This window comes from Ranitomeya variabilis, chromosome 2 (assembly GCF_051348905.1).
Source record: "Ranitomeya variabilis isolate aRanVar5 chromosome 2, aRanVar5.hap1, whole genome shotgun sequence".
Lineage (NCBI taxonomy): Eukaryota > Metazoa > Chordata > Amphibia > Anura > Dendrobatidae > Ranitomeya > Ranitomeya variabilis.
In genome coordinates this window covers 801,673,651-802,808,896 of record NC_135233.1, presented here as the reverse complement: position 1 = coordinate 802,808,896, position 1,135,246 = coordinate 801,673,651, and the positions used below count along the sequence as shown (strand labels likewise).

General features: G+C 44.0%; 2 protein-coding genes and 1 long non-coding RNA gene across 37 annotated transcripts; 2 read left to right on the top strand and 1 right to left on the bottom strand.

Annotated features, from left to right (window-relative positions):
* Nucleotides 1-155,323: 155,323 nt before the first annotated feature.
* Nucleotides 155,324-237,425, bottom strand: ASRGL1 (asparaginase and isoaspartyl peptidase 1). Of its 4 annotated transcripts, XM_077289936.1 has the most exons (8): nucleotides 237,043-237,423; nucleotides 224,580-224,721; nucleotides 200,156-200,347; nucleotides 189,502-189,644; nucleotides 186,047-186,201; nucleotides 176,840-176,958; nucleotides 174,841-174,951; nucleotides 155,324-158,162 (listed from the first exon to the last, which is right to left on the bottom strand). In XM_077289936.1, the coding sequence occupies exons 2-8, from the start codon at nucleotides 224,710-224,712 to the stop codon at nucleotides 157,942-157,944; spliced, it is 1,074 nt and encodes a 357-aa protein (XP_077146051.1). In that variant the 5' UTR covers nucleotides 224,713-224,721; nucleotides 237,043-237,423; the 3' UTR covers nucleotides 155,324-157,941. The 4 variants fall into 4 exon arrangements, with proteins under 4 accessions (XP_077146051.1, XP_077146053.1, XP_077146055.1 ...); XM_077289938.1 differs by lacking the exon at nucleotides 224,580-224,721 and having other exon boundaries at nucleotides 200,156-200,344; nucleotides 237,043-237,425; XM_077289940.1 differs by lacking the exon at nucleotides 224,580-224,721 and having other exon boundaries at nucleotides 200,156-200,344; nucleotides 237,102-237,224.
* On the top strand, nucleotides 237,294-274,302 carry LOC143807884 (uncharacterized). 2 transcript variants are annotated; one of them, XR_013221824.1, is made up of 3 exons: nucleotides 237,294-237,421; nucleotides 262,436-262,478; nucleotides 273,210-274,302. It is a non-coding gene; the product is annotated as an uncharacterized LOC143807884 (long non-coding RNA). The 2 variants fall into 2 exon arrangements; XR_013221823.1 differs by lacking the exon at nucleotides 273,210-274,302 and adding an exon at nucleotides 265,949-265,964.
* A 124,115-nt stretch (nucleotides 274,303-398,417) lies between these two features.
* Nucleotides 398,418-933,793, top strand: RIMS1 (regulating synaptic membrane exocytosis 1). Of its 31 annotated transcripts, XM_077289903.1 has the most exons (31): nucleotides 398,418-398,829; nucleotides 485,979-486,192; nucleotides 498,211-498,222; nucleotides 540,769-541,112; nucleotides 544,908-545,764; nucleotides 591,011-591,078; nucleotides 604,600-604,710; nucleotides 611,540-611,639; nucleotides 628,883-629,006; nucleotides 630,801-630,847; nucleotides 638,559-638,671; nucleotides 646,948-647,078; nucleotides 653,619-653,790; nucleotides 662,400-662,553; nucleotides 662,651-662,722; nucleotides 680,899-681,052; nucleotides 686,922-687,047; nucleotides 688,673-688,735; nucleotides 696,383-696,460; nucleotides 706,131-706,220; nucleotides 712,036-712,107; nucleotides 717,098-717,201; nucleotides 729,153-729,182; nucleotides 756,833-756,945; nucleotides 772,724-772,890; nucleotides 777,866-778,083; nucleotides 906,827-906,968; nucleotides 909,362-909,474; nucleotides 925,343-925,444; nucleotides 926,952-927,091; nucleotides 931,131-933,793. In XM_077289903.1, exons 1-31 carry the CDS (start codon nucleotides 398,666-398,668, stop codon nucleotides 931,347-931,349), a joined length of 4,614 nt encoding a protein of 1,537 aa, XP_077146018.1. In that variant the 5' UTR covers nucleotides 398,418-398,665; the 3' UTR covers nucleotides 931,350-933,793. The 31 variants fall into 31 exon arrangements, with proteins under 31 accessions (XP_077146018.1, XP_077146019.1, XP_077146022.1 ...); XM_077289904.1 differs by lacking the exon at nucleotides 498,211-498,222; XM_077289907.1 differs by lacking the exon at nucleotides 662,651-662,722.
* Nucleotides 933,794-1,135,246: the final 201,453 nt, after the last annotated feature.

Below are 1,135,246 nucleotides of genomic sequence, written 5' to 3'. Positions count from 1 at the left end.
GAATGTACCATATTCAAGCCATATTGGTGCTGAATTTATGTTTGATAATCGTTTTCCAAACATATTCGCTCCTCTGTACTCCCATTGACTCCAATGGCGTTTGGCAAATATTGCAAATACGGCGTTCGTGTTCTGAACCGAATATTGAACTATTCCCTCATCTCTACTTCACTACATACAGTATGAGGCCCATCCAGTCCACACTCACTGTATGATTCACCAGGACATTCTCTCTAAGGCCATGTTCACACTTTGCGGCGTCCCTCTGTGGGTTCTCCCGCAGCGGAATTGATAAATCTGCAGGGCAAAACCGCTGCGGTTATCCCTGCAGATTTATCGCGGTTTGTTCTGCGGTTTCCGCTGCGGGATTACTCCTATACTATTGATGCTGCATATGCAGCATCAATAGTAATGTTAAAGGGAACCTATCACCCCGTTTTTTAAAGATTAGATAAAAATAGTGTAAAATAGGGGCAGAGCTGGGCTTTACATTAGTGCCTTTTTGGTGCCTTTACACCCCCGTTAGGCTGCCGAAATACCTTTGTGAAGTGGCCGTTTTGTCCTGTCACTCAAGTTGGTCCGGTTGGATGGGCGTGGTCACAGTGCTGTTTCTCCCCCAGATCAGGCTCATCATTACGTTGGTGGCGTAGTGGTGTGCGCATGTCCAAAGAGAAGATCCACTGCCCAGGAGATTCAAAACAGCGCGGTCTACGCTATTCGCCATTTACCGGTGGGCGCGGCCATCTTTCCTGTGGCCGCGCGTGCGCAGATGGAGCGCTCTGCTGCCCGGGGCTTCAGGAAAATGGCCGCCGCGATCTCCATCTGCGCACGCGCGGAATCTCGCGGCCATTTTCCTGAAGCCCCGGGCAGCAGAGCGCTCCATCTGCGCACGCGCGGCCACAGGAAAGATGGCCGCGCCCACCGGTAAACGGCGAATAGCGTAGACCGCGCTGTTTTGAATCTCCTGGGCAGTGGATCTTCTCTTTGGACATGCGCACACCACTACGCCACCAACGTAATGATGAGCCTGATCTGGGGGAGAAACAGCGCTGTGACCACGCCCATCCGACCTGACCAACTTGAGTGACAGGACAAAACGGCCACTTCACAAAGGTATTTCGGCAGCCTAACGAGGGTGTAAAGGCACCAAAAAGGCACTAATGTAAAGCCCAGCTCTGCCCCTATTTCACACTATTTTTATCTAATTTTTAAAAAACGGGGTGATAGGTTCCCTTTAAAAATAATAAAAATTGGTTATACTCACCCTCTGATGTCCGGATCTCCTCGGCGCTGCACGCGGCGCTCCGGTTCCAAAGATGCTGTGCCGAGAAGGACCTTCGTGACGTCACGGTCATGTGACCGCGGCATCATCACGGTCATGTGACCGCGACGTCACCACAGGCCCTGCTCGCACAGCAACTGAGACCGGGCGGCCGCGTGCAGCGCTGAGAGGTGAGTATAGCATCATTTTTTATTTTAATTCTTTTTTTTTTACACTATGCTTCCCAGGGCCTGGAGGAGAGTCTCCTCTCCTCCACCCAAATAGCAACCGCACATTAGCCGCTTACTTCCCGCAACGTGGGCACAGCCCCATGCGGGAAATAAGCGGTTCAATGCTTTCCTATGGGTGCAGAATCGCTGCGATTCTGCACAAAGAAGTGACATGCTGCGGGTTTTCAACCGCTGCGTTTCTGCGCGTTTTTTCCCGCAGCATGTGCACTGCGGTTTGCGGTTTCCATAGGGTTTACATGTTAATGTAAACGCTATGGAAACTGCTGCGGACCCGCAGCATCAAAATCGCCGCGGGTCCGCGGGAAAAACCGCAAAGTGTGAACGTGGCCTAACACTTTATCTGCTTCCCACACTCCTCCTATACATTAGGAGGTGCCTAAAGCTCCATACAGTTGTGGCCAAAAGTAATGACACCCCTGCAATTCTGTCAGATAATACTAAGTTTCTTCCTGAAAATGACTGCAAACACAAATTCTTTGGTATTATTATCTTCATTTAATTTATCTTAAATGAAAAAACACAAAAAGAAGTGTCCTAAAGCCAAATTGGATAAAATTCCACACCAAACATAAAAAGGGGGTGGACAAAAGTATTGGCACTGTTCGAAAAACCATGTGATGCTTCTCTAATTTGTGTAATTAACAGCACCTGTAACTTACCTGTGGCACCTAACAGGTGTTGGCAATAACTAAATCACACTTGCAGCCAGTTGACATGGATTAAAGTTGACTCAACCTCTGTCCTGTGTCCTTGTGTGTACCACATTGAGCATGGAGAAAAGAAAGAAGACCAAAGAACTGTCTGAGGACTTGAGAAACCAAATTGTGAGGAAGCATGAGCAATCTCAAGACTACAAGTCCATCTCCAAAGACCTGAATGTTCCTGTGTCTACCGTGCGCAGTGTCATCAAGAAGTTTAAAGTCCATGGCACTGCGGCTAACCTCCCTAGATGTGGAAGGAAAAGAAAAATTGACAAGAGATTTCAACGCAAGATTGTGCAGATGTTGGATAAAGAACCTCGACTAACATCCAAACAAGTTCAAGCTGCCCTGCAGTCCGAGGGTACAACAGTGTCAACCCGTACTATCCGTCGGCGTCTGAATGAAAAGGGACTGTATGGTAGGAGTCTGCTCAGGAAGACCCCACTGCTTACCCCGAGACATAAAAAAGCCAGGCTGGAGTTTGCCAAAGCTTACCTGAAAAAGCCTAAAACGTTTTGGAAGAATGTTCTCTGGTCAGATGAGACAAAAGTAGAGCTTTTTGGGCAAAGGCATCAACATAGAGTTTACAGGAGAAAAAAAGAGGCATTCAAAGAAAAAAACATGGTCCCTACAGTCAAAGATGGTGGAGGTTCCTTGATGTTTTGGGGTTGCTTTGCTGCCACTGGCACTGGACTGCTTGACCGTGTGCATGGCATTATGAAGTCTGAAGACTACCAACAAATTTTGCAGCATAATGTAGGGCCCAGTGTGAGAAAGCTGGGTCTCCCTCAGAGGTCATGGGTCTTCCAGCAGGACAATGACCCAAAACACACTTCAAAAAGCACTAGAAAATGGTTTGAGAGAAAGCACTGGAGACTTCTAAGGTGGCCAGCAATGAGTCCAGACCTGAATCCCATAGAACACCTGTGGAGAGATCTAAAAATGGCAGCTTGGAGAAGGCACCCTTCAAATATCAGGGACCTGGAGCAGTTTGCCAAATAAGAATGGTCTAAAATTCCATCAGAGCATTGTAAGAAACTCATTGATGGTTACAGTTATTTTGGCTAAAGGTTGTGTAACCAAGTATTAGGCTGAGGGTGCCAATACTTTTGTGTGGCCCATTTTTGGAGTTTTGTATGAAATGATCAATGTTTTGCTATTTGCTTCATTCTCTTTTGTGTTTTTTTCATTTAAGACAAATTAAATGAAGATAATAATACCAAAGAATTTGTGTTTGCAATCATTTTCAGGAAGAAACTGAGTGTTATCTGACAGAATTGCAGGGGTGTCAATACTTTTGGCTACAACTGTATCTAAGGGCTAACGTTTCGCTTTGTGGAGAGTGATATGTCAGAGTGAGGAGACTTGTACACCATGCATGCTCCTCTGGGAATTTAACCCCTTCCCGACCTATGACGCATACGCTGCATCATGAAAGTCGGTGCCAATCCAACCTGTGACGCAGCGTATGCGTCATGGAGGGATTGCATCCCTGCAGATCGGGTGAAAGGGTTAACTCCAATTTCACCCGATCTGCAGGGACAGGAGGAGTGGTACTTCAGCCCAGGGGGGGTGGCTTCACCAACCCCCCCCCCCCCCCCCCCCCCGTGGCTACGATCGCTCTGATTGGCTGTTGAAAGTGAAACAGCCAATCAGGGCGATTTGTAATATTTCACCTATGAAAACTGGGGAAATATTACAATCCAGCCATGGCCGATGCTGCAATATCATCGGCTATTGCTGGAAACCCTGATTTGCCCACCGCCACCGATCTCCTCCCCAGTCCTCCGTTCTATCCCGTACTCCCCTCCGTCCTCCTGTCCGCTTCCCCGTCCTCCTGTCTGCTCCCCCCTGTGCTCCGATCCCACTCCCCATGCTCCGATCCCCCCCCCCATACTTACCGAGCCTCCCGCTGTCCGCCCGTCTGCTCCATGGGCGCCGCCATCTTCCAAAATGGCAGGCGCATGCGCAGTGCTCCCGCCGAATCTGCCGGCCGGCAGATTCGTTCCAGGTACATTTTGATCACTGTGATAAAACCTATCACAGTGATCAAAAAAAAAAAAAAAAATAGTAAATGAACCCCCCCTTCAACACCCCCATAGGTAGGGACAATAATAAAATAAAGAAAATACATTTACTTTTATTTTTCCACTAGGGTTAGATCTAGGGTTAGGGCTAGGGTTAGGGTTAGAATTAGGGTTAGGGTTAGAATTAGGCTATGTGCACACGGTGCGAATTTGGCTGCGGATCCGCGGCGGATTGGCCGCTGCGGATTCGTAGCAGCTTTCCATCACGTTTACAGTACCTTGTAAACCTATGGAAAACCAAATCCGCTGTGTCCATGGTGCAGAAAATACAACGCGGAAACGCTGCATTGTATTTTCCGCAGTATGTCAATTCTTTGTGCGGATTCTGCAGCGTTTTACACCTGTTCCTTAATAGGAATCCGCAGATGAAATCTGCACAAAACACACTGGAAATCCGCGGTAAATCCGCAGGTAATACGCAGTGCCTTTTACCTGCGGATTTTTAAAAAATGGTGTGGAAAAATCTCACACGAATCCGCAACTTGGGCACATAGCTTTAGGGATAGGGTTGGAATTAGAGTTAGGGTTGGAATTAGGGCTAGGGTTGGAAATAGGGTTAAGATTAGGCTTGTGGTTAGGGTTAGGGGTGTGTTGGGGTTAGGGTTGTGGTTAGGGTTGGGATTAGGGGTGTGTCGGGGTTAGGGTTGTGGTTAGGGGTGTGTTGGGGTTAGGGTTGTGATTAGGGTTATGGCTAGAGTTGGGATTAGGGATGTGTTGGGGTTAGTGTTGGAGTTAGAATTGAGGGGTTTCCACTGTTTAGGCACATCAGGGGTCTCCAAAAGCAACATGGCGCCACCATTGATTCCAGCCAATCTTGCGTTCAAAAAGTCATATGGTGCTCCCTCCCTTCCTAGCCCTGACGTGCGCCCAAACAGTGGTTTACCCCCACATATGGGGTACCAGCATACTCAGGACAAACTGGGCAACAACTATTGGGGTCCAATTTCTCCTTGCTAAAGGAGAAAATAAAAAATTGCTTGCTAAAACATAATTTTTGAGGAAAGAAAAATGATTTTTTATTTTCACGGCTCTGCGTTATAAACTTCTGTGAAGCACTTGGGGGTTCAAAGCGCTCACCACAAATCTAGATAAGTTCCTTGGGGGGTCTAGTTTCCAAAATGGGGTCACTTGGGGGTTTCTACTGTTTAGGAACATCAGAGGCTCTGCAAACGCAACGTGACGCCTGCAGACCATTCCATCAAAGTCTGCATTTCAAAACGTCACTACTTCCCTTCCGAGCCCCGACGTGTGCCCAATCAGTGGTTTACCCCCACATATGGGGTATCAGCGTGCTCAGGACAAACTGGGCAACAAATATTGGGGTCCTCTTCTCCTGTTACCCTTGTGAAAATAAAAAATTGCTTACTAAAACATAATTTTTGAGGAAAGAAAAATGATTTTTTATTTTCTCGGCTCTGCATTGTAAACTTCTGTGAAGCACTTGGGGGTTCAAAGTGCTCACCACATATCTAGATAAGTTCCTTGGGGGGTCTAGTTTCCAAAATGGGGTCACTTGTGGGGAGTTTCTACTGTTTAGGCACATCAGGGGCTCTGCAAACGCAACGTGACGCCCGCAGACCATTCCATCAAAGTCTGCATTTCAAAAGTCACTACTTCCCTTCCGAGCCCCGACGTGTGCCCAAACAGTGGTTTACCCCCATATATGAGGTATCAGTGTACTCAGGACAAACTGGGCAACAACTATTGGGGTCCAATTTCTCCTTGCTGAAGGAGAAAATAAAAAATTGCTTGCTAAAACATCATTTTTGAGGAAAGAAAAATTATCTTTTATTTTCACGGCTCTGCGTTATAAACTTCTGTGAAGCACTTGGGGGTTTAAAGTGGTCACCGCACATCTAGATTAGTTCCATGGGAGGTCTAGTTTCCAAAATGGGGTCACATGTGGGGGAGCTCCAATGTTTAGGCACACAGGGGCTCTCCAAACGCGACATGGTGTCCGCTAACGATTGGAGCTAATTTTTCATTCAAAAAGTCAAATGGCGCTCCTTCCCTTCTGAGCCCTGCCGTGTGCCCAAACAGTGGTTTACCCCCACATGTGAGGTATCAGTGTACTCAGGAGAAATTGCCCAATAAAAGAAATTTTTTGTGAAAAAAAAAGTACTTTTTCATTTTTACGGATCAATTTGTGAAGCACCTGGGGGTTCAAACTAGTGCTCACTATGCATCTAGATAAGTTCCTTGGGGGGTCTAGTTTCCAAAATGGGGTCACATGTGGGGGAGCTCCAATGTTTAGGCACACAGGGGCTCTCCAAACGCGACATGGTGTCCGCTAACGATTGGAGCAAATTTTTCATTCAAAAGTCAAATGGCGCTCCTTCCCTTCCAAGCCTTGCTGTGTGCACAAACAGTGGTTTGTGACCACATATGAGGTATCGGTGTACTCAGGAGAAATTGCCCAACACATATTATGATCCATATTATCCTGTTGCCCATGTGAAAATGAAAAAATTGAGGTTAAAATAAATTTTTTGTGAAAAAAAGTACTTTTTCATTTTTACGGATCAATTTGTGAAGCACCTGGGGGTTCAAAGTGCTCACTATGCATCTAGATAAGTTCCTTTGGGGGTCTAGTTTCCAAAATGGGGTCACTTGTGGGGGGTTTCTACTGTTTAGGCACATCAGGGGCTCTGCAAACGCAACGTGACGCCCGCAGACCATTCCATCAAAGTCTGCATTTCAAAAGTCACTTCTTCCCTTCCGAGCCCCGACGTGTGCCTGAATAGTGGTTCCCCCCCACATATGGGGTATCAGCGTACTCAGGACAAACTGGACAATAACTTTTGGGGTCCAATTTCTCCTGTTACTCTTGTGAAAATAAAAAATTGCTTGCTAAAAAATAATTTTTGAGGGAAGAAAAATGATTTTTTATTTGCATGGCTCTGTGTTATAAGCTTCTGTGAATCATTTGGGGGTTCAAAGTGCTCCCCACACATCTAGATTAGTTCCTTGGGAGGTCTAGTTTCAAAAATGGGGTCACTTGTGGGGGAGCTCCAATGTTTAGGCACACAGGGTCTCTCCAAACGCGACATGGTGTCCGCTAATGATTGGAGCTAATTTTTCATTCAAAAAGTCAAATGGCGCTCCTTCCCTTCCGAGCCTTGCCGTGCACCCAAACAGTGGTTTACCCCCACATGTGAGGTATCAGTGTACTCAGGAGAAATTGCCCAATAAAAGAAATTTTTTGTGAAAAAAAAAAGTACTTTTTCATTTTTACGGATCAATTTGTGAAGCACCCGGGGGTTCAAAGTGCTCACTATGCATCTAGATAAGCTCCTTGGGGGGTTTAGTTTCCAAAATTGGGTCACTTGTGGTGGAGTTCCAATGTCTAGGCACACAGGGGTTCTCCAAACGCGACATGGTGTCTGCTAAAGATTGGAGCCAATTTTTCATTGAAAAATTCAAATGGCGCTCCTTCCCTTCCGAGCCCTGTCGTGTGCCCAAACAGTGGTTCCTCCCCACATATGGGGTATTGGCGTACTCCTCAGGACAAATTGTACAATAAATTTTGGGGTCCAGTTCTCCTTTTACCCTTGGGAAAATAAAAAAATTGTTGCTAAAAGATCATTTTTGTGACTAAAAAGTTTTCCTTCCATGTTGCTTCTGCTGCTGTGAAGCATCTGAAGGGTTAATAAACTTCTTGAATGTGGTTTTGAGCACCTTGAGGGGTGCAGTTTTTAGAATGGTGTCACTTTTGGGTATTTTCAGCCATATAGACCCCTCAAACTGACTTCAAATGTGACGTGGTCCCTAAAAAAAATGGTTTTGTAAATTTCGTTGTAAAAATGAGAAATCGCTGGTCAAATTTTAACCCTTATAACTTCCTTTTGTTTCCAAAATTGTGCTGATGTAAAGTAGACATGTGGTAATGTTATTTATTAACTATTTTGTGTCACATAACGCTCTCGTTTAACAGAATAAAAATTAAAAATTAGAAATTTTCCAAATTTTTGCCAAATTTCCATTTTTTTCACAAATAAACGCAAAAACTATTGACCTAAATTTACCAATAACATGAAGCCCAATATGTTACGTAAAAACTATCTCAGAACCGCTAGGATCCGTTGAAGCGTTCCTGAGTTATTACCTTATAAAGGGACACTGGTCAGAATTGCAGAAAACTGCCAGGTCATTAAGGTCAAAATAGGCTGGGTCATGAAGGGGTTAAATATGCAAATTCCCTCTTCAGAGAGGAAGACGACTAAAACTCTAGTGCCACCTATTGAAATTAGCAATCCTAAAACTTAATATCGACCAGGCTCGTTAAAGGGTCAATATTTATTTGAAAATGTGTGGGGTGGATGGATGGATTACCCAGGTGTGGCGTCTGCTGAGTTACTGCAAAGTAGAATGGGTGTCGTGTAGTTGATTCTGGGGGGACTCCTACATGTACAGGCATGTTTTTGTAAAGCTTGTTATCTTTTCTCAAGAGGTGATGCTGTCAGATGGTTGTATTGGATAATGGGCAAGAGATTGGGGCGAGGAAGAGGGGGGTTGGTTAGGTGGTAAGGGTGTTGTTTAGTAAAATGAAAGTATATTATCAGGTCATGTATCTAATGTACGGTATTTGTCTGGAAATTGTATCGGACTGTGTTAATGGCGTGTCATATGCTTTAATAAAAAATACATGATTTTAAAAAAAAAAGGGGTCAATATTTACTTTTAGGATTGCTACTTCCAGTAGATGGCACAAGAGTTCTTGTACTCTTCTTCCATGACTAGACAATTTGCATATTTAATATCCAGGAGGAGCATGCATGGTGTACAAGTCTCCTCACTCTAATCTGTCCAGCATATCACTGTGAGTAGGGTGCCACTGAAAAGGCGTGTGAGACATCAACGTGATAGTCACCTTAAAATGGCCTTTATATACAATTGCTTAGTTTGGAGTATAAAATTCTAATAACAGGTTCTCTTTAAATTTCCATTCCCGACAACTGCCTCCTTTGGTCCTGAAGGTTGCACATTTCTTAATGATTTTTCAAAAGAGCTTGAACAACTCATGAATGAATGCAGTATTACTATCTTGTGTCTTGTTGTTGTGATCAGTCTTATGACCTGTGACACAAATCTGTTTTCCACAGCATCACCTTTGTAGCAGACTATGGTTGTTCCTCACCCACTTTTAAGTCTTCTACACAGCTGTTTTAGGCTAGGTTCACACTGCGTTACAGCAGCCCGTTCAACACATACGTTAAACGGGCTGCTGTAATGCAAGTGCCGACTTTGGCAGCACGCTAGCGCAGATAGAGCATCTGCTAGCTCTATCTGCGCTAGCAGTGACGGTCCCGGAAACGCTGCAGCCCGCGTCTCCGGGTCCATCACTCAATGACGGCACATTCCTAGCGCACGCCCATTGTGGGCATGCGCTAGCGATGCATCCGACATTGCAGTCAATGGCGGCCGTAACGGACTACGTTACACCGCGTTTATGCCGCAGTGTAACGTAGTCCATCTAACGGATGCCACTAACGCAATGTGAACCCAGCCTTAGTTCATGACTGTGTTTCAAACTACTGTAACAATGCTACTCACGTGGTAGAGGTATGAGATATGACAGCAACTGTTTTTATTTAAAAGTCCGGCTGGTTTATTTCACTCCTCATAAACCGCATCCCAGGAAAACTTAATACAGCCCTTGTCTGGCACAAAGTGTAACATAAACTAAAAAGTTCACACAATACTACACGTTTGCCACTTGGGTTGCAAGGCCTTGCAGGGTTCCCACATCACCTTACTCATAAAGAGTGTTCGTTAGTCGGTCAGGAGCTCCCAAATATGTGGACCAATTCACAGGCTATACCTTTTGAGGAAGAGTTTCTCGGGAACTGCTTCTGGGTACCGTGTAGCATACTCGAGGACAACCAATATACACTGCTCAAAAAAATAAAGGAACACTAAAGTCCCACATCCTAGATATCACTGAATGAAATATTCTAGCTGTAAATCTTTATTCATTGCATAGTGGAATGTGTTGAGAACAATAAAACCTAAAAATGATCAACGTAAATCACAACTAATATACCATGGAGGTCTGGAGTTGGAATGATGCTCAAAATCAAAGTGGAAAATTAAGTTACAGGCTGATCCAGTTTCAGTGGAAATGCCTCAAGACAAGGAAATGATGCTCAGTAATGTGTGTGGCCTTCACGTGCCTGTATGACCTCCCTTCAATGCCTGGGCATGCTCCTGATGAGGCGGCGGATGGTCTCCTGAGGGATCTCCTCCAAGACCTGGACTAAAGCATCCGCCAACTCCTGGACAGTCTGTGGTGCAACGTGACGTTGGTAGATGGTGCGAGACATGATGTCCCAGATGTGTTCATACGGATTCAGGTCTGGGGAACAGGCTGGCCAGTCCATAGCTTCAATGCCTTCATCTTGCAGGAACTGCTGACACACTCCAGCCACATGAGATCTGGCATTGTACTGCATTAGGAGGAACCTAGGGTCAACCGCACCAGCATATGGTCTCACAAGGTGTCTGAGGATCTAATCTGGGTACCAGTAAGGCTACCTCTGGCGAGCACATGGAGGTCTGTGCGGCCCTCCAAAGAAATTCCACCCCACACCATTACTGACCCACTGCCAAACCGGTCATACTGAATGATGTTGCAGACAGCAGATCGCTCTCCACAGCGTCTCCAGACTCTGTCACGTCTGTCACATCTGCTCAGTGTGAACCTGCTTTCATCTGTGAAGAGAACAGGGCGCCAGTGGCGAATTTGCCAATCCTGGTGTTCTGTGGTAAATGCCAAGCGTCCTGCATGGTGTTGGGCTGTGAGCACAACCCCCATCTGTTTACGTCGGGCACTCAGACCATCCTCATGAAGTCAGTTTCTAACTGTTTGTGCAGACACATGCACATTTGTGGCCTGCTGGAGGTCATTTTGCAGGGCTCTGGCAGTGCTCCTCCTGTTCCTCCTTGCATAAAGACTGAGGTAGTGGTCCTGCTGCTGGGTTATTGCCCTCCTACGGCCTCATCCACGTCTCCTGGTGTACTGGCCTGTCTCCTGGTAGCTCCTCCAGCCTCTGGACATTACTCTGAAAGACACAGCAAACCTTCTTGCCACAGCTCGCATTGATGTGATATCCTGGATGAGCTGCACTACCCGAGCCACTTGTGTGGGTTGTAGTGTCTGTCTCATGCTACCAGAAGTGTGAAAGCACAACCAACATTCAAAAGTGACCAAAACATCAGCCAGAAAGCATTGGTACTGAGATGTGGTCTGTGGTCCCCACATGCAGAACCACTCCTTTATTGAGTGTGTCTTGATAATTGCCAATAATTTCCATCTGTTGTCTATTCCATTTGCACAACAGCATGTGAAATTGATTGTCAAACAGTGTTGCTTCCTAAGTGGACAGTTTTATTTCACAGAAGTTTGATTTACTTGGAGTTATATTCTCTTGTTTAAGTGTTCCCTTTATTTTTTTGAGCAGTGTATATTAATGCCCACAAGTCGAATTCACAAGGGGACCGACTAGATCCTTGGCAGATTACTCAAACGGTACCACTATGATGGGTAGCGGCACAAGGGGATTTTGGCAATGAGAGGTGGGAGCGGTTGACTGGCTGGTGGAATAGGACATGTAATACACTACCGTTCAAAAGTTTAGGGTCACTTAGAAATGTCCTTATTTTTGAAAGAAAAGCACATATTTTGCCAATGAAGCTAACATTAAATGATTAAGAAATACACTCTACACATTGTTAATTTGGTAAATTACTATTCATGCTGCAAATGTCTGGTTTGTAATGCAATATCTTCATAGGTGTATAGAGGCCCATTTCCAATAACCATCACTCCAGTGTTCTTATGGTACTTTGCGTTTGCTAACTGTGTAAGAAGGCTAATGGATGGTTAGAATACTCTTGAAAATCCTTGTGCAAGTATGTTAGCACAGCTGAAAACAGTTTGGCTGATTAGAGAAGCTATAAACCTGACTTTCCTTTGAGCTAGTTGAGACTCTGGAGCATTACATTTGTTGGTTCCATTAAACTCTCAAAATGGCCAGAAAAAAAGAACTTTCATGTGAAACTCGACAGCCTATTCTTGTTCTTAGAAATGAAGGCTATTCCATGCGAATACTCTTGAAAATCCTTGTGCAAGTATGTTAGCACAGCTGAAAACAGTTTGGCTGATTAGAGAAGCTATAAACCTGACTTTTCTTTGAGCTAGTTGAGACTCTGGAGCATTACATTTGTTGGTTCCATTAAACTCTCAAAATGGCCAGAAAAAAAGAACTTTCATGTGAAACTCGACAGCCTATTCTTGTTCTTAGAAATGAAGGCTATTCCATGCGAGAAATTGCCAAGAAACTGAAGATTTTCTACAACGGTATTTACTACTCCCTTCAGAGGAGAGCATATACAGGCTCTAACCAGAGAAGAGGCCCCACTGCACAACTGAGCAACAAGACAAGTACATTAGAGTCTGTAGTTTGAGAAATTGACGCCTCACAGGTCCTCAACTGGCAGCTTCATTAAATAGTACATGCAAAATGCCAGTGTCAACGTCTACAGTGAAGAGACGACTCCAGGATGCTGGCCTTCAGGGCAGAGTGGCAAAGAAAAAGCCATATCTGAGACTGGCTAATAAAAGGAAAAGATTAATATGGGCAAAAGAACACAGACATTGGACAGAGGAAGATTGGAAAAAAGTGTTATGGACAGACGAATCCAAGTTTGAGGTGTTTGGATCACACAGAAGAACATTTGTGAGATGCAGAACAACTGAAAAGATGCTGGAAGAGTGTCTGACACCATCTGTCAAGCATGGTGGAGGTAATGTGATGGCCTGGGGTTGCTTTGGTGCTGGCAAAGTGGGAGATTTGTACAAGGTAAAAGAGATTTTCAATAAGGAAGGCTATCACTCCATTTTGCAAGCCATGCCATACCCTGTGGATAGCTCTTGATTGGAGCCAATTTCATCCTACAACAGGACAATGACCAAAAGCACACCTCAAAATTATGCAAGCACTATTTAGGGAAGAAGCAGGCGGCTGGTATTCTATCTGTAATGGAGTGGCCAGCATAGTCACCAGATCTCAACCACATTGAGCTGTGTCAGCAGCTTGACCGTATGGTACGCAAAAAGTGCCCATCAAGGCAAACTAACTTGTGAGAGAGACTTCTGGAAGCATGGGGTGAAATTTCTACAGATTACCTCAGCAAATTAACTGCTAGAATGCCAAAGGTCTGAAATGCTGTAATTGCTGCAAAGGGAGCATTCTTTGACGAAAGCAAAGCTTGAAGAAGAAAATTATTATTTCAAATAAAAATCTTTTCTTCGAACCTTGTCAATGTCTGGACCAGATTTTCAATTCATTTGGCAACTCATTTGATTAATAAAGGTATGAGTTTTCATCATGGAAAACACAAAATTGTCTGGGTGGCCCTAAACTTTTGAACGGTAGTGTACGTTAGGATTTCCCGGTGACAACCAGGTCAATAGAATAGAATAGAACCTCCGAGTGGCCCATGCTTGGGTTTTGGCCACACCCAGAAGGCCACCCAGGACATGGGAATTTGCCATGTCCAACACCCTCCATCTATAGCGTTTGGGGCCATATCCTGTGTAAGACACCCCTCTATTGTCAAGCAGCACGTGTAGGGCTAGCTCTTAGGGCCAGCCGACGTGGAGTGGGGGCACCATATCCGCTTCACAGTAGGGTGCCAACCCCCACTGTCAGGCAGGAGCCAGTTTGGCAGGGAACAGTCATAGCGAGGTATTTGGTGTATGTGTAGCACTGTTTTTCTGCACTTTTTGCACTTTATGGTATGGTGTCTTGCACCTTTATCACATGGGTGATTAACTGCCATTAATGCCCTGAAATATTAGTCGGCAAGATTTTCCTTTGTCTATCTCTGTCAGTATGTTGGCATAAATGTACCACATTGTATAGTTGACAGATAGGAGAAATAGTGGAGAGTCGTCGTTGAGCGGGGGCGCCTATCTCGTTTATCTGTTTAGGGTGCCAACCTCCGCTGCAAGGCAGGGCAATTTAGGATATATAGTGCAAGGGTCAGTTTTAGTCCAGCACGGTTGCTTGTATGTTGATTGTTAGTGTTCTAAGTTTTTAAAGATTTAAATAAAGAATTGGTTTTATCCAGTATCTGAACATACAAGGTTTCTTTTGATATTGATTTTGCTTAGTTTTTGAACCTTAGTTAAATATTCTACTCAGTTTTCATGCTTGGGTTTTGGCCACACCCAGAGGGCCACACAGGACATGGGAATTTGCCATGTCCCACACCCTCCATCTATAGCGTTCTGGTACTAACAATTGCTCCACTATTTCCTCTCTAACCTTAGTAACCCGATGCAATAAGTCCCCATGCATCATAAAATAGGGAAATCTGGTGTCAGCCCCTTGCTACTGCGCTATGCCGTTTATAGTGGTTACATTATTGAACGCCTCTTTTATGAGTTAGGTCCTTATGTTGGGCACTCCCCACATTTTCTACGGTGACCCCTGTGAATTTCTGAGGTTGTGGGTTGTAATAATCACCTAGGCAGGTTAACGATGCAACTATTTTTTATTCATTACATCCATGGTTGTACAACAAATCCAGGTAGATGACAAAAATACATAGCCCCCCGACCACAAGATCCCTAAGATCCCTTCCCCGGGGCCGATAGTTCCACTGGCCCCGTACCAGGCGATACTTACATTCTCCCAACTTTTGGTTAGCCCACAGATTTTGGATCTCCCGCCAGTATAGTCTGTAGTCACAGTCCACACAACCGACGTCCATGTATCCAGGATCAACATATGGCTTCTTTTTCTCTCTCCCCCTTAAGGTACCTTCACACGAAACGACGCTGCAGCGATAGCGACAACGATGCCGATCGCTGCAGCGTCGCTGTTTGATCGCTGGAGAGCTGTCACACAGACCGCTCTCCAGCGACCAACGATGCCGAGGTCCCCGGGTAACCAGGGTAAACATCGGGTTGCTAAGCGCAGGGCCGCGCTTAGTAACCCGATGTTTACCCTGGTTACCAGCGTAAAATGTAAAAAAAACAAACAGTACATACTTACATTCGCGTCCCCCGGCATCCGCTTCCTGCACTGACTGACTGACTGAGCGCCGGCAGTAGCAGGGCACAGCGGTGACGTCACCGCTGTGCTGTGCTTTCACTTTCACTTTGCGGCGCTCAGTCAGTGTGGGAAGCAGACGGCGGGGGATGCGAATGTAAGTATGTACTGTTTGTTTTTTTTACATTTTACGCTGGTAACCAGGGTAAACATCGGGTTACTAAGCGCGGCCCTGCGCTTAGTAACCCGATGTTTACCCTGGTTACCAGTGTAAAATATCGCTGGTGTCGTTGCTTTTGCTGTCAAACACAACGATACACGGCGATCGGACGACCAAATAAAGTTCTGAACTTTATTCAGCGACCAGCGACATCACAGCAGGATCCTGATCGCTGCTGCGTGTCAAACTAAACGATATCGCTAGCCAGGACGCTGCAACGTCACGGATCGCTAGCGATATCGTTACAAAGTCGTTTCGTGTGAAGGTACCTTTACACATTTGCTTTTAGCTCAAAAGAATGACCAATAGTCCATAAGCCCATCACCTGGGACTGCATGTGAGACCCCCTATAATGACGGCTCCATTGAGTCTACAATCCCCATCCACACAATGTGACCAGTGGCAGGAAGAACAAAGAAATGACTGACTTTCTTGATTACTAATCTTGGGTTTTGCCTTATGAATGCATAAGATCTAGCCTGCATGTCTTCCTCTGCTAAATGTCACTGAATGGAAACTTTGATTCCTGAGGCTGAACTGACGAGTAAGGAAATCTCTAATGAAAACACAGCAAGCAAACCAGTAATAAAACACAACAATAATATTGACGTAAGCGGTGTTCCGTGCTGGAAAAAGTCTGACTCCCTTAGAGCTGTGGTCTTCACTCTACGTCCATTCGTCCTATAGTTTTTAATAAGTAGCCAGCTCCTCACAACCCCTATCTCAGAAATGTTGACCTCAGGGAATACTATCTCCTCATCTCCCACCACTACACAGAAAGGAAACCCGTCAGGCTCTGGGGTTTTAGTTATTGAGGCATCTACCTCTCCCTCCACAAGTCCTAAAACACAAAGTCCCTACCTCTAATAATTGTGTGCTATGAATCCTGGACCACACTGACATCATGGGACTCAGTACCTCAGGTTGTCTCAAGAACCATTCTAGCCACCGTATAGTCTTTAGCATTCCCATGAATGCAATTGATACTTCTTCCCAGGGATCAGTTGGAGGAGTGTGGCCCTCATGAGGGTCACCAAACTCCCTGAGTCTAAAAGTCCAGTCATTTTCAGACCATTCGCTATTATGGGACAATCTTGGGGCCCTTCACGCTGCAGGTTGGATATGCGTAGTATTAACACCGGAATCTCATGTTACAATCCATTTGTTAGGTGGTCAGGGGTCAAAGGACGGCTATATGACCTGGGCCATGACATTTCCAGAAAATTACATCCCTCTGAGATCTTCAGCATTACATCTGCCGACCCTTTGGACGCCCCACCCCCCTTTTTAAGCATGCGCACCATGATGGGATTCCCATTATGGAGTAGGTTGCCTCCCCAAGGAACAACAACCACATTCCACTAGGGAATAAACAATGTGCGAGTCCAATAGAGCTTTATATAACATCTTTATTAGAAACCATTAAAAAGATTAAACAGGTGTGTGTCGATTACAACCATGAAGAAATACTTATACCTAAGGGCACAACACCCCCCTGTATCTCCCCACCAATATCCAATTACCATCAAATAACCATAACAAATTGTCTATGGTTATACACAGAGTCTTTTACCCTTTAGACCAGAAGTGTCAAACTGCATTCCTCGAGGGCCGCCAACAGGTCATGTTTTCAGGATTTCCTTGTATTGCACAGGTGATAATTTAATCACCTGCACAGAATGATTCCAGCACCTTGTGGAATGCTAAGGAAATCCTGAAAACATGACCTGTTGGTGGCCCTCGAGTAATGCAGTTTGACACCTCTGCTTTAGACTACCCTGCGCCAATTGTGTCACATGACCATAACTTGTGACTAATCATTGGGTCCTGTCCCAATTGAGACACCTCCCCATATAAATTTATACAGCAATACTCACTATCAAGTGCAGGGTGTGCAGCAAGAGGTAGGGGAGTGTGCACCCGCCCCAAAGCGTGTTTCGGTCCGTCCTTTGTCAGGGGTCTCCTGATGAAAGACGGACCAAAACACGCGTTGGGGCGGGTGCACACTCCCCTGGTCCCCTACCTCTTGCTGCACAGCCTGCACTTGATAGTGAGTATTGCTGTATAAATGTATATGGGGTGGTGTCTCAATTGGGACAGGACCCAATGATTAGTCACAAGTTATGGGCATGTGACACAATAGGTGCAAGGTATTCTAAAGGGTAAAAGACTCTGTGTATAACCATAGACAATTTGTTATGGTAATTTGATGGTAATTGGATATTGGTGGGGAGATACAGGGGGTGTTGTGCCCTTAGGTATAAGTATTTCTTCATGTTTGTAATCGACATACACCTGTTTAATCTTTTTAATGGTTTCTAATAAAAAAGTTATATAAAGCTCTATTGGACTAGTACATCTTTTATTCCCTAGTGGAATGTGGTTGTTGATATATTGATGTGTCCGCTATAACAAAGTATCCACAAGGGGGCCTATGATGTATACTAAATATTGGATAAGGTTCAGAATTCCCCGTAAAATGTGGTTGTGTTGGTGGTTCATGAGTTATCTCTCCAAGGAACAGTCAACCCCCTGATAGCTTTTGACCAGTCCGACAAGGTCATCAGCGTTCCGGAGATTTTCCCAGGCAACCCAAGTCTGCATCGGCTCTACGATCTGCACGGGGGTAGAGGACTTAGGCTGCAATCATTTATGGACGTGGTGCAGTAAGTCAAACAATTGGGAGCGAGGGGGTTTGTCCCGGTCATATGCTCAGCAGTGAACCCATTGTGCCCTGACAGACATTGTCATCCGCATGCAAACCAAAATTTCCATTTAAAGGGAACCTGTCACCCCCAAAATCGAAGGTGAGCTAAGCCCACCAGCATCAGGGGCTTATCTACAGCATTCTGGAATGCTGTGGATAAGCCCCCGATGTATCCTGAAAGATGAGAAAAAGAAGTTAGGTTATACTTACCCAGGTCCCGGTACGATAGGCATCGCGGTCCGGTCCGGGGCCTTCCATCTTCTTACGATGACGTCCTCTTCTTGTCTTCACGCTGCGGCTCTGGCACAAGCGTACTTTGTCTGCCCTGTTGAGGGCAGAGCAAAGTACTGCAGTGCGCAGGCGCCGGGAAAGGTCAGAGAGGCCCTGCGCACTGTAGTACTTTGCTCTGCTCTGTTGAGTACGCCGGCGCCGGAGCCGCAGCGTGAAGACAAGAAGAGGACGTATCTGATAAAGATAGGAGGCACAGGACCGGACCGCGACACCCATCAGACCGGACCGGGACTGCCCCTGGGTGAGTATAATCTAACCTCTTTTTCTCATATTTTAGGATACATCGGGGGCTTATCTACAGCATTCCAGAATGCTGTAGATAAGCCCCTGATGCCGGTGGGCTTAGCTCACCTTTGATTTTGGGGGTGACAGGTTCCCTTTAATTTCACATATTCTTTGGCGTCCTGTAAGGTTAAATAATAGCAGGCCTTTTGGTGGCTCACCAGTTAAGTATGGTGCAAGGACTTCTGCCCACTACTCTGGTGGTAATTTTCTCCCTATGGGCAACTCTTTAAAAAACGGATAAAAAGGCTCTCCTCACCACCATCAGGACAGTGAAATCATCAGCTAACTTTGGAGTCTGAGCTGCTGCCGTGCCACGCACCGCCTCTGCGAGTAATACTATCTGCTGCTGTTGTTGTCGGTGCTGCTGCTGGATCTGTTGCTGGTGCTGCTGCTGGAGCTGTTGCATAAAAAGCTTATTTTTCTCTTCTTGTGACAGGTGTTGTTGCTGCTGTTGCACCAGGTGTTTAAACACAATCTCCATGCGGTCTGACGTTACTCCCTGGCTTATAGCTGCCTTTACCCAAGACATGCAATACTTCTGCAGCAAACACACGCTGCCAGCGCTTCTAACACCAAATGTAACAATGCTACTCACTGGGAAGTGGGACGAGGTATCACAGGAATCGTTTCTATTTAAAACTCTGGCTGATTTATTTCACTCCTCATAAACCGCACCACAGGAAAATATAAATGCAACCCTTATCAAGGCACAAAATGTAACAAAGTAAAAAGTCCATACAATACTGCAGGTTCACTGCTTGGGTTAGAGTTCAGCATCTTAGTCCTTTAGCAAAGGCATACAATCCTGGAGGTCTGCACACCTCAACACACAGACGTGTGAGACAAACACACCTCATTTTACATTGTGAACCACACTCGGGTGGAGATATGGTGAGCATTAGAGTTGAGCGACTTACTTTTTTCGGATCGAGTCGGGTTTCACGAAATCCGACTTTGTCAAAAGTCGGGTCGGGTGAAATCGGCCGATTATTGCGAAAAGTCGGGGGGCCAGCTGAAATACAAAACCCAATGCAAGTCAATGGGGAAGCAAAGTCGGCAGTGAGTGGAGGACAGGAAAACACCTACAGTGCCCATTTTAATGCCAAAAACATCAATTCTTATTACTTAAGCTTGCCAATCTTAATTTACTTTATAATAATAGTTAGGCATTGAAAACTGGGGGTCATTTTGCTAAAGTTGTGGGGGGGTAGGGCTGGCTCAAGATTTTTGTGGGCCCAGGAAACGCGGAATACGTCATGGCGGTGGAGCAGGGAGAGGTAAGTATTTCAACTTTGCAAGTGCTCCGGCTTTAAAAGCTGTTTTCCTACTCCCAGATAAGGGAGCCTTCGAGGCCTTGTGTAGCCAGACGATGACTCTGGCTCAACACCTCCAGCCTTGTGCTTTTGCCACTACCACCAGATGCACCACCACTACCATCAGTACCAGCTGGCAACCACCGCCCACGGGCTCTTCCACCAGACTTCCTCATTTTTTGGAAAATCTAACCAAAATAACAACCATTATATGGTACTGTAAAACAAGGTAGAAGGTGTATATAAACTTTGTGAGAATTTAAATCTCCCTTTTTTTTGGGAGACTGAACCAAAACTCAGGCACTCTGCATAAAACAACACAATGTAAGTGGCTGAAAGTGGCTGGTAGATATATGAAAAAATACAAGGACTACAGTCCTTGTATTCAATCTCCCTACAATGATCTCAGGACAAGTATGGCAGCAATAAAAAGGACTGCTGCACACAAAAGTGTGGACAAATAAACAAGATAACTGTGCAGAAAGGAGCAACAGGATTTTTGCTTTTAAAACAGCAGTTGGTCTACACAGCAGCCTGCAAACAGCAATGCAGCTATCAGGGAGCCTTATAAGGCAGCCTAATAAGCTACAGAGCTGATGCACAAAAATATAGCCTCCACTGTCCCTGCAAAACAAAGGTGGTGTTGGACAGTGGAAATCGCTACAGCACAAGCAGTTTGCGGGTTAATCTTCCCTCCCTAACTGTATCCCTTCTTCTGATGAAGCTGCAGCAACCTCTCCCTATGCTAAGATCGGCAGAAGTAAGATGGCGGTAGGCATGCATGCCCCTTTATAGCCCCTGTGACGCTGCAGAAAGCAAGCCAATCACTGTCATGCACTTCTCTAAGATGGTGGGGACCGAGACCTATGTCATCACGCTGCCCACACTCTGCGTCCTCCTTCATTGGCTGAAAAATGGCACTGAAAGCGTCATATGAAACGCGACTTTTGCGCGCAGATCGGCGACCTCATGGCCGATCCCACACTAGGATCGGGTCGGGATTCATGAAACCCGACTTTGCCGAAAGTCGGCGATTTTTGAATTTGTCCGATCCGTTTCGCTCAACCCTAGTGAGCAGTCATCCCGCCCAACTCTTCAGCTGCTCACAATCAACTTGTTATGGCTGATTAACCCCTCTTATTACTATGTATACTAGAGCATTACTCCTGGTTTATATCACAGAGGACAACCACCTCTGTGATACATATCTCCCATCCACTGTGTGTCCGGCAGCCACTTTACACTACATGTGAACATGATAATCATTATCATCTGATTGGTATAGATGATTACCCCTACACCTGAATATAAGGCTAGAGTCACACAACAATATAAAAAATCATCCACAGTTGCAACCATAACAGTGGGACTATTTTTTCTCAGTTGTCATCCGTGTACAGTCCATTTGCAATTGTTTTTTTTTACTCTTGTACCTATTAAACATTTACAAGGCCATTTAGTTTCCTATGCTAGAGAATTGCAGTGTATCAGTAAAAATATGATGCTATACTGTGGCTCTGTATGGCATCCGACTTTTTTCTCGCATCCATAGATTTGAATGGGTGAGTCTCATCCAATTTTGGGGGAAATTCGTGCATGCTACAATTTTTTTTCTCATGCAGATTCAGTCAGTGAAAAAATTTGGTCATCGCTCTGCCCCATTGAACAACATTAGCCCAAGTGAGATCCAATTATTTAGCGGATAGTGCTCAAACCGAAAATACGGACGTGTGCACGAGCCCTATTCCTACAAAAATTCTAACTTTGTGCAAATGTACCTGGGAAGAATTGATGCTGTTTTTAAGGCAAAGAGGTGTCACACCAAATATTCATTTGATTTAGATTTCTCTTTTGTTCATTCACTTCACCTCCTGTTAGGCCATGTTCACACATTCAGTATTTGGTCAGTATATCTCATCAGTATTTGTAAGCCAAAACCAGGAGTGAGTGAGAAATACAGAAGTGGTGACGTGTTTCTATTATACTTTGTCTCTGATTCTTCCACTGCTGATGTTGGCTTACAAATACTGATGTAAAACAATGACCAAATACTGAATGTCTGAACGTAGCCTTCATTTATAAAAATAAATCAAATATTAACATTTCTATTTCTGAAAGCATTTCTACTTTGCACTATTTTTTCCCCATACCTGCCTAAAACGCTTGCACAGTACTGTATATGAACAGTGGGGAAAATAAGCATTTGATACACTGCCGATTTTGCAAGTTTTCCCACCTACAAAGAATTAATTGGTCTGTAATTTTTATCACAGGTACACTTCAACTGTGAGAAACAGAATCTTAGAATTCAGAAAATCATATTGTATGATTTTTGCATAATTAATTTGCATTATATTGCATGAAATAAGAATTTGACACAATAGAAAAACAGAACTTAATATTTGGTGCATAAACCTTTGCAATTACAGAGGTCAGATGTTTTTTGTAGTTCTTGACCAAGTTTGCACACACTACAGCAGGGATTTTGGCCAGCTCCTCCATACAGATCTTCTCCAGATCTTTCAGGTTTTGGGACTGTCACTGAGCAACAATGTTTTTACCGAGAGAAGAAGGTTGTTGACTAAAATCTTGCGATACATAACCCCATTCATCCTCCCATCCTGTTCCACTCATTGATCACCCTCACTGTCAAAAATATTTTTCTAATATCTAATCTGTATCTTCTCCCTTTGGGTTTTATTCCATTGCTTCTCGTGTTGACATGTGCAAATAAGAATAATGATGATCCCTCTACATTGTGACAGCCCTTCAGATATTTGTAGACAGCTATTAAGTCTCCTCTTAACCTTCTTTTTTGCAAGCTAAACATTCCAAGATCCTTTAACCATTCCTTGTAGGACATACAGGTGCTTCTCACAAAATTAGAATATCAAAAAGTTAATTTATTTCAGTTCTTCAATACAAAAAGTGAAACTCATATAGAGTAATTACAAACAGAGTGATCTATTTCAAGTGTTTATTTCTGTTAATGTTGATTATTATGGCCTACAGCCAATGAAAACCCAAAAGTCATTATCTCAGTAAATTAGAATAATTAACAAAAAAAAACACCTGCAAAGGCTTCCTAAGCATTTAAAAGGGTCCCTTAGTCTGTTTCAGTAGGCTCCACAATCATGGGGAAGACTGCTGACTTGACAAATGTCCAGAAGGCAGTCATTGATACACTCCACAAGGAGGGTAAGCCACAAAAGGTCATTGCTAAAGAAGCTGGCTGTTCACACAGTGCTTTATCCAAGTATATTAATGGAAAGTTGAGTGAACGGAAAAAGTGTGGTAGAAAAAGGTGCACAAGCAACAGGGATAACCGGAGCCTTGAAAGGATTGTTAGTACATGAGCTACAAGTGTCGCATTCCTAGTGTCCAGCCTCTCATGACCAATAGACAACACCAGAAGAGTCTTACCTGGGCCAAGGAGAAAAAGAACTGAACTGTTACTCAGTGGTCCAAGGTGTTGTCTTCAGATGAAAGTAAATTTTGTATTTTGTTTGGAAATCAAGGTCACAGAGGAAGAGTAGAGAGCACACAATCCAAGCTGCTGAGGTCTAGTGTGAAGTTTCCACAATTAGTGATGGTTTGGGGAGCCATGTCATCTGCTGGTGTAGGTCCACTATGTTTTATCAAGACCAAAGTCAGGAAAGCCATCTACCAGGAAATTTTAGAGGACTTCATGCTTCCCCTTCCTGACACGGTATTTGGAAAGCAACCTGGGCTTCCATAGCACCTTAGCAGTGCCACAGGCTGATTGCCTCCATGCCACACTTATGCCGTAATTAATGCAAAAGGAGCCACGAGCAAGTATTGAGTGCATTTACTGAATATACATTTCAGTAGGCCAACATTTTGGATTTAAAAATCATTTTTCAAGCTGGTGGTATAATGTATTGTAATTTACTGAGATAATGACTTTTGTGTTTTCATTGGCTGTAAGCCATAATCATATCAACATTAACAGAAATAAACACTTGAAATAGATCACTCTGTTTGTAATGACTCTATATAATATGAGTTTCACTTTTTGCAACAAAAAAGGATAAACACACCGGCGCTCCCAAAAAGCTGAACTAAAAAGCTGCAGGTGCCTAGACAGCTACTGTGCTGACTCTGTCATGAAAAAGGAGCAAAATACATAGATAAGGACACCGCGCTAACTAAATGAGACAGTACATCTGTATCAAATGAACGTCTGGCTAGACAAAATGTGTAACAAGCTGAAAACGACGTGCGGCACACTGGAAGTGAAAATGAAAATGAAACTAATGTCTACACTGCAGTGGACGATAATCAAAGCAACAATACCACAGAAAAAACCAATGTAAGTGCCTGGTGAGGGCACAATAAATCATGAAAGTGTGTGTATAATAGAGGAATGCACACTTATTAGATGATGTTGTTGTTGCTGTGTAGAATGCTGGCGATAATTCAGCAAGGGCTGTCAGCGTTCTCTTAGGTATTAGAACAGAAAAAAAGCGATGGTTAGCACTCAACAAAAGTGGAGATGACGGTGCTAGTGAAGGGAACCAATTGCTCCAAAGTCACTGAGTTATAGAGATCACTGCACACGTACAAGAAAAATTTATGTTTGCAGGTGAAAGTTTATTTCTAGTGGTTGTGAAATCAAGCGACTGGTCAATAACGTTTCGGCTAATACATAGCCTTGGTCACAACGTCGCTGCAAAAAACATAAAGATACAGCTATTTACAATCTAATATTTACAATAACAAATAAAATCATATAATACACATCATATGCATGGTTACTTGGTGCAATTCATGTACAGAGATATGGCTCTGTAGGACTGTGTAACGAAGTATACTAAAGTTGAAGTCATTTAAAACCGAGGGTTATCTATAGAGCAAGGGAATGAAAGAAGGGGTTCCATGATGGGATGACATAGGTTGACATCGAATAGTATATGACAGCCTGGTATTAGATGTATACTACAATCCAAGAGTGGTAATGGATGCTATCCGAATCTAAAGGTGCATGCAAGAAAGAAGGAGAGGGGAAGCCCACCTAGTATGCAGAATAAAGTCTCAATTCAGGGTTGAACAGGTACTGATGAGGGATTATGTCCTGTGGGAATGAAGAGTCAAGGCAATGGGGTGAATGTGACTGCTAATGTTAGGCTCTGCTGAATAGTGCTATAGATTATTACCATGTAGTTTCCATGGAAACCCCAGTGGTTGAGGCTGAAGGATTGCTCCTTAGGAAAATCCAGTGGATGGCAGTCACGTACCCAAAGCCTGTGGAAAATTATCATAATGAGGACATGTCTTGTAGATGCCATGCTCAAGTAAGGCTTGGATAGCATCTGACCTGTGCAAATATGGAGTCCAGGATTGACAATGCTTTAGAAGGTACTCCAAAGGTTGCGACGCCCCTGCGTATTTAATTGTCAGACAAGGTGGCAATATAAGATATATGTTGTGAACAGCTGATATGAGATAGATAGAATCTAAGAATACTCATCTGTTGAAGATGATATGTGTCCACGAGAGGCCTGTCAGTATGTTACTGACATAGTGAAAGAGCCCTCTGGGGTCTGCTCAGCGTCTGGCGGTGATGTGTAGAGATCCTGACACAGTCCGTGTCTAGGTATGTACTGGCGCTGGCGTCTGGGCTCCCCAATAGGTCCGGTGCTGACACTCCTGTGTCCTAGCGGTATGGACCATGTGGTGCTGTCTCCATGGTCGGCGCTTAGTTATAAAGCGCCAGAGGGACATGGGACCGGAAGTGTTAGTGAACGCCGGCGCCTGCGCACTGGGATGGAGTCCATTCTCAGTAAGAGAGGTGCCGGTGACATCTGCGCGTGCGCACATCCGGTTTGCAGAGCCGGAGTGTACGAGAAGTATTAGAAGACATGGCGCATGCGTGTGTAAGGGCAGGAGGCTGAGCGGGACCATATCATGTTATATTAATGCGGGGGTGCCATGTACGGATGTTGCACAGGTTGGAAAGATAGGTGTCTTTATGTGGTGGCAACGAGTCCTACAGTGAAGCCTGTATAGTATTTAGATAAGTCATGTTCCATCCGGAACATGGTGAATGATACAATACGTACGTAGGTAGGTAAACGAGATGGTTAAATGGAACCAAACCCAGCTGAATGGCATGACACAGATTGGTGTAGTTAAACATTTACAACGGTAACTGAATCATCATTATAATATAATAGAAACCTATGAGTACCACTTTTTCTGGGGAGGCAAGCTGGAAGAATACAATAACTGTAAATGTGGTACATAGTGGTATAAAATAAACTGAGTAGGAGTCCAAACCATAGGAGCAAAAGGAAACTTAGAAGGGAATAAGCATAACTGAAGGAAACTTAGAAAAACTGAAGGAAACTTAGAAAAATTCTGCACTAAGGTGGGGAATCTTACCAACTCCACAAAGAGGATTGCTGAGTGGTTGCGTGCAACTATTCAGTGGGTCTATGGAAGAAAAAGGTATCATGTTAGCCAGTCAATTTCACGATTAAGTCCGTTAGGGCTGAGTGTGTCCAACGTATAAATCCAGTATGTTTCGCGTTGTCTCAACATCTGGATGTGGTTACCACCCCGTCTTGGTCTGTGTACTTTTTCTAACACCTGGAAACGGAGTTGCGATATGTTGTGCCTGGCCTCTTTAAAGTGTGCTGGTAGTGGTAACCAGGTTTTTCCACATCTAATTGTAGATTTGTGGCTTATGATCCTATCTCTGATGGTTTGAATTGTTTCGCCTACATACAGTAAGCCACACGGGCATTTAATGATATATACCACATAGTTTGACTCACACGTATGGTAATCCCTGATTGGATACGATTTACCCGTCCGGGGATGGACCACCTCACTCCCTTTGATGATGTTTGAACAACATGTGCAGCTCAGGCATGGGAATGTGCCCCTTCTGGTTTGTCCACTAAGTGTGCGGGTCATGGTTTGTTTAGAGGAGCCTAAGTCGGCCCTGACCAGTTTGTCCTTTAAATTGGGTGGTCTACGTAAGCACATCAGGGGGGGATTTTTGAAAATCGCTATTTTGGGGTATGCCCTAGCAAGAAGTGGCCACTGTTTGTGGATCAAGTTGTGGACTCTCTGCATGGATGGATGGTGCCCATGGACGAAAGGAAGCCTAGATGGTTTGGGAACCGGGGTCAAAGGGGAGTTGGTTACCGATAGAGCTTTGGTCATCTCTGTAGTGAGAAGTGTGCCCGGATAATTCCTGTCCTCAAATTTTTTGGACATCTCATGTAGTCTGGATTGTCTGATGGTGGGGTCAGATACTATTCTGGAGACCCTTTTGAACTGAGATCGAGGGAGACTGTTTCTGGTGGATTTTGGGTGGCAGCTGTTATATAATAAAAGATTATTTCGGTCCGTGGGTTTAGTATAGATGTCAGTGGTGAGGGTGCCACTGGCATCTTTGCAAACTTTGGTGTCTAGGAACGTGATTGCCTCCATATCATGAGAGATAGAGAATTTGAGTTCCGGTCGGACTTCATTAATGGTGTTGTAAAATGCTGTTAGGGAACTATGGTCCCCCAGCCATATGCAAAAAATATCGTCTATGTAACGATACCATTGACGGGCGAACTGTTGGAATAATGTGTTGGTATAGATGAAGTCCTTTTCGAACCGGTCCATATACAGGTTAGCATAGGCGGGCGCCATGTTGGAGCCCATGGCGGTGCCGCATGTTTGAACGTAGAAGTCGTCACCAAAGAGAAAGTAGTTTTCCCTGAGGACCAAATTGAGTAATTCAAGACAGAGTTCTTGTGAACGTGTGTCCATTCCTGCTTCAGATAATGTAAGGGAAACCGCCTCTATGCCTGTGTTGTGTTTGATAGAGGTATATAGACTGTTGACATCGAAAGTGCATAAAATGCTGTCAATCGGGACAGAGTTGATGTCCTGAATCTTTTTAAGAAAGTCACTCGTGTCGAGGATGAAGGATTTGGTTTTGTGGGTATGCGGCGTGAGTATTTTCTCCAAGTAGATGGATATGGGATTAAGAATTGAGTCAGTGGATGCCACAATAGGGCGTCCAGGAGGATTTTGTAAATTTTTATGAATTTTTGGGAGAATGTAAATTACTGGTGTTATCGGATGGTTATTGATCAGGAATGTTTTAGTTTTAGCGTCAATAGTATGTGAGTGTTTCGTTAGGATACTGTCAATCTTTCGTCGAATGTTGTAAACTGGGTCTGATTGGATTTTTTTATATGTGGTGGTATCTGCTAGTTGTTTCTCGATCTCAGCTGTGTAGTTGCTTTTGTTCATCACTACCGTGGCCCCACCCTTATCTGCCGGTTTGATAACAATATGTTTGTTTTCCTTGAGTGCAGTCAGTGCTTGTTTTTCAAGGGGTGTCAGGTTATGTCGAATTGGAAGAAAACCTAGGCGTTGGTCACGGATTGTTTCCTTAATGTCTCTGTCTAAGAGAGTTATGAAGGTCTCTTAGGTATTAGAACAGAGCCACCAGCGGCTCAGGTGTCTGGCGGTGAAGTGTCCAGAACAGCAGCGCCGGGCGGCACAAACACCTGACAATGTGGGGAGCGTCCTCCCTGGTGAATGTCCGCCGCGCGCGCCTGGAACACAGAAGACCGGCACACGTGGGCAGGAGACAAACCGCTACAAGGAGCGGTGGGAAGAGGGGGCGTGATTGCGGTGACGTCACCAAAAAGCAAAAAAGGCAAGGAGCTAAGGACGGATGCCGCACAGGTACACAATAGCCTACGCGTTTCGAAGGTCTCCGGACCTTCTTCGTCAGGGCGGACGCTCCCCACATTGTCAGGTGTTTGTGCCGCCCGGCGCTGCTGTTCTGGACACTTCACCGCCAGACACCTGAGCCGCTGGTGGCTCTGTTCTAATACCTAAGAGAACGCTGACAGCCCTTGCTGAATTATCGCCAGCATTCTACACAGCAACAACAACATCATCTAGTAAGTGTGCATTCCTCTATTATACACACACTTTCATGATTTATTGTGCCCTCACCAGGCACTTACATTGGTTTTTTCTGTGGTATTGTTGCTTTGATTATCGTCCACTGCAGTGTAGACATTAGTTTCATTTTCATTTTCACTTCCAGTGTGCCGCACGTCGTTTTCAGCTTGTTACACATTTTGTCTAGCCAGACGTTCATTTGATACAGATGTACTGTCTCATTTAGTTAGCGCGGTGTCCTTATCTATGAGTTTCACTTTTTGTATTGAAGAACAGAAAAATTAACTTTTTAATGATATTCTAATTTTGTGAGAAGCACCTGTATTTTGCAGTCCGTTCACCAACCTGGAAGCTCTTCTCTGAACTTGCTCCAGTTTTTCAATGTCTTTTTTAAAATGTGGTGCCCAGAACTGGACACAGTGTTGTAGTTGAGGCCTGACCAAGGAGGAGTAGAGGGGGATAATTACTTCACGTGATCTAGACTTTATGCTTCTCTCAATACATCCTAGAACTGTGTTTGCCTTTTTTGCTGCAGCATCACAATGTTATACCCAAATCTTTTTCACATGTGCTGTTGCTTAGTTCTATTCCTTCCATTCTATAGATGTAATTTTTGTTTTTCTTGCCCAGATGTAGAATCTGCATTTCTAACTGTTAAATACTATTCTATTAGTCGCTGCCCATTGTTCAAGCTTATCTAAATTCTTCATACTCTATCTTCTCTAGTGTTAGCTATCCCTCTTAGCTTTGCATCATCTGCAAATTTGATTAGTTTACCTTCAGTTCTAATAATTGTACCAACAGTTGTTGCCTTCTCACCAAGCTACTTGCCAATTCTGCTGTAGCTGCATGACAGCGCAAGAATTACCGGCAGCTCTGATTGGTGGTGAGATTAATACTACTGGTCAGAGTGATGTGGCTCCCACACTGTCAGCTGAGAGCGTGAGTTTGCAGCTGTGACCGGATGCAAAAAGTTTACCTCCGCTCACAGGCGTCAGTGATGGGACTACAATTCCTATCAGACAACGCCTGTTGTTGCTAATAACAGCAAGAGCAGGCGGCGGCTGATGGGACTATTAATCAGTCGGCGCCTGCGCAATAAATAAACATTTTATAACCAGTCAGGCAAAACTGACAGCTACGGGCTGCAACCCTCAGCTGGCAGCTTTAGCAAGGTTGGGTATAAAGAATAGAGGGGTTTCCACAAGATTTTTTAAAAATTATTTAGCTACATTTTAAAAAATAATGTGGGGTCCCCTACATTTTTGACTACCAGCCAAGCTAAAGTAGACAGCTGGGGGCTGGTGTTCTCAGGCTGGAAAGGGGCCTTTGATATTCACCCCCCAGCCTAAACATAACAGCCATAACTGCCCTAAAAAAGATTAGATGCACCAGTTCTGGCACTTTGCCCATCTCCTCCCATTTGCCCTGTAGCAGTGGCAAGTGGAATTCATATTTGTGGCGATGATGTCACCTTTGTATTGTCTGATGACATAAAGCCCACAGTTAGGAATGGAGAGGCGTCTATAAGATGCCTATCCATTAGTAATCCTTTAGTTATAATGTAAATAAACACACAGCCAGAATATAGTCCTTTATTTCAAATAAGATAACACATTTTTACTTTTCTATTGAAAAATAATAAACACAGTTATACTCACCTAACGCCCATTCCATTGAAGCCATGGTCTCCTGTTAAAAATAAAAAAAACATATCCCTCACCTGTTCAAAATTCTGTCCCACACCATACACTGTGTTCCAAATTATTATGCACAAAGAGTTTAGGAGTGATAAGGTTAGAATTTTTTTGTTTGTCATTTAAACTCATTGATAGAGATGTGAGTCAGGGCTCTTTATATCACTGAACGCAATTGCAGATACCTGTGCACATTAGTTTGGCAGGTGTGTCCAAATAAAGGCAAGACTACTTAAGAAGGCTGTTCCACATTATTAAGCAGCCTACATTTTTTGCCAAAATGGGAAAGAAAAAGGATGTGTCGGCTGCTGAGAAGCAACAAATTGTGGAGTATTTAGGTCAAGGCATGACTACAATCAACATTGCCAAGACACTTCATCGTGATCATCGCACATCAAGAAGTATGTAGCTGATTCCCAGCACACACGTGTGCGTGCTGATAAGGAAAAATTGAGGACTCTTTCCAACAGGCAATTGTGTAAGGTTAAAAGAGCAGCTGCAAAAATGCCTTGTCATAGCAGCAGACAAGTTTTTGAAGCTGAACCAGAAACACATGGGCCACTTGCACATTGAACAAGTCTATAGGAACCTGTTCACACCACCAGAAAACTTGAAGACAAAAGAGCACAGTGAGGTCAAAAATACTCTGTTGTAAAAAAAAAAAAAATCACAGTAATCAGCAAGTGCTAGTCAAAAGATGTAAAGAAAACAGGGTATTTAGTTGCTGATTACTGTGATTTTTTTTTTTTTTTTTTTACAACAGAGTATTTTTGACCTCACTGTGCTCTTTTGTCTTCAAGTTTTCTGGTGGTGTGAACAGGTTCCTATAGACTTGTTCAATGTGCAAGTGGCCCATGTGTTTCTGGTTCTCTAATTGTTCTCTTGTTTCTACAAGACTGGGGAGTCCACCACTCCTCTGTGGGTCATTTGCATTTAAGCTGTTCCATCCTGCATGTCCACATGGATAGTCCTTCTCTGAACCCTGCTTATACAGGTACTATACAGATGATCAGGTTTTAAATATATCAGATAGGGATTTTATACATTAGTTAGGACTGCTCTATAAGGGTATACCTTGACGATTTGGTGGAGCAGCTTAGTATACATTTTTTTGCAAAAAAAGTATCAACTAAATACCCTGTTTTCTTTACATCTTTTGACTAGCACTTGCTGATTACTGTGATTTTTTTTTTTTTTTTTTTTTTTACAACAGAGTGTTTTTGACCTCACTGTGCTCTTTTGTCTTCAAGTTTTTGAAGCTGCTGGTGTCTCCAACGTCCCCAGAACAACAAGATGCAGGGTCCTTCAGAGGTTTGCAGCTGTGCGTAAGCCATCCTGTCGACCACCTCTATCCACTGCACACAAGCAGAAACGGCTCCAGTGGGCCAAACGATACATGAAGACTGACTTCCAAACTGTGTTGTTCACCGATGAGTGCCGTGCAACGCTCGATGGTCCAGATGGATGGAGTGGAGGATGGGTGGTTGATGGACATCCCATGAAAACACGGCTAAGGCGCCAACAAGGAGGAGGTGGAGTAATGTTTTGGGCTGGAATCATGGGGAGAGAGATTGTCGGCCCCTTTATGATCCCTGAAGGGGTAAAGATGAACTCCATAATCTATATGGAGTTTCTAAAACAACACTTCCTGCCATGGTTCAAGAGGAAGAACCGTGGTCTCCGCAGCAAGATCATTTTCATGCATGATAATGCACCGTCTCATGCTGCAAAAAGCACATCTGCATCTCTGGCTGCTATGGGCATAAAAGAGGACAAACTTATGGTGTGGCCACCATCTTCCCCTGACCTCAACCCCATTGAGAACCTCTGGAGCATCATCAAAAGGAGTGTCTATGATGGCGGGAGGCAGTACACATCTAAGCAACAGCTCTGGGAGGGGATTCTGTCCACATGCAAAACAATTGAAGCAGAAACCATCCAAAAACTGACAAATTCAATGGACGAGAGAGTTCAGAAGCTTCTTTCGAACAAGGGGTCCTATGTGCAAATGTAACATCACCTAGAATAAAGTTTTCACTTGAAAACTGTTTGATTTCATTTTGTAATAAGCTGATAATGCTTATAACTTCACAATTGACCATTTTTTTTGTTCAAAATAAAAAAAATTAAAAAGATACTGTTTTCATAGGTAGTTTATTCCAAAACATTGCAATTATACTAGAATAGTAGATGACTGGAAAATAACAATGACTGCAATTCAGATAGGTAATTTAGAGAAAATATGAGGAAATATTATTTGCATAATAATTTGGAACACAGTGTAATCGATGTCTGGGATAAATAGTTCTCAACCAGGACAGTGCCAAGATGTGACCGCCCAGGCTGAAAACCACAGGAGTATGAGCTGCTGCAAGCTCAGTTTCAGTGACTAGAGGTCACCGCTAGTACCGTCAGAATTCACACGGTACAGCGTTGAGCTCATTGAGTAATCGCAGTTCAGTGGCCCGGCTGGGAACACAAGCCACAGTGACCGGCGGTAATCTTGATGACATCACCACTAGTCACCGAGGCTGCACTCGCAGCAGCTCATTCTTTGGTGGTTTTCGGCCTGGATGGTTGTATCTTGGCACAGTCCAGGTTGAATTTTTTTTATCTCAGACATGAAGTATGGCATGGGACAGAATGTCAGACAGGTGAGGGATATGGTTGTTTTTTAATATTTAAATAATTTAAAAAAGCGGCATGGGGTCCCCTCTGTTCTTGATAACCAGCCTTGCTAAAGCTGACAGCTGGGGGTTGCAGCCCACAGCTGTCAGTTTTGCCTGGCTAGATATCATAAATACAGGGGAGCCCATGCCATTTTTATATTTATTTATAGCACAGGCGCCAGCTGACAGATACTCCCATCAGCCGCCGTCTGCTGTCGCTGTTATTAGTGGAAGCAGGCGTAGGCTGATGGGAGTAGTAGTCCCATCTGCCAACGCCTGTGACCGTAGGTAAACTTTTTACCTTCGGTCACAGCTGCTGGCTCAGATGACAGCGTGGAAGCTACGACTCTCTGACCAGCCGTAATGATCTTACCGCCGATCAGAGGCAGTGATTGCCGTGCTATCAAACACATGACAGCGTGACAAACTCTGGATGTGTGGGCACTGTTCTACCCAAATCAAACTTTTTTTTTTTTTTTAACTGTTTGGCCAAACTCGCCAAACCCAAACATCCAAAGGTTCGCCCATCACTAGTAATGAGTGCAAAGTAGGAGAGCTTCTTAAAGAAAAACTAACAGGTTTGTGAGAGCCAGAATTCTGGCTGGTTAGTAGGTGATCAAATGCTTATTTAATGCAATAAAATGAAATTATTTAAAAATCATACAATGTGAGGGGGGTTTTTTTGGATTCTGTCTCTCACAGTTGAAGTGTACCTATGATAAAAATTACAGACCTCTCCATTCTTTGTAGATGGGAAAAGTTGCAAAATTGGCAGTGTATCAAATGCTTGTTTTCCCCACTGTATATATATTGTATACAATTTATGTATTATGTATATGTTCACATCATGTTTTCTAATGTTTGGCAAGTGCAATGAGAAAATGTTCTCCCAGCATATACAGCAATTTTTGCTTTATTGCAAGAGCCAATAAGCATATTTGGCTACTGTATAATTACATAATGGCACAAGCTGGCTTTTTGTAGGAGGTATATGAGAGAATGCTCAAACATAATATTAGACAAATGAATGTCGTCTTATTTAACATAAATGTTGAAAGTAGTTTGCATTTTCTGGTGCCTCATTGTTTAAAGTAGCCAAGTACAGTATGTGAATAATTACCTTTTATTTAGTAAGAAAAAAATCTTTCACCATTGAAAATGCCAAACATTGATTTGAATTAATGATTACAATAAAGGTTATCTTCTTGTATTTCCAAAAAATAAATTGTATAAAACACCTACTATGGTGTTCTGAAGCACTTCCCCAAAAGGATAGAGGAGAGAGGCGTAACCTGCATCCCAGGAGCTGCATGCTACTTTTTGCAGCCTAATCATCAAGACACAATTGATTTTCTGTTTCCTGAGAGATCAAAAGATCTAGGGAAAGCTTGATGGGGAGGCAGATAACTACTTATCATGGCTGGACTCCAGGGCACCATCCGGTGACCCCTGACTGTGTGGTTGGTTTCCCTTCCTTTTGGACTACAGCCCATGTTGTCTCTGTCCAACTGCTAATAATACTCTTTTCTTAATTTTGGTTTACTTTGCTGCTTTGCTTCTGTGCAGGTGTTTTCACTTCTTTGTTTGATTAGTCCAATCACATCATACTATCCTGGCACATGCAGTCTTTGCTGGCTATATTCCAATGGATGGATATAGATGAAAGTTAGGAGTCCCAGTTCTCCAGTCATGGATCATCTTGTTGAGGTTTTTTCTATTGTTTCTCCTGCGGTTTGCTTGCGTGTTTCCCTCCGAAGCACTCTTCCCATTTTGTTCCATTTAGGGTCTGAGGGTTTAATGGTGGCAACTTCTGGCATAATGCGATATTAATGGTAATGTTTGATACTGTAGTCCCAGCTCTCTTCAGGTCATTGACCAAGTCCTCATGTGTAGAACTTGCATGGAGCCTCAGTCCAAGTAAGATTGACAGTCATCTTGTGTTTCTTCCATTTTCTAATAATTGCACCAACAGTTGTTGCCTTCTCACCATAGCTACTTGCCTATTGTCCTGTAGCCTATCACAGCCTTGTGCAGGTCTACAATTTTGTCCCTGGTGTCCTTAATCATCTCTTTGGTCTTAGCCATGGTGGAGAGGTTGGAGTGTGATTGAGTGTGTGGACAGGTGTCTTCTATACAGGTAACAAGTTCTAACAGGTGCAATTAATACAGGTAATGAGAGCAGAGTAGGAGGGCTTCTTAAAGAAAAACTACCAGGTCTGTTAGAGCCAGAATTCTTGCTGATTGGTAGGTGATCAACTACTTATTTCATGCAATAAAATGCAATTTAATTATTTAAAAATCATACAATGTGATTTTCTGTCTTTTTATTTTTAAATTCTGTCTCTCACAGTTGAAGTGTACCTACGATAAAAATTACAGACCTCGCCATTCTTTGTAAGTGGGAAAACTTGCAAAAACAGCAGTGTATCAAATACTTATTTTCCCCACTGTACATTAATTAGTGACGTCCACCGCACTCCATGAAACACTGGAGCAGCCAACAGGTCACAAACTGCAGGAGACGGACCGTAGCGGATGCGAAAACAAATTAAAACAATGGAAGGTGAGTATGGGACAGCTTACAGAGGATTTGGATTTAAACCCCTTCCCAGCCTTGGTCATACCCAATACATCATGGTTGGTAAGTACTTACCGACCTTGGACTTACTGTGTACATCATGTCTAAAATGAGGCACCACGATCACATTAGGGTGCCTGCTGTATCGATGCCTCCCCACAACTACGATCTCTGTGATTGGCTGTTCAATTCTGAACAGCCAATCAGTGTTTTCAGCGCTTCAGGCAATGAAATTGCGTGAAACACTGATGTCCAGCCTATGAATCTCAAGCCTAAGGACAGCAGTGTCACCAGGCCCAGCTCTGATTGGTGCAATCGGACTGTGACATCGATCTCACCAGAGTGCACAGACGCGATGTGACCTCAGCATGACCTCCCTACACTTCTCATTCTAGCTTCGGAAGTGTGCAGAGCAATCAGACTACTGTTCTGTCGCGCTATGCTGGGCCTTGTGGTGCCACAAGCGTGGTGCCACAAACTTCTTGAAACCTGTGCTAACACTTCTGCTGGTGTTTCTGCAATTCCTTAAAGAAGATGTTCATAATCTGTTCCTGATCCCTTATTTTTATCTGATCCACCCCAATTCCCCATCTCCCCGTCGCCCTAACCCCTTCCCCACCACTCCTTTTTGCCATCGAGCACTGATCAGTAATGGCTCTTTAGAAGGAGCGTGAAGTGACTTGACAGCTTTTTAGGGAGTTTAAGTCCGAGCTTGCGGTTTTCCAGAACTTTATTCGTCTCGTCTATTCCCCCCTTTGCAGCACCTTCGTGCATGCGTCCTGTTACATAAATCACTGATCGGCACTCATACTCACTGTTTCCCAGGACTTTTTTTCCTCTAGTTTTTTTAACCCCCAACCTCTTTGCACCACTCCATGCGTGCTTCCTGCAGCAGATAAGCCGCTGATCAAACACACATCACATATTGGCACCCGTGCCCGTTTTTCGCCAGGACTTTTTTTCCTGTCTATTTTTTTTAATCTCTTTTTGCACCACATCCGTACGTGCGTCCAACAGCCGTCGAGTGCTGGTCGGTGGAACACATTACTGATCATCAGCCTCTTATTATTCTATTTTTTTGTTTTTTTATGTGTTTTTATGTGAAAAAAGAATTGAATAAAAAAAAAATTTTGATTAGATTAGTTGATAGGACTAGATTAGGGAAAGTAAAAATATACCGTAGTAATCAGAATCTACAGTGCTCAGTAATTATTATTATTTTTTTACCGACGTCTGTTTAGTAAGTTTATTTTTTATTTTACCAAATTAATATATTATTTTTAATTTATGTTAATCTTTATCTTTCTAGATGCTTTTCTTTTTTTTCTCTTCTAAATAATAAACGTTTACACCAAAAACTCACACACACCTGAATAAAATTTGCCACACACAAACACAGCATACATGAAAAAATGGTATTCAGTGGAGGAGGCATATGATTTCCTTGCCCCTGCCACTGACAGTGAGAGAGAGAGAGAAGAGAGAGTGTACTTCCTTTATTTTTCACCCTCTTCCTCTTCCTCAAGTGATACAAAACCGCCACGCTGACGCACCAAGACAAAAAATTAACCAGCACCCACCATTACTGACCCCATATGAACATCACCCCCAAAGATTATGAGCCACAGATTCCTGATTTTGTGGCACAATCAGGAATCCAATTTGACACCACAGGCCTCACAAAAATAGACTTTTTCAAAGTCTTTTACCTGAGGCTTTTGTAAACCTCATCGCGCACAAAAGACAAATTTGTACACCCCGCAAGTTTTGCAGGAAAACACCACTACTTCATTTCCTAACTGAACCCCTGTAGACTCAGAAGAAATTAAGACATTTTGGGGCCTTGTTCTTCGTGTGGGGTTAGTGAAGAAACCAGAACTTTGGCAATATTGGAGTGTTGATGTTTTGTACAACACTCCACTGTTTTGCATGGCTATGACCCGTAAACGTTTTGAGGCTATTCACAAATTTTTGGTGCACATTCCCCAAAGGAACATCTGCATGGATGAGCCCCTAACACATTTCAAGGGGAAGCTCAAATTCTGACAATACATTCCCAGTAGGAGGGCCAGGTATGGAATTAAACTCTACAAACTGTGCAAATGAACCTCAAGGTACACCCACTGGTTTAGAGTTTATGAAGTGAAGGACACCCGGATTCAAACCCCTGAATGCCCCCCATCCTGGGAGAGAGAAAATTGTCACAACAAAGCTGTCTAGTGACCTGAGACCAGGGGCTCCTTTCCTGGCCCTAACACTAGAAGGCTCGCTAGCACACCTTGTTCCCTGGGATACTTCAGATGGCGAAGACGCCAGAGCCTCCCCCTTGCCTTCTCTCCTAAGTTAGCCCTTCGTTTGTCCCCTTCCCCCACTCAGGGAAGAGGGGGCGCTACTGTGCACTGCAGTACACCAACCCAACAAACAGGGCAACAAAGACAAGGGGAAACTGAAAACTCCACACACACAAAATATTCACTCACATATAACAGATGAATCCACCAGGGTGTGCAGGAATGGAAAGAAAGCAAAACAGGGAAGGATAAGGGATTATCAAGCGTACAAACCAAATGTAATAATTATAGGGGATAACTTAGGAGACTCTTTGCGTAAAACAAGACAACTACAGGACACAGTTTTATAAGTGGTAAAGTCTATATTATCACACGGTGATTCAAACAGGTGCAGAGAGAAACTCAAGTCCACAACACTTGGTGTAAATATTAAACGCAGCTTAGCAGTCTATAGGGAACTTCAGAGGAAAATGCAATCACGCAGAAAGTCTATTAAGCACAGTTATTCTTGAGGATACTTGACACGAATAGGTCCTTGTTTTAGTCCAAACACAGATAGATATGCTTATAAGGCAGTTCAAGCAATGTCTTATCTCAACCAGGAAGGCCTTGGTGATAATCTCAGGTTTAAGCAGAGCAGCAACAGCTTACATGTCCAGCAAATGCAGATGGGAGTAAACACGAGCAGCAGATGAAGGAGGATTACTGGAAACTGGTGTATGCAGCTGGAACTCAGAGCAGAGTAGCAGGATCACCATACAGGTTCACAGGAGCAGGTGTATAGCCAGGGAGTCACCAGAGTCAGGAGCTGGATGCAAGGCAGAATACTCTAGCACAGTCTGAAGGCTGGGGTGGAGTTTTATAGCAGGAAGACACAGTGCACATAAGACCATCCAAGACGCCATCTTGGAAAAGGGCAGTAATGCACAAAAGGTAATAAAAATGTTCAGAGTCCTGACATTACTCCCTCCTTAGAAGCGGCCTCAGAACGATCCTGGACCTGGTTTCTCAGGGAATCTCTGATGAAAACGAGAAAACTTCTCTTGGGCATTGATGTTTTCCACAGGTTCCCAAGAGTCTTCCTCAGGGGGATATCCCTGCCATCTTATCAGATATTGGAGCCGATTCCTGCGAATCCTGGAATCAATTATTTCCTCCACCACAAATTGTTCTTGCCCATCAATCACCACAGGCTGTGGGGGTGGCACAACACGTCCCTGGAAGGTATTAGGAGATACAGGCTTTAGTAAAGATACATGAAAAACTGGGTGTACCTTCATAGTCCTAGGCAGCTTCAGCCGGCAGGCCACAGAGCTCACAATACCGTTCATCTTGAAAGGGCCAATGAATTTCTGTCCAAGTTTTTGTGAAGGAACGTTTAACTTCAGATTCTTAGTTGCTAACCACACGGAATCTCCTACCTTGAACATGGGTGCAGGTTTACGGAATCTATCAGCCGATCTCTAATAACTGTCTTGAGCTGTGATCAGGGATTCCTTCAGAACCTCCAGATTTTGCCTCATCGCAGTCAGCCTTTCCTCCACTGCCGGAACCGGAGAATTAATTGGAGACCTAGGTAAGATACACGGATGATAACCCAGATTGGCAAAGAAAGGTGTAAATTTAGTGGAGGCGCTCTGAGAATTGTTATATGAAAATTCGGCTAACGGCAGCAACTCCAACCAATCATCCTGGAGATGGCTGACATAGCATCTTAGATATTGTTCCAGCATCTGGTTGGTCCGCTCAGTCTGACCATTTGTCTGGGGATGGTAAGCGGAAGAGAGACAGACATTAATATTGAGTGCAGAGCAAAACCCCTTCCAGAATCTTGAAGTGAACTGTACTCCACGGTCAGAGATGATCTCATCTGGGACCCCATGCAACTGAAAGACATTCTGTATAACCAAGTTCACTGTATCTTTAGCTGAGGGGAGGCTGGTGCACGGAACAAAATGAGCAGCTTCAGTCAGGCGATCAACTACCACCATGATTGTATTCATGCCCCCCGATGTAGGCAGCTCCACAATAAAGTCCATTGATATAGACCCCCAAGGGCGGGACGGAACAGGTAATGGTTGTAGAAGACCCGTAGGTGCCACATGAGGAGTCTTGTAACCTCGCAAGAGAGAACATAGTCCTTGGTATCCTTCAGGCAAGTTGGCCACCAGAAGAATCGGCTCAGGAACTCTTGTGTCTTCTGTACCCCCCTGTGACCAGCCAACTTGGAGTCATGTACCAACTTGAGGATCTGTAGACGGATGACCTCAGGGATGTAGATATGTCGATCTCTGAACCACATGCCACCCTTAAAGACAAGATTAGTATCCACAGGTGGGTTGGCCAGAAATACATCACTGTCATAAGCTTCCCTGCACTTCCACAAGTCCTGATCATGGATAACTCCGATGAAATTGGCATCAGATAGAATGATCTTGGACGGGGCTCCAGGTATGGAATCCGCAGCATGGATTCGGGATAAAGCATCAGCCTTCCCATTACGAGAACCTGGGCGGTACGAGATAACAAAGTTAAATTGATTTAAAAATAAGTTCCAACGAGCCTGACGAGGAGAAAGACATCTAGCGGATCTAAGGAACTCTAAATTGCGATGGTCAGTTAGCACTATGATCTGTTGTGCAGCTCCTTGCAGATGATGCCTCCATTCTTTGAAAGCCGCAATAATAGCCAGCAATTCTTTGTCTCCCATGTCGTAATTCTTCTCTGCTGAGGTTAGTCTACGGGAAAAGAAAGCACAAGGATGTAGCAGACCCTTCTCTCCAGTTCTTTGGGAGAGAATAGCCCCCAAAGCATTATCAGAAGCGTCCACCTCCACAATGAAAGAAAGTGTTGGATCTGGGTGTATCAACAGCGGTGCTGAGGTGAAACAGATCTTAAGCCGATCAAAAGCTTCTTGAGCCTGTGATGACCACTTAAAGGGCTTTTACTTCTTTGTCAAGGAAGTAATGGGACGGACAATATCAGAAAAATTTTGAATAAAGCGTCTGTAGAAATTTGCTAAACCAATAAAACGTTAGACCTCCATAACGTTCTTGGGTACCGGCCAGTCAAGGATAGCCTGAATCTTACCAGATTCCATGTTCAGCCCCTGGAGAGAGATGATATAACCTAAGAACTGTATCTCAGAACGATGGAACTCGCATTTCTCTGGCTTAATATACAGATGGTTCTCTTTCAGACGTCTTAAAACAGTTTTGACATGTTCTTCATGTTCCTGTAGAGAGTCAGAAAAGATTAGTATATCGTCCAAATAGATCACCACAAACTGGTCCAACAAATCTCTGAAAATGTCATTAGCAAGGTGTTGAAACATTGCAGGGGCGTTACAAAGCCCGAAGGGCATCACAAGATATTCAAAGTGTCCATACCGGCATCTGAATGCTGTCTTCCACTCATCCCCTGGACGAATACGCACCAAAATTATAAGCCCCACGAAGATCCAGTTTAGAGAACACCTTAGCATGGCAACTCTTTCCAGTAATTCGGGAATCAGAGGCAAAGGGTAACGGTTTCGTATGGTTACCTTATTAAGTTCCCGATAGTCAACACAGGGTCTCAGGGTCCCATCCTTCTTTTTTACAAAAAATATAGGTGCCCCTGCTGGTGAGCAAGGAGGACGTATGAAGCCCTTGGCCAGTTTTTCATCAATATACTCCTTTAAGGCTTGAAGCTCAGGTGCCGCCAAAGGGTATACATTACCAAAAGGCATAGCTACCCCAGGAAGCAGCTCAATGGGACTGTCATAATGCCTGTGTGGAGGAAGCTGATCTGCATTCTTCTTGTCACAGATGTCAGAAAACTCTTTATATGCAGAAAGTAAAGTAAATACCTGTACATGTGGATCTGTAGCCGTGGACTCAGGGACAGCTTCTGTTAATGCTGAGTTGCTCCTTGTTGGAAAGATAATCTCCTTGGCCCAGTTGATAATTGGGTTCTGAGAACGCAACCAAGAATGCCTAAAATCACAGGAAAATGAGAAGAAATTAGCAAGAAAGAAAGTTGCTCCTGATGATTAGGCTCCAACAAAATTTCAAGGGGTACGGTCTCCTGATCCACAGGCCCAGAGATTAATGGTGACCCATCCACTGTTTCCATGGTAATTGGAGAGGCTCTTTGCTGAATTTCAATACCATGTTCCTTGGCAAATGCGATATCCATGAAATTGCCACCTGCACCAGAGTCAATCATAGCTGCACTGGAAATCCACTGTCCTGAACACAGGATCTTAATAGGGAGAGAACAGTGAGAGTTCTTCTCCTTCAGCTCCTTGGGGGGTGAAGTCATAGAAAGTGAATTGAATACAGCGTTTAAAAGCAGGCTACATTCAGAGATGTCAGATGTCAGATTCATCATCACTACCGCTGCTAGCACCTTGTTAGGCCGCTTGGGACACTTGGGACAGTTGATTAAAAAGTGGTCAGACTGATCGCAGTAGAAACATAGACTTTCACGAAGGCGATGCTCCCGGCGCTCATTAATCTCGTGCCTCTGAACAGAATCAACTTGCATGGGCACCTCCTCCACCTCCCGAGAGGTGTTACCTGCAGGCTCTTTGGAAGGAAGGGAAAAGTTAGAAATACGGTTATATGCAGCAAACTTCTCCTGCCTACGCTCAGTAAGGCGAATGTCTATGCGCACACAATGCTGTATAAATGTCTCTAGCTCTTGTAGTGACTCAGAGCGAGCTAGTTCATCTTTTACAATACTAGACAGACCCCTTTTAAAAATAGGCAATTGTGCATAACTGTCTCAATTGGCATCTACCGCTAATCTCCTGAATTCAGTGGCATACTCAATAGCAGAACGTTTATCCTGGCGTAAAGACAATAAAGTAGATTCAGAGGTTGCACGGTGATTAGGATCATCAAACATTAATGCCATAGCGGCCAAGAAATCATCCAAGTTATTTAACTGTGGGTCACGAGACTCAATCATCGGATTCGCCCAGGCGAGCGCTCGTGAGGTCAGCAGCATTATTACACACAATACTTTGGATCTATCAGTAGGAAAATGGTCAGCATGCACATCAAAATATAGCATACATTGATTCACAAAGCCACGAAATTTGTCGCGATCACCATTAAATCTGAATGGGGGAAACTTAGGTGGCCTAGCTGGTGGCGGTTGCCCAGAGGGTAAAGTCGCTTGTGCAGCTATTTGCGTGCTTATGTCCTGAAAAGCCCGTCCATACTGGGAGTCTATGCCAGCAAGTTTGTTTTCCTGGGCTGCCATGCGGGTGCTTAAGTCCTGCAAAGTTTGTCCAAACACTTGTGGATTGTGTTCAAAGCTTCCAAACTTCTTTTGCAGACCTTCCACATCTTTCTGCAGTGATCTAATTATGAAAAACACCTGCTCTAAGTGGGGTTTCCACTGTTTAGGCACATCAGATGCTTTCCAAACACTACATGGTGTCTGCTCTTGATTCCAGCCAGTTTTGCATTCAAAGAGTCAAACGGTGCTCCTTCCCTTCTGAGCCCTGCCGTGCGCCCAAACAGTAGTTTTCACCCACATATGGGGTATCTTTGTACTCAGGAGAAATTGCACAATTTTTGGGGTCCATTTTCTCCTGTTACTCTTGTGTTCCACATTGCTTCAGTTCCTGTGAAACACCTGAAGAGTTAATAAACTTCTTGAATGTGGTTTTGAGCACCTTGAGGGGGTGCAGTTTTTGCAATGGAGTCACTTTTGGGTATTTTCTGTCATAAAGGCCCTTCTAAGGCTGGTTTCACATTAGTGTGTGTGTGTGCAGCGTTTGATCCGCATAGATCCGAATGTGTCATGCGTACATATCTAACATGGTGTACGTAGGGACATACGCTTGCATGTGTTCGCATGCGGATGCGTTCACATGCGTCGTTTCAAGGTGTGCGGCGGTGTCCGGGGAACACATGTTGCATTTTTTGAGGCATCAATTATGCGCAGCCAGAGCATGCAGATGATTGCGGATGGAGTGCGTCAAAAAATGCATTACTGTCTATGGGAACGCATTGGTATGCAAGGACATGCATAGGCATGCGTTCGATGCGCTTGCGTACTTCGCACTGTGCATGTCCAGGAACTGTTTTGAGACACGCCCATTGAGACACGTCCTCCTGGAAATATCGAACGCACGCACATAAGCAATGCAAACGCAGTCAAAAATGCATACAAACACATGCACATGCAGCTTTTTTTGCCATCATGCTTAAGATGATGCGGATAAAAAATGCTGCGTAACCATGCATTTTTGCATGCGTTTGCGCATGCAGATGATACGGTGCACACAGAAATGCTAATCTGAAGTCTTAGTCACTTGAAAAGTGATGTGGTTGCTAAAAACATGGTTTTGTAAATTTTGCTGGAAAAATGATATATCGCTGATCAACTTTCAACCCTTCTAACTTTCTAACAAAAAAAATGATGTTTCAAAAATTGTGCTGATGTAAATTAGACATGTGGTAAATGTTATTTATTAACTATTTGTGTGACATAACTCTCTGGTTTAAGGGCAAACAATTAAAAGTTTGAAAATTTAAAAATTTTCCACAATTTTCTGTTTTGTTTTTTTTTCTTTCACAAATAAAGGCATTTTTAGGACATCCCATGCTTAATCCAGAGGCAGTAATAAATATTTGGTCCCCCTTTGCAAATAAAGCCTCATTCACACATTTGTGTTGCACATACATGTTCTATCTGTTTTTATACCACATGTACCCATTATGAATCTTTGGTGCTGTTCAAATGTGTGTTTTGTTTTCAAGCAGCTTGGATGAAAAGGGCCAAAACAAGTCTATGGGTCTGTGAAAAACATATACGGCACACAGATGGCATCAACGTGTCGTCCATATTTAACATTGTAAAGTATAGGAGAAGCTTTGTAACTTATTTATTTTTTTATCCATCCTTCAAAAACACTGATGACACACTGATGGTAAAATGGACATACTGATGACACACTGATGCAAAACACTGATGACTCTGGTATCCTTTGCTCACATACGTGTTTAAACACGGAACGTGTGAATGAGGCCTTATACAGTTTCCACTCATCTGGCATGGCTATTTCTACAAGATTTTGAAGTGTGTCTATGGGAATTTTTGTCCATTCGTCCAGAAGAGCATTTGTGAGGTTAGATATAGATGTTTAACTAGAGCTTGGCTCACAATCTCCATTCTAGGTCATCTAAAACAGTGTTTTTCAACCAGTGTGCCGCGGCACACTAGTGTGCCGCGACACATGGTCGGGTGTGCCGCGGGGAACGGGAGTCAGCTGTTCTCTGTGCCGACTGTCAAGCTGACAGCCGGCACAGAGAAGCTGCAGCGCGCCGGCTCCCGGAGATCAATTGTACTCGCAGACATCTACCAGCTGCGAGTACAATTGAGGCTCTGACTGCCGGGTCAGAGCGACGCCAGCAGCGTGATCAAGTCATGTGATCACGCTGCTGACGTCACTATCCGGTGCGCAGGAGAAAGAAGAGACTTGGTGGTAAGTGCTCCTGTGCTGTGGAGCTGAAGACACCGAAGATTCAGCGTGGGGTGGGTTTATGGGGAGTATGTGGGGGGATTTATTAAGTGTGTGGGGGGATTTATTCAGTGTGTGGGGGGATTTATTCAGTGTGTGGGGGGATTTATTCAGTGTGTGTGGGGGATTTATTCAGTGTGTACGTGGGGGGGGCTGGAATTTATTTAGCATGTGTGGGGCAGGGTGCATTTATTCTGTGGAAGGGGATGGATTTATTCTATCGGAAGGGCAGTGGATATATTCTGTGGGGGTGAGTGGGGAGATGGGGGTGGACACAGTAGCGAGGGGAAAAATGTGTGCTGACAGTACTGGGAGCAACGGTGATGGGATGTGTGAGGACAGTATGGGGAGTCGGGGGAATGTGTGAGGGGGGAATGTGTGAGGAGGAAATATGGAGAGAGCAAAGGGGTATGTTAGCAGGGGGGGGATGTACAGGAGGAGGCTATTAGAAATGTGTGCAGACAGTATGGGGGGATGAAAGTGTGAGTGGACACATAATAGATACTGAGTAGTGTGAGGGTAACAGCCAGGAGGAGACAGTATGCCAAGTAGGAGGAGTGTAATGAAGGGGCACAGTAGAGAGACTGGGCTCTCTATGAGGGACACCGTATGAGAAGGCAGTGTGAAGTATGGAAAAGAGAGAGAGGGTAGTGTGGATGGCATGTACCATAAGAGGGACAGTGAGGGTCATATTATGTGCTGGGAATAAAGTGAGGGGCAATTATTTACTCAGAGGCTCAGCCTAGGGCAGATATTGTTATTCCGGAGCATTATAATAACACTGCTATCTTTAAGGGTGTTGTGTCGGGATGTGCTGCAGAAGACAGGAGAAGATGGAAGTCTGCAGAAACGAGCTCTGCCGGTGGATGAGAAGAGTCATCATGGCATCTGGACAAGGTGAAGATGAAAAGAAAGAGGCGACTGCACAAACAACGTCATCTATCAGGTACATGGATGTAAATGTGTTTTTTTTGTGATACTAATTCTCATTTTTATTTGTTAGGAACATTAAAGGGGATGTCCAAGGTTGTGATGAGTCTGCAGTCATACTATGTGACTGCAGACTTCTGAATTCTCACAGTGCACACTGCTATCATAATTCTCTGATGCTGGTGATTTACATACATGCGGTCACGTGCTGACTAGACATGTGTGGCCTCATTCAATGAAAATGAATTGACTGAGGCCGGACACGTCTAGTTAGAATGTGACCAGAAGTATCCAAATCACATACTTGTGCTGTCATGACCGTCCACTCTGGCCACCGGCAAGGGAGAATCCTGAAAGTGTGCAGTGCTTGCGCTGTGAGAATTCAAAAGCCTGCAGTCACATAGAATGACTGCAGACTTTCATCTCAAACCTGGACGCACCATTTTGTGCCATTTTGGTTGGTGGTGTGCCTCGGGATTTTTTAAGTATAAAAAATGTGCCGCGGCTCAAAAAAGGTTGAAAATCACTGATCTAAAATATGTTTGATAGTGTTGAGGTCAGGGCACTGTGTTGGACAGTCAGGTTCTTACATATCAAAATCACTCAACCATGCCCTTACGCATGTTGCTTTGTACACTGGGGCATAGTCATTGCTGGAACAGAAAAAGGACTTTCACAAACTTCCAACAACGTTGGAAGCATACAATTCTCCAAAAATCTTGGTATACTGAAACATTAAGCTTTCCCTTCACTGAAACTAAGGGACCTAGAGCAACTTTTGTAAAACAATCCCATGGTGTCATCCTTCATCCACCAAAATTTACAGTTGGCGCAATGCAATCAAGCAAGTAATATTCTCCTGGCATTCGCCATCCAACACCCCTCCATCGGATGTCAGGTAGAGAAGCATGATTTGTCACGTTTTGACTGCTACAGAGTCCAGTGGTGGTGTGATCCACACTACTCTATCTGATGCTTGTCCACGTGCTTTGTGATGTCAGGCTTGCATGAAGCTGCTCAGTTATAGAATCCTGTGTCATGAAGCTTTTGGTGCACAGTTTTTGTGCTGATGTTAAATCTAGAGGAGGTTTGGAAATCTACAATTATTGCGTTAACAGTGCGTTTTCTACTTTGACTCACTATACTGCACAGCGCCAGGTGACCCTGTTCTGTAAGTTTTGTAACGTTCTGTGGCCGCGTTGCTGTGGTTCCTAATTGCAGCCATTAATGCAACTCATGATTGATCATGAAATATATAGAGGAAAGAAATTTCATAAACTGACTTTCATAAACTAGTCGCACTGGTATCATGGCATTGCTAGAGTCTTAAAAGCTCAAGCCCCAAACAGTATTTCTCCCCATACACCTCTGTCACTTAATTTAAAATCATACATACGCAATTATATACATTTACTATATGTTAACCCTGTTGCTGCTATTCCAGGACTAGATAATACCTACTGATCCGAATAAAAGAAACTACACAAAGACCATTATTATAAATAATACTACTACAACAGGCAAAAATAATAGCGCAACATCATCGGAACTACATAGTCAATAAGTAATAATTCTACAGAACAAAACACACTACACAAAGATCAATATTGTAAAAAATAACACTATAAAGCACTATATATTATATACCCCTTCAAAATGATTGAACTACACAATCAAACTTTTACTAAATAAGTAAAAAATATATATAAAATAGACCAATATTATTACCATACAGTGTCTTATGTGGTAGACGCCAGTTCTGCAGACTGTAATGAATTACAGGACAGTTATAGATAGCTTCATTTTTCCCATTTTTTCATCTAGCCCAGACATCCATGATGACTTCTGTCTGAGTAGTTTGTAACACAAAACCCATTTTACTTTTCTTATTTCCAGCACCGATTCCATCTATTCCCAACCTATACAAACTCCCCATCTTGCTGTTAACTCCAATTCTGCGACTTTAGTATTAATGCCCTACCAACTATGTAATAATGCCGCAGGATGTACCCTGCAAGTGATAATGCCTCTCAAGGGCCTCCCTGTTATGACCCCAATGGCAGAGGGTCTCTGCAATAAATACCAAGTCTGCAAACACAAAAAACCAGCTCATAGGGCAGTGGTAACTGGGCTGACCGTATAGCTAATCCTAGCACCACAAATAGCAGCAGCCGGGGAACGTGCCTACGTTGGTTCTAGACGTCTCGCGCCAGCCGGAGAACTAACTAACCCTAGAAGGGAAAAGATAGACCTTTCTTGCCTCCAGAGAAAAGACCCCAAAAGTTGGATACAAGCCCCCAACAAATAATAACGGTGAGGTAAGAAGAAAAGACAAACGTAAGAATGAACTAGGTATTTAGCAAAGAGAGGCCCACTGACTAATAGCAGAATATAGTAAGATGACTTATACGGTCAGCAAAAACCCTATCAAAAATATCCACGCTGGATATTCAAGAACCCCCGAACCGTCTAACGGCCCGGGGGGAGAATACCAGCCCCCTAGAGCTTCCAGCAAAATCAGGAATCACATTTAGTACAAGCTGGACAAAAATAAGAGCAATATAAATAACCAAAAAACAAGGAAGCAGGACTTAGCTTAATTTTGCATGAACCAGGACCAGCAGACAGGAGCAAACAGAAAGGACTGATTACAACGATGCCAGGCACCAGACTAAGAATTCAGGAAGTTCATATAGCAACACCCCTGGACTAACGACCCAGGTGGGTGCCAAACTAGGGAAAGACAATCTCAGAGTCATACCACTAGTGACCACAAGAGGGAGCCAAAAAAAGTCTAATTCACAACACCTCCCCTAGAAATATTTGATCATTAATACCCCCTTAAGTAATAATGCCTCCAGAATGCCCCCCTCCAAGTAATGTTCCTTGGGGTTCCCTTCAGTATTATTGATTCATAAGTGCCCCTATAGTACTAAGCCCCCATTGGCTGCATTGCCCACAAAAATTCAGTTGATACCTAACTTCTTCCTCAAAGTCCACAGCTGTAGTTGAAACACTGTGTCCTACAAGACAGTGAGAGCCTGCGACTTCCTGCTCTTCCAGTAGATCACACTGTATCACCATTAGGTTGAAGCCAACACAGTTCAAAGTGTCACTTGCAAGAGAACCAAGGTTCCCAGACAGAAGTCCAGGGCCACAACTCTGGATCTTTGTTGCCAGGTGGCATCCTTTTACAGTACAATGTTAAAATTTGTTGACCACTCTGTAACCTTCGGTCCTGGCTCTTTTTCAGGGTTTTTTTTCTGTAAATGCAGTTTAAACCCTTTTCTTGCAAAATGATGTACCTGTATGTCAAAATTGCAGGTGGTTTAATGCAATCTTCGTGTACAGTTACATGAGAGAGATGGCACTGGCACAGGAGTTGAGCCTGTGCCATCTGCAGCAGGAGCAGACTGTTATACACAACCAGTAGTGATGAGAGAATATACTCGTTACTCGAGATTTCCGGAGCACGCTCGGGTGTCCTCTGAGTATTTTTTATTGCTCGGAGATTTAGTTTTCATCGCCGCAGCTGAATGATTTACATCTCTTAGCCAGCTTGATTACATGTGGAGATTCCCTAGCAACCAGGCAACCCCCACATGTACTTATGCTGGCTAACAGATGTAAATCATTCAGCTGCGGCAAGAAAAACTAAATCTCCGAGCACTAAAAAATATTCAGAGGACACCCGAGCGTGCTCGAGAAATCTCGAGTAACGAATATATTCGCTCATCATTAACAACCAGGCTTTTGCTGCAAGTGCTGAGACCAGAACAAGTGTCAATCTCAGCACCGTAACCCTTTCTATGAATGTGAGGAATCTGACAAAGGGAGATCGCTCACTTTGTCAGATCATCGTAACCCCAGTAGGGGGATCGCGAAGTGACATGGTTGCTATGACAACAGAGAGGCCTGACAAAGGGTTCTCTGTCTGTTATATCCCTCATTCAATCAGATGCCACTTGGGTTGGGCCTGATTGGCTAACTTTCACTCTCACACAGTGGTAAGCACTGTAGTATAGTAGTACGACTGTGCATTATTCAGGCAATCAAAGTATCACCGGTCCAAGACTTCTTGTAAGACTAGTAAGTATTGTAAAAAAAAATAATATATATATATATATATATATATATATATATATATATATATATATATATATATATATATATATATATATATATGTGTGAAAAAAATATAAACAACTATAATAGAATCCAAATCCTATAAACTATAATCCGGTCTTATTTCTTGTGCACAGTGAATGCTGTAATAAAATAAATATGAAAAACTATGCCATTGCGGTTTCAGTTCATCAGTTCATCTTGCCTCAAAAACATTTAATAAAAAGTGATCAAAACATCATATGTAACCCAATGTGGTATCAATAAGATCTACAGCTTGTTCCACAAAAAAGCAAGCCCCCATATGGGTGTGTATTTATTAAAATGAAAAAGTTAGGGCTCTTATAATAATCAAAAATAAAAAAGGTTTTTTTTTTCAAAGTTATATTCTTGTGCAAAAGTAGTAAAGCATAAAAAATTTAAACAATATCCAACCTAAATTGCGTATTGTGAAAATATTCTAAAAATGATACCTGTAAAAACTATTTATTTATTATGTTTGCTTATATAGTGTCATCATAGTCCACAGCACTTTACAGAAATTGTTATAGCTATCCCAGTATGTCTTTGGAGTATGGGAGGAGACCGGAGAGCAGGGAGGAAATTCACGCAAATACAGGGAGAACATACAAACACGTTGCTGATGTTGTCCTTGGGATTTACAACTTGCCCTGGAAGAAACAAGCCTTCATACAATTTCATCTACTGAAGAAAAAAATTACCGGTATGTGTATCCGACCAAAAAAAAAGCTATTTTGTTTTAAAGTAATTTTTTATTTTTGCGGAAAAGTGGCAAAACATAAATAATGCTTTGTACAAAAAGAAAAAAAAAAATATTTATATAACTGAACATGAGGTTTTCAGTTTAACATTCTGATCAGACTGTATGAAGCCAACTGCAACGTAACGGCAAACCTCGTAGTAGGGTGGGTCCTACCGCCCTAACGGAGCGGAGCCATGCACCAGCAGGGCGGACGGCCTGTTGCCCCACAGCACCTATGCTGCAAGACTGAGCCCCCATGACTCCAGACCGCGCCGCCCCACCAGCACAAAACCACGGCAACAATGGCCACCACACAGCACCAGCACCAAAATGAAAGGAGCACAAAAAAATCACCTACCTCCAGCTCTTCAGTGAGAGACAAAATGGGCTAGACCCATTACTTTGCAGTCTCCTGCTAATTTAAGTCACCTGTGCCAAATGGGAGGAGTGCTGGTCCAAGAAAGAGATTAGAACATGCTTTGTACAAAAAGAAAAAAAAAAAAGAAGGATGAACCGCACCTCCAAAAATCATATGTTGATCTAAAGCCGCTAGGCAAAAATTTATATAACTGAACATGAGGTTTTCAGTTTAACATTCTGATCAGACTGTATGAAGCCCACTGCCATGTCACGGCAAACCTCGTATTGGGTCCTACCGCCCTAACATAAATAAATCCATATAAATTTAATATCGTTATGAACATACCGACCTGTAGAATAAAGATATCATTACAACTATACCAAAAGGTGAACTCTGTATATAAAAAAATTATTGAGAATTAATTTTTTTAATTAATTTTTCCTCCAAAGGGTGTAATAAAAAATAATCAAAAGTTGCATGTACCACAAAATTATAACAATAAAAGTTACAGTTAGCTATGCAAAAAACCCTCATCCAGCTCCGCTAACAAAAAATTGCAAACCATATGCCTCTTAGAATATTGTGACACAAACGCAAGTATGTGGTTATTGTACAAAGTAATAAAACATAAATAAAACTATAGAAATTTGGTTTGGCCATATTAATATGGATCCAGAGAATAAAGGCAACACTTTAATTGTGTAGCATATCGAGTAGCGTAACATTTAAAATACAAAAAAGTGATCGAACTGTCACATCCTTAGGAAGCTCTTTGGTCTTGCCCATGTTGTAGAGGTTAGAGTCTGACTGATTAATTGAGGCTGTGGACAGGAGTATTTTATAAAGGTGACTATGTAAGACAGCTGTCTTTAATGCCGGTAACAAATTGATTAGGAGCATCTATCTGGTCTGTAGGAGCCAGAACTCTTAATGGTTGGTATGGGATCAAATATTTATTTCTCACAGCAAAATGCAATTAAATTTAGATAATTTATACTGTTATGACCTGGTGGTTATGGAGCAGTAGTGAGATGACCTGGTGGGTAAAACCAATCATGAACCAGCTCAGAGGAGGTGGCAGCTCCACCGACAGTAATCACTGTTATGACCTAGTGATAACGAAGCAGCACTGAAATGACCTGGTGGGTAAAACAAAAAAAATGAACTAGCTCTGAGGCGGTGGTAGCTTTACTGACCGCAATCCCTACTCCTAACACCAACACTAGAAATAGCCGTGGAGCGTTCCTATCTCTGCCTAGACGCCTCTTCACAGCCTAAGAACTAGCTACCCCTGAAGATGGAAACGGAAAACTATCTCGCCTCAGAGAAACCCCCAAAGGAAGATAGCCCCCCACAAATATTAACGGTGAGTGAAGAGGGAAATGACAAACTCAGAAATGAAACTAGATTTTAGCAAAGGAGGCCAATACTATCTAAATAGACAGAGATAGAAAAGGCTACTGTGCGGTCAGTATAAAAAAACTAAATATCCACGCAGAGTTTACAAAAAATAACCTCCACACCGACTCACGGTGTGGAGGGGCAAATCTGCAACCCCAGAGCTTCCAACTAGCCGGAATATTTCATAATGGCAAGCTGGACAAAAGAGACATAACTTAACCTGAACAGAAGGTCATAAACAGGGAAACACCAAAAAACTAGCAGAACTTATCTTAAGCTGAAATGGACTGGCCAACAGAGAACTTCCAGGAAAGGACTGAATCCACAGGAAGAAACATTGACAGCTGGCATCAGCTACAGCCAAAAGCCATTAAATAACAAGGCCAGGGAACCGATTAGTGAAAGCAGCTGCTAAGTTCCACTTGAAACCACCAGAGGGAGCCCAAGAACTGAACTCCAAAAATACCATTCGCAACCACAGGATGGAGCCCAAGAACGGAATTCACACCAGTACCCCCCCCCCCCTTGAGGAGGGGTCACCGAACTCTCACCAGAGCCCCCAGGCCGATCGGGACGAGCCAAATGAAAAGCACGTACCAAATCGGCAGCATGGACATCGGAGGCAAAAACCCAAGAGTTATCCTCCTGGCCATAACCCTTCCACTTGACCAGATACTGAAGTTTCCGCCTTGAAAGACGAGAATCCAAAATTTTCTCCACCACATATTCCAGCTCCCCCTCAACCAACACCGGAGCAGGAGGGTCAACGGAGGGAACCATGGGCACCACATATCTCCGCAACAAAGATCTATGGAACACATTATGAATGGAAAACGAAGCTGGAAGGGCCAAACGAAAAGACACCGGATTAATAACTTCCGAAATCCTATAAGGACCAATAAAACGAGGTTTGAACTTAGGGGAAGAGACCTTCATAGGAACATGACGAGAAGACAACCAGACCAAATCCCCAACCCGAAGCCGAGGACCAACGCACCGATGGCGGTTAGCAAAACGTTGAGCCTTTTCCTGAGACAATGTTAAATTGTCCACCACATGAGTCCAAATCCGCTGCAACCTGTCCACCACAGAATCTACCCCAGGACAGTCCGAAGGCTCAACCTGCCCTGAAGAAAAGCGAGGATGAAAACCGAAATTACAAAAAAAAGGTGAAACCAAAGTAGCCGAACTAGCCCGATTATTAAGGGCAAACTCGGCCAACGGCAAGAAGGTAACCCAATCATCCTGATCAGCAGACACAAAGCATCTCAAATAGGTCTCCAAGGTCTGATTGGTTCGCTCCATCTGTCCATTTGTCTGAGGGTGAAACGCCGAAGAAAAAGACAAATTAATGCCCATTCTACCACAAAAGGACCGCCAAAACCTAGAAACAAACTGGGTACCTCTGTCAGACACAATATTCTCTGGAATACCATGCAAACGAACCACATGCTGGAAAAACAAAGGAACCAAATCAGAGGAGGAAGGCAACTTAGGCAAGGGTACCAAATGGACCATTTTAGAAAACCGGTCACAAACCACCCAGATGACAGACATCTTCTGAGAAACAGGAAGATCAGAAATAAAATCCATGGAAATATGCGTCCAGGGTCTCTCAGGGATAGGCAAAGGCAAAAGCAACCCACTAGCACGAGAACAGCAGGGCTTAGCCCGGGCACAGATCCCACAGGACTGCACGATGGAACGCACATCCCGTGACAAAGAAGGCCACCAAAAGGACCTGACAACCAAATCTCTGGTACCAAAGATCCAAGGATGACCAGCCAACACCGAACAATGAATCTCCGAAATCACCTTACTAGTCCATCTATCAGGAACAAACAATTTCCCCACAGGACAGCGGTCGGGTCTATCAGCCTGAAACTCCTGAAGCACCCGCCGCAAATCAGGGGAGATAGCAGAAAGAATCACCCCCTCCTTGAGAATACCAGCCGGCTCACGGACTCCAAGAGAATCAGGCAAAAAACTCCTAGACAGGGCATCAGCCTTCACATTCTTAGATCCCAGAAGATACGAGACCACAAAATCAAAACGGGAGAAAAACAAAGACCACCGAGCCTGTCTAGGATTCAACCACTTGGCCGACTCAAGGTAAATCAGATTCTTATGGTCGGTCAAAACCACAACACGATGCTTGGCTCCCTGAAGCCAATGTCGCCACTCCTCGAATGCCCACTTCATAGCCAACAACTCCCGATTGCCGACATCATAATTACGCTCAGCAGGCGAAAACTTTCTGGAGAAGAAAGCACACGGCTTCAACACAGAGCCATCAGAACTTCTCTGAGACAGAACAGCTCCTGCCCCAATCTCAGAAGCGTCAACCTCAACCTGAAAAGGGAGAGAAACATCTGGCTGACGCAACACAGGGGCAGAAGTAAAATGACGCTTAAGCTCCTGAAAGGCCTCCACAGCCGCAGAGGACCAATTCACCACATCTGCACCTTTCTTGGTCAAATCGGTCAGAGGTTTAACCACAGTAGAAAAATTAGCAATGAAGCGGCGATAAAAATTAGCAAAGCCCAAAAATTTCTGAAGGCTCTTCACAGATGTGGGTTGAGTCCAATCATAAATAGCCTGAACCTTAACAGGGTCCATTAAGTTCAGGGCAGCGCCAGAATCCACAAATGCCATTACAGAAAAGGACGACAATGAGCAAATCAGGGTAATAGACAAGAGAAATTTAGGCTGTACAGTACTGATGGTAACCGACCTAGCAACCCTCTTAGTTCGCTTCGGGCAGTCAGAGATAGCATGAGTAGCGTCACCACAGTCACAGTAAAAACACAGCCCATTCTGACGTCTGAACTCCTGCCGTTCTGCTCTCGTCAAAACTCTATCACATTGCATAGGCTCAGAACTCTGCCCAGAGGACACCGCCATATGGTGCACCCCCTTACGTTCACGTAGGCGCCGATCAATCTGAATGGCCAGAGACATTAACTCATTCAAACCAGCAGGCGTGGGAAACCCCACCATAACATCTTTAAGAGCTTCAGAAAGACCCTTTCTGAAAATAGCCGCCAGGGCATCCTCATTCCATTTTGTAAGCACGGACCACTTTCTAAATTTCTGACAATATATCTCTGCCGCTTCCTGACCCTGACACAGAGCCAGCAAAATTTTTTCTGCCTGATCCACAGAATTGGGTTCGTCATAAAGCAATCCAAGTGCTTGAAAAAATGAATCTACATTGAGCAATGCAGGATTCCCTGGCTCAAGGGAGAATGCCCAATCCTGTGGGTCGCCACGCAGCAGAGAAATAACAATCTTCACCTGCTGAATGGGGTCACCAGAGGAACGGGGTCTCAGAGCAAAAAACAATCTGCAATTATTTTTAAAGTTCAAAAACCTAGATCTATCCCCAGAAAACAAATCAGGGACAGGAATTCTAGGTTCAGAAACAGGAGTTTGAACAACATAGTCTTGGATACTCTGTACCCTTGCAGCGAGATGATCAACACGCGCAGACAGACCCTGAACCTCCATATCAGCACCAAGCTCCTGCACCATCCAAAAAATCAAGGGGAAAAAAAAAAGACGAAACAAACAACAAGAGAAAAACAAAACAAAACAATGACTCAGAACTTTTTCTCTTCCCTCTTTTGAGATGCATTTAACACATTGTGGGCCAGCTGTACTGTTATGACCTGGTGGTTATGGAGCAGTACTGAGATGACCTGGTGGGTAAAACCAATCATGAACCAGCTCAGAGGAGGTGGCAGCTCCACCGACAGTAATCACTGTTATGACCTAGTGATAACGAAGCAGCACTGAAATGACCTGGTGGGTAAAATAATGAACTAGCTCTGAGGAGGTGGTAGCTTTACTGACCGCAATCCCTACTCCTAACACCAACACTAGAAATAGCCGTGGAGCATTCCTATCTTTGCCTAGACGCCTCTTCACAGCCTAAGAACTAGCTACCCCTGAAGATGGAAACGGAAAACTATCTCGCCTCAGAGAAACCCCCAAAGGAAGATAGCCCCCCACAAATATTAACGGTGAGTGAAGAGGGAAATGACAAACTCAGAAATGAATCTAGATATTAGCAAAGGAGGCCAATACTATCTAAATAGACAGAGATAGAAAAGGCTACTGTGCGGTCAGTATAAAAAACTAAATAACCACGCAGTTTACAAAAAATAACCTCCACACCGACTCACGGTGTGGAGGGGCAAATCTGCGACCCCAGAGCTTCCAACTAGCCGGAATATTTCATAATGACAAGCTGGACAAAAGAGACATAACTTAAACTGAACAGAAGGTCATAAACAGGGAAACACCAAAAAACTAGCAGAACTTATCTTAAGCTGAAATGGACTGCTCCCCCTCCCCCACCGGCTTCTTGGACAGTGACTCATGTATAAGCTGAGGGGGGGGGGGGCGTTTTCAACACAAAAAAAGTGTGCTGAATGCACGAGTATATACGGTATTTCCCCCACTGTATGACTACATTGCTAAAAAAAATAAATGTGTTAAAACATTTTTCCATCTTTTTTCCATGATATATGGGGCTTATATTTTATGCTATTTTCATGCTTTTTTTGTTGACATCAGGGAATATCGGTGGGAAAATAAAGGAAACATGAGTATATTTCAGGTTTTTTTTATTTATGACAACAAAAAGCAACACAAATACATTTTAAAATTTGTTCCCCTTTCTAGATCAATCATTTTAAAATATTGGACAGTTTTGTTTTCAAAGGAGGTTTCTTGGATTTTCAACAAATTGGATTGGCAGTGTCTTTTGATTCTTAATTTATTTTTTTTACCTACTTTTTTTATATACCGTATATACTCGAGTATAGAGAAAAATTCAAATCACCGCACTCATCTTGTTCATTTTTGCTAACGTGAAAATTTTATTCAAACATGAAGACGAAACAACAGGGCAATGGTATTATAACGTTTCGGCCACCCCGTGGCCTTGGTCACAAAAATAAATGCTGTAACAAAATAGAGAAAGAAAATGTGTGAACACATAATATATACAGTGCTCAACTATACAAAATATACAATAAACCGCTCCAAGAGCAATATACATAATATACATTTATATTGAACACATGTCAGGCATACATGCATAGTAGGCAAGCAGAGAGAAAATGATACAGTTACGTAGGCCTACGTTAGATAATGAGCCACCAGACGTGGCCTGGTTTGGCCAAGGGTTGAGTATAGATCTGGAAAAAAGACTAAAGATGGTATGGTACAGGAGGTAAAAATGGACACACATACCCTTAAAATTGGGTAAAAAGAATGAAATAAATGAAACAATGATGAAATGAATGAACGAATGAAATGGATAAAAATTGAAAAAAAGGAAAAAATAAAGAGATGATAAAATAAAGTGAACCAAAAAAGAAAATGAAAAAGGAGGGTTTCGTAAATAAATAAACGAAAAAAATGAAAAAATGAAAAAAATGAAAAAAATGAAAATTGGAATGAAATAAAAAAATAAAAGAATAAAAAACTGAAACTTGAAAAATACTAAAAAGTATTAAAGGGTAGAGGTCTTACCATCCTGTCTACAAGTGCGGTGGGTCAATTCGCCTAAGGAAAATAAAAGCTTTGTTAGATAAGCCATTCAAGTTCCCTGTTCAGACCTCTAGGGTGGAGTGTATCCAGCGTATAAATCCAGTATGTCTCTCTCTGTTTCAACAACTGGATGTGATTACCTCCCCTCCTCGGGCGATTAACTTTTTCTATGATTTGAAATCGTAATTGAGCGACACTATGGTGTGCTTCTGTAAAATGTAAGGGAAGAGGCAACCAGATCTTATTGCACCTTATGGTGGATTTGTGGCTTGAGATCCTATCCTTAATGGCCTGGGTGGTCTCGCCTACATAGAGTAATCCACACGGACACTTGATTACATAAACCACAAAATTTGACTCACACGTGTAATATTCTTTAATGGGGAAAGCTTTACCCGTGCGGGGATGTAATATTTCACTACCCTTGATAATGTTGGAGCAACACCTGCAATTGAGACAAGGGAATGTGCCAACCCTCCTTTGTCCTGTTAGGGTCCTGGGTGTAGGTATTTTGGCCGTACCCAAGTCAGCCCGCACCACTTTGTTTCTTACATTCTGTGGTCGTCTCATACTCATTAGAGGAGGATCTTTAAAAATTTGGATTTGTGGGTAGGCCTTTGTCAAGAGAAGCCAGTGTCCACGAATAAGGTTGTGGATTCTACGCATGGTAGGGTGATGGTTATGGACAAAAGGAAGTCTGGGATTCTTGTGCGTGGCTATGGCTGTATTATCCGTGTTGACTAGGGCCCTGGAAGCCTCCAACTCGAGGAGCTCCGTTGGATAGTTGCGTGCCTTAAATTTGTCGGCCATTTCGCTCAATCTAGTGTTTCTGGTCTCTGGGTTGGAAACAATCCGCGTGACCCTCTTGAACTGTGATCTGGGGAGGCTGTCCCTGGTCGATTTGGGGTGACAGCTGTTGTACAACAATAAACTATTACAATCTGTTGGGTTAGTGTATAGATCTGTACTCAAATTTCCAGACATATCCTTTAGGACTTTAGTGTCCAGAAATGAAATCTCCTCTTGGTGATGTACCAAGGTAAATGTCAACTCCAGTCTAGCTGTATTGATGGTGTTGAAAAACTCGTGTAGGCTGGTTTGATCACCTCTCCAGATGCAGAAGATGTCGTCTATGTACCTGTACCATGTCAAGGCATTTTGCTGGAAGATGGGGTTTGAATAGACATGTGTATGTTCAAAATGGTCCATGTATATATTTGCGTACGCCGGGGCCACATTGGACCCCATGGCGGTCCCGCAGGTCTGTAGGAAGAAATCATCTTCGAACATGAAAAAGTTTTCCCTCAAAACGAGGTTGAGTAGATCGATACATAGGTTTCGTGAGTCATTGTCAATGTTGGCTCTGTGGAGGGTCAGTGCCACTGCCTCTATACCCCTGTCATGTTGGATAGATGTATATAAACTATTTACATCGAGGGTACATAAAGTACTTGCAGGAGGGACATTATTGTTACGGATTTTATTGAGAAAATCACCAGTGTCTAGAATGTAAGACCTTGTGGAACGAGCATATGGGGTGAGGACTTTCTCAAGAAAAATTGACAGTGGATTAAGAATAGAATTAGTGGATGCCACTATAGGATGGCCAGGAGGATTATGGAGATCCTTGTGAATTTTGGGAAGGATGTAGAGTACTGGGGTTATTGGATGATGATTAATGAGGTATGTTCTTGTTTTGGTATCAATAGTTTTGAGTTGTAGATGCTTATCCAATATAGTATTGATTTTCTGTCGTATGCTAAAAGTTGGGTCAGTGGGTAGTTTCCTGTAGGTCTTAGAATCAGAAAGTTGGCGTCTAACTTCGGCAATATAGTGGTTCCTATTCATAACAACTGTGGCCCCACCCTTATCAGCTGGCTTTATGATAATGTTTTTATTCCTACTTAGTGAATCCAATGCCTGTTTTTCAGAAGTGTTGAGATTGTGACGGACCGGGAGGAAACCTAGACGTTGATCATGAATGGTACTCTTAATGTCCCTATCCAGTAAACTGATAAACGTTTCTACTGCATGGTGGGATTTTGGTGGCATAAACGTACTGGGGTTTCTAAGTCCTAGAGAATCAATGGAGATTTTTGATGTGGCCTGGTCCGATAATGTACCTGGGGTGATGTCCCTGTTTGTGGTGTTGGCATCAAAATGTACCTTCAACCTAATGTTTCTGTAGAAACGTTGAAGGTCTTTTTCTAGTTGAAATGTGTCCCACCTTGGTGTAGGACAAAAAGACAAACCCATGTTAAGGACTTTCAACTCAAGGGGAGACAGAGAATAATCAGATATATTAACTACCGAGTTTGGACTCCTACCTGGGATCTGAGGGTCATGTGGCGATCTGGAATTCTTCCTCCTTGACCTCCTGGTGGGCGTCCGTTTGGTCCTAAAAAACGAGCTACTGATGCTGGACCTTCGCTCCCAGATCCTGCTGAAGAACCTTCTGCTGGTGAGGACCCCCCTGAGCGATAGTTTCCTCTTTGAGTGCGACGGTATCGTTGTCGTGATTGCCGGGGAAATGGGTCCTCCCATTTGTATACTTTATTGGTGAGATAATCTTCAGTGTCCCTCTGGAACTTAGTCCTTTTTCTTTCCTCCAATGTTTTCTGATGGGTAGATAGTATAGAGTCCACTTTCCCCTTCAGAGTGGAGAATTCAGTACTGTTCAGAGTTGTCGTGAGTTGGGTCTCGATAAATGCAATTTTTTCCTCAGTAGTTATTATGGCCTCCTGAAGGTACTCAATGGTTAGCAAAATAATGTTGAGGGAGCATTTATTCAGGATTTTCTGGAATGTGGCACAGTATTTCTCGTTGTCGGCAAAGAGGGTGGGGCGCAGATTGCAGCGTAAGCCTCGAGGTATTTTCCCTTGACGATGGTATTCGCCCAATGTAGCACAATGTAGATCAAATGAAATTAGTCTTTTTCTTTCTCTTTCCCAATCCCTAGTTTTGATGTCCTTGCTGGGGATATGTAGAAAGTCCGTTTTGGTCTTTATTTTAGACAAAATCGTAGAGCCGGTGATATCATCGTAAACGTAGGTTTCAGCTGACATGAGTTCGGTCGGTGCTCAAAGCTCAAAAAAACTGGATACTGGAAAAGACGAAGAGCTAGCACTCGACTATAGGTGGAGTTTCGATGGTGCAGGTGAACGGAGCAAGAAACCCTCTTCGTAATAGAGAAAAATTCAAATCACCGCACTCATCTTGTTCATTTTTGCTAACGTGAAAATTTTATTCAAACATGAAGACGAAACAACAGGGCAATGGTATTATAACGTTTCGGCCACCCCGTGGCCTTGGTCACAAAAATAAATGCTGTAACAAAATAGAGAAAGAAAATGTGTGAACACATAATATATACAGTGCTCAACTATACAAAATATACAATAAACCGCTCCAAGAGCAATATACATAATATACATTTAAAGACACAAAAGAGCACAGTGAGGTCAAAAATACTCTGTTGTAAAAAAAAAAAAAATCACAGTAATCAGCAAGTGCTAGTCAAAAGATGTAAAGAAAACAGGGTATTTAGTTGATACGTTTTTTTGCAAAAAAATGATAAAATAAAGTGTTTCAGTTTTTTATTCTTTTATTTTTTTATTTCATTCCAATTTTCATTTTTTTCATTTTTTCATTTTTTTCGTTTATTTATTTACGAAACCCTCCTTTTTCATTTTCTTTTTTGGTTCACTTTATTTTATCATCTCTTTATTTTTTCCTTTTATTCAATTTTTATCCATTTCATTCGTTCATTCATTTCATCATTGTTTCATTTATTTCATTCTTTTTACCCAATTTTAAGGGTATGTGTGTCCATTTTTACCTCCTGTACCATACCATCTTTAGTCTTTTTTCCAGATCTATACTCAACCCTTGGCCAAACCAGGCCACGTCTGGTGGCTCATTATCTAACGTAGGCCTACGTAACTGTATCATTTTCTCTCTGCTTGCCTACTATGCATGTATGCCTGACATGTGTTCAATATAAATGTATATTATGTATATTGCTCTTGGAGCGGTTTATTGTATATTTTGTATAGTTGAGCACTGTATACAGGTCCTTCTCAAAAAATTAGCATATAGTGTTAAATTTCATTATTTACCATAATGTAATGATTACAATTAAACTTTCATATACTATAGATTCATTATCCACCAACTGAAATTTGTCAGGTCTTTTATTGTTTTAATACTGATGATTTTGGCATACAACTCCTGATAACCCAAAAAAACCTGTCTCAATAAATTAGCATATTTCACCCGACCAATCAAATAAAAGTGTTTTTTAATACCAAACAAAAAAACCATCAAATAATAATGTTCAGTTATGCACTCAATACTTGGTCGGGAATCCTTTGGCAGAAATGACTGCTTCAATGCGGCGTGGCATGGAGGCAATCAGCCTGTGACACTGCTGAGATGTTATGGAGGCCCAGGATGCTTCAATAGCGGCCTTAAGCTCATCCAGAGTGTTGGGTCTTGCGTCTCTCAACTTTCTCTTCACAATATCCCACAGATTCTCTATGGGGTTCAGGTCAGGAGAGTTGGCAGGCCAATTGAGCACAGTAATACCATGGTCAGTAAACCATTTACCAGTGGTTTTGGCACTGTGAGCAGGTGCCAGGTCGTGCTGAAAAATGAAATCTTCATCTCCATAAAGCATTTCAGCTGATGGAAGCATGAAGTGCTCCAAAATCTCCTGATAGCTAGCTGCATTGACCCTGCCCTTGATGAAACACAGTGGACCAACACCAGCAGCTGACATGGCACCCCACACCATCACTGACTGTGGGTACTTGACACTGGACTTCAGGCATTTTGGCATTTCCTTCTCCCCAGTCTTCCTCCAGACTCTGGCACCTTGATTTCCGAATGACATGCAAAATTTGCTTTCATCAGAAAAAAGTACTTGGGACCACTTAGCAACAGTCCAGTGCTGCTTCTCTGTAGCCCAGGTCAGGCGCTTCTGCCGCTGTTTATGGTTCAAAAGTGGCTTTACCTGGGGAATGCGGCACCTGTAGCCCATTTCCTGCACACGCCTGTGCACGGTGGCTCTGGATGTTTCCACACCAGACTCAGTCCACTGCTTCCTCAGGTTCCGGTCACCTCTTCTCGTTGTACAGCGTTTTCTGCCACATTGTTTCCTTCCAACAGACTTACCATTGAGGTGCCTTGATACAGCACTCTGGGAACAGCCTATTTGTTGAGAAATTTCTTTCTGGGTCTTACCCTCTTGCTTGAGGGTGTCAATGATGGCCTTCTTGACATCTGTCAGGTTGCTAGTCTTACCATGATGGGGGTTTTGAGTAATGAACCAGGCAGGGAGTTTTTAAAAGCCTCAGGTATCTTTTGCATGTGTTTAGAGTTAATTAGTTGATTCAGAAGATTAGGGTAATAGGTCATTTAGAGAACCTTTTCTTGATATGCTAATTTATTGAGACAGGTTTTTTGGGTTATCAGGAGTTGTATGCCAAAATCATCAGTATTAAAACAATAAAAGACCTGACAAATTTCAGTTGGTGGATAATGAATCTATAATATATGAAAGTTTAATTGTAATCATTACATTATGGTAAATAATGAAATTTAACACTATATGCTAATTTTTTGAGAAGGACCTGTATATTATGTGTTCACACATTTTCTTTCTCTATTTTGTTACAGCATTTATTTTTGTGACCAAGGCCACGGGGTGGCCGAAACGTTATAATACCATTGCCCTGTTGTTTCGTCTTCATGTTTGAATAAAATTTTCACGTTAGCAAAAATGAACAAGATGAGTGCGGTGATTTGAATTTTTCTCTATTACGAAGAGGGCTTCTGGCTCCGTTCACCTGCACCATCGAAACTCCACCTATAGTCGAGTGCTAGCTCTTCGTCTTTTCCAGTATACTCGAGTATAAACCGACCCGAGTATAAGCCGAGACCCCTAATTTTGCCACAAAAAACTGGGAAAACTTAATGACTCGAGTATAAGCCTAGGGTGGAAAATGCAGCAGCTACCGGTAAATGTCAAAAATACAAATAGATACCAATAAAAGTAAAATTAATTGAGACATCAGTAGGTTAAGTGTTTTTGAATATCCATATTGAATCAGGAGCCCCATATAATGCTCCATACAGTTCATGATGGGCCCCATAAGATGCTCCATATTAAAATATGCCCCATATAATGCTGCACAAATGCGGATTATGGCCCCATAAGTTGCTCCATACAGACATTTGCCCCATACAATGCTCCACAAACGTTGACAATGGCCCCATAAGATGCTCCATAAAGATATTTGCCCCATATAAAGCTGCACAAACATTGATTATGCCCCATAAGATGCTCCATGCAGACATTTGCCCCATATGCTGTTGCCAAGATAAAAAAAATAAAAAAAAATCACATACTCACCTCTCGTCGCTCAGGCCCCCGTCACTTGCTATAATCACCTGCTCCCCGTTCCACCGCCGCCGGCCGCCTCTGCGCCTTTGCTATCCTGTGCACTGACGTTCAGGCAGAGGGTGGCGCGCACACTAATCGCGTCATCGCGCCCTCTGACCTGAGCATTACTGCAGAGGATGGAGATGACGCAGCGGCGGCCGTCGGTGGAACAGGGGATAGGTGAATATCGCGCACTGCGTTATACTCACCTGCTCCTGGCACGGTCCCTGGTTACCCGGCGCCGGCAGCTTCTTCCTGTATTGAGCAGTCACATCGTACCACTCATTACAGTAATGAATATGCGGCTCCACCCCTATGGGAGTGGAGTGGGGTCCTTATTCATTACTGTAATGAACGGTACCATATGACCGCTCACTACAGGAAGAAGTTGCCGGCGCTGGGGAACCAGGGACTGTGCCAGGAGCAGGTGAGTATGATTACACAGCTGCTGCTCCACCTCCCCTGCCGACCCCTGGGTGTGACTCGAGTATAAGCAGAGAGGGGCAATTTCAGCCTAAAAAATGGGCTGAAATTCTCAGCTTACACTCGAGTATATACGGTATATATTTTTCACATATCATCTGAGATAACAGGTAGGCTTTGAAAGGGTTTTCAATTCATATAAGGTAGACAGTTGAAGCCGCTGACCTAAGTGATTGGCTGCAGCATTGATGTGAGCTGCCAATGTGATATCACCGCCGCAACCAAGCCACTGAGACCAGAGCAGAAGTGGTGAGCCATTGCTGGACCAGGGGATGGTGAGTACCTACTATGTTGGTATGTTAGGTATATAAAAGAGTTTGTGGTCGCTTTCTTTAAAATGGAAAATACATTTAACCCCTTAATGACATGGCACAAGCAGAGTCCATGTCTTTTCTGGTAGATGATGGATGATTTAATCAACCATCATCTGCCAGTAACAGCCGCACATGGAGCAAAGATCCACCCATAGTTGTTAACCTGTCAAAAAATAAGGGTGCCAATCAGCGCCCCTGTGACATGAACGTTGGGTGGCGATGGGTTGCCGATGGGTCTGGTGAAGACCCCTGTGCCTGTCCTAACAGAATTCCTGTGAAAGCTAATTTGTGGCTGACATTCATAAAAGACCGTGATTTTTGTTACATACAGCAATACTGTGGAATTTCTGTATATAGTAGAAGTGATAAGATGATAGCAGGTTCAAGTCCCTTAAGGGGACTAGCAAATACAGTGAACAGTAAAAAATGTCCTTTCCCCCATTAAAAATTAATAAAATTAAAAAAAACCACATATTTGGTGACTCTGTTTGTAAACTTCTGATCTATCAAAATATAGTAATACGATCAGTAAACAAGAAAAAAAATTAAAACACTAGAATTGCCGTTTTTGCGGCCGCCACAACAATACAAAAAATGTAACAAGAGGCAATCACAACATTTTATCAAAACCAAAATGTTAATAAATACATCTGGAAATGGCGCAAAAAAAACAAGCCCTCACACAGCTTCATATCCCAAAAACTGAAAACATTATGGCTCTTCAATGATGGCGTCACAAGAGAATATATTTGTGTTTACAAATTTCTTTTTTTTTTCACTACTTAAATAAAACAAAACTCTTCATGTTTGGTATCTTTGTAATCATAATTACCTAGAGAATATTACTGCCATGTCATTTTTACCGGAAAATGAATGCTGTAAATAAATTTTTAAAAAAAAAAAAAAAACAACTTCAGAATTGCGTTTTTTGCTTTTTTGCCACATGTGGAAATATTTTACCCACTTTCCAACCCATCACATGATAAAATGGATGGTGTCATTCAAAAGTACAACTTGTCCTGAAAAAAGTAAGCCCTCACACTGCTATGTAAAGGGAAAAATAAAAAAGTTATGGCCCTTGGGAAAAAGGGGAGGAAAAAACGAAAGCACGAAAACAAAAAATCCCCCAGTCCTTAAGGGGTTAAGCGATTCAATAAAAAGTAGACATTACTGTTACACAAATTAAAATTGTCTTTATGATGATTTTCCAGCTAATCATTGGCTAGATTCTTTAATATTAACTTTTGAGGACAAGTTTCAGCATCAACTAAATAAGGTGACCTTCAGAACCCTGTGCTTGTGGAATTCATTATTCCAATCCCATATTCATACACAAATAGTGTTGTACTAGGCACCTTGTGTCCACACCAAGGAAATGATCCCAAGGGACAAATACAAAATCTGCACGTCTTTGTAGTTATATTAATGCACATATATGATTAGGATTAGGAGAGTCTAACTGGTCTGTAGGAGCCAGAACTCTTAATGGTTGGTAGGGGATCAAATACTTATTTCTCACTGAAAAATGCAAATAAATTTATATAATTTATACAATGTGATTTTCTGGATTTTATTTTTGATATTCTATCTCTCAATGTTAAAATTAACCTACCTTTAAAATTATAGACTGTTCATGTCTTTGTCAGTGAGCAAACTTACAAAATCAGCAAGGGATCAAATATTTATTTCCCCCACTGTATATATGTGGTAATGTGTAATGCATAAGTAAGCTGTCTAGTGTAAAGTATAAGCCGGATTACTTACCGGTAATGCTCTTTTAATGAGTCCACGACAGCATGCCACATGAGAGAGAGGGATCCGCCCCATAGGAACAGGAAACCTACAGAATAAAAGGAGGCGGTCCCCCTCTCCTCCTCAGTTTAGTTTACAGAGTACAAAAAGGGAACCGCAAAAGCTTTAGTATTAATTCTTATTCAGCAACATAAATATCTTAAACTCTATACAACCATTATTTGTGAACTTAAAAGGAAGAGCTGTGCATAACTTAGGGAGGGTAGTAAATGGGTGCTGTCGTGGACTCATTAAAAGAGCATTACCGGTAAGTAATCCGGCTTTTTACCCTTCGCCACGACAGCACCCCACATGAGAGTTTTTCAGAGAGTCATTCTTTGGGTGGGATTACTGTACTAAGAACAGCTCTACCAAAGGTCAGGTCAGAAGATGTAGATAGATCAAGTCTATAATGGTTGTAAAAGGTAGAAGGTGTAGACCAAGTTGCGGCCTTACATATTAGATGGATCGGTACATCTGCTTGTTCCGCCCAGGAGGAAGCCATGGCTCGTGTTGAGTGCGCTTTTATACCCACTGGAGGAATCTCGCCTTTTGACGTATAGGCCAAGCAGATAGCATCTCTGATCCATCGAGATATGGTAGCTCTCGTGACCCCATGTCCTTTCTTGTGGCCCTGAAAGGAGATAAACAGAGCCCTACTCTCCCTCCATGTCTGACACCTTTCTATATAAGTCAGGATGGCTCTTCTGACATCTAAGGTGTGGAACTTTTGTTGTTCTGGAGTTACAGGTGAATCAAAAAAGGAAGGGAGAAATATCTCTTGTGACCTCTGGTAGGTGGACGCTACCTTAGGGAGGTATGAGGGGTCTGGTTTTAGGACTATCCGATCATGAAATATCAGTAAGAAGGGTGGGTCTACTGATAGGGCCTGGATGTCGCTAACCCTTCTAGCTGAGGTTAGAGCTACCAATAAGGCTACTTTATATGTCAGGACATTTAAAGGTATGGGATCTAGTGGCTCAAATGGGGAGCTGGTTAAGGCCTCTAGTACTAGATTTAAATCCCACGGAGGTAGACGGGGAATATGGACCGGTTTACTACGTTCACAAGATTTTATGAATCTGGAGACCCACCTATTAGCTGCTAAATTGCATCCATATAGGGCTCCTAATGCCGAGACCTGAACTCTTAAGGTATTCACAGATAATCCTAACTCTCGGCCTTTTTGCAAGAACTCTAGAATAGGTGTGACTGGAACTTGCTTAGTGAACGGTACCGTGTAAAAGTCTAAAAATTTATTCCATACCCTACTATATATTAGGGTGGTAGATCTTTTTCTGCTCAATAAGAGGGTGTTTACTAGTTCTACTGAGAACCCTCTTGAACTTAATAGTTGCCTCTCAAATTCCACGCCGTCAAGTGAAGACCTTTCACTTGCGGGTGGAAAAAGGGGCCTTGGAACAGCAGCTCCTTGTCTGATGGGAGAATCCATGGATAAGCATACACACATGGTCTGGAGACAAGAGAACCATGGTCTTTTCGGCCAGAACGGTGCAATAAGGATCACTCTTGCTTGTTCCCTCCTGATTTTTCTGATCACTAGAGGAATCAGAGACATCGGAGGAAAGGCGTATGCCAGTTTGAACCTCAAAGGATGGTGGAGAGAGTCCAACATATCTGGGTGATCCATGACGTTCAGGGAAGCGAACCTTTTTACTTGCCGGTTGTCTCTTGTGGCAAATAGGTCTATCTGTGGTATCCCCCATGATTCTGTTATCATTCTGAATATGGATTTGTTTAAGGTCCATTCCCCTTGACGTAACTCGTTTCGGCTGAGGTAGTCTGCCCTGATGTTCTCTACACCTCTGATGTGCAGGGCTGTTAGGGATGTTAGATGAGTCTCTGCCAGCTGGAAGATGTCTGCAGCTATGGTCATTAGACTTCCTGACCTTGTACCACCCTGACGGTTCACATATGCCACTGTGGTGGAATTGTCCGAGTAAATTCTTACATTTGCTCCTTGAATCTGCGGAAGAAAATGATTTAAGGCATATTCTACCGCTTTTAACTCCTTCCAATTGGAGGAACACGTCAATTCTGCCTGGTCCCAAGTATCTTGGGCCAGACTATCTTCCATATGTGCACCCCACCCAATAGGGCTGGCGTCGGTGGTAATTATTTTAGAAGGGTCTATTATCCATGGTACACCCCTTGAAAGGTGTTCCATGTCTAGCCACCAGGATAGAGATTCTAAGACATCTCTGGAAAGAGTTATTTTACTTTCCAGATGTCCATCTTTCCCCTGAGCTGACAACACTTCATACTGTAATAGACGAGTATGAATTTGTGCCCACGGTACAGCTGGGATACATGATGATAAAGATCCCAGTAAAGACATGGCCTTTCTAAGTGTCATGTAGGGGTTGTTCATTGCCTCTGATACCCTTGATTGTATAGTCAGTCTTTTTGAGTGAGGAAGGAAGCATCTCTGACTTACGGAGTCTAGCTGGATTCCTATAAATATTTGAACGGTCTCTGGATTCAGCCGAGATTTTTCGAAGTTGACGATCCAACCCAACTCCTGTAGGGACGAGATCGTATTAGATAAACGAGTTTTACACTGAAGTATAGAGTTCCCTACTACTAGAAAATCATCTAGGTAGGGTATTATCAAGGTGTCCCGTTGGCGTAGATGAGCCATCACTTCTAATATCACCTTAGTGAAGATGTGTGGAGCCATAGAAAGCCCAAATGGCATTGCTACATACTGATAGTGACGAACCTGTCCTTCCAGAATGACTGCTACTCTTAGGTACTGCTGATTTTCGGCATGTATGGGAAGATGATAATAGGCATCTTTTAAGTCTATTCCGGCCATGACACACTAGGGAATAAAAGTTTTATGGTAGAACTAATGGATTCCATTTTGAAGGTATGATTACGCAGGAAGGAATTTAATCTTTTGAGATTTATGATGGTTCTGAACGAACCATCTGGCTTATTGATTAAGAATAAAGGGGAATAGAACCCTTTCCCTTATTGATCCTGGGGAACTTCTATCAGGACTTTTTTAGATAGAAGAGATAGGATCTCTGATTCCAGAGCCCTTTGTTGATCTTGTCCTTTTGGTGATGTTACTATAAAGGAATCCCAAGGGATTCGGTCAAATTCCAATTTTAGGCCGTATTGTACAATGTCCAGAATCCACTGGCTAGATGTTATTTGTTCCCATTTGGGAAGGAAGAATTTTAATCTGCCGCCCACTTCCTGGTTAGCGGTATTTGCGTTTCGGATTATGGGACCCGCTAAAAAAGGCACCTTTTTGCTTCGGGTCCTTCGACTCCTATCGCTCCCTTTGTTCGAACGGCTTGTTCCTGGTAAAGGGGCGTCTTCTGAAGGCTCTCCTGTAAGATGGAAGATACTGGTTAGGGAAGCCTTTCTTCCTTTCTCCTGCTTTATTCAGGAGTTCATCCAGCGTCTTTCCAAAAAGGAACTCACCCTGGCAGGGGATCGCACAAAGTTTTGCTTTGGCCTGTGCGTCCCCTTTCCAGTTTTTTAGCCAGAGTGCTTGCCGGGCTGTGTTCACTAGGCCGGCTGACCTGGCTGCTAGGCATAGCGAATCCACGGAGGCATCAGCCAGGAATGCTACTGCTTCTTTAATTAGAGGGAATTTCGGCAGGATTGACTCTCTCGAAGTTCTACCTCTAATCTGTTCCTCCAGTTGCTCCATCCACACTAGTAGTGACCTTGCAGTGCAGGTACTAGCTATGGCGGGCCTGAACGTGCCCGTGTTGGCTTCCCACGACCTCTTTAGTAAGGCTTCTGCTTTACGGTCCAGCGGGTCTGTCAGGACCCCTGAATCCTCCACCGGTAAGACCGACTGCTTGGTTGTGGAGGCTACAGCGGCATCAACCTTCGGCACCTTTGACCAGGAATTTAGCTCCTCGTCGCTGAAGGGATAGCGTCTTTTAGAGGACGATGGCAGGAAACCTCTGTTTTGCTTATCCCACTCTTTTTTAATAATTTCCTTAATGGTTTGTATGACGGGGAAGGATCTACGTTTCCTCTGTCCTAACCCCGCAAACGTTATGTCCTGAGCCGATTTCTTTTCCTTTTCATCTGAGCACCCCATCGTGCTCCTGACAGATTTTATTAAGTTATCCACACTGCTGTTGGGTAGACAAAGCCCCCCTTCAGTTTCTGATGAGCTCGGCTGAGATCCCGCTTCGCCTGAGGATATACGTACATCCTCTGACTCTGAACTGACTGGAGATCGGGACATGCTAGGCTGACGGGTACTGGTGCTACTTGTCTGCGCCAAACCCTGCATTTCTTCCCGGATTATGGCTCTGACATCTGATGGAGTCATTATATTTTCCTGCCGCAAGGTTTGCATGATACACTCTGAACACAGTTTTTTAGCATAATCATCCGGGAGGGGCTGCGTACATAAAGCACATTCCTTGTGCTTGGACTTGTGTGTCCTTTTCTTAGTCTAGAGGAAGGATACAGGAGGAACATATATCAGCATATAGGAAGAGACTCTTTCAAAAACTCACCCAGTGAAGCTGACAGGTACCGATTCTGGAGGCGGATTTCGTTTGGTGGTATATCCCTTCTCTGGAGGTCGACCACCACTCTTTGTGCTGCTCCTAGCGCTTCTCTCCTTGCTGGGAGAACGCTGTTGCGCTGCGGGCAGGTGCGCTTCGTCGGCCGGTGAAGCCATCTTACACACACCGGGCCGACGCCAGCGCTGCATTTTTAAATCTGCCGCCCATTCTCCTGCCTCCCCGGACCAACCCGGAAGTGCTCCAGCGACTTCCGGGTTAGACGCGCCGCTCTCACTAACCATGCGGCGGCCAGAAGTATTAAGCCTGCCGCTGCAGCGCGCGCGTCCTCATGGTGCCGGGCGGACCCACGGTGACCGGACCCGGACCATGGAAGTTCGGCCAGACGAGGGGGGAGGCTACAAGCAGGGGCTCCCCCGCCGCTGCTTCTGGAACTGCAGCCCCTGCCGTTCCCTCAGACACCGGCGCAGGTGGGTGCATGGCCCAGGGATCCTCTTCATCTGTAGGTAAGCCGGGTCCCTGTAGGAACAGGAAACCTAAACTGAGGAGGAGAGGGGACTGCCTCCTTTTATTCTGTAGGTTTCCTGTTCCTATGGGGCGGATCCCTCTCTCTCATGTGGGGTGCTGTCGTGGCGAAGGGTAAAAAAGTAGGACATAATATAGACTCTGGCAAACATTATAAGCATAATATGTGTAATGAATGTAATATTTAGTGTTTGTGATGGAGAGCTGGCCAGCTACATACGGTAGGGACAAATATAGTTAAAGTTTGGGACTGGCCCATAGTGGGAGGGGTAAGTCCTAGTAAAAAAAGAGGATGACTTCCTGATAGTCAGGTAGGAAGTACAGCATCCAAGGTCAAGTTCAAGTTGCAGTGGGAGGGCAGTTATCGTTCAAGAAGTGGGAAGCTTTACTGGATTTTGCAGAGATTCCAAAAAACGTCCAAAGCCTAGGGCTCGGTGCAGGTGTTACGAAAAGTGCCTTATCCTCTGGCATACAGAGGAAGTTGGACATGTAACTGAGTTAAGGGAAGGTAACAGATCCCAGGTGCACTGCGGGACTGGCCGGGGGAACTCCTGGGGGTAACAGAACCAGTTAACGCACGGATAGTCCAGGAGGAACGGATAGCAAAAAAATCCTATATAGAAAAGAAATACCAAACAATTCACAAAATATAATCTATTGAGTAAATACTACGCAACAAACATGTACCCAAAAAAAATATTTACTGACAACTCAATAAATGATTTTTAATCAAATTTATTTTATTTATATTAAAAGGACATTACACAACAATTATCATTATTTTATTAAAAAATTTTTTAGCCGTTAAAATAACTGAATGTATACTAAGATATATAAAAAAAAACTAGGTATATAAATATATAACCTGTATGTGGGGGGCTGTGGTACACACAAATCGAATGGCACAAAAATAAACCAAATAAAGTGCTAATGCAATCACAATCAAGATTATTTAAATATTAAAAGTACAATCATAAACCGGCCATAATGTGCACTTATTATAAAATATACAGAACAATTGGAGACAAAATTTATATATAAATAATACAAGTATAGGCACCTGATTAATATATAATTGGAAAAACCCAATAAATATATAAATAAATATAAAAGATATACAGTACAAGAAATAATAAATAATAATTAATGACCCAGGTGAATGTTAGCAAATATACATAAGATGTGTCTATATAAGGTATGTGAATAGTATTAAATATGTATATATATACTAATAAATAATTAGTGAAAATGTAAATCAACACAAAATTTACAAAATCATATGTGAGAAAGCTGAAAAAGCAATCACTCGAAATTTTATATAAATAAACACATCAAGCAAATAACTGTGAATGTGAATAATAAAAAAATATATAATAAATATATATAACATATATATGTACCAAAATGTGACAGTTATTTTAGTGTAAAGCAATTATATTATAACCAACTGTATATCTATAACACTGCCATAGTATATATCTATAACCCTCCAAGTTCTGAATCACAGTGATGATGTGATTAGTTTTTCATGCACATGTTATGCTCAAACAATACAGGTGGAAGCCGGACCTTACCAAACGGACGAGTGCACCGCAGCCCCCACACACACCACTCCAACGCGCGTTTCGCACCTGCTTCGTCAGGGAGTCAACGGATAGCAATGCTACAAACGTACTGTACTGAGGAAACAAGGAATAAGAAATGTTGTGCAAAAAAACTGCGTGTTATAATCTGATGGACTTGAACTGTCCAGTAAACATTCGTTACAATGAACTGTGTGTCCCCCTAATTATGTGCAGCAGCTCTTGAGGATGGAGACCTGCAGCCTACAAGTGATTGTGATCCCCCCACAACTGACAGCAGATTGGGACTGGGACTTTCCTGTGAAGTGCCAGGACGCTATAAAGCAGCAGCTCGGCCATGGCTACCACCCTCGGTCTCTTTACAAATGATAGGTGTGTGAGTGGTTGTTTCGTCAGTATTTTGCATCAGTGTTGCCTCCGCCTTTACTAAGGAGGCTGCTGCATCTTGCAAATGCATTCTTGTTCTGAAATACGGTGGCTTTTTTTCTGCTCTGCTTTTTTATGCCTAAGTTAGCGTCAGTGGTCCACATGTCCCTGCCGAGATGCGTGCTTCATCGGCTCCTGTCTTATTCATTAGAATAGAACAGGTTCCACCATACCTAACAATTATTCACTTGTCCTGGCAGGTTTCTGTAGAAAAGACGTCACCAGTGCCGCTCACCTCCTAATACAAATGTGAGTGGAGTCTGAATCATCCATTAATGACCAGTGACAGATGCAGTACATACGTCAGCTGTTTTACATAGTAAGCACCTGAAAGCAGCTGTCAGGACCAAAAATTATTCTAATTATATTAATTTAACCCCAGAAATGCCAGGGTCAATAGCAATTGTGGGATCTGAAGAATTTGTTGGAGGAGGGGGAAATCTGATCTCTTGTTCCAGTTATTTCCAGTTTTCTATTGTTTATATGGCTTTTATGATCTCTTTGCTTAGGATATGGCTCTCAATCATCTCTTAGAGCTGAATGTGGCTCTTGACTGAAGAAAGATTGGAGACCACTGTTCTAGGGACGGAAATATCAGCTCTTAATTGCTTTGTCTTCTGCTGGACCAAAGGGGCCCAATACTATGCCAATTGCATTTCCATGTGAAAGGCTGATCGGTATACATTTTTAGGATCAATATTTATAATAACTTGTATTAATTTAGGAGGTCTGCATGAATTTGTCATGTGATCAAATGGGTGGAGCAAGAAGCCAAGAATGTATACATCCTACATCAGAATCTCCAAGATGTGCACTACCAGTCAAAAGATTGGACACACCTATTCATGAAATGGTTTTAATTGTTCTAAATGGAATGTGTACATTGTAGATTGATACTGAAAGCAGCAAAACGATTAAGATATGTGGAAGCAAGGAGTAGAGCAATACATTTGAAACAGACAAGAACATCTATTAAATCTAAAATTCCTCAAAATATCCCCTTTCAATCTGATCACAGCTTTACATTGACTTAGCATTTTCTTAAAGCACCACTCCAGCATTGGGTTTTTTTCAGTCCTGGAGTGGCGCTTTAAATTTAAGGACCCTTCCCCTGTTCTTATACTCATTTTCCAGCGGCTTCTCCTATTACAGACACTGCTCTTATCCCGTGGCGCCATCTTGGTCAGAAGTTAGAAGTTACATCACAAAAGCTCAATGCAAGTCTACGAGAGCCAGCACAAGGCTCTCATAGAGCTGTATTGAAAAGTGACCTCCAGTGCGCTCCCCATGAAACACTGGAGCTGCCGGCATGTCACTTTTCGCTGGAGACCGACCGGAGCAATGTTGGAAAAGGATGAAAGCGGCAGGAGGTGAGTATGAGACAGGGGGCAGGGGAATTACATTTAAAGTACCACTCCAGCTGTGAGTGGTGCTTTAGGCAACATCATCAGGTAATCGGAATTCCATATAGTGCTGAGCCCTATTCCATAAGTGTGGTAAGCCATAATTTGACAAGAACCACTCAACTAAGAAATACAATATGATGTGAAGATCAGTCAATTTGGAAAATTGCTAGAACCTTAAAGTTTTCCTTGCGTGCTGTCATGAAAATCTTCAATTGTTATGATGAAGCAAACTCTCATGAGGACCACCCCAGAACAGAAAAAGCAAGATTTATCTCTGCTGCAGAGGCTAAGTTCATTAGACTAACCAGCCTCAGAAAATGCTAATGAATGCAAATCGACAGCTTCATTTATAAATGATGTGTAACAAGTTAGCAGATGCAACAGTGCAGACAATGAGGAGATAGTGGTACTTAAACCAACAACTATTTATTCAATTAACATAATCAAAGGGGTGCATCAGCACAATATCAGCACAATATCAGCAGTTAGCGCAAATGGTGAAAATGGAACAAGTTATGTTACAAGAAGAATACAAGAAGTATTGTTTCTCCTTGCGGAGAGTGACATGATAAGCATGTCGAGGTGAGGAGACTTAAAGCCGCAATGCTCCTCTGGGAAATATGAAAATTGTCTCTTCAGAGAGGAACAGGGCTAGAACTCTAGTGCCACCTATTGGAAGTAGCAATCCTATCAGTCAATGTCGACCCGTTAACGAGCCTTGTCACATGACTTAGGATAAGAGCCAAACCAGATCTCAATTTGCAGGCACTGTGTTTCGGGGTACTGCCCCTCATCAGTGCCAAGTGGAGATCTGGTTTGGCTGACTGAGAGGCGTCTGACCGGGATCCAAAAAGTATTGTTTCTCCTTGCGGAGAGTGACATGATAAGCATGTCGAGGTGAGGAGACTTAAAGCCGCAATGCTCCTCTGGGAAATATGCAAATTGTCTCTTCAGAGAGGAAGAGGGCTAGAACTCTAGTGCGACCTATTGGAAGTAGCAATTCTATCAGTCAATGTCGACTTCTTGGATCCCGGTCAGACGCCTCTCAATCAGCCAAACCAGATCTCCACTTTGCACTGATGAGGGGCAGTACCCCGAAACACAGTGTCTGCAAATTGAGATCTGGTTTGGCTCTTATCCTAAGTCATGTGACAAGGCTCATTAAAGGGTCGACATTGACTGATAGGATTGCTACTTCCAGTAGGTGGCACTAGAGTTCTAGCCAACTGCCATGTCTTCATGAGATGCAGATAAGGAGAGCACATGGTGTTTACATGTGTGATGGTGCGGGGGTGCTGTGCTAATTACAATGTTGGTAGTTTATTCCTAATTCAAGACACATTTACCCACTATGACTACTACAGCATTGTCAGCATTATCCCATCCATCTAGCTTGCTATAGCTCTGAACATTGTTTGTGTTCTAACAAGTCATTAATCCAAGAAATATCTCCAGGCTATGAAAGGGCTATTTTAATAAGAATAAAAGGGATGAATTTCTGTGTCAGCGGATATGGCCTCCTTGATCCCCCAACCTCAACCCAATTCAGAAGGTTTGGAATGAGCTGAACCGAAGGCAAAGTGAAGGCAAAGCAGCCAACAAGTACTCAAGACCTCTCTGAACAGCTTTGAGACTGTAGGAAATCTAGTACAGGTGATTACCTGATGAAGGTGTGCAGGGATCACCAAGTGAGGTAGATCCCCTATGCTCTAAGTCCGGGTGGACACCTGGACCCCGGGCGTTGATGCATCAAACTGGAGGGCATGTGAGTAGTGAGGATTTGGAACACTCAGGAATCTAAGGGGCAGCAGAATGGAAGAAACGGAACTCAGGAGGGATGGAAGCAAGTAAAGCACAATATGAACAAAAGGTGGAGCACACAACACATAGAGGTCTATAGAATCAATCCCAAGACACAGGAATGTGTCTAAAATACAATGGGGGAAATAAGTATTTGATCCCTTGCTGATTTTGTAAGTTTCCCACTGACAAAGACATGAACAGTCTATAATTTTAAGGGTAGGTTAATTTTAACATTGAGAGATAGAATATAAAAAATAAAATCCAGAAAAATCACATTGCATAAATTATATAAATTTATTTCCATTTTGCAGTGAGAAATAAGTATTTGATCCATCTGGCAAACAAGACATAATACTTGGTGGCAAAACCCTTGTTGGCAAGCACAGCAGTCAGACGTTTTTTGTAGTTGATGATGAGGTTTGCGCACATGTCAGAAGGAATTTTGGTCCACTCCTCTTTGCAGATCATCTCTAAATCATTAAGATTTTGAGGCTGTCGCTTGGCAACTTGGAGCTTCAAGTCCCTCCATAAGTTTTCTATGGGATTAAGGTCTGGAGACTGGCTAGGGCACTCCATGATCTTAACGTGCATCTTTGTGAGCCACTCCTTTGTTGCCTTGGCTGTATGTTTTGGGTCATTGTCTTGCCGGAAGACCCAGCCACAACCCATCTTTAATGTCCGGGAGGAGGGAAGGAGGTTGTCTCTCGGGAATTTACGGCACATGGCTCCATCCATTCTCTCATTGATACACTGAAGTAGTCCTGTGCCCTTAGCAGAAAAACACCCCCAGAACATAATGTTTCCCCCTCCATGCTTGATAGTGGGGACGGTGTTCTCTGGGTCATAGGCAGCATTTCTCTTCCTCCAAACATGATTTGACAATGCCAAAGACCTCAATTTTTGTCTCATCTGACCACAGTACCTTCTCCCTATCACTCACAGAATCATCCAGGTGTTCACTGGCAACCTTCAGATGGGCCTGCACATGTGCCTTCTTGAGCAGTGGGACCTTGCAGGCACTGCATAATTTTAACCCCTTTCTGACATCTGACGTACTATCCCGTCGAGGTGGGGTGGGCCCGCATGACCACCGACGGGATAGTACGTCATATGCGATCGGCCGCGCTCACGGGGGGAGCGCGGCCGATCGCGGCCGGGTGTCAGCTGCCTATCGCAGCTGACATCCGGCACTATGTGCCAGGAGCGGTCACGGACTGCCCCCGGCACATTAACCCCCGGCACACCGCGATCAAACATGATCGCGGTGTACCGGCGGTACAGGGAAGCATCGCGCAGGGAGGGGGCTCCCTGCGTGCTTCCCTGAGACGATCGGTACAATATTTCCATATGTGTAAAAAAAAAAAAAATTCCTAAATAAAGAAAAAATATATATATATTATTCCCACAAATACATTTCTTTATCTAAAAAAAACAAAAAAAACAATAAAAGTACACATATTTAGTATCGCCGCGTCCATAATGACCCAACCTTTAAAACTGTCCCACTAGTTAACCCCTTCAGTGAACACCGTAAGAAAAAAAACAAAAAAAAAACGAGCCAAAAAACAATGCTTTATTATCATACCGCCGAACAAAAAGTGGAATAAAACGCGATCAAAAAGACGGATATAAATAACCATGGTACCACTGAAAACGCCATCTTGTCCTGCAAAAAACGAGCCACCATACATCATCATAAGCAAAAAAAATAAAAAAGTTATAGTCCTCAGAATAAAGCGATGCCAAAAGAATTATTTTTTCTATAAAATAGCTTTTATCGTATAAAAGCGCCAAAACATAAAAAAATGATATACGGTAAATGAGATATCGCTGTAATCGTACTGACCCGAAGAATAAAACTGCTTTATCAATATTACCAAACGTGGAACGGTATAAATGCCTCCTCCAAAAGAAATTCATGAATAGCTGGTTTTTGGTCATTCTGCCTCACAAAAATCGGAATAAAAAGTGATCAAAAACTGTCACGTGTCCGAAAATGTTACCAATAAAAACGTTAACTTGTCCCGCAAAAAACAAGACCTCACATGACTCTGTGTACCAAAATATGGAAAAATTATAGGTCTCAAAATGTTGGAACGCAAAAAATATTTTTTGCAATAAAAAGCGTCTTTCAGTGTGTGACGGCTGCCAATCATAAAAATCTGCAAAAAAACCCGCTATAAAAGTAAATCAAACCCCCCTTCATCACCCCCTTAGTTAACGAAAAATAAAAAAATTAAAAAAATGTATTTATTTCCATTTTCCCATTAGGGCTAGGGTTAGGGTTAGGGCTAGGGTTAGGGCTAGGGTTAGGGTTAGGGTTAGAGCTAGGGTTAGGGCTAGGGTTGGGGCTAGGGTTGGGGCTAGGGTTGGAGCTAAAGTTAGGGTTAGGGTTGGGGCTAAAGTTAGGGTTAGGGTTTGGATTACATTTACGGTTGGGATTAGGGTTGGGATTAGAGTTAGGGGTGTGTCAGGGTTAGGGGTGTGGTTAGGGTTACCGTTGGGATTAGGGTTAGGGGTGTGTTTGGATTAGGGTTTCAGTTATAATTGGGGAGTTTCCACTGTTTAGGCACATCAGGGGCTCTCCAAACGCGACATGGCGTCCGATCTCAATTCCAGCCAATTCTGCGTTGAAAAAGTAAAACAGTGCTCCTTCCCTTCCGAGCTTTACCGTGCGCCCAAACAGGGGTTTACCCCAACATATGGGGTATCAGCGTACTCGGGACAAATTGGACAACAACTTTTGGGGTCGAAGTTCTCTTGTTATCCTTGGGAAAATAAAAATTTGGGGGGCTAAAAATAATTTTTGTGGGAAAAAAAAGGATTTTTTATTTTCACGGCTCTGCGTTGTAAACTGTAGTGAAACACTTGGGGGTTCAAAGTTCTCACAACACATCTAGATAAGTTCCTTGGGAGGTCTAGTTTCCAATATGGGGTCACTTGTGGGGGGTTTCTACTGTTTGGGTACATCAGGGGCTCTGCAAATGCAACATGACGCCTGCAGACCAATCCGTCTCAGTCTGCATTCCAAATGGCGCTCCTTCCCTTCCGAGCTCTGCCATGCGCCCAAACAATCAGCGTACTCAGGACAAATTGGACAACAACTTTTAGGGTCCAATTTATCCTGTTACCCTTGTGAAAATAAAAAATTTGGGGCGAAAAATCATTTTTGTGAAAAAATATCATTTTTTATTTTTACGGCTCTGCATTATAAACTTCTGTGAAGCACTTGGTGGGTCAAAGTGCTCACCACACATCTAGATAAGTTCCTTAGGGGGTATACTTTCCAAAATGGTGTCACTTGTGGGGGGTTTCAATGTTTAGGCACATCAGGGGCTCTCCAAACGCAACATGGCGTCCCATCTCAATTCCAGTCAATTTTGCATTGAAAAGTCAAATGGCGCTCCTTTCCTTCCGAGCTCTGCCATGCGCCCAAACAGTAGTTTACCCCCACATATTGGGTATCATCGTACTCAGGACAAATTGTACAACAACTTTTGGGGTCCATTTTATCCTGTTACCCTTGGTAAAATAAAACAAATTGGAGCTGAAATAAATTTTGTGCAAAAAAAAAATAAATGTTAATTTTTATTTAAACATTCCAAAAATTTATGTGAAACACCTGAAGGGTTAATACATTTATTGAATGTGGTTTTGAGCACCTTGAGGGGTGCAGTTTTTATAATGGTGTCACACTTGGGTATTTTCTATCATATAGACCCCTCAAAATGACTTCAAATGAGATGTGGTCCCTAAAAAAAATGGTGTTGTAAAAATGAGAAATTGCTGGTCAACTTTTAACCCTTATAACTGCCTAACAAAAAAAAATTTTGGTTCCAAAATTGTGCTGATGTAAAGTAGACATGTGGGAAATGTTACTTATTAAGTATTTTGCGTGACATATCTCTGTGATTTAAGGGCATAAAAATTCAAAGTTGGAAAATTGCGAAAGTTTCTAAATTTTCACCAAATTTCCATTTTTTTTACAAATAAACGCGTTATATCGAATAAATTTTACCACTGACATGAAGTACAATATGTCACGAGAAAACAGTGTCAGAATCGCCAAGATCCGTTGAAGCGTTCCAGAGTTATAACCTCATAAAGGGACAGTGGTTAGAATTGTAAAAATTGGCCTGGTCATTAACATGCAAACCACCCTTGGGGGTGAAGGGGTTAAACCTTTACGGTGTAACGTGGTACCAATGGTTTTCTTGGTGACTGTGGTCCCAGTTGCCTTAACATCATTAACAAGTTCCCCTCATGCAGTTTTAGCCTGATCTCTCACCTTCCTCATTATTAAATATACCCCACGAGATGAAATTTTGCATGGTGCCCCAGATCGATGTCGATTGACAGTCATTTTATATTTCTTCCATTTTCTTACTATTGCACCAACAGTTGTCTCCTTCTCACCCAGCATCTTACTTATGGTTTTGTAGCCCCTTTCCAGCTTAGTGCTTGTCCCTGACATCCTTATAAAGCTATTTGCTCTTGCAATAAAGGCAACACTTTAATTGTGTAGCATATCGAGTAGGGTAACATTTAAAATACAAATAAGTGACAGAACTGTCACATCCTTAGAAAGCTCTTTGGTCTTGCCCATGTTGTAGCGGTTAGAGTCTGACTGATTAATTGAGTCTGTGGACAGGAGTATTTTATAAAGCCGACTATGTAAAACAGCTGTCTTTAATGCAGGTAACGAGTTGATTAGGAGCGTCTAACTGGTCTGTAGGAGCCAGAACTCTTAATGGTTGGTTGGTAGGGGATCAAATACTTGTAAAATGCAAATACATTTATGTAATTTATAGAATGTGATTTTCTGGATTTTATTTTGGATATTCTCTCTCAATGTTAAAATTAACGTACCCTTAAAATTACAGACTGTTCACGTCTTTGTCAGTGGGCAAACTTACAAAATCAGCAAGAGATCAATTACTTATTTCCCACACTGTAGGTTTAGGGAGATTATGTTATTGATACACTCTGGGCAACTTGCAAAACCAGACAGCACAGCAGAGGGCAGCGGACCCAGGGGAAAGAAACGAAGCACAGGATACCCGTTACGCTGTTTGATAAAATGCCAAAGAGCATGTAAAACTGTTATAAGAGTAAAAGTTGAATACATTGAAGAATCTAAGGTTTAACACATAATCTGGTTTGTTTGACATACCGTATTTCTTTTTTATTTCCATATCTGTTGTTTCATGTTTTTTCTGCTTTCAGTCTCAATCTACAATGTACACATTTCAATAAGAGCAAGAAAAACCATTACATGAACAACAGTATTCAAACTTTTGACTGGTATAGTACATTCATAAAAGTAAGCACATTTAATTTTATAGTTGTGTGATTGATATTTAGAACGCATTCAAAATGACAAGTACCGTAATGGATTTCTAGATGTTTGACTCTAACAATCTTTATGTCTCATAACAAAATTAAACTTATGGAATCTGAAAAAATTTCGAATTTTGCTATTTCATGTAACTAATTCTGCAATTCAGGACCGCAGAGAGAGAGAGCAGTGTCGAATGCCAAAATACACAAGACTTTTAGAAATGTTGCACCTGAATTGCTCAGGAAGTTGCCTTTAGTCAAAGCCATCTTATATATACAAATCAAGAAAGTTTGGGATTCAAAGTGACTTTGATTAATGGAAATAGAGAGACTTTTGAAGTAAACCCATTATAAGAAAAAGGAAAACATAAAATACTGTAGGAAGTATTCGGCAACTTGGAAACAGAATTGTATTCTACATAACTCATTCATCCTGTTTAATTTAGGCTTGATCGCTATTGTAATGAATGACAGAAGCTACTTTAGAGCGATGATATTGGTCTATAAATTAACAAACTTTACAGTTCCTGAAAAGCTTTTTAAAGCCGTAGATAATTGTATGTATATACTTCTATAAATTGGAGGTTTTTCGATGAGTACCTGGATACTTGCTCCTTATGACATCCCTTCTATCCGGCCTTGTTTGTATTCTTCAACTAAATGGATTGAAAGCTTTACCATGGTAAGGACATCTAACAGAAGGACCCAATTAATTTCCTTTTGATGAATAATGTATACATTTTTCGATTCAAGTTGATTGCCTAAGTAGCACCAGCTTGCGAGCTGTTTGTTATACAACTTGCAAGTGCTGCTCTGAAGCTGGTCTGATCTCTGAATTTGGCTAGTGTCAGAGCGCACAGTATAGGTGGTCAATAGTTTTGTCTGGCTGAACTATAAATGATAAGTAGCGCATGACCCCACTCCCAGTCCCATGGCTATCAAAAAGTCAGGAGGCAGATATCAATGAAAGGAACTTTCTTGAAGCTTGAAAGTGAGACAACTCCTTTAAACTGCTCCATCAAAGGATGAATATCAATTGTAAAGCAGTTATGGGCTATACAAAAACATTATACTGGGTACATTGCATCACTTAAATTACTGGATGCAACCATTCTGATTCAATCAGCGCTTTTAGATTTAGAATGAAGCAGAGCTGAGAAAGCTAACCCCACCCACATCAGGCTCTCCATGTACAAAGTCTATAAACAGTGAGGTGCTTTATTTGCTAGATGTTAATAGCATAGTAATGAATCCTTCACAGTTAGTAAACAACAGCACTGTGACAAGTGACATCCCTGAACTTTGCGTTTTAGCCTCTATCTCCTGCTGTCTTCAGATTACAAAGCAAAAACTTGCTGACAGATTCCCTTTAAAAGTAATAAACTGAACCTATCCATGAGAAGAAAGCACCAAAAAGGAGAAGCTGGGACAAAAAACTAATATGTCGCACTAAAGTAACAATAAAAGTATACCGTGTTCAAAAATAGGGGAAAAATGCTAAAAAAATAAAACATACCATACTTTTTTAAACCTAGAAAAAAAATCTAACATTTTCTTACACTTTCGGTCATGACTGTATATATAAGTATATTTCTGCGGTGAACTCAGTGAGCTCAGCGGTGCACTATGAGCCTTTTCCCACAGTGCTAGCGGTGATCTCAGTGAGGTGAAGTGAGCTGGGATCACAGCCTCAGTGACCTGAACAGTAACACACACTTTCTGGTCAAGTCCGTTTTCAGGGTCCATGCCCGAATAGTAGGTGTTCGGTATGGACCCCAAACTTTACCGATCGGGATCGCACTTCTCTAACCATTACTTATGAATTCCGATAAGTCAGAAGTTTCGTTAACAGGATATCAGCGCGGGACTAGAGTGGTGCCAGAAAGAGCTGAAGACAGCTGCTGGTAAGTATAAGATTAGGGGCAGGGAACCTACATTAGTAGCACCACGCCAACGTTAAAAATAAATAAAAATACTGCAGAGGTGCTTTAACCCCTTAACGAATGCCGATACGCCATTTAACGGCGGCAGTTAAGGGTACTTAAACATCAGCACCGCTTTTTAATGGTGCTGAGGTTTAAGGTTATAGCACCCCCCAGAGTTGGAATTTCTCCGGACTGTCAGCTACTGGGGGTAGATGAGACCTGAGAGAACATGATTCGGGTCGGTTTTTACCGTCCCTGGGGTTTCGATCGCCGTTATTAACGGTATAACGGCGACCACAAAAAAATAAAAAGGCAGATTTACCATTTAATTTTTCCTGTGATGTGATCGCACATCAGAGGAGAGAGAAATAGGGTCCCCCGATCACCGCCCCTGTACCTCTGGAGTCCCTGCATCCCCCCGTGATGTCCCCTGGACTGCCTGCATCTTTTTCCGGGAGAAAATGGCAGGCACATGCGCAGTGCGTCCACTGAGATCTGCCAGCCGGCACCCGGCAACACTAGGAACATTTCCCTATTGGTTCATTTTGATCACTGTGATAGACCCTCTCACAGTGATCAAAATAAAAAATATAGCAAATAAAACCCCCCTTTATCATCCCTTTAGTTAGTTAAAAATAATAAAATAAAAATATATATTTATTTCCATTTTTCCATTAGGGATGGGGTTGGGCTAAAGTTAGGGTTAGCGTTAGGATTAGCGCTAGGGTTGGGATTACGGTTAGGGTTGGGATTAGGGTTAGGGTTGTGTTAGAGTTAGGTTTGTGGTTAGGGTTATGGTTAGGATTGGGATTAGGTTTGTGATTAGGGTTGTAGTTAGAGTTGGGATTAGGGTTATGGTTAGGATTAAGGTTAGGGGTGTGTTGGGGTTAGGGTTATGGTTAGGGTTGGGTTGATTCCAGCCAATTTTGCATTCAAAAAGTCAAACGGTGCTCCCTCCCTTTTGAGCCCTGCCATGCATCCAAACAGTGGTTTACCCCCACATATGGGGTATCAGCATACTCAGGACAAATTGCACAACAAATTTGGTGGTCTAACTTCTCCTGTTACCCTTGGGAAAATAAAAATTTGGTGGCGAAAAGATAATCTTTGTGGAAAAAATATTTTTTAATTTTCACAGCTCTACGTTATAAATTTCTGTGAAGCACTTGGGGGTTCAAAGTGCTCACCACACATCTAGATAAGTTCGTTTGGGGGTCTAGTTTCCAAAATTGTGTCACTTGTGGTTTTTTTTCACTGTTTAGGCACATCAGGGGCTCTCCAAACGCGACATGGCATCCGATCTCAATTCCAGCCAATTCTGCGTTGAAAAAGTGAAACGGCGCTCCTTCCCTTTCAAGCTCTGTTGTGTGCCCAAACAGTGGTTTACCCCCACATATCAGATATCTGCGTATTCAGGAAAAATTGTACAACAACTTTTATGGTTCATTTTCTCTTTTTACACTTGTGAAAATAAAAAAAATTGCTTCTGAAGTGAAATGTTTGTGAAAAAAAGTTAAATGTTAATTTTTTCCTTCCACATTGCTTCAGTTCCTGTGAAGTATGTAAAGGGTTAAAAAAACTTCTTGAATGTGGTTTTGAGCACACTGAGGGGTACAGTTTTTAGAATGGTGTCACTTTTGGGTATTTTCTGCCATGTACCCCCCTCAAAGTGACTTCAAATGTGATGTGGTCCCTAAAAAAAAAATGGTGTTGTAAAAATGAGAAATTGCTGGTCAACTTTTAACCCTTTATAACTTCCTAACAAAAAAAATGTTAGAGTCCAAAATTGTGCTGATGTAAAGTATACATGTGGGAAATGTTATTTATTAACTATTTTGTGTGACACCACTCTCTGATTTAAGGGCATAAAAATTCAAATTTTGAAAATTGCAAAGTTCAAATAAATGCAAGTAATATCAAAGAAATTTTACTGCTACCATGAAGCACAATATTTCACAAAAAAAAATCTCAATCAGTGGGATCCGTTGAAGCGTTCCAGAGTTATAACCACATAAAGTGATAGTGGTCAGAATTGTAAAAATTGGCTTGGTCATTAAGCACAAAATTGGAGCTGTCACTAAGGGGTTAAGGAAAAAGCGTGTCAGGAAAATGCAAACTTCTTAAAAGCTCCATAAAAAAGATTGTTTGCCGAAGTGGTTTCCAATTTAAAATCTAATTGTGTTTGAACAAAAAGAAGAAAAATAAATTACCACGTCTTGGTCGAAAAACTACATTAGGTGTGGGGGCACACTGTTACACTGGTAGTTTCTAGAACAGCAGGTGACAGGGAGCATTACAGTGCTGGGAAAAACTAGAAATGAGTTGAAGATCCTAACTAGCACTGTGAGGGTCCCAGCTACAATTTAGCAGGTCTAGATGAGAGTAAACATCAGAGAAATTCTCTAGTAGAATATTATAAGGATACATAAAACACATCGGAATGTAGCAGTAGTAATAAAGTGCAGGTAAAGCACAGAGAGTTGTTGCTTACTATATGAGCTTTCCATCAGATTTGGCATCAAGAGTTACATTATGTGTAATATATGTATGATTGTTGAACCCTCAATTTTAATGTAGTGTGTGCTGGTTCCATAACCCAGAGCCAACAACTCCTTCAGTTAATACTTAATTAAATCAAAACAGAAGATTAGCCAGCCATGACTGCTGTGCTTGGAGATTTGTGATTAACTGACTGAACTTTCAGAGGTCAACTCAATGTCAACGCTTTGCTTTATTATAAAGTTGCTTCATTATGTTACACAGTTGACTAAAGAAAACACAACTGTTAATTACAGGTTGCTAAAAATAAAACAGATGGTCAGACATTGATCATTATTATTACAATAATCAAATATATAAGTAATCACTGTTCTTTAACTTCTCAAGTCTCATCTCACTAAACAGGCAAAGTTGAAGATTAACCTGAGAAAAGTTTCCATCAGGCTGAATACATTTACCAAGATCATTCATTTTATTAACCCATTTTTATCAATTATCCAACTTTGTCTCTGATTTGATTATTACTATGTTCTTATTGTGATTTACATGTTTTTTGAATAAATTTTGATACTATTTTATTCTGAAACGTATTTTGCACTTTTTTTCCTTTTGGTATGGTTATGCATTATGGGAGTGTCCCAAGCTATTATAGCCCCCATCACCACATGGTATTGGGTGTGACGGTTTGAGAAAAAATATGGTTTCTGTTCTGAAGATATTGTTCATACACCCTTATGTGCAGGTACTTACTTTTTGTGCGAGTATCCATCAAAATATTAATGGTCTCTGGTAAATATAACACATATTTGCAGCATCATACGCCCATGAAGAAACTATTTTACCACTTCTGGACCATCAATAGATTTTAAACATCTATTTGGTCTATGTTCTACTCTGCATAGTAAAGCAGCTGCACGTGATCGTGACCGTGCAAGCTGCAGGAGTGCAAGCTGCTCTCAGACACAGCTGAACTACCCTTAGAGAATGCAAAGATGTTTTATAACCATCTCTGCCTTCTCAATCGCTGTATACACAATGTTGAACAAGTGCTGTGTATACGGTAATGGGAAGTGCTAACAGTGCTTCCTCCTCCACACCCAGCAATCATGTGATTGCTGTGTATATGGAGGGAGCAGGAGCTTCTGGGTTCTAGGAGACCCAGACAGCTCTGCTATGCAGTAAGGAGGCTGCATTGCCAATGTAACTAGGGCGCAATTTACGCAGTGCACAATATTGAAATAAAAAATAAATAAGAAAAGCCACTGGCAATTCAAATCACTCATACTAGCCCCATCCCCTTAAAAAAACAAATCCAATATATAAAAATATTTGTTTCTGTAACAGGCATGCATTTTTTTTAAGGTATGTTAGTGGTCACCTTTGTGGTTATTAAAAAAAAAACCATAAGATTTTTTTTTTTTAATTTTCAAACCAATATAGTAAAAAAAGAGAATATAACAAGAGTAAAAAAATGAATCCCCATGTATCATGAAAAAAAAGATGCAAAAATTATTTGAATAGCCGAACAAGAAAAAAGTTCACAGATCCTTAACCCCTTTCTGACATTAGACGTAATAATCTGTCCATGTGCCCTGGGCTTATTTGACCAGGGTGCCACGGGGTTACCGCGACAGTCTGGATCCAGAAGACCACAGCGTCTGATTGCTCCTAAGAAGAACTTCTCCTTAATTTTAATGGTGTTTATTACATTTGAACAGGGGTTAATCGGCCATTTTGGAAATCTCTGTGCACGCAGCTGAGCTCGGTTAGCCACTCCTTTCCCCTTTATTATCTGGGCTCTGATACAAATCCTTGTCAGAGTTAGCCTTTGCTGCATGGCTTAAGGAGGGAGAGGTGTTCATTTGAAAAGTAGTGTTGAAGGAAGTTATCTGTGACTGTTGCTTGGTTTGTAAGTGTCATAATTACCTATCCTTCTCTATTTTGGTTTATTCCCCTATCTCCACTCCCCAATGCATTTCTCTGTTATATGTGAGTGAATATTTTGTATGCCTGGAGTTTTCTGTTAACCCTTGTTTGTGTTGCCTTGTTTGTCGGATTTGTATTCTATAGTGCACAGTAGCGCCCCTCTTCCCTGGGTGGGAGAAGAGAACAGATGGACGACTAACTCAGGAGATAAGGCAAGGGTGGAGGCCAAGGCATCTTCACCTTCAGGAGTATCCAGGGGGGTAGGAAGAGCTATGGTAACCCCTAGTGTTAGGGACAGGGTAGGAGCCCCTGGTCCCGGGTATCCCGACAGCTGTGTCGTGACATAGGGACAGATTATTACGTTATCATGATCTGCTACATCCCCATGCTGTACAAGTGATCAGCCTGCAAGAAATAATACTCCCATAGTGTGACTAAGTAAAAAAGTAAAAAAAAAGTTGTTGCTTTTTTAAAGTTCAGTAAACATATTTTTTTTTAACCCCTTCACCCCGAAGCCTGTTTTCAACTAAGTGACAGGGCCAATTTTTATAATTCTGACCACTGTCACTTTATGAGGTCATAACTCTGAAACGCTTCAATGGATCCTGGTGATTCTGAGACTGTTTTCTCGTCACATATTGTACTTTATGATAGTGGTAAAACTTCTTCGATATGACTTGCATTTATTTGTGAAAAAAATGGAAATTTGGCGAAAATTGTGAAAATTTTGCAATTTTCAAAATTTTAGTTTTTATGCCCTTAAATTAGAGTTATATCACATAATATAGTTAATAAACAACATTTCCCACATGTCTGCTTTACATCAGCACAATTTTGGAAACATAATTTTTTTTTGTTAGGGAGTTATAAGGGTTAAAAGTTGACCAGCGATTTCTCATTTTTACAACAAAATTTGCAAAACCATTTTTTTCAGGGACCACCTCACACTTGAAGTGACTTTGAGGGGTCTATATGACAGAAAATGCCCCAAAGTGACACCATTCTAAAAACTGCACCCCTCAAGGTGCTCAAAACCACATTCAAACAGTTTATTAACCCTTCAGGTGCTTCACAGGAATTTTTGGAATGTTTAAAAAAAATTGAACATTTAACTTTTTTCACAAAATTTTTAGTTCAGATCCAATTTGTTTTATTTTACCAAGGGTAACAGGAGAAATTGGACCACAAAAATCATTGCACAATTTGTCTTGAGTACGTCAATACCCCATATGTTGGGGTAAACCATTGTTTGGGCACATGGCAGAGCTCGGAAGGGAAGGAGCGCCATTTGACTTTTCAATGCAAAATTGGTTGGAATTGAGATTGGACACCATGTCGCGTTTGGAGAGCCCCTGATGTGCCTAAACAGTGGAAACCCCCCACAAGTGACACCATTTTGGAAAGTAGACCCCCCTAAGGAACTTATCTAGATGTGTGGTGTGCACTTTGAACCTCCAAGTGCTTCACAGAAGTTTATAATGTACAGCCGTAAAATAAAAATCATATTTATTTTCACAATAAATTATCTTTTCGCCTTAAATTTTTTATTTTCCCAAAGGTAACAGGAGAAATTGGACTGCAGACATTGTTGATCAATTTGTCCTGAGTACGCTGATACCCCATATATGGGGGTAAACCACTGTTTGAGCGCATGGCAGAGCTCAGAAGGGAAGGAGCGCCGTTTGACTTTTCAATGCAAAATTGGCTGGAATTGAGATTGGAACCCATGTCGCGTTTGGAGAGCCCCTGATGTGCCTAAACAATGGAAACCCCCCACAAGTGACCCCATTTTGAAAAGAAGACCCCTTAGGGAACTTATCTAGATGTGTGGTGAGCACTTTGAACCTCCAAATGCTTCACAGAAGTATATAATGTAGAGCCGTAAAAAAAACCATATTCATTTTCACAATAAATTATCTTTTCGCCCCAAATTTTTTATTTTCCCAAAGGTAACAGGACAAATTGGACGCCAGAAGTTGTTGAACAATTTGTCCTGAGTAGGCTGATACCCCATATATGGGGGTAAACCACTGTTTGAGCGCATGGCAGAGCTCAGAATGGAAGGAGCGCCGTTTGACTTTTCAATGCAAAATTGGTTGGAATTGAGATCGGAACCCATGTCGCGTTTGGAGAGCCCCTGATGTGCCTAAACAGTGGAAACCCCTCACAAGTGACCCCATTTTGGAAAGAAGACCCCCTAAGGAACTTATATAGATGTGTGGTGAGCACTTTTAATCCTCAATTGTTTCACTCAAGTTTAGAATGTAGAGCCGTGAAAATTAAAAAATCATTTTTTCTTTCCACAAAATGATTTTTTAGCCCGTGATTTTTTTTCCCAAGGGTAACAGGAAAAATTGGACTGCAAAAGTTGTTGTCCAATTTGTCCTGAGTATGCTGATAACCCATATGTGGGGGTAAACCCCTGTTTGGGCGCACGGGAGAGCTCGGAAGGGAAGGAGCACTGTTTTAGTTTTTCAACGCAGAATTGGCTGGAATTGAGATCGGAGCCCCTGATGTGCCTAAACAATGGAAACCCCCCAATTCTAACTGAAACCCTAACCCAAACACACCCCTAACCCTAACCCTAGCCCTAACCCTAACGGGAAAATGAAAATAAATACATTTTTTAAAATTTTATTATTTTTCCCTAACTAAGGGGGTGATGAAGGGGGGTTTGCTTTACTTTTATAGCGTTTTTTTGGCGAATTTTTATGATTGCCAGCCGTCACATACTAAAAGACGCTTTTTATTGCAAAAAATAGTTTTTGCATCACCACATTTTGAGAGCTATAATTTATCCATATTTTGGCCCACAGAGTCATGTGAGGTCTTGTTTTTTGCGGGGCGAGTTGGTGTTTTTATTGGTACCATTTTCAGGCACATGACATTTTTTGATCGCTTTTTATTCCGATTTTTGGGAGGCAGAATGAACAAAAAACAGAAATTCTTGAATTTCTTTTGGGTGGGCGTTTATACCGTTCCACGTGTGGTAAAATTGATAAAGCAGATTTATTCTTCACTTCACGTCAGTACGATTACAGCGATACCTCATTTGTATCATTTTTTTATGTTTTGGCGATTTTACACAATAAAATCTATTTTATATAAAAAAATAATTGTTTTTGTATCGCTTTATTCTGAGAGCTATAACTTTTTTATTTTTCTGCTGATGATGCTGTGTGGCAGCTTTTTTTTTGCAGGACAAGATGACATTTTTAGTGGTACCATGTTTATTTATATCCGTCTTTTTTGTCGCGTGTTATTCCACTTTTTGTTCGCCGGTATGATAATAAAGTGTTGTTTTTTTGCCTCGGTTTTTTTTTTTTTTTTTGCGGTGTTCACTGAAGGGGTTAACTAGTGGGATAGTTTTATAGAGCGGGTCGTTACGGACGTGGCGATACCAAATATGTACTTACTTTTATTGTTTTTTTTTTATTTACATAAATAAATGGATTTATTGGGATTTTTTTTTTCTTTATTTGGGGATTTTTTTTTAATTTTTTTTATACATTCTATTTTTTTTTTTTACTTTCTAACATTGTTCCATTGTCACTATATTAGATCAGATCGCTGATCTGACACTGTGCATAGCACTGTGTCAGATCAGCGATCTGACATGCAGTGCTGGAGGCTTTCCGGCGCCTGCTCTGAACACCTCACTTTATGACGGAGTCCCGCGGCCATCTTGGATCCGGGGACTCCTTCCGGAATATCAGAACAACGCGATCGCATCGTGTTGCTCCGGTGGGAGAGCGCAGGGAGCCCCCATCCCTGCGCGATCCCCCTCTATGCCGCTGTCACTACTGACAGCGGCATCAGAGGGGTTAAATGCCTGCGATCGGCGCTAGCGCCGATCGTGGGCGTTGCTGCGGGGTGTCAGCTGTCATATACAGCTGACACCCGCACCCGATCACCGCGGCGCTCAGCACGAGACCGCGGTGATCGGTGCGCCGTACTAGTACAGCAGCTGGCACAATTGCAGTTGCCGCAGCACCGTACTAGTACGGCGCAGGGCACGAAGGGGTTAAATAAAAAATAATAACAAAATCAAAAGATATTGTATCTATAAATATTTGTATGAAAAAATATAAACAATAAAGGTACACATATTTGGTATCGCTATTAGCCCTTTAGTGAACACCATAAAAAAATTAAAAGCACAAGGCAAAAAACAATGCTTTATTATTATACCACCGAACAAAAAGTGGAATAAAACGCGATAAAGTTGAATATAAATAAACATGGTACGGCTGAAAACGTCATCTTGTCCTGCAAAAAGCAAGCCACCATACAGCTCAATCAGCGGAAAAATAAAAAGTTATAGCTCTCAAAATGAAGCAATGCAAATAATTTTTTCTATAAAATAGTTTTTATTGTGTAAAAGTGCCAAAAATATATAAATGAGGTATCACTGTAATCGTACTGACCCGAAGAATAAAACTGCCTTATCAATGTTACCACACACAGAACAACATACCCCCCCACACAAAAAAAATACTGACTTGCTGGTTTTTGTTAATTGTGCCTCCAAAAATTGGGATAGAAAGCAATCAAAAAAGGTCATGTGCCCAAAAATGGTACCAATAAGAACGTCAACTTGTCCAGTAAAAAACAAGCAATAAGATGAATCTGTGGGTCAAAACATGGAAAAATTATAGCTCTCAAAATGTGGGGATGCAAAAACTATTTTTTGCAATAAAAAGCGTCTTTTAGTGTGTGTCAGCAGCCGAACATAAAAATCCAATATAAATCTGGTATCACTGTAATCGCAGCGACCCGATGAACAAAGTCGCCTAATCATTTATACCACAGAAGAAACTGCGTAAAAAGTAAATAAAACCAATTCTTCACCTGCTGTTGATTTTTTCATTCTGCCTGCTAAAGATCGCAGTAAGGCTTGGCGCCAGGGCCGGCGTCAGCACCCGGGCAAGTGCCGGGGCCCTGGCGAGACGGGGGGCCCACTCACACTGTCATAGATACAGCTGGCACAAGCATCTTCTCACTCAGTCAGTGCAGCCAGGCAGGCACATAGGGGTTAAGAGAACGCAGCCAGCGTGACTGTTTGTGGGCGGAGAGAGCACGTTCTCCTGCTCTGCTCTCAGCCCCTGGCTGCAGTGCTGAACTTATCAGATTCCGGAGGAGCTCCTACCGGCGCCTGAGTGAGTGCAATGGTATCGCTGTATTTTGGGGTTCTGGGCGAGCTGGGCGGCTGCAGCTCAGCTGCTGAAGAATATACTGTACCACTCCCAGTGTATACCAGTGTACAGTACCACTCCCCCTGTATATATACACTGCACAGAACCTCTCCTGTATGTATACACTGCACAGCACCTTTCCTCCTATATATACACTGCACAGTACTGCTCCTCCTGTATATATACACTGCACAGCACCTCTCCTGTATGTATACACTGCACAGCACCTTTCCTCCTGTATATATATATACACTGCACAGTACCTCTCTTCCTGTATATATACACTGCACAGCACCTCTCCTCCTGTATATATACACTGCACAGTACCTCTCCTCCTGTATGTATACTCTGCACAGCACCTTTCCTCCTGTATATATACACTGCACAGCACCTCTCCTGTATATATACACTGCACAGCACCTCTCCTCCTGTATATATACACTGCACAGCACCTCTCCTCCTGTATATATACACTGCACAGTACCTCTCCTCCTGTATATATACACTGCACAGCACCTCTCCTCCTGTATATATACACTGCTCAAGCACAGTACCTCTCCTCCTGTATATATACACTGCACAGCACCTTTCCTCCTGTATATATACACTGCACAGCATCTCTCCTGTATATACACTGCACAGTACCTCTCCTCCTGTATATATACACTGCACAGCACTTCTCCTCCTGTATATATACATTGCACAGTACTGCTCCTCCTGTCCTGTATATATACACTGCAGAATTTACAATAGCTGTCACTCATGCAAGAAGTGAAATCTGGCATTGTACTATACCTATATTTCTCTGCCGTATCTGTGCATCATAAATCGGGGTATGTGGTAAAGGGGGGCCACAGACTCTTTCGCCCGGGGCCCTCAAAAACCTGGAGCCGGTCCTGCTTGGCGCACATTTATCCTGTGCTCTGCACTGATCACTTGCATCGGGGGTTCCTGTCATGATCTCCATGGCCAGAGAACTAGCATAAGCCTCTATAGGAACAAGCTCTTGGAAGATGTAACTGTACTGACCATGAACTAAACCTACCGCATCATCTAGAAGTAGCCAGGTAGCATGTCCTACTTTTTATCCCTATATGCCCAGCGCCGGCCGGAGAACTAAATAATGCTAGCAGAGGGAAATATAAGACCTGACTCACCTCTAGAGAAATGCCCAAAAAGGAGACAGAAGCCCCCCACATATATTGGCGGTGATATGAGATGAAACAACAAACGCAGCAGGAAAATAGTTTTAGCAAATTTGAGGTCCGCTTTCTAGATAGCAGAAGACAGAAAGCATACTTTCATGGTCAGTAGAAAACCCTAACAAAACACATCCAGAAATTACTTTAGGACTCTGGCATTAACTCATAATACCAGAGTGGCAATTCCTGATCAACAAGAGCTTTCCAGACACAGTAACGAAACTGCAGCTGTGAACTGGAACCAAAATACAAAAACAAAACATGGACGAATGTCCAACTTATCTAGTAGATGTCTGGGAGCAGGAACAAGCACAGAGAGGCTTCTGATAACATTGTTGACCGGCAAGCATCTAACAGAGAAGCCAGGTTATATAGCGACACCCAGATCTAATCAGAACAGGTGAACAGGGAAGATGATGTCACAAGTTCAATTCCACCAGTAGCCACCGGGGGAGCCCAGAATCCAAATTCACAACAGGTTCCGTGTAAATCTCTGAAATACATGATTCAGATGGAACCTCTGGCGGAAAATTCTCTATAATGAGGCAGATGGAGGCACTGTGGACACCGTAGGACCTATGATCCGACTGTGTCCGTCTTTTTAGGAATGCATAAAAGTGTCCAGAGTAACTCTGCTGCCTCATTATAGTGAATGGATCCCTCAGGGGTTTCATCTGAATCACGTCACTCAGAGATTTAGATGGAAACCCCAAAGTAAATGCTCAGCGTAGAGCGCAGGATAAATGTGATCCCAAAAGTTATGCAAAATGTTCCCAATAAAAGCTTCAAGTCAATCCACAAAAAAGCAAGCCCTCACTCAGGTCTGTCATCTGTTAACAGAAATGTAGGGGGCTTTTACGTTAATGGTAACACAAAGACTCTGGAAAAGTGAAATGGCTCCTCACCCACCATAAGAAGTTTAGCAAATTCCCGCTACTAAATCTCCATTCTGAGCTCCACAGTGTACCTAAACCACATATTGCGTCCATGTTTGGCAAACTGTTCTAGGAAAATCTGCGCTCCAGGAGGCAAATAGCGCTCTGCTCCTCCCGAATCTCTCCGTATACAGCCACATATGGATTTTTCCCACATTCAGTAGAAATTGTGGGACAAATTTTGGTGCCATTTTTACCCACTTGTGTGAAAATGTAAAATCTGGTGCTAAAGCAAAATGTTGGTGGTAAAAATGTAGTTATTTTTTCTTCACTGCCCAATTGTATAAAATTCTGTGACACTCCCATGGTGGCAATATCATGCACCCCTAGATGAATTCATTGAGAGGTGTAGTTTGTAAAATGGGATCACTTATGGGGTGCTCTGCTGTTCTGGCACCTCATGGGCTCTCCCAGTGGGTCATGGCACCTGCAAACCATAACCGCAAAATAAGGCGCTCTTTGCCTTCTGAGCTTTGCACTGTGCCTGAAAAATATTTCCTGATTACATGTTGGGTATTGGCGCACTCAGGAAAAAATTTACCTCCGTTTGTTGTAAAAAAAAAAAAAAATCCTATTAGCCCTTAGAAAAATTAAAAACTTGAGGCTAAAACAACATTTTTGTGAGGGAAATAGTGATTTTATTATTTTCATGGCTCAACGTTATAAACTTCTGTGAAGCACCTGCGGGTTCAAGGTGCTTACCACACATCTAAATACATTCCTTGAGGGGTCTAGTTTCCAAAATGGGGTCACTTGTGGGGGGTTTCCACTGTTTAGGCACATCAGGGGCTCTCCAAATGAGGCATGACGTCCACTAATGATTCCAGGAAAATTTGCATTCTAAAAGTCAAATGACGCTCCTTCCGTTCCCGAGCCCTGCCGTGCGCTCAAAAAGTACTCAGGAGAAATTGCACTACAAATTGCATGGTGCAGTTTCTCCTGTTACCCTTTTGAAAATGCAATATTTTGGGCTAAAAACATTTTTTTACACTCAGGAAAAATGGACCTCAGTTTGTGGTTAAAAAAATCTTATTAGCCCTTAGAAAAATTAAAAACTTGAGGCTAAAACAACATTTTTGTGAGGAAAATGTGTTTTTATTATTTTCAAGGCTCAACGTTATAAACTTCTGTGAGGCACCTGAGGATTCATTGTGCTCACCACACATCTAGATCAGTTCCCTGAGGTGTCTAATTTCCAAAATAGTGTCACCTGTGTTCAATTTTCACTGTTTAGGCACATCAGAGGCTCTCCAAATGCGACATGGCGTCAGCTAATTGTTCCTGCAAATTTTGCAGTCAAAAAGTCAAATGGCGCTCCGTCCCTTCCAAGCTCTGCCGTGTGCCCAAACAGTGGTTTTCTCTCTCATATGGGGTATCTGCATGCTCAGGAGAAATTATACAACAAATTTTCGGGTTCATTTTTTTTCTTCTGTTACCCTTGTCAAAATAAAAATATTTGGATCTGAAGTACATTTTTTGTGAAAAAAAGTTAAATGTTCATTTTTTTTCCAGTTAGCCATTAAAAGGTATCAACCACTGAGGGCTCTAAATTCTAAACATTTTTTTTTTTTTTTTTACACATTCCAAAAATTCCTGGGAAGCACCAGAAGGGTTAATAAACTTCTTGAATGTGGTTTTGAGCACCTTGAGAGGTGCAGTTTTTAGAATGGTGTCACCTTTGGGTATTTTCTATCATATAGACTCCTCAAAGGGACTTCAAATGTGGGATGGTCCCTAAAAAAATGGTTTTGTAAATTCTGTTGTAAAAATGAGAAATCGCTGGTCAACTTTTAACCATTATAACTTCCTAACAAAAAAAAATTTGGTTCCAAAATTGTGCTAATGGAAAGCAGACATGTGGGAAATGTTATTATGTATTTTTGTGACATATCTCTGTGATTTAAGGGCATAAAAATTAAAAGTTGGAAAATTGGATAATTTTCAAATTTTTTGCCAATTTTCCATTTTTTTCACAAATAAAAGCAAGTTATAGCAAATAAATTCTTACCACTATCATAAAGTATAATATGTCAAGAAAAAAACAATCTCAGAATCACAAGGATCCATTGAAGCATTCCAAAATTATTAACACATGAAGTGATAGTGGTCAGAATTGTAAAAATTGGCCTGGTCATAAACGTGCAAACAACCTTCGGGGGTAAAGGGGTTAAATATTATGCATGAAAAAACAAGGGTTAACAAGCCATGGTTAAGGGTTGTCCTTTCAATTATGCAAAGTCTAATGGTCCGCATACACATGTTATGTAGCTATCTCTATCTCTTCTGTCTTCCCCACAGAAATGTTCAGCTTAAGCGCTCCTGTATTCCTTACGAGAAAGCCCATGCCAGACTCATATGACTCATCTTTGTCCCCTTTCAGGTATAATGTGCCCCATCCTGGTACATATGCCCCCATCCTGGTATAATGTACCCATCCAAGTATATTTGTCCCCAATCCTGGTATAATGGCCGCCATAGTGGTGTATATACAGTACAGACCAAAAGTTTGGACACACCTGGCATGACCCAGTATCAGCACGGGTTTACTAGGGACCGTTCATGTCAGACTAATTTGATCAGCTTCTATGAAGAGGTAAGTTCCGGACTGGACCAAGGGAACCCAGTGGACGTAGTGTATATGGACTTTTCCAAAGCTTTTGATACGGTGCCACACAAAAGGTTGTTACATAAAATGAGAGTAATGGGGATAGGGGAAAATATGTGTAAGTGGGTTGAGAGCTGGCTCAGGGATAGGAAACAAAGGGTGGTTATTAATGGAGCACACGGACTGGGTTGCGGTTAGCAGTGGGGTACTACAGGGGTCAGTATTGGGCCCTCTTCTTTTTAACATATTTATTAATGACCTTGTAGGGGGCATTCAGAGTAAAATTTCAATATTTGCAGATGACACTAAACTCTGCAGGGTAATCAATACAGGGGAGGACAATTTTATATTACAGGATGATTTATGTAAACTAGAAGCTTGGGCTGATAAATGGCAAATGAGCTTTAATGGGGATAAATGTAAGGTCATGCACTTGGGTAGAAGTAATAAGATGTATAACTATGTGCTTAATTCTAAAACTCTGGGCAAAACCGTCAATGAAAAAGACCTGGGTATATGGGTGGATGACAAACTCATATTCAGTGGCCAGTGTCAGGCAGCTGCTACAAAGGCAAATAAAATAATGGGATGTATTAAAAGAGGCATAGATGCTCATGAGGAGAACATAATTTTACCTCTATACAAGTCACTAGTTCGACCACACTTAGAATACTGTGCACAGTTCTGGTCTCCGGTGTATAAGAAAGACATAGCTGAACTGGAGCGGGTGCAGAGAAGAGCGACCAAGGTTATTAGAGGACTGGGGGGTCTGCAATACCAAGATAGGTTATTACACTTGGGGCTATTTAGTTTGGAAAAACGAAGACTAAGGGGTGATCTTATTTTAATGTATAAATATATGAGGGGACAGTACAAAGACCTTTCTGATGATCTTTTTAATCATAGACCTGAGACAGGGACAAGGGGGCATCCTCTACGTCTGGAGGAAAGAAGGTTTAAGCATAATAACAGACGCGGATTCTTTACTGTAAGAGCAGTGAGACTATGGAACTCTCTGCCGTATGATGTTGTAATGAGTGATTCATTAATTAAATTTAAGAGGGGACTGGATACCTTTCTGGAAAAGTATAATGTTACAGGGTATATACACTAGATTCCTTGATAAGGCGTTGATCCAGGGAACTAGTCTGATTGCCGTATGTGGAGTCGGGAAGGAATTTTTTTCCCCATGGTGGAGTTACTCTTTGCCACATGGGGTATTTTTGCCTTCCTCTGGATCAACATGTTAGGGCTTGTTAGGTTAGGCTATGGGTTGAACTAGATGGACTTACAGTCTTCCTTCAACCTTAATAACTATGTAACTATGTAACTATGTAACCTTCTCATTTAAAGATTTTTCTGTATTTTCATGACTATGAAAATTGTTCATTCACACTGAAGGTATCAAAACTATGAAATAACACATGTGGAATTATATACTTAACAAAAAAGTGTGAAACAACTGAAATTATGTCTTATATTCTAGGTTCTTCAAAGTAGCCACCTTTTGCTCTGATGACTGCTTTGCACACTCTTTGCATTCTCTTGATGAGCTTCTAGAGGTAGTAACCGGGAATGGTCTTCCAACAATCTTGAAGGAGTTCCCAGAGATGCTTAGCACTTGTTGGCCCTTTTGCCTTCACTCTGTGGTCCAGCTCACCCCAAACCATCTCAATTGGGTTCAGGTCTGGTGACTGTGGAAGCCAGGTCATCTGGCGTAGCACCCCATCACTCTCCTTCTTGGTCAAATAGCCCTTACACAGCCTGGAGGCGTGTTTGGGGTCATTGTCCTGTTGAGAAATAAATGATGGTCCAACTAAACGCAAACCGGATGGAATAGCTTGCCGCTGCAAGATGCTGTGGTAGCCATGCTGGTTCAGTATGCCTTCAATTTTGAATAAATCCCCAACAGTGTCACCAGCAAAGCACCCCCACACCATCACACCTCCTCCTCCATGCTTCACGGTGGGAACCAGGTATGTAGAGTCCATCCATTCACCTTTTCTGCGTCGCACAAAGACACGGTGGTTGGAACCAAAGATCTCAAATTTGGACTCATCAAACCAAAGCAGATTTCCACTGGTCTAATGTCCAATCCTTGTGTTCTTACCCCAAACAAGTCTCTTCTGCTTGTTGCCTGTCCTTAGCAGTGGTTTCCTAGCAGCTATTTTACCATGAAGGCCTGCTGCACAAAGTCTCCTCTTAACAGCTGTTGTAGAGATGTGTCTGCTTCTAGAACTCAGTGTGGCATTGACCTGGTCTCTAATCTGAGCTGCTGTTAACCTGTGATTTCTGAGGCTGGTGACTTGGATAAACTTATCCTCAGAAGCAGAGGGGACTCTTGGTCTTCCTTTCCTGGGGCGGTCCTCATGTGAGCCAGTTTCTTTGTAGCGCTTGATAGTTTTTGCCACTGCACTTGGGGACACTTTCAAATTTTTCCCAATTTTTCGGACTGACTGACCTTCATTTCTTAAAGTAATGATGGCCACTCGTTTTTCTTTACTTAGAATTTGTATTATGGCAAGAAAAAAGCAGCTAACAGTCTATTCAGTAGGACTATCAGCTGTGTATCCACCAGACTTCTGCACAACACAACTGATGGTCCCAACCCCATTTATAAGGCAAGAAATCCCACTTATTAAACCTGACAGGGCACACCTGTGAAGTGAAAACCATTCCCGGTGACTACCTCTTGAAGCTCATTAAGAGGATGCCAAGAGTGTGCAAAGCAGTCATCAAAGCAAAAGGTGGCTACTTTGAAGAACCTAGAATATAAGACATATTTTCAGGTGTTTCACACTTTTTTAAGTATATAATTCCACACGTGTTAATTCATAGTTTTGATGCCTTCAGTGAGAATGTACAATTTTCATAGTCATGAAAATACAGAAAAATCTTTGAATGAGAAGGTGTGTCCAAACTTTTTTTCTGTCCTGACTTTGCAGGAACAAAATTGGACCAATTTTTAAATTGCGAGTCTTATACTGAAAGCGATCAAAAAATATGTACCCCATATTGTTACCAATACAAAATGTAACTTATCTTGTACAAAACCAGCCTCAACTCAGGTCTGTCATCTGTCACTGGAAATATAGGGGATCCAACGCTACTGGGAAGAACAAAGACACTGGGAAAAGCGACAACTCCCACTCCCTCAAATGAAGTCAAGTGAAATCTGTGCTCCCAAATCCGAAAGTTCCCTTCCTTATGAGCCTCACTTTGTCTAAACTGAAGTAAGCAGCCATATGTTTGGCCTTACTGTTGTGGGGAGAGTCCAATTTACAATATACGGGGTGCATGTTGCCAAAAGCATAAGCTGGGCATAATGTATGGAGGCGCTAAACTACCATATTTGCAATTCTCCAGATTAAAGCCTGGCATGGATGCTACAAAATAGTCACTGCAGCCGTAGATGAATCCATTGAGAGGTACAATTTCTACAATGGGGTCACTTATTGGGGTTTTTCTGCTGAGCAAGATCAGCCAGGTTTTTAAGATGAATATAATACAGATACTCCATTCTGTAGTGAAGCACGTGGGGACATAGCAATAGATGAAAAGAAGGATCCCGTCACTGAAGTGTTGGGCATTGCCACATTTTGTGGTCCATTTTCTGTTGTGAACTCTGTTTTCAGGCTCCCTCTTGTGGTCACAGGTGGTATTGTGTGACTTTTGTTTTGGGCTCCCCCTGGTGGCTTTGTTTGTTATCCTGCGGGTCTGTGGCTGATCAGCTGCCTCGTTATTCACTTGGGAGTTTCCTATTTAGCTCTGTTTCACTTCCACTTGTTGCCGGCTGTCAATGTACTCAGTGCTATTCTGATTACTCCTGATTATCTTCGGTTTCAGTCTCTTCAGGAGAAGCTAAGTTCTGTTTAATTATTTTTTGCTCATCAGTCTGCAATATGATTTCTGTGTATGATGAGTTTAGTCCAGCTTGCTAATATGTGATTTCTTCTGCTGGTTTGCTCTGGGGTACAGAGTTGCTTCCCCCACACCGTTAGTTGGTGCGGGGGCTCGAGCGATCTCTGCGTGGATATTTTGAATAGGGTTTTTAATTGACCGCACAGTTCCCTTTCTATTTTCTGCTTTCTAGTGTTAGCGGGCCTCATTTGCTAAATCTAATTTCATCTCTGCGTTTGTGCTTTCCCCTTAACTCACCGTTAATATTTGTGGGGGGCTATTCTATATCTTTGGGGTCATTTCACTGAGGCAAGTGAGGACTTTCGTTCCCTCTAGGAATAGTCAGTTTCTCAGGCTGTGAAGAGACGTCTAGGATTTTCAGGTAACGTTCCACGGCTGCCTATAGTTGTTTGCGGATAGGATCAGGTTGCGGTCAATTCAGTTACCACTTCCCCAGAGTTTGTAGTCGGTTTAGTTACTTAGCTAGTCCTACTTGCGATCCTTGCCACTAGGATCATAACAATTTTCTCCTAATACCCTTATGAAAATAAAGTTTGGGTCTAAAGTAATTTTTTTGTGAATGTTGTTTTTTCCTTCCACATTGGTTTAGTTCTCATGAAGCACCTAAAGGGTTAATAAACTTCTTGAATGTGGTTTTGAGTACCTTGAGGGGTGCAGTTTTTAGAATGGTGTCAGTTTGGGTATTTTCTGTTATATTGACACATCAAAGTCACTTCAAATGTGAGGTGGTCCCTAAAAAAATGAGAAATCGCTGGTCAACTTTTAACCCTTATAAAAAAATGTTTCCAAAATTGTGCTGATGTAAAATAAACATGTGGGAACTGTTATTTATTAACTATTTTGTGTGAAAGTTTGAAAATTGCCAAATTTTCCCCTAATTTCATTTTTTCAGAAATAAACGCAAGTCATATCGAATAAATTTTACCACTAACATGAAGTACAATATGTCATGAAAAAACTGTCTCAGAATCAGTGGGATAAGTTGAAGTATTCCAGAGCTATAATCTCATAAACTGACAGTGGTCAGAATTGTAAAAATTGGCTTGGTCATTAAGGTCAAAATTGGCTCGGTCACTAAGAGGTTAAACAAGTTGAAAGATCACTGCACTCAATGAAGCAGTGTTTTGCTTGGGTGATTGGTAGTCTGTTTACACTGACTGATCATAGGGAAACAAGTGTTCCCAGAACATTAGTTCCCCAATAATCCAGCAGCGTAAATGCACCTGAAGGCTACTTTCACATAGAGAATTCCAAAAATATTTCCAAAGATACTCCCTTATGTGCAGGAACACTCCGCGCCTGGCTGAGTGCTCCTGTATGTAGAAATTGTAATCTGCACATGACTCCTAATGTTTGTAATACCATCAGATAAGTGTGCTTCGTTAAGAAGTTTAAAATTAAATATGTGTTGTAAGGATAATTTGTTAAAATGCCTCACACCGCATAAAAAAGAAACTTCAATACCATCCCAATTTCTCTGTAGGTCCAGAACTGGCACTTACCCTGGGGATCTGGAAGGGTGATCAAGATTTCTTTCAGTATTTAAAAGCAGTCGGAGGCATTTAAAAGAAATATTCCTGCAACACTCCTTCTATGGTTAGCTTTAACTTTCGTGATTTGAACTTTTCATAACTTTGGAACATCTCCAATCTTCATCTCCGTGAAAGTTATGTAAATGGAATAGCTGGGCTACTTTATTAAATGTCATTTAGGGAAATGTATTCCTTTTAGGTTTTGAACTGCAGTGAAAGAATTACACTGACTGAAGCAGACTAATGACACTTAAGGGCTCATTTCCACATGCGAGGCACACTGTCATGATCTCCATGGCCAGAGAACTAGCATAAGCCTCTATAGGAACAAGCTCTTGGAAGATGTAACTATACTGACCATGAACTAAACCTACCGCATCATCTAGAAGTAGCCAGGTAGCATGTCCTACTTTTTATCCCTATATGCCCAGCGCCGGCCGGAGAACTAAATAATGCTAGCAGAGGGAAATATAAGACCTGACTCACCTCTAGAGAAATGCCCAAAAAGGAGACAGAGGCCCCCCACATATATTGGCGGTGATATGAGATGAAACAACAAACGCAGCAGGAAAATAGTTTTAGCAAATTTGAGGTCCGCTTTCTAGATAGCAGAAGACAGAAAGCATACTTTCATGGTCAGTAGAAAACCCTAACAAAACACATCCAGAAATTACTTTAGGACTCTGGCATTAACTCATAATACCAGAGTGGCAATTCCTGATCAACAAGAGCTTTCCAGACACAGTAACGAAACTGCAGCTGTGAACTGGAACCAAAATACAAAAACAAAACATGGACGAATGTCCAACTTATCTAGTAGATGTCTGGGAGCAGGAACAAGCACAGAGAGGCTTCTGATAACATTGTTGACCGGCAAGCATCTAACAGAGAAGCCAGGTTATATAGCGACACCCAGATCTAATCAGAACAGGTGAACAGGGAAGATGATGTCACAAGTTCAATTCCACCAGTAGCCACCGGGGGAGCCCAGAATCCAAATTCACAACAGTACCCCCCCCTCAAGGAGGGGGCACCGAACCCTCACCAGAACCACCAGGGCGATCAGGATGGGCCCTATGAAAGGCACGAACCAGATCAGAGGCATGAACATCAGATGCAGTGACCCAAGAATTATCCTCCTGGCCATATCCCTTCCACTTGACCAGATACTGGAGTCTCCGTCTGGAAACACGGGAGTCTAGGATTTTTTCCACAACGTACTCCAACTCACCCTCAACCAACACCGGAGCAGGAGGCTCAACGGAAGGCACAACCGGTGCCTCATACCTGCGCAATAACGACCGATGAAAAACGTTATGAATAGAAAAGGATGCAGGGAGGTCCAAACGGAAGGAAACAGGGTTAAGAATCTCCAATATTTTATACGGACCGATGAACCGAGGCTTAAACTTAGGAGATGAGACCCTCATAGGGACAAAACGAGAAGACAACCACACCAAATCTCCAACACAAAGCCGAGGACCAACACGACGGTGACGGTTGGCAAAAAGCTGAGTCTTCTCCTGGGACAACTTTAAATTGTCCATCACCTGCCCCCAGATATGATGCAATCTCTCCACCACCGCATCCACTCCAGGACAATCCGAGGATTCCATCTGACCGGAGGAAAATCGAGGATGGAACCCCGAATTACAGAAAAACGGGGAAACCAAGGTGGCAGAGCTGGCCCGATTATTGAGGGCGAACTCCGCCAATGGCAAAAAAGCAACCCAATCATCCTGGTCAGCAGACACAAAACACCTCAGATATGTCTCCAGGGTCTGATTAGTCCGCTCGGTCTGGCCATTAGTCTGAGGGTGAAAAGCAGACGAAAAAGACAAATCTATGCCCATCCTAGCACAAAATGCCCGCCAAAATCTAGACACAAATTGGGTTCCTCTGTCAGAAACGATATTCTCAGGAATACCATGCAAACGAACAACATTTTGAAAAAACAGGGGCACCAACTCGGAAGAAGAAGGCAATTTGGGCAGGGGAACCAAATGAACCATCTTAGAAAAACGGTCACACACCACCCAGATGACAGACATCTTCTGAGAAACAGGCAGATCTGAAATAAAATCCATCGAGATGTGTGTCCAAGGCCTCTTAGGAATAGGCAAGGGCAACAATAATCCACTAGCCCGAGAACAACAAGGCTTGGCCCGAGCACAAACGTCACAAGACTGCACAAAGCCTCGCACATCTCGTGACAGGGAAGGCCACCAGAAGGATCTTGCCACCAAATCCCTGGTACCAAAAATTCCAGGATGACCTGCCAACGCAGAAGAATGCACCTCAGAGATGACTTTACTGGTCCAATCATCAGGAACAAACAGCCTATCAGGCGGACAACGATCCGGTCTATCCGCCTGAAACTCCTGCAAGGCCCGCCGCAGGTCTGGAGAAACGGCTGACAAGATAACTCCCTCCTTAAGAATACCTGTGGGGTCAGAGTTGCCAGGTGAATCAGGCTCAAAACTCCTAGAAAGGGCATCCGCCTTAACATTCTTAGAACCTGGTAGGTACGATACCACAAAATTAAACCGAGAAAAAAATAATGACCAGCGCGCCTGTCTAGGATTCAGGCGCCTGGCGGTCTCAAGATAAATCAAATTTTTGTGGTCAGTCAATACCACCACCTGATGTCTGGCCCCCTCGAGCCAATGGCGCCACTCCTCAAACGCCCACTTCATGGCCAAAAGCTCCCGATTCCCAACATCATAATTCCGCTCAGCGGGCGAAAATTTACGGGAAAAGAAGGCACAAGGCCTCATCACGGCGCAGTCAGAACTTTTCTGCGACAACACTGCCCCAGCTCCGATCTCAGAAGCGTCGACCTCAACCTGAAAAGGAAGAGTCACATCAGGCTGACGCAACACAGGGGCAGAAGAAAAACAGCGCTTAAGCTCCTGAAAGGCCTCCACAGCATCAGGGGACCAATTAGCAACATCAGCACCCTGTCTAGTCAAATCGGTCAATGGCTTAACGACATCCGAAAAACCAGAAATAAATCGACGATAAAAGTTGGCAAAGCCCAAAAATTTCTGAAGACTTTTAAGAGAAGAGGGCTGCGTCCAATCACAAATAGCTTGAACCTTGACAGGATCCATCTCAATGGAAGAGGGAGAAAAAATATATCCCAAAAAGGAAATTCTCTGAACCCCAAAAACGCACTTAGAACCCTTGACACACAGAGAATTAGACCGCAAAACCTGAAAAACCCTCTTAACTTGCCGGACATGAGAGTCCCAGTCATCCGAAAAAATCAGAATATCATCCAGATACACTATCATAAATTTATCCAAAAAATCGCGGAAAATATCATGCATAAAGGACTGGAAGACTGAAGGGGCATTAGAAAGACCAAAAGGCATCACCAAATACTCAAAGTGGCCCTCGGGCGTATTAAATGCGGTTTTCCACTCATCCCCCTGCCTGATCCGCACCAAATTATACGCCCCACGGAGATCAATCTTAGAGAACCACTTGGCCCCCTTTATGCGAGCAAACAAATCAGTCAGCAACGGCAATGGGTATTGATATTTAACCGTGATTTTATTCAAAAGCCGATAATCAATACATGGTCTCAAAGAGCCGTCTTTTTTTGACACAAAGAAAAAACCGGCTCCTAAGGGAGATGACGATGGACGAATATGTCCCTTTTCCAAGGACTCCTTTATATATTCTCGCATAGCAGTATGTTCAGGCACAGACAGATTAAATAAACGACCCTTTGGGTATTTACTACCCGGAATTAAATCTATAGCACAATCGCACTCACGGTGCGGAGGTAGTGAACCAAGCTTGGGTTCTTCAAAGACGTCACGATAGTCAGACAGGAACTCAGGGATTTCAGAGGGGATAGATGATGAAATGGACACCAAAGGTACGTCCCCATGAGTCCCCTTACATCCCCAGCTCAACACAGACATAGCTCTCCAGTCAAGGACTGGGTTGTGAGACTGCAGCCATGGCAATCCCAGCACCAAATCCTCATGTAGATTATACAGCACTAGAAAACGAATAGTCTCCTGGTGATCCGGATTAATACACATAGTCACTTGTGTCCAGTATTGTGGTTTATTATTAGCCAATGGGGTGGAGTCAATCCCCTTCAGAGGAATAAGAGTCTCCAAAGGCTCTAAATCATACCCACAACGATTGGCAAAGGACCAATCCATAAGACTCAAAGCGGCGCCAGAGTCGATATAGGCGTCAGTAGTAATAGATGACAAAGAGCAAATCAGGGTCACAGACAAAATAAATTTAGACTGTAAAGTGCCAATGGAAACGGATTTATCAAGCTTTTTAGTACGCTTAGAGCATGCTGATATAACATGAGTAGAATCCCCACAATAGAAACACAACCCATTTTTCCGTCTAAAATTCTGCCGCTCGCTTCTGGACAGAATTCTATCACACTGCATGCTTTCTGGCGTCTTCTCAGTGGACACCGCCAGATGGTGCACTGGTTTGCGCTCCCGCAGACGCCTATCGATCTGAATGGCCATTGTCATGGACTCATTCAGACCCGCAGGCACAGGGAACCCCACCATAACATCCTTAATGGCATCAGAGAGACCCTCTCTGAAAGTAGCCGCCAAGGCACACTCATTCCACTGAGTAAGCACAGACCATTTACGGAATCTTTGGCAGTAAATTTCAGCTTCATCTTGCCCCTGCGATAGGGACATCAAAGTTTTTTCTGCCTGAAGTTCCAAATGAGGTTCCTCATACAGCAAGCCCAAGGCCAAAAAAAACGCATCCACATTGCGCAACGCAGGATCCCCTGGTGCCAATGCAAAAGCCCAGTCTTGAGGGTCGCCGCGGAGCAAGGAAATCACAATCCCAACCTGCTGTGCAGGGTCTCCAGCAGAACGAGATTTCAGGGACAAAAATAGCTTACAATTATTTCTAAAATTCTGAAAGCTAGATCTATTCCCCGAGAAGAATTCCGGCAAAGGAATTCTCGGCTCAGATACCGGAGCATGAATAATAAAATCTTGCAAATTTTGTACTTTCGTGGTGAGATTATTCAAACCTGCAGTTACACTCTGAAGATCCATTATTAACAGGTGAACACAAAGCCATTCAAAGATTATAAGGAGAGAGAAAAAAAAGAAAGACTGCAGCATAGACAGACTGGCAAGTGATCCAATTAAGAGCACAGAGAAAAAAAAAAAAAAAAAAAAAAAAAAAAAAAAAACTCTCAGCAGACTTCTTATTTCTCTCCTTTCTCAGCCAAGGATTTTAACCCTTTAGTGGGCCGGTCAAACTGTCATGATCTCCATGGCCAGAGAACTAGCATAAGCCTCTATAGGAACAAGCTCTTGGAAGATGTAACTATACTGACCATGAACTAAACCTACCGCATCATCTAGAAGTAGCCAGGTAGCATGTCCTACTTTTTATCCCTATATGCCCAGCGCCGGCCGGAGAACTAAATAATGCTAGCAGAGGGAAATATAAGACCTGACTCACCTCTAGAGAAATGCCCAAAAAGGAGACAGAGGCCCCCCACATATATTGGCGGTGATATGAGATGAAACAACAAACGCAGCAGGAAAATAGTTTTAGCAAATTTGAGGTCCGCTTTCTAGATAGCAGAAGACAGAAAGCATACTTTCATGGTCAGTAGAAAACCCTAACAAAACACATCCAGAAATTACTTTAGGACTCTGGCATTAACTCATAATACCAGAGTGGCAATTCCTGATCAACAAGAGCTTTCCAGACACAGTAACGAAACTGCAGCTGTGAACTGGAACCAAAATACAAAAACAAAACATGGACGAATGTCCAACTTATCTAGTAGATGTCTGGGAGCAGGAACAAGCACAGAGAGGCTTCTGATAACATTGTTGACCGGCAAGCATCTAACAGAGAAGCCAGGTTATATAGCGACACCCAGATCTAATCAGAACAGGTGAACAGGGAAGATGATGTCACAAGTTCAATTCCACCAGTAGCCACCGGGGGAGCCCAGAATCCAAATTCACAACAGCACACGTCCGTATCTCGCATGTGGAAACCAAGCTGTGGAGCCGGCACTCCAGAGCGGAGCGTGCGGCCGCATAGGAACACATGGAGCTGCACAGCTCCGCTCCAAAGTGCTGGCGCCAGAGCTTGGTTTCCACATGCGAGACATGGACGTATATCTCGCAAATGGAAACAAGCCCTAAAGCTGACATTTGTAGTATTGCACTTTGCACATGTGAATATTTACTATACAATAGGTGGAAAAAGTCTACACACCCATGTTAAAATGCCAGGCTTTTGTCATGTAAAAAATCAAACCAATTAGAATAATTTCAGAACTTTTTCCACCTTTAAAGTCACCATAATTTGTACAATTCAGTTAAAAAAAATAAACTGAAATCTTTTCGGGTAGAAAAAGAAAAATAAAGAACAAAAATAGCATGGTTCCATAACCATGCACACCCTTAGGGTTTTTTATGCTAATTTTCAGCTGCTTTTACAGTACCAGCAAAGCCTATGAGATTTCAGAAATCTCATGCACACACATTGGGTTTTTGTGTGATCAGTATTTTGTGCTTTGCAGCGCTTTTTTGACATAGGGCATGTCACTTCTTTCAGCATTTTCCACCCATTGACTTGAATGGATGGTGAAAAAACGCAAATACGCAGGTTGACTTTTCTTGCAGCATACTTGCTGCAGAAAAGTCAAGGACAGCCAGATGTGATGTCACACTCGGCTCTGCTACATCTAGATGGCAGGCTGTATGATGCGTCCATGCAGCCTGTCACCCAGCAGAGTGGACCCGATCCCCATTCACTTGAATGGGGGGTCCGACATTACAGTGTTTGACACGCTGTCATATGCAAGACAGCGAGGCAAACACCGCTTCTGATCGGTGGGGAAATCATCCCCACTGGTCAGAGAGCCGCGGCTCCCAAGTTGTCAAAAGACAGTGTGAGAGCTCAGCTGTGATCGGAGGTATAAACTTCACCTCCAATCACTGGTGTCAGCTGATGGGACAACCGCTTCCATCATCTGACACCTACAGCCGCTAATTACAGTGAGAGCAGGAGCGGCGGATGGGAGTTTTCATCTGCTGCTCCTGCGCTATAAATAATAATTAAAAAAAAATGGCGTAGGTTCCCCCCTAATTTTGATAACCAGCCAGACAAAGCTCACAGCTGGGGGCTTTAGGCTATGTGCACACTTTGCGGATTCTGCTGCGGATTTTTCCGCAGCGGACTTGATGAAATTCGCAGTGCAAAAAGTACTGCGGATTTATCGTGTTTTTTTGTGCGGTTTCCACTGCGGTTTTAGACACCTGCGGGTTTTTAACATGGAGCAGGTGCCAAACCGCTGCGGATTCCACACAAAGAATTGACATGCTGCGGAATGAAAACCGCTGCGTTTCCGTGCATTTTTTTCCGCAGCATGTGCACAGCGTTTTTTGTTTTCCATAGGTTAACATAGTACTGTACACCACATGGAAAACTGCTGCGGATCCGCAGCAAAAACCGCAAAGTGTGCACATAGCCTAAACCCTCAGCTGTCAGCAAGGCTAGTTATCGAAAATAGAGGGGTCTTCATGCTTTTTTAAAATTATTTAAATAAATAATTTTAAAAAACGGCATGGGGTCCCCCCCATTTTTTACAACCAGCCTTGCTAAAGCTCACAGCTGGGGACTGGTATTCTCAGGCTGGTAAGGGGCCATTGATATAGTCCCCCCAGCCTAAAAATAGCAGCCCGCAGCTGCCCAGAAAAAGCGCATCTATTAGATGTGCCAATTCTGGCGCATTGCCTGGCTCTTCCCACTTGCCCTGTAGTGCTGGCAAGTGGGGTAATGAGGGGTTAATGTCACCTTGCTATTGTAAGGTGACATTAAGCCCATTAGTAATGGAGAGGTGTCAATAAGACACCTACCCTTTACTAATCCTATAGTAATTAAAGGGTAAATCAACACACAAGCAGACAAAAGTCTTTTATTGAAATGAAACACCACACAGTTTTGACAATCTTTTTATTGTTCTGCCATTCCAAAGCGAAGCCATCGATCTTCTGTAATAAATATAAATTAAAAAAAGCAAAAGTATACTCCCTGATCCATCGTAGTCCAATTTAACAAGTGTCCCATGCAGTATCTGGGGGAGAGAAAGCTTACAACCGGGAGTGCTGCAAATGTGACCGCTCCTGTCTGTAAGCGACTGGGGAATGAATGAGGCCGGCGTCACACTAGCGAGTTTTACGGATGTATGATAGGTGCAGAAAATACGGATTGCATACAGTACAATGATTCTCTATGGCCCAGCTCCTATCAGCCGTATTTTACGGATCCGTATTGTACGGTCTTGTACGGCCGTAGAAAATCGCAGCATGCTGCGTTTGTCACCGTATTGCGCAAAAAAAAAAATCGCCAATGAAAGTCTATGGGGGCGAGAAAAATATGGATTACACGAGGACCAGCAGTGTGACTTGCGAGAAATATACAGCAGTGTTCTATAGAAAAGCCGGTAATTCAATTGCCGGCTTTTCCTATCTCCTTCACAAACCCGGCAGGATATGAGACATGGTTTACATACAGTTTTTTGCATATTCCACACCACTAATGTTAGTAGTGTGTATGTGCAAAATTTGGGCGCTCTAGCTTGTAAAATAAAGGGTTAAATCGCGGAAAAAAATGGCGTGGGCTCCCACGCAATTTTCTCCGCCAGAGTGGTAAAGCCAGTGACTGAGGGCAGATATTAATAGCCTACAGAGGGTCCATGGTTATTGGCCCCCCTGGCTAAAAACATCTGCCCCCAGCCACCCCAGAAAAGGCACACCTGGAAGATGGGAAAAGTTCCCACGCTCGAGTTCATATGAGGACATCCAGCAGAGGGCACATCACCGCGACTCAAGGTAACTGCAGGACATTCCCCTGCATTCCATTCACTCACAAAATTTTACAGACAGGAGCACAGCTGCATTAGCAGAGCTCCTTGGTGTAAAATGATTTAACCCCTTCAGATGGATTTACATCGTGGGACGTGACTGATGACGGAAGGTATGGGATATTGTTGATTTTTTTGTTTTTCCTTTTTTACAGAACGAGGGTCTTCAGGTGGATTAAGAGTATAATAAAATATTAAAACACCCTGTGTCTTTATTTCATTAAAATACTTTTTAATAATGTGTGTGTTTTATTAACCATTTTGTACTATTGGATTAATAATGGATAGGTGTCATAATTGACGCCTCTCCATTATTAACCAGGCTTAATGTCACCTTACAATAGCAAGGTGACATTAACCCTTCATTAACCCTTCATACCCCATATAGTGGGAAGAGAGTGGCCAAGTGCCAGAATAGGCGCATCTTCCAGATGAGCCTTTTCTGGGGTGGCAGGGGGCAGATGTTTTTAGCCAGGGGGGGCCAATAACCATGGACCCTCTGTAGGCTATTAATATGTGCCCTCAGTCAGTGGCTTTACCACTCTGGCGGGGAAAATTGCGCGGGAGCCCACGCCAATTTTTTCCGCGATTTAACCCTTTATTTTACAAGCTAGAGCGCCCAAATTTTGCACATACACACTACTAACATTAGTAGTGTGGAATATGCAAAAAAAAGGGATATGAGATGGTTTACTGTATGTAAACCATGTCTCATATCCTGTCGGGTTTGTGAAGGAGATAGGAAAAGCCGACAATTGAATTACCGGCTTTTCTGCTATCTTGCGCTGAATTAAATATAAATACAGTAGCCATGGCCAAAAGTATTCACACCCCTGCAATTCTGTCAGATAATACTCAGTTTGTTCCTGAAAATAATTGCAAACACAAATTCTTTGGTATTATTATCATCTTCATTTAATTTGTCTTAAATGAAAAAACACAAAAGAGAATGAAGCAAAAAGCAAAACATTGATCATTTCACATAAAACTTCAAAAATGGGCCAGACAAAAGTATTGGCACCCTCAGCCTAATACTTGGTTGCACAACCTTTAGCCAAAATAACTGCGACCAACCGCTTCCGGTAACCATCAATGAGTTTCCTACAATGCTCTGCTGGAATTTTAGACCATTTTAGACCACCAAAACAGAGACTAGGCAGAGTCCAAAGGGACTCGGACCTGCACCATAAGTGAGTGAATTTACCTCGGGTTTTGTTTGAATTGCGGTTTGGTGGATTTACACAGATGTAAGCGCTCAGCGGAGAGCGCAGGATAACTGAGAAGAGAGCGTTAGGCTGCCATCACACTAGCAGTATTTGGTCAGCATTTTACATCAGTATTTGTAAGCCAAAACCAGGAGTGGGTGATAAATGCAGAAGTGGTGCCTATGTTTCTGTTATAGTTTTCCTCTATTTGTTCGACTCCTAGTTTTGGCTTACAAATACTGATGTAAAATACTGACCAAATACTGCTAGTGTGATGGCAGCTTTATCCTGATTCTTGAGAGGCAGAATGCACAAATAGACAGCAGTAGAAGAATAGATCTAATTTTTATTTTTGCGTGGTTCACCATACGGCATTAGTGCTAAGATGGTTTTAGTCTTCTGGTTGGTGCAGTTGCAATGTTCCCAGATTTATATCGTTTTTTTATGTTTTGCTGCTATAACATAGTAAAAATGCTTCTTTATAGGAAAAAATAGTTATTCCGTCACGATATTCTGAGAGTTGTAACTATTTTTTCCTGAACAGAGCTGACGGAGGCCTTATTTTTTGTGTGACGAGTTGGAGATTTTTTTTTGTACCATTTTGGGGCACATAACATTTTTTTATTGCTTTTTATTCAGATTTTTCAGACACAATGAACAAAAACCTGCCATTCAGTTTTTATATATTTTTTGCGCCATTCACTGTGCAGTAAAGGTGATAAGACCGATTTGTCGGGTCAGTACGATTACAACAATACCCGGTTTATACAGGGTGGTCCAAAAGTAGGTGGACAGTATGTGTAATAGGGTTATGAAGGGGCAGATTTATCAAACATGGTTTTTTGGGTTCAATGTTCTCACCACACATCTAGATAAGTTTCTTGGGGGGGTCTAGTTTCCAAAATGGGGTCACTTGTGGGGGGTTTCTACTGTTTAGGCACATCAGGGGCTTTGCAAATGCAACATGACGCCCGCAGACCATTCCATCAAAGTCTGCATTCCAAAACATCACTACTTCTCTTCCGAGCTCCAAGGTGTGCCCAAACAGTGGTTTACCCCCACATATGGGGTATCGGAGTACTCAGGAAAAACTGGACAACTTTTGAGGTCCACTTTCTCCTTTTACCCTTGGTAAAAATAAAAAAATTGTTGCTAAAAGTTAATTTTTGTGACTAAAAAGTTAAATGTTAATTTTTTTTCTTCCATGTTGCTTCTGCTGCTGTGAAGCACCTGAAGGGTTAGTAAACTTCTTGAATGTGGTTTTGAGCACCTTAAAGGGTGCAGTTTTTAGAATGCTGTCACTTTTGGGTATTTGCAGCCATATAGAACCCTCTAAATGACTTCAAATGTGAGGTCCCTAAAAAAAATGGATTTGTAAATTTTGTTGTAAAAATGAGAAATCGCTGGTCAACTTTTAACCCTTATAACTTCCTAACCAAAAAAATGTTGTTTCCAAAATTGTGCTGATGTAAAGTAGACATGTGGGAAATGTTATTTATTAACTATTTTGTGTCACACAACTCTCTGCTTTAACAGAATAAAAACTCTAAATAAATAATAATAATAGTAAATCAAAATAAATGTTATTATTTTCTGTCCACCTACTTTTGGACCACCCTATATAGTTTTTTTATGTTTTGCTACTTTTACGCTATGTGCATATGTCATGTTTTTGCGGCACGGATTTGTCACAAAGCCTGAAGGGATTCCTGATGCCAGCAAAGTGAATGAGAATCGTGAAGTGTCATGCACACATTGCTTATTTGTGATTTACAGATTTGGTGCAGATTCAAATATGCAGCATGTCAATTCTTTCAGAGTTTTCGCAGCATTTTTTCACCCATTAATTTCAATGAAGTCCAGTCAAAAACACTACTAAAACCCAGGTCTAAAAATGATTACAGATTTGCTGCGTATTTGCTGCTTTCTTGTAGTATCTTTGCATGTGTTTTTAGACAGCAGTGAATGCTATAGAGATAGATAATAACTAGTGTTGAGCATTCCAATACCGCAAGTATCGGGTATCGGCCGATATTTGCTGTATCGGAATTCCGATATCGAGTTCCGATATTTTTGTGATATCGGAAATCAGAATCGGAAGTTCCCAGTGTATGGTTCCCAGGGTCTGAAGGAGAGGAGACTCCTTCAGGCCCTGGGATCCATATTCATGTAAAAAATAAAGAATTAAAATAAAAAATATGGATATACTCACCCGTCCGGCGGCCCCTGGACCTTACCGATGTAACCGGCAGCCTCCGTTCCTAAGAATTCAGTGAGTTTAGGACCTGCGATGACGTCGCGGCTTGTGATTGGTCGCGTGAGCAGTCACCTGAGCGGTCACGCGACCAATCACAAGCCGCGACGTCATCGAAGGTCCTTCACTCCTCATTCTTAGGAACGGAGGCTGCCGGTTACATCGGTAAGGTCCAGGGGCCGCCGGAGGGGTGAGTATATCCATATTTTTTATTTTAATTCTTTATTTTTTACATGAATATGGATCCCAGGGCCTGAAGGAGAGTTTCCTCTCCTTCAGACCCTGGGATCCATCCAGGATACCTTCCGATACTTGTGTCCCATTGACTTGCATTGGTATCGGGTATCAGTATCGGCGATATCCGATATTTTTCTGATATCGGCCGATACCATCCGATACCGATACCTTTGAGTATCGGAAGGTATTGCTCAACACTAATAATAACCTATTTGGCCTAGTGCCAATATGAGATATAATAAAAATTTTATATTTTAGGGTGTATCTTTCTAAAAACAGAACACATATCAACCCGAGTTAAAAACAAGTTAGTCACACCCCTATTGATAAATTCATAACCAAAATAATAATAATATAGAATTATAGGTGAGATACATTGCAGGGCAGGAGAATAATATAGAATTATAGGTGAGATACTCTGCAGGGCAGGAGAATAATATAGAATTATAGGTGAGATGCTCTGCAGCTCAGGAGAATAATATAGAATTATAAGTGAGATGCTCTGCAGGACAGGGGGATAGTATAAAATTATAGGTGAGATACTCTGCAGGGCAGGAGAATAATATAGAATTATAGGTGAGATGCTCTGCAGGACAGGAGAATAATATAGAATTATAGGTGAGATGCTCTGCAGCTCAGGAGAATAATATAGAATTATAAGTGAGATGCTCTGCAGGACAGGGGGATAGTATAAAATTATAGGTGAGATACTCTGCAGGGCAGGAGAATAATATAGAATTATAGGTGAGATGCTCTGCAGGACAGGAGAATAATATAGAATTATAGGTGAGATGCTCTGCAGATCAGGAGAATAATATAGAATTATAGGCGAGATGCTCTGCAGATCAGGAGAATAATATAGAATTATAGGTGAGATGCTCTGCAGATCAGGAGAATAATATAGAATTACAGGTGAGATGCTCTGCAGATCAGGAGAATAATATAGAATTATAGGTGAGATGCTCTGCAGGGCAGGAGAATGATATAGAAATGCAGTCTTACTGCAACAGCTAATCACAAAGGCTCTCACAGAGTGTGCGCTTCTGTGATTGGCTGTTTGCCAGTCAATGCAGTGAATATGCATGAGGCTTAATGGGTGGGAGACTGGTAAGCCTGATCTACCTTTTACAGCATTTATCTATCTGTCTATTCTATTCAATCTATCTATCCTATCTGTCTGTCTTCTCTTCTCGAATGTTATACAGCACTAGATGGAGGCCACATGCTATCGCATCGGGAGGGCGGTAATGTCCCGATGGGGACAGGTTTCGCAGCATTGAGAATCTCTCTTCCCATGTGCTCACCCACCTATCCACTCTCTCTTTCCCCGTGTGCTGACTTCTCCCGTCTGTGCTCTCTTCTTTGACCTGTCTACCCCATGTGCTATCCCCCTTGTCTGTGGTCTCTCTCCTTCCTGTGCTATGTTCTCCCCTCATGTGCTGTTCCGTTTGAGCTGTCTCCCCCCTGTGCTCTGTCTCACTCACCCCTGTGCGCTTTCTCTCTACCCCATTTGCTGTCTTCTCTCATCATCTCTTCTTTGACCTGTGTACCCCATGTGCTCTCCCCCTTGTCTGCTCTCTCTCCACCACTATTTTACCTGACAAAATGAATCTTCTGTGATCCCCTGCTGTAATGTCAGTATTGTCTTTTGCTTCCTCCCCTGCCAAGGAGATGTGCTATGCTCCGTACACGGTCAGACACAGACAATTTTTAAAATGAACTTTCGTTCGTGGGAAAACCCCTTTAATGTGACCGGCTTCCTCTGCCTGTAGATACGTCATGCATCTCCCTCTGGGATCACCCTAATGATTCACTGCGCCTGCGCGGAATTCACGCAAGCGCAGTAAATCAGACCGCCAGCATCTTTGTGCAGACAGATAGCGGCGGTCACATTAAAACTGCGCATGCGCTCCTCCTGTACAAAGATGGTGGCGGTCAGTGAATCATTCGGCTGATCCAGGCGGCGGTGTGTTCACGACGGTGGTCCGCTGGTGGTACCACACAAGAGGCTGCGTACGGCTTATACAGTGTGTGTGTGTCTGTGGTGCGTACGGCGTATAGTGTGGGTGTGTGTGTGTGTGGTGCGTACGGTGTATAGTGTGTGTGTGTGTGTGGTGCGTACAGCGTATACAGTGTGTGTGTGTGTGTGTGTGTGGTGCGTACAGCGTATACAGTGTGTGTGTGTGTGTGTGTGTGTGTGTGTGTGTGTGTGTGTGTGTGTGTGTGTGTGTGTGTGTGTGTGTGTGTGTGTGTGTGGTGCGACGGTGTCCCGCACAAGAGGCTGGTACCACCAGCAGTTTCCATATTGAGACACCCATCACTTGGGTGTCCCAATATGGAGGTCGGTGAACTTCCGCCGCTTGGAATTCTGAGATTCGGACACATCTGGACGAAACAGGATGTGAAGACATTACAAAGTAAGTATATATTAGGATGAGAAAGACCATGTTAAAAACGCATAGCACACAGACACCACACAGATGTCACACTGATGTTAGCTGAGAAAAAAAAGCAAAATTGCATCACACTCGCATGACGATACGAAAAGCACTGTCATGCATTAAAATCGCTCCGATAACGCATACCCTAGTGTGCCTCTACCCTATAGGTGAGATGCTCTGCCGGGCAGGAGAATAGTATAGAGTTCTTGAACTACGTTGCCATCTTTTGTTTTAAGAATTGAATGGCACTTTGAAGAGAGGTACAGTCGGCATCTCCAAGTCACCACTGCGTTGAAACGAAATGCAAGATATTCAAACCCCAAGTAAATCATAACTTTGTTGTTTCTCTGGCTTTTTGAAAACTCCATTGTTAGCACTACAAGAAGAAATAGAATACTTTAGATGAACTCAAAATACACTTTTATTGAAAATAAATTAACAAATATGGGGATAGATAAGACTATTAGTTCACCAATACAAAAAAACACAGATGTGTAACGACTGTGGTCACAGGCATCAAGTCCACAACCAGGCAAGGGGGTACAGGTGCCTGCTTCTGCTGGATCTGCGTCTTCACTGAAGATGCAGATCCAGATGACATGCATCATGTTGCAGAGACCCATGAGGTCCCTGCACTGTGATACATGCTGCCGGCGCGTTGGCTGTGAGCTGATATCAGAGGTGCAGCCACAGGGAGCGGTGCATGAAATGGCGCACACTTCGATGTCAACTGCCGGGCTGTGCGGTGGCTACAAAAGACACTGGGCGACGTGGGAGCAGAGGAAAGGTGAGTTGAATGTTATTGTTTTTAATTATGCATTAGGGTCAGAACGGGGACACATACACTAGGATTGGGGACCATGTAAACCAGGATAGGGACATATATACCAGAAAGGGGGCATAAATACCAGGATGGAGATCATGTGGACCATACATACTAGGATGGGGACCATATATACCAGCATTAGGACATATATACCAGGATGCAGACATATTCACCAGGATGATGGGCATATATACCAGTATGGGGGACATTACTACATAATGAAGGGGGAGGGGGGCAATTCATACGTCTTTAAAGAATTTAGAACACTACAGGGGCCCATACATCTGACCAACGTGTGTGTGGGGGGAAGGGCCAAATTTCGCACTGGGGCCCATCGGACTCCACTGCAAAAACATATCATACATTCTCAGCAAGAACACAAAGTGGTACAAGTGACAGATTCTAACCTTTCTGCTGTGCCTTCTGGACTTCCAGGACCAACTATTTCTGCCAGCAGCAGTGATACTTTTGTGGGTACTGATAGCAGTGATGGCTCCTCTGGATCACACTGCTGCTGGTTCTGCATGTGCTGCTGTTTTGGGCTGGTGGGAGGAGTAAGGCAGAATCAGTGAGAGAAGAGAGCAGACTAGATCTATCTATTGCTGATAATAACAGACTGCTGCAAACCACAGATCATCATTTTTGCAGTTTTGCACTAGGTCAACTGTACATCACAAGTTGATCACATATTATGTGAACATCCTCACCTTGCACCTGAAATATCATAGATCTGAAACTTTTGTGATGCTGTAATTGGCAATTTTCCGTGTGGGGAATTTTCCGTGTGGGGAATTTTCCATGTGGGCAATTTTCCTGTGGGCATTTTTCATGTGGGCAATTTTCCTGTGGGCAATTTTCAGGGAACTGGGAAAACAGATAAAATGGATGCAACGGATCCAGTTTTTCGACTGAACCGTCTAGCGAATCCGTCAAAAAACTGGATCCGTTGCATCCGTTTTACACTATTTTTGACGCATCAGTCGATACGTCGCGCTGACGCATTATGACGGCCACCTGACGCAGAAGTGTGAAAGAAACCTAACCTAGTCAGGTAGGCGCCCCCCTAGAGCAAGCAAACCGGCTATGTAGGTGCATGGACCCACACATATCGACACACATGGTGTCTTTCTCAAGGTACCTTACCTTATCTTGAGAAAGACACAGTATGTGTCGATACATGATAGATCAGCTGAACTGCGATAGATCCTGACAGCACAGTGAGCACTCCGGGCTCATGGTGCTAGTGGGGATTTCACAGAAGTCACTGCAGCTCAGCCCAACTGGGAACGGAGCTTAGTCTGACTGGGAACGGAGCTCAGTAACCGGAGGTTACCTTTATTACATCACCCCCGGTCACTGAAACTCCGCTCCCAGCATCTCCTCATTCACCAGCTGGGATGATCGCATCGGTACACCATCCAGGTTGAAAACTGTATATCCCCAGGCATGGGACAGAACGACGGACAGGTATGGGTATATTTGTTGGTTTTTTGTTTTACTTTTATTACAGGAGATCGAGTGCTTTGCTTGGATTAGGAGTAACAATAAAATGGTGAAACTGTGTTGTGTTTTATTTCACTAAAATAATTTATTCTGTGTCTTTATTTAACATTACAAATATAGGATTAGTAGTGGATAGGCATCTTATAGACGCTTCTCCATTACTAAGGGTACCGTCACACAGTGCAATTTTGATCGCTACGACGGTACGATTCGTGACGTTCCAGCGATATCCATACGATATCGCAGTGTCTGACACGCAGCAGCGATCAGGGATCCTGCTGAGAATCGTACGTCGTAGCAGATCGTATGGAACTTTCTTTCGTCGCTTGATCACCCGCTGACATCGCTGGATTGTTGTGTGTGACAGCGATCCAGCGATGTGTTCGCTTGTAACCAGGGTAAACATCGGGTAACTAAGCGCAGGGCCGCGCTTAGTAACCCGATGTTTACCGTGGTTACCAGCGTAAACGTAAAAAAAACAAACAGTACATACTTACATTCCGGTGTCTGTCCTCCGGCGTCTCAGCTTCTCTGCACTGTGAGCGCCTGCCGGCCGGAAAGCGAGCACAGCGGTGACGTCTGACGTCACCGCTGTGCTTTCCGGCCGCTGTGCTTACACAGTGCAGAGAAGCTGAGACGCCGGGGGACAGACACCGGAATGTAAGTATGTACTGTTTGGTTTTTTTACGTTTACGCTGGTAACCAGGGTAAACATCGGGTTACTAAGCGCGGCCCTGCGCTTAGTAACCCGATGTTTACCCTGGTTACCCGGGGACTTCGGCATCGCTCCAGCGCCGTGATTGCAAAGTGTGACCGCAGTCTACGACGCTGGAGCGATAATCATACGATCGCTGCGACGTCACGGATCGTGCCGTCGTAGCGATCAAAATGGCACTGTGTGACGGTACCCTAAGTCGTGGGCTTGATGTCACTGGTGACATCAACCCTACAACTATTACCCCACTTGTCACCGCTGCAGGTCAAGTGGGAAGAGCTGGGCAAAGCGCCAGAAATGGAGCATCTAATAGATGTGCTTTTTATGGGCAGCTGCAGGCTGCTGTTTTTAGGCTGGGGGTCAATATCCATGGCCCCTTACCAGCCTGAGAATACCAGCTAGCACCTGTGAGTTTAGCAAGGCTGGTTGTCAAAAATGGGGAGAACCCATACCTTTTTTTTTAAATTATTTAAATAATTTTTAAAAATGGCGTGGGGACTAGTGTTGAGCGATACCTTCCGATATCGGAAAGTATCGGTATCGGAAAGTATCGGCCGATACCGTCAAAGTATCGGATCTAATCCGATACCGATACCCGATCCCAATGCAAGTCAATGGGACGAAAATATCGGAATTAAAATAAACCCTTTCTTAACTTGTAGGTTCATTCTACATGAAGGAAAACAACTAAGAATAATGTAGGATGTATTGGGGGAGGTGGCGGAGACATTAAAGGCACAGAGGTTTAGCCCAATCTAATAGAATAGCAGGATTTTGTTTTGTTTTTTATGACGTTCGGCGTTAGTCAAAATCTTTCTATGTTAATTTTTTTTTATTTTGTCAGATATTGATGTTTCACTACTTTCACGCCCTTCACCTTCTTTTTTACTTCTCCCACACTTTCTTCTTCATTATCCTCATCATCAGCTTCTTTGACATCAACTTCTTCACCTTATTCATCTTCTTCTTCATCTTCTACCTATTATTTTTTTTGTTACATTGTTCATATTCTTTTTATTTTACTATTATCTTCTTCATATTCAACTTCTTCATCATATTCTTATTTGTGACAGGCATTCCCGTAGTTGTTATCTATAAAAGTTTGAAGATTACACCTTCCGTTCTGCCTGTCACAAAACAGTTACATTTGTCCGCGTTCAGTTTGGCCTGCAGCATCAGGCTTTATCCAGGGGCACCACGAGGAGGAACGGACTCACCCCCATACACTGCTTAGTCTTCTTCTGCTTATAATTTAGATAATATCTTTTGCTCTGATATTTAGTCTTATGCTTAATGTTCTTCTGCTCTTTGTTCTGCAGCCTCTTGTTCTTCTGCTTCTCGGTCTTCCAGGTCGTCGTCGTCTCCAGGGTCGTCGTCTCCGGGGTCGTCGTCATCGGGGTGGTCTTCAGGGTCATCGTCTCCAGGGTCGTCGTCATCTCAGTGGTTGTCGTCTCTGGTGTCGTCGTCATCTTAGGGGTGGTCTTCCAGGTCGTCGTCTTTAGGGTCTTGAACTTGGAAATGTAGCAGAAGGTACAAGAAGGCTGAGAAAATGCCGAGAAACAGCTGATGGAACTGGAACTCGGATGGCTACCCGAAGGTCCAAGAGCCAATGGAACTACCGAGGACCAGCTGACGTTACTGGAACCCGGTTACTAAGCAGGAGGTACCCGTGCCTGAAAGCACTACCAAGGACCACCTGACGTTGGTGGAACTCGGATACCCAGAGGGAGGCACCTAAGCCAAAGGCTCTGCCCGGAACCAGCCGACGGTACTGGAACCAGGATGGGGAGCAGAAGGTACAAGAGCAAAAGACACTGCCGAGAACCAGCTGACGGTACTAGAACCCGGATGGGTAGCCGAAGGTCCAAGAGCCAATGGAACTACCGAGGACCAGCTGACGTTACTGGAACCCGGTTACTAAGCAGGAGGTACCCGTGCCTGAAAGCACTACCAAGGACCACCTGACGTTGGTGGAACTCAGATACCCAGAGGGAGGCACCTAAGCCAAAGGCCCTGCCCGGAACCAGCTGACGGTGCTGGAACCAGGATGGGGACCTATTCAAGCTTGTCTTCCTAGAGCCCCAACTAGCGGTGTTGGAGCAAAGGGTCAGTAGGGGGAGCAGAGTGTAGGCCGAAGCCTGCACTGGAGGCATTTGTAGGTCTGTTGTGTCTGCGTGGCTGTTGCAGGACACGTTGCCGGCTACACAGCAGGGGTACAGCTGGCGGTGCTGAACCCCACTGACACATTGACTGGTGTTTTTATCTGTGCAGCTAGCAGTACCGGGCCCCAACTGGCGGTGTTAGAGCCCAGGGTCAGCCGGAGGAGAGGGAGCAGAGTGTAGGCCGAAGCCTGCACTGGCGGCAGCTTTGTGTCTGCGTGGCTGTTGCAGGACACGTTGCCGGCTACACAGCAGGGGAACAGCTGGCGGTGCTGAACCCCACTGACACATTGGCTGGTGTTTTTCTCTGTGCAGCTAGCAGTACCGGGCCCCAACTGGCGGTGTAAGGGTATGTTTCCACGGTCAGGAAACGCTGCTTGTTTGACGCTGCGCAGAGCTGCAGCGTCAAACAAGCAGCGTCCAGATGTTCCAGCATAGTGGAGGGGATTTTATGAAATCCCGTCTCCACTATGCGTGGAAACCCGCACGCGGCGGCCCTGCGACTCCGGACATGCTGCGTGTCTTTTCAGATCGCAGCATGTCCGTACACCTTGCGGGGACGCAGCGTCCCCGCAAGGCATATCACAGGGTCCTATGGGACAGAGCGATCATCCCGGATGTGAAGAGGTAACACATCCGGCATGATCGCGTCCCAGAAAGGGGGCGGGGCTTAGCGCCGAGCGGCGATACCGCTGGCCATCCTGAACGTGGAGACATAGCCTTAGAGCCCAGGGTCAGCAGGAGGAGAGGGAGCAGAGTGTAGGCCGAAGTCTAATTGAACCAATTTTAAAGGTAACCTTTAACCCCCCCTCAGGTGTTACAAACTAGAAGAGCCACGCCTTATGCAGCAGTAGTGCTGCACAAGTCACAGGTTGCTCTTTTAATTTTGTTCCTTGCACAAGCTGAATGAAACACGTACAACATTTTGGCCCTTATACAGTCAATCTGTCTTGGAGGCGGGAGTTCCCTTTGTAATGAGACGCAGCACAGCTGGCAAAAATACCACCTTGGTGCTGGGCGCGGCCTCCTGAGCATCGCATTTTGCTGTACAGGAGTCTGCGTTGTTGCGTTATCCCTTGGCCATGCGCTGCCCATCTTCTGACATCATTTCATGTCGGCTGGTGCGGTTCGCGATGCCCATGAATCCCAGCCCCGCAGTGTCTGGGTCACATGACAAAGGAAAGTCCCTCCGACCGGACGGTTTAACGGTGTGAGGGGACACATTTCATAAGTGTCAAGTTCAGCGTGTGCAAGGAGCACCACAAAAAGAGCCACTTTTTCCTTTTGCATCATTATTACTGCTGAACAAGGTGGCTCTTTCAGTAACAAACGCCTTGGGGGGGGGGACAGGTTCCCTTAAATTTAAGTTGCTGTGCCTGCGTGGTGGTCGCATGACACGTTGCCGTATACACAGCAGGGGAACAGCAGGCATTACTGAACCCCACTAACACATTGGCGAGGTGTTTGACTCTGTGCGGACAGCACTACCAGGCAACAACTAGCGGTGTTGGAGCCCAGGGACAGCAGGAGGAGGAGGTGGAGGAGAGAGGAGGGATTGCCACACACACAGCTGGGGAACAGCTGACGTTACTGAACCCCAATAACAGAGGAGCGACTGTTGACTGTGCGGACAGCACTACCAGGCAACAACTAGCGGTGTTGGAGCCCAGGGACAGCAGAAGGAGGAGGTGGAGGAGAGAGGAGGGATTGCCACACACACAGCTGGGGAACAGCTGACGTTACTGAACCCCAATAACAGAGGAGCGACTGTTGACTGTGCGGACAGCACTACCAGGCAACAACTAGCGGTGTTGGAGCCCAGGGACAGCAGGAGGAGGAGGTGGAGGAGAGAGGAGGGATTGCCACACACACAGCTGGGGAACAGCTGACGTTACTGAACCCCAATAACAGAGGAGCGACTGTTGACTGTGCGGACAGCACTACCAGGCAACAACTAGCGGTGTTGGAGCCCAGGGACAGCAGGAGGAGGAGGTGGAGGAGAGAGGAGGGATTGCCACACACACAGCTGGGGAACAGCTCACGTTACTGAACCCCAATAACAGAGGAGCGACTGTTGACTGTGCGGACAGCACTACCAGGCAACAACTAGCGGTGTTGGAGCCCAGGGACAGCAGGAGGAGCTGAGGAACACAGTGTAGGCCGAAGCCTGATTGGAGAAAGTCGAAAGGGAACCTTTAACCCCCCCCCCAAGGCGTTTGTAGCTGAAAGAGCCAGCTTGTGCAGCACAAAGGATGCAAAAGGAAAAGGTGGCTCTTTTCATTATGCTCCTTGCAAACACAGAACTAAACACTTATAAAATGTGTCCCCTGATACCGTGAGACCGTCCGGGAGGTGGCACTTTCCTTCGTAATATGACGCAGCACAGCTGTCATTCCTACCCCCTTGGCGCCGTGCCCCGGCTCCTCAGCGTTGTTTGATTCCGTCCCGGAGCCTGCGCTGTTATGTTATCCCTTGGCCAGGCACACTTAGCGCTGCCCATCTTCTGACATCATTTGGTGTCAGGCTGGCTGCGCCTGTGCGGCCGCGCTGGCCGACAGCCCACCTCGCAGTGTCGTCTAATGTAATCCCACCGCGGGCCTGGGATCCGTGGCCATGCGCAGTGCATATCCTCGCCTCTCACTCCCCTCCCTACGGCTTCTTCAGACTGTGCGGCGTCATGGCCGTGGCATGCTATTAGGGATCAGCTGACACCGCACAGTCTGAAGAAGCCGTAGGGAGATGAGTGTGAGGCGGAGGTTCAGATATGCACTGCGCATGTCCATGGATCTCAGGCCCCCAGTGGGATTAAATCAGAAGACACTGCGAGGCGGGCTCTCGGCCAGCGCGGCCGCACAGGCGCAGTCAGCCTGACACCAAATGATGTCAGAAGAGGGACAGCGCTAAGTGTGCCTGGCCAAGGGATAACATAACAGCGCAGGCTCCGGGACAGAATCAAACAACGCTGAGGAGCCGGGGCACGGCGCCAAGGGGGTAGGAATGACAGCTGTGCTGCGTCATATTACGAAGGAAAGTCCCACCTCCGGGACGGTTTTACGGTATCAGTGGACACATTTTATAAGTGTTAAGTTCTGCGTGTGCAAGGAGCTAAACAAAAATAGCTACCTTTTCCTTGTGCAGCATTACTGCTGCACAAGATGGCTCCTTCAGTAACAAACGTCTTGGGGGGGGGGGACAGGTTCCCTTACATTTCAGTTGTTGTGTCAGCGTGGCGGTCGCAGGACACATTGCCGGCTACACAGCTGGGGATCAGCTGACGTTACTGAAACCCAATAACACTGGGTCGTATGTTTTGACTGTGCAGACGGCACTTCTGAGCCTCAACTGGCGGTGTTGGAGCCCAGGAATTAAAGTTCAGGTGGTAGAAAGATGAACACAACAGGAGACCTGGATACTGTAGACAGTCACCTAATTATTTAATCAGGAAGAGGAGTGGCAAATTCCTGCGAGATCCAGGCCTTGTTCATTTTCAGGAAAGTAAGCCGGTCAACGTTATCGGAGGATAGTCGCATGTGACGGTCAGTTAGTACACCACCTGCAGCACTAAAGACGCGTTCCGATAATACACTAGCCGCAGGGCAAGCCAGCACCTCCAATGCATACTGGCTTAGCTCTGGCCATGTATCCAGCTTTGAGACCCAAAACTTGAAAGGGGAAGAGCCGTCTGGGAGTACAGCAAGAGGGCAAGACATGTAGTCTGTCACCATCTGACGGAACCGTTGCCTCCTGCTGACTGGAGCCGTCTGTGATGGTGTAGACTTTTGTGGCGGGCACACAAAACTGTGCCACAGTTGGGCCATACTGGTCTTGCCTTGGGCAGAGGCACTGCTTCTGCTCACTCTTTGTGCAGAGCCTCCTCCACTGCCTGGACGCACTGAGCTGCTTTGTAATGCACTAGCAGCACTTCTCTCAGTTGGAATGGAGAAGATGATGGAATTCACCAGTGTCTCTTGGTACTCCCGCATTTTTCGCTCCCGGTTCAACGGTGTGATGAGGCTTTCTATGTTGTCCCGGTAGCGAGGATCGAGGAGGGTGAACACCCAATAATCAGACATGTTGAGAATGTGGGCGATGCGGCAGTCGTTTCTCAGGCACTGCAGCATGTAATCCACCATGTGCTGCAGACTGCCAACTGCCCAAGAAACGCTGTCCCCTGCTGGAGGCGTGATCTCTGCCCGCTCGTCATCACCCCACCCTCGCTGTACACACTGAGTACTGGACAATTGTGTAACTCCCTCCTCTGGACGGATGTCTTCCTCCTCCATTGACTCCTCCTCATCCTCCTCACAAACTGTCCCCTGCCTACGCGTTTGTTAGGAACCACGTGGCGCTGACTGTCCAGAAGATGATGGAAATGGTGAATCCTCATCCTCCACAACATCATCCCTTAGCGCTTGCAGTGATTTTTCAAGCAGGCAGATAAGGGGGACAGTCATGCTGACTAGTGCATCATCTGCACTCGACATCCGCGTGGAATAATCGAAGGGACGCAAAACCTGGCAGACGTCCTTCATAGTGGCCCACTCTGTGGTTGTGAAGTCTGAACGGCGCGGAGTGCGACTCCTTTGCGCCTGATGCAGCTGGTACTCCATTACAGCTTGCTGCTGCTCACACAACCGCTCCAACATATGTAACGTGGAATTCCACCTGGTAGGTAGGTCACATATGATGCGATGTTCCGGCAGGCGGTGTCGGCGCTGCAGAGCCGCAATGCGCGATTTTGCCGTGCTGGAACGCCGCAAGTGAGCACACTCTAGGCGGACCTTGTGCAGCAGTGCATCAAGATCCGGATAGTCCCTCAAAAAACTCTGCACGACCAAATTGAGCACATGTGCCAGACATGGGATGTGAGGTTGCCGAGGCCCAGAGCTGCCACCAGATTTCGGCCATTATCACACACTACCATGCCTGGCTGGAGATTCGCTGCCACAAACCACACATTGCTCTCCTGCTTGATGGCATTCCAGAGCTCCTGCGCTGTGTGGCTTCGATTCCCCAAAGAAATTAATTTCAAGACGGCCTGTTGACGTTTGGCCACGGCTGTGCTCATGTCGGTCGTAACAGGTAAACGTTCATCACGGGTCCATTTGGAGGTGGACTGTGACGGCTCCTGCAGCGATGATTCTGAGGAACTGGTGTAAGAGGAGGAGTCAATGCGTACAGAATGGATTCCTGCAATCTTTGGAGTGGGCAGGACACGTCCTGCGCCACTCGCACGATCTGTACCCGGCTCAACGACATTAACCCAATGGGCAGTGAGGGAAAGGTATCGCCCCTGTCCATGTTGACTGGTCCACGCATCGGTGGTGAGGTGGACCTTGCTACTGACGGCGTTCAGTAGCGCGTGTTTTATGTGTCCCTCCACATGCTTGTGCAGGGCAGGGACAGCTTGCCTGCTGAAGTAAAAGCGGCTGGGCACATTGTACTGTGGGACTGCCAATGACATCAAGTCACGGAAGCTGTCAGTCTCCAGCAGCCTGAATGACAGCATTTCCAGTGACAGAAGTTTGGCAATGCCTGCAGTCAGAGCCTGTGCTCGTGGGTGGTTTGACGAGAAAGGCCACCTTTTCTCCCATGCCTGTACTACCGATGGCTGTAGACTGGGCTGGGAGTGTGTGGATGACTGGGAAAGTGGTGCTGCGGGTGGAATTACAGTGGGTCTCTGGACAACAGGGCCAGAGGTTCTTCCACGGCGATCCTGGGAGGAAGCCGAACCAGCTGCGTGTGAGCTGCAGGAAGAGGCAACACAAGCTGAAGAGGTGGTAGCTGCCGCTGTTGGTTGGCCTAGCTCTTCAGTGTGTTTTTCTAACTCCGCCGCGTGCCTGTTGCGCACATGTTTCCACATGTTGGAGGTATTGAGGTTGCTGACATTTCGACCTCTTTTGACTTTGTGATGACACACCTTGCATTTGACATAGCAAATGTCATCTGCAAGTGTGTCAAAAAAGGGCCAGACACTGCAAGTCTTGGGAGCGCCCTTTTTGGCTTTTGGAACAGACATGCTCCTAACGGGTGCCAAAGTGGAGGCTACAGGCTGCGCAGTCTTCCCCCTCCCTCTACCTCTTTGGCCCGTTCTAGGAATCTCTTCCTCGGAGCTGCTCCCACCACCTTCCTGTCCCTCACGCCACGATGGGTCAAGGACCTCATCATCTACACTACCCTCTGCCACCAACTGCTCCTCCTGGGTAGTCTCAGCAGCAGAGCACGCACCAGAAAGTGGCACCTGAGTGTCATCATCAGCGGATGTGGCCTGCGATGTGGTGACCGGAGGCACTGGCCCACCCGCCTCTTCAGACTCAGAGAGAAAAAGCTGTTGGGCATCACTGCACCCTGCCTCTTCTTCCATTTCTCCAATGCTGCTTGGCTGGCCCCCTGTTTCCAAGCCAAGAGATTCAGAGAACAGAAGTAGAGACGGCTCCTGTCCTGGGCTCTCTGCCTGGCCAATTTGGCAGGTGGTGAAGAGACAGATGGCTGCTCTCCAGTGCTCTGTGTCTGAGAGGATGTGGCACTAATTGAAGTCGATGCGTTAGCTGCCATCCATCCGACAACGGCTTTAATTTGGTCTTCACGCAGCAGCGGTGTACGGCGCTCTGCGACAAAGCTGCGCATGAAGGACTGTTCCCTGGTGAAACTGGGTGCTGAGGAGTCACCGGTGCCCGCAGCAGGCACAGAATCCCCACGTCCTCTCCCTGCTCCGCGCCCACGCCCACGTGCCTTACTCACTGCCTTCTTCATCTTGGTTGACTGATAAAGATAAGCAGAAAAGTACTAACGGCTTTGTGTGCTTATTCCTGAACAGCTCCGAGTCCTAACAGGTATAGGAAACACTAATTTTCTAAAGTGTGGACTAGACTTTAATATGAGCTAATGTGGCCTACACAAATGTAAAGTGGTGTATTTGGTGAAATTTATTATTTATTTATTTTTGGGGGGCTGAACTGACAACAGAGAGAGCTGCAGTCACACGGAGACCGTGCAGACAGCCGTAAACGGCGCTGCAAGGCCCAAAAAACCTCCTCTACTTTATCCTATGTAGTGTTTTTCCACAAGTTAGCTGGATACGGGTGGAAAGACACTAATAGGAATTTTTTGAAAAAATGTGCAGCAGCCTGCACTACTTAAAACAAAAGGAAAATTGATTTTACGATATGACGCAGTGAACAACCCTGAGCTGGATACAACCAGGCTATGGCTGCTCACAGACTACAGGGCGAGCTGCAGTCACACGGAGACCGTGCAGACAGCCGTAAACGGCGCTGCAAGGCCCAAAAAACCTCCTCTACTTTATCCTATGTAGTGTTTTTCCACAAGTTAGCTGGATACGGGTGGAAAGTCACTAATAGGAATTATTAGAAAAAATGAGCAGCAGACTACACTACTTGAAAAAAAAAAAAAAGAACAGTATGAGGCAATGAACCACCCTCCCTGAACTGAATACAACCAGCTATGGATGGCCTATGGCTGCACACAGACTAGAGAGTGGGCTGCACTCTCACACACACACACAGACCTTGCAGATCGCTGTGAAAACAGCGCTGCAAGGCAAAAGCAAGGTGATTAGTAGGTGAACACAGCGGTTGCTAAATTAGCCTTGGAAAAGCACAAAGAAGTAAATCGCTATCTCTAAACTGGCCCTCAGTCAGCAAACAGCGTCCTGTCACTAACTGAATTCACAGCAGAGTGAGCGCAAAATGGCGCCAGCGACTTTTAAACTGCATCATGACATCATTTCAGCAGCCAATCACAGCCTTGCCAGTAGTTTCATGCCCTCCATGCTGAACAGGATGTGCCCACACTTGGAATCATTCTCATTGGCTGATTTTGTGCAAATTTGTGCAGTTTGAATCCTGGGAACTTCCGATTCCGGTATCCGATACGCGGCAAGTATCGGATCTCGGTATCGGAATTCCGATACCGCTAAGTATCGGCCGATACCCGATACTTGCGGTATCGGAATGCTCAACACTAGTGGGGACCCCTCTATTCTTGATATCCAATCTTGCTAAAGCTGATAGCTGAAGGTTGCAGCCCGCAGCTGTGAGTTTTGTCTGGCTGCTTATCAAAAAATAGGGGAGAACCCACACCATTTCTTTTTAAATTACCGCATTTATTTACAGCGTAGGAGCGGCAGCTGAATTCTCCCATCCGCCGCTCCTGCTGTCACTGTAATTTGCAGCAGCATGGGTAGTCTGATGGGAGTAATAGTTCCATCAGCCGCCGCCTACTGTCTCTTATTACTTAAATGTAACTCATCATTCTCCCCTGCTTGCGCCGGTCACCAGCAGGGCAGAATGATGAAAGCCGTGTTCAGCAACCAGCACCGGGGAACAGCGCTTACTGTAACGCTTCTTCCCTGGCGCCGATGCATGTCACATGGATGACATCCATGTGTGTTATGTGTATGCCCATGTGCAGGACGTTTTATGGCCCATGCTGACATTAAAAAATGGACATGTCAGCGTGTTTTGTCCACAGACACACAGTCCGTGGAAACACACTGAAATGTGCACAGACCCATTCACTTGAATCGGCAAATATTGCTCCGTTTCTCCAGAGTCTTTCCGTATGGCTAGGTACCACTGTACAGCCACATATGGGGTATTGCCACGTTCAATAGAAGTTGTGGGACACATTTTGTTGCCATTTTTACCCACTTGTGTGAAAATGTAAAATCTTTGGCTAAAACAACATTTTGGTGGTAAAAATGTAGTTATTTTGTCCTCACTGTCCAATGGTATAAAATTCTGTGACACACCCATGGTGTCAATATGATCACTGCACCCCTAGATGACTTCATTGAGAGGTGTAGTTCGCAAAATGGGGTTACTTATGGGGGGGGGGGGGGTTCTGCTGTTTTGGCACCTCATGGGCTCTCCCAGTGGGTCATGGCACCTGCAAACTATAACAGTAAAATCTGGTGCTCCTTCCCTTCTGAGCTCTGCCATTCACACAAACAGTGGTTTATCCCCACATATGGGGTGTCAGCATATTCAGGAAAAATTGCACAATAACTTTTGGGGTCCAATTTCTTCTGTTACCCTTGGGAAAATAAAAAATTAGGGGCGAAAATATTTTTTTGAAAATAAATATTTTTTATTTTTACGTCTCTACATTATAAACTTCTGTAAAGCACTTGGGGGTTAAAAGTGCTCACCCCACATATAGATAAGTTCCTTAGGGGGTCTAATTTCCAAAATGGTGTCATGTGGGGGGTTTCCACTGTTTAGTCTCATCGGCCCACGCCTGCGGATCACAGTCACAGCTGACTGCATGACATCTGACAACATGATCCCACAGCGCTTTGACTGACAGTACCGGTGGTAGCATTAACGCTGGTGACAGTCACAGCTGCAGGATCACGCTGACATCTGACAGCTCTGATTGACACGAACGGAGGTAGCATTATTGCGGGTGACAGTCACGGCTGCAGGATCACACATCTGACAGCATGACCCTGAAGCTCTCTGACAGACTGTCTTACCGGCTGAAGAATTACCGCCGATAAGAACCACAGTGACAGATGACAACGTGGGAAATATCATAGAAACACGGTAAAACGCATTACAAAAACTCAGCAAATCCACAGCAAATATGCAAACCTTTTTACACCTGCATTTTTGCTGCAGATTTGACTGAAGTCAATGGGTGCAGAAACGCTGCAAAAATGCAAAAAGAATTGACATGCTGCTGCTGCAAAAAAAGCACTGCAAATACTGACGGAAATGCACTGATCATGTGCACAACATTTCAGGATTGTCATAGAATTAGCTTGCATTAGGATTCCATTGCATTTTTTTTTCCATTTCTGCACTGAAAAAAAGCTGCAAAAACGCACAAAAAAGCACCGTGTGCACATAACCTAAACTCTTCCCTAAGCTGGTGTCCACCGTTCGGGACCAGCTCCTTTCTCTGCCCTTATTCACACACTGAAATCAACTTTGACAAATGGTAAGGTTTTTATTATTAGACCGTGTAGGACCATCTCCTCGATCAAGGGCACCTTGACGACGGTGGGATTTCTTTTATGCTATTTTTGATCAAAAACAGTGTTGCTAAGAACCCTGGGTTATTTAAATGCACTTGCTTTTTACTTATTTAGTTACAGCAGGGTTTTTGCTCATTTTGTTTCTTGTAGGTTTTGTGCGCTTTATGGCCAATGTGAACATGCGTTTATGTGCTACATGTATACCAACTTAATCCAAGCTCAATTTTTGTGTTTTTCATTGAAAGGTGTAGTTTGTTAAATGACCTCACTTATGGGGAAAGGGGGGAGTTCTGTTCTGGCACCTCAGGGCCATACCAATGTGACATGCCACCCTCAAACCATTCCAGTAAAATCTGAAATCCAATATGTAGCTTTTTCCCTTCTGAGCTTTGCTGTGTGCCTCAAGAGTAGTTTTTTTTACCACATACACCAACAGTTGTCTCTTTCTTATCCATCATCTTACTTATGGTTTTATAGCCCATTCCAGCTTTGTGCATGTCTATGATCTTGTCCCTGACATCCTTAGAAAGCTCTTTGGTATTGCCCATGTTGTAGAGGTTAGAGTCTGACTGATTAATGGAGTCTGTGGACAGGAGTCTTTTATAAAGGTTACTATGTAAGACAGCTGTCTTTAATGCATGTGGTTGGTATGGAATCAAATACTTATTTCTCACTGCAAAATGTGGAGCGCCCCCACGTTAAGGGCAATGGGGTACTCGGTACCGGGTCCCTCTGTCTCTGTTCTGGGGATGTCACGGTGGCCCGACCCAGTCCGTGGACCTTCTGAGGGGCGTCCAATTAAAGGTGTAGTTTGTCTGGTGTTCGTGACGCCACCTGTGGTATTCGGTCAGGGTGACCGACACTGCTAGGGGTCCACTGGGGTGATGGAATGGCAGCTAGATGGTATACTTTCCCACAGGTGAAGTATGTCCCCAGGGCTTCCCAGATGTGTAGGTGATGATGGTGGATGTTGTAAGGCGCAATGAATAACGAGGACACAAAGGTTGCAGTCTCTTTACATTTTACTGAAGACTTCAAGGTCCACAGTCCAGAGTACCGTTCACAGGGCAAGCAGAGTCCGGCCGGTCCGAAGGCACATCCAGAGTTCCCTTATCCAGGTGGAAATCAGTACCCTTCCTACTAGCGCCTGTGTGTTGTAGTACCTCCCTGCTGAGCACCACGGGATAGTCCTCACAACTTTCGTGGATGTTTCTGATCTTTTCTCTCTCTGTCCCCCAGATGGTATGGATAGGACAACCCGTATGATGGGGTAGGCCTGGAGCTTATTTATAGGGACCCTAGTGACGCCCCTCTCCCACAATTTGCCTCCGTGTCTTCTTAGGTATTAAGGTCGGGCAACCAACTTGGAATTGACTGTCCTGCTGGTCTCTGAAGTAATACGTAGAGTCAATTACTCCCTCGGTGCTCCAGCTACGCGCCTCAGAAGGAGGCTGCCGATCTTGAGGCAGAACTCCTCCCGGTATTATCTCCTTGTGCTGGGACTTCGTTTCTCACTCTCTACAATACACTTCTCTTCGTGTCCTTTCATAGGATGCTGCCGCAATGGGTGCAGGCGCAGCTCCGTAACGTTCTATCTCATGCTTTGCCGCTGTCAGGATCCCACCCCTGACAGGGACCCCCTGTCTGCAGCTCAGATGTTCCTCCTTCTCCCCGTCGGCCTGACAGGTCCTCTCTGGGTCAAACCCAGGTAGCTTCTCACTGACTTCCTATCCAACCCACCAGTTTTACCCGTGTGTGAGGAGTGAACTAATAGATAGAAGCAAGGCACCCCCTGGTGGACTGGAGTGTGAAGTGTGGTGTGTGACTTGTGATACCTGGCAATGCGAACTCCTTTAGTACCATCAGATGTAATATCACTCCCCCTGGTGGAAGAGCGACATTACTGCAATGACCAGGACTCTGGGGCACTGCACTAGGAAATAAATTTATATAATTTATACAATGTGATTTTTCTGGATTTTATTTTTGATATTCTATCTCTCGACCCTTAAAATTATAGACTGTTCATGTGTTTGTCAAACTTACAAAATCAGCAAGGGATCAAATACTTATTTCCCCCACAGTATGGAGTATCGGCGTACTTTGAAGAAGAAGTTGCACATCGAATTTTGGGGCCCATTTTCTACCCTTGTGAAAATAAAACTTTTGGGGTCAAAATAATTTTTTTGTGGGAAAATTTTGATTTTTTTTATTTTCAAGGATCTACATTATAAAGTTCTGTGAAGCACCTGGGGGTTCAAGAAGTTCACCATACATCTAGAAACATACATTCCTAAACGGGTCTAGTTTCTAAAATTGGGTCACTTTTGGGGCGTTTCCACTATTTAGGCACAACATCAAACGCAACAATGCATCCACTCTTGATTCCAACCATTTTTGCATTCAAAAAGTCAAACTGTGCTCCTTCCCTTCCTAGCCCTTCCACGGTCCATTAATTCCTATTAAGCACCTGAAGGGTTAATAAACATTTGGAGTGTGGTTTTGAGGACTGAGTGGTGTAATTTTTATACTGGTGTCACTTTTGGGTATGTTCTGTCATATAGACTCCCCAAATGTGATATGGTCCCTAAAAAATGGTTTGGTAAATTTTGTGGTGAAAATGAGAAATTGCTTATCAACTTTTAACCCTTATAGCTTCCTAACAAATACAAAAACGTATGTTTCAAAATTTGCGCTGATATAAAGTAGACATAAGGGAAATGTTATTAACTAATTTGTGTGATATAACTCTGGTTTATGGGCATAAGAATGAAAAGTTTGAAAATTGCTAAATTTTCTAAATTTGTCAAATTTCCGATATTTTCATAAAATACGCAAGTCATATGCAAATACGTGGGATCCATTGTAGCATTCCAAAGTTATTACCTCATAAAGTGACACTGGTCAGATTTAACCCCTTCATGACCTTGGGATTTTCCATTTTTCCGTGTTCGTTTTTCGCTCCCCTCCTTCCCAGAGCCATAACTTTTTTATTTTTCCGTCAATTTGGCCATGTGAGGGCTTATTTTTTGTGGGACGAGTTGTACTTTTGAACGACATCATTGGTTTTACCATGTCGTGTACTAGAAAACAGGAAAAAAATTCCAAGTGCAGTGAAATTGCAAAAAAAGTGCAGTCCCACACTTGTTTTTTGTTTGGCTTTTTTGCTAGGTTCACTAAATGCTAAAACTGACCTGCCATTATGATTCTCCAGGTCAGTACGAGTTCATAGACACCTAACATGACTAGGTTATTTTTTATCTAAGTGGTGAAAAAAAATTCCAAACTTTGCTAAAAAAAAAAAAAAATTGCGCCATTTTCCGATACTCGTAGCGTCTCCATTTTTCATGATCTGGGGTTGGTTGAGGGCTTATTTTTTGCGTGCCGAGCTGGCTTTTTTAATGATACCATTTTGGTGCAGATACGTTCTTTTGATCGCCCGTTATTGCATTTTAATGCAATGTCACTGCGACCAAAAAAACGTAATTCTGGCGTTTCTAATTTTTTTTTTTCGTTACGCTATTTAGAGATCAGGTTAATGCGTGTAGGTTTGATTTTTTTTTATTGAATCATTTTGAATGGGGCGTGATTTAAACTTTTATATATTTTTTATTTTTTTCACATTTTTGTTTTACTTTTTTTTTTTTTTTACTTTTGCCATGCTTTAACCCCTTAGTGACAGAGCCAATTTGGTACTTAATGACCGAGCCAATTTTTACAATTCTGACCAGTGTCACTTTATGAGGTTATAACTCTGGAACGCTTTATCGGATCCCGCTGATTCTGAGACTGTTTTTTCGTGACATGTTGTACTTCAAGTTAGTGGTAACATTTCTTCGATATTACTTGCGATTATTTATGAAAAAAATGGAAATATGGCGAAAATTTTTAAAATTTTGCAATTTTCAAACTTTGTATTTTTATGCCCTTAAATCAGAGAGATATGTCACAAAAAATAGTTAATAAATAACATTTCTCACATGTCTACTTTACATCAGCACAATTTTGGAAACAATTTTTTTTTTTGTTAGGGAGTTATAAGGGTTAAAAGTTGACCAGCAATTTCTCATTTTTACAACACCATGTTTTTTTTAGGGACCACATCACCTTTGAAGTGATTTTGAGGGGTCTATATGATAGAAAATAACCAAGTGTGACACCATTCTAAAAACTGCACCCCTCAAGCTACTCAAAACCACATTCAAGAAGTTTATTAACCCTTTACGTACTTCACAGGAACTAAAACAATGTGGAAGAAAAAAATGAACATTTTACTTTTTTTTGCAAACATTTTACTTCAGAACCATTTTTTTTAATTTTCACAAGTGTAAAAACAGAAATTTAACCACAAATTTTGTTGTGCAATTTTTCCTGAGTACACCGATACCCCATATGTGGAGGTAAACCACTGTTTGGGCGCACCGCAGAGCTTGGAAGTGAAGGAGCACCGTTTGACTGTTTCAATGCAGAATTGGCTGGAATTGAGATCGGACGCCATGTCGCGTTTGGAGAGCCCCTAATGTGCCTAAACAGTGGAAACCGCCCACAAGTGACACCATTTTGGAAACTAGACCCCCCAAGGAACTTATCTAGATGTGTGGTGAGCACTTTGAACCCCCAAGTGCTTCACAGAAGTTTATAACGTAGAGCCGTGAAAATAAAAAATCGCATTTGTTTTCACAAAAATGATTTTTTCGCCCACAAATTCTTATTTTCACAAGGGTAACAGGAGAAATTAGACCACAAAAGTTGTTGTGCAATTTCTCCTGAGTACGTAGATACCCCATATGTGGAGGTAAACCACTGTTTGGGCGCACCGCAGAGCTTGGAATTGAAGGAGTGTCGTTTTACTTTTTCAATGTAGAATTGGCTGGAATTGAGATCGGACGCCATGTCACGTTTGGAGAGCCGCTGATGTGACTAAACAGTAGAGACCCCCCACATATGACACCATTTTGGAAACTAGACCCCTTAAGGAACTTATCTAGATGTGTGGTGAGCACTTTAAACCCCCAGGTGCTTCACAGAAGTTTATAACGTAGAGCCGTGAAAATAAAAAAATCGCATTTTTTCTACAAAAATGATCTTTTTGCCTCCAAATTTTTATTTTACCAAGGGTAACAGGAGAAAATGGACCCCAGAAGCTGTTGTACAATTTGTCTTGAGTACGCCGACACCCTATATGTGGGGGTAAACCACTGTTTGGGCGCATGGCTGAGCTCGGAAGCAAAGGAGCGCCATTTGACTTTTCAATGCAAAATTGACTGGAATTGAGATCGGACGCCATGTCGCGTTTGGAGAGCCCCTGATGTGCCTAAACAGCAGAAACCCCCCAAAAGTGACCCCATTTTGGAAACTAGACCCCCCCATGGAACTTATCTAGATGTGTAGTGAGAACTTTGAATGCCCAAGTGCATCACAGAAGTTTATAATGCAGAGTCGTGAAAATAAAAAATATATATTTTTTAACAATAAAGATTTTTTAGCCCCCAAGTTTTTATTTTCACAAGGGTAACAAGAGAAATTGGACCCCAAAAGTTGTTGTCCAATTTATCCCGAGTACGCTGATGCCCCATATGTGGGGGTAAACCACTGTTTGGGCGCACGGCAGAGCTCAGAAGGGAGGGAGTACCATTTGACTTTTTTAGCGCAAAATTGGCTGTCGTGTTTGGAGACCCCCTGATGTACCTAAACAGTGGAAACCCCCCAATTCTAACTCCAACCCTAACCCCAACACAGCCCTAACCCTAATCTCAACCCGATCCATAATCCTAATCACAACCCTAACGATAATCACAACCCTAACCCCAAAACAGCCCTAATCTCAACCCTAACCATAACCCTAATCAAAACCCTAAATCCAACACACCCCTAACCCTAATCCCAACCCTAACCCTAATCCCAACCCTAATCCCAAACGTAACACTAATCCCAACCCTAATCCAAACGCTAACCCTAATCCCAACTCTAACCCTAACTTTAGCCCCAACCCTAACCATAACTTTAGCCCCCGTCGTCACAAAAAAAGTTCAATGTAACCTTTTTTTTGTACGTCGCGTCCGCCATTTCCGCGGATGCGTGGCCGTAACTCTGCCCCCTCCTCCCCAGGACATAGACTGGGCAGCGGATGCGTTGAAAAACTGCATCCGCTGCCCACGTTGTGCACAATTTTCACAACGTGCGTCGGTACATCGGGCCGACGCATTGCGACCGCCCCGTACCGACGCAAGTGTGAAAGAAGCCTAAGGCTACTTTCACACTAGCGTCGTACTCGGCCCATCGCAGTGTGTCGGGCCGACGTACCGACGCTAGCGTTGTAAGCGCCGCACAACGGGTGCAGCGGATGCTGTTTTTTCAACGCATCCGCTGCCCCATTGTGAGGTGCGGGGAGGCGGGGGCGGAGTTCCGGCCACGCATGCGCGGTCGGAAATGGCGGACACGTCGCACAAAAAAGTTACATGTAGTTTTTTTTGTGTCGACGGTCCGCCGAAGCACGACGCATCCGTCGCACGACGGATGCGACATGTGGCAATCCGTCGCAATGCGTCGCTAATGCAAGCCAATGGAGAAAAAACGCATCCTGCAAGCACTTTTGCAGGATGCGTTTTTTCTCCAACGACGCATTGCGACGGAAGCCAAAAAACGCTAGTGTGAAAGTAGCCTAACTCTAACCCTAGCCCTAACCCTAAATTTAGCCCCAACCCTAACCCTAACTCTAACCCTAACTCTGACCCTAACCCTAACTCTAACCCTAACCCTAACTCTGACCCTAACCCTAACCCTAACCCTAACTCTAACCCTAACCCTAACCCTAATTTTAGCCCCAACTTGTCTTCTCCTGCCGGCCGGCAGATGGCAGCAGATGGCGGGCGCACTGCGCATGCGCCCGCCATGATGAAAAAGCCGGCTGGCAGGAGAAGACAGAAGAGGACCCAGGGACCCCGGGTGAGTATGATAGGGTCCCCGAATCCCCCTATTTCTCTGTCCTCTGATGTGCGATCACATCAGAGGACAGAGAAATAACTGATCGCTTTTTTTTTTTTTTTTTTTGCGGTCGCCGGTAAACTGTTAATTACCGGCGATCGCAAAGCAGGGGTCGGTGCAAACCGACCCCGATCATGTTCTTTGGGGTCTCGGCTACCCCCGGCAGCCGAGACCCCAAAGAACATCCGGGTGCCGGGCGCACTGCGCGTGCGCCCGCCATTTTTTCCCGGAAAAAAGATGGCGGCGCCCATGGGGAGACACGAGGAGCACCGGGGGAGGTAGGTAAGTATTGGGGGGCTATTGGGGGCCATCGGGGACCACATTTCTCTGTCCTCCGATGTGCGATCACATCGGAGGACAGAGAAATTAAACGGCAAATCGCGTTTTTTTTTTTTTGTTGCGACCGCCGGTAAACGGTTAATTACCGGCGATCGCAACTCGGGGGTCGGTAAAAACCCCCCGAATCATGTTCTCTGGGGTCTCGGCTACCCTCGGCAACCGAGACCCCAGAGAAAATCCGACTCTGGGGGGCGCTATTCACTTTTTCCACAGCGCCGTTAATTAACGGCGCTGTGGATTAAGTACCCTTAGCGGCCGCCGTTAAAAGGCGTATCGGCGGTCGTTAAGGGGTTAATATCCTCCATGGGAGGCTAGAAGCTGGCACAACACGATCGGCTCTGCTACATAGCAACGATCTGATGTTCGCTGCTATGTAGCAGAAATGCAGGTGAGCCGTGAGCGCCGACCACAGGGTGACGCTCACAGCTGCCGGGGATCAGTAACCGTAGAGGTCTCAAGGACCTCTATGGTTACTATTCTGAAGCATCGCCGACCTCCGATCATGTGACGGGGGTCGGCGATGCGCTCATTTCCGGCCGCCCGGCCGGAAGCGCCGGTTAAATGCCGCTGTCTGCGTTTGACAGCGGCATTTAACTAGTTAATAGCGGCGGGTGAATCGAAATTTCACCTGCCGCTATTGCGGGCACATGTCAGCTGTTCAAAACAGCTGACATGTCCCGGCTTTGATGCGGGCTTACCGAGGAGCCCTGCATCAAAGCAGGGGATCTGACCTCGGACGTACTATCCCGTCCGAGGTCAGAAAGGGATTAAAGAAAGAGGCCCTGTCGGTAACCTACAAAGTGGCTTGTTCCATAAGGGGTTAAACCATAGAGTTATGCCACACAAAATAGTTAATAGATAATATTTCCCACATGTTTACTTTACATCTGCATCATTTTCAAAACTTTTTTTATGTTAGGAAGTTAGAAGGGTTAAAAGTTTTATCAGCAATTTCATTTTTCCAACAAAAATTTACAAAACCATTTTTTGGGGGGGACCACAGCACATTTTGAAGTGGGGTCAATGTGACACTATTCTAAAAACTGCACCCCTCAAACTGCTTATAAACACATTCAATAAGTTTATTAACTCTTCAGATGCTTCACAGGAATTAAAGCAATGTGGAAGAAAAAAGAAAGTTTTATTTTTTCCAACAAAAATGTTACTTTAGCCCCACATTTTTCATTTTCACAAAGAAGAAAATGCACCATACAATATGTTTGGCAATTTCTCCCAAGTACGCAGATACTCGAAATGTGGTGAAAAACTACTGTTTGGACGCATGGCAGGGTTCGTAAGGGAAGGCGCGCCAAATTGGCTGGAATTAATAGAGGATGTCATGTCGTGTTTGCAGAGCCCCTGATGTGCCTAAACCCAAACAAGTCACCACAGTTTGAAAACTACACCCCTTGAGGAATCCATCTGCTGGTGTGATGACCATCTTGATACCACAGGTGCCTCACAGAATTGTAAAACATTAGGATGTCAAAATGAAATATTACGGGGTTTTTTCTTCACAAAAAAGTTGTTTTAGCCTCAAATTTCTAATTTTCACAATGTAAAAGGAGAATATGGACCCCGTGATGTGACCCCACATGGGGAAATGGCACGCCTCTGCGAATTCATCTATGGGTGTAGTGACCATTTTCACTCCACAGATGATTTCCAGAAACAAGCACGAAGAGGATGTTTTCGAGCAAATATTGAAAAAGTCGGATTACTCACCGATAATGGTCTTTTAATGGGTCCACAACAGCACCCACTAGAGAGAGGGATCCGCCCATAGAAACAGGAATCCTACAGAGATAAAAGGGGGCGGCACACCTCTCCTCAGTTGGATTTCAGAGTATCAGAGGGACCGCCCCAGTATTAGGCAAAGGCAATATAAATTTATACATCCAGGAATCCCATCTTACTATTTATTTATACAATTATTGTCTGAAATTATTCAGACACCATTCTGCTTGTCTTAACGTATAGCAGCTTAGGAAATCTGCTTTTAGATTTTCCTTGCACTTGATATGAAGAGCTGAGAGGGATAGCAAATTACTTTTGGCTAAATTGAAAATTCTTTCTGCAGAAGACATTAGAATTACTGATCGTGTACCGCCTTGTCTGTTCAAATAGGCAACTGTCGTGGAGATGTCAGACAGGGCATCAGTAGTGATTATACAGGAAGGTCTCACCACCCATGGGACACCCCTAGATAGATGGTTATCATCTAACCACCAAACCAGAGAAGATAAGACTTCTGTAGATAAAGTTATCCCTCCAAGATGACCCACAAGCACCTTTCTTCAAGGAGGATCTGGTGCTGTAGCTTCAGGGTATGATATTGGGCCCATTGGATCACAGGGATACAGGAGGAAAGGGAACCTAGCCGGGACATAGCCTCCCTTAGAGACATCCGTGGTTTGTTCATTGCTGTTTGAACCTTCGTTTTTATGAGTGATGTTTGTACCTTTGGAAGTAGGCACCTCTGACTTGTTGAGTTTAGATGAAGACCCAAAAAGGACTGGAGGGTCTGTGGTACGATCCTGGACTTCTTGAAATTGATGATCCACCCTTATGCCTGCAAGGACGAAATTGTGTCAGCTAAGCGGTTTCTACACTGGATGTTTTGATGACTTCCTGATAATAGGAAATTCAGACATGGTACAATTAACATGTCCTATTGACATAAAAAAGCCATGACCTAACATCACATTCGTGAAAACTCAGGGTGCCATAGAGAGACCGCAGGGCATTGCCGTGAACTCGAAGTGGTGGATCCCTCCTGCGAAAGACACCACCACTCTGAGGTATTTCTGATGTTCGCCATGTATGGGAAGATGATAGCATGCATCTCTTAGATCCAGACCGGCCATCATACATCTGGGAAACAAAAGTTTAATGGTGGGTTTAATCGACTCCATCTTGAACTTATGGTTGTGGATAAATGTGTTCAGTTTCCTTAAATGATGATTGTTCTGAATGACCCATCTGGTTTAGAGACCAGGAACAAAGGTGAGTAAAATCCCCTTCCTTCCTGGCCTTCTGGAACCTTTATTAGGACCTTTTTGGATAGTAGGCTCCGAATTTCTAATTCAAGGGCCACCTGTTGTATCGGCAACTTGAGGGATATAACGATACATGAATTATGGGGGATCTGATGGAATTCTAATCTTAACCCATCTTTAACTATATCCAAAATCAAGGCACTAGCTGTAATTGCGTCCAATTTTTGGGAAAAAAATCTCAGTCTGCCTCCTACCGGAGGATCGGGACTACCGGTATCCGCCACCTTTCCGGAAGGAAGATCCCTTAAACATGGCACATTTTTGTTTATCTTCCCTCGTAGTCCAACGGCCCTGCCTTTCAGACGTCCCTCCTTTATGTCGTCTAGAACACTCCCGAAGAGGAACTCACCCTGACACAGGATAGCGCAGTTTCGACTTGGACTGCGAATCCCCTTTCCAACCTTTAAGCCATAGAGCATGTCTTGCGTTATTAACTAGACCAGCCGATCTAGCTGCTAGGTGTAAAGAGTCCAAGACATTCGCCATAAATGCTGCTGCCCCTCTGATTAAAGGGATGGCGGATAGCAATTTGTCCCTGGACACCTTCTGGTCAATTTGCTGCTCCATCTGATCGATCTATACCAGCATGGACCTAGCTGTGCATGTACTGGCTATGGCTGGTTTAAAAATTCCAGTAGCAGCCTCCCACGATCTTTTTAGTGAGGATTCTGCCTTGCGATCAAGTGGGTCCGGTAGCATGCCTGCATCTTCCACGGGTAGAGCTGTTTGGAAGTGGAGGCTACTGCTGCGTCTACTTTAGGAACTTTGGTCCAATTCAGCAATTCCTCGTCACTAAACGGGTACATTCTCTTAGAGGTTGAGGGAAGGAAGCACCGTTGATTCTGCTTATCCTATTCCCTTTTGATTAGGGCTTTAACTGATGGAATTACAGGGAAGGCCGTTTCCTTTCTGCCAGTCCTGCAAACATTATTTCTTGTGTTGTCTGGACCTCCATAGTATCTGTGCACCCTATAGTGTTCCTAACCGATTTAACTAGGTTGTCGACACTATCTATAGGGAAACACGAGCGTCCTATGTCCAGTGAAAGGGGTCACGGAGATGCCTGCAAGGAGTCGGAGGCTTCCCTTTGGTCACTATCAGATTCCAAGCTGAGGATGGGGGACCTTTCCTTCCTCTTACTTCTGAGCCCTTGGGGTATATTGGTCTGGCTCAGGGCCTGCAGCTCTTCCCTTATTATTGTGCGGATGTCTACTGATGACATGGCAGCCTCCTCCTGCATTGTTTTACTAATGCAATCCTAACAATCTTTTAGGGTAAGAGTCAGGGAGGGGATAGACACATTCCTTGTTTTGATTTCGCTCTTCTTGGTCGTGAAAGAAGGGGTATAGCAAGAGATGTCAGCCTAATAGGTAGCGTCCCTCACTCAGTGAAGCTTTACAATACCAGTTCTGGAGGAAGAGGTACAGTCCGAGTCCTGGGTGCATCTGCCGCATCACCCTTCCGACTCCTGTCCGTGGCACCTCTGCTGAAGCGTCTAGATCCAGCACTCTGCACCTTAGAGTCCACCTCTGGTGGGTGCAAGTCATGTGGAGATGACATCTTAGCACACTGGTGGCTCCACTGCTTCTGGTTTTTATATTTTGAATCTGGCGGTTCCCGCTGGCTGCCTCACCTCTTCCAGGTTGCCCCAAAAGTATCCATCACTTCCAGGGCAGGAGTGCTCTCCGGCATATTGCGCCACCCCGCATCATCCCTCGGCTGCCCCGCTGATATCGCTTTCGTGTGAGTAGCGCAGGCAGCCAACATCTGGACCCCAGATTCCACCGGATGCTCCTCACGATCCTGCGCATCAGGGCGGACCCACCCAGACCCCGACCACATGTCTACGTGGTACCGGGCAGCTCTCCCCAGACCCGGTACTCAAGGATATCTTACCAAATGAGGAGGGAGGCTGACAGACAGGGCTCCCCTGACATTGCTTCTGGACCACAACCCCTGCCGTTCTCTTGGACACTGCACAGACGGCATGCTTTGACCCAGGTATTTTCTTCATAGGTGTTCGTCCTTCGGTTCCTATAGTAACAGGAAACCAACTGAGGAGAGGTGGACCACCACCTTTTATCTCTGTGGGTTTCCTGTTCCTATGGGTGGATCCCTCTCTCTAGCAGGTGCTGTCGTGGTAAAGGGTAAAATATGCCATTGTCGAGCCCAAGATATTTTGTCCAGCTTGTGTCTGTAGACATTCGCCTTGGAAAGAGTTAAGCAAACTCTACTTAAATGTGTCATTCACTGAATAAACAATATGCTTGAATGACAAAATGAGATAAATTAATACAGTTATAAAACATGGTTCTGTATTGAAGATTTTAAAGCAGTCAGTCAGTGAGGCATAAGGTTGGTAATGGTGGGCTGGGCAATAATAGCAGGTATCACACCTCATTCTTCTCTTGGTACATACATGACATCTTCTCTGGGAGTTCTTTCTGGTTTCTGTTGCTGGCATGAGTGCAATAAAATGTCGCTCAGTGAGTCTTTTGACATTTTCAGATTTTAATGGATGAGCAGTGAAAACATTTGTAAAAACAAGCTTTTCAATAACCTTTTCCTGATGATATATAATCAAGGAAAGTTTCAGAATTTCCTGATTTTTTGTCTAACACAAGAATTATATGTGGTCACCTGGAACAAGTAAATTACTAACTTTTTATACCAAGTATATTATTTTCTTGATACATGGTATGGCTGTAGAAACTAGTCTGCAAGGTCTACACCCCCCATGTATTAGCTGTTATCAATGACCGACACAGGTTTTTGCTTTGGAGTAATGGATCCTACTTCTACAACAGCCATTGTGGCATCTGTGTGGATCGAGTTGAGGATAAAAATATCCTTATACTTGATGGCAAGCAGTTATTAATTGCGTACAGCCCCTGGCTGCCCCTTTTGGAACTCTTCATTGACCACTGATTGTGGAAACCCTGACTGTTTTTGCTAATAGTCCAATAAGCCCCTATGTTGAGTTCAACCAGTCTTTTAAATAGGGGGTATGTAGTAATTGTCTGCATACAGGTTACAGCCTTTTTGTAAAAACGGACTTATCAGCTCCCAAATGATTTTTTCCAGATGTCTTCAGATAAGGGCATCCTGGTGGGTTTAGTTGGCTATCTTTCCCCTCATAAATGTGAAAAGCTGATGTGTATCCCGTCGAACTCTCGCACATTTAATGGAGTTTCATTCCAAACCTTGCCCTCTTACATTAAATAAATTGCTGGAGGTGCAGTCTTCCTTTGAATTTTACAAGGGACTCATTTAAAGAAATGGTTTTGTGTTGGGATGTAGAACCTTAAGACTATTTCTGTCAACTCTTCGACGATGGGCCTTGTTTTACATAGTGTTATGTTCTGGGGCATTTCTGGGTCGGTATTGAGTGTTAAAATGGCAAAATCTCAAGAGCATTTCATAGCGGGTCCTAGGAAGAACGACAGAAAACATAGGGGTGGTTTGAACAGGGTGGTTGGATTAGAGATGAGCGATTTTGCTCGGGTTCCCTCTTATGCGGCAAGCTATAGCGCTTGCCGAATAAGCTGCAGAGGGAACCCGGCTTCCTGGATCGCTCTGGACAATCAGCTGATCGGTGCTGCAGCTGCATGTATCGCGGCTGTGTAACAGGCACAACACACGCATGGAGAGCCCAACAAACAGGCTCTCCATTCATGTGTTGTGCCTGTCACACAGCCGCGATACATGCAGCTGCGGCGCCAATCAGCTGATCGGCCAGCGCAATCCAGGAAGCAGTGTTCCCTCTGCAGCTTATTCAGCAAGCGCTGAACACACCCTCCTCCCAGCCCAAGGTCCGCGGCATCACCACACTCCTAAAGTCAATGTCAGCTTCCCTGATCTTGCCTCCTGGGACCAAGCTCTACCGCAGCCGCCCCGTCAGTAAGCTACCATAACAGCGGATTCCATTTCATTTTATTTTTCTTATTTTCCTTTCTAAAATTTCAGGGGTGTCTTAGGGTCTGGTGCGTCTTATAGTCCACAAAATACAGTAATTGATTAACGCAACTAACTGATTAACGTAATTGATTACTGAAATAATTGATGGAACTACTAGTTGATTGGTAAAACAATTACGATCAACTCTAATGGTTTATTTTCATTTAAAAAATATAAATATATTAATTATGAATAACCTAATTTTTTCAACTTACCGTATTTTTCGATTATAAGACGCACTTTTATGATCCCCAAAATTAGGTGGAAAATGGGGGTGCGTCTTATAACCCAAACACTGTTCTTACAGAGGGGGTCAATGCAGCGCGCCCAGAGCTGGGGGTGTTGCGGTGATAGTGAGGCAGTCCTGTGCTGTGTGGTGGTGATATGGTGGCCTTGTGGTAGTGGTACGGCGGCGAGTGACAGCCGCCATTCTTCTTCTGTGGTCTGGCTTCTCACTCGGCGCAGGCACAGATGGAGGAAAGCAGAGATCTCCACCCACGCCTGCCTCTACGTGATGTCTGTAGGAAAATGGCTGCGGATGGGGAGCAGACGCAGATGGAGCTCTCGGCCCGGCGTCGATGATGCATAAGTATACAAGCGTTATACCCCCATGTTATATCCCAATCATAATGCTACCCAAGCTTACCCATGTAATAGGTGACAGGTTCTCCCAGTTCCACCAGCGACCCCCCTACTTATGCGCTTTACTACTCTGCTGTGAACAGAGATTTATTTTCCCTCCTATGTTCCCATTATCGGTATTTACCTTATATTCCTCGCTCAGGATGTATTAGGTTCCCCCATACCATCTAGCGTATCAACAGTTTCTCTCCTCCACATTTCTCCTGCTCTATATGTATTTTTGTAATGATTTGATTGCTAAATTATTGTTATTGGTTTTATTATAATAATAAAATATATACTGCTTTTAGATATTATGCGTTTTGGGATTTTTGTACTCCGCTCTGTTTTGTATGTATTTTGGAGTTTCCCAGTGGGTCTTATTGATGTGGACAGTAATAGTGGGGGAGTGACACCTCTCTGCTCTCGGCCATCAACTCACTTTATGTCTTATGGTTTTTGTATATACAGGGCAAGTAGGAAGAGCCGGGCAAAGCACCAGAATTGGCGCATCTAATAGATGCACCTTTTATGGGCAACTGCGGGCTGCTACTTTTAGAATGGTGGGGGCCTATATCAATGGCCCCTTATCAGCCTGAGAATACCAGCCCCCAGCTGTGAGCTTTAGCAAGGCTGGTTGTCAAAAATCTGGTGGACCCCAAGTCGTTTTTTTTAAATTATTTATTTAAATAATTAAAAATAAGATGTGGGGACCCCCTCTATTCTTCATAACTAGTCTTGCTGAAGAACACAGCTGAGGGTTGCAGCCCCCCAGCTGAGTTTTTCCTGGCTGGTTACAGAAAATATGGGGGAACCCACGCCAGGTTTTTCATTCATTTAGTTATATCGCAGGCAGTGGGTGAGGAATACCCCCATTATCCGCTCCTGCTGTCACTTCTTAGGTGCAGCAGGTGTAGGTTGATGGGAGTAATAGTCCAAAAAGCCCCCACCTGCTGTCAGTTCTGACTTGAATATAACTCATCATTCTCCTCTGTTTGCGCCGATCGCCGGCAGAGCAGAGGAGAATGATGAGAACAGTCTTCAGCACCCGGCACCGGGGAACAGCGCTTACTGTAATGCTTCTTCCCCGACGCCGATGCGTGTGACATGGATGACATCCATGTGTGTTCTCCGTGTGCAGGACGTTTTGCCGCCCGTGATGACGGTAAAAAATGGACATGTCTACAAGTGGGGCACACGGACACACGGTCCGTGGAAATACTGACATGTGAACAGACCCATTCATTTGAACGGGTCTACGTGTGTCAGTGTCTCCGGTACGTGTGGTGACAGTTTTCACAGATGTGTGAAAGAGGCCTAAAGCTGAGGAGGGAGAGAAGAGCGATTCTGTTCCTCCTCTGCAGTGATGGATAGTGATTGGTGGAGGGAACTGTTGCTGAGCTGCCTCCACCAATCACATCTGTCCCTGCACACTATTTAATGTTGCAACTACGGTATTCACAAGTCCAAAATCCTTTTAGGAAAGGTGAGCAAACAAACCCCATCATCCTTCAGAATATACCCATTGATACAGTATATTCTGAAGGATGATATTCTGAAGGATGATGGGGGTTCTAGCCATATTTAGTGTAAATATACACTGTAATGTAGCGTTCAAAGTGCTTATTGCAAATGTGCCTACCACCTCCCTCATCTTTCAGAATACATCTATGCATACAGTAAGTGGGCGTATTCCTGAGGATGAGGGGGGTGCTAGTCAGATACTGTAATTCACAGATCCACCATAACAAAGCGTCATCCACAGATAATATTTTTATATTTTATTAAAGGTTTTTGCACACTATTTGGATCAAATTTTTTCTTATTTTCCTCTCTAAAATCTAGGTGCGTCTTATAATCAGGTGCGTCCTATAAAGCAAAATATACAGTATACTATACTTAACACCTACCATATATAACCATACTTTCCCAGCGATTGCTGTTATTGGCTAGCATGACTGACATCACCAGCACATGAACCAATCTTGTCTTGATAAGGTCAGGGGTCACAGCTAGTGTTCTGCACCAGAATCTCGGTGCTTGCAGATACTTGGGGGGTCCCGTTCTATGCAAGACCGCAGACTGTAGACAAACGTTAGTGCTGTACCCAGAACCATCGCAGATTAGCTGTTCTTGGTGTCGGCTGGAACTGACCAGCTCAGCTATATCTACTGTATAGTGGCCGCGGTCAGGTACTGCACATCTGCCCCCTATTGACTTGAATATGTGGTGGATGTGCAGTATCCGGCAGCGGTCACCATATACAGTGCCTTGCGAAAGTATTCGGCTCCCTGGAGTTTAGAGGGACGGCCGGGTCTTGGTAGGTTTGCAGTGGTATGATACTCCTTCCACTTCAATATGATCGCTTGCACAGTGCTCCTTAGGATGTTTAAAGTTTTGGAAATCATTTTGTATCCAAATCCGGCTTTAAACTTCTCCCCAACAGTATCACGGACCTGCCTGTTGTGTTCCTTGGTCTTCATTATGCTCTCTGTACTTCAAAACAGAACCCTGAGACTATCACAGAGCAGGTGCATTTATACGGAGACTTGATAACATACAGGTGGATTATATTTATCATCATTAGGCATTTAGGACAACATTGGATCATTCAGAGATCTACAATGAACTTCTGGAGTGAGTTTGCTGTACTGAAAGTAAAGGGGCAGAATAATATTGCACGCCCCACTTTTCAGTTTTTGAATTTTCACAAAAACTTAAAATAACCAATAAATTTCGCTCAACTTCACAATTGTGTTCCACTTGTTGATTCTTCACCAAAAATTGACATTTGGTATCTTTATGTTTGAAAAATGATACAGTCATGACCAAAAGTATTCACACCCCTGCAATTCTGTCAGATAATACTCAGTTTCTTCCTGAAAATGATTGCAAACACAAATTGGTATTATCTTCATTTAATTTGTCTTAAATGAAAAACCACAAAAGAGAATGAAGCAAAAAGCCAAACATTTATCATTTCACACAAAACTCCAAAAATGGGCCAGACAAAAGTATTGGCACCCTCAGCCTAATACTTGGTTGCACAACCTTTAGCCAAAATAACTGCGACCAACCGCTTCCGGTAACCATCAATGAGTTTCTTACAATGCTCTGCTAGAATTTTAGACCATTCTTCTTTGGCAAACTGCTCCAGGTCCCTGATATTTGAAGGGTGCCTTCTCCAAACTGCCATTTTTAGATCTCTCCACAGGTGTTCTATGGGATTCAGGTCTGGACTCATTGCTGGCCACCTTAGAAAGTCTCTAGTGCTTTCACTCAAACCATTTTCAAGTGCTTTTTGAAGTGTGTTTTGGGTCATTGTCCTGCTGGAAGACCCATGACCTCTGAGGGAGACCCAGCTTTCTCACACTGGGCCCTACATTATGCTGCAAAATTTGTTGCTAGTCTTCAGACTTCATAATGCCATGCACACGGTCAAGCAGTCCAGTGCCAGAGGCAGCAAAGCAACCCCAAAACATCAGGGAACCTCCGCCATGTTTGACTGTAGGGACCGTGTTCTTTTCTTTGAATGCCTCTTTTTTCTCCTGTAAACTCTGTTGATGCCTTTGCCAAAAAAGCTCTACTTTTGTCTCATCTGACCAGAGAACATTCTTCCAAAACATTTTAGGCTTTTTCAGGTAAGTTTTGGCAAACTCCAGCCTGGCTTTTTTATGTATCGGGGTAAGAAGTGGGGTCTTCCTGGGTTTCCTACCATACAGTCCCTTTTCATTCAGATGCCGACGGATAGTACGGGTTGACACTGTTGTACCCTCGGACTGCAGGGCAGCTTGAACTTGTTTGGATGTTAGTCGAGGTTCTTTATCCAACATCCGCACAATCTTGCGTTGAAATCTCTTGTCAATTTTTCTTTTCCGTCCACATCTAGGGAGGTTAGCCACAGTGCCATGGGCTTTAAACTTCTTGATGACACTGTGCACGGTAGACACAGGAACATTCAGGTCTTTGGAGATGGACTTGTAGCCTTGAGATTGCTCATGCTTCCTCACAATTTGGTTTCTCAAGTCCTCAGACAGTTCTTTGGTCTTCTTTTTCTCCATGCTCAATGTGGTACACACAAGGACACAGGACAGAGGTTGAGTCAACTTTAATCCATGTTAACTGGCTGCAAGTGTGATTTAGTTATTGCCAACACCTGTTAGGTGCCACAGGTAAGTTACAGGTGTTGTTAATTACACAAATTAGAGAAGCATCACATGATTTTTCGAACAGTGCCAATACTTTTATCCACCCCCTTTTTTATGTTTGGTGTGGAATTATATCCAATTTGGCTTTAGAACAATTCTTTTTGTGTTTTTTTCTTTTAAGACAAATTAAATGAAGATCATAATACCAAAGAACTTGTGTTTGCAATCATTTTCAGGAAGAAACTGAGTATTATCTGACAAAATTGCAGGGGTGTGAATACTTTTGGCCATGACTGTATGTGGGAAAAGGTTGAAAAGTTCCAGGGAGCTGAATACTTTTGCAAGGCACTGTAGTAGACAGAGCTCGGTAACTGATCAGTTCTGGCCACAGCCGACACCGTGAATAGCAGATCGGCAGTAGTGCTGGGATTCACTCCCCCACTGACCACTGACCAGATACTGATGACCCTATCCTAAGGATAGGCCATTAATGTTACAGTAGTCGATAACCTCTTAAAAAACTTAAGGCAAAATGTTTCAAGCTGCAGAATGTGAAATAACCTTATAGCTTTATTTGTTTTTAAATAGTTTAACAAAATTTTAGGATTTATTGCATTATAAGTAAAGCAAAAAACTAAACCCGGCTAAAACAGGGATGCCTCAAGGCTGCTTTGGACAAAACAGTGGAACAGCATTATACCAGTTGAATAGAAAAATCCTTGCACGCACTGAATTACCATACATGTCTGATCATTAACTAAGCTTTATTCTAATGGCCACAAACAACCAGAACCTGAGCTTTCACCATGACAAAGTGGAAAAACTGGAGTAACTACTGCTGTTACATTATGAAGAGGTCTAGTAGGTAGCAATGTTTAATAGGCCTACAGGTATTGTCCATTCCTGTAAATTCAGTTTAATCAATTTACCGTATATACTTGAGTATAAGCCGACCAGAGTATACACCTAATTTTGCCACGGAATACTGGGTAAGCTTATTGACTCGAGTATAAGCCGGGTAAGTATTGTCCCCTCATCCCTGTCCTGCTCTGTGTGGCTCCCCCATCCTGTCCTTCTCTCTGTGGCTCCCCCGGTCCCCTCATTGTATGCGTGGCTCCCCCCGGTCCCCTCATTGTATGCGTTGCTCCCCTCGTATGCGTGGCTCCCCCTTCCTCCCCTGTCATATGCGTGGCTCCCCCGTCCTCCCCCATCATATGCGTGGCTCTCTCGGTCCCCTCGTTGTATGCATGACTCCCCTATCCTCTCCCATCGTATGCGTGGCTCCCCAGTCATACTCACCTTCCTCGGTCCGTTGCTGAACGTCTCAGCATCTCCATTGTCCCGGCGCGGCACTGGCAGCTCTCCTGTGCTTAGCGGTCACATGGTACCGCTCATTAAGGTGATGAATATGCGCTCCACGCCTATGGGAGTGGAGACGCGTCCATATTCATCACCTTAATGAGCGGTACCACGTGACCGCTGAGAACATGAAGACGCTGCATGCAGGCACTGGTGGACGGAACTAGATGCAGTGCCAGTACCGAGGGTGCGCAGGTAGGTAAGTATGATGCCCCACTCCAGGTTTAAGTACCATGACTCGTGTATAAGCCCAGGGGGGCGTTTTCAGCACAAAAAAAAATGTGCTGAAAAATTCGGCTTATACACGAGTATATACGGTAATCTCCTCACCTCTCTTGCAGTCCGTGAACAACATTTTTCCCCATACATTTAGAGGCTGAAAAGAGGCATTTAACCCAATGAAATGATGGGCCTATTACAATGTATCAAGGTTGATAAGGACTTACACCTGCAGGGGGACACATGGAACATTTCTGCGGCCATCATGTTTAACTACCAGAGGATTGCCTACACTGACACATTGCAGCAAATTCTTAGCCTTAAGCAGGACTAGGTTATAACCAGACGTATACAAGGAAGTCATTACATGTCAACATATTGCTGGTTATTGTCTACACAATGGGACCAGCTGTGTGAATATGAGGAGGTTATCGCATTTAATCACCTTTAGGCCTCGTTCACACGCTCAGTATTTGGTCGGTATTTTACCTCAGTATTTGTAAGCCAAAACCAGGAGTGGGTGAGAAAAACAAAAGTGGTGACATGTTTCTATTATACTTTTCCTCTGATTGTTTCACTCCTGGTTTTGGCTTACAAATACTGAGGTAAAATACTGACTAAATACTGAACGTGTGAACATGGCCTTACATTTATGTACATTGGTATTAATATTTACACGTCCCCACTGCCGGGTTGCCACAAGTAACATATCAGATAAATGAATCTATAATTATGAGCTTTAGGCCCACAGTAGAATATATATATATATATATATATATATATATATATATATATATATACACAGTATATACACACACATTGCTGATCATCACAAAATCAATCAATTCTTTAGTTGTCACATTGCAGGATTACATTCACTTATGAAGACGTGAATCCACGTAAAAAGCCAGGCAATGTGTTTCTGCCCTGTGCGGTCCTTAGACTTAGCCAGACAAGTCAGAAACTCGCTGTCCGGGAGACTGTGAATTTTCCTTTTTTGCCATCATGCTTATTTTTTATGTTGCGGTTCTCAACCATCTATGACTTTAAGATGATTCAATGAGGCAATAATTTTATGACGACAATGAGTGCTGACTTTTTACGTGGATCCATACTGCCTAATGATTATTAGTGCAGTGCACCGGCCACGTGAGCAGATTGGGCTTTTTCTCTACATTCACTTATACTAGTGGCATTTTCACACAGCTTTTGGGGTGTTCAACAGCCATGAATTTTTCAAGCAGAAACCACCTCAGAAAACAATGCTTTTGTAGGTAGTTTTTGGAGGATATTTTATTTCTTACTTTTTTTTTTTTTTATTCGTGAAAAGATTTTTGGTGGCTTTTAATTGGATAGTGCCTAGTTTGCAGAGGTTTTCTTCTGTATCTGCTTCAAATAAGGGACATGTACTTTTATTTAACTACTGAGCATTCTACAAAACCTCTTCAGAAAAAAGAAAATGGATAAAACTTAAATGAACCACAAAAAGAATTTCCCACAGAAACGAAAAAAAGTTATTGCAAGAGGATTTTCGGTTAGAGATGATCTTGTCCAAAACAGTCCTCAAAAAAAAACTCTGTGTGAACATAGCCTTACTGTTGTGGGGCTGCAGCAACAGGCTCAATCTCATGTTCCCCAGTGTAAATGCCTAAATGTAGCTGGTCATCTTGAACTGCAGCCCAAGACATCTGCTTTGTGGAGAACTTTGTTGTCCATTCACCCGTACTGTTAACCACTATGACACCACCACTTCCATTGACCCGTGTTGCCATGTAGTTCAGACCCGCTTCTGCTGCGTCTTCGGTGGACATTCCTGGGAAGGAAATACAGTTATATATTTCAGATTTCATACATGCACATTATCTTAGGTGCAATTTTTGTGCTACGTATATGTGAAAAGATTGTGCGTTATACTTAACTTACTGATGACACATTCCCTATATATTGTTTAAAGGTAATCTGCCAGGTGAAAAAGAAAAAGCTAATAACCAGCAGATATGGAGTTAATCTGCTGGGTAATAGCGTTCTAAACCTGCCTGGCCCTGGCACCCGCACTTAGAGCCCTGATTTCAGGAGGAAATGAAATGTATTCCTCACCGGCAGCATTCAGGTTTCAGCCTCAGGTGTGGCGCCGGCAGGGGTTCAGTCACAGCTTGTCTACAGAGTGCGGCAGCTGTAAAAGCTCCTCCGGCACTGACTGCCAGCTGACAAATGAGCTGTTAATATCTATGGGCCAGACATAGATATCCGAGAATCATCCTCCAGAACTCATTTTAAATGTGATAACTGACAATTTGCTCTCATACAGCACAACAGAACTGAACTTTGTATCATTACAAACACATTTGCAGCTGCATTTGTCCTCTGATAGTGCTTCAGATGCTTCCCATCTCACAGGCAGCTTGTGTGTTTGGGGGAGGGAGGAGGCAGTACAACAAAGCTGTTAACACTTTGGAAGGAGAACTGCAAATATGTTTGTTGTGTTTGTAATGAGACAAGGTTCAACTCTGTTGTACTGTGTTGGTTATAATCAAGTATAGCGCTGTTGCAGAGGTGACAGCACCATGAGAGGACAAGTGCTGCTGCAAATGTGTTGGTAATGAGACAAAAGTTTACTTTTGCTGTACTGAATTCGTTCTGATCTCACTGCAGACCTGTATGTGATTATGAGTGTAAAGGGTCAGTCATTTCTTGTCTCACACTGGTGATGCCCCCCTTTCATTTAAATTAAGCTCTGGAGACAAACTTTCAGGGAGATCTATGTCCAGTCCATAGATATTAACAGCTCATTTACATACACTGTTTTCTAAATTATTATGCAAATTGGATTTAAGTGTCAAAGATGTAATTGTTTTGTTTTTCAAATAAACTCATGGATGGTATAGTCTGAGGGCTCAATAGATCACTGAAATCAACCTTAAACACATGTGATAATTAGTTTTCCAGGTGATTCTAAATAAAGGAAAAAATAGTTAAAAATGATGTTCCACATTATTAAGCAGGCCACAGGTTTCAAGCAATATGGGAAATAAAAAGGATCTCTCTGCTGCTGAAAAGCATTAAATAGTGCAATGCTTTGGACAAGGTATGAAAACATTAGATATTTCATGAACATTTAAGAGTGATCATCATACTGTGAAGAGATTTGTGACAAACAGAGCACAGACAGAGTTCACGCAGATAAAGGCATAATTAGGAAGGTTTCTGCCAGACAAATTCATTGGATTAAGAAAGTAGCTGCCAAAATACCATTACAAAGCAGCAAACAGTTATTTGAAGCTGCTGGTGCCTCTGGAGTCCCTCGAACCTCAAGGTGTAGGATCCTTCAAAGGCTTGCTGTGGTGCATAAACCTACTATTCGGCCACCCCTAAACAGTGTTCACAAGCAGAAACGGTTGCAGTGGGCCCAGACATACATGAAGACTAATTTTCAAACAGTCTTGTTTACTGATGAGTGTCGAGCAAACCATGGATGGTCCAGATGGATGGAGTAGTGGATGGTTGGTGGATGGCCACCATGTCCCAACAAGGCTGCGACGTCAGCAAGGAGGTGGAGGATTCATGTTTTGGGACGGAATCATGGGGAAACAGCTGGTAGGGCCCTTTAGGGTATGTGCACACGTCAGGATTTCTTGCAGAAATTTTCCTGACAAAATCCGGACATTTCTGCCAGAAATCCGCATGCGTTTTTTACGTGTTTTTTGTGTGGTTTTTTTTTTTGCGGATTTTATGCGTTTTTTTCCTGACACTCCAATTTAATGGGAAATCCGCAAAAATAATGAACATGTTGCTTCTTTTTCCGGAATGCGTTTTTTTTTTTTGCGGAAAAAAAAACGCAATATGTGCACAAAAAATGCGGAATGCATTCTAAATGATAGGATGCATAATGTACGCATTTTTTATGCGGTATTATAGCGTTTTTATCGGGGAAATCCACAAGAAAAACGCAAAAATTCCTGAAGAAATCCTGACGTGTGCACATACCCTTAAGTTCCTGAAGGTGTGAAAATGACCTCTGCAAAGTATATAGAGTTTCTGATTGACAACTTTCTTCCATGGTGTAAAATGCAGAAACATGCCTTCGGGAGCAAAATCAGCTTCATGCATGACAATGCACCATCTCATGCTGCAAAGAATACCTCTGTGTCATTGGCTGCTATGGGCATAAAAGGAGATAAACTCATGGTGTGGCCACCATCTTCCCCTGACCTCAACCCTATAGAGAACCTTTGAAGTATCATCAGGCAAAAGATCTATGAGGGTGGGAGGCAGTTCACATCAAAACAGCAGCTCTGGGAGGCTATTCTGACTTCATGCAAAGAAATAGAAGCAGAAACTCTCCATAAACTCACAAGTTCAATGGATGCAAGAATTGTGAAGGTGATATCAAAGAAGGTGTCCTATGTTAACATGTAAATTGACTGTTAGGATTTTTTGGAGTTAAATAGCTTTTTTGTTCAGAGAATGTGACCTCCTAATGCTGCAAATTCCACAAATGAGCATTTTCAGTTCTTTAAAACATATCAAATGTTTAGAAATTCTACTGTGCCTAATAATTTGGAAGAGTGCATTTTGAATTTTTATTCATTTCGGAGATTATACTGTTATCATTGGGAGGCTACTTCAATAAAATTCGATGTATAATCTAACGGGTGATGATTTTTATTAGACTGACTGTCATTTGCACCGACCATTTAGGAAAATCTGAGAAAAATGTAATTTGCATATTAATTTGGAACATGGTGTACTAAGGAACATGTGTATCGCCCTAAAATAAGATATTCAAGTTTATTTGACCAGCATGCCCATGTAGACAGCTTAGGAGGATTGACCCTACTGACAGATTCCCTTTAACATTTATTTATTTATTTAACCCCTTCCCGAACTGTGATGCCACGTAGGCGTCATGAAAGTCGGTGCCAATCTGACCTGTGACGCCTATGTGGCGTCATGGAGGGATCGCGTCCCTGCAGATCGGGTGAAAAGGGTTAACTCCACTTTCACCCGATCTGCAGGGACAGGGGGAGTGGTACTTCAGCCCAGGGGGGGTGGCTTTGCCCCCACGTGGCTACGATCGCTCTGATTGGCTGTTGAAAGTGCAACAGCCAATTAGACTAATTTGTAATATTTCACCTAGGAAACTTGGTGAAATATTACAATCCAGCCATGGCCGATGCTGTAATATCATCGGCCATGGCTGGAGACCCCGATCTGCCCCCTCCACCCACTGACAGTGGCGATCTGCCGCCGCTGTCAGTCTTTCCTCCCCTCCGTTCTGTGCTCCGCTGCCCTCCTCTCCCCTCCATCCTGTCCAGCACCCCACTGTCCGATCCCACCCCCGTACCGCTGGAGTCCCGGGGAGCCTCCCGGTGTCCGTCCGGCATCTAAGCTGGGCACTGTCATCTTCCAAAATGGCTGGCGCATGCGCAGTGCGCCCGCCGAAACTGCCGGCCGGCAGATTCGTTACAGGTACATTTTGATCTCTGTGATATAACCTATCACAGTGATCAAAATAAAAAAATAGTAAATAAAGCCTCCCCTTATCACCCCCATAGGTAGGGAAAATAATGAAATAAATAAAATATATTTATTTTTATTTTTCCACTAGGGTTAGGGTTAGAAGTAGGGTTAGAACTAGGGTTAGGGTTAGGGTTGCAATTAGGGTTAGAATTAGGCTATGTGCACACGGTGCTGATTTGGCTGTGGATCCGCAGCGGATTGGCCGCAGCGGATTCGTGGCAGTTTTCTATCACGTTTACAGTACCATGTAAACCTATGGAAAACCAAATCCGCTGTGCCCATGGTGTGGAAAATGCCGTGCGGAAACGCTGCGTTGTATTTTCCGCAACATGTCAATTCTTTGTGCGGATTCCGCAGCGTTTTACACCTGTTCCTCAATAGGAATCCGCAGGTGAAATCCGCACAAAAAACACTGGAAATCCGCTGTAAATCCGCAAGTAAAACGCAGTGCGTTTTACCTGCGGATTTTTCAAAAAGGGTGCGGAAAAATCCGCACACGAATCCGCAACGTGTGCATATAGCCTTAGGGTTAGGGCTGGAACTAGAGTTAGGGTTAGAATTAGGGTTAGGGTTAAGATTAGGGTTAGGGGTATGGAGGTTAGGGTTAGGCTTGTGGTTAGGGGTTATGGTTAGGATTAGGGTTGGTTGTGTGTTGGGGTTAGGGTTGGGATTTGCGTTAGGGGTGTGTTGGGGTTAGGGTTGTGATTACGGTTATGGTTAGAGTTGAGATTAGGGTTATTGGTGTGTTGGGGTTAGTGTTGGAGTTAGAATTGAGGGGTTTCCACTGGCACATCAGGGGGTCTCCAATCACGACATGGCGCCACCATTGATTCCAGCCAATCTTGCATTCAAAAAGTCAAATGGTGCTCCCTCCCTTCCAAGCCCCGACATGTGCCCAAACAGTGGTTTACCCAAACATATGGGGCATAAGCGTACTCAGGAGAAATTAGACCCCCCAAATTGTACAAATTTTCCTGTTACCCTTGGAAAAATAAAAAAATGGGGGCTAAAAAATTATTTTTGTGGGGAAAAATTTTTTTTTTTATTTTCACGGCTCTGCGATATAAAATTCTGTGAAGCACTTGGGGGGTTCAAAGTGCTCACCACAAATCTAGATAAGTTCCTTGGGGGGTCTAGTTTCCAAAATGGGGGGTTTCTACTGTTTAGGCACATCAGAGGCTCTGCAAACATAACATGACACCTGCAGACCATTCCATCAAAGTCTGCATTTCAAAAAGTCACTACTTCCCTTCCGAGCTCTGCCATGCACCCAAACAGTGGTTTACCCCCACATATGGGGTATGAGTGTACTCAGGACAAACTGGACAACAACTTTTGGGGTCCAATTTCACCTGTTAACCTTGTGAAAATAAAAAATTGTGGGCTAAAAAATAATTTTTGAGGAAAGAAAAATGATTTTATTTTCATGGCTCTGCGTTATAAACTTCTGTGAAGCACTTGGGGGTTCAAAGTGCTCATCACACATCTAGACGAGTTCCTTGGGGGGTCTAGTTTCCAAAATGGTGTCACTTGTGGAGGAGTTCAAATGTTTAGGCACACAGGGGCTCTCCAAACACGACATGGTGACCGCTAACGATTGGAGCTAATATTTCATTCAAAAAGTCAAATGGCGCTCCTTCCCTTCCGAGCCTTGCCGTGTGCCCAAACAGTGGTTTACCCCCCCACATATGAGGTATCGGTGTACTCAGGAGAAATTGCTCAACACATTTTAAGATCCATTTTATCCTGTAGCCCATGAGAAAATAAAAAAATTGAGGCTAAAGGATTTTTTTTTTGAAAAAAAGCACTTTTTCATTTTTACGGATCAATTTGTGAAGCACCTGGGGGTTGAAAGTGCTCACTATGCATCTAGATAAGTTCTTTGGGGGGGTCTAGTTTCCAAAATGGGGCCACTTGTGGGGGAGCTCCAATGTTTAGGCACATAGGGGCTCTCCAAACACGACAGTGTCCGCTAACGATTGGAGCTAATTTTTCATTCAAAAAGTCAAATGGCGCTCCTTCCCTTCCGAGCCCTGTCGTGCACCCAAACAGTGATTTCCCCCCCCCCACATATGGGGTATCTGCGTACTCAGGACAAATTGTACAACAACTTTCGGGGTCCAGTTTCTCCTTTTACCCTTGGGAAAATAAAAAAATTGTTGCTAAAATTTCATTTTTGTGACTAAAAAGTTAAATGTTCATTTTTTCCTTCCATGTTGCTTCTGCTGCTGTGAAGCACCTGAAGGGTTAATAAACTTCTTGAATGTGGTTTTGAGCACCTTGAGGGGTGAAGTTTTAACTTTTGGGTATTTTCAGCCATATAGACCCCTCAAAGTGACTTCAAGTGTGAGGTGGTCCCTAAAAAAAATGGTTTTGTAAATTTTGGTGTAAAAATGAGAAATCGCTGGTCAAATTTTAACCCTTATAACTTCATAGCAAAAAAAAAATTTTGTTTCCAAAATTATGCTGATGTAAAGTAGACATGTGGGAAATGTTATTTATTAACTATTTTGTGTCACATTAACAGAAAAAAAATTCAAAATTTAAAAATTGCTAAATTTTCAAAATTTTCGCCAAATTTCAATTTTTTTCACAAATAAACGCAAAAATTATCAACCTAAGTTTACCACTAACATGATGCTCAATATGTCATGAAAAAACAATCTCAGAATCGCTAGGATCCATTGAAGCGTTCTTGAGTTATTACCTCAAAGGGACACTGGTCAGAATTGCAAAAAATGGCCAGGTCATTAAGGTCAAAATAGGCTGGGTCATGAAGGGGTTTATGTTCCTTACATTTTTAAAGGTAATCTGTCACCCCCACATAAATTCCATTTACTTGAAGATATAGAGGTAATCTGCAGGTAAATAGCCTTTAAATGATGCTGTCTTACTGGCTAGGGGGGAAAAATTAAGTTAACGTATATACTCGAGTAGAAGCCGAGATTTTCAGCCCATTTTTTAGGCTGAAAGCGCCCCCTCGGCTTATACTCGAATCATTGTCCCTGGGGGGGTCAGCGGGGAAGGGGGAACGGCGGCTGTGATATACTCACCTGCTCCTGGCGAGGTCCCTGCATCTCCGATGGTCTCCAGGCGTCGGCAGCTCTTCCAGCTTTGAGCGGTCACATGGTACCTGCTCATCACAGTAATGAATATGGACGTGACTCCACTCATAGGGATGGAGCCACATATTCATTACTGTAATGAGCAGTACCCAGTGACCGCTCAAAGCTGGAAGAGGTGCCACGCCTGGAGAGTCCATCAGAGAAGCTGCCAGGGACCGCGCCAGGAGCAGGTGAGTATAATGGGGAGGGGGAGCACGGAGATATTCACCTCTCCACGTTCTACCGCCGGGCGCCGTCTTCCGCGTCATCTGCCTGTGACGCTCAGGTCAGAGGGCGCGATGACGTGGTTAGTGCGCGCCCTCTCACTGAGCGTCAGTGCGGAGAACGGGGAAGACAGCGGCACCCGGCGGTGGAACAGGGAAAGGAGACTATAGCAAGTACTGGGGGCCTGAGCGACGAGAGGTGAGTAGGTCATTTTTTTTTTTTATCGCAGCAACAGCATATGGGGCAAATATCTATATGGAGCATCTTATGAGGCCATAATCAGCATTTGTGCAGCATTATATGGGACAAATATCTCTATGGAGCATCTTATGGGGCCATAATCAGCATTTGTGCAGCATTATATTGGGCATAATAGTCTATGGAGCATCTTATGGGGCCATAATAAACATTTGTGGAGCATTATATGGGGCAAATGTCTGTAAGGAGCATCTTATGGGGCCATAATCAACATTTGTGGAGCATTATATGGTGCAAATATCTGTATGGAGCATCTTATGGGGCCATAATCAGCATTTGCAATTGAATGAAGGTTCTGTACATATGAAGTGCCAAGTAATATTGTGACAATGTGCCAGGTGTCTAATTTCAGAAAATATATAGTTATTGGGGATTAATATCAATTTATCATATAGCAAAAGTGTGGAAATTCCTAGCTAAAAATAAAAAAAACCTGACCGCAAAAGGGTTACAATGAATACGTTTCTGTGATGGAGAATCTAATATATAATTGCCTAGAATACTACTTCCTGCAATTTGTGCCAACTTCCGTGGCTTTGTCCGGAGCTAATGTCCGGAGCTAATGTCCGGAGCTAATGTCCGGAGCTAATGTCCGGAGCTAATGTCCGGAGCTAATGTCCGGAGCTAATGTCCGGAGATAAGTGACGTCACCAGTGTAGTTTCATTTTGAATTTACTACATTTTTCCCTCACCCACAATTTTTTCGTTTTTAAGGACCGCTATTTCCTACAGCTCCAGGGAACCGCGATGGGGGCGACTTGTGCGCCCTCATACGCAAATCTTTTCCTGGGGCTGTGGGAGCGGGAGGTTGTTGGTAGTATTGAGGGGATAGACGCCGTGGTCTCATGGTCTCGCTATATAGATGATGTACTTTTTATCTGGCAGGGGTCTGAGGTTTCTCTTAATTCTTTTCTCAATAGGTTAAATGACAATTCATTGAATATTAACCTAACATGGAAGTATAGTAGAGAAAAGGTGGAGTTTTTGGACGTTACGCTCAGCAAGGATGATGAAGGTTTCATTTCGACTGATGTGTTCCGTAAGTCCACTGCTGTAAATACGTTGTTACATGCAACATCATCACACCACCCACAGACATTTAAATCAGTACCAATCAGCCAATTTCTACGCATTAAGCGTATTTGTTCTAATAATGATGCATTTGAACGACAGGCCAAAATCCTCAAAAATAATCTCCAACAGAGAGGCTATAATCATAAAGCGATACGCACCGGATATAGAAGAGCCAAATTCACGTCACGTGATACGCTCCTGGCCCAGTCTGGACAAAAAACTGCCAAAAAAACTGTCAAACATCATGACAATTTACCTGTGCGGTTTATTACCTCTTTTAATTCAGAATGGAGAGTAGTGTCAGAGATCTTGAGGAAATATTGGCCTGTGCTATTGGCAGATGAGGATGTGGCACCACATATTTCCAACCATTCATCAGTGACATGGCGTAGGTCCAAAAACCTAAAGGACATGCTGACTAAAAGCCATTATGTGGCACCCCAAAAATAATTTTTTTCTGATAGAATGGGCCCAAGATGGGGTTCGTTTCAATGTGGTGACTGCTCTGCGTGCAAATATGTTGAGCGGGTCACCACATTTGAAAATAGTAGGGGCAGTAAAGCTTTCTCTATCACGCATTTCATCAATTGTAGAACAGACAACGTGATATATTATGCCAAATGTGCATGTAATCTGATTTACATTGGCATGACCACACGTGAACTACGGGTGCGCACCTTAGAGCATGTACGTGACATCAAGAATGGGGCCATGGCGCTGGATGTGGATGCACTAAAAACAATCCCTAAGCATTTTAGAAAATGTCACAATAGTAACCCTATAACATTTAAAGTCAGAGGGATTGATCGGGTGCAATTGGGCATCAGGGGTGGTAACTATAAAAAGGAATTGCTTAAACGTGAAACGAGATGGATGGTTGATTTAGATACCCTCGCCCCCAATGGGCTAAACGAATCGATTAGCTTCAAATCCTTCCTAGGCTAGCGCGAATTTTAATTATATGTTGCTTCTATGGTTTTATGTTGTATTTCCACCTTTTATGTGTCCGTTGGATCTACATCCCTCCCCTCCTTTCTTCTTCTTCTTTTTTATTTTTTATTCTTTTGTCTGCTTCATGAACTAGAATATTGATGGAGGCATAATATGTAGATATATCTACTATAATTGAAATAACTCCCTCTCTATTCCATCTATAGTTGTGCTCAGTATCTTTTGGTGGTTACGCTATATCTTAGACGCATTTGATGGTACGGATGATGTTGCAATCACCTATGAATCACCCCAAAAAAATGGAAGGGGAAAAGCGAGGAAATAACAATCAAGAGGCTACCTGTGATCTCAGCACTGTCAATTTTATATGAATTCTGCCGAATTATTCATATGTGGAAACATTATGCCTTATGACACTTATTGTTGTATGCTTATTGTTTATTGTGTGCCACCAACTAGATAGTTATCATGTTTATATTGAATAATGCAATATCTGTTTTTGTATATTTACTGTTTCTGTATGGCATGGGATAAAGAGGTGGAAGGTAGGTTTGTTAGTATAGTTAGGGTGGAGGAACGATGTAGCGGTCTATTTTAATGTAGTTAGCCTTGTTGTTCTGTTTTTGTACGTCACAGATGATCCCTGCCACAAACCTTTCTCCTGCTTGAGCATTCAGCGCACGGCACGCATGCGCTGTGGTGCCGCTGTGGGGAAGCGCTCTGGTATGTGCTGCGTTGTCTTGGTTACATGGCCGGTCACATGACCGGACCATGTGACCAGATGACGCGTACATTGAGCGCGGTCCCTTCAGTGACGCCGCAACATGGCGTCGATGCGCTGGCGCACAGGTGCTGGGCATGTGAGAATTAGGTTTTGGTATATAAGGCTCCAGTAGCAACGCCATACTGCCTCCTGACGAAGCTGCCTTTGCAGTGAAACGCGCGTCGAGGTGCGCTCAGTTTGGTCGACCCCCCCATCCCCGGTCCATAATGACTACAGGTAATCACTACTACTAGCTGTCTTTATATAGCTACAACTATTTATGGATCACAGTATCCGGATTTGGTGGCTAGATGTTTTTAGTATGTTACACTTCCAGCAGTCTAGCTAGGATGCCTGTAATGATTGACAATCTATGATCACTTATAATACCGGGTGTAGACACTAAGGGGGTTGTATCAGTCTGTAGCTTCTGTGGTGACCCTGTATTGGCTCATTGTCACTTTATATTTATTGTGTTTTTTGTCATGTTATGTTTTTAATAAGTGTTAATAAAGTCATGCTTTTTATATTTGGTACATTTTGGATCCAGTGCCTTCATGATTCTCTATTGGTAGTTGCATGTTTATCTATGAAGGGATCCCGTCATAGGGGATGAGGAATTAATATTGTTCATGTTATATGTGGCAAATGTCTCTATGGAGCATCTTATGGGGCCATAATCAACATTTGTGCAGCATTTTAAGGGGCATATTTTAATATGGAGCATCTTATGGGGCCCATCAAACTTCATGGAGCATTATATAGGGCTACTGATTCAATATGGATATTCAAAAACACAACCTACTGATGTCTCAATTTTACTTTTATTGGTATCTATTTTTATTTTTGACATTTACCGGTAGCTGCTGCATTTTCCACCCTAGGCTTATACTCGAGTCATTAAGTTTTCCCAGTTTTTTGTGGCAAAATTAGGGGTCTCGGCTTATAGTCTAGTATATATAGTATATTCTCCCCGCCACCACTTGCTTCCTGTCATCAGGGCAGTACAGGGAGCAGCTACAACTGGAAGCGAGAAGCTGCATGGAGGAAAGAACTTCTTATACTCCCTGTAGCAGCTCTCCAGTAAGTCAGCCAGATTTAATTGTTACCTAGAGATTACCGCTATATATGTAGGTAAATAGAATTTTTGGAAGTGACAGGTTCCCTTTAAGTAGTCTCCTTTGGGTATCTGAGCCTGAGATTGCTTCAATGCCTAAACATTACAAAGTAATACTGTAGTATTGCAATGTATTGTAAAATTGATGATCTCCTGTGGTTTATACCTAGGTGTAGCAAGAAAGCAAGAACAGTCATCTTCAATTAAAGTGTGTATGGGTGAGGTTTTATCAGTTTGGATCAGGCTAGCTTCGACGGCAGCAATTTCTTGTGTACCAGTTGCATAAGACAACTAGCATTCGAGCTGCATGGAGTGGGCTCAGCTCCTGAGCCCGCTCATAAAGTAGATGCACACATCACACTAAAAATTGAATGAAGGTTCTGTACATATGAAGTGCCAAGTAATATTGTGACAATGTGCCAGGTGTCTAATTTCAGAAAATATATAGTTATTGGGGATTAATATCAATTTATCATATAGCAAAAGTGTGGAAATTCCTAGCTAAAAATAAAAAAAACCTGACCGCAAAAGGGTTACAATGAATACGTTTCTGTGATGGAGAATCTAATATATAATTGCCTAGAATACTACTTCCTGCAATTTGTGCCAACTTCCGTGGCTTTGTCCGGAGCTAATGTCCGGAGATAATGTCCGGAGCTAATGTCCGGAGCTAATGTCCGGAGATAAGTGACGTCACCAGTGTCCTACACCCAGGCAGAGCACAGGGGCCCCAGGCAGCATATGGGGCCCCAGGCAGAGCACAGTGGCCCCAGGCAGAGCACAGGGGCCCCAGGCAGCATATGGGGCCCCAGGCAGAGCACAGTGGTCCCAGGCAGAGCACAGGGGCCCCAGGCAGCCTATGGGGCCCCAGGCAGAGCACAGTGGCCCCAGGCATAGCACAGGGGCCCCAGGCAGCATATGGGGCCCCAGGCAGAGCACAGGGGCCCCAGGCAGCATATGGGGCCCCAGGCAGAGCACAGGGGCCCCAGGCAGAGCACAGGGGCCCCAGGCAGAGCACAGGGGCCCCAGGCAGAACATGGGGCCCCAGGCAGAACATGGGGCCCCAGGCAGAGCACAGGGGCCCCAGGCAGAGCACAGGGGCCCCAGGCAGCATATGGGGCCCCAGGCAGAGCACAGGGGCCCCAGGCAGAGCACAGGGGCCCCAGGCAGAGCACAGGGGCCCCAGGCAGAGCACAGGGGCCCCAGGCAGAGCACAGGGGCCCCAGGCAGCATATGGGGCCCCAGGCAGAGCACAGGGGCCCCAGGCAGCATATGGGGCCCCAGGCAGAGCACAGGGGCCCCAGGCAGAGCACAGGGGCCCCAGGCAGCATATGGGGCCCCAGGCAGAGCACAGGGGCCCCAGGCAGCATATGGGGCCCCAGGCAGCATATGGGGCCCCAGGCAGAGCACAGTGGCCCCAGGCAGAGCACAGGGGCCCCAGGCAGCATATGGGGCCCCAGGCAGAGCACAGTGGTCCCAGGCAGAGCACAGGGGCCCCAGGCAGCTTATGGGGCCCCAGGCAGAGCACAGTGGCCCCAGGCAGAACATGGGGCCCCAGGCAGAGCACAGTGGCCCCAGGGAGAGCACAGGGGCCCCAGGCAGAACATGGGGCCCCAGGCAGAGCACAGGGGCCCCAGGCAGCATATGGGGCCCCAGGCAGAGCACAGGGGCCCCAGGCAGCATATGGGGCCCCAGGCAGAGCACAGTGGCCCCAGGCAGAGCACAGGGGCCCCAGGCAGCATATGGGGCCCCAGGCAGAGCACAGTGGTCCCAGGCAGAGCACAGGGGCCCCAGGCAGCCTATGGGGCCCCAGGCAGAGCACAGTGGCCCCAGGCAGAACATGGGGCCCCAGGCAGAGCACAGGGGCCCCAGGCAGAGCACAGGGGCCCCAGGCAGCATATGGGGCCCCAGGCAGAGCACAGTGGTCCCAGGTAGAGCACAGGGGCCCCAGGCAGCCTATGGGGCCCCAGGCAGAGCACAGGGGCCCCAGGCAGCATATGGGGCCCCAGGCAGAGCACAGGGGCCCCAGGCAGAGCACAGGGGCCCCAGGCAGCATATGGGGCCCCAGGCAGAGCACAGGGGCCCCAGGCAGCATATGGGGCCCCAGGCAGAGCACAGTGGCCCCAGGCAGAACATGGGGCCCCAGGCAGAGCACAGGGGCCCCAGGCAGAGCACAGGGGCCCCAGGCAGCATATGGGGCCCCAGGCAGAGCACAGTGGTCCCAAGTAGAGCACAGGGGCCCCAGGCAGCCTATGGGGCCCCAGGCAGAGCACAGTGGCCCCAGGCAGAGCACAGTGGCCCCAGGCAGAGCACAGGGGCCCCAGGCAGCATATGGGGCCCCAGGCAGAGCACAGTGGTCCCAGGCAGAGCACAGGGGCCCCAGGCAGCCTATGGGGCCCCAGGCAGAGCACAGTGGCCCCAGGCAGAACATGGGGCCCCAGGCAGAGCACAGGGGCCCCAGGCAGAGCACAGGGGCCCCAGGCAGAGCACAGGGGCCCCAGGCAGAGCACAGTGGTCCCAGGTAGAGCACAGGGGTCCCAGGTAGAGCACAGGGGCCCCAGGCAGCCTATGGGGCCCCAGGCAGAGCACAGGGGCCCCAGGCAGCATATGGGGCCCCAGGCAGAGCACAGGGGCCCCAGGCAGCATATGGGGCCCCAGGCAGAGCACAGTGGCCCCAGGCAGAGCACAGGGGCCCCAGGCAGAACATGGGGCCCCAGGCAGAGCACAGGGGCCCCAGGCAGAGCACAGGGGCCCCAGGCAGAGCACAGGGGCCCCAGGCAGCATATGGGGCCCCAGGCAGAGCACAGCGATATTTTGGACCACTGTGCGGTGTTTCAGACCCCCTGTGTGATGTCTGGGGCCCTGTTCTTAAGTATATTAAAGATTAAAGTAACGTATATTAAAGTATATTATAGATCAAATTTGACACGTTTATGAGCACCATTGAGTGATATACTCAAGAATGACATAATCTTTCAACATTTTATGGTTTCAAACTGTAAACACTCAGAGTTTTTTTTACTTCAACCAGAAAACCTTAACGTTTCATAAAAAACTTGACTGTTCAGGATATGATAAAAGTCATAGTATTCTGAATCTTTAACTTATAAAGATACCTTTATATGGGGTGATTATTGGTTCCAGAGAGGCTTTCGGCTGATAATCGTACACATGGCTGGTGACAGGACAATACAATATAAACGTTCAAAGGTAAACACTGATAACATTAAAATCTAATATATAATTGCCTAGAATACTACTTCCGGCAATTTGTGCCAACTTCCGTGGCTTTGTCCGGAGATAATGTCCGGAGATAAGCGACGTCACCAGCGTCCTACACCCGCTCAGGGTGGACAAAGATATATGCCTTCGTGGTGCGCGGCACTTTTCTGATTGGTCGCTCGCGGCAGGCGGCAACCAATCAGAAATGTGCCGTACTGTCAAGAATTGTCAAGAGCTTGTGAGTGCAGCCATTTTTTGTTCTTTCTTACTATTATTTATTAATTGTATTATTCTTACATTTGAATAAATAAAGTATATATGGATTCTAGACTCCCGATTCTTTAGAATCGGGCTGCCATCTAGTATGACAATTAAAACCATATTGACAGATCCTTTCGTGTTCTCATTTCTATATGTACAGCAAATGTTCACGAGGAGAGGGATCAGGATCGGAAAATACAGTACGGGTGCCGGCTGTGTTATACAACTGGCACCTGCTGCAATCTGAGCTATTAAATTAACTAGCTCTTAGAGCTGATGTAATTTAAAAAGCCTTATCAGAAAGACAATATAGTGTACTCAATCTCTACAAGTAGCAGCTATCAGTCAAGCTGGGTGGTCAGATCCTGAATATACCTGGACCCAGGAGCTCTCTTATCCTGTAGCTTGACTCAGAGTATGGATGTATGACCTATGAGCCGGCAAGCACCAGCCTGTTGTGGATCATAGGTATGCGAGTGGTTATTTATTGGTTGGTTTGTTTTTTTTTTTACTCGTGATACCTCCTCCACCATTTGTCATAGGGGTCTGCTGTATATTGGGAAAACCTACAAAAAAAAGTGTGCATCTGCAGCCAAAATGATATTATAAAAGTATATTTATTATAACAAAATTTAAAAGACAAGTATTGAAATTGGGGAAAACACTAGAGGACGACAAATACAGAAGGAGATATAAATATAAAGTACAATGAACAATTGTCAGTATGGGAAAACAGTCCAAAAAACATGATACATGGAATATGGAAAGATACACAAAGGGAATGAGTATGTTACAGATTCTGCGATGTAATCAGATATCAGTAATCATGTAATAGTTAACCTCTTCTGTGCATGTTTATAAGCACAAGTGTCTAAAGCTGCGAGGATATTAATAATTGATGAATGAAGTATAATATAGAATCAGAATGAAAAAACAACAGTGGCCATAAGATCCTCCTGCTGGAATGGTGCCGGCAAAAGCTTGCGCCAAAACACATGTTGGAGCTGGCGCCCCACTGTCAATTGTTCATAACCACAAAATAAATATGGGATCAATGACATACAAACAAGAAACAATGAAAAAAAGGAAAAAAAAGTGTGCAAAAGCAATTGGGATCACAAAAATGTAATACAATATAAATGTATTAGACAAAACTAACACCTTCAATGTCACCTTAGGCTTAAAATCCTGAATGAGCCATGCAATAAGGTAAGTTATGATCTTGAAACTGAATGTATAAATACTATTTACTGAATATGGGGCAAAAGCAGTACAGACATAAATACCCTCCCTGCATGCACAATGGTTCCAAACATGCATAATGAAAGGGAAATAAGAAAGCACAATAAGTCCATAAATGTGCAAAGGAAGCAAATCAGTACTGCGGAAATATACAAAGAGGCATATATCACACGTCAATATGGGTGATAAATCACAAGAGCATGGAGAAAAACCTGAAGGTAACGTAGACCAATGGTCAAGGAGGAGATGAGGACCCCACGTGTATCGCCAACTCTAGCATGGCTTCATCAAGGGTAAATGTGGCTCCGCAATGAATGGCGCGGCATTGTACATAACTGACCTACCGCTTCCTTCACACGGACTCTCAGGATTGATGGGGGTCCCAGCAGTCAGAACCCCAGCGACCTGGAAATTATTCCCCATCTCATGTTAGAGTATAACTTAAAAACTCCAACTCCAACAGAGAAATGTAACATTTATTCATGAAACAGCCCCTTTACTGAGGCTGTAGCATGGACAGACAGTAGAGAGTCATTTATTCCCAAGTACACTAATTTAATGTGATTCATATCTACCTGTACAGTGAGCACACAATGAAAAACACACCAACTGCTTGAAGTCATGCCACTGTGTTGTAGCCAACCGCTACAATAAATGTGATCAATTGCTCCAATAAATTACAGAAAAATACAACACGTTCCTCTTTCCTGGCATAACCCTGGTTACACACAATAATATACAATTTTGGATTTACCTTGTTCCATATAATGCAGAATAAGTCTCGCTAGCGTTACTTTCATAATACTTTCACCATGCCCTGTGGTTGATACGGCACCAATATTGTTATTGGCGTAACCTCCAGAACCTGCATAAAATAAGAAAAAAAACATTGTAAGAAAGGTGCAAAAAAACCCCATAAAAAATATTAAAAAAGGGAGTTATTTCTTGGTCTACTTTTCTAAGATATATGATAAATATGAAGATATAGTAATTACACATTATAGGAAAACAAAGGCATATTGTCCAATGCATTTTGTAACCCTGATAAGACACTTTACAGGAAAAGGTGCGTGACAGCATGCAATCATCTGGCTGTTATGGTCTACACTGTAAAAAGAATAAGGCTCTACTCAACACTGCAATATTTTTGGCATACAATTACGATGACTTTGTTGCATTTCTACATTACATCTAAGCTTCGATCTGTTCAGGTACTCTAACAAAATAAAGAAATGCACTGAACGCCCCTAATTCTCCATTACAATGGGATGTGCGACATCTAGTGGTCATTCTGTAGAATACAAACTTAGAAGTAGACACGTTTCTTACAACAAATGTAAATGTTTCTTTTGTAAGCATGTGTCGAATTATTTACATTTAAGTGTTTTTTAGGATATCATAATGTGAGATACCCATAGGGAGTAGTCTTGTAGAAAATAAATGAGCAACACAGATCATTTCCCATTTAGCATTGATAAATGTTCCCCCTATGCCTGTGTTTTTTTCGTAAAAACACTCTATAATAGCATTTATTGATGTTCAGGGCATCTTACTGTACATGGATCATCCGCATGGGTAGGTGCCCATACAACACAGGCTGATCAGCTTTCAAGATGCAGATTTTTTCCAAACTGGAAACGTAGCACTGAGAAGCAGTACAGGCCTTTCTCTATGAGACTGCTGGATAGACAGACATCGAGTGGCCAAAGTGAAAACTGCAATATAGATAGAGTTCAGAACTGATTTTTATTTGGGTTTGTTAATAGGGCAGCTGGTGTGCCGTTCCAACCACAGCATGTGACCGCTGCAGGCAATCAACAGGTCTTCTGCTGTCTAACTCACCATCAGTGCTTAGCTCAGTGACTGGCTGCAGCGAGCAGATGCTGCAGTCAGTACATCACTGCTGCACCCAATCAACAAACACCAGCAGGGAGCAGTCGCTGGAACAGCAAAGACAACAATTAATGCTGCTTATGTTATTATGTTAAGTCAAAAGGAGCTTTGGTCCCAATTTTTTAATAAATGGTCAGTCCCTTTACAGTGGGACTCTAGCTTTAAGAGGTTATATAAAAATTGTGTATTTCAGAAATTGGTTGCCGGTATGTTTATTACAACAGCTTACAACTAGTGATGAGTGAGTATACTCGTTGCTTGGGTTTTCCTGAGCACGCTCGGGGGTCCTCGGAGTATTTTTTAGTGCTCGGAGATTTAGTTTTCATCGTGGCAGCTGAATGATTTACAGCTACTAGCCTGCTTGATTACATGTGGGGATTCCCTAGCAACCAGGCAACCCCCACATGTACTCAGCCTGGCTACTAGCTGTAAATCATTCAGCTGCCGTGATGAAAACTAAATCTCCGAGCAACAAAAAATACTCGGAGACCACCCGAGCATGCTCGGGAAAACCCGAGCAGCGAGTACACTCGCTCATCACTACTTACAACCTGTCCATTTTCCTTTAATCTCTGAATTTAAGGACAAGTTCTATAACAAATTAATTCACTTTGCAAACGGATTTGAACACTTGATTAGAAACTGGCTACCATTTTTGGCGGGGCAGCAGGCCTACACAGGACAGTAGGCCTATGTGTCTCCATGGTAACAGACTACACACAAATTATGTGTAGTCTGACCCATCAGTCACACTTCTCTATCATCTTCTCCCTGCTTATTGTTAATGTACAATAGGTGAACAAGAAGTAGTGGACAGATGAAGAAGAAAAGAATAGAGTAACCTGGTGACTTTCTCTTACCTATACAGGCTGTATCACCCACACGTCCAACCATTTTATTCGTCATTCCACCAGTAGATGTTGCACAGGCCACGTTACCTTTACTGTCTATAGCAACGGCACCAACAGTTCCCAAACCTCTACAAATACAGGAATATTGCAGACAGGCAAACAATTAAGATAAAGGAGACTCAGTTTATCTACTAAGTGGACATTATAATTGCAACGGATTTGATAATCATTGCCTCCATTAAAATCCAAATCAAATCCATGGTAAACACACCAAAAATCTGGAGCTAGTCATTACCTTCTTAAAGAAAAGCTGTAATCAACACTAAGCAGCATATAAGACGTCCGTGATCATATGGGCATAGAGGGGCTGTTCACGGTATCTGGGAGGACAGGAGTTTGTGGCACTTCCTAACAGACCATTATTACAGCTGCTCTTCCCACACTTGTTAGTGCCGCTTTCCTCAGTCTTCCCTTGTGCAGTGTTTTTCAATTAGAAGGATATTATGTAAGAACATGTGAGGAGACCTGTCCATCATTTTCCAGGTCAAAGGGGTTGTCCCATGAGACAACATTTTTGTCAATAGAGCTTGAAAAAAAAAAAACACCAAATGACTAAAGTGTATTTTGTTTGTGGGACAACCCGTTTAAGAACAGGAGAACTGTGACCGTGAATGTCAACTCTGACAGCGGCATTTAACATGCATGGAATTGATGTGCATCATTCCATCAGCGCGCCTGTGAAGGGATTGCAGGACGTTGTTTGCTTGCTATGGCAGCCGGGGGCCTACTGAAAACCTGTGTGCTGGTTATTATGGAGCTCCTATGATACCCGACCTGCGGCTGGGCTTCAAAGGAGACCATGATTTTTGCTATATGCAGCGATTATGTGGCATCGCTGTATATAGAACAATCAGAGGATCGCAGCTACAGGTCTTCTAAAGGGACTATTAAGAACAGTGAAAAGGAGAAATTAAAGGTTTTAAAAATGAATAAAGAAACATACAAGTTCAAATCATCCCCCTTTCTCCCATTAAAAATGAAAATATTAAAACCAAAATATACATGAGATCGCTGCATTCAGAAAAGCCCAATCTATCAAAATCTGAAGAGCGAAAAAATTAAAATAAAAATTAACCACGCCAAAATTACAGGGTTTTTTTGTGGCTGCCATTCCATGAAAAATGTTATAACAAGCAATTAAAATCTCACATCTATCCCAAAATAATGTCAATAAAAACGTTATCTCACCCTGCAAAAACAAGCATCACACAGCTCCATCAACCGAAAAATAAAAGTTACGGGTCTGACTGTTTTTTTGTCATTTGTTTATATGGTGCACGTTTTATAGAAAAGTGAATTAAAAATATGATTCTTCTCATCAATATCATTACTATGATACCAGATATGTCCCATGTTTGTTTTTTTTTGTAGTGATGAAAAAGACAAGTTTGCAAAAAAACTAAAAAATTATATATTATAATATATATCAATAAAATATATATATATCTAATATATAATTGCCTAGAATACTACTTCCTGCAATTTGTGCCAACTTCCGTGGCTTTGTCCGGAGATAATGTCCGGAGCTAATGTCCGGAGCTAATGTCCGGAGATAAGTGACGTCACCAGTGTCCTACACCCAGGCAGAGCACAGGGGCCCCAGGCAGCATATGGGGCCCCAGGCAGAGCACAGTGGCCCCAGGCAGAGCACAGGGGCCCCAGGCAGAGCACAGGGGGCCCCAGGCAGAGCACAGGGGGCCCCAGGCAGAGCACAGGGGGCCCCAGGCAGAGCACAGGGGGCCCCAGGCAGCCTATGGGGCCCCAGGCAGAGCACAGGGGCCCCAGGCAGAGCACAGGGGCCCCAGGCAGCCTATGGGGCCCCAGGCAGAGCACAGTGGCCCCAGGCAGAGCACAGGGGCCCCAGGCAGCATATGGGGCCCCAGGCAGAGCACAGGGGCCCCAGGCAGCATATGGGGCCCCAGGCAGAGCACAGTGGCCCCAGGCAGAGCACAGGGGCCCCAGGCAGAGCACAGGGGCCCCAGGCAGAGCACAGGGGCCCCAGGCAGAGCACAGGGGCCCCAGGCAGAGCACAGGGGCCCCAGGCAGCATATGGGGCCCCAGGCAGAGCACAGGGGCCCCAGGCAGAGCACAGGGGCCCCAGGCAGCATATGGGGCCCCAGGCAGAGCACAAGGGCCCAAGGCAGCATATGGGGCCCCAGGCAGAGCACAGTGGCCCCAGGCAGAGCACACACCAAATCGGAGGCCGAGGGGCCCCGCCAACCAAATCGGAGGCCGAGGAGCCCCGACCACCAAATCGAAGGCTGAGCGGCCCCGCCCACCAAAGCGGAGGCCGAGGGGCCCGGCCCCGCCCACCAAAGCGGAGGCCGAGGGGCCCCGCCCACCACATCGGAGGCCGATGGTCCCCGCCCACCAAATCGGAGGCCGAGGGTCCCCGCCAACCAAATCGGAGGCCGAGGGGCCCCGCCCACCAAATCGGAGGCCGAGGGGCCCCGCCCACCAAATCTGAGGCCGAGGGTTCCCACCCACCAAATCGGAGGATAAGGGGCCCCGCCCACCAAATCGGAGGCCGAGGGGCCCCACTAACCAAATCGGAGGCCGAGGAGCCCCGCCCACCAAAAGTAAGTGCGGCCCCAAAAGTAAGTGCGCCCCCGGGTGCAAAAGTAAGTGCGCCCCCGGGTGCAAAAGTAAGTGCGCCCCCGGGTGCAAAAGTAAGTGCGCCCCCGGGTGCAAAAGTAAGTGCGCCCCCGGGTGCAAAAGTAAGTGCGCCCCCGGGTGCAAAAGTAAGTGCGCCCCCGGGTGCAAAAGTAAGTGCGCCCCCGGGTGCAAAAGTAAGTGCGCCCCCGGGTGCAAAAGTAAGTGCGCCCCCGGGTGCAAAAGTAAGTGCGCCCCCGGGTGCAAAAGTAAGTGCGCCCCCGGGTGCAAAAGTAAGTGCGCCCCCGGGTGCAAAAGTAAGTGCGCCCCCGGGTGCAAAAGTAAGTGCGCCCCCGGGTGCAAAAGTAAGTGCGCCCCCGGGTGCAAAAGTAAGTGCGCCCCCGGGTGCAAAAGTAAGTGCGCCCCCGGGTGCAAAAGTAAGTGCGCCCCCGGGTGCAAAAGTAAGTGCGCCCCCGGGTGCAAAAGTAAGTGCGCCCCCGGGTGCAAAAGTAAGTGCGCCCCCGGGTGCAAAAGTAAGTGCGCCCCCGGGTGCAAAAGTAAGTGCGCCCCCGGGTGCAAAAGTAAGTGCGCCCCCGGGTGCAAAAGTAAGTGCGCCCCCGGGTGCAAAAGTAAGTGCGCCCCCGGGTGCAAAAGTAAGTGCGCCTCCGGGTGCAAAAGTAAGCGCGCCCCCGGGTGCAAAAGTAAGCGCGCCCCCGGCCCCGGGTGCAAAAGTAAGCACGCCCCCCAGTCCCGTGTGTGAAAAGTGCTGCTGTAAAGCTGGTAGCGCTGTTCAAGCACCATGTATTTCCTTCAGGAAATGCCCATCTAATATATAATTGCCTAGAATACTACTTCCTGCAATTTGTGCCAACTTCCGTGGCTTTGTCCGGAGCTAATGTCCGGAGCTAATGTCCGGAGCTAATGTCCGGAGCTAATGTCCGGAGCTAAGTGACGTCACCAGTGTCCTACACCCAGGCAGAGCACAGGGGCCCCAGGCAGCATATGGGGCCCCAGGCAGAGCACAGTGGCCCCAGGCAGAGCACAGGGGCCCCAGGCAGCATATGGGGCCCCAGGCAGAGCACAGTGGTCCCAGGCAGAGCACAGGGGCCCCAGGCAACCTATGGGGCCCCAGGCAGAGCACAGTGGCCCCAGGCAGAGCACAGGGGCCCCAGGCAGCATATGGGGCCCCAGGCAGAGCACAGGGGCCCCAGGCAGCATATGGGGCCCCAGGCAGAGCACAGGGGCCCCAGGCAGAGCACAGGGGCCCCAGGCAGCATATGGGGCCCCAGGCAGAGCACAGGGGCCCCAGGCAGCATATGGGGCCCCAGGCAGAGCACAGGGGCCCCAGGCAGAGCACAGGGGCCCCAGGCAGCATATGGGGCCCCAGGCAGAGCACAGGGGCCCCAGGCAGCATATGGGGCCCCAGGCAGAGCACAGGGGCCCCAGGCAGCATATGGGGCCCCAGGCAGAGCACAGTGGCCCCAGGCAGAGCACAGGGGCCCCAGGCAGAGCACAGGGGCCCCAGGCAGAACATGGGGCCCCAGGCAGAGCACAGGGGCCCCAGGCAGAGCACAGGGGCCCCAGGCAGCATATGGGGCCCCAGGCAGAGCACAGTGGTCCCAGGCAGCCTATGGGGCCCCAGGCAGAGCACAGGGGCCCCAGGCAGAACATGGGGCCCCAGGCAGAGCACAGGGGCCCCAGTCAGAGCACAGGGGCCCCAGGCAGCATATGGGGCCCCAGGCAGAGCACAGGGGCCCCAGGCAGAGCAAAGGGGCCCCAGGCAGCATATGGGGCCCCAGGCAGAGCACAGGGGCCCCAGGCAGCATATGGGGCCCCAGGCAGAGCACAGTGGCCCCAGGCAGAGCACAGGGGCCCCAGGCAGAACATGGGGCCCCAGGCAGAGCACAGGGGCCCCAGGCAGAGCACCGGGGCCCCAGACAGCATATGGGGCCCCTGTGCTCTGCCTGGGGCCCCATATGCTGTCTGGGGCCCCGGTGCTCTGCCTGGGGCCCCTGTGCTCTGCCTGGGGCCCCATGTTCTGCCTGGGGCCCCTGTGCTCTGACTGGGGCCCCTGTGCTCTGCCTGGGGCCCCATGTTCTGCCTGGGGCCCCTGTGCTCTGCCTGGGGCCCCATAGGCTGCCTGGGACCACTGTGCTCTGCCTGGGGCCCCATATGCTGCCTGGGGCCTCTGTGCTCTGCCTGGGGCCCCTGTGCTCTGCCTGGGGCCCCATGTTCTGCCTGGGGCCCCTGTGCTCTGCCTGGGGCCCCTGTGCTCTGCCTGGGGCCACTGTGCTCTGCCTGGGGCCCCATATGCTGCCTGGGGCCCCTGTGCTCTGCCTGGGGCCCCATATGCTGCCTGGGGCCCCTGTGCTCTGCCTGGGGCCCCATATGCTGCCTGGGGCCTTTGTGCTCTGCCTGGGGCCCCTGTGCTCTGCCTGGGGCCCCATATGCTGCCTGGGGCCCCTGTGCTCTGCCTGGGGCCCCATATGCTGCCTGGGGCCCCTGGCAGAGCACAGGGGCCCCAGGCAGAGCACAGGGGCCCCAGGCAGAACATGGGGCCCCAGGCAGAGCACAGGGGCCCCAGGCAGAGCACAGGGGCCCCAGGCAGAGCACAGGGGCCCCAGGCAGAGCACAGTGGTCCCAGGCAGAGCACAGTGGCCCCAGGCAGAACATGGGGCCCCAGGCAGAGCACAGGGGCCCCAGGCAGAGCACAGCGATATTTTGGACCACTGTGCGGTGTTTCAGACCCCCTGTGTGATGTCTGGGGCCCTGTTCTTAAGTATATTAAAGATTAAAGTAACGTATATTAAAGTATATTATAGATCAAATTTGACACGTTTATGAGCACCATTGAGTGATATACTCAAGAATGACAATCTTTCAACATTTTATGGTTTCAAACTGTAAACACTCAGTTTTTTTTTACTTCAACCAGAAAACCTTAACGGTTCATAAAAAACTTGACTGTTCAGGATATGATAAAAGTCATAGTATTCTGAATCTTTAACTTATTAAGATACCTTTACATGGGGTGATTATTGGTTCCAGAGAGGCTTTCGGCCGATAATCGTACACATGGCTGGTGACAGGACAATACAATATAAACGTTCAAAGGTAAACACTGATAACATTAAAATCTAATATATAATTGCCTAGAATACTACTTCCGGCAATTTGTGCCAACTTCCGTGGCTTTGTCCGGAGATAATGTCCGGAGATAAGTGACGTCACCAGCGTCCTACACCCGCTCAGGGTGGACAAAGATATATGCCTTCGTGGTGCGCGGCACTTTTCTGATTGGTTGCCGCCTGCCGCGAGCGACCAATCAGAAATGTGCCGTACTGTCAAGAATTGTCAAGAGCTGGTGAGTGCAGCCATTTTTTGTTCTTTCTTACTATTATTTATTAATTGTATTATTCTTACATTTGAATAAATAAAGTATATATGGATTCTAGACTCCCGATTCTTTAGAATCGGGCTGCCATCTTTATATATATATATATATATATATATATATATATATATATATATATATATATATATATATATATAATTTTTTTGTTTTTTGCAAACTTGTCTTTTTCATCACTACAAAAAAAAACAAAACGAAAACATGGGACATATCTGGTATCGTATGATACTGATGAGTAGAATCATATTTTGAATTCATGTTTCTATACAACGTGCATCATATAAACAAACAACAAATAAACAGTCACAATTACATTTTGTTTTTGTTGTTTCACAATTTTTCCCCACTTGGATTTTTTTCCCGTATGCTATGTTGTAAAATGAATGGAGTCAGTCAAAAATACGACTCGTCCCACAAAAACACAAGCCCTCATACATCTAGGTTTACAGGAAAAAAAAAAGAAAAAAAAAAAAAAGTTATGGCTCGGAGAAGAAAGGGGGAAAAAACTAAATCGTCAACGTCGTGAAGGGGTTACAAAGCAAGAAAAACCAAATGGTACATTTAATGAACAAACCTTTAAAATAAAATGTTCCCATCTACCACCTATGTCTATATGCAAATATGATCCCAAAATCATTCAAAAGCGCAAGACCAGAATCTCCACCATCCAGATGGTAGGTAAATATCTCAGTCACCGTGGTAACTAGTGTCCTGGTTAGGTGCAGGGATGCGATTACACCCTCCCTAAATGTGGAGACTGGAGGGAGCATCTTCTCTAACGGGTAAGAGGAGTACTAAGAGTAAAGGCCGTATTCCCAAGTCGCCGTCAGCGCTACCTAGTGGGGGAAGGAAGACACCTCTGGGTTATAGCACACTCATACATTCATTGGCGGCAGCAGGACGGCTTGGCTGTAGGCCACATGTGGCAGGCGCACCATGGGATGCCAGCCATAATCGGCCAAAATATACTACTATACTTTTAGAAATATTTGTAATACTACAGTATTCGTACCGGTTGCAATAGTAATAACTACATGAACCCTTTGAGGACCAGGGAATTTTTGCCCTATTGTTTTACCCCTCTGTCTTTCAAGAGCCATAACATTTTTATTTTTTTGTCGACATAAACGTGTAAGGTCTTGGTTTTTGTGGGAATAGTTGTAGTTTTGAATGACACAATTTATTTTACCACAATGTACTGAAACACGAGAAAAAAAAAAATCCAAATTCTAAAAAAAATTGTACAAAAAATAAAAAAATGCAACGACATTATTGTTTTTTGGTTTTACAGTGTCCATTGTTAGGTATAAATGTGCTTGGAAACATGATGGCCCAGGTCATTTCAATTATGGCAATACCAAACATGCACAGATTTTTTTTTTTATTTAAAAAAAAATCAGAATATGGGAAACTTTTTTTTTTTTTTTTGCTTAGGTCACCATTTTCCAAGACCCATTTTTTTTTTTCAGTTGATGGGGCCCAGCGAGGTGGGGGAACTGTCTGTTTTATACCAATTTTGTGTAATTAAGATGCTTTGACTGCTTGTTTCTTAAAAAAAAAAAAAAAAAGGCTACTGCGATTGCATCCCATTTACATGCCGCTGTCAGAGATTGACAGTGGCATTTAAATGGTTTACAGCTGCGGGAACACGGCACCAGCCACGGCAGGATCAGGTTAAAGGGGTTTTACACTACTGGACCAACCACCTCAATTCGTACGTTTTCCCCCAGTAAAATAATAATACTTAGGGCTCGTGTACACCACTGATTATCTTGGACAAGTGTTATCCACGGTTTTCACAGATAGCACTTGAATCCATGATTTTCTACGGAGCTGTGTAAATGTTCAATGTTTTCCTTTGAAGCAAGGAAAAAAAATTCTCTCACTTCCTTCGGATGTATACAATACGCCTGAAGGTGGGGAAAGTGAAGCCAGGACCAATTATTACGTCACGTGATTCCTACAGCCAAAATCAAGTAATCCCCAGGTGAGCCAGTGTCGACACCTCTGGAACTGCGCGGGCAACGGAAGCGAGTATAAGGGAAGAGTCAAACAGCCGTATAACTCCAATGAGGATCGCAAGCCATTGCTTGGACTGCTCATCAGCTCTCCCAACCCAAACATGGCGTCATGTATTTCTATGCAGCTGTCACTCTGGTGGGAAGAGCTGACGGCCAGTTCGAGCATTGTGTTGCGATCCTCGTCTGAGTTATATGACCGTCTGCCTCTTCCCTATTATTTTTTTACGGAGATAAACATATGGATGGAGAAGGGGTTGTCTGAATAGAGGAAATCCCATTTAAATAAGCACTTCCATCAAGGTTTTTATTATTTAAATATATTGCAATCATCATATTATAGAGCACTGTGTACTTACAATTGCTCATTTTGCCTTTCTACCCAGTTAATGTTGCTCTTTTCTGTGCCCTATGTAAAAACAAAGTCTCTTAAATCTGAATTTATCATTCCGATCTTCAGCTCCTGACAAAGCTGCTCCTTCCTTACAGTCAGAAATTTTTGCGGTGGCTTATGACTCATACAGGGAATACGGACTTACAGGTATGGCTAAGGGTATGAGAACACGTTGCGGATTGGCCTGCAGAATGTTCCGCAGAGAATCTGCATCTCTTGGCAGAAAACGCTGGCCAAAATGCTTACGGATTTAATGCGGAATTGATGTGGATTTCTTGCGGATTGTCATGCGTTTTTGATGTGCGGATTTGGCCTTAATGTATAGTCAATGGGTGCAGAAATGCTGCATTTCGCACAAAGAAGTGACATGCTGCGGAAAAAAAACGCAACGAATCCACGCAGATTTTTCCGCAGCATGTGCACAGCAATTCTCAAATTCCCACTATCATTGTCACTGTACTACACTGCGGAAACGCATCAAAATCCGAAATGTATGCACACAGACTTACGCTTATTTGATCAAAATAGTGTCAACTAAGTAACAGTACCCATTTACTTACTGCAGGGTTTTTGTTCATTTTGTTTTTGTTTTTTTGAGCAGCCCGATATCAGATGACCTTCTCAAGTAAAAGGGGCATAGCCTGCTATATTTTGAGAAACCCCTGATCGGAGTCCAAGAAACTCTGGAGTCTGCAAGAACTCAATTTGGAAAACAGTTGTTTCAACAATGAATAGCTTACAATTGACATGCCACTGGGTTTGAACCCGGTGTTAGATTATGCCTCCATCTCGCTCTTGACCGTTCAGTGATGAGCTGTTCACCCTTAACTTCCGGAATGCCTTGAGCCTTAGCAAAGAGAGATGCTCCTTTAGACGTCAGAAGCATGTGATCTGTCTAAATAAATGAAGAAAAAGTAATTAATTGAAGAACATTGAGGGAAAAAAAAACAAAAAACATACGAGCGTGAGATTTCTGAAATATCACAGCTTTTGCTGGAACTGTAAAAATCAGTTCCATTTCTTCTAGAAAAAAAAAACGCAGCAAAAACAGTTCATGCAACATAGTAAAAAAAACAAAACAATTTTTTCTACGAAAGAGGTTAAAAGACTGTCATATGCTTATTTCCACATTGCTGCTTATTATTTTCAAGATATGCTTTCTCTGACTCTTTAACCCCTTCACGACATATGACGTAACTTTACGACATATCAGGTCAGTGCCTTTGATGAGGGCTCTATTTAATCAGCCATAATGTGCCTCTAACAGCCGCGGGTGGAGTGGAGCTCCTTCTTCAGATGATAACCTGGTAAATCCTGCTGCCAGTCAATCTCTGACAGTGGCATTTAACATTCCATCGGCTCACCTATGACATGATCATGTGGCACCATGACAGCCTAGGATTACAATCGTCCTATGAAAGCCAGCTCATGGCCGGCGTTCAAGGAGATTGTGATTTTAGCTATACATAGCACAAGCAATCGGATGATCGTAGCTTTAAGTCCCCCTAAGGGGGCTATTAAAAGTGAAAAAGAGAAAAAAGATTAAAACTATGGGAAAAAAAAAAAAAAAGTTCAAATCACCCCCTTTTGCCCCATTAAAAATATAACATTCGGCTTATATGCTTTCCTAGTCCGATCAAAATATAAAATTAATCTAATCGCAAACTGCTTAACAAAAAAAAAAAAAAAAAAAAGCCAGAATTACAGATTTTTGGCTGCTACCACACTAATAAAATGCAATGGGAGGTGATCAAAATATTGCATCTACACCAAGATGGAGTCAGTAAAAACGTAAGCTAGGATCTCAGAAAACGGCGACAAAAGCAAGATTTTTTTTTTCAGCACTTAAAAACAAAAAAAAACACAACATTATATATCTGGCATTTGCATACTGTTACTGAGAATCATATTGCCAGATCAGTTTTACCATATAGTGACCATGGTAAATAAAACCTCCCAAAAAATATTGTGAAATTGCATTATTTTTTGAAATTTCAATGCTCCTGGAATTTTTTTCCCATTTTGTAGTACACGATGTGGTAGCATGAAAAGTGCCAGTTAAAAGTCCAACACGTCCCGCGGGACAATAAATAAGTTATAGCTCTTGGAAAGGGAGGGGTGGGGGGAGGAAAAAATATAAATGCAATATTAACACTATATGTAATAAATTATATTATAGCTCTATATCGGGCAGTAATCAGCAATCAAGGAACACAACTTCTGGTTCCCCTGCCGTTAACATATTAATCAAAACGACAGATGTCACAGTACATGCTTATTGTATGCTCTATAATATATACTGTTCGGTCTTGTGGTGAAAGTCTGCAGTCACTGACAGGTGTTAAGTGGCAGGTCCTGGCTGTGTGTCACGGCAGTTACCGGCTGGGTATGGGCCGGGCTCACCCGATATTGGTCTTGGCATTTTTTTTTTTTTTTTTTTTTTTTAAATGAAACAGACATGATGTAAATAAAATATAGACTTTCAGGTTTAAATTAAAGAGGTTCAACAAAAATATTCTGTGAATCGTTTAGGAATTTCAACCATTTTTCTAAAAAAAACCTCCTCTTTTCAGAGGCTCAAAATAAATCAGAGAAATTAACTTTACCATCAATAATATGATCATTGTTGGCAGGCAATGACTGCCTGAAGTCTGGAAGCCAGGGACGTCACCAAACGCTGGGTACCCAACGTTCTGATCCCTTGCCAGGCCTTTATTGCAGATGACTTCAGTTGAAATCCATACAAAATCTATAAAATCATTCAATTCAAACAAGGAAGCCTCAAAAAGAAGTGGCAACAAAATATTATTGAATAAATGTAGGTATTGATGTACGGTATATAATATGCCTGACGATCACAATGCATCAATATTATTAACTGTAGCAATAAAATATCTCACATAGATTTAAAAAAAAAAAAAAACACACCTTTGTTTAGCCTTCACCAGTATTATTCACCCAGTTCTGAGAATTCAGAATTATTGCATATTGTAATTCCTGGGGATACGCATGGAGAAGTATAAAACTGGCAGGAATTGATTGATACAATGAGTACATATGTGGCGCCCCAGTTTCCTGGTCGTCACAGTAACATTGCTTTCCTCACGAGGAGAGTGATGTTATGCTTGAAGGCAAGGAAGGATAACTTTCACCAGGTAAACACAAGCATGCAACAACTTCACACTCCAGGCCACAAGGGGGAGCTTTTGATCCTATTCCTAGGTGACTCCCCTATATATTGTGGTCTTTGACAGGAACTAACTGAACTTTCCCTCCGAGAGACAGAGGGGAAGGACGTATGAGGAGCCGTGCAGCCACAAGAAAGTGCTGCAGCTCCTGGACAGAGACAACACCGAAAGCTGAACATATTGCAGTGAGCGTGTAGGAGAGAGGAGCACAGGCGAGGACACCAGGGGGAGGATAGCAGCGAGCAGACTATGTGGGCATCATTTCCCTGTTAAAAAAAAAAGAAATAAAATAAAAAAGTTATATACTCACCTTCCGGAGCCGAAGGACCCAAGCGAAGCGGTTACCGACGCTGCTCGTGCGCTCCGGTCTCAGGAGTGCATTGCGGTCTCGCGAGATGATGACATCGGTCTCGCGAGACCGCTACGTCATCATCTCGCGAGATGGACCGGTTACCGGAGCGTCGCGAGTGGGAAAGGCCTGTTGTCGATCCGGGGGCTGACGGACGGTGAGTATATAACGATTTTTTATTTTATTATTTTTAACATTAGATCGTTTTACTATTCATGCTGCAAGTTATATGGCAATAGTAAAAAGTTGGTCACACAGGGTTAATAGCTGCGTTAACGGAGTGCGTTACACCGCGGCATAACGCGGTCCGTTAACGCTGCCATTAACCCTGTGTGAGGGCTGACTGGAGGGGAGTATGGAGCGTGCACTGACTGCGGGGAGGAAGGAGCGGCCATTTTGCCGCCGGACTGTGCCCGTCGCTGATTGGTCGTGGCTGTTTTGCCACGACCAATCAGCGACTTGGGATTTCCGTTACAGACAGAAAGACAGACAGAGACGGAAGTGACCTTTAGACAATTATATAGCAGATCAGCAACCATGTTAAAAATTCAAGGGAAGAGGGTCCATGCCGGCAAATAGGGTAGATTACCAAGATCCTGAGACTGGCACGTACAGAAGATAAGCCATACAACCCCCATAGATATCTTCACCGACATACCTTTTCCATTACAAGGCGGGCCAGTTTTATTGGGTTTGCAATGCATTTGACTGCAGAAACAGCTCCTGAGGATAAATCCTTGCCATCCATAATAATAGCATCCATCTCCACTTCTCCCTCTTCATTCAAAACAGATCCATGGCCTAAGGAAACAAAATGGAAAGTGAACACACAAAGGCTAAATGCATAGATATGCTAAGTGAGGAAAACACATCTAGGCCTACAGCTGAACTCATCTCTAAATCTGGAGCAAATGGTGAGACATTTTGTACTGAGAACTACCGTACATCAGTGGGACTGAAATGTAAGAATGCATGAAAACGAATAGCAAAGAAGTTACTTTTGATTTCTATCCATAATTGGTATTTGGTAATTTTGGAAGTGTTAATTGGTATTGTATCAAAAACAGGAATGACATCAATTAGAGGAAAGAAGAAAACCCTACTAATTAATTCACCACTGCTTCTGGGCACAAAATAGTGTGCGTATCTTAAGAGCCTGAGCCATAAAATCACATATCTGTATACCATTCCTTCCTTTTGCAAATTGCCTCTTCAGTGAGGAAGAGAAGTAAACTCTAGTGCAACCTATTGGAAGTAGCAATCTTAAAAAGCCTCCTCAAACTGGCATTCCAGGAATGTCACTCTCCATAAGGAGAAACATTACCCCTCAGGTCCCAGTCAGAAGCCTCTTATACAGCCAAATCAGAACTCATACTTTGTACTGATGAGGGGCAACACCCTGAAACATCCTGTCTGCAAATGGAGATTCTGGTTTGGCTTTTATCCCAAGTTATATGGCAAGTCTCGTTAAAGGGTAGATAGTGACTTTTAAGATTGCTACTTCCAATATGTGACACGAGTTCTAGTCCGCTTCCTCTCTCAAGAGTAAATTTGTTTATTTAAATTTCCCATAAGACCATTTTGCATGGATTAAAAGCCTCCTGTCACACTTCATAAGGAAAAACATTACCCTTTAGCCCCCCCGTTTTTTTTTTTGTTTTTTTTTTTAAGAATGCAAACTGCATTTTAGGATATAGTTTATAGACTGCTGACTACAGACTGTTGTAAATAGGGCCTGCATTTACTTCTAGTAGACAACTGCAGTTCAATAAGGTGTTTTCCTATTGAAATGTTAAGTCTGGACTACCTCATTAATATAAAAACTTATAGCTCCCCAACCCCTGCATACTGGTAGCTGTGACTACATAGTCGAGATTGAGCAGACTGACTATGGGGCCGGTTTTGCATCCCTCTTTTTTTAAGAGACTGACAGTGAGGACGTCACTTCTACAAGAGGAACTAGCACCCCAGCTTTGTGGATGTCTCACAGGTTTAGACCCACAACAATCACATATCGAGGTATTTCTAAGATATTTTATATATACAGTGGGTACGGAAAGTATTCAGACCCCTTTAAATGTTTCACTCTGTTTCATTGCAGCCATTTGGTAAATTCAAAAAAAGTCCATTTGTTTTCTCATTAATGTACAATCTGCACCCCATCTTGACTGAGCAAAAAAACAGAAATGTAGAAATTTTTGCATATTTAATAAAAAAGAAAAACAGAAATATCACATGGTCATAAGTAATCAGACCCTTTGCTCAGTATTGAGTAGAAGCACCCTTTTAAGCAGGTACATCCATGAGTCTTCTTGGGAATGATGCTACACGTTTTTTTTTTTACACCTTGATTCAGGGATCCTCTGCCATTCTTCCTTGCAGATCCTCTCCAGTTCCGTCAGGTTGGATGGTGAAAGATGGTGGACAGCCATTTTCAGGTCTCACCAGAGATGCTCAATTGGGTTTAGGTCAGGGTTCTGGCTGGGCCAGTCAAGAATGGTTACAGAGTTGTTCTGAAGCCACTCCTTTGTTATTTTAGCTGTGTGCTTAGGATCATTGTCTTGTTGGAAGGTGAACCTTCGGCCAAGTCCGAGGTCCAGAGCACTCTAGAAGAGGTTTTCATCCAGGATATCTCTGTACTTGGCTGCATTCATGGTTCCTTCAATGGCAAGCAGTCGTCCTGTCCCTGCAGCTGAAAACCATCCCCATAGCCTGATGCTGCCACCACCATGTTTCACTGTTGGGATTGTATTGGGCAGGTGATGAGCAGTGCCTGGTTTTCTCCACACATACCGCTTAGAATTATTACCAAAAATGTCTATCTTTGTTTCATCAGACCAGAGAATCTTATTTCTCATAGTCTGGGAGTCCTTTATGTGTTTTTCAGCAAACTCTATGCGGGCTTTCATGTTTTGCGCTGAGGAGAGGCTTGAGTTGGGCCCCTCTGCCATAAAGGCCCAACTGGTCGAGGGCTGCAGTGATAGTTGACTTTGTGGAACTTTCTCTCATCTCCCTACTGCATCTCTGGAGCTCAGCCACGGTGATCTTGGGGTTCTTTTTTACCTCTCTCACCAAGGCTCTTCTCCCACAATTGCTCAGTTTGGCTGGACGGCAAGGTCTAGGAAGACTTCTGGTGGTCCCACACTTCTTGCATTATGGAAGCCACTGTGCTCTTAGGAACCTCGTGTACTACAGAAATTTTGTTGTAACCTTGGCCAGATCTGTGCCTTGCCACAATTCTGTCTCTGAGCTCCTTGGCCAGGTTCCTTTGACCTCATGATTCTCATTTGGTCTGACATGCACTGTGAGGTCTTATATAGACAGGTGTGTGCCTTTCCAAATCAATCCCATCAGTTTAATTAACCACAGCTGGCTTCCAATGAAGGAGTAGAACCATCTCAAGGAGGATCACAAGAAAATGGACAGCATGTGAATTAAATATGAGTGTCTGAGCAAAGGGTCCGAATACTTATGACCGTGTGAGATTTCAGATTAACTTTTTTATTAACTTGTTTTTTCAGTCAAGATGGGGTGCAGAGCGTACATTAATGTGAAAAAAATATAAAACATTTTTTGAATTTACCAAATGGCTGAAATGAAACAAAGTGAAAAATTAAAAGGTCTGAATACTTTCTGTACCCACTGTATATATTTACATTTAATATATAAACTCACAGGTGCTTCTGTCAAATGTAGATCATCAAAAAGTTAATTTACTTCAGTTCTTCAATACAAAAAGTGACACTCATATTATATAGAGTCATTACAAACAGAGTGATCTATTTCAAATGCTTATTTCTGTTAATGTTGATGATTATAGCTTACAGCCAATGAGAACCCAAAAGTCATTTTCTCAGTAAATTATTTTGTTAAGTGAAGAGAATGGGGCATCAGACTGCGCTGCTCGCAGTTTGATAGACTGTCCTGAGGAAGTGGTGTGATCACCACGAAACGCATAGAAATAAAGTCTATTCTCTATTACATCTACCTGGACTTCTCTGGTACATTATCCTGACAGGCGAGCAGCACAGTCTGATGCCCCATTCTCTTCACCTAACAAAGGATCATCACATCGGGGCTTGCAGCAGCCGCCAAAGCTAAGTGCAGTGGTTGTGTCTCACACAACCATAATAGGTGAGTGAATGAGTGAATTTATATTATCTCTCACGAATATTCCCTTATCACCCTATGTGCGCTCTATACTCCTTCTAGCTACCTTATCTCAGTAAATTAGAATACTTTATCGCACCAGGTTGAATAATCATTTTAATATCAGAAACGTTGGCCTAGTTAAAGGTATGTTCAGTAAATGCATACTTGGTCGGGGCTTCTTTAGCATCAATTACTGCATCAATGCGGCGTGGCATGGAGGTGATCAGCCAGTGGCACTGCTGAGGTGTTATGGAAGCCCAGGTTGCTTTGATAGCGGAATTCAGCTCGTCTGCATTGTTGGGTCTGGTGTCTCATCTTCCTCTTGACAACACCCCATAGATTCTCTATGGGGTTAAGGTCAGGCGAGTTTGCTGGCCAAACAAGCACAGTGATACTGTCGTTTTTAAACCAAGTATAGGTACTTTTGGCAGAGTGGACAGGTGCCAAGTCCTGCTGGAGAATGAAATTTCCATCTCCAAAAAGCTTGTCGGCAAATGGAAGCATGAATTGCTCTAAAATTTCCTGATAGACTGCTGCGCTGACATCGGACGTGATAAGACACAGTGGACCTACACCAGCAGATGACATGTCTCCTCAAACCAAAACTGATTGTGGAAACTTCACACTAGACCTCAAGCAGCTTGGATTGTGTGCCTCTCCACTCTTCCACCAGACTCTGGGACCTTAAATTCCAAATGAAATGTAAAATTTACTTTCATCTGAAAACACCACCTTTGACCACTGAGCAACAGTCCAGCTCTTGTTCTCCTTTGCCCAGGTAAGACGCTTCTGGTGTTGTCTATTGGTCATGAGCGGCTTGACACAAGGAATGCAACACTTGTAGCCTTTGTCCTGGATACATCTGTGTGTGGTGGCTCTTGAAGCAATGACTCCAGCAGCAAGCCACTCCTTGTGAATCTCCCCCACATTTTTGAATGGCCTTTTCTTAACAATCCTTTCAATGCTGCAGATATGCTGGTTGTTTGTGCACCTATTTCTACCACACTTTTTCCTTCCACTCAACTTTCCATTAATATGCTTGGATACAGCCCTCTGTGAACAGCCAGCTTCTTTAGCAATGACCTTTTGTGGCTTACCCTCCTTGTGGAGTGTCAATGACTGCCTTCTGGACATGTGTCAAGTCAGCAGTCTTCCCCATGATTGTGGAGCCTACTGAAACAGACTAAGGGACCTTTTTAAATGCTTAGGTGCCTTTGCAGGTGTTTTTGTTAATTATTCTAATTTACTGAGATAATCACTTTTGGGTTTTCATTGGCTGTAATAAATAATCATCATTAACAGAAAAACACTTGAAATAGATCACACTGTTTGTAATGACTCTATATAATACACACCTCAAAAAAAAAATAAAGGGAACACTAAATTCCCACATCCTAGATATCACTGAATGAAATAGTCCAGTTGTAAATCGTTATTCATTACATAGTGGAATGTGTTGAGAACAATAAAACCTAAAAATGATCAACATAAATCAAAACTAATATCCTACAGAGGTCTGGAGTTGGACTGATGCTTAAAATCAAAGTGGAACTTCAGTGGAAATGCTTCAAGACAAGGAAATGATGCTCAATAGTGGGTGTGGCCTCCATGTGCCTGTATGACTTCCCTACAATGGCATGCTCCTGATGAGGCGGTGGATGGTCTCCTGAGGGATCTCATCCCAGACCTGGACTAAAGCATCCGCCAACTCCTGGACAGTGTTAGTGGATGGAGCGAGACATGATGTCCCAGATGTGTTCAATCGGATTCAGGTCTGGGGGAACAGGTGGGCCCAGTCCATAGCTTCAATGCCTTCATCTTGCAGCCACACACTCCAGCCACATGAGGTCTGGCATTGTCCTGCATTAGGAGGAACCCAAGGCCAACCGCACCAGCGTATGGTCTCACAAGGGGTCTGAGGATCTCATTTTGGTACCTAATTGGCAGTCAGGCTACCTCTGGCGAGCACATGGAGGGCTGTGCGGCCCTCCAAAGAAATGCCACCCCACACCATTACTGACCCACTGCCAAACTGGTCATGCTGAAGGATGTTGCAGGCAGCAGATCACTCTCCACGACGTCTCCAGACCCTGTCACATGTGCTCAGTGTGAACCTGCTCTGTGAAGGTCGCAGGGCGCCAGTGAATTTGCCAATCCTTGTGTTCTGTGGCAAAATGCCAAGCGTCCTGCACGGTGTTGGGCTGTGAGCACAACCCCCATCTGTAGACGTCGGGCACTCAGACCATCTTCATTGAGTCGGTTTCTAACCGTTTGTGCAGACACATGCACATTTATGGCCTGCTGGAGGTCATTTTGCAGGGCTCTGGCAGTGCTCCTTCTGTTCCTCCTTGCACAAAGGCTGAGGTAGCGGTCCTGCTGCTGGGTTGTTGCCCTCCTACGGCCCCTTCCATGTTTTCTGGTGTACTGGCCTGGTAGCACCCCCAGCCTCTGGACACTACGCTGACAGACACAGCAAACCTTTTTGCCACAGCTCGCATTGATGTGCCATCCTCGATGAGTTGCACTACCTGAGCCACTTGTGTGGGTTGCAGAGTCTGTCTCATGCTATGAGTGTGAAAGCACAACCAACATTCAAAAGTGATCAAAACATCAGCCAGAAAGCATTGGTACCGAGATGTGGTCTGTGGTCTCCATCTGGAGAACCACTCCTTTGAGTGTGTCTTGATAATTGCCAATAATTTCCATCTGTTGTCTATTCCATTTGCACAGCATGTGAAATTGATCGGCAAACAGTGTTGCTTCCTAAGTGGACAGTTTGATTTCACTGAAGTTTGATTTACTTGGAGTTATATTCTGTTGTTTAAGTGTTCCCTTTATTTTTTTGAGCAGTGTATACGAGTTTCACTTTCAGAATTTAAGAACTTAAAGGGAACCTGTCACTTCACTTTGCCGCTATAAGATGCGGCCACTGCCTTTCGGGGCTTATCTACAGCATTCTATAATGCTGTAGATAAGCACCCGGTCCAACCTGAAAGAGAAGAAAAACAAGTTTTATTATACTCACCCGGGGGCGGTACGGTCTGATGGGTGTCGTAGGTCCAGGGTCTGGCACCTCCTATCTTCATGTGATGTCATTCTGCTTGCTTCGTGCCACGCTTCGTGATGATAGGACCATGGGGACTGAAGGGAGTCTAGTATATCCGGACGGTCCTCTCTCTATAGCGAAGCAAACCTTTCGACCTGCCGGTTGTTTCTTGTAGCAAAGAGATCTATCTCCAGCATGGCCCACATGTCCTGTATCTTCTTGAAGATACAATGGTTGAGCATCCATTCCCTTTGATGCAGGGTACGGCGACTTAGGAAGTCTGCTACAGAGATGTCTACACCCCTGATGTGCAGCGCTGACAGGGACAAGAGATGTTTTTAGGCCAGATCTAGAATCCTGTCCGCAGTAGACATCAGAGTTCCTGATCGTGTTCCTCCTTGATGGTTTAAATATGCAACTGCCGTGGTGTTGTCTGATAGAACTCTTGTATGAGTTCCTTGCAGCTGTGGAAGAAATTTACGTATGGCATGATAAATCGCTTTTAACTCCCTTAAATTTGAATAGTTGTTTACTTCCGTTAGAAACCACTGACCCTGAACTATGTCTTCCCCTAAATGACCTCCCCACCCAAAGGGGCTAGCATCCGTGGAAATTGTTTTTGAGGGTCTTACTACCCACAGAACTCCTCTCGAGAGGTGTCTTGGATCTAGCCACCATTCCAGGGATCTAACTACGTCAGTTGAAAGTGACATTACTCCCTCCAACTGTCCCTGCAGTCTTTCCTCTTCCTGTAGGATGGCCCTCAGTAGCGGTCTAGAATGGAACTGGGCCCACTGTACTGCAGGGATACATGATGTAGCAGAACCAAGCAGAAACATACCCTCCCTCAGGGACATTCTAGGATTGTCAATTGCTGAACGTACTTTATTAACTATTAATAATTTTTTCGCTCTTGGAAGGAGGCATTTTTGACTTACGTTATCTAGATGAAGGCCCAGGAATGTCTGGCAGGTTATCAGGAGCAACCTGGATCTTTTGTAGTTGATCAGCCAACCCAAATCCTGCAAAAATGAAATTACATCAGCTAGCCTCTGCTCACATTGGAGGGCTGAGCTCCCTACCACTAGAAGATCGTCCAGGTATGGGACTATTAAGGTGTCCTTTAACCGTAAATACGACATTACCTCTAGCATTAATTTGGTGAAGACCCGGGGCGCCATATAATCCGAACGGCATTGCCGTGAACTGGAGATGAAGGATCTGACCTTCTAATACGACCGCCACCCGTAGGTATTGTTGATGTAAAACATGAACTGGGAGATCGTAATATGTATCTTTGAGATCCATTACTGCCATGAAGCACCTGGGAAATACATTTTTTATGGCTGATCGCATGGACTCCATTTTGAAGGTCAGAGATCTTAGAAAGGTATTCAACCTTTTTAAGTTAATTATTGTCCTGTAAGAGCCATCTGGCTTAGAGACCAGAAATAAGGGGGAGTAAAATCCCTTCCCTCTCTGTTCTGCCGGAACCTCTTTAAGAACCCCGTTTAGCTAACAGACCATTAATTTCCAACTCCAAAGCCTCCTGCTGAGTCTGACACTTTAGAGAAGTCAACCGGAAGCTCATCAAGAGAATGCCAAGAGTGTGCAAAGCAGTCATCAAAGCAAAAGGTGGCTACTTTGAAGAACCTAGAATATAAGACATTTTCAGTTGTTTCACACTTTTTTGTTAAGTATATAATTCCACATGTGTTAATTCATAGTTTTGATGCCTTCAGTGTGAATGTACAATTTTCATAGTCATGAAAATACAGAAAAATCTTGAAATGAGAAGGTGCGTCCAAACTTTTGGTCTGTACTGTAGGTGTAATTAGTAACACTCACCCAGTGAAGCTTGTCAATATGGTACCGGTTGCAGAGGTGAAGGTACAGGCTGAGATGTGGAATGACTCGACTTTCTACCTTTACCACTTTTATTCGCGGAACCACTCTGTCCTGAGCATCCACTGCCGCTTTTTTTTTTGCTGCTGTGCATAGGCACCACCACTTCCTCCAGTGGGCGCATAAGCGGGGTCATTTGGGGACGACATCGCTGCACACTGGTAGGAATGTGGCCGGTGTTTTTATACAGCATGACCCATTAGCGATGGAATCCGTCACCCGGAATCGATACCATTACTTCCGGGTCGCATGTCCCTGCTCTATGCACACTCACCGCTCTGTACAGGCGCAGTCTCTTCTACCACCCTGGTACCAAAAGCAAGCACTTCCGGGGGAAGAGTACTCTCTGGAGTAACTGCACATGCGCCCGCCGCTGCCGGCCACATGGAATCATTAGGGAACAGCGCGGCCTCGCCGCTGTGCGGCCGATACGCACACCTCCCAGCCCGGACAAGTACCGCCCATCCAGCCGCACTGCACTCTCCACGTGAGCCAGGGCGGTCCTCACCGGACCCTGGTCTCACGGTGTCCATCAGCTGAGGGGGGAGCTGACACAGGAGTCCCCCGACGCTGCATCCAGTGCTGGAGCCCCTGCCATTCCCACAGACACCGCACAGGCGGCACCACAGCCCAGGTATCCACTTGCGACCTTCTCTCCACAGGTTCCCTTAGGAAGAGGAAACCAACTGAGGGAGCAAGGGGGGGGGGGGGGTCGCCTCTTATCTCTCTGTAGGTTTCCTGTTCCTAGGGGCGGATCCCCTCTCTCAGTGGGTGCTGTCGTGGCAAAGAGAAAAAAAATCAATTGCCACATTATGTGCACAGCTATAATATTGTTAACAATAGAAAACAACATAACGGGGCAGTTCTATTTCAGTTAAAAGCGTGAGATTTTGCTTTTTGACAGTGAGGCCAGGTGGAGGGTGATGGGATGCCACACCATGTCGGATCTCACAACCTAGAAGTTCAGTCCTGAGTTTTACTAGAAAGTCGAGTCCTTTACCAGTAGCATTAGGGGGACTTCTAAGCCAATTTTGTAAGTACTGTCTTCTTAAATATAAATGGCAGTGACAGACTGACTGGTGATAGGTACTCTTTAAGAAAAACTGTCAAGGGGGTTTTCTGTAATCTAACAGCAGCATAATGAAGGGACAGAGACCCGGATTGCAGCGATTGATAACTTCGTTTACTGGGTGCAGCAGTGATAGAATCAGTTTGCTGCAGAGCTCAAAATGTTGAGCCTTGCGTAAGTAACCCCAACTACACAACTAATAAGCAGATTTCAGTGTACATTGTATATGGACAGAGAGCTGCTAATCAGTGGTGTGGGAGGCAACTAGTACTGTAGTGATAATCTCCTGCTGATAAATCCCTGATTGTACAGAAACTACAAAACACAAACCAATAAGTGACACATAGCTGGAATCAGGGTCTCTGTACTTATACCATGCTGCTTTCAGATAACATAGCAAAGATCCGCTGACAGATTCGCTTTAAATCGACAGTGAACCGGTTAGCCTTTTAGGCGATGCTCACTTCTATATCCCTGCTGCACCTAAACTCGATCTTTTCTCAGGCACCGGCTGAGCTGCCAACTCCCAGCATTATAGGAGACATAGCCTATAAACAGCCGGAAACTGCTGAAGATTGGAAGTGTGGCTAGGAAACAAATTGCAGCGCTGGAAGATGCTTAAAAATGTGTATGAAAGTGCGCAAATAAAAAAAAATAAAAATGTAGGTCTCTTTTTTTGGATTTATAAATAGTACAACAGTTTTGAAAAATTTAGGAAACCCTTTTAATAACTTAAAACATTGTAAATGCAGCCATCACAAAATTGTATACATAGCCTACGAGGCATTCCCTTTGCAGTACATTCTCCATGCTGTGGCAACCACTTTCCTCTTTGAATTGTGACTTATATTTCAGTTCTAGCAGCTATACCAATACCTTGATCAGAAAGCATCTGAGATTTAAATAAAAAATACATTAACACATTGGTAGAAATTGCTTGTAGGTCGTATGTAATTTCCATTTTCTTTTTTTAAGTTAATGACCTCTATAATGGGTGGGCCCGAATAATGGAGGACATTACGAGTGTTTGATTAGGCTTTTGCCACCACAAATACATGCAAATTTAGAGTGAAAAAGTAAAAAAAAGCGACAATTTTTTGTATATCTTTGGCTGTGTCACCTCCTGAAGCGAAGCTTCACCTGCATTGAAATGTGGATCATCCTCAAGCACCACCACAGCTTCTTCTACAGCAGTAAGTGCGTCTCCTCCTCCTCTCAGTATATTATAGCCTTGTACAGCGGCTCTCTTTACTCCAGTACGATACCCTTCTTCATACTCCTTCGTGATCGCTCCTGCACCGCCATGGACAACAATAACTGGCCTCATATCTACTAGAAGTAACAAAGAATTAATGGCAGCTGAAGGGATAATTTCCAGGCCCATCAAATTTAAATATTACTGTTCATTTGACATTTACACCAGAAAATGTCCCTGATGTATACGTACAGTACCTCTGATGTATCTTATTGGATAAGGCATACAGTATCTCACTCTATGTCAACTATTGGGGTCAATTGTAAAAAACACTAACTTTTTTTTACTGCATATTTCTATGAAATAGTAAAAGTGTAGTAGAATACCTTTTTTTACTGTATATTAATGAATACCTGCCCAATAGTGCCCAAAAGTACACTGGGTTATAAGGAACCTGTCAGCAGGTTCTTAGACGCCACAGTAAGGTCATCACCGTAAAGTACCGGAAATGATAATCCCTTCCATTCTCGGGGGCAGACATGTTCAAATGGATAGTTTGTCTCTCGCAATGTCATCAGGACTTTATTGCGTATTGCATATATGCCGAGCCCAGGGATGTCAAGAGATGTGGGCCATAGGAGTAGAGAGTAGAGGGGGAGAGAGAGCGAGAAGCTGTAATTTTAGGCCAAGCTCCTTCACTTGCCAGTGGATTACAAGACAATGGAGGAACAGGCTTATAAAATAAAACTATGGAAGTAATCATCGTTACAGGCACTTTACTGTGACAACCTTACTTTGGGATCCAAAAACCGGCTGACAGGTTCCCTTTAACCCCTTCAGCCATGAGCCTGTTAACTTCTTTGCCAGTCACTTTATGTGGTAATAACGCTGGAACTCTTCAACATATCCCGGTAAAACTTTGAATTTTTAGGCCTTTAAACTAAATAGTTAAACCACACAAAAAAAAGTTAATAAATAACATTCACCACATGTCTACTTTACAGTAGCATTATTTTCTATTTTTTTTGTAAATTACAAGGGTTAAACGTTAATCAACCTGTCACTTTTCCAACAAAATTTACAAAATCAATATTTTTAAAAGGACCACATCACATTTGAAGTGACTTTCAGGGGCCTATATGACAGAAAATACCCAAAAGAGACACAAATTGTAAATATTGCATACCTCAAAATGCTCAAAACCACATTCAAGAAGTTTATTAGTTTGGGCGCACTGCAGGGATTGGAAGGTAAGGAGCACCAATTCACTTTTGATGCACAAAATTTGCAGGAATAGATAGCGGACACCATGTCGCATTTGCAGAGTCCCCGATGTACTTAAACAGTAGAAACACCCCACAAGAGACCCCATTTTAGAAATGACACCTCATGAAATTCATCTAGGGGTGTAGTGAGAATTTTTAACCCTCAGGCAATGCAAAGAATTGAGCTGATTAAATGGAAGATTACTATTTTTTTCTACTTACCGTACATACTGCTTTGGCCTCAAGTTTTCAATTTTCAAAGTGGGTAATAGGAGAAAAACAAATTTGTTATGCAATTTATTCTGAGGATGCCAATACCCTGCACGTGGACAAAAACTATATTTCAGGCACAGAGCAAAACTCAGAAGGGAAGTGGTGCCATAATGGAGTTCAGGTTTTGCTGGAATGGCTTGAGGGTGAATTTTAACATTGGCAAAGCCCATGAGATACCAAAACAGCGGAACTGGAGATTCTGGAGGGAAGGAGTGTTATTTGACTCTTGGAGAACAAATTATTGTAGAATAGTTTGTGGACTTCAGATACAGAGGCCTTAAATGGCCCCATTTTAGAAATTACATCCCTCTGGGAATTTATCTACAGGGGTAGTGACGATTTTGACTATGGGTATTTTCCAGAATGCTTGTTGCTGAGTGAATATTGCAAATCTGCCATTGTAGTGCGTGTAGATAGTAGTGCCCAGTACATTATGCCCGGCTCATGCACCTGAAAATTAAGAGGACTCTCATCGCTATAGAAATGCCAAACATGTGGACGCTAAATGTGTTTACACACAATGGGGCACAGAAGGGAGTGGCATCTGGAAGTGGAGAATTCAAAGAATTTCTTTTGGGGGAGTACTGCCAGTAACGTGGAAGCCCCTATAATTCCAGTGACAGATGATGAACCTGAGTGGGGACATGCTTTTTTTGTGGATTGATTTCAAGATTTTACTTGGAACATTTTACATAATGTTTAGGACCACCTTTAACCGTGCTCTACGCTGAGCACTTACTTTGGGGTTTCCAACTAAATCTTTGAATAATGTGGTTCAGATGAAACCTCCGACGGGTCCATTCACTAAAATGAGGCAGCAGAGTTGGCCCTGAACTCCGTCTGGCCTCTGTTCAGCAGTGTCCTCCTTTTCAGTAGGGAACACAAAACTGTGGCTGACCATGCTTTTATACACGCTTAAAAAAAAAAACAGCCAGATCATAAACCCGACAGCGTCCACAGTGTCTCCCATCTGCCTCATTATAAGGAATCTTCCACCAGGGGTTCTGTCTGAATCAAGTATTTCAGAGATTTACATGGAAACCCCAGTGTAAGAACAGCTTAGAGTGTAGGATAAATATGAGCCGAGCCACACTGTGATCTTTGGGAGGCAGTTCCTTGTGCAGTATAAGTGATTAGACAACTTTATTCTTTGGGTTGGTTTGATTACAGCGATACCAGACTTACATTGTTTTTTATATATGTATATATATATTGGCTGGTGTCACACAAAAAATGATTTTATCTTTTAAAAACAAAAGTTTTTGGATCGTCATTTTGAAAGCTATGATTTTTCTATAGCTCTACTGACAGTCACGAGAGGGCTTGTTTTTTGTGGGACAAGTTGACATTTTTATTGGTACCAATTTTATGCACATAACATTTTTTGATCACTTAAGATTCTGATTTTTGGGAGGCAGAATCAACAAAAGCCAGCCACATATCCAAGCCCTTGCCTCCTCTTGCCGATTCCAACTCAAAAACATTTCCCGGATCAGTGCATTCCTTGACCATGAAACCACAAAAATACTAGTACATGCCCTTATCTCCCGCCTCGACTACTGCAACCTCCTACTCTCTGGCCTCCCCTCTAGCACTCTGGCACCACTCCAATCCATCCTAAACTCTTCTGCCTGACTAATCCACCTGTCTCCCCGTTATTCCCCAGCCTCTCCTCTCTGCCAGGCCCTTCATTGGCTTCCTATTGCCCAGAGGCTACAGTTCAAAACACTAACAATGACATACAAAGCCATTCACAACCTGACTCCTCCATACATCTTTGACATGGTCTCCCGGTACCTACCTAAACGCAACCTTCGATCGTTTCATGATCTCCGTCTCTACTGACCCCTCATCTCTTCTTCCCACAACCGCATACAAGACTTCTCCCGTGCTTCCCCTATACTCCAGAACTCTCTACCCCAACACATCAGGCTCTCGCCTACCACGGAAACCTTCAAAAGGAACCTGAAGACCCACCTCTTCTGACAAGCCTACAGCCTGCAGTGATCATCAGTCTACTAAACCACCGCACGACCAGCTCTACCCTCTCCTAGTGTATCCTCACCCATCCCCTGTAGACTCGCGGGCAGGGTCCTCTCTCCTCCTGTACTTGTGTGCCTTCTTTTACTCATGTTTATTGTACTTGTCTATATTTGCCCCGTTCACATGTAAAGTGCCATAGAATAAATGGCGCTATAAAAATGTATAATAATAATAATAATTGTTTTTTAGATTTGTTTTTCTAAATGTTGTTCAGCATGTGGTAAAATTGATAAGGCAGCATTGTTCTTCGGGTCAGCAATGCCACATTTATAACTTTATGTTTTACTGCTTTTACACACACACACACAAAAAAAATTGTTTTTGCATTGCTGTAACTTATTTCTCTGTTGATAAGCCGCCATACAGCCCTGTTTTTTGGGGGGGACGAGATGGTGTTTTCAGCTATAGCAATTTTTTTACATTCACATTTTTTTAATGCGTTTTATTCCATCTTTTGTTCGGCAGCATTATGAAAAAGCATAGTTTTTGACACTGTGTTTTGTATTTTCTTAATGTGTTCACTAGTGTGACACAGTTATAGATCTGTGCAACTCGGCAATTCTGATGAGCGGTAACGTTACTGACCTCACTGCTCTTCAGAGCCGCCAAGTCTTGCAGAGAGCAGCACGAGCCAGAAGTGACTGCTGCTAAAGCCTATGGATCCTCAGAACAATGGCTCTGTATCACAGATTCAGGGAACATTATGGGGAACGTTGTGGGAAATGCTGGATTAAGTCGGACCGTTTTTTTTTTTTTTTTTTTTACTATTATAAATAAATTGGTGAACGAGGGACAGTCTCTTATTTTTAATTTCTCTCTTTTTATGTTTTTCAGGTTTCCACTTGAGGACTATGTTGGACCTGCATTTTTTTTTTGTTTGTTTGTTTTTTTACATACAATAAATTGGTGAACCAAGGAAAAAGTTGGGGAGTGTTTTTTTTTTTTTAAATAAAATATTTTTGGGTGTTTTTTCACTTTCTAGTACTGGGTTAGTAATGTTATGGAAATTTGGTATGGATAAGGCTACGTTCACATTTGCGGTCAGCGCCGCAGCGTCGGGCGCCGCAGCGGCGCCGCATGCGTCATGCGCCCCTATACTTAACATGGGGGCGCATGGACATGCGTTGTGCTGCGTTTTGCGCCGCATGGCCGCAAGCGTTGGACGCAAGAAACGCTTCAAGTTGCATTTTTTTTGCGTCCAACTTGCGGGCAAAAACGACGCATGCGGCGCAAAACGCAGCGTTTTAGCGTGCGTTTTGCCGCGGTTTTGTTTGCGTTGTGCGCTGCGGCGCCGACGCTGCGGCGCACAACGCAAATGTGAACGTAGCCTAAATTTATTCCTGTGTTTATTTTCCCACGCTCGACGTCATATGAGGACATCCAGCAGAGGGCGCATCACCGCGACTGAAGGTAACTATAGGTCATTGACCTACATTACCTTCATTCCCTGGGGTTTACAGGCACGAGCACAGCTGCATTATAGCAGAGCTCCTGCCTGTAAAATATTTTAACCCCTTCAGATGGATTTACATCGTGGGACGTTATAGATCTACGGAAGGTATGTATATTGTTGGTTTATTATTTTTAATTTGTTACAGAACGATGGTCTTCAGGTGGATTGAGAGAGCAATAAAATATTACAACAACCTGTGTGTTTATTTCATTAAAGTACTTTGCAATATTGTGTGTTTTTTTAACCATTTCATACAATTGGATTAATAATGGATAGGTGTCATAATTGACGCCTCTCCATTAATAATCTGGCTTAATGTCACCTTACAATAGCAAGGTGACATTAACCCTTCATTACCCCATATCCCACCGCTACACGGGAGTGGGAAGAGAGTGGCCAAGTGCCAGAATAGGGGCATCTTACAGATGCGCCTTTTCTGGGGTGGCTGGGGGCAGATGTTTTTAGCCAGGGGGGGGCCAATAACCATGGTCCCTCTCTAGGCTATTAATATCTGCCTTCAGTCACTGGCTTTACCACTCTGGCGGAGAAAATTGCGCGGGAGCCCACGCCAATTTTTTCCGCGATTTAACCCTTAAATTTAATAGCTACAGCGCCGAAATTTTGCACATACACACTACTAACATTAGTAGTGTGGAATATGCAAAAAAAGGGGATATGACATGGTTTACTGTATGTAAACCATGTCGCATGTCGGGTTTAGGCAGGAGAAATGAAAAGCCGGCAATTGAATTACCGGCTTTAGGGTTAGGGTTTGGATCCCTTTATCACCTTGATGGTGGGGGGTGGCTTATCAGTGTGTATTCTTGTTTTTTTTCTATTGAAACGCATGCGTTTATAACGCAACCAAACGCATGTGCTTAAAAACGCATGCGTTTACATAGACAGCAATAAAAAATTTTGCGGCAAAAAAACGCATGCTTTTTTTTGCGGCAAAAAAACGCCTCTAGAAATTACTACATGTTGCATTTCTGCAACAAAATGCAAGCATAGAAAAGACGCATGCGTCGTCAAACGCGGCAAAACGCATACAAAAAACGCATGCGTTTTTAATGTTAAATATAGGAAGAAAAAAACGCATGCTTTTTTTGCGGTAAAACGCAGCGGCAAAAAACGCAAATGTGAAACCAGCCTAAGACTGAGTATTTTGAGCGCGCTCATCAAGAATGGACTGTACACCATTGTGACAGAAAAACATTCCATCAATACTGATGATTTATTGTACATACATAGTTTTATAATTGCATATAGAAAGGAGTGGTTAGGGGTGGTTAGTTAATTACCATATCGTCTAGCTCCTCTGTTATTGGTTATCTAAATATATATGGAATATTGTGATTAATGCACATATGAATGCTGATTAAGCAACTAAAATGTAGCTCTGCATCTAGGACAAAGTTGAGACATCTGATCAGCACTTAATACATCTGGCGTTGTTCCGCTTTTGCATGGAAAACCCCATACAGTCTGTCTGGCTTATATCAGTTTATGTCAGCCATTTTAAGCCATTGATTATAGACTAGCTGAGCAATATATTAGCTGTGGATATATGAGTATATATGATTATAGAGGAGTATACATGCAAGTGAGATCTACATGATATATATATTTATCACAGTAATGGGGGTGTCTAATGGACAACTCTCAATTACTAACACCAGGGTTTGATGTCAACTGTGTTTTTGGACAATTCACAGCTGACATCAATTCAGAGCCTCATTACCTCGATTGCCAATGCACCAGGGCAATTCGGGAAGAGCGAAGGTGAAGCACCATAATTGGAGCATCACATGTGATGTTCCACTTCTGGAGCGGCTGCCGGCTGCTATTCTTAGGCTGGGAAGGGACCAATAAGCATGGACCTTTCCAGCCTGATAATATCAGCTCTCAGCTGTCTGCTTTACCTTTTCTGGTTACATTAGAGGGGATCCCACGTTTTTTCTTCCCACTTTTTTATTTGGTATCTAAACTCCATATGAAAGGCACTAAAGGGTGACAGTTTATAATATGTAGGTTGGGTGTGTCAAATTATATATCAGCAGGAACTATTCTATCTATCTATCTAGCATCTATATTCTGAGGTTCTGGCTGTGAATTTCCTGTACTTGGCTGATGAAATGTCGTGATTCCTTTGAGATGTGGGCGTACAGATCGGACGGCACATGAATAGTCCGTGTTACATAGGTTCTTTTTCTCGCACTCATTGATTTACATTGGCGAGTTTCGTCCGATATATGTGGCCATAAGCAGCATGCTGAAATTTTTTCCTCAGTCCGATTTCAGCTGAGGAAAAACTTGCAGATCAGACTCATTGAATAACATTGGTCAGAGTGAAATGCGATTTTTTAATCGCACTGCACTCTATTTATACGCACATGTGAGTAAACCCTTTACTTCAGAAGTGAGAATTTTGATAATGAGTGATCAATTTTGGCAGAGAAACATTTTTCTGATACGATATATTACAATGTTGCTTATTTTCATGTGTACTATGGATTTACACAGCGCAAAGACAGCAAGTGGGCAGGGGACCGCCTCCTGGAGGGAACCAAGCAAGAAATGCAAGCCAGCACATGAATGTAGAACATGCCAGGAACAGTAACAAGAAAAACAATATATTACAAGATACCGTATTTTTCGGACTATAAGGACGCACTTTTTCCCAAAAACAATTGTGAGGAAAATGGGGGATGCGTCTTATAGTTCAAATGCAGGTTTACCCTGTTGGTTGTGGCAGTGGTGTGGCGGCGGCAGAGGTGCGGGGATGATGAGGCACGGTGAGCGGTATGGCGTGAGCAGAGTCCCTTCCACAGATGAGGTGACGCCGCGGCCCGGTATCCAAGGCGAGTAGCAGAGCCGGGTGAATCACGGCTTTCTCGGTGGCGGCGGCCATCTTCCTTAGGCCGCGCGTGCGCAGATTGAGTTCTCTGCTTCCCGGGGCTTCAGGAAAATGGCCGCGGGAGGCCGCACGTGCGCAGACTGAGATCGCGGCGGCCATTTTCCTGAAGCCGAGTTCGCAGATTGAGATCTCAGCTTCAAGAAAATGGCCGCCGCGATCTCCATCTGCGCACGCGCTGCTTCCCACGGCCATTTTCCTAAAGCCCTGGGAAGCAGCGCACACAATCTGCGCATGCGCGGCCTCAGGAAGATGGCCGCCGCCACCAAGAAACCGGTGATTAACCTGGCTCTGCTGCTCGCCTTGGATACCGGGCCGCGGCATCACCTCACCTGAGGAGGTGACCGCACCTCTGCCGCCTCCACACCACTGCCACAAACCCCCCATGGACGCCAGGCCGTGGCGTCACCCACCTAAGCAGGAAGGGACCCTGCTCAGGTGCACGCCGTTCCGCCCACCGCACCTCAGCATCACCTCACCTCTGCCACCACCATGCCTCCTGTGACCCTGCTCTGCCACCGCCAGCCCTCAGGTAAGATACCTTAAATTCGGACAATAAGACGGACCCCCATCTTAAAAAAATATATTTTTTTCTGCAATTTTCACCCCAAATTTGGGGTGCGTCTTATAGTCCGAAAAATACGGTACTAAGGAACATAACATTGCTATTATGTATTGGCATGCACATATAACAATTGTGTGTGAGGAGGCGTCGCTGCAGATGGTGAAAGATGAGGGGGCAAGGCAGAAGGTAACTTGTCAACACCATGGGTCACAAATGGCTCTGAAAAAATAAGAAAAAAAGTGCATAAAAACAAATTATAAAACAAACATGCGGAGTGAAGGATTAAAAAAAAAAAAAGACAGACATAAAAGGGACTATGGGCCATATACAAAGGCAAAATGGATTTGTCATCCTTTATACGAAGGAGGAGAAACTCAGGGACTCATTTAGACCCTTAGGGGACATAGTATCCAAGGTGACAATCCATTTAGTTTCTCTCTGGGCAAGAAGTCTCTTATTATTACCTCCTCTGATCCCCATATGAATGATGTCAATACCTCTCACCATGAGTGATTTGGCATCATAATTATGATCAGGGCTGTGGAGTCGGTAAGCCAAACCTCCGACTCCAACTCAGACTCCTCAATTCCCATGACACAGACTCCACGACACCCTCATACATGGATCATGTTTTAAGTGATAAATTTACTGTAGTAAAATGGTAACATCAGGCTTTTAATATTTATTATAATACAATAATAAAGCCATTTAGACAGAACATAAAATATATTTATTGGAATACAACTTTAGAACAAAAATACCTTTGCATATTTACAATTATACACTCTGCAGTAAGTGGAAAAAAACAGTTTTCAACAAAAACGTACTGAATAGCATTTGTGCAGTCTATAAATTTGTTCTGAGAAATAGTATCGCCTCCATCAGATCCTCCTTTATAGATGACCTCAAATCTGACCTAATTATTTTAAGGCTAGAGAACAACCTCTCTACACTAGCTTGGGTTGGTGGCAAAGCAGTAACCACATGGGCAAAGGAATTGCCTCGTGCACAGTCAGTTTTGATGAACGATTGAACTTCTTTGACCATATTTCAGCAAAATGTTTTACTTGCTCTCAATCTGTTTTCTATGGGAGTGGAATCTTTTTCCCTACAGCAACGCTTTGACTGCTCCATGTAGTCCAAATGTAGGCCTTCCTCCCCTGTGTGTTTTTTTTCTTCCTTTATCTGTAGAAGAGGAGCGTCACTACTTATGAACATAAACTGAAGCACAGATTCAGATCAGGAATAGGACATTTCATAACATTCCCAAATTCTTATGAAAATAAATATTCCCCACAAACTGCATTGAACTACTGTACCCAATTTATTATATTATTTTAGGAGTCGTTCCATGTTACACCGACTCCACCAAAATGTTCTCCGACTGACTCCACAGCCCCAATTATGATATGCCTTAAAATGGCGGGGAATAGTTTTTAGATCAGAGGGGACGGCCACTGTCTTGGTCGCGCAAATGTCCCTGGATGTAAGACTGACGTATATCTTGCAACACCCACATGTCATGTAATAAAACACATTGGTACTGCTACACGATATATGCTGTCTGATGTTAAATTGTTGTGAACCATCTGAAAGGTCGAGCAGCGCAGGACATTTGTGCAGGCAACACAGTGGCCGCAAGGGATAGAACCTGAAACAGGACCCCTTGTACCAAACGGACTCGTGGCCACAGGAATAGAAGGATTTTGAACCAAGAGGTCATTTAGATTTTTTGACCTCCTGGAGGTAATGGAAGGAAGTAGTGATGAGCGAGTGTACTCATTGCTCGGGTGACCTCCGAGTATTTGTTAGTGCTCGGAGATTTAGTTTTCATCGCGGCAGCTGAATGATTTACATCTGTTAGCCAGCTTGATTACATGTGGGGATTTCCTATCAACCAGGCAACCCCCACATGTACTTATGCTGGCTAATAGCTGTAAATCATTCAGCTGAGGCGATGAAAAGTTAATCTCCAAACACTAACAAAATACTCGGAGGTCACCTGAGCGTGCTCGGGAAATCTCGTGTAACGAGTACACTCGCTCATCACTAGAAGGTAGGCTACCCACTGAGGGTCCCAGGGAGGGCTCGGCACTGAGAATAGCCCAATGTTTAGTGAGAATTCGTCTCATGTTATAGGTGGAGATGAACCGAATTTTGTCGTCATCTCCATCTATATTCCTAATTCTTTTCGGTGGATATAGGAGGCTATTACGGGCGGCGTCATCCTCGCCCTATCATAGCCACGCTTTATACAGGGCCTCATTCTAAGGGGACTTCAAATTCAGGAGTTCCTCTCGTTCCCTATACAAGAGGATACCTTCAAAAACAAGTTGGAGGAATTGATGAACACCTGTTCAAAGGGGTTTATGGAACTGCATAAACCAATGAATCAAAGCTCCTTGAAGAAGTCTCTTGCAAAAGAAACTGAAATCTTACAAACCACTATACAGAAAGACATGATGGGTGATGCCCTTAAAAAGTTTAATGAAGAGACTGATGCAAAGCTCCAAAAGTGGACTAATGAAATTCAAGCCACAATCTGAAAGATTCAAAAGAGATGTCCAGGACAAACTAACATCTAGAGTTTATAGATGGTGTAACCCCTATGCTATTTTAGACTTAGTTTTTACTTTCAGGGGTGGATCGCTAATAGTGATACCACCCTGGCATCTAGAATGCCACTGGGATTTTCATTTATAATATTTAAAGGGAACCTGCCATTTCCCCAAATGCAGTTAACTTTCACGTATCGGGCTAATCTGCAGGTTAATGTTACAATTCTGTCCAGTAGCCGTACGGAATGGGCAGCGATCCACAGAAAATGATCTTTATTTCTCAAAGGAGTAGCCCACTTTCAGTCATAAGCATGCCCAGAGCTTCTACAGTCATCGCTCACAGCACTGAGATCAGCAGCTCCAAGCATGCTCCGCCGTGCCCCTCACAGATGCGCTGCAGAGTGAGCTATCAATTAAAATGCCGCAGCATGATAACAGCAGTCACTCACTGTGTATTTAGCCGCAACTCCATGTACAACTCTGTAACTGAAAGCCGGCTGCTGGAACGGTTTTAACATGCAGATTAACCCCATATCTGCAGGTTAACAGCATTTTAGTTTTGCTTTGAAACTGAAGCAGTGGTAATGGTAAGTTTATCAAAGTTCAGCACAATACACGCATTTGTGTTATCCAACAGTGCAGGCTTAATAATTACCAGAGTATTATAGATTGGATTTGAAAAAAAAACAAAAAAAAAACATGAGTGTGTACTTTTTTCAACCTCTGACCCGAAATAAAACATGTTTTACTTATTAGCCTTGGCTACAAACAATGTCGCTGTCAACAAAAATTCCTTAAAGTCATAAGGTGCCACAATAGGGCAGACTTAAGAGATAAAAAATATGGACCGGCACTGCCAATAAAGGTTCTGTGCCATACACCCATAAGTCATTAATTGGGAAGAGGAAACAGGATGGGGTATGCAATGCATCAGTAGCCCAAATAACAAAATAGATAGTATAAAAAATATAGTACGAGACAGCCTGCATGCAAAACCAACAGCAGATCACAAGAAATATAAAGAAAACAATATAGGAGTGATATGAATAGCAAAACAGAAATGGGCATTTAATCTGGTACAAACCCTGGAACAAATAGGCGGGGAGGGAGAAAAGGAAAAAGCCCCACGCATTACGCGAGCACCCTGATGAAGCCACCGTTGCTTGTGACCTACTGGTATATTATAGTCACCCTAAACCAATATTAGTACCGTATTCCTGTACAATTGGATCTTCTGCGGCTTGTAACTTTACGCTTGTATGTGCATTGTTGTGTCTGGCCTCAGGCTACGTTCCCATACTGTGCTTTTGGTGTTGCAGATTTTCTGCATCAGTTCTATACCCATAAAGTAAAATAGGTTACTTGTATTTTTTCTAAAATACAAAACTTATAAGAAAAAAAAAACAACTCACGAAAAACTTATCATGGGAGCGGAGCCTCATTGTGGCTTACTGGGAGTTTGCTCTGATAACTATATACACTATAGAGTCCAGATTACCGCATGTGGAAAAAAAATACTATTTACCTTCTAAATGTTTTTCTTTTCACCATGACCATTTAAAATAATATTTCACACGTTTTTGCTCGTAGGTTGTCTCATTTTGCTATTTGGGGTACTGGTGATACTATCCCCATATCTCTTTACCATAGAGCAGACTCCTCAGTGCTGTTTGTGTCTTGGTCAGTGCAGGCTTGGTTGTAAAATGAGCCAAACATTTATCGTGACAGTTTCAGAAACCTGCCTAACTGTCCAAACCAAGAACAGGCGCTCGCTGCATTAAGGCGGGGCCCATCATTTATATACACCTTATTGTTTCCCCGTCTACCTCCGCCCTTCTCTGGCTCTACGAAGTCAAATCATAGAAGGGGGAGAAGGGGGTTGAGGGAAAAGAAGCAGGCGGGGAGGTGTATATAAATGATAGCCCCCTTGATGCACCGACAGTCTGTACTTGGCTTGAACAGTTAGGCCGGCGTCACACTCAGCGTATGAAAATACGGTCCGTTTTTCACGGCCGTAATACGCAGAAATGTTCCCAAAATAGTGATCCGTATGTCATCCGTAGGCAGGGTGTCGCAGCGCATTTTGCGCATGTCATCCTCCGTATGTAATCCGTACTGCGATATTTCCTCGCAGGCTTGCAAAACCGACATCTAATGGAATTTTGGGCTCAAATGTTCGCTAAAACATACATACCGTATATACTCGAGTATAAGCTGACCCGAGTATAAGCCGACCCCCCTAATTTTGCCACAAAAAACTGGGAAAACTTATTGACTCGAGTATAAGCCTAGGGTGGAAAATGCAGCAGGTACCGGTGAATTTCAAAATTAAAAATAGATACTCCATACCGTTCATTATGGCCCCATAGATGCTCCACATAAAGCTGTGCCACATATAATGCTCTGCACCGTTCATTATGGCCCCATAGATGCTCCACATAAAGCTGTGCCATATATACAATGCTCTGCACCATTGCCCCATAGCTGTGCCATATAGTGCTCTGCACCATTGCCCCATAGCTGTGCCATATAGTGCTCTGCACCATTGCCCCATAGCTGTGCCATATAGTGCTCTGCACCATTGCCCCATAGCTGTGCCATATAGTGCTCTGTCTGCACCATTGCCCCATAGCTGTGCCATATAGTGCTCTGCACCGTCCATTATTGCCCCATAGCTGCTGCTGCAATAAAAAAAAACAAAAAAAAAAACACATACTCACCTGTCTTGCTTGCAGCTCCTCGGCGCCATCTTCCCGGCGTCTCTCCGCACTGACTGATCAGGCAGAGGGCGGCGCGCACACTATATGCGTCATCGCGCCCTCTGCCTGAACAGTCAGAGCGGAGAGACGCCGGGAAGATGGCGCGACGCCCGGCGTGTGGAACGAGGACAGGTGAATATGCGATACTTACCTGCTCCCGGCGTCGCGCTCCTTCCCCCTGCCTGTCTTCGGTGCCGCAGCCTCTTTCTCTATCAGCGGTCACCGGCACCGCTTCATTAGAGAAATGAATAGGCGGCTCCGCCCCTATGGGAGGTGGAGCCGCCTATTCATTTCTCTAATGAGCGGTCCCACGTGACCGCTCAGGGGAAGAGGTTGCGGCACCGAAGACAGTGTGACGGGCAGGGGGAGCGCCAGGAACGCCGGGACTAGGTGAGTATATGACAGTGCTCACCCGCCGACCCCACCACCGATCATGACTCGAGTATAAGCCGAGAGGGGCACTTTCAGCCCAAAAATTTGGGCTGAAAATTTCAGCTTATACTCGAGTATATACGGTACATACATACATACATACTGTATTTATATTTAATTCAGCGCTAGATAGCATAAAAGCCGGTAATTCAATTGCCGGCTTTTCATTTCTCCTTCCCAAACCCGACAGGATAGGAGACATGGTTTACATACAGCAAACCATCTCATATCCTTTTTTTGCATATTCCACACTACTAATGTTAGTAGTGTGTATGTGCAAAATTTGGGCGCTGTAGCTATTAAATTTAAGGGTTAAATTGCGGAAAAAATTGGTGTGGACTCCCGTGCAATTTTCTCCGCCAGAGTGGTAAAGCCAGTGACTGAGGGCAGATATTAATAGCCTAGAGAGGGTCCATGGTTATTGGCTCCCCCTGGCTAAAAACATTTGCCCCCAGCCACCCCAGAAAAGGCACATCTGGAAGTTGCGCCTATTCTGGCACTTGGCCACTCTCTTCCCACTCCCGTGTAGCGGTGGGATATGGGGTAATGAAGGGTTAATGTCACCTTGCTATTGTAAGGTGACATTAAGCCAGGTTAATAATAGAGAGGAGTCAATTATGACACCTATCCATTATTAACCCAATAGTACGAAATGGTTAATAAAACACACATTATTACAAAGTACTTTAATGAAATAAAGACACAGGGTGTTTTAATATTTTATTATACTCTTAATCCACCTGATGACCCTCGTTCTGTAAAAACGGAAAAATAAAAAATCAACAATATCCCATACCTTCCGTCGTTCTGGCACGTCCCACGATGTAAATCCATCTGAAGGGATTAAATCATTTTACACCCAGTAGCTCTGCTAAAGCAGCTGTGCTCGTGGCTGTAAAAATACGGGGAATGAATGGAGTGCAGGGGAATGTCCTATAGTTACCTTTAGTCGCGGTGATGCGCCCTCTGCTGGATGAACTCATATGAACTCAAGCGTGGGAACTTCTAATACATGTTTGTTTACTTCTAATACATGTTTGTTGTTTTTTTAACACCCTTTTTCCTTGTCTTCATAGTGAAGGCGCCCACAACAAGGTTTTTTTATTTTCCTTTTTTCTTTTTTTTTTTTTTTGCTTTTTACATCGCCTATCGGTTGGTTGAACTTGTGTCCCTACTTTGGCTCAATGTTTGGTGTGGTGTTGCACTATAGGCCACACCTCTTTCTGTAACTACACGCCCATTTTCTGGAAAACCACACCCCCTTGTAAGAAACGTCTTATAAGGAGTTAATCGCACATAGCTATGAAAAACAGTTTTCTGGTGCGTTTAGCTTGATATATCTCCAACAATGTGTCCTTACCATTGGAAAGATTAGGTCATTTCCAAAAGCAGAACAGATGTGTTTTTCCACCTGTGTCTATATAAAGGGAAAAAGAAGCACGCCAAACAAGGGATCAATTATAAAAAAAAAATAAATAAAAAAATCACTGTTTTATTAGTTATGTAACAGGACAAAAAGAAACCACATAAAGTTAAGCGCAATAAAAACAGTCAAACGGCTAGATGTGCAAACCACGGCATACCATAATAAATGGGGTTAATGTCTAACCTTCCATGCCTGGTGGAACAGTGCACTGTACACCAAATACTGAAGAACTAATTGCCAAGTCCTAGAATAATGCTGGTTAGAAAATGCAGCAATGAGAAGCGCTGAACAAAAGGAAATTCTTAGCTGAATATGGATATATTGTATATGCTAACCAAGTACCAATGATGCAGTAATACAATAATAATGCAAATGTAAACATTGGATATCAGGAAAACATGACATACTTGGGCCAAAAGATAACATCCAATAAGGCTAAAGTGCAAGGTAAGAAAGCAATGCTCTAGTTCCTGGTGTTAAAGGGAACCTGTCACCCCGTTTTTTCCGTATGAGATAAAAATACTGTTAAATAGGGCCTGAGCTGTGCATTGCAATAGTGTATTTTGTGGACCCCGATTCCCCACCTATGCTGCCAAAATACGTTACCAAAGCAGCCGTTTTCGCCTGTCAATCAGGCTGGTCTGGTCAGATGGGCGTGGTGTCTTCCCCTAGATCTTGCTTAGTTTTCCGTTGGTGGCGTAGTGGTTTGCGCATGCCCAAGGTCCCGAATCCACTGCACAGGGGAGGGAAAAGAGTGCGATCTGCGCTATTTCCCTGGTGATCGGTGGGGGCGGCCATCTTCCTTTGGCCGCGCGTGCGCAAATGGAGCGCTCTGCTGCCCGGGGCTTCAGGAAAATGGCCGCGGGATGCCGCGCGTGCGCAGATGGAGATCGCAGCGGCCATTTTCCTGAAGCAGAGTTCGCATCTCGGCTTCAGGAAAATGGCCGCCGCGATCTCCATCTGCGCACGCGCGGCATCCCGCGGCCATTTTCCTGAAGCCGCGGGCAGCAGAGCGCTCCATCTGCGCACGCGCGGCCACAGGAAGATGGCTGCCCCCACCGATCACCAGGGAAATAGCGCAGATCGCACTCTTTTCCCTCCCCTGTGCAATGGATTCGGGACCTTGGGCATGCGCAAACCACTACGCCACCAACGGAAAACTAAGCAAGATCTGGGGGAAGACACCACGCCCATCTGACCAGACCAGCCTGATTGACAGGCGAAAACGACTACTTTGGTCATGTATTTTGGCAGCATAGGTGGGGAATCGGGGTCCACAAAATACACTATTGTAATGCACAGCTCAGGCCCTATTTAACAGTATTTTTATCTCATACGGAAAAAACGGGGTGACAGGTTCCCTTTAATGGCGCTTCCTGCATGGAGAGCATGCAATAGTGCATCACAGCAGAACACTGCAGGCACAAGAGAATCACCCCTGAGGAAGCCACAAAGCCCGTGGTGAGACACAGGCTGACTCCATTCTTTAGTTTAGATCATGTGTTTCACCAGTCAACCTTGGTGAGGTATAATTTTCTTTTCATTGTGACAGTAGTATCATGCTCTTGTAACCAGCATTATTATACAGTTAAGTCCATATATATTTGGACAGAGACAACATTTTTCTTATTTTGGTTATAGACATTACCACAATGAATTTTAAACAAAACAATTCAGATGCAGTTGAAGTTCAGACTTTCAGCTTTCATTTGAGGGTATCCACATTAATATTGGATGAAGGGTTTAGGAGTTTCAGCTCCTTAACATGTGCCACCCTGTTTTTAAAGGGACCAAAAGTAATTGGACAGATTAAATAATTTTAAATAAAATGTTCATTTTTAGTACTTGGTTGAAAATTCTTTGTTGGCAATGACTGCCTGAAGTCTTGAACTCATGGACATCACCAGACGCTGTGTTTCCTCCTTTTTGATTCTCTGCCAGGCCTTCACTGCAGTGGTTTTTAGTTGCTGTTTGTTTGTGGGCCTTTCTGCCTGAAGTTTAGTCTTTAACAAGTGAAATGCATGCTCAATTGGGTTGAGATCAGGTGACTGACTTGGCCACTCAAGAATATTCCACTTCTTTGCTTTAATAAACTCCTAGGTTTCTGAGACTGTTTTTTCATGACATATTGTACTTCATGTTAGTTGCAAAATTTCATCGATATTACTTGCGATTATTTATGAAAAAAATGGAAATATGGAGAAAATTCTTAAAATTTTGCAATTTTCAAACTTAGAATTTTTATGCCCTTAAATCAGAGAGATATGTCACAAAAAATTACGTCTACTTTACATCAGCACAATTTTGAAAATGTTTTTTCATAGGAAGTTATGAGGGTTCAAAGTTTCTCATTTTACAACACCATTTTTTTTTTTTAGAGACCACATCATATTTGAAGTCACTTTGCGGGTGTACATAACCAAAAATACCCAAAAATGACACCATTCTAAAAACTGCACCCCTCAGGGTGCTCCAAACCACATTCAATAAGTTAATTAACCCTTTACTTGCTTCACAGGAACTGAAGCAATCTGGAAGGAAAAAATTAACATTCCATAAGATCCCTATGGTGATGCGAAAGGATAATTTAACACGGGGTCAAAGACAAGACTTGAAAGAATTAAAATTATTCAAAAATGTAATTATTAAACATGCCAACAAAGGGGGCAACATTGTCCTCTGGCCAACCTCTATGTATGAAAGAGAGGCCTTCAGACAATTGAAAGATCCAGAATGCTACAAGAGGCTATCTTTAATCCTACTATCTCCTTTCAAATTCAATTATTGGTGGAACAGATCTTCTACAACGGTATCATCTCCATTATCATCTCTATTAAGACATTATGAATGGCATTAATCCTGAGTTCCCACGGACACAATGCTTATATATTATGCCCAAGGTACATAACTACCACAAACCCATCAGGCCATCCCATTGTATCCAGCAATGGTGAGCCTCTGTGAGCAGTTCAAAAAATAGAATTATTCTTACCGTTAATTCGGTTTCTAGGAACCTTCCACGACGGCATATGGAGGTTGTCTCTTTGCCCTAATGGGGAACAGGAAACACAGAGGTTAAAAGGACCTCCCACCTCCCACTTGCCAGTGACTTACAACTGAGACCATTGCACTGGTTTACCTTTAAAATCCCAGAACTAATCCAGGAATGTATATTGGGCGGGAAATTAGTGCCGTCGTGGAAGGTTCCTAGAAACCGAATTAACGGTAAGAATAATTCTATTTTCTCTAGTCACCTTCCACGACGGCATATGGAGGAATACCAACTAATTTGGCACTAGGGAGGGACAACGGCCTGGAGTACTTTACGGCCGAAGGCCAAGTCCTTATTGGACAATACATCCAGTCTGTAATGTTTAGAGAAGGTATGGAGTGAAGACCACGTTGCTGCCCTGCAAATCTGCTCCGGAGATGCGCCTGCTCTTTCTGCCCAGGAAACCGATGTAGATCTGGTTGAATGGGCTTTGATCCCTACTGGAGGCAATTTGTTTTGAGCGAGGTAGGCTTCCGTTATAGCTTTCTTGATCCATGTAGCGATGGTACTTTTGGCTACTTTTTTCCCCTTTTGTCCTGAGAGATGGACAAATAGGTTATGATCAATTCTGAACGTGCGGGTGTGGTCCAAGTACTGTAGAAGGATGCGCCGGACATCCAAGGTGTTGAATCTTCTTTCTTCCAGGTTTGCTGGATTGTGGCAAAAGGTTGGTAGAAAAATCTCTTGAGAACGATGAAAGTCAGAGATGACCTTCGGAAGAAAGGATGGATCAAGACGAAGCACAATTGAATCATCTCTTACTAGAAGATACGGTTCTCTTGTAGACAAGGCCTGTAATTCACCAATCCTTCTGGCTGAAGTAATGGCTACCAAGAACACGGCTTTATAAGCTAGGTTTTGTGGAGAACAAGAGGATAGCGGTTCAAAGGGTGGACCTGTCAGACCTTGGAGAACTACATTGAGATCCCATGGGGGAACTATGATTTGTTTTCTAGGATTCATTCTAGTAGCTGATGTCATAAACCTTTTAATCCAGCGATGACTCGCTAAATCTTGATCAAAGACCGAGCTAAGTGCCGAGACTTGTACCTTGAGGGTACTAGGCCTGAGACCTATTTCCAAGCCTTTTTGTAAAAAGTCCAATATGATAGGTATATTAGGCTTGAGAGGGTCTGGAAGGTTAGGCAGACAGAATGAAGAAAACTTTTTCCAAATTTTATTGTAGATGGCGTTGGTTACAGGTTTCCTTGATTTTTGTAGCGTAGCTATGACCGGGATTGATAGTCCTTTAGCTCTTAAAACCTGGGTTTCAGCAACCACGCCGCCAAGCTCCACTTCTGAGGGTCTGGGTGGAGAATGGGACCCTGAGAAAGAAGATCGTGCTTTATCGGCAATATTACTGGCCCATCCACTTGTAGATGGATAATCAGGTTGAACCAACTCCTTTTGGGCCACAATGGAGCTATCAGGATAGTTGGAGTTCTTTCTAGGCGTATCTTCCGTAGAACCTTGGCAAGGATTGGGATTGGCGGAAAAGCATAAGCTAGATGAAACGGCCAATCTTGGGTTAGAGCATCCAACCCCCTGGGATTGCCTCTTGGGTTCAAGGAAAAATAGGTTTCGACCTTTGCGTTCTGGTGAGAGGCGAAGAGGTCGACGTCTGGATGACCCCATCTGTGTACCAACATGTTGAATGTTTGAGGATCCAGGCTCCACTCGCCAGGATGGATTTCCTGTCGGCTTAGGTAGTCTGCCTGAATATTTGTAGTTCCCTTGAGGTGGATTGCTGTCAGGGATAGTAGGTGCTTTTCAGCCCAAGAAAAGATTCGAGCGGAGATCTTTATTAGACTGAGGGTTCTTGTACTGCCCTGGTGCCTGATATGGGCCACCGTGGTCATGTTGTCCGAGTATATCTGTACATGTTGACCCGAAATCTGACGACTTGCCGCTAGCAGGGTCTCTTCCACAGCTTTGAGCTCCCTGAAATTTGATGATTTCTCGGAAATCGATTGACTCCACTGGCCCTGATAGGGGACATGGTCTACTATGGCTCCCCAGCCCCTCTTGCTGGCATCTGTTTTGATGGTGGTTAGAGGGGACTGAATCCAGGATACTCCTTTCAGAAGGTTCCTGGGTTTCATCCACCATGTTAAAGAGGCTTTCACTCTGCCCGGAGTGTGGATCCTCTTGGTAAGAGTGCCAGGTCGACCATCCCAGTTGTCTAGAATGTGGGCTTGAAGAGTCCTTGAGTGAGCTTGAGCCCAACAGCGACATTCCCTCTCGCAGAGTAGGGGACCTCATTTCTTTGAACTTCCTGATTTTTGTTAGGAGGGGAAGTCTGTGATCGTCCGGGAGGAAGGACATTTGTCTTGCTGAGTCCAGCATTACTCCTAGAAATCTCCTGGTTTTTGCAGGTTGAAGCTGAGATTTTTGTAGGTTTGGAATCCAACCTAGGGATCTCAGAACGTCTAGGGTGGTAGACACATGGGATATCAGGGTTGTCTCGGTGGAAGCTACTATCATAAGGTCGTCCAGATAGGGCACTATACAGACACCTTGTTTTCGGATGAATGACACTACTTCTGCCATCACCTTGGAGAACACCCTCGGTGCTGATGAAATGCCGAAGGGAAGGACTCCAAACTGATAGTGCTCCACCCGATGACTCCCCTGTATCGCAAACCTGAGATATTTCTTGTGTCTCGGGTGAATAGGGATGTGGAAATACGCATCCTTGAGATCGATGGTAGCCATAAAAGAGTGATGTTCTATCAGAGGAATCGCAGATCTTATGGACTCCATCTTGAATTTGCGATACTTCACGTGCTGGTTCAGACCCTTTAAGTTTATAATAATCCGGACGTCTCCCGAAGGTTTGGGGACCAGGAAGAGTCGGGAGTAGTGACCTTTTCCCCACTCTGATTGTGGGACTGGGGAAATTACATTTGATTTGATCAGGTCTCTGAGACCTAAAGACAATAGGCTGCGATCCCTTGATGATGGAAGGGAAGTGACTTTTAGACCCCGAGGTGGGGGAGAAATTAACTCTATTAACAGGCCCTCCTTGATGATATTGAGAACCCAGTGGGAGCTGGTGATATCCTCCCACTGATCCACATATCTTGAGAGTCTTCCCCCCACCGGGTCGGAGTCATTGTTTGTCCTGCTGGGACTGTTGCTGCTGCTGTTGCGGGACAAAAATATTCTTTCCCCTACCCTTTGCATAGCTCCACCTGCCGGTTTTTCCTTTGCCTCTTGCTTGAGAGGGCTGAGGTTGTGGGCCACGAAAAAAACGTTTCCTAGGCTGTTTTTGCTCGGGGAGCGCTTTCTTTTTGTCGGTGGCTTTATCGAGAATATCGTCTAGGGCAGGACCAAAGACGTAGTCTCCTTTAAAGGGTATGGTGCAGAGTTTAGATTTAGAGGTAATATCCCCACTCCATAGTTTAAGCCAGAGGGCTCTTCTGGCAGAGTTGGAAAGTACCAGGGATCTGGCGGCGACTCTTACAGATTCCAGAGAAGCGTCCGCCAAATACCCTGTAGCTTTGTGCAGAATGGGTAGGGAATCCAATATCTCGCCTCTTGAGGTACCTTGAGATACGTGATTCTCTAATTTTTCGAGCCAGCAGGAGAGGGCTCTTGCCACACAGGTGGAGGCGACGTTAGCCTTAAGGACAGATGCAGAAGTTTCCCATGATTTTCTGAGGAGACTTTCAATTTTTCTATCCATGGGATCCTTCAATTGAGAAGAATCCTCAAAGGGGAGTGCAGTTCGCTTGGCGACTCTAGCCACCTGAACATCGACCTTGGGAATATCTAATTTAAGGTCGTCCTCAAGCAGAAATCTGTGCTTCATTTCTGAAGGGGTACTGAGACGCCTCTCAGGTAGTTCCCATTCCTGATTAATCATACTGATAATATTGGGATGAACTGGGAAGCCCACTCTCTTCTCCGATGAAAGACCACCAAACATCTGATCCTGTATGGACTGCGGTACAGGTTCCTCTTCTAGTCCCATGGTATTACGTACGGCAGAGACTAGATCCTCAATATAGTCTGAGGAAAAAAGGTACTTCCTGACCTCAGCTTTAGGTGATCTTGGATCCTCCCAACCCACAGATGAGGCATGAGAGAGGTCCGAATCAGAGTCGGATTCCACAACCTGAATCTTCCTCTTCTTAGCCGGGGAATGAGGTTGTGGTTGCGGAGATGGAGGTGGGGGTGGAGGTGTAAAAGCTGCCAGAGAAGATTGTACCTCCTGTTTCACCAGTGAGCGAATCTCATCCAGCAATGATGGCTGTTCAGCTCTTATTATTCTGTCGGTACATGACTGACAGAGTTTCTTGTCCCAGTTAAGAGGATATTTAGTGGAACAGATAGGGCACTTTTTCCTATAGGCACCTTTGGGGGCAGGTTTTTCTCCCTGAAATATATAAGGGAGAGAGGGGTGAGGACTTCAAACCCCTGCTACACTCCTCCCGGATCCCATCCCTGCAACACTTACAGAGGCAGGGGTGGCGCTGGGCTCCGCAGATACGGGGCATGAAGAACCATCCATACTGAAGGAGATAGCCTTACCTCAGTGGTGGTTCAGCAGGCTTTTATGGACGCCGTCCTAGCACCTGCTCCAGCGATTAATCCCCCTCCCCCTCCAGGATCCAGGTGAGGGAGCTGTGCGGTCCGATACGCCGGCCGGCGAAACCCGGAAGTACCGGCTTCTGAGTGTATGAAGAAACCGGAAGTGACGCGCGCGAACCGCCGTCGTCACTTCCGGAACGCTGAGCCGGCAGCATGGAGGAGGACGACGCCGGGCAGCTCCAGGGGGAGCCCGGTCAGGGAACCCAGGCCTGCTTTGCCCTCGTGGGGGCGCGGGAAGGCCGGGAGGGGGTCCCGAGGACCTGTGAGCAGGACGACGGGAGCAGCACAAGGAGGAGGCCAGAGGCGACCATCCGCTGCCCGGCTAGACAGGCAGCGCCTGCAATTAAGGTACCATAGCCACCGGCCACTACAGCACATGAAGAAAACCTCTCCCTGTCCCATGGGGAACAGGAAAGACACTGGCAAGTGGGAGGTGGGAGGTCCTTTTAACCTCTGTGTTTCCTGTTCCCCATTAGGGCAAAGAGACAACCTCCATATGCCGTCGTGGAAGGTGACTAGAGAAAAATTCCTCGATTTTCATTTGAAACCTTTGGTGCATTCCCTTCCATCATATATCAAGGACACAGGAGATGTTTTGAGGAAAGTGGAGGGCATTCCCCTTGAAGAAAACATACGGTATGGTTGGTAACTCTCGACATCAAATCGCTGTACACGTTGATTCGAAATTACGATGGCATTGCATCCATAAGAAAATTTCTGTATATGACCACCATGGAACATGGTTTCATTGAATTTTTGATATCCCTTCTAGAATATGCCCTTACGCATAATATCTTAGTTTTTAAAGAGACCCTGTACCTTCAATTACAAGGGACTGCCATGGGGGCTGCCTTTGCGCCATCATATACAAACTCATTCTTGGGCTCCTGGGACAGGATGATATTTCTGTCTAATGCCAGGTCTCCTCATAGATTCATTTTATAGAGGACATCATCATCTGGCAACGCTCTGAAGTGGACCAATTAACTTTTACTCAGTGTCTAAATCATAATGACTTAAATATTAAACTTACATGTAATTACAGTCAGTTTAGCATTGATGTCCTGGATACTAGAATCTACAAGGACAGTGATGGATCCCAACTCACAGAAGTATTCAGGAAATAAACTGCAGTCAACTCGCCTCTGCATGCCACCTCTTCTCATCCTAAACCACTGAAAACAGTATCCCTTTTAGTCAGTTCCTCAGAAAGAAAAGAATATGTTCAAATGATACTTTTGAGACACAGGCCTCAGATTTAGCACAACGATTTCTTCAGAGATGCTATTCCAACCGCATTATCCAGCAAAGCTGGTTGAGAGCTCGTAATAAGGGCAGAAAAGATTTACTAACACATGAAAATAAAAAACAGACCTCGGACTTCATGGAGGGGAGATTCATCTCTACCTACAATGAGAAATGGAGTGAAATGCCCTTTCTATATTCTGGAACATTATCAAGAGCGATGCGGTATTAGCCAAAAACACCACAGCATTACCAATTATCACTTATAGAAGAACCCAAAATCTGAGGGATCTTTTGATTCACAGTCATCACAAAGGAGCAAACATTGAACATTCGTTTGGATCAAGGGGCCCTAGACGGGGTTTCTTTCCTTGAAAAAATTTTGTGGAGTGTGCAAACATGGATAGGGCTTTTGACTTCAAATCCAGTAATGGTGATAAAACTTTCCGTATCACCCACCACATAAAATAGTCCGTCATGCAGGTGATCTCTACTATGCTTCCTGTCCATGTTCTAAGATATATGTTGGGATGACATCAAGACTACAGTTGAGCGGTTGATCAGCTGATTGGTGCCACAGATGCATGTGTCGCGGCTGTGTCACAGTCACAGCACAGGCATGGAGAAACGCGAAATGGCCGTCGTCCCCTTTTCTCTCTCCGCACATGCCTCCGCACCTAGCAATCCACTTCTAATGTCCTGTGATTGATGGATTAAAGGACTTTTTTCACAAACACTACCGATGAGTGCCGCATACTTTCTCTATTTTTATGAATAAGTGTTGATAAATGCATAGAACCTTGAATCCAAGCTTCTGAAGCTGGAAAGCTTACGTATGGGTGTATCACCCTCTGTCAAAGGGATTGAAGTTCAGTACACTGGTGTCGCTATTCACTAATCTACTGGAGTTAACATTCATTTTTTTATTGCATTTTATTCCACTTTTGTTCAGCTGTATGATAATAAAGTAACATGTTTTGCCTCATTATTTATTTATTTTTCTTATGGTGTTCCCTGATCGGATTAATTACTGGGACAGTTTGATAGGTCATGTCGTTCCGGACGTGGCGATATCAAATATGTCCTTTTATTGTTTGTTTTTATTTTTATTTTTTTTATCATAACATTTTTTATTTATGGGTCCAATACATTTTTAATTTCTTTTTAATTATGTTGTGATTTTTAAAAATATCTTTACAACTTTGAATTTTTATTTTATTTTTTTACTTTTCTAGCTGTTATAAAGCATTCAATGAATGAGCATTTGAATGCTTTATAACCTGTCAGTCCTGCAGATGCAAGTCAGTTAGCACGGTAGCCTTTTTAAAGCACGGTGCGCATATGTTCTCAAAATCAAATTCACCTTACATGAATTGTTGAGGCACAATGGAAAAAACACAGCTTATGCAATCTGAAAATACAGCTTCAACCCCTTAACCCCCAGAGCTTTTTTCGGTTTTGCGTTTTCGTTTTTCACTCCCCTCCTTGCCAGAGCCATAACCTTGTTATTATTGGCCATCAATATGGCCATGTGGTGGCTAATTTTTTTGCGGGACGAGTTGTACTTTTGATTGGTTTTAGCATGTCGTGTACTAGAAAACGGGAAAAAAATTCCAAGCGTGGTGAAATTGCAAAAAAAAGTGCAATCCCACACTTGTTTTTTATTTGGCTTTTTTGCTCGGTTCACTAAATGCTAAAACTGATCTGTCATTATGATTCTCTAGGTTATTACGAGTTCATAGACACCTAACATGTTAAGGTTCTTTTTTATCTAAGTGGTGAAAAAAAATTCCAAAAACTTTGCTAAAAAAAAAAAATTAAAATGCACAAATATTCCAAGACAAGTGGCATCTCCATTTTTGGGGATCTCGGGTCGGGTGAGGTGATGGCTTATTTTTTGCGAGCTGACGCTTCAATGATACCGTTTTGGTGCAGATACGATCTTTTGATCGCCCATTATTGCATTTTAATGCAATGTCGTGGCGACCAAAAAAAAACTTAATTCTGGAGTTAATTTTTTTCTCGCTTAGCGATCAGATTAATTCTTTTTTATTGATAGATCGGGTGATTCTGAATGCAGCGATACCAAATATGTGTAGGTTTGATTTTTTTATCCTTTTATTTTGAATGGGGCGAAAGGAGGGGGTGATTTGAACTTTTTTTTTTTTTAAACATTTTTTTTTTTTTTTTAACTCTTGCCATGCTTCAATAGCCTCTCTGGGAGGCTAGAAGCTGGCATAACCTGATCGGCTCTGCTACATAGGAGCGATGCTCAGATCAACTTCTACACTGTGTGCAGAATTATTAGGCAAGTTGTATTTTAGAGGATTACACTGGTCAACAGCATTTTTGGTGCCAAAGATATTTCATCGAATTTAGGGTATTTTTGGGGTGCTGATTCTGAATATGTCATCAGTTTTGCCAGATTGGCTCAAGTTTTTGAGATTTTTGGTATCTTATTTATAGCACTTGTTGGTAAATGCGACGCATCATCTCATTAATTTCTTTGGATTAGTACTTGAACTGAGCAGTTCTCAATATAGTTTTGTGTTAATTAGTGTTCTAAAAGTTTGTTCATAGCTTGATTTTTGCACTAACTTTATGTTGTTGTCTGTTTTCCAGTGAAAAGCATGAACTCATCAAGAAGAAGTTGTCTTAACGATCCAGACTCATTCTGTTACATTTGTGGTGAATACACACTGCCAAAACATAGAAGAAACATAACAGACTTCGTAAAAAAAGTGTATTTTGCCTATTTTGGGGTTATGCTTGGGGACCAAGACAAGTTTTGGGCACCACACATAGTGTGCAAAGCATGTATCGAATTATTACGAAAATGGAGCAAAGGACAAAGAAAAAGCTTCAAATTTGGTGTTCCAATGGTGTGGAGAGAGCCAAAAAATCATCATGATGACTGTTATTTATGGTAAACACAGGTACAGGCACATCTTCACAATGAGGGACAGGCCTTCTTGCAGATTCCAGGTTACTCCCATTTTCGTTTCTTATGCTTATTGAATCCTTGCACTTGCACTGCACAGAAATAACAGTCATCATGATGATTTTTTGGCTCTCTCCACACCATTGGAACACCAAATTTGAAGCTTTTTCTTTGTCCTTTGCTCCATTTTCGTAATAATTCGATACATGCTTTGCACACTATGTGTGGTGCCCAAAACTTGTCTTGGTCCCCAAGCATAACCCCAAAATAGGCAAAATACACTTTTTTTACGAAGTCTGTTATGTTTCTTCTATGTTTTGGCAGTGTGTATTCACCACAAATGTAACAGAATGAGTCTGGATCGTTAAGACAACTTCTTCTTGATGAGTTCATGCTTTTCACTGGAAAACAGACAACAACATAAAGTTAGTGCAAAAATCAAGCTATGAACAAACTTTTAGAACACTAAGTAACACAAAACTATATTGAGAACTGCTCAGTTCAAGTACTAATCCAAAGAAATTAATGAGATGATGCGTCGCATTTACCAACAAGTGCTATAAATAAGATACCAAAAATCTCAAAAACTTGAGCCAATCTGGCAAAACTGATGACATATTCAGAATCAGCACCCCAAAAATACCCCAAATTCATTAAAATATTTTGGACACCAGAAAAAAAATTTTTTTTTGTTGACCTGTGTTATTTTTATCATTGATCAACAACTATGTTCTCAACCAACCCAAAAGACTCAAATATCAAAGCTTAATATTTTTGGAAGTTGGAGTGGGTTTTTTTTTAGATTTGGCTATCTTAGAAGGATATGTTTGTGCAGGTAACTATTACTGTGCAGAATTATTAGGCAACTTTATAAAAACCAAATCTATTCCCATCTCACTTGTTTATTATCACCAGGTAAACCAATATAACTGCAAAAAATTTAGAAATAAACATTTCTGACATGCAAAAACAAAACCCAAAAAAGTTAGCAACCAATATAGCCACCTTTCTTTATGACACTCAACAGCCTTCCATCCATAGATTCTGTGAGTTGCTTGATCTGTTTACGATCCACATTGCGTGCAGCAGCCACCACAGCCTCCCAGACACTGTTCCGAGAGGTGTACTGGTTTCCCTCCCTGTAGATCTCACATTTTATGAGGGACCACAGGTTCTCTATGGGGTTCAGATCAGGTGAACAAGGGGGCCATGTAGTTATTTTTTCTTCTTTGAGACCTTTACTGGCCAGCCACGCTGTGGAGTAGTTGGAGGCATGTGATGGAGCATTGTCCTGCATGAAAATCATGTTTTTCTTGAACGATACAGACTTCTTCCTGTACCACTGCTCGAAGAAGCTGTCTTCCAGAAACTGGCAGTAGGTCTGGGAGTTGAGCTTCACTCCATCCTCAACCCGAAAAGGTCCCACAAGTTCATCTTTGATGATACCAGCCCATACCAGTACCCCACCTCCATCTTGCTGGCGTCTGAGTCGGAGCTCTCTGCCGTTACTGATCCAGCCTCTGGCCCATCCATCTGATCCATCAAGAGTCACTCTCATTTCATCAGCCCATAAAACCTTTGAAAAGTCAGTCTTAAGATATTTCTTGGCCCAGTCTTGACGTTTTATCTTATGTTTCTTGTTCAAAGGTGGTCGTTTTTCAGCCTTCCTTACCTTGGCCATGTCCCTGAGTATCGCACACCGTGTGCTTTTTGTTACTCCAGTAAAGTTGCAGCTCTGAAATATGGCAAAGCTGGTGGCAAATGGCATCTTGGCAGCTTCACGCTTGATTTTCCTCAATTCATGGGCAGTTATTTTGCGCCTTTTTTGCCCAACACGCTTCTTGCGACCCTGTTGGCTATTTGCCATGAAACGCTTGATTGTTCGGTGATTATGCTTCAAAAGTTTGGCAATTTCTAGACTGCTGCATCCCTCTGCAAGACATCTCACAACTTTGGACTTTTCAGAGCCCATCAAATCTCTCTTCTGACCCATTTTGTCAAAGGAAAGGAAGTTGCCTTATAATTAAGCACACCTTATATAGGGTGTTGATGTCATTAGACAACACCCCTCCTCATTACAGAGATGCACATCACCTGATTTACTTAATTGGTAGTTGGCTCTCAAGCCTGAACAGCTTGGAGTAGGACAACATGTATAAAAAGTATCATGTGATCAAAATACAACTTGCCGAATAATGCTGCACACAGTGTATATAGCAGATTTACTGCATTGTTATGAGCGCCGACCACAGGGTGGCGATCACAGCAATCTGGCATCAACAACCATAGAGGTCTTCAGGAGACCTCTGGTTGTTGCGCCAACGCACCGATGACTCCCAATCACGTGACAGGGGTCACCGGTGCACTTGACAGCGGCATTTAACTAGTTCATAGTGGCAGGTGGATCGCGATTCCACCCGTCGCTATTGCGGGCACATGTCAGCTGTACAAAACCGCTGACATGTCCCGGCTTTTATGCAGGCTCACTGGGACAGTTTTATAGTTCGGTCGTTCCGTACATGGCGATATCAAATGTGCCCTTTTATTGTTTGTTTTGATGCGGAGCCCGCGTCAAAGCAGGGGATCTGCCATCAGACGTACTACTCCGTCTGATGGCAGAAAGGGGTTTTACCATGGACATAAGTTCATTTTAATCAATAGATCTTGGAATAATAATAATTTCCACAATTGGATGTTTTTAATAAAATGTTCCTGTGCCGAGATAATCTTAGGCTGCTTTCACACATCAGATTTTTTGTTTCAGGCACAATCCAGCAAATCCCGAAAAAAACGGATCCGTTTTTTCTACACGCCGGATCCGTTTTCTTCCCATAGAGTTGTATTAGCGCCGGTTTGTGCCTGAAGGACATGCATTTCATCCGTTTTGTGCTGGATCCGTCCCTTCAGGCTTTTTTGCCGGACACACAAAACGTCCCCTGCAACGTTCACGTTCTCTCTCTCTCTCTCTCTCTCTCCTGCCTGTTTTAAAACAATGTTTCTTTCTTTGAAGTAAATCAGCTGTGTTATACACCAGTTATTGATTAAAATGCACTTTTGATAGTGGGAAGACACCTTTAACCCCCTTCATCCCTCAATGCTGTTTTCACTTCCTGACCAGTGTCATTTTATGAAGCAACAACTCTGGAACGCATCAACGGATCCCACTGATTTGGAGACTGTTTTCAGTACATATTGTACTTTATGATAGTGGAAACATTTTTTCGATATGACTCGTTTATTTGTGAAAAAAACGGAAATTTTTAGAGTTTAGCAATTTTCAAACTTTGAGACTGTGTGCACACGTTGCGGATTTTTCGCGTTTAAGCGGGTTTTTTTTCGTTATAAAAACGCATAAAAAAACGCATACATATGCACCCCATCATTTAGAATGAATTCCGCAATTTTTGTGCATATGTTGAATTTTTTTCTGCGAAAAAAAAGCATCGCGGAAAAAAACGCAGCATGTTAATTAATTTTGCAGATTTTTTGCAGATTTACCACTATATTATTGCATCCTAGAACCTCCAGAAAAATCCGCAAAAAAAAAACGCGCAAAAAAATCTGCATGCGGATTTCTTAGAAAAAAGGAAAATCCAGCTCAACGAAATAGTGAAAAAAACGTGTCGTTCCTTTATTCACTTCAATAATATATGTGGAGGATAAAAACATCAGCAACAACAGAAATAAAAACAGTATCAACGCGTTTCTGGTGACAGAGCACCCTTAATCATGATTAAGGGTGCTCTGTCACCAGAAACGCGTTGATACTGTTTTTATTTCTGTTGTTGCTGATGTTTTTATCCTCCACATATATTATTGAAGTGAATAAAGGAGCGACACGTTTTTTTCACTATTTCGTTGAGCTGGATTTTCCTTTTTTCTTTGATCCCTCCACGCCCTGACACAGCGGTTCCGTGCTCCGAATATTCAGAGATGTCAACTATGGTGAGCTGGACTTTGCTTTGTTTTATTATATATGCGGACTTCTTGCAGAAAATGTTTGGTTTTGTTCAGGAATTTTCTGCTAGAAATCCTGACGTGTGCACATAGCCTTAATTTCTATGTCTTCAAATCAGCGAGCTATATCACACAAATTAGTTAAACAACATTTCCCACATGTCTACTTTACATCAGCACAATTGTAGAAACCATTTCATTTTTTGCTAAGAAATTAGAAGGGTAAGGCCCCTTTCACACATCAGTTTTTTTGCCATCAGTTGCATTCCGTTGAATTTTGAAAAAAAACGGATCCAGTGACTGATGCCGCCAGATCCGTTTTTTTCTCATAGACTAGTACAGCGCATGTCGTGTCTCCCCTCTTTGATGCAGGGCTCCGGCGGTGAGCCCACATCAAAGTCGCAACATGTCAGCTGTTTTGTACAGCTGACATGTGCGCGCAATAGTGGCGGGTGAAATAGTGATTCACCTGCCGCTATTAACCTGTTAAATGCTGCTGTCAAACGATGACAGCGGCATTTAGCTACCGCTTCCGGCCGCACAGCCGGAAATGAGCGCATCGCCGACCCACGTCACATGATCGGGGGTCAGCGATGCATCAGGATGGTAACCCTTGAGGTCCTTGAGACCTCTATGGTTACTGATGCAGGCCTGCTGTGAGCGCCACCCTGTGGTCGGTGCTCATAGCAAGCCTGCAATTCAGCTACATAGGAGCGATCTGATGATCGCTGCTATGTAGCTGAGCCGATCAAGTGGTGCCAGGCTATTGAAGCATGGCAAAAGTAAGAAAAATGTTTTTAAAAATGTGAAAAAAATATAAAAGTTTAAATCACCCCCCTTTCTCCCCATCCAAAATAAAACAATAATAAAAAAAACCCTACACATATTTGGTATGGCCGCGTTCAGAATCGCCCGATCTATCAATAACAAAAAGCATTAACCTGATCGCTAAACAGCGTAGCGAGAAAAAAATTCGAAATGCCAGAATTACGTTTTTATGGTCGCCGTGACACTGCATTAAAATGCAATAACAGGCGATCAAAAGAATATATCTGCACAAACGTGGTATCAATAAAAACGTCAGCTCGGCACGCATAAAATAAGAACTCACCCGACCCCAGAACACGAAAAATGGAGACGCTACGGGTATTGGAAAATGCCGCATTTTTTTAAGCAAAGTTTTGAATTTTTTTCACCACTTAGATGAAAAATAACCTAGACATGTTAGGTGTCTATGAACTCGTAATGACCTGGAGAATCATAGTATCAGGTCAGTTTTAGCATTTAGTGAACCTAGCAAAAAGCCAAACAAAAACCATGTGTGGGATTGCACTTTTTTTTGCAATTTCACCACACTTGGAATTATTTTCCAGTTTTCTAGTACAATACATGGAAAAACCAATGGTGGTGTTCAAAAGTACAACTTGTCCCGCAAAAAATAAGCCCTCACATGGTCATATTGACGGAAAAATAAAAAAGTTATGGCTCTGGGAAGGAGGGGAGCAAAAAACGAAAACACAAAAACAAAAAAGGGCCACGGAGGGAAGGGGTTAAACAGAGCATGCTCCGATTTTTTTAGAATACAATTAACTGGATGAGCTAGTCGGATCTGTTGCATCAGTTTTTCACAATCTCCGTTTTTTTCAAAATTCAACAGATTGCGACTGACGGCAAAAAACTGATGTGTGAAAGGGGCCTTAAAAGTTCACCAGCAAATTCTCATGTTGACAACAAAATTTACAAAACCATTATTTTATTTTTTTTAGGGATCCCCTGACATTTGGAACTGTGCATGTTATTCCATATTGACAACTGTGCCCAGTGTAAATGGGAAAATTACACCACTGACTGACCAGGGCACGTGTGTGATGACAAGCCGCACGCAGAGGACAGGACACCACTGACTGACCAGGGCACGTGTGTGTGACAAGCCGCACGCACAGGACAGGACACCACTGACTAACCAGGGGACGTGTGTGTGACAAGCCGCACGCACAGGATAGGACACCGACTGACCAGGGGAAATGTGTGTGACAAGCCGCACGCACAGGACAGGACACCACTGACTGACCAGGGCACGTGTGTGTGTGACAAGCCGCACGCACAGGACAGGACACCACTTACTGACCAGGGCACGTGTGTGATGACAAGCCGCACGCACAGGACAGGACACCACTGACTGACCAGGGCACGTGTGTGTGACAAGCCGCATGCACAGGACAGGACACCACTGACTGACCAGGGCACTTGTGTGTGACAAGCCGCACGCACAGGATAGGACACCACTGACTGACCAGGGCACTTGTGTGTGACAAGCCGCACGCACAGGATAGGACACCGACTGACCAGGGGAAATGTGTGTGACAAGCCGCACGCACAGGACAGGACACCACTGACTGACCAGGGCACGTGTGTGTGACAAGCCGCACGCACAGGAGACCACTGACTGACCAGGGCACGTGTGTGATGACAAGCCGCACGCAGAGGACAGGACACCACTGACTGACCAGGGCACGTGTGTGTGACAAGTCGCACGCACAGGACAGGACACCACTGACTAACCAGGGGACGTGTGTGTGACAAGCCACACGCACAGGATAGGACACCACTGACTGACCAGGGCACGTGTGTGTGACAAGCCGCACGCACAGGATAGGACACCACTGACTGACCAGGGCACTTGTGTGTGACAAGCCGCACGCACAGGATAGGACACCACTGACTGACCAAGGCAAATGTGTGTGACAAGCCGCACGCACAGGACAGGACACCACTGACTGACCAGGGCACGTGTGTGTGACAAGCCGCACGCACAGGAGACCACTGACTGACCAGGGCACGTGTGTGATGACAAGCCGCACGCAGAGGACAGGACACCACTGACTGACCAGGGCACGTGTGTGTGACAAGCCGCACGCAGAGGACAGGACACCACTGACTGACCAGGGCACGTGTGTGTGACAAGCCGCACGCACAGGACAGGACACCACTGACTGACCAGGGGACGTGTGTGTGACAAGCCGCACGCACAGGATAGGACACCACTGACTGACCAGGGCACTTGTGTGTGACAAGCCGCACGCACAGAATAGGACACCACTGACTGACCAAGGCAAATGTGTGTGACAAGCCGCACGCACATGACAGGACACCACTGACTGACCAGGGCACATGTGTGTGACAAGCCGCACGCACAGGAGACCACTGACTGACCAGGGCACGTGTGTGTGACAAGCCGCACGCACAGGACAGGACACCACTGACTGACCAGGGCACTTGTGTGTGACAAGCCGCACGCACAGGACAGGACACCACTGACTGACCAGGGGACGTGTGTGTGACAAGCCGCACGCACAGGACAGGACACCACTGACTGACCAGGGCACTTGTGTGTGACAAGCCGCACGCACAGAACAGGACACCACTGACTGACCAGGGCACGTGTGTGTGACAAGCCGCACGCACAGGATAGGACACCACTGACTGACCAGGGGACGTGTGTGTGACAAGCCGCACGCACAGGATAGGACACCACTGACTGACCAGGGGACGTGTGTGTGACAAGCCGCACGCACAGGATAGGACACCACTGACTGACCAGGGGACGTGTGTGTGACAAGCCGCACGCACAGGATAGGACACCACTGACTGACCAGGGGACGTGTGTGTGACAAGCCGCACGCACAGGATAGGACACCACTGACTGACCAGGGGACGTGTGTGTGACAAGCCGCACGCACAGGACAGGACACCACTGACTGACCAGGGCACTTGTGTGTGACAAGCCGCACGCACAGGACAGGACACCACTGACTGACCAGGGCACGTGTGTGTGACAAGCCGCACGCACAGGACAGGACACCACTGACTGACCAGGGGACGTGTGTGTGACAAGCCGCACGCACAGGATAGGACACCACTGACTGACCAGGGCACTTGTGTGTGACAAGCCGCACGCACAGAATAGGACACCACTGACTGACCAAGGCAAATGTGTGTGACAAGCCGCACGCACATGACAGGACACCACTGACTGACCAGGGCACATGTGTGTGACAAGCCGCACGCACAGGAGACCACTGACTGACCAGGGCACGTGTGTGTGACAAGCCGCACGCACAGGACAGGACACCACTGACTGACCAGGGCACTTGTGTGTGACAAGCCGCACGCACAGGACAGGACACCACTGACTGACCAGGGGACGTGTGTGTGACAAGCCGCACGCACAGGACAGGACACCACTGACTGACCAGGGCACTTGTGTGTGACAAGCCGCACGCACAGAACAGGACACCACTGACTGACCAGGGGACGTGTGTGTGACAAGCCGCACGCACAGGACCGGACACCACTGACTGACCAGGGCACTTGTGTGTGACAAGCCGCACGCACAGGATAGGACACCACTGACTGACCAGGGGACGTGTGTGTGACAAGCCGCACGCACAGGATAGGACACCATTGACTGACCAGGGGACGTGTGTGTGACAAGCCGCACGCACAGGACAGGACACCACTGACTGACCAGGGCACGTGTGTGTGACAAGCCGCACGCACAGGACAGGACACCACTGACTGACCAGGGCACGTGTGTGTGACAAGCCGCACGCACAGGACCGGACACCACTGACTGACCAGGGCACTTGTGTGTGACAAGCCGCACGCACAGGATAGGACACCACTGACTGACCAGGGGACGTGTGTGTGACAAGCCGCACGCACAGGATAGGACACCACTGACTGACCAGGGGACGTGTGTGTGACAAGCCGCACGCACAGGACAGGACACCACTGACTGACCAGGGCACGTGTGTGTGACAAGCCGCACGCACAGGATAGGACACCACTGACTGACCAGGGGACGTGTGTGTGACAAGCCGCACGCACAGGATAGGACACCACTGACTGACCAGGGGACGTGTGTGTGACAAGCCGCACGCACAGGACAGGACACCACTGACTGACCAGGGCACGTGTGTGTGACAAGCCGCACGCACAGGATAGGACACCACTGACTGACCAGGGGACGTGTGTGTGACAAGCCGCACGCACAGGATAGGACACCACTGACTGACAAGCCGCACGCACAGGATAGGACACCACTGACTGACCAGGGGACGTGTGTGTGACAAGCCGCACGCACAGGATAGGACACCACTGACTGACCAGGGGACGTGTGTGTGACAAGCCGCACGCACAGGACAGGACACCACTGACTGACCAGGGCACTTGTGTGTGACAAGCCGCACGCACAGGACAGGACACCACTGACTGACCAGGGCACATGGAGGAGGATTTGCTGAGGCTGGCATTATTTCTATTGCCGTGGTAATAAGAGGAGCTCACTGACCTGTGCCCGCTGTGCTCCCCGCTCGCACTGGCTGATGGTAGGTCCGAGGTCGCACTCACCGCTGTGTAGCTCGCACGTCAGCCGCACATGTATCACCTCACCAGTCAGGATACGGATAGCGTTCAGCCAAGCGGCGCGCACTGTCCTGCCTCTGTGATCATGTGACCATCACGTTACCCGGCTTCTACTGCCCCGCCCGCCGCTCTGGAGACCGCCCACCCGCTGACCTCAGTCAGGAAGTCTCCGACAGAGCGCGGCTGGTGGCATACTGGCATTATTCAATATTCTGCTTATCACGTGCAGTCACCGGTACGGTTCCGGTCCGTGCTGGGGCTGAGGTGCTACGTTGTCTGTACACCGAGGCTACCTCCCGCTTCAGGTGCGATTCTAAACGTAGTAGGCGTGTACCATTAAGTACGGGACCACGGACTGAGTACGGAAATGTGTGTCACGTGACAAGTCTTGTGCCTGCATTGTGGGAGGCAGGCATCGCATCACGTGCAGCCTGCCCTTGTGGTTACATCCTTCCATCCACATCCCAGCTAGCCTGCTTCCGCCTCGCTCACTATACTGGCATTGAGTGAAGCTGCGACCACCTAGTCGGCATGTGACCGCATGTATGAAAATGATACATACTGTCAGTCATGCGCCCACAGCTCCTGGCTCCAGAGAAGCCTCACAGTGTGCAGCGTCACATATAGTGACTGCAGACTTGTAACCTAAGGCCAGACAAGTAGACAACCCCTTTAAATAGACATTTAGGGTGAAATGTTGTTGCAGACCACCCCTTTAGCCTCTGCATGCTTTCATCCAGATCCACAAACTTCTCATTTGCTCAGGGAAAATGCACAGAGCTCCTGACACACAGTGTACAGTGTAACCCCCCCAGCCCATAACACTACATACAGTGCAGCACAGCACAGTGTAGGATTCCCCAGGCCATAGCATTACAGTCTCACATCCCCACACACAGTGCAGTAGCACCCCGGCCTCTTATAACAGATGGTGGCCCGATTCTAAGGTATCGCGTATTCTAGAATATGTAGGTAGTATATAGCACAGGCTATGTACTATATTGCACAGTGACGTAGTATATAACACAACCGACATAGAATATAACATAGCTACGTAGTATACATAGCTCCCAACCGTCCCTCATTGTGCAGGACTGTCCCGGTTTTGATGGTTTTCCCCGCTGTCCCGCACGGGACCCTACTTCCCCGCAGACAACAGAAGCAGCCGTCACACGCCCCTTGTGTTAGGCCACGCCCCTTCCCCATGTTCCTGACTGAGTCTAGTGCCCCCGGGGCGGTCACTTAGCAGCGATTCGGGCTGCTGGTGGCCGGCGCTGTTCTCTATGTCCGGCCAGCTGCATCATCCCAGTGGAGCAGACCCGCCCCCTGCTCCCTGTGTGCTTCCTCCTGAAGAGGGAAGGGAACATGGCTGCATCTAACTGCAGGAGAGGAGCTGGTGGATGGCTCAGACATCAGTGAGTATTCAGCTCTGTGTGCGGTGAGGAGTTGGACGCTGCTGCTCACCTCCCGATAAGTCCAGGGCCGTGTCCCTCTATAGTATTAGCGGCCACTCTGCTGATGCTCACAGATTTATTGCAGGAGACTGAACTTTCAGGGTCACCCTGTCAGTGCCAGGTCATCGGCTCCAGGGTCACCAGACTGCAGGAAAGTTCAGTCTCCTGCAATAAATCTCCCTATACTGATAGTGACCAGAGACTGTCTGCAGAATCCAGCACTGGAGTGATCAAGCCTGAACCTGGTGACTGGACATCATATGCTATATACATGGCCCCCTATATATACAGTGCTTGTATGGCCAGGGCCAGGTGCAGGATTGATCCATCCAGTGTATATAATATTGTGTATCTGTGCCTATAGTATACAACTATCAGGGGCGTAAGTACCGTGGTCGCAGCTGCGACGGGGCCTGGAGCACTCTGAGCTACAAAATGGGTCGCCGGCCCCTCAAATCCTCTGCACAGGCCTTCGTGCGCACTCTCTCTGTGCCCGTGCTGACCAAGGCCATGGCAGCCCACGTGAGCCCGGCCATCATTCGTGCTTGCGCGTGTAGCTGCGGCCTTTGTCAGTGAGGGAAAGCAGGAGAGCGCACACACCTGGGCCTGTGCAGAAGTTTGAAAAGGCCAGAACCAGTGTCCGAGAACAGCGCTCTCCTCACCAATCCCCGGCCGGCATCTGCTCCATGTCCATTATATAGGTGATACTGCAACTGATGTGTATATACGTTATATAGGTGATACTGCTGTATATACAGGGTGGAGCGCGGTAATTTGCTTTTTTGCACTGCATGCTGTGGCGGCACTGTCGGTCGAAGAGAGGGGAGAGTGGGTGTGGCTTACAGTGGCTGATGGGAGATTTGTATTCCTCCGCCTTTCAGTTGCCATCATGCAGTGGACACGTGAGGAGAGGTCATTTTGTGTTGAAGCGTATTTTTCAAATGCCCACTCGATCATTGCAGTGCAGCGTGCTTTTCGTTTACAATTCGCTGTTCCTCCACGCGGACGTGTTCCTGGACGGCAATCAATTGTAAATTGGGTGAATGCATTCAGAACAGCAGGGAATGTGTCATGTGTACGAAGGGGACCTGAGAGAAGGATTACAACACCACAAAACATCGAGAGAGTTAGAGCAGCAGTACTGCAATCTCCGAAACGCTCTGCTTGGAAGCAATCATTTGCTCTTGGCATTTCAAGACGTTCTCTCCACCGGATTCTTCATGATGAACTGAATTTTCACCCGTATAAAATGTGCGTGGTCCAACAATTGTCAGCACGGGACTATTTGACACGGCGGACCTCTTGTGAAGACATGTTAGCAACGATACCCCGTGACGCAATTGTGTTTTTTTCTGATGAGGCACATTTTCACCTCAGTGGGTGAGTAAACAAACAAAATATGCGTTACTGGAGTGAAACAAACCCCAGAGAAGTTCACGAGAGACCTCTGCATTCGGACCGCGTCACTGTGTGGTGCGCCATATCACGAGTAGGCATCATTGGTCTTTACTTTTTTCAGGATAACGGTCGTGCCATAACTGTGAACTCCGAACGGTAGTTGTCTATGATACAGGATTATTTTCAGCCGGCTCTTGAGGCAATGGAACTAGAGGATACATGGTTCCAACAGGATGGTGCCACTGCACACACAGCGAGGGTTACCATGAATTGTTTGAGGCAAATGTTTCCTGGACGGCTTATCTCTTTGAGGGGAGATGTGAACTGGCCAGCACGCTCACCAGATTTAGCCCCATGCGATTTTTTCCTTTGGGGTTACCTGAAGTCTAAGGTGTATATCAACCGTCCCAACACCTTGGAAGACCTAAGGAACAATATTGAAGCTGAAATTGGCAGAATACCAGTGGACATGCTTGTTAGAGTTCATGAAAACTTCAGAAAACGTATGCAGCAGTGTGTGGATAGCGAAGGTCGACATTTGCCAGATACACTATTTAAAACCATGTAATTTAAAAATTCCATTACTGTTCAGTATAATTAAAATATAAAATACATTTTTCTAATGATCATAATTTTTTTATTTCATTCCCAAATCAGCAAATTACCACGCTCCACCCTGTATATATATACTGGAACTATACACTGCAATCACAGTATCACCTATATATTGTATATGCAGCATTTGCAGTTTGACCTGTCTAATGTATATTGACTGTTGTATATACAGTATATAAGTGATACTGTGATTATATACCGCAGTAGCAGTATCACCCATATAATGCATGTACAGCAGTCTATATACATTATATAGGTGAAACTGCGACTACGGTATGTACGTTATATAGGTTATACCACTGTGTGTAATATACTGCGTCCGCTGTGTATAGCCCATATAGGCCTGCCGCAGTGTATATGTATGTATATATATACACACACACACACACACATTCTGTGGCTGGCCTATATGGGCTATACACAGCGGACGCAGTATATTACACACAGTGGTATAACGTACATACCGCAGTCTCACCTATATAATGTATGTATGAGTATGTGTGTCTATGTATGTGTGAGTGTGTATATTATGCGCATACATACACACACACCACTCTGATTAATCGTGAAAAAAGTGCGGACTCTTTATTGGCCCAAATGGCAATGTTTCGGATCAATAACAGAGCATTTCTCTGATATGGAACTGAAATGTTGCCACATGGGCTAATAAAGAGTCCACTGATTTAAGGGATTGTCTCCCACTAGGACAACCTCATCTTAAACTAAAGCCTATACTCACCTCCTGTGCCAGCGCCGTTCCCACAGCGGCTGTGATGTGTTGTGACACGTGATGCCCGGCGCCAATCAGCGCTGGTGTCACTGTCTCTGCCTTCAGACAAACTGAACATGAAGAGGAAGTCCAGGATGAGCTGCTTGATCCTGGACTTCCTCTTCATGTTCAGTTTGTCTGAAGGCAGAGACAGTGACACCAGCGCTGATTGGCGCCGGGCATCACGTCTCACAACACATCACAGCCCCTGTGGGAACGGCGCTGGCACAGGAGGCAAGTATAGGCTTTATAATTTTATCAGGGCCGAACATTTAGGGGTTGTCCTAGTAGCGAACAACCCCTTAAAGATTTGGTGCTGCTGAGTTATTATATATATATATATATATATATATATATATTGCCTGCGTGGTGTAAATCTAAGTATCTGTATATACACACTGCACAGTACCCCTCCTCCTGTATATATACACTGCACAGTACCCCTCCTCCTGTATATATACACTGCACAGTACCGCTCCTCCTGTATATATACACTTAACAGTACCGCTCCTGTATATACACTGCACAGTACTGCTCCTCCTCTCCTGTATATATACACTGCACAGTACCACTCCTCCTGTGTATATATACACTGCACAGTACCACTCCTCCTGTCCTGTATATATACACTGCACAGTACCGCTCCTCCTGTAGCCGTGGAATGCACCTAGCACTCCCTGGACATCTCGACACAGCCGGAGGACTAATTACCCCTAGAGATAGAAAAGGGAAAACTATCTTGCCTCAGAGAAAATCCCCAAAGGATAGGCAGTCCCCCACAAATATTGACTGTGAGAGGAGAGGGAAAAAACTTACACAGACTGAAATCAGAATTTAGCAAAGGAGGCCACTTCTAGCTAAATAGAAAGGATAGGACAGAGTACTATGCGGTCAGTATTAAAACACTAGAAAATATCCACCACAGAAAATACAAAAACTCCACAGCTAACTAAAGATATGGAGGGTATATCTGCATCTCCAGAGATACCAGCTTGGCTAAACAAATCCTTATACAGACCAAGCTGGACAAGACAAAAAAACATGGAAAAGAACTGAACAATAAGGCCACAGCATGTGGACAGCAAAAAATCAATTCCAGAACTTATCTTTGTTGAAAAGAACTGCAAAGCAGGAGAGACCAGGCAGAGATGTGAATCCTCCAGGAACAATGGACAACTGGCACTGACTAAAGGGTGAAGCAAGACTAAATAGCCCAGTCAGATTTGCAAAAAGTGAACACACCTGATAAATGCTGCGATTCAGAGACAGCAGCGCTACCACTTACAACCACCGGAGGGAGCCCAAGAGCAGAATTCACAACAGTACCCCCCCCTTGATGAGGGGTCACCGAACCCTCACCAGAGCCCCCAGGCTGATCCGGATGAGCCAAATGAAAGGCACGAACCAAATCATCAGCATGAACATCGGAGGCAACAACCCAAGAATTATCCTCCTGGCCATAACCCTTCCATTTGACAAGATACTGAAGCTTCCGCCTCGAAAAACGAGAATCCAAAATCTTCTCAACCACATACTCCAACTCCCCATCAATCAACACCGGGGCAGGAGGATCAACAGAGGGAACAACGGGCACCACATATTTCCACAACAAAGATTTATGAAAAACATTATGGATGGAAAAAGAGGCTGGAAGGGCCAAACGAAAAGACACTGGATTGATAATCTCAGAAATCCTATAAGGACCAATAAACCGAGGCTTAAACTTAGGGGAAGAAACCTTCATAGGGACATGACGGGAAGACAACCAGACCAAATCCCCAACCCGAAGCCGGGAACCAACACACCGACGACGGTTAGCAAAACGCTGAGCCCCATCCTGAGACAACACCAAATTGTCAACAACATGAGCCCAAATTTGCTGCAACCTGTCAACCACAGAGTCCACCCCAGGACAATCAGAAGGCTCAACCTGCCCCGAAGAAAAACGAGGATGAAACCCAGAGTTACAAAAGAAGGGTGAAACCAAGGTAGCAGAACTAGCCCGATTATTAAGGGCAAACTCGGCCAATGGCAAGAAAGCCACCCAATCATCCTGATCAGCAGACACAAAGCATCTCAAATAAGTTTCCAAAGTCTGATTAGTTCGCTCGGTTTGGCCATTTGTCTGAGGATGAAATGCGGAAGAAAAAGAAAAATCAATGCCCAGCCTAGCACAAAAGGCCCGCCAAAACCTAGAAACAAACTGGGAACCTCTATCGGACACAATATTCTCCGGAATGCCATGCAAATGAACCACATGCTGAAAAAACAATGGAACCAAATCAGAAGAGGAAGGCAACTTAGGCAAAGGTACCAAATGAACCATCTTAGAAAACTGGTCACAAACCACCCAGATAACTGACATCCTCTGGGAAACCGGAAGATCCGAAATAAAATCCATAGAAATATGCGTCCAAGGCCTCTCAGGGACCGGCAAAGGCAAAAGCAACCCACTAGCGCGGGAACAGCAAGGCTTGGCCCGCGCACAAGTCCCACAGGACTGCACAAAAGAACGCACATCCCATGACAAAGAAGGCCACCAAAAGGACCTACCAACCAAATCTCTGATACCAAAAATCCCCGGATGACCAGCTAACACAGAACAATGAACCTCCGAAATCACTTTACTAGTCCATCTGTCAGGAACAAACAATTTCCCCACTGGACAGCGGTCAGGTTTATCAGCCTGAAATTCCTGAAGAACCCGTCGTAAATCAGGGGAGATGGCAGAAAGAATCACCCCTTCCTTCAGAATACCGACCGGCTCAAGGACCCCAGGAGAATCAGGCAAAAAGCTCCTAGAGAGGGCATCAGCCTTAGCATTCTTAGAACCCGGAAGATACGAGACCACAAAATCAAAACGGGAGAAAAACAGGGACCATCGGGCCTGTCTAGGATTCAGCCGTTTGGCAGACTCGAGATAAATCAGATTCTTATGATCGGTCAAGACCACAATACGGTGCTTGGCCCCCTCAAGCCAATGTCGCCACTCCTCAAATGCCCACTTCATAGCCAACAACTCACGATTGCCGACATCATAATTGCGTTCCGCAGGCGAAAACTTTCGAGAAAAGAAGGCACACGGTTTCATCAAGGAACCATCAGAATTCCTCTGAGACAAAACGGCCCCTGCCCCAATCTCAGAAGCGTCAACCTCAACCTGAAAAGGAAGAGAAACATCTGGCTGACGCAACACAGGGGCAGAAGTAAATCGGCGTTTAAGCTCCTGAAAGGCAGAAACAGCCGCAGAGGACCAATTCGTCACATCAGCGCCTTTCTTCGTCAAATCGGTCAGGGGTTTAACCACACTGGAGAAGTTGGCAATGAAACGGCGATAAAAATTGGCAAAGCCCAAAAATTTCTGAAGGCTCTTCACGGATGTGGGCTGGATCCAATCATGAATGGCCTGAACCTTAACCTGATCCATTTATATAGATGAGGGAGAAAAAATGAAGCCCAAAAAAGAAATCTTCTGTACTCCAAAGAGGCACTTAGACCCCTTCACAAACAAGGCATTATCACGAAGGATCTGAAATACCATCCTGACTTGTTTCACATGAGACTCCCAATCATCTGAAAAAATCAAATTATCATCCAAATATACAATCATGAATTTATCAAGATAATTCCGAAATATATCATGCATGAAGGACTGAAACACAGATGGAGCATTAGAGAGTCCGAATGGCATCACAAGGTATTCAAAATGGCCTTCGGGCGTATTAAACGCAGTTTTCCATTCGTCACCCTGCTTAATACGAACAAGATTATATGCCCCTCGAAGGTCAATCTTAGTAAACCAACTAGCCCCCTTAATCCTAGCAAACAGATCAGAAAGCAAAGGCAAAGGGTATTGGAATTTGACCGTGATCTTATTCAAGAGGCGATAATCAATACAGGGTCTCAAGGAGCCATCTTTTTTGGCAACAAAAACAAAACCTGCTCCCAATGGTGAAGAAGATGGCCGAATATGCCCCTTCTCCAAGGACTTTTTAACATAGCTCCGCATGGCGGTATGTTCTGGCACAGATAGGTTGAAAAGTCGGCCCTTAGGGAACTTACAGCCTGGAATCAAGTCAATAGCACAATCACAGTCCCTATGCGGTGGAAGGGAACTGGACTTGGGCTCATTGAATACATCCTGGAAATCTGACAAAAACTCAGGAATTTCAGAAGAGGGGGAGGAGGCAATTGACATCAAAGGAACGTCACCATGAACCCCCTGACAACCCCAACTAGTCACAGACATAGATTTCCAATCTAATACCGGATTATGCACCTGTAACCATGGGAAACCCAGCACAATAGCATCATGCAAATTATGCAACACCAGAAAACGACAATTTTCCTGATGGGCTGGCGCCATGCACATGGTCAGCTGTGTCCAAAACTGAGGTTTATTTTTAGCCAACGGTGTAGCATCAATGCCCCTCAAAGGAATAGGACTCTGCAAAGGCTGCAAGGGGAAACCACAATGCCTGGCAAATTCTAAGTCCATTAAGTTTAGAGCGGCGCCTGAATCCACAAATGCCATGACAGAAAATGACGATAATGAGCAGATCAGGGTCACAGATAACAGAAATTTAGGTTGTACAGTACTGATGGTAACAGAACTAGCGATTCTCTTGGTACACTTAGGGCAATCAGAAATAACATGAGCAGAATCGCCGCAGTAAAAACACAACCTATTCTGACGTCTGAATCCTTGTCGTTCAGCTCTAGACACAATCCTATCACACTGCATAGGCTCAGGACTCCGTTCGGAAGACAATGCCATAGAGTGCACAACTCTGCGCTCGCGCAAGCGCCGATCAATCTGAATGGCCAGAGACATAGAATCACTCAGACCAGCAGGCGTGGGGAACCCCACCATAACATCTTTAACAGATTCAGCAAGACCCTTTCTGAAGATTGCCGCCAAGGCATCCTCATTCCATTTAGTCAGTACAGACCATTTTCTAAACTTCTGGCAATATGATTCTGCCGCTTCTTGACCCTGAGACAGGGCCAACAAGGTCTTCTCAGCATGATCCACTGAATTAGGTTCGTCATACAGTAACCCAAGCGCCTGAAAAAAGGTGTCTACATTAAGCAACGCCGGATTCCCAGGTTCCAGGGCAAATGCCCAATCCTGGGGGTCACCACGCAGCAGAGATATAACAATTTTAACCTGCTGGATGGAATCACCAGAGGAACGGGGTTTCAGCAAAAAACAGTTTACAGTTATTTTTAAAGCTCAGAAATTTGGACCTATCCCCAAAAAACAAATCAGGAGTTGGAATTCTAGGCTCTAAAACCAGAGTCTGAACGATATAATCGGAAATACCCTGTACTCTAGCAGCAAGTTGATCCACACGAGAAGCCAATCCCTGAACATCCATTCCAGCGCCGAACTCCTGAGCCACCCAGAGGTAAAGAGGGAAGAAAAAAAAACAACAGACTACAGAAAAAAAAATGGCTCAGCACTTTCCTTCCCTTCTTCTGAGATGCGGTTAACTCATTGTTGGCCAGTTGTACTGTTATGATCTGGTGGCCTAAGAGCAGCATGAGACGTACTCTGGAGAAGGTGGTACCTGTACTGACCGCAGACCCTGAACTTAACACCGCAACTAGAAGTAGCCGTGGAATGTACCTAGCACTCCCTGGACATCTCGACACAGCCGGAGGACTAATTACCCCTAGAGATAGAAAAGGGAAAACTATCTTGCCTCAGAGAAATTTCCCAAAGGATAGGCAGACCCCCACAAATATTGACTGTGAGAGGAGAGGGAAAAAACATACACAGACTGAAATCAGAATTTAGCAAAGGAGGCCACTTCTAGCTAAATAGAAAGGATAGGACAGAGTACTATGCGGTCAGTATTAAAACACTAGAAAATATCCACCACAGAAAATACAAAATCTCCACAGCTAACTAAAGATATGGAGGGTATATCTGCATCTCCAGAGATACCAGCTTGGCTAAACAAATCCTTAATAAGTAGAAAATACTTGGCACTCAGAAGAGTTTTTTGCAAATTTGAGAAATAGATTTTTATTCGGTGCATCCAGTTCAATATTTAAACGTTTTCGGTCTTACACAATCAGACCTTCATCAGAAATAGTTGTGAAACTGGAGACCACAATAACAAAATATGCGGATATAACCATACACTGGTTAGGAGTCAGCAGGGGAGCAGGAGCGCAGGGCGTCTTATAGCAGGCGGTGGTAGGTGACCAATACGCTGAAAAGAGCAAGAGACTGGCCGGGACAGTAGCGCTGTAACCGCCAAAGTAGAGGACGCCGTGCCGCCAGGAAAATGCGCTCCAGGGCAGCCCTGGAGCGCATTTTCCTGGCGGCACGGCGTCCTCTACTCTGGCGGTTACAGCGCTACTGTCCCGGCCAGTCTCTTGCTCTTTTCAGCGTATTGGTCACCTACCACCGCCTGCTATAAGACGCCCTGCGCTCCTGCTCCCCTGCTGACTCCTAACCAGTGTATGGTTATATCCGCATATTTTGTTATTGTGGTCTCCAGTTTCACAACTATTTCTGATGAAGGTCTGATTGTGTAAGACCGAAAACGTTTAAATATTGAACTGGATGCACCGAATAAAAATCTATTTCTCAAATTTGCAAAAAACTCTTCTGAGTGCCAAGTATTTTCTACTTATATTTGACGGGTTGGATACCTAACTTGAGCACCTCCAAGATACCCTGAGTGCCGTGGCCTATATTTCTAAACAAATCCTTATACAGACCAAGCTGGACAAGACAAAAAAAACATGGACAAGAACTGAACAATAAGACCACAGCATGTGGACAGCAAAAAATCAAGGCCAGAACTTATCTTTGTTGAAAAGAACTGCAAAGCAGGAGAGACCAGGCAGAGATGTGAATCCTCCAGGAACAATGGACAACTGGCACTGACTAAAGGGTGAAGCAAGACTAAATAGCCCAGTCAGATTTGCAAAAAGTGAACACACCTGATAAATGCTGCGATTCAGAGACAGCAGCGCTACCACTTACAACCACCAGAGGGAGCCCAAGAGCAGAATTCACAACACCACCCCTCCTGTATATATCATAGCTCCCAACTGTCCCTCATTCTGCGGGACTATCTCGGTTTTGAGCCTTTGCCCCAAACTCCCGCACGGGACGCTCTGCTTCCCGCAGACAGCAGGAAAAGCAGCCGACATGCCCCCTTGTGTTAAGCCATGCCCCTTACCCTTCCGTATGCGATGTATCAGCCAGTCATCCCTGCACCCGCAGAGCCTTACACCACATATTGGCTGCTCTGTGTGCATAGGACCTGTGATGAGGTCACAGGAGGGGAGGAGTCAGGGGTTACATGATCGGGACCTCCGTGGATTGCAGGACTCAGCTGAGCTGGTTGCCAACTTGCCACATGGTGCTGCTGGATGAGGTAAGTAAGCTGCCTTGTGTGGGGTCAGGAGGTGTACAGTGTGGATGTGGCAGAGCCATGTCTGTGTATGAGGTGTATGGAGCTGAGCCGTGTGTGTATGAGGTGTATGGAGCGGAGCTGAATGTGTACGAGGTGTATGGAGCGGAGCTGAACGTGTACGAGATGTATGGAGCGGAGCTAAATGTGTACGAGGTGTACGGAGCGGAGCCGTGTGTGTATGAGGTGTATGGAGCGGAGCCGTGTGTACGAGGTGTATGGAGCGGAGCCGTGTGTACGAGGTGTATGGAGCGGAGCCGTGTGTACGAGGTGTATGGAGCGGAGCTAAATGTGTACGAGGTGTATGGAGCGGAGCTAAATGTGTACGAGGTGTACGGAGCGGAGCCACGTGTGTACGAAGTGTACGGAGCAGAGTCGTGTGTGTACGAGGTGTACGGAGCAGGGCCGTGTGTGTATGAGGTGTACGGAGCGGAGCCGTGTGTGCAAAGTGTATGGAGCGCAGCTGCATGTGTAGGAGTAGCTATGTGTGGCCATTATACGGTACGAAGTATCATGTGTGGCCAATATACAGTATGGAGCATCATGTGCGGCCAATATACAGTATGGAGCATCATGTGCAGCCAATATACAGTATGGAGCAGCATGTGCGGTCATTATACAGTATGGAGCATCATGTGCAGCCAATATACAGTATGGAGCATCATGTTCATCCAATATACAGTATGGAGCATCATGTGCGGTCATTATACTGTATGGAGCATCATGTGGGGCTATTATACAGTATGGAGCATCATACGCAGCCAGTATACAACTATAGTAAGTAAAGCCAGCTCACCGAGTAACCACCGCAGGTGCAAGGAACTCCACGCTGATCAACGTAGTCACAGGAGAAAGGAAAAAAAAAGAACTTGTTCCAGCTCCATATCTGTAAAATTCAGGCTTGAAACTTTATTTTGCCAATTTAAAAGCAGTGGAAATATGCTCTCCAGAAGCACAGCGGGACAAGAGCAACGCGTTTCGATCTCTAAAGATCTTTTTAGTGATCGAAGCGTGTCGCTCTTGTCCCGCTGTGCTTCTGGAGAGCATATTTCCACTGCTTTTAAATTGGAAAAATAAAGTTTCAAGCCTGAATTTACAGATATAGAGCTGGAACAAGTTCTTTTTTTTTCCTTGCAGCCAGTATACAGTATGGAGCATCATGTGCAGCCAATATACAGTATAGAGCATCATGTGCAGTCATTATACAGTATGGAGCATCATGTGGGGCCATTATACGGTATTGTCACGTTACTGGCGATACAGGACTGAAGGTCAGTGGCCGAAGCAGATGTATACAAGTGACCGGACCGTGGAAAGACCTCTGGAGATGCAATATATGGCAGTGGCAGTTCAATATATCCGCAGATGCAAGGACCAGCCCAAGCAAGGGCCGGCCTGGATAACACACGTGCACAAAGTCCGTATGAGCAGCAGGAGTTCAGGGTAGTAGCAGCAGAATATCAATAATAAGCAGGAAGATGCCAGCAAGACACCTTCCAACCAGGAGCTCAGAGATTGCTTCACTCAGACTGAGCACACAAAATACTCAGCAACAGGAAGCTGCACAGGGCCAGGTATATATAGTAGGTCCAATCAAGCTCAATCAGGGCGGGGACAAATCAGCAGGGCAGGTGATGATCTCTATCCCAGACGAAGTTCATATGGTTTCAGGCAGAAATCAAGCAAGTTCCAAATAGCTCATCAAGCAAAGGAACAGACTAGCAAACAAAGGGTCGCAGGTTCAAATCCTAACAATACTCCCCTCTTAACGGCGGCCTCTGGACGCAATTTGCCCAGGCTTTTCAGGATACCGCTGATGAAATTTTCTAATCAAACGGGGAGCATTGACATTGCCTACCGGTTCCCATGAATTTTCTTCTGTGTCGTAGCCCTGCCATTTGATCAAATATTGTAAACCATTTCTATGAATTCGAGAATCCAAGATCTTCTCCACCACAAACTGCTCCTGTCCATCCACTTCAATTGAATCGGGAGGTGGAGGGAATCGCTCTGGGAATGGATTGGCTGTGGCGGCTTTCAACAAAGACACGTGGAATACAGGATGAATCTTCATTGATTTTGGTAGCTGTAAACGTACAGCCAATGGACTCACAATCTTATTGATTTTGTATGGTCCCACAAACTTCTGTCCTAATTTAGGAGAAGGAATCTTCAATTTCAAATTCTTAGTGGATAGCCACACTCGATCTCCAATCCTAAACGTGGGAGTAGGTCTACGATACCTGTCAGCAGCTTTTTTATATTTCTCCTGAGCTTCCCTTAATGTGTCTTTCAGGACATTCAGATTTTTCTGTAGGAGAGAGATTCTTTCTGCGACTGCTGGTATTAATGGCGCCACAGGATTCTTGGGAAGGATGTTTGGATGATATCCAAGATTTGCAAAAAATGGCGTCTGTTTCGTAGAGGCATTCTGTGAATTGTATGAAAACTCTGCAAATGGCAACAAATCTACCCAGTCGTCTTGCAGATGGCAAATATAACAACGGAGATACTGCTCCAGTGTCTGATTCGTACGTTCTGTTTGACCGTTAGATTGCGGATGATAAGCGGTTGACAATCGTACCTTGATGTCTAGTGCTGAGCACAGACTGCGCCAAAATTTAGATGTAAATTGCACACCTCGATCTGAGACGACTTCATCTGGCACTCCGTGGAGACGAAAAACATTGCAAATTATCAGATCAGCTGTATCTTTTGCTGAAGGCAGACCTGTACACGGGATAAAATGCGCTGCTTTCGTAAGTCGATCCACTACCACCAGAATGGATGTCTTTCCCTTGGAATCAGGTAGATCCACTATAAAGTCCATTGAAATCGATCCCCATGGACGTGTTGGAATGGCAAGAGGCTGCAGTAGTCCCATAGGAGATACACGTGGGGTCTTATGTCTGGCACAGATGTCACAAGACTTAACGTACTTCTTCACGTCTTCTTGAAAGTTCGGCCACCAAAAGAAACGTGACAAAAACTCCTGCGTTTTCTGTACCCCTTTATGCCCTGCAACTTTAGAGTCGTGTACTAGTTGTAGAACTTTTAACCGAGCTGCTTCTGGCACATATAGTCGTCGACCATCAGTCCATACTTGATTTTTGAAAAATAGGTGTATGTCCCCTGATGGACGTGATAGAAAAGAGTCTGTTTCATATGCTGCTTTCAGATCTTCCAGCAAATCTCCATCATGTATTACTCCCACGATTTTAGTATCGGCCACAATAGGTTTGGGTGTTGTTACGAGGTTAACATCACTTGAAAACATTCGGGATAATGCGTCTGCCTTCTTGTTACGGGAGCCTGGTCGATATGATATTACAAAATTAAACTGATTCAGAAACAGACTCCAACGGGTCTGCCGAGGAGAGAGGCATTTTGCAGACCTGATAAACTCTAGATTGCGATGATCGGTCAACACCAAAATTTGCTGTGCCGCTCCTTGAAGATGATGTCTCCACTCTTTGAATGCTGATATAATGGCGAGCAATTCTTTATTACCCACGTCATAGTTCTTTTCGGCTAAGGACATACGTTGTGAGAAAAATGCACATGGATGCAGCAACTTCTTTTCCCCTGTCCTCTGAGAGAGGATAGCACCGACCGCACAGTCTGAGGCATCCACCTCGATGATGAATGCCAATTCTGGGTCAGGATGGCGTAATATGGGAGCCGTCGTGAACTTCATTTTTAAACGAGAGAATGCTTCTTGCGCCTGGGGAGTCCAGATGAAATTTGCTCCTTTTTTTGTCAGTTGCGTGATGGGTGCCACAATTTCTGAAAAATTTTTAATAAAACGTCTGTAAAAGTTGGCGAACCCCACAAAACGCTGGACCTCTTTCACATTTTTAGGGATAGGCCACTCGGTGATAGCTTGCGTTTTCTTAGCATCCATCCGTAATCCTTGAGGTGAAATGACATATCCCAAGAACTGGATCTCTTCTCGATGGAATTCACATTTTTCTAATTTAATATACAATGAATTCTCTCTTAAACGTTCTAACACTCGTCTTACGTGCGTTTGATGTTCTTCCAAAGAGTTAGAAAAAATTAGGATGTCGTCTAGATAAACGACCATGAACTGGTCCAACAGGTCTCGGAAAATATCATTCACCAAGTGCTGGAAAGTAGCTGGAGCATTGCAAAGTCCGAAGGGCATCACTAGACTCTCAAAGTGTCCATATCGGGTACGGAAAGCTGTCTTCCACTCATCCCCAGGTCTTATACGTACTAAGTTATATGCCCCACGTAAATCTAACTTAGTGAAGATCTTCGCACATCGCACCTTTTCTAGGAGTTCCGGGATCAATGGTAAGGGATAACGATTTTTAATCGTCACTTTATTAAGCTCCCTGTAGTCCACTACTGGCCGAAGTGTTCCATCTTTCTTTTTAACGAAGAATATAGGAGCTCCAGCGGGCGAGGATGATGGACGAATGAATTTTTTGTTCAGATTTTCTTCAATAAATTCTTTGAGAGCCTTTAGTTCAGGACCTGCTAGAGGATAGATAGTTCCAAATGGTATAGCCGCCCCTGGGAGTAGCTCTATTGGGCAGTCGTATGGTCGATGCGGGGGAAGTGTATCTGCCCCCCTCTTGTCACAGACATCTAGAAAATCTTCATACACCGCTGGTAGCTGAGGTAATTCTGAATTCTGGGCTGTTTCTAATGTTGACTCACTTGTAACTTCCGCCCGAACGTCCATTACGGGGAAACTGATCTTTTTCATCTCCCAGTCGATGCTAGGATTTTGCTTCTGTAACCAGGGCAGACCTAAAATAATCGGAAAATGTGGGGAAGAAATAATTAGGAATGTCAACATCTCGCGGTGCTGTGGCTCAATATAGAGCTCCAACAGTCCTGTCTCATGGTCCACTGGCCCCGAATTCAGTGGAGATCCATCTACTGTCTCCATCACAATAGGTGAACGTCTTTTTTGCACCTCTATGCCATGTTTTTGAGCAAACGCAGAATCCATGAAAATCCCGCTGGCTCCCGAATCGATCATGGCTGATGCGGTGATCTACAGGGAGTTGACCTTCAGTTTAATTGTTACAAAATAATGGGATTCTCGGTTCTCTTTCCTAACATGTGGAGCTATGGATGATATAGACTGGATCTCATCCTTAGCATAATCAGTCTCTGAAATGTAAGACTCCTCGTCGGAGGAGTCAGGGTCCATTATGGCCGCCACCATTTTTCGTGAACGGCTTGTGGGACGACTTGGACAGTTAATGAGAAAATGTCCTGCTTCCCCGCAGTACAGACATAGATTCTCTTTAAATCTTTGTTCTCTTCGTTCTGCACTCGCTCGTCTCTGGATCGCGTCTACTTGCATCGGCTCTGATTCTGTATCCCGGGGATTCCGGCTAGGCACTTCTTTGATGACCGATGGCAGGGAAGAGTTATATGAGTTAGTTGAGCGATTCATGGAATTCCACTTCTCTTGTCGTCGTTCAGACAGACGGGTATCAATCCGGATGCAATGTTTGATTAAATCATCCAAATCTGAAGGGGTCTCTCCACGGGCAAGTTCGTCTTTTACTGCACTAGAAAGTCCTCTTTTAAAGAAGGTTACTATTGCTGCATTATTCCATTCAGTGTCGACGGCCCACCTCCTATACTCCATAGCATATTCTGCGACGGGACGTTTGCCTTGTCGTAATGCCAGCAACGTTGATTCAGCTGTAGCTGCACGATTTGGGTCATCAAACATCTGCTGCATCGCCCGAATAAACTCATTCAAATTGTCTAAACGTGCGTCCCGAGTCACAATCAGAGGATTAGCCCAAGCGATCGCTTTGTGGGTTAACAGCATAATGATGCATAACACCTTTGACCTATCGGTCGGGAACTGATTAGGATGTGTATCGAAGAACAGATAGCATTGGTTCAAAAATCCACGAAATTTATCTCGATCACCTCCAAAACGAAACGGTGGCAATTTGGGGGGCCTGTCAGACGTTGAGACGGAAGCTTGTCCTTCTAGCTGTGTAATTCGGACAGTCAACACCTGTACCGTATTCTGCAAATCTTGGATAGTTTGTTGGAGATTCTGTACATTATGGTCGTTTTGTATAATAAATGCATCCATCCGTGCTTTTCCATTCATCTGTTCGGCGTGCAAATTGGACATTGCACCCTGCAGCTTTCTGACACGTGTATCCATAGTTTCTGCCCCAGCGGCCTCCATTTTTGGGCTGAGTATCCTGTCACGTTACTGGCGATACAGGACTGAAGGTCAGTGGCCGAAGCAGATGTATACAAGTGACCGGACCGTGGAAAGACCTCTGGAGATGCAATATATGGCAGTGGCAGTTCAATATATCCGCAGATGCAAGGACCAGCCCAAGCAAGGGCCGGCCTGGATAACACACGTGCACAAAGTCCGTATGAGCAGCAGGAGTTCAGGGTAGTAGCAGCAGAATATCAATAATAAGCAGGAAGATGCAAGCAAGACACCTTCCAACCAGGAGCTCAGAGATTGCTTCACTCAGTTAGACTGAGCACACAAAATACTCAGCAACAGGAAGCTGCACAGGGCCAGGTATATATAGTAGGTCCAATCAAGCTCAATCAGGGTGGGGACAAATCAGCAGGGCAGGTGATGATCTCTATCCCAGACGAAGTTCATATGGTTTCAGGCAGAAATCAAGCAAGTTCCAAATAGCTCATCAAGCAAAGGAACAGACTAGCAAACAAAGGGTCGCAGGTTCAAATCCTAACAGGTATGGAGCATCATGTGTGGTCATTATGCAGTATGGAGCATCATGTGTGGCCATTATACAGTATGGAGCATCATGTGGGGCCATTATACAGTATGGAGCATCATGTGGGGCCATTATACAGTATGGAGCATCATGTGCGGTCATTATACAGTATGGAGCATCATGTGCGGCCATTATACAGTATGGAGCATCATGTGCGGTCATTATACAGTATGGAGCATCATGTGCGGCCATTATACAGTATGGAGCATCATGTGTGGTCATTATACAGTATGGAGCATCATGTGTGGCCATTATACAGTATGGAGCATCATGTGTGGCCATTATACAGTATGGAGCATCATGTGTGGCCATTATACAGTATGGAGCATCATGTGTGGCCATTATACAGTATGGAGCATCATGTGTGGCAATTATACAGTATGGAGCACTGTGTGGCCATATTTTTTTGTTTATAATTATTCTTATAATTCTTATTTACCTCATTATAAGCATCATTAGGACACATATTATTACAATATCCCATGTAGGAATAACCAACATGGGAAACGGGGTCTAACCCGCAAATTAAGTAGTGTCCACGCACTGTATACTGACCATGCAGCTGCGGCACATATATATTAACTGTCATGATCTCAATGGCAAGAGAACATAGCATCAGCATATATAGGAACTAGCTCTTGGAAGATGGGAACTGAGCTGACCATGAACTAAACCTAACGCACAACTAGCAGTGGCCGGGTAGCATGCCTACGTTGATTCTAGATGCCCAGCACCAGCCGGAGGACTAAATAATGCTAGCAGAGGAAAATATTAGTCCTAGCTCACCTCTAGAGAAATACCCCGAAAGGAGACAGAGGCCCCCCACATATATTGGCGGTGAATTAAGATGAAATAACAAACGTAGTATGAAAATAGGTTTAGCAAATTTGAGGTCCACTTACTACATAGCAGAAGACAGAAAGGACACTTTCATGGTCAGCTGAAAACCCTATCAAAACACCATCCAGAAATTACTTTAGGACTCTGGCATTAACTCATAACACCAGAGTGGCAATTCCTGTTCACAAGAGCTTTCCAGACACAGTAACGAAACTACAGCTGTGAACTGGAACAAAAATGCAAAAACAAACATGGACAAGAGTCCAACTTATCTAGTAGTTGTCTAGGAGCAGGAACAAGCACAGAGAGGCTTCTGGTAACATTGTTGACCGGCAAGCAACTAACAGAGAAGCAAGGTTATATAGCGACTCCCACATCTTGATGGGAACAGGTGAACAGAGAAGATGAAGACATCAGTTCAATTCCACCAGTAGCCACCGGGGGAGCCCAGAATCCAAATTCACAACAGTACCCCCCCCTCAAGGAGGGGGCACCGAACCCTCACCAGAAACACCAGGGCGATCAGGATGGGCCCTATGAAAGGCACGAACCAGATCAGAGGCATGAACATCAGATGCATTCACCCAAGAATTATCCTCCTGGCCGTATCCCTTCCACTTGACCAGATACTGGAGTCTCCGTCTGGAAACACGGGAGTCTAAGATTTTCTCCACAACGTACTCCAACTCACCCTCAACCAACACCGGAGCAGGAGGCTCAACGGAAGGCACAACCGGTACCTCATACCTGCGCAATAATGACCGATGAAAAACGTTATGAATAGAAAAGGATGCAGGGAGGTCCAAACGGAAGGAAACAGGGTTAAGAATCTCCAATATCTTATACGGGCCGATGAACCGAGGCTTAAACTTAGGAGAAGAGACCCTCATAGGGACAAAACGAGAAGACAACCACACCAAATCCCCAACACAAAGCCGAGGACCAACACGACGGTAGCGGTTGGCAAAAAGCTGAGTCTTCTCCTGGGACAACCTCAAATTGTCCACCACCTGCCCCCAGATCTGATGCAATCTCTCCACCACAGCATCCACTCCAGGACAATCCGAAGATTCCACCTGACCAGAGGAAAATCGAGGATGAAACCCCGAATTACAGAAAAACGGGGACACCAAAGTGGCAGAGCTGGCCCGATTATTGAGAGCGAACTCCGCCAATGGCAAAAAAGCAACCCAATCATCCTGGTCAGCAGACACAAAACACCTCAGATATGTCTCCAGGGTCTGATTAGTCCGCTCGGTCTGGCCATTCGTCTGAGGATGGAAAGCGGACGAAAAAGATAAATCTATGCCCATCCTAGCACAGAATGCCCGCCAAAATCTAGACACGAATTGGGTCCCTCTGTCAGAAATGATATTCTCAGGAATACCATGCAAACGAACAACATTTTGAAAAAACAGAGGAACCAACTCGGAAGAAGAAGGCAACTTGGGCAGAGGAACCAAATGGACCATCTTAGAGAAACGGTCACACACCACCCAGATGACAGACATCTTCTGAGAAACAGGCAGATCTGAAATAAAATCCATCGAGATGTGCGTCCAAGGCCTCTTAGGAATAGGCAAGGGCAACAATAATCCACTAGCCCGAGAACAACAAGGCTTGGCCCGAGCACAAACGTCACAAGACTGCACAAAGCCTCGCACATCTCGTGACAGGGAAGGCCACCAGAAGGACCTTGCCACCAAATCCCTGGTACCAAAAATGCCAGGATGACCTGCCAACGCAGAAGAATGAACCTCAGAGATGACTCTACTGGTCCAATCATCAGGAACAAACAGTTTATCAGGTGGGCAACGATCCGGTCTATCCGCCTGAAACTCCTGCAAGGCCCGCCGCAGGTCTGGAGAAACGGCTGACAATACCACTCCATCCTTAAGGATACCTGTGGGCTCAGAGTTACCAGGCGAGTCAGGCTCAAAACTCCTAGAAAGGGCATCCGCCTTAACATTCTTAGAACCCGGTAGGTATGACACCACAAAATTAAACCGAGAGAAAAATAATGACCAGCGCGCCTGTCTAGGATTCAGGCGCCTGGCGGTCTCAAGATAAATCAAATTTTTGTGGTCAGTCAATACCACCACCTGATGTCTGGCCCCCTCAAGCCAATGGCGCCACTCCTCAAAAGCCCACTTCATGGCCAAAAGCTCCCGATTCCCAACATCATAATTCCGCTCAGCGGGCGAAAATTTACGGGAAAAGAAGGCACAAGGCCTCATCACGGAGCAGTCAGAACTTTTCTGCGACAACACTGCCCCAGCTCCGATCTCAGAAGCGTCGACCTCAACCTGAAAAGGTAGAGCAACATCAGGCTGACGCAACACAGGGGCAGAGGAAAAACGGCGCTTAAGCTCCCGAAAGGCCTCCACAGCATCAGGGGACCAATCAGCAACATCAGCACCCTTCTTAGTCAAATCGGTCAATGGCTTAGCAATATCCGAAAAACCAGCAATAAATCGACGATAAAAGTTAGCAAAGCCCAAAAATTTCTGAAGACTCTTAAGAGAAGAGGGCTGCGTCCAATCACAAATAGCTTGAACCTTGACAGGATCCATTTCAATGGAAGAGGGAGAAAAAATATATCCCAAAAAGGAAATCCTCTGTACCCCAAAAACACACTTAGAACCCTTCACACACAAAGAATTAGACCGCAAAACCTGAAAAACCCTCCTGACTTGCTGGACATGAGAGTCCCAGTCATCCGAAAAAATCAGAATATCATCCAGATACACAATCATAAATTTATCCAAATAATCGCGAAAAATATCATGCATAAAGGACTGGAAAACTGACGGAGCATTTGAAAGACCAAAAGGCATCACTAAATACTCAAAGTGGCCCTCAGGCGTATTAAATGCGGTTTTCCACTCATCCCCCTGCCTAATTCGCACCAAATTATACGCCCCACGAAGGTCAATCTTAGAGAACCACTTGGCCCCCTTTATGCGAGCAAACAAATCAGTCAGCAACGGCAATGGGTATTGATATTTAACAGTGATTTTATTCAAAAGCCGATAATCAATACATGGTCTCAAAGAGCCGTCTTTTTTTGACACAAAGAAAAAACCGGCTCCTAAGGGAGATGACGATGGACGAATATGTCCCTTTTCCAAGGACTCCTTTATATATTCTCGCATAGCAGCATGTTCAGGCACAGACAGATTAAATAAACGACCCTTAGGGTATTTACTACCCGGGATCAAGTCTATGGCACAATCGCACTCCCGGTGCGGAGGTAACGAACCAAGCTTGGATTCTTCAAAGACGTCACGATAGTCAGACAGGAACTCAGGAATTTCAGAGGGAATAGATGATGAAATGGAAACCACAGGTACATCCCCATGAGCCCCCTTACATCCCCAGCTCAACACAGACATAGCTCTCCAGTCAAGGACTGGGTTGTGAGATTGCAGCCAAGGCAATCCTAGCACCAAATCATCATGTAGATTATACAGCACCAGAAAGCGAATAATCTCCTGGTGATCCGGATTAATACGCATAGTTACTTGTGTCCAGTATTGTGGTTTATTATTAGCCAATGGGGTGGAGTCAATCCCCTTCAGAGGAATAGGAGTCTCCAAAGGCTCTAAATCATACCCACAGCGTTTGGCAAAGGACCAATCCATAAGACTCAAAGCGGCGCCAGAGTCGACATAGGCGTCCGTGGTAATAGATGACAAAGAGCAAATCAGGGTCACAGATAGAATAAACTTAGACGGTAAGGTGCAAATGGAAACAGATTTATCAAGCTTTTTAGTGCGCTTAGAGCATGCTGATATAACATGAGTAGAATCACCACAATAGAAACACAACCCATTTTTCCGTCTAAAATTCTGCCGCTCGCTTCGGGACAGAATTCTATCACACTGCATACTCTCTGGCGACTTCTCAGTGGACACCGCCAGATGGTGCACTGGTTTGCGCTCCCGCAAACGCCTATCGATCTGAATAGCCATTGTCATGGACTCATTCAGACCCGCAGGCACAGGGAACCCCACCATAACATCCTTAATGGCATCAGAGAGACCCTCTCTGAAAGTCGCCGCCAGGGCGCACTCATTCCACTGAGTAAGCACAGACCATTTACGGAATCTTTGGCAGTAAATTTCCGCTTCATCTTGCCCCTGAGATAGGGACATCAAAGTTTTTTCTGCCTGAAGCTCCAAATGAGGTTCGTCATAAAGCAACCCCAAGGCCAGAAAAAACGCATCCACATTAAGCAACGCAGGATCCCCTGGTGTCAATGAAAAAGCCCAGTCTTGAGGGTCGCCCCGGAGCAAGGAAATCACAATCCTGACCTGCTGTGCAGGGTCTCCGGCAGAGCGAGATTTCAGGGACAAAAATAATTTGCAATTATTTCGAAAATTCTGAAACCCAGATCTATTCCCCGAGAAAAATTCCGGCAAAGGAATTCTCGGTTCAGATACAGGTGCATGACAAACAAAATCTTGCAAATGTTGTACCTTCGTGGCGAGATTATTCAAACCTGCAGTTACACTCTGAAGATCCATTACAAACAGGTGGACACAGAGCCATTCAAAGATTAGAAGCAGAGAAAGAGAAAAAAAACAAAGGCTGCAGCATAGACAGACTGGCAAGAGGTCCAATTAAGAGCACACTCAAGAGGAAAAAAAAAAAAAAAAATCTCAGCAGACTTCTTATTTCTCTCCTTTCTCAGCCAAGGATTTTAACCCTTTAGTGGCCGGTCAAACTGTCATGATCTCAATGGCAAGAGAACATAGCATCAGCATATATAGGAACTAGCTCTTGGAAGATGGGAACTGAGCTGACCATGAACTAAACCTAACGCACAACTAGCAGTGGCCGGGTAGCATGCCTACGTTGATTCTAGATGCCCAGCACCAGCCGGAGGACTAAATAATGCTAGCAGAGGAAAATATTAGTCCTAGCTCACCTCTAGAGAAATACCCCGAAAGGAGACAGAGGCCCCCCACATATATTGGCGGTGAATTAAGATGAAATAACAAACGTAGTATGAAAATAGGTTTAGCAAATTTGAGGTCCACTTACTACATAGCAGAAGACAGAAAGGACACTTTCATGGTCAGCTGAAAACCCTATCAAAACACCATCCAGAAATTACTTTAGGACTCTGGCATTAACTCATAACACCAGAGTGGCAATTCCTGTTCACAAGAGCTTTCCAGACACAGTAACGAAACTACAGCTGTGAACTGGAACAAAAATGCAAAAACAAACATGGACAAGAGTCCAACTTATCTAGTAGTTGTCTAGGAGCAGGAACAAGCACAGAGAGGCTTCTGGTAACATTGTTGACCGGCAAGCAACTAACAGAGAAGCAAGGTTATATAGCGACTCCCACATCTTGATGGGAACAGGTGAACAGAGAAGATGAAGACATCAGTTCAATTCCACCAGTAGCCACCGGGGGAGCCCAGAATCCAAATTCACAACAATTAACCCCATTACATGATAGTAGAAGAATCCCTCATATCCACCAGCCCGCAAGGCGGTAATTGTGACCATATATATTACCTATAATAGGGATAACGCTGGCTCGTGGATGAATCCTGGACCTGCACGTCAGCCCATGGGGTATGATCCCTGTGTACATAAAATCAATCATAGCGGCAGTCTGTATACACATAGTATTTTTGTCTGTTGTACAAATACTTCCCTCTTTTTTTACTCTCAATATATATACGGATCTGAATGTGATCTGTCTCCTGGTCTGCACATTTAGGCTTTGCACGGTTGCACTTTGTTTGCGGTATACACATGCTATACATCTGGTCCTATTGTGTCCTGTAGTAGTACTTTTTAAATTGTGTTTTTGTATGTACTAATACATTTTCTTGTGTATTATTTTTTACTTTTTTTGTCGTTTTTTCTGTGGTTTCCACACTCCTGCTGCCACGTAGTATATTGTAGAGCCACGTAGTATATTGCACAGGCACGTAGTATATTAAAGAAGAGAATGTCCAGCTTCACCGAATCCATAAAAAAGAGTTTTCTTTATTCACAGACTTTAAACATAGAGGATACAGACTTCAGCACGAACCATATGGGTAAGAATCTCAACGCGTTTCTGGAGACTAAGCTCCCTTAATCATGACATATGTTGTATATTGCACAGCCACGTAGTATATAACACAGTCACGTAGTGTATTGCACAGCTACGTAGTGTATTGCACAGCTATGTAGTATATTGGTCAGCGACGTAGTATATAGCAGAGCCACGTAGTATATAACATAGCCATGTAGTATATTGCACAGCCACGTAGTATATAACAGAGCCACGTAGTATATTGCACAGCCACGTAGTATATAACAGCCACGTAGTATATTGCACAGCCACGTAGTATATAACACAGTCACGTAGTGTATTGCACATCTACGTAGTGTATTGCACAGGCACATAGTATATTGGTCAGCGACGTAGTATATAGCAGAGCCACGTAGTATATAACATAGCCACATAGTATATTGTAGAGGCACGTAGTATATAACATAGCTATGTAGTATATTGCACAGTCGACGTAGTATATAACAGAACCAACACAGCCACATAGTATATTGCACAGCCCACGTAGTATATTGGACAGTCATGTTGTATATTGCACAGTCACGTTGTATATTGCCCAGCTACATAGTATATAGCACAGAGATGTAGTATATAACAGAGCCCACGCAGTATGTAACATAGCCCACGTAGTATATAGCAATGTGGGCACTATACTGTTCCAACTTATTATGCAAATTGGATTTAAGTGTGAAAAGATTTAATTGTTTTGTTTTTCAAATAAACTCGTGGATGGTATTGTGTCTCAGGGCACAATGGATCACTGCAATCAATCTTAAACACATGGGATAATTAGTTTTCCAGGTGATTCTAATTAAAGGAAAACTACTTAAAAATGATGTTCCACATTATGAAGCAGGTCACAGTTTTCAAGTAAGGGTACCGTCACACTCAGCAACTTTCCAACGATCACGACCAGAGATACGACCTGGCCGTGATCGTTGGATAGTCCTTGTGTGGTTGCTGGAGAGCTGTCACACAGACAGCTCTCCAGCGACCAACGATGCCGAAGCCCCCGGGTAACCAGGGTAAACATCGGGTTACTAAGCGCGGCACTGCGCTTAGTAACCCGATATTTACCCTGGTTACCAGTGAAGACATCGCTGCATCGGCGTCACACATGCCGATGCAGCGATGTCAGCGGTTGATCCAGCGACGAAATAAAGTTTCAAACGATCTGATACGACGTACGATTCTCAGCGGGGTCCCTGATCGCAGTAGCGTGTCAGACACAGCGAGATCGTAACTATATCGCTGGAAAGTCACGGATCGTGCCGTCGTAGCGACCAAAGTGCCACTGTGAGACGGTACCCTAACATGGGAAAGAAAAAGGATCTCTCTGCTGCTGAAAAGCATCAAATAGTGCAATGCCTTGGTGAAGGGATGAAAACATTAGAAATTTCCCGAAAACTTAAGCGTGATCATTGTACTGTTAAGAGATTTGTGGCTGTATCTGAGCACAGATGTGTTTGTGCTGATAAAGGCATAATGAGGAAGATTTCTGCCAGGCAAGTTCATCGGATTAAGAGAGCAGCTGCTAAAAAGCCATTACAAAGCAGCAAACAGATATTTGAAGCTGCTGGTGCCTCTAGAGTCCCTCGAACCTCAAGGTGTAGGCTCCTTCAAAGGCTTGCTGTGGTGCATAAACCTACTATTCGGCCACCCTTAAACAGTGTTCACAAGCAGAAATGGTTGCATTGGGCCCACACATACATGAAGACTAATTTCCAAACATTCTTGTTTACTGATAAGTGTTGAGCAACCCTGGATGGTCCAAATGGATGGAGTAGTGGATGGTTGGTGGATGACCCCCATGTCCCAACAAGGCTGCAACAACAGCAAGGAGGTGGAGTCATGTTTTGGGCCGGAATCATGGAGAAACAGCTGGTAGGGCCCTTTAGGTTCCTGAAGGTGTGAAAATGACCTCTGCAAAGTATATAGAGTTTCTGACTGACAACTTTCCTCCATGGTATAAAAAGCAGAAATGTGCCTTCAGGCGCAAAAACATCTTCATGCATGACAATGCACCATCTTATGCTGCAAAGAATACCTCTGAGTCATTGGCTGCTATGGGCATAAAAGGAGATAAACTCATGGTGTGGCCACCATCTTCCCCTGACCTCAACCCTATAGAGAACCTTTGGAGTATCATCAAGCAAAAGATCTATGAGGGTGGGAGGCAGTTAACATCAAAACAGCAGCTCTGGGAAGCTATTCCGACTTCATGCAAAGAAATACAAGCAGAAACTCTCCAAAAACTCACAAGTTCAATGGATGCTAGAATTGTGAAGGTGATATCAAAGAAGGGGTCCTATGTTAACATGTAACTTGGCCTGTTAGGACGTTTTGGAGTGAAATAGCTTTTTTGTTCAGTGAATGTAACCTCCTAATGCTGCAAATTCCACAAATGAGCATTTTCAGTTCTTTAAAAAATATCAAATGTTTAGAAATTCTACTGTGCCTAATAATTTGGAACAGTGCATTTTAAGTTTTTATTCATTTTGGAGATTATACTGTTATCATTGGGAGGTTTATTCAATTAAATTTGATGTATAATCTAAAGGGTGATTAGTGATTACTTTTATTAGACTGTCATTTGCACCAACCATTTAGAAAAATCAGAGAAAAATGTCATTTGCATAATAATTTGGAACATAGTGTATATGCGTGGTTAAAAAAGACTTAAAATAAAAAATAAACATATACATACCTTCCGAAGGCCCCTTGAAGTCCTGGTGCCGGTGTGCGGTGCACGCGGCAGCTTCCGGTCCCAGGGTTGGTATGAGCGCATTACCTGTGATGACGTCGCGGTCACATGACCGTGACGTCATGGCAGGTCCTTCTCGCATAGCATCCTTGGCACCGGAACCTGACGCTTGCAATGCCGAGGACACCGTGCGACGTCGGAAGGTGAGAATAAGCTTTTTTTTTATTATTTGTAACATTAGATCTTTTTACTATTGATGCTGCATAGGCAGCATCAATAGTAAAAAGTTGGTCACACAGGGTTAATAGCTGCGTTAACGGAGTGCGTTACACCGCGGCATAACGTGGTCCGTTAACGCTGCCATTAACCCTGTGTGAGGGCTGACTGGAGGGGAGTATGGAGCGGGCACTGACTGCGGGGAGGAAGGAGCGGCCATTTTGCCACCGGACTGTGCCTGTCGCTGATTGGTCGTGGTGGTTTTGCCGCGACCAATCAGCGACTTGGATTTCCATGACACAGAGGCCGCGACCAATGAATATCCGTGACAGACAGAAGGACAGACGGAAGTGGCCCTTAGACAATTATATAGTAGATGGTAACATACACTCATCACCTCATATACATGTTAGCAGCAGACCCTTATTATAGCCCTCACCCAGCCCACCACAGTACACAGTAATGCACAAATGGACACCTGTTACCACACACTATTAGATGCTTTTTGCATCTTACCATTATTTCCCGTCCAGAGGCTGCTGTGTGCAGCAGGAGGAGAGAAGCCCCGATGGCAGCCCAGCAGGAGGCAGAGCCAGCACCGAGCACCGCACATGTCCTGGCTGCAGGGGTCCAGGGAAGGGAAGGAGACTGGGAATCCTCCTCACCAACCGCTGCCTGATAGGAAGTGCCGGCGTCCTAGCTGCAGAATTTAGAGGTGCAGTGCTTCTAAAGCAGTAAGTGGTCAGGAGGCCCTAAATAGCTGCTCAGGGACTGGCCCGGGGGGCATATGCCTCCCTGCCCCCGGCCTAGTGCGCCCCTGATGACAGGGATTTGATGTGTCGGTCCTTAATCCACACCTTGATTGACCTAGCTGTGTTGCATGGCACATTGTCCTGCTGGAAAAAACAGTCGGAGTTGGGGAACATGGCCTGAGCAGAAAGAATCAACTGTTTTTCCAGGTAACCTTGTATGTGGCTTGATTCATTCGTCCTTCGCAAAGATTAACCTGCAGTTGTTGAGTGACATTTGAATAAGACGACGGTCATCCCGGTCAGTGGAGAGTCGTTTTCACCCTCTGCCGGTCTGTAGCTTTGTTGTCCCCAATATCTGCTGCTTGACCTTGTTGTAATGGACTGCCGTCTTAGAAATTTTAAGGTTGGAGGCAACATGACCCTCTGTGTCCTTCTGCTAGTAAAGCCAGAATTGAGCCCTTCTTTTCCTCACTCAAGACTTTTCAACTCATTTGGCATGGTTAAAAGTTATTTTTTCATTCCTATTACTTTTGGGATATTACTAGCACTTGTTTTGCCATCCAGCTTGTCCTATTGCAAGAGGATTGTGAAAACCATAACAGTGTTTTTTATACTTTCCTGACATTGGTATTGTTGATGTTAGGTGGGTGACTTTGCTTTGCCCACCTTCCCCCTGAACTCAAGGGTCCCCTTCTTGACCCACAAAATACACCAAAGCCAATGTTGGATAAAACTGGAAACAGCAGCCTTTTATTATAACAAACAATATTTAACATTACATAAATAATCATAAATAAATAACCGGGGATGGGTCCTTGAAGCTTGAAATCTGGTGAATAAACAAACCGTAATGCAGTGGACAAGCCGACCATAACTTACTCCCAGCCGCTACCCCCCTGGCTCGGGAGCACCAAATAACCCCGAAGGGTGCCATTGTCCACTCAACCCCATAGGATCAGGCCAACACTAGGCAAAATCCCCCCAAAATCACCAGACCAAAGAACCAAAACATAACACCAACTGAGGAGTCCATATACCCAAGGACCCCCATAGCAATTTAGCACCAACTTCAAGGACCCCTCCCAACCGCTAGCCACCATGACCCAACATAAAACTAAACCCACACCCAGAAAACAAGTACACAAGGGGCAGGCAGGTGGGACAATTCACTGCGGTTCTGAGCGGGAAACTGCTCAACTACACCCCCACCTAGCCCTATAAACCCCCCACCATTTACATAAACCCACCCCTTCCGAGTTATCTCATCCCCCTCTCCAAACCCCTGTCATGACGGCCTTCACTTAACGCCTCATGGGGGGGAGGGGCGGCTTGCTACGGCCTGGGCTTGACATTGGTATTGTCGATGTTAGGTGGGTGACTTTGCTTTGCCCACCTTCCCCCTGAACTCAAGGGTCCTCTTCTTGACCCACAAAAGACACCAAAGCCAATGTTGGATTAAATTGGCCACAGCAGCCTTTTATTATAACAAACAATATTTAACATTACATAAATAACCATAAATAAATAACCGGGGATGGGTCCTTGAAGCTTGAAATCTGGTGAATAAACATACCGTAATGCAGTGGACAAACCGACCATAACTTACTCCCAGCCACTACCCCCCTGGCTCGGGAACACCAAATAACCCCGAAGGGTGCCATTATCCACTCAACCCCATAGGATCAGGCCAACACTATTCAAAATCCCCCCCAAAATCACCAGACCAAAGAACCAAAACATAACACCAACTGAGGAGTCCATATACCCACGGACCCCCCCATAGCAATTTAGCACCAACTTAAAGGACCCCTCCCAACTGCCACAGCGAGGGGCTTTTGACCACCTCAAAAACCCGAGACCCCACCACACCAAACTGCCATGGCCCTCTCGATACCCTGTTGTAAATCAATGCCCACAGCATTCAAATATACGCCATCTCCCAACAGAAACTCTTCACCCCCCTTCCTCTAGTTCAAAGTGCCGAACAGCCACACCACCATTCTGCTGACAAAACCAGACACCGCCCAATAAAGTTTTATACGAGCCTTATTAATCCTGTCTATCGATCTTGCATAGCACCAACATCTGCGCAGCACAATGTCCGACCAAACCACCGTCATGCCACTAAACGACAACCACAATAATAACAAGTCATGTTTTATGTCCCTCACCAATTCTCAGAAAGGGCGAACTCCCAAGTCGTTACCTCCAACATGAAGCACCGAAATATCTGGAGGCTTATCAAGCCGAGCACTGTTGTGAACCTCTTGGGTGACCCTGTTCCATTCCATGTCCCTGAAACCCAACCAGCAGACAGTCGCCATGTCCCGATGGAAACCAAGCTGCCGTCCGTCATGCCGCATATCCGCCCGCCGAGCGCCCCAATGGACATAGGAATGGCCCAAGATGCAGACTAAGAGGGGTTTGGCACCTACAACAAAAAGAGAAAACTTAACAACGTACACTGTAACAACAAAACACACTGTACCACCGGTAAAAAACATACCCCTTAAGGCATAATGTAGCTCCTATAGCGCATAGAATCCCACCTCCCAATTCTCTGCACCACTTTAGGAGCCAAACCACTCAAGGCCACTTCGGTCGCCGTCCCGATCCGAAATGAATGAGATGCGAACCGAGACCCATCTAAACCCAGCAGTGCCAAGCCTTGCCGAAAAACCGCTACAAACTGAAACTTGAAACAACAAAGGACCTATCCTTTCTGGCTGAAAATTAACATACCCACAAAAACAACGGACAGGGCATATCAAAGAATCTGCCACTGCACCCAACAACACTTGTCTGTCCTTACCCAGCTGGTCAGTTTTAGACCACCGAATCCAAAATTCTAGCTGACCGTTAGCGAGCTGCACATCTTTGGCCAGCAAACCTCCTTGCCTGCACCGGCTCGGAGCCACAAGTTCTCCGATCCTTAACCCCTTTCTGACCTCGGACGGGATAGTACGTCAGAGGTCAGAAGCCCCGCTTTGATGCAGTCTCCGGCGGTGAGCCCGCATCAAAGCCAGGACATGTCAGCTGTTTTGAACAGCTGACATGTGCCCGTAATAAGCGCGGGCAGAATCGCGATCCGCCCGCGCCTATTAACTAGTCAAATGCCGCTGTCAAACGCAGACAGCGGCATTTAACTACCGCATCCGGGCGGCCTGAAATGATGGCATCGCCGACCCCCGTCACATGATCGGAGGTCGGCGATGCTTCAGAATAGTAACCATAGAGGTCCTTGAGACCTCTATGGTTACTGATCCCCGGCAGCTGTGAGCGCCACCCTGTGGTCGGCGCTCACAGCACACCTGATTTTCTGCTACATAGCAGCGAACAGCAGATCGCTGCTATGTAGCAGAGCCGATCGTGCTGTGCCTGCTTCTAGCCTCCCATGGAGGCTATTGAAGCATGGCAAAAGTAAAGAAAAAAAGTTTAAAAAAATGTGAAAAAAATAAAAAAAATATAAAAGTTTAAATCACCCCCCTTTCATCCCAATCAAAATAAATCAATTAAAAAAAAATCACACCTACACATATTTGGTATCGCCGCGTTCAGAATCGCCCAATCTATCAATAAAAAAACAGCATTAACCTGATCGCTAAACGGCGTAGCGAGAAAAAAATTAGAAATGCCAGAATTACTTTTTTTGGTCGCCGCGACATTGCATTAAAATGCAATAACGGGCGATCAAAAGAGCGTATCTGCACCAAAATGCAATCATTAAAAACATCAGCTCGGCATGCAAAAAATAAGCCCTCAACCGACCCCAGATCATGAAAAATGGAGACGCTACGAGTATCGGAAAATGGCGCAATTTTTTTTTTTAGCAAAGTTTGGAATTTTTTTTCACCACTTAGGTAAAAAATAACCTAGTCATGTTAGGTGTCTATGAACTCGTAATGACCTGGAGAATCATAATGGTAGGTCAGTTTTAGCATTTTAGTGAACCTAGCAAAAAAGCCAAACAAAAAACAAGTGTGAGATTGCACTTTTTTTGCAATTTCACTGCACTTGGAATTTTTTTCCCGTTTTCTAGTACACGACATGCTAAAACCAATGATGTCGTTCAAAAGTACAACTCGTCCCACAAAAAATAAGCCCTCACATTGCCAAATTGACAGAAAAATAAAAAAGTTATGGCCCTGGGAAGGAGGGGAGTGAAAAACGAACACGGAAAAACGGAAAATCCCAAGGTCATGAAGGGGTTAAAACCCCAAAGAAAGCCAAAGAAAAAGCCAACCGAAAAAGTGCGACTTCAAAATCAGAAGCGCAGATTTCTGACAACCGCTCCCCCATTTGTTCTAACATTTGAACCAATCCGTCGTCCGAACCAATGCCTACCGAACCAAAAACACTTTAGTTAAATCTCTCTGTCCCGAAAGCCAACCCCGCACTAATCCGCCCTGCCTTAGTGGCACTACTCAGCCACAGCAATAAATAATAAAGCTCCCACCTGATCCTCCGCGGAACCGCTAATCCTACAGGACTCCAACTACCTTTCCCATAACCCCATACCAACTGATAAGCGGCCCAAGTGCTGTGGGCCAAGGAAGCCCTTATCAAGTGTTCTGCCACCCTGAGACCACGCTCCAGAGTTCCGGTGGGCATTCCAAACCCAGTTCCTCCGCTTCCGGAACCAGCAAACGAAAATGCTCCCACTGCAAACGAGACAACGAATCAGCAATGGAATTCTGAACTCCAGGCACATGAGAGGCGGTTACATGAGAATTTATTGACAAGCAAGACAAAACCAGCTGGCGCAGGACCCGTATCACAGGGGGTGATGACGCCGATAGGCTATTGATCACGCAAACCACTCCCATATTATCGCAATTGAAACGGACTCTCCTGTTTTGAAACTCAGCCTTCCATAACTGCACCGCCACTAAGATGGGAAAAATCTCTAGCCAAGTTACATTTTTGACCCATCCATTCGTAAACCAATCAACAGGCCACCTCATAGCGCACCACTGTCCTCTGAAACAGGCCCCAAAACCTATGTCACCAGAAGCATCCGTAAACAGATCAAAATCAGCATTGCCACGACATCATTCATGAGCAAAGATCGATCATTGTAGTCCGCTAAAAACAGATCCCAAACCTCCAGATCCACCCTGTGCTTGCCCGACAAGCGCACAAAATGATGAGGTGCCCGGACCCCGCTCGTGGCGGTGGCCACCCTACGGGAAAAACCCCTCCCGATCGGGATGATCCGGCAAGCAAAATTCAATTTACCAAGAAGCGATTGAACTGCAACTTCTTCACCCGCCTCGCCCTCGTGACCTCCCCCCGCAAAGCGACAACTTTCTCCTCCGGTAACCTAAATTCCCATTTCACCATGTCAATTACAATGCCTAAGAAAGAGAGGCACGTACAAGGCCCCTCAGTCTTACCCGGAGCCAAAGGCACGCCAAAATGCTCCGCCACCCAACAAACCGTCCGCAAAATTAACTCACAGCATCTGGAGTCTGTAGGTCCAATACACAAAAAATCATGTAATGAATTAATTACTCAAAACCCGACGTGTCCCGAACCACCCACTCAATGAAAGAACTAAGCGCCTCGAAATATGAACAAGACAAGGAACAGCCCACTGGCAAACATCTATCCACGAAAAAAACACCGTTCCAAAAACATCCCAACAAGCTCGAACTCTCAGGGTGAACTGGTAGTAAACGAAAACGGATTCAATATCGTTTTTTGCCAAAAGGGCTCCCCTACCACAACGAGGTTCCCAATGAGCGGCTTCATCAAAAGACGTGCACACAACTGAGCTGAGTTCGGCATCAATCCCATCATTTACCAACCTGCCACGAGGATACGACAAATGGTGAATGAGCCTAAACTTGTTCGGTTCTTTCTTAGGTACAACACCCAAAGGCGAGACCACCAAATCAGCTATGGGGGGTCCAGAAAAGGTCCGGACATCCTGCACAACGCAACTTCCTTAGACAATTTCTCCGTAACAATAGCGGCGTATTCCTCGGCAGACCTGAGATTTTTAAAAGACTTCGGAATCTCAAAAGGAGGAACTGGGATCCTAAAACCGTCCTGAAACCTTGACCATAAAAGCTCAGCCCCATTCGTGTCCGGATACCTATTTAGATAAGGGGGCATCGCGTCCAGCTTCACTGGCGTCACCCCCTTTTGAATTACCAGATTCGGGCTTTGTCATATTCTTTTTGAAACATCTCGCGGCACCGTGAGATGAACCATTGCAGTACGAGCACACGTGCTTGAACTTGCATGTGGATCCAAATTTACACTGGCCCTCATTGAATTGCCAGCATGAGCCGTGTTTCTGGACTCCCGACTGACCCCCGGCCCCTGAAGCATTCCCCTGGGAGGTAGACTGGCCGGTGCCCCCTGCCCCCCCCCCCAGAAAAGGATGGCCCAACCTCGTTGGTGCCATGACCCGCAGCCATAAACCAATATCCTTTTGATCCCAGCGGATCGCTGGACAGATCGCTTTCCTCTGCCTAAACTGCTCGTATCGTAGCCACGTCTGGCCCCCATACACTCTGTGCGCCTCCCCAATCGAATCCATGTAGCAAAATAGGCCAGTTCAATTTTCAGGAGCTTTCTCATTCACGACGCTTGCCAGGATGGTGAACGCCTGCAGCCAATTAACAAACGTCTGCGGAATAAGGCGCCACCTACGCTTCTCCTCTTCCTCCTTTTTACTCTCATCCTTTTTTCCCTTATCTAAATAAAATTTTCCAATGGAAAAAGTAAAAAAAAAATTCGACATATTCATCCTTCCAAATCTTCTCCCTCACTTCTTTCTTAAGATGAACCCCATGCGGGCCCTCAAAGCAAACGTAAACCTCTCCATGCGCCCTGTCATCCAAATGGATCATACATTCCTTTTCTTTTTCCATCTGCACTGACACCGGCTGAGATCCACCGCTAGACGCGACAAAACCCCATCCCGGAAACACGAGACCAATACCTTGAGGCCTACCCAAGAAGCTAATTGACCCTGCATCAACCTGTCTCCATCCAAACGCGTAATCAAATCTCTCACATTACTCAACAGCTCCCGAACACCAGCGCCTTCTAAATCAGCTAAAGCCGCGGCACCCTGACTCGCTACCAACGGCCCCCCACCTGAACGACCCCCACTGACTGAGATAAAGGAAACAACGGAGACGGACATAACATAGAGCTATACTCACCAGGCTGCGAAGGAGCTGTGATCCCCCCAGCCACCGATCGTGAGTCCATCCAGCTGACCACCGACCTCACGCCTCCCGATGGACCCTCCGGGGCCGAAGGTCCGTCTGCCAATAACCCAGCAGATCCGGATGATGACGCTGCGACAGGCCCAACGACCCTCGAAAAGTTGGATCTGTAACCGTCGGGTGAGCCAGCCGGGGAAACGCCCCCTCTAAGCTCAGGCCCGCCGCCCGCTCCTCTTCCTGGTGATACATGCCGCGAGTCCTCGCCTGCCCCCCTGGGCTGCAATGATAGCGAACCGCAAGTTGCGGGCAGGTCCGGCAGCCCCAAGTCCAGCAAGGCGCTACCTGCCGCTGCATCTATTGGGGCATCCCACGCCGTCTCCCACCTGCCAGGATCATCACCCCGGTGACCTGCCATGACATCCCCGGAAGTTGCTGCAGAACTGGTGCGTGTAGGCTCCGCCCCCAGCACAGGAGGAGAAGGCCCGCCCATCACCATAGGCCTCAGCCCGGACTGCGGATTCCTCCCAGACTGGGGCCTGCTGTGACGCTTGCAGGCAGGCACCTGGCCCGGGGGGTCCCCGGAGGGGCTCCTGCATCGGTGCTGAGACCTGGGAGGCACGTCTGGAGACAGCCGCTCCGGGGGACGTACCCGTCGGGACGGCCACGCTCCTCTGGAATCCCCCGACACCGCCCCGCCACTGCCTCCAAGAATGGAAGCCACCTGATTCTCCAGCCAACCAGGCGGCTGCATCTCCGCCGCCTGCCGGAGGGCTTCCAGCACCTGAGCTACCTATCCCATTGTAAGTATGCAGCGAGGGGACAATTCGCTGCGGTTCTGAGCGGGAAACTGCTCAACTCCACCCCCAACTAGCCCTATTAACCCCCCACCATTTACATAAACCCACCCCTTCCGAGTTATCTCACCTCCCTCTCCAAACCCCTGTCATGACAGCCTTCACTTAACGCCGCGTGGGGGGAAAGCGGCGGCTTTCTACAGCCTGGGCTTTCGTTAAACAAGATTTGGTTCAGGTGATCACCTAATCAGAAGCACATTAAGTAGAATGAGGGGTACTCTGGTTGGAATTCAACTGACACTGGAATGGCTGTTATACATGTAGAGAAGCTGATTTTTATAAAGCTGTGCAGTGGTCTCTTAATTTTTGCCAGATATATATATATTTATTTATATCTCGTGCAGGGCTACATATACAGGGGCGGACATATAGCCGATGCAGCTGCTCCGGGGCCCTGAGGTGGAGGAGGGCCCTTGAAGTGGTAATACTGAAGGCAATCTGACCTGTTGCTCGGAGCCCGAGGCTCTGGGCAGACAATGGCCCGATTGCCCTTATAATATGCGGTGGGCAGAGAGCAATCCCTGCTTCCTGCTCGGCGCTTTCTCTCTGACACAGGCATGTGCGGCTTGATGACGTCAGCATGCAGCGCGCACCTACATCAACAAGAAAGATGCCGGCGATGAAGAAAGAAGCAGCGATACCTCTGGGCCCCAGGGAAACGGATGGAAAGTTGTTTTTTTTTCTTCAATGCACTGGGCAGAGACCAATGAGAGGGATGGGGGTGTGGGAGAGGACAATGAGAGGGATGTGTGGGAGAGGTCAATGATGGGATGTGTGGGAGAGAGCAATGATGGGATGTGATGGAGAGAACAATGATGGATGTGGAGGAGAGGACGATGATGTGATATGGGGGAGAGGACAAAGATGGATGTGCTGGATGTAGCACCAGCGTCTTTGACGTCTGCCTCCATTCCCTGGCAGAGAAGCTGACTTACTCACCGCCCAGATCCCGCACTTCCTCCTTCCTCTCCTGCTACTGATGTCCGGGGTACACGCACAGCATGCAGTGCTGTATGGAAGTGTTTGTGCAACGTTATAGTTTGTTTCTAACACGTTTGTTAGTTTTCAGGTCCCAGTGCTCATTTCTCAGTATGCCTGTCCTGTATGTCAGCCCGTCTGCATGCCTGTCTTTCAGCCATGCAAGCGTGTCTGCCTATCAGTCGTGCTCGCCTACCTGTCAGCCGTGACTGCCTGTCTATCAGTCGTGTCCTCTTTCCTGTCTGTATATTAGCCGTGCCAGCCAGCACCCACCTGACAGGATACAAGTCATGCCCATCAGTACCTGCCTGCCTGTGTGTCATCGTGCCAGTCACTATACCAGCCGTGCTAGCCAGTACTTTCTAAATCTACCGTTCCTGCCTCCTGTCCCTTGGAAGTCAGCTGTCATCAACCTGAGGTCAGTCCTGGTGTACCACCTGGTTCCGTCGCCATTGTCCCTCCTCAGATCGCGGTATCACCACTGCCGGGCACCTAGTCACGCCCCTCCAGGCTAAACTCGGATCACTTCACAGTGGTTCCACCACACAGTCCGTTACAGTTTGCATAGGCTATAAAATATGCTGCCTCTCAAGCTTTCTCCATCTCTGACTTGTACCTGGAGGTCTCCCACCAAAAAGATCAACAGGACAAGATTGTATCCTATCTGTGGACAGTTAACACCCGTCTAGACACACTGACAACTCCGACCGCATCTGCATCTACCCAAGCTGCAACAGCGATGTACCTGTCTTCAGACCCCGTCTGTCTGCTCCTCCATGCTATGGCGGTGACCCTGCTCTGTCGGGGGGTTCATTAATCAGTGCAACTTGGCTCATCAGTTCGTCTCTGATTGGGCCAAGGTGGCCTTCATTATGTTCCACCTCACTGGCGAGGCTTTGCCGTGGCTTAACTCACTATTGGAGAGAGGGGATCCTCTAGTGTCAAACCTTCAGCACTATCTAGAGGCCTTCTGTAAGGTCTTCGATGAATATGGCCAATCGTCCTCAGCAGCATCTCTCCTACGACTACCCAAAGAAAACCTCTCAATGGGCCAGTACCCTGTACATTTCTACACCCTGTTGTCTGAACTTGCCTGGAATAATGAGGCTCTGGTCGCCACTTTCTTGGATAGGTTTCTTGGATTCACAAACTATTACTGCCAGTTTATTCCATATTTCTCTTTTCGGTCTGCTCCTATTTCTCCCCTGACTCGCAAGGGGGCCAATCCTAAGATATGGACTCCAGAGGTAGAGAATGCCTTTGTGTCTTTAAAACAGGCCTTTTCCTCAGCTCTTGTGCTGCATCGTCGGGATAATAACAAGCAGTTCTTTTTGGAGGTGGATGCTTATTCTTCAGGGGCTGGAGCCGTTCTTACTCAGAAGTCTGCTTCCGGTCGCCTGGTGACCTGCGGCTTCTTTTCCATGATCTACCTTGAATTCACACTCGGGTGTATTTATATGCTGTGTGTCTGGTTTTAACTAATAGGGGGCCGAACATTTAGCTTAAGAAGGGGTTGTCCTAGTAGTGGAAGGGGATGTCTAGTACTTGGAGGATATCCCAATAATAAAAAGTACCTTTTAATATATTAATTAAAACCTGGACACCCAACAAAAAACGCAAACAATAACACAAAAAAAGTGCTCATGTGAACCAGTGCTCAAAGATAACAATTGGTTTGGTCTCACAAATGAGGACGAACATATCGCCGTAGCAGCTTGCTCCTCAGTCTCCTGAGCTGGAAGTTGGTGATCCAAAAGTAGGGGGTAGGGTTATTCCCTGTTGTGCCCCTGCAGTACTCCGGTCCTCACAAGGACAGGCTCCAAGTGGACCCTACTATACTAACACTTTTATTCATCTCCGGTGCCATTCTAGAGGTGTCCGCACTGGCAATCACAATGTCCCGTGATCCCTGTGGCCAATCAACACTTGCTTCACTCTCCCCGCCATCTAGCAAAATGCATGCATCTGGAGGAAGTGAAAGAGCTGAAGGAGGAGAGAGTAAAGCCAGAGCTGATTGGCCATGTGCCTCTTAATGAATCCAGCACCTCTGACTCCAGCACACCCGCTCATCAAGCCCTGCATGAACAACTCTAATATTTATGAATTAAGGCAAGAGTAGCTGCTGTCTGGCCTTGAAGGGGTTGCCCACTAGTCGGCCAACCCCTTCCAATTCCCTATATTTTCCACCCAGTAAAATAATAACACTTAGGCCATGTTCACACGTTCAGTATTTGGCCAGTATTTTACATCAGTATTTGTAAGCCAAAACCAGTGGAACAATGAAGGAAAAGTCTACACTTAACACTGCCTGTGCTGGATTCACTCTCCTCTCCTTCGTACTTAATTGACAGTCAGAGATGATGAAAGCGCTGCAGCGCTCGCTTCCTCCGGATGTCTGATATTTGTTCACAGGAGGGAAAAGTGAAGCCATCACTGATAGGCTGCATGGATCTTGTGACATAACAATGTTACATGAACCTCGGGAGAGCCAGTGCTGACACCGCTGGAATGGCGCTGGCACCAGAGGTGACTATAAGTGTTATTATTTTACTATGGTGGAAACATAGGGATTGGGAAGGGTTGTCCCAGTAGTGGACAGTTCCAGTAAAGGGAACCTGTCATGTCAAAAAATGTTATTAACCTTCAGATATGGTGTTAATCTGTCGGATAATACCATTCTAAAGCTCCACGGCCGCCACTCTTAACAGTCCGACTACCAGGAGGAAATTAACTTTAGTCCTCCTGGCGGCTTCTAGCTTTTAGTCATAGAGTTGCGGGTGCAGCAGCTTCAGTCTTTGCTCAGTACATAGTGAGCGGTGGCTGTAACCATGCTGGCTCTGCACTGATGCACTGCTGAGCCGGTTGTTCGTCAGTGCCGGTGCATGGTTACAGCCGCCGTGCACTATGTACTGAGCAGTGACTCGAACCGCACCTCTATGGTTAAAGGCCGGAGGAATAAATTTAATTTTCACTTGGTAGTCAGACTGTCAGCTGCGTAGCTTTAGAACATTATTATCCTACAAATTAACCCCATAACTGCAGGTTAATAGCTTGAAAAACTTCAGCTGCCTCTCAATGGTTAAAATCTTTATGTAGCTCTTCAAAAGGTGTGGCCTAGACCTAACTGACAACTGGGCATCGCTATTTCCCTTATCAAAAAAGTATACACAGTAGCGTAGCTACCGGGGGCAGAGGTTGCGCGTGCCCTGGGCCCGGTGCTCAGAGGGGGCCCGCCCGGAGCTACGCTACTGTAACTGTATCGGCGAGCGCGCAAGCAGATACAGTTACATTCTGCAGCGGAGCAGGAAAAATCAGTCTCCTTGCTCTGCTGCCCGGGCGCAATGGGGCCCCTGAGCAGGCTTGGGGGCCCCGGTTCCACCAGTGGGCCCCCCACCCATCACCGCAAGGTCAGCTGTATCAGCATTTAGCCGATACAGCTGACCGCATTGATGAGGGAAGGAGCGCACAGCGCTCCTTCTCCCATTACCCCTCTGTCGGCGTCTGACGTCACCGACGCCAACCCTGACATTGGGCGCGGTGACGTCACCACCCTGCACCCGCTGTCAGAAGATGAGCGAGAGCTTGGAACACCGCTGGAACAAGGCGGAAGAGAGGTGAGTATTGTTTTTTTTTCTTATGGGGGCTGCCGTATACTACAGGGTCTGCCTATGGGGGTACTGTCTTATACTTACAGGGTCTGCCTATGGGGGTCCTGTCTTATACTTACAGGGTCTGCCTATGGGGGTACTGTCTTATACTTACAGGGTCTGCCTATAGGGGTACTGTCTTATACTTACAGGGTCTGCCTATGGGGGTACTGTCTTATACTTACAGGGTCTGCCTATGGGGGTACTGTCTTATACTTACAGGTTCTGCCTATAGGTGTACTGTCTTATACTTACAGGGTCTGCCTATAGGGGTACTGTCTTATACTACAGGGTCTGCCTATGTGGTGCTGCCTTATACTACAGGATCTGCCTATGGGGGTGCTGCCTTATACTACAGGATCTGCCTATGAGGTGCTGCCTTATAATACAGGGTCTGCCTATGTGGTGCTGCCTTATACTACAGGATCTGCCCATGGGGGTGCTGCCTTATACTACAGGATCTTCCTATGGGGTGCTGCCTTATGCTACAGGGTCTGCCTATGGGGTGCTGCCTTGTGCTATAGAGTCTGCCTATGGGGAGTGCATTATACTATGTTGAGGACTATCTGGTGCATTAAACTATATGGAGGCCATCGTACAGTGTGGGGATTATAGTGAAGGGGGCCATCATACTGTGCTGGAGCAATCAAACAGTTTGGAGGCTACTAAGGGGTCAATATACTGTGTGGGTGCTACTATACAGAGAGGCGGCATTATACTGTGTATAAGAGAGCATCATACTGTGTATAGGGGAGCTGTACCGGGGGGAGACTAGGGACATTATTAAATGCAAAGTGGTCACTTATTGTTATAGGAGAACTCAGGTTACTGTGACTATTAAAGGGGCACACGGGGCAATATTACTTTCTAGGGGCAAAATGTGGGCTCTGTTTTCTAGGGCACTTGCACCCAGCATTACTATATTATAGAGTGGTGCTTTACAATTTAGAGGGCACAGAGAATCACACAGCAGGTGCAGTAATAGGGCCACATACTGCACCAGCGGCTCAGTATTGGGGTATCAGGTGCAGTAATACGGACACATACGGTGCCAGCTGCTCAGTATTGGGGTATCAGGTGCAGTAATAGGGACACATACGGCGGCAGCGTCTCAGTATTGGGGTATCAGGTGCAGTAATAGGGACACATATGGCAGCAGTGGCTTAGTATTGGGGTATCAGGGGCAGTAATATGGACACATACGGCAGCAGCGTCTCAGTATTGGGGTATCAGGGGCAGTAATAGGGACACATACGGCAGCAGCAGCTCAGTATTGGGGTATCAGCAGGATGAGGAGTTTGTGCAGGTTGGGAATAGATAGTGATGGGGCTGGAATGTGAGAAGTTAAATGTGTCTTTGTTGTATTCTCTGCAGGTGAGTCGTTGCTGGAAAAAGTTGTCATGTCGGCCTGGGCCAGATGGAAAAGTGAACGATTCCATCAGAAAGGACATCAGCGGTAAGTCACCATCTGTAACTGTGCAGTCATCTCTTATATGTTCTGTAGGGCTGGTATTTACCACTGACCATATGGTGGTAATATCTATGTTGGTCTTTATATAGAGACTATATGTTTCCAGCCAGCTAACGCTCGGCACGCTCATTGCGCTTATCTAATTAACGCTGCTGGTGATTAAAGTAAATAATGACAACATTCAATAGCGCTTACGCAGGTGGTAAATTAACTTAAAATGAACTTAATAACAATAGTGTGGTGATGTGTTGGGGCGGGATTATGTGTGGTGATGTGGTGGGAGGGCAGGATTATAAGTGGTAATGGGGTGGGATTATTTGTGGTGATGTGGGAGGGCGGGATTATAAGTGGTAATGGGGTGGGGGGCGGGATTATTTGTGGTGATGTGGTGGGGGTCAGGATTATGTGTGGTAATGGGGTGGGGGGGCGGGATTATGTGTGGTGATGTGGGGGGCCAGGATTATGTGTGGTGATGTGGTGGGCGGCAGGATTATGTGTGGTGATGTGGTGGGGGGGCAGGATTATGTGTGGTGATGTGGTGGGGGGGCGGGATTATGTGTGGTGGTGGGGGGGCGGGATTATGTGTGGTGATGTGGTGAGGGGCGGGATTATGTGTGGTGATGTGGTGGGGGGCGGGATTATGTGGTAATGTGGGGGGCAGGATTATGTGGTGATGTGGTGGGGGGCGGGATTATGTGGTGATGTGGTGGGGGGCAGGATTGTGTGTGGTGTTGTGGTGGGGGCGGGATTATGCGTAGTAATGTGGGGGGGCGGGATTATGTGTGGTGATGTGGTGGGGGCAGGATTATGTGTGGTGGGGGGCGGGATTATGTGTGGTGATGGGGTGGGGGGATGGGATTATGTGTGGTGATGTGGTGGGGGGCCAGGATTATGTGGTGATGTGGTGGGGGCGGGATTATGTGTAGTAATGTGGGGGGGCAGGATTATGTGTGGTGATGTGGTGGGGGGGCGGGATTATGTGTGGTGGTGGGGGGCGGGATTATGTGTGGTGATGTGGTGGGGGGGCGGGATTATGTGTGGTGATGTGGGGGCGGGATTATGTGGTGATGTGGTGGGGGGCAGGATTATGTGTGGTTATGTGGTGGGGGGCGGGATTATGTGGTGATGTGGGGGGATGGGATTATGTGTGTTAATGGGGGGGGGTGGGATTATGTGTGTTAATGGGGTGGGGGGATGGGATTATGTGTGTTAATGGGGTGGGGGGGTGGGATTATGTGTGTTAATGGGGTGGGGGGTGGGATTATGTGTGGTGGGAGGGCGGGATTATGTGTGGTGATGTGTTGGGGTGCGGGATTATGTGTGGTGATGTGGGGGCGGGATTATGTGGAAATGTGGGGGCGGGATTATGTGTGGTGATGGGGTGGGGGGCCAGGATAATGTGGGGGGGCAGGATTATGTGTGGTGATGTGGTGGGGGGCGGGATTATGTGTGGTGGTGGGGGGCGGGATTATGTGTGGTGGGGGGTGGGATTATGTGTGGTGATGTGGTGAGGGGGCGGGATTATGTGTGGTGATGTGGGGGCGGGATTATGTGTGGTGATGGGGTGGGGGGGCGGGATTATGTGTGGTGATGTGGGGGGCGGGATTATGTGTGGTGATGGGGTGGGGGGGCAGGATTATGTGGTGGGGGCGGGATTATGTGGTGGGGGCGGGATTATGTGTAGTAATGTGGGGGGCAGGATTATGTGTGGTGATGTGGTGGGGGTGGGATTATGTGTGGTGGTGGGGGCGGGATTATGTGTGGTGGTGGGGGCGGGATTATGTGTGGTGATGTGGTGGGTGGGCAGGATTATGTGTGGTGATGTGGTGGGCGGGCGGGATTATGTGTGGTGATGTGGTGCGGGGGCGGGATTATCTGTAGTAATGTGGTGGGGGGCGGGATTATGTGTGGTAATGTGGTGGTGGGTGGGATTATCTGTGGTAATGTGGGGGGGCGGGATTATCTGTGGTAATGTGGTGGGGGGCGGGTGTTGTGAACTCTGTTTTTGGGCTCCCTCTTGTGGTCACAAGTGGTACTGTGTGAGTGCTGTCTTTGGGCTCCCTCTCGTGGCTCTTTGTGTCATTCTGCAGGTCTTAGGCTGGATCAGCTGTCTCGTTATCTGTTAGCTGGTTTCTTATTTAGCTCACCTGGACTATCAGTTGTTGCCTGCTGTCGATGTATTCAGTGCTATTTTGATCTCTCCTGAAGTCCTTCGCTATCAGTCTCTTCTAGAGAAGCTAAGTTTTCTGTTTGGTTATTTTTTGCTCATCAGTGTTCAATATGTTCCTTGGTTATTTATTTGTCCTTGTCCAGCTTGCTAATATGTGATTTCCTTGCTTGCTGGTAGCTCTACGGGGCTGAGTTTCTCCCCTCACACCGTTAGTTGGTGTGGGGGTTCTTGAATTCTCAGCGTGGATATTTTGTATAGGGTTTTTTACTGACCGCACAGTTCCCTGCCTGTCTTCTGCTATCTAGTATTAGTGGGCCTCATTTGCTGAATCTGTTTTCATTTCTACGTTTTGTATTTTCCCCTTACCTCACCATTATTATTTGTTGGGGGCTTCCTATATCTTTGGGGTCATTTCTCTGAGGCAAGTGAGGTCTTACTTTCTCTATAGGGGTAGCAAGTTTCTCAGGCTGCGTCGAGACGTCCAGGAATTTAGGCACGTTCACCGGCTACCTTTAGTGTGTTCGTTTAGGATCAGAATTGCGGTCAGTCCAGTTACCACCTCCCTAGAGCTCGTTTTATGTTCAGTAACTTAGCTAGTCAGTTCGGTGATCCTCAGCCACTAAGGATCATAACAGGTGGGATTATGTGTGGTGATGGGGTGGGGGTGGAATTATGTGTGGTGGTGGGGGGCGGGATTATGTGTGGTGATGTGTTGGGGGCGGGATTATGTGTGGTGGGGGGGATTATGTTGTGGGGAGCGGGATTATGTGTGGTGATGTGGTGGAGGGCAGGATTATGTGGTAATGTGGTGGGGGGCGGGATTATGTGTGGTAATGTGGGGGGCAGGATTATGTGTGGCGATGGGATGGGGGGCGGGATTATGTGTGGTGATGTGTTGGGGTGCGGGATTATGTGTGGTGATGTGGGTGCGGGATTATGTGGTAATGTGGTGGGGGGCGGGATTATCTGTGGTAATGTGGGGGGCAGGATTATGTGTGGTGATGGGATGGGGGGGCGGGATTATGTGTGGTGATGTGTTGGGGGGGCGGGATTATGTGTGGTGATGTGTTGGGGTGCGGAATTATGTGTGGTGATGTGGGGGCGGGATTATGTGTGGAAATGTGGTGGGGGGCTGGATTATGTATGGTAATGTGGTGGGGGTGGGATTACCTGTAGTAATGTGGTGGGTGGGCGGGATTATCTGTAGTAATGTGGTGGGGGGCGGGATTATGTGTGGTGATGTGTTGGGGGGCGGGATTATCTGTGGTAATGTGGTGGGGGGACAGGATTATCTGTGGTTATGTGGTGGGGGGCGGGATACAATGGGGTGGGGGGCGGGATTCAATGGGGTGGGGGGTGGGATTATGTGAGGTGATGTGGTGGGGGGGCGGGATTATGTGGTGGGGGGTGGGATTATGTGTGGTGGGGGGTGGGATTATGTGTGGTGATGTGGGGGGCGGGACTATGTGTGGTGATGTGTTGGGGGCGCTGGATTATGTGTGGTGATGTGGTGGGTGGGCAGGATTATGTGTGGTGATGTGGTGGGCGGGCGGGATTATGTGTGGTGATGTGGTGGGCGGGCGGGATTATGTGTGGTGATGTGGTGCGGGGGCAGGATTATCTGTAGTAATGTGGTGGGGGGCGGGATTATGTGTGGTAATGTGGTGGGGGGCGGGCTTATCTGTGGTAATGTGGTGGGGGGCGGGATTATTTGTGGTAATGTGGTGGGGGGGCGGGATTATCTGTGGTATTGGGGTGGGGGGCGGGAATATGTGTGGTGACGGGGTGGGGGCGGGATTATGTGTGGTGGTGGGGGGCGGCATTATGTGTGGTGATGTGTTGGGGGTGGGATTATGTGTGGTGGGGGGGATTATGTTGTGGGGGGTGGGATTATGTGTGGTGGGGGGCGGGATTATGTGTGGTAATGTGGTGGGGGGGCGGGATTATCTGTGGTAATGCGGGGGGCAGGATTATGTGTGGTGATGAGATGGGGGGGCGGGATTATGTTTGTTAATGGGGTGGGGGGGCGGGATTATGTGTGGTGATGTTTTTGGGGGGCGGGATTATGTGTGGTAATGTGGTAGAGGGCAGGATTATGTGTGGTGTTGGGATGGGGGGCGGGATTATGTGAGGTGATGGGGTGGGGGGGCGGGATTATGTGTGGTGATGGGGGGGCGGGATTATGTGTGGTGATGGGGTGCGGGATTGTGTGGTGATGTTTTGGGGGGGCGAGATTGTGTGATGTGTTGGGGGCGGGATTATGTGTGGTGATGTGTTGAAGGGGCGGGATTATCTGTGGTGATGTGGTGGGGGGGCGAGATTATGTGTGGTAATGTGGTGGGGGGGCGGGATTATGTGTGGTGATGTATTGGGGGGGCGAGATTATGTGATGTGTTGGGGGCGGGATTATGTGTGGTGATGTGTTGAAGGGGCGGGATTATCTGTGGTGATGTGGTGGGGGCGAGATTGTGTGTGGTGATGTGGTGGGGGGCGGGATTATCTGTAGTAATGTGTTGGGCGGGATTATGTGTGGTAATGTGGGGGCGGGATTATGTGTGGTAATGTGGTGGGGGGCGGGATTATGGGTGGTAATGTGGTGGGGGGCGGGATTATCTGTGGTAATGTGGTGGGGGGCAGGATTATGTGTAGTAATGTGGTGGGGTGGCAGGATTATGTGGTGATGTGGGGGGATGGGATTATGTGTGTTAATGGGGGGGGGTGGGATTATGTGTGTTAATGGGGTGGGGGGATGGGATTATGTGTGTTAATGGGGTGGGGGGGTGGGATTATGTGTGTTAATGGGGTGGGGGGTGGGATTATGTGTTGTGATGTGTTGGGGGGCGGGATTATGTGTGTTGATGTGGTGGGGGGGCGGGATTGTGTGTGGTGATGTGGTGGTGGCGGAGCTACTGTGCAGGGGGCGGGATTAGCGAGTAATCACGATGCCTCATATATATAGATTATCTTCAGTAATAGCGCAGTCATCTGCTGAGGTTCTCCTCCACTATTAGAGTGCGTCATCAAGTTGTAATCAAGGTTACCTGGTTAGGGGCCCACTCAGAAGTTTCGCCCCACCTAAACCAAAATCCTAGCTACGCCTCTGGGTATACAGTCTGATATTGGGAGGGATGATGGTACACTGCCAGACTGTACATAGAAGAATAGTGACAATTTATTCAATTAAGGCCGCATTCACACATCTGTGTGTCACAGTCTGAGTACAGACTATCATTCACGAACTGGCCACAGGTCTTTTGACCCAAAATTGACAACCTCATCAGCATATATGAGGCTGTAATGTTCAGGTTAGGAGACCTGCGGCCGGTTGGGGAATAACTATCTGTCCTCAGCCTGTGACACATAGATGTGCTGCTGCTCTCTCTGTTCCTCCGGATGTATGTGACATGTCTAAAGGCGGGTAGAATGAAGCCAGTGCTGATTGGCTACAGGGATCGCGTAACATAACACTGGTACGAAATCCGAGTGCCGACACCGCCGGAACTGGAGGCGAGTATAAGTTTTATTATTTTAAAAGGGGAAAACATTTGGATTGAAAAGAGGTTGTCCAAGTAATAAAGCAAAATTCGATACGACCTGTCAGTGTTCAACGATGTAGGTTGAGGACCAGGGCCGTATTTAGAGTTTCTGCTGCCCTAGGCACTTTTAGTGCTGCCTCCCCTTTGGTGAGTATGACACTATCGGCAGTGGCTTTGGCAAGAATCGCTGATGTGAAAGTAGCCTTTTGCAGCAGATCCGGCAGTTTTTCTGCATCTGCCGCGTAATGGATCACTTACAGCAACACTGTGTTCGGCCTCATTCATTCCCTATGGGATTTAGGCACTTGCCGTGATCTGGCAAATGCGGTACCATACCCCCCAACTTTTGATGAAGGGAAGGAGGTATAAAGCTTGCGGCGCGTGTAGTGCGCTGCGGCAAATTTTAGGCCACGCCTCTGACCACACCCATTTCACAACTAGCCACACCCATATCCACGTCCCAACCACAGCCATTTAGCACTGCTGATCACACTGTTTCATTTACAATAATTATAAACAAAAAAAATGGCCAAACAGTGCTCCATACTGTATAATGGCCACACATGATGCTCAATACTGTATAATGGCCACACATGATGCTCCATACTGTATAATGGCCACACATGATGCTCCATACTGTATAACGGCCACACATGATGCTCAATACTGTATAATGGCCACACACAGTTCTCCATACTGTATAATGGCCACACATGATGCTCAATACTGTATAATGGCCACACACAGTTCTCCATACTGTATAATGATCCCACATGATGCTCAATACTGCATAATGGCCACACATGATGCTCCATACTGTATAACGGCCACACATGATGCTTAATACTGTATAATGGCCACACATGATGCTCAATACTGTATAATGGCCACATATGATGCTCCATACTGTATAATGGCCACACATGATGCTCCATACTGTATAATGGCCACACATGATGCTCCATACTGTATAATGGCCACACATGATGCTCAATACTGTATAATGGCCACACAGTTCTCCATACTGTATAATGATCCCACATGATGCTCAATACTGTATAATGGCCACACATGATGCTCAACACTGTATAATGGCCACATATGATGCCCCATACTGTATAATGACCCCCCTCCTGTATACATGGCTCATCTCCCTCCCATCCCATATGCATGGCTCATATCCCCCCTCCTGTATGCATGGCTCATATTCCCCCCTCCTGTATGCATGGCTCATATCCCCCCCCCCTCCTGTATGCATGGCTCATATTCCCCCCTCCTGTATGCATGGCTAATATTCCCCCCTCTGTATGCATGGCTCATATTCCCCCTGTATGCGTGGCTCATATTCCCCCCTGTATGCATGGCTCATATCCCCCCAATGTATGCATGGCTCATATTCCCCCCCCCCCTGTATTCATGGCTCATATCCCCCCCTGTATGCATGGCTCATATCCCCCCCTGTATGCATGGCTCATATTCCCCCCCTGTATGCATGGCTCATATTCCCCCTCCTGTATGCATGGCTCATATTCCCCCCCTGTATGCATGGCTCTTATTCCCCCCCCTGTATGCATGGCTCATATTCCCCCCTGTATGCATGGCTCATATTTCCCCCCCCCCCCCCCCCCGTATGCATGGCTCATATTCCCCCCTCTATGCGTGGCTCATATTCCCCCCCCCCCTGTATGCATGGCTGCATGGCTCGTATTCCCCCCTCTGTATGCGTGGCTCATATTCCCCCCTGTATGCATGGCTGATCTCTCAACCCCCCCGCTCCCATCGTGCATGGCGCCGCTTGCCGTCCTCCTTCATCCCCCCGTCCCCTATACTCACCTTTCCCACGCCGCGCCGACATCCCTCTGGCTCTGTCCCGACTCCCCGCGCAGCACCTTCTTCCTGCGTGAGCGGTCATGTGATACCGCTCATTAAGGTCATGAATATGCGCATATTCATGACCTAAATGAGCCGTACCACGTGACCACTCACTCAGGACAAGCTGCAGTGCAGACGCTGAGACCAGACATCACTGGAGCAGGGTGAGTATCATCTTCAAGGAGGGTGGGAGGGATGCAAGCGGGCGGGCGGCCGGGGGGGGGGGGGGCTGGTCGGTCGGGAGGTGACCCACGACTTAAAGAAAGAAAAAAAAAAGAAAAAAAAACAACCTTGCTCAGGTGCCGACCCCCCCGCATTGTCCCGCCCTAAGCACGTGCCCTCAAGTGCTTAGTGGCAAATACGGCCCTGTTAAGGACTCTTATTGTATGTGGGCTGGTGAATTTTGTGTGCCAGGGCTGCTTTTTGGTCCCAATCCGGCCCTGAACAGCCCCATTATCTGAATGCAATGAAGAGTGTGAACTTGTGCTAATTGTGCAGTAACACTTTGTCATCTTTTCTTCGTCCTGTCTTCCAGCACAGGGTTAAAAATGCTCCGACTCCACATCTTGCTTCATTTATTGATCATAGATGCTGGATCCTGATTCCCCAAAAAATCCCACCAACCCAAGATTGTGAAAGAAACACACAAAACACATTTAAATTGACCAAATTGTATTACAAATCACATTATTATTATTATTTCATTCAGTGTCTGAAATTTAGAATCAGCCAATTACTATGGAAAAGACACTGAAAATGGCACAACCCCCGACTCACGAAGAATCATCCTTCAGCACCCAGGAGAGAAAAAACCCCATGGTGGAAATCTCTAGGGAACCATGGCTGGAGGACTGCCCTTCCCTCGGGCTTAGAAGGTTAATGCCAACACAAATTGTACATTGTATCATATTTACAGTGAGACATAATATACATCCACCATAGATATGATCGCAGTGACATCATATAGTCACACAGGTTACACATTACGTCACCAGAAAACAGACAGTAATGGTCAAAGCAGGAGCCCTGTGTGGGCGCCGTATAGAGAGGCCTAATGCGACCTCTCCAGGCCGTACCCATAAAGGTGAAGGCGGCTAGTACCGGACGTGAGGGAGATCTGGCTGCATCATCTGTCACCCCATTGATCGCTAGGGTTAGTTTGATCTGGCTGGCTAGGCGGTATGGCTGATCTGGCTGGCTAGGCCGTGTCCCCTTCCTCCCATTGTGGAGTGATGAAGCTCCAGGTCTCCAGACACATCAAGTACGGCTCCTCCTACGGCTGAGTGACCTCGGGTTCCGGATTCTTCTCTATCATAGATGCATGTGTTTATGACATCAGCACAGTTGCCGTAGTTACCACAGGTGTTTAATGCTGATGCTTCATTGGCTAGAAAGTCCCTCTCAGCGTTCTAAAGAATTAACCCTTGAATGACTGGCATTGTGCCTTTCTCCAGATGCCTGTAAGGTAATCTTGTCAGTAGGCAGGATCGTTATCATTATTATATTTTAAAGTTTCCCTAACCAAAGTCTAATTAGTGGGCGCATTTACAGATGTGATGTGTAACAAGCATAATAATTCCCTTAAGCCCCACTAAATGTATAAATGCACAGAATGAGTACAGAGCAGTCCCAAATAAATGTATGTATATTACACATAGCAAGTACTAATATATACAGGGTGCAGTATATACAGGGTATAATATACACAGTGTATACTGCACCCTGTATATACTGCACCCTGTATGTAGTACCTGTGTTTACTGCACCTTGTATATACTTGTACCCATGTATAATGCACCCTGTATATACTGCACCCTGTATATACCACCCTGTATATACTGCACCCTGTATATAGTACCTGTATATACTGCACCCTGTATATAGTACCTGTATATACTGCACCCTGTATATAGTACCTGTGTATACTGCACCCTGTATATACTTGTACCCATGTATACTGCGCCCTGTATATAGTACCTGTATATACTGCACCCTGTATATAGTACCTGTGTATACTGCACCCTGTATATACGGGGTTCTCTGATGCTGGGAGTAAATTCATTTTATTCCATCTGACATTCTCGCTCTTTCCGTCATGTGTTCACTGACTGACAGCAGGTTCTAATGCATAGTTAGCTGTCAGTCAGTGCAGGGGGCACGGTCACAACCAGCTCTCCCTATACACAGAGTGATGACTGAACCCACGCCGGCATTACCCACGTGACTGAAAGGGTGAGACTGCCAGATGGAATAAAGTTAATTTACTCCCAGTCCCAGCATCAGAGCTATAGTGTACATAGAGAGGTTATGTGGAGGCTCGTACTGTGTCTGGGGGGCTATGTGGGGACTCATACTGTATATAGGGGGCTATGTGAGGACTCACACTGAATATAAGGGACTATGTGAGGGCTCATACTGTATATAGGTGCTCATACTGTATACGATACGATGCACTTTATTGATCCCGAGGGAAATTATGGTATTACAGCAGAGTTACAAACAGCATTTCAAACATTACAATATTACAAATAGCATTACATAAAGTAATTACTATATTATATATGTATATAGGGGGACATGTTGGGCTCACACTGTATATAAGGGGCTATGTGACAGCTCATACTGTAGATAGAGAACTTATGTGCAGGCTTATACCTCATTTGGGGGGCTGTGTGTGGACTCATACTGTATATAAGGGAGATGTCAGCATACTTAAAGGCAACCTGTCACCAGGTAATTCCAATATAACCTATGACCGCCACCTTTCAGTCCCATGTGACAGTGTTCTGGAATGCTCTATATATGACGCCATGTAAGGTAAAAAAAATAGGTTTTGTTACACTCACTTACTGGGTAGTTTGGTCCGATGGACGCCGCTGGTCTTGTTCCTGTCCTCCTCTCTTCTTGCGATGATGTTCTCCTTCCCTGCTTTGTTTCGATGACGCATCCTACGTCATCCACATAATGTCCCCCATCGTGCTCTTGAGGGCAGAGCACAGTACTATAATGCGCATGCGCCGGCACTCTTTGGCCTTTGCATGCACATGCGCAGCACTTTGCTCTGCCAATGGCAGGGCAGATAGAAGTGCACCTGCACAGGAGCGCGATGGGGAGCTCTGTGTGGATGATATAGGACACGTCATACACACGAAGCAGAGCCCCCATATGACCTTTAATATGATATATTATATGATATTGTTGTTTTATTTTAATATGAATTGTAATTAATATGTTAATAATAATGAGCAAAATTAATTTCAGCCCATTGCTTTGGCCTCAACGAGTCATGGTCTGTCACGTGGCCCCTCTGAGAAATTATATTTGCCCATACTATGTGCACAGACATCAGATGTTATATACAGGATAATTTGTGACTGGTGTAACGTCTGGTGTGTGTACTCATAGTACAACATACAACAGTCACATATTTTCCAGTACATACCATCTGATGCCTGTAGTCACAGTATATCACATACCCGTCATATATTCTCCTGTACACTGGATGTGGTATACTGTGTGCACTGATGTCTCCTATACCAGTCACATATTATCTTGTATCCATATTTCTAAATGTAACCAGGTCTACTACACAGAAAGGATACAACTGTATGTCAATTATATTCTGCTTTAAAGAATCCTCCTATTAATGTTTCCCCCCTAATTCTGTGTAGAGGCTAGAGTAGTGTCAGTGTGTGATAATGTGTACAAACTGTAAAGCGCTGCGGAATATGTTGGCGCTATATAAAAATAAAGAATCTTATTAATATACTCACGTAGCGGCATCTTCTCCGGTATCCAGCAGCGCGCTCTTTCTCCTCTGAGTGACATCTTCACTCTTCAGACTCCGGCTCACACTATGCTTTATAGGTGCTTCTCACAAAATTAGAATATCACCAAAAAGTTCAGTTATTTCAGTTCTTCAATACAAAAAGTGAATCTCATATATAGAGTCATTACACACAGAGTGATCTATTTCAAGTGTTTATTTCAGTTCTTCAATACAAAAAGTGAAATTCGTACATTATATAGAGTCATTACAAACATAGTGATGTTTTTCAAGTGTTTATTTCTGTTAATGTTGATGATTAGGGCTTACAGCCAATGAAAACCCAAAAGTCATTATCTCAGTAAATTAGAATACTTTATAACACCAGCTTGAAAAATGATTTTAAAATCTGAAATGTTGGCCTACTGAATTGTATGTTCAGTAAATGAACTCAATACTTGGTCGGGGCTCCTTTGGCATCAATTACTACATCAGTGCAGCGTGGCATGGAGGCGATCAGCCTGTGGCACTGCTGAGGTGTTATGGAAGCCCAGGTGGCTTTGATAGCAGCCTTCAGCTCATCTGCATTGTTGTGTTTGGTGTCTCTCATCTTCCTCTTGATAATGCTCCATAGATTCTTTATAGGGTTAAGGTCAGGCGAGCTTGATGATATTCTAATTTTGTGAGAAGCACCTGTATGTGACCTTGAAGTCTCTTTACAATGTAAGTCTATGGATCCTCATTTTGAGCCTTGTTCTCATGCTCCTTGGACTTATATTGTAAAAGCTACTTATGGGCCACAGAGCACAGTGTGACCTGTAGAGTCTGAATAGCCGTCAGGTGACTTAGAAGAGGATCAGGGCTGGATACTGGAGAAGACTGCGATCTGTGAGTATCTTAACACACTGACACTGCACTAAACTAACATTTACACAAGTGATCGCAAGTATGAGTTTGCATACTTGCGATGTTCACGAGCCACTAGAGTCGCAAGGATGGGCCACTGCTAATGGGCAACTGCTATGTTCTTGCCCCCATGCCAAAATTTGCCAGCCAGCCCCTGCTGCCCTGTTTATGGCTCGTTCAGACAAGTGTATATTCGGTCCAGGTGCGGCAAGGTCTCATTATAGGATTAACCCAGTGGATGTGTCTGATGTCTGTGGCAGCGGGGGCTGTTCTGGTCACTCACATGGCGCAGACTAACATGGACGGGCACACTGCATCAGTCATAGCTGCAATGTGAGGGTAAGACTGAATCCGGCCATAGGCATTATTATGATTATTTATTATAGCTCCTTTTATTCCATGGCGCTTTACATGTGAGGAGGGGGTATACATGTACACCTCCATTTTTTTTCTCAAGGTGCTAGCAGCCGCTGGGATCTCACCAAGGTCACGGCAGTTCAGCCCGGCTGGGAACGGAGCCTCAGTGACCGGAGGTAACCTCAATGACGTCACCCCGGTCACGGAGGCTGTGCTCGCAGCAGTTTCAGTCACCAGTGGTTCTCAGCCTGGACAGTCACATCTTGGCACCATCCAGGTTGAAAACTTTTTCCCCCAGGCATGGATTATGGTGTGAGAAACGACGGACAGGTGAGGGATGTTTTTTTTTTTTACAGAAGACGAGGGCTTTGGTGCAATAGGCGTTAGGTGAGTATAACTGTGTTTGTTATTTTAAAAATAAAAAATAAAGGAAAAGTGTGTTTTATTTCTAATAAAGGACTTTATTCTGGCTCTGTATTTACCATACAACTATAGGATTAGTAATGGATAGGTGTCTTATAGATGCCTCTCCATTACTAATCCGTGGGCTTGATGTTGCCTGACAGTATAAAGGTGACATCAACCCCACAAATATTAACCCACCACAGCTGCAGGTCAAGTGGGAAGAGCCGGGCAAACCACCAGAACTAGCGCATCTAATGTGCCTTTTCTGGGCAGCTGCAGGCTGCTATTTTTAGGCTAGTGGGGCCAATATCCATGGCCCCTTACCAGCCTGAGAATACCAGCCCCCAGCTGTCTGCTTTAGCAAGGCTGGTTCTCAAAAAAACGTGGGGGACCCCTCTAATGAATACACCCATCATCCGTTCCTGCTCTCGCTGTTATTAGCGGCAGCAGGTCTCATGTTGGGAGCTGTAGTCCCATCCTCTGACACCAGTGACTGGAGGTAAAGTTTATACCTCATATTACAGCTAATCACTTGCGCTGTTTTTTTTTACAGCGTGGGAACAGCGGCTCTCTGACCGTGAGGGATGATTTCACTGCGGTGTTTGCCACGCTGTTATGCACATGACAGCGTGGCAAACACCCGGTGTTCAGGCAGCCGAACCCGAACAGTAACACGGACTTCCTGGTGAAGTCTGTGTTCGGTGTCCATGCCTGAACAGTAGGTGTTCGATACGGATGACGAACTTTACTGTTTGGATTTGCCCAGCTCTAATCACAATTCATTATGACACTATCAGGGACTTAAAATGTATTGGGGGGAGGAAGGGATTGAAAGGTGGGAGAAGATGTTGTCAGGGACTTGTAATGAATTGGGAAGTGGCGGAGGATGCTCAGTACCTGATAGTGTCTTCGCCCACCCCCAAATTCATTGTAATGCTATCAATTACTTATAATAAATGATAGGAACACAGGGCAGGGACTAAGGCTATGTGCACACGTTCAGGATTTGCAGGAGCAAATTCTGCTGCATATCCTTATGTGTTGGAAGGAAGAACTCTGCGTAAAATACATTTTTTACATGCTTTTGTTGCCTTTTTCCCCATTCATTAGTTCGGGTGAAATACTCTGCAAGAATTGAGATTAAAATTTAGTTAAAATGTATATTTTCAGCGGCGCTAGTATATAAGGTGTCCTATTGCTGCAAATCTAGACAATAACCACCATGTTGTCAGAAAAATAAGAAATTCTAAAATTATTAGATTTGCGCACAGTAAACCAGATGAAAACAGTGTTGAATCGCTAAATAACAAAAAACACACTAAATGAAATTCAAATAGAAGAAATATATGTTTACTCGGGATATATATTGAAGAGTTGTATAGTATACATAAGAGGAGGGTAGTAAAATATATAAAATATACACTATGGAGACAACAGTATCCTGTATGATTCGATTGCAATATGCCCAAAAAGCCAAGAAGATTTGATTGACGATGCTATGAGAATAGTAACATATAGCGCTAACCACCTGTGGAAAAATTGAGCAGTAAGGGTTAATGCGCTGTGTGATCAAATATCTGGTGGGTTATTGCAACCACCTGAAATGAAGCCTGCAAAGTTATTATACTGCGAGCCTGTAAGGTAAAAAATAGAACGATAAAGAAGTAACAAGTTGTACAGAGAAAAAAAAAAAAAAGGAGTCCGATTAGAGTCTATTAGAGAGGGTTTAACCTCTGATGTTACATGACTTTCCCGGTCCTTGATCCACAGTAGAAAGTCCTATGAAAGTCAAATCATGCATGCAATAGTCGAATTTGGGTAGAAGATGCCCCGGCCGGTGGCAGAGCTTCTAGAGATTAAGGTGATGCGGCGCGTGTTAGTACAGATTAACCGGGTCGGAAATCTGTAACACGCCACTGTTACCTCTGTTGTTAGGCGACGCCGCTTCTTCTCTCCTAGCGGTGCGGGCAGCAAAGAAATTCAGGCGGCGTGTGGGAGCTCCGATCAGCCAGCTGCCGGTTACTGCCTCTCTGTGCTGTGTGCGATGGTCAGAGCAGGACCTGGCGTGACGTCATCAACCACGTGGAGCCGCTGTGTGTTTGCCTGTTCGTCTGATACAGGGTGCAACAGGGACCATTCAATTCCTACGCGTTTCGGAAAGTACGCTTTCCTTCATCAGTGAATGAATTGAAAGGTGGGAGAAGATGCTGTCAGGGACTTGTAATGAATTGGAAAGTGGCGGAGGATGCTCAGTACCTCATAGTGTCTTCGCCCACCCCCAAATTCATTGAAATGCTATCAATTACTTATAATGAATGATAGGAACACAGGCACATGCAGATTTTAATCTGCTGCAAATCTGCAAGGAAAAATAAGCAGCGTGTGCATGAAAATTCAGGGATCTCATTCACTTTGCTTGTGCTATAAAACCTTACATACATTCCGTGTTGCACATAGCCTTACATTAAATTGGGGGAAGTCACAGACTGAATAATTTATTTAATTGGGCTGCAGAGATTATAGTTAATGGGGGCACAGAGCTGCTTATAACTTTATATTTTGATAGGTGCATGGTTAATAGTATATTAATGGTGGGTACATATCTGTATTCAGGGTTGGAGTGCGGGGGAGACACATGTATGTGACCTTGTAAGTTTCAGTGCTGCTACAATCATCGTGACAAAACAAGTCATGACTGGACGATGTCAACATGAAGGTCTGACCAGATTGAGAAAAAAAACAGAAGAAAACGATTCTAATGAGATAAGACGTCAGCAGTAAGTGCCTGTATGTAAATATCATTCTGTATCTGCACTGTGTGACATGCAGTGATAATGGTATCTGTAAAATCCCATAAGCCACAGTCTCAGAATTGTGTAAAATGTCTGTGTGCTCCCAAATTTTTTTATCAGATGGAACACGGACTTGTAGAGTTTTATAGCCATCTCCACCTTTCTCAACCACTTCACCACCTTGCTACTTCATTTCCTCTCTGCTGACATCCCCACTATCATCATGGGTGACTTTAATATCCCCATTGACACTTCCACCTCAGCTGCCTCTAAACTTTTATCGCTCACTGCCTCCTTCGGCCTCACTCAATGGTCCCCTAAGGCCACTCACAAAGATGGCCACAAGTTGGACCTCATCTTTACCCGCCTCTGCTCCCTTACTAATCTCACTCACCCTTCCCCCTGTCTGACCACAACCTACTGACATTCTCTTCCCTCTCCTCTCCTAGTGTGCAACCCCTGCTCCACAAACTCACTCACCCTCGCATAAATTTCAAACACCTCAACTTACAATCACTCTCTGAGTCCCTTCTCCCTCTTACAGACATGGCCTCCCTTCATGACACAGATGCTGCCGCCACTTTTTATAACACCACAATAACAGCAACACTTGATTCAGCCGCCCCGCTCATTCATAGCAAAACTCGTACACTCAACAAGCAAGCCTGGCTGACCAGCCTGACCAAAGAACTGAGACGGGCCTCCAGGATGGCTGAGCAGAGATGGAAGCGATCCCACTCTGCCGACCACTTCACTGCATACAAGCAGTCCCTCGCCAGCTTCAAGTCCATGCTCACTGCGGCAAAACAAACTTCTCATCTCTTATATCCTTCCTGTCTCACAACCCTAAACAGCTTTTCAACACTTTCAATTCTCTACTCCGGCCCCCCTGTACGCATGCCTCCCCTCTCATTTCTGCTGAAGATTTTGCCTCCTTCTTTAAACAGAAGATCTATACGATCAGACAAAGATTTGGCCCACAGCACCCAACACCCCTCTTAGCTGCTCAACCCTGTTCCTCCAAAACCAGCTTCTCCACCATGGCAGAAGATCAGCTCTCCACCCTCCTGTCAAGATCACACCTCACCACCTGCACGCTTGACTGACTCCCATCCCACCTCATCCCTAACCTTGCCACGGTCTTCATCCCAAGCCTAACACACCTCTTCAACCTCTTACTCACAACAGGTGTGTTCCCCACATGCAAAGATCACACCCATCCTCAAAAAGCCCTCCTTCGACCCATCCTCTGTGTCTAGCTATCACCTAATATCTCTTCTCCCTCATGCCTCAAAATTACTGGAACAACACGTCCATCTTGAACTCTCCTCCCACCTCTCTTCCTGCTCCCTCTTTGACCGGTTACAATCTGGCTTCCGACCCCATCACTCAACTGAAACTGCCCTAACTAAAGTCACCAATGACCTACTAACTGCCAAGAGCAAGCAACACTACTCTGTCCTCCTCCTGGACCTGTCTTTTGCCTTTGACACTGTGGACCAGTCCCTTCTGCTACAGATCCTCTCATCTCTTGGCATCACAGACTTGGCCCTATCCTGGATCTTGTCATATCTGACAGACCGAACATTCAGTGTCTCTCCCCCCCCCACGCCACCTGCTCACTTCGCCCCTTGTCTGTCGGGGTTCCTCAAGGCTCTATTTTAGGACCCCTACTCTTCTCCATCTACACCTTCGGCCTGGGACAGCTCATAGAATCCCATGGTATGCAGCATCATCTTTACTCCGATGACACGCAGATCTACTTATCCGGAGCTGACCTCATCTCCTTACTCGCCAAAATCCCACAATGTCTGTCTGCTATCTCAGCCTTCTTTTCTGCTCGCTTTCTAAAACTGAACATGGACAAAACAGAATTCATCAGCTTTCCCCCATCCCTCACTCTACCCCTCCACCAGACCTATCCATCAATGTCAATGGCTGCTCACATTCCCCAGTCCCACACGCCCGGTGCCTCGGGGTGATCCTCGACTCTGCCCTCTTTCAAGCCACATATCCAATCCCTTGCCTCCTCCTGCCGTCTCAAACTCAAAAATATTTCCCGGATCCGCGCATTCCTTGACCACGACACCACAAAAACACTAGTGCATGCCCTTATCATCTCCCACCTTGACTACTACAACCTCCTACTTTCTGCCTTATCCTCTAGCACTCTGGCACCACTCCAATCCATCCTACACTCTGCTGCCCGACTAATCTACCTGTCTCCCCGATATTCCCCAGCCTCTCCCCTATGCCAAGCCCTTCACTGGCATCCTATAGCCCAGAGACTCCAGTTCAAAACCCTTACAATGACATACAAAGCCATCCACAACCTGTCTCCTGCATACATCTGTGACTTTTTCTCCCGGTACTTACCTGCACGCAACCTCTGATCCTCTCAAGATCTCCTTCTCTACTCCCCTTTCATCTCTTCTTCCCACATCCACATCCAAGACTTCTCCCGTGCTTCCCCCATACTCTGGAACTCTTTACCCCAACACATCAGACTCTCGCCTACCATTGAAACCTTCAAAAAGAAACTGAAGACTCACCTCTTCCAACAAGCTTACAGCCTGCAGTGATCCTCAACCTACTGAACCACCGCACGACCAGCTCTACCCTCTCCTAGTGTATCCTCACTCATCCCCTGCAGACTGTGAGCCCTCGTGGGCAGGGTCCTCCTTCCTTATGTACCTGTGTGCCTTGTTTTTTGCTCATGTTTATTGTACTTGTCTATATTTGCCCCTTTTTCACATGTAAAGCTCCATGGAATAAATGGCGCTATAAAAATGTATAATAATAAAAATAATATGTCCATTCACAGATACATGAAAATCACGGATCTGAGAATGAGATCCATGAAGGTCAGAGAATGTCCTTTTCTGATCCGATTTTGAGGATCAGAATAGGACATGCTCAATGCGTCTGTAAAGGCGGGCAGCACACCGACACTGCACACGGATACAGCAATGTAGCCTTATTAAGTATAGCACAGTCCCTTAGTATATAGTGTACTCATTTATAGAAGTCTCTTAGTATATGCAGTAGTGTACTCTTATGTACAGTGCCTTCCTTCTTTACAGTTTCCCCTTTTGTCATGTATAACACAGTAGTGTACTCTTATGTATAGTGCTGTCCATCGTTACAGTTTCCCCTTTTGTCATGTATAACACGTCCCTTATTATGTACCGTTCTCTCTAGTTATATATGATGCTGTCCTTTATTATATAGCTTCTTCTGCTGTTATGTAAAGTGCTGTCCCTTTCATAGTGTATTCTTGTTATTTTTGTTATACACAGCAACCTCTCTTTATTACATATTCCTCTCTTGTTAGATATAAAATGACTGCAGATGGAGCAGCATCTGACCAGAAGACCAGTCCGTCAGCTCATCCATTAGAAAAGAAACTTTCCCATGCGCCATCCATCAGCCATCACTGCATTATACAGGTCCTTCTCAAAAAATTAGCATATAGTGTTAAATTTCATTATTTACCATAATGTAATGATTACAATTAAACTTTCATATATTATAGATTCATTATCCACCAACTGAAATTTGTCAGGTCTTTTATTGTTTTAATACTGATGATTTTGGCCTACAACTCCTGATAACCCAAAAAACCTGTCTCAATAAATTAGCATATTTCACCCGTCCAATCAAATAAAAGTGTTTTTTAATAACAAACAAAAAAACCATCAAATAATAATGTTCAGTTATGCACTCAATACTTTGTCAGGAATCCTTTGGCAGAAATGACTGCTTCAATGCGGCGTGGCATGGAGGCAATCAGCCTGTGACACTGATGAGATGTTATGGAGGCCCAGGATGCTTCAATAGCGGCCTTAAGCTCATCCAGAGTGTTGGGTCTTGCGTCTCTCAACTTTCTCTTCACAATATCCCACAGATTCTCTATGGGGTTCAGGTCAGGAGAGTTGGCAGGCCAATTGAGCACAGTAATACCATGGTCAGTAAACCATTTACCAGTGGTTTTGGCACTGTGAGCAGGTGCCAGGTCGTGCTGAAAAATGAAATCTTCATCTCCATAAAGCATTTCAGCCGATGGAAGCATGAAGTGCTCCAAAATCTCCTGATAGCTAGCTGCATTGACCCTGCCCTTGATGAAACACAGTGGACCAACACCAGCAGCTGACATGGCACCCCACACCATCACTGAATGTGGGTACTTGACACTGGACTTCAGGCATTTTGGCATTTCCTTCTCCCCAGTCTTCCTCCAGACTCTGGCACCTTGATTTCCGAATGACATGCAAAATTTGCTTTCATCAGAAAAAAGTACTTGGGACCACTTAGCAACAGTCCAGTGCTGCTTCTCTGTAGCCCAGGTCAGGCGCTTCTGCCGCTGTTTATGGTTCAAAAGTGGCTTTACCTGGTGAATGCGGCACCTGTAGCCCATTTCCTGCACATGCCTTTCCACACCAGACTCAGTCCACTGCTTCCTCAGGTTCCCCAAGGTCTGGAATCGGTCCTTCTCCACAATCTTCCTCAGGGTCCGGTCACCTCTTCTCGTTGTACAGCGTTTTCTGCCACATTGTTTCCTTCCAACAGACTTACCATTGAGGTGTCTTGATACAGCACTCTGGGAACAGCCTATTTGTTGAGAAATTTCTTTCTGGGTCTTACCCTCTTGCTTGAGGGTGTCAATGATGGCCTTCTTGACATCTGTCAGGTCGCTAGTCTTACCCATGATGGGGGTTTTGAGTAATGAACCAGGCAGAGAGTTTTTAAAAGCCTCAGGTATCTTTTGCATGTGTTTAGAGTTAATTAGTTGATTCAGAAGATTAGGGTAATAGGTCATTTAGAGAACCTTTTCTTGATATGCTAATTTATTGAGACAGGTTTTTTGGGTTATCAGGAGTTGTAGGCCAAAATCATCAGTATTAAAACAATAAAAGACCTGACAAATTTCAGTTGGTGGATAATGAATCTATAATATATGAAAGTTTAATTGTAATCATTACATTATGGTAAATAATGAAATTTAACACTATATGCTAATTTTTTGAGAAGGACCTGTATATCTAACAAGAGAGGACAGTATATAATAAAGAACATGTCTCTATATAATCCGATATGTAAAGGATGGTGCTGCACATAAGAGGGGGCACTGTGTAATAAGGGACGGTAATATTTATAATAAAGGAGACTATGTAAGATATATATACAGCTCTGGTAAAAATTAAGAGAACACCACATCAAAGCCCTGTCATGGGCAGCCCAATCTCCAGACCTGAACCCCATTGAAAACCTCTGGAATGTAATCAAGAGGATGATGGATAGTCACAAGCCATCAAACAAAGAACTGCTTACGGTACATTTTTGCACCAGATGCAGAGTAAAAGACTAGTGGAAAGCATGCCAAGACACATGAAAGCTGTGATTAAAAATCATAGTTATTCCACAAACTATTGATTTCTGAACTCTTCCCGAGTTAAAACATTAGTATTGTTGTTTCTAAATGATTAGGGGCGGGGGGGGGAGGGTAAATTTTGACCATGTCTCCCATTCAGAAAAAAATGTAAACTTTATTGCTTGGAAATTCGGGGACATGTTGTGAGAAGTTTATAGAATAAATGAACAACTTACATTTTACTCAAAAATATACCTATAAAGAGAAAAATCAGAAAAAAAGAACATTTTGCAGTGGTCTCTTTTTGCCAGAGCTTTATGTGTGTGGCTATATATAGATTGTAAAGCCGGTGGGTTTATACCTTGTTTCTTCGGCATTACTCTGCATGTCTCTGCTTTAACCCTTTGCTCCTCTCCCCCTAACTTGCTGTGATACTATAGTCTGTTACCTGTATGGATGCGACTCAGTTCCCTGTTCCGCTGCGTAGCTGTACATGTGCTGTGATGTCTTTGCTCTGCTGCATGACCATCCGCATGTGCGGTCCCTGGCTGCTGCAGTGGAAGCTATTTGCGGGTTGCAAGGTCCTCCACAACTGGTGCATAACTTTCCACATGTGTTCAGGCTAGCAGTCGCTGCCAGGTGCCCAAGCCACAGTTCCTGTGCTGTAATGGTTTCTGTTTGTGCTTAGGGTGCGCGCGGCCACACCTTCCCTGCTTTTATTAGGGTTTGTGTGTGCACCTGTGTTGCTTTCCTTAGCCTATCGCTGAGGGGCATCTCCTATATAAACTCTCTTTCCTGTTGGGTGTTGCCAGAGCATTGCGCTGTGTTTCTGAGTCTTGCCTTGTGTGTTAGGTATCCAGCTCCCGTTCTGTCTGCAGTCTGTTCTGGGAGAGCTGATACCTGTCTTCCACCTGTTCTGGGGGCAGAGTACCCAGATCCGTTAGTATCTCGTTTTCCCGCCTGCTCTGGGGGTAGAGTACCCAGATTCCTCCCTGCTCTGGGGGCAGAATACCTTGATGCATTTGTGTCTCGTTTTTCCGCCTGTTCTGGGGGCAGAGTACCCAGATCCGTTTGTGTCTTGTTTTTTCCGCCTGCTCTGGGGGCAGAGTACCCAGATCTGCCTATCCTGGAGGCAGCATATCCAGTACCTGATCCTGTCTGAACGTTGTCCTCTGTGTTGAAGTACTTTTGTGTCCGACAGCCAGTACCTGTGAACTTTCTGGGCTCATCTTTTAAAGATGGCGTCCGGTGTTCTTGCTGAGCATTTACTACGCTGTGCTCAGCCTGCTATTCGGGCTAACGTCGTCCGGCCCAGGTCCAGTCCGGCGGTGCTTGCACCATCCTGCTTGAGTTAATTCCTATGTCTGATGCCCGGAGCCTCACGGCCGTAGCTAGGAACCTAATGACCACCGCTGCCTGGTCCTGTGCCATCCGTGTCCCAGCTGATGACCTGGGCTGCCACACTAGTGTTCCAGATGTCTATTTGGTGTCCCTGATGTTCCAATGTCTTGAGGTCCAGCCTGTGTCCGATGACCTGATTTCCAATCTGAGTCCGATGTCCTGAGGTCCAGCCTGTGTCCAGATGTCCAGCCTGTGTCCGATGACCTGATGTCCAATCTGAGTCCAACGTCCTGATGTCCAGCCCGTGTCCTGATGTCCAGCCCGTTCCCCGGGGTTCACCCTGTGATGACATCTATCCTGGGTCGGAGTCTGATGTTCTCCTGCTGAGCCTGTGCTACGCCTGAGGCCTGAGAGAGAGAGGCTGTCCTAGTAAGCCCGTGCCAGATGACCCTGGACTGCATCAACCAGTGATGATCCCTGACGTCTGTCCAAGGTCGGTTTCTGATGTTCTCCTGCTGAGCCTGTGCTGAGCCTGAGGCTTGAGAGAGAGAGGCCGTCCTAGTATGCCCGTGCTAGATAACCTTGGACTGCATCAACCCGTGATATCCTCTTGCCTTCGTCTGTTATCCTGAGACGTGTACACTTCCTTGATGTGCGGAATCGGGATCCTAAGGAAGAATTGGGGCCAGGGAGCACCACACCTGGGCGATTGTATTACTGCAAATGCTAGATACGTAATAATGAGGGGTGCTGCTCACTGCAAGGCTAAAGGGATAATGTGCAAAAAAACAAGAAAAGAAGCCATGTAAACGGAGCGCACACCCAAAGAAAATACAATCTAAGTAGAAAAATATATAACAATGGTTTATTAAACATAGAGACAAGTGCACAAAGATAAAAACATATTAAAAAACAACAAACACACCACCGGTCCCATAGTAGATGTTACATAAGGAGACGGCCCAAATGCAGATGGTAGATAACAGAAGCAAAAGATACACCACTAATATAATGTTTAAACATTAAGCATTATGTGAGGAAGACCTACAGTGTAGAGGGTGAGAATAGAAGTGCCAAAAAGGTGAGGGTCTATGGCACAAGGTAGACAAAGGAAAAAAGGGGGGGCAAAGGATAAATCACCCAGTAGGTCGTCCTGTACGTGGTGTGGGCCATCGGCCGTCAGCAGTCAGCAATGGGAGAAAGTGATCCCGGGATCCAGGAGGTGTGGGGGGAGCCCCACGCGTATCGCTGCTAGCCGCAGCTTCGTCAGGGGAAGTACAAGGTAACAGGTCTTAAAGTCTTAAATAGCGGTAGGTTGATGAAAAGATTACCAGCAGGTGGGCGAAGAACGCCCAGATACATACCATAAGTAGCGCCGACGAAAGCGCTATGTGCACCCACCTGCACAGAAGATACAAGAACCCAGATGAAAACGAAAGTGCACGCATGCGCACAATACCCAGTCCCTGGCAGCAGGACGGCGCGTGCGCACTAGACACCGCCCAGAATGGAGATAATGTGACGTGTGCCGGACTGGATCAGCCCACAAACAGAAGATAAACATAAATATCGTGTACACACAGCGCAACTGCACCACCAATTAAAAAAGACAAGAGCCCAAAAGATGCTGCGCCCTGGTATAACACCAACAATAGGAACAAATCAGAAGGGAAAAGAAATAAAGAATAACAATAAGGCTAGATAGTTAGCAAATGGTTCTCAACCAAAGAACGAATAAAGCTATGGTGTCCCAGTACCGTAATGTGGTGCAAAGAATAAGCACCACAAAAATGACTGATTATTACCCAGTCCAATTGGAAAGGGCAAAGTAATATAACATGCTTCACAGTAATTTACAATGCTTTAATAATGGCATAGCAAATATGCACAAATTGGCAAGTATACTTAAGCATCCACATTAGGGCCAGACTAAGGGCCGACACGGGTGACACCCAAGGCCAAGAAACGCCCTAAGTTATAGCCTCAATGATAAAAAATCAGGTAAAGACAATACCAATAAAGTATAGTCATGGGGGTGAGTTCAAAAATCTAGGTTATCAGGCCTGGTGTCAAACCCATGAGGGAGTAAACGCAAACCCAAGAAATAAAAAAAATATATATATATATATATAATGTCCAAAAAGGAGGAAGGGCAATGCCGTTATATATGTTCCAAGAACACCCATAGTGTCTCTACTTCATCCAATATGACTCAAGGTCGGGTACGTGAGTCTAATAGAGTTTATCCCAGGAAACTTGAAAATAATAATTCTTCATTTAGCCCGGTGGGGGAAAGACTCCGTAAGTTGAAGATCCATCGGGATTCGATTTGGAGTAACCGCTTCTTGTGGTTGCCACCTCTGGTGCTGGGAAAGATTTTCTGCAAACCAAAAAATGAAATATGAGCAGAGGAACCACCGTGAACAGTTAAAAAATGCGAAGCAATTGGGGATACCATCCTGCCTTTTTTTGTATCAGATGCCGCTAGGTGTATTGTGGACAAGTGCTTCTGGGCCCTCTTTCTATGTTCCTGGGAGGTCTGGCCCACATACACCTTCTTGCAGGGGCAGATGATGGCATAAATCACGTTGACCGTGCGGCAATTGATATACGACGTTAATCGATATGGTTTTGAATCCAATGGATTAATAAAATAATCTTTGGTGGCTGGGACGTACTGACAGACGCTGCATCCCCCACAGGGGAATGATCCCCTCAAGCGTATGCCACGATTCAGATGAGTGGTGGGGCGTAAAAAGTGGCTTCTAGTCAGGATGTCACCAAGGTTGGGAGCCCTTTTAGCTGTTAAGGCAGGGCGGGGGGTGACCAAGGTGGAGGTTTGTGTGTCAGTAGTAAGAATGTCCCAATGGGATGTTAGGACATTCCTAATCTGATTCCACCGATCATTAAAGTCCGTGATGAACCGGACACTCTTGTCCTGGTGATGGACATTGGGGGAGATTAACAGATCTTGATTCATACTCTTGGCCCTCTGATAGGTAACCCCGCTGCCTAAATCTTGAGGTAAGGGCCCTGGATTGTGTGAAGAAATCCTCATCAAGAGTACAATTGCGGCGGGCCCTTAGAAATTGGCCGGTTGGGATACCCTTTCTGGTATGGAGAGGGTGAAAGCTGTCGTACCTGAGCAGGCTGTTCGTTGCGGTAGATTTGTGGTACAGATCCGTCACCAAATGTTTGTCCCGGATATGGATTTTCAAATCCAGAAAGGTCACTGAGTCAGAGGAAAGAGAATGTGTGAGAAAGATATTTAAGTTGTTGTTGTTCAATTCCTTCAGGAAGTCAAGGCACTCCTGCTCTGTACCTGTCCATAAGAAAAGGACATCGTCAATAAAGCGATGCCAATGTCGGACACATCTCTTGAAAGATTCAGAACAGTATACGATGGTTTCTTCCCACCAGCCTAAAAAAACGTTTGCGTACGCCGGTGCGCAACGTGCCCCCATGGCCACACCAGATACCTGCCGAAAAAAAGTATGGTCAAACAAAAAATAATTATGATGTAGAATGAATTGAAGTAAGTCAATCAAAAAGGAGTCGTGAAGACGATCAAAATTGTCCTGTTTACTAAGGAAATGGCCTACTGCATGTATTTCATTCGAGATGGGTAATGTTTGAGTAAAGCGATTCGACATCGCAAGTTACCAAAATCGTATTGTCTGGACAAACCATATCACGGCACATGCTGATAAAATGAGCCGAATCCCTGATATAGGATGGTAACGACGTGGCCAGTGGTTGCAGAAAGAAGTCTACATAGACGTTGGCCTTTTCACAAAGACTCCCTATACTGGACACGATGGGGCGTCCGGGAGGTGCAGTTAGGCACTTGTGCACTTTAGGGAGTAAGTAAAATGTAGGGATGACCGGAAACTCAACCTGTAAGTACTGTTGTGTGCTTTTGTTAATAATGCCATACTCCAGAGCCCGGTTGACCAAGGAATGGTATTTGGCCGAAAATGTCTCAGTAGGGTCGGAGGGAAGCTTGGTGTAAAACCTATCGTTGTTAAGCTGTCTAGAGACTTCCGCTGTGTAAAGGTGAATAGGCCATATGACCACGTTCCCACCCTTATCCGCCTCCTTGATGATAAATTCTTTATTGTTTTTGAGGGAGGTAATTGCTCTCTTTTCACTTGGGGTGAGGTTGCTGGGTACCCCCGAAGAAGGAGATAAGAGCATGATATCCCTTTTCGCCAGCTCGAAAAAAATCTTAACGGCAGGGACCAAAGAAAATGAGGGGGAAAATACAGATTTGTTTTTATACGGGAAAAACCTCCTACCTGGTCCACCCTCAGTTTCATGTAGAAGGTCCAGAAGATCCCAGAGTGCTTGTTCCTCCACAATGTCCAAATTATTTGCCATATCTGGTTTACGGTGGATGACCTGCAAAACTAGTTTGCGACAAAAAAGAAAGAGGTCTTTAACCAAAATGAATTTGTCAAGGGCTTTAGTAGGTGAAAAAGTTAGGCCCTTCTGCAAAATAGAAATTTCAGCAGCAGATAGAGAATGATCAGAAAGGTTAATTACCTGTAGATGCTCGGATCCAGTAGAGGGGACCTGGTTTTCATGGGGTGTCGGGGAAGCATTCATTTGCGACGATGTCTGTATGGCCGGCGGAAGGGGGATTTTTGTCCCTTGAAGGTATATGTCCTTTGCCTTAGGACCCTTGTGTTTGCCCCCTCGTCGTGTCCTACGTCCAGATCGCTTCCCCCTGACGATAAAAAATCGCTAGAGCTTGTAGCCCCCACAGGGGGGTCATTGGTGAGACCAATAGCCTGATTGGGACTGGCCGATTGGAATGCCGACTATTCCCAAAATGTTTCCACTTAAATGCGGTATTGTTGTCAAAGTCCCAATGGTCCCTTTGGAATTTTTTACGTTTTTTGGCAATTACCTCAGCCTCGAATTTATCAAGGATATCTTTTAACTTGAGTCTGTAGTCAGCAACCTGGGTAGGATCATATGAGGAGAGTTTGGATTCGGGATCCTGACATTATTATGTTTTGTTTATGTACTATGATTTCATTTAAGTAAACTTTGCTTCTTCATACCTGAAGTTGTGCGGTGTAATCTAGTTCTGCATATTGCCATCTGCTCAGCTGCCACAGACCCTGCTCGCTGCCTTTCCCTACTCTGGGTAGGTCCAGGTTACTCTATGTGGTCCAGTGGGTCCACATTCCGTTCCCACTTGGGACGCTGACCCATGGCATGGTCTGGCGTCGGCTGGGCCGCGTCTGCGGTCGCAGTCGTAACATAGATATATATATATATATATATATATATATATATATATATATATATATATATATATATACAGTGGGGAAAAAAGTATTTAGTCAGCCACCAATTGTGCAAGTTCTCCCACTTAAAAAGATGAGAGGCCTGTAATTGACATCATAGGTAGACCACAACTATGAGAGTCTAAATGAGAAAACAAATCTAGAAAATCACCTTGTCTGATTTGGCAAGATTTATGTCTCAAGATAAATAAGCTCTATGTAAAAGAAGCCAGAGATAGTCATAATTACCCAGAGTTCAAAAACAATCCAGTGTACCCCTTGACGTGCGTTTCGATGGATATCTTCCCCAAAAGGGATGCACCCCTTCTGTATCTTCTCCCTTTCAGTTTCATTCTATTGCTTCTCGTGTTTCCATGTGCAAATTGGAATAATGATGATCCCTCTACACTGACATCCCTTCAGATATTTGTAGACCGCTATTAAATCACCTCTTAACCTTCTTTTTTGCAAGCTAAACATTCATTTAACTGTTCCTCGTAGGACATACTTTGCATTCTGCTTACCATTCTGGTTGCTCTTCTCTGAACTTGCTCCAGTTTTTCAATGTCTTTTTTAAAATGTGGTGCCCAGAACTAGACACAGTATTCCAGATGAGACCTGATCAAGGAGGCGTAGAGGGGAATAATTACTTCACGTGATCTAGACTCTATGTTTCTCTTAATACATCATGGAACTGTATTTGCCTTTTTTGCTGCTGCATCACACTGTTAACACAAAAACCTAAACCAAAGTCTTTTTTTGGGTAGTTCTATTCCTCCCATTCTAGAGACATAATTTAGTTTTTCTTGCCCAGATGTAGAACATTCAATTTCTGCCTATTAAATACCATTCTATTAGTCGCTACTGTCACGTAGGTGGTTTGTGGAACCACTGTGCCACAGACCGCGGAGAGCCTGGAGGAGCGTGACTAAGCGAGCACCGGACTGTTCACTAGCGCTTCTGATGGTGAGGTTAGACTTGGTTCCCGATGCACGCCAGGTGCCACTCCAGGACAGACTAACGGACACGCAGCAGCTGGACCCAGAAGGATGGACTGAACGGAGCAGCAGGTAGAGCTTGTATCAGAGTGCAGCTGACCTAGTTCGTATTGGAGTGCAGCAGACAGTATTTACATCTGAGTATAGCAGGCAGGATTGTATCTGAGTGCAGAAAGCAGGATTTGTACTTAGAGCACAGCAAACAAGACTTGCGCTGGTATGTGACCTTTCACAACATAGACTGTAAATAGGAAGGTTGCTCGAGCACCTCCACAGTGGAGAGGAAGCAATCTATACATAATTCCTAATTACCATTGGCTGGGGAGAAAATAGCAAGTGCACGAGCTGGCCCTTTAAGAGGGCAGGAGCGCGCCATGTGCCCTTAGAACATGTCTTGAGACCCGGCTGAAAGTGCTGCTGGGAGCATACGGATCATGAGGAAGAGAGGAAACAACTGCAGTGTGGGTGAGTGAACTGACACGCCTGAGAACCTGCTTGTCAGAGCAGGGACCCAGCATGGTGCTAACAGTACCCCCCCTTTATGCCCCCTCCTCTTCAGGCCATCAAGGAATTTCTGGAGGTGAATCGGAGCGTGAATGTTTTCGTTCGGCTCCCAGGATTTTTCTTCTCAACCAAATCCCTTCCAGTCACCAAGGATGAAGGTCTTGGCTCTCACCTTCTTCATGGCCAAAATGTTCTCCACTTCAAAAATATCATCAGCGACAGTTGGCATGGGCGTAGTACTGGGATCCTCGAAGAAGGGACTTAAGATGACTGGCTTCAGCAGAGACACATGGAAGAAATTTGGAATCCTTAATGAAGGAGGCAGCTTCAATTTGTAGGAAACCTCATTGATCTGCTTCAACACTTCGAAAGGCCTGATAAAACGAGGACCCAACTTATAAGAAGGAATCTTCAGCCGGACATACCTGGACGAGAGCCATACCTTGTCGCCAAGGCGGAAGCACAGAGGATCCAGGCACCTTTTGTCTGCATGTCTCTTCATATAGATGGAGGATGCTTCTAAAGTGGCTTTGGCGTCCTCCCACAACTTTACACAATTCTTGGAGAGAACATCTGCAGCAAGGACATCAGAATGCACCATCACCAGGAAGGGAACCTCTGGTTGCCGACCGAACACAATGATTCTCCTGAGGCTTCACGAATGTGATTGTTGTATGAGAACTTCACCCAGTGAAGTAGTTTCACCCTATCATTATGGTGGGCATTGATGAAGTGTCACAGGTAATTGCCCAGGACCTGGTTGACACACTTCACTTGACCATTGGACTGGGGGTGATAGGCTGATGAGAAATACAAGGCGATACCCAGATTTTTACATAGAGCTCGCCAGAACTTGGAAGTGAACTGCGAACCTCGATCAGACACAATGTGATGATGAAATCTGTGCAAGCGGAAAATATGTTTGATGAAGCTGTCAGCCAGTTCAGGAGCGGACGGAAGAGCAGACAATGGGGTGACATGCGCCATTTTGGAGAAGCGATCCACGACTACCCAGATGACAGTGCAACCCTCAAATACTGGCAGATCCGTAATAAAGTCCATAGCTATGTGCTGCCATGGAACAGATGGTAACCTCAGGAGAGAATCGACAGGAAGTTGTCTGGGGACTTTATTATGGGCACAAACTGGACAGGCAGCCACGTAAGCATAGATCTCCCTCCTCGTGGACGGCCACCAGTAGTGGCGAGAAATCAATTGCAGAATCTTCCTTTGTCCCATGTGACCAGCCACCTTAGACGAGTGGCCCCAAGACAGAACTCGCTCCTTCTCGGATTCAGCCGCAAGGGTCTTCCCTAGGGGAATTCGCAACAGGGAATTGCAGGTCTTCCTCTTGATCTTTGGACAGAAAAGAGCAAGAGAGAGCATCGGCTCTGACATTCTTGTCACCAGACCTGAAATGTAAAAGAAAATTAAAGCGAGCAAAAAACAATGACCACCTAGCTTGGCATAAATTAAGTTTCTGGATGGACTGGAGATACGCCAGGACCTTATGGTCCGTGTAGATGATCACTAGATAGACTGCCCTCCAGCAGGTATCGCCACTCCTCCAAAACCAACTTAATGGCGAGTAACTCTCGGTCCCCGATGGAGTAGTTATGCTCAGGAGCGGAGAAGGCCTTGGTGAAGAATCTGCAGGACATGCGGCGACCCAAGAAGGACTTCTGAGTGAGCACAGCTCCAGCCCCTAACGAGGATGCGCCCACCTCTAGGAAGAACTGCTTGTTCAAATCCAGGCAATGCAGGACAGGAGCGGTGGTGAAGGACCATTTAAGAGAATGGAAGGCCTCTTCAGCCTCGTGGGACAAGTTCTTGGGATTGGTTCCCTTTTGGGTCATAGCAGAGATGGGAGCAGTCAGGGTGGAAAACTGAGGAAAAAATTGCCGATAATAATTATCAAAGCCTAGGAATTGCTTTGACTGCCACAGGCAGTGGCCACTTAAGGATGGAAGAGACTTTCTCAGGATTCCTCCTGAGTCCGGTATCCAAGATAATGTAGCCCAAGAAGGGGAGAGAAGACTATTCAAATACGCACTTCTCATACTTGGCGTAGAGGCAATTCTCCCTAAGATGATGAAAAACTTGCCAACCTGCTCGTCTGTGGGAGGTCAGATTCGGGGAAAATACCAAAATGTCATCCAGATAAATGACAACTCAGGAATAAAGCAGGTCCCAGAAGATGTCATTGACAAATTCTTGAAAAACTGCCAGTGCATTACTGAGTTTAAAGGGCATCAATCGGTATTCATAATGTCCGTCCCTGGTGTTGAAAGCTGTCTTACATTTGTCTCCCCAGCGAATGCAAATTAGGTTGTAGGCACCTCTTAAATCTAATTTGATGAAGATCCTGGCACCTCTTAATCGGTCAAACAACTCAGGAATCAGTGGGATAGGATATTTTTCACCGTGATCTGGTTGAGACCTTGATACTCTATACAGGGTCGTAGAGATCCATCCTTCTTCCTGACAAAGAAAAACCCGGCCCTAGCAGGAGAGGAGGATTTCTGAATAAATCCCCTAGCCAAATTCTCCTGGATGTAGTCTGACGTAGCTTGAGTCTCAGCTGGGGACAGAGGGTAAATTTGTCTTCTAGGGGGTGTAGACCCAGGAATCAAGTCAATAGGGCAGTCATATGGCTTGTGGGGCGGCAATGTCTCTGCCTCCTTCTTGTCAAAAACGTTGGCGAAGGACCAATAGGCAGATGGCAAACCGGGCAGCGAAGCTGGATTAGACGGGGCCTTAGCCAGGCGTACGGAAGCCAGACACCTCCCATGACAGGAATGTCCCCAGTGGAGCACCTCTCCAATTCTTCAGTCCAACACAGGTTCGTGCTGTCGCAGTCATGGTAGGCCCAAGAGAAAGGCATGAAACATGTTGGAAAGAACATAAAAGACCATCTGCTCCGTATGGAGCATCGCAATATGGACCTCAAGAGGCTCAGTAGCCAAACGAACCGTCTCCCGAAGAGGTCTTCCATTGACAGATGTTTTTGCCAAGGGGGTTCTGGAGTGGATGAACTGTGATTTGGAACTGATCCATTACAGCCCGAAGGATCCAAATATCCTGGCTCAACAAACTTGGATTCTCCGGTTGTCACAGCCACAGTAAGAGTGAGAGGTAGAGAGATGTCCTTTCCATTTAGAGAGACCTCTCCTAGAGATGCTAGAGCTTCTCCGGTCCTTGAAAAGACGGAGCCAGGCACTGTGGTTTTCTTTCACATGCCACCTCACTAGCACGCTCACGGAAGCGGAGGTCTGTTATGGACTGGTAATTTAGGAGCTACATGCGACTAGCTCTGAGCAGGTGGTAACTATACAGACCGCAGTTCCTGATCTTAACACAACACTAGCAGTAGCCGTGGGATGTTCCTGTCACTCCCTGGACACCTCGTCACAGCCGGAGAACTAGCTACCCCTAAAGGTAGGAATAGGAAAGCTATCTTGCCTCAGAGAAGATCCCCAAAGGACAGGACAGCCCCCCACAATATTGACTGTGAGAGGAGACGGAAATGACATACGTAGTATGAAACAAGATTTAGCAAAGGAGGCCACTTCTAGCTAGATAGATAGTACAGGAAAGAACACTGTGCGGTCAGTAATAAAAACTAGAAAAAGTCCACCGCAGAGATATGCAAAAATCTCCACACCTGACTAAAGGTGTGGAGGGCAAAATCTGCAGCCCAGAGCTTCCAGCTTAGCTGAATAGATCCATACTGATAAGCTGGACAAATGAGCAAAACATAGAATGTGCTGAACAAATAAGTCCACAACAAGTGGACTGCAAAAGGACAAGCAAGGACTTATCTTTGCTGAACTGGACAGAGTGTCAGGGAAATCCAAAAGAGCAGTGGCTCCAAGCAGGAACAATTGACAACTGGCATTGATTGAGGGATAAGGCCAGACTAAAATAGCCGAGCCAGAAAGACGATCAGTGGAAGCAGCTGCTGATGCTAAATCCAAGAAGCAGCTATACCACTCAAAACCACAGGAGGGAGCCCAAGAGCAGAATTCACAAAAGTGCTACTTACAACCACCGGAGGGAGCCCAAGAGTGGAATTCACAACAGAGGTCTATATGGATGGCAAGGGAGATCAGGTCATCGAGGGCAGTTGGTAGGTCTCGACCGGCTAACTCATCCTTAATATCTCCGGAAAGCCCCTCCCAGAATGTCACCACCAAAGCTTTGTTGTTCCATACAAGTTGGGACACCAGAATGCGAAAGCGTACCGCATATTGCCCCACAGAAGTATTGGACTGACGTCAACGGAGCAAAGCGGAAGCTGCAGAGTTCGTTCGTCTGGGTTCTTCGAACACTTTGCGAAAAGCTTCCAAGAATGCAGGCAAATCGGAGATGATCGGATCCTCTCTCTCCCATAATGGGTTTAACCACGCCAGGGCCTCGTCTCCAAGGTGCAGCATAAGAAACGTCACTTTTGCATGTTCCAACAGGTAGTAGTGCGGAAGAAGTTAAAAATGTAGCTGGCACCGAAAAATGAATCCACGGCAGAGCTTCGGATTGCTGTCAAAATGTGGTGGAGCTGCGAGTCAGAGGCCAGGATTTTGAACTAAGCAAATTGTCTGGGAGAATAATTTGATGGAACTCTGGAGGGATGTTTAAGGCCTCCAACTTAGTGGTTAAGGACTGCAACTGTGTGGACAGCTCTTACATTCTTCTGTTGGCAAAGCTCCTGGTACATGGTCTGTACAGGCAGGGTCCGGGGTCCAGCAGGATCCATGGCCTGAGCAAACTGTCACGGACGTGGTTTGTGGAACCACTGTGCCACGTACCACGGAGAGCCTGGAGGGGCGTGACTAAGCGAGCACTGGACTGTTCACTAGAGCCTCTGATGGTGAGGTTAGACTTGGCTCCCGATGCATGCCAGGTGCCACTCCAAGACAGACCAATGATCATGCAGCAGCTGGACCCAGAAGGATGGACTGGACAGAGCAGCAGGTAGAGATTGTATTAGAGTGCAGCTGACTTAGTTTGTATCCGAGTGCATCAAGCAGGATTTGCATCTGAGTGCAGCAGGCAGGATTGCATCTGAGTGCAGCAAGCAGGATTTGAACTTAGAGCACAACAGGCATAATTGCATCTGAGTACAGCAAGCAGGATTTGAACTTAACCCCTTCACCACCAAGGGTGGTTTGCACGTTAATGACCGGGCCAATTTTTACAATTCTGACCACTGTCCCTTTATGAGGTTATAACTCTGGAACGCTTCAACGGATCTTGGCGATTCTGACATTGTTTTCTCGTGACATATTGTACTTCATGTTAGTGGTAAAATTTCTTCGATATAACTTGCGTTTATTTGTGAAAAAAACGAATATTTGGCGAAAATTTTGAAAATTTCGCAATTTTCCAACTTTGAATTTTTATGCCCTTAAATCACAGACATATGTCACACAAAATACTTAATAAATAACATTTCCCACATGTCTACTTTACATCAGCACAATTTTAGAACCAAAATTTTTTTTTGTGACGGAGTTATAAGGGTTAAAAGTTGACCAGCAATTTCTCATTTTTACAACACCATTTTTTTTTAGGGACCACATCTCATTTGAAGTCATTTTGACGGGTCTATATGATAGAAAATACCCAAGTGTGACACCATTCTAAAAACTGCACCCCTCAAGGTACTCAAAACCACTTTCAAGAAGTTTATTAACCCTTCAGGTGTTTCACAGGAATTTTTGGAATGTTTAAATAAAAATGAACATTTAACTTTTTTTCACACAAAATTTATTTCAGCTCCAATTTGTTTTATTTTACCAAGGGTAACAGGAGAAAATAGACCCCAAAAGTTGTTGTACAATTTGTCCTGAGTACGCTGATACCCCATATGTGGGGGTAAACCACAGTTTGGGCGCATGGCAGAGCTTGGAAGCAAAGGAGCGCCATTTGACTTTTCAATGCAAAATTGACTGGAATTGAGATGGGACGCCATGTTGCATTTGGAGAGCCCCTGATGTGCCTAAACATTGAAACCCCTAACAAGTGACACCATTTTGGAAAGTAGACCCCCTAAGGAACTTATCTAGATGTGTGGTGAGCACTTTGACCCAACAAGTGCTTTACAGAAGTTTATAATGCAGAGCCGTAAAAATAAAAAATCATATTTTTTCACAAAAATGATCTTTTCACCCCCAATTTTTTAATTTTCCCAAGGGTGAGAGAAGAAATTGGACCCCAAAAATTGTTGTGCAATTTGTCCTGAGTACGCTGATACCCCATATGTGGGTGTAAACCATTGTTTGGGCGCAGGGCAGAGCTCGGAAGGGAAGGAGCGCCATTTGACTTTTCAATGCAAAATTGACTGGAATTGAGATGGGACGCCATGTTGCATTTAGAGAGCCCTTGATGTGCCTAAACATTGAAACCCCTAACAAGTGACACCATTTTGGAAAGTAGACCCCCTAAGGAACTTATCTAGATGTGTGGTGAGCACTTTGACCCACCAAGTGCTTCACAGAAGTTTATAATGCAGAGCCGTAAAAATAAAAAATCATATTTTTTCACAAAAATGATCTTTTCACCCCCAATTTTTTATTTTCCCAAGGGTAAGAGAAGAAATTGGACCCCAAAAATTGTTGTGCAATTTGTCCTGAGTACACTGATACCCCATATGTGGGTGTAAACCATTGTTTGGGCGCAGGGCAGAGCTCAGAAGGGAAGGAGCGCCATTTGACTTTTCAATGCAAAATTGACTGGAATTGAGATGGGACGCCATGTTGCGTTTGGAGAGCCCCTAATGTGCCTAAACATTGAAACCCCCCACAAGTGACACCATTTTGGAAAGTAGACCCCTTAAGGAACTTATCTAGATGTGTGTTGAGCACTTTGACACAACAAGTGCTTCACAGAAGTTTATAATGCAGAGCCGTAAAAATAAAAAATCATATTTTTTCACAAAAATGATCTTTTCACCCCCAATTTTTTAATTTTCCCAAGGGTGAGAGAAGAAATTGGACCCCAAAAATTGTTGTGCAATTTGTCCTGAGTACGCTGATACCCCATATGTGGGTGTAAACCATTGTTTGGGCGCAGGGCAGAGCTCGGAAGGGAAGGAGCGCCATTTGACTTTTCAATGCAAAATTGACTGGAATTGAGATGGGACGCCATGTTGCATTTAGAGAGCCCTTGATGTGCCTAAACATTGAAACCCCTAACAAGTGACACCATTTTGGAAAGTAGACCCCCTAAGGAACTTATCTAGATGTGTGGTGAGCACTTTGACCCACCAAGTGCTTCACAGAAGTTTATAATGCAGAGCCGTAAAAATAAAAAATCATATTTTTTCACAAAAATGATCTTTTCACCCCCAATTTTTTATTTTCCCAAGGGTAAGAGAAGAAATTGGACCCCAAAAATTGTTGTGCAATTTGTCCTGAGTACACTGATACCCCATATGTGGGTGTAAACCATTGTTTGGGCGCAGGGCAGAGCTCAGAAGGGAAGGAGCGCCATTTGACTTTTCAATGCAAAATTGACTGGAATTGAGATGGGACGCCATGTTGCGTTTGGAGAGCCCCTAATGTGCCTAAACATTGAAACCCCCCACAAGTGACACCATTTTGGAAAGTAGACCCCTTAAGGAACTTATCTAGATGTGTGTTGAGCACTTTGACACAACAAGTGCTTCACAGAAGTTTATAATGCAGAGCCGTAAAAATAAAAAATCATATTTTTTCACAAAAATGATCTTTTAACCCCCATTTTTTTATTTCCCCAAGGGTAAGAGAAGAAATTAGACCACAAAAGTTGTTGTGCAATTTGTCCTGAGTACGACGATACCCCATATGTGGGTGTAAACCATTGTTTGGGCGCATAGCAGAGCTCAGAAGGGAAGAAGCGCTATTTTACTTTTCAATGCAAAATTGACTGGAATTAAGATGGGATGCCATGTTGCGTTTGGAGAGCCCCTGATGTGCCTAAACATTAAACCCCCCCACAAGTGACACCATTTTGGAAAGTAGACCCCCTAAGGAACTTATCTAGATGTGTTTTGAGAGCTTTGAACCCCCAAGTGTTTCACTACAGTTTATAACGCAGAGCCGTGAAAATAAAAATTATTTTTTTTTTTCACAAAAATGATATTTTAGCCCCCAGTTTTGTATTTTCACAAGGGTATCAGGATAAATTGGACCTCAAAAGTTGTTGTCCAATTTGTCTGGAGTACGCTGATACCCCATTTGTGGGGGGGGACCACTGTTTGGGCGCATGACAGAGCTCGGAAGGGAAGGAGCGCCATTTGGAATGCAGACTTAAATGGATTGGTCTGCAGGCATCACGTTGCATTTGCAGAGCCCCTGATGTACCCAAACAGTACAAACCCCCCACAAGTGACCCCATATTGGAAACTAGACCCCCCAAGGAACTTATCTAGATGTGTGGTGAGAACTTTGAACCCCCAAGTGTTTCACTACAGTTTATAACGCAGAGCCGTGAAAATAATTTTTTTTTTTTTCACAAAAATGAAATTTAGCCCCCAGTTTTGTATTTTCACAAGGGTATCAGGATAAATTGGACCCTAAAAGTTGTTGTCCAATTTGTCCTGAGTACGCTGATACCCCCTTTGTGGGGGGGAACCACTGTTTGGGCGCATGACAGAGCTCGGAAGGGAAGGAGCGCCATTTGGAATGCAGACTTAAATGGATTGGTCTGCAGGCGTCACGTTGCATTTGCAGAGCCCCTGATGTACCCAAACAGTACAAACCGCCCACAAGTGACCCCATATTGGAAACTAGACCCCCCAAGGAACTTATCTAGATGTGTTGTGAGAACTTTGAACCCCCAAGTGTTTCACTACAGTTTACAACGCAGAGCCGTGAAAATAAAACATATTTTTTTTCCCACAAAAATGATTTTTAGCCCCCCAAATTTTTATTTTCCCAAGGATAACAAGAGAACTTGGACCCCAGAAGTTGTTGTTCAGTTTGTCCCTAGTACGCTGATACCCCATATGTTGGGGTAAACCCCTTTTTGGACGCAAGGGAGAGCTCGGAAGGGAAGGAGCACTGTTTTACTTTTTCAACGCAGAATTGGCTGGAATTGAGATTGGACGCCATGTCGCGTTTGGAGAGCCCCTGATGTGCCTGAACAGTGGAATCTCCCCAATTCTACCTGAAACCCTACCCCTAACCTCACCCCTAACCGTTTACTGAACATTTTCTGACAGTCATAAGTGCCACGTATATAAGTGCCACGTATATAAGTGCCACGTATTTAAGAGCCACGTATTTAAGTGCCACGTATTTAAGAGCCACGTATTTAAGTGCCACGTACTTAAGTGCCACGTATTTCAGTGCCACGATATTTCAGTGCCACGATATTTCAGTGCCACGTATTTCAGTGCCATGTATTTCAGGCACTGAAAAATACGTGGCACGTAAATACTTCAGTGCCACGATATTTCAGTGCCACGTATTTCAGTGCCACGTATTTCAGGCACTGAAAAATACGTGGCACGTAAATACGTGGCACGTAAATACGTGGCACGTAAATACGTGGCACTTAAATACGTGGCACTTAAATACGTGGCACTTAAATACGTGGCCACTGAAATATCGTGGCACTTATATACGTATATACGTATATAAACGTATATTTCAGTGCCACGTATTTCAGTGCCACGTATTTCAGGTTAGGGGTAGGGTTAGGGGTAGGGTTAGGGTTTTTTGTTTTTTTCTTGTTTTCTTGTGTTTTTCTATAAAAACGCATGCGTTTTACCGCGTTTACATGCATTTTTTCACACATGTGGTTTTTTTAAAAAACGCATGCAGATAAAAACGCAAGTGTGAAACCAGACTAAAAGACGCTTTTTATAGCAAAAAAACCTATAATTTTTCCACATTTTGGTCCACAGAGTCATGTGAGGTTTTTTTTTTTTTTGCGGGACGAGTTGACGTTTTTATTGGTAACATTTTCGGACACGTGACCATTTTTTATCACTTTTTATTCCGATTTTTGTGAGGCAGAATAACCAAAAACCAGCTATTCATGAATTTCTTTTGGGAGAGGCGTTTATACCGTTCTGCGCTTGGTAAAATTGATAAAGCAGTTTTATTCGACGGGTCAGTACGATTACAGCGATATCTCATTTATATCATTTTTTTATGTTTTGACGCTTTTATACGATAAAAACTATTTTATAGAAAAAATAATTATTTTGGCATCGCTTTATTCTCAGGACTATAACTTTTTTATTTTTTTGCTGATGATGATGTATGGCGGCTCGTTTTTTGCGGGACAAGATGACGTTTTCAGCGGTAACATGGTTATTTATATCCGTCTTTTTGATCGCGTGTTATTCCACTTTTTGTTCGGCGGTATGGTAATAAAGCGTTGTTTTTTGCCTCGTTTTTTTTTTTTTTTTCTTACGGTGTTTACTGAAGGGGTTAACTAGTGGGCCAGTTTTATAGGTTGGGTCGTTACGGACGCGGCGATACTAAATATGTGTACTTTTATTGTTTTTAGTTTGTTTTTTTTAGATAAAGAAATGTATTTATGGGAATAATATTTTTTTTATTATTATTATTTATTTAGGATTTTTTTTTTTTTTTTTTTACACATGTGGAAATTTTTTTTTTTACTTTTTTACTTTGTCCCAGGGGGGGACATCACAGATCGCAGATCTGATAGTGTGCACAGCACTCTATCAGATCCGCGATCATACTTTCATCGGAGCAGGCTGCAGCTTTCATCTGCAGCCTGCTCCGACCCGGAAGTGCTCCCTGCAGGACCCGGATACAGCCCCTCGGCCATTTTGGATCCGGGGCCTGCAGGGAGAAGACGTTCGGTACGAGGTGAGTACATCACCTTGTACCGATCGTCTCAGGGAAGCACGCAGGGAGCCCCCTCCCTGCGCGATGCTTCCCTGTACCGCCGGTACACCGCGATCATGTTTGATCGCGGTGTGCCGGGGGTTAATGTGCCGGGGGCGGTCCGTGACCGCTCCTGGCACATAGTGCCGGATGTCAGCTGCGATATGCAGCCGACACCCGGACGCGATCGGCCGCGCTCCCCCCGTGAGCGCGGCCGATCGCGTATGACGTACTATCCCGTCGGCGGTCATGGGGGCCCACCCCACCTCGACGGGATAGTACGTCAAATGTCGGGAAGGGGTTAAAGCACAGCAAACAAGACTTGCACTGGTATGCGACCTTTCACAACATAGACTGTAAACAGGAAGGTTGCTCAGGCACCTCCCCAGTGGAGAGGAAGCAGTATATACATAACGCCTCATAACCATTGGCTGGGGAAAAAATAGTAAGTGCACACGCTGGCCCTTTAAGAGGGCTGGAACGCGTGCGTGCCCTTAGAATATGGCTAGAGATATGGCTGGAAGTGCTGTTGGGAACATGAGGAAGAGAGGAACCAACTGCAATGTGGGTTAGTGAACTGACATTCCAGAGACCCTGCCTGTCAGAGCCGGGATCCAGCGTGGTACTAACAACTTCCCATTGTTCAAGCTTATCTAGATCCTTCTGAATCCTTTCTCTGTCTTCTCTAGTCTTAGCTATCCCTCCTAGCTTTGCATCATCTGCCAATTTGATTAGTTTACATTCACTTCCCTTATCTAGATAATTTATAAAAAAATGTTGAACACTGGGGCCAGGACACAGCCTTGTGTTACCCCACTTGAAACACTTTTCCAATTGGATATGCAACCATTTATTACCACTATTTGAGTACGATCACTGAGCCAGTTATGAATCCACCTAACCATAGCCTTGTCAATCCCATACTTAGTAATTTTTTTCAATAAGGATAGCATCAACTGCTTTGCTGATATACTATATGTACAGCATTTCCCTGATCCACCCAGTCAGTGATTCCATCATAGAAGGAAATTAGATTAGTCTGGTATGACTTGTTTGCTACAAACCCATGCTGGCTCTGGTTAATTACTGTATTCTTATCCAGGTACTTACATATATGCTGTTTAATAATTTTTTCAAAGATCTTTTCTGGTATAGAAGTAAGGCTCACTGGCCTGTAATTTCCTGGCTCCGTCTGTTAGAGGCCGGGACTTCTCTGCTGTGTGGGATGTACTGCAAGCACTATTTGTTGCTCTGGTCTGCCATTCAGGTCCAGCTACTGGGTCTCCTGCTTAGCGTAGACGTTGGTCCCAGCATCTTGCTCAGGCTCCTATTATACATGTGGTTTTTCTGGCTCTACAGCTAAAGTCTATGGTAACTAGTGGTATACAGAGGCAGCCCCACTCCTGGAGTCTAAGTCCAGAAATCACCTTGCTGAGCATGTCCGTGATGTGGCACCTTGTCATTGGTGCTCGGATGCTTTCTGCACTGGTGATGTGGCAGCTCCGGGTTGTGTTTGGTGTATGTGTGGGTGGATTCGCTACCGCTCTGTCTGTGCGTTTGGTATGTTTACCACCGTACCAGCTACCAGTGGGACATCAGTGTTCTGTGTCAGCATATGTTCAGGGCCTGTGCCATTTGAATTCCAGCACCTGCGGAGAGCAGATTGTCTGTGAGTTCAGGGCTGCCATCAAGCCATTAGAATTCTGGCTCCTCCAGAGAGGAGGTTTGCTGCGTCTTCTTGCTGACTGTGAGTTTTTGCTATCTGTTTCCATCCCGTGTATATGCTATACTTACCTGTGGGGTTAACAGGGTATTGCACCACAGAGCAAGTTCTACCCATGTGTTCTTTAGCAGTGGTTCTAACCGGGGCCGGACTGGGACTAAAATTCAGCCCTAGCATTTGAAGTCACACAGGCCCACTTGTCACATGGTGACTGTATAATATCTTTGTACACTTCTAGGTTACAAGAAGTGAGGGGAGTGTAACACGACTATATAACTTATAATTACAGCTGTATCCAGCATTACAGCTCAGTCCCCATAGAATGTAATACAGCACAGTCCCCATAGAATGTAATACAGCCAGCCCCCATAGAATGTAATGCAGCCAGCCCCCATAGAATGTAATACAGCACAGCCCCTATAGAATGTAATACAGCACAGCCCCCAAAGAATGTAATACAGCCAGGCCCCATAGAATGTAATGCAGCCAGCCCCCATAGAATGTAATACAGCACAGCCCCCATAGAATGCAATACAGCACAGCCCCCATAGAATGTAATACAGCACAGCCCCCATAGAATGTAATACAGCACAGCCCCCATAGAAGGTAATACAGCACAGCCCCCATAGAATGTAATACAGCATAGCCCCATATAATGTAATGCAGCCAGCCCCCATAGAATGTAATGCAGCCAGTCCCCATAGAATGTAATGCAGCCAGTCCCCATAGAATGTAATGCAGCACAGCCCCCATAGAATGTAATGCAGCACAGCCCCCATAGAATGTAATACAGCACAGCCACCATACAATATAATGCAGCACAGCCCCCATAGAATGTAATGCAGCACAGCCCCCATAGAATGTAATACAGCACAGCCCCCATAGAATGTAATACAGCACAGCCCCCATAGAATGTAATGCAGCCAGCCCCCATAGAATGTAATACAGCACAGCCCCTATAGAATGTAATGCAGCACAGCCCCCATAGAATGTAATGCAGCCAGCCCCATAGAATGCAATACAGCCAGCCCCATAGAATGCAATACAGCACAGCCCCCATAGAATGTAATGCAGCCCCTCCCCCCAATAGCCCCACAATCCTGTTATCACTCATTGATATATAATAATAATAATAATAATAATAAAAAAAACAAAAAACACTCTACTCACCTTTCCTCTTGCCCCGCGCTGCTCCTGGCTCCGGTCTCAGCAGCTGCAGTCTGCCCGCCCGGTCACACAGCAGGTGTGCGATGATATGACGTAATCGCGCACCCGCAGTGTCAGCGGCAGGCAGAGCGGGGAAAGATGGGAGAGGGAGCGTCAGCAGACGTTTTCTCCTCCATCATTGCATTCAACTGAATAGTTGAATGCGGGGCCGGGAGTGTGCCGACAGCGGGGGGAGTGTGCCGACGGCGGCACACTCGAGCGGCCCACTACTGCCACCGGCCCTTCTGGCATTTTCCAGAACTGCCCGATGGCCAGTCCGGCCCTGGTTCTAACGGGGTATTGCAACACACAGCAAGTTCTACCCATGTGTTCTTTAGCAGTGATTCTAACGTGGTATTGCACACTTCCTAATGTCCCTGTACCCCTCGTTTTTTGCTGAGCTGGTACTTACCATCCCTGTACCACTCGGTGGTTAGCTGAGCAGCTATTAACCTTCCCTGTTCACCTCGGTGGTTAGCTGAGCAGGTATTATCCTTCCCTGTACCCCTCTGTGGTTAGCTGAGCAGATATTAACCTTACCTGTACCCCTCGGTGGTTAGCTGAGCTGCTACTTACTCTCCCTTTACCTCTCGGTGGTTAGCTGAGTAGGTACTCCTCTCCCTGTGCATCTCGGAGTAGTATCTGGGTTTGGTTTTCTTCGTTCTATTCACACTGCGTGGAGTTAACTCTGTGTTTAAGGAGGAACAATCGCTTGGTTTTTTTTTCGTCTTTGTTCATGCTAGCAGCAGTTTACTGCACAGTGGAACCCGGGGTTGCAATTGCACCTTATTCATTTTTATTTGGTGCAATCCTCCAACCCTAACACCGTCTTCTTTCCTTTTTGGAAGATTGGGAAAACATTTGCCCTTCTGAAATCTTCTGGGACTTCTCCTGTTTTCCAGAATTTTTCAAAGATTCCGGCTAGAAGTTCTGAAGCGATGGCCGGGGGACCCCCACGGTGCAGGAAGACTACTGTACACAAGGTGAGGTGCAAACAACAAAGGGTAAATTTATTGGAAGGCAAGGAATGAAGTGGATGAGGAAGATGCAAACAGGTATGCAATGGCAAAAGATAATGTACAAGAGTTATATTCTTTAGCCTGTCCGTCAAATAGCATGGTTCTCCAACTATTACAGATTCAATATACAGTATGTCACACAAGTAAATGCAAACAATAAACAAATAATGATGCTACTCTACGTATAACCTCCTTGGTCTTTACTATGCAGGTCACACGGAAATAGTAAGTGCACACGCTGGCCCTTTAAGCGGGCTGGAGCGCGTGTGTGCCCTTAGAATATGGCTAGAGATATGGCTGGAAGTGCTGTTGGGAACATGAGGAAGAGAGGAACCAACTGCAATGTGGGTTAGTGAACTGACATTCCAGAGACCCTGCCTGTCAGAGCCGGGATCCAGCGTGGTACTAACAACTTCCCATTGTTCAAGCTTATCTAGATCCTTCTGAATCCTTTCTCTGTCTTCTCTAGTCTTAGCTATCCCTCCTAGCTTTGCATCATCTGCCAATTTGATTAGTTTACATTCACTTCCCTTATCTAGATAATTTATAAAAAAATGTTGAACACTGGGGCCAGGACACAGCCTTGTGTTACCCCACTTGAAACACTTTTCCAATTGGATATGCAACCATTTATTACCACTATTTGAGTACGATCACTGAGCCAGTTATGAATCCACCTAACCATAGCCTTGTCAATCCCATACTTAGTATTTTTTTTCAATAAGGATAGCATCAACTGCTTTGCTGATATACTATATGTACAGCATTTCCCTGATCCACCCAGTCAGTGATTCCATCATAGAAGGAAATTAGATTAGTCTGGTATGACTTGTTTGCTACAAACCCATGCTGGCTCTGGTTAATTACTGTATTCTTATCCAGGTACTTACATATATGCTGTTTAATAATTTTTTCAAAGAGCTTTCCTGGTATAGAAGTAAGGCTCACTGGCCTGTAATTTCCTGGCTCCGTCTGTTAGAGGCCGGGACTTCTCTGCTGTGTGGGATGTACTGCAAGCACTATTTGTTGCTCTGGTCTGCCATTCAGGTCCAGCTGCTGGGTCTCCTGCTTAGCGTAGACGTTGGTCCCAGCATCTTGCTCGGGCTCCTATTATACATGTGGTTTTTCTGGCTCTCCAGCTAAAGTCTATGGTAACTAGTGGTATACAGAGGCAGCCCCACTCCTGGAGTCTAAGTCCAGAAATCACCTTACTGAGCATGTCCGTGATGTGGCACCTTGTCATTGGTGCTCAGATGCTTTCTGCACTGGTGATGTGGCAGCTCCGGGTTGTGTTTGGTGTATGTGTGGGTGGATTCGCTACCGCTCTGTCTGTGCGTTTGGTATGTTTACCACCGTACCAGCTACCAGTGGGACATCAGTGTTCTGTGTCAGCATATGTTCAGGGCCTGTGCCATTTGAATTCCGGCACCTGCGGAGAGCAGATTGTCTGTGAGTTCAGAGCTGCCATCAAGCCATTAGAATTCTGGCTCCTCCAGAGAGGAGGTTTGCTGCGTGTTCTTGCTGACTGTGAGTTTTTGCTATCTGTTTCTGGAGCGCCCCCACTGCCGCAGGGCCGAGGGGTACCCGGTACCGGGCCTCCGAGTCTCTGCTCTGGGGTTGTCACGGCGGCTAGGCCCAGTCCGTGACCCTGCCGAGGGGCGCACAGTGAAGGATGTGATGGATGAATGATATTAGTGATGCTGTAGTGGTGCGGTGCAGTAAATAACGAGGACACCAGGTTGCAGTCTCTTTACCTCTTTACTGAAGATCTCTGGGTCCTCAGTCCGGAATCCGGATAACCAGGCTGCGCAAGTCCGGCCGGTCCAATGGCACCTCCAGAGTTCTCTTAGCAGGTGGAAATCTGTGCCTTCCTTCTAGCGCTATGTGTTGCGGTCCTTCCCTGCTGTGCTTACAGAAAGTCCCCACAACTGTTGTGTCTGTTTCTTAAGTTCCCTCACAACTCGATTAGATGATGTTCTGCTAATCCTCCGTCCCTCCCTGGTGTTCTGGTTGGGACGGCACCCGTTTGACGGGTAGGCTCGGAGCTCTTCCGGGACCCTAGAGTCGCCCCTCTCCACAGGTTGCCCCCCAAGACTGCATAGGTGATTTAAGTTAGACAGCCCGCCTTAGACTGACTGTCCTGCCGCTGTTTGGAGTATTGCTTGAAGCTGAATGTTATGATACTCCCTCGGCGTTCCGGCCACCGGTAGTGCGCCTCAGTAGGATGTTGCTTCGGTCTTACAGCACGACTCCTACTGGTATTTCTCCTTTTGCGTGATCTCGTTTCTCACTCAGCACAATCTATCTCGCTTCTAATCCTTCCTTGGGCACCGCCGCTATGCTGAGCAGGCACGGTCCCGTTACGTTCGTTCAAGTTGCCAAGCCTCTGTCAGGATCCCACCCCTGACAGAGACCCTACTGTATCTTCCCCCACAACACCCTCTGCCACAAGGTGTTGCCTGGTTCCAACCCAGTCAGCTTTCTGATCTAACTTCCTGCCTGACCCCCAGTTTACCCACTATGGTGGGGAGTGGCCTAGTGAATAGAACCCTTAGCTCCCCCCGGAGGCCCGACTGTGAAATGTATTGGTATCTGTGATACCTGATCAGATGAACTCCTTCAGTGCCATCAGACGCACCATAGCTCCCCTTAGCGGCGGAGCCACAGTACTGCAACGACCAGGACTCTGGGGCGCTGCACTCCCCCTGGTTAAACACAGTACTCCGGGACTGGGAAGAAAACAACAATACAAGTTAGCAAAAAGACATACAGTTTTGTTGAGTGCAATAACAATAAGCATATTTAAACAGGCTTCCCTTTATGGGAGGTGAGGACACTTGAACGTTACAAAACATGGTTAAATATCATAGCAACATGCTATAAATAACTGGCTTCTACCCAACCGGGTTTTCTACTAAGTGCAAAATTGTTGAACAATAATTTAACATTGCCTTTAAGGACATACACTCTGAATCCTCTAAAGACCTTCTTATAATCACATTATAAGGCAGTTTAACTTTTTCATTCTCCTACTTTAAATCTGCAGGACCGCCTGTCCTAACGGCACCAGACCTACTGCCTCTCCTTTCTGTTACAGGACCGCCCCGTTCAGCCCGGGCCTACTGCCTTTTCAACTACTATACACAGTATAGAGCATAACATTACTTTCAGTTTAAGAGCACTGAGCCATTTCTATATGGCTCCTAGGAGGACTCAGGGTTCACCTTCTATCCCCATTGTCTATCAACATTATCAAGCATTTCCTATAGAACATTAAACTTTCTTCCATCTTTCTCTCTCTTTCAGGGAACATCATCAGCATTTCTTCACAATTAACTAGTTGAATACATATAACTTTCTCATGTAAACATTATCATCACTTTCTTTTGTCAGAACATTATTGCTACCTGTCTTAAAGCAATATCACCGTTTAAGTGCGACAATTGAACATCCCCTTTAAGAGGGGACCAAGTCTCTATGAGGTAGCATGTCTTCTCAAGCTACCAGTCCATACTCAGCAAAGGTTCCAGTGTGGTATCTTCACAAAGAGTCCTTCTTTAAGTAAAACCAGTAGGGAGCACCTTTAATAAGGTGCAAACTATGTACAAAAAAAGTTTGTATCATGCACTGTTCATGATTGCGGCAGTTCTGGAAACTTTGTGCAAAACTTTAGAAAAATCAAACAAAACAATAGGGATCCCAGGTCAACAAAAGGATCCCCTTTAGAGTTAACCCTGGACGGGTCTAGCAAAATCAGGAATCAAACAACAGTTAAGAACTATGTACACATTTTAAGAGTAGTATTATCTTACTCATTTGGCGCAGAAGGTGGTTTCCTCCCGGGCCTCACCAGACCAACGGGTCGCGCTGCCGATCCAGGAAGTGGTTCTGGTCCCAGCAACGACAGGATCCCTCGCCGCGATGCTCTTTTCACCGAGGATCCTGCACGCCCCCAAGGCACATGGTGGGTCCGGGTTCTCCGCTGCTCCGCCGGGTCAGGTTCCATTGCCTTTTCGGCGGGAGGCTCATCTTCGGATGTTGCAGCGGCGGCCTGGAGCGCGACGCATCGCTGGACGCCCCGCGCCATCCAGCCAGCTTCGCCTGTTGCCCTCCTCCACCTGGTGTAAGTTACGGCATCACCGGGCTCCAGGTCGCGAACAAACCTTCCTCCGCAGGGCTCGACCTCCTCCCGGTCCACGTGGACTTGTAGCGGCTCCCCGATCTCCTGTATAACCCCTCTTCCATGTCGGGGGTTGAAGGAGACCACTACACCCCAGTGGGATGATGGGACCTCCGCGACGGTGGTCAGATCAACCTGGGTTGCCGGTTGTGGTCGGTTTCGCCATGCAGCCACCAAGCGCCGCAGGTGTTCGGCCTCTGGCACAATCTTCAGGCCTTGTGTCTGCAGCGCACCTTCAGCCGCGGCCGGGTTGGGAGGAGCAGGGGACACCGGAGTCAAACGGACCTCCGTGGGCTGGCCCAGCCGAGCGAGCACGCGGGCCAGTGGCGTAGGAAGGGGGGTGCGGGGGGGGCGGGCCGCCCCGGGCGGCACAATGCCGGGGGCGGCTCCGACCCAGAGAGGAGGAAGAAAAAAAAAAAAAATTTGAGACGCGGGCCCTTTAAATCTTCGGGCGGCGCTGACGCCGCCGCCAGGACCAGGGCCGCCATACCGGCGTTGGCAGTAGCTTAGCTACTGGGGGGGCAGAGGGGGCCTTCTCCCCGGGCCCTGCCACATGAAGGGGCCGACTGGGAGCCGGCACTGCCACTTCCGTGATGAGGCACAATACAGGAGGAGCGCAGCAAAATGCCTGCTTCCCTGTCAGACGGCGATTCTGCACGCTCGTCCCTCCTGAACTGTATGATTGTGCTGACCGACCTCAGGAGCTTCTCCAGGCTGCAGGTTTCTTCCCTCCCTCTCCCTGTGCTGGAATTGGCCCAGGGCAGGCACGCTGGGTCCTAGTGCCCACCTTCATATCACTCAGATACTTCCTGGTCCTGCTGCAAACTTCATCGGTAAGTGGGGATAAGATACATTAGATTGATATGCATGTCATAGTCACTGGGGGGTAAATGTGAGAGGATGGGGTGTTGTGGGGGAGGGGGACAGGGCACTGGGGGGTGAATCTGAAATTATGGGGGTGTTGTGGGGGCTTAGGTGGGGGAGGGGGACAGGGCACTGGGGGGTGAATGTGAAAGGATGGGGGTGTTGTGGGGGAGGGGGACAGGGCACTGAGGAGGTGAATGTGAGAAGATAAGGGTATTGTGAGGGCTGAGGTGGGTGAAGGGCGACGGCACTGGGGGGCTGATTATTATACGGTTTTGTTATGAGATTTTATGCACTCCATCACATGTAATAGTTGTTCTCTGGGATGGGGAGGTAGGGGGCTTATTATACTTACCAGCTGGGTAAGCCATGAGCTGCATCACATTTAGGGCATGTGCACACGCTGCGGTTTTTACTGCGGATTTATCGCGGTTTCTGCTGCGGGTTTACACCTGCAGTTTTCTATTGGAGCAGGTGTAAACCCGCAGCGGAATCCGCACAAAGAATTGACATGCTGTGGAATATAAACCGCTGTGTTTCCGCGTGTTTTTTTCCGCAGCATGTGCCCTGCGGATTTCGTTTCCCATAGGTTTACATTGTACTGTAAACTCATGGGAAACCGCTGCAGACCCGCAGCTGCGGAAGCGTTGCAGTTCCGCAGCGAAATCCACAGCGTGTGCACATACCCTTAAAGCATCATTCCAGCATTTTTTTAATTTCACCTCTGGAGTGGCACTTTAAGGGTATGCACACGTTGCGGATTTGACTCTACCATGTAAACCTATAGAAAACAAAATTCACAGTGCACATGCTGTGGAAAATACCACACGGAAACGCTGCACTGTATTTTCCGCAGCATGTCAGTTCTTTGTGCGGATTCCGCAGCGTTTTACACCTGTTACTTAATAGGAATCCGTAGGTGTAACACCGCAGGGGAAATCCGCACAAAAAATGCTGGAAATCCGCTTGTAAAACGCAGTGCGTTTTACATGCGGATTTTTCAAAATTTGCGTGGAAAAATCCTCACACAAATCCGCAACGTGGGCACATAGTCTCAATCTAAGACCAACTGTCTGATACTCACCTTCCGGCGTTTTTATCAGTTTTCGCCACCGCACCGTTTGGGTTCGTCTCCTGCAGTTTGTGACCTGTCCTCTGCCCTAGCGTTTCATGGAGCGGTACGGTATCAATGTGAGTCTATGAGAGCCTCGTTCTGGCCTCTTTCTTGCCTCTTCCTGGCCCTCATAGACTTACATTGAGCGCTTGTGATGCAGCTTCTAACTTCTGGCCAATCAGAAGCTGTGCTTACAAGATGGAGCTGCGGGACTGGAGCGATGCCAAAAAGCGGTCAATATGGCGGAAGATGAGTATATGGCCGGGGCAGGGGACTTGTGCTTAAAGCACCTCCAGCAGTGAAAAAAAAAACCCTGATAGAGTGGTGCTTTAATAATTTAATAAGCAGACTGCCAAATCATGACACGGAGCTCCTGCTGCCATGAGCCCCAATATCACTGGCGTCATCAGGCGGTCATGCGACCACATGTTTACTATGTGCTTGTGTCGACTAGAAAGGTTTGGTTTCTTTCAATAGAAGAGAATTGAGAGAAGCCGAAAAAGTCGTCACTTGACCGCCTGCTAACCTCTGTGATGCTGGGGCCACTATCACTGTACATGGGGGGACTCAGGGGACATTATTAAATGTCAAGTGGGCACTTAAGAAGCATTATTATTTATAGGGGCATCAGTGCGCAACTACTGGGTGGTAGAGGCTGCTGAGCTGGCTGTCAGTCGAAGAAAGGGTATGTGCACGCATTGCGGATTTGGCTGCGGATCTGCAGCAGTTTTCCATGTGTTGTACAGTACCATGTAAACCTATGGAAAACCAAATCCGCAGTGCACATGCTGCGGAAAATTCCACGTGGAAATGCTGCGTTATATTTTCCGCAGCATGTCAATTCTCTGTGCGGATTCCACAATGTTTTACACCTATTCCTTAATAGGAATCCGCAGGTGTAAAACCACAGGTGAAATCCGTACAAAAACTGCACAAAATCCGCAGTAAATCCGCAGGTAAAACGCAGGGCATTTTACCTGCGGATCTTGCAGGATCTGCATGGAAAAATCCACAATGGAATCCACAACGTGTGCACATAGCCTAAGAGGTGCAGTTACAGCTGCTGCGCTCTATACACAGAGCGGTGACTGAAACCATGCCGGCGCCGCCCCCCTGGCTGCAGTGAGGAATAAAGTTAATTTCCTCCTGGCAGTGTGACTTTCAGTGCAGGCGACAGTGTCAGGACACTATTAACTATTATACTGTGTTTTGAGGGACCAATGGGAACATCATTCTATGTATAAGGGAGCTCTATTGGACATCATACTGTATGTACGGGAGCTGTGGGCCAATCATACTGTGTATAAGGGAGCTGTGGGTTCATCATACTGTGTATAGGGGGCAGTGCTGATATCATACTGTGTATAGGGGAGCAGTGGGGACATCATACTGTGTATAGGGGAGCAGTGGGGACATCATACTGTGTATAGGGGAGCAGTGGGGACATCATACTGTGTATAGGGGAGCAGTGGGGACATCATACTGTGTATAGGGGAGCTGTGGGGACATCATATTGTGTATTGGGGAGCTGTGGGGGCATTGTACTGTGTATAGGAAAGCTGTGGGCCCACCATACTGTGTATAGTCAAGCTGTTCATGGAGGCTACTTAGGGGACATAATTAAATGTTAAGTGGGCACTTAAACATTGCTATAGGGGCACTCAGAGTACTGAGACCATCAAAATTTCATATGTGGTATTATTACTTTTTAGGGACAAAATGTGAAGGGCACTAGCACAGGGCATTAATGTTTTCTAGGGGTGAATTTTATCATCTAGAGAGCACAAAGGAGTCATTATTACTATGTAAGGGACACAGTGGTGGCATTACTATGTGGGGCGGCACCATTATTGTACCATACTGCAGGTGCTGTAGGACACATATGGAAGCAGCGGCTCAGTATTGGGGTATCAGCAGAATGAGGAGTTTGTGCAGGTTGGGGATAGATGGGGACGGGGCTGGAAATGTGAGAAGTCTAATGTGTCCTCATAATATCTGCAGACGAGTCCTGGGTGGAGAAGATGTCATGTCGGTCTGGGCCAGATGGAAAAGATGAGAAAAATGAATGACTCCATCAGAAAGAATGTCCTCTGTAAATTATTGTCTATAACTGTGCTGCGATCTCTTATATGGTCTGCACGACTGGTATCTACCAATATATGGTCCTCATATAGTAATATCATTGTTCGGTTTTGTATATAGATTTATTTTCAGTCACAGTGCGGTCATCTGCTGATGTTCCCCCAGGCTCACAATTAGGGTGCACCACGTCGCTGTAGTCAGGGGTACCTGGTTAGGGGCCCACTCAGATTTTTTGCCCCCCTAAGCTGAAACCCTAGCTACGCCTCTGAGCGTTGGCATTGGGCCCCCCCTTCTAATACTCACCTCTCCTGGTTCCTGCGGCAGCTGCAGCGTCTTCGGCGCCCTCTGACTCTGCGACGTCTCAGGGCAGAGGGTGCGATGACGTCATCACTGCGCGCTCAGCCTCTCTGTCCTGAGCGTTGCAGAGCCGGAGAGACGCTGAGTGCACGGGACCTGTGCTGGGAACGGGAGAGGTGAGGATTTTACTTTTTTTTTTTTTTTTCCTTTATGTCTGACTCAGACAGACTTGGGGCAATATGCTGGAGACAGACTGGGGGCAACATGCTGGAGACAGACTGGGGGCAGATTGCTGGAGACAGACTGGGGGCAGATTGCTGGAGACAGACTGGGGGCAGATTGCTGGAGACAGACTGGGGGCAGATTGCTGGAGACAGACTGGGGGCAGATTGCTGGAGACAGACTGGGGGCAACATGCTGGAGACAGACTGGGGGCAACATGCTGGAGACAGACTGGGGGCAACATGCTGGAGACAGACTGGGGGCAACATGCTGGAGACAGACTGGGGGCAACATGCTGGAGACAGACTGGGGGCAACATGCTGGACACTGCGCCTGTGCGGCCGCCCTGCTTGTGAATCCCAGCCCCGCACTCTGCATAATGCATAACACACTGCGGGGCTGGGATTACCAAGGTGGGTGGCCGCACAGGCGCAGTCTGCAAGCCTGGCTGTGAAGTCAGACGGCTAGAGCTCTCTGCGCCTGCACCAAACACCGATACACAGCGCAGGCACTGGATTTCATGGGTAAACAGTGCTGTGGGGGCGGTGCCCGGCGTTGAGTGACGGCAATGGGGGGGGGGGGGGCGCCAAACTCGGAAACAGCCCCGGGCGGCAAAAGCTCTAGCTACGCCAGTGACGCGGGCATCAGCCTCCAAGCGGCGTGCTATCTGGCGGGCCTCGGCTGCAGCTACACACTCCTCAGACGGTGGCAAGGGGGATCGGCCCATCGGTAGCTCCGTGAGGGTCAGTCCCCGCAACGTTGGCGCATCTGGGGCTGTGTTGGGGCGGTGCAGCCTCAGGCTGGATCGGGTCAGTCCCACGCGGTGTCCTCGGTGTCGCCATCTTTTCTCCTTCTCCAGTGTCCTCTTCCCGCGGTCTCTTTCGTGGGCGGCCCCGTCTCCATGGTCTCCACCCTCCAAACAGGATCAGGAGGCGGACCTCGGCTGTTGACGGACATGTCCTCAGGACACAGAAATATTTCGACTGGGCGGCCATGATTTTTCCGCGCTCTTCGGCTGGTCTACGCCTACTCCACGCCCCTCTTCTCTTCCTGCGCTCTCCTCAGCGCTGTAATGGCGGCGGATTTTGGCGGCAAGCGGCGCAGCACAGTCCTTGCAATAAAGTACAGTCCAAACACAACAAATCACAGTTCCAAGGCACACATGACCTGATTCTTCAGGCTTAAGTAGATCCTGTTCGTGACGCCAAGTTGGAGCGCCCCCACTGCCGCAGGGCCGAGGGGTACCCGGTACCGGGCCTCCGAGTCTCTGCTCTGGGGTTGTCACGGCGGCTAGGCCCAGTCCCTGACCCTGCCGAGGGGCGCACAGTGAAGGATGTGATGGATGAATGATATTAGTGATGCTGTAGTGGTGCGGTGCAGTAAATAACGAGGACACCAGGTTGCAGTCTCTTTACCTCTTTACTGAAGATCTCTGGGTCCTCAGTCCGGAATCCGGATAACCAGGCTGCGCAAGTCCGGCCGGTCCAATGGCACCTCCAGAGTTCTCTTAGCAGGTGGAAATCTGTGCCTTCCTTCTAGCGCTATGTGTTGCGGTCCTTCCCTGCTGTGCTTACAGAAAGTCCCCACAACTGTTGTGTCTGTTTCTTAAGTTCCCTCACAACTCGATTAGATGATGTTCTGCTAATCCTCCGTCCCTCCCTGGTGTTCTGGTTGGGACGGCACCCGTTTGACGGGTAGGCTCGGAGCTCTTCCGGGACTCTAGAGTCGCCCCTCTACACAGGTTGCCCCCCAAGACTGCATTGGTGATTTAAGTTAGACAGCCCGCCTTAGGCTGACTGTCCTGCCGCTGTTTGGAGTATTGCTTGAAGCTGAATGTTATGATACTCCCTCGGCGTTCCGGCCACCGGTAGTGCGCCTCAGTAGGATGTTGCTTCGGTCTTACAGCACGACTCCTACTGGTATTTCTCCTTTTGCGTGATCTCGTTTCTCACTCAGCACAATCTATCTCGCTTCTAATCCTTCCTTGGGCACCGCCGCTATGCTGAGCAGGCACGGTCCCGTTACGTTCGTTCAAGTTGCCAAGCCTCTGTCAGGATCCCACCCCTGACAGAGACCCTACTGTATCTTCCCCCACAACACCCTCTGCCACAAGGTGTTGCCTGGTTCCAACCCAGTCAGCTTTCTGATCTAACTTCCTGCCTGACCCCCAGTTTACCCACTATGGTGGGGAGTGGCCTAGTGAATAGAACCCTTAGCTCCCCCCGGAGGCCCGACTGTGAAATGTATTGGTATCTGTGATACCTGATCAGATGAACTCCTTCAGTGCCATCAGACGCACCATAGCTCCCCTTAGCGGCGGAGCCACAGTACTGCAACGACCAGGACTCTGGGGCGCTGCACTCCCCCTGGTTAAACACAGTACTCCGGGACTGGGAAGAAAACAACAATACAAGTTAGCAAAAAGACATACAGTTTTGTTGAGTGCAATAACAATAAGCATATTTAAACAGGCTTCCCTTTATGGGAGGTGAGGACACTTGAACGTTACAAAACATGGTTAAATATCATAGCAACATGCTATAAATAACTGGCTTCTACCCAACCGGGTTTTCTACTAAGTGCAAAATTGTTGAACAATAATTTAACATTGCCTTTAAGGACATACACTCTGAATCCTCTAAAGACCTTCTTATAATCACATTATAAGGCAGTTTAACTTTTTCATTCTCCTACTTTAAATCTGCAGGACCGCCTGTCCTAACGGCACCAGACCTACTGCCTCTCCTTTCTGTTACAGGACCGCCCCGTTCAGCCCGGGCCTACTGCCTTTTCAACTACTATACACAGTATAGAGCATAACATTACTTTCAGTTTAAGAGCACTGAGCCATTTCTATATGGCTCCTAGGAGGACTCAGGGTTCACCTTCTATCCCCATTGTCTATCAACATTATCAAGCATTTCCTATAGAACATTAAACTTTCTTCCATCTTTCTCTCTCTTTCAGGGAACATCATCAGCATTTCTTCACAATTAACTAGTTGAATACATATAACTTTCTCATGTAAACATTATCATCACTTTCTTTTGTCAGAACATTATTGCTACCTGTCTTAAAGCAATATCACCGTTTAAGTGCGACAATTGAACATCCCCTTTAAGAGGGGACCAAGTCTCTATGAGGTAGCATGTCTTCTCAAGCTACCAGTCCATACTCAGCAAAGGTTCCAGTGTGGTATCTTCACAAAGAGTCCTTCTTTAAGTAAAACCAGTAGGGAGCACCTTTAATAAGGTGCAAACTATGTACAAAAAAAGTTTGTATCATGCACTGTTCATGATTGCGGCAGTTCTGGAAACTTTGTGCAAAACTTTAGAAAAATCAAACAAAACAATAGGGATCCCAGGTCAACAAAAGGATCCCCTTTAGAGTTAACCCTGGACGGGTCTAGCAAAATCAGGAATCAAACAACAGTTAAGAACTATGTACACATTTTAAGAGTAGTATTATCTTACTCATTTGGCGCAGAAGGTGGTTTCCTCCCGGGCCTCACCAGCCCAACGGGTCGCGCTGCCGATCCAGGAAGTGGTTCTGGACCCAGCAACGACAGGATCCCTCGCCGCGATGCTCTTTTCACCGAGGATCCTGCACGCCCCCAAGGCACATGGTGGGTCCGGGTTCTCCGCTACTCCGCCGGGTCAGGTTCCATTGCCTTTTCGGCGGGAGGCTCATCTTCGGATGTTGCAGCGGCGGCCTGGAGCGCGACGCATCGCTGGACGCCCCGCACCATCCAGCCAGCTTCGCCTGTTGCCCTCCTCCACCTGGTGTAAGTTACGGCATCACCGGGCTCCAGGTCGCGAGCAAACCTTCCTCCGCAGGGCTCGACCTCCTCCCGGTCCACGTGGACTTGTAGCGGCTCCCCGATCTCCTGTATAACCCCTCTTCCATGTCGGGGGTTGAAGGAGACCACTACACCCCAGTGGGACGATGGGACCTCCGCGACGGTGGTCAGATCAACCTGGGTTGCCGGTTGTGGTCGGTTTCGCCATGCAGCCACCAAGCGCCGCAGGTGTTCGGCCTCTGGCACAATCTTCAGGCCTTGTGTCTGCAGCGCACCTTCAGCCGCGGCCAGGTTGGGAGGAGCAGGGGACACCGGAGTCAAACGGACCTCCGTGGGCTGGCCCAGCCGAGCGAGCACGCGGGCATCAGCCTCCAAGCGGCGCGCTATCTGGCGGGCCTCGGCTGCAGCTACACACTCCTCAGACGGTGGCAAGGGGGATCGGCCCATCGGTAGCTCCGTGAGGGTCAGTCCCCGCAACGTTGGCACATCTGGGGCTGTGTCGGGCGGTGCAGCCTCAGGCTGGATCGGGTCAGTCCCACGCGGTGTTCTCGGTGTCGCCATCTTTTCTCCTTCTCCAGTGTCCTCTTCCCGCGGTCTCTTTCGTGGGCGGCCCCGTCTCCATGGTCTCCACCCTCCAAACAGGATCAGGAGGCGGACCTCGGCTGTTGACGGACATGTCCTCAGGACACAGAAATATTTAGACTGGGCGGCCATGATTTTTCCACGCTCTTCAGCTGGTCTACGCCTACTCCACGCCCCTCTTCTCTTCCTGCGCTCTCCTCAGCGTTGTAATGGCGGCGGATTTTGGCGGCAAGCGGCGCAGCACAGTCCTTGCAATAAAGTACAGTCCAAACACAACAAATCACAGTTCCAAGGCACACATGACCTGATTCTTCAGGCTTAAGTAGATCCTGTTCGTGACGCCAAGTTGGAGCGCCCCCACTGCCGCAGGGCCGAGGGGTACCCGGTACCGGGCCTCCGAGTCTCTGCTCTGGGGTTGTCACGGCGGCTAGGCCCAGTCCGTGACCCTGCCGAGGGGCGCACAGTGAAGGATGTGATGGATGAATAATATTAGTGATGCTGTAGTGGTGCGGTGCAGTAAATAACGAGGACACCAGGTTGCAGTCTCTTTACCTCTTTACTGAAGATCTCTGGGTCCTCAGTCCGGAATCCGGATAACCAGGCTGCGCAAGTCCTGCCGGTCCAATGGCACCTCCAGAGTTCTGTTAGCAGGTGGAAATCTGTGCCTTCCTTCTAGCACTATGTGTTGCGGTCCTTCCCTGCTGTGCTTACAGAAAGTCCCCACAACTGTTGTGTCTGTTTCTTAAGTTCCCTCACAACTCGATTAGATGATGTTCTGCTAATCCTCCGTCCCTCCCTGGTGTTCTGGTTGGGACGGCACCCGTTTGACGGGTAGGCTCGGAGCTCTTCCGGGACTCTAGAGTCGCCCCTCTCCACAGGTTGCCCCCCAAGACTGCATTGGTGATTTAAGTTAGACAGCCCGCCTTAGACTGACTGTCCTGCCGCTGTTTGGAGTATTGCTTGAAGCTGAATGTTATGATACTCCCTCGGCGTTCCGGCCACCGGTAGTGCGCCTCAGTAGGATGTTGCTTCGGTCTTACAGCACGACTCCTACTGGTATTTCTCCTTTTGCGTGATCTCGTTTCTCACTCAGCACAATCTATCTCGCTTCTAATCCTTCCTTGGGCACCGCCGCTATGCTGAGCAGGCACGTTCCCGTTACGTTCGTTCAAGTTGCCAAGCCTCTGTCAGGATCCCACCCCTGACAGAGACCCTACTGTATCTTCCCCCACAACACCCTCTGCCACAAGGTGTTGCCTGGTTCCAACCCAGTCAGCTTTCTGATCTAACTTCCTGCCTGACCCCCAGTTTACCCACTATGGTGGGGAGTGGCCTAGTGAATAGAACCCTTAGCTCCCCCCGGAGGCCCGACTGTGAAATGTATTGGTATCTGTGATACCTGATCAGATGAACTCCTTCAGTGCCATCAGACGCACCATAGCTCCCCTGTTGTGAATTTGGATTCTGGGCTCCCCCGGTGGCTACTGGTGGAATTGAACTTGTGACATCATCTTCCCTGTTCACCTGTTCTGATTAGATCTGGGTGTCGCTATATAACCTGGCTTCTCTGTTAGATGCTTGCCGGTCAACAATGTTATCAGAAGCCTCTCTGTACTTGTTCCTGCTCCCAGACATCTACTAGATAAGTTGGACATTCGTCCATGTTTTGTTTTTGTATTTTGGTTCCAGTTCACAGCTGCAGTTTCGTTACTGTGTCTGGAAAGCTCTTGTTGATCAGGAATTGCCACTCTGGTATTATGAGTTAATGCCAGAGTCTTAAAGTAATTTCTGGATGTGTTTTGTTAGGGTTTTCTACTGACCATGAAAGTATGCTTTCTGTCTTCTGCTATCTAGAAAGCGGACCTCAAATTTGCTAAAACTATTTTCCTGCTGCGTTTGTTGTTTCATCTCATATCACCGCCAATATATGTGGGGGGCTTCTGTCTCCTTTTTTTTTGGGCATTTCTCTAGAGGTGAGTCAGGTCTTATATTTCCCTCTGCTAGCATTATTTAGTTCTCCGGCCGGCGCTGGGCATATAGGGATAAAAAGTAGGACATGCTACCTGGCTACTTCTAGATGATGCGGTAGGTTTAGTTCATGGTCAGTATAGTTACATCTTCCAAGAGCTTGTTCCTATAGAGGCTTATGCTAGTTCTCTGGCCATGGAGATCATGACAGTTTGACCGGCCCACTAAAGGGTTAAAATCCTTGGCTGAGAAAGGAGAGAAATAAGAAGTCTGCTGAGAGTTTTTTTTTTTTTTTTCTGTGCTCTTAATTGGATCACTTGCCAGTCTGTCTATGCTGCAGTCTTTCTTTTTTTTCTCTCTCCTTATAATCTTTGAATGGCTTTGTGTTCACCTGTTAATAATGGATCTTCAGAGTGTAACTGCAGGTTTGAATAATCTCACCACGAAAGTACAAAATTTGCAAGATTTTATTATTCATGCTCCGGTATCTGAGCCGAGAATTCCTTTGCCGGAATTCTTCTCAGGGAATAGATCTAGCTTTCAGAATTTTAGAAATAATTGTAAGCTATTTTTGTCCCTGAAATCTCGTTCTGCTGGAGACCCTGCACAGCAGGTTGGGATTGTGATTTCCTTGCTCCGCGGCGACCCTCAAGACTGGGCTTTTGCATTGGCACCAGGGGATCCTGCGTTGCGCAATGTGGATGCGTTTTTTTTGGCCTTGGGCTTGCTGTATGAGGAACCTCATTTGGAACTTCAGGCAGAAAAAACTTTGATGTCCCTATCGCAGGGGCAAGATGAAGCTGAAATTTACTGCCAAAGATTCCGTAAATGGTCTGTGCTTACTCAGTGGAATGAGTGTGCCTTGGCGGCTATTTTCAGAGAGGGTCTCTCTGATGCCATTAAGGATGTTATGGTGGGGTTCCCTGTGCCTGCGGGTCTGAATGAGTCCATGACAATGGCCATTCAGATCGATAGGCGTCTGCGGGAGCGCAAACCAGTGCACCATCTGGCGGTGTCCACTGAGAAGACGCCAGAAAGCATGCAGTGTGATAGAATTCTGTCCAGAAGCGAGCGGCAGAATTTTAGACGGAAAAATGGGTTGTGTTTCTATTGTGGGGATTCTACTCATGTTATATCAGCATGCTCTAAACGTACTAAAAAGCTTGATAAATCTGTTTCCATTGGCACTTTACAGTCTAAATTTATTTTGTCTGTGACCCTGATTTGCTCTTTGTCATCTATTACTACTGACGCCTATATCGACTCTGGCGCCGCTTTGAGTCTTATGGATTGGTCCTTTGCCAATCGTTGTGGGTATGATTTAGAGCCTTTGGAAACTCTTATTCCTCTGAAGGGGATTGACTCCACCCCATTGGCTAATAATAAACCACAATACTGGACACAAGTGACTATGTGTATTAATCCGGATCACCAGGAGACTATTCGTTTTCTAGTGCTGTATAATCTACATGAGGATTTGGTGCTGGGATTGCCATGGCTGCAGTCTCACAACCCAGTCCTTGACTGGAGAGCTATGTCTGTGTTGAGCTGGGGATGTAAGGGGACTCATGGGGACGTACCTTTGGTGTCCATTTCATCATCTATCCCCTCTGAAATCCCTGAGTTCCTGTCTGACTATCGTGACGTCTTTGAAGAACCCAAGCTTGGTTCACTACCTCCGCACCGTGAGTGCGATTGTGCTATAGATTTAATTCCGGGTAGTAAATACCCAAAGGGTCGTTTATTTAATCTGTCTGTGCCTGAACATACTGCTATGCGAGAATATATAAAGGAGTCCTTGGAAAAGGGACATATTCGTCCATCGTCATCTCCCTTAGGAGCCGGTTTTTTCTTTGTGTCAAAAAAAGACGGCTCTTTGAGACCATGTATTGATTATCGGCTTTTGAATAAAATCACGGTTAAATATCAATACCCATTGCCGTTGCTGACTGATTTGTTTGCTCGCATAAAGGGGGCCAAGTGGTTCTCTAAGATTGATCTCCGTGGGGCGTATAATTTGGTGCGGATCAGGCAGGGGGATGAGTGGAAAACCGCATTTAATACGCCCGAGGGCCACTTTGAGTATTTGGTGATGCCTTTTGGTCTTTCTAATGCCCCTTCAGTCTTCCAGTCCTTTATGCATGATATTTTCCGCGATTTTTTGGATAAATTTATGATAGTGTATCTGGATGATATTCTGATTTTTTCGGATGACTGGGACTCTCATGTCCGGCAAGTTAAGAGGGTTTTTCAGGTTTTGCGGTCTAATTCTCTGTGTGTCAAGGGTTCTAAGTGCGTTTTTGGGGTTCAGAGAATTTCCTTTTTGGGATATATTTTTTCTCCCTCTTCCATTGAGATGGATCCTGTCAAGGTTCAAGCTATTTGTGATTGGACGCAGCCCTCTTCTCTTAAAAGTCTTCAGAAATTTTTGGGCTTTGCCAACTTTTATCGTCGATTTATTTCTGGTTTTTCGGATGTCGTTAAGCCATTGACCGATTTGACTAGACAGGGTGCTGATGTTGCTAATTGGTCCCCTGATGCTGTGGAGGCCTTTCAGGAGCTTAAGCGCTGTTTTTCTTCTGCCCCTGTGTTGCGTCAGCCTGATGTGACTCTTCCTTTTCAGGTTGAGGTCGACGCTTCTGAGATCGGAGCTGGGGCAGTGTTGTCGCAGAAAAGTTCTGACTGCGCCGTGATGAGGCCTTGTGCCTTCTTTTCCCGTAAATTTTCGCCCGCTGAGCGGAATTATGATGTTGGGAATCGGGAGCTTTTGGCCATGAAGTGGGCGTTTGAGGAGTGGCGCCATTGGCTCGAGGGGGCCAGACATCAGGTGGTGGTATTGACTGACCACAAAAATTTGATTTATCTTGAGACCGCCAGGCGCCTGAATCCTAGACAGGCGCGCTGGTCATTATTTTTTTCTCGGTTTAATTTTGTGGTATCGTACCTACCAGGTTCTAAGAATGTTAAGGCGGATGCCCTTTCTAGGAGTTTTGAGCCTGATTCACCTGGCAACTCTGACCCCACAGGTATTCTTAAGGAGGGAGTTATCTTGTCAGCCGTTTCTCCAGACCTGCGGCGGGCCTTGCAGGAGTTTCAGGCGGATAGACCGGATCGTTGTCCGCCTGATAGGCTGTTTGTTCCTGATGATTGGACCAGTAAAGTCATCTCTGAGGTGCATTCTTCTGCGTTGGCAGGTCATCCTGGAATTTTTGGTACCAGGGATTTGGTGGCAAGATCCTTCTGGTGGCCTTCCCTGTCACGAGATGTGCGAGGCTTTGTGCAGTCTTGTGACGTTTGTGCTCGGGCCAAGCCTTGTTGTTCTCGGGCTAGTGGATTATTGTTGCCCTTGCCTATTCCTAAGAGGCCTTGGACACACATCTCGATGGATTTTATTTCAGATCTGCCTGTTTCTCAGAAGATGTCTGTCATCTGGGTGGTGTGTGACCGTTTTTCTAAGATGGTTCATTTGGTTCCCCTGCCCAAATTGCCTTCTTCTTCCGAGTTGGTGCCCCTGTTTTTTCAAAATGTTGTTCGTTTGCATGGTATTCCTGAGAATATCGTTTCTGACAGAGGAACCCAATTTGTGTCTAGATTTTGGCGGGCATTTTGTGCTAGGATGGGCATAGATTTGTCTTTTTCGTCTGCTTTTCACCCTCAGACTAATGGCCAGACCGAGCGGACTAATCAGACCCTGGAGACATATCTGAGGTGTTTTGTGTCTGCTGACCAGGATGATTGGGTTGCTTTTTTGCCATTGGCGGAGTTCGCCCTCAATAATCGGGCCAGCTCTGCCACCTTGGTTTCCCCGTTTTTCTGTAATTCGGGGTTCCATCCTCGATTTTCCTCCGGTCAGATGGAATCCTCGGATTGTCCTGGAGTGGATGCGGTGGTGGAGAGATTGCATCATATCTGGGGGCAGGTGATGGACAATTTAAAGTTGTCCCAGGAGAAGACTCAGCTTTTTGCCAACCGTCACCGTCGTGTTGGTCCTCGGCTTTGTGTTGGAGATTTGGTGTGGTTGTCTTCTCGTTTTGTCCCTATGAGGGTCTCATCTCCTAAGTTTAAGCCTCGGTTCATCGGTCCGTATAAAATATTGGAGATTCTTAACCCTGTTTCCTTCCGTTTGGACCTCCCTGCATCCTTTTCTATTCATAACGTTTTTCATCGGTCGTTATTGCGCAGGTATGAGGCACCGGTTGTGCCTTCCGTTGAGCCTCCTGCTCCGGTGTTGGTTGAGGGTGAGTTGGAGTACGTTGTGGAAAAAATCCTAGACTCCCGTGTTTCCAGACGGAGACTCCAGTATCTGGTCAAGTGGAAGGGATATGGCCAGGAGGATAATTCTTGGGTCACTGCATCTGATGTTCATGCCTCTGATCTGGTTCGTGCCTTTCATAGGGCCCATCCTGATCGCCCTGGTGGTTCTGGTGAGGGTTCGGTGCCCCCTCCTTGAGGGGGGGGTACTGTTGTGAATTTGGATTCTGGGCTCCCCCGGTGGCTACTGGTGGAATTGAACTTGTGACATCATCTTCCCTGTTCACCTGTTCTGATTAGATCTGGGTGTCGCTATATAACCTGGCTTCTCTGTTAGATGCTTGCCGGTCAACAATGTTATCAGAAGCCTCTCTGTACTTGTTCCTGCTCCCAGACATCTACTAGATAAGTTGGACATTCGTCCATGTTTTGTTTTTGTATTTTGGTTCCAGTTCACAGCTGCAGTTTCGTTACTGTGTCTGGAAAGCTCTTGTTGATCAGGAATTGCCACTCTGGTATTATGAGTTAATGCCAGAGTCTTAAAGTAATTTCTGGATGTGTTTTGTTAGGGTTTTCTACTGACCATGAAAGTATGCTTTCTGTCTTCTGCTATCTAGAAAGCGGACCTCAAATTTGCTAAAACTATTTTCCTGCTGCGTTTGTTGTTTCATCTCATATCACCGCCAATATATGTGGGGGGCTTCTGTCTCCTTTTTTTTTGGGCATTTCTCTAGAGGTGAGTCAGGTCTTATATTTCCCTCTGCTAGCATTATTTAGTTCTCCGGCCGGCGCTGGGCATATAGGGATAAAAAGTAGGACATGCTACCTGGCTACTTCTAGATGATGCGGTAGGTTTAGTTCATGGTCAGTATAGTTACATCTTCCAAGAGCTTGTTCCTATAGAGGCTTATGCTAGTTCTCTGGCCATGGAGATCATGACACTCCCCTTAGCGGCGGAGCCACAGTACTGCAACGACCAGGACTCTGGGGCGCTGCATTTCCATCCCGTGTATATGCTATACTTACCTGTGGGGTTAACAGGGTATTGCACCACAGAGCAAGTTCTACCCATGTGTTCTTTAGCAGTGGTTCTAACCGGGGCCGGACTGGGACTAAAATTCAGCCCTAGCATTTGAAGTCACACAGGCCCACTTGTCACATGGTGACTGTATAATATCTTTGTACACTTCTAGGTTACAAGAAGTGAGGGGAGTGTAACACGACTATATAACTTATAATTACAGCTGTATCCAGCATTACAGCCCAGTCCCCATAGAATGTAATACAGCACAGTCCCCATAGAATGTAATACAGCCAGCCCCCATAGAATGTAATGCAGCCAGCCCCCATAGAATGTAATACAGCACAGCCCCTATAGAATGTAATACAGCACAGCCCCCAAAGAATATAATACAGCCAGCCCCCATAGAATGTAATACAGCACAGCCCCCATAGAATGTAATACAGCACAGCCCCCATAGAAGGTAATACAGCACAGCCCCCATAGAATGTAATACAGCATAGCCCCATAGAATGTAATGCAGCACAGCCCCATAGAATGTAATGCAGCCAGCCCCCATAGAATGTAATGCAGCCAGTCCCCATAGAATGTAATGCAGCCAGTCCCCATAGAATGTAATGCAGCACAGCCCCCATAGAATGTAATACAGCACTGCCCCCATAGAATGTAATACAGCACAGCCCCCATAGAATGTAATTGTTATGACCCCAATGGCGAGGGTCTCAGAGGAACGTGGAAGTCTGCAGAATACAAAAATCCAGCTCATAGGGCAGTGGTAACTGGGTTGACCATATATCTACTCCTAACGCCAACACTAGAAGTAGCCGGGGATCATTCCTACGTTGATTCTAGATGACACGCGCCAGCCGGAGAATCTAGCTACCCCTAGTAGAGGAAAACAAAGACCTTTCTTGCCTCCAGAGAAGGGGACCCCAAAGCTGGATAGAAGCCCCCCACAAATAATGACGGTGAGGTAAGAGGAAATGACAAACACAGAAATGAACCAGGTTTAGCACAGAGAGGCCCGCTTACTGATAGCAGAATAAAGAAAGGTAACTTATATGGTCAACAAAAACCCTATCAAAATCCACACTGGAAATTCAAGAACCCCCGAACCGTCTAACGGTCCGGGGGGAGAACACCAGCCCCCTAGAGCTTCCAGCAAAGGTCAGGATGTAGATTTGGAACAAGCTGGACAAAAATACAAAACCAAAACAAATAGCAAAAAGCAAAAGGCAGACTTAGCTGATATAACTGGAACCAGGATCAGTAGACAAGAGCACAGCAGACTAGCTCTGATAACTACGTTGCCAGGCATTGAACTGAAGGTCCAGGGAGCTTATATAGCAACACCCCTAACTAACGACCCAGGTGCGGATAAAAGGAATAACAGAAAAACCAGAGTCAAAAAACTAGTAACCACTAGAGGGAGCAAAAAGCAAATTCACAACAGTACCCCCCCCCTTAGTGAGGGGTCACCGAACCCTCACCACGACCACCAGGGCGATCAGGATGAGCGGCATGAAAGGCACGAACTAAATCGGCCGCATGAACATCAGAGGCGACCACCCAGGAATTATCCTCCTGACCATAGCCCTTCCACTTGACCAGGTACTGAAGCCTCCGCCTGGAGAGGCGAGAATCCAAGATCTTCTCCACCACGTACTCCAACTCGCCCTCAACCAACACCGGAGCAGGAGGCTCAGCAGAAGGAACTACAGGCACAATGTACCGCCGCAACAAGGACCTATGAAATACATTGTGAATAGCAAACGACACAGGAAGATCCAGACGAAAAGATACAGGATTAAGGATTTCCAATATCTTGTAAGGCCCAATAAAACGAGGTTTAAATTTGGGAGAGGAGACCTTCATAGGAACAAAGCGGGAAGAAAGCCATACCAAATCCCCAACGCGTAGTCGGGGACCCACACCGCGGCGGCGGTTGGCAAAGCGCTGAGCCTTCTCCTGTGACAACTTCAAGTTGTCCACCACATGATTCCAGATCTGCTGCAACCTATCCACCACAGAATCCACCCCAGGACAGTCAGAAGGCTCCACATGACCCGAAGAAAAGCGAGGATGGAAACCAGAGTTGCAGAAAAAAGGCGAAACCAAGGTGGCGGAACTAGCCCGATTATTAAGGGCAAACTCAGCCAACGGCAAGAATGTCACCCAATCGTCCTGATCAGCAGAGACAAAACACCTCAAATAAGCCTCCAAAGTCTGATTGGTTCGCTCCGTCTGTCCATTAGTCTGAGGATGGAAAGCAGACGAAAACGACAAATCAATGCCCATCCTACTACAAAAGGATCGCCAGAACCTGGAAACGAACTGGGATCCTCTGTCTGACACAATATTCTCAGGGATGCCGTGCAAACGAACCACGTTCTGGAAAAACACAGGAACCAGATCGGAAGAGGAAGGCAGCTTAGGCAAAGGAACCAAATGGACCATCTTGGAGAAGCGATCACATATCACCCAAATAACGGACATGCCCTGAGATAGCGGAAGATCAGAAATGAAATCCATGGAGATATGTGTCCAAGGTCTCTTCGGGACAGGCAAGGGCAAGAGCAAACCGCTGGCACGAGAACAGCAAGGCTTAGCTCGAGCACAAGTCCCACAGGACTGCACAAATGACCGCACATCCCTTGACAAGGAAGGCCACCAAAAGGACCTGGCCACCAGATCTCTGGTGCCAAAAATTCCCGGGTGACCTGCCAACACCGAGGAATGAACCTCGGAAATGACTCTGCTGGTCCACTTATCCGGGACAAACAGTCTGTCAGGTGGACAAGACTCAGGCCTATCAGCCTGAAATCTCTGCAACACACGTCGCAGATCCGGAGAAATAGCTGACAAGATAACTCCATCTTTAAGAATACCAACAGGATCAGCGACTCCAGGAGCATCAGGCACAAAGCTCCTAGAAAGAGCATCGGCCTTCACATTCTTTGAACCTGGTAAATACGAGACAACAAAATCAAAGCGGGAGAAAAACAATGACCAGCGGGCCTGTCTCGGATTAAGGCGTTTAGCAGACTCGAGATACATCAGATTTTTGTGATCAGTCAAGACCACCACACGATGCTTAGCACCCTCGAGCCAATGACGCCACTCCTCAAATGCCCATTTCATGGCCAACAACTCCCGATTGCCCACATCATAATTTCGCTCGGCAGGCGAAAACTTCCTAGAGAAAAAGGCACAAGGTTTCATAACAGAGCAACCAGGGCCTCTCTGCGACAAAACGGCCCCTGCCCCAATCTCCGAAGCATCCACCTCAACCTGAAAGGGAAGTGAGACGTCAGGCTGGCACAAAACAGGCGCCGAAGTAAACCGGCGTTTCAACTCCTGGAAAGCCTCCACGGCAGCAGGAGCCCAGTTAGCTACATCGGAGCCCTTCTTGGTCATATCCGTCAAAGGTTTCACAATGCTAGAAAAATTAGCGATAAAACGACGGTAGAAGTTAGCGAAGCCCAAGAACTTCTGAAGACTCTTAACTGACGAGGGCTGAGTCCAATCAAGAATAGCTCGGACCTTGACTGGGTCCATCTCCACAGCAGAAGGGGAAAAAATGAACCCCAAAAAGGGAACCTTCTGTACACCAAAGAGACACTTTGAGCCCTTGACAAACAAAGAATTTTCACGCAAAATTTTAAAGACCAACCTGACCTGCTCCACATGCGAATCCCAATTATCAGAAAAAACCAAAATATCATCCAGATAAACAATCAAAAATTTATCCAGATACTTCCGGAAAATGTCATGCATAAAGGACTGAAAAACTGAAGGCGCATTGGAGAGCCCAAAAGGCATCACCAAGTACTCAAAATGACCTTCGGGCGTATTGAATGCGGTTTTCCATTCATCACCTTGCTTAATGCGCACAAGGTTGTACGCACCACGAAGGTCTATCTTGGTGAACCACTTGGCACCCTTAATCCGGGCAAACAAGTCAGACAACAGCGGTAAAGGATACTGAAATTTGACAGTGATCTTATTTAAAAGCCGATAATCAATACAAGGTCTCAAAGATCCGTCCTTTTTTGCCACAAAAAAGAATCCCGCACCAAGAGGGGAAGAAGATGGACGAATATGTCCTTTCTCCAGAGACTCCTTGATATATGAACGCATAGCGGTATGTTCAGGTACCGACAGATTAAACAGTCTTCCCTTAGGAAATTTACTGCCTGGGATCAAATCTATAGCACAGTCACAGTCCCTATGAGGAGGCAGTGCACTGGACTCAGACTCACTGAAGACATCCTGATAATCAGACAAATACTCCGGAACTTCCGAAGGCGTAGAAGAAGCAATAGACACAGGCAGGGAATCCCCATGAATACCACGACAGCCCCAACTTGAGACTGACATAGCCTTCCAGTCCAGGACTGGATTATGGGTCTGTAACCATGGCAGCCCTAAAACAACCAAATCATGCATTTTATGTAAAACCAGGAAACGTATCACCTCGCGGTGTTCAGGAGTCATGCACATGGTAACCTGTGTCCAATACTGCGGTTTATTTGCTGCCAATGGTGTAGCATCAATACCCCTAAGAGGAATAGGATTTTCTAATGGTTCAAGAGTAAAACCACAGCGCTTAGCAAATGAGAGATCCATGAGACTCAGGGCAGCACCTGAATCTACAAACGCCATGACAGGATAAGATGACAGTGAGCAAATCAAAGTTACAGACAGAATAAATTTAGGTTGCAAATTACCAACGGTGACAGGACTAACAACCTTAGCTATACGTTTAGAGCATGCTGAGATAACATGTGTAGAATCACCACAGTAGTAGCACAAGCCATTCCGGCGTCTATGAATTTTCCGCTCATTTCTAGTCAGGATTCTATCACATTGCATTAAATCAGGTGTCTGTTCAGACAACACCATGAGGGAATTTGCGGTTTTTCTATCACATTGCACCGAATTAGGTGTCTGTTCAGACAACACCATGAGGGAATTTGCGGTTTTGCGCTCCCGCAACCGCCGGTCAATTTGAATAGCCAGTGCCATAGTATCATTCAGACCTGTGGGAATGGGAAAACCCACCATAACATTCTTAATGGCTTCAGAAAGGCCATTTCTAAAATTAGCGGCCAGTGCACACTCGTTCCAATGTGTCAGCACGGACCATTTCCGAAATTTTTGGCAATACACTTCAGCCTCGTCCTGCCCCTGAGACATAGCCAGCAAGGCCTTTTCTGCCTGAATCTCAAGATTGGGTTCCTCATAAAGTAAACCGAGCGCCAGAAAAAACGCATCAAGATCAGCCAATGCCGGATCTCCTGGTGCCAGCGAAAAAGCCCAATCCTGAGGGTCGCCCCGTAAGAACGAAATAACAATTTTTACTTGCTGAGCAGAATCTCCAGATGAACAGGGTCTCAGGGACAAAAACAATTTACAATTATTCACGAAATTCCTAAACTTAAACCTGTCTCCGGAAAACAGTTCAGGAATCGGTATTTTAGGTTCTGACATAGGATTTCTGATAACATAGTCTTGTATGCCCTGCACACGAGTAGCCAGCTGGTCCACACTTGTAATCAAGGTCTGGACATTCATGTCTGCAGCAAGCATAGCCACTCTGAGGTAAAGGGGAAGAAGAAAAAAAAAACAAAAAAAAAACTCAGAATCTTCTTTCTTATAATCCCTCTTCTGCAATGCATTAAACATTTAATACTGGCTTGGCAAACTGTTATGACCCCAATGGCGAGGGTCTCAGAGGAACGTGGAAGTCTGCAGAATACAAAAATCCAGCTCATAGGGCAGTGGTAACTGGGTTGACCATATATCTACTCCTAACGCCAACACTAGAAGTAGCCGGGGATCATTCCTACGTTGATTCTAGATGACACGCGCCAGCCGGAGAATCTAGCTACCCCTAGTAGAGGAAAACAAAGACCTTTCTTGCCTCCAGAGAAGGGGACCCCAAAGCTGGATAGAAGCCCCCCACAAATAATGACGGTGAGGTAAGAGGAAATGACAAACACAGAAATGAACCAGGTTTAGCACAGAGAGGCCCGCTTACTGATAGCAGAATAAAGAAAGGTAACTTATATGGTCAACAAAAACCCTATCAAAATCCACACTGGAAATTCAAGAACCCCCGAACCGTCTAACGGTCCGGGGGGAGAACACCAGCCCCCTAGAGCTTCCAGCAAAGGTCAGGATGTAGATTTGGAACAAGCTGGACAAAAATACAAAACCAAAACAAATAGCAAAAAGCAAAAGGCAGACTTAGCTGATATAACTGGAACCAGGATCAGTAGACAAGAGCACAGCAGACTAGCTCTGATAACTACGTTGCCAGGCATTGAACTGAAGGTCCAGGGAGCTTATATAGCAACACCCCTAACTAACGACCCAGGTGCGGATAAAAGGAATAACAGAAAAACCAGAGTCAAAAAACTAGTAACCACTAGAGGGAGCAAAAAGCAAATTCACAACAGTAATGCAGCCAGCCCCCATAGAATGTAATACAGCACAGCCCCTATAGAATGTAATGCAGCACAGCCCCCATAGAATGTAATGCAGCCAGCCCCATAGAATGCAATACAGCCAGCCCCATAGAATGCAATACAGCACAGCCCCCATAGAATGTAATGCAGCCCCTCCCCCCAATAGCCCCACAATCCTGTTATCACTCATTGATATATAATAATAATAATAATAATAAAAAAAAACAAAACACTCTACTCACCTTTCCTCTTGCCCCGCGCTGCTCCTGGCTCCGGTCTCAGCAGCTGCAGTCTGCCCGCCCGGTCACACAGCAGGTGTGCGATGATATGACGTAATCGCGCACCCGCAGTGTCAGCGGCAGGCAGAGCGGGGAATGATGGGAGAGGGAGCATCAGCAGACGTTTTCTCCTCCATCATTGCATTCAACTGAATAGTTGAATGCGGGGCCGGGAGTGTGCCGACAGCGGGGGGAGTGTGCCGACGGCAGCACACTCGAGCGGCCCACTACTGCCACCGGCCCTTCTGGCATTTTCCAGAACTGCCCGATGGCCAGTCTGGCCCTGGTTCTAACGGGGTATTGCACCACAGAGCAAGTTCTACCCATGTGTTCTTTAGCAGTGATTCTAACGTGGTATTGCACACTTCCTAATGTCCCTGTACCCCTCGTTTTTTGCTGAGCTGGTACTTACCATCCCTGTACCACTCGGTGGTTAGCTGAGCAGCTATTAACCTTCCCTATACACCTCGGTGGTTAGCTGAGCAGGTATTATCCTTCCCTGTACCCCTCTGTGGTTAGCTGAGCAGATATTAACCTTACCTGTACCCCTCGGTGGTTAGCTGAGCTGCTACTTACTCTCCCTTTACCTCTCGGTGGTTAGCTGAGTAGGTACTCCTCTCCCTGTGCATCTCGGAGTAGTATCTGGGTTTGGTTTTCTTCGTTCTATTCACACACTGCGTGGAGTTAACTCTGTGTTTAAGGAGGAACGATCGCTTGGTTTTTTTTCGTCTTTGTTCATGCTAGCAGCAGTTTACTGCACAGTGGAACCCGGGGTTGCAATTGCACCTTATTCATTTTTATTTGGTGCAATCCTCCAACCCTAACACCGTCTTCTTTCCTTTTTGGAAGATTGGGAAAACATTTGCCCTTCTGCAATCTTCTGGGACTTCTCCTGTTTTCCAGAATTTTTCAAAGATTCCGGCTAGAAGTTCTGAAGCGATGGCCGGGGGACCCCCACGGTGCAGGAAGACTACTGTACACAAGGTGAGGTGCAAACAACAAAGGGTAAATTTATTGGAAGGCAAGGAATGAAGTGGATGAGGAAGATGCAAACAGGTATGCAATGGCAAAAGATAATGTACAAGAGTTATATTCTTTAGCCTGTCCGTCAAATAGCATGGTTCTCCAACTATTACAGATTCAATATACAGTATGTCACACAAGTAAATGCAAACAATAAACAAATAATGATGCTACTCTACGTATAACCTCCTTGGTCTTTACTATGCAGGCCACACGGAAATAGTAAGTGCACACACTGGCCCTTTAAGCGGGCTGGAGCGCGTGTGTGCCCTTAGAATATGGCTAGAGATATGGCTGGAAGTGCTGTTGGGAACATGAGGAAGAGAGGAACCAACTGCAATGTGGGTTAGTGAACTGACATTCCAGAGACCCTGCCTGTCAGAGCCGGGATCCAGCGTGGTACTAACAACTTCCCATTGTTCAAGCTTATCTAGATCCTTCTGAATCCTTTCTCTGTCTTCTCTAGTCTTAAGGTACCTTCACACGAAAGGATATCGCTAGCGATCCGTGACGTTGCAGCGTCCTGGCTAGCGATATCGTTTCGTTTGACACGCAGCAGCGATCAGGATCCTGCTGTGATGTCGCTGGTCGCTGAATAAAGTCCAGAACTTTATTTGGTCGTCCGATCGCTGTGTATCGTTGTGTTTGAAAGCAAAAGCAATGATACCAGCGATGTTTTACACTGGTAACCAGGGTAAACATCGGGTTACCAAGCGCAGGGCCGCGCTTAGTAACCCGATGTTTACCCTGGTTACCAGCGTAAAAGTAAAAAAAAACAAACAGTACATGCTCACCTGCTCGTCCTCCAGCGTCTGCTTCCTGACACTTACTGAGCGCCGGCCCTAAAGTGAAAGTGAAAGCACAGCGGTGATGTCACCGCTGTGCTGTTAGGGCCGGAGCTCAGTCAGTGTCAGGAAGCAGACGCTGGGGGACGCGCAGGTGAGTATGTACTGTTTGTTTTTTTTTTCCTTTACGCTGGTAACCAGGGTAAACATCGGGTTACTAAGCGCGACCCTGCGCTTAGCAACCCGATGTTTACCCTGGTTACCCGGGGACCTCGGCATCGTTGGTCGCTGGAGAGCGGTCTGTGTGACAGCTCTCCAGCGATCAAACAGCGACGCTGCAGCGATCAGCATCGTTGTCGCTATCGCTGCAGCGTCGCTTCGTGTGAAGGTACCTTTAGCTATCCCTCCTAGCTTTGCATCATCTGCCAATTTGATTAGTTTACATTCACTTCCCTTATCTAGATAATTTATAAAAAAATGTTGAACACTGGGGCCAGGACACAGCCTTGTGTTACCCCACTTGAAACACTTTTCCAATTGGATATGCAACCATTTATTACCACTATTTGAGTACGATCACTGAGCCAGTTATGAATCCACCTAACCATAGCCTTGTCAATCCCATACTTAATAATTTTTTTCAATAAGGATAGCATCAACTGCTTTGCTGATATACTATATGTACAGCATTTCCCTGATCCACCCAGTCAATGATTCCATCATAGAAGGAAATTAGATTAGTCTGGTATGACTTGTTTGCTACAAACCCATGCTGGCTCTGGTTAATTACTGTATTCTTATCCAGGTACTTACATATATGCTGTTTAATAATTTTTTCAAAGAGCTTTCCTGGTATAGAAGTAAGGCTCACTGGCCTGTAATTTCCTGGCTCCGTCTGTTAGAGGCCGGGACTTCTCTGCTGTGTGGGATGTACTGCAAGCACTATTTGTTGCTCTGGTCTGCCATTCAGGTCCAGCTGCTGGGTCTCCTGCTTAGCGTAGACGTTGGTCCCAGCATCTTGCTCAGGCTCCTATTATACATGTGGTTTTTCTGGCTCTCCAGCTAAAGTCTATGGTAACTAGTGGTATACAGAGGCAGCCCCACTCCTGGAGTCTAAGTCCAGAAATCACCTTACTGAGCATGTCCGTGATGTGGCACCTTGTCATTGGTGCTCAGATGCTTTCTGCACTGGTGATGTGGCAGCTCCGGGTTGTGTTTGGTGTATGTGTGGGTGGATTCGCTACCGCTCTGTCTGTGCGTTTGGTATGTTTACCACCGTACCAGCTACCAGTGGGACATCAGTGTTCTGTGTCAGCATATGTTCAGGGCCTGTGCCATTTGAATTCCAGCACCTGCGGAGAGCAGATTGTCTGTGAGTTCAGAGCTGCCATCAAGCCATTAGAATTCTGGCTCCTCCAGAGAGGAGGTTTGCTGCGTGTTCTTGCTGACTGTGAGTTTTTGCTATCTGTTTCCATCCCGTGTATATGCTATACTTACCTGTGGGGTTAACAGGGTATTGCACCACAGAGCAAGTTCTACCCATGTGTTCTTTAGCAGTGGTTCTAACCGGGGCCGGACTGGGACTAAAATTCAGCCCTAGCATTTGAAGTCACACAGGCCCACTTGTCACATGGTGACTGTATAATATCTTTGTACACTTCTAGGTTACAAGAAGTGAGGGGAGTGTAACACGACTATATAACTTATAATTACAGCTGTATCCAGCATTACAGCCCAGTCCCCATAGAATGTAATACAGCACAGTCCCCATAGAATGTAATACAGCCAGCCCCCATAGAATGTAATGCAGCCAGCCCCCATAGAATGTAATACAGCACAGCCCCTATAGAATGTAATACAGCACAGCCCCCAAAGAATATAATACAGCCAGCCCCCATAGAATGTAATACAGCACAGCCCCCATAGAATGTAATACAGTACAGCCCCCATAGAAGGTAATACAGCACAGCCCCCATAGAATGTAATACAGCATAGCCCCATAGAATGTAATGCAGCACAGCCCCATAGAATGTAATGCAGCACAGCCCCCATAGAATGTAATGCAGCCAGTCCCCATAGAATGTAATGCAGCCAGTCCCATTAGAATGTAATGCAGCACAGCCCCCATAGAATGTAATACAGCACTGCCCCCATAGAATGTAATACAGCACTGCCCCCATAGAATGTAATGCAGCCAGCCCCCATAGAATGTAATACAGCACAGCCCCTATAGAATGTAATGCAGCACAGCCCCCATAGAATGTAATGCAGCCAGCCCCCATAGAATGTAATGCAGCCAGCCCCATAGAATGCAATACAGCCAGCCCCATAGAATGCAATACAGCACAGCCCCCATAGAATGTAATGCAGCCCCTCCCCCCAATAGCCCCACAATCCTGTTATCACTCATTGATATACAATAATAATAATAATAATAATAATAATAATAATAATAATAAAAAAAAAAAAACACTCTACTCACCTTTCCTCTTGCCCCGCGCTGCTCCTGGCTCCGGTCTCAGCAGCTGCAGTCTGCCCGCCCGGTCACACAGTAGGTGCACGATGATATGACGTAATCGCGCACCCGCAGTGTCAGCGGCAGGCAGAGCGGGGAATGATGGGAGAGGGAGCGTCAGCATATCGTTATGATATGGAGCAGCCTCTCTCCTCGCCTCCCCCGCAGAGTGCCGCACTACTGCGGGGGTTGGTGGTTTAAGGCGGCTTCCGCTGGCCTTGAGTATAGTTCCAACAGTCTCTGGCAAGGTGCCCCCAGTCCTCCACATTCCCAGCATTGGATGCCTCCTCCTCGCTGGGGGCTTCCACTGATCCCTTATCGGTCGGGCCAAAGAATGGTTGAATGAGTACGGTGGGTCAGACTGTTGTAGTTCCCCCACCCTTGGATAGTGCAGATTCTTTTATTCCTTTGATGACAATCAGTTGATGTTACATTTGCTTTCTTAGAGCTCACAGATGCAAAATAGGAATTTAAGTTTGGCCTTCTCAGCATCATTTTTGACTGCTTCACCCTTTCATCCTGTAAAAATCCTATAGCATCTTTGACTTTTATTTGCTTTTGACATACCCCCAAAATCCTTTTCTACTGCTTTTGGTCTCCATTGTAATCCTTACTTCATTACTGGCTTTAGCTCTTCCATCTCTTGCCCTGCATTCCCTGCAAACCGCATTATATTCTTCTTTTGATATGCCCCCTCTTTCCGTTCGGTATACCGTATTTTTTTTTGGACTATAAGACGCACCGGACCATAAGACGCATGCCAAATTTTCAAAAGGAAAATGGGGGGAAAAAAAGTGTCAAATGGGGGTCCGTCTTACAGTCCAAATTCAGCTTACCAGGGAAGGGATCGGCACAGGTGGAGGAGTTGTCACAGGGGTCCTTCGGTGGTCCAGGCTGGTGTGGTGGCCTCCGGGAAATCCCATTCCAAGCTGGTGCGGTGGCAGCGGCTCTATGCTGAGGAAGGGGTGGAGGCTCTGTGCTGGGGCTCTGTGCTGGGGCAGGGGCTCTGTGCTGGGGCTTTGTGCTGGGGCAGGGTCTCTGTGCTGGGGCTCTATGCTGGGGCAGGGGCTCTGTGCTGGGGCTTTGTTGTAGGGCAGGGGCTCTGTGCTGGGGCAGGGGGGCTGTGCTCTGGGGCAGTGGCAGCGGCTCTCTGCGCTCTGTGGGGGGCTCCGGCCAGCGTTTTGTCAAGGCCCGGAGGCCCCCGCACATCCGTTGCTGCCATGCTGCGGTGGCCTCCGGGCATTGACGAAATGCCAGTGGAACCCCCCACAGAGCACAGCTCACCACCACCACACCACAGAGCCCCGCCGCACCGCCACAGCCGCACCAGCCTGGGAAGGGAGGCTGCATCGGGACCACCGCCGCTGCCACTGCCACAGGATTTGTAAGTATATTGCGACCATAAGACACACCCCCATTTTCCCCAAAAAAGTTTGGGGAACAAAGTGCGTCTTATGGTCTAAAAAATGCGGTATATTTCTTTTTTCCTTTTTAACAAGTGATTAAGTTCTGTGTTTATCGACCCTGGTCTCTTTAAATGCTTCCAATTCTTTTTTTGGGATTGTTACTGATTGTGCATGTGAATTTCATTTAGCAAAATCTCCCATCCTTCTTGAACATTTCTGCCCTTTATAACTTCCAACCATTGGATCTTTCTTACCCTCTTTCTGAGTCCATTAAAATCTGCCTTTCTGAAGTACAACCTTAACGTTTGAGTTCTCGCTGGTCTTCCTCCTCTTGTAATCCAAAACTCAAGGATAGTATGATTGCTACCTCCTAAATTCCCAGCCACCTTTACTTCCTCAACCATTTCCTCCTTGTTGGTAAGAATTAGGTCCAAGATTGCAGATCCTTTTGTTCGCTCTTCTACCTTTTGAAACATAAAGTTGTCAGCAAGAGAAAACAAGAATATGAGCGGTCACGTGGTGCCGCCCATTACAGTGATGAATATGCGGCTCCACCCCTATGGGAGGTGGAGCCGCATATTCATCAACTGTAATGGGCGGCACCACGTGACCGCTCAGTGCAGGAGAAGCTGTGGGGCGGAGAGCAAGCGTCGAGGGAGGCGGGTGAGTATTTTAATTCCGGCGGCAGGGCGCACTGGGGGTGGGAGGGGGGAGGATGCCCTAAAGTTTATTTTAAACACATAAAAACAAAAAAAAAAGATTTTTCATCCCTTCTCCCCAGCGAGCGCTGGAGAGAACGGATGAATGGCGGCTTCAGCACCATGCTGGGGGGACAGCGCTTACTGTAGCGCTGTCTCTCCTGCACGGTCCGCGTGGTACCCAGGCGGCACATGGCTGCCGCACGTGTGCCACACAGATGGCCTACGTGAGCACACGGACACGGATAACTCCGGTACCGATTTTTTCCGGTACCGGAATTATCTGGACGTGTGGGACAGGCCTCAACCCCTTTCTGACCTCGGACGGGATAGTACGTCCAAGGTCTGATGCCCCGCTTTGATGCGGGCTCCGGCGGTGAGCCCGCATCAAAGCCGGGACATGTCAGCTGTTTTGAACAAAGCATTTGAAAAGCATTAACCTGATTGCTAAACGGCGTAGCGAGAAAAAAATTTGAAATGCCAGAATTACGTTTTTTTGGTCGCCGCGACATTGCATTAAAATGCAATAACGGGCGATCAAAAGAACGTATCTGCACCAAAATGCTATCATTAAAAATGTCAGCTCGGCACGCAAAAAATAAGCCCTCAACTGACCCCAGATCATGAAAAATGGAGACGCTGCGAGTATCGGAATATGGCGCGATTTTTTTTATTTTTTTTTAGCAAACTTTGGAATTTTTTTTCACCACTTAGGTAAAAAAATAACCTAGTTATGTTAGGTGTCTATGAACTCGTACTGACCTGGAGAATCATAATGGCAGGTCAGTTTTAGCATTTAGTGAACCTAGCAAAAAAGCCAACCAAAAAACCAGTGTGGGACTGCACTTTTTTTGCAATTTCACTGCACTTGGAATTTTTTTCCCGTTTTCTACTACCCGACCTGCTAAAATCAATGATGTCGTTCAAAAGTACAACTCGTCCCGCAAAAAATAAGCCCTCACATGGCCAAATTGACGGAAAAATAAAAAAGTTATGGCTCTGGGAAGGAGGGGGGTGAAAAACGAACACGGAAAAACGGAAAATCCCAAGGTCATGAAGGGGTTAAAGAGACAGTGTGCATTTTCCAAATGTTGCCTCTAACCAATGGCGTGTGTTTATCTACTATTTCTAGCCCTTCCACCATAGGGAGGGCGTCGGAGCAACAAGTATCTATTGTTGCTAACTTCCGGTTCCTGTTATCATGCGCTTCTGTTTCTGAAGTATCTGCAAGGAACTTCGCTTATTCTGTCTGTCTCCACAGATCTTCTGCTACCAGTTACCCAGTTATTCTGGACTGCATCCGCAGTATCTACGCTGGACCCGTCTAGTCCTGCCAGTCCGCCAGCCTCACTTCCGGACCACGCCAGTACTCCCGGTGCCAGCTTCTACTCATACACCCAGTATCCTCCAGTCAGCTCTGCAACACCCGCTAACCTTGCTGGTCTGTCTGTTCCGCTGGGACAGCCGCCACGAGTACGGGGTCTAACTGAAGGTAGCACCCGTGTCCTCCAGGCATTCCATTCTGTCCCTGTTCGAGGGGACTTACTACGGGTGTCTGGGGCTCACGCAGTAACGCCCCCTTCGGAGCCCCCCGGACTGTGGTCTAGTGGTTCCACATCAAACCTTAATAAATACGAATGTGAACTTCTACATCTGTGCCTCCGTTTCCATTCGTTACAAGGGGTTAATGTCAGTTTCCATTGCTGGCAGCATGCTACAATTGCAGAGTTGCTAAGTCAGCTAATGTGGGTGGTGTCCACTCCCACCATCTTATAAATAGTCACCGGATTCATCAGCTGACTTTTGGTGAAAGAGCAATCTATGTTGACCGAGCCTGGAGTAAAGAGCTCTCTGGTTGCAGTGGTGAATCTGCTGGTATCGTTGAGTTTGTGGTCCAGGTGCCTTTCTTCTGCTGTGCGGTGCTTTGCAGCAGAGAAAATTGTTAAGCTAAGTTTTGTGTTTTTACCTTGTCTGTCTCGTGTTTGTCACTGTCCCCTGTGTTGTACCATCTGCAGTGGTGAGGCTAGCGCCCTTGCTGCCCAGTGCACTAACCAGGGCAGTGTGAGGTGACAGTGAGGGATGACATTTGTGACGGCGGCCGCTTAGGGGAGTGCAGGGACAGGCTCAGGTTGGAGCTCAGGAGGTGTCCATCCCTCATTCCCTATCTGTAGGGCCTTCCTCTCCCCATTTCCATTCCGTTGAGTGTGTATTGTGCCGTCCACTGACTGACCCCCTGATGGGTCGTTACATTTCGTGACAGTTCACTTGGAGCAGGCATACACCCTGCTTTGCTCTGGCAATTCCAGTAGTGAGACAGAACCTGCTTCTGAAGCAGAAAAGTCTTCAGTCAGTGACGACTTTTCTTCTACGGGATCACAAAGCCCTATTGTAGCGGAGTCAGTCGTCAATGCTGAAATGTCAGAGGCAGAGCAAAGTTCCACAATCTCCCCTCCATTCTACTATCCTGACTATGTATTTTCCCTGCAAATTGCCATTTCTAGCAACATTCGTAATAAATGTTGATGTCACCAGTTTTACCCCTTTTGAGTTTTTCCACATTTTTATCACCAATGAGGTCTTACAATTAATTGCACTACAAATAAATTTATATATCAGACAATATATTTCCCCAAAATCCACAGCCTTCCATTCCCGTTCATGGATCCCTACAAGAGTCCTTGAAATAAAGAAAATTGGGGGCATTACCCTCAACATGGGCATAGTAAAAAAAACAACACTCTCCACTCCTACTTGGCAACTAAATCTGTCCACACTATCCCAGTATTTGCAGCTGTCATTTCCTGATCCCAAGAAAATGACCAAACTCGGATCGCCTCAATAAAAGTTGACGAGTCCATTATCAGCTTCTAGGGCCATCTTTCCTTCTGCCACCATATTCCCTCCAAGTGCGCCAAATATGGAATTAAATTATACAAAATGTGTGAGAGCACAAACGGAGTACGTCCACATTGCTCAGTTATTAAGGTAGGGACTGCCAAATAAATCCTCAAAGCTGTCCCCCGACAATTGGAATCCTGGGTAAACTGGTTTGGAAACTAATGATGCTATTTCTGCATCAAGGGTATCACGTTTACACCAACAACTATTACACGAGGATGTTCTATATAAATCCCTCCATACTGCAAATACAGGGGCCTGTGAGCCAGTCCATAAAAACCAAGGAGGTTTTCCATCACAGTCGGTGTCCAGGTGTTTGGAGAAGGAGTTGTTATTCACACTTGCAAGCAACCAAGTTTTTGAAGTGCAGTGGAATGACCGAAAAAAAGTCTACATGCTGACCACGCTGCATACAGACACTAACATGAAGATCAAAGACAGGGGCCTCACCAGAGACAAACAAAACCCAGTTTGTGTAACAGACTATAATAAATTCATAGTAGGTGTAGATCAGGTGCTTCAGCCATATTTGGTGAAGTGAAAAACCAGGGCCTGGTATCAAAACGTAGCAATCTATCTGTTATGATTCCTGGAGTGGACCCACTGGATCGCGGTGACGACCGATCCCAGGCGAGCTGGCTAGGTGGTACCGACACCTATACAGGGACTGTTAGGGACAGGTCTAGGAGGGAGGTATACCGCAATAGCTTGTGCCAGAGGGGCGGCTCGAGGACAACGAGAAGAATCAGGGTACTTACCGAGAACCAGACTGGCAGAACAGCCACAGAGAGACCCGGGACTCAGGACATGGCAGGGTTCACACAAAGGGTACTGGATCCTGGACGGAGCAGAGCACGCACTGGAAGCATACAGGGACAGAGCAGAGCACGCACTGGAAGCGTACAGGGACTGAGCAGAGCATGCAGGGACAGAGCACACACACACTGGAAGCGTACAGGGACAGAGCAGAGCACGCACGCACTGGAAGCATACAGGGGCTGAGCAGAGCACAAGGACAGAATAGTGGTGAAGGTACTGGAGAGAACAATACCCTGAGAGGTACGGGGACCTGACGTACTGAAACCTAAGAGAACCTGGAGGGGGCACAGAAAGGCAGAATAATAATCAGGTGCTTCCTCTAGCAGGAAGCGACCTGATATACCCAGAGGCCGCTGCCCAGGCAGGACAGCGATTCCAGGTCAGTACAACCCAGCATCATAAAGAAGCCAGGAGTGCGCGCGACCGCTACCTAAGCAGCCTAGCGAGCATGCATGGGGAACGGGATCTGGAAGAGCAGGCGGGACGCGGCAAAGATCCCTGGAAGCAAGGTGAGTATCACCGGAAGCCGTAACATTATCTCATTCAGGTACCCTCATGCTCATGTTACCTAGAACAGCTTTGTCCTCTACAAGAAGTCTCAAGGAGCACTCACTTTCTCCAGTTCCAGGAGAAAGTTGTTGAGTGTCTCTTATTTGACTTGACGGCACACATTCTGAGGATGTTTGGAAACTTTCAGAACAACATTTTATTCACCTCAGCCAAAAAGATGCCGGGTTTGTAGGAAGTACAGTATAAAGAGCAATTCCAATTATTACTGCCACATAGATTTGAGATGTTTTTCTTGGAACGTGCAAGAAACGTGCAAGAAAGATTCATAAAAGTGACAGTGAAAAAAATGCAAAGAGAACTTTTTGACTACAGGTATCACCATGCTCAGAAGAAAGCGGGGTACAAACTGTGGGGTCCACTTTTTCTTGTAACCTCTTGCAAAAGTGATTACATTTAGGGCTAAAGCAACATTTTCATGGAAAAAATTAAATTTTTCAATATGACAAGGATCACTGACGCTGTATGTGAGAGGATATATGTATCACGAAGGCTGTTATCTACCGTGATGTGAAACCCAGAAGTTTCTCTCCAGCATGTTATGTGGTGAGCAGGGCCGGCATTAGGGGCAGGCAGACCAGGCAGCTGCCTGGGGCCCCTGCTCCCCCAGGGGCCCCTAGCTAGCGGCAAGTCACGTAGCCGCTATGGGGCCCCTGTGAGGCAGGGGGGCCTGCCTGCCGCCAGCGCCGACTCCCCCGCCGCATTGAACTATACCGGTGTCTGCCGGTACAGTTCAAAGCAATGATGGAGAAGAGAGCGTCACCTAACGCTCCCTCTCCCATCATTCCCTGCTCTGCCTCTGACACAGTGGGTGCGTGTCATCGCGTACTCACTGTCTGCCAGGCAGTGCAGCGGCAGCCGCCGACACAGGAGCAGGGAGCAACGCGGGCTCGGGGAGAGGTAAGGAGCTTGTGTTTTTCTTGTTTTTTTTTTACTGGACTGTGCGGCCATTCTCGGGAGGAGAGAGGAGGGGAGGGAAAGGGGGATGTGGGCTGTGCTGTATACTACTGTGGGCTGTGCTGTATACTACTGTGGGCAGTGCTGTATACTACTGTGGGCAGTGCTGTATACTACTGTGGGCTGTGCTGTATACTATTGTGTGGGCTGTGCTGTATACTACTGTGGGCTGTGCTGTATACTACTGTGGGCAGTGCTGTATACTACTGTGGGCAGTGCTGTATACTACTGTGGACTGTGCTGTATACTACTGTGTGGGCAGTGCTGTATACTACTGTGGGCAGTGCTGTATACTACTGTGGGCAGTGCGGTATACTACTGTGGGCAGTGCTGTATACTACTGTGGGCAGTGCTGTATACTACTGTGGGCTGTGCTGTATACTACTGTGTGGGCAGTGCTGTATACTACTGTGGGCAGTGCTGTATACTACTGTGTAGGCTGTGCTATACACTACTGTGTGGGCTGTGCTGTATACTACTGTGTGGGCAGTGCTGTATACTACTGTGGGCAGTGCTGTATACTACTGTGTGGGCAGTGCTGCATACTACTGTGGGCAGTGCTGTATACTACTGTGGGCAGTGCTGTATACTACTGTGGGCAGTGCTGTATACTACTGTGTGGGCAGTGCTGTATACTACTGTGTGGGCTGTGCTATACACTACTGTGTGGGCTGTGCTGTACACTGCTGTGTGGGCAGTGCTGTATACTACTGTGGGCAGTGCTGTATACTACTGTGTGGGCAGTGCTGTATACTACTGTGTGGGCTGTGCTGTATACTACTGTGTGGGCAGTGCTTTATACTACTGTGTGGGCTGTGCTATATACTACTATGTGGGCTGTGCTATATACTACTATGTGGGCTGTGCTATATACTATGGGGGTATATTATATTCTATGGGGGAGGCTGTGTTATATACTATGTGGCTGTGTTATATATTTGGGGGGTACATTATGCATTATATTCTATGGAGGGGGCTGCATTATATTCTGTGGGGGGCTTTATTAGATTTTATGAGAGATGATTGCATCATACCCTTTGATGGGGCTATGGATCGCCCCCAGGCGCAGGGCAATGGGGTACTCGGCACCGGGTCCCTCGGTCTCGGTTCTGGGGATGTCACGGTGAACCGACCCAGTCCTTGGCCCTGCTGAGGGGCGCCCAATTAGAGGTGTAGGTTTGTACGGTGTTCGTGACACCACCTGTGGTATTCGGTCAGGGTGACCGACGCTGCTGGGGGTCCGCTGGGGTGATGGAATGGCAGCCAGATGGTATACCTTCCCACAGGTGAAGTATGTCCCCAGGGCTTCCCAAAGTGTGTGGATGATGATAGTGGTCGTTGTAAGGCGCGATGAATAACGAGGACACAAAGGTTGCAGTCTCTTTACCTTTTACTGAAGACTTCAGCGTCTGCAGTCCAGAGTACCGCTCACAGGGCTGGCTGAGTCCGGCCAGTCCGAAGGCACATCCAGAGTTCCCTTTGCCAGGAGGAAATCAGTAGCCTTCCTACTAGTGCCTGTGTGTTGTAGTACCTCCCTGCTGAGCACCACGGGAAAGTCCTCACAAACTTCGTGAATATTTCTGATGTTCTCTCTCTCTAGGCCTGGAGTTAATTTATAGGGACCCTAGAGACGCCCCTCTCCCACAATTGCCTCCGTGTCTTCTTAGGTATTTAGGTTGGGCAGCCAACTTGGAATTGACTGTCCTGCCGTTGTCTGGAGTAATGCAGTCAGTACTCCCTCGGTGTTCCGGCCACCGGCTACGCGCCTCGGATGGAGGCTGCCGATCTCTGGGCAGGGCTCCTCCCGGTATTATCTCCTTGTTCTGTGACTTTGGTTCTCACTCTCCACAATATACTTTGCTTCGTGTCCTTTCTTAGGATGCTGCCGCAATGATGTGCAGGCGCAGCTCCATAACGTTCTATCTCTTGCTAGACCTCTGTCGGGATCCCACCCCCGACAGGACCTCTCTGGGTCCAACCCAGGCTGCTTCTCCCTCGATGTTATCTCGTCGAAGCCCAGTCTGCTTGTTCTCCTAACTTCCTATCCAACCCACCAGTTTTACCCGTGTGTGATGAGTGTCCTAGTAGATAGAAGCTTTGCTCCCCCTGGAGGACTGTAGTGTAAAGTGTAGTGTGTGACTGTGATACCTGGTAAGGTGAACTCCTTTAGTACCATCAGACGTAACATCACTCCCCCTGGTGGAAGAGAGACATTACTGCAATGGCCAGGACTTTGGGGCGCTGCAGCTACATTATATTCTATGGGGAGGTGGGCTGTATTATATCCTGTTCGGGGCTACATTATATTCTATGGGGGGGCTGTATTATATTTATATTCTATGAGGGGTGATTGCATCATACTCTATGAGGGGGCTACATTAAACTATATGGGGGGCTGCATTATATTCTATGGGGAGGTTACATTATAATGGGGGGGTTACATTATACTCTGGGGTGGCTGCATTATACTCTGTGGGGAGGTGGCTGCATTATACTATATGTGGGCTGAATTATACTGTATCGAGGACTATGGGGAATACATTATACTATATGAAGACCTATGGGGTGCATTATACTATGGGAAGTGAATTGTACTACATGGATGACTATGGCGGTGCATTATACTATATGGAGCACTGTGAGGAGTGTATTATGCTATATGGAGGACTGAGGAGTATATTTTAATATATGGAGGAGTGTATTATACTATATGGAGGACTAGGAGGAGTGTATTATACTATATGGAGGACTATGGGGCACATTTTATTATATGGAGGAATATGGGGTGTATTATACTAAACAAGCAAAATGGTGCATATTCATTGGGTGATTGGATTGTTTATGCCGGAATAAAAATCATTGCTCTCAGCAACACATCGCCGGTGTAAACTGTAGATGTGCTGCTGATAACATGATACTGTATGGTTATCTGTTAGTGATCTATTAGTGATCGTTCTGTCCCCTTCATTCTTTCTCAGATGGTGGAAAGAGGCCGGGAAACAAGCGTCCAACGACTTCAGTATTGTCGATCACACTCGTTTAGCAGCCTGAGATCAGCGCATGTAAATACAACCGAAATGCTTCTGTGTGATGTGCAATATGTTAGCATTTGGGGCCCCATTTTAAACTTTGCCTAGGGCCCCACTTTGCCTAAAACCGGCCCTGGTGGTGAGGGGTTGATCGGCTATGACAGGGATGTTTTTTTGTGAGTGACTGTAATAGTGGTATGGGATACCCACTCACCATATCTCTTCCCCATTGGTGTGGTTGAGGAAATGTCCAGCTACTGTTTTCTCCCCTCTGATGTGTGTTTGGAGACAGGAAAGTCTCCAGGGGGCAGCTCCATTGGGAGCTGAAGTGCTCTGTATCCTGAGTGGGCGAAGCCTGCAGATATATGGACTGTGCTATAAGTTATCTTTTGTTTTGCCGTTATGCCAGAAAAGCCATGTATATTTTGTTAAATCCTGTCATGGTATATGCTTTGGTTAATAAACCAGCAGATTAATCCAAGAAGTGTTCCTGTGTCTACCTCTAAGAGCAGCTGAGTAAGTCAACCTACCACACAACCTAATGTTATCAAATTCTATGTAGAACCTGTGGGTTCAAAATGCTCATTATATCCCTGGATAAAATTCATAAGGGGTGTAGTTTCCAAAATGGGGTCAGTTGTGGAGCGTTTCTGTTATTTAGGAACCTTAAGGACCCTGAAAATGCTCCATGGTGCACGCAATCTACAGTTAGGTCTAGAAATAATTGTACACTGACACAAATTTAGGCATTTTACAGTACCTGTTTACATGATATATGATCAATATGTGCTTGATGAAATCAGCTGACATGTGCCGGAAAAGATGTGGGCTCAGCGCCAGAGTCCACATCAAAGGAGGAGACCTGACATGTGCTGTATATGTACGGCGTATGTCGTGAAGGGGTTAAATATATGTATTTCAGATATTTATTTATTCACGACTTCTTACAATAATGCTTATAAAAAAGTGTAGTTGTTTATTGGATTGTCCGCCAAAATGAATCATTGAACCAAAAGAAATGGAAGCTGTTGCTGTGAACCCAAAACATGCAGTGAAATGAGCTCTCAATGATAGAGAAATAGACTATCATTAGGCGGAAAAAAAGAAGAAATCCATAACTTTTGCAAAAGTAAAACATTTTGGGGAAAAGCTACTTTTTTGTGAAAAAAAATGTCATTTTTAAGAATGACTAGCTATTGTTATCAAATTCTGTGTAGTACCTGTGGGTTCAAATGAGGTGTAGTTACCAAAATGAGGTCAATTGTGAAGGTGGTAGTGGTGGTGGGGTTTCTGATATTTACGCACCAAGGGACCCTGCAAATGCGATGTGGCATCCTCAGTCTATTTCAGCCAAATTTGTGTTCCAAAATTCAAATGGTGCTCCTTCCCTTGCCAGCCTTGCTATTTAGCCAAACAGATGTTACTGGCCACATGTGGGGTATCAGCGTTCTCAGAAGAAACTGTGTAACAAATTGTAGGGTTCATCTTCTCATACTGTCCCTTGTAAAAGTACAACATGTAATATTCCAGAATCACTGGGATATGTTGAAACATTCCAGAATTATTACCACATAAAGTTACAGTGGTCAGATTTCAAAAATTGAGCTTGGTCATTAAAGGGAACCTGTCACCCCCTCAGGGCATTTTTAAGTAAAAGGGCCATTTTCTGCATATATTCAGTTTTATAAATTGCGCGCCATACTTGTATTGAGTCCAGAGGGTACATGCTGCCCTGAAATTTTCATCAAGTTTTGTAAGTAGATCGCGCCTGCGCACAGTGCCAGATTCCCAGCATAACACACTGTGGGGCAGGATCTCGGGCCTCCGCTACATGCAGGCGCAATTTCAATAGATCAGCTGATGTGAGTTCTAGGGCAGTGCGCACGGCGCATGCCTGAAAAATGAGAGCACGGCGCAGGCGCCAGTGACTTGAATACAAACAGAGGAGGCGGCGCCCGGTGCACTGAGGGGATGATTGACGGCTGGGATGCAGTTGAGTCCAGGGGGGAGAAAACATACCCCCTGGACTCAATATAGGTATGGCGCACAATTTATAAAACTGAATATTGCAGCATTATTAGGGAGCAAAAACATAAGAGCCACCTTCACAGAATGCAGCCTTATTGCTGCAGAAGGTGGCTCTTTTACTTAAAAACGCCCTGTGGGGTTACAGGTTCCCTTTAAAGCCAAATTTGGCTCTGTAACTAAGGGATTAAGGCTGTTTTTTTGCTTTTCGCCTAATTCTTCTTTTAAGGGCTCATACTCACATGCGAGAAACTCGGATGAGTCTCGCACGTCAATACCCGGCATTGCACCCGGCTCTCAGATTGGAGCATGCGGCCGCATAGCAATGCATGCAGCCGCACGCTCCGCCCCTGAGTGCGGGTGCAGTGCCGGGTATTGACATGCGAGACACATCCGAGTTTCTCGCATGTGAGTATGAGCCCTTAGTTGCGCTATTTTTACATCTATTTTCTATATGGTCATTGTGGTTGTAGTTTTTTTTAAATTCAGATGTTCGGTGCCAAGTCATTATTTATGACATTTTAAAATGTCACAAAATTGTACTCTAGTTCCCCCTTGAGTGATTTATTTTTTTTTTCGACAGAAAGTTTTAGATCAATTTGTTTAAATGCACCTCTTTTGCCTCCCCTTTAGCACTAAACTTCTGCCAGTGCAAAGGAGGAAAGTTGAAGTGCAGTGAGCTGGCAGGCTGCAGGGACTGGAGAGATTGTGTGACCTCCCTGTATCTCTGCAAAAAAAAAAAAAAGTTTGAAAAAATAGAAAAATCATGTAAAAATGTGTATAGCTTTTTGTTTTTTCTTTTATGTCCTTTTGTCACTTCGCCCCAAACAAATTGAATAAAGAGAGATTTAAAAAAATCCAATATGACTGTCCACCAGAAAACAAACACTTATTTACCCCTGTGAGTAAAACAAAAAAATAAGGCTGTTAGAACACAGTAATACCAAAAAATCATTGTGGTTCAGTGGATAGCACTGTAGCCTTGCAGCGCTAGGGTCTTGGGTACCAATCCCACCAAGGGCAACATCTGCAAGGAGTTTGTATGATCTCCCCATGTTTGTGTAAGTTTCCTCCAAGCTCTCTGGTTTTCTCTCACATTACAAAAAGTTACTGGTAGGGAATTTAGATTGTGAGCTCCAATGGGGACAGTGATGATGTGTGTAAAGCGCTGTAGAATATGATCTCTTTATAAACAAATAATCATAAATGTATGTGATTTTATTCTAAGAAAGTAACAATGTATAAATTAGCAATGCAAATTTGTCTTTTTTTTTAAATCAGAATTTTTTTTATTAACAGTAGTCAAGTTGAAAAACAGACACAATTGTGTCAAAAAGGAGAATAAACATGTTACAAAAAGTTTTTGAAACAGTCCCCCATTCCCCCCCCCCTTACCTCCCCCCTCCCTTAAAGCCTCTATAAACAAGAATAGGACAATAGCATACATTGCTTACATAATAAAGCCACATTTCCTTGGCATCAGTTCCTCTCCATCCACGGTTTCCAAAGTGTTTCAAAGGTTTTCACACTTTTCCTTTTTTCAGAAATACCCTTCTCCATATTATTAACCATATCAGACTGTCTATAAAATTCCTGCAGAGTCAGCGGTACCTCACTCAACCAGTGCCTGGCAATTAGCTTTCGCGCAACATACAATAATCTAGCTATGGCCACTCTATGATGATTTGGAACCAGGGTGGATAAAAATCAATGTTTTTTTAAAAAAATCAAAAAAATCGGATTTTTTTTATTTAAATCGGATTTTTTTGATTTAAATCGGATTTTTTTCAATAAACTGCTTTTTGAGGAAAATATTTTACCATCCAAAGGTTCTTCCATCATGAGATAAAGCTGAGTTGTTTAACTCAGTAGAATAAAGGCTGTATATGTGTAACATTCACAATGCCATGCTCTTCCAGAGGTTTCTGTAGGATGCTGACTATCCAACAAGTTTGGGCATGTCAACTGAATGGAAAAAGAAACTAAACCAAAAGTGAAACCAAGCTAGAAGTGTGGAATTAAAGGGGCAGTATGAACAAAATGTGGAGGCTATTAATAGTTTATACAATTAAGACATGCTGCTTTTAAACACCTACCTATTGCCATACAGTAAAACAAAAAAGATTTTTACTTACTTTGGGGTCCCCCCCTCACCCTGGCGTTAGATCGTTGCCCCTAGTTTCGTCCGTGTAACTATGGGCGCACATGCGCACTGCTCTCACTTCTCATTTTAATCGTGATTTATATTAAAAAAAACCTTTTGATTTAAATCAGTGATTTAAATCATGATTAAAATCATGATTTAAATCGATCCGATTTAAATAGAAAAAAATCTTTTGATTTAAATCGTGATTTAAATCATGATTTAAATCGGCGTGATTTAAATCAATCCACCCTGTTTGGAACTCGGGTCTCTTCCACATATCCCAAAATATATATCACAGGATCTCTTTCAATTGCACAGCCATACGATTTTCCAATTGCTTCACCCACACATCCAACCAATATGAATTCAATCTCGTACATTGCCATAACATGTGTAGAATCCCTGCCTCCTTGGATTGACACCTAGGACACTCGGATGTCTGTCTCAGCCCTGATATAAAGCCTATCTGGAGTTTTATATACTCCGTGAAGTACATATAATTGTGAAAGTCTACCCTGCTCACATATTTGTCTTAACCGTGTCCATAACAACCCAAACTATAAAATGAGCATGCTACACTGCTCAAAAAAATAAAGGGAACACTTAATCAACAGAATATAACTCCATGTAAATCAAACTTCTGTGAAATCAAACTGTCCACTTAGGAAGCAACACTGTTTGACAATCAATTTCACATGCTGTTGTGAAAATGGAATAGACAACAGATGCAAATTATTGGCAATTATCAAGACACACTCAATAAAGGAATGGTTCTGCAGGTGGAGACCACAGACCACATCTCAGTACCAATGCTTTCTGACTGATGTTTTGGTCACTTTTGAATGTTGGTTGTGCTTTCACACTTGTGGTAGCATGAGACTGACTCTACAACCCACACAAGTGGCTCAGGTAGTGCAGCTCATCCAGGATGGCACATCAATGCGAGCTGTGGCAAGAAGGTTTGCTGTGTCTGTCAGTGTAGTGTCCAGAGGCTGGAGGCGCTACCAGGAGACAGGTCAGTACACCAGGAGACGTGGAGGGGGCTGTAAGAGGGCAACAACCCAGCAGCAGGACCACTACCTCAGCCTCTGAGTAAGGAGGAACAGGAGGAGCACTGGCAGAGATCTTCAGCAGGCCACAAATGTGCATGTGTCTGCACAAATGGTTAGAAACCGACTCCATGAGGATGATCTGAGTGCCCAATGTCCGCAGATGAGAGTTGTGCTTACAGCCCAACACCGTGCAGGACACTTGGCTTTTGCCACAGAACACCAGGATTAGCAAATTCACCACTGGCACCCTGTGCTCTTCACAGATGAAAGCAAGTTCACACTGAGCACATGTGACAGACGACGTGACAGAGTCTGGAGATGCCGTGGAGAGCGATCTGCTGCCTGCAACATCCTTCAGCATGACTGGTTTGGCAGTGGGTCAGTAATCGTGTGGGGTTGCATTTCTTTGGAGGGCCGCACAGTCCTCCATGTGCTCGCCAGAGGTAGCCTAACTGCCATTAGGTACTGAGATGAGATCCTCATACCCCTTGTGAAACCATATGCTGGTATGGTTGGCCCTGGGTTCCTCCTAATGCAGGACAATGCCAGACCTCATGTGGCTGGAGTGTGTCAGCAGTTCCTGCAAGATGAAGGCATTGAAGCTATGGATTGGCTCCCCCATTCCCCAGACCTGAATAAGATTGAACACATCTGGGACATCATTTCTCGCACCATTATTATTATTATTTATTGTTATAGCGCCATTTATTCCATGGCGCTTTACATGTGAGGAGGGGTATACATAATAAAAACAAGTACAATAATAATAAACAATACAAGTCATAACTGGTACAGGAGGAGAGAGGACCCTGCCCGCGAAGGCTGACAACCTACAAGGGATGGGTGAGAACACAGTAGATGAGGATAGAGCTGGTCATGCAGCATTTTGGTTGATCGGTGATTACTGCAGGCTGTAGGCTTGTCGGAAGAGGTGGGTCTAGAGGGTTCCAGACTAGGGGTGATGTTGTGAATTTGCTTTTTGCTCCCTCTAGTGGTTACTAGTTTTTTGACTCTGGTTTTTCTGTCATTCCTTTTATCCGCACCTGGGTCGTTAGTTAGGGGTGTTGCTATATAAGCTCCCTGGACCTTCAGTTCAATGCCTGGCAACGTAGTTATCAGAGCTAGTCTGCTGTGCTCTTGTCTACTGATCCTGGTTCCAGTTATATCAGCTAAGTCTGCCTTTTGCTTTTTTGCTATTTGTTTTGGTTTTGTATTTTTGTCCAGCTTGTTCCAAATCTATATCCTGACCTTTGCTGGAAGCTCTAGGGGGCTGGTGTTCTCCCCCCGGACCGTTAGACGGTTCGGGGGTTCTTGAATTTCCAGTGTGGATTTTGATAGGGTTTTTGTTGACCATATAAGTTACCTTTCTTTATTCTGCTATCAGTAAGCGGGCCTCTCTGTGCTAAACCTGGTTCATTTCTGTGTTTGTCATTTCCTCTTACCTCACCGTCATTATTTGTGGGGGGCTTCTATCCAGCTTTGGGGTCCCCTTCTCTGGAGGCAAGAAAGGTCTTTGTTTTCCTCTACTAGGGGTAGCTAGATTCTCCGGCTGGCGCGTGTCATCTAGAATCAACGTAGGAATGATCCCCGGCTACTTCTAGTGTTGGCGTTAGGAGTAGATATATGGTCAACCCAGTTACCACTGCCCTATGAGCTGGATTTTTGTATTCTGCAGACTTCCATGTTCCTCTGAGACCCTCGCCATTGGGGTCATAACAGTTTGCCAGGACAGTATTAAATGTTTAATGCATTGCAGAAGAGGGATTATAAGAAAGAAGATTCTGAGTTTTTTTTTTTTTTTTCTTCTTCCCCTTTACCTCAGAGTGGCTATGCTTGCTGCAGACATGAATGTCCAGACCTTGATTACAAGTGTGGACCAGCTGGCTACTCGTGTGCAGGGCATACAAGACTATGTTATCAGAAATCCTAGGTCAGAACCTAAAATACCGATTCCTGAACTGTTTTCCGGAGACAGGTTTAAGTTTAGGAATTTCGTGAATAATTGTAAATTGTTTTTGTCCCTGAGACCCTGTTCATCTGGAGATTCTGCTCAGCAAGTAAAAATTGTTATTTCGTTCTTACGGGGCGACCCTCAGGATTGGGCTTTTTCGCTGGCGCCAAGAGATCCGGCATTGGCTGATCTTGATGCGTTTTTTCTGGCGCTCGGTTTACTTTATGAGGAACCCAATCTTGAGATTCAGGCAGAAAAGGCCTTGCTGGCTATGTCTCAGGGGCAGGACGAGGCTGAAGTGTATTGCCAAAAATTTCGGAAATGGTCCGTGCTGACACATTGGAACGAGTGTGCACTGGCCGCTAATTTTAGAAATGGCCTTTCTGAAGCCATTAAGAATGTTATGGTGGGTTTTCCCATACCCACAGGTCTGAATGATACTATGGCACTGGCTATTCAAATTGACCGGCGGTTGCGGGAGCGCAAAACCGCAAATTCCCTCATGGTGTTGTCTGAACAGACACCTAATTCGGTGCAATGTGATAGAAAAACCGCAAATTCCCTCATGGTGTTGTCTGAACAGACACCTGATTTAATGCAATGTGATAGAATCCTGACTAGAAATGAGCGGAAAATTCATAGACGCCAGAATGGCTTGTGCTACTACTGTGGTGATTCTACACATGTTATCTCAGCATGCTCTAAACGTATAGCTAAGGTTGTTAGTCCTGTCACCGTTGGTAATTTGCAACCTAAATTTATTCTGTCTGTAACTTTGATTTGCTCACTGTCATCTTATCCTGTCATGGCGTTTGTAGATTCAGGTGCTGCCCTGAGTCTCATGGATCTCTCATTTGCTAAGCGCTGTGGTTTTACTCTTGAACCATTAGAAAATCCTATTCCTCTTAGGGGTATTGATGCTACACCATTGGCAGCAAATAAACCGCAGTATTGGACACAGGTTACCATGTGCATGACTCCTGAACACCGCGAGGTGATACGTTTCCTGGTTTTACATAAAATGCATGATTTGGTTGTTTTAGGGCTGCCATGGTTACAGACCCATAATCCAGTCCTGGACTGGAAGGCTATGTCAGTCTCAAGTTGGGGCTGTCGTGGTATTCATGGGGATTCCCTGCCTGTGTCTATTGCTTCTTCTACGCCTTCGGAAGTTCCGGAGTATTTGTCTGATTATCAGGATGTCTTCAGTGAGTCTGAGTCCAGTGCACTGCCTCCTCATAGGGACTGTGACTGTGCTATAGATTTGATCCCAGGCAGTAAATTTCCTAAGGGAAGACTGTTTAATCTGTCGGTACCTGAACATACCGCTATGCGTTCATATATCAAGGAGTCTCTGGAGAAAGGACATATTCGTCCGTCTTCTTCCCCTCTTGGTGCGGGATTCTTTTTTGTGGCAAAAAAGGACGGATCTTTGAGACCTTGTATTGATTATCGGCTTTTGAATAAGATCACTGTCAAATTTCAGTATCCTTTACCGCTGTTGTCTGACTTGTTTGCCCGGATTAAGGGTGCCAAGTGGTTCACCAAGATAGACCTTCGTGGTGCGTACAACCTTGTGCGCATTAAGCAAGGTGATGAATGGAAAACCGCATTCAATACGCCCGAAGGTCATTTTGAGTACTTAGTGATGCCTTTTGGGCTCTCCAATGCGCCTTCAGTTTTTCAGTCCTTTATGCATGACATTTTCCGGAAGTATCTGGATAAATTTTTGATTGTTTATCTGGATGATATTTTGTTTTTTTCTGATAATTGGGATTCGCATGTGGAGCAGGTCAGGTTGGTCTTTAAAATTTTGCGTGAAAATTCTTTGTTTGTCAAGGGCTCAAAGTGTCTCTTTGGTGTACAGAAGGTTCCCTTTTTGGGGTTCATTTTTTCCCCTTCTGCTGTGGAGATGGACCCAGTCAAGGTCCGAGCTATTCTTGATTGGACTCAGCCCTCGTCAGTTAAGAGTCTTCAGAAGTTCTTGGGCTTCGCTAACTTCTACCGTCGTTTTATCGCTAATTTTTCTAGCATTGTGAAACCTTTGACGGATATGACCAAGAAGGGCTCCGATGTAGCTAACTGGGCTCCTGCTGCCGTGGAGGCTTTCCAGGAGTTGAAACGCCGGTTTACTTCGGCGCCTGTTTTGTGCCAGCCTGACGTCTCACTTCCCTTTCAGGTTGAGGTGGATGCTTCGGAGATTGGGGCAGGGGCCGTTTTGTCGCAGAGAGGCCCTGGTTGCTCTGTTATGAAACCTTGTGCCTTTTTCTCTAGGAAGTTTTCGCCTGCCGAGCGAAATTATGATGTGGCAATCGGGAGTTGTTGGCCATGAAATGGGCATTTGAGGAGTGGCGTCATTGGCTCGAGGGTGCTAAGCATCGTGTGGTGGTCTTGACTGATCACAAAAATCTGATGTATCTCGAGTCTGCTAAACGCCTTAATCCGAGACAGGCCCGCTGGTCATTGTTTTTCTCCCGCTTTGATTTTGTTGTCTCGTATTTACCAGGTTCAAAGAATGTGAAGGCCGATGCTCTTTCTAGGAGCTTTGTGCCTGATGCTCCTGGAGTCACTGATCCTGTTGGTATTCTTAAAGATGGAGTTATCTCGTCAGCTATTTCTCCGGATCTGCGACGTGTGTTGCAGAGATTTCAGGCTGATAGGCCTGAGTCTTGTCCACCTGACAGACTGTTTGTCCCGGATAAGTGGACCAGCAGAGTCATTTCCGAGGTTCATTCCTCGGTGTTGGCAGGTCACCCGGGAATTTTTGGCACCAGAGATCTGGTGGCCAGGTCCTTTTGGTGGCCTTCCTTGTCAAGGGATGTGCGGTCATTTGTGCAGTCCTGTGGGACTTGTGCTCGAGCTAAGCCTTGCTGTTCTCGTGCCAGCGGTTTGCTCTTGCCCTTGCCTGTCCCGAAGAGACCTTGGACACATATCTCCATGGATTTCATTTCTGATCTTCCGCTATCTCAGGGCATGTCCGTTATCTGGGTGATATGTGATCGCTTCTCCAAGATGGTCCATTTGGTTCCTTTGCCTAAGCTGCCTTCCTCTTCCGATCTGGTTCCTGTGTTTTTCCAGAACGTGGTTCGTTTGCACGGCATCCCTGAGAATATTGTGTCAGACAGAGGATCCCAGTTCGTTTCCAGGTTCTGGCGATCCTTTTGTAGTAGGATGGGCATTGATTTGTCGTTTTCGTCTGCTTTCCATCCTCAGACTAATGGACAGACGGAGCGAACCAATCAGACTTTGGAGGCTTATTTGAGGTGTTTTGTCTCTGCTGATCAGGACGATTGGGTGACATTCTTGCCGTTGGCTGAGTTTGCCCTTAATAATCGGGCTAGTTCCGCCACCTTGGTTTCGCCTTTTTTCTGCAACTCTGGTTTCCATCCTCGCTTTTCTTCGGGTCATGTGGAGCCTTCTGACTGTCCTGGGGTGGATTCTGTGGTGGATAGGTTGCAGCAGATCTGGAATCATGTGGTGGACAACTTGAAGTTGTCACAGGAGAAGGCTCAGCGCTTTGCCAACCGCCGTCGCGGTGTGGGTCCCCGACTACGTGTTGGGGATTTGGTATGGCTTTCTTCCCGCTTTGTTCCTATGAAGGTCTCCTCTCCCAAATTTAAACCTCGTTTTATTGGGCCTTACAAGATATTGGAAATTCTTAATCCTGTATCTTTTCGTCTGGATCTTCCTGTGTCGTTTGCTATTCACAATGTATTTCATAGGTCCTTGTTGCAGCGGTACATTGTGCCTGTAGTTCCTTCTGCTGAGCCTCCTGCTCCGGTGTTGGTTGAGGGCGAGTTGGAGTGCGTGGTGGAGAAGATCTTGGATTCTCGCCTCTCCAGGCGGAGGCTTCAGTACCTGGTCAAGTGGAAGGGCTATGGTCAGGAGGATAATTCCTGGGTGGTCGCCTCTGATGTTCATGCGGCCGATTTAGTTCGTGCCTTTCATGCCGCTCATCCTGATCGCCCTGGTGGTCGTGGTGAGGGTTCGGTGACCCCTCACTAAGGGGGGGGTACTGTTGTGAATTTGCTTTTTGCTCCCTCTAGTGGTTACTAGTTTTTTGACTCTGGTTTTTCTGTCATTCCTTTTATCCGCACCTGGGTCGTTAGTTAGGGGTGTTGCTATATAAGCTCCCTGGACCTTCAGTTCAATGCCTGGCAACGTAGTTATCAGAGCTAGTCTGCTGTGCTCTTGTCTACTGATCCTGGTTCCAGTTATATCAGCTAAGTCTGCCTTTTGCTTTTTGCTATTTGTTTTGGTTTTGTATTTTTGTCCAGCTTGTTCCAAATCTATATCCTGACCTTTGCTGGAAGCTCTAGGGGGCTGGTGTTCTCCCCCCGGACCGTTAGACGGTTCGGGGGTTCTTGAATTTCCAGTGTGGATTTTGATAGGGTTTTTGTTGACCATATAAGTTACCTTTCTTTATTCTGCTATCAGTAAGCGGGCCTCTCTGTGCTAAACCTGGTTCATTTCTGTGTTTGTCATTTCCTCTTACCTCACCGTCATTATTTGTGGGGGGCTTCTATCCAGCTTTGGGGTCCCCTTCTCTGGAGGCAAGAAAGGTCTTTGTTTTCCTCTACTAGGGGTAGCTAGATTCTCCGGCTGGCGCGTGTCATCTAGAATCAACGTAGGAATGATCCCCGGCTACTTCTAGTGTTGGCGTTAGGAGTAGATATATGGTCAACCCAGTTACCACTGCCCTATGAGCTGGATTTTTGTATTCTGCAGACTTCCACGTTCCTCTGAGACCCTCGCCATTGGGGTCATAACAGGGTGATACGCGAGAGAAATCTTGTATACGATTGTGGGAAGAGGAGATAAGAGGGGAGTAGAGAAGGAGATCTTGTGAGGATCGGAGGTTGCGTGTAGGTAAGTACCGGGAGATGAGGTCACAGATGTATGGAGGAGACAGGTTGTGGATGGCTTTGTACATCATGGTTAGGGTTTTGTAGTGGAGTCTCTGGGCAATGGGGAGCCAGTGAAGGGATTGACAGAGGGGAGAGGCCCGGGAATAGAGGGGGGACAAGTGGATTAGTCGGGCAGCAGAGTTTAGAATAGATTGGAGGGGTGTGAGAGTGTTAGAGGGGAGGCCACAGAGCAGGAGGTTGCAGTAGTCAAGGCGAGAGATGATGAGGGCATGGACTAGGGTTTTTGCAGATTCTTGGTTGAGGAATGTACGGATTCGTGAAATATTTTTGAGTTGAAGTCGGCAGGAAGTGGAAAGGGCTTGGATATGTGGTTTGAAGGAGAGATCAGCGTCAAGGATTACTCCGAGGCAGTGAGCTTGTGGGACTGGGGAGAGTGGGCAGCCATGTACTGTAATGGATAGGTTCGTTGGGGGGGTCGCGTTAGATGGGGGAAAGATTATGAATTCTGTTTTGTCCATGTTAAGTTTCAGAAATCTAGCGGAGAAGAAGGATGAAATAGTGGACAGACATTGAGGGATTCTGATTAGTAGGGAGGTGATATCTGGTCCAGATATGTAGATCTGTGTGTCATCAGCATAGAGGTGATACTGAAAGCCATGAGATTCTATGAGCTGTCCCAGGCCAAAGGTGTAAATGGAGAAGAGCAGGGGCCCAAGGACTGAACCTTGTGGGACTCCGACAGATAGGGGGCGAGGTGAGGAGGTGGTGTGTGAGTGGGAGACGCTGAATGTCCGGTCTGTTAGGTATGATGAGATCCAGGATAGGGCCAAGTCTGTGATGCCAAGGGATGAGAGGGTCTGTTATAATAGGGAATGGTCCACTGTGTCAAAGGCAGCCGACAGGTCGAGGAGGAGGAGGACGGAGTAGTGTCGCTTGCTCTTGGCGTTTAAGAGGTCATTGGTGACCTTAGTTAGGGCAGTTTCAGTGGAATGGTGTGACCGGAAGCCAGATTGTAAGCGGTCAAAGAGGGAGCAAGAAGAGAGATGGGAGGACAGTTCAAGGTAGACGTGTTGTTCCAGTAGTTTGGAGGCATAGGGGAGAAGTCATATAGGGCGATAGCTAGATACAGAGGATGGGTCAAGAGAGGGCTTTTTGAGGATAGGTGTGATGGAGGCATGTTTAAAGCTTGAGGGGAAAACACCAGTTGTTAGTGATAGGTTGAAGAGATGGGTTAGGGTTGGGATGAAGACTGTGGTGAGGTTTGGGATGAAGTGGGATGGGAGCGGGTCAAGTGCACAGGTGGTGAGATGTGATTTTGAGAGTAGAGTGGAGAGTTGATCTTCTGTAATGGTGGAGAAGTTGGTTTTGAAGGTGGAGGGCTTGGAAGTCGGGAGGAAGGGCTCTGGGGGTTGTTGACCAAAACTTTCTCTGATGTTATCAATCTTCTGCTTGAAAAATGAGGCAAAGTCTTCAGCTGAGATAAGTGGGGAGGGAGGAGGTGCTGGGGGACGGAGGAGAGAATTGAAGGTGTTGAATAACTGTTTAGGGTTGTGAGACAGGGAGGATATGAGAGATGAGAAGTAGGTTTGTTTAGCTGTGGCGAGTGTGGTCTTGAAAGTAGTGAGTGACTGTTTGAATGTGATGAAGTGCTCGTTGGAGTGGGATCTTTTCCATCTGCGCTCAGCAGCCCTGGGTGCTCACCTCAGTTCTTTGGTCAGGCTGGTGTGTCAGGGTTGTCTGTTGATTTTGTGAGCTTTGGTATGTATAAGTGGGGCAGCAGATTCCAAAGCTACAGCTATTGTGGTGTTATATAGAGCAGCAGCGTCATCCGCATTGTGTAAGGAACTTATGTCTGTGAGAGGGAGGAGGGATTCAGAGAATGAATGTAGGTCAAGATGTTTAAGATTTCTGCGAGGGTGTGAAAGTTTGTGGGGTGGGGATTGTAGACATGGAGTGGAGAGGGAAGAGAATGTGAGAAGGTTGTGGTCAGAGAGAGGAAGAGGTGAGTTAGAGAGGTTAGATAGGGAGCAGAGGCGGGTGAAGATGAGGTCCAGTGTGTGACCATCTTTGTGAGTGGCTGCAGAAGACCATTGAGTGAGGCCGAAGGAGGAAGTAAGAGATAGAAGTTTAGTGGCAGCTGAGAGGGAAGTGTCAATGGGGATGTTGAAGTCGCCCATGATGATAGTGGGGATGTCCGCGGAAAGGAAATGAAGTAGCCAGGTGGTGAAGTGGTCAAAGAAGGTGGTGGCTGGCCCTGGGGGGTGGTAAATGACAGCCAGTTGGAGGTTGGAGGGGGAGTAGATGTGCATAGAGTGCACCTCAAAGGAAGGGAGGGTAGCAGAGGGTGGCAGTGGGATTGGGGTGAAGGAGCAGTTATCTGACAGGAGAAAACCAACTCCTCCGCCATGTTTGCTGCTGGGGCGGGGTGTGTGAGAAAGGTGGAAGCCACCGTAAGGGAGTGCAGCAGGGGAGGCTGTGTGAGCCAGGTTTCGGTGATGGCGAGGAAGGAAAGTTTGGTAGTAACAAAAAGATCATGGATGTAGGAATGCTTGTTGCAGACAGAGCGAGCGTTCCACAGAGCTCCTGTTAGTGGGACTGGGGAAGCGGGGGCTGGGCGAATGGGTATAAGGTTAGAGAGGTTACGGAAGTTTGTGATAGAGCATGGGTGGGAGGTAGAAATGACTGTGGGAATGTGGTGAGGAGGACAAGGATTTGGAGAGATATCACCAGCAGTGAGAAGGAGCAGAGAAAGTGTTAGCAGGTGGGAGCAGGAGAGGGCATGAGGGGGTTGTCTGTGTTTGGAGGCAGAGGATTGTATGTTAAGGAACAGTTCTGAGGAGGAGGTGAGATGGATGGGGAGGATTGAAGCAGAGATAAACAGTTCCTTACTTGGTGTGGGGATTAGGGGAGTTAGCAGAAAGTGAAAGATTATAGGGGTGAAAATGAAAACAAACAGAAACATTGTTTACACTGACTGGCCAGTTACCTTCAGTTCCCTTCAGTTCCAATTCAGGTTTTAATTCTACTGTTATCTTCACACTTTTAGGACACACTTCTAGGATTCACACTGCAGACTAAAGTCAGGCAGACTTTAGCTATGCAATATATGTAAAACTAAGTGCGTTCAGGTGTGAAGCAGAGAGGAGTGGTCTCTGCTCATCTTGGTCAGAGAATTAAGGGTGGACCAGATGCATACAATCAAGCATTGAGTAAACAATGTCATAAATAACACAGGGTGGGGTAAAGCTGGGGTTAGCTGAAAGGCATACCATGAGAATGCTAGGAGCAGAGGAAAGTCTGTGTGCAAAGCTGGGTGATGTACTATGTGCACTTCATAGACAGACAGCAGCAGAGCAGGAGAGCTGGGTGGATGAACATACCATGAGAATGCTAGGAGCAGAGGAAAGCCTGTGTGCAAAGCTGGGTGATGTACTATGTGCACTTCATAGACAGACAGCAGGAGAGCAGGAGAGCTGGGTGGATGAACATACCTGTCGGAAGAATAGAGATGCTTGTTAGAGTGCGATGGTGGCAGGTAGCAGGGCACAGTCTGTATACATCTTTCAGGTTTTAATTCTACTGTTATCTTCACACTTCTAGGAATCACACTGCGGACATCACGTTGCACCACAGACTGTCCAGGAGTTGGCGGATGCTTTAGTCCATGTCTGGGAGGAGATCATCAGGAGCATGCCCAGGCATTGTAGGGAGGTCATACAGGCACGTGGAGGCCACACACTACTGAGCATCATTTCCTTGTCTTGAGGCATTTCCACTGAAGTTGGATCAGCCTGTAACTTCATTTTCCACTTTTTCTTTGAGCATCATTCCAACTCCAGACCTCTGTGGGATATTAGTTGTGATATACGTTGATCATTTTTAGGTTTTATTGTTCTCAACACATTCCACTATGTAATGAATAAAGATTTACAACCGGAATATTTCATTCAATGATATCTAGGATGTGGGATTTTAGTGTTCCCTTTATTTTTTTGAGCAGTGTATTTATCCTGTCCAGGAAACACCATTGAATAAAAAGAACTGCCTAACAAAATGGCGAGAACACCTGGCAGTGAAAGGGTTAAGTTGAGCCAATCTACCTAACAAGCTTAATATCCTTACTGTTTAAAAATCTCATACATCTATTTAGTATCTTTTTAGCCTTATATCCCAGTCTCTCCTTCAGACCTCAATGCCAAATTTCTATACATAGTAATATTCCTATAGGAATATTCCTATAGGAATATATAGGCCAGAGGCGTAACTAGGTAATGGCACCTTGCACCTTCTCCTCATCTTGAGCCTAATGTCTTTATGACCTTGAGGGCCACAGTCAAGCGTATACCCCTCATTCCCATTCTACCTCTGCATAATTTGTAAGGATTTGTGTTCATATGGCCATGCTCCCACATGCAAAAGTGCGAAAAAAAGCAATTGATTTATTTATATATATTTTTCCAGGCTTTCTAGAACATCCTATAAAGTAAAAACGCACAGAAATATGCACAGTTCAAATGTGTCTTTAAAATGCACAGTGGGCATGAGTGTTTAGGTCATAACATCCACTTTGCGTGAACTGATAAACACAAAAAAAGTCTGCCCCAAAAAACGCAGGGTTTACACTACGTGGGGATCTGGACTCACAATTTATCCCTTTTATGATATAATATATTTCTGTTTAGTGCTCTGTATCAAAATCACATATGACCAATGAAACTACCTACCGATGTTTGCCGACATGTTATTTTAATGTGATGGCATGTACAGTATGAGGATGTGTTGTTATGACAGCAGACAGTTTGCACCGCCTTACAGCTGCCAGACAATAATTATTTCATGTAGAATTAAATATAACAAAACTATATTGTAAGATGCCTCAACACGACATCCTTACCAGGTAGTCAACCAGTAACAAGCACAAAAATCAGCAAAAATATGCCTTGTGGATTTTTAAGTCATTGTTGCTTTTTAGGAATTGTTAGATGGAAGTTAGTGGGAGCATCTAAATACTTTTCCTTTAGGTATTCATTGCATTTTATACACATGTCCATATTGTTCTAGTTACAATGACCTTTTTCTATCTCATTATACCATGTGGGTATTTTCCTGTGGCTTCACTGTGAAAGAACGTAGGAGAGCGGCCTCCTTCCAAAACCTGTGAAAGTGAAAAAGAAGCAAACTGGCTAATTTATGATATAATGAGTGAATCATCTGTTAGCAGGTGGAGAAAAAACAGGTTGAGGAAGACATGACAAAGTGACAGTGATGTGGGAGGAGAACGCTGGGATAAATTGGGAAGAACATTTATAAATACATGGCCAGAGAGCATTATAAAGTCATGACTGATTTAAAATGTAGGAGTATATTCAGACAGTGCGGTTGAGATGCGGTTATTTAAGTGACCCTCCACCCTGGGACTGAAAGGCGACCAAACATTTTTTATGTGTAATCATCCTATATGGTGACTTCTGTTTGACTCCTGCTGCTTTCTTTTCTTAGATAGGCTGTCCTTTTCCACCTGCTTCCAAGATGGCAAGAGTGGTGGCATGGAGTATGCTGTAGTAAGTCTAAACTACACCCCCTTGCGAAGGGCAAAAATATTTGCTTGCCATTTATGTATTTCTTACATACGGTAACTTTGCAACTTGATGCTCTACTCTATTGGACATTGTCCCATTAAATAGTTACTTTTTTCTGGTGCTGCTTACATTTTATAATTCCTACCTCCTCCCCTCCTGTTGTGTTGGGTTGCCTTTAGTGTTTTCTCACTATGCCTTTATATTAAAACTATTTTGCTTATATGGTCTTTCTTTTCTTTTTATTAGATTTTTGAAAGAATTAGAACATTAACATAACATGTTGTGAACATTAATACAATACAAATATTATAGCAGTATCCTTCAATAAATCATAGCAAATTACATGGCGGATTTCATCAAGTTTCATCAAGTCACAATTGCTCATTCCAAAGCAGTTTGTCATCATTTTTCCTACCACTTTAACACACAGGATACTAATCCAATGCTGTCATACCTATACAGCAAATATGAAAAAACATTAATACAGTTAGACAGATAAAGAAAAGTAGAGAAAGGAGTGTAGGGGGGAGGAGAAGAGAGGGGAAGTCTCCAATTCAGGGGTGAGTAATGGTAGCAGAGAGAATATTAGCATCCGGTTATAGCTTGCTGAATTTTGAAGTGGAAACCAGGCCATCACCAATTCTTTATTTAGGGCTATTGGCTTGTTGCCTTTAGATATTCTACAGACTGTCTATAGAATACCCACGGTGCCCAGATTACCTCAAATTTGTCTTTTGAGAAATGTGTGTAAGCTTCAATTTCCTCTATATAATAAAGCTGGTCAACTCTTTGGATCCATTCAATAACACTCGGGCAGTTCTAAGAGCGCCATTTTGTAGGAATAATTAATTTGGCTGCTAACAAAGATAGAAGCAGGGATTTGTGTTTGAACTTTGAAATATCGCTAGACCAGTTTAAAAAAATGAGATGTGGCTGAGGAGGTTGCGGAAGTTTGCGCAGCTTATATGGTCTTAATAAAGATTTAGACCTTTTTACGCTTCTCCTTTGGCTATACTTTTGTGAATAGGCTTATAATATAGTCTAAACTACAGCTTTCAAGGATCTCCTGTGCTTTATGACCTAAAGAAAGGGAGGAGCGATTTAGACCAATGCATTTCCCTTGCCACTGTGAAAATAGGATGAATGAATGCCGATGTGAGCAGAGGAGGCAGCGGGAGGCAAACAGAAAGCAGTAAAGTATAGAAAACAGAAACACCAAGTATAGTGACTTACATGAGAAATCTATAGTCATTTTTCAATCATAGAGCAGAATGTCACTTTGAGGCCATGTGCACATGTTCAGTATTTTTTGCGTTTTTTCGCTATAAAAACGTGATAAAAACGTGAAAAAAATGCGAAAAAACGCTTACATATGCCTCCTATTATTTACAGTGTATTCCGCATTTCTTGTGCTAATGTTGCATTTTTTTTTTCTTCTAAAAAATCGCATCGCGGAAAAAAAAAGCAACATGTTCATTAAATTTGCGGAATTGCGGGGATTCCGCTCACCTAGGAATGCATTGATCTGCTTACTTCCCGCACGGGGCTGTGCACACCATGCGGGAAGTAAGCAGATTATGTGCGGTTGGTACCCAGGGTGGAGGAGAGGAGACTCTCCTCCACGGACTGGGCACCATATAATTGGTAAAAAAAAAAAGAATTAAAATAAAAAATAGTAATATACTCACCTTCGATGGCCCCCGGAGTCTTCCCGCCTTAGCGGTGCATGCTGCCGCTTCCGTTCCTATAGATGGTGTGTGTGAAGGACCTGCGATGACGTCGCGGTCTTGTGATTGGTCGCGTGACCACTCATGTGACCGCGACGTCATGGAAGGTCCTGCACACACACACCATCTATAGGAACGGACGCCGCTGAGGAGATCGGCTGTCTGCAGGTGAGTATAACCATTTTTTTTATTTTTTTTATTATTTTTAACATGATATCTTTTACTATTGATGCTGCATAAGCAGCATCTATAGTAAAAAGTTGGTCACACTTGTCAAACACTATGCTTGACAAGTGTGACCAACCTGTCAGTTAGTTTTCCAAGCGATGCTACAGATCGCTTGGAAAACTTTAGCATTCTGCAAGCTAATTACGCTTGCAAAATGCTAAAAAAAAACGCAAAAAAACCCGGGAAAAAAACGCAAAAAAAAAATGCGGATTTCTTGCAGAAAATTTCCGGTTTTCTTCAGGAAATTTCTGCCAGAAATCCTGACATGTGCACATACCCTAAGGGTATGTGTCCACACCCTAAGGGTATGTGTCCACGTTCAGGATTGCATCAGGATTTGGTCAGGATTTTTAATCAGTATTTGTAAGCCAAAACCAGGAGTGGAACAATTAGATGAAAAGTATAATAGAAACATATGCACCACTTCTGCATTTATCACCCACTCCTGGTTTTGGCTTACAAATACTGATGTAAAATACTGACCAAATCCTTATGCAATCCTGAACGTGGACACATACCCTTAGGGCTCGCTCACACTACCGTATAACGTGGCAAAGTGCTGTGCGATGTTCTGTCAGGTAGCACTCAGAGCAGTGTTATTCTACGTGGCAGAACAGATGCTGGCAATGGAGGAGATTGAGACATTACTTTCTCCGTCTCCTCTGCTATTTTCTCATACAAGAGGATTGGAGCACAGAGCACTAACACTCGGCTCTCGCTCGCTCGTAGCAAAGTTTGAACCAAGTGCAATTAGCATATCGCTTCGGATGCTATACGTCACCGTGACCCAAGCCTAAAGTTAAAACTCAACTGTAAAATTGAGAATCTATTAACTCCTTCCCACATGGCAATTTTCCGTCTTTGCACTTTAGTTTTTTCCTCCTCTTTTTACAAGAGCCATAATTTTTTTTATTTTTTCCATTGATAGACGTATAAGGGCTTGTTTTTTACTAGACAAGTTGTACTTTTGAATGACACCATTCATTTTATGATATAGTGTAATGTGAAGTGAGAATAAAATTCCATGTGCGGTAAAATAACAGAAAAAAAACAATTGTTTATTTGGTTTTTTATAGCATTCATTATACACTAAAAATAATCTGGAAATATGATTATAAAGGTCAGTACAAGTACTGCGATAACAAAAGCATAGAAACCATAACATTTTACTTTGGGTGATGGAGCTTAACCCCTTTACCCCCAAGGGTGGTTTGCACGTTAATGACCGGGCCAATTTTTACAATTCTGACCATTGTCCCTTTATGAGGTTATAACTCTGGAACACTTCAACGGATCCCAGTGATTCTCACATTGCTTTCTCGTGACATATTGTACTTCATGATCAGGGCCGTATTTGCCACTAGGCACTTGAGGGCACGTGCCTAGGGCGGCGGGATGCGGGGGAGCGCACTTGAGCTAGGTTTTATTCTTTTTTTTTTTTTATAAAACTCCGGGGTCAAGTGCCCACCCCCTCTCCCTCCCTCCTTCCCGCCCCCCTCCCTGAAGACGTAATACTCACCTTCCTCCGGTGGCTGCAACTGCGTCTCAGCGCCGGCAGTGCGTCCTGTCTTCAGCGGTCACATGGTACCGCTCATTAAGGTGATGAATATGCGCATATTCATCATCTTAATGAGCGCTACCACGTGACCGCTCATACAGGAAGGAAGACACTGCAGAGATGCCGGGAAGTTCTGCGCTGCACGGTGAGCAGGGCCGTATTTAGAGTTTCTGCTGCCCTAGGCACTTTTAGTGCTGCCTCCCCCTTTGATGAGTATGACACTATCGGCAGTGACTTTGGCAAAAATCGCTGATGTGAAAGTCGCCTTTTGCAGCAGATCCGGCAGTTTTTCCGCATCTGCCGCGTAATGGATCACTTACGGCAACACTTCATTCGGCCTCATTCATTCCCTATGGGACTTGCAGACATGTGCGGCACTTGCGGTTTTGCCACGATCCGGCAAATGCGGTACTTGCAGCAATGGAAAAAAACACTGCTAGCAGTGTTTTTTGTATCACCGTAAGTGCAAAACCGTAATTGCGGCACATGTCCGCAAGTAGCCATCACTACCTGTCCCTGCACCTTGCTAGCTCATCCCTATCCATCCCTCCCTGACCTAAAACTACACTATAAAGCTTTAGAAAATCAATTTATTAACTGACATATTCCTATGATAATGAGGGCTCCAGGCTACGGTGTAGACAGGAAAGGGCAGTCTCTGGGTCTCCATTCTCTCTGTGCACACCCTCAGTCCCTGCCTCACTGCCTGTGCTGCGTTGTGCACAGTCCTCCCTCCACCGGACCCGGTAATTGCCGCTCGCAGAAGCATACCGGCAGAGGTGTATCTAGGGTTTCTGGCACCAGGGGCCCCTCTTCACACTGTCCTCTTACACTGTGTCCCCCCTATAGGGCCCAGTATTTATACTCCATATTTATACTCCATCCTCCCACCCTGTGTACATGGCTCCCCCATCTTGCCACCCTGTGTGCATGGCTCCCCCATCTTCCCACCCTGTGTGCATGGCTCCCCCATCCTCCCCTGTGTGCATGGCTCCCCTATCCTCCCACCATGCATGCATGGCTCCCCCATCCTCCTCCCCTGTGTGCATGGCTCCCCCATCCTCCTTCCCTGCGTGCATGGCTCCCCCATCCTCCTCCCCTGCGTGCATGGCTCCCCCATCCTCCTCCCCTGCGTGCATGGCTCCCCCATCCTTCTCCCCTGCGTGCATGGCTCACCCATCCTTCTCCCCTGCGTGCATGGCTCCCCCATCCTTCTCCCTTGTGTGCATGGCTCCCCCATCCTTCTCCCCTGTGTGCATGGCTCCCCCATCCTTCTCCCCTGCGTGCATGGCTCCCCAATCCTTCTCCTCTGCGTGCATGGCTCCCCATCCTTCTCCCCTGCGTGCATGGCTCCCCCATCCTTCTCCCCTGCATGCATGGCTCCCCCATCCTCCTCCTCTGCGTGCATGGCTTTCCCCATCCTCCTCCCTTGCGTACATAGTTTCCCCATCCTTCTCCCCTGCGTGCATGGCTCCCCCATCCTCATCCCCTGCATGCATGGCTCCCCATCCTCCTCCCCTGTGTGCATGGCTCCTCTCACCCTGCACGCATGGCTCCCCCATCCTTCTCCCCTGCGTGCATGGCTCCCCCATCCTTCTCCCCTGCGTGCATGGCTCCCCATCCTCCTCCCCTGCATGCATGGCTCCTCTATCCTCTCACCCTGCATGCATGGCTCCCCCATCCTTCTCCCCTGTGTGCATGGCTCCCCATCCTTCTCCCCTACGTGCATGGCTCCCCTATCCTTCCCCCCTGCATGCATGGCTCCCCTATCCTCCCACCCTGCGTGCATGGCTCCCCCATCCTTTTTCCCTGTCATACTCACCTCTCACCGGTACCACCCAAGTGGTTTCAGGATCAGGTACCGCCGGAGCGGTTTCAGGTTCAGGTACTGCAGGTGCGGTTTCAGGTTCAGGTACTGATTCAGACAAAGCTAATACTGGTACAGATATACTGTACAGGTACAGAGACCTAACAAAATTCTAGCAGCTTGGAAACAGACTAGGACAATTGTTGCTCAGGCAACTCCCTACAGGGGAAAGGGGCCTTAAGTATGTAGCATCTGCCAGCTATTGGCTGGGGACAAATCAAGAGTGCATGCACTACACCCTTTAAGAGACAGGGGGTGCAGACGCGCCCTAAGAGCACTGCCAGGAGACCTGCATGGCATGTGTAGGTCCCTAGACACGGGATCCATGGCTGGAGCCAGCTAGCGACTGGAGCAGTGAGTAAGTCAGCATCCATGCCAGGGGAGAGGGAGGCATCATGCATCTTTCCCAGCACATGACAGGTGACTTACTCAGCTGTCATATGCATTTAACAGCCGTGGGTGGATTGGAGCTCCACCTGTGACTGTTATCTAGTTAAATCCCGCTGTCCTGCTCCGACAGTGAAATTTAACATACCAGCTGAAAACTCATCACAAATCTCGTCCATTGGAGCCCCTGTCACGTGAGTGGTTGGTACCAATGGGTTGTCATGATAGCCGGGAGTCTGCAGAAGACTCCTGTGCCTATCATTATGATAGTCCCGTGAGCGCCGGATGGTGACAGGCGTTCATAGTATATCAGGATTTCTGCTATACATAGCAGTGATGAAGCACTGCTATGTAAAGGACAGGATATCAGATGATCGCAGATTATAGTCTCCTAAAGAGACTGTTAAATGTAGTAAAAAGTGTGAATAAAAAGTTATAAAAAATCTGAACACAATTAAAAAACACAAAAGTTCAAAGCACCCCCTTTTTGCCCCATAAAAAATAAAGCAATAAAAATACACATATTTGCTATCGCTGAGTTCAGAAATGTCCAATCTATGAAGATATACAGTAAATTAATCAGATCGGTAAACAGCGTAATGAGAAAAAAAATAAGACATAAGAATAAATTTTTTTGGCAGCTGCGACATTGATGAGGTGATCAAAACATCATATCTAAATAGTATCAATAAAAATGACAGATAAGGGCGCAAAAAATAAGCCATCATCCAAAATGAACAATGAAAACGCTACGGTTCTTGGAAAATGGAGACAAACACAAAAACTCTTTTTCATTCAAATTTCAGAATTTTTGGTCACCACTTACATACAAAGTAAACTATTTATGTTTTGTATGTGCATACTCGTACTGACCTGGGGAATCATATTGCCAGATCAGTATGCCCATATAGAAACATCTTACAGAGAGAAAGCAGGTGGATCTTTCGCCTCCAAACCACAACACCACATGGTCTTAACGACCACCTTAGCTTTTCTTCCTTCTTGTAGAGTTAGGGAGCAATAGGGTATCCCAGAATTAGGAATAGCCGCCGTTGAGTGGGGGCGCCACTGCGTAGGAATAGGGTGCCAACCTCCGCGGTAGGTAGGGAATAATATAGAGAGGGTCCCGTAGGGACTCCGATAGCTGCACCCTTTTTCTATCATTCCTAATCCGGGGATACGCCGTGTCACCTACATATATTCTCATTATTTTTTCAAAAGTATTTTTTCAAAAGTATCTTTTCATAGTTATTATTTTTTGATTTGGGGCCATTTTCTTAGGTGTGTAAAAAACTTTCTTTAGGGTTGATTCCCAGCCTTCATCTGATTTTCTCTTTGAGCCTTATACCATGGCGGTATTGTGATTATAAAGTGGCAGATTCATCTGCATATGCCTTTGGTAGGACTGAGGAGATGATGAGATTCTCCACTTTTCCATAGCGGTACAGGATAGGTTTGAGTGACAGTTGTCCCCTTCCTTGTGCCGAAGAGAGCGCAAAGCGCCGGGACGCACGATAGAAAGGGCAGTATACAAAGGTAATGTCCGCCCACCGGATATGACGTTACGGCATGTTTTGCCGACATCTGAATGTCCGGAACTAAGGTGCGCTCATTGATTCTAGGGTGCATTAACATGGATACACCGGAAGTGAGGCTCTCGACGTCCGGAAGCACGAGTTTGTGAACGCCGGTGAGTAAAGTATAAAAAGCGGCGGTAGGTGGACCGCCTTAGCGATATGCTCATTTAGAATATGTAAAGGTGACACAATCCCCTGATGATTACTATCCTATGAAACGCGTCGGGAGGCACTTTTCAGTGATATGGACCCAGAGAGTATGATGCGGTTGAGAGTAATAAGCCGCCTGGATGGGCCACTGTAACTCAGAACTGTCACGGGTTCAGACAATGACCGATAGAAGACAGATGAGTATAACATTTTAGGATATACATGTGACAAATATCAATTCAGGTGTGAAATGTCTATATATTAAGGGAAATTACACAGCCGTTTTTGTCACTGCCTGTATATGAGCATGAGAATAGTTTGGCACCGGTCTTCTGGTAACTTGCACATGAATGATATAGTGTGTACCTAGAAGCATATCGGGACGCTACTCCACCTTATTATGTCTGGGCAGATTCAGAGCGTCTATACAAAGAGGGTAATGGTTATATAGACCCTGGCGCATCACGGATCTGTATGTGATATCAATCTGTCTAAATCTAGAACAGGATATTACCTTCTGGTGGCTATACGCTTATGCGTTTTTTATATTTGTCTGTTTAATGTACGTACGCACCTTGCACTTTGTGTTAGCACTATGTCTGCACTTTTTTAACTAGAAAGTAATAAAAGTTATATTTTATATTATTTGGGAATCCGCTTATACCATTTCAGATATCTTTTGGTTCCTTTTGAGATTTGAGTCTAGCTGGCATTTTTCACTTAAGGAGTTCACCTGACCAGGTATCACAGTCACACATTACACTTCACACTCTGGCCTCCAGGGGGAGCAAAGAGTTCTATGTATTAGGCCACTCCTCACACTCTGGTAAAACTGGGGGTTGGATAGGAAGTTAGAGAGAAAGCTGACTGGGTTTTGCCCAGGCAACACCTAGTGAGAGAAGGGGTTGCTTGGGAGGATTCAGGGGGGTCCCTGTCAGGGGTGGGATCCTGACAGAGGCCTAGCGAAAAGGACAGATCGTTACGGAACCGTGCCTGCACCTGATTGCGGCGGTATCTTAAGAAAGGATAAGAAGCGAGGTTTATTGTGGAGAAGTGAGAAACGAGATCACAGCACAAAGGAGAATAGAACCAGTAGGAGTCGTGCCTTAAGATCGTGGCAACATCCTACTGAGGCGCGTAGCCGGTGGCCGGAACGCCGAGGAAGTATTGGGCTCCAAGCATTACTTCAAACAGTGGCAGGGCAGTTGACTTTAGGTTGGCTGTCTCACCTAAATCACCTAAGCAGACATAGGAGGCAATTGTGGGAGAGGGGCGACTCTAGGGTCCCGGAAGAACTCCAGGCCTACCCGTCATACGGGTGCGTCCTAGCCATATCATCTGGGGGACGGAGAGAACATCAGAACAGAAACGAGAGTTGTGAGAAAGAACATCAGAAACAGACACAACAGTTGTGAGGACTATCCCGTGGTGCTCAGCAGGGAGGTACTACAACACACAGGCGCTAGAAGGTAGGCACTGATTTCCACCTGCAAAGGGAACTCTGGATGTGCCTTCGGACCGGCCGGTCTCAGCCAGCCCTGTTAGCAGTGCTCTGGATTGCGGATCCTGAAGCCTTCAGTAAAGAGGTAAAGAGACTGCAACCCTGTGTCCTCGTTATTCATCGCACCTTGCACCATGCACCATCATCACACCTTTCATTGGACGCCCCTTATCAGGGTCACGGACCGGGTCTAGCCACCGTGACAACCCCAGGACCGAGACAGAGAGGCCCGGTACCGAGTACCCCGCAGCCCTGCATCTGGGGGCGCTCCAGTAAGATGTTTGCATACCTAGCATACTCAGAAAACCCTGTGCTCCTGTGTTCCAATTTGGGACATGGGAAAAACGGGACTGTGGGGGCACATATTATATCTCCTCTCACTGTTAATCAAGTGTTTAAAGACTTCTACTCTGACCTCTACAGCTCTAAACTGGACGCTGGGTGTTTCGATCCATTTTTGTTTTAGGGGTTCTCCTCTATGGCATTGGATCCTCTCCTGAAACAGTGGAACAAAAGTTAAAAGCCTAGTCTTCACTATCCCTAGCTTTCTTAGGTCATATCAATAGTTTTAAAATGATCTTCCTACCTAAATTCTTCTATACCATAATTTCCCTATTCATTTACGCCTCATTTTTTCTGGCAGGGCTCATTCCCTAAGGACGGGGGTGGATAAGGTGCCCTTAATATGCTTCTCTATTTCCTGGAGACACAGCTAGTGTACACAAATGGGTGGCTTGATGTAGACTTTAGTAATGTGGCAACTGTGGTTTTTGGTCCCCTATGCAGCTCATAGGAAGGCCTGACCTTCCCCTTTACTCCCCAATAGCGCCCTTATAGAGTTGTGACAGTGGTCTGGAAATCGGTCTGTTTCATATTGGGCGATGTGTCAGTTTCAGCATTCCCTAAAACCCCACTGTGGTTTAATTAAAACCTTACACACTTTTATAACTTCTGATGTTACGCCTTTTTGGCCCATTTATAGAATCAAATAACTTAATGATTTCCTAATCAATCTACATTTCCTTTTTCCAAGAAATGTAAGCGTTATACCATACACCTAAACCCAGGCTCTTCCAATATTTACAACTTTTTGGTTGGTTGGAATGTTCTTAGAATGTTCTTCTCTTGAATCCATGCTTCTTACTTCAGATTTATCTAAGCCCCTCACCAATATATACTCTTTTTCAGTTTGCTGGCCCAGTTTCACTAATAAAAGCACACCACAAATGAAAGGATAACATTCTGGATCTTTCTGAGGATGTCTGGGAGGATGTTACTGATTATTTTTTCAGTTTAGTGCTAATTTATATTACACTCTTAACAGGATAAAAACCTAGGTATTTCCAGTAATGATTTGTGCTTTGGTGTCAGTCAGAACAGGGTACTTTTCGGCACGTTGTGGTGTCCTGTAATTGGATCCCCTTGTTTTGGCCCACTATTAATTGGTTTCTGAATACGCATTCTGAGTTCCCAACAGTGTTCTCCCATCAAACCTGTTTTCTAGGAGTATTAGACACCATTGTCTCAAACACACACAAGAGGTTGTTTTTTTTAGATTTCTACTCTTTTGTGCTCATGAAATTATGACTATGGCTTGTAAGTAACCTAACACCCCTGTCCTGTCACAGAGGCTTAATTTGGTAGATCGATATGTATCCCAGTAAAAGATCTTACACTTAAACTCAAAAGTTTACACACCCTTCCAGAATTTTTGCTTTCGTGGCCTTTTTTTCAGATAATATGAATGATAACACCAAAACTTTTTCTCCATTCATATGTAGGGGTTGGGTGAAGCCATTTATTGTCAAACTACTGTGTTTTGTCTTTTTAAATCATGACAACCCAAAACATCCAAATGACCCTGGTCAAAAGTTTACATACCCTGGTGATTTTGGCATGATAACATGCACAGAAGTTAACACAAATGGATTTGAATGGCCACTAAAGGTAACATCCTCACCAGTCAGCAGCGTTCTAATTGTGATTAACAAATGGAAAATCAGGGACTCTGCAAAACCACGGTCAGGTAGACCAACAAAAATTCCGTCCACAGCTGCCTGGAAAATTGTTCAGGATGCAAAGAAAAACCCACAAACAACATCAGCTGAAATACTGGAGTCTCTGAAAAGAGAAAAAGTGGTGTGGCTGTTTCAAAAAGCACAATAAGGAAGCACTTGAAGAAAAATGGGCTGCATGGTTGATTCACCAGAAGAAAGCCATTATTGCGCAAATGTCACAAAGTATCTAGCTTACAATAGACAAAACAGCACAGAGACAAGCCTCAAAACTTCTAGAACAAGGTAATTTAGAGTGATCAGACCAAAATTGAACTTTTTCGCCACAACCATAAATGTTACATTTGGAGAGAGGTCAACAAGGCCTATGATGAAAAGAACACCTTTCCTACTGTAAAGCACGGAGGTGGATCGTTGATGTTTTGGGGATGTGTGAACTACAAAGGCACAGGAAACTTGGTCAAAGTTGAAGGAAAGATGAATGCAGCATGTTATCAGCAAATACTGGAGGCAAATTTGCACTCATCAGCTCGTAAGCTGCGCATGGGACGTACTTGGACGTTCCAACATGACGACACAAAACACAAGGTCAAGTCGACCTGTCATTGGCTACAGCAGAACAAAGTGAAGGTCCCGGAGTGGCCATCTCAGTCTCCTGACCTCAATATCATTGATCCACCCTGGGGAGATCTCATGCGCCCAGTTCATGCTAGACAGCCCAGGAATTTACAGGAAGTGGAGGCTTTTTGCCAAGAAGAGTGGAGGCAGCTTACCATCTGAGAAAATAAAGAACCTCATCCACAACTACCACAAAAGACTTCAAACTGTCATTGATGTTAGAGGGGGCAATACATGGTATTAAGAAATGGGGTATGTAAACTTTTGATCAGGGTCATTTGGATGTTTTGAGTTGTCATTTTGATTTAAAAAGAGAAAACACAGTAGTTTGACAATAAATGGCTTCACCCAACCACTAACCATGAGTGGAGAAAAAGTTTTGGTGTTATAATTCATATTTTCTGAAAAAAGGCCAAGAAAGCAAAAATTCTGCTGGGGTATGTAAACTTTTGAGAACAACTGTATTGTATATGTTGAATTTCAACTCATGTTATGTTGTCACATATAATCTTTTCCTCTTCCTTGATATTGTAAAATTTCCCCAAATAAAAATGATTGAAACAAAAGTGGATGGGATGTATAGTAATCTCATGTCTCAATGCTTCTTATTTACTCAGAGTAAACTGACTTGCGGTAAGTGTTTCAAATCCGCAACATGTCAATTTCTGTTGCGAGTACACTGAGTTTTAGGCCGGGGTCACACTTGCGCATGTAATGCGAGAAAATCACTTGTGTCTCTCGCATCAATACCCGGCACTGCCGCCGGCACTCGGACCGGAGCGTGCAGCTGCATAGAAATACATGCAACCGCACGCTCCAGTCCAGAGTGCCGGCGGCAGTGCCGGGTATTGATGCGCAAGTTTCTCACATTACACACGCAAGTGTGACCCCAGCCTTATGGGCAGACTTTCCCATAAAATTGCATTAGATGCATAAAATCCTCAGGTAAAAAATGCACTTGTGTTTTTAATGCTTTTCCGCAGCAGAAGTGCAACAAAAATCCATGTAATCCACACATGACTGTATCAATAAAGTTTTGTCAAAGCCAAATGTAATAGCTTTGTATAAAGCTCGACCTACCAAGAAGAGACAAAAAAACCAAGAGTCAAAAACGTGATAAAAACAAATGTACAAAACCACTAAAAACGTAATGAAAAAACACAAGTTATCTAATTGAAATGGTGCAGAAAGTCCGCAACATCAAAAACTCACCAAAAGCTCATTGTAGGAATGTGGCCTTAAGGGAGTTGTCCGGTGAAAGCAAGTTATCATTAGTTGGTGGAGGTCCAACTCCCGGGACAGCACAAAATGTTGAACTCCGCCGTGCATTCTATTTAGTAACAGTGATAAAAATTCTCCATACTGCGGCTTGGTGCAGGTCCAAGCTGTCGGACCTCCACCAGACAGGTCATAACTTGTTTTCACTGGACAACCCCTTTAATTCTCCTTCTTTGTGTATAAATAGATATTGCATTATAATAATAGTAATAATAATCTTTATTTTTGATATAGCGCTAACATATTCCGCAGCGCTTTACAGTTTGCACACATTATCATTAGTAAATGTATAATATTTTTACAGAAATTGTCAGATTATTAGACCTCAACTTTATAGTCTATGACTTGATGCAGTGTGTTAACCATATAGACGTATCAAAAAGTTGACCTTTTACAAAATGAACAGCCCTTATAAATTGTAAGGGAGCTTTCACATTTCTGTGTCTGCATTGGGCATGCGTCAGAAATCCCCCTGTAAAACGGAGTCCGGACACATGCGCCTTTGGAGCCATTGACTGTAATGGTGACCGATGAGCGAACGTGAGCTCTCCTCAGTCCTGAGCATTTTTTTCGAGAGTGTGCGCCTACAGGAGGTGCAGTCTACAACGTCTGGGTGTCTGCCTCCTGTAGGTGTATACTCCCGAAAATAATGCTTTGCAGTGTGCACGTTCGCTCTACCCTCACCATTACAGTCAATGGCCATCGGCGCATGCGTCTGGATCCTGTTTTGCTGGGGACACAGGACACAATGTGGAAGCCCCTCAGCTCGCAAGCATCGCCCTCACTCCTCCTGCAACTATGGCGCTTCAGTATGTCGTACTCTGTAGCGTCTTTATAGTCTGTACATGCCCTCGTTGGGAAGTGCGGCGGAGTACGTTGGCGCTATATATATATACATAATTATTTATTACTACTAGTGGTTCTTCTCCCACCATTCAAGGTGATGAGGGAGGTACACACATGACATACGTCACTCAGGAGGCCGGGGACGTGGGATATACTGACAGTGTGCTACTACAATCTGCCCACTGACCCCCAGTAGTTGTAGCGAGGCGGTAATCAGTCTAACTGTCCTCGCTGAACTTTTGCAGCACCATGCAAAAAAAAAAAAAATTTAAAGGGATTTTAAAAAAGGAGAATCTAGACAACCCCTTTAATTAGCACCGTCAGAGTGACCATGGGTGTATATGTATGGTCCCAACAAGGACTGACTTCAGTAGCCAACTGGCCGGGGCCATATAAATGGCTTGCGGATTTAGCCCTGCACCTCTCCGCATCCCTTGGGAACTATTGGCACCTAACATCAGTGCCATCCTCACCCAATCCCGCCAGTGTTTAGTGCCAAGCCTCCATAGTGATGGGCTGGGCAGCACCATGGCAGAGGTGTCGGCTGACTACCTGGGCATGACACTATTCTCGGTAGCCATTGATCACGGGCAGCGAGCCACACACCATGGCAGTGAGAGTGAGGCAGGGTGGAGCTGTGGCTGTAGTGCAGCAGGTAATCACACATGCACCATCCATCTAGATGATGACAGGACGTCATATGATGCCTGCCAGGAAGGAGGATGAGGAGGGATGCTGCTGCCGCTGCCTTGCCAGGGAGGGATGCAGTCATCCGCCCCTCCCCCACAGCCCAGTGTTAACAGCTTGTGTTCCCTTCCCTCCTCCACTCCCACATCAGCCTGGATGTCAGCGGCGGCAGCACCGGGACGGCAGGACGGCAGCGCTGCTCCCGCTCCACGGGGATGACGCCTCCAGCTGTGTGACACCTGGGGGACCAGCCTCTCCGGCCGGGCGCTGCGGGGGATGTGAGTGGGTGGGTGGGGGAGACGAGCGCTCCAGAGCTGCTGAAGGCTGAAGGTGGCTGCTCCTCCCGCCCTCTGTGCCCACACCATGTCTTCTTCTATGGGGCCCAGAGGCCCTCGGCCACCCCTAGTGCCTCCCCCGATGCCAGATCTGCCCGATCTCAGCCATCTGACCGAGGACGAGAGGAACACGATCATGGCAGTGATGAACCGACAGAAGGAGGAGGAGGAGAAGGAAGAGGCCATGCTCAAGTAAGGACCTCACATTCAGCCACTGCTGCCTGCCCAGGGTCTGGCACTCAGGTGGGGGGCTCTGATGGGGATGCCCAGGAATGGAGATGCATGCTGGCATCTCTGAGGGCTGGCATCTCCCTCCACTGACAGGTAGCACAGCTGTCACTCACTGCACTGCCTACAGATGGATGAGGTGTAGCATTGCACTGTGATGGGCAGATCTGTGGCCTGCAGGAGAGCGGTCCTGGGTGAATGGCCACAGGCCGGGCCGGTCACATATGCACCTCACCTGCCCAGCGGCACTCATGATGCCATCACATGTAGGGTGGGTTACCCGTAAGCCTACCCTGGTCATCTATGGCTCAGTGATGCCCCGGGTGATGGAGGGGAAGTGGCTGCTGACTCCTTCCTGGGAGCTCTTGACTCGCTGGTCTGGGGACAACATGGGGTGTGGTTGCATTTTCTGATGGTGTAAAAGTGTTTCCATCTTATTGACAAGGGAAGCTGTAGCCATCTTAATCGGTCATTTATGGCTGGTGTGCCCCATCTCCACTGAAGGATTGAGTGTCGGGTGGGATAAGTGTCGTCCACGTTGTCAAATGCTCCATACATAAGAATATATATATTTATCACGTCGACCACATCCTATGCTCAGCAGATTGAATGGGTGCAATGATCTGGCATTGTGGGTGTGCCATTAATCCCTGGTGTTTCCTTATCTGGGCCTTGCATCTTCAGAACTGTCATCAAACACAATCCGTTTGCATTCGGAGGGCTTGGATCGTGTTTTCGCCAGCCATGTCTTCCTTTTAATACACGTATATCATCGGGTATCATGTACAACCATGCCAGGAATTGTCCACCACCGCTGAGCTAGAACTTGGTGACCACAGTTGGCCTTGGATGGTTTGGAGCAGATAGCAGGATACCATGAATGACCATTGGTTTACTATTAAAAATAGTATGTTGGTAAAATGACAAAATAATGCATCTCCATCAGTTGGTCAAAAGGCAACATCATATAGGGAATTATTAACCTGTTCACATCATACTGAGAAACCTGAGCTAATGAGCTAAGTCCCTGCAGGGAGCTGGTGTAGGGTACGTAGCTGGGCTTGGGATTAGGGTGGTCAGGGTCTTGTGGATGAGATGGGTATATGTGACATACAGCATGGATGGCCATGTAGTCACCGGTGGGTGTGGCAGTCATTTAACAGTTGGTAGCCTGGTAATGTGGCATCACAGATATCATTATCTAGGTTCTTCTGTTCTTCACCCATCGAGCACATTAATAATAGTGATATAATAATGGCATTATTTATTGCATTGGCCATATTTGCTTATACCAGCATGCCATGATGACATAGGAAGACACAAATCCATTGGGATGGGGCATAGGAGATCTCGGATTATGCAGAGGTATTCCATTTGTCTTGTGCTTTCATTCCTCGGTGGTACCACGTACAGGATACCTGTGAAATCCCCAGCAGATTACAATAAGAGCCATGTGGAGGAGGATTCTTATATCAGTAGCATGTCAGTGGATTGCTCCCCTTCTCTGTAGGATTGCACACATGCAGATTTCTGTCCAGTATAATACTCAGTGTGAATCTCCCCTAACAGTCCCATAGATCCATGGGATCAGTGTACTGATCAGTTCTGTTAGACCACCTCTGTGTTTCCATAGTTCGGCGGTGGTGGACCTTTTTGTCAGTGAGACCAATTTGTGCTGTTAATTTCTGGGAAATTTTGTGCCAAGGCACCAATAAGACGATGGCAACATACATTCCTCCACACTTCAAGCACAGTGTTATAGTAGTATACCTTGATTTTTTGGGGGGTTCTGTCAAGGGTCCTACATATCAGGGAAAAAAAAGTCAATGGGTTCAGTCACTTAGTATAAGATTGTGATTGTGGTAAGGTGGGCGCTAGGAAAGTGGCCGTGGTGCAGTTGTGCCCTGGATGCCTTGCGCTCATCTTTGCCCTCCTAGAAATGACACCACCATGGGGGATACATTTCTTATCCTGCCAAATATTTAAATCAACAGCAGAAGATTTGGCATCAGAGGTTTGGCTTTTTCTTCCGGTGTGCCAGGAAGATTGTCACACGTGCCATTCTGACCCCATGTATTAAAGAGATGACTTGAAATTGCTAATATGGCAGTCCAGCTTCTTGTCATTCCCAAATTCATTTCTGAAATATTAACACCTACATTTGGGACATCTTCATTACTAGTGAACTGATCTCAATAAGGTAACGCCACAAGAAATATCTGAAGTCCAGCAACAGCGACTTGAGCCCACCATCTCCGTACTTACAGAAATGATTGAACAGAATAGATTGATAAATAGTTTACAGAAGAATTTGTCATTTATTGAGCTAAACCTCTGCTCTTTCTGACCATAGGAGACCAGCAGGTGGTCTCACTCATTCATTGCCTTCTGCATGAGTAGGAATATTAAGATACTGAGTAGGACCACCCACTGGACTCCTCAGGTGAGAAAAACACTTTTTAAGATCAATAAATTCCATATTTTTCTCTCTCTCCCTACAAATCTGCTCACACTCCTTTCTTTAGACTACATTTTTAATGTGACAGATTTCTTTAGCTTGTTTTAAAGGTGACATGTTTGGGAAAGGCTCTATTTGCGGGCATCGTTATGTAGGCTGCATATGGGCAGATTTATTCCATGCCCTATCAGCATATCATGCTTAGGGTAGCATTCTTTTAATTGTGAAGTTGTATGCCATGTAGATGCCACCATGTCGGAAAATTCTGTCATAGGCTTACAAAGGCTACCTCGGACAGACTTGGTGCAAGCCGCCCCATCTGGCAGGTTCCACATGAACACCGGCCTTCACCCTTTAACTCCTATACAGGAATTGGAATTAAAATGGGGTCCACTGGATTGCTTCCAACGAAGAGCTACTATCTGGAGGAGCGAACCTGGGCAAGAGAATAGTCAGGTAGCCGGGTCAGAATCATTAGGTAGATGTAGGGTCAAAATCATAAAGAATGAGTTAAAAAGCATGGCGAGGTAAAAAGTCAGGACTGTCCACAGGTAGAGTAGCAAGGCAAGTTACACAGAAGCAGGTCAGATTATAACGGGCAGTGGACAGCAGGATTTCAGGCCCCTTAGTGACGGAGCCAAATCTTTGAAATCTGACCAGTGTCTCTTAATGTGGTAATAACTCTGGAACGCTTGAATAAATCCCAGTGATTTTGAGATTATTTTTTCGTGACACATTATACTTTATGACAATGGTAAATTTAGATCGATGTGTTTTGTGTTTATTTATCAAAAATATCAGAAATTTAAGAAAAATTTTAAAAATTTGCAATTTTCAAAATTTGAATGATTATCCCTTTAATCCAGACAGTCATACCCCAGCAAAACAGTAATAAATAACATTTCCCTGATGTCTGCTTTACATCAGCACCATTTGTAAAATGTTATTTTACTTTATTAGCATTTTAGGAGGTTTAAAAACTGAACAGTAATTTTTCATTTTTTCAAGGAAATTTACAAAATTTATTTTTTTAGGGACCTATCCATGTTTCAAGTGCCTTTAGGGGTCCTATATATTGGGAAACCCCCAAAAGTTATACCATTTTAAAAACAGCACCCCCTGACATATTGAAAACTACTGTCAGGTAGTTTATTAACCCTTCAGGTGCTTTTCAGGAATTAATGCAGAGTGGCATGACAGAAATGAAAATGTGTATTTTTACCACCTAAATGCCTCTAACTTCTGAACAGATTAGTAGAGCCGTCAGACTCTAAGACCGCTATTTGGCCGTGAACTGCCATGGCAAACAATCATGGTCTGAGGGCACCAATTGGGATAAAGAGGGAGCCCCCACACTCTGTTACCCATTTATAATGATGTAGTCACTATTGACAGCAGCATCTAAGGGGTTAAACAGATTTGGACGGTGCAAACACTGATCGTGGCTTATACAGCAAGTTGTCAGCTATAGTGTACAGCCGACAGCTGCTGGATTGTCATCTGTATGGGGAGGCTATTCTCTTATATCTCAGGTCAGTTAAAAGACGTATTGACGGTCATTAAGGGGTTAAATGGCTTGTATCCCCACCCAAACCACACAGCAGTTAAAGGGGTTGCCCACTACATCACGTGTCATTCCACCGCATCACAGCCCCTGGACTGCGAGTGCCGACACTGCTGGAACGTCGCCGGCATGGGAGGGGTGTATAGGCTTTATTATTGGGGCTGAACATTTAGTTTAAAAAGGGGCTGTCCTAGTAGTGGAGAACCCCTTTAACTTTTTCTCCCAGTACAGATGGGACTTCAAGTCCAGAGGACACAAAACTAGAACTGTCGCCCGCAACAAGAGCATGGTGCACACATTCAGATGTCACAGTTCTGAAGTGGTGTGCCATGCAGCGGCTCCAATATAGGAATATTGTATGTCATGCCTAGTCACCCATATAGGAATGGAAAAGCCATTTTATGTACATCTTTAGATCTTAGTAAGAGTGGCCCACCTATGTTAGGATATCCATTCCCACCTAATGTTATAAAAAGTAAAATAAATGTTTCCTGTTTGTAGGAACTCCTACTAGGACGCAAGGGTATAGGTTGTCATAAAGGGACCGAGAGATGCTAAGAAAACGCTGCTACTGCTCTGACAGCCGTAGCTCATCTGTTATTCATGAGTGAACGTTTCCCATGTGTGTACAAATGTAGGGTTAGACAACCTCTATAAACTGTCCTCTATTGTGTGATACTTGACTCCTAAAGTCTATCGTTTTGTAACTTCCTAAATTGTGTGTGAAAAACCCGAATTTGGTTACGGCAGTGCATAGCGATCCCAAGTAGAGCTGAAATGAGAAGCTTATTAGTAAGACTCTGGGATGTCACTATTTTCATAGAGAGCCTGAAGACATGTTCACACGCTTGTGTCAGGTGTTAGAAGCAGATCCTGCTCCGAAATCCTGAAACCATTTTCTGACATTCCACAGATGATTTAGGTCCTATTTACCCCTTTCACATGATTGGAAAATAACTTGTTTGGAATAATCAATGCCCTGTGGGTTTTAAAATCCATATCATGTTTAATATTGCCACAAAATGAGCACGGGAAAGCTGCAGAATAGCTCCATTGAATTACAGTGTGCAGAAATCCGCAGATAGTGAAGTTTGGGTATCCCTCCTTCAGGTTGGCCTTCGTCTTTTCTTACCTTACCAAGTAGGACACTCTTCCCCCACTGCTTTTACTACGTGTATGGGGTATGCGCCAGGAAAGCTCCCAGTGCCTTTACTAACTGGCCTCAATAGACGGAGGCAGATATCTCCAAACTAAGTAAAAGAAGAGATGTGAACATAGTCAAAGAAACTAGGGGATAGCTAGGACTTTTAAAAAAAGCATGTTGTTGCTAATAGAGGTAACTACCTGTCTGTTGTACCCGGTGCTGGTCATTGACCGCTCCTTCCAGAGATCCAGCTGCTCTCTGTCAATAGAGCAGCAGATTCTCTTCCTGTTGACAGGGCAGGATTACTGGTGTCTACTTTCCCCAATTAGGCATCGGGAGCCGCCTGCCAATCAGCTTGACACCAGTAGTCCCGCCTTGTCAACAGGAAAACAAACATCAATTCTGTTGACCGGGAGTAGAATCTCTGGCAGGAGCGGTCAGTGACCGGCGCAGGGTTTTTTCTTAAGTCCCGGATATCCTCTTTAAGTTAGTTTTGCATAACGTGGTGTAAGGTTTTCTTTGAAAAACCTTGAAAATAAAAACTAGGCTGGATTTACACATGCAGCTTGTGATGCAGTTAAGGCTAATCAGATGAGAAATTGGAAGTCTTTCTTTTTGGATGCACTACTGTGTTTGGCTCAGACATCTGCACCAAAACTGAGTTTGCCTTTCACATATTCAGCATCGAGTTGCGAGCTTACAATATTTGATGAGTGCTTTATCCACAAGAAGTATTCCTAACGTCCATTCTAAATACATTGATGCCATTATATTCATTGGTTTGATCGTTGCCCTCCCAAAATATTATAGCCCTAACAAGCGCCAGCCCATTAGACATGTGATTTACTCAGCTGTTAAGGGAACATCATTTTCATTGTCCGTGCCTGACCAGTTCTCCAAGGATAAGTCCTAGAACCACAAATATAAGGTTCCTCCTTAGCAATGTGAGGTTAGATATTCATTACCTTGAAGGTTCACAGGTGACTACATTTTCAAAATGGTCAGCATTTTTCCTTGCAAGAAATCAGACAACCCATAAATGCAAAATGTTATCTCTTATTGGAAAAAAATTGCAGTAGGTCTAGTCCTTTCTTTCTTCTGTGTTAGTTATATTACATATCTTTAGATCTGCTCAGCACACAGCAGTAAATGCATCAATATTACCACTAGGTAGAGTAATTGTGCAAACAACCACTGTTCCTTTAGGGTTAACTTTCAGGAGCTGACCATGGTCCTGTCTACATATCTATGCGCTCTCCATAGTCCTGTAGCTTACTGATTTGTAGATTTATTAGGGAAAAGCTTACAAGCAGACATAAAAATAAAGTCTAGAAAATTTGAGGAAATTAGTGAAGAAAAGTTGTAAAATATACTTAAGCCAAATAACCTATCACATGCAGTCTCATCTGTGGGCAGCATAGTATGATCTGTAGGCAGCATAGTCTGATCTGTGGGCAGCATAGTCTGATCTGTGGACAGCATAGTCTGATCTGTGGACAGCATAGCCTGATCTGTGACAGCATAGTCTGATCTGTGGGCAGCATAGTATGATCTGTGGGCAGCATGGTATGATATGTGAGCAGCATAGTCTGATATGTGGGCCGCATAGTCTGATCTGTGGGCCACATAGTCTGATCTGTGGACATCATAGTCTGATCTGTGGACAGCATAGTCTGATCTGTGGACAGCATAGTCTGATCTGTGGACAGCATAGTCTGATCTGTGGTCAGCATAGTCTGATCTGTGGCAGCATAGTCTGATCTGTGGACAGCATAGTCTGATCTGTGGGCTGCATAGTCTGATCTGTAGACAGCATAGTCTGATGTGTGGGCAGCATAGTCTGATGTGTGGGCAGCCTAGCCTGATGTGTGGGCAGTTTATGTACAGTACAGACCAAAAGTTTGGACACAGCTTCTCATTTAAAGATTTTTCTGTATTTTCATGACTATGAAAATTGTAAATTCACACTGAAGGCATCAAAACTATGAATTAACACATGTGGAATTATATACTTAACAAAAAAGTGTGAAACAACTGAAAATATGTCTTATATTCTAGGTTCTTCAAAGTAGCCACCTTTTGCTTTGATGACTGCTTTGCACACTCTTGGCATTCTCTTGATGAGCTTCAAGAGGTAGTCACCGGAAATGGTCTTCCAACAATCTTGAAGGAGTTCCCAGAGATGCTCAGCACTTGTTGGCCCTTTTGCCTTCACTCTGCGGTCCAGCTCACCCCAAACCATCTCGATTGGGTTCAGGTCTGGTGACTGTTAAGGCCAGGTCATTTAGCGTAGCACCCCATCACTCTCCTTCTTGGTCAAATAGCCCTTAGACAGCCTGGAGGTGTGTTTGGGGTCATTGTCCTGTTGAAAATAAATGATGGTCCAACTAAATGCAAACCGGATGGAAAAGCATGCCGCTGCAAGATGCTGTGGTAGCCATGCTGGTTCAGTATGCCTTCAGTTTTGAATAAATCCCCAACAGTGTCACCAGCAAAGCACCCCCACACCATCACACCTCCTCCTCCATGCTTCACAGTGGGAACCAGGCATGTAGAGTCCATCCGTTCACCTTTTTCTGCGTCGCACAAAGACACGGTGGTTGGAACCAAAGACCTCATATTTTGACTCATCAGACCAAAGCACAGATTTCCACTGGTCTAATGTCCATTCCTTGTGTTCTTTAGCCCAAACAAGTTTCTTCTGCTTGTTGCCTGTCTTTAGCAGTGGTTTCCTAGCAGCTATTTTACCATGAAGGCCTGCTGCACAAAGTCTCCTCTTAACAGTTGTTGTAGAGATGTGTCTGCTGTATAGAACTCTGTGTGGCATTGACCTGGTCTCTAATCTGAGCTGCTGTTAACCTGCGATTTCTGAGGCTGGTGACTCGGATAAACTTATCCTCAGAAGCAGAGGTGACTCTTGGTCTTCCTTTCCTGGGGCGGTCCTCATCTGAGCCAGTTTCTTTGTAGCGCTTGATGGTTTTTGCAATTGCACTTGGGGACACTTTCAAAGTTTTCCCAATTTTTCGGACTTACTGACCGTCATTTCTTGAAGTAATGATGGCAACTCAGTTTTCTTTACTTAGCTGCTTTTTTCTTGCCATAATACAAATTCTAACAGTCTATTCAGTAGGACTATCAGCTGTATATCCACCAGACTTCTGCACAACACAACTGATGGTCCCAACCCCATTTATACGGGAAGAAATCCCACTTATTAAACCTGACAGGGCACACCTGTGAAGTGAAAACCATTCACCATTGACTACCTCTTGAAGCTCATCAAGAGAATGCCAAGAGTGTGCAAAGCAGTCATCAAAGCAAAAGCTGGCTACTTTGAAGAACCTAGAATATAAGACATATTTTCAGTTGTTTCACACTTTTTGTTAAGTATATAATTCCACATGTGTTAATTCATAGTTTTGATGCCTTCAGTGTGAAATTACAATTTTCATAGTCATGAAAATACAGAAAAATCTTTAAATGAGAAGGTGTGTCCAAACTTTTGGTCTGTACTGTATATACCGTATATCAGTTGAGTGGGTGGTCCTACTCAGTGATTGACAGCTATCTCTGCATAGTGTTATACAGGGTAAACTGTCAGTCACAGAGTAGGACCACCCATTAGACTGATATGTATAAAAACACAGGATTTCAATTAATAAATTGCAAATTTTCCTGGAAACTTTCCCTGAAAATGTATGTAATTCTGATAAACTTAGTCTGCCCTACAACACCCCCTTGCAGATCAGGTACCATTTTCAACATTCCCTTTAATAGTCATTAATAATGAAATTTGTTTACATGTGCACAAAAGAATATATAAAAGGAGAGGATATAGAAGATAGTACTGTAAAGCAAATATGGATAAACAGAGCCTTCAAAAAGAGAAAGTGGATTGTAAAACCTTCAGTATGATAGCACGTAGTCTCTGGGGGGGTAGACGTGAATTAAGGTACTGGCATGGGTTATAAGGAAGGGCGCAGGGTGTGGGTTAGTGAAGAGATCACCAAGAGAGGTTCAGTCACTTTACGTGGAATCTGTGTGTTGGAGAAGCTGCACGGGCTGTCCAATCTGCCCAATAACTGTGTGCTCCTCCCGCATCGCCTTCGTCTCGGTCTCCAGCCCCTCCATGCGCAGCAGGTGAAGGATTTCTCTGAACCAGTCTGTAATTAATGGAGAATGAGTGCTCTTCCCTAATCTAAGGATCAATGTTCTGGCTGCGATAAGGAGGAAGTGAAATTAGCTTTGTTTAAGAGAACGGAGAGAGCCTGATTTTGTATAAAGAAGAGAGTTGAGGGCTTGTTGCAGAGTTTAAGACCTGAAGCAACGTTTATCAACAAGGCATGGATTAGGTGGCCATCCCGGCTACTCACGGGTGATCCTGTAGTTTAAATAATCAATTTGCTGTATATGATGAGATGTCTGCCATAAACTAATAAGAGCTACTCAAGACATTTAAAGTTGTTTTCCACCAGTGTGAGAATGATAACCTATCCTTAGGATAAGTCATCAATATTAGATTGGTGGGAGTATAAAACCTGGCACCCATGCCTGTGGAGTCAGACTTGGAGTCAGTATAAAATGGACCGACTCCTAAAATATATAATAAATTGGGTTCATAAGTTCAGTGCAGGATGCGCTGTAAAGGTTTTCATAATAATTTGGGAAAGTTATGAAATGTCCTATAAATGTCTGTTCTGTTCCTGATCTAAGGATCTCGGGTTTTAGTGGAGATGAATCTGTGCTGCACTTTATGCACATGCTCAGTAGTGAGGCAGTGCTGTGGAGTCAGGGAAATTGAGGAGTCTGAGTCAGAGTCTGAGTCGGTGGTTTGGCTTACCGACTCCACAGCCCTGCCGGCACCCCTACTGTTCAGCTGTTTGCAGTTACAAGAGAGGCCAGAGGTAAACGGTGCATGGAGCAGAACCCTTTAGATAATTTGAAGAGCAGCTGATCTGCAGTACCTGTCAGCAGCCACTAAGCAGCGTGATGGAGCGCAGGTGATCCTCGCCATACACTGTGTATAACCAGGCTCAGCACACATTCAGTCGGTGTGGGTGTTCGGTGCCGGACCGCCACAAATCTGATATCGATGACTTACCCAAAGGATAAGTCACAAATAACAAAGTGGTTGAAAACCATTTTAGGGCATGTTCACGTGTTCAGTTTTTTATGTGAATGTTCTCTGAATTTTTTCTTGCATTTTATACAAGGCTGTGAAGTCGGAGTTGGTGTCCAGTTTGGTGGAGTCTGTATAAAATGGACAAACTCCAAGTTCTAAAATATATAATAAACTGGATTCAGTAGTGTAATGCAGTGTCTGCTGTAATTTTTTCAGAAGAATTTTGGAAAGTTGTGAAATGTCCTATAAATGTCAGCAGTGCTTAGTAGTGAGGCCGTGCTGTGGAATCAGGGAAATTGGCTTACCGACTCCACAGCCCTGGTTTTACAGCAGCAGCAAAATGAATGATACTTCTGAAGTGCATTTTTTTCCTTCCATTTTTTTTTTTTACTTGTGCTGTTTGTTATAAAAACCACAGTATATCAGTCCTTTCAGTGTTTTACCACAGCTTTTACCCATTGAGATCAAAATGGATCATCATCAAAAACCAAACATCAAAACGTACCAAAATCACATTATAAAACATATGTAATTTTTACTGCGGCTTCTGACCACAATCTGTGAAAAAAATCTATATTGTGAACATAGCTTTAAAGGGATTCTGTCTGTAGGGTCAACCCTCCTAAGCCGTCTATATGGGCATGCAGATCATAGGCAGCTAGATGAAATGATGCCTTTATATCTGCGATCCGATGTCTTATTCCAGAGAAATCCATATTTTTCTTATATGCAAATGAGCTGTTCAGGGCTATGAGCCGGACACTGATCTGTATGAGACTCCGCCTTCACAGTTTATTTTAAAGTGAACCCTTCAGCTGATGCATGTTGTCCAATCTGCTGGCAGCATGTATCAGGCACTGGCTGTATTAATTCAGCAAGGTATATTTAACTCTGAAACGCTATTGCGCTTCAGAGAAAGACATAGTTTAGAAGCTGCCGGTGACTTAACACCGCACTGAAAAATATTTGGACTGGCGGATCCCCAACGGCTTCTCCCCTGGAGTGACGGCTCTCTGTCTATATGCGAACATAGGAATCCAGCGCAGCAGGCGGGGAGAAGCCACTGACAGCCGTCAGTCTGACTAATCTACAGCGCAGTTTTGGTCAATGATGACATTTAAAGTATATTTTTCTCTCAAACAACCCTGGCTCAGTTCATACAGCCAGTGCCTGATACATGCAGCCCCGGGATTGGGCACTATGTATCAGCTGACAGGTTCACTGTAAAATATCTAGGTGTTCCTCAATCTACTCTTCAGTGATGTTCTATGACGTCACTGTATTGTAGAGCAACTGCACTGGGACATTACAAGTGTCACATGTAATGGTTACCACTGTTACAAGTGTGATATGTAATGGCTGCTCTCTGCAGAGCTGTGTGTGATTATAACTGACACATCTGCAGGTTTCTCTCAGCTTCAGCTTCCATCTTAGGCCCCTTTCACACATCAGATTTTTGTCATCAGTCGCAATCCGTCGAATTTTGAAAAAAACGGGTCTGTCGACTGATGCTGCCGGATCCGTTTTTTTCTCATAGACTTGTATTAGCGACGGATTGTGACGGATGGCCTCATGTTTCATCCGTCAGTCGCTGGATCCGTCGAAAATTGTTTGTCCGGTGCCCGGAGACAACGGACAAAGTAACATTTTTTGTGTCCGTTGCTTGCTAGAATGGAAGCCTATGGGTGCTGGATCCGTCAAATGATGGAATCCGGTGACGGATTCCATTTTTTTAACTGAGCATGCTCCGATCCAATTAGCCAGATCCGCAAGTCGGATCCGTCCAAAAAAACAGATCCGTCGCATCAGTTTTTCACAATCTGCGATGGATATGTCGAGCCAACGGATTGTGACTGATGGCAAAAAATTGATGTTTGAAAGGCGCCTTAGGCAGACAGGGCTGCAATATTGTTACAATACAGCAGAGCTGTGAGAGCTGCTGCTAACATGTTTTCAAGAAGACAAAGTTCAGTTCCTCAGTTCTGTGTTCGTTACTTGTCTCACACTGGTAACTCCTCTTTTCATGTATAATAAGCTCTGGAGGCAGATTCTCATGCAGATCAGTGTCCGGGCCATAGATCGCAACAGATCATTTACATATAAGAAAAATGTGGATTTCTCTGGAATAAGCCATCATCGCAGATATCTAGGTATCCCTTTATATGGGCAGGTAGGTCCTAGGAAGCTGAATAAATGGCTTATTAGGGGTGATTCTACTGACAGATTCCCTTTAATGTACAATTTTAATCTAGAAAAAGGAAAAATGTAAGTGATCGTACAGACCGTGAATAAGGCGACAGCACATATGCTACACCGCCCTTTCTTCAGACTCCTCCCTCAATATAATAAGCAGAAATGGGGAATTTTTGGTCTCTAGAATTAATCAATATTGGGCCCCCAAGCAGTCAAACATTTATCACCTATTTCTAAGTAATAAACACTGTGTGATATGGTTAGGCTATGTACCCACGTTGCAGAAATGCTGCGAAAATGTCCGCAGCATTTCCGCAACTCCCTGCCGTGGGTAAAACGCATGCGGAATTCGCATGCATTTTCCCGCAAAACACAAGTAAGCGTTTTTAGCTTGCAGAATGCTTGCGTTTTTCAAGCGATTTGACGCATCGCTTGGAAAAGTGATTGACAGGTTGGTCACACTTGTCAAGCATAGTGCTTGACAAGTTTGACCAACTTTTTACTATTGATGCTGCCTATGCAGCATCAATAGTAAAAGATAGTATGCTAAAAATAATAAAAAAAATTAAGGTTATTCTCACCTTCCGACAGCCCCCGATCTCCTCAGCGGCGCTCCCGGTATGTTCCGTTCCCAGGGATGCTGTGTGCGAAGGACTTTTGTGATGTCACAGTCGCGTGACCGCGACGTGATCGCAGGTGATTTGTGCAATGCATCCCTGGGAACAGAAGCCGCCGCGTGCACTGCTGAGAGGCGGGAGGACTCCGGGGGGGCCATCATAAGGTAAGTATATCCTTATTTTTTATTTTAATTATTTTTTTTTTTTTACAGAAATATGGTTCCCAAGGGCCTGGAGGAAGTGGGCACATTATTTGAACACTCTAAGACAGTAACTCTTATTCTGGAGAGTGCACTATTAGAAGACACATCTAAAGCAGTGGTCCTCAAACTTTTTTACCTTGAGAGCCACATTTAACTTTTAAGAAATGGTCTTGAACCACATCCAGCCAACCCTCCCCCACAGTAGTGACTCTCAGAACCTGCCATGATCGATGTGATGACAGCCAAAGCTTCCCCACAGCAAGCAAACAGACCTTACGCCCCCTTCCCATATAGTTAGCATATATACAGCCAACTTTACCCCTATTCTGTATTCCAGTATCATGCACTCTCACCACACTTACATCTAGCTGGAAGCAAATGGTCTGACTATCAGAATCATCTTATCTCTAGCTTACCAGCTTACAATATTTATTTCTCTCCCCATATCCCCTGCCAGTACTGTATATGCACACCCAGATCTGCTATTCTTTGCAAGGCTACTCACAAAAGTCACCATCTGGAGACTTACTCTTCATAGCTAGTTTCTAGAACTAATGCTAATGCACCAAGCTGGCAGACAGCTGCGAGCCACACATCATGGGTCTGGGAGCCACGCATCATGGGTCTGGGAGCCACGCATCATGGGTCTGGGAGCCACACATTATGGGTCTGGGAGCCACACATTATGGGTCTGGGAGCCACACATTATGGGTCTGGGAGCCACCCATCATGGGTCTGCGAGCCACGCATCATGGGTCTGCGAGCCACACATCATGGGTCTGCGAGCCACGCATCATGGGTCTGCGAGCCACACATCATGGGTCTGGGAGCCACACATCATGGGTCTGGGAGCCACGCATCATGGGTCTGGGAGCCACGCATCATGAGTCTGGGAGCCACACATCATGGGTCTGTGAGCCACACATCATGGGTCTGGGAGCCACACATCATGGGTCTGGGAGCCACGCATCATGGGTCTGGGAGCCACGCATCATGGGTCTGGGAGCCACGCATCATGGGTCTGGGAGCCACACATCATGGGTCTGCGAGCCACGCATCATGGGTCTGGGAGCCACGCATCATGGGTCTGGGAGCCACACATCATGGGTCTGCGAGCCACGCATCATGGGTCTGGGAGCCACGCATCATGGGTCTGGGAGCCACACATCATGGGTCTGGGAGCCACGCATCATGGGTCTGCGAGCCACGCATCATGGGTCTGCGAGCCACACATCATGGGTCTGGGAGCCACACATCATGGGTCTGGGAGCCACACATCATGGGTCTGGGAGCCACACATCATGGGTCTGGGAGCCACGCATCATGGGTCTGGGAGCCACAGGTTGGGGACCCCTGGTCTAAGTGCTGTGATCAGAAGTAATGCACATAGATCTTTGCTTATAGCAGATATTTGATGGCTCTTAAAAAACGAATCAGAAACTTCTTGGTTGCTATGGGCAATTGCTCTTGGCAACAGTTATGGTTCATTTTCTTTGATGTGCATTGCTAAATTGTTTATCTGGTTGATTGCCATCTATTAAACCTTATTAATTAACCCTATGCAGCCTGTTCTTCTTTTAGTCAGTATTTATGTAGATTTGTGAACAAAAACATTTAATATTAGACTGAATTTAGAAAAATGTATAAAAAGCTTTTATATGTAGACATTTTGTGTTACAAGTTGTTTTGCTTATTTATAAATGTACCCAGAAAAGAAGAAATGTTCCGAAGTCAATCTGTCTGTGCCCATCTGCTTATTCTTCTAGATGTCTGTGTCCGGCCCTTAAAATGGGAATCTGTGTTTTCATGCATCTGCTATGGCAAAGTGATCAGTAATTGGGATGTATTAATAGCTTGCCAATGTGGACGGCCTACTGGCTTGTTTTCCTTTATAGACATCGGCCTCATCGGCAAGCACCAGTTTACATTGTGTCTCACATTGAGAAAAGTTAGGAAGCGGTATGTCGTATAGACTCGCTACATGTAGCCATCATTTTTGGGAAAGGAGTTGTTTTTGGTCATTAACCATATAGGGTGCTGTGTCATGAATCCCAATGGCTAGGGATAGCAAGGGACAAGCAAAGTAATACAAAATATCGGACGAGCTCTAGGGTGATGGAACCTGGGCTGACCGCTGCCCTACGCCTGACAAACGCAACTAGAGATAGCCAGGGAGCGTGCCTACGTTGGTTCTAGACGCCATGCACCAGCCTAAGAGCTAACTAGTACTGCAGAGAAAATAAAGACCTCACTTGCCTCCAGAGGAATGAACCCCAAAAGGTATAGTTGCCCCCCACATGTATTGACGGTGAAATGAGAGGAAGGCACACACATAGAGATGATATATATAGGTTCAGCAAATTGAGGCCCGCTGTAAACTAGAAAGCAGAACGATACAAAAGGGGTCTGAGCGGTCAGCAAAAAACCCTAATCAAAAAACCATCCTGAGATTACAAGAACCCATGTGCCAACTCATGGCACATGGGGAGAACCTCAGTCCACTAGAGCTACCAGCTAGCATAGAGACATAATAAGCAAGCTGGACAAAAAAACCAACAACTGAAAATCAGCACTTAGCTTATCCTGAAAGATCTGGGAGCAGGTAGGCAGGAACCAAACAGAGCACATCTGAATACATTGATAGCCGGCAAGGGAATGACAGAAAGGCCAGGTAAAATAGGAAACACCCAGCCTCTGATGGACAGGTGGAAACCAAAGGCCGCAACCCACCAAAGTCACCCAGTACCAGCAATAACCACCAGAGGGAGCCCACAAACAGAATCCACAACAGTACCCCCCCCTTGAGGAGGGGTCACCGAACCCTCACGAGAACCCCCAGGGCGATCAGGGTGAGCTCTATGGAAGGCGCGGACCAAATCAGTCGCATGAACATCGGAGGCGACCACCCAGGAATTATCCTCCTGACCATAACCCTTCCACTTAACCAAATACTGGAGTTTGCGTCTGGAAACACGAGAATCCAAGATCTTCTCAACAACATACTCCAATTCTCCCTCCACCAGCACCGGAGCAGGAGGCTCAACCGAAGGAACAACGGGCACCTCATACCTCCGCAACAACGACCGATGGAACACATTATGAATAGCAAACGATGCTGGGAGATCCAAACGAAAAGATACAGGGTTAAGAATCTCCGAGATCCTATAAGGACCGATGAACCGAGGCTTGAACTTAGGAGAAGAGACCTTCATAGGGACAAAACGAGAAGACAACCACACCAAATCCCCAACAAGAAGTCGGGGACCCACGCGGCGACGGCGATTAGCAAACTGCTGAGTCTTCTCCTGAGATAACTTCAAATTGTCCACCACCTGGTTCCAAATCTGATGCAGCCTGTCCACCACTACGTCCACTCCAGGACAATCCGAAGACTCCACCTGACCAGAGGAAAAACGAGGATGAAACCCCGAATTACAAAAAAAAGGAGAGACCAACGTGGCAGAACTAGCCCGATTATTAAGAGCAAATTCGGCCAGTGGCAAAAAAGCAACCCAGTCATCTTGATCAGCAGAAACAAAACACCTCAAATAAGTTTCCAAGGTCTGATTAGTTCGCTCCGTCTGGCCATTCGTCTGAGGATGGAATGCAGACGAGAAAGACAAATCAATGCCCATCTTGGCACAAAACGTCCGCCAAAATCTAGACACAAACTGGGATCCCCTGTCAGAAACGATATTCTCCGGAATCCCATGCAAACGAACCACGTTCTGAAAAAATAAAGGGACCAACTCAGAGGAGGAAGGCAACTTAGGCAAGGGCACCAAATGAACCATCTTAGAAAAGCGGTCACACACAACCCAGATAACGGACATTTTCTGTGAAACCGGGAGATCAGAAATAAAATCCATGGAAATGTGCGTCCAAGGCCTCTTCGGGATGGGCAAGGATAACAACAACCCACTGGCCCGAGAACAGCAAGGCTTAGCTCGAGCACACACTTCACAAGACTGCACAAAGGTACGCACATCCCTAGACAAGGAAGGCCACCAAAAAGACCTGGCCACCAAGTCTCTAGTACCAAATATTCCAGGATGACCAGCCAACACAGAAGAATGGACCTCGGAGATGACTCTACTGGTCCAATCATCCGGAACAAACAGTCTTTCTGGTGGACAACGATCCGGTTTATCCACCTGAAACTCCTGCAATGCACGTCGCAAGTCTGGGGATACGGCGGACAATATTACCCCATCCCTAAGGATACCAGTAGGCCCAGAGTCTCCAGGAGAGTCAGGCACAAAACTCCTGGAAAGAGCATCTGCCTTCACATTCTTTGAACCTGGCAGGTATGAAACCACGAAATTGAAACGAGAAAAAAACAACGACCAACGAGCCTGTCTAGGATTCAAACGCCTGGCAGACTCAAGGTAAATGAGATTCTTGTGATCAGTCAAGACCACCACACGATGTTTAGCACCCTCAAGCCAATGACGCCACTCCTCAAATGCCCACTTCATGGCCAAAAGCTCCCGATTACCCACATCATAATTGCGCTCGGCGGGCGAGAATTTTCTAGAGAAGAATGCACATGGCTTCGTCACCGAGCCATTAGAACTTCTCTGCGACAAAACCGCCCCCGCTCCAATCTCGGAAGCATCAACCTCAACCTGAAAAGGAAGTGAAACGTCTGGTTGACACAACACAGGAGCAGAAGAAAACCGGCGCTTAAGTTCCTGAAAGGCCTCCACGGCCGCAGGAGACCAATCAGCAACATCAGCACCCTTTTTAGTCAAATCAGTCAAAGGTTTAACAATACTGGAAAAATTAGCAATGAACCGACGATAAAAATTAGCAAACCCCAAGAACTTCTGAAGGCTCTTAACAGATGTAGGTTGTGTCCAGTCACAAATCGCCTGAACCTTGACGGGATCCATCTCAATAGTAGTAGGAGAAAAAATGTACCCCAAAAAAGAAATCTTCTGGACTCCGAAGAGACACTTTGAGCCCTTCACAAACAGAGAATTGGCTCGCAGAACCTGAAACACCTTCCTGACCTGTAGAACATGAGACTCCCAGTCATCGGAAAACACCAAAATATCATCCAAATACACAATCATAAACTTATCCAGATATTCACGGAAAATATTGTGCATAAAGGACTGAAAGACTGACGGAGCATTGGAGAGTCCAAAAGGCATTACCAAATACTCAAAATGGCCCTCAGGCGTATTAAATGCGGTTTTCCACTCATCACCCTGTTTTATCCGCACCAGATTATACGCACCGCGAAGGTCTATCTTAGTGAACCACCTAGCCCCCTTAATGCGAGCAAACAAATCAGTCAATAATGGCAATGGATACTGATACTTGACTGTAATCTTATTCAGAAGGCGATAATCTGTACAAGGCCTCAGGGAACCATCTTTTTTTGCCACGAAAAAAAAACCTGCTCCCAGAGGGGACGAAGATGGACGAATATGTCCCTTTTCCAAAGACTCCTTAATATAATTCCGCATAGCAGTATGCTCTGGCAGTGACAGATTAAATAAACGACCCTTAGGGAACTTACTGCCAGGAATCAATTCTATAGCACAGTCACAATCTCTATGCGGAGGGAGCGAATTGAGCTCAGGCTCCTCAAAAACATCCCTATAGTCAGACAAAAACGCAGGGATCTCAGAAGGAGTAGATGAAGCGATTGAAATCGGAGGTGCATAATCATGAACCCCCTGACATCCCCAGCTTAACACAGACATTGTTTTCCAGTCCAGGACAGGATTATGAGTTTGTAACCATGGCAGACCAAGCACTAGTACATCATGTAAATTATACAGTACAAGGAAGCGAATCACCTCCTGATGAACGGGAGTCATGCGCATGGTCACTTGTGTCCAATACTGCGGTTTATTCATAGCCAATGGTGTAGAGTCAATTCCCTTCAGAGGAATAGGAACTTCCAGAGGTTCCAGACTAAAACCGCAGCGTTTAGCAAATGACCAATCCATAAGACTCAGGGCAGCGCCCGAATCCACATAGGCATCGACGGAAATGGAAGACAGTGAAAAAATCAGAGTCACAGACAAAATGAACTTAGGCTGCAGAGTACCAATGGCAAAAGATTTATCAACCCTTTTTGTGCGTTTAGAGCATGCTGATATAACATGAGCTGAATCACCACAATAAAAACACAATCCATTTTTCCGCCTATAATTTTGCCGTTCACTTCTGGACTGAATTCTTTCACATTGCATAGTCTCAGGTGCCTGTTCAAAAGACACCGCCAACTGGTGCACGGGTTTGCGCTCCCGTAAACGCCGATCAATCTGAATGGCCATAGCCATCGACTCATTCAGACCTGTAGGCGTAGGGAACCCCACCATAATATCCTTAATGGCCTCGGAAAGACCATTTCTGAAGTTTGCAGCCAGGGCGCACTCATTCCACTGAGTAAGCACCGACCATTTCCGAAATTTTTGACAATATATTTCCGCTTCATCATACCCCTGAGAGAGGGCTAATAAAGCCTTTTCAGCCTGAATCTCCAGGTTGGGTTCCTCATAGAGCAATCCCAATGCCAGAAAAAACGCATCCACATTGAGCAATGCAGGATCCCCTGGTGCCAATGCAAATGCCCAATTCTGAGGGTCGCCTCGCAGGAAAGATATTACAATCTTGACCTGTTGAGCAGGGTCTCCAGAGGAGCGAGATTTTAAAGAAAGAAACAATTTACAATTGTTCCTGAAATTCAGGAAGGTAGATCTATCTCCAGAAAAGAACTCTGGAATAGGAATTCTAGGTTCAGACATGGGAGTGTGAACAACAAAATCCTGTATGTTTTGAACTTTTGCCGCGAGATTACTCAGGCTGGAAGCCAAACTCTGGACATCCATGTTAAACAGCTAATATCAGAGCCATTCAAGGGTTAAGAGGAGGTAAGAAGCAGCTAGACAGCAATTAAGGGCTAGGCAGCAAAACTCTGAAGGAAAAAAAAAAAAAAAAAAATTTCCCTTAAACACTTCTTTTTCTCCTGCTTCAGCCCAAACAATTAACACTTTGTGGGCCGGCTATACTGTCATGAATCCCAATGGCTAGGGATAGCAAGGGACAAGCAAAGTAATACAAAATATCGGACGAGCTCTAGGGTGATGGAACCTGGGCTGACCGCTGCCCTACGCCTGACAAACGCAACTAGAGATAGCCAGGGAGCGTGCCTACGTTGGTTCTAGACGCCACGCACCAGCCTAAGAGCTAACTAGTACTGCAGAGAAAATAAAGACCTCACTTGCCTCCAGAGGAATGAACCCCAAAAGGTATAGTTGCCCCCCACATGTATTGACGGTGAAATGAGAGGAAGGCACACACATAGAGATGATATATATAGGTTCAGCAAATTGAGGCCCGCTGTAAACTAGAAAGCAGAACGATACAAAAGGGGTCTGAGCGGTCAGCAAAAAACCCTAATCAAAAAACCATCCTGAGATTACAAGAACCCATGTGCCAACTCATGGCACATGGGGAGAACCTCAGTCCACTAGAGCTACCAGCTAGCATAGAGACATAATAAGCAAGCTGGACAAAAAAACCAACAACTGAAAATCAGCACTTAGCTTATCCTGAAAGATCTGGGAGCAGGTAGGCAGGAACCAAACAGAGCACATCTGAATACATTGATAGCCGGCAAGGGAATGACAGAAAGGCCAGGTAAAATAGGAAACACCCAGCCTCTGATGGACAGGTGGAAACCAAAGGCCGCAACCCACCAAAGTCACCCAGTACCAGCAATAACCACCAGAGGGAGCCCACAAACAGAATCCACAACAGTGCTGTGCTGCCATCATGTCTTTCCGCATGGTAAGATTTTCTCCAATTTATGGTCATAAGAAGATCAGTATATAGTACCAAGAACAGGTTTGGTCATATGCAATTTGTGTTTAAAGATTCCAATGAGAAAAGTATTTTTATATATTACTACCGTAATTTCCGTATAAACCAAAAATGAGAATATATATCAGCTTACTTAGAAGTACAGCCGGCAGAAACATACATTTTTATAAATATTTCAATTAATTTCTAATAATGTAAAGTTATAACATCTGATGTGTCTCATCTGTAAAATTTAAAGGGTTGTCCACTACTTAGACAACCCCTTCTTAATCCCTATGTTTCTCCAAGTTAAAATAATAACACATCCTTGCTTATGGTGTCAGTAATGGCTCTTTCGGGGATTGCATAACATTGTCACGCGATCCTTGCAGCCAATCAGTAGTCCACTACCGGATAAGAGACCTTCCTGCCACCTGAGGGCTTCCCTGGTGACACTTTTGGTAAGTAGTCCTGTCTGCAATGATGAATGCTGGCAGATAGGAGGCTGTTCACATGTCCCCATGTTAGGCAACCATGGAATGCTGATGGGGCCAATGGACCAGTGCCCTGCCCATCTCTATTTGTAAGCCTTAATGTGCCTAGAAGTGTGGACTTTCCTGTCTGCTTGGCCTACCACTGCCTTGCATGGTAGCACGCAGTCTACAGTCTAGACCCCTCATATGATCATGACTTTAATGAAGGTAATAAAGTAATTTTGTAACAATTTTATAACATTTGTGAGGTTCTGCATGGTAAAGAAACTTTTCTTGCATTAACTATTGTGATGAATATTGTCTAATTTTGTAGGTAGAGGATGAGGAGATCCAGGCGCCTGGGCTTATTCGTTCTTCAATATGAGACTGTGGTATTCAGAAGCGTAAAGATGACATACTCTATATACCCATTCAGGTGCATAGAGTTGTAGCATGTAAACCCAAATACTTAGTTGTGCCATAAACTATAATAATTCATAACAATACCTCTGATTTGGAGTATGCTTGAGGGCAGTTTCACGCAGGGTAAATACAGATTGGAAAAATGGAGCATACGCAGTATTTAGTCCGCAGTCCATGGCAGAACTCCGAGGGCGGCCTGCTCTGTGAACGGCCACTGATCCACACACTGATTAGCCTAAATCACGTAGGCTACCCCAAGTCCTGCGGAATCCACCCAGAAACTACTTCAAAATGTGACATGACAATTGATGAAATGGTTTTGAAACTTTTATTGGAAAAAGTGGTGATATATTTTTATGTCGGAAACAATAGGACACTCTTTTGTTGGGGGATGTGCTCCAATTCTCTGCCAAAATATGAATCAAAATCCACATGTAAAAACTTAGTGTGAACTTGTCCTTATTGTTAGGTGAGAATGTTTCACCAGTGTTGAGTATGTCTCATGGTGTAATACTGTGGGACATCCAACCCCAAATAAATGTCTAAATCATAGCTAAATTATTCTTGTCTAGTTGGACAACCCGTTATCAAGAATCGAGCTGAGAGTGCAGCTTCTATAGCATCTGGTGATCAGCTGATACTGATGGCAGAAACAAAGGGGGAAAGGTTCTACAACACGGCACGTCTTCGTGTATAATAGATCGTCACGTCAAGTCTGCCAGAGAGGGAGCCTGTTTTTCTAGGGTTTTCCATGGTTCCTCATAGGCATTATAGTAACCTATATGTGCTGGTCTTTAAAGAGGCATTCCCATCTGCAAGATCCTATCCCAATATGTAGTAGGTGTAATAATAATATGAACAAATACCTCCTATTAGAAATGTAGTATAGTTCTCCTGATAAACCTATGTTAATTACCACATGTGCAGGCCATTGCAGTTGCTTAGGTATCCGTGGTTATGACCACTAACAACTAACGTAACCATGGATACTAAGTTTTTAATTGGAGGTATTTTGCAATATTATTATTATTATTATTATTATTAATGATAGAAAAGACCTCCAATTAGAAATGTAGTTTCCATGGTTATGACCATTTATATAGCAAAAGTTAGTTGTTAGTGGTCATAACCATGGATACCTAAGCAACTGCAATGGCCTGCACATGAGGTAATCAATATAGGTTTATCAGGAGAACTATACTACATTTCTAATGGGAGGTATTTGCTCATATTATAATTATTACACCTACTACATAGTGGGATAAGGATCTTAGAGATGGAAATACCCCTTTAAAGGTTAGCAGTTTGAGCCTCAAAGTCTCTGTGGGTTTGATAAACCTAAGGCCTCACTCAGAGATCTATATTTTTTGATCAGTATTTCATCAGTATTTGTATGCCAAAACCAGGAGTCTCTCCAAAACACAAAACAGGTGTTAATCTTTCAATTATAGTTTGTTTCTGCAAGTTCCACTCCTGGCTTTGGTCTACAAATACTGATAAATCTTGACGTGTGAACGAGGCCTAAATAATATTCATTGCTTCCGTTATAATCACACCTGGCCAATAGAATTGAGAACTCAAACCTGTTTCCCTCATTTAGTCCTAATGCGATTGGATGTAGCATTTTATCCTCTTCAACTGTTGCTTCAAGTTAGCAAAAAAACATCTAAAATGATGTACTAATATACATTTGATAGTTTAACAATGGATGAATGAATTTACAAGTGACATAGAAATATATGTGGCCGAAAATACCGGGCATCAGATTGTAATAAATTATCAGCAATCAGAAAGTATGGGGAATATTAATGGGTTTGGGCCATTCCCAGACTCTACATTTGGGTGCAGTACTGTAGTTTTAGTTAATAGTATAATGTCTTGATTTTTTAAATGTGCTAGAATTTAATTGAGGTGCTTAAATATGTCCTATATGAGTGACTGCCAAGAGACCAGACTGTCTGAATCATATGGATATGAAGAGCAAAATTAAATCACCATGGAATCTTGTGAAACTAACTAAGAAAAATAATCTTTGTTGCCCATCGGTGACGAGCGAACGTGCTTGGATAGGGCGTTATCGGTGCATGCTCATGTGCTAACCGAGTGTCTTTGGCGTGTTTGAAAAATATGTTTCAGTCCCCGCGGCTCCAGGTCTCGCGGCTGTTCAACAGGCACGACACATGCAGGGATTGACTGTCGAATAGCCGCGAGACCTGCAGGCGCGGGGACTTGAACATATTTTTCCAGCACGCCAGAGACACTCGGTTAGCACGTGAGCATGCATCGGTAACGCCTTATCCAAGCACGTTCGCTCATCACTAGTAGTAGCCTCCTCCGCAAATTCTAGGAGTGATCACGGACGTGTGGAGCAGTGCAGGGCTCAGTTATAAAACTGGTGTACCGCTTGGCCCTTAGGTTATCAGTTGTTTTACCATACCTGCTTGATCATACACAAACTAAAACTGTAATTTTTCATAGAAAAAGCTTTAAGACCATTTGTAAATATGACATTGATTTTGAAAAACCATTCTAAACTGGTTGCAACACCACCTTGCTTTATGGTCAGTGCTCCCCTGCCCTTTCTTACCATTTACTGCCATTGAGTACCTTCACATGTTGCGTTTTTGCCACATTTTTAATGCAAATTAAAAGCTCCGTTTTACAGCACAAGCAATGTGATTTCAGAAATCTCATGCACATATATTGGTTTTTCTCCTGACTGAATTGGAAAACTGCAGCATGTCACTTCCTCAGCGTTTTTCTCATCAATAGAAAGCAATGAGTAAGTGCAAAACTCCAGCAAAAATGCAGGTGTCAGGTTTTGCTGCTTTTTTTTGGTACAGAAAACTAAGGAACAACAGGCACTACACTGTATCCGCACGTACAAGAGACAAATGTACCTAAAAATACGCAGCAAAAAAATCAGCAAAAACCTGCTTTTTGTAAGCAGCTACTTTACTGCCAAGAGAGCAGGTTTTGCCTGTAGATAAAAAACACAACGTGTGAACATAGCCTTACTAGTTTCAAGCTCTTTTTTATACTAGGACTAGTCCAGTGAGTTTTGCTTTTCACTCACATTCTGATATTACTTACTCTATTTTATACTATCTTATATATGACCAGGCATGAAACACCTTGCATATCAATGATGGTCTGGGTCCTAAGACCATTGCTCAAAACACTTGTTAGATATGTGCTACAGGCAGGGTAGGAGCACTCTGCTTCTTCCTGAGCGTGCACACAGTGTTCAAGATCATAGACCTTCTATGAGCCCATGCACACTTGTACAGGACAGAATACTATTGCTTCCCTAGCTGCACATAATGTATCTAACCAGTGGTATTTTTTTAGTCATCTTTTTTTACATCTGGTCATATACATTATAGAAATACAATACAGTGGCATCACCTACAGAATTCCATTGTGAATGAAAAAAAGGATTTAATTTCTTCTTTCGGAGATATTAGCTTGTAAAGTTTGGGTTATCATATTTGATAAGCGCAATGGGTGTTACCATATAATCTTCTTTGGGGCGTGTACTTCTTCCCTTGTATGATATCAACCAATCATAAGAAGGCAGCAACATATAGGAAAAAAACAATAGCTTAGAGCAACTTTTTTCCTGTGTGGGACAAGTAATGACAGAAAGTCTGCTCTCCTCACTGATTTCACTCGCTGCAGAGCGATTACATGTATGGAGAGCAGATATGAGTGTTTACTAAGGGTTTTACATAAGAGTTGAGCTTTGTCTCATTGCACACACATCTGCACCTCACCACCCTGCCTGACATCACTATTATGTCAGTGGGATCACGAGGTACGGTCTCCTCACTTGAGTGATGTTCTGCAACCCTTGAGGAGATGTAAGGTCAGCTTGGTACAGTTTTATACTGACAACCCCCTATCCACGGGCCCAGGGAGGCATGGGGAATGAGAGAAGGTGGCCGAAGCAGCTGCTGATGTGGCACCTTACTCACAACCCTGACAGGTTAAGAAGCCCCTTCACTAGCACCAGTGAAACAGAGTTCTGCCAGCCCGGTAGGACTGCCACCAGTTCCTTGTTAGATATAAGCCCGGTCTGTTAACGGAATTATATTGGGCCAGAAACCAGCCTCGTTAGCATGGAAAGTTAAAACCGAGAACAAGGATGTGTAGATTCATGGATTAAGATAAAAGAGCAGCCCAAAGTTAAACTATATATTTAAGCACTTTAACAACACACTAGACAATACACTATTTACACAATGGTTATACATATACAATCGTCAGATATGCAAATACAGGTGAAATACAAAAGATATAAGCAATTGAATCATGTCAATAACTGGTTTGATGTTTGACCATGTATGCTGGGCCTCATGGGGGCATGGAGCTCACAGCTGGTTCCAGTTCCTCCCAGCACGTTACTCGATGTTGCCCACCCTTTAGAAGAGCAGCAATCATGACAAAGAGAGAGCACATGGCCTTACACAAGCTTTTTAACCTTAACCAAGCTTGATTGGTCACACCAATTTGACCTCAGGATGGGCCTTACTCCCCTCCCCTGGGTGTTTGTAGCTATTACTCCCAAAACCTATGAAGGATCATAACTTCTCTACGAAAGGTTGTAGAGTGGCTGGCCCCCTGTTACGCTTGGAGACCAAACATGGCTTTGCTACCTGGCTTCTACTAGCTGTTCTGCGTAACTTCTCACCCTGGGATGCTAGAACGGATCGAGGCCCTGGAAGGGATTTGTCACACAGTGTGGGCTCCACAGGTGGACATTGTGTTTGAGCCTGGATACTAGCTGGTGGGGCTGGACCACCTGCTGAGCCAGGTATCCTGTTACAGCTGTACATGCTGAAGAAGGATTGTAATCTGACATTAAATCCCCCCATATTCTTAACAGTCTACAATTGCAAATCTCTCATAGTTCTCTCAGCCCTGATGTATACCATTCCCCCCACACTTCACTCACAACTCTGCATTCTGATGAAATCTGCACAACGGAGAGGAGAAATTATAAAATTAAATCTACGTTTTACTCATCTCTGCAGACACTATTATATGATGTGGCAAGTTTAATATGATAAACCTGGTGAAAGTTCTTGAATGAATATTGTGAGGCAGTGACAGGTATTATATGTGAAGGGCGATCTGGATCCCCCAGGATAAGCACAGGCATAGCTGTGATTGCAGGGTAAAATAAAGGTAAGTTTGGTCTTGGAAAATCTATTTGTCCAAGGCAGATCTAAGAAAATCCGGCATGGGCTTTTATTTTTGGAGTGAACTACAGGTTGGTAGTGAGGCAGTTTGCTCCCTCCAGGCCAGGTCTTACGAGTGGCCCATGGCCACAGATTCCAGTTAAAAACCCTGCAGTAAAGGTTATGGGTGTGTCAGTGATTGTTTTGCAAGCGGCAGAGCTGGTGGCTCTGCAACAGTCGGCTAGTGTGAAGTAACACAGAGTCAAGAGAAGTGAACGCCTGCCACCCCTCAGTGTGACACAGTGGTGCAGTCACCCACTGCAACAGGTCTCGGATATGGACTGTTTTGATGCGATCCAGAGGATACCGTGTGCTTTTCGTTTTGTGTGAGTTTGTGGACATTAAACACATTTGCTTTGAACTTTCCTGGGTCACTGCCTCATTACTGCATGGTGTGGACACCGCTGAACTACAATATGAACAGCTTTAAATTATAATGAATTAAAGGGGCATGCCTATCTTGTAAAGTCATGACATTTTACTAGGACATGCTATCATGATTGTGGGACCCCCACAGGTCCTGTGAATAAGGAAGGCTGCAAATTTAGCTTGACGTACCCTTTTAAGGTTTTCCTGCACAGCAGCTTAGGGAAGAACAATAAAGGGGTCATGAGAGATAAGTTAGCTAGTGTTGTTGCCCCTTTATTCTCAGGATCAGTGGGGGTATTGAAGCTTGTACCCAGACAACCATAAAGTGATAGTATATATCATAGAGCTGTGAGATAAATTAACTGCAAAAGTTGGTTACTCGTTGCTTAGTAGTTATTCCAATAATAAGAATCAATATAGTTGCGGACTCTCTTGTCACTTTTGAAAACATGGCAGCTTCAGTAAAACAGAAAAAATCTTATATATTGAGATAGATTTTAAGGTTGAAAAATGGCATACAAGTCCACGCATTTCAGTCTTTTTTTCCTGCAATGTTCTTCCAGAGAAAAGCAAAACCCTCTGTTAGTGAAAAGTCAATTTAACTGATTTTAAAGGAAAAGGAATCCCTCCAAACTCGAAATATGGTGATCGAGATAAATCTGTGGATTAACTACCCATCACCAGTAATCTAGTACCCATTACTTGTTATATTATTTCACTTCAAAATTTGTCCCAAAGCCCCATTTAAACCCGTTAATGAATTCAATTCTCCCGGCACAGAATTCCACAGTTTCACTGCTTTTTAATTACATTATAAAATGCTTCCTATTTAGTAACATATACTATAATGTTTTGGTATTAGTAGAAACGCGCCTTTCATTTTAGCTGGCAGACACCTAAGGGGGCAGGGCTTAGACAGTGGGCGCTAATTAAAGATGCACTCTGGGTTTTTATTTTACCCCTCATCTGATTGCCTATCACACACTTCACGTCTCTTATATACAATCATTATTGCACTATTTTTCTGGAAGAAATACGTCATTTTTTGGAACAATTTCAAGGCCATGAATGTACATTGTACCGTACTTACTTCCTTGCTCTTATAACCGCTGTTTTCTTCACTTTAGACTCCATCTAGAATTTCAGATTTCACTCTGCTTCTTTCTCCTCTATTCTCTGCTATCAATCCCATAATGCATCAGCACATCATAAGAAGATCAGCTAGGGTCATTGCTATCTCTACCTGCTGTGGTAATGGTGTAATTATTCTCCTAAACAAGCTAATTGATTATATTATCAGCATATAGTCAGGGGGGCTCAACTGTGATCTTCTACAGTGTAGCTGCGTGGCAGTAGCTGTATAATCATCTTCATCAACTGTGATATTTGTTCCGATCCACTTGGAGACACTGTGTGGTACGCTCCATGCACTTTCATCATACCAAAAGTTCTGATAACTGATGTGATGATCACTGAGGAGGACATAAAGCTACCATATGTAATGCACAGGGGGACCACATCACTTACCTGATGGGTATACCATGACTATTCAGAAAGTAAGGACAAGTACATAAGGTAGTAAACAACAAAACAACAACCTGTCTAATAAAGGTAATAGTGATGCTATTAAGGTAATATCATAATAGAGAGGCAGAAAGGGATAAGCAAGAATATATATATATACTAATCAAGTTTATTAAACAATTATCAAAAGAACAGTATACATATTAATGTCAGAAGGTCTACTAAAACAATACACCAATCAGGATAGCGATAGAAAATTGATCATATTTGATCAAGACCCATTCTGAAAAAAAGAGACAATGGTCCTCCAAAAGAGTACTCCCCTATGCAGTGTATAATACAGTGGGTACAGAAACTGTTCAGACCCCTTTAAATTTTTCACTCTTTGTTTCATTGCAGCCATTTGGTAAATTCAAGAAAGTTCATTTTTTCTCATTAATGTACACTCTGCACCCCATCTTTACTGAAAAAAACATACCCTTTGCTCAGTATTAAGTAGAAGCGCCCTTTTGAGCTAGTACAGCCATGAGTCTTCTTGGGAATGATGCACCCGTTTTTCACACCTGGATTTGGGGATCCTCTGCCATTCTTTCTTGCAGATCCTCTCCAGTTCCGTCAGGTTGGATGGTGATCGTTGGTGGACAGCCATTTTCAGGTCTCTCCAGAGATGCTCAATTGGGTTTAGGTCAGGGCACTGGCTGGGCCAGTCAAGAATGGTTACAGAGTTGTTCTGAACCCACTCCTTTATTATTTTAGCTGTGAGCTTAGGGTCATTGTCTTGTTGGAAGGTGAACCTTTGGCCAAGTCTGAGGTCCAGAGCACTGTGGAAGAGGTTTTCATCTAGGATATCTCTGTACTTGGCTGCATTCATGTTTCCCTCAATGACAACCAGTTGTCCTGTTCAGGCAGGAAGACTTCTGGTGGTCCCATACTTCTTCCATTTAAGGATTATGGAGGCCACTATGCTCTTAAGAACCTTGAGTACTGCAGAAATTCTATTGTAACCTTAGCCAGATATGTGCCTCACCACTACTGTCTCGGAGCTCCTTGTCCAGGAACATGAGGTCATGAGGAAGGCACGCTGCCGAATTGTGCGTTGGGGAAGTGGCACCATCATACAGGTAATCATGTCCCTCCACTCTGCAGCATTGGTTATTTGTATTAATGCTATCAGGTTTCCCTTTGTGGTTAGGACACATTCACTCTTGCACTTTTGCACTATTGCACCTTAGTTTATGATTGATCTGTTCATGTCCACACTGGGTCTATAACATCCTGACAGGGTTGCCTGCTGATGTTCATGTCTTACTATATGCTTGCTGTCCTTACTATGTAACATCCTGTTATAGCGGTGGTGCCGCACCTTGGCTCACCACCTGTATATCTTTGTTTTTTTCCTGTTTTTTATGTTTTCAGACATCATTGTGTATGTCTTTCAATAAAGTACCCCTTTTTGGTATAGTTCTTGGTGCGCTTTTTCTTTCTCTATATGTTCTTCATATTTGTGTGGAGCTGAACTGTTTATTTACAGTGGACCTGGCATGGCTTTCTTGGTGATATATACTCACTATATTTGCGATTTTGGCTTTAGGGTTTAATGTATGTTTTTGATGTTTATTGGGCATGCGTTGTAGCCGTGAAAAACACAGATAGAATTTGTACATAAAAAATTGATGTCTGAATGAGCCCTTATAGATATCACAGAGATGAGAAAGGGGTTGTACACAGATCTGCATGGTATGTCGAGGGGAGAAAACATGCACAGTCTCAGGGAGAGCAGAGAAATCAGGCTATAGAAAAGGAGGAATGCGCATAAAGAGGACATAAATGCAGAATATGAGTTATCGAAAACTTCAGTATTCTGGATACACACATGCCTCACATCCATGCATTAGGAGGGCGAAAACTACAAATTTGATCCATCTGTGAACTGCATATCGGCGCGAAAAAATGAATGAAGAAATAACAATTGCAGCATGAAAGATAGTACAATCTTATTAGCTAAAAGTAAATGCTCACATAAGTAAAAAAAAATAAAAAATTCCATGTCATATGTGTCCTTAAACTTTAGGCTCCCCTCCAAACCTTGTGGGGTCTTTTCACGTTTGTTACTAGGATTTTTTAGACTTGTCTTATGCTTAAATGACCATTTGGTTCTCTTCCCACTTTCCATAGAATTTGCATTGTTCCTGTGTTTGCTGGTGTAGATATATGTACAGAAACATTTTCACAAATATGGAACGCCTGAGGTGTTACAACTTTTCTGTCGGTAACTGGAGAAATGACAGAAGTATTTTTGTTAAGTCCCTGGCAATAACAAGGGACAGCTGGGCGTAAAATAAGCAACATTTTGTTTTCATCTTCTATTCTGATGATGAGCGGTGTCATGTGTAGGCGCTGACTGAAGGGACAGATCTTTTCACAGCTAAGGATTTCAGAACTGCACTTCATATAAAACTATATATTTCTCCGCATTTCTTACTTAAGGGTATGTGCACACGTCAGGATTTCTTGCAGAAATTTTCCTGACAAAAACCGGACATTTCTGCCAGAAATCCGCATGCATTTTTTCATGCGTTTTTGACGCGTTTTTTTGTGCGTTTTTTTCCAAATGCATAGAATTGCGGGAAAAACGTGGAAAATCCGCAAAATTAATGAACATGCTGCTTTTTTTACCGCGATGCATTTTTTTTTGTGGAAAAAAACGCACCATGTGCACAAAACATGCAGAATGCATTCTAAATGATAGGATGCATAATGTATGCGGTTTTAATGAGTTTTTATAGCGTTTTTATCGCGAAAAAAAACGCAAAAAAACCTGAACATGTGCACATACCCTAAAGGTACCTTCACACTAAACGACTTTGCAACGATAACGATAGCGATCCGTGACGTTGCAGCGTCCTGGATAGCGATATCGTTGTGTTTGACACGCAGCAGCGATCTGGATCCTGCTGTGATATCGCTGGTCGTTGCTGAAAGTTCAGAACTTTATTTGGTCGTCAGATCGGCGTGTATTGTCGTGTTTGACACCAAAAGCAACGATGCCAGCGATGTTTTACAAAGGTAACCAGGGTAAATATCGGGTTACTAAGCGCAGTAAAAAAAAAACACTACATACCCTCTGATGTCTGTGACGTCCCCCGGCGTCCGCGCTGCTGCTCAGAGCTTCCTGCACTGAATGTGTCAGTGCCGGCCGTAAAGCAAAGCACAGCGGTGACGTCACCGCTCTGCTGTTAGGGCCGGCGCTTACACAGTGCAGGGAAGCGGACGCCGGGGGACGCAGCAGACACAGGAATGTAAGTATGTAGTGTTTGTTTTTTTACATTTACACTGGTAACCAGGGTAAACATCGGGTTACTAAGCGCGGCCCTGCGCTTAGTAACCCGATGTTTACCCTGGTTACCCGGGGACTTCGGCATCGTTGGTCGCTGGAGAGCTGTCTGTGTGACAGCTCTCCAGCGACCACAGAACGACGAAACAGTGACGCTGCAGCGATCGGCATCGTTGTCGATATCGCTGCAGCGTCGCTTAATGTGACTGTACCTTAAGACTTACTGTGAGTTCCCCTACAAATCTGCAGAGGTACAGTCTGTGTTGATGGGTTGTGTGGTGGTCCATCCATTGTACTAAGAACATGATGTGCATTGTCTTTGTAGAGGAGAGAGCTAAGTGGGGGACGGAAAAGGCAGCAACTTATTGCCAGAAGAGCAAAAAAAAGGGTATGGCTACGTTCACACGATCCGTTTTTTGCTGCGGATCCGTAGCGGAATTGCAGCTACGGATCCGCAGCCGTTTTCCATGCAGGGTACAGTACAATGTTACCCTATGGAAAACAAAACCCGCTGTGCCGACGATCCTTTTTTTCGCTGGAAAATCCGCCCGGATTTGCCAACGGAAAAAAGAAGTACCATGTCAATTCTTTCAGCGGATTCCGCTGCGGGTTTCCAACAGCACCAATAGGAAACTGCAGTTGGAAACCCGCAGTGGAATCCGCAGAAGAAAAAGGACACAAATCCGCCGAGAGAAGCACCGCCGTTTTCCACTGCGGATTTCCCCGAAAAAGGACCGGAAAAATCCGCAGTGAAAAACGGATCGTGTGAACGTAGCCTATTAGCTCGAAAAAGCCAATACAAAACTGCAACAAGCAGCAAGCATTTCACTAGGAATTGCTGCAATTTTGCAGTAAGTTTATTGAATGTATTTTTTTAGGAAAAGTCAAGCATATTTTAAAAGGGAGTTCGTCACCCAAAAAACTAAATGTAAACTAGTCACATAGGAACTTAACCCATATAGAAATATCTTTTGGCCAGGTTTACACGTTCAGTATTTGGTCAGTATTTTACCTCATGATTTTTATTAAGACCACGTTCACACATTCAGTATTTGGTGAGTTTTTTTTACCTCAGTATTTGTAAGCCAAAACCAGGAGTGGGACAATCAGAGGAAATGTATAATAGAAACACTTCACCACTACTGTATTTATCACCCACTTCTGGTGGTTTTGGCTTACAAATACTGACCAAATACTGAACGTGTGAACGAGGCCTTTACTGTATAAATCGGTCCCTTTTGTGCAATATACGCTCTCTATTCCCATATGCTAATTGGGGTGCTTGGTGCAGACTTTGCATGGCCGAGCAGCTTCAGTGCACCGTTCTGCCGCCTGATTTTAGATACACAATTCCTCTATGGTGATAAACCGCGATTACGTGTCTAGAGCCAGCTCCGCCTCAGGAGAAAGCTAGTGTCTGCCACTGTGTAGGGTTCACCGTCAACACCAGTTTTCTCCAGGAACAGCACTGCGTAAGCCAGAGCTGTCAATCACCAAGCATTCTTCTGAGACAGAGCTGGCCATCTCCAGACAGCGATGCGGGGGTATTTAAATTCAGGAGGCGAAACGGTGCTGTTTACCACGACGGGTGCACCAAGTTTTCTTTGCACAATGGAGGGACAGATTTAAACAGTAAAGGTATGACTTTTATAGGGGCTAAGTCTGCCACATGAGTATGTGCTCAGTTTAAATTTTGTTTTAGGGGTGACAGGTGTCCCTTCAAATTTAGAAACTGTGCAGCCAAACACTAAATTGCAAAACCAGTGATAAAACACAAGGTGCCTTATTCATCAAGACCGGCATTGTTCACACTGGTCTTGATGATACAATAGGCTGGTGTCAGATGCTCCTGATTCATGAAGTGCATATGCCTCCCCATTAATCATGAACATCAGAGGAGTGGCGTAAACCTCTATGTGCGCCTCGCCACAAATCCTACTCTGGGCCTTGATGGAGTAAGAATTGTTTCATAGCAAGCTCCATGACTTTGATGAGCGCCACACTCCTGCTCCACCCTAGTCCTGCCTACTTCAGAGCTCATCAAAAATGGCAGAGATCTCCAAAAGTCAGTAAAGTTTTCAGCCTCCACCTGTTCCAAAATTATGCAACATTTCAAAGCACATTTTACCAGTGTCAGAAAAGCTTTGTTGAATCGGACCCATGAAGTTTTGCAAACTACTAATTTGGCCTAAGCCATAACAATACCTAACAAGTACTGTAGAGTTCTGTTACGTAGCTCAGGTAGCCCACTTAATATAGGCATAACTATCGTTACACCCTAAGAACCCTACCAGTGTTCCCATTTAATAAGAGGAGAAGGCTGGCACTTGCTTGATAGAGTCATGTTTTCCTTGGTATCATGTTCATGCAGTGGACAAAATCTATTTATATAATTACCTTAAGTTGTCTGTCATCCACTTCCGTCTGGACGTCCTCGAATCCCACAATCCATCACGCCGCACCGGAAGTATGACTACTGCCATATTGGAATACCCAAGTGATGGGTATTCCAATATGGCACCTGCTGGTGGTACCAGGCCCTTGCACAGTACCACCAGCGGGTCATCGCCGTACCCCCCACTGCTGGGACTCCCCCGCCGCAAGAACCCCACGCCGCCAGACCGCCGCTGGGATCCCCGCTACCACTTCTCCGCATCCTCGCACAGAGCACACTCCCCCATATCTCCACATGACTCACTGCCCTCAGCCTGTCACAGCCCTGTCATGGCCGGCGGTGGAGGAGGACAGTGTGGGAGCCGGGTGCAGGTAATCACCAAATGGGGGGCTGTGGAGGGGGCAGCGGGAGCGCCGTGGGAGGAGGCAGCAGCTGCAGTCAGGAGGGGAGGAAAGCACAGACCACTTCTCCGCATTCTCCCCCTCTCACCGAGCGCACTCCCCCATGTCCCCACACGACTCGCTGCCCTAAGCCTGCCACAGCCTTGTCATGGCTGGCGTGCAAGCTGGGCTCACACTGCACGGGGGGCTCACAACACATGGGGGGTCTCACAATACAGAAGGGGTCTCACATTGCAAGGGAAGGGGGCTCACAATACACAAGGGGGCTCACACTGCACAGGGGGAGGTCTCACAATACACGGGGTCTCACACTGCAAGGAAAAGGGTGCTCACAATGCACAGGGGGTTTCACTGCAAGGGGAGGTGGGCTCACAATACACAGGGGGGTCTCACAATACACAGGGGGTCTCACAATACACAGGGCAGGTCTCACTGTAAGGGAAGGGGTACTCACGATACACAGGGGGTCTCACACTGCAAGGAGAGGCGTGCTCACAATACAAGAGTCTCACAATTCAAAAGGGTTCTCACACTGCATGGGGGGTCTCTGCTGCAAAGCCTGCCCCCATCGGGACGTCACCACCCTCCCGAAGCGATAGCATCGGGCCTCCATCTAGTTACACTATAAGCCTAGAATGTAATTAGGTTGCATACATTTCTGGACTTCCAAGCCGCTGTTGTTCACTAACCAACGAGACTTTCCTACGGGGTCATCTGATCCTGAAAAAAACAAATAAATTGCCACGTACAGCTATCTGCTGCCGATACTCCATATGTGAAAAAAAATATATCCCATGTGAAAATGTATGATCTAATTTATTAATACGACACTTTTTGTCTTTTACACTTAAAGTGAATCTGTCAGCATGATTTTGCAATGTAGTGTAAAGGCATGACTGTAATTGCGGTGTAATACTGATTACTTTGATACTTTTGGTGATGAAATCTGCTTTGTTGTTCTTCTTTTATCACCATTTGAAGTTTTCTGCTAATTAGATTTTGGTGCACAGGGGCCGGACTGTGTCCTGGGTCTTCTGTCTGTTTGGGATTCCCTGCACCTCCACCTACCTCTGCTGTTTGAAGAGAAGATTTCATACAGAGAAGGCGGGTCACTGAAAAAGCAGTAACCTGTCACTCAAAGACCAGAGGTAGGCAGAGGGGCAGGCAATCACAGACAGGGCGGAGAATACCCAGTGCACAGTACGGCCCCTGTGCACCGAAATCTTATTAGCACAAAATTGTAAATTGTCAATTAAGAGCCACAAAGTGGATTTCTTCACCAAAGGTGTCAATGTAATCAGTATTACAGTGCCATGTCTTTACTTTATATTAAATAATTGTGCTGACATGTGCGCTTTAATTGTAAAAACCGAAACACGTTGTATTAATACATTTGATCATACTTTTCCACATGGGATACATTTCCTTTCACACATAGAATTTTCTTTCTAATTGTTTCCATCTGACATTTCTGGAATAGCCATGCCAGTTCCTGCCCCCTCTGTTTTTCCTAGGCCGTGCCTCGCATTTGTTGGGGGTGGCACATGACAGCATTTTATTCCTGAGACTTTGGTACCGCTAGGTCAGGGAGCTGTGGGGTTAAATTTTTGGTTTTGATTTCTCCTTCCCGAGAGCCCTGGGTGGGGTTGTTTGCTATTTAAACCCCTGGTCTCTGATTTCCACTGCCAGTTATGAGCTCTGCTTATGTGGCTCGTAGGTTTAGTCCTTACTCTTGTGTTGTCTTCCTGATTTCTCTCGCTTTCTGAGCTTTGCTTGAATTTTGACCATCCGCTTACTTTCCGATTTTGTCCTTGTCGTGACCTCTTAGCATTGAACCCGCTTGGCAACCCTTCTTGCCTTTCTTCCTTCTCCACTGCTCAGCAGCTACTGTGTGGTCCCAACCCAGGGGTCCCTGTGTGACTCCAGATCCATGTAAAGGGTGAAGGCCAGGGCAACCCTTGGGATCTAATAAACAGAGTGACTTGCTTTAAGCCTGTCCATGAAAACTGTATTAAACTGGCAAATTCATAATAAGTGGGTTTCAGATTTGGGAATACATAAAGGAAGTGTTTCTCTTCAATTTCCCTTTTGATGGCAAGATGCTCCACCTATGTTGCTTCTTGCCTAAACTGACATGCCTACTGCCTAGTTACTTTTCCTATGTTCTTCTCTCATCTCTATAAGCTGAACAGCCAGGGGCGTACCGAGATTGCCCCTCTGCTAAAGAAGAAGACACCACATGATTGGTGGAGGTCCTGTTTCAGATTTTGCTGTTGAGCCCAGGAGTCCAGTTACTTCTGGACAGTTGAAGCATGTCTGACTACTATGGATACACTGCCATATAATCACGTTATTTTTAATGGGGTTATTGGGAAGTAAGTGTATGGCAACCAGCTGGACACTGATTGCAGTACATAGGACTTGAACTCCGGATAGAGAAGGGACAAGGACTTCACAAATGCTCTCTAAAACATCTTAGCGTTGAAGCTCTTTTCTATGCATTGTGGTTAGTAGACCATACATTTGTATATTTACTATCTACAATGACTGGATTGTCGCTACAAAACCCAACTCATTATTTCTATCTCCCAATTCTCTTTCACTGACTGCTTTTATTGCCTCATACATTATAAAAAGCATTTAGCTCCCTTGATAAGTACCTTGTACAATTACTTGATGCCTCATCTGCAGTCAGCCAGTGTTGCTCCATGCCACAGTGTGTACGTGCAGAGAGTGGAGAGGGTTGAGTGGGCAGTTGGCAGTCATTCTGTCATTGATTGCTAGTCATTCATAAAAAAAGACGCAGAGCCGGGAGAGGAGGAGTCAGGAGGAAAAAGGATTTGAGCCATTTGTTGGAGCTTTATATAATCCATTATGATCACTCTGGCTGCTACAATGTAATGAAGGGATGTTTTATTATATGCATCTTATTTAAAGAATTCTCCATCAATGGATGTTTGCTCAATCTTTGGCTTTTTTTGTAACCTATTGTACATTAGCACAACATTGTGTTTCAAGACTGACACAAAAAGGGTTAAATTTGACTGTAAAGAAAGGATAAGTGCACATGGGCATGTTTTCTATGAATGGCTGTGATACACTTCCATGTTCTGCAGGATTGATTCTCACACTTGCCAGCCCTCAATGACTAATAAACTGAACAGAGCTATGAATAATAATCCGATATTATCTGTAATCGGTGCATGGAGGGAACAGGGAGCTGGAAAAGATCAATGCTGAAACCTGTAGTGGTAAGTAAACCACCGAGTAATATAATAGGAAATATTAACTCTCTGTCTGCCGTAGACCACCAGGGATCTTGATTATGTACAGTGGAGGGTTGACAACTCCTCGCCCCAAAATCGTAATACTCATTCTTTCACTGTCTATCAACCAGGGATGCAGACAATATGTCCTTTCTAACCATCGCTCTGTCTCCCCTCCGTTCAAGCATTGACATGGCCAAAAGTGTTGGCACCCTTGAAATTGTTCCATTAAATGAAGTATTTCTATGTTTTGTTATACACATGTTTATTTCCTTTGTGTGTATTGGAACAATACAAAAAACAGAAAAAAGGAAAATTGGGCATAATTTTACACGAAACCCCAAAAATCGGCCAGACAAAATTGTTGGCACCCTCAATGTAATATTTGGTTGCACACACTTTGGAATAAATAACTACAATCAATCACTTCCTATGACAATCAACAATTTCTTACACCTCTCTCAACTGGAATTTTGGACTAATCTTTTGCAAACTGTTACGGGTTTTTCGTATGTGAAGGGTGCCTTCTCCCAACAGCAATTTAAATATCTCTGCACAGGTGTTCAATGGGTTTTAGATCTGAACGCATTGCTTGCCACTTGAAAACTCTCTATCACTCTGTTTCCATCCATTTCTGGGTGTTTCTTGAAGTAGGTTTGGGTCATTGTCCTGCTGGAAAACCCATGACCTAGGATGCAAACCCAGCTTTCTGACACTGGGTACTACATTGCAAACAGAAATTATTTGGTAATCTTCAGATTTCATGATGCCTTGCACATAGTTAAGGCACCCAGTGCCAGAGGCAGCAAAGCAACCCCAAAACATCTTTGACTGCAGGTACTGTGTTCTTTTCTTTGTAGGCCTCATTCCATTTTCAGTAAAGAATAGAATGTTGTGCGTTACAAAAAAAAGCCCTATATTAGTCTCATCTGTCCACAGGACGCTTTCCCAGAAGGATTTTGGCTTACGTACATTTTGGCAAACTGCAGTCTAGCTTTTGCTTATGTGTCCGCAGTGGGATCCTCCCTGGTCTCCTGACATAGCGTTTCATTTCATTCAAATGTCCACAGATAGTTTGTGCTGACACTGATAAACCCTGAGCCTGCGGAACAGCTCAAATTTCTTTGTAACTTGAGTGAGGCTGATTATCCACCATCTAGACTATCCTGTGTTGCAACCTTTCATTAATTTTTCTCTGTTGTCCACATCCAGGGAGATTAGCTACAGTGCCATGGGTTGTAAATTTCTTGATTATGTAGTGCACCGTGGACAAAGGAACATCACGATCTTTTAGAGATGGACTTTTAACCTTGAGATTGTTGATATTTTTCAACAATTTTGATTCTCAAGTCCTCATACAGTTCTCTTCTCCCCTTTCTGTTTTCCATGCTTTGTGTGGCAGACATATACACACTACAAAGATTGAGTCAATGTCTCCCCTTTTTATCTGGTTTCAGGTGTGATTTTCATAGTGCCCACACCTTTTACTTGCCACGGGTGAGTAATGAAAAGAACACAGTACCTACAGTCAAATAAGGTGGAGTTGTTTTACGGCCTCTGGCACTAGGTGGATTGATTGTGTGCAAGGCCTTCATGAAATCTAAAGATTTCCAAAGCATTTGGAGTTGCAATGTATTGCCCAGCGTCAGAAAGCTGTATTTAGGTCCTGGGTCTTTTAGCAGGACAGTTACTCCGAACCTTTACGTAGCACCCAGAAATGGATAAAAACAAAGCGCTGGAGAGTTCTGAAGTGGCCAGCAATGAGTCCAGATCTAAATCCCATTGAACACCACTTGTGGAGAGATCTTAAAATTACTGTTGGGAGAGGGCACCTTTCAAATATGAGACATGGAGCTGCTGTGACTGTAAATAACATAGGGTACTTAGTCAACACTGTTTTTGCTAGAAGTCTTCCCACCACAACAAGATGTAGACCAATTGGGCCAGTTCTATTCTCTAGAATTAAAATCTCACTTGGTGTCAGCTGACCTAAAAGTAGATTTGGACAGAGCAGGGCCGGGGCCCGACTGTACGGACACACAGCCATGCGAAGCTGTATAAAAGAAATGCTTAGCTCAGAAAAAGGACCCCAAGGACACACTTGTTTGTACTGAATACAAGGGACTAATGAAAATCTAAAGAAATGAGCCGTGGTACAAATTGGTATATATGCAAAGTATAAGAGTATGTTCACACAGACAAAACCTGAGAGAAAAAAAGTGAGCATATACCCTGCTGTAAGTACTTACAGCAGGGTATATGCTCATTTTGTTACTATACCGTGTAGCACTGGTTGAATCCAGTGGCCGGAGGATCACGAGCAAGAAACAGCAAGCTGTAGTAGAAGTCATTGGAGGTAGGATAGGGGTTATAGGAGATAAGTGAGAACAGTCTGTGCAAGACAATTCAGGAGCTGGAGACTGGAACTAGACTAACAGCCAGACATAATATTCAAGCAATGAGTGAGAGAGCCATGTGGCTTTAAGTAGGCCCAAAGAGAAAACATGATGGCTTCCACAGGTTCAGATTCTGCCATCTTAGTAAAGGGCAATTGCAGAACACACCAGCAGCCTCCAGTGGTAAGGAGTGGAAATGCAGCACAATTATCAAGGTGAACAATAGCAGCTGCTAGTGGTCAAACTGCAGAAGGATAACCGGAACAGGTTAGTGCTAAGAGCGAGATCTCAAGATAACACTCGGGATTTTAAGCTTTCAAGCTAACTACACTCACATAAAAAATCATCTGATTTTCAACCAGGACAAAAAAAAAGATTTTTCATCTATATTGTCATCCATATGGTATACATATGTCTGTTTTTATGTCCATAAAGCTTACAGTTTTATACACAGAAGTTAATAAAATTTACAAGACCAAATACAGTTTACTATGCTAATAATATATCCGGTAAAATAGGATGCTGCACGGATGATGAGCATGGGATCCAATTTTTTTTCTTTGTGCACCCATAGACTTGAATTGGCAAATCTCATATGAAATACAGAAAAGACTAATGCATACCGCAATTTTGTTCATGTGGCCATTCTAACCCCAAAACCCGGTAATCTGAACAGTCAAATAACATTGGTCTTAGTGCTGTCAGTGGGATGTCAGTTTTTTTTTACGGACCTCACTTGGACCGAATATATGGTTGTGTGAACTTATCCTCAACTGTGAGAGGAGCCACTGAGTGTTATGGGATTCCTCTTTGCATGCCAGGATCCAAAAAGTGTAAATGCAGGCAAGACTTTTGCTACCAATTCTGACTCTTTTCGGGGTCTGTGAGTGACATATCTCACACCTTGACCAGATCAGAGCAGGACAAATGCCTGCTTGCCATATAGAGTCCTTCTGAAGCTGCAGACACCTTCTAGAACATTCCAGGCACATAATTCCATAAAGGAGTTATAGAGATACTATACGTTCCAGCCGTACATCGTGCATATTTCTGAGATTGCCATCTTGACCTGTGCTATCACCCTGGGGTATGCAGATATATAAAACAGCCAGTAGAAACCAGATAGCAAAGATGTGTTTAGTCTGAATGCATAGCAGGGTCCCGGACGGAACCGATGGTGCTGAAGCCATATCCCAAGACTGTCTATTCATGAATTATGACCCATCTTGGGTTTTGGAGTTTTTAGCCATTAGAGGCAAGGAGGGGAGTAACCCAAAGGGAATATAGGCTAGTGTAAGGCCATGTGGTCCCTCCCTCTGGTATGCTTGCTGGTGACTTTAAAAGTGGGGACCGCGTCAAGTAACTTGCACAGAAAAGACCAAGGAGACAGCTGGCAGCCCATGCCCCCTGCAGCCCAGCACACACACGGTCAAACATCAACCCAGTAATTGGCATGATCCATCTGCTTATATCTTTTGTCCTACCACTATTGTATTTGCATATCTGACCATTGTATGTATAACCATTGTGTATGTAGTGTATCGTCTTGTGTTCCTTTAAGACAACTAATATATAATTTAACCTTGGGCTGCTCTTTTATCTCAATCCTCACGTCCGTTTTTCGGTTTAACTTTCCATGATGCCGGGCCTGGTTTCTGGCCCGATATAATCCCGTAAACGGACTGGGCTTATATCGAAAGCGGAACTGATGGCAGTCCTAGCGGGCTGGCAGCGCTTTGTTTCACTGGTGCTAGTGAAGGGGCCTCTCTGCCTGTCAGGGTTGTGAGCGAGTGTGGTGTCACGATAGTGACTGCTGGGCCACATCCTCTCACTCCCCATGCATCCCTGGGCCCGTGATCCATCTGACGTAATAGTGACGTCAGGCGGCGTGGCGAGGTGCAGATTCATCACACTTGTATTTAGAAAAATTATCTGGGGCTGTGAAAGGATAATAATGGCAGCCCAATGCTAGTGATTGGTACTTTTTAAATAATATGTATTATTTTCTGTCCTATTTTTCTGTATGGTGTGAATGAGTCTTAGGCTGGAACAAAGCACAATTAAATTTATTGTAGATCGACAGATTGTGTGAAATCACAGGAGAATTTACTTATCTCTTTTTATAGTGATTGTTCCAAAGAAAAACAGCATTTTGATGTCAATTCATTACCGACATATCCCACAAAATCAATAAGATATAGCACCAAAAATCTCACGTCTGGCCAGCTCTAGCACTTTATGGGACAATCTAGATCTCTAGATCGGAGACTATCCAGTGGCTATCCATGCCTTGTTGATAAAGTTCATACTTGCATTATTTTTCCATCAAACTTCTATATATTGAGTGTATATTTTTTGTTGGGGGATCAGAACAGCAAGTTAGACTGTGTGTTTTTTGTCATCTAAAAAAATTATGCTAGCATAAAGTAAATTGAAAAATAACTCCCTGTAGGATTAACCCTCCTGAATTGTCTACATGGGCATGTAGGTATTAGACAGTTGAATAAATTGATACCTTGTTATCTGTGATCCAATGTCTTATTCCAGAGAAATCCACATTTTTCTTAATATGTAAACGAGCTGTAAGATCTATGGGCCGGACATAGATCTCCCTGCGAATGTGCCTGCAGAGTTTATTTTAAATAAGAGGCCAAACCAGTGTGAGACATGTAATGACTGCTGCTGTTTTACTTTTTCTGTACTTATAACTACAGAACTGCAGCAAAAGTGCCAATGTGAACAAAGTTCAAGTCAAAATAGAGAAAAAAAAGACCTGTCTAATGAATAACTGATTATAATGGATCACAGTAGCGTATTCCAGATCATTTCTCAAGGTCAGTAGCTGCCGGTTTTCCAAGTGATGCTTTTGTCACATTATGCTTATCAAATTTAGCGTGTTGATATCACAAGCATTAGCACTTCAGAGACCTCACTGAATCCCCAGGTAGAAGTCTGTACTTTTTTTCTGTAAGTTCTGGTTAAGAACATAGATAAAAAGCATTAGCCATATTGTTCTGTCTTGCTAACGTTTACAAGATCTCGTATCATTGTTTTATTATATCTGAATTAATATTGAGAAAAATATTAATTTAAATTGTAAGAATTAATTTCCTAATCTAATCCCAAATGCATTCCCAATTCATAGTTGTCATTGATGCTGTAATCTGATTTTTTTTTTACCCCTTGTTGTTTGGAAATTTAAGAGCGAAACAAGACCCCAAAAGCGTCTGATTGGCTACTAATGCCTCCAGTAATTTATTGACGTCTGATATGATTAATATCTGACTAAATGAGAATTCATTCATCTCAATGCCTGCTTGGACATTCTCATTGTTGCCCTTCTGTGTATTATGTTTGTATCATTTAGTACCTTTTTAAAGCAGATCTATCATCAGATTTCATAGATTTAATAGATCTTTGATCCTGATAAGGCTGGTGTACTTACTTAATAGCTTATGTCAGAATGGATCCAAGTTCTCAATTGATTTGATGATTCTTTACTTATAGTCTTTGGATAACCACACTATACATAAAACTAGAACAGCACAAAGAAGCCCTATAGAAAAGAGCTTATCTTATATGTTTCCTGACAAATTCCATTTTACTTGCTTAAGTGAGCTTTCCACTTTAAGTAAAGTGGTCCCCTTACACTTGTATGCTGTAACCCTAATGCCGGTGTCCCTGTATGCTTCCCCTTTCCATGCAGGGGCGCCGACATACTTACTTCCCCGGCGTGCTTCCTGTGTCTGTGCACACTGCACTTCCTGGTGGCATGCTACCCTGCTCTTAAAGGGTCAGATGGTGAAATGTCTCATACAATAGCTGAGAGGCATTTGCCTTTAAAAATCAGAAATTTGTTGAAAATTTGGAAAATTTCACAATTTTCAAATTTAATTTTTATGCCCTTAAGTTAGAGAGTTATGTCACACAAAATAGCTAATAGCATTTCCGACATGTCTACTGTACATCAGCACAATTTTTGAAACATAATTTTTTTGTTAGGGTTTGTTTTGAAGGGTTAAAAGTTGATCAGCAATTTCTCATTTCTTCCAACAAAATTTAGAAAACTATTTTTTAGGGACCACATCACATTTGATTTTGAGGGGTTTATGTGACAGAAAATACCAAAAAGTTACACCATTCTCAAAACTGCACCCCTCCACGTGCTCAAAACCACATTCAAGAAGTTTATTAACCCTTCAGGTGCTTCACAGGAACTGAACCAATGTGGAAGGAAAAAATGAACATTTAAATTTTTTCACAAAAATGATACTTTAGACACATTTTTTTTTTATTTTCACAACGGTAACAGGAGAAAATGTCCCCCAAAATTTGTTGTGCAGTTTATTCTGAGTACGTTGATACCCCATATGTGGGAAAAATCTACTGCTTGTTGGCATGGTAGGGCTCAGAAAAGAAGGAACATGGACATTTTGAGCACATAATTGGATGGAACTAAGAGTGGACGCCATGTTGCATTTGGAGAGCCCCTGATGTGCCATGTGCCAGAACAGTGGTAAAAAGAAAGAAAATAATCTGAATTAAAAAAGATAAATAAAAAAAAAGTTTATAAACATTTGGCAAAATAAAAAACAGACTTATTAAAATTATCTGACACTAACCCTGACTATATTCAGTAAAAATAATGAACTAATCTAAATTGATTTTCTTAAATAAAAATGATTTTTTAATTCAATTCTTTTTCACACGCACACACACACAAAAAAACAATGGAGGCTGATCTGTGATGTTTGTCAGGAACCAGTGCTCAACGGCTGTTGGATGCACGCACGGATGTGGGCCAAAAAGGGATAAAAAAATAGACAGGAAAAAAAAAGTCCTGGCCAAAAGCGAGCACGGGTGCCAATCAGTGATGTGTGTCTGATCAGCTGCTTGGCAGCTGTAGGACTCATGCATGGAGTGGTGCAAAGTGTAGAGGAGGACAAAAATTAGTTAGGGAAAAAGAAAGTCCTGGATTTGTGTCACTGATCAGTGCTCGGTGGTTGTAGGACACATGCATGGAGGTGGTGCATAGGAGGGGGGGAATAGGCAAGAGCTAAAAAAGTCCTGGAAAAGAAGAGCGAGCACGGATTCTGATCAGTGCTTTGCATCCCTGATCAGCGATTGGCATCTGCAGGACTGACAAACAAAAAAAAACTGCCAAAAATCAAGCTATCAAGTACTGTTCAGTGCTCGGCTACAGAAGGGGGTTAGGGAGAGGGGGAAAGGTGGGGAGAGGGGGGATTGGAGTGGGTTAGGAATTTGTTAGGGATGAGGAAGATCCTATTTTCTTCTTTCAAGAATCACAGCAATACCAACAGCAGTGATGGCGCAGGTTTCAAAAAGTCCATAGCACCACAAGGCCCAGCACAGCACGATAGAAAATCAGTATAACCGCTCTGCACACATCCGAAGCTAGAATAAGGAAGTGCAGTGTGCTCATACTGAGGTTAGATCGCATCTGTGCACTCTGATTGGTGCAATTGGCTTCGTGTGATTGTCCGATCACACCAATCAGAGGTGGGCATGGTGACGCTGCCATCGCTAGGCTCCAGCCTATGATCAGTGCGGTTGTAGCACCAATCATAGGCTGGGCAGCAGTGTTTCAGCAATTTGATTGATTGACACATTGAAAACGATGTGATTGGCTGTTCAGTATTGAACTACTGGAGTACATCCAAGGTTGGGAAAGGGTTAAGAAACTTGGAGGGGGGAGGCAAAGAGTATGAAAGGAATAAATGTTCCTAATTCACAACCAGGAGTGGAGCAATCAGAGGAAAAGTATCATGGAAACACGTCACCACTTCTGTATTTCTCACCCACTCCTGGTTTTTGATGTAAAATACTGATCAAATACTGAACATGTGAACGTGACCTTAGAATCACCAGAACTGTGTAAACCACAAAAAATATTGTACTGTGCTTTACATTTTTTCAAATGTGTGAAAAAATGTTATTTTATTTTTTACAGCATTTCAATTATTTTACCTTTTTTATGTAGTAAATGAGCAGATTACTAATATACAGTCTCTAGGTTTTGTTTTATTTCTCCATTATAACTTAGCGGGGTTATAGGGCTGAATGATTGTGTCGCCAGCTAATATATGGCAGGATGCGGCTTCACTCGGATTTCCACACCGCCTCTAGTGACTCATTATTCTCCTCTAACATTGTGAAGTAAAGGAAGATCCATTGGAAAATAGATCAAGGGATCCACAATGATTATCTGGTTCACAATGAATCCCTGGTTCTGCATGTTTTCCATTCTACGTTTATTCCAACGCTGTGATCAAAGCCTATATTGCAGTGTGGCGCATGTCTCCAGGCTTCTTGTTTCAGGGATTTCTCATAGCTGCACAGTTGGAAATCGCAGAACACCTTTACTTTTGTTCTATCAAGGTGAACTCGCCTCGCAGAAACACAGAGCAGGGCAAGCAGTCTCTTATGTTAGAGATTGTTGAATGGGCAAGTATTTCTAAGAGTTGAAGGGACATCATTGAAAGAATTGGAAAATAATGATTTCCTCATGCTGTGAAATGCTATGGGGTTTTTTTTAACTTAAAGAATGACACTAGAATAATATGTGAACTTCATTTTTTTTTTACAGTTCAACATCATATAAAGGAAAGTTATGCTCTTTTTCTTGGCATATTGACACGTCTCTATTCTTTCCTATTGTTAGGTAGTCAGTGGCAAGCGTCATTAGCCAAAATCCCTGAAATCGATTTCTTTTCATGTATTCCATCATTTTCTAGAACAATTGAAGCATTTTATTTAGAGCTTCTCCATCTAAATTTATTTTTTTCCTGAAATATACAGGGTGGGCCATTTATATGGATACACCTGGGTGGGCCATTTATAAAGTTGGATCCAAAATGACCGTCATGGTCACCACCCATCTTGAAGTTTTCCCCCTCCCATATACTAATGTGCCACAAACAGGAAGTTGATATCACCAACTATTCCCATTTTATTTAGGTGTATCCATATACATGGCCCACCCAGGTGTATCCATATACATGGCCCACCCTGTAGTAACTAGTTAGCAATTACTTGCCTGTTCTATCCAGCTCAGGCTCAGAGCGGTCATGTTTTGGTGTAATATCCTCTTGCATTGGAGTGGGACTTTGGGGCGGGTTGTGGGTAGTAGGTAGAGCTTTCTGCTCTCCAGCGGCCCCTCTGCGTTTGTACAAGCCTCCTTTTTTAAAGTTTGCCCTAGCGCCGCCCTTGCTGCAGGCGGTGCTTGCGCGCGTTCATCTCCCAGTGGTCTTCAGCAAAATGGTGCCATGGCGGCATGTGCACAGATTGAGATCTCGGCTCATCATTGTGCTGAGGTCTGAATTTGCACATGTGCCCCCAATGCACCATTTTGCAGAAGACCACTGGAAGATGAATGTGCGCAAGCGCATTCCGAGACAAGGGCAGCTCTAGGGCAAACTCTAAAAAAGGAGGCTCATGCAAACACAGAGGGGCTGCGGCATAGCCGAAAACCTTATGCATAGTCCTGCCCCAAAGTCCCTTACCGATGCGCAAAGAGGATATTACACCAAAACATCTAACGTGAATTAAACAAGAACCAGGATGCGGATTTCTTCCCTACAGGTCTCCATTAAATCAGTATAAATGGCCAAATCTATATTTTAACATACTAAATTGTGGTGACATAGTCATGGTTTTCAAGAATCATGAGCAGTGTTTATTACTTATCAAATGAAACGGTAAAGAAAACAAATTCTGATTGTTAAATGTTTAATAACTGGAAACCCCACAGTAATGAGAATTGGGGTCCCCAAGTTCTGTGTATATGGAGCTTTAGTGGCCAGCAGTCCATTCACATCTCTGGCAGCGGGAGTGTATATGGTACATAGTTGCCATAGACAGTGGATAAAGCTGTGATCACGCACGTTCACTATACTTTTTTTTTTCACATGGAGGACATAGGACCCCTTTTCACAATTGGAACACACTGATTTTATCTATTTATTTTAGTCGCTTTTATAGTACCAATAATTCCACAGGGGTTTACAGGCATCATCTTCACTGTCCCCATTGAGGCTCACAATGTAAATCCTCTATCAGTATATCTTTGGAGCTTGGTGTAAAACCCAAATGGACAAACTCATTGTAGATATTTCTCCTACTGGGACTTGTACCTGGGACCTCAGGGCTGCACAACAGTAGTGCTCACCACTGATCATACACTTATCACCTACAGGTGGTAATGTTTATAGGATAACCACTATATAATTACATGGCACCACCATATTCCTCGGCATATTACTATTCATAGGAAACATGTACAAACAAAATTGGACATTTCAGAATAGCAGATTAATCAACAGTCCATCAGTAGAAGTGAGGTTCCTGCTCGCAAGAGTTTACAGTCTATGAGGAGTGAGAGGTGATACAAAGAGGTCGAGCCATTTTCTAAAGATTAGAATAATACTGAAGCTGCATGAGGCAGGGATACGGCAGTATCTGTACATATAAAGTATATTACTAAGAAATGGAGTCTGGGTACACAATGTAGTACGCCTGGCTAATAGGATGTGCATGTAAGGTGTAATTAATACTGGGGAAATAAATCATTTTTTTAGGATCAAGTTTCAAAGAGATGGTGAGTAAGGAGAAACTTCTTCTAGACTTGCAGAGGGGGATTCCACCACTCATTGTGTCTTGGACGCAGTGACTGACAGCTCAGTCATCCAATCTAGTGCAGGGACGTGCTGTGCTGTCAGTATTTTGATTGACAGCTCAGCCATCCAATCTGATGCTGGGTGGTGCTGAGCTTCCTCCAGTTATTCCTTGTTCCAAGAGATTACCCAGCTACAATACCCCGAGAGATTAGCAAAACTAAGATTACCGGTATTTAGTCTAGAGAAAAGACGACTGAGAGACGATCTAATAACCATGTCTAACTATATAAGGGGGACAATACAAATATCTCTCCGAGGATCTGTTTATACCAAGGAAGGTGACGGTCACAAGGGGGCATTCTCTGCGTCTGGATGAGAGAAGGGTTTTCCACCAACATAGAAGAGGATTCTTTACTGTTAGGGCAGTGAGAATCTGGAATTCCTTGCCTGAGGAGGTGGTGATGGCGAACTCAGTCGAGGGGTTCAAGAGAGGCCTGGATGTCTTCCTGGAGTGTAACAATATTGTATCTTACAGTTATTAGGTTCTTTAGAAGGACGTGGATCTGGGGATTTATTCTGATGGAATATAGGCTGAATTGGATGGACAAATGTCTATTTTCGGCCTTGCTAACTATGTTACTATGTTACTTAGCTAAGCTGTCAATCCCAGATCTCTGCCAGACGTAGCATCTGGTCGGTTGTTTGCCTTGTATTCCTGTGCTGTTTGTTGATCTATTGCTGCTTGACCTTGGACCTTATTCTGACTATACGTTTGCCTAGCCCCTTTGTTCTGATCTGCTATATTCCTGGTATTTTGACCTTGGACGGTGATCTGACTTTGTCTTTCCCGAGTTTACTACGTGGTCTCTTGGTATCTGACCATGGAATGTTTGACTACCTTGCCTCTCAGTTTGTCCGTAAGTAGTGACTAGTAGTGATGAGCGAGTGTGCTCGTTGCTCGGGTTTTCCGGAGCACGCTTGGGTGACCTCTGAGTATTTGTTAGTGTTCGAAGATTTAGTTTTCATCGCGGCAGCTGAATGATTTACAGCTACTAGCCAGGCTGAGTACATGTGGGGGTTGTCTGGTTGCTCGGGAATACCCACATGTACTCAGCCTGGCTAGTAGCTGTAAATCATTCAGCTGCTGCGATGAAAACTAAATCTCCGAGCAGTCATAAATACTCGGAGGTCACCCGAGCGTGCACGGGAAAACCCGAGCAACAAGTACACTCGCTCATCACTAGTGACTAGCATCACAGGGAGTTTTTAGATCTATTCGGTGCATAATGGATCGATTTTCTATAGAGCATCTAAGGCTCGTTCACACTACTGTATTTTTGATCCACGTGCTATCCATAAAAAAACACAAATTAAGCTTTCACTCGTCCCCAAAGTTCTGGAGCTTTGTGATGTCTTGGTTATCGGGTTCGGAATTAATTTTTTTTTAGATTTATTTCATAAAAGTAGTAAAATGTAGTTTGAAAAAATACTCTTATGCACGGCAGGGAGGGGTTAAAATTTAGTTCTGCACTTTCATGAAACATTTATCCAAGTCAAAATTTTCTTAAGCGTCTTGGCTTCCAGAGATTTTTTCCAACCCTTCTTAAAGAGTTTTCCTTTTAGCCGTTTTTTCATATATCCAGCTTGGATGGTATAGAGCGGGGTCTCGCACTCCGACCGTCTTTATGAGCTGGCTGCAGCTTTCGTTAGTAGAAATAAAGTTGATGCCTAGAAGTTTTTGAGACCATATATGTACTGATCAGTTGATTGCTATACCTGCTTCAGTTCATAGGCGGGTGTCTTCTTGAGAAAACCCCATAAAATAAACAATAAAAATCATCATGAAAGTGTAAAAAATGTGAATAAATCCCAGTTGCCACATCCTCATAGGAACAGTCGCAGTGATGGTGCAGATCTGTAGCTGGTGTTAGAACCAATATACCACTATGGTGAGTTCTCTGACTTTTAGTGGAGGTAGGAGCTATATAGAGGTACACATAGGTTTACTCCATCTTTGCAGTTCATGAATTATTTCCATAAACCAAGACTTGCTCACCAAGAATTTCCATTGCTCGGCAATTAACCAGAACACTATGATTTCCTTATTAGTAAATACCGCCTTGGCAGACTCCCAAACTACTGTGACAGTAACTTAAAGAAAAATTGGGAATGGCTTTTAATGTAGCGCTAATTATAGACGCTGTCAACCCTCATAGAGGAAGATTAAAACTATCTAATTATTCTCGCTTTCAAATGTTTTAATTGTGTAAAATCCCTCATCCTCCATTTAGATTAATGTTTAATCAGTGGTTGTATTCAGGAAGAGCCCATCACCATACACTATGTATTTCAGACTATTCCTAAAGTCTAGGCAACGTTCTTGAAAGTTCTGTAAATTATCATTTTGTTTCAGACATTTATGTTACATTATCTTTGAATGAAGCTTTTAAGGTACATTTATATTTATAGATGATCTGTTAGATTAAAAGTGGCAAACTTTTGGTCTTATTTTATTCCCGCTGCTCCCCTGAGTTTGCCAGGTATTGATTTTTGAAAATCCGACATATAGTTACAGAGAAATGGGCCTTTATATTTGGTTCTAATTTCTATGGTCTTTACAAGGGGGTGTGGCTGACAGGCTCCTCTGGGGCGTGTCTTCAGGCTGCCCTGCATTAGTACTCTGTGAGCCACAACCCCTTGGCAAAGACCATAAAAATTGAAAGTAAGTAAAAAGGCCAATATCTGTGGAACTCTATGGTGGATTTAAAAAAGAACAACAACAAAAACAAACCCCCCACTCTCAAAATACTCAGGGGGAACAGCAGAAATAGAGCATTAACAAAAACTGCCTACTTTTGATCTAGTGACAGGGCCTTTTTATGTATTAAATATGTTCTGCTACAACAACCAAGGTCGACTAAAATCCATCCTTTGGAGAGAGACATCACAATCCTCAATCTGTGTGTAATCGGTGGCGGTCTTTCCTGTAGGACCCAACTGATAGTGAGGCTTTGTTGCTATTGGCTTAAAAAACCAGTGGCTTTACATTGGCTATCAATGTGTGATTAGAGGGGGTCAGTAATCATCACATTGTATCATCAGTGGCGTTATTGTACATTGTGACAGTCGTTAGGCTTTTCTCACACACGTGGGGCTGTGTTTCGAAGAATTGGGCCTTATGCAATTCTATTTTTCCTGCCAAATAGATGGACACACAAGGCTATGTTCAGACAGACTTTTTTGAGCCACAAATTTTGCAAGCTGCTTCTGGAAATGCTCCTTCCTTGTGAATGTAGTGAAGGAATTTTCTTTTCCTTCAGCCTTTCCTGAAGTGTTTTTGAACAGTTTTTTTTCCCTTTAATCATTTCCGGACAGGTTAGTTTGGAGAGGTTGCTTTCATTTTTTTTGTCAAAAAAGTAGCAAAAATGGAAAAACTAAAGTACGGGAGAGAACATCCTGCCAGGGCTGCAATAAATTTTCCTCCTATTATTTTATGAGACTCTAAAATCAATTTCTACTAAGAAGTCACTAATGTGAAAATAATAAATGGATTCCTATTAAGACTTCCGTTGAGACTGATAATAAACCTTAGAGAAGGCAACAACTCTAATTATTATAGAAGATCAATTTGACAAATCCCAGGTAGGATTTTCACCTGCACACTGACACTGCTTGCTTTCTGTATCAGTAGACATCACTGAAGGTTGAGAATCCATCTTTTTGTTGTGTTTTTATCTTCACCTGTATGATTAGAATAGGAGGCGGATGTGCAGTACCCACCTGTGGCCACTATCAGAAGATGGCGCAGCTCCACAATTGAGCATTTCCGCCTGGGTCTCGGACCCTGCCAATGAGACATTGATGACCTATAGGCCATCAGTGATAAAGTATTGGACAACCTCTTTAATCATAGCTGGCGAACATCCCCTTTTAGGCCATTGAGACCTGTCTTGCACAGTGACAGGCTTATTGACTCGGCTCCATTGTATTTAGAAAGTTATACAAGTTTTGGATGTTTGAAGGAATTGGCCAAATTTAATTACCTATATTGATGCTCAATTACAAGATGTATTATTTTGGATCTGTCACTAAATTTCACAATCTAAACCGTATACATTATTGCATTGATACCTTAGGTTTGATGAGGCTGGGGTTTTTACTTTGATATTTCATGTCAGATAATCCATGTTTAATATTAAAATGAGGATTTTATGTTGTAGTGGGACGATTTGATGATTTATCCAGCTGTTCTATAATGGATAAACTAAGCAAACTCATCAAATCTAAAAGATTTATTTAATAACTTACGGAGTTTTGGGGACAGATCAGCTTTGATAATTCTGTATACTTCAGAGCTGAAATCTCCAGGAATGATGTGCTTACTTGGAATCTTGGTCTGGATTTGTATATTTTGAGGTATATAGTTTGATCCGTCCACTTGATGGAGAGTTCACCCCTAGAAAACATATTGACTTAAGATTTGGTTTTTCTTGTAGTGTCAATATGGATCAGTGTCTCTGAGAATAGAAATCATACAAATTGTGGAAAACCCCTTAAATTCTTTTCAATATGATGTGTGCACATTGTACAGATGGAGCCCACGACCGTACTCTGCATTTCCCTGCATATGCAGATATACTGCCCTTAGGATCTATCTTTGCAATGTGAGTACACACAATGCTGCTGGAGGAGAGTCCAAGATTTATCTACTTAAAGGGAATGTGTCACTGTATTTTTGCTACGCCTTCTGCTGCATAATGAAAGGCCAGAGACCCTGATTCCAGAAATGTGCCACTTACTGAGCTGCTTGATTTAGTTTTAATAAATTCAATGTTTTACCTGCTGCAGATCTAGCAGTTCTCTCAATGCTGAGTTCTGTATAACCCCACCCCCACCACTGATTGTGCATAGGCAGAAAGCTGCCAATCAGTAATGGGGGTGGGGTTATACAGAGCTAATGAATATGGAGGACTCTCTGGCAGTAGGTTTACTAGTCCTCTAGTGACAATCTCCTGCTGATAAAACGTTGATTTTTATCAAAACTACACGAAGTAGCAAAGAAAGTGACACATCACTGGAATCAGGGTCTCAGTCCCTACATTATGCTGATCTCAGATTAGGTGGCAAAACCTGGGGATAGATTCCCTTGAATGTGGAAATGCTTGATTAAGATGTAGACATGTTGGGACCACTAAATTCCAGCTCAATAACAACTTAGTGCTGGTTTAGTGGCTCAAAAACTTCCTTCAAAATTTTGCACTGACCTTTGCGCCAGGATAATTGTGTTTCCAGGTATTATATATAGGCCCAAGGTAAACATAACCCATGAATGGTGAGAATGTATTTGTAATTGTCTCCAAAGAGCAGAGCAATGAACCATCTCATGTTCAATCACATTATTCCAAATATCGATGATTTACACATTGGCAAAAAGATGTAAGTGATGTGCGGATCTGGGCACCCGGGACTGCTGTATATCCAAGCAAGCAACAGAAGAACTGGCGAGAAAATTGGCGTAAAAATATAGGAACTTGGGTCTTATGGAATACCCTGTACAGGGTATATACTGCCTTTATTGGGGGTGAGTCTAGTTACGCCAAATGTCAGGAGTATTTAGTGTTCCATGTGAGTGATGAGCAGGGATGGAGCGGTGCTAATATCTGACGTAATGTGTTAATAGCAGCATGGAGATGGACATGTAGCCTCTTCTCACCGGAGGAGAACACGAGCCCTGGTACCATTTGTAGGAAACATCACCCTGAAAAGTCAAAATCAGCCAATTAAAGAGCCTTCAAATATGGAAGTTCTGATTTGGCTGCTTGTGATAAGTGAAGAGGCGCTCGCCTTACCCCTAACCGTCCTGCAGAAGTACGCTGCATTCAATCATAGTGTTGCTTTCTACTTACTACAATAGTGCCTTGGAATGTAAAACTTTACCAAGTGATTTTTCACTTCTTTTGTTAAAATACTATTCAGTATTCTTTGAGCTGAAATCAGGCGATCAGGGGCCGGTCGCGGGGTAAAGCATTTATAGGCCATTTTATTTTTACATTCTGGCCAGATTTTTTTCCCTAAAAAAACTTTCCCCCTCTATCCGATCGTGAAGGCTGCAGCCAAGATCATATTTCTGTCCTGCCGTGAATCCAAGGTCTCTACACTGTGCCGTCATTGCACTTTTAATTGCCCATTTAATTTAGTATACAATATAAATTTATCACCGTCTCTCACAAACCTCACTCCTCACTAAACTCTACCTCTAAGGTTAATATCCTTCATAACATGAATCTCCAATTCCCATTTCCAAAACTCTTCTAGTGCTGCACCAGTTCTCTGGACTGTGCTTCACCAATCAGAACGGTCTCAGCACCCACAGTTTGGAGTGTGCCTTAAGAGCCCAACATTTTAGACAGGTCTATCGCGTTCCTTTAAGTCTTCCCCCCCACTCTCTCTTTTGAATTATTCCTCACACTTGTTGCCCCCTAACGCACCTCATATGTGTACATGACTGGATCATGCAAAATTAGATGTACTGCCCTGTTTTTTTTGTTACAGAGATGGCTTTGTACGGTATGTGGTCTTTACCATTTTTTGTCTCCCCTAATTTCCCATAAATTGTAAGCTCCTGTTTAATCTTTTTTACACTGTAAATTTAAATGTACCGTATCCTTTTTTTCTACCTTTGTGGGGTCTGTAGAGGCAGAACAATTATTTATCCATTCTACTATGGAAATGTTCTCAAAGCACGTGGTACCCTATTATAGTCAACCATGTCTATCAGCAGAAGCCCTGAATCTGGAGTCTACATTTATACCTGGAAAGATCAATAACAGGAATAAATGGAAATGTATCCTACCTGGCTGGATAAGGCTCAGTAGGGGTTTTCATTATGTGGTGATTTGAGATATGTGAACACAATGTCTTTTTCAGATAGATGTTGCTCCGAAATCCACCTTCAAAAGCGCTAGCTAAACTCTCTAAGGAGTTCCTTTTCACATAAAAACAAATTGCTGATCATATGTTCAGGCTTTTCAATGTCTTTTTAGACGCTTCAGGTTTCCAAAGACACCAAGTGGTTAAAAGCAGCAAGGAGACTGTTCTTCAGGCGGTTTCCGCTTAGAAGACACTTGCTGGCATTTCCTGAAGCATCTTCCTCTTGAAAAATTAGACTGCTTCGTCCATACTCTTAAGCCACAAGATACAGAACTTTCCTGAACTGCCTCCATTATTGGTCCACATTTCCTTTCTTGGATGTCTGATGTTACATCAGTATTTTCTTTGAATTGTTTTCTTGCAAGTATATTTTATTAAGCGACTTTGTATTGTGACCTGGTTATTTTGTGGTTGGATATATATTTCATGGTGTTACATGGTAATTGGCGTCTTTTTATAGGGATTTTTTATTGATCTAATAACTTGTCTTGTTGCAGGTTGTGATATTTGAGTAGTGTGTAAGCAGGCAGAAGTGCTTCCCACTAGGTGCCTCAGTGGTGCCTGCCTCCTTATTTATTTCTGTATGGCTTTCATTATGAATGGAGACCACAACACGGTGCCAGGTGGGTTGCTTTTGACAGCAGGGGGTCTGTTAGAAACCCCTGAACTTGTCAATACGACTCTCCTTTGAAGCCCTGTTATGATTTTTGCTATATAATGCTGTGGCATAGCTGTATATAGCACAAGCAATAGGGGACTTGAAGCTGGGATCGTCCTGAGGGTACTGTGAAGATCTGAGGTTGTGGGTTGTAATAATCACTTAGGCAGGTTAGCGATGCAACTATTTTTTATTCCTTACATCCATGGTTTTACAACAACTCCAGGTAGATGACAAAAATACATCGCCCACAGTCCACAAGATCCCCTTCACGGGGCCGCTAGTCCCACTGCCCCATTACCAGGTGATACTCACAGTCTCCCAACTTTTGGTTGGCCTACAGATTTCATATCTTCCGCCAGTATACTTTGTGGTCACAGTCCACGCTCCTTCAGATGACCGGTAACACAAACAAAGCCCATATATCCAACAGCAACAAACCTTAAGAAAGTTCCTGAAAACCAGACGACAAATCCCACAACACGTGTGTTCAGCCCAGGCGGCTACCGATCTCCAAACTCCATAGGCCATCCATCCATGTGCTCCAGGACCTCATCCTAGATCCTCTCACTTCGATGTCACTCTCCTCACCTTCATGACTAAACATGTAGCTCCTTTTCCTCCCTCCCCTTAACCCCTTTCTGCCATTGGACTTACTATCCTGTCCATGTGACCTGGGCCTTAATTCCCATGGAATGGATAGTACGTCATACGTGATCAGCCGGACTCACGGGGGAATGCGCGGCCGGGTGTCAGCTGATTATCACAGCTGACATCCGGCACTATGTGCCACGAGCGGTCACGGACCACTCCCAGCACGTTAACCCCTGAAACACTGCGATCAAACAAGATCACAGCGTTCTGGTGGCATAGGGAAGCATCACGCAGGGCTTCCTGCGTGCTTCCCTGAGACCCTCGGAACAACGCAATGTGATCAAGTTGTTCAGAGGGTCTCCTCCCTGCAGATCCAAGATGGCCGCGGGGTCCTCCTGGGTCCTTCAGTGGCTTGTCAGTGCCTGCTAGAGCAGGTGCTGGCAAGCCTCCTGCACTGCCTGTCAGATCGCTGATCTGACGCAGTGCCATGCAAAGTGTCAGATCAGCGATCTGACACTATATAGAGATGTCCCACCCTGGGGCAATGTAAAAAAGTTTAAAAAAATAACATTAATATGTGTAAAAATATAAAAAAAATAAAAATCCTAAATAAAGAAAAAAAAAATCAATGTTTCCAAAAAATACATTTCTTTATGTAAATAAAATAAATAAATAAAAGTACACATATTTAGTATCGCCGGGTCCACAACGACCCGACCTATAAAACTGTCCCACTAGTTAACCGCTTCAGTGAACATCATAAAAAAAAACGAGGCAAAAAACAATGCTTTATTATCATACCGCCGAACAAAAAGTGGAATAACACGCAATCAAAAATACGGATATAAATAAACATGGTACCGCTGAAAACGTCATCTTGTCTCGCAAAAAACGAGCTGCCATACTGTGTCATCAGCAAAAAAATAAAAGTTATAGCCCTCAGAATAAAGCAATGCAAAAATTATTTTTTTTATAAAATAGTTTTTATTGTATAAAAGCGCCAAAACATAAGAAAATGATATAAATGAGATATCGCTGTAATCGTATCCTCCCACGAATAATAAAACTGCTTTATCCATTTTACCATACGCGGAACGGTATAAACGCCCCCACCAAAGAAATTCATGAATTGCTGGTTTTTGTTCATTCTGCATCCCAAAAATCGTAATAAAAAGCGATCAAAATATGTCATGTGCCTGAAAATGGTACCAATAAAAACGTCAACTCGTACCGCAAAAAACAAGACATCACATGACTCTGTGGACCAAAATATGGCAAAATTATAGCTCTCAAAATGTGGTGATGTAAAAACTATTTTTTTGCAATAAAAAGCATCTTTTAGTGTGTGACAGCTGCCAAACAAAAACCCACTATAAAAACCTGCTATAAATAGTAAATGAAACCCCCTTCATCACCCCCTTAGTTAGGGAAAAATAATAAAATTAAAAAAAATTATTTATTTCTATTTTCCCATTAGGGTTGGGGTTAGGGCTAAAGTTAGGGTTAGGGTTGGGGATAAAGTTAGGTTTAGGGTTGGGATTAGGGTTAGGGGTGTGTCAGGGTTAGAGGTGTTACGGTTATAGTTGGGATTAGGGTTAGGGGTGTGTTGGGGTTTGGGGTATGGTTAGAGTTGGGATTAGGGTTAGGGGTGTGTTCGGGTTAGGGTTGGAGTTAGAATTGGGGGGTTTCCACTGTTTAGGCACATCAGGGGCTCTCCAAACACGACATGGCATCTGATCTCAATTCCAGTCAATTTTGCATTGAAAAATCAAACGGCGCTCCTTCCTTTCCGAGCTCTGCCATGCGCCCAGACAGTGGTTCCCCTCCACATATGTGGTATCTGCGTACTCAGGACAAATTGGACAACAACTTTTGGGGTCCGATTTCTCCTGTTACCCTTGGGAAAATAAAAATTTTGAGGCTAAAAAATCATTTTTGTGGAAAATAAAAGTTTTTTTTTATTTTTACGGCTCTACATTATAAACTTCTGTGAAGCACTTGGTGGGTCAAAGTGCTCACCACACATCAACTTTTAGGCCATGTTCACACATTGAGTATTTGGTGAGGTTTTTTTTACCTCAGTATCTGTAAGCTATAATCAGGAGTGGAACAATCGAAGGAAAAGTATAATAGAAACATGTCACCACTTCTGTATTTCTCACCCACTCCTGGTTTAGGCCGGCGTCACACTGGCGAGTTTTACGGACGTAAGAGCGCAGAAACTACGTCCGTAAAACTCGCATTACATACGGCACAATTATTCTCAATGGGGCTGCTCCTATTAGCCGTATATTACGGTTCAGTATTATACGGCTTTCTACGGCCGTACAAAATCGCAGCATGCTGCGTTTGTCAGCGTATTGCGCAAATAATACGCCAATGAAAGTCTATGGGGGCGAGAAAAATACGGATTCCACACGGACCTGCAGTCTGACTTGCGAGAAATACGCAGCGGTGTTAGTGAAAAGTCGGTAATTCAATTGCCGGCTTTTTCCTTCTCCTTCACAAACCCGACATGATATGAGACATGGTTTACATACAGTAAACCATCTCATATCCCCATTTTTTTGGCATATTCTACACTACTAATGTTAGTAGTGTGCATGTGCAAAATTTGTGCACTGTAGCTGCTAAAATAAAGGGTTAAATGGCGGAAAAAATTGGCATGGGCTCCCGCACAATTTTCTCCGCCAGAGTGGTAAAGCCAGTGACTGAGGGCTGATATTAATAGCCAGGAGAGGGTCCATGGTTATTGGCCCCCCCGTGGCTAAAAACATCTGCCCCCAGCCACCCCAGAAAAGGCACATCTGGAAGATGCGCCTATTCTGGCACTTGGCCACTCTCTTCCCACTCCCTGTAGCGGTGGGATATGGGGTAATGAAGGGTTAATGCCACCTTGCTATTGTAAGGTGACATTAAGCCAGATTAATAATGGAGAGGCGTCAATTATGACACCTATCCATTATTAATCCAATTGTAGGAAAGGGTTAAAAAACACACACACACATGATTAAAAAGGATTTTAATGAAATAAACACAGCGGTTGTTGTAATAATTTATTGTTCTCGCAATCCATTTGCAAACCCTCGCTTGGCAAAATAATAAGCGCACAATATACATACCTTCTGATGTCAGATCACGTCCCACGATGTAATCCATCTGAAGGGGTTAACTAATATTACAGGCAGGAGCCCTGCAAATGCAGCTGTGTGCTCGTGTCTGTAATCCCCCGGCGAATGAATGAAATGTAGGTCATTGACCTACATTTCCTTCAGTCGCGGTGAGGCACCCCCTGGTGGATGTCCTCATATGACCTGGAGCGTGGGAAAAAGTTCCCAGGCTGCAGTTAATGAGAACATCCAGCAGAGGGCGCCTCACCGCGACTCAATGTAAGTACAGATCCAGCTTTCCTTTCAGCACCCGGGGATTACAGGTACGAGCGAGTGGTTTATCGCAGCTCGTGCCTGTAATATTAGTTAACCCCTTCAGATGGATTACTTCGTGGGACGTGATCTGACATCAGAAGGTATGTATCTTGTGCGTTAATTATTTTGCCAAGCGAGGGCCTGGAAATGGATTGAGAGAACAATAAAATATTAAAACAACCGCTGTGTTTATTTCATTAAAATACTTTTAAATCATGTGTGTGTGTGTTTTTTAACCCTTTCCAACAATTGGATTAATAATGGATAGGTGACATAATTGACGCCTCTCCATTATTAATCTGGCTTAATGTCACCTTCCAATAGCAAGGTGGCATTAACCCTTCATTACCCCATATCCCACCACTACAGGGAGTGGGAAGAGAGTGGCCAAGTGCCAGAATAGGCGCATCTTCCAGATGTGCCTTTTCTGGGGTGGCTGGGGGCAGATGTTTTTAGCCACGGGGGGGGGCAATAACCATGGACCCTCTCCTGGCTATTAATATCTGCCGTCAGTCACTGGCTTTACCACGCTGGCGGAGAAAATTGCGCGGGAGCCCACGCCAATTTTTTCCGCCATTTAACCCTTTATTTCAGCAGCTACAGCGCTGAAATTTTGCACATACACACTACTAACATTAGTAGTGTGGAATATGCAAAAAAAATGGGGATATGAGATGGTTTACTGTATGTAAACCATGTCTCATATCCTGTCGGGTTTGTGCAGGAGAAATGAAAAGCCGGCAATTGAATTACCGGCTGTTCACAGATATCGCTCTGAATGAAATCTAAATACAGAATATATATATATGTGTCTCAATGACATATATATATATATATACTGTATATATGTTTTAATGAACATTTGAGCACATAAATCCATTAGATGTCGGTTTTGCAAGCCTGCGCGAAAATCTCGCAGTACGGATGCCACACGGATTACATACGGAGGATGCCATGCGCAAAATACGCTGACACACCCTGACTACGGATCACTATTTTGGGAACATTTCTCCGCATTACGGCCGTAGTACGGACGTATAATACGTGGCGTATTGTCTTACGCCAAGTGTGACGCCGGCCTTAGGCTTACAAATACTGAGGTAAAAAACTCACCAAATACTGAAAGTATGCATGTGGCCTCAAAGTTTTTTTTATTACTTCATTGCCTTATATCATAAAGGATATGTGTATAGAACATTTTTTCTTTAGTCAAATTAAACATGTATTACTCTATTTCCTTTCTTTATGTACATAATGTGTTTTTTGTAATCTAAAAAATTTTATTAAAAGTATTCTTAAAAAAAAAAAAAAAATGGACTTGTTAGGTATCGCTGTAATCGTACTGATGAGCAGAATCATATTGTGAAGTCATTTTTAGGCTGTGTGCACACGATGCAGATTTGGTGCAGAATTTTCTGCACAAAATCTGCATCTTCTGGCAGAAAACGCAGCTGACAATTCCTGCGTTTTTTATGTGTTTTTTTGTGCGTTTTTCATGCGTTTTTCATGCGTTTTTAGTGCGTTTTTTGCAGTGCAGTTTTGGTGCAGTCTTGGTGCAGTTTTGTAGTGTGTTTTTAGTGCGTTTTGAATGCGTTTTTTTATGCTGATTTGTCAGCTTTTTTTAAAGCTAAATAAAGAGATAAAAGTTTAAAAAAATATATATATATATTTACGTGATGTCATTTCCTAGTCATTTCCTAGTCCAAGGCGGAGGAAGGTGAGTATATAATGATCTTTTATTTTTTAACCTGTGACATATGTGGCTGGGCAATCTACTACGTAGCTGGGTAATATACTACCTGACTGGCCAATATACTACGTGGCTGGGCAATATATTACGTGGACATGCATATTCTAGAATACCCAATGCGTTACAATCTGGCCACCATCTAGTGGGGTAATAAGGGGTTAACGTCACCTTGACATTGTAAGGTGACGTTAACCCCAGTTAATAATGGAGAGGCGTCTATAAGACGTCTATCCATTATTAACCCCTCAAAAAAAATTGGCATAGGCTCCCGCCAAATTTTCATGTCCAGAAAGGGAAAGCCAGCGACTGCAGGCTGCTAATTTGTAGCCAGGGAAGGGGTTAATCTTCCCAGGCTATGAATATCAGCCCACAGCTGTCTGCGTGGCCTTACTGGCTATTAAAATAGGAGGACCCCAGAAAAAAATGACATAGGGTCCCCCTATTTTATAGCCAGAAAGGCTACGCAGACAGCTGCGGGATGATATTCATAGCCTAGAGAGGGGCCATGGATATTGCCCCCCTCCCCCAGGCTACAACTACCAGCCCGCAGCCGTCCCAGAAATGGCGCATCTCTAAGATGCGCCAAATCTGCCGCTTAGCCTCTCTCTTCCCACTCCCGTGTAGCGGTGGGATATGGGGTAATAATTAACGTCACCTTGACATTGTAAGGTGACGTTAACCCCAGTTAATAATGGAGAGGCGTCTATAAGACACCTATCCATTATTAACCCCAAATTACTGAACACAAAAAAAAAGACACAGGAAAAAGTATTTTAATATTCTAAATTTTACCATACTTACAAATCCCTTGATGATCTGTAGTCTTTTCCAACGTAGTCCATTAATATCGAGTGTCCCACGACGATCTGCCATGGAGAACAGCCACACCAGGAGATGTGACTGCTCTCCATGGCTGCCAAAACACACTGACAGGAGCTAAAGCTCCTGCAGTGTGCCTGCGCATGCGCGCGAGTTTACCAGAGTTCAATGAGTTCAATGAACTCCGGGACTCGCTTTACGACACTGCTGCGTGAGAGATTTCACGGCAGTTCAATTGCCGTAAAGTGAGCTCCCGGAGTTCATTTAACTCCAGGAAACGAACGGGCAGCTCCGATACATTGCAGGAGCGATTAACTCCTGCAGTGTATCACCGGAGGACGTCGTGGGACAACCTATACTGTGGATTACGACGGAAAAGATTTTTTTTTTTTTTTTATTATTTTGGGACAAGGATGACCGTGGATGGTGGCCTTCGGGGATGTATGTGGTGAGTATGTACCACATGTTATATGTGTGTTTGTGTTTTTAACCCATTGTAGTCAGTCGCCTGACGATGGGACAACTCTCCCATCATCACATTTCGATGGGAGAAGTAGTCCCACCCGACGAATGACTACAATGAGTCACTACTGACAGACAGACACACAGACAGACACACAGACAGACACACAGACAGACACACAAACACACAGACACTATACATACCATTTCTACCATACGACTCCATTTTTGCTACACTCCGCCCACTCACTTCCTCCACATCACTGACATCACTTCCTTCTGCTGCGGTTTTGACACCCAAATCTGCATAAAATCTGCAGATGGTATTTACATCTGCAGTTTTTATGCGGATTTGACCCACAAAATGGGAGTCAATGGGTGCAGAAACGCTGCAGTTCTGCACAAAAGATGTGACATGCACGTCTTTGAAATCTGCAGCGTTTCTGCACGGATTTTTCTGCACCATGTGCACAGCTTTTTTTTTTTCACATTGATTTACATGGTACTGTACATCACAGTGCAGTTCTGCAGCAGAAAAAAACGCTGCAGAACTGCACTAAATCTGCATCGTGTGCACACAGCCTTAGAATAATATGTACACCTTAAAAACAGTTACCCAAAAATAGTATCATAATTGCATTTTTTTTTCACAATTTCTCCCCACTTGGATTTTTTTTCCGTTTTTCAGTACACTATGTGGTAAAATGAATGGTGACATTAAAAACTACAACTCATCCAGCAGAAAACAAGCCCTCATATGTTTATGAGGTCGGAAATATAAAAAAAGTTACGGCTCAGGGTAGAAGGGGAGGAAAAAATGGAAACGCAAGAAGGAAATTGGCTACTTCATGAAGGGGTTAAATCTTAATTCAGAGATTTCTGGGAAATAGTATACAATTCCTTCACTTCAGAGAAGAAATCTGGGTAAAAATGTCTTATAGAAAGGCCACGTTATCTAAAAAGATCTCCGTAGCGTTAAGTAGCAGACACGAGATAAGTATATTTGCGTAGTGAAGGAGTTCAGGACAATTTTAGTTACTGTCTTTAGTACGTTGGTTATCGGCAACAAGCGGAAACACAAGACAATGTAAAAAATGGCTGCGCTCAGCAGTTCCTAAAACATAATACTACAAGACCTCAGACATAATGTGCTGCACCTTAATTATTTATGGCCCTGCTACTTAACATTATTCTTTATTGATCCATTTTTCCCTTTCTGCTTTACATTGCATGTCCATTAATCTTTTACATACAGGAAGTGTGAGTTTCTGTTGTCTGTGGCAGATTACGCGTACACTTTTAGAATATGGAGCACATCAAAGATGTCCTTTAGTAAAAGCTAAGAAGAAGGAGAGGATGGGATTGAGGGTTTATAAATAAAATAATTGGCGTTTATTTATAGTCATTACGAGCCTTGTATGAGCCAGCATTGTATGAGGAATGCTCTGAGCTCTTTTTCACAGGGCGTCTATTTCTGTCAGTAACTTGGGATCCACTGGGGAATGATCACAGTTCAGAAGCCATTTTGTCTCTTTCCGATGCCATGCTGCATACCAAATAGGTGGCGATTGTGTGCGAGCCATAAATTGATGTAGCGGGACTGGGTCTCTCGTGTTTCTTTCTGAACCCTGTTGGCTCATAGGTCATTCATTCATTTAGTACATTTCCATGATATCAGATGTAAAGCCATATATCATGGTAGTGTCTCAAGAAACTTCTCAACTTTTTTTTCAGACTATGACCAATATACATGGCAATATTATGGCTCTATTGAAGGGCATCTGTCGTCACCAGGTTTTTACTACCCCATTTGAGGGCAGTATAATGTAGGAACAGAGACCCTAATTCCAGTGATGTGTCACTTACTGGGCTGCTTGCTGCAGTTTTGATAAAATGACTGTTTATCTGCTGCAGATTGAGCACTTCTCAGAATACTGAGCTCAGTATAACCCCATCTACACCACTGATTGGCATTGAACTGGATTTTTGTGTACATTGTGCATAGGCAGAAAGCTGCCAAAGTTGAGGACTACATGGCTGCAGATTTACTAGTCCCCAAGGACAATCTCCTGCTTATAAAACTGTGATTTTATTCAAATAACAAGACAAAGCCCAGTAAGTGATACTTCCCTGGAATCAAGGTCTCTGTCCCTACATTATGCTCTCCTCAGATTAAATGGTAGAAACCTGGTGACAAATTCCCTTTATATGTCCATTATGTATGGACCTATAATTTGGCACGGCCCTTCATATGTGGTTTAACTTTGTATGACTAGTCTCATACAGTGACTGCATGTTGTTTTTCCCCCATGTTCATATGAAATTCAGTAGAAAAGCAATTAAGTAAATCTTCTATCGCGGGCAGAGTGAGAGATACTGTCTACAACAAGCATTAATCTAGGGAAGAATATACAGTTAGGTCCATATATATTTGGACAGAGACAACCTTTTTCTAATTTTGGTTATAGACATTACCACAATGAATTTTAAACAAAACAATTCAGATGCAGTTGAAGTTCAGACTTTCAGCTTTCATTTGAGGGTATCCACATTAAAATTGGATGAAGGGTTTAGGAGCTTCCGCTCCTTAACATGTGCCACCCTGTTTTTAAAGGGACCAAAAGTAATTGGACAATTGACTCCAAGGCTATTTCATGGACAGTTGTGGGCAATCCCTTCATTATGTCATTCTGAATTAAGCAGATAAAAGGCCTGGAGATGATTTGAGGTGTGGTGCTTGCATTTGGAAGGTTTTGCTGTGAAGTAAACATGCGGTCAAAGGAGCTCTCCATGCAGGTGAAACAAGCCATCATTAAGCTGCGAAAACAGAAAAAAACCCATCTGAAAAATTGCTACAATATTAGGAGTGGCAAAATCTACAATTTGGTACATCCTGAGAAAGAAAGAAAGCACTGGTGAACTCATCAATGCAAAAAGACCTGGGCGCCCACGGAAGACAACAGTGGTGGATGATCGCAGAATAATCTCCATGGTGAAGAGAAACCCCTTCACAACAGCCAACCAAGTGAACAACACTCTCCAGGAGGTCGGCGTATCAATATCCAAACCTACCATAAAGAGAAGACTGCATGAAAGTAAATGCAGAAGGTTCACTGCACGGTGCAAGCCACTCATAAGCATCAAGAATAAAAAGGCTAGACTGGACTTTGCTAAAAAACATCTAAAAAAGCCAGCACAGTTCTGGAAGAACATTCTTTGGACAGATGAAACCAAGATCAACCTCTACCAGAATGATGGAAAGAGAAAAGTAGGGCGAAGGCGTGCTACAGCTCATGATCCAAAGCATACCACATCATCTGTAAAACACGGCGGAGGCAGTGTGATGGCTTGGGCATGCATGGCTGCCAGTGGCACTGGGTCACTAGTGTTTATTGATGATGTGACACAGGACAGAAGCAGCTGAATGAATTCTGAGGTATTCAGAGCCATACTGTGTGCTCAGATCCAGCCAAATGCAACCAAACTGATTGGTCGTCGTTTCATACTACAGATGGACAATGACCCAAAACATAAAGCCAAAGCAACTCAGGAGTTTATTAAAGCAAAGAAGTGGAATATTCTTGAATGGCCAAGTCAGTCACCTGATCTGAACCCAATTGAGCATGCATTTCACTTGTTATAGACTAAACTTCAGACAGAAAGGCCCATAAACAAACAGCAACTGAAAACCACTGCAGTGAAGGCCTGGCAGAGCATCAAAAAGGAGGAAACACAGCGTCTGGTGATGTCCATGAGTTCAAGACTTCAGGCAGTCATTGCCAACAAAGGATTTTCCACCAAGTACTAGAAATGAACATTTTATTTACAATTATTTAATCTGTCCAATTACTTTTGGTCCCTTTAAAAACAGGGTGGCACATGTTAAGGAGCTGAAACTCCTAAACCCTTCATCCAATTTTAATGTGGATACCCTCAAATGAAAGCTGAAAGTCTGAACTTCAACTGCATCTGAATCGTTTTGTTTAAAATTTATTGTGGTAATGTCTAGAACCAAAATTAGAATAATGTTGTCTCTGTCCAAATATATATGGACCTAACTGTATCTGTCTTACAGTGCTGCACAGCGACTCCATATTGCAGCACATAGTGACTATGGCTATGTTGTACAACACAGTAGAGATTCCTTGTGCCATAATATAGGCATTTTTTTGACACATCGTGAAATTAGCTATTATTGTGCTCGCAAATGAAAATGTGTCAGCAGGTTTTGCTTTGTAATCTGACAGCAGCATGAGGTAGGGACAGAGACCCTGATTACAGTGATGTATCACTTAGTTTACTGGGTGCAGCAGTTAGTTTTCTCTTTTACAGATTTAACAGTGCTCAAAAAGCTATAATCCCACCTACACCACTGATTGGCAGCTTTCTGTGTACAGTGAATAGTGACAGAGAGCTGCTAATCAGTGCTGGGGTGGGGTTGGACTAGGAGCTAGGGGCACCTTGTCCTGTAGTGATAATCTCCTGCTGATAAATCACTGATTGTATTGAAATAGCAAAACACAGTTTAGTAAGGGACACATCACTAGAATCAGGGTCTCTGCACCTACATCATGCTGCTGCCAGATTACATGGCATATGAAATATTCCCTACCAAGGAATCTGTCACCAGGTTTTCACAATACAAACTGAATACATCATTAGGCCGGCCTCACACTCAGCGTATAAAAATACGGTCCATTTTTTACGGCCGTAATACGCAGAAAAGTCCCCAAAATAGTGGTCCGTATGTCATCCGTAGGCAGGGTGTGTCAGCGTATTTTGCGCATGGCATCCTCCGTATGTAATCCGTATGGCATCCGTACTGCGATATTTTCTCGCAGGCTTGCAAAACCGACATCTAATGGATTTATGTGCTCAAATGTTCGTTAAAACATATATACAGTATATATATATATATATGTATATATATATATATATATATAATGTCATTGAGGCACATATATATATATTCTGTATTTATATTTAATTCAGCGCGATATATGTGAAAAGCCGGTAATTCAATTGCCGGCTTTTCATTTCTCCTTCACAAACCCGACAGGATATGAGACATGGTTTACATACAGTAAACCATCTCATATCCCTTTTTTTTTTGCATATTCCACACTACTAATGTTAGTAGTGTGTATGTGCAAAATTTGGGTGCTGTAGCTGCTAAAATAAAGGGTTAAATGGTGGAAAAAATTGGCGTGGGCTCCCGCGCAATTTTCTCTGCCAGAGTGGTAAAGCCAGTGACTGAGGGCAGATATTAATAGCCTAGAGAGGGTCCATGGTTATTGCCCCCCCCCGGCTACAAACATCTGCCCCCAGCCACCCCAGAAAAGGCACATCTGGAAGATGCGCCTATTCTGGCACTTGGCCACTCTCTTCCCACTCCCGTGTAGCGGTGGGATATGGGGTAATGAAGGGTTAATGCCACCTTGCTATTGTAAGGTGACATTAAGCCAGATTAATAATGGAGAGGCGTCAATTATGACACCTATCCATTATTAATCCAATTGTATGAAAGGGTTAAAAAACACACACACACATTATTAAAAATTATTTTAATGAAATAAACACACAGGTTGTTTTAATATTTTATTGCTCTCTCAATCCACCTGAAGACCCTCGCTTGGCAAAATAATAAACCAACAATATACATACCTTGTGATGAACTGTAAACCCCGGGTGCTGAAAGGAAAGCTGGGTGATCTGTACTTACATTGAGTCGCGGTGAGGCGCCCTCTGCTGGATGATCTCATGAACTGCAGCCTTGGAAAAGTTCCCACGCTCGAGTTCATGTGAGTTCATCCTGCAGAGGGCGCCTCACCGCGACTCAATGTAAGTACAGATCACCCAGCTTTCCTTTCAGCACCCGGGGTTTACAGGTACGAGCGAGTGCTTTAGCACAGCTCCTGCCTGTAAATTGATTTAACCCCTTCAGATGGATTTACTTCGTGGGACGTCACAGTTCATCAGAGGGTATGTATATTGTTGGTTTATTATTTTGCCAAGCGAGGGTCTTCAGGTGGATTGAGAGAGCAATAAAATATTAAAACAACCTGTGTTTATTTCATTAAAATAATTTTTAATAATGTGTGTGTGTGTTTTTTAACCCTTTCATACAATTGGATTAATAATGGATAGGTGTCATAATTGACACCTCTCCATTATTAATCTGGCTTAATGTCACCTTACAATAGCAAGGTGACATTAACCCTTCATTACCCCATATCCCACCGCTACACGGGAGTGGGAAGAGAGTGGCCAAGTGCCAGAATAGGCGCATCTTCCAGATGTGCCTTTTCTGGGGTGGCTGGGGGCACATGTTTGTAGCCAGGGGGGGCCAATAACCATGGACCCTCTCTAGGCTATTAATATCTGCCCTCAGTCACTGGCTTTACCACTCTGGCGGAGAAAATTGCGCCATTTAACCCTTTATTTTACAAGCTACAGCACCCAAATTTTGCACATACACACTAACATTAGTAGTGTGGAATATGCAAAAAAAAAAGGGATATGAGATGGTTTACTGTATGTAAACCATGTCTCATATCCTGTCGGGTTTGGGAAGGAGAAATGAAAAGCCGTCAATTGAATTACCGGCTTTTCACTAACACCGCTGCGTATTTCTCGCAAGTCACACTGCTGGTCCGTGTGGAATCCGTATTTTTCTCGCCCCCATAGACGTTCATTGGCGATTTTTTTGCGCAATACGGTGACAAACGCAGCATGCTGCGATTTTCTACGGCCGTACAAGACCGTATAATACGGATCAGTAAAATATGGCTGATAGGAGCTGGGACATAGGGAATCATTGGGCCGTGTGTAATGCGAATTTTACGGACGTAGTTTATGCGCTCATACGTCCGTAAAACTCGCTAGTGTGAGGCCGGCCTTAAACCTGATCACGTTAGTTTGAAAATCCATGTCAGAATGGCCGTATAATCCTTTTTTGAAAGTTTCCTGCATTAGGGGTACTCTAGAATTGCTCAGTTAAATATCAGGATTATGCAGTCATTATGAAATGGATTGAAAGTAAGTATACCAGTCTCATCGGGTCTAATAACACTTTGCTGTAAGTGTGTATTGTGAAAACTGATAACAGATCATCTTTAAAGAGGACATTTGCTGGATTTTAGATGGATTTTACTAAGTGGGCGTGGCTCCCAGGATTCTGCGGGCATGTCTTTATGCTGCTGTATATTATCACCCCGTGAGCCACTCCCCCGGGGTAAAGACCCCAATGATTAGCGATAAGTATAAATCCCCATATTTCTGGAACCGTATAGAGGATTTAAAAAAGATGAAAAACAGAATACTCAGGGGAGCAGCGGGAATAAAGTTAGCGCAAAAGTGGTCACTACTGATCTGGTGACAGATAATCTTTGAACTGACTATACATTTTAGATTGCTTCCGCCATTATAAACGTGTACTTTTATCTTTTTCAGTGTTCCCTCCAATATTGCTCCAACAGGATTATAAAACGTTTATAAATCACTGGTAATTTATACCCCACTGTACACAACAGAGAAGATTTATATGCCGAGGACTAACTTAAGTCATTTTTACATTGCAGTAATTTGGTCAGTATTGTGCATTAGTGCTTGTAAACCAAAAGCGGGAGTGGAACATAATCTGATATAAGCTTTAATGGAAAGATTTCAAAGTCTTCTGTATTTTGGATCAGTGCCTTGTGTTGACTTAGGCTAGTTTCACACTAGCGTTAACTGCAATACGTCGCAAATGCGTCGTTTTGCCGAAAATACGCATCCAGCAAAAGTTCTTGCTGGATACGTTTTTTCGTCATAGACTAACATTAGCGACGCATTAGCGACGCATTTGCGACGCATTGCAAAACGTCGCGTCCGTTTTGCGACACTTGGGCGTGTGTTAGCGGACCGTCGGCAAAAAAAAACGTTACATGTAACGTTTTTTGCTCCCGACGGTCCGCTTTTTCCGACCGCGCATGCGCGGCCGGAACTCCGCCCCCACCTCCCCGCACTTCCCCGCACCTCACAATGGGGCAGCGGATGCGTGTGAAAAATGCATCCGCTGCCCCCGTTGTGCGGCGGAGACCACGCTAGCGTCGGGAACCTCGGCCCGACGCACAGCGACGGGTTGTTCCCGACGCTAGTGTGAAAGTAGCCTTACAAATATTAATGAGAAATACTGCCCAAAATCCTGCCATGTTAAAATGGCCTAATAGTTTAACCCAGTGGAGACCTTTCCGGAGTATAATCGTAAGAACACGCCTGCCCCAACCTTTTCTTCCCTTGTCCTTTTTATTTTTGGTTATTTTTTATCATGCTGTGGTTGTCTTCTATCCCTGTGCATGGGAGTCTTTACTTTTTACATTTTTTCAAATTTTCCCAAGTTGGCTGCGATGTCATTGACCAGCTGATTGTTGTAGAAATTTCTGTGACTGGTCCATACAAGGCCAGATTGGGACTGAAATTTAGACCTTTTAGGATTTCTACTTTCAATAGGTGGCACTAGAGTCTAAGTCCTCTTTCTCTCTGAAGAGGCAATTTGCATATATTTAACATCCCAGAGGAGCATGCATGGCATATAAGTCTCCTCACTCTGATATGTCAGGCCTAGTTTCTTTCTCAGCAAGGAAAAACATTACCCCTTAGATCCCAGACCTGTTCCCGCCCCTCCCCCTTTCTTAGGTGGGGGTCTCCATTACAGATATTACTCTGGCTGGAGGAAATAAAGATTTACTACAAGATCAGTACAACCAATAATACTGCTATGTAAGATGCAATGATACTACTATGCCACGACTACATAATACCACCACATAGTGATAGAATAATGGCATTATACTATAGGTTCAACACTCAGAACCTGCTGAATCCTAACAGTGTACAGTACACACAATTGAGATTCAGCTTTGCTTGACAGTTCAGCAGTTGTCACATGATCGCAAGTGTGCGATTTACATATTTGCAATTATGTGCCAACTAAAGTATCGGTCACTTTGCTCAATGTTCAATTCTAGGCGGCACGTGACTGCAGATATTGGAACTGCTGGAAATGGCAAGCAGAGCCGAATCCTAACGGTGTGTTCACTACAGGCTTTTAGGATTCTTCAAGCTGCCATGCTTGCCGAGTCACAACCATTTAAAAAAGAGCATTCATGTACCAAGACCAATATTCACATCAATAAGATAATAGAAAAAAAGAGACAAATCAGAGGCGTAGCTAGGGTTTTGGTTCAGGGGGGGGGGGGCGAAGCTTCTGAGTGGGCCCCTAACCAGGTAACCTTGATTACAACTTGGTGACGCACCCTAATATTGGAGGGGAACCTCAGCAGATAACCGCGCTATTACTGAAGATAATCTCTATATAAAGACCAACATGGATATTACCACCATATGATGACAGCGTTAGATACCAGCCCTACAGAACATATAAGAGATCACAGCACAGTTACAGATAATGTCTTACCGCTGATGTCCTTTCTTATGGAATCGTTCACTTTTCCCGTCTTTTCCATCTGGCCCAGACCGGCATGACAAGTTCTTCCACCCAGGACTCACCTGCAGAGAATACAACAAAGACACATTTCACTTCTCACATTCCAGCCCCATCACATCTATTCCCAATCTGCACAAACTCCTCATCCTGCTGATACCCCAATACTGAGCCGCTGCTGCCGTATGTGTCCCTATTACTACACATGATACCCCAATACTGAGCCGCTGCTGCCGTATGTGTCCCTATTACTGCCCCTGATACCCCAATACTGAGCTGCTGCTGCCGTATGTGTCCCTATTACTGCCCGATACCCCAATACTGAGCCGCTGCTGCCGTATGTGTCCCTATTACTGCCCCTGATACCCCAATACTGAGCTGCTGCTGCCGTATGTGTCCCTATTACTGCCCGATACCCCAATACTGAGCAGCTGCTGCCGTATGCGTCCCTATTACTCCACCTGATACCCCAATACTGAGCAGCTGCTGCTGTATGTGTCCCTATTACTGCACCTGATACCCCAATACTGAGCAGCTGCTGCCGTATGTGTCCCTATTACTGCCCGATACCCCAATACTGAGCCGCTGCTGCCGTATGTGTCCCTATTACTGCACCTGATACCCCAATACTGAGCCGCTGCTGCTGTATGTGTCCCTATTACTGCACCTGATACCCCAATACTGAGCCGCTGCTGCCCTGTGTCCCTATTACTGCACCTGATACCCCAATACTGAGCTGCTGCCGTATGTATCCCTATTACTGCACCTGATACCCCAATAGTGAGCCGCTGCTGCCATATGTGACCCTATTACTGCACCTGATACCCCAATACTAAGCCTCTGCCGTATGTGTCCCTATTACTGCACTTGATACCCCAATACTGAGCCGCTGCTGCCGTATGTGTCCCTATTACTGCACCTGATACCCCAATACTGAGCCGCTGCTGCCGTATGTGTCCCTATTACTGCCCCTGATACCCCAATACTGAGCCGCTGCTGCCGTATGTGTCCCTATTACTGCCCCTGATGCCCCAATACTGAGCCGCTGCTGCCGTATGTGTCCCTATTACTGCCCCTGATACCCCAATACTGAGCCGATGCTCCTGGATGTGTCCCTATTACTCCACCTGATACTCCAATACTGAGCCGCTGCTGCCGTATGTGTCCCTATTACTGACCTGATACCCCAATACTGAGCCGCTGCTGCCATATGTGTCCCTATTACTGCCCCTGATACCCCAATACTGAGCCGCTGCTGCCGTATGTGTCCCTATTACTGCACCTGATACCCCAATACTGAGCCGCTGCTGCCGTATGTGTCCCTATTACTGCCCCTGATACCCCAATACTGAGCCGCTGCTGCCGTATGTGTCCCTATTACTGCCCCTGATGCCCCAATACTGAGCCGCTGCTGCCGTATGTGTCCCTATTACTGCCCCTGATACCCCAATACTGAGCCGATGCTCCTGGATGTGTCCCTATTACTCCACCTGATACTCCAATACTGAGCCGCTGCTGCCGTATGTGTCCCTATTACTGACCTGATACCCCAATACTGATCCGCTGCTGCCATATGTGTCCCTATTACTGCCCCTGATGCCCCAATACTGAGCCGCTGCTGCCGTATGTGTCCCTATTACTGCCCCTGATACCCCAATACTGAGCCGATGCTCCTGGATGTGTCACTATTACTGCACCTGATACACCAATACTGAGCCGCTGCTGCCGTATGTGTCCCTATTACTGACCTGATACCCCAATACTGAGCCGCTGCTGCCATATGTGTCCCTATTACTGCCCCTGATACCCCAATACTGAGCCACTGCTGCCGTATGTGTCCCTATTACTGCACCTGATACCCCAATAGTGAGCCGCTGCTGCCATATGTGACCCTATTACTGCACCTGATACCCCAATACTAAGCCTCTGCCGTATGTGTCCCTATTACTGCACCTGATACCCCAATACTGAGCCGCTGCTGCCATATGTGTCCCTATTACTGCACCTGTTACCCCAATACTGAGCCGCTGCTGCCGTATGTGTCCCTATTACTGCCCCTGATACCCCAATACTGAGCCGCTGCTGCCGTATGTGTCCCTATTACAGCCCCTGATACCCCAATACTGAGCCGATGCTCCTGGATGTGTCCCTATTACTGACCTGATACCCCAATACTGAGCCGCTGCTGCCATATGTGTCCCTATTACTGCCCCTGATACCCCAATACTGAGCCACTGCTGCCGTATGTGTCCCTATTACTGCACCTGATACCCCAATAGTGAGCCGCTGCTGCCATATGTGACCCTATTACTGCACCTGATACCCCAATACTAAGCCTCTGCCGTATGTGTCCCTATTACTGCACCTGATACCCCAATACTGAGCCGCTGCTGCCGTATGTGTCCCTATTACTGCACCTGTTACCCCAATACTGAGCCGCTGCTGCCGTATGTGTCCCTATTACTGCCCCTGATACCCCAATACTGAGCCGATGCTCCTGGATGTGTCCCTATTACTCCACCTGATACTCCAATACTGAGCCGCTGCTGCCGTATGTGTCACTATTACTGCACCTGATACCCCAATACTGAGCCGCTGCTGCCGTATATGTCCCTATTACTGACCTGATACCCCAATACTGAGCCGCTGCTGCCATATGTGTCCCTATTATTGCCCCTGATACCCCAATACTGAGCCACTGCTGCCGTATGTATCCCTATTACTGCCCCTGATACCCCAATAGTGAGCCGCTGCTGCCATATGTGACCCTATTACTGCACCTGATACCCCAATACTAAGCCTCTGCCGTATGTGTCCCTATTACTGCACCTGATACCCCAATACTGAGCCGCTGCTGCCGTATGTGTCCCTATTACTGCCCCTGATACCCCAATACTGAGCCGCTGCTGCCGTATGTGTCCCTATTACTGCCCCTGATACCCCAATACTGAGCCACTGCTGCCATGTGTCCCTATTACTGCCCCTGATACCCCAATACTGAGCCGCTGCTGCCATATGTGTCCCTATTACTGTCCGATACCCCAATACTGAGCAGCTGCTGCCGTATGTGTCCCTATTACTGCACCTGATACCCCAATACTGAGCCGCTGCTGCCCTGTGTCCCTATTACTGCACCTGATACCCCAATACTGAGCTGCTGCCGTATGTATCCCTATTACTGCCCCTGATACCCCAATAGTGAGCCGCTGCTGCCATATGTGACCCTATTACTGCACCTGATACCCCAATACTGAGCCGCTGCTGCCGTATGTGTCCCTATTACTGCCCCTGATACCCCAATACTGAGCCGCTGCTGCCGTATGTGTCCCTATTACTGCCCCTGATGCCCCAATACTGAGCCGCTGCTGCCGTATGTGTCCCTATTACTGCCCCTGATACCCCAATACTGAGCCGATGCTCCTGGATGTGTCCCTATTACTCCACCTGATACTCCAATACTGAGCCGCTGCTGCCGTATGTGTTCCTATTACTGCACCTGATACCCCAATACTGAGCCGATGCTCCTGGATGTGTCCCTATTACTCCACCTGATACCCCAATACTGAGCCGCTGCTGCCGTATGTGTCCCTATTACTGCCCCTGATGCCCCAATACTGAGCCGCTGCTGCCGTATGTGTCCCTATTACTGCCCCTGATACCCCAATACCGAGCGTCTGCTGCCGTATGTGACCCTATTACTGCACCTGATACCCCAATACTGAGCCTCTGCTGTATGTGTCCCATTACTGCACCTGCTGTGCGGTTCTCTGTGCCCTCTAAATTCTAAAGCAACCCTCTATCTATAGTATATTAATGCCAGGCGCAAGTGCCCTAGAAAACAGTGCCCACATTGTGCACACTAGTAAGTAATAATGCCTTGTGTGCCCCTTTGATAGTCACAGTAACCTGAGTTCCCCTATAACAATAAGTGCCCACTTTACATTTAAAGGGCCACTGTCACCCCCCCCCCAGTCCTTTCAAACTAAAAGAGCCACCTTGTGCAGCAGTAATGCTGCATTCTAACAAGGTGGCTCTTTTAGTTTTAGGTTCAAGTATACCCCCAAAAAAGCGATTTGATACTTAGCCACCATTGCTGTCTCTAGCCAGGGAGGCGGCTCCTCACTCCCCAGCTCGAAACGCTCCTCTGCCGTCACTCACATCTTCTTGGTCTTTCTGTGCCGCCCCCTCAGCGCTGTTTACGTTTTCAAACCGGTGCCTGCGCTGTGTAGTGCTGTTCTGCGCAGGCGCAGTGTGCAAGCCTGGCTTGGACGGCAGACGGCCAGAGCTTACTGCGCCTGCGCAGAACAGTACTACACAGCGCAGGCGCCGGTTTGAAAACGTAAACAGCGCTGAGGGGGCGGCGCAGAAAGACCAAGAAGATGTGAGTAATGGCAGAGGAGCGTTTCGAGCTGGGGAGTGAGGACCCGCGGGGGGGGGGTGACAGTGGCCCTTTAATAATGTCCCGAGTCGCCCCCCCCCCCGTACAGCTTCCCTATACACAGTATGATGTTCTCTTATGCACAGTATAATGCCCCCTCACTGTATACTGTGTTCCAAATTAGTATGCAAATAATATTTCCTCATATTTTCCCTAAATTACCTATCTGAATTGCAGTCATTGTTATTTTCCAGTCATCTACTATTCAAGTTTAATTGTAATGTTTTGGAACAAACTGCCTATGAAAACAGTATCTTTTAAAAAAAAAAAAAAACACTCAAAATGCATGTTCCAAATTATTATGCACAGCAGAGTTTTCAACCTTTTTTTTTATTTTGAACAAAAAAATGGTCAATTGTGAAGTTATAAGCATTATCAGCTTATTACAAAATGAAATCAAACCGTTTTCAAGTGAAAACTTTATTCTAGGTGATGTTACATTTGCACATAGGACCCCTTGTTCGAAAGAAGCTTCTGAACTCTCTCGTCCATTGAATTTGTCAGTTTTTGGATGGTTTCTGCTTCAATTGTTTTGCATGTGGACAGAATTCCCTCTCAGAGCTGTTGCTTAGATGTGAACTGCCTCCCGCCATCATATACACTCCTTTTGATGATGCTCCAGAGGTTCTCAATGGGGTTGAGGTCAGGGGAAGATGGTGGCCACACCATAAGGGTATGTTTCCACGTTCAGGAAACGCTGCGTTTTTGACGCTGCGTTTTTCCGCAGCGTAAAAAACGCAGCGTCCAGATGTTACAGCATAGTGGAGGGGATTTCATCAAATCCCGACTCCACTATGCGTTAAAAAACGCATGCGTTTTTGCCGCGAAAACGCATGCGCGGTGCGTTTTTTCAAAACGCAGCATGTTGCTACAATGAGCAAAACACGCAGGCACACCGCAGGTGACCTGCCAGTGACCTCAGGTGCAGTTTTGGTCAGGATTTTACTTGCATAAAATCCTGACCAAAGCCTGAAGCAAGCCTGACCGTGGACACATACCCTTAGTTTGTCCTCTTTTATGCCCATAGCAGCCAGAGATGCAGATGTGTTTTTTGCAGCATGAGATGGAGCATTATCATGCATGAAAATGATCTTGCTGCGGAAAGAACGGTTCTTCCTCTTGAACCATGGCAGGAAGTGTTGTTTTAGAAACTCCACATAGATTATGGAGTTCATCTTTACCCCTTCAGGGATCATAAAGGGGCCGACAATCTCTCTCCCCATGATTCAAGCCCAAAACATTACTCCACCTCCTCCTTGTTGGCACCTTAGCCGTGTTTTCATGGGGTGTCCATCAACCAGCCATCCTCCACTCCATCCATCTGGACCATCGAGCGTTGCACAGCACTCATCAGTGAACAAAACAGTTTGGAAGTCAGTCTTCATGTATCGTTTGGCCCACTGAAGCCGTTTCTGCTTGTGTGCAGTGGATAGAGGTGGTCGACGGGATGGCTTACGCACAGCTGCAAACCTCTGAAGGACCCTGCATCTTGTTGTTCTGGGGAAGTTGGGGGCACCAGCAGCTTCAAAAACTTGTCTGCTGCTATGACAAGGCATTTTTGCAGCTGCCATTTTAACCTTACGCAATTGCCTGTTGGAAAGAGCCCTCAATTTTTCCTTATCAGCACGCACACGTGTGTGCTGGGAATCAGCTACATACTTCTTGATTGTGCGATGATCACGATGAAGTGTCTTGGCAATGTTGATGTTAAATACTCCACAATTTGTTGCTTCTCAGCAGCCAACACATCCTTTTTCTTTCCCATTTTGGCCAAAAATGTAGGCTGCTTAATAATGTGGAACAGCCTTCTTAAGTAGTCTTGCCTTTATTTGGACACACCTGCCAAACTAATGTGCATAGGTATCTGCAATTGCTTTCAGTGATATAAAGAGCCCTGACACACATCACCATCAATGAGTTTAAATGACAAACAAAAAAATTCTAACCTTATCACTCCTAAACTCTTTGTGCATAATAATTTGGAACACAGTGTACAGTAATAATGCCCCTTCTTCACCCTGTATAGTACTTGCACAGTAATAGTGCCATATACAGTAATAATGCCCCTTCTTTACCCTGTATAGTACTTGCACAGTAATAGTGCCATATACAGTAATAATGCCCCTTCTTTACCCTGTATAGTACTTGCACAGTAATAGTGCCATATACAGTAATAATGCCCCTTCTTTACCCTGTATTGTACTTGCACAGTAATAGTGCCATAGACAGTAATAATGCCCCTTCTTCACCCTGTATAGTACTTGCACAGTAATAGTGCCATATACAGTAATAATGCCCCTTCTTTACCCTGTATAGTACTTGCACAGTAATAGTGCCATAGACAGAAATAATGCCCCTTCTTCACCCTGTATAGTACTTGCACAGTAATAGTGCCATATACAGTAATAATGCCCCTTCTTTACCCTGTATAGTACTTGCACAGTAATAGTGCCATATACAGTAATAATGCCCCTTCTTTACCCTGTATTGTACTTGCACAGTAATAGTGCCATAGACAGTAATAATGCCCCTTCTTCACCCTGTATAGTACTTGCACAGTAATAGTGCCATATACAGTAATAATGCCCCTTCTTCACCCTGTATAGTACTTGCACAGTAATAGTGCCATATACAGTAATAATGCCCCTTCTTCACCCTGTATAGTGCTTGCACAGTAATAGTGCCATATACAATAATCATGCCCCTTCTTCACCCCGTATAGTACTTGCACAGTAATAGTGCCATACACAGTAATCATGCCCCTTCATTACTCTGTATAGTACTTGCACAGTAATAGTGCCATACACAGTAATCATGCCCCTTCTTCACCCTGTATAGTACTTGCACAGTAATAGTGCCATAGACAGTAATAATGGCCCTTCTTCACCCTGTATAGTACTTGCACAGTAATAGTGCCATAGACAGTAATAATGGCCCTTCTTCACCCTGTATAGTACTTGCACAGTAATAGTGCCATAGACAGTAATAATGGCCCTTCTTCACCCTGTATAGTACTTGCACAGTAATAGTGCCATAGACAGTAATAATGCCCCTTCTTCACCCTGTATAGTGCTTGCACAGTAATAGTGCCATAGACAGTAATAATGCCCCTTCTTTACCCTGTATAGTACTTGCACAGTAATAGTGCCATATACAGTAATAATGCCCCTTCTTTACCCTGTATAGTACTTGCACAGTAATAGTGCCATATACAGTAATAATGCCCCTTCTTCACCCTGTATAGTACTTGCACAGTAATAGTGCCATATACAATAATCATGCCCCTTCTTCACCCCGTATAGTACTTGCACAGTAATAGTGCCATACACAGTAATCATGCCCCTTCATTACTCTGTATAGTACTTGCACAGTAATAGTGCCATACACAGTAATCATGCCCCTTCTTCACCCTGTATAGTGCTTACACAGTAATAGTGCCATATACATTAATAATGCCCCTTCTTCACCCTGTATAGTACTTGCACAGTAATAGTGCCATAGACAGTAATAATGGCCCTTCTTCACCCTGTATAGTACTTGCACAGTAATAGTGCCATAGACAGTAATAATGCCCCTTCTTCACCCTGTATAGTACTTGCACAGTAATAGTGCCATAGACAGTAATAATGGCCCTTCTTCACCCTGTATAGTACTTGCACAGTAATAGTGCCATAGACAGTAATAATGCCCCTTCTTTACCCTGTATAGTACTTGCACAGTAATAGTGCCATATACAGTAATAATGCCCCTTCTTTACCCTGTATAGTACTTGCACAGTAATAGTGCCATATACAGTAATAATGCCCCTTCTTCACCCTGTATAGTACTTGCACAGTAATAGTGCCATATACAATAATCATGCCCCTTCTTCACCCCGTATAGTACTTGCACAGTAATAGTGCCATACACAGTAATCATGCCCCTTCATTACTCTGTATAGTACTTGCACAGTAATAGTGCCATACACAGTAATCATGCCCCTTCTTCACCCTGTATAGTACTTGCACAGTAATAGTGCCATAGACAGTAATAATGGCCCTTCTTCACCCTGTATAGTACTTGCACAGTAATAGTGCCATAGACAGTAATAATGCCCCTTCTTCACCCTGTATAGTACTTGCACAGTAATAGTGCCATAGACAGTAATAATGGCCCTTCTTCACCCTGTATAGTACTTGCACAGTAATAGTGCCATATACAGTAATAATGCCCCTTCTTCACCCTGTATAGTGCTTGCACAGTAATAGTGCCATAGACAGTAATAATGCCCCTTCTTTACCCTGTATAGTACTTGCACAGTAATAGTGCCATATACAGTAATAATGCCCCTTCTTTACCCTGTATAGTACTTGCACAGTAATAGTGCCATAGACAGTAATAATGGCCCTTCTTCACCCTGTATAGTACTTGCACAGTAATAGTGCCATAGACAGTAATAATGCCCCTTCTTCACCCTGTATAGTACTTGCACAGTAATAGTGCCATAGACAGTAATAATGGCCCTTCTTCACCCTGTATAGTACTTGCACAGTAATAGTGCCATATACAGTAATAATGCCCCTTCTTCACCCTGTATAGTGCTTGCACAGTAATAGTGCCATAGACAGTAATAATGCCCCTTCTTTACCCTGTATAGTACTTGCACAGTAATAGTGCCATATACAGTAATAATGCCCCTTCTTTACCCTGTATAGTACTTGCACAGTAATAGTGCCATATACAGTAATAATGCCCCTTCTTTACCCTGTATAGTACTTGCACAGTAATAGTGCCATAGACAGTAATAATGCCCCTTCATTACTCTGTATAGTACTTGCACAGTAATAGTGCCATACACAGTAATCATGCCCCTTCTTCACCCTGTATAGTACTTGCACAGTAATAGTGCCATATACAATAATCATGCCCCTTCTTCACCCTGTATAGTACTTGCACAGTAATAGTGCCATATACAGTAATAATGCCCCTTCTTCACCCTGTATAGTGCTTGCACAGTAATAGTGCCATATACAATAATCATGCCCCTTCTTCACCCCGTATAGTACTTGCACAGTAATAGTGCCATACACAGTAATCATGCCCCTTCATTACTCTGTATAGTACTTGCACAGTAATAGTGCCATACACAGTAATCATGCCCCTTCTTCACCCTGTATAGTACTTGCACAGTAATAGTGCCATAGACAGTAATAATGGCCCTTCTTCACCCTGTATAGTACTTGCACAGTAATAGTGCCATAGACAGTAATAATGGCCCTTCTTCACCCTGTATAGTACTTGCACAGTAATAGTGCCATAGACAGTAATAATGGCCCTTCTTCACCCTGTATAGTACTTGCACAGTAATAGTGCCATAGACAGTAATAATGCCCCTTCTTCACCCTGTATAGTGCTTGCACAGTAATAGTGCCATAGACAGTAATAATGCCCCTTCTTTACCCTGTATAGTACTTGCACAGTAATAGTGCCATATACAGTAATAATGCCCCTTCTTTACCCTGTATAGTACTTGCACAGTAATAGTGCCATATACAGTAATAATGCCCCTTCTTCACCCTGTATAGTACTTGCACAGTAATAGTGCCATATACAATAATCATGCCCCTTCTTCACCCCGTATAGTACTTGCACAGTAATAGTGCCATACACAGTAATCATGCCCCTTCATTACTCTGTATAGTACTTGCACAGTAATAGTGCCATACACAGTAATCATGCCCCTTCTTCACCCTGTATAGTGCTTACACAGTAATAGTGCCATATACATTAATAATGCCCCTTCTTCACCCTGTATAGTACTTGCACAGTAATAGTGCCATAGACAGTAATAATGGCCCTTCTTCACCCTGTATAGTACTTGCACAGTAATAGTGCCATAGACAGTAATAATGCCCCTTCTTCACCCTGTATAGTACTTGCACAGTAATAGTGCCATAGACAGTAATAATGGCCCTTCTTCACCCTGTATAGTACTTGCACAGTAATAGTGCCATAGACAGTAATAATGCCCCTTCTTTACCCTGTATAGTACTTGCACAGTAATAGTACCATATACAGTAATAATGCCCCTTCTTTACCCTGTATAGTACTTGCACAGTAATAGTGCCATATACAGTAATAATGCCCCTTCTTCACCCTGTATAGTACTTGCACAGTAATAGTGCCATATACAATAATCATGCCCCTTCTTCACCCCGTATAGTACTTGCACAGTAATAGTGCCATACACAGTAATCATGCCCCTTCATTACTCTGTATAGTACTTGCACAGTAATAGTGCCATACACAGTAATCATGCCCCTTCTTCACCCTGTATAGTACTTGCACAGTAATAGTGCCATAGACAGTAATAATGGCCCTTCTTCACCCTGTATAGTACTTGCACAGTAATAGTGCCATAGACAGTAATAATGCCCCTTCTTCACCCTGTATAGTACTTGCACAGTAATAGTGCCATAGACAGTAATAATGGCCCTTCTTCACCCTGTATAGTACTTGCACAGTAATAGTGCCATATACAGTAATAATGCCCCTTCTTCACCCTGTATAGTGCTTGCACAGTAATAGTGCCATAGACAGTAATAATGCCCCTTCTTTACCCTGTATAGTACTTGCACAGTAATAGTGCCATATACAGTAATAATGCCCCTTCTTTACCCTGTATAGTACTTGCACAGTAATAGTGCCATAGACAGTAATAATGGCCCTTCTTCACCCTGTATAGTACTTGCACAGTAATAGTGCCATAGACAGTAATAATGCCCCTTCTTCACCCTGTATAGTACTTGCACAGTAATAGTGCCATAGACAGTAATAATGGCCCTTCTTCACCCTGTATAGTACTTGCACAGTAATAGTGCCATATACAGTAATAATGCCCCTTCTTCACCCTGTATAGTGCTTGCACAGTAATAGTGCCATAGACAGTAATAATGCCCCTTCTTCACCCTGTATAGTACTTGCACAGTAATAGTGCCATATACAATAATCATGCCCCTTCTTCACCCCGTATAGTACTTGCACAGTAATAGTGCCATACACAGTAATCATGCCCCTTCATTACTCTGTATAGTACTTGCACAGTAATAGTGCCATACACAGTAATCATGCCCCTTCTTCACCCTGTATAGTGCTTACACAGTAATAGTGCCATATACATTAATAATGCCCCTTCTTCACCCTGTATAGTACTTGCACAGTAATAGTGCCATAGACAGTAATAATGGCCCTTCTTCACCCTGTATAGTACTTGCACAGTAATAGTGCCATAGACAGTAATAATGCCCCTTCTTCACCCTGTATAGTACTTGCACAGTAATAGTGCCATAGACAGTAATAATGGCCCTTCTTCACCCTGTATAGTACTTGCACAGTAATAGTGCCATAGACAGTAATAATGCCCCTTCTTTACCCTGTATAGTACTTGCACAGTAATAGTGCCATATACAGTAATAATGCCCCTTCTTTACCCTGTATAGTACTTGCACAGTAATAGTGCCATATACAGTAATAATGCCCCTTCTTCACCCTGTATAGTACTTGCACAGTAATAGTGCCATATACAATAATCATGCCCCTTCTTCACCCCGTATAGTACTTGCACAGTAATAGTGCCATACACAGTAATCATGCCCCTTCATTACTCTGTATAGTACTTGCACAGTAATAGTGCCATACACAGTAATCATGCCCCTTCTTCACCCTGTATAGTACTTGCACAGTAATAGTGCCATAGACAGTAATAATGGCCCTTCTTCACCCTGTATAGTACTTGCACAGTAATAGTGCCATAGACAGTAATAATGCCCCTTCTTCACCCTGTATAGTACTTGCACAGTAATAGTGCCATAGACAGTAATAATGGCCCTTCTTCACCCTGTATAGTACTTGCACAGTAATAGTGCCATATACAGTAATAATGCCCCTTCTTCACCCTGTATAGTGCTTGCACAGTAATAGTGCCATAGACAGTAATAATGCCCCTTCTTTACCCTGTATAGTACTTGCACAGTAATAGTGCCATATACAGTAATAATGCCCCTTCTTTACCCTGTATAGTACTTGCACAGTAATAGTGCCATAGACAGTAATAATGGCCCTTCTTCACCCTGTATAGTACTTGCACAGTAATAGTGCCATAGACAGTAATAATGCCCCTTCTTCACCCTGTATAGTACTTGCACAGTAATAGTGCCATAGACAGTAATAATGGCCCTTCTTCACCCTGTATAGTACTTGCACAGTAATAGTGCCATATACAGTAATAATGCCCCTTCTTCACCCTGTATAGTGCTTGCACAGTAATAGTGCCATAGACAGTAATAATGCCCCTTCTTTACCCTGTATAGTACTTGCACAGTAATAGTGCCATATACAGTAATAATGCCCCTTCTTTACCCTGTATAGTACTTGCACAGTAATAGTGCCATATACAGTAATAATGCCCCTTCTTTACCCTGTATAGTACTTGCACAGTAATAGTGCCATAGACAGTAATAATGCCCCTTCATTACTCTGTATAGTACTTGCACAGTAATAGTGCCATACACAGTAATCATGCCCCTTCTTCACCCTGTATAGTACTTGCACAGTAATAGTGCCATATACAATAATCATGCCCCTTCTTCACCCTGTATAGTACTTGCACAGTAATAGTGTCATATACAGTAATAATGCCCCTTCTTCACCCTGTATAGTACTTGCACAGTAATAGTGCCATATACAGCATTTGCCAGAATTGCTGGTTCCTTATATCTGAATGGGGCTTGCAGAAATCCCTGCACATTTTGCATAAATAACTATATCCACTTGTATAGAACTAATCATTAGATGATGAAATTATTGCAAGACACCCGACGCTTGTGAATCTAGTATATTGCACACTTAGATATTGTTTTTTTCTGTTGTATTTCTTGTTTTTACTGATGTCAGTGTGTGATCCTATGATCCTTGTTTTCTTCTCTAACAGGAGGCTGCATCAACAGTTTGAAAGCTATAAAGAACAAATCAGAAAAATAGGAGAGGACACACGTCGGTACCCTGGAGAACACAAGGATGATGCACCAACATGTGGGATCTGTCACAAAACAAAGTTTGCGGATGGCTGCGGACATTTATGCTCTTATTGTCGAACAAAATTTTGTGCCCGTTGTGGTGGTCGTGTTTCACTTCGGTCAAATAATGTAAGTTGTCTATGTTTAAAGGGGTTGTCTGCGTTTTTTTTGTTTTCATTTTATTGGATAGAGGAAGGTTTGAAAATAAGCTTTTTTCTCTTGTTAAAGCTGCACCATTGCTGCCGTTTGGTTGATCTGTGGAGGTCTTGGCTGTAGGAGTGACATCCTGTCTACAACTTGTGACCACTGCAGCCAAACACCGGCCTCAGTGGTGATGCTCAGATAGTTACATATTTTACACAAGTATTATTAAAAGCTGTGCCAGACTCATCCTATGCAAGAACCATGAAGGTTAAAGGATCATTGTGGTAACATGTGTTAGCTAATTGTAGAGGAACTGGGAGTCTGAACTCCGCTGACCATTATGGAAAATGTTCTGGGAAAGTCCTTCTGACTGCTTCAGCTGATGTGTGATGGAGTACACTTAGTAGCTGGTTCATTAAATAACCAGTAAGAGATTTACTGTATGTAAAGTGATTAATACTCAGACTGGGAAATTACTGGTAAGAGGGAATGCGTTCCACAACTGCTGACTTGTAAGGTCAAGTTGTACGGCTATGTTCATACTGAGTTTTTTAAGTGTTTTTGGTGCGGATTCTGTCCCAAAATAGACATAAAATTCAACTTCATACCGTATCTACAGGCAACTATCTCCATATTCATTTGAATGAACAAATTACCCTGTAGTGCAGTGTGTCAGACTGGAGAACATTGGGCCCTCCGGAGGATTTGACTTTGAGGGCCCACATTTCTCCCCCACTGAAGAGCTCCATAGCAACTGCAAGGTTTGCACTATGACCTCTTCTGAAGGAGAAGCCAGGGCCCACGGAGGATTGTCCGGTTCTCTGGTGGGCCAGTCCAACCCTGAGTGCACACATAGCTCTCATAGAAGAAGAATGATAGTGATAATTTATTGTACAATGGTGTCTCACTGAATATGCGTAATGTTTTGGCTCCAATGATTTTCTTCAGATGCAGCACATGATTCTGTGGAGGCATAAAGACTGTGGATAAGCACTAGTAGTATAGCGCATCACCGCTGTGTAGTGGCGCCTGTGGTAAGTGGTCGGCTTCTCATTGGCGCCACTACACAGCGGTGATGCGCTATACTACTAGTGCTTATCCACAGTCTTTATCTCTCCACAGAATTGTAACGGGGGCCAGGGTGGTAGCCGTACTGAGGGATTGCTGCTGCTTCCTCATCAAACTCTGACACTCGGCTACAGAAATATCATGTCCATTTTGTGGTGTGCTGTGTGTGACAAGTAGTTCACCCACCTGTGAGTCAGAATCCTTCACAGCATACAGGGCTCCAATCCGTCGCAGACACACACAAATGTTATCAAAGTCCCAATTCATTTTCAATAAAACTTTACTCAATTCCTGCATCTTCATAACAGACTTAACCCAACAATCTTCAAAAGACATAAGAGCTTCTCCTCCTGCACTTTCCCTGGTCTTTTCCTTCAGCTTATCTTCTAGCACCATTGCTTCCAGACCCGCAGTCCCCTGGGAATTTCAGCTTTCTGATACTAGGTGCTCCCTGTCCACTTTCCCCATCCTGGGTGAAAAATCAGGTTGCCTCTGCAATTCCTGTTCGAACCGTAAGTCCAGGACGTCACGGGAGGTAACCTACAGACAAGCCACCGACCCTTCCAGACTGCCTCGCTTTTCACGTGCTTTAAGATCTAACATCTTCAGACCTGCTTTCCTCAGTGCTTCTTCTGTCTCTTTCAACTGTAACTCACCACACAACTACTCCCACTCCTTCTAGAACAATTCCTCTCACTCTGCTCTAGCTCCTCCCACTACCTGAAAATTACCTCAGGAAGGCCCTCTCCCTGCCACTACACTGGCTCCGCCGCCTTTCTCAACTGTCACTACTCTGACTGAAACCAGTTCTCAACACAATCTAATCTCCTACTCTACAGTGCCCCCTAACACTAACCCACAACTACACTGCCATAACACTTACCAATGCTGACCTACCACTGCCACTGACTGTCCCTATTCCTGTCCCTAACACACAGATATCAGAACAGTGTCAGCCATTATCATATTAAATAGTGTCAGCTATCATAAACTACACAGGGCACACAGCAAACACAAAACATACCCAGTTTCATTAGGTAGGCATGCACAGGAATGCAGGGCTCAAACCAGCCGCCTGCACAACCTCTTACAGAATCATGTGCATCTGAAGAAAATCATTGGGGCCGAACCGTTCCGCATATTCAGTGAGACACCATTGTACAATAAATGATCACTATCATTCTTTCTACTACGAGTGCCAAGTTCCTTCTTTGTTATATAAAGGGCTGAGACCCTACTTCAGATTTTGGAAATCCTGAAGCAGCTAAAAGAAGTGGCCTGCTCATCCTTCTGGCTGCGTCCACTGGGAAGCCACCCTCTCTATACTGAACTAGATGGCAGCCCGATTCTAAAGAATCGGGAGTCTAGAATCCATATATACTTTATTTATTCAAATGTAAGAATAATACAATTAATAAATAATAGTAAGAAAGAACAAAAAATGGCTGCACTCACCAGCTCTTGACAATTCTTGTTATTTAAGGTACAGTTACACAGGATCCATGAACATGCTTATGAGGGGAGTGATGAAAGACATCAGACAACAACTTTGCGTGTTGTGGCAAATGCCACAACAACGGTTCTTTGCTTAAGAACAATAATGTAAATAATAAATAATATGTATCAATAACTATGTATATTGGTATGTTCTTTCTTGGCACAAATTGCAGGAAGTAGTATTCTAGGCAATTATATATTAGATGGGCATTTCCTGAAGGAAATACATGGTGCTTGAACAGCGCTACCAGCTTTACAGCAGCACTTTTCACACACGGGACTGGGGGGCGCGCTTACTTTTGCACCCGGGGGCGCCCTTACTTTTGCACCCGGGGGCGCCCTTACTTTTGCACCCGGGGGCGCCCTTACTTTTGCACCCGGGGGCGCCCTTACTTTTGCACCCGGGGGCGCCCTTACTTTTGCACCCGGGGGCGCACTTACTTTTGGTGGGCGGGGACCCCTCGGCCTCCGATTTGGTGGGCGGGGCCCCTCGGCCTCCGATTTGGTGGGCGGGGCCCCTCGGCCTCCGATTTGGTGGGCGGGGCCCCTCGGCCTCCGATTTGGTGGGCGGGGCCCCTCGGCCTCCGATTTGGTGGGCGGGGCCCCTCGGCCTCCGATTTGGTGGGCGGGGCCCCTCGGTCTCCGATTTGGTGGGCGGGGCCCCTCGGCCTCCGATTTGGTGGGCGGGGCCCCTCGGCCTCCGATTTGGTGGGCGGGGCCCCTCGGCCTCCGATTTGGTGGGCGGGGCCCCACGGCCTCCGATTTGGTGGGCGGGGCCCCTCGGCCTCCGATTTGGTGGGCGGGACCCCTTATCCTCCGATTTGGTGTGTGCTCTGCCTGGGGCCACTGTGCTCTGCCTGGGGCCCCATATGCTGCCTGGGGCCCCTGTGCTCTGCCTGGGGCCCCATATGCTGCCTGGGGCCCCTGTGCTCTGCCTGGGGCCCCTGTGCTCTGCCTGGGGCCCCATGTTCTGCCTGGGGCTCCATGTTCTGCCTGGGGCTCCTGTGCTCTGCCTGGGGCCACTGTGCTCTGCCTGGGGCCCCATGTTCTGCCTGGGGCCACTGTGCTCTGCCTGGGGCCCCATAAGCTGCCTGGGACCACTGTGCTCTGCCTGGGACCACTGTGCTCTGCCTGGGGCCCCATATGCTGCCTGGGGCCCCTGTGCTCTGCCTGGGGCCACTGTGCTCTGCCTGGGGCCCCATATGCTGCCTGGGGCCACTGTGCTCTGCCTGGGGCCCCATATGCTGCCTGGGGCCCCATATGCTGCCTGGGGCCCCTGTGCTCTGCCTGGGGCCCCATGTTCTGCCTGGGGCCCCTGTGCTCTGCCTGGGGCCCCATGTTCTGCCTGGGGCCCCTGTGCTCTGCCTGGGGCCCCATATGCTGCCTGGGGCCCCTGTGCTCTGCCTGGGGCCCCTGTGCTCTGCCTGGGGCCCCATATGCTGCCTGGGGCCCCATATGCTGCCTGGGGCCCCTGTGCTCTGCCTGGGGCCCCATGTTCTGCCTGGGGCCCCTGTGCTCTGCCTGGGGCCCCATGTTCTGCCTGGGGCCCCGTGCTCTGCCTGGGGCCCCATATGCTGCCTGGGGCCCCTGTGCTCTGCCTGGGGCCCCTGTGCTCTGCCTGGGGCCCCTGTGCTCTGCCTGGGGCCCCTGTGTTCTGCCTGGGGCCCCTGTGCTCTGCCTGGGGCCCCTGTGCTCTGCCTGGGGCCACTGTGCTCTGCCTGGGGCCCCATATGCTGCCTGGGGCCCCTGTGCTCTGCCTGGGGCCCCATATGCTGCCTGGGGCTTCTGTGCTCTGCCTGGGGCCACTGTGCTCTGCCTGGGGCCCCATAGGCTGCCTGGGGCCCCTGTGCTCTGCCTGGGACCACTGTGCTCTGCCTGGGTCCCATATGCTGCCTGGGGCCCCTGTGCTCTGCCTGGGGCCACTGTGCTCTGCCTGGGGCCCCATATGCTGCCTGGGGCCCCTGTGCTCTGCCTGGGTGTAGGACACTGGTGACGTCACTTAGCTCCGGACATTAGCTCCGGACATTATCTCCGGACAAAGCCACGGAAGTTGGCACAAATTGCAGGAAGTAGTATTCTAGGCAATTATATATTAGATACTACACTGCTCAAAAAAATAAAGATGACACTAAAATCACACATCCTATATGTCACTAAATGAAAATTTCCTGTTGTAAATCTTTGTTCATTACATAGTGGAATGTGTTGAGAACAATAAAACCTTACAATTATCAACATAAATCACAACTAATATCACACGGAGGTCTGGAGTTGGAATGATGCCCAAAATCAAAGTGGAAAATGAAGTTACAGGCTGATCCAACTTCAGTGGAAATGCCTCAAGACAAGGAAATGATGCTTAGTAGTATGTGTGGCCTCCATGTGCCCGTATGATCTCCCTACAATGCCTGGGTATGCTCCTGATGAGGCGGCAGATGGTCTCTTGAGGGATCTCCTCCCAGACCTGGACTAAAGCATCCACCAACTCCTGGACAGTCTGTGGCGCAACGTGATGTTGGTGGATGGTGCGAAACATGATGTCCCAGATGTGTTCAATCGGATTCAGGTCTGTGGAATGGGCGGGCCAGTCCATAGCTTCAATGCCTTCATCTTGCAGGAACTGCTGACACACTCCAGCCACATGAGGTCTGGCATTAGGAGGAACCCAGGGCCAACCGCACCAGCATATGGTCTCACAAGGTGTCTGAGGATCTCATCTCGGTACCTAATGGCAGTCAGGCTACCTCTGGCAAGCACATGGAGGGCTGTGCGGCCCTCCAAAGAAATGCCACCCCACATCATTACTGACCCGCTGCCAAACCGGTCATGCTGAAGTATGTTGCAGGCAGCAGATCGCTCTCCACGGCGTCTCCAGACTCTGTCACGTCTGTCACATGTGCTCAGTGTGAACATGCTTTCATCTGTGAAGAGCACAGGGTGCCAGTGGCGAATTTGCCAATCCTGGTGTTCTGGGGCAAATGCCAAGTGTCCTGCACGGTGTTGGGCTGTGAGCACAACTCCCATCTGTGGACGTCGGGCACGCAGACCATCCTCATGGAGTCGGTTTCTAACCGTTTGTGCAGACACATGCACATTTTCCCCTGCTGGAGGTCATTTTGCAGGGCTCTGGCAGTGCTCCTACTGTTCCTCCTTGCACAACGGCTGAGGTAGTGGTCCTGCTGTTGGGTTGTTGCCCTCTTATGGCCCCCTCCACATCTCCTGGTGTACTGGCCTCTCTCCTGGTAGTTCCTCCAGCCTCTGGACACTTCGCTGACAGACACAGCAAACCTTGCCACAGCTCGCATTGGTGTGCCATCCTGTATGAGCTGCACTACCTGAGCCACTTGTGTGGGTTGTAGAGTCCGGCTCATGCTGCCACGAGTGTGAAAGCACAACCAACATTCAAAAGTGACCAAAACATTAGCCAGAAAGCATTGGTACTGAGATGTGGTCTGTGGTCCCCACCTGCAGAACCACTCCTTTATTGAGTGTGTCTTGATAATTGCCAATAATTTTCATCCGTTGTCTATTCCATTTGCACAACAGCATGTGAAATTGAATGTCAATCAGTGTTGCTTCCTAAGTGGACAGTTTGATTTCACGGAAGTTTGATTTACTTGGAGCGATATTCTGTTGTTTAAGTGTTCCCCTTATTTTTTTGAGCAGTGTAGTATACTATATACATACAGTACTAGAACGACTGCTGGCATTTTCCTGAAGCTGCTCTTCTGGGAAAACTCAGCGACTGCTTTGACGTCTGAATGATGCCACGTGCACATACTCGTACTCCAGCCTGTACAAAGAAGAAAGGTTGTGATTTGCAGTAATTCATTATGCCACTTAATAAATCTTCTTAAATTACTTAATTTTTTGGGACCATGGCAAGATTTTGGCGAGAGATGAGAAAAATTAGAAATTTTGTTGCTAAAATATTGCTCATGATGAATTGCAACACTAAAACCTGGCAGACACTCCATGATAAATGTTTGGCAGTGCCCTGGAGGTACAAGGCTTATTGATACCGGAGTTAAGCTTAATTGAAAAGATTGAGTGTACATGAATCAGGATATAAGCAGGGAGGCATGCTGTAATAGGAAGAGTCTCTGACTTCTTTTAATGCCATGACTGTGACCATGTGATTCCTTTTTAGCCTAAAAGACACATTTGTTCACATAGCATGCACTTTAATAAAGCAGTGAAGAAGGCACTGGAGAACCCTTTAGTAGATATGATAGATCCTGCTGGCCTATTTTCTATAAATCATCTTTTACTTAAAAGGGAATCTGTCCTCAGGTTTTTTTGTCATCTAATCTGAGAGCAGCATAAGAGACAGAGACCCTGATTCCATTGATGTGTCACTTACTGGGCTGCTTACTGTAGTTTTGACAATCTCCATCTGATAAAACAGTGATTTTATCAAAATAACACTACTAAACGTGCTGCCATGTATTCATCCATATTTATGAGCTCTCTATAACCCTGCTATCATCACAGATTAACAGTTTTCAGCCTATGCATCAGCGTACACAGAAAACTGTCAATCAGTGATGTGGGCAGGTTATACAGAGCTCAGCATTCAGAGAGCTGATAGGTCTGCTGTCACACTGTCACAGTCTTCAGGACTGAAGGGGGCCCTCAAACTGTCCCTGGAACTTGGACCCTAACTATCCCTGTCCTGTGGGGTACTCTTGAAGGTGGAGAGGCCCCAGTCTTTGGTCTTACTATGCTCCTGTTAAAACCTGATCTGTCCCCTTCACCACACATTAGGCCTGGGATAGAAATAGAAGGTAAACAAGACACAGATAAAACAGGGATAACAGAAAGCAACAACCATACAAACACTCACCAAATGTATAGAGGTATATAGGGAAGGATAGCAATGTACCAAAACAGGAATAGGACAATAAGGAAAGCATACACCCAAAAAAAGCACGCAACAATGTCCTGAAGCAACCACGATCTCCTATTCAGCACAGTGTCTCCAAGGAGCTAGTAAGCAAAGCAAGACAGAGAAGGTCTGGACAAATTTTACAGAAAGAGGTAATGACCAGATCAGGATCAGCTGAAAATGGAGCTGCAAGTTTCTGACCAGCATGCAAAAGGTCTTTAACCTCTTCAACACCAAAGGAAGCCAAATTAATTTATTATGGGACACAAGCACACAAGCTGAATGGAAGCTCTGCGATTCACAATACGTGGTGATCTTCTAACCCCAGTTCTCCCAGGAGGACGTGACACACTTGTGACATCTGCAGTAGATAAAACACTGACTTTATCAAAACTAAAACATGCAGCTTAGAAAGTGATGCATCACGGGAATCAGGGTATCTGCCCCTACATTGTACTGCTAGCAAAAATCTTATGACAAATTTCCTTTAAAAGCGTCACTGAGTGACTGTCTTTAAACCAGTGCTAATAATAAACAGACCATATACCGTATGTCGATCAGCCATAATATTAATAATTGAAGTGAGTAAAATTGATTTTCTCATCACAATGTCACATGTTGGGATATATCAGGAAGCGAGTTTGTCCATTCTGAAAGTTACTGTACTGAAAATAAGGAAAAATGAGCAATAGTCTGGTCCCAGTGGCTCCACTAGACTGACTCCCTGTAAGCGCTCGTATCACTGAAGTCACTGAGTCCGTGTCCCATAATGTGTAGGAAAGGCTAAGTGCAACATGAAGGGAACCAAACACTAGGGAAGGTGGGAGTGGAGACCCCTAGACAGATCTAACATCACCCTGTCTGCCCTATCATCCCTATATAGGTTCCACACCTATCGCCGAGCAGGATACCTAATTCCTGCCTGACCCTGGCGATAAGCCCTGCATAGGGAAGGACAGGATGTGCTCTAGTCAATCCCCAGTACCGCTAAAGACAGCTAGGATACACTAAACAAGGGGACACTTAGCTTGAGTAGACTCCGAGAGAAACACCAATGTGCTCCAAACTCCAAAGAAGACGCTAGCGAACTGCTGCAGCTCCAAGCCTCAAATGGCAAGCGCAAATAGAAAATAACACCCGCAACACTCCCAACAGCAAGTTGGGAGTTATGAACACCCAGATCCAGGTGTGACCATTAGAGCCAAGGGAGGTGGCCACTGGATCCTAGCGTCATTAGGACCAGGCAGAAGTCTGCAAAGCAAACTACTGAGACCTTCTGAAGACAGATACAGTGCAACGGTCTGCAGCCTCTGACACATCTGTGACAGTCCGGCAACTTGGTGTAGTCATCAGGGACGTATGTTCCCAGGTTTTTTTTCAGAGTAAAATAGGAAGGAAGGAAAAATTAATGGGGAACCAGTCATATTGTCATGGTTGCCCAATGTTTGTTGATGTATGTAGGGACCAAAGATTACCCTGTGTAGTACAGTGCTACAAAACAGCTACTCGATCCCCTACTGACCCCTATCTAATAGAAGACTACCCACAATGGTCTTGTGAGTATCAGAATTGCTGAATCCCTTCTTCTTTCACAATGTGTGGACGGTCAGGAGCATGTGTGTTGCTTACTTTGAGAACAGATGGCACCAGGATAATCACAAATGGTCCAGCTTCCATCTTCAGTTAGAGAATAAAATACAGTGCAACAAGTTTTAACGAGGACATCACATTAGACACACGTTTTGGCTAGAACTTATTGCACTGTATTAATTATTTGGTTTAATCGGATTCCAATAATTTCCAGATTTTAATCGTTAGTTCAAGCTGGAAACTGGATTATTTGTTATTACTGAGAATGGTCAAAGACACTCTGGTCGATGGTGGGGTGTCGTGCTTCCAACTAATCTTTCTATTTTTGGATGGTACCAGGAAAACCTTGGGTGCTGGCAATAATACCACCCACCTATACATTGTCACGACCAAGTACACCCTTTCATGAGAACCGCATCCCCTAATGGCAGTGCCTGCTTTCAGCAAAATAACACACTTACCACACTGGAAAAATGATTCAGAATTGTTTGAGGAATATCACAATGAGTTCAGGGAGTTAAAGGGAATCATCATTTTTTGCCAGATAATCTAAGAGCAGTAGAGACAGAGACCCTGATTCCAGCGATGTGTTACCAGGCTGCTTGTTGGAGTTTTTATAAAATCACTGTTTTATCATTACGAGATTATAACTAGAGGACTACTAAATCTGCTGCCAGGTAGTCTTCATATTCATTAGTTCTGTATAAATTTCCCACTACTGATTGATTGGCAGCTTACTGCCTATGCACAGTGTACACAGAAACCTGCCAATGAGTGGTGTGGTCGGAGTTATATAGAGTGCAACCTTCAGGGAACTGGCAGATCTGCAGCAAGTAAGACACTGATTGTATGCGATATCCAGGACACAGAGCAGTAAGTGACACATGGCTAGAATCAGGGTCTCTGTCGCTACATCATGCTACTCTCAGATGGGATAGCAAGAAGGTGATAGGTTATCTTTATAGGAGTTGTCCAGGCTTATTAAATAATTGCATAACATCATATGCTTTAAGCTCCAGGTGGATGTAAGCAGTGAACGAAGCCAGAAGACCACAGCAATGATCACTGTGCAGTGGCCGTCAGCGACTACTGCAGATCATCTTCTAATTATTTAAATGTGCAGGCTAATTGGCTTATATTGTATACAATACACTGATTACAGCTAATCAAATAGTCTCAGCAGAATAATGTTTTAAAGGTATTTAACCCCTTTCCAACATTGGGCGTAACAGTATGCTGATGTTGAACTCCCTCTGTTTGGTGCAGGCTCCAGCGCTGAGCCCGCACCTTTCCAGGCACATGACAGCTTATCTGTACCTGATGACATGTGCCCGCAACAGCCGGGGGCGGAATCCTGATCTGCCCACAGCTGTTAACTAGTTAAATTCCCCTGTCAGTCTCTGCTCTTTTTTTTGCAATTTCACTGCGCTTGGAATTTTTTTCCCGTTTCCAGTACATGATAAGTTAAAACCAATGGTGTCGTTCTAAAGTACAAATTGTCCCGCAAAATAAAGTCCTCACATGGCCATTTTAAAATAAAAAAGTTAAGGCTCTGGAAAGAAGGGGAACAAAAAATGAAAGTGCAAAAACAGAAATACTCCTGGTTGTGAAGAGTTTAATGTATATGAAAGCTGCAAAGAAATGTGTCTAGGGTACGGTTCAATTGACCAGTGGTCAAGACACTATTGCAGCGTGGCCAAGACAAATTTCCACTTTATCCAATGTCTGTTATTGTCTGCAGTGCAAACGTCATGTCAGCAGCACTTCAGCCAATAAGTGAGTTCAGTGGCTCTGGCCAAGAAGATGGCGTAAGCTGCTCAGACAGCATCACAGACGATAACAGACCCCAGGAGCAGCAGCGGAGACTCAGCGCTGGATTTGGTGAGGGGGAGTAGACCATAATTTGTTTGGGAGGGGGGGGGGACAGGAGTTTTATGAAAGTCAAAAACCCCTTTTAATGATTGTTGATTGCTAAAGGGGTCGTCTGGTTGTAATATTCTGATGAGCTATAGAAGCTGCTCTGCAGTACTCGGCAGCTGAAAAAGCACTCACAAAGGACCCTCATTCAGGCCATTCAGCTTTGAGGCAATATATTGGTCATCAACATGAGTTTAGTTGGGTCCAACACCCAGCACCCCCACTGATCAGCGGTTACAAGCTCTGCTAGCTGCCAGAAGTACACACTGCACCGAGCAGCGCTATTCAGTGCGTAAAATCGTAACACCCATACTCTTTTGGTGCTATCCAGTGGTGTCGTCACTAGGTCTCCCACGGCTCGTGTGACATTGTTATGTCATGCGATCACTGCAGTCAGTCAGCACTGTCTTCATTCTCTCCTTCTTTGGACCTAACCAAGACCCGGAGGAAGTGGTGACGTGTTTATATTTTTCCTCCGATTGTTTCACTCCTGATTTTGGCTTGCAAATATGGATTTAAAATACTGACCAAATACTGAACATGTCCTAAAGCAGAGTTGTTGTTTTTAATGCAAACTGCAGACGAAGGTATTCCGAAACTGGAAGAGATAGTTACTTGTCTTTCTGCAGCCACCACTAGGGGGAGCTGAGGAGTAATACCGTATACTATGTATACATTGTTCTGAATAATAAAGCTGTATACAATAGACCTCTATATTCCCTCGGAGTGGTGGCTGTAGGTACTCAGTTGTATATCAAAAATGGAGTTTTGTATGCTATAATGATATGCTTAGACACCATTTTAACCTAGTTGAGCAGATTCTCAAGAGTGGACATTAGCGAGTTTGCTCTCCATGCTGGAGGAAAAAGTAATGAACCTAAATGATTCTTCTTCAGTTAAGTAATGATGCACTTTCTTGAAAGCTTTAATTTAATTTAACCTTGACCTTTTTAATTTTGCTTATTAATACCTGCTTGCCATTAATTTTCTTTTTTTTTTTCCCTCTCTTTTTATATTCTGCTTTCTCGGATGCTTTCCCACAGGAGGACAAAGTGGTTAGAATCTTTTCTTTCTTTCATCTTGTGTATGATACAATGTTAGAATATTTTTTGAGACGTTATGGTGCCAAATGCGTGGGTTGTGTTATTGTGTCGTTTTGACAATCGCAGTGTCGCTGCTCTTCAATCACTCCTTCAGTAAATTATATTAGATGTAATTTGCATTGTAAATGGCTTCTGTCAGGTAACCTATATTTATAGGAGGTTAGGAAAAAACTACAGCTGTTCTTTTTATGAAGAGAGATATAAATAGCCAGTGTTAATGTACAAAATAAGGAACTTTTAATTTGTCAGTCACCTTAAAGAAACAAAGGCGATGAGGCTTTATACTTAGAAGACTGATAAATAGAGGACTTTGCAGAAGTAAATTCATTTTACAGGCGACAAATGTTCCTGCCTTACTATATACAGCTCTGGCAAAAATTAAGAGACCACCACATCAAAACCCTGTCATGGGCAGCCCAATCTCCAGACCTGAACCCCATTGTACCTCTGGAATGTAATCAGGAGGATGATGGATAGTCACAAGCCATCAAACAAAGAAGAACTGCTTACATTTTTGCGCCAGGAGCAGTGTGAAAGACTGGTGGAAAGCATGCCAAGACGCATGAAAGCTGTGATGAAAAATCATGGTTATTCCACAAAATATTGATTTCTGAACTCTTCCCGAGTTAAAACATTAGTATTGTTGTTTCTAAATGATTATGAACTTGTTTTCTTTGCATTATTTGAGGTCTGAAAGCACAGTTTGTTTGTTTTTTTTAATTTTGACCATTAGTACTTTTCTGAAAAGAAAAATACAAAATTTATTGCTTGGAAATTCGGAGTCATGTTGTCAGAAGTTTATAGAATAAAAGAACAATTTACATTTTACTAAAAAATATACCTATAAAGAGAAAAATCAGACAAACTGAACATTTTGCAGTGGTCTCTTAATTTTTTCCAGAGCTGCATATACTATACAGTAAGAAAAATCATGTCACATATCTGTCCATTGTACATACAGTATTGTAGGGGATTGTTCACACGGTAAGGTTTTCAGTTTCTATTTCATCTCCATATTTTTCCTGATAAAGTAGGAAAACCAAAACATGACAATTGTTGTTTTTTCAGTTCCTGCTTATCCCTACAGCAATGTGATCTTGTTTTTGGCAGAAACAAATGTGCCAGTGCGTTCTCTTGGCCCCTGCATGTCATTGTGTGTACACTCTTTTACATATCTCTCTCTTGTGTGTAGTGGCCGCTCACTGCACAGAGGATCACACCACAGCATGGAGCCGCTACACATAAGTGAGGGACATGAGGGCATGCACACACTGACATTGTGAGCGGTCTCCTCTTCCTCTTGAAATCAGAATAAACCTTTCCCGTTTTGGTCAATTAGGATTACCATAATATTAATATTTGCCAAATGCCAGAATAATAACGAGAGAGAGAATGTTTTAAAGCATTTTTAATACTTACTGCAAAGTCAAAAGTTTACATACACTAAGGTATAAATGTCTTTAAACAATTCCGGAATGGCCATATGATGAGATCATGTGTTTGGAAGCTTCTGGCAACATCTGAGTTAATTAGAGACACACCAGTGGATGTATTTTAATGCACACCTGAAACACACTGCTTTTTTGCGTGGCATCATGGGAAAGTCTAACGAACACCGCCAAGATATCAGGATGAGAATTGTGGACTTGCACAAGTCTGGCTCATCCATGCGTACAATTTCAAGATACCTAAAGGCACGTGTTCATCTGTACAAACAATTTTATGCAAGTACAAACAAGATGGGAATGTCCAGCATTCATACATCTCAGGAAGAAGACCGGTTCTGTTTCCCAGAGATGAACATGCTTTGGCCAGACAATTGCATATCAGCCCAAGGACAAAAGCAAAAAACCTTGTGAAGATGACAGTGGAAGCTGGTAACATTGTGTCAATATCCACAGTAAAACAAGTACTGTATCAGCATGGCCTGAAAGGCCACTCTACCAGAAAGAAGCCATTACTCCAAAAGAAACATAAAGAAGCCAGATTAATGTTTGCAAATGCATACAGGAACAAAGACCTTTTTGGTGACACGACCTGTGGTCTGATGAAACTAAAATTGAACTTTTTGGGCATAAAGACCATCGTTACGTTTGGAGGAAAAAGGGAGAAGCTTGGAAGCCTAAGAACACCATCCCATCTGTGAATCATGGGGGTAGCAGCAGCATGTTATGGGGTTGTTTTGCTGCAAGAAGGACTGGTGCACTTCACAAAATAGATGGCATCATGAGAAAAGAAGATTATGTGGCAATACTGAAGCAACATCTCAAGACATCAGCCAGGAAGTTAAAGCTTGTGCGGAAATGGGTCTTCCAAATGGACAATGACCCAAAGCACATTGCCAAAGTGGTAACAAAGTGGCTTAAGGAAAACAAAGTCAAAGTCTTGGAGTGGCCATCATAAAGCCCTGATCTCAATCCTATTGAAAATTTATTGGCAAAGCTGGAAAGGTGGGTGCGAGCAAGGCGACCTACAAACCTGGATCAGTTACACCAGTTTTGTCAGGATGAATTTGACCAAGTTCTGACCAACTATTGTGAGAAGCTTGTGGAAGGATATCCCAAATGTTTGACCCAAGTCATTCAGTTTAAGGGCAATGGTACCAAATACTAATGAAATGTATGTAAACTTGTGACTTTGCAGTAAGTAATAAAAATGCCTTAAAACATTCTCACTCTCTCTCTCATTATTGTTCTGGCATTTGGCAAACAATAATTCTAGTAATCCTTATTGACCTAAAAAGGTAAAGGTTTATTCTGATTTAATGTCAGATATTGAGAAAAACATGCATATGTGTCTTTTAGGCTATGTGCACACTTTGCGGGGTCCTCTGCGGGTTCTCCCGCAGCGGATTTGATAAATCTGCAGGGCAAAACCGCTGCGGTTATCCCTGCAGATTTATCGCGGTTTGTTTTGCGGTTTCCGCTGCGGGTTTACTCCTATACTATTGATGCTGCATATGCAGCAATATGCAGCATCAATAGTAATGTAAAAAATAATAAAAAATGGTTTATACTCACCCCCTCTGACGTCCCGATCTCCTCGGTGATGCACGCGGCACTCCGGTTCCAAAGATGCTGTGCCGAGAAGGACCTTCGTGACGTCACCGCAGGTCCTTCTCGCACACCAACCCTGATACCGGACGGCCGCGTGCAGTGCTGAGAGGTGAGTATAGCATTATTTTTTATTTTAATTCTTTTTTTTTACACAAATATGGTTCCCAGGGCCTGGAGGAGAGTCTCCTCTCCTCCACCCCGCGTACCATCTGCACATTATCCGCTTACTTCCCGCATCGTGGGCACAGCCCCATGCGGGAAGTTAGCGGATCGATGCTTTCCTATGGGTGCAGAATCGCAGCGATTCTGCACAAAGAAGTGACATGCTGCGGAATGTAAACCGCTGCGTTTCTGCGTGGTTTTTCCCGCAGCATGTGCACAGCGGATTGCTGTTTCCATAGGGTTTACATGTAAATGTAAACGCTATGGAAACTGCTGCGGACCCGCAGCATCAAAATCGCCGCGGATCCGCGGTAAAACCCGCAAAGTGTGAACATGGCCTTAATATAGTGTATGTAAACTACTAGTTTCAACTGTATAGTCATCTTTTACATTTAAAAAATAACAAAAAGGAAAATGGACATATGCAAAAATTTGGGTAACCAGCAAAGTTAGTATGTAGTAACACCCCCTTTTACAAGTATCACAGCTTGTAAACGCCTAATATAGCGAAGAGCCTTTCAATCTTTGTTGGCGGGATTTTCATCCATTCTTCCTTGGAAAATTCTTCAGGTTGTGTGAGATTCCTAGGTTGTCTTGCATGCACTGCTATTTTAAGGTCTAGCGACAGATTTTCAGCGATGTTCAAATCGGGACTGTGAGGGCCATTGTATAACCTTCATTTTGCACCTTTTGAGGTAATCTATTGTTGATTTTGATGTGAGCTTAGGCTCATTATCTATTTGTAGATGCCATCCTCCCATGATTGATCCACCTCCATGGTTTTTGGTTGGCAGGATGTTCTTTTTCTGAAATTCTGTGCCCTTTTTTTCAGCACTCATACCTTTGGTCATTGTGGCCAAAGAGTTCTATTTTAATCTGATCTGTCCACATGCCTTGTTTCCAAAATGCATCAAACTTTTTTTTAGATTTTTTTTGCACACTTTTGACACTGAATTTTATAGTGAGGATGCAGGAGAGGTTTCTGTTGTGAATTTGCTTTTTGCTCCCTCTAGTGGTTACTAGTTTTTTGACTCTGGTTTTTCTGTCATTCCTTTTATCCGCACCTGGGTCGTTAGTTAGGGGTGTTGCTATATAAGCTCCCTGGACCTTCAGTTCAATGCCTGGCAACGTAGTTATCAGAGCTAGTCGGCTGTGCTCTTGTCTACTGATCCTGGTTCCAGTTATATCAGCTAAGTCTGCCTTTTGCTTTTTGCTATTTGTTTTGGTTTTGTATTTTTGTCCAGCTTGTTCCAAATCTATATCCTGACCTTTGCTGGAAGCTCTAGGGGGGCTGGTGTTCTCCCCCCGGACCGTTAGACGGTTCGGGGGTTCTTGAATTTCCAGTGTGGATTTTGATAGGGTTTTTGTTGACCATATAAGTTACCTTTCTTTATTCTGCTATCAGTAAGCGGGCCTCTCTGTGCTAAACCTGGTTCATTTCTGTGTTTGTCATTTCCTCTTACCTCACCGTCATTATTTGTGGGGGGCTTCTATCCAGCTTTGGGGTCCCCTTCTCTGGAGGCAAGAAAGGTCTTTGTTTTCCTCTACTAGGGGTAGCTAGATTCTCCGGCTGGCGCGTGTCATCTAGAATCAACGTAGGAATGATCCCCGGCTACTTCTAGTGTTGGCGTTAGGAGTAGATATATGGTCAACCCAGTTACCACTGCCCTATGAGCCGGATTTTTGTATTCTGCAGACTTCCACGTTCCTCTGAGACCCTCGCCATTGGGGTCATAACAGTTTGCCAGGCCAGTATTAAATGTTTAATGCATTGCAGAAGAGGGATTATAAGAAAGAAGATTCTGAGTTTTTTTTTTTTTTCTTCTTCCCCTTTACCTCAGAGTGGCTATGCTTGCTGCAGACATGAATGTCCAGACCTTGATTACAAGTGTGGACCAGCTGGCTACTCGTGTGCAGGGCATACAAGACTATGTTATCAGAAATCCTAGGTCAGAACCTAAAATACCGATTCCTGAACTGTTTTCCGGAGACAGGTTTAAGTTTAGGAATTTCGTGAATAATTGTAAATTGTTTTTGTCCCTGAGACCCTGTTCATCTGGAGATTCTGCTCAGCAAGTAAAAATTGTTATTTCGTTCTTACGGGGCGACCCTCAGGATTGGGCTTTTTCGCTGGCGCCAGGAGATCCGGCATTGGCTGATCTTGATGCGTTTTTTCTGGCGCTCGGTTTACTTTATGAGGAACCCAATCTTGAGATTCAGGCAGAAAAGGCCTTGCTGGCTATGTCTCAGGGGCAGGACGAGGCTGAAGTGTATTGCCAAAAATTTCGGAAATGGTCCGTGCTGACACATTGGAACGAGTGTGCACTGGCCGCTAATTTTAGAAATGGCCTTTCTGAAGCCATTAAGAATGTTATGGTGGGTTTTCCCATTCCCACAGGTCTGAATGATACTATGGCACTGGCTATTCAAATTGACCGGCGGTTGCGGGAGCGCAAAACCGCAAATTCCCTCATGGTGTTGTCTGAACAGACACCTAATTCGGTGCAATGTGATAGAAAAACCGCAAATTCCCTCATGGTGTTGTCTGAACAGACACCTGATTTAATGCAATGTGATAGAATCCTGACTAGAAATGAGCGGAAAATTCATAGACGCCGGAATGGCTTGTGCTACTACTGTGGTGATTCTACACATGTTATCTCAGCATGCTCTAAACGTATAGCTAAGGTTGTTAGTCCTGTCACCGTTGGTAATTTGCAACCTAAATTTATTCTGTCTGTAACTTTGATTTGCTCACTGTCATCTTATCCTGTCATGGCGTTTGTAGATTCAGGTGCTGCCCTGAGTCTCATGGATCTCTCATTTGCTAAGAGCTGTGGTTTTACTCTTGAACCATTAGAAAATCCTATTCCTCTTAGGGGTATTGATGCTACACCATTGGCAGCAAATAAACCGCAGTATTGGACACAGGTTACTATGTGCATGACTCCTGAACACCGCGAGGTGATACGTTTCCTGGTTTTACATAAAATGCATGATTTGGTTGTTTTAGGGCTGCCATGGTTACAGACCCATAATCCAGTCCTGGACTGGAAGGCTATGTCAGTCTCAAGTTGGGGCTGTCGTGGTATTCATGGGGATTCCCTGCCTGTGTCTATTGCTTCTTCTACGCCTTCGGAAGTTCCGGAGTATTTGTCTGATTATCAGGATGTCTTCAGTGAGTCTGAGTCCAGTGCACTGCCTCCTCATAGGGACTGTGACTGTGCTATAGATTTGATCCCAGGCAGTAAATTTCCTAAGGGAAGACTGTTTAATCTGTCGGTACCTGAACATACCGCTATGCGTTCATATATCAAGGAGTCTTTGGAGAAAGGACATATTCGTCCGTCTTCTTCCCCTCTTGGTGCGGGATTCTTTTTTGTGGCAAAAAAGGACGGATCTTTGAGACCTTGTATTGATTATCGGCTTTTAAATAAGATCACTGTCAAATTTCAGTATCCTTTACCGCTGTTGTCTGACTTGTTTGCCCGGATTAAGGGTGCCAAGTGGTTCACCAAGATAGACCTTCGTGGTGCGTACAACCTTGTGCGCATTAAGCAAGGTGATGAATGGAAAACCGCATTCAATACGCCCGAAGGTCATTTTGAGTACTTGGTGATGCCTTTTGGGCTCTCCAATGCGCCTTCAGTTTTTCAGTCCTTTATGCATGACATTTTCCGGAAGTATCTGGATAAATTTTTGATTGTTTATCTGGATGATATTTTGGTTTTTTCTGATAATTGGGATTCGCATGTGGAGCAGGTCAGGTTGGTCTTTAAAATTTTGCGTGAAAATTCTTTGTTTGTCAAGGGCTCAAAATGTCTCTTTGGTGTACAGAAGGTTCCCTTTTTGGGGTTCATTTTTTCCCCTTCTGCTGTGGAGATGGACCCAGTCAAGGTCCGAGCTATTCTTGATTGGACTCAGCCCTCGTCAGTTAAGAGTCTTCAGAAGTTCTTGGGCTTCGCTAACTTCTACCGTCGTTTTATCGCTAATTTTTCTAGCATTGTGAAACCTTTGACGGATATGACCAAGAAGGGCTCCAATGTAGCTAACTGGGCTCCTGCTGCCGTGGAGGCTTTCCAGGAGTTGAAACGCCGGTTTACTTCGGCGCCTGTTTTGTGCCAGCCTGACGTCTCACTTCCCTTTCAGGTTGAGGTGGATGCTTCGGAGATTGGGGCCGGGGCCGTTTTGTCGCAGAGAGGCCCTGGTTGCTCTGTTATGAAACCTTGTGCCTTTTTCTCTAGGAAGTTTTCGCCTGCCGAGCGAAATTATGATGTGGGCAATCGGGAGTTGTTGGCCATGAAATGGGCATTTGAGGAGTGGCGTCATTGGCTCGAGGGTGCTAAGCATCGTGTGGTGGTCTTGACTGATCACAAAAATCTGATGTATCTCGAGTCTGCTAAACGCCTTAATCCTAGACAGGCCCGCTGGTCATTGTTTTTCTCCCGCTTTGATTTTGTTGTCTCGTATTTACCAGGTTCAAAGAATGTGAAGGCCGATGCTCTTTCTAGGAGCTTTGTGCCTGATGCTCCTGGAGTCGCTGATCCTGTTGGTATTCTTAAAGATGGAGTTATCTTGTCAGCTATTTCTCCGGATCTGCGACGTGTGTTGCAGAGATTTCAGGCTGATAGGCCTGAGTCTTGTCCACCTGACAGACTGTTTGTCCCGGATAAGTGGACCAGCAGAGTCATTTCCGAGGTTCATTCCTCGGTGTTGGCAGGTCACCCGGGAATTTTTGGCACCAGAGATCTGGTGGCAGGTCCTTTTGGTGGCCTTCCTTGTCAAGGGATGTGCGGTCATTTGTGCAGTCCTGTGGGACTTGTGCTCGAGCTAAGCCTTGCTGTTCTCGTGCCAGCGGTTTGCTCTTGCCCTTGCCTGTCCCGAAGAGACCTTGGACACATATCTCCATGGATTTCATTTCTGATCTTCCGCTATCTCAGGGCATGTCCGTTATCTGGGTGATATGTGATCGCTTCTCCAAGATGGTCCATTTGGTTCCTTTGCCTAAGCTGCCTTCCTCTTCCGATCTGGTTCCTGTGTTTTTCCAGAACGTGGTTCGTTTGCACGGCATCCCTGAGAATATTGTGTCAGACAGAGGATCCCAGTTCGTTTCCAGGTTCTGGCGATCCTTTTGTAGTAGGATGGGCATTGATTTGTCGTTTTCGTCTGCTTTCCATCCTCAGACTAATGGACAGACGGAGCGAACCAATCAGACTTTGGAGGCTTATTTGAGGTGTTTTGTCTCTGCTGATCAGGACGATTGGGTTACATTCTTGCCGTTGGCTGAGTTTGCCCTTAATAATCGGGCTAGTTCCGCCACCTTGGTTTCGCCTTTTTTCTGCAATTCTGGTTTCCATCCTCGCTTTTCTTCGGGTCATGTGGAGCCTTCTGACTGTCCTGGGGTGGATTCTGTGGTGGATAGGTTGCAGCAGATCTGGAATCATGTGGTGGACAACTTGAAGTTGTCACAGGAGAAGGCTCAGCGCTTTGCCAACCGCCGCCGCGGTGTGGGTCCCCGACTACGCGTTGGGGATTTGGTATGGCTTTCTTCCCGCTTTGTTCCTATGAAGGTCTCCTCTCCCAAATTTAAACCTCGTTTTATTGGGCCTTACAAGATATTGGAAATCCTTAATCCTGTATCTTTTCGTCTGGATCTTCCTGTGTCGTTTGCTATTCACAATGTATTTCATAGGTCCTTGTTGCGGCGGTACATTGTGCCTGTAGTTCCTTCTGCTGAGCCTCCTGCTCCGGTGTTGGTTGAGGGCGAGTTGGAGTACGTGGTGGAGAAGATCTTGGATTCTCGCCTCTCCAGGCGGAGGCTTCAGTACCTGGTCAAGTGGAAGGGCTATGGTCAGGAGGATAATTCCTGGGTGGTCGCCTCTGATGTTCATGCGGCCGATTTAGTTCGTGCCTTTCATGCCGCTCATCCTGATCGCCCTGGTGGTCGTGGTGAGGGTTCGGTGACCCCTCACTAAGGGGGGGGGGGGTACTGTTGTGAATTTGCTTTTTGCTCCCTCTAGTGGTTACTAGTTTTTTGACTCTGGTTTTTCTGTCATTCCTTTTATCCGCACCTGGGTCGTTAGTTAGGGGTGTTGCTATATAAGCTCCCTGGACCTTCAGTTCAATGCCTGGCAACGTAGTTATCAGAGCTAGTCGGCTGTGCTCTTGTCTACTGATCCTGGTTCCAGTTATATCAGCTAAGTCTGCCTTTTGCTTTTTGCTATTTGTTTTGGTTTTGTATTTTTGTCCAGCTTGTTCCAAATCTATATCCTGACCTTTGCTGGAAGCTCTAGGGGGGCTGGTGTTCTCCCCCCGGACCGTTAGACGGTTCGGGGGTTCTTGAATTTCCAGTGTGGATTTTGATAGGGTTTTTGTTGACCATATAAGTTACCTTTCTTTATTCTGCTATCAGTAAGCGGGCCTCTCTGTGCTAAACCTGGTTCATTTCTGTGTTTGTCATTTCCTCTTACCTCACCGTCATTATTTGTGGGGGGCTTCTATCCAGCTTTGGGGTCCCCTTCTCTGGAGGCAAGAAAGGTCTTTGTTTTCCTCTACTAGGGGTAGCTAGATTCTCCGGCTGGCGCGTGTCATCTAGAATCAACGTAGGAATGATCCCCGGCTACTTCTAGTGTTGGCGTTAGGAGTAGATATATGGTCAACCCAGTTACCACTGCCCTATGAGCTGGATTTTTGTATTCTGCAGACTTCCACGTTCCTCTGAGACCCTCGCCATTGGGGTCATAACAGGTTTCCTTCTGATGACTCTTCCATGAAAGCCATATTTGTGCAGGTGTTTCTAAACAGTAGAACACTGTACTACAAATCCAGAGTCTGCTAAATCTTTCTGAAGGTCTTTTGCAGTCAAGCGGGGGTTCTAATTTGCCTCTCTAGCAATCCTCTCACTGAAATTTTGCTTAGTCTTCCAGACCTTTTCTTGCCCTCCACTGTTCCTGTTAATTAAATTTCAAACTGATGAAAGGGCAACTTGAAGACGCTTTGCTATCTTCTCATAGCCTTCACCTGCTTTGTGGGCCTCCAGCACTTACATTTTCAGATTGCTAGGCAGCTGTTAGAAAACCTCATGGCTGCTGCTTTTTGACACAAGGTTAGAGGAGGATGAGTTTTTATAAAGCTGAGAAATTTGCATCACCTGTCCTTTCCTAACAATGATAGTGAACAAGCCTTAACCCTATCAAGCTAATTAAGGGTTGGGTTTGAAAGAGAGTTAGGGTTGGGGCTAGGGTTATATTTAGGGTTGGGGCTAATGTTAGGGTTGGGCTAGGGTTAGGGTTGGGGCTAGGGTTAGGTTTGGGGTTAGGGTTAGGGTTGGGCTAGGGTTAAGGTTGTGGTTAGGTTTATTATTAGGGTTTAGATTAGGGGTGTGTTGGGGTTAGGGTTATGGTTAGGGTTGGAGTTAGAATTGGAGATTTCCACTGTTTAGGTACATTGGGGCCTCCAAATGTGACATGGGCCCACCATTGTTATTGACCCCCCAAACTCACTTCAAATGTGAGGTGGTCCCTAAAAAAATGGTTTTGTAAATTTTATTGGAAAAATGAGAAATCGCTGGTCATCCTTTAACCCTTGTAACTTCCAAACATTTTTTTTTTTTTTAAATTGTGCTGATGTAAAGTAGACATGTGGGAAATGTTATTTATTTACTATTTTGTGTGACATCACTCTCTGATCTAACCCCTTAATGACTGGTCCAAATTTTTTAAAATCTGACATGTGTTACTTTATGTAGTAATAACTTGGAATGCTTGAATATATCCCATAAATTTTCAGATTGTTTTTTCATGACACATCATACGTTATAATAATGGTAAATTTAAGTGAATATGTTTTGCGTTTATTTATAAAAATATCAGAAATTTGCCAAATTTTTTTTTAATTTTCAAAATTTGATTGACTATCCCTTTAATCCCAGATAGTCATACCACACAGAAACATTAATAAATAACATTTCCCACATGTCTACTTTACATCAGCACCACTTGTAAAACGTTTTATTTTGTTAGCCTTTTAAGAGGTTTAAAAATGTAGCAGTATTTTTTTAATTTTTTTCAAGAAAATCTACAAAACATATTTTTTTTAGGTACCGTATATACTCGAGTATAAGCCGAGATTTTCAGCCCAAATTTTTGGGCTGAAAGTGCCCCTCTCGGCTTATACTCGAGTCATGATCGGTGGTGGGGTGGCGCTCCCCCTGTCTGTCACACTGTCTTCGGTGCCGCAGCCTCTTCCCCTGAGCGGTCACGTGGGACCGCTCATTAGAGAAATGAATAGGCGGCTCCACCTCCCATAGGGGCGGAGCCGCCTATTCATTTCTCTAATGAAGCGGTGCCGGTGACCGCTGATAGAGAAAGAGGCTGCGGCACCGAAGACAGGCAGGGGGAAGGAGCGGGACGCCGGGAGCAGGTAAGTATGACATATTCATCTGTCCTCGTTCCACACGCCGGGCGTCGCGCCATCTTCCCGGCGTCTCTCCGCTCTGACTGTTCAGGCAGAGGGCGCGATGACGCATATAGTGTGCGCGCCGCCCTCTGCCTGATCAGTCAGTGCGGAGAGACGCCGGGACGGGACGCTGAGGAGCTGCAAGCAAGAGGTGATTATGTTTTTTTTTTTTTTTCTTATTGCAGCAGCAGCAACAGCTATGGGGCAATAATGGACGGTGCAGAGCACTATATGGCACAGCTATGGGGCAATGGTGCAGAGCACTATATGGCACAGCTATGGGGCAATGGTGCAGAGCACTATATGGCACAGCTATGGGGCAACAGTGCAGAGCACTATATGGCACAGCTATGGGGCAATAATGGACGGTGCAGAGCACTATATGGCACAGCTATGGGGCAATGGTGCAGAGCACTATATGGCACAGCTATGGGGCAACGGTGCAGAGCACTATATGGCACAGCTATGGGGCAATGGTGCAGAGCACTATATATATGGCACAGCTATGGGGCAACGGTGCAGAGCACTATATGGCACAGCTATGGGGCAATAATGGACGGTGCAGAGCACTATATGGCACAGCTATGGGGCAATGGTGCAGAGCACTATATGGCACAGCTATGGGGCAACGGTGCAGAGCATTATATATATGGCACAGCTATGGGGCAACGGTGCAGAGCATTATATATATGGCACAGCTATGGGGCAACGGTGCAGAGCATTGTATATATGGCACAGCTATGGGGCAACGGTGCAGAGCATTGTATATATGGCACAGCTTTATGTGGAGCATCTATGGGGCAATGGTGCAGAGCATTGTATATATGGCACAGCTTTATGTGGAGTATCTATGGGGCAATGGTGCAGAGCACTATATATAAGGCACAGCTTTATGTGGAGCATCTATGGGGCCATAATGAACGGTGCAGAGCATTATATGTGGCACAGCTTTATGTCGAGCATCTATGGGGCCATAATGAACGGTATGGAGCATCTATTTTTAATTTTGAAATTCACCGGTAGCTGCTGCATTTTCCACCCTAGGCTTATACTCGAGTCAATAAGTTTTCCCAGTTTTTTGTGGCAAAATTAGGGGGGTCGGCTTATACTCGGGGCCGGCTTATACTCGAGTATATACGGTACTTGTCCAAATTCGAAGTGACTTTGTGGGTGCTATATATTGGAAACCCCCAAATGTGATACCATTTAAAAAACAGTGCCCCTCAATGTATTCAAAATTGGTTTCGGGTAGTTCATTAACCCCTTCCCGACATGCGCCGTACTAGTACTGCTCTGCGAGAACTGCGTTCCCGCAAACAGCAGTACTCGTACGGCGGCGCGGTCTCACGGTGAGCGCCGTGGTGATCACGTGAGGGTGTCAGCTGTATGTGACAGCCGACACCCTGCAGCAATGTCCACGATCGGTGCTAGCGCCGATCATGGGCATTTAACCCCTCTGATGCCGCTGCCAGTATTGACAGCGGCATAGAGAACAATCGCGCAGGGAGGGGTCTCCCACCGAAACAACGTGATGCGATCGCGTTGTTCCTGTTGTCTCCATAGAGACCCCCGGCTCCAAGATGGCCGCAGGGTCCTTCCGGGTCCTTAAGTGAGATGGCTTGTCAGCGCCGGCAAGCATCCTAGACTGCCTGTCAGATTGCTGATCTGACACTGTGCTATGCAAAGTGTCAGATCAGCGATCTGACTTTATATAGTAATGTCCCAACCTGGGACAATGTTATAAAGTAAAAAAAAAATTAGAATGTGTAAGAATATTTTTTAAAAAAATCCCCAAATAAAGAAAAAAATAAAATAAACATTTTTCCAATAAATCAATTTATGCAAATAAAAAAAACCAATAAAAGTACACATATTTGGTATCGCCGCGTCCATAACGACCTGCTCTATAAAACTGTGTCACTAGTTAACCCCTTCAGTGAACACTGTAAAAAAAAAAAAAAAAAAATGAGGCAAAAAACAATGCTTTGTCATCATACCACCGAACAAAAAGTGCAAAAAAAGCGATCAAAAAGACAGATGTAAATAAAAATGGTACCGTTGAAAACATCATCTTGTCCTGCAAAAAACAAGCAGCCATACAGCTCCATCAGCAGAAAAATAAAGTTATAGCTCTCAGAATAAAGCGATGCAAAAATATTTTTTTCTATAAAATATAAAATAGTTTTTATTGTGTAAAAGCGCCAAAACGTAAAAAAAATGATATAAATGAGGTATTGCTGCAATCGTACTAACCGGTAGAATAAAACTGCTTTATCAATTTTATCACACGCGGAACGGTATAAACGCCCCCCCAAAAAAAGTAATTCCTGAATTGCTGTTTTTTGTTCATTCTGCCTCCCAAAAATCGGAATAAAAAACTATCAAAAAATGTCATGGGCCCAAAAATTTTACCAATAAAATCGTCAACTCGTCCCACAAAAAACAAGACCTCACATGACTCTGTGGGCCAAAATATGAATAAATTATAGCTCTCAAAATGTGGTGATGCAAAAACTATTTTTTGCAATAAAAAGCGTCTTTTAATGTGTGACAGCTGCCAAACATAAAAACCCGCTATAAATAGTAAATCAAACCCCCCTTTATCACCCCCTTAGTTAGGGAAAAATAATAAAATTAAAAAAAGTATTTCCATTTTCCCGTTAGGGTTAGAGTTAGGGTTAGGGATAAAGTTGGGCTAGCGTTGGGGCTAAAGTTAGGATTAGGGTTGGGATTAGGGTTAGGGTTGGAATTAGGGTTAGGGTTGGAATTAGGGTTAGGGTTGGAATTAGGGTTAGGGTTGGAATTAGGGTTAGGTTTGGGATTAGGGTTACGGGTGTGTTAGGGCTAGGTTTGTGGTTAGGTTTATGGTTAGGGCTGGGATTAGGGTTAGGGGTGTGTTGGAGTTAGGGTTGGAGTTAGAGTTGGGGGGTTTCCACTTTTTAGGCATATCATGGGGCTCTCCAAACGCGACATGGCGTCTGATCTCAATTCCAGCCAATTTTGCATTGAAAAGTCAAATGGCGCTCCTTCCCTTCCGAGCTCTGCCATGCTCCCAAACAGTGGTTTACCTGCATAAATGGGGTATCAGCATACTCAGGACAAATTGTACAACAACTTTTGGGGTCCAATTTCTCCTGTTACCCTTAGTAAAATAAAACAAATTGGATCTGAAGTAATTTTTTTGTGAAAAAAAGTTAAACGTTCATTTTTTTTTAAACATTTCAAAAATTCCTGTGAAGCACAAGGAAGGGTTAATAAACTTCTTGAATGTGGTTTTCAGCACCTTGAGGGGTGCAGTATTTAGAATGGTGTCATTCATTGTGAGCATTTTCTGTCATATAGGCCCCTCAAAGTCACTTCAAGTGTGAGGTGGTCCCTAAAAAATGAGAAATCACTGGTCAACTTTTAACCCTTATAACTTGCTAACAAAAAAAAAAGGATCTGAAGGGATAACCCCTTCACTCCGAAGCCTGTTTTCAACTTCCTGACAATGCCATTTTTTTCATCAATTCTGACCAGGTCATAACTCTGAAACGCTTCAAAGGATCCTGGTGATTATGAGAATGCTTTCTAGTGACATTATTATTATTACTTTATGACAGTGGTAACATTTCTTCGATATGACTTATGTTTATTTGTGTAAAAAAACGGAAAATTTGCGAAACTTTCGCAATTTTCAAACTTTTACTTTTTATGCCATTAATTTAGGGGGTCATATCACACAAAATAGTTAATAAATAACATTTCCCACATGTCTACTGTACATCAGCTCAGTTTTGGAAACATCTTTTTTCAGGAATTCTGATTCTGAGACTGTTTTTTCGTGACATATTTTACTTCATGTTAGGTCGAGGTCACACTTGCGAGTGCAATGCGAGAAACTTGTGTGAGTCTCTTGCATCAATATCCGGCACTGCCGCCCGAATGCCTGCGGCAGTGTCGGTTGTTAATATAAGAGACTAGCGCGAGTTTCTCGCATTGTACTCGCAAGTGTGACCTCGACCTTAGTGGTAAAATTTCTTCGATATAATTTGCATTTATTTATGAAAAAAATGGAAATTTGGCAAAAATTTTTAAAATTTAGCAATTTTCAAACTTGTAATTTTTGTACCCTTAGGCTATGTGCACACGTTACGGATTTACTGCGGATCCGCAGCGTCTTTTTCCGAGCAGAAACGCTGCAGATCCACAAAGTGATTTACAGTACAATGTAAATCAATAGGAAAAAAAAATGTGGTGCTAATGGTGCAGAAAATTCCGCATGGAAAACGCTGCGGATTGAAAGAAGTGCATGTCACTTCTTTTGTGCGGATCTGCAGCGTTTCTGCACCCTTCCATTATATAAATCCGCAGGGATGAAAAAACGCATAAAATCTGCAGCAAATCCACAACAGAAACACACAAAATCCGCATAAAAAACGCATCAAATCTAGACCTGCGTTTTCTGCCAGGAGATGCGGATTTTTGGTGCAGAAAATTCTGCACCCCAATCCGCAACGTGTGCACATAGCCTTAGTATCCTGTAATGGAGCTGCAGTAATTGAACTGAAAATGCAGCGATGCTGGATTGTGCCCAGTCTGGCCTTGTCATCTTCCTTCCTTGGGTGTTTGTTTTCTAACCCTTATAATTGAGTTGGCCCTATAGAGCAGCCAGAAGTGGAATCCAGAAAATAATGTTCTCCAGAAATTGATGTCCAGTTGTCCACCATAACTTCATTATACAGATGTGGGAGAGTTGAGGGTCCCCTCCACAACTCATTACTAGATTACAGAATGTGATTTGTGCCTCTCTTTTACATCTACATTGCATTTTCCTTGTGTCCCATCTTTAATTAAGATTTAATAAATACCTTTTCTGTTTAGCGAATACCTAGAACGTTGATGGATTGCCATGTTTTTGCTCAAAACAGAATACCCGCCGGTAGTCCTGTCACTTGTATTAAAACAGGACGCATATGCAAAGCTCGGTACTGCCGGCTATATATCATTGTTGACAATGGCTCTTGACTCCTAAAGTGGGTCAAACTTCTCAGCATATTTATGAAGCCTCGTTTCAGAAATGTATAAGGTAAATGAGCCCATAAAGCGCATTTTAAGTATTACGTTTTTGTGTATTAAACAGGGTGGATAAAAATCAATGTTTTTTTAAAAAAATCAAAAAAATCGGATTTTTTTGATTTAAATCGGATTTTTTTGATTTAAATCGGATTTTTTTCAATAAACTGCTTTTTGAGGAAAATATTTTACCATCCAAAGGTTCTTCCATCATGAGATAAAGCTGAGTTGTTTAACTCAGTAGAATAAAGGCTGTATATGTGTAACATTCACAATGCCATGCTCTTCCAGAGGTTTCTGTAGGATGCTGACTATCCAACAAGTTTGGGCATGTCAACTGAATGGAAAAAGAAACTAAACCAAAAGTGAAACCAAGCTAGAAGTGTGGAATTAAAGGGGCAGTATGAACAAAATGTGGAGGCTATTAATAGTTTATACAATTAAGACATGCTGCTTTTAAACACCTACCTATTGCCATACAGTAAAACAAAAAAGATTTTTACTTACTTTGGGGTCCCCCCCTCACCCTGGCGTTAGATCGTTGCCCCTAGTTTCGTCCGTGTAACTATGGGCGCACATGCGCACTGCGCTCACTTCTCATTTTAATCGTGATTTATATTAAAAAAAACCTTTTGATTTAAATCAGTGATTTAAATCATGATTAAAATCATGATTTAAATCGATCCGATTTAAATAGAAAAAAATCTTTTGATTTAAATCGTGATTTAAATCATGATTTAAATCGGCGTGATTTAAATCAATCCACCCTGGTATTAAACACCAGTTATGCAGTTTCAACTAATAACCGGTTGGGGCAGAGGTTATTATTCTAAGTATGGCACTCTTTATATTATTGGTATTTTAAAGGGGTCACTTCACATCCCCTTTTAGAATGGCACCGCTCCAATTCCCTTCACCCACTGAAAAAAGCTAATTTTGCTGGCTGAATACACAGCCAGTCAGGCATTTTAGGGACAATACAGAATTACACAGTAGCCATTTACGGTTCATGAATAAAGAAATACTACCTGTATAAATTCTCTCTGTTTATCTGCCCCTATATTAGAACAGACAAACCACATTCCTAAGGAAGATGTGAACTGATCTTAAAAAATGTGAGAATTTGGGTCCAGGGGCATAGACCCCCACCAATCGCTCAAATGAAAAGGCAGAATCTCTAATCTGGCTTCCCATTTGCCTCCTGATTTTGGCAACCTTTCCTGCCTCTGGACATCTGCCCCTCCATGGTAGCAATCCACTGGATCCTACTCTAAAACCAGATCCTTGTATTGTGGATAAAATGTTTTGGGTTTCTCTGGATTCTGCCAGATAGAGAGGCTTATGCCAAGTCTGTCCAAGGTAGCATTTTGAACCTGTGGCCTCAGGCAGACATAACAATATCACAGAGCACAGAGGCTGTCAATAAGACAGGAGGAGTCAGTACTGGGCAAGGAATAGAGCTGGAGTGACAGAGGTTTCAGATTTACCATAGCTCTTTATGTATTTGTACAAGTTAATCGTGACTCTCCATAGATGTCTATTCTCAACTGTAAATGTAATTATTTTAATCTTTCCCATAACTAAGATCCTCCATGCCCCTTATCAGTTTTGTGTCTCTTTATTATACCATTTCTAGCTCCAGAGCATCCTTTCTACCAGGGCTATGGAGTCTGTAAGCCAAACCTCTAACTCCGACACCTCAATTTCCCCGACTCCCAACCCCACAGCACTGCCTCACTACTGAGCATGTGCATAAAGTGTGACACAGATTTATCTCAACTAAAAGCCAAGATCCTTAGATCAGGAACAAAACAGACTGTTATAGGACATTTTATAACTTTCCCAAATTCTTCTCAAAACATTTACAGCACATCCTACATTGAACTACTGATCCCAAGATATTACCATATTTTTCGGACCATAAGAAGCACTTTTTTTCCTCCAAATTTGGGAGGAAAGTGTGGGGTGCATCTTATGGTCCGAATGTAACATGTGGGGAGGGGGCAGCGGCGCAGTGAGATCACACTTGCAGGAGGCAGGAAAATGTCCCCACTGCAGGAATCCGGTTCATTAGCCGCTTCCCCGCCCACCTGTCAGCGACGGGCAGTGGGCGGGGAGCAGCAAATGAATATTCCTTCACTTAAACATCAGACCCACGTGCTTTCCCAAGCTCCAGATTCCTGCAGTGGTTGGGGAGATGTGTGTCTGGTGGAGAAGGAGGTGGCAGGAGCAGGGTGCCACAGGAGAGATCGCCGCATACCTGACAGCACAGCCCAGGCTGTGCTGATGCTGAGTGCTCCCATATAGGACCTGTGTGAGGCAATGAAGAGGGAGGGCGGGCTGGAGCATCACATGACAGCACAGAGCCCTCCCTCTTCATGATGTCCTCACAGGTCCTGCAGACACCACAATAGAAACAATGCAGCTTCCTCTTATATGACCTGTGGTGAGGCAACAAGAGGGAGGGCCCTGCACGGTCATGTGATCCTCCAGCCCTTCATTACCTCACCAGGTCCTGTAAGCTATATAGAGAGATACTTTCGGTTTTCTTGCGTGGCTGGCTGCAGGACCTGCACTGATGTGAGCACAGCCTGTACAAGTAAGAATTAATTAAAAGTTTAGTAATAACACATAAAAATGCACTCATCCACTCCTGTGGTGAACTATTACTCCCAGCATGCCATAGGATCTGCAGGACGTCATGGGAGTTATAGTTCTCCCATGCGATCTTAAAGCAGCACTCCAGTGTTATTTTTCAGTACTGGAGTGGTGCTTTAAATATAAGCCCTGTGCCCCCATTCTTATACTCACCCTCCAGCATCTTCATATAGTAATTTACAGACACCACACTGGTCCCACAGCTCCATCTTCTACACATAGCTTCCAACATAATAACATACTATTATATATAATAACACCACATATAATAGTATGTTATTTATGTTATTAAAAATTTTACCACATTTATTGCTTCAGGTATTTTTTTTCCTATTTTCCACTTCTAAAATCAGGGTGCGTCTTATAGTCTGATGCGTCTTATAGTCCTAAAAATACGGTATATATTTTAGGAGTCTGATTCGGTCCATTTTATACAGACTCCAACTGCGACTCCACTAAAAAGAACACCGACTCCACGACTCCCTACACCACAGCCCTGCTTTCTGTGAACTGGTGCCCAGAACTAAACTGCATATTCCAGATGGGGGTCACACCATTGTTTTATAAAGTGATAGTATTATGTTCCTGTCCCACGAGTTCATGCCTCGTTTAATACATTACAATATAGTGATGATTTGTGTAGGATTAAAAAAGGCTTGTTGAAGCATAATGCCTGATTCCTTTATTCTGAGATAAGTCTCTACGAGAGATTTCTGTCGTCACTTACGTACTACTCTCCATTGCCATTGAATATACATTCTAAGCTGTGCGTCCATATGTATTGGGAGGTTGGGTGAAATAGCTGTTGCCAGATTGAGAGTTCAGCTGACCACTACTTGAGATGTATCTTTTGATCTGACAATGGTATATCAGGAGACAAGGAAGGTGCTACCTTTAGGTCACAGAATATTATGATAGGTTGTTTGGTTTTATGTAAACTGAGTTTAAAGGGAACCTGTCACCCCCAAAATCAAAGATGAGCTAAGCCCACCGGCATCAGGGGCTTATCTACAGCATTCTTTAATGCTGTAGATAAGCCCCCGATGTATCCTAAAAGATAAGAAAAAGAGGTTAGATTATACTCACCTGGGCGGGCGGTCCGATCTGATGGGCGTCGCGGTTTGGGGCCTCCCATCTTCTTACGATGACGTCCTCTTCTTGTCTTCACGATGCAGCTCCGGTGCAGGCATACTTTGTCTGCCCTGTTGAGGGCAGAGCAAAGTACTGCAGTGCGCAGGCGCCGGGAAAGGTCAGAGAGGCCCGACACCTGCGCACTGTAGTACTTTGCTCTGCCTTCAACAGGACAGACAAAGTACGCCTGCGCCGGAGCCGCAGCGTGAAGACAAGAAGAGGACATCATCGTAAGAAGATGGGAGGTCCCGGACCGGACCGCGACGCCCATCAGACCAGACCGCAGCGGGAACACCCCTGGGTGAATATAATCTAACCTCTTTTTCTCATCTTTCAGGATACATCAGGGGCTTATCTACAGCATTCCAGAATGCTGTAGATAAGCCCCTGATGCCGGTGGGCTTAGCTCATCTTTAATTTTGGGGGTGACAGGTTCCCTTTAAACTCAGTTTACATAAAACCAAACAACCTATCATAACATTCTGTGACCTAAAGGTAGCACCTTCCTTGTCTCCTGATATACCATTGTCAGATCAAAAGGTACATCTCAAGTAGGGTTGGTGCTTAATGATTCTTATTCCTACTGCAGAAGGAGAAGAGGGGGAGGCTCCTGCTGCAGTGCATTGTCTTACAGCCAGACAGAAGACAGTGAAGAAGTGGATGGGGAAAATAGCCTATCACCTGTAACAAAATATACTATAGCAGATCACCTGTAAAAAAAAAAACTGCTGCCAAATTTCCTCCTTTAAGAGTTTAAAATCCTGGTAACAGGTTCTCTTTAAAGGGAACTTTTTTCCAATATAAACTACAGCCACCAATTTCAGCCCCATGTGACAATATTCTATACTGCTACACATATGACTACAATTCGCCCTGCAAGGCAAAATAAAGAGCTTTTATTAGACTCATCCACAGGGCCCACACTTTTAGATGCTACTGTACATACTGTTAGATAATATTCCACCTACTACCTAAAAAGAAACAGAAGATAGGAGCAGAGCAAAAAACTGAAATGGCAAAGAGATAAAGCCTAGCTATAATTTCACTGACTGGTTTTAAAGTACACCAGAATGGTTACACTCCCCTGTACTGCCTGCCTGTGCCTCTGACCCTCTGGCCAGTTGCTGCCCTGAAGTGATACCTCTGGCCCAGCCTATCCTCACCATCTGAGGCTCAAGAGAAGACCTGGTAGACATCTAGTTACGCCCCTCCAGAGTAAGCCTGGCCCGTGGTGCAATGGGTCCATATCTACCAACGTTACATTCAACCTACAGCATTACAATACTTTCGGGCCATACACCTCACTGACAAGTCGAGTTCCAGTGAAACCAAGTCTCTAGTACAAGTCTTGTACGAAAAGTACGTGCTCAACGGAAGCGTCAAGATCAGCTAATGCAGGCGATTAATGTAATGGCCACTCTGCTACAGGATTTGTCCATTTTTGTGTCTGCCCTATCTCACGCTTCAACCGTGTCAGGCCTTCCTTCCTCAGCATCAACAACATCTCCAGGAGAGTCGCATGGAGTTCCAGAGTCTGGTGGAGCAGCTAAGCTTTAGCTTCCACTTCTGTCCCGCTTTGATGGAGACCCCATGGATAGCCGTGGCTTCATTAACCTGTGCCAGATCCACTTCACTATCCACGCTTATCTTTTCCCTTTGGGCCAGACCAAGATTCCTTCATGGTCTCTCTGCTGTCTGGACGAGCCCTTGCTTGCTTAGGAGAATGGGGTCTTGAGACTCGCATTGTTGGAAGATTCTTGGAGATGTTTATGACAGTTTTCGCGGACCCTGGCCGCACTTTGTCTTCCGCCTTGTCCCTGCTGACTCCAAGACAGGGCACATTTACTGTGGCTCAGTATACTTTACGCTTCCCCACCTTGGCGGTGGAACTGTTCAGGAATGGAGAGGCCCTGGTGGCTACCTTCTGGACGGCCCTGTCTAGTCACATCATGGATGAGTTGGCAGACAGAGATCTAACGTCCTCTCTGGATACTGTTACACACCTCACTTCTAGGATTGATCTCCATTTCCATGGGCGAGCTCTAGAACAGGCTCAAGAGTTCAATTTTTTTCTGGGAGCCTCCCAGGTTATTTCCAACCTTTCAGCACCCTTTGCGGCTGCCACCCTCACCTCCGGCTGTAGAGCCAAATGCAGGTAGGACTAGCCAAACTCTCTGTACAAGAGCGACTTTGAAGATGTCGTGACGTCATGTGTGCATGTACTGTGGAAGCGAGGGACATTATGTTCGTCAGTGCCCAGTGAGGCCCGGAGGCCTCTAGCGCCTTTGAACAGTCAGAGAGATGACCCTGGATGGGAAATTTAGCTCTCCAAAACTTTTCATCCAAGTCATTTCGGTTTTGGGAGAGGAGTCGCTCTCCGCAGCAGCCCATTTATGCAACAGCTTGTTCGTCCCCTGGTTGTTGCCTCCATTGCTGGGGAAACCTGGAGAATCCTATTTGTCATATCACACTGCCTCTCACCATGCAAATCAGAACCCAGCACTCTGAAAACATCTGTTTTTATGTGCTACCTAGCTCTGTGGACTCAGTTCCTCTAAGTCTTTCTTGGTTCAGCTACACGCGCTGGTTGTTGACTGATCCACTGATCAGGAGCTTCAATGGGGTACTGTCACGGTGGTGACCTGTATGCCTCCTCAGCACTACCCTACTCAGCATGGTCATCATGTGGCTCTCTGAGTTTTGCCTCTTGCAGCCCTTCTGCATTTTAGGGTTATTTCCATTTTGCCTTGGGGGGGTTGTGGCTAGTCTCTCCAGGAATTGAACCCTGCTGTGTCATGCAGAGATCAGGTTTCCCGGCCTAACCCCTGCCAGCAGGCTCTGTATCTGGCAGCTCCTTCCACCACTCCTGGTCTGAATGTTGGTTCCTAGCATGTTTGTCATGCTAGTGATGTGTTTGATCTTGTGTGTTTCTGTTTCTCCCATTACTGACACGGCTTGCCTACCCGTCTTATCTGACTTTTCCGTTCCTGACCTTGGCTGTTATGTTAGAAAGGATACTCACTTGAAATAATAGGTAAAGCTAAATACTGCAACTGACCTTGCCAATTCCTGTACAGACAAGGAATCCTGACCCCACAGTCCCTAGTGGGTCCACATTCACTAGCATTACATATTCCCTCGAGCGTTACTAACTCCTAACTTACCCTATTGTCAACTATCTACATCCCTATAGATTACACTTCCTATCTAACATTACTAGACATTATAATACCCTACATTATCACATCATACATTAGACATTTCCAACGTTACCTATAACACTATGCATATTACATTACACTACCAATACACACATGAAAGACTTTATTTACATTACAATACAACACATCAGTGGTAGGAACGAGATAGCACAGTCCACCAACCTCACACTTGTACATGAGGAACTCGTGTGTGAATGAGCCCAAAGAGGAGCTTGTATTTTTGGCATAGAGCTAAGGATAACAGTCTCTTGGTAAATATTTGGGAAGTTGGGGGCATATGATATATACAGTATCCTGCTGAGATGTTCCTGTGATGAGGGAATATCCCTGAACACAAAAAACTGGGATTAGATTGAAATGTTTTGTTGCTGTTTTTAACAATATGGTGCTTTCCAAACTAGTCCCAAAAATATTTATTTTTGCAGCATTTATTATAGATCTTCCCGAGGTTCACAACTTTAGCATGTGTTTAATTGCTGTAAACCACACTTCCCACGTAACATTTCATGGGTGTTAGCTGCTGCTTCTATGCTGCTAGGAGGTTCCCTTTTTCATTTTGCAATAAGGTAATTATATTTGATGGATAAATATTAGCATGTTTTTGACATTTAACAGTGTTAAGCTTATTTATTTGTCCGTTTATACTGTACTACTAGAAAAATTAAAAGGTAATTCTTTTGTTTATTGGTTGAACAGTAAACACCCCCAGATCATTGTGGAGGTCATATTTCATGCAATGAGTGACATATGTTGTATGTTTTTTTGTAGAACTGGCAAAAAAGAATATTATGTTTTGTATCTAGTCAAACACTTGTTGAGCAGAGAATTGTACATTACTGTAAAGTGGTAAAGACATAGAACAACACCTGGTTTGCTTAAAACTATACCCATAATTGCAATTAAATTAAAATTAGAAATTATTTTTGCTGTGGTATGATATGTGAGCATATGTGTGTCTGTGTCACAGTTGGTCCCGTGTCTGTCCCATACTTGGATGGATAACTTTAAGCATGTCCAAGCTTAAAGGGACTTTACAAAAAACAAATGTACCTGATCACTAACAGGCAGGTAATTGCAAGTTACCTTCCTGTTGTGTCCAGCACCGTTCTTCCCCGGCACAGAGTGGTCACAGACTGCTCCTGCCAGGAATTCAGAAGCCCCTGCTGATGTCACGTCTACAGAGTGGAGGCTTCTTTTCCGCTGAGCTCTGTTGACGACATGGGACTTCTGGCGTCATTTTGATTGACAGCCATATCCCCACTGCCTAAGTAGGGGAGTCGGCTGTCAATCAGAATGATGTCGGAAGTCACGCCCATCTCGTCGGCAGAGGCAATTGAATCCCCAGTAGGAGCGGTATGAGACTGATTTGTATCAGCGAAGAATGGCTCCATGCACAAAAAGGCAGATAAGTTGCAATTACCTGCCTGATATTGCTCAGGTACATTTGTTTTTGTTTTAAAGGAGTTGTCCGGCCTTAGATTACAAGTGCACTGCGTGCTGTGAGAATTCACCAGTTACAGTAGAAGGAGTAACAGCTACTATGCAATTTACATACTTCTGGTCACATTCTGGCTAGACGTGTCCAGCGTTGCTCAATACACTTGCATTAAATGAGGCCATGAACTTCTAGTAGTCACATGACCACTTGCATGTAAATCTCATACTTGCAGTCACGCACCCGCCACTCCTGGAGTCGGCAGCAGAGAATCCTCACAGTGCGCATTGCACACAATGTGAGGATTCACAAGTCTTCAGTCACATAGAATGACTGCAGACTTGTAGACTAAACATCCCCTTTAGCTAAAACCTGCATAAACTAGCAACAGAGAATGTGAAAATGATGAAGAGTATATTAGAAAGTAGCACAATTTACATTCTATAATGACCAAGAGTGTATGCAGAAATCATAGAGCCAAGTAACACAAAGCTATTATCAGTACGTAGGTGGAACAGCAGAGCACACACAAGGTTTAGTACTGTAGACACAGTATAATACTCTGGAGGAGTATTTTAAGAAAAATGGATCAGTTTTTTTGTGCAAATAATTTGCACACTGGGAGGTCAAAATCTAGGCAAATTGGTCCCCAGGCTTGACCTCAAAATCATTCAAACCCTATATTAGACCCCTAAAATGATTTCAGGCTCTATGTGAAAGCCCTAAAATTAATTCAGGGAAAATGAAGATCGGTCTCAGGAGCGCAGAAAGAAGACTCGAACACCAGGTTGTATTTGAACCACAACGCGTTTCAACAGATAACACCGTCTTCATCAGGTGGACACATGAACAATGGATAATCAACAACTTACATTGCATCTACAGGGTACATTTAACCCTTTAATGACTGCCGATACGCCTTTTAACGGCGACAGTTAAGGGTACTTATGCCTCAGTGCTGCTTTTTAACGGCGCTGACAAATAAGTGTATAGCGCCTGCAGCGTCAGAATTTCTCTGGGATTTCAGCTACCGGGGTTAGCCGAGAACCCAGAGAACATGATTCGGGTCAGTTCTTACTGACCCCAGTGTTGCGATCGCCATTATTAATGGAATAACGGCGACCACAAAAAAGAAAAAAAAAGTCCAATTTCCCATTTAATTTCTCCCTCCTCTGATGTGATCGCACATCAGAGGAGAGAGAAATGGGGTCTCCCAATTGTCCCTGCAACCACCCGTGAAGTCCCCCGGCCGGCAGCATCTTCTTCTGGGAAGAAAATGGCGGGCGTATGCGCAGTGCACCCGCCGAGATCTGATGGCCAGCACCCGGTAACAATAGGGTATTTTCTGTTATATTGACCCCTCAAACTCACTTCAAATGTGAGGTGGTCCCTAAAAAATGGTTTTGTGAATTTTGTTGGACAAATGAGTAATCGCTGGTCAACTTTTAACCCTTGTAACGTCCTAACAAAAAATTATGTTTCCAAAATTGTGCTGATGTAAAGTTGACATGTGGGAAATGTTATTAACTATTTTGTGTGACACCACTCTCTGATTTAAGGGTACAAAAATTAAAAGTTAGAAAATTTGCAAAATGTTTGCCAAATTTTCATTTTTTTCATAAATAAGTGCAAGTTGTTTCAAAGAAATGTTACCACTAACACGAAGTACAATATGTCACAAAAAACATTTTCAGAATCAGTGGGATACGATGAAGCCTTCCATATAATGACAGTGGTCATTACTGTAAAAATTGTCTTGGTCATTAACTACTAAATTGGCTCTGTCACTAAGGGGTAAAGTGTATTGAATCTTCCATGCCAGGACTCAGATACATCTCTTTATGACATCCAAATCTCATGATAGGACACATGAAAATATATTTTATTGGTAGATCAGCCATTTTCAATCCCAGAAATGCTCAAGTTATGAAGCAGGAAAATGCAATGTATACTTCATGTAGTCAAGTGCCAGTTAGAATGGGTAGATGAGGTGGCATCTTCTCCTCTGCTCCATTAGTTCTTGCTTTTCCAACTCATTTTGGAAATGAGAACAGATTTTGGCTATAATGAGAATGACTAGTCATATGTCATGGTATTTCACATCCACGTCATGGAGCTTGGACTCATGATGTGTTTGTATTCTTAGGAATGGAAAAAGAGAAGCAGATTGCGTGAGACCACCCTGTTTTGAATTTGGCCCTAATTTAGCTATCTAAAATAAAATATTATTAATGTGCTTCCGGCCATCTAGAACAGCTAATAATATGGGCTTATTTAGAAAGGGGAGTGCATAATCCTGGATTACCAAGGGAGGATGTTTGCTTAGCTGAAGTTTTATTTGTATTTTTTATGGAGATTGCAATCTTCTTAAAAGAACTGTCATTAATCATTGTAGCAATCTTACTTCCTCGTGGGATGCAACCGCAGACAACATGTATAAATCGTACCAGAAAAATATTATTACAGTGAACGAAGAGCATTGTTCTTAGAGATAAAAGAAAAAGGCTGCATAAAAAGACATTATTTGTGCAAAGGTTATATTGCATTATGTATTTTCTCTCTTGGTCTGGTTGTCAGGTTTGGAAAAAAACCAATTTAGGACCGGTAAATTTTCTCCTTTCCTGACCAGGCACATATTTTTTATACAAGCGCTTGTATTGGTTCTAAAAGATGTTCCTGTTCAGATATTCAAATAATTTTTGCCTTTTTTTGCAGTAAAAATGTGTCATTTTTATACTTTTTTTTTTTTTGCCAATATAGGGGGCAAATGTAAAAAAAACCAAAACAAAAAACAAAATACAGAACGTTTTTCACATTTAGTTTTATATGATCATAAAACATTTTCATTTGTGTTCCCCTTTCTGTAGAAATTATTTTCATAAACCATCTCTGCCTTGTACTGTAAATGTGGAGTCTGGCTGTGTATGACTGCCGGCATCCCACTCTTTTGGCTGCACAATCTCGGCATCTTAATCAGAATTGATGTTTTAAAACATCAGTGTAGATTAAACTCCAGACCACTAGGGTATTTAAAGTCTTGGGCATGGTTGACAATTTTACTTTTATTTTTTTTCTGGACAGCTCATCAAAAAATCATAGATAGACAATATTTTTTTTACGGACACATTGGAAAACCATAATAAATCATTGTGATTACAAGTGATCGATGTCTACAGCCTATAATTCTGAAATGAAGATACTGGCTGCATTCTTTCTAAACTGTAAAATGAGGATCATTACAGACCTATTATAAATCAATAAAACTAAAAAATGGACAAGTTAACATGATGCATCAAAATGGAAATCAAGGCATGAATGTGAACAGAGACTAAGATAAACATTTTGGATAATGTTTCAAGTATCCCTTATGGAATTTGATATAGCAAATATTTAACCCCTGATGTGTGGCTATTTTTAATTTTTCTTCTTTTGGATTTTCATGCCCATCTTTCAGGAGTCACAAGTTTTGTATTTTTCCATTGACATATCATGATATATTTTTGGAAACGAGTTCTACTTTTAAATTCCACAGCATTGTATCTTCATTAACAACTATTTTAGTAAAACAACTAAAATTCTAATTGACAACTATTTTAGCAAGCCAGAAAGAATAGACTGTTATCTATATGTTCACTTTTGAATTTTATGTGTTTCTTTCTGGTTGGTCAAGAAAACAGACTTTTGGTTGTGTAAGTCTGTTATATTGACTTGCACGTTGATATTTGATATAACATACTTTGCTCTTATCCTTGATAACTTTTGATGTTTACTGTTATCATAATTATACATTGTCCATGCCAGCCAGTATGTTGGCATTCCAAACAAAGAAGGAAATTCTATGCTAATTGGTTACATAATTATTCCCCTTATCTGTGATGCTGGATTGAAGGACACTTGTTAATTATAAAAAGAGTTTACATGCCTCTATATAGAGAGACAGAGATTCAGCCAAGCAATCCAAACATCCAGGGATTGTACAGGACTGCAGCCAAGACATCATGGCTCCATCACGAGAGACACAGATTTATTATTCTACAGGATACCTACCTAGGGGAACTCGGCCCGTTGGAAGAATATAGATCTGCTCCATTGACCATCACTGAACCATGGATACATTTGGAGAAAACCGGGATTGGGACTTGCAGGTTGCCTGACTCTACACAGATGTTCGGAGAAGCCAGGTTGTGACCCTCTGGTCAACTGGACTTGTACCTGAATGTACTGTCATCTTCCTACGTTTGTCGTCACCTTTTATCTGTGTGCGTGCCACAGGTGTGCTAATCGACCCTTAAAGATGAAGCCAGGTTGTGACCCTCCGGTCTGTTGTGACCCTCCGGTCTACTGGCCTTATAATTAATGGACTGCCATCTTACTACGCTTGTTGCTACCTCCTCTCTGTGTGCATGCCACAGGTGGGGCAGTCGACCCTGGAAGCTCTGAAGTAACAGCTGCTATTATTCCGGTGAGTCAGCGGAAGGGTGAGACTCTGTAATGTGCATCTTGGTGTATTTTGCTGACACTGTTCTACATGTTATCTGCCTGTTTTGTGGATCAATAAAGTATTGCTACACTATTTTACCATCACCCTGTGTTGTCTGAGTAGCGTTATGCCCACGTTTAATGGAGAGCGGGCATTCAGCAGGACGATCCCTGGTCCATGTAGTTTCAGCTAGCAGACCGGGGCGCCCACCAACTCCCCCGTGTCTCCACATCCAGTATATGATGTAATGATAGACGCAAAAATAAAATCATACCTTATATCAACTTAGCTGAGTTAGAGTATTCGCTGCTTTTTTGCTAATTTTTTCCATTTAGTTTTGTAAAAAAAACTGGACTGAAGAATTTCTTAGTGCCAGTAAAGTGAATGAGATCCCTGAAGTCTCATGCACATGTTGCTTTTTTTCTTGTAGATTAGAAGCAGTTTCAAATCTGCAGCATTGTCAATTCTTTCATTATTTTTGCAGCTTTTTTTTCATGTATTTCTAATGAATGGGGGAAAACACATAAAAAATGGTATCAAATACATACCTATAAGGCTATGTTAACACCTTGCATTTTTGCACGGTATTTTTTCAACAGCCAAAACCTGCTTTTTTGGTGGTAAAAATGCTGCATTCAGATTGCCCATATTTCAGTATTTTATGCATTTTTTGCCAATTTTTTTGATGTGGATGATTTGTCTACAGTACATATTTAATAAAGTTAATTTCTGTGGGTAAAAAAATTGCAGAAAGAGTGGACATGTTGTGGATTTAAAGAGGTTGTCCACTACAATGTGTAGTGGGCAGATCGATTTAAACCTTGGAAATAAGGCTTTGTTCAAATACCTTCCAAATAGCGCCACTCACAGGCTTATCTCTGTCCGCTCATCGCCATCACGTGTGGATGCACCCCGGATGCAGCTGTCTCTGATGTCCAGTGATGTCACGTCAACTTCCGGAACTGAAAGCTGACCCGGCATCACCGAGGTGGGACCCAGTCTCCCTGAGTAACTGGGCTGTGGGCGGAGCTTCAACAGATGTCACAGCTGTCTGTTGTGTACATGTACAGCACTTGATGGCAAAGTTGTTAGCGTTGGCAGGGATTGGAGAAATAGGGTCCGCTATTTGTCTAGAAGCAGCATCTTGTCTGTCCAGAGGTTGGTCTGGTTCTGGACATCAGGAGGACCTTTAAGGAGTGTAGGGCTGAGATGAGGAAAGGCCATGAACATCCTTTTCCCTTATTAAGGCCAGTTTCACACATCAGTGTCTCCGGTATGTGTGGTGACAGTTTTCTCACGTAACGGAGACACTGACACATGTAGACCCATTTGAATGGGTCTATGCACGTCAGCGTGTTTTCACGGACCATGTGTCCGTGTGCAAAACACACAGACATGTCCGTTTTTGCCCGGACACATGGGCCGCAAAATGTGCCACACACGTGCACATGGAGAACAGTGCACACTGTCCTCCATGTGCAAGGACGGCCGCCAGGGAAGTAGTGCTACTGTAAGCTGCTGTTCCCCTGCGTGTGGTGCTGAACATGGCTATCATCCATTCTCCCCTGCTCTGCGTGCGAGCAGCGCGAGCAGGGGACAATGAATCAATGAAAAACCCGACGTGGGGTCCCCCCTATATTATTAAACCAACGCGGCAAAACTAACAGGTGCGGGCTGCTATTCTCAGGCTGATAAGGGGCCATGGATATGGGCCCCCCCAGCCTAAAAACAGCAGCCCGCAGCTGCCCAGAAAAGGCGCATCTATTATATGCGCCAATTCTGGAGCTTTGCCCTTTTCTTCCCACTTGCCCTGTAGCGGTGGCAAGTGGGGTAATGGGGGGGGGGTTAATGTCACCTTCCTATTGCAAGGTGACATTAAGCCTGGCTTAGTAATGGAGAGGTGTCAACAAGACACCTCTTCATTACTAATCCTATAGTTGGGTAAAGGGTTAAATAAACACACACATGCTAAATAAAGTATTTTAATGAAATCATACACCACACAGTTTTGCCATCTTTATTATACTGCTAGTCCAAGCGACGCCCTCGATCTCCTGTAAAAAATAAAAATAAAATAATAAACCAACAATATACCCATACCTGTTCGGCGTTCAGTCAGTCCCACGCCGTAATCCATATCTGGGGTATATTCAGTTTATAACCGGGAGAGGTGCTAATTCCACCGACCCGACTGTAAACTACTGAAGACTGAATTATACGCAGCGGGTGAAGGCTCAGTAAATAGCGGTGACGTCACTGAGTCTGTGCTCGCTGTCGGCATGAACTCCTGTGACATCAGGACCATAGGAGAATGTATGTGATGAGGTCACGGCATTTCAAGCTCTGTCACAGTGACCTCATCACTTGCATTCTCCCACGGTCCTGAGGTCACAGAAGTTCATGCCAGCGAGCGAGCACAGACTCAGTGACGTCACCGCTAGTTAATGAGCCTGTGCCCGCTGCTTCTCATTCATTCTCCCCTGCTCGCAGGCAGAGCAGGGGAGAAGGGATGACAGCCAGCTTTAGCACCACATGCAGGGGAACAGCGCTTACAATAGCGCTACTTCCCCAACGGCCGTCCGTGTGGTACTGATGCGGCACACAGTTGCCACACATGTGCTGCACGTAGTACACACACAGACACACGGACACTGATATCTCCGATACCTTTTTTTCCGGTACCTGAAATATCAGGACGTGTGAAACCAGCCTAACATAGTAAATGAAGATCCACTTGAATAAAAAATATTCTGCTAAACAATGATTTAAAAAAAATCTACACGTCCTTGTTAAAATGCCAGATATTTGTTATATTCAAAACCATACCAAGAAGAATCGCTTAAGATCTTTTTCCACCTATAACCACTTCCCGACATGGTCAATTTTTGTTTTTTAGTCTTTCGAGTTTTTTCTTCCAAGAGCAATTAACTTTTATTTTTCCTCATAGACATATAAGGGGTGTGTTTTTTTCAGGATGAGTTGTATTTCTGAATGACATCATTGATTTTACCACATTGTCAACTGGCAAATGAGAGCATAAATCTAAGAGCGGTGAAGTTGCTTCTTACTGCATTTTGTTCAGCTCTCCAAAAACAGTCCCAAAGCATGATGTTGGCTTCACCAAGCTTTTGTGGGTATGGTGTTCTTTTGGTGATGTGCAGTGTTGGATTTGTGCCAAACATGCCATTTGTAATAATGGCCAAAAACTTCAGCCTTAGTCTCATCAGACCATCACAAGTTTTCCCACATGCTTTTTGGCAGACTTCATCTAGGTTTTTGCTAAACATAGCAGGGTTTGGATGATTTTCTTTGTAACAAAAGGCTTCCATCTTGCCAACCTACACAGCAAGCCGGACATATGAAGAATACAAAAGATAGTTGTCATATGCAGTATGCAACCGATGCTTGCCAGAAATTCCTGCAGCTCTTTTAATGTTGCTGTAAGACTTTTGGACACCTCTTTGACCAATTTTCTTCTTGTGTTTTCATCAATTTTTTAGGTATGCCCAGTCCTAGATAATGTCACTCTTGTGTCAAATTTAAGCTACTTCTTGATGACCATCTTCACAATGTTGCATGGTATATCTAATGCCTTGGAAACATTTTTGTACCTTTTTCCTGATTGAAACTTTCAAAAATGAAATCCCTTTGCTGTGTTGTAAGCTGTTTACAGACCATGGCTTTTGCTGTAAAAAGCGAAGAAAATGTCAGTAAAACCCAACTAGCACAGCTAAACTGCATATGGAGTTAATCAGAATCACTGTAAATGACAGCAGCTGTGTAACGACCACTATTTAGCATGAGTTTTAATGTGATTGGCTAATTCTGAACACAATTATATCTCTAATTTTGAGAGGGTGTTCATACTTATGCAACCACATTATTTTAGTTTTGTTGTTTTTATTTTCTCCCTCAAAATAAGTTCAATTTGTTTGTCAATAATGTGTACAGATTGTGGATGACATTAAAGATGGAAAAAGTTCTGAAATGATTCTTCTTGGCATGTTTTTTTTTTTTTTACAAGTCATAAAACTGGTATTTTAAAAGGGGTGTGTAGACTTTTTATATCCACTGTAAATACTATAATAGAAAAATAACTTAAAGCACTCAGTTCCCAATGGAAATCCTGTAGTAGGAGCCATTTATAATAATGATATCTTTTTATGTGAAGTAGGGGCTCAGACACCAACGTCAGCCGAATTTACAAGTTTACTTTTTACATATGTGATTTATACTACCTATGACTTTTTTCACATGCCTGGATTTTTGTGAACTTGAGGGGGGTTTAATGTTTAGGCACATCAGGGGCTCTCCAAACGCGACATGGTGTTCCATCTCAATTCCAGTCAATTTTGCATTGAAAAGTCAAATGGCGCTCCTTCCCTTCCGAGCTCTGCTATGCGCCCAAACAGTGGTTTACCCCCACATATGGGGTATCGTCGTACTCAGGACAAATTGCACAACAACTTTTGTGGTCTAATTTCTTCTCTTACCCTTGGGAAAATAAAAAATTGGGGGCGAAAATATCATTTTTGTGAAAAAATATTATTTTTTATTTTTACGGCTCTGCATAATAAACTTCTGTGAAGCACTTGTTGGGTCAAAGTGCTCACCACACATCTAGATAAATTCCTTAAGGGGTCTACCTTCCAAAATGGTGTCATTTGTGGGGGTTTCAATGTTTACGCACATCAGGGGCTCTCCAAACGCAACATGGCATCCCATCTCAATTCCAGTCAATTTTGCATTGAAAAGTCAAATGGCGCTCCTTCCCTTCCGAGCTCTGCCCTGCGCCCAAACAGTTCTTTACACCAACGTATGGGGTATCAGCATACTCAGGACAAATTGCACAACAATTTTTGGGGTCCAATTTCTTCTCTTACCCTTGGGAAAATAAAAAATTGGGGGCGAAAATATCATTTTTGTGAAAAAATATGATTTTTTATTTTTACGGCTCTGCATTATAAACTTCTGTGAAGTACTTGGTGGGTCAAAGTGCTCACCACACATCTAGATAAGTTCCTTAGAGGGTCTACTTTCCAAAATGGTGTCACTTGTGGGGGGTTTCAATGTTTAGGCACATCAGGGGCTCTCCAAACGCAACACGGCGTCCCATCTCAATTCCAGTCAATTTTGCATTGAAAAGTAAAATGGCGCTCCTTCCCTTCCGAGCTCTGCCATGCGCCCAAACAGTGGTTTACCCCCACATATGGGGTATCAGCGTACTCAGGACAAATTGTACAACAACTTTTGGGGTCCATTTTCTCCTGTTACCCTTGGTAAAAATAAAACAAATTGGAGCTGAAATAAATTTTGTGTGAAAAAAAGTTAAATGTTCATTTTTATTTAAACATTCCAAAAATTCCTGTGAAAGACCTGAAGGGTTAATAAACTTCTTGAATGTGGTTTTGAGCACCTTGAGGGGTGCAGTTTTTAGAATGGTGTCACACTTGGTTATTTTCTATCATATAGACCCCTCAAAATGACTTCAAATGCGATGTGGTCCCTAAAAAAAATGGTGTTGTAAAAATGAGAAATTTCTGGTCAACTTTTAACCCTTATAACTCCCTAACAAAAAAAAATGTTGGTTCCAAAATTATGCTGATGTAAAGTAGACATGTGGGCAATGTTACTTATTAAGTATTTTGCGTGACGTATCTCTGTGATTTAAGGGCATAAAAATTCAAACTTGGAAAATTGCGAAATTTTCAAAATGTTTGCCAAATTTCCATTTTTTTCACAAATAAACGCAGGTAATATCAAAGAAATTTTACCACTATCATGAAGTACAATATATCATGAGAAAACAATGTCAGAATCACCGGGATCCGTTGAAGCGTTCCAGAGTTATAACCTCATAAAGGGACAGTGGTCAGAATTGTAAAAATTGGCCTGGTCATTAACGTGCAAACCACCCTTGGGGGTAAAGGGGTTAAAATAAAAGTTGAGGACTTGTTTGGGTCAATAATTTAGCTCCCTGTAATAGGTGGTGTGGCGGCTTGAAATCCCCTTGTTTTTATGTCCACTTGTTTTTTACTTTGCTTTTTGTTTTCTGCATTTCTGCCATTGAAGCAAAATATAGTCAGACTAATAAAAGTCTTCTGTAAAAGCGATTATCATGCGCGTAACAGATATGTTCTTATAAAGGTTGAATACAAAATCAGCTGTATTATTACCAGGAATTCATGTAATCTGTATTCTCTTGCTGACATAGACATCTGCATTCCGTGGCAGGATTAAAATACTGTGTATTTTTAGCAATGGTCTGACCTAGATGCACAATATGACTATCTTTATACAGTAAATGTTAATACGGTGTGTATGCACAGGACATGTGCTGGTAGCAGTTCGGCATTTTACATAGCTAAGGAGTGCACTTTTGTATTTGATATACAACAAATATTGCTTGTGTTTTCTATATATCAGTATCAGAAAAATTTCTCTAAGAATCTGCGAATCCACCGCAGTTATCAAAATCATAGTTTTTTTGAATTTCTGTATTGTGGAATACAGAATCTTAGCTTTGTCAAATTTGACCTTCCAAATAATAAATCACAACTGGTCACGACTGTGTTAGGATCTATTCACGTGTCCAGTAGTTATTTCCATTTTGAAATGACAACAATCAAAATAAAATGTGCTAGTTGTGGATCCATTCTTTTGGATCGGGATGGAAAGGTCCCAAATTATATTCTCCTTTACAGCTGCAACCTGTTTTTTGCCTGCATAAAAAAGCGTAGCCTGCGGAATATTTTTGTTTGTCCCAAAATAGTTACCGTATATACTCGAGTATAAGCCGACTCCCCTAATTTTGCAACAAAAAACTGGGAAAACTTATTGACTTGAGTATAAGCCTAGGGTGGAAAATGCAGCAGCTACCGGTATATGTCAAAAATAAAAATAGATACCAATAAAAGTAAAATTAATTGAGACATCAGTATGTTAAGTGTTTTTGAATATCCATATTGAATCAGGAGCCCCATATAATGCTCCATGCAGTTCTTTGTGGCCCCATAGATGCCCCATATAATGCTCCATGCAGTTATGGTCCCATAGATGCCCCACATAATGCTCCATGCAGTTATGGCCCCATATAATGCTCCATTTGCCTAAAAAGACGGACACTGCCGGATCATATGCCAAACAGTGTCCACAGTGCCTCATTATAGGGAATCTTCCACCTGGTGTTCCATCTGAATCACTTTTTTCAGAGATATACACGGAAACCTAGATGTGAGCGCTCAGTGTAGAGCACAGGATACATATGCGCCGTCCCTTATGGTGATCTTTGGGAGGCAGAATGAACAAATCAACAGTAGGTGAAGATTAGTTTTTATTTATTTTTTGCGCCTTTCCTCGTGCAGTATAAGTGATTAGATGACTTTATTCTTCAGGTCGGTGCGATTAGGGCAATACCAGATTTATAGCTTTTTTTGTATGTTTTGCTTCTGTCACACACTAAAAGACGCTTCTTTTTTGCAAAAACAAGTTTTTGCATCACCATATTTTGAGAGCTATAATTTTTCCGTATTTCTTCCTACAGAGTCATGTGTCCGTTTGTTTTTTTGTGGGACAAGTTGGTGTTTTTATTGGTATCATTTTCAGGCATACGCCATTTTTTTTATTCCTTTCTATTACAATTTTTGGGAGTGAAACCAGAAAGAAAAAAAATGAACTGTGTGGTCCAATAGACAAAATAAAACCAATGAATAGATATGGTACAAAATTTATTGAAGACAAAAAAGAGGGAAGTGAGGGATGATAACACGGTGTTGGCAACACGAAGTGTTTACTTGCCCGTTATACAGAATGACCAAAAAGAAAACCATAAAGATCTGACATCAAAAAACGTATAGCACAACTGTAAGGATGATAGGTGGACTCAACAGTGTAAAAAATAATGGATGTAAATATATGTAGATACATACACTGATATACTTGCAGGTTATAGTAACATAGATTAATAGATACAAAAATAATGATAATGATCTCACTATAAATATGTAGCCTGCAAGAAATATGAATTCCAACAAAATACATATGTGTCTATTTAGAGATACGTGTAATGAGATGTCAGCATGGCATGTGCCTGATTGAGATAAACAGGTAAAAAACCTTGAGACTCCAAAAGTGCAATAGCAACAGGTACAAAATGGCATGTACAGTGGACATATATACTTGTAGGACCGTAATGGGTAGACTAATCATAATGGACTCATATATCCATATTTTCGATGGCAGACCTGAGCGCTGAGCAAATAGTAGCCGTAGGGGAATGCAGGACCAAGGTAAGACCACCAGTGCTTGGTCAGGCTAAATAGTGCCTTGAGAGGTAATTACCTGCGTGGTCATGGTGGTGCGAGCAGGAACGCGGCCCAACGCGCGTTTCGGATTAAGTCCTTTGTCAGGGGCAGTGGCGTCCATGTCACAAGGTGAGGTTTAAAATGAGCATATGGCCAATGAGAATGGACAGCCGGGAGGACCTGGAAGTCGTGAGCGCCCACATCATGTAAGCAGTGACGACGGTGCACAGCATGTGATCCGTCGCCACGGCAACATAGAGACGCCGGTACCCACCAGCACCCGGGACACAGGCAGCGCATGCGTGCAGTAAACGTCCAAACGTAATGGGCATGCAGACTCTGCAGAAGGTAGGGCCAGATCAAAGCTACAATAATGGATAAACCTGAAAGGCACGCACATGTGAAAAGGAATATTAGAAAAAGTTAGACTTCTAAACAGGAAAAGGCACATTAAAAAAAAACGCAGAAAAATTCAACAAATACTTAACATGTGCGCATTCCCTTTTGGTAAATGCTGGAAAAAGAAATAGAATAAAAAGTGATCATAATGTTTGAGGGAATCACAAATTGGTATTAAATAAAAATGTCAGTTTGCCTCATGAAAAAGAGGCTCTCACACAGTTCCATCAATGGAAACATAATACAAAAATGACTATATAAGTTAAAACCTTTGCAAAAATGTATTAGGCTATGTTCACATGTTGCGTTTTCTTCTGCAGGCAAAATCTGCTCTCTTGGCAGTAAAGAAGCTGCTTAAAACAAATCATGTTTTGCTGCTTTTTTGCAGTTATTTTTTCACAGTTTAAACCTGATACCTGCGTTTTTGCTGCTTTTTTCCACTTACGCGGCAAAAATGCTGAAAGAAGTAATACATCTTACATTGATAAGCTATATATATTGCACACAGTAAAGGCAATTACGGTACTTTATTTTTATAAAACATAGAAACACAGGATAATATGGTTGTTACATCCATACAGAAACATGAACTCTAAACTGTATGGATGCGTAGTAATACATAACAAATAAATAATCTACACTGACTGGTATATTATAGAATGTCAGTGTGCAGTGAAACCCAGCAAAGAGCAGGAAGTATAAAAACGCCACAATATATTGTACACTGAATAGTACATAAGCATAGAAAGCAGTACACAAGAGTGAATATAAGCAATGAGATGCAACAATCCAAAGGCTATGGTCACATTAAGCGTTTTTGCTGCATTTTTTTCTTCAGAAAAACCTACACTCTTTACAGAAAAGAAGCAGCGGCAAAAACACATGTTTTGATGCGTTTTTTGGTGATTTTTCTGGATCCCAAAGTTTAGCTTTGCTTCCACCACAGAAGCATGAACACAGGTCACCAATACACAGATCATGGAAAATACACATACAAATGTAACAGCTGAGGTGAACTGATCTGAAATAATTTACCCTAGCAGTGCATTGAGTTTGTAGGGCACTGTCTAACTTTCACACTTTGGTCAGCCATTGAGTTGCTCCTGCATTTTGCAATCTCACACCTTGGTCAGCCACAGGCATTGTTCAATCTCACACCTTTGTGGCCAATGTTTACTTTGTACATCTCCCTAGTTTAACTAAACTGTACTATTCCAAATTGCCATCTCAAGTGACCAAGAAAAGATGGTAAACCTGGAAAAATCACAAAAATAAATGGGTTTCATATACTGCTGTACTTGCTTTTTTCATTACCCATTGCTTTCAATGGGTTAAAAACACGAAAAAAATGCCAAAAGAAGTAACATGCTCTATGTCCCAAAAAAACATGCAAAGCTCAAAATACTGATGGCAAAAAACAACGTGTGTGCATGAGATTTCTGAAATCTCATAGGCTTTGCTGGTACTGTAAAATGCAGCTGAAAATGTGCAATAAAAAATGCCGCAAAATAGCCTACTATGAAGTTAGCCAAAGTGAGCCACAGATTAAATGGATAAGGAGTATGTATGCGTTAATATACACTCCCATATGGCAGTATAAAGTAAAACCCAGCAAGGAGCAGGGAGTAGAACAATGCCAAAAGGTACACAACAAATAGTATGCTAGCATAAAAAGTAATACACAAAGGTAAATACAGACCGTGTAATGGAGCACAACTGAAACTTACGTATCACCTATGGCTTTCTTATGGGGATCACATTTTTTTATCATTATTTGTGTCTCAGAAAATGGTGACACCAATTTTTTATTATTATTATTATTATTATTATTTTTTACAAATTTCACATTTTTTCACACTAAAATAAGAAAACAATCTATGCAAATTCAATAACGCCTTAATTGTACTGACCTGGAAATTTATTTCCACACAACCACACAACAAATGCCGTAAAACAAACTCACCCCACACCCCTGAAAAAAAATAGGATTTTTTTTTACCTTTTCCCCTCACTTTGAGTTTTTTTTATAGTTTTTTAGTACAGTTTATGATAAAATTAATGGTCATTCAAAACTACAACTAATCCAACAAAAAACAGATGAAAACAAATGCTGTGCGCTCAAAATAAGAGATAGTCTGCAACAGGGACATGCTGGAACTCTGAGTGGCAAAGTGAGAAAATGAATTCCATCTTGAAGAGACATGCCGGAAAAGGGGCAATTGTGGATAAAGCCACTCGGTGGGGTAGCACCTATTTAATGATTGAGCGATTGCTTAAGCTGAAAGCCTTTCTTGTAGACATGGCCAACCCTCAGGTAACACTACATGAAGGTCAATGGACACAAGTTGCTGAATTGCAGGAATTGCTTCATCACCCAGTTACACTAAAAAAATAGAAGCTGAGGAGTTAACTCCTGACATTCTCATAAAGGAGAGAGACACGGCTATTAGAAAGCAAAATTGTTCTGGTAGCTGTTTATGTGGCTCCAAGTCATGTATATTGCTGGATCCACAGCTTACTGAAGGAATAGAAGCACTGACTGAAGTAGCAGTTAGGATGAGTGGGCTACAGGACGGCCAAGAGCAAGAGGACTGGGGTCCTGCCAGTGCTACTGCTACCATATCTTCAGCCTCATTAAATGAGGAGTTTCATTTTGAAAAGTATTTGGACGACATGGAGCAGGCAAAGCGATTCCAATCCCATAGCAAACAGATTGACCACACGTTTTATTTCTCAAAATCTGTACTATTGATTTATGCAGTTTGTTTCATTTCTATCCAAAATTACACATTATTTTTTATTATTGCAGAAATTACAATACACCTTATTTTTTTCTGGGACAAAATTATTTTGAGAGCAAATTTATATGATTACAAAATGCTTAAGAAGCTTCCTATGAAGTCAGCTGTATTTGAGCTTTTCACATTAGTCCCGGGGCTCCCGTACTGTTGTTGTTACCCAATGTGCCCGGCGCCCAATCAGTGCTGGCGTCACTGTCCCCGCCGCCTGTCAAATTGAGAGTGAAGAGGAAGTGAGAGATCAGCTGATCCCGGACTTCCTCTTTATGTTAGATTTGTTCGAAGGCGGGGACAGTGACGCCAGCACCGATTGGGCACCGGGCACCACATGTCACAACAACCGCACAAGAGCCCCAGGACCGGGAGTGCCGACACTGCAGGAACAGCGCAGGCACAGGAGGTAAGTATAAGCTTTATTATTTTAAGGGGGCCAAACATTTTGATCAAGGAGGGGTTGTCCTAGTAGTTGACAATCCCTTTAAGTCAGTGGATGGCCCGCAGTCCAAATACTTTTATATCACACCCAATGCCTCGCAAATACGGGGTAGGGAATTGCTTACCTGAAAGTGTTAATAGTTATATGACTAGAAATGTTTAAATAGGATTTTGCTGTGTTAAACCTAGGCCTGAACCAGCCTGACTCTTTGTCTTGCTTTTGTGCCGGCTTTGAATGGACTACAAGTTTACATCTTCTCGATCATAGTTCATTCAATCACATTATTCATCTTCATGTACCGCACCATGGAATCAATTGTGCTCTAAAAATTTATAATAATATTTTTGCATTTAACAAATAGCTCAGGTGGCCAGATTACCCCACATTGCACTTGTGCATCAATAGAAAGGGTATGTTAACTTTCACCAATAAAAGTACCGGTAACGCTTAATGAAAGTACGCAATTTTCCTTTCTGCACACTTTTAGGATCGCTGCTTTCTGTTATCCAATAGGAACCTTTTTTGTTTGCAGGAGATGCAAGTCTTGCTATGATCATGCGACTGATGGACACAAAGCTTTCTGAATTATCATTTTATTGTATTGGACAAGCAAAGTTCATATTGAATGACTGCAAGCAGAGATCTTGCAAAAACCCCTTGAGACATGTGAACACAAAGTATATTAGAACAAGAAATAACCTAATATTTTTACTTGAGCCCTTATTTAGTTATTATAAGGTTATTTATATTTTACTCTAAATATTTGCTACCACAAAAATGTGCCTTTTAAATTGGACGTGTCAGACTTCAGCTAAACTTTGTGAGCTTGGTGTGCTTTTATAATGTGGTTTTTTGTTTTGTTTTTTTACCTTTGGTCTAAATTTTCTCTTTTGTTTGTCTTTATTAGGTTATGTGGGTTTGTAATCTGTGCCGAAAACAACAAGAAATTCTCACAAAATCAGGAGCTTGGTTTTTCGGAAGTGGACCACAGCAGCCTCCAAGTCAGGATGGTACATTAAGTGACACTGGTACTGGTGCTGGTTCTGATGCGCCAAGGGAAAAGAAAGCCAGGCTTCAAGAGAGATCTAGATCTCAAACTCCTTTAAGCACTGCCACAACGGCTGGTTCTCAAGAGACCTCACCTGCTAGTTTACAGTCTGATCGAAGCAAAGGGTCCGAACCATCCTTACAAGATGCCGTGCAAGAGCAGAAACAGTCATCAAGGTCAAGAAGTGAGCCCCCACGAGACAGGTAGGAGGATGGTGGCACCTGTTTATCGTATATAGACCTGTGGGACGTTATGGCTCCCTATTATTCTATGTCTGCTGCCATGTACAATTCCTACAAGTTATCACTGCTGTAAGGTGTAGGTATATGTCATTTCTAAGACAATGTGTAAAAACAATAGTAAGTTTATGTTCTGTTTCAGTTTATAGTTGAGTGCAGACTGTGTCATCATTGGAGCCTTAGACCTTGTTCTCACACGTGGTAAAGCTGCATTTTTTCTACGCTTTCTTTCCCAGCATATTTCTCACAGGATTTTACATCAAAATAAGCAATAACAATCTGCTCTGTATATTGCTTTGTGTTATGTTTTTTTTAATGCATTTTTCATGCTTGAAAGTTCAATTGTATTTTTTTATGCTCCTCTTAGTAGTCTATAGAGAAAAAAACGTACAATCCTACAACATCTTTGAATGCACTTTGCCCATGAGTTTTATGACATCTCACGCACTTTGCTTTAACTTTTAAAAATCATGTCCCAAATGCTTCTGTTAATATAGATAGAAAGTGGCTAATCCCTTTAAACACATCAGATTTCCTGCACACAAAAAAGCAGCAGAAAAAATGCAGCATTTACACAAATGTGGGATCATGGCCCAACTGTCCAGGTAACCAAATGAATGTAGAGCGATAAGTAAAAATCTTTTCATTGTAATGGTAGTATGTTTACATAGATATAGAACCTAAATTAAAACTGAGAATTCCTTTTTGGGACTGGTTACACCAAATTTCTTTTACCCCAATTTAATTTGCTTAGTAGATCTGAATGTGGTAAAAGAAAACATTTTACACCTTTAATTTCTGACAAAACTTGACAGAGCCTAGAATTTTCTGCTTCGATTTCTTTGAACCTGTCACATTTAGTACCGCTGAAAAGGTGAGTTACAACATTGAAAATGCTGTTTATAGAAGTATTCTAGTTTCAGTGAATAAATGTCATTTGTTTAATGAAATTCTGTACCATTTCTAACCTTCAGTATCAATCCCTGCTTTATGTCATCCAGTAGGAGTTGTCATTGGTCATGGAAGCAACCCAGTATATACCTTACAGAATAACTAGTGTTTTAATTTGTATTTCATAATCAATAATACACATGAAACTAAGCAACTATGTAATATACAGTCATGGCCAAAAGTGTGGGCACCTTTGAAATTGTTTCAGTAAATAAAGTATTACTCTCAGAAAACTATTGCAATTACACATGTTTTGTTATACACATGTTTATTTCCTTTGTATGTATTGGAAAAACACACACACAAAAAAAGCAGGAATAAAAGGCAAATTGTACATAATTTAACACAAACCCCCCAAAATTGGCCGGACAAAATTGTTGGCACCCTGGAATATATAACTGCAATCACAGGAATTGTGGGCCACTCTTCTTTTACGAACTGCTCCAGGTCTCTCGTATGTGAAGGGTGCCTTCTCCCAACAGCAGTTTTAAGATCTCTCCACAGGTGTTCAATGGGATTTAGATCCGGACTCATTGCTGGCCACCTCAAAACTCTCCAGTGCTTTGTTTCCATCCATTTCTGGGTGCTGCTTGAAGTTTGTTTGGGGTTACTACCCATCTAGAAGACCCATGACCTAGGACTCAAACCCAGCTCTATCTTGGTTTCATCTGTCCAAAAGAAGTTTTCCCAGAAGGATTTTGGCTTACTCGTGTACATTTTGGCAAACGGCAGTCTAACATTTTTTATGGCTGTGTGAGCAGTGGTCTTCTCCTGAGTCTCCTGCCATAGCGTTTCATTTCATTCAAATGTCGATAGATAGTTTGTGCTGACGGAAGCCCCACAGTGATCAGACATTAACCTTCTGTTCTGTGAAGACACAAAATGAGATTAAGGCTGGTGTCACACTCAGCGTATGAAAATACGGTCCGTTTTTTACGGCCGTAATACGCAGAAATGTTCCCAAAATAGTGATCCGTATGTCATCCATAGGCAGGGTGTGGCAGCGTATTTTGTGCATGGCATCCTCCGTATGTAATCCGTTTGGCATCCGTACTATTTTCTCGCAGGCTTGCAAAACCGACATCTAATGGAATTATGTGCTCAAATGTTCGTTAAAACATATATACAGTATATATATATATATATATATATATATATATGTCATTGAGATATATATATATATATATATATATATATATATATATATATACTGTATTTATATATATATATACTGTATTTATTTTTAATTCAGCGCTAGATAGCATAAAAGCTAATGTTAGTAGTGTGTATGTGCAAAATTTGTGCGCTCTAGCTATTAAATTAAAGGGTTAAATCGCGGAAAAAATTGGCGTGGGCTCCCGCTCAATTTTCTCCGCCAGAGTAGTAAAGCCAGTGACTGAGGGCAGATATTAATAGCCTAGAGAGGGTCCATGGTTATTGCCCCCCCTGGCTAAAAACATCTGCCCCCAGCCACCCCAGAAAAGGCACATCCGGCAGATTCGCCTATTCTGGCACTTGGCCACTCTCTTCCCACTCCCTGTAGCGGTGGGATATGGGGTAATGAAGGGTTAATGTCACCTTGCTATTGTAAGGTGACATTAAGCCAGGTTAATAATGGAGAGGCGTCAATTATGTCACCTATCCATTATTGCCTTGCACAGATGTGTGCTCCGGAGGACAGAGAATGAAAGGGTGAAACAAACACCCAAAAACCCCGCCCATATGACCCAAAACTGGTCCCGCCAAATTCAGGTGACAGGTTCCCTTTAAGGACATTTATCCTTTGTTTCTTAGCTCCCAGGTACATTCAGGCAGTGGGTATACACAGTTATGCGATCCAGTGCCAATTGTAATCACATAGGGTTGGCACTTGTGTGCATACAGGGTTTTATGCGTGTACAACAGTATTTGCTATTATAAGGGGCTTCAATTTTGGAGTGTGGTGTTTTGTATTGATTTTGGTATCATGTTTTAAATGTTTTTATGTATATTTGTGAGGTGCTAATAAAGGTGTTTTTTTGATATTCTTATACTAGTTGTGGTTGTGCATACCATATTAGTCTACCTTTTCTTGCTTCACAAGATCCTCAACTAGAACACCTCAAATGCCAAGTTTACATAGGTACAAAATGGCACAATAATGAAGCAGTAACAGAAAGTAAATAGAAGAACAAATGAAAGCTTTAATCACGCACTTATTTATAAATATGCATATTTTTTCCCATAAATTATGCAGTTATTTATTTTTCCTTTTACTTTTACTGCTCCATTACTCTGCCATTTTGTACCTATAGTAACTAGGCAATTGAGCTTTTTTATGTGTGTTTTTAATCTGTGTCTCATTTTTTATTTTTATATTTAATAATTTGCTATATGTGTTTCTTGCTATATTTGCGGCTGTGTGCAGGTTTCTTTCTATGTGCATCTTTTTCTTTTAGATAGTAAACAGAGTGGGCTTTGCATTAGCACACTGTGCAGTGTCCATCGCGTTCTTTAATAGGATGCCCGCTTTCATAAATGTGTTGTCGGTCAAGAATAATCGCAAGTTAAACCTACATTGTTTCCCACCATTTTTCTTTTAAGATTAGTATTAAATTAGATGCACTATGAGGTGCTTCATAAATATGTCCAAATATCATATTTGACACTGTATTTGAACCACAAAATTGACTTTAATACGTTGATACATTTTCACCATAAATCCCCTACTTTGGAGTAGAGAGTTAATGTGCAAAAATAAGGACAGTCAATATAAAATACATATGTTATTATTTTTTTTAACTTTTTTTGTTGCCTGGTTATGTACAGGAAGAAGGTCATGTCGGTGTCTGAACAAAATGGAAAAATTTCCAAAAGTGATCGTAGGAGAAACCAGAAATATCCTAACCAACAAGGGCAGACTTATACCGATGAACATAAAGAAAGAAGGGAAAGTAGAAGATTGGGCAAAGGGAGATCACAAGACATTCCAGAAAAGGAGGAAGCAACAAACATGGAAGAAGATAAGGAGAGAGCTGATGAAGATTATCAAACACGTTATAGAAGTGACCCCAATTTAGCCAGGTACCCTGTAAAGCCCCAGCCTGAGGAACAACAGATGCGCATGCATGCCAAGGTTTCAAAAGCACGGCACGAAAGGAGACACAGTGACGCATCACTACCACATACAGAATTAGATGACCCAGAAGTTCCCGAGAACAAATTAGGGAAGAATTCTCATACGCAAGGACCTCAGGACAAAAGAACTGTTCTAGAAAGTCAGCAGTCCTATTCTATTGATAGGAATGGCGATGGGATAGTTTCTAAGCCAAACCAAGTGTCAAATCACAGCCCACCTAGTCCTAGACATAGCCCCGTGCCACCAGAACACATTGAGGCTAAAAACCATGATTCTTTCAAAAAACAAACTCGGTTAGACCCAAGTTCTGCTCTTTTAATGAGAAAGACTAACCGCGAAAAAATGGAAACAATGTCAAGGAATGATTCTCTTAGTTCAGATCAATCGGAATCTGTTAGACCTTCCCCACCAAAGCCCCACAGGTCTAAAAGAGGTGGAAAGAGAAGACAGATGTCAGTGAGTAGCTCAGAAGAAGAAGGAGCATCCACACCAGAGTATACCAGTTGTGAGGATGTGGAAATTGAAAGTGAAAGTGTTAGTGAAAAAGGTAAGATGACATTTTTTTGTGACAGTTTATTCTTGCAATTTTAGCTTAGGATATTGGTCACTAGTGACACTACAGAAGTAATGTGTGCGATTCATGCTGCGAGAGGGGAGGAGGATCTGCAAAGAGGCATCTGGTTGGTTAAACAGCACAGCTCTCAGTTGTAGAAGAACCACTTAACATTGTCTGCGTCCACCCAAACAGTTGGCTCCCTGAATGATAATGTCCTCCCACCGTTACCTTGGCAATTTGTTGTTCCCTGATTAAAAAATAGTTGTTTTAATCCTTGTGTAAATGAGTTTAAAGTGCTCTGGTCAAGGCACTTCCCAAACCTCTGCCTTCCTGGCTTTATTCTCCACCCAGCCCCACCTTCCTCTGCTTGACTGTCATCTCACTGAGTACCTAGTCAAGGCAGAGAGTTGCCAGTTAAGCAGAGGAATGTGATGCTGAGCAGAGAATAAAGCCAAGAAGGCAGAGGTTTGGGAAGTGCTTTGACAGTCCCAGAGCACTTTATTCTCATTTGCATATGAACTAAAACAACAATTTTTCAGTCAGGGAGCAACAGATTGTATGAGTCTGGATGACATTATCTTCCAGAAAGTAACATGAATATATAAACAGTTTGGAGCAGAGGGCAGGAGGGTGTAATAGTTTTGACAGTTTTCCGACAGATTTCCTTTTAATACACAATAACAGATAAATCAGGAGGGATTGTGATTTTTTCTGTGTAGAAATAGGCACTTTTTTACCCCTTCCTCTCAGGGTATGTGCAGGGTAATTTGCTGGTTTTAATGTCACTAATGTAATTTACTGTATAATGTACTAGAAAGCCAAAAAATGTGTGTAGTGGAATTGAAAAAAATCAGCAATTCTTCTATTGTATTATAGGTTTATTTTTTAGGTAAGTCATTCAGCATGCAAGTATTTTATTCTTTGGGCCAGTATAATTTCAGTGCTAACAAATTGATGCAGTTTAAGTATTATTAATTACAGGGGTTTTCCCATGAACAAAGTACATTTTAATCAATAGATCTTGGAATAATAATTAGTTCCACAATTGGATGTGTTTAGATAAAATGTTCCTGTGCTGAGACAATGTTATAAATGTGTCCCTGCTGTGCACTGTGTAATGGCTGTGTCTGACCATACAGGAACATGGTCTGAGCATACCACAGCTCCTGGGCAGGGGAGGAAGCAAAGTAGAAGATGCAGATATTACAGCAGGGGATCACAGATGACTCTTTTTGTGAGGTAAATCATTTCACTGCCTGCTTTTAAGAAATGTTTTATCTCAAAGAAACAATTATTTGTGATCCCATGCTGTAATGTCTGTATACTATTTTTCTATGCGTGGTAAGCTGTAGTTTTTATTGGAATCATTTTGTCATGAACATACCGTACATTTTTGATTGCCTCTTAGTCCATTTTTGAGGTGACATACCATATATACTCAAGTATAAGCCGAGGTTTTTCAGCACAGTTTTTTGTGCTGAAAACTCCCCCCTCGGCTTATACTTGAGTGAGGGTCCCAGAAGATGGAGGGGGAGCAGCGGGTCACAGGAGGCATGAGCCAGCTGCTGCAGCTAAAGCCTGTTCCTGCTGGTAAAGAGAAATGAATATTCACTGCGTTCTATAATAGTAGGCACAGTAGTCACAGCCACCGGCTTCCTGTAGCGGCCAAGCGATCACGTGTGCCCGCTATTTAAGAGAAATGAATATTGACTTCTTTCCAATCACATGGGCATAGAGAGCAGTGAATATTCATTCCCTTAAGTAGCGGGCACACATGATCGCCCAGCCGCTGCATGCTTATACTGTGCATGCTACTAAATAGCAATGAATACTCACTGCCCGGCATGCGGAGCAGTGAGTATTCCGGCAGGTGTCCTCTGCTTGAAAGCAGCACAGGACGTCACTGCCATGCGTTGCTTACAAGCATAAATCAGTTGCTGGCACTGGAACAAAACACTGCGAAGGAGCGCAGGGATGGTAGATAGGATGGTTTATTTATTTTTTAATGTTTTTGGATGGGAGCCATGCATAAAAGAATAGGCATGATGAGCCATGCAGACCAGGATAGGGATGAGGAGCCATGCAAACCAGGATAGGGATGAGGAACCATGCATACCAGGATAGGGATGAAGATCCATGCATACCAGGATAGGGATGAAGAGCCATGCATACCAGGTTAGGGATGAGGAGCCATGCATACCAGGATAGGGATGAAGAGCCATGCATACCAGGATAGGGATGAGGAGCCATGCAGACAAGGATAGGGATGAGGAGCCATGCATACCAGGATAGGGATGAAGAGCCATGCATACCAGGATAGGGATGAGGAGCTATGCAGACAAGGATTGGGATGAGGAGCCATGCATACCAGGATAGGGATGAGGAACCATGCATACCAGGATAGGGATGAGGAGCCATGCATACCAGGATAGGGATGAGGAGCCATGCAGACAAGGATAGGGATGAGGAGCCATGCATACCAGGATAGGGATGAAGAGCCATGCATACCAGGATAGGGATGAGGAGCCACGCAGACAAGGATAGGGATGAGGAGCCATGCATACAAGGATAGGGATGAGGAGCTATGCATAGCAGGATAGAGATGAGGAGCCATGCATACCAGGATAGGGATGAGGAGCCATGCTTACCAGGATAGGGATGAAGAGCCATGCATACCAGGATAGGGATGAGGAGCCATGCTTACCAGGATAGGGATGAAGAGCCATGCATACCAGGATAGAGATGAGGAGTCATGCATACCAAGATAGGGATGAGGGGACAATGCATACCCGGCTTATACTCGCGTCAATACGTTAATTTTCCTTTTACTGTCTTACATATTTACATATATACATATATACACTCACCGGCCACTTTATTAGGTACACCTGTCCAACTTCTTGTTAACACTTAATTTCTAATCAGCCAATCACATGGCGGCAACTCAGTGCATTTAGGCATGTAGACATGGTCAAGACAATCTCCTGCAGTCCAAACCGAGCATCAGTATGGGGAAGAAAGGTGATTTGAGTGCCTTTGAACGTGGCATGTGTTGTGAATTTGCTTTTTGCTCCCTCTAGTGGTTACTAGTTTTTTGACTCTGGTTTTTCTGTCATTCCTTTTATCCGAACCTGGGTCGTTAGTTAGGGGTGTTGCTATATAAGCTCCCTGGACCTTCAGTTCAATGCCTGGCAACGTAGTTATCAGAGCTAGTCTGCTGTGCTCTTGTCTACTGATCCTGGTTCCAGTTATATCAGCTAAAGGTACCTTCACACGAAGCGACGCTGCAGCGATAGCGACAACGATGTCGATCGCTGCAGCGTCGCTGTTTGGTCGCTGGAGAGCTGTCACACAGACCGCTCTCCAGCGATCAACGATGCCGAGGTCCCCTGGTAACCAGGGTAAACATCGGGTAACTAAGCGCAGGGCCGCGCTTAGTAACCCGATGTTTACCCTGGTTACCAGCGTAAAATGTAAAAAAAACAAACAGCACATACTTACATTCACGTCCCCCTGCGTCCACTTCCTGACTGACTGAGCGCCGTACAGTGAGAGCAGAGCGGTGACGTCACCGCTGTGCTGCTTTCACTTTCACTTTGCGGTGCTGAGTCAGAGGAGGAAGCAGACTGCAGGGGACGCAATGTGAGTATGTGCTGTTTGTTTTTTTTACATTTTACGCTAGTAACCAGGGTAAACATCGGGTTACTAAGCGCGGCCCCGCGCTTAGTTACCCGATGTTTACCCTGGTTACCAGTGTAAAACATCGCTGGTATCGTTGCTTTTGGTGTCAAACACAACGATACACAGCGATCGGACGACCAAATAAAGTTCTGGACTTTATTCAGCGACCAGCGACATCACAGCAGGATCCTGATCGCTGCTGCGTGTCAAACTAAACGATATCGCTAGCGAGGACGCTGCAACGTCACGGATCGCTAGCGATATCGTTATAATGTCGTTTCGTGTGAAGGTACCTTAAGTCCGCTTTTTGCTTTTTGCTATTTTGTTTTGGTTTTGTATTTTTGTCCAGCTTGTTCCAAATATATATCCTGACCTTTGCTGGAAGCTCTAGGGGGCTGGTGTTCTCCCCCCGGACCGTTAGACGGTTCGGGGGTTCTTGAATTTCCAGTGTGGATTTTGATAGGGTTTTTGTTGACCATATAAGTTACCTTTCTTTATTCTGCTATCAGTAAGCGGGCCTCTCTGTGCTAAACCTGGTTCATTTCTGTGTTTGTCATTTCCTCTTACCTCACCGTCATTATTTGTGGGGGGCTTCTATCCAGCTTTGGGGTCCCCTTCTCTGGAGGCAAGAAAGGTCTTTGTTTTCCTCTACTAGGGGTAGCTAGATTCTCCGGCTGGCGCGTGTCATCTAGAATCAACGTAGGAATGATCCCCGGCTACTTCTAGTGTTGGCGTTAGGAGTAGATATATGGTCAACCCAGTTACCACTGCCCTATGAGCTGGATTTTTGTATTCTGCAGACTTCCACGTTCCTCTGAGACCCTCGCCATTGGGGTCATAACAGTTTGCCAGGCCAGTATTAAATGTTTAATGCATTGCAGAAGAGGGATTATAAGAAAGAAGATTCTGAGCTTTTTTTTTTTTTTTCTCCTTCCCCTTTACCTCAGAGTGGCTATGCTTGCTGCAGACATGAATGTCCAGACCTTGATTACAAGTGTGGACCAGCTGGCTACTCGTGTGCAGGGCATACAAGACTATGTTATCAGAAATCCTAGGTCAGAACCTAAAATACCGATTCCTGAACTGTTTTCCGGAGACAGGTTTAAGTTTAGGAATTTCGTGAATAATTGTAAATTGTTTTTGTCCCTGAGACCCTGTTCATCAGGAGATTCTGCTCAGCAAGTAAAAATTGTTATTTCGTTCTTACGGGGCGACCCTCAGGATTGGGCTTTTTCGCTGGCGCCAGGAGATCCGGCATTGGCTGATCTTGATGCGTTTTTTCTGGCGCTCGGTTTACTTTATGAGGAACCCAATCTTGAGATTCAGGCAGAAAAGGCCTTGCTGTCTATGTCTCAGGGGCAGGACGAGGCTGAAGTGTATTGCCAAAAATTTCGGAAATGGTCCGTGCTGACACATTGGAACGAGTGTGCACTGGCCGCTAATTTTAGAAATGGCCTTTCTGAAGCCATTAAGAATGTTATGGTGGGTTTTCCCATTCCCACAGGTCTGAATGTTACTATGGCACTGGCTATTCAAATTGACCGGCGGTTGCGGGAGCGCAAAACCGCAAATTCCCTCATGGTGTTGTCTGAACAGACACCTAATTCGGTGCAATGTGATAGAAAAACCGCAAATTCCCTCATGGTGTTGTCTGAACAGACACCTGATTTAATGCAATGTGATAGAATCCTGACTAGAAATGAGCGGAAAATTCATAGACGCCGGAATGGCTTGTGCTACTACTGTGGTGATTCTACACATGTTATCTCAGCATGCTCTAAACGTATAGCTAAGGTTGTTAGTCCTGTCACCGTTGGTAATTTGCAACCTAAATTTATTCTGTCTGTAACTTTGATTTGCTCACTGTCATCTTATCCTGTCATGGCGTTTGTAGATTCAGGTGCTGCCCTGAGTCTCATGGATCTCTCATTTGCTAAGCGCTGTGGATTTACTCTTGAACCATTAGAAAATCCTATTCCTCTTAGGGGTATTGATGCTACACCATTGGCAGCAAATAAACCGCAGTATTGGACTCAGGTTACCATGTGCATGACTCCTGAACACCGCGAGGTGATACGTTTCCTGGTTTTACATAAAATGCATGATTTGGTCGTTTTAGGGCTGCCATGGTTACAGACCCATAATCCAGTCCTGGACTGGAAGGCTATGTCAGTCTCAAGTTGGGGCTGTCGTGGTATTCATGAGGATTCCCTGCCTGTGTCTATTGCTTCTTCTACGCCTTCGGAAGTTCCGGAGTATTTGTCTGATTATCAGGATGTCTTCAGTGAGTCTGAGTCCAGTGCACTGCCTCCTCATAGGGACTGTGACTGTGCTATAGATTTGATCCCAGGCAGTAAATTTCCTAAGGGAAGACTGTTTAATCTGTCGGTACCTGAACATACCGCTATGCGTTCATATATCAAGGAGTCTCTGGAAAAAGGACATATTCGTCCGTCTTCTTCCCCTCTTGGTGCGGGATTCTTTTTTGTGGCAAAAAAGGACGGATCTTTGAGACCTTGTATTGATTATCGGCTTTTAAATAAGATCACTGTCAAATTTCAGTATCCTTTACCGCTGTTGTCTGACTTGTTTGCCCGGATTAAGGGTGCCAAGTGGTTCACCAAGATAGACCTTCGTGGTGCGTACAACCTTGTGCGCATTAAGCAAGGTGATGAATGGAAAACCGCATTCAATACGCCCGAAGGTCATTTTGAGTACTTGGTGATGCCTTTTGGGCTCGCCAATGCGCCTTCAGTTTTTCAGTCCTTTATGCATGACATTTTCCGGAAGTATCTGGATAAATTTTTGATTGTTTATCTGGATGATATTTTGGTTTTTTCTGATAATTGGGATTCGCATGTGGAGCAGGTCAGGTTGGTCTTTAAAATTTTGCGTGAAAATTCTTTGTTTGTCAAGGGCTCAAAGTGTCTCTTTGGTGTACAGAAGGTTCCCTTTTTGGGGTTCATTTTTTCCCCTTCTGCTGTGGAGATGGACCCAGTCAAGGTCCGAGCTATTCTTGATTGGACTCAGCCCTCGTCAGTTAAGAGTCTTCAGAAGTTCTTGGGCTTCGCTAACTTCTACCGTCGTTTTATCGCTAATTTTTCTAGCATTGTGAAACCTTTGACGGATATGACCAAGAAGGGCTCCGATGTAGCTAACTGGGCTCCTGCTGCCGTGGAGGCTTTCCAGGAGTTGAAACGCCGGTTTACTTCGGCGCCTGTTTTGTGCCAGCCTGACGTCTCACTTCCCTTTCAGGTTGAGGTGGATGCTTCGGAGATTGGGGCAGGGGCCGTTTTGTCGCAGAGAGGCCCTGGTTGCTCTGTTATGAAGCCTTGTGCCTTTTTCTCTAGGAAATTTTCGCCTGCCGAGCGAAATTATGATGTGGGCAATCGGGAGTTGTTGGCCATGAAATGGGCATTTGAGGAGTGGCGTCATTGGCTCGAGGGTGCTAAGCATCGTGTGGTGGTCTTGACTGATCACAAAAATCTGATGTATCTCGAGTCTGCTAAACGCCTTAATCCGAGACAGGCCCGCTGGTCATTGTTTTTCTCCCGCTTTGATTTTGTTGTCTCGTATTTACCAGGTTCAAAGAATGTGAAGGCCGATGCTCTTTCTAGGAGCTTTGTGCCTGATGCTCCTGGAGTCGCTGATCCTGTTGGTATTCTTAAAGATGGAGTTATCTTGTCAGCTATTTCTCCGGATCTGCGACGTGTGTTGCAGAGATTTCAGGCTGATAGGCCTGAGTCTTGTCCACCTGACAGACTGTTTGTCCCGGATAAGTGGACCAGCAGAGTCATTTCCGAGGTTCATTCCTCGGTGTTGGCAGGTCACCCGGGAATTTTTGGCACCAGAGATCTGGTGGCCAGGTCCTTTTGGTGGCCTTCCTTGTCAAGGGATGTGCGGTCATTTGTGCAGTCCTGTGGGACTTGTGCTCGAGCTAAGCCTTGCTGTTCTCGTGCCAGCGGTTTGCTCTTGCCCTTGCCTGTCCCGAAGAGACCTTGGACACATATCTCCATGGATTTCATTTCTGATCTTCCGCTATCTCAGGGCATGTCCGTTATCTGGGTGATATGTGATCGCTTCTCCAAGATGGTCCATTTGGTTCCTTTGCCTAAGCTGCCTTCCTCTTCCGATCTGGTTCCTGTGTTTTTCCAGAACGTGGTTCGTTTGCACGGCATCCCTGAGAATATTGTGTCAGACAGAGGATCCCAGTTCGTTTCCAGGTTCTGGCGATCCTTTTGTAGTAGGATGGGCATTGATTTGTCGTTTTCGTCTGCTTTCCATCCTCAGACTAATGGACAGACGGAGCGAACCAATCAGACTTTGGAGGCTTATTTGAGGTGTTTTGTCTCTGCTGATCAGGACGATTGGGTGACATTCTTGCCGTTGGCTGAGTTTGCCCTTAATAATCGGGCTAGTTCCGCCACCTTGGTTTCGCCTTTTTTCTGCAACTCTGGTTTCCATCCTCGCTTTTCTTCGGGTCATGTGGAGCCTTCTGACTGTCCTGGGGTGGATTCTGTGGTGGATAGGTTGCAGCAGATCTGGAATCATGTGGTGGACAACTTGAAGTTGTCACAGGAGAAGGCTCAGCGCTTTGCCAACCGCCGCCGCGGTGTGGGTCCCCGACTACGCGTTGGGGATTTGGTGTGGCTTTCTTCCCGCTTTGTTCCTATGAAGGTCTCCTCTCCCAAATTTAAACCTCGTTTTATTGGGCCTTACAAGATATTGGAAATCCTTAATCCTGTATCTTTTCGTCTGGATCTTCCTGTGTCGTTTGCTATTCACAATGTATTTCATAGGTCCTTGTTGCGGCGGTACATTGTGCCTGTAGTTCCTTCTGCTGAGCCTCCTGCTCCGGTGTTGGTTGAGGGCGAGTTGGAGTACGTGGTGGAGAAGATCTTGGATTCTCGCCTCTCCAGGCGGAGGCTTCAGTACCTGGTCAAGTGGAAGGGCTATGGTCAGGAGGATAATTCCTGGGTGGTCGCCTCTGATGTTCATGCGGCCGATTTAGTTCGTGCCTTTCATGCCGCTCATCCTGATCGCCCTGGTGGTCGTGGTGAGGGTTCGGTGACCCCTCACTAAGGGGGGGGTACTGTTGTGAATTTGCTTTTTGCTCCCTCTAGTGGTTACTAGTTTTTTGACTCTGGTTTTTCTGTCATTCCTTTTATCCGCACCTGGGTCGTTAGTTAGGGGTGTTGCTATATAAGCTCCCTGGACCTTCAGTTCAATGCCTGGCAACGTAGTTATCAGAGCTAGTCTGCTGTGCTCTTGTCTACTGATCCTGGTTCCAGTTATATCAGCTAAGTCCGCTTTTTGCTTTTTGCTATTTTGTTTTGGTTTTGTATTTTTGTCCAGCTTGTTCCAAATATATATCCTGACCTTTGCTGGAAGCTCTAGGGGGCTGGTGTTCTCCCCCCGGACCGTTAGACGGTTCGGGGGTTCTTGAATTTCCAGTGTGGATTTTGATAGGGTTTTTGTTGACCATATAAGTTACCTTTCTTTATTCTGCTATCAGTAAGCGGGCCTCTCTGTGCTAAACCTGGTTCATTTCTGTGTTTGTCATTTCCTCTTACCTCACCGTCATTATTTGTGGGGGGCTTCTATCCAGCTTTGGGGTCCCCTTCTCTGGAGGCAAGAAAGGTCTTTGTTTTCCTCTACTAGGGGTAGCTAGATTCTCCGGCTGGCGCGTGTCATCTAGAATCAACGTAGGAATGATCCCCGGCTACTTCTAGTGTTGGCGTTAGGAGTAGATATATGGTCAACCCAGTTACCACTGCCCTATGAGCTGGATTTTTGTATTCTGCAGACTTCCACGTTCCTCTGAGACCCTCGCCATTGGGGTCATAACAGGCATGGTTGTTGGTGCCAGAAGGGCTGGTCTGAGTATTTCAGAAACTGCTGATCTACTGGGATTTTCACGCACAACCATCTCTAGGATTTACAGAGAATGGTCCGAAAAAGAAAAAAAATCCAGTGAGCGGCAGTTCTGTGGGCGGAAATGCCTTGTTGATGCCAGAGATCAGAGGAGAATGGGCAGACTGGTTCGAGCTGATAGAAAGGCAACAGTGACTCAAATCGCCACCCGTTACAACCAAGGTAGGCCTAAGAGCATCTCTGAACGCACAGTGCGTCGAACTTTGAGGCAGATGGGCTACAGCAGCAGAAGACCACACCGGGTACCACTCCTTTCAGCTAAGAACAGGAAACTGAGGCTACAATTTGTACAAGCTCATCGAAATTGGACAGTAGAAGATTGGAAAAACGTTGCTTGGTCTGATGAGTCTCGATTTCTGCTACGACATTCGGATGGTAGGGTCAGAATTTGGCGTAAACAACATGAAAGCATGGATCCATCCTGCCTTGTATGGAGCATCTTTGGGATGTGCAGCCGACAAATCTGCGGCAACTGTGTGATGCCATCATGTCAATATGGACCAAAATCTCTGAGGAATGCTTCCAGCACCTTGTTGAATCTATGCCACGAAGAATTGAGGCAGTTCTGAAGGCAAAAGGGGGTCCAACCCGTTACTAGCATGGTGTACCTAATAAAGTGGCCGGTGAGTGTACATACAGGTGCTTCTCACAAAATTAGAATATCAAAAAGTTAATTTCAGTTCTTCAATACAAAACTCATATTATATAGAGTAATGATTATGGCCTACAGCCAATGAAAACTCCAAAGTAATTATGTCATTAAGTTAGAATAATTAATAAAAAAACACCTTCGAAGGCTTCCTAAGCATTTAACCCCTTCCCGACCTGTGACACCATGTAGGCGTCATGAAAGTCGGTGCCAATCCGACCTGTGACGCCTATGTGGCGTCATGGAGGGATCGCGTCCCTGCAGATCGGGTGAAAGGGTTAACTCCAATTTCACCTGATCTGCAGGGACGGGGGGAGTGGTACTTTAGCCCAAGGGGGGTGGCTTTGCCCGCACGTGGCTACGATCGCTCTGATTGGCTGTTGAAAGTGCAACAGCCAATCAGAGCAATTTGTAATATTCCACCTATGAAAAGTGGTGAAATATTACAATCCAGCCATGGCCGATGCTGCAATATCATCGGCCATGGCTGGCAACCCTGATCTGCCCCCCCCCACCGCCACCGATCTCCTCCCCAGTCCTCCGTCCTGTGCTCCGCTCCCCTCCGTCCGCCTGTCCACTCCCCCGTCCTCCTGTCCGCTCCCCCCCGTGCTCCGATCCCCCCGTGCTCCGGTCCCCCCCCCTGTGCTCTGATCCCCCCCCTGTGCTCTGATCCCCCCCCTCATACTTACCGAGCCTCCCGGTGTCTCTCCGTCTGTTCCATGGGCGCCGCCATCTTCCAGCCGGCCGGCGGATTCGCTCCATGTACATTTTGATCACTGTGATAAAACCTATCACACTGATCAAAATAAAAAAAAATAGTAAATGAACCCCCCCTTTATCACCCCCATAGGTAGGGACAATAATAAAATGAGGAAAATATATTTACTTTTATTTTTCCACTAGGGTTAGGGTTAGAACAAGGGTTAGAACTAGGGTTAAGGGTTAGGGTTAGGGCTAGGGTTAGAATTAGGGTTAGGGTAAGGCTATGTGCACACATATTCTGGTCCTCTGCGGATTTTTCCGCAGCGGATTTGATAAATCCGCAGGGCAAAACCGCTGCGGATTTATTGCGGATTTACCGCGTTTTTTCTGCGGATTTCACTGTGGTTTTACAACTGTGGTTTTCTATAGGAGCAGCTGTAAAACCGCTGCGGAATCCGCAGAAAGAAGTGACATGCTGCGGAATGTAAACCGCTGCGTTTCCGCGCAGTTTTTCCCGCAGCATGTGCACAGCGTTTTTTGTTTCCCATAGGTTTACATTGAACTGTAAACTCATGGGAACCTGCTGCGGACCTGCAGCTGCGGAAATGCTGCGGATCCTCAGCGTTTTCCGCAGCATGTGCACATACCCTTAGAATTAGGCTATGTGCACATGGTGCGGATTTGGCTGTGGATCCGCAGCGGATTGGCTGCTGCGGATTCGTAGCAGTTTTCCATCAGGTTTACAGTACCATGTAAACCTATGGAAAACCAAATTCGCTGTGCCCATGGTGCGGAAAATACTGCGCAGAAACGCTGCGTTGTATTTTCCGCAGCATGTCAATTCTTTGTGTGGATTCCGCAGCATTTTACACCTGTTCCTCAATAGGAATCCGCAGATGAAATCCGCACAAAAAACACTGGAAATCCGCGGTAAATCCGCAGGTAAAACGCAGTGCCTTTTACCTGCGGAGTTTTCAAAAATGCTGCGGAAAAATCTCACACGAATCCGCAACGTGGGCACATAGCCTTAGGGATAGGATTGGAATTAGAGTTAGGGTTGGATTTAGGGCTAGGGTTGGAAATAGGGTTAAGATTATGCTTGTGGTTAGGGTTATGGTTAGGGTTAGGGGTGTGTTCAGGTTAGGGTTGTGGTTAGGGGTGTGTTGGGGTTAGGGTTGTGGTTAAGGTTGGGTTAGGGTTGGAATTAGGGTTAGGGGTGTGTTGGGGTTAGGATTGTGGTTAGGGGTGTGTTGGGGTTAGGGTTGTGATTAGGGTTATGGCTAGAGTTAGGATTAGGGTTAGGGGTGTGTTTGGGTTAGTGTTGGAGTTAGAATTGAGGGGTTTCCACTGTTTAGGCACATCAGGGGTCTCCAAACGCAACATGGTGCCACCATTGATTCCAGCCAACCTTGCGTTCAAAAAGTCAAATGGTGCTCCCTCCCTTCCGAGCCCCGACGTGCACCCAAACAGTGGTTTACCCCCACATATGGGGTACCAGCATACTCAGGACAAACTCGGCAACAACTATTGGGGTCCAATTTCTCCTATTACCCTTGTGAAAATAAAAAATTGCTTGCTAAAACATCATTTTTGAGGAAAGAAAAATAATTTTTTATTTTCACGGCTCTGCGTTGTAAACTTCTGTGAAGCACTTGGGGGTTCAAAGTGCTCACCAAACATCTAGATAAGTTCCTTGGGGGATCTAGTTTCCAAAATGGGATCACTTGTGGGGGGTTTCTACTCTTTAGGCACATCAGGGGCTCTGCAAATGCAACATGACGCCCGCAGACCATTCCATCAAAGTCTGCATTTCAAAACGTCACTACTTCCCTTCCGAGCCCCGACGTGTACCCAAACAGTGGTTCCCCCCCACATATGGGTATCAGCGTACTCAAGACAAACTGGACAACAACTTTTGGGGTCCAATTTCTCCAGTTACCCTTGTGAAAATAACAAATAGCGGACTAAAAAATCATTTTTGAGGAAATTTTTATTTTCACGGCTCTGCGTTATAAACTTCTGTGAAGCACTTGGGGGTTTAAAGTGGTCACTGCACATCTAGATTAGTTCCACGGGAGGTCTAGTTTCCAAAATGGGGTCAAATGTGGAGGAGCTCCAATGTTTAGGCACACAGGGGCTCTCCAAACGCGACATGGTGTCCGCTAACGGTTGGAGCTAATTTTTCATTCAAAAAGTCAAATGGCGCTCCTTCCTTTCCGAGCCCTGCCGTGTGCCCAAACAGTGGTTTACCCCCACATGTGAGGTATCAGTGTACTCAGGAGAAATTGCCCAATAAATTTTAGGATCCATTCTATCCTTTTGCTCATGTGGAAATGAACAAATTGAGGCTAAAAGAAATTTTTTGGAAAAAAAAAGTACTTTTTCATTTTTACGGATCAATTTGTGAAGCACCTGGGGGTTCAAAGTGCTCACTATGCATCTCCATAAGCTCCTTGGGGGGTCTAGTTTCCAAAATGGGGTCACATGTGGGGGAGCTCCAATGTTTAGGCACACAGGGGCTCTCCAAATGCGATATGGTGTCCGCTAACGATTGGAGCTAATTTTTCATTCAAAAGTCAAATGGCGCCCCTTCCCTTCTGAGCCCTGTCGTGCGCCCAAACAGTGGTTCCCCCCTACATATGGGGTATCGGCGTACTCAGGACAAATTGTACAATAACTTTTGGGGTCCAGTTTCTCTTTTTACTTTTGGGAAAATAAACAAAATTGTTGCTAAAAGATCATTTTTGTGACTAAAAAGTTAAATGTTCATTTTTTCCTTCCATGTTGCTTCTGCTGCTGTGAAACACCTGAAGGGTTAATAAACTTCTTGAATGTGGTTTTGAGCACCTTGAGGGGTGCAGTTTTTAGAATGGTGTCATTTTGGGATATTTTCAGCCATATAGACCCCTCAAACTGACTTCAAATGTGAGGTGGTCCCTAAAAAAATGGTTTTGGAAATTTCGTTGTAAAAATGAGAAATCGCTGGTCAAATTTTAACCCTTATAACTTCCTAGCAAAAAAAAAAATTTGTTTCCAAAATTGTGCTGATGTAAAGTAGACATGTGGGTAATGTTATTTATTAACTTTTTTGTGTCACATAGCTCTCTCCTTTAACAGAATAAAAATTCAAAATTTGGAAATTGTGAAATTTTCTAAATTTTTGCCAAATTTCCATTTTTTTCACAAATAAACGCAAAAATTATCGACCTAAATTTACCACTAATGTGAAGCCCAATATGTCACGAAAAAACAGTCTCAGAACCGCTAGGATCCGTTGAAGCGTTCCTGAGTTATTACCTCATAAAAGGACACTGGTCAGAATTGCAAAAAACGGCCAGGTCATTAAGGTCAAAATAGGCTGGGTCATGAAGGGGTTAAAAAGATCCCTTACTCTGTTTCAGTAGGCTCCACAATAATGGGGAAGACTGCTGACTTGACAGATTTCCAGAAGGCAGTCATTGACACTCCACAAAAGTTTATTGCTAAAGAAGCTGGCTGTTCACAGAGTGCTGTACGCAAGCATATTAGTGGAAAGTTGAGTGGAAGGAAAAAGTGTGGGAGAAAAAGGTGCACAAGCTACCAGCATATCTGCAGCCTTGAAAGGATTGTTAAGAAAAGGCTATTCAAAAATTTGGGGGAGAGTGGACTGCTGCTGGTGTCATTGCTTCAAGAGCCACCACACACAGACATGACAGGACAGGACATAGTATACAGGTATTGAATTCTTTGTGTCAAGCCACTCTTGACCAATAGACAATACCATAAGTGTCCTACCTGGGCTAAGGAGAAAAAAGAACTGGACTGTTGCTCAGTGGTCCAAGGTGTTGTTTTCAGATGGAAGTAAATTTTGAATTTCATTTAGAAATCAAGGTCCCAGAGTCTGGAGGAAGAGTGGAGAGGCACACAATCCAAGCTGCTTGAGGTCTAGTGTGAAGTTTCCACAATCAGTGATGGGGTGGGGAGCCATGCCATCTGCTGGTGTACGTCCACTGTGTTTTATCAAGACCAAAGTCAGCACAGCTGTCTCCCAGTAAATTTTAGAACACTTCTTGCTTCCCTCTGCAGACAAGCTTTTTGGAGTTGGAAATTTAATTCTCCAGCAAGACTTGGCACCTGTCCACACTGCCAAAAGTAGCAATACCTGGTTTAAAAACAACAGTATCACTGTGCTTGATTGGCCAGTAAACTCGCCTGACCTTAACCCCATAGAGAATTTATGGGGTATTGTCAAGAGGAAGATGAGACACCAGACACAACAATGCAGATGAGCTGAAGGCTGCTATCAAAGCCACCTGGGCTTCCATAACACCTCAGCAGTGCCACAGGCTGATCGCCCCCATGCCATGCCGCATTGATGCAGTAATTGATGCCGAAGGAGCCGCGACCAAGTATTGAGTGCATTTACTGAACATACATTTCAGTTGGCCAACATTTCGGATTTTAAAATCATTTTTAAAGCTGGTGTTATAAAGTATTCTAATTTACTGAGATAATGACATTTGGGTTCTCATTGGCTGTAAGCTATAATCATCAACATTAACAGAAATAAGCATTTAAAATAGATCACTCTGTTTGTAATGACTCTATATAATATGAGTTTCACTTTTTGTATTGAAGAACTGAGATAAATTAACTTTTTGATGATATTCTAATTTTGTGAGATGTGTATATATATATACCATAGCTGGCAACCCACCAAACCAATGAAATAAATACTAAAACACAATACAAAATTTGGTAGTAAAAGGCCGCTGTGTTTATTTTGGGTTACCAAAGAATATTATTAATTACTTCATAAATGTTGAATAAAATTAAATACCAAAATATAACATATTAAAACTTATAAAAAATCAAAATGTCCACCCAGCATTAACTGGGCAACCACCCTTAGATAAACATGCGACAAATACACATATTAATAAGAATTAAAAGGGGGCAGGAGGGCGGGACGATACTTCTCTTCTTGATCCCGAGGTAAACTGTCCAGGTAGCCAGAGCGCAGGGGGGTGAAATACCTTCACTGACCCCCCCAAATTCGCACAGCCAATGAGAATCTTGTCGACAGGTAGATTTTCATACACATGAGCCTGTAAAGAAACCTAGCAAACTCATAATAAAACCTTATAACCCCTTAAAGAGACAGAAAGAAGAGAGGGAGTGGGGAAGAGGGAGCTGAAAGCTACACAGAACCGAGTGACAGAAGTTGGGGAATGGCAGCACGGATCCCATGTGTCCCTTCCATTATTCGTCACAGGGGCTTATCAGTCAAAAAGAGGATAAAAAGTACTATAAAATTTCAAGAAACATAAAAAAGGGCAGCAGTGTTTACCTGCCCAGGTCTCAGAACTAATGTACTCTTAGGAAGCAGCAAACCCATGTAGCAAAGATGGAAGCAACACAGGTGCCAAATACTGATGAGACAACCACTCATAGCCTACCAATTCATGGAGGGGGTGATTGCTTAGTATTAGATTGCACAATAGAGGCTTGTATAGGGCGCTGTTCACACCCAGGTAATTCTCAGTGTCTGGCTTACAGCCTATTAGTGACGCCCATACTATTAGATTAAGCGGGCTGCCCAGCACTATCTGGTAGCAGCAGGGCGCGGGAGCACCGCTCACAGACTCACCAGACCCCAGATCAGGGCAGTCTATTGCAGCCTAAGGTCCACAGCAACTAAACGTTTAAGTGTTCTTTTCGACCTCAAGGATCTCTATCCTCTTCTCTTTGCATTATAAAGCGATTGTATGATTAAGGCTCTGGTAGGGCCGAAACGTCAGAATTTCCTCTGGTCGCTTTCAAATCACATAGTTGTTTTGTTATTCAATAAATCTTCACTATTGCATCATATACATCTAGAGTGTGCGGTGTACTATATATTTCTTATGTACGTGGGGCTTCTACAGCCCATTACACCAGCTCCTCGCTCCCCTATTACCCTGAGTGCGAGCCAATCTTCTTTACCTATCCAGCACTATCTAAATGTTCATTTTTTCCTTCCACAATGCTTCAGTTCCTGTGAAGCATCTGAAGGGTTAATACAGTTCTTGAATATGATTTTGAGTACCTTGAGGGGTGCAGTTTTTAGAATGGTGTCACTTTTGGGTATTTTCTATCATATAGACCCCTCTAAGTCACTTGAAATGTGAGGTGGTCCCTAAAAAAATGGCTTTGTAAATTTTGTTGTAAAAATGAGAAATCGCTGGTCAACTTTTAACCTTTATAACGTCCTAACAAAAAAAATATGTTTCCAAAATTGTGCTGATGTAAATTAGACATGTGGGAAATGTTATTTATTAACTATTTTGTGTGATGCCACTCTCTGATTTAGGGGCATAAAAATTAAAAGTTTGAAAACTTCAAAATTTTTGCCAAAGGGGATAGATGCGATACAGGCAGTAAACCAACGTGTTTCAAGGGCTCTAGCCCTCTTCATCAGGCTTAGAGCCCTTGAAATGCGTTGGTTTACTGCTCGTATCGCATCTATCCTCTCTGGCTCCGTAGCTCGGTGACGTCACCTATAGCTCCGCCCACCACCCTTTACCGCCACCTCGCTGTTGCTTCCGGCCGGGGCACACTAGGTTCTCGCGGTCTAGCGGCTCCTACCGCTACGTCCTTCCCAGCTGAGCGCCCCATCACAGTGGCAGCCTCAGCGGCACACGCGCTACCCCCGGGATCACGGCAATCCGCCATTAAGGGAAACAGTGAGTACATCCTGATCACATATGTATGCACACAACTTGTGGAATCAGCAGAATAAATATATCTAGTGTATCAGGAAAGGCTCTGTCCAAACCTATACATATGTAACATTTACCTTGATTACAGCACCATTTAACCAGCTCAACAGTATCCCATTTCTGCAAAGTCCATATCGTTCCACTATTCTTCTGTATCCAAAGTGAGTATAACAAACATCATTGAATTCACTATATCTATACCCATCTAGATCACAAAGTTTGCAAATTTGTTTAAACAGGAAGGATCGTCAAAACCCAGGGAAATAACTATTCCTAGCTGTAACAAAAGGAATTGTGAATGTGCATCTACACAAATCATGCAAAGTGAGTAAGAACCAATACTGACACACACGTTTTTACCATCTCACCCTATTTTGCAGACTAAATAAATTAAAATAAAAAGAGCACACATTTGCTTTTTCATCTCTTTAAGATCCTACTACAACCCCAAAACAGGTTCTACACGTAACCACCTATGGCAAAAAAACAGTAAGTGCCTTGAACCTATATGGTTCTTTTCTCTCATGAAGTACAATATGTCACAAAAAACAGTCTCAGAATCAGCAGGATCCGTTGAAGCTTTCCAAAGCTATAACCTCATAAAGTGACAGTGGTCAGAATTGTAAAAATTGGCCTGATCATTAAGGTCAAAATTTATCTCGGTCACTAAGGGGTTAAAATAATAATAAAGAAAAACTCTTGATGGATAAGGAAAATAGAAATATTTGTCTTTCTATAATCCGTGTTTGGAGCAACAATAAAAATTCTCCACTGTCTTGGGAGGAATGAGGAACAAGGGTCTCCCACACTGTGATCCAGATGGGTGCCATTGTTCTGGGCATGTTGTGAATTTGCTTTTTGCTCCCTCTAGTGGTTACTAGTTTTTTGACTCTGGTTTTTCTGTCATTCCTTTTATCCGCACCTGGGTCGTTAGTTAGGGGTGTTGCTATATAAGCTCCCTGGACCTTCAGTTCAATGCCTGGCAACGTAGTTATCAGAGCTAATCTGCTGTGCTCTTGTCTACTGATCCTGGTTCCGGTTATTTCAGCTAAGTCTGCTTTTTGCTTTTTGCTATTTGTTTTGGTTTTGTATTTTTTGTCCAGCTTGTTCCTAATCTGTATCCTGACCTTTGCTGGAAGCTCTAGGGGGCTGGTGTTCTCCCCCCGGACCGTTAGACGGTTCGGGGGTTCTTGAATTTCCAGTGTGGATTTTAATAGGGTTTTCTGTTGACCATTTAAGTTACCTTTCTTTATTCTGCTATCAGTAAGCGGGCCTCTCTGTGCTAAACCTGGTTCATTTCTGTGTTTGTCATTTCCTCTTACCTCACCGTTATTATTTGTGGGGGGCTTCTATCCTGCTTTGGGGTCCCTTCTCTGGAGGCAAGAGAGGTCTTTGTTTTCCTCTACTAGGGGTAGTTAGATTCTCCGGCTGGCGCGTGTCATCTAGAATCAACGTAGGAATGATCCCCGGCTACTTCTAGTGTTGGCGTTAGGAGTAGATATATGGTCAACCCAGTTACCACTGCCCTATGAGCTGGATTTTTGTACTCTGCAGACTTCCACGTTCCTCTGAGACCCTCGCCATTGGGGTCATAACAGTTTGCCAGGCCAGTATTAAATGTTTAATGCATTGCAGAAGAGGGATTATAAGAAAGAAGATTCTGAGTTTTTTTTTTTTTTTTTTTTTCTCTTTTTCCTTCCCCTTTACCTCAGAGTGGCTATGCTTGCTGCAGACATGAATGTCCAGACTTTGATTACAAGTGTGGACCAGCTGGCTACTCGTGTGCAGGGCATACAAGACTATGTTATCAGAAATCCTAGGTCAGAACCTAAGATACCGATTCCTGAACTGTTTTCCGGAGACAGGTTTAAGTTTGGGAATTTCAGGAATAATTGTAAATTGTTTTTGTCCCTGAGACCCTGTTCATCTGGAGACTCCGCTCAGCAAGTAAAAATTGTTATTTCGTTCTTACGGGGCGACCCTCAGGATTGGGCTTTTTCGCTGGCGCCGGGAGATCCGGCATTGGCTGATATTGATGCGTTTTTTCTGGCGCTCGGTTTACTTTATGAGGAACCCAATCTTGAGATTCAGGCAGAAAAGGCCTTGCTGGCTATGTCTCAGGGGCAGGACGAGGCTGAAGTGTATTGCCAAAAATTTCGGAAATGGTCCGTGCTGACACATTGGAACGAGTGTGCACTGGCCGCTAATTTTAGAAATGGCCTTTCTGATGCCATTAAGAATGTTATGGTGGGTTTTCCCATTCCCACAGGTCTGAATGATACTATGGCACTGGCTATTCAAATTGACCGGCGGTTGCGGGAGCGCAAAACCGCAAACTCCCTCATGGTGTTGTCTGAACAGACACCTAATTCGGTGCAATGTGATAGAAAAACCGCAAATTCCCTCATGGTGTTGTCTGAACAGACACCTGATTTAATGCAATGTGATAGAATCCTGACTAGAGATGAGCGGAAAATTCATAGACGCCGGAATGGCTTATGCTATTACTGTGGTGATTCTACACATGTTATCTCAGCATGCTCTAAACGTATAGCTAAGGTTGTTAGTCCTGTCACCGTTGGTAATTTGCAACCTAAATTTATTCTGTCTGTAACTTTGATTTGCTCACTGTCGTCTTATCCTGTCATGGCGTTTGTAGATTCAGGTGCTGCCCTGAGTCTTATGGATCTGTCATTTGCTAAGCACTGTGGTTTTACTCTTGAACCATTAGAAAATCCTATTCCTCTTAGGGGTATTGATGCTACGCCATTGGCAGCAAATAAACCGCAGTATTGGACACAGGTTACCATGTGCATGACTCCTGAACACCGCGAGGTGATACGTTTTCTTGTTTTGCATAAAATGCATGATTTGGTTGTTTTAGGGCTGCCATGGTTACAGACCCATAATCCCGTCCTGGACTGGAAGGCTATGTCAGTGTCAAGTTGGGGCTGTCGTGGTATTCATGGGGATTCCCTGCCTGTGTCTATTGCTTCTTCTACGCCTTCGGAAGTTCCGGAGTATTTGTCTGATTATCAGGATGTCTTTAGCGAGTCCAGGTCCAGTGCATTGCCTCCTCATAGGGACTGTGACTGTGCTATAGATTTGATCCCAGGCAGTAAATTTCCTAAGGGAAGACTGTTTAATCTGTCGGTACCTGAACATACCGCTATGCGTTCATATATCAAGGAGTCTCTGGAGAAAGGACATATTCGTCCGTCTTCTTCCCCTCTTGGTGCGGGATTCTTTTTTGTGGCAAAAAAGGACGGATCTTTGAGACCTTGTATTGATTATCGGCTTTTAAATAAGATCACTGTCAAATTTCAGTATCCTTTGCCGCTGTTGTCTGACTTGTTTGCCCGGATTAAAGGTGCCAAGTGGTTCACCAAGATAGACCTTCGTGGTGCGTACAACCTTGTGCGCATTAAGCAAGGTGATGAATGGAAAACCGCATTCAATACGCCCGAAGGTCATTTTGAGTACTTGGTGATGCCTTTTGGGCTCTCCAATGCGCCTTCAGTTTTTCAGTCCTTTATGCATGACATTTTCCGGAAGTATCTGGATAGATTTTTGATTGTTTATCTGGATGATATTTTGGTTTTTTCTGATAATTGGGACTCGCATGTGGAGCAGGTCAGGTTGGTCTTTAAAATTCTGCGTGAAAATTCTTTGTTTGTCAAGGGCTCAAAGTGTCTCTTTGGTGTACAGAAGGTTCCCTTTTTGGGGTTCATTTTTTCCCCTTCTGCTGTGGAGATGGACCCAGTCAAGGTCCGAGCTATTCTTGATTGGACTCAGCCCTCGTCAGTTAAGAGTCTTCAGAAGTTCTTGGGTTTCGCTAACTTCTACCGTCGTTTTATCGCTAATTTTTCTAGCATTGTGAAACCTTTGACGGATATGACCAAGAAGGGCTCCGATGTAGCTAACTGGGCTCCTGCTGCCGTGGAGGCTTTCCAGGAGTTGAAACGCCGGTTTACTTCGGCGCCTGTTTTGTGCCAGCCCGATATCTCACTTCCCTTTCAGGTTGAGGTGGATGCTTCAGAGATTGGAGCAGGGGCCGTTTTGTCGCAGAGAGGCCCTGGTTGCTCTGTTATGAAACCTTGTGCCTTTTTCTCTAGGAAGTTTTCGCCTGCCGAGCAAAATTATGATGTGGGTAATCGGGAGTTGTTGGCCATGAAATGGGCATTTGAGGAGTGGCGTCATTGGCTCGAGGGTGCTAAGCATCGTGTGGTGGTCTTGACTGATCACAAAAATCTGATGTATCTCGAGTCTGCTAAACGCCTTAATCCGAGACAGGCCCGCTGGTCATTGTTTTTCTCCCGCTTTGATTTTGTTGTCTCGTATTTACCAGGTTCAAAGAATGTGAAGGCCGATGCTCTTTCTAGGAGCTTTGTGCCTGATGCTCCTGGAGTCGCGGATCCTGTTGGTATTCTTAAGGATGGAGTTATCTTGTCAGCTATTTCTCCGGATCTGCGACGTGTGTTGCAGAGATTTCAGGCTGATAGGCCTGAGTCTTGTCCACCTGACAGACTGTTTGTCCCGGATAAGTGGACCAGCAGAGTCATTTCCGAGGTTCATTCCTCGGTGTTGGCAGGTCACCCGGGAATTTTTGGCACCAGAGATCTGGTGGCCAGGTCCTTTTGGTGGCATTCCTTGTCGAGGGATGTGCGGTCATTTGTGCAGTCCTGTGGGACTTGTGCTCGAGCTAAGCCTTGCTGTTCTCGTGCCAGCGGTTTGCTCTTGCCCTTGCCTGTCCCGAAGAGACCTTGGACACATATCTCCATGGATTTCATTTCTGATCTTCCGCTATCTCAGGGCATGTCTGTTATCTGGGTGATATGTGATCGCTTCTCCAAGATGGTCCATTTGGTTCCTTTGCCTAAGCTGCCTTCCTCTTCCGATCTGGTTCCTGTGTTTTTCCAGAACGTGGTTCGTTTGCACGGCATCCCTGAGAATATTGTGTCAGACAGAGGATCCCAGTTCGTTTCCAGGTTCTGGCGATCCTTTTGTAGTAGGATGGGCATTGATTTGTCGTTTTTGTCTGCTTTCCATCCTCAGACTAATGGACAGACGGAGCGAACCAATCAGACTTTGGAGGCTTATTTGAGGTGTTTTGTCTCTGCTGATCAGGACGATTGGGTGACGTTCTTGCCGTTGGCTGAGTTTGCCCTTAATAATCGGGCTAGTTCCGCCACCTTGGTTTCGCCTTTTTTCTGCAACTCTGGTTTCCATCCTCGCTTTTCTTCGGGTCATGTGGAGCCTTCTGACTGTCCTGGGGTGGATTCTGTGGTGGATAGGTTGCAGCGGATCTGGAATCATGTGGTGGACAACTTGAAGTTGTCACAGGAGAGGGCTCAGCGCTTTGCCAACCGCCGCCGCGGTGTGGGTCCCCGACTACGCGTTGGGGATTTGGTATGGCTTTCTTCCCGCTTTGTTCCTATGAAGGTCTCCTCTCCCAAATTTAAACCTCGTTTTATTGGTCCTTACAAGATATTGGAAATCCTTAATCCTGTATCTTTTCGTCTGGATCTTCCTGTGTCGTTTGCTATTCACAATGTATTTCATAGGTCCTTGTTGCGGCGGTACATTGTGCCTGTAGTTCCTTCTGCTGAGCCTCCTGCTCCGGTGTTGGTTGAGGGCGAGTTGGAGTACGTGGTGGAGAAGATCTTGGATTCTCGCCTCTCCAGGCGGAGGCTTCAGTACCTGGTCAAGTGGAAGGGCTATGGTCAGGAGGATAATTCCTGGGTGGTCGCCTCCGATGTTCATGCGGCCGATTTAGTTCGTGCCTTTCATGCCGCTCATCCTGATCGCCCTGGTGGTCGTGGTGAGGGTTCGGTGACCCCTCACTAAGGGGGGGGTACTGTTGTGAATTTGCTTTTTGCTCCCTCTAGTGGTTACTAGTTTTTTGACTCTGGTTTTTCTGTCATTCCTTTTATCCGCACCTGGGTCGTTAGTTACGGGTGTTGCTATATAAGCTCCCTGGACCTTCAGTTCAATGCCTGGCAACGTAGTTATCAGAGCTAATCTGCTGTGCTCTTGTCTACTGATCCTGGTTCCGGTTATTTCAGCTAAGTCTGCTTTTTGCTTTTTGCTATTTGTTTTGGTTTTGTATTTTTTGTCCAGCTTGTTCCTAATCTGTATCCTGACCTTTGCTGGAAGCTCTAGGGGGCTGGTGTTCTCCCCCCGGACCGTTAGACGGTTCGGGGGTTCTTGAATTTCCAGTGTGGATTTTAATAGGGTTTTCTGTTGACCATTTAAGTTACCTTTCTTTATTCTGCTATCAGTAAGCGGGCCTCTCTGTGCTAAACCTGGTTCATTTCTGTGTTTGTCATTTCCTCTTACCTCACCGTTATTATTTGTGGGGGGCTTCTATCCTGCTTTGGGGTCCCTTCTCTGGAGGCAAGAGAGGTCTTTGTTTTCCTCTACTAGGGGTAGTTAGATTCTCCGGCTGGCGCGTGTCATCTAGAATCAACGTAGGAATGATCCCCGGCTACTTCTAGTGTTGGCGTTAGGAGTAGATATATGGTCAACCCAGTTACCACTACCCTATGAGCTGGATTTTTGTACTCTGCAGACTTCCACGTTCCTCTGAGACCCTCGCCATTGGGGTCATAACAGGGCACCCAGAAATCTAACATTTGGGGCTCATACTCACTTGCGAGAAATAAGGACGAGTACAATCCGGTAAAAAATCAGATTGCACTTGGACCAATGTTATTCAATGAGTTACATCTCATCTGCGATTTTTTTTCTCAGCTGACATCGGACTGAGAAAAAAATCGCAGCACGCGACGAGACTCACCAATGCAAGTTAATGGGTGGGAGAAAAAAAACGCAAATCACTCGCACCATGTGAGTGCTGTCCAATTTTCACGCACCAGTGTCCTTAGAAAAGCCGGCAATTCATGTCCGGCTTACAGTAAAATTACACTGACATATTAAGAATAGAAAAGATAGAATAGATATATACACATATATATATATATATATATATATATATATATATATATATATGTGTATATATATATATATATATATATATATATATATATATATTCTCAGTACAGACCAAAAGTTTGGACACACCTTCTCATTTAAAGATTTTTCTGTATTTTCATGACTATGAAAATTGTACATTCACCCTGAAGGCATCAAAACTATGAATTAACACATGTGGAATTATATACTTAACAAAAAAGTGTGAAACATCTGAAAATATGTCTTATATTCTAGGTTCTTCAAAGTAGCCACCTTTTGCTTTGATGACTGCTTTGCACCCTCTTGGCATTCTCTTGATGACCTTCAAGTGGTAGTCACCGGAAATGGTCTTCCAACAATCTTCAAGGAGTTCCCAGAGATGCTTAGCACTTGTTGGCCCTTTTGCCTTCACTCTGCGGTCCAGCTCACCCCAAACCATCAGGTTATCTGGCGTAGCACCCCATCACTCTCCTTCTTGGCCAAATAGCCCTTTCACAGCCTGGAGGTGTGTTTGGGGTCATTGTCCTGTTGAAAAATAAATGATGGTCCAACTAAACGCAAACCGGATGGAATAGCATGCCACTGCAAGATGCTGTGGTAGCCATGCTGGTTCAGTATGCCTTCAATTTTGAATAAATCCCCAACAATGTCACCAGCAAAGCACCCCCACACCATCACACCTCCATCTCCATGCTTCACAGTGGGAACCAGGCATGTAGAGTCCATCCGTTCACCTTTTCTGCGTCGCACAAAGACACGGTGGTTGGAACCAAAGATCTCAAATTTGGACTTATCAGACCAAAGCACAGATTTCCACTGGTCTAATATCCATTCCTTGTGTTCTTTAGCCCAAACAAGTCTCTTCTGCTTGTTGCCTGTCCTTAGCAGTGGTTTCCTAGCAGCTATTTTACCATGAAGGCCTGCTGCACAAAGTCTCCTCTTAACAGTTGTTGTAGAGATGTGTCGGCTGCTAGAACTCTGTGAGGCATTGACCTGGTCTGTAATCTGAGCTGCTGTTAACCTGCGATTTCTGAGGCTGGTGACTCGGATAAACTTATCCTCAGAAGCAGAGGTGACTCTTGGTCTTCCTTTCCTGGGGCGGTTCTCATGTGAGCCAGTTTCTTTGTAGCACTTGATGGTTTTTGCCACTGCACTTTGGGACGCTTTCAAAGTTTTCCCAATTTTTCGGACTGACTGACCTTCATTTCTTAAAGTAATGATGGCCACTCATTTTTCTTTACTTAGCTGCTTTTTTCTTGCCATAATACAAATTCTAACAGTCTATTCAGTAGGACTATCAGCTGTGTATCCACCAGACTTCTGCACAACACAACTGATTATTATTATTATTATTATTATTTATTGTTATAGCGCCATTTATTCCATGGCGCTTTACAAGTGAGGAGGGGTATACATAATAAAAACAAGTACAATAATCTTGAACAATACAAGTCATAACTGGTACAGGAGGAGTGAGGACCCTGCCCGCGAGGGCTCACAATCTACAAGGGATGGGTGAGAATACAGTAGGTGAGGATAGAGCTGATCGTGCAGCGGTTGGTTGATCGGTGGTTACTGCAGGTTGTAGGCTTGTCGGAAGAGGTGGGTCTTCAGGCTCTTTTTGAAGGTTTCGATGGTGGGCGAGAGTCTGATGTGTTGTGGTAGAGGGTTCCAGAGTAGGGGTGATACGCGAGAGAAATCTTGTATACGATTGTGGGAAGAGGAGATAAGAGGGGAGTAGAGAAGGAGATCTTGTGAGGATCGGAGGTTGCGTGTAGGAAAGTACCGGGAGATGAGGTCACAGATGTAAGGAGGAGACAGGTTGTGGATGGCTTTGTACGTCATGGTTAGGGTTTTGTACTGGAGTCTCTGGGCAATGGGGAGCCAGTGAAGGGATTGACAGAGGGGAGAGGCCGGAGAATAGCGGGGGGACTGATGGTCCCAACCCCATTTGTAAGGCAAGAAATCCCACTTATTAAACCTGACAGGGCACACCTGTGAAGTGAAAACCATTCCCGGTGTCTACCTCTTGAAGCTCATCAAGAGAATGCCAAGAGTGTGCAAAGCAGTCATCAAAGCAAAAGTTGGCTACTTTTTTGTTAAGTATATAATTCCACATGTGTTAATTCATAGTTTTGATGCCTTCAGTGTGAATGTACAATTTTGTTAGTCATGAAAATACAGAAAAATCTTTAAATGAGAAGGTGTATCCAAACTTTTGGTCTGTACTGTATATATAATCTTTATATTTCTTAGAGAGATAGATAGCAGAATAGCCGATAATTAATTTGTCGGCTTCTGCAAAATCATTGCAGAAGCCGACAGGATAGGAGACATGGTTTACATACAGTAAACCATTGCAGAACAGTTATATATATATATATGTCAGTGTCTAATACTGTTAGTAGTATGTGTGTGTAAAAGTTGGGACCTGTATGTATTTAATAAAAGAGTGTTTTCACTGAAAAAAATGGCTTGGGCTCCCGCACAATTTTGAAAGCCAGCTGAGGGAAAGCCAGCGACTGGGGGCAGATGTTTTATAGCCAGGGAAGGGGGATAATACCCATGGAGCTTCCCAGGCTAGTAATATCAGCTCACAGCTGGATAATTAGCCTTTACTGGCTATTAAAATGGTGGACCCGCCAAAAGAATGTAGCAAAGGCTATGCAGACAGTTGTAGGCTGATATTAATAGCCTAGGAAGGGACCTTGGATATTGCCCACCTCCCGGGCAAAAAACATCAGCACTCAACCGCTCCAGAAAAGGCACATCTGTAAGATGCGCCAATTCCGGCATTTAGCCTCCCTCTTCCCACTTGCCCTGTAGCGGTGGCAAGTGGGGTAATAAGGGGTTAATGTTGCCTTTGTATTGTAAGTTGACATTAAGCTGGCTTAGTAATGGAGAGGTGTCAATAAGATTACTAATCTTATAGTTTGTAAAGGGTTAAATAAACACAAGACATGCAGAATAAAGTATTTTAATGACATCTTAATATATACTTACCTTGTAATGTCTTCACATCCTGTTCCATCCAGATGTGTCCGGATCCCAGAATTCCAAGATCCGGAAGTTCACCGACCTCTATATTGGGACACCCAAGTGATGGGTGTCTCAATATGGAAACTGCTGGTGGTACCAGCCTCATGTGCGATACCACCAGCGGAACACCGTCGCACCACACACACACACACACACTATACACTGTACACCACACACACACACAAACACCCACTGTATATGCCGTACGCACCACGCACACACACCCACACACTGTATATGCCGTACGCACCCCACGCACACAAACACACACACACTGTATACACCTTACGCACCCTCTTGCGCAGTACCACCAGCGGAACACCATCACGAACACGCCGCCAGGATCAGCTGGATGATTCGCTGACTGCCGCAGTCTTTTTTTGTACAGGAGGAGCACATGCACAGTTTTAATGTGACCGCCGCTATCTGTCTTCACAAAGATGGCGGCGGTCTGATTTATTTACTGCGCCTGTGCGAACTCCGTGCAGGCGCAGTGAATCATTAGGCTGATCCTGGCGGCAGAGAACCCATGAGGGAAAAAGACATCACAGTGGTGGAGAGAGAGAGAGCAGACAAGGGGAAAGCACATGGGGTACACAGGACAAAGAAGAGATGACATGAGAGGAGAAGACAGCAGATGGGGGAGAGAGAAAGTGCACAGGGGTGAGAGAGACAGCACAGGGGGAGACAGCTCAAACGGGACAGCACATGAGGGGAAGAACACAGCACAGGAAGGAGAGAGACCACAAACAACGGGGATAGCACATGGGGTAGACAGGTCAAAGAAGAGAGCACAGACGGCAGAAGTCAGCACATGGGGAAAGGGAAAGTGGATAGGTGGATGAGCACATGAGAGGTAGAGATTCTCAATGCTGCAAAGCCTTCCCCCATCGTTACATTACCACCCTAGACCATTTTATTACATTTTATTTTAACACTGTTTGACCATTTTATTGTTACTGGTAATCCATGCAAAGCCCTCAATTTCCTGTAAATATTTAAAAAACAACAAACCAACAATATACTTATACCTGTCCGGCGTTCAGTCAGTCCCACGCCGTAATCTATATCTGCGGTATATACAGATTACAGCCGGGAGCGGTGCTACTGCGACCATCCCGGTTGTAAACTACTGGGGAATGAATGAACTGCTTGGAGCAGAGCTTCAGTAACAGATATAACAGTATATACAGATTACAGCCGGGAGCGGTGCTACTGCGACCATCCCGGTTGTAAACTACTGGGGAATGAATGAACTGCTTGGAGCAGAGCTTCAGTAACTAGCAGTGACATCACTGAAGCTGCGCTCCCTGCCGGCATGAACTCAGATGAACTCGAGCGTGGGAAAATGCCAGTAAATGCTAAAACTGAGCTGCCATTATGATTCTCCAGGTCATTAGGAGTTCACAGACACCAAACATGTACAGGTCCTTCTCAAAAAATTAGCATATAGTGTTAAATTTCATTATTTACCATAATGTAATGATTACAATTAAACTTTCATATATTATAGATTCATTATCCACCAACTGAAATTTGTCAGGTCTTTATTGTTTTAATACTGATGATTTTGGCCTACAACTCCTGATAACCCAAAAAACCTGTCTCAATAAATTAGCATATTTCACCCGTCCAATCAAATAAAAGTGTTTTTTAATAACAAACAAAAAAACCATCAAATAATAATGTTCAGTTATGCACTCAATACTTGGTCGGGAATCCTTTGGCAGAAATGACTGCTTCAATGCGGCGTGGCATGGAGGCAATCAGCCTGTGACACTGCTGAGATGTTATGGAGGCCCAGGATGCTTCAATAGCGGCCTTAAGCTCATCCAGAGTGTTGGGTCTTGCGTCTCTCAACTTTCTCTTCACAATATCCCACAGATTCTCTATGGGGTTCAGGTCAGGAGAGTTGGCTGGCCAATTGAGCACAGTAATACCATGGTCAGTAAACCATTTACCAGTGGTTTTGGCACTGTGAGCAGGTGCCAGGTCGTGCTGAAAAATGAAATCTTCATCTCCATAAAGCATTTCAGCCGATGGAAGCATGAAGTGCTCCAAAATCTCCTGATAGCTAGCTGCATTGACCCTGCCCTTGATGAAACACAGTGGACCAACACCAGCAGCTGACATGGCACCCCACACCATCACTGACTGTGGGTACTTGACACTGGACTTCAGGCATTTTGGCATTTCCTTCTCCCCAGTCTTCCTCCAGACTCTGGCACCTTGATTTCCGAATGACATGCAAAATTTGCTTTCATCAGAAAAAAGTACTTGGGACCACTTAGCAACAGTCCAGTGCTGCTTCTCTGTAGCCCAGGTCAGGCGCTTCTGCCGCTGTTTATGGTTCAAAAGTGGCTTTACCTGGGGAATGCGGCACCTGTAGCCCATTTCCTGCACACGCCTGTGCACGGTGGCTCTGGATGTTTCCACACCAGACTCAGTCCACTGCTTCCTCAGGTTCCCCAAGGTCTGGAATCGGTCCTTCTCCACAATCTTCCTCAGGGTCCGGTCACCTCTTCTCGTTGTACAGCGTTTTCTGCCACATTGTTTCCTTCCAACAGACTTACCATTGAGGTGCCTTGATACAGCACTCTGGGAACAGCCTATTTGTTGAGAAATTTCTTTCTGGGTCTTACCCTCTTGCTTGAGGGTGTCAATGATGGCCTTCTTGACATCTGTCAGGTCGCTAGTCTTACCCATGATGGGGGTTTTGAGTAATGAACCAGGCAGGGAGTTTTTAAAAGCCTCAGGTATCTTTTGCATGTGTTTAGAGTTAATTAGTTGATTCAGAAGATTAGGGTAATAGGTCATTTAGAGAACCTTTTCTTGATATGCTAATTTATTGAGACAGGTTTTTTGGGTTATCAGGAGTTGTAGGCCAAAATCATCAGTATTAAAACAATAAAAGACCTGACAAATTACAGTTGGTGGATAATGAATCTATATTATATGAAAGTTTAATTGTAATCATTACATTATGGTAAATAATGAAATTTAACACTATATGCTAATTTTTTGAGAAGGACCTGTATAAATTCTTTTTAATTTAAGTGTTAAAAACAATCCATAATTTGTTAAAAAAAAACCTTAAAAAATTGCACCATTTTCCGAGATTTGTAGCGTCTCCATTTTTCATGATCTGGGGTTGGGTGAGGGCTTATTTTTTTATACAATTTTGGTATAGATAAAATATTTTGATTGCCCGTTATTGCATTTAATTGCAATGTAGCGACGATCCCAAAAATGTAATTCTGGCATTTTGAATTTTTTTCTCGTTACGCCTTTTAGCGATCAGGTTAATTCTTTTTTTATATTGATTGGGAGATTCTGCGACAATTACAACTATGTGTATACCGTATGCACTCAAGTATAAGCCGACCCGAGTATAAGCCGACCCCCCTAATTTTGCAACAAAAAACTGGGAAAACTTATTGACAAGTATAAGCCTAGGGTGGAAAATGCAGCAGCTACCGGTATATGTCAAAAATAAAAATAGATACCAATAAAAGTAAAATTAATTGAGACATCAGTATGTTAAGTGTTTTTGAATATCCATATTGAATCAGGAGCCCCATATAATGCTCCATGCAGTTCTTTATGGCCCCATAGATGCCCCATATAATGCTCCATGCAGTTATGGCCCCATAGATGCTCCATATAATGCTCCATGCAGTTATGGCCCCATAGATGCCCCATATAATGCTCCATGCAGTTATGTCCCCATAGATGCTCCATATAATGCTCCATGCAGTTATGGCCCCATAGATGCTCCATATAATGCTCCATACAGTTATGGCCCCATTGATGCCCCATATAATGCTCCATGCAGTTATGGCCCCATATAATGCTCCATATAATGCTCCATACAGTTATGGCCCCATAGATGCCCCATATAATGCTCCATACAGTTATGGCCCCATAGATGCTCCATATAATGCTCCATATAATGCTCCATGCAGTTATGGCCCCATAGATGCTCCATATAATGATCCATACAGTTATGGCCCCATAGATGCCCCATATAATGCTCCATGTAGTTATGGCCCCATATAATGCTCCATACAGTTATGGCCCCATAGATGCCCCAAATAATGCTCCATACAGTTATGGCCCCATAGATGCTCCATATAATGCCCCATATAATGCTCCATGCAGTTATGGCCCCATATAATGCCCCATATAATGCTCCATGCAGTTCTTTATGGCCCCATAGATGCTCCATACAGCATTGTGCCACATGTAATGCTGCTGCTGCAATAAAAAAAAAAATACATACTCACCTCTTGTCGCTGCCCGCTGCTCCTCAGCGTCCCGTCTCTCCGCACTGACTGTTCAGGCAGAGGGCGGCGCGCACACTAATACGTCACCACGCCCTCTGACCTGCACAGTCACTGCAAGAGGATGGGAAGACGGAGCGGCGCCTGGTGAATGGAACGCGGACAGGTGAATATGAAATACTCACCTGGTCCCGGCGCTCCTAACGCGGTCCCTGCCTGTCCCATGGTACTGCAGCTTCTTCCTGTAATGAGCGGTCACCGTTACCGCTCATTACAGTAATGAATAAGCGGCTCCTCCCCTATGGGAGAGGAGTCCATATTCATTACTTTAATGAGCGGTACCACGTGACCGCTGAATAAAGGAAGAGCTGCAGCCGCGGGAGACCATGGGACAGGCTGGGACAGCTTTAGGAGTGCCAGGAGCAGGTGAGTATGCGACAGTCCTCTCTCCCCCTCACCCGCCGACCCCGCCTCCGTACATGACTCGAGTATAAGCCGAGAGGGGCACTTTCAGCCCAAAAATTTGGGCTGAAAATCTCGGCTTATACTCGAGTATATACGGTATTTGACTTTTTTTATTGTTTTATTTTGAATGGAGCAAAAGGGGGGGTGATTTGAACTTTTATATTTCTTAAATATTTTTAAAAACATTTTTTTTACTTTTTGCATGCTTCAGTGATCTCCATGGGAGACTAGAAGCTGCAGTACTTTGATTGCCTCTGCTACACACAAGCGATGATTAGACCACCTGTGTGTAGCAGAAATGCTCACTTGCTATGAGCACCATCCAGGGGGTGGCGCTCATAGCAATTGGGCACTGACATCCACAGAGATCTGCTGCAGACCTCTGGTTGTCATGCCGACCCATCGCTGACCCGCTATCATGTGACAGATAGCATACTGCAATTTTCTTCTTATGACGATTTTGCATGAGAAAAAACTCTGATCAGCACTGTGCCTTAGAATAACAAACAGGCTCCCCCGGAGCCTTGTTAACCACCATGCTGTCTACCAGCATACATTTTTTTGACCAGTTGTCAGGGCATGGTGCCACGAGTGCGTCACAGTACAGCAATGACGTTGTGGCGCGTTTGAGTCAGAAGAGGCCCCGGGAATGCTGGCCGTCAGTAGGAGATTTGATGGCTCTCCTCCGATGGCCACAGAATACTGATGTGGCTGTTGGACCAGAGTACTGCAAATGTACACTCACCGGCCACTTTATTAGGTACACCATGCTAGTAACGGGTTGGACCCCCTTTTGCCTTCAGAACTGCCTCAATTCTTCGTGGCATAGATTCAACAAGGTGCTGGAAGCATTCCTCAGAGATTTTGGTCCATATTGACATGATGGCATCACACAGTTGCCGCAGATTTGTCGGCTGCACATCCCAAAGATGCTCCATACAAGGCAGGATGGATCCATGCTTTCATGTTGTTTACGCCAAATTCTGACCCTACCATCCGAATGTCGCAGCAGAAATCGAGACTCATCAGACCAAGCAACGTTTTTCCAATCTTCTACTGTCCAATTTCGATGAGCTTGTACAAATTGTAGCCTCAGTTTCCTGTTCTTAGCTGAAAGGAGTGGTACCCGGTGTGGTCTTCTGCTGCTGTAGCCCATCTGCCTCAAAGTTCGATGCACTGTGCGTTCAGAGATGCTCTTAGGCCTACCTTGGTTGTAACGGGTGGCGATTTGAGTCACTGTTGCCTTTCTATCAGCTCGAACCAGTCTGCCCATTCTCCTCTGACCTCAGGCATCAACAAGGCATTTCCGCCCACAGAACTGCCGCTCACTGGATTTTTTTTCTTTTTCGGACCATTCTCTGTAAACCCTAGAGATGGTTGTGCGTGAAAATCCCAGTAGATCAGCAGTTTCTGAAATACTCAGACCAGCCCTTCTGGCACCAACAACCATGCCACGTTCAAAGGCACTCAAATCACCTTTCTTCCCCATACTGATGCTCGGTTTGAACTGCAGGAGATTGTCTTGACCATGTCTACATGCCTAAATGCACTGAGTTGCCACCATGTGATTGGCTGATTAGAAATTAAGTGTTAACAAGAAGTTGGACAGGTGTACCTAATAAAGTGGCCGGTGAGTGTATTTGCTCATCTTTAATTAATTCTGGTCTCCTAAGGATTTTTTTTTTTTTTTACACAGTTTTGTTGTGTATATGATTTTTTTTTTGCAAAAAGTGAATCCTGAACATAAGAATTATAGGAAAGAAAGAATATTCTCCTATTTTAAGATTCAGTTCCACAATGCGCAAATGTAGATCCTGTTTATTTGCTTTCCATCATATTTGCACTCTATTAACTGCTAGAGGTCGCTCACACACAAGCATCGCCGACCTTCCTGCTGAGGGGAAGGCGAGCCATCAGGGACAGGGTGCATGCTGAAACACAGGGACCCTGCACAAGGACACCTGACAGTCCACAAATGCATCCATAATATCCTGATTTTCAATTAGAGGTCTAGGCACATATTATTTAACCCCTTAATGGTAAAAAGGCAATGCTTTCCCTCTTTTTTAACTCTCCGCATTTCAAAGGCCACAACTTTTAATTTTTGACAGTGACATGACTGTATTATTTTTTGTTGTAACTTATATTAGTTTTTTGTGAAGCAAAAATAAAAATAGGTGTATTTTAGAATTGTCTTTTTTTTCTTTTTTTTAATACTATTTATGCTCAACACACACAGAAAAATTATCTGGCTTAAGTCAAGGACGTAGCTGCTTGGCACAGTAAGTGTTGATCATGAATTATGAGGCAAACTGTCAAGATTAGGACCTAGTTATATACCGTCATTAGCTGGCTCCTCATTGGCTGAGGTTCAAAGCTCTGTAAGGTGGCAGCTGGACAGTTCATGGACAGGAGATATGTGTCACCGAGGCGGTTAGCCTCGGTGATGTGAAGCACAGAAAAGCAGGCTCCAGCACTGTTAGTGCTGAGAGGGTTTTCTTTAATGGGCCTGGATTTTGTGTCAAGGTTTTAGGAATGAGATGTGAATGAGTTCTTGGTAATGGTCTACTTGACAGGAGCTGAGAGAGAAACTGTTTTGTTATTCCTTATCCTGATTTCAAAAAGGCTGTGTGCTTTCCTTTTGTTTTGGAGATTTACGGACTGTAATAAATCTACCTGTTTTGCACCAAGCAACCTCATGCCTGTGCCTACCCCAACCGTGCTAGAGAGAGTGAGCTGCTACAGCTTGTTGACTTCTTGAGCAATTCTTATGCCCGAAACCCACCTCTTCTGCACATTAGGTGTTCCTGACAGATGGCACAGGTGGAATCATGCAGCAAAGTGTCTAGATCAGGGGTCTAAAACCCAGCCGGGTAACTGGGCTGCACGTAGAAAAAGTTGGAATTTGTCTGGCTGCATTCTTTGTGGGACAAGGTGATGTTTTCAGTTATACCCTTTTTTTTCTGTATGACTTTTTGATCTCTTTTTTCATTCCATTTTGTGTGTCAGAATAATAAAAAAAATAAATTTTTAGCATTTTTTATGGTGTTCATCATATGAATACAGTTTTACAGATTCACTTGTTCCGGACAACATGTTGCAAACATGCACTATTTTCGTTTACTTTGCTTTTTCTATAAAACATCATTTTTAGTGAAAAAATATTTTTCTGTTTCTTTTTCATACTTTATTTTTTTTATTTATTTTTTTTTAATTTTTACCAGTTTCTAAGTCCCCCAATTGGCCCTAGACAGTAATTTAGTCCCCCCAATTGGCACTTTATAGTGATAAATTCAGTGATTTAGCCTCTATCTCATTCTGTCCTCAGATTATATATAAAAAGCCTGCTGACAGATTCATTTAATAAAATATCAGGTTTAATTATATATTATTAATATATATTTTTTGAAAAACATTGTTTAATTGATGGATAAAATCTTTGTATATTTGTTTCTGGTGCTTATTTATCAGCGCTTTCATGCATGTGGGTTTTTTCTGTCATATTATTCATACTCACCTGATTGCGTATCCTATGTGGCAATGTGGTGTTTTTCAGCCTCAGAGTAAGGCCGGGGTCACACTTATGAGTGCAATGCAAGAAACTCACACGAGTCTCTCGCATCAATACCAGGCACTGATGCCGGCACTCGGGACTGGAGCATAGAAATACATGCAGCCGCATGCACCAGTCCCGAGGTATTGAGGTGAAAGACTCATGCGAGTTTCTTGCATTGTAGTGACTCCGGCCTAAGAACCGCGGTGGTCAGAACCTAGGTGCCCGGATGCCTCATTAGACGGGAGTCTGTTCTCTACCACTGTTATATATTTTTAATAAATTTAATTTTTTATGGAGGTCTTTTTTATTGCCATACACCAGACAGGTGAGCTGATTGCCCTTTTTTTTTTTTTCTTCTGGTCTTCATAGGCGTAATCCCCCAGCTGTCAAGAGAAACCCATCGACATCCCACCATCATGCTGTGCACTGTACACACGTCAATCAGAGATTGAGAGGGATACTTTACAGGTTAACAGCAGTAATAGTAGCTCAACTCCACCGGCTGCTGTTAGAGGCAGATGATGGCTGAATAACACAGCAATCATCTACTGGAATGGTGCAGGCTCATCTCCTTAGCATGCTCCATACAGCAGCTTCTGAAGAGTGCCGTACATGTATGGCGCTTGTTTTTAAGGGGTTAAAGAGCTTCTTTGGATTAAAAATAAAAGTCTGCTGACACTCTGTGTGCCTGCAGGCAGCTCAATTGTGACAGTGAGCAATGCGCATACTGTCACGATTCTGCTGTACTCTCCAGGTGAGTTGGCGGTTTGCGTATTTGCAGTCACATGCCAACTAGTTTCATCCAGCTACTCTCCGTTTTCTTCTGTAGAGAGAAGCAGGAGGTTAAATAGCAGAACAGTTTATTGTCAAGTAACCCTGCTAATAAGTTGGTGGTTTTCCCCGAAAGGAAGCGGCAGGTTTACAGTGAAGCAAGAAAAAAAAATCTGCCTGTAACGAATTACAGGGGATTATAGTTTGTTTTTTTTATAGGATATTGCTGGTACTGTTATAGTAGTATGGATAGTAGTCTGCCACCAAAGACATGATCTGTATATGGACAGTGCAATTTATCAATATAGTAATGACAGTTATCTGAGTGGTTGTGATGTTTGCTGACCCTTTATCAATCATGTTCTATAATAATAATTAATAAACACATATTTTATAATCCAAAAGTGAATACAAACAACTGCAAATAAGGAAATTGTGCCCTGAAACAACCCTGTGCTGCAGTCTCTCCTTTCATCAGGTCTCTCCATGCTTCACAAGGCACAACAGGGGTTAAATGCATTAGTGCTGAAATGGCTGCAACCCAGAAATAAAATATTTGTGGATCTTGTCAACGGGAATGAGAAAACGAGGAAGACAAGAGTGATTAACTTGTCTCACGTTGTGTAACCGGTAAGCTACAGGATCATTATGTACTTTCACAATATCAAGATAACAAATACATTCTTCTGTACCCGTGAAGTACTGACCATGTCTTTCTGGAAATAGTTTTTGTTGTGGTTTAATTTTTTTCTGGATTTTATTTAGGGACTGATAGCTTGATTCCAATGATGTGTCACTTGTTGGGTTGTGTTTTGCTGTTTTAATAAAATCAGTGTTTTATCAGGTGGAGATTATCACTACAGGACTAGGTTTCTTGTGCCTCCTGGTCCAACCCCGCCCAGATCACTGATTAGCAGCTTTCTCCCTATATACACTGTACACATAAAGCTGCCAATAAGCAGTGTTGGCGGGGTTATACACAGCTCTGCATTTCAAGCTCTACAAGATCTGCCGCAGAGAAAACTGTGATTCTATCACAACTCGGCACCCAGTAAAGTAAGTGACACATCTGCCCCTACCTACCTCATCCTACTGTCAGGTTACATAGCAAAAACCTGCTGGTAGATTCATTTACTCTCACAGTATCAGTCATAGCTTAGTACCTTTAAATTTTAGAATAAAGTTCTCAGATCTAAACAATATCTAAAAGTGCTCGTCACTGCAGCTATCACCCCCTGAAAACTGAGCGTCAGAGGCTTTTGCTGCCCTTGCATGCGTCCTGTAGTTCTTTCATGGCGGGTTGCCCTTGCTCAGAGCATACCTTTTTAGATTTATGTCTTGGGTATTTTCTTAAAGGGGTTATCCAGTCCAAATTGATAAGTCTACAGTTACTGTGTGACTCACACACTTCTCTGCAAGGATTTGCCGGTTTCTCGTCCGGGACCAGAGGGTATGTATGCGTTATACATACTCCCGGCCAGAGCCCAGTCAGTTGGTGCGGCCTCACTCCACACACTTGTATTGAGCAAGGCCGCCCTTCTGACTAGAGATGCTGCCGTCCAGTGGGTGTGGCCGACTAGAGGGCGTGGCCTCACACCATACAAGGGTATGGAGTGAGGCCGCGCCCACTTGCTGGGGTATGTATTACTGATACATACCCTCCGATCGTGGGTCAGAAACCGGTGAACCCCCGCAGCAGGCAGTGTGTGCCCTGGGGGGATTCGTAAGTCTGCAGTCACACAGTGACAGCAGACATGGATTTGGACCTGACAGCCACTGTGCGCCCACTCCTGTAAATGGAGAAACCGCTCCCTCCTGTCTCTCTGTCGCTCAGCTGTGTGATACACATAGCGGACTAAGTGCAGGAGTACCAGCCACTAAACACCAATGGTTTTCCGCATTAGAAGCATGAATATTTATATCCATATTTGCCGTAAAAGACACCTTCTACCTAAGAATACAATATAATTACAGCCAGCCTTTATCTACACTGTCTGATAGAGAAACTGTCGTTATTACCCACAACAACCAATCGGAGTCCAGCTTTTGTTTTTTAAACCGCTTCATTAAAAAGAACGTTGTGCTGTGATTGGTTGGTATGGGCATCAAAGAAATGTTTTAGCCTAGGAGAGGACACATAAAGGGAATAGATCTAAATTACATGAAGAATTGAAGGATGGTGGAAACCTTTAGGGTTGTCGGGTGTTGTGGGAATTGTAGCTTACAGTGGTCACTTGGGCAACACTAAAGGACAGCCCACTTCACACAGAGTAGCCATACATAATTATGGAGGATATGAAGCAGTTAAAAGATGCAAGAAATTAGCCAGTGAGTATTTGAGATGGTTGGGTAACTTTACCAAAGGCTATAGGGAGAAGATTGTGAAGTTTCCACAATCAGTAATGGTTTGGAGAGCCATGTCATCTGCTGGTGTAGGTCCACTGTGTTTTATCAAGACCAAAGTCAGCGCAGCCGTCTACCAGGAAATTTTAGAGCACTTCATGCTTCCCTCTGCCACAAGCTTTTTGGAGATGGAAATTTCATTCTCCAGCAGGACTTTGCACCTGTCCACACTGCCAAAAGTACCAATACCTGGTTTAAAAACAACAGTATCACTGTACTTGATTGGCCAGCAAACTTGCCTGACCTTAACCCCGTAGAGAATCTGTGGCGTATTGTCAAAAAGATGAGACACCAGCCCCACAATGCAGACGAGCTGAAGGCTGCTATCAAAGCAACCTGGGCTTCCATAACCCCTCAGCAGTGCCACAGGCTGATCCTCTCCATGTCACACCTTATTGATGCAGTAATTGATGCAGAAGGAGCCCCGACCAAGTATTGAGTGTATTTACTGAACATACATTTCAGTAGGACAACATTTTAGATTTTAAAATCATTTTTTCAAGCTGGTGTTATAAAGTATTCTAATTTACTGAGATAATGATGTTTGTGTATTGATTGGCTGTGAGCCATAATCATCAACATTAACAGAAATAAACACTTGAAAAACATCACTGTTTGTAATGACTCTATATAATGTACGAGTTTCACTTTTTCTATTGAAGAACTGAAATAAATATACTTTTTGATGATATTCTAATTTTGTGAGATGTGCCTGTATATAGGCTGTAAAGAAGCTCACGGCAAGATCCACGCTAAATCATTCAGATTTTTGTGTAGATTTATTTTTTTATTTCCTTTTAGAAACATACCAAGCATCCAAAATTAAAATTAAAAAAATCTGAAACATAACCTGTATAGTGTACCTGTCATTTCAGCAAAATATGAAATATATGCATGGATTTGTAGCTCTGGTGATTCTTACTTTGTCCTGACTGGTTGCAAAGCATTTACCGGTATTATTTTCATGCATAGAGCCACTAAATAGGAGTTTACCTATCCTAAGCGGGAGTATACATGCTCCATCTCTCCTATACTTGTATGAGCTGTGATGGGGAGAGCTGGATTTCACGCAGAATAGCATAGTGGTAGCTAGGGAGGAGATCAAGAGGACAACAGCACAGTGAGAGCCAGAGAGGAGATGGAGGTGACAGCATAGTGTGCTACTAGAGATGTAGCTGACAGCATGAATAGTTATGGTTTCTGTACCTGGTTTGATCGTGTACAGTTACAGTCCCATCTGTATATGTATATTATATTCTTCTGTATGGTGTTAAGACACAGAGATGTATCAAGCAGTGAAATCAACTGTGAGCTACTGCTAAAAGTTGCGTACAGCTGAATGGCGAAATTGAAGATTTGATCTTGTTGGTGCAACAGAGCTGGCTTGCAGAAGTAGAAGATATGGATTTCACAAATTACTACGTGGGGTGTAAAGGTTGGAGGAGTGGAGGCACTGGATAAGCTGTGATCCCCAGGCTCTATCTGCTTTGTAGGCAGTTTATCACAGCTAGCAGAAAGAAGGTTTCCTCCCCCAGTTCCTGTGATCAGTCGGTTTCCCTATTACTAGAGTTTAAAGGGTAGTTTCTCTCCTTGTGGAGAGTGACATGCCTGACTTGCCAGGGTAAGGAGACCTATAGGCCATGCAGTGCTACTTTGGGAAATTAAATATGCACATTGCCTTTTCAGAGAGGAAGATGACTTGACCCCTAGTGCCATTTATTGGAAGTAGGAATCCTAAAAGTCATTATCGACCACCAGCAACATTGACACTGGGGGCCCACTGTTCATATACATGCAAATATAATTTTTTTGCCTATACCTACTCTATATATAGTAATTAACTGGGTAGTTTATTAAATGAATAATTTAATGCTGCCTTTGTCTAAAAATAATGAATCATGTGTATTACTGCTCATATAGATGGACGTGGGGGCCACTGTTACACAGGGGCCTACTGGAGGATTCTCCAGTTTCCCTGTGGGCCAGTCCAAGCCTGTTCACACATGTGTTAATCTAGCCTAAATGACTCCCTGGTCTGTGCTGGTTGCACTTGCATGTGCTGTTGCTAGTATATGCCATCACTTACCAATCAGTGCGACTCCAACCATTGACACCATTACTGATCTTCAAAATAAGGTCTCATGCAGATGCCCGTGGGTCTCGGTCCACAGACCTGCCACTGGTCTCTTGATCCAAGCGTGGCAGTCTCATAGAAATATATGACGTTGTCATGCTCCAGTCAGGAGAAAAGCGGCCCGTCCATCTATTGCGATCCGTAATTGGACTGAGATCCATGGACGTCTGTATGAACCATAAAGGAGTAGCTAGTTAAATTGAGCTACCTTAGTATTTCCTGGCCAAGCCATTCTCCCATTGTGAAGAATACTACAACACAGAAGAAGAACATTATTTGTCCATTTTTAAAAAAAAATGTGTTCCATTTATTAAAGGGGTTGTCTGGCCTTAGGCTACAAGTCTTCACTCATTACACAGTATGTGACTGCAGGCATCTGAGCTCTCACTGCACATACATATACATTCAGTCACATGCCGACTAGATGGGCACGGCTTCATTGAATGCAGGTGTATTGAGCAAGGCTGGAAACAATCTAGTCGGAATGTGGCTGGAGTATGAATATCACTTACTTGCACTCAGATGACCACCCGCTGCCGGCACGAGAGAATCCTGCTAGCGCGCAGTGCACAGAATGGGAGGATTCATAAATACAACACAGCACTATTTACTCATGCAGGGTCGGTTTGCAGATTACTGAACTGTGGGCGGACCCATAACTCTAAGGTTAGACCTCCACAAATCCTAATGATGTGGAATAATCATGAATTAGAATCTCTGAAGCCTCCCTTCTTGGATGATCTCAGCTGTTCAGTGCTGGCCACTCCCCTCTCCTATATATACTCACCTGTGACAATCTGGATTGCCAGTGTTAAGTCTTGTACTGCCTGGTGTGGAGTGCAGAAGTCTGTTGTTGGTAGAGGCGTTTTGAGTATTGTTCTGTGACTGTTGCTTGGACTGTTTGGCTGTTTGACAATCCTCTTCCTCTCCTATTTTGTTAGCATTCCTTTTCTCATTGGTGTTTCTCTCTGTTGTCTGTTAGTGCATATTTGTATGATTGGTATTTTTCCTTTATCCCTGTGCATCCTTCCTTGTTTGTTTGGTTTGTGTATATTCATACACTATTACTACCCACTTTTCTGGGTGGGGGACAGAGATAGAGCTGATTCAGGAGTTCAGCAAGTATGTAGCCCTGGTGTCTTCCCCATCATAAGTAATCAGGGCGCAGGGATAGCTAGGGAACCCCTAGCGTTAGGGACAGGGAAGGAACTTCTGGCCCCAGATATCTGGCAACCGAGCTGTGTCACTGTAGTTGTGAACACATATGAGTCCCGTTATTTTACCCTATACTTTACCATATAGTTCATTGGAAGCCAGTCAGAATATCCTGGCTAAACAGGAATAATGGTTGCGGCAGTCTTATTGATCCTGAATTTCCTGAGCCTCACTTTTCTCACATCAGCTTTTATGAGGTAGAATATTTATTTCATGCCACTGTCTACAAAAGAGCGGCATTTGCATCCTTCTTCACGAGACCGTTAATTTTAAACTCATCAGGTTAGACATATTGGGGGAAGCCGAGATCTAGTTAGCATTGCACTGAGTAGCTATTGATTAATGTGCTAATCAATGAGGGCAATCGGCTGCAGAGATTTGTTTTGATGACAGCAGCACCCTGTATATGGCAGCTTTGGCCTCCTCGACGCGAATTGTTTGACACTGCAGAGTATTTTGGCTCAGACCTCAAAGAAAGCCGGCGCTGATGAGTTTTATGTGAACATAGCTGTCAATGGTTAGATCGCACCGCTGCTTGTGCGTTTATACGACGCTCGCCAGCCACATTCCTGTCGACGGCTCGCTTTATGAGCATTCTCGTGCCTCTGATATGTTCTCTGGGCTTGTCCAGTTTCTGCTCCAGACGCTGCACTCAGGGACAGGTAACCGTCATGGTACTGCAGATGGGGCAGGATTTTGTATGCTCATCTTTACACAATGCAGCATTTTACAGCAGCGCGGCCGTAGCTGCATGATTCGGAAGGAAACTGGGGCTTGCTGTAATCTGCTCGGTTTGCTGGTTTGGATGCTTAACCCATTGAGAAATGCTGATATTATGTATATATTGCTCTCCGCCATGCGTTGCTCTTCAGTATGTTTTATACCCTATTACCAATTGTGCTGAAGATCCAGCATGCATGCCTTGGGAAGGGTTAATCTGCATCATGGTAGAGGACCTGCATGTCCACACCTCATAGACCCGCGGTATTGTCTTGGATAACATTCATACAGATTGTCTGGCTTATTTTTAGCCGCTGTGTTTGGCAGAAGACAATTGGAGTGTCCTGTGTCCCCTCAGTCCTGCTGTGGTTAGTACATTTTAAGAGCCTATTGAAAAGCAATGAGTGCCTATTTGTGTGCTGTGATTAACGGGGGCTGTGATGGAAGGAGTCTGCGGTCAGCGCTGAGTACAGCGATTGAGGATGGGTTGGGGGTGTCCCAACAGAAGGACACGTTTACTTCTCTGCCCAAAAGGGCTTTTTCGATAACGCAAGTTCTACATTTGAGCCGCAATAAATACATTAGCAATAGTCAATAAACACTTACGATATAAATCTGTCTCCAGATGTAGCCGGACAAAAAGAAATCATGCATCCAGAATGGAATAAACTTTTTTTTTTCATTCCAGGATATTTTTAAATATTCAAGATGAAGTTTCTATAATGAGGCACTAAAAACCAATGAAGTTTTAAAAAGCTATAAAACTCCAGACACTGACGCGCTTTACAGTATCTACTAATTTGTGGTGTAATGTGCATGGCTGATGACTGTTACAGGGAAATGTAATTCTAGATACTGTGCTGAATATTTTATTAGTGGCTATGTGTAGTTACCAGAATAATAATAATAATAATTATTATTAATAATACCGCTACTATCTTTGGTTGGAGCACATTTGCAAAGATGAAACCATCCAATAACTTAAAGCTACACTGTTTGACATCTTGAATCATTAAATCTGGATTATTAAAATTACCAATATATGCAAAGTAAATGACATTTTCAAGACTGATCCTTTTACATGAATTCTGCATGTCACTGACTAGTCCTAAAGTTTGATCTAGAAATTGCCATTAAATCCAAATACCCAGTGATACCATTTTATGTACGGGTTTTGTTTTTATTGTTTACAACTGTTATATAGCTTTGATATGTTTTTGTAAAGTGACTTCTGGTTTCAAGTAAGAAACCTCAATGACAAGTCTACTTTTTCATCATTTTCAGAATCTGTTTTGTTGTCAGTGCTGAGGGTTTGTTACAGTTTCATATACTAGTTTAGACAATCCTTTCTGACCTAGGTAAGTACATCAGCTGCATTACATTTTTGATTTAGTGCATTAATGACATATACCGGAATCATTGGCCTCAGCAGTCATTTTATGGCGTCGGAGTGGCAGCGGATTGACGTTGAACCTGTGAACTTTTTTTACATGTAGTGGTATGTTCCCTAATAAAAATTACACATTTTGTTTTAAAGATCCAAATCTAGTGTAGAAGCTATATACAAATCAGGCGGGGAGTGCATTAAGGGCATGTGAAAGCACTTGGAAGAAGCAGGCTAAAGGCATTGACACACCCCTAATGCACTTCCAGACTGATTTGCATATGCCTTCTATGTTGGATTTCTCATCTGATTTCTACAAAAAAGTGTATTTTTTTTTTTACTGGGGAAGGAGAAAGCGCCTAGATAACCAGTACTTGTGTAAAAACATGCTGACAGGTTTTGTTTAACAGGTGAGTAATGCTTCTTTTATTATTTTATAGGTATGCCTATGGTTAGTGTTTTTTTTCTCTGTAACACTTTATAGGCAAATCTTTCTCAGCAAAAGAAAAGGAATACTGGTACATACAAAAATGCAAATCTGGAGACATGAAAGTGTATCTATCTTTAATGTTTTCTTTTGTTACAGGTGACTTGGACTATTACTGGCTGGATCCTGCCACATGGCACACTAGAGACACATCCCCTCTTGGTTCGGTAAGAAAATTCACCATTGTCTCCTAACAGTACATTTCATAGGGTGCTAGGATGTGAAAATTGTACTATGGGAAACAGTGGTGTAACTAGAGTCCGATGGGCACTGTTGCAAAATTTGGACCTGGGCCCCACCTGTATAAAGGTCAGATGTATGGGTGCTTGTAGCATTCTAGATCCTATAAAGATGCGCTTGTTCGACCCCCCATGTAGTAGTAATAATAATTATAATAATAATAATAGTTATTTATATTGCACCAACATATTCCACAGCAATTTAAAGTAAAGAGAGAACATGTGCAGAAAATAAAAACGTTACAAAGTGACACATAATTCTTCAGTTTCAGGATGAGTGAGAGTCCTGCTCTTGGCTTGCAGTCTATAAGGAGATAGGGGGGCACAATAGGTAAATACTGCTTGTCATGTACGGTCCAGCCATTATTAGAATAAATAGGGCATTTCAAATAAACTGCATGATCCGGTCATCAGCCACTATCTGTCTAAGTAAAGCAGGGGTGGGGAACCTTTTTACAGCCGGGGGCCATTTGGAAATTTCTGCCATCATCCGGGGACCACATAAAAATGATCACCTTGAAAATTACCCCGGTATATTTAGTCAAACAATTATTTATTGTAACTCACCCTTAATGTGACGACTGGAGCTGCTTCTCTTTGGTGCAGCTGTGATGTTAGGTGATGCTGATCATGTTGCTTCTCACAGCTGCTTTTCCAGGGGAGGCACGAAGATCACAGGGGGGCACAGAAATCACAGGGGGGCACAAAGATCAAAGGAGGGCACATAGTTGGGGGACACAGATCACGGAGGGGCACTTACTGTAGCTGGGGGGCACATAGCTGGAGGGGACAGAGATCACAGGGGACACAGATCACATGGGAGCACAAATATCACAGGTGGGTACATAGCAGGGGGCACAGGGGTCACAGGGGGCACAAAGCTGGGAGCCACAGAGATCACAGGGAGGGCATATAGCTGGCTGGCACAAAGATCAAAGGAGGGCACATAGCTGGGGGGCACGGAGATCACAGAGGGGCACATAGCTGGAGGGGATAGATCACAGGGGCACAGATCACATGGGAGCACAAATATTGCAGGGGGTACATAGTAGGGGGGCACAGGGATCACAGGGGGGCGCATAGATCCCAGGGGGGCACAAAGCTGGGAGCCACAGAGATCACAGGGATACACATAGCTGGGAGGCACAGATCGCAGGGGGCATATAGCTGAAGGGCACAGAAATCGCAGGGAGAACAGAGATGACAGCGCCAACAGCTCTTCCAGTCGAGCAATCACATGTCCCCGCTCATTAAGGTAATGAATATTCACGCCTCTCCACTCCCATAGGCGTGGAGTGAATACTCATTACCTTAATGAGCGGGGTCACGTGATTGTTCGGCAGGAAGAGCTGCTGGCGCCAGAAAGAGATGCAGCGAGGGCGCTAAGGGAGGTAAGTAGGATGTGTGTTTTTTTTTTATAGGAACCATGCATGCAAGGATAGGGGATAAGGAGCCATGCCTACAATGACAGGGATGGGGGGCCATGCATACAAGGATGGGATGGGGAGCCATGCATTCCAGGATAGGGATGGTGAGCCATGCATACCAGGATAGGGATGGGGAGCCATGCATACCAGGATAGGGATGAGGGGACAATGCATACCCAGGCTTATACTCAAGTCAATAAGTTTACCTAGTTTTTCGGGGCAAAATTAGGTGCCTCCTCTTATACTCGGGTCGACTTATACTTGAGTACATATGGTAATTCTGGAAACCAAATCTGCTAATGGTTTGTCCAATAGAGGCAGACTAGGACTAGGACTGAACATTAACCCCTCTGTGACCTTAGACGTACTATCCCGTCGAGGTGACCTGGGCCTATCTGACCCTCGACGGGATAGTACGTCATAGCCGATCGGCCGCGCTCACGGACCGCCCCCGGCACATTAACCCCCGGCACACCGCGATCAAACATGATCGCGGTGTACCGGCGGTATAGGGAAGCATCGCGCAGGGAGGGGGCTCCCTGCGGGCTTCCCTGAGACCCCCGGAGCAACGCGATGTGATCGCGTTGCTCTGAGGGTCTCCTACCTCCCTCCTCGCCGCAGGTCCCGGATCCAAGATGGCCGCGGCATCCGGGTCCTGCAGGGAGGGAGGTGGCTTACCGAGTGTCTGCTCAGAGCAGACACTTGGTAAGCCTGCAGCCCTGCACAGCAGATCGCTGTGCACACTGCCAGATCAATGATCTGTAATGTCCCCCCCTGGGACAAAGTAAAAAAGTTAAAAAAAAATTCCCCACATGTGTGTAAAAAAAAAATAAAAAAAATATCCTAAATAAAGAAAAAAAAAAAAAAATTATTCCCATAAATACATTTCTTTAGCTAAATAAAATAAAAAAAACAATAAAAGTACACATATTTAGTATCGCTGCGTCCGTAACGACCCAACCTATAAAACTGCCCCACTAGTTAACCCCTTCAGTAAACACCATAAGAAAAAAAAAAAAAAAACGAGGCAAAAAACAACGCTTTATTACCATACCGCCGAACAAAAAGTGGAATAACACGCGATCAAAAAGACTGATATAAATAACCATGGTACCGCTGAAAACGTCATCTTGTCCCGCAAAAAACGAGCCGCCATACAGCATCATCAGCAAAAAAATAAAAAAGTTATAGTCCTGAGAATAAAGCGATACCAAAATAATTATTTTTTCTATAAAATAGTTTTTATCGTATAAAAGCGCCAAAACATAAAAAAATGACATAAATGAGATATCGCTGTAATCGTACTGACCCGACAAATAAAACTGCTTTATCAATTTTACCAAACGCGGAACGGTATAAACGCCTCCCCCAAAAGAAATTCATGAATAGCTGGTTTTTGATCACTCTGCCTCACAAAAATCGGAATAAAAAGCGATCAAAAAATGTCACGTGTCCGAAAATGTTACCAATAAATACATCAACGCATCCCGCAAAAAACAAGATCTCACATAACTCTGTGGACTCAAATATGGAAAAATTACAGCTCTCAAAATGTGGTAACGCAAAAAATATTTTTTGCAATGAAAAGCGTCTTTCAGTGTGTGACGGCTGCCAATCATAAAAATCCGCTAAATAACCCGCTATAAAAGTAAATCAAACCCCCCTTCATCACCCCCTTAGTTAGGGAAAAATTAAAAAATGTATTTATTTCCATTTTCCCATTAGGGTTAGGGTTAGGGCTAGAGTTAGGACTAGAGTTAGGGCTAGGGTTAGGGTTAGGGCAAGGGTTAGGACTAGGGTTGGGGCTAGGGTTGGGGCTACAGTTAGGGTTGGGGCTAAAGATAGGGTTAGGGTTTGGATTACATTTACGGTTGGGAATAGGGTTGGGTGTGTCTGGGTTAGAGGAGTGGTTAGGGTTACCGTTGGGATTAGGGTTAGGGATGTGTTTGGATTAGGGTTTCAGTTACAATTGGGGGGTTTCCACTGTTTAGGCACATCAGGGGCTCTCCAAACGGGACATGGCATCCGATCTGAATTCCAGCCAATTCTGCGTTGAAAAAGGAAAACAGTGCTCCTTCCCTTTCTGAGCTCTCCCGTGTGCCCAAACAGGGGTTTACCCCAACATATGGGGTATCAGCGTACTCAGGACAAATTGGACATCATCTTTTGGGGTCCAATTTCTCCTGCTACCCTTGGGAAAATACAAAACTGGGGGCCAAAAAATAAGTTTTGTGGGAAAAAAAAGATTTTTTATTTTCACGGCTCTGCGTTGTAAACTGTAGTGAAACACTTGGGGGTTCAAAGTTCTCACAACACATCTAGATAAGTTCCGTGGGGGGTCTAGTTTCCAATATGGGGTCACTTGTGGGGGGTTTGTACTGTTTGGGTACATCAGGGGCTCTGCAAATGCAACGTGACGCCTGCAGACCAATCCATTTAAGTCTGCATTCCAAATGGAGCTCCTTCCCTTCCGAGCTCTGTCATGCGCCCAAACAGTGGTTCCCCCCCACATATGGGGTATCAGCGTACTCAGGACAAATTGATCAACAACTTTTGGGGTCCAATTTATCCTGATACCCTTGTGAAAATACAAAACTGGGGGCTAAAAAATCATTTTTGTGAAAAAAAAAAAGAATTTTTATTTTCACGGCTCTGCGTTATAAACTGTAGTGAAACACTTGGGGGTTCAAAGTTCTCACAACACATCTAGATAAGTTCCTTGGGGGGTCTAGTTTCCAATATGGGGTCACTTGTGGGGGGTTTGTACTGTTTGGGTACATCAGGGGCTCTGCAAATGCAACGTGACGCCTGCAGACCAATCCATTTAAGTCTGCATTCCAAATGACGCTCCTTCCCTTCCGAGCTCTGTCATGCACCCAAACAGTGGTTCCCCCCCACATATGGGGTATCAACGTACTCAGGACAAATTGGACAACAACTTTTGGAGCCCAATTTATCCTGATACCCTTGTGAAAATACAAAACTGGGGGCTAAAAAATCATTTTTGTGAAAAAAAAAGGAATTTTTATTTTCACGGCTCTGCGTTATAAACTGTAGTGAAACACTTGGGGGTTCAAAGTTCTCACAACACATCTAGATAAGTTCCTTAAGGGGTCTACTTTCCAAAATGGTGTCACTTGTGGGGGGTTTCAATGTTTAGGCACATCAGGGGCTCTCCAAACGCAACATGGCGTCCCATCTCAATTCCAGTCAATTTTGCATTGAAAAGTCAAATGGCGCTCCTTCCCTTCCGAGCTCTGCCCTGCGCCCAAACAATGGTTTACACCCACATATGGGGTATCAGCGTACTCAGGACAAATTGCACAACAATTTTTGGGGTCCAATTTCTTCTCTTACCCTTGGGAAAATAAAAAATTGGGGGCGAAAAGATCATTTTTGTGAAAAAATATGATTTTTTATTTTTACGGCTCTGCATTATAAACTTCTGTGAAGCACTTGTTGGGTCAAAGTGCTCACCACATATCTAGATAAGTTCCTTAGGGGGTCTACTTTCCAAAATTGTGTCACTTGTGGGGGTTTTTAATGTTTAGGCACATCAGGGGCTCTCCAAACGCAACATGGCATCCCATCTTAATTCCAGTCAATTTTGCATTGAAAAGTAAAATAGCGCTCCTTCCCTTCCGAGCTCTGCTATGCGCCCAAACAGTGGTTTATCCCCACATATGGGGTATCGTCGTACTCAGGACAAATTGCACAACAACTTTTGTGGTCTAATTTCTTCTCTTACCCTTGGGGAAATAAAAAAAATGGGGGCGAAAAGATCATTTTTGTGAAAAAATATGATTTTTATTTTTACGGCTCTGCATTATAAACTTCTGTGAAGCACTTGTTGGGTCAAAGTGCTCAACACACATCTAGATAAGATCCTTAGGGGGTCTACTTTCCAAAATGGTGTCACTTGTGGGGGGTTTCAATGTTTACGCACATCAGGGGCTCTCCAAATGCAACATGGCGTCCCATCTCAATTCCAGTCAATTTTGCATTGAAAAGTCAAATGGCGCTCCTTTCCTTCCGAGCTCTGCCCTGCGCCCAAACAATGGTTTACACCCACATATGGGGTATCAGCGTACTCAGGACGAATTGTACAACAAATTTTGGGGTCTATTTTCTCCTGTTACCCTTGGTAAAATAAAACAAATTGGAGCTGAAACAAATTTTGAGTGAAAAAAAGTAAAATGTTTATTTTTATTTAAACATTCCAAAAATTCCTGTGAAACACCTGAAGGGTTAATAAACTTCTTGAAAGTGGTTTTGAGTACCTTGAGGGGTGCAGTTTTTAGAATGGTGTCACACTTGGGTATTTTCTATCATATAGACCCCTCAAAATGACTTCAAATTAGATGTGGTCCCTAAAAAAAAATGGTGTTGTAAAAATGAGAAATTGCTGGTCAACTTTTAACCCTTATAACTCCGTCACCCAAAAAAATTTTGGTTCCAAAATTGTGCTGATGTAAAGTAGACATGTGGGAAATGTTACTTATTAAGTATTTTGCATGACATATGTCTGTGATTTAAGGGCATAAAAATTCAAAGTTGGAAAATTGCAAAATTTTCAAAATTTTCGCCAAATATTCGTTTTTTTTTCACAAATAAACGCAAGTTATATCGAAGAAATTTTACCACTATCATGAAGTACAATATGTCACGAGAAAACAATGTCAGAATCGCCAAGATCAGTTGAAGCGTTCCAGAGTTATAACCTCATAAAGGGACAGTGGTCAGAATTGTAAAAATTGGCCCGGTCATTAACGTGCAAACCACCCTTGGGGGTGAAGGGGTTAAGGTACCCAGATAGAAAGGGGAAGATTAGAGGAGTAAGAGCCAGCAAAAGACACAGTGAAGAAGCAGTTAGAGGTAGTAGAACCAGGAGAGTATGGTGTCCTTGAAGCCAATAGAACAGATCATAGTGAGGAGGAGCTGTTGTAATAATGCTCCCAATCCTGGCTCCTTCCAGTAATAATGTCCCCATTTTGGCACCTTCCAGTAATAATGCCCCCTGTCCTGGGCCCTTCCAGTAATAATGCCCCTCGTTCTGGCCCTCATGCTATAACAGTGTAACCCATCCTGGGCCTTTTCCTGGAAAAATGTTTTCCGGCATGTAATAATGTCCCCCATCCTGGGTTTTTTATTTAACAATGTCCCCCATCCTGTCCCCATCCTATAGTATTGTCCTATATACATAATCATTGGCCTTTTACACACACACACACATATATATGTATATATATATATATATATATATATATATATATATATATATATACATATACACAGTACACAGCAAAGGTTTGGACACACCTTCTCAAGATTTTTCTGTATTTTCATGACTATGAAAATTGTAAATTCACACTGAAGGCATCAGAACTATGAATTAACACATGTGGAATTATATACTTAACAAAAAAGTGTGAAACAACTGAAAATATGTCTTATATCCTAGGTTCTTCAAAGTAGCCACCTTTTTGCTTTGATGACTGCTTTGCACACTCTTGGCATTCTCTTGATGAGCTTCAAGAGGTAGTCACCGGAAATGGTTTTCGCTTCACAGGTGTGCCCTGTCAGGTTTAATAAGTGGGATTTCTCGCCTTATAAATGGGGTTGGGACCATCAGTTGTGTTGAGCAGAAGTCTGATGGATACACAGCTGATAGTCCTACTGAATAGACTGTTAGAATTTGTATTATGGCAAGAAAAAAGCAGCTAAGTAAAAAAAAATGAGTGGCCATCATTATTTTAAGAAATGAAGGTCAGTCACTCCGAAAAAATGGGAAAACTTTGAAAGTGTCCCCAAGTGCAGTGGCAAAAACCATCAAGCGCTACAAAGAAACTGGCTCACATGTGGACCGCCCCAGGAAAGGAAGACCAAGAGTCACCTCTGCTTCTGAGGATAAGTCTATCCAAGTCACCAGCCTCAGAAATCGCAGGTTAACAGCAGCTCAGATTAGAGACCAGGTCAATGCCACAGAGTTCTAGCAGCAGACACATCTCTGCAACAACTAAGAGGAGACTTTGTGCAGCAGGCCTTCATGGTAAAATAGCTGCTAGGAAACCACTGCTAAGGACAGGCAACAAGCAGAAGAGACTTTGGGCTAAAGAACACAAGGAATGGACATTAGACCAGTGGAAATCTGGGCTTTGGTCTTATGAGTCCAAATTTGAGATCTTTGGTTCCAACCACCGTGAATTTGTGCAACGCAGAAAAGGTGAACGAATGGACTCTACATGCCTGGTTCCCACCATGAAGCATGGAGGAGGATGTGTGATGGTGTGGGGGTGCTTTACTGGGGACACTGTTGGGAATTTATTCAAAATTGAAGGCATGCTATTCCATCCAGTTTGCGTTTAGTTGGACCATCATTTATTTTTCAACAGGACAATGACCCCAAACACACCTCCAGGCTGTGTAAGGGCTATTTGACCAAGAAGGAGAGTGATGGTGTGCTGCGCCGAATGACCTGGCCTCCACAGTCACCAGACCTGAATCAATCGAGATGGTTTGGGGTGAGCTGGACCACAGAGTGAAGTCAAAAGGGCCAACAAGTGCTAAGCATCTCTGGGAACTCCTTCAAGATTGTTGGAACACCATTTCCGGTGACTACCTCTTGAAGCTCATCAAGAGAATGCCAAGAGTGTGCAAAGCAGTCATTAAAGCAAAATGTGGCTACTTTGAAGAATCTAGAATATAAGACATATTTTCAGTTGTTTCACACTTTCTTGTTAAGTATATAATTCCACATAATTTTGATGCCTTCAGTGTGAATGTACAATATTCATAGTCAAGAAAAATCTTAAAATGAGAAGGTGTGTCCAAACTTTTGCTCTGTACTGTACATATATATATATATATATATATATATATATATATATATATATATATATATATATATATATATACATACAGTTAGGTCCATATATATTTGGACAGAGACAGCATTTTTCTAATCTTGGTTATAGACATTACCACAACAAATTTTAAAAAAAACTATTCAGATGCAATTGAAGTTTAGACTTTCAGCCTTCATTTGAGGGTATCCACATTAAAATTGGATGAAGGGTTTAGGAGTTTCAGCTCCTTAACATGTGCCACCCTGTTTTTAAAGGGACCAAAAGTAATTGGACAGATTCAATAATTTTAAATAAAATGTTCATTTCTAGTACTTGGTTGAAAACCCTTTGCTGGCAATGACTGCCTGAAGTCTTGAACTCATGGACATCTCCAGACGCTGTGTTTCCTCCTTTTTGATGCTCTGCCGGGCCTTCACTGCGGTGGTGTTCAGTTGCTGTTTGTTTGTGGGCCTTTCTGTCTGAAGTTTAGTCTTTAACAAGTGAAATGCATGTTCAATTGGGTTGAGATCAGGTGACTGACTTGGTCATTCAAGAATATTCCAATTCTTTGCTTTAATAAACTCCTGGGTTGCTTTGGCTTTATGTTTTGGGTTATTATCCATCTGTAGTATGAAACGACGACCAATCAGTTTTGCTGCATTTGGCTGGATCTGAGCACAGTATGTCTCTGAATACCTCAGAATTCATTCAGCTGCTTCTGTCCTGTGTCACATCATCAATAAACACTAGTGACCCAGTGCCACTGGCAGCCATGCATGCCCAAGACATCCACTGCCTCCGCCGTGTTTTACAGATGATGTGGTATGCTTTGGATCATGAGCTGTACCACGCCTTCGCCATACTTTTCTCTTTCCATCATTCTGGTAGAGGTTGATCTTGGTTTCATCTGTCCAAAGAATGTTCTTCCAGAACTGTGCTGGCTTTTTTAGATGTTTTTTAGCAAAGTCCAGTCTAGCCTTTTTCTTCTTGATGCTTATGAGTGGCTTGCACCGTGCAGTGAACCCTCTGTATTTACTTTCATGCAGTCTTCTCTTTATGGTAGATTTGGATATTGATACGCCTACCTCCGGGAGAGTGTTCTTCACTTGGTTGGCTGTTGTGAAGGGGTTTCTCTTCACCATGGACATTATTCTGCGATCATCCACCACTGTTGTCTTCCGTGGGTGCCCAGGTCTTTTTGAATTGATGAGTTCACCAGTGCTTTCTTTCTTTCTCAGGATGTACCAAACTGTAGACTCCTAATATTGTAGCAATTTCTCGGATGGGTTTTTTCTGTTTTCGCAGCTTAAGGATGGCTTGTTTCACCTGCATGGAGAGCTCCTTTGACCGCATGTTTACGTCACAGCAAAACCTTCCAAATGCAAGCACCTCACCTCAAATCAACTCCAGGCCTTTTATCTGCTTAATTTAGAATGACATAACGAAGGGATTGCCCACACCTGTCCATGAAATAGCCTTGGAGTCAATTGTCCAATTACTTTTGGTCCCTTTAAAAACAGGGTGGCACATGTTAAGGAGCTAAAACTCCTAAACCCTTCATCCAATTTTAATGTGGATACCCTCAAATGAAAGCTGAAAGTCTGAATTTCAACTGCATCTGAAATGTTTTGTTTAAAATTCATTGTGGTAATGTCTATAACCAAAATTAGAAAAATTTTGTCTCTGTCCAAATATATATGGACCTAACTGTATATAATTAACTCTTTACCAAACCTAAAGTAGAATTTGTTAATCCCCGAATTATGTATTTTTCAATATTATTTGTTGTGTTACTGCTGTAAGATAGCGCTTACTGCGTGTCTTGGGGGACACTCGCTTGGCAATGGGATAAACACACAGGCACGATTTTATTACAAAAACAGTCTATTAGGTTTATTTTGACATCAGCATAAACCGCAATCTCAGGAACTCGGTAGTATGCAATAGCCTGAACACCGTCTGTACACATTCGGCTTTACACCCCGGTCCGCATAACACCTGTTGGTGTTGGTGTCTTATCCTCAGAAGTATCCCACAGATGTCTCTCACTGACCCCGGTCAGTATCACTCGCGGTTATCAGACCGTCCACTCCGGAGGTATCTCACAGGCCTCCTTGCTCTGGCTCAGACTAGCCAGCACTTGCTACCATATGCCAATCACATACATAGTTGTAACCACACCCAGGTACCTATCACATGGCTAGTCAGGTGATCGTAACTTCACCGCAGGTCCTCAAACACACAATCACATACAGGCTTCATCTTGGGTGTTCAGACACACCTCCTTGGGTGGGTCTCTAGGTGACTGGACCCACCCACCTCTCCAAGTCACCTGGAAGCCTTCCCAATGTAAAGCAAATCCCTCAGCAGTAGATCTGCTGAGCAATACACGCCCAGGCTTCCATCACAGGGCCACCCACCTGTGCGATACATACCGCCCATTAATCACATGACCAGTCGCCATACCACACTACATATATTTCTACAGTGCAGTGCATGCCTCCAAAATGACAGAAGTCAATTGTTTGCTTTCTATGCAATATACAGAATAGAACAGAAACAATATCACAACAATTACCGAAATTTACATGAATGAAACAGAAAATAAACATGGCAAGTAAAATGTAAAAAGAGATGGAAGGAGGTAGTATATAGAGAAAAGACAAAATCTAGAAAAGTGGAGACTAGAAGGTGGTGTGAGATGGGAATTACATGGAATAAATTAAAGACTAACTGTTGTTTTAATTCTTATTAAATAATAATGTAGATCAAGCGATTTTAATAATCTTTCACATATACTTTATTAATTAAAACTGAAAGAAAACCGCTCTGCAGCCGCTGGCACCGAGAACAGCTGATCTGCGTGGTTGCCGAATGTCGCACCCCCACCAATCAGACATTGATGACCTATATCCTAAGGATAGGTCATCAATGTGAAAGAGAGTGCCCAATACATTAAGTTTCAGACCCCATGATGTATAGCTTACAACTTGCTTCTAGTTTCTGACTTTTACCACATATTAACCCCTTTCTGCCAGCTGACGGAATAGTACGTCAGCTGGCAGAACCCCCGCTTTGAGGTGGGCTCCGGTGGTGAGCCCACCTCAAAGCAGCGACATGTCAGCTGTTTTGTACAGCTGACATGTGCGCGCAATGAGCGCAAGCGGAATCGCGATCTGCCCGCGCCCATTAACTAGTTAAATGCCGCTGTCAAACGCTGACAGCGGCATTTAACTAGCGCTCCTGGCCGCGCGGCCAGAAGTGCTCGCACCGCTGACCCCCGTCACATGATCGGGGGTCATCGGTGCATTGCCATAACAACCAGAGGTCTCTTTGAGACCTCTATGGTTGTTGATGGCCGATTGCTTTGAGCGCCACCCTGTGGTCGGCGTTCAAAGCAACCCTGCATTTCTGCTACATAGAGGTGATCTGTGCTTCAACTCTATGTAGCAGAGGCGATCGTGTAGTGCATGCTTCTAGCCTCCTATGGAGGCTATTGAAGCATGCCAAAATTAAAAAAAAGTGTTTAAAAATATAGAAAAATAAAAAATATATAAAAGTTCAAATCACCCCCCTTTTGCCCCAATCAAAATAAAACAGTAAAAAAAAAAATCAAACCTACACATATTTGGTATCACCACGTTCAGAATCACCCGATCTATCAATAAAAACAAAGGATTAACCTGATCACTAAATGGCGTAGCGATAAAAATAATCAAAACAAAGTTTTTTTGGTCACCGCAACATTGCATTAAAATGCAATAATGGGCGATCAAAAGAACGTATCTGCACCAAAATAGTATCATTAAAAACGCCAGCTCGGCACGCAAAAAATAAGCCCTCACCCGACCCCAGATCATGAAAATTGGAGACGATACAGGTTTCGGAAAACGGCACAATTTTTTTTTTCTTTTTTTTTTTTAAGCAAAGTTTGGATTTTTTTTTTTACCACTTAGATAAAAGAGAACCTAGACATGTTTGGTGTCTATGAACTCGTAATGACCTGGAGAATCATAATGGCAGGTTAGTTTTAGCATTTGGTGAATCTAGCAAAAAAGCCAAACAAAAAACAAGTGTGAGATTGCACTTTTTTTTGCAATTTCACCGCACTTGGAATTTTTTTCCCGTTTTCTAGTACACGACATGCTAAAACCAATGATGTCGTTGAAAAGTGCAACCCGCAAAAAACAAGCCCTCACATGGCCATATTGACGGAAAAATAAAAAAGTGATGGCTCTGGGAAGGAGGGGAGCGAAAAACGAGAACGGAAAAAATGAAAAAAGCTCCGGGGGTGAAGGGGTTAACACAGCTTTATTCCTAGACAACTTCTACAACTCCATTTTCCTGAGGCTGACACTTCTGCACTCCTGAACTCTGCTCTGAAGTCTTTGTCTGTAAAATCATACACAGCCTATATGATTCACCCCCCATATTTGCTGTCCACTTACTGGGCTGCTTGCTGCAGTTTTGATAAAATCAGATTTATCTGCTGCAGATCTACTAATTCTCTGGATGCTGAACTCTGTATAACCCCTTCCCCCAGTGCTGACTGACTACTTTCTGTGTACACTGCATAGGCAGAAAGTTGAGAATCCATGGTAGGGGTGGGGTTGAACAGAACTCATGAATATGGAGGACTACACAGCCACAGGTTTACTAGTCCTTTAGTTATAATCTTCTGCTGATAAAACTGTAATTTTATCAAAACTACAGAAAACAGTACCTGTAAGTGACACATCGCTGGAATCAGTGTCTCTGTCTCTACATTATGCTTCTGTTAGATTAGGTGGCAGAAACCTGGTGACAGATTCAAGAATGTATTCAGAACAGAATTGATAACCTCCTTAGGCGCTAATACATTCATTTTCAGAGATTGACATTCACACCGAGCTCTTCTCACTTTTGATGTTGATGTTAGGGCTGAATTGCTTTATACACTGTCCTTTTAGTTATAATCAAATCTGTTGTAGAAAAAAAAATCGAGATTATTATAAACCCAGACTCGGTGACCTGTATTGCTGTCTTTCCCATGTATAGTAAAATGTTCTCTGCCTTTCTAAATCAACCCACTCGGCATAATATACCCTGCCAAAATCGAGTAGTCATTACGTAAAGTGTTGCAATAGAGAAGTGAGCAGTAAGCACATCCTCACTTTGTGTTTGATGTTCTCCTCCAGCACCCTGTTACCTGGCAGCCATCGAAGGAGGGGGATCGTTTAATTGGACGTGTTATTTTAAATAAGAGAACAAGTATGCCAAAAGAATCTGGAGCGCTTCTAGGACTGAAAGTAAGTAAGCCGCTTCTCCAGATAACTGTATTCTTGTGAAAGTATCATCTCCGTAATATTTCACACAGGTCCACATATATTATTCAGTATAAGTTGGTTTTCACAGCTAAAAATTCGCAGCTGAAATTTGGGACAACAAAGGGAATAACAGGCAAGAAACTGGACATGGACAGGCTGTGAATGATTTATCAAAGGCAAGGGTGAACAAAGGGTCAGATCACTGGTGTAAATGTACAGGGGCAGAAAAAGAAAGCCAGTCCGATGCTTCAAAATGCACCAGGTTTGGAATTGTCACCGTTCTTTTACTATACAAATGTAATCAGTTCCCCTTTAATCTAGATCACTTTTAGACTGTAAGGAGAATATGTCAGTAAGACCAACCCCTCTAAAACCATGTATAACTGGGTCTTTGTAATGTAAATCCATTCACCCTTTTACGTCTTCTATTTGTTGCTACATTCCTGAGAAATTAGCATTTAAATTCATATATAATTATGTCATTCAGAGACAGAGCACTTAAGGAGCCACTACCTTCCCCAGGTTGTTTCCCTGCCTAGCAGCGGCCTTCTTAGCGAAATTGATGGCTCACTGTCTGTGTGAGGTCAGGTGACAGGCAGAGAAATCAGTCGATGAGCTGTCAGTCAAGCTAAAGAGGCTGGAGCTGGGCATGGAAACAACCTCAGAAGGCTGAGGTTCGGGAAGTGCTCTGTCATGCTTAAAGCGCTAAATACCCTTTCACATATGACTTAACATGCTAATCACTCTAAATGCAGCAACAGATATAAGATATAGAAGAAGATATAAAGATGTTAGTTCTAGATTCATTCATCAGACTGCTATGTAGTGAAACATAGTTCATTACTCTGGTGAACACCTTTCCACTGAATGTGGTGGCAGGTGCCTTACACCAATGATACTGCTTCTTTAAGCAATTTGGAACTATGTAGTGAGTGATGCAAAAGGGTATCGTCAATTTATTTTTCCTAGCACTCACTTAAACACTACCGGCTCTATGGTTATGGGTAAACTGCTTAGTGACTGAACTCTTGTTACCCCTACATGACACACTTCTAGCTTTAAGGAATTTCATAAATTGACATCCTATGACAGTGCCAGGTTTAAAGTGTACATAGCTTTTTGGTGCAACCCATACTCCCACTAATGTTTGTCTATGGAGATGACGTGGCTGTGCGCTTCATTTACTGCATGTTCGCAATGGAAAGATACACGCTCAGCAAAGCAATAGTATATAATGGAAAGCATAGATAACCATATATACTTGCTCATGGGATGTAAATGGCAAATCATTCGGATATAGAGTAGATTAATAAGGAGAAATAGCCGAACAGGAGGTCAAAAACGTCCTTCGTCAGGAATTGAAGGACTTCATCTGAAGCGCGCGTTGGGGCGCGTTCCTGCACTCACCACTGTGACCATATAGGTAATCGTTCTACATTGCTAATCCTTGCTATTGTCTGCCTACCCATGTGCCTGTTATTTGTTCCTACCTACGTCTCTGCTCACTTCTGTGCTCTACAAACAGCCATTAATTTTGCCTGTATCTCTTGGCATCCTTATACAGTACATTGTGTATCTGATAACTATATCCCATCTGCTGTGGTCGCTCTCATACAGCTCCTTCTCATAACTTTTTTATCTTTTTATTTTTATTTTTACTTACCTACCACGGTCCTGTAACTGTTTATCCATAGTGTCCACACCTTTGTCATTTTTGCCATTTCATCCACACTCCATTCATATAGCACTTTAATTCCCTTTACAGCTTCATTGTCATTATTGTCTCCCCTATTTACAGGCACATGATATACGGTTACCAATTACTGACCACTGGCCTTACATTTAAAGTGACATACACATATTTTATGTTGGTGCATATACTGCCTAGATTTGATCCAATCTATATATTTTAACCTCATTGGACATATATACAGCTCTGGCAAAAATTAAGAGACCACCACATCAAAACCCTGTCATGGGCAGCCCAATCTCCAGACCTGAACCCCATTGAACCTCTGGAACGTAATCAAGAGGATGATGGATAGTCACAAATCATCAAACAAAGAAGAACTGCTTACATTTTTGCGCCAGAAGCAGTGTGAAAGACTGGTGGGAAGCATGCCAAGACGCATGAAAGCTGTGATGAAAAATCATGGTTATTCCACAAAATATTGATTCCTGAACTCTTCCTGAGTTAAAACATTAGTATTGTTGTTTCTAAATGATTATGAACTTGTTTTCTTTGCATTATTTGAGGTCTGAAAGCACTGGGTTTTTTTTACTTGGACTATTTCTCCTTTTCAGAAAAACCAAAATGTATTGCTTGGAAATTTGGAGACATGTTGTCAGAAGTTTATAGAATAAAAGAACAATTTACATTTTACTCAAAAATATACCTATAAAGAGAAAAATCAGACAAACTGAACATTTTGCAGTGGTCTCTTAATTTTTGCCAGAGCTTATACTTGTTGACATGTCTTTTACAGGTGTTGTATACTCTGCATATACATGATTGATTTTCTTTATTACATTTCTGCACATTGTCACTCTATCCTTAGTCCATAGGTTTTGATCCAACAACCGTCTCATATATTATATTTTATTGTTTTTATCCTCTCGGATCACTACCATGTCGCATTTGTGATTGCAGGCACTCCTTGTATTGTTGGTGCCACCTTTTACCACTTTTTTTGTCTCAATAAGGCCGGCGTCACACATGCGAGTTTTATGGACGTAAGAGCGCAGAAACTACGTCCGTAAAACTCGCATAACATACGGCACAATTATTCTCAATGGGGCTGCTCCTATCAGCCGTATATTACGGATCCGTAATATACGGCTTTCTACGGCCGTACAAAATCGCAGCATGCTGCGTTTGTCAGCATATTGCGCAAAAAAAATCGCCAATGAAAGTCTATGGGGGCGAGAAAAATACGGATTCCACATGGACCAGCAGTGTGACTTGCGAGAAATACGCAGCGGTGTTAGTGAAAAGTCGGTAATTCAATTGCCGGCTTTTCATTTCTCCTGCACAAACCCGACAGGATATGAGACATGGTTTACATATAGTAAACCATCTCATATCCCCATTTTTTTTGCATATTCCACACTACTAATGTTAGTAGTGTGTATGTGCAAAATGTCAGCGCTGTAGCTGCTAAAATAAAGGGTTACGTGGCGGAAAAAATTGGCGTGGGCTCCCGCGCAATTTTCTCCGCCAGAATGGTAAAGCCAGTGACTGAGGGCAGATATTAATAGCCAGGAGAGGGTCCATGGTTATCGGCCCCCCCTGGCTACAAACATCTGCCCCCAGCCACCCCAGAAAAGGCACATCTGGAAGATGCGCCTATTCTGGCACTTGGCCACTCTCTTCCCACTCCCTGTAGCGGTGGGATATGGGGTAATGAAGGGTTAATGCCGCCTTGCTATTGTAAGGTGACATTAAGCCAGATTAATAATGGAGAGGCGTCAATTATGACACCTATCCATTATTAATCCAATTGTTTGAAAGGGTTAAAAAACACACACACACATGATTTAAAAGTATTTTAATGAAATAAACACAGCGGTTGTTTTAATAATTTATTGCTCTCTCAATCCATTTGCAGGCCCTCGCTTGGCAAAATAATAAACGCACAAGATACATACCCTCAGCTGAACCGTCATGTCCCACGAGGTAATCCATCTGAAGGGGTTAATTATTTTACAGGCAGGAGCCCTGCTAATGCAGCTGTGTGCTCGTGCTTGTAATTCCCCGGCGAATGAAGGAAATGTAGGTCATTGACCTACATTTCCTTCAGTCGCGGTGATGCGCCCCCTGGTGGATGTCCTCATATGACCTGGAGCGTGGGAAAAAGTTCCCAAGCTGCAGTTCATGAGAACATCCAGCAGGGGTGCATCACCGCGACTCAATGTAAGTACAGATCCAGCTTTCCTTTCAGCACCCGGGGATTACAGGTACGAGCGAGTGGTTTATCGCAGTAATATTAGTTAACCCCTTCAGATGGATTACCTCGTTGGACGTGATAGGTCATCTGAAGGTATGTATCTTGTGCGTTTATTATTTTGCCAAGCGAGGGCCTGCAAATGGATTGAGAGAGCAATAAATTATTAAAACAACCGCTGTGTTTATTTCATTAAAATACTTTTAAATCATGTGTGTGTTTTTTAACCCTTTCAAACAATTGGATTAATAATGGATAGGTGTCATAATTGACGCCTCTCCATTATTAATCTGGCTTAATGTCACCTTACAATAGCAAGGTGGCATTAACCCTTCATTACCCCATATCCCACCGCTACAGGGAGTGGGAAGAGAGTGGCCAAGTGCCAGAATAGGCGCATCTTCCAGATGTGCCTTTTCTGGGGTGGCTGGGGGCAGATGTTTGTAGCCACGGGGGGGCCGATAACCATGGACCCTCTCCTGGCTATTAATATCTGCCCTCAGTCACTGGCTTTACCATTCTGGTGGAGAAAATTGCGCGGGAGCCCACGCCAATTTTTTCCGCCACGTAACCCTTTATTTTAGCAGCTACAGCGCTGAAATTTTGCACATACACACTACTAACATTAGTAGTGTGGAATATGCAAAAAAATGGGGGATATGAGATGGTTTACTGTATGTAAACCATGTCTCATATCATGTCGGGTTTGTGCAGGAGAAATGAAAAGCCGGCAATTGAATTACCGGCTGTTCACAGATATCGCGCTGAATGAAATCTAAATACAGAATATATATATATGTGTCTCAATGACATATATATATATATATATATATATATATATATATATATACTGTATATATGTTTTCCCGAACATTTGAGCACATAAATCCATTAGATGTCGGTTTTGCAAGCCTGCGCGAAAATCTCGCAGTACGGATGCCATACGGAGGATGCCATGCGCAAAATACGCTGACACACCCTGACTACGGATCAATATTTTGGGAACATTTCTCCGTATTACGGCCGTAGTACGGACGTATAATACGTGGCGTATTGTCTTACGCCAAGTGTGACGCCGGCCTAAAGCTAATGTTTTATTCTTCATAACTATTGTCTTTCCATCCTTTTTGACCTCCTGTTCGGCTATTTCTCCTTATTTATTTACGTCCGTAATAACTCAACTCAGCAATTTGGAGCGGTACCAACATATATTTGGCCATTTAGTGCAATGTTTTACAGTAATGTAATGGTAATTTGGTATGGGGCACAAGCATATATAGTACATCCATGAACAGCACATGTATCATATAAGCTAAGGCTCAAAAGGTGTCTTTTCCTTTTCTTCTCAGAAGACTGGTAATAATAATAATAATTTTTATTTATATAGCACCGACATATTCCGCAGCACTTTGCATTACAGAGGGGACTTGTACAGACAATAGACATTACAGCATAACAATAACCACAGATCAAAACAGATACCAAGATGATTGAGGGCCCTGCTCGCAAGCTTACAATCTATGAGGAATAACAGGAGACACGAGAGGTGGATGGTAACAATTGCTTTCGTTGTTCGGACCAGCCATAGTGTAAGAATCGGTGTTCATGTAAAGCTGCATGAACCAGTTAACAGCCTAAATATGTAGCAGTACAGACACAGAGGGCTATTAAATGCATAAAGTGTATGAGAACATGATGCGAGGAACCCGACTATGGTTGAAGTTTTTTGAATGGGCAACACAGGGATAGTTAGGTTAATGCGTTGGGGCAGGAGGCCAGTCTGAACAAATGCGTTTTTAGGGCACGCTTAAAACTGTGTGGATTAATCGTATTAACCTGGGTAGTGCATTCCAAAGAAATGGAATGTAGAAACTTTTCACCATTCCAGTTCTTAAATTATCTCCCTAAGGCCAAAATCAATAAAGTAGGTATTTAACGACTGAATTTTAATTTTGATTTAATGAATCAATAGCACGCATGAAAATACGAAACTTTGTAATTTATCTTACTTGAGAAATCTGCTTCTTTCTCCTCCTGGACTGATCATTCGCTCTCATCTCATGGATAAAATCTGTATTCAATGGAAAGAGATTTTCCCATTACTGCTTTTAAAGTTGTATGAAGAGGGAAGGGGAGGAGGGAAGAGATGGAGGCAGAGACAGACATTTTGCTGCTAGTACTCCTGAAACGATAGTAACAATTCTCCACAGAACTTTATAAGCACCAACTGTCATCTCCAATATTAGTAATATGAAAACCTGTACTAACTGAAGACAGATTTTACCTGTAAAATGAAAATTTAGAGAATGAAAGGTCCAGGAGGAAAAAGTGTTATTTCTCTAATAAGATATGTTAAAATGTTTCTTCTATTCACGTGAAGCAAGCATATAAAGGGAAGCAGCGACTCGCCATGCGTGAGTGCAAATCCAGCCCTTGTGCCACGGTAGACCGTCCGTGTGACGTCAGTCTCTCGCAGTCCGTTCTGTTCCATACTTATGATATCATTGTGCCATTTAATGCACTTGATAAATGTAGGATTCGAAGATGCTTCTAGTGTGCTACTGAGCAGATGAAGTGTGGTATGGGACATTTGAAGTAAAGGCAAGCCTCTGGGAAAAGGCTTAGATGGTCTTTTCTGGGATTCATGAATACTGGACTCACAACACCCGTATAGCTGGACAATTCCAATCAAAAAACTAGATTTTTTTTCTCTAGGACAACCAATGTATCCATTATTAGTGCGGCTTCTACCAAGAAGAAGAGCAATTGAGACTATGGTACACACTGTATTCAGGAATGACGTTTTATTGACATATTTTTAGTCGTATTTTCCCTAATTATATCTTCTGCTTGGCTTTTATACTCAGGTTGTTGGTGGCAAAATGACAGAAACAGGACGTCTTGGTGCCTTCATCACCAAAGTAAAGAAGGGAAGCCTGGCGGATGTTGTAGGCCATTTACGAGCAGGTATTCAACACCTAAGCTGTTGGCTTACACCCTTGGAGTGAATTGTCTTTGTGTAGAATACTAAAAGAATCTTATCATTTACATTTATAAGAACATTCCTATCTTCTGTCAGGGGTCTTGATTGTGTGTAAAATATATTAATATTAACATGCTCCTGTGTCCCACACAGTTATTTCAGAGGTACAATGTTTTACTTATATTTTTGCAGCTTTCTTTCTTTTTAATTTCCACAATATCGTCAGGTTAGGATCAATGTTTGCAGAGAAGACCAAAAAGTGATTTAGCATACATATAATTAAAGCAGACCTTTCATCTTTACGGATCTTAATGAACACCTTAATGATTGCATATGCAGAGGCTTCGAATAGAGATTCTATTTTTTCCTTTTGTCATGAATAGCTTCTTCATCAGGCAATGTGAATGTAACATTGTGGAAATAGAGAAAGGAAAGGGATAATGCTGAGCCTCAATCATAATTGGTGTATATGTGTGTATGTATTTGTGTGTGCGTAACGTGTGTGTGTGTATATATATATATATACAGTTAGGTCCATATATATTTGGACAGAGACATCATTTTTCTAATTTTGGTCATAGACATTACCACAATGAATTTTAAACAAAACAATTCAGATGCAGTTGAAGTTCAGACTTTCAGCTTTCATTTGAGGGTATCCACATTAAAATTGGATGAAGGGTTTAGGAGTTTCAGCTCCTGAACATGTGCCACCCTGTTTTTAAAGGGACCAGAAGTAATTGGACAGATTCAATAATTTTAAATAAAATGTTCATTTTTAGTACTTGGTTGAAAACCCTTTGTTGGCAATGACTGCCTGATGTCTAGAACTCATGGACATCACCAGACGATGTGTTTCCTCCTTTTTGATGCTCTGCCAGGCCTTCACTGCGGTGGTTTTCAGTTGCTGTTTGTTTGTGGGCCTTTCTGTCTGAAGTTTAGTCTTTAACAAGTGAAACGCATGCTCAATTGGGTTGAGATCAGGTGACTGACTTGGCCATTCAAGAATATTCCACTTCTTTGCTTTAATAAACTCCTGGGTTGCTTTGGCTTTATGTTTTGGGTCATTGTCCATCTGTAGTATGAAACAACGACCAATCAGTTTGGCTGCATTTGGCCGGATCTGAGCACACCGTATGTCTCTGAATACTTCAGAATTCATTCGGCTGCTTCTGTCCTGTGTCACATCATCAATAACCACTAGTGACCCAGTGCCACTGGCAGCCATGCATGCCCAAGCCATCACACTGCCTCCGCCGTGTTTTACAGATGATGTGGTATGCTTTGGATCATGAGCTGTACCACACCTTTGCCATACTTTTCTCTTTCCATCATTCTGGTAGAGGTTGATCTTGGTTTCATCTGTCCAAAGAATGTTCTTCCAGAACTGTTCTGGCTTTTTTAGATGTTTTTTAGCATAGTCCATTCTAGCCATTTTATTATTGATGCCTATGAGTGGCTTGCACCGTGCAGTGAACCCTCTGTATTTACTTTCATGCAGTCTTCTCTTTATGGTAGATTTGGATATTGATACGCCGACCTCCTGGAGAGTGTTGTTCACTTGGTTGGCTGTTGTGTAGGGGTTTCTCTTCACCATGGAGATTATTCTGCGATCATCCACCACTGTTGTCTTCCGTGGGCGCCCAGGTCTTTTTGCATTGATGAGTTCACCAGTACTTTCTTTCTTTCTCAGGATGTACCAAACTGTAGATTTTGCCACTCCTAATATTGTAGCAATTTCTCGGATGGGTTTTTTTCTATTTTCACAGCTTAAGGATGGCTTGTTTCACCTGCATGGAGAGCTCCTTTGACCGCATGTTTACTTCACAGCAAAACCTTCCAAATGCAAGCACCACACCTCAAATCATCTCCAGGCCTTTTATCTGCTTAATTGAGAATGACATAACGAAGGGATTGCCCACATCTGTCCATGAAATAGCCTTGGAGTCAATTGTCCAATTACTTTTGGTCCCTTTAAAAACAGGGTGGCATATGTTAAGGAGCTGAAACTCCTAAACCTTTCATCCAATTTTAATGCGGATACCCTCAAATGAAAGCTGAAAGTCTGAACTTCAACTGCATCTGAATGGTTTTGTATAAAATTCATTGTGGTAATGTCTATAACCAAAATTAGAAAAATGTTGTGTCTGTCCAAATATATATGGACCTAACTGTATATATATATATATATATATATATATATATATATATATATATATATATATATGTGTGTATACCGTATGCACTGTATATATAGATGATACTTGTGTGTCTGTGTATATAAACATACTTTTTTTTTGTTAGTATGTGTGTGCATGTACAAGTGTTTGTCTATATGTATAGATATACTGTCTTTTGTGTACTGCATATGTACAGTGTATATATATATATATATATATATATATATATATATATATATATATATATATATATATATATATATATTTATTTAATACAGGTGTCTGTGTAAATAAACATATAGTTTTTGTGTGTGTATAATTTTATATATATATACAAACACTGGTCAAAAAAATAAAGGGAACACTTAATCAACAGAATATAACTGCAAGTAAATCAAACTTCTGTGAAATCAAACTGTCCAATTAGGAAGGAACACTGATTGACAATCAGTTTCACATGCTGTTGTGCAAATAGAATAGACAACAGATGGAAATTCTTGGCAGTTATCAAGACACACTCAATAAAGGAGTGGTTCTGCAGGTGGGGACCACAGACCACATCTCAGTACCAATGCTTTCTGGCTGATGTTTTGGTCACTTTTGAATGTTGGTTGTGCTTTCACACTCATGGTAGTATGAGACGGACTCTACAACCCACACAAGTGGCTCAGGTAGTGCAGCTCATCCAGGGTGGCACATGAATGCGAGCTGTGGCAAGAAGGTTTGCTGTCTGTCAGTGTAGTGTCCAGAGGCTGGAGGCCAGGAAAGAAGCCAGTACATGAGGAGACATGGAGGGGGCCGTAGGAGATCAACAACCCAGCACCAGGACCACTACCTCAGCCTTTGTGCAATGAGGAACAGGAGGATCACTGCCAGAGCCCTGCAAAATGACCTCCAGCAGGCCACAAATGTGCATGTGTCTGCACAAATGGTTAGAAACCGACTCCATGAGGATGGCCTGAGTGCCCGACGTCCACAGATGGGGGTTGTGCTCACAGCCCAACACCATGCAGGACGCTTGGCATTTGCCACAGAACACCAGGATTGGCAAATTCGCCACTGGTACCCTGTGCTTTTCACAGATGAAAGCAGATTCACACTGAGCACATGTGACAGAGTCTGGAGATGCCGTGGAGAGCGATCTGCTGCCTGCAACATCCTTCAGCATGACCAGTTTGGCAGTGGGTCAGTAATGGTGTGGGGTGGCATTTCTTTGGAGGGCCGCACAGCCCTCCATATGCTCGCCAGAGGTAGCCTGACTGCCATTAGGTACTGAGATGAGATCCTCAGACCCCTTGTGAGACCATATGCTGGTACGGTTGGTTCTGGGTTCCTCCTAATGCAGGACAATGCCAGACCTCATGTGGCTGGAGTGTTTCAGCAGTTCCTGCAAGATGACTGGCCTGCCTGTTCCCCAGACCTGAATCCGATTGAACACATCTGGGACATCATGTCTCGCACCATCCACCAACGTCACGTTGAACCATAGACTGTCCAGGAGTTGGTGGATGCATTAGTCCAGGTCTGGGAGGAGATCCCTCAGGAGACCATCCGCCGCCTCATCAGGAGCATACCCAGGTGTTGTAGGGAGGTCATACAGGCACATGGAGGCCACACACACTACTGAGCATCATTTCCTTGTCTTGAGGCATTCCCACTGAAGTTGATTCAGCCTGTAACTTCATTTTCCACTTTGATTTTGAGCATCATTCCAACTCCAGACCTCCGTGGGATATTAGTTGTGATTTGCGTTGATAATTTTTAGGTTTTATTGCTCTCAACACATTCCACTATGTAGTGAATAAAGATTTACAACTGGAATATTTCAATCAGTGATATCTAGGATGTGGGATTTTAGCATTCCCTTTATTTTTTTGAGCAGTGTATATATTGTGATGCAGTGACCCCTGTTACAGCTAGGGGACGCTGCGTGTTCTCCTCATAATATGCACGGAGGCGTATTGAGGCCATGGGAATGCATGGCAGTTGCAGGCATGATTGTAAATGGCCCGTATGTGTCACAGAGGGAGTCTGCGCTGTAAGCCTGAAGTAATGTTGTTCTGGGACCTGTAGTTGCACAAGTGTTTGTTTACTTTAAAGGGAGGCTTATAGGCTTAGTTAAAGAGCTGGGCGGGTCTGACTAACCACACACACCTCCCACCTATGGGAGTGGTTACAAGTATATAATGCGACCATGGTGTTCTCATGGTTATGAATGTATGGACCTGTTTGGTCCGTGTCTCAGGTCCTGGAAGGCCTCTGTATTGTGAGGTCCTGGGAGTAGGACCGGATCCCTGAAGAGCACATGGAGAGGCCTTGGACCTGGAGGTCTGTGTGTTGGACAGTCCCAGGTGGGGACGGACGTCCTGAATAGCGCACAGAGAGTCCGTGTGTGCAGAGCCTGTGATGGCACTGCGTTCTGGAAGCTATTCTCCATCTGAGGATCTGGACTGTTGGTAGTGCACTAGTCACAGGGACAGTGATCCCAGTTCGGCAGCTTCCCCAGGAGAGAGTACTGACAGGAGTCAGCATGTGGAGCAGGAGCTCCTGGAAGGTAACCCAGATGGGAACTGTGCGGTCTCCCATGGTAACTGGACGGCGTAAGGTCCAGCATGTTTAGAGACTGCAACCTAATGTTGTGTGTTGGTGCCTGTTGTGTTCCATGGACATTAATGAACTGTTCGGCGTGCGGTCACCCACGATAACTGGACAAAGAGGTACGGCGTGTTTAGTGACTGCATTTCAAAGCTGTATACTATGAAGTGCTAAGGACTATGTGAGGTCTGTGATTTGTAACATGGCCTACAGTGGTTTATGCTGAGTGTATAATAAACCACATGGACTGTTTATGTGAAAAACCGTGCCTGTCTACGTTTATCCTGTTGCCAAGGGAGTATTCCCCAACCCTCTAGTGATTGCGGTATCACAATATGTATATATGTATACAGTGCCTAAAAGTAGTATTCAACCCCCTGCAGATTTAGCAGGTTTAATAAGATGCAAATAAGTTAGAGCCTTCAAACTTCAAACAAGAGCAGGATTTATTAACAGATGTGTTATGATCCTTAGTGGCTGAGGATCACAGAATGAACTAGCTAAGTAACTGAACATAGAACGAGCTCTAGGGAGGTGGTAACTGGACTGACCGCAAAACCTGATCCTAACCAAACACACTGAAGGTAGCCGGTGAACGTGCCTAAATTCCTGGACGTCTCGACGCAGCCTGAGAAACTTGCTACCCCTATAGAGAAAGTAAGACCTCACTTGCCTCAGAGAAATGACCCCAAAGATATAGGAAGCCCCCAACAAATATTAACGGTGAGGTAAGGGGAAAATACAAAACGTAGAAATGAAAACAGATTCAGCAAATGAGGCCCACTAATACTAGATAGCAGAAGACAGGCAGGGAACTGTGCGGTCAGTAAAAAACCCTATACAAAATATCCACGCCGAGAATTCAAGAACCCCCACACCAACTAACGGTGTGAGGGGAGAAACTCAGCCCCCCAGAGCTACCAGCAAGCAAGGAAATCACATATTAGCAAGCTGGACAAGGACAAGTAAATAACCAAGAAACATATTGAACACTGATGAGCAAAAAATAACCAAACAGAAAACTTAGCTTCTCTTGAAGAGACTGATAGCGAAGGAATTCAGGAGAGATCAAAATAGCACTGAATACATCGACAGCAGGCAAACACTGAAAGTCCAGGTGAGCTAAATAGGAAACCAGCTAACAGATAACGAGACAGCTGATCCTGCCTCAGACCTGCAGAATGACACAAAGAGCCACCAGAGGGAGCCCAAAGACAGCACTCACACAGTACCACTTGTGACCACAAGAGGGAGCCCAAAAACAGAGTTCACAACAGTACCCCCCCCTTGAGGAGGGGTCACCGAACCCTCATCAAAACCCCCAGGACGATCAGGATGAGCCACATGGAAGGCATGAACCAAATCAGCCGCATGAACATCAGAGGCGACAACCCAGGAATTATCCTCCTGACCATAGCCCTTCCACTTAACCAAATACTGAAGCCTCTGTCTAGAAATACGAGAATCCAAGATCTTCTCCATCACGTACTCCAACTCGCCCTCAACCAGCACCGGGGCAGGGGGCTCAACAGAAGGAACCACAGGCACCACATATCTCCGCAACAAAGACCTATGGAACACGTTATGAATGGCAAACGACGCTGGGAGGTCCAAACGAAATGACACCGGGTTAAGGATTTCCAAAATCTTATAAGGACCGATGAAGCGAGGCTTGAATTTAGGAGAGGAGACCTTCATAGGAACATACCGAGAAGACAGCCATACCAAATCCCCAACACGAAGTCGGGGACCCACACCGCGACGGCGGTTGGCAAAGCGCTGAGCCTTCTCCTGTGACAACTTCAAATTGTCCACCACATGGTTCCAAATCTGCTGCAACCTATCCACCACAGAATCCACCCCAGGACAGTCAGAAGGCTCAACCTGACCCGAGGAAAAACGAGGATGAAAACCAGAATTGCAGAAAAAAGGCGAAACCAAAGTAGCAGAACTAGCCCGATTATTAAGGGCAAACTCGGCCAATGGCAAAAAAGTCACCCAATCATCCTGATCAGCAGAAACAAAACATCTTATATAAGTTTCCAAGGTCTGATTAGTTCGCTCGGTTTGGCCATTCGTCTGAGGATGGAAGGCCAACGAAAAAGACAAATCAATGCCCATCTTAGCACAAAAGATCCGCCAAAATCTGGACACAAACTGGGATCCTCTGTCAGACACAATATTTTCAGGGATGCCGTGCAAGCGAACCACATTCTGAAAAAATAGAGGAACCAAATCGGAGGAGGAAGGCAACTTAGGCAAGGGCACCAAATGGACCATTTTGGAAAAACGATCACACACCACCCAGATGACAGACATTCTCTGAGAGACTGGAAGATCCGAAATAAAATCCATGGAAATGTGCGTCCAAGGCCTCTTCGGGACAGGCAAAGGCAAAAGCAAACCGCTGGCACGAGAACAGCAAGGATTAGCCCGAGCACAAATCCCACAGGACTGCACAAAGGAATACACATCCCGCGACAAGGAAGGCCACCAAAAGGACCTAGCCACCAAATCTCTGGTACCAAAAATCCCAGGATGGCCTGCCAATACCGGCGAAGAATGAACCTCGGAAATAACTCTGCTGGTCCATCTATCTGGGACAAACAGTCTCTCTGGTGGGCAACGGTCAGGTCTATCCGCCTGAAATTTCTGCAGCACTCGTCGCAAATCTGGGGAAATGGCAGACAAAATCACTCCCTCTCTGAGGATACCAGCCGGCTCTGAAACTCCTGGAGAGTCAGGCACAAAACTCCTAGAAAGAGCATCAGCCTTCACGTTCTTCGAACCAGGCAGGTACGAGACCACGAAATCGAAACGGGAGAAAAACAACGACCAACGAGCCGGTCTAGGATTCAGCCGCTTGGCAGACTCGAGATAAATCAGATTTTTGTGATCAGTCAAGACCACCACACGATGCTTAGCTCCCTCGAGCCAATGTCGCCACTCCTCAAATGCCCACTTCATAGCCAACAACTCCCGATTACCAACATCATAATTCCGCTCGGCAGGCGAAAACTTTCTTGAAAAGAAAGCACAAGGTTTCATCACCGAGCAATCAGAGCTTCTCTGCGACAAAACAGCCCCTGCTCCAATCTCAGAAGCATCAATCTCGACCTGAAAAGGAAGAGAGACATCAGGCTGACACAAAACTGGAGCCGAAGAAAACCGGCGCTTCAGCTCCCGAAAGGCTTCCACGGCCGCAGGAGACCAATTAGTCACATCAGAACCCTTCTTGGTCAAATCCGTCAAGGGTTTAACCACGCCAGAAAAATTAGCAATGAAGCGACGGTAAAAATTAGCAAAACCCAAGAACTTCTGAAGACTCTTAACAGATGTAGGCTGAGTCCAGTCATGAATAGCCTGGACCTTGACTGGGTCCATCTCAATAGTAGAAGGAGAAAAAATAAAACCCAAAAAGGAAACCTTCTGTACTCCGAAGAGACATTTTGAGCCCTTCACAAATAAGGCATTAGCACGCAGGACCTGAAATACCATCCTGACCTGCTTCACATGGGACTCCCAGTCCTCAGAAAAGACCAAAATGTCATCCAGATACACAATCATAAATTTATCCAGATATTCTCGGAAGATGTCATGCATGAAGGACTGGAACACAGAAGGAGCATTAGAGAGTCCAAAAGGCATCACCAAGTACTCAAAATGGCCTTCGGGCGTATTAAATGCTGTTTTCCATTCATCCCCCTGCTTAATACGCACAAGGTTATACGCACCATGAAGATCTATCTTGGTGAACCAACTGGACCCCTTAATCCGAGCAAACAGATCAGATAATAATGGCAAAGGATACTGAAATTTGACCGTGATTTTATTTAGAAGACGATAATCTATACAAGGTCTCAGAGAACCATCCTTTTTGACCACAAAAAAGAATCCTGCACCAAGAGGGGAGGAGGACGGGCGAATATGTCCCTTCTCTAAAGACTCCTTTATATAACTCCGCATCGCGGCATGTTCTGGTACAGACCAATTAAAAAGTCGTCCCTTAGGGAACTTACTACCAGGAATCAAATTTATAGCACAATCACAATCCCTGTGAGGAGGCAGGGCATCGGATCTGGGCTCATCAAATACATCCTGGTAGTCCGACAAAAACTCAGGGACCTCAGAAGGAGTGGAAGAAGCAATTGACACCAAAGGAGCATCGCCATGAATCCCCTGGCAACCCCAACTTGAAACAGACATAGCTTTCCAATCCAGAACTGGATTATGGGCCTGCAGCCATGGCAGACCCAAAACGACAACATCATGCAAATTATGCAGCACAAGAAAGCGAATCACCTCCTGATGTACAGGAGTCATGCACATGGTCACTTGAGTCCAATACTGAGGCTTATTCTCAGCCAATGGTGTAGCATCAATTCCCCTCAGTGGAATAGGGAATTCTAAAGGCTCCAGAACAAAACCACAGCGCCTGGCAAACGACAAATCCATCAGGTTCAGGGCAGCACCTGAATCCACAAAAGCCATAACCGAGTAGGATGACAAAGAACAAATTAAAGTAACAGACAAAATGAATTTAGGCTGTATAGTACCAACGGTGACAGATTTAGCGATTTTTTTTACGCGCTTAGAGCATGCTGAGATAACATGAGTTGAATCACCACAGTAAAAGCACAACCCATTTTGACGTCTATCATTTTGCCGCTCAATTCTGGTCAGAATTCGGTCACGTTGCATAGACTCAGGTCTCTGTTCAGAAAACACCGCCAGATGGTGCGCAGATTTGCGCTCCCGCAAACGCCGATCAATCTGAATGGCCAAAGCCATTGAGTCATTCAGACTTGCAGGCGTGAGGAACCCCACCATAACATTCTTAATGGCTTCAGAAAGACCTTCTCTAAAATTTGCAGCCAGGGCACACTCATTCCATTGAGTAAGCACCGACCATTTCCGAAATTTTTGACAATACACCTCAGCTTCATCCTGGCCCTGAGAGAGAGCCAGCAAGTCCTTTTCTGCCTGGTTCTCAAGATTAGGTTCCTCATAAAGCAAACCAAGCGCCAGAAAAAACACATCCACATTCAGCAATGCAGGATCTCCTGGCGCCAGGGAGAAAGCCCAATCTTGAGGGTCGCCACGTAACAGGGAGATAACAATTCTAACTTGCTGAGCGGAATCACCAGAGGAACGAGGTCTCAAAGAAAGAAATAATTTACAATTATTCTTAAAATTCAGAAACCTAGATCTATCTACAGAAAACAACTCAGGAATAGGTACTTTTGGCTCAGACATAAGACTGTGAACAACAAAATCCTGAATGCTTTGCACCCTTGCAGCAAGATGATCCACACTAGAAGTCAGACTCTGAATATCCATGTCTGCAGCTGAGCTCAAAGCCACCCAGAGATTAAGGGGATGAGAGAAGCTGGACAGACTGCAGCAAAGGGAGAGGAAAAAAAAAAAAAATTGTACTCAGGACTTCTCTTATCCCACTTCTGCGATGCATTAAACACTTTTTGGCCTGCTGTACTGTTATGATCCTTAGTGGCTGAGGATCACAGAATGAACTAGCTAAGTAACTGAACATAGAACGAGCTCTAGGGAGGTGGTAACTGGACTAACCACAAAACCTGATCCTAACCAAACACACTGAAGGTAGCCGGTGAACGTGCCTAAATTCCTGGACGTCTCGACGCAGCCTGAGAAACTTGCTACCCCTATAGAGAAAGTAAGACCTCACTTGCCTCAGAGAAATGACCCCAAAGATATAGGAAGCCCCCAACAAATATTAACGGTGAGGTAAGGGGAAAATACAAAACGTAGAAATGAAAACAGATTCAGCAAATGAGGCCCACTAATACTAGATAGCAGAAGACAGGCAGGGAACTGTGCGGTCAGTAAAAAACCCTATACAAAATATCCACGCCGAGAATTCAAGAACCCCCACACCAACTAACGGTGTGAGGGGAGAAACTCAGCCCCCCAGAGCTACCAGCAAGCAAGGAAATCACATATTAGCAAGCTGGACAAGGACAAGTAAATAACCAAGAAACATATTGAACACTGATGAGCAAAAAATAACCAAACAGAAAACTTAGCTTCTCTTGAAGAGACTGATAGCGAAGGAATTCAGGAGAGATCATAATAGCACTGAATACATCGACAGCAGGCAATCACTGAAAGTCCAGGTGAGCTAAATAGGAAACCAGCTAACAGATAACGAGACAGCTGATCCTGCCTCAGACCTGCAGAATGACACAAAGAGCCACCAGAGGGAGCCCAAAGACAGCACTCACACAGTACCACTTGTGACCACAAGAGGGAGCCCAAAAACAGAGTTCACAACACAGATGCATAAATCTTACAAACCAAAAAGTTTTGTTGCTCAGTTAAATTTTTATAAATTTTAATAAACATAAAAGTGTGGGTCAATTATTATTCAACCCCTAGGTTTAATATTTTGTGGAATAACCTTTGTTTGCAATAACAGCTAATAATCGTCTTTTATAAGACCTGATCAGGCCAGCACAGGTCTCTGGAGTTATCTTGGCCCACTCCTCCATGCAGATCTTCTCCAAGTTATCTAGGTTCTTTGGGTGTCTCATGTGGACTTTAATCTTGAGCTCCTTCCACAAGTTTTCAATTGGGTTAAGGTCAGGAGACTGACTAGGCCACTGCAACACCTTGATTTTTTTGCCTCTTGAACCAGGCCTTGGTTTTCTTGGCTGTGTGCTTTGGGTCTTGTCTTGTTGGAAGATGAAATGATGACCCATCTTAAGATCCTTGATGGAGGAGCGGAGGTTCTTGGCCAAAATCTCCAGGTAGGCCGTGCTATCCATCTTCCCATGGATGCGGACCAGATGGCCAGGCCCCTTGGCTGAGAAACAGCCCCACAGCATGATGCTGCCACCACCATGCTTGACTGTAGGGATGGTATTCTTGGGGTCGTATGCAGTGCCATCCAGTCTCCAAACGTCACGTGTGTGGTTGGCACCAAAGATCTCGATCTTGGTCTCATCAGACCAGAGAACCTTGAACCAGTCAGTCTCAGAGTACTCCAAGTGATCATGAGCAAACTGTAGACGAGCCTTGACATGACGCTTTGAAAGTAAAGGTACCTTACGGGCTCGTCTGGAACGGAGACCATTGCGGTGGAGTACGTTACTTATGGTATTGACTGAAACCAATGTCCCCACTGCCATGAGATCTTCCCGGAGCTCCTTCCTTGTTGTCCTTGGGTTAGCCTTGACTCTTCGGACAAGCCTGGCCTCGGCACGGGAGGAAACTTTCAAAGGCTGTCCAGGTCGTGGAAGGCTTACAGTAGTTCCATAAGCCTTCCACTTCCGGATGATGCTCCCAACAGTGGAGACAGGTAGGCCCAACTTCTTGGAAAGGGTTTTGTACCCCTTGCCAGCCTTGTGACCCTCCACGATCTTGTCTCTGATGGCCTTGGAATGCTCCTTTGTCTTTCCCATGTTGACCATGTTTGAGTGCTGTTCACAAGTTTGGGGAGGGTCTTAAATAGTCAGAAAAGGCTGGAAAAAGAGATAATTAATCCAAACATGTGAAGCTCATTGTTCTTTGTGCCTGAACTACTTCTTAATACTTTAGGGGAACCAAACAGAATTCTGGGGGGTTGAGGGGTTGAATAATAAATGACCCTCTGATAAAACTTTTCACAATTTAAAAAAAAAAATAAAGAAATAACATTCTTTTTTGCTGCAGTGCATTTCACACTTCCAGGCTGATCTACAGTCCAAATGTCACAATGCCAAGTTAATTCCAAATGTGTAAACCTGCTAAATCTGCAGGAGGTTGAATACTACTTGTAGGCACTGTACATACTGTGTATATATGTATGTATATATATATATATATATATATATATATATATATATATATATATATATATATATATATATATATATATATATATAATGCATGTGTTTTTCCATGTATATAAACATGTATGTAAATGTGCATACATATAAATATACTTGTAAGCGAGATACTATCATCCTCTTCCAAGTGTTTGTTTAGTTACAAATTGTAGATGATGGTGCAATAATTGGTGTTCCCATGGGATATTAGATTGCACAATAATAAATAAATATCAATAGGTAACAAATTAGTCTTGCTACTGGTGCCGTGGTTAATCTTGCTAAGTAAAGGGTTTTGTTTGCTGGGTCAGCACTTGCTTTGTGTTGTATGTCTCTTCCAGAATGTGGGCAGCTATACAGAACATTTGCTCTCTAAACCTTAAGCTCTTGTACCTTACACTATCAGCGTTTAATACTTCCAACACATAAATAATCTGTTTATAAAAAATAAAAATAAAAAACTACCAATAAGATTTTTATGCTAAATTACAAATTTAACACAATCTATCTTTTTTAGACTTTATCTTTTGTACCTAATTGGCAGAGCCCTTTGTCCCTGGTCCAGAGCTATTAATCTCTTAGAGATTTAAAGGGAATCTGACAGCATGATCCTCCCCTAACTGTTTATATGTTATATGTGTTGCTTTCTGATTGTCATCCATACCTTAACTTCTGCAACCTGTTGCTCTCTGACTGCAAAATCACTGTTCTCATTCAATGAGGCCCAAGTGTTCAGTAAGTGCAGTTACCAATACTTTGCCTCATTGGCTCTATTCCCCATCAATGTTTACCTTCCCCTGCTTGAGTGACAGGGCACTAGTAGTGCAGTGAAGCCAGTGACCTTATGTATGTATGACATAATTCTTCAGAAAGCACCACAGCCATATAAACAATTTGGAAGGTGTGGGGAGGGAAGAGTGGATTTTCCTGACAGATTCCCTTTAAATGATAACATTTTTCCCCAATGTTTAAGTGGATTAGTAACAATTAAAAGGATAGGTCATAAATAGTGATGAGCGAGTATACTACTCGGTAACAAACAGGCAATCCCCACATGTATTCAAGCTGTCTAGCAGCTGTAAATCATGCAGCTGCATCAACAAAAACTAAATCTCCATGCACGCCGAAATGCTCGGAGACCACCCGAGCGTGCTCTGGAAAACCTGAGTAACGAGTATACTCGCTCATCACTAGTCATAAATGGTCAATCTGTTCGGGTGCCTAGTAGTGATGAGCGAGTATACTCGTTGCTCGGGTTTTCCTGAGAACGCTCGGGTGGTCTCCGAGTATTTGTGAGTGCTCGGAGATTTAGTTTTTGTCGACGCAGCTGCATAATTCACAGCTGCTAGCTAGGCTGAGTACATCTGGGGTTGCCTGGTTACTAGGGAATCCCCACATGTATTCAGGCTGTCTAGCAGCCGCAAATGATGCAGCTGATTCAACAAAAACTAAATCTCCAAGCACGCCAAAATAGTCGGAGACCACCCGAGTGTGCTCGGGAAAACCCGAGCAACGAGTATACTCTCTCATCACTAGTGCCTATTGCTAATGATAAAATGATTGGGCTGAGACACTTGCTAATGCACCACTGCTTCCATTCATTTGACTGCTGTTGATTTTGGGTTTAGCCTTAGTACCAGGCACCGCTACATGTACAGAAGCATAATTTGCTTGAATAATGTCGCTGTAGTTAGCGGCTTAAATGTTTTTGGTGCCTGCCTCTAGTGCATGCTCAACCCTGCCGGCGTGCACTCCCGCTGCGGCACAGGCGCACTTTCCCAATACAGTTGTTACGGAATAAGACACACCCTATCTGGTGGTTATCTACTTCATGTCACGCTCGCGCCCAGACTGGTAGGCGCGGGCGTGCGGGGGTGTGGCCCCACTGGACCACAGACCAAACTTCCCTGGAAGGGGCGTAACTAAGTAGCTTCCTAGGTGTTCGCTGGAGCCTCCGATGGTGAGGTCAGACTTGTGCAATAGGAAGCTACCAGGTACCACTCCAGGGTGGTGTCTGGCTGTGGCTGCTGATCCCACCGGGGAACGGAACATAAACAGGCAAGCGGGCACGGCTGGCACTCTGGCAGACAGGCGGGCACGGCTGGGACACAGGCAGGCAGACGGGTACAACAGAGACACTGGCAGGCAGCCGGTCACGGCTGGCTCTCTGGTAGGCAGGTACACTGGAAGTAGCGGTAGGGACCGGTCTGCAGGGAGGTATGTAGAACAGGTAAGAACCTGTTCAGACACGAGGACTTAAGAATAGGTAGATAAAGACCGCAATAGCGGATGCAGAGCGAAAGCACAGGAGCTAAAGCCAAGAACAGAAACGCAGGAGGCGGAGCCAAGAGCAGGAGGTGGAGCCAAGAGCAGAAACGCAGGAGGCGAAGCCAAGAGCTGGAGGCGGAGCCAAGTGCAGAAACGCAGGAGGCGGAGTCAAGAATTGGAGGTGGAGCCAAGTGCAGAAACGCAGGAAGCGGAGCCAACAGCGGGAGAAGTAGAACCACATGGAGCGGAGCCAGGTAGAACCGCAAGGAGCGGAGCAAGGTAGAACCACAAGAAGCGGAGCCGCAGAGCAGGGCCACAGAGTGCAGAGCAAAGTCAGAGTACAGAGCAAAGTGCAGAGCAAAGCTACAGAGAGCAGAGCTGAGAGCAAAGCCACAGAGTGCAGAGCTGAGCGCAGAGTAAAGTCAGAGTGCACAGCAAGACTCAGAGTGCAGAGCCGAGAGCAAAACCACAGAGTGCAGAGCAAGGTCACAGAATGCAGAGCAAGGAGCAAAGCAAGGTTGCAGAGAGCGGAGCCGAAAGCAAGACACAGAGGACGCACTGCAGAGAAAGGAAACCAAGGCAGGGATATAAACGGACACAGGAACGGGACTAGACTAAGACAGAGTCAGGAACGAGACAAGGCACAGAGACATGGACACATGTACGACACCCCTCTGGATGGCGGACATAGGCCAGGGTACAAAGCCCCGCTGGGTGGCTACACGGAAAACAGACCAGGGTACGACGCCCCTCTGGATGGCGGACATAGGCCAGGGTACGAAGCCCCGCTGGGTGGCTACACGGAAAACAGACCAGGGTACAACGCCCCTCTGGGTGGCAGACATGGAAGTAAGCGAAACAGGGCCTGGCACCTCAGCAGCTAAGAACTGACTGAGGGAGTAAGTTGCACAGGCCCCCACCAAGGGGTTGATGTCTTAAATACAGGAAGCCTCATGGCGATGCACACAGTCTCTATAAGAAACAGGAGTTGCCGGCGCCGCCCCCCTATGCACACAGACAGAGCATGCACAGAGCAAACAGCAGACATGAGGCACACAGCATGGAGCTGGCAGCAGAGAGAAGTCACAACAAGGCCCAGAGAAGTAAGTGAGTTTGAGTGTAATGCAGGTGGGGGATGGGAGGCCATGCAGTGATGCCAGCAGAGTTTTTACACTTCACAATTGGTTAACTGTTTTGCATCGGCACCAATAGCATCTGGTGTGACATAGAAATCGATGAGAGGTTGGCATCAACAAACCCAGTTAATTGCTGGAGGTAGCTAGAATTAGTGGTACCTACAGTGTATTGGGGAAGTGAAGCAAAAATTACAAGTGACTGTGAATCTACACAAGCACACTGTAAGGAATGAGCTGGCACACTATTGAGAAAACATTTCCCTGGCCCAGGACACAGTATGACAGATGTGATACTGAAAAGTCATTTTAAGAACAACAGAGAAAGGAAACTTCTTTTCACTACAAAATGCCATATAAATGTATCACTCTCACCCACAAATGTCTCCACAGTTCTGCACCGCCCTATATCTCCTCCCTCATCTCTGTCTACCATCCTACATATCCTCTCTGTTCCGCTAATCACCTAAGACTAATATCTTCTATATTCTTTGAACCTCCCACTCCTGTCTCCAGGACTTATTTCCGCCACAGAATCCAATATAAATTTATCACTCATTCACAAAGTTCTCCCCCTGTATCCAGGATATCTCTCGTGCTGCACCAGTTTTCTGGAATGCACTGCCCCAGACAATCCGGTTAATTCACAGTATTCACAGTTTTAAGTGTGGTTGAAAAGTACATTACTATAGTCTAGCCTATAACCTCACCTAAACACATTTATTTAGACTAGCCTGTCACCTCACCTGTCTAATCTAACTATCCCCTGTTCTCTCTTTACGCACTCCGGAGCACTTTGTACCTGTACTTGTACACATACTGACTGGTGACCGGTTCGTGCTGTGTTATTGAATGCCCCTATTCATTACACAGATGGCTGGAACTTACATGACAAGAACTTTAGTTTTTGACTTGTTTGTACAAGTGTCTTCTGAATTGTAAAGTGCAGTGCAATATGTTGGCGCTATAGAAATTAAAATTAATATTATTATGGCGTGCTCCTTCCCACACGGTATTAATAAAGAGGTATTGAAACAAATCCAGTGTCCGTGCATACAGCAATGCTGTGTGTCGGCAAATAGGTAGTGCGTGATTGTTTTGTATCATATTCAATATATTCTTTATCTGGCGTGAATCAGTAATTATTAATTCCCATATTTTTCTGTTGAAATTATTTATAAATACTTCTGTTGGTTCTCCATTAAAGGAGATGAAGTCCTAGAATGGAATGGGAAGCCTCTGCCAGGAGCCACAAATGAAGATGTTTACAATATAATTTTACAATCAAAATCAGAACCACAAGTGGAGATCATCGTGTCCCGGCCCATCGGGTACAGTATTATTTAGATTCCTTCTCTTCATTTATCTATAGATAATTAAATAATTTTTTGTATATAAAATTGTGGAGTAAGTATCTCTTTTTCTGTCATTTTGTAACACTAGGAACATACATATAAATTACAATAAATACTTTAAAAGACCAGAAAGAAAAATTAAAATGTGCATTAGTGAGTTTTATGGGGGTTTCCATCATTTTTTTATTCTGTAATAATAGCACAGAATATCACTGTTCTTGCCATTAAATAGTACTGAAACTGTGACCGAGTCCTTATGTGACTACATTAATTCATGGGACGAGGGATCTTTCAGAGTGATAATATGGCACACCATCCTCATCCTGGTCTCAAAAGACAAGACTTAGGAAAATATATGTATGGGTTGTTCATGCCTTTTGCTTTTAAAAGTGACCTGCATGGTAAAAAAACAAACAAAAAAAATGACTGATTTCTCGCCGTACCTCCCTTAGCCATCTTGCTGAGCTGCTTTTTCAAAATACGTAGAATACAAGGATAGACGACCCCTTTAATTAAGATGCAACAATGAATTCTTTCTTTCTAGCAATCTGTTTCAATATTCAGTTTAAAGGCTCTGGACACTTTTGACTTGGACAATATATTTTTGCAATTGTTAACGGTTACCTTTAATTAATTAAATTGCTCTAGGTTTCAGATTGCAGTTGCAATTCCTTCATTCATTTTCAGGCCCCCTGATATGCAGTTTGCAGCCAGATGGAATTTTCATATTATTCTCTTGTTGGGAGGTGTCTGCCAGAAATGTATGGTAGAGAACCACAGAACTTAGTATACAAATAAAGAAAACAATTTTATTTGGAAGTCAGCACTGGTATCGATATAGTCTGAGAAGTACAGCGTTCTGATTCATCTCGGACCTTGGTCATGGCTTGGCTCTCTATGAGGATGAGTGTCTGCTGCTGTAAGTTGGCGGGCTCATAATACTTGGATACCAATGCTGATCTCCCAATAAAATAGTTTTCTTTATTTGCATACAGAGTGCTGTGGTTGTCTACTATATGCTTACTACATAAAACCACAGCGCTCCAGAAGACAGCCCTGGATGCTAGCCACGTAATCGTTCCCATCTCCCAGTAACATAGGATAGATGTAATCTCTTGTATTTCCATGGTGCTGCTGTCTTCATCATCAGCAGCAAAGCTCTAATTCTATACTTTCCTTTTCTTGTGCTTTCCTCCTTGTCTATAACCTGTTTTCTCTGCCCTCCATAAAACTTAAAGTACTTTACCCACTCTCCACTGCATATCTTTATTCAAAGCCCTACCCTTAATGAAGACTTTAGAAAGCTACTTAACTTTGCATTTATGAATCCTAATTACCAGTAAAAAAAAATCAGTGTAGAGCCTTTAAGTTTGGTTTTAAAGTGGATTTCCAGTTTTGCAAAACCTCTGTCCCCAGGCTGCAGTTTGTTTAAAAAAAAAAAAAAAAAAGAGACGAGCTTTACTCACGGTGCCCAAGTCTAGCACGGAGTCTGTCACTGAGTCAGTTATTGTCTGTATGGAGCCATAGTGAGCACCTAACAAGGTGTATGGGTTCTTACTTGATTTCATGTACAGGGATATGTTATTTGTTGTCTTTAAGATGACATATAAAGCCAGCAGAGGAACATTCACGTGATGCTTCATTAAATGCATAGTATGATTTTCCTCTCTTAGAGCTCTCCCAAATACGTCTTTTGTGTTTGTTCCCTCCAGTGCTTTTTTATGGTTGTAGTATTTTCTTTTTCTTATTGCTTTTTCTTATTTCCTGCAGTGACATTCCAAGGATCCCTGAAAGCTCCCATCCTCCATTAGAATCCAGTAGGTGCTCTTTATTATTAATGTTAAAGTAACTGTACAATGTAAAGGTTTTTGATTAGCAAATTATTTGTTTTATAATTCTAAAGACGGTGAGAACACTTTCTTAATTACATGCTTGTCCTAATTAGTTTCCCTGCCTCACTGAAGTCATTAATGTAAAGCTGCGCTTCCCCTATAATAATGAGCGTGCTCAAACAGTGACATCTACGCTACTGCTATGAGTACTTGATTTGCCATAATGCAATCATAAATGGCAGTCCTTCTGAAGAGTGCTCCATCCCTTGACCCATAAATACCATGTCACAGTATACTGACCTACTCATCTGATTAGGCAGTCTCTAAAATGCAGTAATGCACTCTTCCCAATAAACAGTGTAGGTAAGTGAACGCCTTCCTCAGGGTAAATTAATCGGTTCACATGTGCATACAATTGGCTTCCTACTTGTTGTGTAGTAGAAAAAGCATCACGTCACTTTGTACTTTGTTACATTTTCCAAGCATTAAAAAAAGTTTTTCTCAGTTTCTGGAGCATTTTGTGCCACGGAAACGCGATAAAAATTATTCTAATATTTTAATTAAAATGTGTCAAAAACCTTGATGAAAATAGTGTAAAAAAATGCATCAAATCAGCAGCATAAAGCACTTTTAGTCATGGATTTTTCCAGCCATAAAAATCTACATTAAAAAAACCTCAGCGTGATCTTACCCTTGGATCGTCAGAACTCTGTTCTGTGCTTTAGAAGATTTCCTTTGACAGCCATAGGTTTCTTCATTAGTGGCAATCGCATTGTGTAATCAAAAAGTATAGCTCACGCAGTACAATAGTGCAGTATTAGTCAGCCTTAACTCACTGAGAATACCACAGCACATAGAGAAAGAAAAAGACATATAAAGAGAACTGCAAAGTCTCTGCGCTGAAAACATAGCGCCAAAAAATGTGTGATAAGTCCACGAATGCTTTACTTAAGGCCGTCGTCACACTAGCGTAGAATACGGACGAGTGCTATGCAAGAAAACATCGCATAGCGCTCGGACCAGTGTTAATCTATGGGGCAGCTCACATCACCGTATTTTTTCTCAGGAGTATTCGACATGCGTGTAAAATCGCAGCATGCTGCGATTGTATGCGTATATCATCCGAGACTCGACAATGCAAGCCTATGGGTGTGATAAAAACGCGGACACCACACGGACCATCCGTCTAGCTTGTGACAAATACGCACACATTTTCCTCATTTCAGCCCATTGAGCAATTTAATTCAGTGGGGAAAATCAGTGAGAAATGTAAAGCCATACACATGTCATACGGATGCCATACTGATGCCATACAGATACATAGAAACCAAACAAGAGAAAGATATGCATACCAGTGGGATCCACCTTCAAAAAATAACTTTATTTATACAAAAAACACACAGCAGGGCAAGACACACATTTAAAAACACTTAAAAAGCCAAAAACAGGCACATGGCTGATAAGCCACATGCAACCCCCCCAAACAGATGGAAAGAACACCACCAATCACCCAATAATATGCAGTTTATCAAGGCAAAACATACATGCATATACAGCAATACATACCTATCTGCTACCAGCTATACCTTATGGGCACTAGACACATTGCATCAAAAAATAAATAAAGATTGAATGCAAATTCCGTACCATAAGTTTATTTACCAATGGTACCATGCAGAAATAGAGGCCACAAGATTGCAGGAAATATCACCCAAAAACTTAGGAGCAAAATACACACTATGGTTCAAAATCCTAAAGGTCCGAAAAGTCAGGCAGCGATAGTCAATGATAAGGTGCTAGTGCTGGGGGGATAAAAGGAGACTGAAGCCCCACGCGTATCGACGCTATCAGAGCGTCTTCATCAGGGGAAGTGTGAGGTAAACAGCCCCACCCTGCCTTTTTATAGCCAAATAATAAGGTACAATAGTCACCATCTGTGACGATACAGAGGCGTGTGGTTTCCCCATGGCGTGCACGGACAGGCATCCACTTCCAGTTCAACAAGTTCACCCCATCGCACCTGCGCAGTTGGTCGCTCAAGCTGAATTGCAGAGACTGCACAAGAACGAGTGCAGTCCCGGTGCGAGGGTTACTATGGTTGGAGGGACGCCAGGCTAATCAGAAAATGCGCTTGCGCCTATTTACCAGAGGAGACTCCTTCTAATCCAGGTAGTCAAACTATTAGCGCAGTGCAGTGTAGTACTCTGGCCAAAAAGCTAAAGCAGCACAGGCGCAGTGTCGGCGCAGGGACTACCATAGATAAAAGTAGCGCTGGATTCAGTCAGTTATACGCTTACATCACTTACCAAAGGGATGGTCCCAAATAGAAGCATTAAAGGCGAGGATACGCACACCAAATCAAGAAAATAGCCTCCTACATTTTAGAGATAATCATACTAGTGGGCAGTTGTCGATGTTAATATATATACTATTAGTCTCACATAAGTGTGACTCTCCAACCATCCCACAGTTCAATTCTTTGCCACATAAAGTATTGAAAAGGTATGACAATACAATATGGAAGGCCCACCCAGACCCCTCCCAAATTAAAGTCCCATGTCCTATATTCTTAAAGAAACCGCGATCTTAATTAGCAAAACATGACATTCAGATATGAGCATTGTATACAATATAGCAGCCCCATATACTCAATGTTAGTCAAACGATCATGTACATGTATTTGTTGTCCATAAGGTGATACACCATGCAAGTACTATAGAGAAAAAAAATAAATAATAGATTGAAAAGGGCTTGGGTCAATAGTCCCCAGTGCACAGTATAGCTGGTAGCAGACAATCGTTAACAAAATCAAGTATAGGCAAGTAATTAAATTATGAGAGGAGCTGATGAGTCAGAAGACGCAAGACCAGCAGTCCTGAGGATCCGTGGTAAACATACATGTTGCACCTAAAAGGGGGACCAAGGAAGCGGACGTGTCCAAAGGGTTTAGAATAGGGCACAAAACACACAGGTAAATACAAAACGAGAAAGGGAACATATATCAGAGACTCCAATCCCTCATGCTTGCTTATAAAAGCCAGTATACAGGAGTTCCTCATTTATGCCCATCGGGGCTAGACTATTAAAATTATAAATCCATTTGGATTCCTTCCTCAACAGCTAGGAAACAATGCTACCACCCCTAATATCAGTTTTGACCCATTCCAGACCATTAACCCTTAACCCCCTTGGTGAGCCACCATGATGATGTAAAAAATGTGCAGCCACTGAGGAGAGTTTCTTACTTTTATCAAAATCCTTCTGGGCCGTATTTATACTGGATAAATGCTGCTGTGTCCGGCGCCTGAGTTCTTGCGTGTTGTAGCCAATATAAAGTTTCGGGCAACTGCAAATTAGAGCGTAAACAAGGTTCCTGGTACGACAATTAAATTTTTTCTGGGCTGTGCTGGAAACTTATCCCACTGTCGGCTATCACATAGCTACAGACATTACACCTACCACAAGGATAAGATCCATGGGTATTGCCGCCAGTCCCTGTTCTGGTAGTCGCCCATCTGAAGTGGCTTGACACAAGTTCATCCTTCAAATTCCGAGACCTCCTGGCCACCATCTTGGGGGTATTCGAGAGCCATGGTAAAAGCTTGGATTCCGTCAGAAGGATATCTCAGTTCTTCCTGAGAATAGCATAAACGTCACTCCACTGATTGTGATATGTGGTAGTACGAGCCGGGGTCTTACTCTTTGGTCTTAATATTTCTGGTATGCCTGAGATATAACTTTTTGGGGATAACCTCTAGCCCGAAACCTCTCCGTCAGTTTATGCGATTCCTCCTGGAAATCAGTCAGGGCGGTACAATTCCTCCTTAGTCTGAGGAATGGACCCCTAGGAATGCTGTTCCGTAGGTGGGCCGGGTGAGCACTTGTGTAATGAAGCAAACTATTTGTAGCTGTTTTTTTATTATGCAAACCCGTCACTAGACCGTTCCCCCTAATGGTGATCTTCAGGTTCAAAAAATCGACCATCATAGTAGAAATGTTTGAGGTCAGCTTGATCCCCCAAGGATTGTCATTAAGCTGATCAATGAAGAGATTACACTCATCAAGGGTTCCAGTCCAAAAAAACGAGACGTCATCTATAAATCTGTACCATTTAGGTACATGTTCTTGAAAAGAATGAAGTTTATACACATGCTCCTCCTCCCACCACCCCATAAATAAGATTGCGTACGAGGGCACATAGTCGCGTCATCGCATTGCAAACGCATTACACACGGATGACCATACGGAGAACCCTTGTGCGACTCTCGGCAGGGAGACTCAGACCAATTTTCCATACGTTTAGTGTGACGCTGACCTAACACAGCATATCTGTGGCTGAGAATCCACACAGAAACAGCGACAATCACAAGTAGGGAACAGATGTTTTGTTCAGAAATGTCTGCAACAAATTTGCCTTATGAATATTCCCTAAAGGGGAAATAGTGTCAACAAAATCTGCATCTTTAATCCCCTAACAACTGCCGATACGCCTTTTAATGGCAGCAGTTCCTTAACTTATGCCTCAGCACCGCTTTTTAAAGTAAGCATATAGCGCCCCCCAGCGTCAGAACTTCTCCGGAGTCTTGGCTACCGGGGATAGCTGAGACCCCAAAGAACATGATTCAGGTTGGTTTTTACCGACCCCAGTGTTGCCATCGCCGTTATTAACAGAATTGCTCCAATTTCCCATTTAATTTCTCTCTCCTCTGATGTGATCACACATCAGAGGAGAGAGAAATGGAGTCCCCCAATACCACCCGGTACCTGCAGTGTCCCTGCATCCCCCATGAAGTCCCCATGACGGCAGCATCTTCTTCCAGGAAGAAAATGGCGGGCTCATGCTCAGTGCTCCTGCCGATATTTGCCGGCCGGCACCCAGCAACAGTAGGACATTTTTCCTATTGGTTCATTTTGATCACTGTGATTGACCCTGTCACAGTGATCAAAATAACAAATACAATGTAAATCAAACCCCCCTTTATTACCCCCTTAGTTAGGTAAAAATAATAAAATAAAAAAAAATATTTATTTCCATTTTTCCATTATGGTTAGAGTTGGGCTAAAGCTAGGGTTGGGCTAAAGTCAGGGTTGGGCTAAAGTTAAGGTTGGGCTAAAGTTAGGGTTGGGCTAGGGTTAGAGTTGTGGTTATGGTTGGGATTAAGGTTAGGTTGGGATTAGGGTTAGGGGTGTGTTAGGGTTAGGTTTGTGGTTAGGGTTGGGATTAGAGTTAGGGGTGTGTTGGGGTTAGGGTTGTGGTTAGGGTTATAGTTAGGGTTGGGATTAGGGTTAGGGGTGTGTTGGAGTTAGAATTGGGTGTTTTCACTGTCTAGGTACATCAGGGGGTCTCCAAATGCGATATGGCGCCACCATTGATGCCAGCCAATTTTGCGTTCAAAAAGACAAATGGTGCTCTCTCCCTTCTAAGCCCTGCCATGCACCCAAACAGTGGCTTTCCCCCACATATGGTGTATCGGCGTACTCAGGAGAAATTGCACAACACATTTTGTGGTCCATTTTCTCCTGATACACTAAATTTTTTGTGAAAAAAGTAAAATGTTCATTTTTTCCTTCCACATTGCTTTAGTTCTCGTGCAGCACCTGAAGGGTTAATAAAGTACTTGAATGTGGTTTTGCGCACCTTGAGGGGTGCAGTTTTTAGAATGGTGTCACTTTTGGGTATTTTCTGTTATATTGACCCCCCAAACTCACTTCAAATGGGAGGTGGTCCCTAAAAAATAGTTTTGTAAATTTTGTTGGAAAAATGAGAAATTGCTGGCAACTTTTAACCCTTTGTGATGCAGCAATCACTAGCGGGTTGGGGAATACTTGCTTGGCAGCGATATAACACACAGCAAGACCGTATTTTCCTTATCAAAAGTTCATGCCTGGTTTATTATACCTCCATAAACCACGGTAGTGTGTTTGAATATCACAGGACCGACATATAGTCCATTTCAGCTGTGGTTACTTTCATACAGTTCATTATATGCATCAAAGGAACATAACAATCACTGACTTGCCTGTCAGGCACACATCAGACAGTTCCAATAGCAAATACCGTTGCAGTTATAACCCCCCTTGCTGGAGTTACCTTCCTGGAGCTCCTGCTCCACACACTGACCTCCTGTCAGTCCTCTCTCCTGGGTAAGCTGTCTTACTGTGATCACCGTACTTGTGACCAGAACAGGGACCAGAATTCCAGAGCCCTCACGACAGTCCAGACCTGCAGAAGAAACGGTAGCTTCCCCAACGCAGTGCCGTCAGACTCTACTCCATCAGAACTGTGACCATACTCAGTAGAGTCCAAATTCAGGTTCGCTCTGGAGCCAAACCCACACAGTCTGTATTACCTGCTTGACAGTGTTGCAGATTTTCACCGATTGGCATCACATGGGTCCTGACCTCCGGAGAAGCTGCCTTACGGGAATCACCGACTTGCCTGGCAGGCACACATCAGTCAGTTCCAGACCCACGGAAGGACGGTAGCTTTCCCGATCCAGATAGCCGTCACGGTCTCTGCAGGCTCATGTCTCCACCATGTGCTTCCCAGGAAATCCGGTCCACACACAGGACCTTCCAAGCAGAGAGAGACCATGTGACCAAAGCATGGTCACATTATATACTTGTAACCACTCCCGAAGGTGGGAGGTGTGTGTGGTTATTCAGACTCGCCCAGCTCTCCGACTAACCCTGTAAGCCTCCCTTTAAAGCTACACCAATACTTGTGGGACTACAGGTCCCAGAGCAACATTATCAGCTTTCGGTGCAGATGATCTCCTCTGCAGCACGTACCGGCCATTTACAATAATGCCGGACGTTGTCTCACCATCATAGTTATGCCTACGCCTGCCATGCATTCCCATGGCCTCCAAACTCCTCTGTGTGTATTCTGAGGTGAACATGCAGTGCCCCCTAGCTATAACAGGGGTCACTTTTGGGTATTTTCTTTCATATAGACCCCCAAAGTCACTTCAAATGTGAGGTGGTCCCTAAAAAAATGGTTTTGTAAGTTTTGTTGGAAAAATGAGAAGTCGCTGGTCAACTATTAGCCCTTATAATGTCCTAACAACATTTTTTTCCAAAATTGTGCTGATTAAAAGTAGACAGGTGGGAAATGTTTTTTATTAGCTATTTTGTGTGACACCACTCTCTGATTTATGGGTACAAAAATTGAAAGTTTGAAAATTGCAAAATTTTTAATTTGTTTGCCAAATTTCCGTTTTTTCATAAATAAACGCAAGTTATATTGAAGAAATTTTACCACTAACATGAAGTACAATATGTCACAAAAAAACAGTCTCAGAATCAGTGGGATACGTTGAAGCGTTCCAGAGCTATAACTTCATAAAGTGACAGTGGTCAGAATTGTAAAAATTGGCCTGGTCATTAAGTACCAAATTAGCTCTGTCACAAAGTGGTTAAATATATAGATCTCTGCAGATCTCTCCTCTTTTCGTTATAGGGGTGAAATCCGCAACAAAAATCAGCAATAGAAATTGAAATGCTGCAGATTTAAAATGTTGCACAATTTCTGGCTTAAAGTTTATATTCTTGGTTTTCCTTCTTACTGTGTAATTACATATTTAACACCAGTGTAAGTCGATGTATCCTTATTTTTTCAGCTGCTTATCATTTTTAGTGGCTATGTGCAGTTGAGTTTTTTTGTGCCAATCAATTAATGCACTTTTTATTTAAGGTTCTAGTTCCTTTGAATCTCAGAAGATGGATAGGCCTTCAATTTCTGTTATATCTCCAACTAGTCCTGGAGCTCTTAAAGATGCACCTCAGGTCTTGCCAGGACAGCTGTCTGTAAGTATTTCACGTTACAGCTGGATACAATCTTTAATTTTGTGACCAGGGAATGCTTTATAAAGATGTGAGATTATGGCAGGAGAACAGCAACACCATCAAAAAGTTTTACCAGAATCGGAATTCATAGAATAGGACACCCTGTGACCCCGAAAAATTGAGCTCTGCAGCCCTGTCTAGAACAGAGATGCACATGGTCGACTCCTGCTCCATTCATTGTCTATAGAAGTGCCGAGTACAGCTCTCCTCTATTTCCAGCAGTCCCATAGACAATGAATGGAATAGAGAGAGCAAACACATCTCAGCTCCATTTAAGTACAGTGACTTGTAAAAGTTTAGGCACCCCTGGTCAAAATTACTATTATGAACAGTTAAGCAAGTTGAAGATTAAATGATCTCTAAAAGGCCTACAGTTAAAGATGACCTTTTTCTTTGTATTTTAGGCAAAATAAATATATTTTCACGCTTTACATTTTAAAAATTGCAAAAAGAAAAATGGGCCGATGCAAAAATTTGTGCACCCCTGGAGATTTGTGTGCTCAGATAACTTTAACACCTCAATCAGCCTGTTAGGGTTATGGCTTGTTCACTATCATTGTTGGGAAAGGCCAGGTCATGCAAATTACCCAGCTTTATAAAACCCTAGCCTCCTTCAACCTTGTGCCAAAAAAACGGCAGCAATGGGTTCTTGTAAGCAACTGCTTAGCACTCTGAAAATGAAAATGGTGGCAGACCACAAAGCAGGAGAAGGCTATAAGAAGATAGCAATGTGTTTTCAAGTTGCCCTTCAGTTCGAAATGTAATTAAGATATAGCAGTTAACAGGAACAGTAGAGGTCAAGATAGGGTATGGAAGATCAAGCAAAAATTTCAGTGAGAGCTTCTCGTAGGATTGCTATAGAGAAAAATCAGAACCCTGCTTCACTGCAAAAGACCTTCAGAAAAATTTAGCAAACTCTGGAGTTATGGTACATTGATCTATTGTTCAGAGATACTTACACAAATATGGCTTCATGGAAGAGTCATCACAAGAAAACCGCTCCTGCGTCTTCACCATAAAATTCAACATCAGAATTATGCAAAAGAACATATAAACAAGCTTGATGTATTTTGGAAACAAGTCCTGTGGGGACCGATGAGGTTAACATAGAACGCTTTAGCCACAATGATCAAAGGTATGTGTAGAGAAAAAAAAGGGCACAGAATTTCAGGAAAAGAACATCTCACCAGGCATTACGCATGGAGATGGATCATTCCTGTTTTGGAGTTGTGTTGCAGTTAATGACAGTGGGAACATTTCACAGGTAGAGGGAAGAATGGATTCAATGAAATTTCAACAAAATTCTTGATGCAAACAACACCATCTGTAAAAAGCTGAAACTGAAAAGAGGATGGCTTCTACAAATGGATAATGATCCTAAACACATGTCAAAATCCACAATAGATTACCTCAAAAGACAGAAGCTGAAGGTTTTACAATGGCCCTCACAGTCCCCTGATCTGGACATCATTGAAAATCTGTGGCTTTACCTCAAAAAAACAGTGTATGCAAGACGACCCAGGAATCTCACAGAACAGTAAGAATTTTCCAAAGATGAATGGATAAATATCCCTCAAACAATTGATATGAAAGACTCTTAGTTGTCTAAAGAAAGCGTTTACAAGCTGTGATACTTTCATAGAGGCTGCTACTAAGTACTAACCTATGCAGGGTGCCCACATTTTTGCATTGGCCCATTTTCCTTTTTGTAATTTTTAAAGGTGACATTTAAAGATGACTGTACTGCAAAGAAAAAGTTAAAAAGAGACACACCTGTGATACATGTTTGTTCACAGGTGTGCCTCTTTTTAACTTTTTCTTTGCAGGATGCTGTGGTTGCAGAAGATTTTGTACTGTAAATTTCACCTTCCATACTATACATAAAGTTAAAGGTGTTTGTACTTTAAATGTCACCTGCTATACCATGCATAAGATTCTACATATGTCTTCTACCTAGGAAAAATACCAATTGGGCATTAAAGGGAATCTGTCACCAGATTTTTGCTCATTCCAGGGATGTGTCCTTATTGGACTTCTTGCTGCAGTTTTGATAAAATCCCTGTTTTATCAGCTACAAATTTACCAGTTCTCTGACTGCTGAGTTCTTTACATCCCCGCCTACATCACTAATTGGCTGCTTTCTGTGTACACTGTGCATAGGCAGAAAGCTACCAATCAATGGTGGGGGCGTGGTTATACAGTGCTCATGAATATGGAGGACAGCCTGGCAGCATGTTTATTCGTCCTCTAGTTATAATCTCTTGCTTATAAAAATTGTGATTTTATCAAAACTACAGCAAGCAGCCCAGTAAGTGACACATCGCTGGAATAAGAGTCTTTGTCTTGTCCTTTAAATGGAGCTGATTCACAATAAAAACCTTGTGCCATCCTAAGTTTCATAACAAAAGGGTCTGGTGACCTGCTTGCTCGTAGATTAGCAGTGTGTAGTTTGTGCAGAGTAGAGACACTGATGTCTGGGATGGAGAATGGCGCACTAGGATGTGCTGTATGAACTCCATAGAAGTCGTGGGATGAGACTTTCACCCTTGTGCTCTGTGCCCTAGGTCCTGAGGTGATGCTTCTAAATTATAAATAGTTATATATCTTATTATATACTTACCTTGTAATGTCTTCACATCCTGTTCCGTCCAGATGTGTCCGGATCTCCGAATTCCAAGCAGCGGAAGTTCACCGACCGTCGGCGGAACACCGTCACACCACACACACACACACACACAAACACACACTGTATATACGGTATGCACCACACACACACACTGTATACGCCGTACGCACAACACACACACACTGTTTACGCCGTATGCACCACACACGCAAACACACTGTATATGCCGTACGCACCACACACACACACACACACACACACACACACACACACACACACTGAATACGTCGTATGCAGCCTCTTGCACGGTACCACTAGCGGAACACCGTTGCGAACATGCCGCCGTGGGGATCAGCCGAATGATTCACTGACCGCCGCCATCTTTGTACAGGAGGAGCACATACGCAGTTTTTATGTGACCGCGCAGGCGCAGTGAATCGGCTGATCCCGGTGGCAGATGCGCGGCGTGTCTACAGGCAGAGGAAGCTGGTCACATTAAAGGGGTTTTCCCACAAACGAAAGTTCATTTTAAAAATTGTCTGTGTCTGACCGTGTACGGCGCATACCACATCTCCTGGGCAGGGGAGAAAGCTAAAAACAATACTGACATTACAGTAGGAGATCGCAGAAGATTCATTTTGTGAGGGAAAATATTTCACTGACTGTTTTTAAACAATATTTTACCTCACAAAATTTATCATCTGTGATCTCCTGCTGTAATGTCAGTATTGTCTTTTGCTACCTGGAGCTGGATAGCACATGGTTTAGACAGGTCATAGAAGAGAGCCCAGATGGGAGTCAGCACATGGGGAAAGAGAGAGTGGATAGGTGGGTGAGCACATGAGGGGGAGAGATTCTGAACGCTGCAAAGCCTGCCCCCATCTACTATATAATTGTCTAAGGCCTCTTTCACACTTCAGTTGTTTGGCGTCAGTCTAAAACCGTCATTTTCCTCAAAAAACGGATCCGTTTTTTTTTCCGACGGATCCGTTTTTTTCCCCATAGACTTGCATTAGCGACGGATTGTGACGGATGGTTGTCCGTTCCATCCGTCATGCGACGGATCCGTCAAAATTTAGCGGACGTCATCTAGACATTGACGGTCATTGCAACGTTTTTTGTCTCCGTTGAAATGACGGATCGCGACGGATCCGTCGCGTCCGTCATTCCATAGAATGGCCACCTATGGGCGACGGATCCGTCGCAACCGTTATTTCGACGGATCCGTCGCCCCAATCCGTTTTTTCAATTTTTTTCAATTGCGCATGCTCCAAAAAGTATATACAACCCCCGAGTAACGGATCCGTCAAAAAAACGGATCCGTTACATCCGTTTTTTCAACAATTGTGACGGATCCGTCGATCCGTCACTTTGTCGGAAGTGACTGACGCCAAACGACTGAAGTGTGAAAGAAGCCTAAGGGTCACTTCCGTCTGTCTGTCCTTCTGTCTGTCTTTCTGTCATGGATATTCATTGGTCGCAGCCTCTGTCTGTCATGGAATCCAAGTCGCTGATTGGTCGTGGCAAAACAGCCATGACCAATCAGCGACGGGCAAAGTCCGGCGGAAAAATGGCCGCTCCTTCCTCCCCGCAGTCAGTGCCCGCTCCGTAGTTCCCTCCAGTCTGCCCTCTCACAGGGTTAATGGCAGCGGTAACAGACCGCGTTATGCCGCGGTGTAATGCACTCCGTTACCGCTGCTATTAACCCTGTGTGACCAACTTTTTACTATTCATGCTGCCTATGCAGCATGAATAGTAAAATGATCTAATGTTAAAAATAATAAAAAAAATAAAAAATCATTATATACTCACCGTCCGTCGGCCCCTGGATCGACAACAGGCCTTTCCCGCTCGCGACGCTCCGGTAACCGGTCCATGCTGCGATCTCGCGAGATGATGACGTAGCGGTCTCGCGAGACCGCTACGTCATCATCTCGCGAGACCGCAATGCGCTCTTGAGACCGAAGCGCACGAGCAGCGTCGGTAACCTCTTCGCTTGGATGCGGGGGCTCCGGAAGGTGAGTATACTGTATAACTATTTTTTATTTTATTTCTTTTTTTTTAACAGGGATATGATGCCTACATTGCTATATACTACGTGGGCTGGGCAATATACTACATGGGCTGGGCAATATACTACGTGGCTGGGCAATATACTACATGGGCTGTGCTATATACTACGTGGCTGGGCAATATTCTACGTGGGCTGGGCAATATACTACATGGGCTGTGCTATATACTACGTGGCTGGGCAATATACTACGTGACTATACAATGTGGGCTGCGCAATATACAACATGGACTGCGCAATATACTACGTGGACTGCGCAATATACTACGTGGGCTGTGCAATATACAACGTGGGCTGCGCAATATACAACGTGGGCTGCGCAATATACAACATGGGCTGCGCAATATACAACGTGGGCTGCGCAATATACTACGTGGGCTGCTCAATATACTACGTGGGCTGCGCAATGTACAACGTGGGCTGTGCAATGTACAACGTGGGCTGCGCAATGTACAACGTGGGCTGCGCAATGTACAACGTGGGCTGCGCAATGTACTACGTGGGCTGCGCAATGTACTACGTGGGCTGCACAATGTACTACGTGGGCTGCGCAATATACAACATGGGATGGGCTGCGCAATATACTACGTGGGCTGCGCATTATACTACGTGGGCTGCGCAATGTACAACGTGGGCTGCGCAATGTACTGCGTGGGCTGCGCAATGTACTGCGTGGACTGTGCAGTGTACTGCGTGGCTGTGCAATATACCACGTGGGCTGTGCTATACACTACGCATACATATTCTAGAATACCCGATGCGTTAGAATCGGGCCACCATCTAGTCGTGACATAACCGCCCTCCCGATGCAATAGCATCGGGCATCCATCTAGTACATTTATAAACCTATCCATGTCTGAATGATATTCACTCAGGTAGAAATATCCTGGAATTTCTTTTTTTATCTGCCATGTAATCTATTCCCATAATGCTTATATTAGCTCCATAAAGTAACTTGTACATTACAGGCCACCGCTGCCTGTAGGAGAAAGGTTTTTCCTGCTGTGCCTTATTCTTCACTTTGTAACGGACCTTACAGCATCCTGGGGATCTCTGTGCCGAAGGACCAGGCTGTCTACAAAGGTTCCCATGGCCTTTATGATCAACACAAAATGATTGGAATTACAAGCAGCTACAATCATCTGCCTTTGACTTTCCTTGTAAAAGGACGTAATCCTTAATGTGTGCGATACTTTGCATTATTGAATCGTTTGTCAGGTAGGAAAGAAAGGCTCCTGACACTTTGTAGGGGTGAATAAAAGACTGTTCACAATGGACAGTGCTTCAAAATAGGGACACTTTTTCTACACATTATTTTTCATAAAAACAGCTCCAGGATCATTTCCTAGAATTAAAGGAGTTGTCTTTTAATTAATCGTAAGTTCGTAACCTATCCACAGGAGAAATGAGACATGTTTGATCTCTGCTGCTGAGACATCCACGTGTGAGTTCTGTAGCAGCGAGAATGTGCAACCACCAATCCTATGGAGAATGAATGGAGCAGTGGTTGCACAGATTCGCTACCGCTCCGTTCACACAGGGACTATGAGCCTCCTGCTCTAGTGGTTGATGGGGGTCCCAGCTGTCAAACCAAAAGCAGTTATACATTTATCCCTTATACGTTTACATAGCTACATCGGTTGATAGAAGACTTAGGTCCATCAAGTTCAACCTTTCTCCACCAATTATACATTTTGTCATTAAATTATCTATGACCCACAATGCCATCTTTGCTGAGGAAATCATCCAGCTCTTTTTTAAAAGCTATTATAGTGTCTGCCATTACTACCTCTTGTGGTCGGGCATTCCACAGTCTGACTGCTCTAACTGTAAAGAACCCTTTCTTATTGAGCTGCCGGCATCGCCTTTCTTCCACTTGTAATGAGTGCCACATGGTCCTTAGTATGGTCTTTGGAAGGAATAAATCTTGCACCAGTCCTTTTTACTGACCACACATGCATTTATATGTATAAATGAGATCCCATTTGAGACATCTTTTTTCTTAGCTAAATAAGCCCGACTTTCCAACCTCTCGTTTTGTTTATTAGAAATCATTTTCACCCCTTAGCAACAGCCACCAGACATATTCCACTGTTGTATGCAATCACTACATGATGCAGTCTCAGGAGCTGAGTCCACTCTTTACATCATGAGTGCTGGCTGTATTATATAGCCAGCTCTAGAGAATAACTGATTATCAGGGCTAGCACTAGCTCTATTTTCTTAAATGCTGCTGTTAAAGAAGCACTCCTCCCATCAAAGTTTTTATCCTCTTAATATATTGCAGTCATCCTATTATATAGCACTGTGAGCTTACAATTGCTCATTTGTTTTCGGCGGGTAGGGGTGGAGCTCTGGGTCAGGAGTTGAAGAGGGAATGATAAATGCAGGGTAAGAGACTTCCTGTTTCTACATAGAGCAGAGAAAAGAGAAGTACCGTATTTACTGGGTATGGATTTAATAAAAAATGTGAAAAACATAAAAAAAACACTTTTAAAAACTTTAAATTATCTGTTTTTTACCCTAAATGTACATAGCAAAATGTAAAAATTAAAAAGTAACATATTTCGTATTGCCTCATAATTGCCCAAACTAATAAAATTTAAAAATATTTATTCCATATAATGAATGTCAAAACAGAAAAAAAAATGAAATGTGATGAGAAAATAAAGTTCTGGCACAAGGAAAAGAGATGGAAATGAAAAATTATCCAGTATCCAAAGGGTTGAAAGCTACTTGTAATGATAGATGTGATTCCTGTGACGTTAGTCGCTACTCACAAATAAGCTGTGAGGCTGAGTAGTCAAGAGGTCCGAGGTCAAAAGCCAATAGAGTACGTCATAGACAAAGGGGTGAGACAAAGGCTATGTCATGAAACGAATGAATGGTCAAGGTAAATCCAAGGTCAAGCAACAAAGATCAGAATACCAGACAAGGATCATAGAGCAAGCACACACCTCATTAGCAAACCTACAATTGGCAGCAATTAAAGGCAGAGAGCTGATATAACCAGGTAATTACTCTGGACAATAGACACATGGATGAAGCCCCAGCACACCCTGGTCCTGAATGGGTGGCTAAGCTGTCACTTCAGATACTGACAGCTCAGCACACCCCATTCCTAGATTGGACGGCTGAACTTTCATTTACTGCGTCCAGACACTCAGATAGGAGGAACATGACAATTCCTCTTTGTGCCACTTGTACCACAAAATGTGAATATGGCCTTACAATTTCAATTCTTTTTAAACTGTCTTTCCCATGCACTTTAGATTACTATATTTCAGATGGGACATTGCTGGAGGTGGAGATATTGGTATAATAAGGACAATTTATTGCCCATTGCAACCAATTAGATCTCTTCTTACATTGGGAAACATGCTTTATAAAAACTGAATTTTGGCATCTGATTGTGGAAAGCACTATTAGTAGGACAGTTTTATGCATGATGGAAGATCGGTGTTCAGTCTAATGGAACACTGTGTATATAATTAGGGTACTGTTATTACACTTTTACTAATTCTATTTCATTTGCTGTAGGTAAAATTATTGTATGATAAAGTAGAACATCATCTAATAGTCACTGTGCTACAAGCAATAGATCTCCCACCGAGGCCAGATGGACGCCCCAGGAATCCCTATGTAAAAATGTATTTTCTTCCGGATAGAAGGTAAAGTGCTGCCCAGATATTGTTTCTATATAGTTATGGCCGAACCCCTGGATGTTCGGATCAAGCGGGTTCGGTTGAACATTTAAAAAAAAAGATTGGTTCGAGTACCAGAATAATACCCAAATCCGGACCTCATTTAGATGGATGAGGGATCCGAACTTCCGTTGTTTTCCACTCTGTCATCTGCATGACAGCACGGCAAACACTGTCTCTGATAGGCAGTAACATTATAACCAGCGGTCGGAGAGCTGCGGTTCCCACGCAGTCATCTGGTGGGAAGAGCCAAGCAAAGCGCCAGAAGTGGCGCATCTAATAGGTGCATCTTTTTTGGGGTGGCTGTGGGCTGTTATTTTTAGTCAGGGGGACCAATATCCATGGCCCCTTACCAACCTGAGAATACCAGCCCCCAGCTGTGTGCTTTAGCTTGGCTGGTTGTCAAAAGTGGGGGGACCCCATGCCGTTTTTTAAAATTATTTATTTCAGTAATTAAAATAAAAATGGCGCTGGGACCCCTATAGTCTTGATAACCAGCCATGATAAAGCTGACAGCTGAAGGGTTCCAGTCAGCAGCTGTCAGTATTGCCATGCTTATTATAAAAAATAGATAAGGGGGAACCCACACTGTTTTTTTATATTTATTTATTTATAGCACAGGCGCCGGTTGATGAATACTCCCATCAGCCGCCGCTTGCAGCAGGCATAGACTGATGGGAGTAGTACTGTCTCATCAGCCAATGCCTCTGTGACCGGAGGTAAACATTTTACCACTGGTCATAGCTGCTGCCACTCTGACCGGCGGTAATGATCTGACCGCCAATCAGAGCCACTGGTGTTTCTCACGCAGCCATGCTGGTGACAGCGTGGGAAACACCCAATGTTCATTGTCCTGAACCTGAACAGTAAGGCCGGCGTCACACTAGGGGTATGAAAATACGGTCAGCTTTTTTACGGCCGTAATACGCAGTAATTGTCCCAAAACACTGTTCCGTATTCAATGCGAGGATACGATTTTTACGCACAAATTTATCCGTGTGTCATCCGTATGGCATCCGTATGGCTTCCGTACGGCGTTTTTTTCTCGCAGGCTTGCAAAATGGACATATCATGGATCCATGATCCATCGGCTCAAATATTCTAAAAAACATATATACAGTATATATATATATATATATATATATACAGTGGGGCAAAAAAGTATTTAGTCATTCAGCAATAGTGCAAGTTCCACCACTTAAAAAGATGAGAGGCGTCTGTAATTTACATCATAGGTAGACCTCAACTATGGGAGACAAACTGAGAAATAAAAATCCAGAAAATCACATTGTCTGTTTTTTTATCATTTTATTTGCATATTATGGTGGAAAATAAGTATTTGGTCAGAAACAAACAATCAAGATTTCTGGCTCTCACAGACCTGTAACTTCTTCTTTAAGAGTCTCCTCTTTCCTCCACTCATTACCTGTAGTAATGGCACCTGTTTAAACTTGTTATCAGTATAAAAAGACACCTGTGCACACCCTCAAACAGTCTTACTCCAAACTCCACTATGGTGAAGACCAAAGAGCTGTCAAAGGACACCAGAAACAAAATTGTAGCCCTGCACCAGGCTGGGAAGACTGAATCTGCAATAGCCAACCAGCTTGGAGTGAAGAAATCAACAGTGGGAGCAATAATTAGAAAATGGAAGACATTCAAGACCACTGATAATCTCCCTCGATCTGGGGCTCCACGCAAAATCCCACCCCGTGGGGTCAGAATGATCACAAGAACGGTGAGCAAAAATCCCAGAACCACGCGGGGGGACCTAGTGAATGAACTGCAGAGAGCTGGGACCAATGTAACAAGGCCTACCATAAGTAACACACTACGCCACCATGGACTCAGATCCTGCAATGCCAGACGTGTCCCACTGCTTAAGCCAGTACATGTCCGGGCCCGTCTGAAGTTTGCTAGAGAGCATTTGGATGATCCGGAGGAGTTTTGCGAGAATGTCCTATGGTCTGATGAAACCAAACTGGAACTGTTTGGTAGAAACACAACTTGTCGTGTTTGGAGGAAAAAGAATACTGAGTTGCATCCATCAAACACCATACCTACTGTAAAGCATGGTGGTGGAAACATCATGCTTTGGGGCTGTTTCTCTGCAAAGGGGCCAGGACGACTGATCCGGGTACATGAAAGAATGAATGGGGCCATGTATCGTGAGATTTTGAGTGCAAACCTCCTTCCATCAGCAAGGGCATTGAAGATGAAACGTGGCTGGGTCTTTCAACATGACAATGATCCAAAGCACACCGCCAGGGCAACGAAGGAGTGGCTTCGTAAGAAGCATTTCAAGGTCCTGGAGTGGCCTAGCCAGTCTCCAGATCTCAACCCTATAGAAAACCTTTGGAGGGAGTTGAAAGTCCGTGTTGCCAAGCGAAAAGCCAAAAACATCACTGCTCTAGAGGAGATCTGCATGGAGGAATGGGCCAACATACCAACAACAGTGTGTGGCAACCTTGTGAAGACTTACAGAAAACGTTTGACCTCTGTCATTGCCAACAAAGGATATATTACAAAGTATTGAGATGAAATTTTGTTTCTGACCAAATACTTATTTGCCACCATAATATGCAAATAAAATGATAAAAAAACAGACAATGTGATTTTCTGGATTTTTTTGTCTCAGTTTGTCTCCCATAGTTGAGGTCTACCTATGATGTAAATTACAGACGCCTCTCATCTTTTAAAGTGGTGGAACTTGCACTATTGCTGAAGGACTAAATACTTTTTTGCCCCACTGTATATATATTTATATATATGTCAGTGAGACACACACACATATATATATATATATTTATATTTAATTCAGCGCTAGATAGCAGAAAAGCCGGTAATTCAATTGCCGGCTTTTGCTATCTCCTTCACAAACCCAACAGGATATGAGACATGGTTTACATACAGTAAACCATCTCATATCCCTTCTTTTATTACATATTCCTCTTTACTAATGTAACAAGTGTCTCTGTGTAAAATTTGGGGTCTCTAGCTATTAACTTAAAGGGTTAAATCCCGGAAAAAATTGGCGTGGGCTCCCGCGCAATTTTCTCCGCCGGAGTGGGAAAGCCAGTGACTGAGGGCAGATATTAATAGCCTAGAGAGGGACCATGGCTATAGGACCCCCCCCCCCCCCCCGGCTAAAAACATCTGCCCCCAGCCACCCCAGAAAAGGCACATCTGGAAGATGCGCCTATATTCTGGCACTTAGCCTCTCTCTTCCCACTCCCCTGTAGCAGTGGGATATGGGGTAATGAAGGGTTAATGTCACCTTGCTATTGTAAGGTGACATTAAGCCAGGTTAATAATGGAGAGGCGTCAATTATTACACCTCTCCATTATTAATCCAATAGTAAGAAATGGTTAATAAAACACACACACATTATTAAAAAGTATTTTAATGAAATAAAGACACATGGTGTTTTATTATTTTATTATACTCTTAATCCACCTGAAGACCCTTGTCACCTGAAATAAAGTTAAACAAATCAAACAACAATATTCCTTACCTTCCGTCGTTCAGTCTTGTCCCACGCTGTAAATCCATCTGAAGGGGTTAAATCATTTTACACCCAGGAGCTCTGCTAATGCAGTTGTGCTCCTGTCTGTAAAACTTGGTGAATGAATGGAGTGCAGGGGAATGTACTGTAGTTACCTGGAGTCGCGGTGCTGCTACAAAGGCAAATAAAATAATGGGACGCATTAAAAGAGGCATAGATGCTCATGAGGAGAACATAATTTTACCTCTATACAAGTCACTAGTTCGACCACACTTAGAATACTATGCACAGTTCTGGTCTCCGGTGTATAAGAAAGACATAGCTGAACTGGAGCGGGTGCAAAGAGCGACCAAGGTTATTAGAGGACTGGGGGGTCTGGGTCTGCAATACCAAGATAGGTTATTACACTTGGGGCTATTTAGTTTGGAAAAATGAAGGCTAAGGGGTGATCTTATGTTAATGTATAAATATATGAGGGGACAGTACAAAGACCTTTCTGATGATCTTTTTAATCATAGACCGGTGACAGGGACAAGGGGGCATCCTCTACGTCTGGAGGAAAGAAGGTTTAAGCATAATAACAGACGCGGATTCTTTACTGTAAGAGCAGTGAGACTATGGAACTCTCTGCCGTATGATGTTGTAATGAGTGATTCATTACTTAAATTTAAGAGGGGACTGGATACCTTTCTGGAAAAGTATAATGTTACAGGGTATATACACTAGATTCCTTGATAGGGCGTTGATCCAGGGAACTAGTCTGATTGCCATATGTGGAGTCGGGAAGGAATTTTTTTCCCCAAGGTGGAGCTTACTCATTGCCACATGGTTTTTTTTTGCCTTCCTCTGGATCAACATGTTAGGGCATGTTAGGTTAGGCTATGGGTTGAACTAGATGGACTTAAAGTCTTCCTTCAACCTTAATAACTATGTAACTATGTAACTATGATGCGCCCTCTGCTGGATGAACTCATATGAACTCGAGCCGGAGAACTTTTCAGAATATTTTCCCAGGCTCGAGTTCATATGAGTTCATCCTGCAGAGGGCGCATAACCGCGACTCGAGGTAACTACAGCACATTCCCCTGCACTCCATTCATTCACCAAGTTTTACAGACAGGAGCACAGCTGCATTAGCAGAGCTCCTGGGTGTAAAATGATTTAACCCCTTCAGATGGATTTACAGCGTGGGACAAGACTGAACGACGGAAGTTATGGAATATTGTTGTTTGATTTGTTTAACTTTATTTCAGGTGACAAGGGTCTTCAGGTGGATTAAGAGTATAATAAAATATTAAAACACCATGTGTCTTTATTTCATTAAAATACTTTTTAATAATGTGTGTGTGTTTTATTAACCATTTCGTACTATTGGATTAATAATGGATAGGTGTCATAATTGACGCCTCTCCATTATTAACCTGGCTTAATGTCACCTTACAATAGCAAGGTGACATTAACCCTTCATTACCCCATATCCCACCACTACAGGGGAGTGGGAAGAGAGAGGCTAAGTGCCAGAATAGGCACATCTTCCAGATGTACCTTTTCTGGGGTGGCTGGGGGCAGATATCTTTAGCCAGGGGGGGTCCTATAGCCATGGTACCTCCCTAGGCTATTAACATCTGCCCTCTGTCACTGGCTTTCCCACGCTGGCGGAGAAAATTGCGCGGGAGCCCATGCCAATTTTTTCCGGGATTTAACCCTTTAATTTAATAGCTAGAGACCCCAAATTTACCCAGAGACACTTGTTACATTAGTAAAGAGGAATATGTAATAAAAGAAGGGATATGAGATGGTTTACTGTATGTAAACCATGTCTCATATCCTGTTGGGTTTGTGAAGGACATAGCAAAAGCCGGCAATTGAATTACCGGCTTTTCTGCTATCTAGCCTTGAATTAAATATAAATATGTATATATATGTGTCTCACTGACATATAGATATATATATATATATATATATATATATATATATATATACATATTCTATGTGTACACATTTATTCTACCTATTCTATTCTGTCAGTGTGATTTTACTGTACACTGCACTGAATTGCCGGCTTTTCTATAGAACACCGGTGCGTATTTCTCGCAAGTCACACGCATGGTCCGTGTGTAATCTGTAATTTTCTCGCCCCCATAGACTTTCATTGGCGGATTTTTTGCGCAATACGCTGACAAACGCAGCATGCTGCGATTTTCTACGCCCGTAACATACCGTATATTACGGATGTGTAATGTACGGCAGATAGAAGCTGCCCCATAGAGAATCATTGGACCGTGTGCAATGCGTATTTTCTGGACGTATTTTCTGCGCTCATACGTCCGTAAAACTCGCTAGTGTGACGCCGGCCTAAGGAGAAGTCCGTGTTCGGGATCTGTGCCCAAACAGTAGGTGTTTCGTATGCACGCTGAACTTTACTGTTCGGGCTCGCCCATCAATAGTGCTATATGATTAATTTTTTTTGTTATTTATGTATTTTCTTTTTATGTAGATGTTTGTAATAGCATAATAATCTGGAGATAACCTTTATGAAGACAACTTATCTCAGAGATTGAAGGGGTTGTCCGCTTTCAGACATTTTCTCCTCGGGTCTAGTTCTGAGTCTCAGCCGCTCCTCCCGGTGTCTGTTCTTTTCTGCAGCACTGACGTCACATCCATAGCCAGTAACAGAGCTCAATGGTTCTATTGATTTAGAGCTACTCAGATGCGCTGCGCTCACCGATTGCTTGCCACGCTGGCAACGTGACATCATGAAAGTGCTGCAGATGCTAAAACAGCGGCAGAGACAAAGCGCCAGACTTTGGCAGGTAACTAAACAGGTTTTTTTTTTACTACTAATGGAGCTTATAGGAAAAAACATTACTGAAAGGAGACAACCCCTTTAACAAAAATGCAGTATTCCTAAATGATGTGACATAAACAGTAAACGCCAGTTTGCCATCCTTTGAATTGCCACTAGATGGCAGAGAGTAACTGTGCTCTTATTTTTCGGCAGCGATAAAAGTAAGCGGAGGACCAAAACAGTGAAGAAAAGCTCCGAACCAAAATGGAACCAAACATTTGTTTACTCCCATGTGCATCGGAAAAATTTTAGGGAGCGAATGTTAGAAATAACTGTTTGGGATCAGCCAAGAGTGCAAGAAGAGGAAAGCGAATTCCTTGGAGAGGTATTCCTTTCAGTTCATTAAAGAAACAGGCTCCTGCGTAGTATAAAAGCAGCTTTTTTGTACGCAAAATTCACTGCTTTTAACAATTGTGATTTAATTGGATGTGATTTTATGTGTTTAAAGACTGTGTGGAATTGGGCTTTTTGTGGCTGTGTGCACATAGGTTTTTTTTGGTGCAGAAACTGAGTGGAAACTCTCCAGATCCTCTTCAAAAACACAAAATTCCTCCAACACTTGGAAGTTCTGCTCTGAAACCCCTGTAAAAAGACTCAGTGTGCACATAGCCTATGTGTGTTTTTTAACTTTAAACTTATTTGGAATACCTCAAAAATGCATTTAAGGTTTCAATTGCATTTTTAAGCGCTGTGTTGCTGCATTTTGCACTAAAAAATAAATATCATTACAAAGAGTTGTGTCAAATCCGCAACAAAACGCATCCAAGAAAGGAAAACACATAAAAAAGGCAAAACAAAACACAACTGACAGAGCAGACTGCTAATGCATATTTTGGTAAGGAAACCCATGGAAAACATGGTGAAAAATGTACCGTAACCTAAAAAACTGCAGCATTTTCCCACGTGGGAACATGGCCTAACGCTAAAAGGACAGAATGTTATGCCTATAGAAGAAACGAGCTGCAGATTTCCATTTTGAGCAATTTACTGTCATAAAGTTTGCAATCGTTAAGGGGCATACACAACTAATAATTTGCGGTCATAGACTACCATATTTGTCATCAGTATGGCAGAAATTAGGAGCATAGAGGCCTATGGATATGTCTGATGTGAGCACCTAGAGCTCTACCAACGCAGATACTGCAGGGTGTGTTTCAGCTAGGAAAGCTGGAGATCATTTGTGTTCTTGTAGTCAGCAGACCTTACTGCTACTGTATATCTAGTAATCATGGCATCATGCAAAAACCAATTTATTAATACACATAGATCAGAAACCCGAGTCAATACAATCTAATTAGAAAATATAACCATTCATTGATCTGAAACATTGCTGGAAGTTATTTTCACTAAGTGTCCAAATGTAAAAAGCCTAAACTCTTCTGGTTTTAATAATTAAATGATTGATTGATTGAATGAATACTTAGTACAGTTAGTTACTACAGCCAAATAATGATCATATACTGAACAAGAACTGCGTTTTTGTCTATATTAGATTTTCTCCGTGAGTTTAATGTCTCTATTGGATTACAGTGTATCTGGACAATGTCTATTAGCGAGGACACTAGATAGGGAACATCAGTAATTTATTCAATGTTTGCTCATTTATGATTTGTTTGTTTAGTATCTTAAGTTTCTTCTAACTTAGCCTATATATGTCTTTACTAGTGATGAGCGAGTGTACTCATTGCTCAGGTGTCCTCCGAGTATTTTTTATTGCTCAGAGATTTAGTTTTCCTCACCTCAGCTGAATGATTTACATCTGTTAGCCAGCTTGATTACATGTGGGGATTTCCATAGCAACCAGGCAACCCCCACATGTACTTAGGCTGGCTACTAGCTGTAAATCATTCAGCTGCGGCGAGAAAAACTAAATCTCCGAGCACTAAAAAATACTCGGAGGACACCCGAGCAACGAGTACACTCGCTCATCACTAGTCTTTACGTATACCCCTGATGGCAGTATTGTCCTTAGTTCTGTAGACTTTAAATTGCTCATTCATTATTTATCCCGGTTAGTGTTTTTTCTCCACCCCCAAATCTTACACATCTGATGTCCTCCAATGAAGATGTCTCATCGGTTCTTTGGTTTTCTTCATCCAGAGCATTTGGTGTTTTTACATTTCACTTCCATTCTGAAAAAGTGTTCCTAAGATTGCTCATTTTACTATGCTCGTTCATCAGGTAAAATTAACTGTTGTGCTGCACAAAAGATTATCGTTTTTGGCAACACATCATTCGGTGTAAATAGGACTCTTGCTGATGAGAACAACGACAGCCTTTGTGCTCTTAACACATAGTCAGCTATGAATGATGCCACGCCACTAGCCCCAACTTGTGTTTTGCGTCGGCTTCCTCAGGGGATGGAATAGAGAACTTGAATCTAGAGAAAAATAAGGACCATCTGGCCTGTCTACGCATTAGCAGTTTAGCTAATTCAATGTAGGCTAAATTTTTATGGTCAGTGACCACTGGGATTTGATGAACCTCCAAAAAATGCCTTCATTCTTCAAAAGCTAATTTAACAACGAGTAACTCACAATTCCAGAGATCATAATTTCTTTCAGCAGATAAAAATGTCTTCTAGAAAAATACACATGGCCACAAATTAGTCAGAGATTTGGGCCCCTGAGATAACACAGCCCCTGCCCCAAACTCTGAAGCATCCATCTCCACAATTAATGTTTCTTGAAGATTGGGTTGGATTTGAACAGGAGCAGACATAAAATACTTTAATTTTTCAAAAGCTCCAATAGCATCCTTTGAGTAAACCTTGAGGTCTGCCCCCTTAAATATGAGGTCAGTAAGACGTTTAACAATCTGAGCAAAGCCCTTAATGAATTTCCTATAATAGTTAGCAAATCCTAGAAAGGTTGCAACGTTTTTAGATCACTAGGTTGATCCCAGTCTATCATGGCTTGCACCTTCCCAGGATCCATTTTAAAGTAATCAGCCGACAAAATGTATCACAGAAAGGAAACCTGAACAGAAAAAATATATTTCTCAGTTTTTTGCAAACAAATAATTTTCCTTCAATCTTTGTAAAACAACACGGAAATGTTCATGATGAGAATCCAAATCAAAAGAGAAAATTAAAATATATTCAAAGTAAATAGCAACAAATCTCCCAATGCAATCAGAGAATACATCATCCATAAAGTTTTGAAACACTGCTGGTGCATTGGTTGACCTAAAAGGCATGACAAGATTTTCGAATAGACCCTCTGACATTAAAAACACTGTTTTCAACTCATCACCCTTCTGGATGCCTATCAAATTTTACGCCTCTCTAAGGTACAGTTTACAGAAACATTAAGCCCCAGTAAGCTTATAAAGGTCAGGGATGAGTCGAAGTGTGTATGTGTTCTTAACCATGATCTTGTTAAGTTCTTGGAAATCGAGGCAAGAACGAAGACCCCGTCTCTTTTTTTTTACGAAGAAAAATACAGCAGCCACAGGGGAGGAGGAGGGACGGCTATGACCCTTCTGTAATCTTTCATTCACATAAATTTTCATGGCATTACATTCAGGCCCAGATAAATTATAAAGACGGGCTTTTGGTTATTTATTGCCAGGGATAAGATCAATAGCACAGTCATAATGACGATGGAGAGGTAATATCTCTGCATTTTTTTCCAAGAATACATCTCCGAAGTCTTTCAGGTACTACGGTAGATGCTCATATGACATTTGAGGCCCCACTTAACAATTTCTTTCTTACACCAATCAATCAATAATGATTGTGAATGAGCAACCATGGAAGCCCCAATATCACCCCAGCAGGTAGGTATCCAAAAAAAAAAGGATATGGATACTGAGTGAAGTGCTCCTATTTGAAGCGTGAATTCCACCGTTATAAAGTTGACACAGTTCTGAAGTATAGATGTTTTGTAAAACACAAAAAATTTAATAGGTTTTGCCAGACTAACTTTCCCTAATCCTAATATCTCAACCGGTTCACAATCAATAAAGTTAGCAGCAGACCTACAGTCAATGAAAGCCAATGCTGGCAATACCTGGTTCTTGAAAGACAAAACCGTCTTAAGTGCTACTTTATCTGAGGAGAAAAAGGGTACCTGGAAGTCTGGGTGACCTTCTCGATTATCACCCAGACTTAGACGTTTTCCCGACTGCTTATTTGCTTAAGGACGAGCTGAACAGTCCTTTAAAAAATGTCCTGCGAGACCACAGTAGAAACAGAGTGCAAGATCCTGTTTCCGTTCTTTCTCCAAGGCATGAAAACCGGCAGCCCCAACTTCCATTGGACCTACTGCAAGAAAACGGGTCTGTTCCAGGGGAGAATACAAGACATCCCGCTGCTCACCAAGCCTCTCACGAATTCTGCAGTCCACCAGTACAGCCTGTATAATGGCTTCCGACAAATAACAAAGGGGATCATGCAGAAACAGAGTGTCCTTCAGTGATTCAGTGATTCAGTCACACCTCTGTGAAATTGGCACCTAAGGACTGCATCATTCCACTGAACCTCAGTGGACCACTGTTGGAATTCAGTAAAGTAGTTTTCAGAGGTGCAGCTCCCCATGTCAGGTTCATGATCCTAACCTCAGTGGCCTTGATTCTGTTTCGGTTTTTCATAGATTTACCCATAAGACATCAAAAATGGCATCAACTGAAGACCTTTCTGGGGCTTGTGGAGACAAAGAAAATGCCCAAGTCTGGGGACCCCCTCGCAATCGAGACTTAACTATTCCTACCTACTTGGACTCATCTCCTGAAGACCATGGTCATGGGATAAAGAATAGCTTACAACTCTACCCTGTCTCTCTATGTTCTCTCTCTCTCATAAGGGACAGACATCACAGTCTCTGCTAGCAGTGAAAGGCTACGGGGAGATTTCATAAGGCTAATTATCTGACCCTGCAACTGGAACTGTGATGATCCCAGACTCTGGTATTCCTCAGTCAGATCTTGCATCATTTAGGTCAAGTTCACCACCTGACCGCAGAACGTGTGAACAAAATCCATACTGGTGAAAAAATAAATTAATAATAAATAAAAAAAAAATATATATATATATATATATATATATATATATATATACACTCACCGGCCACTTTATTAGGTACACCATGCTAGTAACGGGTTGGACCCCCTTTTGCCTTCAGAACTGCCTCAATTCTTCGTGGCATAGATTCAACAAGGTGCTGGAAGCATTCCTCAGAGATTTTGGTCCATATTGACATGATGGCATCACACAGTTGCCGCAGATTTGTCGGCTGCACATCCCAAAGATGCTCCATACAAGGCAGGATGGATCCATGCTTTCATGTTGTTTACGCCAAATTCTGACCCTACCATCCGAATGTCGCAGCAGAAATCGAGACTCATCAGACCAAGCAACGTTTTTCCAATCTTCTACTGTCCAATTTCGATGAGCTTGTACAAATTGTAGCCTCAGTTTCCTGTTCTTAGCTGAAAGGAGTGGTACCCGGTGTGGTCTTCTGCTGCTGTAGCCCATCTGCCTCAAAGTTCGACGCACTGTGCGTTCAGAGATGCTCTTAGGCCTACCTTGGTTGTAACGGTTGGCGATTTGAGTCACTGTTGCCTTTCTATCAGCTCGAACCAGTCTGCCCATTCTCCTCTGACCTCTGGCATCAACAAGGCATTTCCGCCCACAGAACTGCCGCTCACTGGATTTTTTTTCTTTTTCGGACCATTCTCTGTAAACCCTAGAGATGGTTGTGCGTGAAAATCCCAGTAGATCAGCAGTTTCTGAAATACTCAGACCAGCCCTTCTGGCACCAACAACCATGCCACGTTCAAAGGCACTCAAATCACCTTTCTTCCCCATACTGATGCTCGGTTTGAACTGCAGGAGATTATCTTGACCATGTCTACATGCCTAAATGCACTGAGTTGCCGCCATGTGATTGGCTGATTAGAAATTAAGTGTTAACAAGAAGTTGGACAGGTGTACCTAATAAAGTGGCCAGTGAGTGTATATGGTCAGTTGTAATGTGACGCTGAGTCACTGAGACAGGGTAGACAGAAGTCCGAGGTCAGATACCAGGAGATCTCGTAGTACAAAGGGGTGAAACAAAGGAGTGGCGAGGCAACGGTCAAATGCCAGGAGGGTACAAAAACAGATAGTAAGAGGCCAAGTCTTGGGTCAGATAACTGAAGTCAGAGTGCTTCAAAAGCAGACGGGATAATTCAAAAGAATAGTCACAACAAAAGAGAGAGAGCAAGCAAACACACCTAACTAGAGCAAATCTACAACTGACAATTTGCTGCACACAGCAAGCCAGTTAAATACCCTGCAAATCATTGGAGGATGGGAGGCACCTGAGGAAATGCCAGCAGGATAAACCAGATTGACAGCTCTGCTGTTCAGTCAAAACACTGATAGCCCAGCACACCCCAGGATAAGATTGGATGACTGGACTGTCACTCACAAAACTGACAGTCCAGCACACCACAGGTCCCATAGGGCGACTGAGCTGTCACTGACAGCATCCCTAGGCCACAGTCAGATGTGAAACCATGACAAAAGTTTTGGTAATACAAAAAGGACAAAGACTAAAAAGCCATCATAATCTTCTACGTGATATTAGGTGACATCAAAGTCCTCAAATTTGACATTTCTGAATATATTACATTTATAATTAACATTTTTTTTTGCAAAATAATTTTTGCAGTCAGGTTTAATTAAAAATGTTGCACTGTTTGCCTTGTATAGATTGTCTACTGCACAATGAGTTAATGGAGAATTCACCAGTCAACCAGTCAGACTATCTAGCCTGAAGTTTGTAACTGTTATTTATCTTTTTCTGACTTTATCTCAGCTGATTTGTTACTATAGACCCGGGGTGGGGAATCTTTTTTCTGCGAAGGGCCATTTGGAAATTTATACCATCCTTCGGGGGTTGTACAAACTCCGCCCACAAAGTACATCCTGACTGGCACTGGTTTCAGGACGTAATCTTTCATTGCATGCCCTTCAGTGTTCAGTAGTGAACACTGTGTGTGTGTGCTAACAGAGCAAGAAGAAATTAATGAGCTTGTGGCAATCAAAATACAGCTCCCTGCCCAAGAATGCGGTCCCTGAGAATCTGCTCGGGGGCCTGATAAAAGGTCATCGAGGGCCCTGGGGTCTGAGGTTCCCCACCCCTGCTATAGACTATGGTGGCAAGGGCAATTCAGTAACATTGATTCTGGGGGCCCACTGTTCATCTACATACGAATAATACATTACCCTCTTTCACAAATTTACCTGTGCTGCTATGTAATAAAGTTAGTAGTTGGTTGGCTGAATGATGACATGCTGCTTTTTTCTGTACATAGGTATTCAAATGTTTTGGGCCAGCTACTGGTCATGTTAATGGAAAATGGCTTACTCCCACACAGGGGCCCAACAAGGGATTCATCATTCAGCTGCGGCGATGAAAACTAAATCTCCAAGCAATAAAAAATACTCGGAGGTCACCCGAGCGTGCTCGGGAAATCTCGATTAACAAGTACATTCGCTCACCACTAGTAGGTACTACTAGGGACTGCGGAGTCAAAATCTTTAGTCTGTACAAGAAACGGCTGGCTCAGTTGCGGTTTCTAGTGTTTTACCAATTTTCCCAAAAGTGTCGTTACACAATCATAACACTCAAACTGCTCCACAGGAGAACTACTAGGTACCTACTAGTGATGAGCGAATATACTTGTTAATCGAGATTTCCCGAGTACGCTCGGGTGACCTCCGAGTATTTTTTATTGCTTGGAGATTTAGTTTTCATCGCTGCAGCTGAATGATTTACATCTGTTAGCCAGCATAAGTACATGTGGGGATTCTCTAGCAACTAGGCAACCCCCACATGTACTTATGCTGGCTAACAGATGTAAACTAAATCTCCGAGCACTTAAAAATACTCGGAGGACACCCGAGCGTGCTCGGGAAATCTCGAATAACGAGTATACTCGCTCATCCCTAGTACCTACATTAGCTAGAATAGGCCTAACAGACTAAACTATAGCAGCTCGGACCTATGGTACCTGAAAGGCCGTTGAGCCCCTCACATTCCTCCTAAGGAACCGGAGGGCATGGCAGAGTGCGATTTACCTACAGAAGGGAAGGTAGAAAGAGGTCCCAGAGTGCGTTAAAACAAACCACGAAATACAAGTTAAGATAAGATATGTACTGCTAAAGAGTATGCCACCTACTTCCTAAACAAAAAAACAGAAGATAAGTGCAGGGTGAAAAGCATAATCAGAGATCAGAGATAAACCTTAGTTGGTCTTTCACTGACTGGCATAAAGAACAGCAGAATGGCTGGACATCCAAATGAGAATATCACCAGTAGGAAATACCAGCAGGGGGACAGTATATATAGCCTTCCTGAAAGGTGATTGGGCAGACAAATTATTCAACAAAAACACCTGTCACTCCAAAAAGACTAAAGCAAAGATAACAGTCAATAAACACCTAGAGAAAACGTGTAACTGCTGTGGCTCAGTGGATAGAGAAGCCGACCACAAAGCACAGGCTCAAGGCACACACGCATAACGCCGGGCTTGATTGTAAACCACATCAAGGTAAATTCTGCCATGAAACAAAGAGCCTGTTAAAGACAAAGATTGCAAAACTTATAATGAAACCCTACTTCAAAATTATTTTTATCCCCTAATACATGCATTTAACTATAAAATAACTTGTCCCCACAGGTGGGCAAATCCTTTAAGTATTGCTATGACTGTTGCATCCTTATATTGTTCTTTGTTGTTTTAACTCACCTTGCATTATAAATTAGCGACTGGCTTAGATAGATCCTACACTGGATAAAGTCTGCATGTTTCTGTCAGAGGCATTGTGAGTCCATTACCAGATGTTACGTAGACTGCTCAGGTTGAAGTCTCCATAGTGTTCATTACTCATGATCCCCGAAAGGCTTTTTGGCTTCTCTTCTCATGGTGTAACTTTCTTCTCAGATTCTCATAGAGCTAGAGACTGCACTATTAGATGATGAACCTCACTGGTATAAACTGCAAACGCATGATGAGTCTTCACTACCTCTGCCTCAGCCATCACCTTTCATGCCAAGGAGACATGTACATGGAGAAAGTTCTAGCAAAAAATTACAAAGTAAGTACCCTGTGCGTCAGCGTTATGTCTGCTTATCACTGTGTGCATATCCCTCTGTGCTCCATGAAATGACCACCTATGGTTTGCTGTTGTACAGGATCTCAGCGAATCATTGATAGTGACTTCTCAGATTTTGATGTTGATGATGGTATTGGAGTTGTGCCTCCAGGTGCGTTGGTAAAAGGCATGGTCCCATCTTCTCTTTGCTTTCTGCTTCTTTTTCACTAATCCAGATTCCAGTAGGATGTTCATTTTGGAGATTCAGTGTATTGTGGAGACTAATCTAATGAATAAAGACCATCATTTAATTACCCTTTTCTGCAACCAACCGCGCACTTCAAATCATTTCCAAAGCTTTTAATTCTGATCAAACTGGTAAACCATGGGGTTACTAATCATTTTACTTCACAATGCTCTGAGCTAATAAATGCAACATTGTTTCTACAGTGTGAACACCATGACATTGTTGTTTAAGATGCATAGATGCGTCCTATCTGTTTTATTTGTTCTGCTTGTTGGACTAACTAGTCTGTAGTTCTCATGAATCCGCTGCTGCACGAAAGTGTTAACAGTGCATGATGCATGGCTGCCAGTCTATAATTTGCAATAACAGTAGGATGTAATTAGGAACTGGAAATTTTCTCATGGCACCACACTAATGCTTACAGCTATGGCTTTCAAACCAATCCCAAAATTCTCTATAACTTCTCCTATATTCATGTAAATGCTAGAAAATTGTTTGGGACTTAATTTTAAAGGCTATGGACACCTTTGCATGTTTCTAATTTATTCTGCAATGGGTTTCATAACAATTTTCATCCATTTTCTCCTGTATTTTGCATCTATTATACTCGCATGCAAATATATAAATATAATCGCTCTTTGAACGCGCTATGGCCTTGACTTCTAAAATTGAGGTTCTGTTTGATCAAATTGTGTGAGCCCATCTGCCAGCAAACAGGTGACCTCATTAACTGAGAACATACACTAACAGGCATGGCTTTAATGGGCTTTAGCCTACAAATATAATGGGTAGGTGAGATCTAATTCTAATTAATCCTTTCCTGCCCTATTACGTACTATTACATCATCGAGCTGGTGCAAGTTTGTGTAGTGGGCTCAGGGCGGGCATCTGCTTCTAACGGGAGCGACTGGAGTAGTTCTGAACTCTATTAATCCATTAAATGCCGCTGTTAATCACTGACAGCAGCATTTCAACAGCACAATCCTGCCCAGCATTGTTACTGGCGCCCATTGGTTCCCCCCTAAACCGTGGGCAGCTGTTGAGATGGTTGGCCTGTATAGGAGAACATGTTTAGAACTATGAATACAATATTTAAAAATGTTACTTTAAAAAAAAAAAAATAAATAAATAAAATACTTAGAGATTCAAATTACCTCTGTTACCCAGTTTAGAATAAAGAAATTAAAATATTCAAACAATATGTTTGGTATTGCCGCCTCCACAAAATGCTAAACTTGTTTAATCTGTATGAGAAATGTTGTAAAGAATAGAAAGAAAAAGCAAACAAAAGTGGTGTTGGTTTCACCACAGCGCTGAGAAAAAATGCAATAACAAACTATCAAAACAAAGCCCTCATATAGCTCCATTTGCAGAAAAATAAAAAAAAGTTAGTGGCACAAACCAGATTATTTTTTTACGAAGGGCAGAACACTTTTAAGCCTGTTTACTATAGCTCTAATTGAAGTGCCTGAAAAATTATGATGCTGGATCATTTTTACTGAACATTGAACAACAACGAAAAAAACAAAATGCAAAAAACAATGGCAACATTTTGTTGTTTTTTTTACCACTGCATCTCATCTTGAATTTGTTTTCAAATTCTCAGTACTTTATATGGTAAAATTAATGGTTTCATTCAAAACTAAAACTCATCCCACGCAAAACAAGCCCTCACATGGCTATGTAGACGGAAAAGAAAAAAAAGTATTCTTTTTGAAGAAGAGGAGGAATCACAGAGCAAAGATGGCAGGAGTGACAAATATGGAGACAGTCGCTTTCTCTCAACTAAAATGACAAGCATCTCCTAGCAAAATACACCGGTACTCTGAATCCATTCGGCTCCCTGTCATACTCAAGCCTGACTATCTCTTCTCCTGAAAGCTCATCTAAGTTCGAATGTAATCAAATCAAATACAATCAAGTCACATTTGTGCTTAGCTGAGTTTTCAGAACAACAGAGTAAAGGGCTGGAGGCCGAACCCAAAAGGATTTGGCTGTCGGGATAATATTAAATGGGGCTTGCAATGTATTCTAATACATGCAAGGTGCAGATAAAGGTTTAAAGAGTTTTAAAGAAAAGCCAAATAAGTAAATGATACATACAATGTATTAAAACATTCAAAGATGTCCAAAGATTTCAAGGCTACAAATGACAAAGGATGATCTATCACAGTGAGAGAACTTGAACTATTCATAAGGCATGGTTTTCTTGACAATTTAGGGTGTTACTCATTTGTTCAAATTGCAAATTGATATCAAGTTTTATTAATCTCTAGAACAGGGAAGCTCTTCTTGCCTATAGAGCAGGATTTTAAGAGTCCTGGATAAATATACTTTATCGGTAGCAGAAGGTGTCCCTATTTTCAGAGCTTCTGATATGCCATTTGAGGACTGATTCCAGTATCAGATTTTTCTCTTGTGGGAGTCTTCCTCCCAGTAATAAAGGCTGGATGTGAGGTCTGTGTGTATCCAGGGTGCATAAATTTAAAAGAATCTGTAACTCAAATGAGAATTATGGTGAAATCAGATGAGAATTTTATTAATTATGTGGTCGAAAAAGTGTGTAGAATACGTGACGTTTCGGGCTTGCATCGACCTTTTTCAAACATACACTGTAGAAGTAACTTAAACTACAAAAATTAAAACTTAGAAAAAATTATGGTACATCAAATAAAATAGTAAATAAGAATTACAAAAGATAAGAAAAAATGACAGCATGGTGTTTAGAAGAAAATGATATTCGGGAAAGATATATACATGCTTATGAGACAAATCTACAGATAAATCACCAAAAACCAGTGTAGAAGTAGTATATGACCACTGTTGATCCTGAAAGATCTTGAACAGGATTTTCTGGATCAACGGTCAGTGTCTTATTAACTACTCCTACCGTGGTTTTTCGCGATTGATCTATAGATTTGTCCGTTGTCTCATAGACATGTATATAATTTTCCCGAATATCATTTCTTTCTGTCTTATATTTTGAGATCTATGGGGTAAGATTCCTCCATGTTGAGAGTAACAAGCCAGGTGTGGCATGCTAGTATGAGGAGACTTAAACGCCTTTCATGCTTCCATGGGAAGTTAAATATGCAAATTGTCTCTTCAGAGAGGAGTAGGCCTTGAACTCTAGTGCCAGCTATTGAAAGTAGCACTCACACAAGTCAATATCAACCCTTTAATGAGCCTTGCAATATAACTTAGGATAGAAGCCAAACCAGAATCCTAATTTGCAGATATGGTGTTACGGTGTATTTCCCCTCATCAGTGCATACAAGGCATTTAAGTCTCCTCATACTGGCATGCCAGACTTGGCTTGTCACTCTCCACAAGGAGAACCTTACCTCTTAGATCCCAGTCTTAGCCTCCCACGTAGCCAAATCAGATCTCATACTTTGAAATGACGAGTGGCAATACCCCGAAACACCGTGTCTGCAAACTGGGGTTCTGATTTTGTTTTATCCTAAGTCATATTGCAAGGCTCGATAACCCCTTCATGACCAGAGGTATTTTCGGTTTTGCGTTTTCGTTTTTTGTTCCTCTTCATCCCAGAGCCATAACTTTTTTGCTCAAAATGGCCATGTGAGTTCTTGTTTTTTGCAGGATGAGTTGTACTTTTGAATGACACCATTGGCTTTACCATGTTGTGTCCTCAAAAACGGGAGAAAAATTCCAAGTGCGGTGAAATTGCAAAAAAAAATGCAATCCCACAGTTGTTTTTTTTTGCCTTTTTACTTTGTTCACTAAATGCTAAAACTGACCTGCCATTATGATTCTCCAGGTAATTACAAGTCCATAGACACCAAATATGTCTAGGTTCTTTTTTATCTAAATGGTGAAACAAAAATTCCAGACTTTGTTTGCGCTGTTTTCCGATACCCGTAGCGTCTTCATTTTTCGTGATCTTGGGTTGAGTGAGGGCTTATGTTTTGTGTGCCGAGCTGACCTTTTTAATAATACCATTTTGGTACAGATACAATTTTTTGATCACCCGTTATTGCATTTTAATGCAATGTCGCAGCGACCAAAAAAACCTTAATTTTGGCAATTTGACTTTATTTCTCGCTATGCCATTTAGCGATCAGGTTAATCCTTTTTTTTATTGAACGGGCTATTCTGAATGTGGCGATACCAAATATATCTATGTTTGATTTCTTTTTTTATTGTTTTGAGTGGGGCGCAAGGGGGTGATTTGAACTTTCATATTTTATTTTTTTTATATATTTAAAAAATTTTTTTTTTTACTTTTGGCATGCTTCACTAATCTTCATGGGAGACTAGAAGCTGCCATAACCTTAGGGGTGAACCTAGCCTCTCTGCTGCCTGAGGCGATCTGCAAAACGGTGACCCCCCTCCTCATAGTAAAATCAGAACAAATAAATCTGGTTTACTCTTTACTAGCCTAACCTGACACACATGTATAATACATACTCTTTTAAATAGGAATATATATGAAACATCGACCTTTACACTTGTTAACAACTTTCCAAAATCGGGCATAGATTTACGCCAATGTCGGACTCCTCCACTTTGATGTGGGTTCCGGCGGTGAGCCAACATCTTTCCCGGGATATTTTAGCTGTTTTGAACAGCTGACATGTGCCCGCAATAGCCGCAGATGGAATCGCAATCTGCTCCTGGATTTTGGATCCAAAACACTGATGGCACACTGATCCAAAACACTGATGGCACACTGATCCAAAACACTGATGGCACACTGATCCACAACACTGATGGCACCAGTGCTGTTTTCCGGTACTGGTGTTATATGGATGTGTGAAGGAGGCCTAAGTGAACCAGAACAAGGCTCTAATAGACTTACAGTACATTAAGGCCGGTTTCACACACCATGTCTCCGGTACATGTGGTGACAGTTTTAACACGTACATGAGACACTGACACACGTAGACTCATTAAAATGAATGGGTCTGTGCACATGTCAGTGTGTTTCCACGGTCCGTGGGCAAAACACACTGACAGCCCATAGCTGCCCAGAAAATGCACATTTATTAGATGCGCCAATTCTGTTTCTTTGCCCGATTCTTCCCACTTGCCCTGTAGCGGTGGCAAATGGGGTTCATATTTGTGGGGTTGATGTCATCTTTGTATTGTCAGAATCGCAATTCCACCCACGGCTGTTCCAGGCACATGTCACCAGTTCAAAATAGCTGATATGTGCCTGGAAAGATGTGTGATCACCGCCGGAGCCCACATCAAAGAGAGGGAGTCTGACGTGGGTGTATTATTACGCCAACGTCGGAAAGGGGTTAAAGGGTCGATAATGATTTGTAGGATCGCTCCTTCCAATAAGTAGCACTAGAGTTCAAGTCATCTTCCTCTCTGAAGAGACAACTTGTATACCGTATATACTCGAGTATAAGCCGACCCGAGTATAAGCCGACCCCCCTAATTTTGCCACAAAAAACTGGGAAAACTTATTGACTCGAGTATAAGCCTAGGGGGAAAAATGCAGCAGCTATCGGTGAATTTCAAAATTAAAAATAGATGCTCCATACCGTTCATTATGGCCCCATAGATGCTCCACATAAAGCTGTGCCACATATAATGCTCTGCACCGTTCATTATGGCCCCATAGATGCTCCACATAAAGCTGTGCCATATATACAATGCTCTGCACCGTTGCCCCATAGTTGTGCCACATATATAATGCTCTGCACCATTGCCCCATAGCTGTGCCATATATATAATGCTCTGCACCATTGCCCCATAGCTGTGCCATATAGTGCTCTGCCCCATAGCTGTGCCATATAGTGCTCTGCCCCATAGCTGTGCCATATAGTGCTCTGCCCCATAGCTGTGCCATATAGTGCTCTGCCCCATAGCTGTGCCATATAGTGCTCTGCCCCATAGCTGTGCCATATAGTGCTCTGCCCCATAGCTGTGCCATATAGTGCTCTGCCCCATAGCTGTGCCATATAGTGCTCTGCCCCATAGCTGTGCCATATAGTGCTCTGCCCCATAGCTGTGCCATATAGTGCTCTGCCCCATAGCTGTGCCATATAGTGCTCTGCCCCATAGCTGTGCCATATAGTGCTCTGCCCCATAGCTGTGCCATATAGTGCTCTGCCCCATAGCTGTGCCATATAGTGCTCTGCCCCATAGCTGTGCCATATAGTGCTCTGCCCCATAGCTGTGCCATATAGTGCTCTGCACCGTCCATTATTGCCCCATAGCTGCTGCTGCAATAAAAAAAAATAAAACACATACTCACCTGTCTTGCAGCTCCTCGGCGCCATCTTCCCGGCGTCTCCCCGCACTGACTGATCAGGCAGAGGGCGGCGCGCACACTATATGCATCATCGCGCCCTCTGCCTGAACAGTCAGAGCGGAGAGAGAGACGCCGGGAAGATGGCGCGACGCCCGGCGTGTGGAACCAGGATAGGTGAATATGCGATACTTACCTGCTCCCGGCGTCCCGCTCCTTCCCCCGGACAGCTGGTCTTCGGTGCCGCAGCCTCTTCCTCTGTCAGCGGTCACCGGCACCGCTGATTAGAGAAATGAATTATGCGGCTCCGCCCCTATGGGAGGTGGAGCAGCCTATTCATTTCTCTAATGAGCGGTCCCACGTGACCGCTCAGGGGAAGAGGCTGCAGCACCCGGAGACAGTGTAACAGGCAGGGGGAGCGACAGGAACGCCGGAACTAGGTAAGTATATGACAGTGCTCACCCGCCGACCCCACCACCGATCATGACTCGAGTATAAGCCGAGGGGGCACTTTCAGCCCAAAAATTTGGGCTGAAAATCTCGGCTTATACTCGAGTATATACGGTATTTAATTTCTTATAGTTTGTAATTCTTATTTACTATTTTGTTTTATGTAATTTTTTCTAAGTTTACATTTTTTTGTTCATGTTGCTTCTAAAGTGTATGTTTATTTTGGAAAAGGTTGATAAAAAATGTGCAAAGTACAATATGGTCTTATCAAGGTATATGGGATAGAAAGATAAGAGAGATATGCTCACGTTGAGTGGTTATGTGTATAACTACCAGCCACTACAATATCCACAAGGATCAATTCGTATATATAAAAAACAGGAACAGTGGATTCCAGATGCTGATGAGTGCTGCTGATTCTTAGATCCGAATACAAATAGTTGAATGAAAGTGGTTTATTGTCCATGCTTTTCAAAGTCAGTAACGATTCCTTCTACAGGAAAACCACATGTAAAACAAATGTGTCTGCCCTGCGGAAGGAGTCGTTACTGACTTTGAAATGCGTTAACAATAAATCACTTTAATTTAACTATTTGTATTTGGATCTTGGAATCAGCAGCGCATCTGAAATCCATTGTTCCAGTTTTTTTTTTATATATGAAAAAGGTTGATGTAAGACCGAAAAGTCACGTATTGTACACACTTTTTGGACCATATATTAAATTTCTCATCTGATTTCACCACAATTCCCATTTGAGTGCCAGATTCTTTCTAATTTCTGCATTTGGGTTGGGACCCGATCCGAGCACTGAGTTTGTCCAGGAGTGCCTAATTCCTACTGAATCGTTTGTATCCCGGGTGGTTTTGTCTTCATTAGCTCATGTATATCAGCACAGCTTCTATCCTGCACTTATTTTTATTTTTTTTATTTATTTTCCTCCTTATCTATATTCTGTATTCTCAGCTCACCCTTAGACTCTAGATGGTTTTCCTTCTTTCCACACTGTGGAGATCTGTTTAGGACCTGCTCGTATCCCTGATATAATCTGTAACTGCAAAAAAGGAGCATGGGAGCAGTCAGAAAAACGGATTTGTAACATTTTTGGATGTCACAGAGTTATAAAGAACTCAATTCCAAATATTATAAAGAACTTGCAAACACTCTGCAGCAGGCACAGCACAATGTTAGAAAAAATGTCATGAAGACTATTACATTGCATTTAGGGTGCAACTCGGGAATTTAAGAAATTTTTGTGTGAAGGTGTACATAGCCTTTATGTCTTTGTGGTGCATCTGACTGGCCTAAGAGAACATGGATGTGCTAAACCTTGCCTGCCCAATCAGGTGATCGAAAAAATATTTGTTAGAACATATTATAGATGCCCCCAAATCATGGTCTCTCTCTGGAAACAGATGCTATTCACAAAATCTACTTCCCTAGGTTGCATTGTTGATTAAATGGAACTTGTTAAATCCCTTGACTGTCCCCAAATGCTGATTTCTTTAATATCATAACGTTCTTGATATAATATACTAGCACTGCGTTTCATATGCAAATGGGGCAGGACTTGTGCAGCTGGGATTTTCTTTTCTCAGACCAGTCTTGCCTTGGACCTTCTAATCACACCTTCTTTGGAGTAATTGACAGCATGTATCTGTTCTTACCTAAACAGCTCATGCAAACACTCAATCACACCCACGAAGGGTGATTAGAAGATCCAAGGCTGGACTAGTCTGGGAGAAGAAACTCCCCGCTAGACTAGTCCGGCCTCATTTGCAGATGCAATGCTGGAGTCAGAGGTATAGTGATCTTGGTAGCAGAGGTTGCAACCGCGACAGAGCCGTGTGGAGGCCGCGAGTAGCGGATGGGAACAGTCAGAAGATCTTACTGGTTCTCTTTAGCATTATTGTAGGTTAATTAAGTAAAACTAGAATATTTTACTGGTATAACTATAATGATACATCTTATTTAATCCCAATGGAACATAGCCCGTAGTAAGACTTCATAATTGCAATCACTACTGAGAGTTATGGTATTGGGTTTGGAAGCCAGTTTGGAATTACTGTAAACTATATTAATGCTGTTATTGTGATATGTATTTGCTTATTAAATGTGGTACCGGGATAAACTAAGCATAAATATGTCATACATTTTATATATACATTTTATATACGGTATCTATATCTTGTATCTTTATTTTTATACAAAAAAAAAAAAAGTTTTAAAATATTGAACACTGGTGGCAATAGGCCGATCCACATACAAAATCTTATGCATTTCTCCTTTGAACTGGATCATTCGGGGTAAATGTTGTCAGCAGACCCATCTTTTTATGCCTTTTATATTCTTGTATTTTCTGTTTGTATAGTTCCAGAGTACACACAGACACACATACACTCACACAGAGACACACTCGTATAAGCACAAACACACACAAACATTGTAATACTGGACTGCTGAAAAATATATAGACAGTACAACGAAATAGCAGAATACATAGCACCGATGCTTACTTTACCTGCTGTCCTGCTGTGCTGTGTGACAGAGGGAGACTGCTGTACTTTGTTCCACTTGCCTCATTCTGATTTTGGGAGGAGAAGCAGTATTCCTCTTTCTGTGCTCTGTAGTAAGAAACCCCACACAGCCCCCTATATACCATAAGAGACCCCACATAGCCTCCCCATGATCGGCATGGTACCCACATAGCTTCCCCATTTTCATCTTGAGACCCACATAGCCTCCCTATGATGGGCATGAGACCCATTAAGCCTCATGATCAGCATGAGACCCAGTTAGCCTCCCCATAATGAGCATGAGACCCACATAGCCTGCGATCAGCATAAGACCCACATAGCCTCCCCATGATCAGCATGAGACCCACATAGCCTCCCCATGATCAGCATGAGACCCACATAGCCCCCCCATGATCAGCATGAGACCCACATAGCCTCCCCATGATAAGTATGGTACCCACATAGCTTCCCCATTATCAGCATGAGACCCACATAGCCTCCCCATGATCAGCATGAGACCCACATAGCCTCCCCATGATCAGCATGAGAGCCACATAGCCTCCCCATGATCAGCATGAGACCCACATAGCCTCCCCATGATCAGCATGAGACCCACATAGCCTCCCCTTGATCAGCATGAGACCCACATAGCCTCCCCGTGAGGAGCAGGAGAACCACATAGCCTCCCCGTGATGAGCAGGAGACTCACATAGTCTCCCCATGATCAGCATGAGACCCACATAGCCTCCCCATGATCAGCATGAGACCCACATAGCCTCCCCATGTTCAGCATGAGACCCACATAGCCTCCCCATGATCAGCATGAGACCCACATAGCCTCCCCATGATCAGCATTAGACACCACATAGCCTCCCCATGATCAGCATGAGACCCACATAGCCTCCCCATGATCAGCATGAGACCCACATAGCCTCCCCATGATCAGCATTAGACACCACATAGCCTCCCCATGATCAGCATGAGACCCACATAGCCTCCCCATGATCAGCATGAGACCCACATAGCCTCCCCATGATCAGCATTAGACCCCACATAGCCTCCCCATGATCAGCACGAGACCCACATAGCCTCCCCATGATCAGCATGAGACCCACATAGCCTCCCCATGATCAGCATGAGACCCACACACCCTCCCCATGTCCAGCATGAGACTCCCATAGCCTCCCCATGATCAGCATGAGACCCACACACCCTCCCCATGTCCAGCATGAGACTCCCATAGCCTCTCCCGATCCAGCATGAGACCCACACAGCCTCCCCGTGTTCAGCGTGAGAGCCACATAGCCTCCTCTCGTCTAGCATCAGACCCCATAGCCTCGCCATGTCCAGCATGCGACCTCCATAGCCTCCCCATGTCCAACCAAACATCCCATACACTTGAAAAAAACACCATATACTCACCTCGCTCCCGTTCTCCGATGATCTGACTCTCCGCAGTGCACAGCTGATGCAATAAAATGATGTCATTGCCTTAGCTGTGTCTCACGCAGATTGGTGGAAAAAGGAGCCGGCTGCCCCTCCTATACCAATGCATTCACCGCTGCCTGTATCCCAAGGATGCAGATAGCTGTGACAGTGGGTGGCAGCGGACAGTGGATGGTGCGGCCCGTGGGCTAGGGCCACTGTTTGCAGCCCCTTGGCTGTCTTGGTCCGTGGGCTGAACGGGAACAGCCAGGGGGCCGGATGTGGCTCTAAGGACGCAGTTTGCCAAGGTCTCCTTTAATGGATTCTTTTAGACTCTGTACACATAGTAGTTTGTGTGTATACCTTCTGCAAGGTAACTCTAAGTAATCATTTACAAACAGAAACATTTCATTGTGTAGATAATTAAGACATCACACCTACTCCTATTAAATGTCACAAATACATTACAATTAGATACTTCAATGTACCGTATATTAATTTTTGTAGAAAGTATGAGAAGGTCATTCCAAGAGTAATTGCTATCTTGGCTTTTTATGGCTAACATTGATGGACTATAAAAAATTATATTGTGGTATCTTGTTAGCCAGAAAAATCGATGTACTGTAAATCATTTTTTTGCCCCCAAAACACAAAAGTATTCTAGTAGAGATACCTTTGTTGGTTAACCAGAAAAATAATCTTGGAATAACTCTACCAAGGTGCTGACCATTGGGCACGGGGCTACCAAGGCAGCTGAAAGTAGCTTTGTTGTCTTCGTAACTCCCTTAGAAGGAAACAACAAAGCACGGGCTCTCCCAGCAGTTTCCATAGCTCCCATTCATTTTTATGAGAAATTTTGAAACCACATCTCTCTGTTGTTCTTAGCTATTTCCATTGCCCCACCTAGAGTGATAGACTTTTCCTATATGAATAACCCATTAAGACTTGCATGAGCCCATACCTGAATTACGTGATGTTCTGTCACACAGGCTACAGTAATTTTGTTATTTCTGCTACTGGGGTTGTGCAGACTTGGTACATTGCTTACAATACCATTTACCATACTGACTTACCATCTAAAACGTTAGCTGGCGATGCCTGATAAAATTCCCGTACAGCTTTGTACAAATGGCATGCTCATCGGTAATGTACTGTGATGATGCTGGAGAGAGGACATGGACAACCTCTATAAGCTTGGATACCTAAAAATGAACTGTAGTCATCATTCAGGAAGCTACATGGGTTACATCAGTCTTATCTGAGCCTTGAAACTAGGGGTCCTTCATCACGTCTGTACACAGGATTACTGTTGTACCTGGGACCTGTGTAATTTCCATTAGGTGAGACCATACAAGCCCTGATTATGACAGAAACACCCTCCTTGCTTTCAGGTTGGGTTTTGTTCAACTCTAGGCACTGATAAATACCACCAGCGCCCTGTGAAGTGCCGGCAGTTTACTATGACCCCATATGGGAGTGAGCAGCAGTAGACGAATGGTGACATCTAGCTGAGGTCTGCACTGATTTTGTAGTCTGGCCTGTGGGGCTAGATTTATTTTAGGATCTTGCCTGGGGTTACCAATAATTTGGGTCTTTGGTTAGGAGTCTGAATTAATTTTGCTTTGTGGTGCCTGGAATCATTTTTCTAGTGTTATTTGGGGTCTGAATTTTTATGCAGCCCTAATTATTTTTCAGTGCTCTAGTGTAGAGTCTAATTCTATTACATGGTCTAATCTAGGGTCTGATTTTATTGTGGAGTCTGATCTGGGATTTACAAAGTCTGGATTTATTTTGAGTACTGGTTTCAGGTGTTGATACATTTTGTGACTTAGTGATTTAGATTTTTTGGGGCGTGTGCATACATTTTTGGGGCCTTCTAATGTCTAGATTAGTTTAGGGGTTTACATTTATAATGTATGCACAAATCCACAGCTCTGGCAAAAATTAAGAGACCACCACATCAAAACCCTGTCATGGGCAGCCCAATCTCCAGACCTGAACCCCATTGAAAACCTCTGGAATGTAATCAGGAGGATGATGGATAGTCACAAGCCATCAAACAAAGAAGAACTGCTTACATTTTTGTGCCAGAATCAGTGTGAAAGACTGGTGGAAAGCATGCCAAGATGCATGAAAGCTGTGATTAAAAATCATGGTTATTCCACAAAATATTGATTTCTGAACTCTTCCTGAGTTAGAACATTAGTATTGTTGTTTCTAAATGATTCTGAACTTGTTTTCTTTGCATTATTTGAGGTCTGAAAGCACTGTTGTTGTTTTTTTTTTACATTTTGACCATTTTTCTTTGTTCAGCAAAATACTACAAAATTTATTGCTTGGAAATTTGGAGACATGTTGTCAGAAGTTTATAGAATAAAAGACAAATTTACATTTTACTCAAAATATACCTATAAAGAGAAAAATCTGAGAAACTGAACATTTTACCTGTGGATCCCGGTCAGACGTCTCTCACCCAGCCAAACCAACTCTCACACTGTGCACTGATTAGGGGCAGTACCCTGAAACACAATGTTTGCAAATTGAACTTCTGGTTTGGCGTTTAACCCCTTAACGACCGCCGATACGCCTTTTAACGGCGGCCGCTAAGGGTACTTAAACCACAGCGCCGTTAATTAACGGCGCTGTGGAAAAAGTGAATAGCGCCCCCCAGAGTCGGATTTTCTCTGGGGTCTCGGTTGCCGAGGGTAGCCGAGACCCCAGAGAACATGATTCGGGGGTTTTTTACCGACCCCCGAGTTGCGATCGCCGGTAATTAACCGTTTACCGGCGGTCGCAACAAAAAAAAAAAACGCGATGTGCCGTTTAATTTCTCTGTCCTCCGATGTGATCGCATATCGGAGGACAGAGAAATAGGGTCCCCGATGGCCCCCAATAGCCCCCCGATACTTACCTACCTCCCCCGGTGCTCCTCGTGCGTCCCCATGGGCGCCGCCATCTTTTTTCCGGGAAAAAATGGCGGGCGCACGCGCAGTACGCCCGCCGCCCGGCACCCGGAAGATCTTTGGGGTCTCGGCTGCCGGGGGTAGCCGAGACCCCAAAGAACATGATCGGGGTCGGTTTGCACCGACCCCTGTTTTGCGATCGCCGGTAATTAACAGTTTACCGGCGACCGCAAAAAAAAAAAAAAAAAGCGATCTGTATTTCTCTGTCCTCTGATGTGATCACACATCAGAGGACAGAGAAATAGGGGGATTCGGGGACCCTAACATACTCACCCGGTGTCCCTGGGTCCTCTTCTGTCTTCTCCTGCCAGCCAACTTTTTCCTTATGGCGGGCGCATGCGCAGTGCGCCCGCCATCTGCTGCCATCTGCCGGCCGGCAGAAGAAGACGAGTTGGGGCTAAAATTAGGGTTAGGGTTAGAGTTAGGGTTAGGGTTAGGGTTAGAGTTAGGGTTAGGGTTAGGGTTACAGTTAGGGTTAGGGTTAGGGTTAGAGTTAGGGTTAGGGTTAGAGTTAGAGTTAGGGTTAGGGTTAGGGTTAGAGTTAGGGTTAGGGCTAGGGTTAGGGCTAGGGTTAGGGTTGGGGCTAAATTTAGGGTTAGGGTTAGGGCTAGGGTTAGGGTTAGGCTACTTTCACACTAGTTTTTTTTTGGCTCCTGTCGCAATGCGTCGGAGAAAAAACGCATCCTGCAAAAGTGCTTGCAGGATGCGTTTTTTCTCCATTGGCTTGCATTAGCGACGCATTGCGACGGATTGCCACATGTCGCATCCGTTGTGCGACGGATGCGTCGTGCTTTGGCGGACTGTCGGCACAAAAAAAGCTACATGTAACTTTTTTGTGCGACGTGTCCGCCATTTCCGACCGCGCATGCACGGCCGGAACTCTGCCCCCGCCTCCCCTCACAATGGGGCAGCGGATGCGTTGAAAAAACAGCATCCGCTGCACCCGTTGTGCGGCGCTTACAACGCTAGCGTCGGTACGTCGGCCCGGCACACTGCGATGGGCCGAGTACGACGCTAGTGTGAAAGTAGCCTTAGGCTTCTATCACACTTGCGTCGGTACGGGGCGGTCGCAATGCGTCGGCCCGACGTACCGACGCACGTTGTGAAAATTGTGCACAACGTGGGCAGCGGATGCAGTTTTTCAACGCATCCGCTGCCCAGTCTATGTCCTGGGGAGGAGGGGGCAGAGTTACGGCCACGCATGCGTGGAAATGGCGGATGCGACGTACAAAAAAAAGGTTACATTGAACTTTTTTTGTGACGACGGGGCTAAAGTTATGGTTAGGGTTGGGGCTAAAGTTAGGGTTAGGGTTGGGGCTAAAGTTAGGGTTAGAGTTGGGATTAGGGTTTGGATTAGGGTTGGGATTAGGGTTACGTTTGGGATTAGGGTTAGGGGTGTGTTGGATTTAGGGTTTTGATTAGGGTTATGGTTAGGGTTGAGGTTAGGGCTGTTTTGGGGTTAGGGTTGTGATTATCGTTAGGGTTGTGATTAGGATTATGGATCGGGTTAAGATTAGGGTTAGGGGTGTGTTGGAGTTAGGGTTGGAGTTATAATTTGGGGGTTTCCACTGTTTAGGTACATCAGGGGGGTCTCCAAACACGACAGCCAATTTTGCGCTAAAAAAGTCAAATGGTGCTCCCTCCCTTCTGAGCTCTGCCGTGCGCCCAAACAGTGGTTTACCCCCACATATGGGGCATCAGCGTACTCGGGATAAATTGGACAACAACTTTTGGGGTCCAATTTCTCCTGTTACCCTTGTGAAAATAAAAAAACTTGGGGGCTAAAAATCTTTTTTGTGTGAAAAAAAAATATTTTTTTATTTTCACTACTATGCATTATAAACTTCTGTGAAGCACTTGAGCATTCAAAGTTCTCACCACATATCTAGATAAGTTCCTTAGGGGGTCTAGTTTCCAAAATTTGGTCACTTGTGGGGGGTTTCTACTGTTTAGGTACATCAGAGGCTCTGCAAACGCAACATAACACCCACACACAATTCTATCAAAGTCTGAATTCCAAAATGGCGCTCCTTCTCTTCCGAGCTCTGCCGTGCACCCAAACAGTGGTTTACCCCCACATATTGGGTACCAGCATACTCAGGACAAATTGGACAACAACTTTTGGGGTCCAATTTCTCTTGTTACCCTTGTGAAAATAAAAATTTGGGGGCTAAAAATCTTTTTTGTGGGAAAAAAAAATATTTTTTATTTTCACTACTATGCATTATAAACTTCTGTGATGCACTTGGGCATTCAAAGTTCTCACTACACATCTAGATAAGTTCCATGGGGGGTCTAGTTTCCAAAATGGGGTCACTTTTGGGGGGTTTCTACTGTTTAGGCACATCAGGGGCTCTCCAAACGCGACATGGCGTCCGATCTCAATTCCAGTCAATTTTGCATTGAAAAGTCAAATGGCGCTCCTTTGCTTCCGAGCTCAGCCATGCACCCAAACAGTGGTTTACCCCCACATACGGGGTGTCGGCGTACTCAAGACAAATTGTACAACAACTTCTGGTGTCCATTTTCTCCTGTTACCCTTGGTAAAATAAAAATTTGGAGGCAAAAAGATCATTTTTGTAGAAAAAATGTGATTTTTTTATTTTCACGGCTCTACGTTATAAACTTCTGTGAAGCACCTGGGGGTTTAAATTGCTCACCACACATCTAGATAAGTTCCTTAAGGGGTATAGTTTCCAAAATGGTGTCATTTGTGGGGGTCTCCACTGTTTAGGCACATCAGCGGCTCTCCAAACGTGACATGGCGTCCGATCTCAATTCCAGCCAATTCTACATTGAAAAAGTAAAACGACACTCCTTCTCTTCCAAGCTCTGCGGTGCGCCCAAACAGTGGTTTACCCCCACATATGGGGTATTGACGTACTCAGGAGAAATTGCACAACAACTTTTGTGGTCTAATTTCTCCTGTTACCCTTGTGAAAATAAAAATTTGAGGGCAAAAAGATCATTTTTGTAGAAAAAATGCGATTTTTTATTTTCACGGCTTTACGTTATAAACTTCTGTGAAGCACTTGGGGGTTCAAAGTGCTCACCGAATATCTAGATAAGTTCCTTAAGGGGTCTAGTTTCCAAAATGGTATCACTTGTGGGGGGTTTCCACTGTTTAGGCACATTAGGGGCTCCCGAAACGCGACATGGCGTCTGATCTCAATTCCAGCCAATTCTGCATTGAAACAGTCAAACGGTGCTCCTTCACTTCCAAGCTCTGCGGTGCGCCCAAACAGTGGTTTACCTCCACATATGGGGTATCGGCGTACTCAGGAAAAATTGCACAACAAAATTTGTGGTTAAATTTCTGTTTTTACACTTGTGAAAATTAAAAAAAATGGTTCTGAAGTAAAATGTTTGCAAAAAAAAGTTAAATGTTCATTTTTTTCTTCCACATTGTTTCAGTTCCTGTGAAGTACGTAAAGGGTTAATAAACTTCTTGAATGTGGTTTTGAGCAGCTTGAGGGGTGCAGTTTTTAGAATGGTGTCACACTTGGTTATTTTCTATCATATAGACCCCTCAAAATGACTTCAAATGAGATGTGGTCCCTAAAAAAAAATGGTGTTGTAAAAATGAGAAATTGCTGGTCAACTTTTAACCCTTATAACTCCCTAAAAAAAAAAAAAATTGTTTCCAAAATTGTGCTAATGTAAAGTAGACATGTGGGAAATGTTATTTATTAACTATTTTTTGTGACATATCTCTCTGATTTAAGGGCATAAAAATACAAAGTTTGAAAATTGCAAAATTTTAAAAATTTTCGCCATATTTCCATTTTTTTCATAAATAATCGCAAGTAATATCGAAGAAATGTTACCACTAACTTGAAGTACAATATGTCACGAAAAAACAGTCTCAGAATCAGTGGGATCCGATAAAGCGTTCCAGAGTTATAACCTCTTAAAGTGACACTGGTCAGAATTGTAAAAATTGGCTCGGTCATTAAGTACCAAATTGGCTCTGTCACTAAGGGGTTAACAAGGCTCGTTAAAGAGTTGATGTTGACTTTTAGGATCGCTACTTCCTATAGATGGCACTAGAGTACTAGTCCTCTTGCTCTCCGATGAGGCAATTTGCATAGGACGAGAGAGGGTGTATGCTCAACTTTTAGACCAGGCCCCATGGGGTTTCCGCTACACCTTTTTTTAGTTATGAAACAATTCATTTTACTTATATTACTTGCTGATTTGCTTCATTAATATAGACATCTGGTAAAGGCTTATTCGTATTTAATTTTATGTGTTTTTCTAAATGTTTTTGCATGTGAAATACTAAATGTATGTTTGTTAATTGTGATCTTACATCCGTTATTTCTAATCCATTCTTCTATGATGATTAAGATGTAGACATACAGCCTAATGATGTGGTTTCATTTGATTCTTTTTTTCACTGCTTCACTGTTAATCCTGTTTAAAGGATAAACTAAGATGAAGTTTAAAGTTCTGCCAGGTCTTATTAAACAAGCTATCAGTTAATCTAATTTTCCATGTGCTGAAACTTTTTGTATTGCTAGGCTCAAGGTCTAATACTAGACAAAGCCGGTCTACAACATTAACAGTGCCGGAACAGCAAAGAGTAACCCATCACCGTTCCCGTTCCGTATCTCCTCACCGTGTTGATGATCAGGGCAGGACCCGCTCACGCTTACCAAATGTGCCATTACAGAGGTTTGTTTTGTCATGTACCTTTTGCAATGCTTGTTTAAAGTGAATATGTAATCTGAAAACCTCGTGATGTAGGGTCCAAGATATTAAGTCCATCACTTACATGGCTGCTTACTTTCATTTTGATAAAATCACAGTTTTATCTACTGCATATTTACCAGTTCTCTAAATTCTGAACTCTGCAAAACTCCACCAGCACCATTGATTGGCAGCTTTCTGTGTATACTGTGCATAGGCAGAAAGCTGCCAATCAGTGGTGGTGTGGTTATATTGAGCTTATGAATATGAAAGCCTACACGTATGCAGGTTTGCTAGTCTTCTAGTGATAATCTCCTGCTGATAATACAGTGATGTTATCAAAACTACAGCAAGCAGCCAAGGAAGTGACACATCACTGGCATCAGGGTCTGTGTCTCTACATTATGCTACTCAGCAAATTAGTTGGCAAAAACCTTGTGACAGATTTACTTTATCTCCTATCAACAGAATAGAAGATAAATTACTTACCACTCAGGTACGACCACTGGGAACCCCAGCAATTCTGAGAACAAGGCTTTGCAGAGTCCCAGAGTGCTCATTTCTCACTCCATTTACAGTGGCATGTAAAGGTTTGGGTACCCCTGGTCAAAATGACTGTTATTGTGACCAGTTAAGGGGGTTGTCCACTACTAGGACAACCCCTTCTCATGCCCCACACTAGGCCCTGATAAAATAAAAATGCCACTACTCTCCTCCCGTGCCGGCGCCATTCCCGCAGTATCGGCACTCGAGGTCCTGAGGCTCTAGTGCGGTTATATGACACGTGACCCCGGTGCCCAATCTCAATCAGCGTTGGCATCACTGTCTCTGCCTTCGGACAAATTGAACATGAAGAGGAAGTCAGAAATCGTCTGCAGCACGTTCTGCCTCTTCATGTTCAATTTGTCCGAAGGCAAGGACAGTGACACCAGTGCTGATTGGGCGCCAGGTTTACGTGTCATACAAACGCATGTGAGACACGGGGAGAGCAAGTGCCAGCACTGTGGGAACGACGCTGGCACGTGACGTTAGTATAAGTTTTTTTTATTTTTTTGTGACCAAGTGTAGGGAATGAGAAAGAGTTGTCCAAGTAATGGATAACTTCTTGAAGCAAGTTGAAAATGAAATATTCTCTAAAAGGGCTACAGTCAAAGATGGCACATTTCCTTTGTATTGTAGGCAAAAAAAATGTCATTTTTTACATTTTTAAAATTTATGAAGGAAAATGAGCCAATACAAAAGTTTGGACTAATGTAATTGAAGAGAAGATCCAGCTCAGAAAGTATTTAAAGATAAAAAATTATTTATTCCAAAAATTATTAAAAATGGAAACACTGCATATCAAAATCAGCGAAAAACATTTACAGAGGGACATCCATGAAATAGCTGAACGCGTTTCGAACACTCTCGGTGTTCTTAGTCCACAGCTTTTTGGAATAAAGAATTTTTTATCTTTAAATACTTTCTGAGCTGGATCTTCTCTTCAATTACATTACTTCAGGAGTGCTGGGGCATCAGCTCTTTCCGTGCTCGGATCTTGCAAGGACTATGAGGAAATGTTTCCTGAAGGGTGAGCTGAAATATTTTTCTGTTGTTTTTTCTTATAAAAGTTTGGACTACCTTGTAGATTTGTGTGCTCAGATAACTTTGACCAAGTTTCAGACCTTAATTAACCTTTTAGGATTATGGGTTATTCACTATTATCTTTAGGAAAGGCCAGGTGATGCAAATTTCCCAACTTTATAAAAACCCAGCATCCTCAAGCCTTGTGCAAAAAAAACTATAACCATGGGTTCTTCTAAGCAGCTGCTTAGCACTCTGAAAATGAAAATGGTGGAAGCCCTTTCCTCAGTTCGAAATTTAATTAAGAAATGGCAGTTAACAGGAAAAGTGGAGGTCAAGATAGTCTGGAAGACCAAGCAAAATTTCAGTGATGGCTACCCGTATGATTGCTAGAGAGGCAAATCAGAACCCCCGCTTGACTGCAAAAGACCTTCAGAAAGATTTAGCAGACTCTGGAGTTGTGGTATATTGTTATACTGTTCAGAGACAACTGCACAAATATGGCCTTCATGGAAAAATCATCAGAAGAAATCTTCTCCTGTGTCCTCACCATAAAATTAACTGTCAGAAGTATGCAAAGGAACATCTAACCAAGCCTCATGCATTTTGGAAACAAGTCCTGTGGATCGATGAGGTTAAAATAGAACTCTTTGGCCACAATGATCAAAGGTATGTCTGGTGATTAAAGGGCACAGAATTTCAGGAAAAGAACATCTCACCAACCATTAAGCATAGGAATGGATCAATCATGCTTTGGAGTTGTGTTGCAGCCAGTGGCACTGGGAACATTTGACGGGTACAGGGAAGAATGGATTCAATGAAATTTCAACAAATTATTGATGCAAACATAACACATCTGTAAAAAATCTGAAGTCCTTTAGCCCTTTTAGAGACAATTTAAAGGGAACCTGTTACCTCGAAATTCGAGAATGAGCTGCGGCCACCGCCATCAGGGGCTTATCTACAGCATTCTGTAATGCTGTATATAAGCCCCCGATGTACCCTGAAAGATAAGAAAAATGAGTTAGATTATACTCACCCAGGGGCGGTCCGGGTCCGGTGCCTCCCATCTTCATGCGATGATATCCTCTTCTTGTCTTCATGCTGCGGCTCCGGCGCAGGCTTACTTTATCTGTCCTGTTGAGGGCAGAGCAAAGTACTGCAGTGCGCAGGTGCCACGGCTCCGGCGCAGGCGTACTTTATCTGTCCTGTTGAGGGCAGAGCAAAGTACTGCAGTGCGCAGGCGCCGGAAAGGTCAGAGAGGCCCGGCGCCTGCGCACTACAGTACTCTGCTCTGCCCTCAACAGGGCCGACAAAGTACGCCGCAGCAGGAAGAAAAGAAGAGGACATTATTGCATGAAGATGGGAGGCGCCGGACCACGATGCCCATCGGACCCGGACCGCGACGCCCATCGGGCCCGAACCGAACCGGGACCGCCCCTGGGTGAGTATAATCTAATTTGTTTTTCTTATCTTTCAGGATACATCGGGGGCTTATCTACAGCATTACAGAATGCTGTAGAAAAGCCCCTGATGCCGATGGCCGCAGCTCATACTCAAATTTTTGGGTGACAGGTTCCCTTTAATCTTCCTTCCTTGCTTAACTGTTCACAATGACAGTAATTTTGACCAGGGGTGACCAAACTTTTACATGCTACTGTATTGTCTACGGGACTGCTGGTGAAGTATGAATACAGCAGGACTGCTGCAGGTCCGACCTACAGCGATAAATAAGTTGTACCCTATTGTATGGATAAGGGAAAACGTCCTATTCTGGGAATAACACTTTAATGTTACCTACCACTCTAGTTAAAAAGAACCTGTCAGGATGATTTTACAAATTAAACAAGTTATATAGGTCCTAGTACAACAATAACTGTCTTGTATTATTCTGATATGTCGGCTCTAATAAATCAAGCTTTGAAGCCACATGCCAATTAGGAGTATTTATAAGCCAAAACCAGGAGTGGAACAATCAGAGAAAAGTATAATAGAAACAATATAGCAAAAATAGTAGAGGAAGTATGATGGTCTTTGGAGGGATATATAAATATATAATTTCCAAATTGGGGAGAACCCCAAGTAAATCCTCACTAGAACACCATAAAATGTAACTTTTATTTCTATAAATTTAAATATAGTATATACATAGGGTAAAAAAAATGTTTTGTCCCTAATCTGTCTCAAAAGTCTGCAGTTATTTCATGCAGTGTTCTGGCTAATTTATATTTATAAAGTGTAAAGCACCTGGTATGCTAATACATATTGGCATCATCATCAGGGGATGGGACATATAATAGAAAAACATCACCACTTCTGTATTTTTCACCCGCTCCTGGTTTCGGCTTACAAATACTGATGTAAAATACTGAACAAATACTGAATGTGTGAACGTGGCCTTAGAAAACTACAACTCCCAGCTTGTCATGATAGCTTTCAAGACAGGCAAGGAGATTTACTTCAGTAGGAGCTGAGCTGCAGTACCCATGACCAACCACTACATACAGCAGAGCTGGGCTGTGCCGGCTGCGTTCTCTGCTTTTTACAGTCGCCTGCTGAAAAAAGCATCTGATTGATGGGGGTGTCTGGCCTAAGGATAAGTCATTAATGTCCTAAGCCTGGAAAACTCTTTCATCTACCCAACTGCTGTATTTAACATTAGTATGTATTAGTATGTTACTGTATTTAACATTAGTATTTATCATTTGAGAAGATGTGATTTTATCTTAAAGTTCTGTTTTGGAGTGGTTGTTTAATACAAAATGGCTGTAATTTCTATAGCAACTCAGTATAAATGACTGCAGGTACACAACAGCGTAGAAGTACATACATGTATGCCAGCATCACAAACACATGTAAATTATGGAAAGCCACTTCACATGGCCGGATTAGGACAAAACCCTCATCTTAATCTGCAGAGTTCTATTTGATTCTTTGTTCCATGCAGAAAGCCTTGCAGACTAACAGGAAGGCTGAATCTTTTTTTCTTTATTTTATTTTTAATTTTGTGTCCTCATTATGGGCAGAATATAACAGGGGGCGAAGAAATAAGATGATAATGAGAAAAGTTATGCTGGGTTTAGAAATGTCGACCAAGGCCATTAGATGACCGCTCATCAGCCAGATGCTATCTAATTGGAGGTGTAATGGCTTGTTTAGATAGGCTGACCAGGATAACTTGAGCTTTCTGTGCATATTGAATATCATTGTCTCGGTAGCACATCACTCGTTACACAGACCAATGTGCTGCCACGATCAACGAACCATAGCACCCAATGAATGAACGTTTTGCTCAAATACTTGGGGTAGTTGCTGGCCTGTGTAGGCCTCTTGATAGTTGGGAACAAACTTTGCTAGAAACGCTCGTTGCCCGATCTGCCTGTCTACTACCAGCAACAGAATTGCAAAATCTTTGTTCTTGCTACCATATCTGTTTGATAAAAATGGCCTGGAAAGTAGCTGAGGAGCCCATCAGCAATGCACGTATGTAGGTCTGGCTCCTGCATATTGTATGGCAGATGAAGGGCTCGTGGATGAGTTGTGCATGTGTATGAACTGGTTTTATGTATACCATAAAATTAGAAAATAACCACACATTACTGTCACATCGGATGGATGCTCGATATAGAAACAGATCAGGTTTACATTCAGCCTCATATAACTGTCCAAAGAGAATGACTAAACTAGCCTTATTGTCAGTCTGCTAGTAAAATAGAAGCGCTAGTAGGCTCTAGAAGTCTTTAGAGAACTGCATTTATATAAAGGGGTATACTGAAACTTTCTCCAAAATGAAGCTACTCTGCCCCGGTCCCATCCATCTATCACCTCTATGGGAGTTAACCGAGCATGTCTTTCATTGAAGTGAATGGAGCAAACCAAACACATGTGGCCACCTTTGCATTCATTTGCCATTTACATGTAACCATTTTACTAGACAGGACTCGGATTGAGACTCTCATTTTGGAATACTTCTTTAAAAATGGTGTTGCCACTGACATAAATCACATTTGTCAAAATTGAAGAAATATGATTGTAAGATTTACTCAAATGATAGCAAACTGAGATCTTGAAAAGGTAACAAATTGAATCATAAATGGCTAAAGATTTTATTATAGCGTTTGTTACTGAGAATAAAAAAATGTATCCAATGCTAACATACAGCAAAGTGTTTGCACAAAACACTATCCATTCATGTCCTCTTTAATGTCGATTACATATACAGTACTGTCAATGTATATTTAATGATTTTATAATAGACATTATTGGTTTGTCTTTTTGTGCAACCACACAGGAGCCTAGATGAAATTCATCAAATGAGACGATCACGCTCTCCAACAAGACACCATGATGCCTCCCGCAGTCCAGTTATTCATAGGTCCAGGAACTCGGACAGTCAGTATTTGTCGGATCAAGAAAAGTAAGTTGATGTGATTAAATTAAAGGGTAGCCTTAATTGAGGTCCTTTCCAATGCGTCACATGTACTTGGTCTCTAGTAAAGTGTACTGTGGCTGTGCAGTGACAGTTTCAGTGTCCTAGTGATTGCATCAGTACTATGAAGGACGGGCTTATCACCCAACCATCTTCATAATAGGGGTCATAGTGCAAGTATAAATCTATCAAAAATCCAAAGAAAAATCTCTATGTGCTCAATAGAAAAGATATTTTGCGTTATTAGTGTTGCACAGATCATAGACCTCGTGAATTTTGGAGTACACATTACATAACAGTTCTCATGACTCCATTTTTCCATATATATTTTTTTCATTATTAAAGGACCTTTCACCAAATTTTTCACGTTAAACTGGATGCAGTATGTAGTAGAGGCTGCTGAGCTGAATAAACTTTAAACAAATGTCTCTCTCCATTGCAAAAATATTAGCATATTAGCAATAAAAGTATTTGGCACCTAAACAATCCATTTTTTTAAGTCCAAACTAGCTGTTACTCCTTCACACTGACTCATGCAGTAGGGTAGACCTGGAAATCAAGCTGTATCTAACCAACTAGTGAAATATACAAATAAGTGGTCTCACTGGGACAATATATATCCATAACATCTATTCTCATAGATATATATCTAATATACGTACCTTAAAAATTGTTGTATAAAGTTTACTTTATTTTTGTACATTTCAGTTTATTTTTACTATATATCTATAAAGTGATATAAAGCGTTTATAATACCCAAAATTGATATTGAAGCAAAATAAAGCTTTATAGAGAATGATTAAATATAAAAATATTACCGTATATGGTATGTTATGTTACATATCGGCAAAAATGCCTATAAAAATTAGTCATGTTTTGTTACGAAAACGAAAATATTGGAATGTACTTTTTCTGTACTTTTTCTATATCTTTAAAATGATATGAAGCGTTTGATACGCTTAAAATTGTTAATGAAACAATACAAAGTCTTATAGACACCCATTATATGTCAAATGTCTATTATAATATGGAATATTATATGTTATATGTTACCTAATGACAAACAATGCCTTTAAACTTGAATCTTGTTATGTTGCTAAAATGAAAATAAAATAAAAACATTGGAAAAGAAATCAGGCTGTATCTTTAGATCTAATACAGGAAGAAATCTGTTCAAAGCTGTTGTGGAGGTGTGATCTTTTTCCACTGTGTGTTGCTCCTACCTGCTTATGATTGGTCAGCCTCATACAAGGTGAGGAAGTACACACCCACCAGTGAAAATTATCTGATAACACTCACTATACAAATGTTAGCTTATTTGGTGCCAAACACTACGATTGCTAATATCTCCACAACAGGGATGCGAAACTAAAAAAAAATAAAACTTGTTGTTGTCTTTTTTTAATCTTGATCCGCAGCCACAATAACATCAGGTCTGTATTTCAACATGAAAAAAGCTGTGAAAGGTCCCCTCTAAGTGATTTTCCAGTCTTTAGAAGGTTTTGATTTTCTCAATTCAGTCGAATTAATAAGTCTACAAGATGTAAATGCTGAAATAACTTTTATGCCCAATAAAGTAATGTGTATTTCTTAATCATTTCTTTTTTTTTCAGTGAACTTCTTATGTTGCCCAGGGCAAAACGTGGACGAAGTGCTGAGTGCCTACATACTATCAGGTACCACACGTTCTTAGGCATTTCTTCAATTATGTGAATTGAACACTTGATCTAAAAATTATATATGAGTTGTATATTAGACGAGCATACCATAAGAAAGCAGTTGAGATTTTCATTCAAATATTGTATTTGATAGTGTGGCTGAAATGATGAGTCCATGGCAGTGCCATAAGTCAGAATTAAAGGCTTCTGTAAGACTGACTGTGAGCCCCTCTGTGTTAACTGTTCCTCATGGCTTCTTCCTGCCTGCGCAGGTAGACATATTGGGAGATACCTTCGAAGTCAATCTGAGTGGACCGGGAGAGGCCAGTAGGAACGTGGCTCTTGGACTAGTTTACCTTGTTCCCCTTTGCGCTTTCACCTTGTCTGCGGACAGTATGTTTCAGAGTAGCACGTACACGTTTGTAATGGGGGTGTCAGTGTCTGACTACTCATGCTACCACAGGTTCCTTTTAACTCACCTGACTCATGCTAAGTGATTGAAAAATTACTAATAATCTGACTGCATTTGCCATGATCTATAATATAGATTTTTAGTAATAGATTTGCTACCAATATTAACATTAAACTGATTGGCACCAGCCAAAAGGACGAAGTAGAGGAATTAAATGTAAGTGATTGTTCCGATTATAGAAATTAAAGGAGTTTTTCAAGAATAAAGGTTGTAAAATATCGTTAAAGAAAGTGTGTCACATAATTTACTGTTTGATGGAGGTCCATTCTCCAATCATTAGAACAAAGAGACCTGAATAAGGTAACGTACAGAAAGCCCTCAATTTTATTGATCTGTGTAGCAATATGGTAAGATAAATAGGTGGGAAACCTGATCAACCACCTAATTAATAATATAAATACATTGGTATACTGCATCTGAAACCGTAACATATAAAGGCCTGATTCATTAAGGTGTTAATGTAGAATTAGGCAGAATTATAGCATAAAGTAGATTCTTCTATAAAAACCTTAAAAAGTTACAAAATGTTTGCACAAATTGGAATTTTGCATGTTTTCACGCCTGTCCTGGCCAGCTTTTCCTATCTAATTAGTGAAATTTTACACCATTATAGTGGCGTAAATGTTGATTGAATTGTTCTCCAGTCGCTGGCTCATGGCCCTTGTAAGATTTGCCATGTGGCATGTGCCTCTTAATGTATTATGCACATCTTACTCCTGCTCGTCCATCATTAAGACTGACAGACTTAATCAATCAACCCTATAATCTCCATCTTACATAACGATACACGTGGTTGTTTCTATAACAAAGGTACTTGTGTTTTATTGTACAAGACTTGACAGAATGTAGACGGGGTGATTCTGAGGCTTGTGAAACACATTGCTGACACATACATTCGTAAACACTGGGATTACTTTTTTTGTAACATTGGGCTGCAGTCATGCAGACGATTTTTTATCAGACAGCACATGGACCCAATGAGCTAAATTAATCAGAAAATGAGATCCGTAAAACTCAGAGCATTACCTAATCTAATACAATTTTGAGGATCTCCACCAATAGAGGATGTTAGGGGACAAGTATGATGAGGCATGTTGGTCTTCAACATGCTTAATCCTTGGTTCTTATACAATACAATAAGAGATGTCTGGCAGCAATTTACTCCACTCTCCTCCAACAAAACACATGCTTGCTATGCAGGTCTGAACATGCATGTACACCGTGTTCCAAATTATTATGCAAATTGGATTTAAGTGTCATAAAGATTTAATTATTTTTTTTTTCAAATAAACTCATGAATGGTATTGTGTCTCAGAGCTCAATGGATCACTGAAATCAATCTTAAACACATGTGATGATTAGTTTTCCAGGTGATTCTAATTCAAGGAAAACTACTTAAAAGTGATGTTCCACACTATTAAGCAGGCCACAGGTTTCAAGTAACATGGGAAAAAAAAAGGATCTCTCTGCTGCCGAAAAGCATTAAATAGTGCAATGCCTTGGTCAAGGGATGAAAACATTAGATATTTCCCGAAAACCTAAGAGTGATCATCATACTGTGAAGAGATTTGTGGCTGATTCTGAGCACAGACGTGTTTGTGCTGATAAAGGCATAATGAGGAAGGTTTCTGCCAGGCAAGTTCATCGGATTAAGAGAGCAGCTGCTAAAAAGCCATTACAAACCAGCAAATAGATATTTGAAGCTGCTGGTGCCTCTGGAGTCTTTCGAACCTCAAGGTGTAGGATCCGTCAAAGGCTTGCTTTGGTTCATAAACCTACCATTCGGCCACCCCCAAACAGTGTTCACAAGCAGAAATGGTAGCAATGGGCCGAGACATACATGAAGACTAATTTTCAGTCTTGTTTACTGATGAGTGTCGAGCAACCCTGGATGGTCCAGATGGATGGAGTAGTGGATGGTTGGTGGATGGCCACCATGTCCCAACAAGACTGCGACGTCAGCAAGGAGGTAGAGGAGACATGTTTTGGGCCGGAATCATGGGGAAACAGCTGGTAGGGCCCTTTAAGGTTCCTGAAGGTGTGAAAATGACCTCTGCAAGGTATATAGAATTTCTGACTGACAACTTTCTTCCATGGTGTAAAAAGCCGAAACGTGCCTTCAGGAGCAAAATCATCTTCATGCATGACAATGCACCATCTCATGCTGCAAAGAATACCTCTGAGTAATTGGCTGCTATGGGCATAAAAGGAGATAAACTCATGGTGTGGCCACCATCTTCCCCTGACCTCAACCCTATAGAGAACCTTTGGAGTATCATCAAGCAAAAGATCTATGAGGGTGGGAGGCAGTTCACATCAAAACAGCAGCTCTGGGAGGCTATTCTGACTTCATGCAAAGAAATACAAGCAGAAACTCTCCAAAAACTCACAAGTTCAATGGATGCAAGAATTGTGAAGGTGATATCAAAGAAGGTGTCCTATGTTAACATGTAAATTGACTGTTAGGATATTTTCACATTAGCGTCGTGCACTGCACTGCACTGCACTGCACGTCGCAATGTGACGTTGTGGCGCACGAATGCATACTGTGGAAGCGCCGCACAACGGGGGCAGCGGATGCTGTTTTTCAATGCATCCGCTGCCCCATTGTGAGGTGCGGTCGGAAATGGCGGACATGACTCACCAAAAAACGTTACAAGCAACGTTTTTAGTGGCGACGGTCCGACGCAACCGTCGCACGACGTCGCACTGCGTCGCTAATGCAAGTCAATGGAGAAAAAACGCATCCTGCAAGCACTTTTGCAGGATGCGTTTTTTCTACAAAGCGACGCATAGCGACGTGCAGTGCACGACGCTAGTGTGAAAGTAGCCTTAGGATGTTTTGGAGTTAAAAAGCTTTTTTGTTCAGAGAATGTGACCTCCTAATGCTGCAAATTCCACAAATGAGCATTTTTAGTTCTTTAAAACATATCAAATGTTTATAAATTCTACTGTGCCTAATAATTTGGAACAGTGCATTTTGAGTTTTTATTCATTTTGGAGATTATACTGTTATTATTGGGAGGTTTCTTCAATAAAATTCGATGTATAATCTAACGGGTGATGACTTTTATTAGACTGACTGTCATTTGCACCGACCATTTAGGAAAATCCGAGAAAAATATCATTTGCATAATAATTTGGAACATGGTGTATAAGTGGGTGTAAGGAGGAATAGCTGTCAGATGAACAGGCTTTTGGCTGACATCTATTGAAGGTTTAGGCTACTTTCACCCATCACTTTTTTGCCGTCAGGCACAATCCGTCGAATGTTGAAAAAAATGGATCCGTCGCAGATTGTGAAAAATTGATGCGATGGATCTGTTTTTTCGACGGATCCGACTAACTGATCCAGCTAATTGGATCCCCCAAAAATTGGAGCATGCTCAGTTAAAAAAAACGGAATCCGTCTCCGGATTCCATCATTTGACAGATCTGGCGCCATAGGGTTCCATTGTAGCAAACGATGGATGGCGACGGAACCTTCGCTGCCCGTTTTTTCGCCGGACACAAAAAACGTTACTATGTCCGTTTTTTGTGTCTGGCAAAAAAAGGACAGCGACGGGTCCGGCGAAAAACGGATGAAACGTGAGGCCATCCGTCGAAATCCATTAATAATACAAGTCTGAGAAAAAAACGGATCCGGCGGCAATTTTTGACGGATGTTTTTTTTCAAAATTCGCCGGATTGTGCCTGACGGCAAAAACCTGATGTGTGAAAGCAGCCTTATGGGTACATTTAGTTGTTGGTGCTCGGTGTCATTTACGTAGAACCAATGGTATTTCATACTGTTTGATCTGTATTGATCTGGGACAGATCCTGCCCTATCTGTGTGTTATTAGTGTGGGAAAGGATTAGAGGGTTAAAAAATGTAGGGTTGGCCAACATTTCTAGAGCTTTTGGTGATATTCACAAAAAAATGATCACACTTAGCCATGTAGAGGCTGCATCCCTATCAGCAGTGTCCAAAGCTGCTATGCCTCTGAACTACCAACGTATTGCTGTCCCAGATGCCAGATAACAAAGTGCTATCTTTATATAATTAAAGGGGTGGGCCACTTTATCTAATTTGTGGAATCTGATGGACTGATCTCAGACACATTTTAGAAGTTTTCATGAAATCAATGACTTAAAGTCTTACCCAATGTAAAAAGTAATCATCAACTACTATAAGTAGCCGTACTATCCCGGGCCAAACTTTGATCATTGTTGTAATGGAATCATTTACATCCCATTCCATTTGCATAACAACGTTGTGTAATTACTTAGTATGGTTAAAAAATCACATCTATGAATTTCCACCAAGATAGAGGAGGGAAATAATCACTGTATTATTATTTGTTCCATCGCAACACAGTTACTTGTGCTGCTTCTCATATGGGTAAGCTAGAAATACATATTTGTAGACTGAGGTATACGGTAAATTGTATTTTTTTTAAAAAGCGATTATTAAAATCTTCATAAATGGGTGATGTAGGATAGTGATTGTGAATGCAAACAATTAAGCAATATACTGCTAGCTGCAATTTTAAGAAATTTTTAAGATATTAACACTTTTTTTTGTTTACATCTCGTTGCCTTGGAAACCAACCACCACTACTAGACAGCAGAGTGCTTACAAGTTTTTTAAATGAGCTTGTAAACACAGTTTTGAGTCTGGCCGAGATCTCTGTAGTGTGCTGTTGCATCATAATCCAGAGCAACGTCAGTGCAGTGCTTACAAGCTAAACAGCAGTGGTGGTCAGTCACCAAGGCAACGACATGTAAGGAAATGAAAAGTGTTAAGAACAGCTGCAAATTTTCACAAATTAAAGATCCTGTCACTTGCCATTAATATATCACTTTTTTGTCTGGTGTAAATGCTGCTGTTCTCTTGAGTCTGCTGCTGTTGGTTACAGAGACGTGGCATTCTATTTCCTTTTTGCACCCTGTATGTAAATCTAGTCTTGTCACCCAAGGGGTTGTGATGTTCATGAAAATAACTATAATTAAGTCATTTTAAAAGAAGTACATCAGCCTCATCAGGTCAAAGAGACCTAGTTAAAAATGTCTGCAGCTTGTATTGTGAAATGAGGACATGTCATTTGTCATAAATGCTGCTGTTCTTCTCCATGTGACCATATTACAGGTATGGAGTGGCACAGGAATAAAGAAAAATAACACCAGATTCAGGAGAACAGCAGCATTTAGAGCATGTAAAAAATAGTCACAGGTCCTCTTTAAAGGGGTTGTCCAGGTTTAGGACAAAAGTCTGCAGTCACTCTGTCTGTGCATCATGCCAAATCGAGGTTATGTGCAAAATGTCATGATTTCCCGGTGAAATAAATCGGTTACATGAATTCATATATATGATTTGCATGCTAGCGGTTATGTACCAACTAGCCTTAATCAGCTCATCTTTATTCTCTTTCATTGAGAGGAGCCAAACGTGTTTAGCCAGAGAAGCCAAAAATGTTTAGTTGGAGATGCCAAACGTGTTTAGTCAGAAAAGCCAAACGCATTTAGTCGGAGAAGCCAAACGCGTTTAATCAGAGAAGCCAAACGCATTTAGTCGGAGAGGCCAAACGCATTCAGTCGGAGAAGCCAAACGCGTTTAGTCGAAGATGCCAAACACATTTAGTCGGAGAAACCAAATGCATTTAGTCGGAGACGCTAAACGTGTTTAGTCAGAAAAGCCAAAAGCATTAAGTCGTAGAAGCAAAACGCGTTTAATCAGAGAAGCCAAACGCATTTAGTCGGAGATGCCAAACACATTTAGTCGGAGAGGCCAAACGCGTTTAGTCGAAGATGCCAAACACATTTAGTCGAAGATGCCAAACCTATTTAGTCGGAGAAGCCAAACGCATTTAGTCAAAGATGCCAAACACATTTAGTCGGAGAGGCCAAACACATTTAGTCGGAGAGGCCAAACACATTTAGTTGGAGAGGCCAAACACATTTAGTTGGAGAGGCCAAACACATTTAGTCAGAGAAGCCAAATGCATTTAGTTGGAGAGGCCAAACACATTTAGTCGGAGAGGCCAAACACATTTAGTCGGAGAGGCCAAACACATTTAGTCAGAGAGGCCAAACACATTTAGTCGGGGGGGCCAAACACATTTAGTTGGAGAGGCCAAACACATTTAGTTGGAGAGGCCAAACACATTTAGTCAGAGAAGCCAAATGCATTTAGTTGGAGAGGCCAAACACATTTAGTCAGGGGGGCCAAACACATTTAGTCGGAGAGGCCAAACACATTTAGTCGGAGAAGCCAATGGATTTAGTCGGAGAGGCCAAACACATTTAGTCGGAGAGGCCAAATACATTTAGTTGGAGAGGCCAAACGCATTTAGTCGGAGAGGCCAAACACATTTAGTTGGAGAGGCCAAACACATTTAGTCAGAGAAGCCAATGGATTTAGTCGGAGAGGCCAAACATATTTAGTCGAAGAGGCCAAACACATTTAGTCGGAGAGGCCAAACGCATTTAGTCGGAGAGGCCAAACACATTTAGTTGGAGAGGCCAAACATTTAGTCAGAGAAGCCAAACACATATAGTCAGAGAAGCCAAACACATTTAGTCGGGGGGGGGGGGGCCGAACACATTTAGTCGGAGAGGCCAAACGCGTTTAGTCGGAGAGGCCAAACACATATAGTCGAAGAAGCCATATGTGTTTAGTCAGAGAGGCCAAAAGAGTTTAGTTGAAGAAGCCAAAAGCGTTTAGTCTGCACATAACCGCAAGCATGCACATCACCTAAATGCAGTCTCGTGACTGCTGTTTGTACAAGGAGTACCGAGGAATGATGATGACGTGCGTACTGCTGGCACGAATCGGTAGTCTGCAGTAGCAGAGAGTGATCGCAGACGTTTTTCCAACCCTGGACAAGCCCTTCAGTGCATTCTATAAAGGTTTTCAGCACGTATACCATACAGGGTCAGGCTTGGTCAGCTGTGTGCAGTAATATATACTGTATATATTGTGTTATCTTATATAAGAACAGTCTGACATCACTAAGACCGATTATATGATGGATGTCCATCAGGTATCAGACACTGCAGCCTCTACGCCTCACCATGCTCTGTGCGTACAGCCAGCCCATTAGAGGAGCACAGTAATGGCTGTACAACTATTATATTTCTGACTACCTCTCCTGCTTTGCTGAAGTACTATTGCATTCTTTCTTTGTGTCCTCCTGGGTTTTGCAATACACCAGAAATACTGTTAGGCACAGTAAAACTTTGCCACCCAAGATGCCTTTGCTAGAGTTTGGTTCTAATTGGAGACTGTACAGGTAAGAATTGTGTTGTGGAGTTAACAGTTCTGTTGTCCATGTTTCAGTCACTATGTTTTTCTATGAAAAACAACTGTTTTTGATATTTCTCTGTCCTGGGGCAACTACTGTGTTTGCTTCTTTCTTAGTTTGCCTTGTCCGTGTAGCGTTACATGCTCTCTATTGTCTGCTATGTACTGTACCAACTCCTGGTTTTGTATTCCTGTCTGCTAGAACAGGGCTCTTCAACTGTTGTAATCTCAAATGGGAAGGTTGATTTCTAAATTCCAATAAATGTACGAAGATTATGACATGTTGCTTATTATATCTGCTCTGTTCTGCTCAATGGCCAGTTGAGCTGTATTGTTGGGTTGAAGAGCCCTGTTCTTGTTAAATTTAATGTTGGTGTCTAAGAAGCAAAGCATCAAGTTTATTCTCCTTAAATAAGCACTCAATGTAAATCAATGTAAGAAACGTTGTGATATGTGTATGTAAGGTCAACATATGGATGACCACGTCCAGTTCCAATCATTACACTTATCAGTGTGCACATCGGTAACAGATTTAATAGCTTCCTTACCAAACTTTTTCTACATTAATGAATATTTTTCTATGTTCGATGATTTATGAATTTTTTGTTATCACAATTTGTATTTGCAACAACTGGTACCAGGTACTGGTTTTATAGTATCACAGCAGCCTTTTAAACTCAGTTTATTAGTCTCTTCATTCAATCGGTTCTGTATATATCTAAAGGTTATGACTGCCTTTGAACATCAATATACAGCTACTACATACAAATAATAAGCCTAAAGGGGTTTAAGACACTGATGACCTACTCCTAGGATAGATAATCAATAGATCAATGGAGGCCCAACACCCGGCACCTCTGCAGATCATCTGTTTTCAGCACCGGGATGTAAACAGTGAAAGGAGCCAAACAGCACTTGTAGTAGCCATTCCCAGGTACTGCTGCTCAGCTCCTATTTAAGTGAATGGGAGAGAGCTAAAGAGTACCCTGGAACGGCGACTACACAGTGAATAGAGCTGTGCTGTTAGGATCTGGTCACTTTTTATATGTGGCCACCGCCAGAGCTGAAACGAGCTGATGTGTAGCAGTGTAGAGTATTGGACTTCCACGATTTTTATATTGATGATCTGTTCTCAGGAAAGGTCCTTAGTATTGTAAGCCCAATAAAGCCCTTTAAACAGTTAAATAACTCTATATATACATTACTGTACTTACCCAAGTTGTAGCCTGGATTTTCTATAGATCCCTATTCACAATTCTGCCTTGGAAACTGTCGACAAGCTTGTAGTGCTTTGGGAATATCAGCTGTGAAGCTTGCACCTGCAATGCTGCTCTGGACTAGTATACAGGCTGTAACTCCGCATGAGTAATGTAGTATATTTACAAAGTTATTTTGCCTGATATGTAAAGTACTTCTAGGTCTCTACTGTAAAATGATGCTCAAAGGTCGGCATATTATTTAAAGTAGAAAGACACAATGAAGCAATCATCTGCTCACTGGGTAGAGAAATTAATGGCATGAAGGTGCACGGAGGCTGAGGCTTCAGGCTGGTTTCCTGAGCAAGGAAGCCATGGAAAAATTGTGGAAAATCCAGCAACCGCATGGTTCATTAAAACATCACATATATTTGTAGATTAAAACATGAAAAAAAGTTAAAAAGACTTATTAGCGCTAAGTTCGACACGTTTCGAGCTGTTCTAGGTAATAATCCTGACTCAGGGTTAAGAGCCAGTACAGCTCAAAACGTGTTGAGCTGTTGTCTTTTTAACTTTAGTTTTTTCATGTTTTAACTCTACAAATAAACACATAATTTAAAGGGTTATTCCCATCTCAGACATTTATGTCCACAGGCTATGCCATTAATGTATGATAGATGCATACCCCTCATTGGAACCCACATCAATTTGAATATGGGACCCTTTAAAAGCCTGCTATGATCAGAAAAGTGGCTGCACATACATGGCTGTATTTTTCTTTTGTTTCTTTTACAATCATGGAAATAGTCCTGCACGCTTGCTCAGCAATTTTCGTAACTCACATAGAAGTCAATGGAGGAGTCAGTGGCCGCCTCTCCAATTACAGTGACTTTGAGACAGAGCCCAGTTTTGCCATAAGTGTGCGTCCCATACATAGGACACACATTTAATCAGATATTTATTAGTGATGAGCGAATATACTCGTTACTCGAGATTTCCTGAGCACGCTCGGGGGTCCTCCGAGTATTTTCTAGTGCTCGGAGATTTAGTTTTCATCACCGCAGCTGAATGATTTACATCTGTTAGCCAGCATAAGTACATGTGGGCATTCCCTATCAACCAGCAACCTGTCATGATCTCCATGGCCAGAGAACATTGCATAAGCCTACATATGAACAAGCTCTTGGAAGATGGGAACTGTACTGACCATGAACTAAACCTACCGCACAACTAGAAGTAGCCAGGTAGCATGTCCTACTTTTTATCCCTATATGCCCAGCGCCGGCCGGAGAACTAAATAATGCTAGCAGAGGGAAATATAAGACCTGGCTCACCTCTAGAGAAATACCCAAAAAGGAGACAGAGGCCCCCCACATATATTGGCGGTGATTTTAGAAGAAATAACAAACGCAGCAGGAAAATAGTTTTAGCAAATTTGAGGTCCGCTTTCTAGATAGCAGAAGACAGAAAGAACACTTTCATGGTCAGCAGAAAACCCTAACAAAACACCATCCAGAAATTACTTTAGAACTCTGGCATTAACTCATAATACCAGAGTGGCAATTCCTGATCAACAAGAGCTTTCCAGACACAGTAACGAAACTGCAGCTGTGAACTGGAACCAAAAAACAAAAACAAACATGGACAAAAGTCCAACTTATCTAGTTGATGTCTGGGAGCAGGAACAAGCACAGAGAGGCTTCTGATAACATTGTTGACCGGCAAGCAACTAACAGAGAAGCCAGGTTATATAGCGACACCCAGATCTGATGAGAACAGGTGAACAGGGAAGATGATGACACAAGTTCAATTCCACCAGTAGCCACCGGGGGAGCCCAGAATCCAAATTCACAACAGTACCCCCCCCTCAAGGAGGGGGCACCGAACCCTCACCAGAACCACCAGGGCGATCAGGATGGGCCCTATGAAAGGCACGCACCAGATCGGAGGCATGAACATCAGATGCAGTGACCCAAGAATTATCCTCCTGGCCGTATCCCTTCCACTTGACCAGATACTGGAGTCTCCGTCTGGAAACACGGGAGTCTAGGATTTTCTCCACAACGTACTCCAACTCACCCTCAACCAACACCGGAGCAGGAGGCTCAACGGAAGGCACAACCGGTGCCTCATACCTGCGCAATAACGACCGATGAAAAACGTTATGAATAGAAAAGGATGCAGGGAGGTCTAAACGGAAGGAAACAGGGTTAAGAATCTCCAATATTTTATACGGACCGATGAACCGAGGCTTAAACTTAGGAGAAGAGACCCTCATAGGGACAAAACGAGAAGACAACCACACCAAATCTCCAACACAAAGCCGAGGACCAACACGACGGTGACGGTTGGCAAAAAGCTGAGTCTTCTCCTGGGACAACTTCAAATTGTCCATCACCTGCCCCCAGATATGATGCAATCTCTCCACCACAGCATCCACTCCAGGACAATCCGAGGATTCCACCTGACCGGAGGAAAATCGAGGATGGAACCCCGAATTACAGAAAAACGGGGACACCAAAGTGGCAGAGCTGGCCCGATTATTGAGGGCGAACTCCGCCAATGGCAAAAAAGCAACCCAATCATCCTGGTCAGCAGACACAAAACACCTCAGATATGTCTCCAGGGTCTGATTAGTCCGCTCGGTCTGACCATTAGTCTGAGGGTGAAAAGCAGACGAAAAAGACAAATCTATGCCCATCCTAGCACAGAATGCCCGCCAAAATCTAGACACAAATTGGGTTCCTCTGTCAGAAACGATATTCTCAGGAATACCATGCAAACGAACAACATTTTGAAAAAACAGGGGAACCAACTCGGAAGAAGAAGGCAATTTGGGCAGGGGAACCAAATGGACCATCTTAGAAAAACGGTCACACACCACCCAGATGACAGACATCTTCTGGGAAACAGGCAGATCTGAAATAAAATCCATCGAGATGTGCGTCCAAGGCCTCTTAGGAATAGGCAAGGGCAACAATAATCCACTAGCCCGAGAACAACAAGACTTGGCCCGAGCACAAACGTCACAAGACTGCACAAAGCCTCGCACATCTCGTGACAGGGAAGGCCACCAGAAGGATCTTGCCACCAAATCCCTGGTACCAAAAATTCCAGGATGACCTGCCAATGCAGAAGAATGCACCTCAGAGATGACTCTGCTGGTCCAATCATCAGGAACAAACAGTCTATCAGGCGGACAACGATCCGGTCTATCCGCCTGAAACTCCTGCAAGGCCCGCCGCAGGTCTGGAGAAACGGCTGACAAAATAACTCCATCCTTAAGGATACCTGTGGGCTCAGAGTTGCCGGGTGAGTCAGGCTCAAAACTCCTAGAAAGGGCATCCGCCTTAACATTCTTAGAACCCGGTAGGTATGACACCACAAAATTAAACCGAGAAAAAAATAATGACCAGCGCGCCTGTCTAGGATTCAGGCGCCTGGCGGTCTCAAGATAAATCAAATTTTTGTGGTCAGTCAATACCACCACCTGATGTCTGGCCCCCTCAAGCCAATGGCGCCACTCCTCAAACGCCCACTTCATGGCCAAAAGCTCCCGATTCCCAACATCATAATTCCGCTCAGCGGGCGAAAATTTACGGGAAAAGAAGGCACAAGGCCTCATCACGGAACAGTCAGAACTTTTCTGCGACAACACTGCCCCAGCTCCGATCTCAGAAGCGTCGACCTCCACCTGAAAAGGAAGAGCCACATCAGGCTGACGCAACACAGGGGCAGAAGAAAAACGGCGCTTAAGCTCCTGAAAGGCCTCCACAGCATCAGGGGACCAATTAGCAACATCAGCACCCTGTCTAGTCAAATCGGTCAATGGCTTAACGACATCCGAAAAACCAGCAATAAATCGACGATAAAAGTTGGCAAAGCCCAAAAATTTCTGAAGACTTTTAAGAGAAGAGGGCTGCGTCCAATCACAAATAGCTTGAACCTTGACAGGATCCATCTCAATGGAAGAGGGAGAAAAAATATATCCCAAAAAGGAAATTCTCTGAACCCCAAAAACGCACTTAGAACCCTTCACACACAAAGAATTAGACCGCAAAACCTGAAAAACCCTCCTGACTTGCTGGACATGAGAGTCCCAGTCATCCGAAAAAATCAGAATGTCATCCAGATACACTATCATAAATTTATCCAAATACTCGCGGAAAATATCATGCATAAAGGACTGGAAGACTGAAGGGGCATTAGAAAGACCAAAAGGCATCACTAAATACTCAAAGTGGCCCTCGGGCGTATTAAATGCGGTTTTCCACTCATCCCCCTGCCTGATCCGCACCAAATTATACGCCCCACGGAGATCAATCTTAGAGAACCACTTGGCCCCCTTTATGCGAGCAAACAAATCAGTCAGCAACGGCAATGGGTATTGATATTTAACCGTGATTTTATTCAAAAGCCGATAATCAATACATGGTCTCAAAGATCCGTCCTTTTTTGACACAAAGAAAAAACCGGCTCCTAAGGGAGATGACGATGGACGAATATGTCCCTTTTCCAAGGACTCCTTTATATATTCACGCATAGCAGCATGTTCAGGCACAGACAGGTTAAATAAACGACCCTTTGGGTATTTACTACCCGGGATTAAATCTATAGCACAATCGCACTCGCGGTGCGGAGGTAGTGAACCCAGCTTGGGTTCTTCAAAGACGTCACGATAATCAGACAGGAACTCAGGGATTTCAGAGGGAATAGATGATGAAATGGAAACCAAAGGTACGTCCCCATGAGTCCCCTTACATCCCCAGCTCAACACAGACATAGCTCTCCAGTCAAGGACTGGGTTGTGAGACTGCAGCCATGGCAATCCTAGCACCAAATCATCATGTAGATTATACAGCACCAGAAAACGAATAATCTCCTGGTGATCCGGATTAATACGCATAGTTACTTGTGTCCAGTATTGTGGTTTATTATTAGCCAATGGGGTGGAGTCAATCCCCTTCAGAGGAATAAGAGTCTCCAAAGGCTCTAAATCATACCCACAACGATTGGCAAAGGACCAATCCATAAGACTCAAAGCGGCGCCAGAGTCGATATAGGCGTCCGTGGTAATAGATGACAAAGAGCAAATCAGGGTCACAGACAAAATAAATTTAGACTGTAAAGTGCCAATGGAAACAGATTTATCAAGCTTTTTAGTACGCTTAGAGCATGCTGATATAACATGAGTAGAATCCCCACAATAGAAACACAACCCATTTTTCCGTCTAAAATTCTGCCGCTCGCTTCTGGACAGAATTCTATCACACTGCATACTGTCTGGCGTCTTCTCAGTGGACACCGCCAGATGGTGCACTGGTTTGCGCTCCCGCAAACGTCTATCGATCTGAATAGCCATTGTCATGGACTCATTCAGACCCGCAGGCACAGGAAACCCCACCATAACATCCTTAATGGCATCAGAGAGACCCTCTCTGAAAGTAGCCGCCAGGGCGCACTCATTCCACTGAGTAAGCACAGACCATTTACGGAATCTTTGGCAGTAAATTTCAGCTTCATTTTGCCCCTGAGATAGGGACATCAAAGTTTTTTCTGCCTGAAGTTCCAAATGAGGCTCCTCATAAAGCAACCCCAAGGCCAGAAAAAACGCATCCACATTGCGCAACGCAGGATCCCCTGGTGCCAATGAAAAAGCCCAGTCTTGAGGGTCGCCGCGGAGCAAGGAAATCACAATCCCAACCTGCTGTGCAGGGTCTCCGGCAGAACGAGATTTCAGGGACAAAAATAACTTGCAATTATTTCTAAAATTCTGAAAACCAGATCTATTCCCCGAGAAAAATTCCGGCAAAGGAATTCTCGGCTCAGATACCGGAGCATGAACAATAAAATCTTGCAAATTTTGTACTTTCGTGGTGAGATTATTCAAACCTGCAGTTACACTCTGAAGATCCATTATAAACAGGTGAACACAGAGCCATTCAAAGATTAGAAGGAGAGAGAAAAAAAAGAAAGACTGCAGCATAGACAGACTGGCAAGTGATCCAATTAAGAGCACAAAAAAAAAAAAAACTCTCAGCAGACTTCTTATTTCTCTCCTTTCTCAGCCAAGGATTTTAACCCTTTAGTGGGCCGGTCAAACTGTCATGATCTCCATGGCCAGAGAACATTGCATAAGCCTACATATGAACAAGCTCTTGGAAGATGGGAACTGTACTGACCATGAACTAAACCTACCGCACAACTAGAAGTAGCCAGGTAGCATGTCCTACTTTTTATCCCTATATGCCCAGCGCCGGCCGGAGAACTAAATAATGCTAGCAGAGGGAAATATAAGACCTGGCTCACCTCTAGAGAAATACCCAAAAAGGAGACAGAGGCCCCCCACATATATTGGCGGTGATTTTAGAAGAAATAACAAACGCAGCAGGAAAATAGTTTTAGCAAATTTGAGGTCCGCTTTCTAGATAGCAGAAGACAGAAAGAACACTTTCATGGTCAGCAGAAAACCCTAACAAAACACCATCCAGAAATTACTTTAGAACTCTGGCATTAACTCATAATACCAGAGTGGCAATTCCTGATCAACAAGAGCTTTCCAGACACAGTAACGAAACTGCAGCTGTGAACTGGAACCAAAAAACAAAAACAAACATGGACAAAAGTCCAACTTATCTAGTTGATGTCTGGGAGCAGGAACAAGCACAGAGAGGCTTCTGATAACATTGTTGACCGGCAAGCAACTAACAGAGAAGCCAGGTTATATAGCGACACCCAGATCTGATGAGAACAGGTGAACAGGGAAGATGATGACACAAGTTCAATTCCACCAGTAGCCACCGGGGGAGCCCAGAATCCAAATTCACAACAGCAACCCCCACATGTACTTATGCTGGCTAACAGATGTAAATCATTCAGCTGCGGCGAGAAAAACTAAATCTCCGAGCACTAAAAAATACTCGGAGGACACCCGAGCGTGCTCGGGAAATCTCGAGTAACAAGTATATTCGCTCATCACTAATATTTATGGGATGTTCCATAGAGACGCCATTCATGTCTGAGATGGAAATATCCCTTTGATATTTTCAAAATTGCAAATAATAATTTGGGACATTTGAGGAATCTACTGTAAATTGTACTGAAAATCTAAGAACGTTATTAAACTCTAGATTCTACAGCTATAGTACATGAAGAAAGGGCCTGCAGTCCCCAGAACATGCGGTTATTTTGTTTTTATTTTCCATCATGACATGCCATATTTTATTGTTTTTAACCCAAGTCAGATCATATAATTTATTTTACTTTGCCACCTATTAGTTTGTAATGATTGGTGATTTAAATGAGAATGTAGAAGAGAATGAAAACAGCCAAACAAGACTTAAGAACCTGACAGCTGATTCATGCTGCCCAATGCTCGGGCAGCATGCATCAGGCAGTGGTTGTATGAACTCGTGTTGCGCTCTAGACTAGTCGGACTAGATGCACATAGGCCGAAACCTGACACTCCAGGGCAGTGGGCAGGGGGAAGCCGCGGGGATCCTACCTGTTCGACTAGTCTATAGCGCTGCACGACCCTTGGCGGCTATTAAAGTATGTTTTGCTCTGAAACACTGCAGCGTTTCAGAGTAAATCCTACCTGGGTGAGTTCATACAGCCACTGCCTGATACATGCTGCCTGAAGATTAGGCAGCATGTATCAGCTATTAGGTTTTCTTGATCAACCAGCTAATGTGTATAGGGGTGTCCCATGTTTCCCCCCAGTGGCAGATGAGAAGGGAAAGATCAATTGGACATGTTGGATTTCATTATGCCCAATCCATTGTTCTCATGGGACATAAGCCGCCACTAGAAGTGTCCGGCAGTGGTTTAATCCCTGCTCCCCATTGAGAACATATAAACGGTGTCATGAAAGTTGTTAGGCAGTCATGTAGCTAGTCCGCTGCCCTATCCCCTGGCTGTGCGATGGGCATTGTACTGTCATTACCCTGGCCCTATATGTCATTGAGTACCTTGAATATAATAGGAATAGTAGAAAGTATAGACAAATACCAATCCCAACTTGTTTTTGTTCTGTTTCTAAGACGAGATCCGAGAGTTTGCCGTAGGCTGCAGAACTTGAAAGCTTACATTGTTCTGAAAGTTCTAAAAGTTTTTCTTTTCAACTTTTAGCCGCACCGTCTATTAAAAGACTTTAAGTCAATACTAACTCCGTAGAGTCTTTATCTGCAAACACTTTTTCCAGTAAGTTTAATATTCCCCAGCCAAGTTGAAAGCCCAGGTGGGTTCTGCATCTGCAGTTTATTGGCTTCATAACGTAGTGTGTTTATACTGAGAAGGGCACATTCATATTCCTGCAAGCATTAACTGTCATGATGGTTTTACATCTTATGCTAAGAAAACATTACCTTTTATGATTTTTATCTCTAACATTGTATTCCTTTCTTTGTTTTCTTTTCTATTCCTCTTTCTCTTCTACCATTGGATGCAATGCACTGGCACTAGTGAACTACAGCCCTCCCTTGACAGGGCTCGAAGTGCTAGTACCAACTGCTTGAGACCAGATACTAGTTTGCATTCACCAGAACGAGAAAGGTATAAAACTGACTTTTTCATTCTTTTCATGTGTCTTGGTGATTTCATTTTTTCATTCGTCATGTCACTTAATTTTTTTTTTTTTTTTAAATCACTAATGTGTGTCTGAGTGTATCGTTGATGATAATCTCTTGTGCCGAAATACCAACAGTATTGTGATGTGCACTAGTGATCATAGTACTTTATCTAGTTAATGGGGCTGACATATCCTTAGGGTAAGGCATGTAGGGCAATGTGGATCTGTTTGCAACATCCACGACTGCCAGATCCATACACTGCTTAGAACCGAATCAGCACAGCTCTGAACACTGCGTAGTGGCCATTTTTGGGTACTGCATTCACTTCAGTGGTAGATGAGCTGCAGGACATGACAACAGTCACCAAACAATGTAGAGAGCTGTGCTGTGCCGGCTCTAGACTCTATGAACATCCGGCTGCTGCAAGAGCTGCAAACAGCTGATCGTTGGAGGTGCTGAGTGTCGAAAGCCCACTGATCTTATATTGATGACTTATCCTGAGCAGACAGTAGGTCATCATTATGTCAGTCCTGGACAAGCCTACAGATTTAGTCTTTCTTAAAAGTCAAATATATCACAATACAGAAAGATATCATGATGCAGAAGTGTGTAACTCCAAACCTAATTGTACAAGTTCAGTGCCTAGTGTTATTTACGAGTTAAAGGGAACCCATCATGTCGGATAACACTACTAACCTGCAGCTACAGGGTTAATCTGTAGGTTAATAGTGTTAGAAAAACACTTGGATGCCCTACTGAAAGTTCGGTTCCCAGGAGATAATGAACTTTACTCCTCCCGGCAGCCTCCGGCTTTCAGTCGTCAGTCACCACCCAGCACACAGTGAGCGGCAGCTGTACGCACGCCCTGGAACTTTAACTGAGGCAGCTCTGCATTGATGCACTGCAAAGCGAGCTGTCAGACAAAGTAGCTACAGTTTAATAGTGTTATGCAGGCTCACAGTTCCCCTTTAATTCTCTGCATTATGATATATTTCTTGTAGGTTAGTTTAAGAAAGGCTATATCTTTATGGCTTTGATCTTTTCATCGTCTGACAAAGTCTTGGAAATATTTGAAACATCTGGTTGGGGTATTTGCTCGTTTAGAGTTTACATATTGTTTCCCCTTTTTTGTTAAGAAAAAGGTAAAATTAGGTGAGCTGTTCCTATGCTCACACCAGCGAGCTTACAGGAGACATAATTCACCTAATGCTTCCTTTTCTGTACGCTCCCACTAATGGTGGCTGCAGGCAGGCAGTACATGTTGCCCGACCAAACCGTTCCATCTGCTATGTGATGTCCTGTAAACAAGATCAAACACTCCTATGATCCTGGTCATAGATATCCGTCTCCAAAAGTGTCCATTGGGCATTTCTCAAACCCAGAAGTATCCTAAAGATTGGCCAGTAAACCCTTTCCAACCCCTACTATCTGGTCTTATTGAACAGCTCTCGCCGGTGCATGGGCAGAAGGTTACTGAAGTGAATGCCCACGAGCGAGAAGCGCTGCGCATGTGCCGCCACTCGGCAACACAGGAGAAAGCTGAAGCTGTCAGTCAAGACCAAGTGGGTTTGGGCGGGTGTACTGGACAAATTCAGGACACTTCCCAGCTTGAGCAGTAACCTTGCAGAGATGGAATTATTTTTATATTTATTTATTTATTTTTATATAGCGCTAACATATTCCGCAGTTCTTTACAGCTTGCACACATCATCATCACTGTCCCCGATGGGGCTTACAATCTAAATTCCTTAACAGTATGTCTTTGGAATGTGGGAGGAAACCAGAGAACCCGGAGGAAACCCACGCAAACACGGGGAGAACATACAGACTCCTTGCAGATGTTGACCTTGGTGGGATTTGAACCCAGGACTATCCACTGAGCCACCGTGCTGCCAGATTTTCTTTTCTCCATTTTGGTACCGATATGGCTGGCCCAATAGGAATGTTTAACCTTTCTATCCAGCGGCTGGAGTGGTTTGGTGGAGTCATGTACACTCATCAGCTCCCTTTACTTTTGAAGTTTCCTGAAAGGAGTCAGTGGCTTTGAAAATATATGAACTAGAATCACAAAATGTGCCACCTATTAAAAAAAATACCTAAGCAATAGTAAAACTTTAGGCTTAATTGGAATGAGCGCTGAAATGAGCAGCTACTGAAACGTGAAATATGAGCATACTGTAGGATTAATTACATAGGAAACTATAGTAGCCATTTCCTCACTTACAGCTTTATAGGACATTAGTTTAGTTCTAAATTATTTTGCCTTTACAACTTGTGTGCTTGATTTAGTGGAAGTTGTAATATTTCGGATATTCATTAGCAGAAGATTAAATACATACATTTCTGTGGCTAAAGGATGAATTTCATACATCTGAATATAGTGGTTTCTGAGAGTCCCTATCAGACAAATGGCATAGTCGGAGAAATTTCAGGAGCAAATTGGAAAATTGCCTTCTTGTGATTCTCAGCAACACGTTATACCTCCCATCATAATGTGTAACATACTATCATCGAGTTTATACAGCGTAGTGTAATAACATGTGTTCCTATCAGTATAATACCACTTGCCTGATTCTCGTGTCCGTAAAGTGAGTAGATAGACATATTACTCATTAGACACAGATTATGAAGATTGGTTACTGTAGACTGGGACCGAATGGTACTGTTATTAAATAATCTGGTCCTTTACATCTGTGCTCGAAATCTGTTGTATAATTGGGGATTAGCTAAGTTTAGTATAATGGCAGTAACATTGGTGGTCTAGTATTGTACTATAACTACTGTAATATGTCTGACATGAAATACACATTGTGCAGTGCATCCCTGTTTTTTTTACTCCCCATTATGTAGAACCTATTTGATAAAATGACCTATATTGAATTCGGAGCAATAGGATATTAGTATTTGCAGTGTCACTTGCTGAGAAGCAATAAGCGATATAATTTAGTGCTGCAATGCATTACTTATTATACTTTCCACACTCCGAATTTACAATGTGCGAGGATCTGTGTGACTAGTGTAAACCATTCTGATATATCACTGTATTCGTGGCTATGTGCAGTGATCAAAGCACGGGAGGAACAATTCCTTTATAACAGGGGACCAAAGCCAAGTCCATGTATTCTCTCATCTGTCACATTTTCATTTCATTGCCGTGATCACAATATTAATTTCTATAGCTTCTTTACAAGAGCAACACGATTAGCCTCATCTACTTGCTCGGGGCTTTTATTTTACTCTTAAAAATACACCATTTTGGCAAGAAAGACTGCCAACACGTGGCGATGACAGGAGCATATTGAAGTCTATAGAGGAGGAGGAGAGTTTTCAGCACAGTGAGAGACCAGGCAGATAATGATTAATCTCTAGACAATTTTATTTTCATTTAGCACTGGATTCACAGGAACACAGCTCAGTACTGCTGTTTAATTTCTTCTATGCCGCTGCTTCTGTTTGTGTGCTGCAGGGGAAGAAGAGCACAAGTTTATTTCTTTCTGTGTACTTTGTATGGGAGATATCATAGCAGCTAGTTTCAGCCACTACCTCTGAAACAATTAAAAATCAGAGTTAGAGCATTCAGAGGAAAAACTGGTGAAAAATCCAGGAAACAAGTCATCTAGTGACCAGAAATAGTGTGATTCTTCATTCATACAAACAAGACCTGAAAAGTTACCTGAAATGACAGTTACACTTTAAAGAGGTTGTTCTCTTGCGGTAAATGATGGTCCCCGGTTGCAGAGTATTAAAGAGAAACAAACTACACTCTACTCACCTTCCTCGGGTACACTTATGAGTCTTCGCTACTACTTCAAGTGTCTGGCATTGCTCGCCAAGCTGACATCTACATTCAACAGCCAGTCAGGGACCAGGGAAAGGTGTATACAGCATGGATTGTTTGTTTATAATAGCCTGCAACTGGGGACACTCATTTACTGAGAGGGAACAACCCCTTTAAGCACCACATTACCATGACCTCCTTACATAATAACTACTGAGGAATTACCATAATCTTTAAAAAAAACAAAAACCTGTTTTTTTTGTTGTTGTTTTTTTTTGCTTTGTCATTTGGACCCCTTGTTATTAACACATTTTACAATATGAATCAGTAACTTAAATCAGAAAAATATAGAGGACCCCTTTAAAAAAAGAAAGTTATTTGTTCTGAGATGTACTGACCGATAATCTTACTCTCAAAATAAGTAGAAAAAGTATTAGAGCAGAATATAATGCTCCGCAGAATACTGTAGGCATTGTCTATAAGAGGCTGCTTAGAGCAAATTGTACCTTAGATAACTAAAGCCTCTTCAGGACGGCCTATCCTAACCCCCCTGATTACCATAAAACCTGACACCTCCCTATAGTTCCCACAGTCAGATGGCTGTATAACACAGATGACACATCGCATCCCAGTGCACGGACTGGCTGGCGGCTCTCCTGACTCGAGCTTTGTAGCTGCATAGAAGTGCTGTCCCACTGGGGTCAGGAGAGCCGCCAGCCAGTCCGAGCATTGCGATGTGTCGTCCGTCTGACTGCGCCCTAACCGTTGTTTCTGCACCTTTAATTAGTCCACCTGCGAATTCATCCATGTAGTTCATACCACAATGTGTTTCCTTTCTTGTTTCCCTCCTGTGTCAATCTGCCACATTACATGTGATGTGTATTTTATGTCTAGAGAGCCCTGCTTTATTGCTGTTTAAGAAAACACTTGTTTTTTGCTGTCAGTTAATGGTATTATGTTAAAGAAATGTGGACAACGCTTGTAACTATTTACTTTACAGCCCTATTAGTTTCTTTAGGCTTTTATATATTACGATAACTTAAATAATGGATTGTACAAGTCTGTTATAATAAGAATTGTACAATGTATATTCCATACACTTATAGTAAATTACCCAAGGTCTAGGGTCTCTGTGCCCTAAAGCATCACGGGCATCACACGCTTTTTTATCATGCCACTATGATGGCAGCTGTAATCGCAATATAATATTTTTTCACCTTAAAGGAATCTGTCACCAGGTTTGTACTATCCCATTTTGAGTGCAGCATGGTGTAGAGGCAGAGAACCTGATTCCAGCAATGTAACACTTATGGAGCTGTTTGCTGCAGTTTTGATCAAATCAGTTATGTGCTGCAGATCTACCAGTTCTTTGAATGCTGAACTGATTGGCAGCTTTCTGTATACACTGTGCATAGACAGAAAGCTGCCAATCAGTGGTGGGGCGGGTTTATACTCAACCCATAAATATGGAGGACTACATGTCAGGAGGTTTAATAGTCTTCTAGTGATAATCTCCTGCTGATAAAACTGTGTTTTTATAAAAACTACAGCATGCAGCCTAGTAAGTGATAGATCATTGGAATCTGGATCCGAGTGTCTATTATATAGCTCTCAGATTAGGTGGTGACAGGTTCCTTTTAAAGCCTAGTAGTAATTTTTACTTGGGAAATAACAGCCCAGTTCGGATTATATTGCATGTGCATGATGTTCAGGAAGCTGCTTCAGTTCGTATATTTGTTATACAGCATTTGAGGGAGCGGATCTGTCCAGGTAGTGTGAAAACATAACAGGAGCGTTTCCCGTTGCTGAATTATCAGTTTCAGTCTTTAGACATGTCTGTTCTTACTGTATTTTGCCTCAGATTTTATTAGTTTCTGCATGTACATTATTTGGTAATTGATGCCGGCAATGTTCATTTCAATGCTTTACATGTAATCTCATTCTTCATTGATGTTTTCTTTCACTATTATTATTTTTTGCCCTGGCTTTTCTTTTTTTTTTATTTATCACTTCATCTCAGGCAGCCCAGAAAAATGGAAAAATCTAGCAACCAGAAACCAAACAATAAATGCTCAGTTTCTGAAGTGAAAAGGTATGAGGTCTTCAATGCATATTTAGATACATGATAGAGTGCGATTTAAGTATAATACCCTACAAAGAAACGTAGGCGTTCAGGTGCACTTACACTGCATGATTATTTAGGAACACTCCTAGCCCAATCATGTGCCGATCACCTGACAAGTAAGCAAACGCTTGTTTGTCTGGTGAAATAATCGGAAATCTGTCAGCAGGTTTTTGCTACCCGATCTGAAAGCAGCGTGGTGTAGGGAAAAAAGACTCTGATTCCAGAGATGTTCACTTAGTTTACTGGGAGTTGTTAGATGTAGTATGTAGCAGAGCTCAGAAAGCTATCCCTGCCCACACCACAGCTTTCTATATACATTGTGTATAGACAGTAAGCTGCTAGTCAGTGCTGGATCACTTGGCATGCTGAGCTGTAGTCTAGCAGTGATAATCTCCTGCTGATAAAACACTCAATGTATTGAACCAAAAGCGCACAGCTGACTCACAAGTTATATATCCAACAAGGGAAAAGACAAATTTACAAAAGAAAAAAACCCCGTAAAAATTGTATACTTTATTAAATATAATAAATAATATTATTTAATAAAGTATACAATTTTTACGGGAGGTTTTTCTTTTGTAAATAGCGCACAGCCTAATAAGTAGCACATGCCAAGAAGCAGTGTCTCAGCCCCTACATCATGCTGCTGTCAGAATAAATAGCAAAACCTTCTGGCATATTCCATTTAAAAGATCATCGTACTTGGCAGCGCATTGTCGTGTGCAAACAGTGCCTGTACTGCTGACAACAATGGGAGCCTATTCACACTGCACGAATATCTATTCTGGATAATTCTTTGCATGTATTAAATGTGGACTGCTTGTGTAGATGACTGATGATTACCAAATAAGCAGCTCTCTTTTGGTGGGTGATAAAAACCCACCTTTGCAAAGGAAATGTGCACCTTTTCTTGGCATGAAAACACCTGCAGCCTGAATTCCATCTCAGTGCCCATCTATTAGACATAGAGGCGTGTGGCCATAAAGAGCATCCGACATGTCCACACATCACACAAGCAGCATCTTGATCATTTCCCTTCTGATGGAGAACTGAAGACTTGATCACCGTCTGATCCCCATCGATGCTGACTGTCCCAGCAATGGGATTCTAAACTCTGGAGCTAAAATCCGAATATTTAAAGTGGACTCTACCATTACTGATCTGACTATTGTGGGAAATGTTTAAATTGGCCATGAAATATTATTTATCATGCTTTGCCTTTATATTCTGCAGAATTTTACATACACTATAATCACTGTCCCTATTGGGGCTTACAATCTTGGTTCAGTATGTCTTTGGAGTGTGGAGGAAACGGGTTATTGTCCTTGGTTGGATTTGTACCCAGGACCCCAGCTCTGCAAAGCAGCTGTGCTAACCACTGAACCACGGTGCCAATACGGAGCATTATCTGTACGCCTTCTCACATTTCTGCTGGAGGCGGCCATTCTCCGTGTCATGTCAGAGCGGTGTGTCTGCACTGCCAGCACTAATTGGAGCGTGTTGGTCTGTATGAGTACACCCCCCAATGGTAATCATTTATTCAGAAATGTATTAGAATTACAGAGGAACGGTATAACGCAGACTTTATCTTATGTAGGATACTAGTTTTTACTAAAACACACGTTAGGAGAGATCACACGGCCTCTAAGGTAATATAAAAGACCTTGTTTCCAGTTTGTGTCAAATATCTGAAACATTGCAATAATCAAGGCGTCAGAAAATACAATAGTTTCTGTACAATTAATGTCCAAAGGAAGTCAAAACAGTAATAGAAATGTAGGGTTTTTTTTCCTGAAGGTGATAAAGTTTGCTGTTTTTTCAGGCCATATTTGTGCTTTCCGTGTGTGTCTTCCATTGTTACATGTTTATTATAATTCTTTACCATGTATCTGCTAATAAGACTAACTTTGTTCTTATTTCCCTGATGCCTCAGTTTTTTGCATGCTTATATATACACTTTTATGCATGTTGCAGAGTGTCCGGTTTATACAAAACAAAATAGCCTTTCTGCTATATAAGAGCTGCTATGTGATGTGTTGGTATATATAGCAAGGCTAGCCTTTAGTTTTGATAAATGAGACTGACACTCACCTACAAAGCAGGAACAGATATACACCGTGCTGACTGCCCACGGTGCACAATGTAGATCCTATACCCATCATGTAAAGTCTCGGTGGGATGTGCCCTTGCTGCATGATCTGTGGAGGGTTAAATGGCCAGATCCTGAGAATGAGCGTGACACAGTTCTGCGCTGTTTTCCTGTATAGCGGACTATCCGAATAGATGTGCAATTAACGGCAGTTTACAGGCTGGAGTCAGCGGCAATTTCCTTCATCATGGGTGGCTGGAGTGTGGGAAAGGGTTGGCAGAGCTAAACCAGTATTGCACCGTTTCCAGGACCCAACCTCCCCACCAAAAAATGATGACATATCCTAGAGATACGCTGTCACATCATAAGATAGGTATAAGCCTTTAATGGAGCTCTCCACTAGAAAAAGTATCTTTAGTTATGTTCCGAATATTCCCACATACTAGCTTGTATATCCAACGATTCTCCAAGCTATCAGCCCATCCGAATGGCATCGGTGCTGTGGGAAGGGGGCTGCCAGAATGGCTCCTATAAGTAACCCCATCTTCTGTTCCAGCAGATATATAGACAGAGAAGGGCCCTGGCTTAGCTATTAAAATAGGCTTTCTTGTGTGAAGCACCATCTGGAAATGAAAATGGAGCTGCCCCAATCTGGTACTGCCACAGGAGCTGAAGATTGGGGCACCTCTGGAACGTTCCTGTAGCTTTAGCATTTCACAGATTGCATATGTGTCCAGGGACTTGCAATCTATATTTTGGGATTGAGTGCTGCAGTACTTTGCAGAGTCATTTATTTCATCCGGTTTCCTCTTATTTGTCAGTTGTACCTTTCCTTATCCCAACAAGTGACTTCACTTGCATGTAGTTACTTCTATTGTGTGTGCCTGGTGAATAAATGCCCTTTGGTTTCATCCATTGCTTGTATATGTGGGCTATGCAAATAAATGCAGGAGGCCCCATACATAATAGACTGGCCAAATGATGGTTCTGCCGATTGTTCAGCGAGCAGCTATCTCTGCCAACTCTTGCATACATAGACGAGCTTGATGTGCCAAGTGCTCCTGTGTGATCTATAAAGGAGCCACTGCCAGACTCCTGTGGTGGCCGCTAATCTTGCCGAGAACAAATAGATCGGCAGTCCAAAATTGGACATGCCGGATCCTTATTTCCACCTGATATTATCTGCCAGGAGAGAGTCGGGAGGCCCCATACACATTAGACTGTGGGCAGGGCCGACCGATGTCAGTCTAATGTGCATGGGGGACCTTAAGGGAATCATTGGTCACAGCACTTTTTAGGGGCACTACCCTTTTAGATATGCCATTCTGAAGGTGAAACATCAAACTTTGTAAGGCTACGGTGTATAAAAAACATAAGCAAAAGTACAATAGCAAAACTATATACTTCCTAAATTAATACCACCATAGCACTGTCTATGCCTGATGAAGAGGCCTGAGTAGTCTCGAAAGCTTGCAATTTGTTACCATATTTTCAGTTAGCCATTAAACGGTATCAACCACTGAGGACTCTCAATTCTAAATATTTTTCCACCATAGCACTGCAAATTCCAAAAAAGAGAAATGAATAGTGTCTATGTATTGCCATAGACTACACTATAACACTGTCTAATTAGCATTAAAGTGAACCTGACAGCAGATTCAAGCTGGCCGCACCAAAGTCAGCGGTGTTTTCAGAAAAAACATACTCTTATGACGCCGGCCTGGAACTATGCATCTAGTATAGAAGGCCGTTCCCTGGCGCCTTCTTCCCACCCCGCTCCCCTAGACTGACAGGTCTGTCCCTATAGGAGGAGCATGTTCCAGGGAATGGCCTCCAAGGTCTATGCCTAGCTTTTAAATGTATATTGTCTCTGAAACACCACAGCATACACTGCTGAAGTGACACAGTGTCTGATTCATGTTGTCCATGTTTTGGGTTCACTTTAATTGTCAGTGCCCCGTTTTTAAGTGAAGCATCAGAAGCTCATGGCCAGATCCTGCTATGAATTGTTTTGTGGTCACTGAAAGAGACCCTAAGGCATTTGTCCCTTTTACTTTCCTGATAATTTTGACCCTTGCATGTCACTTTTCTTTAATTCTGTGAATTGACCCAAGGTAACATTTACCTGCCACCATGTTGTTTGTTGTGTATGTTATCAAATATGTGCCAAGTATACAATTGCAAGGTAAAGATATTTCCTATCATGCCTTTATACTCCTGAGCTTTCGTATATAAAACTACCCATACATATTGGAATTCTGTTAGTTATGGCCTTATGGAAGGGGAAATGTGGTAGTATATGGCATCCATTCTCATAAATAGGCAAAGTAGGGGCCCACTCCACCATATTGCCCACATACCTGTAAAACATTTCGACTTCCAATGTTCTATGTTTAGAGTAAATATTTACATCTACTTGAACTAGAAAAACAAAAGAAATATAACAACAACACATTTAAAAAAGGTTAAAAACAACTTCCTAAATTTTGGAACCAAGCTGTTGATTGTTTTAATGCCAGTGTATTAGTTTGGTTTTCATCAACTCGGACATCTAGCTAAGGTTATTTTGATTGATTTTACATTCTTGGCGCTATGAACCTAAAATGGTGAGGTCAAGCTCTATTTACATCTGCCTTGGAGGGTCCATCGAAAGCCTCTAATACAGATTTCATCTTTTCGTTGGGAAGAATAACACTGCATATAGTTCTGTTTTGCCAATCTAATGATAGATGCCATGGCGGCAACAGGCGGATTATCAGTCAATGATTTGATACAAATGTCTTGGTCAATAATATGCAGTCAATCTAAGGGCATGGCTTCCTTCTACATGTTTTCTAATTCATTAATTATTTTTTTTTTACTTAACAGAAATCATCAAGTGGGAAGTCAGTCATCTACGGTGGATTCTTCATTTAGTCGAAGAGGAAGGCAACTTCCACAGGTCCCTGTAAGAAGCAACAGTGTAGAACAAGGTAGACCAAGTGACCAACCACACTTGCAAACAGTGTTTTGTGCGTTTGTATGTTCAATGAGTTTTGAAGTGGTGTGGATTGGTGGATTCTTAATGTTCTCGTTGTTCTTTACCATTCAGAGTAATTCTTCATGTCAGGTTTTATGTCCAGTATTGACTGCATTTTATATCTTTCCATGCTTTTTTATTGTTTTTTTTGTGATAGGGCACTTAACATTACTAACCAATGTATTGCTAATAAGACTTTACCAAAACCAAATCATGAACTTAATACAGAAGCAAAACTGGTTTAAGCAACTATTTACATTCTAATATTGTAGTCACTAATTATCCGTACAAAATAAGAAAAAAATGTATATTAATATATAGAGATCTCTTCAAATTGACAATTTGGGCTTTATTTTTATTTGTTGCTGAATTATTATTATGTCTGTACTTGGGTGTTTAGAATTAGATTTCTTCTATTACTATTATCAGAAATTCAAGAATCTGTATCTATACCGAACAAGTGCTCAATAAGCTTGTGGTCTTCATTTTACATTTTGGATCTTCTTAAAAATAACTTTTACATAAAGTATAGTGCATCTGCTTTTTAATGCATGCAATGTCACTAGAATATATGATTTAATTTACAATATAATGCTAAATATTAGCATGATATATGGAGTCATGAGTCCGTGAAGCTGCCTGTATCTTAATTTTCTTCTGAGATGACTGCGGTAAATTCTAAGCATTTACAGTATGTAACAGGAGCTGGAAGAATGTATACAAGTCAGGCCGAAGCTGGTATTCTGAAGCTGCGCAAAATATTCCCATGTTTGACGTCCTCAGTCCTCATAAAGCTGAGTTACACGGAAAGTTTCGCATAGAGTACGCATTATCCGCTATGCTTAGGAGACATTTAATATTTCATAATGTTAATGTCTCTTAAGAGAACTGGCTATTCATGTCTTATCTCGCGTTCAATACATAAAAGCGCTATTTAATGTTCTATGCTTGAATATGTATGTCAGAAGTGGAAACAGAACTTATGTAGAGAATAAATCATGCTAATGGTTTGTATATTTCTGGCTATGTGCATGTTCACACCCAATGTGTATGGTTGAGAGGAACCGCAGCTGTGAAGTTAATCTTTTCAGTAGTCATTGTGAAGATTCCAAACATTGCACATGTTGAGCCAGACAAATTGTACAAGTTTACAAATATTTTGCCTTTACATACTGAACATATGATACCTCTCTTTTTTTTAAATAAATTTTGAGATTTTTCTTAGGCTGTAGACATCTAGAGGTGAGGGTCTAATCTATTAGTAATTAATTCTTGTTGGCCGGTAACACGTCATGAAACTTTACAAAGACGTTTTCTGTTTACAATTATTAGCGTTAAACTTGTATATTCATTTATGTGATGATTTGTTCAGGAGTATGTGACCAGTGCATTGTAACGCAGTGGTTGCATCCAGTACAACACCTACTTACTGATTCTGGAAAATGTAGAATTACAGTAGTGTTTGTGGAGTTATAGGTAGTTCGCTTATGCATAACTTTTTATTTTACGTCTGGTTTAGGCAAAATTTATATTGCTCATTAGTTTACTGGCAGCATTGATGACTTACAGAGGTTGTGTCAAGACAAGAACTCCTGTCTGTAGCCCTATTGAGTTACATGGATAACATGAGATGGGATGTATAGCTGCTATGTAAAAGCAGCTTCTTCTCTGATGGACCTGGATCTTCCATGTACTACGTGGTTGGCCAGCTAAACACATTTTCACAACAAGTTGGGTCTTTCAGATTAGCAGCAATGTAAGGGTACCGTCACACCGTGCAATTTTCGTCGCTACGACGGCACGATCCGTGACGTCGCAGCGTCGTATGAGTATCGCTCCAGTGTCGTAGACTACGGTCACACTTTGCAATCACGGCGCTGGAGCGATGCCGAGGTTCGCTGGTAACCAGGGTAAACATCGGGTTACTAAGCGCAGGGCCGCGCTTAGTAACCTGATGTTTACCGTGGTTACCAGCGTAAAAGTAAAAAAAAACAAACAGTACATACTCACCATCTGATGTCCGTCAGGTCCCTTGCCGTCTGCTTCCTGCTCTGACTGAGTGCAGCCGTACAGTGAGAGCAGAGCGCAGCAGTGACGTCACCGCTGTGATCTGCTCTCACTTTCCGGCCGGCAGACAGACAGAGCGGGAAGCAGACGGCAAGGGACCTGACGGACATCAGATGGTCAGTATGTACTGTTTGTTTTTTTTTACTTTTGCGCTGGTAACCAGGGTAAACATCGGGTTACTAAGCGCGGCCCTGCGCTTAGTAACCCGATGTTTACCCTGGTTACAAGCGATCGCATCGCTGGATCGCTGTCACACACAACGATCCAGCGATGACAGCGGGAGATCCAGCGACGAAAGAAAGTTTCAAACGATGTGCTACGACGTACGATTCTCAGCTGGGTGCCTGATCGCAGTAGCGTGTCAGACACTGCGAGATCGTAACGATATCGCTAGAACGTCACGAATCGTGCCGTCGTAGCGATAAAAATGCCACTGTGTGACGGTACCCTAAAACCTTTTAGGTCTACTTGGCATTTTTAGATATCTGTAAATTACTATTACAGTACTGATAAAACCCTACAATTTACATGGGACTGATATCACTGTGCTGGTTACATATGATTAGATGGATTGATCAGAATGGAGAACCACCATGAAAAAAGCTATTTTTTTTAATTGATTGTTTAGTAATACATAAGTAGTCTAGAGGAATACAGGCACGTTCCTACAGTATATGGTCCCTGCTTGAGAAATTTACTGGAAACTAAACTGATAGCTTGTTGACTTCACAGATGTCAGCAGTGACTTGCTCATCATCCTAAACATCTATTCCCCATGAGAAGTCATCAAAACACAAAATTAATTTTCAAGTTAAATAAAAAGTACAGTCAGTCTCCCATCTCCCTCCTACATGATTTACTAAATGCTTCCAGTTTTAATGCATATATTCACCTATTGATAAATCAATTGGCAATCCAGTAAAAGGGGTTGCATCGGACTGGAAAAAGTGCCCGCTTTTTCCCCAAGAAATAGCATACTTATTCCTGTACTGTGTATGGTTTGTATCTAATTTTGGCCTGAGCTGCATTACCAGCCACGATCTGTCGCACTCTTGCACATACTTCTTTCTCTAATTGTTATCTTGTATAGCTGCCTCAGTTCAATGCGTTCTGCTTGTTCGGGTGACTGCTTAAAGAAGAAGAGAGCACATCTCTTAAAAGCTGACCCCTTTTTAGGATATTACATTGGTTGTATAGTCACATAATTCTATTTAGTAAAATAGTTTATTCTATTAATAGGGATAGTCCGGGGCTAAACCATTGATGACTTATCCTTGGAACAAGTCATCCATATCAGATCGGTGGTGGTTGTGCATTCAACATCTCAAACCCCCACCGACAGCTGACAGGGCCAGGACAAGGTATAAGGCAAATGGCACCCCGCTTCCACTTCAAACAACAAAAGCATGAAAACTACCTGTAATGTGGGCTTACACTATGATTAGACATTATTTATTTACTTGAGTATTTCATTAGTTAGATTTTCTTGAATAATAAATAATTTAATCAGCACAAGTTTACACCAGGGTGCACCCCCTCAAACATCTTCAGGCATCCTGCCTGCCTTATCCTACAATTTTACCTCTTCCTCATGTAAAAATGACAGTTCGGATAGTTCAGCATTAAATCTATGCCCTCTTCTCCACCCAATAACTTATTTCAGTGGATCTCTGGGCAGCTTGATCCTCGGTGGTGAAATATTTATCATCAATCCTGTGATTAGGTGATAAACGTTGGTTATGGGAAAGCTGTTTAGATATTTACTAAAGTGACTGTTCAAACCAAGCTCAGCACCTTGTAAAGGATATGACCCTAACAATAGCGACTTCAGGCATTTTTGAATAAAAAATGACTTTTAGCAAATGCAGCAAAGACTAGAGGACCTCAGTACATCCATGGCATGGCAGTCCAGTGCATTTTTCCACCTACTAATTTAACATCTTGCACCTTTGGCTCCAGTAAAGCCTGAACATTCAGTTAAAGGGATATTCTCAAGTTTGGAAGTTAGCCCCATCTGTGGAATGGAAACTGAATTTGCCCTGAGTGACATTAGCATAATCTGCCCAATTCTCTCTCTTGATATGATAGGCAGCCAGCATGATGTAAGCCGTCCTTTACTGTCCTGTCCCCTAATAAACACTCACCATAGGGGTGCACCGTGCAGGAGGATAGAGACATTAGCAGCCAATGAACACTCTTCAGTCTGATGGGACGTGTTCATTGGACCGCAGCCTCTCTCCCTGCATGACTCGCCCCTTTTTTCACTGGTGGAACTTGGAGCAGCGTCACAGCAAATAACCATGCACCGTAGTGTCTGTGCGTGATCAGAGCACGGTATGCCGGTATGTAACAAAAGTTAATAGTTTGTTAGTGAAAATTGCTCCCCTCTCCTTATGATGTGCGGTGGCGCCCTAGGCAGCTGCCTACCCATCTTCCCAGCCATAACAGCTGACACAAGTTGACGCGGCTGCTGGATGGTCATAGAAGTGTGCTGCCAGCCTCTCCAATGAGCTTTCTCCACTTGGCTTCCAACAGGCCTTGATGCAGGAGGAACGAAACGTTGGCCATCTCATAAAGTATAGTATCCCTGAACATGAAATTCTGCCAGATCAATTTTAATTATCTTTTCTGTATCTGAGGAGTGCCGCGGTTTTTCATGTATTATCCGGATATCCATCCTGAGCACCACAATCCACCCTAAGTGACGATCGTGACCTCAATATCAGATCAGTTGGGTTTTCGACATCTGTCACCCACACAGGCAGCAGATACCGGGTGTCACAGTCACCAGAAGTGGACAGTATAGGGACTTTTCTTGGGAACTGAAGCTTAGCTCCCATTGAAGTGAATGGGTTCAGCAGACATGCTTTATTTGAAAAAGAAATGGTCTTGAGTTTACATTGTAGCTCCATTTTCGCAGTTAGTCTTATTAAATAGCAAGACAAGATTCTAGATTTATTTTACATTATATCTGTTGTTTATCTTTTAACAATGGCATGACAAAAAATTCATGAAATAGGAGAACAAACCCATGCTTGAATAATGACATCTACATATATGACTCTCTACCTGTAAATATGTACAAAATCTGTTATATATACCTTGGTGATGTAGTGTAATACTACGCTGTTGCGTCTTTTACATGTTGTTGAGTTTAGTGAAATGGCAAAATCTCTCAATGTTCAGTAAACTCCATTCGAGTGCTCTCTTGTTTTATACCATTCATGCTGTTATAATTTAGGACAAATAATGTCATAAAAAAGCTCTTACACCTTCGAGGTTTTTGATGAACAGTAGTCGTGTCGTTGTTTGGTTCTCAATGTGTAGTACAGAATGTTCTATGTACTCTTTGAATAGCGTGTTCTTTCTATCTATGCATGTCGTGTCAATCTCAGCATGTTCTTGATTAATTTCCTAATGTCTTTTAACATCCATGCTTTTTTGTGTCATTGGCTTTTATAAAATAATATAACTCTTTGTAAAGTGTTAATTAACAGTTGTGTCATTTGATCAAAGCATAGTTTGAAAAATCAGAAAAAAGATTGCACAAATGACTGCAGTTGTTGATGAACTATCAATACGATAGCACATGGTATTATGCTGTTTGTATTATTTTATTTAATCTTTCTTAATATGTTTAAAAGGAAAACCACAACAAAACCGTATATATGACCAGTCATTCCTGGCAGAATATAATATACAATATTACACACAAATCTCAGACCCTTTTTGAAAAGAATTCTCATATTTGAAATAAATAAATAAAAATAAATTAATTATTGTATTACAATGTCATAAAAGTCTGATAAAAGAGGTAGTCCCTTCTTAAATACTGTATTCCCATGTGTATAGTTATAAATAAAACCAGACCCCTACTTACTGCATCTGTGCTAATCCAGCGATGTCGGCACCTGGTTTCCCGGTGCTAATATGACACTGTTATGCCACGTAGGCGCCACAAATGCTGATTGGATGCAGCACTCACATGCCAAAAAAATGGTACTGGCACAGTGCCAGTGTATGAGGACAGTGTCAGATTTTTTCTTTTACATGGGAAAATACGGCTTTTCGATTTTCTAATAACAGTCCTTACATATTACTTTCTTCTCAGTTCAATGTATTTAAGAAACCAACGAAGAGGGTGCGTTATATAAACTCTGCCTCAAAGGGTATATAGAGAGAAACCAAAAGAGAGTGGACACAAGAGCAAGATAAAATTAATCTAAATTTTTTATTGTTGAAAAATATTAAAAATATATGATAGGATATTTAGCAATAGTGACACAAAATGAGAGACGACACACAAGTGCCACGTACACACAGGAGGTATAGCAACAATAAAATTGAGCTAAACAGCCAGTCTAACAATGGTGGTATAAGAAGCAAAAGGATAAATACAGACAATCAGATTAAACATATACAAGAAATGGTCCTACCGTAGTAGTGTAGGTTGTATGTACTAATTAATGAATACCTATAATAGTCCAATGATAAAGTTTAGTGCATACAACTACTTTTGCATTAATTGAAATAGACATATATACACAGATAGGGCTGAGACTAAACGAAGTATATAGAATTCAAATTACATCAGAATAAGGCAAGATAGATGTAACAAAGTGCATAGTGCAGTCTATAATAGAACATGATATAGCCACACGTGGCTGATGCTAATGCAATAACCCTTGATGGGAAGACATGGAAAGAATGCACATTAGAATGAAGGTGCCAAATATTCAGGGGAAGTCATATGACCTTATGGAAGCCATACATAGATTGGGCAGCATGGTGGCACAGTGGCTAGCACAGCAGCCTTGCAGCGCTGGAGTCCTGGGCTCAAACCCCACTAAGGATATCATCTGCAAAGAGTTTGTATGTTCTCTCCGTGTTTGCATGGGTTTCCCCCGGGTACTCCGGTTTCCTCCCACATTCCAAAGACATACTGACAGTGATGATAATGTGTGCAAAACTGTAAAGCGCTGCGGAATATGTTAGCGCTATATAAAAATAAAGATTATTATTATTGATGTGAAGTAAGTATACATAATGTTATTTAAGTATGATAGACCAACCTGTGATGGACGTGGGAAGAGGAAGACCCCAACGCAGGTTTCGCACACTGCTTCTTCGGGGGGCGTGGGTTAGAAGCAGTGTGCGAAACGTGCATTGGGGTCTTCCTCTTCCCACGTCCATCACAGGTTGGTCTATCATGCTTAAATAACATTATGTATACTTACTTCACATCACCCTATGTATGGCTTCCATACATCCACAGACAGCTGTTTCGGGGTATTTGCCTCTCATCAGTGTGGAGTAGGAAACTAGCTATTAGGAGCAGTGCCTGGTGAAAAGACTATAAACATAAGGACAAATGCATGTAGGAAAGCCAAATACCCCGAAACAGCTGTCTGTGGATGGATACCATGTTTTGGCATAGGTGGTTTTCCTTTATTGGATGCTGCCCTTCCCGTGGTTGTTCCTTCCCGGTGAAAGACCTGGCTATTCATTGCTTGCGTTGAGAAACACGTGATGGTGTCTCCGCGGCTTTTCTACATGCATCTGCATATTTCCCTTAAGGGATGGGGGCAGTGTTTTGGATCACTGCTTTGAGAAACACGTGATGGTGTCTCCGTGGTGTTGGATGTTTTGATCTCCCCGAGGTCATTCGTCCTTATGTTTATAGTCTTTTCACCAGGCACTGCTCCTAATAGCCAGTTTCCTACTCCACACTGATGAGGGGCAAATACCCCGAAACAGCTGTCTGTGGATGGATACCATGTTTTGGCATAGGTGGTTTTCCTTTATTGGATGCTGCCCTTCCCGTGGTTGTTCCTTCCCGGTGAAAGACCTGGCTATTCATTGATTGCGTTGAGAAACACGTGATGGTGTCTCCGCGGCTTTTCTACATGCATTTGCATATTTCCCATAAGGGATGGGGGCAGTGTTCTGGATCACTGCGTTGAGAAACACATGATGGTGTCTCCGCGGTGTTGGATGTTTTGATCTCCCCGAGGTCATTCGTCCTTATGTTTATAGTTCTTTTTTAGAATGGGTGGTGAAGGACATTTCGGCCTGTGATTCCGTCATTCACTATCTGGACGATTTTTTGTTTGTCGGCTCAGCAGGATCGGATCGGTGTGGGAGGCTTTTGAGGGCCGTGGAGTGGGTGGCTGATCGTTTTGGTGTTCCTTTGGCTCCGGGAAAAACAGAAGGCCCGAGTACATGTTTGAGTTTCTTGGGAATTGTGATACATACGGTTAAGTGGGAGTTTAGGTTGCCTGTCGAGAAGATAGAGAGGTTGCGCAAGGATTTGTCTCGGGCTCGGCGTTTGAAGAAAGTGAAGTTGCAGGATCTTCAATCATTGCTTGGAAAGCTTAATTTTGCCTGTCGGATCATGCCCATGGGGAGAGTGTTTTCAAGAAAGCTGGCGATGGCCACGGCTGGTGTTCGTGCCCCGCATCATTTCATTCGGTTACCTGCAGAGTTAAAGGAGGATTTGGCAGTTTGGAGCACATTTTTGGAAACTTATAACTGTCGTTCTTTGCTGATGGAGGAGGTTGGGACAACGATTCGTTGGAGTTTTTTACGGATGCCGCTGGAGGTACTGGCTTCAGAGCGTACTTCAGAGGGCAGTGGTGTGCAGCACCTTGGCCGGCAGAGTGGTTTTCGTCTGGTCTGGTTCGCAGGATCGCGTTGCTGGAAATTTTTCCTATTTTGGTGGCAGTGCATTTATGGCAACAGGAATTTTGTAACAGACGCATTCGTTTCAACTGCGATAATATGGGGGTGGTTTGCACGGGACACGGTCTCACCGCGTCATCACCGCCCGTGGTGCGGGTGCTTCGACAGTTGGTGCTATCATGTTTGGCCTTGAACTCTCATGTTACGGCGTCTCATGAGCCTCGTGTTCGTAACTCCATTGCTGACTCTCTTTCTCGATTTCAGTTCGAGCGTTTCCGGTCTTTGGCTCCGGAAGCATAGGCCATCGGTTTGGAATGCCCGGCGGGACTTTGGCTTGTGGCATCCGGGACGCGGAAAAGTTGATCAAGTCGTCGTTGGCTCCAAAAACTTGGGAGGCTTATCAGGCAATTTGGTCGTCTTGGGAAAGAGTGTTGGCGGCTTGCCCTGGTGAGGGGGTGGGGGTACAGATGAGCAAGTGGGGGCATTGTTATCTTGGTTGAATAGTGGGGCTTTAGACGGTTGGTCTTGTACGAAGGTGTCTCGCATTATGGCTGTGCTGGCTTTTGGTTTTAAATTACGGGGGCAACAGGATTTGTCCAAGGCTTTTTTGGTGAGACAGGCTGTTAAGGGTTTTCGTAGAAGGAAGTGTCAATTAGATTTGAGGCGTCCGGTGTCCTTTTCCTTGTTGGAAAGGTTGGGGGAGGTGTTGGTTTCTTGTTGTGGGTCGGATTTCGAATGTTGTTTGTTCAGGGTGGCTTTTCCTTTTGCCTTCTTTGGTGCAATGAGAATCGGGGAATTGTTGTCTCCCTCCAAAAAAGTTATGGGGGGGATATTAGCACGGGATGTCTTATTGTCTGGTGGGCGGGTAGAGTTTTGCTTGCGTCGTTCAAAGACGGACCCGGAAGGACGGGGTAAGAAGGTTGTGTTGGGTGCTGTCGCCGGGTCAGGAATGTGTCCGGTGAGTTGTTTGGTGCGTTTTTGGGAGCTTATGCCTAATAGGGTAGGTCCTCTACTCTTCCATGAGGATGGTTCCTTCCTTTCGAGATATCAGTTTACTATGGTTTTTAAGAAGGCGCTCAAAGTTTTGGGGTTGGATGATCATCGTTTTGCGCCTCACTCTTTTCGCATTGGGGCAGCAACGGAGGCGGCTGTGGGTGGCTTAGGGGTTGATGTCATTAAGCGTATTGGGAGATGGAGATCGGATAGGTATCACAGTTATGTGAGGCCTTAGGGGGTGTTGTTTCTTACCAGCATTGTCAATTTGTTTGGCTTTTAAAAAGATGTAAGAGGCTTGTTTTTTGAGTTATTTGTGTTTGTATTTTTCAGATCCCTTGCCGCTATTGGTGTGAATTTTCGGCCATTCCTATATACACTGGGGAGCACTGCGAGCGGATGTACGGTCGGAGGGTAGACAGCTTGGATTTGATCCGAAGATGGCGGTGGTCAGATGGATTGGTTTTAGGGGAATGTCCTGGAATAGGGTGTTGCGGTAGATACATAATGCTGTCATTTTGGATAAGTCCCCAGATATTTTGGTGCTACACGTAGGGGGTAACGATTTGGCTGTTCGACCTTTTAGGGAATTGATCAGGGATATAAAGCAAGATTTGTTACGTTTATGGCTTTTGTATCCTGGGTTATCCGTTGTGTGGTCGGATATTGTGCAGCGCAAACGTTGGAGGAATATGCGGTCGTTGGAAAAAATTGACAAGGCCAGGATAAAAGTTAATAGGGCTATCTCAGCTTTTGTGGTCAGGAATGGTGGGGTTGCCGTCAGGCATTTTGAGTTAGAGAAAGGGGATGGTGCTTTCTGGTTGGCCGATGGGGTGCATTTAAATGCGGTCAATATGGATTTTTGGGCGCTTGGTTTGCAAGAAGGTGTGGAGAAGGCCATAGCTTTTCGTTTCGGTGGCATCTCGGGCCTTTGAGGTATTCAAAGTCCCTCGTTGTGGTGGCTGGGTGGAGTCCTTGGAGTTGGTGGAAATTGGGTTGGGGGATCCATTGGATTATGGCTCCTCCGTCTTTGGAATTCAACTCGTTTTGGATCTGGTGAATTGTGGAAGGGGGTTCTGGCAGGGGTGGTCGGTTCCCCTTGAATTTTAGCGTGAACAGTGAACCCGCTGGGTTTTTGGTGCTCCCGAGCCAGTGTGGTAGCGGCTGGGAGTAATTTGGTTTGATGTACGTTCACGCTATGCAGTGTTAATCACCAGATTCCTGGGAGCTCCAAGGACTCCTCCTAGAGTTTAAAAAGGTTATTGATGTGTATTGTAATGTATTTTATTTTATGTTAAATAAAGGCTGCTGTGGCCTATAATATTCCAAAGAAATTGCCTCATGTTTTTATTTGAAGCTAATGCCATGCTTCTTGGGTTTGTAAAAGGTGGGATAGGTTGTGCTTCCTTACCCCGGGTACTCAGCATTACCAGGGTCATGTCAAACTACTGCACCCAGTAAACTAGGTAATATATCACTGCAATCAGAGTCTCTGTCCCGATATTCTGCTCTGTCAGGTTAGATAGCAAAAAACTGATGACAGATTCCCTTTAATGATTTCTTTATGTATGTAGATTTTAACTGTAAGGCTATGTGCACACGTTGCAGATTTACTGCGGGTCCGCAGCGTTTTTTTCCGCGCAGAAACGCTGCAGATCCGCAATGTGATTTACAGTACAATGTAAATCAGTAGGAAAAAAAAAAATGCTGTGCTAATGGTGCAGAAAATTGAAAGAAGGAGCATGTCACTTCTTTTGTGTGGATCTGCAGTTTTTCTGCACCCTTCCATTATAGAAATCCGCAGGTGTAAAAATCTGCACCTGCATTTTCTGCCAGGAGATGCAGATTTTGTGCAGAAAATTCTGCACCCCAATCCGCAAAGTGTGCACATAGCCTAAAGTGTTAAAAGTTTAAATATCATCAGAAGTGAGGAGACATTTCCAACCTTCTAGCACATCTGTGGATGTCACTTTATATCACCCTTGTTGAAGTTTTCCTTTATTTCATATTCTGTGTCTTTAATAAATTGATCATACTGCTTTGTTTTTCCTGCATAGTGTATTGTGTTTCTCATTTGTCTTCTGTAGCACGTATTTGTCTAATGTATACTCTGCTGATTTCTTTCTTTTGTTTCTCATCATACTATGCATTATATCATTGAAGAACGAGAGAGTTATAACTCATCTTCAACAGGTAATTATGAATCAATATTGAATATCTGTAAATCAGTGCTATATAGCTGATGTTTCATTTCACCAACCAGCCTGGCCTTATCAGGTTTTGAAGTTGGACTATTGTTTGCGCAAACTGGATTAGATCTGTTCTGGTAGTCTATGAGAAGACATGATGATAGTGATGGGCACGCAATGTGTAAGTTGTCAAACTTCAAAGGGATGTCCAGGATTGGACAAAAATATCTAAAAACAGTGCCACACCAGTTTGCAGGTTGTTTTTAGCATTGTCAGCTCATTCTTATTATCTTCAATAGCACTGAGCTGCAATATCATAGATCGTATGGGTATATGCCCACGATCAGGATTGCTGCGGTTTTGACACTGCGTATTCATGCAGTGTAAACCCGTAGCGGCCAGATATTACAGTATAGTGGAGGTGATTTCTAAAAATCCCATGTACTCTATGCGTACATGTGCACCTGTGGCTCATCCGACGAGACTGTCATGAGGTGTTTCTTTCAGGACCGCAACATGTCAATTTCTTTTTAGTTTCCGCAACAGAAATTTAATCAGTAGATTGTATTGAATTCAGTAAATCCACATAGTTCAGTGAACCCATGCAGACTTTCCTCCGTTCTATAGAACGCAGCGAAAATATACTGCATCCAATATGCTGCTACTTCCGGATCGTGATCATATAGCCTATAGGGACAGGTGTTTCCTAAAGAAAGCAGCCATGTTTTTTCTAATTTTAGATAACCTCTTTGAAGTTCTATTTGGCACCCCTAGCATTGTACACACTATGTGTAGCAGTCGATGTCTGAAATGTCAAAATTACACAGGGTACATTGGGAAAGTCCATGTCCACAAGATTCTCTGAGCAAAAGGCAAGTGTAGAGCAATATGTCCAACTATTTTGCTAACCAGGTCAGGATGAAACATCCTTTTCCACATTTTCTTAAATGGCTTCTTCTAAAACAGGGTTTCTTAATCTTTTCTACATGTTTTGGCCAATGAATTTGTTATGTTGACAGGTCCACTGAGCATAAATTACCAGGTAAAGCACCAAATACTACAGTGGAGCTTAACTAGCAGCAACACTTTTCTCCTTCCTACTCTTCAATGCCATTGTCCCCATTTGTACCTCTTCCCCACAGGCAGCAGCATTGTTATCCTTTTCCCCCTAACCCATGGACAGCAGCATTCAGTCTCACTAGTAACACATTGTTCCCTTCCCCCTACCCCATTGACAATAATATAGATCTTCCTACCCCTACTCACTGTCATTTTTTCCCTGTCCAGCACTTGCCCAATGGCAGCGCCTTGTCCACTTTGACATCCTTCCCCCCCACAGGTGTCATGAAATATGACATAAGCCTGATTGTGTCATGACTCATACAGAGCTCTGCTACATCTTTTGCATTTGCAAATGACATGCACCCAAGCTACAGTTGTGACCCCCCCTCGCCCCTCCTTCTCTCTCTCTCCCTGCTGGCTTGTGTAATCCAATACTCCTTCCCCCTCCCTCAAGAATGTGATGATTGTCAGCAACCAGTTCTTTGTCTGAAACATGTGCTTCTTTGTTTATGATAGAGTTATTCAAGATGAAAATAACTCAACCCCAAATAGTGATATAGGTGTGAAACTTACATTTTTGGCATTTGCTTTGATTGAGCTACCGACCCTTTAGTTTTCTAAGCTCCAACACCAGCAGAATAAGAGAAATAGATTTCTGCCTAACCGGGTCATACTTCCACTCCATGTTTAGACTTAATAGAATGCTAATTTTAAAACAAGATCAATGATAGTCTTGTTGTTGCACCATGAGGCCCCCCCACCGAGTTATGAAATGAATGAAGTTTTGGTGGCTTTGAAAAGGGGTGTGCATTCCAGGGCGCAGCCCACTCAGTGAGGTCACGGAGCAGAGAATATGACCTGAATGAGCACAGTTAGGAGGAGGTCTTTTGCCCGAGGAATCAGCCTGAAGAGGCTGTGTGTAATATGCTGCTGCAGTACAGTATAGTGCAACCTCCACCAATTGGTGCTGGTGAGGGAAGAGAGGTTGCACACACAGCGTAGCAACACTGAGCAGCAGCACAGATGCCACAGGTAACGAAAGAGTAGTCCGACAAGCCGAATCCAAAACTGTCAGGAGCCGAAGTACCAAAGATAACAGCAAAACACGTAGTCGGGGACAAGCAAGAAGTTGGAGCCTACCGGGAACGTGGTAACCAAAATGTGAGACTCAAGATGAAGTCTGGGTACAAGCCAGAGTCGAAGCCAGTCGGGGAGCATGGTATCAGAGATGGAAAACAAGGGGCGAAGTCCAGAGATCAGGTCGAGTCATACACGGGTACAGGCAGTCAGAGGCAAAAGGATCACTAAGGTATACAGGTCAGGGGCTCAAATCAGGAAGCATGAACTATAGCTGACACTGGCCCACAGGCTGCAGAGGACTGAAATAGCCCAGCCAGCTTCAAAACGAAGCAGAGGGGATTAACTCCTGCATGACCAGTCCAGAGACAGGACAGCTGAAAACAAACTCAGGACTGGATCATAACAGTACCCCCCTGGCAATGGGGGCCACCAGACCCCCAGGCTTCTCTGGATAATGAGCATGAAAGGCCCAGACCAGCCGATCTGCATGGACCGAACGCGCCGGCACCCACGACTGGTCCTCAGGACCGTAACCTTTCCAATGGACCAAGTACTGCAGTGAACGGCGGAGCATAAGAGAATCCACCACCCGTTCCACCTCATACTCGGTCTGGCTATCCACCACAACAGGCGGCGGGTGCGAGGGAGATTCACCTGAGGAAGGCACCGACTGCTTCAGAAGCGCCTTAAAGAATACATTGAGGATCTGCAATGATGGAGGCAAGCGCAGATGAAAGGCCACAGGATTAACCACCTCTAAAATTTCATAAGGGCCAATAAACTTGGGACCCAACTTAGCAGAGGGAATCTTCAATCTAATATTCTTAGTGGATAACCATACCTTATCCTCCAGCTGGTAAGCCGGCCCCACAGAACGTCGTTTATCGGCAAAAAATGTATACTTGCCCTAAGCCTCCCCAGTATTTCTCTGAACCTCCCTTCAGATCTCCCCCAACCACGGAAAGGTCGAATCAGCCCCTGGACACCCCAAATCCTGTCGGGAAAACTCACCAAAGTGAGGGTGAAACCCATAGTTGCAGAACAACAGGCAAGTACAGTGGACTGATTGATACGATTATTGAAAGCAAATTCCGCCATGGGTACCGCAGAGCACCAATCATCCTGTCTGGACATAGCAAGACATCGCAATATCTGCTCCAAAGACTGATTAGTCCTTTCAGTTTGACCATTGGTCTTGGGATGGTAGGCCGATGAAAAGGACACTGATACCTAGCCTTTTACAAAAGGCCCTCCAGAATTTTGCCACGAATTGCACCCCTCTATCAGACACCACACTGAAGGGCACATGATGCAATCGGACCACATGCTTAATTAATAGTTTTGATAGAGTCTCAGCATTGGGGAGGCCCGCCAAAGGTACAAAATGTGCCTGCTGCTCAACAACTACCCAGATCACGGTTTTTCCATTAGAGGGGGGAAGATCGGTGATAAAATCCATGGACAGATGAGTCCACGGTCTATCTGGAATTGGCAGTGGCACTAATTTCCCGGTCGGCCGGTTACGGGAGGTTTTAGCATGAGCACAAGTTTCACAGGAAGACACAAACCCAATGACATCAGAAGCCAGCGAAGACCACCAAAATAGCCTAGTGATGGCCTTACGCATGGCCGAGATTCCAGGATGCCCAGTAAGAGCCAAGTCATGGAACTCCTGAAGCACACTTAACCCATACTAGCAGGTACAAAGACCTTATTATCAAGTACGGATGAAGGAGCAAGAGAGTAGGCCTCACGAATCTCTAGTTCCAATGCTGAGGACACCACAACCACCACCACTCCACGCTGAAGAATGGAGGAAGGAGGTTCAGGAGGTGAAACTGGATCCAGGCTGCGAGATAAAGCATCAGCCTTCACATTCTTGGACCCTGGTCTGAAAGTAATAGAAAACTGAAAAAAAGTGACCACCTTGTCTGTCTCGGGGTCAAACGTTTGGCAGATTCGATGTAAGACAGATTCTTGTGATCCGTAATGACAGTGATATGATGGGCAGCCCCCTCCAAAAAATGACTCCATTCTTCAAATGCCAATTTAATAGCCAACAGCTCCCAGTTACCCACATCATAATTCCTCTCAGCAGAGGAAAATTTTCTCGAAAATAAGGGACAAGTTCTTAAGTTAGTCAACGTGGTGGGCTCTTGAGACAACACAGCCCCCACTCCCACCTCCGAGGCATCCACCTCTACGATTAATGGTTTAGATAAATCAGGTTGAACCAGTACGGGAACAGTCATGAAACAGTTCTTCAAAGAAGAAAACGCCACCAAAGCTGGATCTGACCAGTTTTTGAGATCAGCCCCCTTACAAATTAAATCCGTGAGGGGTTTGACCACCTGAGAAAACCCCTTAATGAATTTTCTATAATAATTGGCGAAACCCAGAAAACGCTGAAGACCCTTGAGATCTCTGGGTTGCACCCAATCCACAATAGCCTGTACCTTCCCAGGGTTCATACGAAACCCCTTAGTGGACAAAATAACCGCTAGAAAGGAAAATTCCTGAGCAAAAAATGAACACTTCTCTGGTTTAGCAAATATTGAGTTCTCTTTAAACCTCAGAAGAACTGCACGGAGGTGGCCCATGTGACTCTGTCAGAAGAATATATGAGGATGTCATCCAAATAAATTACCATGAAACGCCCAATAACATGTGAGAAAACATGATTCATGAAATTCTGCTGGCGCGTTAGTCAGGCCGAAGGGCATATCCAAATTCTCAAACAGACCCTCAGAGGTGTGAAATGCAGTTTTCCACTCATCCCCCTCCCGCATATAGATGAGATTGTATGCCCCCTGAGGTCCAACTTAGAGAACCACCTGGCCCCCGACAATTGATTGTACAAATCAGGTATAAGTGAGAGGGGACAAGTATTTCTTAGGGTGATTTTATTCAGTAATCGAAAATCGAGGCATGGGCGTAAACCACCATCCTTTTTCTTCATGAAAAAGAACCCTGCAGTCATGGGAGAGACATATGGCCGAATCTACCCTTTGCGGAGGCTATCGGAGATATATTCCTTCATAGCGGTCCACTCAGGGGCAGAGAGATTGTACAGATGGGCTTTGGGCAATTTGGCACTGGGAACAAGATCAACAGCACAATCGAACGAATGGGTGGTGTGGTGGCAGAACCTCAGCATCCTTTTCAGAGAACACATCCTCAAAGTCCTTCAGGTACTCCGGAATACCCTCCAGACTGACTGACACAGATACAGTAACGAGACATTTCTTAGAACAATTGGGACCCCATTTAACAATGTCCCGAGATTCCCAGTTTATCACAGGATTATGTAATTGCAACCAGGGGAACCTGTTGTGATCCGGTGACCTTGGAGCCGCATGAAAACTTTCTCTGGAGTCGGTGGAACCTGTACTGACCGCAAATCCTGAACTAACACCGCAACTAGAAGTAGCCGTGGGGTGTGCCTAACAAACCCTAGACACCTCGACACAGCCGGAGGACTAAATACCCCTATAGATGGTAATAGGAATGCTATCTTGCCTCAGAGCAGACCCCCAAAGGATAGGCAGCCCCCCACGAATAATGACTGTGAGTAGGAGAATAATAGACACATGCAGGTAGAAAACAGGATTTAGCAAAAGAGGCCACTCTAGCTAAATAGGAAAGGATAGGACAGATTACTAGGCGGTCAGTATTAAAACCCTTCCAAAAATATCCACAACAGATAATACAAAAAGTTCCACAATCTAACTAAAGACATGGAATGTATATCTGCCACTCCAGAGAATCCAGCAAGACTGAGAAAATACTGACACAATCTAAGCTGGACAAGAAAACACAAAGAATAGCACTGAATTGTGAAGCACACAGCATGTGTGCCACAGGGAAAAAAAAACCAGACACTTATCTTTGCTGATTTGGCAGAAAGACAGGAGGAACCAGGCAGAGGTCCAACACCTCCCAACAACAATTGACAACTGGCAAGGACTAATGAATCCTGCACATCTAAATACCCCAGTCAGAACTGCAATCAGCAGACACACCTGACCAGGACTGCAACCCAGGGACAACTGCATTACCACCTACTACCACCGGAGGGAATCCAAAAGCAGAATTCACAACAGTACCCTCCCCTTGAGGAGGGGTCACCGAAACCTCACCAGCGCCCCCAGGCCGATCAGGACGAGCCAGATGAAAGGCACGGACCAGATCAGCAGCATGGACATCAGAAGCAAAAACCCAAGAATTATCCTCTTGGCCATAACCCTTCCATTTGACAAGGTACTGAAGCCTCCGCCTCGAAAAACGAGAATCCAAAATCTTCTCAACCACATACTCCAACTCCCCATCAACCAAAACAGGGGCCGGAGGATCAACAGAGGGAACAACGGGCACCACATATTTCCGCAATAAAGATCTATGGAAGACATTATGGATAGCAAAAGAGGCCGGAAGCGCCAATCGAAAAGACACCGGATTAATAATCTCAGAAATCCTATAAGGACCAATAAACCGAGGCTTAAACTTAGGGGAAGAGACCTTCATAGGAACATGACGGGAAGACAACCAAACCAAATCCCCAACCCGAAGCCGGGAACCAACATACCGACGACGGTTAGCAAAACGTTGAGCCTCCTCCTGAGACAACACCAAATTGTCCACCACATGAGCCCAAATCTGCTGCAACCTGTCAACCACAGAATCCACACCAGGACAGTCAGAAGGCTCAACCTGCCCAGAACAAAAACGAGGATGAAAACCAAAATTACAAAAAAAAGGCGAAACCAAAGTAGCCGAACTAGCCCGATTATTAAGGGCAAACTCGGCCAATGGCAAAAAGGCCACCCAATCATCCTGATCGGCAGACACAAAGCATCTCAAATAAGTCTCCAAAGTCTGATTAGTTCGCTCGGTCTGGCCATTTGTCTGAGGATGAAATGCAGAAGAAAAAGACAAATTAATGCCCAGCCTAGCACAAAAGGCCCGCCAAAACCTAGAAACAAACTGGGAACCTCTGTCGGACACAATATTCTCCGGAATACCATGCAAACGAACCACATGCTGAAAAAACAACAGAACCAACTCTGAAGAGGAAGGCAATTTAGGCAAAGGCACCAAATGAACCATCTTAGAAAACCGGTCACAAACAACCCAGATAACCGACATCCTCTGGGAAACCGGAAGATCAGAAATAAAATCCATAGAAATATGCGTCCAGGGCCTCTCAGGGACCGGCAATGGCAAAAGTAACCCACTAGCACGGGAACAACAAGGCTTGGCCCGCGCACAAGTCCCACAGGACTGCACAAAAGAACGCACATCACGTGACAACGAAGGCCACCAAAAGGACCTACCAACCAAATCTCTGGTACCAAAAATACCAGGATGACCAGCCAACACAGAACAGTGAACCTCAGAAATCACTCTACTAGTCCATCTGTCAGGAACAAACAATTTCCCCACAGGACAGCGGTCAGGTCTATCAGCCTGAAATTCCTGAAGAACCCGCCGTAAATCAGGGGAAATGGCAGAAAGGACCACCCCTTCTTTCAGAATGCCGACCGGTTCAAGGACCTCAGGAGAATCAGGCAAAAAACTCCTAGAAAGGGCATCAGCCTTAATATTCTTAGAACCCGGAAGATACGAAACCACGAAATCAAAACGGGAAAAAAACAAGGACCATCGAGCCTGTCTAGGACTCAGCCGTTTGGCAGACTCGAGGTAAATCAAATTCTTATGATCGGTCAGGACCACAATACGGTGCTTAGCTCCCTCAAGCCAATGTCGCCACTCCTCAAACTCCCACTTCATAGCCAACAACTCCCGATTGCCGACATCATAATTGCGTTCAGCAGGCGAAAACTTGCGGGAGAAGAAGACACACGGTTTCATCAAAGAACCAACAGAATCCCTCTGAGACAAAACGGCCCCTGCCCCAATCTCAGAAGCATCAATCTCAACCTGAAACGGAAGAGAAACATCTGGTTGGCGCAACACCGGAGCAGAAGTAAATCGGCGTTTAAGCTCCTGAAAGGCAGAGACAGCCGCAGAGGACCAATTCGACACATCAGCGCCTTTTTTCGTCAAATCAGTCAAGGGTTTAACCACGCTGGAGAAGTTAGCAATGAAACGGCGATAAAAATTTGCAAAACCCAAACATTTCTGAAGGCTCTTCACGGATGTGGGTTGAATCCAATCATGAATGGCCTGAACCTTAACCGGATCCATCTCCATAGATGAGGGAGAAAAAATAAAGCCCAAAAAAGAAACCTTCTGCACCCCAAAGAGGCACTTAGACCCCTTCACAAACAAAGCATTGTCACGAAGGATCTGAAATACCATCCTGACCTGTTCCACATGAGACTCCCAATCATCGGAAAAAATCAAAATATCGTCCAAATATACAATCAAGAATTTATCAATATAAGTCCGGAAGATATCATGCATGATATCAGATGGAGCGTTAGTGAGCCCGAATGGCATCACAAGGTATTCAAAATGGCCTTCGGGCGTATTAAACACAGTTTTCCATTCATCACCCTGCTTAATACGAACAAGATTATATGCCCCCCGCAGGTCAATCTTCGTAAACCAACTAGCCCCCTTAATCCTAGCAAACAAATCGGAAAGCAAAGGTAAAGGGTATTGAAACTTGACCGTGATCTTATTCAAGAGGCGATAATCAATACAAGGTCTCAAGGAGCCATCCTTCTTAGCAACAAAAAAAAAACCTGCTCCCAACGGTGAAGAAGATGGCCGAATATGCCCTTTTTCCAAAGACTCCTTAACATAACTTCGCATGGTGGTATGTTCAGGCACAGACAGGTTGAAAAGTCGGCCCTTAGGAAACTTACTGCCTGGAATCAAGTCAATCGCACAATCACAGTCCCTGTACGGTGGAAGGGAACTGGACTTGGGCTCATCGAATACATCCTGAAAATCAGACAAAAACTCTGGAATTTCAGAAGAGGAAGAAGAGGAGATTGACATCAAAGGAACATAATTATGAACCCCCTGACAACCCCAACTAGTCACAGACATAGATTTCCAATCCAACACAGGATTATGTACCTGCAACCACGGGAAACCCAGCACGATAACATCATGCAAATTATGCAACACCAGAAATCGACAATCTTCCTGATGGGCTGGCGCCATGTGCATGGTCACCTGTGTCCAAAACTGGGGCTTATTTTTAGCCAAAGGTGTAGCATCAATCCCCCTTAAAGGAATAGGGTTCTGCAAAGGCTGCAAGGGAAAACCACAATGCCTGGCAAACTCAAAATCCATTAAGTTCAAGGCGGCGCCTGAATCCACAAACGCCATGACAGAAAATGTTGACAATGAGCAGATCAAGGACACCGATAACAGAAATTTAGGTTGTACAGTACTGATAGTAAATGAACTAGCGATCCTTTTTGTCCACTTAGGGCAGACTGAAATGACATGAGAAGCGTCGCCACAATAATAACACAACCTATTCTGACGTCTGAATCCTTGTCGTTCCGTTCTAGACAAAATCCTATCACACTGCATTGGCTCAGGACTTTGCTCTAAGGACGACGCCACAGCTCGCACAGTTTGACGCTCCCGCAAACGCCGATCAGAGACATAGAATCACTCAGACCGGAAGGCGTGGGAAACCCCACCATAACATCTTTAACGGATTCAGAAAGACCCTTTCTGAAAATTGCCGCCAAAGCATCATCATTCCATTTAGTCAACACAGACCATTTTCTAAATTTCTGACAATACAATTCTGCCGCCTCTTGACCCTGAGACAGGGCCAACAAGGTTTTCTCCGCTTGATCCACAGAATTCGGTTCATCATATAATAATCCTAAAGCCTGAAAAAAGGAATCTACATTAAGCAAGGCCAGATTCCAGGGAAAATGCCCAATCCTGTGGATCGCCACGCAGCAGGGAGATGACAATTTTAACCTGCTGAATGGAATCACCGGAGGATCGCGGTCTCAGAGCAAAAAACAGTTTACAATTGTTTTTAAAACCCAAAAATTTGGACATATCACCAAAAAACAAATCAGGAGTGGGAATCTTCGGCTCTAAAGCAGGAGTCTGAACAATATAATCAGAAATATCCTGTACCCTAGCAGCAAGCTGGTCTACACAAGAAGCTAGTTCCTGAACATCCATGCTGGCACAAGACTCCTCAGCCACCCATAAATAAAGAGGGAAGAGAAGACAAAACAGACTGCAGAAAAAAAAATGGCTCAACACCTTTCTTCCCTTCTTCTGAGATGCACTTAACTCATTATTGGCCAGTTGTACTGTTGTGATCCGGTGACCTTGGAGCCACATGAAAACTTTCTCTGGAGTCGGTGGAACCTGTACTGACCGCAAATCCTGAACTAACACCGCAACTAGAAGTAGCCGTGGGGTGTGCCTAACAAACCCTAGACACCTCGACACAGCTGGAGGACTAAATACCCCTATAGATGGAAATAGGAATGCTATCTTGCCTCAGAGCAGACCCCCAAAGGATAGGCAGCCCCCCACGAGTAATGACTGTGAGTAGGAGAAGAATAGACACACGCAGGTAGAAAACAGGATTTAGCAAAAGAGGCCACTCTAGCTAAATAGGAAAGGATAGGACAGATTACTAGGCGGTCAGTATTAAAACCCTTCCAAAAATATCCACAACAGATAATACAAAAAGTTCCACAATCTAACTAAAGACATGGAATGTACACTCACCGGCCACTTTATTAGGTACACCATGCTAGTAACGGGTTGGACCCCCTTTTGCCTTCAGAACTGCCTCAATTCTTCGTGGCATAGATTCAACAAGGTGCTGGAAGCATTCCTCAGAGATTTTGGTCCATATTGACATGATGGCATCACACAGTTGCCGCAGATTTGTCGGCTGCACATCCCAAAGATGCTCCATACAAGGCAGGATGGATCCATGCTTTCATGTTGTTTACGCCAAATTCTGACCCTACCATCCGAATGTCGCAGCAGAAATCGAGACTCATCAGACCAAGCAACGTTTTTCCAATCTTCTACTGTCCAATTTCGATGAGCTTGTACAAATTGTAGCCTCAGTTTCCTGTTCTTAGCTGAAAGGAGTGGTACCCGGTGTGGTCTTCTGCTGCTGTAGCCCATCTGCCTCAAAGTTCGACGCACTGTGCGTTCAGAGATGCTCTTAGGCCTACCTTGGTTGTAACGGGTGGCGATTTGAGTCACTGTTGCCTTTCTATCAGCTCGAACCAGTCTGCCCATTCTCCTCTGACCTCTGGCATCAACAAGGCATTTCCGCCCACAGAACTGCCGCTCACTGGATTTTTTTTCTTTTTCGGACCATTCTCTGTAAACCCTAGAGATGGTTGTGCGTGAAAATCCCAGTAGATCAGCAGTTTCTGAAATACTCAGACCAGCCCTTCTGGCACCAACAACCATGCCACGTTCAAAGGCACTCAAATCACCTTTCTTCCCCATACTGATGCTCGGTTTGAACTGCAGGAGATTGTCTTGACCATGTCTACATGCCTAAATGCACTGAGTTGCCGCCATGTGATTGGCTGATTAGAAATTAAGTGTTAACAAGAAGTTGGACAGGTGTACCTAATAAAGTGGCCAGTGAGTGTATATCTGCCACTCCAGAGAATCCAGCAAGACTGAGAAAATGCTGACACAATCTAAGCTGGACAAGAAAACACAAAGAATAGCGCTGAATTGTGAAGCACACAGCATGTGTGCCACAGGGAAAAAAAACCCCAGACACTTATCTTTGTTGATTTGGCAGAAAGACAGGAGGAACCAGGCAGAGGTCCAACACCTCCCACCAACAATTGACAACTGGCAAGGACTAATGAATCCTGCACACCTAAATACCCCAGTCAGAACTGCAATCAGCAGACACCCCTGACCAGGACTGCAACCCAGGGACAACTGCATTACCACCTACTACCACCGGAGGGAACCCAAAAGCAGAATTCACAACAGGAACCCCAACACCAGTCCCACAGGCAGATTGTCCATAACAAAACATGAAATACGTTCCTGGTGCAAGGAACTCACTTTAAGGAGAAACTCCTCTGAAACCATTTTGATTACATTCTTAGCCAGTGGTGTTTTGTCAATGGCAACAACATAAATAGGAGTCTCCAGCCTAACTGTCCCTAACTTACACCTGGACACCAAGTCAGAGTTAATAAAGTTAATGGATGACCCGCAATCCACGAAGGCAGAAGTAGACACGGAGCCACTCCCACAACAAAGTTCCACTTCCAGCAAAATTTTCGAAAATGCAAAAAAAGGTACCTGAGAGTCTGGGTGACTACCACGACAATCACCCAGACTCAGCCACTTGTTGGTTGGTGGACAGGAGAAGCAGTCTTTTTTCCAATGTCCAGGGTCTCCGCAGTAGAAACATAACTTTGCTTCAAGCTGTCGTCTCCTCTCCTTTTCCTTGAGATTGGCGGTCCCCACCTCCATAAGTTCAGACTGAGGCAAAACAACAGGACCAGCAGAGAACAATGGAACCTCTCGCTATGCAACACCTCTCTCCTGTAGCCTCCATTCCATGCGGATAGCCTGAGTCATAGTTTCCTACAGTGAGCTGGAAGGTGGATGGAGTGCCAGGGCGTCCTTCAGGTAATCCGCCAGTCCACACCTGAACAGACATCTCAGCGCGTAATCATCCCAGGACACTTCAGTGGACCATCGAAGGAACTCGGAGCTATACCAGTCAGCTGAACGCTTCTCTTGAACCAGACCCATAATAGTGTCCTCTGCCAACCTGACATGGTCCGGCTCGTCATAGATATGTCCTAGAGCCTCAAAGAACCTATCTACAGACATCCATTCAGGAGCAGTGGGGGGCAGTGAGAAAGCCCAAGATTGGGGACCCTCCCTAAGTATGGAGATAATAATCCCTACCCGCTGAATCTCATTCCCAGACGATCGAGGTCCAAGGGAAAACAATAATTTACAACTCTCCTTGAATGTACGAAATTTATTTTTTTGTTAGAAAAGGTGTCAGGAAGCTTAAACAAGGGTTCGGCAGAGTGCAAAATAATATCTACTGACTCACCAGTTTGACTAACAGCATGGCGGGTGGTTCCCTGCATGGTCTTACCAGTCTCCATCAATTTTTTTACTGAGTATGAGACGTGACAAGGGCCCAATGTTCCACCAAAACATTCCGCACCATCTGTGTCAAACTGGACATTTGATCCACCAGGTTACAAAGCGGATCCATGACCAGAGAAAAAAAAAAGCAACAATCCCATTTAAATGTGTGGTCAGCTATAATGTTATGTGCTGCTGCAGTGCAGTATAGTGCAACCTCTACCAGGGGGTGCTGGTGAGGGAAGAGAGGTTGTACACACAGCGTAGCAACACTGAGCAGCAGCACAGGTAACGAAAGAGTAGTCAGACAAGCCGAATCCAAAACTGTCAGGAGCCGAAGTACCAAAGATAATAGCAAAACACGTAGTCAGGGACAAGCAAGACGTTGGAGCCTACCAGGAATGTGGTAACCAAAACATGAGATGTAAGATGAACTCGGGGTACAAGCCAGAGTCGAAGCCAGTTGGTGAGCATGGTATCAGAGATGGAAAACAAGGGGTGAAGTCCAGAGATCAGGTCAAGTCATACATGGGTATAGGCAGTCAGAGGCAAAAGGATCACTAAGGTATACAGGTCAAGGGCTCAAGCCAGGAAGCATGAACTATAGCTGACACTGGCCCGCAGGTGCAGAGGACTGAAATAGCCGAGCCAGCTTCAATATAAGGCAGAGGGGATTAATTCCCGCATGACCGGTCCACAGAAAAGACAGCTAAAAACAAACTCAGGACTGAATCATGACACTGTGCAATCTAACCTGATGATTTTGGGGGGGATGGTTCTCCTCCGACAACGCCACTTGGTTTACCATTGTCTGAGAGCACTGTAAGTGCTTTTCATCTTTAATCCCTTTTATTTTGTAATTGTTGTGTACATATTGTATTTGTCTCAGTTTTGTAATAACTTTTTAGACTTTTGGAAACACTGCCTATTTGTTTTTGGAGTAAAAGTTGATGTGAATACTTTTCTGCCCAATGATGACAGAAGTATTCTAGGAGTGATACCTTTATTGGCTAACCAGAAAATAATATGTTTGCAAGCTTTCAGAGCACAGTGGCTCCTTCTTCAGAAGTACAGTAAATATATTTGTAAAGGTGCTATTGGCATAAAATTGTGACCAGAAAACTGGTGATGTATTCAAGACTTATTTCACCCGCTGTATGCCTAAGTAACTAATTTGAAATGGCCGTGGCCAGTGTTCATAAGAGATCGTGATTTTTGCTATACATAGCAGTGCTGCTGAAGCCACGCTATGTATAGCAAAGGACCATTAGACCATCGCAGCTTCAAGTCTCCTAAGTCTCCTAAGGGGACTATTGCAGTCAGTAAAAATTGTGAAAGAAAAATATAAAAATAACAAATTTAAAATCACCCCTCTTTTGCCCCATTGTAAATAAAACAATTAAAAAATAAAAAAAATACACATATTTGGTATTGCTGGGTTCACAAATGTCCGATCTATCAAAATATAAAAACCATTAATCCGATCGGTAAACGACATAACAATAAAGAAAATCAAAACTCCAGAATTCCTTTTTATTGGTCGCCACAACATTGCAAAAAAATGCAGTAAGAGGTAACTAAAACATTGTAACTACCCCAAAATGATAGAAATAAAACGTTAGCTCAAGACGCTAAAAATAAGCCTTCACCCAGTCCCAGAACCTGAAAAATGGAGATGCTACGGGTGTTGGAAAATTACAACATAAGCAAAATTCTATTTTTCTGACAAATTTAAATTTTTTTCACCACTTAAATAAAAAATAATATATATATGTTTGGTATCAGCCTACTCATACTAACTTGGAGAATCATAATGTAGGTCAATTTTACCATATAGTGAAAATGGTAAATAGAAAAAACAAAAAACTATGGTGAAATTGCACTTTTTTGCAATTTTACCACACTTGGACTCTTTTCCCATCTTTCAGTACACTATATGGTAAAATGAATGGTGTCATTCAAAAGTACAACTTTTCTCGCAAAAATCAAGCCCTCATTGTTAGGGTTTGCGGAACGCACCAAATATATTTATTGATGGGATTGGTGCGTTCGAAACCCGGGATCCACCGTGCAGGAAAGAACCTGCTGCTAAGTGAATGGCGGCACAATATGGCGGTATGAACCAGCTCTGTTAGCTTCACAGAGCGGCCGAGAAAGCAAAGCTCTGTGCCCTGTTAGACTCTCACAGAGGCACAGGCTAACTACCCAGATGAGAGCAGTCAGTGGTCATGCATGCACACAACACTCCTCGCCGGAGGTGCCAGCATTCTAGGGGCTTATTTCAGCCAGGTCCCTGAATACACTCAAACACAATCTCCTCGCCGGAGGTGCCAGCATTCTAGGGGCTTATTTCAGCCGGGTCCCTGAACACATTCAAACACATGACCACAGTGGCGCAAAGCACATAACTTTGGAAGATACTAGCGCATGGCCGTGTGGCCATGCGAGCCTTAAATAGCTGCAGCACGTACAGGATCTTCCTAAAAGGACCAATGAGAGACTGCTACAGAGCCTGCGCACCTACAGGACCTTCCTAGAAGGACCAATAGATTTGGCTGCAGTACCTGAGCATGTGACCCTTGATCTCCACTGAGAGATCTTACCCTGGGCATGCTCAGTGTGTGCAAAGCAGGACTTAGTCCCAGAAAAGCCTGCTCGCCGCAGATCAGTGCAGGGTACAATAGCAGAGCCTGGAGAGACAGCAGTAACCCTTTGCACAGAATCAGTCTCAGTGAGACGCTGGGACCAACGTCTCCGCTGAGCAGGCTCCACTGCGGCCGATGGAGAATGGGAGACCGCAACAGACACGGATCGAGACTCCCCCTGTGCAGCAGAGGAAACTCGAATCCTAACACTCATACGGCTATATTGTCTGAAAAATAAAAGTTATGGCTCTTTGATGAATGAGAGGAAAAATGGAAACTGGCCATGTTGCAAAGGGGTTAAAAATGTTGATGTGATTTTTGTTTAAGCTAGCCAGAAAAAAATCAGCTAAATTTTCAGCTGTTACGCTCAGACACAGGTAAGTCCAGCAGACGACACAGCAAATAAATACAACTTGATGGAAATGGAAGAGGAAGGCCCTAATGGTTGGAGTCTCTTCAGGAGAGCAGTATCCTCTCACGATTAAGACCTCACAGTCGAAATGTGTTGTTCGTTAGTCCCGCCTGATTCATCAGTGTGCTTTTAATGCGTTATAAATAAACATGAAGTTTTACTTTTACCTCGCTGGAGAAATCTTTTTCTATACGTTTCCCTAACGGCCGAAGCGAGACCTTCCCCCCCGCCTGCATCATGTGCCTATTCCCTCACTGTCACCTCAATATACCCTGGCTAGTGTACTGACTGGCTAGGACACTAGCCTCACCACTGCAGATGGTAAGACACAAGGGAAGAGACAAACACGGGACAGACAAAAAGGGAAATATTCAACTCCGGCTCTGCTGCTAAGCTCCAAAGCACCAGAGAAAGCAGCACCAGGACAGCAGAATTCCCACAGCAGCAAAACCACCATCACATGCGAGCTCCACACACCTAGCTGGTCTGCATAAAAGAACTCTATAACCGACGATCAGCTGATGGGTCATGTGACTATTTAAAGGGAGGTGGGAGTGGTTACAAACCAATATCAGCTAACCATCCTAAAAGAACTGCCAGCAAGAAACTAACATTAACTCTTGCTGGACCGAAAGGAAAAAACATTGAAATTTCAGCAGTCCCAGAGCTACCACGAATCTCTTAATGATTCGTGACAGTATTCCCCTTTCTACAAGTGGCCTCTGGAACCTTAAGACCAGCCTTGACTGGAAGTGACATACGGCAAGGATTCATCAACTCTCTAGTATACACCTGCTTAGTTTTGTTGTGCAATTTTTCCTGAGTATGCCGATATCCCATACGTAGTGGTGCACGGCAGGGTGCGGAAGGGAAAGAGCATCATTTGATTTTTTGCACTATAAAATTGTTTGGAATTCATAGAGGATGTCATGTCGTGTTTGCAGAGCCCTTGATATTACTAAACAATGGAAATCTCAACACAAGTGACCCCATTTTGGAAACTTCACCTACCAAGGAATTATTTTAGAGCTGTGCTTCACAGAATTTTGTAACGTTGAGCCGTGAAAAAAAAAAAAAAAATGTTCCCCCAAAAATGTTGCTTCATCCCCAAATGTTTCATTTTCATAAGGGCAACAGAAGAGATTGAACCATACAATTTGTTGCGCAATTCATCCTAACTACCTCGATACCCCACTTGTGGCGTAAAACTACTGTTTGGGCCCATGACAGGGCTTGGAAGAGAAGGATAACCAATTGATTTCTGGAGCACAATTTTGGCTGAAATAGTTTGCGCGGATGCCATGTGACACTTGAGGAGCCCCTGACATGCCAAGACAGCAGAAAACCCAACAACTGACCATTTTGGAAACTACTCTTGAGGAATTAAGTTAAGGGTGTAGAGAGCATTTTTAAGTCTCAGGTGATTTACAGAATTATATGACATAATGTTGCTTTGGCACCACATTTTTAATTTTCAAAAGGGATAAATAGGAGAAATGTTTTAAACAATTTCTCCTGAGAACGCCAATACCCTCTCCTAGCCTCTTGAATGTTGCGATCAATATTGATATCTGCATTTAGGGGGTCAAACAGCCTGATGCTGAGTGGGCACAGCTCCTGGCTGTGAGAGCTGGGAGCTCCCGGCGGCGACCACTGGGGCACAGCTCCTGTTCCTAGCACGATCGCCATGATGTACATAGGTCAGAAACCCCTATCCAACCACGATGTATAGGTATGTCAAATGTTGTGAAGGAGTTAAAAAAAAAAACAACCAGAATGTTCTAAATCATTACTCCTCAAACTTTACTACCAAAACCTCACCAGCCTATCTGTGGTGTTACCACTGCTTCTCGAATTACTTACCCAGAAGTACCAAATACAACAGTGCAGCATTACATGTTGCAGCATTGCTGGCCTTTATACCCCTCCTCCACATGCAGCAATATTGTCCTTTTTTCCACCCCTCTCCAACTGGCAGGAGGATTTTCCCCTTTCAAGCCATCCCCTACTGGCAGCAGCATTGTCTTCCTTTCCACTCATTTCTCCTAATAGCAGTATTGTCCTCCTTTTCCCCCTTTTCCTAATGGTGGTAGCAGTCTACCCCTACCAGCTTCTCCATTGGCAGGAGCATCAATATTTTACTAACCTTTTGGCAGTAGGAGTTTTTATATTTATACACAGACAAAAGTGCAGTAACAACGTGCGTTTTTTTCAGCTGCGTTTTTCCTTCCACGAAATGCAGAAATGGTGCAGAACTTTTGCTCAAAGTGTGCATAAACCCTTGTTCCTCTGCCTTCATTTCTAGTCTCCAAACTCCTGCTGACCTGGGTGAAGGATCTGTGCACTGGTGGACTTGTTACTGTGATGCCACTACAGGTTCTTCAACTAGTATAGCCACCTCCAATTCAAAAGGCCTATAGTAATGATAAAGTTACTGAGATGGCAACTATATGCCAAACACAAACCTAAGAAAAGGCTCAAGAATATCTCTAAATTATGTAATCTTCATTCATTCAGAATCCGATAACTGAGTTACCAAGGAAAATGGCTACAAAATCACTGGTGGACATTAAGGTGCAGTATAGATTGGATCTCAAGTAAGTATAAAAGTTCTCAAACCTAGTTCCTATCTATTGTTAAGACTATAAATAACTTACATGATGAAAAAGAAGCCCTATACCAGTGTGTAGCCCAGGTGTCCATAAACTGCTCCGATAGTGCTAGGTACAAAAGTGCCGTTTTTGCTTTGGATTTTTGCTTTGTGCCAACCAGGTAAGTCATACTCACCTTACTGATCCTGTTGCTTCTTTTCATAGGTTGCATTGTCACATGCCAGTGAGTTAGGCAACTCTTTTAACATTTTTAGGTTTTTTTTTTAGTCCAGTTCAAAGTAGTTTTCCGGTCTAAAACTAAAGGTCTGCAGTCACTTTATGTGATTGCAGACTTGTGAATCTTCACATTATGCGTGCTGTGAGGATTCTCCAGTGCTAACGCCGGGATCGGAGGGGGTATGCCTGGCACTGGTGACTAAAGTTGAGATTGCTATCTACTCACACATCCAAGTCTTTTTCAGTGACCGTTTTACTCAGTGTTTTACAATTTAGTACTTAATTGTACATTTTATCTCTTCGGCCCAAGTGTAGGACCTTAAATTTCACAAAGTTAAACTTCACTTGCTATTTCTCAACCCAAGCTTCCATCTTATATAAGTTCCTCTGTAATATTAAATTATCTTTCTTTGTGCTGATTACCTTCTAGATATTATTATCATCTACAATTATTGAAATTCCGCTCCATATGCTCTCTGCAAGGTAATTAATAGATATGTTAAAAAGAAGAGGGCCGAATACTGACCCCTGTAGTACCACACTGTTAACTGTGAACCAATCAAAGTGTGTGTTTGATCCTACAAATTATGGTGTATTTATCCCTAAAATTAAATTTGCATAGACAAAATATTAATTTAATTAATAATATGACTTCTGAAGCTATACTTTTTTTGAGAGTAAGAGGCCAATTTTGCGGTTGCTGCCTGGGCGAGATGCAGCTCTGGTTTGGTGGCAATGTAACATAACACTATGCAGGCGTGCATGTTTGTATGTTTTTTAAATAGGTTATTTAAGCATTCATTGTTAATTGAGTGTTTATTTCTAATGGACACAATGTTTTGTAGTTTTCGTATTAAATCTGACTTTTTAAACAGTTCATTTAAAAAATACACAGTAAGGAACTCCTGCTTGTCGGCCATACTGCTTATCCTATAATTTTGATGCGTCTGTAATTTTGTGTTTTAATCATTGTTGTAAACACACCTTGTATTTGTTTTAAGTTTGACATTACTTTTTTTTATTGGGTTTCACGTTGTCTGTTCAGGAAACAAACTGCTCTTCAGCCATCCAAATTCCCGATTGGTGGAAGACAATGCTCTTCTGCTTGATTAACAGTTCGGACAAGTGTAATTTATGTGTCACTGGCCCGAATTGTGCATTTCTAAAGCTGCCATACAAGACAGCCGTGCCCCTTCAACATCAGAAGCACAGTAGCATTGTAATTGGCTAGGATCAGGAACTACCAGTGTCCACCAGTGATCTCATCCCGCTTCCAGACCCCATTGAAAAGCACGTGTGAGCAATGTGCTTGATCTTCTTCCGCTGCTATACAGCAGTGGTGGTGGTCCCCAAGTTTACACAAAAAAATAAGCTGTAAACGCTAAAAATTATTTTGTAATTATCTGGGGAAGAGAAGGGAAATTTAAGAATTAGCAAATTACAAAAATTCTTGTTTTTACAAGTACTTTCCATCAATGATGGTTGGAATAACCCTTTAACACTGAGAACAATTACAGTAAATCCCTCAGTGTTGTTACATTATAAAACATTGTAAATAACTGTATAGGTGCTCTACATGTAACTATTTAGACAAAACCTAAGATAGAAACAAAATGAACATATACTCTGCTGTAAGTAAAAGACAATAGTGCATATAAATAACATAGGGTACTTAGTATACACTGTTTTTGATAAAAAGACATCACACCAGTGCCAAGGAGTACCCAGTCGGGACAGTCCTGACCTCTAATGTTTCTATGATTGGTTTTGTCTGTTTAATGGCCAGTGTGAACATGCTCTTACACATTGCATGTACAAAAACTTGTACTCCAGTTCATTTCTTTAGTTTATGTCACTATTTAGATTGGCTTCACATGAAGATCTCAGTTAGCCGCTTTCTGTACTCTATGGTACTCGTCAGTATATTAGATATACCAGTGCCTATAATATTGACATGTTTTCACTACATCTATGTTGTAAAATCGGGTTGAAGATTTACTAGGTGGAGCTGACTAACTACATTCTAGGCTCTATGCATATAAACAATGGTGTTATTAGAGGATGAGACACGATGATGATAAAAGCAAACATTTTGAAGTTTATAGCTTGCTCTTATTCAGTAGTTATAGTAGTTATTCCACATATATAGGAACATTCATGTTTTCTTTAAATTGAGTTTATCACTCATGGCCAAAAACATCATAAAATGATAAAATTTAGATTTTTCTGACTATTAACAGTAGACTTTGAATTGCACATAGCTGTAATATGTCACCCATGGAGATCTATCAGACACAACTGTGCCATCAGAACTAGGCATTTGTGCCATATTTCCTTGAATATCGTAGTAAAGGTTATTTTATAAAATTACCCTGTATTGAGAGCTGCAGGGACTCCATTACTTTTGTGCAGTTTTTTAGTTTTTTTTTTTAGGATAAAAAACAATGAATAATGCACAGTTGTGCATGATGCGCCCCAAAGGTAGTCAGATTTAGAGACATATACTGTATGGTGTTAGGCACAATCCTATTCCTGAGGTGCATTTTGAGTAACATAATGATAAATCCTTGGGGGTTACCCAGTTCTTTTCTTTTTTGTTCGGCTGTTTTTCATGGCTATTGAACAGGATTTGTCACACGTTGTAGATTAAAAAAAAAAAAGAACCCATCAAATTCAGACTAGAATGCTAATATAAACTTATGAATTTTTTGTTGCGGCTGTTCATGAAACAGTTTGTTTTACATGTTAACATGAGGATATATCATCCATTGAGACAGCACAAGTGAGTTGGCTAGTGATGGGCTGCTAGCCTGACACCACTGTGGTTCACCGATCACCACGATGGCCAAGGATTGTCCATTCTGGACACATGGTGGCATCTGTAGAGATGCAGCAGAGGACCTGACAAGCTGCAGGTGTTAAACACGGACGTAGAGGATCATGTTATATTGTTTTGTGCTGAATGTTTGTTGTTTATCGTTCTCTAGAAAGTTCATGATGTGAGTACTTTGCTTATCGACTCTTCTCTTATGGGTAAAGGTGTGAAACTGAATGAGATTTAAAGATCCAACACTGGATTTACTTGTGTGATGGTTTGGTGTCAGACATCTGGATCTATACATTCTGGCTCAGTACAGCTCTCTGGTGCCTAAGCCACAACATTCCATGTGCTGTCAACAACTTAACAAAAGCCCAATTCTGAAAGCTGTCAACTGATTACGCTTCTATTTTTGCTATCTTCCACACGCCCTGACTATGGCTATTCAGCCACCTGTAAATGACCACCACCTGCTTTAACCTGTCGGTTTTGTACTCTTCTTCTGATTTCCCAGCCTGCCTGCTTTTAGACAATATTGAATATTTTTATTGCATTCAGATTTAAACAAGTTATCCAATACCCATGCTATTTTATCCAAAACACAATTTACAGTTGAAGCTACAAGTTTACAAACACAATTCTCTTTCTGATATCGTGGCTGATTTCTTGAGACTTTCCCATGATGCTACACAAAGAAGCAGTGTGTTTCAGGTGTGCATTAAAAAACATCCACAAGTGAGTCTCTAATTAACTCAGATGTTGCCAAAGAACCTATCAGAAGCTTCCAAACACATGGCATCATCATACAGGCAGTCCAGAATTGTTTAAAGGCATAGTAATCTTAGTGTATGTAAACTTTTGACTTTGCAGTAAGTAATAAAAATGCCTTAAACATTCTCTCTCTCATTATTATTCTGGTATTTGGCAAATATTAATATTTATGGTAATCCTAATTGACCTAAAACTGGAAAGGTTTATCCTGATTTCATGTCAGATATTGAGAAAAACATGCATATGTGTCTTTTTATAGAGTGGATGTAAACTTCTAGTTTGAACTGTAAGTACTGAAATGAATGCTTAATATTGTTATTTTCATTATTTCTGCTGTGCTTCTCCTTCCCCCTCCCTGCGTCATCACTGCAGGCCTCATTCCGGCTTCAGGCTACACTGTTGATTTCATTTTATATAAAGCGAACTCCTGGCCTCTCAGGTACTAGCTGCGCCCAGCCATGCTTAATATCGTAACCTTGTTCCACCCCTCTCTGCTGTCCCTTGGCACCTGCATTAGGTCTGGTGGCCTTCTTCTGGCTCCTGCAGTCAATCAAGGTGACATCAGCTGTGATGTCCCATCAACAGGTCAGCGGAAGAGAAGGAAGCACCATGTGGATGAGACATCACAGGAGCTTGGCATATTGATGTATAGGGCCGTCACATGACACTGGTGAGCATGAGGGGTTCTAGACTGATCTAGAAAAGAAAGGTAAAGTCCCGGAAAACCAATTTAAGGCTGTAAAGTAAATAATTCTTTATAGAAAGCAGTGGTGCTCCCAAAGATTTGTGACAAATACATAACACTTTACTTTTGCCTACTAAATTTTGTTAGCAGTAATTATAAGCAATAATTTCATTTTAGGTCTTGTGTGCCAACCATAGAACATGAATTTAAACCTTAGTTTGGGTGCGATATTTCCTCTAAGAAGCTTTATTGATGGAGAATTCTACTACTTCCCACCCTTCGTGCCCTGCAGTTGGTTACCCAATAAAGGCTCCCAGGATTGCCATAGGTATCAGCCTATTAGGCTAAATTAGATTCATAACCTCATAAATTTTCCTGCTAGTGCATCATTCATGGCAATTTTACTCTAAAATACTAAGTATTCCAAAGCTTTACTGTAGTAAAACAAGTTCTATAGTGGGACACAAGAAAGTATATGCATGTATATTTGATAGCACCAGAAAGTACCAGAAAGTTCACATTATTTGTACTACATTTAGGAAATGTAATAAAAATGGATAAAAAGTACATAGTGGTCCCAATTTAAAGTACACTTACAACAACTAAATTAATCTTTGTCCTACAAATCCAAAATAGACTGGTCCTATGAAGCAACTAAATCAAATCTGTCACCAGGTTTTTGCTACCTCATCTGAGAGCAGCAATGTAGGGAAAGGGACCCTGATTCCAGTGATGTATAATTTAGTTTACTGGGTCTTGCAGTCGTGATACAATCAGAATTTTTGTCTGCTGCAGGTGTAGCAGTGTTCAGGAAGCTGACACCACCTACACCCCACTGATTAGAAGCCTTCTGTGTACATTGTATGACAGTACCAATCAGTGGTTTTGGTGTTTGGACCAGGAGGCAGCTAGTCTGCAAGTGATAACCTCCTGCTGATAACACTGTTTGTATTGAAAGAATAGCATACAGCCTTGTAAGTGACATGATAATGTCCTCAGATTACATAGCAAACACCCGCTGACAGATTCCCTTTAAGATTGCAGTAAAGACTTCTTCAGGCCATTATTTACATGACTTAATAGAAGCAGCGACATTACCTGATCAAGACTGTTTTTTGTATGGTCATATTACTTTTGAAACAGACATTTAATGTGTGTTTAGCCAGCCAGTAACTATTAACAAGAATGGAATAATTATAGCCTTCTTTCTGCTGTGTACCAGGGTTAGGGTCCTCTATAGGGACATGCTACACTTTTATTCTATCCCTTCCCTTTTGAACTACTGTTGCAAACATACACTGAGTACGGAAAGTCTTCAGACCCCTTTAAATGTTTCACTCTTTGTTTCATTGCAGCCATTTGGTTAATTCAAAAAAAGTTCAATTTTTTTCTCATTAATGTACATTCTGCACCCCATCTTGACTGAAAAAAAACAGAAATGTCGAAATTTTTGCAGATTTATTAAAAAAGAAAAACTGAAATATCACATGGTCATAAGTATTCAGACCCTTTGATCAGACACTCATATTTAAGTCGCATCCTTGTGATCCTCCTTGAGATGGTTCTACTCCTTTATTGGAGTCCAGCTGTGTTAAATTAAACTGATAGGACTTGATTTGGAAAGGCAGACACCTGTCTATATAAGACCTCACAGCTCCCAGTGCATGTCAGACCAAATGAATCATGAGGTCAAAGGAATTGGCCAAGGAGCTCAGAGACAGAATTGTGGCAAGGCACAGATCTGGCCAAGGTTACAAAAGAATTTATGCAGTACTCAAGGTTCCTAAGAGCACAGTGGTCTCCATAATACTTAAATGGAAGAAGTTTGGGACCACCAGAAGTCTTCCTAGACCTGGCCGTCCAGCCAAACTGAGCGATCGTGGGAGAAGAGCCTTGGTGAGAGAGGTAAAGAAAAATCCCAAGATCACTGTGGCTGAGCTCTAGAGATGCAGTAGGGAGATGGGAGAAAGTTCCACAAAGTCAACTATCACTGCAACCCACCACCAGTCGGGCATTTATGGCAGAGTGGCCCGATGGAAGCCTCTCCTCAGTGCAAGACATATGAAAGCCTGCATAGAGTTTGCTAAACAACATATGAAGTACTCTCAAACTATGAGAAATAAGATTCTCTGGTCTGATGAGAAGAAGATAGACCTTTTTGGTGATAATTCTAAGTGGTATGTGTGGAGAAAACCAGGCACTGCTCATCACCTGCCCAATACAATCCCAACAGTGAAACATGGTGGTGGCAGCATCATGCTATGGAGGTTTTTTTCAGCTGCAGGGGCAGGACGACTGGTTGCCATTGAAGGAAACATGAATGCAGCCAAGTACAGAGATATCCTGGATGAAAACCTCTTCCAGAGTGCTCTGGACCTCAGACTTGGCCGAAGGTTCACCTTCCAACAAGACAATGACCCTAAGCACACAGCAAAAATAACAAAGGAGTGGCTTCAGAACAACTCTGTGACCATTCTTGACTGGCCCAGCCAGAGCCCTGACCTAAACCCAATTAAGCATCTCTGGAGAGACCTGAAAATGGCTGTCCACCAACGTTCATCATTCATCCTGACTGAACTGGAGAGGATCTGCAAGGAAGAATGGCAGAGGATCACATATCCAGGTGTGAAAAACTTGTTACATCATTCCCAAGAAGACTCATGGCTGTACTAGCTCAAAAGGGTGCTTCTACTCAACACTGAGCAAAGGGTCTAAATACTTATGACCATGTGATGTTTCAGTTTTTCTTTTTTTTAAAATTTGCAAAACTTTCTACATTTGTTTTTTTTCAGTCAAGATGGGGTGCAGAGTGTACATTAAGGAGAAAAAAATTAACTTTTTGAATTTACCAAATGGCTGCAATTAAACAAAGAGTGAAAAATTTAAAGGGGTCTGAATACTTATCGAACCCACTGTATATGATTAAAAAATGCCTTGTTAATAGTTTGGATAAATAAAAATATTGTTTTCATAAAAATATTGTTCAACTTGAGCTTCCCAGCAGGGTTAGTTATGCTTCGAGGTTAGACTGGGGGGGGGACTTTCCGCGGTAAGTGATTGGCTGCAGCGGTCACGTGACGTAATAGAAATATCACGTGAACGCTGAGATCACAGGAGTGACTCCACTCTAAAAGGTAAGTTTGTTACTTTTCTTTTTGTTTTGTGTCGGGCACTTAAAAAGTTAAGAAGCAGACAACCCCTTTAAATAATTTTCCCTCCCTATATTCTCCTATTTGTAAGAACTGTACTGTAAAAGGTACAGTAGGTACAACAAGCATCTCACGCAACACTGATCCTGTTTGGTGCTGAACTTGGTGCAGCCTCTAAAATGTTGCAATGGTGATCTAGGGCCACAAGGTGATAGTAAAAATCCTTATTTTATTTCATTTTTCTAAAATACAACAATATATTTGTTCTTGTCTTTTCCTCTTCTAATTTGCTTGAGAGAAGCCTATTATGATGAAAAAATAATGTAATGTACGACGGAATGTAATCAAGCACCGTATATCATCATTGCTACTCTAGAAATGATACTTCTCAGCAAGTAATTACCATTGGGGTGCATGATTAGATATTTGCTAAGCCATTTTTGACTCACAAGAAATGGAAAAATATTCTCAATAAACCTGAATGCATATTGGCAGAATCCAAAAAATGGCCATGTGCTGTCAGCCATGCTGGAGCGTTAGACGTGCGTAGCCTGTGGCGGTCTTGTTCATTTCTATAGACGGTACAAGGATGCTCTCAGCGTATGGTTCCGATTAATGAGATTAGCAGCAAAACTACAATGGAGACCGGAAAGTCAAGTGAGACAATTCTAAAAAAGGCTAATAAACATTGTTACTGTAGTGATGAAGCTGGCCCTTACAGATGGCACATGTATGCTTTTAATTCTTACTTTTTCTTATGCACCGTAATGAAACAAATACATATGAAATTTCACCAAACTTTGTGATGTAAAGACTAATGCGGATTTAATGCCACCATAAATAATAAAGCTGTGGATATGCTAACTTTCACATTTTAAATGTCACCACTAGCATTGGGAGAGAAAATCTGTTTTTAATCGTTGTGACACTTAATAAACTCAATTGGCTGCTGGTGTTTATGTGAAATTTTGCCGTCTAAGAGACACAGATAAATGCATAAATGCTAGAATGGGAAGTTGAGGAAATGCAAGAAATATAACTCCGATAAATGCGTAGTACTGAAAACATCACGTTTGTCACCTTATTATGTCCTTACTTCTTATTAAATCTGTTGCACCCATATTTTTTCAGCAAATTTGTTAGTGGAAGAACGTACAAGACAAATGAAAATAAAGGTTCAGCGATTTAAGCAGACAGCTGGCTCTAGCTCCAGTCAAGAACTCGAGAGAGAGCAATTTACTAAGGTAAGTGCAGAATATTAAATATGTGCCTAAGATTAAGGGGAAATGCAAATCGATACGTTAGTTATTTTGCCAGGATTTTGTATGAGGGTTACATATGTGAAATCTGTGACAGTTCTAAAACAGGAATTTAGAAGAATCAATAAAAAAAGGTATTCTAGGTTCAAATCACTTTTTAAATTATGTTTGGATAAAAGAATTCTGTCCAGTGTATGAGCTGGATCAGAAGAGCAACTGGACGCTCCGGGGCCCCAATGCAGTACCAGAACCCATCACCAACCGTGTGCCATTTAAAATACTGGTGTCTTTGCATTTGGCAAAATGGACTTTAGCTTTCTCGGTCACTAAGGTTCAGGATCTGTTGCTCCTTCTGCACACCCTAAACAGTGTTTATGCTCCTGCCCCAGTGTTTGCAACTGTAGGATTATGCATTTGTATGAGTTTACTGTTGTCACCTACTCCCTAAGAATGGATACAGAATGTGTTTTTACACAAAGAAACCAAATACAGCTCTGCCAGAAATGAAGAGACCACCACATCAAAACCCTGTCATGGGCAGCCCAATCTCCAGACCTGAACCCCAATGAAAACCTCTGGAATGTAATCAAGAGGATGATGGATAGTCACAAGCCATCACACAAAGAAGAACTGCTTACATTTTTGCCCCAGAAACAGTGTGAAAGACTGGTGGGAAGCATGCCACGATACATGAAAGCTGTGATTAAAAATCATGGTTATTCCACAAAATATTGATTTCTGAACTCTTCCTGAGATAAAACATTAATATTGTTTCTAAATGATTATGAACTTGTTTTCTTTGCATTATTTGAGATCTGAAAGCACAGTTTGTTTGTTTTTAATTTTGACCATTTTTCTTTGTCAGAAAAAAAAGTAAATTTATTGCTTGGAAATTTGGAGACATGTTGTCAGAAGTTTATAGAATAAAAGAACAATTTACATTTTACTCAAAAATATACCTATAAAGAGAAAAATCAGAGAAACTGAACATTTTGCAGTGGTCTCTTAATTTTTACCAGAGCTGTACGTATATGTTGAGAGCACTCTCATTAGGGCTCGTACTCATTTGTGAGAAAAATGGATGAGTGCAATCCAAGAACAAAATCGGATTGCACTCGGACTAATGTTATTCAATGGGTTACATCTTATCTACGATTTTTTTGCATGCTGCGATTTGCTGCGTATCTTGGACGAGAGTCGCCAATGCAAGTCAATGGGTGCGAGAAAAAAAAATCGCACGACATATGGACCATCCGTATGCCGTCCCTTTTTTACAGATACCTTACCATTCTGTGGCATAGAACTCTGCAAATGGTCCTGTAAATGATTGTAGAAAAATAGTTGCAGAGAAAAAAAAACGCATTGCATACACATGTCATACGGATGTGATACGGATGCTATGTGATAAAAATCGCATTGTACTCGCATGGCACTTGTCCGTTTTTTCAGTCCTGATATCAGAACTTTATTTTCTTGCATATGGGTATGAGCCCTTAGGCAGAGATCTGGCTAAATATTTATTGAAAGTGCCTTCTCTTGGCATAGAACTGGCTAAATATGTGTCGAAAGCAAACTATTTACGCATTCTTCTGGCTAAATATGTGTCGAAAATACACTCTTTTGGCATTTACCAGCTAAACACTTGTCAAAAGGCAGTTTTGCCTGTTCACCATGCTATTTTCTCTTCTATATCTAAGGCAATCTGAAGGTCTTATTGTTATATCAAAACATCATTTTATTATTGCATGATAAAACTCATAAATATAATCTATCATCTGCAATATTTTGAGGGCCAAGTTTTTTTTCCTTTAGAGCACTTAACAAGCCATTGCTTCCCCAGGCTGTTTCCCTGCATAGCACCAGCGATTGATAGCTCACTGTCTGTGTGACATCAGTAGTAATGCTGTCAGTGTAGTGTAGTGAGCTGTCAATCAAGTCAAATGAGGCTGGTGCTGGTCTGGGCAAGAAACTCTGGAGGCAGTGGCTCCTTTAATGCTCTGTCATGCCCAGTGTACTTAATGCCTCATTTGCATATAAATAAAAGTGCTAATTACTCTGGAATGCAGCAATAGAGAGAAGATATAAAAGGCGTTGAAGGATTTACATTTCAAAGACCTGCAATTCCAGATGCTTGGTTTGGGGGAATGAATGAGGGGTGATCTTAGGGTACCGTCACACAGTGAAATTTCCATCGCTGCGACGGCACGATTCGTGACGTCGCAGCGTCGTATGAATATCGCTCCAGCGTCGTAGACTGCGGTCACACTTTGCAATCACGGCGCTGGAGCGATGCCGAAGTCCCCGGGTAACCAGGGTAAACATCGGGTTACTAAGCGCAGGGCCGCGCTTAGTAACCCGATGTTTACCCTGGTTACCAGCGTTAACGTAAAAAAAACAAACAGTACATACTCACATTCCGGTGTCTGTCCCCGGCGTTCTGCTTCTCTCCACTGTGTAAGCGCCATAGCCGGAAAGCAGAGCGGTGACGTCACCGCTGTGCTCGCTTTCCGGCCGGCAGGCGCTCACACAGTGGAGAGAAGCTGAGACGCCGGAGGACAGACACCGGAATGTGAGTATGTACTGTTTGTTTTTTTTACGTTTACGCTTGTAACCAGGGTAAACATCGGGTTACTAAGCGCGGCCCTGCGCTTAGTTACCCGATGTTTACCTTGGTTACAAGCGAACACATCGCTGGATCACTGTCACACACAACGATCCAGCGATGTCAGCGGGTGATCAAGCGACGAAAGAAAGTTCCAAACGATGTGCTATGACGTACGATTCTCAGCAGGGTCCCTGATCGCTGCTGCGTGTCAGACACTGCGATATCGTAACGATATCGCTAGAACGTCACGAATCGTACCGTCGTAGCGATGGAAATTTCACTGTGTGACGGTACCCTTACTCTTTCCCCCAAACCACTTAAAATGTTAGATACCCTTCTAATTTCCAAATATGAAAATTTACCTTCTACTTGGCTGTCCGTAGAAATGATAATTTTTTCATGTCTAACACTAAGGTAAGTTGCAGAAAGGACCTGTGGAATCATCATCTACTAATATAATATGGAGATTTGGCTCTGGGAGTCTGGGCAGCAGCTATTTAATGCATATGGCTTTCTTTTTTTAAAAGGACTGACAATAAGGTGTTTCAGGCAATAAAAAAGATAATACTATTGGTTAGAGCATGAATTTGATGTATTAGGCTAATTTCAAGGAACATTGTGATTTTACAAGATAACTAATCAAACTTCTGGTGATCACGTACAAAACCAACTATTGCAAAATGGGTCAAGCAATCTAAATAAAAATCAGAAATGAATAATTTGGGATTCTCTGCTTTTTCTTAAGTGTTTCCTTTAAATGTACATTTCAAAGAGGACCAGTTATAGGTATTAAGTAAAGCATAAAACATGATAGTGCATGAAATGATAAGAATGCTCTCAAATATATGTCATCAGAATATCAAATGATTTCCCTTAGCATTACAGGGACACAACGTTTTCTTCTACTTTACCAGTGTGAGCACAGAATCTGGTAAGATTCTCTTGTCTGGGATTTACCAGTATTAAGTAGGGTTGAGCGAAACGGATCGGTCATTTTCAGAAATCGCCGACTTTTAGGCAAAGTCGGGTTTCATGAAATCCAAACCAATCCTAGTGTGGGATCGGCCATGCGGTCAGCGATCAGAGTGCCAAAGTTGCGTTTCGTATGACGCTGTTACCGCCGTTTTTCATCCAATGAAGGAGGACGCAGAGTGTGGGCAGCGTAATGACATAGGTCTCTGTCCCCACCATCTTAGACAAGGGCATGGCAGTGATTGGCTTGCTGTCTGTGGCGTCACAGGGGCTATAAAGGGGTGTGCACGCCGACCGCCATCTTACTTCTGCCGATCTGAGCATAGGGAGAGGTTGCTGCAGTTAGTCAGAAGCAGGGACAGAGTTAGGGAGGAAATATAAACCCCCAAACCGCTTGTGCTGGAGCGATTTTCACTGTCCCACACCACCTTTTTGTGCAGGGACAGTGGAGGTCGTATTTTAGTGCAGCAGCTGCATAGCTGTGTGCACGGTGCTGTGCAAACCAACTGCTTTTTTCAAAGCAAAAATCCTGTTGCTCCTTTCTGCACAGTTACCTGTCTTGTTTATTTGTCCACACTTTTTTTTTTTTAAGTCCTTTTTTATTGCTGCCATACTTGTCCTGAGATCATTGTAGGGACTAGAGAGCGTGTTATAGCAGTATTTTTTTTTTTTTTCTAATAATAATTACAGCCACTTTCTGCCATGTTCATAGTGTTGTGTTATACCACTGGGCCAGAGTTGTGGTTCAGTGTCTCCCCCCAAAAGTGAGATAGTAATTCTCACACAGTTTATATTCTGCTGTACTGCTAGTGTGTCGTATATCAGGCAGCCACTTTCTGCCACGTTCATAGTGTTGTGTTATACCACTGTGCCAGAGTTGTGGTTCAGTTTCTCCCCCCAAAAGCGAGATAGTAATTCTCACACAGTTTATATTCTGCTGTACTGCTAGTGTGTCGTATATCAGGCAGCCACTTTCTGCCACGTTCATAGTGTTGTGTTATACCACTGGGCCAGAGCTGTGGTTCAGTGTCTCCCCCCAAAAGTGAGATAGTATTTCTCACACAGTTTATATTCTGCAGTACTGCTAGTGTTTCATATATCAGGCAGCCACTTTCTGCCACGTTCATAGTGTTGTGTTATACCACTGGGCCAGAGTTGTGGTTCAGTGTCTCCCCCCAAAAGTGAGATAGTATTTCTCACACAGTTTATATTCAGCTGTACTGCTAGTGTGTCATATATCAGGCAGCCACTTTCTGCCACGTTCATAGTGTTGTGTTATACCACAGGGCCAGAGTAAGGGTTCAGTGTCTCCCCCCAAAAAATGGAGATTCAAATTCTCACACAGTGTATATTCAGCTGTACTGCTAGTGCGTCGTATATCAGGCAGCCACTTTCTGCCACGTTCATAGTGTTGTGTTATACCACAGGGCCAGAGTTAGGGTTCAGTGTCTCCCCCCAAAAAATGGAGATTCAAATTCTCACACAGTGTATATTCAGTTGTACTGCTAGTGCGTCGTATATCAGGCAGCCACTTTCTGCCACGTTCATAGTGTTGTGTTATACCTCAGGGCCAGAGTTAGGGTTCAGTGTCTCCCCCCAAAAAATGGAGATTCAAATTCTCACACAGTGTATATTCAGTTGTACTGCTAGTGCGTCGTATATTAGGCAGCCACTTTCTGCCATGTTCATAGTGTTGTGTTATACCACAGGGCCAGAGTTGGGGTTCAGTGTCTCCCCCCAAAAGCAAGTCATCTTTCAGGCAAGCTACGTGTCAGCAGGGGAAGGTGGGGCAAAAGAATGTGAAATCCATGATTGGTTAATTTAAATGAAGGTTAGCTAATCAACATTTTTGGTAGCCAGACGTGTCCTTTTTTTGGTCAGTATTGAACCAGCAGCACTGAACACTCTTTCTGAAAGCACACTGACAGCAGGGCAATCGAGGTCCTGTAATCCATATTCTGGCAATTCAGGTGTCTAGTTTAGATGCCCAGTAATCAAAGGGGAATGACCTGTGAGGGAGAACATCGATAAGGGCGGAAAAGTAGTTTGTAACCATACTGGACAAATGCTGTCTCCTGTCACTTTGAATCGATGCAGCTGTCCCTGTCGTGTCAGCGGTCATTGCGAAATCATTCCACAACCTTGTCATAAAACCCCTCTGTCCAACGCCACTTCGGATTTCTGCACCTCTAGCACCTCTGCCATGTTGCCCCCTGCAGCTCGTGTGAGAACCATCACCGCCGCTGTGTGCTGGGAATGCCTGAACCAAACGTTCTACAAGAGTTGCTTGTTTGGTAGCCAATATTTGACCTAGGTTCTCATGTGGCATGATATTTTTCAGTTTTCCTTTATATCTTGTATCCATGAGGCAGGCCAACCAGTTGTCGTCATCGGTCATCATTTTAACAATGCGGGGGTCCCTTTTTAGGATACGCAAGGCATACTCAGCCATGTGGGCCAATGTTCCAGGTGTCAATTAACTGTTTCTGCTGGGTTGAGGACCACTTTCTTGCAAATCAACATCACAAGTGTCCCGCAATAAACCTGTACCAGACCTTGCATTGCCACCAGTTTCTATTGCCACCTGAGAATCATCCTCCTCCCATACATATTCATCCCCATCATCCTCCTCCTCATCCTCTTCGTCCGCCAATTCGTCCTGGACAGTTCCCTGAGCAGACAATGGCTGACTGTCATCAAGGCTTCCCTCCTCCTCGGCTGCAGACGCCTGCTCCTTAATGTGCATCAAACTTTGCATCAGCAGACGCATAAGTGGGATGTTAATGCTTATGATGGCGTCGACCACTGCACACCAGACAACTCCATGTCTGCCATCCAAGTGCCTGCCCGTGTATCCTCCCACAAATTACTTACAGCACGCCTCTGTTCGCACAACCTCTGAATCATGTGCAGTGTGGAGTTCCACCTTGTTGCAATGTCGATTATTAGGCGGTGCTGGGGAAGATTCAGCGATCGCTGATGGTTCAGCATACGGCTGGAGTGTATGGGCATCCGGAGATGTGCGAGCAAAGTCTTCGCACCTTCAGGAGCAGGGCTGGTAACTTTGGATAATTTTTGAGGAAGCCCTGCACCACCAGGTTAAAGGTGTGAGCCAGGCAAGGTATGTGTTTCAGTTCTGAAAGGGCTATGGCAGCCATAAAATTCCTTCCGTTATCACTGAATACCTTGCCTCAAGATGTACACTGCCCAGCCATGACTGAGTTTGTTGCTGCAAGTACTCCACCAGTACTTCCGCGGTGTGTCTGTTGTCGCCCAAACACTTCATTTCAAACACAGCCTGCTGACGCTTACCACTAGCTGTTCGATAATGAAACACCCCGTCTGCAACACTGGCAGCTGCGGATGGAGTGGTAGGGCAACTGCGCTCTGTGCATGAGCTTTCGCTTCGGGAGGAGGAGGAGTGGTGAACGCCTTATGCCAACTGTTTCCTTAGATTGTGGGATAGGCTGAACTGTCCCAGTATGGCTGCCCCCTGTGGACCCTGCATCCTACACATTAACCCAGTGCGCCGTGATGGACACGTAACGTCCCCGGCCATGCCTACTGGTCCATGCATCTGTTGTGAGGTGCACCTTTCCACTGACTGATTGCCTCAAGGCATGGACAGTGCGGTCTTTGACATGCTGGTGGAGGGCTGGGATGGCTTTTCTCGCAAAGAAGTGGCAATTGGGTAGGTCATAGCGTGGTACTGCGTGGGCCATCAGGTCTTTGAAAGCTTCACTTTCAAACAAATGGTAGGGCATCATCTGTAATGAGATTAGTATAGCAATGTGGGCGTTGAAATCCTGTGTACGTGGATGAGAGGATGAGTACTTTCTTTTCCTAACGAGAGTCTCTTGTAGGGTGAGCTGGACTGGAGAGCTGCATATGGTGGAACTAGCGGTGGTGGTGGTGGACATGGCGGATTGAGAGAGAGTTTGTTATGGTATTCTTGTTGTTGGCCTACATACAGTCTTTCCTACCAATAACCTTGTGATTCCCTGACTGCTTTGGCCTTACGACGATACCTCCACATTTGCTGCTGGTGGTGTCCTAACCGGTGGGCTTACAGTGAGGGAAGCAATGTAGCATTGCTGACTACCTTCATTCCGAGCAGGTGCACCAACAGTACGGGACGTTTGGTAGTTAGTCCAGGCTTGCAAGTGCATGCTGGTTAAATGTCTAAGCATGCACGTTGCATTAAAATTTTGACGATTCTTCTCTCTGCTAAAGGTCTTTGAGCATTTCTTACAGATAACTTTTGACTGATCATTCTGATCTTGGTTAAAAAATTGCTACCCTACACTCTTCCTACTATGGAAAACCTTTTCAGGCATTGTGCGCTGTGCTACTTTCACCGAATGGCCACGCTCTCCTAAAACTGTTTTTGTTTTTTGCAAACATTTTTGGCCTGATACGGGCCTGCCAGATGACAGCTGTTGCAATGTAGATGGCTGCTGCGGATCATCCTCCTCCGCTTCTGAGCTAGTGGCAGCGGCACCCTCTTCCCCCAATGGCTGCCAATCTGGGTCAACAACTGGGTCATCTATCACCTCCTCCTCAATGTCATGTGCACCTTCCTCAGTGTCACCGTGTAAGGTGCTATAGCGTTCGGGACTGGGCACCATAGTCTCATCAGGGTCACATTCTGGCTCAGTAAACTGCGAGGGCAATGTAGTGATCAGAGTCAATGGAACAGCATCACAATCTAGCTGTGGCTGTGCATCAGTGCACTCCATGTCCGATTCTTCTTGTAATTGGCAGTGTACAATTTCCCTTTCTTGCCCAGGCACGGTATGTGTAAAGAGCTTCATGGAGTAACCTGTAGTGTCGCCTGATGCATCCTTCACTTTTGGTTTGGGAGAAGGACACAAGGAAACGTCTTTTTCCTGACCGGGAGCATCCAGTGACGACTGGCTGCTCTTACATTTAGAACTTTGGGAAGAGGAGGCGAAAGAGCTAGAGGGTGAGTCAGCAAGGAAAGACAACACTTTTTCCTGCTTCTCCGGCTTTAAAAGCTGTTTTCCTACTCCCAGGTAAGGGAGCCTTCGAGGCCTTGTGTAGCCAGACGATGACGCAGGCTGAACACCTCCAGCCTTAGGTGCTACTGTGCTTTTGCCACTACCACGAGATGCAGCACCACCAGCACCATCAGTACCAGCTGGCAACCCCCGTCCACGGCCTCTTCCACCAGACTTCCTCATTTTTTGGGGGGAGACACTGAACCACAACTCATATTACACCGTCGTAATATGAGGCGCCCTGTGCCAGTACCGCCGCCCACGAGAGAGTGTTCCCCCCCCAGCTTGAACAGTGCTCTACCACTTGCAATACTACCTCTCCCAGCTCCACCACTGTGTAGTCTGTGCGGTTAAAACCTTAAATGGCACTGCCAATACGAATTATTTGAAATGATAGATGATAGTTAAAATATACAGGGGCCCTGGCCTCCATTTAATACTTTGCGCCTACTACCACTGTCTTTATTATTTGGGCGTAATAACGATGTCTGCCGCTGCTTCTTTTTTTTCCTTCACTGAACAAAGCTGAACTTCAACTGTTGTCCCGTTTCAAATATTAAACTGCATTTGGCCTACTTGTTGGGTTGGGGCCTACTAACGGTGTCTGCCGCTCCTTGGTGTTCTCCTGGTTTATTTTTCTTGCGCTTCAATCTTCAGGCTTTCATTTAAATATTTTTTATATTAAACTGCATTTGGCGTACTTGTTGGGTTGGGCCTAGTAACATTGTCTGCTGCCGCCTCTTGTTTTCCTCTACTAAACAAAGCTGAGCTTGAAGCTTCAGGCTTTCGGCCTGTAACAACAATATGAAACTACATTTGGCCTAGTTCCTGGTTTGGGCCTAGTAACGTTGTCTGCTGCTGCCTCTTGTTTTCCTCTACTACACAAAGCTGAGCTTCAATCTTCAGGCTTTCGGCCTATATTTAGAATATGAAACTGCATTTGGCCTACTTGTTTGGTTGGGCCTACTAACGGTGTCTGCCGCTGATTGTTGTTCTCCTCCACTGAACAAACCAATGCCGCCTGTTTACTCCTGTTACCAATTTTTAACAACTTTTAGCCTACTTTTTTTTATTTTGGGCCTATATCTGTGTTTCCTCCTCATTCCTGCCCATTGCCCAGCCACTGCTAGATGAGTCTGCTGGTACATTGACACAGACCACTACATTCCCCTTGCACTCTACACAGCCTGAATCTGACCCTGCAGAAAGTCTGGTTCCCCTTCCCGCATACTATACCACCTTACACGGGGACAAAGAGGAAGGTGCAGATGAAAGTGCAGGTTCCTTCAACAGGTGGGGGGGCTTACTCGTGGGCGACGTCACTGGCACAGGGCCCCTCATAGTACGCAAAAGTGTCTCTGCCGGTGGCAGGTGCCCCGCCGTCAATCACTACGCCGTACTTTGAGGGGCCCTGTGCCAGTGGCAATGCGAACGAGTGTGCCCCCCCTGCTTGCTCAGGATCACAGCACTTGCAAAGTTGAAATACTTACCTCTCCCTGCTCCACCGCCGTGACGTAGTCCGCGTTTCCTGGGCCCACGAAAAACTTGAGCCAGCCCTACTCCCCCCACAACTGTTGCCAAATGACCCCCAAATTTTCAACGGCTAACTAATATTATAAGGTAAATTAAGATTGACAAGCTTAAGTAACAAGAATTGATGTTTTTGGCATTAAAATGGGCTCTGTTGGTGTTTTCCTGTCCTCCACTCACTGCCGACTTTGATTCTCCATTGACTTGCATTGGGTTTTGTGTTTCGGTCGGATCCCCGACTTTTTGCAATAATCGGCTGATTTCACCCGACCCGACTTTTGACAAAGTCGGGTTTCGCGAAACCCGACTCGATCCTGAAAAAGTAAAAGTCGCTCAACCCTAGTATTAAGGGTAACACATTCTTTACAGCATCTGAATGGCAAAGTGGAGCCTTGTGCTAAGAACTGGCAGGATTTAGCCTGTTTCACAGTGTGGTCAACTAGCTGATCCATTAGATATAAATGGAGAATTGATGCATTTAGCAGCTAATGAGCATAATGTAAATCATGCAAAATGTTTACTCTCCTTCAACCATTGGCATAAAGTTAACTTACAGTATTACTTTCTCACAATAAAATCTCATAAGTATTTTTAAAAATATAAAAAAAATATTCAAAACATTCTTATTACCTTGTAGCACAGTACAATCAATACACAGGAACAAGAAAAAGACTATCCTACACTCTCACACATCAAAGATCCAATTCTTTCTTGTTCTTGCAGTCTGTTAGCTCCCCTGCTGCTACCCCATTTTTTTCCTTCACACTGGATCAGAATGTGGGTGGACAGTTTATATAGTTACGACCCAGAACATGATGTGAAGAGAGTCTTAATTTCAAACATACGGTACTTTCATAAAATAACAGAATTTTCTTAGTGTTTATAAATCCATATTTGCAGGAACTATGTACAGATTTTAAAGGTTCAGAAAGGACCTGGGTCCAGTAGCCACATTAGGGTATGTGTCCACGTTCAGGATTGCATCAGGATTTGGTCAGGATTTTCCATCAGTATTTGTAAGCCAAAACCAGGAGTGGGTGATAAATGCAGAAGTGGTGCATATGTTTCTATTATACTTTTCCTCTAATTGTTCCACTCCTGGTTTTGGCTTACAAATACTGATGGAAAATCTTGAACAAATCCTGATGCAATCCTGAACGTGGACACATACCCTTAGTTCTCTGTGGCCGTCACACGGGAGTCCTGTGAACCAGTTTCATACCTGTTGGCATCACCGGCTCCTTTTTTTTTTGGATTAGCCAACTTGGGGCAATGTTGTGTGTGCATCACCATCGCAACAATGAAATCACGTCATGATGAACATGAAGTTATTGAACAGTAGGTGTTAAGGCTAAAATCTCGAAAAAAAACTAATCACCAGAGAAAGGTCTGTGCATATCCTTAAGTAGCAAGCACGATGTAATATCATTGGTATTCTCAGGGTGGGCTACTAAACCTTTGACCACCAGTATATGCCTTCTTGCTGGTACCCATGGCTAGTCCCTGAAAAACAGAGGCTGCCATGTCCTACTTAGAAATCTAAACTTTATTTGAAGGTTTAAGTAGAAATTTAGGGATGCCTTGCAAACCATTCCCTAACAAGTTCATAAATCGTAGTCTTGGAAATCGGCAAACTTCATTCAGTTATTGGTATAGCACCTGATCACAGTTTAATCACGTTCCTGTCCCTTGCTTGGAGCTCGCCATGCTCCACTGAGACAACACATATATAATCGTACAAAGCAGAAGCATACATAGAAATCATGGGGCCCCATAGCAGAAATTCTATTTAGCCCCCTCCCCCCAAAAAAATGTAATAGTTGGCGGAGTCACAGAAGAGCATATCTCACAACTTTGCAGATGTTACAAAGTCATTTTCCTCTTATATAGTCCCCCATACAGTATTATGGGCACCACATAGTGCATCATACAGTTTTAGGGGAACCACATAGTCCTTCATACCGTATTATGGGCCCCACATAGTCCTCCATACAGTATTATAGGCACAACATATTCATATCCAAGATACCAAAACAGTTAAAAGTACGATGCAGCGGAGCCCCCCCCCCCCCCGACTCAGATATAGATATACCATGGAACACTGTGAAGATGGTCATTAAGAAGTGAATTCAATTTGGCACAGCAATGGCGTTACCTACAAATGAACGGCCCTAAAAAATTGGTGAGATGGAAAAGGGTCCAGGAGATGCCAAAAGCCCTACAGCAACATTAAATGAGCTGTAGGAATTATGGCAAGTACTGGTTGTGTACTGGATTTGACAATGATTTCCCATAATCGTCATATGTCTGACTTGTGGGGTAGGGTGGCAAGAAGAAAACCTTATTTTTACCAAGAAAAATATCTCAGCCCAGGTATGTTTTGCTAAAACCTATAGCAAGTCAATAGCATATGGGAAAAAATGGTATACTCAATGTTGAACTTTTTAGCCATAATTCTGAAAGTTATGTTTGGTGTATGCTAACACTGCAAATCACCAAAAGAACATCATAACCACAGTGAAGCATGGTGAAGATAGCATTCTGTTTTGGGGCTATTTTTCAGCAGCTGGAACTGGGGCTTTTGTCACTTTAGAGTGAATTATGAACATATCCAAATATCAGACAATTTTGCATCAGAACCTCCAAACCTCTGCTGGAAAGCTGAAGATCAAGAATAATTGAACCTTTCAGCACGACACTGACCCTAAGCATACATCCAGATCAACAAAAGATTGGTTTCACCAGAAGAAGATCTGCGTTTTGGAATAGCCCAGACCTGTATCCAAATGAAAATCTGTAAGTTTACCTGAAAAGGGCTGTACCCAGCAGATGACCTGGCAAATTGACAAATTTAAAGTACTAATACAAGGAAGAGTGGGCAAAAAATGTCAATTCTAGATGTGCCATGCGGCTAGACTTCTAACCAAAAGACTGAATGCTGTAATAAAATAAAACTCATTATTTTTATTTCCCCCCTCGCAATGATTTAATTTTGTTTTCCAATTGAATTGTACAGATTACAGGGAACATTAAAGGTAGAAAAAGTTCTCTGATGATTCTTCTTGGTATGACTTCTTTACTTGACAAAACCCTGACATTTTAACAATGGTGTGCAGACTTGATATATCCACTGTAGTTTTAGATCAGATATACACTGATGAGCAAAAGGGTAACAATGTTTTGAACTTTTGACTTTCAGCCTTCATATGTCACCATCCACTACTTCAAACATGAGACTATCATAATTTTATAAGCAGTCTTCTTGGCTATCTCATACATAAATTTGACTTGCAACTATTTTGCATATGATTAGTTATACAGATTCTTTTTATGTCACTGCATTGTTACAGTTTCGCTCTTAAAAATCTAAATTTAAATTTTTATAATTTTGCTAGTATTTTGTAAATCCACCTTTGACTTTCACCACTTCTGAACCCTTCTGGGCATGCTGTCGATCAGAATCAAGCATGTCCTAGGCCTCTTCTACATGTTCTCATAGTTGGTGCATACTGGTCTACTCACTTGGGTATGTATACAGCGTTTTCTTCAACTCTACCCACAAATGTTTGATTGGGTTGAAGTCTGGGGACTGCGGGGGCCAAACCAGCATCTCTACTTCATTGTCATTGAACCATTTCTTCACAAATCTCGACGTATCCTTTTGGGTTGTTGTCCTGCTGGAACACTATCGTCCTTTTTATACCCATAGAACTTTAGTAAACGAAGTAATGCGTCTTTTAGAATACTCGCATAAAGCTCATTATTGAGACCACCATCAATCCTGGTCAAGTTTCCACTCCTTTGGCTGTGAAACAACCTCATATCATTAGGCGTCCACTGCCGAACTTGACAGTTCCTTCAATTTCCCCCTTTTTCCCTTGTGCATTTCAACCCATTTGTACCCATCAGAGCCTTGTCTATTGACTTTCTTCTCATCGCTCCAAATCACTCGTTTCCAATCTTCTACTCTCCACTTTTCGTACTTTTTTGCAAACTTGAGCCAACGCTTCTTATGACGATATTCAAGTCAAGGCTTCTTCACGTTTTTTAAGGCCACCATTCCAGACTTGTGTAATGTGCGTTGCACGGTCCTTGCATGGACGTCTGTGCCTTGCATGGACGTCTGTGACCTCACTGTTACGAAGCATATGAGCCACCCCAACTGCCTTGTTTGCCGCGACAGACCTTTTGATGAACTGACTAGTTGACTCCAATATTTTGCCTGAACGTCCACCTTTGGGCTTTTGAATGTTTGGACGGACTTCATTTCATATTCTTCCAACTGTCATGGCATTCACATGATGCAGGTTAGCAATTTTCTTGTCCAAGGACCGCTATCGATGAGCTGGATAATGATGCTGTTTCTCTTTTCTTGGGAAATCTTTTTCATGGCTGCTCCTCAATTCAAACCAGAGACCTTTTACTTGGAAATCAACCTACAGTAATAATACACTGACCTATTAGGGAATGTAAGAACAGGATGTAATTCCTAGTATACAGGAAGAAAAAGATGTTTCCACTACCAGGAGTAAAACAGTAACAATGCAGTGACATTACGAAAATCTGCATAGTTAAGCATATGCTAAATAGCAGCAAGTCAAATGTATCTATGAGATAGCCAAGATGACTTTCTATGAAATGATCATAGTCTCACAATTGATGCAGTAGTGGAGGGTGAAATATGGGGCCTGAAAGTCAAAAGTTCAAAACATTTTTACCCTTTTGCTCTTGAGTGTATACAGAAATATGGACCATTCTGAGGGATTCACAAGCTGTCAAGCACCACTGTACACTCCACTCCTACTCTTCAGATACTTCAAGTCTTACTTTGGAGCTGTAGAGGACATCGCATCTGACCTGCAATGAAGATAATAACTTTCTATTCTCCTTAATAAGGGGAACACAGTTACCGTATATTGCATTAATACAATAAAATGGAAAACATTCCCTTAATTGACATAGATACAGATTTAACAACTTTGCTTGGCGATTTCATTAGTAGATAACGAGATTAACCACCACATTGATTAGATTCCTTTTGAAAACATAAACATGGCGATCAATTAAATATTTTTTCCAATTTAATTATAACTAATTAAAGAGGATCTTACTAGCACTTTATATAACATATTACAGTATTTAATTGCATTATGAGCAATTTCTAAAATGCTTATCTGTTTCCTAAGAATAATACAGGAGAGCTTCAGCGATAAACTACCATTCCTGGTAGCTTCTCTCCTGGTGTCATAAATGTCAGCTGTAGTTTATGAATAGAGATAACATCAGGTTTTGATGTGTGTTATTAACACATTACTCCAGCTGCCTTCCACTTAATATTTAGAATTGCTAAAATACAGCTCTTATGTTACAATGATAGCCAGTCATATTATTATTGCACTCACTGCTATTTAAATAACCAAAAATTGATAAGCAATAAGGGCTATTTTGAGGTGTGTGTATATGTGTGTGTGGGTGTGTAGATAGATAGATATACTTATATTTATACCTATATATTGTATACGCGTGTGTACACTGTAATCATAATGTTTGTATTATATAGATATTACTCTTAAGATATTTTGTGAACAGTGACAGTTTTTCGAGTTTAAAGTACTTTTTTATTTTCTCCTTGTAGTACAACTTGCATAAAGATCAATATCGAAGTTGTGACAACGTCTCAGCCAAATCATCAGATAGTGATGTCAGCGATGTGTCAGCCATTTCCCGTACCAGTAGTGCCTCACGTCTCAGCAGCACAAGCTTTATGTCCGAGCAATCTGAGCGTCCAAGCAGAAGGCTCTGGTAAGAGAAAATTATTGTTTTAATTAAAAATGTAGACTTTATGCGCTAAAACACCTTAAAAGCATAGATATGTGCAAATTAATAGGTTCCTACATAAGACGTTGGGTAGGTTCTATGATGCATACATAAGTAGTTCTCCGTACTGGGTGATGATACAGTCGATAAAGGTAATTAAGAAATAGAGAGCAGAATTATCTTGCAGTATAATGGACATTTACCACATTATGACATACACTCCCTGACAGACGTTATGTCACTTATCCATGTTATGTAAATAAAAGCTTATAACCTGACGTTAAATTCATCCATTGGTTGTATAATAAATTATTCTTTTGAAAGCTGAAACCCTCCGAAATGTGGTTTAGCTTAAGAAAATAGATTGGCATCAATGCAGAAATATTGATCAGTTAATGGACACAGAATGGTCAGATTTTGGCAAGACAAAAGTTTTGTCGCCTGGTCATGTAATGCACCCAATCCTAGTTTACATTCTCACTTGTGCTCAGTAAATGATCGGTTAATTAGTGTGTGTGTATAAAAAGTAACCCAGCACTCAAGACCTTCACTTGAACTGCAACTTGAGCTCTGACAACATGCCAAAAATCCACCCTGCGACCAAAGCCTGGATTATCAAGAGGCTGAAGACCAGATCCACTGAAGAGGTGACTGGCACCTTTAATGTGTCTCATCGTCAAGAACACAGAATTAAAAAAAAGATTTGAAGAGACTGGAGATGTGTTTGACAAGCCCAGGTCCGGCAGACCCCACAAGACAACTGCTCAGGAGGAACGTTTGTTGGTTAGAAAATCCAAAGCAAGCCTCTCTTCCACTGCAGCAGAGCTCCAACAGGCCTGGTTACCTCAAGTCCCCGTGTCAACTAGAACAGTTTGTAGGTTTCTGTCTCGAAATGGCCTCCATGGTCGAATCAGTGCCCAGAAGCCAGCACTAAGCAAAAGGCAAATAAAAAACCGTGTGGCATTTGCAAAGTCCCACAGCCTGCTAAATAGATGAACGCTGGAAAAGTGACAGAAGGTGGATTTCTCTGATGAATCTTCAGTAGAATTACACCACAGCTGCCGCAAATACTACAGGAGACCTACTGGAGCCCGTATGGATCCAACACACACCCAGAAAACAGCTAAATTTGGTGGTGGAAAGATCATGGTCTGGGGTTACATTCAGTATGGGGGTGTGCGAAACATTTGCAAGGTGGAAGGCAATATCAATAGCCTAAAATATCAAGAAGTATTAGCTACCTCTTATATTCCAAATCCTAAAAGGGGTCAAATTCTGCAGCAGGATGGTGGTCCATCTCATACCTCCATCTCTACAACAAAGTTCCTCCAGGCAAAAAAGATCAAGATGCTCAAGGACTGGCCAGTCCAGTCACCAGACATGAACATCATTGAGCATGATTGGGGTAGGATGAAAGAGGAAGCTTGGACGACAAAACCAAAGAATCTAGATGAACTCTGTGAGGCATGTAAGACTACATTCTTTGCTATTCCTGATGACTTCATTAATAAATTGTATGAATCATTGTTGAACCGCATGGATGCAGTCCTTCAAGCTCATGGAAGTCACATAAAATATTAAATATGACTCTAATAGCACCACAACTTCATTCACCAATGTGATGCAACATATATTTGTATTTTAACCCCTTCATGACCGTGGGATTTTTCGTTTTTCCGTGTTCGTTTTTCACTCCCCTCCTTCCCAGAGCCATAACTTTTTTATTTTTCCGTCAATTTGGCCATGTGTGGGCTTATTTTTTGCGGGACGAGTTGTACTTTTGAACGACATCATTGGTTTTACCATGTCGTGTACTAGAAAACGGGAAAAAAATTCCAAGTGTGGTGAAATTGCAAAAAAAGTGCAATCCCACACTTGTTTTTTGCTTGGCTTTTTTGCTAGGTTCACTAAATGCTAAAACTGACCTGCCATTATGATTCTCCAGGTCATTACGAGTTCATAGACACCTAACATGACTAGGTTATTTTTTACCTAAGTGGTGAAAAAAAATTCCAAACTTTGCTAAAAAAAAAAAAAAAAAACAATTGCGCCATTTTCCGATACTCGTAGCGTCTTCATTTTTCATGATCTGGGGTCGGTTGAGGGCTTATTTTTTGCGTGCCGAGCTGGCGTTTTTAATGATTCGGTGCAGATACGTTCTTTTGATCGCCCGTTATTGCATTTTAATGCAATGTCGCGGCGACCAAAAAAACCTAATTCTGGCGTTTCGATTTTTTTTCTCGTTACGCCGTTTAGCGATCAGGTTAATGCTTTTTTTTATTGATAGATCGGGCGATTCTGAACGTGGCGATACCAAATATGTGTAGATTTGATTTTTTTTTATTGATTTATTTTGATTGGGGCGAAAGGGGGGTGATTTAAACTTTTATATTTTTTTTATTTTTTTCACATTTTTTTAACTTTTTTTTTAACTTTTGCCATGCTTCAATAGCCTCCATGGGAGGCTAGAAGCAGGCACAGCACGATCGCCTCTGCTACATAGCAGTGATCTGCTGTTCGCTGCTATGTAGTAGAAAATCAGGTGTGCTGTGAGCGCCGACCACAGGGTGGCGCTCACAGCTACCGGCGATCAGTAACCATAGAGGTTTCAAGGACCTCTATGGTTACAATGGAGAAGCATCGCCAACCTCCGATCATGTGACGGGGGTCGGTGATGCTGTCATTTCCGGCCGCCCGGCCGGATGCGGTAGTTAAATGCCGCTGTCTGCGTTTGACAGCGGCATTTAACTAGTTAATAGCGGCGGGTGAATCGCGATTTCACCCGCCGCTATTGCGGGCAAATGTCAGCTGTTCAAAACAGCTGACATGTCCCGGCTTTGATGCGGGCTCACCGCGGAGCCCTGCATCAAAGCAGGGGAGCTGACATCGGACGTACTATCCCGTCCAATGTCAGTAAGGGGTTAAGTTAATTATTTGTTTGAATATCACATTACTTTCTGTGGGTGACAAAACTTTTGTCTTGCCAAAATCTGACCATTCTGTGTCCATTAACTGATCAATATTTCTGCATTGATGCCAATTTATTTTCTTAACCTAAACCACATTTCGGAGGGTTTCAGCTTTCAAAAGAATAATTTATACAACCAATGGATGAATTTAGTGTCAGGTTAAGCTTTTATTTACATAACATGGATAAGCGACATAACTTCTGTCAGGGAGTGTATTGATTGTATATTCTGTAAATGTTTGGAGGGGCTCATCTCAGTAATGAAGGTGCCAAGTCAGATTTTTGTTATGAATAGATGGCCTCACAGACAGTATGGTTAGTAGATGTGTGATCATATAGTTATGGAATATCTGATCACTGTTTCATACATTTTTACATTACCGCATTATATATAAAGGGGTATTCCCATATACAAGATTCTATCAAATATGTAGTAGGCGTAATAATATTATGAAATACCTCCAATTAGAAATGTGGTATAGTTCTTCTGGTTCGCTTTGTTACTTATCACATGTAGGGAATTGCAGTAGCTTAGGTCTTCAAGGTTATGACCACACACATACTGACAGTTGTTAGAGGTCGTAACCATGGATACCTAAGGTCCTGCAATACCCTGCACATGGGGTAAGCAACATAGCAAATCAGTAGAACTATACTAAATTTCTAATTGGAGGTATTTGCTGATATGACTATAACATCTACTACATAGTGGGATAGGATATTAGAGATGGGAATACCCCTTTATTGATATATGGGGAAGCCTTTGAGAGTTTTTAATATTTTTGCTAAATAACGTTGTTTTCAGATCTTTTTTCTAAGTTATTCCCTATTTAGATGATAACTTCCATATCACTGGATTCTGAGAACTGGAGCTTTGAAGCGCTCCATATGACTGGAGCGGTGGTCGATAATGCACAACTGCACTCTATTCATTCTTAATGGGAATGTTGAGGAATAGCTGTGGTCACCTATGTTCGGTGGTCCCATAGAGAATGAATATAGTGGAGTTGAGGATGATCAACCACCATTACATTCTCTTGGTTCTCTGAATCAGCGGTTTGGCCCACAGTGAACCTAAGAACCGGCAGTCAAACCCTCAACAATCGAGAAGATATTCCCGATCCAATTTGGTACTGATTAACTTTCCCTCTTGGTACAACCCCTTTAACAATTTGTTCATGTACATAAACGTCTGGTCAGCCTGTCTAAGCAGGTTTGGTTATAGCCAATCATCTTTTATTAACAAATGTTTTATTCAACAGCCAGCAAGTCCAAATGGACCTTAAAGAAGTTGTCCATTACTCGGACAACCCCTTCTCAAACCTCTTGTTTCCCCCTTGTAGAATAATAACAACTATACTCGCCTCCGGTGCCGGCGCCCTTCCAGCATTGTCTGCACTGGCTCTCCCATGGATTGTGTAACATTGTTATGTCATGTGATCCCTGCGGCCAATCAGCGCTTGCTTCACTCTCCCTGCCTTTAACATATCACATACATTCGAAGGAAATGAGAGAGAATCAGCTCTGACTTCCCCCAGATGTATGTGTATTTGTTGAAAGGCCGGAAGAGTGAAGCAAGCGCTGACATAATAATGTCATGTGATCCCTGAGAGAGCCAGTGCCAACACCGCTGGAACTGCGCCGGTACCAGAGCTGAGTATAAGAGTTGTCATTTTACAAAGGGGAAACCTGAGGATTGAGAAGGTGTTGTCCGAGTAGTAGATAACCACTTTAAAAACGAAAACTGAACTCCATCCTCCCATAAAATATTGTAATTAAATTAATTTGGAGCCATGTAGATAAAAAAGTTAAAATATAGACACTGTACACTTACTGTCAGAAAAATACAGCAGTGTCAAACTGATTCCAAAAATTGTAAAGTACAGATTGATGACTGGAAGCGCTCATATTATAAAATGTACTCCAACATGTTGTGCTTTTAAGTACGGTATGTTGAATATTTCTGGAATATTGCTGTGTTTATTCCACCAGGATGCAAGGCAGACGGATGGGATATTCAGGGAGAATTACTAAGAGCACAAGTGTAAGTGGCGAGATCTACAAGCTAGAACACAATGATGGAAGCCAGTCTGATACAGCTGTGGGTACGGTTATGACATGTGGAAAGAAAAGAAGACCAAGCTTGAGTGCCAAAGTAGTTGCCATAGTGTCCCGGAGAAGTAGGAGCACATCACAGCTTAGCCAAACAGGTGAGTGGTATTCTTTGTTTCCCCATTTACTCTTAGAGAAATGTACTTGCTAATTTTATTCCACAGGAAAAGGTTGGTGGAAGAAGAAGAAATGTTCTGAACACCTTATAGGATTTATAGCATTTGTACAATTCCCCATAGTTACTTAGAAATGCATGCAAGTCTTATTATGTGATATAAATATTTGCATCAGTTCTGGTTACCTACTTCTTTACATGCTTATGGTATATATTACTTTTAGTTTTTTTCTCATCAAATTAAGTAGTTTTTGTCACACATGGAATACTGTATGCAGCATACATTTACAGCCTGGGAACATCCCTTTGATTTCTTGCAACTTTAGGGCTTGTTCACACGCAGCTTTTTTTTAGTTGTTTCTTTCAACGCATTTTTGCAACCAAAAATGTATGGGATTTCTAAAGTCTCATACACACACTTCTTATTTATCTCCATGCTGATTTGAACCTTAGGCTATGTGCACACATCCGGAATTGCTGCGGAACTTTCCGCAGCAATTCCGCAACTGTGCCGCGAGTAAAACGCATGCGGAATTGGCATGCGTTTTCCCGCTAAACACTAGCATTTTACAAGTGTAATTAGCTTGCAGAATGCTAGTGTTTTCCAAGCGATCTGTAGCATCGCTTGGAAAACTGATTGACAGGTTGGTCACACTTGTCAAACATAGTGTTTGACAAGTGTGACCAACTTTTTACTATTGATGCTGCTTATGCAGCATCAATAGTAAAAAGATCTAATGTTAAAAATAATAAAAAAATAATAAATCATGATATTCTCACCTTCCGGTGTCCCTGGCGGTCTTCCTGGTCCTCACGATGCTCCCGTTCCCAATAATGCCTAGCGGCAATGACCTCAGATGACGTAGCGGTCTCGTGAGACCCACATCATCACAGGTCATTGCCGCAAAGCATCACTGGGAACGGGAGCATCGCGAGAAGCGGGAATGCTGCGAGGGACGCGGGAAGGTGAGAATATCATGATTTATTATTTTAATTCTTTTTTTTTTAACAATTATATGGTTCCCAGGGCCTGGAGCAGAGTCTCCTCCCCTCCACCCTGGGTACCAACCGCATATGATCCGCTTACTTCCCGCATGGTGGGCATAGCCCCATGCGGAAAGTAAGCTGATCAATGCATTCCTATGTGTGCGGAATCCCCGCGATTCCCCACAAGGAATGAACATGCTGCGCTTTTTTCCGGAATGCGATTCCACGGCGGAAAAAAATCGCAACATGTGCACAAAAATTACGGATTGCATTCTAATAATAGGATGCTTAATGTATGTGTTTTTTTCACGGTTTTATTGCGTTTTTATAGCGAAAAACCGCCAAAAAAAGTGAAAAATTCGGAACGTGTGCACATAGCCTAAAGGTGTTGTTTCAAATCTCCATGTTGTGAATTGTTTCACAAAAAAGGCATACAAAATGCACAGATTTTTTGCAGCATTCTTTCCTGCCAACACTTTGGTTTTTGCAACAGGAAAATTTGCTACAAATGCTAAACACATGCACATACCTTTACGACTTGTAGCCATCACCATTCCTAACATAGCTCTTTTAGGAGATAAACGCTGAAATAATAGCGCCACATTGTGCTGCTGTTCTGTACTTCCTCATAGAAATACCTGGGTGTAACCTTTCCCCCATATCAAAGAGGCGTGTCCCTACACACTCTGTTACTCTCAGCGCTGATTGGACAGAGTCAGCCTGAGTAGGGACACACCCCCAATTGTAACACCCATTTGTCACTTTAATCATACATAGGAATAATAGAGGAAAGGCACAATGCAAAGATCAAAGAAAAGGTGCTTCAGAATATGTAGAATATTCTGCACATCTTTACATGGACAGACATAAAAGGAGAGCTGAGAAGACCTCTTTAAAACAGTAGTGCTGAATTTGCCACTACTATATCTTATTCATTATGGCTGCTTACTTTTGGACTAGAAATGATAAGTGAGACTTTGAAAATTCAATGTAACACCATGACTACAATATGACAAAAATCACTACAACATAATGTAATAATTTATGGACAGTTACAACATGGAATGAATGAATTGGTGAATCGCTGACTGGGATATCATGAGTACTGTTAGAATGCCATACATAATATAATATTGTAAGAAACTGGTGAATTATAGAACTCTTGTATCTGATCAGCCAACAGATGAGTGAATCGGTCATTCGTCTACTGATTGGATCACTTTTGTGGGCCAGTCAATCATTGTTGTCAGCAGTTTATCGCTCCCTGTAAACAGGAGGAGATGTCCCGCATAACACTATGCATGCCATATGGAGACAAATTGATCATATTAACCCCTTCCTGACATATGACTTACAGTTACATCATATGCCGGCCCCTGACTTTGATGCGAGCTTGAAAGTCAAGCCCACATCTTTCCCGGCAGATGATGACTGTGTTATTCAGCCATGATCTGCCTCCAACAGCTGAATGATGAACATTGTAAGTTAAAAAAAAAACAATTCCAGGATTGCGTCTTTTCACTATTTTGCATCATTTGGATTTTTTTTACTGCTTTCCTGTACATCACATATTAAAAGGAATGATGATATTCAAAAGTACAATTTTTTTAGAAAAAAACAAACCCTCATATGGCTATCAAGCAGTAAAAAAGTTATAGCTCTTGGAAGAATTGGAGGAAAAAACAAAAGTGCAAAAAAAAAAATGGAAAGTCGGGAACGGTGTTATGGATCATTTTATCGCCATACAGATTGTAGTAATCCATGTGAAATGAGCACTAATTAACTTGTGATATAGCTAGGAATCTTCTGTTATGCTAGAAAGCTGTCCACCTTTACTAGCTACTGTATATTGTTCCCACTGTCTGATTGTCAAAATGGAAGTTCAGTACTCAGGTAATAATTATTACATTACATATGGCATGCTACACTATGAAAGATGCATTTACACTGCAAGTTTATTGGAAACGAGCCTTCCTAGGAATATACCGTATTTTTTGGACTATAAGACACCCTTTTTTTCCTAAACAATTTTGGGGAAAATGAGGGTGCGTCTTATGGTCCTGATGTACTTACCAGGAGTGTGGCGGCAGCAGGAGTCGCATGATTCCCGGCCCTGGCCTGGGAAGAGGAGGTGTTTGGTGGTCTGACTCTGCAGGGTGATGATCTGACTCCCATCCCAGGCTGGTACGGCAGTTTCGGCGTTGCTCGGTGGTGCCGGGGCTCCGCTAACATTTTGTGAAAGCTCAGAGCCCCCCCACTTCCATTGCTGTAATGTGGTGGCCTCTGGGAAAGAGGCCGCTGAAGGTGGCGCATGTGCAGATTGAGATCTCGGTAACAAGATCTTGGGAGACGAGATCTCTGTTCCAAGATCTCATTCTGTGCATGCTCCACCTTCAACGGCCACTTTCCCAGAGGCCACCACATTACAGCAATGGAAGTGCAGGGACTCTGGGCTTTCACAAAATGTTAGCGGTTCCCCCGCACCACTGCCAAACCTGCTGCATCAGCCTGGGATTAGAGACAGATCATTGCCAGACCACCGAACACCTCCCGTAACCCCGCTCCACCAGCGCTCCCAATCACCTACCCCCGGTAACCTGAACTCGGACTGTAAGACGGACCACATTTGATGCATTAATTTATTTCCCTATTTGTCTTTGGGGTGCATCTTATAGTCCGAAAAATGTAGTATATTGCCATTCATTGTGCAGTGCTTACAGGTGGTTGATCACCCAACAAACAAAGAAAATGCTCTTTCATCTGGTAAAATGATCTTTTGTTTTTTTCCCAAAAGATGATCACTCTCAGCAGTACCTCATCCTGTGTAAACAGGATCCGCACTGATAACCGATAAGCCGATAATAGTGCAAGCTATACGCACTGAACGATCTATTACTCGTCGTTCCCTACACAAATTATTATGGTGTTGGCCTGTTACATCTATGAATGGAAATATGTGCCAGTAGTCAGTCATTTAAATGGCATAATGTAAAAACATCCTAATGCTACTCACCGCCTGCAATATTAAGTATAGATAAGCCCAGACTGAGCACATGAAAAAAAAAGAAATATATATATACACTGTGTTCCAAATTATTATGCAAATTGGATTTAAGTGTGATAAAGATTTAATTGTTTTGTTTTTCAAATAAACTTGTGGATGGTACTGTGTCTCAGGGCTCAATGGATCACTGAAATCAATCTTAAACACATGGGATAATTAGTTTTCCAGGTGATTCTAATTAAAGGAAAACTACTTAAAAATGATGTTCCACATTATTAAGCAGGTCACAGTTTTCAAGTAACATGAGAAAGAAAAAGGATCTCTCTGCTGCTGAAAAGCATCAAATAGTGCAATGCCTTGGTGAAGGGATGAAAACATTAGAAATTTCCTGAAAACTTAAGCGTGATCATCGTACTGTTAAGAGATTTGTGGCTGTATCTGAGGACAGATGTGTTTGTGCTGATAAAGGCATAATGAGGAAGATTTCTGCCAGGCAAGTTCATCAGATTAAGAGAGCAGCTGCTAAAAAGCCATTACAAAGCAGCAAACAGATATTTGAAGCTGCTGGTGCCTCTGGAGTCCCTCGAACCTCAAGGTGTAGGCTCCTTCAAAGGCTTGCTGTGGTGTATAAACCTACTATTCGGCCACCCTTAAACAGTGTTCACAAGCAGAAATGGTTGCATTGGGCCCACACATACATGAAGACTAATTTCCAAACATTCTTATTTACTTATGAGTGTTGAGCAACCCTGGATGGTCCAGATGGATGGAGTAGTGGATGGTTGGTGTATGGCCACCATGTCCCAACAAGGCTGCAACAACAGCAAGGAGGTTGAGGAGTCATGTTTTGGGCCGGAATCATGGAGAAACAGCTGGTAGGGCCCTTTAAGGTTCCTGAAGGTGTGAAAATGACCTCTGCAAAGTATATAGAGTTTCTGACTGACAACTTTCCTCCATTGTATAAAAAGCAGAAAAGTGCCTTCAGGAGCAAAATCATCTTCATGCATGACAATGCACCATCTCATGCTGCAAAGAATACCTCTGAGTCATTGGCTGCTATGGGCATAAAAGGAGATAAACTCATGGTGTGGCCAGGGCCGTATTTAGAGTTTCTGCTGCCCTAGGCACTTTTAGTGTTGCCTCCCCCATTGGTGAGTATGACACTATCTGCATAGACTTTTGGCAAGAATCGCTGTTGTGAAAGTCGCCTTTTGCAGCAGATTGGGCAGTTTTTCTGCATCTGCTGTGTAACGGATCACTTACGGCAAGACTGCGTTTGGTTTCGTTCATTCCCTATGGGATTTGCAGCACTTGCTGTCATCTGGGAAATGCGGTACCATACCTCCCAACTTTTGAAGAAGGGAAAAAGGTCTAAAGGTTGCAGCGCACGTAGTGCGCCGCGGCAAATTTTAGGCCACGCCTCTAACCACACCCATTTCACAACTAATCACACCCATATCCAAGTCCCAACCTGATCACACTGTTTCATATACAATAATTAAAACCCCCCAAAAATATGGCTACGCAGTGCTCCATACTGTATAATGGCTACGCAGGGCTCCACATACTGTATAATGGCCCTACATGATGTTCCATACTGTATAATGGCCACACAGTTCTCCATACTGTATAATGGCCACACATGATGCTCCATACTGTATAATGGCCACACATGATGCTCCATGCTGTATAAGGGCCACACATGATGCTTAATACTGTATAATGGCCATTGGCCTCACATGATATTCCATACTCACCAGTGACGTCTCTAGGTGAAGTCCTTCATCTTTCATCCAGCACAGACCGCCATCATTTCTTCCAGCCAGGACTCGTTTCTGCAGGAAATAACAGTTATCTCAAGCTCTGCTTGCAGAACACATTACTTAATTTTTCACAACTTCTACTTTACACCACATGAAGAAAAAAAGGCGACATAGTGTCACTCTACACAGTAACAGGACCCCCCCCCCATTTAAAGCAGTATACTCAAAAAATAAAATAAATACATCACTGCAGTAATAATATCCCTTAATTAGCCCCTATGGTAATAATATTCCGCATCCTGGCCCCGTTTATCTCATTCCTGGCTCCAGCCATATGTTCTCGCATCCTGCCCTCATGAGTATCCATTCTACCCCATATGATCTCCCCATCCTGCCCCATCTGTCTCTATCATATCCATCCTTCCCCATGTCTTTCATTCTGCCCCGTGTCTCCAATCATGCCCCGTATCTACATTCTGTCCATGCCTCCAGTCCTGCCCCCAGTGTGTCCAGCAACCTGCCCCAGTATGTCAAGCATATTACCCCCAGTGTGTCCAGCAATCTGCCCCAGTGTGTCCAGCAATCTGCCCCAGTGTGTCCAGCACATTGCCCCAGTGTGTCCAGTATTGCCCCCGGACATTGTGTCCGGCAATCTGCCCCAGTGTGTCCAGCATATTACCCCCAGTGTGTCCAGCAATCTGCCCCAGTATGTCCAGCATTGCCCCCAGACAGTGTGTCCAGCAATCTGCCCCAGTATGTCAAGCATATTGCCCCAGTGTGTCCAGCATATTGCCCCCAGTGTGTCCAGCAATCTGCCCCAGTGTGTCCAGCACTGCCCCCAGTGTGTCCAGCAATCTGCCCCAGTGTGTCCAGCATATTACCCCCAGTGTGTCCAGCAATCTGCCCCAGTGTGTCCAGCATATTACCCCCAGTGTGTCCAGCAATTTGCCCCAGTGTCCAGCATTGCCCCCAGTGTGTCCAGCAATCTGCCCCAGTGTGCAGCATTGCCCCCAGTGTGTCCAGCAATCTGCCACAGTGTGCAGCATTGCCTCCAGTGTGTCCAGCAATCTGCCCCAGTGTGTCCAGCATTGCCCCCAGTGTGTCCAGCATTGCCCCCAGTGTGTCCAGCAATCTGCCCCAGTGTGTCCAGCATATTGCCCCCAGTGTGTCCAGCATATTGCCCCCAGTGTGTCCAGCAATCTGCCCCAGTGTGCAGTATTGCCCCCAGTGTGTCCAGCAATCTGCCCCAGTGTCCAGCATTGCCCCCAGTGTGTCCAGCAATCTGCCCCAGTGTGCAGCATTGCCCCCAGTGTGTCCAGCAATCTGCCCCAGTGTGTCCAGCATTCTGCCCCAGTGTGTCCAGCATATTGCCCCCGTGTGTCCAGCATATTTCCCCCAGTGTGTCCAGCAATCTGCCCCAGTGTGCAGCATTGCCCCCAGTGTGTCCAGCAATCTGCCCCAGTGTGTCCAGCAATCTGCCCCAGTGTGTCCAGCATATTGCCCCCAGTGTGTCCAGCATTCTGCCCCAGTGTGTCCAGCATATTGCCCCCAGTGTGTCCAGCAATCTGCCCCAGTGTGCAGCATTGCCCCCAGTGTGTCCAGCAATCTGCCCCAGTGTGTCCAGCATTCTGCCCCAGTGTGTCCAGCATATTGCCCCCGTGTGTCCAGCATATTTCCCCCAGTGTGTCCAGCAATCTGCCCCAGTGTGCAGCATTGCCCCCAGTGTGTCCAGAAATCTGCCCCAGTGTGTCCAGCAATCTGCCCCAGTGTGTCCAGCATATTGCCCCCAGTGTGTCCAGCATTCTGCCCCAGTGTGTCCAGCATATTGCCCCCAGTGTGTACAGCAATCTGCCCCAGTGTGTCCAGCATTGCCCCCAGTGTGTCCAGCAATCTGCCCCAGTGTGCAGCATTGCCCCAGTGTGTCCACCAATCTGCCCCAGTGTGCAGCATTGCCCCAGTGTGTCCAGCAATCTGCCCCAGTGGCCAGCATTGCCCCAGTGTGTCCAGCAATCTGCCCCAGTGTCCAGCATTGCCCCAGGGTCTGTCAGACATAAAGAAAAAAAAAAAGTAAAATCCTCACCTCTCCCGTTCCCAGCGCAGGTCCAGTGCACTCAGCGTCTCTGCGGCTCTGCAACGCTCAGGACAGAGAGGCTGAGCGCACAGTGATGACGTCATCGCACCCTCTGCCCTGAGATGTCGCAGAGTCAGAGAGCGGTGAAGACGCTGCAGCTGCTGCAGGAACCAGGAGAGGTGAGTATTAGAAGGGGGCCCATACTCACCTGTCAGCTGTCCCACACACTGCGCGGCCGCGCCGACATCCCTCTGGCTCTGTCCCGCCGCAGCGCCATCTTCCTGAGTGAGCGGTCAGGTGGTATCGCTAATTAAAGGTCATAAATATGCGCATATTCATGACTTTAATCAGCGGTACCACGTGACCGCTCACTCAGAACACGCTACAGACGCTGAGACCAGGCATCGCTGGAGCAGGGTGAGTATCGTCTTCAAGGAGGGTGGGACTCGGAGGCGGGAGGCGGGAGGGTGGGGCGGTTGGTCGCGTTTGTGACCTGGGACTTAAAAAAAAAAAAACCTTGCTCAGGTGCCGCCCCCCGCAATGTTGCCGCCCTAGGGACGTGCCCTCGAGTGCCTAGTGGCAAATACGGCCCTGGGTGTGGCCACCATCTTCCCCTGACCTCAACCCTATAGAGAACCTTTGGAGTATCATAAAGCAAAAGATCTATGAGGGTGGGAGGCAGTTCACATCAAAACACCAGCTCTGGGAGGCTATTCTGACTTCATGCAAAGAAATACAAGCAGAAACTCTCCAAAAACTCACAAGTTCAATGGATGCAAGAATTGTGAAGGTGATATCAAAGAAGGGTTCCTATGGTAACATGTAACTTGGCCTGTTAGGATGTTTTGGAGTTTAGCTTTTTGTTCAGTGAAGGTGACCTCCTAATGCTGCAAATTCCACAAATGAGCATTTTCAGTTCTTTAAAACATATCAAATGTTTAGAAATTCTACTGTGCCTAATAATTTGGAAGAGTGCATTTTGAGTTTTTATTCATTTTGGAGATTATACTGTTATCATTGGGAGGTTTCTTCAATAAAATTCGATGTATAATCTAACGGGTGATGACTTTTATTAGACTGACTGTCATTTGCACCGACCATTTAGGAAAATCCGATAAAAATGTCATTTGCATAATAATTTGGAACATAGTGTATATATATATATATATATATATATATATATATATATATATATATATATATATATATATATATATATACACTGTGTTCCAAATTATTATGCATAAAGAGTTTAGGAGTGATAAGGTTAGAATTTTTTTGCTTGCCATTTAAACTCATTGATGGTGATGTGTGTCAGGGCTCTTTATATCACTGAAAGCAATTGCAGATACCTGTGCAAATTAGTTTGGCAGGTGTGTCCAAATAAAGGCAAGACTACTTAAGAAGGCTGTTCCACATTATTAAGCAGCCTACATTTTTTGCCAAAATGGGAAAGAAAAAGGATGTGTCGGCTGCTGAGAAGCAACAAATTGTGGAGTATTTAGGTCAAGGCATGACTACAATCAACATTGCCAAGACACTTCATCGTGATCATCGCACAATCAAGAAGTATGTAGCTGATTCCCAGCACACACGTGTGCGTGCTGATAAGGAAAAATTGAGGACTCTTTCCAATAGGCAATTGCGTAAGGCTAAAAGAGCAGCTGCAAAAATGCCTTGTCATAGCAGCAGACAAGTTTTTGAAGCTGCTGGTGCCTCCAACATCCCCAGAACAAGATGCAGGGTCCTTCAGAGGTTTGCAGCTGTGTGTAAGCCATCCTCTCGACCACCTCTATCCACTGCACACAAGCAGAAACGGCTCCAGTGGGCCAAACGATACATGAAGACTGACTTTCAAACTGTTTTGTTCACCGATGAGTGCTGTGCAACGCTCGATGGTCCAGATGGATGAAGTGGAGGATGGCTGGTTGATGGACACCCCATGAAAACACAGCTAAGGCGCCAACAAGGAGGAGGTGGAGTAATGTTTTGGGCTGGAATCATGGGGAGAGAGATTGTTGGCCCCTTTATGATCCTTGAAGGGGTAAAGATTAGGGTTGAGCGAAACGGGTCGATCATTTTCAAAAGTCGCCGACTTTTGGCTAAGTCGGCGTCTCATGAAACCCGATCCGACCCCTGTGCTTGTCGGCCATGCGGTACGCGACTTTCGCGCCAAAGTCGCGTTTCAATGACGCGAAAAGCGCCATTTCTCAGCCAATGAAGGTGAACGCAGAGTGTGGGCAGCGTGATGACATAGATCCTGGTCCCCACCATCTTAGAGAAGGGCATTGCAGTGATTGGCTTGCTGTCTGCGGCGTCACAGGGGCTATAAAGGGGCGTTCCCGCCGACCGCCATCTTACTGCTGCTGATCTGAGCTTAGGGACAGGTTGCTGCCGCTTCGTCAGAAGCAGGGAGAGCGTTAGGCAGGGTCCACTAACCACCAAACCGCTTGTGCTGCAGCGATTTCCACTGTCCAACACCACCTTCGGTGTGCAGGGACTGTGGAAGCTATTTTTTTTTTTTTTCCCCCTCAGCGCTGTAGCTCATTGGGCTGCCCTAGAAGGCTCCGTGATAGCTGTATTGCTGTGTGTACGCCACTGTGGAAACCAACTGCTTTTTTCAAAGCACATATCCTCTTGTTCCTTCCTTTCTGCACAGCTATCTTTTTTGTTTGTCCACACTTTTTATTTAATTTGTGCATCAGTCCACTCCTATTGCTGCCTGCCATACCTGGCTTACATTACTGCAGGGAGATAGTAATTGTAGGACAGTCCCTGTTTTTTTTTTTTTTTTTTTTTGTGGGAGATTAAGATTGGCATTTCTGCTACAGTGCCATCCCTGTGTGTGCCATCTCTCACTGAGTGGGCCATAGAAAGCCTATTTATTTTTTCCGTGATTTGTGTTCTAAATTCTACCTCAACACAAAAACACTACATCAATCAGTGGGAGAAAAATATTGGCCTCAGTCAGGGCTTGTGTGCCACTGCTGTGTGTGCTATCTCTCATTCAGTGGGCTATAGCAAGCCTATTTTTTTTTTTTTTTTTTTTAATATTATTTGGTTTCTAAAGTCTCCCTGAAAAAAAAAAAAAAACCTAAAAAAACAGTGGGAGAGTAATATTGCCCTTTCAGCTTGTGTGCCAGTCTTGACTCCTGGGTGTGCCACCTCTCTCCCTCTCATTCAGTGGGCCATAGAAAGCCTATTTATTTTTAAAAAAAAAATATTATTGGGTTTCTAAAGTCTCCCTTAAAAAACAAAAAATACATAAAAAAACAGTGGGAGAGTAATATTGCCCTTTCAGCTTGTGTGCCAGGCTTGACTCCTGGGTGTGCCACCTCTCTCCCTCTCATTCAGTGGGCCATAGAAAGCCTATTTATTTATTTTTTTAAATATTATTGGGTTTCTAAAGTCTCCCTGAAAAAAAAAAAAATACATAAAAAAACAGTGGGAGAGTAATATTGCCCTTTCAGCTTGTGTGCCAGTCTTGACTCCTGGGTGTGCCACCTCTCTCCCTCTCATTCAGTGGGCCATAGAAAGCCTATTTATTTTTTTTTTTAAATATTATTGGGTTTCTAAAGTCTCCCTGAAAAAAAAAATACATAAAAAAACAGTGGGAGAGTAATATTGCCCTTTCAGCTTGTGTGCCAGTCTTGACTCCTGGGTGTGCCACCTCTCTCCCTCTCATTCAGTGGGCCATAGAAAGCCTATTTATTTTTTTTTTTAAATATTATTGGGTTTCTAAAGTCTCCCTTAAAAAACAAAAAATACATAAAAAAACAGTGGGAGAGTAATATTGCCCTTTCAGCTTGTGTGCCAGTCTTGACTCCTGGGTGTGCCACCTCTCTCTCATTCAGTGGGCCATAGAAAGCATTTTTTTTTTTTCCTTGATTTGTGTTCTAAAATCTACCTCAACACAAAAACACTACATCAATCAGTGGGAGAAAAATATTGGCCTCAGTCAGGGCTTGTGTGCCACTGCTGTGTGTGCTATCTCTCATTCAGTGGGCTATAGAAAGCCTATTTATTTATTTATTTTTTTTCTTATTATTTGGTTTCTAAAGTCTCCCTGAAAAAAAAAAAAAATAAATTAGGTGGGAGATTAATATTGACATTAGTGCTTGAGTGACAGTCCTGCGTGTGTGTCATCTCTGTGATTTTGTGCCACAGAAAACAGAGTGTGTAACATTGTGCCTGATTTTCCTTGTGGTCTCACCAACCTGTTAAGGGATATTGAAATCATACTGAAGTTATAGCTCACCGTGTAAGTTGTTTGACAGCAACAAATAAAGTTACTTTGGTTAAGATTTTAAAACAATGAGGAAGTCTGGTGCAAGAGGTCGTCGTGGGCGTTCATTGTCAGCTGGTAATGATGGTAGTGGTAGTGGAGCATCAGGTGGTCGTGGGGATAAAAATATTCCACCTAAGTCTGGAGCTGTGGAGCCAGTTTCGTCGTCAGGCTACACAAGGCCTCGAACGCTCTCTTTTCTGGGAGTAGGAAAACCGCTTTTAAAGGCGGAGCAGCAACAGCAAGTTTTGGCTTACATTGCAGACTCAGCCTCTAGCTCTTTTGCCTCCTCTTCCGAAACTGGTAAATGTAAAAGCAGCGCGTCGCTTGTGGATGTTCACGGTCAGGGACAAGTCGCTTCCTTGTCCTCCTCAGCAAAAACTACAACAAGAGAGAAGGATGCAGCAGGCGACACAACGGGTCACTCCATGGAGCTCTTTACACATACCGTCCCTGGCTTAGAAAGTGAAACATTTAACAGGCCATGCCCATTACAAGTATATTCTGACATGGAGTGCACTGATGCACAGCCACAGCCAGAGTACTATGCTGCTCCTTTGACTCAGACCACCACATTGCCCTCTCAGGGTACAGATCCACAATCAGACCCTGATGAGACTATGTTGCCCCGCCACGAACGCTATACCACCGACCGACACAGTGACACAGACGAAGTTGCACACGAGCTCGAAGAGGAGGTAATAGATGACCCAGTTATTGACCCCGATTGGCAGCCATTGGGGGAACAGGGTGCAGGCGGCAGTAGTTCAGAAGCGGAGGTGGAGGAGGGGCCGCAGCAGGCATCAACATCGCAACAGGTTCCATCTGCCGGGCCCGTATCTGGCCCAAAACGCGTGTCAAAGCCAAAACCTGTTGGAGCACAGCGTTGCCATCCGGTTAAAGCTCAGTCTGCAATCCCTGAAAAGGGATCCGAGTCTAGGAAGAGTGCAGTCTGGCATTTTTTTAAACAACATCCAACTGATCAGCGCAAAGTCATCTGTCAAAAATGTTCAACTAGCTTAAGCAGAGGTCAGAATCTGAAAAGTCTAAATACTAGTTGCATGCATAGACACTTAACCACCATGCATTTTCAAGCCTGGACTAACTACCAAACGTCCCTCAAGGTTGTAGCACCCTCGGCCAATGAAGCTAGTCAGCAACGCAACATCCCTTCCGTCACTGTAAGGCCACCATTTTCCGCACCACCGGCAGTATCTGTGCAGGTTTCTTTGCCAGCCAAAAGCAGTCAGGGTCAGGGAATCACCAGTTTTGTAGGAGGAAATATTGCATCTAGGGCACCGGCGGAAACAATACCGTCTCCAACCGTCTCTCAGTCTGCCATGTACACCGGCACACCCGAAAGTTCCACGATCTCCAGCTCTCCAGTCCAGCTCACCCTACATGAGACTCTGGTTAGAAAAAGGAAGTACTTATCCTCGCATCCGCGTACACAGTGTTTTAACGCCCACATAGCTAGACTAATCTCGTTAGAGATGATGCCCTACCGGTTAGTTGAAAGCGAAGCTTTCAAAGCCCTGATGGAGTACGCTGAACCACGATACGAGCTACCCAGTCGACACTTTTTTTCCAGAAAAGCCATCCCAGCCCTGCACCAGCATGTTAAACAGCGCATCGTCCATGCACTCAGGCAATCTGTGAGTACAAAGGTGCACCTGACTACAGATGCATGGACCAGTAGGCATGGCCAGGGACGTTATGTGTCCATCACGGCACACTGGGTGAATGTGGTGGATGCAGGGTCCACAGGCGACATCAATTTAGGGACAGTTGTGCCTAGCCCACGGTCTAGGAAACAGTTGGCTGTAGGCGTTCGCACCCCCTCCTCCTCCTCCTCCTCGTCCTCCTGCAGAAGCTACAGCTCTTCCACAGAACGCAGTCTGCCAACCACTCCATCGGCAGATGACACTGTTGCACACCAGTTGTCCCATTATGGGCCAGCTACTGCCAAGCGTCAGCAGGCTGTATTGGCTATGAAGTGCTTGGGCGACAACAGACACACCGCGGAAGTTCTGTCCGAGTTCTTGCAACAAGAAACACAGTCGTGGCTGGGCACAGTAGATCTTGAGGCAGGCAAGGTAGTGAGTGATAACGGAAGGAATTTCATGGCTGCCATCTCCCTTTCCCAACTGAAACACATTCCTTGCCTGGCTCACACCTTAAACCTGGTGGTGCAGTGCTTATTGAAAACTTATCCTGGGTTCTCCGACCTGCTCCTCAAAGTGCGTGCACTTTGCTCACATATCCGACGTTCGCCTGTACACGCCAGCCGTATGCAGACCTATCAGCGGTCTTTGAACCTTCCCCAGCATCGCCTAATCATAGACGTTGCAACAAGGTGGAACTCAACACTGCACATGCTTCAGAGACTGTGCGAACAGAGGCGTGCTGTTATTTATTTGTGGGAGGATACACGGGCAGGCAGTAGGATGGCAGACATGGAGTTGTCAGGTGTGCAGTGGTCTAAGATACAAGACATGTGTCAAGTCCTTCAGTGTTTTGAGGAATGCACACGGCTGGTTAGTGCAGACAACGCCGTAATAAGCATGAGCATCCCCCTAATGCGTCTGCTGATGCAAAGTTTGACGCACATAAAGGAGCAGGCGTCTGCACCAGAGGAAGAGGAAAGCCTTGATGACAGTCAGCCATTGTCTGGTCAGGGCAGTGTACAGGACGAGGTAGCGGGCGAAGAGGAGGTGGAGGACGAGGAGGATGATGGGGATGAGTATATTTTTAATGCCGAACCTTTCCCGGGGGCACAGGAAATTGGTTGCGTGTCACGGCCGGGTTCTGGTTTTTTGAGGGACACAAGTGACGTAGATTTGCCTGCAACTGCCCCTCAACCAATCACAACCGGAGATTTGACAACTGGAACTTTGGCCCACATGGCGGATTATGCCTTACATATCCTAAAAAGGGACACACGCATTACGAAAATGATGAACGATGACGATTACTGGTTGGCCTGCCTCCTTGATCCACGCTATAAAGGCAAATTGCAAAATATTATGCCACATGAGAACTTGGAACTAATATTAGCAACCAAACAATCAACTCTTGTTGACCGTTTGCTTCAGGCATTCCCAGCACACAGCGCACGTGATCGTTCTCACACGAGCTCCAGGGGGCAGCAGACTAGGAGTGTTAGGGGTGCACACATCAGAAGTGGCGTTGGACAGAGGGGTTTTCTGACCAGGTTGTGGAGTGATTTTGCTATGACCGCAGACAGGACAGGTACTGCTGCATCAATTGAAAGTGACAGGAGACAACATTTGTCCAGTATGGTTACTAACTATTTTTCATCCCTTATCGATGTTCTCCCTCAACCGTCATTCCCATTTGATTACTGGGCCTCCAAATTAGACACCTGGCCAGAATTGGCAGAATATGCATTGCAGGAGCTTGCTTGCCCGGCAGCAAGTGTCCTATCAGAAAGAGTATTCAGTGCTGCAGGTTCAATATTAACCGAAAAAAGGACTCGTCTGGCTACCCAAAATGTTGACGATCTAACATTCATTAAAATGAACCACAACTGGATTTCGAAATCTTTTGCCCCACCTTGCCCGGCCGACACCTAGCTTTCCTATGAAAGGCTCTTGCCTGTGAATTACTTTTCTAATGTCTAATTTGCTGCAGCTGATTGTACAGCATACGACATGTTTACACCTCCCTAAATGGCCAAACTCCCCACACGGGGCCGTGGTATCGCGACTTGGCGCAAGCACCCGTGAGACTGCTGTTTGTCTGAAGAGGTGGGTGTGCTCGCTTTTGGTTGACGGCATTGCTACTGGGTCCCTCATAGTACAATGTAGTGTCTCTGGCGGTGGTGGTGCACACCCAACGTCAGACACACCGTTGTAACATGAGGGGCCCTGGGGCGGTCCCGCCGGCCTCTAGAGAGTTCCCCCCTACCCCAGCTCAAAATGTGCTCTACCACATGCAAAATTATGTCGCACAGCTCCACCAATCTTTAGTCTATTCGCTGACATCATTCAATGTCTGGCACTGACAATACAAATTTGTAGACATCTACGATGCAACTTAAAGTAGTCTGTGTCTGTGTCCTATATTGGCACCATTAAATAGTTACTGCCAAATTACTATGTCAGAAACTCAGCAGATGAGCCCACCCCTGTACCTAAGTATGCCACCTTTTTTTTTGTTTTGGTTGTTTTGCGAGACATTAACATCTATTTATATTTTGGGAGTACTGGGACAGACACTCCTTGCACTACTCCTCCACTCACCACCAAGCTGCCCGTGTATCCATGTAACCGCTGTAAAACTGCCATGAGCCTATTGTTTGTTATTTTAGGCCTTTGAAGCCTGTCTGCGGTCCCTCCTTCCACTAGTCCTCCACTGACCAGACCACTGCTGCCCGTGTACCCCTGGAACCAATTATAAAGTGCCTACAGCCAGCCCATTTTTTTATGTTAGGCCTTTGAAGCCTGTCTGCGGTCCCTCCTTCCACTAGTCCTCCACTGGCCAGACCACTGCTGCCCGTGTACCCCTGGAACCAATTATAAAGTGCCTACAGCCAGCCCATTTTTTTATGTTAGGCCTTTGAAGCCTGTCTGCGGTCCCTCCTTCCACTAGTCCTCCACTGACCAGACCACTGCTGCCCGTGTACCCCTGGAACCAATTATAAAGTGCCTACAGCCAGCCCATTTTCTTATGTTAGGCCTTTGAAGCCTGTCTGCGGTCCCTACTTTAAATACTCCTCCACTGACCACCAAGCTGCCTGCCCGTGTATCCATGTAACCGCTGTAAAACTGCCATGAGCCTATTGTTTGTTATTTTAGGCCTTTGAAGCCTGTCTGCGGTCCCTCCTTCCACTAGTCCTCCACTGACCAGACCACTGCTGCCCGTGTACCCCTGGAACCAATTATAAAGTGCCTACAGCCAGCCCATTTTCTTATGTTAGGCCTTTGAAGCCTGTCTGCGGTCCCTACTTTAAATACTCCTCCACTGACCACCAAGCTGCCTGCCCGTGTATCCATGTAACCGCTGTAAAACTGCCATGAGCCTATTGTTTGTTATTTTAGGCCTTTGAAGCCTGTCTGCGGTCCCTCCTTCCACTAGTCCTCCACTGACCAGACCACTGCTGCCCGTGTACCCCTGGAACCAATTATAAAGTGCCTACAGCCAGCCCATTTTTTTATGTTAGGCCTTTGAAGCCTGTCTGCGGTCCCTCCTTCCACTAGTCCTCCACTGGCCAGACCACTGCTGCCCGTGTACCCCTGGAACCAATTATAAAGTGCCTACAGCCAGCCCATTTTTTTATGTTAGGCCTTTGAAGCCTGTCTGCGGTCCCTCCTTCCACTAGTCCTCCACTGACCAGACCACTGCTGCCCGTGTACCCCTGGAACCAATTATAAAGTGCCTACAGCCAGCCCATTTTCTTATGTTAGGCCTTTGAAGCCTGTCTGCGGTCCCTACTTTAAATACTCCTCCACTGACCACCAAGCTGCCTGCCCGTGTATCCATGTAACCGCTGTAAAACTGCCATGAGCCTATTGTTTGTTATTTTAGGCCTTTGAAGCCTGTCTGCGGTCCCTCCTTCCACTAGTCCTCCACTGACCAGACCACTGCTGCCCGTGTACCCCTGGAACCAATTATAAAGTGCCTACAGCCAGCCCATTTTCTTATGTTAGGCCTTTGAAGCCTGTCTGCGGTCCCTACTTTAAATACTCCCCCACTGACCACCAAGCTGCCTGCCCGTGTATCCATGTAACCGCTGTAAAACTGCCATGAGCCTATTGTTTGTTATTTTAGGCCTTTGAAGCCTGTCTGCGGTCCCTCCTTCCACTAGTCCTCCACTGACCAGACCACTGCTGCCCGTGTACCCCTGGAACCAATTATAAAGTGCCTACAGCCAGCCCATTTTCTTATGTTAGGTGTCATGATCTCTGCAGGCAGAGATCATAGCAAGCCTATAGGGGGACAAGCTCTCGGAAGATGGAACTATACTGACCATGAACTAAGCCTGCCGCGCAACTAGAAATAGCCAGGTAGCATTTCCTATTTATCGCTAGATGCCCAGCTCTGGCCTAAGACCTAAATAGCTAGCAGAGGGAAATATAAGACCTGGCTCACCTCTAGAGAAATATTCCAAAGAAGACAGTAGCCCCCCACATATAATGACGGTGAGTTCAGATGAAACAACAAACGCAGCAGGAAAATAGTCTTAGCAAATTTGAGGTCCGCTTACTAGATAGCAGAAGACAGATAGTATACTTTCATGGTCAGCAGAAAAACACTAACAAAACACCATCCAGAGATTACCTTAAACTCTGGCATTAACTCATAACGCCAGAGTAGCAATCCCTGATCAACGAGAGCTTTCCAGACACAGTAACAAAACTTCAGCTGTGAACTGGAACAAATAGGCAAAACAAAACATGGACAAAAGTCCAACTTATCTAGAATTGTCTAGAAGCAGGAACAAGCACTGAGAGGCATCAGATAACATTGTTGACCGGCAAGAAACCACCAGAGAAATGAGCTTAAATAGCGACACCCACTACTGATGGAATCAGGTGAAACAGGAAAGAGGATGACAAGTCCAATTCCACAAGCGGCCACCGGGGGAGCCCAGAATCCAAATTCACAACAGTACCCCCCCCTCAAGGAGGGGGCACCGAACCCTCACCAGATCCACCAGGGCGACCAGGATGAGCCCTATGGAAGGCACGAACAAGATCAGAAGCATGAACATCAGATGCATTGACCCAAGAATTATCCTCCTGGCCGTAACCCTTCCAGTTGACCAGATACTGGAGTTTCCGTCTGGAAACACGAGAGTCCAAAATTTTCTCCACAACGTACTCCAACTCACCCTCAACCAACACCGGAGCAGGAGGCTCAACTGAAGGTACAACAGGTACCTCATACCTGCGCAATAACGACCGATGAAAAACGTTATGAATGGAAAAGGACGCAGGGAGGTCCAAACGGAAAGAAACAGGATTAAGAATCTCCAATATTCTATAAGGGCCGATGAACCGAGGTTTAAACTTAGGAGAAGAGACCCTCATAGGGACAAAACGAGAAGACAACCACACCAAATCTCCAACACAAAGCCGAGAACCAACACGACGATGACGGTTGGCAAAACGCTGAGTCTTCTCCTGGGACAACTTCAAATTGTCCATAACCTGTCCCCAGATGTGATGCAATCTCTCCACCACCGCATCCACTCCAGGACAATCCGAGGATTCCACCTGACCGGAGGAAAATCGAGGGTGAAACCCCGAATTACAGAAAAACGGGGACACCAAGGTGGAAGAACTGGCCCGATTATTGAGGGCGAACTCTGCCAATGGCAAAAAAGCAACCCAATCATCCTGGTCAGCAGAGACAAAACACCTCAGATATGTCTCAAGGGTCTGATTAGTCCGCTCGGTCTGGCCATTAGTCTGAGGGTGAAAAGCAGATGAAAAAGACAAATCTATGCCCATCCTAGCACAGAATGCCCGCCAAAATCTAGACACAAATTGGGTACCTCTGTCAGAAACAATATTCTCAGGAATACCGTGCAATCGGACAACATTCTGAAAAAACAGAGGAACCAACTCAGAAGAAGAAGGCAACTTGGGCAGAGGAACCAAATGGACCATTTTAGAGAAACGGTCACAGACCACCCAGATGACAGACATCTTCTGGGAAACAGGCAGATCTGAAATAAAATCCATCGAGATGTGTGTCCAAGGCCTCTTAGGAATAGGCAAGGGCAACAGCAGTCCGCTAGCCCGAGAACTACAAGACTTGGCCCGAGCACAAACGTCACATGACTGCACAAAGACTCGCACATCTCGTGACAGAGAAGGCCACCAGAAGGATCTTGCCACCAAATCCCTGGTACCAAAAATTCCGGGATGACCTGCCAATGCAGAAGAATGTACCTCAGAGATGACTCTGCTGGTCCAATCATCCGGAACAAACAGTCTATCAGGCGGACAACGATCCGGTCTATCCGCCTGAAACTCTTGCAAGGACCGCCGCAGATCAGGAGAAACGGCCGACAAAATAACTCCCTCCCTAAGGATACCTGTAGGTTCAGAATTACCAGGAGAGTCCGGGTCAAAACTCCTAGAAAGGGCATCTGCCTTAACATTCTTAGAACCCGGTAGGTATGACACCACAAAATTAAAGCGAGAAAAAAAATAAAGACCAGCGCGCCTGTCTAGGATTCAGGCGTCTGGCAGTCTCAAGATAAATCAAATTTTTGTGGTCAGTCAATACCACCACCTGATGCCTAGCCCCCTCGAGCCAATGGCGCCACTCCTCAAACGCCCACTTCATGGCCAAAAGCTCCCGATTCCCAACATCATAATTCCGCTCTGCGGGCGAAAATTTGCGAGAAAAGAAGGCACAAGGCCTAATGACGGAGCAGTCGGAACCTTTCTGCGACAACACTGCCCCAGCTCCAATCTCCGAAGCGTCAACCTCAACCTGAAAAGGCAGATTCACATCAGGCTGACGCAACACAGGGGCAGAGGCAAAACGGCGCTTAAGCTCCTGAAAGGCCTCTACAGCATGAGGGGACCAATTAGCAACATCAGCGCCTTGTCTGGTCAAATCAGTCAGTGGTTTAACGACATCCGAAAAACCAGCAATAAATCGGCGGTAAAAGTTGGCAAAGCCCAAAAATCTCTGAAGACCCTTAAGAGAGGAGGGCTGAGTCCAGTCACAAATAGCTTGCACCTTAACGGGATCCATCTCAATGGAAGAGGGAGAAAAAATATACCCCAAAAAGGAAATTTTCTGGACCCCAAAAACGCACTTAGACCCCTTCACACATAAAGAATTAGACCGCAGAACCTGAAAAACTCTCCTGACCTGCTGGACATGAGAGTCCCAGTCATCAGAAAAAATCAGAATATCATCCAGATATATTATCATAAATTTATCCAGAAAATCGCGGAAAATATCATGCATAAAAGACTGGAAAACCGAAGGGGCATTAGAAAGACCAAAAGGCATGACCAAATACTCAAAGTGGCCCTCGGGCGTATTAAATGCGGTCTTCCACTCATCCCCCTGCCTGATCCGCACCAAATTATACGCCCCACGAAGATCAATTTTAGAGAACCACTTAGCACCCTCTATACGAGCAAACAAATCAGTAAGCAATGGCAATGGGTATTGATACTTAACAGTGATCTTATTCAGAAGCCGATAATCAATACATGGTCTCAAAGAGCCGTCTTTTTTTGAGACAAAGAAAAACCCAGCTCCCAAGGGAGAAGAAGATGGACGAATATGTCCCTTTTCCAAAGACTCCTTTATATATTCCCGCATAGCAGCATGTTCCGGCACAGACAAATTAAACAAACGACCCTTTGGATATTTACAACCCGGTATCAAATCTATGGCACAATCGCACTCACGGTGCGGAGGTAACGACCCAAGCTTGGGTTCGTCAAAGACGTCTTGATAATCAGAGAGGAACTCAGGGACTTCAGAGGGAATGGACGACGAAATAGAAACCAAAGGTACGTCCCCATGAATACCCTTACATCCCCAGCTCAACACAGACACTGCTCTCCAGTCCAAGACTGGGTTGTGAGACTGCAACCATGGCAATCCCAGTACCAAATCGTCATGTAAATTATACAGCACCAGGAAACGAATAATCTCCTGGTGATCCGGATTGATACGCATGGTTACTTGTGTCCAGTATTGTGGTTTATTATTAGCCAATGGGGTGGAGTCAATCCCTTTCAGAGGAATAAGAGTCTCCAAAGGCTCTAAATCAAAACCACAACGATTGGCAAAGGACCAATCCATAAGACTCAGAGCGGCGCCAGAGTCAACATAGGCGTCCGTGACAATGGATGACAAAGAGCAAATCAGGGTTACAGACAAAATAAACTTAGACTGAATGGTGCCAATGGAAACAGACTTATCAAGCTTCTTTGTACGCCTAGAGCAAGCCGAAATAACATGAGTAGAATCCCCACAATAGAAACACAATCCATTCTTCCGTCTAAAATTCTGTCGCTCGCTCCTGGACAGAATTCTATCACACTGCATACTTTCTGGCGTCCTTTCCATAGACACCGCCAGATGGTGCACCGGTTTGCGCTCCCGCAGACGCCTATCAATCTGAATAGCCATTGTCATTGACTCATTCAGACCTGCAGGCAAAGGGAACCCCACCATAACATCCTTAACGGCATCAGAGAGACCTTCTCTGAAAGTTGCCGCCAAGGCGCACTCATTCCACTGAGTAAGCACAGACCATTTACGGAATTTTTGGCAGAAAACTTCAGCTTCGTCTTGCCCCTGAGATAGTGCCATCAAAGTTTTTTCTGCCTGAAGTTCCAAATGAGGTTCCTCATAAAGCAAGCCCAAGGCCAGAAAAAACGCATCCACATCGCGTAACGCAGGATCCCCTGCTGGCAATGAGAAGGCCCAATCTTGAGGGTCACCCCTGAGCAAGGAAATCACAATCCTAACCTGCTGAGCAGGGTCTCCAGCTGAACGAGACTTCAGGGACAAATAAAGCTTACAATTATTTCGGAAATTCTGGAAGCTAGCTCTATTCCCTGTGAAGAACTCCGGCAAAGGAATTCTCGGCTCAGATACCGGAGCATGTACCACAAAATCTTGTAAATTTTGTACTTTCGTGATGAGATTATTCAAACCCGCAGTTACACTCTGGAGATCCATTATTGTCAGGTGCACACAGAGCATACAGAGATTAGGAGGAGAGAGAGAAAAAAGACTGCAGCAAGGCAGACTGGAGGAAAAAAAAAAAAAAAAAAAAAAAAATTCCAGCAGACTTCTTATAACTCTCCTTTCTCAACCTGGGTCTTTAACACTTTACTGGGCCGGTCAAACTGTCATGATCTCTGCAGGCAGAGATCATAGCAAGCCTATAGGGGGACAAGCTCTCGGAAGATGGAACTATACTGACCATGAACTAAGCCTGCCGCGCAACTAGAAATAGCCAGGTAGCATTTCCTATTTATCGCTAGATGCCCAGCTCTGGCCTAAGACCTAAATAGCTAGCAGAGGGAAATATAAGACCTGGCTCACCTCTAGAGAAATATTCCAAAGAAGACAGTAGCCCCCCACATATAATGACGGTGAGTTCAGATGAAACAACAAACGCAGCAGGAAAATAGTCTTAGCAAATTTGAGGTCCGCTTACTAGATAGCAGAAGACAGATAGTATACTTTCATGGTCAGCAGAAAAACACTAACAAAACACCATCCAGAGATTACCTTAAACTCTGGCATTAACTCATAACGCCAGAGTAGCAATCCCTGATCAACGAGAGCTTTCCAGACACAGTAACAAAACTTCAGCTGTGAACTGGAACAAATAGGCAAAACAAAACATGGACAAAAGTCCAACTTATCTAGAATTGTCTAGAAGCAGGAACAAGCACTGAGAGGCATCAGATAACATTGTTGACCGGCAAGAAACCACCAGAGAAATGAGCTTAAATAGCGACACCCACTACTGATGGAATCAGGTGAAACAGGAAAGAGGATGACAAGTCCAATTCCACAAGCGGCCACCGGGGGAGCCCAGAATCCAAATTCACAACAGTTAGGCCTTTGAAGCCTGTCTGCGGTCCCTACTTTAAATACTCCTCCACTGACCACCAAGCTGCCTGCCCGTGTATCCATGTAACCGCTGTAAAACTGCCATGAGCCTATTGTTTGTTATTTTAGGCCTTTGAAGCCTGTCTGCGGTCCCTCCTTCCACTAGTCCTCCACTGGCCAGACCACTGCTGCCCGTGTACCCCTGGAACCAATTATAAAGTGCCTACAGCCAGCCCATTTTCTTATGTTAGGCCTTTGAAGCCTGTCTGCGGTCCCTCCTTCCACTAGTCCTCCACTGGCCAGACCACTGCTGCCCGTGTACCCCTGGAACCAATTATAAAGTGCCTACAGCCAGCCCATTTTCTTATGTTAGGCCTTTGAAGCCTGTCTGCGGTCCCTACTTTAAATACTCCTCCACTGACCACCAAGCTGCCTGCCCGTGTATCCATGTAACCGCTGTAAAACTGCCATGAGCCTATTGTTTGTTATGTTAGGCCTTTGATAGCCTGTCTGCGGTCCCTACTTTAAATACTCCTCCACTCACCACCAAGCTGCCTGCCCGTCTATCCATGTAACCGCTGTAAAACTGCAATGAGCCTATTGTTTGTTATTTTAGGCCTTTGATAGCCTGTCTGCGGCCCCTACTTGCAATACTCCTCCACTGACCACAATGCTGCCTGGAGTGCCTGCCTGTGTATCCATGTAACCGATGTAAAACTGCCATGACTGCCTACTGTTTGTTATTTTAGGCCTTTGATAGCCTGTCTGCAGCCCCTACTTGCAATACTCCTCCACTGACCACACCAATGCTGCCCGTGTACCCCTGGAACCTATTTAAAAGTTCATAGAGCCTAGTTATATATTTTATTTACTATTAATAAGGCCATGATGGACTACGCTGTACCACGCTACAAGCTAACCAGTCGACACTTCTTTTGCGAGAAAAGCCATCCCAACCCTCCACCAGCATGTAGAAGACCGCATTGTCCATGCACTCTGGCAATCTGCGAGTACAAAGGTGCACCTGACAACAGACGCATGGACCTGTAGGCATGGCCACGGAAGATTACGTGTCCATTACGGCGCAATGGGTTAATGTGGTGGATGCATGGTCCACAGGGGACAGCCTACTAAGTCTGTCTGCAGTCCCTAATTCAAATTGTCCTCCACTGTCTAAATCGGAGCTTCCACCTTCTGGCTTTCGGCCTATAGTATCAGAAATTAAACTGCATTTGGCCTTCAACTTTGGTTAGGGCCTATTAACGGCTTCTGCCCCTCCCTGGTGTTGCCCTCAACTAAATAAAGCTGAGCTTCAACCTTCCGGCTCTCATTAAGTGGTTTTAAAAAAAAAAATATGGTGGTTAGGGCCTACTAACGGCTTCTGCCCCTCCCTGGTGTTGCCCTCAACTAAATAAAGCTGAGCTTCAACCTTCTGCTCCAAATTACCATTTTAAAAAATGCAATAGGCTTTTCCGGCCTACTAAAGGTGTCTGTCTGTGTGCCCCTGCCTGGTGTTGCCCTCAACTAAATAAAGCTGAGCTTCAACCTTCTGCTCCAAATTACCATTTTAAAAAATGCAATAGGCTTTTCCGGCCTACTAAAGGTGTCTGTCTGTGTGCCCCTGCCTGGTGTTGTCCTCAACTAAATAAAGCTGAGCTTCAACCTTCCGGCTCTCATTAAGTGGTTTTAAAAAAAAAAAATGGTGGTTAGGGCCTACTAACGGCTTCTGCCCCTCCCTGGTGTTGCCCTCAACTAAATAAAGCTGAGCTTCAACCTTCTGCTCCAAATTACCATTTTAAAAAATGCAATAGGCTTTTCCGGCCTACTAAAGGTGTCTGTCTGTGTGCCCCTGCCTGGTGTTGTCCTCAACTAAATAAAGCTGAGCTTCAACCTTCCGGCTCTCATTAAGTGGTTTTAAAAAAAAAAAATGGTGGTTAGGGCCTACTAACGGCTTCTGCCCCTCCCTGGTGTTGCCCTCAACTAAATAAAGCTGAGCTTCAACCTTCTGCTCCAAATTACCATTTTAAAAAATGCAATAGGCTTTTCCGGCCTACTAAAGGTGTCTGTCTGTGTGCCCCTGCCTGGTGTTGTCCTCAACTAAATAAAGCTGAGCTTCAACCTTCTGCTCCAAATTACCATTTTAAAAAATGCAATAGGCTTTTCCGGCCTACTAAAGGTGTCTGTCTGTGTGCCCCTGCCTGGTGTTGTCCTCAACTAAATAAAGCTGAGCTTCAACCTTCTGCTCCAAATTACCATTTTAAAAAATGCAATAGGCTTTTCCGGCCTACTAAAGGTGTCTGTCTGTGTGCCCCTGCCTGGTGTTGTCCTCAACTAAATAAAGCTGAGCTTCAACCTTCTGCTCCAAATTACCATTTTAAAAAATGCAATAGGCTTTTCCGGCCTACTAAAGGTGTCTGTCTGTGTGCCCCTGCCTGGTGTTGTCCTCAACTAAATAAAGCTGAGCTTCAACCTTCTGCCCCAAATTACCATTTTAAAAAATGCAATAGGCTTTTCCGGCCTACTAAAGGTGTCTGTCTGTGTGCCCCTGCCTGGTGTTGTCCTCAACTAAATAAAGCTGAGCTTCAACCTTCCGGCTCTCATTAAGTGGTTTTAAAAAAAAAAAATGGTGGTTAGGGCCTACTAACGGCTTCTGCCCCTCCCTGGTGTTGCCCTCAACTAAATAAAGCTGAGCTTCAACCTTCTGCTCCAAATTACCATTTTAAAAAATGCAATAGGCTTTTCCGGCCTACTAAAGGTGTCTGTCTGTGTGCCCCTGCCTGGTGTTGTCCTCAACTAAATAAAGCTGAGCTTCAACCTTCCGGCTCTCATTAAGTGGTTTTAAAAAAAAAAAAATGGTGGTTAGGGCCTACTAACGGCTTCTGCCCCTCCCTGGTGTTGCCCTCAACTAAATAAAGCTGAGCTTCAACCTTCTGCTCCAAATTACCATTTTAAAAAATGCAATAGGCTTTTCCGGCCTACTAAAGGTGTCTGTCTGTGTGCCCCTGCCTGGTGTTGTCCTCAACTAAATAAAGCTGAGCTTCAATCTTCTGCTCCAAATTACCATTTTAAAAAATGCAATAGGCTTTTCCGGCCTACTAAAGGTGTCTGTCTGTGTGCCCCTGCCTGGTGTTGTCCTCAACTAAATAAAGCTGAGCTTCAACCTTCTGCTCCAAATTACCATTTTAAAAAATGCAATAGGCTTTTCCGGCCTACTAAAGGTGTCTGTCTGTGTGCCCCTGCCTGGTGTTGTCCTCAACTAAATAAAGCTGAGCTTCAACCTTCCGGCTCTCATTAAGTGGTTTTAAAAAAAAAAAATGGTGGTTAGGGCCTACTAACGGCTTCTGCCCCTCCCTGGTGTTGCCCTCAACTAAATAAAGCTGAGCTTCAACCTTCTGCTCCAAATTACCATTTTAAAAAATGCAATAGGCTTTTCCGGCCTACTAAAGGTGTCTGCCCCTCCCTGGTGTTGTCCTCAACTGAACAAAGCTGAGCTTCCACATTCTGGCTTTCGCCCTATACTATCAGATATTAAACTGCATTTGGTCTACTAGTGTGGTTAGGCCCTTGAAACAGTGTCTGCTGCTCTTGGGTTTGCTACTCCACTGAACAAAGCAATGCCGCCTGTTTAGTCCTGTTACCAATTTTGAACTGCATGTAGCCTACTTTATTCTTTGGCCCTATATCTGTTTCCTCCTCATCCTGCCCATTGCCCAGCCACTGCTAAATGAGTCTGCTGGTACATTGACCTAGACCACTACATTCCCCTTGTACTCTACACAGCCAGAATCTGACCCTGCTGAAAGTAAGGTTCCCCTTCCCGCATGTTATACCACCTTACACAGGGACAAAGAGGAAGGTGCAGATGAAAGTGCAGGTTCCTTCATCAGGTGGGGGGGCATACTCGTTGGCGAGGTCACTGGCACAGGGCCCCTCAGAGTACGCAAAAGTGTCGCTGCTGGTGGGAGGCGCCCCCGCCATGCAAACACACCGCCGTACTTTGAGGGGCCCTGTGCCAGTGGCAATGCGAACGAGTGGGCCCCCCCCTGCTTGCTCAGGATCACAGCACTTGCAACTTTTAAATACTTACCTTTCCCTGCAACACCGCCGTGACGTAGTCCGCATTTCCTGGGCCCACGAAAAACTTGAGCCAGCCCTACTCCCCCCACAACTTTCCCCCAATTCCCTATGCCCAACTATTATTATACAGTTAATTAAGATTGGCAAGCTTCAGAAACAAGAATGGATGTTTTTGGCATTAAAATGGGCACTGTAGGTGTTTTCCTGGCCTCCACTCACTGCCGACTATGCTTCCCCATTGACTTGCATTGGGTTTCGTGTTTCGGTCGATCCCCGACTTTTAGCGATAATCGGCCGACTGCACTCGACTCGACTCTGGACAAAATCGGGTTTCCCAAAACCCTACTCGATCTTAAAAAAATGAAAGTCGCTCAACCCTAGTAAAGATGAACTCCATAATCTATGTGGAGTTTCTAAAACAACACTTCCTGCCATGGTTCAAGAGGAAGAACCGTGCTTTCCGCAGCAAGATCATTTCTCATGCTGCAAAAAACACATCTGCATCTCTGGCTGCTATGGGCATAAAAGAGGACAAACTTATGGTGTGGCCACCATCTTCCCCTGACCTCAACCCCATTGAGAACCTCTGGAGAATCATCAAAAGGAGTGTCTATGATGGCGGGAGGCAGTTCACATCTAAGCAACAGCTCTGGGAGGGTATTCTGTCCACATGCAAAACAATTGAAGCAGAAACCATCCAAAACTGACAAATTCAATGGACGAGAGAGTTCAGAAGCTTCTTTCAAACAAGGGGTCCTATGTGCAAATGTAACATCACCTAGAATAAAGTTTTCACTTGAAAATTGTTTGATTTCATTTTGTAATAAGCTGATAATGCTTATAACTTCACAATTGACCATTTTTTTGTTCAAAATGAAAAAAAAGGTTGAAAACTCTGCTGTGCTTAATAATTTGGAACATGCATTTTGAGTGTTTATTTTTTTTTTTAAAGATACTGTTTTCATAGGCAGTTTGTTCCAAAATATTGCAATTATACTAGAATAGTAGATGACTGGAAAATAACAATGACTGCAATTCAGATAGGTAATTGAGAGAAAATATGAGGAAATATTATTTGCATAATAATTTGGAACACAGTGTACATATATACAGTAGCAGAATTGTAGAAGAGACACATGATATATTGCAAGTGGCTATTACAGGCAAGGCTAAAATAAGCCTAAGGAACTCTGAAATTTAATTGGTGATTACATATTTTTTTTACATTTTGAATCATATAATATTTTTTCTATTTTAATGTTAGACTTTGAAATTTGTGACAATTTTACCTGTATATCATACGAGTAGAAAGATTGTTGTTTTTTTGTTTCCTTTGTATCGACATTCAGGAAAAAAGGCTGAACTGAATTGACTAATGTCAGGCTTACAAGCCGCTATTAACCGCTATATGTGCCTAATCTAAGGGTGAGGCCATGCGGTCTAGCTGACCAAACGCCGCTAAAACTCGGCCCACGACTGCAATGGTTGTTAATAATGTGCAGTCACCAGTTACTTGTTACCACGGTTGGGCAGAGTTTCAGCCATGTCGCCAGTTTAACCATCTGATCTCACCCTTAGGTCTCATTCAGAAGAATGTATCAAACATCATTATGTTGTCCATACGCAGAACGAGTAGATAAGGACAGCACAAGGATCAATGTCCATGTGACAGTTCACACAGCCATTTTTACACATGGGCTGAGTGTCTGCATGTAGAAAATCTCAGCATTCACTACTTTCTTCTGTGTTCCTGGTCAGACTCGCCCATCATCAGCCAATGGGTGTACAAACAGTAGATCACAGTCAGTTCACCATATGTCACTACTATATGTTGTGTGTTTTTCATGGATTTGTTACAATTATTTAGGTAGCAAACTGTGTTTGACTTTTTTTTATTAATTAAATGGATGTCATAGACATGTAGAAAATGGACATATTGGTGGCACAGGATGTAAAAAATTGAGGTACAAATGTAATGCCGGTTTGAAAAATGGATTTACAAAATACCATAAGACCGTATAAAGCCATTTTTTTTTAGAATGAAAAACAGATGATTTTACATACTCCTGACTGTACACTAACTTAGTATAGTTTTATGATTGGTGGTAATCAAAGTTCGGCTTTATTTAAAGATGGCTTCTTGAAGGTAATTTGTTGCCAGGTTTTTGCTACCTTATCTGAGAGCAGCAAAACATAGTAAAAGAGACCTTGATTCCAGTCATGTATCACTTAGCTTACTGGGTGCAGCAGTTGAGACACAATCAAAAGTTCTTAGATGTATCATGTAGCAGAGCTCAAAAGCAGCCTCCGCCCACACCTCTGATTTATGTGTACATTGTCCATTTACATTAAGATGCTAATCAGTGCTGGTGGCATGGTTTGACCAGGAAGCATGTGGGCATCTAGTCCAGCAGTGATAATCTCCTGCTGATAAAACACTCATTGTGTTGAAACCAGATGACACAGGCTAATATGTGACACAAAGTCCCTATCTCATGATGCCCTCAGGTGACATAGCAAAAATGTGCTGATAGATTCCCTTTAATTACATGATTCTATCAAGTTTATACTGATATATAAAGATAATGTACTTTCGTCAGATCCGTTTGAATATCATATTTTGCATTCCCCAAAAATCTGTTTCAGACATCTAGATGTTTTTGTACAATGTGATTTGGTTTTGCAAAGCGTAAACATGAATATGGACCTGTTGTAGAGATTTCTGCAACAGGTATGCCACATGTTAGTTACCCAATGGACTAAAATTATCGAAGGCTCTCCCATATAATAAATCACAAAACCTATAGAAAAACAGGAGTATAAGCCATACGTAAAAAACTAATCTTTATTGAACAAATGTCAAAACATACTAAAAGGTTTAAAACAGAGAGTATCAAAAATAGGGAAAGTCACACATAAAGCCTCCAAGTACAGCCAACAATAGTCAATGAGTATTAATAACTATATACAGTCCTAGAATTTCATATGCACGAAACTATATAGAACAGTGGGTAGTCAGTCATCAGGAATATGCATCAAAACAGAATAAATACAAGGTGGAACCAAATTCTACCAAGGAATAATTAGATGCACTGTATACACACCTAGAATTTCATATGCACAAATTTATATATAGCAGTAAATAATCAAGAGATTGATAGATGCACAAAGAATCTGAATCACTGTGCGACACAAATCTTTGCTGAAGATAATCAAAGCAAATGTCTGCTGAAGGGAAGGTTGTGCATTAGCCACAGGAATGTGACCACTGATTCAAAAAAGAAAATGCATTTATTAAAAATATGTGCATAGGTTCTTTCGGAGGAAGGTGTATGGGAAACGCGCGTCGGGGTGCTCCTTTGGCTGACACATAGATCTATTTACCTCAATTTATTTTCCACTGTGTTAGTTTAAACACCTACAATTTCACATGCTAGAAGCTATATAGAACAGTGGGTAGAGAACTTCAGGAATATGCATCAAAATAGAATAAATACAAGCTGGAACCAAATCCTACCAAGGAATAAATAGATGCACTGTATGCACACCTAGAATTTCATATGCACAAATTTATATATAGCAGTAATTAATCTTCAGAAGTATGCATCAAAATAGAATAGATACAATCTTTGAGTGACAGGGTGACAGCACTCTGAACCCTATAGGAATACCCACCACTGTGGTATTCCTATGATAATTTTGATAAATAGGCATTTTATAAGCACAGAGATACTTTCTTCACTATTTTGTTTTGTAGCAATTTTGGTCTCTCCTAGTTAGTGCCTTCCCTAAAAGTCAGTACACTTCACTGATGATTTCTCTTAACGGAGGGATTTTTTCTGGAGAAAAAGCTTTACTTGGGCACTGCACTTGTCATGGCAGGAGCTAATGCAGACAGGGTAGATTGAGGTACGCTTCTACCCATATGGACGTGACCCAGATGCCAGCTTGCATATGAATTGGGTGAGATCCAAACAATTTCTTTATTTTGCTTTCACCTTTATTGCACTAGAGCACTGCATTTGTTATTCAGTTCTATCATTTATGGTCAGGAATCAATAAATGTAATGTGTGTCTTATTGATAGCTTATTGCATTGATGGAGAGAGTATCATGTGGTTAATTATATCCACTATAAGGAGTTTTTTGTTTTTTTTTTGATCATTGCCACTTTGCTAGATACAATAGTTTTTAATTGGTATAAATAAAAGTTATTTTTTTAGAGTATCCTCTAAGCTGTTAATATATATGTTCATACTGAGGAGGTTACCCTGTTATGCTTAAAGCAAAGGTCTTTTCCACATCTTCAGAATTTCATATGCAAGAAGCTATATATAACAGTGGGTAGGCAATCTTCAGGAATATGCATCAAAATAGAATAAATACAAAGTGGAACCAAATCCTACCAAGGAATAAATAGATACACTGTATACACACCTAGAATTTCACATGCACAAATTTATATACTGTATAGCAGTAAATCAATCTTCAGAAATATGCATCAGAATAGATTAGATAGAAGGTGGAACAAAATCTTACCAAGAGATTGAGAGATGCACAAAGAATCTGAAAAACTGTGTGACACAAATCTTTGCTGAAGATAAAGCAAATGTCAGCTGAAAGGAAGGTTGTGCATTAGCTACAGGAATGTGACCATTGATTCAAAAAAGAAAATGCATAGATTAGAAATATATGCATAGATTCCCTCGGAGGAAGCTGTGTGTGAAACGCGCGTCGGGGGCTCTTTTGACTGCCACACAGGTCTATTTACCTCCCTTTATTTTCCAATGTGTTAGTTTAAATTCTATTTTACCACTTAAACATAGTCCAGTACAGGATTGTGTTTACTCTTCTCTACTCATATACCTTACTGTGGCAAGATTTTCTATATTTAATGGATTTATTTTGAATCTATGGCTTATACTTCTGTGTTTCTACAGGTTTTGAGTTATACCACATGTCTTCATACAGTTAGGTCTTGTTAACGTGTTACCACTCACTTAAAACAAACAAATAATTTGACATTAGGGACAAATGAATATATGAATATATGAACTATATGTATTTAAAAAACTGCACAGTTCATCATTTTACCAGAAAACTCCTCTAACGATCAACAATAAAAATATGTCACTGTTTTCTGGAAATTCTGCAAGCTAAGGTTAACCCTGCTGTTCTGTTTAGATTTCACATACACTTGTACTGTTCCCGGTCATTTTTGACCGTCCTTATAAAATAATCATTTTTAGCTAATCTAAGTGGTTTTTTTAAACAGTTTTTGTACTATTATATTGCTTGTGAAGATGGTTGTTCAAATACCAGAAAAAAAAAATAAATACAAAGCTTGTTTTATATTTTTTTTATATCCAAAAGGGAACATGGTATTTTTTCGATTTTTGTAAAAATTGATTATTTTTGCAGATAAAAAAAAAATCTTGATCTAAATGTTAACTATAAGTAATAATATCAAACATTATGTAGATATACTTTTTTTAAAGGCAAAAAAAAAAAAAAAAAAAGCTTTTTTCTCTATAAAATGCCAAAAAACGTTGTTTTTTATACACTTATACTGTTCCCGGTCATTTTTGACCGGACCTAACAAAGTTGTGATTTGTACCTAATTCAAGTGTTATTTGATTACCTGTTGCATTGTTTTACTGTATGTGAACATGGTTTTCAATAATCAGATGAAAAATTAAATCAAAAACTTTTATTTTTTGAATCAAATAAATTAACATTTATGTACAGTGTAATACTGTACAACCAGCAAACACATGGAAAATCAAAAAATCATGATTTACAATATGAAATGTTGACAACTGAATGGAACTAGATCTATATGAACAGCAGGGTAAATAAAAACCAGTGAAATAAATTGCGCATAGCTATACTGGAAGCGAATCCGTCGGCTGTATCGCAACTTGAAAATGTTGGTATGTGTAAATCTGTTCTGACCAAAAGTAGTCAGATACATTGATAAATAGTAGTAGATGCAATATATAGTTCAAAATGAGGTGATAGCACCTTTATTTGTGTCAAAAATTGTCTGGAGAGCTGAATAAAGGCCTATCGGTCATTTTTGACCGAACAGTACAAGTGTAAAAAAAATTGTACCAAATAAAGTAAACAAAAATTAAAAAAAAAAAAAATTCCCACAGAGAGTACCCCCCTAATGACGAAAAGTCAGGGAGCCTCAAGTCTCAGAATCACACGCTGAATTTTTATAACATTATAGAATTTCAAAAACGGTCATTTTTGACCTAACAGAACAGCAGGGTTAAAAGTTGGAACCATTTTAATAATCTATTCTCAGCGGATGGTATAATCACATCCAGATGAAAAGCAAATATATATTTATTTAAGACTGTTATCAGAATTAGGTCAGTGAGTTTCAGCCAGCGTGCGATTATATAAGTTTCAATTCAAACATCTTAAAAGCTTGCTATGTCATTGCCCTAAGCAAATTCGAGTAGAAAGCAGCTACGGATGAGGACAGGCTTTAAGTGGCCTCCTTTTAATCTGCCTTAAAACTCTGAGATATTTGGCTACACAGCAGAATGCTGGTCACGACTAGAGGGATAAGGAAAAGGTAAGAAAATGCCTTTCAATTGATATGATGTTATCACTGTTTAATCCAATCTGACATGTCTTTCTCAAAGGCTTAAGAATTCACATCAAGGGTTGTCGCCAAGAATATTCTTTGTTTAGGTCACGTTACTTTTTCTGTTACAATTATATTAAGTTGTATCTTATTTCATTGCATCTCTGTAGTCCATTAGTCAGGGTTGGCAAATTTCTAATCAGAAAAATACCAGTAAAACTGGTTTATTCTTTTTAATAGAAATCTGTTTAGTCTTCAAAAAAGACGTTTTGCCTAATTATAACTTGTGCACCGTGATCTTCCAAACTCATCGGGAGGAAGTGAAGTTGATTTTTAGGGGAAATATCCATAAACCTGTAGAAAAAGTATCTCAGTATAGACACTGGCTTGTTCGGGTCAAAAGCTGACGTTTTCCCGTTAGCCTTAGGAAATAGTTAATGGGATCCTGTCACCATGAAAATGCAGTCCAAACTGCAGGCAGCATGTTGTAGATCAGGGGGAGCTGAGCAGAATGATATATGGATTTGTAAAAAAAGATTCTGTATAATCTGTGTTTATATCATTTAAATGGAATCTGTCAAAAGAATCGACCCTCATAAGCCGTCTATAGGGCATATAGGTCGTAGAAAGTTGAACAAAATGATATCTTTTAATGGTATTACTATTAAATTAATACACATTAAAAACTTCTTTGTATTGTGAATGTTGGGTAAACCAAAAAGTTGTATAGATTCCATAGAGACTGCCTGCCTCCCTTACCTGTGACCTCCCTTGTCCACTGTTGCAAAGCTCTTTTAATTTTATGTTTATCGTGCATTTATTTCTACCACATTAACAAAAGAACTGAATTAAATATGGTACTAGATAATATTGACAGTACCATGTTCAGGTAGACTATTAGTCAATGACTAAATATGTACAACTTAACAAAGAATGAAAAATGATATTACGGATCTAGAATTTCTAGCTTGGAATAAGGTTCACAAAGCTCAGCTGTACAGTGGCATGTGAAAGTTTGGGCACCCCTGTTATTGTGAACATTTAAACAAGTTGAAAATTAAATTATCTCTAAAAGGCCCGAAGATAAAGATGACATATTTTCGATATATTTTAGGAAAAAATAAATATATATTGTGAGGGGTTAACTCACACCAGGTAGTCACACAGACCGTACTGGTAGTGGTTCATCTGCTAGTTTATTATGGACCGCATAAACTTCAGCAGGGTTCAGGAAAAAATAAGCAGAGTCTTTCTGGCATAACAGAGAATCAAAACCAAAGGTAAAGTTTAAACAGAGCCCTTGCCCTGCAGGCTTAACTGCAGGCAACACGCACAGCATCCTTAGCTCCTTCAGGAGCTACGTAGGAGTTCCACCTCTCCCAACACACCACCCAGACTGACTATCATGTCCAGGTATTTAACACCCCATTTGATGATCACATGACCTTGACATCACATAGGTCCAGCCAGGACTCTGCAAGTGAAGATACAGTGGACCACCTCCCACCCGCTCTATGAAGGTCCACTAAAAGCAGCCCATAAGATAACCCTCTCAGTACATAGCGTGCTGGAGAAAAGCAATTCTGGTTTCACATGACTGAAGCTAATATGCACAGTGACACATATCTCCCTTCATACTCTGTGCCAGTGACCCTATATATATACTCTATATATTCATATTTTACATTTTAAAAAATTCAGAAAGGAAACCGGGCTGATGCAAAAGACCAATGTTACAGACCTTAATTAGCCTGTTAGGGTTATGGCTTCTTCATTATCATCGTTAGGAAAGGCCAGGTGATGCAAATTTCCCAGCCTTATAAAAACCCAGCCTCCTCTAACCTTGTGCCAAAAACAGCAGTCATGGGTTCTTCTAAGCCAGGGGTGGGGAATCTTTTTTTTTTTCCAAGGGCCATTCGGGGACCATACAAATCACGCACTAACGCCCACAAAGTACGTCCTGATGCTGGCACTGGTGACAGGACACAATCTCTCATTGCATTTGCCTCATCGTTCAGTAGTGAACTCTGCGTGTGCGTACTCACAGGCCACAAAGAAATGAATGGGCCAGCAGCCATCAAAACACAGCTGCCTGCCCAGGAATCTGCCCGAAGGCCGGATAAAAGGTCATGGAGGGCCGTAAACGGCCCGCGCGCCTGAGGTTCCCCACCCCTGTTCTAAGCAGCTGTCTAGCACTCTGAAATTGAAATTAGCGGTGGCCCACAAAGCAGGAGAAGGCTGTAAGAAGATAGCAAAGCGTTTTCAAGTTGCTCTTTCCTCAGTCCTATGTATAAAAAGAACACTGCTCCATTATGCAGTCCTCACAGAGTGTAATCTCTCCATGAGCCTAAATCTAATAAGGACATACATGTTGCCCTGTCCCCTCCTTTATGTCGTAATGTCCCCCATCCTGGTCTCCTTCATGGTTTATATGTCCGCCATCCTGGGCCCCTTCCTGGCATATATACTCCCTGTCCTGGGTCCCTTCCTACTATAATGCCTACTATCATGGGCCCCTTTCTGTTACATATGTCCCCCATTATGGTATATATGATCCCCATCCTGGGTTCTTTCCTGGTATATACAGTATGTCCCCATTCTGAAGCTGTTCTCTAACACATAAAAAAACATTCTGCTCACCTTCCTCCATTGCCACGTCTTGCGTCGTCCTTGTCTGTAGCATGCACAGTGGCCAGCAGCTTACTTCGGCTTGCTTGATATGGGCAATGTATGAAGTCTCTGCCATGCACTGCCTGCCGAATATCAGTGTGTATTGTGGTGCAGGGACATGGTGGGTCTTTGTGCAGCAATACATTTCAGCTGACGCACTTTCCCTGTGAAAAAGCTATACGCGAAACGCACATCGGGGTGCCAACACCATTCAAAGGTAATGTTCACCTATGTTTCCTCTGAATTTTGCATTCACATATGGGATATTGAGCTATGGTACTACTGAGTAACTATTTATATATTACAAGCCTACTGTACTTAGGTCTTTTTTACGAACTTGCCTTTCCATGTTTACATCCTGGAAGCATTTCGGGGCATTTTTTATATATGTTAGATGCTAGTATTTATTTGGGGCTATAATACTGTTGGGAAGCCTGGTATTTTGGCTCCTGTTACCTTTTGTGTAATTATTAACCCTGACCACTATTTGATCAATCAAAGCATTCTCTTTAACCCCTTAGTGACAGAGCCAATTTGGTACTTAATGACCGAGCCAATTTTTACAATTCTGACCACTGTCACTTTATGAGGTTATAACTCTGGAATGCTTCAACGGATCCCGCTGATTCTGAGATTGTTTTTTCGTGACATATTGTACTTCATGTTACTGGTAACATTTCTTCGATATTACTTGCGATTATTTATGAAAAATATGGAAATATGGCAAAAAAATTTAAAATTTTGCAATTTTCTAAATTTGTATTTTCATGCCCTTAAATCAGAGAGATATGTCACACAAAATAGTTAACAAATAACATTTCCCACATGTCTACTTTACATCAGCACAATTTTGGAAACAAATTTTTTTTTTGTTAGGGAGTTATAAGGGTTAAAGGTTGACCAGCAATTTCTCATTTTTACAACACCATTTTTTTTTAGGGACCACATCACATTTGAAGTCATTTTGAGGGGTCTATATGATAGAAAATAACCAAGTGTGACACCAATCTAAAAACTGCACCCCTCAAGGTGCTCAAAACCACATTCAAGAAGTTTATTAACCCTTTACGTGCTTCACAGGAACTGAAACAATGTGGAAGGAAAAAATGAACATTTAACTTTTTTTTGCAAACATTTTAATTCAGAACCATTTTTTTTTATTTACACAAGTGTAAAAACAGAAATTTTACCATAAATTTTGTTATGCAATTTCTCCTGAATACGCCGATACCCCATATGTGGGGGTAAACCACTGTTTGGGCGCACCGCAGAGCTTGGAAGAGAAGGAGTGCTGTTTGACTTTTGCAATGTAGAATTGGCTGGAATTGAGATCGGACGCCATGTCGCGTTTGGAGAGCCCCTGATGTGCCTAAACAGTGGAAACCCCCCACAAGTGACCCCATTTCGGAAACTAGACCCCCCAAGGAACTTATCTCGATGTGTTGTGAGAACTTTGAATGCCCAAGTGCTTCACAGAAGTTTATAATGCAGAGTCGTGAAAATAAAAAAATAAAAATTTTCCACAAAAAAGATTTTTTTAGCCCCCAAATTTTTATTTTTACAAGGGTAACAAGAGAAATTGGACCCCAAAAAATGTTGTCCAATTTGTCCTGAGTACACTGATACCCCATGTGTGGGGGGACCACTGTTTGGGCGCATGGCTAAGCTCGGAAGGGAAGGAGTGCCGTTTTGGAATGCAGACTTTGATAGAATGGTCTGCGGGCGTTATGTTGGGTTTGCAGAGCCCCTGATGTACCTAAACAGTAGAAACCCCCCACAAGAGACCCCATTTTGGAAACTAGACCCCCCAAGGAACTTATCTAGATGTGTGGTGAGAACTTTGAATGCCCAAGTGCTTCACAAAAGTTTATAATGCAGAGTCGTGAAAATAAAAAATATTTTTTTTTCCACAAAAAAGATTTTTTAGCCCCCAAGTTTTTATTTTCACAAGGGTAACAGGAGAAATTGGATAACAAAAGTTATTGTCCAATTTATCCCGAGTACGCTGATGCCCCATATGTGGGGGTAAACCACTGTTTGTGCGCACGGCAGAGCTCAGAAGGGAGGGAGCACCATTTGACTTTTTGAGCGCAAAATTGGCTGTGGCGTTTAGAGACCCCCTGATGTACCTAAACAGTGGAAACCCCCCAATTCTAACTCCAACCCTAACCCCATTACACCCCTAACCCTAATCCCAACCCGATCCATAATCCTAATCACAACCCTAACCCCCAAAACACCCCTAACCCTAATCCCAAAGCTAACCATAACCCTAATCAAAACCCTAAACCCAACACACCCCTAATCCTAATCTCAACCCTAACCTCAAAACCTAACCCTAATCCCAATACACCCCTAACCCTAATCCCAACCCTAACCTTAACCCTAATCCCAAATGTAACCCTAATGCCAACCCTAATCCCAACTCTAACCCTAACTTTAGCCCCAACCCTAGCCCTAACCCTAACTTTAGCCCAAACCCTAACTTTAGCCCTAAACCTAGACCCAACCCTAACTTTAGCCCCAACCCTAGCCCTAACCCTAGCTCTAACCCTAACTCAAGCCCTAACCCTAAGGCTATGTGCACACGTTGCGGATTTTGCTGCGGATCCGCAGCATTTCCACAGCTGCGGGTCCGCAGCAGTTTCCCATGAGTTTACAGTACAATGTAAACCTATGGGAAACATAAAACGCTGTGCCCATGCTGCGGAAAAAACCACGCGGAAACGCAGCGGTTTACATTCCGCAGCATGTCAATTCTTTCTGCGGATTCCGCAGCGGTTTTACACCTGCCCCATAATAGAAAACCGCAGGGGAATCCGTACAAAAACCGCGGTACATCCGCTATAAATCCACAGGAAAAACGCAGCGTTTTGGCCCTGCGGATTTATCAAATCCGCTGCAGAAAAATCCACAGAGAACCATTCTACGTGTGCACATATCCTAACCCTACCCCTAACCCTAATTGGAAAATAGAAATACATACATTTTTTTTATTTTATTATTTTTTCCTTACTAAGGGGGTGATAAAGGGGGAGGTTATTTACTATTTTTTTTTATTTTGATCACTGTGATAGGATCTCACAGTGACCAAAATAAAAGAAGAGGAAGAATCTTCCTCTGCCGGCCGGCAGATCATGGTGCCCGCCATTTTCTTACCGGAGCAAGAAGCCGGTGGCCAGGAGGGGACACAGGAGGACCGAGGGACACCGGTAAGTATAACAGGGTCCCCGAATCCCCCTATTTCTCTGTCCTCTGATGTGCGATCACATCAGAGGACAGAGAATGACACATCGCTTTTTTTTTTTTTTTGCGGTTGCCGGTAAACAGTTAATTACCGGCGATCGCAAAACAGGGGTCGGTAAAAACCGACCCCAATCATGTTCTTTGGGGTCTCGGCTACCCCCGGCAGCCGAGACCCCAAAGATCTTCCGGGTGCCGGGCGGCAGACGCACTGCGCTTGCGCCCGCCATTTTTTTCCCGGAAAAAGATGGCGGCGCCCATCGGGAGCCACGAGGAGCACCGGGGGAGATAGGTAAGTACAGTCATATGAAAAAGTTTGGGCACCCCGATTAATCTGAAGCTTAATGTTTTATAAAAATTGTTTTTTTTGCAACAGCTATTTCAGTTTCATATATCTAATAACTGTTGGACACAGTAATGTTTCTGCCTTGAAATGAGGTTTATTGTACTAACAGAAAATGTGAAATCTGCATTCAAACAAAATTTGACAGGTGCATAAGTATGGGCACCCTTATCATTTTCTTGTTTTAAATACTCCTACCTACTTTTTACTGACTTACTAAAGCACTTTTTTTTGTTTTGTAACCTCATTGAGCTTTGAACTTCATAGCTAGGTGTATGCAATCATGAGAAAAGCTACTTAAAGTGGCCACTTGCAAGTTGTTCTCCTGTTTGAATCTCCTCCGAAGAGTGGCATCATGGGCTCCTCAAAACAACTGTCAAATGATCTGAAAACAAAGATTATTCAATATAGTTGAACAGGGGAAGGATACAAAAAGCTGTCTCAGAGGTTTAACCTGTCAATTTCCACTGTGAGGAACATATTAAGGAAATGGAAGAACACAGGTACAGTTCTTGTTAAGGCCAGAAGTGGCAGGCCAAGAAAAACATCAGAAAGGCAGAGAAGAAGAATGGTGAGATCAGTCAAGGACAATCCTCAGGCCACCTCCAGAGATCTGCAGCATCAACTTCCTGCAGATGGTGTCACTGTGCATCGGTCAACTATACAACGCACTTTGCACAAGGAGAAGCTGTATGGGAGAGTGATGCGAAAGAAGCCATTTCTGCAAGCACGCCAGAAACAGTCGGCTGAGGTAGGCAAAAGCACATTTGGAGAAGCCAATTTCTTTTTGGAAGAAGGTCCTGTGGACTCATGAAACCAAGATTGAGTTGTTTGGTAATACAAAAAGGTGTTATGCATGGCGGCAAAAAAACACAGTGCGTTGTATAGTTGACCGATGCACAGTGACACCATCTGCAGCAAGTTGATGCTGCAGCTCTCTGGAGATGGTCTGAGGATTGTCCTTTACTGATCTTACCATTCTTCTTCTCTGCCTTTCTGATGTTTTTCTTGGCCTGCCACTTCTGGCCTTAACAAGAACTGTACCTGTGTTCTTCCATTTCCTTACTATGTTCCTCACAGTGGAAATTGACAGGTTAAACCTCTGAGACAGCTTTTTGTATCCTTCCCCTGGACAACTATGTTGAATAATCTTTGTTTTCAGACCATTTGACAGTTGTTTTGAGGAGCCCATGATGCCACTTTTCGGAGTAGATTCAAACAGGAGAACAACTTGCAAGTGGCCACTTTAACCCTTTCCCGACATTTGACGTACTATCCCGTCGAGGTGGGGTGGGCCCGTATGACCGCCGACGGGATAGTACGTCATAGCCGATCGGCCGCGCTCACGGGGGGAGCGCGGCCGATCGCGGCCGGGTGTCGGCTGCATATCGCAGCTGACATCCGGCACTATGTGCCAGGAGCGGTCACGGACCGCCCCCGGCACATTAACCCCCGGCACACCGCGATCAAACATGATCGCGATGTGCCGGCGATGCAGGGAAGCATCGCGCAGGGAGAGGGCTCCCTGCGGGCTTCCCTGAGCCCCCCGCAGCAACGCGATGTGATCGCGTTGCTGCGAGGGTCTTACCTCCCTCCCTGCCTGCTCCAGACCCGGATCCAAGATGGCCGCGGATCCGGGTCCTGCAGGGAGGGAGGTGGCTTCACAGACGCCTGCTCAGAGCAGGCACTGTGAAGCAGCCTGCACTTCTCGCAGATCGGTGATCTGTCAGAGTGCTATGCAAACTGACAGATCACCGATCTGTATTGTCCCCCCCTGGGGCAAAGTAAAAAAGTAAAAAAAAAAATTTCCAAATGTGTAAAAAAAAATAAAAAAAAATATTCCAAAATAATGAAAAAAAAAAAAATATATTATTCCCATAAATACATTTCTTTATCTAAATAAAAAAAAAAAAAAACAATAAAAGTACACATATTTAGTATCGCCACGTCCGTAACGACCCAACCTATAAAACTGCCACACTAGTTAACCCCTTCAGTAAACACCGTAAGAAAAAAAAAAAAAAAACGAGGCAAAAAACAACGCTTTATTACCATACCGCCGAACAAAAAGTGGAATAACACGCGATCAAAAAGACTGATATAAATATCCATGGTACCGCTGAAAACGTCATCTTGTCCCGCAAAAAACAAGCCGCGATACAGCATCATCAGCAAAAAAATAAAAAAGTTATAGTCCTGAGAATAAAGCGATACCAAAATAATTATTTTTTCTATAAAATAGTTTTTATCGTATAAAAGCGCCAAAACATAAAAAAAATGATATAAATGAGATATCGCTGTAATCGTACTGACCCGACAAATAAAACTGCTTTATCAATTTTACCAAACCCGGAACGGTATAAACGCCTCTCCCAAAAGAAATTCATGAATAGCAGGTTTTTGGTCATTCTGCCTCACAAAAATCGGAATAAAAAGCGATCAAAAACGGTCACGTGTCCGAAAATGTTACCAATAAAAACGTCAACTCGTCCCGCAAAAAACAAGACCTCACATGACTCTGTGGAGCAAATGTGGAAAAATTATAGGTCTCAAAATGTGGAGACGCAAAAACTTTTTTGCTATAAAAAGCGTCGCTGGTTTCACACTTCCGTTTTTGTCTGCAGCGTTTTTTGCACAAAAAAACGCATGCGTTTTTTCCCTATATTTAACATTGAAAACGCATGCGGTTTTTTTGTACGCGTTTGGTCGCGTTTTCAAACGCATGCGGTTTTTTTCTGCATGCGTTCATTTTCAGAAATACAACCTGCAGTATTTTCTTGCGTTTTTAAGCACATGCGTTTGTTTGCGTTAAAAACGCATGCATTTTTATCGAAAAAAACAGAAAACACACTGAAAAGCCACCCACCACCATCAAGGTGATAAAGGGATCCAAACCCTAACCCTAACTCTACCCCTAACCTCACCCCTAACCGTTTAATGAACATTTTCTGACAGTCATAGTGCCACGTATTTCAGTGCCACGTATTTCAGTGCCACGTATTTCAGTGCCACGTATTTCAGTGCCATGTATTTCAGTGCCACGTATCACGTATTTCAGTGCCACGTGTTTCAGTGCCACGTATTTCAGTGCCACGTATCACGTATTTTAGTGCCACGTATTTCAGTGCCACGTATTTCAGTGCCACGTATTTCAGTGCCACGTATCACGTATTTTAGTGCCACGTATTTCAGTGCCACGTATTTCAGTGCCACGTATTTCAGTGCCACGTATTTCAGTGCCATGTATTTCAGTGCCACGTATCACGTATTTCAGTGCCACATATTTTAGTACCACGTATTTCAGTTGCACGTATTTTAGTGCCACGTATTTCAGTGCCACGTGTTTCAGTGCCACGTATTTCAGTGCCACGTATCACGTATTTTAGTGCCACGTATTTCAGTGCCACGTATTTCAGTGCCACGTATTTCAGTGCCATGTATTTCAGTGCCACGTATTTCAGTGCCACGTATTTCAGTGCCATGTATTTCAGTGCCACGTATCACGTATTTCAGTGCCACGTGTTTCAGTGCCACGTATTTAAGTGCCACGTATCACATATTTCAGTGCCACGTATTTCAGTGCCACGTATTTCAGTGCCACATATTTCAGTGCCACGTATTTCAGTGCCACGTATTTCAGTGCCACGTATTTAAGTGCCACATATCACATATTTCAGTGCCACTTATTTAAGTGCCACGTATTTCAGTGCCACGTATTTCAGTGCCACGTGTTTCAGTGCCACGTGTTTCAGTGCCACGTGTTTCAGTGCCACGTATTTAAGTGCCACGTATCACGTATTTCAGTGCCACGTATTTCAGTGCCACGTATTTCAGTGCCACGTATTTCAGTGCCACGTATTTCAGTGCCACGTATTTCAGTCACGTTTAGGGTTAGGGTTAGGGGTAGGGTTAGGGTTAGGGCTAGGGTTGGAGGTAAAGTTAGGGTTGGGGCTAAAGTTAGGGTTGGGGCTAAAGTTAGGGTTAGGGTTTGGATTACATTTACGTTTGGATTAGGGTTGGGATTAGAATTATGGGTGTGTCAGGGCTAGGGGTGTGGTTAGGGTTACCGTTGGGATTAGGGTTAGGGGTGTGTTTGGGTTAGGGTTTCAGGTAGAATTGGGGGGTTTCCACTGTCCAGGCACATCAGGGGCTCTCCAAGCGCGACATGGCGTCCAATCTCAATTCCAGCCAATTCTGCGTTGAAAAAGTAAAACAGTGCTCCTTCCCTTCCGAGCTCTCCCGTGCGCCCAAAAAGGGGTTTACCCCAACATATGTGTTATCAGCGTACTCGGGACAAATTGAACAACAACTTCTGGGGTCCAAGTTCTCTTGTTATCCGTAGGAAAATAAAAATTTGGGGGGCTAAAAATCATTTTTGTGGGAAAAAAAAGATGTTTTATTTTCACGGCTCTGCATTATAAACTGTAGTGAAACACTTGGGGGTTCAAAGTTCTCACAACACATCTAGATAAGTTCCTTGGGAGGTCTAGTTTCCAATATGGGGTCACTTGTGGGGGGTTTGTACTGTTTGGGTACATCAGGGGCTCTGCAAATGCAACATGACGCCTGCAGACCAATCCATTTAAGGCTGCATTCCAAATGGCGCTCCTTCCCTTCCGAGCTCTGTCATGCGCCCAAACAGTGGTTCCCCCCGACATATGGGGTATCAGCGTACTCAGGACAAATTGGACAACAACTTTTGGGGTCTAATTTATCCTGTTACCCTTGTGAAAATACAAAACTGGGGGCTAAAAAATCATTTTTGTGAAAAAAAAAAAAGAATTTTTATTTTCACGGCTTTGCGCTATAAACTTTAGTGAAACACTTGGGGGTTCAAAGTTCTCAAAACACATCTAGATAAGTTCCTTGGGAGGTCTAGTTTCCAATATGGGGTCACTTGTGGGGGGTTTGTACTGTTTGGGTACATCAGGGGCTCTGCAAATGCAACGTGACGGCTGCTGACCAATCCATTTAAGTCTGCATTCCAAATGGCGCTCCTTCCCTTCCGAGCTCTGTCATGCGCCCAAACAGTGGTTCCCCCCCACATATGGGGTATCAGCGTACTCAGGACAAATTGGAAAACAAATTTTGGGGTCCAATTTATTCTGTTACCCTTGTAAAAATACAAAGCTGGGGGCTAAAAAATCATTTTTGAGAAAAAAAAAAAAAATTATTTTCACGGCTCTGCGTTATAATCTGTAGTGAAACACTTGGGGGTTCAAAGCTCTCAAAACACATCTAGATAAGTTCCTTAGGGGGTCTACTTTCCAAAATGGTGTCACTTGTAGGGAGTTTCAATGTTTAGGCACATCAGGGGCTCTCCAAACGCAACATGGCGTCCCATCTCAATTCCAGTCAATTTTGCATTGAAAAGTCAAATGGCGCTCCTTCCCTTCCAAGCTCTGCCATGCGCCCAAACAATGGTTTACACCCACATATGGGGTATCAGCGTACTCAGGACAAATTGCACAACATTTTTTGGGGTCCAATTTCTTCTCTTACCCTTGGGAAAATAAAAAATTGGGGGCAAAAAGATCATTTTTGTGAAAAAAATATGATTTTTTATTTTTACGGCTCTGCATTATAAACTTCTGTGAAGCACTTGGTGGGTCAAAGTGCTCACCACACATCTAGATAAGTTCCTTAGGGGGTCTACTTTCCAAAATGGTGTCACTTGTAGGGAGTTTCAATGTTTAGGCACATCAGGGGCTCTCCAAACGCAACATGGCGTCCCATCTCAATTCCAGTCAATTTTGCATTGAAAAGTCAAATGGCGCTCCTTCCCTTCCAAGCTCTGCCATGCGCCCAAACAATGGTTTACACCCACATATGGGGTATCAGCGTACTCAGGACAAATTGCACAACATTTTTTGGGGTCCAATTTCTTCTCTTACCCTTGGGAAAATAAAAAAATTGGGGGCGAAAAGATCATTTTTGTGAAAAAATATGATTTTTTATTTTTACGGCTCTGCATTATAAACTTCTGTGAAGCACTTGGTGGGTCAAAGTGCTCACCACACATCTAGATAAGTTCCTTAGGGGGTCTACTTTCCAAAATGGTGTCACTTGTAGGGAGTTTCAATGTTTAGGCACATCAGGGGCTCTCCAAACGCAACATGGCGTCCCATCTCAATTCCAGTCAATTTTGCATTGAAAAGTCAAATGGCGCTCCTTCCCTTCCAAGCTCTGCCATGCGCCCAAACAATGGTTTACACCCACATATGGGGTATCAGCGTACTCAGGACAAATTGCACAACATTTTTTGGTGTCCAATTTCTTCTCTTACCCTTGGGAAAATAAAAAATTGGGGGCGAAAAGATCATTTTTGTGAAAAAATATGATTTTTTATTTTTACGGCTCTGCATTATAAACTTCTGTGAAGCACTTGGTGGGTCAAAGTGCTCACCACACATCTAGATAAGTTCCTTAGGGGGTCTACTTTCCAAAATGGTGTCACTTGTAGGGAGTTTCAATGTTTAGGCACATCAGGGGCTCTCCAAACGCAACATGGCGTCCCATCTCAATTCCAGTCAATTTTGCATTGAAAAGTCAAATGGCGCTCCTTCCCTTCCAAGCTCTGCCATGCGCCCAAACAATGGTTTACACCCACATATGGGGTATCAGCGTACTCAGGACAAATTGCACAACATTTTTTGGGGTCCAATTTCTTCTCTTACCCTTGGGAAAATAAAAAATTGGGGGCGAAAAGATCATTTTTGTGAAAAAATATGATTTTTTATTTTTACGGCTCTGCATTATAAACTTCTGTGAAGCACTTGGTGGGTCAAAGTGCTCACCACACATCTAGATAAGTTCCTTAGGGGGTCTACTTTCCAAAATGGTGTCACTTGTAGGGAGTTTCAATGTTTAGGCACATCAGGGGCTCTCCAAACGCAACATGGCGTCCCATCTCAATTCCAGTCAATTTTGCATTGAAAAGTCAAATGGCGCTCCTTCCCTTCCAAGCTCTGCCATGCGCCTAAACAATGGTTTACACCCACATATGGGGTATCATCGTACTCAGGACAAATTGTACAACAACTTTGGGGGTCCATTTTCTCCTGTTACCCTTGGTAAAATAAAACAAATTGGAGCTGAAATAAATTTTGTGTGAAAAAAAGTTAAATGTTCATTTTTATTTAAACATTCCAAAAATTCCTGTGAAACACCTGAAGGGTTAATAAACTTCTTGAATGTGGTTTTGAGCACCTTGAGGGGTGCAGTTTTTAGAATGGTGTCACACTTGAGTATTTTCTATCATATAGACCCCTCAAAATGACTTCAAATGAGATGTGGTCCCTAAAAAAAAATGGTGTTGTAAAAATGAGAAATTGCTGGTCAACTTTTAACCCTTATAACTCCGTCACAAAAAAAAATTTTGGTTCCAAAATTGTACTGATGTAAAGTAGACATGTGGGAAATGTTACTTATTAAGTATTTTGCGTGACATATGTCTGTGATTTAAGGGCACAAAAATTCAAAGTTGGAAAATTGCAAAATTTTCAAAATTTTCGCCAAATTTCCATTTTTTTCACAAATAAACGCAAGTTATATCGAATAAATTTTACCTTTAACATGAAGTACAATATGTCACGAGAAAACAATGTCAGAATCGCCAAGATCCGTCAAAGCGTTCCAGAGTTATAGCCTCATAAAGGGACAGTGGTCAGAATTGTAAAAATTGGCCCGGTCATTAACGTGCAAACCACCCTTGGGGTTGAAGGGGTTAAGTAGCTTTTCTAATGATTGCATACACCTAGCTATGAAGTTCAAAGCTCAATGAGGTTACAAAACAAAAAAAAGTGCTTTAGTAAGTCAGTAAAAAGTAGGTAGGAGTATTTAAAACAAGAAAATGATAAGGGTGCCCATACTTATGCACCTGTCAAATTTTGTTTGAATGCAGATTTCACATTTTCTGTTAGTACAATAAACCTCATTTCAAGGCAGAAACATTACTGTGTCCAACAGTTATTAGATATATGAAACTCAAATAGCTGTTGCAAAAAAAACAATTTTTATAAAACATTAAGCTTAAGATTAATAGGGGTGCCCAAACTTTTTCATATGACTGTATTGGGGAGCTATCGGGGACCCCATTTCTCTGTCCTCCGATGTGCGATCACATCGGAGGACAGAGAATTTAAATGGGAAATCGCGTTTTGTTTTTTTTTGTTGCGACCGCCGGTAAACGGTTAATTACCGGCGATCGCAACTCAGGGGTCGGTAAAAAACCCCGAATCATGTTCTCTGGGGTCTCGGCTACCCCCGGCAACCGAGACCCCAGAGAAAATCAGACTCTGGGGGGCGCTATTCACTTTTTCCACAGCGCCGTTAATTAACGGCGCTGTGGTTTAAGTACCCTTAACTGCCGCCGTTAAAAGGCGTATCGGCGGTCGTTAAGGGGTTAAACATACTATGTTTCTACACTTTTTCCATCAGCATTATTTTGCATTTGCAAGGTGGTATTTATTTGTGTAGTGCAATTCCCACTAGGTACTAAAAATCATGTCTATGACAAAAATGTTCTAATGTATTTTTTTATATTTCTGATCTAATAAAATTATGTTATTTTATGGCTTAGTACTTCTTTGTTCTATTATTTGATGTTACATTTCAGCTGAATGTGCATCCTCAGACTAACATCCAGCTGAAGAAGGCACTGGAGTCGGCAGCCCACCCTCCTGCAATGGTTAGGTTACAGTCGTACCCTCTGCCACCGCAGTTATTTCCCTGCTGCAGTGCATGGGCTCAGTAGTGCTGGGGCAATGGTGTGCGTGCCCACAGAGAGAGCTCTGAGTGCCCCCTCAGGTTCGCCACCACTGACCATGATGATTGTAATGATGATTATAGTGCTCCACAGAATTATTTCTTAAAGGCTCTATAAACATAAATTATTGTGGGGTTTATCAAAACATTCTGGGAAAAGTAGAGTAATTGTCCAAAGCAACCATTCACTTTCCCGCTCTTATCGTTAACCCCTTTCTGACCTTGGATGGGATAGTACGTCCGAGGTCAGAACTCCCGCTTTGATATGGGCTCCGGCGGTGAGCCCGCATCAAAGCCGGGACATATCAGCTGTTTTGTACAGCTGACATGTGCCTGCAATAGCGGCGAGTGGAATCGCGATCCACCCGCTGCTATTAACTAGTTAAATGCCGCTGTCAAACACTGACAGCGGCATTTAACCAGCGCTTCCAGCCATCGGGCCGGAAATGAGCGCATCGCTGACCCCCGTCACATGATCGGGGGTCAGCGATGCGTCGGCATAACAACCAGAGGTCTCCTTGAGACCTCTATGGTTGTTGATGCTGGATTGCTATGAGTGCCACCCTGTGGTCAGCGCTCATAGCAATGCAGTAGATCTACTACATAGGCGTGATCTGAGCATCGCTCCTTTATAGCAGAGCCGATCGAGTTGTGCCAGCTTCTAGCCTCCCATGGAGGCTATTGAAGCATGGCAAAAGTAAAAAAAAAAGATGTTTTAAAAAATATGAAAAAAAAAATATAAAAGTTTAAATCGCCCCCCTTTCGCCCCATTAAAAATAAAACAATAAAAAAAAAAATCAAGCCTACACATATTTGGTATCGCTGCATTCAGAATCGCCCGATCTATCAATAAAGGAAAAGGATTAACCTGATCGCTAAATGGCGTAGCAAGAAAAAATTCAAAACGCCAGAATTACGTTTTTTTTGTCGCTGCAACATTGCATTAAAATGCAATAATGGGCGATCAAAAGAATGTATCTGCACCGAAATGGTATAATTAAAAACATCAGCTCGGCACGCAAAAAATAAGCCCTCACCCGACCCCAGATCATGAAAAATGGAGACGCTAAGGGTATCGGAAAATGGCGCTATTTTTTTGTTATCAAACTTTGGAATTTTTTACCACTTAGATGAAAAATAACCTAGACATGTTTGGTGTCTATGAACTCATAATGACCTGGAGAATCATAACGGCAGGTCAGTTTTAGCACTTAGTGAACCTAGCAAAAAAGCTAAACAAAAAACAAGTGTGGGATTGCACTTTTTTTGCAATTTCACCGCACTTGGATTTTTTTTCCTGTTTTCTAGTACACATCATGCTAAAACCAATGATATCTTTCAAAAGCACAACTTGTCCCGCAAAAAATAAGCCCTCACATGGCCATATTGACGGAAAAATAAAAAAGTTATGGCTCTGGGAAGGAGAGGGAGAGAAAACGAAAGCGAAAAACCGGAAAAAGCTAGGGCCATGAAGGGGTTAAGTGAAAAATCAGCCACTCAGGGAATCTATTAACAGGTTTTTCCTTTGATTCCAGTGATGTATCACTTAATTTATTGTGTGCATCACTTTTGATAGAATCACAGTTTTCTGCTGCAGATGTAGCGATCTCGGAGTGCTGAGCTGTGTATAACCCTACCTTAATCGCTGATTGGCAGCTTTGTATGTACAGTGACCGAAAGCTGCTAATGAGTGGTGGGGGTGAGGTTGGACTAGGAGGCAGGAGGCAGCTTGTCCTTTAGCGCTCGCACTCATCTACATTTATAATATCGCTCAGATGTTTATCCAGAAAAGTAGGACGAGTGTCATGCGAGTACAATGCGATTTTTCTCACATAGCATCTGTTTACAGTGTGCCTTCCATTTTTTTTTCTCGCACCCGTTGACTTAAATTGGAGAGTCTCGTCTGATATACGCGGCCAATTGCAGCATGCTGCAATATTTTTCTCATCCAGATTCCAAGAAAAAAAATCACAGATGAACACTAAATAAGTGAATAACATAAGTCAGAGTGCAAATCGATTTTGTATCGGATTGCATTCATCCGATTTATACGCAGATGAAGATAAGCCCCTAATGATAATCTCATGCTGATAAAACACTAATTTTATTGAAAGAAAAACACACCACCCAGTAAGTGACACATCACTGGAATCAAGTCTCTGCCCCTACATCATGGTTCTCTCAGATTATATAGCTCTGATTTCTTTTAAGTTTTCATTATCTGTGAAATACCAACATTATCAACTTGTCTGTTTGGGAAAAAGCTAAGGGATTAACAATATTAGTGTCATGGCAGCTTGGAGATGTTAGATCACAGCTGACTTTTAGCAACAGATTGATAAGAACATGTCACTAGGTCAAAAGTGGGCAGTTTTTGCTCTTATTTCAGTCTCCCTGCTCTTTGTTTTTCTTAACCCCTTCACGACCTTTGACTTATAGGCCATGTCACTGCCTTTGCCGCTGAGCCCACATCTTTCCCCGCACATGACAGCTGATCTGATCAATCACTGACAGCGGCATTTCATACACACGCCAGAAGCGCATCACAAGTCCCGCCGTCGGCGTCTTTGTCATGTGATCTCTGGGTACCGATTGGTTCTCATGATAGCCGGCTGTCATGGCTGACATTTTTAGGAGATCTTGATTTCTGCTACACATAGCAGAGATGAAGCCCTTCTATGTGTAACACAGGTGATCAGATGATCGCAGCTTCAGGTCTCCAAAGGTGACTATTGAAGCCATTAAGAAAAAATGTAAAATATATATATATAAACCCACAAGTTCAAGTCACCTCCTTTTTGCACCATTGAAAAAAAAATACACATGTTTGATATCCCTGCATTCAGAAATGTCCAATCTTTCAAAATATAAACTAAATGAATCTGATTGGTAAACAACGTAACAATAAAAAAAATCCAAACATCAGAATTATGTATTTTATGTTGTCACAATATTGCAATATCATGTAATAAATGCTGATTAAAAGATTGTATCTGCACAAAAAATTATATCAATAAAAATGTCAGCTCATTGTGCAAATAATAAGCTCTCACCCAGCCCCAGATCCCGAAAATGCAGACGCTACGGGTCTTGGAAAATGGCGACACTTTTTTTTTCTTACAAATTTTGGATTTTTTTCACCATTTAAATAAAAAGAACCTGCTCATATTTGGTACTTGCATACTCATACTGACCTGGAGAATCACAATAGCATGTCAGTTTAGGATTTAGTCAACTTGGTAAATAAAAAAAACTATTGTGGAATTGCACTTTTTTTTGCAATTTAACCGCACTTGGAATTTTTATCCTGTTTTCCAGTACACGACATGTTAAAATCAATGGAGTCATTAAAAATTACAACTTGGGCCACAAAAAACAAGCTCTCACATGGCCATATTGGCAGAGAAATTAAAAAGTTATGGCTGTGGGAAGAAGGGGAGCAAAAAAACGAAAACGCAGTAACGGAAAATGGCAAGATCATGAAGGGCTTAATCCTCCATACTGTTCCAGAGATTTGGATCTTTTTTTCTAGTGCTAATTTTTATGTTGTTGCTTTTTTTTATCATTGGATTATTAGTCAGCGGATTGCCCATATCACTCGAACTGTATGGCGGATTAAAAAAAAAACGATAAGAAAAAAGCGAATACAGAAGGGGAGCAGTGATAATAAAATGAAAGCAAAAAATTGATCACTTGTAACCTGACTACAGGTCCTTGTTAACCGTGTGGGAAAGTTTGGTGACAACCCTTGTATAAGGGCTCATACTCACATCAGTACCCGGCGCTGCTGCCTGCACTCAGGAGCGGAACGTGCGGCTGCATGTATTCCTATGCGGCCGCACGCTCCGATCTGAGTGTCGGGTATTAACATGCGAGACCCATCCGAGTTTCTCGCAGGTGAGTATGAGCCCTCAGGTATAAAGTTGGCCATATTAGTTGTCACCTATCTCTCCCAGAACAGTTTTTGCCCAGGGCTTCTTATGCAACTTAAGCACTAAATTACCGTTTCCTGTTTCATAACAAATGTTGTAGCTTTATTTCACCACCACTAATGGACATTCCTGTTCCTTCCCAAGATTAATTACGGCTACATTGTTTATCTGATCTGTTAGTATCACCAGTTATAGAAGTGAAATCTGCTTTATATCTATGTGCCAAATGTTCCATTGTCAGCTGGGTGAATGGACAAAAAGTGAAAAGGGTCAAGAATCAGATTAACAGTTAATTGGCAGCTAAGAAAATCCCAACATTTACTGCTTAATAGTGATGAGCGAGTGTACTCATTGCTCTGGTTTTCCCAAGCACGCTCAGGTGGTCTCCGAGTATTTGTTAGTGTTCGGAGATTAAGTTTTCATCGCCTCAGCTGAATGATTTACAGCTACTAGCCAGGCTGAGTACATGTGGGGGTTGCCTGGTTGCTAGGGAATCCCCACATGTAATCAAGCTGGCTAACAGATGTAAATAATTCAGCTGAGGTGAGGAAAACTAAATCTCCGAGCACTAACAAATACTCGGAGACCACCCAAGCGTGCCCGGGAAAACCCAAGCAACGAGTACACTCGCTCATCACTACTGCTTAAGAATCAATATTGACCCTTTTCAAGCTTTGCTGCATGACTTGGGATCCTCATCCTCGCTGAAGAGAATATTTATAAATTCCAAGAGGAGCATAGCATGGCCTACAAGTCTCCTCTGTATGCCGGCTTGGCATTCTCTTCAAAGAGAAACATTCCCCTTTAGGGCTCATACTCACTTGCGTGAAACTCGGATGAGTCTCGCATGTTAATACCCGGCGCTGCTGCCGGCACTCAGATTGGAGTGTGCGGCCGCATAGGAATACATACAGCTGCACGCTCCGCTCCTCTGTGCCATGTGCAGTGCCGGGTATTGCTGTGCGAGACTCATCCGAGTTTCGCGTAAGTGAGTATGAGCCCTTAGACATCCTACTTCAAAGCTCAGTTACCGATCCATTCGCATGGGGGACACAACGCCTTAGTTCTCACAACTGGGACCCTCACTGATCGTACATTTATCAACCTTTCTTCCAAACGTTGTCAATTTTGAGATATATATGCTATATGAGGGCTTGTTTTGAATGACACCATTCACATTACCATATTATGTACAGAAATGGAATTGTGGAAAAAAACATTGTTTTTTGGGTTTTTGTTTTTACTTCGTTAATTGTGCAGCAAAAATTACCTGGTAAGTTGATTCTCCAGGTCAGTATGTTTGTAATGAAACCACAGATTTGAACACTTTTTTTAAATTTTGTTACTATTTTTTGACATATTTTTAAGCCCCATAGGGAATGGGAATCTGCTAGTACCAAGATGCTGGTAACTGGTGGTCTTCAGTATGCCCTGGCTGCCTTGGTATTTCTTCAGTCTATATTGCACTCTGCGCAGTGGAGCAGGCCACCGTGCTGCTCGATAGAAGTGCCGAAGTCTTGCGAGACTTCACAAATCTTGCAAGACTTTGGCACTATCTTCAATGGAGTATGGTGACCCGCTCCACTGCGCAGTCTCCAGATTCCCAGCCCCGCAGTGTGAATACATCACAACACACTGCGGGGCAGGATCTGGGGCCTCCGCTACACGTAGATGCGATATCCCTACATCACCTGATGTAAGTTCCCTAGCAGCGCACAGGGCGCATTACCGAGAACTGATTGCAGAGCGCAGGCACTGGTGACATCACAACAAAGAGAGGAGGCGGAGGCCAGAGGGTGTTGATGAACGGCTGTGATGCGTTTGAGTCAAGGGGAGAAAACATACCTCCCTGACTCAATAGAGGTATGGCAGGAAATTTATAAAAGTCATTATTTCAGCGTTCCTAGGGATAATAAACATAAGAGCCACCTTCACAAAATGCAGCTTTAGTGCTGCTGAAGGTGGCTCTTTTACTTTAATAGGCCCTGAGGGAGGGGGTGAAAGGTTCCCTTTAAGCTATTAACTAATCAGAAATAATAATTTAAAAAAAACTTTAAAATTAGACCAAAATACCTCTAACAGTAAATGTATTCATATTGCACTAATTAATCTCTGAGAAGAGTTTCTAATTGTGCATGCAGACAATGATGATAATTGTTGTCAGACATAGAGTATTTTCTTTGTGGTTGATCTCGCTGTATGCAAGGAGGCTGCTTGTGTCACCAAGATCAATAATCCACTTGACAGTGACGTTTTTAGAATGACTACAATACATATGCCCCGAGAAAACACTGACTTCACCCTGTAAGCACATTATTCAAGATAAAGCAATTGTTGCTAATCCATATCGATTGTAGGTTTCAAGCAAACAGTCCCATTCAATCCCTATATAGCTTGTGAATTCAATATGTGAAAGTAGTGAATTCTCCTTTTGGTAAACATCCACCTGGTGTTATAAGCCTAAATATCATGAATGATCAGAAAGTACCGTGGCCATATACCTAATGGGAATGTGGCCAAGGACAAGAAAATGAAATGATCTCTAAATGACCTAAAGTTAAAGATAACACATTTCCTTTTGTATTTTAGGCAAAAAAATATATATATTTTCATCTTTTACATTTTAAAAATTGCAAAAAGGAAGATGGGCCAATGCAAAAGTTTAGACACCATGCATGGTTAGTACCTAATAGCACCCCTTTTGCAAGTATCACAGCTTGTAAATGCTTTTTGTAGCCAGCCAAGAGTCTTTCAATTCTTGTTTGAGGGATTTTTATCCATTCTTCCTTGGAAAATTCTTCCAGTTATTTGAGATTCCTGGGTCGTCTTGCATGCACTGCTATTTTTAGCTCTAGCCACAGATTTTCATTGATATTCAGATCAGGGGACTGTGAGGGCCTTTGTAAAACCTTCAGCTTGCTCCTTTTGAGGTAGTCTGTAGTGGTTTTTGACGTGTGTTTAGGATCATTATCCATTTGCAGAAGTCATCCTTTTTTCAACTTCAGCTTTTTTACAGATGGTGTAATATATGCATCAAGATTTTCTTTAAATTTCATTGAATCCATTCTTCTACCCTTGAAATTTTCCCCGTGCCATTGGCTGCAACACAGTCCCAAAGCATGATAGATCCACCCCCATTCTTAATGATTGGCGAGATGTTCTTTATCTGAAATTCTGTGCCCTTTTTTCTCCATACATAGCTTTGATGATTGTGGCTAAAGAGTACTATCTTAACCTCATCGGTCCACAGGACTCTTTTCCAAAATGGATCAGGATTGTTTAGATTTTCTTTTGCATTCTTCTAACGCTGAATTTTATGGTGAGGACACAGGAGAGGTTTTCTTCTGATGACTCTTTCATCAATGTGTCTCCGAACAATGGAATAATGTACCACAGCTCCAGAGTCTGATACATTTTTGTGAAGGTCTTTTGCAGTCAAGTGGGGTTTCTGATTTGCCTCTCTAGTAATCCTATGAGCAGCTCTCACTGACATTTTACTTGGTCTTCCAGACCTTATTTTGACCTTCACTGTTCCTGTTAACTGCCATTTCTTAATTACATTTCGAAATGAGGAAAAGGCAACTTGAAAATGCTTTACTATCTTCTTATAGCCTTCCCTTGCTTTGTGGGCGTCCACCATTTTCATTTTCAGAGTGCTAGGCAGCTGTTTAAGAGAAGCATAGCTGCTGTTTTTTTGGCCCAAGGTTAGAGGAGGCTGGGTTTTTATAAAGCTGGAAAATTTTCATCACCTGGCTGTCATGGTTCCCAATGGCAAGGGAACGTAAGAAACATATAAATAACGAACGAGCTCTTGGGTGATGGAAACTCGAGTTGACCGTGAGCTAAATCTACCACACAACTAATAGTAGCCAGGGAGCATACCTACGGCTTCCTATATGCCACGCGCCAGCCGGAGGACTAACTACGCCTGGTAGAGGAAGAAACAGACCTGGCTTACCTCTAGGGAAATACCCCAAAAGATGATAGCAGCCCCCCACATGTAATAACGGTGAATTAAGAGGAAAAGACACACACAGTATGAAAGTAGATTTAGCAAAGAGAGGTCCACTTACTAGATAGCAGAAGGATACAAAAGAGGACTTCACGGTCAACTGAAAACCCTTTCAAAAACCATCCTGAAATTACTTTAAGACTCCTGTGTCAACTCATGACACAGGAGTGGCAATTTCAGCCCGCAAGAGCTTCCAGCTACAGAGAATTACAAAAACTGCAAACTGGACAAAAGGTACAAAACAAAAGGACAAAGTCCACTTAGCTGATCAGCAGACTAGTAGCAGGAACATGCAACCGAAGGCTCTGGTTACAATGATGACCGGCAAGGAAATGACTGGAGAGCAAGGCTAAATAGGAAACTCCCAAACGCTGATGGAAGCAGGTGAACAGAAGCAGCAAAGTGCAAACAAGTCACCAGTACCACCAGCAACCACCAGGGGAGCCCAAAAAGCGGATACACAACAGTACCCTCCCCTTAAGGAGGGGGCACCGAACCCTCACAAGAACCGCCAGGGCGATCTGGATGAGCCCTATGAAAGGCACGAACCAAATTCGAGGCATGAACATCAGAGGCAGTTACCCAAGAATTATCTTCCTGACCATAGCCCTTCCATTTAACCAGATATTGAAGTCTCCGTCTGGAAATACGGGAGTCCAAGATCTTTTCTACCACGTACTCCAATTCACCCTCCACCAGCACAGGAGCAGGAGGTTCAGTAGAAGGAACCACCGGTACCTCATATCTCCGCAACAACGACCGATGGAACACATTATGGATAGCGAAAGATGCCGGGAGGTCCAAACGAAAGGAAACAGGGTTAAGAATCTCCAAAATCCTATAAGGACCGATGAACCGAGGCTTAAATTTAGGAGAAGAAACCCTCATAGGGACAAAACGGGAAGACAACCACACCAAGTCCCCAACACGAAGGTGGGGGCCAACACGACGACGGCGGTTAGCAAACTGCTGAGTCCTCTCCTGGGACAATTCCAAATTATCCACCACTTGTCCCCAAATCTGATGCAACTGATCCACTACCGCATCCACTCCAGGACAATCCGAAGATTCAACCTGACCAGATGAAAAACGCGGATGAAACCCTGAATTGCAAAAGAAAGGAGAAACCAAAGTGGCAGAACTAGCCCGATTATTAAGAGCAAACTCCGCCAACGGCAGAAAGGCAACCCAATCATCCTGATCCGCAGACACAAAACACCTCAAATAAGTCTCCAAAGTTTGATTAGTTCGTTCCGTCTGGCCATTGGTCTGAGGATGGAATGCAGACGAAAAAGACAAATCAATGCCCAACCTGGCACAGACTGCCCGCCAAAATCTAGACACGAACTGGGTACCCCTGTCAGAAACGATGTTTTCCGGAATACCATGCAAGCGAACCACATTTTGAAAAAACAGAGGGACCAACTCAGATGAGGAAGGCAACTTAGGCAATGGCACCAAATGAACCATTTTAGAAAAACGGTCACACACCACCCAGATGACAGACATCTTCTGAGAAACAGGGAGGTCCGAGATAAAGTCCATAGAGATGTGCGTCCAAGGCCTCTTCGGAATAGGCAAGGGCAACAACAACCCACTAGCCCTAGAACAACAAGGCTTGGCCCGAGCACACACATCGCAAGACTGCACAAAAACACGCACATCTCGAGACAAGGAAGGCCACCAGAAGGATCTAGCCACCAAATCTCTGGTGCCAAAAATTCCCGGATGACCTGCCAGAGTAGAAGAATGAACTTCCGAGATGACTCTAGTGGTCCACTCGTCAGGAACAAACAGTCTACCAGACGGACAACGATCAGGTCTATCCGCCTGAAATTCTTGCAAAGCACGTCGCAAGTCTGGAGAGACAGCAGACAAAACCACTCCATCCTTAAGGACACCAGCAGGTTCAGAATTCCCAGGAGAGTCAGGCTCAAAACTCCTAGAAAGAGCATCCGCCTTCACATTCCTAGAACCCGGTAAGTACGAGACCACAAAATTAAACCGGGAAAAGAACAACGACCAACGTGCCTGTCTAGGATTCAGGCGCCTGGCAGACTCCAAATAAATTAAATTCTTGTGATCAGTCAAAACTACCACCTGATGTCTGGCACCCTCAAGCCAATGACGCCACTCCTCAAATGCCCACTTCATGGCCAAAAGCTCCCGATTACCAACATCATAGTTTCGCTCGGCGGCCGAAAATTTTCGCGAAAAGAACGCACAAGGTCTCATCACCGAGCAGTCGGAACTTTTCTGCGACAAAACCGCCCCCGCTCCGATCTCGGAAGCATCGACCTCAACCTGAAAGGGTAGAGAAACATCAGGCTGGCGCAACACAGGGGCAGACAAAAAGCGGCGCTTAAGCTCCCGAAAGGCCTCCACGGCAGCAGGGGACCAATTGGCAACATCAGCACCCTTTTTAGTCAAATCCGTCAGAGGTTTAGCAACGCCAGAAAAACCAGCTATAAATCGACGATAAAAATTAGCAAAGCCCAAGAATTTCTGGAGACTCTTCAGAGAAGTAGGCTGCGTCCAGTCGTAAATAGCCCGAACCTTGACAGGGTCCATCTCAATAGAAGAAGGGGAAAAAATGTACCCCAAAAAGGAAATTTTTTGAACCCCAAAAACACACTTTGAACCCTTTACACACAAAGAATTCTCCCGCAAAACCTGAAAAACCCTCCTGACCTGCTGAACATGAGACTCCCAGTCATCAGAAAAAATCAAAATATCATCCAAGTAAACAATCAAAAATTTATCCAAATATTCACAGAAAATATCATGCATTAAGGACTGAAAGACCGAAGGAGCATTAGAAAGGCCGAAAGGCATTACCAAATACTCAAAATGGCCCTCAGGCGTATTAAATGCGGTTTTCCACTCATCCCCCTGCTTAATTCGCACCAAATTATACGCCCCACGAAGATCAATCTTAGAGAACCACTTAGCCCCCCTTATGCGAGCAAACAAATCAGTCAGCAAAGGCAATGGATACTGATATTTGACTGTAATTTTATTCAGGAGTCGATAATCAATACAAGGCCTCAGAGAGCCATCCTTTTTAGAGACAAAGAAAAAACCGGCTCCTAAAGGTGATGAAGAAGGACGAATATGTCCCTTTTCCAGGGACTCCTTAATATACTCGCGCATAGCAGCATGTTCAGGTACAGATAGGTTAAACAAACGACCCTTTGGAAATTTACTGCCAGGAATCAGATCTATGGCGCAATCACAATCCCTGTGAGGAGGGAGTGAACCAATCTTAGGCTCTTCAAAAATGTCACGATAATCAGACAAAAATGCCGGAATCTCAGATGGAATAGATGACGAAATGGACACCATAGGAGTGTCCCCATGAGCCCCCCGACATCCCCAGCTTAACACAGACATAGCTTTCCAATCAAGGACTGGGTTATGAGACTGTAACCATGGTAATCCAAGCACCAAAACATCATGTAAATTGTACAACACAAGGAAGCGAATCACCTCCTGATGGTCTGGAGTCATACGCATAGTCACTTGCGTCCAGAACTGTGGTTTATTACAAGCCAAAGGTGTAGAATCAATACCCTTCAGAGGTATAGGGACTTCCAGAGGCTCTAAATCAAACCCACAGCGCCTGGCAAAGGACCAGTCCATAAGACTCAGAGCGGCGCCAGAGTCCACATAGGCATCCACGGTAATAACTGATAATGAACAAATCAAGGTTACAGACAAAATAAATTTGGACTGTAAAGTGCCAATTGAAATGGACTTGTCAACCTTCCTAGTACGTTTAGAGCATGCCGATATAACATGAGCAGAATCACCACAATAGAAGCATAACCCATTTTTACGCCTATAATTCTGCCGCTCGCTTCTGGACATAACTCTGTCACATTGCATTTTCTCTGGCGTCTCTTCAGAAGATACCGCCAAATGGTGCACGGGTTTGCGCTCCCGCAAACGCCGATCAATCTGAATTGCCATTGTCATGGACTCATTCAGACCTGTAGGCGCAGGGAACCCGACCATAACATCTTTAACGGCATCAGAAAGACCCTCTCTGAAATTTGCCGCTAAGGCGCACTCATTCCACTGAGTAAGCACAGACCATTTACGAAATTTTTGGCAGTATATCTCCGCTTCATCTTGCCCTTGAGATAGGGCTATCAAAGCTTTTTCAGCTTGAATCTCCAAATTAGGTTCCTCATAAAGCAACCCTAAAGCCAGGAAAAACGCATCCACATTGAGCAACGCAGGATCCCCTGTTGCCAATGAAAATGCCCAATTTTGAGGGTCACCTCGCAGCAAAGAGATTACAATCTTAACCTGCTGGACAGGATCTCCTGAGGAGTGAGGTCTGAGAGAAAGGAATAATTTACAATTATATTTGAAATTCAAAAACCGAGATCTATCTCCGGAAAACACCTCTGGTGTAGGGATTTTAGGTTCAGAAATAGGAGCATGTATAACAAAATCTTGTAAATTTTGAACCTTCGTAGCAAGATTATTTAAACCTGCAGCCAAACTCTGAGGATCCATCATTAAACAGGTGAGCTCAGAGCCATTCAATGATTATAAGGAGAGAAAGGCAAAGGCTGTAATTAGAGCTGAAATACAACTGATCCAACTATGGAGCAAGCATAGGGGAAAAAGAGAAAAAAAAAAATGTACAGACTTCTTTTTTCTCTCCTTTCTTCTGCCAATAAGTTTAACACTGGCCGGTCATACTGTCATGGTTCCCAATGGCAAGGGAACGTAAGAAACATATAAATAACGAACGAGCTCTCGGGTGATGGAAACTCGAGTTGACCATGAGCTAAATCTACCACACAACTAATAGTAGCCAGGGAGCATACCTACGGCTTCCTATATGCCACGCGCCAGCCGGAGGACTAACTACGCCTGGTAGAGGAAGAAACAGACCTGGCTTACCTCTAGGGAAATACCCCAAAAGATGATAGCAGCCCCCCACATGTAATAACGGTGAATTAAGAGGAAAAGACACAGTATGAAAGTAGATTTAGCAAAGAGAGGTCCACTTACTAGATAGCAGAAGGATACAAAAGAGGACTTCACGGTCAACTGAAAACCCTTTCAAAAACCATCCTGAAATTACTTTAAGACTCCTGTGTCAACTCATGACACAGGAGTGGCAATTTCAGCCCGCAAGAGCTTCCAGCTACAGAGAATTACAAAAACTGCAAACTGGACAAAAGGTACAAAACAAAAGGACAAAGTCCACTTAGCTGATCAGCAGACTAGTAGCAGGAACATGCAACCGAAGGCTCTGGTTACAATGATGACCGGCAAGGAAATGACTGGAGAGCAAGGCTAAATAGGAAACTCCCAAACGCTGATGGAAGCAGGTGAACAGAAGCAGCAAAGTGCAAACAAGTCACCAGTACCACCAGCAACCACCAGGGGAGCCCAAAAAGCGGATACACAACACCTGGCCTTTCTTAACGATGATCATCAACAAGTCATAACCCTAACATGCTAATTAAGGGCTGAAACCTTGGTCAAAGTTATCTGAGCTCACAGATCTCCAATGGTGCCCAAACTTTTGCATTGGCTTATTTTCCTTTTGTAATTTTTAAAATGTAAAAAATGACAATATATACATTTTTTCCCTAAAATACAAAGGAAATGTGTCATCTTTAACTTTAGGCCTTTTAGAAATCATTTCATATTCAGCTTGCGTAACTATTCACAATAACAGTAATTTTTACCTAGAGTGCCCAAACTTATGCATTGTATTAGTATATGCAGTGGCATGTAAAAGTGAATAGTAAAGTTGATGCATATCAATTCAAATGACCAGTTCCATTGGCCGCCTTAAAGTGAATCTATCAAAAGAATCTACCCTCTTAAGCCGTCTATATGGGCATGTAAGTCATAGGAAGCTGAATAAAGTGATGTCTTCATATCTGTGATCTGATGTCTTATTGCAGAGAAATCCACATTTTTTTTATTTGTAAACTAGCTGTTCCACACTATGGCCTGGACTCTGATCTGTATGAGACTTTGCCTCCAGGAATTATTGTAAATAAATGGGGTTGTTGCCAGTATAAGATATGTAATGGCTACTCTCTGCTCTCACTGATCTCACTGTAGAGCACTGTGTGATTATACAGTTTTTCTCAAAAGTTTACATACCCCGGCAGAATTTTTGCTTTCTTGGCCTTTTTTCAGAGAATATGAATGATAACACCAATACTTCTTCTCCACTCATGGTTAGTGGTTGGGTGAAGCCATTTATTGTCAAACTACTGTGTTTTCTCTTTTTAAATCATAATGAAAATGCAAAACTTCCAAATGACCCTGATCAAAAGTTCACATACCCTGGTGATTTTGGCCTGATAACATGCCCAGAAGTTGTCACAAATGGGTTTTAAAGGTTACTAAAGGTAACATCCTCACCTGTGACCTGTTTGCTTGTAATCACCATGTGTGCATAAAAGCTGAGTGAGTTTGTGGGATCCCGACAGACTCTTGCATCTTTCATCCAGCCACTGATGTTTCTGGATTGTGAGTCATGGGGAAACCAAAAGAATTGTCAATGGATCTACGAGAAAAGGTAGTTGGATTGTATAAAACAGGAAAGAGATACAAAAAGATATCCAAACAATTGATAATGTCAGTCAGCAGCATTCAAACTGTGATTAATGTGATAAACTGTCAATCATGGCCTCTGCGCGCCAGGCGCCAACTCCTCTTCAGTAGCGTCCCCGGCGCCTGCGCTGTTGTTTTTTTTTCGGGCATTGGCAGTTGCGCTGCCCTTTGAACTTACCGGGACGATACTGAATTAAGAGGAGGCGGCGTTCGGCGCACAGAGGCCATGACTGACGGTTGTGAGGCTTCTAGATTCGGGGTGAAAGACCCACCTCCGGGACAATTTCACGGTATGAGGAACAAATTTCAAAAGCGATTATTGCAGCAGTGCCAGGGACCCCAACTAAAAGAGCCACCTTGTCAGAATGCAGCATTACTGCTGCACAAGGTGGCTCTTTTAGTTACAAACACCTGTGGGGGTGACATGTTCCCTTTAACAAATGGAATATCGGGGCTCTGTAAAAACAAAACCAAGGTCAGGTAGACCAACAAAAATGTCGTCCACAACTGCCAGGAAAATTATTCGGGATGCAAAGAAAAACCCACAAATAACATCAGCTGAAATACAGGACTCTCTGAAAACTAGTGGTGTGGCTGTTTCAAGATGCACAATAAGGAGGCATTTAAAGAAAAATGGGCTGCATGGTTGCAAATTCCACAAAGTATCTCACCTATAATACACAAAACAGCACAGAGACAAGCCTCAAAACTTCTGGAACAAGGTAATGTGGAGTGATGAGACCAAAATTGAACTTTTTGACCACAGCCATAAACGTTACATTTGGAGAGATTTCAACAAGGTCTATGATGAAAGGAACACCATTCCTACTGTAAAGCACGGAGGTGGATCGCTGATGTTTTGGGCATGTGTGAGTTACAAAGGCACAGGAAACTTGGTCAAAGTTGAAGGAAAGATGAATGCAGCACGTTATCAGCAAATTGTGGAGGCCAATTTGCACTCATCAGCCCGGAAGCTGCGCATGGGACGTACTTTGACATTCCAACATGACAAAGATCCAAAACACAAGGCCAAGTCGATCTGTCATTGGCTACAGCAGAACCAAGTGAAGGTTCTGGAGTTGCCATCTCAGTCTCCTGACCTCAATATCATCGAGCCACTCTGGGGAGATCTCAAGCGCGCAGTTCATGCTAGACAGGCCAGGAATTTACAGCAACTGGAGGCTTTTTGCCAAGAAGAGTGGGCAGCTTTGCCATCTGAGATAATAAAGAACCTCATCCACAACTACCACAAAAGGCTTCAAGCTGTCATTGATGTTAGAGGGGGCAACACATGGTATTAAGAAATGGGGTATGTGAAGTTTTGATCAGGGTCATTTGGATGTTTTGGGTTGTCATTATGATTTAAAAAGAGAAACCACAGTAGTTTGACAATAAATGGCTTCACACAATCACTAACCATGAGTGGAGAAAAAGTTTTGGTCAAGGCCAAGAAAGCAAAAATTCTGCATGGGTATGTAAACTTTTGAGCAAAATTATAACTGACACATCTGCAGGTTCCTCTCGGTGCTATAGCTTCCATCTCACAGGCAGGCAGGGTTGCAATACAACAGAGCTATGATAGCTGCAGCAAATGCGTGTGTATGAAGAGAAAATTCAGTTCTAGGGTCCTGCATTAGTTACATGACTCACTGGTAACATCCCCATTTATTAAATATAATTTCAGGAGGCAGATTCTCATGCAGATCAGGTCTGAACAGCTCATTTACATGTAAGAAAAATGTGGATATCTCTGAAATATGACATCATCTAATATATAATTGCCTAGAATACTACTTCCTGCAATTTGTGCCAACTTCCGTGGCTTTGTCCGGAGCTAATGTCCGGAGATAATGTCCGGAGCTAATGTCCGGAGCTAATGTCCGGAGATAAGTGACGTCACCAGTGTCCTACACCCAGGCAGAGCACAGGGGCCCCAGGCAGCATATGGGGCCCCAGGCAGAGCACAGTGGCCCCAGGCAGAGCACAGGGGCCCCAGGCAGCATATGAGGCCCCAGGCAGAGCACAGTGGTCCCAGGCAGAGCACAGGGGCCCCAGGCAGCCTATGGGGCCCCAGGCAGAGCACAGTGGCCCCAGACAGAGCACAGGGGCCCCAGGCAGCATATGGGGCCCCAGGCAGAGCACAGGGGCCCCAGGCAGCATATGGGGCCCCAGGCAGAGCACAGTGGCCCCAGGCAGAGCACAGGGGCCCCAGGCAGAACATGGGGCCCCAGGCAGAGCACAGGGGCCCCAGGCAGAGCACAGGGGCCCCAGGCAGCATATGGGGCCCCAGGCAGAGCACAGGGGCACCAGGCAGAGCACAGGGGCCCCAGGCAGCATATGGGGCCCCAGGCAGAGCACAGGGGCCCCAGGCAGCATATGGGGCCCCAGGCAGAGCACAGTGGCCCCAGGCAGAGCACAGGGGCCCCAGGCAGAACATGGGGCCCCAGGCAGAGCACAGGGGCCTCAGGCAGAGCACAGGGGCCCCAGGCAGCATATGGGGCCCCAGGCAGAGTACAGGGGCCCCAGGCAGCATATGGGGCCCCAGGCAGAGCACAGTGGCCCCAGGCAGCATATGGGGCCCCAGGCAGAGCACAGTGGCCCCAGGCAGAGCTCAGGGGCCCCAGGCAGCATATGGGGCCCCAGGCAGAGCACAGTGGTCCCAGGCAGAGCACAGGGGCCCCAGGCAGCTTATGGGGCCCCAGGCAGAGCACAGTGGCCCCAGGCAGAACATGGGGCCCCAGGCAGAGCACAGTGGCCCCAGGCAGAGCACAGGGGCCCCAGGCAGAACATGGGGCCCCAGGCAGAGCACAGGGGCCCCAGGCAGCATATGGGGCCCCAGGCAGAGCACAGGGGCCCCAGGCAGCATATGGGGCCCCAGGCAGAGCACAGTGGCCCCAGGCAGAGCACAGGGGCCCCAGGCAGCATATGGGGCCCCAGGCAGAGCACAGTGGTCCCAGGCAGAGCACAGAGGCCCCAGGCAACCTATGGGGCCCCAGGCAGAGCACAGTGGCCCCAGGCAGAACATGGGGCCCCAGGCAGAGCACAGGGGCCCCAGGCAGCATATGGGGCCCCAGGCAGAGCACAGTGGTCCCAGGTAGAGCACAGGGGCCCCAGGCAGCCTATGGGGCCCCAGGCAGAGCACAGGGGCCCCAGGCAGCATATGGGGCCCCAGGCAGAGCACAGGGGCCCCAGGCAGCATATGGGGCCCCAGGCAGAGCACAGTGGCCCCAGGCAGAGCACAGTGGCCCCAGGCAGAGCACAGGGGCCCCAGGCAGAACATGGGGCCCCAGGCAGAGCACAGGGGCCCCAGGCAGAGCACAGGGGCCCCAGGCAGCATATGGGGCCCCAGGCAGAGCACAGGGGCCCCAGGCAGCATATGGGGCCCCAGGCAGAGCACAGCGATATTTTGGACCACTGTGCGGTGTTTCAGACCCCCTGTGTGATGTCTGGGGCCCTGTTCTTAAGTATATTAAAGATTAAAGTAACGTATATTAAAGTATATTATAGATCAAATTTGACACGTTTATGAGCACCATTGAGTGATATACTCAAGAATGACATAATTTTTCAACATTTTATGGTTTCAAACTGTAAACACTCAGAGTTTTTTTCACTTCAACCAGAAAACCTTAACGGTTCATAAAAAACTTGACTGTTCAGGATATGATAAAAGTCATAGTATTCTGAATCTTTAACTTATAAAGATACCTTTACATGGGGTGATTATTGGTTCCAGAGAGGCTTTCGGCCGATAATCGTACACATGGCTGGTGACAGGACAATACAATATAAACGTTCAAAGGTAAACACTGATAACATTAAAATCTAATATATAATTGCCTAGAATACTACTTCCGGCAATTTGTGCCAACTTCCGTGGCTTTGTCCAGAGATAATGTCCGGAGATAAGTGACGTCACCAGCGTCCTACACCCGCTCAGGGTGGACAAAGATATATGCCTTCGTGGTGCGCGGCACTTTTCTGATTGGTTGCCGCCTGCCGCGAGCGACCAATCAGAAATGTGCCGTACTGTCAAGAATTGTCAAGAGCTGGTGAGTGCAGCCATTTTTTGTTCTTTCTTACTATTATTTATTAATTGTATTATTCTTACATTTGAATAAATAAAGTATATATGGATTCTAGACTCCCGATTCTTTAGAATCGGGCTGCCATCTAGTATAAGTAATATCAGGGTAACATTTTATTCAACTTCCTATGACATGCATGCCTTTCTAGACAGCTTAGGAGGGTTGGAAGGAAACCCAGAGAACTGTGTGCTATATGACGGTTCCCCAGTTCCTCTTTTGATTAGCCAACCTGGCATGATGGCACTGCTGCGGTGTGACACAAATATCACATTGCGCCAAGCCAGCTAATCAAAAGAAGAGTAGCGGATAGCAGCAGATAAGATGCACTTTTTAGGTTTCCAGTCCATCTGCGACAGATCACTGACATAGCTGATGGATCGGGTCTTGCACCAACTGTAGCATGTAGCAATAGAGGAGGAATCCATGTATTCATTAATCTCAAGTGTGCCCATGCATTTTGTTCGTACATTACACAATGTAACACAATTTTTGTTCCCGGGTCCTTACCTTTATATTTCAACTACTCACATATAAACTTGATAAAAAATCACCAATATTCCTCATAAACTTTGATTTTGTGTGAATAGCCTATACTAGTTTTGTTATTTATTGAGATAAAGCACAAAATTGTAACGTGTGCTTTTGTTTTATCATAGAAACAATCAATTTCTTTAAAAAATATGCAATTATTATGAAACTCAATCAATGCTGCCTATAGTAGCTCAAAAATGATTATATTTTCTGGATTTTCGACTATTGTATATCACTTTCATGAATCAGACCTCAAATATAGTCTCCCATCATGTTCTCATCATACTGTCCTTGGTAATAGCATTCAGTTCATTACCATTATGTCCTGGTGAAATTGCTCGCCTTGCTCCTCTGACTAATATTCGCATTTTCTGTGTGAATTTATCAAGGTAGGCATGAAGGATATGAACAGTGAGTGACATCCTGCAGCCCACTGCAGCATAGTTCTGTATCAGAGACTATACCAAATGCGCATAAAGAAAAAGATGAAAAAGACCGAACACAAGTCCAATAATTCACTAAATGAAAATATTTATTGGGAATATACAACGACATAGGGTAGGGGGGATACCAATGAAAAGGCACTATACCAGGGGACGAAAACATTATTGGATACAAAATTGATGTGGTAATGAGTAATAATTATAACATATTTAACAGACTGATAAATTTATATAGCCAGATACTTATTCATATATATTATACTAGTACCACAACCCAGCAGGATGATATAACAGGTATGTGTATATGCCAAAATAGATAGATAAAGTGCAGGTGCAAGTATGACAAGTGGCCAAAGCTGCCGCTATGTGAGTGATCAAAGTAAGTACTAATTGTGTACAAATGGATTTAAGGTAAATCCTGACTTAGGGCCACATAGTTTTCATGCTTGTGACTACCTAGGAAGGTGTAAACCATTCCGATGAAACTGTTCCAAGCCGCTTTCTGTTTCCTATTCAGCTTCTTGGGAAATTTGCTGCACTCTATAATCATCTTGATCTGTGGTCCGACGAAGACACCAGCTTTGACCTTTGCCTCAGACAGCTCCTCCTTCCGGGTCATGAAGTGAGGTGGCTAGCCGGCGCCTGCTCAGAGCAGGTGCCGGAAAGCCTCCTGCACTGCCTGTCAGATCGCTGATCTGACACAGTGCTATGCACAGTGTCAGATCAGCGATCTGATCTAATATAGTGATGTCCCACCCTGAGACAATGTTAGAAAGTCACAAAAAAAATAGAATGTACAAAAGAAATCCCCAAATAAAGAAAAAAAAAATTCCCAATAAATCCATTTATTTATGTACATAAAAAAAAAACAATAAAAGTACACATATTTGGTATCGCCGCGTCCGTAACGACCCGCTCTATAAAACTATCCCACTAGTTAACCCCTTCAGTGAACCCTGCAAAACAAATAAAAAACGCAAAAAACAACGCTTTATTATCATACCGGCGAACAAAAAGTGGAATAACACGCGATCAAAATGATGGATATAAATAAACATGGTACCGCTGAAAACGTCATCTTGTCCCGCAAAAAAAAGCCGCCATACAGCATCATCAGCAGAAAAATAAAAAAGTTATAGGTCTCAGAATAAAGCGATGCAAAAATAATTATTTTTTATATAAAATAGTTTTTATTGTGTAAAAGCGCCAAAACATAAAAAAATGATATAAATGAAGTATCACTGTAATCGTACTGACGTGTAGAATAAAGCTGCTTTATCAATTTTATCACACGTGCAACGGTATAAACGCCCCCCCAAAAGAAATTCAGGAATTGCTGGTTTTTGTTCATTCTGCCTCACAAAAATCAGAAATAAAAGCGATCAAAAAATGTCATGTGCCTGAAAATGAAACCAATAAAAACGTCAACTCGTCCCGTAAAAAACAAGACCTCACATGACTCTGTGGGCCAAAATATGGATAAATTATAGCTCTCAAAATGTGGTGATGCAAAAACTATTTTTTGCAATAAAAAGCGTCTTTTAGTGTGTGACGGCTGCCAATCATAAACATCTGCCAAAAAAAAGATATAAAAGTAAATCAAACCCCCCTTCATCACCCCCTTAGTTAGGGAAAAATAATACAATTTTTAAAAATGTATTAATTTCCATTTTCCCATTAGGGCTAGGGTTAGGGCTAGGGTTAGGGTTAGGGCTAGGGTTACGGTTGGGGTTAGGGTTGGGGCTAAAGTTAGGGTTGGGGCTAAAGTTAGGGTTTGGATTACATTTACGGTTGGGATTAGGGTTAGGGGTGTGGTTAGGGTTATTTTTGGGATTAGGGTTAGGGGTGTGATTGGGTTAGGGTTTCAGATAGAATTGGGGGGTTTCCACTGTTTAGGCACATCAGGGGCTTTCCAAATGCGACATGGCATCTGATCATTCCAGCCAATTCTGCGTTGAAAAACTAAAACAGTGCTCCTTCCCTTCCAAGCTCTCCCGTGCGCCCAAACAGGGTTTACCCCCACATATGGAGTATCAGCGTACTCAGGACAAATTGGACAACAAATTTTGGGGCCCAATTTGTCCTGGTACCCTTGGTAAAATAAAAAATTGGGGGCTAAAATATCATTTTCGTGGAAAAAAAATATTTTTTATATTCACGGCTCTGCGTTATAAACTTTAGCGAAACACTTGGGGGTTCAAAGTTCTCACAACACATCTAGATACGTTCCTTGGCGGGTCTAGTTTCCAATATGGGGTCACTTGTGGGGGGTTTCTGCTGTTTAGGCACATCAGGGGCTCTCCAAACGCAACATGGTGTCCAATCTCAATTCCAGCAAATTTTGCATTGAAAAGTCAAATGGCGCTCCTTCCCTTCCGAGCTCTGCCATGTGCCCAAACAATGGTTTACCCCAACATATGGGGTATCGACGTACTCAGGTCAAATTGTACAACAACTTTTGTGGTCCAATTTTTCCTGTTACCCTTGGTAAAATAAAACAAATTGGATCTGAAGTAAAAATTTTGTAAAAAAAAGTTAAATGTTTAATTTTTCTTAAACATTCCAAAAATTCCTGTGAAGCACCTGAAGGGTTAATAAACTTTTTGAATGTGGTTTTGAGTACCTTGAGGGGTGCAGTTTTTAGAATGGTGTCACCTTTGGGCATTTTCTGTCATATAGACCCCTCAAAGTCACTTCAAGTGTGAGGTGGTCCCTAAAAAAATTGGTTTTGCAAATTTTGTTGTAAAAATGAGAAATCGCTGGTCAATTTTTAACCCTTATAACTTCCTAACAAAAAAAATATGTTTCCAAAATTGTGGTAATGTAAAGCAAGCATGTGGGTAATGTTATTTACTAACTATTTTGTATGATATGACTCTAATTTAAGGGCATAAAAACTAAAAGTTTAAAAACTGCAAAATGTTCAAAATTTTCGCCAAATTTCCATTTTTTTCACAGATAAACGCAAGTCAAATCGAAGAAATTTTACCACTATCATAAAGTACAATATGTCACGAGAAAACAGTCTCAGAATCACCAGGATTCGTTGAAGCGTTTCAGAGTTATGACCTCATAAAGTGACAGTGGTCAGAATTGAAAAAAATGGCCTGGTCAGGAAGTTGAAAACAGGCTTCGGGGTGAAGGGGTTAAAAAGGTTCCTTAGTCTGTTTTAGTAGGCTCCACAATCATGGGGAAGACTGCTTACTTGACAAATGTCCAGAAGGCAGTCATTGACACACTCCACAAGGAGGGTAAGCCACAAACGGTCATTGCTAAAGAAGCTGGCTGTTCAGAGTGCTCTATCCAAGCATATTAATGGAAAGTTGAGTGGGAGGCAAAAGTGTCGTAGAAAAAGGTGCACAAGCAACCAGGATAACCGCAGCCTTGAAAGGATTGTTAAGAAAAGGCCATTCAAAAATGTGGGCGAGACCAAAGGTAGCACAGCAGTGTACCGAGAAATTTTAAAGCAGTTCTTGCCTCCCTCTGTCAACAAGCTTTTCGGAGATGGTAATTTCATTCTCCAGCAGGACTTGGCACCTGTCCACACTGCAAGAAGCCCCAATATCTGGTTTAAAAACAACAGTATCACTGTGCTTGATTGGCAAACTCGCCTGACCTTAACCCCATAGAAAATCTATGGGGATCAAGAGGAAGATTAGATACACTGTTGTGAATTCTATTTTTGGGCTCCCTCTAGTGGTCACAAGCGGTACTGTGTAGTGTTGTCTTTCTGCAGGTTGGCTGCATCAGCTGGTTCGTTATCCTTGGTTGGTTTCCTATTTAGCTCACCTGGAGACTCAGTTCCTTGCCTGCTATCAATGTATTCAGTGCTCTTCAGATTCCTTGTGTCTACCTTGCTCCCAGTCTCTCAAGACAAGCTAAGTTTTTGTTTGATCATTTTTTGATTATCAGTGTTCATTATGTTTTTAGTCCAGCTCGCTAAAATGTGATTTCCTCGCTTGCTGGTTGCTCTAGGGGACTGAGTTTCTCCCCCCACACCGTTAGTAGGTGTGGGGGTTCTTGAAATCTCAGAGTGGATATTTTGTAAGGGTTTTTTACTGACCGCATAGATTCCCTTTTCTGTTTTCTGCTATCTAGTATTAGTGGGCCTCATTTGCTGAATCTGCTTTCACCCCTGTGTATGTGCCTTCCTCTTACCTCACCGTTATTATCTGTTGGGGGCTTCTATATCTTTGGGGATTATTTCTCTGGAGGCAAGAGAGGTCTTTCTTTCTCTCTAGGGGTAGTTAGTTCCTCAGGCTGGCTCGAGACGTCTAGGATTTTTAGGCACGTTCACCGGCTACTTCTAGTGTGTTTGGATAGGTTCAGATTTGCGGTCAGTTCAGTTTGCCACCTCCCTAGAGCTTGTCCTATGTTTGTTACTTAGCTGGAGTAATTTGTGATCCTCAACCACTAAGGATCATAACAGTATAGCAGGCCTAAAAGTGTTTAATGCATCGCAGAAGTGGGTTAGAAAGAAGACCTGAGTACTTTTTATTTATTTATTTTTTTTTTCCTCCCGCTTTTCCTTTGCTGCAGTCTGTTTAGCTTCTTTCATCCCCTTGAACTCTGGGTGGTTTTGAGCTCAGCTGCAGACATGAATGTTCAGACTCTGACTTCTAGTGTGGATCATCTTACTGCACGGGTGCAAAGTATTCAGGATTTTGTTATTCATAGCCCTATGTCAGAACCAAAGATACCCATTCCTGAGTTGTTTTCTGGAGATAGATCTAGGTTTCTAAATTTTAAGAATAATTGTAAGTTATTTCTATCTCTGAGACCTCGTTCCTCTGGTGATTCCACTCAGCAAGTTAAAATTGTTATCTCCTTGTTGCGTGGCGACCCTCAAGATTGGGCTTTCTCTCTGGCGCCAGGAGATCCTGCAGTGCTTAATGTAGATGCATTTTTTCTGGCTCTTGGACTGCTTTATGAGGAGCCTAATCTTGAGAATCAGGCAGAAAAAGCGTTGCTGGCTATCTCTCAGGGTCAGGATGAAGCAGAGGTGTATTGTCAAAAATTTCGGAAATGGTCGGTGCTTACTCAATGGAATGAGTGTGCCCTGGCTGCAAATTTCAGAGAAGGTCTTTCTGAGGCCGTTAAGAATGTTATGGTGGGGTTTCCCACCCCTGCAAGTCTGAGTGATTCTATGGCTTTAGCCATTCAGGTTGATCGGCGTTTGTGGGAGCGCAAATCTGCTCATCCTTTGGCGGTATTTTCTGAACAGAGACCTGAGTCTATGCAATGTGACCGAACTCTGACCAGAATTGAGCGACAAAGTCATAGATGTCAAAATGGGTTGTGTTTTTACTGTGGTGATTCTACTCATGTTATCTCAGCATGCTCTAAACGCTTAAAAAAAAAAACCTGTCACCATTGGTACTATACAGCCTAAATTTATTTTGTCTGTTACTTTGATTTGTTTTTTGTCGTCCTACCCGGTTATGGCTTTTGTGGATTCGGGTGCTGCCCTGAATCTGATGGATTTGTCGTTTGCCAGGCGCTGTGGTTTTGTCCTGGAGCCTTTGGAATTTCCTATTCCTCTGAGGGGAATTGATGCTACGCCATTGGCTGAGAATAAGCCTCAGTATTGGACGCAAATGACCATGTGCATGACTCCCGTACATCAGGAGGTGATTCGCTTTCTTGTTCTGCATAATTTGCACGATGTTGTCGTTTTGGGTCTGCCATGGCTGCAAGCTCATAATCCAGTTTTAGATTGGAAAGCTATGTCTGTGTCAAGTTGGGATTGTCAGGGAATTCATGGCGATACTCCGTTGGTGTCTATTGCTTCTTCCACTCCTTCTGAGGTCCCTGAGTTTTTGTCTGACTACCAGGATGTATTTGATGAGCCCAGGTCCCGTGCCCTGCCTCCTCATAGGGATTGTGACTGTGCTATAAATTTAATTCCTGGTAGTAAATTCCCTAAGGGACGACTTTTTAATTTGTCTATACCAGAGCATGCCGCGATGCAGAGTTATATAAAGGAGTCTTTGGAGAAGGGACATATTCGCCCATCCTCTTCCCCTCTTGGTGCAGGATTTTTTTTTTGTGGCCAAGAAGGACGGTTCTTTGAGACCTTGTATAGATTATCGTCTTCTGAATAAAATCACAGTCAAATTTCAGTATCCTTTGCCACTATTGTCTGATTTGTTTGCTCGGATTAAGGGTGCCAGTTGGTTCACCAAGATAGATCTCCGTGGTGCGTATAACCTTGTGCGCATTAAGCAGGGAGATGAATGGAAAACAGCATTTAATACGCCCGAAGGCCATTTTGAGTACTTGGTGATGCCTTTTGGACTCTCTAATGCTCCTTCTGTGTTTCAGTCCTTCATGCATGACATCTTCCGAGAATATCTGGATAAATTTATGATTGTTTATCTGGATGACATTTTGGTCTTTTCTGATGATTGGGAGTCCCATGTGAAGCAGGTCAGGATGGTGTTTCAGGTCCTGCGTGCTAATGCTTTATTTGTGAAGGGCTCAAAATGCCTCTTCGGAGTACAGAAGGTCTCCTTTTTGGGTTTTATTTTTTCTCCTTCTACTGTGGAGATGGACCCAGTCAAGGTCCAGGCTATTCATGACTGGACTCAGCCCACGTCTGTTAAGAGTCTTCAGAAGTTCTTGGGTTTTGCTAATTTTTACCGTCGTTTCATCGCTAATTTTTCTAGCGTGGTTAAACCTTTGACGGATTTGACCAAGAAGGGTTCTGATGTGACTAATTGGTCTCCTGTGGCTGTGGAGGCCTTTCGGGAGCTGAAGCACCGGTTTTCTTCAGCTCCAGTCTTATGTCAGCCAGATGTCTCTCTCCCCTTCCAGGTCGAGGTTGATGCTTCTGAGATTGGAGCAGGGGCTGTTTTGTCGCAGAGAAGCTCTGATGGCTCTGTGATGAAGCCATGTGCTTTCTTTTCAAGAAAGTTTTCCCCTGCCGAGCGGAATTATGATGTTGGTAATCGGGAGTTGTTGGCTATGAAGTGGGCATTTGAGGAGTGGCGACATTGGCTCGAAGGAGCTAAACATCGTGTGGTGGTCTTGACTGATCACAAAAATCTGATTTACCTTGAATCTGCCAAGCGCCTGAATCCTAGACAGGCTCGTTGGTCGTTGTTTTTCTCCCGTTTCAACTTTGTGGTCTCATACCTGCCTGGTTCGAAGAACGTGAAAGCTGATGCACTTTCTAGGAGTTTTGTGCCTGATTCTCCGGGAGTTTCTGAGCCGGCTGGTATTCTCAGAGAGGTAGTGATTTTGTCTGCCATTTCCCCAGATTTGCGACGAGTGCTGCAGAAATTTCAGGCGGATAGACCTGACCGTTGTCCACCAGAGAGACTATTTGTCCCGGATAGATGGACCAGCAGAGTTATTTCCGAGGTTCATTCTTCGGTGTTGGCGGGTCATCTTGGGATTTTTGGTACCAGAGATTTGGTGGCTAGGTCCTTCTGGTGGCCTTCCTTGTCGCGGGATGTGCGTTCCTTTGTGCAGTCTTGTGGGATTTGTGCTCTGGCTAAGCCTTGCTGTTCTCGTGCCAGCGGTTTGCTTTTGCCTTTGCCTGTTCCGAAAAGGCCTTGGACGCACATTTCCATGGATTTTATTTCGGATCTTCCAGTATCTCAGAAAATGTCTGTTATCTGGGTGGTGTGTGATCGTTTTTCCAAGATGGTCCATTTGGTGCCCTTGCCTAAGTTGCCTTCTTCCTCCGATTTGGTTCCTCTATTTTTTCAGAATGTGGTTCGCTTGCACGGCATTCCTGAAAATATTGTGTCTGATAGAGGATCCCAGTTTGTGTCCAGGTTTTGGCGGACTTTTTGTGCTAAGATGGGCATTGATTTGTCTTTTTTGTCGGCCTTCCATCCTCAGACTAATGGCCAAACCGAGCGAACTAATCAGACGTTGGAAACTTATTTGAGATGTTTTGTTTCTGCTGATCAAGATGATTGGGTGACTTTTTTGCCATTGGCCGAATTTGCCCTTAATAATCGGGCTAGTTCTGCTACTTTGGTTTCGCCTTTTTTCTGCAATTCTGGTTTCCATCCTCGTTTTTCCTTGGGTCAGGTTGAGCCTTCTGACTGTCCTGGGGTGGATTCTGTAGTGGATAGGTTGCAGCAGATTTGGAACCATGTGGTGGACAATTTGAGGTTGTCATAGGAGAAGGCTCAGCGCTTTGCCAACCGCCGCCGCGGTGTGGGTCCCCGACTTCGGTTGGGGATTTGGTGTGGCTGTCTTTTCGGTATGTTCCTATGAAGGTCTCCTCTCCTAAATTCAAGCCTCGCTTCATCGGTCCTTATAAGATCTTGGAAATCCTTAACCCGGTGTCTTTTCGTTTGGATCTCCCAGCATCGTTTGCCATTCATAATGTGTTCCATAGGTCTTTGTTGCGGAGGTATGTGGTACCTGTGGTTCCTTCTGTTGAGCCTCCTGCTCCGGTGCTGGTCGAGGGCGAATTGGAGTACGTGGTGGAGAAGATTTTGGATTCTCGTATCTCTAGACGGAGGCTTCAGTATTTGGTTAAGTGGAAGGGCTATGGTCAGGAGGATAATTCCTGGGTTGTCGCCTCTGATGTTCATGCGGCCGATTTGGTTCGTGCCTTCCACGCGGCTCATCCTGATCGCCCTGGGGGTCTTGATGAGGGTTCGGTGACCCCTCCTCAAGGGGGGGTACTGTTGTGAATTCTATTTTTGGGCTCCCTCTAGTGGTCACAAGCGGTACTGTGTAGTGTTGTCTTTCTGCAGGTTGGCTGCATCAGCTGGTTTGTTATTCTTGGTTGGTTTCCTATTTAGCTCACCTGGAGACTCAGTTCCTTGCCTGCTATCAATGTGTTCAGTGCTCTTCAGATTCCTTGTGTCTACCTTGCTCCCAGTCTCTCAAGACAAGCTAAGTTTTTGTTTGATCATTTTTTGATTATCAGTGTTCATTATGTTTTTAGTCCAGCTCGCTAAAATGTGATTTCCTCGCTTGCTGGTTGCTCTAGGGGACTGAGTTTCTCCCCCCACACCGTTAGTTGGTGTGGGGGTTCTTGAAATCTCAGAGTGGATATTTTGTAAGGGTTTTTTACTGACCGCATAGATTCCCTTTTCTATTTTCTGCTATCTAGTATTAGTGGGCCTCATTTGCTGAATCTGTGTATGTGCCTTCCTCTTACCTCACCGTTATTATCTGTTGGGGGCTTCTATATCTTTGGGGATTATTTCTCTGGAGGCAAAAGAGGTCTTTCTTTCTCTCTAGGGGTAGTTAGTTCCTCAGGCTGGCTCGAGACGTCTAGGATTTTTAGGCACGTTCACCGGCTACTTCTAGTGTGTTTGGATAGGTTCAGATTTGCGGTCAGTTCAGTTTGCCACCTCCCTAGAGCTTGTCCTATGTTTGTTACTTAGTTGGAGTAATTTGTGATCCTCAACCACTAAGGATCATAACAATACACTAAACCCAACAATGCAAACAAGCTGAAGGCTGCTATCAAAGCAACCTGGGCTTCCATAACACCTCAGCAGTGCCACAGGCTAATCGCCTCCATGCCATGCTGCATTGATGCAGTAATTGATGCAAAAGGAGCCCCAACCAAGTATTGAGTGCATTTACTGAAAATACATTTCAGTAGGCCAACATTTTGGATTTTAAAATCATTTTTCAAGCTGGTGTTATTAATAGTGATGAGCGAATATACTCGTTACTCGAGATTTCTCTAGCATGCTCGGGGGTCCTCTGAGTATTTTGTAGTGCCCGGTGTTTTAGTTTTTCTTGCCGCAGCTGAATGATTTACATCTAGCCAGCATAAGTACATGTGGGGATTACCTAGCAACCAGGCAACCCCCACATGTACTTATGCTGGCTATCAGATGTAAATTATTCAGCTGAAGAACTGAAATAAATTAACTTTTTGATGATATTCTAAGTTTGTGAGATGCACCTGTATTTAACCATACTTAAAGGGGTTGCTTCCTTTCAGTAAATGACCACATAGGTTGGCTGACATTCTGTCAATGTGACTTCCGCACCGCAGCCAATGCCATACACCAAGAGCAATGGCGCAGATACGCCAGGGGACCTCAGGAAGGTGAGTATAACCAGGTTTGTTTCTTTATAGTAATCTGCAGCCGTGGGCATTTATCTACTGAAACCCGTCAAGCGTGTAACTAAACTCTAAACTTTTCAAACATCTTTGCTCTTCTATCTTAAAATCCTGTTTATTTTCTGTCCGATTCATACGGAATCCTACATAATAGGCTTTATTATGGCACCACAGAGCTCAGTTTGTAAAATATGTCATTTACCAATATTAATCACTTTAACTTTCAGAATAAATGTTCCTTTATGTTTATTTAAAGTTAAAAAGTTCCTGGCATTAATAGATCACTGACACCGTTCGATTCTACTTACTCATCTGCAAAAAAAGATTACCTAATAAGGCCTCATGTTCTAAACAAACCTTTCTGCGTAGTTGATCGCATGGTGCATATTTTGCTTTTCTTCCATGAGACAGGAACGTGTGGCAGGAACAGTGAACGTTTTGGATTTTACGTTACTTTACCGTCCATCTTAAGCTTTTTCTGTTCTTTTTGCTTTGTGTTTAGTTTTTCTCCGGATCACAATCCGCGCAAGTGAGTATATATCCTATTCTAGTGAACTGTGACATGCAGGTTATGTGTCTGAATCTAATTGCATCATGATAGAACACACATTTTTTTTAGCTGTATTTAAATTTTATAACTTTTTATTGAAACTTTATATTCAGTCATATTGCACTGACATTGAAAATATTCAAGAATCTGCTGTAATGTGATAACGTTTGATCATATGATATTTAGTAAAACTGATGGCCAATATCACTCACAGCATTCACATTTTAACAGTACTTGTAGTATGGTTTTATAACAATGGTTGCTATGGTTTATGTGTTTGGTAGTGAAAGTAATGCATAAATGCCATTTTGTTACAATATTTTATTATTTTGATTTCATAGTTTTCTATGAATGACAGAATTATTCGTTTAATGACCATATAAAATAAGTCTTATTCACCCCTTGCTATTGTTGGGCTGTCAGGTATAAAGCATTGCTGCTGACTAATCTTATAGTGCCTTCCTTAGTATGGATTATTTGTGTATGCGTATGTCACATTTTCCCCTACCCCGTGTGTAATACATGTTTAATTCATCTTTCAATTCATATTTGACAACTAAACTGATGGTTCCGCTCACATTATTGCCCATAACAAGCACTTTTTTATCTAAACACAAGTCATGTATTCAGGAATATTAGGGAACAAGGAAGGTTTCTGTTAAAGGCAATTTGTGACCAGGTTTTTGACACCACATCACAGAGTCAGAGACTATGATTCCATCAATGTATCATTTGCTGGGCTGCTTGCTACAGTTTTGATAAAATCACTAATCTATGCGCAGCAGATCTATCAATTCTCTGAATGCTGAGATCTGTATAATCCCACCCACACCGCTGATTGGCAGCTTTCTGTGTACACTGTGCATAGGCAGAAAACTGTCAATCAGTGGTGGGACAGGGTCATACAGAGCTAATGATCATGGAGCATCATATGTCAGCAATCTTTTACTGTAATTATAATCATCTGATAAAATAAGGATTTTATCAAAACTACAGCAAGCAACCCAGTAAGTATCCCAGTGCTTGAATCAGAGTCTCCATATTTACATCATATTGCTGGCAAAAGCTGGTGACAGATTCCCTTTAAGTGATAGAAATTCTTCCCCTGTATGTTTCTACAGTGTTACTTGCAAATCCAGCAATTTTCTTCACTCAAATTAGTCTGATGGTTCTGTTTTTATAAGATTCATGACTGATGTTATAGATTCATTATAATTTGTAAATTCATGGCACTTGACACAATTGCAAAAAAAGTGCAAATCCATAATTGTTTTTTGTGTTTTTTTTTATTTATGATATTCACTATATGGTAAAACTGACCTGGCAATATGATTCCCCAGGGCAGTACAAGTACGCAGATACCAAACATATATAGGTTTTTTTATTTAAGTGGTGAAAAAAATTCTTAAAATTGAAAGAATTTTTTTTTTTTTTTGCTCATGTCGCCTTTTTCCAAGACCCTATAGTGTTTTCATTTTTCAGGATATGAGGCTGTGCGAAAGCTTATTTTTTGCACCCTGAGCTGACGCTTTTATTGATAGCTTTTTTGATACAATGGTTTGATTGCCTTTTTTTGCAATGTTGAGGCAGCTAAAAAAAGTAATTCTTGCATTTTGATTTTTTTTTCTCGCTTTGACACTTATCGATCAGATTAATTTACTGTATATTTTGATAGATCGGACTTTAATGAACACATCAATACCAAATATGTGTATTTTTTTCAATGGAGTTAAAGGGGGGGGGGGTGATTAGACTTTTCTGTGTTTTTTTAATTTTCTTTTATATTTTTAAATACTTTTTTTCCTCAGTTTTTACTGACTGCAATAGTCCACTTAGGAGACTAGAAGCTGTGATCGTCTGCTCGCTTATACTGTACATAGTAGTGCTTCAGCACTTCTATGTATAGCAAAAATCACGATCTCCTATGGACGCTGGCCAGGAGTAATGTAATGACAGGCACTGGAGGTCATCAGCATACCCCCGGCTGTCATGATAACCCATCTGCACCCCTTGTCACGTGATCGCGGGATGTATTACGTGCTTCCTACTGAGCGTGTTAAATCCCACTGTCAGTGATTGATAGTGGGATTTATCTTGTTATCAGCCACTGCAGAATCCGTTGTCATGTGCGGGGAAAGATATGGGCTTGGCGTGTGAGTCCACATCAAACGCAGGGACACAAACTTAGACATAATTATACGTCAAAGGTTGTGAACGGGTTAAAGGGAATCTGTCACCAAGTTTTGCCACCTAATCTAAGAGCATCTGTTACGCATCTCGGCATCTTGATTGGTTTTGCAAGTGGCCATGTTTGATCCTCTGTGATTATCTGCCAAAGCGCACCAGGACACACACCTGTGTCTTGTTATTACGACTCTTAGTTTTCATGTGTCCTGTCTGCCTGCGGTTTCCAGTGCTTCCAGTACCTGCACCATACCTTCTTTCTAGTGTCCTGTCTGCCTGCGGCCTCCAGTGCTTTCAGTACTTGCAATATACCTTCATTCTGGTGTCCTGTCTACCTGCAGCCTCCAGTGCTTCTAGTGCCTGCACCATATCTTATATCTGGTGTCCTGTCTGCCTGCAGCCTCCAGTGCTTCCAGTACTTGCATCATACCTTCTTTCTTGTGTCCTGTCTGCCTGCGGTCTCCAGTGCTTCTAGTACCTGCACCATACCTTTTTTCTGGTGTCCTCTCTGTCTGTGGCCTCCAGTACTAGTGCCTGCACCATACATTCTTTCTGGTGCCTGTCTGCCTGCAGTCTCCAGTGCTTCCAGTACTTGCACCATACCTTCTTTCTGATATCCTTTCTGCCTGCGATTTCCAGTGCTTCTAGTACCTGTATCATACCTTTTTTTCTGGCTTCCTGTCTGCCTGCAGCCTCCAGTGCTTCTAGTACTTACAACATACCTTCTTTCTGGTGTCCTTTCTGCCTGCAGTCTCCAGTGCTTCTAGTACCTGTACCATACCTTTTTCTGGTGTCCTGTCTTCCTGCAGCCTTCAGTGCTTCCAGTACCTGCACTGTACCTTCTTTCTCGTGGGCTGTCTGCCTGTGGTCTCCAGTGCTTCTAATACCTGCACCATACCTTCTGTCTGGTGTCCTGTCTGCCTGGGGTCTCCAGTAGGGTTGAGCGACTTTTATTTTTATAGGATCGGGTCGGGTTTCACGAAACCCGACTTTCTCAAAAGTCGGCGACTTCTGAAAATGGTCGACCCGTTTCGCTCAACCCTAGTCTCCAGTGCTTCTAGTACCTGCACCATACCATCGGCCGATCCTATAAAAAAGTCGGGGTCGGCCGAAACGCGAAACCCAATGCAGTGCAATGGAATACTATGGTTCCCAGGGTCTGAAGGAGAGGAAACTCTCCTTCAGGCCCTGGGATCCATATTTAAGTGTAAAATAAAGAATTCAAATAAAAAATATTGATATACTCACCCTCTGACGAGCCCTGGTAGTAATCGGCATCTTCCGTTCCTAAGAATGAGCGCGTTCAGGGCCTTAGATGACGTCACGGCTTTGTGATTGGTCGCGGCGGCCCACGTGACCGCTCAGCGACCAATCACAAGCCGTGACGTAATTCTCTCAGGTCCTAAATTCCTCATTCTAGGAATTTAGGCCATGAGAATTACGTCACGGCTTGTGATTGGTCGCTGAGCGGTCACGTGGGCCGCCGCGACCAATCACAAAGCCTTGACGTCATCTAAGGCCCTGAACACGCTCATTCTTAAGAAGAAAGGCTGCCGGAAAGAAGCAGGGCACGTACGAGGGTGAGTATATACCTAATAGGAATATACTCACCCTCGGCTTCTTTCCGGCAGCCTTCCTTCTTAAGAATGAGCGCGTTCAGGGCCTTAGATGACGTCACGGCTTTGTGATTGGTCGCGGCGGCCCACGTGACTGCTCAGCGACCAATCACAAGCCGTGACGTAATTCTCATGGCCTAAATTCCTAGAATGAGGAATTTAGGACCTGAGAGAATTACGTCACGGCTTGTGATTGGTCGCTGAGCGGTCACGTGGGCCGCTGCGACCAATCACAAAGCCGTGACGTCTTCTAAGGCCCTGAACGCGCTCATTCTTAGGAACGGAAGATGCCCGTTACCAGCGGCGATGTCCAGGCTGCATCGGAGAGGTGAGTATATCAATATTTTTTATTTTAATTCTTTATTTTACACTTAAATGTGGATTCCGATACCGATTTCCGATATCGCAAACATATCGGAACTCGGTATCGGAATTCTGATACCAGATTCAGAAGATCGCCGACCTCATGGCCGACCCCACACAGGGGTCGGGTCAGGTTTCATGAAACCCGACTTTGCCAAAAGTCGGCGACTTCTGAAAATGGTCGACCCGTTTCGCTCAACCCTAGTCTCCAGTGCTTCTAGTACCTGCACCATACCTTCTTTCTGATGTCCTTACTGTCTGTGGCCTCCAGTGCTTCTAGTACGTGCACCATACCTTTTTCTTGGTGTCCTGTCAGCCTGGAGCCTCCAGTGCTTCCATTCCTTGTTTCATTCACCAGCGGTGACATCATCACTGGCATTTTCCCACGATCCGGAGGTCACGGCAGTTCTGGTGAATGATGCTGTGCTCTCAGCATCTCATTCACCAGTGGTTTTCAGCTGGAACGGTCCCATTTTGGCACCATCTACTGTAAGTTGAAAACTATTTAGCCCCAGACATGGATTACGGCTTGGGACACAAGGACGGACAGGTATGGTATATTGTTTTTTTATTTTATTTTTATTACAGGAGATCGAGGGCTTTGGGGAATTAGGCGAGGTTGTAAGTATGGTTTAATTAAGAATATTAAAGGAGCTACAGGCTGCTGTTTTTAGGCTGGGGGCCTATATCAATGGCCCCTTAGCAGCCTGAGAATACCAGCCCCCAGCTGTGAGCTTTAGCAAGGCTGGTTGTCAAAAATGTAGGGGACCCCACGCCATTTTTTTAAATTATTTATTTAAATAATTAAAAAAAAACAGCATGGGGACCCTTCTGTTCTTGATAACCAACCTTGCTGAAGCTTATAGCTGGGGGATGCAGCCCCCAGCTGTGAGTTTTGCCTGGTTCGTTCAAGAAAATAGAGGGGAACCCACGTCGGGTTTTTCATTCATTTATTTCATTTATTTCGTTAGATCGCAGGCGGTGGCTGAGGGATACCCCCATCATCTGCTCCTGCTGTCACTGTTATTAGTGGCAGCAGGTGTCGGATGAAGGGAATAAGGGTGACAAAAGTCACCTGCTGTCATTGTTCAGACTTTATTATAACTCTCATCATTCTCCTCTGCTCGCACTGGCAGACCAGGGGAGAATGATGAGAAATGATGAGAACCGTCTTCAGCACCTGCCGCCGGGGAACAGCACTTACAGTAGCGTTTCTTCCCCGGTGGCCGTCTGTGTGGTACTGATGCAACACACGTGTGCCACAAGTATTACATTCACAACACATGGACATGGATATCTCCGGTACCATTTTTTCTGATACCGGAAATGGACATGTAAAATCGACCTAAGATACATTTTGAGAAGTTAAGGACATCACAGCCCATACTCAAGTGGGATTCATTAGGAGGTGATTGACTTTCCCCAAGGAGAGCTGACATCTTAGTCATCTACTTTATAAAATGGGAGTAACCCCATTTATGAAATCCCATATGGTGTTGTATCCTATTCCTGGTAAATCAACATATATTTCAAATACATTATGTAAGATTAATCCAAATAACAGAATGCAGAGATGCTAAAAGACAGTTTCATGCTTTTTACATCTCTAAGTGCAAACTTTTGAGAAGATTAAATTACAGTCATTCTGCGTTTTTCTTTGGCTGAATGCTTTATATTATTTAAATAAGCCTTCATTTCCATGGAAGTATTATCTAAATGGCTGGTCATTGGCGCACTTACATAGTGATTATGGTAATTTTATCTTGCCTATATGTGTGCTGTGGATATGTCTCAGATTAGATCCTTACTGCATGTTATTTACAACTATTCTGATTACATATGGTGGCCATTTGGAAATAGTAATAAGTTGTCAGTCTGCGTGTTAACGTTTTCTTGTGAACAAGATGATCACTCTTGGTTTCTAGAAATAGGTAGATGCTGCTTGTACGAAATTGGAATTAAACTATTTCTACTGTTTAACTCTTGTAACCCTTCATAACTGGGTGCTTTTCCATTTTTGCGAGTTCCAGATGAAGCATAATTTGACGCGAAACAGCTGTAGCCCAGTCTGTGTGTCTTCACTCGGTATTCCCATATGACTTTGGAATAAAAAAAAGTACAAAATAATACGGTAACGAATGCCACTTATTTTTTAGTCTTATTTTATTTTTTTGTTGTAAAGCCGTATGTGGAGCTTGAATTGGGTGAAACAATTTGTAGTTTTGAATGACCTAATTTATTTTGACATAAAATGTACAGGGAATCGGGGAGAGGGGGATTCAAAGCATTTTTGAATGGCAAAAAAACACAGTTCCGGCTTTGTTTTTTTTGTTTTAATTATACATTATTGAAATGACCTGTGAGTATGATAATAGCAATACCCACCCTGTAAAGTTTTGTATTATTTACATGGTGGAAAGAAAAAACTGAAGTTTCTAAAACAAAAATGTGTTGCTATTTTCTGATACTCATTAATGGAGTTGTGTGAGAGCCTGTATTTGCATGGTGAGCTGACATTTTTGTTGTTACTATTTTGATGTACATGCAAGATTTTGATAGCTTCGTGTTGCATATTGAAGTAGAATCACAGTGACCAAAAAAATAACAATTCTAATGGTTTGATTAATTTCCTCCTTGTCTTTTACTCTTTTACTGTTCAGGCTATTGTAATTAATATTATATTTTCGTAGATCAAACGTATGAGGATGTGGGAATACCAAATATGATATATATACGATATATATATCATATTTGATATTCCCACATCCTCATAGGTCCGATATCTAATATATAAAGCTGAATGTGTGTATGTTGTATGTCCGGGATTGGCATCTGAACCGTCGCAGCTACAGCCACAAAATTTTGCACAGTCACACGTCTGGACCCCGAGAGCGTCATAGGCTATATTGTGAGGTGAAATTTTAACCCCGCGCTTTCCAATTCACCAAACAATTTTGCCCCTATCTACATAATGGGGAAAAAGTGAAAGGAAAAGTGTTGGAGGCGTCGCAGCTACAGGCACAAAATTTTGCACAGTCACACGTCTGGACCCCGAGAGCGTCAAAGCTATGTTGTGAGGTGAAATTTTAACCCCGCGCTTTCCAATTCACCAAACAATTTTGCCCCTATCTACATAATGGGGAAAAAATGAAAGGAAAAGTGTTGGAGGCAAATTAACAGCTGCCAGATGTGAACAAGGGGGACTTAAAGAATGAGAGCGATGGCGCCAAAGAGTATATACTGTACAGTTGCTAAGGTGGGGCCCCGACATGGGATAATCACCACACCACCACGGGGATATGAACACACACAAAATGCGCCACACACTACCACGTGCTCGAACACATATACCACCCTCAGCGCACATTTCACCACACATACACCAACCTCGCCACATAAAAGTTGAAACACAAAAGTCGCCGCTCAAAACTCGCCACGCGCAAAACTCTCCACATGCAAAACTCGCCACACGTGCAAAACTCACCTCATGGAAAACTCGCCACACGCAAAACTTGCACACGCGGAAAAATTGCCACATGCACAAACGTTGCAACTCATGCAAAAGTTGCCTCACACAAAACTTGCACATACTCAAAAGGCACCACACATAAAACTCGCCACGCGCAAAACTCGCCATGCGCAAAACTTGCTGCACACAACTTGCTACACTAACCTGTCACATGCAACTCGACACACAAAAAATTGCTACACGCATGTCGCCACACAAAACTCATCTCACAAAAGTTGCTACATGCATGTCGCCACACGCAACTCAACACACACAACTTGACACACGAAACTCGCCCTAAAACACACACAAGTCTGGTATTATCCTTCAAAAATAAAAATCTGATTAATAAGCTGACAAACTACAAGAGCAACAAATGTACCATATAGGAATCCGGCAGCTGTCAGTCACATGACCTGTCTATTATGTGTATGTGTGAGCTTATACATACTGCCAGGGGGTGGGCTTACTGTTGGCTGGGGATTTATCAGGCTGCCAATTTAGCTTACAAATACTGAGGTAAAAATACTGACCAAATAACATGTGAACGAGGTCTAATACAGGAGGAGATGACACACAGATATATACTATATACAGGAGAGATGACACACAGGTATATACTATATAGAGGAGGAGATGACATACAGGTACATACTACATACAGCAGGAGATGACATACAGGTATATACTATATACAGAAGGAGATGACACACAGGTATATACTATATACAGGAGCAGATTACCTACAGGTATATAGTATATACAGGAGGAGATGACATACAGGTATATGCTATGTATAGGAGGATATGACATACAGGTATATACTATATACAGGAGGAGATGACACACAGATATATACTATATATAGGTGAGATGACACAGGGATATACTATATACAGGAGGAGATTACATACAGGTATATACTATATATAGGAGGAGATGACATACAGGTATATACTATATACAGGGGAGATGACACACAGCAGGTATATACTATATACAGGGGAGATGACATACAGGTATATACTATATACAGGAGATGACATACAGGTGTATACTATATATAAGGGAGATGACAAACATGTATATACTGAGGTGAAAATGAGAGGTGTGAGGTGAAAATGAAAAGTTGTGAGTGCAAAATGAGAGGAGTGAGGGAAAATAGTGGAGTGATCGGAAAATGACAGATGTGAGGTCGAAATGACAAGTGTTAGGGGGGAATGAGAGGAGTAAGGGGGAAAATGAAAGATGTGATGGGGAAAATGAGAGGCGTGATGGGAAAATAAGAGAAGTGAGGTGCTATAACTAACCACAGATATTTACTATGCCCAGGCAACGCCGGGCTCTTCAGCTAGCTTAGATTTACAACCTCCATGCTTTTCTCATGGTCAACTTTATGTGGCCTGTTCAAGAGTTGGAACAGCCAAAAATCTGTTTGTCTTTGCACCTGAAGGAAAAACTAAGAATGTCGTTTATCAAAAGGCTCTCGAATAAGTAGTAGAAGATTACTTCACATTACTTGGCCAATTTAGTTAAATCTGTGTGGAATATCTCTGGTGTTGAAATATATGTTGTAAAATGCTTCTATTAGCTTAGTTTTTGCCTTTTAATAATTACATTTCTATCTATTTGTTTTGTGGTTTTTTTGTGCAGAATAAATTTTTGTTAACACATTCTATTTTGCTAACAGCAGTTATTACCCCGGGCGAAGCCGGGTAGTACAGCTAGTATATATATATATAATATATACAGGGTGGGCCATTTATGTGGATACACCTGGGTGGGCCATTTATAAAGTTGGATCCAAAATGGCTGAAGTCGAGGAATTTCAACTTTCAAGACTTTTTTTATTTTTTTTACATTTTTTAAAAGCTGTTCCTTATTTTTTATTGTCTCCTGGACATCTGATTGATTGCTCTAGACAATACTAAAATATTGCAGTGCATAAAGAAAATAGCACAGGCCTTCAGTGGGCCTCTGGCTGACGTGGCAAACCAGTCATCATGCCACATTCCCCGAACTGACAGCCTTGTATTCCACTGTCAGAGAATAACAGCGTAATTTAATGGGTTAAAAGAAGCAATGGGATCTCTGCTCCAATTGCTGCTGTTTTAAGCCCCAAACTGACTGCGTGACCCAGAAAAAGACCGCTGTGTTCTTCTTCATAGTTGCAAGGTAAATTTATTGTCAGTACCACCATGCGCATCATTCTTATCCATACTACCTTCATAAGTGACAAAGGTCATAAAGACTCGGGAGGGTTGAAACGTTCAGGATACAGATTGTCGCATAGAATGATATCCTACTTGGCATATTGATGTTGTGTACTTCACAATATATTCACCTTGCAACTGCTAAAGAGTACACAGTGACTTTTTCTGTGATTTGTTAGGGGCAACACACCCCACTCTGCTGAGTACCTAGACCCCATTTGATGAGTGCAATGCAGTTGCTGTTATATAGACTGCATAACACAGACGGCATCTGCCGGGTATAGTGCAGGCTCAGCGCCTGAACATGTTGCTTACATAGGCAGCACACATTGGAAATAACAGTATGGCCACGGTCAACTGACACATTGAGGGTCAAGGTGTAATTGACACATGGGATGCTTTTCTCAATCATGCAGTGGATTTATTGCTTACACTTTACTTTTCTCTTTGTAGAATTTCTGTGGCCTACTTTGGGTGTAGGTTTTTGGAGCCAATTGCTGTTATTTTTAAGTTGGTATTTTTTTCTCAACATGTCAATCAACCCCAGGCTAATTTTAGTTTAATTCAAAATCAATGAGTTAGTTGAATTGGATTATGAAATATCTTGGCTCCCTGGTCTATGACCTCTGCGGTTTGGGCGCATGAATAAGATGACAAGTTCTCTTTAAGATTATGTTCACATGCATTTTTGCAGCAGTTTTTTAAATGCTTTTTTACACAAATTTGCTGCGTTTTACAGTACCAGCAAAGTCTGAGATTTCAGAAATCTGCACACACATTAGTTTTTTTTCTGACCGTTCTGTCAAAGAGCTGCGTCCCTCCTTTCAGCGTTTTTGCAGCGTTTTTCACCCATTGAAAGCAATGGGTAGTGCAAAAAACACAAATCGCTTCAAGAAATGCAGGTATCAGGTTTCGCTGCGTTTTTGGTTCCAAAATCTGAAGTTGAAGTTTCAGATTGCGGTATTTTTTTATGCACTAAACTTTACCAGCATGCGCAAGAGACAAATGTACTCTGAGAAAAACTCAGTAAAAATTCACAAAAAAGCCATAAACGCAGCAAACACTAAGCAATATCTGCTTTTTTGACATTGCTTCTTTACTGCCAAGTGAGCAGGGTTTGCCTGCAGAAAAAAATACATAAAAAATGCAACGTGTGAACATCGCCTTAAGATGCTTCAAAGGAGCATGAAAAGTTCAAGTATCCGGCACTCAGTTTAGTGGATTCATTAACAGCATGAAGATAGTGTACATAAACCTTTCGGACACTGGACCTTCATCAGTTACAAACTAAATGGTTCAAATAGATTCAGAGAAATTCAAACAGATAGCATATGGGTATCCGGCTCTTTTTGTTTCAAGCATAAGCTAGTGCCTAAGAGGGAGGTGAGCCTATGGCAACCCACACTGTGGCGACTCCTGTCGCTGCCATAACCCGATACGGTCGCTTTTTATGTATAACAGGTTGGGACCCTATCGGTGCACCTAGTTATAATGCCAGAGTGCCGTCCTTCCTTAACATTCTAAAGGAGCATGGACGGGGCATTGAAACAGAACTGCAGCTTGGAAATTGGGATAGAAGGAAGCAAAATAAAGTAATAAGGTATATTAGAAAAAATGACCGTATTTTTCGGTCTATAACATGCACCCCAGGTTTTGACAGCAGAAAACAGGAAAAACATTTTTCTTATTAATTAAAACTTCCCTGATGATGTAAAGTGGAGGTTTCTTTCTTTTTACTATTTTTAATGCACTGGGGTAGAATAGGGAATTAATAGATCTATTGTCAATGTGTCTCTGCAGTGTGTATTATACACACCCAGCTCTGCTACATATGCACATATATAGACACACTGCTCTGCTACATATGAATATATAAACAAACATATCTCTGCTAAATATGCACATATAGACACATACGGCTATGCTACATTTGCATATATAGACAAACACAGCTGTGCCACATATTCACATATACGTACACACAGCTCTGCTACATGCACATTTACAGACATAAAGTGAGTACGGAAAGAATTCAGACACCTTTACATTTTTCACTCTTTTATTGCAGCCATTTTATAAATTAAAAAAAAAATCATTTTTTTCACATTAGTGTACATTCTGCACCCCATCTTGACTGAAAAAACAAATGTAGAAATTTTCGCAAATTTAATAAAGAAAAGCTGAAATATCACACGGTCATAAGTATTTAGACCCTTTGCTCAGACACTCATATTTAAGTCACATGCTGTCCATTTCCTTGTGATCCTCCTTCTACTCCTTCGTTGGAGGCCAGCTGTGTTTAATTAAACTGATAGGACTTGATTTGGAAAGGCACACACCTGTCTATTTAAGACCTCACAGCTCACAGTGCATGTCAGACCAAATGAGAATCATGAGGTCAAAGGAACTAGCCAAGGAGCTCAGAGACAGAATTGTGGCAAGGCACAGATCTGGCCAAGGTTACAACAGAATTTCTACAGTACTCAATGTTCCTAAGAGAACAGTGGCCTCCATAATCCTTAAATGAAAGAAGTTTGGGACCACCAGAACCCCAAGATCACTGTGGCTGAGCTCCAGAGATGCAGTAGGGAGATGGGAGAAAGTTCCACAAAGTCAACTATCACTGCAGCCTTCCACCAGTGGGACCTTAATGGCAGAGTCGCCCGACAGAAGCCTCTCCTCGGGGCAATACGTATGAAAGCCCGCATAGTTTGCTAAAACACACATGGAGGACTCCCAGACTATGAGAAATAAGATTCTCTGGTCTGATGACACGAATATAGATGTTTTTGGTGATAATTCTAAGCGGTATGTGTGGAGAAAACAGGCACTGCTCATCACCTGCCCAATACAATCCCAACAGTGAAACATTGTGGTGGCAGCATCATGCTATGGGGATGTTTTTCAGCTGCAGGGACAGGACAACTGGTTGTCATTGAAGGAAACGTCAATGTGGCCAAATACAGAGACATCCTGGATGAAAACCTCTTCCAGATTGTCTGGACCTCAGACTTGGCCAAAGGTTCAACTTCCAACAAGACAATGACCCTAAGCACACAGCTAAAATAACAAAGGAGTGGCTTCAGAACAACTCTGTGACCATTCTTGACTGCCCCAGCCAGAGCCCTGACCTAAACCCAATTGAGCATCTCTGGAGAAACCTGAAAATCGCTGTCCACCAATGTTCACCATCCAACCTGATGGACCTGGAGAGGATCTGCAAGGAAGAATGGCAGAGGATCCCCAAATCCATGTGTGAAAAACTTGTTGTATCATTCCCAAGAAGACTCATGGCTGTCCTAGCTCAAATGGGTGCTACTACTCAATACTGAGCAAAGGGTCTGAATACTTATGACCATGTGATATTTCAGTTTTTCTTTTTTAATAAATTTGCAAAAATTACTACATTTCTGTTTTTTGTCAGTCAAGATGGGGTGCAAAATGTACATTAATGAAGAAAAAATTAATTTTTTTTTTAATTTACCAATTGGCTGCAATGAAACAAAGAGTGAAAAATTTAAAGGGGTCTGAATACTTTCCATACCCACTGTGCACAGCTCTGCTACATGCAATTACACTGTTCATTATCATATCTTGCAGTTCCTGATCGGGACCTGAACAGAGGCTGCCCAAGTTCATCAGTCACATGACCTAAAAGGTTCTTGAGTTAATAAGGTGGAAGGTCCTTCAGCTGCTCAGCTTGTGCAGCCTCCATGCCGGTCCTGGTCCTGCTCTGCACCAATCACATAAATTAGTGTGAGGGCAGGAGGAGGGAGAGCAGTTTTCTCTGTGATTGGGAAGGCTGTGGTGTCATTGTTCTCTTCCATCACAGAAAGCTGCCTCTGGAATATAAGACGCGATCACCTTTTAGCAAAAGTTTTTCTTGTTCAAAAGTGTGCCTTATAATCCGAAAAGTAGGGTATAACTTTGTACTGCCTCTAAGATGATTAAATACAACAAAATCTTAGGCTACGTTCACATTAGCGTCATGCGACGCAGCGTCGCAGACGCAACGCACGACGCATCGAAAACGCACGCAAAAACACACCTTTTTAAACGCACGCGTCGGACGGATGCGTCGTAAAACGCTGCGTTTTTGGTGCGTTTTTGGTGCGTTTTTGGTGCGTTTAACCAAAAACGCAGCGTTTTACGACGCATGCGTTGTCAAACAATGATGAAACAATTTAGTGTCTAGACACTAACATCACCAATGAATAGAAGAGGGTGGGTCTAGTGTTTACACAATAGATAATGCCACCAATGGGTAGATGAGGGTGGGTATTAATGTAATAGTGGTATATATACCCCGGCATAGATTATTTCCAACCATAGAGCATCAAGATGGATCGTCCCATGGAGATTATCTACCTAAAATTTGAGCTGGAATTAGCACTTGCTATTGCATATGCTATTGCCTGTCATGAACAGAGGAAAAGGGACAAACTACGGAGAAGGAGTCATCGGCGTTTTTGGCTACACCCTATAGTGGAAGTCCGAGAGAGTCGTGGAGCCTATCACTGTCTGTTTGGCGAATTAAATGAGAACCAGGATAAATACTTTGAATACACAAGGATGTCACAAAACAGCTTCCGATATCTGTTGCGTCTGGTGGAAGGAACCATTTCAAGGCAGGACACGCAGCTCCGTAAATCGATTTCCCCCGAGGAACGTCTGCTGGTGACTCTACGGTACGTAATGCAATGTGAAGGATTTATATGTTCTTGCCATTTTTTAAACCCTTCACCCCGCGGCCCTTTTTCATTTTTGTGTTTTCGTTTTTCGCTCACCTCCTTCCCAGAGCCATAACTTTTTTATTTTTCCGTCAATATGGCCATGTGAGGGCTTATTTTTTGCGTGACGAGTTGTACTTTTGAATGACATCATTTTACCATGTCATGTAATAGAAAACGGGAAAAAAAAATTTCAAGTGCGGCGAAATTGCAAAAAAAGTGCAATCCCACACTTTTTTTTTTTTTTTTTTTGCTAGGTTTACTAAATGCTAAAACTAACCTGCCATTATGATTCTCCAGGTCAGTACGAGTTCATAGACACCTATGACTAGGTTATTTTTTATCTAAATGGTGTAAAAAAAAATTCCATGCGGTAGTTAAATGCCGCTGTCTGCGTTTGACAGCGGCATTTAACAGGTTAATAGCCGCGGGTGAATAGCGATTTCACCCGCCGCTATTGCGCGCACGACAGCTGTCCAAAACAGCTGACATGTTGCAACTTTGATGTGGCCTCAGCGCCGGAGCCCACATCAAAGGGGGAGACACGGCATGCACAGTACATGTACGGCGCATGTCGTGAAAGGGTTAAAGTTACGTGTTTTGGATTTGTGGGGTGGGGGATTGTAATTAATAATGAAAAATTAAAAATAATTTTAAAAAACATGGAGAAAATGCACAGAATCATTCTATACTTACATCTCTGGACAGCGGATGAATAGAAGTCGTCTGGTGTTCTGGAGATGTGCCTCTGGTGTCTTGCCTCAAGATGCTGCAGCAGAAGTGACAAACAATCCAACATTTTCTTTATATATGGGGGATGTTTTTCTCACTGTTTGCACTGTCTAGACATTGTCTAGACACTTTTTTGTTTCATTTTAGCTAACGACGCATGCGTCGCACAACGCACGCACGACGCACACCCGCGACGCAAGTGCGTCGTCAATAGGTTTCAATGGGAAATTGTAACGCATTGACGACGCACGAGCGACGCAAGTGCGACGCGCGCGTTTTTTGAACGCAACAAAAATGCTACATGTAGCGTCTTCGACGCCGGCCAGGTGCGGTGAAACGACGCATGCGTCGTGCGTTTTACCGAAAACGCACAACAACGCAACGCATGCGTCCCCAATGATAAAGATAGGGGCGCATGACGCATGCGTTGTCGTGCGTCGACGACGCTGCGTCGCATGACGCTAATGTGAACGTAGCCTTAGTTACTCTTTCAAGGGTTTTTCTCTCATTGAAAATAAGACAAGCTTAGGCTACTTTCACACTAGCGTCGGGAACAACCCGTCGCTGCGCGTCGGGCCGACGTTCCCGACGCTAGTGTGGTCTCCGCCGCACAACGGGGGCAGCGGATGCATATTTCCCACGCATCCGCTGCCCCATTGTGATGTGCGGGGAAGTGCGGGGAGGTGGGGGCGGAGTTCCGACTGCGCATGCGCGGTCGGAAAAAGCGGACCGTCGGGAGCAAAAAACGTTACATGTAGCGTTTTGTTTTCCCGACGGACCGCTACCATACGCCCAAACGCCGCCAAACGCATTCACCGTTTGGAAATGCGTCGCAAATGCGTCGCGAATGCGTCGCTAATGTTAGGCTACTTTCACACTAGCGTCGGGAACAACCCGTCGCTGCGCGTCGGGCCGACGTTCCCGACGCTAGTGTGGTCTCCGCCGCACAACGGGGGCAGCGGATGCATATTTCCCACGCATCCGCTGCCCCATTGTGATGTGCGGGGAAGTGCGGGGAGGTGGGGGCGGAGTTCCGACTGCGCATGCGCGGTCGGAAAAAGCGGACCGTCGGGAGCAAAAAACGTTACATGTAGCGTTTTGTTTTCCCGACGGACCGCTACCATACGCCCAAACGCCGCCAAACGCATTCACCGTTTGGAAATGCGTCGCAAATGCGTCGCGAATGCGTCGCTAATGTTACTCTATGACGAAACAACGTATCCAGCAAAAACTTTTGCTGGATGCGGCGTTTCGCAAAAACGACGCATTTGCGACGTATTGCAGTTAACGCTAGTGTGAAAGTAGCCTCAGGCTACTTTCACACTAGCGTCGGGAACAACCCGTCGCTGCGCGTCGGGCCGACGTTCCCGACGCTAGTGTGGTCTCCGCCGCACAACGGGGGCAGCGGATGCATATTTCCCACGCATCCGCTGCCCCATTGTGATGTGCGGGGAAGTGCGGGGAGGTGGGGGCGGAGTTCCGACTGCGCATGCGCGGTCGGAAAAAGCGGACCGTCGGGAGCAAAAAACGTTACATGTAGCGTTTTGTTTTCCCGACGGACCGCTACCATACGCCCAAACGCCGCCAAACGCATTCACCGTTTGGAAATGCGTCGCAAATGCGTCGCGAATGCGTCGCTAATGTTACTCTATGACGAAACAACGTATCCAGCAAAAACTTTTGCTGGATGCGGCGTTTCGCAAAAACGACGCATTTGCGACGTATTGCAGTTAACGCTAGTGTGAAAGTAGCCTCACTCTATGACGAAACAACGTATCCAGCAAAAACTTTTGCTGGATGCGGCGTTTCGCAAAAACGACGCATTTGCGACGTATTGCAGTTAACGCTAGTGTGAAAGTAGCCTTATACTCACTATCCGTAATGGTGCCACTCCAGCGATGTCAATGTGGTGTCTCCCGACTCTCCTTTGTCATTGTTATTCACACGAGCATTGCAACGAATCAGAGGCTGCTGACCGACTACAACCTTCACTATTTTAAATAAAAAACCCAGAAATCTTGATAAAAAATCAGCACTGTCAAAAACAGGCACAACACATACTCCAGAAAGGATATTGACATAAAAGAGAAAGGAGTACCAGATCACCCATGATAGTTAAAATATAATATTTATTATGAATAATTCTAAAATCATGTAACATACACTATACAAAATAGTATAAAATATATATATTTATGGACAAATACATAAAATTGTGAAGGACACAGACAAAAACCAACCACATTACATAGTGTACACAAGATCCTATATATCTGGTAGTGCATATAGCAACATATAACGCTAGTCAAAGGGAGAGATCCAGGGAAAACCACATAGATCACCACAATTGTGGTCCAAGAATAAGTATCCCAAACTCAGTGTACTATGTGCCAATCAAATATACAAATATCTCACCCAGATGGATCCGTGTACAATTTTGTTATTATAATATCACATGTTTAATTATATATTGTGCTTTGTTTATACTTGTTTTTCACTGTTTTTCACTTTTTTATTTTATTTGCACAGTCTTTAATGTAGAATAATAGTTGTCATTAGATTTATTATCTATTCACTTTGTTTATAATTTTTCCGGTTTATATTCAGTTAGGGGTCAAATAATTATTTTGGTCATTATTAAATCTCATTGGCATATGTGCTACCATGGTTACCACACTCACTCAGGATGTACCTCGTCGGGATTTGTGGTGGTACGTCATGTCCGGCGATTACTATGGTGATGTAGGATTGTGTGGCGCTGACTTGGTGTGGAGACATGTGCGCATGTCCGCGTTGTGTGCGGGCGGTGGCATCTCCTCGGCGTCTGTACTACGGCGCGTGCTGGCCTCGGTTACCATGGCAATGGCCGGGGCCGGCGCGCGTCGCACTGGACGCTTTGCGGTGATGTCACTTCCGGTTCTGCGGACTTCGCCGACATGCGCCGCTGATTGTATCCACATTTGGGACAGGTGTATAGGGGATATAAAGAGTGGAGACATACATGTGGCAGCACGGTCCCCTGAGGAAGCTTACGCGAAATGCGCATTGGGGCTACGTCTGACCACATACACGGATCCATCTGGGTGAGATATTTGTATATTTGATTGGCACATAGTACACTGAGTTTGGGATACTTATTCTTGGACCACAATTGTGGTGATCTATGTGGTTTTCCCTGGATCTCTCCCTTTGACTAGCGTTATATGTTGCTATATGCACTACCAGATATATAGGATCTTGTGTACACTATGTAATGTGGCTGGTTTTTGTCTGTGTCCTTCACAATTTTATGTATTTGTCCATAAATATATATATTTTATACTATTTTGTATAGTGTATGTTACATGATTTTAGAATTATTCATAATAAATATTATATTTTAACTATCATGGGTGATCTGGTACTCCTTTCTCTTTTATGTCAATAACCTTCACTATTTTGTCAGCTCTGATGGAATATCGAGGAGCAGCTTCTGATCAGCAACCTCTGATTGGCTGCAGTACTAAAGTGACAAAACAATGTAACACAAGCATCTGGAGACGTAGCACCGATATTGCAGGAGCAGCACCGATATGGGAGGCCGTGTTGACACTTTTACACAGTATAGTATATTGAACCTAAATAAATTTCTGTTTCCTAAATAGTTTCTGTCCATAGCTGGAAGGTATGCTTGGAATTGTGTTTACATTTTCTATACGGAAGGAAGCAATCAATGTTAGCATCTCTATTACAACTCATCTCAGAGGAAAAGAGGACTACAGAAATGATCTTCTGCTCATGTACATATCAGAACTGCCTTTCCCACAGTCAAATATCTAGGCACTTCTTTGGTATATAAACCTGAATGATGATTTTATAGTTATCCATTAGTGCAAATTTTTGTTTCGAAGTGCATTTATTAGGATCGGTTTTATTATCCATGGAATCTAGATTGCGTACATTCATGCTCCACCAATACTTGTTTTGATAGCTCTCTACATGGACATCTGGTGGTAGAATATGGCCCAGGCTTAGAGCCCTTGACTGCATTGTGCTGTAATGATTTACATTAACATAGATGAACCACTGATATTATCATGTAAAGCCATCCTTACAGTGTGTTTTCTCAGTTAAAGTTCCTTGATGCATGTTGTAATGGTTTCCTAACGACGTAGACAGACTTTCTGAATATCAACAAATATATTACAGTATATGAAGTGACACAGTCCACAGGTGTCCAAGGAATCCACTTGGTGCATAGCATAAAAAAGTAGTAAAGACGGCGCTCTTCAAGGAGATTAAAAAAAAAAAGTCCTTTATTATTCCATAGAAAAAAATCCATTAGCGACATTTTGACCTGTAATGTCATTATCAAGCTTGAAGGAAGCTTGATAAAGACCTTACAGGTCGAAACGTCGCTATTGAATGTTATATAATAAAGGAATTGTTTTGTAATCTCCTTAAAGAGAGCCATCTTTATTACATTTTTCATGATATGCACCAAACTTTCTGAAGATGTATCTTGATTCTGGCACATTTTTAAAGCTTTCCCTGCAATATTTTGATATTCATGTCTGCCAGATTCATTACAGTATATGCTTGCATTTCAGTACCCAAATTAATAGTGACCGGGTATATCGAAATTATATTTCCTTGTAATATATGTGGTATCAGAATATTATAGGTCACAGGGCAAGTGACTTCTGTAATTCTTAATAATATGTAACTCCTGCTGTTGCGGAACATGTTTTCAAAGAAATATCAGAAGCCTCATGTCAATAACTGATTTAATAACATGGACCCCTTCTTCCAAACAAGACCAGGGGAAGCTGTAGTTTGTATTACACTGTCAGCCATAGTTTCCCCTTCTGTGCCGATCATTTTGTGTCACTTGATTCACTGCTAGTCCCAATATGATTTTCCTTACATGTGGAATCTACAGTGTACCTTGCCATCCATTGTCCTTCGGGTTGCTATTTGTTCCTGGGCCATCGATTGTCACTAGTGGTGGTCGAACGTGTTCAGACAAGGTGTTAGCCAGCATGCTCAGGTGCTAACTGAGCATCTTAGGCGTGCTCGAATAATATGTTTGAGTCCCCGCGGCTACATGTCTCGCAGCTGTTCGACATCTGCAACACATGCAGGGATTGTCTAACAAACAGGCAATCCCTGCAAACGGCCGCGAGACATGCAGCCGCGGGGACTCAAATATATTATTAGAGCACGCTGAAGACACTCGGCTAGCACGTGCGCTCATCACTAATTGTCAAATTGTCATGCAAAGAGGAACAACTCTAGGAAGGGACAAATTGTAATAGATAATTTCTGCAGGGGCACTGTACTTATGTCACAAATTTAGTTACACATTATATACAGAACATCAATGATACATGTCTATGGATATTCATAATATTGCTGGAATGTCTCATTTTATGTGAGTGCCCAGATTAAAACCTTAACAGGTAATATTGCAGTGCCTATATAATAACACGTTTATTAGAAATTATAGGAATTAAATTAAGTAATCCGGTTGGGAAGTGTCAAATATTATTTCCCAGTCACATGGATGACTACCAATATTTGCATCAGTCATCAGAGACTTCATAATTGTCTTTATTACATGTGTTCCTGATTCATCTGCAAATGCAAAATGCCCCAAGAGCTTTACCTCCATGGTTGTTATACTAATGGTTTCCAACTGTGCAGCAGATCTGTGTCAGCGTATATGACATACATTAATAAGGCTCATCATGAGCTGTACAATGTCTTTGAACTCCATTATCAACTTCTAAAACATGCCGGATTTAGACATCTAGGATCTTCATTGACTAAAACAGCAAATGTATCTTCGGGAGACCTTGGGATGAGGATTCTTCCGAACAGGATATTAGTTTGTAATAGAAACTAACGCAGGGAATAATTTCTTCTGACTTAATATGAGCTCTGCCAGAAAAATAAGGGGAAAGATTGCAATCTAAAGGCTGTAAAAGGCTAGAAGCCTGCATTTTCTGACACTGAGTATGATGCTCTCTCCTCTAACATCTGAGCTGCCAAGAAATAAAACAGATCAGGTAAGTAAAAATAGATCCTATTTAAAATGTATGAACCTAAGTGTGTTCTACAAGCTGTAACCGTGCGCCTGCATTCTGCTGTTCATTAACACAAGATAGTTTGAGCAGCAGAGGGGCATTTATCTCCTGCAGTTAAACATTTACGTGCATGTTGATTATAAGAAGACATGACAGTCTAAATATAGGCAGAAATATTACCAGCAGCTGCTTTCTTGCACTGTGCAACCTGCCCAGCACTTTCCACGGTTCCTATTCCTGCTCTGCTAGCCGACATGACTTCTCGGTACGGTAAATAATCCCCCCAACTTAAGGTTTCTTTCAGCGTACTGTACATGTTCCTGCCAGAGCCAAGCGAGCACAGTAATATCTGCTTAGTGCAGTGGGTGGTCTGCGATGGTCTCTGTGTCAGGCTCGTGCTAACATATTATATACCGCCATGTTAACCACATTGGCTGAATGAGGCTGTATTTGGCATTGGGAAAACTCTTAGGTCGTACTACGAAAGCAAAGATCTTTCATGTAAGTTAAACAGCCTTAGAGTCTGAGGGGACTGTAACAATTTATGTTTTGATCTTTTACTAATAAACCAAGAAGTAGAATTTTTGTTTACCATTTCTTTACGTTTAAAGAGAACCTGTCGCCAGGTTTGTCCCGTGTGAGATACAGACATCACCTTTCAGCCCTCATATACAGCATTCTAATATGCTGTATATATGCCCCCAATCCGGCCTGCAAGACGAGAATAAGAACTTGTGTAATACTCACCTACGGTGCGGTCGGGTCCGATGGGCGTCTCTGGTCTTGGTCCGGTGCTTCCCTTCTTCTGTGCCCCAATACTATTCTCCATATACTGTAATGTAGTTTAATGTGTGCACATGGTCAATACAAACACCTGACAAATTTCAGTATGACAAGAAACTAAAAAATAACCTTAAATGTGGAGGCAACTGAAGCTTCAATGTAGGAAAAGATTCTTTATAGTTAAAACTTCCATACATATGAAATTAAAGACTTCTAAATCTGCTAACGTCAGTGGGATCGGTTAACCATCTGATGGCTATGTGTGTCTTTCTATTCTACTCCAACAGATTATGTCCTTGGAGAAAATGATGTCGAATTTAAATGTATAAATCCCATCTTTAGGTTCTCCAGGGAACAAAGCTGGTGATAGTGAATTTTGTCAGCACCTTTCTCCCCTCTCCCCATCGAAAACACATGAACACTTGGTGTATGACGGAGCCAGGAGAGATATGAGATTAATATGGCAGGATGTATTGCACTATACTAAATTTGTCATTAAAGGGAAGCTACTACACGGACAACCCCTTCTCTATCTCTGTGTTTCCCACCTGTAAAATAATAACACCTATACTCACCTCCAGTGCCTATGCAGATCCAGCTGTGTCGACACTGGCACTCCCAGGGCTCGCATGACATTATTATGTCACACAATCCCTGCAGCCAATCAATGGCCTCTTCTCTCTGCACGCCATCAGAACAATCAGGGATCTGGAGAAAGTGATAGAGCAGGGATAGGTACTAGCTTCGGAGGTCAATTACGTCCGTAATGTAGGAGAGTGAAGCCCAGCGATGAGTGGTCCCTGGGATCACGTAACATAACAATGTAGCACGTTCCCCGGGAGAGCCAGTGCCGAAACTGCTGGAGTTGTGATGGCACCAGAGGTGACTGTAGTTGTATAATCTTACTGGGGGGGAGATCAGTGATTCAGAAGAGATTGTTCATAGTGGACAACCTTTTTAACTGTATACATTCTAATTTATTTGCAATTGTATGGAGCATCACAAGTTTTGCCTCATTTTTTAAGGCCTTCGGGCATATTTATCAACAATGTCTAATTTTTACACAATTTAAACTTAAACTAAACAGTCTCAAAACATGCCAGATTTCTCCAAGTGACTCGTGTTCGATAAATCTGGGTACGTTTTAACAGTCTAGTCTAAGTTTACACCACTTATTACTTGGCTTAATTTGTGACACAAATGTGCTCCAAAATTTTGGCACATGCTGTTGCATGTTAGGCCATGCAACTTTCCCACTAAGCCACACACCTTTTCAGTGAGGGCACACCCCTTTGTCAGATATGTTGCAGAAAGGTCCGACCGAGACACATAAATATTTTAATCGTCTGAAAAGTCTTTTGGCTCAAATTCCGGCAGAACTCTGTCACATTTAGCTTGATAAATGTAACCCAACATATCTGATTTCAAACTCACTGAACGAACAAAATAGAATAGTATGTCAGTGACTCCGGTTTTATATTTTAAGTGCAGAATAGGCAGCATACAAAATGTAACAGCATCTTATAAAACACCTGGGAAAGACTGCAGATCTGAACGCTGTAGGCAATGTGTACACTCCTGAAATTAAATTAGAGGAGTAATATTCTCCTTAACCAGGTAAGGAGGACATGCAGTATCCATGGGACTTGTTAATTCCTCATGGCAGCAAAAAGCTGGAAACGAAGGTGAATAATCCTTTACATTATGAAAGTTTTATGTGAAAAGCCTCAAACTGAACAGTAAATAATATTACGCCCTGAAAGGTTTTACGTTCCCTATAGTGTGCGTCTCATATTTGCTGCGGCTGGTTTTGAAGCTTACAATATTTTGGATTGTACGGAATAAACCTGTACAGTGTATTGCCAATCTGAAATGGTCTTCTGTCTTGTGTGTTTTATTCATTGTGTAAATATACTGTATTGCAGTACCTTTGTGCAAAAAGAGAAAATAAACTGAAGATTTCAACCAACTTATTATTTACATAATTAGACTATCACACATATACTGTACAGTAACCTGGACATATACGGAACCTGGACAAGAGGTGGGTGGGGTAGCTGACTGCTTAGAGCGCCCCCTTGCGGTAGGCAGTGGGTACACAATCATACTGAAAATAATATTTTTATAGTAATTGATCAAAGAATTTCTTATATTGTTGTTCCACTTAACAGTATGTGGAAATATGCCATGAAGAACGATTGCCTGCAGAGGTTACCGGTACCCAGCAAACAGATTGAAGCCAAGTATCGGTAGTAACATTCATGTTGTTGTACATTAGTTTTATGATATGGTAACTGAATAGATGCCATGATCACACTAATCATTACTCACATGTAGTACCGATCTCATATCTCAGGGGTCTTTAGAAATGCTAACTTTTCCACAAAAATCTTACTCCATCAAATGCACATATTTTGTCTGAAATGAATGTATGTTAATAACTAAGAACTATCACATAATGAGTATAAAAAGGATTGAATAAAGAGTACTGCATCAATTTCTGAAATGTGGCACTGAGTCTAAGGTGTAACTGCCCTTTCCCTTCTTCATGTGTTTAATGGGAAATCCAGGCCTGCGAATGAATAGAACATTTAAGCAAGCCCTCAATCTGTTCCAGCCAATAAATAATAATCATCCAAACTAATAATTTTTTTAAATAACAATAATTTCTAATGATCATCTGTTCTGCTCATGTTGCTAACAATTGTCATTCTGTGGAAATAATTTATTAATGGGAAGCACGGTGGCTCAGTGGTTAGCACTGTTGCTTTGCAGCGCTGGGGTCCTAGGTTCAGATCCCACCAAGGACAACATCTGCAAGGAGTGTGTATGTACTCTTAATTGTTTGTGTGGGTTTCCTCCGGGTTCTGACATACTGATAGCAAATTTAGATTTTTAGCCCAACGGGGACAGAGATGATGTGTGTAAAGCGCTACGGAATATGGTGGCACTACTTAAGTAAACAAAGTAAATGAATTGATGCATTTATAAAGCTATCACTTAGGCTACTTTCACACTAGCGTCGGGCTCGGCCCGTCGCTGTGCGTCGGGCCGACGTTCCCGACGCTAGCGTTGTCTCCGCCGCACAACGGGGGCAGCGGATGCATTTTTCCAGCGCATCCACTGCCCCATTGTGAGGTGCGGGGAGGTGGGGGCGGAGTTCCGGCCGCGCATGCGCGGTCGGAAAAAGCGGACCGTCGTGAGCAAAAAACGTTACATGTAGCGTTTTTTGCTCCCGACGGTCCGCCACTGCACGACGCATCCGTCGCACGACGGGTGCGACGTGTGGCAATCCGTCACAATGCGTCGCTTCATGTTAATCAATGGTGAAAAAACGCATCCTGCAAACACTTTTGCAGGATGCGTTTTTTCGGCAAAACGACGCATTGTGACGGAATGCAGTTAACGCTAGTGTGAAAGTAGCCTAAGGGTATGTTCCCACGGTCAGTAAACGCTGCAGGTTGGGCGCTGCACACATCCGCAGCGTCCTACCCGCAGCGGCCAGATGTTACAGCATAGTGGATGAGATTTGAAGAAATCCCATCTCCACTAAGCGTGCACCGGCACCCGTGGCTTCCCTGCGTATACGCACATGCGGTATATCTTTCCAGACCGCAGCATGTCAATTTATCTTGCGGAGACGCTCAGTCTCCGCAAGATAAATGTCCCCGTACAATCTATTGGGTGCAGTGATTCCACACGGTTCAATGAACACATGCGGAATCACCTGTGTTCAAAAGCCAGCAGTGCTTTGGACAGAGCGGACATGTGCTGCGTCCAAAGGGCTGTCCGTTCCTGATCGTGGGAACATACCCTTGTAAGCAGAGAGCAGAGCTTATGAAGAACGTACTGTACTGCAGTACTCATCTTCAGTGCACTTGCAGGAGTGGAGAGTGCCAGGTTAAAGCTCATTTTTTTATTCATACTGCTGCTAAACCCTTCTTTCCCCACATATATATATATATTTTAGGTCTTCCACCTTTCTGCAGTTATGCAGGATCTTGCAGGTTTACCTTTATTTAACATATTCCCAAAGAGTAAAGTACATATGCGTAATATGCCAGGTGCGGTATGTGGAGAGTACTCAGCTAAACTCTGCTGTTTAACCTCTTAAAAGCCAATCTTAATTGCTAGAAAAATATTTAGAATTGAGAGTCCTCAGTGGTTTATACCTTTTAATGGCTAACTGAAAAGATGGTAACAAATTGCAAGCTTTCGAGACTACTCAGGTCCCTTCATCAGGCATAGACTAATACAAATTCTGAAGAATCACATTTTTATACACAATACAACCCAGAATTAATGCCATAGATAAGACAGGTGACGTGAAGCAGAACTACCATTATGTGAGAGTGATAAACAGTTGTGTCCATAAATATTGGAACAGTTCATAGATAAGGAGTGTGAATGTTTTATTGTCCTCTGATTGGGGTCTGGTTCTGTGTTATGATGCCCGCACACGGTCTGAGGAGCAAATTCCTTAAAAAGACATAAATCCATGTGACACATTCATTCCTGCACTGAGTGTGTCAAAGGTCGTCATCAGTTTATATTCCCATACTCTTCTGTTTCTCTGAGATTTGAAATTACCCTTTAATGCAAGTAATTTCAGGTCCATGGTGCTGTGATCAGGGAGACAAAAATGTTTTGCCACAGGTAGATCCATTCTTTTTTCTCTTATTGTGTGGCGATGAGAGTTCATCCTTGTTTTCAGTTTTTGCCCTGTCTCCCCTACATACAGACCCCAGTTGGACATTTAGTACAAATAATTAGGTACACCACATTAGATGTGATGCAGCTGAAAGTACCTGGTATCTTGTAGTCCTAATGTAAATTGGGGATTTTTGTCTTGTCTGTGGTCTTTATAAATAGACAGGTTTTACATTTTTTTCTGATTGCAAGGACGGGGGCAGGACAGGGAGCTTCTGACAGTGATACTTGTTAGATTTGGGGGCTGCCTAAAACACAGTAGTGGGGGGTCTGGAAAAATGGATTGTAAGCGGGCATCTTTTTGTAGTAAAGGTTGTAATTTCCGTGCAGTTCCCCTTAGCACCTCCAGATTTGGATTGTAGGTTATTTTCTTCTTTAGCTTTGTAATGTAGCAGGTGATTGCTTGATATTCTAGTTGCTCTTGTAATTTGGTTTTAAATTGTTCTTGGATGGTAACTCTGATTCAAAAAGGTCTTTCTGAGGCAACCAAGGCATTCATCCCTATCCATGGGGTTGGAACATATACGATTGTATCTGATGGCTTGGCTGTAGGCAATAGAGATTTTTATGTGTTTTGGATGGAAACTGTCCCATTTAAGGTATGTTGGGCTGTCAATTGGCTTCTGATACAGGGATGTCTCTTTAATTGTTCTGCAGCTTAATGATGGTGTCTAAAAACTTAATTTCAGTGCTGAAGTAGTTGAGTGTTAAGTTGATGGTGAGATGAAATTGATTAAACTGTTCATGGAATGTCTTTAGCTGTGGCTCAGACTCCGACCAGAAGATTTAAATATAATCTTAATTGCTGAGATCAACACTTAAAGGGACTCTGTCACCTGAATTTGGAGGGAACAATTTTCAGCCATAGGGGCGGGGTTTTCGGGTGTTTGATTCACCCTTTCCTTACCCGCTGGCTGCATGCTGGCTGCAATATTGGATTGAAGTTCATTCACTGTCCTTAATAGTACACGCCTGCGTAAGGCAAGATTGCCTTGTGCAGGCATGTACTACGGAGGACAGAGAATGAACTTCAGTCCAATATTGCAGCCAGCATGCAGCCAGCGGGTAAGGAAAGGGTGAATCAAACACCCGAAAACCCCGCCCCTATGGCTGAAAATTGTTCCCTCCAAATTCAGGTCACAGAGTCCCTTTAAGGCTCATAATCTTGGGTGGCACACTTTTTTTCGGACCTGTATGACCCCACCCATTCCCCCGTGATATGATCATGAGGTGCTGTTGGGTTGGCATGACAGCCTGAGGCCTACTGGAGGCTACACTTCATAGCAGACCATCAATTTCCCTATTTAGTGGTTCTTAACTTATTTCTTGCATCAGGCTAAGAAAATTTGTACGATTCTGTCTTCTCTTTCCGCAGTAAGTCTATTGTGAAGCATAAAGTTCTAAACTCTAATCTTTAGATGAAAGCAGATAAATAGCCCCATTGTGAAGTTTTTAGCTTTTGGAATCTACATCTTGTACTATGAAAAATCTTCTGGAGCACTGTATAATATTAGGCCACGTTCACATGTCAGTATTATGTTTGTGTTTGTAAACCAAATCAAGAAGTGGAACAAAGTCAAAATATAACGGAAACACTTGAACGTATTCCGCACTTTGACCTACGCCTGGTTTTGACTTCCAAACACTGATGGAACAGTACAAAATGCTTCATATCTTCTCCAGCGAGAACAGAGGCTGAAGACAGTAGGTTATTTTAACAGAATTTACATGTACATGGCATGTGTTATAAGATGAACAAACAATTTGTAACGTCGACTGTTTACACTGGATAGCATGTGTTCATGGCACATAATGTTGTATAATCCACGCAAAAATGTCTGTTTTGTGAACATTTAAGCAAATTTTGTTTCTAATAGCTCAGGTTTAATAAAGCTTTTCATGAAAGACGGCAAGGAGTCTCTGAGAAAGCACTTGAGTAAGAATAACATACTATTTTTAGATTCTTTGTACAAGGTCTCATGTTTCGCATAAAACCTGAATATCATATTCTGGCTGTATTTCAGATGTGGCTAGCAGTGTGTTCCAGATATTTTGGTGTGAATAGAGGTTCTCTCCTATAAAAAGAAGTTTTACACCATTACCAGTCTATTATTTTATATTTCTTGTTTCTAAAGAATAATACACAACGTACCATTTTCTCTATTAACGACCGTCGATATGCCTTTTAACGGCTGCATTTAAGGGTACTTATTCCTCAGCTACGCTTTTTAACAGAGCTGAGAAATAAGAGTATAATGTCCCCACAGCAACGTATCAGGGACGGTTTTTTACAGTCCCATGTCACGTGATCACCGTTGCTCACTGAATATCGGCGATCACAAAAAAAGGTAAGATTTAAAATTAATTTCTCTCCCCTCTGATATGATCATATCAGACAAGAGAGAAATGGGATCCCTTGAGTCTCCCGATCCCTCTGTCATCCCCAGTCCTTCCTGCTCCATCCCTTGGACCTCCACTTCATCTTCATGGAAAAAAATGTCATCCGTGCATCATCAGTGTGACACATACCAGTGTCAGGGAAAAGCAGTACAGTTAGCACTGTTCCCAATTAGTGCTGAATCCAACTCTAATCACAGTGAGACCAGGCAACGATGATGAGAGTTGGAATCAGCACCTGCCATCTGTGAACAGTGCGCGTTAAATAAAAAAAAGTCATGGGATCCCCCTTATTTTTCTTAACCAGCTGAGATAAATCAGATAGCTGGGGGTTGGTGTTAATATTCTGGGAAGGGGCCAATAGCCATTAAGATTCCCTGTCTTTTAATAACAGTTCACAGCCGTTTGCTTAGCCTTCACTGGTTATTTAAAAGGGGGACCCCCCAAAAAATTATGTGGTCCACCTAGTTTTAATAACCCACAAAAGCTAAACAGACAGCTGTGGTGTGATATTAATAGGCTAAAAAGAGGCCATCGATATCTGCCCCCTCTCAGACTAATAACACCAGCTCTCAGCCACCCCAGAAGGATGCTCCAATTCTGGCACAGCCTTGGCTCTTCCCAATTGACCTGGTGCGTTGGCAAATGGGGTAATAGTTTTGGGGTTGATGTCAGCTGATTTATATCCACTGACATCAATCCCAGGGGTTATCAATGGAGAGGTGTCTTATCAGACACCTCCATTACTAACCCCGTAGTGAAAAGTAATAAAAACACACTGAAAAAAAATCCTTTAATTGAAAAAAAGACTCCCTGATCCGTTTGTCATTTATTCCCACAGAAATCAAAGTTATATTCATCTGTAATTACATAATAAAGAGGTCCCATGATGATCCCCAACTTTGCTACATCCGGATGGTGTGGTGAGCAGTGACATCAGTAATGTGTCCACTCACCACGTCATGAGGAACATAGTGAGAGTACCATGAGAAATTTCTGGCTGCAGTGATGAGCGGTGACATAAGGTTACCGCAAGTCACAGGCAGCGGTTCACACGGTAAGCTCTGTGTGAGTCGGCCTGTGAACTTCTTTAACCTTACTGATATCACCGCTCACAGCATGTGATAAAGAATTGAAATGGCTAAAACAGGGTTGGGGAGAGTTTTTTTTCAATTAATGGACTCCACCTTTTAAACAACTAGTAAAGGTTAAGCAAACAGCTGTGAGCTGTTATTAATAGGCTGGGAACCTTTATGGCTATTGGCCCCTTCTCAGAATAATAACACCAGCTGTCTACTTTCCCTCAGCTGGTTAGGGAAAATAAGGGGTACCCCACTCTGTTTTTTATATTCATTTATTTAATGTGCGCTACTTACAGATGGCGAGTGCTGACTCCAACTGTCATCAGCGTCGCCTAGTCACTCTGATCGTAGGGAGACCAGGCAATGATGATGAGAGTTGGATTCCGCACCTGGCGCCTGGGAACAGAGCTAACTATACTGCTTTTCCCATATGCTAGTACGTGCCACACTATTGATGCAGAATGATGTTACACACGGGCATGGATAGCACCGGCACTGGGTTTTCCAGCACCGGAAATATGAGGATGTGTGAAAGAAATGTAAGTGAGTAAAATAAATAACATCATTGATCACATGCTAAGGCATATAAGTGCATGTGTTTCTGTGCTTGGCCCTCATACACAATACTGAATAAATCGAGATGGTGTGAAAATGTTTCTTTTATTAATCATTTACATATTATTAACATCTATTGATTTTGCTGCAGTTTTATAATTCTTTGACTTTTTCTTCTTGGTGTAGCAATTTTAATGTTTAGGAGTAAAAACAATTTAAAGAAAATTACATCTAAAACTACGATGTTTGTGGTGAAAAAGATTGTGTATCCCATATTTACAGCTATGCTGCAGGTTTACTAAGAAGCATATAGTACATGTTCTATAAACCAAAAATAATGACCTAACGAGGTACTACGGGCACTTCTAAACTATAAAAAAACCATATGAAGATGGGAAGTTCAAGACCAATCAGATTGTTCAAAATATTATTGGTTCAAACATAGACATAAAATATTAAAAAACACATAAAATATGGGAAAACATATGCAAAGACTTGCGAACAAGCCTAACTTAAAATAGTGAAGTGCCTAAGGAAACCAAATTTGGTAAGGATACTATTCAACAGAGAAGGACTGACTAAGTCCTAAAAAGTTAATAAACACATGCAATGGCTCATTGAATGGACAAATATAATACCAAATACAACCATATTATATAAATGCTTCAAAGAATAATGAGGTTGCATTCAATAGCATTTCTTATATGCACTATGGTTTTCTCTTGTCTTAGCAATGCTTCAGGCTATTAATGTGCTTTACTAGTATCAGGATGTACACTATTGCAATGGCACTAATATTGCACAGAATTGGATTTGCACTATGGCACTTTAAAAATGACCTATGGCAATTGTTTACCTTCTTATATAGCCTGCATCTTATCAATTATGGGCTTATTTTCCGTTTAAGATTTATTTACACCAGCATGCCAGAACAAACATTACTGTTTGAAGAATTTATATAATATGGTTATATTTGGTATTATATTTGTCCATTTAATGAGCCAGTTCTTTGGTATATACCCTTTTTAGGACTCGGCCCTTCTCTATTGAATAGTATACTTACCAAATTTGGTTTCCTAAGGCACTAACCTATTTCAGGTTAGGCTTGTTGGAAGGATTGTTTTATACTATCCTGAGTTCTGTAGCAGTCTTTGCATGTATCTTCCCTATTTTATGTGTTTTTTCTATTTTATGTCTTTGTACCAATAAAGAATGTCTTGAGCAATTTGATTGGGCTTGAGCTTCCCTTAGGTTTTAGTATATTTTCTAGTGTGTGTATATACATATATATATATATATATATATATATATACCGTATATACTCGAGTATAAGCCGAGATTTTCAGCCCAAATTTTTGGGCTGAAAGTGCCCCTCTCGGCTTATACTCGAGTCACGGTCTGTGGCAGGGTCGGCGGGTGCGGGGGAGAGGGCGCTGAGGCATACTCACCTAGTCCCGGCGATCCTGACGCTCCCCCTGCCTCACACTGTCTCCGGGTGCCGCAGCTCTTCCCCTGTTCAGCGGTCACGTGGGACCGCTCATTAGAGAAATGATTATGGACTCCACTCCCATAGGGGTGGAGCCGCATATTCGTTTCTCTAATCAGTGGTGCCGGTGACCGCTGATAGAGGAAGAGGCTGCGGCACCGAAGACAGTGTGACAGGCAGGGGGAGCGTCAGGATCGCCGGGACTAGGTGAGTATTTTATATTCACCTGTCCACGATCCACCCGCTGGGCGCCGCTCTGTCTTCGCGTCCTCTTGTTCTGACTGTTCAGGTCAGAGAGCGCGATGACGCATATAGTGTGCGCTCCGCCCTCTGCCTGATCAGTCAGTGCAGAGAGACGCCGGTACGGGATGCTGAGGAGCTGCAAGCAAGAGAGGTGAGTATGTGTTTTTTTGTTTTTTTTATTGCAGCAGCAGCAGCATTGTATATTGCACAGATTTATGTGGAGTATCTATGGGGCAACGGTGCAGAGCATTATATATGGCACAGATTTATATGGCACATCTATGGGGCAACAATGAACAGTGCAGAGCATATATGGCACTGCTTTATAAGGAGCATCTATGGGGCAATAATGAACAGTGCAGAGCATATAAGGCACAGCTTAATAAGGAGCATCTATGGGGCAATAATGAACAGTGCAGAGCATATAAGGCACAGCTTAATAAGGAGCATCTATGGGGCAATAATGAACAGTGCAGAGCATATAAGGCACAGCTTAATAAGGAGCATCTATGGGGCAATAATGAACAGTGCAGAGCATATATGGCACTGCTTTATAAGGAGCATCTCTGGGGCAATAATGAACAGTGCAGAGCATATAAGGCACAGCTTAATAAGGAGCATCTATGGGGCAATAATGAACAGTGCAGAGCATATACGGCACTGCTTTATATGGAGCATCTATGGGGCCATAATGAACAGTGCAGAGCATATATGGCACTGCTTTATATGGAGCATCTATGGGGCCATAATGAACGGTGCAGAGCATTATATATGGCACAGCTTTATATGGCACATCTATGGGGCAACGGTGCAGAGCACTATATATGGCACAGATTTATATGGCACATCTATGGGGCAACGGTGCAGAGCATTATATATGGCACAGATTTATATGGCACATCTATGGGGCAACGGTGCAGAGCATTATATATGGCACAGATTTATATGGCACATCTATGGGGCAACGGTGCAGAGCACTATATATGGCACAGATTTATATGGCACATCTATGGGGCAACGGTGCAGAGCATTATATATGGCACAGATTTATATGGCACATCTATGGGGCATTGGTGCAGAGCACTATATATGGCACAGATTTATATGGCACATCTATGGGGCAACGGTGCAGAGCATTATATATGGCACAGATTTATATGGAGCATCTATGGGGCAACGGTGCAGAGCATTATATATGGCACAGATTTATATGGCACATCTATGGGGCAACGGTGCAGAGCACTATATATGGCACAGATTTATATGGCACATCTATGGGGCAACGGTGCAGAGCATTATATATGGCACAGATTTATATGGCACATCTATGGGGCAACAATGAACAGTGCAGAGCATATATGGCACTGCTTTATATGGAGCATCTATGGGGCCATAATGAACGGTGCAGAGCATTGTATATGGGGCATCTATGGGGCCATAATGAATGGTGCAGAGCATTATATATGGCACAGCTTTATAAGGAGCATCTATGGGGCCATAATGAACGGTGCAGAGCATTCTATATGGCACAGCTATATATGGAGCATCTATGGGGCAATAATCAACGGTATGGAGCATTATATATGGCACAGCTTTATATGGAACCTCCTTTGGGGCAATAATGAACGGTATGGAACATCTATTTTTATTTTTGAAATTCACCGGTAGCTGTTGTATTTTCCACCCTAGGCTTATACTCGAGTCAATAAGTTTTCCCAGTTTTTTGTGGCAAAATTAGGGGGGTCGGCTTATACTCGGGTCGGCTTATACTCGAGTATACACGGTATATATAAAATATGTGTGTGTGTTTCTCACAAAATTAGAATATCATCAAAAATTTAATTTATTTCAGTTCTTCAATAAAAAAAAGTAAATCTCATATATTATATATAATCATTACAAAGTTAATTTGAAAACAATACTGCTGGCGCTCAACACTGCTGCCCACTGAACCTGTGGGACTAACCGGTATAATCACCCAGCTGCTGGTACCTCAGAACATGTGCCACTTCTGAAAGGACTAAATAGATAAACTAGAAATGGTACCGCGCTTAGGTGATTCGGGGCATCAAATCTCTAATACCCGGAATAGCATCCAAGTGCCTGTGATACTAAATGTGAATGTACAATTTCAAATGGTGATGGACTACTGATAAACCTGGAAGCCTATAGGTAATAGCCAAATGAACTGAATACACAAAGAAGAAGCCCAAAATATGCCCTGCTACCCCTGAATGTCAGCACACAGCCGACCCCGCATCAACCATATGCGTAAGTATTAAAAAGCCCTTACCGTGTGCTGCAGCTGGTTGGGTGTACGGCTCTTCCTATTAAAAGTCCGGGAGGGTGTGCCTGTTCCATCGCCCTGTTCCACCCTGACGAAGAAGGGCGCATACCCTTCGAAACGTGTTGGTTTTCTTTTTGGTCCCAGCAGGGCTCCGTAGGCCTGTGACGTCACACGCTGCCTGGCAGCGCCGGCCATCTTTGTTTCCAAGTGCAACCAGGAACGCCTCCGGCCGGGACGTTCTCTGGCTCTGCACTTACTAGCGGTACCCCACACAGGTCACGCAGGACTGCCCTCTGCGTGCCCACCCGTCGCCCGTTACCCGCAGGCACACTTTGTGCGGGTCACGTGTTGCATTTCCCTGCGGCACACCGCACACCCTCCCGGACTTTTAATAGGAAGAGCCGTACACCCAACCAGCTGCAGCACACGGTAAGGGCTTTTTAATACTTACGCATATGGTTGATGCGGGGTCGGCTGTGTGCTGACATTCAGGGGTAGCAGGGCATATTTTGGGCTTCTTCTTTGTGTACAAAGTTAATTTATTTAAGTTCTTTAATAAAAAAAAGTAAAACTTATATATTATAAAGAGTCATTACAAAAAGAGTGATCAATTTCAAGGGTTTATCAATTACTGCTTCAATGAGGTGTAGTATGGAGGCGATTAGCCTGTGGCACTGCTGAGGTGTTATGGAAGCCCAGGTTGCTTTGATAGCAGACTTCAGCTTGTCTGAATTGTTGGGTCTGGTGTCTCTCATCTTCCTCTTGACAATACCCCATAGATTCTCTATGGGGTTAAGGTCAGGTGAGTTTGCTAGCCAATCAAGCACAGTAATACTGTTGTTTTTAAACCAGATATTGGTACTTTTGGCAGTGTGGACAGGTGCCAAGTCCTGCTGGAGAATGAAATTTCCATCTCCAAAAAGCTTGTCAGCAGAGGGAAGCATGAAGTGCTCTAAAATTTCCTGGTAGACAGATGCGCTAACAGATGACATGGCTCCCCAAACCATCACTAATTGTGGAAACTTCACACTAGACCTCAAACGGCTTGGATTGTCTGTCTCTCCACTCTTCCTCCAGACTCTGGGACCTTGATTTGTAAATGAAATGCAAAATTTACTTTCATCTGAAAACAACACCTTGAATCACTGAGCAACAGTCCAGTTCTTTTTCTCATTGGCCCAGGTAAGACGCTTCTAGACTGGTCTATTCATCATGAGTGGCTTGACACAAGGAATTCGACACTTGTAGCCCATGTCCTGGATATGTTTGTGTGTGGTGGCTCTTGAAGCAATGACTCCAGCAGCAGTCCGCTCCTTGTTAATCAGTCTCCCTCAAATTTTTGAATGGCCTTTTCTTAACAATCCTTTTAAGGCTGCGGTTATCCTGGTTGTTTGTGCACTTTTTTCTACCACACTTTTTTCTTCCACTCAACTTTCCATTAATATGTTTGTATACAGCACTCTGTGAACAGCCAGCTTCTTTAGCAATGACCTTTTGTGGTTTACTCTCCTTGTGGAGTGTGTTAATGACTGCCTTCTGGACATCTGTCAAGTTAGCAGTCTTCCCCATGATTGTGGAACCTATTGAAACAGACTAAGTTACCTTTTTAAATGCTTAGGAAGCCTTTGCAGGTGCTTTTTGTTAATTATTCTAATTTACTGAGATAATGACGTTTGGGTTTTCGTTGGCTCTAAGCCATAATCATCAACATTAACAGAAATAAACACTTGAAATAGATCACACTGTTTGTAATGACTCCATATAATATGAGTTGCACTTTTTGTATTGAAGAACTGAAATAAATTAACTTTTTGATATTTTAATTTTCTGAGAAGCACCTGTGTGTATGTATATATATATAGTATATATTCTAGTATCAGCTATCAGTATATAGTCTTATTTCAAGATTGCATTTTTATATTTTATTCTCTCTACAGTATTATGGTAACAGACACAGGGGCAGGTGGGCTGGGACATGTTAACAGTGGTGTGATCTTGTCATATCTGCCTCCATCTTTTAAAAGGAAGTGTTACTTTTCATTGTTCTCCTGCCTGTTATAATAACTACTGTTAAGTTATCTCCACACAACAGGAAGGTGTATCATGTAAATTTAAATATAGATTGTCACATTAAAATGTAGAAAAGAGGCATAAAAACAATAAGCATTTTATGGCATGTTCCCTTTTTCCAGGACTGAGTTTTCCCTTGTAGTATATTTATCTTTTCATCTCACCTTTTACACTTTCATGTTGGTTGTTGTTTGTTTTAATTCCTATGGCAATTTTTGTGTTAATACAGTCTATAGTGATAAATTGTGTCTCTGTGAATGTAATTTCAGTAAGCACAGTTTCACAATTTCTGTAGTGTGTAATTCTAGCTTTGATTTCCAGTGTTTATGTCATTGGCAATAAAGTAACAAACTTACTGTTTAGTTATTATAGAAAAAATATGCACATTATAAATGGCTTTCTCTGTTAAGTTGAATATCATGGGAGTTACAATTGTGTGGGGCATACTGTGTGCAACACATGGGGAGATAGATTCCTCTGTTAATATGAAAGCAAAGCCTGTGTCTCTGTAATACTGAGCGAAATCATCTGATTCACTAATATATACAGTATTGGCTGAAAGTGTTGGTGCCCTTGAAATTGTTCCAGAAAATGAAGTATTTCCCCCAGAAAATTATTGCAATTACACATGATTTCTTGATTATGTTGTGCCCCATGGACAAAGGAACACCAAGATGTCTAGAGATGGACTTGTAACCTTGAGATTGTTTATATTGTTCAGGAATTTGGTTCTCAAGGAAGGATGAGTGGACCTGTGGAATCTCAGGTTCTGGTAGTCGACCCAAACTTTAGTCCAAAGTTGGGCTCAGGTACCAGAATAGTACCCAAATTTGAACTAGAACCCCAACCCCATTGAAAACAATGGGGACCCAAACTCTGAAGCTGGGTCTCTCTCCCTCTCTGCAATGGACTTCTGTTGTGAACTCTGTTTTCAGGCTCCCTCTTGTGGTCACTGGTGGTATGGTGTGACTTTTGCTTTGGGCTCCCCCTGGTGGCTTTGTTTGTTATCCTGCTGGTCTCTGGCTATCAGCTGGTTCGTTATCCTCTGGGAGGTTCCTATATAGCTCTGTTTTACTTTCACTTGTTGCCGGTTGTCGATGTAATCAGTGCTACTCAGATTCCTTCTGACTACCTTGCTCCCAGTCCATCCAGGACAAGCTAAGTTTTGTTTGCTCATTTTTTGATCAGCAGTGTTTATCATGTTTTCTTGTCCTGCTTGCTAAAATGTGATTCCCTCGCTTGCTGGATGCTCTAGTGGACTGAGTTTCTCCCCACACACCATTAGTTGGTGCGTGGGTTCTTGAAATCTCAGGATGGATATTTTGTAAGGGTTTTTTATTGATCGCATAGACCCCTGCTCTATTTTCTGCTTTCTAGTACTAGTGGGCCTCTTTTGCTGAATCTGATTTCATCCCTACGTATGTGCCTTCTTCTTACTTCACCGTTAATATTTGTTGGGGGCTTCTATATCTTTGAGGATTATTTCTCTGGAGGCAAGCGAGGTCTTTCTTTCTCTTTAGGGGTAGCTAGTTCCTCAGGCTGGCTCGAGACGTCTAGGAATTTTTTAGGCACGTTCACCGGCTACCTCTAGTTGTGTTGGATAGGTTCAGATTTGCGATCAGTCCAGTTACCATCTCCCTAGAGCTTGTCCTTAGTTTATTCACTTGCTGGTCTATTCGTGATCCTCAGCCACTAAGGATCATAACAGTACAGCCGGCCCTTAAAGTTTTAATTGCATGGCAGAAGCAGGAGAAAAGAAGCCTTGAGAAATTTTTTTTTTTTGTTGTTGTTGTTGCCGTGTGTCTAGCTGCTGTGGCTAGCTTCTCTCCTCCTCTTAATCTTGGTGTGGCTCTGAGTTCAGCTGCTGACATGGATGTCCAGAGCTTGGCTTCCAGTCTGGATCATCTTGCTGCTAGGGTTCAAAGTATTCAGGATTTTGTTGTTCACAGTCCTATGTCAGAGCCTAGAATACCTATTCCGGAGTTGTTTTCTGGAGATAGATCTAGGTTCCTGAATTTTAGGAACAATTGTAAGTTGTTTCTTTCTTTGAAACCTCGTTCCTCTGGTGATTCCGTTCAGCAAGTTAAGATTATTATTTCTTTTTTGCGCGGCGACGCTCAAGATTGGGCCTTCGCATTGGCGCCAGGGGATCCTGCATTGCTTAGTGTAGATGCGTTTTTTCTAGCCCTTGGATTGCTCTATGAGGAACCTAATCTTGAGAACCAGGCTGAAAAAACGTTATTGGCCCTCTCGCAGGGGCAAGATGAAGCAGAGGTGTACTGCCAGAAATTTCGGAAATGGTCGGTGCTTACTCAGTGGAATGAGTGTGCCCTGGCTGCAAATTTCAGAGAAGGTCTTTCTGAAGCCATTAAGAATGTCATGGTGGGGTTCCCTACGCCTGCAGGTCTGAATGAGTCAATGACTCTGGCCATTCAGATTGATCGGCGTTTGCGGGAGCGCAAACCTGTGCACCATTTGGCGGTGTCTTCTGAACAGACACCTGAGTCTATGCAATGTGACAGAATTCTGACCAGAAGTGAACGGCAAAATTATAGACGGCAAAATGGGTTGTGCTTTTACTGTGGTGACTCAGCTCATGTTATCTCAGCATGCTCTAAGCGCAAAAAAAAGGTTGATAAATCTGTCACCATTGGTACTTTACAGCCTAAGTTCATTTTGTCTGTTACCCTGATTTGTTCCCTGTCATCTTACCCGGTTAATGCTTTTGTAGATTCAGGTGCCGCCCTGAGTCTGATGGATTGGTCATTTGCCAGGCGCTGTGGTTTTGATTTGGAGCCTTTAAAATTCCCTATTCCACTAAGGGGAATTGATTCTACACCATTGGCTACGAATAGACCTCAGTATTGGACACAAGTGACCATGTGCATGACTCCTGTTCATCAGGAGGTGATTCGCTTTCTTGTACTGCATAATTTGCATGATGTTGTCGTGTTGGGTCTACCATGGTTGCAGACTCATAATCCAGTCCTGGATTGGAAAGCTATGTCGGTGTCAAGTTGGGGTTGTCAGGGAATTCATGGTGACGCTCCTGTGGTGTCAATTGCTTCGTCCACTCCTTCTGAAGTCCCTACATTTTTGTCAGACTACCAGGATGTATTTGAGGAGCCCAAACTCAATTCTCTACCTCCTCATAGGGACTGTGATTGTGCTATAAATTTGATTCCTGGTAGTAAGTTTCCTAAGGGACGACTTTTCAATTTATCTGTGCCGGAGCATGCTGCCATGCGGAGTTATATAAAGGAGTCTTTAGAGAAGGGACATATTCGCCCGTCCTCATCCCCTCTTGGTGCAGGATTCTTTTTTGTGGCTAAAAAGGATGGTTCCCTGAGACACTGTATTGATTATCGCCTTTTGAATAAAATCACGGTCAAATTTCAGTATCCTTTGCCATTGTTAACTGATTTGTTTGCTCGCATTAGGGGGTCTAGTTGGTTCACCAAGATAGATCTTCGTGGTGCGTATAACCTTGTGCGTATAAAACAGGGTGATGAATGGAAAACTGCATTTAATACGCCTGAAGGCCATTTTGAGTACTTGCTGATGCCTTTTGGACTTTCTAATGCTCCTTCAGTCTTTCAGTCCTTTATGCATGACATCTTCCCTGAATATCTGGATAAGTTTATGATTGTGTATCTGGATGATATTCTGGTTTTTTCGGATGATTGGGAGTCTCATGTTAAACAGGTCAGGATGGTCTTTCAGGTCCTGCGTGACAATGCTTTATTTGTGAAGGGCTCAAAATGTCTTTTTGGAGTCCAGAAGATTTCTTTTTTGGGTTTCATTTTTTTTCCTTCTACTATTGAGATGGACCCAGTCAAGGTTCAGGCTATTCATGACTGGACGCAGCCTACATCTGTTAAGAGTCTTCAGAAGTTCTTGGGTTTTGCTAATTTTTACCGTCGCTTCATAGCTAATTTTTCTGGCGTTGTTAAGCCTTTGACGGATTTGACAAAGAAGGGTTCTGATGTGACTAATTGGTCTTCTGCGGCTGTGGAGGCCTTTCGGGAGCTGAAGCGTCGGTTTTCTTCGGCTCCGGTCTTATGTCAGCCAGATGTCTCACTTCCCTTCCAGGTGGAGGTTGATGCTTCCGAGATTGGAGCGGGGGCTGTTTTGTCGCAGAGAAGCCCCAATGGCTCTGTGATGAAGCCATGTGCTTTCTTTTCAAGAAAGTTTTCGCCTGCCGAGCGGAATTATGATGTCGGTAATCGGGAGCTGTTGGCTATGAAGTGGGCATTTGAGGAGTGGCGACATTGGCTCGAGGGAGCTAAACATCGTGTGGTGGTCTTGACTGATCACAAGAATTTGATTTATCTCGAGTCGGCCAAGCGGCTGAATCCCAGACAGGCTCGTTGGTCGTTGTTTTTCTCTCGTTTTGATTTCATGGTCTCGTACCTGCCGGGTTCGAAGAATGTGAAGGCTGATGCTCTTTCTAGGAGTTTTGTGCCTGACTCTCCTGGAGATTCAGAGCCGGCTGGTATCCTTAGAGAAGGGGTGATTTTGTCTGCCATCTCCCCAGATTTGCGACGTGTGCTGCAAGAGTTTCAGGCGGATAGACCTGACTGCTGTCCACCGGAGAGACTGTTTGTGCCGGATAGATGGACCAACAGAGTCATCTCCGAGGTTCATTCTTCGGTGTTGGCAGGCCATCCTGGAATATTTGGTACCAGAGACTTGGTGGCCAGGTCTTTTTGGTGGCCTTCCTTGTCGCGGGATGTGCGTTCCTTTGTGCAGTCTTGTGGAATTTTTGCTCGGGCGAAGCCTTGCTGTTCTCGTGCCAGTGGTTTGCTGTTACCTTTGCCTGTCCCGAAGAGGCCTTGGACGCACATTTCCATGGATTTTATTTCAGATCTCCCTGTCTCTCAGTGAATGTCTGTCATCTGGGTGGTGTGTGATCGTTTTTCTAAGATGGTCCATTTGGTGCCCTTGCTTAAGTTGCCTTCCTCCTCTGAGTTGGTTCCACTGTTTTTTCAAAATGTGGTCCGTTTACACGGGATTCCTGAGAACATTGTTTCTGACAGAGGATCCCAGTTTGTGTCTAGATTTTGGCGGACCTTTTGTGCTAAGTTCGGCATTGAATTGTCTTTTTCGTCGGCCTTCCATCCTCAGACGAATGGCCAAACCGAGCGAACTAATCAGACCTTAGAGACTTATTTAAGATGTTTTGTTTCTGCTGACCAGGACGACTGGGTTACTTTTTTGCCGTTGGCCGAGTTTGCCCTTAATAATCGGGCTAGTTCTGCTACTTTGGTTTCTCCTTTTTTTTGTAATTCGGGGTTTCATCCTCGTTTTTCCTCGGGTCAGGTGGAGCCTTCTGACTGTCCTGGAGTGGATGTTGTGGTGGATAGGTTGCATCAGATTTGGAATCATGTGGTGGACAATTTGAAGTTGTCAGAAGAGAAGGCTCAGCTCTTTGCCAACCGCCGTCGCTGTGTGGGTCCCCGACTTCGCGTTGGGGACTTGGTGTGGTTGTCTTCTCGCTTCGTTCCTATGAAGGTCTCCTCTCCTAAGTTCAAGCCTCGGTTTATCGGTCCTTATAAGATTCTGGAAGTCCTTGGCCCTGTGTCATTCCGTCTGGACCTCCTGGCATCATTTGCTATTCATAATGTGTTCCATCGCTCGTTGTTGCGGAGGTATGTGGTACCTGTGGTTCCTCCGGTTGAGCCTCCTGCCCCGGTGCTGGTTGAGGGAGAATTGGAATATGTGGTGGAGAAGATCTTGGATTCTCGTGTTTCTAGACGGAGGCTCCAGTATTTGGTCAAGTGGAGGGGCTATGATCAGGAGGATAATTCTTGGGTTGTCGCCTCTGATGTTCATGCGGCCGATTTGGTTCGTGCCTTCCATGTGGCTCATCCTGATCGCCCGGGGGGTTTTCATGAGGGTTCGGTGACCCCTCCTTAAGGGGGGGTACTGTTGTGAACTCTGTTTTCAGGCTCCCTCTTGTGGTCACTGGTGGTATGGTGTGACTTTTGCTTTGGGCTCCCCCTGGTGGCTTTGTTTGTTATCCTGCTGGTCTCTGGCTAACAGCTGGTTCGTTATCCTCTGGGAGGTTCCTATATAGCTCTGTTTTACTTTCACTTGTTGCTGGCTGTCGATGTAATCAGTGCTACTCAGATTCCTTCTGACTACCTTGCTCCCAGTCCATCCAGGACAAGCTAAGTTTTGTTTGCTCATTTTTTGATCAGCAGTGTTTATCATGTTTTCTTGTCCTGCTTGCTAAAATGTGATTCCCTCGCTTGCTGGATGCTCTAGTGGACTGAGTTTCTCCCCACACACCATTAGTTGGTGCGTGGGTTCTTGAAATCTCAGGATGGATATTTTGTAAGGGTTTTTTATTGATCGCATAGACCCCTGCTCTATTTTCTGCTTTCTAGTACTAGTGGGCCTCTTTTGCTGAATCTGATTTCATCCCTACGTATGTGCCTTCTTCTTACTTCACCGTTAATATTTGTTGGGGGCTTCTATATCTTTGGGGATTATTTGTCTGGAGGCAAGCGAGGTCTTTCTTTCTCTTTAGGGGTAGCTAGTTCCTCAGGCTGGCTTGAGACGTCTAGGAATTTTTTAGGCACGTTCACCGGCTACCTCTAGTTGTGTTGGATTGGTTCAGATTTGCGATCAGTCCAGTTACCATCTCCCTAGAGCTTGTCCTTAGTTTATTCACTTGCTGGTCTATTCGTGATCCTCAGCCACTAAGGATCATAACCGACTTCCCCCGGAACTCCGATCATTGCAACGGAGGTCTGGAGGAAAGTCCATGTGCAGCGTTTACCATCGGAAAGTGACTGTTCAGCACAAACACCAAACTTTTAAGTTCGGGTTCGCTCATCTCTATTCTCAAGTCATCAGTCAGTTCTCTTCTCGTCTTTGTGTTCTCCATGCTTAGTGTGGCATACGCAGACACACAATGCAAAGATTGAGTCAACTTCTACCCTTTTTATCTGATTTCAGGTGTGATTTCCATTTTGCCCACACCTGTTACTTGCCCCAGGTGAGTTTGAACAAGCCTCACATGCTTGAAGAAAAGTTGTTTACCCACAATTTTGGAAAGGTGCCAACAATTTTGTTCCTCACATTTTTTTTTGTGAAACTATGGCCAATCTGCTTTTTTTCCTGGTTTGTTGTGTTCCAGTACACACAAAGAAAATAAACGTGTAATTGCAATAATTGTCTGGGAGAAATACTTAATTTACTGGAATGATTTCAAGGCTGCCAACACTTTCGGTCATGACTGTATAACTATTTACATCTTCCGTCACTTTTTGTGTTTTCCTCAAAAGAAATAGGTTCTCTTTAAATATAAATTCTAATGTCGTAATATATATCAGTTTATTATTGAATGATAGTGATGTCACCAATTAAAAAGTTTAGGCCACAATACTATAAATAATTGTTCTCTGAATTTTCCCACAGAATATACTGAAATAATTTCTTTCTGTGGGAAGAGAAATGTGATACAGAAATGTCAAAAGGAATTGACTTTCACTGGGGGATAAAAATCACTTCTAATGTTCAGAACAAGGCCAGTTTCCATGTATCCATCAGTGAAGTGTTTAGAGCTCTGAACTTCGTCTGTTTGTAACTTACTTTATTGTTTACAAAATTAGTCAATTAAATTTCATCTCAAGCTACTCTAAGAGTCAAGATTAAAGTGCAATTACACTCTTGGGAAAACAGTTTCTAACCCTGATGAAAGCATTAACATACTGTATCTCTTTTTAATAACATATCTTGGATAACATTAAAGGGGTTATCCGGGATTGGGAAAAATGATCGTAAACCCTTTCTCCAAAAATAGAACTACTCTTGTATATGGTATGTGTCTTGTATTGCAACCAGCGCAATCCATTATAGTGGGGAGTATCATTAGTACCAGAGAAAATCTTCATATAATCTTGTTGCTGTTTTTGTTTAAAAAAAACCCCAAAACCTCCAAAAAACAGCAGACTTTTTCCTTTGTCCTGAACATTCTTTAGAAATTATCTATTTAGTAAAATATTAAAGAGTATTAAAATGTATGAAATCGTACAGTATTAGAGAACCAGTAAGTAATGTTAAGGTACAAAGTTTATGTATGTAATGTATAAGGTATAAATCAGATACTGTAATTTTGTACCTTACAGTTGTAGTTGTATCTTCTAAAGACATTGGATTAAAAATAATGTTTTTTTTATCAAGATACGCTTTGTTGGAAGAATAAGGATTTGATCTGTCTCTAAAGCAGTTTCAGCAGGGGCGTGATTAGAAATAATAAGGCCTCAAAGAAAAAGTCCTAATTGCGTAGCTCCCCCTAAATAAATAATATATATATATATATGTAGGCCCAGTCAGGATACAAAGGCACAGAAGGGAATATTACCCGACCTTTAAAGCCCATGAGATGGACATGTATTATGTCACTTAAAAACAGTAATTGTTCCTCTACATACCCAAGTGCACAGTGTCCACCCTTTCAATATGATGCCTCCTGTCACCTCACCCCAAGGTTGATGGTGCCTCAGGCCTTGCACAGTATGATGCTTGCAAAGCATCCCACCAAGTATGACACCCCCCGCCCTCCATGCAGTATGAAGACCCCACTGTCCCCATATAGTATGATTGCTCCCACAGTCCCTGTTGCACCATTGTATCCCACTGTATCAGCACGCTGCGGTTGCAGATGCCATTAAAGTGAAATGCCCCACCTCGCAGGCCCAATAGCGGTCACATGTCCTGCCGCTACTGGTGGTACGCAATAGCCTCAGCCATATCACAAGATATATTTCAGATCAGTGACCGGTCACCTGTATTTAACCAATAGCAAGCATTTAAGGAGTTCTCCATAACTTTAACATTGATGGCCATTAAATGGTCAGTGGTGTATCAGCACTATCTTCAGGAAGTGATTTTTTTAGTTGTAAGACAACATCATTTTTGGATGTGATTTGCAGATTGCCTGCTTAAGACATTATCAAATGAGATTACGTTGTTTGACAATACCATGACCATTTCATTTTCTACTCCATTCTGAGTGATGTTCAGATTGGAATCCAAAGTCATTTAGTAAAACAGGATTTTACAGTGTCCTTACCACTTTACTTATTGTTTACTTTGCCGTTGATGTTAATATCAGCTGTGACTGGAATTGCTCTTAATCTTCACAAAGCACATTATGTTCTCAAAAGACATTAAAACTCGGGCAATCTGCTTTTTAACATTGGTGCATTGGAGCGAATGTTATTTTCTAAAAGCCATTCGGCTTACATAAGAGTACTAGAGGTCTGTGTGTATATGTACTCACAGATATTTCTCATCGTACAGGAACGATACCTTCATGTTCAGGTTCAGGTACGTTCACAACAGTTACACAATGCAAAAGGTTAATATGTATGTATTTACATTTTGCAACTCCGCAAAACTACTGACATTTTCAAAAATGCTTCAATGAGTGTAAATGCCACACTGTACTCTCGTACCTTTAAATTGCATACCCAATCAGGGGTTCATTTTAAGAATAATCTAAAGAGATGCTGTGGAATTTCCTATTGTTATTTACTTGTGTGAATAAAAAGCCGTTACAACTAAGATTTGTACAACGTTGGAAAACCAGCAGAAGGTTTACATGGAATTACAGCTCCTTTCAATTGCCTTGCTGGACCCGCATATATTTTCCTAATGTGTTTCCATAGTCAATATATTGAGCTTTACGCAGGGAACCTATAAATATCAGTGAGAACCAAGGAACAGAATGGGCATAGCCTGAGTATCACCACCTGTGGATCTCCAACTAGAAGAAAATTATTACTACTTAACATATCCACAACATATCCACAACTCCAGAGCTGTAGACAGATCATGTTCTCTGTCACGACACAGCTGTCGGGTGACCTGGGACCAGGGGCTTCTTCCCTGTCTCTAACACTAGAGGGCGCCCTAGCTCACCCTACTCCCCGGGACACTTCTAAACGTGAAGATACCAGGGCCTCCACCCTTGCCTTATCTCCTGAGTTAGCCCTCCATCTGTTCTCTTTCCCGACCCAGGGAACAGGGGTGCTATTGGGCACCGTAGTACACCAACCCGACAAACAAGGCAACACAAACAAGGGTTAACGGAAAACTCCAGGCATACAAATATTCACTTACATATAACAGAGGAATGCACTGAGACATGGAGGTAGGGGAATAAACCAAAATAGAGAAGGATAGGGAATTACCACACTTACAAACCGAACAACAGTCACAGATAACTCCTCTAACTCTCCTTCTCATATGAACTCCTCTCCCTCCGTTAGCCATGCAGCAAACGCTTGCTTTGACAAGGATTTGTAACTACCCAAATTATAAAGGGGAAAGGAGTGGCTAACCGAGCTCAGCTGTGAGCACAGGGATTTCCAACATGGCCAATTAACACCTGTTATGCCAGAAGAAATAAACACATTTAAAATGAAGGAGAAGGGCTTCTTCTCAGTGTCTGAGTAGGAGCAAACAGACACTGCGGTCTTCTGGCTTCACACTGTCGCGGTAACCCCGTGACATTCTCCTTTAACATGAAAAAACTTGTTTTGCGCAAGAATATGGTCATCTTGGCTGATTGCTCGATACCTAATCCTTATAAGTAAAACTTAGTACACTGCTCTTGTATTGTATATTTATTTATTTGAGTTTTACATTGCCATATCGCTTATACTGTGCATCTGCGATATTTCTGTTTGAATATATGGGTCATTTTATGGTCATCAATGAATAGTGGCTGAATTTTTTTATGTCTTGGACACGTTGCATAGTTTTCATGCATGCTTTCATGCATGCTTTGAGGATTTTCTGGTGCTGGGCGCGGCGGGCATGTGACTGCGAGTATGTGATTTTCCTACACGTAGTCACATGCCAACTAGACCTCACTCAAATCAAGTGTATTGAGCAAGGGCAGACACAGTCTAGTCAGAATGTGGTCAGAAGTATGCAGATTGCATACTTGTGGTCACATGACCACCGGGATCAGAGACCGCAGTGCGATGTGAGAGTTCGCAAGTCTGCGGTCATTTCGAGTGGCTGCAGACTTGTAGCCTAACACCAGACAACCCCTTTATGATAAATAAAGAAGCCTGATGACGAATAAGGAAAATGAAAAGGTCTAGTTATACTGTTATTCCCATGCAGTTACATACCGCTTAATTTTAATAACATCATGAGTAATAGTCTTCTCAAATAACATTAATTTATTATCCAGAGGAAGGATACACATACAGATTCTTCAGGAGGACATTTTGAGTGAGAGTGCTTAACTACTTCTGGACTCCCCATAAATTATAAATGTTTGTGTGGTGCGTGTTTACTCTGCAGTGACGTTTTAAAATGCGGTCCACCCAAACGTTTATAGTCTATGGGTGATCCAGAATTAGTTATCTATGCTTAGTGGCCATAGGTTGATCTCATTCTAGCAGATAGATATTCTGAAATAAATAAGAAAGCCAAATCTTTTCAGCTGTTATATAAGTAAAATTATCAATAAATCAACTGGAAGGCAGCCAGATGTTTCAAGGAACCGTACGGACAAGGCTCTCATCTAACATTGTTTTGAAGGGAAATAAAATAGATCATAAATTACTGGTTTCAATTTGATACTGTAAATCAATGTCAAATATCTATCCGTATGGCCGTAGCCATTGCAAATCTGGACCAATTAAAGATATGTGTACATAGTGTGTAAAAAGCATGAAAACAACGAAATATGCACGGACAATCTATTGTATTGGACTAATATACTGTATATAAAGTCCATTTGGCAAATTAAAAGCGGTCATCAGAGTACAACTGAAAGCTTTAAAGGGGATTTCCATGAAAAAAACTCTCAAATGTCCTAGAATGGACTAACCATAAACCTTGTATTATATTTTTTATACTACTTGTCTAATTCTACTAATGTCGTTCACCAGCTTTTATAGATGGTGCTTTGTTGCTCTTAACTGTATTTGAATTAATATGAAAATATTAGAATATTATCCTTTGCTTCTGTATTAGTTCAGTGGATTTGGTTGGTGTCTTCAATAAGAGAGTAATTACTACGGTATGTATCACTTAACGAAATCTTCATTTACTTCAATAGATTCTGGCAACAAGAAATTCAAAAGTACAATTCAGAGAAGCACAGAGACGGGAATGGCAGCTGAAATGAGGAGTCGTATGGTGCGGCAGCCAAGCCGAGAGTCGACAGATGGAAGTATTAACAGTTACAGCTCTGAGGGAAAGTAAGTACATGGTGGAGGAAGATTAACAACAATATGTCTACTATCACTTCACATTTCAATTTATCCATGCAAACAAAAAAAGAATCAGCAGTTGTGATTCCTAGGTCTCATAAAATGGATTGACCTCACACATCATTGTCAGTGCTGTATAGATGTCAACCGATGTGAACTGGAAGAGAAAATATCACATCTAAAGAGTATTTCATTATATTCATGTTATTCATAGGATATTTAGGTCACCATATGAGTTGTTTTCATTTTTGAAGGACAGTAAAGCTTAGCCACAACATTTCGTTGACTTCTGTCCCAATTCTTTTTATAATTCAACTGGTTGTGGTTTGGGCAGACAGCACTGGGCAAGCAGAAGTCTCGTGGGTATATGCACATGATGTCTTTAAGACGCTGACTCATCAGCTAAGGGTTTCCTAAGCAAAACCCCTTTAGGAATAAGCTTTCCTGGAGCATCTTCGATGGTGGTTTTGCCATGGTTTTTCCTCTGTAAGTTAAACTGTTACTAGCGAGTGGCTCTTCCTAGCAGAAGCCACCCTAAGGATAAACTTATTACTTTAACTGCTTCATGGTTTACAAACCCTGAAGTAGTTAAAAGAAGTAACAAAAGATGGAACATGTACACAGCAAGGTTGTTTTTACAGTGTTAGGCTGCCGTCAGCCTAGCACTATATGGTCAGAATTTTCCATCAGTGTTTGTAAGCCAAAACCAGGAGTGGGTGATAAATACAGAAGTGGTGCATATGTTTCTGTTATACTTTTCCTCTTTGTTCCACTCCTGGTTTTGGCTTACAAATACTGATGTAAAATACTGACCAAATACTGATGGTGTGACGGCAGCCTTACAATGTTGTTTTGCATTATGTTAATTTTTTGCAGTGGTTTTGCAACCCTTCTTAGGTGGATTCCAAGCCAAATTTGCCTGAAAAAAAATACATTGTGTGCAGATACCCTTAAAATTGATGTTTAGGGATGAAAAAACAAATCACCTAATGATCAGATTGTTCTACAGAAAAAAAAAGAAGAGAGAAACACTTCACCAAGCCCCTACCACTCCCATTCCTAAGCTCCATGATCTGCCTATGTGATGCAAGCATTAGGTGCCATCACTGGGACTTGTCACTGAGCTAGCCATTCACTAGTCTGCATGCCTTTCTATCAAGTCTGATAAAAAAAACTTCTCCTTTAAGGGCCCATTGTTTGGGAGCTAGCATGGTGTGAATGTAGCCAAAGTTTAACTTTTTGCTGGTTTTGGTTACTAAAAAAACAATCAAACATGACCTCAAGACATAAGTGTGTAGACGCATTGATTAAGTCTCAGCATATATTGTACAGTATATTTTAGGTAGAATCTGTATTCCAAACTTATCTCTAATTTCATTGCAGGATAAATTGAATGTGTGTACCATCTGCACTCTGTTCCATGTGATACCATTAAGTGCTGCAGAGTGCCAAAAGGTCCTGACCTACTGAAACGCGTCATCACCCAGTAATATACAGTAACATTAGTGGCCCATTGATTCATGGTGCTTTTCCTATAAAACCTTTAATTGCTTCTGCGGTTTCATGGAAGAGGACCTATTATTGCTTAGTGTAATCTCTGGTGTATTCTCTGTTCTCTTGAATTGTAATGGCAGGGAATGAGAAATTCCCCAATTCTCGGAAGATTAGCAAGCACTATGGAATAATACAATTCTCTAACAGTCTTTAATGTTGCTTCAAAGTACTGTACTGTGAACTTAGTCCTTGTAAAATATTGGCATGGGGCTGTGACACATAGACCTTTTGTATTTGTACTTCTGAACAGTACCACAGTCACCTAAAAACAGCAAGCAAACCACCACTTTGTACACTGTCTCATGGCCTATCTATAACCTATAAGTATGGTTGGGGTGGTGGGCCAGAACCCCCAGTAGTCTGAAATTGATTACTTGTCCTAAGAATAGCTCTTTAGTATCTTTATCCCAGGCAGTCCTTTTAATAAAAGGAGTTTTTCCAGTCCCTCTGGCTGGTGACATCTAGGTGTTGTGAAGGTTACATACCCAGGAGCCCTTCAATAACTGTGAGAAGGGTGACAGAAGTGTCCACTTCATGAGTATATCAGACTCATAAATTATGTGTCCAGTGTGTTCTCTGATCGCTTCTATTAGCAAACAACCTTTTATTTTAGGCTGATTTGCTGATTTAAGAACAGAACTCTACCAATATAGTTAGTATACCCATATAGTATACTGTCTTTACATAAAGCAGCTGAATATGATGACAGATTCACTCTAATTTCACTGAGTTTTAATACATTAAATCTGATGAAATGTAGTACGAACATAAAGGAATTTAAATGTTTCCAACCTGATACGAGATCTTTATATATATTTTGTTTCCAGCTTAATATTTCCAGGAGTAAGATTGGGAATAGACAGTCAGTTCAGCGACTTTTTGGATGGACTTGGACCTGCTCAACTTGTTGGTCGACAGACATTGGCAACACCTGCAATGGGTAAGAATAGTATCAAGAAAAGACTATTGTGCCCAAATATGAATGCTGTGGACATCTTATTTAAATGGCAGAAATATATAATGTTTAATAACATCTTATGCTGTATTTTAGACTTACATTAGTTGACCTGGTTCAGATGATTACAGAATCAGAAAACCGTTGACTTTAGCAACCAGTGATGTACAGGTGCTTCTCACAAAATTAGAATATCATCAAAAAGTTAATTTATTTCAGTTCTTCAATACAAAAAGTGAAACTCATATATTATAGAGAGTCATTACAAACAGAGTGATCAAGTGTTTATTTCTGTTAATGTTGATGATTATGGCTATCAATGTCTGATTGGTCGGCATCCCCATCAATCAGCTGTTCTCAGTGTCGGTGACAGCCGCCGCCAGTCGGGACTGCTCAGTTGCAGAGTTGCTCCGTCTTCTGATAGTGGCGACCCATAGGTACTGCACATCCGCCTCCTACTGATTTGAATAGGAGACGGATGTTCAGTACTCAGCCACGGCCACTATCAGAAGACAGAGCAGTTCCATAATTGAGTATTCTGGGCGATGGCCGCCGAGACGGAGAACAGCTGATTGACCGGGGTGTCGGACCCCGACCAATCAGACATTGATGACCTATCCTAAGGCCATCAATGATTTACTGATGTGAAGCTTAATGTTCCTGTCAAAAAGTTGGTGGCTACACCAATCTTCTGGTACTCTTCGTATCTTGGGAAGCAGGGTGTTATAGTGGAAATGTTTACATAATTGTAAACATTTTTCAGACAAGCCCAGCATTATGTCCAAACTTCAAGCACTTGTAACATATGGGCACTGAACATTCTGCTGACTTTTCTGGCAGCACAAAGTATAATTACACATTAACTGTTTCATTTTAGAAATGATGAGATCATTGTGGCCAAGAGATGCAGCATTTTCAAGGCAATGACTGTGCATACATAATAGTACCAAAATACATGAAATCGCTTCAGCTTTGAAATATAAAATATTTAGATTTTTATGAGAATTGTGAAATAGATTTGACCATAAAATAAACTACTTTCAATAACAAGGTGGAAATCTCAGGAGAAATCTACTATCTTTACGCTGCAGAATTCAGCAAACTTTTGGTATAAAAAAACAACAGAACTGCAGAATGTTGTAAAACATCATCACAAGCCACTTCCATTGACCTACATGTGCTTATGCAGTGCACTGGCCTCCACTTCACTTGCACAATGTGCATGTATGGAATACCACTTTAGGTGGCTAGTGATGATGTACCTCATCTGTGGGCCATCAATCAATCCAGGAGAATTGTCATTCATCTTGACTCTTCCAAAGAGTGGCTCCACCTGTCCAAGTGACTTCTCGCTGCTGTTTTTAATACAGCGATCAGCTATATTCCACCCAATGCTGTTAACCTGTCATTAGCCTAAATAATAGTTTGGTTGTGGTAGCCAGCTAGATTTGATTTGAATTACTTGGCGGGACCCAAACCATTTTCCACATCAGTTCATTAATCTATAACTGCTGGCCTGGTATTCTGAGAACCACCTCCTACCTGATGGCATCTGCAAGTCTTCTTTTGATTACTTTGCCAGCACAGTGTTCTGTAGTAGGTGTGCTTAGAAATAGAAGTTTTCCAGAAGTGAAAAAATGTTCAGGTTTTCTACACAGTTGGATATTACTGGTCTCCGCTTTTGGATTATATGGCTTAAGTTTAAAATTACATACATTTGCTTAAACATTTATCTTAGATGTTGCCCCAAGCCCAGCATTCTTCGGGTTGGAGTAAAACTCATTCACAGTAACATTAGTTTGCTAGCCTAGGAACTTATTGCATTGCTTTACTCTCAAGCTGCACAATAATGTTCTGTCTGACTTATATTTATGGGTTTTGTCTCCCAAGAGTTGGTATAATCCTGTAAATATTAGTTCAGTAAAAATGGTTGTGTGTAAGAGTATATTAACCAGTAGCAGAGTTGTCCAACCACATTTTTCAACTGTCCTCTGTTTATCTGATTGTAGGAGCATGGAGAAATGGAGAGGAGACATAGCACCACAATGCCCACTTGTGGTTTTAATTTCCGTGTTATTAACTCAGGTGAAGATATCTAGGTTCCTGCACCCCTCTTTTCCTGGAATAGTAATTTTCAATAGGTAATAGTAAGCAATGGGTATGATAGAAAACCACTAACGAAATAAATAATATGGCAGCAATAAGTGGATAAATAATAAACATAGTAACATAGTTATTAAGGTTGAAGGAAGACTTTAAGTCCATCTAGTTCAACCAATAGCCTAACCTAACATGCCCTAACATGTTGATCCAGAGGAAGGCAAAAAAAAACCATGTGGCAAAGAGTAAGCTCCACATTGGGGAAAAAAATTCCTTCCCGACTCCACATACGGCAATCAGACTAGTTCCCTGGATCAACAACCTAGCAAGGAATCTAGTATATATACCCTGCAACATTATACTTTTCAAGAAAGGCATCCCGTCCCCCTTTAAATTTAAGTAATGAATCACTCATTACAACATCATACGGCAGAGAGTTCCATAGTCTCACTGCTCTTACAGTAAAGAATCCGCGTCTGTTATTATACTTAAACCTTCTTTCCTCCAGACGTAGAGGATGCCCCCTTGTCCCTGTCTCAGGTCTATGATTAAAAAGATCATCAGAAAGGTCTTTGTACTGTCCCCTCATATATTTATACATTAACATAAGATCACCCCTTAGCCTTCGTTTTTCCAAACTAAATAGCCCCAAGTGTAATAACCTATCTTGGTATTGCAGACCCTCCAGTCCTCTAATAACCTTGGTCGCTCTTCCCTGCACCCGCTCTAGTTCAGCTATGTCTTTCTTATATACTGGAGACCAGAACTGTACACAGTATTCTAAGTGTGGTCGAACTAGTGACTTGTATAGAGGTAAAATTATGTTCTCATGAGCATCTATGCCTCTTTTAATGCATCCCATTATTTTATTTGCCTTTGTAGCAGCTGCCTGACACTGACCACTGAATATGAGTTTGTCATCCACCCATACACCCAGGTCTTTTTCATTGACGGTTTTGCCCAGAGTTTTAGAATTAAGCACATAGTTATACATCTTATTACTTCTACCCAAGTGCATGACCTTACATTTATCCCCTTTAAAGCTCATTTTCCATTTATCAGCCCAAGCTTCTAGTTTACATAGATCATCCTGTAATATAAAATTGTCCTCCTCTGTATTGATTACCCTGCAGAGTTTAGTGTCATCTGCAAATATTGAAATTCTGCTCTGTATGCCCCCTACAAGGTCATTAATAAATATGTTAAAAAGAAGAGGGTCCAATACTGACCCCTGTGGTACCCCACTGCTAACTGCGACCCAGTCTGAGTGTGCTTCATTAATAACCACCCTTTGTTTCCTATCCCTGAGCCAGCTCTTAACCCACTTACACATATTTTCCCCTATCCCCATTATTCTCATTTTATATATCAACCTTTTGTGTGGCACTGTATCAAAAGCCTTTGAAAAGTCCATATACACTACGTCCACAGCGTTCCCTTGGTCCAGTCTGGAACTTATCTCCTCATAGAAATTGATCAGATTAGTCTGACAGGAACGGTCCCTAGTAAACCCATGCTGATATTGGGTCATGAGGTTATTCCTCTTTAGATACTCCAGCATAGCATCTCTTAGAATACCCTCCAGGATTTTACCCGAAGTAGAGGTTAAGCTTACTGGCCTATAATTTCCGAGTTCAGTTTTTGTCCCTTTTTGAATATTGGCACCACATTTGCTATACGCCAGTCCTGTGGTACAGACACTGTTAGTATGGAGTCCTTAAAGATTAAAAATAATGGTTTATCAATGACTGTACTTAATTCCTGCAGTACTCGGGGGTGTGTCCCATCTGGGCCCGGAGATTTGTCAATTTTAGTGATTTTTAGACGCCGTCGTACTTCCTGCTGGGTTAAGCAGGTGACACTTAATGGGGAATTTTTGTTATCACTGATCATATTGTCTGCCATGGGATTTTCTTGTGTAAATACTGATGAAAAAAGTCATTTAGCATATTGGCTTTTTCCTCATCCTCATCCACCATTTCACCCAGACTATTTTTAAGGGGGCCAACACTATCATTTTTTAGTTTCTTACTATTTATGTAGTTAAAGAATATTTTGGGATTATTTTTACTCTCTCTGGCAATGAGTCTCTCTGTCTCAATCTTTGCTGCCTTGATTTGCTTTTTACAGAATTTATTTTTCTGTATTTATTTAATGCCTCCTCACTACCTACTTCCTTTAATTCTCTAAATGCTTTCTTTTTGTCACTTATTGTGCCCCTTACAGCTCTATTTAGCCATATTGGTTTCCTCCTATTTCTAGTATGTTTACTCCCATACGGTATATACTGTGCACAGGTCCTATCCAGGATGCTAATAAATGTCTCCCATTTTCTTTGTGTATTTTTGTGTCTCAGGATATCGTCCCAGTTAATTGCACTAAGATCATCTCTCATCCGTTGGAAATTTGCCCTCCTGAAGTTTAGTGTCCTTGTCACCCCTCTACTACCCATCTTATTAAAGGATACATGAAAACGTATTATTTTGTGATCACTATTCCCCAAGTGACCCCCAACCCTTATATTTGATATGCGGTCTGGCCTGTTGGTTAATATTAGGTCTAGCAGTGCCCCCCTTCTTGTTGGGTCCTGAACCAGTTGTGAAAGGTAATTGTCTCTCATAGTTGTCAAAAACCGATTACCTTTGCTGGAACTCCAGATTTCCGTTCCCCAATCTATTTCAGGGTAGTTGAAGTCCCCCATAATAATGACTTCTCCTTGAGTCGCAGCTTCATCTATTTGCTTTATGAGGATATTCTCCGTTGCTTCCATTATTTTTGGAGACTTATATCAAACCCCTATCAGTAATTTAGTATTTTTTCCCCCTCCCCTTATCTCCACCCACAGGGAGAGGGAAAAATAATAAATTACTAAATTACTATTAAATAAAACTTGACTTTTAATCAAAAGGCTAATAAAACCATAGACAAATATAGTTCAAATGGACCAAAAGTGCGGAATATAGTGCAACACATAAACAGCAACAATTCAATTAGTAATTGCATGTAATATCATCAGTACTGACCATCATATATGACAATAAGTCCTGGCAGCATCCAATTAATGACAACATGCAGGCAATGTAATAGCAGACCTGAGTACAAATGTCAGACAATAATGTTGGAATTCCATTGCTGATAATCACGACAATAAACAGTCTGACCTGATGGTTATGCATATGAGCCAGTTAATCAATGAGAGCATGTATCAGACGACGTATCTTGTCACAGTGATCCATTGGGGATAAGTTATATGGCAAGGTGCGCTGCTCCCAACGGGTTTCCTTTATAAAATTCTTCAAGGGAGTCTATAGCATAAAGGTGGGGTCTCCCACCATGATGGCACCACAAGACCACTGGTCTCTGATCCTCAGACCACTGTGCGGTGTGATAAGGCATCATGCTTTCTTCAGTGAAGCACCGTGATTAAATCATATGTGCTGGCAACACTTCTGCTCGGCAGAACGCAGCACCCTGTCATTAACCGCAAGCTTCACTGACGAGTGAATGTCACTTCCGGGCAGCACCTGACCTGAATTCTAGCATGTATACAAGACGCACTGATAGGTGGCGCTACATTGGCGTGTATTGTGCACTCATAATGCAGGGGGTGGGACATAAAAAAGAGAGACACTCCCCACTAACCTCCCTGACTGAAATGAGTGTACACATTGAACATGTGGGCCAAAATCCTTATCATAGCACTGACATTGCGATTTGGGTACATGTATAATAAATACTTGGTGGGGAGTATCAATCATAATACTACACCAACATCACCCTTAAGGGGGCAAAACATGTAAAAATCCAAAACAATAATGATTAGCAATAAGGACAAGAGGCGCAGGTGTCCCGATACACAGAATAAATTATCCCTGAACCAACAGCATTTAAATTGACAAGAGCAAAAATTATTAATTGAAGGAAATCCCTCAGAAATTAGGCAAGCACTAGTCAAGGCAGAGCAAACAGAATACAGACTGAGCGACAGGCATGTGGATGAGGGACAATGGGGTGGGATTTGGGTTAAACAAAGCACAGAAAATTATTAGAGAGGTTGTCAATGGTGGGAATAGGAGTAATGTGCCTAACATACCATCTATTAACCAACTAGCTGAAAGCTACCTGACAGTGGAGGTTGGCACCCTAAAAAACCTGCACAAATGGCGCCCCCACTCTGTGACGGCTGTCCCTCCTCACTCTGACCCTATAAGGCCCTTAGCTACAAAAACAAGTGTACGAAAGTTGTTCGTTTAGCCCATTCGGGGTGACAGTGTTCTACCAAAAGATCCATCGAGACTCTTTTTGCAAGATTTTGCAATCCCAATCACCTCCCCTATGTGGTGTCTTCATTTGATCTATCCCCACAAAGCTAACTACACTCTGATTGCCTAGGTGAAGATTATTAATGTGTCTCTCCAGTGGAGTGTCTCTCTGGTTAGTGATGTCCCTGAGATGCTCTCCCATCCTTCTTCTAAATTCTCTCTTAGTTTTACCAATGTATTCAATGCCACATCGGCAATTGATTTTGTAGATGATCCCTTTGGACCTGCAGTTGATAAAGGATCTGATGTCAAAGGATTCACCTGTAATATTACTTTTAAGAGTCTTGGTTTGGGAAATATATTTACAGGCTAAGCATCCACTACATCTATGGCATCCTCTAATGGTTGATTGTAACCAATTTCTGTCATCCTGTGCGGTGTAGTAGCTATGTACAAGCCTATCCCTAAGCAAACTGCCTTTTTTGTAAGTAGTTGAAGGAGCTGATTTCACAATGCCACCAATATCTTCATCCATCTGTAAGATGGGACAATGTTTCTGTAATATATTCTTTACTTGGTAGGTTCTGTTGGAATATGTAGTAATAAATCTACATGTGTCATCTCTACCAGTGTTTTTTGGTGTGGCATTCAAAAGACTTCAACGATCCTTTTCACGAGTTTCCTTGTAGGTTTTAATGAGAATTCTTTTTGGGTAGCCCCTCTCCACAAACCTGTCGCCCAACTCTGCAACCTGTACCTCAAAATAAGCGTCATTGGAGCAATTGCTTCGCTGTCGCATGAACTGCCCTTTAGGGATTACTTTCTTCAGTGGTAAAGGGTGATTACTCTCCCACCTTAATAGTGAATTTGTGGCAGTTGCTTTCCTATGGGTTTGAGTCATCAATTTCTCATTGATTTTATTTTGGATCAGTAAGTCCAAAAAGGGAAGTTTTTCCACACCAATTTCAAATGTGAAATGTAAATTGAGATTGTTTATATTCAGCTTACCCACAAACTCTTTAAACTGTGCCGAATCCCCTCTCCAGATAACTAGAATATCGTCTATGAAATGAGTCCACATTGTGACATTCTCACTGCCCTCCACAGGGATGTCTCCAAAGACCACATTTTCCCACCAGCCCAGGAAAAGATTGGCATATGATGGGGCACAGGGTCTCCCCATTGCTGTACCCCTGAGCTGGTGGAAATACTTCCTGTGAAAGGTAAAGACATTCCTGGATAAGCAGAACACCAAGGCTTTAAGAATGAAGTCATTGTGATTTTGAAATTATCGACCTCTACTATGGAGAAAGAATTCCACTGCCAGCAAACCCATATCATGTGGAATGGATGAGTATAATGACTTGACATCAATGCTAGCCAGCATTATGTCCGAGTCCAGAGTCAGGCCCTCTATTTTTCTCAAGAGGTCACTGGTGTCACATATAAATGAATTGAGACCCGTGACAAAGGGCTTGAGAATATGATTGAGACAGACACTTAGGTTCTGGGTAAGACTGTCCACACCTGAAACAATAGGATGCCCCTTTAAGGGGTTCAAACCTTTGAGAATCTTTGGTAGGCTATAAAAGGTCACCACAGTAGGAAATATAGGGCAAATTAAATCATGATCTTGCTTTCTGATGACACGGTTATCCAGGCCCTCCTTGGCCAGTCTCCCCAGCTCCAGCATGAAATCACTTTGTGGATTTACTTTCAAAATATTATAGCACTCCCTATCCTGTAGCATCTTGCTACACATACTGTGATAGTCTGCTGTGTTCATAATCACCACATTGCCCCCCTTAACGGATTGATTAATGGTAATTGTGTAGTCCTTCTCTAACGTGCAGAGTGCAGTCATTTCAGACTTTGTCATATTAAATTTATTTCTCAGATCTTTTCTTTCAAGATCCCTAAGTTCCTCCATCACCAGTCTCTAAAAAACATCAATCGGACTCAGATCAGTCTGATGTGGGGGCAATTTTTTACTCTTGTTCTTAAGATCCGTAAATGGACCAAGCAATTCAAGGCTGAATCAGCCTTTTAAAGTTGTTTTATTATTTTTCCAATGATTGCTAACTTGATAGTAATTCTCAAGTCATAGAGTCCAGATACGATACGATACGATACGATACGATACACTTTATTGATCCCGTGGGAAATTATGGTATCACAGCAGCACAACTTACATCATAAGAATCATAAAATGAATTACTTAATGGTTCCATCTTTTCAGCCCAGACAGCAAAAATGGTCCATAAGAAAAGAAATAGTAATTTTATGAAAAACCTTAAGATACTTAAGTTACTTAAAAAGAACAGATTAAAAAATATGTATACATCCAATGGGCTGGTTTGTGTGACTTGAGAAGTGTTATTTCAGGAATAGAGAAGTGCAGCAGAAGTGTTGTTCCCAGAACACAGGAGAGCAGGAGTGTGAAGAATATTGGAAACATAATTCCATGACAATCATCTGTATACTATTGGGCATGGAATTATAAAAAATCCTGCAGCGCATGCTGTGGTAACATGACACCTGGCCAGTTTCAGACTAAAAGATTCACATCCCCACCTAGCTAGCTGGTATGCAACCTTCTACAGGAAGAACCCCTGTGCATCCAAGCCATACCTAAGTCCTTTGTTCAGCCAGCTAGGAATTCATAAAGGTGTCCATATCATATATATTTCTGAGATCCCAAGACCAGGGTAAGCGCCTGTCTGTGTCTCGAGTCTTTCTAACACACACAGGAAGGGAGATACATAGAACAGCAACAAGCAGCTTGGTAGCAAAATTGTGTTTAGTGTCTATGAGTAGCAGGGGCCTGGTCAAAACCGCTGCCCTAGGACCGCCCAGAAAGGCATTTTGATTTTTCTTAGGTTTTGGAAGATTTATCTTCAAACCTCCAGGGTAGGGGATTTAGGTTCAGCCCAGAGGGCAGGAGGGGAGTGACCCAGTGGGTTAAATGCTTGTGTGAAGCATTTCCTATTGCTTTTTCTCTGGGAGGTCGCAATGACACATCGTGTGAAGACAATTCACACACAGAGGGGTCGACAAGCCTCCCATGTGGAAGCCGCTCCCTGCAAGGCAAGCTTTTCATCTAACTGACAACTGACTATGTTCAGCTTATAACCTTTGTCCTGCCACTATAGAATTTGCATATCTGACCATTATATATGTATAACCATTTTGTATATATAGTGTATTGTCTAGGTGCCCTTAAGGCTATTACAGTAAATATATAATTTAACCTTGGGCTGCTCTTTTATCTCGATCCACGAATCCACACGTCCATTTCTCGGCCTAATCTCACATGCTACTGGGGCGGGTTTCTGGCTCGATATAACCCTGTTAATGGACCAGGCATATATCGAACGAGGAATTGGTGGAAGACCTGCCGGGCTGATAAGGTTCTGTTTCACTTGGGCTAGTGAAAGTGGCTTCTCAGCCTGTTATTGTTGTGGGTGAGTGTGGTGCCACATCAGTGATTGTGGTGGCCACATCCTCTCACCCTCCGTACCTCCCTGCGCCTGTGTGGACCGGGAGTGGAGGGTCTATGTAAAACTGTGCCAAGCTGACCTTATCTGTCCCTAGGGGGTGTGGAACGTCACGTTGTTACAAGTTGGGAGATCTTACCACGTGATCCTGCTGACATAATATTGATGTCAGACCCGGTGTTGAGGTGTGGCTCCTTCATGTTTCATCACCTGGAGCATAGCTTTCACCTGAGTTATTAATAAGGAAATAAGTACCACCAATAGCTTTCGAATGTGTCGCTATGTCTGCTCTCCATTTTTGGGGGGAATTTTTCTATGCTTCTATGTTTAAATGGGATTCCTGACTGAGGAAACTCCACAATTGATTGAAATAGATAGCTAGAAAAAAAGTGGAATAAACTTCTTGAAATATTTGTGAGTGGTGGTAATCTGCCACTCACAAAGCGTAAGTTCTTTGTTTTTTAATGTATGTGTATTTTTTTTTTCTTTTCTTTTTTCTTCCTCCCTGTCAAGTATAAGTTTTAACGGTGTAGTCACTCTTAATAGGATTTTTTTTTTTTTTACTTTGCATGTATATCTGATTGTCACATGCAGAAATATCAAATGAGGTAACTGAGAGGAGAGTAAGCGATTTGGTACGTGCTCACAAGTATGCAAATCACATATGAGTGATCACGTGGCAATCGAGATTGTCGAAAAGCAGAATCCTAACAGTGAGTATATATTACACACTGTTGATATTCTGTATATTCGTCCCTTAAAAGTTTTATATGGGTCGTGGAATATCATATTTATAGCCTGTGAAAAGTTCTGTTTCCTTGTCCTAACACAAATTCAGAATCCCCTAAGCTTCTTAACTTCACTGCCTGAAACAAATTTCATTTCAATTGAACGCAAAAGAACACCAAACCAGAACACATAGGAATGCTGCCAAAACGAATATGAAGGATCAGATGTTAAAAAAGAAATCTAAAAAAACTCATGTTAATGAGAAAAATTACAAGAATTTAAGTTTTTTTAAAAACAGTATAAATATTATTAAAACCGGGGAATTTCCTCAAGGTTAGACAGTGTGTGTAATAAATGTAATTCCCTATGTTTGGAGGCTTAATATATATTATCTGATTCTCTTCGATATTATTGAACACTGGAACTGGAATATTGAAGCAATAAAAATAGATGAATTCTCTTGGAGAATTTGTATCAGTATTATGTGAGCACATACAAACGCCTGTTCTAATGTATTGTACTGGCACCATCTACTGTCTATTTAACACACTGGGTTCCGTTTAGCTCCTGTTTAAGCAGTTTATAGAAGACAAGTGACTGCTTTAATATGTCAGTATTGTTTACAAGTTCTGGAATGTAAGACTAAATCTTGAAGAGCTCAGATGTTTACAATAAAGAACCGCCAAGAAAAGGAAACCAGACAGTATTTCTTACAATTACAAGGCACTTCATAATGAGAATAGAGTCATTAATAAGTGTAGATGATAGCATAACATCTGACTTGTATGTTTACTGAATGTTGTAAATGATTTTATTCAACTTGTTATTATATGTTAGACATATTATTATTCTCTCAGTAATTCAGTAGACCTTAACCAGCACTTATGTATATTACCCCTACTTTTTATGACTCCTCTAGAACAGTCACATTCTGACAATGGATCACTCAAATGGTTTTAGTTTTGCCAGGAAACTGATTTAACAAAAAAAAAAAAAACAAGTACAGAAAAAAGCACATAAAGCTCTGATTACGGTATATAGCCCACTGACATATTTCTGTATATCTGACACATGGTCATGGGCAGCACCCAGACATACAGATATCACGCGCATTACCCACGGACATATGGATGTCACACGAACATACCGCCACACGGATCATATCGGTACTGGTTTTTATCTGCACAGGAATCACCAGACATGTGAAAGGGGGCCCTAATAGTCTATCACTTATGCCTCAGCTTTCCATTGGTTTGGTCACTTAAGTATTTTATTGGCAGCCAGATTGTCTTTAAAGATTATAGATCCTTTTGCTCTGAAAATTTTCATTGTTTATTTGCTTCTTAAATGCAAATTTGTAGCTAGTTTTATTTAAAAATTACTGCAATTTTTCTGCTGCAGCATCTGTGCAACTCATTCACATAGCTAATTGTCCTACTGCATTTGACATAGATCTGACACCTAAAATAGCTATAAGCCAAATGCTAGTTCAGCCCATCGTTATTCCTCTTGTCCACTTTATTCACATGCAGTGTTGGCTCACCTAAACTTGAAGGTGTCTTCAATAGAAATGAAGCTACTACCATTTTATCTTTGACACCTACTTTTGTTATGACTCTGGACATTCACATCACAAACACCTCAGTTGGTCCTGCTAAAATCGTTGAGTTCAGCTGGTTTATTTAATATGTATGACCACCTCTAAAGGTAGCAGCATGGAGGAGACAAAATTGTACACAGCAGATCAGGAAATGGAGATGACAAAAAAAACATGTATGTCCTTAGGGATGGGAGAATCCAACAAACTGTATGGGATCAAAATATGATTTGATGGAGAAAAGCACACACAGTGGGTACAGAAAGTATTCAGACGCCTTTAAATTTTTCACTCTTCACTGTTTCATTGCAGCCATTTGGTAAATTCAAAAAAATCATTTTTTTCTCATTAATGTACACTCTGCACCCCATCTTGACTGAAAAAAACAGAAATGTAGAAATTTTGGCAAATGTATTAGAAAAGAAAAACTGAAATATCACATGGTCATACTTTCCGTACCCGCTGCATGCTGAACTCTGGAGAGGGAGAAGAAAGAGAACAGAATGGATATATACTGCAGTAATGGTTCCCAACATTTGTTACCTTGAGAGCCATATTCAACTTTGAGAGAGGGTCGCAAAGGACATTCAGAGCCTCCCGAGTAGTGACATCCAGCTGCTACCTTCCTCCCGCCTCATAGAACTCCCCAATTCCTGTATAATGTCAGCCAAAGCTTCCTAATAGAAATCATTCAGAAGCAATAAACAGTGGAATATAAAAGTTTGGGCGCCCCTAGTCAAAATTACTAACATTGTGAACAGTTAAGCAAGTTGAAGGTGAAATGTTCTCTAAAAGGCTTAAAGTTAAAGATGACACATTGCCTTTTCATTTTTGGCAAAAAAAATCATCTTCTACATTTTAAAAGTTACAAAAAGGAAAATGGGCTGATGCGCAAGTTTAGGCACCCTGCATGATTAGTACCTAGTAGAACCCTCTTTTGCAAGTATCACGGCTTTTAAACACATTTTGAAGCAAAGAGTCTTTCAATTATTGTTTGAGGGATTTTCATCCAGTCTTCCTTAGAAAATTCTTCCAGTTCTGTGAGATTCCTGGGTCGTTTTGAGGTCTAGATACAAATTTTCAATGATGTTCAGATCAGGAGACTGTGATGGTCATTGTAAATCCTTCATGTTGCGCCTTTTGAGGTAGTCTATTGTGGATTTTGACGTGTGTTTAGGATCATTATCCATTTGTAGAAGCCATCCTCTTTTCAACTTCAGCTTTTTTTTACAGATGTGTTATGTTTGCATCAAGAATTTGTTAAAATTTAATTGAATCAATTCTTCTACCTGTGAAATGTTTCCCGTGCCATTGGCTGCAACACAACCCCAAAGCATGATTGATCCACCCCCATGGTTTAGATGTTTTGTTTTGGATTTGTTTCCAGAATGCATCAGGCTTGTTTAGATGGTTTTTTTTTTTTTTGCATACTTGTGGCGCTGAATTTTATGTTGAAGATCCAGGAGAGGTTTTCTTCTGATGACTCTTTCATGAAGGCCATATTTGTGCAGGTGTCCCTGAACAGTAGAACAATGTACCACAACTCCAGAGTCTGCTAAATCATTCTGAATGTCTTTTGCAGTCAAGCAGGGGTTCTGATTTGCCTCTCTAGTAATCCTATGAGCAGCTCTCACAGAAATTTTCCTTAGTCTTCCAGATCTTATTTTTACCTTTACTGTTCCTGTTAGCTACTGATTCTTAACTACATTTCAATCTGAGTGAAGGGTAACTTGAAAACACTTGGCTATTTTTTTATAGCCTTCTCCTGCTTTGTGGGCCTCCACCATTTTCATTTTCAGCGTGCTGAGCAGTTGCTTATAAGAATCCATCGCTGCTATTTTTTGGCACAAGGTTAGAGTAGGCTAGGTTAGAGAAATGTGCATCAGTCACTCCCACCAAAATACCACATCCAGCTTCAAGCAACCTATCTGTCAGTATCATCCTATCTCCAGGTTAACATACTGTATTTATGTCTCCAACCCTAAGTTCTCACAATGTGGTTAGTGGTTGGAAATTTTGCTACATTGGGGTCTTAAGTTTAAATCTAACCCAGGGCAAGATTTCCTGTGAGTATGTATATTCTTCCTGTGTTTGCCTGGGTTCCCCCATGTACTCCTGTTTCCTCCCACTCTGAACAAATATGTTTATAGATTACTTGACTTTCTGTGAAATTTTTTATAATCTACATATGTTTGATATTGGAAAATCAGATGTGAACCCTATTGTTGACTGCAAAGGAATAGTGCTCCCCAAGAGGCTTTCTTCTTTTTGTATCATGTCTCACCCCCATTGATTTTAATTAGGAACATTCCAGAAAAAACACATTCTTAGTAATTCTATGCAATTCAGTGAAGCATCTCTAGGATTTTTTTTTTTAGAAAATGTTATGTCTACATTTCCACTGTCCCTATGTGCACTGCTGTTACGCATGATGTTTGTACATTATGTGTTGACTTCATGTTGAAAGTGAAAATAAATGTTGAGGGAATATTTAGTATGTAGATAACATCTATAAACCTTGACATTTGTTTTTGTATGTCTGTGTTTAAGTACATAAAGATTAAATTAAAGATTTTTGTATCGGGAAATAATTTTGACTCGTTTCTAAGCAAACAAATCATTGATAAAGTGATTTTTACAAACAGTTTGCTTTTTCTGTTTCTTACAATATGGGCTTGTTTCCACTTGCGAGAAACACATCCGTGTCTCGCATGTGGAAACCAAGCTCTGGCACCGGCACTCCGGAGCGGAGCGTGCAGCTCCATGTGTTCCTATGCGGCCGCACGCTCCGCGCTGGAGTGCCGACGCCACAGCTTGGTTTCCACATGCGAGACACGGACGTGTTTCTCGCAAGTGGAAACAAGCCCTATCTCAGCATTACTGAGGCAAGAGGCCAAATTGTGAGCTGTTTAGTACTAGAACCTGATTTTAGGAGGGGCACATGGAATTCCATGGCTCCACTTGTTTTAACCAGGTGCTTCCTTTTTAATTCCTACCTCTGAAATTCCTAGCTGCTCAAAGTAGTCTCAAAAGAGTATACAGACATTACAGCATGGGATCACAGCTGATTCTTTCTGTGAAGTAAAACTTTTACTGTTTGTTTTAAACATGTTTTACCTCACATAAAAAGCAGCTGTGATCCCCTGCTGTCCTGTCTGTATCCTCTTTTTCCCTTCCTCCCCAGCCCAGGAGCTGTGGTATGATCAGTCCATGTTCCTGTATGGTCAGACACAGACATTACACATTACACAGCAGGGGCACATGTATAAGATTATCTCAGCACAGGGACCATTTTATTTAAACATCTAATTGTGGAAATTACTATTATTCCAAGATCTATTCATTAAAATGCAGATTGTTCGTGGGACAGTACTTTATTAATTGGACAACCCCTTTAATTAATTGTGTCTGTAGCTACACATTGTATACTCTCCTAGAACAATATTCTTCCACATCAATAAACTTATGGTAATCTATTCCCAAGCCAACCACTTACGATCCAATTAGGTATTGTATGTGCTGTGGTGCTTAATGACTAAAGCAGTTCCTGGATTTGTATAATTTGTATATGATGGGTTCAGTGAGGTAAGTCATGTTTAATTTTTGCTATGCCCTCATTTAGTAGGTAGTTTGGTTTCAAGTGTTCTGACCTTTCACATGTCTTCCAGGTGACATTCAGATAGGAATGGTGGATAAGAAAGGGCAGTTAGAGGTTGAAGTAATAAGAGCTCGAGGTCTCATACAAAAGCCAGGCTCTAAATCCACACCAGGTAAGAATAAGTAACATTTTTATATTGCCTATTATTGCCTCCATATTGACTAAACTACTGATGCTCCAGTTCTGTCACTCCAGTCTATGCCAGTACACATGCCCCTAGCCATTAAAGCATCATGTAAAAGCAGGGTCATAGCTATAGTGGGTGTAGAGGAGGCCATAGCACACAAGCCTTGTGCCTCTCCTCCAGACCCCTATGCCACATTTTAAGACCCCAGTTTTATAACAGACGTTTGGAAGGTGGGGTACTTTTCTGTGTCAAACTATGCCTCAGCTTTCTGACCCTTCTTGGTTCCGAATGCAAAACTGTAAGTAATACATTGTAAAAATTTCTGAGAAACACAAATCCTTCCTGTGGGACTCAACCCTGAATTTGGGAAAAAAAAAACACATAAAATGCCAATCTTAACCCCTCTGCACAAACCGCCCTAACTGTACAAGTGTGGAGGTACCTCAGGAGTTGAGCTCGCTCCATACACAGTAGATACCGGATACTTTATGTTAGCTGGCATCTGTCTCTAACAGCAAGAACCAGATGGGGGGGACACTAGCTCCCATTAACCCCTCCGAAACACGATTGTGTGGTATAGATGTTATTATGGGAGCCCAGGGCCTGCTGAAGACTCCTATCACTGCCATATTGCTACTTCTGTAAAGCCCACCCACAGGCTGAGCTTCATAGGACACCATGATTTTTTCTATGTACTGAAATATTGTAGTATTGCAGTATATTGAATAAGCGGTCAAACAAACACAGGTTCAAGTTCCCAATAAGGTGTAAAAAAATGAAACGTTTTAAAAAAACCATAACAGTATACCTGCCTTAAAAAATACACTAAAAGGTGATCAAAACATTGCATGTACCCCAAATTGGTATTAATAATACCATCAGCGGGCTACATAAAAAATAAGCCCTAACATACCTCAATCGACTACAAAAATCAAATTGTCTTGAAAAATGACAACACAAGCCAGAGTAAAAAAAAAAATCAGTATTTTTTCACCACGTAAAAAAAGGTATGCAAGTTTGGTCCGCAAAAAAGAAGCCCTCATATGGTTATATGGATGAAAGATTAAAAAAGTTATGGCTCTTCAAAGAAGGGGTAGGAAAACAACTGCAGTGAAAAAAGGACCATTGTCAGTGACATACAAGGGTCAAAGTGTTATTCTAGTTTCACAGCCCCCTTTGAAATGCAGTCACCTCGTCAATAAAGCGGCCTGTTTCCACACCATTCTTGTAGACAGAATATCATTTTACACTTTACGCATCTACAATAACTGAGTGGTTGACAATAAATATATGGTCACTGCTGATTGAGAGGCTGAGCATGGACCCCCATGTATCACATCATGCCCTAATAGCATGGTAGATAGTACACCTCTTTAATCATAGCTATACTGTACAGAGCCTGCAATTGAAATCAACATAGTGGAGTATAGTGTTCATCAGGTGTGAAATGTATTAATATAGGTTGTATTACTATGTTTCATATTATTTTCAGCTCCATATGTGAAGGTGTACCTATTAGAAAATGGAGCTTGTGTAGCCAAGAAGAAGACAAGAATTGCAAGGAAAACCCTCGATCCTCTCTATCAACAGACCTTGGTTTTTGAAGACAGTCCTAATGGAAAGGTCCTCCAGGTAAGCTCATTAAATATATGTTCCTAACAGTTGTGTGTTCTGGCCAAAAATTTGGAAAATTAAGTTCTTGTATTCTGGTGCAGTTAGGGGACTGATTTAAAGTTTATGTTCACCCATCATGATTTGTACAAATAAAATACTCAGTAATGATATAACTTAGTAAATCTAGCATGCACTATAAATTATAGCAGATGCAATTAAGGTCATGACAGATTTACTCCACAGTAGCTGCATTACACAAAAACAAAGAATCGTAAGATGTCAATGCTCTGGGATGTGAGCTGCAGAAATCAGGGGATATCATTTTAATTGTGTGTGCTGCTATGCTTACGCAAAAACGGGATATACCCTAACATTTCCTGGCATTTATTCTAAATGTATGTACCAAGACTGTAACTGTATGTTATACAATTGTATAAGTGTGCCATTGACGTCCGTAGTAAAATATCATATATGTGTTATATGTTATTATATTGATGTTTGAATGCAGGGTCGGTGTTGAGGGATGGGGGGATGGTTACTGGGTAATTGCCTAAGGCCCAATGTCCAAAGTGGCCCCTTGGGAGACCTACATACAGTGAGTTGCAAAATTATTCACCTCCTTGGCATTTTTTCGTGTTTTGCTACCTCACATCCTGGAATTTCACTGTTTTGTTTTAGTGTTTGCTTCAGTTCATCTAAAAAGAACCTGCCTACAACCGTCAACATTTGGTTTCCTTTAGTGTGACGCAAACACCAAATAGCAAAATAACTGAAAACTTCAGTGTGCATAACTATTCACCTCCCTAAAGTCAGTAATAATAATAATAATCTTTATTTTTATATAGCGCAGACATATTCCACAGCGCTTTACAGTTTGCACACATTATCATCACTGTCCCCAATGGGGCTCACAATCTAAATTCCCTATCAGTATGTCTTTGGAATGTGGGAGGAAACCGGAGTACCCGGAGGAAAGCCACTCAAACACAGGAAGAACATACAAACTCCTTGCAGATGTTGTTCTTGGTGGGATTTGAACCCAGGACCCCAGTGCTACAAGGCTGCAGTGCTAACCACTGAGCCCCCGTATTGTCAGTACTTTGTAGAGACTCCTTTTGCCACAATTACAGCTGCAAGTCGCTTTTGATAAGGCTCTATGAGCTTTCCACATTTTTGTCTGTGGAATTTTTGCTAATTCCTTAAAGCAACACTGCTCCAGCTCCTTCAAGTCAGATGGTTTCCTCTGGTGAACAGCAATTTTCAACTCTGACCACAGGTTGGATTAAGGTTTGGCCACTGACTGGGCCACACCAAAACATTTACACATTTCCCCTTAAACCACTTGAGTGTTTCATTAGCAGTATGCTTTGGGTCATTGTCTTGTTGGAAGGTGAAACTCCATCCCAGTCTCAAATAACTGACAGACTGAAACAGGTTTTGCTGAAGAGTACCCCTGTATTGCGCACAATCCATCTTCCCCTTGACTCAGGCCATTTTCACTGATCCTGCTGTCAAAGAACATCACCACAGCACTATGCTGCCACCACCATGTTTCATTGTGGGGATGGTGTTCTTGGGGTGATGAGCTGTGTTGGTTTGGCACCAGACATAGCATTTACATTCGTGGCCAAAAAGTTCAATTTTGGTCTCCACTGACCACAGCACCTTCCTACATACATTTGTAGAGTCTCCCACATGTCTTTTGGCAAACTCAAAATGAGCCTTACAATTTTTCTATGTAAGTAAAGGCTTTATTCTGCCCACTCTTCCATAAAATCCACCTCTCTGGAGTGTAAAGCTTATTTGGTCATATGGTCTCTGCTTGAGAGCTCTTTCAGGGCTATTTTTGGACTCTGTGCTGCCTCTCTGATTAATGCCCTCCTTGCCTGGGCTGAGAGATTTGGTGGGCGGCCCTCTTTTTTGGCAGGTTTGTTGTGGTACCATGTTCTTTCCATTATATGATAATAGATTTGATGGTGGATCGGGGGATTATCAAAGATTTGGATTTTTTTATAACCCAACCCTGACTTGGACTTCTCAATAACTTTGCCCCTGACTTGTTTGGAGATCTCCTTGGTCTTTATGGTGGTGTTTGGTTAGTGGTGCCTCTTGCTTAATGAAGTTGCAGCCTAGGTGGCCTTTCAGAAAAGGTGTGTTTATACTGACAGACAATGTGACACTTAGGCTAGGGTCACATTGCGTTATGTGACCGCGTTTAACGGACTACGTTACACCGCGGCATAACGCGGTGTTAACGTAGTCCGTTAACGCCGCCATAGCCTGTAATGGTGAGCGCGTCGCTAGCGCCCGCCCACATTGGGCGTGCGCTAGCGATGTCGCGTCATTTGAGTGACGGACCTCGGACGCTGCTTGCAGCGTCCGCGGCGCGCCTGAGGTCCGTTCCTCGCTAGTGCAGATCGGGGATCTGCGCTAGCGGGGACACCGAACGCGGACCCTAGGGAAGCATTGCGTTAGCGCAACCCGCTAGCGCTATGCGCTAAACGGATTGCCCTAACGCAATGTGAACCTAGCCTTAGATTGGACACAGATGGACTTCATTTCAACAAGCATGTGACTTATGGAGGGAATTGTTTGCACCAGAAATTTTTAGGTGCCTCATAGCAAAAGGAATAGATTCATATGCACATGCCAATTTTTATTTATTTTATTCCATAAATTGTATTTTTGCCTATATTTTTCTCACATCACCAAGTTAAACTATTTAGAGCTGATGCATCACACACAAATTGTATTACAAAAAATATTTGAACATCGGTTGTAATGTAACAATGTAGATAAAAAGCCAATGGTAGGGAATAATTTTTCAAGCCACTGTACCTGTAGGTTAGGTGGAATTTAATCCCTCAACCACATGCCTTAAAAATACAGAAAATATAATGATAATGTAGAACTGACGTTATCAATGCAGTTTCCCAATTAAGAAGGATGGAAGGAAATTTGGTGACAAGATGGTCTCATAACCAAAGGTCATTCACCTTGTGGAGTGTGGAGGAAGAGAATAGTAGAGGGACTGGTCCATTCTCTATACTCATCCTGTGTATGTATTATAGACAGTATATCATAAAAGTGAGTACACCCCTCACATATTTGTAAATATTTTATTATATCTTTTCATGGGACAACACTAAAGATATGAGACTTTGATTCAATGTAAAGTAGTCTGTGTACAGCTTCTATAACAGTACAAATTTGGTGTTCCCTTTAAATAACTCAGCACACAGCCATTAATGTCTAAATTACTGGTAACAAAAGAGAGTACATCTCTAAGTGAAAATGACCAAATTGTGCCCAATTAGCCATTTTCTCTCCCTGGTGTCATGTGATTCATTAGTGTTACCAGGTCTCACGTGTGAATGACGTAATTTCTTTGATGAATCGAGGCCTAAAATTTGCTGCATGATGGTATAATAGCATTTGTGGCCGTACTTATAATTTTGTCTAAAACTGTCTCTGAAGGTATTCCAAAACAATGCTTTTAGAATGTATTGGAGCTGCATACATTCTTGCGAATGTGAAATGTTAATTGTAGCGCCATTTTATTTATGTTTATTACATTTTACAGTAAATGTTATTTATAAAAAACTTAACAATTAAGAAAGTTTGCCAAAGTAGAAAACATTTTTTCAAAAATAAAGCTAAAAAGGAGGAAATTAAAACATGTAATGTAGTACCCAAACTATCCTGTAAATTAACTTAACCCATAGTAAGATTTTAACTATTTTAAAATAAAGATTTGATTTAATTTCCGTCATATTTTGTTCTTTTTCTTTACATTTTACATTAAGAACTTGATGTACGAAGCTCATTTTATAATATATTCAGGATTCAGTCATTTAATTTTATAGTTTAGTTTTTAAGTTTCAGAAGTTTTATTCAATTTTTTTTAAGAGCAATAAAGGCCACTTACCCCCCAAAGCACATTAGTATCAACTGAATTTTAACTTAAGTTTGTATATGTTTTTCACAATTAGGCAGTAATGGAATAAATAATATAATACAACATATAACATTTAACTTGTTTTTTGTTGTTTTCAAGGTTATTGTCTGGGGAGATTATGGCCGGATGGATCACAAAAGTTTCATGGGTGTTGCACAGATTCTCCTGGAAGAACTTGATCTGGCCAGTGTCGTCATCGGATGGTATAAGTTGTTTCCACCCTCATCATTGGTGGATCCAACCATGACACCCCTTACTCGCAGGGCTTCCCAGTCATCTCTTGAAAGTTCAACAGGTCCTCCTTCCATTAGGTCATAGCAACCTAGAAGGCAGTCTAGCCTGATGTAATCACAATGTTAATGCCCAATAAAAGAATCCGAACGGTGTACGTACGATCAAAAGTATGGCTGGGGACAGACAATCATTTATTTTTTTGCCTGTAGTAATGATCCAAAAAAGATCTGAAAATGAGTCCTATTGGCAAAGAAAAGCAAGAATATGAGTACTGTAAATGAATATACAGTTCAGCACTATTGAAGTCACACATGCTCAATGGGATAGTAAGGGTGACATTGAATTACAAACTGGAAGCTTTCACTCTGTTAGAAATGTTTGTGATACATTTTTACAGACCATAAGCAGTGTTATCATATTGGTATTTCAGCATATTTTATACTTGTTGATTCCATTATTTTTTTTTATAATGTGTTAATCTGTTAAGCAGTTTCATAAAAGCATTTGTGATAATTCTCACATAGCGCTTTTTTGTCCTTTTTTTAATTGATTTTGAGCTGAGCATTGCAGAAGTGATGATGATGGCTGTGGTTCCATGTAATATTCCCCGCGGCCTGAAATCCTGACGGTGACTTTGAGGAGCACTGCTATGTAGTGCTTTCCTATTATTACTGACATTGCTTTTTCCTGTAGTGTTTCACCCCTGGGAGCCACAGATGTATTTTATGTATTATACTGCATGCTACAATTCTATTGGAGCACAGCAATTGTCAGCACTAACCCCACACTCTGGCATCAGGGCTGGGGGCAAATGCAGAAGCTGCAGTGCAGCAGTCGCAGTCGCGTGACGCAGACCCACGTAGAAATGTTCCAGGTGCAATGAAATGCATCTCTGTTCTTACATGATGTGACTAACACTACAGAATCGCCATGGAAGCAATAGCTGTCATTAATTCATCCAGAAAGAATGTGTTTTGTTTTGCCAACATTTTTGCCAACGTGTTTATGTTACTCCTTGTTGCAGTATGGAAAATTGTGGAATGATTGACTCCGTCAGATTATTCTTTATCAAAAAATGTAAAAAAAAAAAAAATAAGAAAAAAATAGAGTTTAAAATATTTACAGATATTTTTTTTTCTACATATAATTTGTAATTTTTGGATTGCAGTACAAATTATGGCTTTAATGTTTTTCTTTTTTTATTTGGTTTTGTGCATGGGAGAGATTTGAAGAAGTCTGTTTGCAACCCACGCTGAGGCTGCTGTAAGAGATTCCTTCCTTTGGCATTTCCAGATAACAACGTACCGTCTGACCTGGTTTCCTTTTCCCATTCGCCTGTTGCTGTGTTTGTTTCTGTGTATAAATTGTATAGTTTACATCCCGTAATGCTGACCAATGGTGGGGATGAGCATATGACACTTTGAGCTGTATCCAGGTCTTTACCATATGTGTCACTTTAGACACCCGTGTCTGTCCTGGGTAGAGCATGGTATGAGCTGTTTAAAAAATAAAAATAAATCACTGGAAATTCCAGTTGAGATATTCTGCACTTACTAATATTTTTATCAGATTTTCGTTTACATTTGTTTGAGATTGATGCAAGCACAAAGCTTGATTTTTTAACGCAAAATATTTTACTTTTTTTGGGTGAAAAAAAAAAAAAAGAAAATACTTAAAATTTCCTTTTGCATTTTTCTTTTTGTTCCTTTTTTAGCCTTGAAGTTCCTCGTGATCTCTGTACGTGTGCTACAAGCTGCAGACTGTGCAGATGCATTGATAATGTTTCCCTCCTTTTTTTTTTTTTTTTTGGCCATTCGATTTTGTGATCACACGAGTAGAGCAGCATGTCATGGAGTAATTCAACGCTGCATGCATGTTTTGTAAAAAATAAATAAATAAATAAAAAGATACAAAAAAAAGGTTAATTAATAATGTGTGTTAGTTCCACATAGGCTGGCTTGTATGTTGCATGTACTTGTACAGTTTGACCGTAATGATAATGACATAACCAAGAAATCTAAGCCATCCATTTTTCTGATAGACATTTTGCAGGTTTTTACCAGACTAGATGTGTCAGTCTGGTGCTAAATGCCTATAGATGGACATTATTTTCTACCCTATGGAAACGTAACGTAGTACGGACCAAATTCCTTATAATAAATATTTTGGTGTAAATTCCTACAGTGGGGCTGTAACACATGTAGAAATTGTGTACACACTAGGTTTTGATTCATAGACATACTGCCTGCACCAAGTGAATTATTTATTGTTAATATACAGGCTGAAACCAATATGCCCACATTTGTAGAGGGCATAGAAGGGTTACCGCTTGACCTGCTGAGCAGGAAGAACTGACGCACTGGTGCACTACTAGATTATGTACTGTCTTAGTGGCCAAACAACTGAACTAATTATAATTGGGTAGTATCTTTCTATTTGACCACTTGTCTTAACACCCCCCTGTGCTTTTAAATAAACTTCCAACTCATGTTATGTAAACATGTTTAATAAAATTTACTTTTCATGTCTATTATTGTCGTCTCTTACTTTAAAACCGTGTTCATTTTCATACATTTGGAGGGAACCAGAGAAGAGGACAACTTGCTTTCCACCGTAAAGAATACATTGGTATAAATTGGTGCATAAAAGCTCCACGTTAAGGAACCCTCAGAAATTCCCCCCGAAGTAACAGCGGAAAACATCAACATATGTTCTTGGGTTTGCTAAGCCTTGCTCCTTTTCTGGTTCTGTTTTTGGGACTGTCCCTACAAAATCGGTACTGTTGGCAACTGAACAATCTATGGCTGATGAAATAGCACAATGTGGCCATTAAAAACAAATCAGAACTCAGCTTTCAGTTCTTAAAACTACTCTGGGAAGAATGAAAGTCACGCTGTGATTGCTTTTTGTGAGCATCAAGCCTAGTTTTTGTATTAAATCCTTATGATATGTTATTACCCCCCTTTTGTTATTTAAAAGGACCGATAGAGTAGATAATAAAACCAGGCTATAATGTAATCTTATAGAAGTTGCATCCACCAACAATTTTTCTGAACTTTTCAGTTGATCTTTAGGATTACTGATCTCCAGTCCAATTTTGGAACATCTTTTTTTTTCTAAATTCCCTTGCTTTGTGTCATTCCTCTGTTATCCCTCCTCATTATTTATGAATAAATTCAGAACACCCTTTTAAACATCTAAGGAAAAACCTCAAAGTGGTAATACTCAATTGTTAATTTTTCCTTCATCTCTATTATTTGTTAAATGTTTGTGAAAACCATGTAGTGTATTGATCATAATTACCACTTGTGCACATTTACTGTATTCACTGTGTGCATCTCCACATACTTTTTTCCTGCTTATGACGAATTGTCTGGATGGCTTTTTTTACATGCATACATAAAGAAAAAGAAAAGGAAGTTTTTCCTTTTTCATTTTACCACCTTCTTTTACATTTTCCTTCTCAGACTTCATCAGCAAATATTATAACAGTTAGTTGGCGTAATGTCTCGCAAGTGGACCATTTGTCTTACAAAGGATTTTTTTGTCCAGTCCATAGAATAATATAAGATAAAAAGTTCATCTATTTTGAAGTACATCTGTAGTTGATTAATTCCCCATTGCATGCCAATGAACAGTGCATTAATGAAACTCAAATTAGTTGCCAGTCTTTGCAACTTTGGCCAGGAACGTGATCTTTACTGCATACGATTATTTGTCAGATATGTAATAAAAAGTCGCTATTTATTATGCAGCTCAGACAAAGGAGGAAGGTTAAATTGTTACTAAAGAGTTAAAGGGAACCTGTCAGCTGTCCTAGCCCCCCTAAACCACCCTAAGCCCCCTCTGTTCCATGCTACTTCAGCATTCAAACTACTTTCTTCTTGTTGCTTTGTGGTCTTCATATACAGCTCTGGCAAAAATTAAGAGACCACCACATCAAAACCCTGTCATGGGCAGCCCAATCTCCAGACCTGAACCCCATTGAAAACCTCTGTAATGTAATCAAGCGGGTGATGGATAGTCACAAGCCATCAAACAAAGAAGAACTGCTTACATTTTTGCGCCAGAAGCAATGTGAAAGACTGGTGGAAAGCATGCCAAGACGCATGAAAAAATCATGGTTATTCCACAAAATATTGATTTCTGAACTCTTCCTTAGTTAAAACATTAGTGTTGTTTCTAAATGATTATGAACTTGTTTTCTTTGCATTAATTGAGGTCTGAAAGCACTGTTTTTTTTATTTGGACCATTTATCCTTTTCAGAAAAAAAAATGTTGCTTGGAGATTCGGAGACATGTTGTCAGAAGTTTATAGAATAAAAGAACAATTTACATTTTACTCAAAAATAAGCCTATAAAGAGAAAAACCAGACAAACTGAACATTTTGCAGTGGTCTCATAATTTTTGCCAGAACTGTAATTCATAATCGAGTTTTATTTTGCATTCTCGTAATGTAAATATGTCAGGACTGCTCTGGTGGGACTACCTCCCCTCTTGTACGCGCCCCCCTCTTTGTGCAATGTACATAATTTGAAAGCAATGTCTCTACTGGCTTTTTGCAAATCGTGCTCATGTATGCAGTATTTTGCATTTCTCATAATGCACAATGAAGCTTGCTGTAATAACGCACTACGCATGCCGAGAGAGGCAGAATTGCAAAAAAGTGATGTTGATCTAGTAAATTATTGCATATGGAGAGGTAGGACATTAGTGATAGGACCATTCATATTTAGGAATACCTTAATGTGGTTGGATGACTTTGGCGACGTTTGATCAAAAATGTTAACCAAGTTCCTTACGTTTTTAATGTTTACAGCAATAGCAGAGTTCATGTATTACATTATGCATCAGCACACTGTGATTAATGTATGTATACAGAGGCAAGACTAGTCTGGTGAAACCAACATCCTGCCGGACTAGTCCCAAGACTTTTGCATAGCAATAACTCAAACATATTTTTAATTTTTAAAATATTTAGAGATCTTAAAATCAAAAAAGAGGGTTTTTATAATGCAGACATAGCATGGAGCAAAGACATTGTGACAGGTTTGGGGAAGGAAAGGGTGGCAAAGGTAGCTGTCAGTTTCACTTTAATCTGCAAGAGAGGGGCATAGCTGCTTCCCAAAGGTTAACATGCCACAAAGGGAGCTGTCCATGTAAAGGATTAATCTGAGTCTTTCACTACAAACACACAGCCAGCAGAAAAATCAATTAAGAGAACTATTGTTACAAGTTTTACATCTATTGCCTCTACTTCTAAACTCCTTCTTCTGCCCCATAATACATAGGAATCCATCTTGCACCTCTTCCTACATATCTACATCCAGCAGGAAGTAAGCCAGCAGCACAGGTCTCCCCCTATATTTATCTCAAACAAAATCGTGGCACAACTGATTGTAAGTGCTCAAGTAGGGTCCAAAATCATAAATGTATAGCTAAAAATTTGACACTCAAAAATGGATATGAGTTTAAGTAATTTACTAGCAGTCCAATATTAGTACAGATTAACACGTTTCGGTCCTAAAGACCTTCATCAGTGTACTAAAAATAAACAAAATAACTTTATATTAACTTAAGTATATACTGTACATCCACAAGTAGATACATATCAAACTATGAAGTGGAAAATATGCAGAAATCTTATAACATTGTCATGCTTCCAGGATAATGAAATACAGTGTGTCCGTAAAGTCATGGTGCACTTTTGGTGCCCTTTCTCTGGCCTAATCATATCAGACCTGTTCATGAGGAGAGATAACAAGAACCAATCAAGCAACACAAACTCATTTAAACTGTTACTGAGCCCCCAGTCATATTAACCCCTGATAACCTGAACTCTGATTAATACACTGCCAGGTCTGTGACATCATGCAACCACAAGCTTATGCCCGCAGTGTGGTTTTCCATGCCAGTCGAGATGTGGACAGTACAGAGGAAAGTTCAGTGTGTTCTGTGAGATCGACAATGATGCAAGATTTTTGCAGAAGATTGTGTTTACCGATGAGGCGACCTTCCATATCTATGGGCATGTTCATCACCATAATGTATTGAATATGGGCTGCTGAACATCCTCATGCCTATGTTGAGTATTAACGTAACACCCCTAAAGTGAACGTGTGGTGTGGCCTGATACATGATAAGGTGATAGGCCCATTTTTTCACAGAGCAGTCTGTAACGGCAAACAAGTATCTTGACATGTTGGAACTGTATGCAGTGCCACAATTTCCAGAAGGTGTTATCTTTCAACAGGACGGCGCTCCTCCACACTACGCCACCATTATTCGTGAGTTTCTGGATAGAACATTTCCCCGGCGGTGGATATGCAGGGGTTCTGTCAAGCCATGGCCACCACAAAACCCGGATCTAACGCCCTTAGACTTTTACTTTTGGAGTTATGTGAAGCAACATGTGTACATTGAACGTATCAACGACATTAATCACTTAAAACAGAATGACAGACGTTATTCACTCTGTTACACTAGACGTCCTTACCCATGTGTGGCAAGAGCTTCACTATCGTTTGCATTTGTGTAGGGCAACAAATGGAGCCCACATCGAACTGCACTGAATATGTATGAAACTGGGAGAGTTTTTCTTTTATTTGGAGCAGATTTCACATTTCTATCATCTTTTGTTGCTTTCCAGTGACTGGTCAAAAGTGCACCATGACTTTACGGACACACTGTATATAAAAACATAGAGTAGCAAGTGAAACCTACCCGACTGCTCAATAACAGGGAGGAAAGAAAGGAAGGACACAGAGTCCTGCAGTGTGTGTTAGCAGTAGATCAAGTAAATAAGACACAAATACCACCAATAGCAAGTAGTAATACATGAGAATACAAGCATGACGGTGATAAGTAAGTAATTACGATACAATGCTTACCCAAATAGGTTAATGTCAACATATGAGGCGGAGATATAAACGTGGTGTCCACTGCTGGTTCCAGGATGTGCCATATATCTCATGTGAAGTGCTGGGTATAAGGAGGCAAGGGCTGGGACTCACAAGTGATGTGCTACCAATCAGATGATGGAATTCGCAGCATCACCGGAAATGACATCACCAGTGATAATGTAGGTTGGATACACCGTGTCTCTAAGAGTATACTCCAAAGAAATCAAATCTCCATGAGCCATACGCTGTCATAGATTTGTACTATTATTTACCACAGAGATACATTTATTCAAGTAGAACTGAATTATGAACACATTTTGCAAAAAATTCTTATTCTCCAGAAGCAGAGGGACACCACAGAACATAAGGAACATTCACTTTGCAGCAAACAACTGGGATGTGAATTGAATTTCCCTGTAAAATGATCTTAGATTTGGCAAATTCAAATCTTGGTAGATTTCATCATTTGTAATTTACACCATTTTCTCACATTGATTATAGTAAATGTGTCGATCCATTTGTAGCAAAGCTACGTTCATCTTTTAGAAAAATGGAGTGAGTGCCGCTGGTTTATAAATTCATAAATTATTGTGTACACATGGCATGCACCAGAATTTTCACCTTGTTTTTACACCAAGGAGCATCATAAAAGCTATCATAAGTGTCCACTCTGCTATTCTATGCAGGCTTTTTTCACTTCTTCATAAACACAAGTCAGATTGGTTTGAAAACTCTCCTTTGTAAAAATGTGCTATCACTTACAATAATATTTTGTACCACATACTCAAGGAAATACTGTATTTTTCAGACTATAACACACACTCCAAGTTTAGAATAGGAAAATGGGGAAAAAATATTTTTTAGCTTGTCATTAGGCATGTCAGGGGTCACAGGTGCATCTTACAGTCCGAATGTAGCTTAAAGAGGGGCCATGGTGGTTGAGTGGCATCCCAGGAGGCAAGAGCAGGGTCACATTTATGTCATTAGACAGCAGGAGTGGGGCAATGCTTTGGCCCTGGGCGGGGAGGATGGGGTGTTCCAGTGGTTTAGGACGGCACATGCGCAGAATGAGATCTCGGCACCATTTTACTAAAGCCCACAACAAGGCCAATGTGGGCAGCGGGGACCCTGCTCCTGCCTCACACTGCCAGGCACCCCCTCCTCCCAGCCCAGCGCCTGCAGCATTGCCCCACTCCTGCGGCGGCGAGCCAGCCTCTTGTGAGCCCACTCTGCTGCCTCCTCACCCCAGTAAGCTACATTCAATCCATAAGATGTACCCCCATTTTCCTCCCAAATTTTTTGGGAAAAAAGAGCATCTTATACTCCAAAAATACGGTATATAGAGTACCACAAGGTTTGCAGAGTGGGCACATTGTCAGTGTGGAAATAAATTGTTAGCTGAGAAACTAGCTGAGCCACAATATGAAATAAGTTACTTTCAGCCGAAACCGCTGATTTTGTTCTGACTACCATAGTAACTCATTATATTAAAAGCATTGCAGCAATGTTAATTAAATGTTGGCAGGCTTCGGGGACAACTTGGTGTCTTTCTTCTGTGCATAGAAAGCTATTTAAACTGATATTTCTCTGCAACGTTTCATAATTTGGCCCTTGGTGACTATTTTGTTGTGTGAAAGAAACAAATGGACATTGATTATTATTATTATGGCAGAGCTCACAGTAATAATTAATAGGAACCAGAACCTCATCTATGTGAGTCTCCTCTTCTACACAGTGGCTTGCGAAAGTATTGATTCCCTTGGCTTTTTGCCTATTTTGTTACATTATAATCTGTGTTTAAATATTTCTGTAATACGATTTGTGTGTGATTCATCAGCACTAAATAGTCTAAGTTGGTGAAGTGAGAAAAATATAGGCATACATTTCTAGGATAAAATAAATAAAAATTAGCATGTGCATATGTACTCACTTCTTTTGCTATGAAGCCCCTACAAATTTCTGGTGCATGCAATAACCTTCATAAGTCACATATTTAGTGAGAGGAAGTCCCCCTGTGCGTAATCTAAGTGTCACATGGTCTGTCAGTATATACACATCATTCTGAAAGGCCACCTGGGCTGCAACACCATTAAGAGGCACCACTAACCAAACATCACCATGAAGACTAAAGGTACCGTCACACTCAGCGACGCTGCAGCGATATAGACAACGAGCCGATCGCTGCAGCGTCGCTGTTTAGGTTGCTGGGGAGCTGTCACACAGACAGCTCTCTCCAGCGACCAACGATCAGGGGAACGACTTCGGCATCGTTGAAACTGTCTTCAACGATGCCGAAGTCCCCCTGCAGCACCCGGGTAACCAGGGTAAACATCGGGTTACTAAGTGCAGGGCCGCGCTTAGTAACCCGATATTTACCCTGGTTACCATTGTAAAAGTTAAAAAAAACCCACTACATACTCACCTTCTGATGTCTGTCACGTCCCCCGGCGTCCACGCTGCTGCTCAGAGCTTCCTTCACTGAATGTGTCAGGGCCGGCAGAGCACAGCGGTGACGTCACCGCTGTGCTCGGCTTTACAGCCGGCACTGACACATTCAGTGCAGGAAGCTCTGAGCAGCAGCGCGGACGCCGGGGGACGTGACAGACATCAGAAGGTGAGTATGTAGTGGGTTTTTTTTACTTTTACATTGGTAACCAGGGTAAATATCGGGTTACTAAGCGCGGCCCTGCGCTTAGTAACCCGATATTTACCCTGGTTACCATTGTAAAACATTGCTGGCATCGTTGCTTTTGCTGTCAAACATACACACCGACCTAACGACGAAATAAGGTGCTGGACTTCTAGCTCCGACCAGCGATATCACAGCGGGATCCAGATTGCTGCTGCGTGTCAAACACAACGAGATCGCTATCCAGGATGCTGCAACGTCACGGATCGTCGTCGTTCTCGTTGGAAAGTTAAGTGTGAAGGTACCTTAAGGAGATCTCCAAACAAGTCAGGGACAAAGTAGTTAATAAGTGCAAGTCAGGGTTGGGTTATAAAAATATCCCAATCTCTGCTGATCCCCTGGAGCACCATAAAATCCATTATCATCAAATGGAAAGAACATGATACCACAGCAAACCTGCCAAGAGAGGGCCAGCCACCAAAACTCTCAGCCTAGGCAAGGAGGGCATTTACCAGAGAGGCAGCACAGAGACCTAAGGTAACCATGTAGGGAATGCAGAGTTTCCAAGCAGAGACTGGAGTATCTGTCCATACAACCACAATAAGCCATACACTCCGTGGAGATGGACATTATGGAGGAGTGAGCAGAAAAAAAGCCTTTACTTATACACAAAAATTGTAAGGCTTGCTCTGAGTTTGTCAAAATACATTTGGGAAACTCCCCAAATGTATGGAGGAAGATGCTGTGGTCATATGAGACAGGAAAAATGGTCTAAGTGGAGAGGAAGATGGATAGTGTGAAATCAAGGGATATTCTGGAGCAAAAAAAAAGGTTTCAGTCTGTCAGTGACTTGAGGCCGGGATAGGATAGATGTTCACTTTCCGTGTAAATGTTTTGGTGAGGCCTGGTCAAAGTCCAGACCTTAATCCAATTGAGGATCTGTGGTCCGAATTGAAGATTGCTGTTCAACAGAGGAAATCACCTAACTTTCTTACTTGAAGGAGCTGGAACAGTTTTGTCTTGAGGAATAGGCAAAAATCCCAGTGGCAAGATATGGAAAGCTCATAGAGACTTATCCACAACAACTTGCAGCTGTGATTGCCACAAAAAGAGGCTCTACAAAGTAATGACTTTAGAGGGTGAGTAGTTATGCACACTGTAGTTTTCGTTTATTTTGTCCTATTTGTTGTTTGCTTCACAATAAAAAGAAAACCAATTCTTTACATAAACTGATGCAAATCCTCAAAATAAAATTGTGAAATTCTAGGTTGTGCGGCAGTAAAACACATACAATTCCAAGAGGGACAGGGGGTGGTGAGTACATTTGCAAGCCACTGTACCAGCCGCATTTCTTCTTAAACTCACTAGTGGATGATAATTTCAACAATCTGAGCATTTCCTTCTCTTCTAGAACATCCAAACTATATTTTTATTCATTGTTCTACTATATAAGTAATACGTAAGAAAGGTGGTTCCACATAGATATTGGCAGATTTATCAAAATTGGTGTTTTATATTCTAATTATATTTTATCCCCCCCAAAATCACTGTTTAAAGTCATTGTCTGAGTAAAGCCTAATAAATCTGTCAATGGATGGATCTCTATGCCCCCTTCTGGTACTCTATGTCTGCTGTTCCAGCTCTTGATGTCCGTGATGTAAGGGCTGTAAATTTGTGAAAGTGGGACTTCTTACATAATTTTCATTTGGGACTGAATTTACATCAAAAACCAAAGTAATCTCTGTCCAACATATTTTGCAAAGATTTTTCAATTTTTTGTAATATTTTAATATTTTTGCAGTCTAGTGTTTATTATAAGTCAATAGGGGAATATGAAACTCACTACAATGTGGATTTTTGTGGGGAACTTTTTTAACTCTTTTGGGTCATGTATTGGGTCTTTGGTGTTTGTTTTTTTTACTAAATGCAGCAAGCTATGGTTTGTCAGGTCTTTTTGGGCGTTTTACCATAACTTTCCCTATTGGAAATCAAAAAATGCGTAATATATGCATTCTGTAGAGGGACACTGTCAGCAAGTTTTTGATACTTCATCTAAGAGGGGCATGATATAGGTGCAGTTTTGATAAAAATAATTGTTTTCTCTGTTGCAGATCTCGCAGTTCTCTGAATGCTGAGCTGTGTATAACCCCGCCCACACCACTGATTAGCAGCTTTCTGTCAACATACCATGTACACAGAAAGCTGCCAATCAGTGGTGGGGGCGGGGTTACACAGCAGTTGACTAGGAGACACGCTACATCTAGTACTGAAGTAGTAATCTCCTGCGATGAAATACACAATCCAGTAAGTGACACATCACTGGAATCAGGATCTCGGCCCCAACATCATGCTTTTCTAAGACTGAAAACCTGATGACAGATACCCTTCAATTATAAAACACAGAAAAAAAATCATAAAGTTCATGTCATCTTATTTACATGCCAAAAAATAGCAAAAAAAAGTGTAAAATGAAGCCTGTAATTTGCTATCAGTGTTACCATCTTTTATAAGATAAATGCATGTTTGTTGATGCCTGTACATTATGTATTAATGGATGTTGTGCTGTGTAATGATGTGAATATCTTCAGTGCTTCCTGAATAACCCCATACAAGGCAAGATTCCCCTCATATACCAAGCTAGCAACAGTGTAATGCGAGAAGGCGCTTCATGACAAATCTTCGCTGTATGACTGATACAAAGTATTGGCCTTTAAAAATGTTCTACACCGTCAGCATCATAGGCCTTGACATCAGCCGTAAACTTCAGGCGAATAGTGCTATGTTTATATGAGGACTTATCAGAGAGTAATGATCTTGGAACAGCAGCCAAAAGCTCATCACGTTATTGCAGAAAACACAAGTTTACAACCTGGAACTTCCAGCAGGTGTAAAGTTTTCAGACATTTGGTCCGGCATATACACGTGTATATTCTACCAGGAATTCACAGAATATTTGTACAAATATATAGATTTGTGTGTGTGCGGGTCGTTTGAGAGGCTAAAAATCATTTTGCAGTTGTGTTTCATTCCATTTTTTTTATTTTATTCTATTGCTGGCTGCAAAATAAGTTAACTGTGAATCTGTCATTGAGTTCATTCTAACGGAATAGTTTATTATGTTTCTTCCATCATCTGAAGTCCTTTTGGCTGATTTCAGACCACAAAGTACAGCTCAACTTTCATGGATCCTAAAGCAGCTGAGAGGCGCTCATAAAAAGGAAGCGTTATAAGCGCTGTCTTCAGTAGCATAACTAAGAGTCCAATGAGCCCCAGTGTAAAATTTGGACTTGGACCCCCACTTACATGTTGGTCAGATGCATGGGCCCTTGTAGCATTCTAGAACTTACGGTATTTTAAAAAAATGTGTATTTGCCCCCTCCTGTAATAATGTCACCTTCCTGTAGTAATGTCCCCTTCCTGGACCCCTTCCTCTAATAATGCCCTCCCATCCTATAACAATGTCTCCCACCCATGGCCGCATTTTGGTATAAAGCCTTCCATCCTGGGCCTCTTCGTGATACAAACTCCGCCATCCAAGGCCCCTTCCTGGTATAATGTTCCCCAACCTGGGCCTCTTCATGGTATAATGCCCCCCATCCTGGGCCCCTTCCTGGTACAAACTCTCCCATCCTAGGCCCCTTACTGGTATAATGTCCTTCATCCTGGGTCCCTTCCAGTAATAATGTCCCTCTCCTGGTCCCTTTCTGTAATATCTTCCCCCCTCCATCCTATTACAATGTCCCCCATCCTGGGTCCTTTTCAGACTGCAGGCATTTTATGTATTTGTATGCTAGTCAAGAGAGTCAGAAGGTGCACTTATTTATCAATGCCACGTTTTATTTCCACGTCTCAGTGATTTATTGCAGCTGTGCACCATTAAACCTGTGTGAAGATAGCAAGAAGTGCCTCATCCAACACAGGCGCAGGTATTACTATCCAGATGCATTGCTTATAGCCTTAACTCCGCCAATTCTAACTTCAGTTAAGAAAATTGCCAACTGAGCAAAAAATATTCACACTATTATACCTTTGTTAACCCATTCACTGCTTCTCTCATATATAAACACTACACCACAAAACTCTCAAGGGTAAATCTTAAAGGGGTTGTCCAGTTTCAGACAGTTGTCATCTGCCATTTGATTATCTCTACATGCTGACTTGTCTCCTGCATTTCACTCACTTCTCTTCTATTGTCTACTATTCTCGTCTCTGGTCTGCAGATCACATACATGCGTTCAGGTGACCGCCCCCTTACATGGCAAATTCAGCTCCTTATTATAACAGGTCTGCTATAGTGACATACATGACAGAAGTGTAGAAAACATTATCTTATCCTGGATGAAGTCCCTCCAGACAATGAAGCAAATAGTTATGCTGCTGTCTTCTGAGAAGTCTGAAAAAGCTGAGGATTTTAGATTCCCTAATACTGTTAGTTGAGATCCTCCTGTTACTAACATTAATGATGCTGATCAATACACTACAGGAATATGCAACCTCGGACTGGAAGACCTTCGGCCCACCAGGGACAATCATTCTTGGGGCCCTCCATGCTTTTATATCAGCAATATAGACATATAAAAAGGGCTTATATCTTTCTGTGATGTAAAACACAAAGCACCCACTTTACCAAGTATCCAAAACAAAATAAATAGGAAATAAAAGCTGCACTATGTTTGGCTGCTATGGGCAACTAAGACATTTTTTTCAAGACCGTTTTGATAAATTGGCCACAATGTTTATTAATAAATAACCAATTGAACTTAAAGAAAGAATAAATAAACTAGGGAAACACTACAGGCAAACTAGGAATACTGTGTGGTTCCTTGCCCAGGGCTTGTTAAGAACTGGCCATGGCACATCAATGAATACTTTCAAGGCACATTCTTCTAAAAAATAGTTTAATTCAAACTCACATCTCATAGGTTAATGGCAAGATATTGCTAAAAGGTGTAGCATACCCAGGTCACACAAATGAGACCTGTATCACAAAAACCTGTCCGCATCACAAGCTGCCATTATTGGAGAGTTGGATGGAATTCCTGTACGAATAAATGGAAATTCCAACCACCTCTCCACTGACAGTGAGAAAGTTGCAGGTCCAATTTGTAGGACCTAGTTCTATTATACATTTATGGCATATCCTGTGAATATGCAATTGATTTGTGAGATAGAAGTGCACCTTTAAACAAGTCCTATCAAACACTAAAAATACTATTATTTAAAGGGGTTATCTCAGACATTTTGTTCTTTTCCACTAAAGGGCTAAGAAATTATTGGCAGGTAGGAGTTATCTGCCTGCTCTGCCTGCAACGATCTCTCCCGACTCAGGCAGTGATTGTCCTCCTGCCTTTGATCTCATATTGAAAGACCAGGTCTTTCTCCTCTGCACTGATCTAATCACAATGCTGCTGGCAACAGTAAGCTCTCCATGTACGAGCCAAAGGGGGGAAGCAGATTGGTGTTACCATGAGGGCACATAATGGGGGAACAATTCTGGAAGGAGCACAGTATAGGGCAAGGCAGTGTGTGGGGGCTACTTCATGAAGAGGGGCAGTGTGGGGGATATTTTGGAGAGGGACAGTGTATGTGGGAGGGGAAATATGTAGAAGGGCAATATGGGGGGATATTTTGGAGAGGGGCAGTGTGGGGGTATACTTGGTGCAGGAATCACAGCAATTATTTATTCAGGGGGACAGCATAAGATATATATTCAAATATAGGGCAATATAATACTACTTTTATTTTTAAAGCCACCATGTCGGGAAGTGCTGCTGAAGATGGAGAAGACCTCTGTACTACATGGAGACAAAAGGGATTTCAATCAGAGATGTCATCTATAAGGTACCTGGGTGTAAATGTTTATTTGTGATACTGCTTACGCCTCATCAGTACTGTGGTTCCTGTATGGTCCTCGGTCTGATGATGGCTGGTAACAATTCCCAGTATCTCCTTTCCATTGTTAAGGACATACTGGGAGTTGTAGGTTCAAGCAATACAATTGCATATAAGGCTGACCTAACATTGCAGTCTTCTGGGTAATTTCGCAATGCATCTCTGGGAACGGAAGATGGCGGCAGCCGCGTGCGGCTCGGCGGACTACGGAGGGTGAGAATAGCAGGTTTTTTGTTTTTTTAATTATTTTTAACATTACATTTTTTTTACTATTGATGCTGCATAGGCAGCATCAATAGTAAAAAGTTGGGGACACACAGGGTTAATAGCAGGAATGGAGTAACGGAGTGCGTTACCCGCGGCATAACGCAGTCTGTTACCGCTGTCATTAACCGTGTGTGAACGCTGACTGGAGGGGAGTATGGAGCGGGCACCGGGCACTGACTGCGGGGAGTAAGGAGCGGTCATTTTGCCGCCGGACTGTGCCTGTCGCTGATTGGTCGTGGCCGTTTTGCTGCGACCAATCAGCGACTTGGATTTCCATGACAGACAGAGGCCGCGACCAATGAATATCCGTGACAGACAGACAGACAGACAGAAAGACAGACAGATGGAAGTGACCCTTAGACAACTATATAGTAGATTTTATTAATATTTTCTAAATCCACAGTTGGATTTCTAACGCATCAGGTATTCTAGAATCTGCATGTCCCCGTAGTATATGGACAATGATGATTCCAGAATTCGCGGCAGACTGTGCCCGTCACTGATTGGTCGAGGCAACCTTTATGACATCATCGTCACCATGGCAACCATTATGACATCTACGTCGATATTGTGCCCGTCGCTGATTGGTCGAGGCCTGGCGGCCTCGACCAATCAGAGTCGCGGGATTTCTGCATCGATACAGGCCCGATTCTAACGCATCGGGTATTCTAGAATATGTATGTCCACGTAGTATATTGCACAGCCCACGTAGTATATTGCCCAGCCATGTAGTATATTGCCCAGTGACATAGCATACAGCACAGAGCCACATAGTATATTGCCCAGAGTACGTAGTATATTGGCCAGTTACGTAGTATATTGCACAGCCCACGTAGTATATTGCCCAGTGACGTAGTATATTGGCCAGTTACGTAGTATACAGCACAGAGCCACGTAGTATATTGCCCAGCTACGTAGTATATTGCCCAGCCATGTATGACACAGGTTAAAAAAATAAACATATACTCACCTTCCGCAGGCGCGTTGTAGCTCTGTCGCCTGTGTGGGGTGCAGGCGGCAGCTTCCGCTCCCAGGGTGTGATGACGTCGCGGTCACGTGACGACGTCGCGGTCACATGACCGTGACGTCACGGCAGGTCCTTGTCGCGCAGGACCTGTGATGACGTCGCGGTCACATGACCGTGTTGCGGTCACATGACCGTGACGTCACGGCAGGTCCTTTCCGCGCAGGACTTGTGATGACGCATTCCTTTCATTAACTGCTCAAACAGATCTGAGTAGTGAGGTCTCGGTAGCATAACTTTTCCTTTTTGGCAGCATTGAGTAAACTGATTGTCAGATGGTTTTTTCATCAATGAAATTCAGAGAGTCGCATTTAGAGCAAACTGCATTCGTATTCCCACAGTAGTGTTCATGAATTGTACTTTCATTGTCTGTTACGTAATGTGCAAGTTGTTGAATATTGTCCTGGTCGTGCCTTAGTTGGTAGAGCATTCGTTTTTTATGAATTTGGCGATGGCCCGATTCTAATGCATCGGGTATTCTAGAATATGCATGTCCCCGTAGTATATGGACAATGATGATTCCAGAATTCGCGGCAGACTGTGCCCGTCGCTGATTGGTCGAGGCAACCTTTTTGACATCATTGTCGCCATGGCAACCATTATGACATCTACGTCGATACTGTGCCCGTCGCTGATTGTTGGAGGCGAATTCGCGGCAGACTGTGCCCGTCGCTGATTGGTCGAGGCAACCTTTATGACATCATCGTCGCCATGCTGTGCCCGTCTGGCGGCCTCGACCAATCAGAGACGCGGGATTTCCAGGACAGACAGAAAAACCCTTAGACAATTATATATATATATTTTATTAATATTTTCTAAATCCACAGTTGGATTTCAGCACTGCCCAAATCTTTCTCTTGATCTTTCTCTTGATCAGATTCAAGCATGTACAAAATCTGATCTCAGGTCTCTTCTGCATGTTCCCATATTTGGTGCATACTGGTCGACTCGCTTGGGTATGTATACAGCTCATTCTTGAACTATTACAAGAAATGTTTGATTGGATTGAGGTCTAGGAACTGGGGGGGGGGGGGCAATCCAGCACATCTACTTTCATTGTCAATTAACCATTTCTTCACCAATCTCAATATATGTTTCAGGTCGTTGTCCTGCTCGAAACATGACTTCTTTTTCATGCCCATAGTACTCGAGTGTGCTTAGTAACTCATCTTGTAGGATACTCACATACAGCTCATCATTGAAACCATCATTGATCCTGGTCAAGTATACAAAGCCTTTTGCTGTGAAACAACCCCATATCATCAGGCTTCCTCAATTTCTCGATCCGTTAACCCCTTTTTCCTTGTTTCTTCCAGACCCCTTTGCACCCATCAGAGTGATTTTGTCTCATCACTCCAAATCACCTGTTTCCAATCTTCTAGTTATGGAGAAACCCCAACATTAGTAACCCTGTAATCAAAAGTTAGAAAGATGCAAAAAAAAAGTCCTGTAATCGAAATAAAAGCAAAAAGTCCTTTCTTTGAAATTCCCAACCCTCTTTTACCCATTTATTAACCGCTTAGTGACTGAGCCAATTTTGACTTTAAAGACCAAGCCAATTTTTGCAATCCTGACCACTGTCAATTTATGAGGTTATAGCTCTGGAACGCTTCAATGTATCCCACTGATTCTGAGACTGCATTTTCATGACTTACTGTACTGCATGTTAGTAGTAAAATTTCTTTGATAAGACTTGTGTTTATTTATGAAAAAAACGGAAATTTTGCAAAAATTTTGAAGCGCTTGCAATTTTCAAACTTTTAATTTTTGTGCCCTTAAATTAGAGTGTTATGTCACACAAAATAGTTCATAAATAACGTTGGCCACATGTCTACTTTACATCAGCACAAATTTGGAAACATTTTTTTGTTAGGGCATTATAAGGGTTAAAAATCGATTTCTCATTTTTCCAACAAAATTTACAAAACTATTTTTTTTAGGGACCACCTCACATTTGAAGTGACTTTGAGGGGTCAATATGACAGAAAATACCAAAAAGTGACACCATTCTAAAAACTGTACCCCTCAAAGTACTCAAAATCACATTGAAGAAGTTTATTTACCCTTTAGGTGATTCACGAGAACTAAAGCAATGTGGAAGGAAGAAATTATCATTTAACTTTTTTCACAAAAAAATTACTTTAGACCCAAATTTTTTTATTTTCTCAAGGATTTCAGGAGAAAACGGACCACAAAATTTGTTGTGCAGTTTCTCCTGAGTATGCCGATACCCTGTGTGTGGGGGAAAGCCACTGTTTTGGAGCATGGCAGGGCTCAGAAGGGAAGGAACACCGTTTGACTTTTTGAACGCAAAATTGGCTGGAATCGATGGTGGGCGTCATGTCGTGTTTGGAGACCCCCTGATGTGCCTAAACAGTGGAATTGTCATGTCGGATGCTGTTCAGACCAGGTCGTTCGACAGACAGCGGTAATTCTGCTTTTGACCACTATTTGCTCATTGGCGTCGGCTAGATTTTATCTAGCTGTTCCGGGGTTAATTTACCTGATCCTCGGATTGGAAGCTGGGCCTTGCCCATTGCCTTTAAATAGTTCTCCTGATCATTGGGCGTCGCCAATTATAGCTTCTGTCTTGTGCGTTGTTATCTCGGTCTGGAGTGGAGAGCTGGTTGTTGGAGATTCTTTGCTGGTGGTGTATTTTCCTTAGTCTTATTTACTCCTTCCTATATTTGTATTTATTTTGCCCTGCACATTTATAGTGTATTCCTGAGTGACTGCGGCGTGGTGTATATTTTCCTTTATCCTTGTCTGTGCTAACTGTGGGTATTGGTGTATTACCTCTTCACTGGGTGGTGGGCAGAGGTTTCAGCCTAGGGTTGAAACAGGAGACAGGGTGAGGTTCGAGGCCTGGACATGCACGCCATCAGTGTAAACTCCAGGTAGAGGGTCAGTCAGGATTTCCCTAGTCTGAGGGAAATTGCAGGGGCCCGGGTTATTAGCTCTCGCTCACCTAGTCTCCCCGTGACATTATAATCGGCCCAACAACAAAAAAGAAAAAAAAAAAAGGGGGGTTTCTTTTTTTTCTTTTGTCATGGATCACATGACTTCCATAACCCGCCAGTTGGAGGCGCTGTCCCTACAGGTCACTGAGTTGAGGGGGGCAGTTCAGCAACAGGGACTAGCAGTATCTAATGTGCAAGCTGGAGCGACAGGAAGAGTTGCTGAGCCTAAATTCCCTTTGCCTGAAAAATTTGCTGGGGAACGCAGTAAATTTGTTTCTTTTCGTGAAGCTTGCAAACTATATTTCCGTATGCGCCCGATCTCCTCGGGTAATGAGGCTCAGCGTGTGGGCCTGGTGTTGTGATTGTTAAGCGGGGATCCCCAAGCATGGGCGTTTTCTTTGCCATCTGATTCTGCTGCATTTGACTCTGTGGAGAGTTTTTTTTTCCTCTCTTGGAAAAATCTACGATGAACCTGACAGAATGGCTCTAGCAGAATCTAAGATACGCACTATTCGCCAGGGGGAGCGAGTTGCAGGGGATTACTGTTCTGAATTTCGTCGCTGGGCGATCGATACACAATGGAATGATCCAGCATTGCGGAGTCAGTTTATTCATGGGGTTTCTGGAAGGGTTAAAAAAGCCCTTCTGATGTACGAGACTCCTGGTTCTCTAGATTCCGCTATGAGTCTGGTTGTCCGCATTGATCGCCGTTTGCGTCAGGGGGAGCATGAGACACCGCCTATGGGAGAGGGTTTAGGTTCACGTGAGGTTGCTGCAGGTGAGCCCACGGAGCCTATGCAAATCGCAGGGGTGTCACATGTGAAGCGTCGAGCCCCTGAGCTCAGGAAGCAGGGAGCCTGTTTTTACTGTGATAAAACTGGTAATTTTATTAACATCTGTCCTCTGCTGTCTAAGAAAAACGCAACGGCGGAAAACTTCTAAGCTCAGAGGGTGTGGAGGAGACCAATCTGAGCTTATGTATATCCTCCATGGTGGTTTCTCAATGCATGCTCCATGCTAAGGTTTTTATCGCTGGCAGTGAGCTGCCAATTACTGTTTTTGTGGATAGTGGTTCAGCCACAAATCTCATTGATGAGGAGTTTGCGCGCACAGCAGGTTTTAGGATTGAAAAACTGTCTCATCCTGTCCGCGTGGTCACCATCAATGCTGCTTCTCTCTCTCAGGGGGAGATTACTGAATTTGTGGCTGAGGTGAAACTCCACATTGGGGTTCTACATTCCGAGCGGGTTACATGTAAGGTGCTCAGGAATCTTCCTGCTCAGGAGGTTTTGGGTTTTCCTTGGTTGTCCATGCACAACCCGGTAATTGACTGGAAAACTCAGGACATAATTCAGTGGAGCGAGTTCTGCCAGGAGAATTGCCTGGCCACATGTGTGGCTGCGGTGACTTCAAGCGTTCCGGAGTCACTTCTGGATTTTGTGGATGTGTTCTCTGAAAAGGGTTGTTCAGAGTTGCCGCCACATCGTCCCTATGACTGTTCTATCAGGTTTAAACCAGGGGCCAAGTTGTCTAAAGCAAGGATGTTTAACATCTCCGGTCCGGAGAGACAAGCGTTAAAAGATTATATTGCTGAAAGCTTGAGCAAAGGGCACATCAGGCCGTCATCCTCGCCGGTGGCAGCAGGGTTCTTCTTCGTGAAGAAGAAAGATGGCGGATTACGCCCGTGTTTGGATTTCAGGGAGTTGAACCAGATTACGGTTCGTGATCCATACCCGATGCCACTGATAGCAGATTTGTTCAACCAGGTGGCGGGTGCTAAGTGGTTTACCAAGCTTGACCTCAGGGGGCGTACAACCTCATAAGAGTCCGTCAAGGTGATGAGTGGAAGATGGCTTTTAATACCCCTGAGGGTCATTTTGAAAATTTGGTGATGCCTTTTGGGTTGACTAACGCACCTGCAGTGTTCCAACATTTCATCAATGATGTGTTCTCGCATGTTTTGGGGAAATTCGTTATCGTGTACCTAGATGACATCCTCATATATTCTTGCGACCGTGATGCTCATTTAAATCATGTCAGGCAGGTGTTACAGCTTCTCAGAGAGTATAAGCTGTATGCTAAACTTGAGAAATGTGTATTTTCTGTTCAAGAGTTGCCTTTCTTGGGTTATATTGTGTCTGCTTCTGGTTTTAAAATGGACGCCACTAAGGTGCAAGCGGTGCTGCATTGGGAACGTCCTGATAACCTGAAAGCACTTCAGCGGTTCCTTGGGTTTTCTAACTACTATAGGAAATTTATCAAGGATTTTTCCATCATTGCTTAACCGCTAACTGACATGACTAAAAAGGGTACCAATTTCTCCATTTGGCCTGAGGCTGCTGTGCGCGCATTTGAATTTCTTAATAACTGTTTTGTTTCAGCCCCCATTCTTGTGCAGTCAGTCGTATCAAAACCCTTTGTTGTGGAAGTCGATGCATCTGAGGTTGGTGTGGGGGCGGTACTATCTCAAGGCTCATCTTTGAGTGGTTTGCGTCCGTGCGCCTATTTCTCCAAGAAACTGTCGTCCGCCGAACGTAACTACGATATCGGCAACAGGGAGTTGTTGGCAATCAAGTTGGCCTTTGAGGAATGGCGACACTTCTTGGAGGGGTCGGTACATCAGGTTACTGTTATTACCGATCATAAGAATCTGCTGTATTTGGAGTCAGCCAAGCGTCTGTCCCCCAGGAAGGCTCGCTGGGCATTGTTTTTCACGCGGTTCAATTTTGTTGTCACTTACAGACCGGGGTCTAAAAACACTAAGGCGGATGCTCTGTCCAGGTGTTTTCCGGGGGGTGAACCTCGGGAAGATCCAGTACCCATCCTCCAAAAATGGTGTTGTGGTTTCGGCTCTCGCTACCGAGGTTGAGGCTGAGATTGCCGAGGCTCAGGAGGAGGTACCATCTGAGCTTCCCATCAACAAATCTTTTGTACCGCTTCATCTCCTCTTAAAGGTTTTGGCGGAGCTTCATGATGCTGTCCTGGCTGGCCACCCAGGGGTTAGAGGTACCTTGGAGTTGGTGTCACGTCCGTTTTGGTGGCCCAAGATTCGACAGGACGTGGTCTCATACATGTCAGCTTGTACCACGTGCGCTTGGGCTAAGACGCCCTTCTCCCGTCCAGTTGGCACACTACTTCCTCTTGGAGTACCTAGTAAGCCATGGACGGAAATCTCCATAGATTTCATGACTGATTTGCCCTCATCAGCTGGGAACACGGTCATCTTGGTGATTGTTGATCGGTTTTCTAAAATGTCGCACTTTGTGTCTTTGCCTTCGTTGCCTAACGCTAAGACTCTGGCTCAGGTATTTGTGCAGGAGGTGGTCAGACTTCATGGGGTACCGTCTGACATCGTGTCTGATAGGGGGTCTCAGTTTGTGGCAAAATTTTGGAAAGCATTTTGCTTACGGCTGGGGATCAAGTTGTCTCATTCTTTGGCGTTCCATCCTCAGTCAAATGGTCAGACTGAGCGTATGAACCAAAATTTGGAACAGTACTTACGCTGCTTTGTCTCTGATAACCAGGAGGAGTGGTCTACCTTTCTTCCTTTGGCTGAGTTTGCCATCAATAATCACCGCCAGGAGTCGTCTGGGGAGTCTCCGTTTTTTTGTGTTTACGGGCTACATCCTCAATTTTGTACCTTGAGTCAGAGGGGCTCTTCTGGCGTTCCGGAGGAGGATCAGTTAGGAGCAAAATTGTCTTCAGTCTGGAGGAGAGTTAAACAGCGCCTGTTGAGTGTGGGTGCTAGATACAAACGTGTGGCTGACAGTAGGCGTGTGCCAGGTCCGGACCTGAGTGTGGATGACTAGGTGTGGTTATCCACAAAAAACATAAGACTCAAAATACCGTCCCTAAATTGGGTCCACAGTTTATTGGTCCATTTAGGGTCACCGCCGTCATTAACCCAGTAGCGTACCGATTGGAGCTCCCTATGGTGTATAAGATACACAACGTGTTCCACAGGTCTCTTCTAAAGAAGGTGGTGGGTTCTGTGGACGCGGCACCTATGCCACCTCCAGTCTTGGTGGATGGTAATTTGGAGTTTGAAGTCTCCAAGGTGGTTGACTCTCATGTAGTGCGTCGCACTTTACAGTACTTGGTACACTGGCGTGGTTATGGGCCTGAGGAGAGGTCCTGGGTACCAGCCTCGGATATTCATGCGGATCGGCTGGTCAGGTTTTTTCATCGTCGCCATCCAGACAAGCCGGGTCCTATAAGCCATGAGGGCCCTGGGGTCCCTCGTAGAAGGCTGGGTACTGTCATGTCGGACGCTGTTTAGACCAGGTCGTTCGACAGACAGCGGTAATTCCGCTTTTGACCACTATTTGCTCATTGGCGTCGGCTAGATTTTATCTAGCTGTTCCGGGGTTAATTTACCTGATCCTCGGATTGGAAGCTGGACCTTGCCCATTGCCTTTAAATAGTTCTCCTGATCATTGGGCGTCGCCGATTATAGCTTCTGTCTTGTGCGTTGTTATCTCGGTCTGGAGTGGAGAGCTGGTTGTTGGAGATTCGTTGCTGGTGGTGTATTTTCCTTAGTCTTATTTACTCCTTCCTATATTTGTATTTATTTTGCCCTGCACATTTATAGTGTACTAGCTGTACTACCCGGCTTCGCCCGGGTTAATGACTGCTGTTAGCAAAATAGAATGTGTTAACAAAAATTTATTCTGCACACAAAAACCACAAAACAAATAGATAGAAATGTAATTATTAAAAGGCAAAAACTAAGCAAATAGAAGCATTTCACAACATATATTAGCTTTGTTATACTGAGAATGTCTTTGTTGCCTATATTAACCAATCAGAGCTCAGGTTAATTAACTGTAGCAAAATAGAAGCTGAGCTGTGATTGGTTGCTATTGGCAGCCTGATAAATCCCCAGCCAACAGGAAGCCCTCCCCCCTGGCAGTATATATTAGCTCACACATACACATAATAGACAGGTCATGTGACTGACAGCTGCCGTATTTCCTATATGGTACATTTGTTGCTCTTGTAGTTTGCTTATTAATCAGATTTTTATTTTTGAAGGACAATACCAGACTTGTGTGTGTTTTAGGGCGAGTTTTATGTGTCAAGTTGTGTGTGTTGAGTTGCGTGTGGCGACATGCATGTAGCGACTTTTGTGAGATGAGTTTTGTGTGGCGACATGCGTGTAGCAACATTTTGTGTGTTGAGTTGCATGTGACAGGTTAGTGTAGCAAGTTGTGTGCAGCAAGATTTGTGCATGGCGAGTTTTGCGCGTGGCGAGTTTTATGTGTGGTGCCTTTTGAGTATGTGCAAGTTTTGTGTGAGGCAACTTTTGCATGTGGTGCAACTTTTGTACATGTGGCAATTTTTCTGTGTGTGCAAGTTTTGCATGAGGTGAGTTTTCCATGAGGTGAGTTTTGCACGTGTGGCGAGTTTTGCGTGAGCCTAGTTTTGCATATGGCGAGTTTTGCATGTAGCGAGTTTTGAGTGGTGACTTTTGTGTTTCGACTTTTATGTGGCGAGGTTGGTGTGTGTGTGTGGTGAAATGTGTGCTGAGGGTGGTATATGTGTTCAAGCACGTGGTAGTGTGTGGCGCATTTTGTGTTTGTGTTCATATCCCCGTGTGTGGTGAGTATCCCATGTCGGGGCCCCACCTTAGCAACTGTACGGTATATACTCTTTGTCGCCATCGCTCTCATTCTTTAAGTCCTCATTGTTCACATCTGGCAGCTGTCAATTTTCCTCCAACACTTTTCCCTTCACTTTTTCCCCATTATGTAGATAGGAGCAAAATTGTTTGGTGAATTGGAACGCGCGGGGTTAAAATTTCACCTCACAACATAGCCTATGACGCTCTCGGGGTCCAGACGTGTGACTGTGCAAAATTTTGTGGCTGTAGCTGCGACGGTACAGATGCCAATCCCGGACATACACACATACATACATACACACATTCAGCTTTATATATTAGATATACCTGTATGTAATCTCCTGTATATAGTATATACCTGTGTGTCATCTCACCTATATATAGTATATATCTGTATGTCATCTCCTGTATATAGTATATACCTGTATGTCATCTCCTCCTATACATAGCATATACCTGTGTCATCTCCTCCTGTATATACTATATACCTGTAGGTAATCTGCTCCTGTATATAGTATATACCTGTGTGTCATCTCCTCCTGTATATAGTATATACCTGTATGTCATCTCCTCCTGTATGTAGTATGTACCTGTATGTCATCTCCTCCTCTATATAGTATATACCTGTGTGTCATCTCTCCTGTATATAGTATATATCTGTGTGTCATCTCCTCCTGTATATAGTATATACCTGTGTGTCATCTCCCCTGTAAATAGTATATACCTGTGTGTCATCTCCTGTATATAGTATATAGCTGTATGCCATCTCCTCCTGTATTAGCCCTCGTTCACACGTTATTTGGTCAGTATTTTTACCTCAGTATTTGTAAGCTAAAATGGCAGCCTGATAAATCCCCAGCCAACAGTAAGCCCACCCCCTGGCAGTATATATTAGCTCACACATACACATAATAGACTGGTCATGTGACTGACAGCTGCCGGATTCCTATATGGTACATTTGTTGCTCTTGTAGTTTGTCTGCTTATTAATCAGATTTTTATTTTTGAAGGATACCAGACTTGTGTGTGTTTTAGGGCGAGTTTCGTGTGTCAAGTTGTGTGTGTTGAGTTGCGTGTGGCGACATGCATGTAGGGACTTTTGTGAGATGAGTTTTGTGTGGCGACATGCGTGTAGCAACTTTTTGTGTGTTGAGTTGCATGTGACAGGTTAGTGTAGCAAGTTGTGTGCAGCAGTTTTGCGCATGGCGAGTTTTGCGCGTGGCGAGTTTTATGTGTGGTGCCTTTTGAGTATGTGCAAGTTTTGTGTGAGGCAACTTTTGCATGTGTTGCAACTTTTGTGCATGTGGCAATTTTTCTGCGTGTGGCAATTTTTCTGCGTGTGCAAGTTTTGCGTGTGGCGAGTTTTGCACGTGTGGCGAGTTTTGCATGTGGAGAGTTTTGCGTGTGGCGAGTTTTGAGCGGCGACTTTTGTGTTTCTACTTTTATGTGGCGAGGTTGGTGTATGTGTGGTGAAATGTGCACTGAGGGTGGTATATGTGTTCGAGCACGTGGTAGTGTGTGGCGCATTTTGTGTGTGTGTTCATATCCCCGTGGTGGTGTGATTATCCCATGTTGGGGCCCCACCTTAGCAACTGTACAGTATATACTCTTTGGTGCCATCGCTGTCATTCTTTAAGTCCCCCTTGTTCACATCTGGCAGCTGTTAATTTGCCTCCAACACTTTTCCTTTCATTTTTTCCCCATTATGTAGATAGGGGCAAAATTGTTTGGTGACTTGGAAAGCGCGGGGTTAAAATTTCACCTCACAATATAGCTTTGACGCTCTCAGGGTCCAGACGTGTGACTGTGCAAAATTTTGTGCCTGTAGCTGCGACGCCTCCAACACTTTTCCTTTCACTTTTTCCCCATTATGTAGATAGGGGCAAAATTGTTTGGTGAATTGGAAAGCGCGGGGTTAAAATTTCACCTCACAACATAGCCTATGACGCTCTCGGGGTCCAGACGTGTGACTGTGCAAAATTTTGTGGCTGTAGCTGCTACGGTTCAGATGCCAATCCCGGACATACATACATACATACATACACACACACACACATTCAGCTTTATATATTAGATTCCTGAGTGACTGCGGCGTGGTGTATATTTTCCTTTATCCTTGTCTGTGCTAACTGTGGGTATTGGTGTATTACCTCTTCACTGGGTGGTGGGTGGAGGTTTCAGCCTAGGGTTGAAACAGGAGACAGGGTGAGGTTCGAGGCCTGGACATGCACGCCATCAGTGTAAACTCCAGGTAGAGGGTCAGTCAGGATTTCCCTAGTCTAAGGGAAATTGCAGGGGCCCGGGTTATTAGCTCTCGCTCACCTAGTCTCCCCATGACAGGAATCCCCTCAATTCTAAATCCAACCCTAAAAACACTAACCCCAACCCTAACCCCAACACACTCTAACCACAAGCCTATCCCCAACACAACCCTCTCCCCAACACAACCCTAACCACAGCTCTAACCCCAACCCTAACTGCAAAGAATGCAAAAAATTACAATTTTTATGTTATTATTTTTATCTAAGGAGGTGACAAAGGGGGTTTGATTTACTATTTTTTTTATTTCTGTTTTGCACAAAATGTTGCAACAATTTAAGGTGTTGTATATAAGTTTTCTGTATCAGCCCTACTGTTTTCTGTATCGAACTGTATCAGCCCTACTGTGTTTTACATGCACAGATACACTAAAGCTGGGTCTACACACACAGATATTTCACTAATCAGACTGATTTTACAGATGATTAAAGTGTCCATTTACGCTCACGTACATTTTGTTAGGAACAAATTCATGTCTCCCTCATCGGTGATCAGCCAAAAATATAACATTTCTACACCTTAGAATGATGGTGTCTTTCAGATATATTTCTGATGCTGTTTACATGATACAAACATTTAGATTAACAGAATTTTTATTTAATATTGGACAGAATATTGATTAACTGTGTGAAAACTTCAGGCTTGAAGGATGATGAACTGAAAGGGGTTGTCCATGACATACTGACATACCTGTAGGATAAATCATCAATATTAAATCTGTGGGTGTCCGAAAAGTGACATCTCTAACAGGTAGCTGTTATTGGCTTGATGATTTGTGTATCCATTGAGTTCAATAGTCCTTTAAACTTGAGCAGTGCACTCCGCAGTTTTTTACTCGTGCTCTGAACCGTGCCGTTATCTAACATTGGTCCATGTACTTTTCGTGTGCAGCTTATTGTGCACACCGATTTAAAAAAAAAATCAATTGCATGAAAGACGCCACTAAAAGGTAAAAGCATCTAAAAAGTACGGCAGAATTAATAGTTTTGTCATAATTGCAATTTCCTTTATTTTCCAACCTCACGCATCTCAGTTTCCTGCAGCTTTCCAGCACACTCCAGCAGTGCCATTTTACATTGACAATTAGATTTCTGGAAACTTTTACGCCCCACTTTAACATGCCAGTATGAGACTACTAGGCCATTTGCCAACTTTAATAATTGTCAATTTTGTTTTCCTTACTAGTGTACTGTTCTGTTTTCCACTTCCCTCTTGAGGTCAAATTAATGCTGCAAACGGCACTTGCTCTGATTACTTTCCCCAGCCTGCCTCTTAGTACAGTATTCTTTAAGAAATAGAAGAAAAAATTGAACGTTAAAACTAATTGTAAACAGCATTGATCCAGTCACCATGGTGCAAACCATCTGGTCATGCTGCAATTCTAGCGGCATAGAATAGCAGCCTCAAAGAGTCAATCAATGCTCAATAAAAGTAAGCCACACATAAAATTGTGCAGTTAGCAGTCTGTAACATAATCACATTCATATTCTGAAAATGATGGAGCTATAGGATCAATCAATATTTGCTTGTCTTCATGCACACCTATTGAGTATGTAATTTGTCATATTTTTCCTATAGCTCAGCAAAGTCATCCTACTTTCAATCCATAATACTACTGATTTATACAGCATTAATCATGGGATGCTATGGTGCAACACTGCATAAATGATGCTCTTAATGGAGAGCATTAGGTCACTTATGGATAATATATGCTATTAAATGTTAGCTGTTATCTACAGGAAAAATATATATCTTTGTACCCTGTTAGCCAGTAGATAGAAAAATATTACACATTTTAGAATCCTCATTGGTTGATACCTTTTAATGGCTAACTGAAAAGATGGTAACAAATTGCAAGCTTTCAAGACTACGCAGGTCTCTTCATCAGGCATAGAGTCATACAAGCTGTTATCTATAAACTTATAGCCTAGTAAAACAAATGTTGCAACTATTGTACAGGGAAAATATGTAAACTAAAGTGTTACAACCTGAGTCATAATCGAGCACCCTTAGAACTGTAAAGAGCCCTACTGTGTCTTGTATGCCTCTCCTTTTAGTTATATGAAGACAAAAATATTTATTTTATGACAGATCATACTATTCACGTTTGAAGTTACTGCTTCAGATATTGAAGTGAGCCCCCCAAAAAACAAGTGACTGACCCACATTCCCTTCAACATGATGTTCTTAGATTAAGGAAGGAGTTAATGTCTTTGGGCCTGCCAAATCTTATTGGGTACAATTGTTTGGAGAACTCAGTGAAACAAAGACTGACTGAGAGGTGTGACTGAGCTGGGTGGATGCAGACAGTGTCTTTACTTTTTATGAAGCTATGTATTTGCTATTGTGGCACCCCAGGAGTCCTGTTGCCTCAGTGGCATGGCTTCACTCACAGGGGGTGATGTCATGCATGGAAGCAAGAAGGGATCCCCTTAGGAGGTAACACTGGCATGCAACACTTTCCTGTCTCCAGACCAGAAGAGGGAGTTCTAACACCTGTTTTAGGGGAGCTTCCCTAAAAGTTCTGGCCTGGAGGCGGGGTTAGTTAGTTAGTCTTAGTGTGTGAGTCTGAGAGGAAGGAAGAAGAGACAAGTGAGGAGAATCTGAGGGATTGGAGCTGTGACTCAGCTCACCCTAGGACTGAGCTCCAAAGATCAGACACTGGAGTCCGTAGTGGTGTGGGGACTGCAGGCCCAGCAACTAAACCCAGAGGGCAGGAGATTGCAGGTCTCCTGGCCCCAGCTGATACCCTGAGGCACAGCAGCATACGAGAGCCCGGAGTCACCACGAGGGAGTGACACCTGGAACAGGCTCAAGCTGCGTGCCATGCCGGGAATGTTCTATTTCATGGACAAACAGCAATAGGGACTTGTGGAGAGCTTAAGACATCAAGGACCTAGGGAACAGCGCAGAGGGAAAGCCTCCAAATCCACCTGGCTAGGTGGATCCTGAAATGCTTCCAAGCTGCCCGAACCACCATGATCACCTGTCACCAGTGCCCTGGACTGCACCTGCAATTAAAGGTAAAGAAACTACAGTACTTGTGTCCTCCAGTCATTTCCTGTACCCTTATTCCTGCACCTCAAAGTCCACCATCCCTCATAAACTGTTCTGGTAGCCCTGTGGCCTCGCTCTACCTGTGGGGAGACGAACCATGTCAGCTGCAACACCATCGGCCCTAGCAGTCCCCTTAGGTAGCATCGGCTACCCATTGCCAAACACCACAGGTGACGTCATGTGAAATCCCCTATAAACATTCCATCATCACTTTCGTTGTGCGCCCAGGGCCACGGACTGGGTCAGTGCTGCCGTGACCACCCCTTTAAGAACCGTCTGACCCGGTTCCGAGTACCCCACGGCGGACCCCTAGCGGACGTTGCATTCTTGTGTCACGAACATGATATCGTAGCCTGGTACCATTGGGTCCTGTGTGCCATAGACTTTATTGAACTGTTTAACCATCGCCATTCTTGCACTGCATGGCGTGCGAGAGGCAGAGGGGGGGTGTTGTCATGGGCAGAGCCAGAGAGAAGGCATGAAGAAAAGCCCTGCGGCGCGCACTTCTGTGCGCGGATAAAAAGCAGGGGGGGCAACTTGAAAACTCGCAGGAGTGCTACCCATCCCGCCGGTGGAGCAGCTGCTTACCACGCTAATGACACCCAGGGCCTGGCTGAGGTTGGCTAGGGGGGAGAAACATGTCACTATCATTGTAATGCCACTATCAATGCCATATATACCAGGAGCAGCCTGGTTACTGCAATACTCAGGGGGGTCACACACCCTGAGCGATTTCAAGGAGAGACAATGTAGTTTCTTTGAAGTGTACCCCTTGTCTGAGAATCAAAAAGTCAGCATCCTCACTGGCCAGTTAACTGGTGCGGCCCAGAGGGAGGTAAAGTCCTGGCCGGACACTGATAAAAGCACTGTTAAGCAAATTTTGGCCAAGCTGAAGGACACCGTTGACACCCGCACTGCAGAAGAGATAAAAATGAGATTCTTTGGATGTAAGCAAAGGGTGCAGGACAGTATACGGGACAATGCCTTTAATCCTCAGGAGGCGGTGTGGGTCATTAAACAGGTTGACCCTGGCAGTGTGCAAGATGGGGACAGATTGTTAAAGGAGCAGTTTATTGAGAGACTCCTGTCCAGCACCACAGGACACAGCTGCGCATCATGGCCCTACAAAACCCTGACCTGGACTTTGCGCACTTTAAAGATAGGGCCATCCGGGTGCTGCATGAACCAAGTCCCAGTGGCATGGCACCCAGCAATCACATACCACCAGGAAGCGGCATCCTTTCCCCAGGGCCCAATTGAGACCGATGTGCAGACTAGGGTTGAGCGAAACGGATCGGACAAATTCAAAAATCGCCGACTTTCGGCAAAGTCGGGTTTCATGAAACCCGACCCGATCCTAGTGTGGGATCGGCCATGAGGTCGCCGATATGCGTGCAAAAGTCGCGTTTCGTATGACGCTTTCAGCGCCATTTTTCAGCCAATGAAGGAGGACGCAGAGTGTGGGCAGCGTGATGACATAGGTCTCGGTCCCCACCATCTTAGAGAAGGGCATGACAGTGATTGGCTTGCTTTCTGCGGCGTCACAGGGGCTATAAAGGGGCGTGCACGCCGACCGCCATCTTACTTCTGCCGATCTTAGCATAGGGAGAGGTTGCTGCAGCTTCATCAGAAGAAGGGATATAGTTAGGGAGGGAAGATTAACCCCCAAACTGCTTGTGCTGTAGCGATTTCCACTGTCCAACACCAAATTTTTTTTGCAGGGACAGTGGAGGCTATATTTTTGTGCATCAGCTCTGTAGCTTATTAGGCTGCCTTATAAGGCTCCCTGATAGCTGCATTGCTGTTTGCACGCTGTTGTGCAAACCAACTGCTTTTTTAAAAGCAAAAATCCTGTTGCTCCTTTCTGCACAGTTATCTTGTTTATTTGTCCACACTTTTGTGTGCAGCAGTCCTTTTTATTGCTGCCATACTTGTCCTGAGATCATTGTAGGGAGATTGAAATTTTACTACAGTCCTTGTATTTTTTTTATATATATTCCAGCCACTTTCTGCCACTTAGATTGCATTGTTATATACACTGGGCCTGAGTTTTGGTTCAGTCTCCCCCCCAAAAAAGTGAGATTCAAATTCTCACAAAGTGGATATACTGTACTTCAGTCCTGTTAGTTTGTCATATATCAGCCAGCCACTTTCTGCCACTTACATTGTGTTGTTTTATACACTAGGCCTGAGTTTTGGTTCAGTCTCCCAAAAAAAAAAAGTGAGATTTAAATTCTCACAAAGTGGATATACTTCAGTCCTGTTAGTTTGTCATATATCAGCCAGCCACTTTCTGCCACTTACATTGTGTTGTTTTATACACTAGGCCTGAGTTTTGGTTCAGTCTCCCAAAAAAAAAAAGTGAGATTTAAATTCTCACAAAGTGGATATACTTCAGTCCTGTTAGTTTGTCATATATCAGCCAGCCACTTTCTGCCACTTACATTGTGTTGTTTTATGCACAGGGCCTGAGTTTTGTTTCAGTCTCACCCCCAAAAAAGGGAGATTTAAATTCTCAACAAGTTTATATACACCTTCTACCTTGTTTTACAGTACAATATAACGGTTGTTATTTTGGTTAGATTTTCCAAAAAATGAGGAAGTCTGGTGGAAGAGCCTGTGGGCCGTGGTCACCACCTGGTGCAAGCACCCGTGTGAGTGCCGTTTGCCTGGACAAGTGGGTGGACCCACTCTTGGGAGACGGCAATGCCCACAGGGTCCCTCATAGTACAATGAAGTGTCTCTGACGGTGGTGGTGGTGAACCAACGTCAGACACACCGTTGTAATATGAGGGGACCTGTGCCCGGACCACCGCCCACGAGAGAGTGTTCCCCCCAGCTCGAACAGTGCTCTACCACTTGCAATACTTACCTCTCCCTGCTCCACCACTGTGTAGTCTGTGCTGTTAAATCCTTCAATGGCACTGCCAATACAAATTTGTTGAAATGATAGATGATAGTTAAAATACACAGGGGCCCTGGCCTCCATTTAGACCAGTTAATACTTTGCTGAGTAGCAGACAGTGGTAGTAGGCGCAGAGGAGCCCACCCCTGTACCTAGCTATGCCACCTGTTTATTTATGATCAATTTTTTGGCAGACATTTAGCCCACTTTATTATTTGGGCCTACTAACTGTGTCTGCCACTCATTACAGTTTTCCTCCACTGAACAAAGTAATGCCGCCTGTTTAGTCCTGTTACCAATTTTGAACTGCATTTAGCCCACTTTATTATTTGGGCCTACTAACTGTGTCTGCCGCTCATTACAGTTGTCCTCCAATGAACAAAGCAATGCCGCCTGTTTAGTCCTGTTACCAATTTTGAACTGCGTTTAGCCCACTTTATTATTTGGGCCTACTAACTGTCTGCCGCTCATTACAGTTTTCCTCCAATGAACAAAGCAATGCCACCTGTTTAGTCCTGTTACCAATTTTGAACTGCATTTAGCCCACTTTATTATTTGGGCCTACTAACTGTGTCTGCCGCTCATTACAGTTGTCCTCCAATGAACAAAGCAATGCCGCCTGTTTAGTCCTGTTACCAATTTTGAACTGCATTTAGCCCACTTAATTATTTGGGCCTATATCTGTGTTTCCTCCTCATCCTGCCCATTGCCCAGCCACTGCTAGATGAGTCTGCTGGTATATTGGCCCAGACCACTACATTCCCCTTGCACTCTACACAGCCAGAATCTGATCCTGCTGAAAGTCAGGTTCTCCTTCCCGCATACTATACCACCTTACATGGGGACAAAGAGGAAGGTGCAGATGAAAGTGCAGGTTCCTTCATCAGGTGGGGGGGCATATTCGTTGGCGACGTCACTGGCACAGGGCCCCTCATAGTACGCAAAAGTGTCTCTGCCAGTGGGAGGCGCCACCCACCGTCAAACACACCCCCGTACTATGAGGGGCCCTGTGCCAGTGCCAACGGCAACGAGTGGGCCCCCCCTGCTTGCTCAGGATCACAGCACTTGCAAAGTTGAAATACTTACCTCTCCCTGCTCCACCGCCGTGACATATTCCACGTTTCCTGGGCACACGAAAATCTTGAGCCAGCCCTGCCCCCTCACAACTTTAGCCAAATGACCCCCAGTTTTCAATGCCTAACTATTATTATAAAGTAAATTAAGATTGACAAGCTTAAGTAATAAGAATTGATGTTTTTGCCATTAAAATGGGCACTGTAGGTGTTTTCCTGTCCTCCACTCACAGCCGACTTTGATTCCCCATTGACTTGCATTGGGTTTTGTGTTTCAGTCGGCCCCCGACTTTTTTTGCAATAATCGGCCGATTTCACTAGACCGAAACCCGACTGGATCCGAAAAAAGTAAAAGTCGCTCAATTCTAGTGCAGACCTTAGATAACAACTTTGCAGGCGTACGTCTCCAGGTCCAGGAACTGACCTAAAGTGTGGCTGCACTAACCAAAACCGTGTAGTCCATGCAAGTGTCCCCAAAGGAGTAGACCCATCTGGCCTCCAGTCCAGATGATGTCTCGTGGAGGTGGCAGAAGAGGATCCCACTGACCAGAGGGAAAGTGTCATGATTCTCAATGGCGAGAGAACATAGCCCAGCATATATGAGAACTAGCTCTTGGAAGATGGAAACTATACTGACCATGAACTAAACCTGCCGCACAACTAGAAGTGGCCGGGTAGCATGCCTACGTTTTTTAACCCTAGATGCCCAGCGCCAGCCGGAGAACTACCTAATCCTAGCAGAGGAAAAGACAGTCCTGGCTCACCTCTAGAGAAATTTTCCCAAAAGGCAGACAGAGGCCCCCACATATATTGGCGGTGATTTTAGATGAAATGACAAACGTAGTATGAAAATAGGTTTAGCAAAATCGAGGTCCGCTTTCTAGATAGCAGGAAGACAGAAAGGACACTTTCATGGTCAGCAGAAAACCCTATTAAAACACCATCCAGAAATTCCTTTAAGACTCTAGCATTAACTCATAACACCAGAGTGGCAATTTCCGATCACAAGAGCTTTCCAGACACAGTAACGAAACAGCAGCTGTGAACAGGAACAAAATGCAAAAACACACAAGGACAAAAGTCCAACTTAGCTGGGAGTTGTCTAGTAGCAGGAACAAGCACAGAAGGCTTCTGATTACATTGTTGACCGGCAAGAAACTGACAGAGGAGCAAGGTTATATAGCGACTCCCACATCCTGATAGGAGCAGGTGAACAGAGGGGATGATGCACACAAGTTCAATTCCACAAGTGGCCACCGGGGGAGCCCAGAATCCAATTTCACAACAGTACCCCCCCCTCAAGGAGGGGGCACCGAACCCTCACCAGAACCACCAGGGCGATCAGGATGAGCCCTATGAAAGGCACGGACAAGATCGGAGGCATGAACATCAGAGGCAGTGACCCAAGAATTATCCTCCTGACCGTATCCCTTCCATTTGACCAGATACTGGAGTCTCCGTCTGGAAACACGAGAGTCTAAGATCTTTTCCACAACGTACTCCAACTCACCCTCAACCAACACCGGAGCAGGAGGCTCAACGGAAGGCACAACCGGTACCTCATACCTGCGCAACAATGACCGATGAAAAACATTATGAATCGAAAAGGATGCAGGGAGGTCCAAACGGAAGGACACAGGGTTAAGAATCTCCAATATCTTGTACGGGCCGATGAACCGAGGCTTAAACTTAGGAGAAGAAACCCTCATAGGGACAAAACGAGAAGACAACCACACCAAGTCCCCAACACAAAGCCGAGGACCAACACGACGACGGCGGTTGGCAAAAAGCTGAGTCTTCTCCTGGGACAACTTCAAATTGTCCACCACCTGCCCCCAAATCTGATGCAACCTCTCCACCACAGCATCCACTCCAGGACAATCCGAAGATTCCACTTGACCGGAGGAAAATCGAGGATGAAACCCCAAATTACAGAAAAACGGGGACACCAAGGTGGCAGAGCTGGCCCGATTATTGAGGGCGAACTCCGCCAAAGGCAAAAAAGCAACCCAATCATCCTGATCCGCAGACACAAAACCCCTCAAATATGTCTCCAAGGTCTGATTAGTCCGCTCGGTCTGGCCATTAGTCTGAGGATGGAAAGCAGACGAAAAAGACAAATCTATGCCCATCCTAGCACAGAATGCCCGCCAAAATCTAGACACGAATTGGGTCCCTCTGTCAGAAACGATATTCTCAGGAATACCATGCAAACGAACAACATTTTGAAAAAACAGAGGAACCAACTCGGAAGAAGAAGGCAACTTAGGCAAGGGAACCAGATGGACCATCTTAGAGAAACGGTCACACACCACCCAGATGACAGACATCTTCTGAGAAACAGGCAGATCCGAAATAAAATCCATCGAGATGTGCGTCCAAGGCCTCTTCGGGATAGGCAAGGGCAACAACAATCCACTAGCCCGAGAACAACAAGGCTTGGCCCGAGCACAAACGTCACAAGACTGCACAAAGCCTCGCACATCTCGTGACAGGGAAGGCCACCAGAAGGACCTTGCCACCAAATCCCTGGTACCAAAGATTCCAGGATGACCTGCCAACGCAGAAGAATGAACCTCAGAGATGACTCTACTGGTCCAATCATCAGGAACAAACAGTCTACCAGGTGGGCAACGATCAGGTCTATCCGCCTGAAACTCCTGCAAGGCCCGCCGCAGGTCTGGAGAAACAGCAGACAATATCACTCCATCTTTAAGGATACCTGTGGGCTCAGAATTACCAGGGGAGTCAGGCTCAAAACTCCTAGAAAGGGCATCCGCCTTAACATTCTTAGAACCCGGTAGGTACGACACCACAAAATTAAACCGAGAGAAAAACAACAACCAGCGCGCCTGTCTAGGATTCAGGCGCCTGGCAGACTCAAGGTAAATTAAATTTTTGTGGTCAGTCAATACCACCACCTGATGTCTGGCCCCCTCAAGCCAGTGACGCCACTCCTCAAAAGCCCACTTCATGGCCAAAAGCTCCCGATTCCCAATATCATAATTCCGCTCGGCGGGCGAAAATTTACGGGAAAAAAAAGCACAAGGTCTCATAACGGAGCAGTCGGAACTTCTCTGCGACAACACCGCCCCAGCTCCGATTTCAGAAGCGTCGACCTCAACCTGAAAAGGAAGAGCAACATCAGGCTGACGCAACACTGGGGCGGAAGAAAAGCGGCGCTTGAGCTCCCGAAAGGCCTCCACAGCATCAGGGGACCAATCAGCAACATCAGCACCCTTCTTAGTCAAATCAGTCAATGGTTTTACAACATCAGAAAAACCAGCAATAAATCGACGATAAAAGTTAGCAAAGCCCAAAAATTTCTGAAGACTCTTAAGAGAAGAGGGTTGCGTCCAATCACCAATAGCCTGAACCTTGACAGGATCCATCTCGATGGAAGAGGGGAAAAAAATGTATCCCAAGAAAGAAATCTTTTGAACCCCAAAAACACACTTAGAACCCTTCACACACAAGGAATTAGACCGCAAAACCTGAAAAACCCTCCTGACCTGCTGGACATGAGAGTCCCAGTCATCCGAAAAAATCAGAATATCATCCAGATACACAATCATAAATTTATCCAAATAATCGCGGAAAATGTCATGCATAAAGGACTGGAAGACTGAAGGGGCATTTGAAAGACCAAAAGGCATCACCAAATACTCAAAATGGCCCTCGGGCGTATTAAATGCGGTTTTCCACTCATCCCCCTGCTTGATTCGCACCAAATTATACGCCCCACGGAGATCAATCTTAGAGAACCACTTGGCCCCCTTTATACGAGCAAACAAATCAGTAAGCAGTGGTAACGGATATTGATATTTAACCGTGATTTTATTCAAAAGTCGATAATCAATACACGGCATCAAAGAGCCGTCTTTCTTAGACACAAAGAAAAAACCGGCTCCTAAGGGAGATGACGAAGGACGAATATGTCCCTTTTCCAAGGACTCCTTTATATATTCTCGCATAGCAGCGTGTTCAGGCACAGACAGATTAAATAAACGACCCTTAGGGTATTTACTACCCGGAATCAAGTCTATGGCACAATCGCACTCCCGGTGCGGAGGTAGTGAACCAACCTTGGGTTCTTCAAAAACGTCACGAAAGTCAGACAAGAATTCAGGAATCTCAGAGGGAATAGATGATGAAATGGAAACCAAAGGTACGTCCCCATGAGTTCCTTTACATCCCCAGCTTAACACAGACATAGCTCTCCAGTCGAGGACTGGGTTATGAGATTGCAGCCATGGCAATCCCAGCACCAAAACATCATGTAGATTATACAGCACCAGAAAGCGAATAACCTCCTGGTGATCCGGATTAACACGCATAGTCACTTGTGTCCAGTATTGTGGTTTATTACTAGCCAATGGGGTGGAGTCAATCCCTTTCAGAGGTATCGGAGCCTCCAGTGGCTCCAAATCATACCCACAGCGTTTGGCAAAGGACCAATCCATAAGACTCAAAGCAGCGCCAGAGTCGACATAGGCGTCCGCGGTAATAGATGACAAAGAACAAATCAGGGTCACAGATAGAATAAACTTAGACTGTAAAGTGCTAATTGAAACAGACTTGTCAGGCTTCTTAGTACGCTTGAAGCATGCTGATATAACATGAGTTGAATCGCCACAATAGAAGCACAACCCATTTTTTCGTCTAAAATTCTGCCGCTCGCTTCTGGACAGAATTCTATCACATTGCATATTTTCTGGCGTTTTCTCAGTAGACACCGCCAAATGGTGCACAGGTTTGCGCTCCCGCAGACACCTATCGATCTGAATAGCCATCGTCATGGACTCATTCAGACTCGCAGGCACAGGGAACCCCACCATAACATCCTTAATGGCATCAGAGAGACCTTCTCTGAAAATTGCCGCCAGGGCGCACTCATTCCACTGAGTAAGCACAGACCATTTGCGGAATTTTTGGCAGTATATTTCAGCTTCATCTTGCCCCTGAGACAAGGACATCAAGGCCTTTTCCGCCTGAAGCTCTAAATGAGGTTCCTCATAAAGCAACCCCAAGGCCAGAAAAAACGCATCCACATTGAGCAACGCAGGATCCCCTGGTGCCAATGCAAAAGCCCAGTCTTGAGGGTCGCCCCGGAGCAAGGAAATTACAATCCTGACCTGCTGTGCAGGGTCTCCGGCAGAGCGAGACTTCAGGGACAAAAACAATTTGCAATTATTTTTAAAATTTTGAAAGTGAGATCTATTCCCCGAGAAGAATTCAGGCAAAGGAATTCTAGGCTCAGACATAGGTGCATGAACAACAAAATCTTGCAAATTTTGTACCTTTGTGGCGAGATTATTCAAACCTGTAGCTACACTCTGAAGATCCATTTGAAACAGGTGAACACAGAGCCATTCAAGGATTAGAAGGAGAGAAAGAGAGGAAGGCTGCAGTATAGGCAGACTAGCAAGTGATTCAATTAAGAGCACACTCAGAACTAGAGGGAAAAAAAAAAAAAAAAATTGTAGCAGACTTCTTTTTTCTCTCCTTTCTCAGCCAGTAATTTAACCCTTTTTTTTTGGGCCGGTCAAACTGTCATGATTCTCAATGGCGAGAGAACATAGCCCAGCATATATGAGAACTAGCTCTTGGAAGATGGAAACTATACTGACCATGAACTAAACCTGCCGCACAACTAGAAGTGGCCGGGTAGCATGCCTACGTTTTTTAACCCTAGATGCCCAGCGCCAGCCGGAGAACTACCTAATCCTAGCAGAGGAAAAGACAGTCCTGGCTCACCTCTAGAGAAATTTTCCCAAAAGGCAGACAGAGGCCCCCACATATATTGGCGGTGATTTTAGATGAAATGACAAACGTAGTATGAAAATAGGTTTAGCAAAATCGAGGTCCGCTTTCTAGATAGCAGGAAGACAGAAAGGACACTTTCATGGTCAGCAGAAAACCCTATCAAAACACCATCCAGAAATTCCTTTAAGACTCTAGCATTAACTCATAACACCAGAGTGGCAATTTCCGATCACAAGAGCTTTCCAGACACAGTAACGAAACAGCAGCTGTGAACAGGAACAAAATGCAAAAACACACAAGGACAAAAGTCCAACTTAGCTGGGAGTTGTCTAGTAGCAGGAACAAGCACAGAAGGCTTCTGATTACATTGTTGACCGGCAAGAAACTGACAGAGGAGCAAGGTTATATAGCGACTCCCACATCCTGATAGGAGCAGGTGAACAGAGGGGATGATGCACACAAGTTCAATTCCACAAGTGGCCACCGGGGGAGCCCAGAATCCAATTTCACAACAGGAAAGACAACAATCGCTACGACCAGGACGGACGACCCATTTGCCGCTGCTGCAGCAAGGCGGGCACATCGCAAGATTCTGCAATTTAAACGAGCAACCCCTGGGGCAGAGGGCCAACCCCCAGGAGTAGGACGACCAGGCCCACAAAGCTGGCGAGCCAAGTACATCGGAGGATGACCCGTCCTCCCAGTTGTGATTGATGGCATCCCGATGAACACTTTACTGTTCACCGGCTCCCAGGTGACGACTATGCCATATATTCTTTACAAATAGTACTGGGCTGACTCTGATATTACCCGCAGCCCAGAAAGTGGAAAGCGATCTGACAATAGTCGCCACCAATGGTCAGCCTTTGCCGCACGTGGGGTATAAGGAGGTAACCATTAACCCCTTCCTGACCTGTGACATGCGTCATGAAAGTTGGTGCCAATCAGACCTGTAATGCATATGCTGTGTCACAGAATGATTGCGTCCCTGCAGGTTGCAGGTGGGGTGAAAGGGGTTAACTGTAATTTCACCTGACCTACAGGAACAGGGGGAGTGGTACTTCAGCCCAGGGCTACGATCGCTCTGATTGCCTGTTAAAAGTGAAACAGTCAATCAGAGCAATCGTTATATTTCACCAACAAAAATTGGTGAAATATTACAATCCAGCCATGGCCGATGCTGCAATATCATCGGCCATGGCTGGAAACCCTGATCTGCCCCCACCACCGATCTCCTTCCCAGTCCTCTGTCCTGTAATGTGCTCCGCTTCCCTCCATCCTCCTGTCCGCTTTCCCCGTGCTCCGATCCCACCCCCATGCTCCGATCCCACCCCCCATACTTACCGAGCTCCCGTGTCCCTCCCGGTGTCTGTCCATCTTCTCCATGGGCGCCGCCATCTTCCAAAATGGCGGGCGCATGCGCAGTGCTCCCGCCGAATCTGCCGGCCGGCCGATTCATTCCAGGTACATTTTGATCACTGTGATTAAACCTATCACAGTGATCAAAATAAATAAAATAGTAAATTAACCCCCCCTTTATCACCCCCATAGGTAGGGACAATAATAAAATAAAGAAAATATATTTACTTTTGTTTTTCCAATGGGGTTAGGGTTAGAATTAAGGCTAGGGTTAGGGTTAGAACTAGGGTTAGAATTAGGGTTAGGGTTAGAATTAGGGTTAGAACTAGGGTTAGGGTTAGAACTAGGGTTAGGGTTAGAACTAAGGTTAGCATTAGGGTTAGAACTAGGGTTAGGGTTAGAACTAGGGTTAGGGTTAGAACTAAGATTAGGGTTAGAACTAGGGTTAGAATTAGGGTTAGGGTTAGACCTAGGGTTAGAACTAGGGTTAGAATTAGGTTTAGGGTTAGAACTAGGGTTAGGGTTAGAATTGGGTTAGGGTTAGAACTAGGGTTAGGGTTAGAATTAGGGTTAGGGTTAGAATTAGGCTATGTGCTCATGGTGTGGATTCGGCTGCGGATCCGCAGCGGATTGGCTACTGCGGATTCGTAGTAGTTTTCCATCAAGTTTACAGTACCATGTAAACCTATGGAAAACCAAATTCGCTGTGCCCATGGTGCGGAAAATACCACGCAGAAACGCTGCATTGTATTTTCCGCAGCATGTCAATTCTTTGTGCGGATTCTGCAGCCTTTTACACCTGTTCTTCAATAGGAATCCACAGGTAAAATCCACACAAAAAACACTGGAAATCCGTGGTAAATCCGCAAGTAAAACGCAGTGCCTTTTACCTGCGGATTTTTCAAAAACAGTGCGGAAAAATCCTCACACGAATCCACAACATGGGCACATAGCCTTAGGGTTAGGGTTGGAAGTAGAGTTAGGGTTGGAATTAGGGTTAGGGTTGGAAATAGGGTTAAGATTAGGTTTGTGGTTAGGGTTATGGTTAGGCTTGGTATTAGGGTTATTGGTGTGTTGGGGTTAGGGTTGTGGTTAGAGTTGGGATTAGGGTTAGGGTTGGGATTAGGGTTACGGGTGTGTTGGGGTTGAGGTTGTGATTAGGGTTATGGCTAGAGTTGGGATTAGGGTTAGGGGTGTGTTGGGGTTAGTGTTGGAGTTAGAATTGAGGGGTTTCCACTGTTTAGGCACATCAGGGGTCTCCAAATGCGACATGGCGCCACCATTGATTCCAGCCAATCTTGCGTTCAAAAATTCAAATGGTGCTCCCTCCCTTCCGAGCCCCAACGTGCGCCCAAACAGTGGTTTACCCAAACATATGGGGCATAAGCATACTCAGGAAAAATTGTACAACAACTTTGGGGGTCTAATTTCTCCTGTTACCCTTGAGAAAATAAATGGGGGATAAAAAATTGTTTTTGTGGGAAAAAATTATTTTTTTATTTTCACGGCTCTGTGTTATAAAATTCTGTGAACACTATTTAGGCACATCAGGGGCTCTGCAAACACAACGTGAGCCAGCAGACCATTCCATCAAAGTCTGCATTTCAAAACATCACTACTTCCCTTCCGAGCCCCGACGTGTGCCCAAACAGTGGTTTACCCCCACATATGGGGTATCAGCATACTCAGGACAAACTAGGCAACAACTATTGGGGTCCAATTTCTCGTGTTACCCTTGTGCAAATAAAAAATTGCTTGCTAAATCATAATTTTTGAGGAAAGAAAAATGATTTTTTATTTTCACAGCTCTGCGTTATAAACTTCTGCAAAGCACTTGGGGGTTCAAAGTGCTCACCACACATCTAGATACGTTCCTTGGGGGGTCTAGTTTCCAAAATGGGGTCACTTGTGGGGGGTTTCTACTGCTTAGGCACATCAGGGGCTCTGCAAACGTAACATGATGCCCGCAGACCATTCTATCAAAGTCTGCATTCCAAAACGTCACTACTTCCCTTCCGAGCCCCGACGTGTGCCCATACAGTGGTTCCGCCCCACATATGGGGTATCAGCGTACTCAGAACAAACTGGACAACAACTTTTGGGGTCAAATTTCTCCTGTTACCCTTGTGAAAATAAAAAATTGCTTGCTAAAAAATAATTTTTGAGGAAAGAAAAATGTTTTTTTTATTTTCACGGCTCTGCGTGTTATAAACTTCTGTGAAGCATTTGGGGGTTCAAAGTGCTCGCCACACATCTAGATAAGTTCCTTAATGGGTCTAGTTTCCAAAATGGGGTCACTTGTGGGGGGTTTCTACTGTTTAGGCACATCAGGGCCTCTGCAAACGTAACATGATGCCCGCAGACCATTCCATCAAAGTCTGCATTCCAAAACATCACTACTTCCCTTCCGAGCCCCGACTTGTGCCCAAACAGTGGTTCCCCTGCACATATGGGGTATCAGCGTACTCAGGAGAAATTGCCCAATAAATTTTACTATCCATTTTATCCTGTTGCCCTTGTGGAAATGAAGAAATTGAGGCTAAAAGAAATTTTTAGTGAAAAAAAGTACTTTTTCATTTTTATGGATCAATTTGTGAAGCACCTGGGGGGTCAAAGTGCTCACTATGCATCTAGATAAGCTCCTTGGGGGGGGTCTAGGTTACAAAATGGGGTCACTTCTGTAGCCCCTGGGCAGCTCCTTTAGTCCTCGTTAGAAAGAATGATAGTACAATGAGGATGTGTGTTGACTACAGACAGATTAACCGCATTACACATAAGGGTGCCTACCCATTACCCAGAATTGAGGAATGCTTAGCTGCATTGAAATCCACTATTTCTCCACCTTGGATATCACCACTGGGTATTGTCAGGTTCCCGTGGCAGAGGCTGATAAAGAGAAGACCGCCTTAACCACACCATGGGCCTTTCGGAGTTCAACTACGGAGTTCTATAACCTGTACGGCTGCAAGAAAATTAGGACGCCGCTGTATCATCTGCATACAAATGGCATGTGCGAGAAAATGAACCGGGTGGTAATTGACCTGTTGAAGACCTTGCCCCTGAAAGAGCAAAACCAGTAGCCAGAGAAGTTGCCAGATCTGATAGATCTATACCACCATATCCCGGTAAACTCCACCAACAGCACTCCAGCCTACCTGATGAGAGCGAGACCTGGCAAGTTTCCCATCAACTTGGACATGGGAGTCTTAACACCTGAAACTACATCACCAGATGCAGACTGGGATACAGAGCGACAGCAGCAATACAGCAAAGTGCAAGAATACGTAGAGAAGAGTTTGTCCCAGCAAGACAGAGGCAGGAAAGAAATTATAATCAGCACGCCCCTGCAGTTCCCTTGTCACCTGGAGAACAGGTACTCAAAAGGAAGAGACGAGTTCACAAACTAGATGATCAGTGGGAGGTTGAGCCATACACCGTTTTACCTTCAGAATTTGATAACACCAAGGTGTTCCTCATCAGTAAAGATGGAGGAGAAACCTCATCAGCAGTGTCGAGGGATCATCTGAAAGTATGCCCTGACCAATTGAGAAACAAAGAGGAAGACCAAGATAACCCTCAACCCATAGAAGAGGTGGAAGAGAAGATCCATACTGTTCTTTGAGACTTTCCCCAGTCTTGGACACAGGTGAATCAAGCTATCGTAGTACCTTTCCAAATCTTTCCCCAGCATACTGCACCTGAAGCAGCAGAGACTCTAGACTCGACGGCTCCAGTAACAGATACCACACCAGCAGCGGAGCATGAGAATCTACCCCCTGCTAGCGGTGAATCTGTCAGACCCATGTTGAGTCTAAGAAGTCGCAGGCGGTTGCCCAGTTTGCCAGTAAAGTGCAGGCTTTCCCATAGCACAGACACTAGTGGGTCCATAACAGTAACAACCAATACCTTAGGCCTAGCTAGGTCATCAGAGATACCTGTACTGCGTAGATCCATCCGCAGTACCAGAGGTCAGGTCCCAGCCCGGTATATGGACTAAAATGTCAATGTATTAATAATGTAAAAAAGTTTAAAATATGTGTAGCTGCAACCGTTAAGTGTGTGAGCCTACAGAGACTCTGAAAGAACTTTTGAAGCACTCTATTTTACCTGTTGAAGGACAATTGGGCCACAGGACTATGTTTGGCCAAGACCTTAATTGTAGATAGTTACCAACTGGATTCAGGACTAATTGTGAACGTTGGTTTGTGTAATTTTTATTTATGAAAATCCTGTAAACTGTTATAATTGTTCAATTGTTTATTAATGTTTTATGTTTCCTCAGTCCAGGAGTACTGAACTTCACTAGGGAGGAATGTGGCACCCCCGGAGTCCGGTTGCCACAGTTGCAGTGCCTTCCTCTCAGGGGGTGATGTCATGCCTGGAAGCAAGGAGGGATCCCCTTAGCAGGTAACACTGGCATGCAACACTTTCCTGACTCCAGACCAGAAGGGGGAGCTCTAACACCTGTTTTAGGGGAGCTTCCCTATAAGTTCTGGCCTGGAAGTGGGGTTAGTTAGCTAGTCTTAGTGTGTGAGTCTGAGGGGAAGGAAGAGGAGGCAAGTGAGGAGAACCTGAGGGAATGGAGCTGCGACTCAGCTCACCCCAGGACTGAGCGCCAAAGATCAGACACTGGAGTCCGTGATTGTGTAGGGACTGCAGGCCTGACAACTAAACCCAGAGGGCAGGAGATTGCAGGTCTCCTGGCCCCAGCTGACACCCTGAGGCACAGCAGCATACGAGAGCCCAGAGTCACCACGAGGGAGTGACACCTGGAACAGGCTCAACGTGCATGACATGCCGGGAATGTTCTATTTCATGGACAGACAGCAATAGGGACTTGTGGAGAGCTTAAGACATCAAGGACCTAGGGAACAGCGCAGAGGGAAGGCCTCAAAATCCACCTGGCTAGGTGGATCCTGAAATGCTTCCAGGCTGCCTGGACCTCCATGAGCACCTGTCATCAGTGCCCTGGACTGCACCTACAATTAAAGGTAAAGAAACTACAGTCCTTGTGTCCTCCAGTCATTTCCTGCACCCTCATTCCTGCACCCCAACGCCCACCATCCCTCATAAACTCTTCTGGTAGCCCTGGGGCCCCACTCCACCTGTGGGGAGCCGAACCATCTCAGCTGCAACACCACAGGTGGCATCACATGTAATCCACTATAAACATTCCCTCATCACTTTCGTTGCGCGCCCAGGGCCACGGACCGGGTCACTGCTGCCGTGACCACACCTTTAAGAACCATCCGACCCGATTCCGAGTACCCCACGGCCCTTGCGGGCGTTGCACTATCATGTAAGGAGTTCCTACATTTATGCACAGTACGTCTATATTCAAGAAGGGTATAAACATCCAGAAGCTTCAGATTTATTTTAGCAAGTCTTGGAGGTCACATGGTGTTAGGGTTGGCGGAACGCACCGAATATATTTATTAGGTGAGATAGGTGCGTTCGCAACCCGGGATCCCCCGTGCAGGGGACACAGTTACTGAGTAGAGCCGACAGTGGTCATGCAGTCCAAACCAAACATATAGCTCCTCTCCGGTGGAGCCGGAAATCTAATGGCTATTAGCCAGCCCTGAATTCTTTCAAAGAAACTCCTCGCCGAAGGTGCCAGCATTCTAGGGGCTTATTTCAGCCGGGTCCCTGACTGCATACACACAAAACTCCTTGCCGGAGGTGCCAGCATTCTATGGGCTTATTTCAGCCGGGTCCCTGACCACACACATGACCACACTGGCGCTGAGCTCGTACACATTTGATACTAGCGCATGGCCGTGCGTTCATAAGTACCTTTAATAGCTGCAGCAACTTCAGGACCTTCCCAGAAGGACCAATGGAAGGCTGCCACAGAACTTGATCAGGTACAGAGCCTTCCTGGAGGACCAATGGAAGTTGCTGCAGTACCTGAGCATGTGACTCTTGATCTCCACTGAGAGCTCTTACCCTGGGCATGCTCAGTGTGTGCAAAGCAGGACTTAGTCCCAGAAAAGCCTGCTCGCCGCAGTCCAGTGCAGGGTACAATAGCAGAGCCTGGAGAGGGAGCAGTGACCCTTTGCACAGTATCAGATTCATTGAGATGCTGGGACCGACGTCTCCGCTGAGCAGACTCCACTGCGGCCGATGCAGAATGGGAGACCGCAGCAGACATGGTTTGAGATTCCCCCTGTACAGCGGCGGGAACTTGACTCCTAACATTACTTCCCTCCTTGAGCCTCGCTACGCTCAAAAGCTGCAATGAGCAGCGGAGCCCGAATGTGCTCCACAGGTTCCCAGGTTCTGCCCTCTGGGCCGTGACCCTTCCAGTCCACCAGATAAAATTTCTTGCCACGTACCACCTTGCACCCCACGATAGCATTCACCTCAAACTCATCCGTGGATGAACCTGACGTCCCGGCAGATGACTCGGAAAACCGAGACAAATGCACGGGCTTTAAGAGAGAGACGTGGAAAGTGTCGGTGATACCAAGGCACGGAGGAATGGCCAAACGGTAGACCACAAGGTTGACCTGATCCAGAACTTTGAACGGGCCAATGTAGCGAGGCGCAAACTTAGTGGACTCAACTCGCAGCCTGATGTTACGGGCGGAGAGCCACACTAAGTCGCCAGAAGCAAAGGTCGGAGCGGGGCGCCGGTGTGTATCAGCAGAAACCCTCATTTTCTCCTTGGAGGCCCAGATGGCATCTTGTGTGTGGTCCCAAATGTCACGTGCCTCCACTGCCCAGTCTGCCACCCTAGTATCGGTGGATGACACGGGCATGGGCACAGGGACACGTGGATGCTGGCCGTAATTAAGGAGAAAAGGAGTCTGCCCAGTGGAATCGGCTACGGTGTTGTTCAAGGCAAATTCCACCCAAGGTAGCAAAGATGCCCAGTCATCCTGCCTAGCAGAGACAAAATGTCACGAGTATGTGACCAGTCTGGTTGGTCCTCTCTACCAACCCATTAGTCTCGGGATGATATGCAGAGGAGAGATTCAACTATATGCTGAGTAAACGGCAAAGCTTTCTCCAAAACCGAGACGCGAACTGGGGACCCCGGTCGCTGACAATTTTATCAGGCATTCCATGTAAACGGAAAATATGCTTTATGAATAACGCCGCCAAGGCCCGTACAGAAGGTAACTGTAGAAGCGGCACCAAATGCACCATCTTAGAGAAATGATCGGTGACAACCCAGATAACGGTGCAGCCACGAGACTTGGGTAAGCCCACCATGAAGTCCATCCCGACCATCTCCCAGGACCTGTCTGCCACCGGCAGGGGGTAAAGCAACCCAGCAGGTCGTTGCCGAGGAGACCGATTCTGGGCGCAGGAAACGCACGCCCGAATATAGTCCCCGACGTCACGGGCCATATGCGGCCACCAGTACATCCTCGCCAAATGCTCAGATGTCCTTTTGGTCCCAAAATGCCCACCCACTCTGGACGAGTGAGCCCAAGAGAGAACGTCTGGTTGCAAATTCGCTGGCACGAAAGTCTTGCCCGGGGGCACAGACTCTAGCAAAACCGGAGCCACAGTTCTCAGGCTCTCAGAAGGGACAATAAGCCGAGGCTCCTCCTCCTCCTCAGATGACACTACGGAGCGGGAGAGAGCATCGGTACGAATGTTCTTCTCCCTGGAGAGAAAATGGAGAGTAAAATGAAACCGGGAGAAGAAAAGGGACTATCTAGCCTGGCGAGAATTCAGCCGCTGGGCCGTCTGTAGATATACCAATTTCTGGAGGTCAGTGAATACCTGGAAGGGAAAGCGTGCTCCCTCCAAGAGGTGTCTCCACTCTGAGAAAGCACAACTTCATGGCTAGCAACTCCCTGTCCCCGATGGAATAATTCCTCTCCGCCGGTGTGAAGGTCTTGGAGAAGAAGCAAGGATGCTTCCGACCATGAGCATCCTGTTAGAAAAGGACTGCTCCAGCACCAACGGATGAGGCATCCACCTCCATGATAAATGGCTTATCTACATCGGGGTGCAGTAGAATGGGAGCGCTAGCAAAGTGTGACGTAATCGAGAGAAAGGCCTTGGAGACATCCTCCGACCACAACTTGGGATTTGCTCCCTTCTTGGTGAGGGCGACCAAGGTAGCTACCAAAGTTGAGAAGTGTGGAATGAACTGGCGATAGTAATTAATGAACCCCATTAAGCGCTGCACCGCTTTAAGTTAATGGGGTTCCTGCCAGTCCATCACAGCCTGTAGCTTGGCAGGATCCATAGCCAAACCCTGGGCAGAGATGATATAACCAAGGAAAGGCAAGGACTCCTGCTCAAACACACACTTCTCCAACTTGACGTAGAGGGAGTTTGCCCGTAAGAGGTCGAAGACTTTGCGAACATCTCTCCGATGGGAGTCAATATCTGGAGAGTAAATGAGAATAACATCCAGATAGACTACGACCGAGGTGGTGAGCATATTCTGGAAGATGTCGTTCACAAAGTCTTGGAAAACAGCTGGGGCATTACAGAGCCCAAAGGGCATCACCAGATATTCATAGTGCCCATCCCTGGTGTTAAAAGCCGTCTTCCATTCGTCCCCCTCACGGATGCGAATCAGGTTGTAAGCACCCCACAGATCTAATTTAGTAAATACCCTTGATCCCCGTAGCCTATCAAAGAGCTCAGATATCAGGGGTAGTAAGTACTTGTTCTTAACGGTGATGGCGTTAATACCCCTGTAGTCTATGCATGGATGTAATTCTCCACTCTTCTTCTGCACAAAGAAGAACCCAGCCCCTGCAGGTGACACTGACTTCCTAATGAATCCTCTTGCCAGATTCCCTTGGATGTACTGAGACATTGCCTCCGTCTCAGAGAGAGATAATGGATAGACTCGACCCCGGGGAGGCTCAGCACCAGGCAAGAGGTCAATAGGACAGTCATAGGGGCGGTGAGGCGGAAGGATCTCCACAGCCCTTTTGGAAAACACGTCCGCATAGGGCCAATAGTGCTTGGGGAGAGAGGAAAGATCTGCGGGTACCTCTGTTGTAGCAACCTGAACGCACTCCCTCTGACATCTACCCTCACAGGATTTACTCCATCCCAAAATTCTTCCTGAGGACCACTCTATATGAGGAGAATGATAGTGTAGCCATGGTATCCCCAACAGGACCTCATCAATTCCCTCAGGAATGACTAATAGAGAGATAATCCCCTGATGTGATGGAGACACAGAAAGAGTGAAAGGAATGGTTTGCTGTGTAATCTGTGAGGGTAGTGTCGACCCATTTAGCACTTGAACGGTTACTGGTTTGGCGAGCATCACTAGGGGTATTGCGTGTCGCTGAGCAAAAGCGGATGACATAAAATTACCTTCCACCCCAGAGCCAACGCATAGCTCTACCAAAAGAGTGGATGGGCCTATGGTAATTGTCCCCTTGAAGGACAAGTTAGAGGCAAACATCGCCGTGTCTAGTGTACCTCCTCCAACTGCCACTAGACGCTGACGTTTCCCCGACCGCTGAGGACACTTGGAGGCAATATTGTTATGACCCCAATGGCGAGGGTCTCAGAGGAACGTGGAAGTCTGCAGAATACAAAAATCCAGCTCATAGGGCAGTGGTAACTGGGTTGACCATATATCTACTCCTAATGCCAACACTAGAAGTAGCCGGGGATCATTCCTACGTTGATTCTAGATGACACGCGCCAGCCGGAGAATCTAGCCACCCCTAGTAGAGGAAAACAAAGACCTTTCCTGCCTCCAGAGAAGGGGACCCCAAAGCTGGACAGAAGCCCCCCACAAATAACGACGGTGAGGTAAGAGGAAATGACAAACACAGAAATGAACCAGGTTTAGCACAGAGAGGCCCGCTTACTGATAGCAGAATAAAGAAAGGTAACTTATATGGTCAACAAAAACCCTATCAAAATCCACACTGGAAATTCAAGAACCCCCGAACCGTCTAACGGTCCGGGGGGAGAACACCAGCCCCCTAGAGCTTCCAGCAAAGGTCAGGATATAGATTTGGAACAAGCTGGACAGAAATACAAAACCAAAACAAATAGCAAAAAGCAAAAGGCAGACTTAGCTGATATAACTGGAACCAGGATCAGTAGACAAGAGCACAGCAGACTAGCTCTGATAACTACGTTGCCAGGCATTGAACTGAAGGTCCAGGGAGCTTATATAGCAACACCCCTAACTAACGACCCAGGTGCGGATAAAAGGAATGACAGAAAAACCAGAGTCAAAAAACTAGTAACCACTAGAGGGAGCAAAAAGCAAATTCACAACAGTACCCCCCCCTTAGTGAGGGGTCACCGAACCCTCACCACGACCACCAGGGTGATCAGGATGAGCGGCATGAAAGGCACGAACTAAATCGGCCGCATGAACATCAGAGGCGACCACCCAGGAATTATCCTCCTGACCATAGCCCTTCCACTTGACCAGGTACTGAAGCCTCCGCCTGGAGAGGCGAGAATCCAAGATCTTCTCCACCACGTACTCCAACTCGCCCTCAACCAACACCGGAGCAGGAGGCTCAGCAGAAGGAACTACAGGCACAATGTACCGCCGCAACAAGGACCTATGAAATACATTGTGAATAGCAAACGACACAGGAAGATCCAGACGAAAAGATACAGGATTAAGGATTTCCAATATCTTGTAAGGCCCAATAAAACGAGGTTTAAATTTGGGAGAGGAGACCTTCATAGGAACAAAGCGGGAAGAAAGCCACACCAAATCCCCAACGCGTAGTCGGGGACCCACACCGCGGCGGCGGTTGGCAAAGCGCTGAGCCTTCTCCTGTGACAACTTCAAGTTGTCCACCACATGATTCCAGATCTGCTGCAACCTATCCACCACAGAATCCACCCCAGGACAGTCAGAAGGCTCCACATGACCCGAAGAAAAGCGAGGATGGAAACCAGAGTTGCAGAAAAAAGGCGAAACCAAGGTGGCGGAACTAGCCCGATTATTAAGGGCAAACTCAGCCAACGGCAAGAATGTCACCCAATCGTCCTGATCAGCAGAGACAAAACACCTCAAATAAGCCTCCAAAGTCTGATTGGTTCGCTCCGTCTGTCCATTAGTCTGAGGATGGAAAGCAGACGAAAACGACAAATCAATGCCCATCCTACTACAAAAGGATCGCCAGAACCTGGAAACGAACTGGGATCCTCTGTCTGACACAATATTCTCAGGGATGCCGTGCAAACGAACCACGTTCTGGAAAAACACAGGAACCAGATCGGAAGAGGAAGGCAGCTTAGGCAAAGGAACCAAATGGACCATCTTGGAGAAGCGATCACATATCACCCAGATAACGGACATGCCCTGAGATAGCGGAAGATCAGAAATGAAATCCATGGAGATATGTGTCCAAGGTCTCTTCGGGACAGGCAAGGGCAAGAGCAAACCGCTGGCACGAGAACAGCAAGGCTTAGCTCGAGCACAAGTCCCACAGGACTGCACAAATGACCGCACATCCCTTGACAAGGAAGGCCACCAAAAGGACCTGGCCACCAGATCTCTGGTGCCAAAAATTCCCGGGTGACCTGCCAACACCGAGGAATGAACCTCGGAAATGACTCTGCTGGTCCACTTATCCGGGACAAACAGTCTGTCAGGTGGACAAGACTCAGGCCTATCAGCCTGAAATCTCTGCAACACACGTCGCAGATCCGGAGAAATAGCTGACAAGATAACTCCATCTTTAAGAATACCAACAGGATCAGCGACTCCAGGAGCATCAGGCACAAAGCTCCTAGAAAGAGCATCGGCCTTCACATTCTTTGAACCTGGTAAATACGAGACAACAAAATCAAAGCGGGAGAAAAACAATGACCAGCGGGCCTGTCTCGGATTAAGGCGTTTAGCAGACTCGAGATACATCAGATTTTTGTGATCAGTCAAGACCACCACACGATGCTTAGCACCCTCGAGCCAATGACGCCACTCCTCAAATGCCCATTTCATGGCCAACAACTCCCGATTGCCCACATCATAATTTCGCTCGGCAGGCGAAAACTTCCTAGAGAAAAAGGCACAAGGTTTCATAACAGAGCAACCAGGGCCTCTCTGCGACAAAACGGCCCCTGCCCCAATCTCCGAAGCATCCACCTCAACCTGAAAGGGAAGTGAGACGTCAGGCTGGCACAAAACAGGCGCCGAAGTAAACCGGCGTTTCAACTCCTGGAAAGCCTCCACGGCAGCAGGAGCCCAGTTAGCTACATCGGAGCCCTTCTTGGTCATATCCGTCAAAGGTTTCACAATGCTAGAAAAATTAGCGATAAAACGACGGTAGAAGTTAGCGAAGCCCAAGAACTTCTGAAGACTCTTAACTGACGAGGGCTGAGTCCAATCAAGAATAGCTCGGACCTTGACTGGGTCCATCTCCACAGCAGAAGGGGAAAAAATAAACCCCAAAAAGGGAACCTTCTGTACACCAAAGAGACACTTTGAGCCCTTGACAAACAAAGAATTTTCACGCAAAATTTTAAAGACCAACCTGACCTGCTCCACATGCGAATCCCAATTATCAGAAAAAAACAAAATATCATCCAGATAAACAATCAAAAATTTATCCAGATACTTCCGGAAAATGTCATGCATAAAGGACTGAAAAACTGAAGGCGCATTGGAGAGCCCAAAAGGCATCACCAAGTACTCAAAATGACCTTCGGGCGTATTGAATGCGGTTTTCCATTCATCACCTTGCTTAATGCGCACAAGGTTGTACGCACCACGAAGGTCTATCTTGGTGAACCACTTGGCACCCTTAATCCGGGCAAACAAGTCAGACAACAGCGGTAAAGGATACTGAAATTTGACAGTGATCTTATTTAAAAGCCGATAATCAATACAAGGTCTCAAAGATCCGTCCTTTTTTGCCACAAAAAAGAATCCCGCACCAAGAGGGGAAGAAGACGGACGAATATGTCCTTTTTCCAGAGACTCCTTGATATATGAACGCATAGCGGTATGTTCAGGTACCGACAGATTAAACAGTCTTCCCTTAGGAAATTTACTGCCTGGGATCAAATCTATAGCACAGTCACAGTCCCTATGAGGAGGCAGTGCACTGGGCTCAGACTCACTGAAGACATCCTGATAATCAGACAAATACTCCGGAACTTCCGAAGGCGTAGAAGAAGCAATAGACACAGGCAGGGAATCCTCATGAATACCACGACAGCCCCAACTTGAGACTGACATAGCCTTCCAGTCCAGGACTGGATTATGGGTCTGTAACCATGGCAGCCCTAAAACGACCAAATCATGCATTTTATGTAAAACCAGGAAACGTATCACCTCGCGGTGTTCAGGAGTCATGCACATGGTAACCTGAGTCCAATACTGCGGTTTATTTGCTGCCAATGGTGTAGCATCAATACCCCTAAGAGGAATAGGATTTTCTAATGGTTCAAGAGTAAATCCACAGCGCTTAGCAAATGAGAGATCCATGAGACTCAGGGCAGCACCTGAATCTACAAACGCCATGACAGGATAAGATGACAGTGAGCAAATCAAAGTTACAGACAGAATAAATTTAGGTTGTAAATTACCAACGGTGACAGGACTAACAACCTTAGCTATACGTTTAGAGCATGCTGAGATAACATGTGTAGAATCACCACAGTAGTAGCACAAGCCATTCCGGCGTCTATGAATTTTCCGCTCATTTCTAGTCAGGATTCTATCACATTGCATTAAATCAGGTGTCTGTTCAGACAACACCATGAGGGAATTTGCGGTTTTTCTATCACATTGCACCGAATTAGGTGTCTGTTCAGACAACACCATGAGGGAATTTGCGGTTTTGCGCTCCCGCAACCGCCGGTCAATTTGAATAGCCAGTGCCATAGTATCATTCAGACCTGTGGGAATGGGAAAACCCACCATAACATTCTTAATGGCTTCAGAAAGGCCATTTCTAAAATTAGCGGCCAGTGCACACTCGTTCCAATGTGTCAGCACGGACCATTTCCGAAATTTTTGGCAATACACTTCAGCCTCGTCCTGCCCCTGAGACATAGACAGCAAGGCCTTTTCTGCCTGAATCTCAAGATTGGGTTCCTCATAAAGTAAACCGAGCGCCAGAAAAAACGCATCAAGATCAGCCAATGCCGGATCTCCTGGCGCCAGCGAAAAAGCCCAATCCTGAGGGTCGCCCCGTAAGAACGAAATAACAATTTTTACTTGCTGAGCAGAATCTCCTGATGAACAGGGTCTCAGGGACAAAAACAATTTACAATTATTCACGAAATTCCTAAACTTAAACCTGTCTCCGGAAAACAGTTCAGGAATCGGTATTTTAGGTTCTGACCTAGGATTTCTGATAACATAGTCTTGTATGCCCTGCACACGAGTAGCCAGCTGGTCCACACTTGTAATCAAGGTCTGGACATTCATGTCTGCAGCAAGCATAGCCACTCTGAGGTAAAGGGGAAGGAGAAAAAAAAAACTCAGAATCTTCTTTCTTATAATCCCTCTTCTGCAATGCATTAAACATTTAATACTGGCCTGGCAAACTGTTATGACCCCAATGGCGAGGGTCTCAGAGGAACGTGGAAGTCTGCAGAATACAAAAATCCAGCTCATAGGGCAGTGGTAACTGGGTTGACCATATATCTACTCCTAACGCCAACACTAGAAGTAGCCGGGGATCATTCCTACGTTGATTCTAGATGACACACGCCAGCCGGAGAATCTAGCCACCCCTAGTAGAGGAAAACAAAGACCTTTCCTGCCTCCAGAGAAGGGGACCCCAAAGCTGGACAGAAGCCCCCCACAAATAACGACGGTGAGGTAAGAGGAAATGACAAACACAGAAATGAACCAGGTTTAGCACAGAGAGGCCCGCTTACTGATAGCAGAATAAAGAAAGGTAACTTATATGGTCAACAAAAACCCTATCAAAATCCACACTGGAAATTCAAGAACCCCCGAACCGTCTAACGGTCCGGGGGGAGAACACCAGCCCCCTAGAGCTTCCAGCAAAGGTCAGGATATAGATTTGGAACAAGCTGGACAGAAATACAAAACCAAAACAAATAGCAAAAAGCAAAAGGCAGACTTAGCTGATATAACTGGAACCAGGATCAGTAGACAAGAGCACAGCAGACTAGCTCTGATAACTACGTTGCCAGGCATTGAACTGAAGGTCCAGGGAGCTTATATAGCAACACCCCTAACTAACGACCCAGGTGCGGATAAAAGGAATGACAGAAAAACCAGAGTCAAAAAACTAGTAACCACTAGAGGGAGCAAAAAGCAAATTCACAACACAATATGTCCTGACTGCTGGCAAACATGACAGGCCTTAGGTGCACGAGCGGACCGAGACTTGGACCCCGCTCATGACCCCTCTATGGCCTCATGTGACTTGGGCACCTGGACCGGAGATTCCAAAGGTCTGGTGAAGGTGGGAGCCAGCTGAAACCTCTGCCTACACTGGGCTCGCTCCAACCTTCGCTCGTGAAAATGAAGGTCTATGCGAGTTGATACAGCTATGAGCTCCTCCAGTGTGGCCGGAATCTCCCTAGTGGCCAAAGCGTCCTTCACATGGTCAGCCAGCCCCCTCCAAAATACAGGGATGAGGGCTTTATCTGGCCACTCCAACTCAGACGCTAATGTTCAGAAGTGGATGGCAAAATGGCTGACCATGGTCGAACCCTGAGTCAATGCCAGCAGTTGGAGCGCCGTATCATGGGTGACTTGAGGTCCTACAAAGACCTGTTTCAGAGTGCCCAGAAACCGAGGAACACTCCGCACCACATGATCGTTGCGCTCCCACAGCGGCGTAGCCCACTCCAAAGCTCTGTCCGACAGGAGAGAGATTATGAATCCCACCTTTGCCCGCTCTGTGGGAAAATGTGCAGCCAGGAGCTCGAGATGTATATCACACTGGCTCACGAAACCCCTACGGGACTTACTGTCCCCAGAGTATTTTTCAGGCAATGGGAGGTGAGATAAGGTCGGAACAGAGGTGGCAGTGGGTTAAGCTGCTGCAGCCATGCTAGCAGCCTGAACAGCTATTGCGGTAACATCCACTGCCGAGGTTGCACGCTCGAGAGAGGCCAACCGGCCCTCCAGCAGCTGGATGTACCCCTGCAATCGCTGTTCATCCACCATTACTTAGCCAGATCCTGGTGCTACTATACTGTTAGGGTTGGCGGAACGCACCGAATATATTTATTAGGTGAGATAGGTGCATTCGCAACCCGGGATCCACCTTGCAGGAAAGAACCTGCTGCTAAGAAAGGCGGTGAAGTAAATTAATATAAACGAACTCTGTTACTTCACAGAGCCCGTAGCAAAGAGAATGCTGTGCCCTGTTTGGCTCACAGGGGACACAGCTACTGAGTAGAGCCGACAGTGGTCATGCAGTCCAAACCAAACATGCAGCTCCACTCCGGTGGAGCCAGAATTCTAATGGCTATTAGCCAGCCCTGAATTCACTCAAAGAAACTCCTCGCCAGAGGTGCAGCATTCTAGGGGCTTATTTCAGCCGGGTCCCTGACTGCATACACAGAAAACTCCTCGCCGGAGGTGCCAGCATTCTATGGGCTTATGTCAGCCGGGTCCCTGACCACACAGACGACCACACTGGCGCTGAGCTCGTACACATTTGATACTAGCGCATGGCCGTGCGGTCATGAGAACATTTTATAGCTGCAGCAACTTCAGGACCTTCCCAGAAGGACCAATGGAAGGCTGCCACAGAACTTAATCAGGTACAGGGCCTTCCTGGAGGACCAATGGAAGTTCCTGAGCATGTGACCCTTGATCTCCACTGAGAGCTCTTACCCTGGGCATGCACAGTGTGTCCAAAGCAGGACTTAGTCCCAGAAAAGCCTGCTCGCCGCAGTCCAGTGCAGGGTACAATAGCAGAGCCTGGAGAGGCAGTGGTAACCCTTTGCACAGTATCAGATTCATTGAGATGCTGGGACTGACGTCTCCGCTGAGCAGGCTCCACTGTGGCCGATGCAGAATGGGAGACCGCAGCAGATATGGTTTGAGATTCCCCCTGTGCAGCAGTGGGAACTCGACTCCTAACACATGGTTGCATATTTATTGGTCCTCACCAGCGACAAATAAATCCTAGAAAGTTTTAAGTTGGAGTTAGAATTGCTCCAATAATGTCGATAGCATGCATGACTTTATTAAAAAAATAATGGAATTGGATCTTGATATTCAAACTGTGATAACTAACTTGGGAAACACTAAAAATCTACCGGCTGAAAGTAATTGGTCCGCACCACCAATGACTAGTGTTGAGCGATACCTTCCGATATGCAAAGGTATCGGTATCGGATTGGATCGGCCGATATCCAAAAAATATCGGATATCGCCGATACCGATACCCGATACCAATGCATATCAATGGGACACAAAATATTCGAATGGTTCCCAGGGTCTGAAGGGGAGGAAACTCTCCTTCAGGCCCTGGGATCCATATTCATGTATAAAATAAAGAATAAAAATAAAAAATATTGATATACTCACCCCTCTGACGGCCCCGGCTCTCACCGGTCCAAGCGTCTGCCTCCGTTCCTAAGAATGCAGAGTGAAGGACCTTCGATGACGTCGCGGCTTGTGATTGGTCGCATGAACGCTCATGTGACCGCTCACGCGACCAATCACAAGCCGCGACGTCATCGAAGGTCATTCACTCCCTGCATTCTTAGGAACGGAGGCACCGCTAAGCGCCAGGGTCCGCCGGAGGGGTGAGTATATCAATATTTTTTATTTTTGTTATTTATTTTTTACATGAATATGGATCCCAGGGCCTGAAGGAGAGTCTCCTCTCCTCCAGACCCTGGGAACCATACGCACCGCACACTTCCGATTCCGATTTCTGATATCGCAAAAATATCGGAACTCGGTATCGGAATTCCGATACAGCAAATATCGGCCGATACCCGATATTTGCAGTATCGGAATGCTCAACACTACCAATGACCTTACCAGTTGAGCTGTAAGTTTAGAGACCACTGGACGCCTGAAAGCTTACTTTTAGTGAAGGATGAGGAACTGGAATGTTTTTCTAAATGATGAGGGAAGAAAAATTTTTTAGGATATACTATGCAATATTCAACTTGACGTGATATTATGCATATATTATTATGTCATACGGACATTGCTTCTAGGAGAGAATATATTCATAATACAGTGCTGTATGAAAACACCATATGGTGACACCCGTTAACCCCAATTCATCAATTGTGGGGGTTTTTTGTTTCACTTTTCTCTTTAGTCTTGTGGTATTAGTTGTCATTTTCTGCACCAAATTATTCAAAATGGCACACACTGTTGATGAATTTTGTGCTAAATTTAAGATTTTTTTGTTTTATACTTTATCTTATCTGTGCTTGCGCCTGTTTAGAGCAAAACATTTTTAATTATTTTAAATGCCGTACATTAGTCTTTAACTGTGCAAAAATAATATTGGATTTTGTATTACTGCAGTACAATTGCACAAAAATATTGTGATATTTTGAAAAGTCATAAATGATGAATAAAACTAAAATATCAGGATGTAGGAAACCATGGTTACATTGTTGAAAAAAACAAAGACAAATAAACTTCAAAATAGGCACAAATTAAATAATGATAAAAATTGATAATATGATGCAAACATAAAAGTAACTATTAGAACCATTTTTACATCAGTGAACATGTGCAAAGAGAATGATGAATAGGGGCGAGAGCTTGTATGGCCTATGCTATAGATTCACAAACAATCGGAGTATTCTCATACTGGTTTGCCATGCGTGAAGTCCGGGGTATGTCTTTTCTGCATCTTGTTTATTTGAAAATCTCATATTTAGGTAGACTTTTAATCATCTACGTGTGAATCATCTTACACGAATATTGTACTGTAAATTTATGCTATGCAAATCTTCAGCCTTCTATGATCATATAAGTTTATAGTTTATTTTTGCGAACCAGTAAAGTGCTGGGCATACTGCGATAAAATTACATATTTTGCGGACTATAAGTCTCACCTATTTTCCCACAAATTTTGGGGTGAAAACAGGGGGGTGTCTTATAGTCCGAATGTAGCTTACCGGGGGGATTTGTCACGAGGGCGTCATGCCCCCTGGAAGACCTGGAGTTAGAAGATTACAATGGGTAATGAATCGCAGGTCCTCTTTAGAGACAGTGTGATTTGTGTCCTATTTTAAATGGATTTCCTTTTCTTCAGCGCTGAAGGGGTTTAGGACTCTTTCCATGCTGGCTATTGCTGCTGCTACTCATCTCTACTCACTACATGTACCATCTCTGGGCATCTGTTCTTTTGCCGGGGAAAGATTCTTCTTCCTGTGCTAAGCTGAGTACTTGGAGTTAGAGTTGGAGTGAGAGTGTGAGTTGTAGTTATCTGTAGTACATGAATGGTTATCTCCTGGTCCCTATTCCATGTAGTTTATTCCTCCCTGTCTCTATCCTCTTCCCTAGTGTTGGTGAGTGCTTTTATATGTTAGAGGTTTTCTGTTATCCCTGTTTCGCCTTTGTGTCTTGTTTGCCTTACGTTTCTGTCCCATGCCTCATGGGGTGGGGGTAGGACAGTTTAAGGTTTAACAGGCGCATAGCAAGGTTGGAGACCCAGGCCTCACTACTTTCAAGAGTACCCCCAGAACAGGGATAGCTAGGGTCCCATTTCCAGGGACAGTTTTACGCCCCTATCCCTTACTTAAAATCATAACTGCATGACAGGGGGCACGGTGGTGGTGGAGTGGGGTCACAGGAGGCAGAGTCACCACTGCAGGAAGCCAGCAGAAGCAGGAATGGGGTGATGCTGTGGGCCCTGGGTTGGCAGGAGAGTGTGTCCCGGTGATGGGTTTCATGAAAATGTCAGTGGTGCAGACAGGGGCAGAGTCCCCACTCTACGCATTGCCCTCCCAGCGGTGGGCTTCAGGAAAATAGCCTCCGGTGGCAGCGCCTGCTCAGATTGTCATTTCACCAGCTTCCTGCAGTGGCGAGCCTGCCTTCTGTGACCCCGCTCAACAGCTGTAAGATAAATTCAGACTTGAAGATGGACCCTCAATTGACACATTAAATTTTTTTATTTCCCTATTTTTCTCCTCAAAATTTGGGGTGCATCTTATGGTCTGGTGCGTCTCATATGTACTACCTGGTTATATTTATTATTGCTCAATACAAGTTTTCTAAAAAGCCTCAATCAGTCACGGGACATGGCTATTTTTATGTTCCGTTCTGACATAAAAATGACAACAATAAACACAATTCACTACATTCAGCCAACTGTTTTTTTTATATGGGGAAATGTCATTGATGTTGATTGTGTTCCAGCAGAACCAACGATGCATACTGAGTGTTGTGTGTGGGGACAGAAGTTACCTGAAATGGACAATTTTAGAACATTGAGGCAACGAACAGGAAGCTAATTTGATGATAGGCTTTATAAGTAATATAAACAAAAGATGTTTCTATGTACATCTGTATATTGGCAGAAAGATGTGAAGCACATGAATATGAAGAACAAAATGCTCCAGATGCTTAAAGGAAATGGCCACCCCTGCATTTGTGTTCCAAAATGTCCAAAATGTTTTAAAAAAAATACAGAATACCTACATGTCACGGATCCCACTCCGTGATGTCACTAATTTGTCACGTACTCGCTCTCGGCACGCGACTTGGGGGTTGTTCCCGCAAGGGTAAATTTATTTCCACTCTCTCAGTCCAGCATTCAACCTCTGCCCTATGCTGTAATGGGAGCATAAATCACACACCGACCCACACCACACAGCCGCTCATACATGCTACCACCACTCACTGAATACACGGGCGATGAGTCCCGGAAATTACTAATACTCATACGGATCATACAGTTTAAGGCTATAGATTCTTTTAGAACATTCAAGGTTCAACTTGTTAAAGTTTTATGCTTTAATACAAAAAGGTTCAGTGCTTACAGTAGGAAAAAAGTATAAAAATATGATAATAAAAAGACATACAGGTATGCAAAACAGTATAAAATAAACAGGAGAAAACTTACAGAAACGTCTAACATTGTAATCTGCTTTCTGCTCCCTGAGGGAGGGTGAATATGGAGTTGATGGAACACATCAGCTTCCCAGGCTGCCCTCACATGTGAACATGATTCTATGTATACAGGCCTAATTTATAGCTTTACTCTGGAGGTCAGGTTTATAGACCAGCCCCTCAGGTTAATATCATAATTGCTTGTTTTTTTATTAGACCGCAGCCGCTCGCCCAATGAATATATTATTTGCTTTGAGATTCCCTGTGTAAAAGTTCTTACAGGTAGATGGTGTCAGGCTGTAATTGACATCTCTCTTCAAAGAGCTAAGAGGTGTCAAATGTTTCCCTTTTTCTTGGTTCCCAGCATGACCCCCTGGCGAGAGTGGAGACAGTAGTCTGCCTTCTCAAGATATGTATGCTGTGACCTTTGTGAAGCCTGCAGTTTCAGGACAGATGTTCAACTACTGCTAGTTGCACATACAGTATAACCCTAGACATATGTCACTACACACATATAGATATATACATATTTCACCACACCTCCCTCCTTATGAACGTGCATGGGTTGACTTACAGGTCAGCTCCCGAGCACGTATCTGGTTCTGCCCCACCTTGGCGAGATAGGCCAACAGCATTGCCATGATCGATTCCTTTCTTATGCTGAATTGTGAAATCATATTGTTATAACATCAGACTCCATCTAAGCAATTGCCCGTTGTCCCCAACTATTCTGTTGAGCCAACTCAATGGGTTATGATCTGTGATCACGGTGAAGTTGTGCCCATAGAGGTATGGTTGCAGCTTCTACAGAGCCCACACAATTGCCAAACATTCCTTTTCAATGGTGGCATGAGCCACTTCTCAGGGCAGGGGTACCTACCAATATCCCCTACTTAGGTCCATGATGGTAAGGTAGAATGCTTTAGCTAGCTGCCCTAACAGCTCATCTATTCTTGGCATGGGGTAGACCTCACATGTCATCAGTAGATTTAATTTCCTGTAGTCTACACAGAAACGGGAAGTATGGTCCTTTTTCGGGTCAAGAACCACAGGCGAGGCCCAGGCACTCTGGGTTTTTTGTATTACCTTGAGGTTCAGCATTTCCTCTACCTGTTCCCTCAAGTGTGCCTTCACCTTCGCTGACACATGGTATGCAGACTGCCATACTGGGAGATTAGTACCAGTGTCCACATGGTGAGCTGCTAAGTGCGTCCTCCCAGGCTACCCTGTGAAGACTTCGGGTAATTCACTGAGCGCCCCCATCAGCTCAGACCTCTGACTGTGGGATAGCTCAGAATTAAACACTGCTGACTCCAGGGACTCCATGTACTGAGTCCCAGCCCCCACATCTAGTAACAGATCAGCCTCCCTCTCTTCAGGCAGGCTACAGACAGGTAAGACACAGGTCTCCCTGTCATGATGAGCCTTCAACATATTTACATGAAATACTTTCTGACGCTTTGCATGCTCATCTAGTGTCACCACATAATTAACATCATTTAACCGCTTGTGTACAGAGTATGGTCCCTCCCATGCGGCCTGTAATTTATTCTGTAACATAGGGACCAACACCTAAACCTTCTGCCCCTCCTCGTAGGCCCTCAGTCTGGCATTACGGTCGTACCAGACCTTCTGGCTGATTTGGGCCTGCGTCACGCTCTCATGGGCCAGGTTGCTCAGTTTTTGCATTCTCTCTCTGAGCCGCAGTACATATTCAACCACTGAGACGCCCGTAGTTTTGGGGTCCTCCTCCCAACAGTCCTTAATCAAATCAAGTGGCCCCTTGACCCGCCTCCCATAAACCAGTTCAAAGTGGGAGAATCCCGTAGATGCCTGGGGTACCTCTCTGTAGGCAAACAACAGATGGGGTACCGCTCCCAGTCTCTCCCTGCAGTCTCCATCAGCAATTTGAGCATTTGCTATAATGTTCCGTTAAAATGCTCGCAGAGTCCGTTGATTTGGGTTTGATAGACGCTGGCCACAAAATGCTGCACTTGTATTTTCTCGCAGAGGCTTTCCATCAGATTGGACATGAACTGGGTTCCCTGATCGGTTAACATTTCCCTGGGGAAACCCACACGAGAGAACACAGTCAGTAAAGCATCCGCCACTTTGTCTGCTTGGATGGAGGACAGTGCCACAGCTTCCAGGTATCGTGTAACATAGTCCACCACTGTGAGGATGTACTTTTTGCCAGAGCTGGTAGGGATTGCAAGAGGCCCTATGATATCCACAGCCACTCGCTGGAACGGCTCATCGATCACAGGCAGCGGTATCAATGGAGCTTTCTGCATAATCCCGGACTTTCCAACTCTCTGACAAACTACACATGATCGACAGTAATTGGCAATATCTGTCCCCATCTTGGGCCAATAGAAGTTATGTGTCAGGCGAGCTTTAGTCTTTTGTATTCTAAGGTGTCTGGCCAGAGGAATTTCATGGGCAATTCTCAATAATTGTTCCCTAACTGGATAAGGGACGATCAGCCGTATTTCATAGTCCCATACTCCATACTCTGGGTCACAGCTGCCACATATATACAGTCCTGTGCATTGGGACATTTTCCCTCCTCGCACAGCATCTCAGGTGGGTAACTTGTTTCCACCTTCTCTGTAGCATTTACTTGCAAGGGAGGAACATAGTGGGACACCATCCTCCCCAGGTCCGTGCCTAGCAACACATTGGTGGGAATAGCCTTTGATACTCCCACTTCTCTCAATCCTTTCCCTGTTCCCCAGTCCAGGTACACACGGGCCATGAGCACAGCAGGGCTGACCCCTCCAATCCTGGTTATAGACATAGTCTTTCCTGGTATGATATTGGCAGGGGTTATCATGGCTGGACGCACTAGGGTCACCTCTGCCCCAGTGTCCCTGAGACCAATGGTGACTTTATTGCCAACAGTGACAGATTGACAGTTCTCATTAGCCCTCGCATCTGAGCCGGCCACAAAGAGGACAGACGGTGGGGACACAGACGGATTTGTGGTTGTAGTTGGGTGTTTGTCCCTATCAGGGTAGACAGCGCTAACATGTCCCACTTTGTTGCAGGAGAAGCACCGGCATGCCTCACCTAAAGAATGTCTATTCCCCGGGATCCCATAGGAGGTGGGTTTGAACAGCACTGGTGATCGGCCGGCAGAGGGAGAAGGGTCCCCGTTTGGCTTACCTCCATTTCAGCTGAATGGAAAAAGTCAAGTTGGCAATCCTGGCTGCAACTGAGCAATGTTTTATTTTCTGCAAACTGTAGATTCCTGATAGAAGATATATTAATAAAATAACTGTGTTTAACCAGAAAGAATAAGTAAGTTCTAAAGATGCAGAGTTTATTAGTTTACATAACAGTCTATAAAGGGTTAAAGTGAATGAAAACTAAAAACAACTCACTGCGAACATATTTACAAATTGAAAAATACTACTGCACTTTGAGTTCCCTATTTGCAAAGGTTTATTTCAATCATTTCCCGCTTTGCTCGGAGCTGATAAAGAATGTTGACCTGTAACGTGTTACCATGACTACAATCGCACAAAGCCTTTTTTTTGTTCACTTCATAGCACAATGCAAAATTTACACATAAACTAGTATATCCAATTCATATTTCTAAGTAGTATATAGATTGTTATACACGATATGACTAACCATGCAATTTGATTTGTTTATTTTTATTTGGAAGCTAAAGCTTGGACTAATGGATGAAAGATCAGACTTCTTATTAGAGAAATTTCACACATAAACAAAAAGAAAGACAGTGTCTCTTATGTATTTTTCTAAAATGATTATTTGTTTTCTTTCTAACTGTAATTTAACCCCTATGCGACAAAACCAGTTTTGACCTTAATGACTAAGCCCCATTTTCAAATCAGACGTGTCATTTTATGTGGCAATAGATCTGGAATGCTCTGAGATATCTCAGTGATTGCGAGATTGCATTTTCCATGACAAATTGTACTTTAGCACTATTTTTTTTAGGAATATATTTGAAATGTATTGAAAATTTAGAAAAATTATTTATGCTATTTATGTTCACGTTGCACCTCCATTTTTTGTGGCTATACTCCTAGGTTGATAGTGTTTGGAGTTCCAGCTCATTAGCTAGAGATTATTTTGTTTTAGTAATCTCAGTTGCTTTCCTATGTTCTGTTTGTATGTCTTCCTCCCCAGCACCCTTTCCCTTCTCCTTCGCTTTGGGTCTGGGAGGTTTTCACATCTTCCATTTGTTTTTTGGTTCTGCTTTGTTTTTCCTTCGTGACTGTGTGAACATGTTCATAGGCCTGTGACTCATCCTTTGATGTATGTGTATTTCTTTCTATAGTTATTATCAGGGCCGGATTTAAGAGGTGGGTGGCCCAGGGCCCATTTTGGAGGGAGGCCCATTTTTCAAGGTGCTGCAATATGTAATGCAAAAACACAAAATGAAACGAACGCAAGTTTATTTACAAAAATCATTTACGCAAAGTAATTTAAGTAAAATCATTCATTTTTTACAATCCGGGCACTTTCCTTGATTTGTGTGCTGCAAAATCACTAATGATGTCACTAAAGTCCAATTCACGCAGTATATCTGACCTTGTCAACCCTTGAAGTCCTAAAAGGGCGTTAAAGATTAAAATATGCATGTATGTTTTATATTGTAGAAATTTGGGCTGCCTATATCTGCTGCTGGGCTCTGTATGTCAGAGGCTTCTGCTGGGCTGTATATGTATGAGAGGCTTCTGCTGGGCTCTATATGTCAGAGGCTTCTGCTGGTGTCTATATGTCAGAGGCTTCTGCTGGGCTGTATATGTATGAGAGGCTTCTGCTGGGCTGTATATATATGAGGGTCTTCTGCTGGGCTGTATATGTATGAGAGGCTTCTGCTGGGCTTTATATGTCAGATGCTTCTGCTGGGCTCTATATGTCAGAGGCTTCTGCTGGGCTCTATATGTATGAGAGGCTTCTGCTGGGCTGTATTTGTATGAGAGGCTTCTGCTGGGCTGTATATATATGAGGGGCTTCTGCTGGGCTCTATATGTCAGAGGCTTCTGCTGGGCTCTATATGTCAGAGGCTTCTGCTGGGCTGTATATGTATGAGAGGCTTCTGCTGGGCTGTAAATGTATGAGACGTTTCTGCTGGGCTGTATATGTATGAGAGGCTTCTGCTGGGCTGTATATATATGAGGGGCTTCTGCTGGGCTGTATATATATGAGGGGCTTCTGCTGGGCTGTATATGTATGAGAGGCTTCTGCTGGGCTCTATATGTCAGATGCTTCTGCTGGGCTCTATATGTCAGAGGCTTCTGCTGGGCTCTATATGTATGAGAGGCTTCTGCTGGACTGTATATGTATGAGAGGCTTCTGCTGGGCTGTATATGTATGAGGGGCTTCTGCTGGGCTCTATATGTCAGAGGCTTCTGCTGGTGTCTATATGTCAGAGGCTTCTGCTGGGCTGTATATGTATGAGAGGCTTCTGCTGGGCTGTATATATATATGAGGGTCTTCTGCTGGGCTGTATATGTATGAGAGGCTTCTGCTGGGCTCTATATGTCAGATGCTTCTGCTGGGCTCTATATGTCAGAGGCTTCTGCTGGGCTTTATATGTATGAGAGGCTTCTGCTGGGCTGTATATGTATAAGAGGCTTCTGCTGGGCTGTATATATACGAGGGGCTTCTGCTGGGCTCTATATGTCAGAGGCTTCTGCTGGGCTGTATATGTATGAGAGGCTTCTGCTGGGCTGTATATGTATGAGAGGCTTCTGCTGGGCTGTATATGTATGAGAGGCTTCTGCTGAGCTGTATATATATGAGGGGCTTCTGCTGGGCTGTATATATATGAGGGGCTTCTGCTGGGCTGTATATATATATATATATACACTCACCGGCCACTTTATTAGGTACACCATGCTAGTAACGGGTTGGACCCCCTTTTGCCTTCAGAACTGCCTCAATTCTTCATGGCATAGATTCAACAAGGTGCTGGAAGCATTCCTCAGAGATTTTGGTCCATATTGACATGATGGCATCACACAGTTGCCGCAGATTTGTCGGCTGCACATCCCAAAGATGCTCCATACAAGGCAGGATGGATCCATGCTTTCATGTTGTTTACGCCAAATTCTGACCCTACCATCCGAATGTCGCAGCAGAAATCGAGACTCATCAGACCAAGCAACGTTTTTCCAATCTTCTACTGTCCAATTTCGATGAGCTTGTACAAATTGTAGCCTCAGTTTCCTGTTCTTAGCTGAAAGGAGTGGTACCCGGTGTGGTCTTCTGCTGCTGTAGCCCATCTGCCTCAAAGTTCGACGCACTGTGCGTTCAGAGATGCTCTTAGGCCTACCTTGGTTGTAACGGGTGGCGATTTGAGTCACTGTTGCCTTTCTATCAGCTCGAACCAGTCTGCCCATTCTCCTCTGACCTCTGGCATCAACAAGGCATTTCCGCCCACAGAACTGCCGCTCACTGGATTTTTTTTCTTTTTCGGACCATTCTCTGTAAACCCTAGAGATGGTTGTGCATGAAAATCCCAGTAGATCAGCAGTTTCTGAAATACTCAGACCAGCCCTTCTGGCAACAACAACCATGCCACGTTCAAAGGCACTCAAATCACCTTTCTTCCCCATACTGATGCTCGGTTTGAACTGCAGGAGATTGTCTTGACCATGTCTACATGCCTAAATGCACTGAGTTGCCGCCATGTGATTGGCTGATTAGAAATTAAGTGTTAACAAGAAGTTGGACAGGTGTACCTAATAAAGTGGCCGGTGAGTGTATATACAGTGGGGCAAAAAAGTATTTAGTCAGTCAGCAATAGTGCAAGTTCCACCACTTAAAAAGATGAGAGGCGTCTGTAATTTACATCATAGGTAGACCTCAACTATGGGAGACAAACTGAGAAAAAAAAAATCCAGAAAATCACATTGTCTGTTTTTTTATCATTTTATTTGCATATTCTGGTGGAAAATAAGTATTTGGTCAGAAACAAAATTTCATCTCAATACTTTGTAATACATCCTTTGTTGGCAATGACAGAGGTCAAACGTTTTCTGTAAGTCTTCACAAGGTTGCCACACACTGTTGTTGGTATGTTGGCCCATTCCTCCATGCAGATCTCCTCTAGAGCAGTGATGTTTTTGGCTTTTCGCTTGGCAACACGGACTTTCAACTCCGTCCAAAGGTTTTCTATAGGGTTGAGATCTGGAGACTGGCTAGGCCACTCCAGGACCTTGAAATGCTTCTTACGAAGCCACTCCTTCGTTGCCCTGGCGGTGTGCTTTGGATCATTGTCATGTTGAAAGACCCAGCCACGTTTCATCTTCAATGCCCTTGCTGATGGAAGGAGGTTTGCACTCAAAATCTCACGATACATGGCCCCATTCATTCTTTCATGTACCCGGATCAGTCGTCCTGGCCCCTTTGCAGAGAAACAGCCCCAAAGCATGATGTTTCCACCACCATGCTTTACAGTAGGTATGGTGTTTGATGGATGCAACTCAGTATTCTTTTTCCTCCAAACACGACAAGTTGTGTTTCTACCAAACAGTTCCAGTTTGGTTTCATCAGACCATAGGACATTCTCCCAAAACTCCTCTGGATCATCCAAATGCTCTCTAGCAAACTTCAGACAGGCCCGGACATGTACTGGCTTAAGCAGTGGGACACGTCTGGCACTGCAGGATCTGAGTCCATGGTGGTGTAGTGTGTTACTTATGGTAGGCCTTGTTACATTGGTCCCAGCTCTCTGCAGTTCATTCACTAGGTCCCCCCGCGTGGTTCTGGGATTTTTGCTCACCGTTCTTGTGATCATTCTGACCCCACGGGGTGGGATTTTGCGTGGAGCCCCAGATCGAGGGAGATTATCAGTGGTCTTGAATGGCTTCCATTTTCTAATTATTGCTCCCACTGTTGATTTCTTCACTCCAAGCTGGTTGGCTATTGCAGATTCAGTCTTCCCAGCCTGGTGCAGGGCTACAATTTTGTTTCTGGTGTCCTTTGACAGCTCTTTAGTCTTCACCATAGTGGAGTTTGGAGTCAGACTGTTTGAGGGTGTGCACAGGTGTCTTTTTATACTGATAACAAGTTTAAACAGGTGCCATTACTACAGGTAATGAGTGGAGGAAAGAGGAGACTCTTAAAGAAGAAGTTACAGGTCTGTGAGAGCCAGAAATCTTGATTGTTTGTTTCTGACCAAATACTTATTTTCCACCAGAATATGCAAATAAAATGATAAAAAAACAGACAATGTGATTTTCTGGATTTTTTTTTCACAGTTTGTCTCCCATAGTTGAGGTCTACCTATGATGTAAATTACAGACGCCTCTCATCTTTTTAAGTGGTGGAACTTGCACTATTGCTGACTGACTAAATACTTTTTTGCCCCACTGTATATATGAGGGGCTGCTGCCGGGCTGTATATATCAGAGGCTGTTTACCTGTATATATCAGAGGCTGTTGCTGTGCTGGCTGTAAATGTATGAGAGGCTTCTGCTGGCCTGTATATGTATGAGAGGTTTCTGCTGGGCTGTATATGTATGAGAGGCTTCTGCTGGGCTGTATATGTATGAGAGGCTTCTGCTGGGCTGTATATATATATATATGAGGGGCTGCTGCTGGGCTGCATATATTAGAAGCTGCTGTTGGGCTGTATATATATGAGGGGCTGCTGCTGGGCTGTATATATCAGAGGCTGTTGCTGTGCTGGCTGTATATAGAATAGAGGCTGAGGGGCTATATAAAGTGTATACACAGCACTATACCGTAAACAGGTCCACACTATATACATACAGTATACACAGACACACTGTAATGCAGGATATAGTGTGGACTTGTATATACAGTATGGTACTGTGTAGGACAGGAGCTGCAAGAAAGAGACACAGACACACACACAGAGATCATACTCACCCACCGCGACACTGTGAAGACTGACCCACTTCACCTCTGGATCTTCAGTGACTGTCTGTCTGTATTTGTTTGTTTTTTCCTTTATTTTCAATCAGCCCTGAATGGAATCAGTTGTTACATGAGTACTCCATATCATTTTTATGCTATTATACAGCTGTAAAAGATTTGTTGATAACTTCTGTAAAGTACTATATGATCATCTTATCTTAAGTGACTGCCACTTTACAACGGGGTTGAGTCTCATATTTCTTTTAAATGTATTTCCAAAAATGTCAATACAAACATGAAATATAAAATTGAAGAGGTCTATTAGCAATGAGACTATTGATAAAACTCTTGGCGTTATGGGTTTTTTGATGGAGTATGTGCTAGTATATCACTTTTCAATCTGGATCGCTTAGGCAAGAGGCCACTGTGGTACATGATATATAGCTCATGAAATAGTGTATTGTGGACTGTTGTTACAAAGAGCTGCATTGCTTTCTATGGCTAACAGAACTTAAACCGAGCAGGAAACAATCTGCTGAGGCAGAATTGACGTCAAATCTGAGTAAAAATTAGCATGAGTTACATATATATATATTTTGTGGATTTTGCTGTGCATTTACCCGTATTTTTTTGGCAGAGATCAGGATTATGACCAACAATAACAATTGTATTTACTTTACTCTCTGCAGCAAATTATTAAAGGGAAGGTACCCTGTATGTAGGTCATTAATAAATCAATGTAATGTAGTTTTGAATGCATTTGAAACATATTTTGTCTGTTATATGAGTTTAAAGAAGGCACTGGGGGCTGACAACTTGTTTTCACAGCAGCAGGACACTATCAGTGTAATAATATGGCACCCCATGGTCATAGGAGATAACAGACCTAAGGGTACTGTCACACAGTGGCACTTTGGTCGCTACGACGGCACGATCTGTGACGTTGCAGCGTCGCTTGATTATCGCTCCAGCATTGTATACTGCGGTCACACATTGCAATACACGGCGCTGGAGCGATAATTTCATGACGTATTTGCGATGTAGAAGCCGTTGGTTACTGTGCGCACATCGTATACAACCTGTGTCACACAATGCAATCATGCCGCCACAGCGGGACACTTGACGACGAAAGAAAGTTTCAAACGATCTGCTACGACGTACGATTCTCAGCAGGGTCCCTGATCGCAGTAGCGTGTCAGACACTGCGATATCGTATGGATATCGCTGGAACGTCACGAATCGTGCCGTCGTAGCGACCAAAGTGCCACTGTGTGACAGTACCCTTAGCTGACCCTATTAGCATTATTGTAGCAGGAGCTTTCAGCTGCTATAGCAGGAGCTGTGATTAATCCCTTCCTAAGATAACATAAGGAGCTGCAGTGAATGGCCAGGCATTGGGGAAGGAGGTGAGAGAATCATGTCATCTGGGTGAGAGAGACTGATGGGATAGAGAAAAACAGTAACTGCTGGTGATAGCAGATCACAGGACAGTCTCCCACAAAATGGCACTGTCCTGTGATGCTACTCTTCATTCTGCCCGAGGGATAGTAGACCACCCAAAAGGGAGGGAAATGGTGATGTCAGCAGTTACTGGACCAATTTTCCAGCTAAGCTGTAAGTCTTACTATAGCTGTTGAGGTCTAAAAACGGAAAATGCTCCCCCTAGTGGTAAATATACAGTACAGACCAAAAGTTTGGACACATCTTCTCATTTAAAGATTTTTGTGTATTTTCATGACTATGAAAATTGTAAATTCACACTGAAGGCATCAAAACTATGAATTAACATATGTGGAACTATATACTTAACATAAAAGTGTGAACCAACTTAAATTATGTCTTATATTCTAGGTTCTTCAAAGTAGCCACCTTTTGCTTTGATGACTGCTTTGCACACTCTTGGCATTCTCTTGATGAGCTTCAAGAGGTAGCCACTGGAAATGGTTTTCACTTCACAGGTGTGCCTTGTCAGGTTTAATAAGTAGGATTTATTGCCTTATAAATGGGGTTGGTACCATCAGTTGTGTTGTGCAGAAGTCTGGTGGATACACAGCTGATAGTCCTACTGTATAGACTGTTAGAATTTGTATTATGGCAAGAAAAAAGCAGCTAAGTAAAGAAAAACGAGTGGCCATCATTACTTTAAGAAATGAAGGTCAGTCAGTCCGCAAAAATGGGAAAACTTTGAAAGTGTTCACAAGTGCAGTGGCAAAAACCATCAAGCCCTACAAAGAAACTGGCTCACATGAGGACCGCCACAGGAAAGGAAGACCAAGAGTCACCTCTGCTTCTGAGGATAAGTTTATCCGAGTCACCAGCCTCAGGTTAGCAGCAGCTCAGATTAGAGACCAAGTCACTGCCAGAGTTCTAGCAGCAGACACATCACTACAACAATTGTTAAGAGGAGACTTTGTGCAGCAGGCCTTCATGGTAAAATAGCTGCTGGGAAACCACTGCTGAGGACAGGCAACAAGCAGAAGAGACTTGTTTGTGCTAAAGAACACAAGGAATGGACATTAGACCAGTGGAAATCTGTGATTTGGTCTGATGAGTCCAAATTTGAGATCTTTGGTTCCAACCACCGTGTTTTTGTGTGACGCAGAAAAGGTGAATGGATGAACTCTACATGACTGGTTCCCACCGTGAAGCATGGAGGAGGAGGTGTGATGGTGTGGGGGTGCTTTGCTGGTGACACTGTTGGGGATTTATTCAAAATTGAAGGCATACTGAACCAGCATGGCTACCACAGCATCTTGCAGCGGCATGCTATTCCATCCGGTTTGCGTTTAGTTGGAACATCATTTATTTTTCAACAGGACAATGACCCCAAACACATCTACAGGCTGTGTAACGCTATTTGACCAAGAAGGAGAGTGATGGGGTGCTACGCCAGATGACCTGGCCTCCACAGTAACTAGACCTGAACCCAATTGAGATGGTTTGGGGTGAGCTGGACCACAAAGTGAAGGCAAAAGGGCCAACAAGTGCTAAGCATCTTTGGGAACTCCTTCAAGATTGTTGGAAGACCATTCCCGGTGACTACCTCTTGAAGCTCATCAAGAGAATGCCAAGAGTGTGCAAAGCAGTCATCAAAGCAAAAGGTGGCTACTTTGAAGAACCTAGAATATAAGACATAATTTCAGTTGTTTCACACTTTTTTGCTAAGTATATAATTCCACATGTGTTAATTCATAGTTTTGATGCCTTCAGTGTGAATGTACAATTTTCATAGTCATGAAAATACAGAAAAATCTTTAAATGAGAAGGTGTGTCCAAACTTTTAGTCTGTACTGTATATATTTGTAAGAAATTTGGGCAGCACGGTGGCTCAGTGGATAGCATTGCAGCGCTGGGGTCCTGGGTTCAAATCCCACTAAGGACAACATCTGCAAGAAGTTTGTATGTTCTCCCCGTGTTTGCGTGGGTTTCCTCTGGGTACTCCGGTTTCCTCCCACATTCTAAAGACATACTGATAGGGAATTTAGATTGTGAGCCGCATCAAGGACAGCGATGATAATGTGTGGAAAACTGTAAAGTGCTGTGGAATATGTTAGCGCTATATAAATATAAAGATTATTATATATTTTTCATCTAGAAATGTTTGCAAACATTGCATTAATACATTTTAATTACTATTTTAAGCTTAATTTCACAAAAAACCTACAAGAAAATTGGTGGCACCTTCCCTTTAACCCCTTCACCCCCAAGGGTGGTTTGCACGTTAATGACCAGCCCAATTCTTACAATTCTGACCACTGTCCCTTTATGAGGTTATAACTCTGGAACGCTTCAACGGATCCTGGTTATTCTGACACTGATTTCTCGTGACATATTGTACTTCATGATAGTAGTAACATTTCTTTGATATTACCTGCGTTTATTTGTGAAAAAAACAGAAATTTGGCGAAAATTTTGAAAATTTCGCCATTTTCCAACTTTGAATTTTTATGCAATTAAATCACAGTGATATGTCACACAAAATACTTAATAAGTAACATTTCCCACATGTCTACTTTACATCAGTACAATTTTGGAACAAAATTTTTTTTTGTTAGGGAGTTATAAGGGTTAAAAGTTGACCAGCAATTTCTCATTTTTACAACACCATTTATTTAGGGACCACATCTCATTTGAAGTAGTTTTGAGGGGTCTATATGATTGAAAATAACCAAGTGTGACACCATTCTAAAAACTGCACCCCTCAAGGTGCTCAAAACCACATTCAATAAGTTTATTAACCCTTCAGGTGTTTCACAGGAATTTTTGGAATGTTTAAATAAAAATGAACATTTAACTTTTTTTCACACAAAATTTACTTCAGCTCCAATTTGTTTTATTTTACCAAGGGTAACAGGAGAAAATGGACCCCAAAAGATGTTGTACAATTTGTCCTGAGTACGCCGATACACCATATGTGGGGGTAAACCACTGTTTGGGCAGAGCTCGGAAGCGAAGGAGCGCCATTTGACTTTTCAATGCAAAATTGACTGGAATTGAGATGGGACGCCATGTTGCGTATAGAGAGCCCCTGATGTGCCTAAACATTGAAACCCCCCACAAGTGACACCATTTTGGAAAGTAGACCCCCTAAGGAACTTATATAGATGTGTGGTGAGCACTTTGACCCACCAAGTGCTTCACAGAAGTTTATAATGCAGAACCGTAAAAATAAAAAATCATATTTTTTCACAAAAATTATCTTTTCTCCCCCAATTTTTTATTTTCCCAAGGGTAAGAGAAGAAATTGGACCCCAAACGTTGTTGTACAATTTGTCCTGAGTACGCTGATACCCCATATGTGGGAGTAAACCACTGTTTGGGCACATGGGAGAGCTCGGAAGGGAAGGAGCGCCGTTTGACTTTTCAATGCAAAATTCACAGGAATTGAGATGGGACGCCATGTTGCGTTTGGAGAGCCACTGATGTGCTTAAACATTGAAAACCCCCACAAGTGACACCATTTTGGAAAGTAGACCCCCTAAGGAACTTATCTAGAGGTGTGGTGAGCACTTTGACCCACCAAGTGCTTCACAGAAGTTTATAATGCGGAGCCGTAAAAATAAAACAAACATTTTTTCCCACCAAAATTATTTTTTAGCCCCCAGTTTTGTATTTTTCCAAGGGTAACAGGAGAAATTGGACCCTAAATATTGTTGTCCAATTTGTCCTGAGTATGCTGATACCTGATATGTGGGGGGGAACCACCATTTTAGTGCATGGCAGAGCTCGGAAGGGAAGGAGCATCATTTGGAATGCAGACTTAGATGGATTGGTCTGCAGGCGTCACATTGCGTTTGCAGAGCCCCTAATGTACCTAAACAGTAGAAACCCCCCACAAGTGACCCAATATTGGAAACTAGACCCCCCAAGGAACTTATCTAGTTGCGTTGTGAGAACTTTGAACCCCCAAGTGTTTCACTACAGTTTATAACGCAGAGCCGTGAAAAAAAAAATTTCCCCAAAAAATTATTTTTTAGCCCCCAGTTTTGTATTTTCCCAAGGGTAACAGGAGAAATTGGACCCCAAAAGTTGTTCTCCAATGTGTTCCGAGTACGCTGATACCCCATATGTTGGGGTAAATCCCTGTTTGGGCACACAGGAGAGCTCGGAAGGGAAGGAGCACTGTTTTACTTTTTCAACGCAGAATTGGCTGGAATTGAGATCGGACGCCATGTCGCGTTTGGAGAGCCCCTGATGTGCCTAAACAATGGAAACCCCCCAATTATAACTGAAACCCTAATCCAAACACACCCCTAACCCTAATCCCAATGGTAACCCTAACCACACCTCTAACCCAGACACACCCCTAACCCTAATCCCAACCCTATTCCCAACCGTAAATGTAATCCAAACCCTAAACCTAACTTTAGCCCCAACCCTAACCCTAACTTTAGCCTCAACCCTAACTGTAGCCTTAACCCTAGCCCCAACCCTAGCCCCAACCTTAACCCTAGCCCTAACCCTAGCCCTAACCCTAGCCCTAACCCTAGCCCTAACCCTAACCCTAACCCTAGCCCTAACCCTAGCCCTAATGGGAAAATGGAAATAAATACATTTTTTAAATTTTTTTAATTTTTTGCTAACTAAGGGGGTGATGAAGGGGGGTTTGATTTACTTTTATAGCGGTTTTTTTAGCGGATTTTTATGATTGGCAGCCGTCACACACCGAAAGACGCTTTTTATTGCAAAAAATATTTTTTGCATTACCACATTTTGAGAGCTATAATTTTTCCATATTTGAGTCCATAGAGTCATGTGAGGTCTTGTTTTTTGTGGGACGAGTTGACGTTTTTATTGGTAACATGTTCGGGCACGGGAGATTTTTTTATCGCTTTTTATTCCGATTTTTGTGAGGCAGAATTACCAAAAACCCGCTATTCATGAATTCTTTTGGGGGAGGAGTTTATACCGTTCCGCGTTTGGTAAAATTGATAAAGCAGTTTTATTCTTCGGGTCAGTACGATTACAGCGATACCTCATTTATATCTTTTTTTTATGTTTTGGCGCTTTTATACGATAAAAACTATTTTATAGAAAAAATAATTATTTTGTCATCGCTTTATTCTGAGGACTATAACTTTTTTATTTTTTCACTGATGATGCTGTATGGCAGCTCGTTTTTTGAGGAACAAGATGACGTTTTCAGCGGTACCATGGTTATTTATATCCGTCTTTTTGATCGCGTGTTATTCCACTTTTTGTTTGGCAGTATGATAATAAAGCGTTGTTTTTTGCCTCGTTTTTTTTTTTTTTTTTTCCGGTGTTCACTGAAGGGGTTAACTAGTGATATAGTTTTATAGGTGGGGTCGTTGCGGACGCGGCGATACTAAATATGTGTACTTTTATTGTTTCCTTTTTTTATTTAGATAAAGAAGGGTATTTATGGGAATAATTTATTTTTTTTAAATTTATTTAGTAATTTTTTTTTAATTTTTTTTTTTACACATATGGAAATGTTTTTTTTTACTTGTTTACTTTGTCCCAGGGGGGGACATCACAGATCGCTGATCTGACAGTTTGCACAGCACTCTGTCAGATCACCGATCTGAGTTCCAGCGCTGCAGGCTTACCAGAGCCTGGTCTGCACCCGGAAGTAATCCCTGCAGGACCCAGATGCAGCCCCGCGGCCATTTTGGATCTGGGGCCTGCAGGGATAGGAGGTAAGAGACCCTCGCAGCAACGCGATCACATCGCGTTGCTCCGGGGGTCTCAGGGAAGCACGCAGGGAGCCCCCTCCCTGCACGATGCTTCCCTGTACCGCCGGCACACCGCGATCATGTTTGATCGCGGTGTGCCGGGGGTTAATGTGCCGGGGGCGGTCCGTGACCGCTCCTGGCACATAGTGCTGGATGTCAGCTGCGATAGGCAGCTGACACCCAGCCGCGATCGGCCGCGCTCCCCCCGTGAGCGCGGCCGATCGAGCTGGACGTACTATTCCGTGCTTGGGAATTAGGGCCCACCCCACATGGACGAAATAGTACGTCCAATGGCAGAAAGGGGTTAAAGAAAAAGTATGAATTCAGTGATCTTTTTATTTATTTTTTAAAAAGTAGCATACTTTCAATAAGGCTTTCTGGAAAACTGGCAAAAAAACACTAACAAAAATGTTAAACGATGCTTACAAATAAAAAAAAAAAAAAGCCATCAAAGTATGGTTCGAAAGGTATGAAAAAATGCTTGATATGCAGAGTATTTTTTTATATTTGCTAAAAAAATTAAAACGTTATGTGTCTATATCCATATAGCTATGGTAAGGCCCCTTTCACACATCAGTTTTTTGCTGTCAGTCACAATCCGTTGGCTCAACGGATCAACAGATCCGTCACAGATTGTGAAATACTGATGCGACAGATTCGTTTTTTCGACGTATCCAACTAGCGGATCTGACTAATTTGATCCTAAATAAATTAGAGCATGCTCACTTAAAAAAAACAGAATCCGTCACCGGATTCCATCATTTGACGGATCTGGCGCCCATAGGCTTCCATTCGAGCAAACGACGGACATCGACGCTGTCCGATTTTTCGACGTACACAAAGACGTTACTTTGTCTGTTGTCTCCGGCCGCCGTACAAACAATTTTTGACGGATCCGGCGATTGATGGATGACACGTGAGGCCATATGTCTCAATCCGTCGCCAGTACAATTCTATGAGAAAAAAACAGATCCGGCGGCATCGGTAGCCGGATTCGTTTTTTTCAAAATTCGACGGATTGTGACTGATAGCTAAAAACTGATCTGAGAAAGTGGCCTAAGAGTTTAGCCAAAGTATCCTTGTTTTGAGGATGATGTCATTTGCTTAGAACGTGCTGGTTTTTCACCTTTTACTTAGTTGGGTGTGGAGTTGTGTTGGCATATACTGACATGTTGTCAGGATGTATGTATAAATAAATACCATTCCTAAGCTTTTCAATGACTTAGCCAGGAGGACCAAAATAATGCTCACAGCAGAAGTAGACATGAGGAACTGCTACTGGCATCCAGTCTGGATAGGTCTGATGTTAAGGGCATCCATTCTGGAGAGTCAGAGACTATATATGATGTATTGAGCTGCCAGCATCAAAGTCCATGAGAATTTACTTGTCCGTTTTGCCCCGGACTTTAGAGCTTCAGCCCAAGCAATGACCTGCCACATGATGAACGATCTGCGCCCTGTATGACTTTTGGACCACTTTCTCATCTAAGCTTCCCACTGCTGAGAACACTGCTGCAGGAGACTGTCCTTATGTCCCTATAGGACTCTGGCTGGGTTCTCCTTTCTTAACGATACTTGACTGCCGTGGTGTCCTGGGCCTAGAGCCCGTGTGGATGCTTCGGGCACTCAGGCCCTTCTCCCTATACCAGGAAACGTTCCTAACCTTATCATACAGCAGACCCTCCTATAGTTAACTATTTACTGTCCTAATCACTAGGTGAGAGCTCTGTACACTATAATTCCCCCATCTAGTGGCCAAACATGTACACTACACTTTCCCTATAATCAGTACAAATATATATGCATTACAGTGTATAAGAACATTTTAGAATATACAGTCATATGAAAAAGTTTGGGCACCCCTATTAATCTTAAGCTTAATGTTTTATAAAAATAGTTTTTTTTGCAACAGCTATTTCAGTTTCATATATCTAATAACTGTTGGACACAGTAATGTTTCTGCCTTGAAATGAGGTTTATTGTACTAACAGAAAATGTGCAATCTGCATTCAAACAAAATTTGACAGGTGCATAAGTATGGGCACCCTTATCATTTTCTTGTTTTAGAGATTTAACCTGTCAATTTCCACTGTGAGGAACATAGTAAGGAAATGGAAGAACACAGGTACAGTTCTTGTTAAGGCCAGAAGTGGCAGGCCAAGAAAAACATCAGAAAGGCAGAGAAGAAGAATGGTGAGATCAGTCAAGGACAATCCTCAGACCATCTCAAGAGAGCTGCAGCATCAACTTGCTGCAGATGGTGTCACTGTGCATCGGTCAACTATAGAACGCACTGTGTTTTTTTGCCGCCATGCATAACACCTTTTTGTATTACCAAACAACTCAATCTTGGTTTCATGAGTCCACAGGACCTTCTTCCAAAAAGAAATTGGCTTCTCCAAATGTGCTTTTGCATACCTCAGCCGACTCTGTTTGTGGCGTGCTTACAGAAACGGCTTCTTTCGCATCACTCTCTCATACAGCTTCTCCTTGTGCAAAGTGCGTTGTATAGTTGACCGATGCACAGCGACACCATCTGCAGCAAGTTGATGCTGCAGATCTCTGGAGGTGGCCAGAGGATTGTCCTTGACTGATCTCACCATTCTTCTTCTCTGCCTTTCTGATGTTTTTCTTGGCCTGCCACTTCTGGCCTTAACAAGAACTGTACCTGTGTTCTTCCATTTCCTTACTATGTTCCTCACAGTGGAAATTGACAGGTTAAACCTCTGAGACAGCTTTTTGTATCCTTCCCCTGAACAACTATGTTGAATAATCTTTGTTTTCAGATCATTTGACAGTGGTTTTGAGGAGCCCATGATGCCTCTCTTCAGAGAAGATTCAAACAGGAGAACAACTTGCAAGTGGCCACTTTAAGTAGCTTTTCTCATGATTGCAAACACCTAGCTATGAAGTTCAAAGCTCAATGAGGTTACAAAACCAAAAAAAGGGCTTTAGTAAGTCAGTAAAAAGTGGGTATTTAAAACAAGAAAATGATAAGGGTGCCCATACTTATGCACCTGTCAAATTTTGTTTGAATGCAGATTGCACATTTTCTGTTAGTACAATAAACCTCATTTCAAGGCAGAAACATTACTGTGTCCAACAGTTATTAGATATATGAAACTGAAATAGCTGTTGCAAAAAAACCCCAATTTTTATAAAACATTAAGCTTAAGATTAATAGGGGTGCCCAAACTTTTTCATATGACTGTATATACATTTTACAGGAAATGGTAATACTCGCATTAGTGTAGCAGTACCATTATCTATAAGTGGTAATACATCGAATCATGTAGCAGTACCACGATATTACAGCAAATACACACTAACTTATATTACCCTAGAACATGCGGTACCGGGATGTATATTAAGGAGGAATTACAGTTCAGGTGGTAGAAACATGAATGCAACAGGAGTAGTGTTGAGCGATACTTTCCGATATCGGAAAGTATCGGTATCGGAAAGTATCGGCCGATACCGTCAAAATATCGGATCCAATCCGATACCGATACCCGATCCCAATGCAAGTCAATGGGACGAAAATATCGGAATTAAAATAAACCCTTTATACACTTGTAGGTTCATTCTACATGAAGGAAAACAACTAAGAATAATGTAGGATGTATTGGGGGACGTGGCGGAGACATTAAAGGCACAGAGGTTTAGCCCAATGTAATAGAATAGCAGGATTTTTTTTTTTTTTATGACGTTCGGCGTTAGAAAGAATTTGACTATGTTATTTTTTTTTTTTTTATGTCACATATTGATGTTTCACTATCACTACTTCAACGCCCTTCACCTTCTTTTTTACTTCTCCCACGCTTTCTTCTTCATTATCCTCATCATCAGCTTCTTTGACATTAACTTCTTCACCTTATTCATCTTCTTCTTCATCTTCTACCTATTATTTTTTGGGTTACATTGTTCATATTCTTTTTATTTTACTATTATCTTCATCATATTCTACTTCTTCATCATATTCTTATTTGTGACAGGCATTCCCGTAGTTGTTATCTATAAAAGTTTGAAGATTACACCTTCCGTTCTGCCTGTCACAAAAGAGTTACATTTGTCCGCGTTCAGTTTGGCCTGCAGCATCAGGCTTTATCCAGGGGCACCACGAGGAGGAACGGACTCACCCCCATACACTGCTTAGTCTTCTTCTGCTTATAATTTAGATAATATTTTTTGCTCTGATATTTAGTGTTATGCTTAATGTTCTTCTGCTCTTTGTTCTGCAGCCTCTTGTTCTTCTGCTTCTCGGTCTTCCAGGTCGTCGTCGTCTCCAGGGTTGTCGTCTCCGGGGTCGTCGTCATCGGGGTGGTCTTCAGGGTCGTCGTCTCCGGGGTCGTCGTCATCACGGTGGTCTTCAGGGTCATTGTCTCCAGGGTCGTCGTCATCACGGTGGTTGTCGTCTCTGGTGTCGTCGTCATCTTAGGGGTGTTCTTCCGGGTCATCGTGTTTAGTCTCTTGAACTTGGAAATGTAGCAGAAGGTACAAGAAGGCTGAGAAAATGCCGAGAACCAGCTGATGGAACTGGAACTCGGATGGCTACCCGAAGGTCCAAGAGCCAATGGAACTACCGAGGACCAGCTGATGTTACTGGAACCCGGTTACTAAGCAGGAGGTACCCGTGCCTGAAAGCACTACCAAGGACCACCTGACGTTGGTGGAACTCGGATACCCAGAGGGAGGCACCTAAGCCAAAGGCTCTGCCCGGAACCAGCTGACGGTACTGGAACCAGGATGGGGAGCAGAAGGTACAAGAGCAAAAGACACTGCCGAGAACCAGCTGACGGTGCTGGAACCCGGATGGGTAGCCGAAGGTCCAAGAGCCAATGGAACTACCGAGGACCAGCTGATGTTACTGGAACCCGGTTACTAAGCAGGAGGTACCCGTGCCTGAAAGCACTACCAAGGACCACCTGACGTTGGTGGAACTCGGATACCCAGAGGGAGGCACCTAAGCCAAAGGCTCTGCCCGGAACCAGCTGACGGTACTGGAACCAGGATGGGGAGCAGAAGGTACAAGAGCAAGTGTCTGCGTGGCTTTTGCAGGACACGATGCCGGCTGCACAGCAGGGGAACAGCTGGCGGTGCTGAACCCCACTGACACATTGGCTGGTGTTTTTCTCTGTGCAGCTAGCAGTACCGGGCCCCAACTGGCGGTGTTGGAGCCCAGGGCTCTGCAGGGGGAGCAGAGTGTAGGCCGAAGCCTAATTGAACCAATTTCAAAGGTAACCTTTAACCCCCCCTCAGGGGTTACAAAGTAGAAGAGCCACAGCTTATGCAGCAGTAGTGCTGCACAAGTCAAAGGTTGCTCTTTTAATTTCGCTCCTTGCACACGCTGAGTGAAACACGTATAACATTTAGCCCTTTATACAGTCAAACTGTGTTGGAGGCGCGAGTTCCCTTTGTAATGAGACGCAGCACAGATGTCAAGAATCCCACCTTGGTGCTGGGTGCAGCCTCCTGAGCGTTGTTATTTGCTGTACAGGAGTCTGCGCTGTCGTGTTATCCCCTGGCCTAGCGCTGTTAGCGCTGCCCATGTTCTGGCATCATTTAATGTCGGCCGGTGCGTTTCGCGATGACCATGAATCCCAGCCCCGCAGTGTCTTAACATTGTTAAAACACTGCGGGGCTGGGATTCAGGGCCTGGCGCAGCACATATGTTCACCTCTCACACTCGGGTCCTTACACCCGCTTCAGACTGTGCGGCGTCATCTGATCCCTTATCGCATGCCACGGCCATGAAGCCGCACAGTCCGCAGAAGGCGGAAGGAGATGAGGGACAGGCGAACTGATGCACTGATCATGCCCATCAATCACACCCTCGCAGTCCCAATAACTAAGACAACGAGGGGCGTTGTGTGGGTCAGGGCGGCCGCAGAGGCGCAGGCAGCCAAACCATGATGCCAGAAGACGGGCAGCGCTACCAAGGGGGTTGCAGCGTGTCATTACAAAGGAAAGTCACACCACCGGGACGGTTAAATGGTCACACAGAGGACACATTTTAGACGTGTTTTCAGTTCCACATGTGCGAGGAGAATACGTTTATGAGCCACCTTGCACACATGCAGCATTACCGCTGTACAAGGTGGCCTTTAAAACGTACAAACGCCTGGGGGAGGGGGGACAGGTTTCCTTCAATTTCAGTTCTTGTGTCTGCGTGGCTTTTGCAGGACACGATGCCGGCTGCACAGCAGGGGAACAGCTGGCGGTGCTGAACCCCACTGACACATTGGCTGGTGTTTTTCTCTGTGCAGCTAGCAGTACCGGGCCCCAACTGGCGGTGTTGGAGCCCGGGGTCAGCAGGAGGAGGAGATGGAGCAGAGTGTAGGCCGAAGCCTGCACTGGCGGCAGCTTTTGGGTCTGTTGTGCCTGCGTGGCAGTTGCAGGACACGTTGCCGGCTGCACAGCAGGGGAACAGCTGGCGGTGCTGAACCCCACTGACACATTGGCTGGTGTTTTTCTCTGTGCAGCTAGCAGTACCGGGCCCCAACTGGCGGTGTTGGAGCCCAGGGCTCTGCAGGGGGAGCAGAGTGTAGGCCGAAGCCTAATTGAACCAATTTCAAAGGTAACCTTTAACCCCCCCTCAGGGGTTACAAAGTAGAAGAGCCACAGCTTATGCAGCAGTAGTGCTGCACAAGTCAAAGGTTGCTCTTTTAATTTCGCTCCTTGCACACGCTGAGTGAAACACGTATAACATTTAGCCCTTTATACAGTCAAACTGTGTTGGAGGCGCGAGTTCCCTTTGTAATGAGACGCAGCACAGATGTCAAGAATCCCACCTTGGTGCTGGGTGCAGCCTCCTGAGCGTTGTTATTTGCTGTACAGGAGTCTGCGCTGTCGTGTTATCCCCTGGCCTAGCGCTGTTAGCGCTGCCCATGTTCTGGCATCATTTAATGTCGGCCGGTGCGTTTCGCGATGACCATGAATCCCAGCCCCGCAGTGTCTTAACATTGTTAAAACACTGCGGGGCTGGGATTCAGGGCCTGGCGCAGCACATATGTTCGCCTCTCACACTCGGGTCCTTACACCCGCTTCAGACTGTGCGGCGTCATCTGATCCCTTATCGCATGCCACGGCCATGAAGCCGCACAGTCCGCAGAAGGCGGAAGGAGATGAGGGACAGGCGAATTGATGCACTGATCATGCCCATCAATCACACCCTCGCAGTCCCAATAACTAAGACAACGAGGGGCGTTGTGTGGGTCAGGGCGGCCGCAGAGGCGCAGGCAGCCAAACCATGATGCCAGAAGACGGGCAGCGCTACCAAGGGGGTTGCAGCGTGTCATTACAAAGGAAAGTCACACCACCGGGACGGTTAAATGGTCACACAGAGGACACATTTTAGACGTGTTTTCAGTTCCACATGTGCGAGGAGAATACGTTTATGAGCCACCTTGCACACATGCAGCATTACCGCTGTACAAGGTGGCCTTTAAAACGTACAAACGCCTGGGGGAGGGGGGACAGGTTCCCTTCAATTTCAGTTCTTGTGTCTGCGTTGCTTTTGCAGGACACAATGCCGGCTGCACAGCAGGGGAACAGCTGGCGGTGCTGAACCCCACTGACACATTGGCTGGTGTTTTTCTCTGTGCAGCTAGCAGTACCGGGCCCCAACTGGCGGTGTTGGAGCCCGGGGTCAGCAGGAGGAGGAGATGGAGCAGAGTGTAGGCCGAAGCCTGCACTGGCGGCAGCTTTTGGGTCTGTTGTGCCTGCGTGGCAGTTGCAGGACACGTTGCCGGCTGCACAGCAGGGGAACAGCTGGCGGTGCTGAACCCCACTGACACATTGGCTGGTGTTTTTCTCTGTGCAGCTAGCAGTACCGGGCCCCAACTGGCGGTGTTGGAGCCCAGGGCTCTGCAGGGGGAGCAGAGTGTAGGCCGAAGCCTAATTGAACCAATTTCAAAGGTAACCTTTAACCCCCCCTCAGGGGTTACAAAGTAGAAGAGCCACAGCTTATGCAGCAGTAGTGCTGCACAAGTCAAAGGTTGCTCTTTTAATTTCGCTCCTTGCACACGCTGAGTGAAACACGTATAACATTTAGCCCTTTATACAGTCAAACTGTGTTGGAGGCGCGAGTTCCCTTTGTAATGAGACGCAGCACAGATGTCAAGAATCCCACCTTGGTGCTGGGTGCAGCCTCCTGAGCGTTGTTATTTGCTGTACAGGAGTCTGCGCTGTCGTGTTATCCCCTGGCCTAGCGCTGTTAGCGCTGCCCATGTTCTGGCATCATTTAATGTCGGCCGGTGCGTTTCGCGATGACCATGAATCCCAGCCCCGCAGTGTCTTAACATTGTTAAAACACTGCGGGGCTGGGATTCAGGGCCTGGCGCAGCACATATGTTCACCTCTCACACTTGGGTCCTTACACCCGCTTCAGACTGTGCGGCGTCATCTGATCCCTTATCGCATGCCACGGCCATGAAGCCGCACAGTCCGCAGAAGGCGGAAGGAGATGAGGGACAGGTGAACTGATGCACTGATCATGCCCATCAATCACACCCTCGCAGTCCCAATAACTAAGACAACGAGGGGCGTTGTGTGGGTCAGGGCGGCCGCAGAGGCGCAGGCAGCCAAACCATGATGCCAGAAGACGGGCAGCGCTACCAAGGGGGTTGCAGCGTGTCATTACAAAGGAAAGTCACACCACCGGGACGGTTAAATGGTCACACAGAGGACACATTTTAGACGTGTTTTCAGTTCCACATGTGCGAGGAGAATACGTTTATGAGCCACCTTGCACACATGCAGCATTACCGCTGTACAAGGTGGCCGTTAAAACGTACAAACGCCTGGGGGAGGGGGGACAGGTTCCCTTCAATTTCAGTTCTTGTGTCTGCGTGGCTTTTGCAGGACACGATGCCGGCTGCACAGCAGGGGAACAGCTGGCGGTGCTGAACCCCACTGACACATTGGCTGGTGTTTTTCTCTGTGCAGCTAGCAGTACCGGGCCCCAACTGGCGGTGTTGGAGCCCGGGGTCAGCAGGAGGAGGAGATGGAGCAGAGTGTAGGCCGAAGCCTGCACTGGCGGCAGCTTTTGGGTCTGTTGTGCCTGCGTGGCAGTTGCAGGACACGTTGCCGGCTGCACAGCAGGGGAACAGCTGGCGGTGCTGAACCCCACTGACACATTGGCTGGTGTTTTTCTCTGTGCAGCTAGCAGTACCGGGCCCCAACTGGCGGTGTTGGAGCCCAGGGCTCTGCAGGGGGAGCAGAGTGTAGGCCGAAGCCTAATTGAACCAATTTCAAAGGTAACCTTTAACCCCCCCTCAGGGGTTACAAAGTAGAAGAGCCACAGCTTATGCAGCAGTAGTGCTGCACAAGTCAAAGGTTGCTCTTTTAATTTCGCTCCTTGCACACGCTGAGTGAAACACGTATAACATTTAGCCCTTTATACAGTCAAACTGTGTTGGAGGCGCGAGTTCCCTTTGTAATGAGACGCAGCACAGATGTCAAGAATCCCACCTTGGTGCTGGGTGCAGCCTCCTGAGCGTTGTTATTTGCTGTACAGGAGTCTGCGCTGTCGTGTTATCCCCTGGCCTAGCGCTGTTAGCGCTGCCCATGTTCTGGCATCATTTAATGTCGGCCGGTGCGTTTCGCGATGACCATGAATCCCAGCCCCGCAGTGTCTTAACATTGTTAAAACACTGCGGGGCTGGGATTCAGGGCCTGGCGCAGCACATATGTTCGCCTCTCACACTCGGGTCCTTACACCCGCTTCAGACTGTGCGGCGTCATCTGATCCCTTATCGCATGCCACGGCCATGAAGCCGCACAGTCCGCAGAAGGCGGAAGGAGATGAGGGACAGGCGAACTGATGCACTGATCATGCCCATCAATCACACCCTCGCAGTCCCAATAACTAAGACAACGAGGGGCGTTGTGTGGGTCAGGGCGGCCGCAGAGGCGCAGGCAGCCAAACCATGATGCCAGAAGACGGGCAGCGCTACCAAGGGGGTTGCAGCGTGTCATTACAAAGGAAAGTCACACCACCGGGACGGTTAAATGGTCACACAGAGGACACATTTTAGACGTGTTTTCAGTTCCACATGTGCGAGGAGAATACGTTTATGAGCCACCTTGCACACATGCAGCATTACCGCTGTACAAGGTGGCCTTTAAAACGTACAAACGCCTGGGGGAGGGGGGACAGGTTCCCTTCAATTTCAGTTCTTGTGTCTGCGTGGCTTTTGCAGGACACGATGCCGGCTGCACAGCAGGGGAACAGCTGGCGGTGCTGAACCCCACTGACACATTGGCTGGTGTTTTTCTCTGTGCAGCTAGCAGTACCGGGCCCCAACTGGCGGTGTTGGAGCCCGGGGTCAGCAGGAGGAGGAGATGGAGCAGAGTGTAGGCCGAAGCCTGCACTGGCGGCAGCTTTTGGGTCTGTTGTGCCTGCGTGGCAGTTGCAGGACACGTTGCCGGCTGCACAGCAGGGGAACAGCTGGCGGTGCTGAACCCCACTGACACATTGGCTGGTGTTTTTCTCTGTGCAGCTAGCAGTACCGGGCCCCAACTGGCGGTGTTGGAGCCCAGGGCTCTGCAGGGGGAGCAGAGTGTAGGCCGAAGCCTAATTGAACCAATTTCAAAGGTAACCTTTAACCCCCCCTCAGGGGTTACAAAGTAGAAGAGCCACAGCTTATGCAGCAGTAGTGCTGCACAAGTCAAAGGTTGCTCTTTTAATTTCGCTCCTTGCACACGCTGAGTGAAACACGTATAACATTTAGCCCTTTATACAGTCAAACTGTGTTGGAGGCGCGAGTTCCCTTTGTAATGAGACGCAGCACAGATGTCAAGAATCCCACCTTGGTGCTGGGTGCAGCCTCCTGAGCGTTGTTATTTGCTGTACAGGAGTCTGCGCTGTCGTGTTATCCCCTGGCCTAGCGCTGTTAGCGCTGCCCATGTTCTGGCATCATTTAATGTCGGCCGGTGCGTTTCGCGATGACCATGAATCCCAGCCCCGCAGTGTCTTAACATTGTTAAAACACTGCGGGGCTGGGATTCAGGGCCTGGCGCAGCACATATGTTCACCTCTCACACTTGGGTCCTTACACCCGCTTCAGACTGTGCGGCGTCATCTGATCCCTTATCGCATGCCACGGCCATGAAGCCGCACAGTCCGCAGAAGGCGGAAGGAGATGAGGGACAGGTGAACTGATGCACTGATCATGCCCATCAATCACACCCTCGCAGTCCCAATAACTAAGACAACGAGGGGCGTTGTGTGGGTCAGGGCGGCCGCAGAGGCGCAGGCAGCCAAACCATGATGCCAGAAGACGGGCAGCGCTACCAAGGGGGTTGCAGCGTGTCATTACAAAGGAAAGTCACACCACCGGGACGGTTAAATGGTCACACAGAGGACACATTTTAGACGTGTTTTCAGTTCCACATGTGCGAGGAGAATACGTTTATGAGCCACCTTGCACACATGCAGCATTACCGCTGTACAAGGTGGCCTTTAAAACGTACAAACGCCTGGGGGAGGGGGGACAGGTTCCCTTCAATTTCAGTTCTTGTGTCTGCGTGGCTTTTGCAGGACACGATGCCGGCTGCACAGCAGGGGAACAGCTGGCGGTGCTGAACCCCACTGACACATTGGCTGGTGTTTTTCTCTGTGCAGCTAGCACATCTGGGCCCCAACTGACGGTGTTAGAGCCCAGGGTCAGCAGGAGGAGCAGGGGGAGCGGAGTGTAGGCCGAAGCCTGCACTGGAGCAAGTTAAAAGGAAACCTTTAACCCCCCCCCCCAGGCGTTTGTAGCTGGAAGAGCCATCGTGTACAGCACTAATGCTGGAAAAGGTAAACTTAGCTCTTTTAATTATGGTCCTTGCAGATGCTGAACCTAACACTTATGAAATGTGTCCCCTCACAGCGTTCAACCGTCCGGTAGGTGGAACTTTCCTTTGTGATGTGACGCAGCACAGCCGTCATTTTTACCCCCTTGGCGCCGTACGCGGCCTCCTCAGCGTTGTTTGAATCTGTCCCGGAGCCTGCGCTGTTAGGTTACCCCTTGGCCATGCACACATTTTGCGCTGCCCGTCTTCTGACATCATTTGCTGTCAGGCTGGCTGCGCCTGTGTGGGTGCGCTGTCCGAGATTCAGCCTCGCGGTGTCGTGTAATGTAATCCCACCGCGGGCCTGTGATCCGTGGACATGCGCAGTGCATATCCTCGCCTCTCACTCCCCTCCCTACGGCTTCTTAAGACTGTGCGGTGTCACGGCCGTGGCATGCTATTAGGGACCAGCTGACAACGAACAGTCTGAAGAAGCCGTTGGTGAGGGGAGTGAGAGGCGAGGATATGCACTGCGCATGTCCACGGATCACAGGCCCGCGGTGGGATTACATTACACGACACCGCGAGGCTGAATCTCGGACAGCGCACCCACACAGGCGCAGCCAGCCTGACAGCAAATGATGTCAGAAGACGGGCAGCGCAAAATGTGTGCATGGCCAAGGGGTAACCTAACAGCGCAGGCTCCGGGACAGATTCAAACAACGCTGAGGAGGCCGCGTACGGCGCCAAGGGGGTAAAAATGACGGCAGTGCTGCGTCACATCACAAAGGAAAGTTCCACCTACCGGACGGTTGAACGCTGTGAGGGGACACATTTCATAAGTGTTAGGTTCAGCATCTGCAAGGAGCACCACGAAAAGAGGCACTTTTTCCCTTTGCATCATTACTGCTGCACAAGGTGGCTCCTTCAGTAACAAACGCCTGGGGGGGGGGGACAGGTTCCCTTAAATTTAACTTGTTGTGCCTGCGTGGCGGTCGCAGTACACGTTGCCGTATACACAGCAGGGGAACAGCTGGCGGTGCTGAACCCCACTAACACATTGGCGAGGTGTTTGGCTCTGTGCGTACAGCACTTCTGGACGGCAACTGGCGTTGTTGGAGCCCAGGGACAGGTGGAGGAGGAGGAGGTTGGAGGAGGTAGGAGGGATTGCCACACACACAGCAGGGGAACAGCTGACGTTACTGAACCCCAATAACAGAGGAGGGACTGTTGACTGTGCGTACAGCACTTCTGGACGGCAACTGGCGGTGTTGGAGCCCAGGGACAGGTGGAGGAGGTTGGAGGAGGTAGGAGGGATTGCCACACACACAGCAGGGGAACAGCTGATGTTACTGAACCCCAATAACAGAGAAGGGACTGTTGACTGTGCGTACAGCACTTCTGGACGGCAACTGGCGGTGTTGGAGCCCAGGGACAGGTGGAGGAGGAGGAGGTTGGAGGAGGTAGGAGGGATTGCCACACACACAGCAGGGGAACAGCTGACGTTACTGAACCCCAATAACAGAGGAGGGACTGTTGACTGTGCGTACAGCACTTCTGGACGGCAACTGGCGGTGTTGGAGCCCAGGGACAGGTGGAGGAGGAGGAGGTTGGAGGAGGTAGGAGGGATTGCCACACACACAGCAGGGGAACAGCTGACGTTACTGAACCCCAATAACAGAGGAGGGACTGTTGACTGTGCGTACAGCACTTCTGGACGGCAACTGGCGGTGTTGGAGCCCAGGGACAGGTGGAGGAGGAGGAGGTTGGAGGAGGTAGGAGGGATTGCCACACACACAGCAGGGGAACAGCTGACGTTACTGAACCCCAATAACAGAGGAGGGACTGTTGACTGTGCGTACAGCACTTCTGGACGGCAACTGGCGGTGTTGGAGCCCAGGGACAGGTGGAGGAGGAGGAGGTTGGAGGAGGTAGGAGGGATTGCCACACACACAGCAGGGGAACAGCTGACGTTACTGAACCCCAATAACAGAGGAGGGACTGTTGACTGTGCGTACAGCACTTCTGGACGGCAACTGGCGGTGTTGGAGCCCAGGGACAGGTGGAGGAGTAGGAGGTTGGAGGAGGTAGGAGGGATTGCCACACACACAGCAGGGGAACAGCTGACGTTACTGAACCCCAATAACAGAGGAGGGACTGTTGACTGTGCGTACAGCACTTCTGGACGGCAACTGGCGGTGTTGGAGCCCAGGGACAGGTGGAGGAGGAGGAGGTTGGAGGAGGTAGGAGGGATTGCCACACACACAGCAGGGGAACAGCTGACGTTACTGAACCCCAATAACAGAGGAGGGACTGTTGACTGTGCGTACAGCACTTCTGGACGGCAACTGGCGGTGTTGGAGCCCAGGGACAGGTGGAGGAGGAGGAGGTAGGAGGGATTGCCACACACACAGCAGGGGAACAGCTGACGTTACTGAACCCCAATAACAGAGGAGCGACTGTTGACTGTGCGTACAGCACTTCTGGACGGCAACTGGCGGTGTTGGAGCCCAGGGACAGGTGGAAAAGCAGAGGAACACAATGTAGGCCGAAGCCTAAGAAAGTCGAAAGGGAACCTTTAACCCCCCCCCCAAGGCGTTTGTAGCTGAAAGAGCCAGCTTGTGCAGCACAAAAGATGCAAAAGGAAAAGGTGGCTCTTTTCATCATGCTCCTTGCAAACACAGAACTAAACACTTATAAAATGTGTCCCCTGCAACCGTAAAACCGTTCCGGAGGTGGGACTTTCCTTCGTAATGTGACGCAGCACAGCCGTCATTCCTACCCCCCCGGCGCCGCGCACCGGCTCCTCAGCGTTGTTTTATTCCGTCCCGGAGCCTGCGCTGTTATGTTATCCCGTGGCCAGGCACACTTAGCGCTGCCCGTCTTCTGGCATCATTTGGTGTCAGGATGGCTGCGCCTGTGCGGCCGCGCTGGCCGAGAGCCCGCCTCGCAGTGTCTTCTGATTTAATCCCACTGGGGGCCTGGGATCCATGGACATGCGCAGTGCATATCCTCGCCTCTCACTCCCCTCCCTACGGCTTCTTAAGACTGTGCGGTGTCACGGCCGTGGCATGCTATTAGGGACCAGCTGACACCGAACAGTCTGAAGAAGCCATAGGGAGATGAGTGAGAGGTGGAGGTTCAGATATGCACTGCGCATGTCCATGGATCCCAGGCCCCCAGTGGGATTAAATCAGAAGACACTGCGAGGCGGGCTCTCGGCCAGCGCGGCCGCACAGGCGCAGCCATCCTGACACCAAATGATGCCAGAAGACGGGCAGCGCTAAGTGTGCCTGGCCACGGGATAACATAACAGCGCAGGCTCCGGGACGGAATAAAACAACGCTGAGGAGCCGGTGCGCGGCGCCGGGGGGGTAGGAATGACGGCTGTGCTGTGTCACATTACGAAGGAAAGTCCTTCCTCCGGGATGGTTTTACGGTATCAGTGGACACATTTTATAAGTGTTAAGTTCTGCGTGTGCAAGGAGCTAAACAAAAATAGCTACCTTTTCCTTGTGCAGCATTACTGCTGCACAAGGTGGCTCTTTCAGTAACAAACGCCTTGGGGGGGGGGGACAGATTCCCTTACATTTCAGTTGTTGTGTCAGCGTGGCGGTCGCATGACACATTGCCGGCTACACAGCTGGGGATCAGCTGACGTTACTGAAACCCAATAACACTGGGTCGTATGTTTTGACTGTGCAGACGGCACTTCTGAGCCTCAACTGGCGGTGTTGGAGCCCAGGAATTTAAGTTCAGGTGGTAGAAAGATGAACACAACAGGAGACCTGGATAACGTATACAGTGACCTAATTATTTAATCAGGAGGAGGAGTGGCAAATTCCTGCGAGATCCAGGCCTTGTTCATTTTCAGGAAAGTAAGCCGGTCAACGTTATCGGAGGATAGTCGCATGCGACGGTCAGTTAGTACACCACCTGCAGCACTAAAGACACGTTCCGATAATACACTGGCCGCAGGGCAAGACAGCACCTCCAATGCATACTGGCTTAGCTCTGGCCATGTATCCAGCTTTGAGACCCAAAACTTGAAAGGGGAAGAGCCGTCTGGGAGTACAGCAAGAGGGCAAGACATGTAGTCTGTCACCATCTGACGGAACCGTTGCCTCCTGCTGACTGGAGCCGTCTGTGATGGTGTAGACTTTTGTGGGGGGCACAGAAAACTGTGCCACAGTTGGGCCATACTGGTCTTGCCTTGGGCAGAGGCACTGCTTCTGCTCCCTCTTTGTGCAGAGCCTCCACCACTGCCTGGACGCACTGAGCTGCTTTGGAATGCACTAGCAGCACTTCTCTCAGTTGGAATGGAGAAGATGATGGAATTGACCAGTGTGTCTTGGTACTCCCGCATTTTTCGCTCCCGGTTCAACGGTGTGATGAGGCTTTCTACGTTGTCCCGGTAGCGAGGATCGAGGAGGGTGAACACCCAATAATCAGACATGTTGAGAATGTGGGCGATGCGGCGGTCGTTTCTCAGGCACTGCAGCATGTAATCCACCATGTGCTGCAGACTGCCAACTGCCCAAGAAACGCTGTCCCCTGCTGGAGGCGTGATCTCTGCCTGCTCGTCATCACCCCACCCTCGCTGTACACACTGAGTACTGGACAATTCGGTAACTCCCTCCTCTGGATGGATGTCTTCCTCCTCCATTGACTCCTCCTCATCCTCCTCACAAACTGTCCCCTGCCTACGCGTTTGTGAGGAACCACGTGGCGCTGACTGTCCAGAAGATGATGGAAATGGTGAATCCTCATCCTCCACCTCTTCCACAACATCATCCCTTAGCGCTTGCAGTGATTTTTCAAGCAGGCAGATAAGGGGGACAGTCATGCTGACTAGTGCATCATCTGCACTCGCCATCCGCGTGGAATAATCAAAGGGACGCAAAACCTGGCAGACGTCATTCATAGTGGCCCACTCTGTGGTTGTGAAGTCTGTACGGCGCTGACTGCGACTTTTTTGCGCCTGAAGCAGCTGGTACTCCATTACAGCTTGCTGCTGCTCACACAACCGCTCCAACATATGTAACGTGGAATTCCACCTGGTAGGTAGGTCACATATGATGCGATGTTCCGGCAGGCGGTGTCGGCGCTGCAGAGCCGCAATGCGCGCTTTTGCCGTGCTGGAACGCCGCAAGTGAGCACACTCTAGGCGGACCTTGTGCAGCAGTGCATCAAGATCCGGATAGTCCCTCAAAAAGCTCTGCACGACCAAATTGAGCACATGTGCCAGACATGGGATGTGAGTGAGGTTGCCGAGGCCCAGAGCTGCCACCAGATTTCGGCCATTATCACACACTACCATGCCTGGCTGGAGATTCGCTGGCACAAACCACACATCGCTCTCCTGCTTGATGGCATTCCAGAGCTCCTGCGCTGTGTGGCTACGATTCCCCAAAAAAATTAATTTCAACACGGCCTGTTGACGTTTGGCCACGGCTGTGCTCATGTCGGTCGTAACAGGTACACGTTCATCACGGGTCCATGTGGAGGTGGACTGTGACGGCTCCTGCAGCGATGATTCTGAGGAACTGGTGTAACAGGAGGAGTCAATGCGTACAGAATGGATTCCTGCAATCCTTGGAGTGGGCAGGACACGTCCTGCGCCACTCGCATGGTCTGTACCCGGCTCAACGACATTAACCCAATGGGCAGTGAGGGAAAGGTATCGCCCCTGTCCATGTTGACTGGTCCACGCATCGGTGGTGAGGTGGACCTTGCTACTGACGGCGTTCAGTAGCGCGTGTTTTATGTGTCCCTCCACATGCTTGTGCAGGGCAGGGACGGCTTGCCTGCTGAAGTAAAAGCGGCTGGGCACATTGTACTGTGGGACTGCCAATGACATCAAGTCACAGAAGCTGTCAGTCTCCACCAGCCTGAATGACAGCATTTCCAGTGACAGCAGTTTGGCAATGCCTGCAGTCAGAGCCTGTGCTCGTGGGTGGTTTGACGAGAAAGGCCGCCTTTTCTCCCATGCCTGTACTACCGATGGCTGTAGACTGGGCTGGGAGTGTGTGGATGACTGGGAAAGTGGTGCTGCGGGTGGAATTACAGCGGGTCTCTGGACAACAGGGCCAGAGGTTCGTCCACGGCGATCCTGGGAGGAAGCCGAACCAGCTGCGTGTGAGCTAGAGGAAGAGGCAACACGAGCTGAAGAGGTGGTAGCTGCCGCTGTTGGTTGGCCTACCTCTTCAGTGTGTTTTTCTAACTCCGCCGGGTGCCTGTTGCGCACATGTTTCCACATGTTGGAGGTATTGAGGTTGCTGACATTTTTCCCTCTTTTGACTTTTTGATGACACACGTTGCATCTGACATAGCAAATGTCATCTGCAACTGTGTCAAAAAAGGACCAGGCACTGCAAGTCTTGGGAGCGCCCTTTTTGGCTTTTGGAAGAGACATGCTCCTAACGGGTGCCAAAGCGGAGGCTGCAGGATCCGCAGTCTTCCCCCTCCCTCTCCCTCTTTGGGCCGTACGGGGAATCTCTTCCTCAGAGCTGCTCCCACCACTTTCCTGTCCCTCACGCCAAGATGGGTCGAGGACCTCATCATCTACACTACCCTCTGCCCCCAACTGCTCCTCCTGGGTAGTCTCAGCAGCAGAGCACGCACCAGTAAGTGGCACCTGAGTGTCATCATCAGCTGATGCGGCCTGCGATGTGGTGACCGGAGCCACTGGCCCACCCGCCTCTTCAGAGGAAGACAGAAAAAGCTGTTGGGCATCACTGCACCCTGCCTCTTCTTCCATTTCTCCAATGCTGCTTGGCTGGCCCCCTGTTTCCAAGCCAAGAGATTCAGAGAACAGAAGTAGAGACGGCTCCTGTCCTGGGCTCTCTGTCTGCCTGGGCAATTTGGCAGGTGGTGAAGAGACAGATGGCTGCTCTCCAGTGCTCTGTGTCTGAGAGGATGTGGCACTAATGGAAGTTGATGCATTAGCTGCCATCCATCCGACAACAGCTTCAATTTGTTCTTGACGCAGCAGCGGTGTACGGCGCTCTGACACAAAGCTGCGCATGAACGACTGTTGCCTGGTGAAAGTGGGTGCTGATGAGTCACTGGTGCCCGCAGCAGGCACAGAATCCCCACGTCCCCTCCCTGCTCCGCGCCCACGCCCACGCCCACGTGCCTTAAGGCCCCGTCTCACTAAGCGATTTACCAACGATCACGAGCAGCGATACGACCTGGCCGTGATCGTTGGTAAGTCGCTGTGTGGTCGCTGGGGAGCTGTCACACAGACAGCTCTCCCCAGCGACCAACGATCAGGGGAACGACTTCGGCATCGTTGAAACTGTCTTCAACGATGCCGAAGTCCCCCTGCAGCACCCGGGTAACCAGGGTAAACATCGGGTTACTAAGCGCAGGGCCGCGCTTAGTAACCCGATGTTTACCCTGGTTACCAAAAAAAACAAACAGTACATACTCGCCTTTCGGTGTCCAGGTCCCTTGCCGTCTGCTTCCTGCTCTGACTGAGCCGCCGTACTGTGAGAGCAGAGCGCAGCGGTGACGTCACTGCTGCGCTCTCACTTCTCACTGTACGGCCGGCAGTCAGTGAGAGCAGGAAGCAGACGGCAAGGGACCTGGACACCGAAAGGCGAGTATGTACTGTTTGTTTTTTTTGGTAACCAGGGTAAACATCGGGTTACTAAGCGCGGCCCTGCGCTTAGTAACCCGATGTTTACCCTGGTTACCAGTGAAGACATCGCTGGATCGGTGTCACACACACCGATTCAGCAATGTCAGCGGGGCCTCAACGACCAAAAAAAGGTCCAGGCCATTCCGACACGACCAGCGATCTCGCAGCAGGGGCCTGATCGCTGGTACGTGTCACACATAGCGAGATCGCTATGGAGGTCGCTGTTGCGTCACAAAACTTGTGACTCAGCAGCGATCTCGCTAGCGATCTCGCTATGTGAGACGGGGCCTTTACTCACTGCCTTCTTCATCTTGGTTGACTGATAAAGATAAGCAGAAAAGTACTAACGGCTTTGTGTGCTTATTCCTGAACAACTCCTCCTAACAGGTATAAGAAACACTAATTTTCTAAAGTGTGGACTAGACTTTAATATGAGCTAATGTGGCCTACACAAATGTAAAGTGGTGTAACTGGTGTGTTTGGTGAACTTTATTATTTATTTCTTTTTTGGGGGCTGAACTGACAACAGATAGAGCTGCAGTCACACAGAGACCGTGCAGACAGACGTAAACGGCGCTGCAAGGCCCAAAAACCCTCCTCTACTTTATCCTATGTAGTGTTTTTCCACAAATTAGCTGGAGACGGGTGGAAAGACACTAATAGGATTTTTTTAAATTAATTAGCAGCAGACTACACTACTTGAAAAAAAATGAAAATTGATTTGGCGGTATGACGCAGTGAACAACCCTGAGCTGGAGACAACCAGGCTATGGCTGCTCACAGACTACAGGGCGAGCTGCAGTCACACGGAGACCGTGCAGACAGCCGTAAACGGCGCTGCAAGGCCCAAAAACCCTCCTCTACTTTATCCTATGTAGTGTTTTTCCACAAATTAGCTGGAGACGGGTGGAAAGACACTAATAGGATTTTTTTAAATTAATTAGCAGCAGACTACACTACTTGAAAAAAAATGAAAATTGATTTGGCGGTATGACGCAGTGAACAACCCTGAGCTGGAGACAACCAGGCTATGGCTGCTCACAGACTACAGGGCGAGCTGCAGTCACACGGAGACCGTGCAGACAGCCGTAAACGGCGCTGCAAGGCCCAAAAACCCTCCTCTACTTTATCCTATGTAGTGTTTTTCCACAAATTAGCTGGAGACGGGTGGAAAGACACTAATAGGATTTTTTTAAATTAATTAGCAGCAGACTACACTACTTGAAAAAAAATGAAAATTGATTTGGCGGTATGACGCAGTGAACAACCCTGAGCTGGAGACAACCAGGCTACGGCTGCTCACAGACTACAGGGCGAGCTGCAGTCACACGGAGACCGTGCAGACAGCCGTAAACGGCGCTGCAAGGCCCAAAAACCCTCCTCTACTTTATCCTATGTAGTGTTTTTCCACAAATTAGCTGGAGACGGGTGGAAAGACACTAATAGGATTTTTTTGAATAAATTAGCAGCAGACTACACTACTTGAAAAAAAAAAAAAAAAAAAAAAACAGTATGAGGCAATGAACCACCCTCCCTGAACTGAATACAACCAGCTATGGATGGCCTATGTGGCTGCACTCAGACTAGAGAGTGGGCTGCACTCACACACACACACACACACACAGACCTTGCAGATCGCTGTGAAAACAGCGCTACAAGGCAAAAGCAAGGTGAATAGTAGGTGAACACAGCGGTTGCTAAATTAGCCTTTGGAAAGCACAAAGAAGCAAATCGCTATCTCTAAACTGTCCCTCAGTCAGCAAACAGCGTCCTGTCACTAACTGAATTCACAGCAGAGTGATCGCAAAATGGCGCCAGCGAATTTTAAACTGCAGCATGACATCATTTCAGCAGCCAATCACAGCCTTGCCAGTAGTTTCATGCCCTCCATGCTAAACAGGATGTGCCCACACTTGGAATCATTCTCATTGGCTGAATTTCGGAATTTTGAATCTGGGAACTTCCGATTCCGGTATCCGATACGCGGCAAGTATCGGAATCCCGGTATCGGAATTCCGATACCGCAAGTATCGGCCGATACCCGATACTTGCGGTATCGGAATGCTCAACACTAAACAGGAGACATGGATACTGTAGCCAACCAATTATTTAATCTGGAAGAGGAGTGGCAAATTCTTGCGAGATCCAGGCCTTGTTCATTTTCACAAAAACCACAAAAAAATGCAGTCAAAAGGACCCATAAAAGTATAAAGTTTATTAAATAACCATTAAAAACAGTACAAACACTAGGTAATTGTAACAGGGGAAATGAAATGTGTCCACCGAGGAACACCGACATACAAATGCGGACTCAAGTGACCTACACACCCACGCCTCACATTAATAGCAGTGCTCATCTAACCATATATCATAGAATGACAAAAAGTAAGTACCAATATCAAACGCGGCATGTAGCCACATATAGCATACCTACAAGGTGCGGGAGCGGGAGGCGACGAGTCCTATCCCCGACGCGCGTTTCGGAGTGTGCAAAACCACTCCTTCCTCAGGGGGCATGCAGGGATGCACTAACACACAATATTTATACCCCTTCTAGCAGCGCTGCCACATACCAGATCCGCCGCATCCGGAACCTCCCACATCCGTTGGCGTCCGGAACACGTGGGGCCCCACATGACCGGAACACCGTCAGAGGAGGAGGGCCGGCGCGACACCACCGGCAGTGGTGCGCAAGCGCATAACTACCGATGCGCGGCGGCCATAGTAATAATGGGCATACAGAAAAACAAGATAGAGAAAATGTATATACGCAGAACGCCTATCAATAGTACATTATAGTGTCTTAGATAAAGGCACATATATAGTGCAATACTGATGTAATTGCACCCTAACCGCAATGCGCAAGCGCATAAATGCAGATGAGCAGCAGCCATTATATTAGTGGGCACACAAAAGGGCAAAAACAAACAGTATAAATACAAAGAAAAAAGAAAAAAGAAAAAACTAACAATTATACACATAGAGACACATGTACAGTACAATTCCGATGTAATCACACCCTGTGTACAACATTTATACAAAAATATCTATTAGCCATGATATAAATCACATCAAAGAAGTATATATTTGCAAAAATTATTATGTATAAATAAATAACATACGGATCATACCACATTTGTACATCTAGTGCTAAAAGGTAAACATCAAATTATACAGAACATATATATGTACCAACCTATAACAACCCACTAAAGACCCATATAGTAAATACCCATAACAAAATTCAAACTACAGTTGCCGCAAATTGATCACACGGGGAGAAAACGGTAGAGGCATCCGAGCAGATCCAATATTGCATGTGTTTCATTAGATGTTTCAAGATCCACCGATATTAGACTACAATAAACCAAAAACATATAATTAAAATCAAAAAATAATAAAAGAATAATAAACAAAATGTCAGTGTTGCACATGGACACATCAGGCAGAGGATCACAAAAAAGGGGCAAATGATAAATTTTCATTTAACCCATACGGATGAATAGTGTGCAAAGTCCAAATCCACCTTGCTTCAGACTGAGCAAGGCGCTTGGACAGATTACCTCCTCTAATATTAATATTCATCTGGTCAATCCCCTTGACCCTCAATCCAGCAGCATCACATCGATGGACATCTCTGAAATGTCGCGGTATTGTCTTAAGGCTAGCCACGTCCGTGCAGGTAGCTGCCGCTTCTATACCCAGAACGTGCTCACGGACTCTAACCTTGAGTTGTCTCGTTGTGAGTCCAATATATATTAGTCCACACGGACATGTGGCATAATATATAACATACCTAGTGGTACACGATATGCGATGTCTAATTTGAAATTGTTGTGTACCATCGGAATTACAAAATGAGGAGCACCGTTCAATATTAGGGCATGCGACACATCTACCGCACGGTACGCAGCCAGCCCGTGACGGAAAATTATCCAGAAATGTAGGTATAGATTGACCAACATAATGACTCTGGGTCAACCTATCTCTCAGGTTTCTTGCCCGACGAAAGGTGATAGAGGGGCTACTAGGAAGAAATTTCGTGATGATAGGATCAGCCTGCAGTATGGGCCACGCTCTCTCCAATGCAGACCGTAAAACAGCATGCTGAGGATTATATGTTGTAATAAATCTCGTTTTCATGTCTGTTTCACCTCTGTTACCCACAGTTTTATAAAGTAAAGTATTACGAGGTGAATGCTTTGCACGGTGATAGGCTCTTTTTACCATCCGTCTACTGTAACCCCTGGAGATAAACCGTGTTGCGAGCTCACCAGCTCGAACCTCGAAGTCATGGTCATCCGAACAAATCCGTCGTAGACGGAGAAATTGACCCACCGGAATAGCTCTAATCATGTGATGAGGGTGACAAGAGGCAGCATGGAGAAGAGTATTGGTAGCTGTCACCTTACGAAAAATGTCCGTCTGTAATATGCCACTCCCATCACGACGGACAGTCACATCCAAGAAGTCAATTTTGTCCGTATCCCACACCAGGGTCAGACGAATATTGCAATCATTGTTATTAAGGATATCTATGAATTGCAGAAGGTCGGTGGGGGTGCCCTGCCAGACAAAAAAGATATCGTCAATGTAGCGTGCCCAAAAAAGGACACGCTCAATTGACCCCAATTTGTCGGACAAGAAAAGGTCCCTCTCCCACATCCCCAGGAAAAGGTTAGCATAGGAGGGCGCAAAGGCCGCCCCCATGGCCGTTCCCTGGATCTGCAGGTAGAAGGACCCTTTGAACACAAAAAAATTGTGTGTGAGGGTGAACTCAAGTAGCTCAAGGATGAGGTCCCTCAAACCAGTAGGTAAAGTGGAGGTATTAAGGAAGAATTGGACAGCACGAAGGCCGTCATGATGTCTGATACTGGTATAGAGGGACTCAACATCCAAAGAGGCCAAAAGAGTGTCACCCTCCAAACACAACCCATCGACCTTGCGCAATAAGTCCCCCGTATCTTTGAGGAAGGAAGGCAAATTGAGCACGAGCGGCTGTAGATAATAGTCAATCCACCTATTGACGCGCTCGAGATAGTTCCCCCGTCCTGAAACAATCGGCCTCCCAGGAGGAACAGAGGTGTCCTTATGGATTTTAGGTAGCAAGTATAGTGTAGCTACTGTCGGTTCTTTCACCGTAAGTGCCTGTTCATTTTCAGAAAAGTAAGCCGGTGAACATTATCGGAGGATAGTCGTATGCGACGGTCTGTTAGTACACCACATGCAGCACTAAAGATGCGTTCCGATAATACACTAGCAGCAGGGCAAGCCATCACCTCCAATGCGTACTGGCTTAGCTCTGGCCATGTATCCAGCTTAGAGACCCAAAACTTGAAGGGGGAAGAGCCGTCTGGGAGTACAGTAAGGCCATGTGCACACGTTCAGGATTTTTCGTGTTTTTTTCGTGTTTTTTCGCTATAAAAACGTGATAAAAACGCGAAAAAAATGCTTACATATGCCTCCTATTATTTACAGGGTATTCCGCATTTTTTGTGCAAATGTCGCGGAAAAAAAAAAAGCAACAAAATGTGGAATTGCGGGGATTCCGCACACCTAGGAGCCCATTGATCTGCTTACTTCCCGCACGGGGCTGTGCACACCATGCGGGAAGTAAGCAGATTATATGCGGTTGGTACCCAGGGTGGAGGAGAGGAGACTCTCCTCCACGGACTGGGCACCATATAATTGGTAAAAAAAAAGAATTAAAATAAAAAATAGTCCTATACTCACCCTCTGATGCCCCCCGAAGTGTTCCCGCCTCTCCGGTGCATGCTTTCTCTTCCGTTTCTATAGACGTTGTGGTTCAGGACCTGTGATGATGTCGCTGTCTTGTGATTGGTCGCGTGACCGCTCATGTGACTCACGTGACCAATCACAAGCCGCGACATCATCGAAGGTCCTGAACCACACCGGCATCTATAGGAACGGACGCCGCTGAGGAGATTGGCTGTCTGCAGAGGGTGAGTATAACCATTTTTTTATTTTTTTTATTATTTTTAAACATTCTATCTTTTACTATAGATGCTGCATAAGCAGCATCTATAGTAAAAAGTTGGTCACACTTGTCAAACACTATGTTTGACAAGTGTGACCAACTTGTCAGTCAGTTTTCCAAGTGATGCTACAGATCGCTTAGAAAACTTTAGCATTCTGCAAGCTAATTACGCTTGCAAAATGCTAAAAAAACGCGAAAAAAACGGAAAAAAAACGCAAAAAAAATGCGGATTTCTTGCAGAAAATTTCCGGTTTTCTTCAGGAAATTTCTGCAAGAAATCCGGACGTGTGCACATACCCTAAGAGGGCAAGACATGTAGTCTGTCACCATCTGACGGAAACGTTGCCTCCTGCTGACTGGAGCCGCCTGTGACGGTGTAGACATTTGTGGCGGGCACACAAAACTGTACCACAGTTGGGCCATACTGGTCTTGCCTTGTGCTGAGGCACTGCTTCTGCTCCCTCTTTGTGCAGAGCCTCCTCCACTGCCTCGATGCACTGAGCTGCTTTGTAAAGCACTAGCAGCACTGCTCTCAGTTGGACTGGAGAAGATGATGGAATTCACCAGTGTGTCTTGGTACTCCCGCATTTTACGCTCCCGGTTCAACGGTGTTATGAGGCTTTGTAAGTTGTCCCGGTAGCTGGGATCTAGAAGGGTGTACACCCAATAATCAGCCGTGTTGAGAATGTGGGCGATGCGGCGGTCGTTTCTCAGGCACTGCAGCATGTAATCAACCATGTGCTGCAGACTGCCAACTGGCCAAGAAACACTGTCCCCTGCTTGAGGCGTGATCTCTGCCTGCTCTGCATCACCCCACCCTAGCTCTACACACTGACTATTGGAGAATTGTGTAACTCCCTCCTCTGGACCGATGTTTTCCTCCCCCATTGACTCCTCCTCCTCCTCACAAAGTGACCCCTGCCTAGGCCTTTGTGAGGAACCACGTAGCGCTGACTGTCCAGAAGCTGATGGAATTGGTGACTCTTCATCCTCCACCTCTTCCACAACATCATCCCTTAGCGCTTGCAGTGTTTGTTGAAGCAGGCAGATAAGGGGGACAGTCATGCTGACTAGTGCATCATCTGCACTCGCCATCCGCGTGGAATCATCGAAGGAACGCAAAACCTGGCAGACATCCTTCATAGTGGCCCACTCAGTGGTTGTGAAGCCTGAATGGCACGGAGTGCGACTTCTTTGCGCCTGATGCAGCTGGTACTCCATTACTGCTGGCTGCTGCTCACACAACCGCTCCAACATATGTAATGTGGAATTCCACCTGGTGGGTAGGTCACATATGATGCGATGTTCCGTGTTGTGAATTTGCTTTTTGCTCCCTCTAGTGGTTACTAGTTTTTTGACTCTGGTTTTTCTGTCATTCCTTTTATCCGCACCTGGGTCGTTAGTTAGGGGTGTTGCTATATAAGCTCCCTGGACCTTCAGTTCAATGCCTGGCAATGTAGTTATCAGAGCTAGTCTGCTGTGCTCTTGTCTACTGATCCTGGTTCCAGTTATATCAGCTAAGTCTGCCTTTTGCTTTTTGCTATTTGTTTTGGTTTTGTATTTTTGTCCAGCTTGTTCCAAATCTATATCCTGACCTTTGCTGGAAGCTCTAGGGGGCTGGTGTTCTCCCCCCGGACCGTTAGACGGTTCGGGGGTTCTTGAATTTCCAGTGTGGATTTTGATAGGGTTTTTGTTGACCATATAAGTTACCTTTCTTTATTCTGCTATCAGTAAGCGGGCCTCTCTGTGCTAAACCTGGTTCATTTCTGTGTTTGTCATTTCCTCTTACCTAACCGTCATTATTTGTGGGGGGCTTCTATCCAGCTTTGGGGTCCCCTTCTCTGGAGGCAAGAAAGGTCTTTGTTTTCCTCTACTAGGGGTAGTTAGATTCTCCGGCTGGCGCGTGTCATCTAGAATCAACGTAGGAATGATCCCCGGCTACTTCTAGTGTTGGCGTTAGGAGTAGATATATGGTCAACCCAGTTACCACTGCCCTATGAGCTGGATTTTTGTATTCTGCAGACTTCCACGTTCCTCTGAGACCCTCGCCATTGGGGTCATAACAGTTTGCCAGGCCAGTATTAAATGTTTAATGCATTGCAGAAGAGGGATTATAAGAAAGAAGATTCTGAGTTTTTTTTTTCTTTTTCCCCTTTACCTCAGAGTGGCTATGCTTGCTGCAGACATGAATGTCCAGACCTTGATTACAAGTGTGGACCAGCTGGCTACTCGTGTGCAGGGCATACAAGACTATGTTATCAGAAATCCTAGGTCAGAACCTAAAATACCGATTCCTGAGCTGTTTTCCGGAGACAGGTTTAAGTTTAGGAATTTCGTGAATAATTGTAAATTGTTTTTGTCCCTGAGACCCTGTTCATCTGGAGATTCTGCTCAGCAAGTGAAGATTGTTACTTCGTTCTTACGGGGCGACCCTCAGGATTGGGCTTTTTCGCTGGCGCCAGGAGATCCGGCATTGGCTGATCTTGATGCGTTTTTTCTGGCGCTCGGTTTACTTTATGAGGAACCCAATCTTGAGATTCAGGCAGAAAAGGCCTTGCTGGCTATGTCTCAGGGGCAGGACGAGGCTGAAGTGTATTGCCAAAAATTTCGGAAATGGTCCGTGCTGACACATTGGAACGAGTGTGCACTGGCCGCTAATTTTAGAAATGGCCTTTCTGAAGCCATTAAGAATGTTATGGTGGGTTTTCCCATTCCCACAGGTCTGAATGATACTATGGCACTGGCTATTCAAATTGACCGGCGGTTGCGGGAGCGCAAAACCGCAAATTCCCTCATGGTGTTGTCTGAACAGACACCTAATTCGGTGCAATGTGATAGAAAAACCGCAAATTCCCTCATGGTGTTGTCTGAACAGACACCTGATTTAATGCAATGTGATAGAATCCTGACTAGAAATGAGCGGAAAATTCATAGACGCCGGAATGGCTTGTGCTATTACTGTGGTGATTCTACACATGTTATCTCAGCATGCTCTAAACGTATAGCTAAGGTTGTTAGTCCTGTCACCGTTGGTAATTTGCAACCTAAATTTATTCTGTCTGTAACTTTGATTTGCTCACTGTCATCTTATCCTGTCATGGCGTTTGTAGATTCAGGTGCTGCCCTGAGTCTCATGGATCTCTCATTTGCTAAGCGCTGTGGTTTTACTCTTGAACCATTAGAAAATCCTATTCCTCTTAGGGGTATTGATGCTACACCATTGGCAGCAAATAAACCGCAGTATTGGACACAGGTTACCATGTGCATGACTCCTGAACACCGCGAGGTGATACGTTTCCTGGTTTTACATAAAATGCATGATTTGGTTGTTTTAGGGCTGCCATGGTTACAGACCCATAATCCAGTCCTGGACTGGAAGGCTATGTCAGTCTCAAGTTGGGGCTGTCGTGGTATTCATGGGGATTCCCTGCCTGTGTCTATTGCTTCTTCTACGCCTTCGGAAGTTCCGGAGTATTTGTCTGATTATCAGGATGTCTTCAGTGAGTCTGAGTCCAGTGCACTGCCTCCTCATAGGGACTGTGACTGTGCTATAGATTTGATCCCAGGCAGTAAATTTCCTAAGGGAAGACTGTTTAATCTGTCGGTACCTGAACATACCGCTATGCGTTCATGTATCAAGGAGTCTCTGGAGAAAGGACATATTCGTCCGTCTTCTTCCCCTCTTGGTGCGGGATTCTTTTTTGTGGCAAAAAAGGACGGATCTTTGAGACCTTGTATTGATTATCGGCTTTTAAATAAGATCACTGTCAAATTTCAGTATCCTTTACCGCTGTTGTCTGACTTGTTTGCCCGGATTAAGGGTGCCAAGTGGTTCACCAAGATAGACCTTCGTGGTGCGTACAACCTTGTGCGCATTAAGCAAGGTGATGAATGGAAAACCGCATTCAATACGCCCGAAGGTCATTTTGAGTACTTGGTGATGCCTTTTGGGCTCTCCAATGCGCCTTCAGTTTTTCAGTCCTTTATGCATGACATTTTCCGGAAGTATCTGGATAAATTTTTGATTGTTTATCTGGATGATATTTTGGTTTTTTCTGATAATTGGGATTCGCATGTGGAGCAGGTCAGGTTGGTCTTTAAAATTTTGCGTGAAAATTCTTTGTTTGTCAAGGGCTCAAAGTGTCTCTTTGGTGTACAGAAGGTTCCCTTTTTGGGGTTCATTTTTTCCCCTTCTGCTGTGGAGATGGACCCAGTCAAGGTCCGAGCTATTCTTGATTGGACTCAGCCCTCGTCAGTTAAGAGTCTTCAGAAGTTCTTGGGCTTCGCTAACTTCTACCGTCGTTTTATCGCTAATTTTTCTAGCATTGTGAAACCTTTGACGGATATGACCAAGAAGGGCTCCGATGTAGCTAACTGGGCTCCTGCTGCCGTGGAGGCTTTCCAGGAGTTGAAACGCCGGTTTACTTCGGCGCCTGTTTTGTGCCAGCCTGACGTCTCACTTCCCTTTCAGGTTGAGGTGGATGCTTCGGAGATTGGGGCAGGGGCCGTTTTGTCGCAGAGAGGCCCTGGTTGCTCTGTTATGAAACCTTGTGCCTTTTTCTCTAGGAAATTTTCGCCTGCCGAGCGAAATTATGATGTGGGCAATCGGGAGTTGTTGGCCATGAAATGGGCATTTGAGGAGTGGCGTCATTGGCTCGAGGGTGCTAAGCATCGTGTGGTGGTCTTGACTGATCACAAAAATCTGATGTATCTCGAGTCTGCTAAACGCCTTAATCCGAGACAGGCCCGCTGGTCATTGTTTTTCTCCCGCTTTGATTTTGTTGTTTCGTATTTACCAGGTTCAAAGAATGTGAAGGCCGATGCTCTTTCTAGGAGCTTTGTGCCTGATGCTCCTGGAGTCGCTGATCCTGTTGGTATTCTTAAAGATGGAGTTATCTTGTCAGCTATTTCTCCGGATCTGTGACGTGTGTTGCAGAGATTTCAGGCTGATAGGCCTGAGTCTTGTCCACCTGACAGACTGTTTGTCCCGGATAAGTGGACCAGCAGAGTCATTTCCGAGGTTCATTCCTCGGTGTTGGCAGGTCACCCGGGAATTTTTGGCACCAGAGATCTGGTGGCCAGGTCCTTTTGGTGGCCTTCCTTGTCAAGGGATGTGCGGTCATTTGTGCAGTCCTGTGGGACTTGTGCTCGAGCTAAGCCTTGCTGTTCTCGTGCCAGCGGTTTGCTCTTGCCCTTGCCTGTCCCGAAGAGACCTTGGACACATATCTCCATGGATTTCATTTCTGATCTTCCGCTATCTCAGGGCATGTCCGTTATCTGGGTGATATGTGATCGCTTCTCCAAGATGGTCCATTTGGTTCCTTTGCCTAAGCTGCCTTCCTCTTCCGATCTGGTTCCTGTGTTTTTCCAGAACGTGGTTCGTTTGCACGGCATCCCTGAGAATATTGTGTCAGACAGAGGATCCCAGTTCGTTTCCAGGTTCTGGCGATCCTTTTGTAGTAGGATGGGCATTGATTTGTCGTTTTCGTCTGCTTTCCATCCTCAGACTAATGGACAGACGGAGCGAACCAATCAGACTTTGGAGGCTTATTTGAGGTGTTTTGTCTCTGCTGATCAGGACGATTGGGTGACATTCTTGCCGTTGGCTGAGTTTGCCCTTAATAATCGGGCTAGTTCCGCCACCTTGGTTTCGCCTTTTTTCTGCAACTCTGGTTTCCATCCTCGCTTTTCTTCGGGTCATGTGGAGCCTTCTGACTGTCCTGGGGTGGATTCTGTGGTGGATAGGTTGCAGCAGATCTGGAATCATGTGGTGGACAACTTGAAGTTGTCACAGGAGAAGGCTCAGCGCTTTGCCAACCGCCGCCGCGGTGTGGGTCCCCGACTACGCGTTGGGGATTTGGTATGGCTTTCTTCCCGCTTTGTTCCTATGAAGGTCTCCTCTCCCAAATTTAAACCTCGTTTTATTGGGCCTTACAAGATATTGGAAATCCTTAATCCTGTATCTTTTCGTCTGGATCTTCCTGTGTCGTTTGCTATTCACAATGTATTTCATAGGTCTTTGTTGCGGCGGTACATTGTGCCTGTAGTTCCTTCTGCTGAGCCTCCTGCTCCGGTGTTGGTTGAGGGCGAGTTGGAGTACGTGGTGGAGAAGATCTTGGATTCTCGCCTCTCCAGGCGGAGGCTTCAGTACCTGGTCAAGTGGAAGGGCTATGGTCAGGAGGATAATTCCTGGGTGGTCGCCTCTGATGTTCATGCGGCCGATTTAGTTCGTGCCTTTCATGCCGCTCATCCTGATCGCCCTGGTGGTCGTGGTGAGGGTTCGGTGACCCCTCACTAAGGGGGGGGTACTGTTGTGAATTTGCTTTTTGCTCCCTCTAGTGGTTACTAGTTTTTTGACTCTGGTTTTTCTGTCATTCCTTTTATCCGCACCTGGGTCGTTAGTTAGGGGTGTTGCTATATAAGCTCCCTGGACCTTCAGTTCAATGCCTGGCAACGTAGTTATCAGAGCTAGTCTGCTGTGCTCTTGTCTACTGATCCTGGTTCCAGTTATATCAGCTAAGTCTGCCTTTTGCTTTTTGCTATTTGTTTTGGTTTTGTATTTTTGTCCAGCTTGTTCCAAATCTATATCCTGACCTTTGCTGGAAGCTCTAGGGGGCTGGTGTTCTCCCCCCGGACCGTTAGACGGTTCGGGGGTTCTTGAATTTCCAGTGTGGATTTTGATAGGGTTTTTGTTGACCATATAAGTTACCTTTCTTTATTCTGCTATCAGTAAGCGGGCCTCTCTGTGCTAAACCTGGTTCATTTCTGTGTTTGTCATTTCCTCTTACCTAACCGTCATTATTTGTGGGGGGCTTCTATCCAGCTTTGGGGTCCCCTTCTCTGGAGGCAAGAAAGGTCTTTGTTTTCCTCTACTAGGGGTAGTTAGATTCTCCGGCTGGCGCGTGTCATCTAGAATCAACGTAGGAATGATCCCGGCTACTTCTAGTGTTGGCGTTAGGAGTAGATATATGGTCAACCCAGTTACCACTGCCCTATGAGCTGGATTTTTGTATTCTGCAGACTTCCACGTTCCTCTGAGACCCTCGCCATTGGGGTCATAACAGTTCCGGAAGGCGGAATCGGTTCTGCAGAGCTGCAACGCGCGATCTTGCCGTGCTGGAACGCCGCAAGTGAGCACACTCTAGGCGGACCTTGTGCAGCAGTGCATCAAGATCCGGATAGTCCCTCAAAAAACTCTGCACGACCAAGTTGAGCACATGTGCCAGACATGGGATGTGAGTGAGGTTGCCTAGGCCCAGAGCTGCCACCAGATTTCGGCCATTGTCACACACTACCATGCCTGGCTGGAGATTCGCTGGCACAAACCACACGTCACTCTCCTGTTTGATGGCATTCCAGAGCTCCTGCGCTGTGTGGCTTCGATTCCCCAAAGAAATTAATTTCAAGACAGCCTGTTGACGTTTGGCCACGGCTGTGCTCATATCGGTCGTAACAGGTAAACGTTCACGGGTCCATGTGGAGGTGGACTGTGACAGCTCCTGCAGCGATGATTCTGAGGAACTTGTGTATGAGGAGGAGTCAATGCATACAGACTGGATTTCTGCAATCCTTGGAGTTGGCAGAACATGTCCTGAGCCACTCGCACAATCTGTACAACATTAACCCAATGGGCAGTGAGGGAAAGGTATCGCCCCTGTCCATGGTGACTGGTCCATGCATCGGTGGTGAGGTGGACCTTGCTACTGACGGCATTCAGTAGCGTGTGTTTTATGTGTCCCTCCACATGCTTGTGCAGGGCAGGGATGGCTTTCCTGCTGAAATAAAAGCGGCTGGGCACATTGTATTGTGGGACTGCCAATGCCATCAAGTTACGGAAGCTGTCAGTCTCCACCAGACTGAATGACAGCATTTCAAGGGACAGTAGTTTTGCAATGCCAGCATTCAGAGCCTGTGCTTGGGGGTGGTTTGCCGAGAATGGCCGCCTTTTCTCCCATGCCTGAGCTACCGATGGCTGTAGACTGGGCTGGGAGTGTGAGGATGACTGGGAACGTGGTGCTCTGGGTGGAATTACACTGGGTCTGTGGACAACTGTGCCATAGGTTCTTCCATGGCGATCCTGTGAGGAAGCCGAACCAGCTGTGTGCGAGCTGGAGGAAGAGGCAACAACATGAGCTGAAGAGGTGGTAGGTGCCGCTGTAGGTTGGCCTAGGTCTTCAGTGTGTTTTTGTAAGTCCACCGCGTGCTTGGTCCGCACATGTTTCCACATATTTGTGGTATTGAGGTTGCTGACATTTCTTCCTCTTTTGACTTTGTGATGACACACCTTGCATTTGACAAAGCAAATGTCATCTGCAGCTGTGTCAAAAAAAGGACCAGGCACTGCAAGTCTTGGGAGCACCCGTTTTGCCTTTTGGAAGAGGCAGGCTCCTAACGGGTGCCGAAGTGGAGGCTACAGGCTCCGCAGTCTTCCCCCTCCCTCTCCCTCTTTGGGCCATTCGGGGAATCTCTTCCTCAGAGCTGCTCCCACAACCTTCCTGTACCTCACACCATGATGGGTCAAGGACCTCATCATCTACACTACCCTCTTCCACCAACTGCTTCTCCTGGGTAGTCTCAGCAGCACAGTATGCACCTGAAAGTGGCATCTGAGTCTCATCATCAGATGTGTACTGAGGTGTGCTGACCGGAGGCACTGGCCCACCCGTCTCTTCAGAGTCAGAGAGACAAAGCTGTTGGGCATCACTGCATACTGCCTCTTCTTCCATTTCTCCAATGCTGCTTGTCTGGCCCCCTCTTTCCAAGCCAAGAGATTCAGAGAACAGAAGTAGAGATGGCTCCTGTCCTGGGCTCTCTGACTGCCTGGGCAATTTGGCAGGTGGTGAAGAGACAGATGGGTGCTCTCCAGTGCTCTGTGCCTTCAAGGATGTGGCACTAATTGAAGTTGATGCTTTAGCTGCCATCCATCCGACAACGGCTTCAATTTGTTCGTCACGCAGCAGCGGTGTACAGCGATCTCCTACAAAGCTGCGCATGAAGGACTGTTCTGTTGTGAATTCCGTTCTTGGGCTCCATCCTGTGGTCATGAATGGTATTTTTGGGAGTTCTGCTCTTGGGCTCCCTCTGGTGGTTTCAAGTGGAACTTAGTAGCTGCTTTCACTAATCGGTGCCCTGGCCTTGTTATTTAACTGGGCTTTAGGCTGTAGTTGATGCCAGCTGTCAATGTTTTTTCCTGTGGATTCAGTCCTTTCCTGGAAGTTCTCTGTTGGCCAGTCCATTTCAGCTTAAGATAAGTTCTGCTAGTTTTTGGGTGTTTCCCTACTTATGACCTTCCGCTCAGTTTAAGTTATGTCTCTTTTGTCCAGCTTGTCATAATGAATTATTCCGGCTAGTTGGAAGCTCTGGGGTCGCAGATTTGCTCCTCCACACCGTGAGTCGGTGTGGAGGTTATTTTTTGTAAACTCTGCGTGGACTTTTAGTTTTTATACTAACCGCACAGTAGCCTTTTCTATCTCAGTCTATTTAGATAGTTTTGGCCTCCTTTGCTAAATCTAGTTTCATTTCTGAGTTTGTCATTTCCCTCTCCACTCACCGTCAATATTTGTGGGGGGCTATCTTTCCTTTGGGGGTTTCTCTGAGGCGAGATAGTTTTCCGTTTCCATCTTCAGGGGTAGCTAGTTCTTAGGCTGTGAAGAGGCGTCTAGGCAGAGATAGGCACGCTCCACGGCTATTTCTAGTGTTGGTGTTAGGAGTAGGGATTGCGGTCAGTAAAGCTACCACCTCCCCAGAGCTAGTACTTTATTTGTTTTACCCACCAGGTCATTTCAGTTCTGCTCCGTAATCACTAGGTCATAACAGTGATTACTGTCGGTGGAGCTGCCACCTCCGCTGAGCTTGTCCATGATTGGTCTTACCCACCAGGTCATCTCAGTACTGCTCCGTAACCACCAGGCCATAACACTGTTCCCTGCTGAAACTGGGTGATGATGAGTCACCGGTACCCGCAGCAGGCACAGAATCCCCACGTCCTCTCCCTGCTCCACGCCCACGCCCACATGCCTTACTCCCTGCCTTCTTCATCTTGGTTGACTGATAAAGATAAGCAGAAAAGTACTAAGGGCTTAGTGTGCTTATTCCTGAACAGCGCCTAACAGGTATAAGAAACACTAATTTTCTAAAGTGTGGACTAGATTTTAATATGAGCTAATGTGGCCTACACAACTGTAAAGTGGTGTGTTTGGTGAATTTTATTATTTTTTTGGGGGGGGGCAGAACTGACTACAGAGTGAGCTGCACTCACACACAGACCATGCAGACAGCCATGAACGGCGCTGCAAGGCCAAAAAAACCTCCTCTATGTAATCCTATGTAGTGTTTTTCCACAATTTAGCTGGATACGGATGGAAAGCCACTAATAGGAAATATTTGAAAAAATTTTCAGCAGGCTGCACTAATTGCAAAAAAGGACAATGGATTGAACGGTATGAGGCAGTGACGCACCCTAAGCTGACTACAACCGGCTGTGGCTGCGGACAGACTACAGAGCGATGTGCACTCACACAGAGACCGTGCAGACAGCCTTAAACGGTGCTGCAAGGCCAAAAAAACCTCTATGTAACCCTATGTAGTGTTTTTCCACAATTTAGCTGGATACGGATGGAAAGCCACTAATAGGAAATATTTGAAAAAATTTTCAGCAGGCTGCACTAATTGCAAAAAAGGACAATGGATAGAACAGTATGAGGCAGTGATGCACCCTGAGCTGAATACAACCGGCTGTGGCTGCGGACAGACTACAGAGCGATGTGCACTCACACACACAGAGACCTTGCAGACAGCTGTGTACAGCGCTGCAAGGCAAAAGCAAGGTTCTCACACAGCGGTTGCTAAATTAGCCTGGGTAAAGCACAATGAAGCAAATCGCTATCTCTAAACTGGTCCTCAGTCAGAACACAGCATCCTGTCCCTAACTGAATTCACAGCAGAGTGAGCCCAAAATGGTGGCGGCGACTTTTATAGTGCATCATGACATCATTTCAGCAGCCAATCACAGCCATGCCAGTAGTTACATGCCCACCATGCAGAACAGGATGTGCCCACACTTCTAATCATTCCTCATTGGCTGAATTCGGGCACTTTGAATTATGGGAACTTCCGATTCCGGTATTCGATATACTGAAAGTATCGGAACTCGGTATCGGAGTTCCGATACCGCAAATATCGGCCGATACCCGATACTTGCGGTATCGGAATGCTCAACACTAACCGTAAGTCTTTCCAGATTGCCAGATTGTCTCTCACAACGTTCATGGTCTCAACTCCCCAATCCCCATGTCACAAACTTTAAATCTATTAAAAAAACTTAGGGTACGATATTTTATTATTACAAGAAACCCACTTCACCACAGATCAAATCCCTTCCTTTGAGAAATGCTTCTTCGATAGATGGTATCATGCTGGTTCCCTTCAGAAAGGCTCAAGAGGAGTCTCAATAGCTTTGGCTAGAGATATCCCCTTTCTTCTTCTGAGCTGCTTATGTGATCCCAAAGGTCGCTATATCTTTATTTAATGGCCTAATAGCTGGTAATTTGGTGACTCTAGGCAGCCTGTATGCTCCCAACAAACACCATTTCACCTGGCTGCGCTAGGCCTTTACTAAATTACGTTCTTTTCAAGAAGGCGTAGTTATCATTGGAGGAGATTTAAATTTGGCACTAGATCCCCTCCTAGACACGTCAACAAAAAAAAGTTCTATCTCCTTAAGAGATTTGGCCCGAGTTAAAACTCCCCTCCATTCCTTAGAATTAATTGATGTCTGGAGATATCAGCACCCTTCAGATATCGATTTTACCTACTATTCCCACCCACATAACTCTTACCACCGCTTAGATTACATTCTGGTCTCTAGATCTATTTTACCTACTACCTCAAGAGCCAACATAATCTCCTCCCTCCACTCTGATCATTCTATAGTATTGGTGAATCTGGAATTCCATAAGCCATATTCTCATTTTAGAACGTGGTGGCTAAATGAATCATTGCTACGACGTGAGGACATAAAAACCCGAATACGTGAATCTCTCCAAGAATTTTTCAAGATCTGTTCTAACCCAGAGGTAAATCCCACTGTTTTGTGGGAGGCACACAAGGCCACAATTCGGGGTATATTCATTTCAATAGCTTCCTATCTGAACAAGCGGAGGAAGCAGGAAATGCAGTCTCTATACAGTGACATAGTCGCCTTGGATGCTCTCCACAAAAAAGAGTTAACACAAGCCACCCTTATTCAACTTACGGAGAAACGACAATCCCTCAAAGATCTCTTAAACAAGCATTCTTTCAAACAATACATCTCTTGGAAGAATAGGATCTTTGCCAATGGTGATAAGGCTTCTAAACTTATGATTTCCTTGATTAAAAAAGTCAATCCCATACTTTTATCCACCAAATTAAAACTTGTTGCCCAACAATATAGCCAGATTATCGATACATTTTTGTCCTTTTACAAAGACTTATACCAACTACGTCAAAATGAATCGACGGATGATAGGAATCAATGGAGAAATGTTGCTCAGTCCTTTTTATCCTCCCTTCATCTTCCCAAGTTATCGGACTCCCAACAGGAGAGTTTACTCAGGCCCTTTGGCTTGCTTGAACTCCAGTCCATCCTGTCGGGGAGCTCAAAAGGAAAATCTCCTGACCCTGATGGGTTTTTGAAGGCATTCTACAAGACTTTTTCAGGAGAGATAGGTCCTCATCTATTAAATATGTGTAATGCGGTCTTAGGTGGTAAATCATTCCCCCTGCAGTCTCTAGAAGCTCACATTTCCCTCTCCACAAAGAAGGAAAGGACCCTGAATGTTGCGGAAGTTATAGACCTATCCACCTGCTAAATGTCGACTTAAAAGTTTATGCCAGTCTAATAGCCAAACGGCTTGGTGTGCTATTACCAGATCTCATCTCCTATAACCAGACAGGCTTCGTGTCTGGCAGAGAAGGGAAAGACAATACGAGTAGGATCTCACATTTGATTCAGTACGCGAAAATCAATAAAACGCCACTTGTTTTAATAGGGACAGATGCTGAAAAGGCCTTTGACAGGGTGGACTGGACATATCTTTATGAAACTCTCCTCATATTCCGTATACCTAAAATGTATTCTTCCCCTTCAGCTCGGTTAAAAATTAATAATTTATTATCAGACCCCTTTCAAATTCATAACAGCACAAGGCAGGGATGTCCCCTCTCCCCGCTTTTATACGTGCTTGCCATGGAACCTCTAATCCAGGGCATTCAACAGGACATGGAAATTAAAGGAGTTCAAATAGGTGGCTTCCACCACAAATCATTCTTTGACGACCTTCTAGTATTTTTGTCGGAACCTCACAAGGGGATCCCTGCCTTTGTCCGTTTACTAGATTTATATGGAAGAATTTCCAACTTTAAAGTGAACCTAACTAAATGTGAAGCAATTAGCCTAAATATCCCTAAATCCACAGTAGATAAACTAAAACAACTTTACCCCTTCAATTGGCCACCCAAGTTCATAACGAACCTGGGCATTAAAACTGGAAGATCAGCAGGAGAACTTCTCGATCTCAACATTTTACCTATGCTAAATAAAGCTGTCTCAACTGTTCACTCATGGAGAGCACCTTTTTTATCTTGGATGGGGAGAAAAAATTTGTTGAAAAGTATAATACTTCCTAAATTTCTATATCTATTTCAGATGCTTCCCATCCACATTCCTAATCACTACCTATCTATAAAATTAATTCCTTTTTCATTAGTTACATATGGGATGATAAACGCCCCCGAATAAACACTAACACACTCACTTTGCAGAAATCAGAAGGAGGAATGGGCGCCCCTGATATCTTTAAATACTCTAAGGGCTGCAATACTCACCAGAATAGTGGATTGGATCAGGATCCCCCAAGCAAACTATGGCTCTCTATTGAAGAACATTTAGCCCCTGCCCCTTTGAGATCTATGGCCCTTCTCTATGACTATATTAGATTACCCTGTTTAGTTACAAACGAGATCACCTTGGCTACTCTTAAATTATGGAGGACAGAATTTCTTAAAACTACTCCCCCTTTATCCCCAATTTTGACACTTCAGGATGTAACGGGTCCTTTTCCCCGTAAATTACCCAAAGACCCGGCCAACGTTACTTATGATCTACCCGATCTGCCAATACCGATTGATCAAGTGTTTATAGATGGCTCTTTGATGACTCTTTCGGAGCTCCAAACCGCAACTCAACGTCTCTTTTCTCCATCATAATAGAATTAAGAATTATTGTTTTAAATACAACAATCAGTTTTCTTTACCTCGTCCATTCACTCATTTTGAACAACTATGTATACAACAACCCCCCCCAAAAAGTCTTATCTAAAATTTATAATTCTCTGGTCCTAGAGAAGGCCGATGTCAAGAGGGAATTCTTTGGGCTCTGGGAAAGAGACCTGAATATTCACCTTACAACTGATCAAATTGCTTTTATATATAAAAGATCCCATGGTCCTTCCCAATGTGTAAAAATGCAAGAAAACTCGCACTCCAGTGCAATTGAATCAATGGCATTCCTCTACGTCGGAAATGTGCTGGAGATGCAATGCAGACCCAGGTACCTATCTGCACATATGGTGGACCTGCCCGGTGATTATGCCCTTTTGGCAATTGGTAGGTGAAATAATCACAGAATTATTGGATCCGGCTCCAATCCGTTTTTCTTAATCTACTTTTATGGCCAGAGAATCTCATAGCCTCCAAAATGGCAAATAATATCATAGCTGCTGGCAAGTTTCTAATTCCTACCCTTTGGAAATCAATTCAAACTCCAACTAAAAAACAAGTTCTTGTGAAAATTGACTTACTATAGCACACTGCAGAACTAGTAGCCAATACTGAGGAGTCACTAAACTCTTTCCGTAATACATGGGAACCCTAGATTCAATTTAGATCCAGTCCCAATTTTATTCTTGAAATCACAGATAGCTGAGCCAACTAATAATAATAACCATACAACCCTTACTCCCCTCTAGTACATTCTCCATCGGATTGCCCCCCCACCCCCCATCTTGTTACCCCTCCTTCCCCTCTCATGTTCCCCCCCCTCCCCCATACCCCCCATTTCTTCTCTGTCCCCTACCTTCTCATAACTGGACTAACCTGTTATGATATCTGAGTCTTAATCCTTTTTTTTTCTTTTCCTTTTTTTTCCTCCTGTTATTTTAATATATTGTTCTATGTAATGCTCCTCCTGAAGAGGAATTGTTTATATGCACTTAATTACAAAAATTGTTGATTCCATTTGCTCTTTATGATTATGCATACTTTTCGCATTCTGTTCCTTTGATATTATTTTTCTTAATAAAAAGAACGTTGGAAGTAAAAGAAAGACAGTATAGCACACGCAATGAGAATGATCTTACTAGTGCCTTCAGTGGCTATGTTGGTCACTTGTAAACATTCTACTACACTTTTTCTTTAGAATTACAAAAACAGTAATAAGATTAAACTAGAAAATAATTTTTGGATTTAAGCCATTTTTATCAGGTGACTGGATTCCCTACAAATGGATACTATTAAGTTAGCTATATAAATCTCAATTTGCTTTTCCCACTGTAATAATATCGACATCATCATACTTATGAACAAGACAGTGTAGTAGATTCTAGATTGTCTTCTTAGTATAAAATCTGTTGCACTTTCCGAGTGCCATTTTTATTCTTCATTGTGTTCTTAGTATGAAAACTTTTGCACTTTCCGAGTGCCATTTTTTAAACTATTATGCAATTTTATGGGGCTTAAAAAAACTACAAAATGTATAATGTAAATGCAGTCTTTGCAGCTCTGTACTATGTATATACAAGCTATGTTGTCCCTATATCATAACGTACTTTGGAGATATGCAATCTTAATGATAGCTAAACATACAGAAAGCAAAATTCTGCTGGTCATAATATAGGTGTGTGTCATGTATAATTCTCAAATTGGAATAGTAAAATAAGTGCGCAAAAACAGACATGCTAACCACTTTACCTTCCAGGCCTGTTTTTACCTTCAAGACCAGGCCAAATTTTACAATTTTGACCACTGTCACTTTGAGGTAATAACTCTGGAACGCTTCAACAGATCCCACTGATTATGGGATAGTTGTTTTCATGACATATTGTACCGTGAGAATAGGGAATATAAAAGGGACAGCACCGCACAGGATCTAAGTGCAATATTAAAAATATCAATATAAAAATGCAAAGCTGATGCACTCACCAAACTGAGGTTGAAGGAACAACGTATTGGCCCTGGGGGCATGTCCCAACCAAGGTTTTAGTTACTCGGTCTTGCTGCACTGCTCCTAGTCAATGAGGCGATCCTCAATCTTCCGCAGGTGAAAATTGAAAAGAAGCAGAAAACCAATCTGGTGCCAGTGTAACATGTGCTAGATCGGCTTATTTAAAAAAAAATTAATTCTAAATGTACCAAGTAAAAACAACGCGTTTTAACCCCTTCACCCCCAAGGGTGGTTTGCACGTTAATGACCGGGCCAATTTTTACAATTCTGACCACTGTCCCTTTATGAGGCTATAACTCTGGAACGCTTTGACGGATCTTGGCGATTCTGACATTGTTTTCTCGTGACATATTGTACTTCATGTTAGTGGTAAAATTTATTCGATATAACTTGCATTTATTTGTGAAAAAAACGAATATTTGGCGAAAATTTTGAAAATTTCGCAATTTTCCAACTTTGAATTTTTATGCCCTTAAATCACAGACATATGTCACGCAAAATACTTAATAAGTAACATTTCCCACATGTCTACTTTACATCAGTACAATTTTGGAACCAAAATTTTTTTTTGTGACGGAGTTATAAGGGTTAAAAGTTAACCAGCAATTTCTCATTTTTACAACACCATTTTTTTTTAGGGACCACATCTCATTTGAAGTCATTTTGAGGGGTCTATATGATAGAAAATACTCAAGTGTGACACCATTCTAAAAACTGCACCCCTCAAGGTGCTCAAAACCACATTCAAGAAGTTTATTAACCCTTCAGGTGTTTCACAGGAATTTTTTGAATGTTTAAATAAAAATGAGCATTTAACTTTTTTTCACACACAATTTATTTCAGCTCCAATTTGTTTTATTTTACCAAGGGTAACAGGAGAAAATGGACCCCCAAAGTTGTTGTACAATTTGTCCTGAGTACGCTGATACCCCATATGTGAGGGTAAACCACTGTTTGGGCGTATGGCAGAGCTCGGAAGGAAAGGAGCGCCATTTGACTTTTCAATGCAAAATTGACTGGAATTGAGATGGGACGCCATGTTGCGTTTGGAGAGCCCCTGATGTGCCTAAACACTGAAACCCCCTACAAGTGACACCATTTTGGAAAGTAGACCCCCTAAGGAACTTATCTTGATGTGTGGTGAGCACTTTGACCCACCAAGTGCTTCACAGAAGTTTATAATGCAGAGCCGTAAAAATAAAAAATCATATTTTTTCACAAAAATGATCTTTTTGCCCCCAATTTTTTATTTTCCCAAGGGTAAGAGAAGAAATTGGACCCCAAAAAATGTTGTGCAATTTGTCCTGAGTACGATGATACCCCATATGTGGGTGTAAACCATTGTTTGGGCGCATGGCAGAGCTTGGAAGGGAAGGAGCGCCATTTGACTTTTCAATGCAAAATTGACTGGAATTGAGATGGGACGCCATGTTGCGTTTGGAGAGCCCCTGATGTGCCTAAACATTGAAACTCCCTACAAGTGACACCATTTTGGAAAGTAGACCCCCTAAGGAACTTATCTAGATGTGTGGTGAGCACTTTGACCCACCAAGTGCTTCACAGAAGTTTATAATGCAGAGCCGTAAAAATAAAAAATCATATTTTTTCACAAAAATGATCTTTTCGCCCCCAATTTTTTATTTTCCCAAGGGTAAGAGAAGAAATTGGACCCCAAAAAATGTTGTGCAATTTGTCCTGAGTACGCTGATACCCCATATGTGGGTGTAAACCATTGTTTGGGCGCATGGCAGAGCTTGGAAGGGAAGGAGCGCCATTTGACTTTTCAATGCAAAATTGACTGGAATTGAGATGGGACGCCATGTTGCGTTTGGAGAGCCCCTGATGTGCCTAAACACTGAAACCCCCTACAAGTGACACCATTTTGGAAAGTAGACCCCCTAAGGAACTTATCTTGATGTGTGGTGAGCACTTTGACCCACCAAGTGCTTCACAGAAGTTTATAATGCAGAGCCGTAAAAATAAAAAATCATATTTTTTCACAAAAATGATCTTTTCGCCCCCAATTTTTTATTTTCCCAAGGGTAAGAGAAGAAATTGGACCCCAAAAAATGTTGTGCAATTTGTCCTGAGTACGCTGATACCCCATATGTGGGTGTAAACCATTGTTTGGGCGCATGGCAGAGCTTGGAAGGGAAGGAGCGCCATTTGACTTTTCAATGCAAAATTGACTGGAATTGAGATGGGACGCCATGTTGCGTTTGGAGAGCCCCTGATGTGCCTAAACACTGAAACCCCCTACAAGTGACACCATTTTGGAAAGTAGACCCCCTAAGGAACTTATCTTGATGTGTGGTGAGCACTTTGACCCACCAAGTGCTTCACAGAAGTTTATAATGCAGAGCCGTAAAAATAAAAAATCATATTTTTTCACAAAAATTATCTTTTCGCCCCCAATTTTTTATTTTCCCAAGGGTAAGAGAAGAAATTGGACCCCAAAAAATGTTGTGCAATTTGTCCTGAGTACGCTGATACCCCATATGTGGGTGTAAACCATTGTTTGGGCGCATGGCAGAGCTTGGAAGGGAAGGAGCGCCATTTGACTTTTCAATGCAAAATTGACTGGAATTGAGATGGGACGCCATGTTGCGTTTGGAGAGCCCCTGATGTGCCTAAACATTGAAACTCCCTACAAGTGACACCATTTTGGAAAGTAGACCCCCTAAGGAACTTATCTAGATGTGTTTTGAGAGCTTTGAACCCCCAAGTGTTTCACTACAGATTATAACGCAGAGCCGTGAAAATAATTTTTATTTTTTTTCTCAAAAATGATTTTTTAGCACCCAGCTTTGTATTTTTACAAGGGTAACAGAATAAATTGGACCCCAAAATTTGTTTTCCAATTTGTCCTGAGTACGCTGATACCCCATATGTGGGGGGGAACCACTGTTTGGGCGCATGACAGAGCTCGGAAGGGAAGGAGCGCCATTTGGAATGCAGACTTAAATGGATTGGTCAGCAGCCGTCACGTTGCATTTGCAGAGCCCCTGATGTACCCAAACAGTACAAACCCCCCACAAGTGACCCCATATTGGAAACTAGACCTCCCAAGGAACTTATCTAGATGTGTTGTGAGAACTTTGAACCCCCAAGTGTTTCACTACAGTTTATAACGCAGAGCCGTGAAAATAAAACATCTTTTTTTTCCCACAAAAATGATTTTTAGCCCCCCAAATTTTTATTTTCCTAAGGATAACAAGAGAACTTGGACCCCAGAAGTTGTTGTTCAATTTGTCCCGAGTACGCTGATAACACATATGTTGGGGTAAACCCCTTTTTGGGCGCACGGGAGAGCTCGGAAGGGAAGGAGCACTGTTTTACTTTTTCAACGCAGAATTGGCTGGAATTGAGATTGGACGCCATGTCGCGCTTGTAGAGCCCCTGATGTGCCTGGACAGTGGAAACTCCCCAATTCTACCTGAAACCCTAACCCAAACACACCCCTAACCCTAATCCCAACGGTAACCCTAACCACACCCCTAGCCCTGACACACCCATAATTCTAATCCCAACCCTAATCCAAACGTAAATGTAATCCAAACCCTAACCCTAACTTTAGCCCCAACCCTAACTTTAGCCCCAACCCTAACTTTACCTCCAACCCTAGCCCTAACCCTAACCCTAACCCTACCCCTAACCCTAACCCTAAACGTGACTGAAATACGTGGCACTGAAATACGTGGCACTGAAATACGTGGCACTGAAATACGTGGCACTGAAATACGTGGCACTGAAATACGTGATACGTGGCACTTAAATACGTGGCACTGAAACACGTGGCACTGAAATACGTGATACGTGGCACTGAAATACGTGGCACTGAAATACGTGGCACTGAAATACGTGGCACTGAAATACGTGGCACTGAAATACGTGGCACTGAAATACGTGGCACTGAAATATGTGATACGTGGCACTGAAATACGTGGCACTGAAATACGTGGCACTGAAATACGTGGCACTGAAATACGTGGCACTGAAATACGTGATACGTGGCACTTAAATACGTGGCACTGAAACACGTGGCACTGAAATACGTGATACGTGGCACTGAAATACGTGGCACTGAAATACGTGGCACTGAAATACGTGGCACTGAAATACGTGGCACTGAAATACGTGGCACTGAAATACGTGGCACTGAAATATGTGATACGTGGCACTGAAATACGTGGCACTGAAATACGTGGCACTGAAATACGTGGCACTGAAATACGTGGCACTGAAATACGTGGCACTGAAATACGTGGCACTGAAATACGTGGCACTGAAATACGTGATACGTGGCACTGAAATACGTGGCACTGAAATACGTGGCACTGAAATACGTGATACGTGGCACTTAAATACGTGGCACTGAAACACGTGGCACTGAAATACGTGATACGTGGCACTGAAATACGTGGCACTGAAATACGTGGCACTGAAATACGTGGCACTGAAATACGTGATACGTGGCACTGAAATACGTGGCACTGAAATACGTGATACGTGGCACTGAAATACGTGGCACTGAAATACGTGATACGTGGCACTGAAATACGTGGCACTGAAATACGTGGCACTGAAATACGTGGCACTGAAATACGTGGCACTGAAATACGTGGTACTAAAATATGTGGCACTGAAATACGTGATACGTGGCACTGAAATACGTGATACGTGGCACTGAAATATGTGATACGTGGCACTGAAATACGTGGCACTGAAACACGTGGCACTGAAATACGTGGCACTGAAATACGTGGCACTGAAATACGTGGCACTATGACTGTCAGAAAATGTTCATTAAACGGTTAGGGGTGAGGTTAGGGGTAGAGTTAGGGTTAGGGTTTGGATCCCTTTATCACCTTGATGGTGGTGGGTGGCTTTTCAGTGTGTTTAAATGCATGCGTTTTTAAAGCAAACAAACGCATGTGCTTAAAAACGCAAGAAAATACTGCAGGTTGTATTTCTGAAAATGAACGCATGCAGAAAAAAAACGCATGCGTTTGAAAACGCGACCAAACGCGTACAAAAAAACCGCATGCGTTTTCAATGTTAAATATAGGGAAAAAACGCATGCGTTTTTTTGTGCAAAAAACGCTGCAGACAAAAACGCAAGTGTGAAACCAGCGACGCTTTTTATAGCAAAAAAGTTTTTGCGTCTCCACATTTTGAGACCTATAATTTTTCCACATTTTGCTCCACAGAGTCATGTGAGGTCTTGTTTTTTGCGGGACGAGTTGACGTTTTTATTGGTAACATTTTCGGACACGTGACCGTTTTTGATCGCTTTTTATTCCGATTTTTGTGAGGCAGAATGACCAAAAACCAGCTATTCATGAATTTCTTTTGGGGGAGGCGTTTATACCGTTCCGCGTTTGGTTAAATTGATAAAGCAGTTTTATTCTTCGGGTCAGTACGATTACAGCGATATCTCATTTATATCATTTTTTTATGTTTTGGCGCTTTTATACGATAAAAACTAAAATATAGAAAAAATAATTATTTTCGTATCGCTTTATTCTCAGGACTATAACTTTTTTATTTTTTTGCTGATAATGTTGTATGGTGGCTTGTTTTTTGCGGGACAAGATGACGTTTTCAGCGGTACCATGGATATTTATATCAGTCTTTTTGATCGCGTGTTATTCCACTTTTTGTTCGGCGGTATGGTAATAAAGCGTTGTTTTTTGCCTCGTTTTTTTTTTTTTTTTCTTACGGTGTTTACTGAAGGGGTTAACTAGTGGGGCAGTTTTATAGGTTGGGTCGTTACGGACGCGGCGATACTAAATATGTGTACTTTTATAGTTTTGTTTTTTTTATTTAGATAAAGAAATGTATTTATGGGAATAATATATTTTTTTTTATTATTATTTATTTAGGATTTTTTTTTTTTTTTTTTTTACACATGTGGAAAAAATTTTTTTTAACTTTTTTACTTTGTCCCAGGGGGGGACATCACAGATCATTGATCTGGCAGTGTGCACAGCACTCTGCCAGATCGACGATCTGCTGTGCAGGGCTGCAGGCTTACCAAGTGTCTGCTCTGAGCAGACACTCGGTAAGCCACCTCCTTCCCTGCAGGACCCGGATGCCGCGGCCATCTTGGATCCGGGACCTGCAGCCAGGAAGGAGGTAGGAGACCCTCGCAGCAACGCGATCACATCGCGTTGCTCCGGGGGTCTCAGGGAAGCCCGCAGGGAGCCCCCTCCCTGCGCGATGCTTCCCTATACCGCCGGTACACTGCGATCATGTTTGATCGCGGTGTGCCGGGGGTTAATGTGCCGGGGGCGGTCCGTGACCGCTCCTGGCACATAGTGCCGGATGTCAGCTGCGATATGCAGCTGACACCCGGCCGCGATCGGCCGCGCTCCCCCCGTGAGCGCCGCTGATCGGTGATGACGTACTATCCCGTCGGCGGTCATACGGGCCCACCCCACCTCGACGGGATAGTACGTCAAATGTCGGGAAGGGGTTAAGCAACATAGTCACTGCCGCAAGACAGATGTTGTTTAAACTCAAAGACCTCACCCGTACTATATGAAGTGATCAAGCAAGTCCCATGTTGTAAAATGCTTGCTTTTTTTGGCCTTATAATAATAATAATAATCTTTATTTTTATATAGCGCTAACATATTCCGCAGCACTTTACAGCTTTGCACTCATTATCTTGTATAATGTATAATGTATGATTACCTTTCACTAGAGTATAACTTTTTAAGATATATGGTTCACATTTGTATATAAATTCCCTTTTTCTCTGAATTATATTCCTTATCCACCTGTGCTAATGAGTTAAACTAATTAAGAGGAGTAAGAAAATCAAGTGGTAAATTGGTGCTAGTAACAACCCCCCCTCCCTTTCCTTTTGTAAAAAGGGTTTATAAAGACATGGTTATTGTTCCAGTATGGATGTATATTTTACCTGATGAAGGCTTTTTTCAAGCTGAAACGCGTTGATTTTACTTGGTACATTTAGAATACATTTTTTTTTTTAAATAAGCTGATCTAGCACATGCTACAATTTTTGAGAGCGCCGGCGCCAGGCTGGTTTTCTGCTTCTTTTCATATTGTACTTTATGATAGTGGTAAAATGTATTTGATATGGCTTGCGCTTTTTTTGTGAAAAAATCAGAAATTTGGTGAAAATTTGAAAAATTTGCCAATTTTCAGAATGAACTCTGATGTAAGGATATAAAAATTATGTCACACAAAATAATTAATAAATAACATTTGCCACATGTCTACTTTACATCAGCACAATGTTTTTAACAATTTATTTTTTGTTAGGAAGTTAGAGGGGTTAAAAGTTGACCAGTAATTCCTCATTTTCCATACAAAATTTTCAAATTTTGTTTTTTTAGGGACCACATTACATTTTAAGTGGCTTTGAGGGGTCTCTATGGCAGAAAATATCCAAAAGTGACACCATTCTAAAAACCGTACCCCTGAATGGGCTCAAAATCACATTCACAAAGTTTATTAACCCTTCAGGTGCTTCACAGGAATTTTTGGAATGTGGAAGGAAAAAATTAACATTTAACTTTGTCACAAAATTTTACTTTAGATGCAATTTTCTTTATTTTTGCAAACAGGAGAAATTGCTCAACAATTTTTGTGGTCCATTCTTTCCTTAGCCATATCTAGAGGAAAACCAGTTTTCTCTCATGGCAGGGCTCGGAATTGAAGGAGTTTTTAAATGCAAAATTTGGAATAATCAGCAGAAGCCTTGTTGCGTATGGAGTGCCCAGGAAGTGCCTAAACAGTGGAAACACACGACAGGTAACCCCATTTTGGAAACTGGACCCTCATGGAACTTATCTGGATGTGTCGTAAGCACGTTGAATCCCCAGGTGCTTCACAGAATTTTATAACATTGAGCAGTGAAAAGAAAACAAGCACATTTTTCCCACGAAAATGTTTTTTTAGTTCCAAATTTTGCACTTTCATAAGGGTAAGAGGAGATAATGCACTATACCATTTGTTGTGTAATTTCTCCTGAGTACACCAATACCCAATATGTTGAGGAAAACTACTGTATGAATGCACAGCAGGGCTTGGAATAGAAAGAACGCCATTTGACTTTTTGAAAGCAAAACATGCTGGGATAATTAGCAGATGCCATGTTCCTGATGTGCCTAAACAGTGGAAAACCCCCACAAGTGACCCCATTTTGGAAACCAGACCCCTCAAAGAATTTATCTACATGTGTGGTGAGCACCTTGAACCCACAGGTACTTCACTGAATTTTACAATGTTGAAAATGTGAAAATGAAAAAAAAAAAAAAAATTCTCACCCAAAAATGTTGTTTTAGCCCTAATTTTTTCTCATTTTCACAAATATAGCAGGAGAAAACAGACCCCAAAATTTCTGCAAAGGCACATTGCAAAGCTCAGAAGGGAAGAAGCACCATATTGGAGTTCAGATTTTGCTGTACTAGTTTAAGAGTGCCATGTCACATTGGCAGAGCCCCTGAGGTGGCAAAACAGCAGAATCCCCCATAAGAGACAGTATTTTACATACTACACCTCTTAATGAATTCATCTAGGGGTGCAGTGATCATATTGACACTACAGATGGGTCACAGAATTTTATACCATTGGGCTCTGAATAAAAAAATAATTACACCTTTTCCATTAAAAATTAGTTTTAGCTGATTTTACATTTTCACTTGGAAATGGGTAAAAATATCACCAACATTTTTCCCACAATTTCTGCTGAACGTAGAAATGCCCCCTAAGTGGCTGTACAGTACTGCTTAGTCACTCGGCGAACCCTGGAAGGGATGGAGTGCTATTTGTCTCCTGGAGCCCAGATTTTCATAAAATAATTTGCATATACAGAGGCCCTAATTGCTAGAAGAGCAGAATCCCCCTTTCAAGTGACCCCATTTTGGAAATTATACCCCTTTGGAAATGCATCTACAAGTGTAGTGATGATTTTGGGTGTTTCCAGAAGTAAGCAATAGTGGGTGTTGCTGAGTGAAAATTGCAACTGCCTTTGTTCTGCTTTCCTCCACGTGTGATGCGGTGTGGATTCTAGCATACAGATAAACCTTCATCCACTTCCTCAGCAAACAGACTGTATAGATTTTTAAGTCTATATTTAATGAGACGGTGAACGATGGACAACAATAGTAGATGATATTGTGAGATATGCGATATAATGGATGATCATTTGATCAGGTAAAAACTACAAAGGAAATAACAGTGCATCAGTACTTGGCACATTAGAGCATGCTACAGGATGCAATAACATGAATAACAGAGATTACAGAGCTAACACATAACAGCATCAGACAGATACACAGTTATCACGGCTATCTTAGGGCAAGTTCAAGCTGTCGGCACTGCACTTAAGCATCTATCTGCTTAAAAGAAAGCAGAAACAGAAAGAAACAGAAAAACAGCAATATGAAACAAAGCACAACATGCCTAACTACACACTCTGCTATACAGTGGCTGCATAACTGTTCTAACACAAACATGAAGGTACATTTATGCCTCACCAGAATCTGCTTATCAAGAGCAATGATCTGCAGGAAGAGAGAGCCAGGAACACGTGTGTAAGACTCAAAGGTCTGGAGGAAAATTGCTACAACCTTCTTGCCCGGGAAACCAGGGGGGCGGTTCTAGTCAGAACACAAGGCTTAAAGCAAAATGCTCCTGGATACAGGAACAGGATAAATGTGTACCTAATGACCTCTAATGGTGACAACTGGTACTACATTGTGAATTAACTTGCTGCACATTAATGGGCAGAACAGCCTTTTTAGTCATCCGTACATTATGCCTAGCTCATGCTTCTGGAGACATGCGCCTGTAAATTAAGTGGAATGTCATCGTTACAGAAATGCCAAACATGTGGAAGCTTAATGTGGTTGAAGTACACTGTGGGGCTCAGAAGGGACTGGGTCATTTGGATTAAGGAGCTCAAAATTTGCCGAATTTCTATTGAGGGGCAAGGGCCATTTCACTTTTCCAAATCCTTTGTACTACCAGTAATGTGGAAGCCCCTATATTTCCATTGACAGGTGACAAACCCGAGTTGTGACTTGCTTTTTTTGTGGATTGAGTTGAAGCTTTTATTTTGAATATTTTACATAACAGTTTGGATCACATGTCTCTGGCGCTTTATGCTGAACACTTACATAGGGATTTCCATCTAAATTTACGAGTGACGTGATTCAGATGACAACCCTGAGGGATCCATTCACTATAATGAGGCAGCATAGTTACTCTCGACTCCATCTGGCCTCTGCTCAGTGGTGTCCTTTTCAGATAAGCACAATACTGTGACTGACGGCACTTTTATGCACGCTTAAAAAGACGGACACCGCCAGATCACATGTCAGATGACATCCACAGTGCCTCCATCTGCCTCATTATAGGGAATCTTTCGCCAGGGGTTCCATCTGAATTATGTATTTCAGAGATCTGCACGGTAGCCCGGTGTAAGCGCTCAGCGCAGAGCGCAGGATAAATGTGGGCTGAGCTTTACTGAGATCTTTGGGAGGCAGAATGAAAAAATCAACAGCAGGTGAAGAATTGGTTTTATTTATTTTTCATGCCGTTCCTTGAGCGATATAAGTGATTATATGACTTTATTCTTCAGGTCTTTGGGATTACAATGATAGCAGATTTATATTTTTTTATGTTTGGCTGCTGTCACACACTAAAATACACTTTTTATTGCAAAAAACTTGTAACACCATATTTTGAGAGCTATATATTTTTTTTAACTTTTCTGTCTACAGAGTCATGTGAGGGCTTATATTTTGCAGGATGTTTTTATTGGTACCTTTTTTGGGCTCATTACATTTTTTGGTCACTTTCCCTTCCAATTTTTGCAAGGTAGAATTAACAAGATTCAGCAATTCAGGAACAGGTTTTTTTTTATCTTCCATTCAGCTCCGCCTATGTCGGCATGCGTCCTGTGTTCCTATCTTTATCATTAGGCACGCAGACAATGCAATGTATGTGGTTGCCCCTGCATGCATCGATTTGGCGCTGGGTCGACCGCAACAAAATGCAACATGTTGCGTTCGGCAAAGTTCGGCGCAGCGTCAAAACGACGCATGTGGAGGCAACTGCATACATTCACATGGCTTGCATACCCAATGATAAAGATAGGAACGCAGGATGCATGCCGATGTAGGCGGAGCTGAATGGAAGAGGTGCGGCAATGGGCGGTGCTTAATGGAGGAACTATGCAGCCCTCCGCAAGTGTGAAACCAGCCTTGGCTCCTATCCAAGACATATTCAGTACGTCCAAGGTCGCAATGGGGTTAAATGTTTACTTTATTGTTTTCTAAACTCAACATCCTTCCCAAAACATAAGAGATCTTAGGTAAAAGACAATAAAGTAAGCACTGGCAATAGAGTGGTGTATTGGTGTGGCTTGTACGAATGTAAAATTTGACAAGTAAACAGATGCAAATGCCAAAAAAGGAAATCCTACTTAAAAGGCTTAGAGGGCCTAATCAAATTCAAAGAGCTTTATTTAAACAATCAATATTAAAACCATAGTATAAGTATATATACTTAAAAAGCAAAAAAATGCAGATGAGGCAGTTGGTGAGTATACCTGGACAATAAAGTTTTACAAAATGTACATAAACACCATGTACACAATATCAACAATAATTTCCTGCAGTGTCAAAAACATTACAGAGACAAAATCAGGTACTGTATAAGTATAAATGCATGTGTGTCCACATCCAATACTATACATAGAAAATGCTATCATTAGGTTATGTCTAATATACGGTACATGTTTATACCCGACGAGGAAAATCAAGCTATATACAGTATCAGGAAAAAGATATAGCCAAGAGTATCATGCATGTCATCACACATATGCATAAATAAATTACATGGGCGGTAAGATAAGGAAAATCTTTAACCCCTCTGTGACCTTAGACGTACTATCCCGTCGAGGTGACCTGGGCCTATCTGACCCTCGACGGGATAGTACGTCATAGCCGATCGGCCGCGCTCACGGGGGGAGCGCGGCCGATCGCGGCCGGGTGTCAGCTGCATATCACAGCTGACATCCGGCACTATGTGCCAGGAGCGGTCACGGACCGCCCCCGGCACATTAACCCCCGGCACACCGCGATCAAACATGATCGCGGTGTACCGGCGGTATAGGGAAGCATCGCGCAGGGAGGGGGCTCCCTGCGTGCTTCCCTGAGACCCCCGGAGCAACGCGATGTGATCGCGTTGCTCTGAGGGTCTCCTACCTCCCTCCTCGCCGCAGGTCCCGGATCCAAGATGGCCACGGCATCCGGGTCCTGCAGGGAGGGAGGTGGCTTACCGAGTGTCTGCTCAGAGCAGACACTTGGTAAGCCTGCAGCCCTGCACAGCAGATCACAGATCTGGCAGAGTGCTGTGCACACTGCCAGATCAATGATCTGTGATGTCCCCCCCTGGGACAAAGTAAAAAAGTAAAAAAAAAATTCCCCACATGTGTGTAAAAAAAAAAATAAAAAAAATATCCTAAATAAAGAAAAAAAAAAAAAAATTATTCCCATAAATACATTTCTTTAGCTAAATAAAATAAAAAAAACAATAAAAGTACACATATTTAGTATCGCCGCGTCCGTAACGACCCGACCTATAAAACTGGCCCACTAGTTAACCCCTTCAGTAAACACCGTAAGAAAAAAAAAAAAAAAACGAGGCAAAAAACAACGCTTTATTACCATACCGCCGAACAAAAAGTGGAATAACACGCGATCAAAAAGACTGATATAAATAACCATGGTACCGCTGAAAACGTCATCTTGTCCTACAAAAAACAAGCCGCCATACAGCATCATCAGCAAAAAAATAAAAAAGTTATAGTCCTGAGAATAAAGCGATACCAAAATAATTATTTTTTCTATAAAATAGTTTTTATCGTATAAAAGCGCCAAAACATAAAAAAATGATATAAATGAGATATCGCTGTAATCGTACTGACCCGACGAATAAAACTGCTTTATCAATTTTACCAAACGCGGAACGGTATAAACGCCTCCCCCAAAAGAAATTCATGAATAGCTGGTTTTTGATCACTCTGCCTCACAAAAATCGGAATAAAAAGCGATCAAAAAATGTCACGTGTCCGAAAATGTTACCAATAAAAACGTCAACGCGTCCCGCAAAAAACAAGATCTCACATAACTCTGTGGACTCAAATATGGAAAAATTACAGCTCTCAAAATGTGGTAACGCAAAAAATATTTTTTGCAATGAAAAGCGTCTTTCAGTGTGTGACAGCTGCCAATCATAAAAATCCGCTAAATAACCCGCTATAAAAGTAAATCAAACCCCCCTTCATCACCCCCTTAGTTAGGGAAAAATAAAAAAATTAAAAAATGTATTTATTTCCATTTTCCCATTAGGGTTAGGGTTAGGGCTAGAGTTAGGACTAGAGTTAGGGCTAGGGTTAGGGTTAGGGCAAGGGTTAGGGCTAGGGTTAGGGCTAGGGTTAGGGCTAGGGTTGGGGCTAGAGTTAGGACTAGAGTTAGGGCTAGGGTTAGGGTTAGGGCAAGGGTTAGGACTAGGGTTAGGGCTAGGGTTGGGGCTAGGGTTAGGGCTAGGGTTAGGGCTAGGGTTGGGGATAGGGTTAGGGCTAGGGTTAGGGCTAGGGTTAGGGCTAGGGTTAGGGCTAGTGTTACGGCTAGTGATAGGGCTAGGGTTATTGCTAGGGTTAGGGCTAGGGTTAGGGTTGGGGCTAGGGTTGGAGCTACAGTTAGGGTTGGGGCTAAAGATAGGGTTAGGGTTTGGATTACATTTACGGTTGGGAATAGGGTTGGGTTTGTCTGGGTTAGAGGAGTGGTTAGGGTTACCGTTGGGATTAGGGTTAGGGATGTGTTTGGATTAGGGTTTCAGTTATAATTGGGGGGTTTCCACTGTTTAGGCACATCAGGGGCTCTCCAAACGGGACATGGCATCCGATCTGAATTCCAGCTAATTCTGCGTTGAAAAAGGAAAACAGTGCTCCTTCCCTTCAGAGCTCTCCCGTGTGCCCAAACAGGGGTTTACCCCAACATATGGGGTATCAGCGTACTCAGGACAAATTGGACATCATCTTTTGGGGTCCAATTTCTCCTGCTACCCTTGGGAAAATACAAAACTGGGGGCCAAAAAATAAGTTTTGTGGGAAAAAAAAGATTTTTTATTTTCACGGCTCTGCGTTGTAAACTGTAGTGAAACACTTGGGGGTTCAAAGTTCTCACAACACATCTAGATAAGTTCCTTGGGGGGTCTAGTTTCCGATATGGGGTCACTTGTGGGGGGTTTGTACTGTTTGGGTACATCAGGGGCTCTGCAAATGCAACGTGACGCCTGCAGACCAATCCATTTAAGTCTGCATTCCAAATGGCGCTCCTTCCCTTCCGAGCTCTGTCATGCACCCAAACAGTGGTTCCCCCCCCACATATGGGGTATCAACGTACTCAGGACAAATTGGAAAACAACTTTTGGAGCCCAATTTATCCTGATACCCTTGTGAAAATACAAAACTGGGGGCTAAAAAATCATTTTTGTGAAAAAAAAAGGAATTTTTATTTTCACGGCACTGCGTTGTAAACTGTAGTGAAACACTTGGGGGTTCAAAGTTCTCACAACACATCTAGATAAGTTCCTTGGGGGGTCTAGTTTCCAATATGGGGTCACTTGTGGGGGGTTTGTACTGTTTGGGTACATCAGGGGCTCTGCAAATGCAACGTGACGCCTGCAGACCAATCCATTTAAGTCTGCATTCCAAATGGCGCTCCTTCCCTTCCGAGCTCTGTCATGCGCCCAAACAGTGGTTCCCCCCCACATATGGGGTATCAGCGTACTCAGGACAAATTGCACAACAAAGTTTGGGGTCCAATTTATCCTGATACCCTTGTGAAAATACAAAACTGGGGGCTAAAAATTATTTTTGTGAAAAAAAAAAAAGAATTTTTATTTTCACGGCTCTGCGTTATAAACTGTAGTGAAACACTTGGGGGTTCAAAGCTATCAAAACACATCTAGATAAGTTCCTTAGGGGGTCTACTTTCCAAAATGGTGTCACTTGTGGGGGTTTTTAATGTTTAGGCACATCAGGGGCTCTCCAAACGCAACATGGCATCCCATCTTAATTCCAGTCAATTTTGCATTGAAAAGTAAAATAGCGCTCCTTCCCTTCCGAGCTCTGCTATGCGCCCAAACAGTGGTTTACCCCCACATATGGGGTATCATCGTACTCAGGACAAATTGCACAACAACTTTTGTGGTCTAATTTCTTCTCTTACCCTTGGGGAAATAAAAAAATGGGGGCGAAAAGATCATTTTTGTGAAAAAATATGATTTTTATTTTTACGGCTCTGCATTATAAACTTCTGTGAAGCACTTGTTGGGTCAAAGTGCTCAACACACATCTAGATAAGATCCTTAGGGGGTCTACTTTCCAAAATGGTGTCACTTGTGGGGGGTTTCAATGTTTAGGCACATCAGGGGCTCTCCAAATACAACATGGCGTCCCATCTCAATTCCAGTCAATTTTGCATTGAAAAGTCAAATGGCGCTCCTTTCCTTCCGAGCTCTGCCCTGCGCCCAAACAATGGTTTACACCCACATATGGGGTATCAGCGTACTCAGGACGAATTGTACAACAAATTTTGGGGTCTATTTTCTCCTGTTACCCTTGGTAAAATAAAACAAATTGGAGCTGAAACAAATTTTGTGTGAAAAAAAGTTAAATGTTTATTTTTATTTAAACATTCCAAAAATTCCTGTGAAACACCTGAAGGGTTAATAAACTTCTTGAAAGTGGTTTTGAGTACCTTGAGGGGTGCAGTTTTTAGAATGGTGTCACACTTGGGTATTTTCTATCATATAGACCCCTCAAAATGACTTCAAATGAGATGTGGTCCCTAAAAAAAAATGGTGTTGTAAAAATGAGAAATTGCTGGTCAACTTTTAACCCTTATAACTCCGTCAACAAAAAAAATTTTGGTTCCAAAATTGTGCTGATGTAAAGTAGACATGTGGGAAATGTTACTTATTAAGTATTTTGCGTGACATATGTCTGTGATTTAAGGGCATAAAAATTCAAAGTTGAAAAATTGCGAAATTTTCAAAATTTTTGCCAAATATTCGTTTTTTTCACAAATAAACGCAAGTTATATCGAAGAAATTTTACCACTATCATGAAGTACAATATGTCACGAGAAAACAATGTCAGAATCGCCAAGATCCGTTGAAGCGTTCCAGAGTTATAACCTCATAAAGGGACAGTGGTCAGAATTGTAAAAATTGGCCCGGTCATTAACGTGCAAACCACCCTTGGGGGTGAAGGGGTTAAATTAATTACAATTTTTGTGGAAGTGAAATATCAGATAAAGGCATAAATGAGGGACCCAGGGCTATTACCACCTCTGCCCCCCAGTAGCTACACTACAGGTCTGGAGCATTTGTTTTAAGGTTTTCTTTTACTATTTCTATTAATGAGCCATGAACCTTGACATCTTCTCACTATTCTAAATCACCATAAAATGACTGCTGCATTCCCTACTTAGGTGTTTGTACAGGGTATCATAGTCCTTCGCTGTGCTATACTATGTGATGTGATAGTTGCAAGCATTATGGGGAAGCCCAAGCGTTAACACCTGATATTATGTGAACCTTCTGTTGCTTATGTAATCTTCTGCAATCGTAAAATGGTGGCGGCAGTAGTGTACCTACTGGAGGGGCAGAGGGTGTGGTCACCCTGTGCTCTGACTGGCCCACATGGAGCTACGCTACTTTTAACTGTATTGGCATGTGCAGCATGCCGATACAGTTAGACTCTCTGACAGAGCAAGGAGACACTATCTCCCTGCATTGTCATACAGACACAATTGGGCCCATGAGCCGGGGGTCCCAGGTGCCAACAACAGGCCCCCCCCCACCAGTCATCACAAATTCTCCTGTATCTGCATCCTGGATTGCATTCTATAGATCCATTCCGTCTCCGTCTCTGTATGATCTTATCAAGATCCCCCCTCTAATTTTAGGCCGAATCAATTCAATCATACTGAAGGTAATTTCTTTGGGGTTCCCCCCATGACAGCTGTTCATGTGGCGAGCCACCGGTGTATCACGTCTATGCCTAATATCACCCAGGTGCTCGCCTACCCTTACCCTGAGTTCCCTCAGGGTCTTGCCTATGTAATCCATTGGGCATGTACAAGTCGCCTTATAAACCAAGCCAGTTGATTTACAATTCCCAAAGTCTCTCAACGCAAAGACCCTACCATTGCCTGCGCAATCCTTGTCCCCGGGGGGCCTCAATGAGAACCTTTCCTATACATGCTTCCTATAATTTTATAGGAGTGACATATAAACCCTTTATTATATATGTGTTGGTGACAGGACACCTGGGATGTCTAAAATGCCCTGTAACTGTGTATAGAATCATAAAAGGATTTTGCCGTACTAACTCCATGTCTATGCATGTTTGAACATGCTCCTCATTCTAAGGTTTTTATTTAATATCTGCTATACTTACCTATTTTTAGGATGTTTCTGTCTCGAAACCATGAATTTTGAATTAAAAATTTATAGTCATTCTTGTTCCCCTTATTGTTTTGTGGCATCCATGGTGACTATATGTATAGGCATTTCTTTGCTGCCTTTATATATATAAGATTTATCCTTTAAAATATGACATAAAAATATGTTATTAGTTCTGCTGAACCTCATATCTGAATGCGATAACAACTATGTTTGTGGGCTGTTTTATGCGGGGTATAGCTGTTAGTGGAGCGCTATCTTTTATGGTGCGTTCCACCTATTAGAACTGAGCGACGTCCTGCTATGAATAGTGCGCATGCACTTGGTGACACGCCGATCGCCAGCAAGATGGTGCTGCGTTTCACCTGATATGTAGCATCCAGGCATGCGCAGAAGCAATTGTTAACAGAGTGAATGTAATGGAGACTGGGGGCGTATCTGTGTAGGTACGTTGTATAATACACAATAAACAACTGCATTATGGATATACCGTTACACCAGTGGTATCTGCAGAAGATTATAGGAGTGGCAGCGGGTTTATTTCATTTGGTTTGGGGATGGAACATTGTTTTGACCCTTTTGGGACCCCGTAGAATCACGAAGGGGGCGTGGCCTATGTAGGCGCGCATATTTGGATGTGGGCTATTTAAGCTCACACAGTGTCACCGCCGGTTTATGCCTTATATCTATTGAGCATCCGGCATCATGAATATCACTTCCTCCTGATGAACCGTGAGAGCGGGGAAACGTGTCGGGAGATACCGGCACACGCTAAGTTACCCTAACTATCTATTAAGAGATATCTTTCTATTGCTACTCTCTGGTTATTGATTTGACTAAGTTTATCATGTATTACTGATGGGTAGAGGATCATGACAGTTGCTATCTGAGTGCAAGCCTTTTTTTGATATTACAGGTGATTGAATATGCATTGTGGGGGGGGGAGATACCGATACATGTTAAGTTACTCTAACTATCCACTAAGAGGTATCTTTCCATTGCTTCTGTTTGGTTATTGATTTAAGTAAATCTATCATGTATTACTGATGGATAGAGGACCATGACAGTTGCTATCTGAGTGCAATGCTTTTTGATATTACAGGGGATTATTTATACATTATTTACGTTGTGTTGTAACCTTGTTTGATTATATGGAGGTACCTATATACGTCCATATGATGGCTGATTTATTTATTTATTTGTCTATTTTTCACTACGGCTCCTTTACTATATTGTTTTCCCACCTGCATTGAGAGGGATATTGCAGTGGAAAGAGGGATAGCCTACGTTGAGTGGGGGCGCCAAAAAATAGTTTCTTAGGGTGCCAACCCCTGTAGCAAGGCAGGTATGAGCAGTAGGCATATCTAGGACCATAATAGGTTATTGTATTTTGTGACTCATATTTTGGTATCGTTTTCTCCCTTTTTTTATTGGGTCTGGGTTTTATATTTAATATAAATAAAAGTAAAGTTTTAAGGGATTATATGTGCGCACACTAGAGTTTTTTGATTCCTTTACATTTGTGTATTGAGTATTTTTGCTAACTACAACTGTCATCATCCTTGCCTGGTCTCCCTGCAAAGCATTTCTGCTGTATTTACATATGCTGATCTCAGGCCACTAAACGAGTGTGATCGACAATAACAATCACTATTAGATCAATCTGTCCAATACAGTATCATGTTATCAGCAGCACATCTACAGTTTATACCGGCGATGTGCTGCTGAGAACAAGGATTTCTGTTCCCACATAGAAAAATATTTAGAATTGAGAGTCCTCAGTGGTTGATACCTTTTAATGGCTAACTGAAAAGATGGTAACAAATTGCAAGCTTTCGAGACTACATTTCGAGATATATTTCTTTCCTGTTCCCACATAAGCAATCCAATCACTCGATGAATAGGTAGCATTTTGCTTGTTTAGTATAATACACCCCATAGTCCCCCATATTTTATAATGTGCACCTCAGTTCTCCATATAGTATAATACACTCCTCAGTCCTCCATATAGTATAATATACTCCTCAGTTCTCCATATAGTATAATACACGCCTCAGTCCTCCATATAGTATAATACACTCCTCAGTCCTCCATATAGTATAATACACTCCTCAGTTCTCCATATAGTATAATACACGCCTCAGTCCTCCATATAGTATAATACACTCCTCAGTCCTCCATATAGTATAATACACTCCTCAGTCCTCCATATGGTATAATACACTCCTCAGTCATCCATATAGTATAATGTACTACCACAGTCCTCCAAATAGTATAATACACTCCTCATAGTGCTCCATATAGTATAATGCACTGCCATTGTCATTCATGTAGTAGAATTCACTTCCCATAGTATAATGCACCCCATAGTTCTTCATATAGTATAATGTATTCCCCATAGTCCTCGATACAGTATAATGCAGCCCACATATACTCCAGAGTATAATGCAGCCACCCTACAGAATATATTGCAACCCCCTGAGTATAATGTAACCCCCAGAGAATATAATGCAGCCCCCTCATATAGTATAATGCAGCTCCTGCATATATATGGTAGCCCCCTCATAGAGCATAATGCAGCCCCCATAGAATATAATGTAGCCCCTCCATAGAATACAATGCAGCCCTCCTCATATAGTATAATGCAGCTCCACATAGAATATAATGTAGCTCCCTCATAGAGTATGATGCAATCACCCCTCATAGAATATAATACAGCCCCCATAGAATATAATGTAGCCCCCAGAGAATGTAATACAGCCCCCCATAGAATGTAATGCAGCCCCCTTAGAATATAATACAGCCCCCCATAGAATATAATACAGCACCCCATAGAATGTAATACAGCCTACCTCCCCACAGAATATAATACAACCCCCCATGGAATATAATGTAGCCCCCATAGAATGTAACACAGCCCCCCATGGAATGTAATACAGCCCCCCATAGAATGTAATACAGCACAGCTCCCATAGAATGTAATACAGCACAGCCCCCATAGAATGTAATGCAGCCAGCCCCCATAGAATGTAATGCAGCCAAGCCCCATAGAATGCAATGCAGCAAGCCCCCATAGAATGTAATACAGCACAGCCCCAATAGAATGTAATACAGCCCTTCCTCCATAGAATGTAATGCAGCACAGCCCCCATAGAATGTAATACAGCCAGCCCCGTAGAATGCAATGCAGCCAGCCCCATAGAATGTAATGCAGCCATCCCCCATAGAACGTAATAAAGACCCCCTTGAATGTAATACAGCCCTTCCTCCATAGAATGTAATGCAGCCATCCCCCATAGAACGTAATAAAGACCCCCTTGAATGTAATACAGCACAGCCCATATAGAATGTAATACAGCACAGTCCCAATAGAATGTAATAAAGACCCCCATAGAATGTAATACAGCACAGCCCCCATAGAATGTAATACAGCCCCGCTAATTGCCCCACAATTCAGTTATCACTCATTGATATATTAAAAACAAAAAAAACCACTCTCCTCACCTCTCCTCGTGCCCCGTGCTGCTCCCAGCTCCAGTCTCAGCAGCTGCAGTCTGCCCGGCCACACAGCAGGTGTGCGATGATATAACATCATCGTGCACCCGCAGTGTCAGAGCGAGACAGAGCGGAGAATGATGGGAGAGGGAGCGACAGCGGACGCTCTGTCTTCCATCATTGCATTCAATTGTACCGGTGTCATAGACGCCGGTATAGTTGAATGCGGAGTGGGACGGGGCGGGCGATCGGGGATGGGGAAGGGGGATGAGTTGGCACTGGTGGGAGGAGAGGGCCCTGGCGCCGCTGATGGCAGCTGCGGCCCACTCCTGGCACTGGCTCTTCTGGCATTTGCCAAAAGTGCCCGATGGCCAGTCCGGCCCTGCCAGATACTAGTACCTGTGTTGTTCTTGATTGAACACCCTACTTAAAACATGGCATTGCACTTGCTTCCTTGTGAGATTATTGAGCTCTCAGCCTTTAGTCAAGCTCTCTTTCCACCCTCTGCTTGGTACAAACTATACTGCAACTCCTGTGTACTGACCTCTGCATAACTCACAATTACACAACCTGCTTACCCTCCAACCTATATTGCTGCTCCTGTGTACCGACATCTGGATAACTTCTGACTACACTATCTGCCGGTGCTGCCCCTAGTGGTTGCAATAAAACTACTCCAACTCAGGTCAGTTCATAACAGAATAATCTTGAGCATAAAATGAAGTCTGTTGCAACCACTCTGAGGCAACAAGTTGCCGAACTTCAGAATTTTGGTGCCACATACCTAGAAAAATGTTTTAAGTTGCAAACACTAGTGTTGGATCATCAAAAGGAAATTGAGTTACAGAGGCAACTTCTGGATTTGCGCATCTCAGGCCCAGAATCAAAAGCATGTATGCTGCTGCCCAAAAAATTCAGTGGGGATCATCATCAATACCGTGGATTCCCTAATCAATGTTATATCTATTTATAAATGCAACCATCTCCGTTTACCAATGACAGGAAAATGGTTCTTTTCATCATTAATCTCCTTACTGATGGGGCTCTTGCATGGGCCTCACCTTATGTGGGAAAGAATTCTGAACTCCTGAATGTCTTAGTTTCCTTCATCACAGCTATGGATCAAGTGTTTGATGACCTGAATCATTGTGCTACAGCTGAAACCAAGTTGCATTACCTACGTCAAGGAGGGTTCTCTGTAGCTGAATATACCTCAGAATTCCACTGCTGGGTGGTTGACACCATATGGAATTTAGCTGCCCAGAGGGGTCAGTTTCAACTAGGATTATCAGAGCTCATAAAAGGATCAACTTGCAAGGGTCGAGATCCCTGATAATTTAGGGCTTTGATCAACTCGGATGCACAATTGAATAAAGACTCACTGAACTAAAGAAGAAAAGACTGCAAGTATTTGGAAACAACCCTAACTACTCCTTTGCTCAATCAGCATTAAAAAACAAACAGGAAATGGAAAGTGTTCCTGAACGTATGCAAATTGATGTAATCCGAAAACCTCTCTGCAGTAGAGAAGTAGAGGCGACATACAGAAAATGTATGCCTCTATTGTGGGGGCTCTGAACATTTTCCATTAACTGTGCTAAAAAAAGGACCATAGCTTTCAAAAATGTCAAAACTGCAAACAATTTAGACATTTCTGAATGGCCAGATCAGGTTATGGAGGCCATCTCATCTGTAATGTAGGATAAAGTCAAAGCGCACTTCCTATCAGCACATTTTGCCGTTCCCATAAAGGTCATATTCCGGAGCCAATGAATACAATGCTCTACCATGTTAAATTCTGGAGCAGGAAGGAATTTTGTGTACTTGCAAGTGCACCGCCCCAGAGTCCTGGTCGTTGCAGTACTGTGGCTCCGCCACTATGGGGAGCTATGGTGTGTCCGATGGCACTGAAGGAGTTCATCTGATCAGGTATCACAGACACCAATACATTTCACAGCCGGGCCTCCGGGGGGAGCTAAGGGTGCTATTCATTAGGCCACTCCCCACCATAGTGGGTAAACTGGGGGTCAGGCAGGAAGTTAGATCAGAAAGCTGACTGGGTTGGAACCAGGCAACACCTTGTGGCAGAGGGTGTTGTAGGGGAAGATACAGTAGGGTCTCTGTCAGGGGTGGGATCCTGACAGAGGCTTGGCAACGAGAACGAACGTAACGGGACCGTGCCTGCTCCGGGTAGCGGCGGTGCCCAAGAAAGGATTAGAAGAGAGATAGATTGTGCTGAGTGAGAAACGGGATCACGCAAAGGAGAAATACCAGTAGGAGTCGTGCTGTAAGACCGAAGCAACATCCTACTGAGGCGCACTACCGGTGGCCGGAACGCCGAGGGAGTAGAATAACATTCAGCTTCAAGCAATACTCCAAACAGCGGCAGGACAGTCAGTCTCAGGCGGGCTGTCTAACTCAAATCACCTATGAAGTCTTGGGAGGCAATTGTGGGAGAGGGGCGTCTCTAGGGTCCCGGAAGAACTCCAGGCCTACCCGTCAAACGGGTGCCGTTCCTACCCGAACCTCCGGGAGGGACGGAGGATTAGCAGAACATCATCTAGTCGAGTTGTGAGGGAACTTAAGAAACAGACACAACAGTTGTGGGGTACTTTCCGTAAGCACAGCAGGGAAGGACTACAACACATAGCGCTAGGGGGAAGGCACAGATTTCCTCCTGTGAAGAGAACTCTGGAAGTGTCATTGGACCGGCCGGACTTGCGCAGCCTGGTGAGCCGTATTCTGGATTGAGGACTCAGAGATCTTCAGTAAAGAGGTAAAGAGACTGCAACCTGGTGTCCTTGTTATTTACCGCAACCTGCACCCCACAACTGCACCGTTACAACACCACTTATTGCACCGGACGTCCCCCACTGACAGACAGGGCCACGGACCGGGTCTAGCCACCGTGACAACCCCAGGACTGAGACTCAGAGGCCCGGCTCCGGGTACCCCTCGGCCCTGCGGCGGTGTGGGGGCGCTCCAACTTGGCGTCACAAACAGGATTTACTTAAGCCTGAAGAATCAGGTCATGTGTGCCTTGGAACTGTGATTTACTGTGCTTGGACTGTACTTTATTGCAAAGACTGTGTGCTGCGCCACTTGCCGCCAAAATCCGCCGCCATTGCAGAGCTGAGGAGAGCGCCGGAAGAGAAGAGGGGCGTGGAGTGGGCGTAGGCAAGCTGGAGAGCGCGAAAAACAATGGCCGCCCAGTCTAAATATTTCTGCACGGTGAGGACGTGTCCGTCAGCGGCAGAGATCTGCCTCCTAATCCTCAATGGAGGGCGAAGACCGAGAAAACGACACCGCCCACGAAGGAGAGAGCGGGAAAGAGACCCGGAAGCGACCCACGTGGAGGACGCCATGGCCAGCAGCTCTGAACCCGACAGTGGGGTTGAAGTGGAAATCTCCCCCGACTACCCGGATGAGCACAGCAGCCCGTCTTCCGTGGACAACACCAGATTCCTGAGGGCCGAGATGGAGGACTTATTCAACCAACTTCTCCAACTGAATGTGGGGGTCCAGGCTCCGCGCTTAGTGGTGCCGGCAGAGAGTTCCCGGACATCGGAGACCTCACCAGAGGAACCAGCGGGACCTGTCGCGGAAAGTGAACTCGCACCGGTTGGTGAGTCTGCCGATCCTGCCCCGCTAGCAGAGGGTGTGTTAGTGGGCCCCGTTGCAGCGCCCCCTCCCCCTGGGACTCATAAGCTCCAACATCTGTTGCCCTGGGAGGAAGCTACGGGCATGGAACATCGTATGAAGGCCCCGATCACACCAATCACCCTGTCCTGCGAGGCCCGTGCGGAGGGCACGGTATACCGCTGGGTGAACCCCGGACCCGACCTCATGGGATTCCCCGGGGTGGAGACGCGGGAAGGGGAGATGGTGCAGGCCCTGAGCTGGGAGACATACCAGGCCCAGCTGGAACAGCAATGGAAGGAAGAGGACGAGGCGTACCGGGCTGGGATGGAGGCTTATCATCAGAAGGACCTGGCAGTAAAGGATCGGGCCCGCAAGGACCCCATCGCTCACCAGGCCCCGCGCAGGCAGGGCATCGTCACCACCTTTAAGCTCCGAGGAGGCTGGGGCTTTATTAAGGAACCGGGGTTATACGCGGAGGTCTTTGTTAACCGCCGGGACGTTGAGTCACACCTCAGGGAGGGCCACCCCGATCGAGACCTCTACCCAGGAGACAGTGTCATCTACACCAGACATTTCGGGGAGAAGGGGTGGTTCGCTCTGAATGTGCGCAAGAAGAGGTCAATGGAACCCCCGCCCAAGGTGCCGGAAAAACCGGCCCCTGTAGCCAAAGTGTCCCCGTGTGACCGGTCTGTGGCCACCTTGGTCACCCCCACCTGTACACTAACGGAAACTGTGACCTGCAGTCTGGCCACCACCACCACCACTGAAGTGGCCAAGGAGGCGCCTCCTCGAGTGACCGGTGTTCCTGCTGTGCCAGCACAGAGAGAAGTGGGAACACAGACCTTTATTACCGCACACGACCTGGTTGTGCAACAGACCCGAACCCATGGGGTGTACCTGGCAGCGGGAGTGGACCTGGAACCTGGACTGCAGGGGTTCACCCGCCAGGTGGCGCCTCGTGGGGGATTCTGAAAATGAGTAAGCATGAATGCTTTGACAATGTAAATAGTTCTTCCTTTAACTGTTTGTTTACTGTTTGCTGCTAAACCCGTCCAGGGTTAATTCTTTATGGATCCCTTTGTTGACCCGGGATCCCTATTGTTGTTTTGTTTATTTTTTCTGAGTTTTGCACGAGTTTTTAAAAACTGCCGCAATCATGAACAGTGCATGATACAAACTTCTTGTACATAGTTCGCACCTTATTAAAGGCGCTTCCTACTGGTTTTACTTAGAAAGAGACTCTTTGCGAAGATACCGCACCGGAGCCTTTGCTGAGTATGGACTGGTAGCTAGAGAACAAATGCTACCTCCTAAAGACTTGGTCCCTTCTTAAAGGGGACATCCACGTGTATATTTGAAGAACCGTATTGCTTTAAGATTGATGGATAGCAATAATGTCTTGATGAGCGAAAGCGATGATAATTCTTACATGTAAAAATTATATGTATTTGATTGGTTAAATGTAAAGAAATGCAGATGATGTTTCCAGAAAGATGCAGAAGGCCCGCAGGGGTAGACAGAGTGTCCTGCATAGTCGGTAGAAAGAAAGTAGTAATGAGGATTGATGTTATAAGGGGATAGTTGATAATGTTGATAAGAAACTGGGGATAGAAGGTAAACCCTGAGTCCTCCATAGTAAGTTAGTTATTGTAAAGAAAGAGTTAATAATGTGTTACCGAGGACAGAAAGTGAACCCGTAGGGGTTAGGTAGTGGGTCCTCCTAGGAGCCATACGTAGATGGCTCAGTGCTTCTAAAACTGAAAGTAATGTTATGATCTATACTGTGTATAGAAGTTGAAAAGGCAGTAGGCCCTGGCTGAACGGGGCGGTCCTGTAACAGAAAGGAGAGGCAGTAGGTCTGGTGCCGATAGGACAGGCGGTCCTGCAGATTCAAAGAAGGAGAATGAAAAAGTTAACTTACCTTATAATGTGATTATAGGAAGGTCTTTGGTGGATACAGAGTGTATGTCCTTAAAGGCAATGTTAAAGTATTGTTCAGCAATTTTTGCACTTAGTAGAATACCCGGTTGGGTAACAGGAGTTATTTATAGCCTGTAATTTATAAAGTTTAATGTTTGACCATGTTTTGTAACATTCAAGTGTCCTCACCTCCCATAAAGGGAAGCTTGTTCAAGTATACGTATTGTTATTTGCACTCAACAAAAAAATTGTAAGTCTTTTTGCTAAACTTGTATTGTTGTTTTCTTCCCAGTCCCGGAGTACTGTGTTTAACCAGGGGGGAGTGCAGCGCCCCAGAGTCCTGGTTGTTGCAGTACTGTGGCTCCGCCACTATGGGGAGCTATGGTGCGTCTGATGGCACTGAAGGAGTTCATCTGATCAGGTATCACAGACACCAATACATTTCACAGCCGGGCCTCCGGGGGGAGCTAAGGGTGCTATTCATTAGGCCACTCCCCACCATAGTGGGTAAACTGGGGGTCAGGCAGGAAGTTAGATCAGAAAGCTGACTGGGTTGGAACCAGGCAACACCTTGTGGCAGAGGGTGTTGTAGGGGAAGATACAGTAGGGTCTCTGTCAGGGGTGGGATCCTGACAGAGGCTTGGCAACGAGAACGAACGTAACGGGACCGTGCCTGCTCCGGGTAGCGGCGGTGCCCAAGAAAGGATTAGAAGAGAGATAGATTGTGCTGAGTGAGAAACGGGATCACGCAAAGGAGAAATACCAGTAGGAGTCGTGCTGTAAGACCGAAGCAACATCCTACTGAGGCGCACTACCGGTGGCCGGAACGCCGAGGGAGTAGAATAACATTCAGCTTCAAGCAATACTCCAAACAGCGGCAGGACAGTCAGTCTCAGGCGGGCTGTCTAACTCAAATCACCTATGAAGTCTTGGGAGGCAATTGTGGGAGAGGGGCGTCTCTAGGGTCCCGGAAGAACTCCAGGCCTACCCGTCAAACGGGTGCCGTTCCTACCCGAACCTCAGGGAGGGACGGAGGATTAGCAGAACATTATCTAGTCGAGTTGTGAGGGAACTTAAGAAACAGACACAACAGTTGTGGGGTACTTTCCGTAAGCACAGCAGGGAAGGACTACAACACATAGCGCTAGGGGGAAGGCACAGATTTCCTCCTGTGAAGAGAACTCTGGAAGTGTCATTGGACCGGCCGGACTTGCGCAGCCTGGTGAGCCGTATTCTGGATTGAGGACTCAGAGATCTTCAGTAAAGAGGTAAAGAGACTGCAACCTGGTGTCCTTGTTATTTACCGCAACCTGCACCCCACAACTGCACCGTTACAACACCACTTATTGCACCGGACGTCCCCCACTGACAGACAGGGCCACGGACCGGGTCTAGCCACCGTGACAACCCCAGGACTGAGACCCAGAGGCCCGGCTCCGGGTACCCCTCGGCCCTGCGGCGGTGTGGGGGCGCTCCACAATATTATTAGCAAGTGTAAATTGAAAGTAGGACTAAATCCATGCCAATCGATATGTAAACTGTGGATGGATCACCTTTATCTTCTGGACCTGTTGCTCATGAGACAATTGAACTTGAAATCTGTATTGAATCAAATCATGAAGCTGTTCGTTTTCATCTTATTTCCGCTCCAAAATTTCCAGGCATCGATGGACCATTACCTTTCCCTCTGAGTACTGTAAGAACAACTGCCATGCTAATTCATCTGCTCTCAAACAAATTCAAGTATCCGAGATTTCTCATCAGAATTACGGTAAACTACTACCTCAGTAGCAGCAGTTCAGTCTGCAGTAAGAAGAAAGCCCATCAACTACCCATCATCGTTCTTATGACTGTCTCATTGAATTGCTTCTTGTAGCATCCATTCCATTTGAGTGAATTTACAATCTTTGTGAACCAAAATTGAAAGTACCGTATTTTGCGGATTAAGACGCATCCCAAATTTTGAGGAGAAAAATAGGAAAAAAAACTTTTTTTAATACAATGGTGGTGCTTCTTATAATCCATGCATCTTATTGCTTACCGGGGGTGGTGGCTGCGGTGAAGCGGGGTCCCAGGGTCGCTGCTGGAGGAGGCAAGAGTGGAGCGTTGCTGCAGGCCGCAAGCTGGGATGAGGGGGTGTTCAGATGTGCGCCGCTGCGGGTGTTTGGGGGGGAGGCTCTGCCCAGAGCCCTCGCACTTACATGGTTTACTATGCAGTGGACTCCGGGAAAATGGCTGCCGGGAGAGGTGCATGCGTAGATGGAGATCTCGACACCAAGATCTCAGCAGAGCCCCCGCATAACCAAACACCCGCAGTGGCGCACATTCGAACACCCCCTCATCCCAGCCTTTGGCCTGCAACAACGCTCCACTCTTGCCTCCTCCAGCAGCGACCCTGAGATGCTGCTCCACCGCGGCTGGTAAGCTATATCCACATTATAAGACGCACCCCCACTTTCCCCCCAAATTTTTGGGAAAAAAGTGAGTTTTATAATCTGAAAAATATGGTACTAAAGGAATACCTAGATGAAAATTTAGAGAAATGCTTCATTCAACCTTTTTTTTTCACCAGCTGGAGCTCCCTTGTTTTTTGTTGAAAAAAAGGATTCCACCCTGTGGCAATGAATTAATTACAGAGATTACCATAAAAAAATCGCTACCCATTACCCTTAATTCCTGAGTTGCTGGAGAGACTGCGTTCTGCCAAGATTTTTATAAACCGCTCTTAGATCGAATTTGGTAATCTAATAAGGATTCAGCTGGGAGTTGAGTGGAAATCCACCTTTGGACTGCAGATATGGACATTTTGAATACCTGATTATGCCTTTCGGCCTTAGCAAAGCCCCTGCCACCTTTCAGCACTTCATTAACCCATTACTTGCCAAATTAGCAATTTTAATTTTTTTTTTTTTTAATGACAGATTTTTAATGATTTGGGTCCTAATGAATCAGAAACATAATTTGCAAAATTTTTACAAGTACGGCTTTTCAGAAAAGGGCGTCCCAATATTCAATTAAAAATGACAATTACATGATTTCCTATTTTGAAAACATTCATTTTACAAACACATCACAAAAAATTGGACCTACCGTATATACTCGAGTATAAGCCGAGATTTTCAGCCCCCGAGTCATACCGGGGGTCGGCAGGGGAGGGGGAGCGGGGGCTGTCTAAAAATACTCACCTAGTCCAGGCGCGGTCCCTGCTTCCCCGGCGCCGGCAGCAGCAGCTTCAGCTTCTTCCTGTACTCAGCGGTCACATGGTCCCGCTCATTACAGTAAATGAATATTCGGCTCCACCTCCCATAGGGGTGGAGCCGCCTATTCATTACTGTAATCAGCGGGACCATGTGACCGCTGAGTACAGGATGAAGCGCTGCGGCGTCGGGGGAAGCAGGATCTACACAGCGGCAGGACCAGGTGAGTATACGGGGAGGGGAGCGCTGCGCTGCGCGATAGTCACCTGCTCCTCGTTCCGGGCGCCGATCTGTCTCCAGCAGTGACGCTGAGGTCAGAGGGCGCGGTGACGTGGTCAGTGCGTGCCCTCTGCTGAACGTCAGTGCTGGAGATAGATCAGCGCCCGGAACGAGGAGAGGTGACTATTGAAAGTGCCCGGGGCCTGAGCGACGGAGAGGCGAGTATGTGATTTATTTTTTTTATCCCAGCAAATGGGGCAAGTGTCTGTATAGAGCATCTATGGGGCCATAACGTTCCTGCAGCACTATATGGGGCCATAACATTCCTGTAGCACTATATGGGGCCATAACATTCCTGCTGCACTATATGGGGCCATAACATTCCTGCAGCACTATATGGGGGCCATAACATTCCTGCAGCACTATATGGAGGCCATAACGTTCCTGCAGCACTATATGGGGCCATAACATTCCTGCAGCATTATATGGGGCCATAACATTCCTGGAGCACTATATGGGGCCATAACATTCCTGCAGCACTATATGGGGCCATAACATTCCTGCAGCATTACATGGGGCCATAACATTCCTGGAGCACTATATGGGGCCATAACATTCCTGCAGCACTATATGGGGCCATAACATTCCTGCAGCACTATATGGGGCCATAACATTCCTGCAGCACTATATGGGGCCATAACATTCCTGCAGCACTATATGGGGGCCATAACGTTCCTGCAGCACTATATGGGGCCATAACATTCCTGGAGCACTATATGGGGCCATAACATTCCTGCAGCACTATATGGGGCCATAACATTCCTGCAGCACTATATGGGGGCCATAACATTCCTGCAGCACTATATGGGGCCATAACATTCCTGGAGCACTATATGGGGACATAACATTCCTGCCGCACTATATGGGGCCATAACATTCCTGGAGCACTATATGGGGCCATAACATTCCTGGAGCACTATATGGGGCCATAACATTCCTGGAGCACTATATTGGGCCATAACATTCCTGCAGCACTATATGGGGCCATAACATTCCTGCAGCACTATATGGGGCCATAACATTCCTGCAGCACTATATGGGGCCATAACGTTTCTGCAGCACTATATGGGGCCATAACGTTTCTGCAGCACTATATGGGGCCATAACGTTTCTGCAGCACTATATAGGGGCATAATGTTTGTGCAGCACTATATGGGGCAAGTGTCTGTATGGGGCCATAATTAACGTTTGTAGGGCACTACGGCATATGGGGCAAGTGTCTGTATGGAGCATCTTATAGGGCCATAATGTTTGTGCAGCACTATAAGGGGCAAATATCTTTATAGAGCATCTTATGGGGCCATAATCAGCATTTGTGCAGCATTATATTGGGCAAATGTGTCTATGGAGCATCTTATGGGGCCTTTATTAACCTTTATGCAGGATTATATGGGGCATATTTTAATATGGAACATCTTATGGGGCCATAATGAACTGTATGGAGCATTATATGGGGCTCCTGATTCAATATGGATATTCAAAGACACTTAACCTACTGATGTCTCAATTAATTTTACTTTTATTGGTATCTATTATTACTTTTGACATTTACCGGTAGCTGCTGCATTTTCCCCCCTAGGCTTATACTCGAGTCAATAAGTTTTCCCAGTTTTTTGTGGCAAAATTAGGGGGGTCGGCTTATACTCGGGTCGGCTTATACTCGAGTATATACGGTAATTATAAAAATTCTAAAATCATAGCTGCTAGAAGCTAAAGATTAGGCGTCCCAAAAAAAGGACATTGGTAGATAATGGGTTAATGATGTTTTTCGAGATTTCTTAGATCGATTTGTTGTTGTTTATCTTGATAACATTCTTATATTAATGGTTATCTTGAGGGAGCATCGCAGGCATGTCCAGTTAGTCCTGGAATGTGTGCAGGGGACTCATATCTGCATCAAACAATAAAAATGTGAATATGAACAAACCAGGACTCAATTTATTGGATATATCATCTCCCCAGGTGGTCCGAGCATGGATCCCAGTAGAATCAAACCGGTAGTTGACTGGCCAACCCCAAGAAGTTTAAAAGATGTCCTGCGATTTATAGGATTTGCACATTTCTACAGAAGATTCATTAAAAACTTTTCAAAAATCATTTTACCGATTGCTTCACTCACAAAGAAAACCAAAGTTTTCCTGTACTCCAGAGGCACAAGTGGCTTTTCACAAACCAAAGACACTTTTTACTTCCGCACTATTACTAGTCCACCCAATTCCTCAACTGCCATTTGTTGTCGAAGTAGACGCCTCAGACTCTGCGGTGGGAGACGCTTTGTCACAGCAAGTTGGAGATAAAATGCATCTTCATCTATGCGCATTACTTTCTCATACCAGGACATCTGCAGAAAACAACTATGACATTGGAAATAAAGAACTTTCAGCTATTAAAGTCGCCTTCTCTGAACTGAGACATCTTTTGGAAGGGGCTAATCATCCAGTGACTGTACTTACCGTACACAAAAATTTAGAAATCAACTGTTCACCCAAGAGGTTGTCTGCAAGACAAGCAAGTTGGGCCTTATTTTTCTCCAAATTTAATTTTATAATTTATCAGCCTGGATCAAGAAATGGCAAGGCTGATGCTCTGTCCAGGATATATACTGAACCTCAGGAGAGGTCTTACACTGAGTACCATTCTACGGGCAAAAATTTGGGGTGAATACTGGACACGAAAGAATTCATGAAAATTAAAGGATGGATACCAAACTGACTTTTCTTAACCATCTTTCTAAAGATGATGATCTCTCTTTTAAGAAAGAGTTTTGGATGCCCAACCACCAAATATACACTGCATGTCCCTGAATCTGCTCGACTTGACATCCTCAAACATGTCCATAATCCTAAACTTGTAGGACACCCCAGAGTCATGAAAACACAAGAACTTCTGCTTCGTTCTTTCTGGCGGCCTAATTTTAGGAAAGACGTGAGAAAATATGTTTCCTCCTGTTTAACATGTGCACGGAACATCTCACCTCTAGAACTCCTTCAACCTCTTCCAGTTCCATCCAGGCCTTGGGGAGCAATTTTAATGGATTTTATCATGGACCTACCTACCTCTAAAGTAATGACGCTAATCCTAGTTGTAATGTCTCGCCTCACAAAGATGGCCCATTTTATTCCAACTGTGATATATGTGATGCAGTAACCCCTGTAACAGGTAGGGGGCGCTGCATGGTCTCCCCGGGATGTGCACGGAGTTGTATTGAGGCCGTGAGAATTGACCTGCAGTGATGTCAGGATCACGTGACCAGCCCATGTGATCCATTACTGTGGGTGTGGTTACAGGTACATAACGTGACCAGGGTGTGGGTCACATGTTCCTGTGTGGTTCCAGTGTTTGGACCTGAAGGGTCCAAGTGCAAAATCCCTGAGGGAGTTCCTGAGGGCTCGGTGTGTTCCTGTGTTGGAAGCCTGGGAGGAGGCTTCCTGGAAAGCACCTGCTGGCGTGGGAGGTCCTAGGAGGAGGACCAGATCCCGGAGCAGTGCACAGTGGAACTGGGGAAGCTACAATCCTTCAGTGGCTCTGGACTGACTAGTGTGTGCCGGCCAGGCAAGTTGGTGATCCCTGTAAGGCAGCTTACCCGGAGGTATGGACTGGCAAGGAGTCAGCAGGTGGAGCTGGAGCTCCCGTCAGGTATCGTACAGGCCGGTAGTGCTTGTGAAGTTCTATGAACTGTGTGGTCTCCCTTGGGAACTGGTTAAGGGAGGACCAGCGTGTTAGTGGCCGTGAGGCAGAGCCGTACACTGAAGTGTTAGAAGCAGCAAGTAAATATCACCATTTGGTGCCTGTTGTGTTACATGTTATGAACTGTGCGTAACCCGGTTTATGAGGCTTAATAAACCGCATGGACTGCTTTGTTTTATAAACCCGTGCCCGTGTGCTTGAATATCGCGGCCAAGTGAGTGTCCCCCAACACTCTCAGTAAGAGAAACCTTACACAACTAAAGGGATTACTACCTTTGAACAAACCGCAGAATTAACTGTCAAAGAGATTTTTAGGCTGCATGGAATGTCTGGCAATATAATTTCTGATAGAGGTGTTCAGTGTACATCAAGATTTTGGAAAAGCTTCTTTACAGCTTTAGAAGTTACTGTCAACTTGTCTACTGCCTTCCACCCACAATCCAATGGCAAGACTGAAAGAACTAACCAAACTCACGAATGAGTTGACTGGATGACTGGATGGACTATTTACGAACAGCAGAATTTGCCCAGAATAACTGCAAACACATTCTATATCCCAAAGTCCATTTCTTGCTAACTATGGCTTGCATCCTGTATTTAGTCCCAAACTTCCATTTAATACTTCAGTTCCTGCTGTTACTGACAGACTTCCAGAGTTAAAGAAATCTCAGAAAGAACAAATTGAGTTGTTACAAAAGTCCAACGAAGATTACAAAGAAACAGCAGATAAACATCGCAAAGCTCCTCCTACCCTTCAGGTTGGAGACAAGGTTTGGATATCTATAAAAAATCTGAAAACTAAGGCACCATCTTCTAAATTAGGTAAAAAAAATTAATAGGACCTTTTCAAATTCCTGCACAAATAACCCCAGTTTCTTTCAGTCTAAAACTTCCTAACATCCTGAAAATTCACTGTGTTCCATGGATCCTTACGCAAACCATTCAGTGAAAACCCGTTTCCAGGAAGAACTCAGCCACCTTCACCAGAAAAAGTCCATGGTGAAGAAGAGTACACAGTGGATGAAATTCTGGACTCTAGAAGATTTAGAGGAAGATTACGGTATTTGGTGCAATGGAGGGGTTACGGATCAGAAAATAATTCATGTGAGCCAGAGGGCAACGTCTATGCACCCAGGTTTACAAGATCCTTTCATCAGAGACATCCAGAGACGCCAGCGTGAGAGATGTCTAGAGGCCATCCTGGAAGTAGAGGACTATTGTCAGGACTCAAACCCAGCAGTTCTTGTGCACCAGGTAGCAGCTCTTCCGTCTGAGCTATTCAGCTTGCTGGACAGTTCCTTGCTAACCCAGATACTAGTACCTGTGCTGTTTCTGACTGGCTCCATCCTGTAATCTACTGATTGAATGCCCTACTTAAACCAGGCATTGCACTTCCTTCTGTCATGACTGTTGTTGGGTATTCCTCAACCAGGGGCTCCTTCCATGTCTCTAACGATAGAAATGACTTCTGATGGTGAAGATGCCAGGACCACGTACCTTGTCTTAGCTCCTGAATCTGCCCCCAGTCTGTACCCTTCCCCCACCCAGGGAAGAGAGGAGTAGTACTGTGCCATAATACACCAACCAGACTAACAAGGTAATGCGAACAGGGGTATCAAAAACACTAAACATACAAATATACTCGCACATACAGCAGAGGAATATTCCGGGGAGTGGAGGATGGGGTTAAACAAAAGTTAGTGAAGAAAGGGAATTATCACACATTCAAAACCTAGCAGCACTCACAGATAAATCCGCCAAACACCTTCTCCAATAGTCATCAACAACCTCCAGCCATGCAACAAAAGCTTTCTCTGACAATGCATGCTAGCCAGGGCCCAGATTATATAGGAGATGGGAGTGGCCAACAGTGTGCAGCTGAGAGTTTAAAGGCTCCAGGAGCTCTCAACAGAGCAGATTAATCCCTGCACTGCTAAAAGAAATTTACACCATTTAATAAGAAGGTGAAGTGCTTCTAATCAGTGCAGGAGTAGGAGAAATCAGATGCTGAGGTCTTCTGGTTCCTCTCTGTCACAGTAAACCCGTCTTTCCACTCACTGCTTCCTCCAATCTATACTGCTGCGCCTGTGTATTGACCTCTGGCTAACTCCTGACTGTACTACCTGCCCATACTGCCCCTAGTGGCACTACTCCAAATCAGGTCAGTTCATAACGCCCACGTTGCATTTAACAACGGGTGTGATTACGTGATCACATGACATCTGCTGTGCTGAGATGTGCGGGCACTCACAGCACTTCCTGTAGAGGCCGGAAAAGAGGGGGACAAGGAAAAAAGGAGAGTATTGTACTTTTTTATGGGGAGTGCATTATGCTATATAGAGGCATCTGGGGATTGCATCATCCTATATGGAGGCCTATGGGGAGCTCATTAGGTTATTTGGAGGTCTATGGGAGTGCATTATACTGTATGGAGACCTATGGGGAGTGTATTATACTATATGGAGGACTATGGGTTGCATTAGACTATATGGAGCCTATTTAGGCGGCCTTCATACAGTAAGGAGGCCACCATGCAGTGTGAGAGCTAATATGGGGTCTTTTTACAGTGTAGAAGCCATTATACAGTGTTAGGGCCATCAAACAGTTTGGAGGCTACTAATGGGTCAGTATACTGTGTGGGGGTATTAAACAGAGCGGGAGTCATATTGTGTATAGGAGAGCATTATACTGTGTGAGGGGAGCTGTACAGGGGGAGACTCGGGGACATTATTGTTATAGGAGAACTCAGGTTATTGTGACTGTCAAACTGGCACACAGAGGGCTTTATTACTTTCTACGAGGCAAAATGTGGGTACTGTTCTCAAGGGCACTAGCACAGGGCATTAATATATTCTATAGATTTGTTTTACTTTCTAGAGGACACACAGTGCCACACAGAAGGTGCAGTAATAGGGACATCTATGGCAGCAACAGCTCAGCATTGGGATATCAGCAGGATGAGGAGTTTGTCCAGGTTGGAAATAGATGGGAAAGGGGCTGAAAATGTGAGAAGTCATATATGTGCAGCGCCCCAGAGTCCTGGTCGTTGCAGTAGCATGGTTCAGCCACTAAGGGGGGCCATGCTGCGTTCGATGGCACGGAAGGAGTTCTCTGAGCAGGTATCACAGTCACCAATACATTTCACAGCTGGGCCTCCGGGGGGAGCTAAGGGTGCTATTCATTAGGCCACTCCCCACCATAGTGGGTAAACTGGGGGTCAGGCAGGAAGTTAGAGAGAACGCTGACGGGATTGAACGGAGCAACACCCTGTGGCAGAGGGTGTTGTGAAGGGAGAGACTGTAGGGTCTCTGCCAGGGGTGGGATCCTGGCAGAGGCTTGGCATGGAAAGAACGTAAAGGGACCGTGCCTGCTCAGCATAGCGGCGGTGCCCAAGGAAGGACTAAGAAGCGAGATAGATTGTGCTGAGTGAGAAACGAAATCAAGCGAAAGGAGATACCAGTGAGGGTTGTGCTGAAAGAGGCAGCACCTTACTGAGGCGCACTACCGGTGGCCGGAACGCCGAGGAGGTAAAGAGTTTCAAGCCATACCTCAGACCTACGGCAGGGCAGTTAGCTTGAGGCGGACTGTCTCACGCATCACCCAGGAAGGCAAAGGGGGGTACCAACAGGAGAGGGGCGCAGATAGAGTCCCGGAAGATCTCCGAGCCTCCCCGTCATACGGGTGCGTTCCTACCATAGTATCTGGAGGGACGAGGAAGATCATTGCGAATTAAGTTGTTGTGAGGGAACACGAGAAACAGACACAACAGTTGTGGGGTACTTTCCGTAAGCACAGCAGGGAAGGACTGCAACACATAGCGCTAGAAGGAAGGCACCGATTTCCACCTGCAAGGAGAGCTCTGGAAGTGCCATTGGACCGGCCGGACTTGCGCAGCCTGGTGAGCCGTATTCCGGACTGAGGACCCAGAGAGCTTCAGTAAAGAGGTAAAGAGACTGCAACCTGGTGTCCTCGTTATTTACCGCGACCTGCACCCCACAACTGCACCGCTACAACATCACTTATTGCACCGGACGTCCCCCACTGACAGACAGGGCCACGGACCGGGTCTAGCCACCGTGACAACCCCAGGACTGAGACCTAGAGGCCCGGCTCCGGGTACCCCTCGGCCCTGCGGCGGTGTGGGGGCGCTCCAACTTGGCGTCACGAACAGGATCTACTTAAGCCTGAAGAATCAGGTCATGTGTGCCTAGAGACTGTGATTTATTGTGTGTGGACTGAACTTTATTGCAAGACTGTGTGCTGTGCCAGTTGCCGCCAAAATCCGCCGCCATTGCAGCGCTGAGGAGAGTGCAGGAAGAGAAGAAGGGCGTGGAGTGGGCGTAGACGAGCTGGAGCGCGCGAAGAATAATGGCCGCCCAGTCTAAGTATTTTTGTGTCTTGAGGACGTGCCCGTCAACCGCCGAGGTCCGCCTCTTGATTCTGGCCGGAGGGTGGAGACCATGGGGACGGGGCCGCCCGCGAAAGAGACCGCGGGAAAACGACCTAGAAGAAGGAAAAAAGATGGCGGCATCCAGAGCACCAGGCGGAACTGATCCGGCGCGGCCTGAAGATATACAGCCTGAGGTAACCTCAGGGGCGCCCACACTGCGGGGTTCGACTTCAACGAGGCCACCGATGGGACGACCCCCCCCGCCGATGTCCGCGGAGTGTGCGGCTGCAGCCGAGACCCGGCATCTGGCACGCCGCCTGAATCATGACGCCCGTGTGCTGGCGCGGATGGGGCAACCCACAGAAATCCGCCTGTCCCCAGGGTCCCCTGCTTCTGCTCACCTGGCCGCGTCCGAGGATGCACCACCGACGCCGGGCTTAAAAATAATTCCGGATGCGGAACATTACCGGCGCCTGACGGCAGCCTGGCGGAGCCGGTCCCAGCCCGCCGAGCCGATGGACCTGATAAGCCCCCCCGAGATCCCACCGTCACACTGGGGTGTGGTGGTGGCCTTTAACTCCCAGCATGGACAGGGGATAATCCAAGAGATCGGGGAGCCACTACAAGTTCGCGTGGGTGAAACAGGGTGGATAGCCCGCGGCGTGCAGCGGTGTGTTGCTTTCCAGGCTGCTGCAGGGGTACCGGAAGACGATACCCCGGCGAAGAAAACTGCAGAGCCCGGTCCCGCGGAACCACCAGAGGATCGACATCATCGTGCCCCGGGGGAACGCATACAGTTGCCGACAGCCAGGATCTCCCAGCGAGGGATTCTGGCCCTGCTAGGACCGGAGCGACGCCCTGGCTCATCAGAACGATCTGTGGGATTGGTGAGGCCAGAAAGAAGACCCCCTGCTGCATCCCGACGGTAAAAGTGATGTTACTAATGAAAAATGTAAATAGTTAACTGTTCATTCCTTTAACTGTTCCTGTTTGCTGCTAAACCCGTCTAGGGTTAAAGGTGACCCCTTTGTTGATCCGGGGTCACTGTTGTTTTCCTGAAGTTTATACAGTTTTAAAAAAAAAGAACTGCAGAAATCATGAACTGCGCATGATTCAAACTTTCCCTTGTAAATAGTTTGCACTTTCTTAAAGGTGCTCCCTACTGGTTTTAGTCAAAAGACACTTTGCGAAGAAACCGTTCCTACTGGTCCTAGTTAAAGACACTTTGTGAAGATACCGGACCGGAACTTTGCATGAGACTGGTAGGCTGAGAAGACGAGCTACCTCAGAGAGACCTGGTCCCCTCTTAAAGGGGATGTGAAGAATTGTACTTGAAAGCGATACTGTTACATAACAGTAATGTGGTAATGATGCCTTGAAAAGAAAATGTAACTGTTTTACATGCCGAGTTATATGTGTTGAATTTGTTAAAATGTGAAATTTGAATAATGTTTTGAAGACAGGAAAGATGCAGAGAGCCCGTAGGGGTAGAAGTAGAGGTCTGCATAGTTGAAAGTAAGAGAAGTAATAATGAGGGTGAGGATAGAAGGTAAACCCTGCGTCCCCATTGAAAAGTTACTTTATTGCTAAGGACAGAGAGTGAACCCGTAGGGGTTAGAGAGTGAGTCCTTAAAGGGGCCGAGTAGAGCTGGCTCAGAGTTCTTCAACCGAAAGGAATGTTATGTCTATACTGTGTATAGTAGCGAAAGGCAGTAGGCCCTGGCTGAACAGGGCGGTCCTGTAGAAGAAAGGAGAGGCAGTAGGTCTGGTGCCGTAGGGACAGGCGGTCCTGCAGGTTCACAAGAAGGAGAATGTAAAGTTGAAATGCCTTATAATGTGATTATAGGAAGGCCTTTGATAGACTAAGAGTGTGAGTTTCTTAAAGGCAATGTTAAGTTATTATTTCAAAAATTGCACTAAATAGAATACCCGGTTGGGTAACAGAAGTTATTTATACTCTGTAAATTATAAGGTTAATTATGTTTGTAACGTTACAAGTGTCCTCACCTCCCATAAAGGGAAGCCTACTTAAGTATACTTATTGTTATTTGCACTCAACAAAATTGTATGTCTTTTTGCTAACCTGTATTGTTGTTTTTCTTCCCAGTCCCGGAGTACTGTGTTTAACCAGGGGGGAGTGCAGCGCCCCAGAGTCCTGGTCGTTGCAGTAGCATGGTTCAGCCACTAAGGGGGGCCATGCTGCGTTCGATGGCACGGAAGGAGTTCTCTGAGCAGGTATCACAGTCACCAATACATTTCACAGCTGGGCCTCCGGGGGGAGCTAAGGGTGCTATTCATTAGGCCACTCCCCACCATAGTGGGTAAACTGGGGGTCAGGCAGGAAGTTAGAGAGAACGCTGACAGGATTGAACGGAGCAACACCCTGTGGCAGAGGGTGTTGTGAAGGGAGAGACTGTAGGGTCTCTGCCAGGGGTGGGATCCTGGCAGAGGCTTGGCATGGAAAGAACGTAAAGGGACCGTGCCTGCTCAGCATAGCGGCGGTGCCCAAGGAAGGACTAAGAAGCGAGATAGATTGTGCTGAGTGAGAAACGAAATCAAGCGAAAGGAGATACCAGTGAGGGTTGTGCTGAAAGAGGCAGCACCTTACTGAGGCGCACTACCGGTGGCCGGAACGCCGAGGAGGTAAAGAGTTTCAAGCCATACCTCAGACCTACGGCAGGGCAGTTAGCTTGAGGCGGACTGTCTCACGCATCACCCAGGAAGGCAAAGGGGGGTACCAACAGGAGAGGGGCGCAGATAGAGTCCCGGAAGATCTCCGAGCCTCCCCGTCATACGGGTGCGTTCCTACCATAGTATCTGGAGGGACGAGGAAGATCATTGCGAATTAAGTTGTTGTGAGGGAACACGAGAAACAGACACAACAGTTGTGGGGTACTTTCCGTAAGCACAGCAGGGAAGGACTGCAACACATAGCGCTAGAAGGAAGGCACCGATTTCCACCTGCAAGGAGAGCTCTGGAAGTGCCATTGGACCGGCCGGACTTGCGCAGCCTGGTGAGCCGTATTCCGGACTGAGGACCCAGAGAGCTTCAGTAAAGAGGTAAAGAGACTGCAACCTGGTGTCCTCGTTATTTACCGCGACCTGCACCCCACAACTGCACCGCTACAACATCACTTATTGCACCGGACGTCCCCCACTGACAGACAGGGCCACGGACCGGGTCTAGCCACCGTGACAACCCCAGGACTGAGACCTAGAGGCCCGGCTCCGGGTACCCCTCGGCCCTGCGGCGGTGTGGGGGCGCTCCATATGTCTTTGTTGTAATCTCTGCAGCAGAATCTTGGCAGGAAGAAGTTGTCGGGTCAGTCTGGTCTGGGCCAGATGGAAAAAATGGGAAATGTGAATGACTCCACCAGAGAGAATGTCAGCTATATAAGTCACTATCTGTAACTGTAATGTAATCAATTACATGTTCTGCAACACTACATCTACCACTATATGGTCACCATATGGCAGTAATATCAGTGTTGGTCTTTGTATAGAGTTTTTTTTAGTAACAACGTTGTCATCTGCTGAGGTTCTCCTAATCCCCTATTATCGTGCGCCGCCATAGATGTAAAATATTCTTCACCCCCCTTCCAAAACCAAAAGCCTAGCTATGCCTCTGGATGGCGGCAAATACTTTGGAGATTTGCTCAAACTTACTCAATTACTAAATTGTTTGAATACACTGGGACCTGCAAATTTAACCCCTTCCTGACATGCACCGTACTATTAGTGCTCTGCGGGAACTAGTATGGCGCACCGATCATGCGGCCTCATGCTGAACGCCACGGCCTCATGCTGAGTGCCGTAGTGATCGGCTGCGGATGTCAGCTGTATGTTAAAGGTGACACCCCGAAGCAACACCCACGATCGGTGCTAGCACGGATCGTAGGCATTTAACCCCTGTGATACTGCTGTCAGTAGTGACAGCGAAATAGAGGGGCATTGCACAGAGAGGGGGCTCCCTGTGCACTTTCATCAGGACAACGTGATGCGATTGTGTTGTCCTGATGGTCTCCATGGAGACCCCCGGCCTCAAGATGGCTGTGGGGTCCTTCCGGGTCCTGTAGGGAAGGTGGCTTGTGAGTGCCTGCTGGGAGCAGGTGCTGACATATCTCCTTCCTTACCTGTCAGATTCTGATGTGATACTCTGCAGTGCAGAGTATCAGATCAGCAATCTGATGTAATACAGTGATGTCGCATCCTGGGACAAGGTAAAAAGTTTAAAAAAAATATTAAAAAGTGTAAAAATATTTTTTTTAAATACCTAAATAAAAAAAATATATTTTTCCAATAAATACATTTATTTATGTAAATAAAAGAAAAAGAATAAAAGTACACATATTTGGTATTGCTGCGTTCGTAACGAACCACGCTATAAAACTGTCCCACTAATTAACCCCCTCAGTAAACATCGTAAAAAAATTAATAAAAAACTAGGCAAAAAACAATGCTTGATCTTCATATCGCCGAACAAAAAGTGCAATAAAACGTGATAAAAAAGACACATGTAAATGATAATGGTAGAGCTGGAAACATCATCTTGTCCCTCAATAAACAAGCCACTATGCAGCTCCATCAACAGAAAAATAAAAAAGTTATAGCTCTCAGAATAAAGCGATGCCAAAATAATTATTTTGTCTATAAAATAGTTTTTATTATGTAAAAGCGCCAAAACATAAAAAAAGATATAAATGAGTTATCGCTGTAATCATACTGACCCAAAGAACAAAGCTGCCTTACCAATTTTACCACACATGGAGCGGTATTAAAAAACAACACAAAAAGCAATTCCTGAATTGCTGTTTTTTGTTCATTCTGTCTCCCAAAAATCAAAATAGAAAGTGATCAAAAAATGTCATGTGCCCGAAAATGGTACCAATAAAAACAAGCAAAAACAAACCCTCACATGACTCTGTTGGACAAAATATGAAAAAATTCTAGCACTCAAAATATGGTGATGCAACTGCTGTGAAGCACCTGTGGGTTCAAGGTGCTCAATACACATCTTGATAAGTTCCCTAAAGGGTCTAGTTTCCAAAATGGTGTCACTTGGGGGTTTCCACTGTTTAGGCACATCAGGGGCTCTCCAAACGCGACATACAAACGCTAATTATTCCAGCAAATTTTACATTCAATAAGTCAAATTGCGCATCTTCCCTTCAGAGCCCTGCTGTGTGCCCAAACAGTAGATTTCCCCCTCATATGGGTATCGGCATGCTCAGGAGAAATTGCACAACTAAATGTATGGTCGATTTTCTCCTGTTACCCTTGTGAAAGTAAAAAAAATTAGGTCTAACGGAAATTTTTTGCAAAAGAAAAGTAAATGTTTATTTTTTCCTTCCACATTTCAAAAAGTCCTGTGAAGCACCTAAAGTGTTTATAAACTTCTTGGATGTGGTTTTGAGTACCTTGAGGGGTTTTTAGAATGGTGTTGGATATTTTCTGTCATATAGACCCCTCAAAGTCACTTGAAATGTGAGGTGGTCCCTCAAAATTATTTTGCAAATTTTTTTGTAAAAATGAGAAATCGCTGGTCAACGTTTAACCCTTATAACTTCCTAACAAAAAAATTATGTTTCCAAAATTGTTCTGATGTAAAGTAGACATGTGGGAAATGTTATTTATTAACTATTTTCTGTGATATGACTCTCTAATTTAAGGGACCCAATGTTTATTAGAATTGTATATAAAATGCCACCAACCTGTGGCTACACCAAAGAAAAACCCACACACACAGTGAAAAAACTAATGTTGAAGGCCAGTGTATGTCCCTATAAAGATATCTGTGCTGGTACCTACCTAGCTGTGGGGGTTGGCGCCTTAGGGGATGCGTACTGGCGCCCCCACTCCTCGTCGTCTATCCCTATGATCCTATGAGGCCCTTCCGATGACTCCGGGTATCCCCTACCCACACAGTGAATCTATTGGTGCCCCTAGAGACTAGACAGAGATCGACCTACAAATAGGGAATACTAGGCCCCAACATTGTGAATTAAAACAATAAAAATACAGGTAGTGGACTTATGATGGCACATGAATAAAATTGATTAGCCACAGCGGGCCGATGGTCGCCCACACTGCTGTTAACAGCACCTGTTCATATATTGTGTATAAACTGGCTTTTATAAATAGGCCAAATAATGTGATCAATTAACCCTATCTCAGCCAGATAGTATCACACCAGGAACAGGAAAAAAAGTGGCGTAGATTTCTGCAATAACAATTAATAGAACAAGTGGTTCAGGACCATAGATAATCCATCTACAGAGCGAGGGCTCAGCGTCCCACTCGCTTACCAAGCCACAATCAGCATAGATATATTAAGCATAAAGGTCTTTTAAAGACAAACCACTTTACACTTCAGTAAATAATTTAAAGTGTCATTGTGCATATTATTGCTGGAGCCCGATATACCACAGCACAGACACTTTTGTGCTTCAATCAATTGTTTAAAGTGTCATTGTGCATATTGTTGCTGGAGCCCGATATATCACAGCACAGACACTTTTGTGCTTCAATCAATTATTTAAAGTGTCATTGTGCATATTATTGCTGGAGCCCGGTATATCACAATACAACAGCTGAATCAGTCAGTGCGGCTAATACTCATCGTTCCCTGGACGCAGTGCCATCTGCCACATCTCATATTCCGCCTCGACGCGTTTTGCCCCTACGGCTCATCAGGAGGCCTGATAATAGTGTCAAGTATCTCGATGATGAAAGATGAGAATGAAAACTGCGATGCATTACCTCAATTTATCCCTTCTGACGCCGGGTTTCCGCGCATACTAGTACTTCCGGTTAATCAACCCGGAAGTTATGCGCTAATGCTTGTTGGTATAGAGGGATGAAGATGCCTTACGGCGCATGCGCCAAGTGAAGCGCATAAAGGCGCCGCAGCGTCATAATGCTTCCGGTTACCTGACCCGGAATTCGTGCGCTGATGCAAGTTAGAAATGCCTTACTGCGCATGCGCAAGGTGCAGCGCACATGTGCCGCGCAGCTTGCGTATCAATCCTAGTGGCCCAGATTATGTGGATACTGCGCCTGCGTAAAAGTTATTTGTAAGGTGCATATGGCAATAATTAGATTTAGTCCTTCGCACAGTTTCCAGCAGCCAATAGGCAATATCTGGCAATCATAAAGCTTAGTAAGCCCACCTAAGATGTATAAACGTAAAAAATGATCATATTTAGATCCAATGCCTAATGTCAATATATAATCAAAAGAAAAATACTTGGTATGCTTATTGTAGAGCCAATCCCTATGTCTAGATACAAAGATAAATAGGGTAAACCAATGAATAAATAAATAAATGGGCGGCCAATACATGATGGTGGAATTAGTTCATCTAGATCCTTTGCATCATGATAGGTTGCTCCTAAATTTATGTTCCTATAACCCGCGTCTTTCATATAATTGAGGAAAATTCAGAGATGGACATACCAATCTATGCAGATTACCCCCTGCGGGGGAGATATCTCAAGAATGGAACATGTTACCAGTTTAATGCTTATGGTACCTCATACACTTATATTACATTAATCTCACTTTGTGCAATCTAATTTCATTAAGAAAATATTAAGTTTCATTTGTAGAAGAACAATCGCATACAGAGCAAAAAGAGGCTCACAGAAAACACGCATATGATTGTTGCTCATTCAGACCTTTGGGGGCAACTGAGTCCATTCTGAATATCCACTCACATTCTCTCTGAAGTACCGTTCTATCAAAGTTACCTCCTCTAGGACTTGGTTTGACCACCTCAATAATTGAAAAGTTTACATCCGTCGGGTTCTCTGGATGTTGTGATCTCATGTGTCGAGCCAGGGGGGTATCTCTATTGTGTCTTATATCCCCCAGATGCTCCCCGACTTCTTTTTTTATGATTTTTGAGTAGATATATCCCATTCTCCATTATACTTTATTATTCAATCTCTAATTTAAGGGCACAAAAATTAAAAGTTTGAAAATTGCGAAATTTTTAACATTTTCGCCAAATTTCAATTTTTTTCACAAATAAGCACAAGTCATATCAAATAAGTTTTACCATTTTAATAAAGTACAGTATGTCACGAGAAAACATTCTCAGAATAACCAGGATCCGTTGAAGCCTTCCAGAGTTATTACCTCATAAAGTGACAGTGGTCAGAATTGTAAAAATTAGGCTGGGTAGGAAGGTGAAAACAGGCTTTGGGGTGAAGGGGTTAATATACTTTAACTCAAATTCGTTTTGCATTGAATAAATTTACGCATCTTAAAAAAAAATATTTTTTTGCTGAGAACTGAAAGCTCATTTATTGCTTGTCTCACACTAGATCATCCTTAGCCTTAGCCAGGATCCTTAGCATTATCACACAACCTTTATGACAATGTTACAGTATTTTTGTTATTGCAGCACTTCAACTGTTAAAAGGTCTCTTCCTGTAAATATTCTAAAGTGTTCTTACAAATAGATTGTTAATTAACCATAATGAAATACATTCATCTGTTGGAGCCACTAGGTGTCATCACTTAGCCATTCCTCCCCAACAGAAGAGGATATTTTAGGCATCTCTTTTAGGCAGAACCTACTATGCATCACATTTTAACGTTTCTTACATTCATGTGTGAATAATTCTCATGTATATATCCGTTAAGTTAACTATATCACTATTGCAATAGAGAAACATACTGTGACTATAAATGTCTGGTAAAAGTAAACTATTACTACAATTTAATAAATCAGCACCCTGTTATATTAACATCACATTGCTAAAAATGTACCGACGGCACAGAACTACATAATTATGACCAAATGGCTAAAAACCCTGTATTATGCACCAAAGGACATTCAGGGTACCATTCATAAATTTGTTTTTGCCAGAAAACTGGAATAAAACACTTTGAAAAGTCACAAACATTTTGTGCACTGCAGTCTTGTGCAATAATTTTGATCCTAATAATAATCATATCCTCATTACTGTTCCTCCTTGGTGTTGCAATTTCAATGTTGAGTGGTGAATTATGTCTATATGCTCCCATAGACTGGATTCACATTGGCAATTTGGATAGTTTTGGTCCAACATGCATAATAATTATAGAACTCTTTCTTGAATACTTTTCACCTTTTTTCAAAAAAACTAATTGAAAAACTGCACCAATGATTATTAGTGATGAGTAGAAATGAGCGGGCACTAAAATGCCTGGATGCTTGCTACTCAATATAGTGGGAGTCAATAGGAAATTCCGGCAGACCCTACAAACAGGTTTGAAGGGCAGTGAAAATAATGATAAAAGTGCTGAAAGGAAGGAGAACAGGATGGGGAAAACCCCTGGAAGCATTTCTGACTCCCAGATTGCTACTGAGAACAATAGTGTCACACTTTTATTCCACTTTAAAGGACTGACAAACATTCAAAAATCAGCAAGAAATTGTAGTTTACATGACAAAAATGTTATATAAGAGTCATTATACAGGAAAGAATGGTTCTAATGCAAATTTAAAAAGGATTTAAAAAAAAAAAATACTAATGTAAGTAAACCAAAATTTATTTTTTAAGTAAAAAATTTGAAATGTTAGTGTAAATTATGAAGGAAGCAAGAATTGCCAAAATGTGATGCAAGAGGAATACAGATACACCATGTATTAGACAAAAATGAAGGCCTCATACATTTTGTTCAAATTGTCATGTAGTGGTACTCCTAGACTCAAAGGCTATGCACTAAGTGCAAGGCCTGTCAAAAATTACAAGCAGAGTCATCCATTACAACTTTGAAAGCACCAACTGTAGTACCTCATTGATATATTGTGAGCAAAGTATATTTGTGGTATTCCTAAAAAATATGCACAATGGAATGCCTTCCCAATATTATAAGCAGGGACATATATAAACCCTTGTGTAATAATTATAGGGGATAACTCAGGAGACTCTTTGCATGGAACAAGACAACTACAGGACACAGTTTTATAAGTGGTAAAGTCTATATTATCACACGGTGATTCAAACAGGTGCAGAGAGAAACTCAAGTCCACAACACTTGGTGCAAATATCAAATGCAGCTCAGCAGTCTATAGGAAACGTCAGAGGAAAATGCAATCATGCAGAAAGTCTATGAAGCACAATTATTCTTGAGGATACTTGACACGAATAAGTCCTTGCTTAGTCTAAAACACAGATAGATATGCTTATAAGGCAGTTCAAATAATATCTTAGCTCAACCAGGGAGGTTTGGGTAATAGTCTCAGGTTCTTGCAGAGCAGAAACAGCTTACATGTCCAGCAAATGCAGATGGAAGCAAACACGAGCAGCAGATGAATGGGGGAGGACTGGAAACTTGTGTATGCAGCAGGAACTCAGAGCAGAGTAGCAGGATCACCACACAGGTTCACAGGAGCAGGTATATAGCCAGGGAGTCACCAGAGGTCAGGAGCTGGATGCAAGGCGGAATACTCTAGCACAGACTGAAGGCTGGGGTGGAGTTTTATAGCAGGAAGACTGTTGTGAATTTGCTTTTTGCTCCCTCTAGTGGTTACTAGTTTTTTGACTCTGGTTTTTCTGTCATTCCTTTTATCCGCACCTGGGTCGTTAGTTAGGGGTGTTGCTATATAAGCTCCCTGGACCTTCAGTTCAATGCCTGGCAACGTAGTTATCAGAGCTAGTCTGCTGTGCTCTTGTCTACTGATCCTGGTTCCAGTTATATCAGCTAAGTCTGCCTTTTGCTTTTTGCTATTTGTTTTGGTTTTGTATTTTTGTCCAGCTTGTTCCAAATCTATATCCTGACCTTTTCTGGAAGCTCTAGGGGGCTGGTGTTCTCCCCCCGGACCGTTAGACGGTTCGGGGGTTCTTGAATTTCCAGTGTGGATTTTGATAGGGTTTTTGTTGACCATATAAGTTACCTTTCTTTATTCTGCTATCAGTAAGCGGGCCTCTCTGTGCTAAACCTGGTTCATTTCTGTGTTTGTCATTTCCTCTTACCTCACCGTCATTATTTGTGGGGGGCTTCTATCCAGCTTTGGGGTCCCCTTCTCTGGAGGCAAGAAAGGTCTTTGTTTTCCTCTACTAGGGGTAGCTAGATTCTCCGGCTGGCGCGTGTCATCTAGAATCAACGTAGGAATGATCCCCGGCTACTTCTAGTGTTGGCGTTAGGAGTAGATATATGGTCAACCCAGTTACCACTGCCCTATGAGCTGGATTTTTGTATTCTGCAGACTTCCACGTTCCTCTGAGACCCTCGCCATTGGGGTCATAACAGTTTGCCAGGCCAGTATTAAATGTTTAATGCATTGCAGAAGAGGGATTATAAGAAAGAAGATTCTGAGTTTTTTTTTTCTCCTTCCCCTTTACCTCAGAGTGGCTATGCTTGCTGCAGACATGAATGTCCAGACCTTGATTACAAGTGTGGACCAGCTGGCTACTCGTGTGCAGGGCATACAAGACTACGTTATCAGAAATCCTAGGTCAGAACCTAAAATACCGATTCCTGAACTGTTTTCCGGAGACAGGTTTAAGTTTAGGAATTTCGTGAATAATTGTAAATTGTTTTTGTCCCTGAGACCCTGTTCATCAGGAGATTCTGCTCAGCAAGTAAAAATTGTTATTTCGTTCTTACGGGGCAACCCTCAGGATTGGGCTTTTTCGCTGGCGCCAGGAGATCCGGCATTGGCTGATCTTGATGCGTTTTTTCTGGCGCTCGGTTTACTTTATGAGGAACCCAATCTTGAGATTCAGGCAGAAAAGGCCTTGCTGTCTATGTCTCAGGGGCAGGACGAGGCTGAAGTGTATTGCCAAAAATTTCGGAAATGGTCCGTGCTGACACATTGGAACGAGTGTGCACTGGCCGCTAATTTTAGAAATGGCCTTTCTGAAGCCATTAAGAATGTTATGGTGGGTTTTCCCATTCCCACAGGTCTGAATGATACTATGGCACTGGCTATTCAAATTGACCGGCGGTTACGGGAGCGCAAAACCGCAAATTCCCTCATGGTGTTGTCTGAACAGACACCTAATTCGGTGCAATGTGATAGAAAAACCGCAAATTCCCTCATGGTGTTGTCTGAACAGACACCTGATTTAATGCAATGTGATAGAATCCTGACTAGAAATGAGCGGAAAATTCATAGACGCCGGAATGGCTTGTGCTACTACTGTGGTGATTCTACACATGTTATCTCAGCATGCTCTAAACGTATAGCTAAGGTTGTTAGTCCTGTCACCGTTGGTAATTTGCAACCTAAATTTATTCTGTCTGTAACTTTGATTTGCTCACTGTCATCTTATCCTGTCATGGCGTTTGTAGATTCAGGTGCTGCCCTGAGTCTCATGGATCTCTCATTTGCTAAGCGCTGTGGATTTACTCTTGAACCATTAGAAAATCCTATTCCTCTTAGGGGTATTGATGCTACACCATTGGCAGCAAATAAACCGCAGTATTGGACTCAGGTTACCATGTGCATGACTCCTGAACACCGCGAGGTGATACGTTTCCTGGTTTTACATAAAATGCATGATTTGGTCGTTTTAGGGCTGCCATGGTTACAGACCCATAATCCAGTCCTGGACTGGAAGGCTATGTCAGTCTCAAGTTGGGGCTGTCGTGGTATTCATGAGGATTCCCTGCCTGTGTCTATTGCTTCTTCTACGCCTTCGGAAGTTCCGGAGTATTTGTCTGATTATCAGGATGTCTTCAGTGAGTCTGAGTCCAGTGCACTGCCTCCTCATAGGGACTGTGACTGTGCTATAGATTTGATCCCAGGCAGTAAATTTCCTAAGGGAAGACTGTTTAATCTGTCGGTACCTGAACATACCGCTATGCGTTCATATATCAAGGAGTCTCTAGAAAAAGGACATATTCGTCCGTCTTCTTCCCCTCTTGGTGCGGGATTCTTTTTTGTGGCAAAAAAGGACGGATCTTTGAGACCTTGTATTGATTATCGGCTTTTAAATAAGATCACTGTCAAATTTCAGTATCCTTTACCGCTGTTGTCTGACTTGTTTGCCCGGATTAAGGGTGCCAAGTGGTTCACCAAGATAGACCTTCGTGGTGCGTACAACCTTGTGCGCATTAAGCAAGGTGATGAATGGAAAACCGCATTCAATACGCCCGAAGGTCATTTTGAGTACTTGGTGATGCCTTTTGGGCTCTCCAATGCGCCTTCAGTTTTTCAGTCCTTTATGCATGACATTTTCCGGAAGTATCTGGATAAATTTTTGATTGTTTATCTGGATGATATTTTGTTTTTTTCTGATAATTGGGATTCGCATGTGGAGCAGGTCAGGTTGGTCTTTAAAATTTTGCGTGAAAATTCTTTGTTTGTCAAGGGCTCAAAGTGTCTCTTTGGTGTACAGAAGGTTCCCTTTTTGGGGTTCATTTTTTCCCCTTCTGCTGTGGAGATGGACCCAGTCAAGGTCCGAGCTATTCTTGATTGGACTCAGCCCTCGTCAGTTAAGAGTCTTCAGAAGTTCTTGGGCTTCGCTAACTTCTACCGTCGTTTTATCGCTAATTTTTCTAGCATTGTGAAACCTTTGACGGATATGACCAAGAAGGGCTCCGATGTAGCTAACTGGGCTCCTGCTGCCGTGGAGGCTTTCCAGGAGTTGAAACGCCGGTTTACTTCGGCGCCTGTTTTGTGCCAGCCTGACGTCTCACTTCCCTTTCAGGTTGAGGTGGATGCTTCGGAGATTGGGGCAGGGGCCGTTTTGTCGCAGAGAGGCCCTGGTTGCTCTGTTATGAAACCTTGTGCCTTTTTCTCTAGGAAGTTTTCGCCTGCCGAGCGAAATTATGATGTGGGCAATCGGGAGTTGTTGGCCATGAAATGGGCATTTGAGGAGTGGCGTCATTGGCTCGAGGGTGCTAAGCATTGTGTGGTGGTCTTGACTGATCACAAAAATCTGATGTATCTCGAGTCTGCTAAACGCCTTAATCCGAGACAGGCCCGCTGGTCATTGTTTTTCTCCCGCTTTGATTTTGTTGTCTCGTATTTACCAGGTTCAAAGAATGTGAAGGCCGATGCTCTTTCTAGGAGCTTTGTGCCTGATGCTCCTGGAGTCGCTGATCCTGTTGGTATTCTTAAAGATGGAGTTATCTTGTCAGCTATTTCTCCGGATCTGCGACGTGTGTTGCAGAGATTTCAGGCTGATAGGCCTGAGTCTTGTCCACCTGACAGACTGTTTGTCCCGGATAAGTGGACCAGCAGAGTCATTTCCGAGGTTCATTCCTCGGTGTTGGCAGGTCACCCGGGAATTTTTGGCACCAGAGATCTGGTGGCCAGGTCCTTTTGGTGGCCTTCCTTGTCAAGGGATGTGCGGTCATTTGTGCAGTCCTGTGGGACTTGTGCTCGAGCTAAGCCTTGCTGTTCTCGTGCCAGCGGTTTGCTCTTGCCCTTGCCTGTCCCGAAGAGACCTTGGACACATATCTCCATGGATTTCATTTCTGATCTTCCGCTATCTCAGGGCATGTCCGTTATCTGGGTGATATGTGATCGCTTCTCCAAGATGGTCCATTTGGTTCCTTTGCCTAAGCTGCCTTCCTCTTCCGATCTGGTTCCTGTGTTTTTCCAGAACGTGGTTCGTTTGCACGGCATCCCTGAGAATATTGTGTCAGACAGAGGATCCCAGTTCGTTTCCAGGTTCTGGCGATCCTTTTGTAGTAGGATGGGCATTGATTTGTCGTTTTCGTCTGCTTTCCATCCTCAGACTAATGGACAGACGGAGCGAACCAATCAGACTTTGGAGGCTTATTTGAGGTGTTTTGTCTCTGCTGATCAGGACGATTGGGTGACATTCTTGCCGTTGGCTGAGTTTGCCCTTAATAATCGGGCTAGTTCCGCCACCTTGGTTTCGCCTTTTTTCTGCAACTCTGGTTTCCATCCTCGCTTTTCTTCGGGTCATGTGGAGCCTTCTGACTGTCCTGGGGTGGATTCTGTGGTGGATAGGTTGCAGCAGATCTGGAATCATGTGGTGGACAACTTGAAGTTGTCACAGGAGAAGGCTCAGCGCTTTGCCAACCGCCGCCGCGGTGTGGGTCCCCGACTACGCGTTGGGGATTTGGTGTGGCTTTCTTCCCGCTTTGTTCCTATGAAGGTCTCCTCTCCCAAATTTAAACCTCGTTTTATTGGGCCTTACAAGATATTGGAAATCCTTAATCCTGTATCTTTTCGTCTGGATCTTCCTGTGTCGTTTGCTATTCACAATGTATTTCATAGGTCCTTGTTGCGGCGGTACATTGTGCCTGTAGTTCCTTCTGCTGAGCCTCCTGCTCCGGTGTTGGTTGAGGGCGAGTTGGAGTACGTGGTGGAGAAGATCTTGGATTCTCGCCTCTCCAGGCGGAGGCTTCAGTACCTGGTCAAGTGGAAGGGCTATGGTCAGGAGGATAATTCCTGGGTGGTCGCCTCTGATGTTCATGCGGCCGATTTAGTTCGTGCCTTTCATGCCGCTCATCCTGATCGCCCTGGTGGTCGTGGTGAGGGTTCGGTGACCCCTCACTAAGGGGGGGGTACTGTTGTGAATTTGCTTTTTGCTCCCTCTAGTGGTTACTAGTTTTTTGACTCTGGTTTTTCTGTCATTCCTTTTATCCGCACCTGGGTCGTTAGTTAGGGGTGTTGCTATATAAGCTCCCTGGACCTTCAGTTCAATGCCTGGCAACGTAGTTATCAGAGCTAGTCTGCTGTGCTCTTGTCTACTGATCCTGGTTCCAGTTATATCAGCTAAGTCTGCCTTTTGCTTTTTGCTATTTGTTTTGGTTTTGTATTTTTGTCCAGCTTGTTCCAAATCTATATCCTGACCTTTTCTGGAAGCTCTAGGGGGCTGGTGTTCTCCCCCCGGACCGTTAGACGGTTCGGGGGTTCTTGAATTTCCAGTGTGGATTTTGATAGGGTTTTTGTTGACCATATAAGTTACCTTTCTTTATTCTGCTATCAGTAAGCGGGCCTCTCTGTGCTAAACCTGGTTCATTTCTGTGTTTGTCATTTCCTCTTACCTCACCGTCATTATTTGTGGGGGGCTTCTATCCAGCTTTGGGGTCCCCTTCTCTGGAGGCAAGAAAGGTCTTTGTTTTCCTCTACTAGGGGTAGCTAGATTCTCCGGCTGGCGCGTGTCATCTAGAATCAACGTAGGAATGATCCCCGGCTACTTCTAGTGTTGGCGTTAGGAGTAGATATATGGTCAACCCAGTTACCACTGCCCTATGAGCTGGATTTTTGTATTCTGCAGACTTCCACGTTCCTCTGAGACCCTCGCCATTGGGGTCATAACAGAAGACACAGTGCACATGAGGCCAAAGACGCCATCTTGGAAAAGGGCAGTAATGCACAAAAAGGCAATAAAAAATGTTCAGAGTCCTGACACCTTGAAGGCAACAGCTGGATAGCCGCATTAAATTATTAAGAAAGTATACACCTATAGCAGGTTAATTTTGTTTTTTATTTCAAAACAAGGAAATGTAACACAAAGCAGGTGTTAGGCATGGGGATTCTCCCACTGCACGGGGTAGATCCCAAGCCTTGTCTGCCTCGGCGGTCTCCCATTCAGGCTCGGCCAGTGCTGCTCAACATAGACGTCGGTCCCAGTGTCTAGCTCAGGCTCATGGTATACGGTTGGTTACTCCATACCCTAGTCAGGGTATTAAGCTCAGAGCATCTCTTTCGTTTCTGTGTGTGAGTGACACAGTTCAGTTGCAGAGCATCTCTTTTGTGTTTATGTGCAAGTGACACAGCTCAATTGGAAAGCATCTATTTAATTTCTGTGTGCGAGTTCAGTTCACGTGCTTGTCCTGCGCCATTTTACAGGACAAAACACTTTGTACTCATTTGTACTGTTCCTTTCTGTGGAGTAACAGAGTTTGGAACTCAGGGCCTGTTCACACTGAGTGGCGTTAACACAGTGTGCACGGGTAATTGCTCACCGTGTATTCTGTCATTATTTTCTAGCAGCAGTTTTCCATCTCTGCATGGTGGACCCCAGGTTGCGATTGGGCTTTATTATTTATTTTATTTAGCGCAATCTGCCAACCCTAACAGCAGGTTTTACAGTTTATGACAATAGTCAATCTTTTGACGAAAAATATTTTGTAAACTGTAAAAGGCCAAGCGATTTTTAAAAATGTTAACCCACTGTAGTTTTACACAAAGCACGTTAAACTGTATGAATGAATCATTGAATCTATACAAAATTTTGGAAGCTGTTTTTAGCTTAAGATTCCAGCGAAATATAACAAGAAACCACAATACAGTGTATGGATGACTAATTGAACCCAGCAGCTCATGCACCAGGCGGCAGCTCTTCCCTCTGAGCTATTCAGCTCGTTCGCCAGTTCCTTGCTAACCCAGATACTAGTATCTGTTGTTCCCAATTGACTCAACCCTGTGATCTCCTTTTTGAACTCCCTACTTAAACCTGGCATTTCACTTCCTTCCAAGATTATTGAGTTCCCAGCCTTTAATCTAGCTTCTTTCCAACTGCTGCTTATCCTTAAGATTATACTGATGCTACCGTGTACTGACCTCTGGCTATTTCCTGACTACGCAACCTGCTTATCCTCCCAACTATACTGCTGCTCCTCTGTATCTACTTCCGGCTATTCCTGACTATGCTACCTGCCGATGCTGCCCCTAGTGGCTGCAATATCACTACTCCAACTTAGTCATTCATAGACCTCTGAAAGGCACCAACTGGCAGGCCTCATTCAATATTTTCAAAGTGTTGCTGATGTACTCCTAAACTCAAAAAGGCTTTGCACAAAGTGCAAAGCAAGTAAAAAAAAAACAGTGTACTTTTATAACACCTGATGATGTCACACATCCAGCCAATCACATTAATGCCACAACCAAGATGCCTACAGCATTACAGCAAAATGCAGGCTTATTGGCTGTGTAACAGGCATCAAACATGCAAGGTAGGAATTCTAGTTTTAAATCGAGCACCGCCAGAGGTGTAGCTAGGGTTTTGGTTTGGGGGGGGCAAAACTTCTGAGTGGGCCCCTAACCAGATAACCTTAAAGGGAACCTGTCACCCCCAAAATCGATTATGAGCTAAGCCCCCCAGCATCAGGGGCTTATCCACAGCATTCTGGAATGCTGTAGATAAGCCCCCGATGTATCCTGAAAGATGAGAAAAAGAGGTTAGATTATACTCACCCAGGGGCGGTCGGTCCGATGGACATCGCGGTCCGGTCCAGCACCTCCTATCTTCTTACGATGATGTCCTCTTCTTGCATTCATGCTGCGGCTGCAGCACAGGCAAACTTTGTCTGCCCTGTTGAGGGCAGAGCAAAGTACTGCAGTGCGCAGGTGCCGGGCCTCTCTGACCTTTCTGGCGCCTGCGCACTGCAGTACTTTGCTCTGCCCTCAACAGGGCAGGCAAAGTACACCTGCGCCGGAGCAGCAATAGGAAGCAAAGAAGAGGACATCATCGTAAGAAGATGGGAGGCCCCGTACCGGACCGCGACTCCCATCAGACCCAGACCGCAGCGGGACCGTCCCCGGGTGAGTATAGTCTTACCTCTTTTTCTCATCTTTCAGGTTACATCGGGGGCTTATCTACAGCATTTCAGAATGCTGTAGATAAGCCCCTGATGCTGGTGGCCGCAGCTCATACTCGATTTTTTGGGGGTGACAGGTTCCCTTTAATTACAACTCGGTGACGCACCCTAATAGTGGATGTAGGAGAACCTCAGCAAATGACTGCACTGTTGCTGAAATTAATCTCTATACAAAAACCAACATTGATATTACCGCCATATGGTCAGTGGTAAATACCAGTACTACAGAACATATAAGTGATTACAGCACATGGTGACTTACAGCTGATGTTCTTTCTGATGGAATTATTCACTTTTCCCGTCTTTTACATCTGGCCCAGACCGACATGACAACTTCTCCAGCCAGGACTCGGCTGCAGAGATTACAACAAAGACACATTTCACTTCTCATTTTCCAGTCATCACCATCTATTCCCAACCTGCACAAACTGCTTATCCTGCTGATACCCCAATGCTGAGCCGCTGCTTCTGTATATGTCCCTATTACTGCACCTACTGTGTGGTTCTGTGTGCCCTCTAAATTCTAAAGCAACCCTCTAGAATATAGTAATGCCAGGTTCAAGTGCCCTAGAAAACAGTGCCCACATTTTGCCCACTAGAAACCTAGAAAGTAATAATGCCCTGTGTGCCCCTTTGACAGTCACAGTAACCAGAGTTCCCCTATAACAATAAGTGCCCACTTTACATTTAATAATGTCTCCCCCTGTACAGCTCACCTATACACAGTATAATGATCCCTCACTGTATAGTACCACCCACACAGTATACTGACCCCTTAGTAGCCACCAAACTGTTTAATGGCTCCAACACTGTATGATGGCCCCCTCACTGTAATCTCCACCCTGTATGATGACCCCCTAAATAGTCTCCATATAGTATAATGCACCAGATAGTTCTCAATACAGTATAATGCACTCTCCACAGGCCTCTGTAGTATAATGCATTCCCCATGGGCATACCCTATTTAGTATAATACTCTCCCCATAGGCAGACTCTATATTGTATAATGCACCTCCATAGGCAGACTCTATGTTGTATAATGCACTCCCCATAGGCAGACTCTATATTGTATAATGCACCCCCTATTGGCAGACTCTATATTGTATAATGCACTCCCCAAAGGCAGACTCTATATTGTATAATGCACCCCCATAGGCAGACTCTATATAGTATAATGCACCCCCATAGGCAGACTCTATATAGTATAATGCACCCCCATAGGCAGACTCTATATTGTATAATGCACCCCATTAGACAGACTCTATATTGTATAATGCACCACATTAAGCAGACTATAATGCATTTCCATAGCCAGACTCTATATTGTATAATGCACTCCTCATAGGCAGACTATAGTGTAATGCACTCCCATAGGCAGACTCTATATTGTATAATGCATCCCATTAGGCAGACTCTATTTAGTATAATGCATTTCCATAGCCAGACTCTATGTTGTATAATGCACTCCCCATAGGCAGACTCTATATTGTATAATGCACCCACTATTGGCAGACTCTATATTGTATAATGCACTCCCCAAAGGCAGACTCTATATTGTATAATGCACCCCCATAGGCAGACTCTATATAGTATAATGCACCCCCATAGGCAGACTCTATATAGTATAATGCACCCCCATAGGAAGACTCTATATAATATAATGCACCCCAATAGGCAGACTCTATATTGTATAATGCACCCCATTAGACAGACTCTATATTGTATAATGCACCACATTAAGCAGACTATAATGCATTTCCATAGCCAGACTCTATATTGTATAATACTCTCCCCATAGGCAGACTCTATATTGTATAATGCACCTCCATAGGCAGACTCTATGTTGTATAATGCACTCCCCATAGGCAGACTCTATATTGTATAATGCACCCCCTATTGGCAGACTCTATATTGTATAATGCACTCCCCAAAGGCAGACTCTATATTGTATAATGCACCCCCATAGGCAGACTCTATATAGTATAATGCACCCCCATAGGCAGACTCTATATAGTATAATGCACCCCCATAGGCAGACTCTATATTGTATAATGCACCCCATTAGACAGACTCTATATTGTATAATGCACCACATTAAGCAGACTATAATGCATTTCCATAGCCAGACTCTATATTGTATAATGCACTCCTCATAGGCAGACTCTATAGTATAATGCAGCCCCCATAGGCAGACTATAGTATAATGCACTCCCATAGGCAGACTCTATATTTTATAATGCATCCCATTAGGCAGACTCTATTTAGTATAATGCATTTCCATAGCCAGACTCTATATTATATAACGCACCCCATAGGCAGACTCTATATTTTATAATGCACCCCCATAGGCAGACTCTATATAGTACAATGCACCCCCTTAGGCAGACTCTATATTGTATAATGCACCCCCCAAAGGCAGACTCTATATTTTATAATGCACCCCCATAGGCAGACTCTATATAGTATAATGCACCCCCATAGGCAGACTCTATATAGTATAGTTCACCCCCATAGGCAGACTCTATATAATATAATGCACCCCATAGGCAGACTCTACATTGTATAATGCACCCCATTAGGCAGACTCAATATTGTATAATGCACCCCATTAGGCTGACTCTATTTAGTATAATGCATTTCCATAGCCAGACTCTATATTGTATAATGCATTCCTCATAGGCAGACTCTATAGTATAATGTAGCCGCCCATAGGCAGACTCTATAGTATAATGAACCCCTCATAGGCAGACTCTATATTGTATAATGCACCCCATTAGGCAGACTCTATTTAGTATAATGCATTTCCATAGCCAGACTCTATATTGTATAATGCACCCCCCCATAGGCAGACTCTATATACAGTTAGGTCCATATATAGTTGGACAGAGACAACATTTTTCTAATTTTGGTTATAGACATTACCACAATGAATGCTAAACAAAACAATTCAGATGCAGTTGAAGTTCAGACTTTCAGCTTTCATTTGAGGGTATCCACATTAAAATTGGATGAAGGGTTTAGGAGTTTCAGCTCCTTAACATGTGCCACCCTGTTTTTAAAGGGACCAAAAGTAATTGGACAATTGACTCCAAGGCTATTTCATGGACAGGTGTGGGCAATCCCTTCGTTATGTCATTCTCAATTAAGAAGATAAAAGGCCTGGAGTTGATTTGAGGTGTGGTGCTTGCATTTGGAAGGTTTTGCTGTGAAGTAAACATGCGGTCAAAGGTGCTCTCCATGCAGGTGAAACAAGCCATCCTTAAGCTGCAAAAACAGAAAAAGAAACATCCGAGAAATTGCTACAATATAAGGAGTGGCAAAATCTACAGTTTGGTACATCCTGAGAAAGAAAGAAAGCACTGGTGAACTCATCAATGCAAAAAGACCTGGGTGCCCACGGAAGACAACAGTAGTGGATGATCGCAGAATAATCTCCATGGTGAAGAGAAACCCCTTCACAACAGCCAATCAAGTGACCAACACTCTCCAGGATGTCGGCGTATCAATATCCAAATCTACCATAAAGAGAAGACTGCATGAAAGTAAATACAGAGGGTTCACTGCACGGTGCAAGCCACTCAAAAGCATCAAGAATAAAAAGGCTAGACTGGACTTTGCTAAAAAAAATCTAAAAAAGCCAGCACAGTTCTGGAAGAACATTCTTTGGACAGAAGAAACCAAGATCAACCTCTACTAGAATGATGGAAAGAGAAAAGTCTGGCGAAGGCGTGGTACAGCTCATGATCCAAAGCATACCACATCATCTGTAAAACACGGTGGAGGCAGTGTTATGGCTTGGCATGCATGGCTGCCAGTGGCACTGGGTCACTAGTGTTTATTGATGATGTGACACAGGACATAAGCAGCCGAATGAATTCTGAGGTATTCAGAGACATACTGTGTGCTCAGATCCAGCCAAATGCAGCAAAACTGATTGGTCGTCATTTCATACTACAGATGGACAATGACCCAAAACATAAAGCCAAAGCAACCCAGGAGTTTATTAAAGCAAAGAAGTGGAATATTCTTGAATGGCCAAGTCAGTCACCTGATCTCAAGCCAATTGAGCATGCATTTCACTTGTTAAAGACTAAACGTCAGACAGAAAGGCCCACAAACAAACAGCAACTGAAAACCACCACAGTGAAGGACTGGCAGAACATCAAAAAGGAGGAAACACAGCATCTAGTGATGTCCATGAGTTCAAAACTTCAGGCAGTCATTGCCAACAAAGGGTTTTCAACCAAGTACTAAAAATGAACATTTTATTTAAAATTATTGAATCTGTCCAATTACTTTTGGTCCCTTTAAAAACAGGGTGGCACATGTTAAGGAGCTGAAACTCCTAAACCCTTCATCCAATTTTAATGCACGCCTTTAGGCAGACTCTTTATTGTATAATGCACCCCCCATAGTCAGACTCTATATAGTATAATGCAACCCCAATAGGCAGAATCTATATAGTATAATACACCTCCGATAGGCAGACTCTATATTGTATAATGCACCCCATTAGACAGACTCTATTTAGTATAATGCATCTTCATAGTCAGACTCTATATGGCATAACGCACTCCACTGTTATGATCCTTAGTGGTCGAGGATCACAAATTACTCCAGCTAAGTAACAAACATAGGACAAGCTCTAGGGAGGTGGCAAACTGGACTGACCGCAAATCTGAACCTATCCAAACACACTAGAAGTAGCCGGTGAACGTGCCTAAAAATCCTAGACGTCTCGAGCCAGCCTGAGGAACTAACTACCCCTAGAGAGAAAGAAAGACCTCTCTTGCCTCCAGAGAAATAATCCCCAAAGATATAGAAGCCCCCAACAGATAATAACAGTGAGGTATGAGGAAGGCACATACACAGGGGTGAAAGCAGATTCAGCAAATGAGGCCCACTAATACTAGATAGCAGAAAATAGAAAAGGGAATCTATGCGGTCAGTAAAAAACCCTTACAAAATATCCACTCTGAGATTCAAGAACCCCCACACCAACTAACGGTGTGGGGGGAGAAACTCAGTCCCCTAGAGCAACCAGCAAGCGAGGAAATCACATTTTAGCGAGATGGACTAAAAACATAATGAACGCTGATAATCAAAAAATGATCAAACAAAAACTTAGCTTGTCTTGGAGAGACTGGGAGCAAGGTAGACACAAGGAATCTGAAGAGCACTGAATACATTGATAGCAGGCAAGGAACTGAGTATCCAGGTGGGCTAAATAGGAAACCAACCAGGATAACGAACCAGCTGATGCTGCAACCTGCAGAAAGACAACACTACACAGTACCGCTTGTGACCACTAGAGGGAGCCCAAAAATAGAGTTCACAACACTCCACATAGGCAGACTCTATAGTATAATGCAACCTCCCATAGGCAAACTCTATAGTATAATGCACCTCCCATAGGCAGACTCTATAGTTTAATGCATCCCCCATAGGCAGACTCTATAGTATAATGCACCTCCCCCATAGGCAGACTCCATAGTATAATTCACCCCCATAGGCAGACTCTATAGTATAACACAGCCCCCCGTAGGCAGACTCTATCGTAGGCAGACTCCATAATGCATCCCCCACAGGCAGACTCTATAGTATAATACAGTTCATAAGGACTGGCATCTACCACTATATGGTCACTGAATGGTGGTTATCTAGATATTGGTCTTTGTAGCTACCTGGTGTTCACTGGAGCTCCTGATGGTGGAGACAGACTTGGCTGCAAGTAGCTGCCAGTTACCACTCCTGGACAGAGCCTGGTACTGCAGCTGTTGATCTCAGGGGTCAGGTATGTGAACACTAGTTTGCGCTGGGGCTATGCTCAGACACACCAGTATAGGATAGTGGATCAGGGACTGGCCGCACCAGGACTAGGGGTCTTCAGGAACAGGACTGGCAGGACTGGGACCAGGAATTTGGGTTCAGGACACTGGCAGGACCAGTAACAGGGTGACCTCAGAACTGCAGTGGTTGAACACCAACTACCCAATGACTCAACTTGTTGCTTGGCGACTCCCTAAGGGAGAAGGAGTCTTTTATAAAAAATGCCTTCCAGCAATTGGCAGGGAGCTGTCTTGCAGGTGATCACATTATGCTAAATGCCTCAGATCAACAGGCTGAGGGCATTTAGCCAGTGTCCCTGCATGGAGGGAGAAAGGGAGACCATGCAGGGGAGCCGGTAGTAGTGCTACAGCCATTATAAATTATGATGTTCCCGAAAATGTCCACATCCACAAACACACAATATAATATCCCCACAGTGAATTCCCCACCACAATTTCACTCCACAGTCCCCCACAAGTACAGTATGGTGACTCCATCAAAGTGTAGCACCCCCATAATAACCACATCACAATATAATACCTCCACAGTATGATGCTCTTGAAGTACCCTCCCCACAGTACAATGTCCCCAAAGTTCCGCTAACACACACACACACACTATCATGGTCCCCACACAGTATGATGGCTTCTACTCAGCATGATGGCTCCACTTAGTATAATACCCCTGCAGCACCCCATACAATAGGATGGACCCTCAGTATAATGCTCTCCCAGTTCCTACTCAGTAGGATAGCCCCTTACTCAGTAATTATTGCCTCTTAAAGTTCCTCATTCAGTATGATGATCCCTACATTCTCCTATTCAAAATTCTGAAACCAGCATCCCCCACTCAGTAGAATGACCCTCACAGTTCTCTATACATAGTATGAGGGCCCCCACAGTATGCTAGCCCCCACAGGTAACCCCCTACTCAGCATCATGCCAAACACAGTCCACCCCGCACCATAGCCCTGCTATGTGTAGCACAAGCGTTCACAACATTGCAGCTTCAAGTCTTCTAAGAATATTGAAGCAAGTGAAGTAAAAAAAATGGTTTTAAAAATATAAAAGTTTAAATCACCCCCGCTTTGCCCCATTCAAGATAATACAATACACATATTTGGCATTGCTGAGTTAAGAAATGCCTGATCTATGAAAGTATAAAAAGAATTAAAGAATGAATCCAATCGGTAAACTGCGTAATGAGAAAAAAAAATGGAGACAGTGTGGGTCTCAGAAAATGGTGCTTTTTTTTTGTAAGCAAACTCTGTATTTTTTTATCATGTTAACCCCTTAACGACCGCCGATACGCCTTTTAACGGCGGCCGCTAAGGGTACTTAAACCACAGCGCCGTTAATTAACGGCGCTGTGGAAAAAGTGAATAGCGCCCCCCAGAGTCGGATTTTCTCTGGGGTCTCGGTTGCCGAGGGTAGCCGAGACCCCAGAGAACATGATTCGGGGGTTTTTTACCGACCCCCGAGTTGCGATCGCCGGTAATTAACCGTTTACCGGCGGTCGCAACAAAAAAAAAAAAAACGCGATTTGCCATTTAATTTCTCTGTCCTCCGATGTGATCGCACATCGGAGGACAGAGAAATAGGGTCCCCGATGGCCCCCAATAGCCCCCCGATACTTACCTACCTCCCCCGGTGCTCCTCGTGGGTCCCCATGGGCGCCGCCATCTTTTTTCCGGGAAAAAATGGCGGGCGCACGCGCAGTACGCCCGCCGCCCGGCACCCGGAAGATCTTTGGGGTCTCGGCTGCCGGGGGTAGCCGAGACCCCAAAGAACATGATCGGGGTCGGTTTGCACCGACCCCTGTTTTGCGATCGCCGGTAATTAACAGTTTACCGGCGACCGCAAAAAAAAAAAAAAAAAAAAGCGATCTGTATTTCTCTGTCCTCTGATGTGATCACTAGTGTTGAGCATTCCGATACTGCAAGTATCGGGTATCGGCCGATACTTGCTGTATCGGAATTCCGATACCGAGATCCGATATTTTTGTGGTATCGGGTATCGGTATCGAAACAACATTAATGTAAAAATGTGTAAAAGAAAGAATTAAAATATAAAATATTGCTATACTCACCTCTCCGACGCAGCCTGCACCTTACCGAGGGAAGCGGCAGCGTTCTTTGTTTAAAATTCGCGCTTTTCTTTCCTTTACTGAAGTCCCGGCTTGTGATTGGTCGCGTGCCGACCATGTGGCCGGGACGCAACCAATCACAGCAAGCCGTGACGTAATTTCAGGTCCTTCAGGATTTTAAAATTACGTTCCGGCGTTGTGATTGGTTGCGTCGCAGTCACATGGGCAACGCAACCAATCACAGCAAGCCGTGACGTAATTTCAGGTCCTTAAGGATTTTAAAATTACGTCCCGGCTTGTGATTGGTTGCAGCGCGGTCAACCAATCACAAGCCGGGAGGCTGGACACGCGCGCATTTTAAAATGGGCGCGTGTCCAGCCTCCCGTGACGTCCCGGCTTGTGATTGGTTGCGGCGCGGTCAACCAATCACAAGCCGGGAAGCCATTTTAAAATGCGCGCGTGTCCAGCCTCCCGGCTTGTGATTGGTTGACCGCGATGCAACCAATCACAAGCCGGGACGTCACGGGAGGTTGGACAAGCGCTCATTTTAAAATGCGCGCGTGTCCAGCCTCCCGGCTTGTGATTGGTTGATCGCGACGCAACCAATCACAAGCCGGGACGTCACGGGAGGCTGGACACGCGCCCATTTTAAAATGCGCGCGTGTCCAGCCTCCCGTGACGTCACGGCTTGTGATTGGTTGCGTCTCCCATGTGACTGCGATGCAACCAATCACAAAGCCGGGACGTAATTTTAAAATCCTTAAGGACCTGAAATTACGTCACGGCTTGCTGTGATTGGTTGCGTTGCCCATGTGACTGCGACGCAACCAATCACAACGTCGGAACGTAATTTTAAAATCCTGAAGGACCTGAAATTACGTCACGGCTTGCTGTGATTGGTTGCGTCCCGGCCACATGGGCGGCATGCGACCAATCACAAGCCGGGACTTCAGTAAAGGAAAGAAAAGCGCGAATTTTAAACAAAGAACGCTGCCGCTTCCCTCGGTAAGGTGCAGGCTGCGTCGGAGAGGTGAGTATAGCAATATTTTTTATTTTAATTCTTTCTTTTACACATTAATATGGTTCCCAGGGCCTGAAGGAGAGTTTCCTCTCCTTCAGACCCTGGGAACCATCAGGAATACCGTCCGATACATGAGTCCCATTGACTTGTATTGGTATCGGGTATCGGTATCGGATTGGATCCGATACTTTGCCGGTATCGGCCGATACTTTCCGATACCGATACTTTCAAGTATCGGACGGTATCGCTCAACACTAGTGATCACACATCAGAGGACAGAGAAATAGGGGGATTCGGGGACCCTAACATACTCACCCGGTGTCCCTGGGTCCTCTTCTGTCTTCTCCTGCCAGCCGGCTTTTTCCTTATGGCGGGTGCATGCGCAGTGCGCCCGCCATCTGCTGCCATCTGCCGGCCGGCAGGAGAAGACGAGTTGGGGCTAAAATTAGGGTTAGGGTTAGGGTTAGGGTTAGGGTTAGAGTTAGGGTTAGGGTTAGAGTTAGGGTTAGGGCTAGGGTTAGGGCTAGAGTTAGGGTTAGGGCTAGGGTTAGGGTTGGGGCTAAATTTAGGGTTAGGGTTAGGGCTAGGGTTAGGGTTAGGCTACTTTCACACTAGCGTTTTTTGGCTTCCGTCGCAATGCGTCGGAGAAAAAACGCATCCTGCAAAAGTGCTTGCAGGATGCGTTTTTTCTCCATTGGCTTGCATTAGCGACGCATTGCGACGGATTGCCACATGTCGCATCCGTCGTGTGACGGATGCGTCGTGCTTTGGCGGACCGTCGGCACAAAAAAAGCTACATGTAACTTTTTTGTGCGACGTGTCCGCCATTTCCGACCGCGCATGCGCGGCCGGAACTCCGCCCCCGCCTCCCCTCACAATGGGGCAGCGGATGCGTTGAAAAAACAGCATCCGCTGCACCTGTTGTGCGGCGCTTACAACGCTAGCGTCGGTACGTCGGCCCGGCACACTGCGATGGGCCGAGTACGACGCTAGTGTGAAAGTAGCCTTAGGCTTCTATCACACTTGCGTCGGTACGGGGCGTGTTATGGTTCTCAATGGCAAGAGAACATAGCCCAGCAAACATAGGTACTAGCTCTTGGAAGGATGGAAACTAAACTGACCATGAACTAAACCTGCCGCACAACTAACAGTAGCCGGGTAGCGTTGCCTACGTTTTTATCCCTAGACGCCCAGCGCCGGCCGGAGGACTAACTAATCCTGGCAGAGGAAAATATAGTCATGGCTCACCTCTAGAGAAATTTCCCCGATAGGCAGACAGAGGCCCCCACATATATTGGCGGTGATTTTAGAAGAAATGACAAACGTAGTATGAAAATAGGTTTAGCAAAATTGAGGTCCGCTTACTAGATAGCAGGAAGACAGAAAGGGCACTTTCATGGTCAGCTGAAAACCCTATCAAAATACCATCCTGAAAATACTTTAAGACTCTAGTATTAACTCATAACATCAGAGTGGCAATTTCAGATCACAAGAGCTTTCCAGACACAGAAACGAAACTACAGCTGTGAACTGGAACAAAAAGCAAAAGCAAACGAGGACTAAAGTCAAACTTAGCTGGGAGTTGTCTAGCAGCAGGAACATGCACAGAAAGGCTTCTGATTACAATGTTGACCGGCATGGAAGTGACAGAGGAGCAAGGTTAAATAGCGACTCCCACATCCTGATGGAAACAGGTGAACAGAGGGGATGATGCACACCAGTTCAATTCCACCAGTGGCCACCGGGGGAGCCCAAAATCCAATTTCACAACAGTACCCCCCCCTCAAGGAGGGGGCACCGAACCCTCACCAGAACCACCAGGGCGATCAGGATGAGCCCTATGAAAGGCACGGACCAGATCGGAGGCATGAACATCAGAGGCAGTCACCCAAGAATTATCCTCCTGACCGTATCCCTTCCATTTGACCAGATACTGGAGTTTCCGTCTGGAAACACGGGAGTCCAAGATTTTTTCCACAACGTACTCCAACTCGCCCTCAACCAACACCGGAGCAGGAGGCTCAACGGAAGGCACAACCGGTACCTCATACCTGCGCAACAATGACCGATGAAAAACATTATGAATAGAAAAAGATGCAGGGAGGTCCAAACGGAAGGACACAGGGTTAAGAATCTCCAATATCTTGTACGGGCCGATGAACCGAGGCTTAAACTTAGGAGAAGAAACCCTCATAGGGACAAAACGAGAAGACAACCACACCAAGTCCCCAACACAAAGCCGAGGACCAACCCGACGCCGGCGGTTGGCAAAAAGCTGAGTCTTCTCCTGGGACAACTTCAAATTGTCCACTACCTGCCCCCAAATCTGATGCAACCTCTCCACCACAGCATCCACTCCAGGACAATCCGAAGATTCCACCTGACCAGAAGAAAATCGAGGATGAAACCCCGAATTACAGAAAAAAGGAGACACCAAGGTGGCAGAGCTGGCCCGATTATTGAGGGCAAACTCCGCTAAAGGCAAAAAAGCAACCCAATCATCCTGATCTGCAGACACAAAACACCTCAAATATGTCTCCAAGGTCTGATTAGTCCGCTCGGTCTGGCCATTTGTCTGAGGATGGAAAGCAGACGAGAAAGACAAATCCATGCCCATCCTAGCACAGAATGCTCGCCAAAATCTAGACACGAATTGGGTTCCTCTGTCAGAAACGATATTCTCCGGAATACCATGCAAACGGACCACATTTTGAAAAAACAGAGGAACCAACTCGGAAGAAGAAGGCAACTTAGGCAGGGGAACCAAATGGACCATCTTAGAGAAACGGTCACACACCACCCAGATGACAGACATCTTCTGAGAAACAGGAAGATCCGAAATAAAATCCATCGAGATGTGCGTCCAGGGCCTCTTCGGGATAGGCAAGGGCAACAACAATCCACTAGCCCGAGAACAACAAGGCTTGGCCCGAGCACAAACGTCACAAGACTGCACAAAGCCTCGCACATCTCGAGACAGGGAAGGCCACCAGAAGGACCTTGCCACCAAATCCCTGGTACCAAAGATTCCAGGATGACCTGTCAACGCAGAAGAATGAACCTCAGAAATGACTTTACTGGTCCAATCATCAGGAACAAACAGTCTACCAGGTGGGCAACGATCAGGTCTATCCGCCTGAAACTCCTGCAAGGCCCGCCGCAGGTCTGGAGAAACGGCAGACAATATCACTCCATCCTTAAGGATACCTGTAGGTTCAGAGTTACCAGGGGAGTCAGGCTCAAAACTCCTAGAAAGGGCATCCGCCTTAACATTCTTAGAACCCGGCAGGTAGGACACCACAAAATTAAACCGAGAGAAAAACAACGACCAGCGCGCCTGTCTAGGATTCAGGCGTCTGGCGGACTCAAGATAAATTAGATTTTTGTGGTCAGTCAATACCACCACCTGATGTCTAGCCCCCTCAAGCCAATGACGCCACTCCTCAAAAGCCCACTTCATGGCCAAAAGCTCCCGATTCCCAACATCATAATTCCGCTCGGCGGGCGAAAATTTACGCGAGAAAAAGGCACAAGGTCTCATCACGGAACAATCGGAACTTCTCTGCGACAAAACTGCCCCAGCTCCGATTTCAGAAGCGTCGACCTCAACCTGAAAAGGAAGAGCAACATCAGGCTGACGCAACACAGGGGCGGAAGAAAAGCGGCGCTTAAGCTCCCGAAAGGCCTCCACAGCAGCAGGGGACCAATCAGCAACATCAGCACCCTTTTTAGTCAAATCAGTCAATGGTTTAACAACATCAGAAAAACCAGCAATAAATCGACGATAAAAGTTAGCAAAGCCCAAAAATTTCTGAAGACTCTTAAGAGAAGAGGGTTGCGTCCAATCACAAATAGCCTGAACCTTGACAGGATCCATCTCGATGGAAGAGGGGGAAAAAATATATCCCAAAAAGGAAATCTTTTGAACCCCAAAAACGCACTTAGAACCCTTCACACACAAGGAATTAGACCGCAAAACCTGAAAAACCCTCCTGACCTGCTGGACATGAGAGTCCCAGTCATCCGAAAAAATCAAAATATCATCCAGATACACAATCATAAATTTATCCAAATAATCACGGAAAATGTCATGCATAAAGGACTGAAAGACTGAAGGGGCATTTGAAAGACCAAAAGGCATCACCAAATACTCAAAGTGGCCCTCGGGCGTATTAAATGCGGTCTTCCACTCATCCCCCTGCTTAATTCGCACCAAATTATACGCCCCATGGAGATCTATCTTAGAGAACCACTTGGCCCCCTTTATGCGAGCAAACAAATCAGTCAGCAGTGGCAACGGATATTGATATTTAATCGTGATTTTATTCAAAAGCCGATAATCAATACACGGTCTCAAAGAGCCATCTTTCTTAGCCACAAAGAAAAAACCGGCTCCTAAGGGAGATGACGAAGGACGAATATGTCCCTTTTCCAAGGACTCCTTTATATATTCTCGCATAGCAGCATGTTCAGGCACAGACAGATTAAATAAACGACCCTTAGGGTATTTACTACCCGGAATCAAATCTATGGCACAATCGCACTCCCGGTGCGGAGGTAATGAACCAAGCTTAGGTTCTTCAAAAACGTCACGATATTCAGTCAAGAATTCAGGAATCTCAGAGGGAATAGATGATGAAATGGAAACCACAGGTACGTCCCCATGCGTCCCCTTACATCCCCAGCTTAACACAGACATAGCTTTCCAGTCAAGGACTGGGTTATGAGATTGCAGCCATGGCAATCCAAGCACCAACACATCATGTAGGTTATACAGCACAAGAAAGCGAATAATCTCCTGATGATCCGGATTAATCCGCATAGTTACTTGTGTCCAGTATTGTGGTTTATTACTAGCCAATGGGGTGGAGTCAATCCCCTTCAGGGGTATAGGAGTTTCAAGAGGCTCCAAATCATACCCACAGCGTTTGGCAAAGGACCAATCCATAAGACTCAAAGCGGCGCCAGAGTCGACATAGGCATCCGCGGTAATAGATGATAAAGAACAAATCAGGGTCACAGATAGAATAAACTTAGACTGTAAAGTGCCAATTGAAACAGACTTATCAAGCTTCTTAGTACGCTTAGAGCATGCTGATATAACATGAGTTGAATCACCGCAATAGAAGCACAACCCATTTTTTCATCTTAAATTCTGCCGTTCACTTCTGGACAGAATTCTATCACATTGCATATTCTCTGGCGTCTTCTCAGTAGACACCGCCAAATGGTGCACAGGTTTGCGCTCCCGCAAACGCCTATCGATCTGGATAGCCATTGTCATGGACTCATTCAGACCCGCAGGCACAGGGAACCCCACCATAACATCCTTAATGGCATCAGAGAGACCCTCTCTGAAATTCGCCGCCAGGGCGCACTCATTCCACTGAGTAAGCACAGCCCATTTACGGAATTTCTGGCAGTATATTTCAGCTTCGTCTTGCCCCTGAGATAGGGACATCAAGGCCTTTTCCGCCTGAAGCTCTAACTGAGGTTCCTCATAAAGCAACCCCAAGGCCAGAAAAAACGCATCCACATTGAGCAACGCAGGATCCCCTGGAGCCAATGCAAAAGCCCAATCCTGAGGGTCGCCCCAGAGCAAGGAAATCACAATCCTGACCTGCTGAGCAGGATCTCCAGCAGAGCGAGATTTCAGGGACAAAAACAACTTGCAATTATTTTTGAAATTTTGAAAGCAAGATCTATTCCCCGAGAAAAATTCAGGCAAAGGAATTCTAGGTTCAGATATAGGAACATGAACAACAAAATCTTGTAAATTTTGAACTTTCGTGGTGAGATTATTCAAACCTGCAGCTAAACTCTGAATATCCATTTTAAACAGGTGAACACAGAGCCATTCCAGGATTAGAAGGAGAGAGAGAGAGAGAAAGGCTGCAATATAGGCAGACTTGCAAGAGATTCAATTACAAGCACACTCAGAACTGAAGGGAAGGGAAAAAAAAAAAAAAAAAAAATCTTCAGCAGACTTCTCTTTTCTCTCCTTTCTCTGTCAATTAATTTAACCCTTTCTGGGCCGGTCAAACTGTTATGGTTCTCAATGGCAAGAGAACATAGCCCAGCAAACATAGGTACTAGCTCTTGGAAGGATGGAAACTAAACTGACCATGAACTAAACCTGCCGCACAACTAACAGTAGCCGGGTAGCGTTGCCTACGTTTTTATCCCTAGACGCCCAGCGCCGGCCGGAGGACTAACTAATCCTGGCAGAGGAAAATATAGTCATGGCTCACCTCTAGAGAAATTTCCCCGATAGGCAGACAGAGGCCCCCACATATATTGGCGGTGATTTTAGAAGAAATGACAAACGTAGTATGAAAATAGGTTTAGCAAAATTGAGGTCCGCTTACTAGATAGCAGGAAGACAGAAAGGGCACTTTCATGGTCAGCTGAAAACCCTATCAAAATACCATCCTGAAATTACTTTAAGACTCTAGTATTAACTCATAACATCAGAGTGGCAATTTCAGATCACAAGAGCTTTCCAGACACAGAAACGAAACTACAGCTGTGAACTGGAACAAAAAGCAAAAACAAACGAGGACTAAAGTCAAACTTAGCTGGGAGTTGTCTAGCAGCAGGAACATGCACAGAAAGGCTTCTGATTACAATGTTGACCGGCATGGAAGTGACAGAGGAGCAAGGTTAAATAGCGACTCCCACATCCTGATGGAAACAGGTGAACAGAGGGGATGATGCACACCAGTTCAATTCCACCAGTGGCCACCGGGGGAGCCCAAAATCCAATTTCACAACAGGGGCGGTCGCAATGCGTCGGCCCGACGTACCGACGCACGTTGTGAAAATTGTGCACAACGTGGGCAGCGGATGCAGTTTTTCAACGCATCCGCTGCCCAGTCTATGTCCTGGGGAGGAGGGGGCAGAGTTACGGCCACGCATGCGCGGAAATGGCGGACGCGACGTACAAAAAAAAGGTTACATTGAACTTTTTTTGTGACGACGGGGCTAAAGTTATGGTTAGGGTTGGGGCTAAAGTTAGGGTTAGGGTTGGGGCTAAAGTTAGGGTTAGAGTTGGGATTAGGGTTTGGATTAGGGTTGGGATTAGGGTTACGTTTGGGATTAGGGTTAGGGGTGTGTTGGATTTAGGGTTTTGATTAGGGTTATGGTTAGGGTTGAGATTAGGGCTGTTTTGGGGTTAGGGTTGTGATTATCGTTAGGGTTGTGATTAGGATTATGGATCGGGTTAAGATTAGGGTTAGGGGTGTGTTGGAGTTAGGGTTGGAGTTATAATTTGGGGGTTTCCACTGTTTAGGTACATCAGGGGGGTCTCCAAACACGACAGCCAATTTTGCGCTAAAAAAGTCAAATGGTGCTCCCTCCCTTCTGAGCTCTGCCGTGCGCCCAAACAGTGGTTTACCCCCACATATGGGGCATCAGCGTACTCGGGATAAATTGGACAACAACTTTTGGGGTCCAATTTCTCCTGTTACCCTTGTGAAAATAAAAACTTGGGGGCTAAAAATCTTTTTTGTGGGAAAAAAAAATATTTTTTTATTTTCACTACTCTGCATTATAAACTTCTGTGAAGCACTTGAGCATTCAAAGTTCTCACCACATATCTAGATAAGTTCCTTAGGGGGTCTAGTTTCCAAAATTTGGTCACTTGTGGGGGGTTTCTACTGTTTAGGTACATCAGGGGCTCTGCAAACGCAACATAACACCCACAGACAATTCTATCAAAGTCTGAATTCCAAAATGGCGCTCCTTCTCTTCCGAGCTCTGCCGTGCGCCCAAACAGTGGTTTACCCCCACATATTGGGTACCAGCATACTCAGGACAAATTGGACAACAACTTTTGGGGTCCAATTTCTCTTGTTACCCTTGTGAAAATAAAAACTTGGGGGCTAAAAAATCTTTATTGTTAAAAAAAATATATTTTTTATTTTCACGACTCTGCATTATAAACTTCTGTGATGCACTTGGGCATTCAAAGTTCTCACTACACATCTAGATAAGTTCCATGGGGGGTCTAGTTTCCAAAATGGGGTCACTTTTGGGGGGTTTCTACTGTTTAGGCACATCAGGGGCTCTCCAAATGCGACATGGCGTCCGATCTCAATTCCAGTCAATTTTGCATTGAAAAGTCAAATGGCGCTCCTTTGCTTCCGAGCTCAGCCATGCATGCGTACTCAAGACAAATTGTACAACAACTTCTGGTGTCCATTTTCTCCTGTTACCCTTGGTAAAATAAAAATTTGGAGGCAAAAAAATCATTTTTGTAGAAAAAATGCGATTTTTTTATTTTCACGGCTCTACGTTATAAACTTCTGTTAAGCACCTGGGGGTTTAAAGTGCTCACCACACATCTAGATAAGTTCCTTAAGGGGTCTAGTTTCCAAAATGGTGTCATTTGTGGGGGTCTCCACTGTTTAGGCACATCAGCGGCTCTCCAAACGTGACATGGCATCCGATCTCAATTCCAGCCAATTCTACATTGAAAAAGTAAAACGACACTCCTTCTCTTCCAAGCTCTGCGGTGCGCCCAAACAGTGGTTTACCCCCACATATGGGGTATTGACGTACTCAGGAGAGATTGCACAACAACTTTTGTGGTCTAATTTCTCCTGTTACCCTTGTGAAAATAAAAATTTGGGGGCAAAAAGATCATTTTTGTAGAAAAAATGTGATTTTTTATTTTCACGGCTTTACGTTATAAACTTCTGTGAAGCACTTGGGGGTTCAAAGTGCTCACCGAATATCTAGATAAGTTCCTTAATGGGTCTAGTTTCCAAAATGGTATCACTTGTGGGGGGTTTCCACTGTTTAGGCACATCAGGGGCTCTCCAAACGCGACATGGCATCCGATCTCAATTCCAGCCAATTCTGCATTGAAAAAGTCAAACGGTGCTCCTTCACTTCCAAGCTCTGCGGTGCGCCCAAACAGTGGTTTACCCCCACATATGGGGTATTGACGTACTCAGGAGAAATTGCACAACAACTTTTGTGGTCTAATTTCTCCTGTTACCCTTGTGAAAATAAGAATTTGTGGGCGAAAAAATCATTTTTGTGAAAACAAATGCGATTTTTTATTTTCACGGCTCTACGTTATAAACTTCTGTGAAGCACTTGGGGGTTCAAAGTGCTCACCACACATCTAGATAAGTTCCTTAAGGGGTCTAGTTTCCAAAATGGTATCACTTGTGGGGGGTTTCCACTGTTTAGGCACATTAGGGGCTCCCAAAACGCGACATGGCGTCTGATCTCAATTCCAGCCAATTCTGCATTGAAACAGTCAAACGGTGCTCCTTCACTTCCAAGCTCTGCGGTGCGCCCAAACAGTGGTTTACCTCCACATATGGGGTATCGGCGTACTCAGGAAAAATTGCACAACAAAATTTGTGGTTAAATTTCTGTTTTTACACTTGTGAAAATTAAAAAAAATGGTTCTGAAGTAAAATGTTTGCAAAAAAAAGTTAAATGTTCATTTTTTTCTTCCACATTGTTTCAGTTCCTGTGAAGTACGTAAAGGGTTAATAAACTTCTTGAATGTGGTTTTGAGCAGCTTGAGGGGTGCAGTTTTTAGAATGGTGTCACACTTGGTTATTTTCTATCATATAGACCCCTCAAAATGACTTCAAATGAGATGTGGTCCCTAAAAAAAAATGGTGTTGTAAAAATGAGAAATTGCTGGTCAACTTTTAACCCTTATAACTCCCTAACAAAAAAAAAATTGTTTCCAAAATTGTGCTAATGTAAAGTAGACATGTGGGAAATGTTATTTATTAACTATTTTTTGTGACATATCTCTCTGATTTAAGGGCATAAAAATACAAAGTTTGAAAATTGCAAAATTTTAAAAATTTTCGCCATATTTCCATTTTTTTCATAAATAATCGCAAGTAATATCGAAGAAATGTTACCACTAACTTGAAGTACAATATGTCACGAAAAAACAATCTCAGAATCAGTGGGATCCGATAAAGCGTTCCAGAGTTATAACCTCTTAAAGTGACACTGGTCAGAATTGTAAAAATTGGCTCGGTCATTAAGTACCAAATTGGCTCTGTCACTAAGGGGTTAATAAAAAAGAACCTATACACGTTTGGTATCTGCAAGCTCATAATGACCTGGAGAATCATAATGGCACTTTAAATTTTTTCCCCGTTTTCCAATACACTATATGGTAAAATCAATAGTGTGGTTCAAAAGAACAACTCGTCCCACAAAAACAAAGCCCTCACATGGCCATTTTGATGGAAAAAAGTTATAGCTCTGGGAAAAAGGGGAGCAAAAAATGAAAATTCAAAAACGGAAAATTCCAAGGTGGTGAAAGGGTTAATGTTTTATTTAGTTGCCAAAGTGGAAATGAGTGGCTGGACATTTTTTTTGTTAGATTCTTTTTAAAACTGGTTACCTTTTATGAGGTGATAAAAATTGTCCCTAATACTTTTTTTCTACTATGGATTGGTACTGAAAAGTTCTCGACTGGTTTTCCATCCAAGAGTTAAACATGCTCACCTGCATGAAATATTAATGTTTTATGTACTTCTCAGATTGCAGGGAATATTCTCACTGCATAAACACAATAAGTAATAAAAAAAGAATCAAAGCCTTCATTAAACATTACCTATTGATCTGGACAACATTTCATGAAAAATATGTTATGTGGCTGGAATGAAACCAATGAGTGGAATTAAAATTAATAAAGGGAATGGAAGTTTTAGATTATAAGAAAAGTTCAAGTAATAAACTCTATTTATGTTAGAAAATTTGTATTTCTTTTGGCAAACGTGTGGATGTAAATTTTTACTACAGTTTATAGAGGCATCCCAGAAAGTAATTTTGTATATTTTCCCCTCAAAGTAGATTAATAGTCTTATATCCATTTTGAGTATTCTAAGACTGGAACCTCACAAGTGAATCACGATAGTAACTACACATTTTTTGTTGTGGGGTTCATGAGATTGTATTAAATCTGTTAGTGTCATGACTAACAGATGACTTCTAAGGGTGAAGACGCCAGGGTCTTAACAAAAAAAGTGGCAAGGAAAGGGATCCACTCACCTTATATAGTTGCTGCCAAGCAACATGTAACTAGCATGACATGATAGCTGCTGCAAGGACATCGGTCACTAAAAGGACCAAACAATGCAAAGTGATCGGGAGGGAGATGTCACTTTTGCTCTGCTGCTGATGAATCCACAATGGTTTCCAAGGGCTAAAATGTATTAAAAAAACAGGTTTACAGGGACAACGCATTATCCAATGGATACGTTTTATCCTTTTGAAAACATTGTGGATTCATCATCAGCAGCGCAGGAGTGACATTTCCCTCCCGATCGTTAATCATACGAAATGCATACACCAACAACAGAGGGGAACACGGGAGTGAAGGAAGGGAAAAATCAAAAAATAGAAGAAGAGGATTTGCACACAAATAAAACCAGCCAACAGTCTTTAAATAAATACACCTCATGCCCCCTCAAACAAAACTCCTCCAACTCCTAAACCATGCAGCATGAAGTTGACGCTGGCAATGCCTGCTTGCCAGAGGCCTATTTATCCATATATATCTATATAAAAAGAGGGAAGTTGCCAACACTAAACAGCTGGGAGCATCAACTCAGGTAAGCTTCCAGGAGCTCTCAACTGAAACATATTAACCCCTGCACTACTAGAAGAAACCTGCACTGTTTAATATGAAGGTGAAGTGCTTCTAATCAGTGCAGGAGCATGTGTATTTGGGGCGCCCCTGGGGTCCAGTCACCACAGAGGTACTGTACCTCACCTAGGTGTGGTATCCCACTCCCAGGTAAGGAGGGGGCACTACCCAGGACTCTAACACTCACATCCAACACACACAAGTTCAGTCGGGGCGTACTTTTGCGGAGGAAGGCCTCATATCAGGCTAGAGAGGAATAGGTGGTGGGAGTGGGTGGGGTAGCTTAGAAGGCGGGAAGAACATTGCAAAGAGGAGTCTGAGAGGAGAAGGAAAGCTGAGCAGATGTGCGGGTCTGTAGCTCCTGACAGCCTAAAGAGAGAAGTGGCACGGGTAGTGCTGAAGTCACCCGTGGGGCCCGTATCCACATTGACCGTAGTCAGGTGGAGGGACCAGGTTACAGTCAGGGAACCAGCCCCAACTTAGAGGTAAACTGCAAGTTCAGCTAAGAAACCGGAGGCTGTGGCTTTTGCAAGAGTCACAGCCACATCCACCCATACTTCGCCAAAAAGGCAGCCATATAGAATCAAGGGGACTGAGAGGACATCGCCCGACCAGGCATCCAGCTGGCGTTTGTGAAATGGAGAACTGTGAGTAAAATGGAAACATCACCTTACTGTGTCCTTGCGTTATTCCTACAACACCTGCCCAGCATAGCCACCACCGTCATCTTATCATACAACATTACATCTGCCCTGGGGTTAGCTCTACCCATGGAGAGCTGCACTAACTCTGCTGCATCACCATCCATCCCATCTCATTGCCCAATATCACGGGTGGCGTCACGAACGATTTCCCAAACGTCCTCTCCATAAACTTTATTTCCCATTTTCCATTTTCTACAAAACACCCCTTTAATTGGAGGCCCAGGGCCACAAACTGGGTCACTGCTGCCGTGACCTTCTCCTTTAAGAACTGCCGAGTTCCCCATGGCCCTATGGGTCGCTCCATATTCAGATGCTATGGTCTTCTGGACCCTCAGTTGCAGTAAACCCATGACAGCATGATTTTGCATTGTGAAGTAAAGGCATGGCAATAATAGTGCTTTAGTGCAGACTAAATTAATACCATTTTGAAGACATACATGTTTTTCTTGTTCAGTACTTACCTGTTGAAGTTGAAGTTATACATACTAATATAGGCGCAAGTACAGGGGCTGGACTTGTACTTGGTATGCTCTTGCATTTCTGAGTATTATTCACTTCTACCTGCCTCTAGTCTTTACCTGAAATCTTGTGCAGGTGCCATCCCTGCCACCATGTCTAACTACTAATGCATGAGATTCCAGCCTGAAAAGGCAGGTCACTGAAAAAAAACGGGATCTGTCAGTCAAAAAATAGAGGCAGGTGGGAACAGGAAATATTTATACAGGCAATAGAAGACCAAGTGCAGCATCCAGCCCTTCTGCACTTGCACCTCATTAGCATATAATTTCAACAAGTGATTACTAAACTACGAGAACATGGAAAAAGCCATCAAAATTCTGTTCTACTTATGTAATGGTCATATGTGTGCAGTACTGATACTCCCTGGAAGAAAACAATAAAAGCTCAAACTAATTGCATGCAAGATAAACTTTTGAAAACCAAGAGAAATAAATTCAATAATGTACTGCAAAACTATATAACTTATTTTTTTTAATATAAAAATAAAATCTATTTGCAGAAACCAGAATACTCCTTTATCATATAGGCAGCACAGTGGCTCAGTGATTAGCATTGTTGCTTTGCAGTGCTGGGGTCCTGGGTTCAAATCTCACCAAGGACAACATATGCAAGGAGTTTGCATGCTCTCCCTGTGTTTTCTTGGGTTTCCTCCCAAACTCCAAGGACATACTGATGAGGAATTTAGATTGCGATCCCAATGGGGACAGTGATGATAATGTCTACAAATTGCTGTGGAATTAATGGCACTATGTAAGCAAAGCATAATAATGATAACATGCAGGTGCTTCACAGAAATTTAAAATGTTGAGCCATAAAAAATAATAATTATTTTTTCACAAGGGTAATAAGAGAAATTGCACAACAATTTTTGGGGTCCATTTTCTCCTGAATGCACAGATACAACGTGGGGGAAAACTACATTTTGGGGCACAGCAGTGCTCAAAAAGGAAGGAATGACGTTTGGAAGTTAGACTTTGATAGAATGGACTGCGGGTGTCACGTCTGGAAAGCTCCCGATGTGCCTAAACAGTGGAAACCTTATATTGGAATTGATCAAGTGTTTCCTGGTATGTGAATTTTATAATTTAGAGGCATACATAACTTTGCGTAGAGTGCATCAGGCTAACATATGCGAGTAGCGTAGAATGGAGACAGGCTGGCATACGTGAGTTGTGCAAGTCACAAATTAATTTAGTAGTCCTTGGATGTATGGTACTGTTTGAAGCTTTTATATACAGGCCAGGCATCACATTGATAAGTGCTGTACTTTCTTATGCCCCATTCTGTAACACACTCGGCACCTCTTTTGAGGGCTGTTTCCAGGGAAATGTTGCCCGGGTACGATACCATTATCTTCAGTTCAGGAAGTGCTAGGTCCCACTCGTTCCTGATTTCCAAAGATTAGGGCTTTGATCACTACCTCCGGGAACTGAAGGTACATACATACCTGTCTGGCCTTCACATTATGATAGCAAGTAAGAGTTATACCTTGTCATCTGTACTATGTTCATGGCCAGTTACTTGTACCACACCTTAGCTTTTAGCATGGCACTGTAGAGCTGGAGGACTTGATCAGAGAGATCAACTCCCCTTTGTTCTTGTTGCACTGCAGAGCACAGTCTAGTTTGATGACCTCTGTAGAGAAAGCTCATACAGTGGTGAGATGCAGCCATCACCATGTATCAGAGGCATAGCTAGGGTTTTGGTTTGGGGGGGGGGGTGGAACTTCTGAGTGGGCCACTAACCAGGTAACCTTGATTACAACTGGGTGACGCGCCCTAATAGTGGAGGAGAACCTCAGCAGATGACCATGCTGTTACTGAACTGAAGATAATCCCTATATAACGACCAACATGGATATTACCGCCATATGGTCAGTGGTAGATACCAGTCCTACAAATCATATAAGAGATCACAGCACAGTTACAGATGGTGACTTACCGCTGACGTCCTTTCTGATGGAATCGTTCACTTTTCCCATCTTTTCCATCTGGCTCAGACCGACATGACAACTTCTTCCAGCAAAGACTCTGCTGCAGAGAATACAACAAAGACACATTTCACTTCTCACATTCCAGCCCCATCACCATCTATTCCCACCCTGCACAAACTCCTCATCCTGCTGATACCCCAATACTGAGCCGCTGCTGCTGTATGTGTCCCTATTACTGCACCTGATACCCCAATACTGAGCCACTGCTGCCGTATGTGTCCTTATTACCGCACCTAATACCCCAATACTGAGCCGCTACTGCCGTAGGTCCCTATTACTGCATCTGATACCCCAATACTGAGCCACTGCTGCCCTATGTGTGCCTATTACTGCACCAGCTGTGTGGTTCTCTGTGCCTTCTAAATTCTTAAGCACCCCTCTATAATATAGGAATGCCGGGTGCAAGTGCCCTAGAAAACAGTGCCCATATTTTGCCCCCTAGAAATATTGCCCTGTGTGCCCCTTTAATAGTCATTTTAACCTAAGTTCCCCTATAACAATAAGTGCCCACTTTACATTTAATAATATCCTGAGTCTACCCCCCTGTACAGCTCCCCTATACACAGTATGATGCTCTCTTATACACAGTATAATGCTCCCTCACTGTATAGTACCACCCACACACTATACTGAGTCCGTAGTAGCCCCAAACTGTTTGATGGCTCCAACAATGTCAATGTATAATGACCCCCACACTGTAATCTCCATACTGTATGATGGCCGCTAGATAGCCTCCATATACAGTAGTATAATGCACCAAATAGTCCACAATATAGTATAATGCACTCCCCATAGGCAGACTCTATAGCATAAGGCAGCCCCCATAGTCAGACCCTGTAATAAGGCATCCCCCATAGTCAGACTCTGTAATAAGGCAGCACCTCTATAGGCAGACCCTGTAATAAGGCAGCCCCCATAGTCAGACCCTGCAATAAGGTAGTCCCCATAGTCAGACTCTGTAATAAGGCAGCATCCCCATAGTCAGACCCTGTAATAAGGCAGCCCCCATAGTCAGACCCTGTGATATGGCAGCACCCCTATAGTCAGACCCTGTAATAAGGCAGTACCCCCATAGCCAGACCCTGTAATAAGGTGGCAGATCCTGTAATAAGGCAGCACCCCCATAGACAGACCCTGTAATAAGGTGGTACCCTCATAAGCAGACCTTGTGATAAGGCAGCCCCCATAGTCAGACCCTGTGATATGGCAACACCCCTATAGTTAGACCCTGTGATATGGCAGCACCCATAGTCAGACCCTGTGATATGGCAGCACCCCTATAGTCAGACCCTGTAATAAGGCAGTACCCCTATAGTCAGACCCTGTAATAAGGTGGCAGATCCTGTAATAAGGCAGCACCCCCATAGGCAGACCCTGTAATAAGGCGGCACCCCCATAGGCCGACCCTGTAATAAGGCAGCACCCATAAAAAATAAATAAATAAATACCTCTCTTCTTCCTGGTTTCTGCGCTGCAGTGCTCCCGCTGATCGCGCCCGCTGTCAGTGTCGGCGACGTCAGACGCCGACACTGACAGGGGGATGATGGGAGAAGGAGCATTATGCTCCTTCTCCCATCAATGTGGTCAGCTGTAGTGGTATGTAGCTGATACAGCTGAACCAGCAATGATGGACGGGGGCCCCCGGCAGGGCCCCCACCTGCTCAGGAGCTCATAGCGGCCGGGCGGCAGAGCAGGGAGATCGATTCTCCCTGCTCTGCTACAGAATTTAACTGTATCGGCACACTGTGCACGCCAATACAGCTACAGTAGCCCGGGGCGCCCACACCCTCTGCTCCCCCGGTAGCTATGCTACTGCCATGTATGGTGATTAAGAAAAGGACATCTCTCTTATGATTGTACTTGACCACCAGCATGTTGGCCCTACATTGGGCATTGCTCTAAAATTCTGAACAGATGGACAATTAGTGTGTTAGGAAGGCCTTTCTGATTTTTGCAGACAGTACCGCATGCTGTGGTAGCTCTCGCTGAGAGGGACTTGAAGAGTGGGATGCTGGTGTAAAAGTTATCTACGTATAAATGATAACCTTGATCCAGCAGCAGGTGCACCAAATCCCACACAATTTTCCCCCTCACTCCCAGGACAGGAGGACATTCCGGAGGTTGAATCCTGGTGTCCGAATTTGAGACTCCCCTTGAAATGTATTAGGATTCATCCATGCAGATGTCACTTTGGGGAATGTACATCTCAGCAAACTTGTTGCTGAAGTGATTAATGACTGGCCGAACTTTGAAAAGTCAGTCAAAGTTGGGGTCATCTCTGTATTATCATTGTAATACAGAAATTTGTGGATTGTCTCAAATCGCTTACAGGTCATAGGCATGCTGAATGGTGGTGTGCTGCTTAAAACAGCAACACTCCAATATTGCCGAACTTCTGGCTTCTTCACTAATCCCATGTGAAGTACAAGGCCTCAATGTGTCATAATTTCTACTGCGTCTACAGGAATCCAGTTAGAAAATGATGAAGGGCGGTTTTGTGCCAAAAATAATTGGGTTCACAAATTTGTCTTGGCCACCATGAGATTTACAAAAGTCTCAGAGGAAAAGACTTTTGAAAAAGCCCTTCTGTGAGGTCGGTGGTGTCAAATTAGATTCCTGATTGCCCCACAAAATCAGTAATCTGTGGTTCATAATCTTTGGCAGGTGAGGTCCATATACAGGGTCAGTAATGGTGGGCACTGGTTCATTTTCTGTCCTGGGGCATCTGCATGAGTATCCCTTGAACAAGAGTAGGAGGATGAAAAAATATCAGTGTTGGAGTCAATGAAGGCATAGGCTTCCTCTGTGGAATACCGTGATTGGGACGAGAGAAACATTATTTTCACCTGTGCATAACTTTATTTAGAAGAGGAGAAAAAAAAGGAAAAAAATCTAGAAAGAAAATGAAAAAAAAGATAAAAATGAAAATATGAAATTTTGGCAAAATAATAAAACCTTACTAAACGGACGTCAGAGAAAAACAAATACTGTACTAGGCGCAGATTACTACAGTATATCTTTACTGTCCCTAATTTAGTTCTATCAACTAATTAAATTA

Coding starts and splice junctions, on each gene's coding strand:
- RIMS1 (XM_077289903.1), top strand. CDS start 398,666: ATGTCTTCTTCTATGGGGCCCAGAGGCCCTCGGCCACCCCTAGTGCCT. Junction 545,765..591,010: donor TGAAAGTGTTAGTGAAAAAG/GTAAGATGACAT, acceptor CTTTTGTTACAG/GTGACTTGGACTATTACTGG. Junction 611,640..628,882: donor TGTAGGCCATTTACGAGCAG/GTATTCAACACC, acceptor TCTCCATTAAAG/GAGATGAAGTCCTAGAATGG.
- ASRGL1 (XM_077289936.1), bottom strand. CDS start 224,712: ATGAGAAGAGGTGGCATGCAGAGGCGAGTTGACTGCAGTTTATTTCCT. Junction 186,202..189,501: donor CCCGCCTTGTAATGGAAAAG/GTATGTCGGTGA, acceptor TCATTTATTTAG/ACAGATCACATGCTTCTGAC. Junction 174,952..176,839: donor GGGTGATACAGCCTGTATAG/GTAAGAGAAAGT, acceptor TATTTTATGCAG/GTTCTGGAGGTTACGCCAAT.